This window comes from Leptodactylus fuscus, chromosome 5, assembly GCF_031893055.1.
Source record: "Leptodactylus fuscus isolate aLepFus1 chromosome 5, aLepFus1.hap2, whole genome shotgun sequence".
In the NCBI taxonomy this organism is placed as follows: Eukaryota; Metazoa; Chordata; class Amphibia; order Anura; family Leptodactylidae; genus Leptodactylus; species Leptodactylus fuscus.
This window is the reverse complement of record NC_134269.1, coordinates 115023268-116158739: the sequence shown is the minus strand read 5'-3', so window position 1 is coordinate 116158739 and position 1135472 is coordinate 115023268. Positions and strand designations below refer to the sequence as shown.

Genomic DNA, 1135472 nt, shown 5'->3' with positions numbered 1-1135472 from the left:
CAATCCTTTTCTCTGTTTCTCTAAATGGATTGTCACTACTACTACACCCCTCCCCCCACAACCACCCCATTATACTTACCATCCAGGCTTCTTCTAGAGGGGTATTCTTATGTAATACCCTCTGAACATAACCAGGAAGTCTATTGGCGCTGTGTCCCAGACGTTTACCATTGTCCAGGTCGCAGCGCCAAAAGAGTCGCACTAAACACTTACACAACACATGCACAAAGTCATGAATAAAGTTTACATTTCACCCAATCCCTGTCCTGTCCTTACCTGAGCTTTCTAGAGTAAAATACGCCTCTAGCAATATTTCTTGAAACACCATGCAGGGCTGCCAGAGGGCTTCAAACTTGTAAGAGTCTGCAAAATCCGACACTATTAACACCTCCATACGCTGTATGTGGAGGAACTCCTGGAGCTACTCCTGCAAAGCAGGAGGGCACAACCATTGACTTTAAAGTAGAGGTCGAAGACAAAATTCCTGAATGGTTGGATCCCCACGCACTCCCACCAGATATGAAGAAGGGAGCCCATCTCTGCACCACAGCACCAACACCGATCAAACACACAGGAATAAATCTTAAGTAGGAGATCTGGACAGCGATACCACCGGGTCAGGATTTTAAATTTTTTCTCCTGCGCATTGCACAGAAAAGGCAACTTATGACCAAACAAGAAAATTCTAGACTAGTCTGTGAAGGAGGGTGAAGTCCACAGGTCCCTAACCCAAGTCACAGTATATGGGGGGGCTCCCAACCTAGCATCTCTCAGTGGGACATTGTAAAGAAAGGAAACTTCACGCGTAAGAGAGCCAGACTGAATCTAAGCCTTTTCCAGTGCATTGGGATCAGATGAGGAGACCAGTAACAAAGAGAACTTACGGATGAAAAAAAAAGCTGTTGATGTTCCAATCAGGACATGTTGAAGCCCGGACTGGAGACGTGCAGCTGGTCCAAGGAGGGGAGGGAGCCCGAACCTAAGACACTACACAGTCTTACATCGTCGTGGTCAGACCAACACAGGAAATGCCAAGTAGAGCGACCCGGCAGGAACATGGGGTTGTGAAAAAATGAGCTCAGGGGGCCGTGGACCCTCACTATAACCCGGTCTACAGTACACTGAATCCCAAACACTAAGGAAGAAAGCAGAGAGGAATGTGTGACGGACCTGTCGCAGGCTGGTAGTGAGTGGGAATCCAAGGCAGGGAGGAAAAGGGTGTCGCAAGATGCTCTTTCTCGATAGCCACCCACTGCTTGTCGGAATCCCGGTAGTGCCAAAGAGGAGCAACAGGATCACGGCCTTATAGTACAAGAAAGGATCAGGTAATCCAGCTCCTTTGTCACTTTTACAGCATGCCAATATGAGAAACCACAGACCACTGTGGGCCGACACCCATATAAATCGGCCAAAGATGCACTGGAGTTTAGAGAAAAAGGAGCAGGGTGCCCGATTCAGCAGGGCTTGGAATAGGTACAGAAAGTGGGGAACAATATCCATTTTAGAGTTGAGTATCAGTGTCTTTATTATGTTAAACTGGGAACAGAGGAAGAGGAAAATGGTCCCCATCATCTAAACTGGGGGCACGTTGGAAGAGGACATTAAACCGTGGGTGTAGCTGGAGGAGGACATGCCTGCCTCTAGTGTAATGTCCCTCTCTAGCAGCCCCCAGTTTAAAGAGGACCTCTCATGGTCTGGGGCACAGGCAGTTCTATATACTGCTGGAAAGCTGACAGCGCGCTGAATTCAGTGCACTGTCAGCTATCCCGATCTGTGCCCCAGGTAAAGCGCTATTGGTCCCGGTACCATAGCGCTTTACAGTCAGAAGGGCGTTTCTGACAGTTAGCCAGGGACGCCCTTCTGCCCAGCAGCGCCTATCGCGCTGTACAGTGTGAGCAGGGAGGAACGCCCCCTCCCACTGCTCACAGTGCTCGTCCATAGACAAGTATTATCAGGAGGGGAGGGGGCGTTCCTCCCCGCTCTCACAGTACAGTGCGATAGGCGCTGCTGGGCAGAAGGGCGTCCCTGGCTAAGTGTCAGAAACGCCCTTCTGACTGTAAAGCGCTACGGTACTGGGACCGATAGTGCTTTACCTGGGGCCCAGATCGGGAAAGCTGACAGTGCGCTGAATTCAGCACGCTGTCAGCTTTCCAGCAGTATATAGAACTGCCTGTGCCCGATCTGATGAAATGACCCCATCCAGATTCCCCAGTTTAATGTCCTCTAGTTTCCTCGAATTTAAACTGGGGCACCAGTAGAAGGACTACATACTGTGGGGCGATTGGAGGCTAACATTATAACGTGGGGGGCATATGATGTTCGGATGACTGTAGGAGGATTACACAGTGTGGGGGCACATAGCAAAACTGATGTGAATGGGCAGAGTCAACCTAAGAAGAGGGTGCAGCCAAATGTGCTGCATTGTTCATAGGGCCACACATTCTGTCCTTCCTTCTATCCTTTGGAAGTTGGGAGGTATGTTAATAAAGTGAAAAAAGAATGTACACCACACCACCAGAATGTTCACTAGTGTAATAGACATTTAGCCAAATAATAATGTGATTATTACAGTGTAAGAGAGCGCACCTCACACACCCAGAACGTTCACTAGTGTAATACACACGTAATCCGCAAAGAGCGCTCTCTAGGTCTCAGCACGGTCACGTGCGCAGCTTCCATCTACGAGCACATGACCAGCAGTGTGAGGCCCCGCCCTCCGCACAGATTATTGGTCGGCCCCTGTACTTGGCGCCTGAGGGCGGGGAGGTGGAGATGTCTCCCTGTTACCATGGAGTTAGACGCTCGCTTTTCTGTGCAACATGATAATGTCGCTGCTTCAGCAGCTGTGACCAAAGCTGAGAGGTCTGTGAGGAGAACTGAGCCGCCGGTACTTCACTTTCACACCAGTGCCTGGAACAGGTGAGAGGTAAAGCAAAGCCGCTCACTACAAGAATGAGTAGTCTCTATGTGCTGAGATTTATCATGTTCTTCTGTATAGATACTATGAGCAGCCACTGACATACGTATATGACATATGTATGGCCACATTATAGTCTATCTCTGAACGAGGAAGATAAGCGGCTGCAGAGTACACATGAAGCTGCTTATCTCAGCTATAAGCTGGAGGGCACTGCTGGCCCCTGGGCTGTAGCCATTGGCTGAGGTCCCAGTGCCTGGACTTGGTGCTCTCATCTCATAAATCCTGCTTATGAATACATAGGGAGGGTCTGGCTCAGTCTTCTTGCAGACATAGTAATAATCTCTGCAGTATGTTATATGTTACCACTAGCCACATAAGTTATTGCTCTGATTGTACTATACACCCCGTGTACACATAGTGATCATATTCTTCTAAAGTCAGGTATTGTGGTGTATAAAATAAGGCTGTATTCATTCCATCCATGCAGAGCCTGACAATGAGCCACTTTGGAGAAGAAAGGTCTGAAATCAGCGAGTCTTCATCAGAAGAGGAGGAGGAGGATAATGGTCAGGAGAAGCCATTGAGTGCCTTAGCTCCTTTTAATGCTACAGAGGAAAGCCGTAAGGATGTGAATGCAAGTCCTGCCTATCAGTGTTTGGATGAGGTAAAGAACATACATAACCTACAATGCAGTCAATAACAACAGTCACAGACTGATTGAAGGGATATTCCAGGATAAGAATATTGATGGCCTATTCTTGGGATATGAATGGAGTAGGCAGGTAGGCGGACTGTGGTTGAACATTGTCATGACCACAGAGCTCACATGAGCAGCACTACCCCATCAACCAGCTGACTAACAGATGTGGCTGTCTGACTCCTGCCAGTATTATACTAAGTATCTATAATAAGCATATTCTATTGATTTGAATAATTTGGAAATCTGCTGAAGCCTAAGCCTGACATTGTGAAAACACAGCATTTTTGTTGCAGATTTTGCAGTGTTTGTTTGTTTGTTTTTTGTCAAAATCTGCAACAAAAAACAGTGTTTCCGCAGTTTAGGACCTTAGCGGTTGTTGAGTGTTTTTTTTTTTTTTTTTTTTTTTTTTAATGAGCACCAATCATCAGGATAGGTTATCAATAAATGATCAGTTGTAGGTCCGACACTTGGGACCCCTGCATATCAGCTGTTTGTGCTCCATAATCTCTTCACTGTTTACTTTGCACTCTGTCTATTTCATAGCAGTCGTGCAAAGTAATTACAGACTCGTCCCTTTTATTTCTATGGGATCATCATCACATGGCCACAACAAAACAAATGTCATGCGATGTAAAGATGTGTAGGAGTTGCATATTCATGGCCCTCTAAAGAGTTGATCAGTGGCATGTTTTGGATCTTTAATTGATGACCGTTCCTGAGAATAATTTATTTGCTTTTCTGGGTCATGACTGCAGAAATTTTCCATTGCATGACCTGTCATTGTTGTTGCTGAGGTGTACATTAATATATAGGTAAACATTTTGCATGCAGACTGCTAGACCATACGAACTGTTATTCATGCAATGTAATCATTTTTTTTTTCTTTTTGTAATATTCCAGGAAACATTGTAGTAATTTAGTCACTTTCAAGCGTGCAAATAAAACATTATAGTGTCATTATATTGTTCCCAAATTATATTTTTTAGATTTCCTACACTATAGACATTATGAAGCACATTCATTTTAAAGGGAATCTGTCAGCACTAAATTAAGATATAAACAAGTCATAGTTCCTTGTAGGGCTGTCAGCACAGTGCACAATGATGAATTTCTCATTAGGGACCGCTGCTCCATTTTTGTAAAAGTTGTCTTTATCCCTATGCTAATAAGCAGAAAGGAGCTTTAAGGGCGTTGCTTTCCATCAATGGGCTTTACTATCTGCTGCTGCTAACTGCCGTTCCGCTTCACCCTGTGCACATCTGAGGATTACACTACCTCCAACTGAAGCCAGCTTTCTTCACTTCCTGCTCCAGTATGCCATCAACAGACATACACTGTGCAGTTAGTGGGTGAAGCTGAGCAGCAGTTGGTAGTGAAGCCCATTAATGGAAAGCATCGACCCTAAAGCCCATTTCTGAGAGAGGGGAGAAAGCTGCCAGAACAAAAGTATTAACTTGACAATCCTAAACATCCATAACATCTGCTGTTGAGACCCCTATACACATTATGGGGGTCTCAACAGACAATATTGGGCATTCAATTAAGGCATCCTTTTTATATTTCTCAATAACTACCGTATATTCAACTGTGTGAAAAAACAAATTTGAAGTTGATTTGCAAAAAATACAACAGGTATAGTATGAGTGTTGGGTGTATCAAGAACATTGCAATGCTGTATCTTCTCTGAATTTTAGGCATTTTTTGTTCATTCAAAACTCTATTCAAGATCTATAAAAGCTATTACAATACAAAAGTATCTGCTGAATTTTCTGGAAACTCACTATACCATGTTATTGACACTGGAACACAATATAATCTCAGTATAGTGTACTATTACAGTTTACGACAGAAAAGTAGTTATCAGGATGAAACAGGTTCTTTTGTGTTGTTTATTTTTATATCCACTCGATGGCAGTATCAAGTCAAGTTATTATAATATGGCATTGGCATATCCTTACCAAATTTACGTTTTTTTAAAAAATATGTCCATAACTTTACCTCACTAGACCATGCGTCGCATATGGGAAATAACTTCAAGGATGTAATTTAAAGCCATGAATCCGAAACCTCCACAAAACAGAGTTCTTATATTATAAAATATTCTTTTCCTATCGTCTAGCTCTGTTCACACAGCTTTTATTTTCAAAGGTACCTAGTGGATCATATTGACGTATAATGGGTCAGTTTTCTTTTTATTGGGAAGTATCGCACAAATTATAATAATAAAGCCTAACTAAATCTGACTATTTAAAATTCAGATTTGACTGCAAAGAACCTCAGTTTTGCAATTTTCCCATCAAGTCTACATTGAGATGACTGAGGTGCAAAATGGACGTGAAAAACGTCCATTTTTCATGCCCGTTTTCACTGGTACTCTTCATTTGAGTGTATGGAGGGATCTGTGACCTATATTTTGACAGGCTGTCACAACGGATAGTCAAAATGATGGTGATATGAATAGCTCCCATTCACTAATATCGAATTTAACCCCTTCCTTCTAGAGACTTTTTTCAATTTTCGCTTTTGACTCCCCTTCTTCCAAACCCTATAACACAGAGCCATATTAGGGCTTTATGTTTGTGTGACAAATTGTTTTTCACAATGGTACAATTTATTATTATGTGAAATGTACTAGGAAGCTGGAAAAAAAATACAGAATGGGGTGGAATTAGAGAAAAACTGCTTTTGTGTGACTTTCCTATGGGCTTCGTTTTTATGGTGTTCATGGTGCAGCCAAAATAACATCACCTGTATTCTATGTTTCAATTTTCAAAATGTGAAATGATCTGCTTTTTATAGAAACAGTCATACAACCCAAATACTTTAATAAATATTATCTACCATATCTCTATTTTACATTGACATCATCTTCTATTAGTCCTTTAATTTATTTTGGATGTTAGAAGGCTTACAAGTGTAACAGCGATTTTCCAGATTTACAAGAAAATACACCCCTCACAGAATAACCTACGGCTGTTTCACAGATTTTATTAAAATTGGGATAAAAATTTACTAAAATGTCAATTTATCCCCAAAGTTTTTATTTTAACAAGTGGTTAAGGGTGAAAAATCATCCCTCAGTTTGTTAAACAATTGCTCCTGAACACGGCAATACCCCGTATGTGGCCATAATCTGCTGTATTGGTATCTGGTGGGGCACGGAATGGAAAGAGTGCTGTTTGGCATTTGGAGGGCAAATATTCTTGGAATAGTTTTCTGGTATTATGTCGCATTTGCAGATCTCCTAGTTTACCAATACAATGGGACTCGTCCAAGTGACCCCATTTTGGAAACTACACCCTTCACAGAACTTGGGGTATGGTGAGCATTTTAACCTCACAGCTGTTTCACAGTCACCCACAAGTGGCAGCATTTCTGCCCAATCTGCATCTGCCTCTAACTGCATGTTATAACAGAGATCTTAAATCATGTTGTGGATCCCTAAATCAGGGTCCAATTCATTTTGACTTACATGCATCTCAGTTTACCTGTGATCAAGCCAAAGTGACATTCACTGTCTCCCTGTTATCTGCTCAGGTGCTTTCATGGGCTAATCTGCTATAAAAATGTGGAGGAATAGATATGTCAGACTTGCAGCTATTCCTCTCGACCTTTCACACTGTTTTTGAAGAACTTTCCTCTGATTCCTCGTGTTTCCTCTGCAGCTTCAGCTCTTCTTCATCTGTGTCAAGATACCTTGATTGTGGGACAATATGTGCTGTATGCTAGTGGCAGAGTTTGCTTTGATCAATGAAGCACTGCACTGGTGGCAACTATTTGGGAAAGTCTTTCCAGTCGTTTTAAAAAATTAATTGACTACCACACCCATGGGGGTGGATACACTGTACAATGTTTTCTGGTAGTGCCCACAGATTGGTCCCTTCTGGATGGAGGTCAAACACCTCACTGATGCCCTCTTTGTACAAGGTGTGCCCTTAGATCCCCTCATTTATTTGCTTAATCTCCCTCCTAGAAACTTTGGTAAAATGACCCCCAAACTATTCTTTTTCCTCTGTACTGCCACCAAAACGTTAATTGCTTAATTATTTCCATTGGAGGAAGTCTTCTCCCCCATCTGGTCCAGAGCTTGTTGGTCATATGAAGGATGTTTGTACTATGGAATTTCTGATTGCCTCCCTTAATCATAAAGTAGAGGCCTTCATGGGACGCATACTGTACAGTACTCTACAAGGTCTTTGACTCTCTCCCCTTCCTCTCTACTCCCCCTCTCCTTTGTCATCTCTTTCCCTCTCACTCTTTTTAGTTTAGTTGATTGAAATTCTTCTTTATGTGTTTTCCTTTGACTTTATGTATACCGTTTGCTGAGTCAGCCACATGTTGTGGTGGACACCCTTGTCCATTCGTTTTACTTTTGCCTTAACGTTTTATCATCAATGATTGTTTATTTTGTTTAAAAAAAAATAAAATAATAATAATAATAATAATAATAATAATAATTAATAATAAAAGCTACAATTTTTTTTTTAAAAAGTCGGTTGGTAAAGACCTACCATTGTCCCTGGATGCCATAATTACCTTGGCTACTCACATAGACCTACATTTCAGAGAGCGTTCTAAAGAAGTTGCACAGGAAAGGAGGGTTCCAAGATCTGCTCTTTCCTTCCAGAGGCCTCTTCAGACCCTCACTGCGCCTTCAGCAGACTGACCAATGCAGTTGGAGTTAGTCAAACTCTCTGATTAGGAGCATCATCGCAGACCTACAAACAGTTTGTTCCTCTATTGTGACAGCGACACTAACTTTCTTTGAAAGTTCCATCTGAACCTGGAAAACTCCAGTACCTGTGGATGGTTGAAGAGACCAGTAACCCTCATTTCCAGTAACCCTAGTTGCCTGTTTCTGCCTAAGTGGATTCTGTTTCTGCGGCCAAATTTATTCATCAGAATTTTATTTCACAATTACAGCTACAGTACCCACCATCAGCCTGGAAAAATCTTTGCATGGTAACATCAGTTAATGGACAACCTGGGCCAGTTCAGTTCATCACAGAACCTTTCATCTTGTGAGTGGGGTACTACACTCAGAATGAAATTCCTTTTACATCTTTCCTGCCTCAGTCGATCGCTCATTCTGAGCTTTCCTTGGTTATGTCTACATGCTCCAGTGATTGATTGGAATAAAGGATAAATTCTCTGCTAGGGTCTTCATTGCAGTACCAGTTTATTGACAGAAGTTTGCCCATTTTCTCTGCCGATGCCTTTTGATCTGCCTTGTCTTCTACCACAGTACAAATCTTATGTAGTCATATTCAGTATAAAGAAGGCCAAGACCTTACCACCCCCTTTACGAGTGTCAAATCTATTTGATTTCTGGAACTTCTCCTCCTTGTTGGCAGAAGTATCTGCTTATCTTGCCTCAAAGTGAAGCTATGTCTCAATCTATAAAGGAGAAACTGAAGAGGTAGCTTATCTGGAGGTCTGCTTTCCTGGCTGCTGCTGTATTCTTCTTCTTTTCAGAAACAAGACAGTACCCATGTCTCAACTGTCATGGACAATAAAATCACAGTCAAACCCAAATATCCATTTCCTCTGAACTCTGTGAAGACCCTAGCTCCACAGATCCAGTCAAAAAGTTTGGCCTGCAAGCAGTGGTGGATCCAGGCTTTGCGGGGCCCTGGGCAATTGAGTTTGGTGGGGCCTTACTTACTGGGGGGTATGGAATACTCCCCAATGGAACAGGGGGTGTGGGGATTCTACCCCAGGATTTTTTGAAAAAATTAGCCCTAAAAATGCATTTTTGAGGCATTTTTTTTAACTACTTAGCTGTGTTTGACCAACTTATAAAACTGACCTTATTTGTGTACTATTAGCTGCATTGGGAGCGCGCACACAAGGCCAGCGGCATAGAAGCGACGTCATCTCGCTGCTGGCTTTGCATATGAAACTCCGCCCACCAATTGACGCAAGCAAACCAGGAAGAAAGAAGAGTTTGCAGCAGTGAAGACTGGTGAGTAAGGGACATGATTTGGGGTATAACAGTCCGTGGCGTCTCATCTTCCTCTTAGTTGGTGGCCGCTATATGGGGAGGTGGGGTGGGTGGTTTGAAGTATAACAGTCCATGGGGTCTCATCTTCCTCTTGTTTGGTGACAGCTGGACATATATTGGGCAGCGATCTCCACAGTGGCCACAGGTTAAGTGGAGATAATTCCACTCAGAGAACTAAATGATCCTGAGTCTTTTTCTTTTAGTTGCTATGACTCCTACTATCTTTTTCCATCTTCTGTTCTAAACTTGTATGTGTTCTTTTCTTGTAATATATTACTGTATTATTCATGCTGCTGTAACACACTGAATTTCCCCATGGTGGGACTATTAAAGGATTATTTTATCTTATAAAGGCTTTCCCAATCTTCTTTGATCATAGTCTAAACACGATTGAAAAAGGATCAAGAATCCCCCCGCCCACATATGTTTATTATCTGGCAGCAAAGGTGTACCTAACCAGGGTAAGGACGTTCTTCAGCATTAGGTCCCTGACTCTGGGGGGGCCATCTCAGGCTGCACACAAGTGTCTGCATGACATCAATGCAGTTGAAATGCGTAGTAGAGGAGGAAGCCTTTGGCCACTGGATTAAATTGTAACTAAACTTTTAAACAACTTTTGATTTTCTGACAGTATTTGTGTCATTAATACACTAATATACTTTATTAACCAATTTTTGGATTCTTTCTGTTAAATATAGCATTTCTTTATTCTTTCCCTTGCTTCTATATTGAGATCTGTACTTTGCTTCTCATCGTGAACAGTGTTAGGGTTCATATGTAATGCATGGAAAATAAGGGCAGGGGGTCACTTCAAATGGTTATATCTAGGACACTATAAAATGTATAACTTGCTGGTTCCATATGAAAGAGAAGATTCTTTTCTTTCACATGGCACTAACTCTAACACTAAACACAATCAGAATTGGAATATTTATATGCAGCTGCAGCCACTCCCAATCCTGACCGTAGTTTTTGTTGCACTGTTTTCACCACAGTTCGAGCTCCTGCTGGCTGGTTGATGTCTGATATGATACTTATGCTCTCTACGGTCAAATAGTACTGTCCAATCAGAGGAAAACTGTGTCACAGGTCAGAATCATGCCTCCATTTCTTCTCTGGTTCATCACTGCCCAGTTATCAGATTAGAGTCTAATTAGCATATTAGACACTTAAATTAAGAGCACTGATTGCTTGGGAGTAGTGGTGGGGCTAGAGCAACAAATTGAACTGTGAAACTCCTGAACCAGTGGAGCAGCACCTATTAATTGGATGCAAAGAGCTGGAGCTGCTGAAGGAGGTGAATGGTCCTCTAACAGATTTCTTTGAGGAGCAGAATGTGACTGCTATGCAAACTGTGTAAGTTTAACTATTTATAGTTGTATTTTATGAGGATTACATATTTTATCAAAAAACAATGCTTACATTTCATATGGTTATTTTGATATTTTACTAGTTTATCTTTTAGTCCGAAAATGGTAAAGTACCAAGTGAAGTGCATAGCAGGCATTCCAGCATGGGAAGTGAAAACCTCTGACTGCTTCATAACCTCTAATTGTAGGAAGGAAAACTAGAACATGTGCAGTTTCACTATTAATTTCTAAAGAAAGACATAGTAGGGTTTGTTTCACATTTATTGTGTGCTGATAGAACAATCTTTTGCATTATTTACAATACACATACAGTGTAATAAAATATATTACCTTTATAAACATCTAAAAACAAGCAATACATACATAAAGAATATAGGCACCTATAGCTAATAAATGTATCTCTCATCCTGTATTACAGACTCAGTCTCTCCACTCCTACATTGCAAACTCAGTTATAAAAGTATTGGTTGACACGTTAGATTTATATCAGTAACTAATAGATGTTAACTGAATTATTAATAGGAGAGCCACAGCAAGGTTTACATCAAGTTTTCTTTTTATCATGGCTGTTACATCTGGCACATGCCTTGTGATGGTGTGGACACATGAGGCTAGGTTCTCTCTTGCGCTAGGCTCTCCGTCGTTCAGGTCTGTTGGGAGACTCAAACGACATAGAGCCCTTCCGCTAAAACAGTGGTTACCTGTGGACACCCACAGACCCCATAGACTATAATATGTGTGTCGGATTTACGCTGTTTTTATACTGAGATTTGCAGAGAGAAAAGTCCTCCATATAGGTCTTTTCTCTTTGCTGATTTTCGGTGGATTCTGCAGTGGAGTCTCCTATGGAGACTGACACAGATGTGAACCTAGCCTTATTTGACCAACTAACATCAGGAAGCTATGCATTATATTAAGCTTACTTACATTTGGAGATGTAATAAATAGCACAGCATACTGTACGTGTACTAAAACAACTGTGTTACTTGGTTTATTTCATAGTACGTTCTTCCTTTTGATAAATAACCTCTTTATTTTTCTGGGTATTTCAAAATAATTCATAGAAACACAATCACATTTATTACATATTGTTCAGTGTATTTATGATGAAAAATCTTTTGGTCTGATCATCATCCTAACAGCCTTAAAGGTTTGTCTGAAACTGTTTAAGTGCTGTTCATTAACACCTTCCCACGTGCCCCAAAAAATGCCATTACGGACACCCTTGTATTCTTTCTCATAGTATTTCCCATTAAGGTTTGCAGACATACATGCATCAAACCACCACCCAGAGCTATAGTATGCTCCACAGTTTCCAGATGGATATCTGTCATTGTCTTTGTCCGGCGTAGTAAAAAATTTTTGGTCATGGTTGTACTGTTTGCTGAAATGGAGTGCATCGCCAGCTGTTCCACTATAGCCAGTGACAGTCAGCTTGTACTTCAGATATTCATTGGCCACATAGAACTGGTCATAGTTGGCATATGCCTTGACACCCTTAAAATCCTCAAGTTCAATTCTAAGTATCATGCTACTGCTTTTGGACAAAAGATGGATCCTATCATTTCCTAACCAAAACTCTCCACTAAGGTTTCCAAAACCATTCTTGTATTCAATCCACGTTCTGTTAAAATTTATGCTGCCATCTGTACGCCTCTGCACCACTGTCCAGCCTCCACCCATAGATTCCATATCGCAGAAGACTTCAAATGTCTTGTTCTTTGGATCTGGCATAACTTGGTATATGCCATTTAGTCTTTTGCCAAACTTGTAGTATTCTGAGCAGTCTTTGAAAAGAAGTTGTATGCCTAGAAATGATAAAGGTAAAAAAAAACAAGTGAAACAGACATGTCAGTAAAAATAAGAGGAGCTAATGCCCACGGTCAGAGTCCACTCTGATCACGGGCATTACTACCTGTAAACCCCCTAAACTGCCCCAGGGCTGGTGGATAGCTTGATTGTTGCAGGCCAGCTCCTGCATGTCGAGATCGCAGGAGTCAACCTGTTTTTTTTGACAGCTGGGAGCCTACAGAAGGCTCCCAGGCCTGTCATATTAATATTACTATTGCTGCTGGTCTATGACCAGCCTCAATAGTAATGTATAGAATCTCCCATAGACTGCAATGCAGGTTCAAGTTTTAAATTTTAAATAGTTAAAAAAAAGGTTTTAAAAAAATCTAAAAAAAAAAAAAAAAGTTTTAAATCACTCCTTTTCCCTAGAATACATAAAAAGTAGAAAACTACTGTGAAACATATACATACACATTAGATATCCCTGTGTCCGAAAATGCTCGGTCTGCCAACTTTTAAAATATTTTACCCTTAGGTTGAAAGTCATAGAGGGAAAAAGAATCAAAAGTGTTGAAATGCCGTGTTTTTCACCCTTACACCTCTGATTTTAATAAAAAGTGATCAAAGCAATAGACATTCACCAAAATGTATAGCTAAAAAGTACATCTGGGCTCGCAAAAAAAGATGCCCTATGCATCACCGTACCTGTAAATGTGGCCCTGCAGCTGTTGCAAAACTACAACTCCCGCATATTAAATATTTTACCATATTTTTCCCTATTTTCCTTCTCTAAAACCTAGATGCATCTTATGTTCTCGTGTGTCTTATAGTTCAAAAGATACAGGTATATGCCAAAATACACTAATGTTTGCATTTGTTTATATTGGGAAGCTTATGGCTCTTCTTTTAGTTGTTTTCTCATGTTTAATATTTTCATTGTTTTCTAGACAAAACAGAGAAAGCTAGGAGAGAAGATCTCTTAGCATAAGAATTGGCTTACTACAAAGGAAGGGTGGACAATGTAACAGCACATTGGTTTCCTCTTTTATTTATTAATTCACCGGACATGTAACGTGCCAGATGTTCTGGGAGATAAAGTGTTATAGACGTAGCACTGTCCTCAACCCTCGCTGATTAAATGGCTTAAGGAAGTGACAAAGCTGAACTGAACTGAACCTTATGTCCCATACACATCATAAACAGCAATATTTCATCCTGATCTCATTTAGGAAACACTCCAATAACATGGGAAGTGTGGAGTCCATTTACTGTGTGGAAATATGCACTAGTGAGATGACCTTGCCAACCTAGTCTTTACTAGGAATATTTGGGAAGGAGTATGTTTCAAATGCTATAAATGTTCCTGTGTTACCGAAGCTATATTACACAAATGTTTCACAAATATCACTTCCTCTGCATGTAAAAGTTGACCTAGCAGTTACACTCTAAAGACAAAGCCAATAAAAAAAGGATATAGCTCAACTGGTACCGTGTTTCCCCCGAAAATAAGACAGTGTCTTATATTAAATTCTGGTCCTAAAGATATGGCATGTCTTATTTTCAGGGGATGTCTTATGTGCTTGTTGTATGTTTCTTTTGTATGAAGAAAAAGGAGCGGCTGGAGCAGGGGACAACGTCCCCTTAGTGGAGTGCCGGCATGACTGCATGTTGTAGGTAGTGCAGGAGGTTAGGGGAGGGGGAAGGTATGCTACTTGCCTTCCCCATCTTCGTAGCAGTCCTGGTGCTGCTGTTGGTCGCGGTGGTGGGCGGGGCTTAGCTAGGCTTCCAACGGTTGCGCCGGAAAGCATCACTTCGCAGGCATTGCAGCCAGCTGAACGCTGTGTGCGGTGCTCCGTTTGCACAGTAAATCCAGCTACTACCTTTGTTCTGATACCGTACGTTGTATCCACTGTTCCTGCTGCTGTGGGATGATCTGGGAGAGTGGACTTGGTTTCGTGTGCCAAAAAAAAAAAAACGGTGCGGAAAAGACCATGGCAGAAACACATTCGTTTTTTTTTTCCTCAGCTCTTTTCACAGAAAGTCCACAGAGTTTTCCTTTGCAGACTTTCTGACCCTATTATACCTATACAGAAAACACCAGCATTTCCATAGGTATAATTGACATGTACTATTTTGGAATTTGCAGTATTTCTACTGTAGATTTTGTTCTGCAATGTGTGGTTGGAATTAGCTAGAATCCCATCCACTTTGAAGGTACTGTAAAAAGCTGTGTATTTTTGCTGCGGCGTTTCTACTGCAGCCAACGTGCAATGTGTTTTCACAACGTGGGGCCCCAGCCTTAAAGGGGTTACTTGGTCACAAATGGTCATTGCTTGTCCCCAGTAAAGGCCATCAATGTTTGACTGGTTGGGGTCTGATCTCTATTACACCCGCTGATCAGCAGAGTGATGGATCTACAGTCTTGTGGCTGGTAGTGCAGCTCATCCCTTTCATTTTTCGGACCGTCAGGATTCCGAGATCCAACTACTCTTATAGTAATGGCCAAAGAACTCCAGAAAGGAAACCATTTAGATCCATTAAAATAAAAGAAGTAATTTTACTCTAAACTGTTTAGTTTTGTAGCTACTTATCAGTATTGGACATATCAAAAGTATGTCCGATATTAATACGTTCCTTAGAGACACTTGTTTTAGCAACCACAACTGGTTTCTTGCAGTTCTCCATTGTATTCTAGTAATCATTCTTTTCTAATACTAGAATTGTGGTTCAGAGGTACCTGCAGGTTTTCTTACCCAGGTTATGTAACGTTCGCTTTAACAAGCCCCTGGGAAGTAGTTTTGAACTCAGCCAGATGTTCTCACTTACTTATATCGGATGCCAAATCTTTCTTGTACAAAACATTATGTGAAACAAGCAGTAGTGGATGCCAACTCAGACATGCACCTGTTTCTGTGTTCTTTCACCTCTGTTGTTTCAACATTCACTTTTATTACATCATTAAAGTCACCTCTTATTTCCTATTATTTTTCAAGTAAAAGCTTTTTTTTTTTTTAGGAAATCATGTTACAGACTTCTCAGAAGCGACTTCTGTGAACTCTTGTGAAGGCAGAACCCAGCAGAGCCCTTGGAACAGAACCTGTTTTCTTAAACTAAAATAGTCCTTATTATTGGCCTTCGTAAATCTGCAGTTTCCCACAGTTTTTCGACCAGTGGCAAGAGTAAATGTTCATCAAAAACAACATTACAACATCATGTATCTGACATGTGCTTATACTTTATGGGTTGTGGTCTCTTTTTAATATATTAGTATTTATTACAGTTTTTTTTATTTAAACAACTATAGTATCTCAGTGTGTATAAAGATAAAGAATGTATGAATACTTTTGATATTACTTTATGTGGAAACTATGTGGATTTCAGTTCAGCATATTTGCTTACATTTAGTATTTGCCAAGAACATCTGAGTTTGCTAATACAGTCTTCCTCCATTATTTTTATAATTTTTTGTGATGTAACCTTCAGAAAGAGAGTGTATGTTAAGGTATATCACTTTCATCCTATCGTATGGTTAACTCTTTGTATCTGTAATAATGATATATTTCTGTATTGCCCACCTATGGTGTAGGATCTTGTGGAAACCATAGAAACCTAACATAAGGATTCTTCATACTTTGTATGCCAACTCATTTTGTTTAAGGCTCGGTTCACAACTGTACTTCAGATTCCATTAAAATAATGGAAAAATAAACTGAGGCACTATGACAAAAACTTGACAAACCCCATTGTTATCAGTGGAGGGCTGTTACATGCTACTGGTATCAGTCTTGTGATCTGGAACAGTTTTTTTTTATTTTTTTTTTATTTTTTCAGTTCCTATAACAAAACCTAAATAGCGGCGTAGATGTGACATGACCTAAGACATAAGAAAGAAAAATAGCTCAGATATAGTGGGGCATCAAACAAAAAAAAGCTGACACTTAAAGGAAATATTAGCAGTAATATATTAAGCGTCTAGCTCTGAATTGTAAGGAGATGAAGACTTACTTGGTAAAGAGTCCTTCACTTGACAGTTGTTTGAACAGGAGTCCCCATTGCTGAGTGTGAATGACAGATTTGCTATCTTCTTGTCAATGTAATCATTCACATTGTTGTCATTCATCTTCTCTATCTGATCCTGTAGGTTGTTAATCTGAATCCGTGCATTCTTTAGACTTATGGACATTTTCTTCATCTTAGACTGCATATCTTGTATTTGATTCACCTGCTCTCCTCCTTCAGGGAGCTCAGGGCTTTCCTTCTCTGGGTTCTCATCTGCCTGTAGTTTGCAGTCCTGACATGATTTCTTAAGATTGTTTACAGTTTCTTTAAGGCTCTGTACTTCCTTCAGTGTTTTTTCAAGAAGTTGTAACTGCTTAGGTAGTTGAAGTGTCATTGGAGGTAAAGTTATCTGGTAGGGACAGTTCCCATCTTCATCACATTTACCCCCATTCTTCATTTTTATGGGACAGGCATTAATAGGTTTCCCTGTTGCAACATTTTCTTCTTCTTCTTCTGCGCCAGCTAGCCCTGCTGACAATACAGCAAAGGTTATCAGACACAAGAGAGACCTCATAGTTGTGAAGGATGGTGTGAGAGGCTCAGCACAGTGTTTATGTAGAAGCAGCAGGCTGTGCTGCAACAAGGAACATTCTCTCTTCTCAAAAATGGGTGGAACCCTTGCAAAATATTGTCAAATAGATGTGAAGGAGAATTTCCTGACAAACTGATAGAGAAGGACAGCTGAAAATAGATTTCCTTAGAAACTGTTAGCATAAAAGTGAAATGATAAGTAGAAGTAAAGATTTTTACATTTTTTTATTTTATAATAGATAAAGTTGCCTATATACACGAATGATCATACACACCAAAAAAGTTTAGACAAAAGCTGGCAATGTCGTACATAGCAACCGATGTCATTTCAGACTTTATTTTCATCTATTCTCTCTAAAAAAATCTGATTCTTCATAAGTTGCAGTGGACAATAATGCTAATTCATTTCTGGACTTTATTTCGTACGTAAGGTCAATATGTTCAATGTAAACAAAGGGTCAGAGAGTTCTCTTCTATGATCAGTGATATACTGTATAATGTAATGGTCTTATAACTATACATCACTGTAAAATGAAAACATTAATTTACTTTGTGAACTATAAGTTCTCATGTACAAAGCAGAACTGTGTGCAGAGCCAGCACTGAGGAACACAAAGGCTTGCATCTCCAAAAGCTGTAGGCACTCTCTCAGCCTCAGGGGTCTATGAGTTATCGTATCTGACCGCCATTCCATTCACTACTGGGACTGATAGATAGCAGAGTCCAGCTTTACGTAAATCCTATAGAAGTCAATGGACAGTGGTCACCAGTGCATACTACTGCTCAATTCTGAAAGGAATGTCTTTAAAGTATTTCTCAAGATCACTTCAATGGGTGCTGAGCTGCAGTAGCTTAGCGTAAAATGTACAACACGTACAGTGCTGCCAGCTTTTGGCTCAGCATACTATGCAGCGATACTAGCTTACCATGGGGGTGCCAAGTGTCGGACTCTCACCAAACTCCAGCACATAATGGGCCCTATTTACTGCAGTGTCGGGGGCTGCCTGAAGATGGAGAGGAGCTGCCTCCTCCACAGTCCATCTTTTAACAGTAGTAAAGTCAGCAATTGCTGCCTTTACTACTGCACCCAAGCAGGGGCCACCTACTGTCCGGGCCCCTGCTGCCTCCCGACACTTGCATAGTGACAGCGGGCAGCATAAACTACTATCTCCTGCCCGCTGTCCCCAGGCCCTGTGCTGGCATCTATACTAGCAGATTGAAGGACCTGAGACATGATGTCATCATCAAAGGTCTTTTGTGGGCGGAGCTACCTGGATTGTACAGGTCATTGTACAATGGGGGGAATGGGTTATAGGCTGTGAGGAAGAGGAGTACATGGGTGTGTAGGCTGTGTGTGAGAAAGTCTGCATCCCCATTCCTTCCTTTCTCACATACAGCCTGCACACCTGTGTACCCCTCCTACTCACATTCTGCACCCTCCATTCTGCCCTATGTGAGCGTTGGTGTAGGCTGTGTGTGATCAAGAGGGGTACATGGGAATGCAGGCTGTGTGTGAGCAAAAAGGGTGACCTGGGAGCGCAGGCTGTGTGTGAGAAAGAAGGGGGAATGGGGGTGCAGGCTGTGGGTGAACAAGAGTGTGGTGGAATGGGGGGTTCCCCCCTCCAGATCACCCTCTTGCTTGCACACAGCTTGCACCCCCATTTCCCCTCTTGCTTATACATACCCTGCATCTCATGTCACCCTCTTATTCACAAATAGCCTGCACGCCCATGTACCCCTCTTGGAGGGGGCCCCATGTCAAAAATTTGCCACGGGGCCCCGCTATTCCTAGTTATGCCACTGAATATTGGAATACAATTGGAATAAGCCATGGTTATTTGTGGATATTGAGACTTGAAAGAGATTGACACTGTATATATAAGGGGTTTCCGTCCCATAACCCATTTAAAAAATCTGGAAGAGAAAAGTGCTGCATGCAGCTAAATTTACAAGAGTATTTACAAATGTATATTCCCGCTATAAATTAAAAAAAAACTGAGATAAAATCGCATCAAAAGTGATGTTTTTAGTTTTTTGATAAAAATTTTGTTAGGGTGCCCAATTAAAAAAAATGCAGTGGATAAAAATCAGCCCATGGTCATCTCCCTTATTCTCTGTTGAACTGTTATGTCAAGCAGGAGCCTATGGCCCACAGTTTCTGTGCACCTTCAATTCACATCCTATACTTAGTGCCATAGAGTAGGAGATGGGAGAGCCAGGAGAAGAATAGACGGTGCACACAGGCTCACACGTGTCACATCAGTATTCTGTAGGTAGGAGATTATTATGCTGTTCAACAGGGCAGACTGCATTGAACTAAACAGTATTTGGGAAATGGGAAACTGTTAGAGCAGTCACTCTTAATATTATTACTTATTGGAGGGGACTATTAAGTGTGGGGGCACTATTATCTATTGAGGGAGTATTACCTGTTGGAAGAAACATTTTCCAATAACTGCGGAACTGTTACCTGTGTGTGTGTGTGTGGGGGGGGGGGGGTATTTACTTTGCTGTGGGCCCTGTTGTAGGAGCCACAGACTTTGGACTTTAGGTGGTTGAATGGGACAATAATGGTCAAAGAAATCAATAAATAGCAACTGTTCAGTGCCACCCTGGTGCCCTTTTGTCACTTACTGCCCCTTTAGTATTCTTCTGTTCAGTATCTCTTCAATGCCCATTTACCATTTTAGTAATCTGTGACAAAAGGGTGCTAAAGGGCAGAAATAGTGTAGGAGGCATTGAACAAATGGACACTTTAAGTTTACAATCCACTTTTTCAGACCCATGGCATATACACAGTGGAAGGGTCACAGCACTCGTACAAGTACTGCTGCCCCTTCTAACAGCTGATCTTTTACATATGACCTATCCTGAGAGTAGGTCATCAATGAAATGTAACTGGAATAATCCTTTAAAACATCAGAGGGATCTATCATTCCATAAGTTGTGGTCATTAGATCCAAGGTCTGAATAGGATTTGCGGCAAATGTAGACGCATTGGGGTGGCCTAAAGAAGCAATAAGCAGCAAAAGCAGTCCTTTTCTCTACAAGAGTTTTTCTTATGATGGGTGAGCAGCTTCAGTAGTGGATTCCACACAGACCTAAAGCTAACCATATGACCATGGACTGATTTTTAACTACTATAAGTTATCAAAGAATGAGAGCAGGCGGAGCTATAGAAAACCATGATATAATCTGAACTATGATATATTTAGGATCACTTCCAGCAGTGTTCATCCAACAGAAGTTCATTTAAAAGGGTAAAGGGGTTGTCGAGATGATATTTTATTAAAAGCTTTGAGTAGTATAACAAAATCAAAGAAGCAATACAGCCCTCACTGATACCTCACTGATCCCATACTAATGCTTCTTATGTCCCCATGCTGGTCTCTTCTTCTTAGTACCTCTCAACACAAGAAATGGCACTCAGCCAACACTTACTTATGCGAGTCACCCCTGTGGTGAGGAATTGGTTAGCATTTATTATAGCAATTAGTGGGGGTCTCAATGTGCAGACCCCCAAAGTACCATCTTCTGCTATTTTAAGGAAACAAATACAAGGAAACAGTTCTGACCTTTTTATGTCCTTTCATGTGACTGTTTAATATAGTAATTTGTATTAAGTAATTTGTACAAAATCCAGATCTGACATTACTTTCCTAATATAGCTGTAGAGTTAGCTATCTTAGTACATGTAATAAATGTAATTAAAGTACAAGTAATTAGTATAGATCATTTCTGTGAACAGCTGGACATGCATCATAAGCTTCAAAAATACTTGGCTGTCTTCTTGTTTTGGAGACTTTGTTGTGACAAATTGTATTCATAAGATACACATGCAGGGGTACTTTATGTATTAAAACTTACTCTCCAATGTTAACAAACGTCCCCAGTGACATTGTTCCTGTGCCATCCCGGGGTTTGTTACTGGTTTGACCATGGACATGTCAGTGCCATGGTTCCAGATGGGTCTTTTCACTATAGTTGAACTTATAGACATCTTAGTCCTCCTGTTATTGAAGAATTGCAATCCTGTTTTGGCCTCCCCTACTGAAGATATCACTAGATCACAAATCATGCACTATATCCATAACTTATATCGAAGTTTATAGATTACCACCCACCCCTCATTCAAATTCTGTGCAAACTTACTGCTTGTATTACAGGCCTTGTTACTGCAATCTACTGGATCCTCCTTGACTTTAACCTGAATAGTCACCCCAGACACTCATATATGGCTATAAGGGAGGGGTACTTGGGGGATACTATCATGGTGAAACTGATCTGGGAAATAGTGACGAAAAAATATCTATGCATCACCAACAAGGAAAATGTATTGGTGCTGCATTTCCTCTGGAGCAACCCTTTTTCACTTATTTTGGGAACTTATGAGAACCCTGATTTGTCAGATCCAGGACCTTGACCTCTCCCTGTCCCCCAAAACATACCTGCTCAACATCCCTGCTCTGAAGATAGGGAAGAACTCACTAAGACTTCTTATCCAGGTTTCCCTGCAGCCAAAATTGTTAAACATTGGTTCCAGACTCCCTCAATCCCCCCCCCCCCCCCAGCTTGAACCATTTGCTCGCCTAAACTTACTTGGAACATAAGTTGGAGGATACATTTCGGATAGTTTGGGACTTGTGCGACATGTTTTAGATCAGACATGATCTATGAAAGCGTTCCCTAGATTGCCCTCATGGTTCCTATAGCACTCACCATTCCTTTCCCTATCTGTGTTCTGTCTCTTAGTACTATATTGCCCCACCACCACCACCGTATTTCCGTGACACCAGATTTTCCATGATTGTTTGATGCCTTGCTTGTAAGTGCGTCTAAACAGGGACGGCATCTGTCCGCCCGTCCAACCCAGGACATCTGATGGCCAGGTGTTTTGAGTTAACAAATATTACTTACTTACATGGTGAGGTGTTCCTTTGCTTACTGACTTTGTTTTGTGTATGACTTACCGTATGTATCCCTGTTTCCCTTTTCTTTATTTTAGTATACCCCTTATTTTGATAAACTTTAATAAAAAATACAATTGAAAAAAATTAAATAATAATATGATGGAAACCAGATGGGTATGTTTTGAGTCTCTGGTGTAGATAATCATTTGTGCACTTCAAATTGTCATACTGTCTACGTTCTTGCATTTATAAGAGTAGGTGTTTAAGCACCGTATAAAGCATAAGACATGCAGCCATTTCCCATATAGCCAGAAAAGCATATGTAGACTTGAATGGGTTTAATATAATAAAGCATAAATGATCTGCCAGCAAAATAATCCTATTAAATCCATGTAGCTAGGTGTGCAAGACTTTATTATGACAGGGGGCTAACCAGTGTGGTGTAATGGATGGCATTTCTCTTTTTCATCCTTCTATGGGCACAAACATTTCTCAGTAAAGTCAGTAAACTTTACAACTTTTGTGCTTTTCAATTCCAATAAACTGTTACATTTCAGGCACTAGAGAACATTAAAATTAGATAAGTGCAGACTATATTTTATTCACATTTTAAAGACTGAAAAATATATTTTCTTGTTCTTGTAGCTGTTTGCCAATGGTAAAATCCCTGGAACCAGAGTAGCTGAGCTCAAGGCTAAGTACACTTTCCTGAATGAGACCCTGAAAAGGTACTGTATCCATAAGTCATAATAATTAACTAATGTAGCCTAAATACTGTACTAGATCATTATGTATATATGGACTGCCATAAGCTTCAAAGGGTGCCCTGGTAAAGTCTGCTTAGTGAGACGATATTCACATCAGCTTAAGTCTGAAAAACTAATGTAATGACAGGTGCAGATGGAGCACATCTGTCTGCATCCGTCATCATTCATTGTCACATTAAAAATGCAACTGCGCTTTCAATGGTCTTGTTTACTTTTCAAACAGAAGATATGGTCCTGAACACACACTTTCCGTCTGAGAGAATAAGATGCAATAGGGAAGAAATCTTCTGTCTGGTTTTTACATTACAGTGAATGATTGCAAATGCCTCCGTCATCAGAATAGTTTTTCAGTCCATTGTTCTAATCCTACGAAGGATCAGAACAATGGACTTATGCTAGGTTCACAGTAGTTCACCTAGCTCACCTATCTGCTTAAAAAGTGGTTACCAATGGACCCCATAGACAATACTGGGGTCCACCCCTTTTTCCATCTGTAATCAGGAGAGAGGGAAATTCCTGCTTCCAGGACTTTTTTCTCCGCATATTTTAAGCGGAATGGGGGAGGGAGTCCCTGGTCACCCAACGCTAGTGTGACTGCAACCTTAAAATGTGAATTTGGTCTATGCAGTGTCTAAATTACAATAAATTGTCTACCACAGGGAAATAAAAAATTATAAGGATTGTTGTCCATTTAGAGATGAGCGAGTACAATTTGAAACGGACGTTTCAAATAGCACGCACCCATAGGAATGAATGGAAGCGGCCAGCACGCAGACTTTGCCGGCTGCTTAACGCCTTGCGTGACGGCTACATCCATTCATTCCTATGGGTGCGTGCTATTTCAAACTGGAGTTTCGAATAGTACTCGCTCATCTCTATTGTCCATCAATGGGCGATGCTATATATATCTTATTGGGCACAAGTCCCAACAAATACTTTGATCCGGTACCAAGAAAATAAAGAATAAAATAGAATTAAAAAATAAGAAAAAAAATAACAAACAATAATATTAATCCTTCTACCTGCTTCATAATCCTGCCTGCAAAAGTTATTTCCTAGTTAAGGGCAATGTATTTCTTTCTTTCTAAACTGTACCAAAGCTAGTTCCATGTAGGGAATTTAATACCAGAACAACTTTCCCAGTATAAACATACATGGAAGAACCTGTGAAATAGACTTTGCAACAACTTGAGCTAAACGTATTGCTTATAGAATAGTAAATATTAGGTATTCAATGCTAGTAAATAGATTTGTGTAAAGAAAAGGTTGCACTCTTGTACCTGCATAGTATGTTTTTTTTCTAAAAAGGATGTGGTTTTCTGGTATTCTTGTGGTGTGAGGTGTTTCTTCCTTTTCTGAAATAAAACATGTTTGTAATCTTCTTATCTACCCCGTCTTGCTCCCCCACCCAGAAAACCAATTGTTTTCATCCAGACATCACCATGAAAAGTGTTATGATTACAAAAACACATTTAGGAATAAATGTTATATAGTCACTTTCTCCTTGCAAAAATAGTGGGAATATCAAATATAATATGCAATTCGTCCTAGATATTAGTATTCAGTATAGAATACTAGGTCTTGTTTCCCATATTATACTGACATATGTTATTTTTGTTTTAATATCCCCTATTACATTTCCAAACATGGCAAGGTATTGGCAGCAAGATGCAAACATTGATGCACTCAATGCAACTCAATTGCCAACTAAATCTGACATCCCAGACCTGATATCCTACATAGTCTCTAGCTCTACTGTACCCAACATTCTCATTCCATAAGCACCTCTCAATATCCACTAATATTTGGGGTCTTTACATCCCAAATCTCTAGGGAAGTAGTCGCTGCTATGTACAATTATTTAATCCAGAAAACAATAGTTAATGACCTTTTAGGAAGTGTGTATATTTAGATATCACAGGTTTCACCATTTACTGATGAGTTCTTTTATGTTTTAATAGATTCACACCTGAGACTGAAAACCTACATTGCACAATCGCTGCATCTTACAGTACCTGCAAAGTGGATGAATTATGGATAATCCCATCCACACATTGCAGAAAAAAATCTGCAGCTGAAAAGCTGCATTTTCAAATACACCCACATATTTGAAAATTGCAACATGTCAATTATATCTGCGGAAATGCTGGCATTTTCCATATGTATATAATTGGGGCAGAAAGTCTAGATAGTAAAGCTCTGTGGACATTCTGTGTAGAGCAGTGGTTCTTATCCGGGGTTCGCTCGAACCCAAGGCCATATGCACGGTTCATTTTGTGTACCACTGAAAAAACATATACCTATGTCTTGAATTTGGAAAAAAATCATATTTGGTTTATCACTAAAGAAGGGTTCGGTGAATGTGCATATGAAACTGGTGGGTTCGGTACCTCAAACAAGGTTAAGAACCACTGGTGTAGATGTTTCAGAAAAAAACACTGCAGTTTATTCCACAGCATTTTTTTTTTGCCACAACTCACCTTAGCGTTAGGGCCCCTTCACACAGAGTTTACGCTCCGCTCATTCAGACACGTATACACGAGCACTTCAAAACACATCCCATTCACTTCAATTGGAGCGCGTGTAAAGCCGGCTTTACGCGCGCTCCCATTGAAGTGAATAGGATGTGTTTTGAAGCGCTCGTGTATACGTGTCTGAATGAGCGGAGCGTAAACTCCGTGTAAAGAGGCCCTTAAAGGGATTTTCCAGATAGGTCATTACTATCAAATTGGTGAGATTCTGACATATGAGACACCTATTGATCAGCTGTTCTTTACAGCTGATACCTAGAGAATGGAGCAGGGAGCAGATAGCTCTGCTCTCTGTGTAGTGGCTGAAAGCAGCTTAGCTCTTATTCATGCATGAGATGATGGTACACGTGACTCCATTGTAGACATAATTGGCATTAATAATTATTGTGTGATAAGTCATGGAGGTTGACCTCTCTAAAACTTATATCCAGCATACAGGAATCTGAGATACAGCTCTTGCAAGATGCTAAACGCTTTACATATCTGCTTGAGCAACAACAACATGAACTAGAGAAAGCGGACCAGTTTCCCGAGGGATCAAACACTGAAGTTTCCAGAATGAGGCAGCAATTGCTTAAGTATAACAATGACTTGAATGGAGCTGAAGAAAGAGAATACAGTCTTCAGTACAAGCTAGAGTGGTAAGTGGCAGTGGAAACAATATTCATATGTTCATTTTACGTGATGCCACGTGCTATATTGATATCTTTTATGCAATTTGCTCCTTTTACGCAGTTTTGAAAAGTGATGCATTCAGTTATAATATTATCTTGCCTTACGACACAGAGACACTTTAGAACATAACAAATGAAAATTGACAATGGCCATTTGCTGGACAGCGCTCCAAGGGTCATAATATGTGTTGTTGTCAGTGGCCTCTTCTTCTCCCAGTAGGATGTAGAGTTTCCTCTTCTCGTCTGCTGATATGAAGTCTGGGATGTGGGCAGAGAGTCTTTGGTAGTAGACGGCCCTCACAGCTAAGTATTTGGTGCAGTGTATTCCTATGTCTGGCCTGTGTCTGGCTCTAGTCAGTTCTGGCCATGCTTTCCAGATAAATTCTGGGATTGCCTTTGCTGGTTATTCCTATATGTCACCTGCTGATGTGATAACATCTACTTGTCACCTATCCTTTTTACCACCTATCCTACACACCTCTTTGCTGAGTTTCGCAGCCAATTCAGCACCCGTGTGGCATCCTGTTTTAACACAGACCTGTTGACTTTGAATGGGTGATTCGGGTCCATGGAAATGGAGCCATGCTTCTTATCCATCAAAAAGCATGCAGCACTTGCCCATGAATCTAGTTAGTGTGAACAGACCCTTAGGAGAAAGCAAAAACTGAAAAATGATAAAATACAGAGCTCTTAGATACATGCTTCAAAATTATTTTATGGAGAATTAATTGTTTTCATTTTTTTTGCTTACAGGTAAAAGGCTTTAGATTTAGCTCTTGAATTCTTTTTTAGACATTAATAATACAATAAAACCTGTGACTTTTGAGCTTGACCTTTAGAGAAATTCCAAATACAGGATTGTAGTCTCCTAAACTAAGAGGCCTTATGCTAAATAAATTAGAGTTGCATAAAAAGTTCATGAGACGTGGAGCACCACATGAATTTAATAGTCTGTACAACTGTGTGCCAATAAGTTAGCTTGCATAAACCATGGCAAAGTATCAGATCCTTAGTCAGTTTTGATTTTTATTGAGTTTATTGGAAGTTATTTGTTTTCAGATGTAAAATTCTGAGGGTGGAATTGATCAATTTATTATGTTTGAAACATTAATCATTTTGCAATGGTAGAAATAGAAAATGTATTCATTAATGCCTTAACCATACAGTATTATACTGAATCCGATATCCTCCTGTACTATAAAGGATTTATATTTATGTTCTGTAATTATGGATGGGACACTTAAAGGGGTATTCCCACGTCGCATACTCACCAGTCTTCGCTGCTGTAAAATCTTCTTTCTTCCTGCTTTGTTGCGTCATTGGTGGGCGGGGTTACATATGCAAAGCCAGCGGCGAGATGACGTCGCTTCTATGCCGCTGGCCCTACGTGCGCGCTCATAGATGGTGAGACCAGTCAGTTCTCCAGCCTTCACAATGCCAATACAGACCCGGCATCCACTGTAATAGAGAGGCGGATGCTGGGGAGGGTTAGATGCCAGCACAGGTGCCGGGGCCTGCGACATCGCTACGCTCCTGCCCTGCATGAAGCCAGCAGCGGCAGGAGCGATGCTGCTATTCCGCTCTTCCGCCCCCCCTCCAGAATAGCAGCATCGCTCCTGCCGCTGCTGGCTTCATGCAGGGCAGGAGCGTAGCGATGTCGCAGGCCCCGGCACCTGTGCTGGCGTCTAACCCTCCCCGGCATCTGCCTCTCTATTACAGCGGATGCCGGGTCTGTATTGGCGGCCCCTTCCCCCAAAGTGTAAACTACCCCCCCCCCCCCCCCCAGGCTCGCTCCCGTGCACTTAGCCCCTCCTCCCTCCCCCCTGAGAGCAGCAGATACATCACTTGACTTATGACCAGATAAGTCAAGGGATGTATCAACAGAGAAATGAATAAAGTAATATAGTGGACAAACAAAGCAGTTTTGCTGAAGCAATGTATTTAGGAAAAGTCTTACATTCACATTAACAAGCAGTATAGATAGGATCCTTGTGATGGGACAGCCCCTTTAAATGTTGTGCCTCAATTTCTATGTGACCTATTTGGATAGCTACGCCATTCCATTTACACTATGTTGTTGTAATGTTTGGGATTTAAATAGAATATAATAGTAAGTTCTTACTAATATATCACTGTTTCATACAGAGTCAATAACTTATGGAAGAAAATGTTGTCACTGTTTATTCTAGTCCTGATAACGCAACGTGAATTAGAAACAATAGTCTGAGTCATATTCCAGTGTACCTACAGGACAATCCAGCATTATCAAACAAGCTGTGACTTAATTGGCGCTTGATCTATGGAGGGAAATGTCAGGCATTCTTTATCATACATGTAATGGACAAGCACCAATTGTGCTTTTCTAACTTTCCACACTTATGGAAAAACTGAGAATTTGTACAGCATTCCATATAGTAACCAGTGTTCTGGAGAATGAAGCGGTGACCTTTTCAGGGACCCTGCCAGCAAAGCTGAACAAATTTTAGCTGTACGTTGCTTAATCTCTTTTATGTTAGCGTTCCAGGAGCAAATATTATAAAGTAGCAGGATCTGTCTGATAACAGAGAGCAGTAGAGCAGCTGCTTAACTCTTATCCAGTACTGAGAGATTGGCCAGTACACCTGAACTCCTTCACCACCAGAAACCGTATTAGAAATAAATGCTCCACCAACTGTAACCGAAACCAGAACTCACAACTAACTTACAGGGAAAATCTAAAAGCAGGAGAAATAATGTACAGGCAAATGATCAGTACCAAGAGATCAGGTCAGAAGCAGAATCGGGAGGCAAAACGGATATCCAATACAAAACCAGGGTTTAATTCTGAGCATTCACTTCAGAGGCAGAATCAGGAGACAAACAAATAACCAGAAATAAGCGAGAGTCAGAATTAAGAAATTTAGTACACACAATAAAGCTGAGTTCACTCAGGGTATTTTGGTCAGGATTTTGAGGCCGAATATGCTTCAAAATCATGACCAAAAAAAGGCTCACATTGAAATCGATAGGAGCCAGTCAGTTCTTTTTTTCCTGGAGCCATTGGTTCCAGAAAAAAGAAGCAGCATGCTAATTCTTCAGGTGGATTCGCCTTGCAAATCTGCCTGAAGACAATCCCGACTAGGCCCTTTCATTTGGGCCTAATCCGGATCAGAGTGCCCAATGCACTGCATCGGCATCCAGTGGCGACTACCCCTATTTTGGACCAGAACCTGAGGCGGCCTCCACGTCAAATTCCAGTCCAAAATACCCCGTGTGAACCCGGCCTAGGGGGTTCAGAGCCAAATTAGAATATTATATTAGCAGGCACCTGACTCAGGAGGAAAGGGTATTTTATATGTCTACTAAGCAGCTAATTGGACAAGCCCAGGGAACGTCTGATACTGTAAAAGCTTCTCAGGTTGGCTTGGTAACCTTAAAGGAATAGCAGCTTAATTGAGATTTCTGACAATTTCTTTGCTGCTCTCATCATTTCTTCAGAAAAATGTACCTTGTGGCGCTGTGCCATGCAGATCAGCAGCAGTCACACGAGTTAAGATGTAAATAAGTAGGGAGCACCACTATGGTTAGGACTACAGGAATAAGTATGATTTTGAAAATGAAAGACATGCTTAATGGCAGTTCAACACCTCCACAGACATATTCAGCTGTCACCACCATGTTACAGAGCACATTAATGATAAACAATGCTTTGTTATGTATGTTACTTTTGGAGATTTGGAGAAAACTACTTTTGAAGGCTTATGCAAATTAGGCAGTTGGTGTACGTGAGGTAGGCCTTTAGCCCTGGGAGCACTGCTATTGTTGCTAACATAGAATGAGTGATGTCATGGCTATGTGAGGATCAACTCTCACTGCATGTGGTGGTGTAGGCCGGAGGTGGTAGGGGGCTGAGTGGCAAGAACAGCGCTCTAGGGAGCTGAAGACCTGCTCCCAGTGTACCAACTGCCTTATTTGCATAAGGACTTCAAAGTTGTTTTTTGCCTTGTCAATGTCATCACCCTTTGAGAGACCACTTCAATCTCCTTTGTACAGGAAACAGGAACTGGGAATTTGGTCCAGAATTAAATAACACTAGAAAATAGGCAAATAAATTGAAATATCATAAAACACAGGTGAGCAGCTCTGCACAAATCACAATATGAAGCTCATTGAATAAAAATTAATCATACAATTCATATTTATTAAGTAAAACATGAAGAAAAAAAAACATATACAGAGTAGGAAAAAACATAGAACACAATAACAAAAACATCTTCAGAGGTCAGAAGCAGCAATAGTGATAATGCTTACAAAGAGTTACAACTAGAGTATATACAGAGAGACAAATTATAGAATGCTATACATGCTGAGCACATATACACACCAGTAGTACAAACAGTAAGCAATGTAATGCTAGATATGTATTGCAAATTTAATTCTCAGCAAGAATAGTAGAATACAATATGTCAATGTGCATTATTAATAAAGTGTTAAACGAAAGACATTATCAAGCAAGTAATATATCACAATATCAAAATAAAGAGTATACTACCGACCAGTAAGATGAACGCGTCCAAACACGGGTTTCACTATGCAGGCTTTGCCAGAGGGCACTGAAACAGGAGGTAAAATCTCTGCTTCTCATAAGAGTGTTGATACCCGTACCCAGTGCTTAAACTGGGTATGAGGAACCCCACAAACACTGCTATAATTATACCCGGGGGTCTTTTCAGACCCCAAAGTATAATGATTGGAGGGCTAGGATAGGTGAGGGAACATAAAAAACACTGTTATTTACCTCTCCTTGCTTCAGAAGGCTTTGGGGCTACTTGGTGACGTCACGTGGGCCGGGCTTGTGTCCTTATGTGTTGCAACGCAAGCCCGGCTCAAGTGACGTCTCTTCCATCATTGAAGATGGCCGACATCAGCCTGGGTCTCCGATTATTATATTCTGGGGTCTGAAAAGAACCCAGAGTATAATAATTGTACATGGGTGGTCCACAATAGGTCATAATACTGTGTGCAAGGGCCACTATCAGGAATAATACTGTGTGTAGGGGCCACTATACAGCATAGTACTATGTGCAGGGGCCACTATGGGGGATAATACTGGGGCTAGGGTCACTATCGGGCATAATACTTTGTGCAGGGGCCACTATGGGGCATAATACTGTGTGCAGGGGCCACTATGGGGCATAATACTGTGTGCAGGGACCACTATGGGGCATAATAATATGTGCAGGGGCCACTATGGGGCATAATACTGACTTGATATTTTCTGATAATCAAGTTATCCCTTTTTTTTTTTTTTTTTTTCAAATGAATGACTGAGAATTAACATAGAGTTCATATCAGATTGACCTTAAAGGGGTATTCCCATCACGATTGCTCACCAACCTGCAGGCTGTGCGCTCTCTTCACTTCCTGGATTTCTCGGAACATTGGTTGGCAGGGTTTCACTTGCTCTGCTATCTGCTATGTTTGCAGTCAGTAATGAGGGATTGGTTGCAAATGAATTACCACAGTATGAAGCTGATGTAGAAGCTGATGTAGCAGAGCTGGATTTGAGTCAGTTTGCATTACATACAGAGGTAACAGACTCCCTATCTCAGCCCTTATCAGCCAAATTCAATTAAACTGACTGATAAGTGGAAGAGCAGGAGATAAGAGCTCAGAAATCCCGGAGCTCTCACCTCCCCCCTCCCCCATCTGAGGAGCTCTGTTGCTTGTCTGTGACAGAGACATAAACAGCTCAGAGCTGCTGCCGAGCACTCAGCTCCTTCCTCCCCCCCTGAGAGCAGGCAGCTACGTCACTTGGGGACTGAGCAGATAAGCCCATGGTCTGGGGCCCGTGGTCATAGAAACACATGTAAACAATGAAGTGAATAAATTAAGATAGCAGCCAAACAAAGCAGTTTTGATAAAGCAATGTATTTAGAAAAAGTCTTATATCCACATAAACTAGCAGTTTAGATAGGATCCTTGTTATGGGACAACCCCTTTAACAAAGATAACACCTAGAAAGTCCATTGCAGACTAGTGTGTATAGCTTTAGAATGATTGTAAGACAAAGACCTTAAAAGAACCTGTTAAAGAGAAATATAATATGACATATTGGAAGAATAAGACAATACTCAGGATTGCCAAACTGTAATAAAAAAAAAAGTCAATGGAACATGCCCGTATAGATTTCTCCTCATGTTGTACTTCTGGTACCAACAGTTCTCAGTAAATCATTTAGAAGAAAGTATGAAAACAACTACATATACAACCCACTAACTTGGCATGTGCTAAAGGAAATCTGGGTTTGGAGTGACCTTAGAGAAATCCACATGATGAGTAGTATGGGTGTGTCAGTGGCAGCACGGAATGAAGATAATTACTATATGGGTAAACATTGTGGTTATTTGCATATTTTATCTAATATACTGATGTAATAGTTTGGTAAAGAAACAGTGTAAAGCCCATAAGAGTATACACAGAACATATTCAGTAACATCTCTTCCTTCTAACAGACAAAAAGTCCTGGATACCTTTTAACGTTCAACCATTAACGCACTAACATCTGAGATTTGAGATAAATTCTGAAGGAAAATCTTCAAATTTTTAGAACGTACACAAAATTACAATAAATAAATAGGAAAATCTTCAATTTCTCAAACTGGGAATTTGTGGGTTAACCCTAGAGACAACAAGAACATTTCACATTAGAATTTCATCCATGGATACAATGATATTAGAAACTTAGAAGAGTGACGCTAGAAAAACACCATCTAATCCATCTAGTTTGCCCTAATATTATTATGAAGACCATTTAATCTTAGGATAGATATTTGCTTATCCCAGGTTTTGCTTCTAAGGCTATTGCTGGACACCTACTGCTTGCCCTGAAGAAGACACCCGCCCGGTTGTCAAAACGCGTAGCCATTTTAAGCTGTTGTTTATGTCCTTGAAGCAATAAACAGAACCAATTCATCTTAACCATCCACATCGTTATTTTTATTTTCAAGTTCATTTCGCATTATGTTGCCATTAGCGCTCTATCATTTCCCAGTTTTTCTATATTTCCTTTCCTTATCTGAGGCATGCATATTATATTCACTCACTCTAAATTTCAAAACCATATCTGCTGGAAGTTTGTTCCAAGGATCAACTACTCTTTCAGTGAAATAATATTTTCTGACATTCAGATTGTGCCCCTTTGTGCTTAGTCTTTATTGAGACCACTCCTCTTCTCAACCTTATTCATAGCTTTATGGCCGGGTTCAGGCGGGGTATTTTGGACAGGAATTTGACGCGGAGGCCGCCTCAGGTTCTGGTCCAAAATACATCCATTCACGGCACTCCGATCTGGATTAGGCCCAAATGAATGGGCCTAGTCAGGAGGAGGTAGTGTCGCGAGGCGAATCCGCCTGAAGAATGAGCATGTCGCTTCTTCTTTTCGGGAGTCGGAACAAACGGCTCCTGGAAAAAAAAAACTGACCGGCTCCCTTTGATTTCTATGAGAGCCTTTTTTTTGGTCGGGATTTTGAGGCGAATTCGGCCTCAAAATCCTGACCAAAATACCCCGTGTGAACTCAGCCTGACATATTCAAAGGTTTCAATCATGCCTGCCCTTTCTTTTCTTTACTCTTTCTTTTGTGACTCCACTATTCTGTAACCAAGCTGAGTTGATTTATTTTACGTAGCACTATATTTTGTAATGAAAATTGGAGACAAAAATTAGAAAGTGGAAGCACGTGAAAAATAGCACAACAGTGAATAAACTCTATTTTCTATGGACAGATTTAGTAGACTTTCCAATTTTATGTATAAGACCATTTGACCAAATTTTGTCTGGTCATGACACAAAGGATACAGCTCTGATAGTTGTACTGTATTGAAAGTTTACATGTATCTCTATTGTATAGCCAAGACTGATATCTGTCCACTGGATGTAAATAGTGAAGGTGCCTACTGTATAAATACATACAGAAATCTTAAAACTGTGAGGAACTGATACACAAAGCTTTTTAGAAAATTGTATGACTTTTCACAGAAAAAATAACTTTTATTTGTTGTAACTGTAAAATCCCTTTAAACAGAATATCACTATAAATTCCATCACAGCTCGAGTAGGGTATCAAGGTATGGCTCTCATTTTTTACTATGTTTTAACTGCTGATATCTCTGGTTCTGTAGCTTCTAGAACCATATGATTTAACCCCTTCCCGACATGCGCCGTAATAGTACGGCACGTGTCGGGTCTGTAACTATGGCGACCGCCCGGGAGCCGGGCGGCCGTCATAGCCGCCGGGTGTCTACTGCTTTAAGCAGTAGACAACCGGCTCTAATGCCTCCGATCGGTCCCCGGACCGATCGGAGGCATTAACCCCTCCGGCGCTGCTGTCAAAGGCGCCGGAGGCGCCATTTTCCCGGCGGCGCATGGGCGCCGCCATTTTGGCAAGGATCGCCGGCTCCTGGAGCATGCTCCAGGGCCGACGTCATGTTGCAGTGACAGCCGGGAGCCTTGTTAAAGGCTCCCAGCCGGTCTGCAAATTCTCTCTTTTGCAGGCTGGTGTATACAGCCTGCAAAAGAGACGATGCTTTTTTGCAATGCATTGCAATGCATTAGCATTGTAATGCTTTGCATTAGTGATCAGACCCCCTGGGGTTCAACACCCCCAGGGGGTCTAATAAATGCAAAAAAAAAAAAAAAAAATATAAAAAGTATTAAAAGTTCAAATCACCCCCCTTTCCCTAGAACAAATATAAAAGTAGTTAAAAACTGTGAAACATATACATGTTAGGTATCCCCGCGTCCGAAATCGCCCGCTCTACAAATCTATAAAAATATTTTTCCTGTTCGGTAAACGCCGTAGCAGGAAAAATAGTAAAAAGTGCCAAACTGCCGTTTTTTCACTGTTTTAATTCTGATAAAAATTTGAATAAAAAGTGATCAAAGCAATAACATTTCCCGAAAATGGTAGAACTAAAAAGTACACCCGGCCCCGCAAAAAAAGACGCCCTATGCATCCCCGTACACCTATGTATAAAAAAGTTACGGCCGTCGGAATATGGCGACTTTTAGAAAAAAAAATTTTTAACACCGTTTTGGAATTTTTTTTAGGGGTCAAAATGTAAATAAAACCATATAAATTTGGTATCCCTGGAACCGTACCGAAACACAGAATATAGGGGACAGGTCATTTTGGCTGCACAGTGAACGCCGTAAAACCAAAGCCCGTAAGAAAGTCGCAGAAATGCATTTTTTCTTCAAATCCGCCCCATTCTGAATTTTTTTCCTGCTTCCCAGTACATTATATAGAATAATTAATGGTGGCATCATGAAGAAAAAATTGTCCCGCAAAAATTAAGACCTCATATGACTCTGGGAGCGGAGAAATAAAAAAGTTATGGGGTTTAGAAGGAGGGGAGTCAAAAACGAAAAATGAAAATCAAAAAATGCCATCGGCGGGAAGGGGTTAAAGATAAACATTTCAGCTTGTAAACTGTATGGTTTTTGGTATTAGACATTTATTAGCTAATTTGTATACAATGTGTGCAGATGTCAGAGGTAAATGGACAATTTTTAACATGCTGAAAACATATCACATTAATTTAGGAGATACTTTGATACATACTGTATACTATATCTATGCCAATAGGTTATATATACATATTTCAACAGCTTAAAGGAAGAAAAAAGGCTTCTGGAGCGGGAGTATGAGAGAATCCCCAAATCTGGGGTAAGTAACACATCTTTTATCATGTCTTTGCACACCAGTTCATCATGCACACCATATGGAAAAGGTCCTAAATCTGCCGCTTATGTATGTCTATGGGACAGGTGTTTTAATAAATATGTGCCAAAAGCCTTCCATAATTTGTGTGGAAATCTACCAAATGCGCCTTGTACCACATTCACCATGTGCTTTAGACACTTTTTATGAATTATCCAACAAGGATAAGTTTCAATATTCACCAGATTTTCACAAAAGGAAAATGTTTGTTTTGGTACCGTGTTAGCCAGTGGTTATAAAATATAAAAAACAAAAAAAACTTTGCAAGTCTTCAGTAGGTGATACCTTTTTTAATGGCTAACTCATAATGATGACAGAATATGACGTTTCGAAGCTTCCTCTGAGCTTTTTCTTCAGATATAACTAAAAACACCTTCTAGAGGCTGCATATTTATGTACAACTGGACACAGGGCTAGAATTACAGGAGGGAGGGGGGAAGAGGCTTATTACTATATACTTATAACAACAAACAATCAATTGCCAGATCCCTGGTTCTTATCTTAATGGCTGTCTTAATGATTTGTATAAAAAGACATAAACCCAAGTGAGATGTTCATCCCATTGTCCAATGTCTGGAATAGGGTCATGGCCTTGTACTCATAAATCAGTCGCTGTTTCCTTGATTTAAAGTTCCCTTTTAAGATCAAGATTTTCATGTCATTGATGATGTTGTGATCTTCCTAGCAGAAGTGTTTTGGCACGGGAAGATCAGTTCTCTGTTGTTTGATTGTATGGCAATGTATTGTATGAGTTTCTGACCGGTCTCTCCAACATACAGATTTTCAGTGGAACATTTGGTGCAAATGATCAAATACACTACATTAGGTGTGTTACAGGTGAACGTACCTGGGATTTTATATTCCCTGTTAGAGTTTGGTATCTCTATCCTGTCAGTGGTCAGTATGTGCGGGCAGGTCTTGCACCTCTTCTGTCCACATGGAAAAGTTCCTGTGTTAGTTGGAGGTGACAGTGAGCTGCTGACAACCATATTCCTGAGGTTTGGTGGCTGTCTGTAGCACAGGAGAGGGGGGTCAGAAAATATGGATTTTAGACGGTTGTCTTTTTGCAGTAGTGGATGTAATTTGCGTGTGATTCCTCTCAGCGTCTCCAGGTGGGGGTTATATGTGACGACCAGGGGCACCCGAGTGTTTTCCTGTTTGATATTGTATTTTAATAACTCCGATCTTGGTATCCTGGTGGCTCTGGTGATTTGGTTATCAACTGTTCTTGGATGGTAACCCTGCCTCAAGAATGTGTTTTTGAGGCCCCCAAGGTGTTCGTCCCTATCTGCAGGGTTTGAACATATGCGATGGTATCTGATGGCCTGGCTGTATACAATGGAGTTCTTTATGTGTTTAGGATGAAAGCTATCCCATCTTAGGTACGTAGGGCGGTCAATTGGTTTCCGATACAGTGATGTCTCAATTTTGTTGTCCTGTATCTTGATAACTGCATCCAGGAAGTTTATTTCGGAGAAGGAGTGATTGAGCGTCAGGTTGATGGTGGGATGGAACTGGTTGAACTGTTCATGGAAGGTTTTCAGCTGTTCCTCAGACCCGGTCCAAATGATTAGGATATCATCAATGAAGCGGTAGTAGGGATGTTGGAGTACAGGGATTCTACATCCATGGTGGCCAGGATGGTTCCATCTGGAAGGGGACCTATAGTGGATAGTTTGTTTAATAGGTCTGTAGTATCCTGTAGGTGGCTGGCTGTATCCTTCACTAAAGGTTTGAGGATACCCTCCACCCATCCAGAGATTTGTTCAGTGAGAGTCCCAACACATGAGATGATCGGTCTCCCTGGGTTCCCAGGTTTGTGCAGTTTTGGAAGCATATAAAAAGTCCCTGTCCTTGGACTTGCTGGTATGAGGCTGCTTAGGCCTTTGGCTCCATCAGATAGACCGGAGATCATCTTTTTTAGTTTTTTAGAGTATTCCACTGTGGGGTCTGAATCCAACTTGGAGTAGTAGTGTGTGTCAGTCAGTTGTCTGTGTGCCTCCTGTATGTAGTCTGATGTGTTCATCAGGACTATAGCGCCACCCTTGTCTGCTGGTTTAATGATGAGGTCTTTGTTATTTCTCAGGGATTGTATGGCCCTTCTTTCCTGGGCAGTGATGTTAGATGGCAGTGCTTTATTTGTATCCAGTATAGTTGATTTGACCATGTGTCTGAAACAGTCTATGTAATTATCCAAATCAAAATTTCGTCCAGTTGGAGGTGTCCAATCAGATGTCTCCTTTTTTGCTAAGATTGGAACCTCTGAAGGGGTAGGTTGGGTCTCCTCTGTGTCATCTGTGTCATGAAAATATTCTCTCAGGCGCAGTCTCCTGAAAAAATCCTCCATGTCGCTGCACAGTTCAATTTTATCCATGGTTTTAGAAGGACAAAATGAGAGTCCCCTGGAGAGTACCCCAAATTCTGCTTTGGTGGGTTCATAGGTGGAGAGATTGATAACACAGTTCTGTGTTTCCAAATCCACGACAGAGAACTGATCTTCCCGTGCCAAAACACTTCTGCCAGGAAGATCACAACATCATCAATGACATGAAAATCTTGATCTTAAAAGGGAACTTTAAATCAAGGAAACAGCGACTGATTTATGAGTACAAGGCCATGACCCTATTCCAGACATTGGACAATGGGATGAACATCTCACTTGGGTTTATGTCTTTTTATACAAATCATTAAGACAGCCATTAAGATAAGAACCAGGGATCTGGCAATTGATTGTTTGTTGTTATAAGTATATAGTAATAAGCCTCTTCCCCCCTCCCTCCTGTAATTCTAGCCCTGTGTCCAGTTGTACATAAATATGCAGCTTCTAGAAGGTGTTTTTAGTTATATCTGAAGAAGAAGCTCAGAGGAAGCTTCGAAACGTCATATTCTGTCATCATTATGAGTTAGCCATTAAAAAAGGTATCACCTACTGAAGACTTGCAAAGTTTTTTTTGTTTTTCAGATTTTCACAGTGATTTATGCTGGTTGATAACTTGTACCCATTTTTAGACTGTGTAGTCTAAGTTTATACCATCTGGCTTGCTTTGAGCCACAATTTTACAGTCCTGGCAAAATTTTGGCTCATCACAGTGCATTTAACCCACTCCCATTTTTCTGAGAATCCACACCCACATGTCTAGCAAGTTGAAAAATTTTAGCCCAAACTAGATGCAGCAAGATGTGCCAAAGATGCACTATGTTTACATCAATGTCTAGTCAAAACCACAATAGTAAATTTGGTCCTATATTTTAACATACATACACAGTCCAGTCATATTAATGTGACCACCGCCTACTTTTGACGTCAACGTTAAATAACCAATCGCAGAAGACACATGTTATCAGCCATCTGGGTGCACTCATCATTGTGGAAGGCATGATGGATCAACACATGTATGCATTTATCCTTGCGGACTATATCCATGTTGGCATGGCTCAACATCCCAGTGAACATCATCACAACATCCCCTCTCTTCCTGCACTTCTCGCAGCAGTTCGCTCTGTGAAAGGTGGTTATTCTGTATTTTAACATGAGGTCAAATTAATGTGAATGGGCTGTGTATGTGGCCATTAAGCTGCAAGCTACAAATTTTTTTGTACAGACTATAATTCTCTATATAGATGCAAGGTTTGTTGGTAGAATATTATAATCTATTGCATGTGCAGCTCATAGCAATTCATGTTACAGTCTCTTATGAAGGTCACTGGGGCAATTATGTGCATAAGTACTGGTTTTATTAGGTTTTCTGAAATCTCACCCAATTTCTTCCTATCTATTCTCACACATAGGGTTCAGCAATGGTGGGATGAAGACTGTTCTCCCTAATTTTGCCAATCTGGTTGTTAAAAATACAACTCGATTACAAAAGGGAAGGAGTAGTGGAGCACTGATCTGGTTCTGCTACTGTGCCTTCCTGCTCTACCACACTTTGACTTGTAGGCCACAGGCCACATTAGACCTGTGGCCTACAAACGGCATGGACAAGTAGTAAGTGTCGGTATATACCTGACTGCTCCCTGACACTCCTGCTCCTTCCAGCAGTGGGCCCAGAGCAGAGTGACAGAGCAGGATTAGGGATTAGATAGGTAAGTAACGAGATAATACTTCTGCATAGGGAACTAGTAAAGGTTCCCCCATGCAGTGGCTCCTTCATTGGTCCCCCATACTGTATGGAGACTAGTGGTTGAGTCATTATATTGTTAGGGGGCAGTAATGAAAGACAATATCCTGTGGAGAAGGGGGGACATTAAAGTTTATGGGACATTTGGAGGTATATTAAAGGGGTCCTGTGGCAGCTGGGGTAGGTGTAAAATAAAAAAAAAACACTCTTGTCCCCAGCGCTCCGTCACCTGTGCCAGTGTCCGTTCTGTGCCTCACCTGACCGCAAAGATCAATCAGTAGCCTCACGGGTTCCTGGAGACAGACTGGTGACATCATTCGCATACATAACTGGTTTCTTACCAGCGGCTGCCGAGTCCGCATGCAGGACTTCCACTTTTCTAATATTGATGGCCTATTGATGGTGTTTGACATTGGCTTTTCTGCGACAGAGCAGCTACTGGTAATGTTAACAATTCTGGGAGCCATGCAGCTACCACACCATACAATGTGTAGCGGTGGATTTAGGTGCTGCAATAGTGCTCATCATACATCTGATTTGAAGGGGTCCTAGCTGTCTGACTCCTACAGATGTTATATTGATGGCCTATTCTAAGGATAGTATTAGAAAAGTGGATAATCCTTTTAATATGTGAGCTCATAATATACATTAGGGGGACAGAGAACACTGTGGGTGATAGGAGGCACTGTGGGGGGAGGCTACAAAAATGGGGCATGATTTAATGTTAAACAGGCATGGCTTGAAAGTTTTCAAGGTGTGCTTTGCCATCCTTCCTGCTCCAAAAATTTGCATTTCATGTGCCAGCCAACCCACCACAGCTTCCAACACACCCCTGAGGTATGGTATACAATATAAAATGTAATTTACATTGTAGGAGCTAGAAAAGAGAGCTAAACTGCTAAAAGAATCCAGCGACGAGCTACAAAAGGAGAACACCCAGAGAATATTGGAGATTAAAGCTCTGAAGGAAGACTTGGCATTAAAGGAAAGAGAAATTCAAAGAGAGAAAATAGAACTTGAGAAAATCTGGGAGAAACAGGAAATCATAAAGGTACCAGGAATAGAAGCCGACGCATGTTGTGCCATGCGTACTTATTGGAATGTTTATACCCATATATTTGGTATACTTCATCTCATTATTTAGTGTGAAATTAATTCAGTAGATTGAAGCATTTTATAATGTTGTCCAACAATGCTGTATATGCACATACATATGTATTATGAATTTGGCCTGTCAGATTAATTTGTAATCTTTGTACATTTATTTTAATTGACTCATTTGCGTGGCCAGACATAGAAGCCCTGAGGTATGTACAACGTGACATCCACATTAACAATATTACAGACATATCCAATCCCCAGTGTCAGTTTGGGTGGTGTAATATCAGTGTAATATCAACTTCCTACTAAAAACAATGGTTCGGTGTTTCTCTGTATTTAATATGTTAACACTTTTATTGTAATGTGCCTCCTGACTATCCTTTGAAGTCGAATATGGCTTACAAGTTATAAACGGCTGGGACCTTCTTCCCTAGATAAATGTGGGATAAAGGTGAAAAAAAAACCTGAAAATAATTAACATTTCCCTTTATCTCTTCAAAGCAGGAAGGCTAAGAGGAGCTAGGAAAATATGTGTGTAACGCTTCACCATATTGTTTCGTACCGACCTCTTCCATTACAACTCTTGACTATTCAACCATAGCCCTACCATATATTTTTTTCCCATTGTTATTTTGTGATTCCACTTTACCTTCCTTTAAAAGTCATATGAATTTCACAGCTTTGTAGAAAATGGCATATTAAAGTGTTTGTGTGATTGGAAACAATTATTTTACAATGCCTAGGACTCTGCTTGCACCTTCATTTTGGCATTTATTTATATTATGCCCCAGGTACCTGATAAACTCTCATGACTTCACAATAAAACCCTTATTGTCCCCTATGTCATTTTTCAGAAGGAATAATACACCAAATATTAGAGTATGCAACTGAGACTCTGAAGAGAGTCTAACAGAAAATAAAAATATTAATAAGTAAAAAATTTGCAAAGTGCCTTTTTTTAGTCTGTGTATGTGTTTCCTGTTCTAGGATGAACTTGTTCAAGTCCAGAATATTCCAGAGCAGATTGGCAAAGACATAGAGAAGATTAACCGCAAAACAATGTATGCCGTTTACGTGTCTCCATTTCCTAAACGTGTGTATGTAGCATGTAAGGAGTTAAAATAAAGAAAAGCTATGACCAGCCAAGATGTATAGGCAAGCACTTCTAACATGGAATGTTTTACAGATGGCTTCTCCAACCGTTCCAAGACTTGGATGTAGAAAACGTTTTCTAGATGTGAACACACTTGCCTGACCTGCCAGGAAAATTGCAGCATTGTTTTAGCTTCAGATAGTAGATTCCTTAGTCCATGTAATATACTATACATTTTACAGTGAAGGGTATAGGTTTTTTTTATTTTATTAAGGACGAAACATGCATACTTTGTATGAAAGTGTATTATACAAAAATTAAATGTTCTTCTTATTATAAGGCATTATGTATGAAGTCTACTACAAATTTAACATATTACTATTATAGTTCAAAAATGAAATGTACACAGCTGCATCTACTGAAACTGTATGCGTATGTTGACATAGAGTTTTTTTGCAGCTTTTGTTGTGGTTTTTGCTGTGGTACTCGCCGCAGTTTTTTGCTCCATCAAACTGTAGGGACCTGGAAACTACCTTTTAAAGAAAAAAAAAAAAGGTTGCGTCTTTTGCAAATAAAAAAAAAAACATCAAAAACCACATGTTAAAAGGCATCCCATTTTTTTTTCAACTCCCATTGATTTTAATGGGTTTTTAAAGGCGGAATCCACCTGAAGATATGTCTTGTCACGTTATTTTTTTTTCAACTAGCTGGAAAAATCAGTTATTGGAAAAAAAACTGTTAGGGCTCACTCATACGGAGGAAAATGGTGAGGAATTTGGTGTGGAATCCGCGTCAGATTCAATGCTGAAAAAGAAAAAAGCCTCCCATTGACTAAATTCCACCCCAAATTCCTCACCATTTCCCTCCATGTGAATGGACCCTTACAGACTCCCATTGAATTGAGTGGAAGGTGTTTTTTGCAGGCGGACTTTACCTTAAAATCATCCTAGAAAAAACTTTGAGTGAACATACTGTATATTGTCTGTGAAACCACTTTTTTTTTTTTTACACATTTGACTTATATGCAGGAATGTGTCTCAGTAATTTGATCTGTATAATTTGTATAAACCATTATGTTGTATATTAAACCCATGGGCCATATCTATCTATATCTAAATACATTTTCTTCCTGAACTGAACATGAATTTCAATAACATACATCATCTGAGAGAGGATATCTGAGGTCAGGAAATGCTGATGTGTAGAGAACTGTATAGTGAAATAATTGTAGCTTTCTTACCACGTATCATATTCTGACTATATTCCAGAGAAACAGAAAAGAAAAAGTTAAAGCTGGAAGAACAGTGCCAAGAGTTAAATCACAGCATCAAACAGATCGAGAATAAAACCAAACAAATGATGGAGGAGGAAGATGATGTTATGAAAGAACTGGAGGGGAAAAAGATTTTACTGGAAAATAAAGAGCAAGAAAGTAACAATCTGATCAAGTTATTGGAGTTTTCCAAGGAAAATGAAGCGGTTGCTCTGGGAGACAGGTTATTCCATACCTGTTGTTTTTGGTCTTGGATTATTTTTGTATATTTTTATTCCTAAAATGATCATACCACTAAGGGCTCGTTCACATCTGCGCCCGGTCTCCGTTCTGCAGGTTTCCGTTTCCGGCACAAAACAGAGGCAGGAGACGGAAACCTGCAGGACTCTTTCATACCCATTCATTTGAATGGGTTTGAAAGATATGTGGCCGTGAGCGGCGGTGAGCGTTTTATACTCTCTGCCGCGAAACCGTTTTTTAAAAATCGGACACAGAGTTGGACATGCAGTACTCTGTGTCTGGTTTTAAAAAAACTGGTTTTGCGGCGGAGAGCATAAAACGCTCACCGCCACTCACGGCCGGACCCGCTCTGACAGCTTTCCGTCTTCTGCCGGCAGAAGACCGAAAGCTCAGAACGGAGACCCGAACGCTAGTGTGAACCTAGTGTAAGCAAAGTTATTATACCTGCAAAGAGTGTTATGTATGATTATATGAGAAAAGGCTATAAACTGGGAAATAAACCATTGTGCAGTCTAGCACCCTGTTAAACTGTTCACATTCAGAGGACTGTTATATCATACACTACCCTATACAAGTGGGGCCAATATATTATGCCTTGAACATGTGTTTGTACAAGGCATGACAAAAAACACAATTTTGACACCCTCCATTTTTTAACAAAAAATTTAAACTTTTTGGCATTTTCTGCCATCATTTAGAACAAAATGGTCAGAGCAGGGCTGGGATCAAGACATACTAGGGACAACTTGGCCCAAAAGATTTACCATAACTTGTGTAAAAAACAAAACAAGAAACTGCTGCAAGTTATAGCTGAAATCTGGTGCATCTCATGCTGGAGGAAAATGGATTAAGACTGGGGCACAAAGTAGTGGTCTTAATAATTGGCCCCAGTGTACTTTTCCATCAGAAGCACATATATATACCTTTGCTTGCACTTGCACGAGAAGTATTATCACCTGCATGACTTTGATTGGTCTCATGGATAAACATGTGCACTTTACTTTCTATTATGCCTTTGAATTTTTAGGGCAGCCTTAGATCTTAACCTACGGCATGCCATGTTAGAGAAGCAGACACAACATGATGCCCTTACACGTAAACAAAAAGAGAAAGACCGGGAAATGCGAAACATCAAGAAACTGGAGCTACAGTTGAAGTCAGCAAATGATGCCCTGATACACACACAGTCTTTATATGAAAAGATTAAAGCAGAGGTAGACTTTTTTTTGTATACTCTATTATTGGTCCAGATGTCTTGGGATTAAAAATTATGCTTGGCTGGTTCATATCTACTGCTAAAGGATTTTGGGTTTTATCAAATTATCAGCAAGTGTCTGACATCAGGTAACCCCATAGATCAGCTGTTTAAAGCAGTAACCGTGCAGCTTGAGTGCTTCTTCTAAGTCACAGGGCATTTGACAGTCATTGGTCACATGGTTTGTTTGCAGCTCAGTACCAAGCTGTATATGGCGCTGTGCTTGGTTTTCTGTGAAGCAGCTGCAGTGCTTGCCTGACTACTGTGGTCTCTTCAGACAGTTGATCATAAAGGATCCTGAGTGTCGAACCCCTTTCAATTTTTAATTCATGGCTTATCCTAAGAAATAGATTTTTTCTTATCCAAACCTGTGGATTGAGCTATTCCCGTTTTTACGACGAATGTAGTGACTGTGGGTATATTTATAAAGGACATCTATCATTCCTGACGTGTATGTTTCAGAAACATTATTTCTAACAGTTAAATGGCAGGCACAATACAGGGTTTCTAATAAAGTTTCTCCACTACTGTCATTTATGTAGTATACAAGAACTATATTTAGTAAAACAAACCCCTTCAGGGTGGTGATGATCCGCCTTAAATCCCCTAGTAAATAGCCTTGTATTACGCTATTAAACAGAACATATTTGCTGACGCATTTATGTTAGGGAGTTGCTAATAAAGCAATTTTGGAGCTACACTTCAAAGGGGTCAACTGAACTTTAAAAAGAAAATTGTGTTTTTCTAAGGAAACAGATAAAATGTACGATGAAGAACTACCGGTAATAAATCTAAATTTATCTTTGCATTTATTTCTTGTAGATAGACATTTTCCCAAAAGATGATGGCTCACTTATAGAAAAGAGGAAGGAACTACGCAAGGAAGTTGAAACACTTAAGAGGCAGTTTACACAACAGGTTGGCACCCAACACATTGTATATTTTACTATTGCATATAACTGGAATTGCATCTCATGTAATATTTAAATTTTTTATGTTGAAACTTCTAAAGCCACATGTTGTAATCCAAAATTTTGTGGAATTGAATTTGGAATTAAGAAATAAGTCACTTGCCAATTGGTTGCTATTAGAGATGAGCGAGTACTGTTCGGATCAGCCGATCTGAACAGCACGCTCGGATAGAAATGAATGGACGTAGCTGGCACACGGGGGGTTAAGCAGCCGGCCGGCGTCAAAGCGGAAGTACCAGGTGCATCCATTCATTTCTATGGAGCGTGCTGTTCGGATCGGCTGATCCGAACAGTACTCGCTCATCTCTAGTTGCTATTATTAATGTTCACCAGTGCTGAAAAGCCATGGCCAAGAATTATCTTCCACTGATACATTGTATTCCCTGGGCAAAATTAATAAGGAAAACCAATGGTTAAATCCGTATTGGAAAATCCCTTGCAGTCAAGCCCTTCAAAAAGTGTCCCCTTCCAGGTCCCCCAGCAGTAAGCTGTAAGTGTTCAGTTTACTTTTAGTATACCTCCAAACTTTCATAAGACCAAAAGAGGTATAAAACTTGCCTCACACAGCATACAGCAAAAAAGTTATGTATCATAAGCTGCACCTCTAGCCCCACCCCTACGATCTCACACGCTATAATGCCTCACTTGTGGCCATCATTTTATAAATAATGCCCCTTCATTGTGGCTCCCATAATGTAATGTACCTTTCATGTGAGAAAAAAAAAGAATACTTACTTTTCCTCATCCACCAAAATCCACTGCAGTCCCCAACGCACTACACCGCACTTACCTGATTCCAGGTTGTCAACATGAGAGACAGATGCTGAATTGTGAAGCAGGGAACAGAATTGAGTACAATGTGAAGCAGGGAGCCATCTGTATGCAACCACTGGACATAGAATTGAAACCAGTACATGCCACCCTCCACTTGGGATGGTTGGGAGGTATGCCTTTAGCGCCCCCAAAGAGGAAATTAAGCATGACATTGTTACATTCCAGTCAAAGGGATGTCTGTATAATGAAGGATAAATGCTGTTTTATAACCATTCTGTACTCAGAACAGAATATGAGAATCATGACCAAAACACACTATTAACACACTATGAAAATGGATTTTCTAACCTGGACAACCCTTTGGTGGTTCGCTCAAGAATTCTTAGCAGACCTAAATTTTTGAAGCTCACTTTGGGAAACTGTTTGAGAAGGTATCTTTGTAAAATCTTTCTATTATCCAAAAATTTGAGATTGTAACCATGCGACAACCTGTATAATAATGGTCTTTATAGCTACAAACTGGGTTTCATAACAGATTCCAGTGTAAGGCTAAAGCCCCACGTTGCAGAAATGCATCTTTTTTTGTTGCAGATTTTGCTGTGGTTTTTTAAGCCACAGCAAATATAATGTATAATATAAAATCTCCCATTCCTCTTATAGCCATGGCTCAAAAAACGCAACAAAATCTGAAACAAAAAAAGCTGCATTTCCACAACGTGGGGCCTTAGCCTTAAAGTCCTCTCTGTATTAAATGGGTAATCTCAGTTGATACTGTTCATACTAGTCACCTTCTGCTTTCTTCCATTGTAGCAAAAACTAACAGAGGTAGAGGCGCACGTATTGGCACAGTGTATAGCTGAAGAAGAACAATTTGTAAAAGAGCAGGGAGAATGTCGGGAAGAGCTTGTCAACCTAACTCGTCTGGTGCAAATCAAAGCTGATGAGAGAGAACAAAAGTCAAGGGATTTTGTAAAAGCTCAAGTAAGTTATGTTAATACAACTAATACAATATAATTCTATCAACACGAAATAGGTTTCATAACTATTAGAGATGAGTGAGTACTGTTCGGATCAGCCGATCCGAACAGCACGCACGCATTGAAATGAATAGATGTAGCTGGCACGCGGGGGGTTAAGCGGCCGGCCGGCGACAAAGCGGAAGTATCTGGTGCTTCCATTCATTTCAATGCGTGCGTGCTGTTTGGATCGGCTGATCCGAACAGTACTCGCTCATCTCTATTCATAACTATAATACATTACCATTGTGGTCCACATGATAGAAGTTACGTTAAAGGCTAAAGTCTCACATTACAAAAACACTGTGTTTTACGTTATCTGCAAAGTAGATTGCATTTTTGGCCAATTCATTCACACATTGCAGAAAAAAATCTACAGCGGAAAAGCTGCATTTTGAAAAACTGTTGTTTATCAAAATTACAACATGCCAGTTATACCTGTGGAAATGTTAGCGTTTTCCTTATAGGTATAATAGGAGCAAAAGATCCAAAGAGGAAAACTCAGCGAAATGGCAATGAAAAACACTGCAATGCATTTGCACCATGTTTTTTCTGGAGCCTTTTTTTATTGCACCTTGCTACATGGGGCCTTAGTCTAAAGGGGTTATCCACTTTCTAATACTTATGACCTATCTGGGACCTCCATAGATACGCTACAGGACAGCATAACTTCTGATAATATTTACATCTCAGGATCACACTGCTCACTTACCGTATAAACTGTAGCCACAGATACTGTAGCGCTGCCCCCTTCAAGTGTAACCCTGCGTGAACGCAATGCGGTTCTTTCCGCAGCGCTTTCAACAGAAAGTTCGCAGAGTTTTCCTCTGCAGACTTTCTGTTACAATTATATCTATGGGAAAGCCGCCGGCGTTTCCGTAGATATAATTGACATGCTGCCATTTGCAAAACCGCAACGGCTTTGCAAATCGCAGGGTGTTCGCACTGCGATTTCTTCCGCAAAGTGGGCATGGGATTCGCATGAATCCCATCCCCTTTGCTTGCACTGTAAAACACCGTGATTTTTCCCGCAGCGTCTCCGTTGTGGCCAAATCGCGGCGTTTAAGTCCTGTGGGGCCCCGGCCTTAGGCAGTTCTCATGCTACCTAATAGTTCACATCTGAATGTTAACAGCTTTCTGTAAACAGATGAGAAATTTTATTAAACTCATTGAAATCAGTAGCATATGTATGGATCAGGTTAGATGTTTATTAAACACATGCTGTAAAACATTTCTGTATTGTACATGTGTTATTAGCCATGCTACAGTCAAGTACCAGTCCGCAAATATTCTTTTGTTCCCACAACGGGCATTTATAACATATCCGCAGGGTATAATAACCCCAATTTTGAAAAAGTTGGGACGCTGTATAAAATATAAAGAAAACAAGAATGTAATGATTTGGAAGTCTCATATAATTATATTTTATTCACAATAGAACACATATTAAAAAACATATTCATTTACAAATTGATGGCAATAATGCATCTCAAAACCGTTTGGACAGGGCCATGTCTAGCATTGTGCAGCTTCCCCTCTTCATTTTCCAAAAGTCTTTAAACGCCTGGCAAGTGAGGAGACCAATTGCTAGAGTTTTATGAGAGCAGTGTTGTCCCATTCTTGTCTGGCTCCTTAACAGTCCTAGGTCTCCTTTGCCAGATTATTTCATTTCCCATTGCACAAAATCTTTTTCTGTTGGATATTTCTTTTGCCAAGCCATGCTGTTGTGACGGATGCAGTGTGTGGTTCAACATTGTCTTGCTGAAATATGGAAGGCATTCCCTGAGAGAGACATTGGATGAGAGCATATGTTGTTCTAAAACTATACTATAGCGCTGATAGTGTCTTTGAAGGTGTATCAGCTGCCATTGCTCAAGGCACTAATGCACCCCCATATCATCAGAGATGCAGGGAACTGGGCACTGATAACAAGCTAGATGGTCCCTCTCCTCTTGTGTCTATAGGGCATGGCATATCTGATTTCCATAAAGCATTTCACCTTTTCATTTATCTGACCACAGAACAGTTCTTACATTTTGCTTCAATCCATTTTAAATGAGTTGTGACCCAGAGAGAAAAATGGTATTTCTAGATTGTGTTGCTATATGGTGTCTCGTTTGCATGACACAACTCTAAACTTGCATTTGTGGATTCCATTGCAAATTGTGCTTACACACAATGATTCAGGGAAGTGTTCGTGAGCCCATACAGTGATTTTCATAACCAATTCACGCCTGCAGTGCCATCTTGAACATCCAGTTTTGGTCCTGGGCACATGGATTTCTCCAGATTTTCTGAATCTTTCATATTAAGAACTGTAGATGGTAGGATATTCCAGGTCTTTGCAATTTTACTTTGAGGAACAGTTTTCTGAAATTTTTCCACAATTTTTAGATGCAGTTTTTCACAGATTGGTAAACCTATGACTGTGCTTCTGAGAGATTCTGCCTCTCTAACATATTCTTTTTATACACAGTCATGTGACTACAATGAAAATGGACCCTCCAGCTATATTTCATTAATACCACTATCTTTTCCAGCCATTTTTTAAAATTCCTGTCCCAATTTTTTTTTTTTTTTTTAGATGTGTTTACTGCCATCAATTTCTAAATTGGTTATTTTTTTCAAATAAAATTGAAAAATAACTCCTTCACCTTCTGATATGTGTTCTATTGCGAATACATTTTCTTTACATTTTACACAGTGTCACAACTTTTTTTTTTTTCAATTGAGGTTGTAGATGCTGGTCCCACTGCTTGGTCCCGCTCCTATAGAAAATATATAGGACCTTTAACTTCAACACGCTTGGTGAGCTGTCGGCTACTAAATCCCAGTACAGAATCAGAGAAGGAATGGACAGGTGGGCTTGTATGTGTGTAACTCTCTACACACTTCTTTGGGAATAATGGAAAGAACTGAGCAGATATTCAGCTTTGGTATTTTGCTAACCAATACCAGGGACCGAGAGCATCCCTTGAATTTGCCAGTTCTCCTGTCACATCCGTTTTAGTAAATACTCATTTTCTTATAGAAATCGCTAGTCTCTGGGACAACTTTTGTTAGGGTGCATTCACACGGAGGAGAATGGTGAGGAATTTGGTGTGGAATTTCAGCGCTGACAAAAAGCCTCCCATTGACTTCAGTGGGTTCCTTTTTCTGCTATATGCCGTGCCATTTCTCTGTGGAAAAGTATGAAAGAAACGGACAACTAGGTTTTGCCATTCCTTTTGTCAGTGGGGCATATTCCTACTCATTTGATAACATCTGTTCAATAATGATACCATTAAACTACGTATAGAAACATCGGTACTATTCCGTTATCGGGCCAGCAGAGCTTACCAGCACCAGCATTGGGACAGCAGCAGTCAGCATTTCAGCATCGGGAATGACATCTGAGGACTGACTGCTGGACCGATGCTTGTGCCCAGCTCTCCTTCCATCTGCCCTGTACCCCTCTCTGGCCCGCCCCAAGGACTGACTGCTGGCCCGATGCTGGCGCCCTGTCTCTAGTAACCAGTACATCAATGCCCCCATCCATCCTCCCAGTGCTGCCCCCCAGCTCTTCTTACATCTGCCCCGTACCCCCTCTCCCTGCCACTCGACTAGGCCTCACCTCGGCGCTCTCATTCTGGCCATTAGCGTTCAGGAGGAAAGAAAGACGCTCGCACTGGAAGCCATGGCCGGCACAGAGAACGGAGACCGGAAGGAAAAAAATAGCACACACCGGGGCTCAATAAAGGGTCCTGAAAGTGGCGGCGGAGATTCAGGGATGCGCTGACCATAGTAACGGCGGGGAGCTATGGTGACCCAGAGGGACAAACTTCCTGCAGCGTCCCGGCGACTAGTAATGTCGGTCAAGCCTAGTCACGTGGCGGGGAGAGGGGCAGATGGAAGGAGAGCTGGGCCAGAGAGGGGTACGGGCAGATGGAAGGAGAGCTGGGCACAAGCATCGGGCCAGCAGTCAGTCCTCAGATGTCATTCCCAATGCTGAAATGCTGACTGCTGCTGTCCCGATGCTGGTGCTGATAAGCTCTGCTGGCCCGATAACGGAATAGTACCGAAACATCCTATTAAGGAAAGGAATGGTCATCAATGCATGTATATATTTGTAGGTGAAAGAACAGAGGAATGGTACAAGGAAATAAGGAAGTCCAGGATTTGCTAAAACAGACCTGTTAAGGAAAGTTATTTAGGGTAATGGAGCAAAAGAAAAAAATTCTTGAAAAAATTCATTTTCCTTTTTGGGGTCTTTGGGATCTTGTGGTTTAACTTGACAGAATACTGTTATTTTTGTGACAAAAGCAGTAAACTGTAATATAACTGTATGGAGTCACCAGTACTCATCAGTGTACATTATTACAGCAACGATACCAACAAGTTCTGCAGGAAATTAAAGGACGGGATCTTATCATTGGAGAGCATAAGAAAAAAAATCAAGAAGTTCAGAAAAGGTAAAATATACTATATGTTGTAATAGTAAGAGAAGATAATTTGTTGTAGAACAGAGTAGGGGACTGAAAGCTATTAGCATACAGCCCATGTTCTGCAGGTTCAGATCCACAAGCTTTCTGGTTAGTTCAGACTGAGTAGGGGGCTGAGTCCGCTAGTCCCATGGTACACCTCATACCAATGTCCAGGGGTTGGAGAAGCTGGGTGATGGAGATGTGTCCTGGTGCAAACCAGCCTGGAAACCCATGATTTGGAACCTGCAGAACCCAGGCTGGACGCTTGTTACTTTTAGTCCCTAGATAACTCTTTTAATCGATTGCATTGTCCTAGGTACTAATTCAAGGATTATGTCTCAGAGTTAGCAACATTTAGTTAATCATATAAGCAAGGATATTTGGGATAATTTTAGATTATAATTTATAGAACAGTTTTAATTGGTTACTATAGTAAATCAGCCCCCACAGTACAGGCAAGTGAATGGCCACAGTGGTCATTTATCATTAGTCATCATTTATGATTTGGAATACAGCCCATAATAGTTTTAACAAAATAATATTTAGTGTATGTGATGAACTGTATGGAGGGCTCCATCTTATTGATCAGGGTATACTGGGGTGAGATAAACAACATACCCTAGCTTATGTATTGTATTATCATATGTTCTTACTGTATGACAATGGAAAATCAATAAAGAGTTGGGTGAAAATCAATAAGAGTTGGGTGAATGTTGTAAGGTGTGGTAGACTTGATTTTTCTCTTATGTTATAGACTGATAAAAATAAATCAAGTTTCTATATTATAGACTAAAAGAATTTGCCAAGATGTATGACATAATCCGCAATGAAAGAAACAAGTGTGTCAGCCTCATTCAGATGGCTACACAGAGAGCAGCAGAACTACGCGAAAAACTCAAGATCTATGGAAATGAGATGGAAATACTGAGAACCAATGTTTCAACCAAAGAAAGGTCTGTAGAGCATAATAGGATGTACAGAAAAGATGAACTGTGGCCTGAAAGCACATCTTGGCTTCCTGATCTGTCTATTTATGAGCATTCGGAAAGTGAATATTAAATAGACTTTCTGCAATCTTTCCCTGAAAACAAAGCTCACTGTGGGATACAGAAACCGTTTCATGTATTTTTTTTACTTGATGTTGTAGTTTCTGTTGATTTATTATAAGACACTTACTGTGCATGGAATCTTACAGTGTTTCCATCTTTAAGGGAGAACATACACTCTTTATAAAACAGCATTTTACAAAATATGGTGTAACCTTACTTCTACCTTTTCCCAATGAACACTATAAACTAAAGGGTAGCAGAGTGTTTGGTGATAATACATTGTTGGGCAAGGTTCACACCTGCGCTTCATCTACATTCGGGATTTCCATCCCCAAATCAGTTTAAAAAATGCGGAGAGAAAATTCCTGCAAGCAGGACTTTTATCTACGCATTTTTCCATTCTTTTCATTCCGAAACCTGGCGGACCTTATTATGGTGTACGGGGTCAGCGGGTAACCACTTTTTTTTTAAGTGAACTTCTCCCCCAAACGGACACCCAAATGCAGGTGTTAACATAGCGTCAGTGTGTACTATTTTAATACTATCCATCTACTTTGACTTTAACCCCTTCCCGACATGCGCCGTAATAGTACGGCGCGTGTCGGGTCTGTAACTATGGCGACCGCCCGGGAGCCGGGCGGCTGCCATAGCCGCCGGGTGTCTACTGCTTTAAGCAGTAGACAACCGGCTCTAATGCCTCCGATCGGTCCGGGGACCGATCAGAGGCATTAACCCCTCCGGCGCTGCTGTCAAAGGCGCCGGAGGCACCATTTTCCCGGCGGCGCATGGGCGCCGCCATTTTGACAGGGATCGCCGGCTCCTGGAGCATGCTCCAGGGCCGACGTCATGTTGCGATGACAGCCGGGAGCCTTGTTAAAGGCTCCCAGCCGGTCTGCAAATTCTCTCTTTTGCAGGCTGGTGTATACAGCCTGCAAAAGAGATGATGATTTTTTGCAATGCATTGCAATGCATTAGCATTGTAATGCATTGCATTAGTGATCAGACCCCCTGGGGTTCAACACCCCTAGGGGGTCTAATAAATGCAAAAAAAAAATAAAAAAAAAGTAAAAAAAAATATAAAAAAATATAAAAAGTATTAAAAGTTCAAATCACCCCCCCTTTCCCTAGAACACATATAAAAGTAGTTAAAAAACTGTGAAACATATACATGTTAGGTATCCCCGCGTCCGAAATCGCCTGCTCTACAAATCTATAAAAATATTTTTCCTGTTCGGTAAACGCTGTAGCAGGAAAAATAGTCAAAAGTGCCAAACCGCCGTTTTTTCACTGTTTTGATTCTGATAAAAATTTGAATAAAAAGTGATCAAAGCAATAACATTTCCCGAAAATGGTAGAACTAAAAAGTACACCCGGCCCCGCAAAAAAAGACGCCCTATGCATCCCCATACACTTACGTATAAAAAAGTTACGGCCGTCGGAATATGGCGACTTTTAGAAAAAAAAAATTTTAACACCGTTTTGGAATTTTTTTTAGGGGTCAAAATGTAAATAAAACCATATAAATTTGGTATCCCTGGAACCGTACCGAAACACAGAATATAGGGGACATGTCATTTTGGCTGCACAGTGAACGCTGTAAAACCAAAGCCCGTAAGAAAGTCGCAGAAATGCATTTTTTCTTCAAATCCACCCCATTCTGAATTTTTTTCCTGCTTCCCAGTACATTATATAGAATAATTAATGGTAGCATCATCAAGAAAAATTTGTCCCGCAAAAATTAAGACCTCATATGGCTCTGGGAGCGGAGAAATAAAAAAGTTATGGGGTTTAGAAGGAGGGGAGTCAAAAACGAAAAACAAAAATCAAAAAATGCCATCGGCGGGAAGGGGTTAATGTGATTCATTTATTAATTTCATTTTTATAATGATTGATAATTTATTTATTTATTATGCTTACTTATATAGCACCATTATATTCTGCAGCGCTTTACAGATATTGTCAGTCACTGTCCCACATAGGGCTTACAATCTACATTCCCTATCAGTATGTCTTTGGTGTGTGGGAGGAAACCGGATTACCCGGAGGAAACCCACGCAAACTCAGGGAGAACATACAAACTCCTTGCAGATGTTGCCCTTGGTAGGATTTGAACCTAGGACTCAGCGCTGCAAGGCTGCAGTGCTAACCACTGAGCCACCGTGCTGCCCTACATTTACAACGTAGATGATTTTTTGTGAATATTTACTAATCCTAACCAGTAGCAAAGATTTGGACAAGACAGTCTGAAATTATGCCACATTTATCAGTGTCTCAAGCTGTATAATAAAGGTAGTGCATCTGTAGGCACTGGCAATGCAACTTTCCAAAGGCAAGTTTTTAGCAAGAAATATGAAAATAAGAATTTATTTTAGTAGAGAAGGTGACTCTTTTCTCCTTTCACACTAGTCAAAAAATCTGGTAGGTGGATGGCTTGCTGGAGTGGGATGAGAAGAGAGGATTCTTCTTCATCTAGCAGGGTTGTCCAAGGTTTGGGCTGTTTAAAGGGAGTTTGTCAGCACAAAATTGGGATATACACTAATCACAGTACCTGTCAGCATAGTTTATAATGATGTATTTCTTATCCAGGACTGCTGCTCCATTCTTGTAAAAATCATCCTCTGATTGCGGGCATTAGTGCCATGTCTCCACAGCAGAGTAGCTGCCATCTTTAGGTGTAATCAGATTTTATTGAAAATTTTTGCAATAAGGGGTGGAACAAATACACAGAAAAATGGGGCCTAAGGGAAGGAGGGGACAAGACTTATAAGCAAATAATACGACCACGCAGGGCCGAAAAAGAAAACAGGTAATGAAAAACATGTGGCTGCCATCTTTAAAGACCCGACAGCTGCTGTAATAGTACACCGGATGTTGGGAAGGGGTTAAAGAGCAGCAGCGTAGTGCTTTTTTGCCCTCTTGAGGCAAGATTCAGTGTCCAATTTGAGACATAACTAAATGGTGAATTTTGGAGCAATCTTAAAATTGTTTGGGTTTTTTTTGTCAATGAGTGGTATGAAATTTTATACACACTGTATGCTGTCCTCACAACCCTGCTTTTTTTTAAGCAATTATTTTGTTAATGCTTCTCTAACAGGCAGCTCCAAAAGGCCATCTTAAAGGAATCCAACAACCATATGATACGAGATAGTCTGCAGAAGGATGTCAGTAGACTTAATCTTCATCTTCAAGAGATTAAAGAAAAGAGGGAACAGCAGAAAATGCAGATTGGGAGACTCACCAATATGATTAATCAGGCAGAGGAAGAAATGGTGGGACTTCGCAAGAAGTATGAATCAGCTGTCAAGAACAGAAATGAAAGGTCAGGATGTTATCACCCACTTGGCTAGTATACCCTATTGGCTAATACCAAACACTAAAAGGGCTTATATCTTTGGAATGGCTGAATGGATTTGGATAAACAAAACACCCAATTTCTTATATAGGCAGTGACCATCAGATTGTGTTTGTAATTGGACTCTTAAAGATAATCTGTCTCCAGGTCTTAATCATTGGTATAATCTATCACCTTTCCATAACCCAGTCATTGTATTACCCACATGACCTATTGAGATCAAGAACAGACTATCTTGAAGTCCAGTCTGCTGCACTCCCATTCATAAATGTATATTGCAGGGCCCTTCAATGCTTAAAATGAACTGAAGGTTTTGTGCCTTTGATTTGTCGGTAGTTCAAGAAATTTTATTTTCTACCGGTATCAACAGGGGAGTCCAGTTAATAGAGCGGGAAGAAGAAGTTTGTATTTTTTATGAGAAGATTAATACTCAGGAAATGCTGCTGAGAAATGGTGATGTGGAGATGATGGCACTTGATGAGAAGATTCGCTTCCTGAAGATGAAGGCCACAGAAGAGAAAAGACAGATTGAACAAATCAAGAGAGAGTTGCCAAACAAGAAGGCCTTGGAGTCAGATTTTGTAATTCTTCAAATCCAGGTCAGACCCATTAGACGTCAACTAGTCATCACTCTTTTATAATCTTCAAGTTGATATGGAGTAGAAACTGAATTTGTAAATCATTTAAGTTATTGACATGTAAATTAACATTTATGGGGAGACAAGGGGGTTTAAAGAGGACCTTTCACCTCCTGGCACATGTGGTGTTATACACTGCTACAAAGCAGACAGTTTTCGGCTTTCCCATTCTGTACCCCTGGTGAAGAGCTATCAGTGCCGGTACTTAGCTCTTCACTTTCAGAAGGGCGTTTCTGACAGTCAGTCAGGGACGCCCTTCCTCACAGTAGCGTCTGTAGCGCTGTACTGTGAGAACAGTCGTTGCTTACTGCCCAGCGCTGACACTGAGCAGTGAGGAACGTACGTTCCTCTCCCCCCCCCCCCCCCAGTCCTCATCTATGGACGAGTACTGTGAGGAGAGGGAGGTGTTCCTTACCACTCTCACAGTACAGCGCTATAGACGCTGCTGTGAGGAAGGGCATTCCTAACTTAGTCAGAAACGCCCTTCTGACAGTGAAGAACTACGGTACCGGCACTGATAGATCTTCGCCGGGGGCATAGAACGGGAAAGCTGATAGTGCGCTGAATTCAGTGCACAGTCGGCTTTCTAGCGGTGTATTAAAACGCATGTTCCACAGATGGTGAAAGGTCTTCTTTAAGGGTACATGGACTCAGTCCCAATTATGTATAGATTTCATCTTGCTTTGATAGCCAGATTTTGCTGAATGTGTCCTCAGTGTTTACAGCTCATTGCCTAAGTTTTAGATAACCTCTACAGCACTGGCAGGGCTCTCTGTTCCTGGCCAGCTCTATTCGGTTCATTTGTAATTTTTAGCTAATGGAATCAGCCCTTTAAAAAGGAATAAGGGCTAAAGCAATTCTTATGTTATCTCTATGTAAATCTAGAGACACACTGTGGATCTTGGGAGTATACTGCTGGCCTAATAACCAGGAAGCATAGGGGAGAGGACTTGACTTTCTCATGGACTACAGAGCAGATTTCCTATCTTGAAATCCACACATAGGTTTAGGGTACATTGTACACAGACAGGACTAAGTTTTAACTGGAAAGTTACAATCCCCTGCTTGTTTAACAAGATTTTCCAGAGCTATGATATTGATGGGGTACCCTTAGGATATGCCATCAAAATTGGTCTTCGTTCACATCTGCGTTGGTATTCCGTCCGGGGAAATCCGCATGGGGACCCCCTGAACAGAATACCAAACGCAATTGCAAGTGCTGTGAAGTATGAGCACACAGATTCTCATAGATTATAATGGGGTCCGTGTGCTTGCAGCCAGATCTCCGCACAAAACATACGGACAGGAAAGTGGTTTACAATCGCGCGGCAATCACCAATTCAGTTCGGGGGGAGGGAGGAGGCTGTGTGGCTACACAAATGCACTTTTTCTCCAGTTCCACCTGATTCAGATTTTTTTTTTTCCAGCTTCCCAGTACGTTACAGAATAATAAATGGTACCAATATGAAGAACAATTTGTCTCACAAACACCAAGCCGTAATATAACTCTGTGAACAGAAAAATAAAAATATGTTATGGGGTTTGGAAGGTGGGGAGTCAAAACCAAAAATAAAGTAAAAATATCACCGGTGGGAAGGGGTTAATATCGCATTAGTGAGAATCCAACATCGAAGGATAAATCAATCCCCAAAACTGTATTTAAATTTTTGCCAAAATCAAGATCCAAGTTTTTTTTCTTATATACTAATGTATGATCCAGTACAAATATGCCTTTAGAAACTGTAAGATAGCACATTCCATAAGAAATCCTTTTCTTCAGACTTCTCTTATCATTAAACATTCATAGACTTATTTTCTATACTGGATGTTCAACTAATTGGATAACTCCACATTAATTTAGGTGAATCCCATGTTGCGTCCAGCTGCAAGTTACCCATTACTTTTATAGCCTAAAGCAAAATGTTAGTGACCGACACACAGTCCATTAGAAGGCAACATACTTAGATTAATGTCTTATACATTTAGGTATCTGTATTACTGTATTTCTTGAAGGTAGCTATTGTTTAATAACAATGTACAGTATTTGAGTGCTTGGTTATAATTTTTGTCAAACAGCTTTCCCAGTGTAATGACAGAATCACTGAATTTGAGCAATTGGTACAAAGTCCCGATAAAGAAGGCCGACTAAGAATATTAGATGGAAAAGATCCAACCCTACAAGATCTTATGAAGAAAATGGAGGAGGTGAGGTGGAGACTATTGTAATTAGAAAGCCAAGATCTCATGTGTAAAGGCCAAGCTACTGCCAAACAGTCAAATAACATTTACAACCTTATTTATGATAAATCATTATATATTCATATATGGATAAAAGTATACTTCCAGATATTACTAACCTGGCAGAATGTGTGCTGTGAGAAGCTCCTAATGCTTATACTGCATTATAGGTAGTGTTACCTGTAGACTAAAAGGCCCATCAAAAGTAAATCTTCAATTGCAATAAGAATACTAGTCCCCACCATGTGCTATTTAACTAAATAGGACCTTTCACCCCTTCCAACAAGTCCTTGTCTGTACACCATTTAATAGCTGCTGCTCCACTAACTCTGACAGTTAGAACTCTCTCTCTAACCCCCACCATTCCTGAGCAATCAATGCTGTTAATTTTGGTGCCTGATATATGTAGGTTCTGTACTGTCAGGAGGTGGTGTCAGGCAGGAGAAGACAAAGGATGTGATTCTGAGCTCTGACACTGGCTGCCTCTGATTGGAGTTCTGAATCACATCTCACTGTCCAACACTGCCCTTCTGACATTACAGTGCTTAAATAGCACATCAGCATCAAAACTAACTGCTTCTTTCTCAGGAACAGTGAGGACTAGAGAAAAAAATTCCCACTGTTCTGAAGAGAGTAAAAAATGTGCCCATTAACAGATGTGAAGCACTTGAATTGGGGAAAGTGGCAAAAGGTCCTCTTTAAACTCTAAAGTCAGAAAGTTGGTGTCAGGCATTGGGTGTGATTCAGAGCTGTAAATCACAGGCAGCCAGTGTCCGAGCTCAGAATAACACCCCTTGGTTGCTCCTGTCAGACACTGCCCTCCTGACAGTCTTGGTGCCTGACATGCTATTTAGGCTCTACTAACAGCATTAATTGCTCAGGAATGGTGGGGACTAGAGAAAAAAAAATCCAACCATGCCAGAATCAGTGGAGCAGCACCTATTAAATGATGTAAAGATCTGTACTTGTTGGAGGTGGTGAAAAGGCCACCACTAATGTAGTTTTAGTAGTTGTGTATATGAGTGGTTGTAAATGAGGACGTCCACTGTAGAAGGTATTTGATGGTGTCTGTTAATCCAAATGTCTTTAATTCAGTTGGAGTTGCGCCTGGCTGAGAAAGAGGAGCACTTGCTGGAGAAGGACTTTCTCTATGAACAGGTCTCCAGACTTTCAGAGAGAATACGTATTAAAGCAGACAATGGCAAGGAGGACACCCTAGTTCTTGCCAAAAAGGTTTGTATGAAAATGTGACAAAATACATAGATGTGCACTACCTAAATATATAAATTGAAGTTTGCAGCCAAACAACCAAATATACCAATACTAGCCAAACATTAAAAAGGAGGAGACAGAGACAAAATTAGAAATAATGTTTATTTTATTGTAAAATAAAAAGACACAAAAATGACAAGACACAATGTTACACATTATCTTTTACAAACTAGACAGTTAAGGTGTGTGAGGCTATTAGTGAATTTTTACTTGGAGGTGAAGTAAAGTTGTTTGGTGAATTATTATTTTAAGACATAAGTGTTGAAGCTGAAGGTAGATACTCATGGGAATATCATGTTGTTAAAGTCTGATCTGACTACCAGAATTAGATGGTTCTATTATACTGCACTCCAACCTCTTTGGCATTCTACAGAGATTGCTGTAACTGGAAATCTAAAAACAAACACACAACCATTTATGTAACGTAAACCATATGCTTATAGTAGTGGTCAAATACCTAATGATGTGTTTTCCTTGTATGACATCTGAAGGTGCTCCCTGTAAGCTGTAGGAAGAATACATTGTCACCTACCCAACTTCAGCCTTCACTAAAATGAGCACCACTGGCATGCGCAAGTCCATATTTGCACTCACTTTCTCATAGACCCTGTGCATACAACCGTAGATTTTAATCATCTGCAGTTGCAGATAAAAATAAGACATGTGCAGTACATGGGACTTGAACCAGGCAAGCAGCACAATAGTACTGTACATGCACAGAGAATATGAGTAGTGGCGATTCCAGAACTTCAGGTCAGAAAAGATTAGATATTCAATGCCAAGCCCTGACAATCAGAGGAATATGAAAGCGCAGAGGGCAGCAGTGGGAAGCAGCAGTAATACCCTTGTGACATCAAAGAGTTAATTTGTGTATTCACAAACACTTCAATATCTTGGCAACGCAGGCACTATTTATTTTTTTTGTTAAAGGGGAACAACAGTTTGATTTGGGTGACCCAAATCTATCTGTGGTGCTGAGATGATATGTTAGGTTCTGGTGCCTTCCTTTACAGATGCCACATTGGTTATTCACCATTCCATTCAGGAATGGTCCTGCAGGTAAGGGGGAGATTACAGTAGGAACAGTTTTATGGTTTTTTTATTTCTGTAAAAAGAAAAAAAATATTTGGGAGAAGCCCAATCAGAACCCCTTCTAATTCAACATCTATTTTTGGACCATTTCAGTAAAACTTTTTATTGTGTATGTTTGAAACCTGTAGAAATAAAAGCCTAACATTATAGGCCTTATTTAGTATAAATGCAACACCAACAATCAAATTAATATGAAAATTAGAAATCAAACAAAACAATATAAAGCAGCATGTTGGAAAAGAAAATGCCCAAACCAGCAGACTTATTTAGAAGTACTGCCATTCCTCTAATGTTCTGCACTCTTAATATTTTGGTAGATGAATGAAATTCAAAAGAAAATGAAAGATACCACTCGTAAAATGATGTCCTGCATTGCGGAGCTGTCAATGCAACAAGCCAATTGCATAAAGCTGCAGCATGAAATGAGAGCTAAGGAGAAGTTTATGCAGAGATGCCATACCAGAATGGAGCAAGGGCTGCCACCTAGTGAAGAAATGGAACAAGAGTGGAAACGTCTACTGCGCGAGGAGCGTAGGCGCCGACATGAGAAAGAAGAGAAAGCTAGGGTAAGACACAAATATCTTAAAAAGTTTCCCAATGACTAATATGCCATATTCACTGGTACCAAAGATTGGGGGGAGAAAAAAAAACACCCTTGAAAAACCAAAGTATGATGAAAAATTATTAAATAGAGTGTTGTGGGATATACAGACCATGAATATTATAGGTCATGTAGTAAAAGTGTGACTACTAAATTCCCATGTTGCCCCTTTCTGGAGCATACAGTCGAAGCAGCTGCTATGTATTCTATATCTATATCAATGAATAATACCAGGCCAGTGACAGAAAAATTACTTCTAAATGCAATGTCTAAAGATAGAAAACGCTGCACTTTAGGGTAATTTTTATTAATCTCTTACTTTGAAAATCATATTTGACAAACTCTAATAAGTTACAAAATTTCATAGTTTACATTTTGATCATTACATCATATTTAGTCATTTAACCATTTTGTATGATCCAAGTACTTTACGATATGCTACTACTGCCAATTTTATCAGAATAAAACCATAGCATATTGTTCTTTATCTCCACTGCAGGCGGAAGAAGAAGAGGAGCAACACATATTGCCAAATGGCTTTTATACAACGGCTGAGCAACGGCCCAATGCTTACATACCAGAAGATGAGAGCGTCCTTCCTCTGCCCCGGCCTTATGGGGCTCTAGCACCATTCAAGCCCAGTGAGCCTTGTTCAAACATGAGACATATTAGAAAGCCACTCATAAGGCCAATTGAAATCTAACTATGACCATCACAAGACGGCCATCATATACTAGCACAAGAATATGGAAAGTCACCTGAGATTATATACACTGTACCTTGTAGTGGTTAATACGGTGACACTTTCTGGTGTCTATTTCAAACTTTCTAAAATTACCAATTTACAATAAATCATTCCATGTCTAACCCATTTTCTGAATGCTTTAGGAGCCAATCCAAGCTGCATACTTATGGTCTCCATGTATACTGTGCAACACAAGGTTTCATTTAATAAATACTTGTATTGATGGCCTTCAACTGGGATCAGGATGTAATTCCAGAAAACATTACAATATCTTTACTCTAGGCCAAGGAATATGGCAAATATCAAGCCAAGAATAGCTGTAATTTTATTTTACTTTTATGTATCATTGTAGAAGGGAAAGTGAGGGGTGGGTGGGTGGGGTCTAACCTGCATTAAGGCCGTATTACAATGGCCAATACAAATCGTTGCATTATATCTTATCTGTGTGGTCTCTACTAACGCTTTTGGATCAGTGATTGTGAGAAAATCAGATCAGTGTGTGATTAAGGCCCAGTTGCCCTGCAAATGCTGTATTGTCAAGTTAAAAATAAATAAATAAAAGTTTTATATAAGAACAAAAAAAAACAAAAAAACAAAACTTGGCCAAAAACAGTGAAACTGTATAGAGGTTGGAACATCCATCAATAGTTCCTTCACTATGTACTTTAGATTGGTCTGTGTAAAAAGGCTGATGCAAGCAAGTGCCAAGCAACAGGTTATACTGTCAATTTGTGCAAAGTCACAGATATTCTTCATCTATGAGCAGAATATTGGTTGTAAATACACCACATAAAGTGCCTATATAACCACAGTATATATTACAATACAGTCCTCGTTTTATCATGCACAGTTTGTGCTGAGGTTCAAGTGCGCTTTCCCACATCTATGCTCACCACTAGATCAGAGCCATAGAGATGTATATAGCTTCTGTAAACCTTACAAAAATGAGCTCAGATCTGCCCCCTAGTGGCAGCAAGAGGCAGCTGAGATTTTTACTAGTATGTAGAACAGAAGAATATAGCTTTTTGCAGCTGCTTTCTAATAACTGCGAGTACACTTTATACAGATGTGCAGCTCATGCTTGTTTGTTAGAAATGATCAGACTATTCCTAACAGACAACTTATTTAAATGGTAAAAATGGTGTCTAGTATTTTAAAAACAAAATTTGGCCATTAGTATTCCAATCTACAATTTCTATGAAGAGAGAAAAAAAAATATACATATAACATTTTTATAGGCTACTCATGTAGTAACTAAAATCAACCTTGCTAGTATATTATAGATCACCTTGAGAACAAGATATATGTTTGACGCAAACAGAGGCCTGACCACATCAAGAAACAAAAGTACCTACATTACATGAACTGTAACTTTCATTATTGCAAAACCCCATTGCAACAGAATTGTGACAGGACGTGCGGTTCCCTTTATTTACTCCACAGAACTGTGACAGTCCTTTTTAGTCCTTCCATAGAAACATACAAACGTCATTGGCTTATAGAGGGCAACGTGGCTGAAGATTTATCAGTTCTGCAGTTTGTTTTAAGGCAATCTCTTCCAGAAATGCAGCATCTATGTTATCTTCTTCAAAAGGATTTAATGCTAAAAAAAATAAAAAAAAATAATGTATTTTATACTCATAGGACATTGAAGTCAACCACTGTTACAATCCAAAGTGATAACAGGCTTAGAATTTACCATGCAGGGGGTGGACAGTACTTTGTCTCAAAATGCACTGTTCCCTCAGTGTGAAGAGGTGGAGGACTACAATATAATCTGATACAGAAAATATATTGTATAAAAATTTCTGTTTTCTAGACCTCTGCTTGCTGTCATTCATTCTGCATACTTACAGTGGAAGCCGTCCCCATTGAGAATATTTCCCCCCACACAATGGTCCCCATACAAGACTATGTCCCCCATAGTGTTTAAATATAGTACGTTTACCTCTGTGTTAACTGACCATGCTCACTACTGTAACATTATGTGAGTCGGGCAAGGTGGAGCGGAAGGATCCGGGGAGCAGAGAGTCAAGTACTGTACATGCCTCTCAATCCCTTCAAGTACTGTGGCCTACAAATCAGTGCATATTAGAGCAGAAAACCTGTGGATTACTGATCTAACAGCAACAGAACCTCTTCTTCCTGGTTTTTCAATGTGGTTGTAATGTTAACAACTAGATCAGCAGCATTGGGAAGAAACTATCTGAATCCGGGCAATAAAGGTTCTAGATGCTGACAAATTGGTAGAGTCCAATTCAGCTGCTACTACTTGGGAAGTTGGCTCTAGACATAGGCTTCCCCAGCAGTGGAGAGGTTAACCATTATATGGTAGCCATTCAAATTAATTAATGGCCATCCATGTAATGCATGAACTCACTAGATGCACCAAAGTTTGGCTCTCCATTCAGGTAAATAGTGAATAGGATGAGTTCAAAGCAGGCAAAGACCATGTCACCAAATCCCCTAACAGACCATATGAACAGCAACCCATTTAAAGGGATCCTATTATAAAACGCAATTTTTTGTGACTAACACGTAGGAATAACCTTAAGAAAGGCTATTCTTCTACCTTTAGATGTCTTCTCCGCGCCGCCGTTCAGTAGAAATCCCTGGTTTCTTTGGTATGCAAATGAGTTCTCTCGCAGCACTGGGGGCATCCCCAATGCTGCGAGAGAACTCTCCAGTGCCGCCTCCATCTTCTTCAGGAACGGCCTCTTCACGTGTCTTCTTCTGGCGCTGGGAGTCAAACTTCTAGTCTTCGGGCAGAGCAGACTGTGCATGCCCAGAAGCCACAAGAAAATGGCCGCCTACTACCTAGCCTAGAAGTTTGAAGCCAACCCCCAGAAGAAGACCCATTCCTGAAGAAGATGGAGGTGGCACTGGAGAGTTCTCTCACAGAATTGGAGATGCCCTCAGTGCTGTTTGAGCATTGGGGACCGCCCCCCTTGCTGCAAGAGAACTCATTTGCATACCGAAGAAAACTGGGATTTCTCCCGAACAGTGTTGTGTGGAGTGGAGAAGACATCTAAAGGTAGGAGAATAATAGCCTTTCTTAAGGCTATGCCTACGTTAGTAACAAAAATTGTGTTTTAATGATAGGATCCCTTTATATATGTTAATTGATACACATGATACGCTTTCAGCAAATATCAACGATACCTCGATCTTCCACTTTTGATAGCATCATTATTAAATAATTGAGTGGTAGAAAGTTAATGTATAGTGGCGCCCGATCACTTGGTGACTGTTGTGAAGCCTGTAAGGGAAAATAATATATATATTAGCCTTGAAACTTAGCAGCTGGAGCAGTTGACGGTTGACTGAGCCTGTTGGGCTGTGCATTAAAAAAAAAAAAAAAAAAAAAAAAAAGATGCAAACGAGGCTCAGGTGCAGAGGGGCATGTCAGAATCTCAGATTATCAAACCTAAACACAGAGCACTTGGAGACTGTTCTGACCCATTTCAGCCTCATTTGCAGATTTATAAAACCAGCTGTTTAAAGGAAATGCTTCATCTACTGGGCTGTCTAAATCTGAGGCCCCATGTTACGAAAACAGATTCTTTTTGTTGTAGCTTTTGCTGCTTCTTTGAGCCAAAGCCAGGAATGGATTGATCAGAAAGGAGAAGTATAAATTCTTTCTATATAGTTCCCATTCCATTTGTAGCTATTTTTAGCTTAACAGTTTTTGAGATACTGAAGACCATTTAGCATTTTTTATTGACCATTTTACATGTCCATAAAGCGTACAGCCAGGTCAGTGTAGTTCTATGACATTCATACAGCCAGGTCAGTGTAGTTATATTACATTCCTTGCTACCGGATAATCCAGACAGTCTAGTAAAGGAAACGGTCATACTCACCTCCCTTTGGGTAAGCCTGAAAAGCAGTTTTTTCACATACTTCATAGCAATAACATTATTGCTGATGTGATGATCCCACAAGTTGTGAACCTTTTCACAAATGTGCTGAATGGAAAGAAAAAAAATGAATGAAAATGTGGAATGTTCTCATGTCCTGTATACAGGAGGGTCAGCTCTACTTATGTAGGATTTCCCGATACCAAGTGGGTTTATATGTTAACACAGGAAATCCTGGAGACGCATGTCCCAGACTATCATATCATGGAAAACTAGATACTTAAAAATGTCCAGTACCCTCTATAATGAAAAACGACAATATAAAATTAGCAAAACACTTTATACAACAAATGACGAGTATACGTCTGTTTTTCAAAGCTAATTTTGTAGAATAATATTAGAAAACTGGAAATGTACTTAAAGCAAAGTGCCTGTAAATTCAACTCTCAAAAATCGAGTAAGTCTACCTTTGGAAGTCGCAAAATTATGCTATATTTCAGTTTTTCATTTGTTTCATTATCAGCCAGTTCTGTAAAGCAACAAACACGCAAATTTCAGAGAGACAGGTAAGTTTGAGAAGTTGACATTGATTTTTTTTTTTCCCCCATCATCCTACATATGCATTCCTTGCATTGGTGTACTAAGGATTTTGTGAAATGGAAACTAAATTATCAGATGATATTATGATTTACCTTTCAGTAGCTTAACAACAAAGGTTTCTGATAAAGCCAATACTCCAGCATCTATGTAATGTAGTAAGTTTCCTATAGGGAGGCAGCGCACAGCTAGAACCAGGTGCAGTGTCTGGAAACCTAGGAGACAAAATAAAGATGACTATTTTACAACACTCAGGTGGAACATAGGCACATATGCATTAAAAGGGTTTTCAGTAAATAAAGGGATCCCAATAGATAAAATTTGTTGTTTTTATTGAATTGCAAAGGGCATTGTGCTACACGTGGGTATACAGAGTGTCGAGCAACGTTTTGGCCTAGTCAGCCTTTATCAAGCTCAGTAAGTTGCGGTAAGGTAGACGTGGTCAAGGGTACAGAGAAAGGTGGGTTATGGGAGAAGACCTTAGCTGGTATGTTTCCAGTTGGAAGGTGTTAGTCTTCCCGAGGGTTGTGTGTGGCCTGTGGGGCTTATGTGGAGTCCCCAGTTGAGGTATGCAGTATGCCCCTGGAGTCCAAGGGGTCGCGTGGTCCGTTGGTGGCGGTAGTGTGTAGAAGGGGGTTTCAGGGCAATATAAGGTATTTTTAAAGAAGGTCTGTTATTAACCCATTGATAGCACTAAGTGCACTCAAATCCCTTTCACAGTGTTTTGAGTGATTTCTGGCTTTCTCTGGTGTCCTCTGCATTTGTTTACACAGGTAGCTTCCTGCTGTCTTCACCTACAACTAGGTGAAGACAACTAGTGGACTACTAACTAACTTAGTTCCCCAACCCCCTCCCCACACCATCATACTTGCCTGTCTTGTGGTCCTGGAGATATGACTCTCAGGTGCCGCTGTCCCTTCTTCAGCCTCTTCACCTGGGATCCGGAAATGGCACCTGCGCAATACAACTCCGGCAGAAGCCACACATGCGCAATAGAACGCTGCTTCTCTCTGCTTCTGTAGGCATTCTATTTCACAGGCGCCAGCTCACTTGTGAAGGAGGCAACAGTCAGTGAGGAAATGAGTGTTGGCGAGTATGAGGGGGATGGGGTATTGGGGGGGTAGAGAGAAGTACTGGTGCCCTCCCCAACCCTGGAAACAGCAAAATGGGATGTCACCAGGAAATCAGAATATGTGCCTGGGTAAATATACTTTTTTTTTTTTTTTTAAAGGGTGTAAGCTAGAAGTTAGGCAGGGGGAGGGGGTTTAGCTTAGGGGTAAAGTTTTAATTTATCCCGGACAACCCCTTTAAGGATTCAGGACAAGCAAAGAATAACCCTCAGGGCATATGGTCTGGCCCAGTGAAAGATGTAAAAAGAATGTGTGCGTTGACGAGCCATATTAACAGAAAGGTGGATCTGTAGAAGCACAACTTACCTGGAGGTAAAGGCATACACATTCGGCTAGCGGCATCTGTTATTCGGCACATGACATGGAAGGCAATATACTCGGAAGAACTTCCACGCCCATCCCTAAAAGAAAATGTCAACAGAAAAAAACAAAGCCTTAAAACTTTGCTACTTACATTTATATGAAATATTATCACACAACATACATACAGGTCTTCAACTCACAAAGATAAGACACTATGATCAAGAGCCAGCTTTTTCCAAACAACGTCCAAGATCTGACACACCAGGTCCAGCTGTAGACATCAAGCAGAAAATAAGTTATGTGCTGCCATACTGCATTATGATCAATGACCTATAGAATTCATTTATTTTATTTAAGAACTACATACACTCACCGGCCACTTTATTAGGTACACCTGTCCAACTGCTCGTTAACACTTAATTTCTAATCAGCCAATCACATGGCGGCAACTCAGTGCATTTAGGCATGTAGACATGGTCAAGACAATCTCCTGCAGTTCAAACCGAGCATCAGTATGGGGAAGAAAGGTGATTTGAGTGCCTTTGAACGTGGCATGGTTGTTGGTGCCAGAAGGGCTGGTCTGAGTATTTCAGAAACTGCTGATCTACTGGGATTTTCACGCACAACCATCTCTAGGGTTTACAGAGAATGGTCCGAAAAAGAAAAAACATCCAGTGAGCGGCAGTTCTGTGGGCGGAAATGCGTTGTTGATGCCAGAGGTCAGAGGAGAATGGCCAGACTGGTTTGAGCTGATAGAAAGGCAACAGTGACTCAAATAGCCACTCGTTACAACCAAGGTAGCCAGAAGAGCATCTCTGAACGCACAGTACGTCGAACTTTGAGGCAGATGGGCTACAGCAGCAGAAGACCACACCGGGTGCCACTCCTTTCAGCTAAGAACAGGAAACTGAGGCTACAATTTGCACAAGCTCATCGAAATTGGACAATTGAAGATTGGAAAAACGTTGCCTGGTCTGATGAGTCTCGATTTCTGCTGCGACATTCGGATAGTAGGGTCAGAATTTGGCGTCAACAACATGAAAGCATGGATCCATCCTGCCTTGTATCAACGGTTCAGGCTGGTGGTGGTGGTGTCATGGTGTGGGAATATTTTCTTGGCACTCTTTCGTTGCAACGCCAAAGCCTACCTGAGTATTGTTGCTGACCATGTCCATCCCTTTATGACCACAATGTACCCAACATCTGATGGCTACTTTCAGCAGGATAATGCGCCATGTCATAAAGCTGGAATCATCTCAGACTGGTTTCTTGAACATGACAATGAGTTCACTGTACTCCAATGGCCTCCACAGTCACCAGATCTCAATCCAATAGAGCATCTTTGGGATGTGGTGGAACGGGAGATTCGCATCATGGATGTGCAGCCGACAAATCTGCGGCAACTGTGTGATGCCATCATGTCAATATGGACCAAAATCTCTGAGGAATGCTTCAAGCACCTTGTTGAATCTATGCCACGAAGAATTGAGGCAGTTTTGAAGGCAAAAGGGGGTCCAACCCGTTACTAGCATGGTGTACCTAATAAAGTGTCCGGTGAGTGTATACATGCATTATGTTGTACACATTGTGAAGAGAAATACTAAAGATCAGCTCTTATTTCTAACACTGACTAATGATTAGATATAAATAAACTGAAATTTGTTTTCATAGGTAAAATATGCCAGGTCAGTAGAAAACGGACCATATGCAGCTACAACATGTAATGAGCCTGTGTGCAACAGGTAGGAACTGCTGTCCAAGGGGGCATTCACACAGAGTAAAGTGCCACGGATTCTGCCACGATAGGACATTAAAGAAACTGATTGACCAGGACTGATGTGAATAAAGCACTTGAGGTGACATAGAAGCTTCTTATTCATATCCAAAAGGTTCTCTCTGTCCCATTATGTCTCTTCTCCCTCAGCTACTGCTCACTCCCCTCTCCATAGGCTTCTATTGGGAGTTGTAATAGGATTCTGTTCGCTTAAGTTTGTCTTATTATAGTAATATAAATTCAGCATGAATGTCATTTTAGGAGAAAGAGGGAGAACAGGAAGAGAGTGAAGTGGAAAGGATGAAATGTATTGCAAATTTTCATATATTTGCTTGCACTGTTGGGTTATACAGCATTTGTTAAAAGGTTAGTGACCATTGATGCTCGGTTCACTCCCCCTATAGGGAGAGCACAATTTAACACAACTTCATTTTTTCTGCTGATTTGTAATGCAGGTTTTGACTTGGCCATATAACTATTTGTGTTGGATATACCTACTTTCTGGTTAGTTCCTTAACAATTACCTGCTTGCAGACAAAGTCCAAAACTATTTTGTCAACCTTGTTTTTTGCAATATGATGAAGATGTTGTAACAAATGATCCTTTAATTTCACCATCATCTACAATAGAAACAGGATATGTCAACTCCTATAGGATTCATTACAACTTTGTGCAGAAACTGCATGCAGCAGTATACAGATCCCACACACACACACACCACACAAACCACACACAGAGCCGAAATCTTCTATCGTTGGTTAGTTTCTAAATAAATCTCAGCCAAAAGCTCCTTTTTTGTTATATTTGTCTGTAGACACCACTAGGGGGACCTTGCAAACATACAGTCTACTATTTTTTACAGTTAATGCCATAAAAAAAAAAAAAATGTAAACACATATGTATAAAAAAAAATAAATTACTACATCTTTCTACATATACACACACGTTGTAGCTAAAGAACCACACATAAACAAGGTTTCGAAAGAAATGCAAGTCTGTACATGATGCAGCCACAAAGGGGCAGTAGGAGTGCATTGCCAAACCACATGCAGTATCACTGTGCTGTTGCAAACGACAGCAATTTGCAGTTTGCACTGCTAAAGCACATACAGTAGTTTCATATCAGCATTATATGTACAAGCTGTACAGCTGAAAACCACACCAAAATGTCATCTCAATTTGCAGTAAAAGACTGCAGTTTGGCCACAAGGTTGAGGATCACACAGCCGTATCATGTAAGGAAACAGAAAAATTACTTTTGGTGTTTTTGGTAGACAATGCAAAGTGTCTCAGGAAGCCAATAAAGTAGTCATGAAAGCTTGTATTACTCTGATCATGCATGATGTTAAGGGTGCTGCCCCTAGAGGGCAGCAAACAGAGGCACTGTTCTTCTAATTACATCCTGGAGAATAGATTTGCATATTTTACCCATAATCCCCAGCGGAGCAGAAATAGCTTGTAAGTTTCCGGACGCCTGTGTAGGTTCACGCTCTCCTTAATGTGTATGATTATCCCCTGATTCTGATAAGTGATGCCCCTCTCCTGCTTTATTCTTCATCTGAGAATGAGACTACTCTGGTTTAGCTCTGCAGTAATACAATGGGAGACCAGTGACATCTAGTGTGCTTTTTACCACAGTACAGCTCTACTCTTGGGTGCTTTTGAACTAGGTATCACATGACCATTAAATAAACATAGATATTCAGTTTATATACAGTATATTATGAACGTATACATTGGAATACATATTGATTGATAAGTTATGTGTTAAAAACATACCAGCCCCATTAAATCCTTCTGCAAGTATTCCTCTTCATAGTTTAATGGCACAGTTCTTCCATCTATGGAAAAGAGCCAATCATAATTATAGATGTTTTCTAACTACTGCCGGTTATTAAACAGTGCCACTATAGTGCATTACATAGAAAAAAAAAACAGCCAAATGGGTGGGTGACTGCTATACGCCTCCCAATAAATCTATCTTATTGTATATCGTGCTTACAGTATATACCATACAAGTCAGGAAAGCAGTGTACATGCCTCCCAACTTTCAAAAGACAAAAAGAGGGACAAAATATGTGGCACGAATGTGGCACAAATTTAGCTCCACCCACTTCAAAATAGAGCCACCCATTACGATCCATTTCCCTTTGTGCTCCCCCACACAATCACCCTAATATTATATATCCACCCCATTATAATGTTCTCAGATTGTCCCCACAGTATTAAGACTCTCTACTGGTGCACCCACAATTTAATGCCCCCTCCAGCTGTCCTAGTTTAATATCGTTCTTCATCTGCCCCCACAGTTTAATGCCCACTGTATCTGTCCCCAAAGTTTAATATCCTCCTCTATCTGCCCTCACAGTTTAATGTTCCTCTTTATATGCCCCCACAGTTTATGGTCACCCTCATATGCTTCCCCAGTATAATTGTCCCTCCTCCATCTGCCCCCACAGTTTAATGTTCCTCTTCATCTGCCAACGTTTCACATAAAATACACTCACTCACCTCTCCTCGCTCCCCTACTGCTCTATCTCAGGTCTCTTGTCCCACAGCAAGGGAGCTGCAGGCGCGATGTGATGTGAGGTAATCACATTGCACATACAGCTCCTAAAGCCGGAGCACGCAGGGTGCACAGTGATGAGGCAGGGGCTGTCGGCTCCTGCTTCACCAATGTAAACTACTCATCTGTGTTTTCTCCTGCCGACTGGAACAGCGGGACACAACCTGGAATCTGACACTGTCCTGCAGAATCCAGGACGGGTGGGAAGTAGGAGTGTATGTCAAAATTAGTGCAAAGTAACAAATTGTATTATATAGTATATGTTGCACTATGCCCATTTATATACTATGACACCATGAGACTGCTACATGCATCTTACAATGGACACACAAGTGCAGTGTAAGTTATAATGAAAGCCATGATGTTAAATGTGAAAAGAACATTAGTTTTTAGCCTTCAAACATTCTAGAAATTTATCTACCAAGGGCATTCCATTACTCACCATATTTCCTTGTGGTCAAGTTTCGAAGAACCCTGAAAGAATGGAGCCATTAGCCATCTGCATTAGGATGTTATAACCAATATATAAACATTTATTGTATACTAGCAGGAGGACCCAGATTCGCACGGGTATATTTCATTTTTTGTTTGTTTAGTGGTCTTATAAGAATTGCCCAGTTTTGCACTTGTGTATTTGGTATGTTGTTTGTGTGTGTCTCTGCCCTCGACTTCATCTGCGTGTTGTTGGCTGTTCAGCACATTGCTGCAGTTGATGGTTTGCCTGCTTCGGCGTTTCGGGAGCGCTTAAGCTGTCCTGCTGCTGAACTTGTTCCTCACGCCGTGCCTGTGATTGTTCTGGCATCTCAGCAGCTCGCTGGGAGGCCATATAATGAGTGTGTTGTTGGCGTCAAGGATATCGGGAAGAAACATCAGGAGTATTTTACTATTGTTCATTGCTCCCCTCCCTCCACTCCAGATAGAACCAAAAAGTGAAGTTTTCATGCTGTACCCAGAGTTATGCACCTAGAACATAGAACATGGAGCAGTCTGTCATTTGAAAGTCACAAAAGGACTTTGGAATATCCGGAGCTTTAGATATATATTAGACAGTACATGCTTTTGAATTCAGGCTGTACGGTATATGTTCCTGGCAGTGTAAGTGTTAAAAGGATATTCCAGTTACAGCAATTCAGATTAGGTAAGGAGTAACTTGCGGATTGGCAGGAGTCTGCCTGCTGGGACCCCCACAGATCACAAGTGAAACAACATGACGGACAGTGCACTCTGCCCAAAATGTTCTTATAGGACTGCCAGAAATACCCGAATCCCAGCACTGCCTGCAGCGGCCTCATGACTACTTTTGCCATCTGTCCTCTCAATCTTATACAACTATTAAAAATGCTCAACTGTTCAATACAAAGTTACATTTTTATTTTTCTTTGTTCTCCCTATACCTTCCTCAGTTCCTTCTTTTCCCTTCCTTGTTGATCTTTAATCTAGCAATGGGTAGTTTCCAGTTTGGGTGTGCCTACACAATCTGCCTGCCACAGGTGACTGAAACAGTGTCTTACTGCAACAGGCAACCGTGATGTAATGAACACGCCCGTACCATATTCTTAACTCATACTGTATGTATAGGACTTCAACTTTTACAACTTTTTCTAATTTTTCCTATTACTTAAACAGCACTAAATCCATAGCATTGTATAAAAATCAATTACATTGGTTTCTGTACTTTACTGGCTTTATAGTGCGATTTTCTACTCTGTACATGTTTGGAAAGTGGGAGGCAACAGGAATACCCATAGGAAACCCAAAAAAAACACGAAGAACAATCAATGGAACCAAGTTAAAATATTTCATTGACACTTATAGTTTAGGTAAACAACATTATGCTTTACACTTGTACTTACTTTTTTGCATTCTCAAGTATATTCCTTTGATAGACATCATTTCGCTTCTCTAGTGTATCCTGGTAATAAAACATTTACAAAAAGTTATAAAAGCAATAACCACATTTTTTGTAAATTAAAGAGAACCTGTTAAGTTGATTTGAGACAGTAAACCACCCACAGGTCCTAATACACCTGGAATTTAGTGTCCCAATTTGCCCTGTTTTAAAGCCGTCAGTGCCCACAAAAATAAAGCCTTTAGAGAACTGTCCCGACGCCTGCCAACTCTTCACTGAATTTGAGGGCATACACCTTGGCTACACTGTGTAAGTGCCGGAAGTATGGTGCATGTACACTGAAGTTGAGGTGTACTCCTCTAGCTTCAGTGAATAATTACGCCAGTGTGGGGAGTATAAAGGTTTTTTTTTTTTTTCTTTATTGCAGCACGGGTGGGTTTATTACAAGGCGATTTGGTACAATAAACCCCCTGGTCCATTAACTGCAATGAAAGGTTATGGTGAATAAAATAGTTCTAATAATAGGTTCCTGGACATTCCCTTTAAGGGCTCTTCTTTATTCATTCCCAGTTTTTCATCAGCCACAATTCACTTCTATTCTTCTATCAATGTATCTGGGACCAGAGCATATTTTTGCAGAACAAGATGCTTTATCACTTTTATTGGTTAAAAGGTGAAATGAACAAAGTTCAGGTGGCTAAAGACCTGGTGACATGTATCAGGGTTTTGGTTTTTTTTACATTATAAAACTACCTGAGGATAAAAAAGGAGATTTGGGGATTTTTATTTTTTTTTTTGCCAGACTTTGGGAGGCAGAGTGGGCTGGCAAACCCTTCCCTTTGGCTAATTGCTTGGATGTTGCTATTGCCATTGACCGCAGAATCTATGGGTTGGAATTGCCGTGGACTGAAGCCATTCATCAATGGCAGCAGTAGCCACATAGATCCATCACACAGTACTAACTCATAACAGATGTATGCCCTATAGCATTAAGGCGTTAAAGAGGATTTGACAGAATTCAAAACATGTCTGTTTTACCAAAGAATTGTATTTTTCATGAAATAACCATTTTGGATCATCATATCTTAGGACTTTGTTGTGCTGTTCCTTTGTCACTGCGGATTTATAAATAAATTGACAAGTGGGTGTTACGAGTTGGGATGTCTTATGTTACCTTGTCTTATCACCCATTTGTCAACGTACGTATAAATATTCATGAACAATAAAAGAAACAGCAGAACAAACAGCTATAAGAAAAGATGTTCCAGAATGTTACCTTATGGGAAATGCAGAAGTTTCTACTATAACAGACATTTCAGGACAGGCGACAAGTCATTATCATATTAAGATTGTGTGTATCATAATGTAATGCTCTTATAGGCAAGGTGTTTAATGGACTTATTTGCTTTAGCCAAATACACCATCTAAAATGCATGAGTATTCACACAAAGTTGGACTTTTTGGATTGGAGTAATACCATAATACTTACAGGAGCATTAGGGAAACCAAAAATTGTGTGAATGTACTTTAAAAAAAAAAAAAAAAAAAATCTAAGACTATTATCTACTGATAATTTACAGAGATTTTCTAGTAAATTGAGCCTTTATCCAACTGCCCCTTAGAAATATAAGGTATAACTTACCACTTCAGAAATCAGTCTGCACCAATCCCTTCTCTGTATGTGGTTATTGTACAGGAATCGTTGCTGGGTATGCTTCATGTATTCAAGTTCTGCATGAAATTTTTCCCAAAAGCCTTTAAACATTCCAGTCTGTTCAGAAAATGGAGATGCTTAATAAAAAGTCTGCAGTGCAAACTATAAGTAAAACATAAAAGTCTAATATTCACTTAATACAGAAGCTGCTTTGTCCCAAGTATACCCAAATAAAGCTCCTCTTACAGAATGCTATTAACCGTTCATATATACTGCAGTACAAATATATTGTGGTCAGCATGAAGTTTTGAGGAAAATCTAAAATATCTCTTTTGCCATTTGCCCAGGATTACGGCCATTATCCATATCCACTGATTCAGTATATCCCTCATCTTAGAACAATTTTAATGTACCAGTGTTTTGTATGAGCTGCACATGATCTCTACTTGTCTTACTGTAGTTTCCTACACATGGGTATAAAGTACCTTACAATATAAACCCTGATCACTTTGGGATTTAAAAAAATAAATAAATAAATAAATAAATATCTCCAAATAAAATAAAACTTGCCTTGAAAATTGGCATATCACTTATGTCAGTTGTACAAGAGACACCATCTATATCCTTAAAATGAAGAAACAAAATGTATATTAGTGTTGCATACACAAATATATATATATATATATATATATATATATATATATATATATATATATATATATATATATATATATATTATCAGGTGAATAAATAACAATTTCAAGTTAGACAATCACACACCACATTAGGTTTTGTTTACAATAATACATTTTCAATTTTATTCAAGCTTTTTTTTTTTTAGCAGAATTAAAAAAAAAAAAAAAAAAAAAAAAAAAAAAAATCATTTTGCCAATGCATTGGGGTTCACATCACCCACACAAGCTAAGGCAAGTTTTTATAGCTAGGCTTTCACTTTGTAATACTGTAATACAGGGCAATACAGATACATTGCCATGTAGAAAATAATAGCACGCCACCTAGTGTTCAATTCTCAGTATGGAAAGTAAATTAAGTTGGAAATGACAAAATAAACTTTAAAATTTCGTTGTTTTTTTTTTTTTTTTAATACAAAAATATCCATCTGTGGCATTGATGCATCCATAAGAACCAACAGTGCAAAAATAGAATGTGTATATATATATATATGTGTCACATACAACTGAAAATGATGCCAATGTAAGCGAGGATAGACCCCCACAAAACAAGCCATCACCTGGCTCCATTGACAGAAAAAATAAGTTATGGCTCTGGCCTTTTACCATCCCTATAAGAGAGGTAGACCTTGAACACATCTGTATCAAGGATGGGCTGATACACTGGATTCTGGTGAGAGACATTCTTTTTAAAGGGCAACAAAAGGAAAGTAGATTTTACTGTTTGCTAGCCCAACAACAGCAGTAGGTGACATATATATTATCCAAAGTGAAAGGTTTATGTGTGATTAATCAGTTTTAATCTATCATCTTACCCGACTCCAAAAAGGCACTGAAGTGTAAGGCAACAGTTTATCCAGATACGCCGTTTCCAAGCTAAGTTGCCTATGCAAGGAAGCTAAAGTACACAAAGAAATAAAAGTTTACCTTTTAACAGTACACACATCAGTCCCATATATACATTTATTTTTTTTAAATAAAAGTCAATATTCAATTCTGCTGAGCAGAAAACAATAGTTAGGTTTATTTCTGCGTCGGAGACTCTGTTAGAAGGCACAGAAAAAAAAATGGCAGGACAAAAAGTAGTACAGCATGCTGGGCTATTCTTCTGTTAAAAGTCCAGCTTAGGCTTCACTGGCGTGTATAAAAGGTCTCAATTAAAATGTAACTTCTTAATAAATAAACCTATACAATAAACAAAACAAAAATGGAAATTGTGCTCAAAGTGTAATCTAAAAATGAATAAGCCTAGGTTCACACCTGCGTCTGATTGCCGTTCGGGGATTCTGTTCCCTTTTCTGCTTTAAAAATAAGAGCAAAACTTTGCTCTCCACATTTTTCGGGTGGAAACCCAACAGACCCCATTATAGTCAGAAACCTGAAAGCAGGTGTTAACCTATTGTAACACAAAAGGTTTGGTTCATGATATTATAAAGAACCAAGTCTAGATGTGGTAAACCAGGCCAAAATATACAATCATAGTGTTCTGTCCAGGGCAACTCCCCAGGCTTTACACAATTAGCCCAGATGGGAGATGCCTAGTGGACTACTAACAGAGCAAAAGACTGTCTACAGCCATAAACAAAGATCCTATGCTTTTCCCTTAATATAGTATAATCATGGGTCTGATGGAAAGTGTAAGCTAAATAAATGGTTTTAGACACTCAAAACTTGGTCTAGTTATCTACATTCAGTGAATTAAAATTCCAGGTTCCCAGACTGACACAAGCAATATCCATTGAACACAGTCATGTTCCAGTCATATGAAGGATCTGGCACTATTTTTTCTGGTTTTATAAAGGGAAATAATGTGGACAATGTGGACAGTGCTATACTAATAAATGAAATAAGGTTGTAATGTTTTAGGAACTGTTAAGCTGCTACAAAGCTTTTTGTCAGTCCCAGTAAGAGGACCCGTCCGTATATGAGAACCCATCCATTATCAGTACCCATTTATTTTTTTGTTTAACTGTATTTTTATTGAACATTTTTAACGTAACAAGTAAGAAAACAATTGCAAAGAAGAAAACGGAAATAAGGGAGAAGCCACATCGCCAATCCTGCAACAGGTAACAACATAAAAAAAAACAAAAAAAAAAAAAAAAAAACTGTATTAAGAGGGTAGAATGAAAAACAAGAATGCGGCGGGAGACAAATACACAAGGACAGAGGGGGAGGGATGAGGGGGAATACTTGGTCACAGGCCTCGCAGGACGCAATAGGCATCCCAAGGAGACCAAATTGAGTCAAAGTCCTCCAATGTATTATAAAGGCTGGCCGTCAAAAATTCAAGGCTTCGTAAGTCCTTTATGAGGGCCAAAAGTTCAGTACCAGTGGGGGGGAATAGGACTCTTCCAATGCTTAGCAATAAGGGTCTTAGTGGTGGTGCAGAGGTAAAGAAACAATCTGGAGGTCTTACGGCCAAGGTGTCTGGGTGGGAGGTTCAAAATATAAGTGAGGGGATCTAAGGGGACTCCTTGAAGAAGAAGGGAGTCCGTCAATGCTCTGACTTCTTGCCAAAAGCCCAGGATAAGGGGGCAGGTCCAAAAAATTTTTTATACAGGGTACCATCAGTACCCATTTAAACACCATTAGAGATTATATGAACATCAACATATTTACAAGAATGGTGAAAAAAAACTTTTTTTTTTGTAGAACCCAGCTATCTATTTCTCTCCCAACATCATGTGCACACAAAATAAAGACAAGGGAAAAAGACAAAGGCAACAAAAAGTCCATTAAATAGCCTACAGTACCAATGATGAACTCTTGTATGGGGTCAAAGGCAACACAAGTTGACAGGTTGTCACAGATCCATTCAATAATCTAGAAAACAGAAAGTGGAACAATATAAAGAGCTGCAGAATACTAAAGAGGAGACAAAATTAAAGGGGCTCTATCAGCAAAATCATGCTGATAGAGCCCCACATATGCGTGCATAGCCTTTAAAAAGGCTATTCAGGCATTGTAAAAGTTAAATTAAACTACCCTCCCGTTTTAAAATAATAACTTAAAAAAGAATGTTCTCTACTTACAGAACGTGCACCCTGGGCGGGCATTCAGGGTGCTCCGTCTTCTTCTTCCCCGCCTCTTCTTCCTCTGACGTCTTCGGGTCCCGTCCTCCTCCGGCGCTTGCTCGCGGACACTGATAAAAAAAAATAGCCCGGGCGCATGCGCAGTAGCACGCGGCTTCTACTACGGCTACTGCGCATGCGCCCGGGCTATTTTTTTTTTATCAGTGTCCGCGAGCAAGCGCCAGAGGAGGATGGGACCCGAAGACGTCAGAGGAAGAAGAGGCGGGGAAGAAGATGAAGACACACCCAGAATGCCCGCCCAGCGTGCACGTTCCGTAAGTAGAGAACATTCTTTTTTAAGTTATTATTTTAAAACGGGGGGATAGTTTAATTTAACTTTTACAGTGCCTGAATAGCCTTTTTAAAGGCTATGCACGCATATGTGGGGCTCGATCAGCATGATTTTGCTGATAGAGCCCCTTTAAGTTAGAAGTTCAAAAAAAAAGAAGCTTTATATGGCAAATCCTAATTTTAGTTTTGGTTTACAGTTAATGATAGAAAATATTGTTAAAACACTGCAGTGTGAACAGAACCCTATATAGAATTTGATGGGAAAAAAAAAATAAAAATAAAAAAATTAAGAGCTTTCTTGAAGTATTACCTGGGTCTCCATTTGTGACTGAAGATCTAGATGTAACAAAAAGCAATGTAGTGCTGCCAAGCGATCACAATCTTGTCTACTTTCTGTCAGGAATTTGAGAAGTCGTGCTTGGTTTATAGAAACTGAGAACAGATTTCCTGTACAACATTCTATTACATGATTCTTGAAGACAGTCTCTAAGGGACCTTGGCTGCACATGCCACTCATCTTGGAATCCTCAGCTGAAGAAAAGAAATTTCATTTCACTAATTTTATCAAAATACTGAACATACAGTACATAATTTATGAGCATTTTGTATGGAAATATTAGGGGAATAGCACAGCAAACATTATAACATTAACTCAATGGACGTCACTGAAGCTCGAAGGTTCCTTTCAAGCCATGAGATACATACTGTATATTCAGGGAGAATAACCTTCTGTATAGCTTTTGCTTCCACGTTTATCCTTCATGGTTTACTTGGAGAGGACAAAGACTTTAATGCAAACTAAAGGCGCACAGATATATTCACACTCTGACTTTACGTGAAATTGTCCTTTGTACCTATGAAATGTATGCTTAGTTTTGGAAAGTCTTTAAAGGGGCTCTATCACTAGGAAAAGTCATTTTTAACTAATCACATCCATGCATAGCCCTTAGAAAGTCTATTCTTACCTATAGTATGTAGATTGCCTCAGTGGTTTCTGAATAAGTCCGTTTATATTCATATGCTAATTAGACTAGTGCACACCTCTCTCTGCTGTTTTCTATGAGAGGCTGCTGCTGATGATGATGATGACGACTCAGCTTCCTGTTTGCTTCACACACATAGAAGATAATGGGAGAGAGGAGGCTGCTGGGAACTTCCTGTACTGGCTGGAGGCTCATTAGCATATGAATAAAAACGGACTTATTCAGACACCACTGAGGCAATCTACATACAAAAGGTAAGTGTGGAATAGCCTTTCTAAATCCTATGCAAGCATGTGATTAGAAAAAAATGACTTTTCTCAGTGATAGAGCCCCTTTAAAGGCAAGTATAAAATGATCAAGTAAAGTGCCCCCTACTGGCTAACAAATAAAGCTATATGAAGTACTGGTGCAATGTGCCATTTACACAGTGTGAGGGTTGTGGTGCAAAGTATATAAGATACGCTTACTAAATAGTAAAGACACACTAGATTAGGGCTCGTTCACATCTGCGCCCGGCACGCAGTTATGCAGGTTTCCGTTTCCTGCATAAAACAGAGCAGGATACGGAAACCTGCAGGAGTCTCTCACCCATTCATTTAAATGGGTGAGAAAGCTGTCCGGCCGTGAGCGTTTTACGCTCTCCGCCACGAAACCGGGTTTTTTAATCCGGACACAGAGTCGGACATGCAGTACTCTGTGTCCGGATTAAAAAAAAGCGGCGGAGAGCATAAAACGCTCACCGCCGCTCATGGCCGAAACCCGGTCTGTGCTTTCAGTCTTCTTGCAAGTAGAAGACGGAAAGCACAGAACGGAGTGCTGAACGCAGGTGTGAACCTAGCATTAGTGGTATAGCATAGATGTTCATTTAATGGAAACGTCTCATCCCCACCCCCTCACAGTGGCAGTAATAATATAATACACACAAAATATAGCAACACAGTATTCAACAGAGCGTTAAGAAGACATTGTTACATATTGCACAATAACCTACCGATCTAATTCTTAAAGAGGACCTTTCACCACTCCAAGCCTGTGCAGCTTTCTGCCCCATGTTATAGATGCAGCTGCACAGACTCTGGTACACTTTGAATTATGTATGTAACCCCCCTAGTTTTGGAGCTCTGAGCCCCATTAATTCTGGCGCCCTGTATGTTAATTAAGGGCTTTACTGTCAGAAGGGTGTTTTTGACAATGAAGAAAGCAGCTACGTCAGTCTAACACTGTCCAATTAGCAGTGGACAGTGCCGGAGCTGCTTCTGCTGCATGATCTCGGGAGTTCTCGTGAGATCACGCAGCCTTCTCTTCATAGGACTGCACAGGAGAACTTCACTGACATTGCTACAGGGGAGTAAAGAAACCCCTAAGCAATGAGCATAAGTGCCCAGTACACCCTGTGGACCTAGGTCTGGCCCCTATACAATGAGCATTAACCCCTATAGCCCCTAGGCAACGAGAAGTCCCCTAGCAACAAGCAGTATAGAGGGGTTAATGCTCGTTGCCTAGGGGCTATAGGGGTTAATGCTCGTTGTATAGGGGCCAGACCTAGGTCCACAGGATGTACAGGGCACTTATGCTCATTGCTTAGGGGTTTCTTTACTCCCCTGTAGCAATGTCAGTGAAGTTCTCCTTCATCCATTTCAATACACGGCCTGGATCGCTTCTCCGGGTCTTCTGTGCAGTCCTGTGAAGAGAAGGCTGCGTGATCTCACGAGAACTCCCGAGATCATGCAGCAGAAGCAGCTCGGACACGGTCCACTGCTTATTGGACAGTGTCAGACTGATGTAGCTGCTTTCTTCATTGTCAGAAACGCCCTTCTGACAGTAAAGCCCTTAATTAACATAACGGGGCGCCAGAATTAACGGGGCTCAGAGCTCCAAAACGAAGGGGGTTACATACATAATTCAAAGTGCACCAGAGTCTGTGCAGCAGCGCCTATAACATGGGGCAGAAAGCTGCACAGGCTTGGAGTGGTGAAAGGTCCTCTTTAAATATACTGATACTTCCCATGCACTCAGTGAGGTGTCCATTCAGGATCCATAATAAGCGTCTCAGGGAAAAGAATAGGCATTGGCTTTCCAACCAGGACAATTTCAGATGTATGAATGTGTTATCCTATATGTGTGAATGACTTGTTAAGATATCACACTACTGAAAGTTAGCCATCACCCTACGGAAAGTCCAAGTTAACTTTGCTACATCTGTATTATGGATCCTGTATCGACAGTGCATGGAAGGGTTGGTTATTAACCCTATATTTATCTGCTGGTAGGTTTTATTAACAAGGTTCATATTGCATTATAACTGTTCCAGTTTTATCATAATGTCTGATGCTAGATGTTAAATCTGTTGCAATACTGGGTTAATCTAACTTTTCAGCTCCTGCTAATTGGATGGGTTTATTCCAAATAAATGAGCCAATACTTTGGCAACATAGGCCAATGTTTTGGGGGGTTTGCTACAAGTTAGACCAGAATTTGTATTTTGCAAATCTCCCCCTTTATATTACTAAAACAGTCTTTTTTCCAAGTCATGGATTCCAGATTAGGAAAATGCTAATGCTGGAGGGATGCAGGATTGCTGTTTTGCATATAGACCGTTCAGACGCAATTAACTGTACCCAGTATTGTAAACTTAATGGTTATTAGTTAATTCTTTGTCCAACAAGATCTTTTTTTTTTTTTCTGAAGTCAGGTGCAGCTCCCCCCCCCCATCACACCCTTGTAGACATGAACCAGGAAGTAACACCACTTCCCTACTACTAGATGCTGCACCTACAATGCCTTAAAGAAAAGATTCTCCGTCATGATATAATACTAATGTATTATATCTATGTATCTATCTGTGCTGTAGCGCTTACATACAGATATGCAAGTAAAACTACTTATAACTATGGTTAATAGCTATTAGGAATGCGTGCCAACAGCAGATAAAGCTGCATTGTGCGTTTCTCACGATGCTTCCACTTTGTTCTCGTGATCAGGGAGACCCACAGCAGTCTTACTACTGCCAATAAGACTTTAATGGCATATCCTATTCCATCAGTTTCTAACCCTCTCCTGAGACATCAATCAATTCAACATTATATTGGAAGTTGTGTAAGGAATAAGGCACTTACCTGCTAAAAATAAATGATAACACATCAAGTCTGGATGTCTTGTATTTATCAAGTGTAAAAACTGGTCAGGAAAGTATACAGCAACATAATAGTCTGAAAATAAGAGATGATGTTTTAATAACCTTGTATTCACATTTACTGAGACTTGAAACTGAAAAAAAAAAAACCTGCATAGATCCCTCCTCCCCTTCAGTACTGACAAAGATAACTTTAAACAACAACATTTATTACTGTAGTTTTATTCTGTTTTCTTTATAGCCCTGGCATTTAGTGATACAATCATGCCTAATATGTTTAGGATTATTTTTGTATATTTACATTTATAGGTATAAATAATAGTAATATCTTAGTAATTCGCTTTTTTTTTTTTCTTTAGCCACCTTAGGGGGCTTGAACCTACAGAGACTCCACAGCTGTAGCACCTCTCAGTACTATAAACAGCAGATTTCAGGAAGGCCTTAAATTTGTAAACAAACTGATGAAAACACTTTTACAAATATAAAGAAATGCAGATTTAGCACAGTATTAAACATTTTCTCTGACCCAGATGTTGGGCCCTTGGCAATCCTTTAACAGATGACATCACCTAAGGAAATATCATGAATCATTACGGTAAGTCCCAGAAACCCCCTTTAAGTAAATGCCATTTTAATACATCTTACCAATATTAATTAAAGATACTTTCTTTAGTTGTTTAGGATCTGTCATTGTAGTGCTGACTTTAAATGTCTTACTGCAACCTAAAAGTAAAAAGAAAAAAAAAAAAAAAAAAAAAAAAAAGTTAAGCAAAATAAATTCTGAAATGAGTGAAATTCTTTGAATGAAGTCTTTGTAATTAGAAGTAAATCAATGTATAATATCTAAAAGATCTATTTAACCACTGCTTGCCTGAAGCAAAACTACTGCCCAAAGGATTGTAGTCCAAAAGATTAAAAGGTCTATGCAAAAAGCACAACATATTCTATCAGCTGGACATAGCCCATCTATGTAATACATGGAAAGTCATTTATTTATCTGGCAGTATTAAGGTTTTAGTGGGAAAATAGCAAACAGGCATTTGCAACACTTGGGTCTTAGCAATATATTCATACTGCTTTTCACATTCTGGTCCTGGACCAGGGAAATTAATCCGGTAGTGAAGCTGTTAAAGAGAAAACATACCAGGAGGTGACTTATTCTTTAGATCACATTTTTAAATAGTGTTTGGTGAGGTTTTAAAATTTTCAATATTACTAGCTATTATGCCTAAAATAATGTGATGGACCATGGGCTATAGACAATTGTGTGGAGCAGGCCCTACTGACTTCTACAGGAAAGCGATCTAAGCATGCCCTGTGGCGAGACAGGAGTCACCTATGAATACACACACACACACACACACACACACACACACACACACACACACACACACACACACACACACACACACACACACACACACACACACACACACACACACACACACACACACACCTCAAAATAGGTAATTTTCTCTAAACACATTTCCTTTAATTACACTTCAGCCATAATGGAAGTACACATTAAAATTTTACTGTTTGTAAATTATATCCTGACCCATTGACAGTACTAAGTTTTTATGTATTTATTTTAAAAAAAATTAAAACAAAAAACAGTAAAGTATAAAGTTTTACATGAATAGCTAGAAATATGAATACCTTTATGTAAAAAGGCTACCATGTAAGCAAATTCTTGCAAAACATTTGAAGCTTGATAGTAAAAAAGACACAAACCACCTAAAAGAGAAATTTTAATACTTCAGGTACTTCTGAAACTGTACAATAAAACAGGTGAAAAAAAATACATTACATCCAATAAAAAAAAACAAACAAAAAAAAAAACACAACTATAATATATATATATATATATATATATATATATATATATACACACATACTATATATATATATATATATATATATATATATATATATATATATACACACACACATACACAATAAATATATATATATATATATATATATATATATATATATATATATTATTTATAATGGCTAAATAGGCTACGAAGACGTATAATAAAACATAATACAGTGCTCACCAAAATTAGCAAATCCGTTTGTTCTGAGCTGACCAATAAAGCTTGAAAGTATTGCACAATAAGATGGATCCCCAACTACAAAAAGAGCATTCCATCCTGCCACAGGTAGATAGCGTCTAGTGCAGACCTGGGCAAAGTCCGGCCCGCGGGCCATATCCGGCCCTCTGACTTATTCAGTCCGGCCCGCACAGCTTTGACTAGGGAGGCGTGTCTAGGGGGCGTGTCTTAGTGCCGGCCGAAGATGGAGATGTGGAGCGTGTCATAAAGTACTGAAAGATGTAAGGTGAGATGCAGGGGGGAGAGAGAGAGGGTGTGTGCCTGTCTATATGTGTGCCTGTCTATATGTGTGCCTGTCTATATGTGTGTGAGTGTGTCTATCTATCTGTGTGTGTGTCTTAGCAACCTAGGGGCAGAGATGGAAGGGGAATGTTATACTAGGGCAGAGATGGCAGATGGAGGGGGGGGGGGGGGGACATGAAATGGGGAAAATAAAGGGGGATATGAAACAGAGAGAAATGGAGGGGGGGACATGAAACTGGGGGTAGATGAAGAGGGCACTTAGACTGGGGGGACATTAAACCGTGGAGGAAGCTGTAGGGGGACCTGTCTGCCTCTAGTTGCCCCCAGTTTGTCACCCTCCAGCTACCCCTACGGTTTATTGTCTGCTTCCCGATTTTAATGTCCCCCTCTAGTTGCCCCCAGTTTCATGTCCCGCTCCAGCTGTCAATTTATTGCCCCCCTCCAACTACCCCACTGTTTAATGTCCCCCTCCAGCTGCTCCAGTTTCATGTCCCCTCTAGTTTCCCCCAGTTTATACTGAGGCACCAGGTGAGGGACTTAATACTGTGGGGCAGTTGGAGGGGAACATTATAATGTGGGGACATATAATGTACAGGTGACTGTAGGAGGATTATACTGTGTGGGGGGGCATGGAAAGATGATTGGGAATGGGCGGAGTCAACATAGAAGTGGGTGGAGCTAAATTTGCCGTGGCGCGGCCCTCTAGCATAGTTTCAATTTCTTATACGGCCCCATGGGAAAATTAATTGCCCACCACTGGTCTAGTGCATGTATTAAATATTAATTGAGGGTAAAAAAAAAATAGGCCAACCTGTTGGTTTTAACTGACCCTGATGTGATTAATTTGTTCAAACCCCAATACAGATTGGCTTGATGTTCTTTACAATTCTATGCTTGGTAGATTGGCATTATAATGACATATGATGTAACTTGTGGGGCCACAATACTGCTAAGGCATCCATCAAGGTAGCTTCAACATGCCATTGCACCATAATGAGGGTTGAGTAGACAACACAACCATGAGTAGGTTGGCTTCTTAACGCAAACTTCTCAAACTTTTACCGTACCTGCTTTATTTCTAAACACCTGTAGATTTTGAGACACACTTTTTCTCCTTCCCCTTTCTTCTGGAGAATCAAATCCCAAATTGACCAAGCTAGAGCAGAACATAAATAATAGGAGTCACAATTTTAACACTAAAGTGATTAAAAAAATAAAATAAAATTTAGAAAGGTGCTGGAAGAGACATATTCAATACTTGCCTCACACCTTGGTCAACTAAGGAGATTTCAAGTGGAATTTCAAGCTTCAATAAAAACAAATAAAAGGAATGTAGTAAGTACATTACATTATGTAACAAACTGTAAAAACCTCTATTTACTATGGTTTTAGTTTTCTGTGAACTGAGAAGTGTTACTTCTATCTATAAAAAAAAAAAAAAAAAAAAAAAAAATGGATGAAAATAGATTAAAATTTTTTTTAATTGATGATTATCAAAATGTGAAATAAACAGCCCTGTGTACATTTATAGCATATCCATAAATGTATGAATGATGCAAGTCCCAGCTCCCCCTTGCTGCCTGTTGAGGACAGAGAAGTAGCTACATATGGACATGACTCGCTCTATCCACGTCTATGGCAAGAATATGAAAGTAGCTGAGCATGCAAGACAGGTTTTGGAGGACCCCTTTCTGGATGTAGGTGGGGATCTAAGAGATATGATCCACATTTCTTAGCACGTGCGCAGGCACACACACAAAAAAAAAAAGAAAGAAAAAACATATGCCATAAACGCATGTTCTATCAAGCCACATTCTTGTTCAGGTTATGACAGGAGGACTGAATTAAAAATTATGAATTATTGAAGTCTTAATGAAGGTTGTTGCAGTTACATATGGCAGCAGTCAGAATCCATCTTGGTCTGTCCTAGAGGTTTCATGTTGTTAGGGTAAGTTCATGCGGGAGTTTTTTGGGCCGGACTTTGATGCAGATTCTGTGTCAAAATCCACCTGAAAAAAATCACCTCCCATTGAAATCAATGGGAGCCAGTCATTTCCTTTTTCCCGCGAGCATTTTTTCCTGCTTGAGAAAAAAAAATAAAAATAAGACAACATGCCCCTTCTTCAGGAAGATTCCACGGCTGACTCAACTGAGGACGTCTGCCTTGTGACACTCCCTCCCGACTAGGCCCTTTCACTTGGGACTAATACGGAGCGGAATGCCACGACTGGATGCCGGTGCAATCTATGCACTGCACCACATTCCAGTCGTGACTAGCCTTTTTCTGGACCAGATTCTGAGGCGGTCTCCGCATCAAAATCCAGTCCAAAAAACTCCTGTGTGAACTTACCCTTACAGTAACCTCGGCCATCACTCCCTTCAATCTGCTTTCTCACATCGGTCTTAAATATTTAGGTGCCTTTGTCTCAATTAATATGGAATATTTCTAAAAAATAAATAAGTAAAATAAAACCACACACACTACTTACTACAAATTTAAAGTTTCCATCTGGAAAAAACTGGATACAATGTAAAACACAACCTGCACGCTGGGGAGATTAAAAGAAAATATTAATTAGTAAGACTATAAGTTATACCTTATTCATACAAAATCATACTAGTACGCAGTCACAAAAAATATAGTAGTTCTTATTGATTAAACTGAGGTTTATGTAGAACACTAAAATCTAAACAAACACAAATTGATTTTTATACCATTTACTGAAGTTGTAAAATTTGAGTGTAAAATAGCCTTGTATGAAGTTGTCGTGGTTCTCTATTGTACTATAAAATACAGTTACGCACTCTCTAAAAGGAAGTGTTTTGCAATACAAATGGTTGAAGTTTCTCACCGACTGTCAATAACTGGAAATATTCCCCTTTACATTTGAGAGTTTGCTACAATGTCTCAGTGCAGCCAGTTCTATGTAAGCACAAGAAAGTAAACTCACTCCTGTTCTGGCCTTCAAACTGAAAGTGTATGTATTTCATATTAGAGGGAGCAGTACTATTTTTTTTCTAACTATGTCCATCACTTTTTTCTTACCCTATAGATATATTAGCCATTGCCAGTGGAAAGGCAGGCAGCATAAACATTTTCACTGTCCCTTATAGGGATGGGCGGTTATGAGCCAAATCACAATTAATTAAACGTTTTACCTTGATTATGATTAATTAATGATTATTTTTACTTCCTCTTTATGCGCCATACCATGAATTTTGGATTCAGTTATTCACTTAGCAGTTCTGACTGGATAGTTTCCAGTGAGTGACATATCCTTTAGCCAATGGCAGTGAGACTGGATGGTATGGATGCAAAATCATTTACATTTTTCAATTAATTTCCCAGCCCAAGTTACCAACAAGGTTTAGATCAAATTGACAGGCTAAAGGTAGTGCCATACAGTGTGCTGGGTATGGTTATAGCAGCATCCAGTCCACAGGTACATTCACTTTTCAACAAGTGAATCGCCCATCTCATTTTTGGATATAATAACTGGCCGCACAGTAACCGCTAATCTGCAATTCTATTCAGTTTAATTGTTGTTACACTAAGGGTGGTGATACATGGAGTACTGAACATAGATGTTGTAGTCTCATTTTTTAACATCATCTAGCAAAGAATCGGAAAAACAGATGAAACATGGACAACACTTTTTTTTTTTAAATGTAGAGTGTGAGCCCCATATAGGGATCACAATGTACATTTTTTTTCTCATATCAGTATGTCTTTTTGTAGAATGGGAGGAAATCCACGCAAACACGGAGAGAACATACAAACTCCTTGCAGATGTTTTTCCTGGCGGGATTCAAACCCATCAATATGGTTTTTTTTTTTGCCATGCACCAACTTGCATGGCCAAGAAGAATAGAGAAAAGAGAAGAAATGGAGCATGCCACAATCTTATTTCTGTGTATTGGTCCATGAGAGTACCACTTGGATAAATTGTGTGGTAGCGCCCTAAAGCAGAAACTGCCATGATATTGCCAGATTTACATCACCAAGAATCCACAGGTCCTTCACCCAAGATGGGAGAATCTTACATGGAGCTTGAGGAATAAATGATGTAATCTGGAGGCATTATAGACTGGTACTCTGGGAGGGGCGGAAATAGGGAATGATTTGCTGCAGATTGGAAAGTTTGATATGGGGAGAATAAGGTTACAAATAGACTACAGGTGGAAAGGGGGAGACTACCTACCAATAGAAGAGGGAAAGGTTAGGGAGAAACGCTGCTACCAGTGATGGGGTCATGTAGTCGTTGGCACTACTGCATAGGATTGTTTATTGCACAGTGGAGATTGTTTGGCACATGTGGGGAGGCACTTTCTGCTGGACACTGGCACTTAGTGCTCCATGGGAGGTATTGTGTGCTGCAATGTGGCATTTAGTATTGCTATGGATATTTTAGGTGCTGCATGGTAGCATTTGCTTATTGCTCCATGGGAGCAGTTCTTTACTGATTGACCGACCGGGCCAGAGTCAAAAGTTTGAGAAGCCCTAATCTAGGGGAATTGCTTTGTTTAAAAAAATAAATAAACTTTTTTTATACTGTGTCAATGAAACCTAAAAATAAATAGGTCCTGGAATTTTAAGAATTGCCAAGTGGATGTTACAATCATATTAGTCAGAGCAGTCTGGAGCAACAGTCTGACATTATCTGCTCGCAGTGGACAGATTTAGACTGAGTAGCAACACCCCCCCCCCCTCAAGTGGTAACATTATCAACGTTGGCTAGGTATTCCTAACTGTTCAGAAGGGATAACGGGGGGGGGGACAAACAAAAAAAAACAAAACACACAAGCAAACATTCTTAGGGCATTCCCAGGTGGGCTTTACCATTTTGTTTTAGGCCTGTGCAATGTCGGTATGTGTTGTCAAGATTAGCAGTGAAGGGTGGAAATAGAAAAAGAGCCATGTTGGATATGGTTCCATGCCTAGACTTCATGATAGGAACCAGGAATGAGTGGAGTAGCCATGCTAAGGTCAAGGAGGCGGGTTATACCAAGGAACAAGATTTAACCCTATAGAGACACAGCTCAAAAGTGACTTGAGGACCAGGCCTCTTTTTTCAAAACTGACATGTGTCACTTTAAATGGCAATAACTTTGAGACGCTTTAACTTACACAAGTGATTCTGAGATTGTTTTTTCGTAACACATTGTACTTCATGTCAGTAGTAAATTTTAGTCGATATGTTTTGTCTTTAATTATGAAAAAATAGGAAATTTGGTGAAATTTTTTTAAAAAATGCAGTTTTCAAACTTTGAAATTGCAAGCCTTTCAAATAGAAATCCATACTACCCAAATTTTTTCATAAATATAATTAACCATGTCTCTGATTTATGTAGCAGTCAAATTTTAATTACCCTTTCATTTTTTTCAGATATTATAAGGCTTACAAGTCAAGCAGTAATTTTCCAAATATTCAAGAAAATTTCCAAAACACATTTTTCAAGGGACCAGTTCAGTTCTGAAGGGTACTTGAAAGGCCTCTCTAATAAAACCCCCCCGAAAGTCACCCCATTCTAAAAACTGCACTCTTGAAAGAATCCAAAACAGCAGCTAGAAAGTTTCTTAACCCTTTCAGCATTTCACAACAATTACAACAAAATGGAGGTCAAATTTACATTTTTCAATTTCTGTCGCTAATATATTCATTTAGCCCTAGAATTTACACATTTACTAAGGGTTAAAGGAGAAACTGCATCCCACATTTTGTTACACAATTTCTCCCGAACACGATAATATCCCATATGTGCTGGTACCCTAATGTACGGGCACACGGTCGCTCTCAGAGCGGATGGAGCGCTAATTGGATTTTGTAGGCCAGATTTTGCTAGAATACTTTTCAGGCGCCATGTCCCGTTTGCAGAGCCCCCAAGGTGCCAAAACAGTGGAAACCCCCAAAATGTCACCCCATTTTGGAAACTAGACCCCTCAAGGAATTTATCAAGGGGTATAGTGAGCCCTTTGACCCTACAGGTGTTTCACAGATTTTTTTTTACCATTGATATGTGAAAATGAAAAATTACTTTTTTTTATAATAAAATGTCACTGTAGCCCCAAATTTTTCATCTTCACAAGGGGTTAAAGGAAAAATTGCACCCCAAATTTTGTTACACAATTTCTCCCGAACACGACAGTACCCCATATGTGCTGGTACCCTAATGTACAGGCACACGGTCGCTCTCAGAGCAGATGGAGCGCTAATTGGATTTTGTAGGCCAGATTTTGGTACAATACTTTTCAGGCACCATGTTCCGTTTGCAGAGCCCCCAAGGTGCCAAAACAGTGGAAACCCCCAAAATGTGACCCCATTTTGGAAACTACACCCCTCAAGGAATTTACCAAGGGGTATAGTGAGCCCTTTGACCCTACAGGAGTGTAACAGAATTGGCCCAACAAAAGGAAAAGTGACATTTTTTGCTATAAAATGTTGCATTTCCACAAGGGGATAAAAGAGAAAATGCACCCCAAAAATTGTCAAGCATTTTGTCCCAACTACAGAAATGTCCCATATGTGGATGTAAAGTGATGTATGGGCACGCTGTGAGGTCCAGAGCTGAAGGATCGCTATTGGGATTTTGGAGGGCAAATTTAGCTGAAATCTATTTCAGGCACCATGTTGCATTTGCAAAGCCCCTGAAGTGCTAGAACAGTGGACCCCCCCCAAATGACCCCATTTTGAAAACTAGACCCCTCAAGGAATTTATCAAGGGGTTTAGTGAGCACTTGGACCCTACAGGTGTTTCACAGATTTTTTTACCATTGAGATGTGAAAATGAAAAATTACTTTTTTCCAATAAATTGTCCATATTTTTAATTTTTACAAGTAGTTAGAGAATTAAAAGCCCCCCAGTTTGTTACACAACTTCTCCTGAACATGGCAATACCCCATATGTGGTCATAATCTGCTGTATGGGAACATGGCGGGGCTCAGAATGGAAAGAGGGCTATTTGGCTTTTGAGGGCAGTTTTCTGGTGCCATGTTGCATTTGCAGAGCCCCTAAAGTACCAATACAATGGAAACCCCTCAAAAGCGACCCCATTTTAGAAACTACACCTGTCAAGGAATGTATCAAGGGGTATTATCATTTTGAGCCTAAAAATGCTTCCCAAAAATTAATGTACAAAATGAAAATTTTAATTTTTAAAGAAATATGTCATTTCGGTGCCCAATACGTTGCACCCACTTTGTGTTGTCAGAGACCTGCACTCCTAAAACTATTAAGTGGGCCATCCCGAGGGGCAAAAAATTATATATGTGGGTGTAAACTGCTGCTTGGGCACACAGCAGGGCTCAGAAGGGAAGGAGCACTGCGCTTTTTAGCTTTTGGGGTACAGATTTAGAGGGACTTTCTGGGTGCCATGATGTTTTTGTAGAGCCCTGGAGGTGACAGTGAACTGGAATTCCCCAAGAAGTGACCCCATTTTGTAAGCGCAATTTTAGGGTCTCTGTAAAAGTGTCATGGCATCCAAAAAAAACCCCCCAAACCATCTAAGTCTGTGCTACAAAAACCAAATAACCTTCTTCCCTTCTGTGTCTGGCTGTGCCCTAATATCAATTTATACCCACATATGACATTACGTACATTATCCTGGTTACACCAGTATCATACATGTGTCATACATGTGACATAAAATGCAGTTTGGGCGCACAGCAGGGCACAGAAGGGAAGGAGCGCGATGCGGCTTTTGGAGCACAGATTCTGATGTTTGGTATCTAGACGCCATGTCATGTTTGTAGAGCCTGTAAGGTACCAGAAAAGGGGATTCCCCAAAGGAGTGACCGCAGTTTGAAAACTGCACACCTCAAAGAATTTATCAGGGGGTGTAGTGAGTATTAGTATCCCAGACGGGACTGCACAGCGGAGAGGGAATATGTAAGCTGTGCGGAGGACATTGCAAACACCAAATTCCCTACTATGTCCCAGTAGCTCCTATAATTGGGGGAGTCACTCTGGGGGTCACTTTGGGGTCACTTCTGGTATATTTTCCCTCGTAAGCTCTAAATCTGGGGTGTCCCCTGATATTCGCTCGCACAGCTTATATATTCCCTACATGACGCAGCCAGTTGAGTTCTAATAATTTGGCGATTTTTGCGGGTTTTTGTTCTTGCATTACTAGATGCTATATTTTCTTTATTTTTCTGGTGACGCGGCCATATAAGGGCTTGTTGTTTGCGGGATGAGATGTATTTTGTAATGACACCATTTTGGGGTGCCTACAACTTACTGAATACATTTTATTAACTCTTTTTTTGCTGGATTTAAATAAAAAAAAAATCAATTCCGGCATTGCGTTTTACCTTTTAAATTTTTCACCATGCAGCGTACAGTATAAGTAACATATTATCTTTATTCTGCGGGTCGGTACGGTTATGGCGATACCTCATTTATATTATTTTTTTTATGCGTAACTAATTCTGCAGAACAAAAACACATTTGGAGACATAAATCAATGTTTTTTGCATCGCCATCTTCTGAGAGGCGTAACATTTTTATTTTTTGGTTGACAGTGTTGGTTGGGGGCTTATTTTTTGCGGGACAATGTGTGCTTTTTATTGGTACTGTTGTGAGGTGCATTTGACTTTTTGATCACTTTTTATAGCACATTCTGTAAGCTGAGATGGCGAAAAATCACTACTTCCGGCGGGTTTTTTCCGTTTTTTTTCTCCGTCATTCACCGTGTACATTAAATATTGTTTCAGTTTTATTGTACAGATTGTTACGGACGCGGCAATACCAAATATGTATTGTTTTGATTAATTTTTAGGTTTTTTTTTTTATAATTCATTTTCTATAGAAAAAAAGGGTTTTGGGGGCTTGATAACTTTATTAATTGTTTCAAAACTCTATTTTTTTTTCCACTTTTTTTTTTTCCACTTTTTTTTTTTTTAACTTTTTCATGTGTCCCCTATGGGACACTTGCATGAGTGAAGATTGCATCACTGATCCTGTTACAGAGTGAGTCACAGGCTGCAGTAAGAGCCTGCACGTTATCACTCTGTAAACAGGAAGTGAGGCTCGGCTCGTGCAGACGGACGGGACAGCACAGCTCCAGAAGACGCCGGCCAGGATACAAAGGTAAGTGGGACTCAGAGCTGGCTGGGGTGACTAATTAGACCCCTGGCTACATAGTAGGGATACCAGCACCCCCCGATCTCGCAGCGGAGGGTGCCGGGGATCCCTACAAGATCGGGCAACCCGTTGTTTGCCGTGATCATGTTTGATCACGGCAATCAACGGGTTAAAACCCAAAATCAGCACTCATGTCTGATGGAGAGGGATGGAGCAGGATGTTAGGTGTCAGATACAACTAACATCCGCTCCAAGAACGCCCGCACTGCGCTGCGGGGATTGTTTACATCCATGACGTACTATTACTTCATGGGTCGTTAAGTAGCAGACATCCATGAAGTAATAGTACGTCATGGGTCGCTAAGGGGTTAAAGGGGTATTGTTTTGTTTTGAAGAGTAAAAATAAGTCAGGGAACCATGCTAAGAACCATGATTTAAAAGGGATACTATACCAGGGACCAGGAATGAGAGGAAAGTCATAATTGAGGCCAAGAAAGACAGGGACATCTTGAACTAGGTAATGTGCAGGTTGTCAGAGGACAAAGAAAAAGTTGAGACACCCTATGTAGGGCTGGACAATGATGAACCAAAGCAAAGTTATCCATAATTCAAATAATCAATGTGAACTAATTCACAAACTGTTAATTGAGCAGACTGTCAATTTTGGTTATTTTCTGATTAATTGCTCAGACCTACCCCTATAGTTAGGTGTGTGGGTCGGAGTGTCTTGTGTGCAGTACTTGCAGTAGGGTCATGCTTGCTTGCTAGATACTTTATCCTGTATTCTGTATACATTTTTCTTTGGAGAGGACCACCCTCAAGACAATTTTACTGTGCAAATTTGGGTGGGTTCACATGTCAGGAGTAGTGTCAGGTCTGAGGGGTTTTTTTTGTTGTTTTTTTTAAATTATTAAATCTGCTGGATTTCAGCGTCAAGAACTGCATAGAAAAAGTGCAAGAAGGAAACATACTCCTACTAAAAATCCTTTGAAACAGGAAGAGACCATTTATGCATAGCCTGCTCTTTCCCAGAGAACAAAACAGCAAATTCGGAAATTTCTAAATATCATGCAGCAAAGTATTTACACAAGCAACAATAGGTCACACGTTTTTCTGCTTTAGTTAAAGTTATTTTAGCAGCAGTTCTACAAAACTTTAGATGAGAGTATAAAAAGCATGCAGGGGAAACTGGAAACCTATCTATAGACTAATCATACAGCTATTTATTTTTTATAAAGTTTCTTTTCAAACATTTATCATGCCAGTTTATTAAGAAACGGTCATTATCTATAAAGATAGAATTATGTTATAAAATGCTGAACAAGTTAAATATAAGCATAGAATTTACCTTAGGAACAACATAAAATAGCATCTGATCAAGCATATCCCACTGCACCCACACAAAGTCTTCAGCGATTCTCTCCTTGGGAATTGGACCAATATTTTTAATAACCTGAAGCACAATAGATAAAATAAAATGCAACAACACACTTGGCAGTATGTAAGGTTTTAGTAGCTTTTTTTTTTTTTTTTTTTTTTAAGAAAAACCCCAAAAACAAAGAATGAATGAATGAATGAATGAATATGTCAAAAATAAATAAATAATAATAATAATAATAATAATGTACAAATATGTGCTATAAGGATAGATTATAAAACCTTACCACTCCCATTCCATCTTCCTCACGAGTGATCATATGATATTTATCAATATCTGTAAAGAGAATAAATTATTTGGCGGGAGAATTCTTTTAAAAAAAAAGTTAAAAGCCAAAACACACCGAAACAAAGTTTTACCTTAGTGTCACCTGTCTGTTGTTCTGGTCTTCTGATAGATCAGAAAAACAGAAAGGCGGACCGCTAAAATAGTGGCAATTCTAAAACCGAAAGAGGTGGAGTAAAAGCTCGTCTGTGCTGGATTTTCCTCTGCCAATTTTCATACGGACACTGTGACAGAGTCTCTGCTACAGATGTGAACATAGCCTTAAGCTGCAACCTTGAAGTTCAACTTCTCTCTCTGCCTTCCATTTGTAAATCTCATGTGATCCTGCAATAGTGCATGTTATATAATGAGATTGTATAGCCACTGGAGCACTATATTGTTCGGTGTTGTGAAATGTGAAAATGTATTTTATAAAACTTACTTTAGCATGTTGTACAATTCTCTTAAACAGTCCCTAACTTTTCACACAACTTAGTCTCATTTCATAGAGTATGTGATTCTGGACCAAAATGTAATGTACTAAAATAAAAATGTTGCTGATTTCTGCCTGAAAAACCTCCCTAAAGTCTCTGCTAGTTGGCGCCTACCCTCTAGCTAATTTGCTATTGGCTTCTTTGTAATCAGGGAAGTACGTTACTAGATGCGAAGATAAAAGCAAGACTGATCGCAGTGAGTGGGGAGAGAGGATCTGTGTGAAGACACAGTGAATGCAAATGGGAGGGACTGCTTCTCCTCACAGCATGTTTGCAAACAACTTAAGATTCTGCAAACCTCCCAGCTTAAAATGTAAGAAAAGTATTCTATGTACTTGTTTCTTCTGGCTGCTTGGGCGATTACAAATGAAAAATGGATTGTTTTCTTGTGTTTAACAACTTGGATTTGTGTATTTGTCCTGTATGTACAAATCCAGTCACTTGGGCTTTTTCCCAGCTCTTTGTTTGCTATTGTACAATTACTCCTGGCAGAATGACATAACATTAGCATTGGGAATGGGAGGGCAGACTGCTTCTTATGGTACATCCCCACAGCCTTAAAGACAAGTGTAAAGCTAGGTGAAGAGAGAGATCCTGCAAGGAAGAATTTTTTCTCCACTGATTTCAATCTAAAATGAAAATAAGTAGATTGGGTTTCCGTTCTTTGGATCCACTTGGGGACCCGAAAAATGAAAACCCTAACACTAGTATGAACCTAGCCTGAAATGTGTTTCAGCAATAATGTGATTACTAGCAGCAGAAAAAAGAAACTGATAGGACATCATGTATGAAAGACTACAGTCAAAGAACAGACTGACCAGAAAGATCTTGCATATTTCAACTTTTCATGACAGGCAAACGTTACATTTTAGAGATTAGAAAATACTCACATTTTTCTTCTGAAACTACTAGCAGGTGACTTTCATTAGAAGGGTACATATTTTCAGCAGGACATAAAAACTAGAGACAAAATTAAGAGAAAATTCACAGTGCACATATAAACAGACGTTCAATTCCTGACACAGGCATTTTTTTCCGATTTTTGACCCCCCTGCCTTCCACAAGCCACAACTTTACTTTTCTACTCAGAGCTGTATGAGGGCTTAATTTTTTGCAATATAAATTGTTCTTTGCAGTAGTAACAATTAATATTTACATATGATGTACAGAAAAACTAACAATTCACAATGGTGTAGAACTGGAAAAATTGGAATTTGTGCAACTTTATGGGCTTTATTTTTACAGCATTCACTGTGCAGTGAAAATGACATGATTATGGCAATAATAAATTTATATAGTTGCTTTTGTTTGCTTTTTAAGTTTTAACCTCTTAAAAAAATAAAAAGTCTTGAAGTCACCATATTCTTACATCCTTGACTTTTTTAAAAAAAATATTTCCGTGCTTGGGGACGCATAAGGCATCTTTCTTTGCGGGCCAGATGTACTATTTATTTATACAAATTTGGGGACTGCCTACTCATTTTTTTTTTTCTTGCCATGTATGGCAGTGGGAGAAAAAAAGAAAAACAAAAACACACAAAAAACCCCCCAAAACACACACACACACACCAGTTTGGCTCTTTGGATTTGAGCTGCCTATTGAGAGGTAGAATATACACTATATCAGTAGATCTACCACCCCAAACGGGTAAATGAGAGATCAGCTAATACGTATGGCCAGAGAGTGACGTAAAATATTGTTTTTATAGTGCACCTGGCTTTTGGGCATTTATATTTAGTTGTGTGCTTATAATGCACCCACCTGCTCCGTTAATGTAAAAGCTAGTTATAAGCTTATATTGCATTTTCCAGGCAGGCGGATACAATAGCAGATTGTGTGCTTAGATTGCACTAGCCAGTTGTGCAATTATAATGACTAGTTATGAGTTCTACATTGCACCTGCTTGCTGATCCATTGTAATGGTATTCCAAATTATATTAAGAACTCTCTGTTCTCTGAACATAAGCAGCATGTGTGAAGACCTCACTCAACTCCCTATGTATGAAAGGAAGAAAGAAAAGTCTCCCTTAGCATCTCTACCTAGTGTGATAAAGTGACTGCAGATTCTTGAAGTCAATATTGGTATATTATTACTGGGGCTGGAGGGTTGTAAAGTAGGCATTTAGGCAAACTCTACTGTCAGATGAACGCAGCAGAGTGGTGCACAACACACACAAAAAAAAAAAAAAAAAAAAAAAAAAAAAAAAAAGCTCAAACACACGCTAATTCGATTATATATATTTTCTATTTGTGTTTTATTTATTACACGCACACATATACAGACACGCACATATATAAACACTAACAGAAGCACGGGTATATGTAATTTTTTTTGTGTGTGTGTGGTGGCCCTTTAAGAATAGGTTGGTTTCTATGGAAACCTGGTGTAAAGCTGTGTGTATGTCAATTTCCCATTGTAGTGTACTCAGGCTTTAAATAGAGTAAACGGATGGAAATATTTTAAAAGAAGTTTGTATGTCACAATGTCAGCACTTATTGGGTTTCCACTTTTAAAAACAGTTAGATTAGTGGATAGCTCCTTTAACTTTATAGTCCAAAAAGCAAGACAAAACATGTTTGTACACACCTTTCTGAATTTCTTAACATTGGAAATTAATTTAAAAAAGGCAACATCTTACCTGAACTCGAATACAGCCATCAACAGCTTTGAGAACTTTCACATTGTTGATGGGTTTTATTTCAATAAGTAGAGCCAAATATCTGGAAACTAAATAAAACAGCAACTTTAATGTTATATTGAAAATATCAATATCACAGCCTTTTCAAGCATCTGATCAACTGGGGTGTTGAGAGAGACCCCTGTGATTTAATATCGATGTCCTATACCATTAAAATCCACACAAAAAAACAAAAAAAAAAAAAAAAACCCTTCTAAAAGCTAAAAACATACAGGACAGGTCTGGTGTGGAATGTCCATAGGATTGCTGGGTTCAAAGGTTGAACAGTGCAGCTAAAGCTGCAGCAATATTATTTGTGTTTAACATGCTGTAAGTTTTTTATTATTATTTTATTTCATGCAGTGTATGGAAGGGATTTTAATAAATACCATCTACTACATCAATACTATACTGTATACTGCAATGGGTTGGCTGCCAGCAATTCCACAACACCTAACACACTGCAAACTCTAGTGTGTCTCTGAATTCAGAATGGCTGCAACTTTTTGTTTCCTGATGACAAGAGAAACAGTTCAGAATTTAGATTATTGCTCCAACAAAAGTCTTTTGAGAGAGTGCAAAAAGCATAACTGCTACACATACAAAATATAACAGAATATGTAACATGTATGCATGACCGACACTAGAAATCATTTCATTAACAAGTCAGAACTCCATGAACAGTGTGTACTTTATCAATATAATTACTGCGTAACTGTCAACATTTCCATGCATGGTGGATTATACTAGAAATGTACACTTCCAGCCTTTGGTTTTGGTAAACAAGTGCTTCTTATACAGTCGTCATGCACCATCATTAAAGTGACAAAAGAGATATTTAGGGGAAAAAAAATAAAAAAAATCTCCATTGCAAGGTCATAAGATGCATGCTCAATAGACCTATTTGTGTTCATAAACAAGACTAATTTAAAACCTGCATATTTTGTATTATTGTATGCATATATTGTATGCATCTTTTCAAACATGGAGGGAAACACTGATCACCAACAACTTTCTGACCCTGCAGTCCACGTTCAATGTGGTCAAAAGTGACTTTGCAAACAAACTGTTTGGTTAGGTTTCTGCACTTGTGGAAGCCACAATCTGCCATAAGTTAAAAGGTTGAATGGTCCCCTACTTTTAGGCTAAGGCCCCAAGTTACGGAAACACAGCTTTTTTTGTTGCAGATTGTGTTGCGTTTTTTTGAGCCAAAGCCAGAACTAGATTGAGCAGAAGTTAGAAGTATAAGAGCTTTCTATATACACTCACCGGCCACTTTATTAGGTACACCTGTCCAACTGCTCGTTAACACTTAATTTCTAATCAGCCAATCACATGGCAGCAACTCAGTGCATTTAGGCATGTAGACATGGTCAAGACAATCTCCTGCAGTTCAAACCGAGCATCAGTATGGGGAAGAAAGGTGATTTGAGTGCCTTTGAACGTGGCATGGTTGTTGGTGCCAGAAGGGCTGGTCTGAGTATTTCAGAAACTGCTGATCTACTGGGATTTTCACGCACAACCATCTCTAGGGTTTACAGAGAATGGTCCGAAAAAGAAAAAACATCCAGTGAGCGGCAGTTCTGTGGGTGGAAATGCGTTGTTGATGCCAGAGGTCAGAGGAGAATGGCCAGACTGGTTCGAGCTGATAGAAAGGCAACAGTGACTCAAATAGCCACCCGTTACAACCAAGGTAGCCAGAAGAGCATCTCTGAACGCCGCACAGTACGTCGAACTTTGAGGCAGATGGGCTACAGCAGCAGAAGACCACACCGGGTGCCACTCCTTTCAGCTAAGAACAGGAAACTGAGGCTACAATTTGCACAAGCTCATCGAAATTGGACAATTGAAGATTGGAAAAACGTTGCCTGGTCTGATGAGTCTCGATTTCTGCTGCGACATTCGGATGGTAGGGTCAGAATTTGGCGTCAACAACATGAAAGCATGGATCCATCCTGCCTTGTATCAACGGTTCAGGCTGGTGGTGTCATGGTGTGGGGAATATTTTCTTGGCACTCTTTGGGCCCCTTGGTACCAATTGAGCATCGTTGCAACGCCAAAGCCTACCTGAGTATTGTTGCTGACCATGTCCATCCCTTTATGACCACAATGTACCCAACATCTGATGGCTACTTTCAGCAGGATAATGCACCATGTCATAAAGCTGGAATCATCTCAGACTGGTTTCTTGAACATGACAATGAGTTCACTGTACTCCAATGGCCTCCACAGTCACCAGATCTCAATCCAATAGAGCATCTTTGGGATGTGGTGGAACGGGAGATTCGCATCATGGATGTGCAGCCGACAAATCGGCGGCAACTGTGTGATGCCATCATGTCAATATGGACCAAAATCTCTGAGGAATGCTTCCAGCACCTTGTTGAATCTATGCCACGAAGAATTGAGGCAGTTCTGAAGGCAAAAGGGGGTCCAACCCGTTACTAGCATGGTGTACCTAATAAAGTGGCCGGTGAGTATTTCCGATTCCATTTGTAGCCACTCTTTGCTTTGGCTCAAAAAAACACAACAATATCTGCAACTAAAAAAGCTCCGTTTCCGCAACGTGGGGCCTTAGCCTTAAACATACTTAACAAATGAATAGTACAAACAAATAAAACTCTGTAGTATACCTTATCAAAGAAAAATGCTTTTCTGTACTTAGCCAGTCCATTCTTGCTTTCCCCTCTGTCAACTAAAAAGCACTCTGAATTCTGGAGCATGAACACATCTTACAGATTTTAGGGTTTTTTCAGTTACTTTTTACAGCTTACCTGGTGACAGAAGTTGACTTTGGGATTCATGTATCGGATGGCAGTAACTTAAGGCTAAAAACAAACATGAAAATTCAGATAAACGCGTTAAAAGTAATCCACATACAAGGGAAAATAGGTCAGCTACAAGGTTTAAGATCCACTTTTATTTGGACATAGTAAGAAGAAATACCCTGAATAATAACACCCACACACACACACACAAAAAAAAAAAATCTCAGTTGTATCAATGAAGCCACAGGTGTGCATGGGTCATGGTGATACAATGGCCCACATTTACTAACAAACAGTATAAACTTAGACAGGCAGTCTGAAAATCCACACGGTGTTCTCACATTGCTTTATGCATCTATAGACTGTATAGTTTAAGCTTATACCACTTGTCACAATGCACTAATCTATGCCAAATTTAGGCACATTTGTACTTCGAAGCGGAGTTGCAACTACAATACTAAGTCTTTCCATTGCTTTTTGTACTTTTTTTCCTCTTTATTGTAAACTAAACTGCATAGAAAAAAAAAGCAAAAAAACACCCCACACATATAAACACACACACCTTACCAAGTAATGTTTTCTCATTGTTCACTGAAGCGCTTACAATATTAACTTCATGATCAAAGGAATACAGCAGCTGTAAAGAAAAACAAAATACTTCTATGAAATCCCAAAAACCATACTTGCAAGTCTTTTATCCATGCTCTGGCTTGACCTGACCCCTGCCCCTCCACCCACTTTTTTGAAAAGCGGAGAGAACAGTGGAAAAAAAGCTGTGGCCCATTTGGTGCAAAGTGTGTGCTAGAAAACTGGCACTCACTTAATTGAATTCCCCTTTGTGTTTTATGCCTAATGTAAAAACAGAAAAACAGTCAAGTGTTTCATGTGCTTTTTAAATTGTTTTTGAAAATAAAAAAAATTTAGAGGTTTTTTTTGTACTGTCATTTACACAATTTTCCGGGCAATTCTGAGAGTAAGCATTCCATATTCCATACTATACAGTGGCTTGCAAAAGTATTCATTACCCATGAAAAATTTCAAATTTTGTCATCTTACAACAACAAACTTAAATGTATTTTATTGAGATTTAGGTAGTATACCAACACAGTAGTAGATAATTGTGAAGTGGAAGGAAAATGATTCAAGGTTTTAAAAAAAAAAAAAATTTCAAAAATTTGAAAGGTGCGACGTGCAAAAGTATTCAGTGTCCTGTACTCCAATACCACTAAATAAAATCCAGCGCAAGCAATTGCCTTCAGAATTCACTTAACTAGTCCAGCTGTGTGTAATTTAGTCTCAGTACAAATAAACCTGTTCTTTGAAGGCTTCAGTGGTTTCTTAGAGAACACTAGTGAACAAACAGCATCATGAAGATAAAGGAACTCACCAGACAGGTCAGACAAAGTTGTGGAGAAGTTTAAAGCAGTGTTAGGTTATAAAAACGTCTCTCAAGCTTTGAGGATACCAAGGAGCACTGTTCAATCCATATATGTCGTGCACTCGACAAATCTGGCCTTTATGGAAGAGCGGCAAGAAGAAAACCATTGTTGAAAGAAAGACCTAATAAGTGCCATTTGCAGTTTGCCACAAGCCATATAGGGGTCATAGCATATATGTGGAAGAAGGTGATCTGGTCAGATGAGACCAAAGTTGAACTTTTTGGCCTAAATGCAAAGTGCTACGTGCGGCGGAAAAGTAACACTACTCATCACTTTGAACACACCATCCCCACTGTGAAACATGGTGGTGGCAGCATCATGCTCTGGGGAGGCTTTTCTTCAGCAGGGACAGGGAAGTTGGTCAGAGCTGATGGGAAGATGGATGGAACTAAATACAGGGTAATCTTGGAAGTAAACATGTTGGAAGCTGCAAAATACTTGAAACAAGGAAGGAGATTCACCTTCCAGCAAGAAAAGGACCCTAAACATACAAAATCTGTGGCAAGACATGACAATTGCTGCTCAAAGACCATCTTCATTCAATCTGGCCAAGTGTGAGCTAATTTGCAAAGAAGAGTAGGCAAAAATCTAGATGCAAAGCTGGTGTAGACATACTCCAAAAGACTTGCAACTGTAATTGCAGCGAAAGGTGGCTCTACAACGTATTGATATAGGGAGGCTGAATACTTTTGTTTGTCACACTTTTCAGATTTTTATTTGATTAAAGTTTTGAAAACCTTGTATAGTTTTCCTTCCACTTCACAATTATCTGCTACTTTGTGTTGGTCTAGGAGATAAAATCTTTATATAAAACTCAATTTCCTTTCACCACACACAGGAGCAGAATACTGCGCACGTTACATCTTCTAGCGTCCCCCTGTCATGAGATTGTGGCCCCTAAATTTAGGCCCTATACATATAATGGGGAAATGTGAAAGTGCTGAGTTGTGACTGACAGGGACGGATTATAGCGACGGCGCCAAAGAGTCACTGCCAAAGGGGATGCACCACCACACACAAACACCATATAAACATCAGACAGCACACATACACCAACACACAAGCACAACACCTCATAAATGTCACAACACACCACACAAACACCAGACCACTCTAAACACACACACACACACACACACACACACACACACACACACACACACACACACACACATACCACAACACCACCCTATAAATGCCACACACGCACGCAAACACACTCAGCTTGATGCACACTACTCACTCTGACAAACAGAGCACATGCGTACTCACACACAACTAACACACGCATGGGCACATGCTCTGTACACACAGAAACACATGGATCACTTGTGCACATACACTCATACATATACACGGACCACACACACACATACATGTGCATGCACACACACATACACATGGATCACATGTGTGCAAACACACAAATGCACGTACACACACACACACATACATATACACGGACCACACACGTGCATGCACACATACATATGGATCACATGCATACATATACACGGTCCATACATGTGCATGCAAACACGCATACATACACATGGATCACACTATATACACACACACACACACACGGACCACACACACTTGCATGCACACACGCATACATACACATGGATCACACACACATGTACACGCACGCATGCACTAACAAAACATGTTTGGTATCCTTAGTGGCTGCTTGCCCACTGCAGTATTTTTCATGGGCCTCCAGGACATGATTTTGGCGGTTCCATAGCCGCCTTTGTGTACAAAGCTGTGAATTTTGCACGTTCCATAGAAGTCTATGGAGATGTAGAATCCACAGCCGGTAGACTGTAGTGTTACTGTAGTGTGCAAGCAGCTTTACTGAGCAACAATATTGGTCAGGCGAAAACTACCTCATAGTAAGATTGTCATTATTTCTGACTATACAGGGAGCTTTCATTACTGATGCACTACAATAGATAGTGGAAACCAATTCTACTCTTTTGCCCATGAACTACTTATAAATTACACTGGAGGGAGGGTTGCACTATGTTGTTAATTGGGTGTATAGCTAGGAACGGCGGGGCCCTGTGGCGAACTTTTGACATGGTCCCCCTTCCCCCGACACTGAAGACCCTGACCGACCCACCCGCATTCCTGTGCGCAGTATTATACCCTCATAGTGGCCCCCGAACACAGTATTGTACCCAATAGTGGCCCCTGCACACAGTATTATACCCCATTGTGGCCCCTTCACCCAGCATTATGCCCCATTGTGGACACCCATGAACAATTATTATACTCTTAGGGCTTTTCAGACCCCAGAGTATTATAATCGGAGACCCAGGAGGAATACAAACGTAAAAACACTGTTACTTACCTCTCCCTGTCTTTACTGTACTTCCCACTGATGGCGGCCATATTCAAGATGTCAGGTGACCCGGGGGAAGGGGGGGGGGCACCTGGGTCGCAACGCAAAGGACGCAGGCCCCGGTCATGTGAAGTCAGGGACATCACACAAGTAGGCCTGAAGCCTGCCCAGAGAGGTAAGTAACACAGTCTTTTCAGACCCTCGAGTATAATAATGTTTGTGGGGCCGCTGCCAGGATCTGTAAGTAAGTAGGGCCTGTTACCACCTGGAGTAACTACAGTCAGTAACGGCCTATTAAAACAAGAACACAGCGGTAGCGGCTGTCACTAAGCAGCCTAATGTCCCAGGCCCTGTGGCAGCCGCTGCTACTACCCTGCTACCCCTGGTGTAAATGTTTTATATCTTTGTGTAAGGTGCATAAAGTTTAATTTTTGATAAAAATAGTTAAAAAAGTAGTTGTAAGTTTATATACTACATAATAATATGTATCGAATATGTAAAATCAATAAAAATGTTGAAATTTAAAAAAAAAAAAAAAAAAAAAAAAAAAAGTTGTTCACATCAATGTTACGAGAAATTCGTAAAATGCCAAAATAAAACTTTAAAGTGGAAAAAAAGATTTACTGTAGCGCTCTGAAAATGTCAATTTCAGTGTGACACTGAGAATTTTACTTTATCATAACCAAAAAATAAACATGTTTTCCGCGAACGAAGCCGCGGGTAGTCTACTAGTATCAAATAAAATACATTTAAACTTTGTGGTTGTAAGGTGACAAAATGTGAAAAAGATTTAATCGATTCCTGGATGCCTTGGATTTTCTTTCAAGATACCAAGGATTATAGGGATATGGTGAGTTGAATCCTATTTGACAGGTCCCATTTCACTGGAATGGTTGCTGGGGCTCCTGGTTTCTGGTCTACCCTAACCCCTCTCCCCCCCCCCCCACCTCCCTCTCTTCTCCCCTTATCAAGTTATGATCATTGGGCCTTAGCTTTACTGAGTCGCTTTGTAAATCTCATTTGTTTCGATGATGTTCGTTTTTGGCAGTTTTTGTTTGGGACTTGCTTTCATGTTTTTGTATTGTGTGCTTATTTGTTTTGTTTTAAATGTAAAAAAAGTGAAAGAGTTCAAGGGGTATGAATACTTTTGCAAGCCACTGTTGAATTTAGCATCTGGACGAATAAAAAACAAATTGCCGTATATACTTGAGTATAAGCCGATTTTTTTTGTGCTGAATAAGCTCCCCTCAGCTTATACTCGAGTCAAGCAACAAAAAAAAATAAAAAAAATATTTTTTTTTTTTTTTTTTTTTGGGGGGGGGGGTTGTCTATGACCAGCCGCAATAGTTTTGTATAGAATCTCCCATAAAATAGTGGGGGGAGAGAAACAAAAAACTTTAATAAAAAAATTAAGTAAATAAGTTCTAAATCACTCCTTTCCCTACAATACATAGAAAAGTAGGTAATTACTGTGAAACACATACACATTAGGTATCCCTGTGTCTGAAAGTGCCCAGTCTGTTGAATATAGGGTATCTGCAGTGCTCCTGTTCTGTCGGGAAGGGGTTAATAGGAGCACTGCAGATACCCTATATTCAGCCAGGCTGAATTCCAAGTGGAGGGAAAAAAACCTCAGTCCTCAAGCTCAGGGAAGGGGCAGACAGACAACCAAAACACCCCCTTCCCTTCCCCAGCACCCAGCAACTACTGCACCCAAAAACTCCATTTTAATTTTGGAAATTTTCCAGTAGCTGCTGCATTTCCCCCACTCGGCTTATACTCAAGTCAATAAGTTTTCCCAGTTTTTTTGTGGTAAAATTAGGGGTCTCTGCTTATATTCGGGTCGGCTTATACTCGAGTATATACGGTAGTACATTAAATAATGCTAAAGTGGCAATTCCAATTTCAAAAATGGGGGTCCCCACACTGACACTGAGAGGGGAAGTGGCCACAAATATGAAGCACTTCACTGGTTTTCAAAGGACAGCCAAATAGGTCTGCTCAGATATTCACAGAATTCCCACAAAAGTGAATAAGGAGGGAGGTGCATACACGGTCCCCAATCCACAAGGGTAGATTCAAGGGACCTACATTTGAGCCACAGATCTCAGAGGTGAGGCCTGCTGTGTGGCTTACTTACACCTAGGCTGAGGCCTACTCCAGATCCACCCTGGACCATACATACATCAGAAACTTGGGGGTAATATACCTGAACTCCAGCACTTAGCCTGTTACCTTCTCAATACAAAAAGGTTATAGTTGTAATGGCTATGAATTCCCAAAGTAGCTTTGGTGTCCTAACCAACTTAGGGTGTCATGGTGGACGTACTGTAGTCAATATTGCATGCCTAATCCTTGAGTCGAATTCAACCGCTGGCTGAACTATTCCCAAACTCTCTAGGGCTAGTTCACACGGGCACAGAGGGGGCGGATTATGGTGCAGAATCCACGTCATAATGCACCCCCTCACAATGGTGGTCTATGGTTGTCTTTTTTCCGCTAGCGGCAACATGCAAAACAACCTGCCCTTTCTTCAGGCGGAATCCGTGGCCGATTCAGCCGCGGCGTCCGCCTCGCGGCAGCATGCTCCAAACTAGGCCCATTCATTCATTTGGGCCTAATCCAGACCGGAAAGCTGCGACAGGATGCCGTGCACTGCACAGGCATCCCGTCGCGGCAGCCACGATGGAATATGCACACGCGGAATTGCGTGTAAACTAACCCTAATACAGAGCTTGATGTTACATCAACAAAACAAAAACATATAAACAAACAGATAAGCAACTTTTAAAAGAATGTGCAGCCTTATGCAATGAAACCTTACCTTATTTTGTTTGGAACCAGGATCATATATGCCAACACTTGTGAGCCCCTCTACTCCCTGCAAAACATAAAAATGTCACTTCCCTTTATATGCAGAACATTTAAAGACTATTAACCTAGAACAGGCATGCACAACATTGCTTTTGGTGTGTGGGTCACATTTCTGCTTGTACTGCTGTCAAGGGCTACAATGAGAATATTCCAACGGTAAAACAGAAAAACTACAGTATATGTTATGCTTAGTCCATCATTGGGACTGGTTCAACGATGTCTAGGTTTCAGAAGAACGGACAGAAGAAACATGAATTTCTGATATCCTTCTGCCAACAGTGATATTTAGAGATGGAACTTATTCTTTCCATCTCTAGCACACTAACTAAACAAACCCCCACACCCCTGGCCAGGAAGGGAAGCAGGGGACAACAGGTAAACATACTGCAACAGAGATGGTTTTTCACCAGGTACAATTTACTCTACATACGCCCACTTGATGACTTAAAGAAAACACAAAGCAATCAAATATGCATAAAAAAAATATATATATAAAATGTAGAAAGTTACTGAAAGATACCTTCCAAGTATACAAGACATTTCCATCTCTCTCTACATTAATTATTCGGAGCGTTCTTGAGCTTCGATCTAGGGTTTCAGAAACTAAAAAGAAAAGAAGGTGTGCGGTTTCATATCAGTTACACTTTTTTTTCCCCCTTAAAGTCATAGAAAACATAACACTTTCTAACAGTACAGTATGGGAACAGACATTTACAGTATTCTATATAATCGGTGATGGTAAGCATTTTACCTTACCAGCAGGAATTGTGATGGCAGGACCTTACCACCCATGGAAGAAGTCAATTCCACGTGTAATGTACATCCCAAGAATACAGAGAATCAATTATCATGCAAGGGTGTGTACAATGACTTTCTATAGAACTACAAACAAATTTTGCATCAAAATAGCACAGAATGACCACAGTTCATGCAGTGGGCTGCTCATATCTATATGCTGTAAGAGATGTAACTTAAAGGGGTTGTCCCATCACAAGGATCCAATCTATACTGCTTGTTAATGTGGATGTAAGACTTTTCCTAAATACACTGCTTCAGCAAAACTGCTTGGTTTGTCCACTATCTTACTTTATTCATTTCTCTGTTGACACAGCCCTGACTTATCTGGTCATGAGTCAAGTGATGTATCTGCTGCTCTCAGGGGGAGGGAGGAGGGGCTAAGTGCAGGGAGCGAGCCTGTGTATCTAGCTATTCCTGTGTCTGCACCACGTGACCTAGCTTCCTGCTATCAGATAGGGGAGAGGAGCTGTTTCATTTCTTCTGTTCTCCCAGTTATCAGGCTAACTAATTCAATTGTGTTCATTATGGCAGAGACAGGCAGTCTCTGTATGTAACACAGAATGGAGTTGCTTCTGCCTGTACTTCATAGTCCAATATGGGTGGGCGGAGCTACACACTAATTTGGTGGCAGAGCTAATTGACAGGTTGCCTGTGAAACCCCGCCCACCAAATGATGCAAGAAACCAGGAAGAAAGAAGATTTTACAGGTGTGAAGACTGGTGAGTATGCAATGTGGGAATACCCCTTTAAAGCTCTTACAAAAATCTCCAACAGGATCCCCACTTACCATGTGCTATATATAATTCATGTGCCTCTATACTGTAGAGAGGCCTATAAGCCCCCCAGGCTGTAAGGGCTACATCACTACGTATTGAGAGAAAGACTCTTCTAGGCTGGCCATTACTACATGATGTATTGATAAATAATTCAAGTTTTTCTTTTTCTACTCAGTGGTATACTGAGAGCCATCTATCAAAAAAAATAAATAAAATTCCACCCAATATAAACCTCCAATGGAATGTAAACAGCACCTAAGGTTGTTTTCCTACTGCTGTCAGAATTGAAGGGAAGAATAATACTACATTACAAGTCGATGGGTTGCTGTGCTGGATCCACTATTAACAGACACAACGCTATTGTGCATTCAGCATAAACACCACCAAGAAAATGCAGAAGGTGTGTCAAGGACGTTACAAAACACTATGAATCATTCAGGACTGTAAATAGAGAAACAGAAAGTAATTTCACACCACAGAGTGGAATTTCCCATCTCAGAAGTAATTTCCTTATTTATCGTCTATGTTTGCAGGACTATGACCAAAATAAATGTAGAGCAAACAGGATTAATTTTTTGGACTAAGATTAAAATAATGTAATCTATTACTTAAGACGTCAGACAGTATTTCTAAATGCATGAGTGTTCTTCAGAAATAGTGAATTTTATGAAGAGAAAACATCTAATAGGCGCTGCGGCACCGATTCCAGCACAATTGGAATTCTTTTTCTCATAGATAATAGAAATAATTTTAATAGAAACATAATATTTTTGGACATTGCCTACCAACCAGAGATGGGGTTTAATTTGTAGCCACCACCAGGAAATTTCATTAACAATATGGTATTTCTATATACAGTACACCACCATGGGTCTAACGATAGCCATATGCTTTAGAAATATCTTAGACAGCATACATTTTTTCGGGGGTCTACCAATAGAAACTTATCTATGCAAGAAAGGGTTACATGGCATTTTTAGTGTGCTTGATCCTATGTTCCCACTGGAGACAAATGAAGTGTTTGTCAGCACTTATTTCTCGCTCACTGTTCACATTTTTTGGACACTCTGATCATGTAAGGGTAGCTACACACGACCGATATTCACCCGTGAAACTCAGTCCAGGTGTTAGCCAGATTTACCAGCTTGAACTTCATGCTGTGAGCAAGACTCTTAGCAGTATAATTATCCATGATACTAGGAGTCCCTGCCTCCCAGCGACATACTGTAAATGGTACATGAAGTTCAAGCCGGTAGATCTGGCTAGCACATGGACCAAGTTTCACAGCTAGCTCCCTTCATGTTTGTTAACTTTTGTAACAGAAAACATAAGTCCTGTATTCACGACTATCTTCTGTTACAAAAGCATACAAGCATGACAGAAGCTAGAGTCTGTCATGTTGTTTACATTAGTGTCAATGGGAACGGACGGAGACGGATTTTAGTAATGGTAGTGTGAACTCCCCCTTGCAGTGGTCCCTCAAGTTACAGAGGCCTCAGGATACAGTATTTTGAACATACATAGTCGTTTCTGGACGACTGTGATGTGAAGCCAGACAACCTACAATACTTGGATGGAGAATCCAACAAATAAGCATGGTGATTTCACTGGTAAACCACGGAATAGCTGACCAGTAATGCCTCTTTACAATATACTAAAGTATCACATGGTCTGTACTTCTCTTTACCAGGATGAACTGCTTCTTTGCACACCAACTGAGAACAACTCTGTTATTATTTTTGGTTTCACTGTACAAACTAAGACCCTCAAAAGGTTTTGTCACAACCCAAGAATATGACTTTGTTGCAGAGCAAGCAAGTATTGATGGGTTGCCATGAAGCTTCTCCACTAATGATAGCAAATGGAGATACATTGTGCTCCCAATGATACTGCAATTGCAAGTTACAAATACATTTGAGCAATTTAAGTCTCTAGAAGTCACGGTCACTGTCCCCTGAGAGGGTCATAATGTACCTCAGTTAACTAGCATTAGCCAATCTGGTGATGTTTGAACATGAAGCAGGACTAACAGTTAAAATAAGCCTTACCTCTTCCAACAGCTATATGCAAATCGTAAAAACAAAACAAGAAAGTGGCAGAGTGCAAAAAAAAAAAAAAAAAAAAAAAAAGCAGTTACATAGTATGACAGACCGTTTGACTATAATGTGATTGGTTGTGTCATTTTAAAACTGAATCCAGTGGTCCACTGTGCAGGACTGATCTGTCTGCCGATTTTCAGGCAAAGACGCTGATGTAGTCTACAACAGAGACTTCAGAGCAAATGTGAATATAGCTTTACAATGGTTGTCCTGAGACCAATTAATAAATAGCCAGTACAGTGTTAAACAATGTATAGGTTTTTTAGGCTTTTCAGGGATTTTATCTTGATAATGTTCATACGCAGTGCTAGGTTCACACTAGCATCGCCTCTCTGTTGTTGTGGTCCTGAACAATAGAGAAGCAGACCACTAAAATAGCAGTCACACATATCACCTATTGACTATAATGAGGACTGTCGGGTGTCCGTTTTTTTTTTTTTTTTTTTTTAAACTGAATCCAGCAGAGGGAAAAAAAAAAATAAATAAAAAAATGCAGGACTGTCCTTGGTCACGGGAGCAGAGCAGCCATATACCAGACTTGGATAGATCCCATGTCATAGGTCCTGGCATTTTACTTGGAAGAAAAAAAAACAGCAGAGCTGCATAACGATAACCCCAATGCCATTCACTGGGGCCCATCCTCAGCATTTACACCTAAAATAAGAAGTGTGTCTTACTTCCACAGCAGCTTTTTTCAGCTATGACGTGAAAACTTGCACAGAGAATTTCAACTTCACATGAAAGGGCTGCTGAAACTCCACTGACATACATGGGAGTTGCATGCTCATCAGTACCGACACAGATTTCAGCATGAAAGCCTCTTTACGTCCAACTGTTTACCTTAAATTTATAGCTCTGCTCCATCTGTAAAGGTGTGAATAGTACAGACACATAAGAAGGAATATTAGAAGACAAAAATAAAAACAGGATTACCTGGACTTTCTTGAGTGGAAACCCAAGGCAGAACATCTCTATGGAGGTTAAAAGTGACCTGAAATTCAAGCAGCATCTCTGCACCATGTGTGTCGCTCCCAACGTCTGCTGTACTACTATGTCCACCACTGACACAGCTGGTTCAGGTCTTCATCTGACCATTATAGTAGGATTTGTATGTAGCACTCTAGTTTTCAAGTTCTCAGTGGGTGCTTCAATTGGGTCCCAAATCCAATATGTAGAGAGTATAAAGAACACAAGCACTCCTTAGGTTGACTTGAAAAGGTGATTTAATCAAAAGAAGATTCTTAGAGAGCAGTAAACACTTTCAATAATGCGGTCTTCATCCGACTCTGTAGGTTGTGATAAAGAACATCATATTAACAAACAGATGAAAAAGTGGACAAACAATAGCACTCTATCTATTCTGGTATACTCATATGGATGAAGGTACAAAGTAGCAAAAATAGCTAGCAAAGAATAAATCATTGAATATAAATCTATATACAAATATATAAATTGGTATATAAAATATATTGTTATATTCTGTTATATACTCTTATATTGTTGTAAAGTAACACAGATTAATTGGAGTTGTGTAGCTTACATGTTATTAGGGATCGCAGGTCCAGAGATAGCAGTCAGTAATTACTATCCAGGTCCAAGTGTCATTCCTGGTGGTCAGAAAGTTCTTACCTCTGGCAGTAGTCAGGGCTCAGTGGTATCTGCTGCTCTCAGTATATCCGATGCCCACGAGCAGTTCAGGCGGCTTCTCACTTACAGCGCTCAGCCTGGCTTGAACTAGCATGCTGGGAGGGCGTGGCTGATGTTGTATCTTTCACCACTCCCACCCACTCTGGGATAGGAAGTAGCCGAGTGTGGGCGGATGTGCATCACTGTGCAGAGCAATCTGCCAGTACTTGATATGGAAACAGTTTTTAAAGAATAGCAATGCAGAAACATAGGAAATAGGAGCGTGAGTAATAGATGTTAGATGTAGCAATTGAAAGTAATGAGTGAAAGTATTACTTGAGAGATTAAAGGGTTTCTATCATTAAATTGCTCTTTTTCTCACTAACACGTAGGAATAGCCTTAAGAAAGCCTATTCTTCTCTTACCTTTAGATGTCTTCTCCGTGCCGCCATTCGGTAGAAATCCCATTTTTCTTCGGTATGCAAATGAGTTCTCTTGCAGCAATGGCGTCCCCAATGCTACGAGAGAAATCTCTAGTGCGCTTCCATCTTCGTCTGGAACGGCCTCTCTCTGCGTCTTTCTGGCGCTGGCTTCAAACTTCTACGCATGCGCAGTCAGCTCTGCCATCAGTCTTCGAGCGTAAGTGGCCTCAATAAAATGGCCGCGGGTATGTGCTAGGCCCGATGGAAGAGCCGACTGCGCACGTGTAGAAGTTTGAAGCCAGCGCCGGAAGAAGACGCATAGAGAGGCAGTTCCAGACAAAGATGGAGATTGCGCACTGGAGATTTCTCTCACAGCATTGGGGACGCCCCCAGTGCTGTTTTAGCGCTGGGGACCACCCCCAGTGCTGCGAGAGAACTCATTTGCATACCGAAGAAAAACTGGATTTCTACCGAATGGCAGCTCGGAGAAGACATCTAAAGGTAGGAGAAGATTAGCTTTCCTTAAGGCTATTCCTACGTGTTAGTGAGCCAAATCCAATATTGATTTCGTTTTTGGATATGAGATTATTCACCAGTAATATAAATTCCAAAAAAGAATAATCATAAAACATAACTTTTAATGCATGCTAATAAAACCACATGAACCAAATAATTAAAACCACTGAAAAAATGGCTTCATTAGGAAACACCAATACAATGATCCGAACCATTTGAGACATGGCGGTCTCCAAAAAATTAAACCGTGTAACTCACCGATTGCAGATGTAGAATATGTAGTTCCGTTGTCAGGTTCAAGGATCAGGAAGGGATAAAGTGGTATGATGTGTAGAGGGTATACACTACAGCACTTAGATCAGTATATATATCCACTATACATATATATCCACTATCCTATTAAAGAGGACCTTTCACCACTTTTGGGCACATGCAGTGTTATATACTGCTGGAAAGCTGACAGTGCGCTGAATTCAGCGCACTGTCGGCTTTCCTGATCTGTGCCCGGTGTAAAGAGCTTACGGTGCCGGTACCGTAGTGCTCTATGGTCAGAAGGGCGTTTCTGACAGTTAGCCAGGAACGTCCTTCTGCCTCGCGGCGCCAATCGCGCTGTGCTGTGGAGCGGGGAGGAACTCCCCCCTCCCGCTCCTGATAATACTCGTCTATGGACGAGCTGTGTGAGCAGAGGGAGGGGGCGTTCCTCCCGGCTCTCACAGCACAGCGCGATTGGCACCGCGAGGCAGAAGGACGTCTCTGGCTAATGGTCAGAAACGCCCTTCTGACCATAGAGCACTACGGTACCGGCACCGTAAGCTCTTTACACCGGGCACAGATCGGGAAAGCCGACAGTGCGCTGAATTCAGCGCACTGTCAGCTTTCCAGCAGTATATAACACTGCATGTGCCCAAAAGTGGTGAAAGGTCCTCTTTAAGAGTTTGGATGTTTGTTCCTCAATCACGCAAAACCTGCTGCACCGATTTGGCTGAAATTTTCCACAAACATAGTTACTTCACAGGATTGCGCAATAGGCTACTTTTCATCACAATAGCGCACATACGTTTTTCCCAGGACCCCCACAAAACCCAAACTCACATCACCATCTCTGCAATTTCACACACTTTGGACCATAGCAAGCCACAAAATTCATATTACCCTCTACAGTCTAGCCCCTAACCCCACACAATCACATTTATATATACTTTACCATTTTCACCCTCACTTTAACGCTACTCCAGGAGGCTACCTCTTCACCCCTCTGGAGCAGCCATGTTTGCCGACCCCCATCGCTCTGACGATCCGCGACACCGCCCACCCAGCCACTCCACTGTGTTGCCAGGAGCCTGCGCATCTTAGCCACCTACAGAACGTGTTTCCAGCACGCTACCATTTTGCGCCTCCACCGTAGGCCGCTGCACCCGAACTACTCTCTCCAGCCTGCCACACTCCCCGAAGGCACTCTCACCTCACTGCTGTTTCCTCTTCACGATCCATCCACCTTCCCTAGGTCTCCGCGCCAACGACACTGGTAAGTTCCGATAGCCTGTTTGCATTGGGACTACTTCTGGCCTGTATACTCCGATGTACCCTTTCAACACACCACGGACATGTAACGGTCGATAATAATGTCACCGATCTGCCTTACTGCCCACCTTAGAATTACCCGGTGTCTCTTCACATAAACTAGAACTCACGAATGGCGTCCCTGTTCTACTCATGCGTAATCGCTATGCACCCTGATTGTGTAATGGCACGAGGCTACGTGTCACACAACTAGGAACAAATATCATTGAAACCACTATTCTTACAGGAGCAGCGAAAGCTGATAGTGTGTTAATCACGCATTCCAAATATACCAAATAATTTCTCATTACAATTCAAACAACTACCGTATTTTACGGACTATAAGGCGCACTGGACTATAAGCCGCATTGCCCATGAGCGCCTTATAGTCCGTCTCGGTTCATATATAAGGCGCACCGGACTATAAGTCGCAGTCCGGTGCGCATTATATCTTATTGAAAGCGGCGGCAGGCAGACTTTGCCAGCGGCCGCTTAACCCCCCGCGTGCCAGCCGCTTCTATTGGAAGCGCTCGGCAGGCGAGGAGGGGCTCTATCAGCAAAATCATGCTGATAGAGCCCAACCGTAAACGTTAGGTTAAACTACCCCCCCCCCCCCCCCCCCCCCCGTTTTAAAATAAAAGCCTGAAACAGAATGTCAAACTTACCGAGCGGTGTAGGGTGGGCGGGCATTCAGGCCTCCTCTTCCTCCGATGTTCCGTCCTCCTCCGGCGCTCGCAAGCTGATAATGGCCAGGGCACATGCGCAGTAGACGCATTATGATATTGCGCATGCGCCCCGGCCATTATCAGCGAGCGCCGGAGGAGAAGGACGGAACATCGGAGGCAGAGGAGGCCTGAATGCCCGCCCTGCACCGCTGGGTAAGTTTCACGTTCTGTTTCAGGCCGGCGTGACAGCAGGGCTGCCGGACACTTCCTATTCATTTCTATGGGAGCCGACATGCGAGCGCTCCCCATAGAAATGAATGGACTGCTTTTTTCCATTCATTTCTATAGGGAGCGCTCGAATGCCGGCTCCCATAGAAATGAATAGGAAGTGTCCGGCAGCCCTGCTGTAACGCCGGCGTGTACGGCTGTGATACACGCCGGCGTTCGGTAGTGTGAATGCACCCTTACGGTGCCTTTTATGTATGTATGGAAGCGGCACGCAGTCTTTGCCGCCGCTTCCATCCATATATAAGCCGCACCGGACTATAAGCCGCACTTACGATTTCTGAGGAAATCGTAGGTTTTTATGTGCGGCTTATAGTCCGGAAAATACGGTACAATTTCTCCTTAAGTTGGCTTTTACAATGACCATTAATAAATCCCAAGGACAAACCCTGAAAGTAGCAGGAATACATTTGGCCACACCAGGCTTCTCACATGGACAACTTTATAGTGCTTGCTCAAGAGTATCCTGTGCCCAAAACGTACATGTACTGGCGGAAAATAACAAATCATACAGTGTCGTATATCGAAGTATATTAACTTGAAATACTTCTGTCCCAAAGACACTATGTACAGTTTCTCAGCTGAAATAAAAATTACGTTCAACACAACAGTCTCATGTGTTCTCTGGATTACAGCAAAAACAAGATACAAACTTACATTTCATATCCCATACCTTTTACACACTACTAAAACCTTACCCGCACCTGTATTTACCCACTTCTACAATCACCGCAGACGAAGTCGCGGGTACCAGCTAGTATCTCTATAAAAACAAGCTGCCTTAATAATATAAACCATCAAAGCAGCAATTGAACTTATATCCACCCATAGATGTACAAAAACATAGTACCTGAAAGGATTACCATGTAAGCCAACCCTACGTGTTAGTGAGAAAAAAGAGCAATTTAATGATAGAATCCCTTTAATGTAATGGTCAATGAGAGCAATTATAGGTAATTATAAAGAAAATCAACAGGATTATACGTAGGAGAAAAACATATGTAGGAAAAAGGGGAGAGATTAGAATTAAATAGAGAAAGGTGAGCGGAATATAAAGAGAATAATGGGATGGACTAAGGGATAAGTATGATAAGGGAACTAGCTAATATTGTTATATTATTATTATTACTATTAGCTAGTTCCCTTATCATTCTTATCCCTTAGAGCTTGAATGCTTTATACTCTCTACATCTGACCACTATGTGATGGGTATTTACCCGCATAGATGTGTGTGCCTAGATCAGTGATTTTCAACCATTTTTGAGCCGCGGCACACTTTTTACACTTAAAAAATCCCGGGGCACACCACCAACCAAAATGGCACAAAATGACACTAAAACAGTACATATTATACATATAGTTAATAATATAGATTCTAAATGGTTGATTCTTTGGTTGAAATAAACTGCCGCAAAATCTGCAACAAAAACGCTGCGTTTATGCAACGTGGGGCCTCAGCCTTACGCCTTCTGCATACAAGTGGCACGCATGTGGTTTTCACTGATATAAACATTAAAAATTAATTGACAGGGCCACAAATGCAGACAGATATAGGGTATGTATAGGACAGATATAGGGTAGGTATAGGACAGATATAGGGTATATATAGGACAGATATAGGGTAGGTATAGGACAGATATAGGACCTGCTCTATAATTTTCAGCTCTTCAATTTGGCCCAGATACACAGCCACAAAAAGAATGGCTGTATATATGGGTCCTTAGAAATGTATACATGAGTCCCCTTTTGACAACAATAATAAAGCATTATGTCCCGCCCTTCCTACTTCCGGGCGCACAGCGCTTTCCGGTTTAGACAGTGTTAGTGATGAAGTGATGATTTCTCGTAATGACAAGTGCTTATTTTAAAAGTTTGGATATCGGTGATCAAGCCCGATACAAGGAAAAATTGACAATAGAAGGAAAAGAAGGTCCGGATCCTTACGATAATCGAAACAAGGACAAGTTTGTCAATGATTGTACATTATGGCCGACTGTGCAATGGCCCCATCTATATGATTATTTGGTGAAGTCTCCAGGACCTTATACCGGAGAGAGTTTGAAGGCTTTCAAGTCTTTGGAAGCTTTTAATTATTTCCAAAGTGGCAAAATATATAAGGTTCTAATACATAAACCTGAAAGCTCTATACTATATCGTATTGTTTTAGCTACAGTAGCACCAGGACAACGAAATGGAAACCCATACGAATGTTGGATTGTTTGCCACGAAAATGGTGAAGTTTTTTCAGCCCACTGCCAATGTATAGCTGGGTAAGTAATGGTCCATTTAATAAAATGTTTTATGATAGATAACTGTAGAATGTGCACTCAACAATTATATTTTCTTATTTTACTAACAGAATTGGAGAAGTTTATAGCCATATAGCTGCAGTTCTCTTCGCTATAGAAGCAGCTGTGACTGATGGAGCCACAAGTACATCTGTGACTTGTAACCCTTGTACGTGGAAGACTACAGGCAAGAAAGTGGTGCAAAGTATGAGAGTAATTGACATTAATTTCTGCAAGCCAACTAGAGGACGTACATATAAAAAGTTCTCTCCTTTACCTGTTCCTGTGGCTCGTGGTTCTCCTAAAAAACTTCTGAGCATGCTAATGGAGGCTAATCCAAATGCTAAAATTCTAAGGCATTTTCCCACCAAGACTTTCGACCCACAAGAAACTGACTCTGCATCTGAAGACGAAATAGATGAAAGCGTACTCCCCATGTCACTGATTAATCTTTATAACCTACAGTTTAAAGATCTTGATGATGAAGGCTTAGAAAATGTGTTAATATCCGTATTTGACAGTTTATGTATTTCACAAAAAGAGGCTGATTACCTAGAGCTTGCATCCCGAAAACAGAATATGAGTGAAGTATGGAGACTAAACAGAAAAGGACGAATATGTGCATCACAATTTCACAGGGCGATGACATTTAAAGAAAGTACAAGTTCCACTAATTTAGTAAGAGATATCATGGGCTATACAGGTGGTTTTCAGAAATCTGATGCAATGGTATGGGGAATTGAAAATGAGGGAAAAGCCAGAGAAAAATTTATTCAGGAAGAACAAGGGAAACACCAAGAGTTTTCATGCCGCAAAGCAGGATTGGTAGTTAACACAAAATGGCCACATCTGGGAGCCAGTCCTGATGGGTTCACAGAATGTATTTGCTGTGGGAAAGGAATTGTTGAGATTAAATGTCCCTTCACTTATAAGATGTCCACAATTGAAGAGGCATTAGAAGATCCAAAATTCTATCTAGAAAAAAATAAAAAGCTAAAACCTAATCACCAGTATTACACTCAAGTACAGGGTCAGCTGTTTTTAACAAGAGCAAAATTTTGTTTTTTTGTAGTGTTCATACATGATGAAGTGACATACAGTAAGATTTACCCAGACACAAAATTTTGGGAAGAGGCATTAAAACCGAAATTGGATAGTTTTTATATAAAATATGTACTCCCAGAAATCCTAACGCGAAGGCTAGACACAGATTACATTCCAGATGGAGGAGAACGGTTGTACTGTTTGTGCAAATCACCTGCAGCAGGAAAGATGATTGCATGTGATGGCGATAGGTGTGATGTCATTTGGTTCCATTTCAAATGTATGAATTTAAATCGAAAACCTAAAGGAAAGTGGTATTGTCAAAAGTGTAAAACCTCTTCATAGTGATTTCAGGTGTATTCATCATTGCATAGAGCACACAAAAATGACTTGTCACGTGACCAGTTGTCTGCTGAATAGAGGTTGAGAGGTTAGACCACAATGGATGCCAAACAAAAAAACAATACTCGTGTCTGTTTTGTCAACTAAGGTAATTCTTTACCTCTTTATATTTATTAATGTTTAACAGTTTTCATGTTCAACAAGTTTTCATGTTCAAATAAAGGTAACAAAAACAGTAAGGGTATGTTCACACATCAGTATGCCATCCGTCTGTTTGAATTCAGTTTGACACTTCAAAACGGACTGATACACATGCTGATTGTATACTGACACCTTTTTCTGCTGATAGCAAACGTTCTCTGTTCCCTAGAGGACAGATAAGGGGATTAAAAGTAGCAATTGGAAACAGAGTAGAGATAAGGAGATATAATAAATGTCCTTATCTCTACTCTGTTTCCAATTGCTACTTTTAATCCCCTTATCTGTCCTCTAGGGAACAGAGAACGTTTGCTATCAGCAGAAAAAGGTGTCAGTATACAATCAGCATGTGTATCAGTCCGTTTTGAAGTGTCAAACTGAATTCAAACAGACGGATGGCATACTGATGTGTGAACACAACAGAATCATACAACAAACTTGGGTGTATATCCAACAGCAGAAGATTTAACGTAAGAGAAACTGTAGATAAAGTTACTGAAGTTGAAATGTCTATTGTATTTTGAATAAATTGTGAAATCAAAACATTTATAACAATAAACAATGATATTTCTGAGTAAACATTTGTTTTTTATTGCTTTCTTTTACATTGACTAACCCTTATGTGATTTTGCAACACCATGTATACTTATTTAAAAAATCTGTCCTTGCATGTTTACTAGAGCTGAACATACGATTATCATTTTATCAATAGTAGACAGCTCTGTGTCAGAAGGGCGTTTTAACAGAGTAATAGGTATGATTCCCTGTAGTATGCTATACTTCTTCAGTTGACCGATTATTCGTTCCACATGTATTCGTACACGAGAAATCTGCCTTGACAGTTCTACATCCTTTCTTGATAGTTGAAATTTACCTCTTGTGAAGGAGGGAATAGCAAGAGAAACACCTCTTGCAGACAGTATGTTCTGAATTTCAAAACCTCTGTCTGCCATGACTAAGTCCCCAAATTCTAGGAGACTCAATATTCCAGATCTTTTGGTGAGCTCCAAATCGCTAACCCTACCACCCCAACAAGATGACACAAACGAAATTCCACCTGTAGGACTAATGGCAATTAGAAATTTAATAGTGTTGTGATTCTTGTAATTTGAGAATGTTTGTGATCTGGCCTTAAAATTAACAGGTCGTTCAATGAAAATTTCAGAACAATCAATTATGCAGCGAAGGTTTTGAAACCTACCCTTTACTAATTGTTTCGACGTCCGCTTCTGAATTACATCACGGGCTGGCCAGACAATTAGACTTTTAAGTTCTACAGCCAAAATATTTAGCCAGCAATGAAAAATAGTGGAAACTTTTTTACATCTAATTCTAAATCTGAAACCTAAATCTTTGTTGGTCAGATTCAGGCGCATTTTCATCAACACTAATAACAGTTGATCAGCATAGCTAAGGGTGGTTGTAATATCTGGTCTCCAATAGAGTAATACATACTGAAGGAGCATGTGAAAAACTTTACAGTTTGGCAATCCTGTGTACAATTTTATTTTTTCATCATCTTTCTCATAGTCAACTATCTGCTCCAAACTTGCAATCTGTTTGCGCATGGCTTCATTCTCAGCTACCAATTTATTAATATCATGTAATGTTAGTTCAGTCTGTGTTCCTACTGTACAATGTACAAGTTTCTCTGTTTGTGTAGAAATGTCTGCACAACTTTCTTCACCTGCCACTTCATTTTCCATTTCATTTGCCATTGTGCTCATATCTGTAGAAGCTGTCGTAGCTTGCAGCGAAGTTGCACGTTGATTGCTCCTGTTGTATCGTCTCAATGCATTTTTGCCTTTGTCTCCACTTGCTTCACAATGAGGAAACACACTGGGTATCCAGTCAGGATGCAGAGGATCTTTGGAAGGGCCCCCTGAAACCAGGAAATAACATTTCTATTCTTAGTTTGCAAATTGTCGATTTGTTTGTTTATAGTTATGCTTACAGTGACCAAAACAGAACACCATATGTGAAAACTTAAACTTACCTGATATGAAATGAAGACTGCATAGTCGAGAGCTGTTGTTAGGTGTCCAACCTTCTCTTTTTACAGCGATTTCCCAGGCTTTTCGTCGATCTGGATTCCATGGAAACTTGTAAAATTTGATGGAGGACATTAAATTCGTTCCACTTCTCATGGAACAACCAAAAGCACAACAAGCAGACGGCATAATGCTTGCAAGTCAAGCTTACACGTCCGTCTAACATCAGGACCGGAAGTTCTCTTGCCGCCCTTCCATTGCGCATGCGTCAACCGGAAGTTCGCGGGGGGACTCATGTATAGGTCTGTACTCTTATCCACAGTTGTGTATAAAAAGTCTGGTCATGTATATTACAGGTTACAACTCAATGTGCCTCATATTAATAGCAGTGAACCCCATCCTGTCCCTCACATTAACCCCCTGTGTGCTTTACATAAGGGATACTGATATGTGAGACATATGGAGGTGATAATTAAGTAAATATCTTCATTATATAGTACCCCCATACGTCACACATGTTATTAACTCTTATGTGAGCCACACAGGAGTTAATATGAGGGACATGATGGGGTTAATTGCTATTAATGTGAGGCACATGGAGTTACTAAAACTAAAGTAATAACCCCAAATGCCTGACATTAATGAGAATAGTTACTAACCTGGTGTTTTCTTTTACTTTCACTTTGTTCAGCTTCCTCTCCTCCTCTCCTATTCAGGGCTGCAGATGGCAGGAGCTCCTCACGTGTAGCAGCAGGTCCAAGGAGCCCTTATCCTGTGCAGTGAGAGGCTCACCTCTGATTGGTGGGCAGGGAGAGAAGGGGGCGTGTCCTACACCTCAGCTCTAGCTGGCAGAGCAGTGAAGGGACGCTCCGTCTACATTTACACGGGGACTGGCTGCTGTGCCAGCAAAATAGGTCTCCCGTGCCAATCTTGGCATGCGTCTGGGGAACTTTCCCCGCGGCACACCCGACCATGTGTCACGGCACACTAGTGTGCCGCGGCACACTGGTTGAAAATCACTGGCCTAGATGACGGCGTATATGCACTTTATGTGCCCCCCAACAAACACAATTTGCAATGAATAACTTTCGGCTGAAGACGAGGCCGATGATGTGGCGAAATGGTGGCTGGGAGAAGAAGATGCAGGCGAGAGAACTCATTTACATACTGAGAAAAATCGGGATTGCAGGCGAACGGCGGTGCGGAGAAGACAAGGAAAGGTAGGAGACGAATAGCCTTTCTTAAGGCTATTCCGACATGTTAGGGAGAAAAAAAATGTGTTTAAAAGATAGGATCCCTTTAAACTGTGGGGAAGGTGAGTGGACTGCACAATATCTGTTATTTTGGTTTAACCCCTTAAGGACCAGGCCATTTTTTGGTTTCGCATTTTCGTTTTTCCCTCCTCACATTTCAAGAGCCATAACTTTTTCATTTTTCAGTTCACAGAGTCACATGATGGCTTATTGTTTGCGGGACAAATTGTACTTTGTAATGGCACCATTCAATATGCTGTGCAATGTACTGGGAAGCTGGAAAAAAATTCAGAATGAGGTGCAATTGGAGAAAAAATGCATTTGCGCCATTTTCTTATGGGTTTAATTTTTACAGCGTTCACTGTGTGGTACAAATGACATGTTACCTGTGTTCTACGTGTCAGTACAAACGCGGTGATACCAAATTTATATAGTATTTGAAATGTTTTGATACTTTTAAAAAAAATGATAAACTTTGCAAAATAGAAAAAAAATTTGTGTCATCATGTTCTAACACCTGTAACTTTTTCATATTTCCATGTATGGAGCTGGTTGTGGTGTCTTTTTATGCGGGACAAGATGATGTTTCTATTGATACCATTTGGGGAAAGATCTGATGGTTTGATCACTTTTTATTCAATTTTTTATAAGAGGCAAAGTGTTGAAAAAAACGCTTTTTGGCTGTTTTTATTTTTTTTGCCGCTACGTTGTTCGCAGTACGGGATAAATGTTTTAATATTCTAATAGTTCGGGCATTTTGGAGCGCGGGGATACCTAATATGTTTATGTTTAATGTTCTTTAATTACTTTTATAGCTAATCTAGGGAAAGGGGGGTGATTTGAACTTTTATATTTTTTTTATTTTTTTAATACTTTTAAAAACTTTTTTTTTTTCTTCTGTTACATTTATGATCAGACCCCTTAGGTACCTTAAAACCTAGGGGGTCTGATCGCCCATACTATTCACTGCAATACTACAGTATTGCAGTGAATAGCAAAATCGCAGCACTTCTATTAGACGATGCCTCTGGCATCCTGTAATAGATCTCATGCAGAGACAAGCCTGGAAGCCTTCAATAGGCTTCCGGCTGTCATAGCAACCGATCACCGCCCTCATGTGACGTTCAGGAGGGCGGCGATCGGGGAAACATGGCGGCGCCCATGCCGCCTGCGCTGTTTACACGCTGCGGTCGCGTTTGACCGCAGTGTGTAAAGGGTTAACAGCAGCGATCGGCTCGGGCACCGACCGCTGCTGTTATTGGCAGGTCCTGGCTGTATGATACAGCCGGCATCTGCCGTGTATGGAGCGAGCTCAGCGTGTGAGCTCGCTCCATACATCCCCATGCGACCCATGACGTACAGTTACGTCAAGGGTCGCTAAGGGGTTAAACAATTGGAGTCAATGAGTGATGTACGCAAAACCTAAAAATGTTACACTAGACAGCATTGCATGAGAGAAACAGATAAATAAACAGAATATAGAATTTGGCTCTTCTTTGATCTTTGTTCAGAAAATGAAAATATCTGTATAGCATTGTATTGCTCCCATTGATGACATCTTTAACTGTAAACTAATCCTATTAATATTATAAATGTGAAAGTTTGTGGGTTTGTGTGTTTGGATGTTTGCATGTTCGGATGTTTGTTCCTCAATCACGGAAAAACCGCTCCACCGATTTGGCTGAAATTTTCCACAAACATAGTTAATACACCCGATTAAATAATAGGCTACTTTTTGTCACAATAGCGCACATACGTTTTTCCCAGGACCCCCACAAAACCCAAACTCACACCACTATCTCTGCAATCTCACACACTTTGGACCCCGATTTGGCTGAAATTTTCCACAAACATAGTCCCTACACTCAATTGCGCAATAGGCTACTTTTCGTCACAATAGCTCACATACGTTTTTCCCAGGACCCTTTGGATGTTCGGATGTTTGGCGGTCAATCACGCAAAAACCGCTCCACCGATTTGGCTGAAATTTTCCACAAACATAGTTATTACACTCGATTAAACAATAGGCTACTTTTCGTCACAATAACGCACATACGTTTGTGCCAGGACCCCCACAAAACCCAAACTCACACCACCATCTCTGCAATCTCACACACTTTGGACCATAGCAAGCCACAAAATTCATATTGCCCTCTGGAGCCTCGCCCCTAACCCCACACAATCACATATACATATAGTTTACCACTTTGCCCCTCACCTTAACGACTCTCTAGGAGGCGCTCTTTAACGCTCCGGAGCAGCCATGTTTGCCCCCACCACTCTGACAATCCGCGACACCACCCACCCATGTCAATACCCCTAGGCGGTCTAATAAATGCAAAAAAAAAGTTAAAAAAAGTAAAAAAAAAATATAAAAAAATAAATAAAAAGGATTAAAAATTCAAATCACCCCCCTTTCCCTAGAACACATATAAAAGTAGTTAAAAACTGTGAAATACATACATGTTAGGTATCAGCGCGTCCTAAATCGCCCGCTCTACAAACTTATACAAATATTTTTCCTGTTCGGTAAACGCCGTAGCGGGAAAAATGCTCAAAAGTGCCAAACTGCCATTTTTTCACTGTTTTGATTCTGCTAAAAATTTGAATAAAAAGTGATCAAAGCAATAACATTTCCCAAAAATGGTAGAACTACAAAGTACACCCGTTCCCGCAAAAAAAGACGCCCTATACATCCCCGTACACGCACGTATAAAAAAGTTACGGCTGTCAGAATATGACGACTTTTCAAAAAAAAAATGTTTTAACACAGTTTTGGATTTTTTTAAGGGGTCAAAATGTAAATAAAACCATATAAATTTGGTATGCCCGGAATCGTAATGAAACACAGAATACAGGGGACATGTCATTTTGGTTGCACAGTGAACGCCGTAAAACCAAAGCCCGTAAGAAAGTCGCAGAAATGTATTTTTTCTTCAAATCCACCCCATTTTGAATTTTTTCCCTGTTTCCCAGTACATTATATAGAATAAATAATGGTGGCATCATGAAGAAAAATTTGTCCCAGGAAAAATTAAGATCTCATATGGCTCTGGGAGCGGAGAAATAAAAAAGTTATGGGGTTTAGAAGGAGGGGAGTCAAAAACGAAAATCAAAAAATGCCATCGGCGGGAAAGGGATAACTTCAAATACTTCTGTCCCAAAGTCACTATGTAAAGTTTCTCACAACACCGTATATATAGCAGCTCAAATACAAATTAGCTTCAACACAAAAGTCTCACGTATTCTCAGAATTATAGCAAAAACAAGATACAAACTTACATTTCATATCCCATACCATATACACACTACGAAAACCTTACCCCCGCCTGTATATACCCACTTCTACAATCACCGCAGACGAAGTCGCGGGTACCAGCTAGTATTATCTAATTTGTAGTTGTTAAGATTTGCTAAATAGTCTATCACTAGAGAGCGCTGGAGAGCTACAAACCAATTTCAAGGAAAAACAGATAGTAAAACTCACAGGTTTGCGGTAGTCATTTAATTTGAAAGCTTTGATGTTTTAGAAACAAATAAAATGTAGTCAATCGGAGGCTGCATCTATTAGTCAATCCAAACGTAAGATCTGTTATGGAATTGCCATAACAATTTCCAAAAAAATGGAGAAACTGACACCAGAGAACAGTAGAACAAGCTACTTAAATCCTACACAGTACTGGGAGGTAGGGTCTAATATTTCTACCAAACACCATAGGGGACATTATACTGTGTGAAGGGGCCACTATGGGACATTATACTGTGTGAAGAAGCCACTATGGACCAATATATTTATTTTCAGTGGGTATATAGATGAGACATTTGAAGAAAGGATAGAAGATGGCTAGTCTGCCCAACAAGAGCAGAATCAGGTCATGTAGTCCCCCATATTTTGCAGCCATGTATAACTAAGGCTATGTTCCCATTTGCAGATCTCCAGAAACTGCTGAAAATTCTCAGAGACAAAAGTCCTGCATGGAGAAATTTTCTCTCTGCCAATTTCAAGAGGACCACTCACGTTCTCTGGCACCTGTGGTTCTATATACCACTGGAAAGCTGACTGTACAATGTCTTCAGTACATAAACAAGGAACAAGGTAAGTATGACACCAAGTGTATCAAATAACTGGAAATGTAGGACTGAATTAGAAAATTGCAAAAAAATGCTTTATTAATAAATATCACAATTAACATCAGAATAAAAGGACAAACAAGGTGAAAAGACCTGTACAACAAACCATAGGTCAGTAAGATGCCAAGATGGAATATGCCAACTGTTGGCACTCATGCACACCATGAAAAGGACATGTAAAATATTTAATATATGGGAGTTGTAGTTTTGCAACAGCTGCAAGGCCACATTGACAGGCGACCCTGCAGCTGTACGGGGACGCATAGAGTGTTTTTTTTTTGCGGGGCCAGAAGTACTTTTTAGTTATACCATTTTGGGGAATATCTATTGCTTAGATCACCTTGTATTTAAAAAAAAACCCAGTGGTTTATGATATATGATTTTCTACTTTTATATATATATTCTAGGGACAGGAGGTGATTTAGAACTTTTATTTATTTTATATTTTTATTATATATTTTTAAAGCTTTTTTTTTTTTTTTTTTTACTATTTTATTCCCCCCCGGGGGCTTGAGCCTACGGTCACTTGATTGCAAGTCCCATAGACGGCAATACAACTGTATTGCCGTCTATGGAACATTCTGTCTATTAGTATTACGGCTGGTCATAGAGACCAGCCGCAATACTAATATAGCAGTGACAGGCCTGGGAGCCTCATTAGGCTCCCGGCTGTCACCCGAACAGGTCGGCTCCTGCGATATCGCCGCGCAGGAGCCGGCCTGCAACTTTACAGGTACGGGGCCGGTGGGGACCGGCCCCGGGGGAGAAGGGGCCACCGATACTGACCCGGCATCCGCTGTACTAGAGAGGCGGATGCTGGCACGGGATAGACGCCGGGGCCTGAGACATCGCTGCGCTCCTCTGCCCTGCATGAAGCCAGCGGCGGGGGGACGGAGGAGCGGAATAGCATCGCCCCTGCCGCTGCTGGCTTCATGCAGGGCAGAGGAACGCAGCGATGTCTCAGGCCCCAGCACCTGTGCCGGCGTCTATCCCTTGCCGGCATTCGCCTCTCTATTACGGCGGGTGCCAGGCGCTACATTCGGACTATAAGACGCACCCTTCTTTTCCCCCAAATTGCGTCTTATAGTCCGAAAAATACGGTAATAGTGATGCAAATGGCAAAAAAAGACAGTACCAAGGAAGCATTCCTCCAAAGTGTTATCTAACAGTTTTCCAAAGTGAATGAAGTCAATTATGGCAGAAAGTCATTCAAATATAAAACATGGATAGCTATTGTATAAGACCTGTTTAGAGTGTAGCAGGTGCAGCCAAATGTAACAAGTAAAGCGAAGTTTGTCAAAGCTTACCCATGTTAGCGGTGTGAAACAGGCCAAACAGGGACAGGCACCTTGAGTATTCAAGGTTACCAATCTACTGAGATCTGGACGTACTGCACAGCTCCCTAAACACAAAACAGAGCAATGTACTCACAGGTGGATTCCCAAGAACAGAGAGAGCCATATACCTGTGTACTGTCTGCCCTTATATACACGAACAGTTCAGGAAAGGAATTAAGGAATTAACTGCATTCATCGCAAAACCTGGAGTGGCTGAATGGAGTAGAGACACACCCAATTCCCCTTACTCCAGCAGCCAGGCCTTTTTACCACGGTTTTGGTAGATCCCAAAGCAAAGAACACAGCTTTTCTCAGCTGCATCTAGATTGTATGTGACAGGAACCTGGGAGAAATGTATACTCCTTCTACCACTTTGCCCCTGATCCTGTCACAGTATATCATGTTGTCCTCAACTCCCCCACAGTGGTCCCACATGGTATATAATGCTCCACAGTGACCCAACACAGTATAGTATGCTCCCCAGAGCCCCACCACAGTATAATGCTTCACAGTGGTCCCACACAATATAATAGGCTCCCCTTAGCTCAAAATAAAAAAAATCTCATAGTATAATAGGCTCTCCACACTGCCCCCCAGTATAAACCTCCATACTGGCCCCACACAATACAATATGCTCCACAGAGGCCCCCCCAGTATGATGCTCCACAATGGCCCCACCAGTATAGTATGCTCCCAATAAGCCGCACACAATATAATATGCTCTACAGCATCCACGCACAGTATAAAAGGCTCCCCACAGCGCAAAAGAATAATTCTCACAGCATCAGCTACAGGTCAGAAATGTCCAGCTGACACTGGATCACTGGACACCCAGGAGAGGTGAGTAAAAATGTTTGCTGTTTTTAAAAACCTCTACTGGGCAAGCTTCTACTGGTTAGGGGCCCTGCAGCACATGATACCGGAGCCCTTTTTGCTATCGACGTAGCAGCGCCTGGCCCAGGATAAGATCGCAGAGTAATTGTGATTTGGATTGTGAATTGAATTGTAAATGTAAATGGGATTGTGAATTAGATTGTGTTTGTGAATTTAATTGTGAATAGAAAATTGTGAATTGGATTATGGATTGGCATTGTGAATTGGATTGTCATTTGGATTATGAATGTAATTGGGATTGTAAATTTAATTTTGATTTGGATTGTGAATTGAATTGGGAATGTAATTCGGATTGTGAATTGGATTGTGGATTGGGATGGTGAATTAAATTGTGATTTGGATTATGATTGTCAATTGTGGTTGTGAATTGGATTGTGATTGTGTATTGGTATGTGAATTGGATCGTGAATTGATTGTGAATTGGATTGTGAATTTAAATTGGATTGTGAATGTGAGTTTGATTGTGAATGTCAATTGGATTGTCATTTTGATTGGGAATGTAATTGGGATTCTGAACTATATTGTGATTTGGATTGTGAATTGAATTGTGAATGTAATTGTGAATTGGATTGTGAATTGAAATGTGCTTGCAAATTGCATTGTTAATGTGAATTTGATTGGGATTGTGAATTTATTTGTGACTTGAATTGTGATCGTGAATTGGACTGTGATTGTGAATTGGATTGTGAATTGGATTGTGAATTGTGATTGTGAATTGGATTGTGAATTGGGGTTGTGAATTGGATTGTGAATTGGGTATTGAATTGGATTGTGAATTGAATTGTGAATTATATTGTGAATTGTGATTGTGAATTGAATTGTGATGGTGAATTGTATTGTGAATTGTATTGTGAATGTGAATTTTATTGTGAATGTGAATTGGATTGTGAATTGCATTGTGAATGTGAATTGGATTGTAAAAGTTAATTGGATTGTGAATTGAATTGTGAATGTGAATTGTATTGTCAATTGGCTTGTGAATGTAATTGGGATTGTGAATTAGATAGTGATTCACAATTTACACTCACAATCTAATTCACAATACCAATTACATTTATAATCCAATTCACAATTTACAATCATAAGTCAATTCACAATCCAATTCACAATAAAAATTCAATTCACAATCACAATTAAAAGCACGATCCAATTCACAATTAAATTAACATTAACAATGCAATTTGCAATCATATTTCAATTCACAATACAATTCACAGTCACAATCTAATTCACAATTCCAATTACATTCGTAGTCCAATTGACAAAACAATTCACATTGTAAATTGGATTGTGAATGTAATTGGGATTGTGAATTAAATTGTGAATTGGATTGTGAATTGGATTGTGAATTGAAATGTGATTGCGAATTGCATTGTGAATGTGAATTTGAATGTGATTGTGAATGGGATTGTGATTGTAAATTAAATTATGAATTGAATTGTGAATTAGATTGTGAATTGAATTGTGATTGTAAATTTTGATTGTGAATTGGATTTTGAATTGGATTGTGAATTGAATTGTGATTTGGATTGTTAATTGGATTGTGAATTGTGATTGTGAATTGGATAGTGAATTGGATAGTGATTGAGAATGTGAGTTGGATTGTGAATCTGAATTGGATGTGACTGTGAATTGGATTGTGATTGTGAATTTTATTGTGATATTGAATTGGATTATGAATTGGATTGTGATTGTGGATTTTATTGTGATTGTGATTTGGATTTTGAATTGGATTGTAAATTGAATTGTGATTGTGAATTAGATTGCTAATTGGATTGTGTTTGTGAATTGTGATTGTGAATTGGATAGTGAATTGCATTGTGAATGTGAATTGGATTGTGAATTGGTTTGTGAATCAAAATGTGATTGCGAATTACATTGTGAATGCCACAATGCCATAACAGTACATTGCATCGGGGATTACAGTGCCTTAAAGACCATGCCTCATTTTTCAAAACTGACATGTGTCACTTTATATGGCAATAACTTTGAGATGCTTTAACTTACACAAGTGTCCCCACACAGTATAACTACCAATATGCCACTACAAAAACCCCCCACCTAAAATGGTGAATTGCTTGATTTCTTATTTTTTTTGTGACACATGGTATTTCATTTTAGTGATAAACATTGATCAATATTTTGTATTTATTTACAATGGGAAAAATGGCAATTTTCAAAATATGAAACGCTCCGCTTTTCAGACATATAGCCAGATTATCCAAATACATTAATAAATATTATCTACCTTATCTCTACTTTATATTGGCATCATCAATTAATGATCCTTTAATTTATTTTGGACATTAGAAGATGTGCAAGTGTAACAGAAAATTTTACAAGAAAATTTTACAAGTGGTCCCTAATTTTTTAGGGACCACTTCATAACTGAAAGGGATTATAAAGGCCTATATATTAGAAATCCCCCATAAATCACCCCATTTTCAAAACTGCACCCCTCAAATAATTCAAAACAGCATTTGGGGAATTTGTTAAGCCTTTAATCATTTAATGGAAATTAAAACAATATGGAGGTAAAATTTAGACATTTCATTTATTTTCAATACTACATTCATTTATCCCCGAATTACAAGGGGTTAAAGCAGAAAATGCAACTCACAGTTTGTTATGCAATTTCTCCCGAGTACAGAAATACCCCACATGTGGGTGTAAGCTGATGCTTGGGCACAGTGGCGTAACTAGGACTGGTGGGGCCCTAAGGCGAAAATTTAACATGGCACCCCCTCCTAACCCCTGACTCCCCGCCATGTGCACACAAACCGCATTCCTGCACACACTATTATGCCCCATAGTGGCCCCTGCACACAGTATTATGCCCCATAGAGGCCTCTGCACACAGTATTTTGCCCCATAGTGGCCCTCCATACAGTATTATGTCCTATAGTGGCCCCTGCACAAAGAATTATGTCCCATAGTGGCCCCTGTGCACAGTATAATGCTCCATTGTGCACACCCATGAACAATTATTATACTTTAGGGACTTTTCAGACCCCAGAGTATAATGATCAGAGACCTCGGGGAGAATCAAAACATAAAAAACACTGTTACTTACCTCTCCTGGGCTCTAGCACACTCCCCAATGATGTTGGCCATCTTCAATGATGAAAGAGACGTCACTTGAACTGAGCCTGCTTTGCGATGCAGTATGACGCAGGTCCGGCCCATATTATGTCTGGGACGTCACCAAATAGGTCTGACGCCTTCCGGAGCCAAGGAAAGGTAAATAATACTGTTTTTTATGTTCCCTCACCTCTCCTAGCCCTCCGATCATTATACTCAGGGGTCTGAAAAGACCCCCCGAGTATAATGATAGCGGTGCTTGTGGGGTTCGCAAGCCCGCGGCCTTGCTTATCAATCCCTTGATCACAACCTCCGCAGAAGGAGAAGTGCAAGCAGCCATGAGCAGGAGCAAGGATCGATAAGTAAATTGGGCCCATTACCTGCTGGAGTTACTCCAGCAGGTAACGGCCTATTAAAAAAAAAAACGTCCTGGGCCCTGTGGCAGCCGCTACTGCTACTACCCCGGTAGTTACGCCCCTGTTTGGGTACATGGCAACACACGGAAGGGAAGGAGCGACACTAGGTGTTTGAAAAGCAGATTTTGCTTGAATAATTTTCATGTGCCATGTCTCATTTGCAGAGCCTCTAGAGTACCAATACAATGGAAACCCCCCAAAGTTACCCCATTTAGGAAACGATATTACTCACATAATCAAGGTGTGTAGTGAGCATTTTGACTCCTCAAATTTTATTAACATTGGGATATGTAAATGTAAAATTATTAAAACGTCACTTTATCCCCAAAGGTTTCACTTTTACTATTGGTGAAAAAAAGCACCCCACAGTTTGCAAAACAATTTCTCCTGAACACAGGAATACCCTATATGTGGACATAATCTGCTGTATGGATACCCTCAAGAAATTTATCAAGGGCTATGGTGAGCATTTTGACCCCACAGCTATTTCCCAGATGTGAATGTACAATGGATGGTAAAAAGTGAATATGTAAGCTGCGTGGAGTGCATTGGAAACACCAAATTCCCTATTACTTTCCAAGCAACTCCAATGATTGTGAAGGTCACTCTGGTGGTCACTTCTGGTGTCTTTTCCCTCATAATCTTTAAATTTGGGGTGTACTAAATGCCTTTATGCCCTGAGCCATTCAGTGGTGTCCATATCTCTTAGATTTTTTTAAGCAGATGGATGCTTACATTATTTCTTTTGTGTTGGGTAGCTCTCGGTCTAAGCTTAAAGGGGTAGTTCCATCACAAGGATCCTATCTATACTGCTTGTTAATGTGGATGTAAGACTTTTCCTAAATACATTGCTTCAGCAAAACTGCTTTGTTTGTCCACTATATTACTTTATTAAATTCTTTGTGGCCACAGCCCTGACTTAGCTGCTCATGAGTCAAGTGATGTATCTTCTGCTCTCAGGGGGGATGGAGGAGGGGCTAAGTGCACGGGAGCGAGCCTGTGTTTCTAGCTATTCCTGTGTCTACACCACGTGACCTCGCTTCCTGCTTTCAGATAGAGGAGAGGAGCTGCTTTCATTTCTTCTGTTCTCCCAGTTATCAGGCTAGCTAATTCAGCTGTGTTCATTATGGCAGAGACAGGCAGTCTCTGTATGTAACACAGAATAGAGTTCCTGCTGCCTCTACTTCATAGTCCAATATGGGTGGGCGGAGCTACATGTGAATTTGGGAGCGGAGCTAAACGGCAGGTTACATTTGAAACCCCGCCCACCAAATGATGCAAGAAACCAGGAAGAAAGAAGATTTTACAGCAGTAAAGACTGATGAGTATGTGAGGTGGGAATACCCCTTTAAAGAGGACCTTTCACCTCCTGGGGCACATGCAGTGCAATACGCCGCTAGAAAGCTGACAGTGCACTGAATTCTGCGCACTATCGGCTTTCCCGTTCTGTGCCCCCAATGAAGATCTATCGGTACTGGTACCATAGCTCTTCACTGTCAGAAGGGTGTTTCTGTCAGTCAGTCAGGAACGCCCTTCCTCACAGCAGCGTCTATTGTGCTTTACTGTGAGAGGGAGAAATCCTTACCGCCCAGCCATTTTGTCTACGTGTGTATATATTTTTAATTTTCGTGTGATGTCGTCATATGAGGGCTTCTTTTATTCCGATATGAGATGCATTTTGTAATGACACCATTTTTGTGTGCCTATAACTTATTGACTACATTTTATTATGCCTGCGTTACTGGAGTAAAAACCCTTTGCTTTTTATCTTTTAAATTATTTTCTGTGCTGCATAGAACATAAATAGCACGTTACTTCTTTTCTGTAGGTCAGTACAATTACAGCGATACTTATTTTCTATTGCTTTTTGAGTGTTACTTTCTTTTGCAGAACAAAAACCCATTTGGGAATATAAATCAATTATTTTTGTATCACCATATTGTGATGTGCATAACATTCTTATTTTTCGGTTGACAGAGTTGGTTGATGGGATGATCTGTGCTTTTTATTGGTGCTGTTTTGCCTACATATGACTTTTTGATCACTTTTTATAGCAATTTTTGTAAGGTGAGAAGAAACATTATTTCCAGCCATTTGTTTTAGTTTCTTTTAGTTTTACCGTGCAGGTTAAATAGTGTTTCAGTTTTATTGTACAGGTGCTATATATATATATATATATATATATATATATATATATATATATATATATAATTAATTTTATATAGGAAAGGAGCATTAAAGCACACATCGCTTTTTTTTCAAACTGTCTTTTGTTTTACTGTTATGTGATTTCCCACTAGGGGACTTGAGCCAGTGATGCTCTAATCGCTGTTTTAGTTCTATACACTGCAATACAAGACACCTATATTACAGTGTATAGAGAAAGTCCTCCCATTGGTACCATTGGTACCACAATCAACTAGGTATGGGTGCTCCTGTAGACCTGGGGTCACTGGCCAGACCCCGTACATATTGGCAACCCCTGATCACGCCATGGGGTGGCTGATGGAGGGATTACAGTGGTTATACTGTGGCATCTAAGGGCTTAAAACCCCTGAAACCCCAGGATAATCAAACATTATATGCACCCCAAAATGGTGCAAAATTTAAGTGCAACTTGTCACACAGAGAATAAATCTTCACATTATGTACTGCCATTGTGTAAATTGTATTCTACCAAAAAATATACCGTAATTTTTTAAGTTTACTTTATTATATTTCAATTAAAATTACATATTGTTATACACCATTGGAACTCACAAATAAATTAATGAGTCAACATACAACATTGTACTCAGCATCACTGTTTCTCTCCTAAGACCAATATTTTTAGCATTAAGTATTGAACAATTTGGTGTAAACTAAGCAAGGAAATGGCTGGTGTACAATTAGTGTAAAATACTAACTCCACTAATAGTTAGGTTAAACAATACAAATGTTTTAATTTTTTTATCTTTAACCTCCTCCTTCCATCCTGTTACTATTTGTGTCACAGTCTTACGAATACATTAAGTTGGCTGGGCCCATGGATTGATGACTCACTACTGCCCCCTGGGGATAGAGGGCAGAGGTCCACCCAAGATTCGTTTAGCACTTGGCTTGAGACTTTATGTTACCCACGTAAGGCAGGCCACGACCTAATTTGTTAATTCTGTGACTTTCCTATACAGGGTGTCTGGAAAGTAAGTACACAAAATGAAAGGGTGGACTTTAGCCGGTATATGAAACATGTGACTATAAATGCACCGTGGCGGCGCTGCAGATAGACCGACACAGTGAATGTAAGCTTGTAATTGTGAATGTAAATGTAATTGTGAATGTAACAGTAATTCTTGTGGGGACATGTCAATTCCATTGTGTATGCAACGCCAACCCGCAAAGAGCTCGTGAACCACATCCAGGCTGCATTCGTTGCAGTGAGGGTCATGCTAGGAGTCTGTGAAAGGGTGCGTCAATCAATCTCCTGGCGTTGCGCTGCTTGCATCAAGGCAGGCAGCCAGCACTTTGAGCAATTCTTGTAAGTAAGTAACAGTGATTAAACTGATTTCTCATTAAAGCGCTTTCTCTTCTTCGTTTCTCCTTTCACATGGCCCAGCGAGGGATAGGAAACTGACATCTCAGTCTACCTGCAGCGCCACAACAGTGCATTTCTGGTCACATGTTCATTAATAAAAAAATCGCTTCATATACCGGCTAAAGTCCACCCTTTCATTTTGTGTACTTACTTTCCGGACACTCTGTATACAAGCCTACTGCTGTTTTGTTATTCTACTACAATTGTCTATACACTATTCATCTGTTTCTGGTCCTGTATGACTGGACTGCACAACTATACTTTCATTGTTATCGTTCTTAGATTTTTGAAATCCCCCAAAAATTGAATAAACATAATCAATATGAATGGAAAAGATCAGTAGGGCCTTAATTGTAATATCACATTGTTAACAATATGAATACATGGCGTATCGATAAACTAGAGGCATACAAAAATACTACAAAAGAACAGTCGCTAAACCACGTTACTGTCTGGGAGTGAAAATTTCTTGACAGAAACGCGTTAGCCACATTAAAAGTAAGAAAAAAGAAATGAGAAACTTGTATTCTTGAAAATAATTACAGTATAGCTGAAGTCTCCTTGACCTCATTTTAGAAGCTCTTCAGACTTAAAACATAAGGTGTATGAAGGGAAGGAAGCGTGGGTGGTTGGAGGTGTTAAAAGTGTCAGTGCTGATATCACCCCCTTATCCCCCTTTTTTTAAATTATATTGAACATACGTTTTAGAAAAATATACTTTTTGCCACTGTATGCATTTACTTACATGTCTTACATAGCTCTATGATTCCCAGATACTGACTTATGTATGTTGATATTGTTGATTATGTTGATTTTGTTATTATAAAATAAGAACACAACGCATGATAATTTTTTTGCCTGCTTTGGATTTCTTGTGGTGTTTATAATGTAATTTGAATTCATTTTAGTGAAAAAAAAGAAATATTAATATATATTTGTACACATAGGTTGCAAAGAGAATTGGATTAAACCATTCATGCCACGAAAATAGAAGATAAACTGCTTATCAATGGGGTCCAACCGCTGACATGTTTTATTCCCATTGAGAATGCAGTGGTGGATGCATACAGTATGTGTCCCGACTCCATTCATTTCAATAGGAGTTCCTGAAACAGCCAAAGTACAGCACTCATCTCTGGTGCTCCTATTGAAATTAATGGAGTGGGGGCACATCTGCATCCACAGCCATTCTCAGGATTGGTGGGGGTCTCAGAAGTCAGACCCCACTGATCTGCAATTAATCCTCTATTCTATGGACAGAGAAGAAATTATTTTCGTGGCATAACCACTTTAAGGAAATTGAAAGAGAAAAGAAAAATTGAAGGAACTTATAAGGTTAGCATGTAAATGTGAATAAACTTTATAAGACCAGTGCTACACTGCAACTTTTTGTAGCACTTCTGTATTTTTTTTAACCATTCATTGTTGAAGCAGCTGAAATCTAATAGTTAATATCAGTAGGTCGCAAAACAAAAAAAAATGTTGCCTAGACTTTATATAGAGAGATCATAGACCCATAAAGGATAACCCATAAAGTCCTGCACTGTCCGAAGTCATCTTCTGTCAAGCCTTCCTCTTCTTTTTACTTCCAGCAACGTCCTCCTGTCCTGGCTCTTCCCCTCCTTGATCTTCTGTTCTTCCGGCGGGTTGTGTTCAAATCCCACGCATGCGCAGTATCGCTCCCTCCGGAGCGCTACTGCACCCGCGCCGGCGCCATTTTTGTTGTAGTTCTAAGTAACCCTTAGAAATACGCGCAGTATGCTCGCGAACGTCTTCATTCTGGAAGAAAAGAAGATGAAGGCGTGGAATAGCCAGGACAGGAGGACGTCGTCGAAAGAAGAAGAAAGAAGAGGAAAGCATGCCAGAAGATGACGTTGGACCGTGCATCACCACCCAGCATGCACGATAAGTATAATTTACATATATGTTTTTATGGTTTTATTTTAAAACGGGGGGGAGGTTTAAAATAACATTAACGGTGCCTGAATAGCCTTTTTAAAGGCTATTCACGCATATGTGGGGCTCATACAGCATAATTTTGCTGATAGAGCCCCTTTAAGTGTCCGTTTACAACCGTGTCCGATTTTTCAAGTGGACAGCGAAATTTATATAGGATATTTCTATATCCTAGAAATAGGATTTTGCTGTCCGCTTGAAAAATCGCACATGGTTGTAAACGGACACTTAAGGACACACATAGACACTAAAGGACACAACATAATATCCCATTTAAAATAATGGAAATTGTAAACGGACACAGCTAGTGTCCGATGCTAAAATCTTGCGCGGAAATTAGCTACGGACACTAGCTTTCGGACACCTACGCTAGTGTGAACCCAGCCTTATTAAGTGAGGATAACAATTGTGTTTTTTTTTCCATTAACAAGGGAAAATAAATATTTTTACTTTTTATCTGTAAAACAACTCAGCCTTAACTACAGTATATAAGGGGTGAAATGGCAAGTATGCTTTGTGATTGATAATGAGGAGTGATACCTTGAACAAAGGTCAGAGTAAGGCTAAGGCCCCATGAGCGGAAAAGCGGCGCTAAAGTGCTGCGGGAACAACGGCGGCGAGAATGCACTGTGGTTCTTCCCACAGCGCTTTGAACAAAAAGTTCACTGAGTTTTCCTCCGCCAACTTTCTGTTACCATTATGTCTACGGTAGAGCTGGTGGCGTTTCCGTATATATAATTAACATGCTGTGATTTACCAAACCGCTACAGAGCGGACGTGCTGCGATTTTTTTCTGCAAAGTGGGCATGGGATTTGCATGAATCCCATCCACTTTGCAAATACTGTAAAACTCCGCAATTTTTACCGTAGAGTTTCCAGAAAAATCGGGGACTGGACGGGAACTGTCAGACTGTCAATGGACAGCCATTTACAGGTCTCTCCAGCAATGTTTGTGCTCAAGTTAAAGATCCAGCTGGGCCACTCAAAGAAATTCACAGAATTGTCTCTAACGCTGGGTTCACACCAGTGTTCGGGTCTCCGTTATGAGGTTTCCATCTTCTGCATGCAGAAGACTGAAACCTGTCAGACCGAGTCTGGCCGTGAACGCCGGTAAGCGTTTTGTGCTCTCCACGGCGAAACCGTTTTTTTAAAAACTGGACACAAAGTCCTGCATGTCCGACTCTGTGTCCAGTTAAAAAAAAAAAAAAACGGTTTCACCACAGAGCACGCAAAATGCTCACCAGTGCTCACAGCCGCACACTTTTCAAACCCATTCAAATGAATGGGTTTGAAAAATTCCTGCAGGTTTCAGTCTCCTGTCCAGTTTCAGCCAGGAAATGGAAACCTGCAGAACAGAGGCCAGGACGCAGATGTGAACGAGCCCTAAGCCAGAATTGTGTTGTCTTGACTGTATATTTAGGGTAATTGTCTTTTTGGAAGATGAAACTTCAGCCCAGTCTAAGGTCTGGGACACTCTGGATCAGATTTTCATTAAGAATATTTATGTACTTTGCTCACTTCAGCTTTTCCTCTAACCTTCACCATTCTCCTTATCGCAGGTGCTGAAAACAACCCCCACAGCACAATGCTACCAGTGAAAAGCAGTGCAATCATGCAAATAAAAACCGCTGCATCTAGCTCCAATGTGGATTTGTATGGTTTGCACAGGACAAGCCCGAGAGCCAATAATATCCAAATTCACAAAAAGTGTGTCCAACAAACCAATGTATATAAAATATAACTTTTACTTCATATTTAGAGATGAGCGAACAGTGTTCTATCGAACACATGTTCGATCGGATATCAGGGTGTTCGCCATGTTCGAATCGAATCGAACACCACGTGGTAAAGTGCGCCAAAATTCGATTCCCCTCCCACCTTCCCTGGCGCCTTTTTTGCACCAATAACAGCGCAGGGGAGGTGGGACAGGAACTACGACACCGGGGGCATTGAAAAAAATTGGAAAAAGTCATTGGCTGCCGAAAACAGGTGACCCATTTTAGACGAATAGTGGATTTCAAATCCGGGTCATATGAGAATGTGAACTTTGTGACTATGAGACAGGGATAGCTGTACAGGCAGGGATAGCTAGGGATAACCTTTATTTAGGGGGGAATGTTATTAAAAATAACTTTTTGGGGCTCTATCGGGTGTGTAATTGTGATTTTTGTGAGATAAACTTTTTCCCATAGGGATGCATTGGCCAGCGCTGATTGGCCGAATTCCGTACTCTGGCCAATCAGTGCTGGCCAATGCATTCTATTAGCTTGATGAAGCAGAGTGTGCACAAGGGTTCAAGCGCACCCTCGGCTCTGATGTAGCAGAGCCGAGGCTGCACAAGGGTTCAAGCGCACCCTCGGCTCTGATGTAGGAGAGCCGAGGGTGCACTTGAACCCTTGTGCACCCTCAGCTCTGCTACATCAGAGCCGAGGGTGCGCTTGAACCCTTGTGCACACTCTGCTTCATCAAGCTAATAGAATGCATTGGCCAGCGCTGATTGGCCAATGTATTCTATTAGCCTGATGAAGTAGAGCTGAATGTGTGTGCTAAGCACACACATTCAGCTCTACTTCATCGGGCTAATAGAATGCATTGGCCAGCGCTGATTGGCCAGAGTACGGAACTCGACCAATCAGCGCTGGCTCTGCTGGAGGAGGCGGAGTCTAAGATCGCTCCACACCAGTCTCCATTCAGGTCCGACCTTAGACTCCGCCTCCTCCGGCAGAGCCAGCGCTGATTGGCCGAAGGCTGGCCAATGCATTCCTATGCGAATGCAGACTTAGCAGTGCTGAGTCAGTTTTGCTCAACTACACATCTGATGCACACTCGGCACTGCTACATCAGATGTAGCAATCTGATGTAGCAGAGCCGAGGGTGCACTAGAACCCCTGTGCAAACTCAGTTCACGCTAATAGAATGCATTGGCCAGCGCTGATTGGCCAATGCATTCTATTAGCCCGATGAAGTAGAGCTGAATGTGTGTGCTAAGCACACACATTCAGCACTGCTTCATCACGCCAATACAATGCATTAGCCAGTGCTGATTGGCCAGAGTACGGAATTCGGCCAATCAGCGCTGGCTCTGCTGGAGGAGGCGGAGTCTAAGGTCGGACCTGAATGGAGACTGGTGTGGAGCGATCTTAGACTCCGCCTCCTCCAGCAGAGCCAGCGCTGATTGGTCGAGTTCCGTACTCTGGCCAATCAGCGCTGGCCAATGCATTCTATTAGCCCGATGAAGTAGAGCTGAATGTGTGTGCTTAGCACACACATTCAGCTCTACTTCATCAGGCTAATAGAATACATTGGCCAATCAGCGCTGGCCAATGCATTCTATTAGCTTGATGAAGCAGAGTGTGCACAAGGGTTCAAGCGCACCCTCGGCTCTGATGTAGCAGAGCTGAGGGTGCACAAGGGTTCAAGTGCACCCTCGGCTCTCCTACATCAGAGCCGAGGGTGCGCTTGAACCCTTGTGCAGCCTCAGCTCTGCTACATCAGAGCCGAGGGTGCGCTTGAACCCTTGTGCACACTCTGCTTCATCAAGCTAATAGAATGCATTGGCCAGCGCTGATTGGCCAGAGTACGGAATTCGGCCAATCAGCGCTGGCTCTGCTGGAGGAGGCGGAGTCTAAGATCGCTCCACACCAGTCTCCATTCAGGTCCGACCTTAGACTCCGCCTCCTCCAGCAGAGCCAGCGCTGATTGGCCGAATTCCGTACTCTGGCCAATCAGCACTGGCTAATGCATTGTATTGGCGTGATGAAGCAGTGCTGAATGTGTGTGCTTAGCACACACATTCAGCTCTACTTCATCGGGCTAATAGAATGCATTGGCCAATCAGCGCTGGCCAATGCATTCTATTAGCGTGAACTGAGTTTGCACAGGGGTTCTAGTGCACCCTCGGCTCTGCTACATCAGATTGCTACATCTGATGTAGCAGTGCCGAGTGTGCATCAGATGTGTAGTTGAGCAAAACTGACTCAGCACTGCTAAGTCTGCATTCGCATAGGAAGTCATTGGCCAGCCTTCGGCCAATCAGCGCTGGCTCTGCCGGAGGAGGCGGAGTCTAAGGTCGGACCTGAATGGAGACTGGTGTGGAGCTATCTTAGACTCCGCCTCCTCCAGCAGAGCCAGCGCTGATTGGTCGAGTTCCGTACTCTGGCCAATCAGCACTGGCCAATGCATTTCTATGGGGAAAAGTTAGCTTGCGAAAATCGCAAACTGACAGGGATTTCCATGAAATAAAGTGACTTTTATGCCCCCAGACATGCTTCCCCTGCTGTCCCAGTGTCATTCCAGGGTGTTGGTATCATTTCCTGGGGTGTCATAGTGGACTTGGTGACCCTCCAGACACGAATTTGGGTTTCCCCCTTAACGAGTTTATGTTCCCCATAGACTATAATGGGGTTCGAAACCCATTCGAACACTCGAACAGTGAGCGGCTGTTCGAATCGAATTTCGAACCTCGAACATTTTAGTGTTCGCTCATCTCTATTCATATTCCAATAAAACAGAAACATCTTACATGTTCCAGGAGCAAGACAAAAAGAAGATGCCACAGCATACGTATTTCGGGACATGTTGTTGCGTCCCTTACTCATAGCGAGTAAGGGACACAACAACAAGTCCCGAAACACGTAAGGTGTGGTGTCTTCTTTTTGTCTTGCTCCTGGAACATGTAAGATGTTTCTGTTTTATTGGAATATGAAGTAAAAGTTATATTTTATATACATTGGTTTGCTGGACACACTTTTTGTGAATAGTGATAAGCAGTGTCTAGTTTCTTCAAGAACTGAGGCCAAAAATTAAAATCTTGGTTTCATCAGACCAGCAAATCTTGTTTCGCACAGTCTAAGCGTCCTTTAGGTACTTTTTTGCTCCAGATGGCTTGTCATTTATTGAGGAAAGGTTTCTGTCTGGGCCATTCTGCCATAAAACCCAGATTGGTGAAGTGTCAATTGGTTGTGATGTTTGACTTTCAGGAAGTTTTTACCATCTACATACAGGATCTATGGAGCTCAGCCCAAGTAACCTGAGCTCTTGTTTCCCTCTTATCAAGGCCCTTCTCCCCAATTAATTAGTTTGGTAGCACAGTCAGCTTTAGTAAGAGCCCTGGTTCTTCTAAACTTCTTCCATGTAAGAATCATAGAGGCCACTGTTCTCTTGGTAACTTTCAGTGCAGCATAACTTTTCCAGATCTGTGTTCTATAGGTTTTTTTTACATTATCTTTAAGTATTATGCAATTATTAATATTGTTTAATTAATTAGATGCATAGCTTATTGAAAATGTACTTTAAGGCTCAGGCACCACGTGGCATCCTGCAGCAAAAAACTGCTGCAGGAAAAAATGTGGCGGCAACGCTTCACAGTTCTTCTTGTAGCATTTCAGACAGAAAGTTTGCAGACGTTTCCTCTGCGGACTTTCTGTTACAATTATACCAATGGGGAAATGACCAACGTTTCCGTAGGTATAATTGACATGCTGCGATTTCCAAAACTGTGGTGGTTTTGGAAATTGCATATCCACAGTGTGGTTTTTACCACAAAGTAGACATGGGATTCGCTAGAATCCCAACCATTTTGTTCTGACTTTAAAATATCAAAATCAAAAAGGTCAGTTAGTGCTATTAATAAGTTAATAAGTTCAACCAAATACCCTTAGCAGTGTTTTGAGTGATTTCTGGGTTTCTCTGGGAGCTCCTGGCGTCTTCCGTATTTGTTTACATGGGTGGCTTCCTGTTCTGTTTTCCTATAACTACCATGATGCCTTGTCCTTTACTCAGAATTGACTCTATCCCCTCCCTTCCCCCTTTCTCACTCAAACCCTCTCCATTTTCCTAGCTAGCCCACCCACTAATAGCCCTTCCTAACTATGATAACTCCCCCCACCCATCATACTTACCTGTTTTCGGGCAGTACCTTCTGAGTAGAGATGAGCAAGTACTGTTCGGATCAGCCGATCCGAACAGCACGCTCGCATAGAAATGAATGGACGTAGCCGGCACGCGGGGGGTTAAGCGGCCGGCCGCCGTCAAAGCGGAAGTACCAGGTGCATCCATTCATTTCTATGGAGCGTGCTGTTCAGATCGGCTGATCCGAAGAGTACTCGCTCATCTCTGCTTCTGAGCACGGGACTTCACTTATTCTGGGAGGCCGGCACTTCTTTCACTTCTGCCGGCCACCCATGCAATAATGCCAGCAAGTGCAGTAATGATGTCCCGTTCTCACAAAATTCGCACAGGAAGACAGGTAAGTATGATAAGGTGGGGATGGTGGGAGGTTAGTATTGGTGACGTTCCGTTTTTGGAAAGGGAGAAACAGAATATTACTGCAAAATCTAAAAATGTGCCTGAGGCTGTCACATGACTCTTCCGGCGATCTAGGAAAATATAGCTTTTTGGTACAATAAGTAATTTAGAAGATAGGTGGGGGAAGCTTAGATTAGAAAGATCAATTTATCCTAGATAACCGCTTTAATATTAATTCAGTCACTAGCTTGTTTATAAATTAGTAAATATTTACTGGTTGTGACTAACCGTGGCTGTCAGCCTTTTGTGAAAAAGTCGGAGTTGGTTAAGGAGTGGGTCTGTGGAAAGATGAGCCGGAGTTGGTGGTGTGGCATACTTACTCTACAGCCCTTCTTATTTTATTTTAAATATGATTTTTATTGAAAAGAAGAAAGCTTTTACAATATAATTCTACAGCCCTTCTTAACGGGTACCCAAATTTTCCTAAAGAGTTGAAATATTTGTAGGATCTTGCTCGTTATATATCTGTTCTCTAGTTGTGTAAACCTTCATACACAGTTTCTTATCAGTTTTTCTGCTGCTGATAACTCCACTGGCATAATTTATAGTAAGGCTGGATTCACACCTGAGTTGGAGTTTCCTTAGGAGAATCCACTGCAGAATCGTCTTAAAACCAATGGACTGAAAAGTCCTGCAAGGAGGACTTTTCTCTCTGATGGTTTCAGTATAAAATGGGGTGTGCAGGTGACTGCTACTAATGACGGAGATGTGAACACTGGTGTGAACCTAGGCTAAGTGTGACTTACTGAGGCCTCCCTGCCTAGATTTCTGTCCTGGTCTGCAGACTGTATTCGAAAGTAATGAGGATGGAGCAGGAGATAAGATGCTCCAAATTAAGGAGCAATTTTAGTCTAAGGCCCCATGTTATCGGGCGGCAGCAATAAAGCACTGTGGCAAGAACCACGGCGGAAATGAATTGCGTTTTTTCCAGCAGTGCTAGAATCCCATCCACTTTGCAGTTTGTTTGTTTTTTGCGATTCCACCACATGGAGCCCATGACCTTAGACTCTTCTTATTTTTGAAAGAAGTTTTTTTCTTTTTTTACTGGAGTACTTTTTTAAATGTTGAACACATGGACAAACTTCTCTATAGAACATGAAAGTATTACCACATAACATGGTGCTTAGACGAAAATAAAGAGTTAATGTTCAGAGGTAACGTGATGACGATGCGTTCCACACCTCCTTCTCATCATATTGTTCGCAAACGCCCATTGGCTGCAGAACTCTGCGACCACACCCCATTTTCTCCACCTCTCCCCCGCCTTTAAAATGGCCGATGGCTTAACCGCCCATTGAGATTATGATGGGCAAAAGGGTTGGGTTTCCACGCCCATTTTACTGTATGTTAGCACAGCCAATCGGATTTCAGCAGGAGAGGCTGGCCGGCCAATAGGCTGCGCCCTGGGGCAGGGTCCCGGTGTTGCGTGTTCCGGTGCATCCTCAGAGTGTGTGTCGGTGCGGGGCTGGGAGGTTCGCGTACATCTAGGAAGGGACGGCGGCATATTGCATCCCCTCCTCGAACTGAGGCAAATGAGAAGGAAGGGGCAGTTCCGCATGGCGAGGGGCTAGGTGGAGAGCGGCTGTTCCCCACCCTGAGAGAGACCCAGGTGGCAGAAGCTGGCTCTTTCTTTTGCACTGGAGCAGTTGAGTGTCAGCGGGGAGGCTTGTGACTGGCGGAGTGGAGTGACGAGCCAGCATGGACCAAGTGGAAATCTTACGGACTTTCATTCAGAAAGTGCAGGCCATGAACAACAGGGACCAAAACGGGGAGGACAATTTCGCCTGTGACTTCATGGTAAGAGCGGCGGGCGGGTGTGTGACGGGTGTATGGCGGCGTGTCCTGGAGGGTGACATCGTGTACATACATGTATACCGGGGCTATCCAGAGGCGGACCACTCCTCTCCTTCCTCTGCCTCCCTCCTCTCCCCCTCCTTCCTTCCTGATCACTTCATGGATTACTGCCTGCAGCTTTATGGGGAGGGTGGATTTCATCAGAGCTTCCTGCCCTCTGCTTTCCGCTGCGTCTTATTACCAAACCATCATTGCGTCTATCTCTGGAATGACAGGAAGTGCGGTATCGATTAACCCATTAGTGGAGCAGATGTGATCGCAGGCCTTTTCAGTGGACTCATTGTAAGGAGATGTGGCAGGGCAGAGTGATCCACCCTAAGCCCTTCTACTGTTATGCTAATGGTTGCCAGCCTATTCATCGCTCTCTCCATTGACATCCTAGTTGTCAGTGATATGTGAGGTGCACATGGTTCTCCATCAGCGTGCTTATTCCTAAATGCTGTCCCAGCCTTGTGTCAAACAGCCGGCTCCACCCCCTGTGCTCGGCAGCCTGCATTGTGTCAGATGCTCCGTGAGGATGGGCATATGGGCTTCCTCATTCCTCGGGAGTCCCTCCCAGATAGCCCGGATGCCAGTCTATTAGTGTGTATGGATCGGTCTGCAGCGCTGCTGATATCTGTGTACTATTATATGGACCAGACTGCTTCATTAGTAATAAGATATTAGTGTACTAGTGTATGGACCAGGCTGCTTCATTAGTAATAACATGCCAGTGTACTAGTGTATGGATCAGACTGCTTCATTAGTAATGAGATATTAGTGTACTAGTGTATGGACCAGACTACTTCATTAGTAATAAGATATTAGTGTACTAGTGTTTGGACCAGGCTGCTTCATTAGTAATAAGATATTAGTGTACTAGTGTATGGACCAGACTGCTTCATTAGTAATAACATGCCAGTGTACTATTATATGGACCAGACTACTTCATTAGTAATAAGATATTAGTGTACTATTATATAGACCAGACTGCTTCATTAGTAATAAGGTATTAGTGTACTAGTATATGGACCAGACTGCTTCATTAGTAATAACATGCCAGTGTACTATTATATGGACCAGGCTGCTTCAGTAGTAATAAGATACTGTATTAGTGTACTATTATATGGACCAGACTGTTTCATTAGTAATAACATGCCAGTGTACTAGTGTATGGATCAGACTGCTTCATTAGTAATGAGATATTAGTGTACTAGTGTATGGACCAGACTACTTCATTAGTAATAAGATATTAGTGTACTATTATATGGACCAGGCTGCTTCATTAGTAATAAGATATTAGTGTACTAGTATTTGGACCAGACTGCTTCATTAGTATTAACATGCCAGTGTACTATTATATGGACCAGGCTGCTTCATTAGTAATAACATTCCAGTGTACTAGTATATGGACCAGACTGCTTCATTAGTAATAAGATATTAGTGTACTATTATATGGACCAGGCTGCTTCATTAGTAATAAGATATTAGTGTACTATTATATGGACCAGGCTGCTTCATTAGTAATAACATGCCAGTGTACTATTATATGGACCAGGCTGCTTCATTAGTAATAAGATATTAGTGTACTATTATATGGACCAGGCTGCTTCATTAGTAATAAGATATTAGTGTACTATTATATGGACCAGGCTGCTTCATTAGTAATAAGATATTAGTGTACTATTATATGGACCAGGCTGCTTCATTAGTAATAACATGCCAGTGTACTAGTATATGGACCAGACTGCTTCATTAGTATTAACATGCCAGTGTACTATTATATGGACCAGGCTGCTTCATTAGTAATAACATTCCAGTGTACTAGTATATGGACCAGACTGCTTCATTAGTAATAAGATATTAGTGTACTATTATATGGACCAGGCTGCTTCATTAGTAATAAGATATTAGTGTACTATTATATGGACCAGGCTGCTTCATTAGTAATAACATGCCAGTGTACTATTATATGGACCAGGCTGCTTCATTAGTAATAAGATATTAGTGTACTATTATATGGACCAGGCTGCTTCATTAGTAATAAGATATTAGTGTACTATTATATGGACCAGGCTGCTTCATTAGTAATAAGATATTAGTGTACTAGTATTTGGACCAGACTGCTTCATTAGTATTAACATGCCAGTGTACTATTATATGGACCAGGCTGCTTCATTAGTAATAACATTCCAGTGTACTAGTATATGGACCAGACTGCTTCATTAGTAATAAGATATTAGTGTACTATTATATGGACCAGGCTGCTTCATTAGTAATAAGATATTAGTGTACTATTATATGGACCAGGCTGCTTCATTAGTAATAACATGCCAGTGTACTATTATATGGACCAGGCTGCTTCATTAGTAATAAGATATTAGTGTACTATTATATGGACCAGGCTGCTTCATTAGTAATAAGATATTAGTGTACTATTATATGGACCAGGCTGCTTCATTAGTAATAAGATATTAGTGTACTATTATATGGACCAGGCTGCTTCATTAGTAATAACATGCCAGTGTACTAGTATATGGACCAGACTGCTTCATTAGTATTAACATGCCAGTGTACTATTATATGGACCAGGCTGCTTCATTAGTAATAACATTCCAGTGTACTAGTATATGGACCAGACTGCTTCATTAGTAATAAGATATTAGTGTACTATTATATGGACCAGGCTGCTTCATTAGTAATAAGATATTAGTGTACTATTATATGGACCAGGCTGCTTCATTAGTAATAACATGCCAGTGTACTATTATATGGACCAGGCTGCTTCATTAGTAATAAGATATTAGTGTACTATTATATGGACCAGGCTGCTTCATTAGTAATAAGATATTAGTGTACTATTATATGGACCAGGCTGCTTCATTAGTAATAAGATATTAGTGTACTATTATATGGACCAGGCTGCTTCATTAGTAATAACATGCCAGTGTACTATTATATGGACCAGGCTGCTTCATTAGTAATAAGATATTAGTGTACTATTATATGGACCAGGCTGCTTCATTAGTAATAAGATATTAGTGTACTATTATATGGACCAGGCTGCTTCATTAGTAATAAGATATTAGTGTACTATTATATGGACCAGGCTGCTTCATTAGTAATAAGATATTAGTGTACTATTATATGGACCAGGCTGCTTCATTAGTAATAACATGCCAGTGTACTATTATATGGACCAGGCTGCTTCACTAGTAATAAGATATTAGTGTACTATTATATGGACCAGGCTGCTTCATTAGTAATAAGATATTAGTGTACTATTATATGGACCAGGCTGCTTCATTAGTAATAAGATATTAGTGTACTATTATATGGACCAGGCTGCTTCATTAGTAATAAGATATTAGTGTACTAGTATTTGGACCAGGCTGCTTCATTAGTAATAAGATATTAGTGTACTATTATATGGACCAGGCTGCTTCATTAGTAATAAGATATTAGTGTACTATTATATGGACCAGGCTGCTTCATTAGTAATAAGATATTAGTGTACTAGTATTTGGACCAGGCTGCTTCATTAGTAATAAGATATTAGTGTACTATTATATGGACCAGGCTGCTTCATTAGTAATAAGATATTAGTGTACTATTATATGGACCAGGCTGCTTCATTAGTAATAAGATATTAGTGTACTATTATATGGACCAGGCTGCTTCATTAGTAATAAGATATTAGTGTACTATTATATGGACCAGGCTGCTTCATTAGTAATAAGATATTAGTGTACTAGTATTTGGACCAGGCTGCTTCATTAGTAATAAGATATTAGTGTACTATTATATGGACCAGGCTGCTTCATTAGTAATAACATTCCAGTGTACTAGTATATGGACCAGACTGCTTCATTAGTAATAAGATATTAGTGTACTATTATATGGACCAGGCTGCTTCATTAGTAATAAGATATTAGTGTACTATTATATGGACCAGGCTGCTTCATTAGTAATAACATGCCAGTGTACTATTATATGGACCAGGCTGCTTCATTAGTAATAAGATATTAGTGTACTATTATATGGACCAGGCTGCTTCATTAGTAATAAGATATTAGTGTACTATTATATGGACCAGGCTGCTTCATTAGTAATAAGATATTAGTGTACTAGTATTTGGACCAGACTGCTTCATTAGTAATAAGATATTAGTGTACTATTATATGGACCAGGCTGCTTCATTAGTAATAACATGCCAGTGTACTAGTATATGGACCAGACTGCTTCATTAGTAATAAGATATTAGTGTACTATTATATGGACCAGACTGCTTCATTAATAAGGTATTAGTGTACTATTATATGGACCAGACTGCTTAATTAGTAATAAGATTTTAGTGTACTATTATATGCATCAGACTGCTTCAATTATAAGATATTAGTGTACTATTATATAGACTAGACTGCTTCATTAATAAGATGTTAGTGTGCTATTATATAGACCAGACTGCTTCATTAATAATAAGACACCAGTGTACTATTATATGGACCAGGCCTCATCACTATTCATTTCAGTTTAGTTGTATGAACCAGTCTTCTACCATATGGGCCAAGCTACTTTGCTACTGTCATAGCGTCATATTGCCAGTGTGCAGATATTAACTAGACTACCTTACTATTATTGGGATGGCAATCTTCTACTATATTGATGTCAGTATACTGCTAATACACAAGGCTATTATTTTGGATTCCAGTGTATTGATGGGTAGACCAGTCTGCTAATACACTGATGTATAAAAAAGGCCACTTTGGCTCACCACTTCATTGCCACTAGTTCTTACATCTTGTACTGTATGTGATCTACTCTGGACCAATCCTCTCATCAATGATGGTTGTATTTTTGTGTGATATATAATTTCTATCTCTCATAGTTTTGTAAAATACATAATTGCCGCCAGTCATAGTGTCTACATGCCTTATGGTGTACAGCTCTTTTATTAGCTGGTTTCTGATCTCCAGTGTGTCCCTGGCCTGTCTCATATGTGCTCATCTCTTATAAATGGAGGGATTTATTCTGCATCTGAATAAAGAATGTCTTGGTCCTGGGAATATTCTGTGAGTCATGGCCTTTAGCCACTCTTTGTATACTCCAGCTTCAATACTAGGACGTTATTTGGGATGGTTTAAGGAAGACACAATCTAAGGGCCCCTTCACACGGAGTTTATGCCCGTGTATTCTGTATGTACTCTGTGTATTCTGTACATTTTACACGTGTAAAATGTAGTTAGCCATTGAGTTCAACGGCATGTTCGTATAACGCGCGTCTTTTTGCAGACGTGCGCAAAAAGACGCACGTTACACAAACATGCCATTGAACTCAATGGCTAACTACATTTTACACATGTATTTTTACATGTGTAAAATGTACAGAATACACGGGCGTAAACTCCGTGTGAAGGGGCCCTAATAGTCTAATACACTTTACCAATGGTTCTTTGGCTTCCATGTTATTAAAATGGCAGACAAAAATTTATGCACGTATGTGTCTTTCAATAATCTGTGCAGTCCAGATTTGTTTATTCACAGATGTAAAATACAGTCTGAAACGCATATGAATCTGGTGGATTTCAGCCTATTGCCCTTTGTTAGCCCGTCTGATTCTTCTTGCAGCATACCATATCATTGTCACTTCTCTAGTGCTTAGCGGGCCAGTGTATTGGTATAGCTGCACAATTGGACAAGTGTGCATGTGCTCTCAATGATGAGGAATAGAACCTATCATCTAACTCCTTTTGGTGGGGCCTTCTCTCTTGAGAAGAGAACGGTTAGCCATGACCAAACCTTTCTCAACATCTGCTATCAAGGGAGAGTTGGCACATCCCTGCATAGTCATGCTAGCAAATGTCTCAAGTGTATCTACTTAATAGATTGTGATTTCTTGACAGTTAATTATACAATGTAGGTAAAACCTTTGTAACTGATAACTGGTCTTTACTTTACTGGAATATAATCACAGCCCCGCTATGAACTATGACGTTAAAGGGGTTGGCCACTTTCAGACCAATATTGACAAACGAATGTACAATAAAAAGATATATAATTTTCCAATATAATTTCTGTATCAATTCCTCACAGTTTTCTAGATTTTGGCTTGCTGTTATTCATTCTGTTACTTCTGGTGGGTGAAACTCTGACAATGGTCATGAGCTTTATCCTCTAGAAGTAACAGAATGAATGACAACAAGCCAAAATCTATAAAACCATGAGGAATTGATACAGAAAGTATATTGGAAAATTGTATATCTTTTTATTGTACATTTTTGTCAATATTGGTCTGAAAGTGGCCAACCCCTTTAAGTCTTGAAGCTTATTCACACATCATTGAGTGAATCAGTCTATTTGCATGTTCATGTTTTGACTTTTATAGGTCCCTGGAAAAGAACCCTGACGTGTTTTGGTGACTAAATAGCTTCACTTGAAATCATCGGGCATATTTATAAAAGCTGTCTGAAAGAAGAATATAGCAACAGATCACAACACAGCTCTCATTTCTTGTAGTGTTGCTTGCAGAGGAAACCTACATTGAGTTTTTTGACCCATAGTTTGAAGTGGTTCTAGTAGGAAGGAAAAGTTAAAGGTGCTTTCCAGCTTCCAAAAATTATCTGCAAATGCATCCACAGCAGTGCTTAATACTTCACCTTTATTTACATGCAGTGAGGGCCCCCATGCACATGACCAGAATTTTCCCGAATAGGACACTGACCGGGTCGCAAAACTCAGGACAGGTCCTATTCCTGTCTGGTTTTGCAATCGTGCCTTTGGAGCCCCAGTTCATTGAATGAATGGGGTGGCCGTGCCATTCCATCATGGCCAGCCGCTCTCACATGGTGGTTTTCAAGGGGCCTTAATCTGTGAACAAACTACATTTCTGCTGTACTGTTAAGTCGTGCTGTTAGTGTAGTTAATGCTCAACGGCGCAACAGTGCGGCACTATAATGCTGCGGGCATAAGTACTGTTCCTGCAACATTACCTTCGGCACTCTGCTGTGTTACGCAGCTGAGGCCCGAGACTACCCGCTGGAGTCGGAAGTAGGGTGATTGCTAGAAAGAATATAATAGTAAACCTGCGCACAGGGTCAGTAAAGTAATAAACATCCAGTGCAAACAAAGTGTACAAGAACTCCATGGATATTTCTTACTTTGGCATCCGGGGCAGGGTTGAAACTGTGCACTAGGATCCCCCTCCAAGTTTTCACTGCAATCCACTAGTTAATGCACCCACATGTATTCCACATGACTCCCATGAGTTGATGTTTGGTATGCTGCACTAGGTGAGAAGGTAATCGAGAGAGAAGTCCATTGGCCTAGTAATGTGACACACAATATATATTTATTGGGGCATTTGTAATATTAAGACTTGATTAAAAGGGTGCCGTAACACTCTGAAATGTGTTGATCAATTTTCTATGGTACTTGTATTTGTCCCAATGAATTTATATTTAAATAGCTTTTTATTCATATGCGAATAATGGGTAAAGCATTCTGTTTTTTTTTTTTTTTTTGCTTTTTTTTTTTTTTTTTTTTTTTAGCTTGCCCTGGCTTCAGTCTCTGTTGTAAATTCCCGGGCAAATCACTTTTTGCAAATGAATGGAATGGCGAGTTACATGAAAACGGTTCTCCACTGCTGAATAACAGACCTATTTGGAAACTGTAGAATCTCCTCTAGAAGGTGCTTTGGGTGCAGCCATTTCCCCGGCGTTCTCCAGCAATTGGAGCACTCTCTGATGGCTGGGATCCCATTGTCTTGACAGCCAGGAGCCTTGTGAAGGCTCCCAGGCCTGTCATTCAATGGATTCTATTGCAGGTTACTCTGTGTAGCCTGCAATTAAACTGCGTTTTTTTTTTGCAATGCATTGCATTAGTGATCAGACCCCTAGAGCTTCTAATAAATGCATAAATTAAAAAAAAAATAATTCAGATCACCCCTCTTTCCCTAGAACACATATAAAAGTACTTAAATGCTGTGAAACACATAAACATCAGTTACCCCTGTGTCTGAAAACACCCTATCTACAAATCTATGTAAATATTTTTTCCGTACAGTAAACGCCGTAGCCGGAAAAAAAATCAAAAGTGCCAAACTGCTGGTTTTCACTGTTTTGCCTCTTATAAAATTTGAACAAAAAGTGATCAAAGTAATAGCAATTCCCCAAAATGGTATAAACTAAAAAGTACACCTGGTCCCACAAAAAAAAAAAAACGCCCTATGCATCCCTGTACACGGAAGTATAAAAAATTTACGGGTGTCAGAATATGGCTACTTTTAGAAAAAAAATTTTTGGCACAGTTTTTGGATTTTTAAGGGGTTAAAAAGTAAATAAAATAATAGAAATTTGGTATCCCCGGACCTGTACCGAAACATAGAATACAGGTGACACATCGTTTTGGCTGTACAGTGAACACCGTAAAAACAAAACCTGTAAGAAACCACTGTCATCCTGACCACAGTGAGGCTGAACGTGGGTGGGTCTGGTGACTCAGTCACTAGTCCTGCCCACATTTAGCCTGACTGTGATCCGGACAACCCCTTTAAGCCTTCATTGTCTTCATTAAAATTGGAAGTGTTCTGTTTCCAAAATGGACATTTTTTTTCTCCCCCCCCCCCCCCCCCTCCCTCCTGTAAGAGCCTAACAAGGAATGGAAATGCATATGGAAATCTGAATGCTACATAATAGTCACAATGTACTATATTACTGAAGTTGTAATCTTTATAAAAACAGCAGCCAAAGCAGAACTTTCTGGCTTCTGTGCCATAGAAAGTTTAGAAGTTGAAGCTTTGTGAACTGTGCTCTTGTTCAGTTCTATTCATCAGATAGGTCACATGCAATGGAAAATGCCTCGAAAAAGGGAACAATTTGTTTCAGCAAAAATAAGAGAATAACAAAAGTGTTTGTAGTTTAGTTCTGCAGAAAATCTGCATCTAGTGATGCACCCTGGCATGCCTACATAAAGGATTGGCTCCATGCAGGGACGCCTCCAATTTTTTTTTTTTTGTGTAATTATCATAAGGTCTGAGAAGCCCAATGTTGTATATATTACTTGATAGGCTCTGTCACCCTGAGTAGGTTTTTTTTTTTTTAATCCAAATCTGTTTAGCCATTCCAAATCTATAACCGTACAGTGGTGTAGCCATATGTTTTGACTGGACCCCTATACCACGGGGGCCTTATGCCCATTTTACAGTGTTACAACTGCCTGCAGTATTGCATTGTATACGGTAATTTCCTTTTCTCTCACCAATCCTGACACCGTGCGCAGTAGCCATTTCTTCTATTATGTTCCTGTCTCTTCTGTCTTCTCCTCTCAGAAACAGTGGCGGTGAGTACAAGACAGACGATCTGGTGGAGCATAGTAGACTCCTACTGCTGTGTGCTGTGTCATTCCTAGGTAGGGAGAAGGCAATTATGCAAATCAATAAAGTAGACAAGCGGTATTGTGCCCTGGATGGTGGGAGGGGGGAAGGGGGGACTGTTGTCAGTGGAGGGCACAGTGGGGTCACTGTTACTTTGTGGCGGTAGCATGATTAACTTTCAGGGAGCCCCAAGCTACTTGTGTTAAGAGACCCAGTGGTTTACGTAAAGCTTAGGGTATGGTACATGGTGACATTGGCAATGACTCATTGGGACTTTTGAGTCGTAGTCTGAACTATTTTTTTCTTGGAGTCCAGTTCTAGTGTTAAAATTTTGTATATTGTATAATTTGTTCCATGAATTATTGCTTCTGACGGACTATGGGCTTCAGTCATTTGTGAGTTAGTCTGTCTGTGTAAAAGATTCAGAGGTTTGGCCTCCCACCTTCACAGCTCTGACTCTCATCACAGGACCAAAGTCACTCTGTGACTCCTGCAGTTAACTTAATGGAGTCGCATTGTGACTCCCAAGTGTACTGTGACTTATAGCCACAAAGAGATTGAGCATTAGTGATGAAGTTGCAGTCTGTCAACTCTGCAAAGTGCATTTAACTGCTGAACCCAGTTAAGGGCTAGAACAATGTGCTGGGTCAGTGCCTGTTTAACTCCAGAGATGATGATGATAATGTACAGTTTAGTCTGTGGATGCTGATGGCCTGAACTGTTCATCACACTGAATAAGCCTGCCAGAAAGTTGGGGGTGGGGGGAGGCTGATTTTTTGAGGCAGATTCTGTTTCAAATTATAATGCAAATTCTACCTGAGAGCTACCTCCCATTCATTTCAATAGGAGGCAGACACTGATTTGTTGGTGCTAGCATCTTACTTGTCCCGAAAGCAGATTGTACCTGAAACTCCAATTGGAAAGAATGCGAGGCAGAGTTTAAGAATCTGCGTTGAAATAGTCTTCCAAAATCTGCTTTAAATTCCTGAAACAGAAATTTAGCATTAAATTCATGTGAAACTGCACCAAGGCTTGTCTGAGAGGGTGTTGGTCTTTCTGTTGTTCAAACCACTAGAACAGCTGTCATATAAGGAGTGCAACAGACCCCATTGACTTTCGTCTGGTAACTTTGGAAACGCACTGCAACAAAGTCTCCACATAGAGACTCCAAAGCAGATGTGAACATAGCCTGGCATAGTGACCTGCAGACATTGTAGTAATGCATCTTGGCAAAGTATAAACGTTATACATGTCTTTTACTCTGCATTACTGCAGATTTTATATTCATTGTTGGCTGCAAATGCTCCTCAAAGTACTAAGGGTTTTTACATTGCAGGAGAACAATGTAGTGCGACCTGTGGCCATACAACCTACTTTGTCCAATGTTCTAGTGATCTTTTCTAGTATAATACACTTATCTTATGCTTATCCTGCTACTAGTCTTAGATTTTATAGCTTTTACTTTCACTTGTTGTGTGCATTCACTGTGTCCACAAAACTACAGTACAGTCCTCGTGAAAATCTATTTTCCAGATGGAGCCTCATCACCCCAAGCGATGTCATCTTCTGACTGAAGAAGTGCTATAGAAAAGCCTGTTATCTCTGGGAGGATCTAAAGTGTTCAGGCATATCCCTGAAGTACAGGAAAGATGTATTTGTGCAATGTGGCATTTCAGTCTGTTCTAAAGACTGCTTAAATATCCAGGTAGTAAGTGCCTCAGGGAGGCCGCATCTTGTATTGGCATGTTTAAAAATGTTGCTCAGCTATGCACTTTCTCTGTCTCGGGATTTTCTAATCCCAAATTTTATTTTGCAAGTGAGAGTGCTGTCATTCAGCAATCCTTCAGAATTGGAAGTTTATCGAGCACTATAACCTTTTTTTATTTTTATGTACTAGAGCTGTCTTTCTGCCCCCTTTAAGTTGATTGTGCATAAGTATTAGAGTTTTTTTTAATATTTAAAAAAACAAAAACAATCAGTTGGTGAGCAATGAATAGTAATGCCAAACAAATCGTGAACCTTTCACTTTTTCAGGCCCATTCGTATGACCATATTTTGCAGGTCTGTAATTGTGCGCAATTGTGGATCTGTACATTATTAACGTTAAATTGCTGTGTTGACATCTTGTGATAAATTAGTGGATTTTGGGTTGCAGTTTGGGCACTCGGTCTCTAAAAGGTTCACCATCACTGCCATAGACTATAATGGGGGTCACCAGGATTCTGCCAATTTTATTCCAAAATCTTATGATTTTAAGCGGGATCTGGAACTTAGCCCCCAAATGCTAGTGTGAACCTATTGTCAGTGGGCCTAAGCAATATGCCAACCTGTGGCAGAAACCTCTGGCTCAACTTTGGATTTTTCTCTGCAGGCACCATTGCAAAAATATAGTTCTGATATTTCTAACATATGTAGTACTTTTGCCAGGTAAATTTTTCCTGGCAGTGTTGTCGGGCTGTGGTGCAGTTTTTCCTACTACCAACCACAGGCTCTGTGTCGCGCTGGTCTAAGGGTAAGGCCCCACTGTGAAGGATACCGCCCCGCCAAAGCCACTCTGGTACACCTGGCACGAGTGTCTGAGTCTTATAGGATAATACAAAACAAGCTTTCTAAATTTTATATATAATATAAGGGCAGACAGCACACAGGTATATGACTCTTGCTGCTCCTGGAAAACCATTTGTGAGTAATTCTGCTGTTTTGTGTTTAGGGAGCTACATTTGTTTATGCGTTTCTGCTTCATGCTATGTAACTTCCACAGTAGCACCTGCTTACCTCACTCCCCCTCCCCCCTCCCACTACTAGCCCACCTCTACCTACTCAGCCCAACCTGCAACCCCATTATATACTTACCTCTCTTCCTTCCAGTCTTCCTACTGCAGAACAGCCCATACTTCTTTTCGGATTCTGCTGGTGTGTGCTATTGTCCCAGCGCTGCTCTATCCTCTATCCACCGTGGGAGCTGCGCAGTAGAGGTGGATTACTGGCTGCAGACAACAGAGCAGCGCTGGGACTACAGTGGCAGTCAGGAAACATGGAGGAGCTGTCCTACAGGAAGAAGCCCGGAAGGAAGATAGGTAAGTATGATGAACTGAGTGGGGGGATGGGAATAGTAGTAGTAATGGTTCTTTTCTTTGTAGACCTCTTTCTGTTTTCAGTAAACCATAGAATGTGTTTTATCAAAAAGTCTCATCTGTCCAAAAGATGCTTTCCCGGAAGGACCTTGGCTTACTCATGAATATTTTGACAAAATTCAGTCTAGCTCTTTTATGTCTCTGTGTTAGGAATGGGGACCTCCTGGTTCTCCTGCCATAGCGTTTCATTTCCTTGAAATGTTGATGAATAGTTTGTGCTGACACTGATTTCTCTGGAACGTTATTGGGACTGCTTATCCACTATCCCATGTTGCAATATTTCATCACTTTTTCTCTTCTGTCCAGGTAGATTAGCAACAGTGCCATAGGTTGTAAACTTCATGATTATGTTGCGCAAAGTGGACAAAGGATCATCAAAATCTCTGGAGAAGGACTTGTAACCTTGAGATTGTTGATATTTTTCCACAATTTTGGTTCTGAAGTCCTCACAGTTCTCTTCTCCTTTCTGTTCTCCATGCTTAGCATGGTACACACAGACAGAAAATAAATGCAGAGATTGAGTCAACTTCTTTCCTTTTTATTTGGTTTTAGGTGTGTGTTTTTATTTATTTATTTTTTTATATATTGCCCACACCTGTTACTTGACACGGGTGATTTTAGACAAGCATCACCTGCTTGAAAAGGTGCCAACAATTTTATCCGGACCATTATTGGAGTTTCGTGTGAAATTATGTCCAATGTGGTGTTTTTTTTTTTGTTTTTTTTTCCCCCAATACACACAAACGAAATAAACCTGTATAATGTGCAATGACTCTTCCCTGCTGCATTGTCCATAGCATAGTTCTGGGGTGACGTGAAAACAAGCAGATGTTGCTGTATTCCTGGATAAAGTCCATTTTTAGTATTAACTTCTTAAATAAGTATAACATTTGTCAAATTTGTGTTCATATCTTGTGTATAAAGGTTGCACACAGGTATAAAAGAGATGCTTGTCTCTGCAATTTTGCAGGTCATACCATTGGCCTCTTGCTTGTACTGTATGAGCAGGCTTGTCAGTCTCAATGCACATGTATTGTCTGAATGCTTAGGCTGCGTTCACACAGTGTTTTGGTCAGGAATCTGCCTCAAAATCCTGTCCAAAAAAACACCTCACCATACAGTCCTATGTAATCTTTTTTTTTTTTTTTTTTTTTTTTTTTCTGCTAGTGGATTCCACCTCAGGAAATTAATACAAGTCAATGGGAGGTGCTAGTGTTTTTTTTTTTTTTTAAACAAAAAAACACCAGGCAGATTTTCCACCTCCCATTGACTTGTGGAAACGCCTGAAAAACGCTTAAAAAAAAAAAAAAAAAAAAAACTTCAAAAACTCTGCCTCATTAATTTTCCTGAAGCGGATTTTTCCTGACCAAAAAACCCAGTGTGAACGCAGCCTTACTGTGCATTTAGGACTGCTTGTTATTTTATGGAGAGACCAAAGAGTATTGCTGAGATTGAGGTTAATTTAGTACCTAGTGACCCAGTAATTTTATTCTGAATTGTTTAATCTTGTTATATGAATTGCTATCTTTCCATCTTGTATGGAAGTCTTCTTTTTAAGCATAGGGCTATTTTTGTTGGTTTTCTTTGCCATGTTACTTGTTTCCCAGCAGCAGTCTATTTCAGTCTTTCTATTTTTATTGAAGGGGGAACAATCCTCCTCAAACTTTTAGAATATTCAGGTCTTTACGTGTGTGTATTCCTAATCTACTATTTTTACTGTTAGGTTTACAATTTGTTGCTATTTCTAGGACTGTCCCTCATCTGGATGATGCTTTCAGAAATCTATACACCTTCTGCAGAAAGATAGCAAATGAATAGAAGTCTCACTCACAGAAACTTCTTTCACAAATATGCCCCTGTGAATACACCTTTCAGAGGTATAATCTGTATGTAATTTTCCAAAAGTTCTACCCCCGAAATCTAAGGGTGAGCTCACATGGGGTTTTTTGGACCAGATTTTGATGCAGGACTCTGCCTCAGAATCCGGTCCAAAAAATGCCTCCCGTGCCGTGGCTAGCCCGCGGCATTTTGCTCCGGATTATCTAGCTATCTATAATTTTGTTTTAAAATGATAATTAACCCCATGGAGCACCCTGGGCGTTCCAAGGTCTCTGAGCACCCCTCACGTCATAGCTTTAATACCGCCCCTCCACTGCTTGTGCTTAGTCTGCCCTCCTCCAATCTCAGTTCAATGCTCAATTCTCCAGAGAACTACACCAAAATGGCTGCTCGGACAGTACTGAGCATGTCTGAGTGGCCATTTTGGCGTAGTTCTCTTCAGAATGGAGCTTCGAACTGAGATCTGAGGAGGAGTATCCGGGAAGGAGGAGGGCAGACGGAGCACAAGCAGTGGAGGGGTGGTATTAAAGGTATGATGTGGGGGGGTGCTCGGAGGCCTTGGGGAATGCCCAGGGTTATTTAAATTAAATAAATCGGTTTAAAAAGAAATGGCAGGGACAACAGAAAAAGTAAAGGCAGTAAAATAGCCTTTTTAAAGGCTATTTAGACATGTTTACCTCAAAAGCACTTTCCAATGATGGACTCCCTTTAACTAGTAGCCGTTTGGGTCTGATATTACATTGGGCCTTGTTCCATGAAAAAATCCACGCCTACTTTGTTGGTTTGTCATTTGTGATTCATCCTGTGAATGGCTTTCCAGGTTGATGCCTCTGTGCAAGCAATTGCCACCTCTTGGACCTGAAATTATCTAGAGAATAGTGCCCTGTCTGTTTCCCAAGAAGGGCTCCGTAACTGCACATCTCTCCACTCATTTGTATGAGAGTGTGATGTCTATCCCTTCACTCATAGACTTAAATACAGAGCCAAGAATACCTATACTACCATTTTAATGTGCATTGTGTTCATCTGTTGGGAGATCAGAAAAGCTAAATTAAAGCGGCTAGAAAGATGGAAACCAGGTTGTCACTGACTTTGGGGAGACAAAAAAAAAAAAATCATGGCCAGAGCCAGCACTACATCCAATGGTTAGAATTATAAGCCCATCTTTCTATATTTCCTACTCTTTGTGAATCCACTTTGTCTTCCCCCTCCAAAAAAAAAAAGCACAGTAGTCGAGGTTTTCCACTTGTAAACCTGTATGTTCTGTACAGTATGTGTGTGATACTCATTTTATTCTGTGTGTGATATACATATGTGTGAATTGTAAGATGGGCCCAGAATGTCCATATGTAAATCCCAGCCTGAAGTTCTTTGGTCACTCTATTAGCCTGGCGTTACACATAGATTAATTTGTGTTATTACAGAGGTTTATTTTTCCGTACTAGGAAATCTTAACTTCCTGTCGAAAATCTCATCTGCTTCTGGTTGAAATTTGTTGCTATTTTGCGCCAAGAGACCTCAATAAGTCAGTTATTTTCCCACACTGTGCTGAGACAGTAGTAATATTTTCTCAGTCGTGTATTGCTCATGTTTGTTCACTTTCCGGATACAGTTTACTTAGAGGCTGTCATATATAGTTTACGCTAGGTTCACACTAGCGTTCGGCAGTCCGTTCTCAGGTTTCCGTCCAAGGGATGTGAAGACTTGTGTTGAAAATGCTAGTCTTCATAAATCTTCCTGTTTGAATTTTTTTTATTTTTTATTTTTACAGAATTCTTCAGGCGTGTTTTTAAAGATGGACATCAGTCGCCATATTTATCACTTGTTGAAATAACCATAAAAATCCCCCTTTACAGTATAGGTGTCTTGTTACAGATCCGTCTGACTTGATTAATCTGGGAATGAGGTGTAATGAATAGAATCTGTAACGGAGTACAGGAAGACTAATCTGCTTAGTCCTTTTACAGGAGAGTAATGAGTGTAAATGTGAGGAAGCAGTGACTTGCTGAAAGCAAAGGCCTTTAAAAATGGATGCAGCTCTGTCCAAACATGGTTATATGCATTTTCCAGTTTGACCAAGGCTGACTGGCCATACACTGAAATGTGCGTAATTGTGTCTTCAAGACTAAGGCTATAGTCACATGACAGTCAATACTGGCCATGTGCTGTAGTTTTTAATGAACGTCATACAGTGTCGTTGATTTTACGATCAAAGAATAGGGTTTATTCACATGACTCTTGTTTGGCAGTCTGTTATCACAGACTGCCCATTCCTGTTTTTGGCTATTTTCACAGATATCCCTTCATACACTAAAATGTATGGGGTTGCATGAAAATGGGTGCCCCTGGGATGAAAATAGGCTACGTTGACACGAAAGAGGTGAAAAACGGCCAAAGTCCATATGTTTACTGGTCCATACTAGGTATCCTCCTGCAGGGATCCTTCCCACAGCAGCTATTTCATTATCATTGATGACTTTTCGTCATGTTGAAAGCCGCACTGAACCCAAAATCTGCAGTGTATACCCCTACACTGGTACTAATATATCACAGTGGGTGGCCTTGCAGTTGTTTGCTGACTTAGAGTGGAAGCTGTTTATAGAATTTGTATTGATGTAATAAAATTGTACTATGTACTGAATGTTGGTGCATTCTACTTTAAAAAAACAAACCAAAAAAACTGTTAATCTTTTAACCAAATGTTACCTCTTGAACGGTTTACATTAAAAAAAAAATTCTCCTTTTAAGCACAGCAAGTGTATTGTTAGTGTTATTGTTTGGCTTGAGGTTTTCCTATGGGTATTGCGTGGGCTGAAATTGTAGGATGACATTACAATAGCTGTGGAGATGCTGAGAGTTCTGCTAATTTCTTGACTCATTACTTCTTTATTAGCGAAAATGCTGATTAGGAGGAGATTGTGTGAAATGATATAGCTAGCCTGTGTGTGGCTCTGCATGGAGTCTGGGTACAGTTAGCTTTTTATATTGGCAGAATGTGGCGGTCAAGGGCTTCTCTATTTCACGATATTTACCTTATGAACCATCTTAATAAAATTAAAAAATATAACAATAGATATACAGGTAAGTCCTTTGTAATGTAACAGTCATCGGTTTAGTTTTTTTGTTGGCACTCAGCTTTCTTACACTACAGAATGGTACATCTACCTGTTCTTATAGTGATACATTCTATTCCATGTATTACTGCATCAGGTGCCCATGGAGGATGAGTACATCTTTCCTAGAAAATCTAATCCTTAATATGCTTGCTGCCTGCATTGTGCTGGTTTACTGAGGATTGTGACCACTGTGAAAGCAGGAAGTATATTTTTGCCGTTCTCAATTGTTCCACTGGCAGTAACATCCTTCATGCCATATGTGGTAAAAGCTTGTCACCCGTCTCATGTGTAAGTGAGTAAGCAGGACTGGCTATTGCCTTGTTTTCCAGAAGCGCCGCACTGGATGTTTTCAGCTGACGCCCTTCGCTGCTGCTGCAATAATAATGTGACCTCAGTGTTGCTCAGTAGCCCCTTAATAGGATGGCTCTCAAAATGATCCTCTCAGCAATTTAAACCCTTCAACCATTAACTCTTTGATGTCTTAGTTTTCACATTTTATTTTATTGTATATTTTATTTTTAGAACCTGTATATATAATAATTTTGTGCCTAAGTTCTTGTTTCCACAGTCTTTTTCCACTTGGTACATTTTTCCTTGAATTTGTTTTTCTTTTTAAAAAACAGAAGTGTGCTAAAGGAAAGCGATATGTAAAATCAAAGAACCCAAGCAGGGCTTGAACATTTTGATGAGAAATTGTGAAATAATAAAAAAATGTTAATGGGATTATACAGATTGTGTGGAGTCCCCACTTCTGACATGTCTGTTTTTAGTAAATACTTGCATAAATAATTCATAGGACCATGAATACAAGAAAGGTATGGTCTGGTACCTAAAAAACCAAACTAACAAAAAAAACAAAAAAAAACAAAACAGCCATATTTCTTTTATTGTGGACAGGTTATTAGGCAGGGCATGCATGAAAAGATAACCTTTCCACAATAAAGAATTATGGCTATTTTTTTTTTTTTTTTTTTACGGTACCAGACTATACCTTTCCTGTATTCATGGTCCTATTCATTGGCAACCTATAAAGACACTAAGATGGATAGAGAAAATCTTTAAAACAGCAAAGTTACTACTTAGGTTTACAAAAGGTGTTTTTTAACTTTTGTCTACACTTCGAAATATGGTTATGTTTATGGGAAATCCCTTTAAGATATCTTAAGCACAGAAGTGGTGGCTACTGAATATTAAAACTAATTGATAACATAAAAGCGATCTTACAATACAGTGAGCAGTCCTAGTGTCCAGGTTTCTTGGATAGTTCCTCTAGGACTTTACACCTGCCACAATATCCAGAGTACTACCTGTCAACAATTACTAACCATCTCCATAAATATATTTCTGCTAATATATGCTACTTTATTAAATTCCAGACTAGTCATGGTCACAAATTAACACCAATGCACAAATGCAAAATGTTGACCTTCCCACGTTTTCTGAAAACAAATACAATTCTCTTAAAGAGGACCTTTCATCAGATTGGGCACAGGCAGTTTTATATACTGCTGGAAAGCTGACAGTGTGCTGAATTCAGCGCAATATCGGCTTTCCCGATCTGTGCCCCGGGTAAAGCGCTATCAGTCCCAGTACCGTAGCGCTTTACAGTCAGAAGGGTGTTTCTGACAGCCAGGGACGCCCTTCTGCCCAGCAGCGCCTCTCCTGATAATACTCGTCTATGGATGAGCTGTGTGAGCAGAGGGAGGGGGCGTTCCTCCCCGCTCACACTGTACAGCGCGATAGGCGCTGCTGGGCAGAAGGGCGTCCCTGGCTAAATGTCAAACGCCCTTCTGACTGTAAAGCGCTACGGTACCGGGACCGATAGCGCTTTACCTGGGGCACAGATCGGGAAAGCCGATAGTGCGTTGAATTCAGCGCACTGTCAGCTTTCCAGCAGTATATAGAACTGCCTGTGCCCAATCTGATGAAAGGTCCTCTTTAACAGTACAGAGTTAGTGTGTTTGCATCATCCTGAATAATAAACCACCTACCATGATTTAATAGATGCTTCTAAATTTTACAATAATACATATGCACGCCCTCCTTTTTACAGAGATTAAGACGACTGTCCACAAAATACAGAACAGAGAAGATTTACCCGACAATCACTGGAGAAAAAGAAGAAAATGTCAAAAAGAACAGATATAAAGACATTTTGCCGTGTAAGTTGAGCACTGTGCTTCTTTTTAGCATGTCACCTGAACCTCCATGCTCATGACTCATATACAGTAACTGTGCAGACAACTCTTCCCTTTTGCTCTTCCCCTCCATTCATTGTTTGGGATGGGAAGTAACTGTCTTAAGCCATGCCATTGTCAGCCATATTAATTGTTCTTCATTCTTGTTAGTCTTCTCCCTCCTAACCTCTCACTTATCAGTCGTAGAGAAAGGTATCTATTCCATCCCTCTTGCTGTGCAGAAATAACTTGTAGCTAATGAGGGTAAAACATGTCCTGGTATTAGTGACTAAATGTTCGGCTTAATGCTAGGATATGTCGAACTTTGATATGTTAGTAGAGTATAAGGGGAAAAAAACCCCAAAAAACATTCCTTAGTAAATTTCAGTGTATTGTAAGAAAGGCATGGAATAGTGCAGTGGACGAAAGGGTATATAGTGCAATAAGTGCGCAGTGTGATATGTCATCTTTTTACAACTGACACTTGTGTTTTAAGATTGTGAAAATGCATTTATTTCTGTGCATTAACATTGCCTTTGTGAAACTCAGTCCATGCCAGATTTGTAGTCGCACAGATAAGTGATTAGATTTAGCGTTTAATTGCTCTCCTTAGTCAGGTTTCTGATTCTCTTTGGGCAGATTGGTGTAGCATGCTTCACTATTAAACCAGTGCTGCTTAACCGAACAGATTTTAAAACAGCAGTAGCGCCAGCCTAATATAATCTACAGAAATTATGGTAGCCTAGGATCTTAATTTTTGTTATACTAGGATGAATATTTTCAGTACAATATTCAGAGCTCATGTGAAGTTAAGGATCAGCATGAAAAGTTTTTACTTCCTGGTTTTGTGTGTCTGAAAAGGAGGGGTGGAAGGGATTACGTTGCAAGTGACACCAGGAAGACTGTTAACAACGAGTTACCGTGTTGTCTTGTCAGTGGGGTGAGAGTATGAGCTGTGTACATCTATTGCACACACTTGTTGACTGCAAATGTTGCCATTAATGGCACAGAACTCTTTGCTGTCTTTTGAGTTGTGGTGAATGTGTGAAGATAGTTGCATGTGGAAGAATAGAGAATTAAGGTGGTATTAGGGTAGATTTGATTGTTTAATGGGCGATTGTTGACACTTACCTTTTTGATGCATGAAAAGGTCAGCAAACATAAAAATGCTGTTTGGTAAAATGTTGATTACCTATCAATATCCAATTGGTGGTGATGTGGTTCCTGCATTTGCTATCATTAGTTTTTAGAAGCTGCAATAGCACTTCACATGCTAGAGATGTTATTCATCAGTCACGTGGCCTGTTTGCATCTCAGTCCCATTTTAATTGAATTGGTTTGAGAAGCCGTATCATGCACAGCTGCTATACAACGTAAAGCACTGCACTTGGTAAGCAGTGAAGAGGCCTTCGTACTCATCTGAGCATTGCACTCTCTTCAGAAGCTGGTCATGGAGCTGTCAGACCCCTACCAGTCTGGTATTGATGTCCTACACTCTGAATAGCCAATTAGTATCTTAATCCCAGAAAACGCCTTTAAGGTCCGGTTCACATCTGCGCATGGGTTTCCATTAGTGGCGTCCACTTGGGGACCCCCTGAAAGGAAACCTAATCCACCTGGGAAAAAAAAAAGCGGTTACCTTAGGAAACCCGCAGACTCCATAGATCATATTGGCATCCGTGTGGTTTCCACACCAAAAATGCGGAGAGAAAAGTGCTGCTCGCAGGACTTTTCTGTTCATGTTTTTCATGTGGAAAGGGGAACGGAATGGCCCGAACACAGATCTAAACTGGGCCTAAATAATTTTACTGGTCAGTTGATTGATTGCAGAGACAATGAGCAATAAGTAGGCAATGTTTTACTGATATAATAATTTATTACTCTTCCAGTCGACCACAGTAGAGTTAAACTTGCACTGAAAATTCCACCTCATGAATCTGACTACATCAATGCAAATTTTATCAAGGTAAGCTTTGTCATTTTAGTTTTATTTCACACATTGTTATGGTACATAGCCATTCTCATCTTGACAGTCTCAGCATGATCCACTAGGGGAGAGTATGATATAAATGGTGGTAGAGTCCTACTGGTGGGGGGAAGCAGTGAGGAATTAATATTCTTTATGGCTGTCCATCCAGATAGCCTGGATAACTTCTGCTTTTTACCTACTTGCAGTATAATCTAGTTTAAACTTCTGTTTGCATGATGAATGGTGGAATGTAGCACATAGGAGTTGTCATGGGGAAATTGGTCACCGGAACCGTACAAGAAATTAAGATCTTGGAATATTAGGTAAATGTAGGGTATATTGTACAGCTTTAAGTTGTTGATTATTCTTTGTTCAGACCTCCTTCTAGAATGTTTTAGGCGAATTGTCACACTATCTTAGTCCCTACTAAACTTGATAGTGAAATTTATTTGGACAAAAATCGAGTGCTACATGAAACTATCCGGCCTTGATAGTGATATGCCGATCTTTCCCTCTTTCAGTGTGTACCAACTATAACCTGGTGGTGGACTATAGTTCCAAAGCCTTGCTACTCTAAAATACTAGTTTAATTCTACACACTTTGGAGCTACTAAATTTGTAAAATTTAAAGTATATGAAAATATTATATTGAAATAGTTTTATGGTTACGTCTTCCCTGGGCAGTGGAGACTGGAATGGACAAATTGCATTTATTGAGTTCTGCCATTGCTCTGTTGATGGTGGTATGCTGTGGTTTTTAGAAATGAAATTTTTTTTAATAATGGCCACAAATGTTTTTTGTTATGATAGCCTGAAAACCACAAACTAATAGTTCCTTTATGTGCACTTTTTTTTTAATGGCAAAAATACACAATTTCTTAATGTATACTTTGGTACATGCTCATGCATGTAGATCATCATTTTTGTTTCAAATGTGTCTGCATTGACTACTTAATCATAATCTGAATATTTTTCAGGGAGTACATGGCCCTAAAGCATACATAGCAACCCAAGGGCCTTTAGCTAACACAGTAATAGATTTCTGGAGAATGATTTGGGAATACAAAGTCAAGGTGAGTCTTTCTGTTCTTACAATTCATTGGATTTCATTAACCACTTCCTGTGCAGGTGTTTTCTCATTTTTGAATTTATGGGTTTTACTATCCACTTTCCAAAATCCATACACTTTTTATTCTTCTGTTCACAAAGCCGTATTAAGGCTTTATTTTTTTGCTTGGCTAAATGAACTTTATAATGGCACCATTGAGCTCAATGTACTAGGGAGCTGGGAAAATTCAGAATTGACTAAGAAGATGGGAACCCCCCTCCCATCCCCAGCTGCTTATATTATGTGAACAGCTTTTGGCACTGCAGGCCCCGAAAGATCACATACTGATCAGCTGTGGATAGGTAACAGTATTAAAAAAAACAAAAAAAAAATCTGTTTGGGGCCAGAAAATCCCTTTTAAGTCTCTCGCTGTCTGAAATGCTGTAGATTTTTAATGATGCTGTGCTTCCACGGTGGGGCAAGAAGCCCCAAATATAGTATATCCTTTATCATTTAGTTACATTTTAATGATTTGGATTTTTTCGTCAGTTAAGTAAATTAAGTAATTCAATGTACTGTACACTAACAATTTGGTTCCTCTAATTTCCGAGGAAAATATTTAACTGGTGCAACATGTGGAAAGATTTTTTTGTTTTTTTACATGACTAATAGGATTTTTTTATTTCCATCTCCAGATAATTGTAATGGCTTGTCGTGAGTTTGAAATGGGAAGGGTATGTATTGTGGAGAAAGAATGAGCTTGCATGTATTTGCACTTCCTCTGAGGTTTCAGTAATGCAGGATTTCCTTTAACTGCTTCTGACCATCTAGGATGTGGGAGCTGCCAGAGGCTGATGACTGCACAGGATACGGTCCATTTATGATAAATATTCAATGACCTGTATAAAAAAGCCTTTAATCGGACTGGGAGATCTTCAGCTTCTGTTCATTATAGAAAATTATATTTTGCGCAAGGGAAAGAAATGTGAAAGAGTCTCTTTCTACATCTTCCTGTTGTATACATGTGAAGGCTGTTAAAAGGGTTGACCAGGCTTATATTTTTTTTTTTAGCTGCAGTGAAGCTGTGTGGCCGCTAGATAACAGGCAGGAACTTTGTGCTTCCAGCCCCATATTGTTTGCAGAACCAGACAACCTCTTTAAACTGTGTGCAGTACTGGCCCAAAGGTGAACAGGCCCCCCTGCTTTCTCTGGCTGTGTAAAGTACACAGTAACATAGACTTGTACTGTCAGAAGGGGCATGTCTCACAGCCCAGCGATGACATTGGTTGAGCTATGAGGGTCACTTCTGACAGTGGGGAGAAATCGGTGCCAAAACCAATGGCGGCAATATCCCCACTCACAGGGCACATAACTGCACACTGTTGGCTCTCTAGCTTTATATAAAACAGTTTCAGAAGGACATAAAATGTCATCTTTAACAAATTGCCTAGTTTATTTTTCTATACGCACTAGTCAGACGAACCAGTTACATTCCTCCCTGGGGACCAGTAGCCTTACTGCTGCTTAAGATCTGCTGCTTTGATCTTTATGTGCCCACCTAAGAGCTTAAAAGGGCCCTAGTTCAAGGCAAGAGCCAGGCAACAGGTTGCTGACAGGACCCAAGAGCAAAAGCAATCTGATGCAAGGGCTAAAGAGCGAGCTACTGCTGGAAAAAAAAAAAAATTGTGACTGTTTAGGAATTTGTACACAAGCATCAGTGAATATTTTCACATGCAGTAAAGTGGGTCCCCCAACATGAATTTTACAGGTGGTCCCTAAGAACATGAAGTTAGAGGCTCTAGTTCATGAGGTATCAGAACTTCTTGAATATGGGTTATACAAGTATCCTATTTTTGCAATACTTGAGTAGTTACTTGCAGAGAAAAAAAAATTAATCCTAGGAATATACTCAACGTTTTGTAGTAAGATGTGTTCTATATACTGTAGCCATAAAACGCTTAATGTACACTAGTGATATTTTTTTTTTATCTAATGTCATAAGTTTTGCTTGGTGGGGGGGGGGGGGGTCTGGAATCCAAGATCCCTACTGGGGAAGAATCGTCTGATGGGCTGTGCTCGGTTGTCCTCAAAGAGCTAAGCAATTGGTCTATGGACTTGTAAACTATTTATGGGTCTGTTCTCCTGGGAATCTTGAGCGCGTGCTGTAACATGCATCATAGTTGAAAGGACACAGCACTCCGTTCAGAGGTCTTCTGCTTCTTTCTCTGTGAGGGTCTTGGCACCTGGGTCTCCCACCCATTTAACCTTGTGTTGTGTTGTCATGATGTTGAAATCTTTATAAAATGACTTTAGTGATACTCATGAAATTCCCAAGTGACTGTTATATGCAGCTTCTTTAAATGGATCATAAATGCTAATATGTAACAAGAAAATAGAAATTGTTAGCGACTCTGTCATAATAGCAATTGAATGAAGTCTAGGTGCTGCCCTAGTCTTACAAACAGAGTGAGGAGTCTATTTCCAAAAATTGTGCACTGCTCCTTGTTCTATCGACCCACATAACAGGGCAGTGTGATAATATACATGTGTAGAATCTGTAGCAGTGTGAACTTGCAGGGAATGGTTAGGAAAATGTGATTCCCTGCATCTCCATAGGCATATACTGGAAGGCTTCTGCTAGTGAGTGGATTGATTGCAATATGGGACTAAGCAATTGGTATTCATAGGACTCTTACATAATCTCGGGTGACACGATACCTCTGTGACACTGGCTTTATACCGTGTGATATGGAAACCGCTACTTGCTAATCAGTTGCTTGCTATTGAGTAAATACTATATGCATACATTCTTTATTATTAACCGGTATATTTTGTAACTTTTTTTTTTTTTTTTTTTTAATACAGAAAAAATGTGAGCGGTATTATCCAAACTTTGGAGAACAAGCTTTAACGTTTGGACCATTTCACATATTTTGTGTAAGTATGCCTTCATAAGGAAGTTGTATACCGTCATATGGCTCAGTGGTGATGAAAAATGCATGTGAAGAAATGGTCTGCAACACTTCAGGGTCTTTAAAACTTCAAACTTTTTATTCCATCGTAGTTAAAAAGATAGCGACAATACAAAAAACAACAGTGTGGCTCAGTGGTGAGTACTGTTGCCTTGCTGCGCTAGGGTCCTGTGTTTGAATCCAACCAAGGATAACATCTAAATGGAACTTGTATGTTGTTTCCTCCCACATGCCAAATATATACTGATAGGTAAATTGGCTTCTTGTTATGGGGACAAGTACCTCTATGGCAGCCACTAAATCCCCTACTCCACAATACTCCCTATGTTTTGAGTCTCCATGAGAAAAGTGCATTACAAATGTGTAGCATGCAGACCCCCCCCCCCCTTTCACCCATTGATTAGAGACGTATCTTCTATATATTCTATTCTGTGGATTGGGTAAAAGTATATATCATAGAAAATCCTTTTTAACTTTTGGTGTAATTTTTAATTCTCTCTATGCAGGAAGAAGAGCAGTCCAGGAAAGATTTCTTTGTTAGAACACTTACAGTGGAGTTCCAGAATGTAAGTGCTTTCAACTGCAATGGATTTGGTAGTCATGACTTTTGTTATAGAAGAGTGCAGCAATTGGTCGATCATTACCACCTCCACCATAAAATAAAGAAATTGGTTTTGTATCACTGTAGCCTGAGACTTAATGAAACTGACTTTTTTTTTGTTTGTATAATACTTGTCAATACTCTAATTCTTATTTCTATATTCCTTTGCCAGTTTTACCTTGATATCCAGTCTATTAGAACATCTACCATTCCCAAGCAACAAGCACAGTTAGTTTTGGTGTCTGTGCTATTTAAGCAAGGGATGGATTCAGAGGTGGACAGGGTCAGAGCTCCAAATATCACCCCTTTCCTGTTCCTGCCTAATGCATTTACACACAGGGCCCATTGGACTCCATTTACTATGTAGCACTTTTATATTCATTGCTTTACACAGCAATGTTGATAATGGCTTTGCATAGCTCAACTATTTTTCCCCATGACTGATACGGCTTGAAATAAGTAGCCTTAGTTATAAAATAAGTAGAATATTTTTTTCGCAAGAGGTAGAATGGCATAAAATGTGTACTTTTTTTTTTTTACTTTTTACCAAAAACAATATTGTATTTTATATATACAACTTCTGATCACAGGATCTACAAACCTATTTAATTTTTCAATTAAAAATTTGGTTTATGGTCTTAAATTCTGTATGGTTTATGGAACACCTAATCCATGTGTAAATTGACCAGAAGTTTAGAAAACTAGAGAGCTGTAAACTGCTTTTGTTTTCTCTTGCTAGGCTCCCTGCTAACAGAGCAGACCTAGGCAAAGAAGGTGAAGGAAGGGGCTGGCAGGGGAGCAAGGTCCCTTAGCACAGAAGGCTGTTTCACTTTTACTGTGGTTACCATAGAGAGTTACATTTTGTTGACAAAGGTCCTAAAAGCTTCCCTTATCAAAGTGTAACTCCAGGACAATACACTGAGCATGGAGGAACCTTATTACTCCTATACTACCATGGGAAGAATATGCAAATCTGTCTTCCATGATGTAATTAGGAAGTTAGTTGCTGCCTCAGTATTGCATACCAATAGAGGGCGCTCACTGGAATGTGCAAGTGTCTTCCTTGATGTAGTTAGGAAGACAGAACTCCAGTGAAATAACCCAATAAAGGCTGCTCCCTTTTGCATCATGCTTGACCTTCTAAGAGGCCTTTGTTTTGCAATGACGCTGGGATTATTACCAGGTATAGTCTCTCACTCCCTAAGGAGTGACAATATCCCCTGAACTACTCCTATAGTAGCAGTTGTAAATCACAGCTGTTTTACTTTAATTGCCCTGACTACAGCTTAGGGTATCAGATAGGGGTTATGCTAGGTTCACAGCTGCGTTTGGGTTTCCGTTTGGGGGGGGGGGGGTCCGCTGGTGGACCCCCCCTTCCCCCTTAACGGAAACTGAATTCGCTTAAAAGAACAAAACCAACCCCCCCGCCCAAAAAAACCAAAACAAAACAAAAAACAGTTACCCGCAGACAACATAGACTATAATGGGGTCAGTAGGGTTTCCACCCGAAAAGGGTGAAAAATATGTACAGCGCGTTATAAACTGGTTCGGGGATGGAAACCTGGAACTGAGATTAAGCGCTGGTGTGAACCCAGCCTTAGAATACTTTCATATAATAATCTTAGTCATACATACATTCCCAATCTCCTGCTGTTCCCATTCTGACTCTTCCTAGCCCCAGCCAGTTCCTGATGTCCTCACTTGCTGCAGCAGTGATGTCACTGGTGGGTCACTACTACGTACAGTGATTAGCTGCAGCAAGTACTTACAAAAAGCAGCATGGAGGGGTAACATTGGTAATGTTGAGTGACTATTTTTATAATTTAAGACTACATTCACCTCTGCTGTGGAGTCTCCATTGGAAACTCGGTCACAGAGTGTTCTGGCAGATTCTATTTTAATGCTCCACCTCTGTTGTTCTGGTTTCACCTCTAGACTAGAACGGAGTGACAATGCTATTGTGAACCTAGCATAAGTGGTTTTGAAAAATGGTAGATTACCACTGCATCTCTACATAAATTTATGTACTTTTTATATGTAGACCATTTTTAATTTTTGGGGCTAAAAGACATCTTGGTACTCCAGGAAGATTCTAATTGCTTTCTGTGTAAGGGTTGTCATGTTTCAGATCACTATGTTGAGTTTAATTTAACATGTTATATAATAATTATGGCTTATATATTTTGCCTTGCATAGCAGTTTTTGTGTAGTAGTATTTTTTTTAGTGGATTTTGCTTTACCACAAACAGTTTTTGCATGGGCCTTAGAAAACCTTATCCGTAAGAGGCACAAAAAAACCTCCCCAAACTATAATGATTTGAAAATGCAGATTACGCTGGGTTCACACCAGCGTTCGGCACTCCGTATTAGGTTTCCGCCTTCTGCTGGCAGAAGACGAAAACCTGTCATGCCAAGTCCAGCCGTGAACGCCGATGAGCGTTTTATGGTCTCCGCGGCAAAACAGTTTTTTTTTTTTTTTAAACCAGACACAGAGTACTGCATGTCCGACTCTGTGTGCAGTTTAAAAAAAAAAACTGTTTTGCTCACGGCTGGACACTTTTCAAACCCATTCAAATGAATGGGTTTGAAAGATGCCGGCAGGTTTCAGTCTCCTGCCCAGTTTTGTGCAGGAAACGGAAACCTGCAGAACGGAGTCCCGGACGCAGATGTGAACGAGCCCTGAGTTACTGTTTGTGTCACTGCAGTTACAGTAATTTTTTTTTTTTTTTTTTCCAATCTATTTTGCAGGAGACTCGTCGCATCCTTCAGTTTCACTATGTAAATTGGCCGGATCATGATGTCCCATCATCATTTGATTCTATTCTTGATATGATTAGTTTAATGCGGGATTGTCAGGCTCGTGAGGATGTTCCTATATGTATACATTGCAGGTATGCAATCCTTGCAAAACTGTATGACATTAACACTGACTGCTTCAACAGACTATAAGTAGAACATTGTGATCCTTTTTTTTTTTTTCAGTGCAGGATGTGGAAGGACAGGAGCCATTTGTGCAATAGATTATACATGGAATCTGCTGAAAGCTCGAGTAAGTGGCAAGTATAAATACGCCATTAAGATCATTTCAGAAGTTACGAGAGATTAACCAATTATTGTCTTGCTCTTTAGAGGATACCAGAAGAGTTTAATGTTTTCAGCTTAATTCAAGACATGAGAACACAGCGGCATTCAGCAGTCCAAACCAAGGTACGCAATTGGTTATTTGCAATAGGAACGCCTTGTAGTTGATAAATGCACATATACTGTGTTTCCTAATACTTACTATTATGCTCTTTAACGTTAAGTCACGGACATAAAAAGCTAATGACTTGTTAAAGGGTTTATCAAATTTTATAAAGTGGTGGCACTCTGCTGTTATATGACATCACTCTGTGATCGGTGAGGAACCGACCTCTGGGATCCCATTAGTTTTGTCTGCTACTAATTCGGCCTCAGTGTCCAAGAAGCAGTTTGTCCACTTTGTCGGGCTCCCCTCCCTGGCTCAGTGGTGGTACTGCCCATACGACTGAGCGAGAATTCACAGCTATCCTACAATCAAAATCTAAAGGATTACAAATTCTAATTACCCCACTTTCACAGTAGTTTGTGGTGTTTTTTTAATATATATATATGAGCTTTTTGGTTTCTGAATAAGTCTGTTTTTATTCATATGCTAATTAGACTGGTGAACGATACATCGTGCACACCTCTCCTATTGTTTCCTATGGGAGGCTGCTGCTGATGACTCAGCTTCCTGTTTGCACACACATAGGAGATGATAGGAGAGACAAGTGCTGCTGGGAACTTCCTGTGCTTGCTGGAAGCTCATTAGCATATGAATAAAAACAGACTTATTCAGAACCCACTGAGGCAATCTACATACTAAAGGTAGGTGTGGAATAGACTTTCTAAAGCCTATGCAAGGATGTGATTATTTAAAAATGACTTTTCCTAGCGATGAGCCCCTTTAAAGCCAGGAGTCATATTGAAAAATGCCTGCGGTGGGAAGGGGTTAAAGACCAACATCAGTATTCATTCTTTGTAAGCAAATTCTCTGCCAATTATTGATTAAACATGTAGGTTTTTTTTGTATTTAGGAACAGTATGAGCTTGTACATCGAGCTATAGCTCAGTTATTTGAAAAGCAGCTGGAAGTATATGAGAACGAGTCTACAAAGATTGTGGATGATTTGGTATGTAATGGAGATTTATAAAACTGTCTAAAATAAAAAACTTTTTTGCCCATGCACTCAATCACAGTGCAGCTCTCCCAACTGGTTGCTGATCATTTAGACAATATTCATAAAATTGCCCTGTTGTCTAGAAAAAAAATTATTAATTTAAACAATATGTACCAAGCACCCTAGCATTAACTCCTGTAATAAGTGTAAAAAATTGTAGAAATTTGTTGTAGTTTTGGATAATGGTAGTGGAATCAAAGGTTTCTTTTGATATGATGAAAAATGGTACAGAACCTGCCAACCACTATATTAGGTTGAATTCTGGTTTTCTCTCTTATTTCATTGGGGATCACAGCACCATGGAGTGTCTGATTCTGCTGGGGATGCTTCTGGCTTAGACTGTTAGCATCAGTTAGGCACATCCATATCTGATGCTATGCAGGAGCTCATCCATGCGGTCAGAGATAATCTACCTACATATTTAATATCCTACTTCTCAAGAGGACATCTCCTACTGCCGCAGTTACCGTCCACCTATGGTCTTCCCCACCCATGGGGCATTTGACCATATCTTGAAGGAAAAATTGCTTCAGATGGACCGGCCCTTTCCTTCCACTAGGAAGTTGGAGGTCCTCTTTCCTTTTCCAGACCAGTGTGTCTCCACATTTTCAGAGCATCCTGCGGCTGACCCCTCGAAAGCTAAGCTATCCCAGGCTACTAGTCTGCCTTTAGCGAATTCCGCCTCCCTCAGTCACCCCCTCAGACAAGAGGGTGGATTCTCTCACCAATGCAGCCTTTGTCGTGCAGTAAGGCCTTTATTTCTTGGGCCAAACATCTCCAGAGGGCCTACCATCCAGGACAACCAGCTGCTTGTCTCTCAAATCCTGAATGCTTCCAAGTACCTGTGCAATGTGCCTCTAAGAAAACGGTTGTGGCTCTTCTCTTGTCTCAGGATGAACAGGGCTGGGTTTTTGGCGAAGGCCTAGAAAAGATCATCTCTGAAGCTAAATAAAGCTTTCTCCTCCCCCAGAGGCGCCCTAAGCACCAGCATCCCTCATCCAGCTGTTCTCAGCGTTTTCTCTCCTTTCATGGCTCCAACTCTTGCTCTGGAGGACTGTCTTCCCAGGACTCTCACTTCAAGAAGCCCTCCTTCAAGCCCAGACCTGCCTGGCAGTCCTGTCCCAAGTCCTCTGGGCCTTAGACTGGGTTCACATGGGGTTTTTTTGGTCCAGAAACTGAGGCAGAGGCCGCCTCAGTTTCTGTACCAAAAAATGGGTAGCTGCGACTTGATGCCAGTGCAGTGCACTGGCATTCAGTCGTGCACTCCACTCCACTCCTAGTCGGGAGTGTCTTCAGGCGAAGAGGTGAATCTGCCTGAAGAATGAGCATGTTGCTTCTTTTTTCCGGGAGCCGTCTTTTTGGTCAGGATTTTTAGGCAAATTCGGCCTAACTCTTCCAAGCCCTCCTCTGCATTAAGATCTTTTCCCCACTCAAGGCTCCTCAGATGGGGAGGATAGCTGCTCTCTTACTGGAAGATCTGGCTTGCTAGCATTGACGACGCCTGGGTTTGAGGTGGTGTCAACTACTTCATGGAGTTCTACTTTTCAAACAATTTTATTTATTTATTTATTTTTTTTTGTCCACTTTGTCTTCTTCCTGCTCGAGCGGCTGCCTTCCTTCAGGCCATCTCCATGTTTCAGTGTCAGGACATCATTATCCCAGTCCCCGCTTCAGAGCATTTCTGGGGTTTGTATTCCAACCTGTTCACCATTTCCAAGAAGGATTGCTCTAGTCCTATCATGGACCTGAAGGGGCTCAAAAGGTTTGTCTGCGTCTGCAGATTCCGCACGGACTCCCATCTGTCAGTGGTGGCATCGCTGGAGACTGGCAAATGCCTGTCTTCTATGGGCGATGCATACCTTCACATTCTCATTGCGCTGTGCCATTGTCGGTTTATCCGTTTGGCGGTATTGTTCGCAACGTTTTCAATTTGTTTTTCTCCCCTTTGGGCTTGCCCCATGTATTTACCGAGGTGATGGCATCCATCAGTGCCATCCTCTGTTACAGAGGAGTTGCCATGACTCCATACTTGAACAACCTCCTGGCAAAAGTCCCTCCCAAGATGTACAATCTGATCAGCCAGTGGATCACTTTGGACCTCCTACACTTTTTGGCTCGTAAATGATGAAAAGTCCTGCTAGTGCATTCTCAGCAAATGGAATTCCTGGGTATAATCCTCGAGGTGCACCAGGGTAAGATTTTCCTCCTGGAGTCCAAGATCTTGGTTCTCTTATTGGTGTATCCCACCTTTGGAGGAACTCTTTGCTTTCTTCGGTTATGCATGCAGGTCCTGGGCACGATGGTCTTGACCTTCAAGGCCGTCTTTTTCGTTCACTTACACTCGCATTCTCTGTAATTGCAGTTGGAACAAGTCTCCATCCAGCCTCAACTGTCTGATTCTCGTGCCCACTGAGAGCTTCTTTGTGTGCTCTCCTCCACAGGAATCTCACAGGGAAGTTCTCCCCCCCCCACCCCCCACCCCTCCGTTGACAGGTGATCTCCTTAGATGCCTGTGTTTCTGGCTGGACAGTGGTTTTCGGTGCCTTGTCCATTCAGGGCCTGTGGTTCAATTCCGAGATCTCCCTTCAGATCAACCTACTGAAATGGAGGGCCATCTCCTTAGTCATGTTTCATTGGACCTCTCAGCTTCCCAAGGGTGTCCGGGCAGAGACAAGGCAACTGACAACTCCACTGCGGTTGCCTACTTGAACCATCAGGTGGGAAACAGGAGCTGTGTGACCTTCCAAGAAACCTCCCTTTCTCTTCTTTGGGTGGAGCGGTCGCTTCAGCTGAAGATCTTTTTCCAGATGTGCTCCCAGTGGGGCCTCCTGTGTACACCACACGCTCCCGGGTTACATGGATAGGTCCCAGGACACCCGAGCCATTGCTGCTGACGCTTTTGATATTCCCCTGGTCAGACTTCTGCCTTCTGTACTTGTTCCTTACTCACTCCTCCTTTTCTCCCTCTGGTTCTGAAGAAACTCAAGTGTGAGGGAATTACAGCCATCTAAGGGGGCGTTCACACTACCGTTGGTGTCCGTTATGAAGGTGTCCGTTTAAAAGAAAAAAAACGGACACCTATCATAACGGACATTAACGGACACTAACTGATGCTAACTGATGTTAATGTGTCCGTTTTTTTAACTGATCCATTTAATGGATCAGTTAAAAAAAACGGACACATTAGTATCAGTTAGCATCAGTTAGTGTCCGTTTTTTATACTGTCCGTTTTTTTCTTCTTGCTGTTTATGCTTTCTGAGCATGTGCAGAAAATAAACGGACAGAAAATAACGGACTGTAACGGATGGCCATCAGTTACTGTCCGTTATATGTCCGTTGCCCATAGACCTCAATGTTAAATAAAAAACGGACACTTTCTGTCCGTTTTTTCAAACGGACAAAAAAATCCTGCATGTGTGATTTCTCTGTCCGCTTGAAAAAACGGACATGGTTGTTAACGGACCCTTAAGGACACAAACGGACACAAACTGACAACAGATGAAATCCCATTGAAATGAATGGAAATTATAACGGACACAGCTAGTGTCCATTGCTAAAATCTTGAACGGACAGTAGCAACGGACACTGCAATCGGACACCAACAGTAGTGTGAACGCCCCCTTAGTGGCTCTGGATTGGGTCCCGCCAGGCCTGCTACACGTATCTCATGTTCCTGCTGGAGGACGCTCCTTGACCTCTTCCTCTGCAAGTCAACTTTGTCACAAGGTCTGCTGTCCCACCCCACCTTACCTCAGTTGTGTTGAATGGCCTTTCTTCTTTTAAGGGGCAGATTTCTGCCCTTTCCAGAAAACCCTGGCCTGTGCTTCTCCTTACGGTCCTCCCACAGAACTTTGGGATCTTAAACTCGTCCTTGAGGTGCTTCAGGCTCCCCCTATCGAGCCTTTGCATACACTCACTTTTCTTCTGTCTAGGAAGGTTGCCATCCTGGTGGCCATTACTTTCATCTGCAGGAACTCTGGACTGGCTGCTGTCTTTTTCGTGTTTTTTTTTTTTTTTTTTTTTTTTCCCCCCCATCTTCTTCCTAAGGTGTCTTCTGTCCACATCAACCTGGACAAGCACCCAGAGGTCCAGGTGATCAGAGCCAATTTATCTCACTGACTCCTTATTTGTTTGTTCGTTCTCCCTGAGGACCTTTGTAAGGGCTAGGCTGCTGCAAAGGCGTTCATCTCCAAATGGAGTCAGTCTGTCAGGGAGGCCTATTGGCTCAAGGACTGGCCACCGCCTCTGTGTGACTATGCATTCCACCAGAGCTGTCAGAGCTTCCTGGGCTGTTCAGCATCAGGCTTCTCCTATCTAGGTCTGCAAAGCTTGCCACCTGGGCCTCTGTCCATACCTTCACCAGATTCTATCTAATCCATTCTCTGGCCTCCTCCAAAGCCAGCTTGGGTCATAAGGTTCTGCAAGTGGTTGTATGCTAGGTTGTTCACATGGCTGTGTAATGCCCACCTACTGGGGATAGTACTGTGTTCCCCCAATGAAATAAGTGAGAGAACAGGATTTTTGTACTCTCCGTATAAATCTTCTTTGTTGTATTCATTGGGGAACATAGATCCCACCATTGTTTTCTTGTTGTTGCTGTCCGTCTGTTTTGGTTAGTTTCCGGTTCAGGACATGATGATGGTGGTGGTTTTATGTGTTCAATTTTGCTTGTTTATCTCTCTCCTACTGCTATGGTACAAACTGGTTAGCATAGTGTCTGTGGAGCGAGGAAAGCCCATAGGTGGAGCAGACCTTTTTTTCTATTCCTAGTGTCTGCTTCCTTGTGGTCTGGTCTATACCTATGGTGCTGTGTCCCCTCAATAAATTCAACAAGATAAGATTTTACGATGCGTACAAACATCCCGTTATATTAAGATCTCCTTATTCCAGTGAACTCAATAAGTGCCAAGAAATCCTCCAAAGATGCAACTACCTGTAATAGTGCAGCCTACTGTGATATTTCATGCCGAGAATGAAAGCAAGAGTGTCTGAATATTACCTGAAATTAAAGGAAAAAAATAAATAAATTATATATATATATATATATATATATATATATATATATATATATATAATTTATTTATCTAATCTAGCTATCTAATCTATATCTCTTTAATAAAAAAAAACCCTGAAATGGGTGAGTATTTATATGATTATTTAAGTTATAACTTTTCATTGCCAGGTTGAAAATTCTGGAAACACAATGAATTCCTCAGAGAATGATAAAATGGATTCTCCACCACCAAAGCCTCCAAGAATCCGTAGGTAAGCAAATGAGTCAGATAAGCCCCTTATCGTTTGTCCTTAAAGAAATCTGGAAGAGTATATTTTTATTTCTGTAATTATATTACAAATTTTTTTTATTTTTTTTTTTGAGTATTCATCAGGTATTTTGAGGCTTTCACCTGGTTTTCAATCTTTCAATCCTACAGTCTCAAAGTAGTTGTCCCGTTATGGACACAGATCAGCTGTCAGATCGCTGGGTCCCTCAGTAATCTGGAGGATGGGTGACCAAAGGTCCTCCTAAAAAAAAAAAAAAAAAAAAACCTTGTGAATACAGCGCCAGTAGACTTGTGACTAGCACTCCATTCGTAAGGTGGTTTTAGGGGTACCCAGCGATTGGACTCTTACCGCCTATACACAGGACCGTGGATAAGTGTCCATAATGGGATAACCCCTTTGACTATTTTTAGGTTTGATCTGAGTTACAGATAAGTATTTGTGACTTTCATACAAAGTGATGTCTCTTTTTTCCTATAACCTTGGGCTTCAGTTTTATTTACCGTAGTTATAGTGGAAGTCAAATTTTTGTAATATAAAATAAACATTGAGGAATTCAGATTTTTCTCATGACTTGTGCTTCAAAAAGTTAGTGTAAGTACTTTTTTTTTTTTTTTTTTTTTTTTTTCCCCTAAATCCAATAGTGTAGGTCAAGGGAACAAGTTTGGCAATATACTTCACTAAAGAAAATTGTCTTTGCCTCTCTTTAAAGGGTCACTGTTTGGAAATTAAATCACGTTTTTTGGTGCTGATATTTAATTCTGTTTATCTAGATTTAAAAAAAATAAATAAATAAATCTAAAAATCTTATTATTGTAGTGTAGACTGACCATGGGCCTTCGACTCAATGTTCTAAAGCAGACCCTTTTGACTTTCTTGGGAGAATTTTCTAGGCATGCTTTGAGAAAAGCAAATCTGTGCACGTGCCTATTGTGACTGGTGGATCCTAGACAACATAGAAAACCTAAAATCTTTCAAAATATGTTAACTCTAAAACTAGGCCACTTTCTGGCAAAAATTCCACTTAATTACTCCTGTCTTAACTTATTCGAGTTATGTCCACCCTCCATACACAACACAATATCTGTTTTCAATGGGCCCTATGGGAGAAGGATATGACACAGTCTACAACATTAAATGAGATATTCCTATCAGGAAAAGGCTGATAACCCAGCTGTGTTGTGAAAGAGAACGCTCTCTATATTGTGAATGTCTCTCTATTTAAGGAGATCTCCTTTTTTCCTCTCTTCTCTGTATAATTCTATTGTGCAGATATCAGTGACAGAGGCATTTAAATGATGAAACAGGAGTAATTCTTATATGCAGTATATTACAAAGTTTATCTTCACCCCAACTATGGATTTATGGGAAAAAATTTTAGTTGTGCTTTTACACAGTTTCCTGCCTAGAAAAACATCACCTTTTGAAAAAGAGACTGTTAAAACGTAGAGATGAGCGAACAGTGTTCTATCGAACACATGTTCGATCGGATATCAGGGTGTTCGCCATGTTCGAATCGAACACCGCGTGGTAAAGTGCGCAAAAATTCGATTCCCCTCCCACCTTCCCTGGCGCCTTTTTTGCACCAATAACAGCGCAGGGGAGGTGGGACAGGAACTACGACACTGGGGGCATTGAAAAAAATTGGAAAAAGTCATTGGCTGCCGAAATCAGGTGACCTCCATTTTAGACGAATAGTGGATTTCAAATCCGGGTCATATGAGAATGTGAACTTTGTGACTATGAGACAGGGATAGCTGTACAGGCAGGGATAGCTAGGGATAACCTTTATTTAGGGGGGAATGTTATTAAAAATAACTTTTTGGGGCTCTATCGGGTGTGTAATTGTGATTTTTGTGAGATAAACTTTTTCCCATAGGGATGCATTGGCCAGCGCTGATTGGCCGAATTCCGTACTCTGGCCAATCAGTGCTGGCCAATGCATTCTATTAGCTTGATGAAGCAGAGTGTGCACAAGGGTTCAAGGGCAGCCTCGGCTCTGATGTAGCAGAGCTGAGGCTGCACAAGGGTTCAAGCGCACCCTCGGCTCTGATGTAGGAGAGCCGAGGGTGCACTTGAACCCTTGTGCACCCTCGGCTCTGCTACATCAGAGCCGAGGGTGCGCTTGAACCCTTGTGCACACTCTGCTTCATCAAGCTAATAGAATGCATTGGCCAGCGCTGATTGGCCAATGCATTCTATTAGCCCGATGAAGTAGAGCTGAATGTGTGTGCTAAGCACACACATTCAGCTCTACTTCATCGGGCTAATAGAATGCATTGGCCAGCGCTGATTGGCCAGAGTACGGAATTCGGCCAATCAGCGCTGGCTCTGCTGGAGGAGGCGGAGTCTAAGATCGCTCCACACCAGTCTCCATTCAGGTCCGACCTTAGACTCCGCCTCCTCCAGCAGAGCCAGCGCTGATTGGCCGAATTCCGTACTCTGGCCAATCAGCACTGGCTAATGCATTGTATTGGCGTGATGAAGCAGTGCTGAATGTGTGTGCTTAACACACACATTCAGCTCTACTTCATCGGGCTAATAGAATGCATTGGCCAATCAGCGCTGGCCAATGCATTCTATTAGCGTGAACTGAGTTTGCACAGGGGTTCTAGTGCACCCTCGGCTCTGCTACATCAGATTGCTACATCTGATGTAGCAGTGCCGAGTGTGCATCAGATGTGTAGTTGAGCAAAACTGACTCAGCACTGCTAAGTCTCTGCATTCGCATAGGAATGCATTGGCCAGCCTTCGGCCAATCAGCGCTGGCTCTGCCGGAGGAGGCGGAGTCTAAGGTCGGACCTGAATGGAGACTGGTGTGGAGCGATCTTAGACTCCGCCTCCTCCAGCAGAGCCAGCGCTGATTGGTCGAGTTCCGTACTCTGGCCAATCAGCACTGGCCAATGCATTTCTATGGGGAAAAGTTAGCTTGCGAAAATCGCAAACTGACAGGGATTTCCATGAAATAAAGTGACTTTTATGCCCCCAGACATGCTTCCCCTGCTGTCCCAGTGTCATTCCAGGGTGTTGGTATCATTTCCTGGGGTGTCATAGTGGACTTGGTGACCCTCCAGACACGAATTTGGGTTTCCCCCTTAACGAGTTTATGTTCCCCATAGACTATAATGGGGTTCGAAACCCATTCGAACACTCGAACAGTGAGCGGCTGTTCGAATCGAATTTCGAACCTCGAACATTTTAGTGTTCGCTCATCTCTATTAAAAAGTAATTTAATATAAAAACTATTTCATTGAACAAAACTTACCTGTTGAGGTTTTGAAATCGGGGTATTTATATTGGGATTCTCTTCAGGAGAAAACGCCATTTTTAAAGATGGCAATGCTAGTTTATATGGATGTACTAAACTTCATTTTAACAAGCTTCTATTGGACAACAAATGCCGTGTGCCTCAAAGCCTAACAGAACTAAGACCTTATAGAAGTGGGCTTAGAACCCTCCTGCTATCCCAAAAATATTTTTAAGCTCCTTATTATATCTGAACTCTACAAATTGTCAGATTAGTTGACAAATGTATGATTTCTGGGGGTCTGATAATTGGAACTGCCACTGATCAAGGAAACAGGGTTCCCAAGTCCTCTCTGGGTGGATCTAGTGGACATGTATGATCACCACACAATTCACTTCTTTGGGGCTGCCTGAGAGGTCCAAGTACGGTGCTCAGTCACCACTCTAGAAATAAAAAGTAATCCCTGAGACTGCTAATCAATTCACAAAGTGGACCCCCACACTCATGATTTTATGGGGGTCCCAGCAGTTGCATCCCACAACATGCAAACAATTATGAAGAAATATTAAGGAGCTATTGCTACTTTTCACGCTACATACCGTTATTAATTCGTGAAGCTAAACAGTCAGGGAAAACTTTGAATTATACATTGAAATAAGATGTGACATGAAAGAGCTGCATGTCTTTCATCATGAGGCATAATACAGATCTGTGGAGCTCTTTTTACTGTGTTGTAAATCAGTTGATGTAGAATAGGCCATGTCTTCCATGAGTGTGCCAGTATATTGTCACAAAGTACTGTTATGAATGCCACAATGTTTCTATTTTGGCTCCCTGGAAGAAAGTTAAGTGTTGTCTATTTTTGGCACAAGTGCTGCATTCCACAAGCTTGGCACCAGGGCTGTTTGATGTTTAAGCCCCACGCTCTTCAGTCTTGAGGGTTTTTCTTTGGACTTTTGCCAGGAACCTTGTTGAATTCAGATCTTTGTATCAAGCTACATTTGTACTTGCAGAGCTGCTGTCATTGTTGCAAAAATTCTTTGAATATCATGTACTATTTTGGCATATTTGAAGCATAGCTTTAGTTCTGCAGAGATTTCCACGCATATACATCCTTACAATAGTACCAGATGACAAACTACCACTTTAACACATTTACCGTCAAAACTGAAATATGGGGATGCTTGAAATATGGGAATGAGAGATTAGAAATGGAAACACAATTTTAATATATAGAAATATTCTACCTAATATATAGGTGGAATTATATATTCATTATGCACTGTTATAGAACAGGGCTTCTTAATACGATCTATTTTCTACTTGGGCCTCATCAGTCAATTTCTTGTGATGTCAATGCATTACTAGCAAAGAATACAACAGTGCCAATCAAATACAGCAGAAAATACCTCCCCAAACAAGTACCATTGTGCAGCACAAAATACCTAAACAAATGTACCACGCACTACATTACAGCATCATTGGTGGTAGCACTGCCCCATGTCCTTCCTTTTTCCTTATGACCAGTACAGTCTCTTCCTTTACACCTGTAGCTCATTGGCAGTAGCATTCTCCCCAAATGAATCCATCCAAATTTACCATTTTCCCAATAACATCCCTCCCACACTATCAGGGGCATCCCTACAACAGAGAAAGGTGATGAGAGAAGAAGTCTCCTACCTCCAGTACCAAGGGCGAAGGGCCTGTGAACTCTTGGTGAAGATGCAAGCCTGACATTATTGGTTCAGATTCTGCTTTAAAGCCCCTGCTTTGAGCCAGAGGTGACACTGGCAGAGACCCATACCAGTTAGTAAGCCACCTCACAATTTGAGTTTGAGATGTATAAGGGAGTTACAGACTCCTCTCTACACAAAAGATTAGGTAGTTGATCATGTAATACTTGTGTGAGTCAACTTAAGCATACGTTTTTTGTTGTTTTTTTTTGCTTTATCTGAACAGTACATTATAATGTTTAGTTTAATAGTAAATGATATCACTCAGAGAAAGACTACACCAGACTAACTTTAACAAGCTGGAATCTCACTGTATACCATAGAAGTAATAACTGAATCTAAGTCATAATGGTTTATAAGAGAATCTGGGATTTTCTTGTTTGTATAACAACCCCTTTTTAAAACTTTGGATTGGTTTTCTCTGGTTTTACAAATAAGACTTATGTTAGCATATTTGCCAACGTATTAAGCTCAAACATATTGTTGAAACTAGTATCAAACGTGTTTCATTTTGCAGTTGCCTTGTAGAAGGAGACGTTAAAGAAGAAATCTTGCAACCACCAGAGCCTCGTCCGGTGCCACCGATTCTGACCCCATCTCCTCCTTCGGCTTACCCAACTGTGACTACAGTCTGGCAAGACAGTGATCGCTATCACCCAAAGCCAGTCTTGCATGTTGTATCCTCAGAAAATACAACAGACATGAATGAGAACTATAACAAAGCAGGTGATGTAGTGGAAAAAGAGTCTACTATCGAGAAGAAACTTGAACGGAAACTAAGCATAGAAATAAAGAAAGTACCTCTTCAAGAAAGCCCAAAAAGTTTTGAGACCACTACAGGTCTCCAGCGGGGACTCGGTTTTAAAATCAAATCCGCTTCAGCATATGCAATTGACCAATTGCCTAAATCTCAAGTGTCTAGTTCTTTGGAGTCTTTGTCATTAATATCATCTATTCCTTGTGTTGACTGTAGAAGTTCGAGATCTACTAAATCTTTAGAAGAGGTGCCGCTAGAGAAAAACTCTGATCCCCCAACAAGACCAGATCATCTTCCGCTAGATAAAGGACTTTCAGTTTCTGCTACTTTGGGAAATGAGCATAAGGCGTGTAAAACTCAGTCTTCCTCTGCTGATAAACTTTTAGATGTGTGTCATTCTGACAGCAAGACTTTACTAAATAGCAATGTTCAGGCTTCCCAAACAGGGAGTCATGGTGACCTCAACAACACTCCTGCACTTCAGGCTCCTTTATCTTTTACCAATCCTCTTCACTCGGATGATTCTGACATGGAGGAGGGCTATTCATATGGGTCCATGGAAAAAAACTTGTCTACTATATCAACCGCAAGTGCCACTGTTTCTGCAGCATCTGACAACCCATCTACTAGAAAAGTATTGCCTATGTCCATTGCCAGGCATGATTCTTCTATGAAGCGCCCATGTTCTGAAAAAGGTAAAATGGCCTGCTAGTTAATAAAACCTATATATATATTTAATTTGTGTGTTAGCTGGAAGAAATATACACACCATTCATGTTGTCAATGTATACATTACAAGCATGCTATACACTGGTCATCTTGTAAACTGCTCATGTTATAAAATGGTTGAAAAATAAAAATCCTTTTCTTTGATGAGAATGCATATTCTCATCAATTTGGAGTGATTTCCAGGGCTGTGGAGTGAATAGACCGAACCACAGACTCTGACTCCTTTGTAAGTGGTTGACAGCCATGGTCACACAGACACAATAAAACTCTTCTAATTTGAATCCCACCAGGAACAACATCTGCAAGGAGTTGGTGTGTTCTCCCCGTGTTTGTGTGGATTTCATCCCATTCTACAAAGACATACTGATAGGAGAAAAAAAAAATGTATATTGTGATCCCTATATACTTTTAAGAAAAAAAACCCCTCTTCATTATGCCACAAAAAGCATCTTAGTTACTATACAATATTGTATAATATCACTTAAAATATTCATTTTATTTTGAAGTCTGAGTCTGTATGGCTTTTCCAACTTCACCTAAAACTGGTCACGACTCTGAGTTCATAGCTTTGCTTATCAATTTGTATTGCATAAGAACCTAGATATATAGGGAATACAATGGAAAAATCTTATTTCGGTTAGAAATTACCTACTAAATCTTTGGTGTATGAACGATGTCTTGCATGCCCCAATACTTACCAGGCCGCCTTGTGTAAGGGTTGGCACAAGATGCAGTCAAGGCATAGCGGTATTACGGTTCCCAATTTATAATGTTTCAAGATTTTATTCTTGACATCCTTAGACGTGTTCCAACAATTTTTAAATGGTTCAGATGAAACTAAACGTGTATTTATATATTTTAAAAAAAACCCTACAGAAACCTTACCAAGGCCTTTCATCTCTATTGCTGAAGAGTCTATCTTCAGGGCTTCCAGTCCCAGTGGGTCTGGTAGTGGTAACGTGCATCATTACTGGCCTTAATGGTCATGTGTCTTTCATGTCCCAGTCACTGCTGAGGACAATGATTGAGCGTTCATGTGAACTATGATTGTTATGTCATCACTGAAGACCAAGGGATTAGAAAAAGCAGCACTGGAGAGGAGGGGGTCTTTAGAAGGTCACGTAAGATAAGCTCATAAACGGGAAGGGGGGGGGGATCATAACGATTTTCTTTAATAAAGATTGATTACCTTTATCTATTAAAAATGCATTTCATCTGATGTCTTAAATTGTATTGAACAGGTCTTTAAAATGTATGACAAAATAAATATTTAAACATAAAGTACAAAAGCATTCACAGTAGTCTACCACCTCCCCTAACGTAACCTGCCTGCACAGCATTACAGGGTCTGGCACGGTCTGCAGCTGAAAGAGGAGAGTGAGGTGCTCCAGAAGCTGCGCAGACTTCTCTTCTGTGTACAGATAGTGCTAGTATGAGGAGGAGGGAGAGACTATCACTGAAGGAAGATCCATAGTTAAGCATGGTTTAGCACAGACCGCACAGGTGAGTGGTTAGAGGTGGCAATAGCAGTGGCATGTGAACCTAACAAAGGTATGTGATCTAAAAGGATAATAGGATCTGTAATGCTGTGTAGGCAGTTTTCTATATTGTTGGAGAGGTGGTAGAATTGGATTTTGATACAGCTTTATGTATAATTCTTCACAATTATGCAAATGGGAGCTTTTCTGTCCATAAAAGAATAATAAAATAAAAACCTCATAGATATCACCACATTGATATTTTTGCATTGCAGGTCATCTGTCTGATACGACTGCAGAGGATGCGCAGGGAAGGAGCATGGATTTAAAAGAACTGATGGCTCCACAGAACAGTGCGGCTGATGGTAGGTTGTCCTTTTTCCATGTAACATCACTGTAATATATAGTGCTACACTGTCATCTTCCCTAACGCTTGGGTAAAGACAAGATTGTTGTGTGACAGTTTCTAGCAAACTTGTAAAAAAAAAAAAAAAAAAAAAAAAGATGAATAACTGTGTCCTAATATGCATGGAGAATTTTTTTCACACACCTTAACAAACTTGTAGGCAAAATTTAATTTCTTATCTAGCAGTTTGCTTATTGTTCTTAAGATGTAGCACAGAGAGTTCTAGGTTCATGAAGTCTCAAGCAATATATTTGCCCAAACCCAAACAAGGCGGTGTATCATTTTCAGGTGTTCATTTTAAGATCACTTGACCCGTGTGAAGAGAGGGATGCCATGAATTTTCAGACAGATTGGAGGCTTTGGATAAGCAGTGGGTCGCCATAGAGGCAGACCTCCTCTCTGTCCGCCTCCCATTATCACCCGACTTCGGCGTGACTCTCTCTTTTCGCCTCGTATTTCCTGTCTGTCTGGGACTGCGTGTGCAGGACCTCTTCGCTGGCTAGGGTACCTGGTCCCCTAAGCCCTCTTTTTCGGAACTCTATGTTCCCACCGGGCCTCTCTGCCTGTCGATTCCTTTGCTGGTCTGCTAGTGATGACGTTAGGCTACGTACAATTGCTGGGTCGCTGCCATTTCCCTCCCTCACTCAGTTACATGCATCCACTCCTGACATCCCTCTTTCCTGGTTGGTGTACAATCAATTAACTGCCTTTCTCCGCAAGTTCTCCATGCTGCCCCTGCTCTCCTATTTCACCGCCTTGGAGAGTATCTTCCTCCAGATTGGGCCCAGACACATACCCTCTCGCTTTTCTACAACATCCTTCTGATGACTGCTACCCCTCCCCCTATACCAGCCTTTAGGACAAGGACCTCAGCTTGCATCTCTCTCCTGCTGACTGGACTCGTTCCTTCCTGTTTGCTTATAAATTACTGCTGCCCTGTAGTGCCCAGGAAAAAAAATTTAAAATCCTGACCCGCTGGTACTGCTGCCCTGTCCTTCTTCACATGTTTTATCCTACTGTCTATAATGCTTGTTTGTGCTGTGGTTCTGCTGTGGGCTCGCTCTTCCACATTTGGTGGGCGTGCAGGGAGAGCCAGACCTTTTGGTCTTCTGTGTTCTCTCTATATGCAACAGTTAGTGCTTGTTCCCTGGCTCTCCTCTCCCTTATCCTGGGTAAGATATCCAACATTAAGGGACATTTGACTTATGCTTTTTTTCCTCTTCATTGTTTTTCTACTGAATACAAATGTAATAAATCTAATTTTTTTTTCTAAAGAATTTTCTTTTAAATAAGATTTCCATTAAAATAGTTTTAATTGGGCCCATAATGATGGATCTGAGGTAACAAAATGTATTTACTTTGTTGCTCAGGTTCCTGCTGGTCTCTACTTCCTGTGTAGGTCAACACAATGAAATGCAAAAAGGTAGGTATATCCAGCAACCAAGGAAAGTCCAGTAGTAAAATAAAACTTAACTTTTATTAATGCATAGTACAGTCCATAAAAAACATTGAGATACTGTGTGTGGATAAAAAAAAAAGTGTATTGCCTACAAAAACATACCCAGATGGAAAAACGAATTCACATACGCATGGCTAACCGCTGACTCGTTTCGAGTACTTCAACGCTTAGTCGTTTTTCCATCTGGGTATGTTTTTGTAGGCAATACCTTTTTTTTTTTTTTTTTTTTTTTTCATCCACACACAGTATCTCATAATGTTTTTTATGGACTGTACTATGCATTAATAAAAGTTAAGTTTTATTTTACTACTGGACTTTCCTTGGTTGCTGGATATACCTACATTTTTGCATTGTGTCTTTGTCCTCGTCCGGGAGGCTCTATCCGCGCATCAGGAAATCCTACAATATACTATCAATTTGCTGTTGGCTGTGGACTTCCCCCTTCTTTTTTGCAACACAATGAAATGCCTGCTTAGCTGTGATTGGCTAGTCTTGCATCTCTAGGGATTTCCTGTTTCGAGACACCAGGAAGTAAAGACTAACTTGGAACTGTATGAGTGGGAATCAGTGTGTGGGGAGTGACCATTTATTCTTAGGACCACAGTTTTGAACCTTGTTAAGGCTAAGGCCCACGGGCGTGAACGCATTGCGGTTCTTTCCGCAGCGCTTTTAAGAGAAAGTTAACAGAGTTTTCCTCTGCGGACTGCGGATCTGTAAAGGGCTGCAGAGTATGATGGCCTTACACAAGGAAGCTAAATAAATAATACATGGTTAGGACGATAGTCCTTTAAGAACTTGCTCTTGTTTTCCATCTATGAAAATAACTTTCTCTCTTCACAGGTTTCAGTGAAAGTGAAAAATCTGAATCAGGGAACTCTCCATCACAGTGCACATGATGGCCACCAAACTTGAGGACGAATGAGAAACTTTGCCTTTTCAATGGACAGTAATTGAGCCTGAGCCTGTAGATGGAGGAGCATGAAATGCTACTTAAAAGTTCCAAGACTGTACCTTGAAAAGTGCCACTACTGGGACAGTATTCCATGACATCACATTTCCTCTATGTAGGTTTGCCTGAACAATGGTACATTCTACTGTACAATTCCATATCTATATAATATCTTACATATTTAAGATGGTTGATTCCAGTGTCAGTGCTACATGTTTCTTTGCTGGGACCATATACCTGCCTTATCTAACACTTTGGTTTAAAAACAAAAAAGTATTACGTATGATTTGGTAACTTAATGTATTACAGTACTGCCTTAATGTCTTTTAACCCTGTTACACGCTGCTTGTAGATCTGTTAATATAGTAAGACTTTTATGATAGTTTACAGACTACTTTTTTGCTAACTTTTGATTAAATTGTATGCATTTTCTATTTGTACAGGGCAAGCAGGTATATATTTGACAAAATTGCAGTCATAAAATATTAACAGAAGATGTAAGAAATCTCAGCATGGTATTATTAACCTGTTCTTTATACAGAATGTAAATTATTGGCCCTGATGTTTTAGGTTTTTTTTTTTTCCTTTTTGTTTTTTTTTTAAATCAGTCTAGCTGGATAAAAAGACCAGCATTGCAGGTTAACCAATAAGATTGTAATACAGTTTGTAAATTGTAAGCTAAAGGTTATTTTTATAATATACATGGTTTCATTGTCAAGTCAGTTTGTCTTATTCTTTATTTGGTAGTGGGAAAGTATGAATGGCGATTATAAATAATTATACCATTCCGTATATCTGACATGGCATACAGATCTACCTCTGTGGACGATTTATTGTCTGGCTTCAAAAAATATAATTACTATCGTGCATATGTAATATAATAATAATAATAATAAATTTATATAGCGCCAACATATTCCGCAGCGCTGTACAATTTGTAGGGTTCAGATACAGACAGATACAAAACAAAGAACGTCATTTCACACAATGGGACTGAGGGCCCTGCTCACAACAGCTTACAATCTATATGTCTTCACAGCCCATGATTTGTATATAAAGGGTTAGAGTTCCACTCGTCCAACCTGCCTCAGAGATTGTAAATGCAGCATAAATCCGCATCATCCATACAACTTGTTGCTACCATTTGCTAAGTTCTGGCCAATAAATACCCAACATTTATACAAGTATATGAAGAAAATGCACGACCATCTTGAGAGGTAGTCTGCATTTACACCAATGTTCTCTGCTGCTGGTGTGTGTGTGTGTGTGTGTGTGTTGGATACCTGATGTAAATCGAGTGTGCAAGGCATAAATAAATCTGCCCCATGGTGCTTACCAAAAAAATCTGCCAACCAAATGTGTTTTGTTGCCACAAGATTACGATCGTCATTACATCATCCAGAGTTCATGTTCCTAAAATGATCAGTTAGCCACAACAGTGCCTAACAATGAGGAAAGAAAGTAATCCATACAAGGCATTGCAAATTACAGCTCTTACATAGTCCACTTGTTCAAAGGAGATTGTAGAGTCCATGACTGTCTGGTTCCATCGTCTACACTGCAAATAATTTTAAGACTAAGACATGTATTAAGGGAATACTTATTCAGCTATATCTGGCAAATGGATATGTTAGGAACTGGCATAGATTTTCAGTTTAACTTATGCCAGAAAAAGACTGAGATGCTTACACGTTGTCCTTTCCCAAAGGTTTTCTGTGGACTGTGGGTACTTATAGGGGTTGTATGGGACCCCAGAACATGGCTTTTATTATTCTCAGGAAGTGACATGTCCATTGCTCACGTGGCAATGCCATATTTCCATTGAATTTAAATAAATGAGACTGATCTGCAGCAAGACCATGTGACCAACGGACATTGTCACTTCCTCAGAAATAGAAAGCAGCCATGTTAGAGGTCCTGCACAACCCCTTTAACCTTGGAGTAGAGATTCAGCCAGGAAGATGTGACTGGTCTTTTCCAATACAAAGGGTCCATTCACATGAAGGAATTTGGTGTGGAATTTTCCACATGGAAAAAAAGAAGCCTCCCATTGATTTCAATGGGTTCTGCTAACTTTATTTTTCCACTAGCGGAACTCATTGAAATCAATGGGAGGCTTTTTTTTTTTCCATGTGGAAAATTCCACACCAAATTTCTCACTATTTTCCTCCGTGTGAATGGACCCTTACAGTCAGGACCAAAAGTTTAGAGACTGACAATTTTGTTAGATATTTTCATGATGTAACAAAGTAGAATTTAAATTTTAACTGTCACATACATCAGGTTTATGCAACTTGCCCTGGCATGCTGAATAGGCTTCTGGGTCGGGCCAAATCGTGATTGAAAGCAACCCATTCTTGGCTCACAGTGCTTGGAGCTTATGACAATTCATGGTAGAACTCACTTTTATCCAGCATGCCAGTGCATATTGCAGAGTGTTTGTAAAAGAAGGGTCAACACAGGTGTGAACCTAGCATATAAGATGACAAACTAGCATCCAGTGTTACATTTCCTTGCACATCCCTGCAGGAGAAATAAAGGATCAGGTTGTCTTGATTTTCAGTGATGTTTCTTGTATAGACTTGAGTCCACCAAGGATACAGAATCTTTCTAGACACACACCACCCTGATTAATGGATGAGGGCCCTGACTGAGAGAACTCAACCCCCCCCCCCCCACTCCTTCCTAATAGAGTATCCAAAAATGAGGATAAAAGAATGCCATCAATTGCTTTCTGACATTTAATGGCTTCCTATTGCAGCAATTTGTTTGTTTACACTCCTCCTTCAAAAAAAGGGCCATAACGTTAACATTTTTTGCTTACATAACTGTATGAGGGCTTTATGATGGTATAATTTAATATATACAGTGTACTTTTGTATTGCAGGTTTTGTTTTTACAGTGTTCATTGTGGTACAATTGATATAACTATATCCTGTGGGTCAGTACAATCATGACACTACCAAATTTCTATAGTTTGGTTATGCTTAACCCCTTAAGGACACAGCATCCATTATTTAAGCAATTTCTTCTGACTAAAGAAATGCTCTAAATGTGGGTGTATACTGCTGTAAGGTCATATAGTGGCACTGAGAATGGATCAAACAATAGGAGGGTAGATTTTTGCTGTAATAGTTTTCAGGTACCATGTCGCACGTGCTGAGCCCCTGAAGTGCCAGAACAGTGGAAACCCCCAACAAAAAAATCTGTTTTAAATTTATACCCTTTAAAAATAAAATTTCATTCACATACAGTGAAGTTAATTCTGATAGGTGTAAAAAAAAAAACCCCACACACCCAATTTTCATATCATGTGACTGTATCCCAAGGCTACTATTACATGTGTTTTAATCAACACAAGCCCTCCGTAAAACCACATACAAATTTTAGATTTTTGATCAGTATTTTATAATGTGTATAGAGAACAAATGCCCAGCTCTATGTGGATATTTCTTGGATGATGACTGCATTGCTGCAATTGACCCTATGTTCCCCAGATCCGAATCCAAGTGAAAACCTGTTGGACCTCATGAATCAGTGCATTTGACACTGCCGAGCAGGATCCCATTGCAAGCCGTCCCTAGTCTCATCAGGTGCTTAGTCAGACGGTCAGGGGTGCACACAGCATAGTGTATAGTCCCCACGTGGCTTGAGTCACATTATGAGCTACTGTGATGAAATTCAACCACACTGGATTTATCTGTGATTAAAACCATTATGCACACAAAAGTTTCAGTGAAACTCAGACTATTTGTCAGCCTGAAGATTCCTAGCAGTATAGTTATCCATGATACTAGTGTCTACTTCACTAACACTCTGTACCTTACCATAATATGTACATGACAATGTCACTTGGAGATGACTATAATGCTACGCGTCCCTCTCCCTGCACACTGTTCAGGCAAGGAGATCTGGTCTATATACAAAACGAGTTTCACAGTGAAACTTGGTTATGTGAATATGGTCTTATTTGAAGTGATTTGGAATTCAGGCCTATATTTTTGTCTTTCGCTGACCTTTAATATGTCAAAAAATTTTCAACTTGAATCTTTCATTCATTAAGATCCAATGTGTTAGGTAAAGTATACCTCTAAGGCTAAGGCCCCACGGGCTGTAATTGCAGCGCTAAAGCGCTGCGGAAAGAACCGCGGCGTAAATGCATTGCGGTTCTTTCCGCAGCGCTTTGAAGAGAAAGTTCAGAGTTTTTCCTCTGCGGACTTTCTCTTAACATTATATCTACGGGAAAGCCGCCAGCGTTTCTGTAGATATAATTGACATGCTGCGATTTGTAAAGCCGCAACGGCTTTGCAAATCACAGCGTGTCCACACTGCGTTTTTTTTTCTGCAAAGTGGGCATGGGATTCGCATGAATCCCATCCCCTATACTTGCACTGTAAAACACCGCGATTTTTCCCGCAGCGGAGAGCAAATCGTGGCGTTTATGTCCTGTGGGGCCCCGACCTAACTCTTCGCTGAAAAAGGACATCATACAAAACATGTCACCAAAAAAAAGGCACCTTTACCTGATGGTAGATGAAATCATGCAGCCCAGTGTAATATGGTGAAAATGGCACAGTTGCAGAATGCCAAGATAGTACCCATTCACACACCTGCAATCCATGAGGGGAGAGGGAGGATGGATGCTAGCATTTCCAATGCACATATAACTTATAACATCAAGTGCACCAAACCACTGTTTTGTCTCTGATAAAATTTTTAATAAGTGATCAAAGCAATAGACATTGTTTGAAATGGTATAACTAAAAAGTAGATCTGGTCCTGCAAAACAAAACAACCCACACCCTGTACACGGAAATATACTGTATATTTTATGGATGCCAGAATATAGCAACTATGTGACATTTTATTTTAGCTGTACAGTGAAGGCTATAAAACAAACCCTGTAAAAATGTTGCACAAATGCACCTTTTCTCCAATTCTTACACCCCTTTCTGGATCCCCCCCCCCTTCCAGTACCTTTTACTAAATATTAAATGGTACTATTCTGAAACAACTTACAGTCCTATGAAAAAGTTTGGGCACCCCTATTAATCTTAATCATTTTTAGTTCTAAATATTTTGGTGTTTGCAACAGCCATTTCAGTTTGATATATCTAATAACTGATGGACACAGTAATATTTCAGGATTGAAATGAGGTTTATTGTACTAACAGAAAATGCGCAATATGCATTAAACCAAAATTTGACCGGTGCAAAAATATGGGCACCTCACCAGAAAAGTGACATTAATATTTAGTACATCCTCCTTTTGCAAAGATAACAGCCTCTAGTCGCTTCCTGTAGCTTTTAATCAGTTTCTGGATCCTGGATGAAGGTATTTTGGACCATTTCTTTCTACAAAACAATTCAAGTTCAGTTAAGTTTGATGGTCGCCGAACATAGACAGCCCGCTCTCAAATGATCTGAAAACAAAGATTGTTCAACATAGTTGTTCAGGGGAAGGATACAAAACGTTGTCTCAGAGATTTAACCTGTCAGTTTCCACTGTGAGGAACATAGTAAGGAAATGGAAGCCCACAGGGACAGTTCTTGTTAAGCCCAGAAGTGGCAGGCCAAGAAAAATATCAGAAAGGCAGAGAAGAAGAATGGTGAGAACAGTCAAGGACAATCCACAGACCGCCTCCAAAGAGCTGCAGCATCATCTTGCTGCAGATGGTGTCACTGTGCATCGGTAACAATACAGCGCACTTTGCACAAGGAGAAGCTGTATGGGAGAGTGATGAGAAAGAAGCCGTTTCTGCACGTACGCCACAAATAGAGTTGCCTGAGGTATGAAAAAGCACATTTGGACAAGGCAGCTTCATTTTGGAAACAAAAATTGAGTTGCTTGGTTATAAAAAAAGGCGTTATGCATGGCGTCCAAAAAGAAACAGCATTCCAAGAAAAACACATGCTACCCACTGTAAAATTTGGTGGAGGTTCCATCATACTTTGGGGCTGTGTGGCCAATGCCGGCATCGGGAATCTTGTTAAAGTTGAGAGTCGCATGGATTCCACTCAGTATCAGCAGATTCTTGAGAATAATGTTCAAGAATCAGTGACGAAGTTGAAGTTACGCCGGGGATGGATATTTCAGCAAGACAATGATCCAAAACACCGCTCCAAATCCTCAGGCATTCATGCAAAGGAACAATTACAATGTTCTGGAATGGCCATCCCAGTCCCCAGACCTGAATATCATTGAACATCTGTGGGATGATTTGAAGCGGGCTGTCCATGCTCGGCGACCATCTAACTTAACTGAACTTGAATTGTTTGTCCAAAATACCTTTATCCAGGATCCAGGAAGCGACTAGAGGCTGTTATCTTTGCAAAAGGAGGATCTACTAAATATTAATGTCACTTTTCTGTTGAGGTGCCCATACTTTTGCACCGTTCAAATTTTGGTTTAATGCATATTGCACATTTTCTGTTAGTACAATAAACCTCATTTCAATCCTGAAATATTACTGTGTCCATCAGTTATTAGATATATCAAACTGAAATGGCTGTTGCAAATACCAAAATATTTAGAACTAAAAATGATTAAGATTAATAGGGGTGCCCAAACTTTTTCATAGGACTGTATTCTGCAGACATTAATCCCTCATATGGCTCTGTGAATGGAAAAAGGAGAGTAAAAAAAAAAAAAAAAAAAGTGTGTGTGTGTGTGTGGGGGGGGGAGATGGGGGAGAGAGGAAAAAAAAAAATGGGTAAGAAAGTAAGATGGGGCTAGGAGGTCCAGCAACCCCACCACAGGAAGTACTGCTCACAGATTCTAGTTCAATGCACCAGGTCCTTGTAATCCTGCGAACCTGGAAGAGGATCCATGGCATCCAGGCCTCAATGAAGGACTCAAACCCTTGTATTATTGTGATTAAGAACAAAAATGTTTAGTAGCTCCTTTGGAAATTGAAGTGTGTTCCATATTATGCTTATAGACAATACCGGTATCATCCTGTGGCGGCAACAAATTCACTTAAAGAAACACTGTTTGCTTCTGGAAGTGACCAGCACAAAAACCAGCCGCAATAGTAATGTATAGAATCTCCCATAAAATAATGAAAAAAAAATAAAAAAAATAAAATATTAATAAAACTTCTAAATCACTCCTTTCCCTAGAATACATATAAAAGTAGAAAATGACTGTGAAACACAAACACATTAGGTATCCCTGTGTCTGAAAGTGCGTGGTCTACTGAATATAGGGTCATTCCATGTCAAGTGAACCAATGATTTTTACCTCTATATTTTTAATTCTTTTGAGATTTTATTTGGTAATAGTGTGTCAGAGAATGCAAAATGTGAGGAAAAAAATTCTAGAATTTTTTTTTTTTTAATTGATTTTCAGAGTTCAGAAAGTGTGACTTTCTGTGTTGCCTGCCTTTACATTTCTCCTCATAACTCAGGCTAGAAAAGAAAAGATAGAGAAACAAAATAAATCCCATTCTACTCGGAACTGTCCAGGCTTTCACCAAATATGTCACAAGAGTATCTTTGTTAATATATTACCCATGCGAACACAAACGCTAAATTTTAAAATGCATTGCAGAAAAAAACCTTCAATTTAAAGATTTCCGAAAATGCACATGTGCCTGCTATGCTCCGAGCCACATCTGTACCAAAATTCAAGATGGGATTATATTAAGTATAACTATTACAGTGTTGATTCAAAAATCTTGAATTTAGATCTGTTCAGCCTGTGGTCTAAAAGTGTGGGATCTAGATCTACCAAATAATCCATGATTTTTAGATATTACTGTATTTTTTTTTTTATATTACAGCTTAGGGGGCATTCACACTACCGTTGCTGTCCGCTCAGCAGTGTCCGTGGTGATTGTCCATACAAGATTTTAGCAACAGACACTAGCTGGTCGTTTTGTAATTTGGGATTTTATCTAGTGTCCTTTAGTGTCCGTTTACAACCATGTCTGTTTTTTCAAGCGGACAAAAAAAATCGTACATGCAGGACTTTTCTGTCCGTTTGAAAAAAACATGCACTAAGTGTCCGTTTTTTTGTTTTTTTTTAACCATTGAGGTCTATGGGCAACGGACACTAACTGATAGCAATCAGTTACTGTCAGTTTGTGTCCGTTATGATAGGTGTCCATTTTTGGGGAGATTTTTAACAGACACCAACGGTAATGTGAACCCTACCTTAGAAGCAGGAGAGGACAGAGGAGAAAGATTTGTCAGGGCTCAACCTGAGAACGAACAGGGATAGACAGTGAATGCAGAGCAGATGACAGGCCAGCAACTCTGTCAGTAAGGAATCTGTCACATCTGCTCCCCGGTCTCTGTTATGCAGGCATTTTTCAAAGCCATTCAAATGGCTCTCCGCGGCAAAACTTTTTTTTTTTTTTAACCAGACATGCAGGACTTTGTGCCCGGCTAAAAAAACAAAACAAAACTGTTTCGCCACAGAGAGCACAAAACGCTCACCGGCGCTCACAACCAGACACGGTCTGTCAAGTTTCTGTCTTGAGAAGACTGAAACCTGAAAACGCAAATCAGGCACTGGTGTGAACCCAGCGTCATGTGAAGTATCTGTCCACCACAGAGTCAGGAAGTAAGACAGAGCTTCAGAACTTTCCTGACTACGAAGAGGAGGAGGAGAGTTTGTTAAAATATCGGATACGGGAAGCAGAACCCATCAAAGGGACTCAGCAACACCACGCTTTCATTCCATGTAGTGAAACAAATAAAAACAAGGATTTTTTTTCATTCAGCAATGACAGTGAAGTCCATGAAGTCGTAGAAGGCGGCACAAGATTAGCAATGGATGACATAACTAGTTCTGTGACCTGTGAATATGATCGGCACTGATGACTGCTACTGTACTCTCCAAAGATTGTGAAAATGAAGACGTAGGATTGACTTTTTTTGCATTCTTCTTTGTGTATCCAAGAAAACCAAAAATCAAATATTAAAGGGATTCAATCATTAAAATGACATTTTTTTCTCATTTCACTCACTAGATGGGACAAATTGATGATAAAAGGCCAGTAGTTTAAAAACGTCCTTTTAATTGTTTGATTCATATTTTATAGAATGAGGATGTAACTACTGGACTATTCTTCTTAGTAAATTACATGTTTAGTGATATAATAAAAAACAATTGTTACATGTAGAAAAAATGTGTTAAATATTGGTTCTTTTTTTTGTTAACATATAATTAGGATGAAACTATTTAGAAAATCCCACTTGAGGATATAATAACCTTTTTTCTTTCGGTTTGTTCAATGCATTCAGGTTGAAAATGCTGAACAAGTTGTGTTACAATCATAAGTTGTATTTATTCTGGCACGGTATTTGTTTTTTTATGTTTCTTTACTGTTACATATAAATGTTGAATTCAGCAAGTTGTAATTTGGAAAAAAAAAAAGAAAAAGGAAGAAGCCACACCAACATAAAATCAGATGATTCAAGGCTTAAAAAAAAAAAAAAAAAAAAAAATCGATCCCAATTCGGTCCCAAGTTGAAACCCTGTACAAGTATAACCAAGAATACAAGTAACACAAATGAATTTTTTCACAATTTTAAAACGTTATTTTCACAATTGCGCAATTTTTTATTTGGTTTCTCCAAAACAAAATATAAAGAAAAATTGTCTTGTGACATATCAAATGAAAGCCGATACTGTTCTAAGAAAAATGATGCCTCTCCCACCTCTTTATCTTAATGCTAGCCCGAGATATGATAATAAATAGAGATGAGCGAACACTAAAATGTTCGAGGTTCGAAATTCGATTCGAACAGCCGCTCAATGTTCGTGTGTTCAAACGGGTTTCGAACCCCATTATAGTCTATGGGGAACAGATACTCGTTAAGGGGGAAACCCAAATCCGTGTCTGGAGGGTCACCAAGTCCACTATGACACCCCAGGAAATGATGCCAACACCTCTAGAATGACACTGGGACAGCAGGGGAAGCATGTCTGGGGGCATCTAACACACCAAAGACCCTCTATTACCCCAACATCACAGCCTAACAACTACACACTTTACACACTCAATACCACCTCTCTGACAGTAGGAAAACACCTTGAAACATGTGTATTTGGCACTTGCAGTGAGGAGAGCTTGTCACCAGCAGTGAATTTGGCCCTTGTAGTAAGTTGAGGTTGGCACCAACATTTGTTTTGAAAATCAGGGTGGATTGAGCCTCTAACCAGCAGAGTTTGGACCAATTCATGGTGGAGGGAGCCTCTAAAAACCCCAGTTTGGGCAAATTCATGGTGGAGGGAGCCTCTAAACAGCCCAGTTTGGGCAAATTCATGGTGGAGGGAGCCTCTAAAAACCCCAGTTTGGACCAATTCATGGTGGAGGGAGCCTCTAAAAACCCCAGTTTGGACCAATTCATGGTGGAGGGAGCCTCTAAAACCCCCCAGTTTGGACCAATTCATGGTGGAGGGAGCCTCTAAACAGCCCAGTTTGGACCAATTCATGGTGGAGGGAGCCTCTAAACAGCCCAGTTTGGGCAAATTCATGGTGGAGGGAGCCTCTAAAAACCCCAGTTTGGACCAATTCATGGTGGAGGGAGCCTCTAAAACCCCCCAGTTTGGACCAATTCATGGTGGAGGGAGCCTCTAAACAGCCCAGTTTGGACCAATTCATGGTGGAGGGAGCCTCTAAACAGCCCAGTTTGGACCAATTCATGGTGGAGGGAGCCTCTAAAAACCCCAGTTTGGACCAATTCATGGTGGAGGGAGCCTCTAAACAGCCCAGTTTGGACCAATTCATGGTGGAGGGAGCCTCTAAAAACCCCAGTTTGGACCAATTCATGGTGGAGGGAGCCTCTAAAAACCCCAGTTTGGACCAATTCATGGTGGAGGGAGCCTCTAAAAACCCCAGTTTGGACCAATTCATGGTGGAGGGAGCCTCTAAACAGCCCAGTTTGGACCAATTCATGGTGGAGGGAGCCTCTAAAAACCCCAGTTTGGACCAATTCATGGTGGAGGGAGCCTCTAAACAGCCCAGTTTGGACCAATTCATGGTGGAGGGAGCCTCTAAAAACCCCAGTTTGGACCAATTCATGGTGGAGGGAGCCTCTAAAAACCCCAGTTTGGACCAATTCATGGTGGAGGGAGCCTCTAAACAGCCCAGTTTGGACCAATTCATGGTGGAGGGAGCCTCTAAAAACCCCAGTTTGGACCAATTCATGGTGGAGGGAGCCTCTAACCAGCCTAGTTTGGGCAAATTCATGGTGGAGGGAGCCTCTAAAAACCCCAGTTTGGACCAATTCATGGTGGAGGGAGCCTCTAAAAACCCCAGTTTGGACCAATTCATGGTGGAGGGAGCCTCTAAACAGCCCAGTTTGGACCAATTCATGGTGGAGGGAGCCTCTAAAAACCCCAGTTTGGACCAATTCATGGTGGAGGGAGCCTCTAAACAGCCCAGTTTGGACCAATTCATGGTGGAGGGAGCCTCTAAAAACCCCAGTTTGGACCAATTCATGGTGGAGGGAGCCTCTAAAAACCCCAGTTTGGACCAATTCATGGTGGAGGGAACCTCTAAAAACCCCAGTTTGGACCAATTCATGGTGGAGGGAGCCTCTAAACAGCCCAGTTTGGGCAAATTCATGGTGGAGGGAGCCTCTAACCAGCCTAGTTTGGGCAAATTCATGGTGGAGGGAGCCTCTAAAAACCCCAGTTTGGGCAAATTCATGGTGGAGGGAGCCTCTAAACAGCCCAGTTTGGGCAAATTCATGGTGGAGGGAGCCTCTAAAAACCCCAGTTTGGACCAATTCATGGTGGAGGGAGCCTCTAAAAACCCCAGTTTGGACCAATTCATGGTGGAGGGAGCCTCTAAAACCCCCCAGTTTGGACCAATTCATGGTGGAGGGAGCCTCTAAACAGCCCAGTTTGGACCAATTCATGGTGGAGGGAGCCTCTAAACAGCCCAGTTTGGACCAATTCATGGTGGAGGGAGCCTCTAAAAACCCCAGTTTGGGCCAATTCATGGTGGAGGGAGCCTCTAAAACCCCCCAGTTTGGACCAATTCATGGTGGAGGGAGCCTCTAAACAGCCCAGTTTGGACCAATTCATGATGGAGGGAGCCTCTAAAAACCCCAGTTTGGACCAATTCATGGTGGAGGGAGCCTCTAAACAGCCCAGTTTGGGCAAATTCATGGTGGAGGGAGCCTCTAACCAGCCCAGTTTGGACCAATTCATGGTGGAGGGAGCCTCTAAAAACCCCAGTTTGGGCAAATTCATGGTGGAGGGAGCCGCTAAACAGCCCAGTTTGGGCAAATTCATGGTGGAGGGAGCCTCTAAAAACCCCAGTTTGGACCAATTCATGGTGGAGGGAGCCTCTAAAAACCCCAGTTTGGACCAATTCATGGTGGAGGGAGCCTCTAAAACCCCCCAGTTTGGACCAATTCATGGTGGAGGGAGCCTCTAAACAGCCCAGTTTGGACCAATTCATGGTGGAGGGAGCCTCTAAACAGCCCAGTTTGGACCAATTCATGGTGGAGGGAGCCTCTAAAAACCCCAGTTTGGGCCAATTCATGGTGGAGGGAGCCTCTAAAACCCCCCAGTTTGGACCAATTCATGGTGGAGGGAGCCTCTAAACAGCCCAGTTTGGACCAATTCATGATGGAGGGAGCCTCTAAAAACCCCAGTTTGGACCAATTCATGGTGGAGGGAGCCTCTAAACAGGCCAGTTTGGGCAAATTCATGGTGGAGGGAGCCTCTAACCAGCCCAGTTTGGACCAATTCATGGTGGAGGGAGCCTCTAAAAACCCCAGTTTGGACCAATTCATGGTGGAGGGAGCCGCTAAACAGCCCAGTTTGGACCAATTTATGGTGGAGGGAGCCTCTAACCAGCAGAGTTGGTGGAAATCAGGGTGGAGGGAGCCTCTAACGAGCAGAGTTGTGGGAAAGCAGGGTGGAGGGAGCTTCTAACCAGCAGAGTTGGTGGAAATCAGGGTGGAGGGAGCCTCTAACCAGCAGAGTTGTGGGAAAGCAGGGTGGAGGGAGCCTCTAACCAGCAGAGTTGTGGGAAAGCAGGGTGGAGGGAGCCTCTAACCAGCAGAGTTGTGGGAAAGCAGGGTGGAGGGAGCCTCTAACCAGCAGAGTTGTGGGAAAGCAGGGTGGAGGGAGCCTCTAACCAGCAGAGTTGGTGGAAATCAGGGTGGAGGGAGCCTAGTATTAGCAGAATTGTGCAACGCTTATGGTGGATGAGTATGAGGATGCGGAGGAATTGGAGAGGTTGAGTACAGACATGGAGTTTCATGTTGGGGTGCTTTACACAGGTGGGCACAAAAATGAAGGCTCTATCCAGTGGTGGTTCATTTTTATCAAAGTGAGCCGGTCGGCACTCTCAGCTGACAGACGGGTGCGCTTGTCAGTGATGATGCCACCGGCTGCACTGAACACCCTCTCAGATAGGACGCTGGCGGCAGGACAGGACAGCACCTCCAAGGCATATAGGGCAAGTTCAAGCCACAGGTCCAACTTCGACACCCAATACGTGTAGGGCGCAGAGGGGTCGGAGAGGACAGGGCTGTGGTCGGAAAGGTATTCCCGCAACATGCGCCTATACTTCTCACACCTGGTGACACTAGGACCCTCCGTGGCGGCACTTTGGCGAGGGGGTGCCATCAAGGTGTCCCAGACCTTAGACAGTGTGCCCCTTGTTTGTGTGGACCGGTGAGAACGTGGTTGCCTACTGGAGGAACTGCCCTCCCTGCCGCCAACGTCACATGCTGGAAATATCTCCATCATATTCTGCACCAATTGCCTGTGGCAAGCATTGATGCGATTGGCCCTCCCCTCTACCGGAATAAAAGACGAGATGTTGTTTTTATACCGGGGGTCAAGGATAGCAAAGATCCAGTACTGGTTGTCCTCCATGATTTTGACAATACGCTTGTCGGTTGTAAAGCACCCCAACATGAACTCAGCCATGTCTGCCACAGTGTTAGTTGGCATGACTCCTCTGGCCCCACCGGAAAGTTCAATCTCCATTTCCTCCTCATCCTCCATGTCTACCCATCCGCGCTGCAACAATGGGACGATTCGAAGTTGCCCGGAAGCCTCCTGTATCACCATCACATCATCGGACAACTCTTCTTCTTCCTCCTCCTCCATTAAACGCAGTGAAGCGGACAGATGTGTGGACCTACTCTCCAGCTGTGACGGATCAGATGCTATCCCTAACTCCTCTGTGTGATCTGAGTTATCCCTGATGTCAATCAGGGATTCTCTCAGAACACACAAGAGCGGGATTGTAAGGCTCACCATCGCATCCTCAGAGCTCACCCTCCTTGTGGACTCCTCAAAGACCCGTAGGATGTCACAAAGGTCTCTCATCCATGGCCACTCATGGATGTGAAACTGAGGCAGCTGACTTTGTGGCACCCTAGGGTTTTGTAGCTGGTATTCCATCAAAGGTCTCTGCTGCTCAACCACTCTATTCAACATCTGAAACGTTGAGTTCCAGCGTGTGGGGACGTCGCACAAAAGCCGGTGTTGTGGCACATGCAGGCGTTGCTGGAGAGATTTTAAGCTAGCAGCAGCTACTGTCGACTTGCGAAAGTGGGCGCACATGCGCCGCACTTTCACCAGTAGTTCTGGAACATTGGGGTAGCTCTTTAGGAAACGTTGCACCACTAGGTTGAAGACGTGGGCCAGGCATGGAACATGTTGGAGTCCGGCAAGCTCCAGAGCTGCTACCAGGTTCCGGCCGTTATCACAAACGACCATGCCTGGGCCCAGGTGCAGCGGCTCAAACCATATTGCCGTCTCATCGAGGAGGGCATCCCTCACCTCGGAGGCAGTGTGCTGTCTGTCCCCCAAGCTGATCAGCTTCAGCACAGCCTGCTGACGTCTACCAACGCCAGTGCTGCAACGTTTCCAACTCGTAGCTGGGGTCAATCTAACAGCGGAGGAGGAGGCGGTGGCGGAGGAGGGGGGTGTTCTTCTCGTGTCCCTGCCAGGAATGTTAGGCGGGGAGACGAGGTACACCGGGCCAGTTTGGGAAGCAGTCCCAGCCTCAACTACATTCACCCAGTGTGCCGTCAGTGAAATGTAGCGTCCCTGTCCGCATGCACTTGTCCACGCGTCGGTGGTCAAGTGGACCTTTGTGCAAAGCGCGGAACTAAGGGCCCGCCTGATGTTGAGTGACACGTGCTGGTGCAAGGCGGGGACGGCACACCGGGAGAAGTAGTGACGGCTAGGGACGGCATAGCGAGGTGCCGCAGTTGCCATCAGGTCCAGGAAGGCGGGAGTTTCAACAAGCCGGAACGCCAACATCTCCTGGGCCAGCAGTTTAGCGATGTTGGCGTTCAAGGCTTGCGCATGTGGGTGGTTAGCAGTGTATTTCTGCCGCCGCTCCAATGTCTGAGAGATGGTGGGTTGTTGTAAAGAAGCGCCTGATGGTGCCTTTGATGGTGCAGGAGAAGGAGATAAGACAGGAACAGGGGAGGATGAGGGAGAAGTCAACAAAGTGGCGGAGGCAGATGAAGTGGTGTCCTGGCTCGTCCTCTGGAGTGCATCGCCAGCACAGTCAGCAGTGGCAGTGGCGTGAACGGCAGGCGGCCTTTGTCCTGCCGTTGCTGCCTGCCACTGATTCCAGTGCTTGGATTCCAAATGACGGCGCATTGAAGTGGTGGACAGGTTGCTCTTCTCAGAGCCCCTAATCAATTTCGAGAGGCAAATTGTGCAGACAACACTATATCTGTCCTTGGCGCATTCCTTGAAAAAACTCCACACCTTCGAGAAACGTGCCCTCGAGGTGGGAGTTTTTCGGGGCTGGGTACGAACTGGAACATCTTGGGAGATTCCGGGTGTGGCCTGGCTTCGCCTAAGCTGCTGACCTCTGCCTCTAGCTACCCTTTTTGGTGCTGCACCTGCCTCAACATCCACACTACTTTCCCCGCTTGACATCCCCCCTGTCCAGGTCGGGTCAGTGTCCTCATCATCCACCACTTCCTCTTCCAACTCCTGTCTCATCTCCTCCTCCCGCACAATGCGCCGGTCAACTGGATGCCCTGACGGCAACTGCGTCACATCATCGTCGATGAGGGTGGGTTGCTGGTCATCCACCACCAAATCGAACGGAGATGGAGGAGACTCTAGTGTTTGAGCATCTGGACACAGATGCTCCTCTGTTAGGTTCGTGGAATCGTGACGTGGAGAGGCAGGTTGAGGGACAATGAAAGGAGCGGAGAACAGCTCTGGGGAGCAGGGACAGTTGGGGTTATTGTTCTGTGAAGCTTGGGAATTTTGGGAGGAAGGAGGACAAGACTGTTGGGTAATAGGAGGAGAGGAGGCAGAGTCTGACTGGCTGCTGGACAATGTGCTGTAAGCGTTCTCTGACAGCCATTGCAAGACCTGTTCCTGGTTCTCGGGCCTACTAAGGTTTGTACCCTGCAGTTTAGTTAATGTGGCAAGCAACCCTGGCACTGTGGAGTGGCGCAATGCTTGCTGCCCCACAGGAGTAGGCACGGGACGCCCTGTGGCTTCACTGCTACCTTGCTCCCCAGAACCATTCCCCCGACCTCGCCCACGGCCTCGTCCACGTCCCTTTCCGGGAGCCTTGCGCATTTTGAATTCCCAGTTAGAAATTGGCACTATAAACCAGTAGCAAAAATTGTGGGTGCACGTAACCCCAATATATTCTTTGAATTCCCAGTCAGACAATGGCACTATATACCAGTAGCAAGAAATGAGGGTATTTATAACCCCAATATATTCTTTGAATTACCAGTCAGAAACTGGCACTATATGGCAGTAGCAAGAAATGAGGGTATTTATAACCCCAATATATTCTTTGAATTCCCAGTCAGACAATGGCACTATATACCAGTAGCAAGAAATGAGGGTATTTGTAACCCCAATATATTCTTTGAATTCCCAGTCAGACAATGGCACTATATACCAGTAGCAAGAAATGAGGGTATTTATAACCCCAATATATTCTTTGAATTCCCAGTCAGACAATGGCACTGTATAGCAGTAGCAAAAATTGTGGGTGCACATAACCCCAATATATTCTTTGAATTCCCAGTGAGACAATGGCACTGTATAGCAGTAGCAAAAATTGTGGGTGCACGTAACCCCCATATATTCTTTGAATTCCCAGTCAGACAATGGCACTGTATACCAATAGTAAAAATTGTGGGTGCACATAACCCCAATATATTCTTTGAATTCCCAGTGAGACAATGGCACTGTATAGCAGTAGCAAAAATTGTGGGTGCACGTAACCCCCATATATTCTTTGAATTCCCAGTCAGACAATGGCACTATATACCAGTAGCAAAAATTGTGGGTGCACGTAACCCCAATATATTCTTTGAATTACCAGTCATAAACTGGCACTATATAGCAGTAGCAAAAATTGTGGGTGCACATAACCCCAATATAATCTTTGAATTCCCAGTGAGACAATGGCACTGTATAGCAGTAGCAAAAATTGTGGGTGCACGTAACCCCCATATATTCTTTGAATTCCCAGTCAGACAATGGCACTGTATACCAGTAGTAAAAATTGTGGGTGCACATAACCCCAATATATTCTTTGAATTCCCAGTGAGACAATGGCACTGTATAGCATTAGCAAAAATTGTGGGTGCACGTAACCCCAATATATTCTTTGAATTCCCAGTGAGACAATGGCACTATATACCAGTAGCAAAAATTGTGGGTGTATATAGCCCCAATTCTATTGCTAGGGGACTTGCAGGGTATTTCTGAGGTGAAGGTGGGGGGGCACACCGTTGGAACGGTGATTTGGGGTGTATATATGGGGTATACGGGAATACACTGTCAGTGTGTTCCATTCAGGATCCTGGGAAAGCTGGGTTGCGGCGATTGAGCCCGTCAGTGCCACGTTACACTGACAAGCTTCTCCCTGGAATTGAAGTTATATGTAAGCCCAATATATTCTTTGAATTCCCAGTCAGACAATGGCACTATATACCAGTAGCAAAAATAGTGGGTGTATATAGCCCCAATTCTATTGCTAGGGGGCTTGCAGGGTATTTCTGGGGTGAAGGTGGGGGGGCACACCGTTGGAACGGGTATCGGGGGTATATATCGGGTATACACTGTCAGTGTATTCCATTCAGGATCCTGGGAAAGCTGGGTTGCGGCGATTGAGCCCGTCAGTGCCACGTTACACTGACAAGCTTCTCCCTGGAATTTAGCTCTTACAAGAGCTGTTGTGGTTGTCTTCTCCTTCCTATCCTAGCCTGTCCCTGCCTACCCAGAATCTAAGCCCTAGCTAACTGGACGGAAACCTCCGTCCCCGGTGAATTGCAAGCTCAGAATGACGCGAAGCTGGGCGTCGCTGTTCTTTTAAATTAGAGGTCACATGTTTTCGGCAGCCAATGGGTTTTGCCTGCTTTTCTCAACGTCACCGGTGTCGTAGTTCCTGTCCCACCTACCCTGCGCTGTTATTGGAGCAAAAAAGGCGCCAGGGAAGGTGGGAGGGGAATCGAGTAATGGCGCACTTTACCACGCGGTGTTCGATTCGATTTGAACATGCCGAACAGCCTAAAATCCGATCGAACATGAGTTCGATAGAACACTGTTCGCTCATCTCTAATAATAAATGTAAAGCCATACCAGGCCAAAATCTGCGCTTTCAAAACTTTAGAAGTCTGTAAAAAAATTTTAACGGATGAAGAAAAAAAATTCTAAACTTTTAATGTGTAATTAGCTTAAGTTGTACTTCATAAAAATAAACTAAAGAACTCAGGTAAAAAAAAATATTCATATTTGGATCACTTGATATGGAATGACCCTATACAGTATCTGCAGTACTCCTGTTCTGTTGGGAAGGGGTTAATAGGAGCACTGCAGATACCCTATATTCAGCCAGGCTGAGTTCCAAGTGGGGGGGAAAAACCCCAGTCCTCAAGCTCAGGGAAGGGGCAGACAGACAACCAAACCACTTCCTCCCCTTTCCGATCACCCAGCTACTACTGCACCCAAAAATTCCGACCATTTTCATTTTTGAAATTTTCCAGCAACTGCTGCATTTCCCCCTTTCGGCTTAAACTCAAGTCAATAAGTTTTCCCATTTTTTTCTGGTAAAATTAGGGGCCTCGGATTATACTTGAGTATATACGGTACTTTAGTTCTCATCAAAAAACAAACTGGTGGTTTTTTTGTTTTAATTTTTAAAACATTGATGCTGTGTCGGACTGGGATGCCTAAGGCCCACCAGTAGAACAGTTTCTAGTGGTCCACCACCAGGCCCCCTGCAGATCAGCTGTACTGAGAGGAAGCCAAGCTGCTCATCTGCCATACGATGTGCACGACTACTACACTCATTTTCAGTGCTTTCTGTTGGAGACTACGGTGCACATGTGACCCTAGCATTAACAAATGGCCATCACTTTGCACCCGTTTTTTTTTTCATCTGTGACGCTAGGTTCATACTGGTGTCTGTTATCCATCCGCTGCCAATCCCCCCCAAAAAAAGAAATGATTGGTCCAAAAACTGATTTCACCACAATGGATACTCAAATCTCTTTCATCAGACAGATTATGCTGGGTTCACACCAGCGTCCGGTCTCCATCTTCTGGAGGCAGAATACGAAATCCTGTCAGACCGTGAGCGTTTTGGACTCTCCGCAGCGAAACCGTTTTTTTTCAAACCGGACCCAAAGTCCTGCATGTCCGACTTTGTGTTTGGTTAAAAAAACAAAAAACAAACTGCTTCGCCTCGGAGAGCTCAAAAAGCTCACAGGCAGGGGCAACATGGTGTCTCAGTGGTTAGTACTGCAGCCTTGCAGCGCTGGAGTCCTGGGTTCGAATCCTGCCAGGAACAACATCTGCAAGGAGTTTGTATGTTCTCCCCAGTTTCGGGCAGGAAACCTGCAAAACGGAAATCGGGGCGCAGATGTTATTGTTCGTCACAGTTTCCATTTTTTTTTTTTTTTTTAAATACGAATACTTTTTGACGCAAACCGTTTAGTCAATCTTTGGGGATTTTGAGAGGCTTTCAAAAACTGATTTTGCGTGGAGAACCAAACGCACATGTGAACCCAGCCTGAAACGGATGTAGAAAACGTGATGTGAATAGAGCCGATTACCCTGAGAAGCAGATCCATCAGTATGGGCTCACTACAGGGCTAAAGTCAAGAAATAAAGGCTGCAAATCACAGCTCAGAACCGTGCGGATCACTACAGGCCGCGCCACTGCCACGACCCCTACTCCGGGTCTCTTCTTCCTCAGTCAATAGCACGAGCTGAATGACACAGAGACAATGATCCAGAGCTCACAGCCGCCCCGGAAACTGTGACGAACAATAACATCCGTTCAGTGCCAGGCAGCCAATGCTGGGCGTCTTACGTAAGAGCCGTGCAGCTGGCCTGGAGAGTTCTCCACACAGCGCTGTCAGTACACACAGAGCACACCGCATGTAGCACTAGCAGCACAACCTCACTCCCCCCCCCCAGTCCATGCACTGAGCTCGGGAGCGTAGCAGACACGCCTCCCCTCACACCCTCCGGCAGGCCAGCTCGCTCCGGCAGGAACCACCTCCCTCACAATCCACCGCTCCTCCTTCCCTCCGCGGCGATACTAACAAAATGGCCCCGACTCCCATATGCTTCTCCGACTTCTACATTGCCGTCATACGCTTAGGCACGCCCCTTCTTAGTCACGCGATTGGTAGTTATTGTCCAAATCCCGCCCCACCCTCGAGGTGCGATTGGTTAGCCTCCTATGCCCCGCCCACTACTCCCTGGCAGCTCGGCGGCGGAGTCTAGGCATCGCAGGAGCCCAAAATGGCGGAGCTGTGGAATAGTGTTCGTGCTGCGCCAGCTGAGAAACATGAACCGCTGCCCAAACCGAGAGATGTAATTGTGGTGAAATCCAGCGCAGAGGGAAAGCCTCGCCCGCCGACCTCTTCCTCCTCGTCCTCTTCCTCCAGCACGAGCAGCCGTGACCTGCATCCCGCCAAGAAAATTCGGACAGATGAAAAGGTTTCCAAGCCGAAGCGTGTGAATGGCGAGGGTGGAGGGGGCGGGAGTCATCGACCTGGATCGGGCTATGCTACTTCAGCGACATGGAGTGCCCCGCTAGCGGCCGGCGGCAGCCTGTGCCTCGCCCCGCCCGGCTCGACCCGCTCCCTGCAGTCAGCGCCTCCGCCCGCTCGTCTCTTACCGAGCGAGAAGCCCCGGAAACCGAGTGAGAAGCGGGAGAAGGAGAAGAAGAAGCCGCGGCGCGAAGATGGCGCGGAGGAGAACGGGGATGTGAAAGCTGCTGTCCCCAGCCTGCCCGCTGCGCCTGTCACAGGTGAGTGTCATGCCCGCTGCCTCTCCCGGGGATGTGCCTGGCATTCCTGGCAGTGACATACATGGCGGCGGGGGATTCCTGTGCATGCTGCAGCTGACATGTAAACACTGCTGCCTGTGCTTACTCTCTAGTAGATGTGTCACGTCAGTCACTGGGCCATTCATTCTAGCTCTGTCCATATGTGACGTGCTGGGACCAGGGCCTGCTCTCCTGCACTGCACATGTCTTGTGGTATCTCACCTCTGTATACATGCCTCATGCTCCAGACACTGTTAGTAAACATCTAGCCTTGTCCCTGTCCCAGTGGCTCTGGTTTGGGGCATGAAAGTGCCCTATATCAGTGAGTGTCTATACAGAGCAATGGTTTCATCTGTAGGATGATCACTATCCTTTATGACTTAGTTTGTTTTGCTATACTCGTTCTGGTATATGTATTTTGTTGTTGCACCTTTTCAGGCAGGGGCTTAGTTTTTTGTTTTTTTTTCCTGCGTGGCCAGATACGACCCCCATCACTCTGAGGTAAATGACCACAGACCCCATAGAACAGAGACTTATGTAATTCCACTGTTACTCTAAGCTTTTCATCTATGATGGACATAAAACATACCTTTTGTTCAGAATGGATCCTATAGAATTTGTAGGAGGTATTGATACCTTAGTTTATTAAGATTTTTTTTGAGGAATCTGACAAGATGAGGAGAGGGTAATCTCATCCTAACCGGTAGTATATTTGTGATTGTCATCTTTCTTTATTTGGGTGTTTGCTTGAAGTTGAACACTCAGGATCTCTCAACCTTATGGCAAAATCTTAGTGACAGTCATGTGACAATTAGGATTCAAGGAGTTGAGCAGGATTGAAAAACATTGCTGCTTTCTTCTTCTTAAATTAGTCACATGGCCATGCCGTAGCTCATTCCCTTTAATATTAATGGAATGGAGCTATGGCTTTACCATGTGACCAACGGATGCCACGTTTACTGGATGCTAGACTGCAACTTAAAAGGATTTTCAAAAATAATTAAGAAACGGGTAACAAAATAAACCCCCCCAAAAATACTCTCCTGGTTCTGGACCAGAAGTGCCGTGAATACTGGTGGTGGATCTGCAGAGGTGGGCTTTAAGGATTAAGTGTGAGGCATTTTTTATAGAAGAACAGGGGCATGCGTTTGAATCATAGGTCACGTAGTAGTTGTCAGTTGTATCTGCAGACAGCAGAGAAACACCTGTTTGCATAGCAATCCATGATAGAAAAAAGAAGTCCCATTGTAATCATGGGACTTACTGAAGATGGTGAGAAGGAAGATGATAACGACACTAGGAGAGATTTATCAATCCCTTTACGTCAGTTTTCTGGTGTGGGTTATAATAGAAATCTCTAGATTAACATTCTGATGTTGGCATGTGCAAGTGTCTTGAGCTTTTAAAAGGCTACAATAAAACGACCAAGGGTAAAAATGGCCATGACAAGCATCAGTTTTTCACGGGTGTCTTGCACCTAAGGGGCACCTTTTTTCTCGGACTTCCCGTACATTTGAGTATATCAGGGATCCGTAAAAGTGGACAAGAATAGGACAAGACCTATATTTTAATGGTCCATTACAATGGACCGTCAAAATAACGGTTATGTGAATGCCTCCCAATTATAGACATTGAATTCAATGAAACGTCTGTTAACATCTTAATGGAAGATGACATGATAGTACGTCATTTTAATGTCACCCGCTCAGAAGCTGAGCGGGTGTCAACTGTAAGCAACAGCTGAGACACACATGTAACACTCGCGACCGGAGTTGAGCTCCAATTGCGGGTATTAACACCTTAGATGTCGCGGTCAATCATGACCACAGCAACCAAGGGGTTGCCCTAGCGATCCAATACCTTTACGATCTCCGATCACTGGTTCATATTTAATATTGGAAGAAATTAAATATGTGGAAAAACCATATATTTACAAGTATAAAAAAAATAAATGAAAACCCCCAATAAAGTGCCCCTTTTCCCCTTCTACAGTATAAAAACACATAATACAGTATAAAACACTACATATTTGGTATCGCTGCATCCGTAACAAACTACAATAAAAGATAAACAATTAGTTAACCTGCACAGTAAACGTCAGAGGAAAAAAAAGGTAATAAAAACACTAAAAGAAATAATTTTTGCCATCCTGCATCAGATAATATGGATTTAAAAGTGATTAAAAAGTCATATATGGCCCAGAATGGTACCAATAAAAAGTAGAGCTTTTCATGTAAAAAGTACATGGTTAAACAGCTCTGTCAATATAAGGCTGCTTTCACATGGAGTAACACTCCGCTCATTCCGACACGTAAACACTTGTCAGAGTGTGCAATGTAAAACAGAATCCCATTGACTTCAATGGGTTTGGTCTTACGTGCGCTACACATTGAAAGCAATAATTAAAAAAAAAGCCTCCCAGTTCAATGGGTAGCGTGCGTAAGACCGAACCCATTGAAGTCAATGGGATTCTGTTTTACATCGCGCACTCTGACAAGTGTTTACGTGTCAGAATGAGCGGAGTGTTACTCCGTGTGAAAGCAGCCTAAAAATAAAAATTGTTTGCCTCTCAGGAGATGGCAGTGGAAAAATAGATTTCCCCCCCCAAAATTGATCTTTATACTACAAAATTATAAACGCTTAAAGAAACTACCATATATAAACTTGGCATCTCCATGATCGTACCGACCCATAGAATAAAGGTAAATTATTTATGTTGTATGGCAAAGGGCAAAAATTTTTAAATGTTAGAAAGCAATGCCCAATTTTTATTTTATTTTTTTATAAATCCACACAGTTAAAGAGGACCTTTCACCATTTTTCCCACAGGCAGTTCTATATACTGCTGGAAAGCTGACAGTGCGCTGAGTTCAGCGCACTGTCGGCTTTCCCGATCTGTGCCCGGTGTGAAGAGCTTACGGTCCCGGTACCGTAGCTCTTCTATGGTCAGAAGGGCGTTTCTGACAGTTAGTCAGAGACGTCCTTCTTCACAGCACAGCCAATCGCGCTGTGCTGTGAGAGCCGGGAGGAACGCCCCCTCCATCTGCTTGCAGTACTCGTCCATAGGCTGTATTCACACTGAGTAACGCTGGCGTTTTTTGTGCTTATTTTTGCACATAGCGCCGCGTTAACGCCGGGCAACGCCACCGCAAAATAGCGCCGCGTTAATGCGGCGTTAACACGGCGCTATGTGCAAAAATAAGCACAAAAAACGCCAGCGTTACTCAGTGTGAATACAGCCATAGATGAGCATTATCAGGGAGGGAGGGGGGAGTTCCTCCCCACTCCACAGTACAGCGCGAGTGCAGTTTTCAAAACAGGGTCACTTACACTTTACTGGTACTCTAGAGGCTCTGCAAACATCACATGGCATGCAGATACCAAACATCTAAACTTGTACTCCAAAAGTCATACAGCGCTCCTTCCCTTCTGTGTCCTGCTGTGTGCCAAAACAGCAGTTTATGCCCACATGCCAATGTACTTAATGTCATATGTGGGTATAAACTGCTGTCTGTGCACAGCCGGGCAAAGAAGGGAGGGAGCACTTATCTTGGGTTTTGGAGCACAGATTTAGACAGTTTCTTTTTGGCCATCACAACACTTTTGCAGAGCCCCTGAAATGCCAGTAAAATGGAATTCCCTGACTTTTTACCCCATTTTGGAAACTTTTCCTCTGGAATTTATCCAAAGTCACAGTGAGCATTGTTAACCCCTATTTATTATGCTTACTTATATAGTGCCATCATATTCCGCAGCACTTTACAGATATTGTCAGTCACTGTCCCACATAGGGCTCACAATCTACATTCCCTATCAGTATGTCTTTGGTATGTGGGAGGAAACTGGAGTACCCGGAGGAAACCCAAGCAAACACGGGGAGAACATCCTTGCAGATGTTGCCCTTGGCAGGATTTGAACCTAGGACTCAAGTGCTGCAGTGATGACCACTGAGCTACCGTGCTGCCCATACCCTAAACATTGCATTCATTTATCTTCCAAACAACTGATGGTGAAAGGAAAAAATTGCAATTATACCAGGAATACGGAATTTCAGTGTGCAGTATGTTGTACCGAGCTTGTATCGTCCACAAATGCTGTTGTGTCCAGGGTACCTGTTTACCAGTTTTTGGACTGTGTCTCTGTGCTGACTCAAGCTGGGCACCAAAATGGCGGATCTCTGGAAAAATAACAATTTTCACTTTTCATTATCAGCTGTGTATTCATTTCTGGTAATTAAATGGATGCAACACTCAAGTGTTAAAATTGCTTGCTATGACATTTAAAGGGTGTCTGTTCCAAAATGGGGTCACATGTCTGTAGATTCCACTTTACTGGCAATTCAGGAGCTCTGCAAAAGTGGCACGACGTCCAAAAACCAATATACTACAATCGCTGTTTGTCTGCACTGCAGTTTTTACCGCATATCCACTTTGCTCTGACCGTAAAATGCCACTGCCTTTCTGCTGCAGGCAAATTGCGGTGTTTATGCCATGTGGGCCCTTGCTTTAAAAAGTTTTTTTAGTAGCACTTTGTGCTATTAAATAAAATTTTAAAAGTGAAAAACAGACAGGTTTTCTACTGTTAGTTTATATTTTAAGGGATATAAAGAAAAAATAAAAAACATGCAGAAATAAAAGCTTAAGGGTCAGTTCACACGTGAACTGCCCGCGCGTGTTTTGACACAGAGAGAGACGCAGTGAGCCGCGTCTCTCTCTTGTCAAAACCCGCCTGCCGTGACCATCGCGGTCGTGGCTTTCCCCTCCACTGTCGGCTCAAATGAATGAGCCGACATAGGAGGGAGCTGCCGGGGGCGGAAGCCGCGCGGCTTCCGCCTGAAGAAAGGGCATGTCCTTTCTTTTCTCCGCTACCGGCAGCCCGCCGCTAGCGGGAAAAAAAAGCCCGGTGGTCTACATAGACCACCATTGTAAAGGGGCAGATTTTGAAGCGAAATCCGCTGTCAAAATCCGCCCCTTTGCCTACGTGTGAACTAGCCCTAAAAATAAAGCCCTGTGTGTCACAGAGAAAAGCTGCAGAAATGAACACAACGCAATAAAATAACGCAAATGATAAAAACGTTAGAGTCCTTAAAACTACAAAAGGGCTTGGTGTATTCTGTACATTTTACATGTGTAAAATGTAGTTAGCCATTGAGTTCAATGGCATGTTCATATAACGCATGTCATCTTGCGCGTTCTACGAAAATGTGTCTGGTCCTGAAACAGAAATTGGTCTAGTACTCTAGTGGTTAAGCTCTATTCACACAAATGATGTTGATGGATGTGTGACAGTAGTTTTATTTAATGGCCTTCACATGTCTTCATTAAAACAATTAATTGAAATGGGGTTATTCACATGAACGTTTTCACGCCCAAATGTTTTATTGCCTATGAATAGTGTAAAGCATTAACTAGTGATGGATTGACAGAATAATCAACAGTACCAAGAATGGACGAGTTTAAAGAGGACCTTTCTCCACCTCCAATAAGTCCAGCTCTTTGCGTAATCTGATTGGTTCCATTTAATTCTGGCAACAGTTGGAATTTTTTCTCTAGCCTCTACTGTTCCTGTGCAATCAACGCTGGTAGAAGGGCACTGTGAGGCAGGATCCGACAAAGGGTGTGATTCTGAGCTCTGACACTGGCTGCTTCTGATTGGAGCTCTGAGTCACACCTCCTGCCTGACACGCCCTGCTTTACAGTACAGAGCTTAAATAGCACATCAGACATCAAAAAGAACAGCACTGATTGCTCAGGAATAATGGGGGCTTGAGAAAAAATTCCTGCTTTGCCAGAATCAGTGGAGTAGTGTCTATTAATAAATGCTTTGAACTTGAATCCGTGGACATGGTGAAAGGCCCCCTTCTAAATTTCTAGATTGTCTATAGAGTATATACGTCCAGAAGGTGGTTATCTAGTTCTGCAAGGATGTACAGGTACGTCCTTACAGTTTTCAGCAGCTGCACAAAATCATGCAGCTGCTGAAACAGGGAGCTGGCTGTAACATCAGCCGGAGCTCCCAGAGAGGAGGCGGGGAAGGTTTATTACCTTCCCAATCGGTGTGTATAGAGCGCTCTATACACAGTTATGGGTGGCTGCCCTCTGACCTGGCGGTCACTTAACCAGAGTCTTAGAGCTGGTACCTGCACTTGTTGCTTAGGAACAGTTGAGGCTAGAGATAAAATTCCCACTGTACTGGAATCTAAGGAGCAGCACCTATTAACAGATGCAAAGATCTTGAACCTGTAAGAGGTGATGAAAGGTGCTCTTTGAGGGTAAGTTCACAAGGCGGATTTTGCTGCAAAATCCACTGTGGAAGTCTTACTGCTGATGGCAGAAAGATTTCCTACTCCCATTTGCTTCAATGAGTGATTTGGGTAGATTCTACCTGAAGATTTGGGAAGGATGCCCCCCAGTAGTGCCGGGCTACCTGTAAAAGCCAAGGGTCACCATTAGTCAGTAGGGTCTGTTGCACTTCTTTGCTGTCTGTCTTGTGATGGAGCCATCACTGCAGAATGTTCTTATTTCTCTGGTCCTATGACTGAGCAGAGTAACAGAAATGATGTGCAGATATGAACAGAGGTAAAGTCAGGTCACTATGATCTGTATGTGTTCCATTCACTGCATTAGGTAGACAATATATAAATGGTTTGTGATCCTCCAAGTGTCCTCTTCCCCAGTGTACGTTCCTGAGTATATGTGTAGCAGTTCCCTGGTAAACCCCCTTTTCCACGGATGGAGACCAATGATGAAGCTTAGGGGATGTGTCTGACAACCTCAGACTCCCTTTAGACACTGTAAGTAAACTATAGTTGCAGATTTTAAGTGCTGTAAAATGAAGCTGAGCTACTAAAACGGAGTGAAATCAGAGAAAAATAATCATCCCCTGTAGCTACTGACGTGTATACCAGTCTTCAGCTCCCTTCTGGACAGTAACTTTAACATTATGCAGTTTTGCCTTGTGTTGAGAAAATCCTTTTGATACGTTTGTCACTTTTAGTGTCATTCTAGGTAACTGGTGTGGGGAAGTTAGCTCGGTAGAAGCAGTGGTGCAGACCCAAACAGTCAAGACAAGGATACAAAATATGCAGCTAAAACTGGTTTATTTGAAAAAAAAAAAAAAAAAAATCCCAGCAAAATAAATAAACCTTTAAATCGGGTACCGGATAAGCCAAATAAAATACAGCCTTAACTTCAGGAAAAAAGACAAAACCTGCTTGGCTAAGCGCTAACTAAACAGAAATTACTATCTGTACGTGTGGCTTACTATCAACCACATGACCAAAACAAAATAGCACAGGGTCTCTCACCAAGCTCTCAGTGTATCAGGACAGACCCTGCCTCTTCCTCTCCTCCCAGGTTCTGCCATGAACTGCAGGTGCTGCAGCCTTTTATGGGTTAGTAATGAGCGTAGGATTTACACCTGTGCTGGGGCCCACTCTAGATCCGCCCTGGACCACACATATGTCAGGAATGTGAAGGAGATATACCGTGACAGCACTTTACCTGTCACCTTCTCACACTGGTTACTTGTAATTAGAGATGAGCGAGTACTGTTTGGATCAGCCGATCCAAACAGCACGCTCGCATAGAAATGAATGGACGTAGCCGGCACGCGGGGTGTTAAGCGGCCGGCCGCCGTCAAAGCGGAAATACCAAGTGCATCCATTCATTTCTATTGAGCGTGCTGTTCAGATCGGCTGATCCGAACAGTACTCGCTCATCTCTACTTGTAATGTGTTACTGAGCCTGGTATAGTATTTAGTAAATCCACTAAATGAATCAGTTTTACATGTTATGTTAAAGTACCCACCACCAGCTAACTTATCTATTGTAAGAATATGCCATGGTTGTCTGCTTTTTTTTTTTTTTTTTTTTTTTTTTTTATGTGATCCGTGATCTTAAAGGGGATGTCCAAAGAATATTTCAGAAACAGTCCCCCTCAGCAATCCTCTGCTGCCTCCACACTCTGCCTGGTTTCCTGCTCACCTCTGCCTCTGGACTTGACTGCTGTAGGAGGGCACCACTGCTGCTCAGTTATCTGCTGCAGCATGGGAGTGGTGGGGGAACGTTAAAGGGGTTGTCCGGGATAAATGGAACTTCCTACACTAATCTAAACATCCTCCTCCTACTTGTAAATAACATAATTTATCAAAATTGTACATTTTATGATTATCCAGTGATGATATGGATCGTCACTACTACTTCCCCCCACACCGCCTTTCCATCCACTCTATTATACTTACCTTCCAGGCTTCTACCTGCAGGATGGTTCCTCCTTTTCGGACTGCTGACGCTTCTCCTAGCGTTACTCTGTGCACTGCTGCTGATAATCCACCTCTGCTGCGCAGCTCCCACACCTGCACAGTATAGGTGGATCCTTCGCTACAGAGCAGCGCAGGAAGAGGAGCGTGCACCTTCAGAATCAGTAAAGGATGGCCGTCCCACAGGAAGAAGTCTGGAAGTACGTAAGCACAGGAAGTAAGTATGTAATGAGTATGGGGTTTGGGCTGAATAGGTAGGGAAGGGCTAGTAGTAAATGGGATAGCTAGAGAGACAGGGAGGGGGGTGTATGGGAGAGAGGAAGGGGAGGGAGAGTAAGGTGAGAGGGGTTAGTGTGGAAGTTACCAGGAGCTCCCAGAGGCACCCAGAAATAATTGAAAACACGGACCTGGGTATATGGGTGCATTTATTAACCCATTAATAGTACTAACAGAAATTTTTTTAAAAAAGTTTCAAATGGCACGCTCCCATAGGAATGCATGGGTGCAGCAGGCATGCAGCCACGAGCGGCGTCCTGCCGCTTAACCCCTATGGGAGCGTACTATTCGAAACTACCGTTTATAATTGTGTCTCCGTTGCTAAGACTTTCACTATAAGCAAATGAGCAATCTGGAGCCCCAATGGCACCTCTGTTGCACCACACTGCTATGCCCCATACTACTCTAATACACCAGTGTAGGAAAACATGAGGGCAGGCAAGATTTCAGCATAGCTCCCTGGCCCTGTCACTCAAAGAAGGGAGAAGGAAAAGATGCACATTAGACCAGTTTAGGGCATGGAAGTTTGTAGTAATGGAGATGTCCTTAGTGCTCCAGTCTGCTCACTTGCATATTGTGAAATAAATTAATATTTCAGCAATGGAGGAAAAGGGTGTCCCATTCATATAAGCCTGCTCTATGTGTGTTGCTGGTTTAATATGCTTTATCCTGATGGCAGACTCCACTATTTCCAGCCAGTAGGCAGGTTTGACAACCACTTACAGAGGTGAGGTGATAGGAGAGACACTTGATGGACTATAAGTCCTTCCTGGATTGGAGGGCATGTAAAATTATTCATTGGAATGCACTGTAACCTGCATAATTTAGCGTTTACTGTAGACTTTGTATGGACTTTGGCAGAAAACAGCCATAATTTATGATAAAGGAATGGTACCTGCTTACTTTTCCAGAGGTGTGTGTATATACATTGACTTGTCACTAACCATTGGGGGGAATGCAGCAGCTACTTGAAAATTTAAAAAATCAAAATGGCTGGAGTTTTGGGTGCAGTAGATGCTGGGGAAGGGGGTGTTTTGGTTGTCTGTCTGCCCCTTCCCTGAGCTTGAGGACTGGGGTTTCTCCCCCCCCTCCCACTTGGAATTCAGCCTGGCTGAATATAGGGTATCTGCAGTGCTCCTATTAACCCTTTCCTGACGGAATAGAGGCAGTGCAGATACCCTATATTCGGCCTTGCTGTAGTCAGACTGAATTTCAATTGGGGGGGTCTGCCCCTTTAAGCTCAGGAAAGGGGTAGACAGACAACCAAAACATCCCCTTCCCAGCACCTACTGCCCCCCAACCCCTGACCCTCCATCAACATCAATCTAGTATTTATCCCCTATCCTATGGATAAGGGATAAATCGTTGAAAGATCATTCTTACTATTCATTTCAAGTGGGGGTGGAAGGGGATATTGTTATATACACTCCAGACTCTGTATTGTTTGCACGATGTAGGTTGTACTCACATTCTGCTGCAGTTGTTCCAGGGAGAGAAGGTTGTCCAGCCAGAAGGTGCAGCGGGTTGCCCTCACTGTCCGGCTCCTGCGGCAACTCCAGGTCGGTGATGGTTCAAGTGCTGCTGCTCGTTGCTCTCTGCCTTTAGCTCCTGCCGGCCCGGACCTGCGGGGAGCGCCATATTTCTGTGGACTCCGCCAGCATTGTAACTTAAATGCGCAGAGAGTCAGCAGGTTTGGCGGCAAGGTCCGGACCCGCGCGGAGCGCCATCTTCCTGTGGACCCCACCAGCATCGTCTCTTAAATGCGCAGAGAGTCAGCAGTTTTGGCGACAAGGTCCCGGACCCTTGGGGAGCGCCATTTTCCTGTGGACCCCACCAGCATCGTCACTTAAATGCACAGAGAGTCAGCAGTTTTGGCGGCAAGGTCCGGACTCTTGGGGAGCGCCATCTTCCTGTGGACTCGACGCTGATACTGCTGACTCTCTGTGCAGTTAGTGACGATGCTGGCGGGGTCCACAGGAAGATGGGGCTCCCCACGGTCCGGACCGGCAGCAGCTGAAGGCGGAGAGCGAGGAGCAGCTGCACCTGAACCATCACCAGCCTGGAGCTGCCGCAGGAGCCGGACAGTGAGGGCATCCTGCTGCACTCTCCGTGGACATTCTGGCTGGACAACCTTCTTTCCCTGGAACAACCGCAGTAAAATGTGAGTGCAACCTACACCGTGCAAACAATACAGTGTCTGGAGTGTATATAACAATATCCCCCCTGCGCTTAACTCGAGTATAAGCCGAGGGGGACTTTTTCAGCACAAAAAGTGTGCTAAAAAACTCGGCTTATACTGGAGTATATACAGTCCTTTTTTTTTTTTTTCTGGTGTCATTAACGCCTTCCCACTGCAACCACTTCTTTTTTTTTTTTTTTTTTTTTTTTTTTTTTTTTTTACTCCTCACCTTCCAAAGCCATAACCGTTTATTTTCTGTTCAGAGAGGGCTTAATTTTTGTAATGGTACCATTTTATATGCCATGTCCTGGGAAACTGCGAAAAATTGGAATAAGGTGGAGTTGAAGAAAAACTGCATTTGTGCCACTAATGGTTTTCTTTTCATGGCGTCCACTGTGCAACCAAAATAACGTGCTACTAGGGCTGGCCGATCATGACCTAAATAAAAGTTGCGAGTTAATCCGGCATTTATCACTATTACAATGAATGGCGATTATTTAGGTCACAACCCTGTTAAACTATGCTCCCTGTATAGCAAATTTTTATATCTTAAATAGGCTGGGGAGAGTGGAATTTTTTTATCGTATAATATAAATATATATAGGTATAATAAATATATATATATATATATATATATATATATATATATATATATATATATATATATAATCTATCTCTCGGTAACCTCCTATCTGGGCCCATCTGATTACAACATGCACCAAGTCAGTAGTGATATGACTTATTTTTGGGACATGCTCGTATCAGCTCGTATCAGAATGGTATGCTTGGCAAATGATGCAAAATCTTTTTACCAGTCCAGTCATGCCAAACATAAAGATGAAGTCCTAATCCTTTCTGCAGATGTATAATTTGGGATGGTTCTTAATGTTAACAGTCCAGGTGGTTGTGCGTGAGAAATATCTGTGGTCACCGATCACATTTCTGTACACTGGCTATGAAGTTATACATTTCCTTTGTTCGATATAAAGGCATTTGGGTTCTTGATATTCACCTGTAAACGAGTTTACCCCTCTCCAATTGGGTTGACATCCTGCACCTAAGTAATCGCTTGCGTCCTGGGATGTGACCTGGGACGTAACACAGACACACTCATACTTAATACCAGACATGACTATAGCAGTGAGCAGAATCCAGAACTAGGCACAACTAGATATGAACAGAACTCCTAACCGTTCTATAATGAAGCTAGAAAACGTCCAATGTACTTTCTGTATCAATTCCTCCAGCTTTTGAGTACTGTGCACTTGTGTGTACATCACATGACCATGGACTGGTTTTTATTCACTGGAAGTAAACAAAGAATGACAGCAGCAGAAAACCATAAGGAATTGGAAAATTGTAGTACTTTTCTTTATACAAACAATCACATTTACTTGCTGACACTGGACTTTTAAGAAACAGGATGAGTTGCTTGAAAATCAGAATAAAATATAGTGTCCAATCTGTAAATGGCATTTTTCAGAATATTCTAGAAAGTATTGCTGTCTTTTTTTTTTAAGAGGCAACACGCCCTAGTTTGAGTCCCATGTACTAATATTGGCTAAGTTACAGACAGTGCAGATTAGAGATTTGTGTCTCATGCAGTTTGATAAATCCGGCGTAATGGTAGAGCGGCTATTCTTACATTACACGTTTCACTTATTAGTTGGCTTAACAATATTTTAAGCATTTTTAGGGTCATTTTACAATTTAAACACTGCATAAATGTGATTCACAGCATGTTAGACAGTGTATAACGGCAAATTATGCCAGAATTGTCATATGTTTTGTTTGATAAATCTCCCCACTGTCGGGGATAGTGCTGTGAGTGGTATGTATGTATTTTTTTTAATTTTAAGGTATGTACATATTTATTTATGTTTTAATCAATTGTAATGAATCCAGGTGACCTTTTTATGTCTTCATGAAAAATAATGCATTGTTGTGCATGTCTGCAGTCCTATGTCTCTATGGCTACGTATTTCAAGCAAACCATGTTTGTAGCCTGATACTTGAAGTTGTGAATGCCATGAGTCTGTAGTGCTGATAATACATATCATATGAATGCAGATTTGTTCTTTACATCTGTATACATATAGCATTTGATTTCTTTAGGAGACACATTGCTCATGCTTGTATAGATGCAGATCTGTCAGTAGCTTCATATAATTAGATCGATGCCATATTTAGGATCTGTTTTGTACACTATGGTGGTAGACTGGTAGGAATGAGGCTTTGTCTACAAAACCTCTTGAATGCTGTAGAGTAGCAATAAAAAGATGGTGGGATAAATTGGATGAGGCCTTTATCATATTAGACAAATAATAAGAAATGGTTGGAAGGGGATTTATGTGCTTTGCGCAGGGTTTTGCTACAGATAGGTAGAATACATTTCTAATTGATTTTATTATTCCTAAATTGGGCTATCCCAGTTTCTAATATTGGCGGCTTATCCTTGGGATAGGTCATCTATATTATATCTGCGAGGGTCTGACAGCCGAGACCTCAGCAGAATTGCTGTAAACATTTAGCATTACCAGGAATCCAATTGTCCCAAGCATACTGGGTCGTTGATTTGCACACTAATGTCTTGAGGAAGTGCTAGTCTAGGCGCAAAACGGCTGTTGCCTTGTTTGCCGTGGTACGATCGCTCCCTCCTATGTTTTTTTTTCATTTTCTGTCTTCAATAAAGGACTGTTTTTAGTACGGTAATTCTTCGCAATGGTGAGTGACCCTTTTTTTTTTTCTTTTTTTTTTTTCCTCTTCCTCCATGTGCTATTTTTCGTTGTTGGGTTGTTGAGCACCACCATGATATAGGTGTAGCCTAGATAGGCTTAGTCCTTTTTCTTTGCTGCCTTATGTCTGTGTTATTTGGACATTTATAAGTGACAGTAGTGCCACTGCTCTGCTCGTGTTTGTATATTTGAAAAAAGTTATAGCCCTGAAAACTGCATATACAAAAAAACAAAAACATGTTTGGTCCTGAACCAAGGTAATTGGCTCGGTACTGAAGTGGTTAAAGGCTCAAACCATTTCTTTTATACTAACAATACTGTGTGAATGCTTGCCTTTTGCTGAACATCGTCTTACTACATTATTTGGGGAGTCATAGTGGAAAGAAAAACCCACAATTATGGTGGGGCTCTGGTGATTATGACCTAAATCACGAATAATCAGGCATTTTACTTTGGTTACAATTAATGGAGATTTGGGCAATGCCTCTCTTCAGGTATGAGTGTGTGTTGGGTGAAGCTCACATTTAAAAAGGGAGGGTTGCCTCCTCTGGTCTCCAGCACTGCTCCTGGTCTTCTGGCCTGTTCAGTGTCAGACCATTGAGGCCATTGATTTGGTCTCATCAGTACGTGGTGCTGTGACTCAAGACTGTCAGTTTCGGGTTATTTTTCGATTAGGCCTAGGCCTTAATTTTGGCATTTATTTACATTTGTTTACATTGTTCATCAAACATACTTATATAGTGGTGGCTAGCCATTAAGACTATTTTAGTTCTTACTATCTGGTAAGAGGTGCTGCTTCAATTTGCACACTTAGAATTTTTTCTCTAGTCTCCACTATTTCTGTGTAACATGCACCCTTATTTTTGTGTGGAATAGCCCTTCTAAAGGCTATGCAAGGATGTACTTATCTAAAAATGACGTTTCCCAATGATAGAGCCCCTTTAAATGATGTAAAACGCTGGACTTGTGAGAGATGGTGAAAGGTTCTCTCTAACAATTCTTATGCACTTTCTAGCTTCTACTACTTGCTGAAGACCTCATCAAAGCCTCAATTAGAAATGTGGATGTTCAAAGCTGTGGAATAAAAAATCACACATACTGTATTACTGTAACACATTCAGAGCTCAAGCCAGGGACACGGTGAATATGTCATCATTGTATTTGTTGTTATGGTAACAGAGCAGAATAGTCTTGCAGTTTCTGTAAGTATGTGGAATAAAGAGGTTTCTCGCGCACAGAGATGAGTAACCTTCTGAATGTATGTGCCCTGCCAGCTTAATGGTGAAGGTGGTTGATCGCTACATACACCAAGATTACCCTTGTGTGTGTACGATTTGATCCAGGTATCCTTAGCAATGGTTAGCTGTACTGAGGATACTTGGGGAGTACAGTTTCCTAGTATGAATTTCAGGGGAATAATAGATTGGTACGGGGTCTCCAGTACCAACCTGGGCAGAGAGAGTTGATTCTCCCACTGCTCAGGGGAGGAGCTGAATACCGGATGGACGTGTTCAGTGATGAGGCAGCAGTGCTCAAGTAATAGAAGAAAACTCCCCCTGTGCTCCAAGATCCTCCGCACCCCTAGGCCTCTGAAACATAAGAAAGGTATTGTTTTTATTCTGCTAGCAGCATCTACAGCAATAATGAGACTAAAGGAAAAAAATTTCTTAGGCCAAATCCCCAAATTACAGAAAAATATGCAGTTTTTTTTTTTTTTTTGCAAAATGGAGATGTATAAATGCTCCCTATACTGTATAGCACCTGTTCTTGTTGAAACCACTCTTTAGTTGAAGGAAACGCAGCAAAATCTGCAACAAAAAAACCTGCTTTTCTACAACATGTGGCATCAGCCTTATGGCTTATTTTTCTTGGAACTTTCTTGAAACCCAACTTATTTTAAGTTGTCCTTATGTTTGAAAGAAAAGTCAGCTGGTTTCCATGATTTTGACTTGTTCTTTTATGATGACTGGTGATGGCTTTCTGCCTGCTGAAAATGACTTCCAAGTTAGGGGGCGTTCACACTACCGTCGGTTTCCAACATGTAGTGTCCGCTCCAAATCTGTCACGGACACTAGGAGCGGACACTAGATGTGTCCGTGACACCTGTCATTCACTTGAATGGGCATCGGGTGCGTTCTTTTGCACTCCGTACCCGTCCTTCCCTGTCCGCAAGAGAAGATGTCCGACTTCTCAAGCAGACAGAAAAACCCTGCATGCAGGGTTCCTCTGTCCGCTTGAGAAGTCGGACATCTTCTCTTGCGGACAGGGAAGGACGGGCACGGAGTGCAAAAGAACGCACCCGATGCCCATTCAAGTGAATGACAGGTGTCACGGACACATCTAGTGTCCGTGACAGATTTGGAGCGGACACTACATGTCGGACACCGACGGTAGTGTGAACGCTCCTTTAGAAATTTTTGACTGACGTTGGTCTAAGCTACATGTATATAACATTTGCTTATTTTATTTATTTTTACATGTCTCCAAAAGATCTTGGAAATCTCCCATTCTGACTTGCTTCTAGTATATAAATGATCACTAGCATAATACATAATTCTGGTTTATAACCTTTTTTTGGGTTGGGGGGGGGGTTGTTCTGGCGCTATATAGCTCTTTATAGATCCTATACCCTTTCACTTGCCAGCTATTTTGAGGCTCAGGTCTGGTTTAAAAGCTCCTTATGAGAAGTGTTTGAGTGATGGGCCGTTGCTGGACTAGACCTCCACAGCGTAAGGCTCTTTAACAAAGAAGTCCTGTTTCTTGCAGTGTGAATGTATGAAGCAATTTAGTTCTTTCTGCATGAAGTTGTTGCTGTTTTTGATCTTGAGAGGTAAAGAACCAGCTATATTTCTATGGGAACATGACTGTTCCAATATTTACTTAGTTTCTTGCTCTTTTACTTCTCTCGGGTAGTAAGCGTAAAGTGTGTGCATTCACATATTGTGGATTTTGGCGATAAGCATACTGGTGGCCTTTTGAGTTCTTTGTGTACATTGTTAAAAGCTTTGGTTGATGTTCATCTACAATCCTAACTAATATAAACTGGTCTTTAGTTCCCTTAAGTGTTATGGTTTTTTTTTCCCCCCATTAGCAAAATTTACACTAGGGTTGTTACCTAGGCCCACATACAGAAAGGGAGAAGTTTCCCATTTGTTGCATGGATTATACTGATGAAATGTCCTTGAGACTAGTGTTTTCCAAACTTTTCAAGAAAAGCGAGGAAATGTCCCAACAGAGCACACCCGAAGCAGCGGTATCAATGTTTTGTTTGGAGCCTCATGAACAGTTCTGTAATGGCCTCTTCAGTGCGCCACGTGTAATATAATGGCGCCCTTATGTTGTTGTAATGGCACCCCATTGGTCTACCATGCTTCCATCAGTAGTGATGGAGGTACTCATTCCAGTTACAGGCATCTTGAGGAGTGAGTGGAAAGCTATGTTTAGCATTCGCCTTTCTGCTTTCCACTTCTTTTCTGTTTCGAGGAGGATGATGATGATGATGATGATGACTTATTATTATTATCAATAATTAAAACTGATGGAAGCGCTCATTTTGCTTGTAAAGGGTAGACTTGAGTTTGTTTTTCCTTGGCTTTGGAGGGGTGAGGGGGTTGATGGTAGTGGTTTTCAGCGTTAGTCATACTCCCTGGGTTACATGTACCAAAGGTTGACAATCCTTGCTTTAAATCCCAAACCAATGACAGAGTGTGCTTCTAGTAGGGGACCGAGTTTGCAGCGGGATGCATTCACATCTTTGAGAACTTCGGATTCATTCTGTTCTGATGAGACAAATGATTATAGAGATGAATTCTATCCTGCTCTATGCCACCAGAATGGAATGGATGTCACTCCTAGTGCCATCTGGGGGCATGCTGCTGCAAACTCAGCACCACATTGGAAGCATGCTTGGCCTTGTGAATGGGGTCTTAGAGACTCAGCCACGGTTTCTCCAGTCTGCTTCTGTAGTGTGTATATGCCATAAATCTGTTTTGATACTAATGACCTTTACTTTAGGATAGGTCATCAATATCAGATAGCAGAGGTGCTTAGTTGCAGCTATTGGGCACAGCCACTCCAAAGGATAAGTCGTCATTAGGAAAGTGCTGCAAATCTGTAACTGCTTCCTCCCCCTCCCGGATATACAATAGGTTAAAGGTACATTTATTATGTTGACCTGATAGCACACTGCTGTCCTACCATAGTGTTGGGCCAGCAGTGTGCTGGCCAGAACCCACGATAGAATCTGCTGAGGAAGATCCTTACAGGCAACATTAATATGTGCCATTATGGAAAAGGAGAAGTACATAAATGAATCAGTGTAATTGCTTGCGAGCTAGTAGTGAAGGCAGCAGCAGCCTGGGTAAACAAACATATACAGTGGGAAGGATATTCCCACATAACAAAAATCTGAAACTAGAAGAAGCTTTCAAAGAGGGCAGAAAATAAGGAATGGCGATTGTAGTTTGCAATATAATGTACTTTTTTTAATGGCTAACAAAAATGATAACAAATTGCAAGCTTTCGGGACTACTTGGGCTCTTCATCAGGCATGGCATGACACAATTTCTAAAGGCAAGCATACTTATACACAACAAGGGAAAAGGAATCAAGTGACAAGTGATGGAAAGCAGCACACACACAAATAGATAAGTTAAAAAAACAAATGATCAGTTCAAAGGATGGCTCTCTGAGTTTTATGGTTTCTCTGATTAGTGATGTGATGCCAAGTTGTTGTAAAATGACATAAAACCATGGGACAGATTCAACCCCCTCTGGAATGTGTAAAAGGTGGTCATGGGTTTATACTCCCATATTCTCCCATATTTATATTCCCATATATCATATTGATGACATTATGATTTTGATTGCAGAAGTGTTTTGGCACTGGGAGGTCCATTCTCTGCTCTGTAATCGTGTGACAGTGTGAGTTCATCTGCATTCTGAGTGTCTGTCCTGTCCTACATAAAGACAGGACAGACACTCAGCATGTGGATGAGCTTACACTGTCAAACGAACACATGGCTTTATTTCTTCAAAAGTTGTCAAAGAAATGGATTCACTCGGAGCATTTTATCTGATATTTTTCTAGCTTTTTCTTCATAAAACAGCAGTCTATTTTATTTTCTCCAAATAGGTGAGATGAAAGAAAAAATCAAGATAAAGGATAAGGAGAAACAGAAGGAAAAAAAGAAACACAAACTTATGAATGAGTCCAAGAAGGAGAATGGAGAAGTAAAGTTACTGCAGAAAGGTATGGCAATTTCTCTGTTACACAATTGTTAGCTTTTCCTTTGTATCCTGTGTATTTGTTTTTCTTTTTTTTTTTTTTTTTTGTTTTGTTTTTTTTAAGTACAGAAGAAGAGGCAAAGAAAAATGCCTGTTTCTCCAGTTATTAGACCCACCTCCTCTTGTACTGATCATCTACCCTAAGTGCACTGGTAAAAACCATGTGCAGGAGAAGCCTTCAAGTTTCTCTGAGGGATTAGGTTGCTGCGCATAGAAGTCTGTGGAAAGGGGTGGTAGGTGAAGGAAGCGAGAGACTAACTGCAGTAATGTTCTTCTTACATTGCACACAGACTAGATCCTGAATCCCATCTCCATCTTTTTCATATACACACAGAAGCAGAGCTCACTCAACATCCCCCCCCCCCTTTTTTTTTTATTTAAACATATATTTATTTTAAGGATATCAGTAGTAACCTCATCTCTCAGCCTACATGCACTGTGTGCAGTGTACAGGTCAGTAAAAACGGCAAAGATGACTCATGTATTGTTTGTCTGTTTGTCATTAACTGACATCAGCAAATGAGGACAGGTATAGGACCTGCTTCATATTTTGCAGCTGTTTTCTATGGCCCAGGTACACATCGATAAAAACTACAGATGTGTGTGTATGGGGCCATAGATATGTATAAGTCCATACTTTGTTCCCCAATCCTCCTATCCTACTAATATTAATGTGAAAGTGTGGATGTTTGTTCCGTGATCACACAAAAATGGCTAAACAGATGTGGATGAAATTTGGCACATAGATAGTTTGTAACCTTGATTATCACATAGGCTACTTTTTATCCTGGTAAATGACATGGCTTCACGACTGTTACAAATTTATGTTCACATACTATATTAAACTGCTCTTGGCAACAGGCTGATAAAGCCAGGTCTGTTATCTCTCTTTGTAAACACACAGATAATGGACACTGAGTCCATTGTGTTCAAGCATTTGCATATTATCTGATTTGCTCCAGGCAACATGCTGACACAGTAAATGGGAAAACCCCTTTAATCCAAATTGGCAGTTTGCCAATTTTTAACATGTCGGGAAAAAGAAAATCTAATTTGTTGCAAAATTCTAAAGCAACGAGAGCTATGAAGGTAGCCAGAAGTCAGAGTTCTCCTGAAGTAGAGCTCAGGGGGATCATCGACGTCAACAACACACTCATTATATGGCGTCCCAGCGAGCTGCTGAGATGCCGGAACAATCACGGGCACAGAGCGAGGAACGAGTTCAGTGGCAGCCCAGCTTGACAGCTGCCAAAACGTTGGAGTAGGCAAACCATCGACGGCAGCAATTCTCTGAATATAGGCCGTAGCATCGGCGCCAACAACATGCAGACAAAGTCGCTGGCAGAGGCTAGCTTTATATAAAATCACTACAGTACATGGGTACGTGTGCATGAGGCCTCAGTGAAAATGAACATCCATCTCCTCTCTACTTGGATTTTATTTGTGAAATCAGAGTGAATGAACAGTGCAGAAACAATTAGTTTCTTGCCTTCATTTTCAATAATGATTTTATGGAAAGTTGATTATATTTGAATATTTGTATTTCTTGTTAGACTGGTTTTTCCATACATCATATGCTTTTCTTAAAACATGTTTGTTCACATTGATCACCACTATGACTACCATATATAGGGTCCCGGAAGCAGTCAGTCAGATTTAATTTAGCTTGAATTGTGTTGTGTTATGCAAGTTACTGCTCAACGTGGCAGGTGCATTGAATTTCTCAATGGTTTATGCTATGGTATTTGAGTATCAGTCAACTCTATTTCCTATAGCCGCCCAGGGGCAGAAATTCCTGAACCTCAGTCATAAATTAATTGTCAGGCAAATTAATTCTGTTATTCAAGCTGACAGGTGGGCGTAAATCCTTCCAAAATGAACTATACAGATTGTCCAGACACATCAATCTATTCTCAATGCTGCACATCCAGTACTGTTTACTAGGTTCAATTCAATAATAGCCACCATCAGAAATGCACAATAAAACATTAAAGTATGTACCTGCATACTATAAACTAGGGCTGCGCAATTAGTTGGTGTTGCCTAAACATTCACCATTAAAGTATGAGTATGGGTTGGGAGACCCTCATGAGATTTGTCAGGTTTTGTTTGAACCAAACACATCCAAACCGGAACTGCTATTATACTCTGGAGACTCTGACCTAAGGGAGGTGATCAAACATAGAATTAAAAAACTTAAAGGGGTATTCCCATGACGCTTGTTCACTAACCTGCAGGCTGTTGTGCTCTCTTCACTTCCTGCTTTTCTCGGCACATTGGTGGGCGGGGTTTCACTTGCACGGGATTGGTTGTAAATGAATTACCACAGTGTGAAGCTGATGTAGCAGAGCTGGATTTGAGTCAGTTTGCCTTACATACAGAGGTAACAGACTCCCTATTTCAGCTCTTATCAGCCAAATTCATTTAAACCGACTAATAAGAGCTCAGAAATCCCGGAGCTCTCATCTCCCTTATCTGAGAATCTCCGCTACTTAAAGAGGACCTTTCATCTGATTGGCTTTTCATTGCTTTATCAAAACTGCTTTGTTTGGCTGCTATCTTAATTTATTAACTTCATTGTTTACACTCCGTTTCTATGGCCCTTGGGATAATCTGCTCATTTGTCAAGTGATGTAGCTGCCATCTCTCGAGGGGGAGGGAGGGGCTGGGAGCAGCTCTGAGCTGTTTGTGTTTGTGGTAAAGCACTATCGGTCCCGGTACCGTAGCGCTTTACAGTCAGAAGGGCGTTTCTGACAGTCAGTCAGGAACGTCCTTCTCCACAGAAGCGCCTATGGTGCTGTACAGTGTGAGCGGGCGTTCCTCCCCGCTCACACTGTACAGCGCGATAGGTGCTGCTGTAGAGAAGGACGTTCCTGACTGACTGTCAGAAATGCCCTTCTGACTGTAAAGAGCTACGGTACCGGGACCGATAGCGCTTTACCCGGGCCCATAAAATAGTGGGGGAAAAAAAACTTTAAAAAAATAAAAGTTCTAAATCCCTCCTTTCCCTAGAATTCATATAAGAGTAGAAAATTACTGAGAGACACATACACATTAGGTATCCCTGTGTCTGAAAGTGCCGGTCTACTGAATATAGGGGATCTGCAGTACTCCTGTTCTGATGGGAAGGGGTTAATAGGAGCATCGCAGATGCCCTATATTCAGCCAGGCTGAATTCCATGTGGGGGAAAAGAAAAAAACAGTCCTCAAGCTCAGGGAAGGGGCAGACAGACAACCAAAACACCCCCCTCCCCTTTCCCAGCACCCAGCAACTACTGCACCCAAAAAACAAAAAAAAAATAATTTCTGAAATTTTCCAGTAGCTTCTACATTTCCTCCCTAGGCTTATACTCAAGTCAATAAGTTTTCCCAGTTTTTTGTGGTAAAATTGGGGGCCTCAGCTTATACTTGAGTATATACGGTATATTGAAAAAAAAAAAAAAAAAAAAAAACCATGGCTGCTTTCTTTTAGATACTTCTCCATGTCTGTCCATAGGTTGGCTGTATACTTTCAGTGCATGTTCTTGAGCTGCACTACCATTCACATCCTGTGAACACATGTGGAGCTCTACACATTATGTTGACAGTCTGAATGCTCCTATCTTGTGTCCAGGATAAACATGCATGCTGGGCATGGTGCACATCTATATTTTAACAGGGTGATGTGAATCTGTCACTGCTATCATTTTCTGGCAGAGGCTGATCTCTTGTGGAAAAAAAAAAGATGGGGAATGTTGAAATACGATATGTCAGATCCTCTTTTCTCCTATATCCACCATTGTCTACAGACTCCCATAAAGGTTAGATTGTCAGCTGATGTGGCCAGCTTTTAGTTAATATGTACAGCCAGCTTTACAGGGAAGTCATGCATGAGTGTCCTTGAAATCTTGTCTTCTTCTATCCTGCCATCATTTGTTTCCACAGCCTGTGAATTGGTTCAGTGCATGCATTTATCAAAATCTTGTCCTTGAAAACGTAGTGTGAACTGCGCTATGGTTGTTATGGGCAACTAGGATGCCTTTTGTCTGATACTGTTGTACGGAAGGCCCATTGAGGTGATTTCATGCATGTTTGACATACAGTCCTCTATCAACACTTTAATACACCAGTTTTTAATACACCAGTTTTCCTGCACTATGAGGTGTCAAAATGTGATGATGGCTTTCACAAATGTCATCCCAGATTTTTGTAATAACTGGATGGTGTGTGAGCGTGGCCTTTAACATTCCAGGTTGTGGTTACATCAAGCAAGTACCACTTCTGTTAGTGATGGAGAATTTTTGTAGAAATGTGATTTTTATCCAGAGGCTTTTTCATCATACCAAGACCCAGGCAGTTCATCAACGGAGAACTAGTGTATGTGAATGGATAAGGATTTTACCAGGGCTGTGGCGTCAGAGTGAGGGACAGTGTGATGATTGTTATAATTTTACTGATATTGTATAGTTAGATACGTTGTTGCATATTTACATTGTGACTTGGGCTAGGTTTGCATCCGCGATGGGCTCTCCATCCTTCAGGTTGGCAGAGGGGACACGAATGATGGAACGCCGGACTGCCAAAACAGAGGTTACACGCGACAGCAGCGGATCCCATTGACTATAATGGTGTTTGCTGTTTTTTCCTACTGAAGCAAGACTTTCCTTTCTGCACAGAAGTGAACTTGGCCTAAGAGGAGTTTCTTGCAGCTTCTTTCTGAGCATAACTGTCAGCCATTTATGATGGAGTTAGGCTAGGTTCACATCTGCGTTCAAGTTTCCATAATGGGGGTCCGCTGATCGGAAACCTAATCAGCTTTCTAAAAGCAGTTACCCATGGACCCCATAGACTATAATGGGGCCTGCATGATCTCTGCTAGGTTTGTGCCCAAAATGGGCAGCGCTTTTCTTTCCGCTTTTTTCATGCGGAAAGGAGAACGGAATCCCCCTACATAGAGCCAGCGATGGTGTGAACCCAGCCGAAGACTGTGGAAAAATAGGAGCATGCAATGACATAACTGACATTTTTGTCCTTCAGTTTTTTGTGAGTTCTGTCTTGAGCAGAGTCTTATGTAGAGCTGTCTCTGTGCAGAGTTTTTGAATAAACTGTTATTAAAATAATCATAGGTTTTGCTGCAGTTTGAGCAGGCCGAACCGAGTAATTCAATCCTGCAGTAATACTTTGATACAAAAGGCCTGGAAATAAATCTGCCAACATCTATGCCTGCCAGCGCCATGTCTATGCTATTCAGGTTACTAACATATTGTCACTCTGACTCTATACACTCACCGGCCACTTTATTAGGTACACCATGCTAGTAACGGGTTGGACCCCCTTTTGCCTTCAGAACTGCCTCAATTCTTCGTGGCATAGATTCAACAAGGTGCTGGAAGCATTCCTCAGAGATTTTGGTCCATATTGACATGATGGCATCACACAGTTGCCGCAGATTTGTCGGCTGCACATCCATGATGTGAATCTCCCGTTCCTCCACATCCCAAAGATGCTCTATTGGATTGAGATCTGGTGACTGTGGAGGCCATTGGAGTACAGTGAACTCATTGTCATGTTCAAGAAACCAGTCTGAGATGATTCCAGCTTTATGACATGGCGCATTATCCTGCTGAAAGTAGCCATCAGATGTTGGGTACATTGTGGTCATAAAGGGATGGACATGGTCAGCAACAATACTCAGGTAGGCTTTGGCGTTGCAACGATGCTCAATTGGTACCAAGGGGCCCAAAGAGTGCCAAGAAAATATTCCCCACACCATGACACCACCACCACCAGTCTGAACCGTTGATACAAGGCAGGATGGATCCATGCTTTCATGTTGTTGACGCCAAATTCTGACCCTACCATCCGAATGTCGCAGCAGAAATCGAGACTCATCAGACCAGGCAACGTTTTTCCAATCTTCAATTGTCCAATTTCGATGAGCTTGTGCAAATTGTAGCCTCAGTTTCCTGTTCTTAGCTGAAAGGAGTGGCACCCGGTGTGGTCTTCTGCTGCTGTAGCCCATCTGCCTCAAAGTTCGACGTACTGTGCGTTCAGAGATGCTCTTCTGGCTACCTTGGCTGTAACGGATGGCTATTTGAGTCACTGTTGCCTTTCTATCAGCTCGAACCAGTCTGGCCATTCTCCTCTGACCTCTGGCATCAACAACGCATTTCCGCCCACAGAACTGCCGCTCACTGGATGTTTTTTCTTTTTCGGACCATTCTCTGTAAACCCTAGAGATGGTTGTGCGTGAAAATCCCAGTAGATCAGCAGTTTCTGAAATACTCAGACCAGCCCTTCTGGCACCAACAACCATGCCACGTTCAAAGGCACTCAAATCACCTTTCTTCCCCATACTGATGCTCGGTTTGAACTGCAGGAGATTGTCTTGACCATGTCTACATGCCTAAATGCACTGAGTTGCTGCCATGTGATTGGCTGATTAGAAATTAAGTGTTAACGAGCAGTTGGACAGGTGTACCTAATAAAGTGGCCGGTGAGTGTATATGAGGTTTTCCTATACAAAATGCCAAATTGCACTTGATGAAAGATCACTTTTTATCAAGCAGCTTTTACTGTATTTCACAAAATACAGGTATTTATCTATTATAATTCGTTTATAACAGATGGTTGCACTTCATTAAATTCTGATAAGTAATAGCTCCAATAATAAAACTTCATAACTAACTGCCAGCCTGAGTGGACACACTTTGTAGAGTTGCTGCAGTTTCCCCCAATATCATGCTACATCCCGTGTTAATTTGTACATTTCAAGACCTGGCCTACTCCCTATGGCTAAGTGATGCCCACCTTCATTAGTTGGGAAAATATTACCTGATTCACATGCAGCTTGCAATTCGGTTTTGGTGCACCTGTCCATACTCCATTGGCCCTGCATCATTGTCTGGTTTACCAGTGATGTTCCGCAGATGTGAAGAGAAGGAGCCGGCCTCCCACGCCTGTGCAATAGAGCCAGAGTGCCAGCTCTATTGCATAGATTCCAGCAGACGTCAACAGGAGAAGGAGCTGGCTGCACAGAAGAAAGTGATCTCCTGTGCCCAGAAATCCAAACAATAAGACAGGTAAGTATAATGGGGTGGGTCGGTGTGGGTAGCTGAGTGAGTTAGGGCTAGTAGTGGGCAGGCTAGCTTGGGAAACAGGGAGAGAATGTGAGAGAGAGGGGGAGGAGAAGGGAGTAAGGAGGATCTGAGTGTTAGTTGTAGGACAAAAGGGTAGGAGTCTGCCCATGTAAAAAAAAAAGTGTGGAGGATGCCAGGAGCTGCCAGAAATCACTCAAAACGCTACTAAAGATATTTGGGTGTACTTGTTAACCCATTAATGGCACTAATTGTCTGTTTTTTGCATTTTTTTAAAAACATTTTTGCTCAGAAAACCCCTTTAAGGGTGCATTCACACTGAGTATGCGCTAAGCTCTTTCTCAACGTAAAACACATTCAGAATGAGCGCGTACAAAGCAGATCCCATTCATTTCTATGGGAGCCGGCATACGTGCGCTCCCCATTGAAATGAATGGGCTGCGTTTTTCCCCCCTATTCCTTTCAATGTGATACGCGCGTGAGGGCTCTGTTAGCAAGAGCATACAATCTGTTATGCGCACAGTACATGGATTTTTAGATATTTAAGTAATTTATGAATTGTTGGCTGAATAAACTTTTTTTGGAGTGCTTTCTTTACTTTTTGCTATGGATGTAGAGTTGATAGGCTAAAGTTCTGATTCATCCATTTTTCTCCAGGTTGACTGACTCCTTCACAAAAGGCTGAGGTCATTCAAAAGCAGTAAAGATGTCTTATTTTAAAATTGATTGAATTCCTATAAAAGTAAATAAGGAGCACTCTATGCATCTCAGTATAAAATGTTAAAAATGTTATATTATATTATATATTATAAGAATAATCCTTTTATTTTGAAGCCGGAGTCTCACTTTTATCTCCAGCCAAAATTGATCCAGACTCCATGGACCATAGTTTTCACTCTGGGCTCAAATCCTAATATTTTGACGCTTTCTGTTTTGTAGTAAGTTTCATTGCTCATATATGTAAGCAAGTGGAAGAGCAGCTGAAAATAAATGGCATCAGATTATCTTCCGAAAACTCTAGGGGGCATCATGCCAATACCCTCCTGGGAGTTTTGCTGCCTCCTCTGCTGTACTGACGCAGCTTTACTGTAAGCTGATGCCCTCCAGCTTCAGGACATGGTGTATAAGAGTGTGAACAACATTCTGAAGCTGTATGATGTCAGCACACAACTGTTGGTGCGCTCTAGAATACACCTCAAGGCATAACAATACGCTATGGAATTGCTGTTTATGCAATTTAATACCATAATTGTATAACAGTAGAATGACTATAAATAAGTATAGCACCACAACCTTGTATTTCTTTGATCCTGCACGTATTCATTGAAAATGTGTATGATGCATTAAGTTACATCCAGAGAAGGTCATGTGTCTATATTAACTGGAAATTCAAGTATACATTCAAAAGTTGTTAGTAGCCTGCTAGAAGTATATGGAGGGAAGTCTCTGCCAACTAAGACAATTTTTGTTGACCTCAAAGAGCGTCCTGTCAAGCCTTCCCCTGCTCTGCAGTAGTTTGGAGATCTCAGTCCCAGTGTCCAGATTCTGTCCTCCCCTTGCACTTTTGTAGCACTACAAGCACAAATCTGTTTTCAGATTGAACGTTTCCCTGTACAACAGTACTAGCAATGGTGAGTGCAGCTGTTTGCCATTCTGCAGAGTACAACCCCACTTTCCTCCTTTTCACATTGTAGAATTGTTCCTCCCACTCAAGTCTGACACATGGGCATGACTTCACTGAAGGTCTCTTATCTCTCTAGCAAATAACATCTACCATATTTTTTTTCTCTGGGTGGGCAGCTTGTGCTTCATAGGAATATAGCAGACATGTCTAGTATGGAGTATCTGCTAAATACAGAGCAAAAACTGATTTGATTTCTTAAAGCTACAGCACAAATGGTTACAATAGTGTAAATTCTTATCACTATCTGAAGCCCTGCTGTACATACAATCCTTTGCAGCACAGAGGCCCCCCTACAATACACTTCTGTCTGGTGAAGGGGCTACTGTGCAGTGACAGCTTGCAGATAACAGCATGCTGCTAGGCCGCTAAAGGATTACTGCTTTTTTACACAAAGCATTTACAATGTTATGTTTGGTACTGAATGAGTATTTAAAAAAATATGTCTAAAATGTTTTTGCTTTTATTGATGGCAGGATCGAATGAAAAGGTAAAACCAAGCACAGAAGAACTGCAGATTAAGAAAGTGAAGAAGAAAAAGAAAAAGAAACACAAAGAGGGTGAGAAACGAAAGCAGCCGAAAATGTATAGTAAATCAATTCAGACCATCTGCTCAGGACTGGTATCTGAAATGCGGAAATATGAAATCCAGGAAGCCAAAGTAGGAATTCGGGAGGCTTTTAAAGACTTTGTGGTGAAGGTGGAGGAAAAGAAATTGGTGACAGAGAATGAGTCTCCATTTGTGTCTCTGAAGGAGCCTCGTGTTCAGCACAAGCTTAAGCGATTGGACTCTCTGGAATTCAAGCACCTCATCCACATAGAACACCAGCCCAATGGCGGAGCATCCTTAATACACGCCTACAGCAGTGAACTCTCTCACCTGTCTCCTGTGGAGATGGAAAGGTTTGCTGAGGAATTTGTTAGCTTGGCATTTAGTGAAAATGAAAACTGTGCAGCTTATTACGTCATGGGGATTATACATGGGGCAGCTACCTATTTACCTGACCTATTGGATTACTTTTCCTATAACTTTCCCAACTCTCCAGTCAAAATGGAGATCTTGGGGAAGAAAGACATTGAGACAACAACCATTTCCAACTTCCATGCTCAGGTAAGGAGGTGGTTCGTTCACTATACTATGAAAGTAGAGCTGCTTGTAGTAGTGTTTCTAACACGAGAATATTAGTTTTATTAAAGCCACTGCACCAACTCACGCTTGGTTACATAACAACACTTTTACCATATGTACCTCAGCGCTACACCATTACCACCTTACTTATACACGTCTATCAGCTTTTGTAAACCCAGGGGAATTCTTTACAAATCTGTAAGAGTACTTCCTAATATAATAATGCTTGTGTTTTTTTTTTTTTTTTTAACTTTACACCATAAAGTGCCAATTTTTTAATTGTTTATTTTTTTAAAAAAGTTGTATAGTACAAAAAAACATAAAACACGGCTCTATTGCCCCAATGTCACATACACCACAGTGTCAATAGTAACGAAACCGTATCAGAATTAGTAGTTTGTACAGGGTTTGCTTTCAAGATTAAAGAAGTTTTCCAGAGCTTAGGATAGGTCATGAATTAAAGATTTGTGGAGGTTTGACACAGGGACCTCTTATGATCACCATTCAGTCCCTTTCAAGTGAGTTGCGATAAAAAAAAACACAAAAAACCCCCCACAACTACTGCGCAAATCTACAGTGCTGTGCTAGGTCAATACTGAAGAGGCTTCAGTTCACACCCAACTCTGCAGCTTTTTCAAATATGGACTCCATGCTTTATTGAAATTCTGTGGCGATAGTCTATTCTTACACTTCACTTTCGCATAAGGTATTTTTTTTTTTTTTTTTTTTTTTTTTTAAACTCAAAATCTCCATTTTGATAATGATGAACGATTGGCCATCCAGTATAGCATGATAGCCTTCTAGGCCAGAAACAATGGTTTTTGAAGGAAAAAAAAAAAAAAAAAATCCAATACATCTGTGGGAGCTGTTGCCTGAACAATATTATTCTCAATTGGACTATAAACACCCACAGAATCCTATCCTATAGCCTACTAATATTATAAATGTGAAAGTTTGTGTGATTGGATGTTTGTGGGTTTGGATGTTTGTTCCGCAATCACGGCTGAACGGATTGGCCTGAGATTTGACACATACCTAGATGGTCACCGGGAAGGAAACATAGGCTGCTTCATGTACCGCCCCATCCTCCGAAATCCTAATAGCTACTGGCAAAATTCTGCTCCGGCTTTGCTGCAGGACCTGAGATGACGTCATCCCAGCTCTTTCGGCCGGGCTCCGATAGCTTCGCGGCACAGGCGGGGTGATGGACAATGTGCGCTCCCCGATACGTCCGCTGCATTCTGTGGGCGTGTCCGACAGAGAATGTGTGGCCCCGAGACAATGGCGGCGGCTCCGGCGCGACGCTGCCATGCTGAATCAACTATGCAGCACTCTGCAAGTCCAGCAGCTAGGGACAGTCTGCGCCCCTGACAAGACGCCTGACACTCCCAGGTCAGGTCCAAGGCAGACGCGCGGCCTGGATCTGCGTGACGCCACACGGTGAGCGGATGTGCTGGCTGTCTGAGAATATCGGTGATGTGCAGGGTATGGTGTCAGGCACCCCACTGCGGGGCACGGGAGTGGTGTTTCGGTGGCCAGGCGGCCGCGCGCGAGAGAGGGGTTTGGGGAGGGGAGGGGCACGCGCGGCGGCTTTGGGGAGAAGGATTTGGGTGGCCAGGGAGGACGCTGAGGAGGGATTTGGGGGCCCACCCAGGAGGGGAGGGGCACGCAAGACGGCTTACGGTGGCCTGTGGGTACTACAGTGCTGCATGGGATGTGTCCCACAGGGAAGGAGTTGACGGTGTGTCGCGCAGGAGAGGTTGACGCAAAAGAGGGGTTTGGGGGTCCGCGAGCACAGCCGCATCAACCCCAAAAACAACCCGTAGGCAAATGCTAGTAGGTTATAAGTGTCTGGGTCTTGGGACCAGCCATTGATCATGAGAATATGTCAAATAAGCTTCTGCTTCGTTCAGAATGTTTGGGAATGCCAGAAAGAGCAGACTGCAGCACTAGGCTTTTTATGGCAGTCTAATAGAGGTTTTTTTTTTTTTTTTTTAATTTAGATTGTGGGCCCTATATAGGGATAACAATGTACTTTTTTTTTTTTCATTCATTTAAGTATGTCTTTGTAGAAAGGGAGGAAATCCACGCAAACACGGGGAGAACATACAAACTCTTTGCACATGTTGCTCCTGGTGGGATTTAAACCCAGGACTCCTGTGCTGCAAGGCTGCAGTACTAACCACTGAGCCACCATGTTGTCCCCGATAGAGTTTGAATGGAGCAACACTGTATGCTCGACTGCTGCTCCATTCAGTCAGGAAGACTTTATTTTTCGTGATTGGTGTTGGTCATAGTGATTGGCATCCCACTGATTACACAATTTATCCTGTAGAGAAGTGTGTGTTTTAAGGTAAAATCCCTTAAAGCAGACCTTTCACTTCCTCAGGCACATGTAATTTTATATACCACTAGAAAGCCGTCAGTGCGCTGAATTCAGGATGGGGGAGGCGTGTTCCTCACAGTTTAGCGTCATCGCTGGGTGGTAATGCTTCCTTTGACAGTACAAGGCTGTGAATGAGTGCAGTCGGGGTGGTTGGGGACATTCCTCACAGTCCAGCTAGACTGTCAGGAAAGCCCTTCTGACAGTGGGCAGAGATCGGTAATGGTACCTTCAGCCCCGGGGCACATAATGGGAATTCAGCGCACTGTCGGCTTTCTAGCGGTATATAAAACCGCATGTGTCTGAGGACGTGAATAGTCCTCTTTGAATTATTTGTAGTCAACTCCTAGTTATAGTGGAAGGTACTAAATCTAGTATAGTAGCCTGGTTTGTTTACACCAGAACATTTTCATTTGCTATTAACGCTTTTGCAGGCAGCTAGGTTTTCCAATGCATTTCTATATATAGGTTTCTGATTCACCGGTCTGGATAACTTTCAAAAATTCTGAATGTAAACCTTGACCCAAGCATTAACAGAATCTGTGTCATGTCAAGGCTTTTCAGAAAAGTATTTAGAAGATGAAGCCCTGAAATGTTTTGCTATTAAGGGATTAATAGCAACATGGTCGTTTTGTTTGCGCCCTGCACCATACACATTAGACAATAGCACGGGCACAGGTGTGAACCCGCCCTAAGCATAAAAAAAAAACAAAAAAACTATTTCCCACCTTCCCTCGGCTTCGGCACTGATCTTCGTACTCTTCAGCCCTCATTCAGCTTCCTGAATGACATCAAGGACTGCTGCAGTAGTGGTGTCTAGACTCAGACTCAAGCATCCTGCCATCCCTGACACCATTCCAGAGGCACATTGAAGGTAACAATGTTTGCTTCCTCTGATGGGCCTTTATTATACTCTGGGGTTTGAAGAGACCCTATAGTATAATAGTGGTTTGAGTTCAGACATGCTTTGTTCGCCCATAACACGTACTCTCCTCCTGTAAGATAAGATAATCCTTTAATTGTCCCACATTGGGGAAATTTCAGTATGTTACAGCAGCATAGTAATACAGATACAGGATAATAACAATAATATATTACGGAAGTAGACACACATATGCTGAGAAGAGAAGATATACTAGGAGTCCATAGCAGCTAAGGAACAGAAGAAGAAAGAAGGAAGACTTCATGATCATTAGTTTTCTGTACGGAGTGATCGTCGCTTGGTTTGATGTAGATTATACAGCCTGGTCGTGGTTGGAAGGAAGGACCTGCGATAGCGCTCCTTCTCACACTTGGGGTGAAGCAGACGGTCACTTACAGTGCTGCCAAGTGCCATCAAGGTCTCATACATGGGGTGGGATTTGTTCTACCGCATGGAGCTCACCACGGACAGTATCCTTCTGTCACCCACCACCTGTACTGGGTCCAAGGGGCTCCCCAGGACAGAGCTAGCCCTTCTGATCAGCCTGTCAAGTCTATTTCTGTCCCTGGTTGATATACTGCTCCTCCAGCAGGCCACACCGAAAAAGATGGCAGAAGCAACCACAGAGTTGAAAAAGGCCCTAAGAAGTGGCCCCTGGAGTCCGAAGGCCCTCAGCTTCCTGAGCAGGTAGAGTCTGCTGTGGCCCTTTCTGTGCAGCGCCTCCAGGTGATCAGCCCAGTCTAGTTTATTATTGAGGAGAACTCCCAGATACTTATAGGTCCTGACTATCTCAATACATGTCCCTTGGATCTCCACTGGGGTCGGAGCACTTCTCCATTTACTAAAGTCCACCGCCATCTCCCTGGTCTTCCCAGCGTTAATCCTGAGGTAGTTCAGCCACACCATTCAACAAAATCCAGGTTTAAGTCTCTATTCCCTATCGTCACTATCAGTGATAAGGCCTACTATAGCAGAGTCATCGGAGTACTTCTGTAAGTAACAGCTGGATGAGTTGTGCCTAAAGTCAGCAGTGTACAGTCTGAAGAGAAATGGGGCAAGAACTGTAACGTGTGGGGAGGGTGGTGGGGTAAGCAGGAAATGCAGGAGATTACAGGGCTGGTCAGGATATATATATTTATAATATATATTTATATATTATGTTCTATGCTTAGGATGAGCTGGAAAAAAAAGAAACTGTCAGTGGCGAACTAACAGGTAGCCACTTCCGTCATTTGTACTATACACTGCACGGAAATCAAACTGCAGCTCACTCCATTAAAGCGGTATTCCCACAAACATGAGTATTTAATATTTAAATTTGTAAACCATTCATAGTTTTACATTTTTAATAATATATTTGCAAAAATTGCGTTAGAGATTTTCTTTAACCATCTTCGTAGTTAGACTGTTTTCCTGATCGGTTGCCAGTGGACATGATCGTGGATGTAGAAACTTTCTGGGACTATCACAAATGCTGCCAAGGTTTTCTCATTACGGACAGGCTATCAGACATGGACAGTACATGCAAGAGAAGATAACCCAGCAGAAAACACATTTAACTTTAAAGCCGTCTGCTTTCAGTGCCATGCAGTGTATAGTGTGGGCATTGGAAGTTCCCCCCATATAGCTCCTGGCCATCTCTCTCTTTTTTTTTTTTTTTTAAATATTAAGATCCAGAACCTCTTAATACTGTACTTTAGGCTCATGAGATAAATACACTTGTGGAAATGCCAGTGTGTGGCAGCTAATCTCCATCCACCAGTTAGGAGGGAACTACGTATTCAAAGTACAGCATTCAGAGGTAAAAATAGTCCTATGGTGACCAGAAATGGTGCTACTCACACACACATACATGAAAGGGGGTACACTTTAAATAAACCATGTAAAGTTAGAAAATAAGGGAGCACTCGCAAGGCAGAATTTTCATAAAAGCTTCATTTTATTCAATCTAAGGTTAAAAATATATCCATAGGAAGCATAGGAGAGAAAGACTGCATATAGAATGGCTAGGCAAAGTCTGTTTAATGCTGGGCGTGCTTTTTCAAGCCTCACAGATGCTATCTAATCAGATGACAAAAAAGTTAAATTTTATACATAAAAATGAGTCTGTTCTTTATGCGCAACCAAACTCCTGGACCGATCGTCACCAAATTTGGCACACAGATACATCAGGCGTCCAGGAAGGTTTTAGACCAGGTCTCAACTCTCGAGGACCCACCGTTCCGGAGATATAGTATTCCCAAAGCAATGACTAGCATTAGACAATTCAAACCTGCAAGTCTTTCACTCCTATTCCAACTGCGATACACTTGGTCACTCCATATACACACAGCATAACTCCAGGTTTCCATAACTCATATCCAACACTGATGTCCACACACACATATCAGAGGGTTAGATACACAGCTCAGCAAATATTGTTACACGTCAGAGGATTAGATACACAGCTCGGCACACACCCTCACACGTCATAGGATTGGATACATAGCTCAGCACATAGTATCACGCATCAGGGAATTAGATACACAGCTCAGCACCAGAGCTTTACTCCAGGTTTCCATAACAACCCAGCCATTTTTCTTCACTGCTATACGTCAGCTTTAAAGGGGCAGGGTGTTGTTGATGACTCTGTTACACAAGGTCACATACAGCTTTACTCCAGGTATCCATAACAACCAATCTCAGGTTTTTCACTGATGTCCAAACTGAAATACACACGATCACATCACGCTTATGGACACACACACACACACGACATACAAAATAGACCATTGCAAAACTGGGCAATTCTTATGGGGCCACTACACAAACAAAAAAAATTAAATATACCCGTGCAAAGCTGGTCTATCTACTAGTTATATAGAAAAGTCCTTTGAGGCATTAACCAATCTCCTGCCACCCCCTGGAGGCGTGGAGGGGGCATCCAATCAAAATGGGAGTCTCCTCCATGCCTCCAGGGGGAAAACCCTTCCCCAAAAGAAGCGGATCTGAAGGAGAACATCTGCATTCTCAATGCAAGGAGAGGAAGAGGACTTGAAAGAAGACTTCAAGTCTTCCACAAAAACATACCATCAGTGGACCAGATGGGACACTGTATGTAATTTTGCAATATCTGAATATATTTTAAGTGGACCAGAAAGAAAACCATCTTTCAAATTCATTTATGCCACTTACTTGTAAAAATCAGACCAGAAGGAAAAACTTCTGGTTTTGTATTTTGAACTCTTCATACATTGATACATACATAGCAATTGCATTGTGAATGTGAATGCCAGATGTTATCCTTCAGGCCTGCTTCTTTTAGGGGTGGGCTTTCCCCCTAGAGGCATAGGGGAGACTCTTGTTTTGATTGGATGTCCCCCCTTCACGCCTCCAGGGGGTGGCAGGAGATTGGTTAATGCACCAAAGGACTTTTATATATAATAACGTTTTCGCCCTCTGATTGGATAGCTTATGTGGGCTTGAAAAAGCGTGCCCAGCGCGAAACGGACATTGCCTATCCATTCTATGTGCAGTCTCTCTCTCCCATGCTTCCTATGGACATGGTTTTTTTAAAATCTAATATTGAACAAAAGGATGCCTTTATGTAAATTACGCCTTAATGAGTGCCCCCTTATTTTCCATTTTTCAATGTGCTGTCTTTCATGGGGTGTGATCACCACCATATTGAGCGTTTACATTGTCTGCTGCAACTCCTGGTAGTCATAATGCATTTAAATACATTGATATATACATGCAAAGGTAATAGCAGTGCCACCTTGTTTTTTCTTTTCTATTTAACCCTTTAATTAAATTGTTATACCACATCTGTTCCAATAAAGCCATATATCAGTATGATCAGCTTTTCCTGATCAGTAACATGCTTGCAGATTAGACATATTGTATTGTCCATGTGACTAGTTCCCTTGTGAAAGGCCAGACTAGTGTAAGCTGTTGGGAGAGAATGGCTTTCTCACTTTGAGGACTGAGTATATGTTGTGTTTATGTAATATTTCCATGGCGCGTACATGCTTTAGCTACAGTGGTTTAGTCGCTTGGTTTAAAATGTTTACCCAGAGTTCTGCACAAATACAATGTTTGACTTCTGTGGCAAGGAAGATGGTAATGTTACTAAAAATAGAAAGGGGGTGGTGGGGATCCTAGAATCAAACTCCTATGTATGTTGGCTAACTCCTGGGATATGTCTAGACTTCTCTTGGTACATATGTTGGTTTTTTTTCTTTAGGTAAAGAGGACGTACTCTCATGGTACTTACAGAGCAGGTGCAATGAGACAGATCAGCCTGGTGGGAGCAGTGGATGAGGAAGTAGGGGATTACTTCCCAGAGTTTTTGGACATGTTAGAAGAGTCTCCTTTCCTAAAGGTAAGAGAACTGCATTATATCAGAGAGGACATGTCACTTCTCCTCGAATGTCTGTAAAAGTTATGCACAGTAGTCCTTGAAGTAGACTCAAAATCTGGTATTTCTGTCACTAATGTCTAGGATTTTTACCCATGTCTGTCTATTTCCAGTTTCTACAAAATACTGCAGAGCTAGTACTATAACCTCACCATTCAGGATCTTAGACTGTGGGGATGATGTCACCTCAGGTCCTTGTAAAACTGCTCTTAATAATACTGGGGATAGTAGTGGGGGCATGGTAACCTGATTAAAGAGAGTGGGGAGTTTTATTTTTTTTATTTTTTTTATTTTTTTTTTTTGCCTGCGCCTGCCTAGTGTGTGGCTGCATGTGTTTACAGCTGCTGAAACTAAACTGATCTTTCTCTATCCCGTCCTTTTTTCTTCACTTTTTTCTATTACTATAAGGAGTATTAGTATAAGAACTTACCATGGGCTGGAATTTGATGCAGAAACTCTTATAAAGAAATCCTTTTTGAGCCTTTTTGTCTGAAGCATGCCTCCACACAGACAAGGAAGACTGGTTTACACTAAGGAGACACTATTACACCTTAGAAGCATGCTGCAGGACAAGCTGGACAAGCTACAGGACAAGCATGCTCTTACCATCCCCCACGAACTAATAAGGAGACTTAGAAAACGCGGAAAACGAGCCGGCATACTGAGACGCGAAGGAAGAAAACGCAAAAAGCATGTGATCCCGTCCATCATTATGGGGAATGTGAGATCAATTGTGAATAAGATGGATGAACTGACAGCACTGACCAGACATCAACAGGAGTTTCGTGAGTGCAGTATGATGCTGTTTACAGAGACTTGGCTTACTGAAATCACTCCGGACATACTTGCCTCCGTGGAGGGCTTCAAACTTCTTCGGGCGGACAGAACACTGGAGAGCGGTAAGCGAATAGGCGGAGGAATTGCAATATTTGTCAATGAGAGATGGTGTAATCCAGGACATATTGTGGTTAAGAAACAATTGTGTGGAAAGGATATTGAACTGCTAGCCGTGGGCATGAGACCTTTTTACCTGCCAAGGGAACTATCACATGTTATCGTACTAGCTGCATATGTCCCCCCCTCTGCTAAAGCTGACGCTGCCTGTGAAGTCCTCCATGCTGTTGTGAGTGAGCTGCAATCATCTCACCCCCATGCCCTGCTCCTAGTGTCTGGAGACTTCAACCATGTCTCAGCATCCACTCTACCAGGCTTCACACAGTATGTAACCTGCCATACAAGAGACAACAAGACGCTGGACTTGCTCTTTGCCAATGTAAGGGATGCATATAACTCATCTGCCCTACCACCCCTAGGCAGATCAGATCACAACCTGGTACATCTGCGACCCACATACATTCCACTGGTGCGCAGAGAACCGGCGGTTACCCGTACCGTGAAGATTTGGTCAGAGGGAAGTGTCGAGTCTCTAAGGGACTGCTTTGATATAACTTTATGGGAAGTGTTTCAAGACTCATTTCCAGAGGACATTGAGGGACTCACACATTGCATAACGGACTACATTAATTTCTGTGTGAACAGCACGGTACCAACTAGGAAGGTGAGGTGTTTCTCCAATAACAAACCATGGATTAACTCTGAGATTAAAACTCTCCTCAAGCAAAAAAAGAGAATTTTTAGGTCTGGGGACAAAGATGGCCTGGGGGCGGTTCAGAAACAGCTGAGACAATTGATCAGGGAAGGGAAAGCCAACTACAGACGGAAGATGGAGCTACAGATGGGGGAGGGTAGAATCTCTGAGGTGTGGGACAGCCTTAAGGCAATTTCAGGACACAAGGAAAAGACAGGGCGCCGAACAGTAGGGGACAGGAAGTGGCTTAACGAGCTTAATCTATTCTTCAATAGATTCGACTCCAAGCAAATGCTCCCTCCACCAGCATGTCAGCCAACCGCCCTCCCCTCACACACCAAGACCCAACCCCCACCGACCTGCGGTCAACTGCAATCTGACTATCTGATCCTGCAGAAGTCTCAGGTGTGTAAGGAAATGAAGAACATTAGAGCGAACAAAGCGGGGGGACCAGATGGTATAAGCGCAAGAGTTCTTAAAATGTGCAGTGACCAGCTGTGTGGTATTATAACGCACATGTACAATATGAGCCTGAAGCTGGGGGTGGTACCTCAACTGTGGAAAACATCTTGCGTGGTACCAGTCCCAAAGAAACCCAACCCGATGGGCTACAATGACTACCGACCTGTAGCACTGACATCCCACCTGATGAAGGTCCTAGAGAGACTGGTCCTGACACACCTACGCCCCCTAGTGAGCTTCGCTCTGGACCCCCTCCAGTTTGCCTACCGGCCAGGCATTGGGGTAGATGATGCCATCATCCACCTTCTTCATAGAGCTCTCTCTCACCTGGAGAAACCCGGGAACACTGTGAGAATAATGTTCTTTGATTTCTCCAGTGCGTTCAACACCATTCAGCCAGGGCTACTGAGGGAGAAGCTGAACCTTGGTGGTGTGGACCATCACCTGTCCAACTGGATCCTAGACTACCTGACAAACCGCCCTCAGTATGTGAGAGCCCAGGACTGTGTGTCTGACACTGTGATCTGTAGTACGGGGGCACCTCAAGGTACAGTTCTTGCCCCATTCCTCTTCACACTGTACACTGCTGACTTCAGGCACAACTCATCCAGCTGTTACTTACAGAAGTACTCCGATGACTCTGCTATAGTCGGTCTTATCACTGATGGCGATGATAGGGAATACAGAGACTTAAACCGGGATTTTGTTGAATGGTGCCAGCAGAACCAGCTCAGGATTAATGCTGGGAAGACCAAGGAGATGGTGGTGGACTTTAGTAAACGGAGAGGTGCTCCGACCCCGGTGGAGATCCAAGGAACATGTATTGAGATAGTCAGGACCTATAAGTACCTGGGCGTGCTCCTCAATAATAAACTAGACTGGGCTGATCACCTGGAGACGCTGCACAGAAAGGGCCACAGCAGACTCTACCTGCTCAGGAGGCTGAGGGCCTTCGGAGTCCGGGGGACACTTCTTAGGGCCTTCTTCAACTCTGTGGTTGCCTCAGCCATCTTTTTCGGTGTGGCCTGCTGGGGAAGCAGTATATCAACCAGGGACAGAAATAGACTTGACAGGCTGATCAGGAGGGCCAGCTCTGTCCTGGGGAGCCCCTTGGACCCAGTACAGGTGGTGGGTGACAGAAGGATACTGTCTGTGGTGACCTCCATGCGGGAGAACAAATCCCACCCCATGTATGGGACCCTGATGGGACTTGGCAGCACTGTAAGCGACCGTCTGCTTCACCCCAAGTGTGAGAAGGAGCGCTATCGCAGGTCCTTCCTTCCAACTGCGACCAGGCTGTATAATCTACATCAGACCAAACGAAGAGCACTCCGCACAGAGAACTAATGATTATGAGGATGACCATGAGGTCTTCCTCTTTCTCTTCTGTTTTTCCTTAGCTGCCATGGACTCCTAGTATATCTTCTCTTCTCAGCTTATCTGTGTCTACGTCTGTAACATATTACTCTGTATTATCCTGTATCTGTATTACTATGCTGCTGTAACACGCTGAAATTTCCCCAAGGTGGGACTATTAAAGGATTATCTTATCTTATCTTATCTTATCTTATGGACAGTATGGGGGAAGGGGTGAGAGACAGAGGAAGTGCAGAGGCATTTTAGCAGAAATGTGATTTCAATTAATCTGAGGTTACACGGTAGCCCTCAATAGTATCTGCAGTCTGCAGAGAGTCCTCCTTCTTGCACAGCAACCCATGGTAGAAAAACCTTTCTAGAAGATTTTTTTTTTTTTTTAATTCCTCCTGGAATTTCATGAATAAAGGCTGGCAACTGGGTGTTAAAGGGGTGTGTCCCTACAGATGGTTCTGATTGGACAATGTTACACTGTGGGACACAGCCATACCCGGTTAATGCATTTTTGTCATTTTATTCATAAATTTCTCGAATAACAAACAGGATAAAGTCACATTGATTCAAGAGGACTTGTCACCTTTAACTCTGCATTTTCTTATATTAGCCATTTTTGCTAACATTTATTTGCAAATGTATACAAACTGACGGTGTCAAACTTTCACTTGAATGACAGAGAACCTTGCCTTGGGGGACTCACTCAAGCCTCGAGCTAAAGAGCCGCAAAGAGAGTGATGATGGTCCTATAATGTGGGTGCGCCCAGGGGAACAGATGATTCCTGTGACTGATATGCCAAAGTCTCCTTTTAAAAGAAAAAGGTACATATAGCAGTGAACTTGTGTGACAACTGTGTATGATGGAAAATGTGACAGAAATCATCTCCTAGTATCCTTTAGGTATAAAGCATAATAATGATCACCACAGTTAGCTATTCTCTATATTTTTATTTATTTTTTATGATAAAAGCATAAATATACTTGGGAATATTATAAAATGTTGTTTTAAACATTATTCCCTTTAGGTTCAGCAGCATCTTGCAAGGTGACAGGGAAAGTGTTTTTCCCCTAGCTACTCAGAGGCTATAATCTCTGAATGAGACTAGATAACATGCCATCATAGAGCAGATCGCAGAGTAACTACTGGGAATTTATATTGCCCTATTGCTTGCTAATGAAATAATTGTAATGAGTCTATTGTAGGATTTGTAACCTCAGTTTTTAAAAGGAGCCTGTGAGAGCTGTTGCCCCCTTTACAGCAACAGGTAGGGTTGAGAAACACATAAGCAAACATACCTTTACTGATGTGACAGGGGTGTAAGTAGAGAAAGAACAGAGTTTTATCCTGGATGCAAATGACATGTCACTTAAGACAAAACAACAAACGGCTAAATAATTGCTGCTACCATTATCACCTTTGGGAGTCTTTTTTAGATAGCCCTTTTACTGTGAGGGCTCTGTCTGTCTTGCCCTACCACTGTAGGCAGAAATGATTTAGCTGTTTGTTGTTTTGTCTTAGTGACATGACAGTATAGTAAAGTCCCCTGATGAGTGGTACGTAACTGCACCAGGAAACGTGTAGGGACTAGGGACGTCCAGGGTCTTTTTCAGGGACAGCTTGGTACTGTCCTTGTCAGGGCGGGAGTCACTTAGGGGTCAGGGTAAACCTTGAGGGTTGATATTAGGGATTGTCCTTTGTCTTCCTGTGGAGCCCCCCTTTACCATGATTTCTCCCGCCTTCAGATTTTGGTAAGACTGTTTCAAATTACTACTTGTTTATATTGTATGACAGACTGGAAGTATATACCTTATGGTATCCTCATATTGGTGAGGACATTCCTAATAAATTATCATATTGTGTATTACTTTCCAAGTGTTATCTTTTTGACTACCATTGTAGGACACTTGCATCAGTAGTGTATGGTAATATTTTGATTGTCTGTTGCACATGGTGTACTGTATATCTCTTTAACATGGATTATACACTGCTGCTCATTCTTTTGCTGAAACCAGGCCTGTGTAAGCCAGACCACAAAGTCCTCTATGTTTCCACAGCCTGACTTTGGCCATGCACTCAGCAGTGTTCTGTCCGGGAAAAACTCTTCGTGTGTGGGTCATAATTACCCGGACTCCCCACCACTGTGTTCATTGAAGTAGTGATCGGGCCTGTTCAGGATCCTATTGCATCATAACTGACTATGGCGTGTGCATAGATCTCCCTGCATCAGAGATCAGTCCATGAAATACAGCTCACACCTGGGCCTTGTTTCCCATATGGAACACATGTACATTGTCACTAACACCTGCTCCAAATCCTTCATGAGAGCCATGGTCAGGCAAATGCAGTAATGTTCCTCTAATTCTAATAAAACCAAAACAGTAAGTATTCACAAACAAATGCATCTCATTAATTAAACAATATCAATAATTGTATAATACAACTCAACATAATTTTATTTAGAATCCAAAGTTGGTAACTTTATTAATTTTTTTTAGGACACTGACTCCACCCAAAACTTTTCAGCGATTACCTCCCCTGTATACACTTGGTTAGTAGTGGGTGGCCGAGGCATGGTTTCAGCCACACACACAATAGGAATATGTAGTGAGCCATGTTCTTGCACAGAAGTGGACAAGACTGATTTGTGTACTTAAAAAAAATAAATCTTTCTATTTTATTCTCAGAACTACCAATGAAATAAAAAACCTGCAGTACCTACCTCGAGCTAGTGAGCCTCGGGAAATGTTATTTGAAGATAGGACAAGAGCACATGCTGATCACATAGGGCAAGGATTTGAGCGTCAGACCACCGCAGCTGTAGGCGTGCTAAAGGCTGTGCATTGTGGAGAATGGTAAGTGGTACTAGTTATGAATTCCTTACATACTGTGAACACCATTATAGAGCAAGTGATTGCCGTTGTCATTTACACAACTATAATCTAGAATGAATGCTCCTTCACAGCTATATCCTATATAAACCTAACAGACCTTTCAAATGGGACACAGATGAAATATCTGAGCAGTGCCAGTATCGCCCCTTTGGGGTACTTGGTGCACCATTTCTGGTTTATTTAGAGGTATCCTGTTGCCACATCCAGCTTCTACACAGAAGTGTTATAGAAGTGTTACCATCAATATAATTTCCCCTCTTTCCATCACCTATGAGCCTGTAGCTTCTAGCACTCTGCCACTTGTCACAGTCTGCCCAATCTTACAGTAGAGACCTAGTTAATAGGATCAGTGAGCTCTATGTTCAGTATTAGGACCTGAATGCAGGATGGAAATGGTGACTCACATTTGGGCTGTTGCCATGGAAATGCCATGATGTCACAGGCTTTCTTTCATGTGTCACTCTGAGGAGGAAGCATTGCTGTGAGGATGTGTATGCAGATCAGTGCCAGTAGTGAACTGCATCATGTATGTCTCATGTACAATATCAGGACAACATAGGTCATCTTCTAACAGGGTTCTTGGCTTCTGCCATTACCATCATCCAAATGTGTTCATGAGTTTTCTATGCACGTTAATTCATAATTTGGAGATTGCTTACAGAGTCCTTGTCCTTGCAATGCAATTTTTGTACATGCCAGCAAAGGAGATGTTAAAAGGATACCTTTGGTGAGGTGTCAATGATGTATATTATGCTCTTATTAAAATTACCCTTGGGCAGATAGGTGGCATACATGAACTAACCTGGATTTGGCCCCACCGTTGTACAATGCAACAAACAAACAAACAAATGGTCAATACTGCTAAACAATGTGAACAAGAAATACATGTGCAAGTTGCTCTGCACAATTTTTTTGTTAAACACGTTTGAAACAATTATTGGTTTTTATTATTTTAATTCCATGTTTTGACATTGACCACTAAGCCAAATAATATGCTGACACCTGTAGGAGAATGCTTTGTAGCAGCCACCTCACTTATCAGCACAGCTGTCATGTATGTATGTATATAACTACCCCAGGTCAGGGTGCCTAGGGTTGCACTTAAAGAGGATGGCCACCATTAAACTGAAAAAAGTCAAAGTTCCCCAGACAACTCAGCAGGGTGGTTATAGGACAAATGTGCTGTGAAAATGAAATTTATCTTACCTGTTCCCCATTAAAATGAGATTTTGCAGTGTAAACTCAGCCATCTTGTGTGGGCAGTACTTCAACAAACTGAAAGTGAAACCCCTTTGAGTGGCACATACCGCTACAAATCAGCCCCTTGACTCTAATGCCAAAGCTCCTACTTTGATGTAATATTCAAATGGACCAATCAATGAAACGTGACAGTTGCTAGTGAAATCATTGGTGCCTGTCGGAATTTCAATGATTGACCCACTTGAATTTAGCGCCAAAGTAGGTATTTTGGTGCTCAGTTCATATTGGCTGAATCATAGCTGGCCCGTCACGGCTATTAGCAGTGCTGGACACCGTAGGATTCAGCCCTGTGCAGATGTTACAGTAATTCATGGTTAATCAATGGTGTTTTTTTTTCTTTTTCTTTTTAATAAAAAGCATAGTAGAGCTGCTCACCCCCCTATAAATTGGCATTTATGGCCAGTTGAATTTAGCGCCAGAGTACTTCCTATGGTACTAAATTCAAGTGGGCCAATTAATTAGAAGCCGATGGTCTCTAGTAAAATCAGTAGTGGCCGTATTTTTATTTTTTTTTATAATTGGCTCTTCAGAATTTAGCACCATAGCAGGACCTGTAAGTGCCATGTTGAAATTCCCAAAGGGTTGATTCATACATGCTGCTCCACTCATAGTTTATTTTAAAACCACTGACCAGTAATGTATTTACTGTCTTATCCCTGTACTGTCACATCCCTGTCACTGCACAGGGCTGAATCCTAGGGGGTCCAACACCGTTAATAGCTATGACGGGCCCGCTATGATAAGGCCAGTTTAAATCGAGCGCTAAAACATGTACTTTGGCACTAAATTGAAATGGGTCAATCAATAAAATGCAGACGATCTCAATCGATTACAGTAACGAACGTCTGCTTTTCATTGAATGGTCCATTTGAATATAATGTCAAAGCAAGAGCTTTGGTGCTCTCTTCAGAGGACCGATTCATAGCGAAATGCACCACTCGTGGCGGCACAGCTATCACCAATGATTTACTGTAAGGGAGCGTTCATACTACCGTCAGTGTCCGACAGGTAGTGTCTGCTCCTAGTGTCTGTTCAAAATCTTGCACGGACATTAGGAGCGAACACTAGCTGTGTCCATGACACTTGTCATTCATTTAAATGGCGATCAGGTGCGTTGTTTTACACTCCGTGCCTGTCCTTCACTGTCCGTTTGTAAAGATGTTTGACTTTTCAAGCGGACAGAAAAAACCTACATGTCGGGTTTTGCTGTCCGCTTGAAAAGTCGGACACCCTTTCGTTATGCTTAATTTGCCGCGAGGAAATTTGAGGTAATGTCTGTGAGGTTATCTGGCACCAGCAGGATCTGCATTAGTAATAGACAAATCAGGAGAGCAGCGCGGGCACATGACACGGTTGATACTGTCACATGCCTCTTCATGCCACGTGCCAACTTAGTGAGGGGTATGGCTTCAAAGATGACAATACAGGTGTAGAAATTAAAATGAATGTCTAAGTTTATTATCTTTGTGCTACGCATTATAAACTGTTAGAACGTTGGCCAACCCCTTTAAGAATTTTGCTCAGTGCAGTTTGTATAGCTTCTATTCTCCTTGGAGTTACCAGAAGAGTGTTGAGCAGTGCTACTGACATGTTTACAATGTGCTGAGAAGGGAAGAGTGAGAATGATCTATTGGTTAAACATATTTTTAAAGATATATATATATATATATAGATATATATATATATATATATATATATATATATATATATATATATATATACACACACACACACACACACACACACACACACACACACACACACACACATATATATTTGTTAATGTTCTATGTTACTACATATATTTTTTTTTTTTTACAAATTTTCAGTTCCAAGTGAGGCCAGTAAGTATAAAATAGTCTGCCATTTCCTGTTTCCAGGAGATGAGCAATAGATTAAATGGCCTGGAGCAGACCCTAATGAATTCTCTTGGAAGGTTTTCTAGGTATGCTCTGTGACTTGTGTAGAGAGAGAAGTTGTGAAGATGCCTATTGTAATTGGTGGGTTGTGTGCCTTTATATACATATGCATATATGTACACACACTAGCTGTGGCGTGAAGTGACTGCTGCAAACCACTTGCAGAATATGAAGTATCGGCACATAATCTGATGCAATGTGAAATATAGATCATTTAATTCGGTCACTAAGCAAAGGGATCGCTCGACCTATTACAGTTGCTTTTTAAGAGTCAAGTCTAAATGGGATCTAATCCGTCTTAACTGTTCAGTATGACCTGCTTCAGTGTATTGTGACTGATATCACTTAGTAGGATTAACTGGCTCTTCATAGCTTGGCAAAGGTCCTAATAGTACATATTAGCAGTTCTAACCTCTAAAAATTATATATATATATATATATATATATATAATTTTTATTTTATTATTGTGATGGTATTTTTCCTGTAGTGTTTGTAATTTTGACTACATGTGGCCTTTCCATTAGCCACACTTGTCCCCTGTACTCAGGATAGTAGATAGGTCTCTGATAGCTGAAACCCCCATGAATCAGGAAAGCTGGTCTCCTGTTTGAAGGGAGAGGAAGATGCATCTGTCTGCTTGCCACTCTATTCAACTAGTATGGTATTAGTGAAGAGAGCCAAGTACAGTCTTTGGTTATCTCTCACAATTCGGTATTTATCTTGGAATACAGTGGGTATGGAAAGTATTCAGACCCCTTTAAAGGGATTCTATTATTAAAACTCAATTTTTCTGCCTACCACATAGGAATAGCCTTAAGAAAGGCTATTCTTCTCCTACCTTTAGATGTCTTTTCCGCACCGCCGCTCAGTATAAACCCCAGTTTTCGTCGGTATGCAAATGAGTTCACTCGCAGCACTGGGGCGGGCCCTAGTGCTCTAACAGCACTGGGGGCGTCCTCAATGCTGCGAGAGGACTGTCTAGCACTGCCTCCATCTTCTTCAGGAACGAGTCTTCTTCCGGCGGTGGCTTCAAACTTCTAGGCCTCAGGCAGCCAACTGCACATGCCTGCTGGCCACAAGAAAATGGCCGCTTACAACACTGTGTAAGCGGCCATTTTCTTGTGGCCGGCGGGCATGCGCAGTCGGCTTTACCCGAGGCGTAGAAGTTTGAAGCCAATCCCCGGAAGAAGACGCGTTCCTGAAGAAGATGGAGGTGGCGCTGGAGAGTTCTCTCACAGCATTGGGGACGCCACCAGTGCTGTTTGAGCACTGGGACCCGCCCCCAGTGCTGCGTGATAACTAATTTGCATACTGATGAAAACCGGATTATATACCGAATGGCAGCGCGGAGAAGACATCTAAAGGTAGGAGAAGAATAGCCTTTCTTAAGGCTATTCCTACGTGGTAGGCAGAAAAAAAATTAGTTTTAATGATAGGATCCCTTTAAATTTTTCATTCTTTGTTTCATTGCAGCCATTTGCTAAAAGCAAAAAAAAAAAAAAAAAGTTCATTTTATATCTCATTAATGTACACTTAGCACCCCATCTTGACAGAAAAAAACAGAAATATATATGTAGCCCGGAGTCATACAGTGCTCCCAGATTATTGGCTGTTTGGGAACATTTTCTGCTGGCACAGATACGACGTAATGTTATGTGTAGAGAATGTGCTGCTGTTGTAATGTATTTTCTTCATCCACAAAATAGGAATGAACAGCCTCGGATAACCAAAGATGTAATATGTTTCCACGCTGAAGACTTCTTAGAGGTGGTACAAAGATTACAACTAGACTTGCATGAACCCCCACTGTCCCAGGTAGGCTATTCCCTTGGTGCTGTTTTTTTTTTTTTTTCTTTCCTGAATGTTATTGTTTGTTGTTAATGTGTTTTTGGTGTTTTGTATTGAAAAGTTCCTTTTTGTAACCTGAATTGCACTCCCATGAAGCCCCTTGATTGTTCTTTTATCATTTACAACTCAGAAGGTGATTTATTAAGAATATATGATCTTCCTGGAGGTGCAGAGTGCCATCCAATAGAAAAGTTGAAGATCCTAACATTAAGGCAACCTTCTAATTCTTTATAAAATGTAATGCAACACAGGGAATGTATAGTTACTTTTTAGTCCGTCTACCACTGATCCACTGCTTCTCAGACTACCCTAGCTCTTGGTCACCACGACTGATGAAAGAGAAGATCTATCTCACAAGTGGTGGTCAGATTCCACCTAAAGATTTTTTTATTGGTGTTAACATGACTGTTTAAACTACATGACCACACCAGACTTTTCAAACTCATGCATGGCCATTCACTAAACACAGTTATACTGGGCTGCCAATGCAGTGAACTAAGGATTATTATGCCATTGTGTTAAGGTTGGTTGTATAAATTTAATTGAAAGTGTTGAATAAATAGGACATGTTAGAGTAAGATAGGTCATACATTTATTAAGTCTAGAAAACCCCTCCATCATGTAGAAAGCATGGCCAGAACAAGTACATGCTGTTTTATCTACAAAGGTGACATCAACTCCATGGATTTAGAACAGGCTATCATAAATGCTCTTGTACTGTAGGTCTATTCCATATAGTGTGTCTGTATGATTCAGATTTATCATTGTCTCATGAATTTTCTCACTATATCAATGTATTCACAAACTATTTGCAATGTCTTGATTTCAGTGTGTCCAATGGGTGGATGATGCCAAGCTAAATCAGCTGCGCAGAGAAGGCATACGCTACGCTAGGATTCAGTTATACGATGATGACATCTACTTTATCCCAAGAAATGTTGTGCACCAATTCAAGACGGTGTCAGCTGTGTGCAGCCTTGCTTGGCATATCCGACTCAAGATGTATCATCCAGAAGTGGCTCAAAACAACAGTAATTTAGAAGAAAAGCCTGAAGAAAGTGAGATCAAACCAGATGTTGGGAGAGAAGACAATACATTCTGTGCAGCAAGCACATTTACCTCTCATGTACAGTGTTCTGACATTTGGCAGCTGAAGGACCTAGAGCAAAAAACCCAGCAAGTACAACGGGAGCCGGTGTCACCCCACCAAATTAATGATGCTTTTGGCAATATTACACTTCCACCTGTTTCCACCGCAGCCACAGAATGTGTGACCTATACAGTGAAGACTGATCATGTAAAGGACATCCAAGGCAAGAACGGGAGGGAGTCCATCTTGGGACTGATAAATACGGACTCTCTAGAAACTAAAGATGACACGCGGCAACCTATATCTACAAACCCAATTGTGCGGACAGAAGAGGAACCTCTGTGCTAAAATCTGTATATAGAGTTTATTTTCCTTTCTATTCTACATGACGTAATAATATTAATAATAATAATGTAAAGATTGGTAAATCATGGGACAAGCTGCGGCTTGCTCTGTAGTCTGTTACTGAATATAGTTATGTAGCGATGTAACATTCCTCAGTGCCTGTCCATAACTGTGAACTATCAAAGCACTTCGGGCCAGATGCACTGTAAACACTGCAGGTTTAACATAAAGTCTCTCTAAGGTTTTGAGTTTTAGGTTCTAGGATAGAGCTGACATTAACATATATATTTTTTGTAAGATGAGCCAGAATTCTTTTTGACAATTCCCGGCTTTTCCATAGAGCTTATTTATATCAATTTTTCATTTTAAAGGTGTCAGCACTGTAGTGTAAATAGCTTTTTTAAATCTTTTTAGTGTGATTTATACTGAAATGTGAACCACCTAATAAAGGTTCATTACAATGCATTTGGTTTTATTTGCCGACATGGTCTGGGATGGCTCCGCTTGTGGGATTAATGTCATCATTTCCAGTTCTTCCTTCACAATGGTAGGATAATCCTTGTACAGAATACACAAACTATATCTGCACCTTTTACTATTATGCAAGTTCATTTCTTGATAATACAACAGCAGCTGGATTGCTTAAAATCTTTATTTCTATTATGATGATGGATGTAGTTCTTGATCACCCACCACTTTTTATATCTTGCAAATTTCTCAAATCCCTGCATTCTAATCTAGACTTAAAGGAGTCTCCCTTTATGGGTATTCAGCATAATGTAAAGGGGAGTCTTCTGACATTGATGGAGTCTGCGCATGCTATAGAATACCTGTGCTCTTCACTGCAGCAAACTGTTATTTATTACTGGGAATCTGTAATATTCTGCTAGAATAAGGACTGAACACACTCTTAACATACACAGAGAGTTGTAGAGATAGTGGTTGCTGTACAGACTCTCATCCTCAACACTCACAAGGGTCAACTTGACTCAGTGGTTAGTACTGTTGCCTTGCAGCACTAGGGTGCTAGATACAAATGCAACCAAGGACAACATTTACATGGAGTTTGTATGTTCTTCTCCCCATGTTTCTGTAGGTTTCCTCCCACACAACCTAAAATATACAGGTAGGTAAATTGCCTTTCCACAGACTCCAACATGTATCTATGAGGGGGCATTAACACTTGCGCCTGCTGTCTGCCCCCGTGATTCTGCTGAAATTGCACAAAAACAGCTTGGGGATAGCTTGTATATGGTCAGCTTAAAAAAAACATTCATTTCAATGGGTTTTTAAAGTAAACTACAGGTGTACGTATGGAGCCTCTCCGCTGTCCGACTTTGTGTCCGTACAAAAAAAAAACCTGTTTCACGGCAGAGAGGCTGCATATAAGATGCCTGTGGTTTACTTTGAAAACCCATTGAAAAGAATGGGTTTTTAAACTGACTGTAGGAAAGCTGTCCCCAAGCTGTTTTAGTGCAACTTTGGCAGAATCACAGCAGGCGTACAGCAGGCACATGTGTGAATGCCCCCTCCCCTGTCAGAAGATCAGGTTAGCTAATATTTGTAAAGACAACAGATCCTTTATGTCATGACTGCATTGCTATTTATTATTCTGCCAGACTGATTTCTCAAGAAGATGGCCATATGGTAGAGAAGAAGCAGCAGGCCAGATTGTAGAACTGCATGGTAGCCCCGTGAGAACACTCATATTGTCCTAAGGATAGGCTATATCAGTATTGTATTTTCGGAAAACCCTTTTAAGGCCGGGGCTCCAAGGGCCGGAAAAGCCGAGGGAAAAATCGCAGCATTTTACAGTAATTGCAAAGTGGATGGGATTCATGCTAATCCCATGCCCACTTTGCGATTAAAACTGCAGAGCGAATACGCTGCGATTTCTAAAACTGGCACGATTTTGGAAATTGCAGCATGTCAATTATATCTACAGAAACGCCGGTGGCTTTCCTGTAGATATAATGGCGACAGAAAGTCCGTGGAGGAAAACTCTGTGACCTTTCTGTTCAAAGCTCTGCGGAAGAATCACGATGCACTCCCGACGCGGTTTTTTCCTGCAGCGCTTTAGCACTGCGTATCGTCTCGTGGGGCCTTAGCCTAAAAGATGAATATTGATGCCTCCACACTTTTGAAAGCGTGACTGTTTTGATACAGACATCTGTAAATGCCTAAAGACTGTTAGTATAATAGGCACAAAGGACCATCTAACATGAGATCTGCGGGGATGTAAAGCAATCACTTGTTACGACATGCAAGGACCTCTTTGAGAGGAGACACTGTTTACTGGGCATTTCTTGACTCCTTAGTGATGCCAATCTTGTGGCTCCTTCGATGGACATGGGCACTGATCTCCAGTCCGGTGGCTGAACCAAATAGTCTTACTCCTCTTTGGCATTTCATCGATGTCTATCTAAGATGCCATTCTTTTGACAGCACACTTTTTATCATAACTAGAGAAAAAAACCCGGTCCAATTTAGTATAATAAGATCATGTTAGTCATATGTATAACTCCTTTAAGATACTTGCTTACAGTTTTTACTCTTGCATATTGAACTAGAATGTGATTTGTTACTGTGGCCAACTCAAATGCTATGGGGTGCCTCCGATATTTTTGTATTACAATATGAAATCCATGACTCATCTGTATTACGCAGACGTGCGGGATCATTGTCTGGTTAATAAAGGGGGGCACAAGAATGGGAACCACTCTACTTATAGGGGTTTAAGGCAGAACACTCATTTTATGTGGAGGGGGGATTACTGTTGTATTCTTGTATTACTCCACAAAAATTATTTGTCATTATAATCTCCGACCTGAAGAGAATCAGATGTATTTACAAGGTCTCAAAGTAGAAACATTTGTGTCCTTTATCGTCTTTGCACATACTGCCTAGAATAGTGAGACCGAAATGCTTGTCTGACTCTTAAATAATAGGTTTATGTAGTGATGGATTTGATAACCTTGGATCTGATTGATCTTCCTGTTTACTTTGCTGACAAATAAAATACTATATTGAAGGCAAAAATCAATGGTGAGCTCTTTTGACATGACTTATACTTGCCAAAAGATCACATTGGTGAAGGGCCGAGTGCTTGGACTCTTTTTCAGTAGAGATGGGTATGCACGTGTTAAACTCAATGGGAAGTATTAAACCATCTCACTTGTTCCTTTACTGTACTATAAGTCACAGGCATAGTTTAACCTTTTCGCTGCCAGGGGTCTTCGGATATTTTGAACCTCTTGTAGGCCGGGCAGTTTTCACAGTTTTGAAATTAAGAAATAAAACAGAAATTGCAACATTAAAAGATTATACTCCCCCCCCCCCCCCCCCCCCAGCTTATATATTTTCTGACAGACCTTCGACATTGTCAAAATGCCACTTGGTACTGTATACAGGCATCTTCAGGCAATGTAAAGAATTCACACATGCCACACATTTATATTTACAGATGCAAACAACCAATGTTATGCATACAAATTAAATAGGGGGTTACATAAGAATATAATTTTCCATCCCCCTATAAAAACTGTAAAGAATAATTATAATCGCTATACCTAATTAACGTGATAACTAGGGCCGGTTTCAGATCGGCGTAACGTGACTGCTTTAATGCTCACATATTATGGACACAATCTCTGAAGTTCCTGGGATTCATCATTACTGGTGTTAGTCATAATTCTGGATTTGTTGACCTACTGGAAGTCCAGGTGTTTCGTTTATGCTGTGGGTGCACAAAAAAACCCCAAAAAAACACACCCACTATTATATCCATCTGAAAGTTGCAAAAGCCTGGGATTATTTATGGTGACGTTCAATGGGTGAAAATGTGTTTTCTGACTGATGGAGCTTTTCCGCCTGTCAAAAGTGTGTTTATACATTAATGTTTAGTGATAGTTACTGCTATTATTTTACCGTGTAACACATCGTCAGACAGGTGGTTGGCGTATTGGTATACTCTATAAATATCAGGTGTGGGGAGGAACAAATGTAAACTTTAGTGATGACTTTGTCTAAGTATTTGATGCAACTCTTTTGGTGCTGCAGTCTGGACAATGGTAACAGTCTGGGTCACAGTACCAATAAACTTCCTGGTTCTGTTCAGAGGGGTATTACATAAGAATACCCCCCTGAACCTAATCAGAGGGATATTACTCCTCTGCCCCTCCTCCTCCATGCTGCCTAAGTGAGGCTTGAGGGGAGGACACTTTAGAGCCTGATATCTCAGGATCTTTTAGGGCTATGAAGATGATCTTTGAATTCATTGAAATGAGTACAAAAATGATAAAATTCTCAGTTTCTTTAATTGATAGAGAAGGTCCCCTATCTTGCTCCGCATTATCAGGACAGAAGGCACCTAGATAAAACTCTGATATCATCTGACTGCATTCCTCATATCCCCCTCCAGGCATGAGGCCTAAGGCTAACTTCATATTTGTTTGATTTCTAATTTTGTTAATTATAGAACAAAATAAGTGGAATCCTCACCGGGATTGATGGTTGTATAACAGACAGAAACCAATCCTGATGGAACTCGTGTACTATGATGGGGTCAGTTGAATTTCCATTATGGTGTCTGTCATTCTGCTGGATGAAATTGTAGAGTATCTGGTGCTACTTTGTCCATGAACCTAACCTTTAGCAATCAATACTCTTCCTGACTCCTTGATACTTATCACACTTGGCTGACCAGTGCATGTGTACCAAATGGGAGAGGGGAGGAAACTGGCAGTGGCTTATTCTCCAGAGAGGAGGAAAAAAAAAAAAAAAGATTGGGCATTAAAAACCTGATGGCCGAGTCCTTCTCTATCTCCACATCTGTCATCAGCAAAGAGTGGTGAGGCCCCCAGACACTTAATGGAAGGTCACCTCCTAAATCCTCTAGTCAAGCACCATTGTTACAAAGCATTGGGAATACTTATATTCTATTTTGTGCTTATACTTAGCTTGGTTATAACAGTTTGTGATAAAAACCATAAGCAACTACCACTTCAACTGAATCAAACCTGTCGTAACCAGGATAACTATAGCTATGATTTGAGCTAAAACTAGAATTACTTCAAGGCTTAGACACCTTACAATGAATTATGCCTGTTACTTTTCAAATCCCCCTGCACTGACCCCATGATCTCCTGCCAGTCTCTGCTTACAATGCTTCAGCCATAATGTATTGTCTCCACATGGTGACTGCACCAACCAATCACTGACTTTAGTTGTGCCATTTTACCTGAATAACCTCTTCAACCTCAGATCAATGTTGTCAGATTTCTTAGACCTATAAAGAACGAAGGTCATTTCACAGGATTCCCTGCCATCTGAGCTTTAGTAGAGCTCAAATTGAAATATGCAGTGTTTAGTTATTTTAATTGCTTCCAATTAAAAATTGTCATTGTAAACTATCACCAGAACACAGGATCTGTATATTGGATCTCTACCATAATGACCATCACTGCTGCCAAACAGATCCCACAATTTAAAGAAAAACTTTCATCATCTCCACCAATTCAACTACTTCGTAGCAGTGACTAGGTGTTGCTTCACTGATTCCAGCACAGTTGGAATTTTCTCTAGCTCCTACCATTCCCATGTAACTAGTACAGTTAGTTTTGGTACCTGATGTGTTATTTAAGCTCTGTAATGTCCGAAGGGATATTCAGATCTCCAATCAGTGGCAGCCAGTGCCAGAGCAAAAATTATACCCCTTGTCTGCTCTTGCCTGACACCGCCCTCCTGACAGTACAGAGTCTAAATAGCATCTCAGGGCATAAAACATACAACCTTAATTGCTCAGGAAGGGTGGTGGCTAGAGAAAAAATTCAGTGCTGGAATCTGTGAAGCAGCACCTATTAAATGATGTAAAGAACTGCACTTGTTGGAAGTGATAAAAAGGTCCTCTTTAAAGGGGTTTCCGCCCCCCCCCCCCCCAATTTTTTTTTGCAAAAAAAAGGTCTGCTAGTGCTATTAATAGGTTTATAAGTGCAACCAAATACCTATAGCAATGTTTTGAACGATTTATGGGGTTCTCTGTGAGCTCCTAGCATCCTCTGCATTTGTTTACGTCCCTATCTTCCTATGGTTTGTTTCCTACAAGTTCCATGATGCCTCACTTCTCCTCACCTCCTCTCTCTTCCTCACTGACCCCCTCCCTTTCTCACACTCCCCATCCCTGTTTCCCTAGCTAGCCCACCCACTATATCATCAACAACTTTCTTTAGACTCCTATTTCTCTCTCAATACACCTCCCTCTCTCATTCACTCACTGACCCCTCTCTTTTTCACACACTTTCCCTCCCTGTTTCCTGGAGGAGACTGCTGGCTATTGCTCATGTACATAATGATTGCGCAAGCCAGCAGATCCCCCAGCCTTCCCTCTCATGCCGGCGTTCGAAGAGGTGGTTCTTCATAGAGCCAGGCGGTATGTCACAGCTCCACTCCGGTCTGGAAATGAAGAGAAGACAGGTAAGTATAGTGTGTGGCTTCCCAGCACTAATGCGCATGTGTGTGGGGTTCGCACACGGAAGAGGAAAGATGAGGATGATACGACAACCCTGGTCTACAGGAACAGATAAGTACAAAGGGACTAGAAGGGGGCGAGGCCTTTTTCCTGATGTAACGGGTCAGGATATGGATTATACTGATGACCCATTACATCAGCGGAAAGGTTAAAAATGTAATGTATGTAGAGCACATGACCTACATATATTACTGTCTAAATATACTATACAAACATATATTAGAAAGTTGGGAGGGCTTAGTATAAAAATATTGATTTATACTGGACAACCCCTTTAAGATGTCCACAGAAATGGCCAAAAGTTTGCCTTTTCATTGTGGGGAAAAAAATCTTTCAGGTTCACTTGACAAATCTAACCGTGTTGCTGGTTTAATATGCATAACCTGAGTGACAAATTCCCTTTAAATGTTCATCATACACTGTTTATCCTATATGTATGGCTAGCTTAAAGTCAGGTTCTGCTGAGATGCATCTGGTTTATGTCCATTGCAGTTGTGCCAGCAGCAGCCTATATCTGATAGTAAAACAATAGATTTGGCTATGTTATAGCACATCCATGGACTCAAATAGGACAGATACTGTACATGTATATTAGAAAAATGTTGTTTCCTATTCTACAAATTAAAAAAAAAACAACTACTAAATAAACCTTTAAATCAGATCTGTAGTTGTAGGTATAAAGCATTACAAGGAGATTAATATAACAACGTTTCATTGATAGTGGATTTTTACTTTCTACTTCTAGGCATAAATCTCAGTCATAGATCAATGAATCCAGTGTAGAACCTAATAGAGGGGAGGAGATAGTAGAAATATACATTATAGTGGTGTATGGGTGCTGCTAGAAACAACATGCAGCTTACTTCCAGATGCAGTCATTTAAGGGTCCATTCACACGGAGGAAAATGGGGAGGAATTTGGTGTGGAATTTCAGCGCTGAAAAAAAAAAAAAAAGCCTCCCATTGACTTCAATGGGTTCCTTTTTCTGCTAGGGAGCCAGTCAGTTCTTCTTTCCGGGAGCCGTTTGTTCCGACTCCCGGAAAAAAGAAGCAACATGCTCATTCTTCCCACCTGAAGACACTCCCTCCTCCTGACTAGGCCCATTCATTTGGGCGGGAGTGCTGCGACTGGATGCACTGCACCTGCTTCCGGCTACCCGTATTTCGGACTGGAACCTGAGGCGGCCTCCGCGTCAAATTCCAAAACACCCAATCTGAACCCTACCTAATTCTAGCGATCAGAGGTTTTAGGCTGAGGCTCCATGTTGTGAAAAAGCAGCTTCTTTTGTTGTAGATTTTCCTGAGCAGAAGGAAGAAGTATAGGAGCTTCCTAGATAGTTCCCATTCCTGTTGTCACCACCATAGCAAAATCTGCAAAAAAAAACAACAACCTGCTTTTCCACAACATGGGGCATTAGCCTTAAAGGGACTTTCCATACTAAATAGTTAATGACCTACAGCCACTTTTGTCAATATGCAAATGATTTTACAAGGTTGTTGCCTTCTCTCCAAAGTAAGTGGCAATTGCCTTGTTGCTCCAAAAAGCTCCTTTGCATAGACAAAACAAGAATCTTATTAACTGAGGCAGCAATTCACAAGAAGACAGTTTCGATTGGGTGACCCTAACTTATGTGATATGCTGGAAACTGGAGACAGACTCCCTCTTTAATTTAGCAAGCACTACACCCCTTTAACTCTTAGGTTTATTCAAAGTCCTATAGGTCAGCTTCTACCAGTCATGAAGTGATACCTTATCCTAGAAAGAGGTCATCTCTTTATAAGATGGGAAATACATTTGTAAAGTGAAGACAAACTGATTTGACCACTCACACTTTAGACCGAAAAACGTCTTTGTACTGTGGTAGCCAGTGGATAAAAAATTGAGAGTCTTCAGTAGTTGATACCTTTTTTTATGGCTAACTAAAATGAGGCTTCTAGGCCTCTGCCTAATGTAGGTTATCAAAAACTATTCTGACCCCATTGAGAAACAATGTGCATAGGAGTCGTAGACCATGTGCAAAACTACTTTATTAACGTGTGTGTGTGTGTGGGGGGGTATATACATTAGAACAGTAAAGAAAAATGAGTCAATTGTTATTGTTTGCCCACCAAACCTTGAAGGAACTGTTCCCACAATTCTTAGTGACCGAGCATTACACGAGTTGGAGCATGTTACATTGCGGTTCAATTTGTTTTTCCAGTGGCGATAAGGTATACATACATTCACACAATTGTAACTAGAAGTGTCAGGCCATTACTTTCACCATTTTCAATGGAACAGCGTTCTATACTTCTCGTTTGCATACAGGATGCTTTTACTTTATGTATAAATCAAAAGGAAGCTTTAGCAGAGTATAGATATTGTTTATTTAGCAATATTAATATAAAGCAGAGGTTTTGTATTAAAAAAAAAAAAAAAACTGCATAAAGTTTCAAGAAATAAATGTGGTAGAGTAGGAATGTTGCCCTGTACATCTCATGGAATGAATGGTCAATCTTCCAGAGTACAGAACATCACACTAGAATCACTTCCACAGAATACGGGTCTTGTGACTAAAGCAGTGGTTCCATGTATGGCCAACAATCCTTTCACGTCTATGGGTTTGTTCGATAGCTTTATTTACAGGACAAATTGTACTTTTTCGATAGTGGGGATTTAAAAGCACATGAGGAAATCATACATGCATTACCTGTTTTTTTTTTGTTTTTTTTAATGTAAAGTTGAGTTTTGAACTTTTTATTTTTTAAACGTTTTAGTTTCCCGCATGGGGACTTGAACCTATGATCTCTGATAGTACTGCAGCAAATTGCACATAGGGTACCTATGAAGAATGTGCATAACATTGCTCGGTCTCCTGGCTGCCATGGTAACCCCTTGGAACCCACATCTTATTGTGGGGAATCTGAGTGGTGGCAGAGGAAGGGGGCAGGGCTGATCTTGCCAGCCGAGTGCCAAAGGTTATACCGCAAGCTCCACTGAGTCTGGCACAGTTGAGAATTTTTTCCTTAGCCTCCAAGCAATGATTGTAGTTACTTTTGGTTCCTGATATGCCATTTAGACTCTGTACTGTCAGGTGGGCGGTGTCAGACAGGTGGTGTGATTATGTGCCCCAATCTGAGGTGAACAGTGTCGGAGCGCAGATCCACACCGACAGGGGTAGGCAACCTTCGGATTTCCAGCTGCTGTAAAACTACAACTCCCAGCATGCATACTTGCTCTGCTGTTCTTGGAATTGCCATGGAAGTGAATAGAGCATGTTGGAAGTTGTAGTTTCACAGCAGTGGAGTGCCGAAGGTTACTAACCCCTGTTATAGGAGATCCAGGAACTCTAAACTGCAAGGAAAATACATATAGGCATGATGCAGACAAAAAATATCCATGACATCTAAAAAGAGCAAAAATAAGCAAAGTCAGGAAAGCTGCTTGCTGTCTATGAATAATATCCTATCTGAAATCGCATAGGCAGCCAGTAGCAGATACAAACTTTCCTTACATTACTTACATTTAAAGCTGTGTCATTTGCAGAACCTTCAGTCCGTTGCACAGAGAAAGCAGTTTGCAGAGGTGTGGAGGCTATGAGGGGAATCAGCCCCCTCCCCTCTCTGCATTCACAGACAGAACAGACCTTCCTCACTGTGAAGCTGCCTTGCAGTTACAGATGGGATTTTCCTAGCAACAGGGAGTGAACTGCAAATTATCTAAAAGTGAGGAGGATTTTTCAGACAGAAAGCAACAACATTTTTAATTAAAGTGCATTACATTTTGGTCCAAAATCAAATGCTCTATAAATTGAGACATGATGCGAAGACCCAAATGATTAACATAAAATAAAGATATGTTAATTGTAAAAATAAAAAAGGTTTGGAGTTATACGATTAATATATACTTTATTTACATACTGTACAGATCAGGAGACAAGTTATAAAGTGCTGCTCCACAGCAGATTCTGACCCAGAGGAGTTAAACCGTCAGATCATTTTAGCAGTTAGTCACGTCTCACATAGAACACGTTGTACCCAAGTTCAATCAGTCCTCCAATGAGCAAGATCCACAATGGAATAAATACAAGACATAGCCACGGAGTGATGAACTGTTCCAGCAGGGCACACAGGGCAAGACAAAATGCCAATTTCAGAAGCATGGCCGTAAGATACCAAGACTTTTTCTTCATATTTTGAGCTCCATTCCTGGGGTCATAGCCAGATTTACACCGTCCTGCCATTTTTACAATTAACATAACAATTAAAATAGTGTCAAATATCCAGATGGGTATGAAGATGATGAACCAGCTCCATGGGGCCTTCTCATCCAGCTTCAGCACCAGCATGATCAAGAACAGTAAACTGAAGAGCCATGTCAGCAGCACCCTCTGCGCCAGGGACATTCTCATTTAAACTGATTTAAGGGGGTTTCAGAGCCCAGATGAAGAGTTGTATTCCTACACAATGAAGACATACAAATAGAATGTACTTGTTAAGCAGCACATCGAAAGCACCGTTCACATCCATTATACACCTTATAACGTTCTGCCATAACTGTGAAAACTTGAGTCTAAAAGATGTCCAACAGACCCTAACTTGTTATGTGATGCATCAGCGCTATTAATGCCATAAAATTGTTGACAGGGGCTCTGAACAGCAATGGAAACATAGCCTAAATTTCAGGAGCAACTGATGTAGGACTACAGATTTGGGGCTATTCAGATGAGAAATACCGTACATTCCATGTGAAGGCTGCATTTCCCAGACTGGCTGTGGCTCATCTGAGCTGATCTAACAAAATCACTATATGACTAGGGCTACACACCGATTATGGCCACTAGACCCAGCACAAGATCATAGGGTCGCCCCGCGACTGCTTCACTCGTGCTGCAACCACAACTTCATGTCAAACACTGCTTGATTTTTTTGTGACTTGAAGTTGTGGTACCCTAGGGGTTTGCAATGGCATTTCATTCACTAACGAGAGGAAAGGAGTCACAGGACAACCTGGCGATCTTTTGTCACACAAATGAGAATCGCAGCCAAAATCGCCATGCCACGCTTGCCTAAACGTACTTAGTTCAATTCAGGTAAGTCATGTTTGTTCTGGAAAATATGTCATAATCACTGGATTTCTTGGACAAAACATGGATGTTAGCTATGGGCCCAGGTCAGTCTGACGTCTGACTGCTGTGCACGCCAATTGTGTACTTCCTATCATCTAAACACTGTTGTTGTATTTGATTATGTATATATGTGTGTGATTACTATATATTGTGCAGCAGTGCGACCTTCACTCATATCGATGCGATTTTAATTGTTTTTATTGTGTCTCACTTTTTCTTTCTTTTGATAATTATAATAAAATTTATCTATTTATCGGAAACGCTGATTTTTGTGGATATATTCATTATTTGATACAGATACCAAATAGGTCCAATAAAACGTAGGTGGCCAGGTGCCTGCATATACTTTCCAAATACCATGTCTGTAATACTTTTAGATTTATGGCAGACCTGGGGGTTATTTCAACATAACAGCGTGGCCCCTGGTAGTACAGCCCTGCTCTACAAGCTACTGCCTCGTCCAAGCGCCATGCTTTACACTGCGTCTCTGCCTGTTCAGATTTCTGCCATGGGCAAGACAGATGAAAAATACAGCAGCATACTAGTCCACAAGAATAACCCCTTGGAGAATCTTGACTGACAATAAGGACCTCAGCCCCTCCTGAGTGACAATATACTAGAGGACATCAGCCCCTCCTGACTGACAATATACCAGAGGACATCAGCCCCTCCTGACTGACAATATACTAGAGGACATCAGCTCCTCCTGACTGACAATATACTAGAGGACATCAGCCCCTCCTGACAATATACTAGAGGACATCAGCCCCTCCTGACTGACAATATACTAGAGGACATCAGCCCCTCCTGACTGACAATATACTAGAGGACATCAGCCCCTCCTGACTGACAATATACTAGAGGACATCAGCTCCTCCTGACTGACAATATACTAGAGGACATCAGCCCCTCCTGACTGACAATATACTAGAGGACATCAGCCCCTCCTGACTGACAATATACTAGAGGACATCAGCCCCTCCTGACTGACAATATACTAGAGGACCTCAGCCCCTCCTAACTGACAATATACTAGAGGACATCAGCCCCTCCTGACTGACAATATACTAGAGGACATCAGCCCCTCCTGACTGACAATATACTAGAGGACATCAGCCCCTCCTGACTGACAATATACCAGAGGACATCAGCCCCTCCTGACTGACAATATACCAGAGGACATCAGCCTCTCCTGACTGACAATATACTAGAGGACATCAGCCTCTCCTGACTGACAATATACTAGAGGACATCAGCCCCTCCTGACTGACAATATACTAGAGGACATCAGCCCCTCCTGACTGACAATATACTAGAGGACATCAGCCTCTCCTGACTGACAATATACTAGAGGACATCAGCCCCTCCTGACTGACAATATACCAGAGGACATCAGCCTCTCCTGACTGACAATATACTAGAGGACATCAGCCCCTCCTGACTGACAATATACTAGAGGACATCAGCCCCTCCTGACTGACAATATACTAGAGGACATCAGCCCCTCCTGACTGACAGTATACTAGAGGACCTCAGCCCCTCCTGACTGACAATATACCAGAGGACATCAGCCCCTCCTGACTGAGAATATACCAGAGGACATCAGCCCCTCCTGACAATATACTAGAGGACATCAGCCCCTCCTGACTGAGAATATACTAGAGGACATCAGCCCCTCCTGACTGACAATATACTAGAGGACATCAGCCCCTCCTGACTGACAATATACTAGAGGACATCAGCCCCTCCTGACTGACAATATACTAGAGGACATCAGCCCCTCCTGACTGACAATATACTAGAGGACCTCAGCCCCTCCTGACTGACAATATACTAGAGGACCTCAGCCCCTCCTGACTGACAATATACTAGAGGACCTCAGCCCCTCCTGACTGACAATATACTAGAGGACATCAGCCCCTCCTGACTGACAATATACCAGAGGACATCAGCCCCTCCTGACTGACAATATACCAGAGGACATCAGCCCCTCCTGACTGACAATATACTAGAGGACATCAGCCCCTCCTAACTGACAATATACCAGAGGACATCAGCCCCTCCTGACTGACAATATACTAGAGGACATCAGCTCCTCCTGACTGACAGTATACTAGAGGACATCAGCCCCTCCTAACTGACAATATACTAGAGGACATCAGCCCCTCCTGACTGACAATATACTAGAGGACATCAGCCCCTCCTGACTGACAATATACCAGAGGACATCAGCCCCTCCTGACTGACAATATACTAGAGGACATCAGCCCCTCCTGACTGACAATATACTAGAGGACATCAGCCCCTCCTGACTGACAATATACTAGAGGACATCAGCCCCTCCTGACTGACAATATACCAGAGGACATCAGCCCCTCCTGACTGACAATATACTAGAGGACATCAGCCTCTCCTAACTGACAATATACCAGAGGACATCGGCTCCTCCTGACTGACAATATACCGGAGGACATCGGCCTCTCCTCACCAGGGAGCAGCAGCGCAGTGTGGCGGTCATTATGACACCCAGAGACGTAGCATCATGTCCAGCCTGCCATCCAGCAGATACACGGCACTGGTCACCTCCGTTAGCAGCGGCCCAGCAGCAGGCTCGCTTCCTGTTCTCACCTCGTTCACTCATTGGCCCTTCTCAAACAACCCCCGTCCAATGAGCACGCTTTCTGCAGTTGTCTGGGTACGTCAGCTAGCTTGCGGCCATGTTTAGTGATGGAATCATTATTTAACAATAGACGTTACCGAATGACGACGGGTGACACCTTCAGTAGAATAAGGTGGTATACAGTATACATCACATCCTGCTGCCTTCACAAGCTTCAGCTGTTCCCTAATCAAACATGAATGAACGGCAACCTTTTAAAGTAGCTTCTTTGCGCCGTCGCCATATTTGTTTAGGGACCAGCCTTGTCTAGCCATGGCACCAATTGTATGACTGCAGACTATTGCGACCGCCCCGGTGACAGCACGTGACCTACCGGCAGTCTGATAGGGCAATGTGCTGTGACGCTGTAGTCGTTGCCAGGGGCGGCCCGGATAGTGCCTGTAGCCCTGGTGGACTGGCTCGTGCCCAGGGTACCAGGGAGCGCGCCGACCCAGAGCTCATGTTCCGGTAAAATTCAAAGATCTCCGTCCGGTGTCCGCGGCGGGAGGAGGAGGCGGCTCCGGGGCAGCAGGTAATAAGGCAGACTGTAGTGAGGTGGTGCGGGTAAGGGGATACTGGTTTAGGGATGACTGGATGTGTGGTCCTAGTGTGACAGATAACAGCTCCCTGCTCCTGTGCATCGCGGAGTGTCGCGTCTGTCACTGGGACATCTGTCACTATGCTGACAATGTCCGCTCAGAGGTGGAGGTGACACTGTGGTGGCTGCTGCCGCCTCCCGCTGGTGTGAGGGTGACTGCCAGCTGTGTACACAAGGTATGTCCTAGGGAAGAGCTGCACATTGCTGAATGCTACACTGCTATCTATCAGGTATCTAGTAATGTAGCATCTCTGGTCAGTGTATCATGTCCATGACCATCCACTATACACCATATAGGACATAGTGTGCCATTAGTCACATCTGTTCACTTGTAAATTGCAGGGTGAATTTATTATTTCACATTAGACAACTGGTACACATGCCATTCCCTAGCTTTTGTTTTCTCTTACTTTTGCACCTTGATAGACTCTTTCCAGATATGTCTAGAAAAGAGGGTTTGGCAAGTCAAAAAATTCTCCTATATTTTTAAATGGCCTGTCTGCATCAGTTTCTCCCTTCTGTATGATAATGTAATGTAAGCCAGGCTTAGCTGGTGAAAGAAAGTCCCGGTTCTAGCAAGATGTAGCAGATCTATTATACACAGTGGGCTACATTGATAAATTTGGCGCATCGTCTGAAGTGTCTTATGTTCACTCTCTAAATATTAGCATTAGTAATTGTGGGCCAACATGAATAACAAAATTCCATCTTCAGCTCCAGATTATTGTATTCCACCTGTTATATAGGCCCATTACTATGAATTGTCTGAGCAACGTACAGGAACGCGCTCAATAGATACTCCTGATAACTAGAACATGGTCTATTAGTACCTATATATAGTTATCTTGTAATACAGGTGCTATGGCTAACACATATACATGCACATTGTAGGGGTGCATAGCACACTTGCTGTATGACTAATGCATATATCCTTACTCACTGATGTACTGTACTTGCACATGGACACTTGGTGGGACATGATAATTACTTACACCTAGAATTATGAAGCCAGGCAGCCATTCCTTTTGGCATAACACACTTTCCAAGCAGACACCTGTGTTCTGATATACAGTGGAGCAGCAATTTCTGGATAAAGTACTGTATTTAGCTGCCAACAAGTAATTTGGCTGTGAAACATGTGCCAGACTGCCAAAACTGAGCATCAGGTTACTGCCATGGCTCTGCACATGGAGTAATCCTGTTCTACAGGGTTAATCATGGTTTCAACGCCGTTTCTGCTGCTGAAAACACAGCAAGTTAGAGCAAAACACTTCTTTTTCAGTGCACTGAAGAAGTGTTCATTGCTGTCAGTCAATGAAAACAATGGAAGACAGATTCAGGCAACATGTGCACGACCGTGTCTTCTGTGTGCTGCTTGTGCTTCCGTGCCCCAGTGAGCATGGTCTGTAAAAGATTTTTGCTCACAGCGCCATACTATGTATGGACCAGTAAAATACACGGTCGTGTGTATGGGGCCATAGAAATGAATGGGTTAGTGTGCTAACTGTGAAAAACACAAACTAATAAACTGAGTTTTTGCTGCCCCCCCCCCCCCGATACACACACACACACACACACACACACACACACACACACACACACACACACACACACACACACACACACACACACACACACACACACACACACACACACACACACACACACCCACCACCACCACCACCACCACCTAATAAGTCTGTAGGAAAATGCTCATAGTTATGCAGCTAAAATTAGCATGCATGATTTTTTTTTTTCCTATAATGTGTAATGGAGATGAAATTAAAGGGATTCTATCATTAGAATTCCTTTTTGAGGAAATACCACGTCAGAATAGCCTTAAGAAAAGCTTTTCGTCCCCTACCGTTATACTTCTGCTCCACACCGTTCCATTGATATTCCAGTTTTTCTGGAAACAGTATACTCGTGTAATGTAAGTGGCCACAGTAAAATGGCCGAACAGACACGCGCAGTCGGCTCTGCCCAAAGCCCGATGACAGAGCCAGGTGAGCATGTGCAGGATTTCCATCCCGAACGCAGGCTCGGCCCGGTGATGGCGACATGGCGGATTGGTGCGGCTGAAGAAGATTGAGGCATCGCTGGAGAGTCTTCCAGCAGCACAGGGGATACCCCGAATGCTGTCTGGAGACTCATTTGTATACTGGAAAAAATACGGAATATCAACGGAACAATGGCGCAGAGAAGAATTATAACTGTAGGGTTGGACGAATAGCCTTTCTTAAGGCTATTTCGACGTGCTATTCCTTCGAAAAGGGATTCTAATGATAGAAACTCCCTTTTAAATCTCATTCAATTTGCTGGTACTGTAAAATGCGGTGTTCTTCCCACTACATTTCTGCAGCAGCCAAAAATCCTGTATTTTCACAAGGTGGGACACCTTCAAAAGTCTTCCTTTTTGGTCCTGACACTTTCTACGCTTCAGAATCAATGTAAAAAAATCCTGCATGGACATACCCATACTAATTGATTCCTGGAACGTTTTGCATATTCTTGATACATACAATGTTACACATCTTATGTTCTTAGACATATTGAGATACTCAGTAGGTACCTCGAACCCCAAAATACTGCACAGACTGAACGCACATTATACAGATATATAGTACTATGATCTTTGGAACTCGCTCAATGCCAGGAGCTTAGTTTAGACCGGCCACGATCGGGCCAATACACATGCTGAATTTCTCAGTCCAAATACAGTTTTGTGAAAGGAATCTTTAGATCCCATTCTATTAGTAAAACCAAGAGTTGTAGCAGCGAACAGTTCTTGCTCTGGAGCATGCGGTATGGCTCATATTTCTGCATAGTACTATGGAATATGATAGGTAAAGTAATATATTTACGTAAGCTATGCAAAGGTAGTACTAAAATATATAGGTGCCTGCGGCACTACATTTAATTTATATCTACAGCTACTTATGGAGTGAGGAGAGTGCACTTTGAATCTGCCAGCAGCAATTGTTGCAATGCGTGGGTTGTCTAAATCTTGGCATCTGTCTGATAATGGTACAAGTAAAACTCATAAACTCAGAGAGGATACAGCTACAACATCCAATAAAAAGCTTTGACTGATCAGGTACGATATACGTGGCAAACTTTCTGCAAAGATCCGTCCCCAGTGGCTCTGGTAAAAATCACTCCAATTCTTCCTAAACAACCATGATTGTATAGATTTGTAGACCGCAGACATTTCTGATATCACTATGCTGTGTGATGTGTTATCTTTGGCAATGACAAATCTTTTTCAGTGGTCTAAAAAACATGCTGTTTATAGCAGTATGTGTCATGTGATTTTTATTAAAGAAGCAGATCAAAGCTGTTCCTAGGGAGCACATAATGCATTACAGGAATAAAAACGCAAGTAGACTTGGAATTATTGGGAAAGGAAGATTGTACAAGTATGTTTTGTTCCTAAAGTCTTGCAGCTGTCAGTTTGCATTGTGTGAACAGGTTTTCATAGCACCCTATTCAGTACAGTCTACATGATCTATAGAGACCTTTATAATTTTGTTAATTCTCTGTTTCTCAGTAGCTTTTTGGAGGTGTATTACCATGTTTGCAGTATTTACTAGACAAACAGTATGTACTGTTTTTTTTTTTTTGTTTTTTTCCTGTTTGTAATGTCTGACACATTTTCAGGCAGAAATATCATCATGGCCACTATCTCATGCTATTATTAACCATTGCTAAACACAAAGGTCAGATATACAAGGCAGTCACCTCTTTGGTTTATGTGAACCTGACAGCCGTTTTCAGGATGTCTTGGGGCTTTCTTTGTGTTTTAATGTTGTTGCTTCTTATAAAAGGGATTTCCAGGGTTGATACTCTGTTCCTAGAGGAGACCATCCATGTTTGGTCGGGTTCTGACTCCCAGTATTGTGGTTGTTTTGTTGACTATTGCACAGCCCAATACAGAATGTGGCTGCCTTGTGCGATAACTCAGTCTCTGCTGTGATCTGTTCTCCACCATATTCAAGATTGACCTATGAATGGGGAGGATCAGGTTGATGACATTAGAAAGTGAGAAAACAATTCAAGCCTTCACACTATTTGTGTTTTTACTGTATACATCAGGGTTTTGGTTTATAACTATACAGATGGCACCCAGCTCGTGCATGTGTAAATTATCTGGTGGCATATCATTCTATATAATCCTTCATCCAACATCTGTTCCCTGTTACTCATTCCCCTGGTAAAGAACAGACCCAACACAGGATGGGCTGATAGATTAGGAAAGCAAATGACTTTCTTATTGGGAAAAGAACATAACAGTTAGTTAAAGATGACCTTTCACCACCTTCACTAAGTCCAGCTTTTATCAGACTCAAGTAATCATTGCTGTTAGCTTTGGTGCCTCATATGCTATTTAGGCTTTGTACTGTCAGGAGGGCAGTGTCAGACAGGAGCAGTCAAGGGATGCGATTCTGAGCTTTGACATTGGCTGCCTCTGATTGGAGTTCTGAATCACATCCCCCTGTCTGTCACTGCCCTTTAAACATGTCGGAGCTTAAAAAGGACCTTTCATGTCCTCAGGCACATGAGGTTTTATATACTGCTAGAAAGCCAACAGTGCGCTGAGTGCGCTCATTATATGGCGTCCCAGCAAGCTGTTGAGATGCTGGAACAATCACGAGCACGGCATGAGGAACAAGTTCTGCAGCAGGACAGCTTGACAGCTGCTGAAATGCCGGAACAGGCAAACCATCCACGGCAGCAATTTGCTGAATATAGGCGGATCATCCACTCCAACAACCTGCAGACAAAGTCGCGGGCAGAGGCTAGATGTAAAATAATTTTGAGACTGAGGATATTGGAAGTTTAGAGAAAAAGTGGGCATCATGTATTATAGGTGTAATCAAATTTTATTAGGAATTTTGAAAACAAGAAATAACAATAATAAAGAAAAGGAAAATAAGAGGAAAAGGGATAACGTATCCCAAGGACAATTGAGGTGGCCACAATAAGAGGCAAATGTTAGGGGTAAAACCCCGTCAGGTAGAGCATAGTTTCAAAAACAGAAACAAAAAAACTCAAAAAGAAGGACAAAGGGGCAGGGGGATGGACAATACTGGGCTCACACAATAGGAACAAAAGGAAGGAGGGGTGGACAAGGCATACATCAAACGCAGGAAAAGGGGAACAAGATCTTGTGCAAGGCAAAGCTGGAGGAGGACAGACTCTGAAGGACTAGAAGCAGTCATACAGAGGGGATCAGGCGAACAGGGAGGAAAACTCCAACGACTCCTGGAACACCACCCACGGCCGCTAGAGGGTTTAGAACTTGGATGGATCTCGCGAGTCCATCTCTACTAGGTACTCCATTCTACAGATAAGGAGAAACTCCTGCAACCACTCCAAAAGGGAGGGAGGGACGGAGATACGCCAGTGGCGAAGTATAACAGTTTTGGCATCCATGAGGGAGTGGCGCAAAAGATCGCCCGTAACCTCCGAAAGTTTGCCAGGAATGAGGGAGAGGAGAGCCATTTGCGGGGATGGGGTCAGAGAGCGGCCAGTAACCTTTTCATACAGCGAGAACACAGCCAGCCAGAAGGGCTTAATCTCCTCGCATTCCCACAAAATGTGCAGGAGGGAACCCTCCGCGGAACTACAGCGTCGACACTGGTCAGAGACCGTAGGGTAAAATTTATGAAGGAGGGTAGGGCAGCGATACCATCGGGTCAGCAGTTTCAAATTTTTCTCCTTAGCACTACAGGGTAAGGGCAGCTTGTGCAAGAGGAGAAAACAGCGGTCCCAATCAGCAGCAGATAGGCTTGTCCCCAAATCGGACTCCCAAGATCTAATGTAGGGGGGTGGATCCTGAAATGTGGACACACTATGTATGTATGAATGCAGATATTACTGCATTTCCTGGTATCACAATGATATTTAATTGTACATGTTAGATTTCTCTAATATACTTTCTGCTCATTGTAAATGCATGACACTACACAAGCATATTTATAACCATCTGCTCCCTATGGACAGCTGTATACTAGTTCCACATCATCTTGTCGTGATGGATATTGGTCTGCTTATTGTACAGTACACTATAATTACTGATGTTGCATAAATCTTTGCTCTGAAGATCTTATTGGCATTTTCCCCTTACTTACCTTTAACCCATGGTATATCACTGATCTTTGCTTTGTCATGTTGACTGAGCGTCACATTTGGCCTCCAGCATTTTGTGTCCTGCTGTGATGGAAATGTTACATAAGGTGATTCCAAAAGTAGATCCTTCATTTCATTGAAAATCACTTGAATTTAGGTCAAGTCAGACTACTCTCAGCAACCTTACTTTATTATTGAAAGTAATTACCGTATATACTCGAATATAAGCCAAATTTTTCAGCCCAGTTTTTGTGCTGAAAAAGCTCCCCTCGGCTTATACTCGAGTCAGCAAAAAAAAAAAAAAAATTATTTTTTTTTTTTTTTTTTTAGGAGGGGGGGGTCTATGACCAGCCACATTAGTAATGTATAGAATCTCCCATAAAGTACAGCAAAAAAAAAAAAAAAAAAGATTTCAAAAAAAATAAAAGTTCTAAATCCCTCCTTTCCCTAGAATACATACAAAAATAGAAAATGACTGTGACACACATTATACACATTAGGTATCCCTGTGTCTGAAAGTGCCCGGTCTGAATATAGGGTATCTGCAGTGCTCCTGTTCCGTCGGGAAGGGGTTAATAGAAGCACTGCAGATACCCTATGTTCAGCCAGACTGAATTCCAAGTGGGGGAAGAAAAAACAGTCCTCAAGCTCAGTGAAGGGGCAGACATACAACCAAAACACCCCCTCCCCTTCCCCAGCATCTACTGCACCCAAAAACTCCGACCATTTAAATTTTTGAAATTTTCCAGTAGCTGCTGCATTTCCCCCCTAGGCTTATACTCGAGTCAATAAGTTTTCCCAGTTTTTTGTGTTAAAATTAGGGGGGTCGGCTTATATTCGGGTCGGCTTATACTCGATTATATACGGTATATGGAAACAACTATATACTGGCTGGATATATACAGTCCTATGAAAAAGTTTGGGCACCCCTATTAATCTTAATCATTTTTAGTTCTAAATATTTTGGTGTTTGCAACAGCCATTTCAGTTTGATATATCTAATAACTGATGGACACAGTAATATTTCAGGATTGAAATGAGGTTTATTGTACTAACAGAAAATGCGCAATATGCATTAAACCAAAATTTGACCGGTGCAAAAGTATGGGCACCCTTATCATTTTATTGATTTGAATACTCCTAACTACTTTTTACTGACTTACTGAAGCACAAAATTGGTTTTGTAACCTCAGTGAGCTTTGAACTTCATAGCCAGATCTATCCAATCCTGAGAAAAGGTATTTAAGGTGGCCAATTGCAAGTTGTTCTCCTATTTGAATCTCCTCTGAAGAGTGGCATCGTGGGCTACTCAAAACAACTCTCAAATGATCTGAAAACAAAGATTGTTCAACATAGTTGTTCAGGGGAAGGATACAAAATGTTGTCTCAGAGATTTAACCTGTCAGTTTCCACTGTGAGGAACATAGTAAGGAAATGGAAGACCACAGGGACAGTTCTTGTTAAGCCCAGAAGTGGCAGGCCAAGAAAAATATCAGAAAGGCAGAGAAGAAGAATGGTGAGAACAGTCAAGGACAATCCACAGACCACCTCCAAAGAGCTGCAGCATCATCTTGCTGCAGATGGTGTCACTGTGCATCGGTCAACTATACAGCGCACTTTGCACAAATAGAAGCTGTATGGGAGAGTGATGAGAAAGAAGCCGTTTCTGCACGTACGCCACAAATAGAGTTGCCTGAGGTATGAAAAAGCACATTTGGACAAGGCAGCTTCATTTTGGAAACAAAAATTGAGTTGTTTGGTTATAAAAAAAGGCGTTATGCATGGCGTCCAAAAAGAAACAGCATTCCAAGAAAAACACATGCTACCCACTGTAAAATTTGGTGGAGGTTCCATCATGCTTTGGGGCTGTGTGGCCAATGCCGGCATCGGGAATCTTGTTAAAGTTGAGGGTCGCATGGATTCCACTCAGTATCAGCAGATTCTTGAGAATAATGTTCAAGAATCAGTGACGAAGTTGAAGTTACGCCGGGGATGGATATTTCAGCAAGACAATGATCCAAAACACCGCTCCAAATCCTCAGGCATTCATGCAGAGGAACAATTACAATGTTCTGGAATGGCCATCCCAGTCCCCAGACCTGAATATCATTGAACATCTGTGGGATGATTTGAAGCGGGCTGTCCATGCTCGGCGACCATCTAACTTAACTGAACTTGAATTGTTTGTCCAAAATACCTTCATCCAGGATCCAGGAACTGATTAAAAGCTACAGGAAGCGACTAGAGGCTGTTATCTTTGCAAAAGGAGGATGTACTAAATATTAATGTCACTTTTCTGTTGAGGTGCCCATACTTTTGCACCGGTCAAATTTTGGTTTAATGCATATTGCACATTTTCTGTTAGTACAATAAACCTCATTTCAATCCTGAAATATTACTGTGTCCATCAGTTATTAGATATATCAAACTGAAATGGCTGTTGCAAATACCAAAATATTTAGAACTAAAAATGATTAAGATTAATAGGGGTGCCCAAACTTTTTCATAGGACTGTATTAAAGGGGTTTCCTGGCATCAGGATATTGATTTTCTGTCATTGACTATCAAATTTGAGGGGGTCCACTTCTTTGTAACCTATGGGTACGTTCACATAGAGGAATTTTTCTGATGGAGATTCTGCCCAGAATCTGCCTCCCATTGTTTTCAATGGGAGGTAGAGATCACAACAGGATGCTGAAAAAAATAAGTGTCCTGCTCCATCCTGCCACGGATTCTGAGATTTCCTGCTGGTTATGGCCATCCATCTGCATCCGCATCCTGTCGCAGCTAAACTGCAGCCGAATATGGCGACGGAAAATTAAAAGGAGTTCCTCTTCATTTTCCACCATGTAAGCATACCCTTTACTGATCAGCTACTGAAGTCAACATGGCTGCTATGTAAACGCTACAGCCTCTACAATGTTTACTATTGAATAAACCACACGCATATACAGTACATGGACAGGCAATGAATATGCCACAGCACTGACATAAGTATGTTCTAAATAGCTGATCTTTCTATCTGATATTGATATATCCTAGGGATCCCAAAAATCCACTTTTAATGATGGGTTTTCCAAGAATCAAAACTTCTTATCTATCTGCAGGTGACTGCTATTCAAATAGTGTAGGTAGGATCCCTGTTCTTGTGATCAGGTCTCGGCAGTTACGGTAAATCCCCAGAAATAAGACCATAATCACTTCTCCGGTGAATACGTTATATGTTGTTGTTGTCTGAAAACGCTTTGTCTGCTGCTCTCTGTCTACTAAATGAATAGGTCGGTGTTCTCCCTTACACATCTAGTTGTCTTCTGCAGTGTTGTCTCCCCCTCCGTTATGTTAGAATACCTATTCATTATTTGTCTATACAGGAGAAGCTCACGTGTTTACTGCCTCAGTTATCACAGAAATGGAGATTGACACACTTTTGTGTGTCATAGTTTGAGAAGGCTGAAGGCAGTGATGTTGTCTACTTTGTGGACACAGAGGAGAGGAACTCTTGATCAGAATCCAAAACGTCACTGCTCCTGATCCTGCATTTAGTTTCAAGGGTATTTATTGAATTATAGCAACAAGAGGGAACAAAACAAATGAAGCATAATAAGCAATGGAACAAACAAAATGCAGGTACAATGCAACGTGATAACAATATGAAATAACCAATCCAGCATCACATAGATTAAGGTAGATATATAAATTACCAGGGAGAAACGGGGAAAAAAGAAATAAAAACATATAAATCAACCTGGGGTCGGGGGAATAAAAGAAAGGAGAGGGAGGAATGAGTAGTGCCGCAACACAGAAGCATAGCAGAAAATAAGAGCCAAGGGCCTGCCTAAGTAGAGACCCGGCACTAATGCCCACACTCATCACGGAAATTAAGGCTGTTATATGCTGTTGGAATTGCATCTCCTCAAGCACCCCAGATATACATATAAAGAGTGCCTAGCATACTACAATTTTGGTTTCCACTGTTTATACTCTGCAGGAGAATTCTTTTAGTAAACTCTGTGCATGCAAATACGAAGTAACAGAGAATTGAGTTCAGGTTACTAACACTAACATACAAAGCCGTCCACAACCTGTCCCCTCCATATATCTCTGACCTAATCTCCCGCTACCTGCTCACACGTAACCTCAGATCCTCCAAAGACCTCCTACTCCGCTCTGCTCTCATCTGCTCCTCACACAACCGTCTCCAAGACTTCTCTTGTGCTTCCCCCATACTCTGGAACTCCTTACCAAGACACATAAGACTGACCCCCACAATCACAGGCTTCAAGAAGGCCCTGAAGACTCACCTATTCAGGAAGGCCTACAACCTCCAATTACACTATCACCGCACCACCATCTGTACAGTCTCTCCCCTCACCTTCTGTCTCTACCCCCCTTCCCTCCTATACTGTAAGCACTTGCGGGCAGTGCCCTCTACCCCACTGTGCCAGTCGGTCATTGTTAGTATTATATTTGTTTGTGTACTTTGTTTACAGTATGTAAAGCACCATGGAATTAATGGTGCTATATAAACAACCAATAATAATAAGTAACAGCAGAGATGCTACGTGTGTCTCTCAGGTACTGTGCGTGTGCAGTGGTGGCATCGGGAAAGGCATTTGGCACAAAAATATAGAGTACATATCTCTGATAGCAGTCATTGCAATACCACACTATACTTGGTATTCATTCACCCAGGAATGTTCTTCTTTACTTCTCTCATCTTCACAATATTTTTTGTAAAGAGGCTCAAGCTAAAAATATAATTTTAAAGCGTTTAGTCTATAAAAAGCCCCCCCTGAGCATTATGGGCCTAAACCAATGGCTTCCTGCCAGCTACATAAAACTATATAAGCTTTTCTATTAATGTGTATAAAGGTTTTGTTAATGCCTGTGTGGGACTTGGCATTACTTGAAAGGATTTTTGAATTCTAGTAAAGCTTGGTACAAAGTAAACACAAAGATTATATAGCCAGGTGTATAATCTCAAATACAGATGTATATCTCAAGATAATTTTTTTTGGTGGGGAGTTTGAATGGGCCCATGTTGTTGTTTTTTGTTTTTTTTTTTTTGTTTTTTTTTTGCTTATACCTCTTCTTCTGTATTTGTTGTCTACTTACAAGACCAAATGTTTCCTTTAATAAAAAAAAAAGTAAAACTTTATTAAATAGACAAATTACTAATATTAAAGGGGCTCTATCAGCAAAATTTTGCTGTATGAGCCCCACATATGCGTGAATTAACTTTAAAATGGCTATTCAGGCACTGCTAATCTTATTTTAAACCCCCGTCCCGTTTTAAAATAAAACTATAAAAACATATAGTTAAATCATACCTGAACATGCACTCTGGGCGGTGATGCATGATCCGACATCATCTTCTGGCACACCTGCCTCTTCTTTCTTCTTCTTTCGGCGATGCCCTCCAGTCCTGGCTCTTCCCCGGATTCATCTTCATCCTCTTCCAGCAGTTCAAATCCGATTGGTTGAAATCCGGCACGTGCGCAGTAGCGCTCCATCTGGAGCTACTGCGCACACTCTGATGGCACTGTCATTGTGAAAAATGGCGCCGGAGTGTGCGCAGTAGCTCCAGAGGGAGCGCTACTGCGCACACGCCGACTTTCAAGCAATCAGAATTGAACCACCGGCAGAGGATGAAGATGAAGCCGGGGAAGAGCCAGGACTGGAGGGCGTCGCCGAAAGAAGAGGAAGGCGTGCCAGAAGATGACGACGGATCGTGCATCACCGCCCAGGGTGCACGTTCAGTTATCATTTACCTATATGTTTTTATAGTTTTATTTTAAAACAGGACGGGGGTTTAAAAGAAGATTAGCGGTGCCTGAATAGCCTTTTTAAAGTTTATTCACGCATATGTGGGGCTCATACAGCAAAATATTGCTGATAGAGCCCCTTTAATGTACTGCAAAGCTGTACCACAGCATGTAATTGTAGCATAGCATACATTGCAGTTCCCATGACAGCAACACCATGGGGGAGGTGGTGGGGGCTTCTTGTACCACAAATACAGCACACAAGATAAGGTAGAAGTTAGCCTGCTCACAATGGAGCTAAATAGTCCTCACTAGGATTGTCTACGACTGTCTACGATTGTCTGTACTACGTTTGTCTGACTACGACTAAGAGGACCACATGTCCTCGAAACGCGTCAGTCAATAACTCCTGAAATGATATGATACATGTTAATGGAAGGTCATATGATGTATGGTTTTAACCATCGAAAATAAAAGCTAAGTTTTAGAAAAACGTCATGTTGGTGCCGGATACCGTTTGTATATATGTCTACGATTGTTCAATTCACTGCAAAGGTAGAAATCCATGAGTTTGCTGCTGAACCCCCCCCCCCCCCCTTCAAATAACTGGAACTGATTTTTAATCTGGAACTCCTCTATTTTTCCAGCAGCAACCACATAGATTTCTGCATTTTCATTTAGTTGAATGGGACAATTGCAGAAATTTCAAACTGCCATGTGTGAATATACCTTAACACTTTTGGTTTAACAATTGCAGCTTTAACCATGCTGTTGACTTTGTGATGTCTCTACACTATGGCAACTCATGTTTAGGTGTAGTAGGATACAGTCCTTGCCATTTGTATGGGACTTCAGTGGACTGTCAGAATTAATAATGAAAATAGAGCATCGGAATGACTGTATAGTGTATTTGTATGGCATCACATGGTTCTGGTTTAAGGTCTACAGTTACTTGGCATTGAAATGACTCTTCTTCTATAGGCTGTGGTATGCATAGAGTGTGACTGGGATAAGCAGGATGATAGTGATCTGTGTCTGACAGAAAGCTGCCAAGTGCTTGTGACCTTACAGTTGATGTGACTCTAATGTTATCTGACTCCTGGTAAAGAAACTGCACTGCACTGTGTTTTTAGAACCACCTAAAAGTCACTGCTCAAGACATCGCTTTCTGGTAAGTGCTTGAGTTTTGCTGTAATTCCAAGCAGTTTTGGAAGCTTAGCCAGATATGACTCCCAACCAGCCTCAAAGGACTTGTTTTAAGAGTGAGGGCACACTGAATAGCCTCCATACGCAGTATAATGTCTATCAGGAGAATACAGACGTGAAAGTAAAGGCAGTCTGTAGATGTGTGCAGGGTTTATGTATGTTTTGTAAATTCAGTAGAAGGAAATCTCAGTTGTGTTGAATGTAATGGTTCAAAGGATGGGCCTTAGCGAATATTTTGGATCTGCCCTCCAATGGTCATGTACAGGTTATTTACTACAATTTTACTAGTAATTACAAATCCCTATAAGGTATTTGTAAATTATGTGGCTATACATAACAGTTTGCCATCACCCACCCTCCAGTTTTTAACCGTGTGATAATCCTCGCTTGCGCTGTATATGGCATAGGATGACTTTTTGCACCCTTTTTTTTTATTTTATTTTGCCTCTTTCTCTGTGTGGCCTCACTGGATGACAATAAATACACATAAAATAGCAACCCTGTCCTGCTTCGAGCTAAGAATTTAGGACTACTAGTTAACCTAAGCCTCCAAAATGTCTGTATTCATCAGTACAATTTGACGGGGTGCAGCGACTCTGTTTGACTGTCTTTGCTACTAAAGGAAAGACAAAGAAAATTTTCTGTTTCTGGTATGAAAAGCTGAGCTGTTTTGATGAGTGCTGTAACTTCGCATCTTCTCACACCTTAATCTGAAAAAGAGACATTAAGAGGAAAAACAGCCACCTAAAAAGTGTGTTAACATGAAGAAAAGTTCAGGTTTTTTTTCATGGTACCAGAAGCCAAAATTGGGGGAACATAACTACAAATATTCCTTTGCTTATACAGATGGACCATGTCCAGGGATAAAGACTGCATACACAAGGTTGGTCCCCAACCTTTGTACCGAGGACCACTTGTATGCAGGAGAATTTTCCCGTGGGGGGTGGAGTTAACGGTGGCAGGAAGTTTTGGGCCATTGGGCAGCTCATAAGAAAACGCAATAAAGTGTATATTTCATTACTCCATTTATATATTTTATTATTATGCATAGCGTATTGGTGGTATGGACAGCTCCCTTAATAAAGTATAGGTAGAGCAGGGTGGAGAACTATCACCCAGGGGGCACTATTACAGTGTTATCTGTGAGTGGGAGGACTATTACCTGTGGAGAGCACTACTAGGGCACTATTACCTGTGTTTCGGGGACAGTTTGGGACACTATAACTGTAATAGTGCCCCCCCCCACCGGTAATACTGTGTGTATGGGGGGGGCTATTACCAAGAGGATCACTCTGAAAAACAGGTGCTGTGGATACTTACTAGGTGTCTGCTGGTGTAATACGCAGCCTAGGAGCATTAGCCAACACCTAGTGGCTCACACAGGTCTCCAGTGATTATACCAGCTCCAGTACTAAGAGATCTGGCCTAGTCATTGGGGACCTCTGATCTACAGTATACAACATGCTATCATGGGCATGCAGGACTGAAAAAACTACATGCCTCAGGTAGGTAAATGAACTGTATATTTGCATATATAATGAAGACCTTTTTCTGTAAGTCCTGTGTTGTTTTGTGGCCAGTTGGAATCTGTACAGGCCCTGTTTTTATGTCTCTCATAGACTTCAGTAAATTAACAAAGAGATATTAATAAAAAATACCAGACACATTTTTTTTTTTTTTGTATGTGCGTTTTTGAGGGCTGTAACATTTTTCTCGTATGTCTCATTCAACTAATTTTTGCGTCTTTTTTCGGGGACACATAGGGCTTTATTTTTTTTTATTTAATAACACAAAGTGCTACTGAAAAACTTTATAAAAGAGTTTTTCTTCTCCGTTATGGTAATTTTTTATTTTGTATGGGGTTGTCGGGGGTGGGGCTATAACCTTTTAATAATGGTGTTTTATTAGCATATTATTTTTATTTATTTATTTTTAGATTGTGTCCCCATAAGGTCATAAGAGACCTTTGGGGACATCTGATCACTTTTTTTTTTTTTTTTGTTAGGGAGGCTAATTTCCCCTATAACTAAGACTGCTACATTAGCCTCAGTTGCAGGAGGAATCCAGCCTCCTGCACACTGTTCATTACAGTTACTGAGCTGATCTGGGGTCCTGTAGGACCCAGCAGCTCTGGTAAGACACTGACATCGGTGGATCACGTGACCGCCGGGTCAGAGGGCGGCCCCAACATGGCAGCGCGCATAGCTGTGTAAACAGTGCTCATTGAGCGTTGTATACACAGTGATCGAGAAGGTAGGGACGGAAATAAACCTTCCCTGCCTTATCTCTGGGAGCTCCGGCTGAAGTTACAGCCGTCTCCCAGTGTCAGCAACTGTACGATCTCCGTGCAGCTACTGTGTTCTGACTGGATGTACCTGCACGTCCTCTCAAAACAAGGCAACCACTTCCCGGACATATATAGTCTATGGGTGGTCCGGAAGTGGTTAATGGCTAACTAATAATGATGACAGATTACAAGCTTTCGGGATATCTCAGATCCCTTCCTCAGGTACAGGGATCTGAGATATCCCGAAAGTATTTTTGGTTTTGTTTTTTTCTGCTTTCTGAGCATATGTGGATAAAAATGGAAACTAAATAATAGACAGTAAGGGTGCCTTCACACGGAGTTACGCTCAGGGCCTCAGGGAGGGCGGCATTTTTGCTAAAGTAAGCAAAAACCACGGAGCGGTGGTATGGGGAGGCCACTGGAGCAGCGCTGCTCCAGCAGCCTCCCCGCACGCTCAGGCAGAGCGCAGGCAGTCTCCGGGCCTGCTCTCTGCCGGCGAACGGAGCTAAGCCCCCGCCCCATCCGATAAGCCACGCCCATGAGAAAATAACGGACGCTTGCCATCTGTCAAGAATCAGTTTTTTCAAACGGACACAAAAGTCCTGCATGTAGAATTTTTTTGGTCTGCTGGTAAAAAAATCAGACTTCTGACAGACTGGGTGTAAACTGACACAAGAGAAAAGCCCATTGAAATTAATGGAAATTTTAGCGGATTACTGATGGTTCTGATAGTGTCCGTTGCTAAAATCTTGTAACGGACAATAGCTGCGGACACTGCTGACAGTCACTAACAGTAGTGTGAACACCCCCTAAAAAAAAAAAATGTAGCTGCACGTCATTTGAACATTTCTGAATCTTTGACTTGCTTTCAGTATTCATAACTTGTTTTCTCACTGAACGTATCTGTTTATATGTTTGCAGTGTCACCAGTAAATTAACTGAATATGTATTTACTGTGGTTTTTATATCGTATGTGTAGTGTTGTTAAATACCATTGTATTTGCGCAAACTATTGGCTGTTGCTGACAACAGAACTTTCCTGCATTAAATACTTGGTATAAGCAGTCATTGTTGATAGGTGGAACAAAGATAGAACTGGTATTTGTCATGTTCTAGACATGAGACAAGTGACTCAGGATGTTCCTGTGCAAGAAGCTTTTAGTATTTTGTCTTAGTCATTTTGTTTGTGTTGATATAAAATCCTATCTATATAATTATGTGGTGTAATTATATAATTAGGTTGTAAGCTGTATTTTTTTTTTTTCTTTTACAGTGTGTCCTGCTCGCTCCCCTGCAACAAATAGATGTTTTTAATTAATATTTTACTAGAGATGAGCGAACAGTGAAATATTCGATATTCGTTTCGAATAGCCCCTCAATATTCCACTATTCGAATGAATATCGAATCCCATTATAGTCTATGGGGAAAAAAGCTTCGTTTCAGGGGAAACCACTTTTCGACTCAGGAGGGTTACTATGTCCACTATGACACCTCAGCAAATGATGACAACACCTCTGAAATGCAACTGGGACGGCAGGGGAAGCATGCCTGGGGGCATCTAACACGCCCAAGTCACTGTATTACACCACTAATAATGCGAAAGCTGACTTTTTCTCATAGGCATGTATTGACCAGCGTTGATTGGACGAATGCCATATAGTGTACAGCATTCGGCCAATCAACGCTGGTTCTGCCAGAGGAGGCAGAATCTAAAATCGGTCCACAGCAGTCTCCATTGTAGTCCGATCTCAGATGTAGCAGAGTTCAGCGCACAGCTCTGTTACATCTCAGGTATAGCAGAGTTCAGCGCACAGCCGAGCTGTGTGCTGAACTCTGCTACATCTGAGAACGGACCACAGTGGAGACTGCTGTGGACCAATCTTAGACTCCGCCTCCTCACAGACGAGCCCCCGGCAGAACCAGTGTTGATTGGCCAATGCTGTACACTGTATGGCATTCGGCCAATCAATGCTGGTCAATGCATTCCTATGAGAAAAAGGCAGCTCCCGCATAACGCAAGCTGCCAGGGATCCTGACTAGCATATAATGGGCTGCCATGAGATGTGCTTGCAGGTGAAGTTTGAAAGTGCTGAGACCGTGCCAGCCAGAGCTAAATGCGAGAGTAAGTTCAATGCAAACACATTGTGGCAGCGCACAATATGCTAGTCGGGATCGCTGGCAGCTTGCGGTATGTGGGAGCTGACTTTTTCCCATAGGAATGTATTGACCGTACTCTTGCATGTATCTCGGGCTGGCAAGGAAGGTGTTCAGAGCCTGAAAGAGCTGTTTTAGTAAGATTCCTACCTAAATAAAGCTAATTCCTAGCTAACCCTGCCAGTAAATCTATCCATCTCACAGTCACATAGTTCTCAGTCTCATATGAAACTAATCTGAAAAACACTATTTGTATAAAGTGGAGGTCACCTGATTTAGCCAGCCAATTACTTTTTCAGATTTTTTTTTTCCGATGCCTATGTTTTCCTACTTCCTATCCCACCTCCCCTCCACAGTTATTGGTGCAAAAAAAGCGCCAGGGAAGGTGGGAGAGAATACAAATTTTTAGTGCGTTTGCCGCGTGGTATTCGATTGGAATCGAATACCTCGAACAGCCTGATATTCTGTCAAACGCCGTTCGCTTATCTCTATATTTTGCTCCTCTATACTAGTGCTTTAATATATTGGACCAGGGTATTGTATATTGTATCCTGGGACCTCTTCAGTACATGTCGCTAGATGTACTTGAATAGTAGTCGCCCAGATAATAGACAAGCAGCTCTTCAAAAATGGGTAAATGTGAACAAAAAAGCTAACATCACATCATATGTAAATATATACAGTGCCTACAAGTAGTATTCAACCCCCTGCAGATTTAGCAGGTTTACACATTCGGAATTACCTTGGCATTGTGACATTTGGACTGTAGATCAGCCTGGAAGTGTGAAATGCTCTGCAGCAAAAAAGAATGTTATTTCTTTGTTTAATTTTTTTTTTAAATTGTGAAAAGTTTATTCAGAGGGTCATTTATTATTCAACCCCTCAAACCACCAGAATTCTGTTTGGTTCCCCTAAAGTATTAAGAAGTAGTTCAGGCACAAAGAACAATGAGCTTCACATGTTTGGATTCATTCTCTCTTTTTCCAGCCTTTTCTGACTATTTAAGACCCTCCCCAAACTTGTGAACAGCACTCATACATGGTCAACATGGGAAAGACAAAGGAGCATTCCAAGGCCATCAGAGACAAGATGGTGGAGGGTCACAAGGCTGGCAAGGGGTACAAAACCCTTTCCAAGGAGTTGGGCCTACGTGTCTCCACTGTTGGGAGCATCATCCGGAAGTGGAAGGCTTATGGAACTACTGTTAGCCTTCCACGGCCTGGACAGCCTTTGAAAGTTTCCTCCCGTGCCGAGGCCAGGCTTGTCCGAAGAGTCAAGGCTAACCCAAGGACAACAAGGAAGGAGCTCCGGGAAGATCTCATGGCAGTGGGGACATTGGTTTCAGTCAATACCATAAGTAACGTACTCCACCGCAATGGTCTCCGTTCCAGACGAGCCCGTAAGGTACCTTTACTTTCAAAGCGTCATGTCAAGGCTCGTCTACAGTTTGCTCATGATCACTTGGAGGACTCTGAGACAGACTGGTTCAAGGTTCTCTGGTCTGATGAGACCAAGATTGAGATCTTTGGTGCCAACCACACGTGACGTTTGGAGACTGGATGGCACTGCATACGACCCCAAGAATACCATCCCTACAGTCAAGCATGGTGGTGGCAGCATCATGCTGTGGGGCTGCTTCTCAGCCAAGGGGCCAGGCCATCTGGTCCGCATTCATGGGAAGATGGATAGCACAGCCTACCTGGAGATTTTGGCCAAGAACCTCCACTCCTCCATCAAGGATCTTAAGATGGGTCGTCATTTCATCTTCCAACAAGACAACGACCCAAAGCACACAGCCAAGAAAACCAAGGCCTGGTTCAAGAGGGAAAAAATCAAGGTGTTGCAGTGGCCTAGTCAGTCTCCTGACCTTAACCCAATTGAAAACTTGTGGAAGGAGCTCAAGATTAAAGTCCACATGAGACACCCAAAGAACCTAGATAACTTGGAGAAGATCTGCATGGAGGAGTGGGCCAAGATAACTCCAGAGACCTGTGCCGGCCTGATCAGGTCTTATAAAAGACGATTATTAGCTGTAATTGCAAACACGGGTTATTCCACAAAATATTACACCTAGGGGTTGAATAATAATTGACCCACACTTTTATGTTTAAAATTTATTAAAATTTAACTGAGCAACATAACTTTTTGGTTTGTAAGATTTATGCATCTGTTAATAAATCCTGCTCTTGTTAGAAGTTTGAAGGCTCTAACTTATTTGCATCTTATCAAACCTGCTAAATCTGCAGGGGGTTGAATACTACTTGTAGCCACTGTATGTATATATATATATATATATATATATATATATATATATATATATATATATATCTCTTATTTGTAGAAAAGATAAATTCTAAAGTATAATAATTACACATACATAGTCTAAAATGATACAGCAGGGCAGATAAATTGTAAGGACAATAAACCGAAACCTTCAAGAAATAAGTGTATGGGGCTACAAATAGCAATATTGTCCAGTAAATAAATATTTCAATAATGCAAGGCTAAAAATTATATATCTGGCAGCCAAAAAATTTTTTAGAAACCTATACGATGCATGTCGGATCACCAAATATTACACTATATGTTCAGCACAATCTAGTAACACATTGGAATTTGTACAGACCACTGTATATTGAAGCTGCAGACCTAAATCATTTCTACACATATGAACTTGTTTACAAAAGTAAAACCAAGTGAGGCATAAATCAAAGCTAAGGGGCGTTCACACTACCGTTGGTGTCCGCTCAGCAGTGTCCGTGGTTATTGTCTGTACAGGATTTTAGCAACAGACACTAGCTGGTCTGTTTGCAATTTACCTGTAGCCGTGGTAGTCAGATGCTGGAACCCCCATGTACACCAAGTGTGTGTTAGAGAAATGCACCCCATAGACAAACAGCTGCCAAGTTTGTTGTGAGGAAAGCAAGAGAGAACTTGTATGTGATAAGGAATAAACCTAAAAGAATGTAATACTTCTTACATTTCATCACATCCTAAACCCACTACACAAAGTCTAGCAGAGCGCCAACAAATAAAACTTGTTTTATCCAATATAGTCTTTCCTCCATATGTGATCTAATAGTTGATACTTATTGAGTCTCTGGAATGGAGCTGAAGAAAGCCGATTTAGAAAAATGACCTGTGTTTATAAATTTCTTTTCTCTGTGTTTTAGTAGGTTTTGGGCGCTATCCTTTTAATAATCTAGTCTTCCATTACCCACAGTAGCTAAGCTGCAGGAGACTTGCCGAATGTGCCAGACAATTTTCCTTAATAAGTATGTCTTATAGGAAGTTACAAAATGCTTACACTCCAGAATTTTCTCTATTCACTGCTGTTTACATGCAGCCTGATATATGCAATTTCTGGTAAATTAAAGTTTATGTACCTATAATTCTTATTTTATATGCACTTGCTTGCCTTTACAGATTTTACTGTTGATCTCATGGAAAATGAACTTACTGCTAGTGAATTTATGATGCTTGTTATGCTTTTATTACAGCAAATAATAGCTTTTTGGCAAGGCAATGAGTGACCCTCTCTTGAAGTAAGGGCCTTTAATTTAAGATTATGTAGAAAGTTCTGGATAGTGGAGGATGCAAAAACTGATGATGATGTGTTTTATCATTGCACAATGGCTACTGCTCTCGTTTCGTCTAAAAGTACTCATATACCTTCAATAACTGTCAGTAAGGCTATACATAGGACAGTGGTAGCAGTCACCAGGGCCGGCATCAGCACACAGTGTATGTGCAGTATTCACCAATACAGATTCCCTATGATATCCAAAATTTGAACCAGTTTCATATAATTTTGCTTTGCCATGCTGTCAGTGTTTACTTCAGTTATGCATTATATTTATCAGGATGATCAGCACTAGATTTCCTAATATTCTTGATGTAAATGATTAAAGGGGTATTCCCATGACGCTTGTTCACTAACCTGCAGGCTGTTGTGCTCTCTTCACTTCCTGCTTTTCTCGGCACATAGGTGGGCGGGGTTTCACTTGCACGGGATTGGTTGTAAATGAATTACCACAGTGTGAAGCTGATGTAGCAGAGCTGGATTTGAGTCAGTTTGCATTACATACAGAGGTAACTAACTCCCTATCTCAGCTCTTATCAGCCAAATTCAATTAAACCGACTGATTAGAGCTCAGACATCCCGGAGCTCTCTGAGAAGCTCTGCTACTTAAAAGACACAAAAAGCTCAGAGCTGCTCCCAGCCCCTCCCTCTCCCCCTGAGAGCAGGCAGCTACATCACTTGACAAATGAGCAGATAATCCCAAGGGCCATAGAAACTAGTGTAAACAATGAAGTGAATAAATTAAGATAGCGGCTAAACAAAGCAGTTTTGATAAAGCAATGCATTTAGGAAAAGTCTTAAATCCACATAAACTAGCAGTATAGATAGGATCCTTGTGATGGATCCCCTTTAAGGCCAGATAAAAACTGTAAGTGTAAAATGAATTGAAAATTCTTAGGCAAAGGTTCACTTCTGCGCCGGACTGTCCAACGTTGGGCCGAGAACCTGAACAACAGAGAGCCAGATCAATGTTTTGACGATTACACATGGACACCAGTGGAACCCACTGACTTTAATGGTGTCCACTGGGTATCCGCCATTTCAAAACTGAAATCAGCAGAGAGAAAAATCCAACATGCAGGATGTTTGCCTCTGCCACAAATTGGCAGTTTCTGGAGACTCCGGCCCAGATGTAAACTTAGTTTTAGTTCTATGTACATGGCTGCAATGTATAGAGGACTACCTGACCTCATTCTGCTTGGATTGGATTCTGCAGCTGATTCGGCCACAGAGGCCGTGGTTTGAGACTCCCTGGCGGAAAGGCGAAAAAGAATGCTAATGTTCTGCATCCACCACCCTGAGCCAGCGGGCAGAAAATAAAGAGGAATCGGAGGCAGATGTCTGCATCAAATTCCTCTGTCCTTTCCAACGTCTGAACAGGTTCAATCTATTTGTATGGAATGGACTGTCTTACTGTCTACTTCAGTGGGTCTGCCTTTGCAAAAACCCCTAATTTTGAGGTTTTTTTTTTTTTTTTTTTTTGCTGCGGTGCACATGAGTTGCTCCAAAAGGGGCCTACTGAGGCTCTATCACCCAAGAGCCCACAAAAACATTAAGCCAGCTCTGGCAGTTGCTACTAGACCCTGAACCCTGAGGGTGCCCCAGATGCCACTATTCTAAATTCAAAAGATGGGTACAGGCTCAGTTACAGAGTTTGCATTGGGGACCATAAGCTTCAAGTTAGGACTCTGATTGTCAGCCACACTCCTGTTCATTCCATTCACATACACACTTGGCTTGAACAAGCATGCATGTTTTTTTCCTACAGTGAAGTCAGCCACTACTAGACACCTCTTGTGGAAGCTTGTTTCCAGGAAGAGTAAGGTTGTATTTCAACATGCCCAATTCTTCTTTCCTCCATCCTCATGTCTTAAGGTAGAGTCGGGAGGCCCCCATACACTAAATATCAATAGACATCAGATCATTGCTCCACCCCACCAAAGTCTGTGTGTCTTAAAGCAAAGCTACTTTTCCGAAATCCAATGACAACTAAACATTGTACCTTCTAGTACTATGCATTTACCCGTCATCTCCCTCTTCTACATGCTGTTACTTTCACCAGAGTAACGTCCTGTATTGTTGACCAAGTCACAGATCTATGGTCAACAGTTACAAAATCTTTCCTATCAACACTTGGGTGCCTAAAAACAGTCCTGCTTCATTTTGGTTTTCTATATATTGCAGAGGGCCCACAGTGATTCCTACTGTATAGAAACTAGTTCCCATATGGATCAGCAACATTAAATTGTGGCAATAATTTTGACAGGTGTTTAGTACAGATAATGGTTGCATTACCATTGGCACATTCCTACAATAGATTGCCCCTGGTTATTAAGCAATTCCCTATAACTTTAATAGGTATTTTCTTTTTATAATATTTTAGAGCCCTTTTAAATGAATCCATTCGGCTTATACATTGAGGCATATCTATTATACAGTGTACTCCAGATTTCTGACATAGGAAAGTCATAAGCCTTATGTTTGTGAACTATTACATACCAGTTGTCATAATTATTGGAGTGGGAGTTTAATAATATTTATACCAGTTCACTAGTGGAAATGATCACTAAAATCTACATAGACTATGAGCCAGTGTAGATTTTAGCAAGGGCACACAGCCCGGTGGAGGAGCTACCACTTTTATGAAGAGATGCGCGTCTGTGAAGGTTATGAAGACCGGTGTTCAAAATGCCAGTCTTTGGGAGAATTGAACTTCCAGTATCATACTGACTTATGTTGCTGTAGGCTTCAGAACTACCACAGCCCTTCTGTCCTACGCTCATATAATGTTAGTGCTGGATAGTAAATCCACAGTATACTCCAATCGTGCCTTCCCCTTTCAGCTTCTTTGAGCACTGGCAATACACCCCTGTTTTACCCTTTTATGCTAAGGCCCCACATAGCGGGCCATAGCCAAAAAGCACTACAGAATTTCCTATAAGCAACAGGTTTTTACACAACTTACTCTATGCTCTCTTCTCCTACCCTATAAACGGATGAATATATTTGTTTCAGCATTCCTAAGAAAAATTAGAAACAAGCCAAAAATTATATATTGCCTTATTAATAATAAGGAACAAGATCCGCTTTATTCCTGGCAGGATACAAGTGAGGTTGTGTAGATTTATTTCATTTTCCAGTTGTGTTTTATTTCCTGAGCATTAGCTTGGCACTGATTTAGTGTAATGCAGTGTTTGGCTACGCAGTAAAGCCATGGTCAAGGTAATGATAACGCAGCACTGTACTATGGCATAGAGGTCATGGTTACAGTCTAGTGTTACCTCACTTCTCTTTTTGCCTCAATTAAATCTCTACAGCCATTTCTCAAACTATTAAATGTGGGTATCTATTCTGCTTAATGATATCGTCATTCCTTTCTTTGTCGCCCCCCCCCCCCCCCCCCCGCTTGCCTTCTTATGCTCGCATCTGAAGTTTTTCAGGTAGTTACTTAATACTTATACAGACTGACCTACACAACTGTATGTTCTTTTGACATAATGTGTTTTATTATACTCAACTTATTTGTTGGATTTCGTTTACTTGTTTTATTTGAATTTTCAAAGAATCATTGGTGTTTGTATCTTTGACTGATTACACCTAATGTCACTGTACTTTCTTGTGTATAAATAAAGAATAAATAAATGATATCGTCATTCTGATCACCATACAGTTATAATGTCAAAGTAGGAAGAAGGGCTTTTGTTATCTTTGACTAGATATGTTAAGAGCTTTGAGAGTAAAAGTAAGTGAACCCTTTGTAGGGCTGAGAGATTATTGCCTAAATCAAAATCACAATTCATAATTTTTTTTTCGAGAAGCTCCTCATGATTTGAATGGACTTGCTAGGTCTTCCAATAGGCACCCTTTTGGATCTACTCTTCAGTTATTCGCCAACATATCAGCACTGTATCATTTGTACATTGTCTAAACAAATATGGGATCCGTTTGCCGCCTTCTGTCTTAAAGGGGTTGGCCATTTTCAGACCAATATTGACAAACAAATGTACAATAAAGATATACAATTTTCCAATATACTTTCTGTATTAATTCCTCACGGTTTTATAGATTTCATCTTGTTGTCATTCATTCTGGTACTTCTAGTGGATAAAACTCTGACCATGGTCATGTGATGAGGACACAGGTGCTCAGCTGATTACCAGGCAGATGTCTGATTGGCACCTGTGTGTCATCACATGACCATGGACCGTACATCACATGACCATGGTCAGAGTTTTATCTTCTAGAAGTAACAGAATGAATGACAGCAAGCCGAAATCTAGAAAACTGAGGAATTGATACAGAAAGTATATTGGAAAATTGTATATCTTTTTATTGTACATTTGTTAGTCAATATTGGTCTGAAAGTGGCCAATCCCTTTAAATCAAAAAATGCTGTTTGATCGTTTTTACTGTTATGCACTTTGATTTTTTTTTTCCTTTATTAATAGAATTAAAATTTCAGTAAAACAATGTTCTAGTACATTGTCAAGCTTTTTTCCATTTGTTTTTGGGAATACTAACACAAACTATTTTTTCAAGGAACATTTCAACATAAAACAGAAAAATGTTTTTTTGTAATGGCATTTAAAGTGGATGTCCAGTTTAAGGTTAGGTTCACATCTGCGTACAGGCTTCTGTTCGGGGTCCGCTTGAAAAGAGGAATGGAATCCCTGAACGCAGATCTGAACCGAGCTCAAGACATAATCTGAGAGATCACTCTTATTGCTTGTATAATGAAAAATTCTACAATCTTTCCAATATACCTTCTGTTCCAGGCAGATATCTGATTATTGTGCTGTGACTGTAACAAGTATACTGGAAATTTTATATGTGTAGGTTAACACTACTGTTATTTAATGTCTGCTCTCATCCATCACAGACGCAGATGGAATGCCTTCCATCAAGTGTCCTTCTGCATTCGCCCCAATGTAAAAAGCTTTCTTCCATCATAATTTTTTAACTGTGAGGTACATATTTCAGTCTGGGAGAAAAAAAAGTCATGTAGGTTTTTTCATGTGTTTGTTGCAGAGTTGGTAATAGGTTCACATCAGAATACGCTGCTGAAAATTACATCCAGAGTGGATGTATCCTTATAGGTAATATCCAAAACCCACCGCTGCACTACACGTATAACAAATGTTTTTTGAGAGCCGCCTGACTGTGTAGGGGTAATAGCCACAATGATAAAGAATTTTTTCTCCAGCAACCAATTTCATAAAACTTAACTTTTACTGTACAATTATAAAAAAAAAAAAAAAAATGGGAGTTACATTACCATATGATAAACAACAAAGAATAATACCGAGCAATCACAAAGACAGATTGTATATACAATACACGGAAAATTGGTAGCAGCAGTAGTTCTATCCGGAGACCCCTTAGGGGACAGCAGATGCAGGAGAATGACCGGCGGATATGAAGAAAACCGCGCTACTCTCACACTCCACGCTGGGCATCACATTCTACCTGTGCAGGGAAGTTCCTGCCTCTGATCCATGCTTCTGACTCCTTGTCTGGGTATATTGTGTGTTTTTTGTGACACTTGAAAAAGGGAAATCCCCGAAACGCTGTGTTGTAGCGTCGTGTTTTTAGAAAGTGGAATAAAGTGCGTTTATTGGTATCCCAAGAGAGTAGCGCGGTTTTCTTCATATCCGCCGGTCATTCTCCTACATTACCATATGAGGAACACAAACATTGATAAACAGCTGACGCGTTTCAGGACATGTGTATCATCGTCCCTTACTCAAAGCTATGAGTAAGGGACGATGATACACATGTCCTGAAACGCGTCAGCTGTTTTTCAATGTTCGTGTTCCTCATATGGTGCTGTAACTCCCATTTTTTTATGATTGTACAGTAAAAGTTAAGTTTTATGAAATTGGTTGCTGGAGAAAAAATTCTTTATCATTATCCTTATAGGGGACCACCACCAATGTTTGTACTGTAGGGGAATAGGTTTATAAACTCCCCCTCCCTTAACTTCATACCCAACAGCATGATAAACGGAGGCCCATGGGAAGTGAGCAAACTTAAAGAGGACCTTTCATGATTTGGAGCACAGGCAGTTCTATATACTGCTGGAAAGCCGAAAGTGCGCTGAAACCCTTCTGACTATAAAGAGCTACGGTACCGGTACCGAAAGCTCTTTACCCGGGGCACATCGGGAAAGCCGACAGTGCGCTGAATTCAGCACACTGTCGGCTTTCCAGCAATATATAGAACTGCCTGTGCCCCAAACCATGAAAGGTCCTCTTTAAAGAACAGTGTTTCACCCCTACCCTGGGCTCTGGCACAACTCCCTGTCCTCTGAGTGACGTCCAGGACTGCTGAGATCTGTGATTGTCACTGGGTCGCTACTTCTAGGAGTGGTGTAGATGGCAGCCGACCCAAAGTCATGGCAGGCAGTAGAGATGCAGGGTTGTTGGAAGCCATAAGGTCATAAGCAGAGAAACGGTAGATGAGGAGCAGTATCAGAAGCAGAGCCACATGGATAGATAGACAGACAGACAGACAGACATCCACATATATAAAATTAGCCATGTGTTTTGTTTCAAAAAAATAATTTCCTTAGTGTTTCAGCAAACATGGCGATGATGATGATGGTCTTTTTAGGACTATATAATTTACATGTTCCAACAAGCTGAGAGACACATTTGTAAAATAGTAATGAGGGAGGGTGTAATATAAGTCCTGACTCACGCCTATTGGTATGCAGGTAACTGAGCTATTTATACATACATCATCAGAGCACTTGATGATCAGACGAGAGTGGAAGTAAATGTCTCTCTTTCTTATTTCAGCCTAAGATGTCAAATGTCTAGAATAAATGGCGTCCAAAGTGACAGATGCAATAGTTTGGTACCAGAAAAAGGTAAGAATAATTACTTCTCTGTGTAGTGTTGTGTGTATTAGTATATTTGTATGTGTTCTTTAGTGAAGATTATCACTTTTATACATTTACTACTGTTTTCTTCTCTCTTAGTTTGAGAATACCTGTACAGATACAGGTTATACACATTGTTGAATCTTATTGACTAGAGCAGTTTTGTAGCATTTATTAAAGTATTGTATTAATATGTGAATTTTACAGTATTTTTATGGTGAAATCAAGGTTTACCAAGACTGATGTCATACCTGAGAGGTCTATTGGACTGTAGCTGTCCTCGTAGTAGGAGGATTGTATGCAACCCTCATGACATGTTTGTGTATAAAGATCATTGTACTTCACGCATGCTGAGCTCTACATACCTGAATTTACACATCTAGAAGAGCACTTTAGGCACGTGGTTAATGGATGTTGTAAAAGTAGGTTTTTCCAATAAATAAGTACATTTTATTTGCCGAGTTCATATTGTTTAGCAAGATGCCCATCTTTTCAAAGCCATTATGCGTGTTTGTGCAGAATAACATGTATAACTAATAGTGTAAAATAGGAAGTTTTCTTTTTGGGTATTCCTTTCTTTGCTGTGTGCTGTTATTATACATTGGAGCAGGCATACAGTACTGATGTCTATGTAGCACTGACTAGCAATTGTTCTCAGTGGAGTTTCGCTGTAGCGCCTGTTGTGTTTCGGATGCCTGTAGGTATTCAATTAGTGAAAGTTCATTCCACATTAGATTAGCGTATGAATGGGCATGGCGTGCTCTCCCAGTGGCAGAGGTGCTGAAAAGGAATTGGGCTTTAGGTAATGAGTGTAATTTCTGCTCCGATTACATTACACATTAAGAGGGCTCAGACAAGTGACTTCAGCAGAACGGCAGCTTTCATCAGACAAGGTCAATTAACTAGATATGTTCTGTAGAAAAAAATCTCCAGATAGTTATTGTCCGTTCCTTCTCGCTTTCTTTTTACAATTTTAGTACTGCCTATTCTTCAGAGATGGATAAAACATTGTAGGCGTTCTGGTCATGGTTAAGCTCATGTGGTCTTGGCTTTTGTCATCTTGCATATAGTTGATACTTTGGTTGCGATTATCCAGTTTCAAAGTGTAAAGGAGTGTAGACAAAGGTAAAATGTACTTCTAATATAACTAAATATTGCTCTCATCCATGTAGATACTGTTAGCTGCTTGCTAAACAGTTTTATATAGAATTGCAGCTCAGAATAGCGCAGCAATCTTCTGCCGTTCACTCCCTACTGCCTGGCCAGTGCATACGTTTTCCTGAGATCTGTAGGTTTACATTACAAGCTCTGTATCATCATCATGTTTTCAGTTCTGTCTTCCTTCTGTGTCAAGTTACCCTGATTCATTTGTTATATGTAAGTGACCAGAAGCATTTTTGGGAAAATTTCTGTACTGGTATTGTCGTATCTGGTATCTGTACAGTCCTGACCACGTGACTTGCTAATCTTCCCAGTAGTAACACCATGCGGCTAATCATGGTACAACTTCATTGCCATACCGTAATTGGCTTCCATCATCATGTAGTGACTTTTTTTTTTTTTTTCTTTAAATTAATCTTGTATTAGGACTCCAAACAGAAGACTACTACTTGTGAACACTTTAATTTGTTGTCTCCACAGTCAAGGTCACACGTGAGATACAAAGTCGAAACCTATGAACCCAGCTTTTAGGTCATGTTGGGATTCTAGAAGTGTTAATAATGTTATTGGTCTGTGTTATGTATTATGATACAACATAAAAACAATCAGTGTGGTTTTCCTTTTTTTAATGAAGTCTAAAAAATGAGAGCTGAAATTGCTATAGGCAACCACTACTTTCTCTCCTTTGTACTAGTTATGACAGGTCTCCCCCAATGTGTTTGGTTGTCTGCTGGACAGTGATGGCGGGCATTATACAAGTTAGTACTGTGGCTGTTTTAACAACTGTAGGCAATATAATAAAATCACTAAAGCTATCTTTATGCCTCTAAAAGAGAAAGGACAAGTGGTCTGTTCACCAACCTCCTGTCTCAGGCCTTGAAAGTCTTATTAGTCCTGATTACTTGATATCCATGTGTCTACCAACTTACTGGAGGTGACTTTAGTCTATTAACTCTCTAATTGAATTCTTAATTTTGTGGTTGATAATGCCTTTTTATTAGGTTTATCCTATGGTGAACTGTATAACTTCCATAGCTGGAAGACAACCACTTTGTAGTGTACTATGCTTTGGTAGTGCCAAGGAGGGGAGGATGATAACAGATTCTCATGTTTTATTATTCCCAACATCATCTTATGCACCTCCCAACTTAACAATAGAGTGAATGGGTATATGGCATCATTGGCTGTGCTGCTTGTTCCATTCACATGCAGATGTCATCCCCAATATTCAAGAGAGATGGTGGTCTGAAGGTCACCACTGCTAATAACCTTTCTATTTCAGTTGACCAGGCTTACTGATCAGTTGCTTTATTCCTGTGCTAGCCGTTTTATTAACATCCAGCACAAAGCCCCATACAAAATAATAGGTCTGTTGACATGACAATTTTGTTAAATAATAGAACAGATTATTTTACAGACCATTTTTACTGATCCCTCATTAGATAAGACTAATGAAGGATCTGTGAAAATTGGTTACCTTCAGTTGTACACTCACATGTTCTTGTGAATTTGCACTAATGGCTTGAAAATAGTTTAGGGGTAGGTAGAAAAGATAGTAGACTTCGTATGTACTGATATATATGCTATAATAGGTTGTTGTTTATTGTGCTATAGCAGAAGAACTTGCCATAGTTGACATACATAGGAGATAACGTTTGTAGATAAAATTGTTGTATATGGAGAAGCTCAATGTAAATCCACGGGATTCTGCCCTCCTTATCTGTGTGAAGAGGACATGAGATGAAAAGTAGGTTTAAACTGTGTTTTCATAGTATATTTCATTTGCGCTCAATGTGTGTACACAAACAGTACATTTAATGTATCCTTCAGCGTCCGTTCACCTGATGGAGGCAAAAAGAGTGTGCTTTTGGCCTTTGTCAGTTAATATCAGAAAGCGTAAAAATCTGTAACCAAAAAAATTTACTATATCTATATACTGAGCCATCCACTAAAGGGAAACATTGGTGAATACTCCTGAATATCAGACGAAAGGTTCAGACATGAGGTGAAGAGAGCCCGCATTGTTCATATGGACTATGCTACGATATTGTCTTATACATAAGATAGGGTGTCCAGGAAAGCCCATGTACTTTTCTGAAGGATAGTAGTGCTTTTAGTCTGGAACATCAGTTTATTTTTAATGTTATAAAAGATGAAATTGGACAAAAGTTTAGGGAGATATCCCAGCCAAATTTTAGAATCCTACACACATAACTCCTACGTAACATTTGCTTTAGCTTAGGTTTACTTGTATGCTGTATTTTGAAGTGTTTCTTCTACTTTTAGCTGTGGTTTCCATCACTCATGCAGTTTGTGTTTGTCTGTTTTCCATATACCAAGTACAGTGATTCAGTTTCCATGTAATTTAGAATAATGAACGGCTTATGTCAAGGCTGTAGTTGCTCACATGGAATTTGTTGTAATCCACAGCCAGTGACGTTCAATAGCAATGTGCATCTCTAATCTGGCCACAAGCCTAATACTAAAATAGTTCAAGAGTTGTGCGGCTTGTAAATGTGCAATTATGTAAGTGGTTTGTACAGTCATTACATCCTTACGTGCACTTTCAACTGCGCTGTCCGTGAGACAAAATGTACTGTGTGCCGGTGACACTTGGGTGTATGCGACAGCTACATATTTACCATACATTCTCTGAACATTCATTACTGCTTGCTAGCAGGATATGACTTACTTTAAAGGTACATACAGTACTATACACATTGTGTTCCTGTATGCAGCCTGATCTTCAGGCCATATCATTCGCCAGCTTTAGTTTTTATTCTTTAGTATGGAGTTGGAGTCCTGGAGTCTGAGTTGGGTTCAATTGTGGAATTTAAAAAAAAAAACAACTCTTCAATATTAAATAATATAGAAATGCACCTATTGTCTAATTAATTAGATGTATAGTTTGTCGCATATTTACTTTCATAGGAAGTCAGACTCTAGATTTTTAATGCATTGGAGGATCTTTGCTACTTCTGCTTGACCATGCCTATCAGCCATTTTTAAGGAGTCAGAGTAGGAGTGGGTGTTGAGGCTTTGGAAAAACCCTGAAAGTGTAGCTGCTGCAGGCCCTATGTAAGTGGTGCATGACACATGTAACCAGGGCTGTGGAGTGGATACGCCAAACTACTGACTCCAAATCTCCACAGTCTGACTCTGACTCCTAGTTAGCTGACCGCAATAAGAAAGTATTAAAGAAATTATGCTAATTTTACAGACAGTATTAAAAGGTGTATAATATAATTAAAAAAATAATTTATCATTTTATTTTGTAGTCAGAGTTGGCAACACTCCACAGCCCTGCAAATAACATCAAGCCAACGTCATTACTATTGTTATGCACTTACTCCTTAGGCCCTGCACTAGGCATAACACAATTCTTCACAATGTGTTCTTTTAATTAAAAGGCCAGTCCTGTTTTCATCTACAAATTCTATCTTTGAGTATGTGGCCAATGTAGTGGTTTTAATTTTGAAGTGAGTTTTTTTTTTTAAAAAAAAATTTCTGTGCCGCACAGGAGGCCACTTCAGAATCCAGTCCAAAAAAACGGCTAAACGCGACTGGATGATGGTGCAGTGCATACAGTGCATCGGCATCCAGTCATGGCATTCCCCCCAGATTAGGCCTAAATGAATGGGTCTAGTCGGGAGGGAGTGTCTCACCGCGGACGTCCGGGGCTGATTCCACCTGGAAAAAGGGCACTTTGTTTCTTTTTCTTTATCCGCAAGCGGCAACAAAAGGGAACCCATTGAATTCAACGGGAGGCGGTTTTTTGAGCCAGATTCTGATGCGGATTCTGCATCAAAATCCGGCCCAAAAATACCCTGTCTGAACCTGGCCTTAATGGATTTCATTTACAACAGGAAGGGTTTGTAAAGGATGCCTATCCATCAGCCTCTGTGCTGCCTGTTATTCTATCTGAACAGACCTTTATGTATATCCCATTTTCTATAAATTAGTCCTGAAGTGCAGGGGTGAACCTGCCCTTTTCGCCGCCCCCCCTCCCCGGGAGAAGGGGCAGGGCTTAGCGGTGTTCGCAGGCAGGGAGAGGACCTGCTCTCTGCCTGAGCGTGAGGGGAGGCCGCTGGAGCAGCGCTGCTCCAGCGGCCTCCCCAATCCACCGCTCGGTGCTAAGCCAGTCCAGGACAGCTTGTCCTGGACTGGCTTAAGTAAGCAAAAATGCCACCCTCTCTGGGGCCCTGACATAACGCCGCCTGAAGCGGTCGCTTCAGGTCACCTCATGGGAGGTGCGGTGCTGCTGAAGTGTTGTTGTAAAGATGGTTTTTACATCTCTGAAAACCATGCATGCTTAACCTGAATCCTTAGACCATAAACCTACAGAAAATAGTATGTTCATTTTATAATGTGTAAACTACAATTCTAGCTTTTTCTTGCATGTGTTATTCCTGGTTGTATTGTAGATTTTCATTAATGTACAACCATAACACCCATTGTACTGAAATGTTTTGAGTAGAAAGAACAGCAAGTCCTTCCTTGTCGCTTGTTTTTGTAGGTTCTGTTGAGTTGAGCTTCTAACTTGTGTAAAATATGTAACTCCCCCAACTACTGTAAGTTGTTGCTTTGCTTACTAGTCATACTGAGTTTTAGGAATCCATGATCCATCCTTGTACTCCTGCTATTTAAGAAACCTTTTCTTATTCTTACTTTTGGCTGAAGATTTTATTGAGTCACTAAATATGGAAAATGCAAAACAATATCCCTGCAGTTCCACTCTTAATGTTTTCTTTTCCTTTAATCCTATTTTTTTTTCACATATTACAATAAAAAATGAGACATTTGTATGTTCCAACAAATCGACATGTCACTGTGTCCTCTTCTCCATCCTGTGTCTGACGACTGACTGCAGCATCAGCCGCTTTCTACTGCCCTGTTAGCAGTCTTACAGAATTTCACCTCCCCCCGCCTTATTGGCTAATACCTGCCCCTCATCCCCTCTGCCAAAAATTAGACTTAGAATATTAACTGTGTTCTCTGTAGGATTTTTACAAGACTGTTTCAGAAACCTACAGTTAATCCTGATGATATTTTATGGTGGTAAATTATCTATGTTTGCCAGCTGTATCATACTGGTCCCTTATCTTTAAGGCTAAATAGAGAGCCATAATGAAATGAAATAACACATAGTGGATAAGACACGACCAATATCTGGTCTTTTCAGTCCGAGAAATCAATCAATAGAATATATATGCCTGCCCACTACAACTGTAACGGCTTTGGATTGCAAAACTGACTAGGAAGAGAGACGAATTCCTCATAACATATTGATTGCTTCCACTGGGGTTGTCAAGCTTTTGGGCTATCTAACATCATTGACCTCTGACCTTCAGCTTCATGTTCATGTTTGCTTTTAGATAGTATTGTTTTTCATTGTGACCTTAAGCCTATTAACTGGTAATAGAAAGTCTTCAATATCGACTTTTTCTGTGTATAGATCCAAATAAGGCTAAGTTCACATCTGTATTCAGGGAGGGGGAGAAGGGTCCGCTTGGGGACCCCTGTACAGAAATCTAATCTGTTTAAAACAGCGGTTACCCACGGATCCCATAGATTGTAATGGGTTCTGTGTGATTTCCGCCTGAAAGGGCGAAAAATGCGGAGACAAAAGCGCTGGTGTGAACCCAGCGTAAGGGTTTTATATTTGTCATGTTGTATTTCAATCTCCATTTGGAATTTGACGTTATTTCTATGTGGGATCTTGTTTCAAAAGCAGTATCATTTATTCTTCTATTCATAGAAAAGTATATTATGTTCTAGTTTACTCTTTATTTACAGAATAATGTCTAAAGTTCTATTATTAGAATCTATTCAGTCAGGTCTCCAAGACTTTTTGATGGCTGGAATAGTGAGAAATAATCTTTTATAAGTTAGTAGGACTGTTATTGTTACACAACAGATCAATACTAGCAACCATGACTACTGTAATGATGGCAGCTATGACACAAGAGTTTCTTTTTCATTAGATTTCTATTGTTTTTTCGGGATCAGAATAGAGTAGAATTCTACAGTGTTCAACATAATGATAATCTTTTGTGAAGCCTGCAGAAACAAAAGTCATGAAGTCCGTGTAATAGAGGCTAAATCTGTATATAAATATAATCTACTTGTAGGCCAAAAATATTATGTCCTGATATTACCTTCTCTATAATAACATGACATAAGGCCTTTTGTATACAAAATATACTCACATTGTTGAGTGCCATTACATGTGTTCCATCACGTACTATAGCTTTGGAAGTTAATACACATTATTTTCAGAAATTGCATTTTATAGTGAAATATGAGCATGAGAATAGTCTACAGCAGAAAAGATATCAGAAGAAGTGAAACTTGTATACAGGTTGGAGGTTTTCCTGTTATGCTTGTAAATGTCCTCAGACTTTGCTCTGTTTTATGATCATGTACTTCCACTATGTGTGTGTGTTTTTTTAATTTACATACTTTTAGTACAGTGGATATTATGGATATAGTGCAGCGATTCTTGACAGAGGTATATTGGACACTGCTGACTGCATGCCTTCACGTGACATTATCTGTGTCCTGGTATGGCGGCTTTCTTATTTGTAATAGCCATATCCGTAGATGTTGGCATATGCTATATACATATATATGTGTTCAGTGTGATAAATGTGATCCTTACGAGCAACAGCCTTCCTGCTTATGTGTGCAAGATTTTTGACGAGTAAATGAACTTGAATGCACAGTAGTATTATTATACTTCCCCTTTTACCTTTCTGCAATGCAAATGGTAAAAGCTAAAACAATCTAGTAGTAGTCGTAGTTGTAGTAGTAGTCGTCTACACCTACATTTGTGATCTATTCAAGTTATTGAAGCTTTAAAAAAATAAAATAAATAAAAATAAATAAAAGTTCTAAATCACTCCTTTCCCTAGAATACATATAAAAGTAGAAAATTAGGGAGCATTCATACTCCCGTCATTGTCCGACAGGTAGTGTCCGCTGCTAGTGTCCGTTCAAAATCTTGCACGGACATTAGCAGCGGACACTAGCTGTGTCTGTGACACTTGTCATTTATTTAAATGGCGATCGGGTGCGTTCTTTTGCACTCCGTGCCTGTCCTTAACTGTCCGTTCGTAAAGATGTCCGACTTTGTCGGGTTTTGCTGTCCGCTTGAAAAGTCGGACATCTTTAGGAACGGACAGATAAGGACAGGCACGGAGTGCAAAAGAACGCACCCGATCGCCATTTAAATGAATGAAAAGTGTCACGGACACAGCTAGTGTCCGCTGCTAATGTCCGTGCGAGATTTTGAACGGACATTAGAAGCGGACACTACCTGTCGGACAATGACGGTAGTGTGAACGCCCCCTTACTGTGAAACACATACACATTAGGTATCCCTGTGTCTGAAAGTGCCCAGTCTACTGAATACGGGGGGAATCTGCAGTGCTCCTGTTCCGTCGGGAAGGGGTTAATAGGAGCACTGCAGATACCCTATATTCAGCCAGGCTGAGTTCCAAGTGGGGGGAAAAAAAAACAGTCCTCAAGCTCAGGGAAGGGGCAGACAGACAACCAAAACACCCCCTCCCCTTCCCCAGCACACAGCAACTACTGCACCCAAACACTCTGAGCATTTTCATTTTTTTAAATTTTCCAGTAGCTGCTGCATTTTCCTCCTCGGCTTATACTCGAGTCAATAAGTTTTCCCAGTTTTTTTGTGGTAAAATTAGGGGCCTCGGCTTATATTCGGGTCGGCTTATACTCGAGTATATACAGTAACTTTTTAAAGGTTTCTCATTATTTTGTTAGTAGTTTGTAGATATGGGCTAATCTCCCAAGATTTTTTTTCATATTGGTTCAGGTCCCTGATTCATTTAGGGTCAAACAAGTTCAGATAGTACTGGACGTGAAATTATTCTCTTCACTCACCAGAGTATAATAGGTGAAACCTTAGGGAAGGGGTTAAAAAAAAAAAATTGCACAAGTCCTAACACTCTACATGCCCATGTGATCGCTGTGGCCCAATCTTGGGCGTATGATGTAACCAGAAAAGCGCCGAATGCTGCGAGGAGGGTTAAAAGAGGTGATGGAAGGCGAGTTGTATTTTTTTTTTTCATCTCCCCCTCCACCTTTTAATAATGTACCGCAAAGCATTTCTTGGTAGCCATTTTAGTTTGTATGAGACAAATCCCCAATTGTATGGCTTTGTTAAAAACCTGAACTATTTGGTTCAAACCCATCTCCTGACAAAATGGTTTGCCCATCTCTAACACTTGAATGTCATGTCATTGTCATTCATTAATTTCTGATAAAAATGAAAACTTGCTAAAACTGACATTTGTTTATTCTGTGCTCTTGGAGTTAGGCCTGGTTCACATCTTTGTTTGGGTTTCCATTTGAGAAATCTGCTTGGGGACACCCAAATGTAAACCTATCCACATAAAAAAGTGGTTACCTAAGGAAACCTGTGGACCCCATAGACTATAAAGAGGTTCGTGTGGTTTCCGCTCAAAAAATGAGGAGGGAAAAGTGCTGCTTGTAGGACTATTCTCTCCACATGTTTCATGTGGATAGGGGAACGGAATGGCCCCAATGCAGATTTGAACCAGGCGTTTGTATGGAACCAGATTTGTGGTAAGACTACACTTTAATGTTAGGTCTGTGCCTCAGGCTCGATGAACTTTATTGCCATTTTTTTGGATTGTGCAATGTTCCATTTCCTCATAACGTGATATCTGCAGCTGTCTAGAACAATAGTACGTTCTGTAATGGTACAATTCCTCCTGTGAAAATGTGAGGCATCCTGAGTAAAGGTTTTATTTTAGACAACATGCCTGTTGGCGTTCAATCTCTACTTTTGTTGTTAATAGAGCTTGTAGTTTTCTGTAGGTAATGATATTCTCTAATGGCATCTCTCCTCTGTAGATGTTCTGTTAAATAAACCATTATGATGAGAGAGTTAATCTGGCTTCTATTATGCAAAATTAACTTTTATCACATTGGTTGAGTACTTTTTGTTGATGTGCCTATATTTTAATAATAAACCCATTATGACAGGGGTCAACAAGCTGTGCCAACTGTTGTGAAACTACAACTCTCAACATGCTATGACAGATACATCCTGTCAGGGCATTTAGGAAGTTTCAGTATCACAATGGCTAGAGGGCCACGGCTTGCTAACTGCTGCATTATACAGGATGCAGTAAGGCTATATTCACATGACTCTGTTTGTAAGTTTCTTGCCCATGAACAGTGAACAAATTGCCATTGTCCATTCATTTTACATCCATTTTTAATGGACCGTTAAAAAAACAAACAACAAAAAAAAATGGAATTTTATTGGTCTTTTTTGATTTGTTTTGTTATTGATCCAGCCCACTTATCAATTTTCGATGGCTATAACTCGGATGTAAAACCATTTGTCTGTTAAAATCTAACCCAATGATTAAAATACCGATCCACACATGACCATTTTTTTTTACTGTTGTGTGAATAAGGCCTTAAACTGTACATTGCCCACCTTATAAGGTGAAAATTTAATCTCACATGTATTTTTTTTTTCTTTAGATTGGAGCTTATGACCAGCAAATATGGGAAAAATCTGTGGAACAAAGGGAAATCAAGGTAAATACTATGGCTTCTTTTAGTATTGGCTTTTATGTATAGAACAATGCCACATATTACACCGATAATGTATAATTAAATGGTATTGTTTAATTTAGTAAATTAAAAATATAACTACATTTCTTTATCTTTAGATCATGTGTTTGAGTGTGTGTTTTTTGCATAAATATTTATTTATTTGATTGAAGATGAATAGCACACCGAAAAACACAAATCCCCATAAAAGTATGATTTTATTATTCCTCATTAAAATTAATAATAAAGTCCAATAGTCTGATCACCTATAGAAGCTAGCCCAAGTGTAGCAGTATATTTTGTTTTATAAAGTAATTTATTGTTGCTCACTTTTATCAGGTTTTAGGACATGTGTAACCTTTTATAATGGTCACAGCATTTATAATGAACTCTTTAACCCCAAATACTTCCTCCTTTGATGGTGTTTTTTATGATTGTATGCAGTTCATTAGATTGGTAAGTAGAGCAGATCTGCATAGTGTGAACTTTGTGGTGTCTAACTGGAGATGATTTGATACCTCATATCACTATTGCAGTACTACTCAGATGAAATGATAATTGTAAACCTGTAATTGTATTAATCTGCGTCTAACACTATCTGCAGTTTGTACTCCGATAATATGTGTGACTACTTCTGGGAATGACTTGAGTTTGGATAATTGCATGTTAGACTACAGTAACATTTGTTCAGCTAGCAGAGTTTCACCACGTTTCTTCTTTAAAACAGGCAAATGTCCAGGTTAGATGTGCCCAATTCTTGTTTCAGCCTGGACTCCAGATGTTGAGGACAACATTGTTCTGATTTTTTTTTTATCCTGCAAACCCCATTTGCCTCCAAAGCAGCACAGCTTTGTATAATTGATCACATTTATAACAGATCTACCACTGACCTCCCATTTGGGCTCCTGGTTTACACATTGGGTACATCTGATCTAGGTGATCCTCCTTGGTGACAGATCTACATTGCTCTAGATCTACTAACTGTAGTTATCATGCACATTACAATGGAATGGCCACAGCATCAGTCTCTTTTGAAGGCTAGTAGACTTGTTCTACGCAGCATGTGTTTTCCTCCACAATGCATGATGTTTATGAAGGATTTGACAATTTATGACAACTTGTATATGTACTTCTATTCTCACATATATAAATGTGTGAAGTTTAGTTTGTGTACCCTGTTCTTTTAATGTTTTTTAGCTTTAGGGTAGTATATATCTTCAATAGATATCCCAGGATGAAATTTAAACATGTTGTATGAAGAGCAGGATTCTTCTTATTCTGAACTAGCTGTGCCAAAAAGCTGTAGGAACAGTTTTCATACATTGTAGTTATTACTTTAAGTAAAATACATAACATCCTTGTGGTAGTACAAGAAGTCTAAGGGGAAGGATAAAATGTTGAAATCATTGCACACTGACTTGGCAGATATATATTATCACTTTAGTACAGTTTGGGATTTAAAGAAGATATTTCAACACCTCTACCTCTAAGTCCAGCTCTTTTCCTCATTTTAAGAGGACCTTTCACCACCTCCACCAATTCATGTTTTTAGCACCGCTCCACTGATTCCAGTGTAGTTGGAATTTTATCTCTAGGCCCCACTATTCATGAGCAACAAGTGCAGGTCATTTTGATGCTGATGTGCTATTTAAGCTCTGTAATATCAGAAGTCAGTGTCAGACATGGGGTGTGATTCAGCTCTCCAGTCAGAGGCAGCCAGTATCAGAGCTCAGAATCACCCTCCTATCTGCTAATGCTTGACACCGCTCTCCTGACAGTAGAGAGACTAAAACGCATATTAGGCTGTTATCATCAGCACATCATAGGTAAAGAGTTGAACTTATTGAAGTGGTGAAAGATACTCTTTAATAGTTGCTGTTCCATAGTCCCCACCATTGCCAAGTTAGTTTTGGTGCCTGATATGCTATTTAGGTTCTGTACTGTCAGGAGGGCGGTGGTAGGAAGAAGCAGGAAGAGGGGGAGATTTTGTGCTCTGACACTAGCCACCTCTGAATCTCGCCCTCTTTCCTACACCTGTCGGACACTTCCCATCTAACCGTGCATGTGAGCAGCATATCGGCTTCACTGATTTCTCAGTTACAGTTGGAGCTAATGATAAAATTCCAGCTACAACAGGATCATTGGAGCAGTGCCTATTAACAGATATTAACCCCTTCCCAACTTCCACCATACTGTTATGGTGGCTGTTGGCCTCTCACCCCAATTAAAAAGAACGCCCCTAATCAGCCCCATGACTTTCTCGTTACAGAGCGGCTCCCCAGATCTCAGGTGCTGACCTGTTCCCATGGCAGTCTGGAGCCTTCTGAAGGCTACCAGCCCTGCAATAAGGATATTACTATAGTAGACATTCCGCAATAACATTGTGAAAGTTGTATTGTAGTCTGTGAGACTTGTGATCAAACAATTGCAGGTTCAAGACCCTAGAAAGCTAATAAAATAATAAATATATATATATATATATATATATATATATATATATATACAGTCCTATGAAAAAGTTTGGGCACCCCTATTAATCTTAATCATTTTTAGTTCTAAATATTTTGGTGTTTATAACAGCCATTTCAGTTTGATATATCTAATAACTGATGGACACAGTAATATTTCAGGATTGAAATGAGGTTTATTGTACTAACAGAAAATGTACAATATGCATTAAACCAAAATTTGACCGGTGCAAAAGTATAAGCACCTCAACAGAAAAGTGACATTAATATTTAGTAGATCCTCCTTTTGCAAAGATAACAGCCTCTAGTCGCTTCCTGTAGCTTTTAATCAGTTCCTGGATACTGGATAAAGGTATTTTGGACAAACAATTCAAGTTCAGTTAAGTTAGATGGTCGCCGAGCATGGACAGCCCGCTTCAAACCATCCCACAGATGTTCAATGATATTCAGGTCTGGGGACTGGGATGGCCATTCCAGAACATTGTAATTGTTCCTCTGCATGAATGCCTGAGGATTTGGAGCGGTGTTTTGGATCATTGTCTTGCTGAAATATCCATCCCCGGCGTAACTTCAACTTCGTCACTGATTCTTGAACATTATTCTCAAGAATCTGCTGATACTGAGTGGAATCCATGCGACTCTCAACTTTAACAAGATTCCCGATGCCGGCATTGGCCACACAGCCCCAAAGCATGATGGAACCTACACCAAATTTTACAGTGGGTAGCATGTGTTTTTCTTGGAATGCTGTTTCTTTTTGGACGCCATGCATAACGCCTTTTTTTTATAACCAAACAACTCAATTTTTGTTTCCAAAATGAAGCTGCCTTGTCCAAATGTGCTTTTTCATACCTCAGGCAACTCTATTTGTGGCGTACGTGCAGAAACGGCTTCTTTCTCATCACTCTCCCATACAGCTTCTATTTGTGCAAAGTGCGCTGTATAGTTGACCGATGCACAGTGACACCATCTGCAGCAAGATGATGCTGCAGCTCCTTGGAGGTGGTCTGTGGATTGTCCTTGACTGTTCTCACCATTCTTCTTCTCTGCCTTTCTGATATTTTTCTTGGCCTGCCACTTCTGGGCTTAACAAGAACTGTCCCTGTGGTCTTCCATTTCCTTACTATGTTCCTCACAGTGGAAACTGACAGGTTAAATCTCTGAGACAACATTTTGTATCCTTCCCCTGAACAACTATGTTGAACAATCTTTGTTTTCAGATCATTTGAGAGTTGTTTTGAGTAGCCCATGATGCCACTCTTCAGAGGAGATTCAAATAGGAGATCAACTTGCAATTGGCCACCTTAAATACCTTTTCTTATGATTGGATACATCTGGCTATGAAGTTCAAAGCTCACTGAGGTTACAAAACCAATTTTGTGCTTCAGTAAGTCAGTAAAAAGTAGTTAGGGGAATTCAAATCAATAAAATGATAAGGGTGCCCATACTTTTGCACCGGTCAAATTTTGGTTTAATGCATATTGCACATTTTCTGTTAGTACAATAAACCTCATTTCAATCCTGAAATATTACTGTGTCCATCAGTTATTAGATATATCAAACTGAAATGTCTGTTGCAAATACCAAAATATTTAGAACTAAAAATGATTAAGATTAATAGGGGTGCCCAAACTTTTTCATAGGACTGTATATGGTACGGGTGTCAGAATGCGGCAACTTTAAGAAAAACATTTTTTTGCCGTTTTAGATCTTTGTTAAGGGGCTAAAATGCAAATAAAACTACATAAATTTGGTTTTACAAGAATTGCACCAAAACATAGACATGTAATTTTGACTCCACAGTGAATGGCAAAAAAAATGAAGCTCTTAAGAAAACCGTACAAAATCACTTTTTCTCCAATTCTACCCTGAATTTTTCTTTAACTTCCCAGTACATTTTAGAGAACAATAAATGGTACCATTAAGAACAACAGTTTGTCCTGTAAACATTAGGCCCTCATATGGCTCTATGAATGGAAAAATAAAAAGTTTATGGAGTTTGGAAGGCGAGGAGTCAAAAATGATGATCGGAAAATATCACCGATGGGAAGGGGTTAAGAACTAGAAGGTGGTGAAAGGTCCTATTTAAATCCTAAAAGTCTTGGAAATCCAACTCTTGCCTCTAAGAGTAAAATAGTTTGTGACTTCTTGTGTTCCGGAAGTGGACAATGTGCCATATACACAATGGTCTGGAGCATGGTTTGGCAGAGTTTTGTAGTCATGCTCTGTGACATGGCAGAGGTCATTGTGTAGAGAGGAAAGTAGATACGTTGTGACTGGTGGATTCTGTGTCTTATTTGTATGTACATGATAACTGTGATCATCAGTGTTGCTGGTAAGTTAGATTGCTGCTTCAAAGATTTCTCCTACAGAAAACTGGAAATCTCTGCATATTTTTGGGTCAGTGGTCAGAGTCAGAACTGTAGGAGTTTTAGGAATTTTTTTAATATATAGAGAATAACAGAAAAACCTCATTAAATTTTTTTTAAATATGTTGAACATAAAACTTAGCTGCTCCTTCCATTCCATACGATGTCTTTTCTTTCTAGTGGTTTTTAAAGGGGTTGTCCAAGATAACTGTTCTTTTTGCAAGGAGGCCAGGGAAGATAAAGGAAAAAAAAAACCTTACTCCTGTCCCCAGGGCTTCCAGTGTCTCCCAACATAGACCAGTCCTGTCTCACGGGTCTTGTTATGACAGAAGTCCCCGCCGCATGTGACCATCGAGGCTTCAGTGGCCTAAGTAAAGGAAACGGAACGTCATTCGTATACATCGCCTATGACATCCCCTTTCCTTTCCTTAGGACACCAATTTGGCCTCAGCAGGAACTTCCAACAAAACAAGAACCCAGAGTGACTGGACTGGACTTCGGTGGGAGACACCGGAGCACCAGGGATGGCGAGTATGGGTTGTGTGGGGGGGGGGTTTTTTCCTCCCCTTTCCTGACCTTGCAACCCTCCCCCTTTCTGGACAATTCCTTGTAATGGTTGTTCAGTTTCTTACCAAAACTAATACATGCAAAAAAAAAAAAAAAAAAAAAAATTAAAGTTGCGTTTATCCAAAGTAAACTTAATGCAGAACCTTTCTTTATTTCTTTGCAGTGCAGTACTCCCCTACTTTAAAGTAGTTGTCTGGTTTCGTGAAAGAAATGATCACAAAAATGCTTGTTGTCTGCTGCTCTGCAGTGGTGACCACATTGTCAGAATGTGACTATTATATAGTCCTTTACGTTATAACAGCAGAGCAGTAGGAGAAGGGAATGGGGTGGGGGATGTTCTAAGTCCCTGTGATAATTTGCCATTGATAGTCATTGGAAAGCTGCTAACAACCCCTGTAGATTCTGTAAGGGCTACAAAATCTACATCCAACATATCTTAATACAATGTTCCTTAGCTGATGCCTCTTTGTCCCTTGCGTGTGGTTCCCTAACTGTTGGCAGTAGGGATGCCATAGCATTGCCAGAACTTTGTACCCTGTTAATAAACAAAGAGCCATATTACCGTATTTGATGTAATAGACTTTTTGATTTTTGGTGCTTCCCCACTAGTTGTATAGGCAAGTTGCTGTCAACCTATGAAAAGGTAGGGACCCATGTGTCCCCAGCAAGATAACTTCTAGTCTCACACATTTGTGTTCATAGTAACAAATTTGTTTTATGTAACTGTCAGCATTTTGAAGGAAACTCTGGTTGGTGATATTTGTCTTTTACCTGTTTGCATAGGGTTTAAGAAACAAGCCAAAGAAAACTGGTCATGTAAAACCAGACCTCATTGACGTGGATCTTGTGAGAGGTATAGTATTTTAACAGAGATTTTAATTCTCTTTCTTCCATGTGATTGTGTTACTATTAGCAGCTTAAGTTACTCTCTCATCACAATGAAAAGAGAGATGTCAAACAAGTTCAAGCTTACAGAAGGTTTTCACATACTGTCAGGTGACCTGATGCACAGCCGCTGCTGGATTAATCCTATTGTTTAGAGGTGGGGGCATTGCTAATGTACTTTCTGTCATCATTTGTCATCAACCAGAATATCCAGAATAATTCTACAGTCTTGAGCAACATTTCTTAAGAAAGTCAGAAGGTGTGTCATGTCACTCACTTTGAGCACGCATTACCTACAGAGATTGCAAAGAAAGAGAAAGTCATTTTGTTTTGTGCGTGAACTTTTCTGCCAACTTAATAAGTAGTTTTCTAAACAGCACGCACATGACCTGCAAGTTGTTATCCAGGATGAGAAAAACATTGCTGCTTTCTTTGAGAAACAGCGCCATATTTATCTAAAGGCTGTGGATGGTATTGCAGCTAGACTCCATTAAACATTAAATTGTTTCTGTCTGAGCTGTACTGCCAAACATAACCTGTGGGTAGGTATAGTACTGTTTTTATTTAAAAAAAAAAAAAAAAAAATTTTTTTTTTTTCTAAAACTAACGCCTTTTAAATATTGTTCATTTAGAATTGTTATTCTTAACTTGCATAAATTAAAATTATTCTCTTTCCCTCAAGGGTCTGCTTTTGCAAAAGCAAAACCAGAAAGTCCATGGACATCTCTCACAAGGAAAGGAATAGTTCGAGTTGTATTTTTTCCATTTTTCTTTAGATGGTGGCTTCAAGTAACCTCAAAGGTCATTTTCTCTTGGTTGCTTCTATTATATCTCCTTCAAGGTAAGGTGTAGGCACATGAAGTGTTGCTATATTAGTTTTTTTATTTACTGTACATTTCTGTTCCCTGGACTTTCACATTTGGTCTAGTTTACTAGAAGTGTTTGTGCTTTAGGCACTCTATTCATTGTGGTCAAGCAGTGACTATGTAGTCTGTGACAGACACCTTTCATTCCACTGCTTACCTTTGTGATTGCTAGTTAAGCTTTTTCTTCCTGCTTCCTATATAGTGTGTATGGAACCCAATGCTGTTGTGCAAACATTCATAATGGTTCACAACATACTTTGCTTTGGCATCTGCATGTCAGGGAGTAATTGTATAATACTATGTTATGTATGTAGCTATACTTTGAGTTCTATTTTAGTAGCATTATAAATACACTAGTACTCTAGGTATACATTACTGAGCCACTATTTTCTGCTAAGTCATAATGTAAAATCAAAGGTGTATGCTTAAATCGACCATTCAGCTTTTTTTTTTTTTTTTAAAGCTAAGCAAGGTAGTCATCAAAGTACATAAAAATATGCTATTGCTGATTCCTTCACCCATGCCTAGCACCTGGATCCATGTCTGTCTCCTGCTTCTGCAAAACACTGCAGAACTACTACTTGTCATTTGTTATTATGTTATTCATAACATATAATTGTATATATAATAATATAGTAACCTATATTTAATTTATAGCAAGAATTATGTCACATTGACAGACTTCAGAAATGCCCAGTTTTGCTCATTGACTTAGAAGTCCATCAAGTTCCGCTAAGTTCTACTCAGTTTGCAGGAAAAAAATAGTGCTGCATGCTATATTCTGTCAATTGTGACAGGGTCTATAACGGGGGCTTGTGACGCAGATGTGAACAGAATCTAATACAATTATTTTAATTGGCTTTTTGTCTTTGTTGTATCGAGTAATAGATGTTTATAATGTTGGCTTCAGTGCTCAGTTTGTATATAGAAAACAAGCGGCGCGCCAGAGAGTGACTCATAGCCAAGATTGCTAACAGTCTTCTGAACAAGCCACAGATAAACAATTTTATTGCCAGCCGTTACTGAAAATTCAGGTGCCTTTTCACATCTGAAATCTCATACATATGATGCAAATGAATATTACTCATTGAAATGCCGAGAAATTTCTCTGCGCAGTTTGTCGCTGTACCATGCAGCAAGCAATTTCCGGAGCTCTCCCTCGTGGTGATCAGTAAACATATGTCTTTGCCTTTACAACTGCTTCCCTTTTCATGTTATGAACAGCTTTTGTATAGACAGTGGAGGCTTTATTGTTTGGTGAGGAAAGAACTGTAACAAGATAGAAATCTGCAACTCCCAATGGAGAAGTCTTTGTATACAAGAATAACCAAACCGTCCTAAATGAGAGCTAAAATAATATGGGAGCTGCACAGTGAAAAAACTGGCTTTATGACTATATGTAAGCTGGATAAGTAGACTACAATCACCAGATACTTCTGTCACAAGACATTAAAAATAAACTTGGTACTATAGAAAAAAATTTAGGGACCGTAATCCTTGTTCATCCTTAAATTTCAGCACATAAATATTTTCATTGTATGAGCAAATCAAACTGAAATGCCACATTGTTGAAAAGCTGTTTCGGGTTTTTTGTCAAGAGTGGCTTGAAAAGTAATGGGAAGTATAAAGGAATCACTTCTAAATCCACTCGAGGCTTTGGCTAAATAAATTTAAAAAAAATAAAAAATAAAAAAATAAATCTGCTTTAGGACAGGTTCACACCTGCGCCCCGGTCTCCACTTTTAGGTTTCCATCTCCTGCCCAAGAAACTGGACAGGAGACTGAAACCTGAAGTCACTTTTCAAACCCATTCATTTGAATGGGTTTGCAAAATGTCCGCACGTGAGTGTTTTGTGCTCTCCGTGGTGAAACAGTTTTGTTTTTTTTTTTTTAACTGGACACTAAGTCGGACATGCAAGACTTTGTGTCCGGTTAAAAAAAAAACAAAAAACTGTTTCATCGCTGTTGTCTGCCGGGTTTCCGTCTACTGTCAGCAGAAAACAGTAACCTAAAAGTGGAGACTGGGGCACAGATGTGAACCCGCCCTTATACTATATTTTGGATATGAAAATCTCTGCTATACTATATTTTTGTATATTGATTCTTCATTATTTAAAAAATCTCTGTCCTTGTATGGAATCTTCTGTTTCTGACTACAACACTGAAATCTGTCCTGGTCGTGTGATGGACACACTGGTGCGCTACTTGTTCCATTAGAGAGTAGGGGTTCCGGCATCCATATGCTCTGTTAGGGCATATGGACAAACCTCTCCTTTGTGAGACAGCTACTTTAAGCTGAGATCTTGAAAACTGTAAGGACCGTTCCTGGTTTTACGACAATTTGTGGCAGTTTCTGAATAGATGACAGCCACACACCAGCTTGGTTTTTGGTCCTATTTCAGCTGCTATGTATGGCCTTGTCTTTAGAACTTGATAAATAATACCGCTACTTTGTATTGCTGGTTCCGGATATCTTTTTATTTTGCTTGGTGGCTTTATGACAATATATCCAGTCTATGGAATTACCTCAGGGCTACCATTTTCATGGGTTCTCTGGTATTTTATTTACATGTTTCTATGTGTATAATGTAAGCCATTCTTTTTCATATCGCACATCTTGCTCTAAATTCAACTGCAAAGGCTTTTCAATTAGAATCCAGTCCTGCATGGTCTCTGCAGACTATTGATTTGGCGGCCTATGGTGACCTGTGCTACATTAAATGAAAGCACGTGAAATAATTTATGGTGCAATGAAGTGACTAGTATGTGTGACCTTTTTGGAAGCGGCTGGGTAGCTTTTATTTGCATTCCCTTACTGGTATCTGTTTCCATGGTAACTTATTTTTAGCCTGCACATATGCTTTATATTTATTGAGGTTACAATTAAAACAGCTGCCTTGATGAAATCGCCCCCTGTGTCTGGATTAAAATATTAAGACGGGGGGTGGTTTTTGCATACAGAATAGCGCACAATCTCTGTGGGGACTCATTGCTTCTGGGAAATCTGTATCTATCCATCTACAGGCATGAAATCTGAAAATGCTTCAATTTATCTCATATGTATATTTTATGGGAAGGAGAAATGTTGGTAGATTTCTGAAATGATCTCTTTATTAATACCGGGCTGATGAAAGTTCTCTGTGTATGCATGTTAGAAGGGTTGCTACCTTGAAAGCGTTCTTTACTTACCTAAGGCTTTGTTCACATATGCAGTGAAGATTTTGTCATATCAGGTGTTTAGAAAAATGTAGAGTGCATTCAGCTTTTTTTTTTTTATTTTTTTTTTTTATTTTATTTGGGGGAGGGTTGTAGGAATCCAATGGATTCACTTAGTATGTGATTAGAGTCTGTAACAACCATTGGTCTCTCGTGTGACTACTCCAGCACTGTGTTGTATATACCAAATTTTCTGCTTTATTACTATGTTAAAGGGGTTCTGCAGGAAATACAGTTTTCTGCAAGGGGTCAGGACAAGCTGAAAAAAGAAAACAACGAAAACCATACACTCCTGCCCTCATGATCTTGTGTCTCTTTCCAAGTCCTCAGGGTCTTGTTCCAGTGGAAGTCCTGAACAATCAGCGGCCTAAAGAAAGGACACAGAACATCACAATGGTTATATATGAATGAGGATCCAGTTGTATTTCCTGGATAACCCCTTTACATCCATGTGTATACAGTACTTAAGGGGTATTCTCCTCATTTATGGCATTATGACTTGTCTCCAGAATGAGGATCCCTACACCATATAGGTATAAGGTATATCCTGCTGATATGCCATAAATTAATCCTGAAAATTCCCTTTTAATGCTTAGACCCCACATTGCGGAAACACAGATTTTTTTGTTGCGGTTCTTTGAGAACCAGCCATATTTGGCTTCAAAAGGTACGGGAAATATATAGGAAGCTCTTATACTTCTATCTTCTGCTCAATCCACTCCTGGCTTTGTCTAAAAGAAAAAAAAAAAAAAAACACAATAAAATCTGCAACAAAGAAGTTGTGTTTTTGCAACATGGGTCCTTGACCTAATGGTGTAGTCCAGTTAGAGGTTGAAGACCCACGTTGCGGTAACGCAGCTTTTTTTGTTGCAGATTTTGCTGTGGGTTTTTGAATGGGATGGGTTGAACAGTAGAGAGAAGTATAAGAGTTTCCTATATATTTCCCTTTCCTTTTGTATCCATTCTTGGGTTAGGCTCAAAAAACTGCAGCAAAATCTGCAACAAAAAAGGTGTGTTTCCACAATATGGGGCCTTTAGACAGAGGAGGTGCTCCTTCATTTTATGGAGACTTGATCATTTAGGTGAAGGCAGCAGTTAAAGTTCCTATCATATATTGTACATACATTGATCAATAGAAAACACTGTATTACCTGTAATTATAACTGTTAGCCTGTCACAGTAGTCTGATTCTGTGAGAAGCCACAACTGTCTAACATGCGGTCTGGTAGTACATGTGCCAGTAGATTGCACATTGGCAATACAATTAACCCTGTCTATAGCATCTTGTGTATGTGAACCAGCGCAGAAAAGCTCTGCACACAACCTTAGGCTCCATTCACACAGAGTGACGTTGGCGTTTTTTGTGCTTATTTTGTACTTATTTTGGCATATAGCGCCGCGTTTGCGCTGCACTATTTTGCGGTCGCGTTGAACGGTGCAAACGCGGCGTATACGCGGCGTTATGCACAAAATAAGCACAAAAACCGCCAACGTTACTCTGTGTGAATGGAGCCTGATTGTGTTGTTTCACAGTCCACACACAAGATGCTATAGACAGTGGCTAAGAGTGGTATGCTTCATGCACAGTGTAATGCAAAGTTACTCCGCCTTTTATTTTTATTTTTTGCAATGGTAACCTATGGACAACAGATTTATCTCTGAAGTGCCCTGCATCTTGAACAATGCTTGGTGCCCACCATCTACCATTCTCCTCTGCGAACCATGTATAACTATGAGATTCGAACGTATACTAACATTTTATGTTGTCCCCATCATGTATGTTTGGAGGAATAGGGCAGGACGGCGCTTACAGGTCCAATAGATTTTATTAATAAGAAGAATTGCACTAGTGCAATTCTTCTTATTAATAAAATCTATTGGACCTGTGAGCGCCGTGCTGCCCTATTCCTCTGCTGTTTCCCCGGTTGACACAACTGGTGCCTTTGAGACGTGCTGCTCCCCATACCTGGTATCATATACACCTTAGTACGGAGTTGTGAACGCTGTCACAACCAAACCAGGTGAGAGGCCACCAGGTCTGATACATTCATTACAATTATCTAAAAAGGTGAATAGACTATCTACACTATAAAGTGTGCTCGGTGTTTTTCTATCTTTTACATCATGTATGTTTGGCATGTATTTAGATACAGTTGGAGTGCATGAGTTTTTACAAATGTCTCTGCTTCTGTTTTGCAGTTGCCTCAGTAGTATTATTCATCATATCACCTGGACCTCACTGTGTACCACTTACCGAAGTTGTTGGACCAATATGGTTAATGTTACTCCTTGGAACAGTTCATTGTCAGATCGTATCTACACGTACAGTAAAATCACCTCCAGTCATAGGTGGAAAAAGAAGGAGGTAAAAGGGTGGGGGACCCCAGTTTGTTTTTAATGTGTGTTTTCTTCATGCATGAACGTTTTTCATTACTAATGACCTTTAGTGTGGCAGCTGTCCTTTTAACCCTTTGGATGCTATATGGATGGAAGCTTCAATGTGTATATATAGGTGTGTTCATAATTCATAGCATCATAGGACATTCAAAGGGTTAAATAAGGGTTGTAAATTGCTTTTCCCAGATAGAAATGTGTTTAATGCCTTACCCCCATGGACTAGAAATTTACAATACATTTTGTTTAGAAATACAGGTAGTGACACATTATATAGACTTTATTAGATGTCATTCATTTATTTTTACTTTGCAGAACATAGCAGGATAGGGCTAGGTACAGAACACTAGAACACTATGTTAAACTTACCGCTATGCGGCTGCCCACTGACCTATCCATCTATCTATCTTAAATTAAACTATAGAAATATATATATGAAGCTATAGATCTTGTATCTTACTATAGAGTACAAGACAAGATGCTTATACCTAGACTATTGTCTTTGACAGTACTGAGCCAAAAGTATACCAGATGACCATCCATTTTGCTGGTATGCTTTAAGCATACAAAAACTTAATCATCTGCACTTCAATACTACTACTACTACTACTACTACTACTATATAATGTATACTGTTTGGTGTATTTTTACTAGATGTCAATGGCAGACATATGTAAATACATAGGCGTATAGTTAATTTATGACATATGTTTGGTGTATATATGCAAAGCGATCTTACGGAAAGTAATGTCTGAATGTACAGCCTTATATAGCTGTATCAAATATTGTTTTTTAATTCGGGCAGATTGAGAGAAAAGATGCAAGGTTTAATATTTATGAGGAATGACACAAGAGCAGTCCACTGTCCATAAAAGTGTCTTGGAAATGGGTGACATGATGGATAGAAGTCAATTTAAACTACTCCATATAAAGTGCTTGCACTAAAAGTAATTCTTAAAACCCCAAATAGGCGATTTCCCTCCCCACACACCTTCCTCCAACCACTCAGCATTGATTGCAGCAACTGAGGAGTTAATTTTCCAGAATCAGAGCAATCTGACTCTGTAAGTGAAAGCCAAGAACGAGAAGGTCCTATGCTGTACAGTAATAGTACGGTGGCCAGGCAGATAAGGTAGCATAGTAACCCTATGCACACAAAAAAAGGCTCTGTAAGCTTATTCCCTATACTCCGGATGAGGGATGGTACTACATCATTCATTATAACCATCATAAGGTGCACACACCATAATGTACTGACCATGCAGGGAATACAGAAAAGAAGTATGCCCTCAATATGCCCGCTTCCCCCCAGAAAGATTTTTTGAAAAAAAAAATAAAAAATTCCATAGTTTAAAAAAGTTAGTGAAAAAAAAGAGTAACAAAAGGGAGGTGACTAGACGGACCTTTAGATTGCTGGTAAGGAGTGTAAAACCAAATAGTTCAGTTGTATAATAGTGATGTAGGAACAAGAGCAGTTTATAGAAATATACAATATATACAAAAGAATAATTTAGATTATTTACCTTCTTTTCCAAAATAAAATTGGCCATTTTCTAAGCTGACATTCGTTCATATAAAACAATAATATTTCTGGCATGTATCACATCCTAAATATTAAGTGCCTGTAAGTAGATGTACTTTTTTGGTACACAGGCATTTAAAGAGGACCTTTCACCGATTTGGGCACAGGCAGTTCTATATATTGCTGGAAAGCCAACAGTGCGCTGAATTCAACGCACTGTCAGCTTTCCTGATCTGTGCCCTGAGTAAAGAGCTATCGGTGCCGGTACCGTAGCTCTTTACAGTCAGAAGTGCATTTCTGACAGTCTTTCAGGTACGTCCTTCTCCACAGCAGCGCCTATCGCGCTGTACAGTGTGAGCAGGGAGGAACGCCCCCTCCCTCTGCTCACAGTGCTTGTCCATAGACGAGTATTATCAGGAGGGGAGGGGGCGTTCCTCCCCGCTCACACTGTACAGCGCGATAGGCGCTACTTTGAAGAAGGACGTATCTGACCGACTGTCAGAAACGCCCTTCTGACTGTAAAGCCCTACGGTACCGGGACCGATGGCGCTTTACCCGGGGCACAGATCAGGAAAGCCGACAGTTCGCTGAATTCAGCGCACTGTCAGCTTTCCAGCAGTATATAGAACTGCCTGTGCCCAATCTGATGAAAGGTCCTCTTTAAGCTGGTGTTGACCTCAGAATGGATTGTCTCAGCAATGTACTATGTGGTGTACAGGTCCCTGTGACATGCCAGTATTTTCAGGTGGATAAGATTTTGACATCTGAGGCTTAACACAGCGGTTAACAAAATGGATAGTTCTAATCTGGTTATATCCTTGTCCCACATTTTCGGTTTAGTGAATGCTGCATTAGGGTGCATTCACACTGAGTAAACGCTAGCTTATTTTGTAAAGTAAAATTACACTTGTAAATTTTGCTATCCCATTGACTTCAATGACATTTTACAGGCGTATTTTTACAGGCGTATTTTTTACAGGCGTATTTTTACACTTGTAAAAAAATATCATTGAAGTCAATGGGATAGCAAAATTTACAAGTGTAATTTTACTCTACAAAATAAGCTAGCGTTTACTCAGTGTGAATGCACCCTTACACAGGTAAGGATCAGCATTCATTGCACATCTCTGTCCGTACATTCCTGTAAAGGGTTTATGGTCAGAGCCATGTTAGGGTCTGAACTAGATTCAACATACAACGGAATTGTTCAAAATCCAATCTCATGGCAAGAAATGAGCCATTGTCCCTTTTTATCTACACTACGTTTGTAAAAGTATCCTAGCTACAACCATTGTTTCATTGCCCCATTGCAAGTCAATGATGAAGGCCCTCCCACTTTTTCATCTCTTCTGCTGAAGGAAATTGAGAAAAGCAGCACACTTGGAAGTACATAGGGAAGGCGACGGCTCTAGTACCACAGATAATACACAGGAGGGGACTTTGCAGAACTACGGTACAAGCACCTCTCACAGTATTGGCGCAGTCTTCAGAGATATCTGGCATGCTGCTTTCTTTTTATCAGGGTTTGTATTTATTCCAAGCTTTGTTTTCTTGGAGAGATGCAGTATCCCTTCTCTGGAAATCATTGGCATCATAGTTTACATGCAAAATATATTATATGAGCTATGTACTTGCCTGCCATAAACCTAGAAATAACAATTTTCCTTAAGAAAAAAATTACATTAGAAGAACAACTGTCATACTCATTCGTGGCACATGTTTAGTGGTATCCTTTTTGGATTTGAAGGTTATTTTGCGGGCGTTTCCAGCCAATAATTTAGAAAAATGTCAAAATGGTGGTTAATTAAAAAATAAATAAATAAATCGTGCATCATTCTAAGAATTTTTAAAATAATTTTTATCGACAGTGTAACCACTTTAAATCATATAATGAAAAATCACTAAATTAACTGAAGTCGGCTGTGAAACTGAATGGATTGAACAGCATGTGTTTTGGTTTTTAAATGACTTGTAAAAACATATTTATGCTGTAATAAAATTGTAAAAATAAGTTTTTGGTGAAGGAGCTACTGAAGTCTGAGGACGAGACATTAGCTGGATTGTTTATTCATTTGAACTTGAAATTGTACCTGTTTAAAAATTAAAGGGGCTGTGAAACAGAAATGCGTTTGGCACAGCACCTCATACATAGTTTATGGTTGGCAGGCTTAGATCTAATTTCCTTCTGTTTGGAAATGCACAAAAAGTCAACTTGTCAGTAGAAGGAATATTGTCTATCTCTTACATGTTATGTTTCTGTCAGTCTTCGTGCTGCTTATTTGTGTTTGTTGTCGTGAGTGCTCTACTAATTCTGATCAAGTTTAGTATAATACATATAAAAGATTCCAAATTGAGAACTGCATTGCATGGGCTACAGATTGGTTAATTACCACTAAGGGGTCCTTGGGAAGAATATGCAAATCTGTCTCCCAAGATGTAAACAGGGGTCCGTCGTAGGATTAAACCGTAATATAGATCTGTCAAATGATGGACTGCAATGGATCCCGAAGGACTCTATTTTTTCGTCCATTATTTTAGACGCACTCTGTGGTGGACATTGCCTAACATGTTGTCACTTTTTAATGAGTGCCAATATTGATTTTTAATAATAAACTAGGTCTGTTAATATTACTAATGTTAGAAAATTTATCAAATTTACTTGTAGACTAAAAATTAAAATCCTATCGTATTGGTCTGTAGCTGCTGTGCAGACTTAGATGTCCCTATGGTTACAGACTGCGACCAAACACGGAGTAGTCTGATCTTGCAGCTTTTTTTTTTTTTTTACTTTCTTATATTCGATCCTTAGTTTTTGCTAAGTTTTGACTTTGAGTCCACATTGAAAGAATTATAGCTTCAGAATAAAACTAAGTAGACAAATTCTTTATGTAAATTTTTGTACTGTATTAATATATATATATATATATATATATATATATATATATATATATATATATATATATATATTGCAAATTTCATAGCATATGAACTTTATCAGAGTTTTTGTGAGCAGGATATTGTCTGACATTTTCTGTTGTTGGTATTTGTGAGTCATTCATCTGTAATAAAAGACTTGTATGCTCCATATCATAACATGTTGTAGAGAACCTACTGAAGACACTCAACTGGGTCACTTAAAGGGGTTATGCAGGATAAGCGGGGGGTTTTTTTGTTTTGTTTTTTTATGCAAGGGGGCGAGGAAAGTGGTGGTGGTGGGGGAATCATACTCTTCTGTCCCTAGTGCTTCCACCCATTGTCTTCCACCATGGTCCGATCCTGCTGTTACAGGTCTTGTTTTGGTGGAAGACCCCAGGAGCAGCAGCAACAGACCTTGGTGGGAGTCACCAGAGCACTGGGGACAGGTGAGAATGGGTTTCTGTGGCTATATTTATATATGTAATTCTCACTTTCCCCAGCCATCTTGCAGAATACTGCTTATCCTAGGACAACCCCTTTAAAGAAGACCTGTCACCACAATCAATACTAAATTACATAGATCATGTGATTTCTGTTGTGACCCTATAAACAAATTAGTTAATATAAATTATATATCTATAATATTTATTATCTTTCTCTCTCCAAAAGGTATTGTCCCTGGAATCTTATTAATGTCTTATTCACTGAGTGGGCATTATCCTTTTATTTTCTCTGAGAAACACTAAAGGCTGCTCTACTGCCCACTTAATGAATAAGGTTACATTTACCTTTAAGCTATCAGGGCCATATCTTTTGAATTGGTGGATTTAAAAAAAAAAAAAAAATTCAGGGGAACAGTGGCAGTCAAATGAAGTGTGTCATTTAGCATTTTGTACTTGTGGACAAGATATTAAATCTTGTACAGTGTTCACACAACGCTTTTTAAAGAAACTTTAGCGTTTTGCCTTTTTAGTCAATGATAACTGAATTAAAAGGTAAAACACACAAGTTTAACACTGTACAAGATTTAATAGCACGTGGCCTTTAAAAAAAAAAAAAAAAATAAAATTTAAAAAAAATGCTTTTTCTGACGCACTTTTCAACTTTGTGCAACACAGCCTAACAAGCTTCTTTATTGAAATAACCACATGTTATTTACCATGTACATCATTGTAATATGGAATAAATTATCGCAGTTACGCACTATAGTCCCACTAAAAGTTGATGCAAATCACCAGGCTCCTCGGTTTTGATATGTTTTCTTTTATTTATTTGCTTGAAACCACTTTTTCTATTTTAGTCTGATTTAAAATATTTTATCCTTTTATTCAATTATGGTGTTGGGATGGTCATATACTAGTTTAATAAATGATTTTATTTAGATTATTTTAATAAGTAATATACTGTCGGTCATCTAGTGTCCGGACTTAATTTGATGCTCTAGCTGTGTTTTCTTTATCAATGTGATAACTTTATCTTTTACCTTTTATGACCCTTTTCACTTCAGTTCAAAGAAAGCCAAAAATTCCATCGACAAATCTACAGAAACTGACAACGGTTATGTGTCATTAGAAGGGAGATTAACAGGTAAAAGCAGCGAGGATGGGGTTCAAGTACATGAACCTCAAAGTGAACCAATCCACTCTGAGGAAACTACATGGGCAGCAGCTACAAACCGGATACATCAGGCGCAAACCAAGACAATGTACAATAAAACCAAAATGGTAATTTCTAAAACATAATTTATTTTTTTAATTTGTATCTGAATTTTGATTGAGGTAATACCACTGTCGTATGGTTGGTTGGTATGTATAAATGAGTAACTAATCCTTTCCAGGTGGTGCAGAAATACATGTCTCTTCAGAATAAAGGCACCCTGACTTCCAGTATTTCCTTGGAATGTGTTGGTTGTTCAGACAGATTAACCAGACACTTCAAATGTATGTGAACTGTTGAAAAACTTGTGTTATGTAATGATTTTCATGTACTCACACACAATTATTGCTATCCAGGATGTTCCGAGGTCTCCTGCAAACATCTCAGATGAGGTCTCCAGTGAAGATGACCCAAGCACAGGATACACGGCACGGCGTAGTATGGACCGCTCTCATGGTGACAGCATGCTTAGGAACCGAAAACCTCATCATTACAAAAAGCATTATACAACTGAGGTAGAAAATCAGTCCTCCTCCTTTAAGCTTTGTAGACAAAATAGAATTCTAGCAGAGGTTATCTCACCTTTACCAAAGTGCATGATTTGTTGTGGTTTATGGAGGGTTCACATTGACTTTTAAGGCTAGTTCACATGGAATCCGCGTCAGAATCCGGCTAAAAAACGCCTCCCATTGAAATCAACAGGAGCCGGTCATTTCCTTTTTCCACAAGCAGTTTGTTCCCGCTCTTGGAATAAAGAAGCGACATGCCCTTTCTTCAGGTGGATTCAGCCGCGGACATTCGCCTCGCAACACCTCCCTACCGACTAGGCCCATTCATTTAGGCCTAATCCGGTCACGGCTAGCGGTTTTTTGGAGCGGAATCTGAGGCAGCCACCGTGTCAAATTCCACTCACATGTGAACTAACCCTTATATATATATTATTTTTTGTTTTGTTTTTTATTGTTATTTTTTCTCTCTATAGCCGATATCTTGTGCAGCCTGCACTACAGGTTGCACTGTATACTGCCAGGTTGCGTAGAATGTTGCTGCTTTGCATGTGGTGGTGTTTTGTAGGTGGTTTTGATAGACAAGTATCCATACCTAGTTAGATATCACTAAAAAAAAAAAAAAAGCCATTGAGAACTTTGTATAATTGTTCTCAAATTAAAACTCAATGATTTTATGGTATGCATTAAAAACTTGGCAATGTAGTGTATACTAAAATTTGTAGTTCTAGTGGTATCTACTAGAGGTAAGTCGGTTGGAAAAAAAAAAATTGGGTTTTCTCTCTTTAATATGAGCTATCTCAGACCAGCCCAACCAGAGACAAAGAGCAGAGAGCCATCTAAATGCAGCTTTTTGCTGCACTCAATGGGTGAATCAGGTCCTTGAAAATGGTGTTGATAGTCCTTGCTGTGAAAAAAATACTGTGTGTCCATGACCAATGTACTCAGTCGTCTGCATAAGGCGTTCATAGTCATATTAAGTTCTCTGTTCCTTTTCCAGTGAATTTTCATATGTAATTGCGGGGGCTTAGCTTCTTTTAATATCAGAGAATCAGGTTAGATGTCTCCTTTGTTTCATTTACTTAGGTCAATAACTTTCAGTCCCCGGAGAGGTATGGCATGATGTTTGCGTCTTTTGGCTTTAATTGCTGAAGTAGAATAATTAAATGTTCAATTCAAGATGTAATTCGCTCTAAATATATCTGTGTTCTGTATCTTTAATTCCTAATGTCACTGGAGCAATATGTGGTGGCACAATCGACTTGCTAAATAAGAGAAAATCATTGATGCTGTTGGCGGGGTTTATTTACATATAGGATGTATTGTTTCCATTGTCTTGCCCATATTCGATGATGTGAAATGCTATGGTGTCCTTTGTTTGTGCTATTTTTTGTACGACTGAGGTATAATACTACAGTGTATAATGGAGGAAGGTCATCTGTGAGGGTATGTAACTGGGATGGTTGTGGGTACTAAGAAAACAAGGCCAGCAAATAAAATCTGTTTTGATACAATTTTCACAATAAGCACCAAATATGTACTAGTGTTGCTTGAAGTCGCTGAGCTGTTCTAAAGTCATGGAGAGCTCTTGAATATCTAATAGGTGGGGTCTGCCACACAGCCCAGTACTAATCAGTGGGCAGGCTTGGTAAGCTTTGCTGGAAGCAAAGGGTTGTGAACATTGTATAGTGAAATTTTGACAATACTGCAGCTCTGCTTCCATCACATAGCCAGCGGTCCCAAACTGCTGATCGGTGTGGGCGCGGTGTATAAAACCCCTACCTATTTTGAATACAGGCCAACAAAAAAGATATCTCAGAAAATCCCTTTTAAGGCATACCTTTCACCTATTTGTGGCATTAAGATATAAGATTTATTTTTATTATTTATTTTTTTTTACACAATATGACACAAATGTTGGATAACGGAAATATTTTTTTTAGGACATTCAAAAATCAGGAACCAGTTGTAGTTCTCGCTGCTCAAGTTCTCGACAGGATTCTGAAAGTACTCGACCAGAATCTGAAACTGAGGATGTTCTCTGGGAAGACCTACTGCACTGTGCCGAATGTCGCTCATCCTGCAGCAGTGAGACCGATGCGGACACGAATCATGGAAACTTGTGCATGAAGAGGGAATTCAGAGATGATCCATTTCATCAGGTACACATTTCTTTCACTCTTTGAGTGTTTTTTTGTTTTTTTTTTGCCATTGTGTTCAGCGTTGTTTGGTAAACATTTTTGTAATATGCTTAACTAATCCTACTTCCTTTTAATAGAAAACCGCTACAAAGTTCCCATTAACAATGCATTAACTAAGCATTGCCTGGGAGAGTTTGTCCTGTACACCTGAGATCACTGATCTATCTCTAGACAAATGTAGAGAACATTAGTTAAAACACAGGCGGGAAAGCTCAATTTCTTTACCCTGTGTGTTTTTTAACTAGTGATATCTTTCTGTTTTTTGGTCAGCCTTTACATGAAACCAGAGCCATCTCCAAATGTGGATGGTTTTCCCTAGAAACAGCTCAGTTAGGCTAAGGCCCCATGGGCCGTAAACGCAGTGATAAAGCGCTGCTGGAAGAACCACTGCGTGATCGCATTGCGGTTCTTTCCGCAGAGCTTTGAAGAGAAAGTTCACAGAATTTAGTCTGGCTAGTGGTGGACATTTTTTTTTTTATTAAAGTTAGCAGACAATAGTCAACTAAGAGTGAACTGCTACTTCTAATCAGTGTTTGGATTGCTGCCTCGCCTCTCCTGGCATATCTTTTGCTGTAAATTCTTACATTCTTTAAGAGTTAAGAATATTGGAGTGTCCAAAAATGTGTCCCTACACAGTCTGATGAAACTACCATGTTTCATTCAGGAAAAACACTGTCCTTGTGCTAACCTTTATTTCCTAGACTAGCCACAGCTGAATGAATGGAACATTAGGTTCTGGTGTAGTGAGCTCCCAAAAAGGGGGATTGATACTTTACTGAACAAATATAAAGTTATAATAATGTATTATGTGAATTTACTATTCTGCAAGATAATTAAAGTACAACTTTCTATATGGTCCTTCCTGCTTCCCTGCTCTTTCATAATCTAAACTGATTGAAAACAAGCTGATTTTAACCTTCTCGAAATGTTCTACATATAGTGTCTAGACTTATTTTTGCATGTTGTGTTTAACAGCTGGTTTTATCCTTGACTTATATTGATCAGATGAACTTTAATTCCCAAAGGATATTCCTTTGTAGGAATCCATTGGTCTCCAAAAACATAATGGTAACCTTTGCACTGTATTTCAAGCAGATAATGATACATTTTAATGTTTTCTTCTTCATAGAGTCATTTACCTTGGCTGCATAGCAGTAATCCAGGTCTTGAGAAAGTCAGTGCTATAGTGTGGGAGGGCAATGACTGTAAGAAAGCCGATATGTCTGTTTTGGAGATCAGTGGTATGATCATGAATCGGGTAAGTAATGAGTACCTTGTGTACTGTACTTTGGTTCAGATTTACTACAATTGTGAATGCTTTTAGTAAAAAATTATAATAAAAATAATAAGGTAAAGCCTTAATTTCTGGAAATAGGACTCCACAAGAAAATGTTAAAGTATAGTGAAAGTTCAGAATACAGTTACGGTCCATTCACACAGAGTAACGCGAGGCGTTTTTTGTGCTTATTTTTACGGCCGTAAAAAGACGTTTCCATTGAGTTCTATAGTAAAATACGTCCGTAATTTTACGTCCGTAAAATAACGGACGTAAAATTTCAGGCGTACTTTACTATAGAACTCAATGGAAACGTCTTTTTGCAGCTGTAAAAATAAGCACAAAATAAACACAAAAAACGCCTCGCGTTACTCCGTGTGAATGGACCCTTAAATTGCTGGATCTATAGCTGGCCACTAATGACAGCCAAACCTGGCAACTTCAGCAGGACTGACTGACCATCTTATGTGTCCCAACTGTGCTCCAGTGGCAAACGTTGTCTTCAGAGGGGTCAGGTATGTTGAATTCGATGATGAAATCATGTTGCATTCCTTTTGTTCTCATGGGCCATAAGCCACTGCCAGTCTCCATATAAATGCAAGATCTGCTAAACCAAGGAGTTATATGTATGGGGGCCAGGGACAAGAGATCAGAATGGATATTGTTCAGCTGACATCTAAAGTGCATTGACAGCTTTAGTTGTCAGACTGCATAACAGACTGAGGAGTGGAGCTAAAGTGTGTGTGTTCAGAGCGAGACATTGCTTTGACCACGATAATTCGATACAGATCAGAGTGGCTTGGTAACCCCTGGACTACATGGCTCATCCACCTCCCAATTAATTTTGTTTAATCATTTAATGTGGTTATGCCACAAAAAATATTTATTCTGTATACATAGGATAGAGGATATATTTCTGATTTATGAGGGCTCAACCATGGAGACCCCCACTAATTCTGAGAACTGGGTGTTTTCTACTGTTGTGAATGTAGCGGTGGTGAAGTAAAGTGCTGAACTATTTCTTTTCCTCCCATTGAAATGAATAGAGTTGGGTTTTGTCTGCATGCACTGCTACTACTCACAAACTGGGCAAAACACATCCATTCTCAGGATCACTGGGGGTCTTGGTGGCTGGGCCCCCAACAAACAGCAATTTATCCTCTGTCCTAGAGGAGAGGTTTGTGGCATAACCACATAAATTATCATCACTTGCATATGACTGACAAGGTCTGTGCATCATGTATGTATATTGATCCACCTTCTCTTATGTCTTAGAGCAGTATAGACACACTGACCTGATTTCCCTAAAAACGAACCTTGCCTTTAAGAGGTTAAACAGTATTTTTACACATGGCAGTACTGAAAGGTGAAATGACTTTCCATGGAACTGGTTTAATGTCAAAACTTAGAAAAGGCAAAAAAGAAATCCTCTCCAAATAGCACAGACTTTGGACAACCAAAGCTGCTTATACTTATACTGACATTGCTCATAGAAATAGATGACTTACAGGCTCCTAAGTGTAGAAAGCTTAGTGAATATATTAGTTAATGAGGTTGCCATATCACTAGTTCCTGGGAACCTTCATACGTCCTTGGTATGCGAATCTGGACCTTTTTATTTTATCAATGTATTTTGGTCATAAGAGATATCATATGCTGTATCTAACTGGTTTAATGTGTTTATGCAGGTTCATATAACTCTGTACAGTAAAATAAATCTTCTGCACTTGTTTCAGGTGAACAGCTACACACCAGGAATTGGATATCAGATGTTCGGAAACTTTATCTCCCTTATTCTCGGATTGACTCCCTTTGCCTTTAGACTGTCTGAATCCAGAGACTTGGAGCAGCTAGCAACACTTACTGCCTCTGAAATGTACACCATTGCTTTCGGGTCCAGCACAGACATCATGGTCATTTCTATGGTGGTGATTAGTTTTGTGGTCCGTGTTTCCCTGGTCTGGATTTTCTTTTTCTTGTTATGTGTAGCAGAGAGAACATACAAACAGGTATGTTTAGCATGACCTTATCATGGCTGGTAAAGGAAAAGTTCATTGTCATATTAAAAGCCTGTGCTTATAATATATATAATACACATCTGTAGACTTCCATTGCCCCCATCATTTTTCTAAGTATTTCTGATTTTCTTGGTAGGCACGCACTGGATCACTGAGGCCTAAACACAAAATCCATTTACTAACATAATTAAAAGGTTACAGTTCCTAGTTTTAACCCCTGCAGAGGCTTTTAAATAAACACTGTATACTCTCATCTGTGAGCCAGGAATCCAGTGGAGATTCTGTTCAGATCATCACTGCTCTGCCACCGATTTGCTATAGCACTTGTGTGTGTGGGTTGATTGTCAACTAAGGCCCCGTTTCCACGGAGTAACGCGCCACTCATTTAGACACGTAAACAAGTGTCAGAGCGAGGCGCTTCAAAACAGATCCCATTGACTTCAATGGATGCCGGCTTACGCACGCTACACATTGAAATCAATGGGAGGCTTTATAACCCACTGATTTCAATGTGTAGCGTGCGTAACCCAGCACCCATTGAAATCAATGGGATCTGTTTTGAAGCGCCTCGCTCTGACACATGTTTACATGTCTAAATGAGCAGCGCGTTACTCCGTGGGAACGGAGCCTAAGATCGAGGGGCGCTGAACCTAGTCTCTCCTCTTTATCCCTAGCCAAATGGATAGGTGAGCATTCAGCCTTTGCGCAGGTAAAAAATAAGAACTGGGACACTCCTTTAATAGGAGTTTGAAAATTTAGGCCTCACTGACCATTGCTTATTTTTGGGAACAAAATTTAAGTTGGTGAAATCAGTGTCTACAAGTACAAGACTTTGTGCAGAATTCTAGGGTTTTAACTAACTGGTTCCACGCAATATAATCGAATATAAGTATTTCTATGTAATGACTATGACAGTACTACACATTTAATAAGATGATTAATATGTTCCTCCTTGATTTCACTGACATAAGTGATGTTAGGTCAAGTTACATTTTCACATGACCCTTCTTCATGGAAAAAATAAATAAATAAAAAAAAAATAAATAAATAAAAAAAAAATATATATATATATATATATATATATATATATATATATATATATATATATACATACACACAGCATATATAATTATTTGTGTTAATTAATAAAGTAACATTGAATATGCCAATTTATATATCTTTCCAATATTAAATATCACATTACACCACTAAAGGCACAAACATTTCTTTGTAGAATGCTGATGACTTGTTTGCTATAGCGATGCCATTGTCTCTGCCATGTATGACAAATGATTTTAATTGTTTCATTACAGAGATTACTGTTTGCAAAGTTATTTGGTCACTTGACTAGTGCCAGAAGAGCTAGAAAATCAGAAGTTCCACATTTTCGTCTGAAGAAGGTTCAGAATATAAAAATGTGGCTATCTCTTCGTTCTTACCTAAAGGTAGATAAGAATGCACTGGGTACAGTTTATAGTACTTTTGTCAAAAGTCCATTTATGTAAATCAGTCTAGCGGAGATAAAAATTGAGTAGGCGTAGAGGAAGAAGAACAGCATGCCAAGAAATGCGCTATTGACATGATGATTATGTAGAGTTTCTTTGCTGCACCAAGATGACCAGTGATGTAATAGCAGTCTGTACTGTGGAATGGAGATGACCAGTTTCCTATTCTTTCCTATTCTATCCTTTATATTTAAGCAGTATATGCTGGCTAGATTGTGTGGCTATATCTGAGTGAAAAGGACAATCCAAAACCATACTCTCCTCAGCCAGTGGAGATGTTATGATAGTGTGTTGCAGGACCTAAAATAAACAGCTTATTCACAAATACTATACTTAACACTGAGTGCTGTAATAGTACTGCGTTCCAATGTCTTAGGCACAGGTGCTGTAGCATTACTTTTGGGGCACTGACTCGATTACACAACTGAGAAGCGGGACTGTCCGTCAGAGTAGTAGAAAATACTCAGAGTCCAGTAACTTAACCCCTCATGTGCCTTGATATATAGCATTTGGGGGCTAAATCGCCACTCCTCCTGGCTAGACCTAGAAGATGGTAATGCTGTGATAATGTTTAGAGCTTTCCTACTTTAATTCTAGGGGTTGTATTAAATATCTCAAATTGACATGCTTACATAGAGAACATTCTTGTACTTTACCTTACAGCGAAGAGGCCCCCAACGTTCAGTTGATGTAATAGTTTCCTCAGCGTTCTTGCTGACCATATCAGTGGTGTTCATTTGCTGTGCACAGGTGAGATTTTTCTTCGCTTAGCAGTCTTTTAAGTGGAGCAGCATGTATCTGACCACTGCCTCATCCAAATTCCTCCTTACTGTAGTCAGGCAGGACCGTCAATCCCTGATCTGGGGTCTCTGCAGTGGGGCTATCAGACATTTATCCTGTGCCTATTATTCATGATTCTCATCAACATCTAATGTATTGCAATGGCAGCTCTGATCATAGGATTGGAACAATTGTCTGAAAGGCTGATACAATGAAGGATGCAGACAGCACATTCCCTTTGCATCAAATAAACAAGAGAAGAAAACTTCTATCTTTTTCTACAGTCAGTGATGGAAGCTGCAGAGGGAATGTTCTATCTACATCCTTCATTCTCCTGCAAGGAGGACTTTTCTCTACGCCAGTTTCAGTGTAAAAATTGGACCCAGTTATAGCCAATGGGGTGCGCCGGTGTCTGCAGGTAACCACTGTTTTAGTAGCCCGGTCCCGTGCGCAGATGTGAACTTTGCCTAACTTTCTAATTTACGTCTAACCCTAATGAATAGTATGTTACCTTATAGTGCATACTGTACAAATATGCTGCATTAATATTAAATCATAATATATATATATATATATTAATATCTCAATGTATGAGTATAAAATAGGCTGCCTTTATTCATGTGAAGCATTGGTCTGCCATCTAGTGAGGAAAAACGGTATTTTAGAACATTACACTAAGGATACAGTCACATCCCTGCTGCTGGACTAATAGACAGCCACATGCTAAATCTTTATGGATCGTTTACAACCCTGAATCAATGCCAACTAGTGTTAGCCATTGCCTTAGTATGTGTTTGCAGAGTTTTTTAAAGACATTGCTCATCTATCATTATTAAATACAGGTTTGATTTTTTTAGTCAAAATAAAAACTAAGTAATTTTTATTATGTTTTCTTTTTGTCTCTTCCATTTTTTTATTCTAGCTTCTTCATATTCATGAAACCTTTCTGGAGTGTCACTACAACTGGGAACTAGTGATTTGGTGCATTTCATTAACTCTCTTTTTATTGAGATTTGTTACACTTGGATCAGAAACCAGCAAAAAATATAGCAATACCTCAATATTATTGACAGAGCAGGTAAGAAAAGCATTTTCTTTTATATGTAGCCTAGTTGTGTGATATTTGTAAATCTAAACCCTAGATCATCTGAACATCTCTTCCTGCTCTTTCTATTATCTTTCTCATGACGGGCTATACTAGTTTGGATATACCAAGAGTGAACACAATTCTATGGTAAAAGTTGTTTATTTGGCCCTAAGGGGCATTGAGTGCTACTTTCTAAAAGTGAACACCATATACCTGCATGTTACCACCTAGATTTCCTGTTCTCTATAATTTGACTGTTTTATTATATGTTTAAATGAAATCAGATTGTACAAAAAAAGTCTGTTGGACATTACAGTAGCATTTTACATAAGCAGATTTTTAGGAAGGATTCACTTTATGAAAAATGACAAGTTAGCTATGGTTCAAAATGGCCATAGATGTAATGATTTTCATGAAAGGTAAAAAATATTTGATCCATGAGCATTCATTGTGAACTAGCAAAATCCCTCATATATGACAAGTACAAACTGTTTCAGGCACCTCATGGATGTAAGTAGTTCATGCATTGCACCGTGAATTATCACTTGTGAGCGGTTATGTCGCCAAGTACATCTCACAATTCTGTTACTAAAAATAAAGCCTGTTGGATAATTTTTTCCCTAATGATTCAAAGAATGCAATTATCTGTGATTATTATTATGTGTATGGATATCATTGCTTTTATGGCCAATTTCAGGATCGGCTTTTCTATGGCCACTAAAACTAATGAATGGAGCTGCAGTACAGCAATAGAGGATAGTGTAGGAGGCTGAGGGAATTCCTGCTTAATGATTTCATTAGTATGCTACAGTGTGCCTGTCTGCTGAATGGTTGTGGAAAGTAATCATTGATAACAAAGGCACATTATAACCAGCCACCATGCAACAATCTGCTTTATTCATCAGATTAACTTGTACTTGAAAATGGAGAAGAAACCGAACAAGAAGGAGGAGCTGACACTTGTCAACAATGTGTTAAAATTAGCTACTAAGTTGTTAAAAGTAAGTTGTCTATTAAAGCTTCTGTGTCCATGGCATACAAGATGGCAGCAGTGATGTGATTCACCCATGTGACTGAATTTATAATATGAGAGTGCTGAAAGCGTCAGAGTGTGCACAGATGCAGAAGACTCTGCTTCCAGCTCTAAGACAGTGGAGGTTTCTGCCAAGGAAAAGGTCATGTTGGTAAAGGACCTTTCACAGCAAGTTTAGATCATCCCTTTAAAAGTTAAGTTTAACAGATTCAAAAAAGTGATTCTGAAATAGAATTGATGGCCATACGTTCACATGGAGTCATTGTGGGGGGGTTTTGGTGGGACAGACAAGTGATATATACTACACTTTTGTGCTCTGCAAAGAAACAGCCTTAAACTGATCTATTTTTTTTAACATATGTAAATAAAAAAACTAAAAAAAAAAACACCAAATCAGTATATGGAAACATATGGCCAATAGTTTCTTTCAGTGTTTAACATCCATAAAACAGATGATCAAAACTTGAAGTGAACGACCCTTTAACCACGTGACTGCGGTCTGTCCTATAAATGTAGCTGCTGCATCCGTGTAGTGCTTACACATTGTTTTCCTGGCTATGGCTTTTAGTTTGGCATTTTTAAAATTTCCCCAGAAAATGTCTTTTTTGTTGTTTTGTTTTGTTTTTTTCGCCATAAATTCAGAGGTGTTTTTTTTGTTTTTGTTTTTTTTAAGCAGTAATCTGCCAATACAAAGAGCAGGTTAGGAATAAATGTACATGTCTTTATGCTTTACTTGTTGGTTTCTGTTCTTCCCATGGTGATCCCAAGTTTCTATATAAACAATGTTGCATATGTTCGCTTTATTAATACCAGTAACAGCTGTAATGGGACTTATCTGTTGCATAATATTTGAGCAGCGGCTTGCTGAAGTCTTGACAGCAAGAAACAACCATAAGCTTGCTAGGCAGCTCTCCCCAAAGGGCTACACTCTGGTTCCTGGATAAATATGTGAACAAATAGAAGTGAAATTACACAATTGTTTCAGCTCCAGACAGCTTTAGGGCTTGTAACAATATCCACACTGCTTTCCCTTGTGGGGTCTCTTTGTTTTAAAGAGAAAGCAGGGTAAAGCTTTTAGTTGGCATGCTGGTATATTTCTACCGTATCTAGGAGGTGTTTAACCCCTTAAGGACCAGGCCATTTTTTGGTTTCGCATTTTCGTTTTTCCCTCCTCACATTTCAAGAGCCATAACTTTTTCATTTTTCAGTTCACAGAGTCACATGATAGCTTATTGTTTGCGGGACAAATTGTACTTTGTAATGGCACCATTCAATATGCTGTGCAATGTACTGGGAAGCTGGAAAAAAATTCAGAATGAGGCGCAATTGGAGAAAAAATGCATTTGCGCCATTTTCTTATGGGTTTAATTTTTACAGCATTCACTGTTTGGTACAAATGACATGTTACCTGTGTTCTACGTGTCAGTACAAACGCGGTGATACCAAATTTATATAGTATTTGAAATTTTTTGATACTTTTAAAAAAATGATAAACTTTGCAAAATAGAAAAAAAAATTTGTGTCATCATGTTCTAACACCTATAACTTTTTATGCGGGACAAGATGACGTTTCTATTGATACCATTTGGGGAAAGATCCGATGGTTTGATCACTTTTTATTCAATTTTTTTATAGGAGGCAAAGTGTTGAAAAAAACGCTTTTTGGCTGTTTTTATTTTTTTTGCCGCTACGCCGTTCGCAGTACGGGATAAATGTTTTAATATTCTAATAGTTCAGGCATTTTGGAGCGCAGGGATACCTAATATGTTTATGTTTAATGTTCTTTAATTACTTTTATAGCTGATCTAGGGAAAGGGGGGTGATTTGAACTTTTATATTTTTTTTAATACTTTTAAAAACTTTTTTTTTTCTTCTGTTACATTTATGATCAGACCCCTTAGGTACCTTGAAACCTAGGGAGTCTGATCGCTCATACTATTCACTGCAATACTACAGTATTGCAGTGAATAGGAAAATCGCAGTACTTCTATTAGACGATGCCTCTGGCATCGTCTAATAGATCTCGGGCAGAGACAAGCCTGGAAGCCTTCAATAGGCTTCCGGCTGTCATAGCAACCGATCACCGCCCTCTTGTGACGTTCAGGAGGGCGGCGATCGGCAAAACATGGCGGCGCCCATGCCGCCGGCGCCGTTTACACACTGCGGTCACGTTTGACCGCAGTGTGTAAAGGGTTAACAGCAGCGATCGGCTCGGGCACCGACCGCTGCTGTTAGTGGCAGGTCCTGGCTGTATTATACAGCCGGCATCTGCCGTGTATGGAGCGAGCTCAGCGTGTGAGCTCGCTCCATACATCCCCATGCGACCCATGACGTACAGTTACGTCAAGGGTCGCTAAGGGGTTAAATGCTGTTTGTATGAATCCCAAACAAATCTGAAAGCGTAATGTAGAAACGGATGGCAACATCTAGTAAGGTATTTTAATTCTATTCAGAGAGCTTCCTTAGAATTGTGTTTTAGCTTTAATTCGGATGCTACGTTTTTACGCTTCTTTTCTAGCAAACTTATTTCTGTTTGTTTTCTTTGTAAGGAATTGGACAGTCCCTTTAGGTTATATGGTCTGACAATGAATCCCCTGCTGTATAATATCACCCAGGTGGTTATTCTATCCGCTGTTTCTGGTGTTATTAGTGATCTGTTGGGATTTAATCTCAAGGTAAGATTTTTACTTTAATGTTGTTTTCCATAAGTATACAATGAAAGCTTAAACCCTGTCTATGGTTTTTATTTTAAGTAATGCAAATTAATTTACAAAACTTTCTAATATAACAAATTGACATCCTCGAACTCCAAAACATCTATGCAGTTTTATAATGAAAATAGGAGCTTTGGAGGAGGGGGATGCAGCTTCAGTTTCTTCCTCTTCCCGTCCTTGCTTTGCGAAGGGAGAGGGAGGAGAAGTCGACAGAAATCTTATTCACTTAGGCTAGGTTCACACCAATAACTGCTGAAAATCAACGGAGAGAAAAATCCTGAACAGACTGCCGGTTTCAGTATAAAACCGGAAGACCACCAGCAGAGGTGTGAACGTAGTTTAAGAGTGCGCGGGACTAGTATCTTACTATTAAAAGCCTACACAACAGACATGTAGACAAGCAAGACAATTTTTGGGGGATATGGTTAAGCTTGAAAGAATATTCTAACCAAAATGTGATTTTAGCATTAATTTTTTTATTTGTGTTTCCTTCCTTTCTGCTCCAGTTATGGAAGATTAAATCCTGATGCTGAACAGAGGGATTTTACCACCAGTTCTCTGGAGCACCATTACTGACTATGGAATAAAATAAGCTGCCTCACTTTGGTTACTGTGCTTACGTTCAGAAACCCGAGGCCTGTGGCAAGACATCCTTTCAAAACTGAAGTGTTTACGTCTGACTGACTTGTGCAATTCCTTTATTTATTTTACCTTGTCAGTGTTTTGATGTTTATATTTTTTTTTCCTTTGTTTTTAGCCTTTGCCAGCCTATGATATTAGACAGTGATTCTATACGTCAAGGCAAGGCAACCAGCACCTCTCTGGATAAGGTCCTCTAGCCTTTGGAGAGTCTAAGTTTGATGCATGCGTTATTTTTGTGAGGGTTTTGCTCTCATGGTGTATGAAAATTCAGTGACCGGAATATAAAAGGGCAAAATATGACAGAACTGGACTTTCAAAAGTTGTCATCTATTGAGGAAAAAAGCCTCCAAATTTCCTTGTTCCTTCTTTTTATCAGCCAGTAGGAATCATCTTGAGCAGTTTTCCCAGGATCTGATGAGCAGGGGATATATATAATAAGAACTGCCATGTTGGAATCTGAAGTTTCTCTGGAAAGTGGATTGGATCAGCTATTACATTTTCTATGAGATTACTATGGATCAAGATTATTCATCCATGATTAATATTTGGTTGTCATTTATTTTTTCTACCAAAACCTGATGAAGGGGTTTCAGGGGAGCTATCAATATTTTTTATCTTCACACATATCGAATGATATAGACCCATTATAAAACATCAGTATCTTTTTAGTTGGGTGTCCCTTTTATGGTTTCAAAACATGAGACATATTATGTTAATTTCTGTACCTACATAGTTATTGCCACACTAGTGATATTTTTTACTGTTATATTATGGTTTTATATTAGAGAAAAATGTAATAATATTAAGGGCAACAAATGCATATTTACAGTGTGAGACAGACTCACTTATATGAACGTTATGAATTAGAATTCCCTAAGTTCATCTGATATCGGGGTGACTTGCTTTAAATGGTAGTTTGTGTGACAGGTTTTCACTCTGTTTTTGAGCCAAAGCGAGAAGAGAATTCAAAAGGGATGAGAAATATGGAGGAAGAACTTCATGTTTCTTCTTCTTGCTGTGCGGACGTGCACGTGTGTGTGTGTGTGCGTGCGTGCGTGCGTGCGTGCGTGCGTGCGTGCGTGCGCGCGCACGCACGTGTGTGTGAGAAACTACCCTTACAGTAAGGCCACCTCTTTGTAGAAAAGCTGTTTTTTGTTGCAGATTCTGCTGCTCTTTCTGAGCAATTGATATAACATAATGGACAAGTATACATGATTCCTATATATTTCCCATCCCTTTTCAAGCAGCTTTTGACTCAGAAAAAAAATTGCAGCAAAATCTGCAAAATCCGCTTTTCCATAACATGAGCCTCAGCCTTAAACAGTTTTGGTATGGTGCAGTGTGATGCTATATAAACATTATATGAAAGGTTGAGTGAAGTTATCAGAAAGAACAGTGTTTTTCTGTTGAAAGAGGATGATGAACAAAAACTGTGGTCACACTTGCTGATGCTGCTTACTTTAGGAGCTCCAGTATTTTTGATGCAAGTCTAGTATACATTCTTGTCTAATACTAGGACCTTGTTGAATTGGATTATAAGTTGGTGAGACACATCCTTATTTGTTGTGAGTCAATGATAGTGGGGGGGGGGGGGGGGTTATGAGTAAAGCCTGTTACATATCACATTGGATCAGTAAATATTAAATATAAGCAATGTTAAAGTGTAAATGGGTCAGAAAGCACTAAATAGAGACAGTATTTAAGTGTAAACTGGTCTTTAACATCCAAAAAATTCACACAATATAAAACAAGAACTGAATTGTTTTCCTACCATTTTTCTAAAATTATTGCCTTTTTTATAGTTAATAACACAATAACTTTTATAAGTTTGTCGTTTACTTTTCCAGACATTTGGAGTGATATATTTTCTGATGTTTTACTTGGTGCTAGATCACTTACTTATTGGGCCAAGCCTAGAGAAAATCCCTGTAGAATTTGTAATGCCTGACATTTTCCTTTGTTAATTTTGCAAGACAGTTTTAAAATCTTGAGAAAGAGAACTAATCTAGGTTTTGCATTCGGATTGTTGTGGTATTTTACAAAAAATATCACCCAGTACAGCTGAGGCTTTTTATGTAACATATTTCTTGGTTCCCACACAGAGCTTCTGCTCTTTATTTTCTATATTTATTTATTTTTATTTATTTAGTTTTTATTACAACGACACCGTTCACTGTCCCAAGTGGTTTTTGGTAGATTTTTGATACCGCTTGCATTATTAGAATTTAAAACAAACCTCTTAGAAGATTGACAGAAAACAGTAATTTTTCAGTATAGTTTTTTGTGGGCACTGCCTGTGTGAACCCTCCTTATGCATTTAAATGAACGTTATACCATTATATTTATTTTTTGCCAAAAACAGTTATGAAAATGAGGGAGGCGGAAAGCATACTAACCCTTCCCAAAAGGATTTAAATTATATATATATATATATATATATATATATATATATATATATATATATATATATATATATTATAATTTTTTGCTTTCATTCATTTTATTTCAATAAAGGTATGCTTTTTTGTATGGGGATTATTATTTTTTTTTTCTAACAAAAACTAAATAAACAAATGTTTGATAGCCCTCTTTAAACCACCTTCTGCCGATGGTTTTGTTAAGGTTGGGATCACCCATGCAGTTTTTGATGCTGTTTCTGTCAACCAAAACCAAGAATGGATCCAAAAGCAATGGGAAATATTAGAGAGATGCTTTAAGCTTCTCCTTCTTGCTGGCTTCTATTTGGATTTGGCTCAGAATAAACTGCATCCAAAACCACATGTGTGATTCCAGCCTAAAACTGCTTATTGTTAAGCTGTTAGAGCAATAACTGTACTTGGTTACTATTGTGTAGGTTTTGTATTCTATGAGATGTACTTGTGACAAGTGTATTTGCCTATTTACAGTAATATTGATTTAACGCCCTGCACCTTTTACTGTTACATTATTTGTAGTTGTTTAGTTGAGTTTCATTATGTTTTAAGAGCTTTGATTTTTTTGCTAAGTCCTGGACTGTGTCATTTCACAAATATTGTTTTATTAGCACTAGCGCAAAATGTCTATACCAGGAAAAGTCCACAGAAATGCAGGGGAGCATTTTAACTGTATTTCTGTATTTAACATTATTTTCTTTTAAAGTATTAACATTTATCTGGGGGGATGCAAGCTATTTTACTTTCATTTGCACCATAGGTAGGTTCAGGATATTGTGAGTGCCAAAAAATGTCAAAATGTACAGTGTTTCATCTAAATGTCACTATTTGTAAGGGTAAATTTAAGTTCCAGTAAAGCTATTGCATTTTCTGTTCTGCAGTATTGTCTTTGAAGTTATATAAAATATCAATTTGGGATAAGTTATTTCCATACTGTAGGAATTTCTACCAGCATCTAAGCAATACCAAGTGAAACCTAAAAATAATTAGGCAGCTACTGTGTGTTAGATAGAGGTTTATTAATATAAAAATTAGCATTTTTAAAAAATCTTTCTGGAACAGGGTGAATGTTAGGTCTTCAACAGTCAAATAGCAAGGCACATTGGTTCTATCATTTATGATATTAGACCAACTGATGGTTTAGCTAGATATTGACTGTTAAAATAAATTGGAACTATACCAATCGATAAATTGGCATTTTTTTATTTGACTATGGGCACTGTCTCCATTCTGTATTGGTCATGATGCTGCCGATAAATCAGTGATGGGGTCGATCATATGAACTATGACCAACTAATCTGCCTGATCAGGGGGTAGCTTAGAAAATGCCCTGTGTGTGTAAAACTGCAAATGATCACCAAATTAGATATCTGGTTATTGTAATAATTCTCTAAACAATGGTCAGCGGAAATTTTCCATTTCAGCTGACTTTTATCTGATGTTTATGGCCACATTTCTTCAATCAGGACCAGAACAATGTGATTTGTGATTTTCTATGCTTTACATGTGCAACCTTTCAGCATTTCACTTGACTACAGACAGAGCAACTTATCGGCTCTTGACTTGCTGACCAACCATAAAGATAGCGTAATACAAATCATTGGATTCATTACTGTATTTCCTATTCATGCTGGTCCTTTGGGTTAAAATGAACCATGTGGTTTTCACATGAAGTAATCCTGAACAGTAGTTTTTCTTCATTACAGTCCATAGGGAAAAGAGCCACCAGAGCACTAGAGAGAGAGGGCATATTGTGGGTTTGTAATCTATTTAACATACAGTTACCACTAAAATCTACATTTAGAGAGTAGTTAATTCCGTTTGTAAATGTTTGTCGCGCTGAATATCATTTATTGGCAATCAAATGATATAAATCAGTTCATGTGACAATGAAATATGGTCTGTGCCCATCAATTATGTTACCAAAATTTAATAACCCCATTCCCCAAACAATATGAGCTGCAATATGTTACAGATTTTTACCTGGATAAGTCTTGAATTTCACTCATTGCAATGCGAAGAATAGAATTTATGACTAAGAATGTGGCAAAATGTTCCTCTTTAGGTTGTTCAGCAGAGGGCCTTCCTTCACTTTACTATATAGGAAGGAAGCCATGCACATATATTTTCCAACATGATGGAAAATCTTTGTGTGCAGGATCCAGCGCTACTGATATGGTCCAGAGAAGATTTCAGTAGTAGGTATTGGTAGATAGATTTCAACTAAAAAAAAATAAATTTTGAGCTACATTGAAATGAATGTATAGAAATAGATTTTTTTAAAGGGATACTGTCCTCATCCTGCTGTAGAGGAGACCCACTCACTTAACCCCAACTTAATGTTTGCATCTCCACTTTATTTCAGTATTTGAAGATGGCAGGTGGTTTGGGTGGCACTAGTCTCACTCTCACCCTTCCTGAGCCTACAACCTGAGCACTTACTAAATCTGACACTTCCAGATCATTGGTTCTCAGCAAAATTGGTTGATATTTTGAAGCTAAAATCAGAAGTGGATGCAAGAAGCTAAAACATATAGGAACCTGTTCAGGTGGCTTGTTTGGCCTGAGAAGCATTTTATGTGTGGCAACCACATTTCCTAGACTGACCATGGCACTCCTGAGCTCACAGTATGATAGTGATTTATGATGCTGATTTAGCTCATTGATTCATAGCATTATAAATCGCTAGAACACCTTGCATTCGGTTCAGAGTAACCACGATGAGTCAAGGAAATGCAGCCATAATACAGACTGTGTTTCTCAGACTGAACAAAGCCATCCGGATGGGCTGTAAATTATAATTTGTATGTTTCTGATCTTATTATATTTTTGGTTGCTAGTGGGGTGCAAAATAATGACCCAGTAATGACCCGATCTGCAGCATCTGAATAAGGTCTTATTCTGCTCTTTAGTGTTACAAAATATCATTGTCATACCTTACTCTTTTATTTACAGATCAAGCAGTGCAGTCGGCTTGTATCCGATTGTGGTGATCAAGTCAATATTATAAAAACACTGGTGGTTCTGGGGTAACCAAAACCAATTTGTAATATTCCTATCTAGCCCCGGCAATGGAAAAAGCCTGTTTTTATATTGTGCTCTTAGTTGTTAATACTTCACTTAACGCCACGCAGGATAAATATGCATTAACTCCTAAACCACCAGGGATTAAATGTATTACCCAATAAGATACTCTTGCTCACCAGAATATTAGATGTTAACCCCTAGTTACATTTCCTGATTCGTATCAGACTGTAGAAAGAGGAAGCAACACTTATTTGGGCAGTCCATCATATGACCCATTTTTTATACATCATGCAACATTTCTTAGAAAAAAAAAAGTTGGGCAACACAGTTAATATTCAATTAAATATTTAATTGTGATGCTGATAGTAAAATAAAAAAACATTAATCCCTAGTCCTTGGTTTCCAGTAGCAGCGCATTCACTGCCAGGTACCCCCACAGTCTACAGCTTTGGGTTTGGTTTGGTTTTGGTTTACATTGGTGGTCCCGATATTCAGACACTGTCTAATCAGTTTGTCATTAGAGTTCCTTTCTAACAAGTAGGGATGGCCAAAGCAGAGAATCCCTTTAAGAATGAAAAGTGATAGTGTCCTTTTTAGATTAATCTGTTTGCCACAGAGAGATGATCTTGGGAAAGAAATCCTGATAAGCAGATAGGAATAATGGTTGCACTATAAATGTCCCATAAACATTTGATCCCTTTAAGCATTTTTCATATCCAATGGTTTAGCAATAAGTCTAAGAAGTTCTCTGACATCTGTTTTAAGTCTGCTTCTAGAAATGTGAGACACTGGAAGCAAATGTTATATCTTCATTTTGCCTTTGTATATAAGGTCTGCACTGTTACAAACCAGCATTAATGAAATCTCACATGAGGGATCAGAGAATCCCGTGCTTGAATAGCAGAGGTGAATGCAGATGGACATCATCCGTATGTAATGCTCTGTCTTTACATGTGCATTCACCATTGAAATACTGCATTATACAATTCTCTTTTTTTTAACTTGTAAATGACCAAAGTGCATTGAGACAAGTGTAGAGATGGTGGATTACATGCTGATTTGTTGATGTGCTGCAATTCTTTTATGTGTCTGTAGTGTTCTAGTTCTTAATAGAAACCATTTTATAAAGGCGTTTTTCAAATTAAGGTACAAACATTCACTGAAGTACATTTTGCACAAAGTATATATTTTAAAAAGAAATGTGTGAATAAACCACCAGTTAAGGAAAATGTTGTCAAGCCTTAACGCTAAATAAACCATAAAAAACTAAGATGTTGTCCTGTTTATTTTACAGAGATATTGGGATTTAAGTGATTGTTTAAAAGTAAAAATCAGCTGCAGGGTCTTCTCAAACTTTTTATAGGGATTTCTTGCATATTTAGATTATATAATGTTTGTCATATAGTTTCTATATTAACACCATTTATGGACAGATTAAAGGGTTTGCCTGGGATACAGTAAGTATGGTGAGGGGAGGGCTTGGTGAGTTAGGAAGGGCTAGCAGTGGTTGGGCTAGCTAAGGAAACAGGGAAGGGGAAGGAGTCAGGTCTGAGTGAAGCGTAAGGCATCATGGTAGTTGTAGAAAAACAGAACAGAAAGTTACCCACGTAAACAAATGCAGAAGATGCCAGGAGCTACAAGAGAAACCCAGAAATCACTCAAAACACTGCTAAAGGTATTTGGTTGAACTTATTAACCTATTATTAGCACTAACAGACCTTTTTTCTAATTTTTTTTTTCCCGGAAAACCTTTTCAAGGTACATGATATGGCCACAGTTTGATTACACCTAAGTGAGCTTGAAAAGGTCATTGCACCACAAAAATATCAAATGAAATTGAAGCAGCACTCCAATATCCAGAGAATAGAAATGGATTCTTTATTCACCCATGGTATGAGTCCTGAAGAAAAGTCCCATTTAGCTGAACTGAAACGTTGCAGATCATCAAGGAGTAAAGGATTAATTTCTCTTCATTGGATATTGGAGTGCTGGCTTAATCCATAAATGAATTGATGTGAGTTTGCCTTTCCATTCTAAAACCATGGACATAAATCTAGGGAAGGGCCCCCTTTCTGGCTACTACAGGCTCTACTCTGTTGAGAAAAATTAAGTGTTTCTGTGGGAATTTGTGCCCCATTGTCAAGATGAGCATTTGTAAGGCCATGCACTGAAATTGGAGCATCGGTTACGAGACCTTTTTGTCCAGTTCATCCCAAAGGTGTTTCCATGGGTATGTCGTTGGGGTTGTACAACCACACTTGAGATCCTGCACACTGAATCCCCAAACCATGACTTTAGGAACAAGGCCTTTCCCCAAACTGTTGCCACAAACGAAGTATTGGAACGATACAATGTGTGTTGTAGAATTTACGTTCTTTTTAACTGCAAAAACAGGCCTTATACAAACCCTGAAAAACAGACCAATACTATAATCCCTCCTTCAATAAATTTTAGTTGCAGCCCAGTGCATACTGCTAGGGTGAATTCTCCAGCCAACCGCCAAACCCAGATTCATCCATCAGACAATTTATTACTCCAGAATATGGGTTTCCATTTTTCCAGAATCCAGTGGTAGAGTGTTTTATACCACTCCAGCCAATTCTTGGTATTATACATGGGTGCAACAGCTCAACTATATAAAGGCTCATGAGGAAACTCTTTGTGCTGATGTCACTTCCAGAGTCCCTTTGGAATTCTGTAGTGACTGAAGAAACAGTATAAGAAAAGTCTGCCTGTCACACAAAATCTTACTCTGTGAACTTGGGTGGTCTGCTGCTTGTTGGCTTAGCTGTTTCCAGTTCACAATAGCAGACCTTACAATTGACAGAGAGATCTTGCAAATGAGAAATTTTTAGATTGAGCTATATACATGATGTACCACAAATGTGTGGAGTCATAGATTGTACAAAAATGAAAAATAAACCGGATTCACCATTTTAAAAGCGGAACCAACCAAACCAATATTTGTGTCATGGACCAAAACACATATATACTGTATCAAATTGTACATTAATTTCATTGTTTTCTTAAAACTTTAACCTATGAAATATGATAAAACTATATAAAATGATACAACCCCATCTTGTAAGAAGAGACAACAATCTGTTATAATGTAGTAATTTATATACTTCATCCCCAACCAGTTTTTTGTTTAATAACAGTCGTTATAATAATTTTACTTAATATTCATATATTTATACAACACTATAGTGAATATTTAGCAGGTCTACATTTATGGAGCACTGTTACCATGTTTTCAGTAGATGTCAGGACAACACAAGGAAAAATTGGACACTTATTAAAAAAACCAAACTTGTCCATGCTCTGCTTAGTATACGATCTAGTTACTTGTACAGTACCTGCAGCACTGGGAGGTAATACTATGTTTCTCAGTTCATGCTGAGTGTGCACCAGTCAGGACTTCAGGCTGTTGATGTCCTGGAGTTTGTTCGGTGTAAACAGAGTACTACACAGTAGGCTACATCAGGTCATAGGCACTTTTATGATCCTCTTAATAGACTCCTTTAATTAAAAAGTTCCATAGGAAGGTAACTGTTTGCAAAGACTGAGAATCTCCTTCATATCGGTGATAGATAGAAGCTTCTCTATCACTGCCAGTATGCCGTGTGCATTGCGCTAATGTAATAGTTCTACTGATGAACTCATTAATCCCAATGAATGCTTAAGGCTTCCGGATGCAATACAATCTAATCTTCATGTAGTACATTCACTGAAAGCCTCTGCTAAAGAACAAGAACCAAAGTCTTTAATTAGTATTGATGTGTCCCATAGCAACCTGATAACAAGCTACCCTTTCTGACAGGGTCAGCCACAAGTTCTCCAGAAGCAATTCATTTGCTTGAAATGCTACATAGACAACAAGTATAAAACATTAGATTATTGCTTTATCCATAGACATCAACATCTGCAATTATGTTACAGAAAAAAAATGTTCTTGCAAGTTATGGATGTTTGTGTTTAAACCAGTTATAACACGACCTTATAAATAGAACTGTATGACAAGGTATTTAGAAACCTATAGGCAGTCCTACCGTGTGTGAGACTAGAAGCTATTGCCAAATTTGGCTAACAGGGTAGTGCCCATGAATGGAAGAAATGTCACAGAACTCCTATATGTAGTTATATAAATAACTGTAAGCTACAGGTACTATTACAGGGCATGGCCAAAGCTAAAAAATAAATAAATAAATAAATAAATAGCCTCTTTACCCCTTAAGGATTGGGCCATTTCTTGTTTTTGCATTTTCGTTTGTCCCTCCCCATATTCCAAGAGCCATAACTTTTTCATTTTTCAGTTCACCGAGTCACACAATGTTTTATTGTTTGTTACAAATTGTACTTTGTAATGGAACCATTCAATATTCTGTGCAATGTACTGGGAAGCTGGAATAAAACTCAGAATGAAGTGCAACTGGAGAGAAAATGCATTTGCACCAATTTCATATGGTTTTAATTTTTACTGTGTCCACTGTGAAGAAAGAATGACATGTTAACTGTATTCTGAGGGTTAGTACGAACATGGCGATACCAAAGTTATATAGTATTTGTAATGTTATGTTACCGTTTAAAAAATGAAAAACTTTATACTTAAATGTAATTGTCACATTTCTCTATCTCAGATTGCGCTGCCTTTGCCTAACGCCTACTTTGAACCCTCTGACCTTTATTTGGTAACACTTCTCCTTGCAGCAGTGACGTTTCTAATTTCCCAAAAATGGTTACAAACCACTGCGCCCACTCATTCAGAATGGGTTTCCAGAGTCAATCAGATCTGTATGTTTGAATAGCTTTCGGGCTGGGCCTCAAGCAAGTGCAGTAGCTTCCTTAGAAAACTGCAACCATGGGGTACAGATCCTAACTGTAAATAACTTTTCCACTGCTACTTCACGAATGGTCCTCCAGTGAGCTCCCGAACTCCCAGGTATTTGTCATCCTTATTGTATGGTGTATTTCTCATTAATGCTTGTATATGTGCAACGGTAGTTTGGGGTCTTCAACTGATGTTTTGAAGAACTGACCCACAACTCTTTATAGGACTAGCTAACGCTACAGCTTCATACTCACGTTTTGTAGTGGATATTGACTGATGTCTTTTTACTCCCCCACTTCCCCTCCTTTCCTTCCCCAATCCTCCTCCACCCCACCACCCTCACCCCAGATTAATGTTTAAAAAATTAAGCAAATGTTAACATGCGTCATCAAGACATGGCAGCGACTGTATTTTTTTCTTTTTTGTATTTCTGTTGTTGTTTTATTATGTTGTCAACTATTTATCCTACAATTAAAGAATTGAAAAAAAAATAAAAAATTTGGCAATAGAAAAAAACATTTGTGTCACCATATTGTGACACCTGTGACTTTTTCATATTTACAGTTATGGAGCTGGGTAATTCGTCTTTTTATGCATGACAAGATGACATTTTTACTGATACCATTTGGAGAAAGATCTGATGGTTTGATCACTTTTTGTTCAATTTTTTTTATAGGAGGCAAAGTGTTTAAAAAAATTCTATTTAGCTATTTCGATTTTTTTTCACCGCTACATTGTTCACCGTATTGGATAGATATTTTAATAGTTCGGGTATTGGCATTTTGGAGCGCGGGGATACCTAATGTGTTTACGTTTACTTTTGTTTATTTACTTTTATATCTGATCTAGGGAAAGGGGGGTGATTTGAACTATATATATATATATATATATATATATATATATATATATATATATACTTTTAAAAACTTTTTTTTTCCTTCTTTCACTTACCTACCCCTCTATTACATGCTGCCTATAGCAGAATGCAATAGAGCAAATGCAATGACAAGCTTAGGAGCCTTCAATAGGCTTCTGGCTGTCATGGTAACCAATCGCCACCCTCTAATGACATTCAGCAGGGCAGCAATTGGTGAAAAATGGTGGCACAGGTGGTACTTGCGCAGTTTAGACGAGGCGGTCCTGTTTGACCGCAGTGTCTAAAGGGTTAACAGCTGCGATCAGTGCAGGCACCGATCACTGCTGTTAGCGGTGGGTCCTACCCAGGGGTGAACCTGCCCTTTTCGCCGCCCGAGGCGGACGACTGAAAGCCGCCGAAGTAAAGGGGGCGGGGCTTAGCGGCGTTCGCAGGCAGGGAGAGGACCTGCTCTCTGCCTGAGCGTGAGGGGAGGCCGCTGGAGCAGCGCTGTTCCAGCAGCCTCCCCATTCCACCGCTCGGTGCTAAGCCAGTCCAGGACAGCTTAGGAGGAAAAATGCCGCCCTCCCTGGGGCCCTGGCATAGCGCCGCCTGAAGCGGTCGCTTCAGGTCGCCTCATGGGAGGTGCGGCGCTGGTCCTACCTGTATTACACAGCCGGCATCCATGCTGTATGGAGAGAGCTCAGGAAGCATACCTTTTTGTCTTATCTTGTCCAACCTTTTTTTAAGACTCTGTTTATATAATTGGAATTTGGATATAAACAGAGGGAGTAGCTACAGCGCTATGCAGCTATGAGGTCCAGAAGCCCTCCCCTCACTACTCCAGAAGGTATTGCATCACAATAATTGATTCGAATGGCAGTCAAAATTACACCACACAGATTATGGAAAAGTATAAATATATATATATATATATATATATATATATATATATATATTTTTTTTACGAACTTCAATAATAAGAATAACATGAGACAAAAATAGTACAAACAAAAGTGTCAGACAGGTGCTATAGAACAGAGGCATAAACACCCATAAGTAATATTACAAGGATAAAACCCATATAGGTGATATGGGATAAGCAAAAAAATCAATGTATATTATATTCCTCCCACATGTACATAAATCTCTATATTTACTGTGATGCTCCCACCTAAAATTGAAGCCCTAGTGGAGTGGGGCATGGAACAACGTATATTTCTAAATGAGGTATACTGGAACATGCAACAATGGAAAGCATAAACACATACCTATGTATGAAGCTCAATAAAGAGTCTGGTGAAAAGCCAAGGTCCTCCACCTGCTGACACTGCCCCAAAGCACGTTTCAATAGAAACACCTTCTGGGAGCTCAGCAGGTAATGGCCTATTTCCATGTACCTATCCCTGCTCTTGTCTGCAATAACCTCCCCTTAGGTTTCCAGGGGACGCCACATTTTAAGACCTGGACGTCATGTCCTGGCGTTTATGGCATATTCTGTAGAAAATCCCTTCAGCTATGCCCAGTAGTTAGCCTACAGTGAATGATTCTTCACTGGAAGTACCCAATTATTAGTAAAAATTTTAGTAAAGGTTTGCTGAATTGGGTCTACTGTGAGGTCTGAGTTGATCACCACCAAGAAAAAAAAAATATATCTTGTTTTGCATAAGTGATTTTTCACCCAGCTGTAATAATTATAATTTTTTATTGAAAAATTTAGACAAAGACAGCAGGTTTGTGCCTCTTTGGACAGCAGCTGTCCTTGGGATGGATTCAGATTGCTGTTCTATACTGAAACTATGAAAATTTTGGCACTAGAATCCACATGGACAACATTTGTTGTAATGACAGTCCTACATAGCATACAGTGTCTGGTGAAATTTATGAAAATACATATCACTTACAGGCCATCCTAGCACAGGTGCGACTGTCAGGGATCAACTCAATCCACTCATTCAATCTTGCACTCACCTTAATCCAGGCTGCAAATTAAGAAAGGCTATTCTTCTCCTACCTTTTGTTGTCTTCTCCGCGCCGCCATTCGCTTGAAATCCCATTTTTTGTCGGTATGCAAATGAGTTCTCTCACAGCACTAGGGGCGGGCCCCAGCGCTCAAACAGCACTAGGGGTATCCTCAATGCTGCAAGAGAACTCTCTCCTGCGCCGCCTCTATCTTCTTCAGAAATGTCCTCTTCACGCTTCTTCTTCCAGTATTGTAAGCGGGCATTTTCTTGTGGCCAGTGGGCATGCACAGTTGGATTTGCCCTAGAAGTCTGAAGCCTGCGCTGGAAAAAGACGCGTGAAGAGGACGTTCCTGAAGAAGATGGAGGCGGCGCTGGAGAGTTCTCTTGCAGCATTAGGGACGCCCCCAGTGCTGTTTGAGTGCTGGAGCCCACCCCCAGTGCTGAAAGAGAACTTATTTGCATACCGACAAAAAAACGGGATTTCAAGCGAATGGCGGCGTGGAGAAGACAATGAAAAGTAGGAGAAGAATGACCTTTCACCACTCCCTTTTATATTTACATACCTTAAGGCACCGTTTATCAACCTTTTTAAGCAAAGTACCCCTCTGGTGAGAAATAAGTCCTAATGTCCCAACAGAATGCCTCTAAAGTAATGATCACTTATAAATGTTAACAAAATAAGGGTTCATTTGGAGCCTCTGTCAGCAGTTACTGTATGTCATGGCCCAGTCAGTGCCCCACATGTAATATAATGATTCACCACTGGATCCACAGTGCACCTGTAACTACAATAAGGACTTCCATCAGCACTCCGGGGTTATTGTGGGATTTCCTTGTATTTTAGTTAAGCACAATGTGTGCCCAGGATATATCTTTGGATGTTTTAGACCAAGAAGTTGTATTTAGTTAAGCGCTGTGTGTGCCCGAGCAAGCTATGTGCTCTTTTGGAGGATCCAAAACAGAGGCATTAGACAAATCATGGGGAATTTGCCTGGGTGGTGTGGAGCTGATCCCAAAAATAGAGGAATTAAAACTATATAGATTGTAAGCACTAAAGAGGGTGCTGTTGCAGTGAAGGGGAACCAGAAAATGTTCTGAAAGGCTGGTATGCCTAAGACAGGATGTTGCCTAAGTTTAGGATGCCAAAAAATGTGGAGAAATGTGTTAATATAAATATAAAGGATAGTTATCAAAGCTTTGACAGACAAACAAACAATGTGTTGGTTCAAAGTGCCCACACTAAATACCCACACTATATGGGTGACCATCAGGCTGGACCTGCCTATTGTGTTGCTTTGTCAAGAACCATGCCACCGTAAAGCAGGGCTGTTCCCTATTGCAGAAAGATTTAGAGGAAGACTTAGAGAAATGACCAAGGTACCTCTGTCATAAATTTATGTATGTGTATGTCGTAGTAATTCAAATGAGACGTATTCTAGACTGTCATTGAATAATGTTTGTAGAAGATGAAAAAAAGAGAAAAAAGGTCCCTTCCTGGGGTAACCAGGAATGATTGTATTGAAGTATGACAGAGGCTGCAGGCACACAACAGTGAAAACCCCTGTGTGACAACCGAAATTTAACAATCGTTTTTAAGAACGATGAGAGAATATAGATGCATTCACACATCCACTATGTCACTCTTAGGTTAGCGTCTGGGTTCCTCTGGGTCTTCTTACTTGGGGTTCACTGGGTGTGCGTCACTCTCTGGGCAGTTGTGCATCTGGGCCTTGGACTTTTACTAAGTCCAACTCCACCATCAGGAGCTCTGGTGAAGAACTCCGGGGCCTGGTTCCGCTCCGGTTAGGAGAGTGTAGCACACCCAGGACTCTTTTTGTCTCAACACCTGGGGATCCTGGTTGCCTGGAACTTACAGAGCTATTTTGTGCATCAGGCTCCTAAGGGCTAGTTCACACGAGGTTGCACGTGAACACATTCTGTTGTGGCTTTCCGCTCCGGATTAGGCCCAAATGAATGGTCCCAGTCTGGAGGGTTCTGTTGCAAGGTTGATGCCGTGGCTGAATCAGCCGTGGAATCCGCCTGAAGAAAGGGCAGCTCGCTTCTTTTTTCCGCTAGCGGGAACAAACTGCTAGCGGAAAAAAGAAAGCTAGGGGTCTACATAGACCTCTATTGTGAGGGGGCAGATTTTGATTCCGCGTCAAAATCCGCCCCCTCTTGCCCCGTTTGAACTAGCCCTAACAGTTGATGTCTCCCTGTTTGAGAGGCCCCTCAAAACAAAAAAAATTTAGTTATGCTTTAAATCATGATAATTCCTTTGTCCAGTAAAGAATCCTAAACCAGAAAGATTTTCCCAGGATTAAACAGCAGACCTCAATACAAAAATATATCCCAGTGTGGATATTATTTCATAATATAAGTAGTCTTTATGATGGAGATTCATTGTAATGCGCTCATCTGTAAATTAGAATGCTAAGGTACACATAGGGTTAAAAACCAGCTTTCCATTAGGAACTCTCTCAGCTATGTTTTTGTTTCATAAATTATAATTAAGAGTGAAAATGGCTGCCTCTACCACACACTCATATCTCTGTCTATGGCCAGACCTAATCTAAGCATTCTAGGCCTCCTGCCAATACATCCTGCTGTCAACATAAAAAATATATTCCTTTTCTCAGCGATGCAAGAGGACAGGGTGACCTGCGGCTCTAGCTTACACTTTCTCTGGAGTACTTTATTATTCACAACATGTTACATCAACTTCTTTCCAACGTTCATCCAACTTCACTCCAATAACATTTTTGATTTTAGTGCCTGTTCAATCTATTTCCTTGCTACTGTTTGCATCTAGAAAATACTAGAAATCATATTTAATATTTTATTAGGTAACTGCATGAATCGTGATTGTATAACGTGGTTATTAGATTACTACCTTCACAGTCATTTATGAAAACCAGTGCACCATAGTCAGTTCATCATTCTCGCCCCCACTGCCAGACAAGACACATTCATCTACAGGGCATGTGCCCGAGGAAGAGTGGCAGATAAAGTGGTAAAAATATTTATACATATAAAAAATTGGATAGACTTATCAGTTTAACCCCTTCCTGACATCACCGTACTATGACTGCAGATGTTAGGTATTTAAATATGGTGTCTGCTGTAGTATGCAGAAATGACTCAATGTTAATGCCTATGATCAGTGCCTGCACTTATTGCAGACATTAAGGCCCCCAGTGCCTTGGTCAAAGCTAGCTGAGGTGCCTTTTTCCTGGCAGCGCAAGGGTGCCTCCATTTTGTAGAGATAACCGATCCCTGGGATTAAAAACTGGGGCCAGCAATCTGTAGCCATGACAGCTGGGAGCCTATTGTCTGGCCAGTAATTTGTAATACATTGCAATGCATTAACGTTGTTATGCATTGCCTTAGGGATGAAACCTCTGGGTTTAAGACCAGTTAAATGAAAAAAATATATATATATAAACAAGAATCAACAATTCAAATCACCCCCCCACCACCACCTTTCTCCAGAATACATATAAGGAAAAAAAAATACTGTGAAACACATACACATTAGGTATTCTGGTGTCCAAAAATGTATAAAAATATTTTTCCTGTATGGTGAATGCTGTAGAGGAATAAAAATATCAAAAGAGCGAACCGCATTTTAATTCAAATTTTTTTTTTTTTCAGAAGTGAAGCTATAACAAAAAAATTGATCAAAGCAATAGGTATAAATAAAAAGTATATCTGGCCCTGCAAAAAAGGACGCCCTAAGCACCCCTGGACACAGAAATATAAAAAAAATGGTTATGGGTGTCAAATTTTGGTGACTCTAAAAAAAAAAAAAATTCTTTCCAAAATTTTGGATTTTTTAAAAAGGGGTTAAAATGTATGTTAAAAAAAAATATATAAATGTATACGTTACTGTTACTTTGATAAATGTGTTAGTATGCATTATAACCGAGTATTATACATAATAACCAATAAAGGTGGTTAATGTGATAATATGTAGTCAATTATTTTAACCAATTATTTTACATACAACCCAAACCCCTTGACTGAAGTGATAAATGACAATATTTTGGAAGTATTGTAAGAGGCAAATTCAAAGTAACCACAGGGATATCACTGTCCAAAACAGCACAGAAGGCACACCACGCCCCAATTGTAGCCTGTACAGCCTGTGGAGCAGAGAGGGGTAAACATGTGGCAGGTACTGACACTAAGGGTCAGTTCACACGTGAACTGCCCGCGCGGGTTTTGACACGGAGAGAGACGCGGTGAGCCGCGTCTCTCTCTTGTCAAAACCCGCCTGCCGCGACCATCGCTGTCGCGGCTTAACCTTCTGCTGTCTGCTCAAATGAATGAGCCGACATAGGAGGGAGCTGCCGGGGGCGGAAGCCGCGCGGCTGAGCCCGCGCGGCTTCCGCCTGAAGAAAGGACATGTCCTCTCTTTTCTACATAGACCACCATTGTAAAGGGGCGGATTTTGAAGCGAAATCTGCTGTCAAAATCCGCCCCTTTGTTCACGTGTGAACTAGCCCTAAGGCTGAGGCTGTTTTTGGTCAGGATTTTGAGGCCGAAATCAATGGGAGCCGGTCAGTTCTTTTTTCCGGGAGCCATTTGTTCCAGCTCCCGGAAAAAAGAAGCGACATGCTCATTCTTCAGGTGGATTTGCCTTGCGACATCCACCTGAAGACACTCCCTCCTCCTGACTAGGCCCATTTATTGGGCCTAATCCGGAGCGGAGTGCGTGACCCAAAGTTGTGGCTAAGTGGTAATTGTACAGATTTGGTATTCCCATACCTCAGTTGTCTTTTTTTAAATAGTGTATGCAAAGAATCTGCGAATCTTCAGTGAAAGTGTATAAGCGCACTCTGCTTCGACTCTTGGTCCTTGCTGCCCGTACATGCATCTCGCTTTACTGGAAGCGAGTCGAACCTCTTCCTCTCTCCCTCTGGATTTTGAAGGTCAATGAGATCATGTGTATGGAGAACCTTGCCTCTTTCCTGCAAGGTACGACTGAGGCCTAAACTAGAACCTGTACGAGGGGGTGTGATGGATTTTGGTGGATGAATGGTGGGATAGGGTCCCAACCCGTGTTCAATATCATAAATGATCCCACCAAGAAGCAGTAAATCTTTTTGTATTATTGCGTTTTTATTCACAAGGGTTCTACAATGCTGGGTGAGAATGAAAATAAACGTTTTCGGCCTGACCAGCCTTCTTCAGACTCTACAAAACAAGTATAATACATAAAGCAAAAAAATAAAAAGTGAGTATCACACCATAGCATGTGTTTTGTACATTAAAAGTGGGTGAATAACAATACTATACCAGATATACAATGTCATCACTGTTACGTTATGTTGGAAAACAAGATAAGATTATCAATACGATATCAACAGGAACAATCCTGGAGAGTACAAGCTGGTCATCATGAAATTACATAAGAAATATATCGCCGTCTCATCGTGTAGGTCCTTGGTCACTTGTGAGCGAGTGTGAGACATAGAATTGTATTGAAAGATAATATCACCGTCACACTGATAGTTTATGTAGTGATCTCTCGATCCTCTATGCACCCCTCTAAGATGTAAGTGGAGGTGAGAAAGTGATTAGAGATAAATGTATAATAGAACATACCGTGGCAAGTTTTAACAAGGTTGAAGAAAAGGAGACTCCCACAGACGGGTATGCGATCCTGTGGGTGAACGCATAATGTTGTAAAATGTAGGGTAGTTAAAGGGCTTTTAGTGCAGAGTTAGAAGGTAGCTTACCCCTTGTGGTTGTCTGGAGTGTTAACTAGTTGTAGTTAACAGGATCGGATGTTGGTATCCTCACAGTTATAGTATAAGAATGCTGTGGGTGAAACCACAAGGTTATACTAGGAACCATGACTAGACTGTGTATGGTTACATAGTATACATGAGGGACTTACAGTGTAAAAAGAAATATGGCTTACCCCCTGCAATTATATAAGGCAGTTAGTGGCTGTAATGCATGGACCAGGATGCTGGTGTCATCATAAATATAGGAAATGGTGGCTGCAGGTAAAAGTCAGGTGGTAATTAGAGCCAGAGCAAGGTCATGTGTGCAGATGGTGAAACAACAAGAGAGGTTTACCTGAGTGGCTTGTCCTCACAGTAACTGGCTAAAGCATTGGTGGTGCAGTGCGCCCTATGGGAGAAAGATGTCACTACAAGACTGCTGTGGTAATTACCTGAAGGACTATAATGGCATTTACATGGTACTGGGATAGTAGGAGTCCCCCTGAGTGCCCCTTTACCTGTGGAGGCAGCGTAGAGTGTGTCCTCTTTCATTGGTGGTGTGGTAGGGACTGGGAGTGGCTCGCGCTTTATCGCACGCTGAGCCGATCTCGCTGTGACGTCACGACGCATGGCTCTAATTACCACCTGACTTTTACCTGCAGCCATCATTTCCTATATTTATGATGACACCAGCATCCTGGTCCATGCATTACAGCCACTAACTGCCTTATATAATTGCAGGGGGTAAGCCATATTTCTTTTTTACACTGTAAGTCCCTCATGTATACTTTGTAACCATACACAGTCTAGTCATGGTTCCTAGTATAACCTTGTGGTTTCACCCACAGCATTCTTATACTATAACTGTGAGGATACCAACATCCGATCCTGTTAACTACAACTAGTTAACACTCCAGACAACCACAAGGGGTAAGCTACCTTCTAACTCTGCACTAAAAACTCTGCACCTTTAACTACCCTACATTTTACAACATTATGCGTTCACCCACAGGATCGCATACCCGTCTTTGGGAGTCTCCTTTTCTTCAACCTTGTTAAAACTTGCGACGGTATGTTCTATTATACATTTATCTCTAATCACTTTCTCACCTCCACTTACATCTTAGAGGGGTGCGTAGAGGATCGAGAGATCACTACATAAACTATCAGTGTGACGGTGATATTATCTTTCAATACAATTCTATGTCTCACACTCGCTCACAAGTGACCAAGGACCTACACGATGAGACGGCGATATATTTCTTATGTAATTTCATGATGACCAGCTTGTACTCTCCAGGATTGTTCCTGTTGATATCGTATTGATAATCTTATCTTGTTTTCCAACATAACGTAACAGTGATGACATTGTATATCTTGTATAGTATTGTTATTCACCCACTTTTAATGTACAAAACACATGCTATGGTGTGATACTCACTTTTTATTTTTTTGCTTTATGTATTATACTTGTTTTGTAGAGTCTGAAGAAGGCCGGTCAGGCCGAAAACGTTTATTTTCATTCTCACCCAGCATTGTAGAACCCTTGTGAATAAAAACGCAATAATACAAAAAGATTTACTGCTTCTTGGTGGCATCATTTAAACTAGAACCTGGTTCTACTGGTCCGAGTTTCAACGCTCTGGGGAATATCGGACGCTCCTGGACTCTGGACTTCCCTCCAAAATTTGTTTGGTGCACTTTGTTCGTGGTTACTGCAGGCATTATTCATTGGCTCTGCTGATTTCCCTTTCTGGTGGGGTCCATTGGTCCACCGGACGTGGACTATTCAGTTGGTCTGCCTTTCACTCACCCCCTTACCCCCCCCCTTTTTTTTTTTCTTTCTCCTTTCTCTTTTTCTCTCTCTCCCTTTCCTTCTCCTTTCCTCTATTCTCATGTTTTAAGCTCCGCTGGCCCACTTTGGGGCTCCTCTAATGGTCCGGTGTTGGACCTTGCATATTGTTTATTGTGCTGTTCGATTTTTTTGTGTCCTTTCTATGTCCTTTTGTGTCATTTACAGGCTCTGCTGTGTGTTAAAGTTTGTTCTGAAAATCTACAATAAAAAACTTTGAATTCAGTAATTTACTATTCAGTACATAATCATGCAATTTTTTCTTGTTGACCAAAATGCGTAACCTTACATTGGTCAACATTAAACTTCGTTTGCCAAGTCTCCGCTCATGCTTCCAGTTTCCTTAGATCCCCCTGTAATATTCTACTATCCTCCTCATTATTGATTACCTTACAAAGTTTAGTGTCATCTGCAAATATGGACACCCTGCTTTGTAAACCATCTACCAGGTCATTAATAAAGATATTAAACAGGAGAGGACCCAATACTGATCCCTGCGGCACCCCACTGGTGACTGTGGCCCAGTCTGAATATTTACCATTAACAAATACCCTCTGTTTCCTATCAGTGAGCCAGTTGCTAACCCAAATGCATATGTTCTCCGCCAGCCCCAACATTCTCATTTTGCATTCCAACCTTTAATGTGGTACAGTATAAAAGCCTTTGAAAAGTCCAGGTACACCACGTCTACCTCATTACCCATGTCCAGTCCTGAACTGACCTCTTCATAGAAGCTGATCAGATTAGTCTGACAGGACCGATTCCTCATAATCCCATGCTGATTGGGTGTTATAAGATTAATTACATTGAGATACTTCAGCATAGCATCTCTTAAGAAAGCCCTCAAATATCTTACCCTGGCCTATAGTTTCCTCCACACTGAACTATTATCCCTCAATGGTATCTGTATGGGACAGTAGTCTCACAGGAAGTAAGGTAGTCGGAGACGTAACATAAAGTGCCTGGGCCCTATACAAAATATACAATGGGGCCCCCACTTACCATGTATTAGCTATTAAAATTGTATATTTTGTTGTAAGGAAGCCTTTGGGCCCTCTAACACTCATGGACTTTTAACAAATTGCTATCACTGCATCCCGTATAGCAACACCCCCTGAAGCTACTCCTAGCATCATAGATGACTATAATCAGGGTTGTAGCTAGGCTTTACTTCACCTAGGGAAAATGGCCAGTTTAACACCTTCATTCTATATCTATACACGTAAAAGTGTCTTGTTGGCACTCCCCTACAACCAGCACCCAGGACACATGGCCCTGTAGACTCCATGCTGTGTAGTGAATAGGATAGTTTTTAAAATCCGATCTTCGATTATTAAAAAAAATCCCATCGATTTGCATTGGGATTGTATGGAAAATGATCGAAAATCGAGTTTTAAAAACGATCCTGAAATCTCAAGATCAGCTCAACCCTAGTAATGACAGTAACCTCTATTACAAAATTATCTGACCACTGTATAAGCAATGCTACCTCCGATGCCACCCCTGCTACCTCTTGTGTCATCCCCTCTACCTCAGATTGTAAGCTGTTGCGAGTACAGCCCTCAGTCCCATTGTGTGAAGTGACTATTTCTTTGTAATGTATCTTTTTGGATGTACTTGAATTCTCCAAATTGTACAGTGCTGCAGAATAGGTTGGGGCTATATAAATAAAATGTATTATTATTTTCCCCCTACGCCAAACAGCGGCACAACATGGGGTTTTCCTGCCCCTGTGTACTGTTTAGGACAGGTGGAATAAGTTTACTTAACTAACAAACAACCTCCCCCTCCCCTATATTAGGTCAGAGAGACCTCTCCCCCCCCCCCCCCCGTGTTTTTTTCTGTCCTGTGGACAGAGACAGGTGGACGGGGGGGGGGGGGGGGGGAGAGAGCTCTCTCCCTCCCCTGTGTAAATACCTTTTCTTCTGGTGCTTTTTCTTGCAGGTGGGGACCTCGGTTCCCATCCTCTGTCTAGCCGCGGGTGTCCGTCGGGTGCCGGCTGCGGCAGCGCTGCAGCATCGGCGCCTAGGGCCTTCCGGCCGGCGGAACTTCCTGAAGCCGGGGAGTTCCCGGCGGTCGGATTAAGCGGCGCACTCGGCCGGGCCGCCGCGCATGCGCAGAGGTTCCTCGCGCCGCGGCCTGGCCTTTGGTTAGGGGGAGTTGGCATTTGCGGCTCTATTATGTTTAAAGGAGAGGGAGTCTTCCCCCTCCTGCTAGAGAAGCCCCTATCTCCCCCCTTTTTTTAGGGGTTTTGGGGCAGTTTCGGCATTCTTTGAGGGGGGGGTGGGACCTGTAGTTGTGTCCGCCCCTTCCCCCTCCTGTCTCTCCTCCTTCCCGCCCTCCTGCCTTTAAAAGCCCCTTTGTCCTGCTGCTGAGTGCTTGACTGCTCGCACTCAAGCTGGAACACGCTGTATCTTTGTGTAGGATACTAGGAGTCAGTTCCCTACTACTTGAAGGTCTGGGGCAGGCGGGCAGGCAGGCAGGCAGGCAGGCAGGGGGGGGGGAGGGAGGGTGAGTTTCCAGCACGTTTTAACCCTTTGTCTCTTGCCTTGCTAGATGTCTTCTTCCTCCTCAACCCGGGATATCCCGCCGAGAAAGTCCACGTCGAAGCGCCGGCACCTGGCATGCTTAAAATGCAGCATTCCGCTGCCCGATGGGTATGCCTATCAGTGCTGCCGTGGGTGCAGAGGCTCCCCTTCGGAGGAGACCTCACTGCGTGATGTCGTAGGATGGGTGAAGGAGTTTGTCGGAGAGTCTATGAAGAAACTGGAAACCTCCATTTCCCAGTTAGGCAAGAGACCACGACTGGAATCTCCGCAGTTGTCCCTTCCGTCCCTGGAGGGCTTGCAGATAGTGGATCAGGTGTCCTCTGGGGAGGATCCTGAAGAACCGATAAAGGCTTCTTTCCCACTGGAGAAGATTCCCAAGCTCCTGAAAGTGGTCAGGGCCAAGGACCCAGATGCTGAATCGGGCGAGGGCCCTTCCGGATCTCTTAGATCCTTCAAGGCGTCCCCGGAGGTGATAAAAAGGATGGAGGCTGAATGGAAGAAGCCTGAGAGGGCATTCAATGCCTCCAGGAGATTTAGAGGCCTATTTCCTATTGCTGAAGTCCAGCTGAGCTCTTGGGGACCTCCACCTAAGGTAGACATGGCGGTCGCCAAACTGTCTAAGCGTACGGTTCTCCCTGAGGAGGACGGGTCTAATCTCCAGGACCCCATGGACCAGAGGACGGAGGGATCCCTGAGGAGAATCTATGCCGCCTCTTCGGCTCAGGCCTCCGTGAGCATCGCGGCGGGAGAAGTGGTGACCAAGCTCCAGTCCGATTTGGCTAACCTGCAAAGGGAGACAGATGCAGGAACCCACAGGGACGAGCTGCTGGAGTCCATAGCGGACATCAATCTTATGGTGGATTATCTTGCCGAGGCTGTCTTCTATCAGTCTAAATTGGCCTCTAGAGCTATGGCATTATCTACGGCCGCGAGACGGCCTTTATGGCTTAAACCATGGCGGGCGGACAACGCCTCTAAGTTTACCCTCTGCAGTCTCCCCTTTGAGGCCGGAAGATTGTTTGGAAGAGAGCTGGACAGAATAATGGAGGGGTTGGCGGACTCCAAGGGCAAGTGCCTCCCCCAGTCTGGCGGAAGGGGCCAGCGCTCCTTTCGGACCTACCGCCCTTCAAGGGGAACATTGAGAGGTCGCTTTCAAAGGCGCTCAGGAGGTCAACCCAGAGGAGGAGGTCGGGGCGCCTCCCAGGAGGCAAAGAGAGGCATATGACTATCTCGGCCCTCCCCACCGCGCTCCCGCGACAGTAGGGGGTCGCCTTTCCGCTTTCGCCTCAGAGTGGTCCCGACATATCAGGGACCCATGGGTCCTTGACATTATACACAGCGGCTACAAGATCAGCTTCGCTTCTCCACCTCCAGACAAGTACGTCAGGACCCGCCCTCTTCAGGGCACCAAACAACTTCATCTGGAGGAGCCCATACAAGAGTATGTGGACAAGGCTGCATTGGAACCGGTACATATGGAAGAACGGGGGCTGGGAGTCTACTCCCCAGTGTTTCTAGTCCCAAAAGCATCCGGAGGTTGGCGCATGATCATAGATCTCAGATACCTAAATCGGTATATCTGCAAAGTCCGGTTCCGTATGGAGACCATCAAGTCGGTCCTTCCCTTTCTGCAGCCAGGAGATTTTTTCATCACCCTAGATCTAAGGGACGCTTATCTCCATGTACCTATATTTGCCCCACACAGAAGGTACCTAAGGATTGCCGTCCGCCTAGGCGGGAAACTTTGTCATTTCCAGTTCAAAGCTCTCCCATTCGGTATATCATCGGCCCCCCACACCTTCTCCAAGGTGGTGGCCCCGGTCGTAGCCGCCCTGCGTCTCCAAGGGATATTCATTGTCCCTTATCTGGATGACTGGCTCCTGAAAGCCCAGTCAAAGGAGACTCTCGCCACACAGTTGAGTATCACCGTGGCTTTCCTAACCGAGCTGGGCTGGCTGGTGAACTGGCAGAAGTCAGTACTGGTTCCTTCCACCCGGGTGCAATTCCTGGGTTTCAATCTGGATTCTCTCAGTATGATGATCTCCCTGCCCTCTCCGCGCAAGGAGAAGATTGGTCTGGCGGTACTACACCTTTCCCGCACCCGGAAGGTTACGATAAGGACAGCAATGAAGGTCCTGGGGCTAATGTCCGCAACCATCGAGGCAGTTCCCTGGGCGTTATGGCATATGCGCCCTCTTCAAGCCGAGATCCTGAGAGAATGGAACTACAGTCCCAGAGGACTGCAGAAGCCTATCCAGTTAACCATCAGGGCCCGTCGATCACTAAAATGGTGGTCCCAGCTCAAAGACGGGAGGTCCACGGCCCAGACTTCCTGGACCCTGTTGACCACAGATGCCTCCCTTTCGGGCTGGGGAGCGCATCTGGGGGAGACCCTAACCCAAGGTACCTGGAGCCAACTGGAGAAGACCCGCTCCTCCAACTAGCGCGAGCTGATGGCAATATACCGCGCCCTCCTGGCCTTTTCCCCTTATCTAAAGGGAGCAGCGGTGAGAGTAAGATCAGACAACCTGACAGCGGTTCATTATGTCAACAAACAAGGGGGAACCAGATCCCCCTCACTCATGGAGGTGACAGACCGCATTTTCACCTGGGCAGAGGACAACATATCCCAATTGTCGGCGGTACACATCAGAGGACAACTCAACGTCCTAGCGGATCAGCTGAGCAGAGGCATAGCGACGAGAGGCGAATGGTCGCTGGATCCAGGCATATTTCAGCATCTTACACGGAAATGGGGTCTCCCCGAGGTGGACCTGATGGCCACCCAATACAATGCCAAAGTAGAGGTATTTTGTTCCCTCTACCGGGAGGACAATCCCTTGGCAATAGATGCCCTGTCAATACCATGGAGGTTCAAACTAGTTTACGTTTTTCCTCCAATTCCAATGATTCCGAGGGTATTGGCGAAGCTCAGGCAGGACCAGACATCGGCAATAGTGATCATGCCATTCTGTCCAAAAAGGGCATGGTTTACCCACTTCATGTCAATGAGTCAAGGGACCTACTGGAGGCTTCCACGAGTCCACAACCTGGTAACTCTAAATGGTCAGCTCTGCCAGGACCTGGACAGGTTCAACCTCACTGCCTGGAGGTTAACCGCACCGTTTGTGGAGACAGAGGATTATCCCAGGCCGTCCTGAGGACACTGGCCAGTTCAAGAGCAGACTCTACTAACCGCAGCTACCAGAGAATTGCACGGATTTATCAGGAATGGTGCACAGAGAGTCAAGCCGACAGTTCGGCTGTTGAAACAATCCTGGAATTTCTGCAGGGTGGCCTGGACAAAGGGTTAACTCCGGCCACCCTAAAGGTGCATGTCTCGGCACTGTCTGCTCACTTAGGGGCTCGGTTGTCTCAAAATCCTCTGGTCAAACAGTTTCTGAAAGGGGCCTCTAGGCTCCGCCCTCCAGTGCAACCGCCAGTCCCGCAGTGGGACTTAGCTTCGGTGCTTCAAGGACTGTGTGAACCACCCTTCGAACCCTTGTCTGAGGTAGACTTAAGATACCTCACACTTAAGGTAACATTTTTATTGGCTATAACATCCGCCAAAAGGGTTGGAGAATTACAGGCTCTATCAGCTTCTGAGCCTTATATTCAATTTTTTCCTGACAGGGTGCAACTGCGGTTTGTCCGTGGGTTCCTACCCAAGGTTCCCACCCCTAAGAACATCAACCAGGTGATATCCCTACCCTCCTTCTTTCCTTCCCCTACTTCAGAACAGGAGGAGAAGTTGCATAGCTTGGACCTGGTGAGGGCCTTGCGTATATACTTGGAGCGGACAAACCCCTTTCGTAAGTCAGAGAATTTACTCATAAACGTATTTGGTCACAATAAGGGTAACAAGGCCTCCAAAGTCACCCTGTCAAAGTGGATAAAGGAAGCCATCATTGGGTCCTTACAAACCCAAGACCTGCCTGTTCCAGAGTGTCTGCGGGCCCACACTACCAGGGCCATATCTGCCTCCTGCGCAGAAAGGCAGTCCCTCTCGGTGGACCAAATATGTAGTGCAGCTTCCTGGAGCTCGCACCTGACGTTTGCTAAGCATTATAGGCTTGACTGGCGCACCTCCAATGCAGTGGCCTTTGGGCGTACCATTTTGGCTTCAGCCTCTCAGAGTTTCCCTCCCTAATGGGATATTTTCTTGCTAGATCCCCATGTTGTGCCGCTGTTTGGCGTAGGGGGAACGAAAGATTATGAAGATAATCTGTTTTCCCTTAGCCCAAACAGCGGCACAAGTCTCCCTCCCTTTATGCAGATTTACTGTCTGTAAGGAAGATGAATTATTCTTTTGACTAACACAGGGGGGGAGAGGTCTCTCTGACCTAATATAGGGGAGGGGGAGGTTGTTTGTTAGTTAAGTAAACTTATTCCACCTGTCCTAAACAGTACACAGGGGAAGGAAAACCCCATGTTGTGCCGCTGTTTGGGCTAAGGGAAAACAGATTATCTTCATAATCTTTCGATTCTCCTCTGCCAACTATGTAGCCATCTCCTATATATGATTCAAAATGGTATTGATAATAGTATCTGATAGGTTTATGTAAGACAGGAGGCATTTTGCATGAAGCAGATATGAATAGAGCCTGAAGTCAGTGTTATCAAAAATGCATATTGCGATGTTCTGCAGCAGCTGAGGTTCTGCAGGGAATCTTAGGAACCCCCATTTACATGACATTTAGGCCCTCGGTAATAATAGTATTAATATATTTATTATCTATGCAGTGAAAACGTGATGTTTGTCGTGGAAACACAGTTTAAAAAATAAGAGACCCCCTCCCACATTCTCAATTGCAATAATAACAATGCATATAAATTATATATAATGCCATCATCTCTGTAGTTCTATTATAAGTAGAAATCTGAGAAAGACCAAAGTCAATTTTTTTTATTATTATTATTATAGGATTTTTCATTTTTTGTGACAGTTGGCTTCTACATTCTGCCTTTACACTAGTGGCTGTTTTTCCACAGGTTTCTTCTTTTTCCTGCAGAATATGTAGATGCTGAAAGAAAGAAAAATGAATATTAGTTATTTGATATCTGCTATGTACAAGTGAATTCTTCTATACTGTACATGGGTGTAATGTGTGTAGATGTCGCTCACTTAGGACTTCTGATCCCTATGGCAGCCTTAGCACTGCATTGACTTCATTGGGATCTGTCAGGTTTATGTATTTTGTATGGTTGTAACATTTTACTGGGATAGAGAGAGCAGCAGACTGCGCTATTCTGCCTGGCGGCGCAGAGGATAACCGAAGCAAATTGCTGGCTCCAGTATCCCACTGAACATAAGGGGTTCTGAATATGATGAACCAAAACAACATAAACAGAAAGTGACAGAACCAAAATGTCCAATACTGAAGTATCAGAACCGAGTCTTCTGACCAAACATTTATATCAAATAGAAAGCTGACAAAGATTTGTTGGGCTTGACTACACTTATATGATTCTTGCTTGTGTGCTGCTAATCCTACAAGTATCATATAACTATTACCTACCATATGCCAGCAAATAACAAGATGGTGACGGTGAGGGCTCCGGCCACAGGTATTATTATGTGGAGGACCTTCTGTCTTTTTCCTAGGACAACAAGCGTCTTTGCAGGCTCGGTGATGTCAAGCACGGCAGGGAGTGTAGGGCGAGTCTGATATTTTTTTGTCATCCTTACTGATCTGCTGAGAACTAAATGAAAAAGAAATGTATTTTATAGCACAAATAAAGGCATCTTAGGAGGCATAACAATAATAATAATCATCATCATCATCAGCATTATACAGATATAATATATTGGAATATCAGACTCATATCTTCTTGTCATAGATTAGAATTACATATAACTATATTTTTTAAATCAAATTTGATAGAATCTGGGCTGGAGCTTCCGATGCTGATGCTAAACTCACCCTAAAAACTGAACATTTATTGGGGGTGATAGTGTGCACTTACTTGTCACATGGTATACAAGGCTGCTGACTGGCACCCCGGAGTACAGGCTGGTTGTACAAGAGTAGCGGCCGGAGTCCTGCATCTGTATCCCTTTGATTTCTAGATAGGGATCCTCGGTGACTCTTTAATCAATATGGCCGTGCTGAAAAGAAAATATGAACAATTGTTAGATCCTCAAATGTCTCATTTCTTTATAATCAGGTTATTTCTATTACTGATACTATATTGTATCATTATTCTCTTTACATTGTATTTACCTTCCAGAATGTATTCTTATAAGATAAGACTATATAATAATATATAAAAATATCTAATGTAAGCTGAGACTATATAAGAATATACAAAAATATCTCATGTAAGCGGAGACTATATAAGAATCTATCGCATATTGTGATCTGTATCACCTCCGGTTATATGACAGAACACAAGCTGCCACATACATTGCTTTTTCTGCTTGTGGCACATGTAGGATTCTTTTTGGACAGTCATATTAATCTCACTGTCCTCCAGGATCAGTAAATCAGATTTTCTAGAATTATCTGTGGACTGTTAGAAGTGTTCTGGATATATATAAAGCATATATAGGAAATTTAGTGTCCTGAGCTTTTACCAAATAAATATAGGAATTTATAGATAGGAATATAAAGGGTTACTTTACCAGAGCATCTATTCCCGGGGCACATACAGCTACACCTATCAAAGTATTCTGTCAAAAAAAGAAAAAGCATGTTATTGCAAATAACTTCATCCATATAAGAGAATATTGTCACTAGTCATGTAAAGAGAACACACATCTTTATAATATCATGCACAAGTGTCTCCATAGGATTCTGGACACATAGAACCTCACATGTCAGTGAGTGCACCAAGGTAATGGCAACCACAATAGCCACAGTTCTAAACATGTAATAAGCCCCCCAAGTACAGCGGCCACTGTGTATTTGCTTCCTCCCCATCCCTACTGCGCTGTCATCTCTCATAGTTACATGGAGGTATCCAGTCAGTGGCCGCTCACATGGAACTTTCTTATCCTGATCCAAAGATCAGCAGATCACTGACAACTATCTGACAACACAGTGAACATAAAACTCCCATATAATGTACAAAATCCAATAAAACATGTATTATAATAATAAAAGACTGTCATCCTAGTTCCTCTGGATTATTACGTATATGTTATACTATACCTTGATTTCTTGGAGGGCTTCCGGCACAGACAATCTTTTCTTGCACACAGGTCTTACAGTTGGTATAGAATTGTGTCATTAATCCTAGGAAAAGCACTTGTGTTAGAGAATTATAATGTTATAGAGAATATAATATATATATATAAGATAGAGTCATATAAAATGTACCTACCACAGCTGTCTGCACCTTAAGGGTAAGTTCACACTGAGTAAACGCTAGCTTATTTTGTAGAGTAAAATTACACTTGTAAATTTTGCTATCACTTTGACTTCAATGATATTTTTTACACATGTAAAAATATGCCTGTAAAATGACATTGAAGTCAATGGGAGCCTTATTTTTACATGTGTATACATACGCGTTTACTCAGTGTGAATGCACCCTAAAAAAATAACAGATTACTGAAAGGTTTTATTCTTAGACTCAACAGTAAACTTTATATAGAATTATATTCTTTGCATCTGTATATTATTATATTACGGCAGCGACGCCCTGTCTTGTATTATGGGAGATTTCCAATAACAGAAATCTTGGAGCTGTCCCAGGAGGTTCCAGACCCGCTCTAGAGGACAGCAGGGACTACTACAAACATCCCTGGCAGCCAATCAGATAGTTCATGTCCCTATGAGGATATCTCCATAAGGCCCTGGGTGTTTATTACATGTATGTAGAATATTATATAAAAAATAAAGCAAAGTGACATTAGAAATGAATAAAAAAAGGAAAGCTTAACTCTTGTTCCTGCCCTATACCAACGAATGGGGGTGAAACAGGGTGAATTTTAGCTGTCAATCTGGGGTTTTTTTTGCCTTTTAATTGGACCTTTGCAGATGACCCATATACCTAATTTATATAGGGTATTATTCATCTTTCAGCATCGCCCCTCAGTTTATTTAGAAGGGCCCTTTACATTTATATTGATGATTTTGATCCTAATCCCAACAAGAGAAGTTACTATTATCTGGCAACAATATTTTCTGCTCTATGTCTAATATTGATGTACATGTGGATCTGTACATCTGATCTGACACAGATGTGTGAACTGATTCGATTATCCCCTACATTATTTGTTTTTGAGTGTATATATGTCTCATCTCCTCCATATTACTATTTTTTACTTTAACTAATAAAAGTTTTATACATTCTTTTTTGTTTTGACACATTTATGATACCCTATCCCTGGACCAGATTCTAAATAAACTTGATAGTGGTAATAATATAGGATTGACCTCCCTGTTGCACGAGTTGACTTAATACCAAAGAGCTCAAATTTTGTCTCATCTGACCAATGTGGATGATTCTGAGAGTGATTGGGAGAAGGTGCTGTAATCAGGTAAAACAAAAACTCCGTTCTTTGGCATTAACTCAACTCACTGTGTTTGGTGAAAGAGAAATGCTGCCTATCAGCCAAAGAACACTGTCACCACTGTCAAGCATGGAGGTGGAAACAGTATGTTTTGGGAGTATTTGTATGCTAAGGGCCCAAGACTACTTCACCGCATCAATGGGAGACTGGATGGAGCAATGTACCATAAAATCCTAAGTGACAACCTCCTTCTCTCTCCGCCAGGACACTAAAAATGGCTCGTAGCTGGGTCCTCCAGCAGAACAATGACCCAAAACATACAGCCAGGGCAACAAAGGAGTGGCTCAAAAAGAAGCGCATTAAGGTCATGGAGTGGCCAAGCCAGTCTCCAGACCTTAATCCTATGGAAAACTTATGGAGGGAGTTGAACCTCCAAGTTAAAGCGACAGCCTCAAAATCTTAATGATTTAGAGATGATATACAAAGAGGAGTAGACCAAAATTCCTCCTGACGTGTGCAAACCTCATCATCAACTACAAGAAACGTGTAACTGCTTTTTTAAAAATTATGACTGCTTGTGTTAAAATAATGAGTAAGGTTTACTTAAAATATCATGATCTTATGGAAGAAATAGATGATAAAACTATGTGATGCTAAATAAAGAAAGCAATTCTACTCCAATATTATTCAGATAACTGTTGTAGGTTCTTTCCAGGTGACAATTGTAGTCTGCCTCTGTGCAGTGTTCGGAATCATGTCACGTAGATCTTACTCTCACATCTTCACTGCCTGCCTTACCCTGGTAATTGAAGAATGGCTCAAGTTACCAGCTGTTCTTATGAAACGTTGGCTTTTGGATAGAGGCACCACTGGGAGAAATCACACAGAACAAACAAGACAAAACTGGAAAGACAATTGTTAGTGAAGCACATAATGTCATTTATCTAAGCAGCAACATCAGCCATCTGTAGAGAAGACAATCCGATGCATTTCTGGTCACCCGGCTTTTATGATCACTACTATCTGAATGAAATAGTATGCAACACAGTCTGAAGGTAACCCCGGCTTTTAGAAGCCCATTCCTAATTATGAAAATGTGCATTAGACATAAGGCGTAGCATCAAGATAATTCAGGGGTAAGTAACTGCTAATGGAATATTACTGTCAGCAAATACTGGGAGTGAGAGGATCTCTTGTATTAAGGCTCAGCTCAATAGACAAACGTACTGAGCAGAATAATTCCCCTGCAGTAATTTCATGTCATGGATCATTTTGTTTTCCACTAGATTAGCAATAGATGCAGAAACCAATTTTATTTTCTTTTACATTTTTCTGTCTAGGCATTGTCTTTCTGAAAGGCTGCAATCTCATTTATTCTGGCTTCTAAGGTTTACTGCAGCGCAAGCACGATGCATGAAGGTCACAGTGTTAGGCCGAATTACTTACATGCAGGTCTGTGCATCTCCTGACATGGGGAGAATGATGACACATGCAGAAAGGGAGCTAATGACCTTAAAATGAAGGAGTAGTTATCTTGGAACTGAGTTATTGAAATAAGGTTACACATAAGGACGTTAGTGTGATGCCATATGACTTCCGCTATTTTAAGAATTGTTCTCGAGATCACGTACAAGACATGATGACATTTTGCCAGACGCTACCCCGAAGGTGCCCACTACAAAGCCTATCAGTATTGCAGATGGGGTTTCTGAACTGTCATCCAAACATGTATTTATAGATGGAGAGATCCTACAGTACTGCAATTCTCAGAATAACCTCTATTATTAGGGTTTTAAAAAGAAAAAAAAAAAATATGTCTTGATTTTTATTACTATAATGTAATACAAACACAAAACTGGAACAGGCCAGATGGTTATCGACACTCAACATATCCAACTACAGGTTCAAATATAAAAAATATATACCTTTATTAACACAATGTTAAAATTATATACATCAATATAGAGAAATACACATATACTGGACAGATGCAAAACACCGTATAAAACAGTACACATAGATGAATCTTAGTGAAATAGTATTGCACATATATATATAGTAAGATGAACTACACCTGATGCAACCTCCACAAACAATTTATTAAATAATCACACTACCCGAATGCAGCTAAACTACTTTCCTAGTATTGACTAAGCATGTATATAGTCATAATATCCTGATTACAGAAAGAACACTCTCCTTAATTCCACATAAAGTCAGAAAATGACCAATAATATGTATTTCCGAAGCAGGAACAGGGATAAACCCATATGGGTAAGATGGCATATTTCCTCTTGATGTAGACCTATCCTTATTGTATTTTACATTATGTGTGCATTATACCTGCGGCTCTGCCTCCCTGATGACAATATGTTGTATACATGGGTTTATCCCTGTTCCTGCTTCGGAAATACATATTATTGGTCATTTTCTGACTTTATGTGGAATTTAAGAGAGTGTTCTTTCTGCAATCAGGATATTATGACTATATACATGCTTAGTCAATACTAGGAGAGTAGTTTAGCTGCATTCGGGTAGTGTGATTATTTAATAAATTGTTTGTGGAGGTTGCATCAGGTGTAGTTCATCTTACTATATATATATGTGCAATACTATTTCACTAAGATTCATCTATGTGTACTGTTTTATACGGTGTTTTGCATCTGTCCAGTATATGTGTATTTCTCTATATTGATGTATATAATTTTAACATTGTGTTAATAAAGGTATATATTTTTTATATTTGAACCTGTAGTTGGATATGTTGAGTGTCGATAACCATCTGGCCTGTTCCAGTTTTGTGTTTGTATATCTATGTTTGTGGTTTAAGACATGCTAGGTTTGAAGGGCTTAATGAGGGAGGGAGGTAGGATTGAATTATGATGGGTTATACCTATTCCTCCAATAGACGTGCTATACTTTTGGTATATTTACTATAATGTAAGCTGTCCCAAATTATTTCATGAGGACTTGAGGATGGTAAGGTTCAGTTTCTGATTAAAGGTAGACTACCACCTCCCCCAAGCATATTCAACTGATAGCCCTACATTGCAGAGCACATTGCGAGCAACCCATATACCTTTCTTAGGGGGCATTCACACGATGTAACGCGGTGTTGATTCTGACACGTAAACTTGTGTCAGAATCAGTGCTACAAAACAGAATCCCATTGATTTCCCTGTGTTACGCTCACTAAACGGAACCCATTGAAGTCAATGGGATTCTGTTTTGCAGCACTGATTCTGACACGAGTTTACATGTCAGAATCAATGCCACATTACAATGTGTGAATGCACCCTTACAAGTGTCTCTTTTACAGATTTAGAAAAAAAACTAAGTTGTCTTATGCAAATTAGTCATTGCACTGGAGGCACAGCTCTTGCAACTGAAGTAGGATGGATGATGTCATAGCAGTGGCAGGATCAATGATTGGTGCACAGGGTGGCAAAGGCAGGGAATGGTAGGAGTCTCAGTGCCAATAACAGTATTCCAGTGAGCTGAAAGCCTGCCCGCCCAGTGCACCAACTGCTTCATTTGCATAAGACCTCAAAGTTGTTGTGACATACATTACAAAGGTATATTGTTTATGCTTGTGCATATGTAGTGTGCTCTGTAATGAGCTGGTAGCAGTTGAATGTGCTTGGAGAGGTGGTAGACTCCATTTAACAATGGCACCCCCTTGTCTGTAAGTCATTTCTTGTATAAAGTGAAGTGACTGTATGGTCTAGCTTGAAATCCACTTGTAGAAGTTGGTTTTGAATCTTCCCAATTTCAGAGGTGATGCACCTCTGACCTCCAGGACCAGATGTTGGGTATTCGTGGGTACACCACCCACAAACTATTATTATTATCTGGGATCTTTTGAGACCGCACAGCATAATAATAGTTCGTGGGTCACTGTTCGGCCTGTTATACTTTCTGGAGGCCACTTTGGGACATTATAGTGTGTGTGTGTGTGTGTGTGTGTGTGTGTGCGCGCGTGTGTGTGTAAATGGGGTGTTATACTGTGTTCAGGTAATAAAAAAGAGGCACTATGCCGTGGGGAGGGCCAAAGTCAAAGATTTGCTATGGGGCCAAGGCTTTACCCCTGTAGCCTTATAATATTTAGGAAAAATTGAGCATTTGCCCATAAAAATACAAACTAGTTTTAAACATTTTCACCAATGCTGTCAATGTCAGAGAATGAGTGTGGTTTTATGGTATACTCAGTGCTGTTCGAAATTAAACATTGAATAAGTATTTCAGAAAAAGCCTTATGTTTAGTAGCTTCTTACCCAAATCTCATGATCCAGCATCGTACATGAGCAGCCTTAAGGTCCATTCCCTTTTTGACATAATTAATGGATTATACTTGGGGCATATGTTGAAGACCTTGGCTGAATTTCATATTATTTCCAGAAAAAAAATTCAACTTGCTAATTAACTGCATCGTAAAAAAAAAAATTAATATCCACCCTAATTAGATCCTGAGGCAGTTACCTACTTGGAGGAAAAGTAACAATAAGCAAAGATCTCATCTAATGTTTGCAGCCATTGAACACAGTGTATACAATGTTAATCAATTACTAAGTGATTTGATGATACGGTGTGATTAAATCTCTGAAGCAAACTGTTCACCTTCCTTTCCAGAAGTGCCACATTAAAATCCTCTGAAACAAAAGACTGTATTCATACACTTCAGTATTTTTGGAGTCTGTGCAACCTTGTCTACCCTCCAAAAAGGAGGAATGAATTCTAAATGAATTCTGAAGAGAGAAATTGATTGAAGCCTAGTTATCTCTATAAAATGTATGTGGAAGTGTTGCAGAAAAGCAGTATGCACACAACCTAACCCCTCTATTGTCTTAGCTGTGGTAATCTGGTTAAACAGAATATGTACTAGTAGTGGTACATTAGGCAAAATTTGAACAAAAATATTTTGATAGTGATATATAGTATCTTACAAATGAATACTGACATACAATGGCATGCAAAAATTTGGACACCCCTGATCAAAATGACTGTTATTGTGAATAGTTAAGCAAGTTGAAGCTGAATGATCTTTAAAAGGCATAAAGTTAAAGACTAAACACACTTGTCTATAATTTTAACCAATATCAGTGTATTACTATGTTTGAGTACAATTTTAGGGTAAAAAAGGGAAAGGAGTACCTTGCAAACGTTTAGGAACCCTTTAACTTTAAACAAGGTCTCAGACCCTAATTAGCCAGTTAGGGTTATGGTTTGTTCACTATCATTGTTAGGAAAAGTCAAGTGATGCAAATGTTACAGCTTTATAAGGGTATGTACACACAGAATATTTAGAGAGCGGATGTTGACATGGGATCCGCCTCAAAATCCGCCAGAAAAAATGGCTCCCATTGACTTCAATGGGAGCAGCTCGCTTTTTTCCCCGCTAATTAGTAGCGGAAAAAAGAAGCAAGATGCCCTATCTTGCTGTGGCTTTTGCGACTCGAGACACACCCCTGTTTAGGCCCATTCATTTGGGCCTAATCAGGAGCAGGATACCACAATGGAATGCCAATGCTGCATCGGCATCCCGTCGCTGCTAGCCGTGCGGAAAGTTCAGACGGCGGAAAAGGTTCCTGCTACCTGTTCCTCTGTGTGAACATACTTTAAATACTCAGCTTCCTCTGACCTTGTGCCAAAAAAACCCTGCAGTCATGAGTTCTACTAAACAGCTGCCTAGCACTCTGAAAATGAAAATGGTGGAGGCCCACAAACCAGGAGAAGGCTATAAGAAAATAGCAAAGTGTTTTCAAGTTGCCCTTTCCTCAGTTTGAAATGTAATTAAAAAATGGCAGTTATTAGGAATACTGTAGGTCAAGATAAGATCTGGAAGACCAAGAAAAATTTCAGAGACAACTACTCAAAAGATTGCCAGGGTGGCAAATCAGAATCCCACCCCCGCCCCGCTTGACTGCAAAAGACCTTCACGAAGATTTAGCAGACTATCGAGTTGTAGTACATTGTTCTACTGTTCAACGATACCTGCACAAATATGACCTTCATGGAAGAGACATCAGAAGAAAACTTCTCCTGCATCCTTAACATAAAATTCAGCCTCAGAAGTTTGCAAAAGGTCATCTAAACAAGCCTGAAGCATTTTGGAAATGATTGATGAGGTTAAAATAGATCTTTTTGGCCACAATGATCAACGGTATGTTTGGAGAGAAAAGGGCACAGAATTTCAGGAAAAGAACATCTCTCCGTTAAGCAAACATGCTTTGGGTTTTTGTTGTTGCCAATGGCACAGGGAACATTTCACGGGTAGAGTGAAGAATGGATGAAATGAAATCCTAAACACACATCAAAATCCACCATAGACTACCTAAAAAGACACAGAATAAAGGTTTTGCCATCAGTCTCACAGTACCCTGATATGAACATCATTGAAAATCTTTGGCTAGACCTCAGAAAAGCAGTGCATGCAAGAAGAGCCAGGAATCTCACAGAACTGGAAGACTTTGCCAAGGAAGAATGGATGAAAATCCCTCAAACAAGAATTGAAAGACTCCTTCCTGCTATAAAAAGCGTCTACAATCTGTGATACTTGCTAATGAGGTGCTACTAGGTACTAACCATGCAGAGAGTCCAAACTGTTGCTTCAGGCCATTTAAATTTTTTGTTATTTTGAAAATGTAAAATATGAAAATATACATTTTTTTTTCTTCCAAAAAACTATATTGGGAATCTATCATCCTTAATGTTATGCCTTTTAAATATCATATCTTCAACTTGCTTAACTGATCATAAAACCAGTCATTTGGTATCTAGATGCATACAGTAGTTTCATACAGTACAAAGATTGATCGTATTATACAGAGTTACTTCCCTGTCCAGATAAATATTGTCTTAAATCTTCCATATAAATAGCTGTATACATGAAATATTCTGCTTATCATCCTTTGGTGTTCCAGTTAATAGTGTTTCACAGTCAATCTTACCATGATGTGTCCTAAACCTTCGGATAACTATTGATCAGTATCAGTATACTGATAGTATCAGGCAGCTTCCACATAGTGTGTCACACATTATATATGGATATTATCACACAACACTGAATTTGAATCCTGCTGCTTCTAGTTAAACAATCTATATGTTATCCAGATAAATACCATAATACATTTTTTAGACAAATAGTGTCTATTACTATGTCCATCTAAATGGTGAATACACTGCTGACATAAATGCTGTCATACAGTCTGCAGAGAATTAGTACATACACTACTCAGATAAATGATACCATAAGCTTTCAGATCAATAGTGTTATACAGTATTCTAAGAAATGTTCATGCTGAGCTATAATGTCATACATCATGCAGATAAATGCAGTCACACTGCTGTGACATTAAAAATGCATTATCTCACCTTGTTTTTTCCCTGTGACATCTCTTATAACATTCTTCCAATCTACCCTCAATTCTGCTTCCACGTTAATCCACTTCTTCATCATTCCACATCTGTCGTCTCCCTCCGCCAATACCTTTACTTCATCTTCACCACTCAGGCAAATACTGACCACCATGGTGGCTAGCTAAAGACATTGAATGTGTTTCACGAGGAACCAGGAAGCATTGGAATGGGACCAGTGGGATATTTGTGAGGTATCCCCTTTGTAGACTTTATGCCATTCTGAGCCTTTTTGTAAATTAGCAATGACATACAAGGCTGAGCATAACCTGTTCCATTCACATATCTTTGATGTTCTCTCTCAATGATACAAGTAATCTTTGATCCTCACAAACTTTTCTACTTGCTCCCCTCTTGGCCCTCTCACTATTTCTCCCATGCATCTATCATACTTTAGATCTCACTACACAAGTTCTTCAGACTCTTAAGCAACTTTGCAAAACCCACCTTTTCCCAAAAGCTTATAACCTACATTAAATCGGTTGCCACTGGACTACTATATGGGCAGCTTCTACCCTCACATTTATTGTATTTGAATGTTGTGCCATTAGATACAACGGGAAACACTGCGGTGGAAGCTCATCACGTTCTTTCCTGCAGCACTAGAACCCTTATGCACACTCGGCTCTGCTACATCTGATGGGCTGACTGGCACACGGTGTAGTTGAGCAGAACTGGCTCAACACTGCTAAGTCTCTGCATTCCCATAGGAATGCATTGGCCAGCCTTCGGCCAATCAGCGCTGGCTCTGCTGGAGGAGGCAGAGTCTAAGATTGCTCCACACCAGTCTCCATTCAGGTCCGACCTTAGACTCCGCCTCCTCCGGCAGAGCCAGCGCTGATTGGCCGAAGGCTGGCCAATGCATTCCTATGGGAATGCAGAGACTTAGCAGTGTTGAGCCAGTTCTGCTCAACTACACCGTGTGCCGGTCAGCCCATCAGATGTAGCAGAGCCGAGGGTGCACTAGAACCCTTATGCACCCTCGGCTCTGCTACATCTGATGTAGCAGAGCCGAGTGTGCACACTCGGCTCTGCTATATCAGATGGGCTGACCGGCACACGGTGTAGTTGAGCAGAACTGGCTCAACACTGCTAAGTCTCTGCATACCCATAAGAATGCATTGGCCAGCCTTCGGCCAATCAGCGCTGGCTCTGCCGGAGGAGGCGGAGTCTAAGGTCGGACCTGAATGGAGACTGGTGTGGAGCGATCTTAGACTCCGCCTCCTCCAGCAGAGCCAGCGCTGATTGGTCGAATTCCGTACTCTGGCCAATCAGCGCTGTCCAATGCATTCCTATGGGGAAAAGTTAGCTTGCGAAAATCGCAAGCTGACAGGGATTTCCATGAAATAAAGTGACTTTTATGCCCCCAGATATGCTTCCCCTGCTGTCCCAGTGTCATTCCAGGGTGTTGGCATCATTTCCTGGGGTGTCATAGTGGACTTGGTGACCCTCCAGACACGGATTTGGGTTTCCCCCTTAACGAGTATATGTTCCCCATAGACTATAATGGGGTTCGAAACCCGTTCGAACACTCGAACAGTGAGCGGCTGTTCGAATCGAATTTCGAACCTTGAACATTTTAGTGTTCGCTCATCTCTAGTAACTAATTGTCTTCTATGCAAATGAGATTAGCTAATCTTCATGAACGGAAAATTAATATTAAAATAAAAAAAATAAGGAATATCAAGAGAAATATTCTTTGTTTATTCTTCAAACTTCTGATTATAGAATGTGGCAAATTTTGGAATATTTATGTTTTATAATACTTATTTCATATATTGTTTTAATGTGTTTACCTGCAACCATTACACAAGAATATATACATTTAATTTGGAAAAAGGATGTATTTTTAAATTTGATTCTAAGCATAGTCAATTGTGTGGTGACATTTGACAAGTGTCTCAGTTTACACTATTCTTGGAGTATTGGTGGTATCTAAAATGTTAAAAGGTCACAGAAGAGCCAGTTGTTAAAAAAAAAATGCAAGTTAACAAGTTTAAGATGTGGTATTATTTATATATTTTTTGAATAAATGAATAAAGTTGAATATTGTGTCTTAAAGAACACAATAATATTTAATAATCTAATGTTTAATATAAAATTATTTCTTTATTAAAAAGGATAGTAAATAGAGATGAGCGAACACTAAAATGTTCGAGGTTCGAAATTCGATTCGAACAGCCGCTCACTGTTCGAGTGTTCGAATGGGTTTCGAACCCCATTATAGTCTATGGGGAACATAAACTCGTTAAGGGGGAAACCCAAATTCGTGTCTGGAGGGTCACCAAGTCCACTATGACACCCCAGGAAATGATACCAACACCCTGGAATGACACTGGGACAGCAGGGGAAGCATGTCTGGGGGCATAAAAGTCACTTTATTTCATGGAAATCCCTGTCAGTTTGCGATTTTCGCAAGCTAACTTTTCCCCATAGAAATGCATTGGCCAGTGCTGATTGGCCAGAGTACGGAACTCGACCAATCAGCGCTGGCTCTGCTGGAGGAGGCGGAGTCTAAGATCGCTCCACACCAGTCTCCATTCAGGTCCGACCTTAGACTCCGCCTCCTCCGGCAGAGCCAGCGCTGATTGGCCGAAGGCTGGCCAATGCATTCCTATGCGAATGCAGAGACTTAGCAGTGCTGAGTCAGTTTTGCTCAACTACACATCTGATGCACACTCGGCACTGCTACATCAGATGTAGCAATCTGATGTAGCAGAGCCGAGGGTGCACTAGAACCCCTGTGCAAACTCAGTTCACGCTAATAGAATGCATTGGCCAGCGCTGATTGGCCAATGCATTCTATTAGCCCGATGAAGTAGAGCTGAATGTGTGTGCTAAGCACACTCATTCAGCACTGCTTCATCACGCCAATACAATGCATTAGCCAGTGCTGATTGGCCAGAGTACGGAATTCGGCCAATCAGCGCTGGCCAATGCATTCTATTAGCCCGATGAAGTAGAGCTGAATGTGTGTGCTAAGCACACACATTCAGCACTGCTTCATCACGCCAATACAATGCATTAGCCAGTGCTGATTGGCCAGAGTACGGAATTCGGCCAATCAGCGCTGGCCAATGCATTCTATTAGCCCGATGAAGTAGAGCTGAATGTGTGTGCTAAGCACACACATTCAGCACTGCTTCATCACGCCAATACAATGCATTAGCCAGTGCTGATTGGCCAGAGTACGGAATTCGGCCAATCAGCGCTGGCCAATGCATTCTATTAGCCCGATGAAGTAGAGCTGAATGTGTGTGCTAAGCATACACATTCAGCACTGCTTCATCACGCCAATACAATGCATTAGCCAGTGCTGATTGGCCAGAGTACGGAATTCGGCCAATCAGCGCTGGCTCTGCTGGAGGAGGCGGAGTCTAAGGTCGGACCTGAATGGAGACTGGTGTGGAGCGATCTTAGACTCCGCCTCCTCCAGCAGAGCCAGCGCTGATTGGCCGAATTCCGTACTCTGGCCAATCAGCGCTGGCCAATGCATTCTATTAGCCCGATGAAGTAGAGCTGAATGTGTGTGCTAAGCACACACATTCAGCACTGCTTCATCACGCCAATACAATGCATTAGCCAGTGCTGATTGGCCAGAGTACGGAATTCGGCCAATCAGCGCTGGCCAATGCATTCTATTAGCCCGATGAAGCAGAGCTGAATGTGTGTGCTAAGCACACACATTCAGCACTGCTTCATCACGCCAATACAATGCATTAGCCAGTGCTGATTGGCCAGAGTACGGAATTCGGCCAATCAGCGCTGGCCAATGCATTCTATTAGCCCGATGAAGTAGAGCTGAATGTGTGTGCTAAGCACACACATTCAGCACTGCTTCATCACGCCAATACAATGCATTAGCCAGTGCTGATTGGCCAGAGTATGGAATTCGGCCAATCAGCGCTGGCCAATGCATTCTATTAGCCCGATGAAGTAGAGCTGAATGTGTGTGCTAAGCACACACATTCAGCACTGCTTCATCACGCCAATACAATGCATTAGCCAGTGCTGATTGGCCAGAGTACGGAATTCGGCCAATCAGCGCTGGCTCTGCTGGAGGAGGCGGAGTCTAAGATCGCTCCACACCAGTCTCCATTCAGGTCCGACCTTAGACTCCGCCTCCTCCAGCAGAGCCAGCGCTGATTGGCCGAATTCCGTACTCTGGCCAATCAGCACTGGCTAATGCATTGTATTGGCGTGATGAAGCAGTGCTGAATGTGTGTGCTTAGCACACACATTCAGCTCTACTTCATCGGGCTAATAGAATGCATTGGCCAGCGCTGATTGGCCAGAGTACGGAATTCGGCCAATCAGCGCTGGCTCTGCTGGAGGAGGCGGAGTCTAAGATCGCTCCACACCAGTCTCCATTCAGGTCCGACCTTAGACTCCGCCTCCTCCAGCAGAGCCAGCGCTGATTGGCCAGAGTATGGAATTCGGCCAATCAGCACTGGCTAATGCATTGTATTGGCGTGATGAAGCAGTGCTGAATGTGTGTGCTTAGCACACACATTCAGCTCTACTTCATCGGGCTAATAGAATGCATTGGCCAGCGCTGATTGGCCGAATTCCGTACTCTGGCCAATCAGCACTGGCTAATGCATTGTATTGGCGTGATGAAGCAGTGCTGAATGTGTGTGCTTAGCACACACATTCAGCTCTACTTCATCGGGCTAATAGAATGCATTGGCCAGCGCTGATTGGCCGAATTCTGTACTCTGGCCAATCAGCACTGGCTAATGCATTGTATTGGCGTGATGAAGCAGTGCTGAATGAGTGTGCTTAGCACACACATTCAGCTCTACTTCATCGGGCTAATAGAATGCATTGGCCAATCAGCGCTGGCCAATGCATTCTATTAGCGTGAACTGAGTTTGCACAGGGGTTCTAGTGCACCCTCGGCTCTGCTACATCAGATTGCTACATCTGATGTAGCAGTGCCGAGTGTGCATCAGATGTGTAGTTGAGCAAAACTGACTCAGCACTGCTAAGTCTCTGCATTCGCATAGGAATGCATTGGCCAGCCTTCGGCCAATCAGCGCTGGCTCTGCCGGAGGAGGCGGAGTCTAAGGTCGGACCTGAATGGAGACTGGTGTGGAGCGATCTTAGACTCCGCCTCCTCCAGCAGAGCCAGCGCTGATTGGTCGAGTTCCGTACTCTGGCCAATCAGCGCTGGCCAATGCTTTCTATTAGCCCGATGAAGTAGAGCTGAATGTGTGTGCTTAGCACACACATTCAGCTCTACTTCATCAGGCTAATAGAATACATTGGCCAATCAGCGCTGGCCAATGCATTCTATTAGCTTGATGAAGCAGAGTGTGCACAAGGGTTCAAGCGCACCCTCGGCTCTGATGTAGCAGAGCTGAGGGTGCACAAGGGTTCAAGTGCACCCTCGGCTCTCCTACATCAGAGCCGAGGGTGCGCTTGAACCCTTGTGCAGCCTCGGCTCTGCTACATCAGAGCCGAGGGTGCGCTTGAACCCTTGTGCACACTCTGCTTCATCAAGCTAATAGAATGCATTGGCCAGCGCTGATTGGCCAGAGTACGGAATTCGGCCAATCAGCGCTGGCCAATGCATCCCTATGGGAAAAAGTTTATCTCACAAAAATCACAATTACACACCCGATAGAGCCCCAAAAAGTTATTTTTAATAACATTCCCCCCTAAATAAAGGTTATCCCTAGCTATCCCTGCCTGTACAGCTATCCCTGTCTCATAGTCACAAAGTTCACATTCTCATATGACCCGGATTTGAAATCCACTATTCGTCTAAAATGGAGGTCACCTGATTTCGGCAGCCAATGACTTTTTCCAATTTTTTTCAATGCCCCCGGTGTCGTAGTTCCTGTCCCACCTCCCCTGCGCTGTTATTGGTGCAAAAAAGGCGCCAGGGAAGGTGGGAGGGGAATCGAATTTTGGCGCACTTTACCACGCGGTGTTCGATTCGATTCGAACATAGCGAACACCCTGATATCCGATCGAACATGTGTTCGATAGAACACTGTTCGCTCATCTCTAATAGTAAAGTGATTTACTTTACAATGTATGATTAAGTATAAGAACACATTCATATTAGAACATATCGAGGTTTACTATATTTGTGCCAAATTCTAACCAAAGAATAAATGTTGTGATTCTCTAAAAAATGGTAATTAATAATGAAATCACACTATGATTCAAGATTATGTTGCATGTTCTCATCACAAATATAAATATATATATATATATATATATATATATATATATATATATACTAGAGGGAGGACCCGGCTTCGCACGGGTATATTACATTATATGTTTGTGTAGTGGCCCCATAAGAATTGTCCAGTTTTGCACTGATGTATTTTGTATGTTGTTTGTGTGTATGTCCATAAGCGTCATGTGATTATGTGTATCTCATTTTGAATGTCAGTGAAAAACCTGTGATCAGTTGTTATGGATACCTGGAGTAAAGCTGTATCTATTCCTTCCCCGTGTAGTACTGTGTTTAGATGCAAGTATCCAATCCTTGTTGGTGTGGTACTGTGTGCAATAACGCGCGTATCTAATCCTACGGAATTTGGTAATGTGTGCAGATGCGCTTATCTAATCCTCCCCTGTGTGGTATTATGTGAAGAGGCGCGTATCTAATCCTATGGCGTGTGGAACTGTGTGTAGAAGCAAGTATATAATCCTACGGCATGTGGTACTGTGTGCAGACAAGCGTATCCAATCCCCCGGCATGTGGTACTGTGTGCAGACGCACGTATCTAATCCTACGGCATGTGGTACTGTGTGTAGATGCGCGTATCTAATCCTCCCCCGTGTGGTACTGTGTGCAGACATGCGTATCTAATCCTCCCCCGTGTGATACTGTGTGCTGAGATGCGTATCTAATTCTCTGGCTTGTGGTACTGTGTGCAGACGTGCGTATTTAATCCTCCCCTGTGTGGTATTATGTGAAGAGGCGCGTATCTAATCCTATGGCGTGTGGAACTGTGTGTAGAAGCAAGTATATAATCCTACGGCATGTGGTACTGTGTGCAGACAAGCGTATCCAATCCCCCGGCATGTGGTACTGTGTGCAGACGCACGTATCTAATCCTACGGCATGTGGTACTGTGTGTAGATGCGCGTATCTAATCCTCCCCCGTGTGGTACTGTGTGCAGACATGCGTATCTAATCCTCCCCCCGTGTGATACTGTGTGCTGAGATGCGTATCTAATTCTCTGGCTTGTGGTACTGTGTGCAGAGGCATGTATCTAATCCTCCAAAGTGTGATACTGTATGCACACACACGTATCTAATCCTCCCCTGTGTGGTATTGTGTGAAGAGGCGTGTATCTAATCCTTCAGTGTGTGGAACTATGTGTAGACGCGCGTATCTAATCCTACTGCATGTGGTACTGTATGCAGACACGTGTATCTAATCCTATGGCATGTACAACTGTGTGTAGACGCGTGTCTATCTAATCCTCTGGAGTGTGGAACTGTGTGTAGACGCGCGTATATAATCCTCTGGAGTGTGAAACCTGGTGTAGACGCGTGTATCTAATCCTATGGCATGTACAACTGTGTGCAGACGTGCATATCTAATCCTCTGGAGTGTGGAACTGTGTGTAGACGCGTGTATCTAATCCTACGGCATGTGGTACTGTGTGCAGACACGCATATCTAATCCTACGGCATGTGGTACTGTGTGTATACGCACGTATCTAATCCTACGGCATGTGGTACTGTGTGCAGACGCGTGTATCTAATCCTATGGCATGTACAACTGTGTGAAGACACGTGTATCTAATCCTATGGCATGTACAAATGTGTGCAGACGTGCATATCTAATCCTCTGGAGTGTGGTACTGTGTGTAGACACGCGTATCTAATCCTACGGCATGTGGTACTGTGTGCAGATGCGTGTATCTAATCCTATGGCATGTACAACTGTGTGAAGACACGTGTATCTAATCCTCCCCTGTGTGGTATTGTGTGAAGAGGCGCGTATCTAATCCTACGGCGTGTGGAACTGTGTGTAGACACGCGTATCCAATCCCCCAGCATGCGGTACTGTGTGCAGATGCGCGTATCTAATCCTATGGCATCTGGTACTGTGTGCAGACGCGCGTATCTAATCCTACTGCATGTGGTACTGTGTGCAGACACGTGTATCTAATCCTATGGCGTGTACAACTGTGTGCAGATGCGTGTATCTAATCCTCTGGAGTGTGGAACAGTGTGTAGACGCGTGTATCTAATCCTACGGCATGTGGTACTCTGTGCAGACTTGTGTATCTAATCCTATGGTGTGTACAAATGTGTGCAGACGCGTGTATCTAATCCTCTGGAGTGTGGAACTGTGTGTAGACGTGTGTATCCAATCCCCCAGCATGTGGTACTGTGTGCAGACGCGCGTATCTAATCCTATGGCATGTGGTACTGTGTGCAGACGCGCGTATCTAATCCTACTGCATGTGGTACTGTGTGCAGACACGTGTATCTAATCCTACTGCATGTGGTACTGTGTGCAGACACGTGTATCTAATCCTATGGCGTGTACAACTGTGTGCAGACGCGCGTATCTAATCCTCTGGAGTGTGGAACTGTGTGTAGACGCCTGTATCTAATCCTTCGGCAAGTGGAACCGTGTGCAGACGCACGTATCAAATCCTTCAGTGTGTGGAACTGTGTGCAGAAGTGCGTATTTAATCCTCTGGTGTGTGGGACTGTGTGCAGACCCGTGTATCTAATCCTCTGGCGTGTGATACTGTGTGCTGATCTGTGTATCTAATCCTCTGATGCGTGTATCTCAGTTTGGATATCAGTCTTGTATTGTGCATGTGGAGTGACTGTGTGTACTGCAGTTGGAATATGAGTGAAAGTCTTGCAGGTTTGTATTGGCTAAGGGGGGGCACTGTGTTTGGAATGCTGTATCTCAGCAACGGTACGTCCGAGCGAGTTGGAGTGTCGTCTTAAACTTTCCCGGATACCTAAAGTATCTCTGTGCCAAATTTGGTGAAGATCGGTCCAGTCGTTTGGTTCGCATTAGAGCACAGACAGACAGACAGACAGACAGACAGACAGAAATTCATTTTTATAATATAGGGAGATATTATATACTAGAGGGAGGACCCGGCTTCGCACGGGTATATTACATTTTATGTTTGTGTAGTGGCCCCATAAGAATTGTCCAATTTTGCACTTGTGTATTTTGTATGTGGTTTGTGTGTATGTCCATAAGCGTCATGTGAATATGTGTATCTCATTTTGGATATCAGTGAAAAACCTGTGATCAGTTGTTATGGATACCTTGAGTAAAGCTGTATCTAATCCTTCCCCGTGTAGTACTGTGTTTAGACGCAAGTATCTAATCCTTGTTGGTGTGGTACTGTGTGCAGATGCACATATCTAATCCTCCGGCGTGTGGTACTGTGTGCAGATGTGTGTATCTAATCCTCCCCCATGTGGCATTGTGTGAAGAGGCACGTATCTAATCCTCCGGTAAGTGAAACTGTGTGCAGACGTGCATATCTAATCTTACGGCATGTGGTACTATGTGCAGACACGCGTATCTAATCCTCTGGCGTGTGGTACTGTATGCAGACAGGTGTATCTAATCCTCTGGCGTGACGTACTGTGTGCAGATGCACGTATCTAATCCTCTCCCGTGTGGTACTGTGTGCTGAGACGCATATCTAATTATCTGGCATGTGGTACTGTGTGCAGAGGCATGTATCTAATCCTCCAAAGTGTGGTACTGTGTTCAGACGCACGTATCTAATCCTCCCCTGTGTGGTATTGTGTGAAGAGGCGCGTATCTAATCCTACAGCATGTGGAACTGTGTGTAGACGCATGTATCTAATCCTACAGCATGTGGTACTGTATGCAGACGCGTGTATCTAATCCTATGGCGTGTACAACTGTGTGAAGATGTGCGTATCTAATCGTCTAACATGTGGAACTGTAAGCAGATGCGTGTATCTAATCCTACGGCATGTGGTACTGTGTGCAGATGTGCTTATCTATTCCTATGGTGTGTGGAACTGTGTGCAGATGCACGTATCTAATCCTCCCCTGTGTGGTATTGTGCGATGAGGCGTGTATCTAATCCTACGGCGAGTGGAACTGTGTGTAGACGCTTGTATCTAATCCTACGGCATGTGGTAGTGTGTGCAGATGCGCATATCTAATCCTCTTGCGTGTGGTACTGTGTATTGAGACGCGTATCTAATTCTCTGGCTTGTGGTACTGTGTGCAGAGGCTTGTATCTAATCCTCCAAAGTGTGGTACTGTATGCAGACACACGTATCTAATCCTTCCTTGTGTGGTATTGTGTGAAGAGTCGCATAACTAATCCTACGGCATGTGGAACTGTGTGTAGACGCGCGTATCTAATCCTTTGGCGTGTGGTACTGTGTGCAGATGCGCGTATCTAATTCTTCCCTGTGTGGTACTGTGTGCTGATGCGCGTATCTAATTCTCTGGCTTGTGGTACTGTGTGCAGAGGCATGTATCTAATCCTCCAAAGTGTGGTACTGTATGCAGACACACGTATCTAATCCTCCCCTGTGTGGTACTGTGTGAAGAGGTGCGTATCTAATCCTACGGCATGTGGAACTGTGTGTAGATGAGCATATCTAATCCTACAGCATGTGGTACTGTGTGCAGACGCGTGTATCTAATCCTCTCTGTGTGGTGCTGAGACGCGTATATAATTCTCTGGCTTGTGGTACTGTGTGCAGAGGCATGTATCTAATCCTCCAAAGTGTGTTACTGTATGCAAACACATGTATCTAATCCTCCCCTGTGTGGTATTGTGTGAAGAGGCATATATCTAATCCTACGGCATGTGGTACTGTGTGCAGACGCGCGTATCTAATCCTTTGGCATGTGGTACTGTGTGCAGATGCGCGTATCTAATCCTCCCCTGTGTGGTACTGTGTGCAGATGTACATATCTAATCCTCTGGCATGTGGTACTGTGTGCAGATGTGCGTATCTAATCCTCCAAAGTGTGGTACTGTGTGCTGAGACATGTATGTAATTCTCTGGATTGTGGTACTGTGTGCAGAGGCATGTATCTAATCCTCCAAAGTGTGGTACTGTGTGCAGACACACGTATCTAATCCTCCCCTGTGTGGTACTGTGTGAAGAGGTGCGTATCTAATCCTACGGCATGTGGTACTGTGTGCAGACACGTGTATCTAAACCTCCCTGTGTGGTACTGTGTGCTGAGACGTGTATGTAATTCTCTGGCTTGTGGTATTGTGTGAAGAGGCGCATATCTAATCCTACAGCATGTGGTACTGTGTGCAGATGTGCATATCTTATGCTCTGGTGTGTGGAACTATGTGCAGATGTGTGTATCCAATCTTTTGGCATGTGGTACTGTGTGCAGACGCATGTATCTAATCCCCCGTCGTGTGGTACTTTGTGTAGACGCGTGTATCTAATCCTTCGGCATGTGGAACTGTGTGCAGAAGCGCGTATTTAATCCTCTGGTGTGTGGGACTGTGTGCAGACGCGTGTATCTAATCCTCTGGCGTGTGATACTGTGTGCTGATCTGTGTATCTAATCCTCTGATGCGTGTATCTCAGTTTGGATATCAGTGTTGGGTTGTGTATGTGGAGTGACCGTGTGTATTGCAGTTGGAATATGAGTGAAAGACTTGCAGGTTTGTATTGGCTAAGGGGGGGGGCATTGTGTTTGGAATGCTGTATCTCAGCAACGGTACGTCCGAGCGAGTTGGAGTCTCGTCTTAAACCTTCCCGGATACCTGAAGTATCTCTGTGCCAAATTTGGTGAAGATCGGTCCAGTCGTTTGGTTCGCATTAGAGCACAGACAGACAGACAGAAATTCATTTTTATAATATAGGGAGATATATATATACTAGAGGGAGGACCCGGCTTCGCACGGGTATATTACATTTTATGTTTGTGTAGTGGCCCCATAAGAATTGTCCAATTTTGCACTGGTGTATTTTGTATGCTGTTTGTGTGTATGTCCATAAGCGTCATGTGATTATGTGTATCTCATTTTGGATGTCAGTGAAAAACCTGTGATCAGTTGTTATGGATACCTGGAGTAAAGCTGTATCTAATCCTTCCCCGTGTAGTACTGTGTTTAGATGCAAGTATCCAATCCTTGTTGGTGTGGTACTGTGTGCAGATGCACATATCTAATCCTCCCCGTGTGGTATTGTGTGAAGAGGCGCGTATCTAATCCTCCAGTAAGTGAAACTGGGTGCAGACGCGCATATCTAATGACTCTGGCGTGCGGTACCGTGTGCAGATGCGCGTATCTAATACTCTGGCATGTGGTACTGTGTGCAGATGCACGTATCTAATCCTCCCCTGTGTGGTATTGTGTGAAAAGGCGCGTATCTAATCCTACGGCATGTGGAACTGTGTGTAGATGTGGGTATCTAATCCTACGGCATGTGGTACTGTGTGCAGATGTGCGTATCTAATCCTACGGAATTTGGTACTGTGTGCAGATGCGCTTATCCTCTGGCGTGTGGTACTGTGTGCAGACGCACGTATTTAATCCTCCCCCGTGTGGTACTGTGTGAAGAGACGCGTATCTAATCCTACGGCGTGTGGAATTGTGTGAAGAGGCGCGTATCTAATCCTACGGCGTGTGGAACTGTGTGTAGACACGTGTATCTAATCCTACGGCATGTGGTACTGTGTGTAGACGCGCGTATCTAATCCTACGGCATGTGGTACTGTGTGTAGACGCGTGTATCTAATCCTAAGGCGTGTGGTACTGTGTGTAGACGCACGTATCTAATCCTACGGCATGTGGTACTGTCTGCAGTCTTGTATCTAATCCTATGGCGTGTACAACTGTGTGAAGACACGTGTATCTAATCCTCCCCTGTGTGGTATTGTGTGAAGAGGCGCGTATCTAATCCTACGGCGTGTGGAACTGTGTGTAGAGGCGTGTATCCAATCCCCTGGCATGTGGTACTGTGTACAGATGCGCATATCTAATCCTATGGCATGTGAACTGTGTGTAGACGCGCGTATCTAATCCTCCCCTGTGTGGTACTGTGTGTAAACACGCGTATCTTATCCTCCCCTGTGTGATACTGTGTGCTGAGACGTGTATCTAATTCTCTGGCTTGTGGTACTGTGTGCAGAGACACGTATCTAATCCTCCAAAGTGTGGTACTGTGTGAAGAGGCGTGTATCTAATCCTTTGGCGTGTGGAACTATGTGTAGACGCGCGTATCTAATCCTACTGCATATGGTACTGTCTGCAGACGCGTGAATCTAATCCTATGGCGTGTACAACTGTGTGCAGACACGCGTATCTAATCCTCTGGAATGCGGAACTGTGTGTAGACGTGTGTATCTAATCCTACGGCATGTGGTACTGTGTGTAGACGCGCGTATCTAATCCTACGGCATGTGGTACTCTGTGCAGACGCATGTATCTAATCCTATGGCGTGTACAAATGTGTGCAGACGCACGTATCTAATGCTCTGGAGTGTGGAACTGTGTGTAGACGCCTGTATCTAATCCTTCGGCATGTGGAACCGTGTGCAGACGCGTGTATCAAATCCTTCAGTGTGTGGAACTGTGTGCAGAAATGCGATTTTAAACCTCTGGTGTGTGGGACTGTGTGGAGACCCGTGTATCTAATCCTCTGGCGTGTGATACTGTGTGCTGATCTGTGTATCTAATCCTCTGGAGTGTGGAACTGTGTGTAGATGCCTGTATCTAATGCTTCGGCATGTGGAACCGTGTGCAGGCGCACGTATCTAATCCTATGGCATGTGGTACTGTGTGCAGAAGTGCGTATTTAATCCTCTGGTGTGTGGGACTGTGTGCAGACCCGTGTATCTAATCCTATGGCGTGTACAACTATGTGAAGACACGTGTATCTAATCCTCCCCTGTATGGTATTGTGTGAAGAGGCGCGTATCTAATCCTACGGCGTGTGGAACTGTGTGTAGACGCGCGTATCCAATCCCCTGGCATGTGGTACTGTGTGCAGATGCGCGTATCTAATCCTATGGCATGTGGTACTGTGTGTAGACGCGCGTATCTAATCCTCCCCCGTGTGGTACTGTGTTCAGACGTGCATATCTAATCCTTTGGCGTGTGGAGCTATGTGTAGACGCGCGTATCTAATCCTACTGCATGTGGTACTGTGTGCAGACGCGTGTATCTAATCCTGTGGCATGTACAACTGTGTGCAGATGTGTGTATCTAATCCTCTGGAATGTGGAACTGTGTACAGACGCGCATATCTAATCCTCTGGAATGTGGAACTGTGTGCAGACGCGTGTATCTAATCCTATGGCGTGTACAAATGTGTGCAGACGCACGTATCTAATCCTCTGGAGTGTGGAACTGTGTGTAGACGCCTGTATCTAATCCTTTGGCATGTGAAACCGTGTGCAAATGCACGTATCAAATTCTTCAGTGTGTGGAACTGTGTGCAGAAATGCGTATTTAATCCTCTGGTGTGTGGGACTGTGTGCAGACCCGTGTATCTAATCCTCTGGCATGTGATACTGTGTGCTGATCTGTGTATCTAATCCTCTGATGCGTGTATCTCAGTTTGGATATCAGTGTTGTATTGTGCATGTGGAGTGACCGTGTGTATTGCAGTTGGAATATGAGTGAAAGACTTGCAGGTTTGTATTGGCTAAGGGGGGGGGGCACTGTATTTGGAATGCTGTATCTCAGCAACGGTACGTCCGAGCGAGTTGGAGTCTCGTCTTAAACCTTCCCGGATACCTGAAGTATCCCTGTACCAAATTTGGTGAAGATCGCTCCAGTCGTTTGGTTCGCATTAGAGTACAGACAGACGGACGGACGGACGGACGGACGGACGGACGGACAGACAGACAGACAAGAATTCATTTTTATAAGATAGGGATATATATATATATATATATATATATATATATATACATACTAGAGGGAGGACCCGGCTTCGCATGGGTATATTACATTTTATGTTTGTGTAGTGGCCCCATAAGAATTGTCCAATTTTGCACTGGTGTATTTTGTATGTGGTTTGTGTGTATGTCCATAAGCGTCATGTGATTATGTGTATCTCATTTTGGATGTCAGTGAAAAACCTGTGATCAGTTGTTATGGATACCTGGAGTAAAGCTGTATCTAATCCTTCCTCATGTAGTACTGTGTTTAGATGCAAGTATCCAATCCTTGTTGGTGTGGTACTGTGTGAAGATGCACATATCTAATCCTCCCCATGCGGTATTGTGTGAAGAGGCGCGTATCTAATCCTCCAGTAAGTGAAACTGTGTACAGACGCGCATATCTAATGACTCTGGCGTGCGGTACTGTGTGCAGATGCGCGTATCTAATACTCTGGCATGTGGTACTGTGTGCAGATGCACGTATCTAATCCTCCTCTGTGTGGTATTGTGTGAAGAGGCGCGTATCTAATTCTACGGCATGTGGAACTGTGTGTAGATGTGGGTATCTAATCCTACGGCATGTGGTACTGTGTGCAGACGTGCGTATCTAATCCTACGGAATTTGGTACTGTGTGCAGACGTGCTTATCTTGTCCTCTGGCGTGTGGTACTGTGTGCAGACGCACGTATTTAATCCTCCCCTGTGTGGTATTGTGTGAAGAGGCGCGTATCTAATCCTACGGCATCTGGAACTGTGTGTAGACACGTGTATCTAATCCTACGGCATGTGGTATTGTGTGTAGACGCACGTATCTAATCCTACGGCATGTGGTACTGTGTGCAGACGCATGTATCTAATCCTATGGCGTGTACAACTGTGTGAAGACACGTGTATCTAATCCTCCCGTGTGGTATTGTGTGAAGAGGCACGTATGTAATCCTACGGCGTGTGGAACTGTGTGTAGAGGCGTGTATCCAATCCCCTGGCATGTGGTACTGTGTGCAGATGCGCATATCTAATCCTATGACATGTGGTACTGTGTGTAGACGCGCATATCTAATCCTCCCCCGTGTGGTACTGTGTGTAAACACGCGTATCTAATCCTCCCCTGTGTGATACTGTGTGCTGAGACGCGTATCTAATTCTCTGGCTTGTGGTATTGTGTGAAGAGGCGCGTATCTAATCCTTTGGCATGTGGAACTATGTGTAGACGCGCGTATCTAATCCTACTGCATGTGGTACTGTCTGCAGACACGTGTATCTAATCCTATGGCGTGTACAACTGTGTGCAGACGCACGTATCTAATGCTCTGGAGTGTGGAACCGTGTGCAGACGCGTGTATCAAATCCTTCAGTCTGTGGAACTGTGTGCAAAAATGCGTATTTAATCCTCTGGTGTGTGGGACTGTGTGGAGACCCGAGTATCTAATCCTCTGGCGTGTGATACTGTGTGCTGATCTGTGTATCTAATCCTCTGGAGTGTGGAACTGTGTGTAGACGCCTGTATCTAATGCTTCGGCATGTGGAACCGTGTGCAGGCGCATGTATCTAATCCTATGGCATGTGGTACTGTGTGCAGAAGTGCGTATTTAATCCTCTGGTGTGTGGGACTGTGTGCAGACCCGTGTATCTAATCCTATGGCGTGTACAACTGTGTGAAGACACGTGTATCTAATCCTCCCCTGTATGGTATTGTGTGAAGAGGCGCATATCTAATCCTACGGCGTGTGGAACTGTGTGTAGACGCGTGTATCCAATCCCCCGGCATGTGGTACTGTGTGCAGATGCGTGTATCTAATCCTATGGCATGTGGTACTGTGTGTAGATGCGTGTATCTAATCCTCCCCCATGTGGTACTGTGTGCAGACGTGCATATCTAATCCTTTGGCGTGTGGAACTATGTGTAGACGTGCGTATCTAATCCTACTGCATATGGTACTGTGTGCAGACGCGTGTATCTAATCCTATGGCATGTACAACTGTGTGCAGATGCGCGTATCTAATCCTCTGGAATGTGGAACTGTGTGCAGACGCGCATATCTAATCCTCTGGAATGTGGAACTGTGTGCAGACGCGTGTATCTAATCCTATGGCGTGTACAAATGTGTGCAGATGCACGTATCTAATCCTCTGGAGTGTGGAACTGTGTGTAGACGCCTGTATCTAATCCTTCGGCATGTGAAACCGTGTGCAAATGCACGTATCAAATCCTTCAGTGTGTGGAACTGTGTGCAGAAATGTGTATTTAATCCTCTGGTGTGTGGGACTGTGTGCAGACCCGTGTATCTAATCCTCTGGCATGTGATACTGTGTGCTGATCTGTGTATCTAATCCTCTGATGTGTGTATCTCAGTTTGGATATCAGTGTTGTATTGTGCATGTGGAGTGACCGTGTGTATTGCAGTTGGAATATGAGTGAAAGACTTGCAGGTTTGTATTGGCTAAGGGGGGGGGCACTGTATTTGGAATGCTATATCTCAGCAACGGTACGTCCGAGCGAGTTGGAGTCTCGTCTTAAACCTTCCCGGATACCTGAAGTATCTCTGTACCAAATTTGGTGAAGATCGGTCCAGTCGTTTGGTTCGCATTAGAGTACAGACAGACAGACGGACGGACGGACGGACGGAAGGACGGAAGGACGGACGGACAGACAGACAGACAGACAGACAGACAAGAATTCATTTTTATAAGATATATATATATATATATATATATATATATATAGTGTAAGCCGATGGCTGGTCAGGTAATGGAGGGGTTGTAGATCTCACCCAGACTACTAAAGGTGGGTAGGATGAGAAAACTCCAGAAAGAATGTTTCTCAGCAGATAATTATGTCTGCTGACTGTTACAGTGGGGCAAAAAAGTATTTAGTTAGTCACCAATAGTGCAAGTTCCACCACTTAAAAAGATGAGAGGCATCTGTAATTTACATCATAGGTAGACCTCAACTATGAGAGACAAAATGAAAAAACAAATCCAGAAAATCACATTGTCTCATTTTGTAAGAATTTATTTGCAAATTATGGTGGAAAATAAGTATTTGGTCACCTACAAACAATCAAGATTTCTGGCTCTCACAGACCTGTAACTTCTTCTTTAAGAGTCTCCTCTTTCCTCCACTCATTACCTGTAGTAATGGCACCTGTTTAAACTTATCAGTATAAAAAGACACCTGTTCACACCCTCAAACAGTCAGACTCCAAACTCCACTATGGTGAAGACCAAAGAGCTGTCAAAGGACACCAGAAACAAAATTGTAGCCCTGCACCAGGCTGGGAAGACTGAATCTGCAATAGGCAACCAGCTTGGATTGAAGAAATCAACTGTGGGAGCAATAATTAGAAAATGGAAGACATACAAGACCACTGATAATCTCCTTCGATCTGGGGCTCCACGTAAAATCTCACCCCGTGGGGTCAAAATGATCACAAGAACGGTGAGCAAAAATCCCAGAACCACGCGGGGGGACCTAGTGAATGAACTGCAGAGAGCTGGGACCAATGTAACAAAGCCTACCATCAGTAACACACTACGCCGCCAGGGACTCAGATCCTGTAGTGCCAGACGTGTCCCACTGCTTAAGCCAGTACATGTCCGCGCCCGTCTGAAGTTTGCTAGAGAGCATTTGGTTGATCCAGAAGAGTATTGGGAGAATGTCCTATGGTCTGATGAAACCAAACTGGAACTGTTTGGTAGAAACACAACTTTTCGTGTTTGGAGGAAAAAGAATACTGACTTGCATCCATCAAACACCATACCTACTGTAAAGCATGGGGGTGGAAACATCATGCTTTGGGGCTGTTTCTCTGCAAAGGGGCCAGGACGACTGATCCGGGTACATGAAAGAATGAATGGGGCCATGTATCGTGAGATTTTGAGTGCAAACCTCCTTCCATCAGCAAGGGCATTGAAGATGAAACGTGGCTGGGTCTTTCAACATGACAATGATCCAAAGCGCACCGCCAGGGCAACGAAGGAGTGGCTTTGTAAGAAGCATTTCAAGGTCCTGGAGTGGCCTAGCCAGTCTCCAGATCTCAACCCTATAGAAAACCTTTGGAGGGAGTTGAAAGTCCGTGTTGCCAAGCGACAGCCCCAAATCATCACTGCTCTAGAGGAGGTCTGCATGGAGGAATGGGCCAACCTTGTGAAGACTTACAGAAAACGTTTGACCTCTGTCACAGCCAACAAAGGATATATAACAAAGTATTGAGATGAAATTTTGTTACTGACCAAATACTTATTTTCCACCATAATTTGCAAATAAATTCTTACAAAATCAGACAATGTGATTTTCTGGATTTGTTTTCTCATTTTGTCTCTCATAGTTGAGGTCTACTATGATGTAAATTACATACGCCTCATCTTTTTAAGTGGTGGAACTTGCACTATTGGTGACTGACTAAATACTTTTTTGCCCCACTGTATTTCAAAGTTCCGGTTACTGGGCTGGATTTTTAGGAATGGCAGGTAGGTTGGAAGTGGCACCTGTCATTCCACCCCCCTCCAGTCCACACTTTGGGGATCTTCCAACAGCGACTCAGCTGTTGAGGGTCTCCTCGTCAGGGAGACTTAAAGGGGTATTCCCATATCCCTTGCTCACCAGTCTTCGCTGCTGCAAAGACTTCTTTCTTCCTGGTTTTGGTGGGCGAGGTTTCATATGCAAAGCCATACTGTCTGACTACCTCCAGTTTAGCTCCGCCCCAAATTAACATGTAGCTCCGCCCACCACATTGCGTGATCCTATGGGACGACTGAAGGGCCTGTGAGGTCATCAAAGGTCCTATAACACTTGGATTTAGCTTGTTCTATATAGAGTCGGCTAAATCCTAGGGGGCTAAGGGACCAGGTCCTTCTATCCACAAGCTTTTAGCCTGCTCTATATAAGAAAGCTAAATCCTAGTGAGCAGAGGGACCAGGTCCTTTAGCCCACTAGGATTTAGACTTTTATATAAGAAAGCAACACTCATTTCCCCCTCCTTTATCTGAGAGCAGGAAGCTAGGTCACATGTGTGGTGTAGACACAGGAACAGCTACAGACACAGGTTTGCTCCCGTGCACTTAGTTCCCCCCTACCTCCCCCCTGAGAGCAGGCAGCTACGTCACTTGACATTTGAGCAGATAATCCCAAGGGCCATAGCAACGCAATGTCAACAATTAAGTGAATAAATTAAGATAGTGGACAAACAAAGAAGTTTTGCTGAAGCAATGTATTTAGGAAAAGTCTTAAATCCACATTAACAAGCAGTATAGATAGGATCCTTGTGATGGGACAACCCCTTTTAGAAGTCAGCTCCAGCAGCAGACCTTTGACAGAACTTGGCTGGAAAGCCAAACAGAGAGGACATATTTTTGGAGCTGTGTCCTGAGTGATTCTACTGGCTTTTGGATTTCTGTTATTCTAGGTGAGGTAACCTAGTCTATGTTTTGTTAGAGCCTAGCCGGGCAGGTATTTATTTTTGTATTGTTTTCTTTTGTTGCTGCACTACCTTTTTGAGTGAAAATAAACTCTTCCTTTGTTTGGACTAAAGAAACTGGACTCTTGCGTCTATGCCACCCCACCTAGCAACCCCAGACCCTGACAATAATAATAATAATAATAATAATAATAATGATATATATATATATATATATATATATATATATATATATATATATACACATTGTTTACATATAATATAGTATCCAAAGTATTATTTTGTAGTTCTTTTTAATAAAATATGAATATTGATAATGTTATATTATATTAATATGTCATATAAAACATAGTATATGATATGGTACGCTGTGATATTATAAGTTTAGTAAATCGCCTAGTTTGAATGAAGTATTTATCTTCAATCAAGATTACTATATAGTTTGCTATCAAATATTAATGAGAGACTTTGACAGTTACAAGTGGATTGTTTGTTTAAAAAATAACCTTTAAGATAACTCAGAATACACGTAACCCTTTCTAACAATGCCAAATATGATTCACATATGTAACTGTCTGGAGGTTTTGTACATGTAGGACTATGACATAAGATGATAAACTTCCACTCTACACAATAGGCTAATACCACTGTGCACACCTGCTGTTTGAACAGTGCCATTGCAGGTAATTTCAGCTAACTTCGCATCCTTACAAAAGAAGTAGTCACTGATCATCCCACACAATGGGGCTCTTTTATTACTCTGGAAATCAGAAGAATGCAGTAGAGACAACCAGGGTCTGCTGATGGTCACTGGGATGCTGATGCAATATTGTTGCATTGCTCATATTCCTAAAGAAACATAATCTTTTATATTACCTATTGATAGTTACCTATTTACCTTGCAGTGGTTCTAGAAGCTGTGATGGAACTTACATTTGTACCTCACATGGAAACCATACAAATTTTACCCAGAAAATTAACAAAGAAGAGATGCAGGCCACCAAAAACAAACTTGGCTTTCAATGAATTTGTAAAGAAGAACAATAGGAATATAACATAATTTAGTCCCTGTCTACAGTGATAGTTATTATACCACCTGGATGCAACTTCCTTGTGTTAGGTCCAATGATTAGTTTCATTTAATTGTATATTTTTACTGGTTTCAGAAACTCTTATCTGACAGAATTTCAGTTTTCTCCATAGCGACAGATTTAAAGGGGTTGTCCAGGTTTTTAAAACTAATGGCCTATTCTTAAGATAGGTAATTGATTATAGATTGGTGGAGGTCTAACTGTCAGGACCCTTACTGCTTAGCTGTTTTCAAAAGGTTGTGGTCCTCGTATGAGAGCCACAGCCTCTTCATTGTTTACATGTCATTGCCCCTTCAAAACATATCTTTGACAGGGGGTCCTAGCAGTTGGACCTCCAATCTAAAATTAGTGGTCTGTCTTATAAATAAGCCATCAAATCTAAAATCCTGGATAACCCCTTTAATATAAAATTCCATCTGTCTACAGCTGTTATTAGCTGGCGAGCTAAGGATCTTACTAAATGCTCTATTATTGAGTTCAAACTTCAATGTGCGCAGTAAGCTTCCACTACTGGTGGGGTCGAGGAGCCAAGATATTAACTGAACCTATTCATAAGTTACAAAATGGTACTTACGAATGGACCTTCACTTTCGTGGGATATAAACTTCTGTGCTGGGTTAGGTTATAGTCAAAAGTTTTCAAATTAACAATTCTCTTACCATATTTCGGTATTGTATATTAAAAAGGACACGTTAATTCAGAAAAGACATGAATCTTTTTTTTAAGATTTTTGGATATATATTTTATTTGACAGTGTTTTAGAATATCATACAGTAAACAAGATTTATGTAAAAGTTAATTTAACCGTAGTGGTGCATTTCATAAAAATAGTTGCTCACTTACAGCCTTTCTGTGACTATTAATACATGGAATTATATTTATAGAGTTACAGCTGTACAAGGTAAATTCACAGCTAACACTACACAGAATTATCATCTGGAATGGGGTTTAGATGATGTGTTGTTCTCAGACATTATCTGTTATAGCTGTATACTACAATTACTTCAGCGGTAATTGCAATATACTCTGCAACATAGACTTTAGAATGCTTTTTATGTAGTGTTTCCTTTTGTCACCAGCTTGGTCACATATGGAAAATGAGAAATATTGGGACGTGCACTTACACTACAGAAGCATTTTACGAAACTGGATTAGGCAAGCTAATGGTGATTGCCTAACATGAGAGCACAAGCAAGAGGTGGGCATGAACATCAGTAAAATGCTCTGTATTTGTGCTTTATTTTTATGGATGGTGATTTATTTATCTTTAAAGCTGCAAATTCAATTAGCATCCAAATGCTCCTTTTTTTCATTGACTTACACAGATGGAACATTAAACATTTGATGCACCGCTTATTAAACCAGGACTAACTAGGAGATGTCCAAGAACAGGGACAGACTGGAAAGTCATAGAAAAATTGCACATCTGATGTAAAGCATAGTTAGAAGTGAAATGAAATGCACCCTCCACTCTACTCAAACATCCCTCTAATATATATATTTTTTTACATTTCTTAGATATTTATGTATAATACTTTCATGAAAATAGGCTTCTCAATAAACTGCTCTTGGTTGCAATATAAATATAGCAAACCCTTTGAAAGTGCAGATGCGAATTTATATTTCTCCTCCAAAAGTAGATAATGGAATCCAGATATGTCGTATGGTGGAGTGTAAGGCAATAGGGGAAACCTCTTTTTATCCTTTTAACCTTTAATAGCTGTAATTGGCAACCTGAATTTATGACTTTATATTTCGTTAAATTCATTGTGCGTTGGGAATATGCGATTTATAGACGGCATACTGTTAAATTATACCCAAGGATCCCCTATGTTGATATTTAAAAGTGACTTTGTGTAAATGGTATGGACTATACAAGGTGCTAGTATTGCTTACAATGCTGGGTCAGAAAATAAGTTAAGCTGCAGATTAGCATGCTAAATAGCCTAAATTCCATTCTATCATTCATACACATGAAACTAGACCAGACTGAATGATATACACTGGGAAATTTTGTGGTTTTCTCAAACTTTTCAATTAGTTTTGTTCGAATGAAGTCTAGTCCAACAGTGCAGATAAATTTTCTTTCTTACTGGATTTTTTTTTTCTGGGATGACTAGTACTGCTTCTTACAGACTTATGAGAACTACCATGTACTGTTAGTACAATACATGTACATTTAAACATGTACACATGTACACATTGAACTCCAGTTTAACTTCCTTTGAAATGTACAGAAATGTGAGTTATTCACAGAAAAATGGCATTTAAATGGAGCCACATCAGTCAGTACACTAAGTGTCCAAGTTAACAGGCAGCACACACACCTACCTACATATGCTGCATGAATCAGGCGGGTTAATGAAGATACGTTCCTACTGAACACATTATGGTCTGCAGATTCAAAGCTTCAGAGAAATATCTTAACCCCTGTCTAGATATGTTGATAGCAATATATTTACAATACCATTGTCGAATTACAAGGCATAATTCGTTTTCTCCTTCATCTTACTCAGTGCAGTTTGATTTAAGGCGATGTTCCAGTTTGTGATTGCTCTATGTTTGTCCTTTTATTTTGCTACAGACAACACTGGAGTGGATCCCATATCCTTCATACAGTGAAAAAATATACTAAAGCTAAACTGCACTGTCTGCCTCTGGTGTACTCCTTGCTGTTTTGGTTCTTCCTTAGCTGGTAGGCCCAGAGATACTGTATAAGACCTGCGAGCTCCAGGTACTGATGTACAGTTGCTTCTTTATACTGGTTAGACATTGTGCACAACCTTAAAAGAAATACAAAATATATGCTCCTGGTCCCAGATGCACTTGTGTAGGTAAATACATGTGAAAATTAAAAATAAATAAAAAGAAAATCAAAATTAAATTATTTGAGAAAGAAGCTAAGAAAAAATGTTCCAAGTCTACGTGAAACAAGTAAAGGGAACAGTCACATTTTCAGTTATCTGCTCATAGCTGAAGTGCCAGATTTCAGGGTGCTAGGTAGCTTATCAGAGCCAGGAATTTTCCATGGTCCTGGTGAGACAGTTGCTTTCCGAGGTGCAGTATTAGCGGTACGGGTGCTGCTGGGATGTAGATGACTTTCCTTTTGGAATTCACTGCATTTAGCTTCAGCATCTCTCTCATCTTGGTCCATGGTGCCTGCTCGAGAGGTGGACATATTGCTACTGTACACCTTTGATACCCCACCTGAATCTGACCTGCTCTGCTCAAGAGCGGTCACTGATTTTTTATCACTGGTTGCATCCTTATATATGTCTTTTGTACAGAAGTTTCCTTCTCTGCTTGCTTCAGTGGACCTGGAGATCCGACCTCCACTATCACTGACTGCAGAGTACTCACACTCTCCCATTTCACCAACATTTTTTACTGTCATTTTTCCTGCAGAAATGGCCTTTCCACAATCAGATTTTTTCGGCTTGCTGTCTTGAAACTCTTTTTTGAAACTCTCTTCCCTCCTTGACCTATCTACTTTCTTTGGGCTTGCTGATCTCTCCCTTGACTCTCCCAGCCTTTTCTTTTTATGACCATTTGCAGTATGCTCCTTTGGTTTTCCCATATCTTGTTCCCTGTAGATATCCCATGCTGGCTCTGGGTGTATCTGGTGAGTAGGATCAGAGGGCAAGACTGAATGTGATGAAGATAATGGTGCAATCATGTCTTCAAGAGAAACGGCTACTTCCGGCCCTGGGGAGGTGGTAGAGGGTGCACTCCAGGAGTTTGGTTCGTCTGTGATAAAATAAAAAATATTATAAGCAGGCATAAAAATAAAATTTTCCCCCCTTTCCTGTTCAAATATACACAAACATATTAACATACACCACACTAAGCAACCACAACAAAACTTCAAAACAAAGAGCACAAAGTCTGAAAACGACCCTAGTCACATTTGTAAAGTTATTCTATATTGTATACACAAAAATCTACAGAAAAAAATGTTATGTATTGATTAAAATTTATAAGAAACTGTATTTTAGATTTTTAACTAGATGATATTTAGTGCAGATGAACTGGGTGTTGAAAAGTAAAATATTGCAAGCATCATATAGAATCTTGAAATATTTATTAAAAGTGAATTAAGAAACACAAGACTGAAAATCCTTAGTATTGGTAGCAGAATTACAAAGTAATCATTAAATCTGTTGGACAGCATTATATTATACCAATAGTGCTATATATCACTTCCTGAAAACCACATCATAAAAGAAATACACTATCTTAAAGAAAAGGTACACCTTCAGGATTCAGGATTCTTTTTTACCCTCTGATCCACATGTTATGTCTACCTTCTCAACCATTTGTTATATATTTCAAAATATCTAAAATGAAAAATAAAACATTTCCGCTCGTCCCGATAAAAAATGTCATATCTTTTTATAGACCACAAACTGCAGTCTGATCCTTACACCATCTCTACTTCCATCTGTTCCCAACATACATTTGCCAAGTTAGCGAAATGTGAAGGACAGATAAAATGAAGTATGGTGTACCAGGTTTGTTGTAGTCTGTTACCTACACATGGGGAGCTGTAGAAAACAAAATCTTAGGATTTTATTTTCTATCAAATCCTTTTGTATAACAGCATAATTTTTATATTTTGGATACATTGGAAAAGTAAAAGTATGATTTCTTTATAGAAAACTATTTTGACAGTCTGACATCAGAAAAAAAATGTTTTCACCAGGTAGATTTATTCATAGAGTTAAAGCACATTGGGAAATTGTTCAAATATACCATAAAAGTCAATATTGTCCAGGTATCGCCAATTTAGTGAATCTGGAAATAAGTCTTGAATAGTTTGCGATTTCCTATCTCCTGGAGGTGAACCATGAACCACAGACACTACCTGACTAAAAAACTGAGACCTGCCTTGCGGGTTGCAGAACGCCTCTGGAAGAAAAGCCACTCCCAGGAAGACTTCTTCAGTTACAAATGTGTATGATTATCCCCTGACCCTGGTCTATAGTCTCTCACTCTGCCAAATTAGTATCCCTGCGCTATGCTGAGGAGGTCCAAAAGACCGAATTAACACTGTCCATAGCTGGGAATCTGTTCCTTTTGGAATAGAAATACCAATTTGGCAATAAACCCTGCATCATGTCAGTAGGCTTATTAACTGAGTCATGCATGATGTTAAGGGGGCTGTCCCTAGAGGGCAGCATACAGAGGCACTGTTCTCCTAATTACATCCTGGAGAATAGATTTGCATATTTTTTACTCAGTTACAAAGAGGCAGTTCTCACATTTAAGAATGCACTCACCTCCGCAAAGCAGGTCTACTTCACCACACTCATATCTGCACTCTCTCGCAATCCCAAACAGTTATTCACCACCTTCAACTCCCTCCTCCTTCCTCCTGCGCCCCCTCCGACGTCACTTATCTCAGCTGACGACTTTGCCTCCTACTTCAAAACTAAAATTGACACCATCAGAGACCGTCTCAACCTACTCCCCCAACAACCCATCCACCCAACTGCTCACTGCTCATCATCCTTGACCTGTTTCCCCACCATCACTGATGAAAAACTCTCCTCCCTAATCTCCAAATCCCAACTCACCTGCTGCGCGCTTGACCCGATCCAGTCACATCTCATCCCCAAATTCACTGAAGTCATTACTCCGGCCCTAACCCACCTCTTCAACCTATCTCTAGCCAATGGATCCTTCCCCTCTGCCTTCAAACACACCACAGTCACACCTATACTTAAGAAGCCATCCCTCGACCCGTCCTCTCCAGCCATCTATTGCCCCATCTCACTGCTCCCGTACGCCTCAAATCTGCTTGAGCAACACGTCTACTCCGAATTCTCCTCCTATCTCTTGTCCAACCTGCTCTTTGATAGACTACAGTCAGGCTTCAGACCCCGTCACTCCACTGAAACTGCTCTAACAAAAGTCACTAATGACCTAACTGCCAAAGCCAAGCACCATTACTCTGTCCTCCTCCTCCTTGACCTCTCCTCTGCCTTTGACACAGTTGACCACTCCCTCCTGTTAGAAATTCTGTCATCCCTTGGTATCTCAGACCTGGCCCTCTCCTGGATCTCCTCATACCTCACCGACCAGACATTCAGTGTCTCCCACTTGCACACCACCTCCTCACTACGCCCTCTCTCTGTAGTTGTCCCCCAAGGATCCATCCTAGGACCCCTACTGTTCTCCATCTACACCCTTGGCCTGGGCCAACTCATAGAATCTCATGGTTTTCAATACCATTGCTATGCCGATGACACCCAAATATAAATCTCTGGACCAGGCATTACCTCCCTGCTGGCCAGAGTTCCAGATTGTATAGCAGCTGTAGCCTCCTTCCTCTCCTCCCGCTTTCTCAAACTCAACATGGAGAAAACAGAGTTCATCATCTTCATCCCACCCCATCCTGTATGGCCCCCCCACCTGACCAATCTATCAAAGTTAACGGAACCACAATTACCCCTGTCCCACAGGCCCGATGCCTTGGGGTAACCCTGGACTCCGACCTATCCTTCAAGTCACACAATGAAACCCTCAACACTTCCTGCCGCCTCCAACTCAAGAACATCCATCGAATCCGCTCCTTCCTCACCCTTGAAACCACTAAGATGCTCGTCCAGGCCTCATAATCTCCCACTGAGACTACTGCAACACCCTTCTCCATGGACTCCCAGCAAACACCCTCGCCCCCCTCCAGTCCACCATAAACTGTGTTGCTCGTTTAATTCACCTCTCCCCCCGATCTTCATCGGCTGATCCCCTCTGCCAGTCACTCCACTGGCTACCCATAGCCCAGCGAATTGAATTCAAGCTACTAATGCTAACATACAAAGCCATCCATAACCTGTCCCCTCCATATATCTCTGAACTAATCTCCCGCTACCTGCCCACACGTAACCTCAGATCCTCCAATGACCTCCTACTCTGCTCTGCTCTCATCCGCTCCTCACACAACAGTCTCCAAGATTTCTCACGCGCATCCCTCATACTCTGGAATGCCTTACCAAGGCACATATGACTGACCCCCACAATCACAGGCTTCAAGAAGGCCCTGAAGACTCACCTATTCAGGAAGGCCTACAACCTCCAATAACACCATCACCGCACTGCCATCTGAACAGTCTCCTCCCTCTCCTTCTGTCTCTATCCCCTTCCCTCATAGATTGTAAGCCCTTACGGGCAGGGCCCTCTACCCCACTGTGCCAGTTAGTCATTGGTAGTATTATATCTACCTGTATATTTTGTGTATTGTATGTAAGCCCCAAATGTGAAGCACCATGGAATTAATGGTGCTATCTAAATAAACAATAATAATAATAATCTTCTTTTTGAGTTCTATGGGAAAGTTTTCAAGTCATACTCTGTGACCTCTGCAGAGGTCATTGTAGAGGGGTTTCTTTGTAGCACCTACCTCAGTTATCAGAACACTGATGCTCACAGCTATAATGTATGTGGATAAGACACAGTATCCACCAGTCACAATTCATAATTTCACAGCTTATCTAATTTCCTCTCCGTACAATGACCTCTATTCAAATCACAGAGCATGTGTAGAAAGCTCTCCATTAGAAGTCAATAAGGTCAGCGCTAGATCATTGCGTTTACGGCCCACGGTTCATCTCCAGGAAGCAGGAAATCATAGTCTATCTTGAAGTTTAGTGGTATTAGTTGGTATCAATTCATAGATTTTTAGGATTTTTTTTAAATAAAATATATATAACATGGAAAATCAAAAACATGACCAGAAATTCTTACAAACATGCTGAACATAGAAACATGATTTAACCCCTTCCTACCTCATGATGTAATAGTACATCATGGAACAAGTGTCAGCTGTATGAAACAGCTGACAATTGCCTGTAACACCCATGAATGGAACCGACTGTGGCATCTAAAATGTATTCAGTCGTTGCCAAGGCATATTAATGTACCAACAATCATAATATCACTGGTTTGGCCCTTAGGAGGTCAAAGACAAATGTAAAGAGAAAAACCCCCCCACTAAAGTATTTAAAAATAACCTCCCCCAAAAGTCAGTTTATGATATATTATTCATGATTTGTAAAGATGAAGTAAACTGTGCTGAAAGTAATGATTTTTCACCATAATGTCTCACAAAATACGGAATGTGATCAAAAGTTACAATAAAGTCATATGTATCCAAAAACAGAACTGCAAAAGCAATAATGCTCACAATGCCCTATGATAAATTCTTTGAGGGGTGCAGTTTTCAAAATGGGGTCACTTTATGTGGGAAAACACCTCGCCTTCTGTGGTCTGCTGTGCGCCCAGACAGCAGTTTTCATCCACATATGGGGTATTTCGGCATTTGGGAGAAATTGCTCATCAAATTGTGGGGTGCATGTTCTCCTTTAACTCCTTGTGAAATTAAAAATCACTTTTTTCCCATTGAAGTATTATTTTAGCCCAAACATAAAGCAAACATTTGATAGGTGTGAAAAGCAGTGCATTTCACATTTTGAAAACTGAGAAATTATCAAATTTTGTATCAAATTTCCTATTTTTTTTTGTAAATGAATGCAAGAAATATTGATCAAAGTTTACCACTAACATGAAGTACAATGTGTCACAAAAGAGCACAAAATCATTTGGGTAAGTTATAGCATCTAAAGTTAATGCCACAAAGTGACACATCAGTTTTGAAAAAATGCTGTTTCCTCCTTAAACCTTGGCCCCATGGAAACATGGCAAATCCCATGGCTGTGTCCTTAAAGGGTTAAACAATAGGTCACCTTCTAGTTCTATACAACCTTTTCTGCAGATGAGAGGCTTTTTTATTAACTGACTCTTGCCATGAACTTAGCCTAACATTAATAACATCTTGAAAGAATTGTGCCAATCTTAGAAAGTATTCATATTGGTTTTAACTAGAGATGAGCGAACACTAAAATGTTCGAGGTTCGAAATTCGATTCGAACAGCCGCTCAATGTTCGTGTGTTCGAACGGGTTTCGAACCCCATTATAGTCTATGGGGAACAGATACTCGTTAAGGGGGAAACCCAAATCCGTGTCTGGAGGGTCACCAAGTCCACTATGACACCCCAGGAAATGATGCCAACACCTCTGGAATGACACTGGGACAGCAGGGGAAGCATGTCTGGGGGCATCTAACACACCAAAGACCCTCTATTACCCCAACATCACAGCCTAACAACTACACACTTTACACACTCAATACCACCTCTCTGACAGTAGGAAAACACCTTGAAACATGTGTATTTGGCACTTGCAGTGAGGAGAGCTTGTCACCAGCAGTGAATTTGGCCCTTGTAGTAAGTTGAGGTTGGCACCAACATTTGTTTTGAAAATCAGGGTGGATTGAGCCTCTAACCAGCAGAGTTTGGGCAAATTCATGGTGGAGGGAGCCTCTAAAAACCCCAGTTTGGACCAATTCATGGTGGAGGGAGCCTCTAACCAGCCCAGTTTGGGCAAATTCATGGTGGAGGGAGCCTCTAAAAAACCCAGTTTGGACCAATTCATGGTGGAGGGAGCCTCTAACCAGCCCAGTTTGGGCAAATTCATGGTGGAGGGAGCCTCTAACCAGCCCAGTTTGGACCAATTAATGGTGGAGGGAGCCTCTAAACAGCCAAGTTTTGGGAAATTCATGGTGGAGGGAGCCTCTAACCAGCCCAGTTTGGACCAATTCATGGTGGAGGGAGCCTCTAAACAGCCCAGTTTGGGCAAATTCATGGTGGAGGGAGCCTCTAACCAGCCCAGTTTGGACCAATTAATGGTGGAGGGAGCCTCTAAACAGCCCAGTTTGGACCAATTAATGGTGGAGGGAGCCTCTAACCAGCCCAGTTTGGACCAATTAATGGTGGAGGGAGCCTCTAACCAGCCCAGTTTGGACCAATTAATGGTGGAGGGAGCCTCTAACCAGCCCAGTTTGGACCAATTAATGGTGGAGGGAGCCTCTAAACAGCCAAGTTTTGGGAAATTCATGGTGGAGGGAGCCTCTAACCAGCCCAGTTTGGACCAATTCATGGTGGAGGGAGCCTCTAAACAGCCCAGTTTGGGCAAATTCATGGTGGAGGGAGCCTCTAAAAAACCCAGTTTGGACCAATTCATGGTGGAGGGAGCCTCTAATTAGCCCAGTTTGGACCAATTAATTGTGGAGGGAGCCTCTAACCAGCCCAGTTTGGACCAATTAATGGTGGAGGGAGCCTCTAACCACCCCAGTTTGGGCAAATTCATGGTGGAGGGAGCCTCTAACCAGCCCAGTTTGGACCAATTAATGGTGGAGGGAGCCTCTAAACAGCCAAGTTTTGGGAAATTCATGGTGGAGGGAGCCTCTAACCAGCCCAGTTTGGACCAATTCATGGTGGAGGGAGCCTCTAAACAGCCCAGTTTGGGCAAATTCATGGTGGAGGGAGCCTCTAAAAAACCCAGTTTGGACCAATTCATGGTGGAGGGAGCCTCTAATTAGCCCAGTTTGGACCAATTAATTGTGGAGGGAGCCTCTAACCAGCCCAGTTTGGACCAATTAATGGTGGAGGGAGCCTCTAACCACCCCAGTTTGGGCAAATTCATGGTGGAGGGAGCCTCTAACCAGCCCAGTTTGGACCAATTAATGGTGGAGGGAGCCTCTAAACAGCCAAGTTTTGGGAAATTCATGGTGGAGGGAGCCTCTAACCAGCCCAGTTTGGACCAATTCATGGTGGAGGGAGCCTCTAAACAGCCCAGTTTGGGCAAATTCATGGTGGAGGGAGCCTCTAACCAGCCCAGTTTGGACCAATTAATGGTGGAGGGAGCCTCTAACCAGCCCAGTTTGGACCAATTAATGGTGGAGGGAGCCTCTAAACAGCCAAGTTTTGGGAAATTCATGGTGGAGGGAGCCTCTAACCAGCCCAGTTTGGACCAATTCATGGTGGAGGGAGCCTCTAAACAGCCCAGTTTGGGCAAATTCATGGTGGAGGGAGCCTCTAACCAGCCCAGTTTGGACCAATTAATGGTGGAGGGAGCCTCTAAACAGCCAAGTTTTGGGAAATTCATGGTGGAGGGAGCCTCTAACCAGCCCAGTTTGGACCAATTCATGGTGGAGGGAGCCTCTAAACAGCCAAGTTTTGGGAAATTCATGGTGGAGGGAGCCTCTAAAAAACCCAGTTTGGACCAATTCATGGTGGAGGGAGCCTCTAATTAGCCCAGTTTGGACCAATTAATTGTGGAGGGAGCCTCTAACCAGCCCAGTTTGGACCAATTAATGGTGGAGGGAGCCTCTAACCACCCCAGTTTGGACCAATTAATGGTGGAGGGAGCCTCTAAACAGCCAAGTTTTGGGAAATTCATGGTGGAGGGAGCCTCTAACCAGCCCAGTTTGGACCAATTCATGGTGGAGGGAGCCTCTAAACAGCCCAGTTTGGGCAAATTCATGGTGGAGGGAGCCTCTAAACAGCCCAGTTTGGGCAAATTCATGGTGGAGGGAGCCTCTAACCAGCCCAGTTTGGACCAATTAATGGTGGAGGGAGCCTCTAAACAGCCAAGTTTTGGGAAATTCATGGTGGAGGGAGCCTCTAACCAGCCCAGTTTGGACCAATTCATGGTGGAGGGAGCCTCTAAACAGCCAAGTTTTGGGAAATTCATGGTGGAGGGAGCCTCTAAAAAACCCAGTTTGGACCAATTCATGGTGGAGGGAGCCTCTAATTAGCCCAGTTTGGACCAATTAATTGTGGAGGGAGCCTCTAACCAGCCCAGTTTGGACCAATTAATGGTGGAGGGAGCCTCTAACCACCCCAGTTTGGGCAAATTCATGGTGGAGGGAGCCTCTAACCAGCCCAGTTTGGACCAATTAATGGTGGAGGGAGCCTCTAAACAGCCAAGTTTTGGGAAATTCATGGTGGAGGGAGCCTCTAACCAGCCCAGTTTGGACCAATTCATGGTGGAGGGAGCCTCTAAACAGCCCAGTTTGGGCAAATTCATGGTGGAGGGAGCCTCTAACCAGCCCAGTTTGGACCAATTAATGGTGGAGGGAGCCTCTAACCAGCCCAGTTTGGACCAATTAATGGTGGAGGGAGCCTCTAAACAGCCAAGTTTTGGGAAATTCATGGTGGAGGGAGCCTCTAACCAGCCCAGTTTGGACCAATTCATGGTGGAGGGAGCCTCTAAACAGCCCAGTTTGGGCAAATTCATGGTGGAGGGAGCCTCTAACCAGCCCAGTTTGGACCAATTAATGGTGGAGGGAGCCTCTAAACAGCCAAGTTTTGGGAAATTCATGGTGGAGGGAGCCTCTAACCAGCCCAGTTTGGACCAATTCATGGTGGAGGGAGCCTCTAAACAGCCAAGTTTTGGGAAATTCATGGTGGAGGGAGCCTCTAAAAAACCCAGTTTGGACCAATTCATGGTGGAGGGAGCCTCTAATTAGCCCAGTTTGGACCAATTAATTGTGGAGGGAGCCTCTAACCAGCCCAGTTTGGACCAATTAATGGTGGAGGGAGCCTCTAACCACCCCAGTTTGGGCAAATTCATGGTGGAGGGAGCCTCTAACCAGCCCAGTTTGGACCAATTAATGGTGGAGGGAGCCTCTAACCACCCCAGTTTGGGCAAATTCATGGTGGAGGGAGCCTCTAAACAGCCCAGTTTGGGCAAATTCATGGTGGAGGGAGCCTCTAACCAGCCCAGTTTGGACCAATTAATGGTGGAGGGAGCCTCTAAACAGCCAAGTTTTGGGAAATTCATGGTGGAGGGAGCCTCTAACCAGCCCAGTTTGGACCAATTCATGGTGGAGGGAGCCTCTAAACAGCCAAGTTTTGGGAAATTCATGGTGGAGGGAGCCTCTAAAAAACCCAGTTTGGACCAATTCATGGTGGAGGGAGCCTCTAATTAGCCCAGTTTGGACCAATTAATTGTGGAGGGAGCCTCTAACCAGCCCAGTTTGGACCAATTAATGGTGGAGGGAGCCTCTAACCACCCCAGTTTGGGCAAATTCATGGTGGAGGGAGCCTCTAACCAGCCCAGTTTGGACCAATTAATGGTGGAGGGAGCCTCTAAACAGCCAAGTTTTGGGAAATTCATGGTGGAGGGAGCCTCTAACCAGCCCAGTTTGGACCAATTCATGGTGGAGGGAGCCTCTAAACAGCCCAGTTTGGGCAAATTCATGGTGGAGGGAGCCTCTAACCAGCCCAGTTTGGACCAATTAATGGTGGAGGGAGCCTCTAACCAGCCCAGTTTGGACCAATTAATGGTGGAGGGAGCCTCTAAACAGCCAAGTTTTGGGAAATTCATGGTGGAGGGAGCCTCTAACCAGCCCAGTTTGGACCAATTCATGGTGGAGGGAGCCTCTAAACAGCCCAGTTTGGGCAAATTCATGGTGGAGGGAGCCTCTAAAAAACCCAGTTTGGACCAATTCATGGTGGAGGGAGCCTCTAATTAGCCCAGTTTGGACCAATTAATTGTGGAGGGAGCCTCTAACCAGCCCAGTTTGGACCAATTAATGGTGGAGGGAGCCTCTAAAAAACCCAGTTTGGACCAATTCATGGTGGAGGGAGCCTCTAATTAGCCCAGTTTGGACCAATTAATTGTGGAGGGAGCCTCTAACCAGCCCAGTTTGGACCAATTAATGGTGGAGGGAGCCTCTAACCACCCCAGTTTGGACCAATTCATGGTGGAGGGAGCCTCTAACCACCCCAGTTTGGATCAATTCATGGTGGAGGGAGCCTCTAAACAGCCCAGTTTGGGCAAATTCATGGTGGAGGGAGCCTCTAACCAGCAGAGTTGGGGGAAATCAGGGTGGAGGGAGCCTAGTATTAGCAGAATTGTGCAACGCTTATGGTGGATGAGTATGAGGATGCGGAGGAATTGGAGAGGTTGAGTACAGACATGGAGTTTCATGTTGGGGTGCTTTACACAGGTGGGCACAAAAATGACGGCTCTACCCAGTGGTGGTTCATTTTTATCAAAGTGAGCCGGTCGGCACTCTCAGCTGACAGACGGGTGCGCTTGTCAGTGATGATGCCACCGGCTGCACTGAACACCCTCTCAGATAGGACGCTGGCGGCAGGACAGGACAGCACCTCCAAGGCATATAGGGCAAGTTCAAGCCACAGGTCCAACTTCGACACCCAATACGTGTAGGGCGCAGAGGGGTCGGAGAGGACAGGGCTGTGGTCGGAAAGGTATTCCCGCAACATGCGCCTATACTTCTCACGCCTGGTGACACTAGGACCCTCCGTGGCGGCACTTTGGCGAGGGGGTGCCATCAAGGTGTCCCAGACCTTAGACAGTGTGCCCCTCGTTTGTGTGGACCGGTGAGAACTTGGTTGCCTACTGGAGGAACTGCCCTCCCTGCCGCCAACGTCACATGCTGGAAACATCTCCATCATATTCTGCACCAATTGCCTGTGGCAAGCATTGATGCGATTGGCCCTCCCCTCTACCGGAATAAAAGACGAGATGTTGTTTTTATACCGGGGGTCAAGGATAGCAAAGATCCAGTACTGGTTGTCCTCCATGATTTTGACAATACGCTTGTCGGTTGTAAAGCACCCCAACATGAACTCAGCCATGTCTGCCACAGTGTTAGTTGGCATGACTCCTCTGGCCCCACCGGAAAGTTCAATCTCCATTTCCTCCTCATCCTCCATGTCTACCCATCCGCGCTGCAACAATGGGACGATTCGAAGTTGCCCGGAAGCCTCCTGTATCACCATCACATCATCGGACAACTCTTCTTCCTCCTCCTCCTCCTCCTCCTCCTCCTCCATTAAACGCAGTGAAGCGGACAGATGTGTGGACCTACTCTCCAGCTGTGACGGATCGGATGCTATCCCTAACTCCTCTGTGTGATCTGAGTTATCCCTGATGTCAATCAGGGATTCTCTCAGAACACACAAGAGCGGGATTGTAAGGCTCACCATCGCATCCTCAGAGCTCACCCTCCTTGTGGACTCCTCAAAGACCCGTAGGATGTCACAAAGGTCTCTCATCCATGGCCACTCATGGATGTGAAACTGAGGCAGCTGACTTTGTGGCACCCTAGGGTTTTGTAGCTGGTATTCCATCAAAGGTCTCTGCTGCTCAACCACTCTATTCAACATCTGAAACGTTGAGTTCCAGCGTGTGGGGACGTCGCACAAAAGCCGGTGTTGTGGCACATGCAGGCGTTGCTGGAGAGATTTTAAGCTAGCAGCGGCTACTGTCGACTTGCGAAAGTGGGCGCACATGCGCCGCACTTTCACCAGTAGCTCTGGAACATTGGGGTAGCTCTTTAGGAAACGTTGCACCACTAGGTTGAAGACGTGGGCCAGGCATGGAACATGTTGGAGTCCGGCAAGCTCCAGAGCTGCTACCAGGTTCCGGCCGTTATCACAAACGACCATGCCTGGGCCCAGGTGCAGCGGCTCAAACCATATTGCCGTCTCATCGAGGAGGGCATCCCTCACCTCGGAGGCAGTGTGCTGTCTGTCCCCCAAGCTGATCAGCTTCAGCACAGCCTGCTGACGTCTACCAACGCCAGTGCTGCAACGTTTCCAACTCGTAGCTGGGGTCAATCTAACAGCGGAGGAGGAGGCGGTGGCGGAGGAGGAGGCGGTGGCGGAGGAGGAGGCGGTAGAGGAGGAGGAGGAGGGGGGTGTTCTTCTCGTGTCCCTGCCAGGAATGTTAGGCGGGGAGACGAGGTACACCGGGCCAGTTTGGGAAGCAGTCCCAGCCTCAACTACATTCACCCAGTGTGCCGTCAGTGAAATGTAGCGTCCCTGTCCGCATGCACTTGTCCACGCGTCGGTGGTCAAGTGGACCTTTGTGCAAAGCGCGGAACTAAGGGCCCGCCTGATGTTGAGTGACACGTGCTGGTGCAAGGCGGGGACGGCACACCGGGAGAAGTAGTGACGGCTAGGGACGGCATAGCGAGGTGCCGCAGTTGCCATCAGGTCCAGGAAGGCGGGAGTTTCAACAAGCCGGAACGCCAACATCTCCTGGGCCAGCAGTTTAGCGATGTTGGCGTTCAAGGCTTGCGCGTGTGGGTGGTTAGCAGTGTATTTCTGCCGCCGCTCCAATGTCTGAGAGATGGTGGGTTGCTGTAAAGAAACGCCTGATGGTGCCTTTGATGGTGCAGGAGAAGGAGATAAGACAGGACCAGGGGAGGATGAGGTAGAAGTCAACAAAGTGGCGGAGGCAGATGAAGTGGTGTCCTGGCTCGTCCTCTGGAGTGCATCGCCAGCACAGTCAGCAGTGGCAGTGGCAGAGGCAGAGGCAGAGGCAGTGGCAGTGGCGTGAACGGCAGTCGGCCTTTGTCCTGCCGTTGCTGCCTGCCACTGATTCCAGTGCTTGGATTCCAAATGACGGCGCATTGAAGTGGTGGACAGGTTGCTCTTCTCAGAGCCCCTAATCAATTTCGAGAGGCAAATTGTGCAGACAACACTATATCTGTCCTCGGCGCATTCCTTGAAAAAACTCCACACCTTCGAGAAACGTGCCCTCGAGGTGGGAGTTTTTCGGGGCTGGGTACGAACTGGAACATCTTGGGAGATTCCGGGTGTGGCCTGGCTTCGCCTAAGCTGCTGACCTCTGCCTCTGCCTCTAGCTACCCTTTTTGGTGCTGCACCTGCCTCAACATCCACACTACTTTCCCCGCTTGACATCCCCCCTGTCCAGGTCGGGTCAGTGTCCTCATCATCCACCACTTCCTCTTCCAACTCCTGTCTCATCTCCTCCTCCCGCACAATGCGCCGGTCAACTGGATGCCCTGACGGCAACTGCGTCACATCATCGTCGATGAGGGTGGGTTGCTGGTCATCCACCACCAAATCGAACGGAGATGGAGGAGACTCTAGTGTTTGAGCATCTGGATACAGATGCTCCTCTGTTAGGTTCGTGGAATCGTGACGTGGAGAGGCAGGTTGAGGGACAATGAAAGGAGCGGAGAACAGCTCTGGGGAGCAGGGACAGTTTGGGTTATTGTTCTGTAAAGCTTCGGAATTTTGGGAGGAAGGAAGACAAGACTGTTGGGTAATAGGAGGAGAGGAGGCAGAGTCTGACTGGCTGCTGGACAATGTGCTGTAAGCGTTCTCTGACAGCCATTGCAAGACCTGTTCCTGGTTCTCGGGCCTACTAAGGTTTGTACCCTGCAGTTTAGTTAATGTGGCAAGCAACCCTGGCACTGTGGAGTGGCGCAATGCTTGCTGCCCCACAGGAGTAGGCACGGGACGCCCTGTGGCTTCACTGCTACCTTGCTCCCCAGAACCATTCCCCCGACCTCGCCCACGGCCTCGTCCACGTCCCTTTCCGGGAGCCTTGCGCATTTTGAATTCCTAGTTAGAAATTGGCACTGTATACCAGTAGTAAAAATTGTGGGTGCACGTAACCCCAATATATTCTTTGAATTCCCAGTCAGAAACTGGCACTATATGGCAGTAGCAAGAAATGAGGGTATTTGTATTCCCAATATACTCTTTGAATTCCCAGTCAGACAATGGCACTGTATACCAGTAGTAAAAATTGTGGGTGCACGTAACCCCAATATATTCTTTGAATTCCCAGTCAGACACTGGCACTATATGGCAGTAGCAAGAAATGAGGGTATTTGTATTCCCAATATACTCTTTGAATTCCCAGTCAGACAATGGCACTGTATACCAGTAGTAAAAATTGTGGGTGCACGTAACCCCAATATATTCTTTGAATTACCAGTCAGAAACTGGCACTATATGGCAGTAGCAAGAAATGAGGGTATTTATAACCCCAATATATTCTTTGAATTCCCAGTCAGACAATGGCACTGTATACCAGTAGTAAAAATTGTGGGTGCACGTAACCCCAATATATTCTTTGAATTACCAGTCAGAAACTGGCACTATATGGCAGTAGCAAGAAATGAGGGTATTTATAACCCCAATATATTCTTTGAATTCCCAGTCAGACAATGGCACTGTATACCAGTAGTAAAAATTGTGGGTGCACGTAACCCCAATATATTCTTTGAATTCCCAGTCAGAAACTGGCACTATATGGCAGTAGCAAGAAATGAGGGTATTTGTATTCCCAATATACTCTTTGAATTCCCAGTCAGACAATGGCACTGTATACCAGTAGTAAAAATTGTGGGTGCACGTAACCCCAATATATTCTTTGAATTCCCAGTCAGAAACTGGCACTATATGGCAGTAGCAAGAAATGAGGGTATTTGTATTCCCAATATACTCTTTGAATTCCCAGTCAGACAATGGCACTGTATACCAGTAGTAAAAATTGTGGGTGCACGTAACCCCAATATATTCTTTGAATTCCCAGTCAGAAACTGGCACTATATGGCAGTAGCAAGAAATGAGGGTATTTGTATTCCCAATATACTCTTTGAATTCCCAGTCAGACAATGGCACTGTATACCAGTAGTAAAAATTGTGGGTGCACGTAACCCCAATATATTCTTTGAATTCCCAGTCAGACACTGGCACTATATGGCAGTAGCAAGAAATGAGGGTATTTGTATTCCCAATATACTCTTTGAATTCCCAGTCAGACAATGGCACTGTATACCAGTAGTAAAAATTGTGGGTGCACGTAACCCCAATATATTCTTTGAATTACCAGTCAGAAACTGGCACTATATGGCAGTAGCAAGAAATGAGGGTATTTATAACCCCAATATATTCTTTGAATTCCCAGTCAGACAATGGCACTGTATACCAGTAGTAAAAATTGTGGGTGCACGTAACCCCAATATATTCTTTGAATTCCCAGTCAGAAACTGGCACTATATGGCAGTAGCAAGAAATGAGGGTATTTGTATTCCCAATATACTCTTTGAATTCCCAGTCAGACAATGGCACTGTATACCAGTAGTAAAAATTGTGGGTGCACGTAACCCCAATATATTCTTTGAATTCCCAGTCAGACACTGGCACTATATGGCAGTAGCAAGAAATGAGGGTATTTGTATTCCCAATATATTCTTTGAATTCCCAGTCAGACAATGGCACTGTATACCAGTAGTAAAAATTGTGGGTGCACGTAACCCCAATATATTCTTTGAATTACCAGTCAGAAACTGGCACTATATGGCAGTAGCAAGAAATGAGGGTATTTATAACCCCAATATATTCTTTGAATTCCCAGTCAGACAATGGCACTGTATACCAGTAGTAAAAATTGTGGGTGCACGTAACCCCAATATATTCTTTGAATTCCCAGTCAGAAACTGGCACTATATGGCAGTAGCAAGAAATGAGGGTATTTATAACCCCAATATATTCTTTGAATTCCCAGTCAGACAATGGCACTGTATACCAGTAGTAAAAATTGTGGGTGCACGTAACCCCAATATATTCTTTGAATTCCCAGTCAGAAACTGGCACTATATGGCAGTAGCAAGAAATGAGGGTATTTGTATTCCCAATATACTCTTTGAATTCCCAGTCAGACAATGGCACTGTATACCAGTAGTAAAAATTGTGGGTGCACGTAACCCCAATATATTCTTTGAATTACCAGTCAGAAACTGGCACTATATGGCAGTAGCAAGAAATGAGGGTATTTATAACCCCAATATATTCTTTGAATTCCCAGTCAGACAATGGCACTGTATACCAGTAGTAAAAATTGTGGGTGCACGTAACCCCAATATATTCTTTGAATTCCCAGTCAGAAACTGGCACTATATGGCAGTAGCAAGAAATGAGGGTATTTGTATTCCCAATATACTCTTTGAATTCCCAGTCAGACAATGGCACTGTATACCAGTAGTAAAAATTGTGGGTGCACGTAACCCCAATATATTCTTTGAATTCCCAGTCAGACACTGGCACTATATGGCAGTAGCAAGAAATGAGGGTATTTGTATTCCCAATATACTCTTTGAATTCCCAGTCAGACAATGGCACTGTATACCAGTAGTAAAAATTGTGGGTGCACGTAACCCCAATATATTCTTTGAATTACCAGTCAGAAACTGGCACTATATGGCAGTAGCAAGAAATGAGGGTATTTGTATTCCCAATATATTCTTTGAATTCCCAGTCAGACAATGGCACTGTATACCAGTAGTAAAAATTGTGGGTGCACGTAACCCCAATATATTCTTTGAATTCCCAGTCAGAAACTGGCACTATATGGCAGTAGCAAGAAATGAGGGTATTTGTATTCCCAATATACTCTTTGAATTCCCAGTCAGACAATGGCACTGTATACCAGTAGTAAAAATTGTGGGTGCACGTAACCCCAATATATTCTTTGAATTACCAGTCAGAAACTGGCACTATATGGCAGTAGCAAGAAATGAGGGTATTTATAACCCCAATATATTCTTTGAATTCCCAGTCAGACAATGGCACTGTATACCAGTAGTAAAAATTGTGGGTGCACGTAACCCCAATATATTCTTTGAATTCCCAGTCAGAAACTGGCACTATATGGCAGTAGCAAGAAATGAGGGTATTTGTATTCCCAATATACTCTTTGAATTCCCAGTCAGACAATGGCACTGTATACCAGTAGTAAAAATTGTGGGTGCACGTAACCCCAATATATTCTTTGAATTCCCAGTCAGACACTGGCACTATATGGCAGTAGCAAGAAATGAGGGTATTTGTATTCCCAATATACTCTTTGAATTCCCAGTCAGACAATGGCACTGTATACCAGTAGTAAAAATTGTGGGTGCACGTAACCCCAATATATTCTTTGAATTACCAGTCAGAAACTGGCACTATATGGCAGTAGCAAGAAATGAGGGTATTTGTATTCCCAATATATTCTTTGAATTCCCAGTCAGACAATGGCACTGTATACCAGTAGTAAAAATTGTGGGTGCACGTAACCCCAATATATTCTTTGAATTCCCAGTCAGAAACTGGCACTATATGGCAGTAGCAAGAAATGAGGGTATTTGTATTCCCAATATACTCTTTGAATTCCCAGTCAGACAATGGCACTGTATACCAGTAGTAAAAATTGTGGGTGCACGTAACCCCAATATATTCTTTGAATTCCCAGTCAGACACTGGCACTATATGGCAGTAGCAAGAAATGAGGGTATTTGTATTCCCAATATATTCTTTGAATTCCCAGTCAGACAATGGCACTGTATACCAGTAGTAAAAATTGTGGGTGTATATAGCCCCAATTCTATTGCTAGGGGACTTGCAGGGTATTTCTGGGGTGAAGGTGGGGGGGCACACCGTTGGAACGGGTATCGGGGTATATATCGGGTATATGGGAATACACTGACAGTGTATTCCATTCAGGATCCTGGGAAAGCTGGGTTGCGGCGATTGAGCCCGTCAGTGCCACGTTACACTGACAAGCTTCTCCCTGCAATTTAGCTCTTACAAGAGCTGTTGGTTGTCTTCTCCTTCCTATCCTAGCCTGTCCCTGCCTACCCAGAATCTAAGCCCTAGCTAGCTGGACGGAAACCTCCGTCCTCGGTGAATTGCAAGCTCAGAATGACGCGAAGCTGGGCGTCGCTGTTCTTTTAAATTAGAGGTCACATGTTTTCGGCAGCCAATGGGTTTTGCCTACTTTTTTCAACGTCACCGGTGTCGTAGTTCCTGTCCCACCTACCCAGCGCTGTTATTGGAGCAAAAAAGGCGCCAGGGAAGGTGGGAGGGGAATCGAGTAATGGCGCACTTTACCACGCGGTGTTCGATTCGATTCGAACATGCCGAACAGCCTAATATCCGATCGAACATGAGTTCGATAGAACACTGTTCGCTCATCTCTAGTTTTAACTACAAATGCACATAAAACTTTAGCTTATAATCTGCAAGAATGTTGAGACTACGATCCTAAGTATGTATTTGACAAATAAGTCTGTATTTCATTAATAAAGTCCAGTATGTGTCTGACACACTGACTAACGCATATGGGGATCTCATACTGACTTTGAAATTGTTAAAGTATTCCGATTGGGCATATCAATAAACTAAAACACATGGATGACATTTATGAGAAGATAGAAATGCAAAGGCCAAATGCCTCAGATGCATGTATGAACTCCATGTGAAAATGGTAGGTACATTACAAAAAATTGTACAAGTAAGAGTACATTTATAGACACAAGTTTTACAAAAACGCATGTACAGTAATAGAATCCCAATTTACTCCACATTTTTTACAAATAGTAAAAATGTGAGTTCAAAGCAGTTAGTGTTAGAGTCTTGTCTTTCTCTGTTTTGATGATTGCCATCAGAATGTTTTTCTGTATCAAGTCAATACTAATCACAATCTAGACACGGTATGGTATATGTACAAGCCATGGTCACATATAATGCTGTCTGTAATGATTACTAGCTCAAGGCTATAAAAGCAGAATTTTTCAAGAACATGATTGATGTGCTACTTGGAAATAAGTAACAGAATGCTCAAGAAAAGAACCTTATTCTGAAGTGACAAATACATGTCTGATATAGCAAGAGATCTAACCCAAGGAAGTGTTACAGATGTTAAGCAAAAACACTTGTACCTGTATAAAGAAAATATGGGGCAGTAACATTCCCAAGTTCTAGAATATAGAAGCGCATTAAACCTTGTACATATATAACAATTATTATTAAAAAAAAACAATACAAGAAAGTTTCATGTGGTAAATTCCACATGCTATAAAATGTCTCAATGGGCGCATCATTGTATACAATTACTAGTGCTTAAAGGGAATGTATCATTGATATCTAAACCAGATTATCTATCTATCACTTTTTTCTCATGTGTTTTTATTTTCTGATTTTAGATTTAAGTTAGTGATAGGCTTTCCAGCAGGTTCCCGACTATGGGCAGCAATAGACTACAGCTGAATCATTTAGATCTATGGGAGAGTTTTCTAGATATTCTCTGGGGATACATAAGCTGTGACTTCATGTACTGTCAGTAGTAGATGCAATGATGGCTGGCTGGTGTTATCTATAGAGGTGTTATCTTCTACTATAATGTGATTTGTGATGTAAATGAGGTGACGGTTACAAATAAATCCCAATAGAATTGGCAAGTGTCAGTCTTTTATTAAGTTTAGTGTGAGTGATAATTGCTGGATTTAGTATTTTAACCCCTAGGTGATGAGCACCGTACTATTAAGGCACCTGCTCACTATCTGAGCAAACACCCTGACAGCCAACACAACATTTAGAGCTTACATGGGAAAAGAATCCAGAAGTGACCCCCAGTATGACCCCTAATCATAGGAGGTACTGGGGAAATAGTAGTGAATTTGGTGTATACAATGTACTCTGCACAGCTTACATATTCACTTTTCACCATCTGCTGTACATTCACGTCTGGTATACTATTGCTCATTGCATCCCTTGATAAATTCTTTGAAAATGAATTGTGTAAAACTGGGGTGTGTTTTTCTTCTTTAACTCCTTGTAAAAATGAAAAATTTGTTGCTAATGGAAAAATAAAAGGAATTTTTAATTTTTACGTCCCAGTGACCAGTACTACAAATGACAGATAGTAATTTGGGGGCCCTGTTACAGATTTTATATTGAGGCCTGGCAATATCAAGTTAGACCTTGGACTATACAGATCAATACCCTGAATTATCCTCTTCTCTGACAGAAATGCAGGATTTGGGGGAAGTTTCCACCGAGCTTTCTGGTAGCCTTAATACATAACTAGGCAGAGTTGCTCCTCAAGGCTACAGCAGGTGAACAAAATATGAAAACTTGGCTTAACACGAGAAAAGCTCAAGGTCATGTATTTATAAATGACTGTTTCTATTTTTGGAGAAATGCTCCTTAGCCTTGTGTATTGAAATCAGTAATATGCTCTGTAACTAGCGGCTCTGCATTAAAGCTGTTTATTCTGTTTGGCACATAATGTTCTGATTTTGTAGGTCTCCGATGCTTTCTATTTGTGAATATTTGGAAAGGTCACCCTGTCATACCACAGAAACACTTGTGCCTTAGTGACAATGCTAACGTAGTCAAAGCAGCCTTGCTCCAGCTCTGGCATATTTATTATGCACTACAGATGTGTATGTAAAACACATTTTAATACTCAATTTTGTCCTTGAATAATTTTTACCCATAGCAATGAAACAGCCGACACATTTGGGATCTCAGATTCAACCTATCCAATTTTATGCAGCAATATAATTTTCATTCATTACATTAGACTGTTTTCCATGCCAGAAGTTTCAGATATAAAGTTGGCATTAGTTAGAATTATAGTCTGCTTGGCAGAGTGTGTGACATCGTGATTGCTGACACTATTCTACTAAATAAAGATTTTTAAATACAACAAGTTTACTTGATGATTTTGCTTGGATAAGTGGGAAAATAATTACTTTTATGCCCCTATCAGGATTTACCATGTTATCTACAGGCAGCAGAGGCTCAAAGCCAACTCTTCCACGTACATCATCATTGGCAATGGAAAAAGCAGCACAAAAAGGTAACAAATTGTTTGGCTTTTCCAATTTTCTGAATGCTTAATCACTGTAAAAGGTTTTGCACGTCTCGTCTGCGAGCAGGGGAAGGAACGTACAAGTGTTCAGGCTCTGGATAGAGGCAAGTGTGTTCACTGACAGCAAACAGAGGTCTTAATAGTAAAGAATTGAGACACTATTTATAAAACATTTCAGAACTTTTCATTGGGCGACAGTTTACATAAAGTTTGGTAACCTCTAAACACCTCTTTTTTTTTTTAATCTTTGCACGCCACTTTTCAGGCTGAAAAAACATTTTTCTAATATGTTTTTCAAAATTTTGCTCCTTTTACAACATGTACTTTTCCTCATACAGTGCACATTACTCTTTCAGATTGTTCTCTTAACTGTTCATTATCAGACTGATTAGAATTAGGCTTAAAGGGGTTGAGGATTATTGGGGTTATGTGCCAGACCATGGGACCCCGAGAAATCAGGAGAAGGGGGGATTAAAAGTCCCCCTGCATCCTCCTTGTGAATGAATTGCCAATGTGCTTGCATTCACTTCACTTCTAAGGGGCTGCAGTAATGGCAATTTGTCCAGATGTGAACCTAGTCTATTGGTTTTCTATATTTATTAAGTTGGTTAATTATATTTAGTCTGAACTGTGAATGTAGATTGGTAGCCATATAAATGCCCACTATGGTCCTTTGCCCTTTGTATATTTCATACATCCCTTGTATTTGGGAGGCAGTGTAATATAACATTTACCTTTGTTATAATATTAGCTTTTGACAATTTAGTATTTACTATCCTGTAAATACCAATATTTTTTTATATAAAATTTAAATGAAGGCATAACATTTAGTATCATGGTTACAAAATCCATACAATATTATAAATAAATAATTTTTTTTTTAATATAGAACAGATAGAATGCTAAACATCTGCCAGAGACAACATCTGCAAGGAGTTTGTATGTTCTCCCTGTGTTTGCGTGGATTTCCTCCCACACTCCAAAGACATACTGATAGGGAAAAATGTACATTGTGATCCCTATATGGGGCTTACAATCTACTTTAAAAAAAAAAAAAAAAAAAAAAATAAATTCTGCACATCTAGAATTATACAAATGTTGGTGTAAATGGAACTGCCAGGGCTCAACACCAGATTCCAGTCAGCAGTACCATAGGAAGGGTGGCTGGATGTAATGCAGTATATCCAGATTAGGGGCATTGCTAGCACATACATTATGCCCCAGAATTTTGGACTGTGCCCCAGTTTTTGTAACGATCACCTCTGTTGACTATAAGGATCTCCAAGATGCAGATTCAGTTGAATATTATCATGAAGCAGGGAGTCATCAGCTCTCTGCACCATCATTCACTGTGCCCTCCATAACAGGCAGCCATGATTATGTCACTATCATACTGGCCTGTGCATGGAGTCCAAATCCAATGGGGCCTGTAGAAGGCTGTCCTCCATTTGTTATGGGAACAATGGTAGGTGAGTATACATTTGATTATTTTAAGATTTTACAGGAGCACCAATATGGTGTGTGTAGGTTTAAAATGAAACCTATACTGTGCAGGGCTTAATAAAGAGATATCATAACTGTGTGGGGGCACAATAGGATACAAATTCAGTGGGGGAGGTAATTAGGGGACATCATTAGAGTATAGGGAGTAAAGGGGGCAATATTAGAGTTCGGGGAGCACTGTTACAGTGCAGAGGCATAAAGAGAGGAACTATTGCTGTGCAGCACTAATACTGTGTAGGGCTAGAAGGGACATTATTAAAAAGTGGGGACACTTAGAGCACATTATTATATTGTGAATATAAGTATTACCGCATAAGAGCACTATTACTAAAATGTACACAGAAGAGGGCACTATTCCTTTTTATGGTGACTTTTACTGGGTAGAGCACTAAGTGGGGCACTATATATTTTCCAGTAATATTTTGGAGGTGTATTTTGCTTTTATTTTTGGTGACACTATTTGTGTAGCAGGAAGACTGTGTATTGCTGAGAAGAGGTGAATCTAAGCCTGACATGCTGTCAAAAGGTTGCCCTTGTTTGTTTGTTTTTTTGCTATGCTCCTCACCTTTTAGAACCCCTTTTCCAGACCTTCAGGGTATGAGAATAGAGAGTAACAATTGTGTTTTTTACCATAAACTATTAAAATAGTCTCTACCCCTATTCAGAAATCCAGATGCAATATTTACCACTGTTCTATTTCACTGCTATATAGTAGTTTAATCGTTGTAGTCACTAAGACGCGCTGTTGTATTACAGTAGATGTGGAATTAACAATAACTACAGAACTGTAAAATTCATGTTACACAGTATGTGTTTTATTGACTGTTACTTTCATTTAACACAGAATCCTGTAATGCCATTAAAAGATGTGAAACACTGGAAAGCTTACACAATACACCATGATACCACTTCTAAAACCAAATAATACGCAGCATATAATGAAATATGAGACAAAAAGCTAAAAGTTTCCATGGAGAGAATGCGAAAACTTAACACAGGCCTACAGTTCATCTGGCACAGAATCATTGTGTGGTCCTTGTTATGGACATACAGTACATGGTATGGTACGTTGTTCTAACACTGTGGCTTATTTCCTAATACACAAGATCAATTGCATATTCATTGTCGCCATTAAGGGACTTCCAGATGTAGCAGAAAAATACATATTAAACTTACCAATTGAACAAATCTTCTGAAAGCTGAGACCAATATAAAAAGCTTGGATGCCTGCATGTGGCAAAGAGGACAATCAATAGTAGAAGCCATTGAGAGAGCGCTGGGTGATATGATGGAGACAGACTTAATAGGCTGATGATTTTGTTTGGTCTGAATTACCTCTGAGTCATCAAAAGTTAATAGCACTAACTGATGGGAAAAGTCCCCAGAGGTAGCAGTAGCTCCAATGCCAAAAGGAGGAGAAGAGTTTAGTGGACGATGCAAAGAATTGCTATGCACAAATGCCCATAATCAGATGCTGGAGGTCCTTTCTATAAGGTACACAGTCCTATTTAGTGATGTTAAGTAGGGAAATGGACAATAAACCAGCCCAAGTCCTGCACAGTGGACACTATCGTAAGCTCCATCATACCTGTACAATCGACAATCGCTGCTCCAACTCTCTGAAAGTTGCATTTTTATCAATCTGCAAATAAGCATGTAGATCAAGTACCTGAAGGGTCTTCTGCATTTCAGCAGGGTTTGTACTGCGCATGCGCTGACCAGAGAATGCTAGTGATGAGCCTCAGATCAGGGAACTTATAAGAGACTGTCAATAAAGTGGGTGGGGCAGCACTGGGCTGAGTTTTTGGCGGAGATCTGGAAACTGATTCATTCATGCTCTCATATGCCCCTTTGCACTTTATGCTCATTTGAATATTGTTGAAAATGTTATTTTCACAGAGATGGAGCCGAAGCTGGCAATTATAAAAGGTATGACTGCGCTTACATGAGAGTGCACTGCAAAGGACTGGGACTGGTTCTTTAGCAATTCCCTTGCTGACAGACTCACTATAAATAGTCGTTTATTATAAACAGTAGTATTTGCATAGAACGCGTATATTGAATAATTTAGACTTCATTTACAAATTTCTCTTTTGGTTTTAACATTTTACTATTGCATTATAGATATTATATAAGGATTAAAAATATGAGATGTATGCATAGATTGCATACCATAAAAAACAAAACACTTGGAATACACTGCATGCAAATGAACATAAAGTTCACTTATGCAAGAATCTATTCCAACAAACTAATACTGATTCTAAGCGAGAACACTTTGTTTCAGGATGAGCCATATAACAGAACATGGATTTTTAGAAGGTCCATAATATAGCATTGCTGTTTTACATGAACTCTTAAGGCCCCATGTTGCTGAAATACAGCGTTTTTAAGCAGTCTGTGGAAAGGACTAGAACAGCAAAGCTGAAGCAGCAGGCGATTAAACAGGGCAAATCGCGGTGTTTCCTTCCTGTGGGACCCTGGCCTTAAGCTCATTGAAGTAGTAAGGTTTTGCTTTGCATTTTTTTCATAGTAACAGAAACAAAAGGGAATGTACAACTTTCCTTGGTGCTTATTATAACACGAGCTCTCCTATAGATTCTCCACAGGAATCATGTACAGTATCATATAGCTTTAAAGAGGTAGTGTTACTGTAAAGGTTCTGTACTTCACCAGGCATTTTACATATATATATATATTTTTTTTAGTAAGGCAATAGCTTATAAAAGCATAAAAGGGCGTAAATGTTGCCACTTTAGGTAGACAGACACTCTCCCTATATTGTCTTTTTTTTTTTTTTGCACCATTTGAAAACACTCCAAAATATATTGGGCTACCATCTGATAATAAAATCTTTTCTGTTTGATATATTTCATTTAGTAGAGGACTATATCATAAAGATAATGTTACATATAAGTCATTACCACTGCATCATGGATTCTGTTCTTACAATATTATCATCTATTTTTTTTCATCTGTTTTAATAGAGTCCATTAGATCATTCTGAATAAAGGGTCTTTCACGCTTGAGGTTTTTGTCTAGTGCAGAATAGATATTTTGGATTTGTGAAATTATTGTTACATAGTAGAGGAGGTTGGATGAAAATATCAGTCCATCAAGTCCAACCTATAACTCTACACTTCCCCCCTACAGTGTTGATTCAGAGGAAAGCAAAAAAACAAAAAACAAAAAAAACATGAGGCTCATGCCAATTTCCCCATTTCAGGGGAAAAAAATCCTTCCCGACTCCAAATCTGGCAGTCAGTATAAAAATCCTGGATCAATGTGTCCTTATTGTGAGCCAAGGCTAGCGATTTTTTGATCCTATGCAATTATTAACCAGTGCCAAACTCTCTCAGTTTAGATAAGTCCTTATAAAATTGTTTAAAAGGCGAGGCTCTACTCACACTGACCTCCTGGTTTCTACTTTATCATGACAAATGGCAGATCTGTATGATGGCAGACAAATCTGTGTTATGGTTTGTTCGTGACTCTACTCTGATTTTAATGCAGAGAATAGCCCACCTTGCTATGCTATTCTAACCACCAAAAAGTAGTGGAAAATGAGAGAAAAGGACAGAAATGTGAGTCCATTGCTTTGCTCATACATGGGTCATGGCTTTTGTTTAGAACATTATCTACAATGCTGTTCCTCATCCCAACATTACCTAACAGACCCCATGGTTCCAGCAGTTTTATTAACTTTTTAGATCAGTGGCACAAAACCCCCCCAAAACATTATCTAATCTTGTGCCAGTGTGCATGGTAACATATTAATGTGGGATCAGACTGATATTGGACAACCAACTGATCTGCATCTGTTGGGTGCTTTAAATGTGATGTCTATGACTAGCTACAGACTGTCATTGGAGATGAGCAGAGGTTCTCTGTAAAAATACTTCATCTAGAAACTATGCCAATAAATTCACAAATAAAGCTTGTTCCCATCACATTTTTCAGTCAGAGTGTACTCCAGAAAAACTACTGGCACATATGGTAGCCAGATTCATAGAATCCAATTCACCTGATGGTGGCCAAAGGAGCCTCCATTTGAATAGTATCTTTTTTGCATTTTTTATTTGCATGGAATATCATAGTACATTGTGCTATTCCATGCACTAGCATCTAGTTAAAAACATCTTCTGAACAGCATGTGTTTTTAAATTGGGTGCCAATGTTGGGATGGATGTCACCTCTTTGCTTCAATCAGTTTAACTCATTTACTGGACGCTTTCCTGGTGCAAAAGTTGAACTTATTGGAAAGACATCTTGTGAAAGAAGCCTAAATGATGAGTTTGGGTACTGCTTAGAACGTACTAAAATAATACTTGGAATTATGTGTGATGCACTCTCCTTTACATTCATAGCATCTGAGTATGGGCATCCATAAAATTTGGTTTCTTTTTTTGCATTTCCTACTCCAGTTTGGAGATGGAAAATCCTAACTAAAGTTGATAGTCAAAAAATCGTGTCCTCCAGAATGCAGTTATTGGCTTCCTAAGGAACAGAATGGTGCCATTACAAACCTGAAGAAAATAGCTTAACGCTTTAACACGAAATGTCTTTTCCAAGAATATGTGGAAAAGTTAATGCCATAAATAACACAAAGAGGGAATTCAAACTGCCAACAGCATGGTTGTTTGCTGCCCCAAAGCAATATGGCATGGACAGGGTGCTAGAGTGCATGTGAAGCTACATTGCTGTGCTATGTCATCATGCAAAGTGCAGTGTGCTTCATACTCAACATGCCAGGAGATTGTGACTCTGTGAAAACAGTGCCACTTCCACTGTTTTTCTTAACAAGTTGTGTACATACATAGCGCTCTGTCATTTTATTAACTGAGTCGATATTATCAGCATGCAGCTCTTCCTTGATGCAAAATATGGATCATCAAATACAGCTTTGGGTTGCTACTGCCTATTTTGGATGCAAAGACGGATAAAAATACCAAGGTTTTTTTATGCTATAGTACTTATATAACAACTTTCATCGATGGTCAAGTAAAATTTTACACTCAGTTATTATAATAGATCAACTGTATACATACATTTAGCTATACAGCACAAGTATTGGACTTTCTTACATACGGTAAGCACCAACATTTACTACATATTGGTATTTCCATATATAAGAAAAGGAATAGGATTCCGTAAACCATACAGTCCAATGAACTGTCCAATTTTAGAGAACATTCACTAAAAAATAGGAGCGCTTAAGGTGATCTGAACAGTTGGGGCACGCCTGGATACATTCACTGATATCATTAGTGACTGGTACATAACTGGGCACAAAGTCAAACATTTTATAGTACAAATAGAGCAGGCTAAAGCTAATGAATAAACCATTTAACTACATAAACCATCCATGATCTATAGATTTTGTAATTTGTGAATTTGTAGGTACAGATCACCTGCACTCCTAACATTTTCATTTATGTGCAGTAGAATGATAGTAGAAAGTGGTTCTCCAAGAGAAAGTATTTTTTGGCATATATATATATATTTATATCTTAATAAAAGAATAAATCCCCCAATATACTCACCTTACCGTGTTTGCATAATACCTGCAGAAAACCCATTCAAGTGTAACAACCTAATATTACATTAATGCAATAATAAGAGCCATTCGCAATGTAAGATATGGCCATTAATAACGGTAAGACAACTACATTCTTAAGAGTTGGAAAAGAATTTGAGTAAGTCATCTACTTCAGAAATTGTAACTGAACCCCGAGAGGTCTGTTCAAGTGTTACCTAAACTTTGGAACCCATGGACATTTTTTGTTTTGCAGTGAATTCTATGTAATGTACGGCTGTATCTGCTTATGATCACCGTGACACAGTTGTTGTAGCTCATTCCTATTACCATAGTTACACCATCCATTCAAAGGTCCTCAGACATATTTTTGGTACTTTGTGTCTCATCAAAATTAATACCATGAAAACACAAATGCTTTAACTGTTTGTTCAGTTATAAAATCCTATCAAAGTCTGTGCAATGAGTTTGAATGGCCTCAAAATATCCCACATTTCCTATAGATCAATAGAAGAAATTTCATTACCATCATCCATGGAGGCCTACCTCACAACATTCAGGACTTATTGACTTGCTAGGTATCATAATACACCTTCAGAGGTCTTGTGGTGTCTGGCCTTGACATGTTAGATATGCTTTTACAGCATGAGGGAAACCTATACAGTATTAGGCAGATGGTTTTAGTGTTATGGCTGATTTGTATATAGTGCCATTCATTATATTTTCTGATTTTACCCAAGAAACTCACAGTTTATTCAATCACCAATACCTATGGAAATCACCAACTAAATTGCTTTCAATTGATAACTGGCAAGATATGTTCTTTTATTACATACATCCTATTTTCAATTCATATTCATTCTTCCAGGGGATGGAAACTGCAAGCCAATTTGAGGTGTCATGCAGCGTCATTTTAACATGGGTCAACCACAATTAAAAAAAAAAAAAAAAAAAAAAAAAAAAGGTACTTTGGATTGCCTCAATCTTCAGCAAATTTTTGCCGAACAACCTAAAGGAGTTGTCCCGATAAGGTCACTTATCCCGTATACACCATTCACTGGCAAAATGCTGCTGGACATTGCAGTCCCGGCAGCCCTATAGCAGTAAAAGATGCCAGTCATGCAAGCACAGTGGTTCTTCATTCCAGGCTTGGGGACATTCGGTCTCCCCTTCTAATAGGTGAAGGCCATAGCAGTTGGAACTCCAGTGATCTGATGCTTAGGGGAGAAGTGTCCTTAATGGGACAACACTTTTAAGTGAATAACTGGTAAACTGTTTGATGTTGCGGATGATAGCAACATATTCAGGTATAAGGATAACAATGCTAAGGCTTCATTTACATGACCTATTAAAGCTGGGGAAGCAGGGAAACCCTCTCTCAAACCTTTCCAGAAAATTCTGAGACTCAGTATGTGTTCAAAATATGTAGAACTATAAACAATGCATGTCCTCAACAATGCCTTTAAAAAACTCATTCGAAGGGGTATTATATCTCCTTGTCAAGATAATCTTTGCAGATCACCTTCACTAGTATACACAGTCTTAAAGATCATGAAATTCTGAAGAGGACATGCAAATACAGTTAAAGAAATATTTGGATAATGAAACAATCTTCATGATGGGCTCTACATACCACCACACTGGATTTAGAATTAAACAACTGAAATGCAATTGAAGTGTATATCTTCAGGCTTAATGCAAGGGGTTAAATAAAAATATCCTCTGAAATGTTCAGGAATTGCAGCCAGTTTTCTACAAAGCTTCCTCATTTCAGGGGCTCAAAAGTAATTGGAAAAATGAACATTACCGTAAATAAAATGTAAATTTTTAATACTTTGCAGAAAATCTTTTGCAGTGGTGATGTCCATGGGATCCAGACTTCAGGCAAATGCTTGGTTTCCTCCTTTGGAATACTTTGCCAGGCCTCTCCTGCAGCTGTCCTCAGTTGTTGCTTGTTTGTGTTCTTTCTGCCTTTAATTTTTGTCTTAAGCAAGTGAAGTTACATGTTAGTTAAGGTTGAGATCTGGTGATTGACTTGGCCATTGCAGAATATTCCTGAGTTGCTTTTGCAGTATGTTTTGAGTCATTGTCCATCTGCACTGTGAAGCCCCGTCCAATCAACCTTGCTGCATTTGGTTGAATCTGAGCAGAAAATATATCCCTGTACACTCCAGAATTCATCCAGTTGCTTCAATCTTCTATCAAATGAATAATAAACAGTAGTGACCCAGCGCCACTGGAAACCATGCATGCTCATGTCATCACACTGTCTCTACCATGTTTTACAGAGATTGTGGTGTGCTTTGGATCATGAGCTGTTCCAAAGCCCACTCCATACTTCTTCCCATCATTATGGTACAGATTGATCTTAGTTTCATCCAAAGAACACTGTTCCACAACTTTAGATGTCTTTTTGGCTAAGTGTAATTTGGCCTCTCTATTTTTGAGCATGATAGTTTGAACTTCAGTATTTGTTCTCATGAAGTCTTCACTTTATTTACAGATACACCTTAGATACAGATACACCTACATACTGCTCTTCACTTGGGTGGAAAGGATTCTGCGATCATCCACCACTGTTGTCTTCTGTAGATGTCCAGGACTTTTAGAATTTTCAAACTTACCAGTGCACTTTTTTTTTTTTTTTTTTTTTTAACCAGAATGTACCAAACTGTTGATTTAGCCATGCCTAATATTTCAGGTCTCTTTCTTATGGATTTCTTCTTTTTTTCAGCCTAATGATGGTCTGTTTCACATCCATTAAGAGCTCCTCAGACCGCATGTTGTGGGTTCACAGCAACAGCTTCCAAATGTAAATGCCACACCAGGATCGACTCCAGACCTTTTACCTGCTTAATTGATGATGGCTTAATAAGAATAGCTTTTGAGATAATTGTCCAATTACCTTTGGTCCTTTGAAGAAGCAGCTCTATAGTACAGAGCGGTATATCTTGAACAGTTAAAATGCCAAAACTTGTGCCAGAACCGAACTGCATGTTTTTCTAGATGGAAAAAAGAAAACTGTGCTTCTAGCACCGCCTATTGGAAGATAACTCTCTAATAGTCAGTGCCTAACTTTCAAGAAGCCTTGTGACATGACATGGGGTTCAAGCCATACCAGAAAATTTACTCCAGGAGAATACACCCAGCCGCAGAGAATGTTTTGGGGTTCTTGGTTGCACCAGTGCCGAGCAGGATTCTGATTAGCTAGGTGACAAGCCTATGTGGGGCAGAAGGGGTACTATGTCACCTTTACTGGCCACCTTGACACATACAATGCAAAAGTGTTTGGCAGTCTGTTACACATAAAACTAGACCAAATAATGAACTCCATCACTACAATGTATTGACTACCACCCTATTCACCTACCCATGGATAAGGACTCTAAGGCTGGAGAGAGACACAGTGAACGTGCTGCTGAATTTCTGTCAGGGAGAATCATAAGCATGTTTCCTTGAAAGCTGTCACAGCAAGAAACATCTAAAATTGGGAGTTATTTTTCATTAGCCCCACATTCAGGAATTGCTGCAGATTTCCTGCAGTTTTCAACCATTGCACAGTTTTGAATATCAAAAAATGGATGTAAAAACAGTAGGAGAGAAACACTTTGAGTGAAATCTTCTTTATTCCTGAGATGACATGAAGTAGTGGGGAATCCTCTCCTACTCTTCCATAATCAGATCCCCATTTTACCAGGTTATTCATGAGCTTGTTTTAGAAAGGCAACATTTTTAGGAAATACTGACAAACATATACTGTTTCCAGGGAGAAATATTCTTCCCGCCAAATCACGAAGTCTCAAAATCAGCATGCAATAATACAAAGACATTTGCACTCTGTCTGTTTTTAATATCAAGTCTATAAATGAAAAATACCTACCAAAAAAAAAAGTGAATGATAAGTATTTCTAAAGAGTCATTATAAAAGGGACTACGCAAACCAACTATGCATGTCAATGGTGGACATACAGAACGTCTTTACACACTACTATTCTAATTTGTACAAAGCACGGCCAAACTCACAGACTGCAACCTGGCATTACATGTCTTCTACAAACCCCCTCTCCCCCAATCAAGCCTCTAAAGGAACAGGATGTATTTTCTAGACCAATTTCAGAACAAGAGGCTGTCCATGGTAATAAATATACAATGCCCAGTACTATACATTCATCCATACTCAGATTATCTCCCTGCTCACTTCCCGAGTGAACTGAGTCTATTAACAGGGATACTATATTAAACAAATTGGTTTTGAGTCACACAATTAAACACTGGAGTGGTGAACTTCTCACAGTGCAGAACTCACACCTTATTTAATCCTACAAATAATTGCCAGGCCCTTGATCTCAGAAATCAAAAATCTCATACTGGGAAATGGTTTTGAAACTTGTACATAGAACCTACATCTTCACCCTGTGAAATTTCCACATGGGAAACACACCAAGCCCAGCTTGCTCCAGGTGCAAGGCAGAGGTAGTGGCTATGGACCACTGCCTTTAGCTATACCCAGTGTTAATGTCATTTTGGAATATGATCCTAGTATTCACTCAAATACACTCTAAACAGCAGATTCTTGATAGGTTGCAAATATTAATACAACTACTGGGATGGACACACATAAGATAGACATCACATGGCAGCATATGACAAAGTTTTTCTGAAAAGCTGTTTAATTAATGTTCCACATTGAAGGAAGTCTTTAGGTATAAAAATAAGATACCTCTGTATATAACAGAATAGACAGTATAAAAATAGACAGGCAGTATAATAGACAGACAGCTTAAAAATATAGACAGGTTGTCATTAGCAATAAAATGTATATAGTGTATGGAATTCTCCTCTACAAGTGATCAACTATTAGTAAACGAGGATGAGCAGAATTAAGCTTTAGCAAGGAAGCACAAAGTCCTTTTGCCAAGACAGTGATCAATGTAGCCATGTTTACCAGCTCTAAAAGGGGCCACTTCAAGCTATATTATGTGACCAGCTCACCTCAAGACAACATTAAAAAGCTACAAATATATGAGTAAGAAGTCTCCATATGTATTCCGTTAGATATTGATCCAAATTCGTTGGAATAACTTAAATCACAAGCATAACTCATTTACACAAGTAAATGCACAACTTCTAAGAACAATGACATTCAGTTATAACACAGGAACAATTTAAAAAGCACATTTATCTTGCACAGCCAACCAGCATTAACATATTAACAATACTGAGTCTTGCTGTAGATTTAAAAACTTAATTCTGGATAGACCTAATTCTGTCACTTAACTTCCTGTTCCTATAAAACACAATTTTGCCTATGCCAACTCTGCGACAGAAAGTGCTTGAAGACAGCACTATCATCTTGGCAGTCATAACGCACCCAAGGATACAATTTATCTACTTTGTAATGTTATCCTTCTCTCAAGCGTTTGTATTACTTAAAGTACAATAAAAAGTGCATAATGAAATGGATACAAAACATTTACGTTGACAACATAAATGTTGCATTAACTTTCATCAAAGTTCGTCTCTTGTTTACAAGGCTACCTTGTCTAGTAAGTACACCCTTGATCTAAAGTTTTAGAAACACATTTCTTAGAAAAGTGCCCTTGTGTGGTCACTATTGTTATACAAATCTAGTATATAAACCATAAGTTATAAGTAGCGATACCATCCATTAAAAGTTGTTTTACTACAGTTTTTTTTTTAGTTTTTAGTTCTGTTCATTATTGTAGTCTTCATATTTTGAGGTAGGTGTTAAACACAGAACTAAAAAGAAAATTTCCTTTACTTTCCTTAATCCACAAGTACTACAGCACTTGGGGGAAGGAAATTGTAATATAATGAAGAACATGTAAGTAATAAAGCTTTGAGAGTTGAATAACTGGATATTCGTTACGTAAAAAAAACTAATTGTCTAAATGACTGTTTCATTAGCGCCTTAAACATCCTATATTTATAGTGCTTTATTTCTATTATACAGCATACTTAGGGGAAAAAACAGCAAAATCAACAAAAGATGACCATATCCAGCTCTACAATTTGTACTGTATATTCATTGTACAAGTGTATATCAAAGGGAGAAAATGAATATAATAACTGAATGCTTTAGGTCATTGAAACATATTTAAATCAATCCCCTATAAATTCTAGTTTTGTGCCAGAAGTGACTTTAAAAAAAATTAATATTACTTCATTAAATTTAGTAGTTTCGGCATTCAGTATTGGGATAGAAATCCAATTATAGGACATATCTTAGGCTACTCTTTGCACCATAGATACAGTCAGTTATTCAGTTCTTGGAAATCAATGATAGCTATTGTGTAGTAACAATAATACTGCTGTGGTAAAAAAAAAAAAAAAAAAAAAAGAAAAAGCCTAAAGCATACAATTTAAAAACAATATAGTAAAGTAGTAAACGCCTGTAAAACATAAATTGTAACAAAACTGTACCAGAAAAGATAACCAAAAGTAGATGTAAGGAAGAGAAAAAATGTCTTTCATGCCTCGGACGATGCACATGCCCAATTAATCTTATGAAGAAACACATCATTTCTTAATTTCTCTATTATATCCCAGTGGATGATTCTACAATAATGTAACATGGAACAGTCAAAAAAACAAATAGATGTTAACAGCTGTATACGTGGATCATTTCCAAGGCTCTACCTATGAGCAGACTTCCTTTCCCATACAGGTATATAATAAATACATTGAGAAGGCAGTAGACCTTCATCTGTGTACAATATATATATATATAATTTACACGTAGCTGTTGACATAGCCTTGATTTTCCCGTAAAAAAAAAAAAAGAGTACGAAATTTACAATCCGCAGTTACATAGACTGTACAGTATAGTTATACAATGTCTAATATTAAAACAAAATGCATCACCCATTTTATTTTGGGGTTCTGGGGGCAAATAATATTAAATAGTGCATTTTCCTAGAAAATGCCTTTTAACATGAACACTTATAAGCATCAAAATTTACATGAAATTTTAAATGCAACTCCCCTTAGAACCATCATCCAAATATTAATTTTAGAACATGCAAGATTACCATTGTAATTGTATGTAGAGGGTAATTTTAATAAATGCAGTGCATCTGTTATTCCATTGTAACATAACATTGACATATGAATCACTACACAACCAGTACAGTTATATTACTTTCCAGTATAGTTACTGCATCTAACCTAAACATGTTTATAAGGCATACAGATAATCCCAACCAGCATTACTTAGTCCCAATTTACATAATTACATAATCCCAACTTACATTACATACCATAACGTAACCAGGTCTGTCCAACCCAATTAGATACTACAATATAGGTGTGTAAGAGCAAAATTACTCAACGTTTTCTACAATGGATGGGCTGTGGAAAACCTGTTGACTGAATACACAATTTAGACACTACTTGACTACTTCTATATTTTTTCTTTGTATTTTTACATATAGAACATTTACCAGTTTGTGTTTTATTTATTTTTACAAAATTATAATTATCAGCAATAATTAAACAACTAAAATCAGAAAAAATGTGAAAAGCCTTGAAAAAGGATGAATCCCTGGGTTATTTACTGGAGACTGATTCATTCACCTGTATGACGTTCAAAAACCCATACGCTTTCTACAGAAACATCCCCATTCAGATGTACAGAACAGTTGTAGAACGTTCTTTAAAAAAAAATAAAAAAAAAATCTGTCATGTGTGAATCTGTATTTATGATCTCTATATATTGGCAGCTCCAGCTAAAAATCCACAATTTGTCAGTTAACACTTTTACGCTAGGTTCACACTAGCGTTCAGGTTTCCATTCTTCGGGTGCACTTAGAGACCTGAAAAACGCAAATCCTATCCGCCTAAAAAAGTGCTTGCCTGGAAAATACACTATAATGGGGCTCCGCCTTGTTTCCACTGATTTTATACTTAAAGAAAAGTTCTGTTTGCAGGCCTTTTCTCTCTGCCTATTTTAAGCAGAATGGGGTCAGAGGAACATATCAGATTTGCTCTGAAAAACTAATGCCCAGCTTGGTGCCCAACATTGGGCAGAAAACCTCATTTTCAAACCATACAACAATAAAACACTTTACTGCCGTTTCCCCTCAAATCCCCCTTCTGTGTGCTCTGATGCCTCCTCTTCCACAACAGGTGAATGAGCACACTGTCCACACAGGTCAATGCAGGTTTATGGAATTGGTTAGAGACTTTAAAAGTAGTCATTATGCTAAAGACATTCATAGAATATTGCAAAGATATCAACTACAGAAACTCTTAAAAATATGTCATTCCAGAGAATGTATAAAATAATTTGGAAAAACCTCCATATTATTAGTGATAATAAAACGCCAGCTGTAAATTACTGTTGATACTAAAAGTCACTATCTACCTTATTACTTCTGATACTATGTTTATGTAGTAGTGTAATAGTTTTATGCTTACATTATGCCATATGTAAATTACCTGAACTAGAAATGTTGTTGAGTCTGGTACTTTGTCTTATGCCAGTTGACTATTGCACAGAGTGGTAAGTTGTGATATTGTAGTGTTATATATTCTTCTTGTTTAGCTACAATATTACATGTTGGTGTATGCTGGCCTAATATCAAAAACTAAAACTGAGGAAAGACAGAATCACAGAGCAGAAAAGACAAATCGCAAGTAAAATAGTCACGTGAAATCAGAACGGATTAGAAAATGATAATATGCATGCAGAGTTTACAAACCGTGTCTTTAGGGTGGCCCAATAAGTAGAAATATGGGGACCCATGCTTGTCACTTTTCATGCACATGGAGAGACTGGAAGAAGGTACCATTCCTAAAGGAAGGGGAGGAACAGCCTAGGACCAATCATTAGAATTAACAGAACAGTGACAAAGATATAGAACTGCTGTTAGCAAAGAATTCTTAGTATAATTAGCAAAGTTAAGGAAAATTTCTAAGAGAATTTAGAATTGGTATTTATAAAGCAACAAAGCATGCAAATACTAAGATTAGTGATAGACAAGATTTTATTTCGTTATATTGATAGATAGCACATTAATGTTAAACGGCATCTCTAAGTGTTATGGAGAAACATAGAAGATTTCTGTTAGATGTTATGTATTTGTACCACGAACCCAGAGGGTATCCAGTATATATTGGCACTCTAGACATTTCTATTGTGTTCTAGTAAAGTTACATTACCACTGGATTGTAATGATAACAAAATGTTTCTTTTATAATGACAAAAAAAAAAAAAATTTATTTATTTCAATTAAAAAATACTGTGAAAATTCCAAGTACTGTGGGAACACAGACTTATCTGAAAGTTAACCATTTATTCTAGCCAATTACGGCATAGTCTATAAGTGCCTAAACTCCTATACGCAGCCTAGTACTGACTGTAAACAACTACAGCTTTCACATTTAACTACTGTATGTCTATGCAATAGATTTAGAGCTCAGTATGACAAAATGGCGTGCTGATCACTATGAAAATACATTGAATTAATCCACATAGAGTCAGACCTAATAGGCGTGAGTTATAATGAATCTATCAGGCTGAGGCGTTCCTGTGCAGATCAGCGCATGAGGCATACAGTTATTGCAAGATGTGATATTGTGGCACTATATGTACACCACAATATCATCAATCAGGCAGCATGGTGGCTCAGGGGTTAGTACTGTAGCCTTGCAGCACTGCAATCCTGGGTTCGAATCCTACCAAGGAAAATATGTGCAACTAGTTTGTATGTTCTCTTCAGATCTAAATTCAGTCACAAATAACAAAAGCGTATCCATCCTCTTAATCTTTCCTTCAATGAATATTAATAGAAGTTCAGATTTTATTTAACCTTCAAAGTGACCTTTTAACATTTGCCATTACTAAGAATCTTGTAGTATGAAACGTAAACGTTAATTAAATATCTCATTAAATTAAATTTGACGGCTACAAATCGGAAAAGTGATTAATGAGGAGCAGCAGAAGTTGTGCACACGGAAACCAAGCCCTTCAAATGTTTGAAGTACTTGGCACATGAAGAATTACGATGGCCTTGTTAGAAGTAGATGTTGTCATGGTAACCAGCACTTCTCTAACTCTTTATAATGTAACAGTAAAAAGGCTCAGGATGAAAGTAATGGAGTAATCGCAGCACAGCCACCAGTGGCATTTAGGATGTACTGTAGGAGAAGAATGTGGAAAGTAGATTACAAAGAAAATGTATTCCCTGAAAATCAATGGCCACCTTTACCCGTGTCATTTTTGGTTTAAAACTCCCAATACATATTTAAAGAGAGCCACGAGATCAATCCCTATTGATATATGAACACAGTCAGATAGCCAGGATTCATGTGAATACATAGAATTTTTCTGCTTCACGATTGGTGCCTTTGTTATTGAGATGTTAATTTTTTCCCTTAAATGCTAATGAATTGTTTGGTGCAACAAGTACATTACGTTGCTCTCACCGTAACAAAGAGCTATAGGTTTTCCATACGTCACTGCTGAAATTAACATGTATGCTGCCTGGTGCTGTGAAGAGCAAGTGTGCCAACGTCATTGCACCAAACAGCTTATAAGCAGAGATAGATATATATATATAGATATATATATATATATATATATATATATATACAGTCCTATGAAAAAGTTTGGGCACCCCTATTAATCTTAATCATTTTTAGTTCTAAATATTTTGGTGTTTGCAGCAGCCATTTCAGTTTGATATACCTAATAACTGATGGACACAGTAATATTTCAGGATTGAAATGAGGTTTATTGTACTAACAGAAAATGTGTAATATGCAATAAACCAAAATTTGACCAGTGCAAAAGTATGGGCACCTCAACAGAAAAGTGACATTAATATTTAGTAGATCCTCCTTTTGCAAAGATAACAGCCTCTAGTCGCTTCCTGTAGCTTTTAATCAGTTCCTGGATCCTGGATAAAGGTATTTTGGACCAACAATTCAAGTTCAGTTAAGTTAGATGGTCGCCGAGCATGGACAGCCCACTTCAAATCATCCCATAGATGTTCAATGATATTCAGGTCTGGGGACTGGGATGGCCATTCCAGAACATTGTAATTGTTCCTCTGCATGAATGCCTGAGGATTTGGAGCGGTGTTTTGGATCATTGTCTTGCTGAAATATCCATCCCCGGCGTAACTTCAACTTCGTCACTGATTCTTGAACATTATTCTCAAGAATCTGCTGATACTGAGTGGAATCCATGTGACCCTCAACTTTAACAAGATTCCCGGTGCCGGCATTGGCCACACAGCCCCAAAGCATGATGGAACCTCCACCAAATTTTACAGTGGGTAGCATGTGTTTTTCTTGGAATGCTGTTTCTTTTTGGACGCCATGCATAACGCCTTTTTTTATAACCAAACAACTCAATTTTTGTTTCCAAAATGAAGCTGCCTTGTCCAAATGTGCTTTTTCATACCTCAGGCAACTCTATTTGTGGCGTACGTGCAGAAACGGCTTCTTTCTCATCACTCTCCCATACAGCTTCTATTTGTGCAAAGTGTGCTGTATAGTTGACCGATGCACAGTGACACCATCTGCAGCAAGATGATGCTGCAGCTCTTTGGAGGTGGTCTGTGGATTGTCCTTGACTGTTCTCACCATTCTTCTTCTCTGCCTTTCTGATATTTTTCTTGGCCTGCCACTTCTGGGCTTAACAAGAACTGTCCCTGTGGTCTTCCATTTCCTTACTATGTTCCTCACAGTGGAAACTGACAGGTTCAATCTCTGAGACAACTTTTTGTATCCTTCCCCTGAACAACTATGTTGAACAATCTTTGTTTTCAGATCATTTGAGAGTTGTTTTAAGTAGCCCATGATGCCACTCTTCAGAGGAGATTCAAATAGGAGAACAACTTGCAATTGGCCACCTTAAATACCTTTTCTCATGATTGGATACATCTGGCTATGAAGTTCAAAGCTCAGTGAGGTTACAAAAACAATTTTGTGCTTCAGTAAGTCAGTAAAAAGTAGTTAGGAGTATTCAAATCAATAAAATGATAAGGGTGCCCATACTTTTGCACCGGTCAAATTTTGGTTTAATGCATATTGCACATTTTCTGTTACTACAATAAACCTCATTTCAATCCTGAAATATTACTGTGTCCATCAGTTATTAGATATATCAAACTGAAATGGCTGCTGCAAACACCAAAATATTTAGAACTAAAAATGATTAAGATTAATAGGGGTGCCCAAACTTTTTCATAGGACTGTATATATATATATATATATATATATATATATATGTGTGTATGTATGTATATATCAGCAAGTGAAGTTCAGGAAGCGGAAGAAAGATTTTTATTCACATGAACCCTAGCTGACTGTGCTTATAGTTCAGCAGGAACTATTCTAGTGACAGACTCCCTTTAAAGAAACTGAAGTTCAGTTTTTCTGACACAGAGCTCCAAATCCTCTACATAGCATTCTTTTTTATTTTTTATTTTTTAGAAAATGTTTGTCGGCAGTTGCATCTAAAGCTGTGTATAAGTGTCTGCATACTTCTAACATATTGGCCCAAATTTACTAACTAGGCTAAGCCAAGAAAGTATCTAAAATTGTACTTTTAGGTGCACAATGCTATATATCATTTCCCAAAGCCCTAATTCGCCAATCGGGAGGAGTGGGTAAGGAAGACCATGATTAATACCAGAAATCAACCCCGGTCCCTTACTGGCATAGATTTTAGCCCGAAGCCTCTTGATAATTGTGGCACGTCTTGTCCCTGGTGGAATGGATTAAGACTGGTTTGAAAATGCTACTGGTTATAAATTACCCACAGAAAATGCTAAATACTACCATATGCTTAATACAGAATGTTTGTGCACAGAATTTGGATTGTAGTTTCAGGAAAATGTCAAAAACTAAGATCTGTACTAAGTAGTATTAAGAAATGAATTGGCATATGATTTTAAACCTATTCAGATATCAACTATAGTCATCCAGCACAGCCATCATTACTACAAAGAACTTTACATCCAAAGTTTAGAAGCGCATGCATGAAAAAGGGGATGTTCTCTGAGCTACACTAGCCCTCAGATATGCCATGATTAAGGGCTAGTATAGCTTCAAATGCATCATCCTATTTCATACATGTGCTTTCAGGTTCAAGGATCAATGCAGTGCTGGATGAATTCAGTGATTTCTGGAAACTATGCCCAACAGTTCTGGTTGTTGCATTTTACATACACCCGTGAGGTGCGAGGAACCCTGCAGCTGTATCCATTCCAGAGAGGGATCCTCTGTAAAGTGTTCCCACTGCTGCTACAGAGTTGTGTATTCACAACCCCCAAAGGTGAGCCTTATTTTTGCCATACTTACCTGTTATACAACAGATCTACACTACGGGCCGCTCGGTATCTTCTTTGTTGTACAGAATCTCAAAAACAGTTCTGGGTCACACGCGTTGTCTAATCAGATTTCCTCTTTTCAGTGATGGACATTCACATTAAAAGGGAGTCTGTCAGTAGGAAAACGGTTATCAAAGTGATACTTTGTAGTGCTCCTTACACACTTTCCAAATATGCCCTTGTTATTCAGCATTGCAGCTCCATAATTGAGAAGTACTGTAGATATCTCACCTAACTGCTGTCCAGCTCAACCCACCATCCTTTACTTGACAGCACTCAAAGCTGGGCATCAGTTAGAGGAGATAATTTAATCTAGATGATAGAGCAAAGGGAAGTTAAGAAATGCCCCAAAAGCCTGTTTTGCCTAATTTGTATAGAAAGACGACTTTTCCTTGATAATGGAGCTGTAATGCTGAACAACAAAGACATATTTGGAAATTGTGTAAGGAATACTCCAAGGTACTACTTGACTATGATTTTCCTACTGACTATTAGGGCAGTAATTTTACATTACAGGAGTCAATTTCCTCCACATTTCAGTGCACTGCCCAGGAAATATAACTTACTCAAGATCAGATAAACACAAAGTTGTATTTTTTTAAACTTGGTAAAGTCAGAGCTTCTACACCACAGGCATCAAACAAGCTAGGGACAATGATATTCATAGTTCCAGCATGAGACACTCTCTTCATATATCACCAATCCAGGTGGAAGTAAATAGTCTATGAATATTAACATGAGCAGAAGAGAACAGTGCACATGTTTGCAGATTGAAGTACTTTACCATTATTTTCAATATTAAAAGAAATGAATATTGACTTGTTTCTATCAGACATAAGCAGAAAAAGCAAATACATTTTGTGCTCTGAAGCTTACTTACAGTGTACATAGCTGCAGAATGTAAATGTTTTAGTACAGTATTACAGTAATGCGCTGTGCCTCCTGTGCTGAGATGTAGACATGGGGAGGCAGCAGCAGCAAGGACATTACAACTATAGGGCATTTATAATCATTTATAGGGGGCATCAAATATATAAATGGTCATTGAGGCATTATGACTATAGGGTGAGATAATTTATGTAAAGGGGAATAAGGAATATAAGGGGCATTATTTCTATAAGAGGTCATTGGGTGCATTATGACTAGGGGGGGGGACATTTATATAAGAACACAAAGAATATAAGGTTATGGGGCGTTATAACTATAAAGAGGGAGATCATTTATAAAAAGTGGTTGTTGGGGGCATTATAGATATAAGAGGTCATTAGAAGGTTTTATGAATATAACTGGGGTCATTAACATAAGGGGACATTGGGGGGCAGTATATCTTAGGAGCACTTGGCCTTTAATACAGGGGTTTTCCAACTCAATTTTATTAATGAGCATCCCTAAGGATAGATCTTCAATATGAGATATAAGAATTCCACTGTTGAGAAACATATTTCTAAAAAAATCATGTGTTCATAAATTGGTCTCTCAGTTTGATCTCGTGTGTGTATGTGTGTGTGTGTGTGTGTGTGTGTGTGTGTGTGTGTGTGTGTGTGTGTGTGTGTGTGTGTGTGTGTGTGTGTGTATATATATATATATATATATATATATATATATATATATATATACACATATATATATAATTTATACCTATACCTATACACAGACTGGCTTTGTATCCTTGGATCTGTGTATTTATACTTTTATTTAAGTAAAAGCAAGCTCAAGCTACTGCAGTGTTGGCCCAATTCTTCTTTTGACTAACATGGTATTTTCTAGCCTACTACAATTGGACTATATTGCCTCAGCCTCGTCTCTAATGACTTAATGGTATGGTAATTGAATAGTTAGATTATAATCATCCAGGCTGTGCCCATTTCTTAGTAACCTAGTGGTACTCACTATACCCACTTAGTAGGACCCAGAAGCATTTTAAGTGTCTAGTCATCTATAAAGTGTCTAGTCATCTATAAAGAGTGGATAAGTTGTAGCTCTTCATTGTTGAAACCTTGAGAGTGTAGTGCCCAGTTCCTGAAGGCCTAGCAGAGATGTGCCTGATTTATATGTTTGGTCTTGACTTATCAGTTTGTATTGTGGCATTGTGTAAAGTCTTGGGAGGCCATGATATGAAGTGTCTAACGCCTAGTTTTTGAATCATTACTTACCAGCTTGCAGACCCCCAGGAAAAGCCATCCGTATGTGATCTGTCAGGGTCCACCACCCGGAACCCATACAAATCAGCTGCAGCAGCCTCTGGGTGCAGGAAACTAATCTTGCAAGTAATAGAAGTAGTGCTGCAGTTCCAAAGAACCACCGCTGTGCAACGGATGATGCTGCAACACCACTTCTATTACTTGAATAGGAGTCCATTAGCAGCTTTTGGAACCTGGATGACGCCGCAACAGCTAATCCTGTGGATAGGTCATCAGTATAAAAACTTGATTTGGAACCAGAAAACCCCTTTAATATAGAGAGTCACATTTGTTTTTATTATTAGCTATGTTTTTCAGATTCCCATATTTTGTCATTAATATAACTTAGTAGATGCCCATTACAAATTCTAAAATATCATACATGGAAAGTTAGCATTCCTCTAGGCACAAACCTTAATATATAAAGAAAGCATAACACGTGCTTTAGTAGCTAAAACTTTCTTTGCATGTGTAATTGGTGTCTTTGCCTCTAGCTATATGATGTTGGATTAAATGCTTAATGAATTTTCCAATATGCCCAACTCCAATACTGAAACTAATCCATCTCAAACATTATCTGATATTTGGTAATACAAGTACATATAAAATGTTAAACTCACCATAAACACAAACTGTAAAATACATTTTCATATTATGGCTGGATTCACACCTGTGTTATTTCAGTTGTTACATCCACTAAAGGTGTCTAAGGCTGGGTTCACATGGAGTATTTTCGTCAGGATTTTGAGGCCGAATATGCCTTAAAATCCTGACCAAAAAAATGGCTCCCATTTATCCCAATGGGAGCCGGTCAGTTCTTTTTTCCAGGAGCCGGAACTAACAACATGAAGAGAAAAGAAGCGAGCTACTCATTCCGCCTGAAGACACCTCCCTCCCGACTAGGCCCATTCATTTGGGCCTAATCTGGATCGGGGTGCCGTGACTGGATGCCGGTGCACTGCATCGGCATCCAGTTGCGGCTACCCGTATTTTGGATCGGAACCTGAGGCAGCCTCCGCGTCAAATTCTGGTCCGAAATACCCTGTCTGAACCCGGCCTAATAAACCCAATGGACTATTTTGGGCACAACTGTGCTCCTATCTTGAGTTCTGTCACTTTATCAGACCAAATGATCACAATGCTTTGCTATCTTGTCTGACATGTTTGATACTAGTGTGGTAAAGCCTCCAAAGCCTAGTCACTGTATTAACTTCCCGTTTCTTCAGTTTCTGCTATTCCTATAAGTACTTATATGACTTCATGCTTCTTACCACTTTTAAAAACTTTGCAAAAAGTGTTCTTGTGATATCCTCTGGACCGTGGCACAAATGACAGAGCACTCTAACTCCCATCTCACTCCGATGCCAATATTCAATGAAGGGTGTTTATACTACATGAACACTGTGCACTTGAGAGGCTTTCATCTGCTACGCTAATAAATTATGTAAAATCTATGCAGAAAATGAATTTCCAGAAAAAGTAAAAAATCATGTTTCTTTCCCTGAACAGTTTAACTGCAAATAGTATATTAAGAAAGTGAAAACCCACCATACTCCGGGACCTGCCCTGTTCCACGCTTTAGTAATAGCTTTACTCTCCTTCCTCCTGATTTGATGAGTTCTATTGCTCTTGCGTGTGTCATGTCTCTTGTGCTTTCCCCATTGATTTCAATAATTTGATCACCGACCTGTCAGGTAAAAAAGATGAAATGAAGTAGGAAGTTTAATAAAATGTGCATTTTCAAAGAATAACATTTTGCTTAACATGTTCGAGAAATGTCAAAGAAACATCAAGGCAAATGTGTTGTGATGCTTCACCAGGAGATCTCTGGCAAACTGTGTAATTCCACATAATTAACTGCAGCCTTAAAAAGTTCAGTTCCAACCATCAATTGTCAGAATCAATGTGAGACAACAGGTACTTGCAATGCTTTTCATCTCGTGTATAAGATACAGAGCAGGAGATTGATCTTCCTTCTAAGACAACTAGGAAGCTTTACTAAATTGACTCAACTGCTATGACTAATCTATAATCTCTTTTGTGGTGGATAATTCTCTGTACACTAGACCTAACGAAAATCTACTGAACATTATAGCAGTGCCTATAGTAATCTCTATACATACAGTGACAAGTATTGAGCCCAAAGCCACACTAATACAAGACTTACGTATGCCTTGGATTGCTCTAGAAAACATATACTGGCATTTGCTTTCTTCCTGAAGTGCATTACAATTACTATGATTTTCAGACATCAGCCATTTCTAATTTAACAGTTTCCTTTCAATGCCTGGAATTATTGTTGAAATGTTAACATTTTTATTTAGTTTTTTTTTTTTTTTATTTATTTTTTTAGTGTTTACTGTTTTTATAGGGAAGATAGGAATATTTGTGGTACACTTAGAAAGAGCCTTTTACCTTTTTTTTTCACCAACCCTGAAACAGTGAGGGTCATATTGGGTTATATTGGGTGAGGAACTAACTGGAATGGCAGCGGTTAGAAAAACTCTTTCAACTGTGCCAGAATCAGCACCTATTGATGGAGCTGGAGTTGGTGGAGGTGGTAAAGGGTCCTCTTTAAGCCCCACGGTGTGGAAACGCAGCTTTTTTTTGTTGCAGATTTTGTTGCGTTCTTTGAGCCAAAGCCAGGAGGGGAATGAGCAGAAGACAGAAGTATAAGAATTCCTTATATATTTTCCATTCCTTTTGTAGCCATTCTTGGCTTTGGCCCAAAAAAACTGCAGCAAAACCTGCAACAGACAAAGCTGACAGTATTGCTTAAAAAATGGCTGTTTTCATAGGTGAGCCTTCTAATAATGTCAGCTTTAAATACTCCTGATGAACCCCTGTGACACTGAAACACACGCTGAGATTCTGGTGGGGGTGACTGTTCTTCCCATCGGTACCATGACCCTAGGTATAACTGATGTATTCCATTTGATGTATCCTGTATTTGGCTGATCTTATAAATCTATGTATTTGAGCTTGATACATTTGCATTGGTGGCTTCTATAATAGTATTGGTTGGTATTTTTTATGTCATTTTATCCATTATGTATTGATATATATAGTTATTTACTTCTAGTGTACTATCATAGTGTGTATCTATATTATTTATAATCTTTATTTATTACCATTAATTATTTGAATTTAGGTAGTTTATATTTATATAAAATATATTTTTTGTCACCAATACTTACATTTATGTATATGAACTACAATATATGATTTGCTATAGATCATCTATATATGTATGTATTGATTATTGGTGTATGTTATAAATGGTATTACTTTACATCATTAGCTTTATCTTTATGTACCAGTGGTATTGTGGTTCCCCCCACCCTCCTGTTATTTTATTTTCCCTCATCTGTTAGTGTGTTCTCTTTATTGGTACATGATTTTGTCTGTTTTTATTATACTTTGGATGGTAGTTCTTTTTTGCTTGAGACTTTTTTATGAAAAGGTACAATTTTTAGTGGTTTGTACATATTATTTCATTAGATGAATACTGCTAGCACTAGACCACTGTTATAACTACCTCTGTCTTATAAGCACATTTTCCTTCCATTGTGCAGGCTTTAGACATACAGTGAAATAAGAAGAACTGACAATTTGATGTAAGTGTATTGAAACAGTATAATACGATTATTTCTCATTTCTCTCTTGCAACTGAACTATGACAGATATTCAAATCTTATTTGGTTTATGTTGTATTTTCCAACAAGAGTATTGATGCCATTATACACAAATGTGGCACAGATGCAATTTCTAATATGATGGGAAGTTAATAATGTGACATGTAAGCCTCCAGATGTATTATTCCTTTTTCATCCTCCTTTCTTCAATAAATTCCCTTGCAACAGTTTATTAAACCATAAATTCACCCACTTTGACCAATTTATAGCTAGACATTTTTGTACTTTAACTACAAAAAAGAAAAAAAATAAACCTGCTCTTTTTCTGTTGGCAAAATAACTAGGCAAACAAAACTACATGATATTAAAGTTAAAGCCTGATTCTCTGTAATAGTAGTAAATTTAAAAAATGATCAACTTTCAGACAACTTTATGTATCTTTTCGTAGCTTTAATCACACACAATAACACATACTAGTACTACAATGGATCTTAGGGTCCATTCAAACAGAGTTTTTTGGCGCTCATTTTGATGTTGAATCCACCTCAAAATCAGCCTCCAAAAAAAGCCTCCCAATAGAGTTCTATTGGGAGGCTTTTTTTGGAGGCTGATCTTGAGGCAGATTCCTGACCAAAAAACTCAGTGTGAACTCAGCCTAAGGGGCCATTCACATGGAGGAAAATGGTGAGGAATTTTGTGGTTTCTGCTAGCAGGTTTCTGCTAGCAGAAAAAGGAACCCATTGAAGTCAATGGGAGGCTTCTTTTTCAGCGCTGAAATTCCACACCAAATTCCTCACCATTTTCCTCCGTGTGAATGCACCCTGAGAAATTTGGCCAGATAGAGTGAATTGCACAAAATAACTTAAAAAAACAAACAAACAAAAAAAAAAACCCACACTATATTCGCCTGTGAAGTCCCCAGGTGCTCCAGAACCATCCCTACTGTTGTCCCTTCCTGTCTTGCTACAAAAACAGACGCGGACCACTGATGTGTTAGTGTGGCTAGTATGGAATTTAACAGTTGAGTATAGTTTTTTTTTGTTATTTTACACCATTCTTGTCTTATTTTAGGGCTTTGGAAAATCCCTTTTAATTTTTTGTGTTTTATAGAGAAACACAAGTCTTATTTTATTTGTATTGATTTGATTTGTCTTATTTTATTTGTAGACCCTACATATACAGATGCTATATAGGACTTAAGGAAAACCTTTTACCACCTCACTTTCACTGCCTCCTTCAGTAGGTGCAGCTCCATTGATTCTGGTGCAGGTGGAATTCTCTCTAGCCCCAACCATTCCAAAGCAATAATTTCTGTTACTATTCGCAGAATCATGCTATATAGTGCATGTCCTTCACTGGGGCAGACAGATAGGGACTGTGCACCTGACAGAATAATTGTGCTAAAACAAGATTATTACTCAGGAGTGGCAGGGCCTAGAGAAAAGAGTGGAAAGATGGAAAGAGTTGGAGTTGGTGAAAGAACCTGTTTAAACATTCATGAAGAATAGGTTCTTGGATTAGTATGTACATTCCAAAGATTTTGGATCTTGAGAAGAAAATGATCTTGTTACACTAGCCCAAGACCAGGAATTCCTCTTTTCCTTAAGGGTGCATGGACACGATGTGATGCGGCACTGATTCTTGCACAATAACTCGTGTAAGGATCAGCGCTGCAAAACAGGATCCCATTGATTTCAGTGGGTTCCGTTTAGCGCACATAACACATTGAAATCAATGGGAGGCTTTTTAACCCATTTTTTCAATGTGTTACGCACGCTAAACGGAACCCATTGAAGTCAATGGGTTTCTGTTTTGCAGCGCTGATTCTAACACGAGTTATGTGTCAGAATCAACATCGCGTTACATCGTGTGAATGAACCCTTAAGTGGGGTTTTTCTTGTTTTTTTTCAGCCTATATCTTAAAGAAACCATTAAAAAAGAATCCCTTTTCTCATTTGATATATTATGCTTATATTTATTGAATAATGATATAGCAAAAAGACACTAATACTAGATGACAATAAACGCATGAAATTGTTAGGATAGGATAGTGGGAAACTGCCTGCAACTAATTTCTGCTACATATGCTGCAGACAGAACTGCTAGATTTATGCTTTTGGGGGAAGTGTGAGAAGGATAAAATGTGACTAACGGATTCGATGGCTGTGAAATCTACTGGAAAGTGGTAAGCATCGGCTCATTGTGAGATGGTGGGATTATGCCATGTATTTTAGATGGAAGCTTCCTTATCTAAATGAAGCATTTTTGAGCATTTTGAGAAAGGCACACTTACCACTCTCACAAATATATACAGAATCAATTGTACAAATATTCCAGGTACAGGAGCCATCCTAGACTACACAGGCTTTTTAAGTGAATGCCATCACTCGCCTACATCTCCTTCAACCCATTACAGTGTCCTCCTTTACGTCACTTATTAATTGGCTTAGCTTAGTAATATCCATCAATTGTGACATACACTACATTGTTGGATATTAATTCCTGCGTGTTTGCAGGATAAGGTGAAGAAACTGTTACTAAGTGGTTTACACACTTTCTAAGGCTATATTCATATAACATTTTTTACATATGTTTTTCTGATCTGTTTAAACCCTTCCCGCTGGGGCATTTTTCAATATTCGTTTTTTTTAATTTTTCCATTCACAGACCCATATGAAGGCTTATTGTTTGTGGGGCAAATTGTTCTTCATAATGATACCATTTATTATTCTGTACAGTATACTGGGGAAAGTGCATGTGCGACATGTTTATGGCATTGACTCTGAGGCCAAAATGACATGTTATTCTATTTTTTGGTATGATTGTGAGGATATCAAATTTATATAGTTTTATTTACATTTTAACCTTTACAAAAATCTAAAGCTTTCTTAAAAAAAAAAAAAAAAAAGTTTTGTTTCTTGGATGGACATAAAAACGGATGGACATAAAAACGTGGTATCCTGTGTCGATCTTAAAGAAACATTATTTAACCCCTTCCCGACATGCGCTGTAATAGTACGCCGCATGTCGGGTCTGTAACTATGGCGACCGCCCGGGAGACGGGCGGCCGCCATAGCCGCCGGATGTCTACTGCTTTAAGCAGTAGACAACTGGCTCTAATGCCTCCGATCGGTCCCCGGACCAATCGGAGGCATTAACCCCTCCGGCGCCGCGGTCAAAGGCGCCGGAGGCGCCATTTTCCCGGCAGCGCATGGGCGCCGCCATTTTGGCCGGGATCGCCGGCTCCTGGAGCATGCTCCAGGGCTGACGTCCCATTGCCATGACAGCCGGGAGCCTGTAAAAGGCTCCCAGGCTTGTCTGCAAATCCTTTCTTTTGCAGGCTGGTCTATGCAGCCTGCAAAAGAAAGGATGCTTTTTTGCAATGCATTAGCATTGTAATGCATTGCATTAGTGATCAGACCCCCTGGGGTTCAACACCCCTAGGGGGTCTAATAAATGCAAAAAAAAAAAAGTTAAAAAAATATAAAAAAATATAAAAAGAATTAAAAGTTCAAATCACCCCCCTTTCCCTAGAACACATATAAAAGTAGTTAAAAACTGTGAAACATATACATGTTAGGTATCCCCGCGTCCAAAATCGCCCGCTCTACAAATCTATAAAAATATTTTTCCTGTTCGGTAAATGCCGTAGCGGGAAAAATAGTCGAAAGTGCCAAACCGCCGTTTTTTCACTGTTTTGATTCTGATAAAAATTTGAATAAAAAGTGATCAAAGCAATAACATTTCCCGAAAATGGTAGAAATAAAAAGTACACCCGGCCCCACAAAAAAAGACGCCCTATGCATCCCCGTACACTTACGTATAAAAAAGTTACGGCCGTCGGAATATGGCGACTTTTAGAAAAAAAATTTTTTAACACAGTTTTGGAATTTTTTTTAGGGGTCAAAATGTAAATAAAACCATATAAATTTGGTATCCCTGGAACCGTACCGAAACACAGAATATAGGGGACATGTCATTTTGGCTGCACAGTGAACGCCGTAAAACCAAAGCCCGTAAGAAAGTCGCAGAAATGCATTTTTTCTTCAAATCCACCCCATTCTGAATTTTTTTCTGCTTCCCAGTACATTATATAGAATAATTAATGGTGGCATCATGAAGAAAAATTTGTCCCGCAAAAATTAAGACCTCATATGGCTCTGGGAGCGGAGAAATAAAAAAGTTATGGGGTTTAGAAGGAGGGGAGTCAAAAACGAAAAACGAAAATCAAAAAATGCCATCGGCGGGAAGGGGTTAAAAGTGATGTCTTTGTAACAGCTGGCCATCCATTTGCACCCATTTAAACAGATCTGCTAAATAGATGTAAAAACAAAAAACAAAACATGATCTGAACGGAGCCTAAATGGAGTATAAAGCACATGTGTCTGATTTTTAGCACAAATTATTCCAGAACTCTAGCACAAATTCATTGGTTTATGTACCCCATTGTGCTTTGTTAGCATCAGACATTCCCTGCTCTCAGGTAGTCCATTCAAGTGGGGAAGGGGGGGGAGGGATAATATTATACAAGACAAAAGGGATTTCTTAGTTAAAAATATTGATGACTAGAGATGAGCGAACAGCGTTCGATCGAGTACATGTTCGATCAGACATCACGCTGTTCGCAATGTTCGATTCCATACGAACACTGCATTGAAAATGCACTTACAGTTCAATTCCCCTCCCACCTTCCCTGGCACTTTTTCTGCACCAATAACTGTGCAGGGGAAGTGGGACAAGGAACTATGACAACGGAGGCATTGAAAAAACTAGGAAAAAGCCAATGGCTGCTAAGGACGTGACCTCAGATTCAAACGAACAGGTGGCATCAGCTCCGATTCATTCTGTGCTTGCACTTAGTTAGAGACAGACATCTGCTGAGGGCTAGATAGGTTTTAGATTCTGCTAGGCAGGAATAGCAAAGAAGAACAACCACAACAGCTCTTTTAAGAGCTACACTAAAGGGAGAAGCTCAAACAAGCTTGACACAGTGTCTATCCACAACAGTAAAGTGGGATTCACAGCAATTAAGTCAGGCTGTATCTGCGCAACCCAGCTTTCCGCGGTGGGGATTACGCTAAGTGGGATACACTGAAATTGTATGCCCATATACCCTATATACGCTTAATCCAGGGTTCAACAGTGTGTCCCCCCCCCCCCTCCTGAAACTAAGGGGTATACACTGAAATTCTCAGCCCATATACACTATATATGCTTCATTCAGGTTGTCACGGTGTGCACCCCCCAAAAAGCAGTGGGATATTCATTCTAATTCTCAGGCTATATATGCTTCATATCCAGGTTGTCACGGTGTGTACCCCCCAAAAAGCAGTGGGATATGCATTCTAATTCTCAGGCTATATATGCTTCATCCGGGTTGTCACAGTGTGTACCCACAAAAAAAAATCGGTGGGATATACATTCTAATTCAGGCTATAGTGGACCTGTGGCTTGAACTTGCCCTATACGCCTTGGAGGTGCTGTCCTGTCCTGCCGCCAGCGTGCTATCTGAAAGGGTTTTCAGTGCAGCCGGTGGGATCATCATGGATAAGCGCAGCCGGCTGTCAGCTAACAGTGCTGACCGGCTGACTTTCATCAAAATGAACAGCCACTGGATAGACCCATCATTTTTGTGCCCACCAGCATCAAGCACCCCAACATGAATTGTCATTTCTGCACTCAACTACTACAATTCCTCCTTATATTCCTCCATCTGCGTTGCACAATTCTTCTAGGCTCAAACCACCCCGATTTCCCCAAACTCAGCTGATTAGAGGCTGAATCCACCCTGATTTCCCCAAACTCAGCTGATTAGAGGCTGAATCCACCCTGATTTCCCCAAACTCAGCTGATTAGAGGCTGAATCCACCCTGATTTCACCAAACTCAGCTGGTTAGAGTCTGAACTTTGAACATTTCACTGTTCGCTCATCTCTAGTGATGACCTATCTGTTCTGAATAGCTAATACATAGAAAAGAGAGCAGGGAGCAGCAGTTCTCTGTTCACTGGATGAGTTACTGCAGCTTAGCTCCTGTTCAAATAAATGGGAGATAATCTGCAATACCTGATCTGGCCACTACACGGAGAACAGAGGTGTCTTCTTCCTTTTTGACCACTTCATGTTTTCTATAGCGTTATACTTTGAAAGTCGTGTTATTGAAATCACAGGTGACATTTTTAATCTACAGTATTTAACAGAATAGGTTTGTTTCCAAAGAGAATCACATTTTTTTACTGACTGTGTCTACATCTGACATGAAATATATTGTATGTGAGGAGAACATCGTTGCTGAAATAAGAGTACTCCTTTTAAAAGTTATCCATTTTATAACATTACTGCAACTCTGCATCCTTCATTGCTTCCAGGAAATTAAACTCTGTCCTCCTTAGAGTCAATTCACATGGAGGAAAATGGTGAGGAATTTGGTGTGGAACTTTCCACGTTGAAAAAAAAGCCTCCCATTGACTTCAATGAGTGCTGCTAGCTTTTTTTCCACTAGCGGAAAAGTCTCCCATTGATTTCAATGAGTTCCACTAGCTTTTTTTCCCACTGGGAGGCTTTTTTTTCAACGTGGAAAATCCCACACCAAATTCCTCACCATTTTCCTCCGTGTGAATGGACCCTTATGTTGTGATGAGGTGCACTGCTCACTACAAGACACAGCTCTAATAACTCTACTGTAAAAGGCCTTATACCCATCTGTTTGTCACATGATCAGGACAGATTAGGACTCACCATTAGGACTCCTTGAACACGACTATATGAATGGTCAGTCTGCTATCCGGGTTTTCCCCCATTCATTTCTATTGGCCTATATACATGACCTAGAATTACATGGTAATGAGTACAGGCTGCAAAATATGGAACAGGTCCTATTACTGTTATTACCATTTTGCAGCCCTACTTCTGTGGCTCCTATACATTGAATGAAAGGGGCCACAGAAGCATGGGTGGCACAAAGGTGACAACCGTGTGTCGCCCACGCACCGTCTCTGCCCTTCATTAACAGCATCCAGTTAGCCCACGGTCGTGTGCAACTGGATTATGAGAAAAATTAAATGTCGTCTTAAATAATTGCCAGGAGAGATCTATGAAAGCACAAGGATTTATACATACAGTATATTGACAAACTGAGTAACCTTTATAATATGACTAATCTGTGCTAAGCAGTAAAAAACATAGAAACAACACCTCTATATGCTCTGAATTCTTTAGAGAAAAAAATAATGAATGGTTCCACTAGTATCATTATAAACATTTTGCTAATACAGTACAAAAATAATCCTGTGCAGCTAATAACGGGCATTGAATTTTTACTTTTCTATTGATTTTTTTTTTCATCCTAACAAAATGTAGGGTGGGAGAAGCCAGAGGTATCCATGTATTATTTAAACCAAGAAAACTATAAAAGGCCAATACATAATCCAATGTCTGGGGGACCAGTTGGTTTAATCTCTTCTACTGACAAGTCACATTGATGTATTGTAGAATTTTCAACCAGCCTTGGTAGCAAGTGATAGCTCAATAGTTACATGGCAGTTCTGCAATGTTCACTTCGTCTCCCTGAAGCAGTTAATGAACAACATGTCAGCCGTAGTGCAGATTTCAGCTGAAATAGTAGGTGAATACAGTTCAAGCATTAAGTGAAAGAAAGCCTACAGTTTATTTTTCACAGTTCCGTTCCCTTGGAAGGGCAACTTGTACCAAGTGGAAATTGGAATCAACACAGCATTGCTCTGAGCGAAAGCATTAAAGTTTAGGGAGAAGAGAGATTTGGATACAGAAGGAACACAATTCCCTTATGGAAACAGAGCACATAAATAGTACATTACGGGTAATTTTATTATTTACACTTAGACACAGTGTAACTGAACAAGGAATCTATAAACAACTGTCTGAAACTAATCTATAAACTGCTACAGTCAACAATAGATATAACTTTATTCCAGCAGATACATTTTGCCCCAAGCACAAGGCTGTATTATTGCAGATTCATAGCGAATCCAACAGAGAAAAGAGGTATATACCATCAATATGCATGTTATATTGCCTCTCCTAGGGAAGCTTATGTTTGAAATCTGGTCCCATAAGAGGCATGAAAAAGTGAGGAAAGGGGATGTTGACATCACCCTGTCATTAATCGAGCAAATAATGCTATATTCCATAGTTACCAACCAGTTAAAAAGGATCATCTCTATGGATGAACCATTTCCAGTTGTCAGGTTTCATCATAGTTGTATTGTGGTTAGTTATGCTCCAAAGTTTCCTTACATTGCTTATTATTCAATTTACAAAAACAGAAGTGTCGAATAGTGAATACACCTTCTTAACTTGCAGCTTGCATCAAGCAACATCAATGAAGCAAAAAGTATAAGGAATAGGGACTGTCTGAAGACATCCTCATTGTCGCATTTGTTATGGTGGTTTCTTTAAACAATTTAACTATGTAATGAACTTCAATAAGTGCATATCATGCAAGGTTTCAGATTTACAACCATAGTCTCATATGAAATTTACTAAAGCCCAGAAACATGGCTGTGTTTAATGTAATCACCTCTAGTGAATGACTGCCCTCCTTAGTAGTCAGGAAAAAACTGCTCTAAGGGTGCATTCACACTAAGTATACGCTGAGCTGTTTCTGAATGTAAAACACATTCAGAATGAGCGCGTACAAAGCTGATCCCATTCATTTCAATGGGAGCCGGCATAGGAGCACTCCCATGAATCGGCTGCTTTTTTCCCGATAGGTTTCAATGTGATACGTGCGTATAAAACTCCCTTTATAGCTCCCACACGGTATGAAAACCCCTTTCTTGGCCTCCACACAGTATAAAGCCATCTTTGCTGGTGTAGACATTGTGTAATACCCCCTTTACTGACCACCACATGGTGAACCCCCACACAGTGCTTTGTATCTCTATATAAATTATGACCCCATATATTAAATGAGATATCTACCTTTCTAATATTGATGGCCTTTCCTTAGGATAGGCCATCAATATTTCTCTGTAAAGGTCTGACAGCCAGGAATCTTGCAGATAAGCTGTACCGTGCTGCTCACCTACCACATGATGTGCCATCATTGCATGACTTAGGGAATTGTTAACATTACGGTTAGCTACGTTGTCCCAGAAAAGCAGATCTGCAGGTATCCTGGCTGTTGGAGCAGAGGTGGAGCCAGAAACAGAATGGTGAATAATGAATCCTTGATTAACACGTTCCAGTGTTCTTTAGAGCAGTGTTCTTCTCACCTCCTCATTACTGAAGGGGATGACATGCTATGTACATGGATGTAGTTATAACTTCACTCAGTTCTGGGGTCACAGGATACGTCACCAATAAGTATGTGACAAACCGATTAATTCCAGGCTATTTCTCATTACTGAAGAGGTGACACACTAAGTACCTGGATATAGTTATAATTGCACTCAATTCTGGGGTCACAGGATACGTCACTAATAAGTAAGTGACACACTGATTAATTCCAGGCTATTTCTTAATACTGAGGGAGTGACACACTATATACCTGGATGTAGTTATAACTGCACTCAGTTCTGGGGTAACAGGGCTATCACTAATAAGTAAGTGACACACTGATTAATTCCAGGATATTTCTCATTACTGAGGGGGTGACAGACTATATACCCGGATGTAGCTATAACTACACTCAGTTCTGGGGTCACAGGTGCAATTAATAATAAGTAAGTGATACAGTGATTAATTCCAGGCTATTTCTCATTACTGAGGTGGTGACAGACTATATACCCGGATGTAGCTATAACTACACTCAGTTCTGGGGTCACAGGTGCAATTAATAATAAGTAAGTGATACAGTGATTAATTCCAGGCTATTTCTCATTACTGAGGTGGTGACAGACTATATACCCGGATGTAGCTATAACTACACTCAGTTCTGGGGTCACAGGTGCAATTAATAATAAGTAAGTGATACAGTGATTAATTCCAGGCTATTTCTCATTACTGAGGTGGTGACAGACTATATACCCGGATGTAGCTATAACTACACTCAGTTCTGGGGTCACAGGTGCAATTAATAATAAGTAAGTGATACAGTGATTAATTCCAGGATATTTCTCATTACTGAGGGGGTGACAGACTATATACCCGGATGTAGCTATAACTACACTCAGTTCTGGGGTCACAGGTGCAATTAATAATAAGTAAGTGATACAGTGATTAATTCCAGGCTATTTCTCATTACTGAGGTGGTGACACACTATATAACTGGATGTAGTTATAACTGCACTCAGTTCTGGGATGATCGGGGCCATCACTAATAAGTAAGTGACACACTGATTAATTCCAGGCTATTTCTCATTATGGATGGGGTGACATTATATACCTGGATGTAGTTATAACTTGCCTTAGTTCTGGGGTGATCGGGGCCATCACTAATAAGTAAGTGACCCACTGATTAATTCCAGGATATTTCTCATTAATGGCTGAAGTTTTGCCAACAAGGTCAGTAATAAGAAATTGGTTGGAATTAATCAGTGTGTCCCTTACTTGTACGAAAAAGTACAGATTTACTCTAGTACATCTGTATAGTAAATAGTCTCCAGTAATACAGAAAGTTATTGTCTACCAAGGTGATAGATGCTCAACATACAAAATGGAACCTGAGGGGTAAATGCAAAGCAGTGAAACAAAATGTGATTGTTGCAGCATGCAGAAAAATATATCTGTAAATTAAGTTAGTCCTTAATCAGGAAAACAGGAATTGGTGTTCTCAACCCTGTAGGTAATATTCAGTGGGAACCTTAGTCACGCTGAAAGTGAGACAGTTTTTGTAAAGGAGAAAACATTCTGAAATTGAAATGATTTTTTCATTAATATCAAAAGAATTTAAAATGACAATGATATTTCCTTTTGCAGACACTCCATTTTCTAGCAATGCGCCTACATTTTGTATGGAAATAAAATCATAAAATAATTTAGAAGTGAGCCTAGCAATTAGGCTTGAATATGGAAATAAAGGCAATTCAGACAAAATTACTTTTTTCCCCATGACCTGATGGAGCAGGAAATTATGCCACAAAGCACTGCTGTGTTAATCGGCAATGCTTAACCTATTTATTCTTCCTGCTTGATTACTACAGCTTTATACTCTACAGTCTTCTCATTTATAATGTATTCCCCATGCACATATATATGTAACATATAAGCACCCAAACCTACATTAAAAAGAATACAAATCACACAAAATAGTAAAACCATGGCTCGGGCTTGTGGATCCTATATACATGCATAAAATAAATAAAAGAGCTGATTCTTTCTATAAAAGAGCTTAATTTATTTACCACACTAAGTTCTTAGATAGATAAGGGAATGGTGCGTGACACAGAGGAGAGTTGTGAGTGATGATATAGGACGCTGACCGATCCACCCTGCTACACCCTTGGCTGTGATTTTTCCTGCGGTGAGCTGAGCTATGCTTGGCATTTTATGGGTGGCTGAAGGATTTTAATGGGCAAGACCTGCCGTAGTGAAAGGTGGAGTCGACACTTTATCTATGTATGTGCTCGGGGACCTGTGGGCTTGATTTGTAAGAAGGCTCTGGACACGATATTGGCCCTAATCTGATATAACTGCTCTCCTCTACCCCTTCATTTCTACCCACACTCCTTTTGTACTTGTATTAACAGCCTTAAAACCAAGTCAGATAGTTGGTGAACATAGTTTCAGACATTGCTGAATATTTGTAATTTTTACAACAATGCCACCTAAAAAGAACTCTAATAGAGAGGTGTATGAGGGAAGAAAAACTAGGGAAATGTATTATCCTGGTACTAGTACTTATCCCCTATATAATAAAACTTGACATGTCTTTTGATTCTGCTTCTAAATCTAAGATACCATTTGAAAAGCCATTAACTAGATATAAAACCACTGTGAGTATTAAAATGAATGAAACGCTTAACACAAGTGATGAAAGCAAAGATTCTAATATATCAAAAACCAGGAAAATAACACTTCTCAACTGTAATCAAAATGGAGAAAATAAGAAACTGGAAGAAAGTCTTGATTCCTTTGCACTGATAAGAAAAGAACAATATGGGAAATTCAAACCCAATTTTACAGTAAATACTTAAATTGGTAAATATTATATAAGGTAGTATTGCTAGACACAAAGATTGGCAGATTAAAAATGGATATTTCTTTCTTAGGAGATGACGTTAATAAAATCAGGGTAAGGGTGGGTGAGGTGCAGAGTCAAGGTACTGGAAGATAAGTATAATAAAGTGGAAGAAAACATCTCAAAACTTCTAGAGCTTAACAGCAAATTAACTGAAATAAAAGATAGAGCCAGACAATGTCATTTAAAAGTTCTCTGGTTTCTATGAAAAGGCAGAAATGGCTAATTGTTCAGAATATATGAAGATCTGATTTTTGCTGTTTTTTTTTTTTTTTTTTTAAAGTGTTTTTTTAAAGTGAACTTTTTTTTTCTTTTTTACATTTTGTGCATTGAGTTCCAACAACACCAAAGCCATTAGGTAACCTACCAAGGCCATACACCAGTGCCAACAGGGCGGAAACTGACTACCTCAAAACAAGAAATATCTAGGTGGTTAGCTCAATCTCCACGATATGCCTCTGATGAATCTGTTGCACCTTGCGGTGTGAGCAGAAGAAACGCGTCAGAATATTCAATAGGTTACTCAATGTAGGCAGTTGTTACATATCTTGTTAACCAGTGCTTTAGGGCAGACGTTTTGACAGAGTTGGGGAGCTTGAAATAGGGGAGCTGCAACAATGGAAAGGTAGCATCCGCCCCATGTACAGCAGTCTAGCCTAAAAATAGTGTGCACTCTGGACATACACAAACAAGATGCCAGAGCACCAATCTATATGCATTGGTTAAATAGCTGAACCACATTAATGGCTTGTAAGGTCTAGCTGTATATTAGTCACAATACATTAAGTGACTCTCACGTTGAGAGCAAATTGTATTTTTTACATGGTCTCCTTTTTTAATTGAATGATATATCAATATATGTGGTGTAGCAAATCATCCACAGAATCAATAGTAAGATCTAGATATTCAGTCTTTTTTTGTTTTGTTTTTGGTAATTGATTAACAGTTGGGTGTTTTTGGTTGGTTTAAAATTGTTTATACAATACTATTTTAAACAGTATTAATAAAGATTATTGGTTTTAATACATCCACATAATAGACTACTCATCTATTCAGACCTTTCACACCAAGGCCAGTTATAGGTAATTTTATTTTTTTTAATCATAAATAGAGATGAGCAAGTACTATTCGAAACTCCCGTTTCGAATAGCACGCACCCATAGGAATGAATGGACGCAGTCAGCCGCTTCCATTCATTCCTATGGGTGCGTGCTATTCGAAACGGCCGTTTCGAATAGTACTTGCTCATCTCTAATCATAAACCTTGTGAAGCAATCTTAAGGAAGCTAAAGGATCTTAATCCTATTGTGTTGGATGGAAATACTATATAAATCTTTACAGATTTTTCAAGGCAGGTGTATCAGGCGTGGCAAATGTATGGAAATGTTAAAGGATGGCTTTGGGAAAAGAATATAAAGTATGCCTTGATTTATCCAGCAAAATTAAGTTAAAAGTCTTTCTTCAAGACACTGTCTTTATTTTTTCATCTTCAAAAGAAAGTGGAAGTTTGGATGGAGAGTAAAGGCCTTAATATATAGTATAAAAAAAATGGAAATGAGGGGAAATCCTAAGAAGGAATGGCTTTAAAACTGGTTATTCCCTTGTCTTTTATCGTGGAGGACTTCTATAGTACACTCGTGTAAGAGGCCACATGAAAATGGCAAACTGGACATGCGCAGTCAGCTCTGTCCAACACGATGTGGATTGATTGAGCATTGTGTGGGATTTGGATCCCGAAGACATGATCGGCAGGTGCTGATGCTGTGGACACGTCAGCACAAGAAGAGAGAAGCGGCACTAGATCCTCTGATGAGCCTGTGCTTTGAGCACAGTGGACGCCCCTGTGCTTTCTGAAGACTAATTTGAATAAAGAAGAAAGATGATAAAACTCCAAAACGACATTGTGGACCAAGGCTATTCCAACATGCTGTTAGTGAAAAATCATTTCTCTAATGATAGAATCAATTTATGGTTTTTCAAGAAGGAAGGTTTAGAATTGTCTGGGGTAAATTTAAGGGATGTAAGATGACGTCGGGTGCAATAAATTGTACCAGATTTGTTGTCAGCATACTCCAGCTTTTCTAGAAATCTCATGGTTAGCCCTTTATAGTTAAAGGCTGACAATACATCTTCTGAAGTAAGAAAAGCAGACGAGCGGAGATTAAAGGAGATCAAGGTCATCATATCTTGGCAATTTGACACTTGGTGCCCCCTTCAATCAGCTTTTAGAAGAGGCTGTGGTGCTTAGATGAGCACAGCACTGTACATTGTATATTGGTTGTGCTTGGTATTGCTGCTCAGCTCTACTCACTTGAATGGGACTGAGCTACCAACTGGCCTTGTGACTGACAAACATGCTGATACATTGTCTCTGAAGTGGAAGTGATGCTCACCTAAGCACCTCTGCTGCTTCAAACAGCTGATTGGTGGGTGTTTTGTGTTGGACCCCAAGCTCAGTGAGCTATCCTGAAGCTATGTGACTATTTAAATAACTGAAAACCCATCTATGCCGGGGCCCCACATGGTGTAAATCTTGCGCAGAAAAAAAAAAAGCAGCGGCATTTTACAGTCCCTTCAAAGTGGGTGCGATCCTAGTGAATCCCATCCACATGTTGCAGAACAATACGTGCAGCAGACATGCTGTGATTTCCAAAACCGTTTTTGGAAATTGCAACCTGTCAATTCTACCTACAGAAATGTCGTCGGTATCCTTATAGGTATAATTGAAGTAGAAAATCCTCAGAGGAAAACACTGTGGATTTTCTATGAAAAGTACTGCAAGAAAAACCAAGATGCCTTGCTGTCACAATTTTTCCTACAGCACTTTTTTGCTGCGGCCCACTATGTGGGGCTTTAGCCTTAAGTGGCAATGTGTTTTCCTAAATTCACGATTAATCAATGATCAATTGATCAATATCTATACTAAGTCAATCCTTTTTAATATTATAGCATTTGGGAAGACGCACACAAATATTTTCACATCATTTATATGACATTAATATTAGAGTGTATTAGAGTTTTAATACCCATCTACAAATATTTTTGGGCTAGGACACTTAAGTCCCACATTTATGTCAAATTACTGGCTATTAAAATGCTTTGCTTTAATGCTAGGAGCTGTATGACTTTATAGACAGAGGAATAGAATCAGTAGATAGAATTAACTTACCCTCATCCTCCCATTTCGTATTGCCGGACCATCCTCTGCAAGCCTTAACACATACAAATCCATCTTGTACTCTCTCCCACCACGTATACTGAATCCAAATCCTTTAGCTCCCTTTTCCATTTCTACCGTGAAATAGTCATAATCCTGAAAAGAAATGGGAGAATTTTTACAGGATAAATTCTACAGAGACTTCTCAGCATGCAATAACTCCCCTATGGTCGACTATGTGCTATATTTAGCAAAAGAAAAAAAAAAAAGAAAACTTTTATACTTTGACTTTGAAATTTCCTTTGAAATTTAAGTTTAAAAATAAAAAGGTGATGCCCTATACTTCCACGTGGGAGAAAGAAAAAAACTCTCTAGCTCTTAGAGTAGGCCAAATTCACCAATAAATTGATATATGCATTGTATTGTACATCATATCTGACAAAGGTGGCTCAAAAAATGCAGTGCCTAAGGGAAAAGAAACATAGGCAATATGGTATAAGTGAAGACTAAAATGTATATCAGTGACAACTATAATGTATTGCAGTCCCCTAAGGCTCGTTTCACATCAGTATTAGACAATCTGATTTTCTGTTAAGTCACTGCCAAAGAAAAATGAATAGTAAGGCGGGGACATATCAGTTACATGTCAGACGTCTACGGCATCCAACAGGTTTCATTAATTCTAACAGAGACTGATGGCTTTTCCTTCATGGTGATTAAAATAACCCTGGACTCTGACCTATCCTTCAAGTTGCATGTTCAAACCCTCAACATTTCCTGCCGCCTCCAGCTCAAGAACATCCATTGAATCCTCTTCTCTCCTTCCTCACCCCAGAAACCACTACCAAGATGCTAGTCCATGCCCTCGTAATCTCCCGCTTAGATTACTGTAACACCCTTCTCCATGGAATCCCAGCGAACATTCTCACCCCCCTCCAGTCCACCTTAAACTGTGCCGCTCGCTTAATTCACCTCATCTCTCGTTCTTCATCGGCTGCTCCCCTCTGCCAATCCCTTCACTGGCTACCCATTGCCCAGTGAATTAAGTTCAAGCTACTAACATTAACATACAAAGCCATCCACAACCTGTCTACCTCTCACTACCTGCCCACACGCAACCTCAGTTCTTCCAAAGACATCCTACTCTGCCTTCATCCGCTCCTCACACAACAGTCTCCAAGATTTCTCCTGTGCATCCCCCATACTCTGGAATGCCTTACCAAGACACATAAGACTGACTCCCTCTCTCTCAGATTGTAAGCCCTCGTGGGCAGGGCCCTCTGTCCCACTGTGCCAGTCAGTCATTGTTAGTATCATATCTGTTTGTATATTTTGTGTATTGTATGTAAACCCACAAATGTAAAGCACCATGGAATTAATGGTGCTATATAAACAATAATAATAACAATAATTTTTATAATCATTTTTAAAAGCTTTTATAACATTCTCATAATTACAAAATGCATTTTCCCAAGAGTCCAATGTTGACCTAAATGTTAAAATACTGCAGTAAAGGAAATAAGTATTTGAGCCCTTGCTGATTTTGTTAGTTTGCCCGCTGACAAAGACATGAAGAGTCTACAATTTTAAGGGTAGGTTAATTTTAACAGTGAGAGATAGAGTATCAAAAATAAAATCCAGAAAATCACATTGTATAAATTTATTTGCATTGAGAAATAAGTATTTGATCCCTTTGGCAAACAAGACTTAATACTTGGGGGCAAAACCCTTGTTGGCGCACAACAGTCAGATGTTTTTTGTAGTTGATTATGAGGTTTGCGCACATGTTAGGAGGAATTTTGACATACTCGCACACAAGACAAAACTCACACCACTTCCAAATCAGTTCCCGAGACCGTGTAACTTCCACAAAACACTCCTCCTAAACTAGGCCAAGAATCCTGGTTGGTAACAATGAAAACTGGCGAGGACTGAAGCCAGCAGTGAGCCTTAAACTGACTCCGGAACTACTTGATTGGTTGATGACAATGACAAACACCTGGAGCTCGCATCTACTGTCAAACCGCCAATTTGGGTTAAAGGTGTTTGCTCATGTCAGTTTGACAGCAGTGCCTGGACCAGATCAGATAATATGCAAGCCCTGGCTTTCTCAGAAGCTGAGATAAGAGCAGTGTAATACAGTATGTGAACATAAATTCATAACAGTCGTGAAGCCATGTCATTTACTGGGATAAAAAGAAGCTTATGTTTTAATTGAGGCTACAATCTATGAGCCAAATTTCATTCAAATCCGTCAAGCCGTTTTTACGTGATTGAGGAACAAACACAAACTTTCACATTTATAATATTAGTAGGCTAGGATAGGAGATATATATCAAAGAAAATGCCTATACATCTAGCGAATTAGAATATTTGCTGTTAACATGCTAGGACTAGACCTTGTTTCTAATGTTGGCCTTTAGACTGTGGCTTTCAATTGCAGCCTGTGACTATTTGGTGACCTCAGAAAGAAATGTTACATAAAACATAGTGCAGAAATTCTCACGATTCCAGGAAAAATTAGAAATGTTTTTCAATTTTCTCTGAATATTTTCTAAACTGTAATATGCTATTTTAAAAAAAGATAAAAGCTAGCTATTTACAAGTTCTTTTTAAACTAAGTGCCAAGGTTTGAGCTTGTTTCTAATCTTGGCCTTAGTGTGGGACTTTGGCTTTCAATCACAGCCACAGTCTACAGTACAGTATATTAAGTGACCTTTCAGGAACAACTGTGATGTACAGTATTGTGCAGCAATTGATTGACAATTATGACATATAAGTCATGCCATGGGAAGAGAGTGAAAGGAAAATAGACATTTTGACTTCAAGAAAAACTAAAAAACAATGTTTTTAAAATTTTCTTTAATTTTCTAATCTGTTAAGATAAAACTGAGTCCATCATAGAGGCTTTTAAATAGAATTCTATTCATATCTCACACAAAATACTGGCAAGTATTGAGGACTAAGTTTCATGTAATTTGTATAAGCTTTGAAAAGCTAAAACATTTTAAAATAAATGATGTAATTTAAAAGGGAAACGGTCAGGTCCAAAATGCACCCAAAACCATTCATTGTGACATTTAGGGCACTTTAATGAGAACAGAAAGCAACACAAAGTATCTTCTTTTAATGATTATGCAAATATCCTGCTAATTTGGGGGAAGAACTGATTTGCCAGATTTTCCTACAGGCAATCATGACACAGGCAGAGGCTAAAAATGTCAATGGTGGCAGTGGCTGAGATTTAAGCGGAGAGCTTGAGAACTTGTAATTGACTGTAGGCAAATCTGGCGATTCACTTGCAGGCTGATCTGTATATTCATAAAAAGAAGACTCCCTCTACATTTCGTTCTATCTTATTCTGGCTACTCCTAGCAAAGCTCCCTACATGGCACTTATTAGTTTGGGAGATATCCTAGACCTGACAGGCTCCTTTTATGATACCAAAGATAAATGTCTTTATATACAATGGTAACATTTATCAATGAATTGCAGTAAACAATAGAAATTCCCACCTGGAATTGCCGATAGTCAGGAAGTGGATATTGCCTAGTGTCAGGAGAATGTTGCCTGTACTCTATTAGAGGAGGTTGCCTGTAGTCCATAGGGGGAGGTTGCTGGTAATCAACTACTGGTGGATGCCGGTAATCTACTGGAGGTTGTCTGTAGTCTGCTGATGGCTGACGGTAGTCCGTATAGGGCGGTTGCCTGATGTCTGGTTTTACATCCTGTCTGGCTTTCACTTCTGACCTGTAGCTACAGAGGCAAAATATTAATAATTAGTCATGCTCTCCATTGTGACTGTACAATGAAGCTTTATATGTCTGTTGCAATGTAATCAAAAATTAAATAAACTTTTTCAGTAGTATTGTTAAAGGAGTTTTATACAACTAGCATAATGATCATCTGTCCATCAGTATCAGATTGGTGGTAGGGGTCCAAGACCTGTTACCCTGCTGATCAACTGACTGAATGAGTTGCAGTGAAGTGCCGTGGCCACTTCACTGCTTACCAACCTTAGTACCCTACTTTGTATAGTAGCTCTGCTTGGTATGGAAGCTCAGCCCAACTCATTTGAATGTGTGACCAATGGATCTGATGTCAATGGCTTGAGAAGAAGTGGAGCTTACCAAAGCACTGCAAGATCTTAAATAGCTGATCGGCAGATGTCCTTGACTTTGCAAATCTAATATTGAGGGATTATTCTAAGATTGGGTTATTAGTTTCATTGTCACAGAAAACCATTTTAAGGAAAACAGGATTATAAGAAACAATAAGTCCATAAATAAAATGAATCCATCCAGGTCGTGGTGGAAAAATATACATGCACTTCTTTATTGTTTAAAAGTCTCCAAATAATAATAGCATACATGTACAACAGGCATGTGGCGTCAGACTAGTACATGTATGCTATTATTTGGAGACTTTTAAACAATAAAGAAGAAGTGCATGTATATTTTTCCACCACGACCTGGCTGGATTCATTTTATTTACGGATTTATTGCTTATCGCTTCGGACCGGGGAGCAGTTATCCGAGCCTGGTCATACTAACAAGAGTGGAATCAATATATGGGGAACGCTATCAGGACTACAAGCAGCTGAGTATATTCTTTTTTTCCCTTTCCTCTGCATATATTTATAAGAAACAAGGTTGCTGAATGGTCTCAATACATCTCATTTTTTATCAATCCACTCTTTTAGACATTTTTTCTACTCTCAAGTTGCATATTAGTTATCTTTGTTTTAGTTTCAAGCAGCTTTTGCTCTGTATCTTTATATCCACCTACTAAAGTATTTTATATCACCTTATAACAGGCTGTCTTGATATAGTGATAATTGTTCACATTCAATAAACAGTGAAGAAGACCAAATGAAATATAAAGTATTTAGACTGGATTCAAAAGCAAAAAATTTAAATTGTACATTTTTACATTGGCTAATGTTAGCAAAAAAGCATACAGTATTACATTAAACAACTTCATTACCTGCTTTCATGGCCTTGTAACTGTAGCGGTTGTGGAGGAAGAGGCTGCGCTACTGGACTGTGTTGAGCTACTGGACTCTGTTGCGCCATTGGGCTGTGCTGCTGAGCCATCGGACTCTGCTTTTCTGAACTTGGAGCAGACGTTGGACTGTTCATTTCTATGATGGCAAGAATATCATTCAGTAAAATGAGAAAACATATCCTTATTTCTACTAACAGTTAATATGCCATTATTTTTTTCATTCAATTTTTGGGATATTACAATACATTAAGTTCTCAAATGTATACGCACAATAGTTACAATTACTCTGATGTCTTATATGTATTTACAAAGTCCAAATTACTATCTTACTTTACCAGCAAACAGCTTTCCAATCTGTTCAATTATAATTATTGTTTATTATTACCAAATATATTCCATACGCAAGTCACATTAGAATTGTTTTTTAAAGTATGGAGGGGGGAAACCTTGAAATTCAAAGCTTCATAGTATTCCTTTTTCCTATTATACATATCACATGAATGAAGGATATTAGACTATATTTTCCTCACTCTCTACAAAATAAAATAAAGACTTGGATCAAAAAATTGGCCATTCCACTCCTTCACGCTATACATATCAGAGACTCAGCCCCAAAAAACATCTGTTTCAGCTTCTTCAGTAGAAATCAGGATACTGGTTGACTGTAAATGCTGCCTCGCATCACATGAATTGGGGGTTGTGATGTTACCAGAAACCCCAGGTCCATCAATGGCATCCTTGGCACCAGGTAAGTACATTAATACTCCCTGGACAACTCATTTAGAAGGGACTGAGGGGTATTCACAGAATAGGTCATCAATATCTGATGGATGGGAATCCGACACCTGAACCTTGCACCAATCAGCTGAATCGGCTTCTGGAAGCTGTATACATGGTAAATAGCAGGAAGCAGCTCTGAAATCCCATACCCTTCGGACTTGGGCAACCCCCTTGTATTTGTGTTGTCATTGGCACCTTCCACCAATGCATTGTATTGGCTTCCTGGAAGATATGAAACTTGATAATATGTGTTTATTTCACTGCTATATGCACTGTTTGTATGCTGTCAGCAGTGTTGTGAGCTTCTATGGAACGTTTTCCTGGCTTTCCATAGCCATTTTTGTTTCAGGCTACTCAAAAGGGTGAAGTATGTAGTATGCTATAGAGACCATCAACATACCTGAAGGTAGGAATTATCCAGTTTCACAATATTAGCTGCATAAGAACTAAAAATTATAATTAAAAATAACATAACCAAACACCTCATTTTTAAAGTGTCTGTATTCGTACTAAAGAAAAAAAAATCAAAATCCCTATCAAACTAAAGTTTGCACTCATTGAGATCTTGATTTTGTTAAATGGCGATATGACACTTACCCTCCTGAGGAATGATGCATAGCGTCACACTTAATCCTGCGTCTTTAATCAGTTTAACAATATCTGCATGAGGCATGTTGATGATAGATTGGCTATTCACAGCTAAGATCCGGTCTCCAACTTTTAACTTTCCACAACGATCTGCAGGACTCCCCTCAATTATTCGACCGATTTTATGTGGTACAGCTGTAAAACACACATACCATAGGGGAGTTTATAGTGGATTAATGTAATATGCTTCACCAAATAAAGAAGCAGCAGAGTTTAACTTGAGACCCTAATGTGTTATCCTATTCAGTGGATTTTGTTGTGATAACTGTCAATTTAAGGTTTGTTTCAATACCATATTTAACATGCTGACAAGTTAAACTAGTTACACCCTATTTTGTTTAAAAAATATATATATATTTTTTTAAACATTTGCAACTTTTTCAGTGATGCTCGATCTTCCTTGATCTACATTCCATATAATTATTGTACAAAAATAAATACTGAAATATAACAATTTCAAAATCAGAAACTAGACCATGCATCAAGAAAAAAATCTGACATTTTCAGACTATACAATAAATTACAACAGTCTGCAACAAAGTCCTAAGAAAAAATCACTCAATAGCAATGTATCTATCGGGAACTATGTGAAAATAAATATACAAATATGAAAATAGAGCCCCATTAGCCACATTAGCTCTTTCAATAGTCAATGAGTCAAGAACATGGGGAACTATGGTTTCTTAGGACTTTACCAGTTCTATTATATACTGTACTATCCACAGTCTCTTTTCTAAACTCATTCCTTCCTTCCCACTGCTTTAGTCACATTTGTCTGTATTTTTGCAGTAGATATAGGTCCCATGTGTTGCATGGCCTCATAGTGGTGGCCATACCTGTTACCTTGGTTGCTAAACTTCTAACTCTAGATAATGTTAAATGATCTTCAGCATAATTTTATTTGTAGGTGATACAAAGGACACATTTTTGCCCACTAAACAGATTACATCTGACTTACATAATCATATTTTTCCAGCTAAATTCCTCTGCTTATTATAGCATGTTTTCCCCATTTTCTAAAGAAATGGACATTGTAAGTCAACATAAAGCATTTAATGTAGGAGTTATTCAAAAGAACTGTTGCATTTACATGCTAGACCTGAACATCAATTGCTTTAGAAAAAACTCATTTATCAATGCTTTCCTTTGTAAGGCACAGAATTATTATTTTTGACAGTTGACTTAACAGATAAGCACTCTCAAGCTGACATTGCACTCGGCATGCTTATTTAAGGATAAATCAAGCAGGAAGCAAACTCCTTTGTAATCCTGATATATTTGTTGTAGGCCTAAAGGATTAGCTTATGACAAAGTGATTGATTTAAATTTAAGGATAGTTCTATAGACAGGACATTTACTGATGAAATGAACTCACAGACGTATTGGATTTCTCCAAAACATATCTTGTGCCTTCACAAATTGAATGAAACCGTGAGAAGCAAGAAGTCTCAGTATTGATGACATAAAATAGAACGCCAAATGACAGTGCAAAATCCATTTTATGTGAGACACAGAATGGAGAGACTGATTTAGATACATCAGCTCATGAGAATGTTCAATCCAGAGAAATACATATCTAACTACGCACCTATTAATAAAGGATCCCTAGTGATGAACCATTGGATATTGTATATCAGAGAGGAAAGTCATGTCAGACATACATTTTTTTAGAGAATATCCACAATATTTTAAGCAAAAGGAATGAAGGAAGATGAAATACAGATGATTGAAAACATTTTGCCACATTTCGGTACTCATGCACTGTGAAAACCATTGAACTAAAGCTCAGGAAATCGTCACAATCTCTGACATTTTCTTCAACAATTAAATGTTACAAGCCTTAAAATGACTATTAAAAAAATGTTTTCTTTTGCAAGTGATCTGCATATTACACAGCTACAATGTAAGATGAAAAGAAAGAACTGTAATCCATAATATAGTACTTTGTTACTTACTGACAGCTACATCAGGCTAAGGGCACACTTTGTAGAATGTCAATCTTAACTACATGCACTTTTACTATAAACTGGAACAGTTTTACCAAAGGTTAAACATACAAAATTCCTGAAAAAAAACTAAGCATACAAGAAGGGAACCTCAACTGCCGAGTGACTGCGACATCACTAGAAAACCCAGCACCAGCATAAATCCTCAGAAATAAAAGAAAATGATGGGACAACTGAAAATACAATGTGACTAAAACTGGGGCGACTGGTATACATTAAGCCAAAAGTGATTTTCAAAGTGTAATTCTCAGTGGAATGGCATGAAAATAAAAATATAAGGCACGTGTAACTTGTGTAACACATACTAGAAATTTTTCCAATTTAACTGTTATTATGCTTGTGGTTTTAAAAAATTCCTTCTGTCAAAGTTAAGAAATTAAAACCCAAAAATTTTGCCCACAAAAACTGCTGGACGCTCTCATCTGGTGTCAAAGGAGCAGCTTAGGGAGCGTTCACACTTGCGCCTCTGTCCACCCGCCATGTTTCTGTCCAAATCCCTGGAGAAACTGCATAGGGGACGGCTTGCCGGCGGTCAGTTTAAAAACCCAAACATTTGCATATCAGACTGTGCCCGTGAAAAAAAAATGGTTTCACCGTGGACTGGCTGCATACGGACATTAATAGGTTTTTAAATTGACTTCCGGCAAGCCGTCCCCTATGTAGTTTCTCCAGGAATTAGGATGGAAACATGTGAACACCCCCTTACTTGGCACAGGTATGGAGCCATACAGGACATGAAATATCTACTATATTTTACTTTAGGGAGTTTACTTTACTGGGCAGCCAATTCGGCCATGTACTTCACCAATTCATGTGTTTTACCAGTGACCATACTTATTGGCTGGATCTTTTAGCCAATTCATGTGTCACAGATTATCAGCTTATGTGGCAAGAATTTGGCTTCAAATGGCCCAAAAATGACCACTGAGTGTTAAGAACATTGCAACCTGAGGGACCACCATATTGTTAAGACCGTTTTTGTATGGTTATAATACTGCTAGGTTACTGAATTAAGCACATAAAACAGTAACATGAGGAAATCCTAAAGGAGTGTGACAAAGCACGTAATAACCTGAACATTCACAGACTGTCTTATCTTTACAGCTTATATTGCAGCTGTGAAATAAATGATGTGACAGTTTTTATAACATAAGTTTGCAAAATGAAAGATATAAGTAAATATAATAGTTTGCATGGCGCAAATACTAAAAGTCTACAAGAATATATTTCTATTTTATCTTGTGTTAATGAATGTATTGTCTTTTTCGCTACCCAATATATTGCACAATATATAATATTTCAGTCTTTCGGACCATGTTGCCTGAAAGTAATAGACTCTTAAAAACTCCCATTGGTCTTATTCTCAGCTTTTTTATTATACAGTATATTAATCCACTTCACTGTTTTTCTAGGCTGATTCTTTAATCTCATCTGCTCTATTTATTGAGTACCTGTGCCTTGGACCTCAGGGATTTACATTTTTAGTAGAAACAAAATTAGTTTATGGAGAAGCTGAAAAACAGAAATACTGTGCAACATAAAGCTCTAAATCAATATATACAGAAAGTTGAAAAGGGAAATAAAACCCACACATAATTCATTGGTCTCGAAATATAGCAATTAAATGCAGACTGCAATAAGACTGTAGAGCCCCTCTCTTGCACTGATAAATCATCATGGTCTGAACTGATTCTAAATTCCAGCTATTCAATTGTATGTCTAGATCCTCTGCAATGTTTTAGAGTTTCTGCTATGTAATTTAATAAATTGAGGGTATGTGGCTGTGTAATAGAAATGCTGACATCTACCACTTCTCCGCTTAACACATTTACAAGATGTCTGGCAGCGGATTGTTATGGAAAATCGCAAACAAAATATTATAATATGTATTGTCTATTGAAAATAAATGTGACTGTCAGACCTTGTAAAATGTGCACATTTAATGAAAAAGTTAAAAACAAGGTCCTATTATATTTGTTAAGATTACGAGAAAATTATTTTGCTAGGTTTGATTGAAGTCTACACCATCCCACCCCTTGGCATCTGGCACAGTTAAGGCCCCATGTTACAGAAACACACACTGCATTTTACAGTACCAGCAAAGTGAATGACATTTTGGTTAACCTCATCCACACATTGGAGGAAAAAAAGAGCAGTTAAGGGGCTGGAAGCAAGGAAGCAACAACTGGGAAGAAAAAGGTTTAAAGCAGTTCATTTAACAATTAACTGATGTAAGAAATTACAGGAGCTCTGGGCATAGAAATGCATGGTAAATGTCTGCAATACATAAACTGGTCCACACTTGTCAGTTAGGAAATCATTTCCATTTGTTACTCTTTGCTTAGTCAATGACTGAGATGATGAATTGAGCAAGGATGTGCGTCTTAGGCCAAGTCCCCACATAGCGGGCCGCATTGAAAAGCTCTGTGGGAAAAAACGCAGAAGAAACTCATTGCATTTTTTCTTGTATTGCTTATCACATCTTCAATTATACCTATGGAAAACCATTGGCATTTCTGTAGGTATATCTGACATGCTGTGATTTACAAAAACGCAATGGTTTTGGTAATTGCAGCATTTCTGCTAGATTCCCATCCACTTTGCAGGGACTGAAAAAGCCACCTTTTTTGCTGTGGCATTTTTGGTTTCACCGCAGTGTTTACAACATAGGGTCCCACCCTTAAATTGGCTTCACATAGATGTTTACATACTGCAGTACCTGCAAAGTCAATGAGATCCTATCCACACACTGCAAAAAAATATCCGTAGTGGAAATTATGCGATTTCAAAAACCTTTGGTTTTTTACTACAGCGTTTTTCAGCTTTGGCTCACTACGTGGAGGCTTAGCCTTAAAGGGGTTGGCCACTTTCAGAGCAATATTGAGAGACACATGTTATGGTTTGTATAATAAAAAGTTGTACAATTTTCCAATATACTTTCTGCATCAATTCCTCACAGTTTTCTAGATCTCTGCTTGCTGTCATACATTCTGTTACGATTAGTGCATAAAAGTCTGACCATGGTCATGTGATTTACGGTCCATGGTCATGTGATGAGTACACAGGTGCCGCTCATTATAGTCACAGCACAATAATCAGACATCTACCTGGTAATCAGCTGTGCACCTGTGTGCTCATCACATGACCATGGACCGTAAATCACATGACTATGGTCAGACTTTTACCCACTAGAAGTAACAGAATGAATGACAGCAGGCAGAGATCTAGAAAACCGTGAGGAATAGATACAGAAATTATATTGGAATATTGTATATCTTTTTATTGTACAAACAATAACATTTGTCTCTTAACATTGCTCTGAAAGTGGCCAACCCCTTTAATGATCTATGTTACACACTGCAGACAGAGCTGCTGTAGGGCCCCTGCTGCAGCTAGTTATTGTATAACCAGACACATGATTGTGAAGAGCAGGAGAGTGGGAAATGGCTAAGTTACTAGGACAAAGACATTTTTGTACATTTTCCAGTTTTAACTGCAATAAAGACTAATTAGAATCCATGTAGAGATGACAAAGGGAGACATTTCTGGCACATTTGTGAATCTTAAGAGCTGTTGCAGGCTCCATGCTGCAGCCAGTTGTTTTACAGTCAGACTTGATTATGAAGAGCAGGAGAGGATAAAATGACTGGTTACTGGGACACACAGACATGTTTGCAACTTTTCCAGTATTAATTGCAATAAGAGACAAGGTAGAATCAATGTAAATAAGATTTCTTGGATACTGGATCTGTAAATTGTCTGTTTAGTATTCCTTTAGAATGGTAATTTGTTCCTCTGGCTTTGTTAATTAATAACTCATCCTTAATTGGCCAGAGAACTGCATTAACTGCAGAGTGTAATCATTCTGACTGATCAGCTATGGTTTATAGTGTAACAGATGTTATCTGATAATTCTAATAACTGTCGAGACCAAAAAGAAGACTACCAGGTCACACATTATCCCGTCTAGAGAGCATACCTATTGTGGCTCCAGACTCCGGCCTGTTCAAAGAGCTAATAATTACAAAGCCAAATCCCTCATTTTCTTTACGGTGGATGACCACATCACTGGATTGAGAGTTTTGAGAAAAGCCCTCGGGAGGGGAGGTGTTGCTCTGTGCAGTATGGTTGCTGTTTGGATAGGCAGAGTCACTTCTTGGGGAACTGTGGTGCGTTGATACTGAGCCAGGACTCCTGCCATTCTCCGGACACGTATCACCTTTAATAAAACACAAGGCACTTTTATTTCAAGACAATGACAAATGCAACTTAACTGCATATATCAGTAGTATGTCACAGGATAGCCTTTGCTAAGGGGATAGCCACATATGTGTATTCTGTGATAAGATTTCATGCTGCATCAGTTTATTCAATTGCATGCATTTGGGTTAACTTTGCTATATCTGTATAACAGGTAAATTACAATATGAAACATACAGGATGGAACTTGTGCACTTGCTTAGACTTCATTTCACTCAGAACTTTACGGTCACACTTTAAATCTTACTGACGTCAAGTCCTAAAATTCATTACCAGGAAATTATGCTTCGTGGATCTAGTAAATGGAATTGACATTAGGGACACCTTTCACATTACCTAAATTCTAGATCTTCCTCAGACTAATATTTGCAATGTTGGAAAGCTGTCAAGCAACAAAAAATAAATAAAAGCAGATATTTCTCTTATATGGTTTTAGAAAAAAAAAAAAAGTCCAATGGTTATGTTCAGAATCGAAGTCCAGCCTAATGTATTTGAATGTGATGCTAGTACTCCACATTACACTACCACATTAGCAGGTACATACCTATGGATAGCACCTTTCGTCTCACAGTAAGATTAACTTGTCCATTACGAGCAGCATTATGCATGAGATCAATCACATATCGGTGGGTTTTGCCAGCAACTGGAATTCCATCTACGTATAGCAATTCATCACCAGGACGGAGACGGCCATCTCTATCTGCTGAACCCATGGCTATTACTGCACCAATTAAGATCTAGACAAAAAGAAATGTTTGAGTCAGTAGAAGCAATACATTATGAGAAGCATAGAGCAATCAAAGTAGAATTTCCTATTACTGTAAATACCTAAATTTGTGTTTGAAGCTCACAAATGTAAAATCAAAGTACAGTACATGCATTCACACTACCATCGGTATCTGACAGGTAGTGTCCGCTGCTAATGTCCATTCAGAATCTTGCACGGACATTAGCAGCGAACACTAGCTGTGTCCGTGATATTTTGCATTAATTTAAATGGACATTGGGTGCGTTGTTTTACACTCCGTGCCTGTCCTTAACTGTCCGTTCCCAAAGATGTCCGACTTTTCAAGCGGACAGCAAAACCCGACACGTAGATTTTTTCTGTTCACTTGAAAAGTCGGACATCTTTAAGATCACCCCTATAATCTATGCCAGAGTTGTTAAAAAGGCAACTTACTTTTTCTCACACATTAAGATCCTATATAATTAGAAATAGACTTAAAATGTCTTTTTATTTCATAAATCAATAGTGCAGATGAAAGTAAACTTAAAACAAAATCTAAAAGAAAGCACTGGTTTATTTCTATATTTTCTTATGTTCTCATTACTCTTTGCAGTACACAGACAGATCAGTTTACAATGGAGGGGATAGAGGGGAAGAGAGGAGGAGCAAAAGAGTAACATAGGACAGAGAGAGAGCATCTAATGAGTCATTTACCTCACAGCAGAGCTGGACGATAGCATACCTGATAATCCAGCTCTGATTTTTTTTAAAAAAAGCAAAATAAACACACAAAAAAAACCCAGTTACTGTATAGTGCAGAGGAGACTCTTATGTACCAGCAGCTCTGCTACTCCTCCTCTCTCCCCTTACTATTTCTACTGTCTGCTGTTAAAAGCTAAGCAGCTATGTCAAGTCCATACACAGGAGGGTAATAGGCAAAGAGGCATCATATACGTTATCGTCTGCACTACTGATTTCTAACAAAAGAAAGCTTTAATAGTTTAAGTACGCTTTCGGGGGGTTAACCTGGTGTTAAATAAAGTTTAAAAAAAAGCCAAAAAACATGTTCAATAGAGATGAGCAAACAGTGAAATGTTCGAAGTTTGATTCAAGTAGCCGCTCAATACTCGACTGTTCGATCGAACATCGAACTCCATTATAGTCTATGGGGAATAAATACTCATTTAGGGGGAAACCAATATTCGACTCAGGAGGGTCACCAAGTCCAGTATGACACCCCAGGAAATGATGCCAACACCCTGGAATGCAACTGCGACAGCAGGGGAAGCATGCCTGGGGGCATCTAACATGCCCAAGTCACTGTATTATGTCGGGATCCCTGTCAGCTTGCGATATACAGAAGCTGAATTTTTCCCATAGGAGTGCATTGACCAGTGTTGATTGGCCAAATGCTATACAGAGTACAGCATTCGGCCAATCAACACTGGTTCTGCCGGAGACTCGTCTGTGAGGAGGCGGAGTCTAAGATCAGACCAGAATGGAGACTGCTGTGGACCGATCTTAGACTCCGCCTCCTCCGGCAGAACCAGCGTTGATTGGCCGAATGCTGTACTCTGTATGGCATTCGGCCCATCAACGCTGGTCAATGCATTCCTATGCCGAGACGTAGCAATGCTGGCCATGCGCTCAGCTCGGCTACACCAGAGATGCAGCCGAGCTGAGCGCACGGCCAGCACTGCTGCACCGGAGATGTGAACCCTGCTGCACACTCAGCTCTGCTGCATCAGCACATCTTGAACAGCCTGATATCCGATCGAACATGTACTCGATCGAACGCTGTTCGCTCATCTCTAATGTTCAAATATCCTATATGGTTATTTCTAGTTAAAGGCTTTATCCAAGGTTATGAATTGTAGGTCTATGAATTGTGCCTAGCACTGCAGATTATTCTGATTACCATAAAGGGGGTTGAATGGCAGTACCATATACAGCTTATGAACAAAACAAACATTGTTTCTGGGCAAATCTCCACAGTTTTTCCAAATCCTGTACAATCCCTTTAGTGAAGGGAGGTCCCCTATTACAAGAAAAAAACGTACTGGAAAATACCCTAAGGGTCCATTCACACGGAGTAAACACGCTCTCATTTTGGCAAAATACATGTGTAAAGAATACACGTATAAAAATAAGACTCCCATTGACTTCAATGACATTTTACACATGTATTTTGACGTGTTTTTTTTTTTTTTTTTTTTTTTTACACGTGTAAAAAAAAATGTCATTGAAGTCAATGGGAGTCTTATTTTTACACGTGTATTTTGCCAAAATGAGCACGCGTTTAATCCGTGTGAATGGACCCTAATAAAGGACTGCCCAAATTGAGTATCTCTTTACACTTCTTTTAGTAATGGTTAGCAGATCTACAAGATATATACCTGTTTGAAAGGGATTGATTTTGGCTGTTCATGTAAAAGATCAATTACATATTTTTATCAGAAATGGTAGAGGCTTTGCTAAATAATAAAATATCTTTATTTCAAAGTACAATGTGTGAATACTGTTCCTTGTTAGCAGGACATTTGTGTAAGATGAACACTGTGTTCACTCAGAGCCATGCTGCCATTTAAATCACCAAGGGAAGGCAACAAATGTGCGGTAGTTACCATGTTCGGAGTGGAGGTGACAACATAGAAACAGCATGTATAACATTTCAGGATTTAGGCAATGGTGTTCTCACACTGGGGATTCCAGCGCCAAGCTTGTACAAGAATCATACATCAAATATGCAGTAAAAATATTACAGGCGTTCTCATATTCTCATAGTTCTGAAGCCAGTGTGGGATAAAACATTCTCTTACGTATGTTCCAAGCTGAGATCTTTTTAAAATGTTTCTGCCTCAAAATCTTCAACAATGGAACTTCAAACATTACAAACCCAGCAAAGCATTAGTGTTATACTTTTAGAACTTCTTTTGCTCTAAAGATAAATTTAAACATTTTACATGCTGGGAAACATTTGCAGAATAAGGAAAATGGTCCTTGAGTAACATTCTTTGCCGCAAATGTTTATGTTTAAATTTATAGGTATACTGGAATGAACTACACATTTATGAATAATAAATCTTTATTATCAACATCATGCTTATGAAAGAAATGGAAATAGACAGCTATACTACTCAAGGTTAAGCCATATGTCTTGGCTCATTGTATACAGATAATATATATTTATCTATGGCGTGCATCCCTACATTGTGAAAATGTAGCAATTTGGCAAAAAAACAACACTGCTATTCATATTACCGGCAAAGTGGATGGGATTCTGGATAATCCCTTCCACACATTGCAGAAAAAAATCCACAGCATACAAAGTTGTGGTTTCAAAAACACTTGCATTTTTGAAAATCGCAGCATGTCAATTATACCTATGGAAACACTGGCATTTTCTGTATAGTGTGAGAAGGCGACAGGCAGAGTTCTGGGGTCACGGAATACCTTCCCCAAATTCCTGACTTATGTGTGGTCCAGGGTAGGTCTGGAGTAGGGTTTAGCCCCAGGTGAGGGTTATAGGCTCGTTACTGGGCCATAAAAGCCTGCACTTCACAGCAGATCCTGGGAGCGAGAGGAAGTGCCTGGGTCTGTCCTGACACTGAGAGCCTGCTTATGGTACAATGTTTTGGTTGATTCATGTGGCTGGTAGTAAGCCACACATACCATTAGTATTTTCTGTTTAATTAGTGTTCAGAACAGCAGGTTTTCTTTTGCCTTTTCGCCTGAAGTTAAGGCTGTGTTTTATTTTGCTTATCCTGTGCCTGACGTAAAGTTTTAATTATTTTATAAGTTTTGCTGCAAGATTTGTGTCGCTGTCTCTGACTGGTTGGGTCTGCATCACTGCTTCTATTGAGCTACCTTCCCAATAGGTATATTAGGGGCAGAAAGTCAGCAGAGGAAAACTCTTTGGACTTGCTGTGAAAAATGCTGTGGAAAAACCACTATGAATTTTAGCAGCGGTCTTTCCTACAGTGTTTTGGTTTTTCTGCAGCCTGCTACGTGGGGTCTTAGTATGTTCCCTTTATAGGGATCCTATCTTTGAATACCTTTTTTTCCTCCTAACACGTAGGAATAGCCTTAAGGCTACCGCAGCGCTTTTAAGAGAAAGTTCACAGAGTTTTCCTCTGCAGACTTTCTCTTAACATTAAATCTACAGGAAAGCCGCCCGTGGTACTGTAGATATAATTGATATGCTGCAATTTGAAAAGCTGCAACGGCTTTGCAAATTGCAGCGTGTCCGCACTGCGTTTTTTTCCGCAAAGTGGGCATGGGATTCGCATGAATCCCATCCACTTTGCCTGCACTGTACGTCTCCGCTGCGGGCAAATCGCTGCGTTTACGTGGGGCCCCGGCCTAAGACTATTATTCTTCTACCTTTTGATGTCTTCTCTGCACCACCGTTTGGTAGAAATCCGGGTTTTCTTCAGTTTGCAAATGAGTTCTCAAACAGCACAGGGGGTGTACCCAATAGTGCGAGAGAAATCTCCAGTGACGCTTCTATCTTCTTCTGGAAAGGCCTCTTCCTGTGTCTTCTTCCGTCCTGGGTTTCAATCTTCTAGAGGTTGTCATTAGGGGCACTGGATCACTGTCATTTTTCTGAAAAGCCTAGTAGCAGCCCCTTAGCCTCAAATAGGAAACATCATTTGGATTATGAAAATGCTAACCAAACAATCACCTAAATGAAATATAACTGTGTATATTGTGTAGCCACATCAGTCATTCACCAAGTGTTAGACATTAAACTTTTTTTTAATTTTTTTATATCACATAGCATTCTGTTATATGCCCAGTAACATTGGAGGTCTTGTACCATACAATTGTCTACTGAGTTTTGCTGATCCTGGGAGGGGAAACTTGACGTAAAGATAATAACTTTATTTGGTATCTTTGCCCTGATGGAGGGAATACACCATAACAATTTGTCCGTACATTTAAAATAGTGTGAAATACAACATTCACTTCATTGCTATAAGCACAGTCACAAAGATTACAACCTACCCGCCTTTTTAGTATAAAGCATTTGGATCTAATAAATGGAAATCTGTAGAACCAAAATACATTCAACAGTAAGAGTGGTGTGTAGATCACATATCCAGTGGACTTTCATTTCACAGATAAAACTCCAGAATAGGTCTTTTAATCCACACTCCTCAAATTCATACTCTTTAAGCTGATCCCTTCAAAGGAAATGCTGCCAAGCTGAATGTATCATTGCATATATTAGAGGAATAATGATGCCTCAAATTGTATTGAGTCTTTAAGGTAATTCTGAAAACATTCATGCCCACTGCACTGCACACATTTACACCCTCCTGACTGTCACGGCGATGAACCTGCAGGGCTGTCGGGGTGCAGTAAAATGCTAAATGGATGTAGTCTCACTAGATTTTACTGCACTGCTGATTGTTTAACATTTTAGATTGTATTTAGAATCATAATGCTACAGTTTTCCACAACATTTCACCATGTCTGTACCGTCCATTTGTAAAGCCCGCAGTAAAGATTAAAGTCTGTCTCCATTTGCTATACAATGTCTCTCCACCATTACCCTGCAGTGCACAGATGGTACATAACTCAGTTTTTCGTATTCATACAATTTTCCTTCTTGTGATTACTGTTTTATGTCCTGAAGCTCCGTGATCTGTATACTCTTTATCTGCTTCCTGTTGACTGAGTAGGACGCACTGAAATAAGTGCGTCTAAGATGGGGCGGTATTTTAGCCCTATAACAGATAGCATTACCGCTTCAGTGCTCAAATAGTACTGTAGGCAACCTGAGCAGAACTGCCTGAAAAATAAATTATGGCAGGGGGCTACAGAAAGGCGAATATACAATTTCGGAAGAAGGCGCGGTGAAGATCTTATTCCAGAAGATGATGGAGGCGGCACTGGAGAGTTCTCTCGCATCATTGGGGACGCCCCCAGTGTAGTTTGAGCGCTGAGGCCCGCCCCCAGTGCTGGGAAAGAACTCATTTACATACTGAGGAAAAAACGGGATTTTAGGCGAACGGTGGAGCGGAGAAGACAACGAAAGGTAGGAGAAGAATAGCCTTTCTTAAGGCTATTCCGATGTGTTAGGGAGAAAAAAAAAAAAGTGATTGAATAATAGGATCCCTTTAATGGTGCTCCAAGTTGTGAGATGAAAATCTTATAATAACATCATCATCATCATCATATATAACATCATCAAGCTTAACATCTGGAAGGATCAAAATGTTGCCCATAATGGTTTTGAGGATGGAATAAGCAATGATATAATTTGAATTATGAATTTTGGTCTTTTTCTTTCAATGCTATTGGAGAGTCCAAGTTAGGAATCTGAGATCCTTGCTCCCTCCACCACTGAAACACTAGCCCTGATTTATTAGTTTCTTTGTGTACATGGCATGAAAAGGATCAACATATTTGCTGCCAGCTGGCACACATTTTCCCTCAAGGAGCACCTGCAGAAGAATGGTGCACCTCATTTATAAGAAGATGCGCCCTTCATCATATATAAGGTGCACCTTCCACAAGCCCTGGAGCTAAGACGACTGGCGTGAGTAATGCCAGTCTTCATAAAGCTGCCCTACTGTGCTGCTATATGGAATAGTGGAACAACAAGTCACATCCATTTCATCTTATCAATATCTGTTCTGTTACAGTAGTAAGCAAAAGTATTTAATGGGAAGTTGTGGAGTGGCACATTTTCTTCTTTACCACTGAAAACATATGTTATATAGTATATAATAATGAGGTTGTTTATGTAACATGTCTAACATTATCTCTCTCTATTCCACACTACTCTTTTAAGCTGTAGGCTGCGCTGTTCCTTTAAGAAGCTCTAATCCTTGCAGTATGTTCCTAGTGAATCTTCAGCATCTTTGGGCTATTCCAGGCATCTTCCTCCCCAGGGAGGTGCCTGATGAAAAAGGACTCATCTTCATAGATCTTAAGAAGGTGCTTTGATGTGCTTCTGCATATCTGATACACTTGTGCCTCATGGCCAGTTTTCTGACTAAGTCCCTGCCTGCTAGTCTCTGCTCTGCCTGATAACTGTCTCTGACCTTGGCTTGTCTATGACTACTGCACCCGAGTTGCCTGCTCTGACTATCTGCTTTTCTGACAATGCACAAATTCTGCATGCCACTGACCTCTTGCTTGTTTCTGAACTACTTTTTCAGCCGAACCCTGGTGCCATGCAGTGCTGTCTCTTGGCCCTAGGCCGGCTGTCACCAATGTCACAGTCCATGGGTGACATAGCGAGTCCCCGTCCAGCTGACTGCTACACACACGCACATATATTTTGGTGACAAGCAGTTACTATACCAACTATGCATATCAGTCTGAGTCCAAAGAAATAGGCAAGCAATATTGACTTCTATGTGGCTATACAGTAACTTGGGTTATAGATGCAGCTTTGAACAAGGTATCTTTCTGTGATATGAAAAAAAAGTCAGGACTTTTGTTCACTAGAGATTAACTTGAAGAACCTTTTGACAAAATATATCTATGACAAAATAATAGATACATATTACATTATTAAAAAAAAAATAATTGCACAATATAACTATTAAAATAGTTGTAAAAAGCTCATACAGTAAGTTTTCATGCAGTCCCAGCATTTGCAACAGACAAGTACAAATATAACTAGAGAATTTTGTAAACAACATTTCAGCAACCATTGGAGCATCCATGGTGTACAGTCAAGTGCAAAGAACTTACAGGCTGGCCAGGTTCATCTCCTCCAAGTATTCTAAAACCAAATCCTGACTCTTGCCGTCGAAGGTGAACATCCAATTCCTTATAATCCGGTCCTGTTGGGACATGAATAAGATAGGCTTTAATAAAAATAGAAATAATATTAGTAATGACGATAACATGAGTGCAGATGGAACCAGCACTGAATACACAATATTCAGAAATTAGCCTTATTGTGTAGTAATGATGAATGGCTCATGGCTATTATTAATTTCGACATGGATCACAACATAACAAATGAAAGGCAAACACTAAAGGACCATGCTAAAGTAACAGAGATAATGTTATTTACCACATTAATCATATTACATGCTACGAAGGGAAGGTTAGTCTCATGATAACTGAAATGTTCACTGTCAGACATACTTAAAACAGAAGCGGCATAATAAAGATCATGTTTTATTCTCACTGGTATTGTCAGAGTGGGAAGTTCAATGCTAATGTCAAGTAGAAAATATGACGCAACACTATAAATAACCTCTGGTGTGAAGTTTTGCCGGCTGACTGTGAAATAAGCTGCACTATGTACTCAGTGATTTACTACAAGATAGACGTTTCCATCTGTAGCATTGAAAGCATCTCAAAATCAATTGCTTATGGCGGAAACATACTTCTATGAAATCAATCATATGGTTCCAGTACCTGTACGATAGTACGCTATGCTATAAATGATCGCTTTATGTATCTGACAAAGTGTATGCACTTATTTAACTAATGTAATTATACATTTGGCATTGTTGAGTGATGACATGCTTGATGCTCTGTCACACTATCTCAAGCATGTATTCACTGGCACAGACATGTCTACATTAAGTTTTTAGGTTTTTTTTTTTTTGTTTTTTTTTACAGCATAGCATGCCTTTTTATCCTCATTTAATGACTGTCTAACAGAGATACCATGTTGCTGTGCTGTTTCTAATGTATTAATGTGAGAATAGCTTAGCTCTTAACCAGTTCTTAAAGGTAACCACCAAAAATTAAACCACAGGAGAACAAAGTAATCTCATATTCATATTTGGAACTGCAGAACCTGTCCTGAGTTTTGCCCTGGGCTCAAGTTCTCATTACACAGATGTGTGGTAATTTATGGCAGTGTGTATGGGGCCATAGAAAATAATGGGACAGTGAGCTAACCATTAAAATCACAGTAAGCAGATGGACAAAGCACAAGGTTGGGTGCATGGAGCCTTAAATGGCTCTGGAATGACTGGTACAGATGTAGCCCCTTCTGTCTGCTTTCACATAATCCATGTATCTGTTATTTTCGGACCCTCCTTAACTTTTCAGTTCTTCAGAAGAGGTTTGGCTTCTTTGTGAATATTTAGGTGATACAGATGTTAGTGTAACTTAAAAAATAAGGGGGGTGGGGGAAGTCTAAATTCACAAAATGAGCTGGTATTTAGTGACATGTTATTAACCAAGACAAGATGAGACATTGACAGACGCTTTATTTGTTCCAGAGAAGTGGTTACAGTATGTATTTCCACAAGGACACAAAACAATGGACACATTACACAGGACAATGAGGACTATGAATACTTGCCAGCAGGATCCGATCTGAAACCAGGTCTGGGTGGCACTTGCTCTGAATAGGAAGATGAGGAATTTTCATAAGAAAAGATGAAAGACTTGTGTATCAGTTGTGCATCATTCGTACATGTAAATTGTGTGTAACGAAGGCATAAATAAAAACAATATATCTTTGTACGTATGGATGTATTATCACATATTAAGATGTATCCATTAGAAGAAATGATTATTCATGTCTAAAATACACATTGTCTACTTACACTTCATTAGTTGATAACCTGTCATCTTAGAAATACACTAAAGAAAAAGTGCAAATCCCATATCAAATTCTGTGCCAGCCAAGTGCTATTTTTCTGTCTCCCATTCATTTCAATGGGAGTTGTTAGGTTGAATCCACCCGAAGCTTCAGCATGACACTTATTTTTTTCCGCTATTTGAGCATCTGCATCACATTGAAATGAATGGAGGATTCCAGGTGAAATTTGGAGCCAATTTTGAGGTCACATCAAAATTAGTTCCAAACTCCTCAAACAGTGACTTTTTTTTAAATTTTTTTTTTTATGTAGATTGTGAGCCCCACATAGAGCTCACAATGTACATTTTTCCCTATCAGTATGTCTTTTTTTGGAATATGGGATGGAAATCCATGCAAACACGGGGAGAACATACAAACTCCTTGCAGATGATTTTTTGCCCATGGCGGGATTTGAACACCAGGACTCCAGCGCTGCAAGGCTGCAGTGCTAACCACTGAGCCACCGTGTGGCCCCCAAACAGTGACTTTGAGTATCTCATACTGGAATATTTGTGTTACTGAACTTGAAATAAATCAGGTTTGGCTTACATAAAGGGATTTATGCCCCGCTTACAAAGCAACAAAAAGGAGTTCCAACAGTCTGGCGGCTTGGCTCTTTCATTCCTCTCCCTAAGAGAGAACCTCTGTTTTGGTGGGGCAACATATTACGGTTTTACTCAGTACAATGCAGTCATCTGATTCAGAAGATGGCACTAGCATCAATATATATTTAAAAAAACTGACCTCCAAAAGTAACTTCATTTGACTTTACACAAAATGCATAATAACAAGTTTCCCCACGCTAAATAAATATATATCTAAGAGCAAATTAAATCTAAAAAGGTTCCAGAGATCCAGATACAAGTCAGCCAATAAGGAGCTCTGTTTTCTGATCCGTAAGCAAAGAGAAATTAAAGATAATTCTAATTCAAGTATAAAATTATTTATAATGTGACGGAGACACTTGTCAAAAGTCGTGGCTGCTATATTGGTAATACTTGTATTTTTTTACATATTGTGATGCTATTTATTTTCATCTGGGGAATATACCCCTTACATAGTGTGGGCCAGATAAAAGCATTTTATTTTGCTGGTATATCTATCTTTAACTGAAGCTGAACAGGGTATTGTTACTTTATATTGCTGCTACATTTGACTTGTCAGCTGGCACAGTCCACTTTGGATTTTTTTTGCATATTTGCACTATATAAATATGAAATTCATGTCATTTCATTTGATCGTGCACCTTTACATGTTTAGTTGTTATCAACTCTCTTTTTTTTTTTTTTTTTTTTTTTTTTTAGTCTAGTAGTGGCTACTGAAGGAACAGGAAATATCTAGGAAGCTCTTAGATTTTTCCCTCCTGCTCAATCTATTCCTGGCTGGCTCAAAATCTGCAACAACAACAACAAAAAACAAAACAAAACAGATTTTCCGTAACTTTGGGCCTTAGGCCTAGTTCATATCTTTGTTCGGTATTCCATTCAGGGAGTCCGTGTGGTGTCCACATGAATCATGTGGAGAGAAAATTACTGCAAGCACCATTTTTCTCTCTGCACGATTCGTGCGGACACTGCAAGGAAAACACACAACCCCATTATAGTCTATGGAGTCCGGGTGGTTTCTCTGCTCACCACTTTTTAATGCATTCAGTATTCCATTTGGGGGGGTCCCTAAGTGAACTCCCTGAACAGAATACTGAACGCAGATGTGAACAAGGCCTTAGCCTTAAGTTGGCTAACAAGTATTTTATTTTGGAAGGTTCCACAGAAAACCGTTATTCAAGAATTGCAATGTAAGGCATTAATTCATTTCACTATATTTTGAAGTGAATGTAAACTTAGAAAAAGCTAATTATATATATATATATATATATATATATATATATATATATATATATATATATATTGTGATCCGATGGCTGGTCAGGTAATGTAGGGCATGTACGTCTCACCCAGACTACTCAGGTGGGTGAGATGAGAAAACTCCAGAAAGAACATTTCTCAGCAGATAACTATTGTCTGCAGAGGATTATTTCAGAGTTCCAGTTACTGGGCTGGATTTTTAGGAATGGCAGGTAGCTTGGTAGTGGGACCTGTCATTCCACCCCCCTCCAGTTCACACTTTGGGGATTTTCCAGCAGCGACGCAGCTGCAGAGAGTCTCCTCGTCATGGAGGATTAAGAAGTCAGCTCCAGCAGCAGACTTTGGCAGAGCTTAGCTGGAGTGCCAAACAGAGAGGTTGTTTTTTTGGAGCTGTGTCCTGAATTATTCAACTGGCTTTTCATTTCTGCTATTATAGGTGAGGTAACCTATTTTATGTTTAGTTAGAGCCTAGCCGGGCAGACCCCAGATCCTGACATATTATTTATATTCATATATATATATATATATATATATATATATATATATATATATATATATATATATATATACACACACCTGCTTAAAGTGTAACTAAACTTTAAGACAGCCTTTAATTTCTGGCAGTATTTGTGTCATTATGTCATTAATACATTTTATAATATACTTTATTACTATGTTTTGGATCCTTTCTGTGAAATCCTTCATTTCTTTGCTCTTTCCCCTTGTATTGAGAGCTGTTTCTGCCTCTCACTGAATGTTACTGTGTATGGTGTAGGGTCTTGGTAATATGTTGAGAAAATGGGGGAGGGGAAATCACTTCAAACAGTTATATCTCTGACAACATCAATGTAAAAACTTGCTTTTGATGTCATATGAAAGAGGAGGTTCTCTTCTTTCATATGACACTTAGTTTGCAGTGTTATCTGAATCATTACCAGAGATTCAGGATTAGGCTACTTCTATACAGCTATATAACATTTATGATCTAAAAATCACAATCCCGACTGTGTTTTCAAACAGTGAAACCTCTGGAAATAATTTAGAGAACATTACAGCTCTAGGTGGAAACAAGTTCTCAATACAGAAACAAGGGAAAGAGTGAAAAAATGCAGAGAGGATTCAAAATTTATGGCACAATTATGACCCCCCCCCCAAAAAAAAAAAAAAATTCTCCAAAAGTTTAGTTACGCTTTAAATTAAATAAAACCTAACTTTTTTTTAAGCTATGATTTTTGGAAATTTACTTTTTCAGATTCTATCTCCTGGAGGGATGTTTTAAAACTATTAGACAAAGCTATCATGTGTAGAAATATTTAATTAGATTGGGGACCCCAAATCCATTGTGACCGAAAATATGGAACATGCACTCTAATTGGACAAACTAAATTTCTTTCCCTTCTTATAATTCTTACTTATAGATACTTAGTGAGTAAATTAACACTTTGGTGCAGGTAGTGGTTTGGGATGAATAGATCGATAGACAGTCTAATATACTAAACGTTTCAATTTCTGACTATTTTCTAGATCTGTACACAGGTCAGCAGAAAGAAAAATTAACCCTGACAATAGAATTGAAATGCAAAGATTTACTGGAAAAATCTTCCACGGATACAATAAAAGTTTTCTAAATAATCCAGGGAAGCATGCTAAAGCAATTCCAGTGACAATGAGAGCACAGGAACTGAGACAGGTTATTTTTTGTTGTTGTTTTTAGTCAAATTAGTGAAGAATTATTACACTATATTTAACCTTGAATTAAATGTTAGGAAAATATATATGTTCTTAAATAGCAGATATCATTAATTATTCATAGACATTTTCCTACACAAACAATACTGAGATCCAATGATTATATTTGCTAGCACTTAATACAAGTAACCCTAGAAAGTCTGCATTTTTCTTCCAGGAGAATCACATCACCATCATTCTAGGACAAGCTGCACAAGTTTCTTTCCAAAATGCCTTGGAGCATTACATTACAAAGGCTGTTACTGAACTGTCAGCCTAACTTAAGAATGTACCGTATGGGTCAAGGAAACAGGCCAACAGCTCTGATTTATAGGTTTGTACTACATTTCAAGGAAATACTACTGATAGGAATTTATTATACTAATACCTTAGGTTTTAATATAAAATGACTGGAAAGGTTTGAACCTTTGTGACCAAAATATTACTTCTGGAAGACTATGATCGCATGTGTCAGATTTATTACAAGAAATTGAACTGACAAAAACCATCACATATCACTGAATGGAGGTATTTTTGTGATGTGTGCACGGATTTCTTTAAAGGGGCTCTATCAGCAAAATTATGCCGTATGAGCCTCACATTAGCCCCCCACTAATCTTATTTTAAAAGCTCCCCCTGTTTTTAAATAATACCCTAAAACAGATTATAAAATCACACTTACTCGTGCACAGTGGGTGGTTTGTGCACTGGTGGACATCATCTTGCTGTCACGCCTTCCTCTTCTTTCTTCTTCCAGAGACGTCCTCCTTTCCTCGCTCTTCCACGCCTTGATCTGCTTTTCTTCCGGAATGAAGAAGTTCGCAAGCGTAGAACAGAACAAGAATGGTGCTGGAGCTTGCACAGTAGCGCTCCAGAGGGATTGATACTGCGCACACGCGGGATTTGCACACAACCCACCAGAAGAAAAGAAGATCAAGGCGTGGAAGAGCGAAGACAGGAGGACATGGCTGGAAGAAGAAAGAAGAGGAAGGCGTGACAGCAAATTTCTATTGCTGAAATCAGTTACTTTGCAGCATTTCTTCCACAACTGCCTCAAACTTTTGTTTTCATATTCTAATAAATGATGAAAAAATCTGCTCCACACAAAATAACTCAGGTAAATCAGCACATTGCTGTCAAATTAATTGAAGAGGACATCCTAAGCACCTCATTAAAACATAGGAAAATTGTAATTAAAGGAGTTGGCCACTTTTAGACCAATATTGAGAGACAAATGTTTTCATATAATGTTTTTCAAATATACTTTCTGCCCATGGTCATGTGATATACAGTCCATAGTCATGTGATAAACACACAGGTGCACAGTTCATTATACAGCACTGTAATCAGACATCTGCCTGGTAAGGAGCTGTGCACTTGTGTGCACATCACATGACCATGAACCGTAAATCACATGACCATGATCAGAATTGTATCCACTACAAGTAGCAGAATGAATGACAGCAACTGGAGATCTAGAAAATCATGAGGAATTTATACAGAAAATATATTGGACTCTCAATAATGGTCTGAAAGTGGCCAACCCCTTTAAGATCACATTATAGACTGATTATTTTATACAGATAAGTAATGTTAGATGCTATATCACAAATATTACTTTGCTTTACAACTATTTTATTTGCAATGCAAATTCATCTATTAAAAAGCCCAACTGCCTACACAACATCACTATGGTGTCCATTGGAGGCCAGGTTTGATAGACTTTTCTCTAATGCTCTTTAGCAGCAGACATTAGATGCCAACTGTGAGCTTTTCCTATCTGTAGTTTAGCTTAATAACAAAAGCAACAACAACAAAAAAAAATCATACATCGTAGGGAAAGGAAAATCAATGTTGTTTTCTCCATAGAAATTAGTTTAGTAGTGCGGCTCGGCTGCAGTTTCTAACACCTCATCTGAGAGTGTATGATTGATGTCTCACTTAGAAAGATTCTGGCAGTAGTGCATTCACCTAAACTAATGCCAGCGACCGCAGCACTTAATGACATGCCAGCACGCTTTCATTCAATAATGATTAATAGTCCCGGACTTCAAACGTTACAAAAAACTCTGATTATAAAAGTAATCAGATACATGCGGAATAAGTAGATTGATTTCATTTCAACTGACTACTCAAAGTAGAATCTTGTCAAACAGCCAGGGCTAGCTTATTTCTTCTGGGAAGAAGCTCGCTGTTCAACCATACTGTATATGTACATATGCAGCAAAGAGTGGAATATGTTGCATACCCTATGTTCGAAAAAACATTTGGACACACATTTACTTATAGCTCTTTTTACTTTGCAGACAAAACAAATTAACCACTTCAGTACTGGGCCAATTTGTGGCTCCGGACCAGACAGTTTTTTTTTTTTTTTATTTGCGGTTTTGAGGGCTGTAACATTTTTATCATTTCTGTTATTCAACTAATTTCTGTGTCTTTTCTCTGTGACACACAGGACTTTATTTTTATGTTATTTTTACATGCTGTAATTTTTTTTTTTTTTTTTTATGTCCGGGAAAATATAAACATAAGAGGAGGGAAAAAGTGTGTTTTTCACATTTAATTTTTTTTAAATTTAATAACACAGCATGCTAATAAAAAACTTTTTACAATAGTTTACTTTCAGTTACGGTAATTTTTATTTTGTATGGTGTTTTGGGGGATGGGTTAGAACCTTTAATTTTATTTATGGTTTGAATTATTTAATTTTATTTTTTTTTCTATTTTTTTTTTTTAATTTTTTTCAGATTGGGTCTCCATAAGGTCATAAATAGAGCTTTGGGGGCCTCTAGTTACAGGTTTTTTTTTTTTTGTGGCGCAGGTTGATTACATTTAGCCCTAGTTGCAGGAGGAATACAGCCTGCTACCCATTCTATAGAGCTGATTTGGGTCCTGTAGGGGCCAGCAGATCACCGGGTCAGAGGGCAGCCGCTTCATGATAGCGCCCATAGTAGTATATACAGTGCTCACTGAGCGCTGTATACACAGCAATCGGGAAGGCAGGGAAGGTAATAATCCTTCCCTTACTTCTCTCTGGGAGTTCCAGCTGAAGTTATAGCTGGCTCCCCATTTCAGCAGCTGCACAATTTTGTGCAGCTGCTGAAATCTGCTTGGATGTACTGGTATGTCCTTGCAAAGCAATTGATGGTCAGGAACTGGTTAAGGAAAAAGTATAGCAAAAAATCCAGATAAAAGTAAAAAAAAATCCCACTAAAAAATAAAAATATAATAAAACCAATGAGGATCTCTGCAAGTGTTACTGTTTTTAGTGTTATGCTCTGTGTTCCTTTACTTAAAGGGGTAATCCTATCTCAAGGATTCTATCTATATTGGTAGCTTATGTAAACCGAAGACTTTTCCTATATATATTGCTTTAGAAACGTTGCTTTGTTTGCCTGCTATGTGAACTTATTTCTCCCATTGTTTACACAGCATTTCCATAATGCTGAACTTGTGTGACAGGACAAGTGATGTCACTCACTGCTCTCATTGGTATCTACAGCTCTGCAGGACAATCAGTTCAGCTAATTGCAGTTTGCTGATAAAGCCCTCTCTGTTATCTCTCTATGTAAACACATATAACACTGAGTCCTTCTTTAGTAGCATATTATCTGATCTGCATTTATATTAGATTTCTAGTAATCATAAGTATTGTGATACTTCATAGTGTCCTGTTCAGCAAGTTGGGAGGAGAGAGGGGGTACAGGAAGTGAGAAGAAGTGAGAAGAGACAGCAGGCAAAGCTGCTGAAACAGGGGAATGGGAAAACCCCTTCAACAGTAGTTTCTATATATCTGCCCTAATATGCACCTCATTTGTGTCATGAAGAGTAGTCATATATTTTATGTAGTAGAGAGTCATATGAGGACCTTACAATTTTAAAGACCTATAAGTTACTGCTGCACCCCCTTAGGTATCCTTGTAATTTGCATATTGAACATATTCAGAAATCTGAAATTATTTCACACTTCTTCTTAATGAAACCCACTGACTTGCGAGTATTCCAGTTTTTTCTCGTAAGACAAGTAGTTTGTTTTAAATGACAAATCTAAAATTTCAACTGGTAGCAGATAAGGACGAGTTCACACCAGCACACGGTCTCTGCTTTGCAGGTTTCCGTCTTCTGCCCGAGAAACTGGACAGGAGACGTTAACCCAGCTGTCCATTTTTAAACCCATTCACTTGAATGGGTTTGCAAAGTGACCACCCGTGAATTACTTGTGCCTCTTCGCGGCAAAACCTTTTTTTTTTTTTTCAACCGGATGCAAACTGTCCGACTGTGTGTCCGGTTAAACAAAATGGTTTTGCCATGGATATGCACAAGACACTCACGGGCGATCACTTAGAAACCCATTCAAGTGAATAGTTTTGAAAACTGACCGCTGGGTTTACATCTCCTGTCCAGTTTCTTGGGCAGAAGATGGAAATCTGCAAAGCGGAGACTGGACACAGGTGTGAACCAGCCCAAAGGGAAAATTCAATGTCAGTTGCACCATCTTTCAGTACCAACTTTATAAAATATAAAGACTGAGAGTTCTCAGTAGCTGATACCTTTTAATGCCTAACAAAAAATGATGACATATTGCAACCTTTCAGAATGACTTGATTCCTTCATCAGGCTGGTATAACACAATATCCTCTGGTTAATACGGTACAAAGATACATTTTTCTTACCAACTTTATGATAATGGCAACCAATTATATACCTGGTTCTATGACATCACACTTGCACTACTACAGGACACCAGTGACTGTCTCTACTGTCACTAAAATCATATGTTCTGTCTCTTTGAAACTCAATGAGGGGAATTTATCATTGCATCTATGCTAGTTTTATGGTGTAGATGGATGCAACACATCTCCTGTTCTGAGTCTTGCTTGCCACTTTCTGTGATGGTGGGCAAGGAGGGCCATGGTTGGGATGCCTTAGCCATTCATATTTATTTTAATGCACGCCTATTATACAGGGACTCTATGCCAGTTCCTAACTGGTGTTGACCTTCATTCTGGCATACGGCATACGTCTGCTTTATTGAGGCTGAAGCCTCTTGATGATTCAAATGTGCCTTGTGCCGTATAAAATGCCAGTCTTGATAATTCTGTCCGATTCTTTCAAAAACTGGACAGTTTGTGTTTCTGCCATCTACTAACCTATCTAAACCAGATATTTCTATCTCTTTCTGTAATCTTACCATAACTCCTGGGACGCATGCCTGCTGTGTCAATATGTGGTGTGCAAGAAAGGTCAGAGTCAAATATAACTCTCACTTGCATATTTCTATTACTTGCATCCCAAAAACATTCACAGAATCTGTCCTTTCTTTCATTATGGAAACCTAAAAAGCCCTTATTGTTGCTCTTATCTTGACTACTGACTCACCCACAAATCCCCTCACAGTGCTACACCTCCCTACATCTCCTTCCTTGTCTCTGTCACCTTAGTCACCCCCTATGTTCTGTCAATGACCTTAGACCTGCATTTTCTGTTATCCAAACAGCCGAATCTGGTCTCTAAGACTTTACTTGAGCTGCAGTGTTTCTCTGGAATGATCTGCCGTGAACAATCAATATATTCAGTTTCAAATAAGTCCTAAAACATATTTTTAGGGAGGCTTATCAGGCTACCTTATTATATTTTACTACATGTATTCACACAAAGCTATTCTTTAAAATTGTTCATTAGAATCTTGTCCTCCAAGCAATTGGTACCTATACATTCACAGAAGCTGCCCAGTAACTGGCTTATACTATCATTTGCATGACTTGACCATTGTACCAAACAGGTATTTTTACCCTTTATATCATCATATTTTCTCATAGATTGTAAGATCTTATGAGCAGGGCTCTTATCCCTATTGTTTGATATACTAGTTATTATGTCACATTGTAATGACTAATATTGTTTTAGGGAGGACAAAGTACATTTATATTTTTCCATAAAAATCAAATCTAATACAAAAAAAAAATAAAATATGTTACTCAAGAACAAAATTATAGTTCATATAAGAAATGGTATACTGTGCATTTTAAACATATTTCAAATCAGATTTAAGCATTGTATAGAACTAGTGAGTATTCTTTGCGGTCTGCTAATGGTACATTCTTCAGTCTGGAGAAACTTATAAAGTATAGGTATAATCTAAATTTTTATAGACTTTACCATAGTCTCCCCAGTGAATACCATCCATCTATTCAGCCACAGTTGCTGGAAATTTTTTTGACAGATGCCAATTTCCTCTAGAAAAATCAGCTAGTATTAGGTGGGTTGTCTGTATGAGATAAACCCTTTATGTGAATAAGAAAGATTTTTCATAGGTCTTTCTGATGTTCTCATCAGTTCACCATACTAATAACAATGAAATAAACGTTGACATTAAAGATGGTAGCACATCATATGTCTATCAAATTTCACTAGTTCCTGATGATCTTGGGATGGGGATTTGAAACTCTCGCTGTACTAGTAGCATTACATATCCGCCACTGAATACTCTGTAGCTCCTTGCCTCAACATTTCTTGGCGTTCCAGTAAAGTAAATCAAATCTTTGTTGAGGAAAGCAACCAGTAAAAGGGATTGCTGTAACATGACGCCATTTCCTTAGTTATTAGCAACTCAAACTAAAGCAATAATACGTCTGCATTTACTACTAGCAATCGGCAGTAAAAAAAATAGCCTCCATTGCACATGCAAATACATGCTGGCAAAGACCAAATTGCAAAAAGTTTGAATTTTTTTTTTTAATCAGAATATATTTAATTTTTTTAAATTAATATTTAAATAAAAATATATATAAATTTTCACAGACATATTTCTGTGCAGCTGTAGGCTATTTTTAATACAGAAATAATTGTACTTACGCCTACTTTCATAGATTGCTCTTGATTTCTCATAGAGTTCGTAAGGGTCAGGTTTTCTTGGATCAAAGGCATCTGTAGAATCAGGAAATGAACTTCTATGTAGCGTAGGTGGATAGGGAAGATTTGGTGGTAGCGATGGCGCTGATAAACTAGTCTGGGGACTTCCTTGATTTTCCCACCGTTCTACCATCTGCAAAATAAGAATTTCTTATTCGTTTAAATTCTTAATGATTTAGTAAAATGCATTTATTAATTAAAACCATCAAACATTAGCACCTTCTCATGGGCTGCCAAAATCCCTAAGAGACCAAGTAAATAATTCAAATAAATAAAAAATTACTCACAGGCTTGGAACTTTTCCATGGAGAGAAGAAACCTGAAAACAATACGAGAGTAACACTATTAGTTCTAATAATTATTGGTAGGATCACTATTACTTACAAATAATGTGTATATAATCATTTTAACTGAAAAAATACAGGGGCACAATACAAAAGAAGAATGATAGCAGTATGACAGTGACATTTACAGATGATTATTTAAAGAACGTAAATAATATCATTTGTTCAATAACAAAACTATGGTCAAATAACCCAAAGCAAAGAGAACCAAAAAGAAACACTATGTCTATAGAAATGCTGCTCTTCCAGTGTCTTCTCGTACTCAAACTCACCAGCTGTGACGTCCCGAATTTAATGCACCCATTGTCCTCAGCGGCATCAGGAAGGGATCCTGGGACGTCACAGGTAGTGATGTCACATGCCCTTCGCTGAGGCCACTAATTGGCCTCAGCAGTCACATGCAGAGGAGACTTCTGCTAGAAGACAACAATTGACTGTCAGGGCCCGACTGCGCTGGGAGGCACCAAAGCTCCAGGAAAAGGGGAGTATGATTTATTTATTTATTTTTTTAATTTCACCTCCTCCGGCCTATTTAAATGTAAAATTTCTATCTGGACAACCTCTTTAAGGTCTTAGACTCCCTATTAAACATTCACCACAGTGAAGCATATTAAACCAGTAACACAGATTGATAATGGAACGTCTTTTTCCCCATGAAAATATATGCTTGCATTGCTGAGATCATCATTTTCACAATATTCAAATGAGCAATCTTTAGCACTGAGAATAGCTATGTTGCTTCAAAATGCTACGCCCTACAATGCTGTAATACCCCAAAATGAACACAAGAACACAGGGCCAGGAGAAATGTAATTTCTTTATTCTTTTACTTGTTACCCTATTGAAAGTTTTACCCTATTTCTCAATGTGTACTTGAGTGTTATGTACTTGTGAGAACGATGAGGGAGGGTCACTTAAGATAGTTATATCTCAGGCATTATAAAACATAGAAACTTGTTTCTTGTGTCATATGAAAGAAGAGATTTCATATTGTCTAGGGTGAAAATATCCCCACTGCATATAAATATCCCAATGCTCACAATATTTTCACCCAGTGATAGCTCTAGAAAAAGTATAAAAGCAACTTAGTGTCACATTAAAGATGAGACTCTCTTCTTGCATACAACACCAGAAACAAGTTTCTACATTTTAAAATGCATGAGACATAACAGTTTGATGTGACCTCCACTCTTATTTTCTCATCATTATATAAACAGGCCCGTACTCTGTATACAACAAGATGTAGGGTACAGGTCTCAATATGGAACCAATGAAAATAAAGAAATGCAGGATTTCACAGAAAGGAACCAACGTTTACTAAAGTACATTACAAAATGTTATTAATGGCACATGTTGCCAGAAAACCAAAAGTTGGTTCAAACTTTATTTATAATTTAATTTAAGGCCAAATATTAATTAAAAAAAATGAAAACTGCTTCCTGCTCCATAATTTAACTTGCAGCTTGTGCTGTCTGGAACTTGTGACAGGCAGGCACTAAGCCATGACATAATTAGGTCTGCCGCACCAAGCCTGAGATACCACAGACCAGATGGACCTGCCCTGAGTAAATCAGGCTAGGTACTTTTTAAGTCAACATTTATATGTGGGACAATTAAGGGGCATTGTTCTATGGGAATATGGGAATATTATACAATCTGGGGGTCACTACAGGAGCCTCAAACTGTGTGGTGTCCAGTAAGGGGGACAACAGATTACAAGGGGAGGCATTATACGATGCAGTACACAAACAAGGGTACGAGTACCATGTGGGGACACAAAGGGACTGGATGGAAACAGAGTTATATGGCGGAATTAGGTGCATGGTTGTACACAAACATTTGCTGCAGACTGAGCCATGCTCTTTACAAATTCTACATAAGTCTAAAGACAAATGTGTAAGATGCAGATTTTATTGCAGATTTCATTCCTCAAATTAAAAAGAGTAAAAAAATTTGAGAAAATTGACATACTGCAGACATTAAAAAGTAAGCACAGTAGATCTATTTACTTGCAGAAAACATCTGTATTGTGCACCTTTGTAGTGTAGTACACAACTGATTTTGCACTAGTAAATCCATGCATAAAATCTGCTGCCGATATTGTTGCATTGCTAATGCTATAATCACTCATTATTATTTGTGGTAATCAAAAAATAGAAAGTATTGCATTGTGGTGAAAAAACATAAAAACTAACATTTACCAGTTCAGGCATACATTTTCAATTAGTACTCCACCAAGATATATGAAACATTGTACTGTATACATTAGTGCAATATTTGGAAAAGAAGCCTGCTTTATGCTTGTTTTCATTAATAGCATCTAGCTGATATAGTTAAAAGACTCGTTTCTTTCAAAGACCTTAGCCTCACTACAGCTCTTTCCCAACCTTTCATACAACTTCTACTGACTGAATGACTGAGGATGGAGGTCAGCAACAAGGTTCAGAATAACCAAATAGCCTGTTATTATACTGTAAAGTCTTTATATAAACTGGTGCTTTTTGAAGAGATGATGATTCAGAAGTACCAGGTGCCATGTTCACCTATTGTTGGTAATGTCTGTTGTCATCTATCACAGGATGGCAGCGACGAACATTAACAGTAGCAGAGTAATGGATACAGACTGAGCCACCTCCATCTGTGTCCATTTACATTGACTCTAATGTAAACATCATCAGCATGATGGACACTGTCTTTCCTCATGTTTGTTTACTTTCGTAACAGAAGACACTTGCATGCATGACCTTTCCTTCCATCAGAAAAGTAAAAAACATTAGGGTGAATCCAGACATTCCCCCTGACAGAAGATGAAAGCTACTGACATTAAATATCGGTAGTGTGAACCTACCTACAAGGATGCACTGGTAAAATCATGGTATAATATGATGTTCTATGAATTATACTAAAACCCTCTGTTGCAGTGGTGCAAGATAACCAACTTTGAATAAACTCCAGCAGTACTGACAACACTCAACAAAGTTAATGCCAATTTTTCTTTAAAAGTTGGTCATCTTGAGCCACTTACCTTGAAATATCTGGAAACAGAGGAAAGGGCCAACATGGACACATCTTCATGTAATTTTTCAATAGCTGATGACTATTATCACAACAATTGTAGCAAATACTTTAGAGAAGAAAGAAGTAGAACTGTATTTTGCCATCATCAAAACAATTATTCCTTCGCAAATATCCCTATAAACTCAGACCAAAAAATGGAATACTTATTTCTAAATATCCAAAATTATTGGTGTCAAAGTTTTCATATACACAGTAAATCTAGTTTAAGAACTATAGCACATTAATACACCACTTAGAGAATGGGCTATACTGGTCTGTTCATCTTCTGACCTATAGTAGCTTCTTCACAGTTGTGTAAACCACATACATATTGAATGACTGCAACTTTTAAAGACTATTTATACGGATTTTTTTTTTTTTTTTTTCAGTTACATGCAATAATAATGTGAGACTTCGCAAGACGCTAGGCCTATATTAAGAATTTTCTACCATTTTGTATTTACAGCTCAAATTCAAAGATATGTATCTATACAGTGAAAAAAAAACAAAACTGAAAAAACCTGCAAACTTAATTCTGCACTCATACCCCTTCCATGTTTTTCCTCTGTTTTGGTAGCATAGATTTGGACACTTAGCATGAAGTGACAAATAGGTGGAAGTGTGACTGCATGATCAAGCTATGCAGGGTTTGCATTTTCTAAATATGGCAACAATTAGGTATATGTTTGTAGACAAAAAAGCAATAGGATATTTGTAATCAAGTCTATTTGCAAACTTGCTTAAATTTTTTACTTTAGATGCATTATGCTATGTTCACATCTGTGCCGGTGTGTCCATTGTTCTGGTTCGTTGGAGGACCAGAGCAATGGACCCCTAAAATAGCAGACACTAATGGGATCTGACTGGTGTCCGTTCTTTTAAAACTGAAACCACTGGACTTGCAGGGACAGGAACATAGCTTTACGTTCAGGAACTTCCTTTAAAGCAAATCTCTACAGCTGTAGCAATGTCGCTGTAACCACACAGAGAACAAAAGTATACAATCAGAAAATAAACACGGTATAGAACAAAAACAGTAGGTTTCATAGTAGGTTTCATAATTTCATAGGTTTCACTGGTAGAAAGTAGGTAAAAAAAAACTCCACAAAAAAACTGTTATATAACAGCCAGTGCTTTCTGCTGACTGGGTTTACACGGTTTCTCAGTTTTTCTTTAGTCCAGTGACTTCAAGGATTAAATAAATAAATAAATAAAATAATGATGTCAGGACTGCACTGATCAAGACCAAATCTAAACCTCCACGTTAAAATTTCTATAGCGCCATTTAATGTATTTTATCATGGCTGGTAACAAGGTCCAGTTGGCAATGCTATGATCGGTTTCCTACAGTTTTCAGTATAAAACGAACCATTGAGACACAGAAATTGAGTTCTGCTACTTGAGATGTCTGGGTCAGAGTAACACTCAACCTTTATGCCTCTGCTACTGAACTAATGACATGAATGAAAGCAATAAATATTGTGTAACCGTAAAAGTGCTTAGATTGGCTGTTTTTGTCTCTTGCTAAGGTCATAGGCAGTTTTAGAGTGACCCACAGCATCTATCTCTGCTATTAGTTGACTTTAGCCTTATTTGGACTTACACCTTTAAGATACTGCCTTTATTCTGAAATTGCTGCTTATTACATGTCCCTGACTTTTCCTCTCATTTACAAAGTCAGGGTTGGTGGGGAAGAACTAATAAAAAGACGCAGTGAGTGTGACATTTGGATGTACAGTAGTTTTCTCAAAAGTATAATAATTCTGCCAGATTTGATAAATAGCAGGGGGCGGTAAAACATTTTCTCATTTTATGTGCTTCTGGAAAGCAAAGATAACCCAATATAACAATGAAAATAAATAAAATATGACATTGTAGAAACAAAGTAAAGAAATGCCAAATGCAGAAACAGTTAACATCAACGCAGATCATCAGAAAGTTTAGATCATTAAAAATGTACACCCACAAAAACTGTACCCCCAAATAATGTAACACCTGGCTGTCACCGATCACCCATGAGTAATTTTTGTGCAATAACTAACATAGGTCCAAAAAGAGATCCAACGTAGGTGCGTAAATGCCCAGTATAATATAGGAGTCTGACAAGTGTTAAATAGTAACAAAGCCAAGGAACTGAGACTGGAGATGTATTAGGAAAACAGAAAAGACATGAAACAGCTGAAAGTTTCATAGAAACAGATGACCTCTGAAAATTACTATAAAAGGATCCATGGGAAAAATATGCAAATCTGTTTCCCAAGATGTAAATAGGGAAACAGTGCCTCTGTTTGCTAGGGAGTGATATTATCCCCATAACCTATATATGAGGATCCAGTGACAACTAATCCCTAATAAAAACAAAAGATTCATGAATTTAAGATCTCACTAACCTTACACACATATATAAAAAAGGTCAGATTATGAGATATACATTTTGTGTCAGAAGCAAAATGACAACCCATCAGAAGGCGGCAAAAAACCCTTTCCAAAAGATTTACTGCTTTTCTCTAATGGTATCTGACCTACTTTTAGAAAATAAGACTCTTACAGTTTTAATATGGTCACATGAAAGATGTTAGCCAAGGCTATGAGACATTGATACATAAACTATACTAAAATATCAAAACTATTTTATATTCCACAATTTCCCAAACTTTTCAGACACGGGGCATCCCTGGAAAAAAAAAAAAAAAATCCTCAGGCCACTGTACTGAATAATTTGCAGCTGCACACAAACATAGAAGGTAATAAGACACTCAAAGTACCTGTCATGAATAACATGACCCAAAAATAATCAAAAAAGTCAATTTTATTGAAACCACAGTTTAAAACTAGAGATGAGTGAACATTGAAATATTCGAGACTCAATATTCGTTTCGAGTAGAGCCTCAATATTCAACTACTTGATCGAATATCGAATCCCATTATAGTCTATGGGAAAAAATGCTCGTTTCAGGGGAAACCACTATTCGACTAAAAGAGAGTCACCAAGTCCACGAGTAGCAGGAGGAGAGTGTTTAGGAGGAGCGCTGTGCAGTTAAAGCACACGGACCCCATTATAGTCTATGGGGTCTGTGCGTTTCAACTGCCCAGCGCTTGCAGTTGCGCTGATAAAAAGTAAGCTGCCAGTTCTCCTGATTAGCAAAGACAAGCCTGTGGCAAATCAACGCTGGTTCTGCAGCAGGCTCATCCTTGCTAGTCGGGAGAGCTGGCAGCTTGCTGTTACGAGGGAGCTGACTTTTTTCTGTCATATGAATACACTGACCAGCGTTGATTGGCCAGTGTACAGCATTCGGCCAATCAACGCTGGATCTGCCGGAGGCTCGTCTGTGAGGAGGCAGAGTCTAAGATCAGAACACAATGGAGACTGCTGTGGTCTGATCTTAGACTCCGCCTCCTCACAGTTGATTGGCCAAATGCTGTACACTGGCCAATCCACGCTGGTCAATGCACTCCTATGAGAAAAAGTCCGCTCCCTTGTAACAGCAAGCTGCCATCTCTTCCGAGTAGCAAAGACGAGCCTGCTGCAGAACCACCATTGATTTGCCGAATGCTATACACTGTATAGCATTCGGCCAATCAACACTGGTTCTGAATCGAATATTTACTGCGAATAGCTAGTAGTATTTGATCGGGTATGAATATTTTGAATACCGTAGTATTCAATTGAGTAGGTATTCGATACTACTCGCTCATCTCTATTTAAAACCATATACGAAAAAGATGGATGTAAAGGATGCAGAAAACATACATACATAGAGGTCAGCAGGACAACACACTGCAACCCATTGGATGAAAACCTCCATAAACCAAATATGTAAATACATGTAATATAGTGTGTTTAGCCAAATATAATGGTAAGGCACAAACACTGTAAACAATAACAAAAGTACCACATGTATTAACTCCATAAGGCAAGTGTTCCCATAGAATGTCAATATGTAAACATAGGCCTATAATTACATGGAACAACCCACCAAAATATAAAGTCAGGGAAAAGTGGATAGCTTACCCATCGCGGAGTCAGTATAGATGGAGGGACATAGGGTGCAGAGGTGACGGACGGCTCTTGCCCAACGCACGTTTCAGTACGCATTTCAGCACGTTTGCCTTTGTCTGGGCAGGCATGCAAGCATGTATGTTTTCTATTACCTTTTTTTGTTTGTGTGCAGCTGTAGTAATTTGGTATAGACACGCTCTGAAAGAGGGCCAATTATTTATTGGGGTAGTTATTTAGGCGTTTCTGTTTCTTTCCCTACTTTTGTGCTATGTTTTTTGTATTGTTGAATAATTTTTACTAAAAGACAAAAAACTACAGTTTTGATGTGTTTTTAGCACAGTTTTTGAAATTACAGCTGGAACCTAAGTTAGTTTCACTTGTAAATTTAGAAAAACCACCAAAAACCACATTAAAACTGCATGCACTTTACCACTGGTTTTGAGGCAATTGTAACTGAATCACAACTGCACCATGTGAATGCACTGTCAAAGCTACACTATCCTATACTTTCCACCTAGCACATACAAAAATTTACCTTTTACCATCACCAAACTTTTTTAGTGGCTGATATGGTATCATGCTCCCCAATGGCCCAACACGCAGTACCTAGTGGTCCTCAGACATATAATAATGCTTCACAGCTGCCCCTAGACACCAAATAATGCTCCCAACTGGACCCCAGACTCCTAGTAATCCTCTCCATTGACTTCCAGAAACCTAATAATGCACCTCAGTGGCACCCAGACACCTAATAATACTTTCCAGTGCCCCACCAAACACCAAATGCTTCCCAGTGTTCCCTGGGCAAGTAATAATGTCCTCTGTGACCCTCAGATAAGTAATATTGGTTCCAGTGGCTTCCATGCAAGTGATAATGTCCTCCAGTGACCCCCAGACAAGCAATGTCCACCAGTGGCCCCAGGGAAGCAATCATTCCCTCCAGTACCCGCAGGCAAGCAATATTGTCCTCCAGTGGCTCCAAGGCAATTTATAATATCATCCAGAGGACTCCAGGCAAGTAATAATGTCCCCCAGCAGCCCCCAGGCAAGTAATAATTTCTCCCAGTTGCCCCCCCCCCCCGTAGACTCCAGGAAACTAATACCGTTCCCCAGCAGCCCCAGACAACTAATACTGTTCTCCCCTCCAGACAGGCACACCCAGTGCCCCAAGACAAGTAAAACTTTTCCACCCACTAACCACTGGACAAGTAATAATAGCATACATGCAAGTAATAATGTCCACAGTGACCCTCAAGAAAATAATGCCCCCCCCCCCCAGTGGCTCCACACTGTAGTTGTGCTATACGAATAAAAAATTTTTTTTTTGTTATCTGGAGCTCTGAGGGCCTCATAATTCTTATTTGCAGATTGACGTATCAGGTCTTAAAATGGTATCACTAATGCATGAGTGCTAAAGCAGTAAGTGAAAATCTTCCTGCTGCACCATTCTATTCAACTACATCAGCAAGCCAAAGATACCAATGTACTTAAAAGTGGACATGTGGCCATTTCCCCAGTGGATTGTCACAGCACACCTGGGAAGAGGGAAGGGTCTTCATGGCACACTGGTTGCGAATCGCTGCTATATGGAATGAGTAAGATAAATGGCACAAAAAAAGAAACCCAATTAGGCCAAGGCCCCATGTTGTGGAAACACAGCTTTTTCTGTTCCAGATTTTGTTGTGGTTTTTTGAGCCAAAGTCAAAAACGGCTACTAACGGATATGAAATATGTAGGAAGTTCTTATACTTCTCCTTTCTGCTCAATCCACGTCTGGCTTTAGCTCAAAAAAACGCAACAAGCCTCAAGGCCCCAAGTTGGGGAAACGCAGCACTTTTGGCTGCTTTGAAAAAAATGCTGCAGCAATAGGCAGGAGTAATGGCAGTGTGTGGCCTCTAAGACATTGGTGACTACAGCCACAGCCATAGGTGTGGGGTCAGAGCTAGAGCTAGGAAGCGTGCAAGGGGGAAGAGAGTAGATACAGAGGGTGGCTGACTTCCATCAGGTCACATGGTGCTGTGACATTTGGTTTGCAGACCTCAGTGCTTGTCATGTGACCAGAATGTATATCAGGTAAACACCGCTAAATTTTAACACAATGTATATAAGTTTTTTATATTGAGGAATCCTGTTATATGAACAATATTTTAATAAAACAGATAACCCCTTTAAAGTCAAGGAAAGCCCCTTTTAATATAATCCTTTCCTTCTTCTTTGTACGCTCTCACAACAGGCGTCTCACATAGACATAAAGGGTGAAGTAGGGTAGCGGCTTCCCTGTGTTTCCAGTCTAGTATTTATTAAGATAAGAAAAAAAAGGTTTTTGAGAGCTCACCCAATTGTATCAAATTGTTGCAGTGGAACTTTTCTTCAGGGTGCACGGCACATCCAGAACTGGTGGACGTCTTCAATATAGTGGCAAAAACAGCAGACAAAAGCCGGCAACTGCTCCGAAGGTGTACGATAAAATTAAACTTTTATTTCAAGAGTACATACAAAAATAAACAAAAACAAAAAACCCTATAAAAAAAACGCTAACGTGTTTCGGAACAGGTCGTTCCTTTTTCAAGGCCTTGAAAAAGGAACGACCTGTTCCGAAACGCGTTGGTGTTTTTTTATGGGGTTTTTTGTTTTTGTTTATTTTTGTATGTACTCTTGAAATAAAAGTTAAATTTTATCGTACACCTTCGGAGCAGTTGCCGGCTTTTGTCTGCTGTTTTTGCCACTCTAGTATTTATTGTTTTACTTGATGAATATACTGTATTACGTAGCTTCATATAGTGACTGATGGAAAGCCTGATAAAGATAGATATGTTTTAAAGATCAGAATTACAGAAACCATTCTGTATGACAAATGTGCAATTATAGTGGACATCTGGAAAGGGGCAAATACTTTTTCTCTGAACTATATGCAGTCTGCAAAAGGATAAAACAAAAACGGTCCCAATAGATAAGTATTCTAGCAAGACCTAATTAGAAGGGATTGGATAGGAGTTACTGAATCATCATTCTGAATCATCAAATCTCATTAAACATACCCTGAAGAACTATATGCATTTTAATAGAAATTCATCACCACTAGTTTCTGGGCTCAGGATTTCTCAGGAACCATATTCAATTCTCCAGAGGGCAATATGATAAGAGACCTAATATGCACATTTCAATAGAAAATCCTGACACTTGATGTGAGCAGAGATCTTATAATACCATATGCCAAATATACCCATCCTGAATCTAAGGAAAGTTCACTGTGCAAAATAAAACACTAGAGAACAGCATGACTGGGTATATTGTCCTACAGTGGCAAATCTAAATGAGACCTCAGAATTTGACTGACATTCAACCCTTGTCTTAGCCTAACCAATAAGGATAGTCTTAACTTGAAATGAGGTCTTAAAAACAGCTATACTACATTCTACACTTCCATCCAGAACTATTAAGATTTTCTCATCACTCTGAAGCATACACACTTATGTTCTGTACCACATACCTCATAGGCACCTAATGGTTAAAGTATTGGTAAAATAAGGTCTATTGATATAAAATGTATGGCTTTCAGCTGTATTGAAAACTGGCTGAAGGACTGTATCCAGAAAGTAGTGGTTAATGATTCCTACTTGGACTGGTCCCCAGTTCCTGATATACTTAAAGTCTCAGTGCTAGATCTGCCATTATTTAACTTATTAATAAAATTATTCAGATCGTCATATGGTTAAGATATGGACTTTCGGAAAAGGGATGTAATATTAATACTTTACAAAGCATTGGGGCAGCCTCAACTCAAATATCTGGCTTAGACCCCTTGCACATGACCGTGTACTAGTTCAGTGTGCTATCTGGGTTTTCCTGGACTGACCCATTAATTTCTGTTGTTCCACATACATGACTGTGTATTGGGCTGTGTATTTCAGTGTAGGGGCTGAAAGTCTGGGCTGCAAAACTCAGGACAAATCCTAATTCTGTGTAGTTTTGCAGCCGTGCTTCCATGGCTCCTATTCACTGAATGAATGGGGTTGCAGAAGCACAGCTGATACATGGGCTGCACACAGATGACAGTAGTGTGCAAGAGACCTTAGTTTTGGGTACCAATCACAATAGAGAGCTGCTAAATTCCACTAAATGGAGTACCTCAATTATGAGAAAAGATTAAAAGAATTACATTTTTGTCTAGACGAGAGGCATCTAATTATGGCGAACCTAATTTATTGATATAGCTATATTCTGTATGTGTTCCTGTGAACAGCGAGTCAAGTTAAATATGAAACTAATCTCTAAATGGCATAAAGTTAAAGATGGCACATCTTGAAGCTAAACTTTTGGCATTCAGTTTGGTTTGTTCCTAGTAGTACCCCCTTTGGCAAGTATCACAGCTTTTTAACACTTTTTATAGCCAACCAAGAATCTCAATTGTAATTTGAGGGATTTCGATCCATTCTACCTTTCTTCTAAATCTCTATACTCCTCTAACCTTGCTCTATAAAACACCAGCCATGGGTTCTTCTAAGCAGCTGCCTAGCACTCTGAAAATGAAAAGGGGGAGGCCCACAAAGCAGGTGAAGGCTATAAGACGATAGCAAAGCAATTCCAAGTCGCCCCTTCACCAGCTCAAAATGTAATTAAGAAATGGCAGTTACCAGTGGAGATCAAGATAAGGTCTGGAAAACCAAGAGAAATTTCAGAGGAGACTGGTTGTGGGAGTGCTACCATTCAGAACCCCCTTTTGACCAGCCAAAGAGTTTCAGAAAGATGTAACAGACCCTGGAGCTACATTGTTCTACTGTTCAGTGACACCTTCATGGAAGGTATCAGAAGAAATCCTCTCCTGCATCCTCACTACAAAATTCAGCATCAGAAGTTTGCAAAAGAACATCTAAACAAACCTGATGCATTTCAGAAACAAGTCCTGTGGACCGATGAGGTTAAAATAGAACTCTCTAGTTGCAATGATCAAATATATGTAGAGGAACACCTCTTCAACCACTACATCACTGTAGGAGTAAATAAAATATAACTTTTAATAATCTTTCTTAAAAATGCTCAATGCTCAATTATAGCAAACATAACACTAGCTGTAAAAAAGAAAGCTAAAGTTGAAAAGAGGATGGCTTCTACAAGTGGATCCTAAACACACAACAGATTACCTCAAAAGGCACAAGCTGAAAGTATTATTGTGGTTCTAGACATCATTGAAACTTTGTAGATCTTAAAAGATCAGTGCTCAGGAATCTACGGAACTGGAAGACTTTTGCAAGGAAGAGTGGATGTGAGTGGATGAAAATCTCTCAAACTAGAATTTAAAGACTGACTTTAAAAATCCTAAGGATAGAACATCGCTATAAAAGTCCCAAAATACCCCTTTAAGACTTTCAAATTAGTAAAATGTAGAGTAAAATTATGTAAAATGTATCATGGTTGCTGTAATAGTGCAATGATATATTGATTATAGAGACACTTTAATGTAACATCTCTCAAACTCATTAATGTAGCACTGGAATTATCTTTTATAATTCTGACCCATTTTCAGAGAAACAAGCATGCCTAAGAATTAATTATTCTGCTAAAAGTTATTCTAACAGCTGGGAACTAAAGCAAATTACTTAATTTTTGCTTCATTTCCATGTGTTTACGTTTTTTATTTGATGCCATCTGTATAAGTCAATAAGTTTCTTTTTCTACAGGACAATTCTAATTGAAAGGGCAAAATTTTAATTTCATATGGCTTTGTGGTTTTCAAGAATTTGCATGCAACATATTTTATTTTTGTATAAGATTATACTAGCAATTGTAGAAACCTTCACCAAGTGCCCCAGTTTAGAAGCTGTGGATGTCGTGGGAGACAGTCCATGGATTCAACTTAAAATTGGGGGAGTGGAGCTTTCTTATTTGATAGATACCAAGTCAAAAGTCCCTCCCTGTCGTGCCTGGTTAGAGCAGCACTTCTGATCTGTAACATGACTGCAAGCTGCTGAAAGTGAAGGAGGCCAATAATCTGTCAATCTGAAAAGTGAGAGTTATATGTGCAGACATGAATCTATGGGGGAAATAGAAGTAGAGGAGTTCATGGAACCTGATCATTCTAGGGATAAATATCTTGAAGGAGCTAGGTGGGGAAATGCTATGAGAGTTACTGGACGATGCTACTGAATCAAACACTGCAAACGGCACTGCAATGAGCATTGAGGGCATACTTACAAAGTTGCCCACTAATATACCTGTAATGCTGGATCTTGGTGGAAACCACCCAGAATCTGCAAGTTCAATGTTACATGGAGTTGATAGACCTGGTTATTGCTACTCTCAAAGTGTGTCCACTGCGAGTGGTGGCATTTCTAGCTACAGGAAAAGGATGCTGGGGGAGGTCTCCCTCAATCAGGTCCACCTTCACCCATGTGAGCATGAGTGGTTGGTGCAGGTCGTGGGAGCCAATACTGTGGCTTTCTCCCATCACTGAGCAGATTTCAGAGAGGTGTAGGAGATGCCAAGCCTGTCTGCCAATGCTACTAGTCCATCCCCCTGGCCTTGTACCAAGAGGTCAAGACTTCGCTGAAACAGAAGATGATAGCTGGGTGATCCAGCCTAGAAAGAGACCCTGGACCTCTCCAATAGTGTTGGTATATAAGAAGGATGGTTTGTTGTGGATCTGTGTGGATTGCCAGTGATTGAACACCTGGTATTTCACTACGTTGCACTTGGCCAACAACTATTGACAAGTGCCAGTCGACGAATGTTACCAGGTGACGACGACTTTCATCAAGTCGCTGGGAATTCTTACAGACACCATTTGGCCTAAACATACCTAGCATGTTCTAGAGACTGATGGAATTGTGATTGTAAGAACTAAATCAAGAATGCCTGTTGATATACTTGCATAATATCATCATCATCATCATCATCATCTTCTGTGGAACATGTGAAAGACGCACAGAGAAATTGGAGAGGGTCCTGTGCCCACTGGAACAGCAGACACTCAATATGTGCTACATCCTTTGTGAAAGCATTGAATATCTATGTTATGTAATATTCAAGGAAAGATTGTGATCTGTGGATATTATGTACTCAGATATTCAGTATTGGCCTGTGCCCAGTAATACCAGTTAACTATACACTTTGGTGGGAATAGTGGAAAAACTACCAAGATGTAATTAAGGATTTTGCCATGATCCTGATTGAGACAGTCTCTGGGGAAGCTACTGGTATGGATGGTAGAGGCGGACCAGGTTTTTGAGGAGCACCAGTGCACAAATATTGGCATACAGGGATTTCACCAAACCATTTGTGTTACTGAGAGATAGGAGGATGCAGGAATTAGGAATGGCACTGACTTAGGAACAGGATGGCTAAGAAAGGGTTGTCTCATATGCCTGTCGAGGCCATTTTGAGAGTGAAAATTAACTCTTGTAGCGACAGTTCATTCAAGCTAAAATGGTTAGAAACAGTGTGGGTGGTGAAAGAAGTTTGTTGTTAAAACGGGGGGCACCAAATTCATGCTAGTGATGGATAACAACCTGATACTGCACCACACAGAAGCTGCCAAAATGGGGAATTTGAAGTAACCGTGGATGGTGTGCCTTAGCAAGAAATTGTTTTATAATGCAGTAATGAGCTTGTCAAGACATGGCAAATGCACTGTCTAACAACCCCATTGACATACCCATCCGAATCAGATGAGCACTGTGAGGAGGAAGAGCTCAATGCAAGGTCCCAGTGGAGAGGTGAGACTTGGAGGGAAAAGATTCCTATAATATTGTGTAGATTGGCAGATACAACAGGCACAGGACCCCATCTGCCAAGATGTCATAAAGAATACTGTATCAGAAGATGCCACAATGTAGAAGAGAGAAGTGCTATCCTGTATAGGTAAGAACCTGTGGAAGCAACAATTCCAGCTGGTGGCACAGATTCAGGTTCTTCATTGCCACATGCAATTAGCGATGGCGTAGGTGTCTACATGGCACACATTGCTGTCATCCTACCTACACTTGGGGCAGAGAAGATTCACTTGGCTGAAAAAGTACTACAGAAGTTGCAGGAATTGTAGCCTGGCCAGGGGGCTGATCAAGAGGAGATAAGTGATACCCATCCACATGAAGAGACCACTCCAACTGGTTTCCATAGACAGTTTGTAAAGAAATTGAAGCAATACCACAAATATGTACTGACAATTATTGACCACTTCATCAAATTTGAAGCGTCCATTACCCCAAGGACCAGACATTTGCAGCCCAAGCCTTATGAAAGAGCTTAGTATTTCCCAATGGCTGTCCTGCACAGGTCCATTTAGACCCAGCTACTGAATACACTGGAAGAGCAGAAGGAGGAAGGATGGCCTAATTTCATCTGAGCTAGTATGTAATTTTATTTTGCCCAAACATTAACTTAAACTGGTAATATCCAGTAGTTACATGCACCGTGACAGTGTGGTGTACACTACCACTGTGCATTTGACTACTGGATATTACTAGTTTAAGTTAATGTTTGAGTGAAAGGGAAATAGGAAAGTGCTAATGGAGATTTACGATCTTGTGGCTCAGTCACTACCAGTTAAATGGAAATTGAGGGAAATGCTCAAGTAAAGCTAGGGGCCTGTCCCCTACATGGTGGTCTGACAGATCAAATCTTGTGTGCCAATGTACAAGGCGTAGCCCAAAGAAGGACTGAAAGACATCTGAGTGGTACACCACAACTTGCTGTGCACCTTTTTGTGTTTCTAGTATGTCCATAGGACAGTCCCTAGGTGCTGTTGCCTTTATAAGTCCATATCTATGAAAATGAAGAGGTTATGCTTCCCATGCTAATACTACTAGAGGTGACCAGTGCCCCTGGGATCCTGGAGTAAGTATCTTTGGGAGAATGAGAGATGATCGGATCGGAGACTCAGCCACCATTCCTGATGCATTCACAGCATGCCAATTTCAGGAGGAGGCCACAAAGAATGGAGTCTTCATCCATGGGATGGAGATCACCAGGATAGCAACCTATAACCAAAGGAGAAAGATGTAGCAGACAGTCATCTTGCTACATAGTTGTCAAATCACTGCTGGTGGAGGAGAATCCTTGTGAAGTCATTGTAGGCAGAGCCAGATGAGCGTCCTTTAGGTCCAGCAGTTTGTGCTCACAGGAGTTGGCAAGCAGTGAGAGATGAAGCTATATGAGAAGCTTCTGAAGAGTCGAGCTGATGTATGCCATCATGGCCATCCCTACAAGAGTTCAAGAATAGGAGCATGCTCACCTGTACACATTGGACTACTATGTTCTGCATAGTTGTGTTACATTATTGGCTTTTTCTCACCTGTTTCTGTACTTTAACTGTTGATAGTAAAAGCCCCTGTTAAGCACAGCTGGCTGTCAGATTCTGTGGCCATAGGTTCCTGTGTGTTACAGCTGCCTACACAGAATTGTTCACAGATCATAATATAAGATTTGGCTTTGCTAGGCTGCATGTAGGGAGCTGAAGACAACAGACAACATCAATTCCTCACGGTTTTCTAGTTCTCTACTTGCTGTCATTCTTTGTTTATTTCCATGGTCATGTGATGGACACACAGGTGCACAGATTGTTACGAGATTGAGATTCTGACTACTGTGATGTGACTGTAATGAGCCGTGCACCTGTGTGTCTATCACATGACCATGGACTGTCCATCACATGACCATATACTGATTTCTATCTACTGAAAGAAAACAACTCACAGTAAGAAGAGATCTAGAAAATCACGAGGAATTGACAGAGTGTATTGGAAAATTGTATAGACTTTAAATTCTAAAAAACAATTTTTGTTGAAACTGGACAACCCATTAAAGATATTTAGAATACTAACAGCTTTTTAGAAAGAAGGTAGCAATGACAGACTTTGCCTAATTATGTAATTTATGGTCATCCATTAATTTAAAGCGATAACTTTTGATTTTTGGCAGCATGTGTCATTAACAAATTTTGGATCATTTCTGTGGAATCCTGCATTTCTTCACCATTTCCTCTTGTATTGAGAGCTGTTCCTTCCTCGCACGGAATGTTACTGAGTAGGGGCGTACGGGGCTGTTTAACATGTAGAGAAAGTGAGGGGAGGGTCACTTCAAACTGTTATAACTTGGATATTATAAAATGGACAAACTTGCTCGTGGTGTTATATAAAAGAGGAGATTCTCCTCCAGAGATAACACTGCTTGAAAACACAGTCGGGATTAGGATATTTATATGCAGCTGTATAATATATATGATCTAAAAATCTCAATACTGACACTTCTTGTCATATGAATGAAGAGAATTTCATCTTTGTACATAATGTCCAATTTATAACTATTTGAAGTGACCCTCCCCATTTTCTTCTCTAAATGCCCTGTATTCCTGTACACAGTAACAGTCAGTGAAAGGCAGAAACAGTTTTCAATACAAAGAGAAGGGAAAGAGTGAAACAATGCAGGATTTCACAGAAATAAAATATATTACAAAATGTATTAATGGCACAAATACTGCCAGAAAATAAAGTTGTCGAAAGTTTAGTTACACTTTAAGGGTGCATTCATACTAAGTATACACTGAGCTGATTCTGAACGTAAAGCACGTTCAGAATCAGCGCCTACAAAGCAGATCCCATTCATTTCAATGGGAGCCGACATTGAAATGAATGGGCTGCTTTTTTTCCTATTGAGATACGCACGTATCACATTGAAACCAATAGGGGAAAAAAGAAGCCCATTCATTTCAATGGGGAGCGCTCGTATGTCGGCTCCCATTGAAATGAATGGGATCTGCTTTGTACGTGCTGATTCTGAACGTGTTTTACGTTCAGAATCAGCTCAGCATATACTTAGTGTGAATGCACCCTAAATCAGCCTGTATAATAGTACCCACTGCATGTTTGTGTAGTGTCATAGGTACCACACATGGTTTATCATTAACTGCAGGCCTCCAGTTACCATTGATGCTTGTACAGATCATTGGTGGAGGGTTAAAAAAGTAGAAACTATAGACTACTTTTATTCTAATAAAGGGTTGTCAAATTGGGTCTCCCCCTTTAAATAGATTGCTGAAAGAACTGTTACTAGAAAGGAGCATGAACATATTCTGGAGCCGACTTGTAACCTCAGCACATAATAAATAATAAGGAGGTTTGAAGGACTCGCTAATGAATGATGGGAAACTCAACAGTTGCCACATTATAAGACAGTACATCTATTTTTCACAGCACTATGTATTTTAGGACATATTTCAACCACTGCTGACAAGGCCCATGCTTTTCATGTTTATTTTCTCCTTAAATTTACTTAAAAGCTATGTAAACCTTTACAATCATTTTAGTGGATGGAGAAAGTGCAGACTCTGAAGTCTTCATCAGAGTCTCCTATCTCAACATCATCGAGCTACTTTGGAGAAAATTCTAACATGCAGTTCATTCTAGAAAACCAAAAAAAGTACAGGAGCAAGAGGCTTTATGCCAAGAAAACTTGGCATATTTACCAAAAAGGAACTAAAAAGGCCTCAATCAAAACTGTGACTGCTGCAAAAGAAGGCTCTACACAATATTAGGAACTAATGCTATGCACTCTTTTAAGCAGGACAAGAGATAAGTACAGTATTATTTCCCTTATTGCCAGGTTGTTTAAGGGTTGTGTAACGCAATATTTTAATTAAAGGAGTATTTCAGGATTTTTACACTGATGAACTTGCTTGACAACATCAGATTGGAAGCGACCCAACTGCTGACAGCTATTTGAGAAGTCTACAGCACTCAATAGAGCACTGCAACCTCTACTTAGTGACCGACATCATGTCCGTCAGTCATGTAGAAAATAAGACTATGGGTGGTACAATACCATGCCTGTGCTGGGCATAGAAAGCGCAATGCTCACGCAGTCACCACAGCCTGTTCAGTCAGCTGATAGGTCATTCTCAATATAAAAGTCCTGGAATAGCCTTTTCGTGTGAAATATTAAAAATAACAAACGTGTGTTCAGTTTTCTTACATCTTACAAATTCTGCCAAGAGTATATAAAAAAAAAAGCAAAAAAAAAGTAAAGATGACATGTACTAAGACTGCAAAATTAAAACGGCTCCAGCTTTGTTGGGAATATATCACAAATGAGATTAATATTGTCATTGGGATTATAAATCTCTATTTGTTGTTTTATTTTCAATCTATATCTAGCACATAAAAAAAAAGTAGGTATACGCTTTAAGCCAACAATTTAATGCTCACAAATGATGTCAGTACCAACCCTGTACCTCTTCAACTTCATGAAATGAACTGTCACATAGTCATCTATGAATTCTTTTACATCAGACTCGAGAAAGCTACACATTATCCTTTAAGTTCATATATCAAGAAGGCTGTGGGTGTGACATGACCTATCAAAACATGACTACAGTGAAGACTATGAAGATTTTCCATAGTAGATGGATATACAGTATTTGCTGAAACACAAATTTTCAATGTAGCAAATATAAAACCTCTAGATTCAGAATCTACAACCAAAATATATATATATATATATATATATATATATATATATATATATGTATATATATATATATATATTTATATATATATATATATACAGTCCTATGAAAAAGTTTGGGCACCCCTATTAATCTTAATCATTTTTTGTTCTAAATATTTTGGTGTTTGCAACAGCCATTTCAGTTTGATATATCTAATAACTGATGGACACAGTAATATTTCAGGATTGAAATGAGGTTTATTGTACTAACAGAAAATGTGCAATATGCATTAAACCAAAATTTGACCGGTGCAAAAGTATGGGCACCCTTATCATTTTATTGATTTGAATTCCCCTAACTACTTTTTACTGACTTACTGAAGCACAAAATTGGTTTTGTAACCTCAGTGAGCTTTGAACTTCATAGCATGATGTATCCAATCATAAGAAAAGGTATTTAAGGTGGCCAATTGCAAGTTGATCTCCTATTTGAATCTCCTCTGAAGAGTGGCATCATGGGCTACTCAAAACAACTCTCAAATGATCTGAAAACAAAGATTGTTCAACATAGTTGTTCAGGGGAAGGATACAAAACGTTGTCTCAGAGATTTAACCTGTCAGTTTCCACTGTGAGGAACATAGTAAGGAAATGGAAGACCACAGGGACAGTTCTTGTTAAGCCCAGAAGTGGCAGGCCAAGAAAAATATCAGAAAGGCAGAGAAGAAGAATGGTGAGAACAGTCAAGGACAATCCACAGACCACCTCCAAAGAGCTGCAGCATCATCTTGCTGCAGATGGTGTCACTGTGCATCGGTCAACTATACAGCGCACTTTGCACAAATAGAAGCTGTATGGGAGAGTGATGAGAAAGAAGCCGTTTCTGCACGTATGCCACAAATAGAGTTGCCTGAGGTATGAAAAAGCACATTTGGACAAGGCAGCTTCATTTTGGAAACAAAAATTGAGTTGTTTGGTTATACAAAAAGGCGTTATGCATGGCGTCCAAAAAGAAACAGCATTCCAAGAAAAACACATGCTACCCACTGTAAAATTTGGTGGAGGTTCCATCATGCTTTGGGGCTGTGTGGCCAATGCCGGCATCGGGAATCTTGTTAAAGTTGAGAGTCGCATGGATTCCACTCAGTATCAGCAGATTCTTGAGAATAATGTTCAAGAATCAGTGACGAAGTTGAAGTTACGCCGGGGATGGATATTTCAGCTAGACAATGATCCAAAACACCGCTCCAAATCCTCAGGCATTCATGCAGAGGAACAATTACAATGTTCTGGAATGGCCATCCCAGTCCCCAGACCTGAATATCATTGAACATCTGTGGGATGATTTGAAGCGGGCTGTCCATGCTCGGCGACCATCTAACTTAACTGAACTTGAATTGTTTGTCCAAAATACCTTTATCCAGGATCCAGGAACTGATTAAAAGCTACAGGAAGCGACTAGAGGCTGTTATCTTTGCAAAAGGAGGATCTACTAAATATTAATGTCACTTTTCTGTTGAGGTGCCCATACTTTTGCACCGGTCAAATTTTGGTTTAATGCATATTGCACATTTTCTGTTAGTACAATAAACCTCATTTCAATCCTGAAATATTACTGTGTCCATCAGTTATTAGATATATCAAACTGAAATGGCTGTTATAAACACCAAAATATTTAGAACTAAAAATGATTAAGATTAATAGGGGTGCCCAAACTTTTTCATAGGACTGTATATTCTATTATAAATGTATATTAAATAAATATATACTATTTCATTAATTCTCTGAGTTTGCAATGTTTACCTGTAATTAGTAATACCATAATAAACTAAGGCATTCTGTGCTCTCGCCTTACACATATAAAAACTACACATCCATTGACCTTATTCATAAAATAATCTTTCATGGATGCTTAGACATGCCGTATCTTTTACAAGATAAAGCAGTCAGATCAGGTTTCCTTGAGAGACTACATTTTCATAATTGCTCTGATTATCAGATTAGTCAGAAATACAATGTTACAAATTAGTGGGAAATTACATTTTAATAGGTTCAACATTACTTTGATCTTTTAATTTTCCATGAAAATCTTCCCACATGAAAAACGATAACAGAAGGGAATATTTGTAATTTACCAAAATAGAAAAGTAATTTTCCTTAATGTAACTTTGTTTATAATGATAAGCATAATTAGAGTGGAAAGGACCTTTCTGCGTATACAAATAATTATACACACATCAACCAGAGGTCATTTCTTAACACAATGGCCATTCCACATAGAAAATGGCGTAAATAAAAAACAGAGCCGTTACGGAAGGCATTGAATACATTGAATAGCCAAACAAAACATATCAAAGCTAAATCTGAAAGTGGAAACCAGTTGTAAAATATTCACTAATGACAACTGAAACTGAAAGACTTCCTATTGAGTAAGCTGGCAGCGATGGTTGAAAGACCACTGTTACAAAGCATAAGCATCTTATCTCCCAAGTATCTTGACAGGACTTCACCACTAGCAGTAATGGCCCTGTCATACAGTTAGAAGTGTATTTGTCTGGTGCAAGTGTTTTTTTTTTTTTTTTGAAATGCTTTTAAAAATAAACATAGCATTAAGAGACAAATACAATTTTACATGCAAATCAAACCATATAGCAAATCACTTAACTTACCTCCTCTGTGAATTACCAATGAGGTCTCATTTCCCACAGGACATTCTTTGAGTAACTCTACTACTTCTAAATGGTTCAAATTCTGTACATTCTGCTGGTTGATCTCCACTATAAGGTCCCCTTCGAATAAACCAGGGCATCCCTGAACGTCTAGTATTTGCTTCACTCTTTGCCCAGTTGGACTGTCTGCTATTGTGAAGCCAAAGCCCTGTGCCCCTTTCACAATGGTTAAGGTCATGAGTTCTGCTTGAGTGGCCCCAGAAGAAGCCATTGATACATTATCATCATGTGCAGGTGGAGGTGGTGGAAATGTATTTTCAAGCTGACTATCTGCTGGGATGGAGTGCAAAGAAGGCATTGGTCGTTCTGCTACATCTGGTACAGATTGAGACGTCCTAGAAATGTATTCCAAATAGGTCTCATAGTTATTTCTTCCATTTACCACTACTGGAGGCCTTTCTATTACTGCCAGAGGTGGAACCAAGCTGCTTGCAGGATCTTCAGGATCATAGGGTAAGGGATATCCTCGACATAGCACCAAGTTTACACTTTGACCAATTGGGACAGACTGGAAGAGTTTGACCACATCTGCATGTGTGTGGCCAAGGACACACACTTCATTAATATACACAATGACATCACCTACAACGAGAAGACAAATGAATAATAAAATTATATTACAATTACCACTTAAACAGAGAAAAATGAATTATATACTTGATAAGATGAGTTGTCTATCCACTCTGTAAACAAAAGAGAATACCCATTACTGAAAATCTAGAACTGGTTCAAATGATCTTATAATTACAAAGGAAAGCAAATATGGCAAATATTTGTATATAGCTAACAGAAATTTGGAGATTACTTTGAACTGAAGAAATTCAACCATGGCCAATACAAAACACAGAAAGAATTCATTTTAATTTTTAACATTTACTCAACCTTGCATTTACTGATAATGTGTAAAGTCGAAGATCACCTTAGCTCTGAAATATCACAACTCCTAAAACAATCAAAGTCATTTTTCATATAATGGTATAAGAAATTAACTTAAAGTATAAGCTTAACTTCCAGCCTGACCACTCAAGTGTTACACTAAAAAAAAAAAAAAATAATTACCACATACGAAAGCCTACATAATGACTAATATAGTTGGTGATGAGAGAGATATGAGGGACCAAAATGTGAATAAAAACTAGACAATGCCAACAGTGAAAGAGAGTCTGTCTATAGTCAATCTAGTAATTCGTAATCTATCATACTTTTCTTCTGTTCGCTAAGGCAAGGTATTTTAATTTGAATTGGCCTTCAGACATCTAGCGTGGCACAACATTTATAGTTTTATTTACCAGTACTCTTTACACATCTAAAAAAAAATTGTTTGATATTGTGTAGAAGGGATGCACTATGTTAATAAAGTTTATGTCTATATTGTCCAGGGGGGTAGAAAAGAGATATAGTAATAACACTAACAATAATACAGGGAGTATACAAGTTAGAATTATCTCAGTTAAAACTGTCCACTTCCTGAACAATGATTCACGAAAGTGGCAGCCTGGTAGCCAATGAGCACTACCATCAGTAGTAAAAGAAGTTTGCCAACAGGGCATGGGAATGATCGGAGAGTATGATTCTCAGTACTCACTGCCCCTAAAACTCGCAGCTTGTTCTCTGCACTTTGGTAACTGTGACATAAGCGCCAGGGCCACAGAAGTCCTCGGAGTCCAATTAGCAGCGAAAATCATGTGGGCTTGAATAATTATACTGTGTGGGATCTGGTGGGGGAGGGGGGTCACTATACTGTGTGGGACCTGCTGATATGCTGTATGGGATGGCGCCTCATGAGAGCCCCCCATTCCTACAAGAGAACACCACCCAGAACACTCCCCCAAGAACCATCATATCTTGATGAAAATTGTAGAATCATATAAAACATACAGAAAAAGTAGGGTTCTGGTATGAAATACTTCATCACTCAGAAAAAGCTTTGGAAAGCCCCTCACCACTCCCTGTTGCAATCATGTTTATCAGGGGAACTGATAGGAATGTCTATTGAGGACAGATGAGCACAGAGTTGCAAGGAGCTCATATGGCCTTTTACCTTTTTGCTTGGGGTGAAGATCAGGATATGGTTATGACTAGAGATGAGCGAACAGTGTTCTATCGAACACATGTTCGATCGGATATCAGGGTGTTCGCCATGTTCGAATCGAATCGAACACCACGTGGTAAAGTGCGCCAAAATTCGATTCCCCTCCCACCTTCCCTGGCGCCTTTTTTGCACCAATAACAGCGCAGGGGAGGTGGGACAGGAACTACGACACTGGGGGCATTGAAAAAAATTGGAAAAAGTCATTGGCTGCCGAAATCAGGTGACCTCCATTTTAGACGAATAGTGGATTTCAAATCCGGGTCATATGAGAATGTGAACTTTGTGACTATGAGACAGGGATAGCTGTACAGGCAGGGATAGCTAGGGATAACCTTTATTTAGGGGGGAATGTTATTAAAAATAACTTTTTGGGGCTCTATCGGGTGTGTAATTGTGATTTTTGTGAGATAAACTTTTTCCCATAGGGATGCATTGGCCAGCGCTGATTGGCCGAATTCCGTACTCTGGCCAATCAGTGCTGGCCAATGCATTCTATTAGCTTGATGAAGCAGAGTGTGCACAAGGGTTCAAGCGCACCCTCGGCTCTGATGTAGCAGAGCCGAGGCTGCACAAGGGTTCAAGCGCACCCTCGGCTCTGATGTAGGAGAGCCGAGGGTGCACTTGAACCCTTGTGCACCCTCAGCTCTGCTACATCAGAGCCGAGGGTGCGCTTGAACCCTTGTGCACACTCTGCTTCATCAAGCTAATAGAATGCATTGGCCAGCGCTGATTGGCCAATGTATTCTATTAGCCTGATGAAGTAGAGCTGAATGTGTGTGCTAAGCACACACATTCAGCTCTACTTCATCGGGCTAATAGAATGCATTGGCCAGCGCTGATTGGCCAGAGTACGGAACTCGACCAATCAGCGCTGGCTCTGCTGGAGGAGGCGGAGTCTAAGATCGCTCCACACCAGTCTCCATTCAGGTCCGACCTTAGACTCCGCCTCCTCCGGCAGAGCCAGCGCTGATTGGCCGAAGGCTGGCCAATGCATTCCTATGCGAATGCAGAGACTTAGCAGTGCTGAGTCAGTTTTGCTCAACTACACATCTGATGCACACTCGGCACTGCTACATCAGATGTAGCAATCTGATGTAGCAGAGCCGAGGGTGCACTAGAACCCCTGTGCAAACTCAGTTCACGCTAATAGAATGCATTGGCCAGCGCTGATTGGCCAATGCATTCTATTAGCCCGATGAAGTAGAGCTGAATGTGTGTGCTAAGCACACACATTCAGCACTGCTTCATCACGCCAATACAATGCATTAGCCAGTGCTGATTGGCCAGAGTACGGAATTCGGCCAATCAGCGCTGGCTCTGCTGGAGGAGGCGGAGTCTAAGGTCGGACCTGAATGGAGACTGGTGTGGAGCGATCTTAGACTCCGCCTCCTCCAGCAGAGCCAGCGCTGATTGGCCGAATTCCGTACTCTGGCCAATCAGCACTGGCTAATGCATTGTATTGGCGTGATGAAGCAGTGCTGAATGTGTGTGCTTAGCACACACATTCAGCTCTACTTCATCGGGCTAATAGAATGCATTGGCCAGCGCTGATTGGCCAGAGTACGGAATTCGGCCAATCAGCGCTGGCTCTGCTGGAGGAGGCGGAGTCTAAGATCGCTCCACACCAGTCTCCATTCAGGTCCGACCTTAGACTCCGCCTCCTCCAGCAGAGCCAGCGCTGATTGGCCGAATTCCGTACTCTGGCCAATCAGCACTGGCTAATGCATTGTATTGGCTTGATGAAGCAGTGCTGAATGTGTGTGCTTAGCACACACATTCAGCTCTACTTCATCGGGCTAATAGAATGCATTGGCCAATCAGCGCTGGCCAATGCATTCTATTAGCGTGAACTGAGTTTGCACAGGGGTTCTAGTGCACCCTCGGCTCTGCTACATCAGATTGCTACATCTGATGTAGCAGTGCCGAGTGTGCATCAGATGTGTAGTTGAGCAAAACTGACTCAGCACTGCTAAGTCTGCATTCGCATAGGAATGCATTGGCCAGCCTTCGGCCAATCAGCGCTGGCTCTGCCGGAGGAGGCGGAGTCTAAGGTCGGACCTGAATGGAGACTGGTGTGGAGCGATCGTAGACTCCGCCTCCTCCAGCAGAGCCAGCGCTGATTGGTCGAGTTCCGTACTCTGGCCAATCAGCACTGGCCAATGCATTTCTATGGGGAAAAGTTAGCTTGCGAAAATCGCAAACTGACAGGGATTTCCATGAAATAAAGTGACTTTTATGCCCCCAGACATGCTTCCCCTGCTGTCCCAGTGTCATTCCAGGGTGTTGGTATCATTTCCTGGGGTGTCATAGTGGACTTGGTGACCCTCCAGACACGAATTTGGGTTTCCCCCTTAACGAGTTTATGTTCCCCATAGACTATAATGGGGTTCGAAACCCATTCGAACACTCGAACAGTGAGCGGCTGTTCGAATCGAATTTCGAACCTCGAACATTTTAGTGTTCGCTCATCTCTAGTTATGACTACTGCTGCCTATGCTAGGCTCTCTCACAGAGAATCATAAAGAAAGCTTATGTCTAGCATAAATGATATCCCTTCTTTTTTAGAATGACATGTACACATGTATATTTTGAACACCAGAGAGTGCTATAACAATCAGAAAATTGTAATATTTTTGCACAGGAAATTTTTTTCTAAATACTTCTACAAAGTTACTCTAAAACACATTAATTTTACTTATTGCATTTGTTTTGCTGGATTAACCCCTTTTACTACAACCTAAATTTTATTAAGAATTTCCAATTTATTAAATAAGTGGTTATCATCCTTTTATCCACTCTTACAACAAAGAAAAACCAAATTCTTCACACCTGTACTGGACATATTATATGTATTCAACAGTAATATCTGCTTACAGATGAATAGTTCAAATTACCCGATTTAGGCTCTGTTCATATCTCAATTAGGAGCCCTGTTTCAGATATTTCCATTAATGCCAAAAAGTAGGACATTATGCAAAAATCCAAACAAACCCCATAAGCTAGTGGGGGTCAGTCGGTCATCTTTGGTTTCTGTCATTACCAAAGCAGCACCACCTCCATCTGCCATCAATTTCTTGTTCTGCCCCGAGGCAACAGAACAATGGACTTAACCAATGCAGATGTTAAAATCAGAATTTGTTGGACAACCCCTTTAACCCCTTCTAACTTTGTGCCATACATTGCACTAAGCAGGTAGTTAACGTTCAGTGCTGTAATGTTACAGCACTGTAATGCCATGGGAACAGGAGCTGTGCCTGTGGCACATGGCTGTATTGCACAGTTGAGGCCCAGAACTAGCTGCCAAAGTCAGGGGGCAAGAACGTACTCCACAGCACACGTTAGATCACCCACGATAAAGTTGTAGGGTTTCAGTGGTTGCCATGGCAGCCTGGAGACTGTGGTCTCCTTACTGCCTATCCCCATTACAAACAGTGAGCCAATGTGAGATCTCAGGTTCAAGTTTCCATGTGGGACAGGAAAAAATTTAAAACATTAAAGTGCATCTCAGTTCACTCTATTCAATAATAGCGTTATTTAATCTGTAGGATGAATGCTGTGAAGATTAAATATACCACAATGTGCTTATTACACTGGGGAACAGCAATTTCATTGTCTTAAATCTGTGACTTGTTTTCAACTAACTTTTGGCCTCTGGATCCAAAAATAACCGCAGTTTTTGTCTATCAAGTCAACTTCTTAAGGATACCCTCAAACGTCATTCATATAAAGGAAAATAAAGTAAAAACTTACCAAATATACAGTTTACAAAGAATAATTTTATTCCTACAAAGGCTATAATAGTTACTGCAAGTTAAATTGTGTTCATATAAATAGTTGTTTTTTTTTATCGAGCAGTAATTACATATTAACCCCTTCAAGTACTCTCTCGTACATGTACTTGGAAGAATGTGGTTACTTACCGCATCCCCACGCGCATGTACGTGATGGTTATCACAGGGTCTCAGAAGAAGAGCCCATGTGATCACCGCAGGAGCAACGGCTGTATCTGACAGCCAGGCTCCCGCTGCAAAAGCGGGGACAGTGATTACACCGATCCCTGCTGTTTAACCCTTAAAATGCTGCAATCAATAGAGACCACGGCATCTTAAGGGTTTGTCAGTGTAACTGAATGCCGCAGGCAGCATCAGGAATGGGTGTAAGCTGTAACTGATAGCTAACACCCTGCTCCTTAACCCCCCATTGGAGCTGAGATACACATTGATTTGGTACTCTAGGAGCTCTGCTTTTCAAATGTCAAGTGTCGCTCATTCTCTTCCCTTCACTGCCGTGTGCCCAAACTTCAATTTACACCCACATGTGGGGTATTTCTACGCTTGGGAGAAATTGTATAAAACTGTGGGATGCATTTCCTCCTTCAGCCCTTTGTGAATGTGTTAATTTTAGGGTTAAATGAATGTATTAGTGAAAAAAAATTAAATGTCTAAATTTCACCTCCATTTTTTTAAATTCCTGTCAAATGCTTAAAAGGTTAATAAATATCTGAAATGCGGTTTTGAATTATGTGACGGGTTTAGTTTTGAAAATGGGGTGATTTATGGGGGTTTCTAATATATAGGCCTTTATAATCTCCGTCAGAACTGAAGTGGTCCTTCAAAAATTAGTTTGGGGAATTTTCTTGTAAATTTGGAAAAATCGCTGTTACACTTGTAAGCCTTGTAACGTCCAAAATAAATTAAATTAAAGAATGATTAAAAGATTATGCCAATATAAAGCAGAGATATGGTAGATAATAAATATCAATGTATTTGGTTAATATGACTGTTTGAAAGCCAGAGCATTTCACATTTTGAAAATTGCGATTTTTTTTCCCAAATTTCCATCAAATTTCCTATGTTTTTTTTTATAAATAAACACAAAAATATTGTTTAGTGTTTACCACTAACATGAAGTATAATGTGTTATGAAAAAAAACACTCAAAATCACTTGTGTAAGTTAAAGAGTCTCAAAGTTATTGCCATATAAAGTGACACGTCAGTTTTGAAAAATTAGGTTTGGTCCTTAAGGCACTTTTGGGTCTGGTTCTGAAGGAGTTAAGGTACAAATTTTCGCTTATAGCTTTTTCTGGAGTATTTAATCTGTGTTTAATCTCCAACAATTGTCAACCATCATATGTACATCCCATCTACCTTGACACTGTGCCTTCATGACCTTCAAATCTTGGTGGAATCGCTCACCCTGCTCATCACTAACTGCACTAAGATTTTCCAGGAAGTTAGCAAAATGGCTATGTAAAAAATAAAATTTGATGCTCATGTTGCAACCTAGCAGTTTGAAGCTCTCCAAGAGTTGCTGGACAATTTTGGCATAATACTGTGCTCGGGTATTTCCAAGAAAGTCTTTAACAATATTTTTGAATGCCAACCTAGCATTCTTTTGAACTTCTGACATTGTTCTGATGAAATGTTCATCTTTAACAAGCTGCCGAATCTGCGGACCATCAAAAATGTCTCACTACAGTATCTCAGGTGTAACTGAACAAGTCCAGACAAGTATAAGCATGTCACTGTTCTCCTATGCGTCATTCACCTGGCGCCCATCGGAGGTTTGTGTAAGCCAATACGAGAGCAATATTGCTTCCTATGATCCATGCTCAATTCCGTGTAGAGTGCTCACATTCCCATAAGGTGTAGAGAAAAAATTTGACATGGTAGAAGAAAATTAACTACAGTTTTGAAACCAGCATACCTAATTAATAGAGATGAGCGAACAGTAAAATGTTCGATATTCGATATTCGTTTCGAGTAGCCCCTCAATATTAGACTACTCGAATCGAATATCGAATCCTATTATAGTCTATGGGGGGAAAATGCTCGTTTCAGGGGTAGGCAACGGTCAATCAAATTACACTTACCAAGTCCACAAGTGAGGGTCGGGCTGGATGCTCTGAGAAGTCTTCTCCGTGCAGCGGCCCCGCGGTGTCTTCCGGCTCTGAATTCACTCTGCCAGGCATCGGGCCTGGGCAGAGCCGACTGCGCATGCCCGCACTACAAGCGGGCATGCGCAGTCGGCTCTTCCCAGGCCTGATGCCTGGCAGAGTGAATTCAGAGCCGGAAGACGCCGCTGGGACGCTGCATGGAGAAGACTTCTAAAGGTAGGAGAAGAACCAGCGTTGATTGGCCGACTGTATAGCATTCGGCCAATCAATGCTGGTTCTGCATCAAACTTTTCCATTCGAATAGCAAGTGGTACTCGATCGAGTACGAGTATTTCGAATACCGTAGTATTCGATCGAATACCTACTCACTTATCTCTACTAATTAACTATAAAACAGCTCAAAAATCATACTCAACAGAAATTGTGTTACAAATTGTTCCCCAGTGTTATTTTAGTCACCTCACTTTCCCCATAAAATAGCAATAAAAAGTGATCAAAAAATCATATGTACCAAATATTGGTGCCAATAAAAAGTACAACTTTCCCCACAAATAAAGAGCCCTGACCTATCTTGATCAACAAAACAGTAAAAAGTTATAGTCGTCATAATACAGTGACCCAAGGCAAATCCTTAATTTTCAAAAAGTGAAGATTTATTTGTTCAAGTAGTAAAACATTATAAAACCAATATAAATATGGCCAATATTGCAATAATCATAATGACCCACTGGACAAAGCTGCCATGTCATTTTTAATAAGAAAACAAGCATAGCATGATATGTACACAATAGGGGGTGGGTGGGTGGAGACAAAAAGTAACCACCCCAAACATATTAACTATTGGTACAAAATACTAATTAATGCATAATAAATATGCCAATACACCAAAAACTATATCAACAGAAACAAAAAAAAATGCATAGTGGGGATGGCACTAGAATAAATAAATAATAACTACTATATTAAAAATTCATATATTACCAAAAGTTAAAAAAGACATAATAAATAAAATGCACAAACAATGTCAATCAGAAAATTAAGGTCTGTTAAATAAATAAGCAAATCGGAGACTGCCCAAGCCTTTATCAGCAAACTGCAATTTGCTGACCTGATTGCCCAGACTCAGAGCAGGAGGAAAACTCTCTGAAACTATTACAGAGAACTCAGCCCCCTCCCCAGAGAGCAGTGAGTCATGTCATCGGACTTGATATCAGATTACAGGCTGGGTGTTTTGACAGTGATATGTAAACAATGGTAGGAATAATTTCAAAAGCAGGCAAACAAAACAGCATTGCTAAAGCAAGGAAATCATGAATATGCCATGTATTACATTAACGTTAGTTTAATCATCTCATGCAAAATTCTGATTAAAGTTAGTATATATCAGGAAAATGTTTGATCACTTATGAGTTAATTCTCAAATAGCTACCAAACAAACAAATTGTAGTCATTCACCTTCACTCAGTAATCTGACTGTGGAGTATAAAGATCGACATACGAGTATTCCATATCGGTAAAGAGCTGCTAATTGAGCACAATACAGTGCACACATTTCCACATCAATGGGTATGCTAGTTATCTCAATATGTTCTCACATTGTGAATGTCAAATAAAACCAAGAGAAGAATCTGCCATTAATAGGCTCATTCATGCTCTTAATCAACCCAAATTATTTCCTTCATCAAACTATTACACACCTCTGTACAATTCATATCGCTGCACACATACCCTACTCTCACAGCATAACAGTACGAATAGCTTATTTTAAAATTCTTCGGCACAAATCTACAGCAATGACAAAGTGACACATGTAATCGGTACACAGTGAATAATGCAAAGATATAAATGTCCTACAGCATATCTTACAATTTAGGGTCCACAGCAGGAGTTCAGTTGTCAAGGCCCCATCTCCAAATGACACCAGACAACATTTTATATGCAGAGCATCTCCAGCCCGATGAGGTAATGCAGCTAACTGTGATTAGTGGATGCGTACAGTTAGGCGGTTAACGCTTCCACACATTTCAAAGCTCTGAATACTGATGGAGACGATTAAGGGTTTTTTTTTTCTGTAGCAACAAAGTAACTGCAGTGCATCAAGCAGAACAGAAGTGACATGCTTCACATTCATCATCTCGAAAAACGTACACTCATGAAAATGCTTTTGCATATGGTTAAAATGCTGCCAGTAGCTGTTACTAGGAAATTGTTTACTTTGCTTCCCTGTAACACATCGATGGCTAAAAAAAAGAAGCCATTTTTAGTAGGATTTTATTATACAACCTAGTAAAATATGGTGGCGCTGGTCAGTCATGCTGGTCCATCCCATAACATGCCCTCTCTTTCTGTGCTTACGATTAGGTTATCTTGAATGAATATTCTGAACGCAGACATTTACAGGATATGTCAAAAGTCTGATAGATGAGGATTCAGTCTGTAGGACATTTAATGGTTACCAAGGTGTCGGTTTTAATGTGACATTGTTAAGATACCCTATTGTAATAAAATCTAATCTACGTATCTGAATGGCAGCTGCCCTCATCTTTTTATGTCACTCATTATATAGACACTTATTTCTATGTCTTCAGCAACACAGTGCTTATGTTTAGCACGCTACATACAAACTAAATGTCTAACAAGCACAGAAACAGAACACATTGCATTTCCCTAATGTTGTTTTCATTCCCACATAAACAAAAAATGGAAAGAAAAGCTTTTCCAGACAAAATCTGTATTGTATATGTATATTCAACAACCGTCTTTCCACATTTGTATAAGACCGTATAGAAAACAAAACTATAAAAGTTGTTAAATCTAACATGATGGCTGGAAAAGACAGAGTATCTGAATTATAAAGATATATTAGTATACAAAACATCTTAATACCCTTTATCATGGCTTTCACGGGTTTTTGTCCACATTGTGGAAATGAAGCCAAAATAACAAAGACATAATGTCTACTTCTTTTCCCTTCTCTAATGAAATATTATCATGCTTGGCAGTAATCCAGCTGAAAACTTCCCAAGTGTAAATGAAGACAGAATTGGAACAATTGCTATTTCTCCCCACGGCTCCTACTTTTCAATGTGCCAGTACTTGGTTTAACAGCATGTGTCATTGGAAGGCAGAGCAAGATAACTTGCATTCCCTTATGCACTTGTGACAGATTTTCTTTAGACACGCAAAACAAAAGAAATTGGCATGTGTCAATATCTCAGAAAATGTTGACAGTGAAATACACCTTACATGTGAGAAGTAAATATATGGCACACATCGGGAATAGCATTCACTGTGAGTTTTATTAAAAATGCCAAATTGTATCATCTATAAGAATAAAAATGTAAATTTCTAGGGAGAAATAAGACAACTTGATGTGTTTGTACCACATTGTTTTTACATAATTATATATAAATATAATGCACCTTTTTATTGTTGACTACAATATAAAGAGTGTGAATCATACACATACAAACTAAAGGCTTGGGGTCCAACGTGGCATAAAAACATTGCGGCAAACACTGCAGTGTTAGTCCCTGCAAAGTAGATGGGATTTGAGGTAATCCCATCCACACATTACCGACTAATAGCAGCAGACACATTGTAATTTCAAAAACCGTTGTGGTTTTGGAAATTGCAGCATCTCAATTGTTATAGGTATAATGGAAGCAGAAAGTCCGCAACCTCTGCGTATTTTCTATGAAGAGCGCTGAGGGAGAAAAAACAGTGAGGCGCTGCTACTGCGATTTTTTTCCTGCAACCCGCTATGTGGGGCCTTAGCCTATAAGAGATTTTTTAAAAAAATATAGAGTATAGCTATACTACACTGGGGCCAAGAAACTGTGCCATACAATGCAAACACTACTATACAGTTCTCCATAATACAAACATACAGTAACCACATACAGTAACAGCCTAAATAAGGCTTCTTAAAGTTATTTACAAGCATGTATACTGTAAGGCAATTCCTACGTACATGCATATGATGTTGGCTTTTACATGAAAAGATGAGTACCATGAAAGACTCTTCTTACTAAACCTCATTTGTTAATGAAAAATATGTAAAAAACCATTCCATTTGTTTGATAATAACTTCAGTAGTGTCAGAACAGTAAGATTGGAGGAGAAACTAGAGCCCATAAAATGTCATTACACAATTGGTCTCCAAACAGTTTGTAATGAAGAGATGATAACGCATGCATGGCCACAGAGTGGTGAAAGTCTAAAGCCTAGGAGAAATCTTATTAGTGTGATCCAGCCTCCAGATCAGCTAAATATGTAAAATCTTATTAAAACCAAAAATACTCTACTAAATTCAGTGTCTGACTGGCCCTACCAGAGGATCCACCAGTGGGCCCAGGGTCTAACAATGTTACAGCAAAATACATGAAACTTTGAATGATACTATGGGTTTTTTTTTCTAGGGGTTGCTGGAGTGTATGTCCCCAGAATCATTTTTTCTGGTGGACCCAAGGAGCTTTACCATGACACCAAGTCAATTAGATACAGGAAATGTAAGGAATGTTAGTTTTCCTTGTTTTACATATTATAGAGGTGACCAATATTGCACGTGCAATCATTTTATGTTTGTAACTAGAACCCTAAAAAACAAACAAACCGCGTTTTAGTAGTTCAGTGACTATATATTCTGCACAGGCGCAGCATACCTCCAGGGATCCATCTAAATAACCAAGAATGTAGAGGTGTAATACAAGTTGTATAAACAGTCAGCATGTTTGGACTAGAGCTCCAATATATTTGGAAAATGACAATGAAAACACCTACTTGTTTGCCTCCCACATGGCTCTTTCTATTTCAACAGCTGTAAAATTAAAGGTTTCACGAAAGGTCTTGCACATAAGTACTGACATTCTTTACTCAAAGTATTTTTTATGTTTATAGTAGATATATGTATTTACGGCGATGGCAACAGTTACTGTTATTTTAGTATCGTTACTTTTCACAAACCCTAAAACAATAGCACCAAAACCTGTATAAAACGTAAACTTGATTGTTTGGGATATTTTAAAAAGAGTGGACAAACACATGCATGAAATAATCAAAACTATTACTTGACCTTCAAATGACATTATGCTCAAGACTATGCCCCTGGCTCCAGCCAATCTTGCACGGATGACATCACCCAATGTACATGTACAGTACATGAATGATCAGAACCTCTACAGTATATTATAGATATTATAGGGTCATTGGTTAAGTAATTTAGGGGTAATTAAGGGAGATGCCAGTCACAACCAGGAGCAGTGATGAGCAAGCAGACAGTGTGACTAGACTGAAGGTGCTCGCCATACCTTGTGACTACGGAAGTTCATTTGCATATGCTTTTTTATACTTTCTAATATTTCTGTTGCAGCAAAGTGAAGTTATGAATGTTCCAGAGGGGCATCAATGTAAAAGGTCATTGCTTGATCCTGCACATGATAGAGCCAGTTTATGATGGCAAAAAACAGATTCCCTTTAAGAGGTATCTTTAAAATGGAGGAAGGGGGGGGGCACAAACATTAAAGCGAGCCTGTCAGGCCCAAAATGCCCCCCAAACCAATAATAGTGCCATGTAGGTGCCTTTAACAGGAACAAAGCAATTCAGAGATAATATATTTATGAGTAAGCATATCAGCCTGTAAGTGCATTGGGGGTAGGCATACATATGTCAGGTTTGCCTAAAGGCAGTTTCAAATACTCCATTTCTTCTGTGAAATTGGTACCCAAAGTCTCCCCTTTCACCATGTAGTCAAATGTGGCACTTGCAGGCTTATTAGTATATCCATAAAAATGATAATTCTCTCTTCATTGCTTGATTGATGTGTGGCCATTAAGCTAGGTTTCTGATCCTATTATAGGCCTATCCTGGCACTGTTATTAATCAGACAGGTATTTTGGACCTGTCCAACTCCCTTTAAAAAGTGTAAAAAAAAAATCATAAAAAACTACACATACTACACATATGGAATTGCTGCATTCGTAACAACCTGAACTATAAAATCATCACATTATTTTATCCATACAGTGAGCTCCAGAAAAAATAAAAGTAAAAATCTCTGCAAACTTTGCTGTTTTAGTTATTCTGCCTCCCAAATAATAGGATATAAAATAAATCAAAAAGTCAAACCCCTCAAAAAAGACATCAATAAAAAAACATATTCCTCACACAGCTCAGCTAATAGATCAATAATGTTATGACTCTCAGAGTAAAGTAGCACAAAAAGTGGGGGTTTTTGTGACAAAGTAGTTTAACATAAAAAAATCTAAATAAAATTAAAGTCATCATAGAAATCTATACATATTAGGTATTATTGTAATTGCATTGACTTTCAAACTTTAGTAACTGGTTTGTTATGTCACATGCTGAAAGAAATGCATTATAATGCAAAAATTATTGGCTAATTGCAGTTTTTTTTTCCCAAGCCCCCCCCCCAGAAAGAGTTAATATGAGTAAAAGGGGTATTCCCATTTCAAGGATCCTATCCAAACTGCTAGCTTAGGCTAGGTTCACATCTGCGTCAGAGACTTCACCACAGATTCTGCCAAAAATCAGTGGAGGAAAAAGTCAAGAATTTAGTTTCAGTATAAAATTAGCAGAAATCCTGACAGACCCCATTATAGTCTATGGGGTCTGTGGGTAACCGCTGTTTTAGTGGACGGACTCTTTAAACTAATATGATCCTAGCCTTATGTAAATTCAAGAGTTTTGTGAAACACATTGCTTTATCAATGCTGCCCTGTATGCCTGTTATGCGAGATTATTCCTTCAATTATTTATGCTACGTTTCCTGTCATCTTATCCAGGATGGATGACATGACTCACTACTCTCTGGAAGGAGGCTGGATTCTCAGAATCATGCTTCCTTTCACAGCTGCTTGCTATTAGCTGACCTGTAAGAGCAGGAGCTTTTTGCTGATAAGGGCTTGAACAGGGTTGTCAAGCAGTGCCTGTTATTTCACACAGAAAAGTGTAGAGATTAACGCAATCCTACTCTCCATCCTGGCAGCATGGAAGTTTTTTTTCTCTAAACCTGTGTAATGTAATATACACTTACCAAGCATATTATGTGATCTGCATGTATTCTAAATTTCTAGCAATATTAATAAATAATTTTTCATGGTAAATGCTATATCTATATTTACTGAGGTATTTCACAGTGTCCTGTCTATCAAACAGTCAAAGCCCACCCACAAACTTGCTGAAGAATACAGTAAGAAGTTAGAGAAGGCAAAGCTGGTGAGAGAAGGAGATGGGAAAGCCGCTATAATCAGTATATTATATACAGTCCTATGAAAAAGTTTGGGCACCCCTATTAATCTTAATCATTTTTAGTTCTAAATATTTTGGTGTTTGCAACAGCCATTTCAGTTTGATATATCTAATAACTGATGGACACAGTAATATTTCAGGATTGAAATGAGGTTTATTGTACTAACAGAAAATGTGCAATATGCATTAAACCAAAATTTGACCAGTGCAAAAGTATGGGCACCTCAACAGAAAAGTGACATTAATATTTAGTAGATCCCCCTTTTGCAAAGATAACAGCCTCTAGTCACTTCCTGTAGCTTTAAATCAGTTCCTGGATCCTGGATGAAGGTATTATGGATCATTCCTCTTTACAAAACAATTCAAGTTCAGTTAAGTTTGATGGTCGCCGAGCATGGACAGCCCGCTTCAAATCATCCCACAGATGTTCAATGATATTCAGGTCTGGGGACTGAGATGGCCATTCCAGAACATTGTAATTGTTCCTCTGCATGAATGCCTGAGTCGATTTGGAGCGGTGTTTTGGATCATTGCCTTGCTGAAATATCCATCCCCGGCGTAACTTCAACTTCGTCACTGATTCTTGAACATTATTCTCAAGAATCTGCTGATACTGAGTGGAATCCATGCGACCCTCAACTTTAACAAGATTCCCGGTGCCAGCATTGGCCACACAGCCCCAAAGCATGATGGAACCTCCACCAAATTTTACAGTGGGTAGCAAGTGTTTTTCTTGGAATGCTGTTTTTTTTGGACGCCATACATAACGCCTTTTTGTATGACCAAACAACTCAATCTTTGTTTCATCAGTCCACAGGACCTTCTTCCAAAATGAAGCTGGCTTATCCAAATGTGCTTTTGCATACCTCAGGCGACTCTGTTTGTGGCGTGCTTGCAGAAACGGCTTCTTTCTCATCACTCTCACATACAGCTTCTCCTTGTGCAAAGTGCGCTGTATTGTTGACCGATGCACAGTGACACCATCTGCAGCAAGATGATGCTGCAGCTCTTTGGAGGTGGTCTGTGGATTGTCCTTGACTTTTCTCACCATTCTTCTTCTCTGCCTTTCTGATATTTTTCTTGGCCTGCCACTTCTGGGCTTAACAAGAACTGTCCCTGTGGTCTTCCATTTCCTTACTATGTTCCTCACAGTGGAAACTGACAGGTTAAATCTCTGAGACTTTTTTTTATCCTTCCCCTGAACAACTATGTTGAACAATCTTTGTTTTCAGATCATTTGAGAGCGGGTTGTCCATGCTCGGTGACCATCAAACTTAACTGAACTTGAATTGTTTTGTAAAGAGGAATGGTCCAAAATACCTTCATCCAGGATCCAGGAACTGATTAAAAGCTACAGGAAGCGACTAGAGGCTGTTATCTTTGCAAAAGGAGGATCTACTAAATATTAATGTCACTTTTCTGTTGAGGTGCCCATACTTTTGCACTGGTCAAATTTTGGTTTAATGCATATTGCACATTTTCTGTTAGTACAATAAACCTCATTTCAATCCTGAAATATTACTGTGTCCATCAGTTATTAGATATATCAAACTGAAATGGCTGCTGCAAACACCAAAATATTTAGAACTAAAAATTATTACAATTAATAGGGGTGCCCAAACTTTTTCATAGGACTGTACCTATTAAATGGTGCCATTGAAAAATATAATATAGCTAATCAAAAACAAAGTACTTGAATGGATTTATTGGTGAAAAATTTAAAAAAAGCTCTTAAAAGATAATATAAAAAAAACCTAGTCCTTAATGTCCTAAAAAAATGTTGTTAAGCAGCTAAAAGGTGAGTAATTGGTGAATGGGACAATGCTGCAATACTGAGAACAGCCTCCAAAACAGTAAAGCATTAGGAGTATCAACCGGCCTGTAACTACTGTATATATAAACATTTAGGAGGTTGCTGCTCAAGTGCCACAGTTCCTTTAAGTGAATGTATTGTTTATGCATGTGTCATCAGTATAGTACATTTGGCATTTGTATATACAAATAATCAAGCGTGAAAATGATCCTTCCTGTGAGCATAAGACCATACTCCTTGCCATTTATGACCCAAGTCCGGCAGCAAGCTCTTTGAAGCAATAAGACCAGGCCAGATATTTGTATTAACAGCTTTCTGCCTGGTTAACACAGACTCTAAGACAGGGGGGGTCAGTCCCAAACTTAACCTTAGAGTGATCCAACTTTTCCAAATGAAGATGAATTAGCTCATCCCTCAGCTCATAGAGTAGGAGAAAATGGAGCACCTTAGCAGGAGGCAAAAACTTCACCTTACAAGAGGCTGTGAAGATTGTGCCTGTGAAAAATCTGTGAGTTTTTGTCACATCTGGAAGTCAGCAAACAAGCTGGGTGTTGGTCATATTTTTCAAGCTTACTGGAAATAAAGGATTTTTAAGTATGAGGTTTTTCTGTCTTTTCTCCTTTTGTTTTTTTTTGTTTGTTTTTTTTAGAACTGTTTGCTTGTTTTGCCATTTTGTTTCCCTTGTCTTTTTCATATAGGCACTGAACCCCTGGAGTATTAAAACATTAAATGAATGCTATTTTGCATTTTCTCTATGAACACGTTACCTATTTTGAAGTAGAATTTATGTATTTGGGGTGCGTGGACTGTGTTGGGGAGTGATTTATGCTCAATTTGCCACCTTAGTGAACGGTGAGTGGCAAGATTAAGTGAGTGGAGTGAATTGACTCCTGAGAGCTGCACCCACACCACATGCTAGAATGGTTCATATGTGAATTGGTGGGTTCCAGTAGTGAGACCCTCATTAATCCTATCCCAGTTATAGGTGATAAATGTTAATTGTGGGACAACTCTTTTAAAGAGTTGTATACAATAGAATGTGGGATGTTACTATTCTAATTTATATTGAATTATGATTATATCTCATAGAATATAATCAAATATTAATGTAAAAGAGGCACCATTTATAAAAAGAAAATATCCATAGGTATATAATAAATAAGAAAGTCATCTTACAAGATATCTATTTCTTAATGTAACTTTACTGCAATAGGGTAATACTGAATGACCTTATTTGACATTGATGAAGCCTTGGACAGTTTTATGACACTAAAAAGGTAAGACTACAAATGATTTGTGAGACCATTGTGCCTTGCACCAGACCAGTGATTCACTCATTCTGTACACTCATAATTGGACAGAAACTGTTGGCTGCTAAAGTGTCCAGGATATTCTAGATTTAATACCTTTTGTTAAATCCCATCATTCAGAACCAGAAACCTCTGAAAAGCTGGATGCACTTACATAAATTACACTTATTGAAAATGCTAGTCTTCTTATGTCACAAATCAGCTCATCCTGAAATCAGTCATGGGACTAGGGATTCTGCTGATGAGCGGTAACATTTTAGCTTTGGTCTTCACATCCAGACACATCGAAATTTAGAACACATGAAGATAAATGTACTTACTATTCATTGGTTTAACCAAAGATATTAAATTTAGGTTCTCAAGTACAAAAAGAAAAATGATTACTTTGAACAGAGCATTTGCACACATTATTAATTTCCATCAACAAAACCGTTGAGCATAATGAAAATAAGTAGGTAAACTGCTCATAGAATGATATACCCCACTATGTACAAATTTAGGTTAGCAATGCTGTGTTTACCAGCTTAACAATATTTTTCTTTATTTTTCCAATCCATTTAACTCCCTTCCTGCCACAGCCATTTTTCAGTTTTGTTTTTTTCTCTCCTCCTTCCATAATGTTCTATGTTAGCGCTGAAATATTTTATTTATTTTATTTATTTATTTAAAGGTTTCATAATTACGTAGTGGAAAGGTTGGGGAAAAATCAGAATGAGGTGGAATTAGAATTTTCACCATTTTGTTATGAATTTTTAAAGCTTTCACTGCACAGCCAAAATTACATGTTACCTATACTGTGGGTACCTATATACTGAGGGTTGGTACAGTTACAGCTAAACCAAATTTATATAGTTTTGGTTAGGTTTGAACACCTTATCAAAAGTCAAAAACACTGAAAAATAAAAGAAAAAGTTGCTGTATTGTAAAGGGTTAATGTTGCTTCTTATGTCAATTTCAGTTTTCTTAGCTTTGTAGAAGGCCCTAGTACTGCCAGAGACAAAAGAGGGGTAAAAGACTAATACAATTTTAATATGTAATGGCAATTGATTTTTAACCTGGTCAAGTAATGTAGACGTTAGTATGCTGTAAGTTTTTTAATGTTTGAGAACAGTGATCTATGTCAGCAACCACTTTGACTTTTGGCTAGTCCTTTATGTACGTAGGGACATTTAGGAACATTGTTTTTTCAGGGATAGTTTATTCTGGTACTGCCCTTGTAAGGACAGGAGTCAATTTCATGAGGGTCAGAGTACAGAACTCAGGGTGAGGTAGGGTGTGTACTGAACCCACCGCCTTGCATCATATGCACCGTGCATCATATGAAATCAGCAGAGTGGTGAGATCGAACTGGTTTTATTCCTTCTGCTAGAGTTGTTTATTGATATTGTATATGAACCTTATTGTGCATTGTTGAATTGGTTCATGAATATAATTTCACTTTTTGTGATTTCTTTTGATTGTGTATGCTGGTGGTTATTCCTTTATAGGAATTGTAATTTACATGGTAACAAGTTGTTAATATATTTATTAAAGGTTGTTTCATTAGTTGACTACATGCCTTTTGGCGGGTTCACATCTGCACCCGTGTGCGCTTTAGGCAATCCAGCTGGGTTTCAGTCTTCTGCCCTGAGAAACTGGACAGGGCACGGAAACCCGGCAGTCAAAATTAAAAAGTGTGCGCCTGTGAGCATTTTGCACCTGTCCGCGGCGAAACATTTTTTTTTTTTTAACCGGACACAGACAGGTACAAAACGCTCACGGGTGCTCACCTTTCAAACCCATTCACTTGAATGGGTTTGAAAACTGACTTGCGGGTTTCTGTCCCCTGTCCGGTTTCTCGGAGCATAAGACGGAAACCCAGCTGCATTGCCTAAAGCGCGCACGGGCGTAGGTGTGAAACAACCCTTTGCTGGTTGTGTAGTTTTTTTGTTGGATGTTTATGTTGGTGCAATACTTGCATTAGTTTCTTTGTCTGTTTGAGAGATGAAAAGAAATCATACCGTTTCCTGCACCAGGGACTTTGTAGTTTTCAGTGGAAAAAATGAAAAGAAAGAAGATTTTTACAGAAAGAAACTAAGTGTTTTATGTCTCTGCTTGTTAGTCAATCATTGTTTTTAACTTTTTTTTATACATTTTTTGTATAAAATTGTATTGGTTTTCTGCTAATACTAAGAGGTAGATTAAGGCAATGGTTCCAATTACCATAAATTGGAAGGGGGACATTACTTTGTGTGGGAAGGAAAGTTAAACAACTTGCAAATACATATAATTGCTTTTATATACTGCATGGCTTTGTCTTCTAATCCATACCATGGTATATAACTGTTGTAAACAAATGTATACTCATATTTAAATTAGTTATTGGTTATTTCGAATTGAAAAGGTAGAACCAGGGGTGGAATGTATTGTAAGAGGTTAAAAGGCTTGTCCCATCTCAAGGAACCTAGCTATACTGGTAGCTTATGTAAATTGAAGCCTTTTTCTAAATATATTGCTTTAGAAATTCTGCTTTATTTATTTGCCTGTCTCCCATTGTTTACACTGTGTTGCTATAACCACAGACCTATAGGACAAATGATTTCACTTACTCACTGCTCTTGCCGGCTTCAGCTAATTGCACTTTGCTGATAAAGCCAAGTCTTATCTCTCTATGTTAACACACACATAACACAGAGTCAGTTCTCTACAAGAATCTGCATATTAACGGATTTGTATGTTTGTCCCGTTCGGCAGGAGGGAGGGACAGAAATACAGGAAGTGAGAAGCAGGCACTGCATGAAACCTGGCTGAAAGGATGAGATAGAAGAACCCCTTTAATATCAATTACAGATCAATTTCAGCTTAGTTAGCTTTGCAGAAGGTCTTGGTACTGTCTGATATAAAAGATGTAAGATCAAACTGGAGACAACAGAGCTTCTATACATTGAAGAGGAATCTAGAAAAGTTATAAGTGTGCAGCACATACTATGCCAACCAATCCATTCGATTCCAATCTTGCTTGGTTTACGATCATCTTTAGTTTGCCTGTGTAGCTTGGGGTGTCAGCTAGTATGACACATGGGTTCCCCTAAACTATAAGTGATTGATTCTTGTTTATTATCCTTTATATTTTCCTGACTTGTTGGCTTTGCTTATTGTCTATTCTTTTATTAAATTACTTAAATCAGTGGTGTGTGGCATTCTTAGTTCTCACTACCTTTAGAACCCACAGTAAAACCGTTATATTCTGACATCCATAACTTTTTAGATTTTCATGTACAGCGTGTTTATTTGTGGTGAAAATGGTACTTTTTATTTATGTCATTTTGGGATTGTCTGATGTTCTAATTGCTTTTTATTACATTTTTGAGGGAGTAAAGAAAAAAAACCTTAAAAGGGACTCTACCATTAAAATTCTTTTTTCATGTTCACACGTCAGAATAGACTTAAGAAAGACAATTTGTCTCCTACCTCCAGTTTGGTTAAAAACTCGTTTTTTGTCGGAATGCAAATAAGTTCTCTCGCAGCACTGAGGGCAGGCCTCAGTGCTTAAACAGCACTGGGGGTGTCCCCAATGCTACGAGAGAACTCTCTCCAGCGACGCCTCCATCTTCTTCAGCAACCGCCTCTTTACTCATCTTCTTCTAGCTGGGGGTCACACTTCGACGCCTGCGCAGTCGGCTCTGCCATCAGGCCACAGGCAGAGCCGAGTGCACAGGCCGGCATCTATTTTTTGGAGGCAGCTTACGCGCATGCACAGTACGCTCCTGTAGTTCCATGGAGTCAAAGAAGTATACAGTAGTAATGACAGGCCTTGAAGCATTTAGTAGGCTCCCGTCTGTCATGGAAATGGATTGCCAACCTTGGATTTTGCTCAGAGATGGCGATCAGAAACCATATTTGATCAATGCATTTGGAGGGTTCATGCTTGAGATCAGAGAGTATGCTGTTCATGGGTATTGCCACCATGTCTCCACTGTATACTATTGCAGTAGATGTTAGGAAGGGTTAAAGTGACAAATTGGGTAAGGTAATTAGGTAATTTGCAAGTAGTCCTCATTAATAATATTCTACTACTGTGTGCCTAAAATTCATGTGCAAATCAGAGGGTATGTGTAAATGACAAATGAAAATAAGGAATTTTGCAATTCGATAGCATGATTGTCAGTATTCAATGGAATTTGAAATTCCTAAAAAAATTTCTAAACAGATTAACATCTACTGACATTTAGAGTTATTATGCAAAAACCAGATGACAAACGAAAAAGTGATATCAATTAATTATTTTTGGATTTACATTGTCCTTCCAGCAATATTACACAAGAACTACATACAAGTGATAATGTGAATACTTAAAGTGTATCTGTTGCTTTAGGTAACTTTTTAGGATAAGCTACTATGTTTGAACATGAGGATTAACACCCTATATAGCCATTATATGACAAACCCTGTAGAGGGGAACACTATGATAAATTGCAAATTTTATCTGTAGTTTGCAGTTCTCCCTGAGCTGGTTAGTGGTGAATACCGGCCATACAATGCACACATTAAGCACAAGAGAATCTGCTGCATAATCATCTCTCTCACACAATAAGAGAATCAGGATCCTCCTCACTTCTACCCCCTCCCCTCTTCATAGGCTTCTACACACAAGAGTAATCTAATATGTGATCTGAATTTCATCCCAAGACCTACAGAGTAGAGAATTCAGAGTAAAGGTCAGTTTAGCAGAGGGATATGGAACAGAAAAACAGCCTGATAAAGAGCAGAAAAGAAACCCTTTTCTTTTTGCTTCTTATTCCAACCTGTGGAATTGATTTACAGTACTCAAAGTTTATTGAAATGACAGTCACCATATAAGAGCATAAAGAGGTATTTATATCCACTGATTTCTCTAGATGTTATTAAAGATCAGGACCCTAGAAAGATTTGTACTAATATACACGCATCTAATCCTCCCCCGTGTGGTACTGTGTGCTGAGACGCGTATCTAATTATCTGGCATGTGGTACTGTGTGCAGAGGCATGTATCTAATCCTCCAAAGTGTGGTACTGTGTTCAGACGCACGTATCTAATCCTCCCCTGTGTGGTATTGTGTGAAGAGGCGCGTATCTAATCCTACAGCATGTGGAACTGTGTGTAGACGCACGTATCTAATCCTACAGCATGTGGTACTGTGTGCAGATGCACGTATCTAATCCTCCCCTGTGTGGTATTGTGTGATGAGGCGTGTATCTAATCCTACGGCGAGTGGAAATGTGTGTAGACGTGCGTATCTAATCCTACGGCATGTGGTACTGTGTGCAGATGCGAGTATCTAATCCTCTTGCGTGTGGTACTGTGTATTGAGACGCGTATCTAATTCTCTGGCTTGTGGTACTGTGTGCAGAGGCTTGTATCTAATCCTCCAAAGTGTGGTACTGTATGCAGACACACGTATCTAATCCTTCCCTGTGTGGTATTGTGTGAAGAGTCGCATATCTAATCCTACGGCGTGTGGAACGGTGTGTAGACGCGCGTATCTAATCCTTTGGCGTGTGGTACTGTGTGCAGATGCGTGTATCTAATTCTTCCCTGTGTGGTACTGTGTGCTGATGCGCTTATCTAATTCTCTGGCTTGTGGTACTGTGTGCAGAGGCATGTATCTAATCCTCCCCTGTGTGGTACTGTGTGAAGAGGTGCATATCTAATCCTACGGCATGTGGTACTGTGTGCAGATGCGTGTATCTAATCCTCCCCCGTGTGGTACTGTGTGCTGAGACGCATATATAATTCTCTGGCTTGTGGTACTGTGTGCAGAGGCATGTATCTAATCCTCCAAAGTGTGGTACTGTATGCAAACACATGTATCTAATCCTCCCCTGTGTGGTATTGTGTGAAGAGGCATATATCTAATCCTACGGCATGTGGTACTGTGTGCAGACGCGCGTATCTAATCCTCCCCCGTGTGGTACTGTGTGCAGATGCGCGTATCTAATCCTCTGGCATGTGGTACTGTGTGCAGATGCGCGTATCTAATCCTCCCCTGTGTGGTACTGTTTGCAGATGCACATATCTAATCCTCTGGCATGTGGTACTGTGTGCAGATGTACGTATCTAATCCTCCCCCGTGTGGTACTGTGTGCTGAGACGTGTATGTAATTCTCTGGCTTGTGGTACTGTGTGCAGAGGCATGTATCTATTCCCCCAAAGTGTGGTACTGTGTGCAGACACACGTATCTAATCCTCCCCTGTGTGGTATTGTGTGAAGAGGTGCGTATCTAATCCTACGGCATGTGGAACTGTGTGTAGATACACGTATCTAATTCTACGGAATGTGGAACTGTGTGTAGATGCACGTATCTAATCCTACGGCATGTGGTACTGTGTGTAGATGTGCATATCTTATGCTCTGGTGTGTGGTACTGTGTGCAGACGCATGTATCCAATCCCCCGGCGTGTGGTACTTTGTGCAGACGCGTGTATCTAATCCTTCGGCATGTGGAACTGTGTGCAGAAGCACGTATTTAATCCTCTGGTTTGTGGGACTGTGTGCAGACGCGTGTATCTAATCCTCTGGCGTGTGATACTGTGTGCTGATCTGTGTATCTAATCCTCTGATGCATGTATCTCAGTTTGGATATCAGTGTTGGGATGTGTATGTGGAGTGACCATGTGTATTGCAGTTGGAATATGAGTGAAAGCCTTGCAGGTTTGTATTGGCTAAGGGGGGGGCATTGTGTTTGGAATGCTGTATCTCAGCAACAGTACGTCCGAGTGAGTTGGAGTCTCGTCTTAAACCTTCCCGGATACCTGAAGTATCTCTGTGCCAAATTTGGTGAAGATCGGTCCAATCATTTGGTTCGCATTAGAGAACAGACGGACGGACGGACGGACGGACGGACGGACAGACAGACAGACAGACAAGAATTCATTTTTATAATATAGGGAGATAACATATATATATATATATATATATATATATATATATATATATATATATGTTATGTCAGTCCAGGTAGCTGCAACGGGGCTAAGGGATAGCAGTAGGGAATCTCGCCCTGCACTACTCCCACTAGCTATCCCGGTCCCTGCCTCACGGGTGTGGGTCGGCTGTACTCAGGCTAAGCCTGACCCCGACAGCTCCTCTCTCACTGATTCCGTAGGCCTAGAGGGAAGTGGGAGAAGGAATGCCCTATAAGACCTCTAGGGACTGGAGACTAAAGGGGGTCACCCCTAACGAACAAGTGAAGCTGCTACTGACAGGGACTGACAAGGGTGTGCGCTGACTAACAACACTAGCAGCACACAGGAAAAATGTGGGAAAGGATTCCCCCAAACCAATATGGGAAGGAACCTTACACTAGGAAACAAACACAGGGAAACTGAGTAGAAATCAAAGGATAAGGCAATTCACTCACACAGTCAATTATACACAGAGGGAGGATTGGTGAACACAGAAGGGAAAACACACAAACCAACTTGTTCACCCAAACCTCCCAAAAATCAACCACGGAACTTCCTCTATCCCAGAACACCACCTACTCCTCCTGCTAAGGCCTAGCTCTGTAAAAGCGACACTCAGCACAGAACCATGGGAGGCATGGGTTTAAATACAGAGTAGAGACCACTCCTCCCAGGTGCAAATGGGAGGACAGACTAATCAACCAGGAGATAAAGCTGCCTACCAACAGTGCGCGCGTGCAAGTCAGAAGGTGTGCACCAATACTCACGACAGGACAACCCCGCAGCGCCAGGATGCCACCCCAGACACTGCACAGCCAAAAACTCCCCAGGTAAGAAAAATAGAAAGTAAAGAACCTAAATACTCCTAACAATATATATATATATATATATATATATATATATATATATATATATATTTATATATCAGGGTCAATGAGATTAGAAAATCACATTCTATTTAAAACCTGCTTTTAATTGGGTCAGACCCAAAAGCTTCAAAATTTCCAATGGGAAAGAAATTAGTGGAAGTGAGATAAACTAAAGCAAAAATGTGAGCGATCTGGAGTCTGTGCAGAATATCAGCCACTGTATTCATACAAAATTGTTTCATTTACAGACATCAAGTATGTCACCAGTATAGTCAAAAAGTATTACAAATTTATGGAACACATGATAATATTGGATGACACTACTGTATAACCATGGAGGTATCCGCTCATAGTTGAAACCATAAATGTTTGGACAGCATGCTCTCCTTGTGTACACTGCTTGATCTGTGTTTAACACCATGGTTTTAACTACTGAAAAATCTACAGTTTAGGATGATCTAGACTAACTGCTCAGCAAGGAGCAAATAAGAAATATATACTGTAAGCCATTATTTATACGAGTGGACCACAGAGAATGGTTAATAAGTGCTCAGCAGGGTCACACTGTGGTGAGTGGAAGTTTTTACAAATCTCTAAAGATTTAGGACTGTCACAGTACAGAGCTTTAAAACACCTAAGTCTTTCAGTTTAATAGAAGATCATTAGTAAATCTGACCCTCAGAAGCAATTTAATGTTTCAACCAGACGTATCCACAAGGCTGTTAGTGTTTTGCTTCGTTGGGATTGTACTGTGCTACTCTCGGTAGACAAATACAGTATGCCAGCTTCATTTCACTAGCTCACAGCTAAAAACTACAGTCACTCGTCACATTGGTTTCATGAGATACTGTAAATCTTCTCTATTGCCTCATATTTAAAGTCACCATAGAAGCATTATTTTTCAGTGTGTCCAGATTTCTTTAAATTAATCACACAGATTAGGGAACATTGTAAAATGGTATAATTTATCACTAAATAATTACATTTTAATTTTCTAGCGCCAACATATTCCACAGAACTTTACAAATTGTAGGGCTCAAGTACAGACAAAGAGACATTACAGAGTAATAGTCAATTCACACAATGGGACTGAATGCCCAGCTCACAAGATCTTACAATCTATGAGGTAGAGAGGGTGACACAAGAGGTAGAAGGAGCTGCATCTGACGTTTACATTTATTTGGTGAAACTAGAACACCCCTTTAGGCCAGGGCCCCATGTAGCCAATGGATGGATGGCTATGGAAAAAAAAAAAATCCGCATTTTACAGTCGTTTTTTCCAGCAGCACTTTTTTTGCTGTGGCCCACGACATGGGGCCTTAGCTTTCCTAATCTAACTTAGTTTACTGACTAAACATGTGTTAGACTTTATTTCTGTCTTATTCTACCACCTTTTCCAAAAGCCTTGTCAAACGGAGTAAAAATGGTTTAAAACAATTAAGAAATGTGCTGTAGATCATGTGTATAAGATTTTGTGCATTTTTATTAGTAAATGTGCGCCAATGTTTTTGCTTTATCCCGCCTCCTTGGCATTGCTCCCTCTTGTGTTTAATATTCTCATTTATTGATCCAACGATCTCATATAATGGCATTGATCCCAGAAAATTTTTGGTTTTTTAGGCTTTTTTTAAACATCCATGAAAAGCTTGGAAGAAGTGAAGATAATTCTGCAATTTTCATAAAGTTACATTTCACAATGTCAGATGAAGGTGAAACATATTTTAATTACTGCAAATAATGCAGCTTAGAAAAAGAAAAGCACAAAAATAAAGAATGTTAATATGTTTTGCCGATTTGAGAAACCTATTATGCACTGTATAATGCTCCATTTGTCTGACTTTTTACTATGTTATCTGCAATTCTGCAATTGGTGGGGACAAAGCAAATGCTAATATTCCGTTGTGTGAATTATTCAGATTTGGTAAGCATGCTTTAAATAAATAGCAACCTCTCATACTGATGCACAAAAGTACTATTCTCATTTTTGCCAAATATGGAACATATGTTTAAAACAAACTGTGCTAGTAAGTGGAAAGCTACGAAGCCATTATAGGTGCGGCAAAAGCTTTAAGCATCTGGAAAACATGATTTCAATTAACCATGGATGTGTATATGCGAGCGCACACTTGGAGGTTTCATTTTTGTGCTGCTAATTGAACTGGTGAATCACATCGAACTAGGTGATTTATGACAGAATTATCAGCGTAAATATCTATATTATTCTCTCCTCTGGAATACAAGAGAACGCTCATAAACAAACATGGCATTATTAACTTCTGTCACAGTGGGACACCATTCCTAAAACTAATTAAAATTTGTCCAAGAACTTGAATAGTACATTCGCCAGAAGATGGCTAGAAGACTCCTGTTATCTACTGGTTGTCTCCCATTCATGTGTTTTAGCAAGAAGTAGTAGTGAGTCCATTTCCTACTGCTGACATCCTGCATGTATGTAATGCTTTATTGCATAAAATAAACTCATCTATCAATAATGATCCAGCATTGGTCTGAGAAAAAAAAAAAAATCTACACAATTTTCTTTAGTTTCCATTAAAGACAACTTCTTCACACATGCAGTTTTATTGTCTGTTACCCAAAAGAGAAGATGGAACACTGGATTAAGGCTGGGGCCCCAAGGGACATAAATGTCGTGATTTGCCACAGCGGAGATGCTGCGGGAAAAATCACGGCGTTTTACAGTGCAAGCAAATGGGATGAGATTCATGTGAATCCCATGCCCACTTTGCAGAAAGAAAAAAACAAAACGCAGTGCGGACACGCTGTGATTTGAAAAGCCGTTGCGGCTTTGCAAATCGCAGCATGTCAATTATATCTACGGAAACACCGCCGGCTTTCCCATAGATATAATTGTAACAGAAAATCCGTGGAGGAAGACTGCGAACTTTCTGTTGAAAGCGCTGTAGAAACAACCGCAGTGCGTTCATGCGATGGTTTCTTCTGCAGCGCTTTAATGCTGCGATTACAGCCCATGGGGCCTTAGCCTAAAAAAATAATATATTTTTAAAGGTCTGCTAGTGTTATTAATGGGTTAAAAGTGCACCCATATACTTTCAGCAGTGTTTTGAGTGATTTATAGGTGTCTGTGGTAGGTTCTGCATGTGTTTACAAGTGTAGCTTCCTACTATGTAAGTTTTTTGTGCATCTGTCACTGCTCCCCCCTTGTCTCCCTAGCTAAACTACACTAAGCTACCCTGACCACTACTAGCCCCCCCTCCCTCCCTAGCTATTCTGCTCCCATCGCATAATACTTACCTAGCTCCCAATGTCCATGGCATGACCGCTCAAGGGATATAGGTAATTATACATTTTCTTTAACTGGATGTACAGGGAAGAAGTTTTAACGAAATGGAGAAATATATACGTGAAAGAAGTGAGAGAGAAGAGGGAAGGATGGAAACATTAATTCCCCTCACCCCAGCATCTCAGTCAAAACTGACTGAGGTGTCATTTTCTCGAAGGCGCCTAGGAGAGTTCTGGGAGCTGGTGTCCAGTTGGCCTTTTGAAGGTTCCCAGGCTTGTCTGCCATTAACTTCTATTGCAGGCTGCTCTATGCAGCCTGCAATAGAAGTGCTGATATTTTGCAATGCACTAGCATTGTAATGCATTGCATTAGTGATCAGACCGCCCTGGGGTTCAAGACACTTAGGAGATTTAATAAATGCAAATAAAAAGTGAAAAAATACATATAAAAAATAAATATTAAAAATTCAAGTCACCCACCTTTACCTAGAACAGATAGAAAAGTACTTTAAAACTGTGAAAAACAGATTAGATATCCCTGTAGCTGAAAAACAGCCGCCCTACAAACCTCTGCAAATATTTTTCCCAAATGGTGAATGCTGTAGTGGGAAAAAATATCAAGTGAGCCAAACTGCCATTTTTCACTGTTTTGCCTCTGATAAAAATGTTCATAAAAACTGATCAAAGAAATAGACATTCTCCAAAATGGTATAACTACAAAGTACACCTAAACCCACAAAAAAAGTCGCCCTGTGCATCCCTGCACACAGAAATATAAAAAAAAGTTATGGGAGTCAGAATATGGGGACTTTAAGAAAAAAACATTTTTTTTTTTGCAAAGTTTGAAATTTTTGTAAATAAAACAAAAATAAAATAAAATAAAATTTGGTATCCTCGGAATCGTATCGAAATAGAGAATATGGGTGCCAGGTCATTTTGGCTGCAGAGTGAACACCGTAAAAATAAAGCCCGTAAGAAAGTCGCACATATGCACTATTTCTTCAAATCCACCACATTCTGATTTTTTTTTTTTACAGCTTCCCAGTACATTGTACAGAATAATAAACCATTATTGAGAACAATTTGTCCCGCAAACTATAAGCTCTCATATGGCTCTGTGAATGGAATCATAAAAAAGTTATGGAGTTTGGGAGGCAGAGAGTTAAAAACAAAAATTTAAAGAAGTCACCTGTGGGAAGGGGTTTTGCACAAAACTAACCATATTTTGATTTGTAGACAATTTGAAGTAAAAAATTTTTTGCAAATATAAATCATTAAAAAATTGTGCAGAATTTGAGATTTTCCATAACTATCTTACTAGTGCCAGTCTGTTGTCTTGATCAGTTGCCAACAGATATGACAATGAACTATGGTCTGGAAATTGTCAGAAACTAAGCCATTATTTTCTTACTATACACAGCTTATCAGGTAGAGGCCCTGCATACGCTAGAAGACTGCCTAGCCACATTAATGAAAATCAGTACAGAAAGTTCCTCCATTCACGGTCATATCCATTGCCAAGTGATCATGACAAGAAATTGTCACCAGTGTGTTCAAATCCCACCAAGGGCAAAAAACCATCTGCAAGGAGTTTGTATGTTCTCCCCGTGTTTACATGGATTTCCATCCCATATTTAAAAAAAAAAAAAAAAAAAAAAAAAAAAAAGACATACTGATAGGGAAAAATGTACATTGTGAGCTCTACATGGGGCTCACAATCTACATTTAAAAAAAAAAAAAAAAAGAAAAAGAAATTGTCACCAGTGAGATGATAAAGGACAATCTTTCAAATATTGCACAATCCTTATTTATAATTGCAAAAATGTTTAACTTAATTGTCTGTAAATTTAAATATAGTTACGTTCATGAGAAAACTTCTTCAGTACCATTATTGACACCTACAAAGCTAAAATGTCCCAAAGAAATGAAAATCATTAATTTTTTTAAAGGGAGTCTGTCAGCAGGAAAATTTTTATCAAACTTATAAATAGCATCTTGAACTAGAGCTATTGTATTATTACTGGCCACAAGGAGGAAGATTTCTGGCTATCCCATCTATGCACCTAGATGTCATCTCAGCCGAGCAGTTGTCTACAGCATTTAAAAATAAGCTGGTGAGTTTCTTAAGTAATCCACACAGTATATTATTATGACACATAGCACAGTTGAGCTGATGTATTAGGAGTATCTATATATAGTACAATGAGTGTACTGTGCCATGAAATAGTGAGCCAAGAGCCCACCTGGCTTAGTGGCCCATCATGGGGTTCACTATGGGCCAGTCCAAGTCTGGTTCCTACCTACTGCATTTTAATTATCTTGCCACCCATTAAACTCTGCTTAGCTAGGCCCTTCATCCTGTACCAGTTGTCATCTTGTTCAGTCATCGTCCTCAAGTATCGTTTTCAAGCAAAACTAAGGTATGGTACCATTTCAACACAGCTAGTAGTATAGTCTACTAAATGTAACATTTTGGATTTGAGTTGATCCAGTGGATTGAAACATCACTTAGTAAGTAACAACTAAAAACACTACTAAAGTAAAGACAAAAAAAAAAAAAAAGAGTAACGCTATTTGTGCAGGTAGATGTTAATAGCAGAATATAGGGCATATATAAACAGAACATATTCCAATAGACAGTTGATCAGATTTTATTAGGATAAGGCTTCTGATTATGCTGGAGGAACATTCATAAAACAATGTTCAGCAGATGTAGAATCCCAAAAACTGGAGTATTCAGCACATTGTCGTATAAATGAGTAATTGCTGCAGGCAACTTGCTGAATTTACAAAGCTTTACTGATAAATGAGAGCCTTCAAGGCATTTTCATTATTCAGTTAATGATGGAAATATTTTATAATTTTGGATAGTATAGCCATATACGTTTCAGTACCAAAAATTCACAACTAAGCATACAAAAAAATAGCTTATATTATACTTATAAAATAACAATGTCTTGACACCTGCAGCGCCTTCTTCTGGTCAGAGTTGATTAGAAAAAATAGTCTCAATACAATTCAGCCTAACTACATAGCCAGTCTGTACATAACTGCTTGCTGAAGAATCAATCATTATTTTTAGAAGCACAAGGTAGTGATTATATACTATGGGCCTGTAAAGTACTTTTTGTTAAATTTACGCTGTATTGGTTGCAGCACTCACATTGTGCTGTGTGAAGGAGTCCTGAATATTCATGAGCTAAGGTCTAACCTTCCATTCAATCCTGGCCTGACTGACCGCTTTCTTCCTATTTGCAAAGGGAGAAATCTGTGTAAATGGTTTCAACCAACCACTAACCATGAGTGGAGAAAAAGAATTTGTGTTACCATTCATATTCTCTGAAAAAAGGCCAAAAAAATCTGCTGGGGTATGTAAACTTTTTAGCACAACTGTATGTGCATGCAGGTGTAGATCTTGGTGATATGAATGAACTTTGCACACGTTGAACTCTTATGTTTTAGGAGTTTTGGTGCATATAACTTTGTTTGGTTTCCATTTTTTAATAATTAATATACATATGTTTGCACTATAAATCAAAATTCCATGACGGTGCCTGTTTGTATACAGTACCAAGTTGCATTTTGACAATGCTGAAGGTGTCTACTTCCAAAAAATAGATACTTTAGGTATGGGGGATTAGTATACAGGTAGTCCTCAGGTTACGACTAGAGATGAGAGCTCCCTTGTAACAGAAAACTGCCAGCACTCCTGACTAGCAAGGACTAGCCTGCGGCAAATCAATACTGGTTCTGCAGCAGGCTCGTCCTTGCTCATCGGAAGAGAGCTGGCAGCTTGCTGTTACAAGTGAGCTTACTTTTTCTCATAGGTCTTCCGAGCCGCTGCACACTAAATCACGTTGATCCGTTCTTACGCGGCGTCGGTATGGTAGGTTTCCGACTTACGTCGAAATTCAGTTTACGACGCCGCGCAAGAACAGATCAACGTCGTAAGTCGAGGACTACCTGTACATATAAACATTTATTTATTTATTTTAAACGTTGCAATTTAGTTTTGTCCATCTCAAAACTGAAAATTGCCCTGCTAGCCAGAGGTGCAAAATATCCAGAAACCTCTGGCAGTGAAAGGGAACTACCATTGTTTTTGGCCACTAGTTACATTCATGTTGGGCACAGATCATTGATACAATACACAAATACTACTAATATAAACTGTACTTTGAAATGATAGAATAGTTTTAGTACTGTTGGGAAAAAAAGATCATCCCTCAGGACCGGCTGGAAAAATTTTGAGCAGAGATAACTTAATCGGACATGCTGTGCTTATACACTTTCCTGCTATCCTTTTCACCTGACAGATCATTCCATATTTGTAGTTGCTGTGGAAACTATTTTATATGGGGAAAAAGCATCTCAGGTATACTATTGCCATAATGTGTACTTACAGGAAACAATATAGATTATCTAACCATTTAGAGATAAAGAAATATTTAGCGATTTTTGAGCACCTAGCTTTACCTCCACCACACTATGTCCTTGGTGTCACATTCTAATATTTCTAACTGTATAGAATAGTCTAAATAACAAGTACCTAATTTATCTAAATTTGGATTAATGCCTTCTCTGGCACAAGTAAAGTCAGCAATCAGATCTCCATGCGGTATAAACTATCTAATAAAACAATGTACTGAGTAATTTAATAATCTGCTGTACCTGTCTCCATTTTGCCATCCTGCGCAGCAGGTCCATCTGGAATGACACTCTTCACTTGTAGAAATTCATCTGGTTCATCACCCCCAATAATGGTAAATCCAAAACCCATGTTACTTTTCTTAAGAGTGGTACTCAGAAATGTTCCTTTAAGCTGCGATGCATCCCGTGTAAAAAGTGGCTTTTCTATACAAGATAAAAATATGCATTACAAGTCTAAACATTCTAAAAATGCATACATGCAGTCAATGTGGATTATAGGGGTTGTTGACACTGCAGAACCTTTTTCTATATACTTTAGTACAGTATATGAAGTTATAAGATGATCCATTGTTTGGGACCAGTGCCATAATGATTACAGTCATAAGGGATGTGACTGCGACTGGACAGGCCCAGGATAGACATAATAGTAGCTAAGTAGCAGCTTGCACAGAGTGTCGCATGTTGTCATAATGTGCTTGGGCCAGCAGATCCAGGCAGAGGGTGTATATAATGTATGTATGTACCCAGGGACAATCACTACTAGGTAGGGATTTTTGGCATACACCCACTTGACTTAAGCAGCCAATGTCTGCTACAAATCCGATGCAGGTGGGTGGAGTAGCTAAGAACAGAGTAGACACCTCGGGCAGCACATATAGAAATTACTTTCACAAGCATTTGATTGGGGGAGATAAATTTCAGCAACTTATATTCAACCCCCAAGTGTTCTGCTGCAATTTTCAGTGTCTGTGCATAGCGCACTGTGCATCCCACTGTCCTTGGACAGCTAGTGGGTCTCAAAGGCGTTGTCTGAGACCTAGCCCATAAAGGATTCTGATGACCTGTCCACAGGATAGTTCATCAGTGTTTGGTGGGGATCCAACACCCATATCCTTGAACTGATCAGCTAGAAGCAGATCTTCTCCTGTTCATGTGAAGGGGAGCAGAGCTGCTGTTCCCCAGAGCCATACACTGTATTATAGTTTCGATCTCCATACTTTGCAGTGACGGCGCTAAGGGACTACATCTTCGCTACCATTCATGTGTATAGGAGTACAGCTGTCTTGGCCGTATACCTTGTAAGTGGCTTCCGGCAGTCAAGTCAGCTAATCAGTGCAGGTTTTGGGTGCCACTTGTGTATCCTATGTATAGGTCATCAGTATCCATAATGCCTAGGTCTCAGACAGTGCCTTGTATGTATGGTGTGGTAGGGGGACCAAGGCAGGGTCTTCTGAGCTAGCACCATCAACAGTAGGTGACAGCTGTTTTAGAGTACTTTGAAACATATTACTAAATATACATTTAATCTATTATTAAATATTCAACTGAAACATATTATAAGTGTGTGTGTGTGTGTCAATGTAAATCAGGTGTAAAGTTAGACCACTGTTTGGGACTCCCCTTTGTTAGAGCAGAGAGCTGCTTCAAAGATTGTATTTGCTATGGCAGACTTGGCGTGTTTATACAGTACATGAATACCCATATATTACAATACTGCATTTCCTCTGAATGGTAGTAATACGTTAATTCTTGGCCCTCTACAATTAGCTCATTGAGCTGCTGCTGGTCCATTGTTAAGGAAAATGCCTACCTTATGATCATCATTATTGTAAAGTGCCACTCACCTGCAGAATACCATACATATGAAATACAGTAGGGTTCAAATACATTAAACTATTAGGTAAAAGAAGCCATAATGACATAAAAGTGTAATATTTATTAATTAATAGAATACCCTGCATTATAGCCCAAACAGTATTACATTATTTATATGCAATGTACCTCTAAAAACTGGAGCCTGCATTGGCTGAGATCCCAATTCCGTTGTGGGCATGTTGTGCTGTTGAAGCTTCCTTTTTGCTTCCAACACTGGGTTCTCAAATTGGGTTCTTCTATTTATGTGACTGATTAACAAAATAGATAATGTTATAAATCACATAACCGCAGCTTTGTCATATATCTATTAACACTGTATATCAATCTGCTCTGTCACATTTGGTATGCACATAAAATAAAGAGTCATTTCACATATGATATGATATATGCTAAAAATAAATGCTTAGAATAAAGATACAGAATTGGTTTACAAATGCAATAAAACACGCACACGAGTAAATTGATACATATAAAATTTGCAGACAGTCAATGGAAAAACTAGGTGTTTTCTAAGGTATACAAGCAGATTTACGGTAACTAGATGTTTTAGCACATAATACAAAACAAGGGTTATGAAAGGCAATTAAAATAAATGTTTTCACATTTTCTCACATTCTTGTCAGGAGTTACTTTATTATAAGTAATTGAACCCGACTTAGCTTCTCATGAATAGATTATTGCCTTACTTTTCTAACAGGTTTGTGATTTACAATTAACATATTAAATGTTTTCTAATTAATATTCTGGTGAGTTCTGTCCCATATCCACTGACAGAGATCATAGGTGCCTCGACGTTTAAAGCACACAGATTCAGAAGTTATTCTGACAACTCTGAGATTAATATTTCTTATCAATTATAATAAGATATTTTAGCAGTACATGGCAAAAATCTGAACATTAAACTTCTGTAATAAAGCTGAGATTGGCATAACAGAGCCGAGACTGGCGTTATGATCTCGCAAAGTCTCATGAGTGGTTCTCCATAGGACTATAGGTAAACATACTGGGTTATCCTAGTTCAATTTATCAATTAAAATTGTACCGCAGATAAAGGGATTGTTCAATTCACCACAGTGGGTCTGGCAGCAGGAAAATGCAGGCATATGCTTATTTCCACTACGGGATCAAGGCACCCATACATAATAACTGTATATATAAAGTAAATAAATCAAACCTACGTGGCATAGCAGGGATACAGGAGACCGATTTAATAGTGATTGTTTTAGCCATTTTAATAGTGTTCTTACCAGGCAACCTCTGAAACCATTTCAATACTTTATAACTCAAATTATGCCTTTATTCTTTAGCCTCAACTGCATTCAAAGTTTTGCAGAGGAACAACCACTCTCAGGGCCAGGTAGTTAGGCAGGAAAATGTCAAGAGTCAGATTGTTCATAGAAAAGGGAGACATCTTAGATCATGTAGCCATAAATATTGATTTAGTGGTAATATAGGTGGTGGCATCGAAGATTATGAAATGCTGAACATGTCCTAGCCGGGAACTTGATGCTCCAGCAACTATGGTAGTGCAATGCATTACAAAAGCAATCAGAGAATTGTAAGTTTAAGGCTGGGTTCACACTTGCGCTCTGTGACCGTTCAGGGATTCCATTGCCTATTCTGCATAAAAATGCGGAGAGAAAAGTCCTGGGACAGAATATGGGTGGAAACCTGGCAGACTCCATTATAGTTTATGGGGTTAGCGGGTATACGCTTTTTGAGTGGATTAGGTTTCCTTTTTTTGGGTCCCCAAGAGGACCCAAAGAACAGAAACCTGAGAGCAGGTGTGAACTTAGCTTAGGTCCCCAAAAAGTACAAAAAAAAAATTGTATTAAAAACACAAGTGAAATAAAGTTTAGAAACAAAGAAAAACAATAACACAGTGAAATCATGCTAACATATCCTAAAATATTTAACACATAACAAAAAGTAAAAATATAAAACATACGTATTGAATGTTGTTGCATATGTAAGGACCCAAGCAATACAACTATATTTTCCATACACATTAAATGACTTAAATTGTAAAAAGATGCCAGAATTTCCAATTTTTTTTATGTTGACCACTGAACATTTGTTAAAAAAAATGCATTCAAAAAGCATTATGTTTTCCAAAATGGCATCGATAAAAGTCAGGTCATACAGTTACACTGATGGAAAAATAAAAAAAACTATAGGACTTTGTGTATGTGATATCAGAAAAGAACAGAAAATGGCTTGGTCATGAAAGCCTTAAAAAGGCTGGTCACTAAAGGGTTAAGAAAAGATACCCCAGAATGTTATTTCAAGGGGAATGCAAATGACTATAACAGACAAGTCAGGATACCTGGCTGGTCCTCATTCACCATTTATACATTTCTAAGAAAATTAACAGCACAAGATACATTGTTACTCACTCAACATAATATGTGCCGTAGATAGGATCATCGATTTTCTCCCAGCCATAGGGAAGCTCTGAAAAAAATGTAGAAATATCACCATGTTAAGGCATTGGGAAGACATTCAGAAAAAAAAAAAAAAAATCATCATGTTGCTGAAAAACAATTTTGTTATGGGATATCACAAAAGCATATAGAAAACTAAAACAACGCTTCTGTTACTTATTAATTATTATGGCACACTTTGATCTGGAACACAAGTGAAGATTACTAATGAACCTCTGTGCGGGCTCTTATTAGAGACGTCGTCTATACTGCATGATGGAAATACAGAACTTAGATGCTGCCTGTAGTCACTACATGCTGTGCAAAAATATAACTGCTAAAGACATTTTCTAGATGTTACACTTTACTTGTAATGGGCAGCTGCCATATTTTAATAATGAAATTGTAGAGCACACACGCACAGAAAATAAAAAATCCTACCATGCTGTACCAGGTCAATGCTTGGAGAATATATAAATTACCCATTTACAATAGCCAGAAAAATTATAGATTTAGAAAACTTGTTGCACTACTATAAAGTCTATAAGATGGAAAGAGGACCCTTTAAGAATATGGCCTAATAACTCTTTAAAGACAAGGTCTCATTTTCGAAAACTGAAGTGTCAGTTTATATAGTAATAACTCTGGAATGTTATAAATTGCCCAAGTGATTAATTTTTTTTTTTCATGACACATTGTACTTCATGTTGGTGGTAAACTTTGGTTGATATTTTTTGCATTCACTTATGAAATAAGAGTAAATTTGGTGAAAGTTTGGAAAAATTAGCAATTTTCAAAATGTGAACTGCTCTGCTTTTCAGACAGATAGTCATGCCACCCAATTCAGTTAATATATATTATCTACCATATCTCTGCTTTATGTTGCTATAATTTTTTATTCAAGCTTGAATTTTTTATTTGGACGTTAGGCCCGATTCACATCTGCGTTCGTGCCAGTCAGTTCCCCTCTCCTCATGAAAATGTGATGTGAACCGGGGCTAAGAAGTTTAACAGCAATTAAACAAATTTTCGAGAAAATATCCCACACCTAATTTATTGGGATCATTTCAGTTCTGACGCAGATTTTGAAGGCCTATATATTAGAAACCCCAATAAATCACCCCATTTTCAACCTGAACCCCTCAAGTAATTAAACTGCATTTATGAAACACGTTATCCCTTTAACTGTTTAACAGGAATTAAAACATTATGGAGGTGAAATTTCGACACTTCATTTTTATTTATTTATTTTTTTAAATAATCCGTTCATTTAGCCCTAAATGCGTCAATTTCTCTCGAGCACGGAAATACCCCACATGTGGATGTAAATATATGGCAGCACACCAAAGGGACAAGCTCCACTGGGCTTTTAAAGAGCAGATCTTGCTGGATTCATTTTCAGGTCTTATTTACAGATCCCTTCAAGTTTCAGCGCAATGGAAACCCACCAGAAATGAAATACACCACTCAAGTAATTTATCAAGAGGTATACAGAGTATTTTGACTCCACAGCTATTTCACAGATTAATTTTTTTCATTTTTATGTCCCAATGTTAACTTTTTTCCCCAATAAAGTGTTGCTTTAGCCCCAATTTGGACGGAAGATGATGTGGAGAGAGACGTTCCAGACAAAGACAGCGGCAAGAGATTTCTCTTGCAACATTGGGGACGCCCCCAGTGCTGTTTTAGTGCTGGGGACCGCATCCAGTGCGGTGAGAGAACTCATTTGCATACAGAAGCAAACTGGGATTACTACCGAACGGCGGCACAGAGAAGACATCTAAAGGTTGGAGAAGAATAGCCTTTCTTAAGGTTATTCCTACGTGTTCAGAAGAAAAAAAAAAAAAAAAAAAAAAAAAAAAGGATTTCAGTGATTCAGTGACTCCCTTTAAGTAGTCACTTTCACTTCAACTAACTTGAGCTCATTTAACAGCCAAATAAACTACAAGGAAACAACTGTACTGCAGAACCTTGGGGATAGATGCTTACACTGTAAATGAAACTAACTGGCAGGTTCCAGAAATATAAAATAAAGTTACATCAAATGTTCAAGCAAAATGTCTAAATGCCAGTGTATGCTAACACTATACTTACTTTAGAATATATGCAAACACTAGTTAGCAGAGGTATAAAATATAAAGGTATAGGCAGTAGAGATGAGCGAACACTAAAATGTTCGAGGTTCGAAATTCGATATTCGATTCGAACAGCCGCTCACTGTTCGAGTGTTCGAACGGGTTTCGAACCCCATTATAGTCTATGGGGAACATATACTCGTTAAGGGGAAACCCAAATCCGTGTCTGGAGGGTCACCAAGTCCACTATGACATCCCAGGAAATGATACCAACACCCTGGAATGACACTGGGACAGCAGGGGAAGCATGTCTGGGGGCATAAAAGCCACTTTATTTCATGGAAATCCCTGTCAGCTTGCGATTTTCGCAAGCTAACTTTTCCCCATAGGAATGCATTGGCCAGAGTACGGAATTCGACCAATCAGCGCTAGCTCTGCTGGAGGAGGCGGAGTCTAAGATCGCTCCACACCAGTCTCCATTCAGGTCCGACCTTAGACTCCGCCTCCTCCGGAAGAGCCAGCGCTGATTGGCCGAAGGCTGGCCAATGCATTCCTATGGGAATGCAGAGACTTAGCAGTGCTGAGCCAGTTCTGCTCAACTACACCGTGTGCCAGTCAGCCCATCTGATATAGCAGAGCCGAGTGTGCACATCTGATGTAGCCCATCTGATATAGCAGAGCCGAGTGTGGATATAGGAATCCATAGGAATGCATTGGCCAGCGCTGATTGGCCAGAGTACGGAATTCGACCAATCAGCGCTGGCTCTGCTGGAGGAGGCGGAGTCTAAGATCGCTCCACACCAGTTTCCATTCAGGTCCGACCTTAGACTCCGCCTCCTCTGGCAGAGCCAGTGCTGATTGGCCGAAGGCTGGCCAATGCATTCCTATGGGAATGCAGAGACTTACTTAGCAGTGCTGAGCCAGTTCTGCTCAACTACACCGTGTTCCGGTCAGCCCATCTGATATAGCAGAGCCGAGTGTGCACACTCGGCTCTGTTACATCTGATGTAGCAGAGCAGAGTGTGCATAAGGGTTCTAGTGCACCCTCGGCTCTGCTACATCTGATGTAGCAGAGCTGAGTGTGCACACTCGGCTCTGCTATATCAGATGGGCTGACTGGCACACGGTGTAGTTGAGCAGAACTGGCTCAGCACTGCTAAGTAAGTCTCTGCATTCCCATAGGAATGCATTGGCCAGCCTTCGGCCAATCAGCGCTGGCTCTGCCAGAGGAGGCGGAGTCTAAGGTCGGACCTGAATGGAGACTGGTGTGGAGCGATCTTAGACTCCGCCTCCTCCAGCAGAGCCAGCGCTGATTGGTCAAATTCTGTACTCTGGCCAATCAGCGCTGTCCAATGCATTCCTATGGGAAAAAGTTTATGTCACAAAAATCACAATTACACACCCGATAAAGTGTTATTTTTAATAACATTCCTACCTAAATAAAGGCTATCCCTAGCTATCCCTGCCTGTACAGCTATCCCTGTCTCTTAGTCACAAAGTTCACATTCTCATATGACCCGGATTTGAAATCCACTATTTGTCTAAAATGGAGGTCACCTGATTTCGGCAGCCAATGACTTTTTCCGATTTTTTTCGATACCTCCGGTGTCGTAGTTCCTGACCCACCTCCCCTGCGCTGTTATTGGTGCAAAAAAAGCGCCAGGGAAGGTGGGAGGGGAATCAAATTTTTTTGGAGTTTGCCACGTGATGTTCGATTCGAATCGAACACATCGAACAGCCTGATATCCGATCGAACATGTGTTCGATAGAACACTGTTCGCTCATCTCTAATAGGCAGATTTTTGCACATACATTTAAAAGCCGACTCTATACAAAATGTTATCATGCCTGTAAGCTGTGGGAGTAATAATAAGCTGATAATAAATGTCATACAAGGTTGCCCAAGAGATTTCAAATATCCAATCATTGTCTGCAACCTTGTCTAAAGGCTGCTGTTGAAACAATGTCTGCTGACCGGCAGATGTCCTTAGTGATATAGTCTACTCCGCAGCAAGAAATTTTGGCAGTCATATTAGCACTTAAAGCAAATACAGCAAAATCATTCTTATACAGCCGCAGCTAAAGTATGACAATACCGCAACAGAGTAGAGAATACAACCCAATGATTATGGATTTCCTATTATTCATGGTATAACCAAGTTATGAAACCGCTTTAATACTTTGTAGTTTAATTTCTCAATGTTTCAGGATCTCTACATGAGGTAACTGAATGGAAAGTCTTGTTTAGACTGCGTTCTTATTCATACTGAGCATTGCTTTTTACTTGTGTCATAGGAACAGAGAAACAGATGTCAAGCCGTGCTCTGAGCCATAACATGATGGACCTTACTAACTTATATCACTGACAGCAAGCCAACAGATATTTACATGCTATGTACTAGAGTACTATGTGACTCCACTCTGTGAATGTGTGTGGTCAAACACTTTCTGCTGGGCTATCAATCCTACTAGATTCTTTATCTTCACAATAGTAGGACTTGCAGTTAGCTATATAAGGTGCCAAGACAGGAGGCTTCTACTGTGTATGACAGTGCCTCAGTTAAAGTCAGAGAAATAGGAGTCTATAAACATTACATGTCTGCGTGTCTTGGCAGAAGTGTTGACATATGTTTGGCCAAACAGTATATGTGTGAACTTATCTTGGGATAACCACAATGAAGTGGCACTGCTGTGTTTGCAGTCTACTACTATAAAGAATAATCTATAATCTAGGTCTACTTCTTATACTCCATTTATGCACTTGTCTTGTCCAATGGAGGCCCCTGGTCCATCAAAAGCATTCCACTGGACTAGGTGAATCCTCCCCCCCAGGCAACCCCTTTATGAAAGAATGGCTACACAAAATGCTTACAGTTATGTTCACTACATAGTTAATAGAATATGTTAAACCTGTGGGGTTTAATTAATTGAAGCGTATTAATTACTTAATTGAACGAATGGTAATAGCTGTGAAATTTATTACCTAATTTATCATTAATAACTCAATAAATAAGAGTTTATGAACTTAACACTCTACAGCTATTCTAGTGTGTGTATGTGTGTGTGTGTACATGTATGTGTTTAAGTGTATGTGTGTGTATGTATGTATGTATGTATGTGTGTGTGTATGTATGTGTGTATGTATGTGTGTTTTCTCAAAGAAGATGGTTAATGTGGAAAACGAAATCTGACAGAGATAGGGTGCATTCACACTACACATACGGTGACTGATTCTGAACGCTAACACACGTTCAGAATCAGTGCATATAAAGCACATCCCATTCATTTCAATGGGAGCCGGCATATGAGCGCTCCCCATTGAAATGAATGGGCTGCTTTTTACTCTACGAGCGCTCCCATTGAAGTGAATGGGAAGTGCTCGCGAGTACGGCTCGGACTGAGCTGAGCGCTGGGCCCCTTCACACAGCAAGCTGTACACGCGAGCGCTTCCCATTAACTTCAATGGGAGCACTCGTAGAGTAAAAAGCAGCCCATTCATTTCAATGGGGAGCGCTCGTATGCCAGCTCCCATTGAAATCAATGGGATGTGCTTTATACGCGCCGATTCTGAACGTGTTTTAACGTTCAGAATCGGTCACCATATCCATAGTGTGAATGCACCCTAAGTGTGGTCTGGGTGGTCTTCTCATAGACGTGGTCTTTCAGAGAGATTTTACTTTATATAGTACTGTGCAAAGGTTTTGGGCAGGTGTGGGGAAAATGCTGTAAAGCAAGAATGCTTTAAAAAAAAATAATAGAAGATTAAATAGTTTATTTGTGTGAAATGAGCAAATTTAATTGAATGAACAAGAGAGAAATCCAAATCCCATCATATTTTGTGTGACTACCCTTTACCTTCAAAGCAGCCTCAATTCCTCTATTTATGTCAATTAACAAATGCAGAATTTTTCACACACCTGCCTAAAACTTTGGTACAGTACTACATATACTATACACAAATATACACGGTGCATGTGTTGTATGTCTTTCTAGCTTATCTATACAATTTATTTTCCTTGTATAATTTTGCTACTGAACTGCACTTTAAACTTGGAGGAAGGCAACATTTCCCAATTCTCCGTCTTGCTTGCATTATTGATGGCACCTTGAAGGATCAAAATCACTTGTAATGGATCAGTCAAGTTTTCATTGGGTGGCTAGTTTTTGACAGGAAAGAATAGTAGAACACTATGCCAAAGAGCAATGGAAACCTAAAATGGGTATTAATCATAATGTGAACAAAGCCTAATACTTGTATACTTTTTGAGGATAACCATTAAAAAACTACTGTATAAAAGAAGTTAATGAACAAAAAAAAACCAAGAAAAGGACTGAAAAAGTATTCTGAATGTTTTTCCTACTACAGACATGGGCTGCAAATAAGTTTTTAATTAGTGGCCATGAAAAGGTTAGTATATCACTAAGATAAGTCGAAGGTTGTTAATATAGTTGGCACTTTTGCAGATACATCCCCTGTAAATTTGTGAAATTCTAGCGTCTAGATATGAAGCATAAAGACATGTGGAAAGTTGGATAATGAAGCTCCGGTAACAATCATTTTACTGGATTAAACTCATTAACTACGGCGAGAATTGTACCTCATCCAAATAACACATGCTTTATGTGAATCCAATAGAAAAAGGCAAACCCAGATATTCACTCTCAGATCCTTTGTGAAATTGCTTAATAATTTCAAATTATTTCTTATCAAACTATTCAGTCAGGTGTAACAGCAAGCAAGTGAACTATACTTTAAAGGACAGGAGAAGTCATTTCAATGGTCTCTAGGCTGTATAATAAAAGCAGAGAAATATATTAGCAGTGCCTGGCTTACAATGAATACCAAGAAAGGCACATGGTTAGGCCATGTAATATGAAGCAGGATTTCATCTTCTGTATAGACTAGCTGAGCCCATACTCAATTTGCAACATATCCTTAAAATATTTGCTCCAGTCTTTACGTACAAATGAATTTTATTTATTAATTATTATTGTCTTATAAATACATTAATGGAACTACAACGTTCCATCCAGGTTTGATCACAGCCCAAATGTTGTAAAGCTTAGAAATTGTTGGAATAAAGTGGTAAAGATGTAAGGAAAGTCTCTCTACTTTGTGTTACATCACATTACCATGATATGCTACTGACAACATATGACTATCATTGATCAGATTGTAATAATACATCAATGTTTTTAATGAGACAAACAATTCAAGTATCATAGGCCTCAAGCTTGGACTTGTCAAAGGGGAGCAAGTGAATAACTCGGCAGGGTCAAAAATAGAGGTAATGTATATAGATGGAGTGGCCACAGTTATACACTGTATACTAGATACAGAGGTAAGTGGACCAGTATCCCAGGCTCACAGATCTATCAGTGCCCTAGTTTAGGGGCAGGCTACTGAATTTCAAATTGAGATCAGGTAATAGTTCAATGTAATTAATCCTACAAATTCCCAAAGTTAACCTTCTTTAAATCACGGATTAGATAAACAATACATAGAAACCTTACAATATTCCCCCAAATTCTTAAAACAAAAAACATCCAAATACAAAATATAACTAGAACATACATTTATTGTAACAAGTAAGATAAGCCTCTCTCAAATTGATCAATATAATACCATTTCATGAAGGTAAATAATTTGTATTATACCACAAAATTCACATAGTACAAGAATAGCCAAGATTGAATAACCACAGAAAAATTCATAATTCTATGTATATATAAATATATCAATACAGCCAAGTTACACCACTAAAGTATCTATTTTATTCAACAGTGGTCTGTATCTGATTATTTGTTAGAATATTCCAATGTAGTTGTACTGTGGGCCCCAGAATGAATTTTACTAGTGGACCCTGTGCACCCCAATCAAACACAGATAGACCTATGATCTGATAAGATTCTGTGAATCTATATGATTATGGTCACAGTGTAGGTTTCATAGAAGACAATTAACTGATCAGCATTTTAAGGGCTTGGGAAAAAACAATGTACCTGAAGGAAACCTACACAAAAATATGGAGAATACAAACTCACAGCAGATTCAGCTCTTCGTTGGATTGGCATCTATGACTTTGGTGCAGGCAACAACAATAACTACTGACTAAGCAACGTATAGCACCAAAAAGAAAACTCATTCCTTTTACAGCACTATACTTTAAAAATGTGTGGAAAAGTTAATGTAATAGAACTAATGGAAAACCTGCCATCATAATCACCTTCCTTAGTGCTTTGATATCCAAGTAGGAACTACTTTTCTAAACTAGCACTTTTTTGGACACTTTGAAGGCAGTTTGAACTGGTTGTGTATCAGTAGGATACATTAATATAGATCTAGTGAAACCTCTGTCAACCACTTTCCCCAAGCATATATTGACACCACTGTGATACAAGGCTCCCATGATCGTTCCTGGCAATGGCTTACACCCCCTACTCATATTGGAAACATAAGCACGCTGGCTGAACTGAACATGAATGCCTATGGGGAAGTTTGGGAGAAAGTTGTTTGACAAACAGCTATTGAACCTATTGGTTTCTTTCCCACTCGACAATAAATAAAAAAAAATAAAAAAAAAAGTTAGTCCTACTAAAAAGACTTTGTAAGTAAACTATGGCTTTGATATCATTGTATGGTAACTTGTGTTTTGTATTTCAATTATTTAGTTTCAGAAAAGTAAACCTAACTTAGAACTGACAAAGCTAAGAACTGATATTGTGGTTGTTATAGCTAATGACATTGTCGATCATGTCAGTAGTTGCCTTTGCCATGTAATATATGCGTGGGTAGAGACAAATGATAATCATGCACAATAAACCAAATATATAGTTCTCCAGTTATGTTTATTCAAGTCCCTGGAAGTGGAGAAGACGTCTCATTTGTATTAGGAAACAGCACTGTTTTTTAGTGAGTGCTCTCCAGTTAAGTCATAACAACATGAAATGAGTATGTAAAATAGCACTTTTCTCCGTTTGATCACAGGAAATATGTATATGTGCAGGAGGTAATTTTTGCTCTATTTGATTTGTTATACCATCTGCCAAAATTCTTTATTCTAATACAAGTCTGGAGTGACAGCACCAGGAAGAAAATGTGCTGAAAAACTGGCATCTGTTCACTGCTCAATATACAAATGACATATTTTGTTGTTTGCATTCATGTGGGGATTTTGAAAATTTACTGCCCAATTTACATGCCAATTTACCAGTGATAAAAGAGGGATTTGGGTTGTTAGAAGCCTCATATTTAAGTTTTCTTCTAGATAAGTGTCAGTTTCTTCCTGCTTGTTGTCATAAGTTCTGGTCTAACAACTCATTTGAGAATAGCCATATGCATTTTCTTTCACGGACACCAATGAAGTCTTTTGCTTATTAGTGTCTCAATATTTATACATCAGTAAGCACACAACATCTGTGTCACTTGTGTCACTAGTTAAACATGTGTCCGTCTACAATGTTCATCTGATTTACTCATGAAGCAATAGAAGTAAAATGGAGAATAATTATAAGTAAAAAAAAAAAATGGAGATTACTTTTGTAGAGATTTGGGGAGTATCCTAAAAAGGAATAAATGTGTTCTACTGTATTGCACAATTTCTAGACATGTATGCACTATAACAAATAAGTGTTTCAATCTGACTATTCTTTAAACAAAAATATTAAATGTTTGTTACAGGCAGAAGCTACTTCCAGGGCACAGTGAGGAAAATAGCTGCCACCTAACATAAGGGATCACCGCCTTATCAGGTAAGACCTGTTACTTCTTCTTTAAGAGGCTCCTCTGTCCTCTACTCATTACCTGTAGTAATGACTCCTGTTTGAACTTAGAAGACACCTGTCCACAACCTCCAACAGTCACACTCCATACTCCACTATGGTGTTTGGAGTGTGATCTCAAACAGTCACACTCCAAAGAACTGTCAAAGGACACCAGAAACAAAATTATAGCCTTGCACCAGGGAAGACTGAACATGCAATAGGCAAGCAGCTTGGTATGAAGAAATCAACTGTGGGAGCAATAACTAAGAAATGGAAGACATACAAGACCACTAATAATCTCCCTCGATCTGGGGCTCCACACAAGATCTCACCTCGTGGAGTCAAAATGATCACAAGAACGGTGTGCAAAAATTCCAGAACCACACGGGGGGACCTAGTTAATGACCTGCAGAGAGCTGGGGCCAATGTAACAAAGCCTACCATCAGTAACACACTACGCCACCAGGGACTCAGATCCTGCAGTGCCAGACGTGTCCCACTGCTTAAGCCAGTACATGTCCGCGCCTGTCTGAAGTTTTCTAGAGAGCATTTGGCTGATCCAGAAGAGTAATGGGAGATTGTTATATGGACAGATGAAACCAAAGTAGAACAGTTTGGTAGAAACACAACCTTGTTGTGTTTGGAGGAGAAAGAAGGCTGAGTTGAATCCAAAGAACACCATACCTACTGTGAATAATGGGGGTGGAAACATCATGCTTTGGGGCTGTTTCTCTGCAAAGGGGCCAGGACGACTGATCTGTGTATATGAAAGAATGAATGGGGCCATGTATCGTGAGATTTCGAATGCAAACCTTCTTCCATCAGCAAGGGCATTGAAGATGAAAACCTTTGGAGGGAGTTGAAAGTCTGTGTTGCCAAGCAACAGCCCCAAAACATCACTGCTCTAGAGTAGATCTGCATGGAGGAATGGGCCAACATACCAGCAACAGTGTGTGCCAACCTTGTGAAGACTTACAGAAAAAGTTTGTCATTGCCAACAAAGGATATATAACAAAGTATTGAGATGAATTTTTGTTATTGACCAAATACTTATTTATGTTCCACCATAATTTTCATTTAAATTCTTTCCAAATCAGACAAATGTGATTTTCTGGATTTGTTTTCTCATTTTGTCTCTCATAGTTGAGGTCTATCTATGATGTCAATTACAGGCAGACTTCATCTTTTTAAGTGGGAGAACTTACCCAATTGGTGGCTGACTGAATACTTTTCCCCCCCACTGTATATTGAACTGTTTGTTCCCCTACCTATGGTTTGACCGTGTATAATCAGGATTGTTATTCTGGTATTCGTTTTATTGACACCTAGCTATTTTATAGGGGTTCTTTTGAATTCTTGCTTGTAATTTCCTACACTTTGACAATTGTGTAATATGTCCTCTATTACTACCATATGCCACACTGTTATTTAGGAAGTACAGCTATTTATGGCCCTCCAGGTCTCACCCCATAATCATTTTTATGTAATCTGTAATTATGTTTATGTGATTTTATAAGACATTTATCTATCTACCGATCTATCTTGTGGGGAACCGCTCGGGTAGATGCTTGTAGCAGTGCAGGAAACAGGGACACAGACACTGGATTGTACACAAGTTCAGGCTTTATTCACATGTAGTGCATACACTGCTTTTGCAAAGCTACAGGTTAAAACAAAACCTCTCTCGGCTGAGAAAACTAACTTAAACGTAAGGAAACTTTTCCCTGACCATACAGGAGACTGGCTACCAGTCTCCCACCTTGGCAACAACAACGGGTGGCACAGTACCTGCTTCGGAGGTCCGGTCTGGACAGTTCAACTCTGTCAGTGTGGTGCCACCCTGCTAGTCTTCACACACAGACTGTTATTAGGGCCTGATTAGTCATCTGACCTCCCTGGTGTGAATCTTTACCATACACCCTTTAGGTGCCTGGCTGGAATGTACCTGCCTTCCCAGTGTGTGTCTCTCTCATTATATATATATATATATACACTCATCGGCCACTTTATTAGGTACATCTGTCCAACTGCTCGTTAACACTTAATTTCTAATCAGCCAATCACATGGCGGCAACTCAGTGCATTTAGGCATGTAGACATGGTCAAGACAATCTCCTGCAGTTCAAACCGAGCATCAGTATGGGGAAGAAAGGTGATTTGAGTGCCTTTGAACGTGGCATGGTTGTTGGTGCCAGAAGGGCTGGTCTGAGTATTTCAGAAACTGCTGATCTACTGGGATTTTCACGCACAACCGTCTCTAGGGTTTACAGAGAATGGTCCGAAAAAGAAAAAACATCCAGTGAGCGGCAGTTCTGTGGGCGGAAATGCGTTGTTGATGCCAGAGGTCAGAGGAGAATGGCCAGACTGGTTCAAGCTGATAGAAAGGCAACAGTGACTCAAATAGCCACCCGTTACAACCAAGGTAGCCAGAAGAGCATCTCTGAACGCACAGTACGTCGAACTTTGAGGCAGATGGGCTACAGCAGCAGAAGACCACACCGGGTGCCACTCCTTTCAGCTAAGAACAGGAAACTGAGGCTACAATTTGCACAAGCTCATCGAAATTGGACAATTGAAGATTGGAAAAACGTTGCCTGGTCTGATGAGTCTTGATTTCTGCTGCGACATTCGGATGGTAGGGTCAGAATTTGGCGTCTCTGAGGAATGCTTCCAGCACCTTGTTGAATCTATGCCACGAAGAATTGAGGCAGTTCTGAAGGCAAAAGGGGGTCCAACCCGTTACTAGCATGGTGTACCTAATAAAGTGGCCGGTGAGTGTATGTATGTATGTATGTATGTATGTATGTATGTATGTATGTATGTGTATATATATATATATATATATATATATATATATATATATATATATATATATTTATTCTCTATAATTACACATTGTCTATTCATCTCATATATAGTTTATTTCCCTCTTTGTTTTTCTTCATTAATAAGCATAGTCCACACAGCAAGAGAAAAACAAATTTCCACAATCCTTAACATATCTACACTTTCCCATTGGACACAATATTTCTACACAGGTTTTGCTGGCTGAGAGAAAAATATTAAAAGATAAAATGGTATCTTAGGGGTAAACTCAGGATAAAAGGAACCATTAAGATGTTTCTACTTGATCACAGGCAGTACATGCTAGGCAGGGGGTATTGATGGAGATTTGTAAACCCCCCAAATTCACAATATGCATTGAGGATGTGAGTACTGAGCGATTTCATGTCGATAACCCATCATCAAAGTCGATAAAGTTTAAACTTGTCTTAAAATCATAGTCATCGTCTGATACTTTAAAAATATATTCCAGACTCTGTGGCCATTACTTGGAATCAGGGCTTTCCCAGGCTAGCATCAAAAATAACATTACTCTAGTACTTAATGTACGCTTAGATTTAAGACTGTATGGGAAGATGCCTCAACAAAAGTAGGGATCAAGGAAAATTCCATTCCAATAAGCTTATGATCTCCATCAATATGAATAGTACTTGAAACACAAAAATAAAATAAAAACCCAATAAAATGGATCAACGCTAAAGCCATACTCAGAGGCCTGACAGCAATAGCCATAAAGGATTAACTAGCATATGCTGATGGCTTAATTGGTAATTATAATACTACTGAAAACAGCTATAGAAATAAGAGATACTGCATGTCGTAGATGTGTGTGAATGATACTGACCATATCTTTATGATAGACGTAAATCAGGACTCCAATCAAACTCATGCTCCTGTAAATCCCCCTACTCCAGCCATATGGTCCTTTTCAGCGTATTAAATGTTGTGTTACTCTGTCTACCATAGCAAAGTAATTAAATCCTATTAGTTACCAATTAATGGAAACAATGTGCATTAACAGATGGAGCTGCATATCATTACAAGTGTGCAGGAAACAGTATTCTTGTATCCCCTTTCCTAGAACCTGATTATTCCCTCATTGAATATTGCTGCCTCCATGTTCTAGAATGAAGGCTTCCTTTTCCTTTACAATGGATGAGGAGGAACATACTGTATAATTTACATAGAAGAAAAATGTATGTATGTATGCATGCATGCATGCATGTCAAAAGCCGCTGGTTTTTGACTGTACAAGAGTACAAGTTCACGATTGAGCACAGAGACGACGGACTTCAGCGAAATGCAGACGCATTATCCCGAACATACTGCGGCAGTGCAGAGGTACCCATTGTTGTCCGACCCCACAGGCTCGAACAAAGGGGGGGGGGTGTATGTGATGTGGAGAAAGGTATGGTCTGGGAGAACAGATCTATTTCCCCCAGATTGTTGCAGTATGCTCAGGCATTCAGCTTTTAGGTCCTGGACTGGAGAAAAGTTCGGGCCAGTCCTGCAGGGCAATCCACTCCAGACTTGTAAACAGACCAGCAGGGCTTTGTAAGTAGCAGAGTCAGTCTGTGAGAAAGCTCTGCCAAAGAGGACCCTGTTTATTAGGAGGCCAGAAGTAGGCTGACCCCCTGGTTAGTAAGGGGATATCTTGTTTAGTCAGCCGCCGGAGAGGCATAGGGTTTTATTTTTCCTTGTTTGTTTGGATATGCTGAACAGCACAAAACTGTATACCAAACCTGTGTGCTACAATAAAGACTACTTTTGAAAATAAACCAGAGCTTCTGAATCCCCTGTACATCACATATGGTGCTTTGGTTGCGGGCACTACAGATCCCAGCAGGCCTTGACCAGCTGTAATTATACAGACCAGTAACCAGTTAATGTCCTGGGTTAAAGCAGCTGCAAAGTTGTCCAGTAAAGACCCCACAGGTGCCGAGATGGAGGAAATACTGAAAGCGCTGCTCCAGGCTAATGCCATGCAACAGCATACACGCACACTGTACTGCTGGAAAGCGCATGTGAGTAGAGATGAGCGAGTACTGTTTGGATCAGCCGATCCGAATAGCACGCTCCATAGAAATGAATGGATGCACCTGGTACTTCCGCTTTGGCGGCGGCCGGCCGCTTAACCCCCCGCGTGCCGGCTACGTCCATTCATTTCTATGCGTGCGTGCTGTTCGGATCGGCTAATCCGAACAGTACTCGCTCATCTCTACACGTGAGGATCGTTGGCTACATTGTCAGTGGGAACCGCTAGTTTGTCACGGGAGCCGGCAGCAGTTGCGGAGAGAGCGCCAAACGGGTTACCCAATTTCTCCAAAAGATGACAGCTGACAATGAAGTGGAGACGTTTTTAATGGTATTTGAGCGTACTGCTGAGACAGAGGGTTTACCAGAGGATCAATGGGCCGGAGTAGTGGCACCGGAGAGGCGTAGGATTTTATTTTCCCTTGTTTGTTTGGATATGCTGAGCAGCTGAGCATCACAAAACTGTATGCTACAATAAAGACTACTTTTGGAAAGAAACCAGAGCTTTTGAATCCCGTACATCACAACAAATATATATAATTTCATTAATCATGAAAAAATGTTCCAACATGCATCTCAATATTAGTACTAGGTACTAGAATTACTTTCTACACTGGTTAATTTAAAGGGGTATTGCCACTGTACCACTGGATATGCCACATGGGAGACTCCTAACCCCCACATCCTAGGACCTAGTGCCACGATCACTGATAATAGAGAGGTTATCACGCCTTTGCCGCACTCTCCATTCACTTTTATAGGTATTCTGAATACGCCAGACACATATGAAACAGCATTGTCAGAAACAGGGGCCTTTGTGGTCACCTGTTGAACAGCTAACTGTGAGTGACTATGGTTGGCCAAATTCAAAGACAAAGTTGCTAGCAATGAAATTCCACACTACACAAGAAGAGTTTGGTATAAGAACGTTTTTCTTAGTCTCAGCAGTGAACACAAAAAGAGAGCTTTATTAGGCATTCAGGTTTTTATATCCACATACAGGAAGTAAACAGCAAGCTCTGATTGGTTGGTCGAGGTATCCGCCTCCTGTGACATCAGCTCCAGGACACTACCTCCAGGAAGTGATGTAGCGTCTTGCCATGTGGTTTCTGTGATGTTGTTTCCTGTGGGAGTGGCTTCTTGCCATGCAGCTTCCACATGGTCGGGGCCTACACCTGAGGACACCATAGAGGCCATCTTGTCATGATGTCTGGTACATTGTCAAAAGCCCATAACGCACAGGAATGTCTTTGCAGCCTCAATCTTCACAATTCCATGCGTGCATTACAGTATATACATATAGCCTAGTATACAGCATTGGCTTAGCTCTGAACTCCATCCACTAGATGTGTGAGGGCTGAGGGTTAGTCGAATTTTATCTGTTCATGCTTTGACAGCCTAACTGGGTTTTTTTCATTTAGAGATGTCCTTGGTCTCCAACCAAATAGAGACAGCTCAAGTCATCTGGGGGAGGACTACCGTCTCCACATACAATAGATTACAAGATGCCAGCAGGGACATATGATTTTAGTTTTAACCTGGGACAAAAAGGCATATTATAGCTATATCCAGGTATTGCTGGCATCATCTTGTCACATAATATCATTCAGTTTGAAACATAAATGGTTAGTTATTCTGCATTTAGTTTTAAGGATAACAATGTTTTTGTGATCATATATTTACAACCTTCACAGCAGTATATTGTAACGTAAGAGTGAGTATTAGATCAATGATACAAAGAACATAGGGTCACTGCTTATGATTAAAAGGAAATGTAATTTCATTGTATAATTCAATAGTATTACTTTAGCACCCAAAATATAAAAATAATACAACTTGCCTCTGAAATGTTTAATAATGGTGACATAGGTGATGAGATTTCTTCCTCTTAAAGCATAATATATAGGAATACTGGCATTAATGTACAACATTGATCCAGGGATCAATCCAATTGTCAGCATTTGCTGTTAAAAAGCGGATGTTTTGTGCTCTTCTCTGGATCAACTTTGATTTATAGGTATAAAACAATTGGACTTTATGGATATAGATCTTTTTTCAACCCATTAACTAAGAACGAGCTCGTTCACATCTGCGCCCGGGACTCAGTTATGCAGTTTTCCGTTTCCTGCACAAAACAGGGCAGGAGACGGAAACCTGCAGGATTCTTATATACCCATTCATTTGAATGAAGTGTCCGGCCGCGAGCGCCAGTGAGCGTTTTATGCTCTCCGCGGCAAAACAGTTTTTTTTAAACTGGACACAGAGTCAGACATGCAGTACTCTGTGTCCGGTTTAAAAAAAAAAAAAAGGTTTTGCCGCGCAGAGCATAAAACGTTCACTGGTGCTCACGGCCGGACTCAGCATGACAGGTTTCCGTCTTCTGCATGCAGAGCCGAACACTGGTGTGAACCCAGCATAACAGTCCAAGAAAAGACATGCTTTTTTTTCTCGTGTAAACTGCTACAAGAAAAGTCAGTCAATGTACCAAACAATAGGAGAGATTTCTCTTCACAAGAGCTTAAAATCAATGACCCATTTTTAAATCATTTTTATTTTAGATATTTAAGTTATGATAGCAGTAAGACTTTGTTTCACCTAAGTATTCCTATGAAAAGCCTTCTTTCCTTTGGGAGTAAACTTAATTTACAAAACCTGGAACAAAATTGAATATACAGTATTCCATATTTTGGATGCAATGTATGTGCAGATCACTCAAGGTCACTTTTATAAGTCATAGTGTAGCGTTGCTCCAGTGTCGCTCCCTGCATTGAAGGCGCGCTGGTATATTTTACAATGCCAGCCATTGATTTCACTCATCAGCATTTAAGGCAGTTTTCTGGCCCAAATGATTTTTTCATACCGATGACTTATCTGGAGTTTCGGACCCCCACAGGTCACATATTAATGACCTATTCTGTGGAAAGAACATCAGTATGAAAAATTGATGTGGGGTGAGAAAACTCCTTTAATGCTTAATTTCTCTGCATGTAAAATAGACATTTAAATTGCAGTCCAGTTATTGCAAAGGCAACACTTGTAAATACACAAAACCATTGCGCGGTACTAATATAGCAAAAGACAAATTTACAATACATTGGTGACTTTACTTGTTAAATGTTCTTGACTATGTGCTACCACTTTGTAAAATACCGTAACCTTGATTTTCTTTGTACAAGATACCGGTTTTCTTCAGGAAAGCTCTATATAAATATTACGGTGCTAATGAACTTTAACTGAACTGTATATAAATATTAAATCAGAGAAATATTGAGCAGTGAAAAGAGGCTGCCAATTAAAATATCCTCACCGGCATCACATCTGTAATTTAAAGAGTCCATGTAGCTGGGAAATGTGAGAAGTAACTCATAGCTTTGACCAGGGCCGGCGTCAGCGCACGGCATAGTCGGGCAAGTGCCGGGGCCCACAGAGCCTCTGGGGGCCCTCCGGCACTTGCCTGTCACAATTTCAGCTCATCGGCGTCCGTCCGCCGATGAACTGGAATACATACGCGATGCAGGAGCTGCGAGATCAGCTCCTGCTTTAAAGCTCCGGCCCGGCTTGCGTGTGTAGGCGCGATGACGTCATCGCATCACGCCTACACACGCAAGCCGGACCGGAGCTAAGTAGGAGCTGATCTCACAGCTCCTGCATCGCGTATGTGATTGGAGGGAGAGAGAGAGGAGCGTCGGGGGAACGAGGGAAGGTGAGTGATAGAAGGTGAGTGTAAGTGTTTGTTTTGTATTACATATTAAGGTGAAACATAATGAAGGGGGCCCATGAAACTGGGGGGCAAATGAAGGGGAGGGGGGGGGAACGGCATGACACTGGAGAACATGAAGGGGGTGGGGAGAGAACGGCATGAAACTGGGGACAAAGATGGAGGGGGCCCAAAGAAACTGGGGGGCAAATGAAGGGGAGGGGGGAACAGCATGACACTGGGGCAGATGGAGGGGGGGGAGAACAGCATGACACTGGGGCAGATGGAGGGGGTGGGGAGAGAACGGCATGGAACTGGGGACAGAGATGGAGGGGGCCCAATGAAACTGAAGGGGCAAATGAAGGGGAGGGGGGGGAACGGCATGACACTGGGGCAGAGACGGGGGACATGAAACTGTGGGCAGATGAAGGGGGAGAACGTGATGAAACTGGGGACAGAGATGGAGGGGGGACATGAAACTGGGGGCAGAGGAAGGGTGTATATGAAACTGGGGGAGAGATGGAGGGGGGGCATATAATTTACAGGTGACTGTAGGAGGATTATACTGTGTGGGAGCACATAATGAATGAGAATGGGTGGAATCAACATAAAAGTGGGTGGAGCTAAATTTGCAGCGGCGCGCAGAGCGCGCCGCACATTTTGCCCCTCTTTCTACTCTTTAAAAGATTGGGAGGTATGGCGTTGGTGACGCCACACTCCTGCATGACGTCACTCGCTTCATCTGCAACGCAGTGTCTCGACTCCCCCACCTCCTTTACAAGGGGGCCCACTGAGGCTCTGTCGCCCAAGGGCCCATAAAAACCTGGAGCCGGCCCTGGCTTTGACCCTGTATCTACCAATCCCAAGCGGAAACTAACTTACATACAGTCTGTTCCTAACTAGGAATGTCCCCAGCGTTGTAACTTGCAGCTCCTGGGCACCATTACAAAATCTGTAACAGCTTATTATACACTGTATGTCTTTTATAACATTGGTCTCCTCTTATGGGGTAGAGATGTATATATACACATTTATGGGATTTTTTAAATTAATCTAATAGGTTATTAAAAAAGGTCTCAACTCCAGTCCACACTTTATCTGATACAGTGCAGGCTGCAGTGTCCTGTTCAGAGACCAAGTTGACAGAGAAGCCGTCTGTTAGTGCATTCTCAAACCTTTATCCATGTTCTCCTCAGTGCTCATATACATTCATTTAAAGAGGACCTTTCATGGATTTGGGCACAGGCAGTTCTATATACTGCTGGAAAGCCAACAGTGCACTGAATTCAGCGCATTGTTGGCTTTCCCGATCTGTGCCCCGGGTGAAGAGCTAGCAGTCTCGATACCGTAGCTCTTCACAGTCAGAAGGGAGTTTCTGACACTCTGTCAGGACTGTCCTTCTGTACAAGCAGCGCCAATAGCACTGTGCTCTGAGACCAGGGAGGAACGCCCCCTCCCCTCCTGATACTACTCGATTATAGACAAGTACTGTGAGCAGAGGGAGGGGACGTTCCTCCCCGCTCACACACTACAGTGCCATTTGCGCTGCTTGTACAGGAAGGACGGTCCTGACAGTGTAAGAAAAGCCCTTCTGACTATGAAGAGCTATGGTACCGGGACTGCTAGCTCTTCACCCGGGACAGATCGTGAAAGCCGACACTGCGCTGAATTCAGCACACTGTTGGCTTTCCAGCAGTATATAGAACTGCCTGTGCTCCAAACCATGAAAGGTCCTCTTTAAACTGAATTCTTATCAAGACACAATGCACTATATGAGAAAACATGGAGGCGAAAGAAAAAAAAAAAAAAACTCAGAAATTTCAAAAAGTAATAAGTGACACACCACAGATCAATTGCTTTGGCGGCTTCCGGGCACTAGAAGCTACTGCAGTGGACAGAGAGCATGTGCAGTTTCAATTAATAGAAGTGTCGCAGCAGCCTTGTCCAGTATATAGCAATGGTTCTTGGGAAGAACTAATCCTTGAACAAGAAAGCCAGCCACGTCCTCTACTATAGCTTGGAACTGTGGATAGGTTATCAGTATAAAAATCCAATTTGGGACCAAAACCATGTGAGACTGGTGTCTCATGCAGAGTAAACATTGCAATTTTACTACTGAGTTTTACAGTACCTGCAAAGTGGATGGGATTCCGGCTAATCCCATCCACACGTTGCAGAAAAAATATCCGCAGCAGACATGCTACAATTTCAAAAAAATGTTGCGTTTTTGTAAATCACAGCCTGTTAATTATGCCTATAGAAACACTGATACTTTCAGTATATGTATAATTGAAGCAGAAAGACCGCAGTGAAAAACGCGATGCATTTCCATGGCAGTTTTACCCACAACACTTTTTGGCTTTGTCCTTAAGATTGGGCTTTTGCCTTAAGATTGTTTCAGGAGCCAGTGCCCAGGAGCAGGACCAATTTCTCTATCCACTATGATTATATCCTAGAACACTTCTAGATTTGTCTGCTAAATAAATGGAAAACTATACATTGGGATATAGAATAAAAAGTTAGCAGTGTTTTATTCAAAAATAATGGCCCTTTAAAGTCAGTATGTATCTGCTCTCTGCTTTACTACAGATAGTCAATAGTTTTATGATAAGTGATTTATCTTAGCTTCTGCAATGCATTCTCCATGCTGATCAAACATCTATGGATTGTTCAACTTCACATTGATATATTTCTCAATATTGGACTTTAATATGTTGTAGTTTGCGGTGTATGGCATTTCAGAAATCGCTATTCAATCAAGACAAATAAGTGTTGAAGACTCATGCTGTCTTGGCATATTTTTAAGGCAAGCATGCTGTAAATTTGCAGATTATTCTTGTAGCTAAAGAACAAACAAAAATGCAAAAACAAGTACAAGGAGGGTTGAAATTACAGGGATGCTACCCGTAGAGTAGGTGACCTTAAAAAAAAGGGTTTGTTTTTTTTTTTTTTTTGTACTAATTTGCTGACTTTTTTTCCATGGCCTGTAAGACTCAACAGGCCCATAGGATGTTCTTAATGATAACCAGTACACCCTGTAATACTGTACATAGAATACATTGAACTATAAAAAAAAAAGTTTTACATTTAATTAGAAATATGATATTCTGAAATTGTTGCACCTAAATACTTTTCAGTGTCATTGAAACAGTATTCATCACGTACTGTTTAGTTAAATTCTCTATATAAATATATCACATTTGTAATTTGGCGGGATTATATCCCCAATTTAGCAAACATGCATATAGGCTCATATAACAAGAGGGGTTCCACTGGACCAAATTTTGTCTCTCATATAATTGATTTAACATGGTAGTTACCTCAAAACTGTGAATAAATACTAAGGGACATGGGCAGACTCCTTAGGAGGTTGTTGTATATTTTATATTTTTTTTTACTAGTAAGCTTTTTAATGTTAATATTGCTTACTACATAGTATATTATTAGACTCTTCTAGACCAGACCATGGACAAATAACATCTTCTCAAACAAAATACATGGGTTTTATTTTGTTTTACACTGTGGTTTGGTTTTTGGATCACCCTAAAATAAAGGGTGAGTAGAAAGTGGGAAGGAAAACAAATGACTGAATGGCTAAACCTAGTGAAGGCTGCCATATTGTGCACATGCTGTACATATGAACAATCTAAAACACACACTTAAAAGGGAACCTGTGAAGTGCTTTTTCCCCTCGCTATATACTGGCCCCATCATGCACAGGATGAAGTACTTCCCTTTCCTTTGGTATTCCTCTGCAATATTTCTGTTGCAGCAAAGTTATGAATGTTCAAATGCCATATGTAAATTAAGTAGTCACAGTGGGTGGGGAGTGCCTTCAGCCTAGTCACACCCTCTTCTTGCTAGTCACACCTTCTAGGCATGATTGACATCTCATTTGTGATATCAGTGAGGGGACTGTGGGAGTTGTCAATCATGCCTAGGAGGAGAGAGGCAAGCAGATCGCGCACTTGGAGGCCAGTTTAAGGTGCAAAATCCACCACACAGGTTCTCTACAAACAAAAAACGTAAAATACAATAAACAAAGTATACATGTTCAGACAAATACACCATGAAATGTCTGTGGACTATGGCTAATGGTTTCCTTAAACCGTTTGTGTGTCCTGGTTAAAGAGGACACCTATAACAAGTCCAGTTCTGTATATCATTTAATAGCTGTTGCTGCACTAATTCTGGCACAGTTGGAATTTTTTTCTGTAGCCTCCACCAGCCTCAAGCAATCAGTGGTGTTTGTTTTAGCACTCAATATGCTGTTTAGGCTCTGTACTGCCATAAGGGAGGTGTCAGGCATGAACAGACAAGGGTTGTGAGATCTGACACTGGCTGCCTGTGATTGCAGATCTGAATCACATCTAATATCTAACACCACCCTCCTGACATTAGGAAACTTTAATACCACATCAGGAGTCAAAACTAACTGAACTTGTTGGGGGATGAAAGGGGGCACGTTATATTCTGCAAAACTCCTGCTTTAACAAGGGCAGTCCCAAATTTCTTTCTGTATAAAAGAACTTAATTTTCCCTGGTTACCGGGTATCATCAGGGTAGTTTTATGGCGAAAGACATAGTGCAATAGTCTAATAGAACCATCCACAACAGCCTGCCAAGCATCCAGCTCATAGAAATCAATGTGGCTAAGGCTGTGGTGAAGCGCTCTCGTGGTGGTGAGTAGTGAGCTTTTTTGGCACTGCTCACCACAGGTAGAATACTCCTCCATAGCCTTAGCCATGTCGCTATTACATTTGCAAAATGTTTCTAAGCATACTTCCCTGGCAGAATATGGCCTTTGGGGAATGTGGAAAAATACCTATTGAGAAATGCAACAGAAGAAGTAGATTTCATAAGCATTTCACTTTGATCTCTGGGCAAAAGTGTGATTATCAGATGAGAATTTACTTTTGTCAGAAACTCAGAATCAATTAAGTATGCAATACCTACAGTACAAGTTCCATTGACTTTTTTAGCATGACCTTTCCTGTCACACTCAAGTCACAGAACAGAAAACCCCTCTGTGGCTCCTTTATCTAGACTGGGAACATGCAGATCACAAAGACGCTCTGTATCTCTATCTAGCTGTAATGTCATTGTAACTCAGGCACCTGCAGATATTCTCAATGCTCTCCGCTGACACAAGAGAATACATTAATGCAAAGGCCATGAAAATGAACCAGCATCTAACCACTTTCATGTTTTCAGTTTTGTAAATTATGTCAAGAATGCTAAATTATTTCAATATCTGTAGACATACCGAAAATGGAGACAACACCTAAATAAAATGAAGGACCGTATTTGAGGCTGCCATTATTTATGAAAATTAAAGTGGTTTTACTATTTCTACTGGCTAATACTCTATATTCAGGAGCGTTGTTAATGTTCTTACTGGTGGAACTGGTGATGTCAAACTCATATCTCCAAGTCAGATGATGATAAATATCACGATAGATTGATATATTCAATTTTTGCACAATTTTCCTTGCAGATTTGATGCTTTACACTAGTATTTTAATGTGCCGTCATGCTGATAAATACACATAATGTCACTGCCTATTATAACGAGTGTATGAATATGCAAAGCAATCAATTATTCCTTCTTGGAATCTATCAGAGATAATTTGCTAATTAGAATGTATTTCTGATTGAATAATTATGATAGAGGATAATAAGAGATTAAATTGCATATTGCAAATAGCAACAAAACTATTCATGAAAGATTGATTAGTTTACATATTAACACAAATTAATCTTTACTTTTTATTCACTAAGAATGTGAGTTACACTATTTCTAGAATAGAGAAAAACACATGTCTTCTAATCAATAGCATCCCTGCCAAGTCTAAAAGGTACTGCCTTTATCCCTCTGACTGTCAGCATAATTTCCTGCTCTTCTCTGAAAAGATGACATCTTCCTTGCAGGTCTCGGGAAGATCTGTTGCTAGACAGTTACAGTAAGGAACCCTGGAGAATTTCTCTGGCTATAAAGCATGACAAGTCACAACCTACTATTTAAGGGAGCATGGCTGTAGTAACATTCATGCTCACTATGCAGTGTTGGAGCCATGTTGTTCTGATACCTATTTCAGAGCTAAACAGTCAGTGAACTTGCTGATCAGTCAAGAGTTAACCCCCGCCGGTCTAATATGGATAACATAAGGTGGTCACAATATTAATGTCCCAGAAAATTCAACGATCAGATCATTCTCTGTCATGCACTGCTAAAGTCTAGTGTACATGGTAAGCATGGAGCTTTGGGTGGATGCATCTACCAAAAACAAATTCCTAGAAAGCATGCCATGCAAAAATCAATAAACCTTGCCCCAATCCAGTATAGGGAGGTAAATATAAATCAATCTGAGAGAAGTCTTAGTTATTCCATAAAATAAGGGACAGAAATGGGATTCCTTCCACCCTTTCCTATGGATGAAAGGAGTCCAAGTTAAAAAAAAAACAAAAAACAAAACCTGACTTCGATAGGGGTTTTCAATTGTAAAGCAACAATAAGTTATTATTTAATTAAAGAACTTTATGTTCTAAAGATCACAAGTAACATCTTTTATAAAACACTTGAAAAGTCCTCTAGAGGAAAGATGTATCCATACACCAAAGAATCTATTCTTTCAAGGCATAAAGGAACTTATAATATTCCTTCTAAAGATGACAGCTGTATAAAGTATTCTAAGTGTTCATGGGGACCAAAAAAGGCAAATACAAAGAGAATACAATCTGTTGTACAGCTTCAAGTAACTTTCTCATGTTGTAGTAATGTGAATGATTCCATAATTTCTTCTCTGGATAACTGTTTGGTATAGATTGTAAGGATTCCAAATGTATTGTGATGCAATGGTAACAGTAGTTACATGGCACAGAGGAGTCTGTGACATCCAAGTATTTGTCAGAACATTTACACAGCAAATACCATTGACCTCCTCAGATAGCCATTAAAAACTGGAGTTGTCCAAATAATCAGACATTTGGGGATATAAACTACATGTATTTACTACATTTATTTAATTCATATCGGATTTATACTTGTATTCCTGTTTTCAACATAATTGTTGGGTTAGTAATGTTAAAATTTGTATGTATGACCATGTACAAGTGTTTTATATGCTTCATTAACACTCCTAATAGGCTGCCAGGTGGCAAAATGGCAGCAATATAAATGACTATGGTAACTATATTAAGTATCACACAGAGAATTTACACAGGCATCTGTTAAAATCCAATAAAGTTATATGGGAAGACAGAAGCGTCATCAGTTTTACAAAGATAAACTGATATTAAAAGTGCAGATACAGGGGGCCACACGGTATCCTTGCAGCCTTGCAGTGCTGGAGTCCTGGTGTTCAAATCCCGCCAAGGGCAAAAAAACCCATCTGCAAGGAGTTTGTATGTTCTCCCCGTGTTTGCATGGATTTCCATCCCATATTCCAAAGACATACCGATAGGGAAAAAAATGTACATTGTGAGCTCTATATGGGGCTCACAATCTACATAAAAAAATAAAAAAAAAGTGCAGATACAGGTGTAAGTATGGGAAACCTTGGAAGGGCGAGTTTTGGTTAGTTTCTGATATAAATATATACCAAAATAATTTAGGCAGCACATTGTACAAACATACAATTTTTATATTTGTACTTACATGCTCGTCACCAATATTTTTGGAATATATATATATATATATATATATATATATATATATATATATATATATAACATGACATAGAAATCCCATTAAAGTCCTAAAAAAATAAGTCTAGCCACCTTCAATTTTTTTTAAGTATATTAAAAGTAGTGAAACCCTTCTTAAGCATCTCCTTCCACTCCTGTTCCAAAATTTCTCAGGTCCCTTGTCAGAAACTGTTCTTTCATGTTTCTGTTGAAACCAAATTCTGCTCAACCGATCACTCGCTCCAATGGTGACTGGCTAAAACTAATGTATGGCCCGGTAGTCACATATCAATAGGGACCAGCACGTACAGACAAGCAGGGAACCCAGGAAACATCACAACAGGAGTAGTAGTTTAGTAATTGTACATTGTATGGGGCAGACTGCTGTCTGAAGAAGGGAATCTTCAACAGACCAGAGAGGCTTGCTATATATACTAAGAATGCGGCGGCACTGGAGCTCAAGTGAGTTATAGGATCCAGTCTCCCCGCCATAGCACAAGATAGCAATATCTGTTCCTGGCCACCAGGCCAATTTGTGTCAGAGCTATGTCTGGGCCCTTGACAGCAGTACTGTCCTGATGGCTGCTCTGGGTGGAGGATAGATAATATTATTACTTCTATGTGTGGATATTTAGGAAAAATATTTCCACACATAATATATATACAATTTTCTTAAACATTTTTTTTTAAAAAAAAGCCCAAACTGAATTATTTGGCAACTCAGGATCCAATGGAAGATTGGCTAGCAGGCATGTCACCACCATTAACTAGACTTCTGAGCCACCTCAAACACATTTTTGCCCTATTTAGCTATATACAATAATACGCCTCTTCAATACTCAAAAGCAGATTCAGACAAAAAGTTTCAGTTGTCCCGACAATGAATTTGTGCTCCATTTAGCCTTTATTGATATGCTAGTACTCACTAGCTGTATCAGAGAATTGTGTTTGTTTAGGATTATGGCTGTCTCTGTTAAGATGGTGTAGATAGATCTAAAATAATTTGCATGAGAACGGTGTCTAGCAGAGATTTAATTAAATGGCACCCAACAAACATAGTTAATGACCTGTCATTAAAAGCTGAAAACAAATTTTCCAGTGCAAGGTTTTCACAAACAAAGCTAGCATTTCCCACTAATGCACATATGTCCAAATCATCACAGACACTTCATGATCAGTCTTTAAAACACATCTAACAAATGTTTAGTGAGTTTTCTGCATAAATGATGAAAAACCATGATGGAGAGAGAGCAAATGATGTCTATTAAAAAAAAAATAAAAAAAAAATATATCAAAATTTATGGCTTATATAAGCTACCCCTTAAAGAGATTCCACTGATTCCAGCAAGTCCAGCTCTTCACATAATTTCATGCTGCTGCACAACCGATTCTGGCACAGTTGCAATTTTCTCTGTAGCCCCCACAGTTCCCTAGCAATCAATGCTGTTAGTTTTGGTGTCTGACTTGCTATTTTGGCTCTGTACTATTAGTAGGGCAGAGCCAGGCAGATACGGGTAAGGGGTGCGATTTTGAGCTCTGACACTGACTGCTTTTGAATGGAGCTCTGAATCACACCCTCCTGCCTGCCACTGCCCTTCTGACAGTACAGAACTTAGATAGAACATCAGACACCAAAACTATCTTTGCATGTTTGGGAACAGTGGAGACTAAAGAAGAAATTCCAACTGTACTGGAATCAGGGGAGCAGTGTTGGTTAACAGATACTAAGAGCTTGAATTGGTGGAGATGGTGAAAGGTCCTCTTAGAGTACTATAGATTCTATTCACATTCAGTTTTCCTCTGCAGACTTTGTCACAGTTATATCTATGGGGAAACCGGCAGTGTTTCTGTAGATACAATTGACATACTGTGATTTCCAAAACCGTACTGGTGAATCCCATCCACTTTGCACTTACTGTGAAACACTGCAAAACAGGTGAATTGCGGCGTTTCCGTCCCGTGGCACCCCGGCCTAAAAACTTTAGGCGTGGGTCTCTGTTGACACAAAGTGAACAAAACATACTGGGCATCGAAATTGCATATTTGTTTAAAAATTTCAATTTTCACTTCGCACATTAATTTTTGGGAGTCACTCTTGAGCTCAAAATGATAATACCCCTTAAGAAATTCCTTGAGAAATGTAGTTTCTTAACCCCTTAAGGACACAGCCCAAAAGTATGTTAAGGACCAGGCCTATTTTTTCAAAATTGACATGTGTCACTTTAAATGGCAATAACTTTGAGACGCTTTAACTTACACAAGTGATTTTGAGATTCTTTTCTCGTAACACATTATACTTCATGTTAGTGGTAAACACTAATCAATATTTTTGTATTTACTTATTAAAAAAATAGGAAATTTGAAAAAAATTGCAATTTTCAAAATGTGAAATTCTCTGCTTTTCAGGCAGATAACCATATCACCCAAATACATGAATAAATATTATCTACCATATCTCTGCTTTATATCGGCATCATCTTTTGATTGTATTTTAATTTATTTTGGATGTTACAAGGCTTACAAGTGTAACAGCGATTTTCCAGATTTACAAGAAATGTAACTATGTTTGTTTTGTTTGTTTGTTTTACACACTTTATTATTATTTTTTTTAAACTTTTTTACATTTGTGCTGTAAGCACACTAGAACCAGCGATCAGAGAGGATCGCTGGTTCTATACTAACCATAGACTTGCAATACACGTGTATTGCAGTCTATAGAGGAAGCTAGCTATGCAGATGCATAGACTAGCTTCCTCTCGTCCCAGCATCCAAGGGGTTAACCCTCCCCCCATCGGAGCTCGCTCTGATGGGGGGAGGGATTAAGGAGCAGCGTGTAGCTGTAAATTATACCTAACACAGACTCCTTATGCAGCCGGCAGCATGCTTTATAGCCGGCCAAACCCCTAGGGTGCCATGATCACTATGGATCATGGCACCTTAAGGGTTAAACAGGGGGGGGTCGGTGCAATCACCGTCCCTGCTGTTACAGGGGAAGCCTGGCTGTCAGATACAGCCGGCCTCCCGTGGAGATCGCACGGTCTCTGCTTCTGAGCCCGTGCGATCTCCATCACGTACAGGTATGTGGGAATGCGGGAACTAACCACATTCCCTGACGTACAGGTACATGATTTAGCGTTAAGGGGTTAAACAAGGTCATATGACAAGGTGAGTGACTCCCCACCAATGCAGTGTAAATCTCCAAATTCGGCATCAAATGCACATGGTGATTTTTTTTGTTACTTCTGAGCACCATGCATCGTATTTTCAGGAAAAGATTAGGGCTTCATGGAGGGAGTTTCCAAAATCAGGAAACAGAGCATAACAATTGGAGAGCTGACTTTTGATAGTGCCTTGAGCTGGGAATAATATATCGAGAAATGATATAGAATATATCTGGGAACATTTCAATTTTCATTTTGCATTATATACTGCATATTTGTTTTTGGAAACCATCTCTTGGGTCAACATGCTTACCCAGATGCAGAAGAGTTGAGTGTGCATTGAACCATGCTGCACACTCAGCTCAGCGCATATTGCAAGCTGACAGGGATCCTGACATAATACAGTGACTTGGGCATGTTAGATGCCCCCAGGCATGCTTTCCCTGCTGTCCCAGTGTCATTCCAGGGTGTTGGCATCATTTCCTGGGGTGTCATAGTGGACTTGGTGACTCTGCTGAGTCGAATGGTGGGATCCCCTGAAACGAAGCATTTTTCCCCACAGACTATAATGGGGTTCGATATTCGTTTGAATAGTCGAATATTGAGCGTCTATTCGAAACAAATATCGAATATTTTACTGTTCGCTCATCTCTAATAACAACAGCAACATTTTTGGTAGTGGTAGCTCCCTTTAAAGTAGATTTTAAACAAAAAGATTGCCGATTTTGTCTAATAAAGCAATTTCTCTTGTTATCTTTTCCCTTCTTATTTCTGAATCAATCTGCTTTGTTTGAGGAGAACAGCTTGTCTGTTGTAAGTTAAAAAGAAATTGTCATTCATTTCTACAAGAACAAAACACATTGTATGTGAATTTTATTCTAACCAACTTTTAAAAGTTCTACTTAAAGTACAAACTCAATTAAAGACTTACGCAACACATTATTCATTTCACAAACTATACAAGACCCTGGGGGCATCATTTGTATGTAAAGAAGCTATATCAATACTCGGGACTGTGATCAGGCAATGTGACCGGTAAGGGCTTGTTCACATCTGCGTTCATCGGTCCTTATTGCAGGTTTCCGTTTCCTGCATAAAACAGATGCAGGAGACGGAAGCCTGCAGGAGACTTTCTCACCCATTCATTTGAATGGGTGAGAAAGCTGTCCGGCCGTGCGCGGCAGTGAGCGTTTTGCGCTCTCCGCCACGAAACCGGGTTTTATAATCCGGACACAGAGTCGGACATGCACTACTCTGTGTCCGGATAAAAAAATCCGGTTTCGCGGCGGAGAGCCTAAAACGCTCACCGCCGCGCATGGCCGGACCCGGTCTGTGGTTTCCGTCTTCTGCCATGCAGAAGACGGAAACCATAGTACGGAGACATGAACGCAGGTGTGAACCCAGCGTCAACATGAAGTCACCCGTCCTATAGTGTTGCATTAATGAGACAATAGATTCTTTGCAAATTAGTAAATGGAAAACACATTGATATTCAAAAAACTATAGTCCAGCTGACATCTTAAATTGCCGGAGTATGGAAGTAGTAGCCAGTATCCCATAACTGTCACGTCTGTATAACTGCTAAAATAATTTGCAGATTTTCTCTAACTATCTTAGTGATGATAGTTTGTTGTCTTGATCAGTTGCCAATGGATACAACCATAAATACAGAAACGTTCTGTTGTCTGAGACTTGCCAGGAACCCAGCCATGATTTTCTTATTGTAGCTGGGTTATCAGGCAGGGACACTACATATAAGAGAAGATATCCTGGCCACAATAAGGAAATCTTAGCCGATCTTCTGATCTTAGAAAGGTCCTGCATTCATGGTTGTATCCACTGGCAACCGATCAAGACAACAGCTTGTGACCACAAGATAATTTGAGAAAATCTTTAAAATTCTGCCAAAATATTTAATTTCTTATATTTGCGAAAATGCTTAACTTCTAATTATCTACAAATTTAAAAATGATCATGTTCGTGGGAAAACCCTTTAACTGATCATGAATTACAAGCTGAATTATAATTCACAGCTCCATTCACAATATGTATTGGAATGTAAACCTCTCATATTATAGTAGCTCAAGTAGTAGCTGTAAGTTGTTACAGGTATGCCTATCACATGTAGGCAAGTTTTTCCAAGACCCTAGGACGACCTGTGGAGAGCTACAAAAAGACCTGGAATAAACAGGTACAATTGTTTCAAAGAAAATAATAAGAAATGCCCTCAACCCCCATAGACTGTATGCACGGTCACAATACAACACTCCATTACTGAACAAAAAGCATGTTTAAGAGTGTTTAAAGTTTGCTCAACAAAATTTAGACAAACCTGTGAAATACTGACTATAGACTGGTCAGATGAGACCAAAATTGAACTCTTTGGTTGCCACGATACATCATAAAGACACTGCTTATCACCCCCAGAACACCATACCAACAGTGAAATTTGGATGTGGGAACATTATGGTGTGGGGCTGTTTTTTCAGCATACGGCACGTCATATAATTGAAAAAAAAAATAAATTATGAATGGACAAAAGTACCGAGACATTCTTGATAAAAATCTGCTGACAATTACTAGGATGATGAATGATGAAACAAGGGTGGACATTTCCGCAAGACAATGACCCCAAAAACACAGCTAAGGAAGCTCTCAACTGGTTTCAGAGAAAGAACATGAAGCTGCTAGAATGGCGCAGCCAATACCTTTCTTCCTGTATCATTTCTCATTATTACACATAATATAATTTATGGACATCTATTTTTTGATTTATTTAGCTATATGGATTGGACGGGTTGTTACAGACATCTGGTGTGAATTTCATGTCAATAGCACCTTTAGAAATATATTTACTTAAATTTTTTTTGAGGTGTTCAATACTTATTTTACCGGCTGTACTTCACAATTGTCCCAGATTCAGTGGGACAGTCCTGGATTCTGGGAATGGAGAATAGTGAACAGTATAAATGAACAACTGAATATAACAATAGTGAATTAGGGAGGCATTATACTGTGTGGAAGCACAAAGAGAAATGGAAGGGAATGGGCAGAATGAAAGTGAAAGTGGGTGGGACGAAATTCACCATGGCGCACAGTGCGCTGCATATTTCTGTCCCTCTTTCTTTGGAGGTTGGGAGGTATGAGTAATATAGTTATACAGGTACTCATAGGACTAATGAATCAGCCATACTTCAAAACTGTGTTTATAGTGTTTTGTAAGTACCCATTCTTAGATTTCCTTTTCATTAAAATAAAGTGTATATATATATATATATATATATATATATATATATATATATATATATATATATTCCTTTTAGCAAAGACACATTGAGAAATAATAATTGTAAACAAATCTATGTGCAGGTTTTTACACGGGGCTGCTATCTAAAATGAAAACTATTACATTGTCCTTACAGGTCCTTGAGTGCCCTTGCAGCATCTGGTTATATACGTCTTTGACTGCCAAAAGCAACTAGCTGTCACTACCAGCTGGAAAATAAAGAAATAGAAACAAAAACTAGAGGAGGTCAGAGATTTTCATTTAAAAAGTATTTTTTTTATAATAGAAATAACTATCCTTCTACTGAGAATAGGGATCCTTTCCCCACTTGGGGTCTAACTGCTGGGACCCCAAAAATGTGGGCCCAAAAGTACCCCCTGAAGCCTCTTCATGTACAAAGTGCCATTTCACTTGTGCAGCTGTCACTTAAGTCATTTCAATGGAGTGCTTGGCACTGCAGCTTCATTTACAAAGAATCTTCAGGGGGACTTCTGGCCCCCATTCTCCTAATTGCTGAGCCAGTCAAATGTTTGCTATGGGGGGGGGGGGGGCAACATGGCTCAAAGGTTAGCACTGCAGCATCGGAGTCCTGGGCTCAAAACCCACCAGGAACAACATCTGCAAGGAGTTTGTATGTTCTCCCCGTGTTTGCTTGGATTTCCTCCCATTCTACAAAGACATGCTAATAGGAAAAAATATATGTACATTGTGATCCCTATATGGGGCTCACAATCTACATTAAAAAAAATAAAAATAAAAATTTGCTATGGGGACCAGGCCTTTCTGGTCACATCCCTGCGGCACAGCATGCGGCACCATTCTTGACAGAAGCTGCATCAGATTCTTAACAGAGCCTCCAATGTAAATGTAAACAGAGCCTGAGGCTGAGTTAACATGGAGTTTTTTGGTCAGGAATTTAGTCAGGAAACTGACTCAAATTCCGCCTCCAAAAAATGCCCCACCATACAGTCCTATGGGGAGGAGTAATTTGAGTCAGTTTCCTGACCAAAAAATGCTGAGTGAACTCAGCGTTAACGTGTAAATGTAAATTTTGACGTATACTAGTGCATCTCAATAAATTAGAATATCATAAAAAAGTTATGGACTGTTGCTCAGTGGTCAAAGGGGTTTTCAGATGAAAGTATGCCACCTCCATAGTTTGCCAGGAGGCAGTGACTGAGTCCATTGCCTCACAGCAGATGTGTCTCTGACCCATGCACAGTGTAATATGGCTGAGTGAATGAGGCCTTACAATGTAGTAACGTGGTAATAGCAGCGTTTTTTTGTCTCTTCGGGTAGATTCTGTTTTCCAAGAAGAACATTTGTGTAAATAACACTGGTCTACAAGGAAAATCAGTCGCTTCAAAAAGATGGCAACTAAAAACAAATAAGCACCCATCTTGTGTACCAAGGAGGTTCAGTAGTGAAACACTGAGGTACATGCCATACTGTTCTGCTAGCAGAAAAAGGAACCCATTGAAGTCAATGGGAGGCTTTTTTTTCAGCGCTGAAATTCAGCACCATTTTCCTCTGTGTGAATGAACCCTAAGCAGTTTAGCCTAGTTTGCATTGATTTTTAGGGAAACTGACAGTAGATGGCATTAGCATATAATGTAATGTGATATAATGTGTCATGTTCTCTTTAAAGCATGACACACAACAAAATTTGCCCCATAAGATACCTATAAAGAACAAGTCTCCACATAAAGAAAATTGAGTCACTCAGAAAAGAAAAAGTTGCGGAGAACAAAATGTAAAGCATATATCAAATGAATAGTATCAAAAAGGATAAACAATCCATAATATATATAAAAATAAATCAAGTTTATTTAATAAATATAACAAAGCATAAAATAAAGCAAAGCAGCAGGGCAAGATGTTACAAGGACAAAAGAATGATATAGGATATATTCACACAAGCATATACTGTATCCAGAACACCACACACCAATGTAATCTTAGAGGTACAACAATCCTAATAAGCAAGAGATGAACACCTAAATATGGTGCCCACCACTATATATAATAAACCCCCAATGTCAAACTAAGGCAGCAGATACTAAGTATATATGAAATGAGCCATATGTAGATCACAAAATGGTAATCCACAATTCCTGAGGGAAACAAGATATATAACCCTACACATATATGCTTATTCCTGACAAAAAGTCAATCTAGACTGAAAAAGTTGAGATGGTGTACACATAATAGTCTAGCACTATAACCCATACATATAATATATAAATAATGCAACAATAGTTTAATAGTGGAAATATAGGGCAAGGCAGTGAACAGTCTAGAAAAGGATATAGCAGGAAATAAAGACGCTACCTGTAGTCATGGTGATAATAGTGACTGGTACAGTGCTCGTGGTTGAAATGGAGTACTGGAACACCCTCGACGCGTTTCACCAAGAAGGCTTCATCGGGAGGATAGTAGCCATAACAGAAAGACGCAGCCTATTTATACTGTGGACTCATGTGGGATCTAATTGGAGCGCGTAGAAGTGGCGATGCCGTCCAGCGAGACGCCCCGAGCCCGCACCGGCATCACCGTAGTGTGCCGGTCACATGATCACAAGGTCTCGCGCGAGGGCAGTGCACCGCCCCTACGCGCATCCTCCACAGAGATCGCTGGATGGATAGGTATAAGAATGACATACGTGTGCCGGTGGAAAAATGACAGCAGCGCCAACAAGGGCTATATCGACAAGGGAATGATTGCTACATAAAAAGAGAAGGTAATCTATAAGAACTTATTATGTCTCAACACATCAAAATGATGATAAGTGAAGTGCTACAATTAAATAAAGAAATTTCAAAACAATAAACCAATAAAACCCAAAAGTGAAAAATATATATGAGTGAAAGTGCAAGTGAATGGTGTGAATAGATGACAGCAATAAATGCTGAAAAAAGGAGAAATTCCACACAATAAGAAAAATTGACAATGACAAAAAAATTGCAATACAGTGACTAAGAGGACGTACAAATTTATTTACGACCAAATATGTGAAACACAATAATAAAAAACCCCAAAAATAAATTGATTTTAATGAGATAAGACAAATACCACTAACATGTATAATTGATAAAAAATTGATAAAAATTACAAAAACCAATTATACAAGAAATTGCTATAGATCTTTTGTAGCAAAAGAATTCTTGTCGCCCTGTATTCTTAATCCCAGGTATCATAATGACGTAACGGCGATGCATCCATCAAGTACACCAAGGCACATCACAGGAAATGAACCACAGAGAATAGATAAACTGTATAACAACAGAAAGTAAAAGATTAATACACAAAAAACAAAAACACTATACAAGACTACGCCACTGCTGAATAGAAAAACAGTACACCATTATAGGAATGCACCAAAAGTAACCGCTTCATTAAGGCCCCTTGGAGACGCAGTGTTCAAGGTAACAATCCATCTGGTTTCTTTACGAAGAAGCGCCTTTTTGAGGTCACCTCCACGTGAACCCAGATGGACACAATCAATTCCACGGACACGAAGTCCGCTTGGATTGCAGTTGTGATGGTCTCTGAAATGACGAGGGATAGGTTGCAAACGTTCATAATCAATTATCGTGCTCGCTGATCTGATCTTGCTGACATGTTCAGATACTCTGGTCTTTAACGCCCTGGTAGTCATAGCTACATATATCAGATTGCATGGGCACGTTGCATAGTAAATAACCGCACTCGAATTACAGGTAATGTTGTGACGTATTTCATAATTTGTTACCCCCGAAGAATCTACAAAATTAGTAGATCTAGTCATAAATGGACACATAGAACAGTTTCCACATGGGTAAAACCCATTTCTTGGGCCTTTTGAGCCAAAAGGGCAACTATTAGGGGTCACATAGTGACTACTAACCAAGATATCACGCAGGTTTCGCGAACGTCTCCACGTGACCCTTGGTGTAGGAGGTAAGAGTTTAACCAAATCAGGATCTGTAAGCAGAACAGACCAACAAGAACGAAGAATCCGATTAACATCATGCCACCAAGCATTATATGTTGTGATAAAACGCAAAGGTTGGTCTGAGGTACTACTCTGTACCTCCCCTGTTCTATCCCTTTTACTTACCAGCAGGGAGTCACGTGATGAATTCTTTGCTCGAAAGTAACCCCTTGTAATATCTTGATTCTTATACCCTCTATCCTGAAATCTTTTGGATAGATCCACTGCTTGGCCCTCGAAATCCGAATCCTTCGAACAAATACGTCTTGCTCTTAAAAATTGGCCTGTTGGAATGGCTTCAACAATTTTGTGATAGTGAGATGATGTGGCGTGGAGGAAAGCATTGACTGCCGTCTGTTTCCTAAACACATTAGTCAAAACATCACCATTAGGATCACGGGAAATCAGTAGATCAAGGAATTCCACTTGGACAGCGCTGTACCTCCAGGTAAGATGGATGTTCATATCGTTAACATTTAGATTGCCAAGAAAACATTCCAACTGCGACGCCGAGCCCTGCCAGATGAAAAAAATATCATCAATGTACCTTGACCACTGGAGTACGGCGTCGAAACCCTGGACATGAACTACCTCCCTCTCCCACAGCCCCAGGAACAAATTGGCATACGAGGGTGCACAAGACGCCCCCATAGCCGTACCCTGGAGCTGTAGGAAAGGGCGGTCCTTAAATAAAAAATAATTATGTGATAAAATAAAGGACAGTAGTTCCAAAATAAATTCAATTAACCTAGGATCAAGGTTAGACATGTCAAGAAAAAATTTCGACGCACGCACGTGGCCATGGCAGATGGATCTGTACAAGGACTCGACGTCGCAGGTGACCATAAGCATATGCATATCAGCGGGGGGGGGGGGGGGGGGTGACCATAGGCGAGCGGGGGGGGGTCAGGGAACATCATCAAAAGTGTGGGAAACACTTACGACCTCAGAACCCCGTCCGCCAAGAGAAAAGGGATATCCAACAGTGTGAGAGACAAGAGACAGAAATATTGAAGGTAATTAATTTATCACATCATATTTTATCTAAAGCTCAGACTGAGGTCCTTCAAAAAGGTCTTAATTTTGCTCCTACTGGTCGCTTTGATCGTTTTACAGCGATCAAGGATACTGAACTCTTTGCCAGAAAGATACTCTGGAAAAAAAATTTTCATCAGAGTAATTCTGAGTCATCGACCCCTACATTTGTTGGAGATAATGGTCCTGCCAGTTCTTTCTCCAATAGGGAATTGACCGCTATTGCGGACCTTGAACAGCTATTGAGTGAACAGAATGATATTTCAAATGACATCCCCTCACATGTTTTAAGGGATGTGTCTGGCCTGACATCTGATTCATCCATACAGCGCTGTCCAAGTGGAATTCCTTGATCTACTGATTTCCCGTGATCCTAATGGTGATGTTTTGACTAATGTGTTTAGGAAACAGACGGCAGTCAATGCTTTCCTCCACGCCACATCATCTCACTATCACAAAATTGTTGAAGCCATTCCAACAGGCCAATTTTTAAGAGCAAGACGTATTTGTTCGAAGGATTCGGATTTCGAGGGCCAAGCAGTGGATCTATCCAAAAGATTTCAGGATAGAGGGTATAAGAATCAAGATATTACAAGGGGTTACTTTCGAGCAAAGAATTCATCACGTGACTCCCTGCTGGTAAGTAAAAGAGATAGAACAGGGGAGGTACAGAGTAGTACCTCAGACCAACCTTTGCGTTTTATCACAACATATAATGCTTGGTGGCATGATGTTAATCGGATTCTTCGTTCTCGTTGGTCTGTTCTGCTTACAGATCCTGATTTGGTTAAACTCTTACCTCCTACACCAAGGGTCACGTGGAGACGTTCGCGAAACCTGCGTGATATCTTGGTTAGTAGTCACTATGTGACCCCTAATAGTTGCCCTTTTGGCTCAAAAGGCCCAAGAAATGGGTTTTACCCATGTGGAAACTGTTCTATGTGTCCATTTATGACTAGATCTACTAATTTTGTAGATTCTTCGGGGGTAACAAATTATGAAATACGTCACAACATTACCTGTAATTCGAGTGCGGTTATTTACTATGCAACGTGCCCATGCAATCTGATATATGTAGGTATGACTACCAGGGCGTTAAAGACCAGAGTATCTGAACATGTCAGCAAGATCAGATCAGCGAGCACGATAATTGATTATGAACGTTTGCAACCTATCCCTCGTCATTTCAGAGACCATCACAACTGCAATCCAAGCGGACTTCGTGTCCGTGGAATTGATTGTGTCCATCTGGGTTCACGTGGAGGTGACCTCAAAAAGGCGCTTCTTCGTAAAGAAACCAGATGGATTGTTACCTTGAACACTGCGTCTCCAAGAGGCCTTAATGAAGCGGTTACTTTTGGTGCATTCCTATAATGGTGTACTGTTTTTCTATTCAGCAGTGGCGTAGTCTTGTATAGTGTTTTTGTTTTTTGTGTATTAATCTTTTACTTTCTGTTGTTATACAGTTTATCTATTCTCTGTGGTTCATTTCCTGTGATGTGCCTTGGTGTACTTGATGGATGCATCGCCGTTACGTCATTATGATACCTGGGATTAAGAATACAGGGCGACAAGAATTCTTTTGCTACAAAAGATCTATAGCAATTTCTTGTATAATTGATTTTTGTAATTTTTATCAATTTTTTTATCAATTATACATGTTAGTGGTATTTGTCTTATCTCATTAAAATCAATTTATTTTTGGGGTTTTTTATTATTGTGTTTCACATATTTGGTCGTAAATAAATTTGTACGTCCTCTTAGTCACTGTATTGCAATTTTTTTGTCATTGTCAATTTTTCTTATTGTGTGGAATTTCTCCTTTTTTCAGCATTTATTGCTGTCATCTATTCACACCATTCACTTGCACTTTCACTCATATATATTTTTCACTTTTGGGTTTTATTGGTTTATTGTTTTGAAATTTCTTTATTTAATTGTAGCACTTCACTTATCATCATTTTGATGTGTTGAGACATAATAAGTTCTTATAGATTACCTTCTCTTTTTATGTAGCAATCATTCCCTTGTCGATATAGCCCTTGTTGGCGCTGCTGTCATTTTTCCACTGGCACACGTATGTCATTCTTATACCTATCCATCCAGCGATCTCTGTGGAGGATGCGCGTAGGGGCGGTGCACTGCCCTCGCGCGAGACCTTGTGATCATGTGACCGGCACACTACGGTGATGCCGGTGCGGGCTCGGGGCGTCTCACTGGACGGCATCGCCGCTTGTACGCGCTCCAATTAGATCCCACATGAGTCCACAGTATAAATAGGCTGCGTCTTTCTGTTATGGCTACTATCCTCCCGATGAAGCCTTCTTGGTGAAACGCGTCGAGGGTGTTCCAGTACTCCATTTCAACCACGAGCACTGTACCAGTCACTATTATCACCATGACTACAGGTAGCGTCTTTATTTCCTGCTATATCCTTTTCTAGACTGTTCACTGCCTTGCCCTATATTTCCACTATTAAACTATTGTTGCATTATTTATATATTATATGTATGGGTTATAGTGCTAGACTATTATGTGTACACCATCTCAACTTTTTCAGTCTAGATTGACTTTTTGTCAGGAATAAGCATATATGTGTAGGGTTATATATCTTGTTTCCCTCAGGAATTGAGGATTACCATTTTGTGATCTACATATGGCTCATTTCATATATACTTAGTATCTGCTGCCTTAGTTTGACATTGGGGGTTTATTATATATAGTGGTGGGCACCATATTTAGGTGTTCATCTCTTGCTTATTAGGATTGTTGTACCTCTAAGATTACATTGGTGTGTGGTGTTCTGGATACAGTATATGCTTGTGTGAATATATCCTATATCATTCTTTTGTCCTTGTAACATCTTGCCCTGCTGCTTTGCTTTATTTTATGCTTTGTTATATTTATTAAATAAACTTGATTTATTTTTATATATATTATGGATTGTTTATCCTTTTTGATACTATTCATTTGATATATGCTTTACATTTTGTTCTCCGCAACTTTTTCTTTTCTGAGTGACTCTTTAAAGCATGAAGCATATGAACTTGTAATGTAATATAACGGGATGGGAAACCATTAACTACGATAATGTTATAACTCCCATTGGGCCTTATCAGATCATCTTTAAAAGGGAGCTTCTGTATATGCAATTGGTGCGACCATACAACACTACAGTGGCTAAACGAGGCCTACACACAAAAACAGGTAAATACAGACCAAAATGTTGCCCTGCTGCCACAAATGTTAAAATATTATTTCTTCACATATTTCAGGACATAGGTTCAGTTTTCTGGATAAATTGCACAGGATCTTGAGTCTGTTGTGACTTGTGGCTACTAACTACTGCTTACTTCAAAAGATAAACTTCATAAGAACCTGAATATCCTGGGGAGGAGATCTATACTGTACATTTTAGCCCGAGGAATTCTACTTGTTCAAGTCCCAGTTGACATAAACTACTCATAGTCAAACAGAAACAAAGTTAGACTTAGCAGTGCTCACCACTTGAAAGAGCCATTGTGAAAAGAATAGCTCTCAGCTTGGCCAAAGGTACCCTATACTTTATACGCAAGAAAACACACATTTAAGAAAATCATTTGACCATTGTTTAGTCAGAAAACTAATAGACCTACCACAACTCTTAAATCTGCATCTAATAACCTAAGATACACAAAATTCACAATACTACGAAATCCGTAAACATCAGAAACATCAGTAGAACAATAATGGGAAAAAAAAAAAAAGAAGGTTTCTCAAGTCAAAAGCAGCATTGGGTATGAGGATTTTGGTATTGAAACGCAATTTTAAATTTTAAAACAGTATTGTCATTGTACAGTGTTATGACATACCCTTAGGTTATGCCATAGCATTATAAACATTGGTATCCAATCTCTGGGACATCCATCAACTACAAGAATTAAAGTGGTTGTCCAGTCCTTGTAGAGAAAGGGAGAGGTGTAAAATAGAGTAAAAACAAGGCTTATTAGCCGCACAGTAGTGTACCATCCACCTGACATGCAAGTAACTGCAATGCCTAGACAAGAAAGGAGGGCATTTCTATTTGTTTCATTTATACATTTTTTACTAAATATTTAATAGTTATGTAAAATCGTTTAGTAACCCATAAAATGAAATATTAATAAAGTAAAAGGTGTTCATAAATGTGAATAAGGTTTTAAGTTTTGTGATTTCTTCCTGCAACACTGAAATTCTAAAAGCTAACATTCTGCATTTGTATTAATGGTCTTTATTTTGGAGGCTGATAGTTGGCTCTGCCTAGCAATTTATTCTTCAAATGAAGAATGACAGTGATCTTCTTCAAGGACGGTAGAAGAATGCAGTGTGAAGCCTCAATTATTGCTGCTTTCGCTAGTTCATATACATTGACTGGAAAATCCACAGTTTTATACTGGGTGATATTGTTAAAACAAGCCTCTTATCCAGGTTGAGATATAACAGTAGCGTAAAATAGGATCAAGAGTTTTATTCCCAGATATTGAGCAACTGATGTTGAACAAAAGATTGCAGATTCTTATGGTTTATGTAGTATATATAGACCTGCTTTATTGCAGAGGCATAACTTGAAGCTCCTCAACGCCAATGCAGAATTTGTAATAAGGCCCCTACCTATCATGTAGATGTATTGTAAAAGGGTAAACCTACTTCAATCTAGCCCTCATCTTAGTTATCTCAGCTTTGCATTAAGATTTCTAGAGTGTGTTCGGTACTGTCTGTTACAAAATTTTGACTTTACTAATCTGTATAGTCAAATTCCAAACCAGTGACCGGCAGACGTGTATATATAGAAGGGGAGCTGGATTTTGAACACTATAACTGGTGAGATATGCTATGCCAGTCAACCCATTGCCTAGATGCCTGCTTGGAGTCCCATCATCTGTGATTTATCTACATACCTTGGGATGTCCGCTAGCGGACATTGGTATTCTTGTTTACTGTATGGTCTATCCTTTTAAATCACTTACATCAGCGATGGGTGGCATACTTGATTCCCACTATCTTTAATACCCATGTTAATGCATAGAATAGTGGAAAATTTGATGTGGCAGAGGGACATTTGGGGACCCTATCAAGGTCCAGGACCTAGTAGCCACTGCTACAGGACTTGTCACACAGAACAGCAATTCAAGAATGCCGCTTAGACATGCACAACCAGATGCCTTTATGGCTGCATACATCTGCAACAAATTTCGATTTCTGTGGTTTGCAGTTGCATTGCAAAATACAGTTGACTATATTTCTCAATGCACACAAGACAAATACACTCACCGGCCACTTTATTAGGTACACCTGTCCAACTGCTCGTTAACACTTAATTTCTAATCAGCCAATCACATGGCGGCAACTCAGTGCATTTAGGCATGTAGACATGGTCAAGACAATCTCCTGCAGTTCAAACCGAGCATCAGTATGGGGAAGAAAGGTGATTTGAGTGCCTTTGAACGTGGCATGGTTGTTGGTGCCAGAAGGGCTGGTCTGAGTATTTCAGAAACTGCTGATCTACTGGGATTTTCACTCACAACCATCTCTAGGGTTTACAGAGAATGGTCCGAAAAAGAAAAAACATCCAGTGAGCGGCAGTTCTGTGGGCGGAAATGCGTTGTTGATGCCAGAGGAGAATGGCCAGACTGGTTCGAGCTGATAGAAAGGCAACAGTGACTCAAATAGCCACCCGTTACAACCAAGGTAGCCAAAAGAGCATCTCTGAATGCACAGTACGTCGAACTTTGAGGCAGATGGGCTACAGCAGCAGAAGACCACACCGGGTGCCACTCCTTTCAGCTAAGAACAGGAAACTGAGGCTACAATTTGCACAAGCTCATCGAAATTGGACAATTGAAGATTGGAAAAACGTTGCCTGGTCTGATGAGTCTCGATTTCTGCTGCGACATTCGGATGGTAGGGTCAGAATTTGGCGTCAACAACATGAAAGCATGGATCCATCCTGCCTTGTATCAACGGTTCAGGCTGGTGGTGGTGGTGTCATGGTGTGGGGAATATTTTCTTGGCACTCTTTGGGCCCCTTGGTACCAATTGAGTATTGTTGCAACGCCAAAGCCTACCTGAGTATTGTTGCTGACCATGTCCATCCCTTTATGACCACAATGTACCCAACATCTGATGGCTACTTTCAGCAGGATAATGCGCCATGTCATAAAGCTGGAATCATCTCAGACTGGTTTCTTGAACATGACAATGAGTTCACTGTACTCCAATGGCCTCCACAGTCACCAGATCTCAATCCAATAGAGCATCTTTGGGATGTGGTGGAACGGGAGATTCGCATCATGGATGTGCAGCCGACAAATCTGCGGCAACTGTGTGATGCCATCATGTCAATATGGACCAAAATCTCTGAGGAATGCTTCCAGCACCTTGTTGAATCTATGCCACGAAGAATTGAGGCAGTTCTGAAGGCAAAAGGGGGTCCAACCCGTTACTAGCATGGTGTACCTAATAAAGTGGCCGGTGAGTGTATATAGGGATGCATACTCTTACCATGCATACATTTTACTAACAGTGTTCCTTCAGCACTTCTGACATGCATTTTGGGAGAATTTATCAATGTAAATGCTTGTAGCTCACAAACAATGTGAATAAACCTTACAATTGAATATACATGGTGAAGTCTGTGATCTATCATTTCCAGAATTAAAGGTCGACAACAAGGAGCGACAACGATCCTTTAGCAGTGCTTGCTATAAACCCATAAAGAAACTGGAAGTAGAAAAACTATGAGCAGTGTCAAAGTGGTTCTAACTGTCTATAAGGCCCTTTCACACTAAAAATTCCAGACGTCAGCAAGGAGATCGAAACATCATATTGCCTGGAGAAACCTTTTGAATAACTCTTTACTTTTAACTCCAAATAAAAGTCACAGTTTCAATGCAGTATGGCTTTCATTGCACTTTTACTACTGACAGAAAGAAGTAAAATATATTGATTTAATGTATTGTCCTTTAAAACTAACTAATCCATTCCTTTTTAACAATAAAATCAAATTGATGCCGAGTGTAAAAGGTAAAATTTACTCACAAATCAGTAAACCTTTTAAATGGTTCATATCACCATAGTCAAGCTTGAATATATTTCCTTACATTTATTCCAAAGTTAAAACCTGATATACAGCAGACCAAGACTAGCCGCTAGATTTCTATTCAACAAACAAATATTGTATGCTTTTTGTTAGCTGCATATACAGTAGATAGAAGCTAAGTCATTGACATTACAGGATGTTCCACTAAGAAGATTGAAGTCTTACTAGACTAAAATTCATTTAGCATACGCAATTGCTTAGCAGCAACATAGGACAAAAGACATTTCAAAATATATATATATATAGTCCTTTAGTCTATACCACACAATGAAGACTATTGTGAATGAAAATGCCATGCAAAGATTTGACAAGTGAAGGACCAATTTTAGAGTATCCATAGCAACAATAAAGATCTCAGTCTGAGATTTTGTGTCTGACATCTGAGACAATATTGAATGAATTATATTGAAAAAAAGCAAAAACAAAACATTCACACTAAATCCACGTATGGTTGAAATTTCTCATTCTTAATCTTCACACACAAAAAGTGTATAACATCACATCACGGAAAAACAGTTATAAACTTTGCCGTCATATGTTAGTGCCTATTCAAGAAAGAAGAAATTATGAATAGCCTGACATACATAGGGGGAATGTAATAAAAGGATTATCCAGGGAGGGTCACAATACTTACTTTCCCCAGCTTGTACTGCAGACAATCCACAGATTTTTGGGCTGGTTCCAACCCTGGGTTGTATGACCAGAAGCACCACCTGGCCTCAAGGTGCTCTATGTCCTCCTTCCTCTCCCCTGCTCACTGCTAATTACCCGTACTATGAGGGTTCGCTGAATACATCATTATAATAGTAAAACACCCCCATAATACAGGTGACCTGTGAGCACAGGAGAGAAGGGTCGATGCAGAGCAGTTCAGGGCTGGTTGCTCATTACAATCCAGTGACCCAGTGGTCAGAACCAAATGAGAATCCTTTAGTTTGTCCACAAGAAATCCCAAAGGAAGAAATTATTGAAAGCCCCCCCTGGAGAACCCTTTTAAGACTTGTGTTCACAATGCCAGTCTTAATCAAGTTCCTGGTTGGTACAAGATGTGCCTTAATTATGAAGAAACTCTTCCCTCTTAATAATTTAGGTGCTCTCCCTTGCACCTGAATTGAAATCTATTGTAGTAAGGAACTGGTGTAGATCCCAGGTATAACTCATACTAGATTTATAGATGAACTATAATAAATTTGTTAGACTAAGTCATCCCCGTCCCAGCCGGACTTGGTCTCTGGTCTCGTGGGGTACATGCTGTGTAGTGAATAGGATAGTCGTTACAATCCCAGCTCTGCTTAATCAACAAACAGTAGTGTCCGATACTACAAACTCAGCTCAGCTATACTGATAAACTGAGCATGTAGTGTCCGATGTAGATGAGCTGAGTGTATAGGAGATGTAGATGAAGGAGAGCTGGCAGATATGCAGCAGACTAACACACTCATCTCTGCTAACATCGGCCAGCTCTGCTACATCTCTGGTGTAGCAGCTCTGCACTACACCCAACCAACCCTCCATCTACTCCTCCTGTCACACACACACACACACACACACATCTCGTGTGTAGCAGAGCTCAGTGCACACTCAGCTCTACTACATCTCTACAACAGAGTGTAGAGATGTAGCAGAGGTGAGTGTGTGCTGAGCTATGTTACACCAGAGATGTGTGTGACAGGAGGAATAGCCAAGCTGAGCATACAGCTGGCTCTGCTTCATTTAGTCATAGGTATGTATTGACCAGCGTTGATTGGCCAGTCTTACAGCATTCGGCCAATCAACGCTGGTTCTGCCGGAGGAGGCGGAGTCTAAAATCGGACCAGAATGGAAACTGCTGTGGACGGCTCTTAGACTCCACCTCCTCAGTAAGAACCAGCGTTGATTGGCCAAATGTCGTAGACTGGCCAATCAACGCTGGTCAATGCATTTCTATGGGAAAAAGTCCGCTCCGGCATATCGCAAGCTGACAAGGGATCCCGACATAATAAAGGTATTTGATGCCCCAGACATGCTTCTCCTGCTGTCCCAGTTGCTTTCCAGGGTGTTGGCATCATTTCCTGGGGTGTCTTAGTGGACTTGGTGACTCTACTGAGTCGAATGGTAGGATCCCCTGCAGCGAAGCATTTTCTCCCATAGACTATAATGGGGTTCGATATTCGTTCGAATAGTCGAATATTGAGATGCTATTCGTAATGAATATCAAATCTCTGACATGTTACTGTTCGCTCATCTCTAATGCCAAACATAAGGCTGGGAGAGCTTTTATTGGATACCTACAGTAGGAGAAACACTATTGTGAATGAGATAAGAACTTTCCATGATTTTTTTTTTTCACACTAATCCAAAGGTAACAATTTTGTTAGTGGAAAAACAAACGTATGTTGTCAGTACATCAAGATCAATAAACTGATGTTTCATGTAAGAGGAATCAACAACAGATTACAGTATAAACAACTTTCCAGTATAAGTTGGCATATGTTGTACATGACGACTAAATTGCTTCCCATTATATGACTTGTATTTTACTTTTTCTTTTTTTTTCACAATTTTCCTGTCTGCAAGCCCCATCTCTTGGCGATCCCTGAGTTAGTGAGTATATACTAACTGCTATGATGGTTTTCATAGCACATGGAGAGACCCTCAGAAGCAACAGCAGCACTGTATGGGACATCCCAGAGAAGTACTGACCAGTACTGAAGTTAATCCCAGTAGCTCTCCAACAGTAAAACACTTACTCCTTAGCTGTTATTATAAGACATCTTTTACCTTGTGTCTGTTTCTCTCTTACTTGCCCCTGCAATGGCCCAATTCAAAGATTTCAATAGAGAGCTGTAGTTTAATGTTTCAGGGCTCGTTCACATCTGCGCCCGCTCTCCGTTCTGCAGGTTTCCGTTTCCTGCACAAAACAGGGCAGGAGACGGAAGCCTGCAGGCATCTTTCAAACCCATTCATTTGAATGGATTTGAAAATTGTCCGGCCGTGAGCGCCAGTGAGCATTTTATGCTCTCCGTGGTGAAACTGTTTTTTTTTTTTTAACCAGAGTCGGACATGCAGTACACTGTGTCCGGTTTAAAAAAAACGGTTTCGCCGCAGAGAGCTCAAAATGCTCACAGCCGGACTCGGCATGACAGGTTTCCGTCTTCTGCTGGCAGAAGATGGAAACCTAACACAGAGTGCCGAACGCTGGTGTGAACCCAGCGTCAGTGAGACTTTAGAGTGAATGTTATTTTACCGAGGGTGGAGAGCAGAAAAAGCATGTGATACATGTAGAAAGAGGCCCTTCTCTGGGATAAAATACATCACAACTAGAGATGAGCGAGTACTATTTGAAATTCCCGTTTCGAATAGCACGCACCCATAAGAATGAATGGACGCAGCCGGCACTCAGGGGCTTTAGCGGCCGGCAAAGTCTGCGTGCCGGCCGCTTCCATTCATTCCTATACATGCGTGCTATTCGAAACGGGAGTTTCGAATAGTACTCACTCATTTCTAATCACAAACGTTTCTTATATTAACAGTTACTATTGATTAATGCAAAGTTTGTTGAAGAGTTAAATAATCATTTGATCAATTTACATGGTCAACAAATTGGACACACAACACATCTAGTATACAAACTGGAAAAAAAAACTGCATTATTTCACCTTCCAGAAATAGACCTACTACTGTTGGCTGCAGTGATTTCGGATGGTTTGTTCATCTTAAGAAAATGAAAATCTTGTATACAAGAGGGGCCTGAAAGCCATACAGATGTGAATAAAAGTCAGAACAAAAAACAAAAAACATACAGATCGGTCCTACTATGATAATCCAGTAGAGATGAGCGAACAGTGTTCTATCGAACTCATGTTCGATCGGATATTAGGCTGTTCGGCATGTTCGAATCGAACACCGCGTGGTAAAGTGCGCCATTACTCGATTCCCCTCCCACCTTCCCTGGCGCCTTTTTTGCTCCAATAACAGCGCAGGGTAGGTGGGACAGGAACTACGACACCGGTGACGTTGAAAAAAGTAGGCAAAACCCATTGGCTGCCGAAAACATGTGACCTCTAATTTAAAAGAACAGCGCCGCCCAGGTTCGCGTCATTCTGAGCTTGCAATTCACCGAGGACGGAGGTTTCCGTCCAGCTAGCTAGGGCTTAGATTCTGGGTAGGCAGGGACAGGCTAGGATAGGAAGGAGAAGACAACCAACAGCTCTTATAAGAGCTAAATTCCAGGGAGAAGCTTGTCAGTGTAACGTGGCACTGACGGGCTCAATCGCCGCAACCCAGCTTTCCCAGGATCCTGAATGGAATATACTGTCAGTGTATTCCCGTATACCCGATATATACCCCCGATACCCGTTCCAACGGTGTGCCCCCCCACCTTCACCCCAGAAATACCCTGCAAGTCCCCTAGCAATAGAATTGGGGCTATATACACCCACAATTTTTACTACTGGTATACAGTGCCATTGTCTGACTGGGAATTCAAAGAATATATTGGGAATACAAATACCCTCATTTCTTGCTACTGCCATATAGTGCCAGTGTCTGACTGGGAATTCAAAGAATATATTGGGGTTACGTGCACCCACAATTTTTACTACTGGTATACAGTGCCATTGTCTGACTGGGAATTCAAAGAATATATTGGGAATACAAATACCCTCATTTCTTGCTACTGCCATATAGTGCCAGTGTCTGACTGGGAATTCAAAGAATATATTGGGGTTACGTGCACCCACAATTTTTACTACTGGTATACAGTGCCATTGTCTGACTGGGAATTCAAAGAATATATTGGGGTTATAAATACCCTCATTTCTTGCTACTGCCATATAGTGCCAGTTTCTGACTGGTAATTCAAAGAATATATTGGGGTTACGTGCACCCACAATTTTTACTACTGGTATACAGTGCCATTGTCTGACTGGGAATTCAAAGAATATATTGGGGTTATAAATACCCTCATTTCTTGCTACTGCCATATAGTGCCAGTTTCTGACTGGTAATTCAAAGAATATATTGGGGTTACGTGCACCCACAATTTTTACTACTGGTATACAGTGCCATTGTCTGACTGGGAATTCAAAGAATATATTGGGGTTACGTGCACCCACAATTTTTACTACTGGTATACAGTGCCATTGTCTGACTGGGAATTCAAAGAATATATTGGGGTTATAAATACCCTCATTTCTTGCTACTGCCATATAGTGCCATTGTCTGACTGGGAATTCAAAGAATATATTGGGGTTACGTGCACCCACAATTTTTACTACTGGTATACAGTGCCATTGTCTGACTGGGAATTCAAAGAGTATATTGGGAATACAAATACCCTCATTTCTTGCTACTGCCATATAGTGCCAGTTTCTGACTGGTAATTCAAAGAATATATTGGGGTTACGTGCACCCACAATTTTTACTACTGGTATACAGTGCCATTGTCTGACTGGGAATTCAAAGAATATATTGGGGTTACGTGCACCCACAATTTTTACTACTGGTATACAGTGCCATTGTCTGACTGGGAATTCAAAGAATATATTGGGGTTATAAATACCCTCATTTCTTGCTACTGCCATATAGTGCCATTGTCTGACTGGTAATTCAAAGAATATATTGGGGTTACGTGCACCCACAATTTTTACTACTGGTATACAGTGCCATTGTCTGACTGGGAATTCAAAGAATATATTGGGGTTATAAATACCCTCATTTCTTGCTACTGCCATATAGTGCCATTGTCTGACTGGGAATTCAAAGAATATATTGGGGTTACGTGCACCCACAATTTTTACTACTGGTATACAGTGCCATTGTCTGACTGGGAATTCAAAGAGTATATTGGGAATACAAATACCCTCATTTCTTGCTACTGCCATATAGTGCCAGTGTCTGACTGGTAATTCAAAGAATATATTGGGGATACGTGCACCCACAATTTTTACTACTGGTATACAGTGCCATTGTCTGACTGGGAATTCAAAGAATATATTGGGGTTACGTGCACCCACAATTTTTACTACTGGTATACAGTGCCACTGTCTGACTGGGAATTCAAAGAATATATTGGGGTTATAAATACCCTCATTTCTTGCTACTGCCATATAGTGCCAGTTTCTGACTGGTAATTCAAAGAATATATTGTGGTTACGTGCACCCACAATTTTTACTACTGGTATACAGTGCCATTGTCTGACTGGGAATTCAAAGAATATATTGGGAATACAAATACCCTCATTTCTTGCTACTGCCATATAGTGCCAGTTTCTGACTGGTAATTCAAAGAATATATTGGGGTTACGTGCACCCACAATTTTTACTACTGGTATACAGTGCCATTGTCTGACTGGGAATTCAATGAATATATTGGGAATACAAATACCCTCATTTCTTGCTACTGCCATATAGTGCCAGTGTCTGACTGGGAATTCAAAGAATATATTGGGGTTACGTGCACCCACAATTTTTACTACTGGTATACAGTGCCATTGTCTGACTGGGAATTCAAAGAATATATTGGGGTTATAAATACCCTCATTTCTTGCTACTGCCATATAGTGCCAGTTTCTGACTGGTAATTCAAAGAATATATTGGGGTTACGTGCACCCACAATTTTTACTACTGGTATACAGTGCCATTGTCTGACTGGGAATTCAAAGAGTATATTGGGAATACAAATACCCTCATTTCTTGCTACTGCCATATAGTGCCAGTTTCTGACTGGTAATTCAAAGAATATATTGGGGTTACGTGCACCCACAATTTTTACTACTGGTATACAGTGCCATTGTCTGACTGGGAATTCAAAGAATATATTGGGGTTACGTGCACCCACAATTTTTACTACTGGTATACAGTGCCATTGTCTGACTGGGAATTCAAAGAATATATTGGGGTTATAAATACCCTCATTTCTTGCTACTGCCATATAGTGCCATTGTCTGACTGGGAATTCAAAGAATATATTGGGGTTACGTGCACCCACAATTTTTACTACTGGTATACAGTGCCATTGTCTGACTGGGAATTCAAAGAGTATATTGGGAATACAAATACCCTCATTTCTTGCTACTGCCATATAGTGCCAGTGTCTGACTGGTAATTCAAAGAATATATTGGGGTTACGTGCACCCACAATTTTTACTACTGGTATACAGTGCCATTGTCTGACTGGGAATTCAAAGAGTATATTGGGAATACAAATACCCTCATTTCTTGCTACTGCCATATAGTGCCAGTTTCTGACTGGGAATTCAAAGAATATATTGGGGTTACGTGCACCCACAATTTTTACTACTGGTATACAGTGCCATTGTCTGACTGGGAATTCAAAGAGTATATTGGGAATACAAATACCCTCATTTCTTGCTACTGCCATATAGTGCCAGTGTCTGACTGGTAATTCAAAGAATATATTGGGGTTACGTGCACCCACAATTTTTACTACTGGTATACAGTGCCATTGTCTGACTGGGAATTCAAAGAGTATATTGGGAATACAAATACCCTCATTTCTTGCTACTGCCATATAGTGCCAGTGTCTGACTGGTAATTCAAAGAATATATTGGGGTTACGTGCACCCACAATTTTTACTACTGGTATACAGTGCCATTGTCTGACTGGGAATTCAAAGAGTATATTGGGAATACAAATACCCTCATTTCTTGCTACTGCCATATAGTGCCAGTTTCTGACTGGGAATTCAAAGAATATATTGGGGTTACGTGCACCCACAATTTTTACTACTGGTATACAGTGCCATTGTCTGACTGGGAATTCAAAGAGTATATTGGGAATACAAATACCCTCATTTCTTGCTACTGCCATATAGTGCCAGTGTCTGACTGGTAATTCAAAGAATATATTGGGGTTACGTGCACCCACAATTTTTACTACTGGTATACAGTGCCATTGTCTGACTGGGAATTCAAAGAGTATATTGGGAATACAAATACCCTCATTTCTTGCTACTGCCATATAGTGCCAGTGTCTGACTGGTAATTCAAAGAATATATTGTGGTTACGTGCACCCACAATTTTTACTACTGGTATACAGTGCCATTGTCTGACTGGAATTCAAAGAATACATTGGGAATACAAATACCCTCATTTCTTGCTACTGCCATATAGTGCCAGTGTCTGACTGGGAATTCAAAGAATATATTGGGGTTACGTGCACCCACAATTTTTACTACTGGTATACAGTGCCATTGTCTGACTGGGAATTCAAAGAATATATTGGGGTTATAAATACCCTCATTTCTTGCTACTGCCATATAGTGCCAGTTTCTGACTGGTAATTCAAAGAATATATTGGGGTTACGTGCACCCACAATTTTTACTACTGGTATACAGTGCCATTGTCTGACTGGGAATTCAAAGAGTATATTGGGAATACAAATACCCTCATTTCTTGCTACTGCCATATAGTGCCAGTTTCTGACTGGTAATTCAAAGAATATATTGGGGTTACGTGCACCCACAATTTTTACTACTGGTATACAGTGCCATTGTCTGACTGGGAATTCAAAGAATATATTGGGGTTACGTGCACCCACAATTTTTACTACTGGTATACAGTGCCATTGTCTGACTGGGAATTCAAAGAATATATTGGGGTTATAAATACCCTCATTTCTTGCTACTGCCATATAGTGCCATTGTCTGACTGGGAATTCAAAGAATATATTGGGGTTACGTGCACCCACAATTTTTACTACTGGTATACAGTGCCATTGTCTGACTGGGAATTCAAAGAGTATATTGGGAATACAAATACCCTCATTTCTTGCTACTGCCATATAGTGCCAGTGTCTGACTGGTAATTCAAAGAATATATTGGGGTTACGTGCACCCACAATTTTTACTACTGGTATACAGTGCCATTGTCTGACTGGGAATTCAAAGAGTATATTGGGAATACAAATACCCTCATTTCTTGCTACTGCCATATAGTGCCAGTTTCTGACTGGGAATTCAAAGAATATATTGGGGTTACGTGCACCCACAATTTTTACTACTGGTATACAGTGCCATTGTCTGACTGGGAATTCAAAGAGTATATTGGGAATACAAATACCCTCATTTCTTGCTACTGCCATATAGTGCCAGTGTCTGACTGGTAATTCAAAGAATATATTGGGGTTACGTGCACCCACAATTTTTACTACTGGTATACAGTGCCATTGTCTGACTGGGAATTCAAAGAATATATTGGGGTTATAAATACCCTCATTTCTTGCTACTGCCATATAGTGCCAGTTTCTGACTGGTAATTCAAAGAATATATTGGGGTTACGTGCACCCACAATTTTTACTACTGGTATACAGTGCCATTGTCTGACTGGGAATTCAAAGAGTATATTGGGAATACAAATACCCTCATTTCTTGCTACTGCCATATAGTGCCAGTTTCTGACTGGTAATTCAAAGAATATATTGGGGTTACGTGCACCCACAATTTTTACTACTGGTATACAGTGCCATTGTCTGACTGGGAATTCAAAGAATATATTGGGGTTACGTGCACCCACAATTTTTACTACTGGTATACAGTGCCATTGTCTGACTGGGAATTCAAAGAATATATTGGGGTTATAAATAACCTCATTTCTTGCTACTGCCATATAGTGCCATTGTCTGACTGGGAATTCAAAGAATATATTGGGGTTACGTGCACCCACAATTTTTACTACTGGTATACAGTGCCATTGTCTGACTGGGAATTCAAAGAGTATATTGGGAATACAAATACCCTCATTTCTTGCTACTGCCATATAGTGCCAGTGTCTGACTGGTAATTCAAAGAATATATTGGGGTTACGTGCACCCACAATTTTTACTACTGGTATACAGTGCCATTGTCTGACTGGGAATTCAAAGAGTATATTGGGAATACAAATACCCTCATTTCTTGCTACTGCCATATAGTGCCAGTTTCTGACTGGGAATTCAAAGAATATATTGGGGTTACGTGCACCCACAATTTTTACTACTGGTATACAGTGCCATTGTCTGACTGGGAATTCAAAGAGTATATTGGGAATACAAATACCCTCATTTCTTGCTACTGCCATATAGTGCCAGTGTCTGACTGGTAATTCAAAGAATATATTGGGGTTACGTGCACCCACAATTTTTACTACTGGTATACAGTGCCATTGTCTGACTGGGAATTCAAAGAGTATATTGGGAATACAAATACCCTCATTTCTTGCTACTGCCATATAGTGCCAGTGTCTGACTGGTAATTCAAAGAATATATTGGGGTTACGTGCACCCACAATTTTTACTACTGGTATACAGTGCCATTGTCTGACTGGGAATTCAAAGAATATATTGGGGTTATAAATACCCTCATTTCTTGCTACTGCCATATAGTGCCAGTTTCTGACTGGTAATTCAAAGAATATATTGGGGTTACGTGCACCCACAATTTTTACTACTGGTATACAGTGCCATTGTCTGACTGGGAATTCAAAGAGTATATTGGGAATACAAATACCCTCATTTCTTGCTACTGCCATATAGTGCCAGTTTCTGACTGGTAATTCAAAGAATATATTGGGGTTACGTGCACCCACAATTTTTACTACTGGTATACAGTGCCATTGTCTGACTGGGAATTCAAAGAATATATTGGGGTTACGTGCACCCACAATTTTTACTACTGGTATACAGTGCCATTGTCTGACTGGGAATTCAAAGAATATATTGGGGTTATAAATACCCTCATTTCTTGCTACTGCCATATAGTGCCATTGTCTGACTGGGAATTCAAAGAATATATTGGGGTTACGTGCACCCACAATTTTTACTACTGGTATACAGTGCCATTGTCTGACTGGGAATTCAAAGAGTATATTGGGAATACAAATACCCTCATTTCTTGCTACTGCCATATAGTGCCAGTGTCTGACTGGTAATTCAAAGAATATATTGGGGTTACGTGCACCCACAATTTTTACTACTGGTATACAGTGCCATTGTCTGACTGGGAATTCAAAGAGTATATTGGGAATACAAATACCCTCATTTCTTGCTACTGCCATATAGTGCCAGTTTCTGACTGGGAATTCAAAGAATATATTGGGGTTACGTGCACCCACAATTTTTACTACTGGTATACAGTGCCATTGTCTGACTGGGAATTCAAAGAGTATATTGGGAATACAAATACCCTCATTTCTTGCTACTGCCATATAGTGCCAGTGTCTGACTGGTAATTCAAAGAATATATTGGGGTTACGTGCACCCACAATTTTTACTACTGGTATACAGTGCCATTGTCTGACTGGGAATTCAAAGAGTATATTGGGAATACAAATACCCTCATTTCTTGCTACTGCCATATAGTGCCAGTGTCTGACTGGTAATTCAAAGAATATATTGGGGTTACGTGCACCCACAATTTTTACTACTGGTATACAGTGCCATTGTCTGACTGGGAATTCAAAGAGTATATTGGGAATACAAATACCCTCATTTCTTGCTACTGCCATATAGTGCCAGTTTCTGACTGGGAATTCAAAGAATATATTGGGGTTACGTGCACCCACAATTTTTACTACTGGTATACAGTGCCATTGTCTGACTGGGAATTCAAAGAGTATATTGGGAATACAAATACCCTCATTTCTTGCTACTGCCATATAGTGCCAGTGTCTGACTGGTAATTCAAAGAATATATTGGGGTTACGTGCACCCACAATTTTTACTACTGGTATACAGTGCCATTGTCTGACTGGGAATTCAAAGAGTATATTGGGAATACAAATACCCTCATTTCTTGCTACTGCCATATAGTGCCAGTGTCTGACTGGTAATTCAAAGAATATATTGTGGTTACATGCACCCACAATTTTTACTACTGGTATACAGTGCCATTGTCTGACTGGAATTCAAAGAATATATTGGGAATACAAATACCCTCATTTCTTGCTACTGCCATATAGTGCCAGTGTCTGACTGGGAATTCAAAGAATATATTGGGGTTACGTGCACCCACAATTTTTACTACTGGTATACAGTGCCATTGTCTGACTGGGAATTCAAAGAATATATTGGGGTTATAAATACCCTCATTTCTTGCTACTGCCATATAGTGCCAGTTTCTGACTGGTAATTCAAAGAATATATTGTGGTTACGTGCACCCACAATTTTTACTACTGGTATACAGTGCCATTGTCTGACTGGAATTCAAAGAATATATTGGGAATACAAATACCCTCATTTCTTGCTACTGCCATATAGTGCCAGTGTCTGACTGGGAATTCAAAGAATATATTGGGGTTACGTGCACCCACAATTTTTACTACTGGTATACAGTGCCATTGTCTGACTGGGAATTCAAAGAATATATTGGGAATACAAATACCCTCATTTCTTGCTACTGCCATATAGTGCCAGTTTCTGACTGGTAATTCAAAGAATATATTGGGGTTACGTGCACCCACAATTTTTACTACTGGTATACAGTGCCAATTTCTAACTAGGAATTCAAAATGCGCAAGGCTCCCGGAAAGGGACGTGGACGAGGCCGTGGGCGAGGTCGGGGGAATGGTTCTGGGGAGCAAGGTAGCAGTGAAGCCACAGGGCGTCCCGTGCCTACTCCTGTGGGGCAGCAAGCATTGCGCCACTCCACAGTGCCAGGGTTGCTTGCCACATTAACTAAACTGCAGGGTACAAACCTTAGTAGGCCCGAGAACCAGGAACAGGTCTTGCAATGGCTGTCAGAGAACGCTTACAGCACATTGTCCAGCAGCCAGTCAGACTCTGCCTCCTCTCCTCCTATTACCCAACAGTCTTGTCTTCCTTCCTCCCAAAATTCCGAAGCTTTACAGAACAATAACCCAAACTGTCCCTGCTCCCCAGAGCTGTTCTCCGCTCCTTTCATTGTCCCTCAACCTGCCTCTCCACGTCACGATTCCACGAACCTAACAGAGGAGCATCTGTGTCCAGATGCTCAAACACTAGAGTCTCCTCCATCTCCGTTCGATTTGGTGGTGGATGACCAGCAACCCACCCTCATCGACGATGATGTGACGCAGTTGCCGTCAGGGCATCCAGTTGACCGGCGCATTGTGCGGGAGGAGGAGATGAGACAGGAGTTGGAAGAGGAAGTGGTGGATGATGAGGACACTGACCCGACCTGGACAGGGGGGATGTCAAGCGGGGAAAGTAGTGTGGATGTTGAGGCAGGTGCAGCACCAAAAAGGGTAGCTAGAGGCAGAGGCAGAGGTCAGCAGCTTAGGCGAAGCCAGGCCACACCCGGAATCTCCCAAGATGTTCCAGTTCGTACCCAGCCCCGAAAAACTCCCACCTCGAGGGCACGTTTCTCGAAGGTGTGGAGTTTTTTCAAGGAATGCGCCGAGGACAGATATAGTGTTGTCTGCACAATTTGCCTCTCGAAATTGATTAGGGGCTCTGAGAAGAGCAACCTGTCCACCACTTCAATGCGCCGTCATTTGGAATCCAAGCACTGGAATCAGTGGCAGGCAGCAACGGCAGGACAAAGGCCGCCTGCCGTTCACGCCACTGCCACTGCCTCTGCCACTGCCACTGCTGACTGTGCTGGCGATGCACTCCAGAGGACGAGCCAGGACACCACTTCATCTGCCTCCGCCACTTTGTTGACTTCTACCTCATCCTCCCCTGGTCCTGTCTTATCTCCTTCTCCTGCACCATCAAAGGCACCATCAGGCGTTTCTTTACAACAACCCACCATCTCTCAGACATTGGAGCGGCGGCAGAAATACACTGCTAACCACCCACACGCGCAAGCCTTGAACGCCAACATCGCTAAACTGCTGGCCCAGGAGATGTTGGCGTTCCGGCTTGTTGAAACTCCCGCCTTCCTGGACCTGATGGCAACTGCGGCACCTCGCTATGCCGTCCCTAGCCGTCACTACTTCTCCCGGTGTGCCGTCCCCGCCTTGCACCAGCACGTGTCACTCAACATCAGGCGGGCCCTTAGTTCCGCGCTTTGCACAAAGGTCCACTTGACCACCGACGCGTGGACAAGTGCATGCGGACAGGGACGCTACATTTCACTGACAGCACACTGGGTGAATGTAGTTGAGGCTGGGACTGCTTCCCAAACTGGCCCGGTGTACCTCGTCTCCCCGCCTAACATTCCTGGCAGGGACACGAGAAGAACACACCCCCTCCTCCTCCTCCTCTACCGCCTCCTCCTCCGCCACCGCCTCCTCCTCCGCCACCGCCTCCTCCTCCTCCGCTGTTAGATTGACCCCAGCTACGAGTTGGAAACGTTGCAGCACTGGCGTTGGTAGACGTCAGCAGGCTGTGCTGAAGCTGATCAGCTTGGGGGACAGACAGCACACTGCCTCCGAGGTGAGGGATGCCCTCCTCGATGAGACGGCAATATGGTTTGAGCCGCTGCACCTGGGCCCAGGCATGGTCGTTTGTGATAACGGCCGGAACCTGGTAGCAGCTCTGGAGCTTGCCGGACTCCAACATGTTCCATGCCTGGCCCACGTCTTCAACCTAGTGGTGCAACGTTTCCTAAAGAGCTACCCCAATGTTCCAGAGCTACTGGTGAAAGTGCGGCGCATGTGCGCCCACTTTCGCAAGTCGACAGTAGCCGCTGCTAGCTTAAAATCTCTCCAGCAACGCCTGCATGTGCCACAACACCGGCTTTTGTGCGACGTCCCCACATGCTGGAACTCAACGTTTCAGATGTTGAATAGAGTGGTTGAGCAGCAGAGACCTTTGATGGAATACCAGCTACAAAACCCTAGGGTGCCACAAAGTCAGCTGCCTCAGTTTCACATCCATGAGTGGCCATGGATGAGAGACCTTTGTGACATCCTACGGGTCTTTGAGGAGTCCACAAGGAGGGTGAGCTCTGAGGATGCGATGGTGAGCCTTACAATCCCGCTCTTGTGTGTTCTGAGAGAATCCCTGATTGACATCAGGGATAACTCAGATCACACAGAGGAGTTAGGGATAGCATCCGATCCGTCACAGCTGGAGAGTAGGTCCACACATCTGTCCGCTTCACTGCGTTTAATGGAGGAGGAGGAGGAGGAGGAGGAAGAAGAAGAGTTGTCCGATGATGTGATGGTGATACAGGAGGCTTCCGGGCAACTTCGAATCGTCCCATTGTTGCAGCGCGGATGGGTAGACATGGAGGATGAGGAGGAAATGGAGATTGAACTTTCCGGTGGGGCCAGAGGAGTCATGCCAACTAACACTGTGGCAGACATGGCTGAGTTCATGTTGGGGTGCTTTACAACCGACAAGCGTATTGTCAAAATCATGGAGGACAACCAGTACTGGATCTTTGCTATCCTTGACCCCCGGTATAAAAACAACATCTCGTCTTTTATTCCGGTAGAGGGGAGGGCCAATCGCATCAATGCTTGCCACAGGCAATTGGTGCAGAATATGATGGAGATGTTTCCAGCATGTGACGTTGGCGGCAGGGAGGGCAGTTCCTCCAGTAGGCAACCAAGTTCTCACCGGTCCACACAAACGAGGGGCACACTGTCTAAGGTCTGGGACACCTTGATGGCACCCCCTCGCCAAAGTGCCGCCACGGAGGGTCCTAGTGTCACCAGGCGTGAGAAGTATAGGCGCATGTTGCGGGAATACCTTTCCGACCACAGCCCTGTCCTCTCCGACCCCTCTGCGCCCTACACGTATTGGGTGTCGAAGTTGGACCTGTGGCTTGAACTTGCCCTATATGCCTTGGAGGTGCTGTCCTGTCCTGCCGCCAGCGTCCTATCTGAGAGGGTGTTCAGTGCAGCCGGTGGCATCATCACTGACAAGCGCACCCGTCTGTCAGCTGAGAGTGCCGACCGGCTCACTTTGATAAAAATGAACCACCACTGGGTAGAGCCGTCATTTTTGTGCCCACCTGTGTAAAGCACCCCAACATGAAACTCCATGTCTGTACTCAACCTCTCCAATTCCTCCGCATCCTCATACTCATCCACCATAAGCGTTGCACAATTCTGCTAATACTAGGCTCTCTCCACCCTGATTTCCCCCAACTCTGCTGGTTAGAGGCTCCCTCCACCCTGATTTCCACCAACTCTGCTGGTTAGAGGCTCCCTCCACCATGAATTTGCCCAAACTGGGCTGTTTAGAGGCTCCCTCCACCATTAATTGGTCCAAACTGGGCTGGTTAGAGGCTCCCTCCACCATGAATTGGTCCAAACTGGGCTGGTTAGAGGCTCCCTCCACCATGAATTGGTCCAAACTGGGCTGGTTAGAGGCTCCCTCCACCATGAATTTGCCCAAACTGGGCTGTTTAGAGGCTCCCTCCACCATGAATTTGCCCAAACTGGGCTGTTTAGAGGCTCCCTCCACCATGAATTGGTCCAAACTGGGCTGGTTAGAGGCTCCCTCCACCATTAATTGGTCCAAACTGGGCTGGTTAGAGGCTCCCTCCACCATTAATTGGTCCAAACTGGGCTGGTTAGAGGCTCCCTCCACCATGAATTGGTCCAAACTGGGTTTTTTAGAGGCTCCCTCCACCATGAATTGGTCCAAACTTGGCTGTTTAGAGGCTCCCTCCACCATGAATTGGTCCAAACTGGGCTGGTTAGAGGCTCCCTCCACCATTAATTGGTCCAAACTGGGCTGGTTAGAGGCTCCCTCCACCATGAATTTGCCCAAACTGGGCTGTTTAGAGGCTCCCTCCACCATGAATTTGCCCAAACTGGGCTGTTTAGAGGCTCCCTCCACCATGAATTGGTCCAAACTGGGTTTTTTAGAGGCTCCCTCCACCATGAATTGGTCCAAACTGGGCTGGTTAGAGGCTCCCTCCACCATTAATTGGTCCAAACTGGGGTGGTTAGAGGCTCCCTCCACCATGAATTGGTCCAAACTGGGCTGGTTAGAGGCTCCCTCCACCATTAATTGGTCCAAACTGGGCTGTTTAGAGGCTCCCTCCACCATTAATTGGTCCAAACTGGGCTGTTTAGAGGCTCCCTCCACCATGAATTGGTCCAAACTGGGTTTTTTAGAGGCTCCCTCCACCATGAATTTGCCCAAACTGGGCTGTTTAGAGGCTCCCTCCACCATTAATTGGTCCAAACTGGGCTGGTTAGAGGCTTCCTCCACCATGAATTAGCCCAAACTGGGCTGTTTAGAGGCTCCCTCCACCATGAATTGGTCCAAACTGGGTTTTTTAGAGGCTCCCTCCACCATGAATTTGCCCAAACTGGGCTGTTTAGAGGCTCCCTCCACCATTAATTGGTCCAAACTGGGCTGGTTAGAGGCTCCCTCCACCATGAATTGGTCCAAACTGGGTTTTTTAGAGGCTCCCTCCACCATGAATTTGCCCAAACTGGGCTGTTTAGAGGCTCCCTCCACCATGAATTGGTCCAAACTGGGCTGGTTAGAGGCTCCCTCCACCATTAATTGGTCCAAACTGGGCTGGTTAGAGGCTCCCTCCACCATTAATTGGTCCAAACTGGGCTGGTTAGAGGCTCCCTCCACCATGAATTTGCCCAAACTGGGCTGTTTAGAGGCTCCCTCCACCATGAATTGGTCCAAACTGGGTTTTTTAGAGGCTCCCTCCACCATTAATTGGTCCAAACTGGGCTGGTTAGAGGCTCCCTCCACCATGAATTGGTCCAAACTGGGCTGGTTAGAGGCTCCCTCCACCATGAATTTGCCCAAACTGGGCTGTTTAGAGGCTCCCTCCACCATTAATTGGTCCAAACTGGGCTGGTTAGAGGCTCCCTCCACCATGAATTTGCCCAAACTGGGCTGTTTAGAGGCTCCCTCCACCATGAATTGGTCCAAACTGGGCTGGTTAGAGGCTCCCTCCACCATTAATTGGTCCAAACTGGGCTGGTTAGAGGCTCCCTCCACCATGAATTTGCCCAAACTGGGCTGTTTAGAGGCTCCCTCCACCATTAATTGGTCCAAACTGGGCTGGTTAGAGGCTCCCTCCACCATGAATTTGCCCAAACTGGGCTGTTTAGAGGCTCCCTCCACCATGAATTGGTCCAAACTGGGCTGGTTAGAGGCTCCCTCCACCATTAATTGGTCCAAACTGGGCTGGTTAGAGGCTCCCTCCACCATGAATTGGTCCAAACTGGGCTGGTTAGAGGCTCCCTCCACCATGAATTTGCCCAAACTGGGCTGTTTAGAGGCTCCCTCCACCATTAATTGGTCCAAACTGGGCTGGTTAGAGGCTCCCTCCACCATGAATTTGCCCAAACTGGGCTGTTTAGAGGCTCCCTCCACCATGAATTGGTCCAAACTGGGTTTTTTAGAGGCTCCCTCCACCATTAATTGGTCCAAACTGGGCTGGTTAGAGGCTCCCTCCACCATGAATTGGTCCAAACTGGGCTGGTTAGAGGCTCCCTCCACCATGAATTTGCCCAAACTGGGCTGTTTAGAGGCTCCCTCCACCATTAATTGGTCCAAACTGGGCTGGTTAGAGGCTCCCTCCACCATGAATTTGCCCAAACTGGGCTGTTTAGAGGCTCCCTCCACCATGAATTGGTCCAAACTGGGTTTTTTAGAGGCTCCCTCCACCATGAATTGGTCCAAACTGGGCTGGTAAGAGGCTCCCTCCACCATGAATTTCCCAAAACTTGGCTGTTTAGAGGCTCCCTCCACCATGAATTGGTCCAAACTGGGCTGGTTAGAGGCTCCCTCCACCATGAATTTCCCAAAACTTGGCTGTTTAGAGGCTCCCTCCACCATGAATTGGTCCAAACTGGGCTGGTTAGAGGCTCCCTCCACCATTAATTGGTCCAAACTGGGCTGGTTAGAGGCTCCCTCCACCATGAATTGGTCCAAACTGGGGTTTTTAGAGGCTCCCTCCACCATGAATTTGCCCAAACTGGGGTGTTTAGAGGCTCCCTCCACCATGAATTTGCCCAAACTCTGCTGGTTAGAGGCTCAATCCACCCTGATTTTCAAAACAAATGTTGGTGCCAACCTCAACTTACTACAAGGGCCAAATTCACTGCTGGTGACAAGCTCTCCTCACTGCAAGTGCCAAATACATATGTTTCAAGGTGTTTTCCTACTGTCAGAGAGGTGGTATTGAGTGTGTAAAGTGTGTAGTTGTTAGGCTGTGATGTTGGGGTAATAGAGGGTCTTTGGTGTGTTAGATGCCCCCAGACATGCTTCCCCTGCTGTCCCAGTGTCATTCCAGAGGTGTTGGCATCATTTCCTGGGGTGTCATAGTGGACTTGGTGACCCTCCAGACACGGATTTGGGTTTCCCCCTTAACGAGTATCTGTTCCCCATAGACTATAATGGGGTTCGAAACCCGTTCGAACACACGAACATTGAGCGGCTGTTCGAATCGAATTTCGAACCTCGAACATTTTAGTGTTCGCTCATCTCTACAATCCAGCTTTCTTAGGCACATCCTAAATTGAAAAATACTATTTGGTGAAATGTATTCATCGAATTACACCTAGTTGAAATGCATTACGATTCAACAACACATTTAAAAAGCATGTAACCCTAAATGACAGGAACATTATTTAGCATATTATTGACCTACACATGCTGTTGATACGGAGTACATATGTTTCCTTATAAACTACACTGAAAAAAGTTCTAATGGATCACTATATCGGAGAAACATCCTGCTCTGAATTCAGAATAAATTGGCCGTGTCAAAATAAAGAGGAAAATATTTTGATGAAGACAGCTGAGAAGGCGCTCAGACAGCATGATAATAAACACATTTGCCACATTTGGGATTACAAATATAACCTTCTGTTCTTGTAACGCATCACTCCAGCCACATACCTTGTATAATAAGCAATATATCAAAAACATGTACACATCAATTGCTGTTATGGATGTGAAGGACTGTCAATGCAGTACGTTGCTTTTAGGTTGTAATAAATAAAAAGCATAAAAAACATAAAAAACATAAATAGAGATTGGAGAAGCAAAAAACACTGGGAAGCATACAAATGGGTCCCAAATAGAGGAGATCAGGGCCCAAATAGTGGGTCAGGTTCTCTACAGTAGCGGTTTGGCTTGTAATAGGTGAATTCTATTAATGGCTAAGAGTGTGGACATGCTAAAGCCCCATCCAGACCCTGGCCGCCAGAGGTTACACTTTAAGACCATAAGTATGAATTTCAGATGGATATCATTACAGGCTGTGCAATTTTGCTTTTACCCCTCAGCCTGCAATGACATCAAGCTGAAATTGAGCAGTATTTCACTTAGTAGTAAACAACACTGGCAGCCAGTGACTGGAAGAGGCTATAGCTGCATCCAGGTACACAGGGTCTCACTACTCCGTTAGAAAGATAGTAGGGGATAATGTTGCTTTACTCAACAGTGAAACACCTGTTTTGATGAGTGAGGGGCAACTTAAAAATGGTACCATATGTAACTTAAGTCAACATATGTACCCTCCCCTGTATTGTTACTCAAATCATGCCTGAGAAGATGGCAATCATATCAGGTAAAGAACTAGGATTATTATTATTGGTCTAGTGGTGGAGCTTCACCAGTTTGCTTATATGATTATTATTATGGCAATACTTACGACTGTATCCTTTGACTATGGTCTACACATGCAACAATGTAATTGGCCAATTGCCATGCCATGCCATCTGGCTCCAGTGAACTTCTGTTGATAAGTTTGGAAAGCATGGGAATAAATGGAGGTCGCCAGTAGTAGCTGACCAACAGGTAAACAAAAAAGCCTAAAATTCAGCATTGTTTGACAAATAGCATATAGGAGACAAAAACAAACTGTGCACTTAAAGAGGATATAAGGTTGATGACCTATCCTTAGAGCACATAACTATATATATATATATATATATATATATATATATATATATATATCACATTCAAGTTCATGAAAGACACTCCATTTATTAATAACTGGTATAATGCTAAAGTGGAAGCCACATGTATTCAGAAGAGGCTTAAAATCAACCATGTTAGCATTTCACAGTGGTTATAGGGACACTTCCAACACTTATTCCCTACTTACTATTAAGAGGGAGTAAATTATCGCTGTGCAAATGGAGCAGTACTGTTGATGTGTCACTATCACTCCTTTAATTCCATGGGCCTGAGGGAGCACTGCACTCACTTTGTCCCATAAAAATTAATAGAGCAGTGGTCACACATACACTCAACAATAACACCACATTCACACACGGCACGTGGGGACCTCCAATATCTTTATTGCAGCAGGTCCCGTCAGTATGGCTTTTGATGTTAAGATGTCAGTTTCAATGTTTGTTGCTTCTCATTTACAGTGGCACTAGTACAAGAGTATTTTGCATCTGACTTCCTATGGATCTGAAGCCAGCCATACATGTGAAGTTAGTTAAAGGAAGTTATTCATCAGCTACAAAAGAAGAAGACAGGACTAAAGAACAGGTTTTTAAATTTTTTGTCTTCCCTTCTAATAGTGAAATGGGGAAAGGGGGTGGTGGTCAAGAGGACTGAGAAATGTTATTAGTTGCAGAAGGTACATTACTGTAACTTGTAAAGATTAAGGGTGCCTTCACACGGAGTTACGCTCCATGCTTTTTGTCCATTTTACATGTGTAAAAATACACGTATAAAATGTAGTTAGCCATTGAGTTCAATGGCTTTTTTTTTTTAATGCCCGTCTTTTTGCGCCCGACAAAAAAAAGACGCGCGCAAAAAGACGCACTTTATACAAAAAAACCCCATTGAACTCAATTAGAGATGAGCGAACACTAAAATGTTCGAGGTTCGAAATTCGATTCGAACAGCCGCTCAATGTTCGTGTGTTCGAACGGGTTTCGAACCCCATTATAGTCTATGGGGAACAGATACTCGTTAAGGGGGAAACCCAAATCCGTGTCTGGAGGGTCACCAAGTCCACTATGACACCCCAGGAAATGATGCCAACACCTCTGGAATGACACTGGGACAGCAGGGGAAGCATGTCTGGGGGCATCTAACACACCAAAGACCCTCTATTACCCCAACATCACAGCCTAACAACTACACACTTTACACACTCAATACCACCTCTCTGACAGTAGGAAAACACCTTGAAACATGTGTATTTGGCACTTGCAGTGAGGAGAGCTTGTCACCAGCAGTGAATTTGGCCCTTGTAGTAAGTTGAGGTTGGCACCAACATTTGTTTTGAAAATCAGGGTGGATTGAGCCTCTAACCAGCAGAGTTTGGGCAAATTCATGGTGGAGGGAGCCTCTAAAAACCCCAGTTTGGACCAATTCATGGTGGAGGGAGACTCTAAAAACCCCAGTTTGGACCAATTCATGGTGGAGGGAGACTCTAAAAACCCCAGTTTGGACCAATTCATGGTGGAGGGAGCCTCTAAAAACCCCAGTTTGGACCAATTCATGGTGGAGGGAGCCTCTAACCAGCCCAGTTTGGACCAATTAATGGTGGAGGGAGCCTCTAAACAGCCAAGTTTTGGGAAATTCATGGTGGAGGGAGCCTCTAACCAGCCCAGTTTGGACCAATTCATGGTGGAGGGAGCCTCTAAACAGCCCAGTTTGGGCAAATTCATGGTGGAAGGAGCCTCTAACCAGCCCAGTTTGGACCAATTAATGGTGGAGGGAGCCTCTAACCAGCCCAGTTTGGACCAATTAATGGTGGAGGGAGCCTCTAACCACCCCAGTTTGGGCAAATTCATGGTGGAGGGAGCCTCTAACCAGCCCAGTTTGGACCAATTAATGGTGGAGGGAGCCTCTAAACAGCCCAGTTTGGGCAAATTCATGGTGGAGGGAGCCTCTAAACAGCCAAGTTTGGACCAATTAATGGTGGAGGGAGCCTCTAAACAGCCCAGTTTGGGCAAATTCATGGTGGAGGGAGCCTCTAAAAAACCCAGTTTGGACCAATTCATGGTGGAGGGAGCCTCTAATTAGCCCAGTTTGGACCAATTAATTGTGGAGGGAGCCTCTAACCAGCCCAGTTTGGACCAATTAATGGTGGAGGGAGCCTCTAAAAAACCCAGTTTGGACCAATTCATGGTGGAGGGAGCCTCTAATTAGCCCAGTTTGGACCAATTAATTGTGGAGGGAGCCTCTAACCAGCCCAGTTTGGACCAATTAATGGTGGAGGGAGCCTCTAACCACCCCAGTTTGGACCAATTCATGGTGGAGGGAGCCTCTAACCACCCCAGTTTGGACCAATTCATGGTAGAGGGAGCCTCTAAACAGCCCAGTTTGGGCAAATTCATGGTGGAGGGAGCCTCTAACCAGCCCAGTTTGGACCAATTAATGGTGGAGGGAGCCTCTAAACAGCCCAGTTTGGGCAAATTCATGGTGGAGGGAGCCTCTAACCAGCCCAGTTTGGACCAATTAATGGTGGAGGGAGCCTCTAAACAGCCAAGTTTTGGGAAATTCATGGTGGAGGGAGCCTCTAACCAGCCCAGTTTGGACCAATTAATGGTGGAGGGAGCCTCTAACCACCCCAGTTTGGGCAAATTCATGGTGGAGGGAGCCTCTAACCAGCCCAGTTTGGACCAATTAATGGTGGAGGGAGCCTCTAAACAGCCCAGTTTGGGCAAATTCATGGTGGAGGGAGCCTCTAAACAGCCAAGTTTTGGGAAATTCATGGTGGAGGGAGCCTCTAACCAGCCCAGTTTGGACCAATTCATGGTGGAGGGAGCCTCTAAACAGCCCAGTTTGGGCAAATTCATGGTGGAGGGAGCCTCTAAAAAACCCAGTTTGGACCAATTCATGGTGGAGGGAGCCTCTAATTAGCCCAGTTTGGACCAATTAATTGTGGAGGGAGCCTCTAACCAGCCCAGTTTGGACCAATTAATGGTGGAGGGAGCCTCTAACCACCCCAGTTTGGGCAAATTCATGGTGGAGGGAGCCTCTAACCAGCCCAGTTTGGACCAATTAATGGTGGAGGGAGCCTCTAACCAGCCCAGTTTGGACCAATTAATGGTGGAGGGAGCCTCTAACCACCCCAGTTTGGACCAATTCATGGTGGAGGGAGCCTCTAACCAGCCCAGTTTGGACCAATTCATGGTGGAGGGAGCCTCTAAACAGCCCAGTTTGGGCAAATTCATGGTGGAGGGAGCCTCTAAAAAACCCAGTTTGGACCAATTCATGGTGGAGGGAGCCTCTAATTAGCCCAGTTTGGACCAATTAATTGTGGAGGGAGCCTCTAACCAGCCCAGTTTGGACCAATTAATGGTGGAGGGAGCCTCTAAAAAACCCAGTTTGGACCAATTCATGGTGGAGGGAGCCTCTAAACAGCCCAGTTTGGGCAAATTCATGGTGGAGGGAGCCTCTAACCAGCCCAGTTTGGACCAATTAATGGTGGAGGGAGCCTCTAAACAGCCAAGTTTTGGGAAATTCATGGTGGAGGGAGCCTCTAACCAGCCCAGTTTGGACCAATTAATGGTGGAGGGAGCCTCTAACCAGCCCAGTTTGGACCAATTAATGGTGGAGGGAGCCTCTAACCAGCCCAGTTTGGACCAATTAATGGTGGAGGGAGCCTCTAAACAGCCAAGTTTTGGGAAATTCATGGTGGAGGGAGCCTCTAACCAGCCCAGTTTGGACCAATTCATGGTGGAGGGAGCCTCTAAACAGCCCAGTTTGGGCAAATTCATGGTGGAGGGAGCCTCTAAAAAACCCAGTTTGGACCAATTCATGGTGGAGGGAGCCTCTAATTAGCCCAGTTTGGACCAATTAATTGTGGAGGGAGCCTCTAACCAGCCCAGTTTGGACCAATTAATGGTGGAGGGAGCCTCTAACCACCCCAGTTTGGGCAAATTCATGGTGGAGGGAGCCTCTAACCAGCCCAGTTTGGACCAATTAATGGTGGAGGGAGCCTCTAACCAGCCCAGTTTGGACCAATTAATGGTGGAGGGAGCCTCTAACCACCCCAGTTTGGACCAATTCATGGTGGAGGGAGCCTCTAACCAGCCCAGTTTGGACCAATTCATGGTGGAGGGAGCCTCTAAACAGCCCAGTTTGGGCAAATTCATGGTGGAGGGAGCCTCTAAAAAACCCAGTTTGGACCAATTCATGGTGGAGGGAGCCTCTAATTAGCCCAGTTTGGACCAATTAATTGTGGAGGGAGCCTCTAACCAGCCCAGTTTGGACCAATTAATGGTGGAGGGAGCCTCTAACCACCCCAGTTTGGACCAATTCATGGTGGAGGGAGCCTCTAACCACCCCAGTTTGGACCAATTCATGGTGGAGGGAGCCTCTAAACAGCCCAGTTTGGGCAAATTCATGGTGGAGGGAGCCTCTAACCAGCCCAGTTTGGACCAATTAATGGTGGAGGGAGCCTCTAAACAGCCCAGTTTGGGCAAATTCATGGTGGAGGGAGCCTCTAACCAGCCCAGTTTGGACCAATTAATGGTGGAGGGAGCCTCTAAACAGCCAAGTTTTGGGAAATTCATGGTGGAGGGAGCCTCTAACCAGCCCAGTTTGGACCAATTAATGGTGGAGGGAGCCTCTAACCACCCCAGTTTGGGCAAATTCATGGTGGAGGGAGCCTCTAACCAGCCCAGTTTGGACCAATTAATGGTGGAGGGAGCCTCTAAACAGCCCAGTTTGGGCAAATTCATGGTGGAGGGAGCCTCTAAACAGCCAAGTTTTGGGAAATTCATGGTGGAGGGAGCCTCTAACCAGCCCAGTTTGGACCAATTCATGGTGGAGGGAGCCTCTAAACAGCCCAGTTTGGGCAAATTCATGGTGGAGGGAGCCTCTAAAAAACCCAGTTTGGACCAATTCATGGTGGAGGGAGCCTCTAAACAGCCCAGTTTGGGCAAATTCATGGTGGAGGGAGCCTCTAACCAGCAGAGTTGGGGGAAATCAGGGTGGAGGGAGCCTAGTATTAGCAGAATTGTGCAACGCTTATGGTGGATGAGTATGAGGATGCGGAGGAATTGGAGAGGTTGAGTACAGACATGGAGTTTCATGTTGGGGTGCTTTACACAGGTGGGCACAAAAATGACGGCTCTACCCAGTGGTGGTTCATTTTTATCAAAGTGAGCCGGTCGGCACTCTCAGCTGACAGACGGGTGCGCTTGTCAGTGATGATGCCACCGGCTGCACTGAACACCCTCTCAGATAGGACGCTGGCGGCAGGACAGGACAGCACCTCCAAGGCATATAGGGCAAGTTCAAGCCACAGGTCCAACTTCGACACCCAATACGTGTAGGGCGCAGAGGGGTCGGAGAGGACAGGGCTGTGGTCGGAAAGGTATTCCCGCAACATGCGCCTATACTTCTCACGCCTGGTGACACTAGGACCCTCCGTGGCGGCACTTTGGCGAGGGGGTGCCATCAAGGTGTCCCAGACCTTAGACAGTGTGCCCCTCGTTTGTGTGGACCGGTGAGAACTTGGTTGCCTACTGGAGGAACTGCCCTCCCTGCCGCCAACGTCACATGCTGGAAACATCTCCATCATATTCTGCACCAATTGCCTGTGGCAAGCATTGATGCGATTGGCCCTCCCCTCTACCGGAATAAAAGACGAGATGTTGTTTTTATACCGGGGGTCAAGGATAGCAAAGATCCAGTACTGGTTGTCCTCCATGATTTTGACAATACGCTTGTCGGTTGTAAAGCACCCCAACATGAACTCAGCCATGTCTGCCACAGTGTTAGTTGGCATGACTCCTCTGGCCCCACCGGAAAGTTCAATCTCCATTTCCTCCTCATCCTCCATGTCTACCCATCCGCGCTGCAACAATGGGACGATTCGAAGTTGCCCGGAAGCCTCCTGTATCACCATCACATCATCGGACAACTCTTCTTCCTCCTCCTCCTCCTCCTCCTCCTCCATTAAACGCAGTGAAGCGGACAGATGTGTGGACCTACTCTCCAGCTGTGACGGATCGGATGCTATCCCTAACTCCTCTGTGTGATCTGAGTTATCCCTGATGTCAATCAGGGATTCTCTCAGAACACACAAGAGCGGGATTGTAAGGCTCACCATCGCATCCTCAGAGCTCACCCTCCTTGTGGACTCCTCAAAGACCCGTAGGATGTCACAAAGGTCTCTCATCCATGGCCACTCATGGATGTGAAACTGAGGCAGCTGACTTTGTGGCACCCTAGGGTTTTGTAGCTGGTATTCCATCAAAGGTCTCTGCTGCTCAACCACTCTATTCAACATCTGAAACGTTGAGTTCCAGCGTGTGGGGACGTCGCACAAAAGCCGGTGTTGTGGCACATGCAGGCGTTGCTGGAGAGATTTTAAGCTAGCAGCGGCTACTGTCGACTTGCGAAAGTGGGCGCACATGCGCCGCACTTTCACCAGTAGCTCTGGAACATTGGGGTAGCTCTTTAGGAAACGTTGCACCACTAGGTTGAAGACGTGGGCCAGGCATGGAACATGTTGGAGTCCGGCAAGCTCCAGAGCTGCTACCAGGTTCCGGCCGTTATCACAAACGACCATGCCTGGGCCCAGGTGCAGCGGCTCAAACCATATTGCCGTCTCATCGAGGAGGGCATCCCTCACCTCGGAGGCAGTGTGCTGTCTGTTCCCCAAGCTGATCAGCTTCAGCACAGCCTGCTGACGTCTACCAACGCCAGTGCTGCAACGTTTCCAACTCGTAGCTGGGGTCAATCTAACAGCGGAGGAGGAGGCGGTGGCGGAGGAGGAGGCGGTGGCGGAGGAGGAGGCGGTAGAGGAGGAGGAGGAGGAGGGGGGTGTTCTTCTCGTGTCCCTGCCAGGAATGTTAGGCGGGGAGACGAGGTACACCGGGCCAGTTTGGGAAGCAGTCCCAGCCTCAACTACATTCACCCAGTGTGCCGTCAGTGAAATGTAGCGTCCCTGTCCGCATGCACTTGTCCACGCGTCGGTGGTCAAGTGGACCTTTGTGCAAAGCGCGGAACTAAGGGCCCGCCTGATGTTGAGTGACACGTGCTGGTGCAAGGCGGGGACGGCACACCGGGAGAAGTAGTGACGGCTAGGGACGGCATAGCGAGGTGCCGCAGTTGCCATCAGGTCCAGGAAGGCGGGAGTTTCAACAAGCCGGAACGCCAACATCTCCTGGGCCAGCAGTTTAGCGATGTTGGCGTTCAAGGCTTGCGCGTGTGGGTGGTTAGCAGTGTATTTCTGCCGCCGCTCCAATGTCTGAGAGATGGTGGGTTGTTGTAAAGAAACGCCTGATGGTGCCTTTGATGGTGCAGGAGAAGGAGATAAGACAGGACCAGGGGAGGATGAGGTAGAAGTCAACAAAGTGGCGGAGGCAGATGAAGTGGTGTCCTGGCTCGTCCTCTGGAGTGCATCGCCAGCACAGTCAGCAGTGGCAGTGGCAGAGGCAGTGGCAGTGGCGTGAACGGCAGGCGGCCTTTGTCCTGCCGTTGCTGCCTGCCACTGATTCCAGTGCTTGGATTCCAAATGACGGCGCATTGAAGTGGTGGACAGGTTGCTCTTCTCAGAGCCCCTAATCAATTTCGAGAGGCAAATTGTGCAGACAACACTATATCTGTCCTCGGCGCATTCCTTGAAAAAACTCCACACCTTCGAGAAACGTGCCCTCGAGGTGGGAGTTTTTCGGGGCTGGGTACGAACTGGAACATCTTGGGAGATTCCGGGTGTGGCCTGGCTTCGCCTAAGCTGCTGACCTCTGCCTCTGCCTCTAGCTACCCTTTTTGGTGCTGCACCTGCCTCAACATCCACACTACTTTCCCCGCTTGACATCCCCCCTGTCCAGGTCGGGTCAGTGTCCTCATCATCCACCACTTCCTCTTCCAACTCCTGTCTCATCTCCTCCTCCCGCACAATGCGCCGGTCAACTGGATGCCCTGACGGCAACTGCGTCACATCATCGTCGATGAGGGTGGGTTGCTGGTCATCCACCACCAAATCGAACGGAGATGGAGGAGACTCTAGTGTTTGAGCATCTGGATACAGATGCTCCTCTGTTAGGTTCGTGGAATCGTGACGTGGAGAGGCAGGTTGAGGGACAATGAAAGGAGCGGAGAACAGCTCTGGGGAGCAGGGACAGTTTGGGTTATTGTTCTGTAAAGCTTCGGAATTTTGGGAGGAAGGAAGACAAGACTGTTGGGTAATAGGAGGAGAGGAGGCAGAGTCTGACTGGCTGCTGGACAATGTGCTGTAAGCGTTCTCTGACAGCCATTGCAAGACCTGTTCCTGGTTCTCGGGCCTACTAAGGTTTGTACCCTGCAGTTTAGTTAATGTGGCAAGCAACCCTGGCACTGTGGAGTGGCGCAATGCTTGCTGCCCCACAGGAGTAGGCACGGGACGCCCTGTGGCTTCACTGCTACCTTGCTCCCCAGAACCATTCCCCCGACCTCGCCCACGGCCTCGTCCACGTCCCTTTCCGGGAGCCTTGCGCATTTTGAATTCCTAGTTAGAAATTGGCACTGTATACCAGTAGTAAAAATTGTGGGTGCACGTAACCCCAATATATTCTTTGAATTCCCAGTCAGACACTGGCACTATATGGCAGTAGCAAGAAATGAGGGTATTTGTATTCCCAATATACTCTTTGAATTCCCAGTCAGACAATGGCACTGTATACCAGTAGTAAAAATTGTGGGTGCACGTAACCCCAATATATTCTTTGAATTCCCAGTCAGAAACTGGCACTATATGGCAGTAGCAAGAAATGAGGGTATTTGTATTCCCAATATACTCTTTGAATTCCCAGTCAGACAATGGCACTGTATACCAGTAGTAAAAATTGTGGGTGCACGTAACCCCAATATATTCTTTGAATTCCCAGTCAGACACTGGCACTATATGGCAGTAGCAAGAAATGAGGGTATTTGTATTCCCAATATACTCTTTGAATTCCCAGTCAGACAATGGCACTGTATACCAGTAGTAAAAATTGTGGGTGCACGTAACCCCAATATATTCTTTGAATTACCAGTCAGAAACTGGCACTATATGGCAGTAGCAAGAAATGAGGGTATTTATAACCCCAATATATTCTTTGAATTCCCAGTCAGACAATGGCACTGTATACCAGTAGTAAAAATTGTGGGTGCACGTAACCCCAATATATTCTTTGAATTCCCAGTCAGAAACTGGCACTATATGGCAGTAGCAAGAAATGAGGGTATTTATAACCCCAATATATTCTTTGAATTCCCAGTCAGACAATGGCACTGTATACCAGTAGTAAAAATTGTGGGTGCACGTAACCCCAATATATTCTTTGAATTCCCAGTCAGAAACTGGCACTATATGGCAGTAGCAAGAAATGAGGGTATTTGTATTCCCAATATACTCTTTGAATTCCCAGTCAGACAATGGCACTGTATACCAGTAGTAAAAATTGTGGGTGCACGTAACCCCAATATATTCTTTGAATTCCCAGTCAGAAACTGGCACTATATGGCAGTAGCAAGAAATGAGGGTATTTGTATTCCCAATATACTCTTTGAATTCCCAGTCAGACAATGGCACTGTATACCAGTAGTAAAAATTGTGGGTGCACGTAACCCCAATATATTCTTTGAATTCCCAGTCAGACACTGGCACTATATGGCAGTAGCAAGAAATGAGGGTATTTGTATTCCCAATATACTCTTTGAATTCCCAGTCAGACAATGGCACTGTATACCAGTAGTAAAAATTGTGGGTGCACGTAACCCCAATATATTCTTTGAATTACCAGTCAGAAACTGGCACTATATGGCAGTAGCAAGAAATGAGGGTATTTATAACCCCAATATATTCTTTGAATTCCCAGTCAGACAATGGCACTGTATACCAGTAGTAAAAATTGTGGGTGCACGTAACCCCAATATATTCTTTGAATTCCCAGTCAGAAACTGGCACTATATGGCAGTAGCAAGAAATGAGGGTATTTATAACCCCAATATATTCTTTGAATTCCCAGTCAGACAATGGCACTGTATACCAGTAGTAAAAATTGTGGGTGCACGTAACCCCAATATATTCTTTGAATTCCCAGTCAGAAACTGGCACTATATGGCAGTAGCAAGAAATGAGGGTATTTGTATTCCCAATATACTCTTTGAATTCCCAGTCAGACAATGGCACTGTATACCAGTAGTAAAAATTGTGGGTGCACGTAACCCCAATATATTCTTTGAATTCCCAGTCAGAAACTGGCACTATATGGCAGTAGCAAGAAATGAGGGTATTTGTATTCCCAATATACTCTTTGAATTCCCAGTCAGACAATGGCACTGTATACCAGTAGTAAAAATTGTGGGTGCACGTAACCCCAATATATTCTTTGAATTCCCAGTCAGAAACTGGCACTATATGGCAGTAGCAAGAAATGAGGGTATTTATAACCCCAATATATTCTTTGAATTCCCAGTCAGACAATGGCACTGTATACCAGTAGTAAAAATTGTGGGTGCACGTAACCCCAATATATTCTTTGAATTCCCAGTCAGAAACTGGCACTATATGGCAGTAGCAAGAAATGAGGGTATTTGTATTCCCAATATACTCTTTGAATTCCCAGTCAGACAATGGCACTGTATACCAGTAGTAAAAATTGTGGGTGCACGTAACCCCAATATATTCTTTGAATTCCCAGTCAGACACTGGCACTATATGGCAGTAGCAAGAAATGAGGGTATTTGTATTCCCAATATATTCTTTGAATTCCCAGTCAGACAATGGCACTGTATACCAGTAGTAAAAATTGTGGGTGCACGTAACCCCAATATATTCTTTGAATTACCAGTCAGAAACTGGCACTATATGGCAGTAGCAAGAAATGAGGGTATTTGTATTCCCAATATATTCTTTGAATTCCCAGTCAGACAATGGCACTGTATACCAGTAGTAAAAATTGTGGGTGTATATAGCCCCAATTCTATTGCTAGGGGACTTGCAGGGTATTTCTGGGGTGAAGGTGGGGGGGCACACCGTTGGAACGGGTATCGGGGTATATATCGGGTATACGGGAATACACTGACAGTGTATTCCATTCAGGATCCTGGGAAAGCTGGGTTGCGGCGATTGAGCCCGTCAGTGCCACGTTACACTGACAAGCTTCTCCCTGGAATTTAGCTCTTACAAGAGCTGTTGGTTGTCTTCTCCTTCCTATCCTAGCCTGTCCCTGCCTACCCAGAATCTAAGCCCTAGCTAGCTGGACGGAAACCTCCGTCCTCGGTGAATTGCAAGCTCAGAATGACGCGAAGCTGGGCGTCGCTGTTCTTTTAAATTAGAGGTCACATGTTTTCGGCAGCCAATGGGTTTTGCCTACTTTTTTCAACGTCACCGGTGTCGTAGTTCCTGTCCCACCTACCCAGCGCTGTTATTGGAGCAAAAAAGGCGCCAGGGAAGGTGGGAGGGGAATCGAGTAATGGCGCACTTTACCACGCGGTGTTCGATTCGATTCGAACATGCCGAACAGCCTAATATCCGATCGAACATGAGTTCGATAGAACACTGTTCGCTCATCTCTAAACTCAATGGCTTACTACATTTTACACATGTATTTTTACATGTGTAAAATGTAGCAAAAAGCACGGAGCGTAACTTCATGTGAAGGCACCCTCACACCATACTACTAGAAGGTGACACTAGGATTAGCACATTACAGTTATTACCAGGCATGGCCTAATATTATAGAATTATTGACATGACACTACCAACTAAATCCAGAGGCATAACGTGCAGCTTCTGAGTCCACTGCATAATCTATATATTCCCCACTATGACAGGTCAATGTCTCATCTATTGTTATTTTATTTATCTATTTAGCTTACTTGTATAGCGCCACCATATTTCACAGCGCTTTACAGACATTGTCAGTCACTGTCCCATATAGGGATCACAATCTACAGTCCCCATCAGTAGGTTTTAGGAGTGTGGGAGGAAACCAGAGTACCTGCTTCCACACAAACACAGGGAGAACATATAAACTCCTTGCAGATGTCCTTGGTAGGATTTGAACCCAGGACTCTAGCACTGCAAGGCAACAGTACTAACCACTGAGCCACCATGCTGTCATTGTTATTTGACAAAGTGGATTCTGGACTCACACAGGCACTGGGATCTTGCTGGGATGTGCCCTGCTGCATATTTATTTTCAGTGTGTGACTTGCTCCAATGGATGTCATGTATATAAATGTTATTTTTCCCTAGAAGAAATACCTCTGTAATGGTTTTGTGCCTATGACTCTATATTGTGGACCATATGACCCTATACAGGGTAAATGCAGGACCTTCAGAGTAGCCTGGTTGCTAGGTCAATCAGACAGAGGCAAGGATATCAGCTCACAGTTGTAGCTTTATTGGTAGCAGTTCACACAGTCCAGCAGTATATAAATCAAAATAGCTTGCCTCAGCATAAAGATAAATCAAAGTATCTTTCTTCAGCAAGAAGGAACAAAATCAAGTAATATAAACAGTCCTTACTTCAGGATACAAAGAAGGTAAGTCTCCAAAGTTTTCTCACCAATACACAAAATGATTTTTTATTTTTGCCTTTCTCCTCCAGACACACAGGGCAGTGTGTACACCAGCTTCCTCATGCAAGAGACAACCACACCCAGTTCCCTTGGGCAGCCTCAGCTCTTTATTAGCTGACCACTTGGGTCAGCCAGCAAAACCAGGACTGGAGTATAGGCTTGTGTTTACAATTCCTAAATCCCGATCCCCTACTCCAGTCAGTCACCTTGTAGACACCAGCCACCTCAGTGGAAAGTACTTGCCATCTATCATTTTTCCTTTTTACTAAAGGACCTATATATGCCACAAAATTGGCACATCTTTGGTCTGCTCCAGTTCCCACCACAGACACACCAGTTTGTCCCTTTTCAACTCTGATTGTCACTTTTTAAAGACATAGGGCAGAATGGTAAATGGATCAGCGTGGGGAGGGCTAAGCCCCTTGTACTTACTACTAGTTATTCCGGATAAATGGCTTCAGTTACAGCTGCAATGAGGGGCTGTGTATTGGATTGTTTTAGTGTATGACTGATACAACCTTATTACTCATTGTAATCTAATATCTACAAGGATATGGACTTGCTCTGTAGTATTGCTTATGTTTTAAAATTCTGTTGTTTTTTTTAAAAAGCGAGAGCCTATTAATAATTCTGAACTAGTGGGCATAAAAAAAGGCTAGTCTTAAGAAATTCCCAAGATTGTACCTATAATGCAGACCTAACAGGCTACTGAAGATTATTGCAGATTGCATAGAGACAGTTGTGAGTTCTCCAGAAACCTATAGACTATAATGAGGTTTGCTGTATTTCCATCCAGCTTCCACCGAGACCTTTTCTCTCCACATTTTTCAAACAGAATGGGGACCACAATCCCCAGGCAGAGCCCAGGCGCATATGTGAATCTAGTCTTAGGCTGCTTTCACACGGAGAAATGCTCCGCTCATTCTGACATGTAAACACGTAATAGTGAGGTGCTTCAAAACAGATCCCATTGACTTCAATGGGTGCCGTCTTACGCGCGCTACACATTGAAATCAATGGGTTTCATTTCATTGTGTAGCACGCGTAAGCCGGTACCCATTGAAGTTAATGGGATCTTCTTTGAAGCGCCTCACTGTGACACGTTTTTATGTGTCAGAATGAGCGGAGCATTATTGCGTGTGAAAGCAGCCTTAGACGACAAGCTCTGGAATACAACACAAGCTTTCCTCTATTCCTTTAAGATTTCTAAGATGATAAAAGTCAATTATAATTCAATTTATAAAATGTACTTAAAACAAAAAAAAAAACAAGATAAAGCTGCCTTGAGGTAAACTATTAAGCAAGCTCAATACTAAAAGTAGGTGTACAGGTTGCTAATGTTTTAGAATCCATCGTGAAACCAGTAAATTAAGAAAGTCATTTTTGTGAAGCTGCTGAAAGTGGTTACAGGTATAAATCAATCCAGCTAGCAATTAAATGCAATTATTGCTCCAGCAGATGCGGTGTAGTGCAAATGGAATATCAATGCAAATGCCTAAGAACAGGCACCATCATTATTCCTGAATAAATACCTGCATTAAAGTTATGAATGGATCCATTTCTTCTTCAATTAATGACTAGGCACAGCTTTATTTGTATGCGTCTTCCTGTCACACCTCATTTATAAATGGACCGCATTAAGATGTGCTGTGTATGGCACTGGCACAAGAGTCTGCCTGTCTGTTAAGGTTTTTTTTTTTACTCAATGTGAAGTCATAGCCACAAATAACTGCAGACATATTTCACAGAATATCACTGATTTTTTTTGTCTGAATCCTGTTCAGCTAATCACAGATGTGAAACAGCAACCTGTAATCATATTGTAGCCCTTGTATCATTGATATATTGCACTATACTTAGTAAATACAGTAAATGACGCCTATGAATAAAACGCATTTCCGTATTCTGCAATGTTCTATGCAGTATTATCATGAGCTACATATTGTGTAAAGTATGCCAAACAATAATCATCTAAAAACAATAGCTAAATATTCTACAAATAACAACAACAAACGATAAATGAGAACAGTCGTGTGTATGACAAGAACATCGGAAAGTCATTCTTAGCACTGACTATTGAAGGTTAATTGATAAATGGGCATGTCAGACGTTCTCCTCTGCATACAAGAAGAGCCATAGCTTCCCCTAATGAGCACAGCGATTCTCAAACAAAATGTGTGAGCTGTAGCCAACTGTGAAAATAGCTCCTAGGGTAACATTTTTAACTTAAGATACAAGTAATTTGTGTTAATACTACAGTCGCAGCCCTGTGATTATAGCACACAGGTGTACAGCTTACAGGTGCTATATGGCGGCTGCTATTCCTTTAGAAGATGCGTGCAGGCATTCCTCTGTATAGTATCTGCATTAAAGGCTACTAAAAGATAAAGCAATCGAGCTTCTATTCATTGCACAACTACAGTCCCACATGACACATCTTTTCTTTAACCACCAATAATAAATATATATTACTGTAGTTAGTAGTTCCATCAAATGCAAAGTGTAGCAATTTCCTCCTCTGTCCAACACTTTCCACCATAACCGTATTTTATAAGCTTGCAAGCAATTATCAAACAAAGTAATACAATGGAGAACAAGCAGTACTCACGATCATAAAACTTAATTAGCAGCAAGGATTTAAGAATACAGAGCCTTTACCTTTAAGGGTACATGAGATTATAATCATAATCCTTTGAAGTGGCCCTGTTGGTTCTCCTTGCATTGCATCTTCTTTGAGAGAACTGAGCCCCAGTGTTACCACACAAAGTCCCTGGCAGAGGCGGGTATGGGAGGGCTGACAGATCAGAGCCCCAGACAAAATAAAACTATGTTTGTTGTAAACCTTGAGTGTGAATACAAGGAAAGGGAGGTCCTTTGAGAAAAGCACAAATGAGGATATGACTACTTCCTGTGTGGTGGTTCTCATCCAAAATGCTGTCTTTTTGCTGCAGCTAATTAACACGTTTCTGCCAATCTGGCACCCAAGTGGTTAATGGGACCCTTTCCAGAAGAACAGCGAAAACTTACCATTCTCCTTGCACTCTTCTGGGGGTTTAGCTTTCTTTGCTAGCCGTGGATCCAGCCATGACGTGGTCTTTGTGTTGTGGCTGAAAAGAAAAGACACTACTTTGAGAAGAGGAGGTTGAAAAGAATTACATTAATTTCTCCAAGAATCAAATAAAACAAAGGGACAAGAAGGGGGTTATTTCAAGGGAATTGCAATCGATGCGCTGAACTTGCCCACTGGTTCTAATTAGCCCTAAAGGAGTTTTAAGAGTAACTGTGCAAGGCAGCTGTAAATTTGGCATCCTGAACTCACACTGCTGAAAGCAGCTATTTTTATTATAATCAACTAGCACGTCTGCCAAGACAGCCTCATTGAAGATTCAGAGCTCATCTCAAGCTAAAGGAATTTATTAGCTACACACAGTTCTCCGTTCAGACTAGTGTTCTCAATGAGCATCTCTAACCATACTCACTGGCCAGGGAGGAACGAGGTGGAGATTCAGCTCCATGTTACATGCACCTTTACTCATTAATAACAACTGGCATTGTTGTCAGCAAATTACCAAGCTAGCCCTAGGAAATCAAGCATTTCCTCCAGTATGACAGCTAATAAGCAAGTGATAGCAGCTCAGTGGCAAGAATATCACATTATTAGTATGCTCGCTGGCTTGTTACAAATCACACACAAAACACCGTGCAGGGAATACAGCTGCTCTACCCATGACAGGGAATATGCTTGAAACCCCACTGCCCTGAAATAAACCCTTTCCTACCCAACAGTCAGTGATCTCAGAATAGGGGAGGGTAAGATTCACAGATTCTAGAAAAGTCATTTATGTTCTACATTTTTATCATTAACATATTTAATATTCGCTTTACTTTTATCTTTAATTATTTTTCTTCTCTATTTGAATGACAGTTTCACAGCTACAATGGAGACAGTAGTGCCAATGTGTCCTCTACAGCATACACAGTGCTCCTATATAATGATTGAAAACGCAGTAAAGATATACCTTCTCTCCTAGACACAGGAAATCTAATGCATGACTATCTATGATGCCATTATTATGTGTGTTATATACACACACGCACACGGTTCTCCAGAATAATCACTGTATAGAAGCATTTCAGCAGTCATTGACGAAGTATTACACAATCCACTGATATTACTGAACAGCCACACCATCCATCTCCTGTCATACCTTCTTTGGCATATTTTCAATCAAGAGATCCAATGATACAAAACCACTTTACATCAATTTACAGACACATAATAAAGCATATTAGACAGATATGTATACATATATAGTATGTTTTAAAAACCGCATATGGGACCCAGAGCCAGCATTAATAGTATGGAACCTGTGTAATAGCACAGATGCATTACTTGTCACCACTGGATAAGGCCTTGGGGTCAGGGACTTTTGGAAAGACAGTTGCACTGCATCAATCTACAGCACCACTGGACAGAGTTATATACTAGAGATGAGCAAACACTATTCGAAACAGCCGTTCCAAATAGAACACTCCCATAGAAATGAATACCCAAATGGTACCTCACAACATTGTTATTTGGGCAATGTATGATACAGTGTCATTGTTTTATTTGAAAGTTATATGGCAGCCCACAGGAAAGCTCCGTTCCCACGGAGTAACGTGCCGCGCATTCAGACACGTATACACGTGTCAGAGTGTGAGCGCTCAAAACAGATCCCATTCACTTCAATGTGTGCTGGCTTACGGGCGCTACACATTGAAATCAATGGGAGGCTTTTTAACCCATTGATTTCAATGTGTAGCGCGCAGAGTGGAAAACTATTCATGATATGATATTGTTATTAAATTACAGTAATGTGTAAGTGAAGTTGAGATTGAAGCTTGGGATGAAGTGCTGGTGCTATTCCTGATATGGAAGACCTGGATTTTATACTAATTTCTATAGTCTTGCCATATAAAAAGATGAAAAAAATTGTACAACATACTTTAATGCAAACCAGTATAACTAATTTGACAAGTAAGCAAGTTTTTTCCCCAGTTTGAGCAACACTTCATATATTAACATTTTCAATATTATTTCTTAATGGAAACATGTTTTAAGTATGGTAACAATGGAAATTTGAATTAGGTTGGAACCTGTTTGGAAGTTTTACACAGGTATTCAGAGGATAAGTTAGCATTTGAGGTGTATAAAATATGGTCCACGTATAGTGACCGCAGAGTCAAGTAATGCAGTAAGAACAGAAGCATCTACTGGCAAAGACAAGCTAGGTCTTAAGAGAAGGATTTGCCAACCTGAGCCAGTGAGGCAATACAATTTTCTGTAATAAATTCTATATAAAAATTAGCAGACTATCAGAGTACATTTGCCCCTTCATGAGACAATTACACTGGAGGATGTACATAAGAGTGTCAGCAATGTTAGGGTCCATTCACATTTAGGAAAATGGCGCTTTATTTGGCGCTGAATTTTCAGCGCTGACAAAAAAAGCCTCCCATTGATTTCAATGGGTCCTGCTAGTTTTTTTTCCACTACCGGAATTTTCCGCTAGCGGAAAAAAAAGCTACCGGCACGGATTGAAGTCAATGGGAGGCTTTTTTTTACCAGTGCTGAAAATTCAGCACCAAATAAAGTGCCATTTTCCTCCGTGTGAATGGATCCTTATAGTCTTCAGTGTTAGGTGTGTGTATTGAGTTTGATATTAGAGATGAGCGAACAGTGAAATGTTCGAAGTTCGATTCAAGTAGTCACTCAATACTCGACTGTTCGATCGAACATCGAACCCCATTATAGTCTATGGAGAATAAATAATCATTTAGGGGGAAACCAATATTCGACTCAGGAGGGTCACCAAGTCCACTATGACACCCCAGGAAATGATGCCAACACCCTGGAATGCAACTGGGACAGCAGGGGAAGCATGTCTGGGGGCATCTAACATGCCCAAGTCACTGTATTACGTTGGGATGCCTATCAGCTTGCGATATGTGGGAGCTGACTTTTTCCCATAGGAATGCATTGACCAGCGTTGATTGGCTGAATGATATACAGAGTACAGCATTCGGCCAATCAACGCTGGTTCTGCTGGAGGCTTGTCTGTGAGGAGGCGGAGTCTAAGATCGGACCAAAATGGAGACTGCTGTGGACCGATCTTAGACTCCGCCTCCTCTGTCAGAACCAGCGTTGATTGGCCGAATGCTGTACTATGTATGGCATTCGGCCAATCAACGCTGGTCAATGCATTCCTATGCCGAGATGTAGCAGTGCTGATTACCTAAATAAAGGTAATCCCTAGCTAACCCTGCCTGTACATCTATCCCTGTCTCACAATCACATAGTTCACAGTCTCATATGAACCGGATATTAAATCCACTATTTGTATAAATTGGAGGTCACCTGATTTAGCCAGCCAATTACTTTTTCTGATTTTTTTTCAATCCCTCCGTTGTCGTAGTTCCTGTTCCACCTCTCCTGCACAGTTATTGGTGCAAAAAAAGCGCCAGGGAAGGTGGGAGGGGAATCAAATTTTTAGTGAGTTTGCCACCTGGTGTTCGACTCGAATCGAACGTCTCGAACAGCCTGATATCCAATCGAACATGTACTTGATCAAACGCTGTTCTCTCATCTCTATTTCATATGCATTTCTTGGTCGGTCAGTTGTAAACTTGCCTTATGAAAGGACAGCTGTGCTCCAAAAGCTTGGAAATATATTTCTTTCTGGTTAGTCAATAAAGGAATCATTACTATAATACGTTTGTCTTTTTGATATAAATAAATATATGATATAAATAAATTTAATCATCACACTTTTTTTTTCCTAACCTAGTACCATACTTTTTCTGCTGTACAGTACATCCTATCCTGAATAACAAATGCCAATGTGCGCACATCAGAATGCAATATGACATTTATCGTATTTCTGTGTCTTGCATACTAAGCTTCATGGGATGTTGCTGGAGCTTGAAGTTCTTGACAAAAAAGTAAGCAAATGTTATTGTTGACTCAGTCATGTTAATCATCCATTTTACTAAAACTTACCATTCTGAATGAAATAAAACATAAAATGCTAAATACAGCAATAATATCCACTACCCAAGATGTGAGTCACTGTTAAAGCATATCGGCGGCAGAGTCACAAATTCATTTCATGGTTCTGAATAATCTATTCAAGGAGCTATGCCCCGGGAATAATACAATGACGTGCACAGTGATGGCGACCCTCTCATGCAGTCAGTACCAAAAGCCCAGACTATATTTAGCCATTTGTTCTTATTGTGATACTAATTTTAAAAATGTATCTTTTTTATGCCCTTGTTGTAAACAGGAACATAAGGCTATGCTCTGAATCGGGAATCTGTTTAACCCATAAGCTAAAAATGTAAGAGAATTAATACCAATAGAAGAGCAATCATTTTACATAGATTATAATGTAAAAAAAATAAAATCTGTCTGTATGTTGCTATCCATTATTTTGCTGGGCAGAAAATGAAGTAGAGTAGACTGCAAAAAATACACATTAATACATATTGTTAAAAAAAAATTTTAACAGTGAAGTCTAAGTAAAATGGATGTAAATGAATGTCCTTTGTTTATATTTGTTTGCATGTGAACATACCCTCAAATGTAATAATCTGGAATAATTTTGAACCCTATAATACCTTTCCTAGATTACAGACAGCACTCATACAGATTATACTTCTTCTACAGTACCATTTTCCATCATTTCTTGTTTTGTTTTGTTTCCTTTAAATAGTGTTTTGTCTAATAAAGTACAAAATATCAAACTACTCCAGGTACTGTATACATGTGCTATAACTGTTTGTAACACAGGTAGAGCATTCCCATCATACTCTCTTATGACAGATCAGTAGGATATGCCATAATGTGTGACTGGAGAGACCTGCATCTGTCGGAAGCACAGGGGTCCCATAACCCCTACTCCTGAATTCACAGATGTAATGGAGAAGTAACGGAGAGGAAATTTTCCGCAACAGGCAGCTAGGGTATATTGATCGGAACATTCTAGTCAATCTTGATATAAAGTCTTAAGATTAGAAAGCTTTCTAAATTGGGAAAAATCCTTTTGATGTACAGATGATCATTAGAGATGAGCGAGTAGTATTCTATCGAGTAGGTATTCGATCGAATACTACAGCATTCGAAATATTCGTCCTTGATCGAAAACTACTAGCTATTCGCAGTAAATATTCGATTTAGCGCCAACGTTGATTGGCCGAATGCTATACAGTGTATACAGTGGCGTAACTAGTAATGGCGGGGCCCCGTGGCGAACTTTTGACATGGGGCCCCCCCAACCGACACCAATGCCAAAGACCTCAACCGACCCCCTCCTCCGCACTCTATTATGTCCCTTAGTAAGCCCTGCACACAGTATTATGTCCATTAGTGGCCCCTGCACACAGTATTATGTCCCTTAGTGGCCCCTGCACACAGTATTATGTCCCATAGTGTCCCCTGCACATAGTATTATAGCCCATAGTGGCCCCTGCACACAGTATTATAGCCCATAGTGTCCCCTGCACACAGTATTATAGCCCATAGTGGACACCCATAAATAATTATTATACTCTGGGATCTTTTCAGACCCCAGAGTATAATAATCGGAGACCCGGGGGAATAAAAACATAAAAAATTACTGTTTCTTACCTGTCCCCGGCTCCTATGCTGTCTTCTCTGCTTCCGTCCTTCTTCTATGACGTCGGCGTCACATGACCCGGGAAGCAGGCCGGGTTCATGTGACGTCAGAGACGTCAGACAAGTGGGAAGGAGGCCTGGCCAGCATCATGGAGAGGTAAGTAACAGTGTTTGTTACGTTCCCTTACCTCTCCCAGTCCGCCGATCATTATACTCGGGGGTCTGCAAAGACCCCCGAGTATAATGATAGTATTTGTGGGGCCCGCGGTGTCACTTACCGATCCTGGCACAGCCAGGATCGGCAAGTTAATAGGGCCCATAACGGCCTATTAAAAAAACAAACAAACAAAAAAACGCAGCGGTAGCGGCTGTCACCCGGCCCCCTAATGGCCCGGGCCCTGTGGCAGCTGCCTCCACTGCCTCTGCAGTAGTTACGCCCCTGAGTGTATAGCATTTGGCAAATCAACACTGGTTCTGCAGCAGGCTCGTCCTTGCTTGGAGTAGGCAGCTTGCTGTTATGAGGGAGATGACTTTTTCTCATAGGAATGAATGGACCAGCGTTGATTGGCCAGTGTACAGCATTCGGCCATGCAACACTGGTTCTGCCGGAGGCTCGTCTGTGAGGAGGCGGAGTCTAAGATCGGACCACAGCAGTCTCCATTGGGGTCCGATTTTAGACTCTGTCTCCTCACTGACGAGCCTCCGGCAGAACCAGCATTGATTGGCCGACTGCTGTACACTGACCAATCAACGCTGGTCAATTAATTCCTATGAGAAAAAGTAAGCTCCCTTGAAACAGCAAGCTGCCAGCTCTCCTAGCTAGCAAGGACGAGCCTGCGACAAATCAACACTGGTTCTGTAGCAGGCTTGTCCTTGCTAGTCAGGGAAGCTGGCAGCTTGCTGTTACGAGGGAGCTGACTTTTTATCAGCGCAACTGCAAGTGCTGTGCAGACTATAATGGGGTCCGTGCGCCTTAACTGCACAGTGCTCCTCCTAAACACTCTCCTCCTGCTACTCGTGGACTTGGTGACTCTCCTTTAGTCGAATAGCGGTCTCCCCTGAAACGAGCATTTTTTCCCATAGACTATAATGGGATTTGATCGAGTAGTCGAATATTGAGGCTCTACTCGAAACGAATATCGAATCTTGAATATTTCACTGTTCGCTCATCTCGAATGACCATCTTTAAATGGTCACTACCTTATCAACAAATGTTGCATAATTAATAGTATAGGGAATTATAAGAAGCTTTGTAATATACGTTATTGGAGGAAAATGCTTTTCACTGTTCACTGCACTGCTACTCTCTGCTAATATAACCTTCACTCTGAAAATTCCTGTTATATCCATCTCAATACCGACTGCTGGTCACATGACTCAGATTAATCAAGTCTATAATTAGTCTATGGAATACCACACAACTGTCAAAGATTCAGCGAGACAGTCCTGGATTCTGGGTGCTGTCCCTATCAGTGGGAAGTATGTCCAGCTCGAGGAGGATATTATACTGTGGGGTTAGCTGGAAGGGGACATTATACTGTGAGGGCAGTTGGAGGGGGACATTATACTGTATGCGCAACAAGAGATGTACTTTATACCGTGGTGACATATTATGTTAGGGTGACTGTAGGGGCATTATACTGTATTGGGACACAAAGATGGATGGGGACACAAAGATGGGACACAAAAATGGATGGGATGGGCATAGTCAGTTGGAATGGGTGGCTCTAAATTAATCACGGCCCATTATATCCTTCTTTCTGTCCTTTCAAAGCCAGAAGGTAAGGTCTATAGAGATGAGAAGGGGAGGAGTGGGCATGTGATAAGTGAATTGAGGTAAACTTAGGGCTAGTTCGCGCGGGGCTAAAGGGGCGGATTTTGACAGCGGAATCCATGTCATAATCCGCCCCTTTCAATGGTGGTCTATGGAGACCACTAGCTTTCTTTTTTCCGCTATCGGCAGATGCCGATAGCGGAAAAAAATAAGCAAGCTGCCCTTTCTTCAGGCTGAAGCCGCGGCGCGCTGAGCCGCGGCTTCCGCCTAGCGGCAGCACCCTCCGTTGTCGTCTCATTCATTTGAGCCGGCTGTGGAGGGGAAAGCCGTGACCGCGATGGTCATGGCAGGCGGGTTTTGACCCGAGAGTAACGCGGCTCACCGCGTCTCTCTCGGTGTCAAAACCCGCCCCACGTGTGAACGATCCCTTAGGTTATTTTCACATGGCTGTGTTTGATCAGTGATTTTGATCAGTGATTGTCAGCCAAAACTAGGAATGAAGTGTACACAGAGATCAGGTAGAATAGAAATATTTGTACATGTTCTATGCTTTTAACGCACTTCTAGTTTTGGATCACAATCACTGATGAAAATCACTGACCAAACACTGCTTGCTGAAACCAGCCTTTGTCAGATGATATAGCTAAATAAGAGCTCTCCAAGACAACCAATGCACTCTACTCACATCAGTATAGGTTAGTCCTTTTCTTTATGGTCAGTCTTTCTCATATGTCCTACATGTTCCTGGGGCTGTTTTCTAAGTGAGAAAGACAATTCTAGAGCCAATTCACCTATTGTTAGTGTGGGCAGTGTATGGTAGCTAGTCTCTACCCACCAGATCAGAGAAGAATGCAAACCAAAAATGGAGACTGGAGAGTGGAAAATTGCTAAACATTATGAAATATAACATGCAATAAGGGTCACATACAGTACTATTGATTTATGCAAAGTTTGTTAAAAGGTTATGTATACCTTAAATTGAGTTACTGTGCAAGAACATATTTATTGCAAGACAATCTATTAGAATTTAGTAATAGACTAGCCTCTGCCCGTGACTTTGTCTGCCTGTTGTTGGCGTCGATGATCCACCTATATTCAGCAAATTCATGCCATCAATGCTTTGCCTAATCTGCATTTCAGCAGCTCTCAAGCCGTCCTGCTGCTGAACTTGTTCCTCACGCTGTGCCTGTTATTGTTCCGTCAGCTCAGTAGCTCTCTGGGATGCCATATAGAGAGCGTGTTGTTGGCGTTGATGATCCGTCTGCTCCGGCGTTTCGACAGCTGTCAAGCTGACCTGCCGCTGAACTCGTTCCTTGCATTGTGCTTGTGATTGTTCCGGCATCTCAGCAGCTTGCTGGGAAGCCATATAATGAGCATGGTGTTGACGTCAATGATCCCCCTCAGCTGCGCTTGAGAATTCTGTTGACTTCTCGCTACCATCATAGCTCTTGTTGTTTACGACAAATTAGATTTTCTTTTTCCCGACATGTTTAAAATTGGCAAACTGCCAATTTGGTTTAAAGGTGTTTTCCCATGTCAGCGTGTCAGCACTGCCTGGAGCAGATCAGATAATATGAAAATGCATATACATAATGGACTAAGGGTTAGCTGAGTGTTTACATAGAGAGATAACAGACCTGGCTTTATCAGCCTGCTGCTAGGAGCAGTTTAATATAGTATGTGAACATAAATTCATAACAGTCGTGAAGCCATGTCATTTACCGGGATAAAAAGTGGCCTATGTATTAATCGAGGTTACAAACTATGTGCCAAATTTCATCCAAATCCGTTCAGCCGTCTTTGTGTGATTGAGGAACAAACATACAAACATACAAAACTTTCACATTTATAATATTAGTAGGACTAACACTCAATACCTGATCTCCAAGAAAACACATCTCATACTAAATATACTCTCAAACCATAATTATAATTTTACAATAGATTGTATGAGTCTGAATGAAGATTATAAAGAACACCAGAACAACTATTTACTGGAGATTGCAGCACTGCAGTGCTTCACACAGTTGTCTACCGAACCTTTATACATAAAGTGTATTTAGAAAACCAGGTGGGCATTATTTTTTGGATAAACTGATTTAGTACCTAATGGCCAAAACCAAATCAGAGCCATAGTAGATCATTTATTTTCACAACATGTGCCCACACAGATTGCTAATAAAAATGAAATGACAAGTTATATCTTTACATTTATTAAAGTGCCAAACAGTTTGAAATGAGAATGGCTATTGTGCAGTTATACAAAGTGAGGTCTCCAGGAGGTAGTGCAATAGAAAATAACCAAACCCTAAAATATAAGTTATACATTCTACAAATTTCTAAATACTTGTTTATTTAATTAAAAACACCACAACTTTTTAACCCCTTCCCAACATCCGCTGTACTAGTACTAGGCAGGGGTGAACCTTCCCCTTTCGCCGCCCGAGGCGAACGACAGAAAGCCGCCCCCCCCCCCGGGAGGAGGGGGTGTGACAGAGCGGAGGGGCCGGGCTAAGCGAAGGGGGCGTGGCTTAGCGGTCTTCGCAGGCAGAGAGCAGGCACGGAGATGACCTGCTCTCTGCCTGAGCATGAGGGGAGGCTGCTGGAGCAGCGCTGCTCCAGTGGCCTCCCCAATCCACCGCTCGGTGCTAAGCCAGTCCAGGACAGCTTGTCCTGCACTGGCTTAGGTAAGTAAAAATGCCGCCCTCCCTGGGGCCCTGGCATAGCGCCGCCTGAAGCAGTCGCTTCAGGTCGCCTCATGGGAGGTGTGGCGCTGGTACTAGGTGTTTTACGCAGTAGACACCCAGTGCTAACCCCTTCGGCGCCTCAAAGCTGACTGAGGCGCCATTTTCTAGGTGGCACATGGGCGCCGCTATTTTCCCGGGTCCGGGATCACATTGCCATGACAGCGGGGAACCTCCCCGGCCTGTCATTCACTGGCTTCTATTGCAGGCTACTCTATGTAGTCTGCAATAGAAACCCCGGTATTTTGCAATGCATTGCAATCCATTAGCATTGTAATGCATTGCATTAGTGATCAGATCCTATGGGTTTCAAGACCCCTAGGGGGTCTAATACATGCACAAAGAAAAAAAATGTAAAAAAAAAATATAGAAAAAAAAATAAAAATTAAAAATCACCCCCCTTTCCCTAGAACATATATAAAGTATGTAAATACTGTGAAATATATACATTTTAGGTATCCCTGTGTCCAAAAAATGCCACTCTACAAATCTATAAAAATATTTTTCCCATGCGGTAAACGCCGTAGTGGTAAAAAAAAAGTCAAAAGTGCCAAACTGCCGTTTTTTCATTGTTTTGCCTATGATAAAAATTTGAATTAAAAGTGATCAAAGCAATACCAGTTCCCCAAAATGGTATAACTAGAAAGTACACCCGGTCCTGCAAAAAAGACGCCCTATGCATCCTCATGCACGGAAGTATAAAAAAGTTACGGGTGTCAGAAAATGGTGACTTTTCGAAAAAAAAATTTTTGTTACAGTTGTGGGGTTTTATTAAAATGTTAATAAAATCATATAAACTAGCTATCCCCAGAATCGTACCGAAACACAGAATACAGGTGACATATCATTTTGGCTGCACAGTGAATGCCGTAAAAACGAAGCCCATAAGAAAATCACACAAATGCACTTTTTCTTCAAATCCACCCCATTCTGAATTTTTTCCAGCTTCCCAGTACATTGTACAGAATAATTAATGGCGGCATCATGAAGAACAATTTGTCCCACAAACATTAAGACCTCATATGGCTCTGAGAGCGGAGAAATAAAAAGGTTATGGGGTTCGGAAACAAAAAACGAAAATCAAAAAATGCCGTTGGCGGGAAGGGGTTAAAAGCAAAACCAGTCTAAGGCCTGGTTCACATCTACATTTGGTATTTTGTTCAGGGAGTCCGCTTGAGGGAGAGCAGACGAACTGGGAGTATCAGGACAACCTGTACACAATACGGGGCCAGAAGCAGAAAGCTCTGTTCACTGTATATTAGCTGGGCACCTTACTGAAGTCAGTGAGAGCTGAACTGCAGTGAAGGGATTGGGCTACTATACAGTGGATTTAGATTTCGGCTTCTGGCCCTCTGTTCTGTACAGAACAGACACAGTAAGTGGCTCCATACAGCTGATGGGGCTGTTTGTCAGCTCCCTACCAATCAGGTATTTATAGCCTATCCTGAGCATAGTTGATAAAAATAATTAACCCTGGACAACCTCTTTAATATGCCCAACAAAGTTTAATGTCCCCCCACAATATAGATGCCACTATATGGGGGGACCAGTGAAGTAACCAGAAACAAATTTGGCCCAGACAACTCCTTTAACCCCTTCCCGCCGATGGCACTTTTTGACTTCCTGACCAAGCTCGATTTTTCAAAACTGACATGTGTCACTTTATGTGGCAATAACTTTGGAATGCTTTAACTTACCAAAGTGATTTTGAGATTGTTTTTCGAAACACATTATAATTCATGTTAGTAGTAAATTTTGGTTGATATGTTTTGTGTTTAATTATGAAAATAGGAAATTTGGTGGAAATTTTGAAAAATATGCATTTTATGAAGTTTGAAATGATGTGCGTTGCCTACAGATAGTCAGACCGCCAAAATTATATCATAAATCTCATGTCCCAGATCTCTGCTTTATGTCAAACTTTAGTCACTCTTTTATTTTTTTACGGACATTATAAGGTTTACAAGTGAAACAACAATATTCAAAATTTTCAAGAAATTTCCAAAACTCATTTTTTAAGGGACTAATACAGTTATGAAGGGGTTTTGAAAGACCCTTGTATTAAAACCCCCCATAAATCACCCCATTTTCAAAACTGCACACCTTAAATAAGCCAAAACAACATATACCTAGTATTTTAACCCTATAAGTGTTTAACAGGAATTAATACAAAATGGAGGTGAAATTTTCAAATTAGATTTTATTTTACTAATATTTTCGTTTAGCCCTAGAATTTGCACATTCACAAGGGGTTAAAGGAGAAAACGCATCCCACAATTTGTTATGCAAGTTCTCCCAACTACCATAGTACACAACTTGTGGGTGTAAACTAATATATGGACGCACAGCGAGACGCAGAAGGGAAGGCGCGCCAAGGAGCTTTTAGAGGGCAGATCTGGCTGTGATCAGTTTCAGGCACCATGTCACATTTACAAAGCCCTTGAGGTGTCAAAACAGTGGAAACCTCTAGAAAGTGACCCCATTTTGAAAACCGCACCCCTCAAAGAATTTATCAAGTGATGTAGTGAGCATTAGTAACCCCAAAGTGAATATGTAAGCTGTGCGGAGTAAATTGGGTACACCAAATCCCATTCTATTTTCCCACTAGCTCCTATGACACGGATGGGGAAGAGGGGCATTCTGTGGGATCAGCGCTGGTGTCTTCTCTCTCATAAGCTCTAAATATGGGGTGTCCCCTGAAAACGCTCGCACAGCTTATACATTTCCTTTTAGTCACAGCCACTTATGTCCTAATGATTTGGCAACTTTTGGGGTTTTTGTCTTCACATTGTACAAGCTAGATTTTTATTTTTATTTTCTGGCAATGTGGCCATATGATGACTTGGTGTTTGCGGTATTAGATGTACTTTTCAATGCCACCATTTTGGGGTGCCTGTAACTTATTGACTACATTTTATTAACTCTTTCTGGGTGGGATGTAAAAGGAAACATCAATTCTGGCATTGCTTTTTAGCATTTATTTTTTTTCCCATGCACAGTACAGCATAAGTAACATGTTAACTTTATTCTGCGGGTTGGTACGGTTACGGCAATACCTCATTTATATTATTTTTTAATGCGTTGCTATTTGTGCAGAATAAAATTCAATATAGGGAAAAAAAATCAATTATTTTTGCATCGCCATCTTCTGAAAGGCATAACATTTTTATTTTTCGGTAGACAGAGCTGGTTGAGAGCTTATTTTTTGCAGGATGACCTCTGCTTTTTATTGGTACCATTTTGTTTTTCATCTGACCATTTGATTACTTTTTATTGAACATTTTGTAAGGGAAAGGTAGTGAATAATCATTATTTTGTGCGATTTTCTACTTTTTTTTTTTATGATGTTCGCCGTTCGGGTTAAATTATGCTTTAATTTTATTGTCCAGGTTATTACGGACGCGGTGATACCAAATATGTAATGTTTTTTCTATTTTTCTTTATTTTACATAATAAAACTTTTTATATGGGGAAAAGGGATTTTTGGGGCTTTATTTATTTCTAATTTATTTTAAATTTATTTAAACTTTTTTATAACTTTTTTTTTTCCTGTCCCCATGGGGGATTGAAGCAGTGATCTGCTGATCTCTGCTTCACTAGATGTACGCTGCAATACACGTGTTACACGTGTATTGCAGTGTAGAGGAAGCTGTCAGCCTGTGTAGACGCACGGGGCTGACAGCTTCTTTTTTGGCAGGATCAACAAGGTACGTGGAGGGGACGACATGGGGCAGACCCAGGGTCACTGATCAGACCCCGGGCTGCCCATTACCAACACCGGCACCCCCTGAAACTGTCGTGGGGGGTGCCGATCGGCACCATAATATACTGAAACCCCTGAGTTTGACCGCCGGCATCTCAGGGGTTAACACCCTCGATAGGACCCGGTTCCGACCGCGGGTGTTACAGGGCATTGTCAGTCGTATGTTACGGCTGACACTCGCAGGGCATGGTGCGCACACAGGTTCTGTGTGCGCACCATGCAGGAAGTCCTTCCTGGTAGCGCCGTACTGTTACGGCAGATGTTGGGAAGGGGTTAAAGAAGTTGCCCATAAACTGGAGCCACCACTGGCCGCCAGGCAAATGTAAAAAAAAAAAAGCCTACTCATTTGTCCCCAGCACCCTGTTGTCCCCCACCTGTGTCTGTTCGGTCTCATGGCAGTGCCTCACTTTTGGAAATGGTCACATGAGGTGCAGGACTGCCAGCAAGAAGGTGCCAGCTTGAGACTGAATGGACCACTGGAGGCATACAATATAGTGCTGGGGAGAGGTGATTATGCTTTTTATTTTTTTATTTTACATCTCCTGCTTACCACATGGGTTGCTCCAATTCTTGGGCAACAGCTTTAAAGGATTTATCCATCTTTTTAATATTGATGGACTGTTCTTAGTATAGACCATCAATATTACATCTGTGGGAGTCTGTATATCAGCTTTTCCAGGACAGCGTGGCTAAAGGTAATGATAACAATTCTAGGAGCCATGCTTTTCACTTGTCATACAGGATGCAGCAGTGGGTTTAGGTAGTCTAAACTGTCTATCGGGTGAGCTGCTTGGCTCCTGATAAGTTATTACCTTTAGCCGCTCTGTCTCGGTACAGCTACATCTGCAGGGGTGATATTGGTGGGCCCTAGACACCCCAGTCCAACCTTGGCTACGTCTACCACTGTGTAGCATCGCTTCTTTTCACAACCGTCTGTAAACATCTGGAAGGTGAGGAGACCAATTGCTAGAGTTTTGGGAGAGGAATGTTGTCCTATTCTTGTCTGATGTAGGATTCTAGCTACTCAACAGTTTTGGGTTTCATAATGAGCCAAATGTTTTAGATTTAGGTTTAACTTGCATTTGTAGTTTACACGATGAACTGTGTTCACAGGCAATGATTTCTAGAAGTATTACTGAGCCCAAGCTATGATTTGCATTACCAATTCATATCTGGTTTTATTGCCGTGCCAACTTAGGGCTCATAGATCACACGCATCCAATAATAACAGTTGGCCTTGTTTCTTGTGCATGTAGATTCTCTCTCCAGATTCTCTGAATCTTTTGATAATATTACAGTATGTACTGTAGATGATAGGATAATAAAGCTCTTTGCAATTTTACATTGAGGAACATTCAAATTGTACAAAATTGTTTTAGAGATTCTGCTTCTCTAACATACTCTTTTGATCTTGACAAGTTTTTCATACCTTTTCCAGCCCTTTCTTAGCTCTCCCCAACTTTTTTGAGGAGTGTTCCTACCATCAATTTCTAAAGAGTTATTTATTAATTTATTTTTTAAGGAGGACCTTTCATGTCCACTAACACATGAGGTTTTATTTACTGCTAGAAAGCCCAGGGAATATACTCTGTTAGGTGCCCTGGGATGGCGATATCGGTGCCGCCACCAATCTCTGCCCACTGTCAGAAGGGCATTCCTGACAGTCTAGCTGGGCTGTGAGGAGCACCCACCCCCTGATAGTACTCATCTATAGCCCTGTACTGTCAGAGGGGGCATTCCTTGCCGCCAAGTAATGACAAGCCTGGGAGCCTTCAATAGGCTTCCAGCTGTCATGGCAACTGATCACCATTCTCTGATAAGCTCTGAGCAATGCCCCCTGACTGTATTCGTCCATAGACTAGTACTAGTTCCTCACAGATGGAATAGACAAACACTGATGTACCAAGGCTAAATATATCAGCTTTGATACACAGTGGCTTAACTAAAGTCTCGTGGGCCCTGGTGCAAACTTTTGTCTGGGATGCCCTACCCCCTTCTTAGAGCGAATTCTTGATAGTGACGGTTACAGGTGTTGCAGTGAAATCTCAGATACTCGAAAGGGATACAGCTTAAGTACCCACAACTGCAGTTATCAAGAATATGGTGAGTAGCAGCGCAGCACCCAGTATGTAAACAATACTGGGACAATATAATATGCTCCACAGTGGCCCCCACACAGTATTATATGCTCCATAGTGACCCCCTCACAGTATTACTTATTATTATTATTTTTACGCTGAATTGAATTCAGCGTGAAGTTCATCTATTCTATTTACAATATGGTTTGGGACCCTAACTTCACATTCCTGGGACCCCGACTGTATCCCTAGACACATTATTATTATTTTTAGTCACCTCCCTGGGGCTGGTATCTATTGGAAAGGGGCTCAGCGACATCCCCGGCCCTTTTCCATTAACAATATGTGTAGTGTCATCGGGAAACCAGACTGTTGCAGCTAGCCATGGACCCTGTACCCAGTCTAACTCCCTGCAACCACCATCGTTATGCCACTTCATTCACATGTGGTAAAAATGACATGTCACCTGTATTTTGTGAGTCAGTGCGATCATGGCAAGCTCTGCCACAGTCTGCTGCTGGAGCTGACTTCTTAAGCCTCCTTGACGGAGACTCTCAACAGCTGAGTCGCTGCCGGAACATCCCCAAAGTGTGGACTGGAGGAGGGTGAAATAACAGGTCCCACTACCAACCTACCTGCCATTCCTAAAAATCCAGCCCAGTAACCGGAACTCTGAAATAACCCTCAGCAGACAATAGTTATCTGCTGAGAGATGTTCTATCTGGAGTATTCTCATCTCACTCCCCTTAGTAGTCTGGATGAGATGTACACCCCCTCCATTACCTGACCAGCCATCGGTTTACTATATATATATATTATATATATATATATATATATATATATATATATATATATGTATATATATATATATTATTTTCAGTCCCTATAGGAACCTTGAACCCTAAGGGTCTGATCACTAATAATATACACTGTAATAGAAATGTACTGCAGTGTATAGTAAAATTCATTGACTTCTATTAAACACTACCTATAGTAGCATGTAAAAGAACTATACTAATGACAAGCTTGGGAACCTTCAATAGGCTTCCAGCTGTCATAGCAACTGATCACCGTTCTCTGATAATGTTCCAGAGGGCAGTGATTGGTTAAAGATGATGGCGTCCATGGCGCCTGCACACTTAGATGCCACGACGGCATTTAACCATGGCATCTAGAGTATTAAAAGCTGTATTTTACAGCCGGCATCCACTGTGTTTGGACTGGGCTCAGCTCACATACATGTACGTGATTTAGCTTCAAGGGGTTGTCTGCTTCTGTATATTCATATCCTAACTACTGTCCATTCAACCAACTCTGTATATGTGCTACCTGCCTTGACCTTTGCGTGCCTCTATACAGGTACACACAAACTATGCCTGCCTTGACTTGTACTTGCTTTTATCTTTAGTGCTATGTATCTTGACCCACTTGAATCAGCTACCACTAGAGGTAGCAACCTAGAGTTTCCCTGCAGTGAACCCCATCTCTCTTCTGCAGATGTATCTAGCACAGAAAAGATAAGAGGAAGAACTGTACGTTGTACCAAATTCATCATCATAATTTACATTACTCTTGTGGCAGAAATCTATGCCAACAACAAGCTGGAGTAGATTTTTTTTTTTTTTTAGCTGAGGCACACAGGCAATCAGAGAATTCAACTAATTAATTATGAGACATAGGCCTAGTCATGAATTAAATACATCCTCCACCAGTGTGGATTTTGATTAATCCACCCACACACTATTCCAGTGCAATAACTGAATACCTATAAAGTCCTTCATTACTCATCAGGGCTCAAAAATAGAAAGTAATTGAACAAGGTCTACCTAGAGGGACTAAGGTTTGGATTCCACTACATTCAGGCTGTCATCTGGACAACCCCATCTCTAAAAGAGGATCTGTTGGTGTCCATGCAAATGCTTAACTAATAGAACAGGGTACTAAGCAAGGAGACCTTACTCTCTTCCATCAACATTTGCTAATAGGTCATATGTACATAGGACTGACGTAATGGGACAATCTTTCGAACTTGCCTAAATGTGGAATATAGACTATTTACACCTTACCTACCTTTCAGGAATAAAGTTTTTCTTTTAATTTTTCATGTGATGAATAGCATATTGTAGCATTCATGAGAATCCACTTCTTAAAGCAGTTTAGGTAAAGTGTTGTATAATTATTGAATAACACAAATTTGGCTCAGTAAGCAGCCATAGCAAAGATAAGATAATCTTTTAATAGTCCCACAATGGGGAAATTTCAGTGATACAGTATCATGGATAGTACAGTAGTATATAACAAGAGAGAAACACATACAAGCTCATGGCAGATGGAGAAATCCTAGGAATCATAGCAACTAAAAAGAAAGAAACAAAGACACCTTACAGGATCATTTAGTTCTCTGTGTGATGTGATGTTGATAATACAGCCTGACTGTGGTTGGAGGACACAAGGAGGGGTCACAGCATGTAGATATAACAGGCAGAAACGTTTTTTTTGCAGAGGTGGGGGACATATGCACTATTACGATAACGTGGTAGTTCCTTTGGTAGGTAGTGAGATCTCATGCTCACAGCTGATAGTTCGGTATTTTGCATCAGCAGTGCCCTCTGATCTTATTATATAATGGCACAACAGGGAGCAATGTCAGGTTAAATGTAAAACTTACTACCTAGCTCAGCCATACATAACACAGCATTATTACTACATTAGGGCAACACGGATGAAAATCTAGCCCTCATTGAGAGTAATCATTACTGTACAATTCTTTACGTTACATGGTTTCACAATCTGCAGTTTAAAATTAGACATATGTTTGATGTGAGCCCCACATAGAATTATCTTCTTTTGCACATAATGTAGTGTGATGAATACACTTTTGTCTAGTCAGCACTGAGCCCAAAGTCTCTTAATGCATTTCCCTTATAATGAACTAGTATATGAAAAGTGATTAAACCACATCATTGTAAATCTACACATCATGAATGTAGCTCACATCCATCTTCCTAGCTTATATGTATCCATACTATACTGTATATCAGTGATGGCGAACCTTTTTGAGACCGAGTGCCTAAACTGCAACCCAAAACCAAATAAATTATCACGGAGTGCCAACACGGCAATTTAACCTTAAAACTCTGTGGGTCCACAATTGCGGACCCACAAATTACAGTCATGTGACTGGGGCTTTACAGATATTGTACTGAAAGGTAAAGGTCTCTGCATTCTGTACTTTTAAACAATTAATTTTCACTATTTACATCGCACAGGATCTGTTTTATAGTTTACCGTGCAATGTTATTACATCCTGTACTAATTTCACGTCTGCTATAAAACAAATACTGTGTGATAAACATAGTGAGGGGACCCCACACAGTACAATCTGCCCCTCAGTGGCCCCCCACACAGTACAATCTGGCCCACAGTGGCCCCCACACAGGATTATACCTGTATACTCCACAGTAGCCCCCTCCCACACAGCATGAACTGGTCCACAGTAGCCCCCTCCCACACAGCATGAACTGGTCCACAGTAGCCCCCTCCCACACAGCATGAACTGGTCCACAGTAGCCCCCTCCCACACAACATGAACTGGTCCACAGTAGCCCCCTCCCACACAACATGAACTGGTCCACAGTAGCCCCCTCCCACAGAGCATGAAAGATCCACAGTAGCTCCCTCCCACACAGCATAAAATGGTCCACAGTAGCCCCCTCCCACACAACATGAAAGGTCCACAGTAGCCCCCTCCCATACAGCATAAAATGGTCCACAGTAGCCCCCTACCCGCACAGCATGAAAGTCTACAGTAGCCCCCTCCCACACAACATGAAAGGTCCACAGTAGCCCCCTCCCATACAGCATAAAATGGTCCACAGTAGCCCCCTACCCACACAGCATGAAAGTCTACAGTAGCCCCCTCCTACACAACATGAAATGTCCACCGTTGCCCCCCTCCCCTGACAGTGCAAACAAACACAATATAGTTACCTGAAGAGCTGCCGGGTGTTCTCTCTTCTGTTCACTGCGCGCGCTGATGACTTACGTCATCACGCCCGCGCTTGTTCAGAGGTCACACTCTGTAGTCAGTGTAGGCCGCGTAGTACGCGTGGCCTACACTGAGCTACACTGACAGCTTTCAGTTGGATGCGCATTTGCACAACCAGCTGAAGGCAGCGATCGCTCACTAACAGGGAATCCTGCATCGGATTCGCTGTTAGTGAGCGATCAGGGCGACAGCACGCGTGCCAGCAGAGGGGGCTCTGCGTGCCCTCTCTGGCACGCGTGCCATAGGTTCGCCATCACTGCTGTATATCTAGCTCATATCAGTCAATTTCATATTTGTCTTCTCTCTAATACATACTTAGATAACTGAGAGCACACTGTGCTCTCAGTATCTATGCAATACTGTCCTTTGTACACCTAAAGAAGAAACCAGCTTCCGGTCTCGAAACGCGTTGTGTGTGAGGCTTTAATAAACGAATGAAACAAGAACTATGGTTGGTAAACGCGGATCCTTTTATCCATTTGATACTTCTGTAGAAGTTGGTTGGATAGGTCCTTTTCTGTATAGTACCATGTATATGTGCTTTCACAGTTAAGATCTGCCAGCTACTAGCCATTTTGTCTATGAAGTGATATTTGAGTGCTGTGATCATTTCACAGCGCTTAAAGGTGATTATATGTTGAATAATACTTTGTGGAATCACTTTAAAAGGGTAATGTAAAAGGTGCCGCGCGGTGCTCTCTCTTGTGTTTTTTTGTAAAATCACTTGGTAACTTTTTGATATTTAAGTGCAGGTGAGTTATAGGTGAGCAAGCCCTAAGCCATTCATAGCTGGACTACCTAGAATCAAATTTAACCCTGTGCCATCACTCAGCAAGTGGTCTTGCTTTATTCAGAAGATATACAGTACAGTTAGGTCATTGGACAGTGACAAGTTTTGGCATTTTGGCTGTTTACCAAAAAATTCAAGTTACAATTATATAATCAATGTAGACTTAATGTACAGACTGAGGGTGTCCGCATCTTTATTGGAGGAAGGGTTTAGAAATTTAAGCTCTGTAATATGTTGCTGCCGCTTTTTCAAGGGACTAAAGGTAATTGGCCAATTATCTCAAAAGCCATTTAATGGGCTACAGGGGCTATTTCTTTATTAATTCATAATCAATTAAAGTCTGAAGTTGATTCCAGGTCTGGCATTTGCATTTGGAAGCTGTTGCTGTGAACCAACAACATGCGGTCAAAGGAGTTTTTAGTGGAAGTGAAACTGATCAACATAAGGCTGAAAAAATAAGAAATGTTATAATGTGCCATATTGTTATTTTGGCCACTCGTGGTAAAAAATGAGCACGCTGGTGAGCTTGGAAAAGACCTGATATCCATGGAAGACAACAGTAGCGGATAATCGCAGAACCCTTTCCGTGGTAAAGAATAAACCCTTTACATTTTAAGAGGCCATTTACTGCTATCTATTATAAGTATGGCACTATAGTAATTATTTGAATATCATTAAATTCTGTGAGTAATTATATACATTATATGATATTCTGTTATGCTGTGATCATGATATTTATGTATTGTTTCTAATTTTGTGCCAGGTTTTGGATGGGACCTCTATCATGAATTGTGATTTTATCATTAGTTTTTAGTGCTTAAAGTTTGTTAATAAAATATTAATATTTTTCAATTATGTTTTGTTTATGATTTCTTCGGTATATTCATATAGATTGACCTTTACAACATCTGCCCAAGTGAAGAATACCCTCCAGAAAGTAGGTGTGTCAGTAGTCAAGTCTACCATAAAGCAAAGACTTCATGAAAGCAAATATAGAGGGTTCAACACAAGATGCAAACTATTAACCAGCCTCAAAAATAGAAAGGCCATATTAGACTTCATCAAAAAACATCTACGGAAGCCAGCCTAGTTCTGGAACATCATTCTTTGGACAGATGAAACTAAGATCAATCTGTCCCAGAATGATGGATAGAAGAAAGTATGGAGAAGGCGCGGAACAGCTCATGATCCAATGCACACTTCATACTCTGAAAAATATGGTGGAGACTGTGTGGTGGCATTGTCATGCATGGCTACTAATAGCACTGGGTCACTGGTGTTCATTGATGATGTAACAGAAGGCATAAGCAGCTGGTTGAATTCTGAAGTGTACAGGGATATACTTTCTGCCTAAATGTTTCATAGGATATTTTTTTGTTCGACTCCTTGCATTAATCCTGAAAGTATAGACTTCTATTGCATCTCAGTTGTTTTATTTCAAATCCAATATGATGGCATGTAGAGCCCAGATCATGAATATTATGTAACTGTCCAAATATTAATGGACCTAACTGTATGGGCTCAACTAGCCAGATAGAAACTATAATACACTATGCCACTAAGCCCCTCCACTGAAAATATCCTACATGTTTCTGTCATTGTTACTTAGTATTTCTTCAACAGTATTTGTTAGGCATTGGACAGAGTCTTAAAGAAAGTGTGGGATGCCAGGTGTTTATACATATATTATACATGATTAACAACACCCTTACAGTCTATCTTTAAATCTTACAGGAAGACGGTTCTTTGTTCAAAGACTTAACAAGGAACACACAATTTTCACGCTGAAAGCATTATATCTAAAGTGACCTAATAATGTACTTGAACAATTTTTATTGGCTATTATTAGTGATTTTCATAATCTAATGAAATTCGCATTCACAGCTGGACCGCCGACTTCAAAATTAAAAGTAAGCACTATAGGTTACTATATTATTTAGCATCACAATGCGGGAGGCTAAACATATTATTGCGCATCAGTCTCTCTATCACACACAAGAAACAGCAAACATCCAGGTTTCTTTTCTCAGTAAAACAAAATCCAAAAAATGAGGACGAAGTAGACAAACTCAAAATCAATATCAGGAGGAAATGTGAATGACAGATGTAACATGGCAGATGTATTGTCACTTTTAGGCTCCATACGCGTTACAAAATGGTTCACTGGATGTTAGACTTAAGAGGTAAGCAAATTTTAAATATTCTGGTTTGATTCTCCTTAATGAAGAAACATTATTTTATTCACTGAGCTTCTTAAAATAGGTTGTCCAGGCATTTTATTTTTTTAAATGACTGGACAACCTGGGAAAGTGAATAGAATTAAAAAAAAAATAAAATAAAAATCATGTCCCCTGCGCTTTCCGGTTCTTCTGCTCCAGTGTCTTCTCAAAATGAAGCTGTTCACTGGCTGTGACGTCACGGATTCCTTCCAGTGATGCTGCTGATTGGTATTAGTGGTCAAGTAACTACTGAGGCCAATCAGCGGCCTCAGCAAAAGACCCATGATGTCACATGTAGTAACATCACATGTCCTTCACTTAGGCTGCTGTTTGGCTTCAGTGGTGACATGTGGCTGTAAAAACTTCTGCCACACATCAGCACGGGCCCAAGAAGACTGGACCTGTGCAGGGAGAGACCATAGCACCGTGGTAAGGCGAGTATGACATTTTTTCACTGCCCCCAGCCTATGTAAAACTTAAATGGGTTGTCCATTTTTGCCTGGACAACCCCTTTAATCGCAGAAGTTGATTTTTACTATTGTTACTCTTGATCACTTATCAAGAATATCAGTCATACACATTTAAGAGGAGTCATCTGCATTTATGGTAATAGCCACACATGTAAGGCTCCATTCAGAAGACATTTTTACATCTGTTTAAGAAATCCATTTAACAGATGCAAAAAATTAGCAAAAAGATTAATGTTAAAAACAAACAAAAAAAATGGTTTCAGGACATTCTTTTTGGATAGACACAAAAACGTTGTTTACCAAACTTTTCAGCCTGTCCAAAAAAAAAAAAAAAATCAAAACAAATCAGTTTTTTGTAAAAAAAAAAAAAACCCAACTAAACACACACTTTATATCAAAAGGATTTGCTAAACAGATGTTTAAAAAGAGAAAGTAAAAGTGAATGAAGCCTAAGGCTAAGGTCCGATGTTGCGGAAATGCAGCTTTTTTGTTGCAGATTTTGTTGTGTTTTTTTCAAGCCAAAACCAGGAATGGCAACAAATGAAATGGAAAATATAAAAGGAAGCTCTTATACATCTCTCTTCTGATCGATCCACTCCTGGCTTTGGCTCAAAAAGCACAACAAAAAAAAAAAAAGCTGCTTTTTCCGCAACACGGGGCTTCAGCCTAAGACTGATAAATGAGTTTGTCCATCTTAAAGGGGTTGGGCACTTTCAGACCAATATTGACAAACAAATGTACAATAAAAAGATATACAATTTTCCAATATACTTTCTGTATCAATTCCTCACGGTTTTCTAGATTTTGGCTTGCTGTCATTCATTCTGTTACTTCTAGTGGATGAAACTCCGACCATGGTCATGTGACTTACAGTCCATGGTCATGTGATCACACACAGGTCTACTAATAATGTACTAATAATGTATCATACAATTAAATATAACTTTTCCATAATATGTCAAAATCATGAGGCCTTATAAATGCCTAAATAACAATACCCAATTAACAAAAAGTGGAATGTAGTTGGATCCAAGACAGCTGTGTCTTCATAGATAAGATAAGATAAGATAAGAACTTAAGGATCTTTCAGTTCTCTGTATGGAGACAGCTCATTCTGGGAGACCTGGCACCATATGGACACAAAGCCCAAGAAAAACTCCCTCCACATGCAAAATGGCAACATCTGGCTCAACTACTTCAGAGATCTCTACAAAAACATCCCAGAAGAAGACCTAACCCCAGAACAGCAACAGATAATCACCAAATACCAACAACTACAGAGGGATCTGCGTCAGCAGTACGCTGGGGAAACTGTTCAACAGCATCATCAATAACAGAATCCTCACACAACACGTGGTCCTCAGCAAGAGCCAAGCAGGGTTCATGCCAAAGCACCGCACCACCGGCCATATCTACACCCTGCACAACCTCATCAAGACCCACGTCCACAACTCCAGAAGAGGCAAGATATTCGCCTGCTTTATAGACTTTAAGAAGTCGTCTGATTCAGTATGGCACCAGGTCTGTTCCTGAAACTCCTAGAGAGTGGAATAGGAGGAAGAACGTATGACGTCATCAAGAGCTCCTACACCGGAAACCAGTGCAGTGTGAAAGTGAATGGGAAAAGGACAGCATACTTCCAACAGGCCCGAGGGGTCAGACAAATCTGTAGCCTGAGCCCAACGTTCTTCAACATGTACATCAATGAACTGGCTACAGCCCTGGAGGCCTCACCAACCTCAAGCCTAACCCTGAACGACCGTAAGGTGAAGTTCCTGCTATACGCCGAAGACCTCCTACTCCTGTCTCCCACCGAGAAAGACCTCCAAGAAAGCATGTCAGTGCTGGAAAAATTCAGCACCACATGGGGTCTACCCATTAACCAGAAGAAGACCAAAATCATGTTATTTCAGAAGAAGGGCCACAACAAAGCCCCCACCCCACAATTCACACTGAACGGCTCCACACCAGAGAAAACCAACAGCTACACCTACCTTGGGCAAGAGCTCAGCCAATAAGGAAGCTTCAAATCAGCAATAGATGCCCTGAAAGGAAAAGCCTGCAGAACCTTCTACGCCATCAGAAGACGGCTGTACCACCTCAAACCACCGGTGAGGGTCTGGCTGAAGATATTTGACACAGTCATCACTCCGATACTTCTCTATGGCAGTGAGGTTTGGGGCCCAGCCACCTACCCAGACCAGTCAAAGTGGGATTCCAGCCCAACAGAGACCTTCCACCTGGAGTTCTGCAAGTACCTCCTCCATGTCCACCGCAGCACCTCCAACATGGGATGCCGGGCAGAGCTAGGCAGACTCCTCCTATGGCTCACCATGCAGAAGAGGGCACTATCGTTCTGGACACACATACAGGGCAGCAGCCCTAGCTCTTACCACCACCAAGCCTGGATGAGCCACAGAGCCCTGAGCAAACCCGATACCCCCCAACTAAGCATCAGCCATTTGCCAAGCCAAAACCCTCAACATGCCCTGAACAAGGCTCAAATAAAAGGAGTCATTGAGAGAGACAAAGAGCGGTACATCGAGGAATGGAGAAGCGCAATAAATAACTCCACGAAACTCACCGTGTACCAGTCATTGCAAAGGGACTACACCATGGCCACCTACCTGGAGAGAATACGTTACCCCAAACACAGACAGACCCTGAGCCGGTACAGACTGAGTGCCCACAACCTGGAGATGGAGACGGGGCGACACAGGCAGACGTACAAGCCACGGGAGAACAGACTGTGCCAGCAGTGTGACCAGGGGGCCCTAGAAGACGAGACACACTTCCTGCTACACTGCACCAAATACTCAGCTGTGAGAGCCGTCTACTTACAAAGACTCTCTGCCCACATCCCAGCCTTCACATCTGCAGACGAGAAGAGGAAACTCTACATCCTACTGGAAGAAGGAGTCCACTGTGGAAATCGCTGCCCAATATGTGTCCAGCTGTCACCAAACAAGAGGAAGATGAGACCCCACGGACTGTTATACCCCAAATCACCCACCCCACCCATACAGCTGTCACCAACTAAGAGGAAGATGAGACCCCCCACGGACTGTTATACCCCAAATCACCCACCCCACCCCACCCATACAGCTGTCACCAACTAAGAGGAAGATGAGACCCCCCACGGACTGTTATACCCCAAATCACCCATCCCACCCCACCCCACCCATACAGCTGTCACCAACTAAGAGGAAGATGAGGCAGGAGACAGCTCTCCGGAGTCTGCTTTCTGACAGCGCAGGCTGAGAATCATCTCAGGACACTGGCAGGAGGGGCCGCCGCAGCCCTGACTGCGATCGAGTGCAAGGCCCCGACCTGCCAGTGTCCGGAGATGATTCTCAGCCTACGCTGTCAGAAAGCAGATACCGATCTCACGATCGATCCACACGTCCTTCGCGATCGACTGGTAGATCGTGATCGACGTATTGGGCACCCCTGGTCTATAGCATCTCCTCCTAGTCCTAGTGCTGCAACCTTTTCTCGGTTTCTTCCAAATTTCCTGAGGGATGTCTAGTCTAATAGCATGCAGCCCTGCGGTGTTCCAAATCCTCCCTGGAGTAGACAGAAGAATCCTGGTCGCATGCAGGAACTCTAAACATAATATATACAGTATATATATATATATATATATATATATATATATATATATATACATACACTCACCGGCCACTTTATTAGGTACACCATGCTAGTAACGGGTTGGACCCCCTTTTGCCTTCAGAACTGCCTCAATTCTTCGTGGCATAGATTCAACAAGGTGCTGGAAGCATTCCTCAGAGATTTTGGTCCATATTGACATGATGGCATCACACAGTTGCCGCAGATTTGTCGGCTGCACATCCATGATGCGAATCTCCCGTTCCACCACATCCGAAAGATGCTCTATTGGATTGAGATCTGGTGACTGTGGAGGCCATTCGAGTACAGTGAACTCATTGTCATGTTCAAGAAACCAGTCTGAGATGATTCCAGCTTTATGACATGGCGCATTATCCTGCTGAAAGTAGCCATCAGATGTTGGGTACATTGTGGTCATAAAGGGATGAACATGGTCAGCAGCAATACTCAGGTAGGCTTTGGCGTTGCAACGATGCTCAATTGGTACCAAGGGGCCCAAAGAGTGCCAAGAAAATATTCCCCACACCATGACACCACCACCACCAGCCTGAACCGTTGATACAAGGCAGGATGGATCCATGCTTTCATGTTGTTGACGCCAAATTCTGACCCTACCATCCAAATGTCGCAGCAGAAATCGAGACTCATCAGACCAGGCAACGTTTTTCCAATCTTCAATTGTCCAATTTCGATGAGCTTGTGCAATTTGTAGCCTCAGTTTCCTGTTCTTAGCTGAAAGGAGTGGCACCCGGTGTGGTCTTCTGCTGCTGTAGCCCATCTGCCTCAAAGTTCGACGTACTGTGCGTTCAGAGATGCTCTTCTGGCTACCTTGGTTGTAACGGGTGGCTATTTGAGTCACTGTTGCCTTTCTATCAGCTCGAACCAGTCTGGCCATTCTCCTCTGACCTCTGGCATCAACAACGCATTTCCGCCCACAGAACTGCCGCTCACTGGATGTTTTTTCTTTTTCGGACCATTCTCTGTAAACCCTAGAGATGGTTGTGCATGAAAATCCCAGTAGATCAGCAGTTTCTGAAATACTCAGACCAGCCCTTCTGGCACCAACAACCATGCCACGTTCAAAGGCACTCAAATCACCTTTCTTCCCCATACTGATGCTCGGTTTGAACTGCAGGAGATTGTCTTGACCATGTCTACATGCCTAAATGCACTGAGTTGCCGCCATGTGATTGGCTGATTAGAAATTAAGTGTTAACGAGCAGTTGGACAGGTGTACCTAATAAAGTGGCCGGTGAGTGTATATGTGTGTATATAGAGCAATACACAGCATATTACAGTGATAAACAACATACCTGCATCATGTAGGTGGCTGTCACTTTTGTAGAGTTGGAGAAAAACAACTTTGAAGTCTCTTGTAAATGGACCAGTGGGGGCACTGGAAGCAGGTTTTCAGTCTGGGTGCACTGCTTTTGCTGGACAAAGGCTGGACGCAGCTGGACAAAGGCAGCCCCACCCTCTGAAACCATTTAAAAGCTGGGGTTGCTATTGATCGTGGCATCTAAACAGTTAATGCCCAGGAACAGAAAATCGCTGATCCTGTGCATTTAAAGAAGATGGTTTATGACCTCGGGCATATGCAGTTTTATATACCGCTAGAAAGCCAATAGTGCACTGTATTCAGCACTCTGTCGACTTTCCCTTTATATGCACCAGGGGAAGAGATATTGGTGCAAATACCGATAGCTCTTCACTGTCAGAAGGGCATTCCTGACAGTCTAGCTGGGAATGCCCCTCATGACAGTACTGTCTGTAGCACTATACTGCAAGGGGGCCATGATGCTGAGTGGTGAAGAATGCCCCCCCAGTGCTAGTCTATGGACGAGTACTGTCAGGAGGAGGAGGGACGTTCCTCACCACTCAGCATCATGGCTGGGCGTTAAGGAACGCCCCTCATAGTATAGCGCTACGGACAGTACTGTCAGGAGGGGCGTTCTTAGCTAGACTGTCAGGAACACCCTTCTGGCAGTGAAGAGCTTTCGGTAATTGCACTGATATTTCTTCTCCTGGGGCACATAATGGGAAAGCAGACAGTGCGCTGAATTCAGCGCACTGTTGGCTTTCTAGCGTTATATAAAACCGCATGTGTCCGAGAACATGAAAGGTCCTCTTTGAGAGCTTCAAATTCAGAATGAAACACTTGTGTCGGACTCCAGAACATTTGCTTTTAAAAAAGGTGTATGCATTGGAATTAGACCCTTTAGTGACGGTATATAAAGGCGTGCAGTCAGTAACTAGAAGGTTAACCAGTTACACCAGAACACAAGTGTACAAGTGTTGCTTAAATAAATAAATATTTTATTTAGTTTCCATTGCACAGCTCCTTTTGAGGTCAGGATCAGAGGTGAAACAAAGGTCTTGGACACCAGTACTACTGGTGTCATATTTATTTCAGTTACCTTCAGGCCCTCTTAGGCACAGTGTTTGGTGTGAATGAGACGCCTCCTCTGTACCATTTTTAGCGGTGGTTCTAGTCACAATGTGTTATCTGTAATTTTCAATAGGGCTTCAACATGGTATTATACCATGTCACACATAAGTAACACAGACGACAGATTCAGCTTTGCTATCTTCGTGCATGGTCATAAAAAACCTCAGTACGGCATTGACGATATTGCTTCCTTGCTCTTACACAGTAAAGGTGGGTCAGTGTCACAGAATGCCTGCGGCACAGTACAAGGAATGAAGGCAAGCCCATAATGAGACGGCATTAAGTACTGCTATGGAAATGCGTACTTTAGAAACAGCAAGCCTGCTAGGAATACCAGATGTGCAGGAATCTGTCATTTACTGCATCACAAACAACATACTTAACAAGCTCACTCAGATCCTCATGTTGCTGGATTATTATTTCTCTACTTTGCAATTGCGATGTGTGAAGGGTAGGATCAGCATGATCCGTATGGCGCTACAAAACTAGGAATCTTTACATAAAGCTGAATGTTCTTATTGAGTTATATAAGCAACACTTCTTTACAGTGTAACCAGAGAAGTGCAGAATTCTACATTATGCCAAATTGTGACAATAATCTAGAAATAAAACCCAGGAAATTTAGAACTATATAAATGTACCTAGCTTTCTACTGCTCTAAACCAACCAAGTTTTATTTATTTATTTATTTTTTTAATATGCTACATCCAAGAGGAAAGTGTATGGCTACAGCAATGGCATAAGCATTTACTAAATACCTATTCTAATGAATAATAGGCTCCCTTTGAAGCCTTGTTGCGAAACGGTAGTCTTCTATTGGAGTGAAGAATAAGTTTGTTCTGCTAAAACCATAGGAGAACTTTTCTGACAAGTTAAAGTTTCTAAATGCTTTGATAAAAATGAAAATAAATAAATAAATATCACATACACAGTCTACTGCCCCCAAGTGCTGAAGTGATGTATTGCATACATATAAATCGGTTACAGGCAATGTTCTTGAGACAACACAAAGACTTCTTATGTACTGTTATTTTTATTCCCAGTAGAAGACTACAAATCCATTCACAATAAGCTTCTCCCAGCTTGACTAGTTGATTTTATCCTTTTATCTCCATCTGCACTTTCTCCAGAAGAACCAACTATGATTTATTTAGTGAGCAAACATTTGTCCTTTCTGAATTCAATGCATAAAATTTCCTAGCCACTTTGTAAGTCTAATGGGAAATCAACAGAGAAAATTATCTATTATCTACTATCTATAATTCTACCATGAAAAGAAAATGCTATTGATGTTTACATGAATTATGGATTACAGCGCATGCTGTGTCAAAATTCTGCTAAGTGTAAAACACCATGACATATTAACTATCGTATATACCTTAGAAAGATTTACAAATTATTTGATTGCGGTGGATGTTGGATTTTTGAACATGACAGCCATTAGTAGCTGAGAGGTCACCATAGCCGCTGGTTCTCTGCTGTATTATCCAGCAGAGATCCAGTAGCAATGATCGTGATCAGAGTTGTGACTTTTGGAAGGTACAGAACGAAAATCAGGAAAAAAAAAAATGCCCTAGTGGGAAGGTTTAATATTTTTTTTTGTACATAGATTGTTAAAAGGAACATGGCATGTACAGTCCCAGTCTGCAGGCAGCATGTTATAGAATTTCAGACATAGGAGTTGAATGCGTTGTCTCGTTCAACTGTCATGTCAAAATTCTCTGTATTGACAAGAAAATCTTCCATTGGAATGTTCTGGAGATTGAGAATACCCAGAAGAAGCCTTACTAACACCATATTAATTTGTCTCTTCAATTCAAATACATCTGAGCTGCTCGTTCCCTATAAATTACAATGGTCAAAATAATGGAAACTGCAGTTCAATGTTTCCAACTATGAAATAACACACTTGGGGAGAGTTGTGTTAGCCAGGACTTCAGAAGAGAACGATCTAGGCATCATGATATCAGACAGCTTCAAAAAGAGTCAACCGTATGGGCAGGTGGAAAAGAAAGTAGAATGTTTGGCTGTATCGCTAGAAGCAGGAAGGTACTAGGAGAGAGATCGCAGTGCAGTATACAGTCTTATCTAGATCATATGTTGAATATGCTGCATAGATCTGGAGAACCAAGCCATAAAGAGAATGAAGAAAGGTCAAAGGCATGAAACTCAACATCACCTTGTTTAAGTTCAGCAGGGATAAGAATTAGGGAAGTTTATTGTTTTTTTTGTTTTGTTTTTTTAAATAAGAAGCCAAACACAAGAACAATGGGCAATGAAAGCCATGTCAGCTCAAGAGAAGAATATTAATATTAGTTGGAGCCTAACTCCTCCAATGTTATATAACTGTAAGCACTCAGTTAACATACATGGTTATATGCTATAGCACTAACATTTCTGCCAGACTATTGCAAAGTCCCAAACTCTCTGTTACAGTTGTAAAAAGTAGATACAAAAAAGTAATTTTTGTTTCCATAGTTTGATACATTTAAATGATGTATTTGCATATATTAAAATAATCTTTTACATTGCAGAATCCCCTATAACATATTTTCAGCCGTGATGACAGCTAGAATGAGTAACTAATACTGGTTATTTGTCACACGTCAAAGACAAGGTTCAACACTGCAATGAATCAACTAAAGCTGGCCAAAGAAAAGTCTTTTTTAAAGCCACATAGAATTATATTATTTCATACAAAGGCCAGCAGTATTACAAGATTAGCAATGTGAAAATTACTAGAGAAACAAGTCCTTCGGCTACATAAGGCCTTCATACAAGGTTTCTGCAAAGAATTCATCGACTAGGAAAACTGAGGGTGACATGAAATAGTGGCGGAAGGTCAAAGTAGAAAGTACTGGTAGATGATCAGAGCAATAGGGGTAGGTTGAAATGAGTTTTACTGGGTAACTGCACAGACTCTGGTAGCCTCCAAGCTGCAATATGAATCCATTCATTAAAATAATTATCAGAGAATGTATGGCACCATATGTGTATGTCTCTCCAGTTTATCTTTTTGTAGCCCCAAAGTTGCTAAATACCTTTTGAAGCTCATGAGCTTCTCTAAATATTCTTTTAGTTTTGCTGCATCAATTTGGAATGGGTGATTGTGCAGGTAACATCACACATCCCTGTTGGTGATCCATATCCACCTATTCAACCAAACCTTGTGTGCAGTGTGATCTTGTAAATATGTGGTAGCATACATTCTTTGTCTCTTTTTGTTAACTTACAGACTGTAGTAGAATGAAAATGACAAGTTCACCTTTGCTACTATTGAACACCCCTAGATTTTAATTCTGATTTCAGCTAATCGTTGATACAAGCCCGGACCACATACGCAGTAATGGCAGCCGGTTAGAAGCTGGATAGATGCCGGTGGCCAACGTGTTGTAAACTATAATAGCAGCATAAGGGTTAAATAAATCGCATCCAGTAGCTGCGACTAAAACCTGCAGCAGAGTGACCTGCAGAGTGGATTTTAGACCCACAGCATGGTATTTATTGCTGCAGTTTTCAGTTTTTATGACGCAAATGTGGACCAACAGTTTGCAAACAGAAACATACTACAGAATTTCCCTGACAGAAATTATGTAGCATGTGCGGCTCATGTGGCTCCAGCAATAGAGGTCTGAGGGTGAAAAATATGAATCAGCGGCAAATACTTATAGCCTTGGAACAAAAGAAAAACATTATAAACTTACTCAATAAAATAGACTTCCCCCTTTTCTGTGTATGCCATCTCCCAGTTATCAGGCAAGGACCCCAGTTCATCATTGTCTTCAGGCTTCAGCTGTTTCTTCAGATCCATGCTCTCCTTTGACTCATCTGGCTGGCAGTACAATGGAGCAGAATAAGGCTGGGATGAAATCTCACCTGAGGCATCTGTACTCTTGTCTTCATGTTCACTTGACTCTACATAAGATATGAAAATACATATTTATCACCTTGGAACTCCAGGTCTTTTCTAGGCATTTCAACGTGCAAATGTCCTGCTTCAGTCAAACTATTTCACCAATGTTAAAAAGATAAACAGGAAAGATTCACTATGACAAAATATTTGAGAGCCGTCTACATATCTGCAAATAGTTATAGATATTTTATTTTATGCAAATGCAGTGAAATCTATTTCACAGTGAATGTACAACATTCATATAAATTAAAAGACTATTATAAAAGATATTGGTTATTTTAGGTTGATTTAACTTTGCACACTGTCTGACAGTGTTATACTTCCTACAGCAAGGGTCTTATGTGCTTTCATGTAACATAAAGGTTGTACAGAGCTGAACTACAAAAGTTATACAGTTTCAGCAAACTGGATTCCTCACGTTTTTCTAGATATGGTTTCCATCATTCATTCTGCTTACTTTCAGTGGATAGAAATCAGTCCGTGGCCATGTAATACACAGTCCATGGTCATGTGCTTAGTAATTAGACACCTGTCTTAACGAGCTTTGTCCATCACATGACTATGGGCAGATTTATTTTCACTACAGGAAGTAAGCAGAATGAATGTGAGCAAACAGAAATCTAGAAAACCATGAGGAATTGATATGGAAAATAATGGAAAATTGTACAACTTTTCATTAAAGCATTAAAAACTCCATCGAAAATGTATTACATTTTTTTAGGACAACAATAAAATAGATGCAACCCAATGTAGATTGATTGAATTTGCTGCAAATTTTACTGTGTGCAATTATGCCTTTGTACTAGTAATGTCCTGTCCACACAGAACATATACACTGCTTAGTTTATGTCGTTCAATTGCGGACAAAAAAAACCCAGCAACAAATACACTAGCAGTGTATCATATCATATCATATCAGTGGATCATATGAAAAAAAAATCTATGCATAATTTATATGGAAATTGATCTGTGGTGCAAATTTTAAATTAATATAAATTTCTGTTGCAGACTATCACTGCGGATTGTACCCTTTGTATTGCATATAATAAAATTCCAAGTATGTCAGCAACAAAATCCATAACAAATCTACATGTAAACACATGCAGATTTTGCCAATCATTCATTACAGACTTTTCTATGGACTGTACTCCAATTTTCTGCTTGTAACTTGTAAATGTAAGTTCACATGGAGGAATTTACTGCAGATCTGGGGACAGATTCCGCCCAAATTCTGTCTCCCATTGTTTTCAATGGGAGGCAGAGATTGCAGCAGGACACACACAAAAAAAATTAGTATCCTGCTAGATCTTGCCAAAGATGCCTCGGCAAATTCAGCCACTGATTCCGCAGCTTGAGACTTCCTGCAGAATAGGCTCATTCATCTGCCCTGCAATGGCATCCCCTCTCAGCTAGAGCGTGTCCAGGAAAACAGCAGCGGAAGATGAAGAGGAATTCCTCCTTATTTTCTGCTGTGTGGACTTACTCTAAAGGGAATAGTATATTCATTTAGTCAAAATACAACAAATTTACCTCTATCTTTCCCTCCTACCACAATGTCATAGATATTCGGATTGGCTTTAAAAAACTGTCCAGGGAAAGTCTAAAACATATATAGTAATTGTACTGACCTGGTGTTACTGCTACTCCGTTTCCATTGATGACAGGTCTCTCCTCTTCCTCTTCTTCTGGAGGTTCAATCCCAGTTTTTTCCATGTTGCTTACAGATTTATTGCGCTTTCGTTTCCCCTCAACTCTTGGAATGCCACCAGGAAAAATATGGTCTGTTGCATTTAATAAGAGTGGAGCAGGTTCAGCTGGAGGCTTTGGAGTGCCGTAGTAATTTTCTGTGAATAAGTAACATTTTTAGTTTATTATAGTTTATTTTTAAATAAGCCAACTGTAAAATAACTTTTTTCTGTCCATGTTGGAAAGCAGCTATGTAACAACTTGTAAACAAGAGATCGAAAGAGAAAAAAATACAGATTATATGGCAAGCTCCAGCCTGAAAGTAGCAATCCAGCATCTGGTCATGTTACTGTTCAGTGATTAACCATTGAAATAAAAAAAAGAATCAGCTGCTTCAGATTGTGCATTGTTCACCCCGCGCAATTCCTGTGGTTATTTATGCCCTGCTTGCAACTTTCAGTGATGTCCAATGAACAATTGTTGAGAAAAATATTTGTGATAAAATGTTTGCCTCTATTTATTTACTACTGTAACAGGGCTGGATTAAAGAATCATTTAAACAACAGCATGCTTAAAATCTTCGGCAAGAACTTTATGGGTGAAATATGATTAGAGTTATTCCATTTATAAAGCCACTTGTCATAAGTGAATAGTACAGTTGAATATAAGAAATTTTGCCATATATCTGTGATATTGCGATATAATTAGAGATGAGCGAGTAGTTAAATACTCGATATTCGATATTTGTTTAGAGTAGCCCCTTAATATTCGACTACTCGAATTGAATATCGAATCTTATTATACTCTATGGGGGAAAAATGCTCGTTTCAGGGGTAGGTAACATTCGATCAAACTGAACTTACCAAGTCGGGCTGGATTCTCCGAGAAGTCTTCTCTGCACAGCGTCCCGCGGCGTCATCCGGCAATTAATTCACTATGCTAGGCATCGGGCCTGGGCAGAGACGACTGCGCATGCCCGCACTACAAGAAAATGGCAGTCAAAGCGGCCATTTTCTTGTAGCGCGGGCATGCGCAGTTGGCTCTGCCCATACCCGATGCCTAGCAGAGTGAATTCAGAGCCGGAAGACGCCGCGGGGACGCAGCAAGGAGAAGACTTCTAAAGGTAGGAGAAGAACCAGCATTGATTGGCCGACTGTATAGCATTCGGCCAATCAATGCTGGTTCTGCATCAAATTTTTCCATTCGAATAGCGAGTGGTACTCGATCGAGTACAAGTATTTTCGAATACCGTAGTATTTGATTGAATACCTACTCGCTCATCTCTAAATATAATAAAACCCTCAGACTCTTATCTTAGAAGTCATGCAGATAGGAGGGGGGGGGGGAGTTGTTAACAGAATTATTAACTCATTCTTTGCAGGGGTAAAGTAATAGGCTCCGTTCCCACAGAGTAACGCGCCGTGTCAGAGCGAGGCGCTTCAAAACAGATCCCATTGACTTCAATGGGTGCCAGCTTACACGCGCTACCCATTGAAATCAATGGGTTATAAAGCCTCCCATTGATTTCAATGTGTAGCGCGCGTAAGCTGGCACTCATTGAAATCAATGGGATCTGTTTGGAAGCACCGTGCTCTGACACGTGTTTACGCGTCTAAATGAGCGGCGCTTTACTCCGTGGGAACGTAGCCTTATTGTTAAATATATAGCAGGGTAGTAGAACTTAGCAGTTGCCGTATCTGTGCGTCTTTTTCAGCAGCTTCCCCACTGAGCCTCCCTTTTCCATAGGCTTCTATCTAAAAGGTTATTCAGCTTGATAAGTGGAGAAGGAAACATTTATTTAATAAAGTATGTTACAAAGATTCTTACATGCACTAAAACAAATTGTTTTATAAATGGAGGTACAGTTTAAGAAAATTTTTACTTTAACGTTCAAACCATGCAAATCCGAAGGGTGAAACAAAAACATTTGGAAAACTGATGTTTAAATTAAATTGCCAATGCTATTTATACCATAAGGTTGGATTCACAAATGCAGTTATGTTCCAGCAAAGCTATATAAATAAGATAAAGATGAAAAAAAGAGAAAAATAAAACATTAAAAAAGTAAATATTGAGAATTCTCCTCTATTTTGTATCCCCTACTGTGTTTAGTTAAAAAAAAAAAAAAAAAACAGAGTAAAGCCGCGGCGTTTTACAGTGCAAGCAAAGGTCGCTTCCACTTTGTGGAAAAAAACGCAGTGCGGACACGCTGCGTTCTGCAAAGCTGTTGCGGCTTTGCAAATCGCAGCATGTCAACTATATCTATGGAAACGCCGGCGGCTTTCCCATAGATATAATTGTAACAGAAAGTCCACAGAGGAAAACTCCGCGAACTTTCTGTTGAAAGCGCTGCATAAAGAACCGCAGTGCGTTCACGCTACGGTTCTTTCCACAGCGCTTTAGCAAGTGTGATTCCAGCCAATTGGATATACAAGTAACCTATGTATCCAAACACACCATTTATATGATAAAATGGTCTTTCAAATCATATGCCGCCATTGGTGGTTTCGGTGGTTGACACTGACCAAAAATTAATATGAGACTGCATCTGTGTTTTTACTCTTTTCGAAATTTTGAAAACCGGTAGAAATTTTGTTTTAAAAATAATTTATAAAAGTGTAGTCATAAGTATTTCTTCTAATTTTAGATGTGTCAGTTATTCTATATAATCCAGACGTTTACAATCAGACAAAATTTTAAAAATTAATTTTTCTATATAGGACATCTTTGGTCTGCTGCCTAGGTCAGATGATATCTGGATAATGTATGGAGATGGTAGCAGACGTCTATATACATTATAGTGGCCATGTTGTGGTACTGACACTCAGTTCCCACTTATTTGAATGGGTGCTGAGCTGCAATAGCACGACACAGCCACTACAAAGTGTACACTATCTGCTTTCGACTTCATACACTCCGCTGACAAGTATGATACCCTTGATCTTTTAGTTTATTTTAATATTCTGCTTTCAATGACAATATACAGTTGGCTTTGTTATTAAGGCACCAACATGCTCTAAAACTTTAGTAGAGTTAAGAACAATGCATAGATGACAATGATAAAGAAGGGATGAAAATAAAGATATTTACTTTAAGTATCATGTTTTCACAGTATCATGGGAAATACCTGTACAAACCTGTTATGTTAATTATATTTATATAAAATATGAGACACTGGTGTTATCTTGCAGTTGAGGGTTTTTTTGTCAGCCAGTGATAGCTGGTATCTTGGGAAATTTGCTGTGGAAAATTAGCTCTGAGCCATTTTGTGTTTTTTTTCTGCAAGAAGCTCGTGAAACTACATTTGTAGCTGGAGTGCTTTGAAATCTATCCACAGCTCAGACAGATGGCACGTCTTGAGCAATTATACTTCACTCATGCTTTGCTAGCTGATCAATGTCTTTCAAGCAAAGCTCTGGGAATCAGATTGGTAAGGTCAGAAACTGAGGGATAGCTTTTTACGCTCTCTATCAGTAAGTCTTACTAGTAAACTCTCCAACCAATGCTAAATTGTTTGAAATCGGGTGCCATTGATACAGCTCACATGTGTAATAGGTACAGTACGCACTGTGTAGACTGATGCCATCACCGTCCCAGCTGCCTATTTGATGAGATAAGATAATCCTTCAATAGTCCCACCATGGGGAAATTCAGTGTGTTACAGCAGCATGAATAATACGGAAATATAATTCAAGAAAGACGACATACAAGCTCATAGCAGATAGAAAATATACTAGGAGTAATAGCAACTATGAAGAAAAAAGAAAGACTCAGGATCATTAAGTTCTCTGTGCGGAAAGATCAACGCTTAACCTGATGTTGATTATACAGCCTGACCGTGGTTGGGAGGAAGGACCTTCGATAACACTCCTTCTCACACTTGGGGTGAAGCAGTCAGTCACTGACAGTACTGCCCACTGCTATCACGGTCTCATACATGGGATGGGAGTTGTTCACCAGCATGGAGCTCACCACAGACATCCTTATGTCACCCACCACCTGTACTGGGTCTAGGGGACTCCCCAGGACAGAGCTGGCCCTTCTAATCAGCCTGTCAAGTCTATTTCTATCCTTGGCTGGTATGCTACTCCCCAGCAGGTTGAAAAAGGCCCTAAGAAGTGCCCCCTGGACTCCAAGGGCCAGTAGCCTCCTGAGCAGGTAGAGATTGCTGTGACCCTTTCTGTGCAGTCCATCAGGTGATCAGCCCAGTCCAGCTTAATGTGTTAAACACTAAAATATATTGTATAAAGCCTAGGCAAAGGTCCCACATAGCAGACGCCGCAAAAAATTGCTGCGTGAAAAGCCACAGCAGTAATACATTGCGTTTTTTCCCGCAGCTCCACAGAAATTCCTGGACTTTCTGCTTTCATTATACCTATAGGGAAACCGCTGCTGCTTCAACAGGTGTAATTGACATGCTACGTGTCCACTGTGCCTTGAAACCCATCCACTTTGCACAGACTGTTTACGCCATGTGGGGCCCCGGCCTAAGATGGGGTTTTTTGTTGTCATATTTTTACATTCCAGGCTATAACAATATGGAAAAAGTCTTAGGGAGCCTTCACACGGAGTTACGCTGCGCTCATTCTAAACATAAAAACATGCTCAGAATGAGCGCGTAAAAAGCAGCTACCATTGACTTGAATGGGAGCCGGCATACATGCACTCCCCATTGAAATCAATAGGAGGCTTTTTTCCCTATTGCTTTCAATGTATTACGTGTGCAGCTATAAAACACATTTACACTAGGTTCACATCTGCGTTTGAGTCTCCATTGGGAACCCCCCGAAAGGAAACCTAATCTGCTTAAAAAACTGATTACCTTCGAATTAGATTATAATGGGGTTCGCCGGGTTCCTGGTTGGTTTCCGTCTGTATAGGGCAGAAAATGTGGAGAGAAAAGCATTTCTTGCAGGACTTTTCACTCTACATTTTTAGAGTGGAATGGGGAATAGAATCCCCAGGCAGAGACCGGGTGCATGTTTGAGCCTAGCCTGAGTTGTTGCTGCATTTTTATCTGTATTTTTTTTCCTTCACCTGTTAAACCAATAGGAAAAACACTTGCAATTCTGCAGCTAAAATGAACAGCATTTTCCACAGCATTTCTGCTGCATTTTGCGTTTTTGTCTTTTCACATATAAACAGTTTTTAGATGTAAAACTAACATGCTGTGTTTTTCAAAAAACTGTAATATCCAGCATTTAGCTCTGCTGCTTCCCTGCAATGGCCAAAACCTCTGTGTTTCTGCAACGTGTAGCCTTAGCCTACAACGGACTCCTCTCCTCCCAAAGATTCCGAATAGAAAAATAAAAACAAAAAAAAAGTAACCATAACTCTACAGAAGATTAGTAATTGGTTCCCCCAAAGACCCCCAAAAAGGTAAACCATCCCACCCCCCCCACCCCCATCAAAAAAAACAAAAAAACAATATATCAGAAGTACATGTAGCAGTATTTTACATAGTAGACAGTCGATTCAGTAACATATGGCTTCACTGCATGTGTATTATTCAGATATTCTCTTAGGGGAAAATGTGGCAGCTTGCAGCGGTACCATACTCTGAGACATGGCGTGCCTACAGATTCATCACAGGGATGACTGCTAAACAGAGTCTGTAGGGCAGATTTACTAATAATGTCCATGTTTTAGACTGTGCAACTTTAGACTCGATAGTCTTCAACTACGCCAGATCTATCAAAGTGTCTATTGCTGTATGATCAATCTGGCATATAGTCAGATTGTCTATTCTAACATTACACCACTTATTGGTGGACTTAAAAGATCTTGGTGCATGGAGTTGTCAATCAGGCCATTCCCCTTTCCAATGAGACCACACCCCTTTTTGCACAAGTCGAAAATATCTAAAGTACTTGATAAATGTGGCTTACAGCATGTTAGACAGTTTTTTGGCACTACTTACGCCAGAAGTCTGGTGCATTTGTCTTAATAATTCTACCCAAGTGTCCTCAGCAATGTGGTACTCATGGACTTTAAGGCTCAAGTTCACACAGAGTTCTTTGGTCAGGAATTTGGTCAGGAATCCGCCTCAAAATCAGCCTCCAAAAAAAGCCTCCCAATAGAACTAGAGGAAGGGGGGTAGTGACCCTGGGCTAACCTCCAGAGCCCAGTAGGGACACTATTATACAAGTGTTAGGATTGGGTCCCGCAGGGTTCTCTCTCAGCGCACAGCGCCACCTGCGGGTCAATCTAACTCTTGCCCTCGGCCTCGGGTAGTGAGGTGTCTGGAGTGTAAGTCCAGCCTTCGGCCTACTGAGCATGCTCAAACATTTTGGAGCCGCTCAGAGGCTAAGTCCCATTTTGCCCATACTGAGCATGATCGGTGACATCATGGCCACCGCCCTGTTGGACGGGGACTAGCCTTTATATGGTGTGAGCCAACACCCGCCCGGTGCTCACACTTTGACTAAGTACCTTGAGACAAGAGGTTAGGGCCAGGTTCCAGTTAATGGTAGGAGCAGTCTCTAGGGATCTAGGTAGGATTCCTTGGCCCTGCCAGTGGGAATCAGTAGCCATTTAACTGTCTCCTCACTTTGTAGCTCCTAGCATGAGGAGCATGTTTTGTTGCTAACCTGGGGTGAAGGTTAACCCTGGGCAGCCTTGCTGTTTCAGCTGTACTGTGTACCTGTCCAGTGAGGTTAACTGGCAGGGTGTTGGTGCAGCTTGACTCATTGTGTACCGCACCACATGACTGCCAGTGCAGTTTAACTGGTAGCACACTGTTCAGACCTTACAGCTGCCCATCTGGGCCTGTGGACCTCACAGCATCTATCACGATGGCACACTGCTCACACCAGGCCGGCCTCCACCATCCTCTCCACACCGCGAGTGAGGGCAGGGTCTGGTTGCCCCTCTCTGGCATCCTGTGATCCGCTGCTCCTTTATAGACAGCTCTAGTGCCAGCCAGCATCAGGCCAGTAGTCAGCAGTTCAGCATGTTCCGATGCTGATGCTGAACTGCGATGCTGGCCCGATAAGGGAAAAGTACCAAAAAGGCCTCCCATTGTTGATTTCAATGGGTAGCGCACGTATGTTGGCTCTCATTCAAGTCAATGGGAGCTGCTTTTTACGCGCTCATTCTGAACGTGTTTCTATGTTCAGAATGAGCACAGCGTAACTCCGTGTGAAGGCTCCCTTATTCTGTTTTTTTCAAAGGCGGTTTGCTTTTTGTGTAATTTGTTACCTTAGCTCTGCAGAAACAAAAATGACACTTTATCTTTATTATACAGGTCAGTATCATTACAATGATATGAAATTAATCTAGGTTTTTGTTTTACAATCTTTAACTTTTTTTTTTTTTTTAATTCTTTTAATTTTTTTAATTGGATAGCCGTACTCTGACACCTGTAACCTTTTTAAGTTTCTGCCTACAGAGCTCTGCAAGGTGCTTTTTTTGGGACAAGTTTAGTTTTTATTTATAGCATTTGGAGGAATGTATGTACATTTCAATTGCTTGCTTCACCTCTACCAAATTGGTAAAAAACAGAAAAAAATGCAACATATCTCAAGTCCTAATATATTTAGTTCTTTTTTAATTTTTAATTATAAAAATGGGGTCTATTTTTAAAGAAATAGAAAAATGCCATTAATTTCGACATCGACATCTCCCCACTGTCAGATGATTGTTAACCTGGCATTTTGTTAACCTGGCATTCCATTCTGTTATGAAAGTTTGCATGATGTTTGGTAAAAAAAAATGACTCAATGACATGAGAAAGCAATATCATGTATTTGGTTTGGTTTAAACTGTAGGTATTGATGTACATTTGAATTACGTACATATATGGCAAAAGTTTTATTGTTTTCAGTAAAGTAATGTTAACATTACTCTATGCTTAACATTACTCTATGCTTAAAACACAATCTTATCCCTTTCTCTCACATTGGCTTTTGTGTATAACCTTTCTAACTGCTTCTTGTTGCATAGTTGCAGAGATCTCAAGACTCTTTACTTTAGACAGTCATGATTCAGAGAAAGTGAAAATTTGCAGTGTGATTCACACAGACATAACAATCAGTAACTATTTAACCACTTCAGTACCGGGCCAATTTGTGGTCCAGGACCAGACACATTTTAGGTTTTTTTGTATGTGCGGTTTTGAGGGCTGTAACATTTTTCCCGTATGTCTCAGTCAACTAATTTTTGCGTCTTTTTTCGGGGACACATAGGGCTTTATTTTTATGTTGTTTTTATTTTCGAATGTGTTTTATTTTTTTTTTATATCCGGGAAAATATAAACATAATAGGAGGGAAATTGTGTCTGGTTTTCAATTTTTTTTTTTTTTAATTTAATAACACAAAGTGTCACTGAAAAACTTTATAAAATAGTTTTTCCTCTCCATTATGTTAATTTTTATTTTGTATGGTGTCGTCAGGGGTGGGGCTATAACCTTTAATAACGGTGTTTTATTAGCGTATTATTTATTTTTTTATTATTATTACGGTATTTTTTTTACATTTTTTTTTTAAACTATTTTTTTTTTTTTTTTCAGATGGTGTCCCCATAAGGTGATAAGAGACCTTTGGGGACATCTGATCACTTTTTTTTGTATTGGAGGCTGGTACATTTAGCCTCAGTTACAGGAGGAATACAGCCTTCTGCACACTGTATACACAGTATACAGAGCTGATCTGGGTCCTGTAGGATCCAGCAACTCTTGCAATGCGCTGCTCCTGGCGGATCACGTGACTGCCAGGTCAGAGGGCGAACGCATCATGGCGGCACCCATAGCCGTGTATACAGCGCTCATTGAGAGCTGTATACACAGTGATCGAGAAGGCAGGGAAGGGGATAAACCTTCCCTGTCTTCTCTCTGGGAGCTCTGGCTGAAGTTATAGCCATCTCCCAGCTTCAGTAGCTGCACAATCTCCGTGCAGCTGTGTACGTCCTGTCAGAACTAGGCAACCATTTCCCGGACGTATATAGTCTATGGGCGGTCCAGAAGTGGTTAAAGGGGTAGTTCCATCACAAGGATCCTATCTATACTGCTTGTTAATGTGGATTTAAGACTTTTCCTAAATACACTGCTTCAGCAAAACTGCTTTGTTTGTCCACTATCTTACTTTATTCAATTCATTGTTGACACAGCCCTTGACTTATCTGCTCATGAGTCAAGTGATGTATCTGCTGCTCTCAGGGGGGAGGGAGGAGGGGCTAAGTGCACGGGAGCCAGCCTGTGTTTCTAGCTATTCCTGTGTCTACACCATGTGACCTAGCTTCCTGCTCTCAGATTGGGGAGAGGAGCTGCTTTCATTTCTTCTGTTCTCCCAGTTATCAGGCTAGCTACTTCAATTGTGTTCATTATGGCAGAGACAGGCAGTCTCTGTATGTAACACAGAATGGAGTTGCTGCTGCCTGTGCTTCATAGTCCAATATGGGTAGGCAGAGCTACATGCTAATTTGGGGGCGGAGCTAAACAGGTCGCATGTGAAACCCCGCCCACAAATGAAGCAAGAAACCAGGAAGAGAGAAGATTTTACAGCAGTGAAGACTGGTGAGTATGCGACGTGGGAATACCCCTTTAAGGGGTCTGCTTCATAGAGAACTGTTAACCTGCTTCATTAGGTTAGTATGACATCACAAGGGTCAGTGACATTGCTGCGATTACTTGTGAGATACAACTCTGTGACTACTTCTGAACTGTGCAATTTCTAATCTATTGTAATTACAAAGCAAATCAGCTGGTTGCTAGGTAACTAGAAGTATCACAACATGCAAAATACACTAAGGTGGCTACAGAAGGAAAAAAAAATCCAATTTTGGAATGTTATCCGCTATTTTGCCTAGGTTGAACTATGCTGTCATTTATTTTCTTGCCTTCCAAGTCTTCACAAGCATTAATAGATCAGTTTCCCATTGAAAATGATCACATAGAATGAGTAATGTCTTATTCACAGACTGCTGACTCTATTTCACGCTGTGCATTTTTTCATTAAAAACAATCTGACATGTACTTGATAATACTATACCGATACTGACTGTACAGCATAAGAGGACAACATATTGTACTTTATACAAGTTACCAGCATTTCTAGCCTCACACTAGAGAAGTTGCCCAATGAGCCCCTGACACAAAGTATCCCCACCGCTCAGCTGATATCTGCACAGTATCTGATCTCCGGCCTCCAGTCCAGGCTGCTCCTCTCTCACCACAGGGTCTCCATTACATGTGACCTCCCAGCTCCACCATAGAGAGCCCCTCAGTCCCCAGGACTCATGAACTACCTGCATTACACAGCAGTAACCTATGATACATCAGCCATGTCTGCGGTGTGTGAGGTAAAATTCATGATGGGAACTTGTGACTATATAAATCCTGAGGTAATACTGCAGTATATATGATATATCAGCCATGTCTATGGTGTGTGAGGTAAAATTTCATGAGGGAACTAAATTAGTAGTGATGTCTACTGCTAATGTGGTCACAGCAGTGTTGTGTGAGGTGATGAACCCCAGTATTATATGCCCTGAATGAAGAGAAGATGGATAAGACAGGAATTTACATCTATTGATAAACTCCTCCCCCTACACACTAAGCACTATATACTCCTAAAACTGAACCCGCCTATATAACTCTGCACAACGAATGCACAAAGATGAAACTGCGGGAGTGATTGGTTCCCCCATCCCAAAGTCATGTCCTCTTTTGGTAATGACTTTTGGGGATGTTTTTTTCTAAAATATAAATGGTCACCCCTCTGCAACAAGAGGCCATACCTCTGATGGTCACCCCTCCACACCAGTGGGCCAAAAATAAATATTGTTAAAGGGGTTTCTGGGCAAAAAATGTTTGTTTTTTAAAATACAAGGACTGTTCGTGCTATTAATGGGTTAATAAATGCACCCACATACCTTTAACAGTGTTTTGAGAGATTTCTAGGAGCTCCTGATATCGTCTGTATTTGTTTACATGGTACAACGTCCTGCTATGTAACTTCCAAGCTAGCTATCTCTCACCTCACTCCCCCTCCTTCCTCTCTCCCTCCCATAACCCCCTCCCTGTCTCTCTAGCTATCCTACTACTTGCCCTTCCCTACCTACTCAGCCCAACCTCAACCCTATTATATACTTACCTCTCTTCTTTTCAGTCTTCCTCCTACAGGTTGGCCCATATTTCTTTTCTGATTCCGCCGGTGCATGCTATTGTCCCAGCTGCTCTGTAGCCGATAATCCACTTCTACTGCGCAGTTCCCACGCCTGTGCAGTAGAGGTTGAATGTTGACTGCAGAGCACAGAGCAGCACTGGGACAAGCACCTTTAGTCAGAAAAGAGGGAGGAGCTGTCCCGCAGGAAGGATTGGAGTGGATGGTGGTGGGTAACAGTGACATTCCAATTTACGGAAATAGGGAAATGGATCATCATTACATAACCAAAAAGGATTCCAAATGGTCACACAGCGGACACCCACCCGAATCAGTTTTTTTTTGATGGATTACGCTAGGTTCACACCTGCGTTCATGTCTCCGTTCTATGGTTTCCGTCTTCTGCATGGCAGAAGACGGAAACCATAGACCGGGTCCGGCTGTGAGCGGCGGTGAGCGTTTTAGGCTCTCCGCCGCGAAACCGGATTTTTTAATCCGGACACAGAGTAGTGCATGTCCGACTCTGTGTCCGGATTATAAAACCCGGTTTCGCGGCGGAGAGCGCAAAACGCTCACCGCCGCTCACGGCCGGACAGCTTTCTCACCCATTCAAATGAATGGGTGAGAAAGTCTCCTGACAGGCTTCAGTCTCCTGACAGGCTTCCGTCTCCTGCATCTGTTTTATGCAGGAAATGGAAACCTGCAATAAGGACAGATGAACGCAGATGTGAACGAGCCCTGAGTCAATGGGTGTCCGTTTGAAAACACTGACAGTCTGTGTTTGAAATCCATTTGTGTCTGTTTTTGACCAATCTGGCTTTTTTCTTGCAAAACGGACACAAACTGATCGCTGTCCGTTTGTAATCTGTTTTCCATAGACCTCAATGTTAAAAAACAAACAAACAAACAAAATTAACATATTGCTTGCTGTCCATCTGGAACCCTTATTTTTTGTACAGAGGCAAAGTCCTGCAAGTTCTACTTTTCTTTCCGCACAAAAATGCGGAAACCAGATGGAAATGGCACAAACTGACACATGCAGATTACTTTTAAAACCCATTGAAATCAATGGGTTTTAATCCAGACCATTTGAAATCGTTTTTTGAAGATTTCAGATACTGATTTCGAATGGATTTGCCGAACACAGATGTGAACCAGGCCTAAGTATATGAGAGGTAACATATTATTAAATGTTACTATGACATCTTATAATGCAGCAGCTCCCATCCCTGACTATGACATATACTATGTGATGGATTATTTCTCAGTGGTGTCCTAGAATAATATAATTTTGTACCAATAGACAGCTGATGGATTCTTCTAGAGCCATTAACTTAATATTATTGCTTATACAGTATTTTTGGTGAACCATCTAAGTTATTATTATTTCTTTGAGTACCTTTAATTCTATGGTGATCTATATATATATATATATATATATATATATATATATATATATATATATATATATATGGATTTACATACATAGTGCCAATATAAACACAATATATACATAACTAACTAGCTGAGTGATCTAGTACTAGTGGAGATGTGGACCCTGCCCGTCTGAGCCTTCAATCTTTAAGCCAATGTTTTACTCTCTCCCCCACAATACTTACATGCATAAATGGTTGGTAATTACGTGTTTGTGGTATGGCAGTATCCCCCATGTATACTGGTTTATGGTAATTTCAGTATTGTAGTCTATTTCTAACTACAGCCATATCCCTTTGGTAGCATTTACAGCAACATTCATATACTTGCCTTACATACTGAGAGTTGCTGTATGTATGAACATGTAAAGCAGCTTTTACTAACAAAATGTGAACAGCAGCCTCATGTCATAATATAGACTTTCAACAATGCAGGCTCCAGTAAATGTAGGAAGTGTCTAAAGGCACATTGAGAAGTATATTGTAGATTTGGAGGCCCTGGCTTTTAAGCAAGAGTTTGTAGACACAACACAACTGAAAGATGAACCATAAATTGGAAATTGTTCATTTGTTATTTTAGCTGGTACTTTTTCTTGTATGCAGATGCTACTCTACCACAATATAATTCACAAAGCTCAGCTGATAGTGGCACAGATGTCCCATACATCTCTCCATAATGAAAGCTGTTTCCTTGGCAACTGTGACCACACTACAGTACGCAGCTCTTCCTGTCATACGCATACACCACTGCAGAGAGGTAGAAAGGAGAATAGTGTTTATCACATCTACATCCACTCTTAGTGTGAAATCCTCTCTTCACGGCATTTGGCTTATGGCTGAAAAATGCATTGCTTTTCAAATGACTTCACGTTTTGCAATTGCGAAATGTTTTGGCAGCACTCATGTTTTTTTTGCTCCTTTATCTGTATTTGTTTCCATACACAATTATAATTGAATTTTATGGAGATTTTGGGAAAAAAACAAACAAACTGATTTTCTTTTTCATATCATCAGGGGACAGTGGTAATGCTTGCAGGAAAAGGAAAGTGATTGATTCATTTAATAACCAAGTTATTGATAAAATGGTGCAGAACAATAGAAGCCAATAGACTTAAACTACTGTTTCAGAATCAAAGGGTGTTGTCACCTTATACTAGCAATTTGTTTCCACACTGTACACCAAATGTTGCAGATCTGTGCATTATACAGGACATGCAATTTTTCAAAACGGTTGTTCCATTTCACTTCTTTTGCATGGCAGTCATAGAGGAGGGTATACAATTTGGGAACCTTAGCCCTCTTTCACACATATCGTACAACACACGTTAGAAAACTGGTGTTTGTTATTTTCCTTCAAATTACGTAGTGGTTGGTAGTAGACCAATCAACTATGACAAAAGTATAAAAACTAAAACCTGCAGTGGTCTGGGGGCAGCACGGTGGCTCAGTGGTTAGCACTGCAGCCTTGCAGCGCTGGAGTCCTGGGTTCAAATCCTGTACAGGACAACATCTCTATGGAGTTTGTATGTTGTACCCGTGTTTGCGTGGGTTTCCTCGGGTACTCCGGTTTCCTCCCACACATCAAAGACATATTGATAGGGAATTTAGATTGTGAGCCGTATATGAGACAGTGACTGACTACTGTATATCTGTAAAGCGCTGCGGAATATGATGGCGCTATATAAGTAAGCATTATAAATAATATGGTAAAATGGAAAAGTGGGACAGTTGTTGTTGAATATATTCAAAACAAACTTTTCTTTGGTTGAATGTTAACTGAAAGAAAAAGGGCACACAGCCTTGTACACCTACAATATAATACATATTCTACACCAATGAGAGAATTATGTCTATTAAGTCCTATTGGCTAAACCTGCATTTCTTAAATTAGACAGCATCAACAGCAGGTGTCTTTTTTTGTCTATTTTGCATCTAAAAAGAAAAACAATCAATAACTAGAAGAAAATTACAAGTGTTATACACAAGGATCTCATGCACGAGACTGGTAATAAGATTTTGCATAGTTCTCGCTCATAATCACACTCTCTATTTACTTGCATCTAATTTGGATAAGAAAAATAAGTTTTATATAAATACCCCATTTCTTAGCCCATCCATATGACGGCTGGGGTGCATTTGGTCAGTCAAGGGTAGACACTTACTTTGTTCCCGGCAGCTGTTCAGACTTTTTTTTCCCAAAACTATACAAAGAAAATTCTCATGAGGAATGTTATTGACTGATCCTAGGTACTATTTTCGACTTTGAATAAAACCCCTTCTGCACTCTGGACAGTCTCCTTACAAGCTGCTGTACATAGGGGAACTTTTGTTTGGGGTGGGGTAGCGTCATGATCTTCGACAACACTGGATTTTACCTATAAACTAGTTTGCAAATGGCAGCCTCCCTTCCATACGACTAGTTGTGACATTGTGGTTATGTGATTTGCATCTGACCACATTTTTATGCAGTTAAACTGGGATTCACCTTACTTGAGACAAATTGGACCATTTGGACCTATCCAAGGACTTTGTAACTGTAGGGTCAGGTTCCAGTCGGGATTTGGCTGTTTAGGACTTGGCTCTGAGTTTAGACCAATATGGTGGATAAGGTTTGTTGCTAAGGACAGTTATGGTTCCTCAACATTCACAGATTGTAGAGCCTAGATTCCCAGTGGAGTTTCTCATCCACTCTACTGGCATGTCAGTATCGGCTGTCTTATTGCAGATACCTTTACGTAAGACTCAAAGCAAGTGGAGACATTGACCTAGATCATTGAAATAGTAAGACATTGGTTTGTTTTTTTCTCATAAAGTTGCACTTGGTATATAGTAGGAGACCTGGTGGCCATGCCCGCAATCAGAGACTGACTGTAAAAATTGTCACATCCCTTGGTCAGATGTGACCATGAATCTGAGGGTTGCCACCATGATATCTCAGATAATGTCCCTCCAAGCAAGATCTGATGACACCATTACCATGACATCAGTCAGCCTGTAATAGACTTCAGTGGAGTTTACAACATACGGCCACACATTAGTTGCTATGTTAGCAATGAATTGAATCTATGTGCATTACAGTAGCATTGCAATGACTGAGAAATTCCAACATCCGACTGTGCAATCTACAGATCTGAAAACTAACGCTGGGTTCACACCAGCGTCTGGGCTCCGTTATCATGTTTCTGTCTTCTGCATCCAGAAGATGGAAACCTGTCATGCTGAGTCCGGCCGTAAGGGCCGGTGAGCGTTTTATGCTCTCCTCGGCGAAACCGTTTTTTTTAAAGCCGGACACAGAGTGCTGCATGTCTGACTCTGTGTCCGGTTTAAAAAAAAAACGTTTTGCCGCGGAGAACATAAAACGCTCAACGGCGCTCATGGCCGGACAATTTTCAATCCCATTCAAATGAATGCGTTTGAAAAGATGCCGGCAGGTTTCCGTCTCCTGCCCAGTTTTGTGCAGGAAATGGAAACCTGCAAAACGGACTCCTGGTCGCAGATGTGAACGAGCCCTGATAGAAATCATGTGTAGCCTGATCCACCATTTGTCCCCTATTCTTGATAACCTACCTCATGCATTGGATATGCTCATTTTAGATACTGTTTTCTAAAAATAAATAAGGTAGAGCTAACCTAAAATATTTTTTATAGCAAGGCCTTGAAAATGAAGTAGTTATTAAAGAACTCAGTTTCTGTGTTGGATATTCATGGCTGCCATATTTTGATTAACCTTTCCAAGGAGGGCATACTGTAAAGTCTTTTGTATTACATTGTCTTAGGTTGGGTTTACATCTGAGTCAGATTCTTTGTTGGAAACTATCGCAGAGATTGCTGAAAATCAATGGAGAAAAAAGTCTTGTATGGAGTACTTTTTTCTCCACCGCTTTCAGTTTCAGGGCGTCCACCGGGCTCCTTGTGTAACCGATGTTTTATTAGTCTGGCTCTCTGTTGTTCAGATCCCCCAGCAGACCCAAATAACAGAGAGCCAGTGCTAATGTGACCCTAGCGTTACAAGAATCCAAAACACAATAACAGCAGCTATAACAGATGTGACTCTTATTACAAGCAAATTACAGTAGGTGAAAAGGTGAATACTCTAAAATGTTTATTCTCTGGTCAGCAGACAAAATAGTAACACAAAAAGGTAAAAATAAATTTAATGTAGGTGCAAAGAAATGCACAAGCCACAATTCTAAAGACTCGGTTTTACAACAATGTTAACGACTGATGAAGTATATATAAGTCCCTGGTTGCAAGGGACTGTATGGAGAGGGCTCAGGAGCTGTGCACTTTCCATACACAACGGGTGCCAGCATCTGCCGTTAACAGTTGGAAATGGGGCCCACACCAATCACGGGTGTTAATCTTCTAGATGTCAGATGGGAAGTTGCCATGACAGCTGGGAGTTTATTGAAGGCTTCTAGGCCTGTCTTACTATGCTTCTATTACAATAGGCAGCGTGCAATAGAAGCCAATGGATCTTACAATATACTGCAGTATGATGTATGAATAAGCAAACCACCTAGAAAAAATAAGTATTTCAAAAGTATAAAAAGTGGTTAAAAACATCATACACTCTCTAAAATAATTTTTCTGCAGCGTTTCCCCCCCCCCCCAAAAAAAACCCTGCAGACTTTCTGCCTCTATTATACCTATTCAAAAAACTCCAGCATTTCCGTGGGTATAAATGACATGTTGCGATTTACAAAAACAAAAGCGTTTTTGAAATGGCAGACTTTCCATTGGAGATTTTTTTTTTTTATTACAATGTGTAGATGGGATAAGCTAGAATCCCATCCACTTTGCAGGTAATGCAAAACTCTGTGTTTTCACAACATGGTGCCCCAGCCTTAAAAGGTATTAAAACAAGAAATTTGATATTGCCATGATCGTACTGACCTGCAGAACATAGATAACATGCCATTTTTTTTTTATCACACAGCAAATGCTGTATATACTAAACCCATAACATATTGTCTCCATTGTGAATGATTTTCCAACTTTCCCGTACATTGTACAGAACATTAAAGGGGCTCTGTCAGCAAAATTATGCTGTATGAGCCCCACATATGCGTGAATAGCCTTTAAAAAGTCTATTCAGGCACCGCTAATCTTATTTTAAACCCCCCGCCCATTTTAAAATAAAACTATAAAGACATATGTAAATCAAACCTGAACGTGCACGGTGGGTGGTCGTGCACAATCCGATGTCATATTTCGGCACGCCTTCCTCTTCTTTCTTCTTCCAGCGACGTCCTCCTGTCCTGGCTCTTCTCTGCCTTCATCTTCTGTTCTTCTGGCCGGTTGTGTTCAAATCCTGCGCGTGAGCAGTATGGCTCCGTCTGGAGCGCTACTGTGCACGCGCCGATGCCATTTTTTTGTAGTTCTAAGTATCCCTTAGAACTATGCGAGCATGCGCAGTATGCTCGCGAACTTCTTCACTCCAGAAGAAAAGAAGATGAAGGCGGAGAAGAGCCAGAACAGGGGGACGTCGCTGGAAGAAGAAAGAAGAGGAAGGTGGGACCGTAGATGACGTTGGATCGTGCACAACCTCCCAGCGTGCATGCAAAGGTATGATTTACATATATGTTTTTATAGTTTTATTTTAACCCCTTAAGGACCAGGCCATTTTTTGGTTTCGCATTTTCGTTTTTCCCTCCTCACATTTCAAGAGCCATAACTTTTTCATTTTTCAGTTCACAGAGTCACATGATAGCTTATTGTTTGCGGGACAAATTGTACTTTGTAATGGCACCATTCAATATGCTGTGCAATGTACTGTGAAGCTGGAAAAAAATTCAGAATGAGGCGCAATTGGAGAAAAAATGCATTTGCGCCATTTTCTTATGGGTTTAATTTTTACAGCATTCACTGATTGGTACAAATGACATGTTACCTGTGTTCTACGTGTCAGTACAAACGCGGTGATACCAAATTTATATAGTATTTGAAATTTTTTGATACTTTTAAAAAAAATGATAAACTTTGCAAAATAGAAAAAAAAATTTGTGTCATCATGTTCTAACACCTGTAACTTTTTCATATTTCCATGTATGGAGCTGGTTGTGGTGTCTTTTTATGCGGGACAAGATGATGTTTCTATTGATACCATTTGGGGAAAGATCCGATGGTTTGATCACTTTTTATTCAATTTTTTATAGGAGGCAAAGTGTTGAAAAAAACGCTTTTTGGCTGTTTTTATTTTTTTTGCCGCTACGCCGTTCGCAGTACGGGATAAATGTTTTAATATTCTAATAGTTCAGGCATTTTGGAGCGCAGGGATACCTAATATGTTTATGTTTAATGTTCTTTAATTACTTTTATAGCTGATCTAGGGAAAGGGGGGTGATTTGAACTTTTATATTTTTTTTATTTTTTTAATACTTTTAAAAACTTTTTTTTTTTCTTCTGTTACATTTATGATCAGACCCCTTAGGTACCTTGAAACCTAGGGAGTCTGATCGCTCATACTATTCACTGCAATACTACAGTATTGCAGTGAATAGGAAAATCGCAGTACTTCTATTAGACGATGCCTCTGGCATCGTCTAATAGATCTAGTGCAGAGACAAGCCTGGAAGCCTTCAATAGGCTTCCGGCTGTCATAGCAACCGATCACCGCCCTCTTGTGACGTTCAGGAGGGCGGCGATCGGCAAAACATGGCGGCGCCCATGCCGCCGGCGCCGTTTACACACTGCGGTCACGTTTGACCGCAGTGTGTAAAGGGTTAACAGCAGCGATCGGCTCGGGCACCGACCGCTGCTGTTAGTGGCAGGTCCTGGCTGTATTATACAGCCGGCATCTGCCGTGTATGGAGCGAGCTCAGCGTGTGAGCTCGCTCCATACATCCCCATGCGACCCATGACGTACAGTTACGTCAAGGGTCGCTAAGGGGTTAAAACGGGCGAGGGGTTTAAAATAAGATTAGTGGTGCCTGAATAGCCTTTTTAAAGGCTATTCACGCATATCTGGGGCTCATACAGCAACAATTTGCTGATAGAGCCCCTTTAAATGGTGCTATAACAAAGTACAATTTGTCGCAATAATTGATGCCCCAATAAATAAGGCATAAGGTAACTCTGAGACTGAGTCCTTAAGGGATTGGAGTACCAACATTCTAAGTACATATATGCGGTTGATGTCATGGGGGGGTTCAATCCCACTTACTAAGCTGCAACTGTAAATTGCTATGGAATTTTTGGTCTGTGTGTCTCTGGTCTTAAGAAGATTTTTTTATTCACTTAAGCTATATAAAAATAAACCCAAAACACTATATTACTGGTCTGTTTCCTTCTTTAACAAAAACATATTTCATTTTCATCTCTCTGTCTCTGAGTTTAACTCCTCATTAGAAAAGTATGTTGTTTATGACTGCAATTTGCTCTGTATACGGTGGTAGTAGTTGAATATATTTGGGGGAGGTGACAGACTCTTTAAAAAGCTATGAAACCTTCTGAGCAATTTTTATAATTATTGTATGTCACTGGAGGTTACTTTTGAGGAAGACTTGGAAATGTGTGCGGTTTATCATACCATAAAATCCATTTTCCGTTTTGTATTTATGAATGTGGCGAATGTCTACTGGGAATTAAAATTGTGCTAAAAACTGCCTTACATTAAGGAATCTGGACCTTTTTCTTCTGCGTAGCTTCACTAATGTCAGGAGTGCCTTGTTACATTTTCCTATACTTTGTAGTAAAGAACGTATAGTGTAGGGGATTCAGCGTTTCACACTGTGCAATATGGCATTCTCTCAGTCTACGCCACATTAATCAAGATGGTATGTAGAAGAACGTGACACTTTCTGCACAGGGAGAAGGGTTACTGGCACATTGCTCACTTGGTTTGCCAGTATGAATAATTCTCTCACATTATTTGTAAAAAGATGAGAAATTCACATTAATCTGCTCATTTGTTACCTTCTCCTTAATTCTAATCTGTCCCATTACTTATGACTGACTCATAATTGAAGATAACTCCTTTGTGGTTATACAGAAGTCTTTTAATTTATGAAAGTTCTCTATTCCCATTGTCTCTACTGATCTGCTACAGAATGTTGCAAGTCCTCAGGGTGTACCTGAATAGCAAGAGCAGATAAATATGAATCACTGTGAGATATTATTGATTTAACTGGTTGTCAGAAGTAATGTAAAGTTATCCCTATCCACTAGATGGATAGCTGCCTGATCAGTGGGGGTTTGACAGTTGGGACCCCAACCAATCACAAGAACAAGGGTCCGGCGTTAAACATTCCATCAATGTCCGTCTAATCACCAGGACCCCCACTGATCAGAAGAACGAGGATCCTCCTGTCTTGTCGGAATGCAGTCACTGGTCTAATGAGTCCTAGTAGTCTGGCCCCCAACAGATCGCCCGTTATCCATTCAATCACCAGGAGGCCACTTTACTTTCTTTATAAATAGTTCCGGAATGATATTTGTATGAATGTCTCCATGTAAACCTGTTCGGTGATCCCATGACAAGTGATAATTTGCTTGTCTGTCATTAAACACATCTTTTATGATAACATAATCACAGTTTGTCAGCTGCACATTCCCTTGTGTAAACAGGAGATCTTTCTGCTCACTGCAAAGGAGATGGTATGTAAGTTGAAACTATTTTAGAAATAATCATTTGTCCAAAAAAAAAAACAAAAAAAAAAACCACACTTATTTGCAACATGTAAATGTGTGCAAATTAATGCCAATCGAGTTGGTATAACAACTGGTGTTTGTTGTGGGCAATTTATCTTGGTTAAGGCTTTAGAAGTGTATTAGTGGGGTACCATGCAAAGTAAGTGAACCAGGTTTCTTAGAATATCACCTCCAGGTGTTCTAGAACATGCTTCTCTGTATTAGTTAGAAGATTCTCAGACTTCTACCATCATATTATTATTCTACACATAGGTTGTATTTAGAAGTGATCCTTAAATATTGAGCAACAAATGTTATTGTTTGTATAATAAAAAGTTATACAGATGTCTGAGTGACGTGCTGTGTCTGTACTGAGCTGTGTACGTGTATGTCCATCACATGACCGGAAATGGTGTATCACATGGCCATGGACTGACTTACCTACTGGAAGAAAGCAGAATAAATGACAGCAAGCAGAGGTTACATTGTAACTAGAAATTGTACAAACAAAAACATTTGTCTGAAACTGGACAACCCTTGTAACTTGTGATACACATATCTGGACATGTCTAGCCAAGGGGCAGGTAAGAGAGGAGACATTTGTACTTTTATAGAAAACATATACCATTACAGATATCATTTTTCAGATTTCTTAGGATACTTTCTATAGTGCCAGCCATAAAGAGGCAGCAGCTTATGTAAAAAAAGCCAGTCTGAATATATTTTCTGGTTGCTATGCAATATGTCATCTCACATGTCCATCACATACAGCTGTAATCCTTAGCGATAAAGATTTTTTTTTTTATCATATCATTTCAGTTAGAGTAAGTCTACTGTCTTTCTGTATCTTATACTAACTTCCCTACAATCCTGCTTCATAACTGACACCCTCTTAAATTTTAGTTTTTAACCTGTCCTTTCCTCTGTGATATGTGATCATTGTGCTTCAACACAGCAGAGAGCCAGATATTAAGGAACATCGAAAACTAAAAATACAATGAACAACATTTGACAGTTGCTGCTGAGATTGCCATGAAGTCCTGTGCTTGACTCCTCATATCTGCTGTCTAAAGTACCAGGCAAAATATGCAGTGACCAGTATCTCCAAGGTCTTCTGCACAAGACAAATGTAGCAGCAAATTGGCTCTGTACAGTTCTGCACTATACAGAGTCACAGGTATTCATGGTATGCACTTTTTATGCTGGCGGGTTATGCACTTTTTCTACTCTATAGTAGCTCCATGACGCTTTATTGGAAATCTCTAGCAATAAACTTATAGATGAAGCCTTACATTGGTGTATCCTAATTTAACAGATTATATTCAAACCAAAAATTTAATATAACATGGCATGTAATGGTCATGTATTATTAAACATTCCATCAATGTCCTTTGTATTCTACAGTAGATTTTACCAAACTGCTTTGCCCACAACGGCTTCGGATGTTGTCTTCTTCTAACATTTGTTGTGTCATATACAACATATGGATAGAGTCATTTTCTACTCTATGAAAAAATCCTTCAAAATAGGACTATTTAAAAAAAAAAAAAAAAAGTATTCTGCTTCAACAAATTCAATTTAATATAGATTTTTGAGCTGTCTCACATAAACCTTAAGCTTAAAATAACAAGGCTTAAAGCTTTCAAGTATGACTTATTTCCATTCATTCAAATAATAAGGCATTCAAGTGGCAACAGATAATATAAAATGGATTATGCTTTTGTTTATAAAGGTAATAGAGAAAATACAACACTGATGTCATGGATAGAAGAAAAGCACCACAGGACACTTCAGTAGAACATTACAGTATAGACAATAAGAAACACTGTAATTTTCAGAATATATTATAATTCCTTTTTCTGTTCATCCAGTGCATACTAAATGCTTCAAAGAGGAAAAAAAAACAAAAACACACTTCCATACAATTACAGTATATATTTTTACACATATGCACACAATGAATTTCTGAATTGCATATATATATATATATATATATATATATATATATATATATATATATATATATATATTATATACCCAACCCCAAAAACGGTCAGAGTGATAAATCCATCTGTAATGCCTGTTTCGAGTGGTCTGAAATCCACAACAGAAATCAAGATATAAACGCTGAGACCCCACTAAAAGTAAATAAGGTCATTGGCCCCTGTCCTATTGCAGGTCAGTCACAGTGTCATGGCTTCTATTCTGAACAAGCGCTATGGCGCAGTGAAATTGCATTTTGTTTTTGCAGTGTACCCCTATAGATTTAATAAGGGAAGAGAAACACCTGCTTTTCCACAGGTAAAATTAACGCATGAGTTTTTGAAGAGATAGCTCTTTTTTTTTTTCTACTGCATTTTCGTAGCGGGCAAAAACGCTGAGTTCCTCAACATGGGGCCTTAGCCTAAAAAATGATGGTGGCTGGGATTACAGAAACAGCAGAGCCAGCTTTGTTATGCCATTTCTGCAACTCCCATTAACTTCTATAGGAATTACAGAACCAGTGTAGCACAGTCACATTGAATGTTGTTCCAAACTGACATTGTTTTATCACTGTTCAGTGTTACAACAGACTAAAATGTTGACAGAATAAAGGATGTAGACTTAGCACCTTCCATTTGCATCCATAATCATTGACTGAGGGAAAGATTACTAAAGTTGTATTAAAGGAACTTTCTCTACAAACATATTTAAATGTATAGACAATAAAAAGTAAAACTTTTTTTCAAATATAAGTCTTGATCAATTGCCAATGGATTCAACCATGAGTGCAGTAACTATCTATTGTCTGGTACTTGTCAGAAATCCAGCCAAGATTTCTTGATTGTGGCTAGATCATCAGGCAGGCTCAAGGTCTTGTACAGATTAGCCTAGCACATGACATTGGTGTATAAAACTCTCCACTCATTCAATCTTACACTAACTCTTCACTTAGGTTGCAAATTGAGCGGAGATCACACCCCAACACAGTCCACGCACGCCAGATACACACTGCCACAATCGATTGCATTCAGAATTGATAGGAATCCAGGACACATGTTCACTACCCCCAGCAGTCAGATGGCAAATGCACCTTAAAAAGGCAATGGATTCTGTAGGGCATACCTGCACCACCAGTAAAGTGAATGCTTTATTATCAAAATGTTCACTGCTCATATAAAAAAGGCAAACGGTCACATAGACAAGCAAAATAGTTTATAACATAAAAAGTAGAAACAATTTATAAGTTACAGTCCTTCTGATTCCATGGAGCTTGAAAGGATCTCAGATGGCGATCACCCAACTTGGCTTGCTTCAGTGATGTGACAGAGTTTCTTATAGTATCAACAGCTTTTGTAATGGTAAGCCCTGGCTCATGTTTCTGAAGTTTTTCAAGGCACCCCTTTTATGAGGTAGAGTTTGAAATGTTTCTTCTTTACCAGGGAAAGCTGGGTTCCCCCAAAATTCCCCCCTCCCTTCTCAGATGTTCAGGTAGAAGTTTGTGTGTCTGGTAGTTTATAACTCGCAGAACATGGGTTAGGGGACGTTCACACTACCGTCTGTGTCTGACAGGTAGTGTCCGCTCCTAGTGTCCGTTCAAAATCTGGCACGGACATTAGGAGCGGACACTAGCTGCATCCGTGACACCTGTCATTTATTTAAATGGCGATCGGGTGCGTTCTTTTGCACTCCGTGCCTGTCCTTCACTGTCTGCTTGTAAAGATGTCCGACTTTTCAAGTGGACAGAAAAACCTGACATGTAGGACACAGACGGTAGTGTGAACGCCCCCTAACAAGACAAAGAAGGTTCTCCTGTGATCATGGAAATCTAATATCTTAATCTTATTTGTACATCTTACATACCACATACACACACTTAACCAAAACAATTCTCTGAGCGTATATACAAGTAAGGGCTTTCATTACAATAACTACAAGCATGATAAGACAATAACACTATGCAATTGTTCTTTGTTTAGATTTCCAAACATGTTTATGGCTACAAATTTAATTATGTTACCTAAATAAATTACACTTCCATTTTTCCTCTATTCACATTGAAATCTCTTCAAAAGACCCTGCTTTGTTTGAAAGAAAACATTACAATTTTAAACTAAAAGGAATTATTTACTCTATTAGCTGTGAAACTTTCAGGGAACCTGTGACAGAAACACCAAATATCATCAACCGTAAAACACCAAAAAACACACTTCAAACAAGGTGTGCCCTAAATGTATGATGCTTGTATGTCCCACATCTATTTCCAGAACCGGGGTCCATCGAACCTTGCCCCCTTGGCGAATTGGACACTGGGCATCACATCCAGGTAAAAGAGAAAGAGATCTGACCATAGAAACAGCTGAGCACAATAGTATGCCTAACATCTGTAGTAGTGAATGGAGAGAAACTCAGACTTGTATAGTAAATTCTCCATTCATCTTCTACTTGTATGCAGCAGCCGCCTTACCAGGTTTGATGAGATTAGAGGACATACATTCTGCAGATATGTAAGGGGACTAAAATATCAGACTTTTTTTCTTACTAGGTCACTGAACATCAACAAAAAGCATATAAGTACACTATGTCTCAAATGGTCTCAAACATTAGATATTTTAATTTTCTATATTGTGTCATAATAAAAGTAGTATTAATGCAATAGAGGATAGGGGATAACTGTCCAATCACAAGACGTTTGTTCAATGTTATATTGTGCGTTTGCGCAGTGACTATCCACTGCATTGACCTGTGCGTTACATTGTATTTGATATGCACAACCAGCCTCTACATGTGTGATATCAATATAAAAGGTATGGCTCATCATGTCAATTGTGGATTCCCGAGAAAAGGTCTATGTAGATAACTTAGCAGCAGAACAAAGTTGCACCAGGGGAGAAGTTGCTTGGTAATTTCCAGTGGTTACTGACATCAGATGTTATCTAGGCTTCCAAGAGAGGGAAATGGCTTGGTATTTAACAGCCGATTCCCACACTTTAGGAGAGGAAGCTTGCATGAGAATAGGTCGGTGCTGGAGGACAGTTTGTAAGGGACACGCATTAAGAGATTAAAAGAGCTACAGGAGCTGAGCGGGTAGTTGCAGGTGAATAGAGAGACACAGCTATAACACATCCGCTGGTTAACTTAACCAAAGGACCTCCAACAAACAAACTGGGTGGTCGCATATAATAGACATTGTGTCACATTGGCCACAGGAAAAAGAAGTGTCAGCCATGTTGAGTGACCATGTTCGGAGCCATCCTGGTGTCGGCTACTGCCTGTCGGCATTTGTTGCGTGCTCATGGACATATTTACATGATGAGGGTAATAAGAATATTGAAAGTCAAACATACAGTAAGCAAGATCCTGTATAAAGTACACACTAATAATGCCGTCATCCTAATAATTATTATAAAACTACTAAAAATTTTGTCAGCTTTTGGTGTCCAGGACTTGGCATCTAATGTACACTGTATAAGAACAGAAAAAATTCATATCTCGATATCAGAACTAAGATGTGCTTTATTTTCTTTACGGTACATTGTAATCTAAAAGGGAAATCTGAAATACTTTGACAAATATAAAGACAGCAATCTTTAGGCATAGCTATGTATTCTCTGCGATACAGTATGTCTCAATGTGTAATATGGATTTAGTGTTGAGAAATAGCACATAGTGCCTGCAATGACTGAAAGCAAACTTTGTGGACAACAGAATTACAGAAAACACAAGTTGTTTGTAGAACTTTCACATATTCTATATTGTTATGTATATTGTGGTTTTATCCCTTCTATGTGCTTTTATTTATACTTCCTATACTGTATATAGTTATTAACACGTCTTTACAATGAATAAAACACCATAAACGGAACCACAATGAAACAATTTTTTTTTTCAAATAAATCTGAATTTTGTACCCCCCCCCACATACACACACATGAATTCTCTCCGTATTCTATTAGATAATGTTTTAAGCTAACTAAGCACTTGACGCCTAATGTTGACTACACGTAGCAAAGACAATAAATCTTGTACACAAATGATTTATATGGATGATGTACTCTAGAAACATAAATAATATCTTTCAAATGAAGCTTCAAGGCTTTTAAAATAACTTGCTGAGAACAGCAGAGCAGATCCATACATAATGATGGATTTATGAGAATCTGTTCTACTCTTGTTTCTTGTTCTGAAGCAAAATCCAGGTTTCATGACATATCTCACACTTATTAGGCTAAGCTCACAATGCTGTCAAAAGCCATCAAAAATGCAGAAAAAGTAGCGTAGCATCGAATTACAGTCAATGGGAAACATTGGGCACAGTTAGTGTTCATCATCATGTGACATATCTAGCACAGCCAATATTTTGTATGATAGTCCAATAGCAATGTGAACCTAGCCTTAGTAAATCATTTGGCCTCTCAAATAACTTTACGTACAGCTTTATCGAATGTAGCACAAAGATGGAGCTAGCCTTTTAAGTCTCTGAAATAATATTATTTGTCTATGTTCACAAGTTCTCTATTGCATAATTGGCCATTATATAAGCCAGCTACAATTATGTAGGAACTACACAAGGATCAACTGTATGAGGACAGAATGGCACCACATTACAGCAAATATGAAATTATTACATAAGTATCCACACAGCTAGTATAATGTGTGGGAGGTCTGGAATACCAGCTATTAATCTATGGGATTCTTGTAAACAAATATAAGAAACTTCCACCTACAAAACATATTACATTTGTACAGATATCAATGTGTACTCATAGCTCAGCGAACATAATTCCATCAGTCACATTGAATGCAGACCGATTCTAGTGTTTGGCTCTTCTCCAGTTTTAATATTTGATCTTGGATAACATGTCTCTTTAAAAAGGACCTGTCTCTAAGCGCAAAACACTAACAGACATATATCAATTGATTATCATATTTTTTTTCAATTGTGTCCACACACTCAAAAAATATGGCTCCTAGAAGGTTATATGTAAGTTATCGCTAATTCTCTCTGTTGTGAAAATCAAAATGTTAACAACAATTTGGAGAATAAGAGCTAAGTAATAGAGAGGAGCGAATACTGTTCGGATCAGCCGTTCCGAACAACACGCTCCCATAGAAATGAATGGAAGCACCTGGCACGGCGACCGGCAGCCGGCAAAGTGTACGTACCAGGTGCTTCCATTCATTTCTATGGGAGCATGCTGTTCAGAACGGCTGATCCGAATAGTGTTCGCTCATCTCTACTAAGTAACATATATCCTTACAGGGCTATATCAATTCAAAGGGAGGACCAATTTTTAAAAAAGCCAAATTTTCAGAGGCACAGCAGTTTCCCTCCACAGTCAGTATTAGACAGTCTGTATAATATGAAATAAATGCTCCCCGCCATCTGCTGGTAAGAGTAGCACTGCAACATTGCATAGAAGGGATTCATCTTCTTTCAGCAAATGGCAGTCAGCTTTACAAATGACAGAACAGTCAGAGATAATATGAAGGGTGTAGGAAATAACATTATTCCACCATCTCTAAATCACCTATTCTTGCTGTGTCCAGTCCAGAACTAATATACATGAAAGTCATCAATGAAGGAAGTTGTGCATGAATAGAACAGTATTTAGGTTTCTATTCCATTACAAGTATATTATTACGTTGTATCTTGAACCACTGTTAGAACAGTAAAAAAAACACTTAAATAATATATTTTTAAAAAAACTTTCTGTGTTAAGATGCATCATTGCTTGAACTGAAGCCCTGTTGTGTGGACTTTGTCCCCCGCCTTCAGGGGTCAGAGTCCCTTTCTCCCCCAACCCCCCCTTTTTTTTCTCCCTCTTTCTCTCTCCTTCTCTTTTCTTTTTCCCTCTTCTCCTCCCCCCCCCCGGTGTTGTTTGTCCTGGGTTTCCCTGGGCTTACCTTCACCTGAATGTTTTTGTCTTGACCTGTTTTGTTTTTACTTGTTGTGCCCTGTTTTGCTTCCAGTACCCGGATTTTTTCTCGGGCCCTGTACCTCAATGTTTTGTGATGTTGATTCTGTTTATTTTCTTATAAATAAAGAATTTATTAAAAAAAAGATCAAGCATTGCTTTTTGATACTTTAATGGTAGTCCCTTAATTCCTACTTAGAATGTCCCGTGCCAGTGGTCACACATGCTCAGTAGTTCAATCTTTCCACCCAGACACTCTTGTACATGGACACCTTACGTATTTTTGCCATTATACATTTCATCTACAAAAGAATCAGAACACTAGCAGTGGTTCATTCTCAATGGCACTGACCACATTAGGGGAACCATGAAGAGTCATCAAAAAACACCAGGGGGCAGCATAACACAAATGTAACAACTCTATCTAGACAAAGCAGAGTTTTTCATGATTCCAATAGAATAATTGTACTGTTTTACAAGATCATTAACAATTTCACTTTTTGATGTCGGAGTGATTTAGTAAATAACAAGTCTATATATTCTATATATAATAGAAACAAGTATAATTATCCGTTGTAACCTTTCACAAATGAGCCAGAACATAATAACCAATTTGTTAAAAACATTTAAATGAAGGTATATTTGTATATCTACCAACATATAAAATGGTAATCTCTTTGGTAACTCCTTTTCTTTGAAAAGTAGTGACTTGCAAAGCATTGCAAGGAACATGATGCATCACATGGAGCGTATGAAATGTAATACACATCAGGGAAACTTTTTGATTTTTGGAATGGCTTTTTCCTTGCAATGGTAAAAGACAGGTTTGTAAACTCACCCTCATAAGTACCGCTCTCCAATAAGGCTCCACTTCTCTCTAATTCCATAAAAGCTTCCACAGAAATAAAGTTGTAATCCACACCAGGCACCTCCCCTTCTTTAGGTTGCCTTGTGGTACCTGGAAGAATGAAAAACAAGCAGTTAGAGATTGCTGGTGAAGACATCAAATAAATAACACAATATTACAGGCTTTTCTAACATGTAAGACTCCTAGAGACTCACAGTATTAAGGGGGGAAAATAGCAACCATTCAGTAAATGGGAACTACTGTTGCTTCTTACTATCCTCACTGCATCATTGCGTTTTTCTCCGCCAAGTTATCAAGGCTGGATTCACACATTATGTATTTGTTGTGGAATTTTAATAGTGCAATATGCAATAGCATTTTACTGAATGGGATGTTAACAAACACCATTTATTCACAACAGAAAAAAAATCTGTTACAGATTTTAAGGTATGCTAAGGATGTCTAAATCCTCAGTATGTCCTATCTGTTGTCGAAATGTGGCAGATTTTCCCCACTGTTTTCGTTCATTGCAAAGCCGTAAGCGAAACTCCTTTCTGAATTCAGCACCAACACCAGAAACAAAATTTGTTTATAACATACGCTAATTTTGTTAACTTTGTTGTGGATTTTACTATGTACAAGACAGTGACCTTGACTGATCTAGCCAAAATTTCTGGTTTTATCAGGAACCCAGCCATGATTTCCATGAAGGAACCCAGCCATGAAGTTCCTGTTTTCCTGTTTGTATCCAGACAACAGACTGTCACTGCTAAGATTTATTATGGCTAGTTCACACGGGGATTCCAGGGTGCATATTCTGTCGCGGCTGCTGCGACGGGATGCCGGTGAAGTGCACGGCATCTCTTTGCGGCTTTCCGCTCCAGATTAGGCCAAATGAATGGGCCTAGCACGGAGCGTGCTGCCGCGAGGCGGATGTCACGGCTGAATCGGCCTGAAGAAAGAGCAGTTCGCTTCTTTTTTATGTGAGTGGCAACATGCTGTTCATGAAAAAAAAAGCGCTTGCGGTCTACATAGACCGCTATTGTGAGGGGGCGGATTATGACGTGGATTCAGCGCCAAAATCCGCCTCCTCTTGCCCCGTGTGAATGGGGCCTTAAAATGCTTACAAATCTAAATATAGTTATGTTCATGAGAAAATCCCTTTAAGGGCTATAAAGCAATTGATTCTCCTCTGTTTCCATTTATAAATCTATGCTATACTCTGCAGCTTGTGTTTGTGTAGGAGTAGCTTTAAAGCCCCTATCCACATCCTAGTTCTAAAAAGCCATCTTAAAACAACAACAAAAAATCATTCCTAAATGATTTTAAAAAAATGTATTATAAAAGATGTAAAAACATCTATCTTTGCTTCACAAATAACCAGGCTTTCTATGATGAACAAATATACAAAAGGATTAAACAAACCAAGTCCCTGAAAGAAGAAGGGACACTTGCATTCTTTGAAGACAATTCTGTCAGCTTGGTGTAGCATGATAAAAATAGACTAAATTAAACTAGATGATAGAAATAGTCACATGACTTCAATATATAGCATGTGAAAATCAAATCACAAATAATAGGAGAAATATACAAAATGGTTTGCTATTCTGTCTTCCTGAGGTTCTAAGACCTTGCTACTAGCATACACTACTGCAGCTCATTCCTGTCCTCCATTAGGCAGGCCTGTCATATCCTGGAAATATACGAATACATTTCAATAGCATATAACAGCGTTGACTGGCAGTATCACACAGTGTAGAGATTGAGCCTCATAAATAAGATGAATGGAAACACCCAATTGTAAGTTTCGGGTCAGTTTCAACCTGCGTTTTGGTCTGTTCTGCACATGGTGTTCTCATCTACCATAGTACTAAAAGTCGAAAGTTAGAAAAGCTTTATTCTGCAATTGTTAAAATCTGCTCTCTTTAAATGTATGGCTAGTAGATGATGCATATTTTGCAGTAACTGTATTCCATGCAAAATATGGCCAAGTAGCTGGAGATATTAATAAAACATACCCATACCTGAATGAATGTAGAAGCATGTGTGAAGCCCTAGTATTATAAGTAAAAGCTATATTGCAGCCATCAATATGAAATGCAAGAGAAAATCTAACAAAAATGTTACTGAATAAAACATCCTCTGGCAACCTACATGCTCTTTGAAAGGGTAGTGGATTAAAATATGTCTCAGCTTATTATTCATACAAATAAGCCTGCTTTTTCGTAGCTCTCTCAGTGTGTAATAGATGTTCCCGCTACAGCTCCATTTGCTGTTGTTGATTATCATCCTACACTGGTTTTGCTTCCAGTAGTTATTCCTAAATCTCGCCTACAGACATTAGATGCATATTGCGTACACTATTATAAAAGGAAAAAATATGGCAATATTGGAATATATAAGAATAACATATCCACCATTTCTTAAATGTATATGTTCTGTAGCCATGTGCCAAGTCCAATAATATTTTATAAAATCTGAAACACAAACAAGGACAAACATTTTCTGTAACCCACTTATAACCATAGATGAGCCATGATTGATCTGGTACATGTATGGTCAGCAGAAGGTTATACTGCACAATGTATATACTAAACTCACTACTGGCCTTAGTTGTGGTCGACCTGTGCACTTCCTTCACTTGTCGCTATCAAAGGGGCACTCAGACCTTGCACTTCAATTTCCACACAATGGGTCAGATTTATTAATATTGTCTAAGGCTGAGGCCACATGTTGCGAAACACAGCTTTTTTTTCTTGCAGATTTTGCTGTGTTTTTTTGAGCCAAAGCCAGGAGTGGATTGAGCAGAAGGTAAAAAGTATAAGAGATTACTATATATTTTTCATTTCTCTTGTAGACATTATTGACTTTGGCTCTACATACCTCAGCAAAATCTGCAACAGAAAAGCTGCGTTTCCGCAAAGTGGGGCCTCATCCTAAGAGATAACTAAGACTATAAATGATGTACACCAGCAAGAAAAATTAAGAAAAAATATTTCATATTAATTTAAACTTCTCAGGTGGTAAAATTAAGTAGAGTGGCCAATGTCACAAACTGATATGCTAAGGGATGATAAAGGGGATGTTAGCGTACAGTTAAGTTGAACATCCACAAAATACCCATTAGTGAGCTCCCCATGATATAATGTCCTATTGATAGATAGGCAAACCGCTTCATCATGTGCTGGGTTCATCCTGAATACTCCAAATTGTTTAGTTTTAAATAAAACCGAACAAATGGTGATTCAGGGTTCAGCCTGAAACAAATCTTGGTCCCGTGTCACCTGAAACTAAATGAACCTTGAGAGGTTCACCCATCTCTAGTCCTATTGGGGCCTCCAAAAATATAATGGAGAATTATACTGTGTTCGGAGGGGCACTAGTTGAGCTAATGTAATGTATTAGGGCTAAACGGACAGTGGTAAAGCTATAAATGTTTCTCCAGACCTCTGAGAGAAACTAAGTCAGAGTCACTATGAGGCTCCAACCTATTAATGACTCAGGTACATGCCAGTTTTCTAGCATGAGTTATAATAAATTTGTCTGACCAAGACGTTGACACCCTACTACATCTTGCTCCACAACCTGCTCTATTCCCATCTGCAAAAATGCAAGCGCAATAGGAAAGATGTGGCACATCTTTGGCACAAGAAATGGCTGTGCGCCAAAGATGCACTACATTCACTCATCTAGGTTAGAAAGCTGGCATAGATGGGTTAATACATTCAACCCACTTTATAAATCTTTATTTCTGGAAAACTTACCATTTTATAACTTATGTTTTGAACACCAAATGTGTCCTTTTTTTCACTACTACCATTAAATTATGATGTTGTAATTTGAGTAACACTGGCTGGTGACATGTAGATCCTTTTTACTGCTGCCTGATCTCTTGGGAAATGTGCATGATTAAAATGACATGTCATGTGCCCGGAGCAAATCAGGCCAGTTGTGAAAGAAATATGAGGCAGAGACAACAGTGTCGAATAAGGACTGGAGCGTGTTTTTGTTTCTTCTTTACACATAGGACATCAGCACAAAACTCAAACAATAAGGTGTTAGAGGATTATTTTTTCTTTAATGCTGAAGAATATGCTTCAGCTAAATTAAAGAAACCTGTCACCAGGAAATGCAGCATGTTATAGAGCAGGAGAGCAGATTTATATATAGTTTCATGAGAAAAGATTCAGTATACCGTAAGTGATCATTGATTCATTACAATCTCTGTTTTTTCTTTGCTATGAAGTCAAGTTGGCGGTATTATCAGTGACTGACATCCTCCTGTCTATGACTGTGCCTACAGAGACAGCTGTCAACCACCATAGGACCGCTTCCTTTATTTCATAGTAAAGAGCAAGCAGATATGTCACTGGATAAATGATAAGTTATACTAAATCATTTCCTGCAAACCTATATATCAATCTGCTCAGTTCCTCCTGTTCATTGCACTGATGTCAGGTTCCCTTTAAGTAGAACTAGTTGTCTAGAATACTATGTCTGACCAGCTTCCCCTGCTCTATAACATGCTGCCTGCAAATCAGACATAGTTTTTTTGGGAAAAAATATAAACAAGCATTTTAATCTTTAAAATCACTGCTTATTCTAAGCTTAGGGGTCCAGTGGGCGATCTAATTCAGTAACTGATAGCCATCTTAGCAGGCACAGTCATACTGGAAAGGCGGTCACTCACTAAATACAATTGTCTACTAGATTCCTATACACAATAGTAAATAGGAAGTAAATTACATGTTATACTGAAATTTTTTCCAGAAATTTATAGTAAATTACAATTTTTTTCAGCTTTTTCTATACTATAATGTTGGTAGATTAAATTCAGGGACGTAATGATGGCGGTCACAGGGGGTGTGAACGTGACTGGGCCCAGACGGGTACAGGGCTCGTGGCCAGCTGGTAATGGCCGGGGCCCCCTACTATCATAATAGCCATACACTTTCTTAATGGAAAGAAGCCCAGCATTGTGTGATGTCTGTACATGCCGCCAGGCCCTTTTCCAATAGTAGCCTGCTGAGAGAAGGTAATTAAAAATAACAAATACTAATACTCCCCACTCCTGGGCTTCTGACAGTGCACATCATATTATTCTGGGTTGTTCCAGCCTGTGATTGAGGTCACATGCCCCAATCAACTCTGCGGGGGCCCCTGATTGAGCCTCAGCAGTCACATGAGGCATGCCGGCTTAATGACATCAGCGTGCGCCACAGAACTGCTGAGTCCCAATCAGAGGCCCCAGCAGAGTCAGCTGGGTCATGTGACTGCAGTCGCAGGCAGAGGAGAACTGAATATGATGCTGAAGAGAGCCCGACGGGCAGGGGTGAACCTACCTTTTTCGCCGACCGAGGCGGACGACAGAAAGCCGCCCCCCCCCCCCCCCGGGAGGAGGGGGCAGAGCGAAGGGGGCATGGCAGAGCGGCGTTAGCAGGCAGGGAGAGGACCTGCTCTCTGCCTGAGCGTGAGGGGAGGCCACTGGAGCAGCGCTGCATCCACAGGGCCTCCCCAATCCACCGCTCGGTGACGCTAAGCCAGTCCAGTTTCTCTGGGCCTCTACTTATTATACTATGGGGTATGAGGAGACCCCAGAGTATAATAATAGAACCGTTATGAACCAGAGGGCAGAAGCTCACGAGTATTCAAATTTTGTAGGGTTTACCTGAAGCAGTTTAAGGGGGGGATCTTGGGAGAATTTTATACTGATTGGGGAGAATATTATACTGTTTGGAGCCACCATGGAGCATATTATACTATGTGGGGCCACCTCGCATCACATTATACTGTGTGGGGCCACTGTAGGGAGCATATTATATTGTGTGGGGGCAACTGTGGAGTATATCATACAGTCTGGGTCCCTTCACTATATCACACTTTGTTTTGTAGCAGTTGCGCACTGTTATTACAAGCTGTAATTACATTGCACAGTCACTATAAAATAGATACTGTGCAGTGTAAATAGTAAAAGTGTCATGGTGCTTGCAAAACCTTCAAACAGTTGATCAACAGGAGCTCTTAGACTGTTAGGTTTCTGCAGATCAACCATTTCCTACAATACATAGCTCCCAGTATTGTTTACATGCCAGGCACTGTGCCGCTCACTCACCATATTCTAGATAACCGCAGTTGCAAGTATTGTAGTTGTATCCCTTTCAAGTATCTGAGATACGGCTACAGCAGCTATAACAATCACTATCAAAAATACACAATTGAGAGGAGATAGGGGGCTCAGACAAAGTTTGTACCGGGGTCCACAAGACTTTAATCATGCCACTGATCAAACTCCATGTTCAATGTTCAAGGTGCCCTTGAAAAATTGTATAAAAGTAATTACAAAAATTTTTACTAACCAAAGTGAAGATGCCAATGCATACTGTACAGTCATTTTAAACATAGGTTGAAAAGGAAGGAGTTTTTCAATGTGCCAAAATCTCTGATGGATTGTCATACACCATTAAAAATAATCATGCAGAGACCTAACTGTAATGTGTACAGATGTGTACAGATGTGTACCCTATGTCACATAAAAATACACAGATATAATAAATCATACATACTGCAGTAGCAGTAGAGTCTGTATAGGCATCAATGAGCTTTAAGTGGTCACTGCAGTTCAACTAACTTGTGCTAATGTGACAACCATCACAAGCAGAAATCACTTTAGCTAACATGAAAACGTTTGTGCTTCACAGTGCCAACCGCTAGGCGTCTTCCTTTTCTCTATATTGATGTTCAGTACCAATGATCATGTGAAGTCGATCTCTAATAGCAATGACAAATGACAACTATTTCAAAGGAGCAGGGATCATTGTGGAGTAGGGGAGTTAGTGGCTGTCATGAAGGCGTTCATTCCCAACACCCATGCAAACACAGGGAGAACATACAAACTCCATGCAGATGTTGCCCTTAGTCGGATTCGAACTCCAGTGCTCACTACTGAGCCACCACCGAAGATGATGATGATAGAAGATGAGATTGGACGAAGACATAGGTCTAACAGATCCAACATATAGGGGTAGAGTTTTGTTGTCATAGGGCAACCACTGCCCCACATTTGATGCATAGGAATTAATAATTGTATATCCTATGTAGTTTTATATCTCTAAATTGAGTCAAAAAAGATTCAGTTAAGATTTATTTTATATACTAACCAACAGACTTATTACATTTTAGTGGAAAATAAAAACTGTGAGCTACATCGATTCATTACATAACTCTTTTTATAACTAATCACACCCCTTACAATTATTATATAGTATGGGATACTATACAGTAGCAGCAATATCAGATTAGAAGTCACATTTGACAATATGTGCAGGAACCACACTGGAATCACTGGGTCTAGTCTCTGCCCTACTCTACAATTTGGATGCCCTATGCAAAGAGATGTTCTGATCACAAGACTCTACATTCTCTTAACATTTCCACTTTACAGTCACCATGATAAATAAAAAAAAAACTTTTTAATGCACGACTTGTAAGGTTGTGATATGGCAAACTCTGAGGGCTTTTAAGCATATTGTTTCCCAAATTGTTGTGCTGGAAGTGTTGGCGAGGATAGTTCTTATTGCTTATTTAACATGAATGTATTTTTCATCTTCCAGCAGCACAAAACAAATGGATTTTTGTGCTGCAGGCAGCTGTTATCTGACAAAGTAGAATAAATGTTTAAATAGCATCACATAACTATTCATCTTCCCACTTGATTCCTCCAAGCTGAACAGTGTGGCAGAAAGCTCCAAAGAATAACCTTAAATTACTATAAACTTTACAGTGCTGCTTCTTCTATACTGAAGAATACAAAATTTAATCTGTCAGATTATGGTCATAGACAAAGCATACAGGAAATTTATAAAACAGGAGTAAGGCATCTATTACATACTTGTTAATTCTTTGCTTTTATAGCATTCCATTGAATTGCTAGAGGAGCAATATCTGATCGCTGTAGGTCCGACCACTGTGCCCCCACCGATGGTGAGAACAGAGGCCCGCAAGTGCTAGTCTCAGATGGATGCCACTGCTGTAGCTCACCATTGTGAAAGCCATACAGTAGTGAAAGGTACAATGACCACATGAGGCATTCTGACACTTGCAGGCTTCCAATTCTTGTGATTAATAGGAGTCTCAGCAGCTGGCTCCACTAACACCAGACACTACTTCCTTATCTTCTTGGGAAACGTGGATAGGTGATAAGTGTCTACAGTAGCAAAACCTCTCTAACAAAACAATGGCTGCCCTATAACATTGCTTTTCTTGTAATCATCCCCATACTAGAGCCCAAAGCAGAAATCACAACCATTCAATAATGAAAAAAAAAAAGCTCAGGTTATATAATATATGATATATTGATTATATCTGATATAAGATTATATTACACACTAAATCACCAAAGCAAGATCTGTGCAAGCATAGAATGTGATAACTAAGGAAATTGAGCACCTTATCAGTTAAAGGTGTCAAACCAAGTTTTGGAGTACTACCCTATCGATAGGCAGTGCCAGAGAAAAAAAAAATAAAATCAATACCTGGTGCAACCCCTTTAGGTAGCACAATGTACTTGCAAAGGAATTCTTTACATAGAATGCATTTTAACTACAGGTTTTTTAAGCTTAGGGTTATTGACTAAACAGTTAAAACTATGTAGCAGAAATAACATAAATAATACAGTATAATAAATACAGATTGAATACACTGAATGCTTTTGCCCCAGCATATTAAAACATGTTGCCATATTGTATTTTTTTTAAGAAAGTGAATGTTCATCATATACAGAGCAATTGCTCACATTTAACAGATCAAGTTCTCTGCAGCTTTGCAAACAATATAATTAATTCAATGCTGTTCGAACAATGCAAGTCAAGTGGTACATAGTTTTCACAGACGGGAGCCATTGTGCCATAGCAAAGTGGCTTACAATGTGCTACAAATGCGGCAAACCTTAAATAAAGAGTTTGGCAAAAAGGATAGTGCACCAGGAATCTCATTTTTATACAAAGTGAATGCACAGCTACACTGCACAAAATACTAGAGCTACTATGTGAAGGATATCGCTTTGCTTTGGAGTGCAGTAGTAATAACTGATGTCTATAATGTTGTCCACATCTATTCACACAAATCTGAATAACAGCAGTTATGTACATTTGTACATGTATATGCCGGTACATTAAAAGGGCCTTTCACCACCTCCACCAAGATCAGCTCTTTACATGATTTAATAGGCAAAGTTTCAATGATATAGACATAGTTACAAGTTTTCTTCTAACCCCCTTGTGTGCATATATTTTGCCCTTTATATCAGCATGGTGCCATAAAATCTGGAAGCTGTAAGACACACTATGCATTATGTGCAATATGCTGGAGAAGGTTCTGCTATTATATGCCTACCTTGGCAATAATGCTACCCAAACTATATTTCCTACTGAATCTTTCGGCAAGAGGTAAGAATGGAACCAACACTGAAAGTACCCTGCCATTTTTTCTGCCTCCCATTAAAAGTTGGACAAAAGCACATCTGGCTCACAACAAAGACAAAACAAAAAATGCATTATGCAGCCCTTAGGCTAAGGCCCCATGTTTTGGAAATGCAGCTTTTTTCCAGCATACAACATCATACAGAATGCTAAATGTTACCATTACAAATGGCAATTTGCCCTGCAAAAATTAAGCCCTCATTTGGGACTGTGAAACGAAAAATTTAAAAAACAAAAACAAAAAGCTTTTGGAAGTCTGGGAGTAAAAACAATATTGACCAATCGCTGGAGTAGGAAGGGGTTAACTCACAGCTTTCAAATGTCACCAGAAGCTCTTTTCTTGAACCGGAGATACAGCTATTTGGCATTTACAGTATCTATATATAATGGCAATAGAGGGTGAATAGGGGATGGATTTCCCAAGCAAGACTTAAAATATGTTTTCGACTAAAAGAAAAGTACATAAGGTTAATAAAGTATATTATAAAAATGTTCGCTAAATACGGGCAATTACACAGTTACACGTTAAAATCTGTCCTATTGCATATGAGGCAGGTTCATCGCTGCGACATTGGGCCTAGTACTGACCAGTACACTACATATACATGTAGTAGCACTAGCTGCTCATCTCCTTTTGTTTCTTTAGAAGACCATGTACCCTTAAAATGTTCATACTCAACTTTCCTAGACATACATAGTCTACGAGTTGTGATAGATGGACAGAGGAACAAGTAAATTCCCCTGTGGATCTGAGTAGGCGTAGGTCTCCAGACCCATTATTCCCTGCATGAGCTGTGCATGACTCACTGTACACCCACTATCCAACATACAGATATGCAGCATACCATATGTTAGCCAGCCTATGGATCCATAAAATTAAAAGGGTAGCTTATAGAATAATAAACTGGCTAGTTTGTTAAATAGACACCAAAATGACTTCTAGGCACAGAGGCAGGCAGGCAGATCGACATCTTCCTACCCCAGTGCCTCACTGGCAACCAAAGACAACTTGAAGCTCCTGTGTTTCAATGAAATCTGTAATTTGGTCCCTACCTTTGATCTTTGGGGCTCCCTCCTGGTTCAGGGCCTGGTATCAACTGCTACCTCTGTACCCCTATAGCTACACCCTTGGTAGTCGTGTGGGATTATGGAAAAAACATGTTTTTTCAATCATTCCTGGCAATATTTTTATTTTGTCTGTTATGTCTTTCATGTAAATATTATCTGAGCTTGCCCACCCCTGCATTAGTAGGAAATACAGATTTGTTCACTGATCATTTTAACCACTCAAATTTACTTTTACACTTAATGTAAGGTCACTTGATATATTATCAACTGTCAGCATGTACAAAAAGCAGTAAAAGTGTTTTCTAAAAGGGCTGAGTAGTGAAGTGGCTGCTTTCTTCTTCTCTGTAAATGACATCATGTCCTTTGGTCACGTGGTCATGCTGCAGCTCAGTCCAACTCATTTCAATAGGATGAAGCTGTGGCGTTGCCATGTGACCAATGGACATGAGGTCACTTACTGAAAAGAAGAAAACAGTCAAGTTTTCAAAGTCCTGCACAACCCCTTTAACAAAACAGTCTATATTTTTCCAGATTACACCAAGTCATGTGTACAGTGCAAGAGGATGTATGTAGGTTGCAAGCAGACTTTGACAGACTCAGTATTTGGACATCCACATCTCAAATGAGGTTCCGTTTTTCATTGCATTCTGTTATTTAACCAAGCGTAGATCACTCCGCACAGAGAACTAATGATTATGATGATGACTATGAAGTCTTCCTCTTTCTCTTCCGTTTTTCCTTAGCTGCTATGGACTCCTAGTATATCTTCTCCTCTCAGCATATGTGTGTCTACGTCTGTATTATATTACTGTGTATTATCCTGTACCTGTATTACTATGCTGCTGTAACATGCGGAAATTTCCCCAATGTGGGACTATTAAAGGATTATCTTATCTTATCTTAAGCTAAGAACTACAATAATCTACTTCTAATGCCAGTAGGATATTGTCCGCGTTAAAAGCATTGGTATGACTTCATTTGGAATATGCAGTTCAGTTCTGGGCAACAGTTCATTAAAAAAAAAAAAAAAAAAGGTCAGATAAGGTGAAAAAAGTACAAAAGGAGATTCACAAAACTGATAAGAGGCACAAAGAGCCTCCATGTAAATTCAACTCAAGAAACAAGGAGGCATTACCTCTGCTAGGAAAATATGTCAACGTACGAGCTGTAACCTGTGGAATGGTTTACCCCATGATCTGGTCACAGCAGCAACAACTTATGGCTTCAATCAAAAATAAATAAATAAATAATCGATCCAGCTGTTAAACCAGATTGCAGAACTGAGGAAAAGAGGAGCCCTGACTGGTTCTGTTGCTAGTAGAGACCATAGGCCAGTGCTCAAACTGCAACCCAAAACTCATTAATTTAACGCAAAGTTCCAACACGGCAATTTAACCTTAATAGGATAACAGCCTGTACTAATATCATGTCTGCTATAAAACAGATACTGTGTGATATAAATAGTGAATGGCCCCCATACAGTATCATATGCTCCACAGTAGCCCACAGACAGTATTATATGCTCCACAGTAGCCCCCAGACAGTATTATATGCTCCACAGTAGCCCCCAGACAGTATTATATGCTCCACAGTGGCCCCCCAGACAGTATTATATGCTCCACAGCGGCCGCAAAATTACAGCGTAAAATAACGTGTGTTATATGATCGTAATCCCCATTGAAATCAATGGGATCTTTTTTGAGCGCGCAAACTCTGACACGCGTATATGTGCGCCAGTTTACTCCGTGTGAACTGCCCCTTACTGGTAGAGGCAGTGAAAAGTCCTCTTTAAATGTGCTACATTTCTTGCAAAAATTATGGCAATAGAGAAATCCATTCTATACCTGTTCTTATAGCTTGTCAATTTTACAAGCTTCTTTTAGATGAATGATAGCGCATACACAAATTAGATTATATACACATTACCAAAATGAACAGGCTGACCAATTAAGGTTTATAAGCTTCTTGACCTTTATCCCCCCATCCTTATCTCCCACTTTTTGCCCCGGAAATAAATAATTGAGACAGGTGTATGACAGAGGCTTCCTTACTGTTCCTTATTTAGAACACAAAGAATAGAGCAGAAAGCAGACAACTTAGGTCTCTGTTTAGTGGGCAGACTAGCTCTCATTCACTTGAATGGAACTCTTTTTACCCACTACACAGAGAAGAGTGCAGTTTGCTTCCTGCTCCATTCTTTGTACATCAGATGCCACTAACAACTCGATGATGGAAGTGACAGGTGTCAGACCTTCACTGATCTGATAATGATTATCAATCCTTAGACAGATCATCAATACTTCTAAGTATAATATATAATTATTATATAAGTGGAATGCACAGTAGGCTAGAAGAAACTCAGGGGCTAAAATGACTCCATCCTTGATCATCAACCAGTCATACAAATGGTCCTCAAGTAGGAAAACACGGTGACATACTCTTTCTATATTGGCCAAGACAAATGTGTATGGAGTCCTTTTTACGAACCACTGGCTCTTTAAAACACACTGTCCATTTTTAGTCATTTTCATTACACAGGAACAAGGTGTTGAATTTAAAATTAAGAAGCATATAATAACACTCAAGGATGATAAATCTTCCACCCCTAGAAATATTATGTCAAAATGTTATTACAACAAATGAAATGATTTCAGCTCAAATGGATTTTATGTTCCCTACAGATGGAATTCTATTATAAAAGCACATCTAAGCAAACATAAAGTAAAATTAACTTACACTGTTTGGTTTCTGCTTAGATGAGCAGAAAAATAAAAAGATACCCATGATGTGTACTACATATAGGTAATAGCTGAAAACAAATCTAGCCATTGCATTTATGTTTATCTATTTATGCTTAAAAAATCAGAAACATTTTACGATTTCTGATGGTTTCACGCTACAATTCTTCCTCCTATTTCATCCCATCTTTTCATTTTGTCAGTTTGTTTAATTGCAATAAAAGGCAGTGATGTGAAACCCTAAATATCCCCCTATAGACTAGAAGTACCAGTAAATACAAGGCTGAGTTATCATCCCTGTCTAGTGGTTAGACTTCTATTCAACAGGTCAGATCCCTGCCCAAATTAAAGGGAATCTATTAAATGAAGATGCAGTGCAGTCTGCAGCCACCATATTGTAGAGCAGTAGAGCAGTGGAGCATATGGATGTATCATTTTGTGCAAAAAAAATTACATATAACCTTTACATTATTCATTAAAGTCTCTGCTATTTCACACACTAGTTGTCATTTGGGTGGTACTGACTGACAGTCATCTCTATGTACATCTTATATGGGAACCTGTTGGTCACTGTGTAGGACTACCTACTTGATTCCTATGCTCAGAATGAATCAAATACAACTTATACAGAATCCAACGAATCTATGGATTGATCTACTCAGCTCCACTTGCTCTGTAACGCAAGTTGCCTCAGGTTCCGGACCAAAAACTGGGTAGCCGCGACTGAAAGCCGATGCACTGCATCGGCATCCAGTCGCGTACTCTGATCCAGATTAGGCCTAATGAATGGGCCTAGTCCAGAGGAGGGAGTATCTTTAGGCCGAATTGCGAGACGAAACGGCCTGAAGAATGAGCATCTCACTTCTTTTTCCAGGAACCGAAAAAAAATCCCTGAGCGGCTCCCATTGATTTCAATGGGAGCTGTCTTTTTGGTCAGGATTTTGAGGCTGATACGACCTCAAAATCCTGACCAAAATACTCCTTCTGAACTTACCCTAACATATGTGACACTACTTCAGAATGTCTCTAAATTCCCAATTTTACAGACTGGATTGAACAAATCTTTATTTGGCTTTCCTCTCCCCTCAATCTACAATCCCCAGTTACCTTAGGCATGACCACTGCACACTTCCATATTATCAATTCTATAGTTTTACTTTTTCCCAATATCATCTTTAACATACTAACTTGAACAACTTTAATATAGCTGCCCCTCGTCACCTTATCGCTCTGATTTATAGGTCATTAGGTGATAGAATGTAATATGATGTGGTCCCATATTGTACTTTGTGGAAAAGGGAAACAGGATAAAACACTCAAGAGTAGGATAAGACCACACTGCTTGCTTGTAAATTCACTATACCCTGGCAGCATTTGGAAACTAGCTACAAATTATAATCTAGATGGTACAGGACCCTATGACATCTGTACCACATCTTTCCTTTGGTGACCTATGCTGGTAAGGATCTACCTTGCAAGGTTCTATGCTTCACATATAGTAGCCATGTCCGCCTCTTAAGGGTGTGTAGTAGGGTTGAGCAATCGGGATTGGGGAAGATCGGATCTCAATCGAGCAAATTTCATGATCGTGATCAGGATTGTCTGGAAAATGATCGAACATTGGATTTTAAAAACGATCCTGAAATCTTAAGATCGACTCAACCCTAGTGTAGGATTCGGTCATTAATCTTTATTTTTCTCTTTTCATTGATATAGTGGGTTACAATCTTGAGATTGCTTTCTGTTTCTAGAGTCGATCACAACCATAAAAGGAACCCTATTAGAAAACTTTTGGTGGCCATGCAAAGAAATGGTCTTTGTTTCTCATACAAACCTGAACTGAGATTGGTTACTGTTGGCAACTAAGACAATGGTGATGGATAATTTTGCCAACACAAGCAATTATTACATCCCCTTACTACGGTTACCTTGGTTATCTTTCTGTAGTGCTGCACAATATGGTAGTGGATACATAATTGGGTTTTTCCGTTGACATCTATGTTTTGCCATCTTCCATGTCACCTATAATTGCCATCTTTTATGTTCTCCACCCCCATGCCCCCTTTCCTCCTGGTGTGTATGCCATCTTTTATGCGTTTTCCACAAAAACTGCTAATTTGTCCGAAAGTCCTAGCCTTTATTCTCTAGATACTGCAGTTGGGGAAGATAGTATTAGGGGAATGGGTGGGGAACAGTAATATCTCATTGCGGTTTTACAATACTGTAAATATGGAATGCTAGTTTGCATTTGTAGCATTATTTATTTATGAAATAAAATAATTTTTTGGGGTGGACCAAAGAAACATCACAGCTTGATTTTCATTTTACAACAGCAGTATATGAAAAAAAAAGCTGTGCTGGTGTTGTTGCTATGGGCAGCAGACAATATATATTTTCTAGATAGTTTCATAAATGATAGAATTTCTGTTTTAAATTTCCCCACACAAGGAATTTAGAATGAGAGCTCTACTGGACATACTGAGCGGTGACAATATCTGTAGAGTGATATGGAATGTATTGGTGCTATATAAGCAACAATAAAGACAACTGCACTCTTAAGTGGAAAAAAAAAAGCTAAATGATAATTTCATAAAAAACTAGCAACATTTTTCTTTTAAATATAGCAATATATAAAACATGCATATAAAGTATCCATATGCAAAGTATATGTGCAGCTCATTATGTTACACACAATGTGACTACATGTAGATATAATATTAATTAAAAGTATTTGTATGAATTTCCCATAGCAGCCCCAAAGTACTGTTGTAATATAATGTGCATTTGCCTCCAGGGAACCAACATCTCATTTTCACCTTCTTATGATGAAGGGTACTTCTCAATTATTGCATACTGTGGCACAATAACCAAACAGCTATTGGAGTGAAGCTGAAATAAAAATGATTACATGCAATCTCTCAACAACGATTACAGTAAAGGGACAAAAATTATATATATATATATATATATATATATATATATATAGTGAGAGAGTGAAGGGTGTGGTCTAGGTATGTCCCAGCCAGGCAGCTAAAGGGTGTTTGGTAAAAGCCCACACCAGTGAGGTCAGCTGACTAATCAGGCCCTAATAACAGTCTGTGTGTGAAGACTAGCGGTGTGGCACCATACTGACAGAGCTGACCTGTCCAGACCGGACCTCCAAAGCAAGTACTGTGCCACCTGTTGTTGTTGCCAAGGTGGGAGACTGGTAGCCAGTCTCCTGTATAGTCAGGGAAAAGTTTCCTTACGTTTAAGTTAGTTTCTCAGCCGAGAAGGGTTTTGTTTTGTTTATTCTGTGGCTTTGCAAAAGCAGTGTATGTGCTACATGTGAATAAAGCCTGAACCTGTGTGCAATCCAGTGTCTGTGTCCCTGTTTCCTGCACTGCTACAAGCATCTACCTGAGAGTTTCCCCACAATATAGATATAGATAGATAGACAGATATAAAACACACATATACATACACACAGTATATATATTATAATATAATGCAAAAATATTATATATCACATATAAATATACATATGTAGTCAAGCCAAGCTAAGCTCTTTCTGGCCCGCCTACCTTCAACGGTAATGCCCCCCCCCCCCTTTATTTTTTCTTATTCACATAGCTTACATCGTGGTTGATACATTTTATTACTTGTGCAGTTCTAAAAATCTGTGTTAGGCCAGGGCCCCACTTAACGTAAAAGCTGTGATTTTTCCATGGTGCTTTACAGTAACTGTAAAGAGGATGGGAATTTGACTAACCCCATCTACACATTGCAGAAAATCATCTGCAGTGGAAATGCTGCAATATGAAGAAACACTCTAGCTTTTGCAAATCGCAGTGTGTCAATTACTCCTATGGAAGTATAAGTATAATGGAAGCAGAAAGTCTGCAGAGGAAAACTTTCTGTGAAAAGCGCTGTGGGAAAAACAGTGATAGGTTTCCTCTGCAGCTTCTCCTGCAGCGGTTTTTGGCTGCAGCCCGCTACCTAGGGCCTTAGCTGTAGGGGCATGATATGCCAGACCTGACAGACTGATTGTTGGCGCAAACTTAATAAGGGCAGAAGCAACTATAATCCAAAAAGGACAGAAAAGCACTTGTGGATAGCAGTCAAAAACGACATATCAACAGCTCCTCAGACTACTGCAGAGATAAGGCAAGTTTAAGGGCTACAGTATCAGTTACAACTGTCAGGCATGCACTGCACATAAATGATATCCATGACACTACTGCAATAGCACTTTTGTCTGGAGATATCCTGCCAGTTTTGGCATACCAGATTGTCACCGTAGAACTAAAAAGATTTTGACACAGCAATCATCTCATCAGCTCGGGTCAGAGACACCCCCTAGGAGGTGCACACTAACAGTCCCTTTGGATACATTGAGAGTCAAGATAAAGTTTGCTTCATCATTAAAGAGGACCTTTCATCAGATCGGGCACATGCAGTTTTATATACTGCTGGAAAGCTGACAGTGCGCTGAATTCAGCGCACTGTCGGCTTTCCCGATCTGTGCCCGGTGTAAAGTGCTATCGGTCCCGGTACTGTAGCTCTTTAGTGTCAGAAGGGCATTAGCCAGGGACGCCCTTCTGCCCAGCAGCGCCTATCGCGCTGTACAGTGGAGCGGGGAGGAACGCCCCCTCCCTCTGCTCACACAGCTCGTCCATAGACGAGTATTATCAGGAGAGGAGGGGGCGTTCCTCCCCAGTCTTAGAGCACAGCGCGATAGGCGCTGCTGGGCAGAAGGACGTTCCTGGCTAAGTGTCAGAAACGCCCTTCTGACTGTAAAGCGCTACTTTACCGGGACCGATAGCGCTTTACACCGGGCACAGATCGGGAAAGCCAATAGTGCGCTGAATTCAGCGCACTGTCAGCTTTCCAGCAGTATATAAAACTGCATGTGCCCGATCTGATGAAAGGTCCTCTTTAAGATCAATAAACTCAAAAGATGATGACTATTAAACATCCACTTATAAAAATACATTGTAGAAAGAGAGAAGAACTTAAACATATAGAGCTAAAAATCTAAAAGCCATAAAGTTGAATGTCATTTTTTTTTTTTGCACAATTTATACACAGTAAGGATATAGTCCATTTGTACTGTATAATTCATCAGAATTGAGTGTTCAAAAGAATGAAAATTGTCAGTTGCAGAAACTCCTGTAACTATACCTTAGGTTATGTCCACATGGGATGTAGATGCAGCGCATTAGCCACTGGTGAACTTGCTAATGGTTATCCTGTTGCTTTGTAAAGTAACAGCTATGTGGATAAAATTTTACCAACATATTGCAACTAAAATCTGTAGCATAAAATGGCTTGTACCCTGAATATAGATTGATCACTTTTTTTGGAATTGCGCTCAGTGATTTGCACCCAGTTTTGGCAAACTACACTGTCTTGTTGGGTAAGCAGATGCAATATACATCATATTTGACTATTGTCTAGACATGGAACAGTGGTAGCTAAGGATTGTATATAGATCATATTTCAAAAGGCGCTATTGTTTAGTTCCTGCACAATGAGCTTATTCTATCTGCATGTGTATTTGTATGTACTGGTGATGGGTACTGCTCTGTGGTCTGGTTATATACTTTCTATCAATAAGTGCTATATATAGTAGATATGTAGATAACCGCTGTATAAAGTTCTGCTTTCAATCAGAGATTGTATTGGAATACAGTATAGCTCCGTGTTTAAGGGTTGAAGTATTGGACATGATGGGCGTTCTCCTTTGGCAAGTTGGTTTATTTAAATAATGTGCATGAACTAAGGGGGTCTCAATCTATCATCCCATCAGCTATCCATAATGCATTTATGGAGTACCATAGCAACTAAGGGAGCCTCATCTTCAAAAATTTGCTTTGGGGCCCAGCCATTTCTTGTTACGTCCCTGCATGAAACAGTTACAAACAGCCTAGCAGAAGCAATTACACCACTCTAAATATAGTACAAGCAATCACAGCAAACGAAAAGAAACAGTGACCAAGACAAGGTCAAAGATAGCATGGCTTCAGCATGGAATGAGCAAACTTCAGTCAGATTTACTGCTCCTTGGAGTCTTGGAATATGATTTTAAAATGATAAAACATGCCAGTCTAGCTACAATTTCAGAAGACAAACTTTAAAGTAAAACTGGTTTGTTTGGAATAGTAGTAGTACATTTTACTTATTGGAACAATAAATATGTGGTGGATCTTAAAGGAAAAGCAACTCTCTTTACTGCACTGAAGGCCCATTTCTCGGCATTGAATTTCCAGTTGGCAGGGTTTCAAGCATGGCTTAATTTCTATTACAAGTTACAATTAAAGCATTATGCAAATAGCATACTGTAACAGTGCAAGACTTTATAAATTAGTACAAATGGCAGTTAAACAATATAATAATCCAAATCATTTCAAGCCTCAACAAAAGTGAATCCACTAGTTTCTTTTAATAGTATGTCACATTTCTCAAGACTACTGGAAGCGAATATGATGAATTGTACCAAACTAGAGAACTGTATTCTGTACGGTCTGAAAGAGAATGCAGCATCATTGTCAATGTGATGCTTGACTCATTCACTTCCTGTTACAAAGAAAGAAAATATCTTAGAATATGCATGTGGTGTTGCCAGGTAGAGGCTAAATTTAACAATGAATCAGCATCTGATTTTGCTGTAACGTCACCATTGTGTGAAATTGCCAAAAGCAAAATTACACATTTTCACAACAGCTGCACAAAGCAATTGTAATCATTAAGTGACTGTTCGATCAAAAATCTAATTGAACAGAAATGTTTGTTCACATATTAGTTTCTGGAAATATGGATCATAGTATAGCAATGTTTACGAGTTGTATGAAGGTGTAGCATGGTACCCATAGATGTTTATGAAGCTATACTATACATCTGTATACATCCAATTTCATATCAGGACATTGTAGCTTGATTAGCCATAATTATATTTTAGAATCTACAATGTACGCGGTTTCACATCATGGCACAATAGTTTTACCCTTAATATTCCCAAACTCAAGATTGGGATAAGTAGAGCTGTAGCTGCATATAAATATCCCAATCCCAATTGTGTAATTTGTTAATAAACTAGATTACAAAATGTATTAAATGTCACAAATGCTACCAGAAAATCTAAAGTTATCCAAAAATGGTGTTATGCTCGAAGAATAAGAAATCCAGCCACTAATGTAGCCATGAATTACATTGTTCTTCTACTGTAGCTCAGCAAAAACTAGATACTGTGGCTGATTTTTGCTAGTCCTTTGTTTAAACTATGGCTGTCCCCTTAAGGTTATCTAGTTATAAGTGTATTATACTAGATTTCACTACTAGCTGACTTTACATTCTAGCAGCCAGTTTCCTTTTTCATGCATCATTAAGAAATTGTGCCAATCAATAACTGCGGAACATACTTTGCATGAGTAAAGCAATAATATAATACTCCCTTGTAGCAATACTCTTTGGAATTAAGACTGCTTATTTAGCTAGACTTGCGGGTAAATGGATAAAAATAGTAATTTGATTTCATTGTATCAGATAATCCTACACATGAAAAAACTAATCCTTATGTGAAATTCTGTTATCTCCTTATACATTTATCTACAAGCACAGGCCTACTTATAGATACACACATTTCTAAAATAAAAGAATCTGTAGCCATTACTGTGCTGTATGGTGGGTTTTATTGTAATTCTAAATTATTATATGGTAGCAACACAAATGTTCTGGACTAAAAGTGGATACAATTTAAGAAGTGAACTGAAAGGCAATGAACATCGTAATGTTATCAGCTCACATGTAGTACCAAAATTCAGGCATGAGCAGGAAAGTGTATAGGCCTTTTCATTTTTTTGTTGCGGTTTAGGGTTTGTTTGGTGAACATATTTGCAATATATTTTATAGACCTTCCTTTTAATAGAAAACAGAACTGGTAATTTGGCGAGGATTAATGGTGACCTTAATCCTGAGAAATATAGGAAGATACACAGGAATATAGCATCTGATTGGCTCCAAAATTATTCTGCAGCATGGCAAGAACCCCAAACATATAGCAAGAATTACCTTCAACTTTATGTTTATGAACAAGGAGTCCTGGAAGTGATGATATGGCTCCCATAGAGCCCTGATCTCAACATCATTCACAAAGAGCAAGTCTATATCCACAGAAGTTATGTGGTTAGTTCTCCAAGATGTTGGGAACAACCCCTCAAAACCCGTGTGTGCAAGTGTACTTAGAAGAATTGATGCTGCTTTGAAAGTAAAGGGGTGGGGTGGGGGGGCAATCTAAGTATCGACTGGATTTAGATTTCTTTTTTGTTCAAAAGAACACAAAAAGAAAATCCCCTATTAGGCTGCATTCACACGGAGTAAACGCTGGCGTTTTTTGTGTGTTTTTTGCACATAGCGCCGCGTTTACGCCGCGTAGCGTCGCGTTAACGCCGCGTATACGCCGCGTTAACGCCGGGCAACGCCACCGCTAAATAGCGCGGCGTTAACGCGGCGTATACACGGCGTTAACGCGACGCTACGCGGCGTAAACGCGGCGCTATGTGCAAAAAACGCCAGCGTTTACTCCGTGTGAATGCAGCCTTAAAATGTAACTTTTAATAATATCCATTAAAACGTAAATCCCCTTGGTAAAAAGATGTAGTGCTGTAAGGTAACTAGGGAATTTTGAATATCAGTGGGAGCTAACTAAGGGGTACAGGATAAGTGGGACTGATCCCTCCAAACAATCCTATGATCACCACTATTCCTACACCAATTTTAGTGCCCCTCTATGATAATAAGTTTGCTCCTATGAAATTCCTGCCCTTACAGACACTAAATTTAGATACAAGCCATATAGCTGCATAGATAGACCGCCAGTGAGTTAGGTCCTAAAGCCTCAGCTGATAAAGCCCTGTTCAGTCAATCCATAGGAACAGGGCTGCTAGACATATACACCCTCACTGAGTAAACCCTATAAACTCAACATTTAACCTCAACGCATTTCATTGCACCATTCATCAGGAGGTAGGTATGCGATTCGATAGATGTGCGGTAAAAACCGCAGTTCACGGGACCATGAGGGTTGGCCCCGTTACTTAAAGGATTGACGCTGTCCTCTGCTACACCTTCGCTCTATATAGACCGAGCCTGGAGGTCCCGCCTCTCCTGGCTCCGCCCCCCCCCCCTCCCCGCAATCCAATCCCTGAGTGTGAGGAGACCAGCCTACAAGGGGGGCGTGCCCAAGGTCCGGAGTTGGCAGAGATACAGATCTCGCGCATGCGCGAGTTCTTAATAAAACACTGTTTCTTCAACCCGTACCAAGGTAAGTATAGTGCGGGCGATGCGTGCGCTATCAGAATATAGACACAATCCTACCGGAATGCGATGCTCAACCCTACAGCCAGTGGGCTCATTAATCGCACTATCCAGCTAAAAGGGACGGAATCTGCCACCTTTTAACGGATACACTCGCCGACTACAGTGTAAATAAATAGTCAATCGGAGAGGGGGCTAATCCAAGTATGGGTCACAGGACAGTGATCCCAGTCCAGAATTTCTGACCTATATATGGTCTTGTGCCCATGTAACAGCATCAAGTCAATTAGATTGCTGGACCTGATATTCTCAACACTCATTTACTCGAGATTAACCTCTTCATTCCCCTATGTAAGTGATTCAACTGTTAACCATGGCAAGTATCCACTCTAGGGATCTGATACCCTTTTACAAGAATTAAAGATCAGCTGCATAATGTGATACACACATATGTAGATTACACATCCTAAATAGGACCATGAATGATTTATGTTGGAAAAAAAAAAAAAGGAATATGTTCATATCTACAAACATTCACATATCAAATTACCACGTCTACCCTACCACATGGTGACCAAATGGCTTCCACAACTCCGGTATCGCAAGACACCGTGGAAAAATGATGACTACACACGCGTGCACTGAGACACCGAAAAGTGGTTCACAAAAAGGGCAAAAAAGAAATGAATTCATTAAGGCCATTGGGTCTAACAGATTTGAAACGGAAAATCCATTGTGTCTCTTTTCGCAAAATTAGACCCTCCCAATCACCGCGTCTATTAGATCTGGGGACCCTTTCTATCCCCTGAAACTTAATGGCGAAAGGATCTCCTGTGTGATGTGCCCAGATATGGTTCGCCACAGGAGTATCACGCCGATGTACAATATCTCCTACATGATCTAATATACGTCGGCGGAACTCCCGCTTCGTCTTACCGACGTAGTTGATATAGCATGAACATGTGGTTGCGTAAATAATACCTTCGCTACGACAATTGATGAATTGGCGGGTCTTGTATGTTTTTCCTGTAGTGTGCGCTAACACCTCCGTGCCCTTCTTGACATAAGCGCAAGCCCTGCAAGATCCACACTTATAGGTCCCTACTGTGCGGATTCTTGTCATCCATGTTTCTTCCACTGGATTCGGGGGAAGATGGCTATTAGTGACCAGATCCCCTACATTACGGCCTCTCCGGAATGTAATGGACGGATAAGATGTAATAATTCTCCTAGTATCTTCATCTTGTAGGAGAATTCCCCAGTAAGTGTTGAAAATATGATTTATTTCCTGGGTATATTTATTATACGTTCCTATCAGGCGTGTGACCTGTCTGTCCTCCCCCCTCGCTCTTGGAGACAATAAAGTTTCCCTAGGAGTGCATCTCGCCGCTTCCCTAGACTGTTGTAATATATTCTTTGGGTAGCCCCTGGCTGTAAATCTCTGCATTAGGGATTCACTGTGTCTCTCAAATTCTTCCATAGACGAGCAATTCCTTCGCACCCTTAGGAATTGCCCCTTCGGAATGCCTCTCTTTAGAGCTAAGGGATGATGACTGTTCCAGGCTAGTAGAGAGTTGGTAGCGGTGTCTTTTCTGAACAAACTGGTCTCTAGTGTCCCCTGATCTGTGATAGTGATAGTGACTAGAGATGAGCGAACAGTGTTCTATCGAACACATGTTCGATCGGATATCAGGGTGTTCGCCATGTTCGAATCGAACACCGCGTGGTAAAGTGCGCCAAAATTCGATTCCCCTCCCACCTTCCCTGGCGCCTTTTTTGCACCAATAACAGCGCAGGGGAGGTGGGACAGGAACTACGACACCGGGGGCATTGAAAAAAATTGGAAAAAGTCATTGGCTGCCGAAATCAGGTGACCTCCATTTTAGACGAATAGTGGATTTCAAATCCGGGTCATATGAGAATGTGAACTTTGTGACTATGAGACAGGGATAGCTGTACAGGCAGGGATAGCTAGGGATAACCTTTATTTAGGGGGGAATGTTATTAAAAATAACTTTTTGGGGCTCTATCGGGTGTGTAATTGTGATTTTTGTGAGATAAACTTTTTCCCATAGGGATGCATTGGCCAGCGCTGATTGGCCGAATTCCGTACTCTGGCCAATCAGTGCTGGCCAATGCATTCTATTAGCTTGATGAAGCAGAGTGTGCACAAGGGTTCAAGCGCACCCTCGGCTCTGATGTAGCAGAGCCGAGGGTGCACAAGGGTTCAAGCGCACCCTCGGCTCTGATGTAGCAGAGCCGAGGCTGCACAAGGGTTCAAGCGCACCCTCGGCTCTGATGTAGGAGAGCCGAGGGTGCACTTGAACCCTTGTGCACCCTCGGCTCTGCTACATCAGAGCCGAGGGTGCGCTTGAACCCTTGTGCACACTCTGCTTCATCAAGCTAATAGAATGCATTGGCCAGCACTGATTGGCCAGAGTACGGAATTCGGCCAATCAGCGCTGGCCAATGCATCCCTATGGGAAAAAGTTTATCTCACAAAAATCACAATTACACACCCGATAGAGCCCCAAAAAGTTATTTTTAATAACATTCCCCCCTAAATAAAGGTTATCCCTAGCTATCCCTGCCTGTACAGCTATCCCTGTCTCATAGTCACAAAGTTCACATTCTCATATGACCCGGATTTGAAATCCACTATTCGTCTAAAATGGAGGTCACCTGATTTCGGCAGCCAATGACTTTTTCCAATTTTTTTCAATGCCCCCGGTGTCGTAGTTCCTGTCCCACCTCCCCTGCGCTGTTATTGGTGCAAAAAAGGCGCCAGGGAAGGTGGGAGGGGAATCGAATTTTGGCGCACTTTACCACGCGGTGTTCGATTCGATTCGAACATGGCGAACACCCTGATATCCGATCGAACATGTGTTCGATAGAACACTGTTCGCTCATCTCTAGTCACTATCACTATCACAGATCAGGGGACACTAGAGACCAGTTTGTTCAGAAAAGACACCGCTACCAACTCTCTACTAGCCTGGAACAGTCATCATCCCTTAGCTCTAAAGAGAGGCATTCCGAAGGGGCAATTCCTAAGGGTGCGGAGGAATTGCTCGTCTATGGAAGAATTTGAGAGACACAGTGAATCCCTAATGCAGAGATTTACAGCCAGGGGCTACCCAAAGAATATATTACAACAGTCTAGGGAAGCAGCGAGATGCACTCCTAGGGAAACTTTATTGTCTCCAAGAGCGAGGGGGGAGGACAGACAGGTCACACGCCTGATAGGAACGTATAATAAATATACCCAGGAAATAAATCATATTTTCAACACTTACTGGGGAATTCTCCTACAAGATGAAGATACTAGGAGAATTATTACATCTTATCCGTCCATTACATTCAGGAGAGGCCGTAATGTAGGGGATCTGGTCACTAATAGCCATCTTCCCCCGAATCCAGTGGAAGAAACATGGATGACAAGAATCCGCACAGTAGGGACCTATAAGTGTGGATCTTGCAGGGCTTGCGCTTATGTCAAGAAGGGCACGGAGGTGTTAGCGCACACTACAGGAAAAACATACAAGACCCGCCAATTCATCAATTGTCGTAGCGAAGGTATTATTTACGCAACCACATGTTCATGCTATATCAACTACGTCGGTAAGACGAAGCGGAAGTTCCGCCGACGTATATTAGATCATGTAGGAGATATTGTACATCGGCGTGATACTCCTGTGGCGAACCATATCTGGGCACATCACACAGGAGATCCTTTCGCCATTAAGTTTCAGGGGATAGAAAGGGTCCCCAGATCTAATAGACGCGGTGATTGGGAGGGTCTAATTTTGCGAAAAGAGACACAATGGATTTTCCGTTTCAAATCCGTTAGACCCAATGGCCTTAATGAATTCATTTCTTTTTTTGCCCTTTTTGTGAACCACTTTTCGGTGTCTCAGTGCACGCGTGTGTAGTCATCATTTTTCCACGGTGTCTTGCGATACCGGAGTTGTGGAAGCCATTTGGTCACCATGTGGTAGGGTAGACGTGGTAATTTGATATGTGAATGTTTGTAGATATGAACATATTCCTTTTTTTTTTTTTCCAATATAAATCATTCATGGTCCTATTTAGGATGTGTAATCTACATATGTGTGTATCACATTATGCAGCTGATCTTTAATTCTTGTAAAAGGGTATCAGATCCCTAGAGTGGATACTTGCAATGGTTAACAGTTGAATCACTTACATAGGGGAATGAAGAGGTTAATCTCGAGTAAATGAGTGTTGAGAATATCAGGTCCAGCAATCTAATTGACTTGATGCTGTTACATGGGCACAAGACCATATATAGGTCAGAAATTCTGGACTGGGATCACTGTCCTGTGACCCATACTTGGATTAGCCCCCTCTCCGATTGACTATTTATTTACACTGTAGTCGGCGAATGTATCCGTTAAAAGGTGGCAGATTCCGTCCCTTTTAGCTGGATAGTGCGATTAATGAGCCCACTGGCTGTAGGGTTGAGCATCGCATTCCGGTAGGATTGTGTCTATATTCTGATAGCGCACGCATCGCCCGCACTATACTCACCTTGGTACGGGTTGAAGAAACAGTTAGTGTTTTATTAAGAACTCGCGCATGCGCGAGATCTGTATCTCTGCCAACTCCGGACCTTGGGCACGCCCCCCTTGTAGGCTGGTCTCCTCACACTCAGGGATTGGATTGCGGGGAGGGGGGGGGGGCGGAGCCAGGAGAGGCGGGACCTCCAGGCTCGGTCTATATAGAGCGGAGGTGTAGCAGAGGACAGCGTCAATCCTTTAAGTAACGGGGCCAACCCTCATGGTCCCGTGAACTGCGGTTTTTACCGCACATCTATCGAATCGCATACCTACCTCCTGATGAATGGTGCAATGAAACGCGTTGAGGTTAAATGTTGAGTTTATAGGGTGTTACTCAGTGAGGGTGTATATGTCTAGCAGCCCTGTTCCTATGGATTGACTGAACAGGGCTTTATCAGCTGAGGCTTTAGGACCTAACTCACTGGCGGTCTATCTATGCAGCTATATGGCTTGTATCTAAATTTAGTGTCTGTAAGGGCAGGAATTTCATAGGAGCAAACTTATTATCATAGAGGGGCACTAAAATTGGTGTAGGAATAGTGGTGATCATAGGATTGTTTGGAGGGATCAGTCCCACTTATCCTGTACCCCTTAGTTAGCTCCCACTGATATTCAAAATTCCCTAGTTACCTTACAGCACTACATCTTTTTACCAAGGGGATTTACGTTTTAATGGATATTATTAAAAGTTACATTTTAATAGGGGATTTTCTTTTTGTGTTCTTTTGAATAATCAGTATCTCCCTAGACCCTGTGTATTATATTCTTTTTTGTTCAGTGACAAAAAAAAAATATTAAAACATGTCTTGAAGGCATTCTTTCTTTGCATTATTTTTCTAGATCTTACCATCTAGAAATGGTTCTGGTAACCTATGAAAGCTGAGATTCTCAGTTAAAAAAAAAAAAAAGAAGTTGTTTTTAAACTTTACAATCTTAGCTTTCATATGACACCAGAAGCATTTTTCTCGGTGGTATAAAACTGGAGATACAGCAGTTTGAAGAGCCCACCTCCCTTTAGCAACTGCTTTATCTGTACATACACAGTAGGTTTAGTTACAGCATTGCTAGGAAGAACTTTAGAGCCTCTTTCAACTAAAATAGTAAGGGACTAAAATAGGTTAATGAAGTATATTCCCCCCAAAACAATTTCACCAAACTCTGGGAGACCACCTCTTTTAAAGAACAATTTTTTTTCTAGGGACCTACTTTTCTCCTATTATACTCTAATGAAGCTACCACTCTATAAGCTAACTACCCCCTTACCCAAATCCCACTTTATTTTAGCAATTTATCAGTACAGTGGAAATTCCTTTGAAAGGGCCACACATTGGGCATACATTGTGAGACCAATATGAACAGAGCTTTTTGCTGACTGTATCAGGAAACAAAAGAATTGGACACAGTGGAGAAAAGTCTATCATCATTATATGGGGAGCTTGGAGAGCTTGGGGAGCTGTACACGATATCTGACTCCATTAGACAGTTTAACCTGTGTTCTGTATTTTTTTTTTCCCCAAGGATCACCCATTTAATAGACCATTTTTCTATGCAGAATCAGGAGGTCGGCTCAAAAAACATTAAAATCCCCATCCTTTATTATGGTGCCCAACAAACTACGGTAAGCACTGAGCTGGGGAAGAGGGAGGGAGCCATCTACAGACCAGAGTGCCTCCATAGAGAAGCTTTTTACTGCAGACAATTTCCTGCTTAAGCCTGGAAAATCCCTCTTATTTTAAGAACAATAGGACTTTAAAAATGCTACCCGAACAAATCCCAGGAGCTAGGTAGCAAATGGGTGTAGAAATGTGGACACTTTTTTCCTAGAGTAGCTAACAAAAATTAAAATCACAAGTCACAAAGGATCACTTACAGATCAGTAGTTGTTCATATGAATTACATACCATTTTGGGTCACAGTAAAGTAGAAAATTCCTGGACTATTAAAAATGACTATGTACGACTAATATTGCTCTCTGGCTAGAAAAAGAAAAAAAACTGGTATAGTATAAGAAGGGTGCAGCAGTTCATAAATATTGCAGGAACACAGATGACACATTGCTTATCTTTGGAGCAGTCATACATTATCAGACAAGCAAGTTGTCTTGCTTAAACACAAAGGCTTACATATATATAGCTTTTATTGTCAAGGAAAAAGTCACATGGGAGCATCACAGCATCCAGTTTATACACAGGCACATCTCATCCACAAGGAGCCATCAATCTTATTACCAAGTAGTATCAGTTTTAGCCAAGTAAGGTCTTTTACGCAGGGTGACATCTATGCAGTGATCATTTATTCTGACACCACCATATTTGCCAGTTCATGAACAATGTCTGGAAAGTTCATTAAAATAACCTTCCTGTGTAACCTTTTTAACCCACATTTCCGCTGTCTAAGGCAGGTTTCAGAAAGAACGGCTGCAGAACACGGATCCTCAAAAAATTACTGAATGTAACTTAACAGTTAGTATTTTGGTCTTTGGTTTTTCTAGGTTTCTAAAATTACCAAGTTGGGTAACAATCAAAATGTGTAGAGGACGAAAAATCAAAACTAGTGCAAGGAGAAAATGAAGGAGTTGCCCACAAGATTCCTTATTTCTTGGCCGGGGCGCCATGTGGCATAATCCCATCCACAGATTGCAGAACAATACAAGCAATAGGGCCGCTGTGATTTCTAATACGGTTATGGTTTTGGAAATTGCAGAATATTATTTATACCTATGGAAACGCTGGTGGTTTCCCCACAGGTATAATGGAAGCACTGCAGGAAAAACTGTGAAGAGTTGCTACCACGGTTTTTCCAGCAGTGCTTTTTTGCTTCAATCTGCCATGTGGGGCCTTAACCTTCAGAAGGTTTTTGGCTGTTATGCATATATACTCCATTTTTTCCCTTATATTAGATTTGATAAATCTCCTTCATTGTACTGATTCTGATTTACAACATGTATTATATTATATTCACATATACACAGATACACACACACACACAGGCTAAAAACCCAACCTAACCTAACCCAGTACTACAGTTGAAGAGTTTTTATGAATCACCTGTGAACCAGACAAATCAACAAAGTAGCTTCACTGGTACACTGAAACAAACTGAAGCTGTGAGAAATTAGGACTAGATCAGGATGAAATATTCATATTTGCTGGCAGAAACTGGAATTAATGGAATTTATATAGCAAAATCTAATGGACTTGCTTTACATTATTAACTTTTAGTACTGCAGAATAAGTTTGCATTTAAAAAACTTAGCAAAACGCTTCTATAAAACAAATGAGCAATAGAAAAATGCTAATTTTTTTCTGACAAACCTGCAGGTAAATGTGCAAATGAAACTAATTTAATCTGAAAGTACTGTATTGGCAACGACACCCTTAAACTTATGACAATACATGAAATTTACACTACATAAATTAGCATTTTCTAACAAAAAATAGCTGGAATTATAGCATTACATCACCGATTCTAAATTGCAGTACTATACAGCACAATGTGGCAGTAAGGAGATGAAATATTTTAGGAATGAATAGGTTCGATCAAGTTTGATGCTGTAAGCTCTTCACTTTGCTTGATTTTTAATAGTATTTACAATATACTCTACACAGGGGTGTAACTAGGAAAGACAGGGCCCCATAGCAAGCTTTTGACTGGCACGCCCTGTACCCCAGACGGTATAATATTCCTTTACTGATCTTTTCACACAGTATAAATGTATGTATGGCCCCTATACAATTGTATTGTCTTTTTCATTAGACACATATTGTACCTATTACAGTCCCCACATAAAGCAAGGGCCCTTAGTACAGGCCTTAAGTAAGGACCTCATAGCACGAGGGGCCTGAAATTGGACCCTTACCGTATAGAGACCTGAAACATGGGCCCTTACTGTATGTCGGCCTGGACTGACCACAATTATGTGAATGGAACTCACTGCATTTTAGAGAGTTATTATCATGAGTTCCTGACCGGTCATGGTCAGTTTGAACTGAGATAAAGCTTTGTGTTTTCACTTGGATCCTCTCCCTGTTACATGACCTTCAAGTCGAGAAGGAATCGGATAGAAAGGCGTAACAAAATAAGATAATACTGAATGAATTACATACACTGGGGAAAAGATACATAATGATTGCAGGAAAAAAAAAAAAGACTCAAGTGCTTCTTTAAAGACACCAATTTCCCCATGAAAGCAATTCAATAAAATATTGTGACATACCAGTAAAACCCATGAAAGGCTGGGATCATAACACAAAAACTGGGCAGTCATACAAAAAGATACATATAGGATAGGCATCTTGTGATAAAATATTGCAAAAATCATGTTTTGGAAAGCACTTAAAATCTAGATGTCAGGATTTGTCCAGCCAAGAGAAAATAATGTAATTTTATTAAAAATAGGACCCCTCTTCTGATTTCAGCACATTTAGAACATTTTCTGTAGTGATATACAGATAATAGCAGCATTTATCTTGACACTGACACTGAAGTGTTATCATAGAAGACAGCAACATGTTAAGTGTGTAACAGAACTTTAAGTGTCAAGTTAAACTTTGCTGAATTGATACTAAAGATTTTTCTTTTTGCAGTCTTGTGCTTTAATTTTTGGTAGGTTGTCAAAGTTATTTTTAACCCCTTCCCGACATGCGCCGTAATAGTACGGCGCATGTCGGGTCTGTAACTATGGCGACCGCCCGGGAGCCGGGCGGCCGCCATAGCCGCCGGGTGTCTACTGCTTTAAGCAGTAGACAACCGGCTTTAATGCCTCCGATCGGTCATTAACCCCTCCGGCGCCGCGATCAAAGGCGCCGGAGGCGCCATTTTCCCGGCGGCGCATGGGCGCCGCCATTTTGGCCAGGATCGCCGGCTCCTGGAGCATGCTCCAGGGCTGACGTCCCGTTGCCATGACAGCCGGGAGCCTTGTACAGGCTCCCGGGCTTGTCTGCAAATCCTCTCTTTTGCAGGCTGGTCTATGCAGCCTGCAAAAGAAAGGATGCTTTTTTGCAATGCATTGCAATGCATTAGCATTGTAATGCATTGCATTAGTGATTAGACCCCCTGGGGTTCAACACCCCTAGGGGGTCTAATAAATGCAAAAAAAAAATTAAAAAAAAAGTTAACAAAAAAAAATATATAAAAAGAATTAAAAGTTCAAATCACCCCCCTTTCCCTAGAACACATATAAAAGTAGTTAAAAACTGTGAAACACATACATGTTAGGTATCCCCGCGTCCGAAATCGCCCGCTCTACAAATCTATAAAAATATTTTTCCTGTTCGGTAAACACCGTAGCGGGAAAAATAGTCGAAAGTGCCAAACCGCCGTTTTTTCACTGTTTTGATTCTGATAAAAATTTGAATAAAAAGTGATCAAAGCAATAACATTTCCCGAAAATGGTAGAACTAAAAAGTACACCCGGCCCCGCAAAAAAAGACGCCCCATGCATCCCGTACACGCACGTATAAAAAAGTTACGGCCGTCGGAATATGGCGACTTTTAGAAAAAAAAAATTTTAACACAGTTTTGGAATTTTTTTTAGGGGTCAAAATGTAAATAAAACCATATAAATTTGGTATCCCTGGAACCATACCGAAACACAGAATATAGGGGAGAGGTCATTTTGGCTGCACAGTGAACGCCGTAAAACCAAAGCCCGTAAGAAAGTCGCAGAAATGCATTTTTTCTTCAAATCCACCCCATTCTGAATTTTTTTCCTGCTTCCCAGTACATTATATAGAATAATTAATGGTAGCATCATGAAGAAAAATTTGTCCCGCAAAAATTAAGACCTCATATGACTCTGGGAGCGGAGAAATAAAAAAGTTATGGGGTTTTGAAGGAGGGGAGGCAAAAACAAAAAACGAAAATCAAAAAATGCCATCGGCGGGAAGGGGTTAAAAAAGGACATCATTGCAGAGTATCAAGTTATTTTACCTGCACTCACAACCATTACTGTCCATAGAGAAATGTCATTTCTAAATTGTGCCGGTCAGTGAATATAATCTGGAAAGAAATGTAGTTATCCAAGCCCAAGCAGTGAAATACCATTTATAAAGCCATTCTAATTATCACTTGAGAAGCTAAGCAATATTTACATTAATCAGCAGTAAAATGAGCAGGTAGCTAACCTTTCAATGCACAATTACCTAATAATTTAGTATGTCTTAATCTCCAGTCACACCTGATTGCAGATTTGCATAAAACAATTAAGTGAGTGTGCAACAAACTCATATGGAAATCATTAGACGGAAAGCAGAAGGCAGCAAATCATTTCTTGAAATATCACTAGTCTTTAGTCACTGTGATTGAAGCTAACAAGGCCACTTCCACGGCAGCACATCTGTCCTTCAAGGCTTACTTTTCAGTTTCTAACATGATATTTGCAAAGCATAGATTAGGTAGGTAATGTAGCTGTATAACACCTACCATGTGCACCTACACCATCCAGAATGCTCCACGTACCATCTGGTGCAGCTGCTAACGGTCTAGATTATGCTTGCATTTCTGCCATACAGGGATGTAGCGATAGGGGGTGCACCAATAGCACTTGTTACCAATCCTTGGATCCTGAAGGGGCCAAAGGTCCATCTACCTCATAAAATCTACTGTTCTAAATGCATAAAGGTAGGTGGGATCACCATGACAGATTCTGCACCAGAGTCCAGCAGTACCAATTTACGCTTTTGCTTCCACAAAATTCTATGCAAGCTATACCTTGAAAATTGCATATGATTTGGAATCTAAGGGTCCATTCACATGGAGTAACGTGCCGCGTGATCTGGCACGTATACGGCATGTGAGATTTTGAGCGCCGTAAAAGGTCCCATTGATTTTAATGGGAGCCTGGATCGTATACGCCGCAAAATCACGCCCGCAAAATAACCCGGCGTATACGATCCAGGCTCCCATTAAAATCAATGGGAGCTTTTACTGCGCTCAAAGTCTCACACGCCGTATACGTGTGTTAGGATTGTGCAGTAACTGCGGCCATGATATGGGCGTCGCTGTCTGTTCCTCTGCACAATCCAGCGTTGCAGGGGTTAACCTGCCTTGCAACAGCCGGGCATGGTCGACTCATTAATGGACTGGTATGTCGACCAATGGATGCTAGGATTGGGCAGCTGGGCTGTTTGTGACCGCCCCTTGGCTATATAAGGGGGCTGCTCTGGATGCACGGCGCTCTAAGATTGAATCCAAATCCTAACCTGAATTGGTGTGTGTGTGGTGCTTGGGTTCCAGCCTGTCAACACTTAGTGGCCCTAGCTAGAAATATCCCCTAAGTCAGCAATACCATTTGTACTTGGGCAGCATGCTGCCTTGTGTGTGTGAGTGTGTCAGTCAGTATTCACACTGACCAGTTAGGTTGTAACTGCATTGGGGGTTGGGTGGCTGGAAGCACACAGGGTTTGTTGGTCTCTGGCTAGTCCAGGAGTGCTGGCTAGCCAGTTAGTTTACTTGTGCGGCTGCTCTGACTGCACAGGGCTCTGTGAACGGTAACAGAGCACACCTGGTCCTTTTATTTAGCTGGCAGTGACAGTAACTGTTAGACAGTGTTCACACCAGGTTCTTTAGCAGTCAGTAGCCCAGAGGGCTCCGTAGGGTTTAGTTTTTTTTTTTTGTTTTTTTTTTTATAAACCTTGCTGACCATAACAACGTGCCAGATCACGCGGCACATTACTCCGTGTGAACGAACCCTAAGATCTGATAATCTTTATGTTGATTTGTGACAAAATGTGTATAACACCTCTAAGGGTGGGTTCACACCAATATTAATGCTTGTTGCTCTCTTCAGTCATACAATGACAGCAAGGGACATTAACGGTTGTAGAACAACTGATACAGATGGAGCCCCCTCCCTCTGGTCTGTCTGTATTAGCTCATGTGAAACAAAAAACTGGACAGATGCTTCTTAATGTATTTTACTTGTATAACAGAAGAGAAAGTTGCACATGTAGGACTTTGTCACCGGTTACAAAAGTAAACAAATAAGACAGAAGAAAGCTTCAGTTTTTTTTTTTTTTTTTTTTTTTTACATTAAAGTGAATGGGAACATTTTTATCATAATCGTAAAATCAAGAGCCCGTTGCATGACATGTGACATTATTGTTCCAAATGTCATAACAAACATTGAACTGCATGTTATCTATCCACCAGCCGATTTTCCGGAGACTCAGGGACACATCAGTGTTTATACACTGTGTTTCAATGTGCAATGGACTCTACATAATTGTGGGCTATATTAAGAATAGCAATGGAATTCCCATAGTAGCTGCACCTGCTCAATAGTCTCATTGCTCTGATAAAACAGACTGCATGTACTGAGTCTAATGCTATACCATATACTAACCATCACATCTACCAATGCCTATTGTTATTCATGAAAATTGTAGTAACATGTATATTACCTTATTACAGGATACACATCATTTATAGTATAAGTAAAATGTAAAAAAGTATACTGTATTTACCCTGGACTGTGCTGTATAATGCAAATAACTACAACTTAGCCATGTTCCCTGCTAAGGAATACGGCCATTTAAACCAGATCAACATTATTTTGACTCTTAAAAACTTAAGACAAGGATATTTTAGTCCTATAGACAATAACACGTCATGGTCTTGTACTGTCATAATGTGTCATGTTAAGTAGCTAGCCAAAAGGCAGATATGTAGATAACATGCATTGGCTGACCTTGATCTCCCATCAAAAGCTGTCAAGCTTCTTGAGATGCTCTTGTGGAACACTCTTTGGATCAAGCTTAAAGGATGGCAGGGCACTCTGGGATTATGGTGACTTTCTTAGCAGCTTATTAAATACTTGTCAAATCATCTATACATTCTACAGTACAGCCTGAAAAGTGTCATGCTATTTAGAGCCTACAGTGTAAAGTTGATATATACTGGGCCAAAATGCTTTACTGCTCTGCAGATCTTAAGCTATGAAACGTAGCACTTTTTGAAGTTATGCAACCAACAATTCCACTCTGCTCTTAAATATATACGTCTCTTAGTCAATGGCTACTCTACTTTTAAAGATGCCCAACTTTATCAAATCATGTGAACACAAAATATATAAAAAATAAAAGCAGATTAACATGTATGGGCGAGTTAATATAACAAACAAGTTCACTTGCTATTCTATTGAAAACCACAGATAATTCATTATCACACTTTGTTGCATGGAGACATTTTGCTCTGCCATATACGTATATATGGCCAAGTTCCTTTACACATGCCAAAAGACTAATCAGAGCAACCAATGGTCCTTGAACAATGACTGCAAGTTCCAACTTGTTTCACCATTTTCGATAGGTTTATGATGATTGTGGCCATTAACTAGTCACACTATAAAGGGAATCATGTGCTAAGTTATGTGAATATCTTGTTTTCCACTCTTCCTGTTAATCATCTCCATTGTGATTAAATGTCTTGCAAATATCAGCGTTGCTAGGGAACAAGTAACAATTGTAACGTCTTTCATTCTAAAAGGTTTCCAGTGGATAGGAAGAATGTATTCATTCCACAATCAGTTTCAGACATTATGTCTTACTTAAAACTACTGTAAAAAATAAAGATAATTAAAATCTGTACAATGAGCCATTAAACTGAGAAGTATACACAAATCATTTCAGAATAGTCACAAGAACAATCCCCCCACCCCTTAAATTACAATATATTTCAAACAATGAGATCTAGTGGGGTTTTTTGTATTATCAAACTCAAAAGTTGTTAAGGAAAACCATATCATGTATAATAAAATTCAATAATATTTGCATACTGCTCAGTGTGCATATTTTGTGCAAATATATGGGATATTCTTACTTTTGAATCAACGTTACATTTTTAAAGCTGACCTATGTAAGAATTCAGATTCAACAGAGAGAGAGAGAGAAATAAATTATATATATATATATATATATATATATATACACACACACACACACACACATACATATATTGTAAGCCGACGGCCGGCAAAATAATGGAGGGGGTGTACATCTCGCCCAGACTACTCAGGTGGGCAGCTTTTGTCTGCTGAGCATTTTTGTTACATGCTCAGTATTGGGCTGGATTTTTTAGGAATGGCAGGTAGAATTGGCAGTGGGACCTGTCATTCCACACCCCCTCCAGTCCAAACATTGTGGATGTTTCTGCAGCATGTCAGCTGCTGTGGATTGTCCTCATCAGTGAGGTTTAAAAGGTCAGTTCCAGCAGCAACACTTTGGACAGAGCTGGGCTGCAGGGCCAGCTGGAAGGTCACACTGTGGGAGCTGTGTCTTGTACAATTCAATTTTGCAATTGAATCTGCTATCATAGGTGAGGTAGGCTATTGATGTGTGTAGTTAGAGCCTAGCTGGGCAGGTATTTTTTTTTTATCTTTTTTTTTCTCCCCTTTTTGTGTTGCTGCACTGTTTCTTGCGGAGTAAAAATAAAATTCAACCTGTTTGGACTAAAAATCTGGACTTGTGTGTCTATGCCAACCCACCTAGCAACATATACACACACATCATATGTCATCATATGATTTATTAACAATTTGAGCATGTTTGTCACCTAGTCAGCAACCAGTGTGCCCAAGGTTTATTAGAAACCCTCAAATACACAAACTTATTGCTAAGAAACAATCAAAAGCTGAAAATAAGTACAATAAAAGTGTAAAACATTCATTTAATGGCTTTCATCTCCCTCAGATCATATAACATTTATTGTATACAACATTATCGTAAAGAATATCATTATGTTTATGCATAGCTTTAGGGTTTCAGTTGGTGACTCACACAATTTTGCTCTCAGAAATTGATAAAAGAAACCGGTTTCACCATAGGTTGCTCTTAAAGAGATGCAGGTTCCAGGGCGTCTTTTTGTTTAGTACATTACAGGGTAGCCGGTTACCTTATACATTTATTCTAGTATGATTGTTGCAGGTGGAAAACATTGTAACTGTGGAGCCACTACTACTTCCATAGAGTTATAGTCTCAAAGAAAATTAAGATGATAGAAAACTTCAGTATATAGACTTTCTATATAGAAGACAGGAGCTTCTTCATAGTCCTGTACAGAAAACACAGGGCACAGACAGATAGAAGCACAGAACTGTACCATAAAGGGTTGTCACTAGAGAGCTTTAGTAATACAAAGGTTTTACAAGTGACACTCCATGCCATTTGGCTGGATATGCCAGTCAATATTACAACACTAATCTTTAATGTCTGTAGCATTGTATATTGATGCTATAACGGCCCACGAAGACCATAGTACAGTATGTTAAAATATAGGCCATTGTAACTATAATCACTGTACAAGCTTATCAATTACATGATAGTGTTCATCATCTCTGGTAGTTTATTTCCTTGTTGGCTAAAACCATTTTCAATGTAGTGGAAACTTTCAATTTCCTTCCTGCTGAGCTGTACTAGTATAAAGAAGCCAAATGCAATACACCAAGCAGCAGTGGAAATGCATGAGGGAAGGTTAAAGCATCAGTTAATAGTAAGAAAGTTGAAATTGCATTTCTGAATGGAAGCCCAGGAATTCCTTATTCATCAAGCAAAATGTATTTGCATAACTCTAAATACTTCAGAACTACATTACAGCTTGGAGTACCTACCATGGAGTCAATGATCACAGGTCTTCCCCAAATGGCATGAAATGTAATATAAACATTACGTGGGCAATGCATTTGAGCAGTGAATATACACAACTGTTATGAAGTCAACTAAAGCTTTACAACAGCTTTTATGGAGACTAGATACAGTATACAATGGAGGTCCAGTGCATGCAGTCAATTTCAACTATAGACAACTATAAAATGGAAAAAAAATATTAAATGGAACACTTTTTATAATCTGATGTCTAGAAAATGAACATTGTATTGTCTTAATAATAAGTAGCTGTAGTATAGACAAAGCAATGATGGCAATTTTAGGCTCTGTTCAAAGCATTAATTTAGAGGTCAACAATTGAATCATCTGCAGCCTAGATGGAACCAATGTCATGTCAAAGACAGTCTATCAAGAGACAGCATTATCTGGATCTAGCATAGCTGTCATGGTGCTGGTGTGACGCCTTTATAACAAACATATACAGTATGTACATACATTAGCAAGCTTACTGCAATTTCCACCTCTGTAAATTCTGTTCTCCCTCTACTGCCTTTTCTATTGCACGTCTTGTGTTTCGCCTGTCTCCTTTGTTCTTTTTCTGTTTTCAGTGTGCTTGTTCTGCATTAGTGTCTGACTTTGGAGGTATATATTTATCTTTGGCATACTGCGCTCCTGTGTGCTTGTTTGCATGGCTGTCACACTGTATCAGTTTGAAAGAAATGTCACGGTTTCCTTCTATATAGAACAATGCTTAAAATATCCCTGAAATTCAGAATGCCATACTTATAATGAAAAGGTTTAGTATAGAAGAATACAGATTCTATATACATATAATCACTGACAAAATAGAAAATACAGGTAGCTTAATATGGTATCTGCAGACACATAAAGTCACACTCTGTTACGGTACTTTTCCCAAAAAGCAATCTGTCTATCCATTCTACGTCAGTGTGTGCACTGGGCAGCATCGGGTGCGCTCCTGGATGAGCACACACTAGTACTAAAGCATTTTTGTATTTTAATACATAATGTCTCAACCATATTCAAAGTTAAACCTTGGGGCAAAATTTAAACTGTTTCCATGACAACTGAAATTTTGCTCTCTGGTAAAACTGTGGTCTGTGAATTATTCCGCATATGAAGGGCCTGCCAATATGTAAAAATCTCACAAAGAATGTATCTGATTTTTAATCATGAAGGAAAGGCATTCTAGTGTTCTTATTTTGGGAAAATATGCAGCCTTTTAATACAGAAAGTAAAAGGAAAGGGTTTGATAAATGAAAATGTTATTCTTCCTTCAAACAGATTATATCATATGTATATATATATATATATATATATATCTTCAACTTATCCATAGCATCACCAACCTCATTTCAATCCTGAAATATTACCGTGTCCATCAGTTATTAGATATATCAAACTGAAATGGCTGCTGCAAACACCAAAATATTTAGAACTAAAAATGATTAAGATTAATAGGGGTGCCCAAACTTTTTCATAGGACTGTATATATATTGTGGGGGAGGTAGGCTCAGCGGTAGCAGCAGCGGACCCAGACAGTCAGAGACAGACACCAAAATCAGTTTAAACAGGGTTTTAGCCCTGTGTGTTTATTTTGCAAAAAGGTGTTGGCAAACAAAAACAGGCCTTTACTTCAGGCAAAAACAGAAACACAAATACCTGCCCGGCTAGGCGACTAACTACACAGAAGCAATCTGTCTATACGTGTGGCTTGCTTCAACCACACAGACAAAACAAAGCAACAAAAGTACAAGCTGTGGAGCACCCACTGGTCTCACCAGTTTTCAGTTAGGATAGACAGGACCTGGCTCCACCACCCTCCCCCAGGAACTGCCCAGGACAGAAGTCTGGAGAGGCTTTATAGGCCTGTGATTAGGCCTAACTGTTCCCACCTGTGCACACAAGCTCCTTCCTGCAGTAGGATGAGAAGAGGTTAATACTGACAGATGCCTTGCTACAGCTATTGAAGCCCTCACTCACCACACATATGAGAGGACTCTGGGGGAGATATAGCGTCCTTCCAGGACTTTTCCTGTCACTTTCTTACAATATATATATATATATGTATAGGACTTTGCGGAAACATCTACTCACATTTACAAAATAGTAAGACTAAGAAACTGTCTTGCTTGGAGCAAAAAGGTTAAGCGTGACAAGTCTTAGAGAAACAGATCACATCTCCTCAGTTACTATACCAAGTAAACACTCAATATCCATAGCATCACCAACTGCTGGTTCTACGCACCACCATTTTTATATAGGCAATACAGTTAATTCCAAATCTAAACACTCCACCAATGTCCCGATTAGTCCAGATCTCAAATCAGTGGCGTAACTAGGAATGGCGGGGCCCCGTGGCAAACTTTTGACATGTTTCCCCCCCCCCCCCCGACCGACACCGAAGACCTCGACCGACCCCCTCCTACGCATTTCTGCGGGTTCTATTATGCCTCATAGTGGCCCCTCCACACAGTATTATGCCCCATAGTTGCCCCTGCACACAGTATTATGCCCCATAGTGGCCCCTGCACACAGTATTATCCCCCATAGTGGCCCCTGCACGCAGTATTATCCCCCATAGGGGCCCCTGCACACAGTATTATCCCCCATAGTGGCCCCTGCACGCAGTATTATCCCCCATAGGGGCCCCTGCACACAGTATTATGCCCCATAGTGGCCCCTGCACACAGTATTATCCCCCATAGTGGCCCCTGCACACAGTAATATCCCCCATAGGGGCCCCTGCACACAGTATTATCCCCCATAGTGGCCCCTGCACACAGTATTATCCCCCATAGTGGCCCCTGCACACATTATTATCCCCCATAGGGGCCCCTGCACACAGTATTATCCCCCATAGGGGCCCCTGCACACAGTATTATGTCCCATAGTTGCCCCTGCACACAGTATTATGCCCCACTGTGGACACCCATAAACAATTATTATACTCTGGTGTTTTTTCAGACCCCAGAGTATAATAATCGGAGACCCAGGGGGGAGAAAAACATAAAAAACTACTGTTACTTACCTGTCTCTGGCTCCTACGCGGTCTTCTCCACTGCCTTTCCTCTGCCGTCCTTGTTTAATGACGTCTGACGTCAGAGACGTCAGAAAGGACGCCAGGCAGGATCGTGGAGAGGTAAGTAACGTGTTTTTTATGTTCCCTTACCTCTCCCGGTCCGCTGATCATTATAATCGGGGGTCTGCAAAGATAGCAGCGGTAGCGGCTGTCACCGGGCGGTAGCGGCTGTCACCGGGCTGTAACCGGGCCCGTGGCAGCTGCCTCCGCTGCTATGGCGGTAGTTACGCCACTGTCTCAAATGATCTGATCCAAACACAGCAATTTACAGCCAAGAGGCCACACGTTCATTTTTGATCCAAAGTCAAGACTAGCTTGAAAAGGAACGGGAAACAAAGGAATCACTTATAGTTCTCCCTTTTTTTCTAATTTCACAAATCTTCAAAGAAAAAAGAAACTTTTCTGCAATAGATAAGTCTCAATAAGAAGACATGGCACACCACAATGCCTTCTTTCCAACTCAGGGTTATGCCTCCATGTGCTCCAGAAGATGATTTATGGAGGTGAAATACTGAGTCACTTTAAAGGAGTTGGCATGCCACTTGTTTTTATTGATCACTAGAGGGAGGACCCGGCTTCGCACGGGTATATTACATCTTATGTTTGTGTAGTGGCCCCATAAGAATTGTCCAGTTTTGCACTGATGTATTGTGTATGTGGTTTGTGTGTATGTCCATAAGCATCATGTGATTATGTGTATCTCATTTTGGATATCAGTGAAAACCCTGTGATCAGTTGTTATGGATACCTGGAGTAAAGCTGTATCTAATCCTTCCCCGTGTAGTACTGTGTTTAGACTCAAGTATCTAATCCTTGTTGGTGTGGTACTGTGTGCAGATGTGCGTATCTAATCCTCCGGCGTGTGGTACTGTGTGCAGATGTGTGTATCTAATCCTCCCCTGTGTGGCATTGTGTGAAGAGGTGCGTATCTAATCCTCCGGTAAGTGAAACTGTGTGCAGACGTGCGTATCTAATCTTACGGCATGTGGTACTATGTACAGATGCGCGTATCTAATCTTATGGCGTTGTGGTACCGTGTGCAGACAGGTGTATCTAATCCTCTGGCGTGAGGTACTGTGTGCAGATGCGTGTATCTAATCCTCCCCCGTGTGGTACTGTGTGCTGAGATGCGTATCTAATTATCTGGCATGTGGTACTGTGTTCAGATGCACGTATCTAATCCTCCAAAGTGTGGTACTGTGTGAAGAGGCGCGTATCTAATCCTACGGCGTGTGGAACTGTGTGTAGACACACGTATCTAATCCTACAGCATGTGGTACTGTATGCAGACGCATGTATCTAATCCTATAGCGTGTACAACTGTGTGAAGACGTGCGTATCTCATCGTCTGGCATGTGGAACTGTAAGCAGACGCGTGTATCTAATCCTACGGCATGTGGTACTGTGTGCAGACGTGCTTATCTAATCCTATGGGTTGTGGAACTGTGTGCAGATGTGCGTATCTAATCCTCCCTTGTGTGGTATTGTGTGAAAAGGTGCGTATCTAATCCTATGGCATGTGTAACTGTGTGCAGATGCGCGTATCTAATCCTCTGGCGTGTGGTACTGAGTGCTGAGACGCGTATCTAATTCTCTGGCTTGTGGTACTGTGTGCAGAGGCATATATCTAATCCTCCAAAGTGTGGTACTGTGTGCAGACACATGTATCTAATCCTGCCCTGTGTGGTATTGTGTGAAGAGGCACATATCTAATCCTGAGGCATGTGGTACTTTGTGCAGACGCGCGTATCTAATCCTCCCCATGTTGTACTGTGTGCTTAGACACATATCTAATTCTCTGGCTTGTGGTACTGTGTGCAGACACACGTATCTAATCCTCACCTGTGTGGTATTGTGTTAAGAGGCACGTATCTAATCCTGTGGTGTGTGGAACTGTGTGTAGACGCGTGTATCTAATCCTACGGCATGTGTTACTGTGTGCAGACGCGTATATCTAATCCTCTGGCGCGGGGTACTGTGTGCAGACACACGTATCTAATCCTCCCTGTGTGGTACTGTGTGCTGAGACGCGTATCTAATTCTCTGGCTTGTGGTACTGTGTGCAGAGGCATGTATCTAATCCTCCAAAGTGTGGTACTGTATTCAGGCACACGTATCTAATCCTCCCCTGTGTGGTATTGTGTGAAGAGGCGTGTATCTAATCCTATTGCGTGTGGAACTGTGTGTAGACGTGCATATCTAATCCTACGGCATGTGGTACTGTGTGCAGATGCGTGTATCTAATCCTCTGGCGTGTGGTACTGTGTGCAGATGTGTGTATCTAATCCTCTGGCATGTGGTACTGTGTGCAGATGTGCGTATCTAATCCTCTCCTGTGTGGTACTGTGTGCAGATGCGCGTATCTAATCCTCTGACATGTGGTACTATGTGCAGATGAGCGTATCTAATCCTCCCCCGTGAGGTACTGTGTGCTGAGACGCACATCTAATTCTCTGACTTGTGGTACTGTGTGCAGAGGCATGTATCTAATCCTCCAAAGTGTGGTACTGTGTGCAGACACACGTATCTAATCCTCCTCTGTGTGGTATTGTGTGAAGAGGCGCGTATCTAATCCTACGGCGTGGGGAACTGTGTGTAGACACACATATCTAATCCTGCGTCATGTGGTACTGTGTGCAGATGTGCATATCTTATGCTCTGGTGTGTGGAACTGTGTGTAGACACGTGTATCTAATCCTATGGCGTGTACAACTGTCTGCAGACGCGCGTATCTAATCCGACGACATGTGATACTGTGTGCAGGCGTGCATATCTTATGCTCTGGTGTGTGGAACTGTGTGCAGATGCGTGTATCCAATCCTTTGGCATGTGGTACTGTGTGCAGACGCATGTATCCAATCCCCCGGGGTGTGGTACTTTGTGCAGACGCGTGTATCTAATCCTTCGGCATGTGGAACTGTGTGCAGACGCACGTATCAAATCCTTCAGTGTGTGGAACTGTGTGCAGAAGCGTGTATGTAATCCTCTGGTGTGTGGGACTGTGTGCAGACGCGTGTATCTAATCTTCTGGAGTGTGACACTGTGTGCTGATCTGTGTATCTAATCCTCTGATGCGTGTATCTCAGTTTGGATATCAGTGTTGTATTGTGCATGTGGAGTGACCATGTGTATTGCAGTTGGAATATGAGTGAAAGACTTGCAGGTTTGTATTGGCTAAGGGGGGGGGGGGGGGGGCGGGCGGGCATTGTGTTTGAAATGCTGTATCTCAGCAACGGTACGTCCGAGCGAGTTGGAGTCTCGTCTTAAACCTTCCCGGATACCTGAAGTATCTCTGTACCAAATTTGGTGAAGATCGGTCCAGTCGTTTGGTTCGCATTAGAGCACAGACAGACAGACAGACAGACAGACAGACAGACAGACAGACAGACAGACAGACAGACAGACAGAAATTCATTTTTATAATATAGGGAGATAGTTTATTTTCCAGTCTTAAGTTTTGCGAGTATACAATTATATATTCCTTATTTTAGAGGCCAAGTTAGATAGTCTGCACAGCATCCTCTCTTCTTGATACAGATCAGGTAGCAATCCATTAACCGGTTAAGGCCCAGGCCCAGAAGTACATTAAGGACCGGGCCTCTTTTTTCAAAACTGACATGTGTCACTTTAAATGGCAATAACTTTGAGACGCTTTAACTTACACAAGTGATTTTGAAATTGTTTTTTCGTAACACATTATACTTCATGTTAGTGGTAAACACTAATCAATATTTTTGTATTTATTTATAAAAAAACTAGCAAATTTGATGGAAATTTGGAAAAAATTGCAATTTTCAAAATGTGAAATTCTCTGCTTTTCAGGCAGATAGTCATACCATCCAAATACATGAATAAATATTATCTACCATATCTCTGCTTTATATCGGCATCATCTTTTGATCGTCTTTTAATTCATTTTGGATGTTACAAGGCTTACAAGTGTAAAAGCGATTTTCCAGATTTACAAGAAAATTCCTCAAACTAATTTTTTAGGGAACACTTCAGTTCTGAAAGGAATTATAAAGGCCTATATAATAGAAACCCCCATAAATCACCCCATTTTCAAAACTACACCCCTCAAATTATTCAAAACAGCATTTGGGATGTTTTTTTAACCCTTTAAGCATTTCATAAGAATAAAAATAATATGGAGGTCAAATTTAGACATTTCATTTTTTTTCACTAATACATTCATTTAGACCTAAAATTAACACATTCAAAAAGGGTTAAAGGAGAAAATGCATCTCACATTTTGTTATGCAATTTCTCCCGTGCACAGAAATACCCCACATATGGGTGTAAACTGATTTTTGGGCACACGGCAGTGCACGAAAGGGAAGGAGTGACACTGGGTGTTTGAACAGCATATTTTGCTGGAATAATTTTCAGGCACCATGTCACATTTGCAGAGCCCTTAGCGTACCAAAACAATGGAAACCCCCCAAATGTGACCCCATTTTAGAATCTACACCCCTCATCAAGGGGTATAGTCAGCATTTAGACCGTACAGTTGTTTCACAGATTTTACTAACATTGGAATGTGTAAAAGAAAAATTACTAAAATGTCACTTTATCCCCAAAGTTTTCATTTTCACAAGGGGTTAAAGGAGTAAAAGCCCCCCAAAGTTTGTTAAACAATTTATCCTGAACAAGGCAATACCTCATATGTGGCCATAGTATGCTGTATGGGAACATGGCGGGGCTCAGAATGGAAGGAGCGCTATTTGGCTTTTGGATGGCAGATTTTGCTGGAATAATTTTTAGGTGCCATGTCGCATTTGCAGAGCCCCTAGAGAACCAATACAGTGGAAACCCCCTAAAAGTGACCCCATTTTGGAAACTACACCCCCCACAGAACATATCAAAGGGTAGAGTGAGCATTTTGACCCTACAGCTGTTTCACAGATTTTATTAACATTGGGACATGAAAATGAAAATTTACTTTTTTTCCAACAAACTGTCAATTTAGCCCCAAATTTTTCATTTTCACAAGAGGATAAAGGAAAAAAAGCTCCCTAAAGTTCGTTACACAATTTCTCCTGAACACAGAAATGCCCCATATGTGGCCATAATCTACTGTATGGGAACATGGCGGGGCTCAGAATGGAAAGAGCGCTATTTGGCTTTTGAAGGGCAGATTTTGCTGGAATATTTTTCAGGTGCCATGTCGCATTTGCAGAGCCCCTAGTGTACCAATAAAGTGGAAACCCCCTAAAAGTGACCCCATTTTGGAAACTACACCCCTCATAGAATTTATCTAGGGGTTTGGTGAGCATTTTGGCCTCACAGCTGATTCACAGATTTTATTAACAATGGGACGTAAAAATGAAAAATTACTTTTTTTTTCCAATTAATCGTCCATTTAGCGCCATATTTTTAATTTTGCAAGTAGCTGAAGAATTAAAAGCCCCCCAGAGTTTGTTACACAATTTCTTCTTAACACGGCAATACCCCATATGTGGCCATAATCTGCTGTATGGGTATACGGTGGGGCTCAGAATGGAAAGAGCGCTATTTGGCTTTTAGAAAGCAGATGTGGCTGGAATAGTTCTCAGGTGCCATGTCGCATTAGCTGAGCCCCTAAAGTATCAATACAATGGAAACCCCCCATTGTGACCCCATTTTAGAAACTACACAGGTGACAGTAAACTGGAATTCACCAAGAAGTGACCCCATTTTGTAGGGACAATTTTAGGGCCTCTGCAAATGTGACGTGGTGTCCAAAAACAAAGAATATAAATCTGCACTCCAAAAGCACATATCGCTCCTTCACATCTGCGCCCTGCTGGGTACCCAAATAGCGGTGTATGCCCACATGTATGACACTGGTGTACCCCGGATAACGGACTTAATGCCATATGTGGGTATAAATGGCTGTTTGGGCACAGCCGGGCACAGAAGGGAAGGAGCGCTATTTTGGTTTTTGGAGCACAGTTTGGTTTTAGGACACCATGCCACTTTTGCAAAGCCCCTGAATTGCCAATAAAGTGGAATCTGCAGACATGTCACCCTATTTTGGACACTAGCCCACTCATGGGATTTATCAAGTGGTGTAGCGAGCATTTTTAACCCCTGAGTGTTGCATTTATTTAGTTTCCAGAAATGAAATCACAGCTGATAATGAGAAGTTAAAAATGAAAAATTTCCAGAGATTCGCCATTTTAGTGCCCGATATGTTGTGCCCAACTTATATCAGCAGAGACACTCCAAAAACTGGTAAGCGGGTATCCCGGGCACAACAGCTTTTAGAGCGTTCATCTCTGATACAAGGCGGGCACAACATATTACGCACTGAAATGACGTATTCCTGGAAAAATTGTCATTTTCACCTCTCACAATCAGCTTCGTATTCATTTATGGATAATAAGTTATAGCAACACTTGGGGGTTAGAAATGCTCTCTGTACCCCTGGAGAAATCTTTCAGGGGTGTAGTTTCCAAAATAAGGTCACATAACAGGGGATTCCACTTTACTGGCGTTTCAGATCTACAAAAGTGTCATGGCATCCAAAAACCAAACCGTCTGTGCTCCAAAAACCCTTCTTCCCTTTTGCGTCCAGCTGTGCCCTAATATCAGTTTATACCCACATATGACATTACGTCCGATATAACGGGTACACCAGTGTCATACATGTGTCATAAACTGCAGTTTGGGCGCACAGCAGGGCGCAGAAGCGAAGGAGCGCGATGCGGCTTTTGGAATACAGATTCAGATGTTTGGTATCTGGACGCCATGTCATGTTTGTAGAGCCTGTAAGGTAAAAGAAAAGTGGATTCCCCAAAGGAGTGACCCCATTTTGAAAACTGCACCCCTCAAAGAATTTATCAGGGGGTGTAGTGAGGATTAGTATCCCAGACGTGACTGCACAGCGGATGGCGAAGAGGGAATATGTAAGCAGTGCGGAGAACATTGCAGACACCAAATTCCCTACTATGTCCCAGTAGCTCCTATGATTGGGGGAGTCACTCTGGGGGTCACTTTGGGGGTCACTTCTGGTGTTTTTTCGCTCATAAGCTGTAAATTTGGGGTGTCCCCTGATATTCGCTCGCACAGCTTATATATTCCCTTCCTGACGCCGCCAGTTGTGTTCTAATAATTTGGCGATTTTTGGGGTTTTTTGCCTTGACATTGCTAGATGCTATTTTCTTTATTTTTCTGGTGACGTTGCCATATAAGGGCTTGTTGTTTGCAGGATGAGATGCATTTTGTAATGACACCATCTTTGGGTGCCTACAACTTACTGATTACATTTTATTAACTCTTTCTTGCTGGATTAAAAAAAAAAAAAATCAATCCTGCATTGAGTTTTACATTTTAAATTTTTCGCCATGCAGCGTACAGCATAAGTAACATATTATCTTTATTCTGCGGGTCGGTACAGTTACGGCGATACCTCATTTATATTATTTTTTTATGCGATACTAAGTCTGCAGAACAAAAACACATATGGGGACATAAATCAATGTTTTTTGCATCGCCATCTTCTGAGAGACGTAACATTTTTATTTTTCGGTTGACAGTGTTGGTTGAGGGCTTATTTTTTGCGGGAAAATGTGCGCTTTTTATTGGCACTGTTGTGGGGTGAATATGACTTTTTGATCACTTTTTATAGCATATTTTGTAGGACGAGATGGCAAAAAATCATTATTTCCGGCGAGTTTTTTCCGTTTTTTTTTTCCGACGTTCACCGTGTACATTAAATATTATTTCAGTTTTATTGTACAGGTTGTTACGGACGCGGCGATACCAAATATGCATTGCTTTTTTTAATTTTTAGTGCTTTTTTTTATATAATTCATTTTGTATAGAAAAAAGGGATTTTTGGACTTTAGAACTTTATTACTTTTTTCATACACTTTTTTTTTTTTTTAACTTTTTTTTTACTTTTTCATGTGTCCCTTTAGGACACTTGAATCAGTTGATGCTTTGATGAAAGCACCAACTGATTCAGCACAGTAGCAGACAGGACACGAGCAGGACATGAGCCTGCTCGTGTCCTGTAAGCTGCAGAGGAAGTGAGACACATCGCTCACTTCCTCCACCGCCTGGCAGGATCACCAGGTATGTGGGGGCTCCGGTAGTCTGGGGTCACTGGCCAGACCCCAGACTACCTTGTACTGACATCGGCACCCCCCAATCTCGCCGCGGGGGGTGCCGATCGGGTTAACCTGTCGGCGGATCCCTTTCGATCGCGCCGTGATGTTTGACGGCGCGATCGAAAGGGTTAACACGTCCAGTCGGACTCAGTTCCGACTGGACGTTATGGAGGAAGGGGTTAGGTGTTAGTAACACCTAACCCCTGTCCCCCCTGCACCCCTCCCCCCGCCAGAAAGGTACCTAAAGGCCGGACGTATTTCGGCAATAGTCCGGTCTTTAGGTACCAGCACATGAGGCCGTAAATTTACGTACGGCGGTCCTCATGTGGTTAAAATGGGGTTGTCCAGGAGTGTACTTATGTACACTTATGTAGTACACTCCTGGAGTGTATTTATGGCTTATCCTTAGTATAGGTTCTGTGCATGAGCTGTGCTAGGTCCATTACACTGTGGCCACTACAGACAACTGGTTTGGGAAGAGGGGTACCTCTAGATGCTGCTTATGTATGTCTTTAAGGTATTGATAACTAATCCTAAGGACAGGTCATCAATAGTATACTTCTGGACAATCCCTTTAAAAACAGCTTTGGACATAAAATGCAGGGATTGAGTCAGACTGTATGAGGGCAGGACTGAAGTCAGGACACTAACAAAGTATTTTAGAACTAAATTCATCCCCTTATGAAAAGGGTTATGAGTGACCCTCAAATAAATCATTTGGAGACTATGAATTGTGAAACTTTACAAGGTGTAGTCGCTGAGGAGTCTTGATCTGTATTTACTAATCTATCAATCTACCGCAGGGCTCTTACAGTACGAAGGCCTCATATACATCAGCATATTATTCAAGTGCAGCCCATTTGTTTTACCTCCTGACATGTTCGTCAATAAGGCCATGTACATGTTCATGTATTTCAAGCTTTATACTCTCATGTGGATGAGTATACAGTATACACCATTGAATGCAGTATATGGGGTTGTGGTGGACTTGGCATAACCATGCATTACAGCATGAAATGCTCTTTGTAGCTGCTTTTGTGTCGAGATAATATATGAGGATCCAGAATAGGGAACTTCTTGAATTTAATAATTCTCCAATATGGTGTCTGAATTTTTATTTTTTTTTATTTATTTTTGGTTTTATATGGTAGAGCCCTTTAGGTGTCGCTGAGGTTTGCTGCATATTGATTATAAAAGTGCTTCCTACTTTCTCCTTGGCAACAGACTACAACCTGTCAGGTAATTGAAAGAAAATGGCAGTTTGCAGTCTGTTGCCAAGGAGGCAGTGAGAAGCAATTGACACGGTATTCAATGACAGGTTGTTAATGTCAGCCAGACTGAATCTCCACTAAATGCTGGTGGCAGAGAAGATTGTGTTGTATGCCTGTAACCAGTGTATACTAGCAGCCACATGGATGCCAAGCCGTTTATGAGATTAAAGGGAATGTGTCAGCACTGCAGTATAACAAAGAATAAGAAAGAAATGGCTTCACACTGCTGCCCACATATACCAGGGTGGTAAATCAGAAAGAAAACGCAATTTGCAAAATAAAAAATGCTAATGTGTTCTTTATATCTTAAATGGGTTGTCAAAATGCAGAAAAAAAATGTATAATTAAAAATTATGCAACATCTTTATATTTCGTATTTTCTAATTGTGTCAAGATCTCTACTTAATGTCAGTAAATGGGAACAATAAAGAGTTTTTTATCCTAATAAGTTTCCCATCTCCAGGGGCAGATTAGCCATATATACTTTGCCACAAAGACTCCTGGTGGGCTGCTCCTTTTGATCATACATTGCTTAGAAGGCAGGCCCGACAGCCCAATAAATAAATCATGCTTACCATTTATGCTTTATCCAGAGCATCTTCTATGAAGAGTTCAGCTGGGATTTCAGGATCTTAGCGGCCTGTACGCTGAACTAGTAGTGAGACAGCTCACTGACATGTTAGTGTCCTATAATTGTGACCCCTCACCATATACCAGACATGTCACGATAAGTACTTTGCTCTCTATTCCCAATGAACATCACTGGCCTCCTGTAGAGATAGTAGCCATCCCTGACCTGCGTATGGGACACTGCACCTCCATCCCTAATGCAGCTGCTTTTCGACAGTTCCACGTCACAATGTTTTAAACTTCTTAGTTTTAAAATACTGAAAGAAAGAAGGACCAGACCAACCTGGACAAAGATAGGAAAATAAGAATCACGCTTCTGAGTGAGTCCAAAGGCCTCTCCATAATATGAGACAAGAGTATGATAGATAGCACATGGTAAGTGGGGGTCTCATTACAGATTTTACACTGGGGCCCAGGAATTTCAAGGTGTGCCTCTGCATCCATACATATAGAGCACCTATGTATGTTGACACCTATAGCTTTACTGGTATGTGGTATGTTTGGCCAAACTAAAGCTGTCCATACACATATTTGTTGGCCGAGGACAACCAGCTATCAGAAATGTAGATGCTGCGTCTGCCAAAAACAGATCCACTGGCAGCCAAATATACAAGTATTTAGCATGATAGCTAAATGATGATCTAATCATTAGACAGAGACATGGTGGCCATCCAAAATCTAAAGTGTATGGCCAGCCAAAGACTGAGATGGGACACATAGGGATTTGAGGACGGCGAGATAGTTATAATTCCTACAATATAACTGTGTAGTATGGAAAATTTTATCCACTGTTTTTTTTTGTTTTTAGTTTTGTTTAATTGTTACTTCATCAGCAAATATTTTTAATTGAATATAAATAAAATAGTAATAATGCTCTGTATATGCATCTACATTCTGGTCACCACACTGAGGATTTACTGACCTGGGCTCACATCCCCATAGACAACTATCATAATGCTAATTCTGACACCTACATGCCAAACCACATGCAGTGGAGTCACACTCACAAGGCCATATCCTATTTTCTGCTCTTGCAGACCAGGCCAGTACACAGACATGCAGCGGTAAGTTTCAATTTAAACTTTATTCCAACAGGGGGTGCAAAGTTTAAGGGTTACAGTACAATGTTTCAGTCTCCTTGTAGCATCCAAAGGCTCACACATAATTCCAGAAACAGGACATGTACTATTTTTTTATTTTTTTTTTTACTGAATTTTTTTGATAAGATTTGTGTGACAGCTATTCAGAAAAAAAATATCCAGTTATGTGACAAAGGCTATAGTCTTACAAAGCTAGCTCATGCGTTGAAGGCATTTCATCTAAGCTACCCCTACAGTACGTAGGTTGGCCCCATGTTCTCCTAATTTGGCACACCTACAACATTGGGCTCTTTAAGGGTTTTTTTTGCAGGGCCACTTTAAAGGCAATCTACCATTTCCCCTAAGCATATGAAGCTGCTATTACCACATTACAGAGCACAGTGTAGTGATACATATACATCTGTCATGCATGCTAATTCTGTAGATTTTGAAAAAAAAACTATTTTGAAATCTTCTATAGGACTGACAGAAATAGACAAGTGCACATTATTAAAGTCCAATAGAAGTAAATGGACCACTGGCTACACATGTGCAATACTGTTCCATTCACATGCGACACTTGGGACTCCCCTTCCTAGCAGTCAGACTCCTACTGATCATATACTTTTATCTACCCTGTGGATATGAAATAAGTACTATTAGTGGGAAGACCCCTTTATTTAGTTGTGTGGCAGTACAGTTCATAGTATGGGTCACAATTTATCCTTTCAGATCTAAGTCTAATGCTGTACTATAAAAGTATCACTAGGTCTTCAAAGTCTTATTGTAAATCCAGAATGTTTCCAGACAGACACTTGGAAAAAATGAAGAAGAATTGAAACCGAAGAAAATCTTCATCAAAAGTGGTGAAAGGGAATTGTGGAGGTGGTTTTTACACCAATGTATTAAGTCTCAGCATTCTTTTCCCAAAAGGGCTTGGAAAATAAATTATTTAATAGATTAACATAGGGAACTGCTCCATTGTTACCCATATAACATTTTATAAATCTCCACAAATTATATTGGGAGTCTTACATTTCAAAATAATTTGACTATATAAAAGATGGACAATCCCTTTAAAATTTTCCATTGACAATACTGGCAACAATCCAAAAGTATACAATGCTCCTCTAAGCCTTGTGTGCACAATAGAACAGAGTCTTGCACAAATTCTTTATAAGGCAGCACATTCAGTCATCTGTCCATATAGTGCTACATAGAGTCTTCTGCAATTCCTGAAGACCACCACTACAGCACTTACCTGATCACAAGAGATCAGACCCCTGACTCCAGACACATCAAGAACACTTTCGTCTGAGGTACAGGGGAAATTTAGTATTACATGGATCCCATTCTAATGAGAGGCCAACAATGTAGTACATACACTGACAGCATCCACTCAGAGAAGGGCCCTTTCTAACCCTTGTAAGTGTTGCATATGGTCAGGGCTTAATAGATGAGACATCTACTTTATACGGCTCAGAAAACCATATACCTGCCTTCACTTCACAGAAAGAAATCTAGTGATATACACTCATCGGCCACTTTATTAGGTACACCTGTCCAACTGCTCGTTAACACTTAATTTCTAATCAGCCAATCACATGGCGGCAACTCAGTGCATTTAGGCATGTAGACATGGTCAAGACAATCTCCTGCAGTTCAAACCGAGCATCAGTATGGGGAAGAAAGGTGATTTGAGTGCCTTTGAACGTGGCATGGTTGTTGGTGCCAGAAGGGCTGGTCTGAGTATTTCAGAAACTGCTGATCTACTGGGATTTTCACGCACAACCATCTCTAGGGTTTACAGAGAATGGTCCGAAAAAGAAAAAACATCCAGTGAGCGGCAGTTCTGTGGGCGGAAATGCGTTGTTGATGCCAGAGGTCAGAGGAGAATGGCCAGACTGGTTCGAGCTGATAGAAAGGCAACAGTGACTCAAATAGCCACCCGTTACAACCAAGGTAGCCAGAAGAGCATCTCTGAATGCACAGTACGTCGAACTTTGAGGCAGATGGGCTACAGCAGCAGAAGACCACACCGGGTGCCACTCCTTTCAGCTAAGAACAGGAAACTGAGGCTACAATTTGCACAAGCTCATCGAAATTGGACAATTGAAGATTGGAAAAACGTTGCCTGGTCTGATGAGTCTTGATTTCTGCTGCGACATTCGGATGGTAGGGTCAGAATTTGGCGTCAACAACATGAAAGCATGGATCCATCCTGCCTTGTATCAACGGTTCAGGCTGGTGGTGGTGGTGTCATGGTGTGGGGAATATTTTCTTGGCACTCTTTGGGCCCCTTGGTACCAATTGAGCATCATTGCAACGCCAAAGCCTACCTGAGTATTGTTGCTGACCATGTCCATCCCTTTATGACCACAATGTACCCAACATCTGATGGCTACTTTCAGCAGGATAATGCGCCATGTCATAAAGCTGGAATCATCTCAGACTGGTTTCTTGAACATGACAATGAGTTCACTGTACTCCAATGGCCTCCACAGTCACCAGATCTCAATCCAGTAGAGCATCTTTGGGATGTGGTGGAACGGGAGATTCGCATCATGGATGTGCAGCCGACAAATCTGCGGCAACTGTGTGATGCCATCATGTCAATATGGACCAAAATCTCTGAGGAATGCTTCCAGTACCTTGTTGAATCTATGCCACGAAGAATTGAGGCAGTTCTGAAGGCAAAAGGGGGTCCAACCCGTTACTAGCATGGTGTACCTAATAAAGTGGCCGGTGAGTGTACATGCATGGAATTTGTTTATCAAGTCAGGCAACAAGCGACAAATTCACAAGATATACCACCATACAAGTATTGTTTTCCCTGCCATATGTATGTTATCCATCTAAAATGTAGACAGTTACTTTATTCACTTAAGATTTAGCAGTAGTTATATAGACATACATAATAAAAACACTGAACTGAAAAGTATGACATGCTGGTATGACGGGTGTGTGAGATTTATGGGGCCTGAAGCCGCATCGGGTTTCACTTAACACTGAACAGCTCAAGAAACTAAATTAATTGGCAGTGGAGTAGATTATCATCTTTTCCTGAAACGGCCATGTATTCTAGTCATTTGTCCTATATGTCCTCCAATTATGCAAATGCTTGCATACCAAACGTGCATGTTAATCAACAGGGGGCTGTAAACTGTTTGTCAATGAAGACCTTTCCACATATATGTAGGCGTTCTTGTAAATACATTTGCATCTTATCAGTTGTGCAAGGTTTTTATGTGTGCCACTTGAAATTTAGATTTACATAATTTATGACACCTTGAGCATACAAAAGTAACAACTAAAATAATGGTGCAGTCATTTATATTAACTGTGAGGCTTTAATGTTCGGCTCTAATCACAGTGATGTCATGGTTTCCATTTTTATAGGCTCTATAAAAAGTTTCTATTTTTTAATCAGAGAGTGCTGTATTACTACACAATTCTGAGTGCCAAAAGTCAATTGGAGCTGGGTGGAAAAGAATTGTATATACAGTGTGTATATAAAAGACTGGAATCATTTGGATTTGTGAATTCAAAACGTGACATTACACATTTACATTGAAGGGGTCATCCAGGACTATGATACTGAGCTCTATTACCTCTTCTCATACACACATAACATCCATTGGTCATACAGACTGACACACCTGTGCTCAGGTTTCCATTCTTCAGGTCTGCTTGTGGACCCAAAAAGTGGAAACCCAATCCGCTTAAAAAGTGGTTACCAGCAGACGCCATAGACTAAAATGACTGCAGTACTTTTCTCTCTGCATGTTTCAAGCAGAATGGGGCACAGAATCCCAGAATGGAAAATGAGCACTGGTAGTAATCCATGAGCTGCAGCATGGCCATGTGACCATCAGACGTGATACCCCTTTCCGAGAAGAGAAAGTGCATTCCAGTATCATAGTACTGCATAACCTCTTATAATAGATACCATACATATCTATACCATAAGGAGGTGTGATTTATGCAAATATTCCATATCTTCAGCATGGGAGTTACAGGGATATATATACAGTCCTATGAAAAAGTTTGGGCACCCCTATTAATCTTAATCATTTTTAGTTCTAAATATTTTGGTGTTTGCAGCAGCTATTTCAGTTTGATATATCTAATAACTGATGGACACAGTAATATTTCAGGATTGAAATGAGGTTTATTGTACTAACAGAAAATGTGCAATATGCATTAAACCAAAATTTGACCGGTGCAAAAGTATGGGCACCTCAACAGAAAAGTGACATTAATATTTAGTGTATTACAGGATGACAAACTTTTGTCCTCAAATTTCTTAGGTGTCATTCACATTGTATTATTACTCTGCAGAATGTTTACTATGCTCCAAATTTATCACCAACATCATTTTATAAAGGTGATGCATTTTTAGACTGCCTGGTCCAAGTTTACACTGTCAAACTGTACTGATTTTGTCTATTAAAGTCTCTCCCACTGGGAACATAGCCTTATTGTCCAAAAAATCTCCCTTTGCTTTTTTTTTATACTCTATCCCCTACTACTAATATTGTACCTTAAAGGGATTCTACCATTAAAACCTTTTTTTTTGTGGATAGCCTTTAGGGTGCATTCACACGGAGTAACGTGCCGCGTGATGTGGCACGTATACGGCGTGGGAGACTGGATGGTATACACCGCGTTATTTTGCGGCCGTAATTTTGCGGCCGCAAAATAACGTGGAATGTATGATCCAGGCTCCCATTGAAATCAATGGGAGCTTTTACGGCGTGCAAAGTCTCACATGCCATATATGTGCCACGTCACGCGGCACGTTACTCCGTGTGAATGCACCCTTAGAAAGGCTATTCGCCTCTTACCTTTACATGTGATCTCCGCTGCGCTGTTCCTTAGAAATACCGGTTTTCACCAGTATGCAAATTAGTTCACAACGATGGGGGCGGGCCCCAGTGCTGAAAATGCGATGGGGACGTCCCCACTGCAGCTCAAGAACACGATCCTTCAACGCCTCCATCTTCGGCTGGACCCTCCCCTTCTCAGTCGTCTTCCTCCTGCGTCACCTCCGACGCCTGTGCAGTTGGCTCTGCCAGTGAGACAACAGCAGAGCCGAATGCGAATGCCGGCTGGCGGCCATTTTTGGGAGGCCGCTCCTGCATTGAACTACAAGAGCAAGAGCGGCCTCCCAAAAATAGCCGCTGGCCGGCATTCGCAGTCGGCTCTACTAGAGTCTCACTGGCAGAGCCAACTGCGCAGGCGTCGGAGGTGAGGCAGGAGGAAGACGACAGAGAAGGGGAGGATCCAGCCGAAGATAGAGGCGTTGCAGGATCGTGTTCTCGAGTAGCAGTGGGGACGCCCCATCGCATTTTTCAGCGCTGGGGCCCACCCCCATCGCTGCCAGAGAACTAATTTACATACCAGTAAAAACCGGTATTTCTAAGGAACGGCGCAGCGGATATCACATCTAAAGGTAAGAGACGAATAGCCTTTCTAAAGGCTATTCCGACATCTTATCCACAAAAAAAGAGGTTTTAATGGTAGAATCCCTTTAATGATCACATCTAAAGGTAATAAGTAGAGATGAGCGAACACTGTTCGGATCAGCCGATCCGAACAGCACGCACCCATAGAAATGAATGGAAGCACCTGTGACGCCGGCCGCCGGCAAAGTCAGCGTCACAGGTGCTTCCATTCATTTCTATGGGTGTGTGCTGTTCGGATCGGCTGATCCGAACAGTGTTCTCTCATCTCTAGTAATAAGACCTTAATAAGAATACGTATGCAGAGTGGTGAAGATGTAGTAGACTTTACATTGTAGTAATAGGGGTCAATGGCACCCCATAGTAACACATACTATTAAACAGTACATATAGATTTTTGTTTTTCCTTATAGACATATGCGGTTGTAGAAGAGTACATATATTTATACTCATAAACCGGGCAATTCTTTAGTTTTTCCACTTTAAATTCAGATCAGGTTGTTAAAGTGTGATTATTAAAACACAATTCATTTGTGGCAATGGAGGTGCCCCTCTGTGCACAGCAGAAACAAGAAAATAAATGATAAAATAATGCACATAAATTCCAGTTTCTGTCATTCATCGTGGATCAGCCAGATCTATATTTACCACCGCAGAAATTGTATTACACATATTGCTTTGTATGAATCGCTCTGCACATATCGCCTGGATGAATCATCTGAGACAATATTCACAAAACATAGCCAACTAAAGTATCGGCAAATTATGAAGTCCAGACTGAAAGACTGTTCAGCTCTGTGTCATAAAAGTTCAACTACTATATAAAAGAGAATAAAAGCATCATTTACTATTAAATAAAGCAAGCTAACAATTGACAGGATATTTAACAAGCAAAATCTACAAATGGTAGACAATTCAGAAACAAGTTAGAGAAATGTAAAAGCAAAGAGGTCACACATTTTACTGCACAGGTTTTCCAGAGGTGTATATGTAAATAAATTGCATAATGAAAAGCTAGGCAATTTGTTTCCTTTATCCATTTATTGTCTAGATCAACCTTTCTTCTCTTAGGAGTGCTTTTTAATAGATTGTAAGTAGAGATGAGCGAACACTAAAATGTTCGAGGTTCGAAATTCGATTCGAACAGCCGCTCACTGTTCGAGTGTTCGAATGGGTTTCGAACCCCATTATAGTCTATGGGGAACATAAACTCGTTAAGGGGGAAACCCAAATTCGTGTCTGGAGGGTCACCAAGTCCACTATGACACCCCAGGAAATGATACCAACACCCTGGAATGACACTGGGACAGCAGGGGAAGCATGTCTGGGGGCATAAAAGTCACTTTATTTCATGGAAATCCCTGTCAGTTTGCGATTTTCGCAAGCTAACTTTTCCCCATAGAAATGCATTGGCCAGTGCTGATTGGCCAGAGTACGGAACTCGACCAATCAGCGCTGGCTCTGCTGGAGGAGGCGGAGTCTAAGATCGCTCCACACCAGTCTCCATTCAGGTCCGACCTTAGACTCCGCCTCCTCCGGCAGAGCCAGCGCTGATTGGCCGAAGGCTGGCCAATGCATTCCTATGCGAATGCAGAGACTTAGCAGTGCTGAGTCAGTTTTGCTCAACTACACATCTGATGCACACTCGGCACTGCTACATCAGATGTAGGAATCTGATGTAGCAGAGCCAAGGGTGCACTAGAACCCCTGTGCAAACTCAGTTCACGCTAATAGAATGCATTGGCCAGCGCTGATTGGCCAATGCATTCTATTAGCCCGATGAAGTAGAGCTGAATGTGTGTGTTAAGCACACACATTCAGCACTGCTTCATCACGCCAATACAATGCATTAGCCAGTGCTGATTGGCCAGAGTACGGAATTCGGCCAATCAGCGCTGGCTCTGCTGGAGGAGGCGGAGTCTAAGGTCGGACCTGAATGGAGACTGGTGTGGAGCGATCTTAGACTCCGCCTCCTCCAGCAGAGCCAGCGCTGATTGGCCGAATTCCGTACTCTGGCCAATCAGCGCTGGCCAATGCATTCTATTAGCCCGATGAAGTAGAGCTGAATGTGTGTGCTAAGCACACACATTCAGCACTGCTTCATCACGCCAATACAATGCATTAGCCAGTGCTGATTGGCCAGAGTACGGAATTCGGCCAATCAGCGCTGGCTCTGCTGGAGGAGGCGGAGTCTAAGGTCGGACCTGAATGGAGACTGGTGTGGAGCGATCTTAGACTCCGCCTCCTCCAGCAGAGCCAGCGCTGATTGGCCGAATTCCGTACTCTGGCCAATCAGCACTGGCTAATGCATTGTATTGGCGTGATGAAGCAGTGCTGAATGTGTGTGCTTAGCACACACATTCAGCTCTACTTCATCGGGCTAATAGAATGCATTGGCCAATCAGCGCTGGCCAATGCATTCTATTAGCTTGATGAAGCAGAGTGTGCACAAGGGTTCAAGCGCACCCTCGGCTCTGATGTAGCAGAGCCGAGGGTGCACAAGGGTTCAAGTGCACCCTCGGCTCTCCTACATCAGAGCCGAGGGTGCGCTTGAACCCTTGTGCAGCCTCAGCTCTGCTACATCAGAGCCGAGGGTGCGCTTGAACCCTTGTGCACACTCTGCTTCATCAAGCTAATAGAATGCATTGGCCAGCACTGATTGGCCAGAGTACGGAATTCGGCCAATCAGCGCTGGCCAATGCATCCCTATGGGAAAAAGTTTATCTCACAAAAATCACAATTACACACCCGATAGAGCCCCAAAAAGTTATTTTTAATAACATTCCCCCCTAAATAAAGGTTATCCCTAGCTATCCCTGCCTGTACAGCTATCCCTGTCTCATAGTCACAAAGTTCACATTCTCATATGACCCGGATTTGAAATCCACTATTCGTCTAAAATGGAGGTCACCTGATTTCGGCAGCCAATGACTTTTTCCAATTTTTTTCAATGCCCCCAGTGTCGTAGTTCCTGTCCCACCTCCCCTGCGCTGTTATTGGTGCAAAAAAGGCACCAGGGAAGGTGGGAGGGGAATCGAATTTTGGCGCACTTTACCACGCGGTGTTCGATTCGATTCGAACATGGCGAACACCCTGATATCCGATCGAACATGTGTTCGATAGAACACTGTTCGCTCATCTCTAATTGTAAGCTCTCACTCCTATTGTAAGGTCCTCACTCCTATTATTTGATATGTTTATTTCTTTGTCACACTGTAATGCCTACAAATCAGAGGGTACATGAACAGACAGTACTAAAGTGCTGAGGAATATGTTAGCGCTATATAAAGTTATTATTATTATTATTATTATTATTATTATTATTATTTGCAATATTTTACTTTCCCTCATGTTCACATAAGGTCCATGCTTTTACTATTCTCAGCATTTGTAGTGGTGTACAAAACAAAAAAAATAAAAACCATTATCCTATCCCACTAAAATTATAAATGTGAAAGTTTGGACATTTGTTACTCTTTCACGCAAAAACGGCTAAACGGATTTGGATGAACTTTGGCACATAGATAGTTTGTAACCTCGATTAACACATAAGCTACTTTTTATCCCGGTAAATGACATGGCTTTACGACTGTTATGAATTTATGTTCATATACTATATTAAAATGCTCTTGCTGCCAGGACTATCAATTAATTGCACTTTGCTGATAAAGCCAGGTTTGTTAGCTCTATATGTAAACACACAGCCAACCCTGAGTCCATTGTGTACACACATTTGCATATTATCTGATCTGCTCCAGACAGTGCTGACACACTAGATGGAAAAACACCTTTAATCCAAATTAACAGTTTGCCAATTTTAAACAAGCCCGGGGAAAAAAAAAAACAACTAATTTGTAGCAAAATTCTAAAACAACGAGAGCTATGAAGATAGCCAGAAGTCACAGACTTTTCCTCAAGCAGAGCTGAGGGTGGTCACCTTGCCAGCTGTTGAAATGGTACGGTGCAATGAACAAGTTCACCAGCAGGACAGCTTTGGAGTTGTGGAAACTTTTTAGCAGGCGAACTATCGACAGCAGCAATTTGCACAATATAGGTGGATCATTGACGCCAACAACACCGAGATGAAGTCGCGGGCAGAGGTTAGTGTGTGTATAATATATATATATATATATATATATATATATATATATATATATATATATATATATATATGCAAATAAAAGCACAAAATCATTAAAATAAGAAATGCAAATCTACTTCCTACATGATGTTAAGGATGCTGCCCTCTATAGGGTGGTGTACAAAGTGCACTCTGTTCTCCTAATTCCATCCAGGAGAATAGATTTGCATATTTTTTACCCATAATCCCTAGCGGAGCAGGAATGACTTGTAAGTCTCCGTACTGCCTATATAGGCACACACTCTCCCTGATGTGGACGAGTGTCCCCTGATCCTAGTAAAAGGACAAATAATTTACCAACAGCCCATCTAAGATTAAAATATGCTGAAATGCTTTGTGCAGTTATGCCAAACATCATACTGGGCTTTGATGTACAATAACTGACAAACTAATGTAAATTTGCTTGAAAAGATGCAGCGGTACTGAATACACAATTCTGTTCTTTACCTTAACAAGTGCTGATCTCGCCTTTCAGGATGAACAGATGTATTGCTACCCACTTTCACTACTTCCCTGTAGAAGTCAATGGAGAGGTGGCCAGACTTTTGATATATATCTGAAATCTGTTACATTTTCACTTACAATTTTGTCATTCTTTTCAAATAATATACATACATTTTTGCCATCATTGCAATAGGTTTTATTTGAATACATTTTAATGACAGCTGCACATCCAATCCTTTTACCAAGGATAGAGTCACTCAGACATAGTCTTTACTTATGGTTCTTTACAAGGTTAATGACATTCCTTTTCCTTCAGTCACTGAATAGAATTGTGTAAACTGATGTCATCATTATATTTATTGTCTTATTTTGACTGCGGACACATTAACATTGTGTGACTGTTCGGGAACTCATCCCCCATTCTGGTTTCAGGTGCAAAGCTGGCGGTCTCCATTGCAGTCATGCAAAATCATGGGCATATATGTGATTGGGGTATATAGAGAGAGCTCAGGAGCCACAACCAGCACCCGCTGCTTACAGCTGTGAACACTTAAGATGCGGCGACCGTGTTTAACCATGGTATCTAAAGTGTGCAGGCGCCATCTATAACCGATCACTGCCCTCTGGAACATTATCTGAGAATGGATCACCTACCATGACAGCCAGAACTGTTAACACTTTAGATTCTGTGGTCAAACGTGACAGCGGCAATTAAAATGTACAGGCACCATGGGCACCGCCATCTTTTGTCATTTGTCATTACATCAGCGAACGGATTACATCAAGTACATCAAGCGAATTGATTTCTCTGCAGAAGAATGGAAACCTGAACGCTAGTGTGATTCTAGTGTTACCTAGATTAAAGTTCTTAACCCCTTCACTAGTATTGCAGTTTATAGTGTGAGCGATCAGAACCCCTGGAGCTCAAGGTCCCTAGGGGGTCTGAAAATAAATAAGAGAAAAAAATAAAAAAAAAGTATTCCCTAAATCACATATAAAAATAAACAAAAGTAAACAAACACTTTATGGATGCCCGAACTAATAAAATATTTATCCCATACAATGAACGGCTTAGCGAAAGGAAAAAAAATTCAAATCGCCAAATGGCTGTTTTTTTTTAATGTAGATTGTGAGCCCCATATAGGAATCACAATGTACATTTTTTTCCCTATCAGTATGTCTTTGTAGAATGGGAGGAATTCAAACCCAGGAATCCAGTGCTGCAAGGCTGCAGTGCTAGCCACCGTGTTGCCCCAAATGGCTGTTTTTTTCAACTTTTTTCCTCCAATAAAAAATTGTATAAAAAGTGATCAAATCTTCCTTAAAATGGTATCAATAAAAACAGTATGTTGTCCAAAATGGTATCAATAAAAAGACACCATACCCAGCTCAATACACATAAATATTAAAAAATTACAGGTTTCACAATATGGCGACAATATGTCTTCTAACTTCTAGGCCACAGGCCTAGGGCAATGCCGACTGCACGTGCTCGTGGCGCAGTCGCTTGCCCTAGGCCCGAGGCCTAGAAGTTAGAAGACACCGCCAGAAGAAGATGCGGTTAAGACCTTGTTCCAGAAGAAGATGGAGGCAGCGCTGGAGATTTCTCTCACAGCATTGGGGACGCCCCCAGTGCTGTTGGAGTGCTGAGGCCCGCCCCCAGTGCTGCAAAAGAACTCATTTACATATCGAGAAAAAAATGGAATTTCAAGCGAACGGCGGCACAGAGAAGACTTCTAAAGGTAGGAGAAGAATAGCCTTTCTTAAGGCTATTTCGACGTGTTAGAAAACAAAAGGGTTTGAAAGATAGGATCCCTTTAAACCATTATGAGACTCTGAACTAAAAATTGAAAAAAAAAAAAATATGGCTCTTTGAATGGGAGGGGGTGGGGGCAAGTAAAAATGGAAATGCAAAAATGAAAATTGACTGTGGTATGAAGGGGTAAAGGCTGGGGCCCCACGTAGCATAACTGTCGCAGTCACTGCAAAGTGTTTCTTGCGAATCCCATCCACACGTTTTAGAAAAATACTTATCGCCGCCATGTTTTTTCCCACATCGCTTTTTTGTTGCTGCCCAATATGTGGGCCTTTAAAGAGGGTGTCTATGAGAGTTTTATTTAACAATATATTCCATGTGAACGGAGACACAAACTGAGATGAATACTATGAGTACAAATGAAGTGCTTGATCACTTAAAGTGCATCTGGTTCTCTTTAACATAACATTGTCAGAAAATGTATCAGTCATTAGAAATGCTCATGAGAAATGTTCAGTTTTTCGTAGAAAGGACCTGCACATCAGGCAGGAGAAATCTAAAGCTAGAGTATAGCACTAATATGGCAGACTAAGTCAATGTGTTTGTTTGAACACCAAAAAGTACCACTGTATTGGAGGCACAAAATGTAATCCTGCAAACACTCTGTACACTGCTACATAATATGTTGGCGCCATATGAAATAATAAAATGACTGTAATTTTAGAACAATTAAAACATAAAAGTAAACCAGGACTTTTTTTTTAGACTAATCATGACTGAGAAGATCATCGCATATTTCACATATCATATAAAAGGAAGCCATATAAAAGGAATCTCATAAAAGGAAAATATTTCCCTTAGGAAACGACTCCTTCCACAAAACCATCTTACAATTGATGAAGCGTAATTTGCAGGAACAGTTCCACCATGCATTTAAATAGGCCTAAAATACATAGAACTCAGTTGCAGTTTTATGTGTCTGGAAAATGAACAGTTAGCAGTATTAAAGAAAAGCCAATGAATTCATGATTTAGTGTTATACAGAATATAATATGCTCCATGATAAACGTAGCCATTCACATACACTTAAAGAAATGCAATGAAATGGTATCTTGAATTCATTATACTAGACACATTGATACAAATGCTATTGTAGAATAGGAACACATTTCCTTCAGTGCTCTTAAATAACAGAAAACGAATCTGGAATATATTGCAGAGCAGCAGCATAGATCAACACACTCCAAAAACTTCTGCTTGCAACGTTGGATTGTACGAAAATAACTTGAGATTAGTGGCAATTTTTTTTTCCCTAGTAGAAAAATTACGCGTTTTATTTCTATACTCAAGGTATACTTACATCACTCAGGCTTGGTTCACACTTGCGCATAACTGATCAGGGATTCGCCGCCCCTCCACAATCAGCTTGAAAAATTCAAGTTCTGTAAGTATTATACACAAATGTCTGTAAACTGATGTTTATATATTGTCAGGGTCTGGGGTTGCTAGGTGGGGTGGCATAGACACAAAAGTCCTGTTTCTTTTAGTCCAAAACAAAGGTAGAATTTATTTTCACTCAAAAAGCTAGTTCAGCAACAAAATACAAAAATAAATACCTGCCCGGCTAGGCTCTGACTAAACATAGAATAGATTACCTCACCTAGAATAACAGCAATCCAAAAGCCAGTAGAATCATTCAGGACACAGCTCCAAAAGTATGACCTCTCTGTCAGCTCTCCACCCAAACTCTGCCAAAGGTCTGCTGCTGGAGCTGGCTTCTTAAGCCTCCTTGACGAGGAGACTCTCTGCAGCTGAGTCACTGCAGGAACATCCCCAAAGTGTGAACTGGAGGGGGGTGAAATGACAGCTCCCACTACCAACCTACTTGCCATTCCTAAAAATCCAGCCCAGTAACTGGAACTCTGAAATAACACTCAGCAGACAATAGTTATCTGCTGAGAAATGTTCTTTCTGGAGTTTTCTCATCTCACCCACCTTAGTAGTCTGGGTGAGATGTACACCCCCTCCATTACCTGACCGGCCATCGGCTTACAATATATATATATATATATATATATATATATATATATATATATATATATATATACATACACACACACACTTTTTATTTAAACGTCAGCCCCACATTGCAGAAACACTGTGTTTTTGGCTGCTGTGGAAGGTTAAACGAAAATAAAATAAAATAAAATAAAATGCTGAATTTTACAGTACTAGCAAAGTGAATGAAATTGGGTTAATCTCATCCACGCATTTAATTATTTTTTTTTAAAAAAAAGCAGCGTGTTAGTTTTAGCTGTGGACTCGCAAGCTGTATCCCTATAGATTTAATAGTGGAAGTAAAAAAAAAAAAAAAAAAAAAAGAAACCCCCCAAAAACAGAGAACGCAGCAACAGCAAAATGCAATACTTTCCTGCTGCGTTTTTTCCCATTGCATTTTTTAGCTGTCTTGCGCTGCTTGGGGCTTTAGCTTTAGAGGAACATTTTATTTATTTCAGTCCCAATTGATTTTGCTCCTTGCTAGAGACATGTTGACCACACCAATAGCTACTTTCATATACTGCTAGGTTGATGTTAGATGTCCTATGTTATAGGTATTCAGCTAGGTCATCAACACCCTGACTTTTTAACTTCCAACCTTGTACACAACTGCTATAATATTCTGGATATGAAATACTCTGTCAGATCTTTATACTTATTTTAATTAATGTATATGAATTATGCATGTGCATTTTATATCTCTACAGAGACCATAAACTCAAGATAACCCCGTACTTCTCTAATGATATTGAATCAATACAAAGAAGGAACATATGGATTACTTATTTATGCAGGAGAATTTATAATCAAAACCATGGCTATTTTTAGTGAAATTCATTTGAAAGAGTGAAGACATTTGGCTACAGACGGACGTTGAAAGTTGAACGATGCATACAATAAAGCCCCATGCTTAATTTAATCATAGTGATCATACAATAGTATTCCATATACAGTATTTTCCGGACTATAAGCCGCACATAAAAACCTACGATTTCCTCAGAAATCGTAAGTGCGGCTTATAGTCCGGTGCGGCTTATAGTCCGGTGCGGCTTATATATGGATGGAAGCGGCGGCAAAGACTGCGTGCCGCTTCCATACATACATAAAAGGCACCGTAAGGGTGCATTCACACTACCGAACGCCGGCGTGTATCACAGCCGTACACGCCGGCGTTACAGCAGGGCTGCCGGACACTTCCTATTCATTTCTATGGGAGCAGGCATGCGAGCGCTCCCCATAGAAATGAATGGACAGACACTTCCCATTCATTTCTATGGGAGCCGGCATGCGAGCGCTCCCTATAGAAATGAATGGAAAAAAGCAGTCCATTCATTTCTATGGGGAGCGCTCGCATGCCTGCTCCCATAGAAATGAATAGGAAGTGTCCGGCAGCCCTGCTGTCACGCTGAAACAGAACGTGAAACTTACCCAGCGGTGCAGGGCGGGCGGGCGGGCATTCAGGCCTCCTCTGCCTCCGATGTTCCGTCCTTCTCCTCCGGCGCTCGCTGATAATGGCCTGGGCGCATGCGCAATATCATAATGCTTCTACTGCGCATGTGCCCTGGCCATTATCAGCTTGCGAGCGCCGGAGGAGGACGGAACATCGGAGGAAGAGGAGGCCTGAATGCCCGCCCACCCTGCACCGCTCGGTAAGTTTCACATTCTGTTTCAGGCTTTTATTTTAAAACGGGGGGGGGTAGTTTAATCTAACGTTTACGGTTGGGCTCTATCAGCATGATTTTGCTGATAGAGCCCCTCCTCGCCTGCCGAGCGCTTCCAATAGAAGCGGCTGGCACGCGGGGGGTTAAGCGGCCGCTGGCAAAGTCTGCCTGCCGCCGCTTTCAATAAGATATAATGCGCACCGGACTGCGGCTTATAGTCCGGTGCGCCTTATATATGAACCGAGACGGACTATAAGGCGCTCATGGGCAATGCGGCTTATAGTCCAGTGCGCCTTATAGTCCGTAAAATACGGTAATACTGAAACGCTATGGCATACTGTTAACTATATGAACAAAGTCTGACACCAAGCACAAAATTCTACAAAACTCGCTACAGCCAATAAAGTACCGTATATACTTGAGCATAAGCTGATCCGAATATAAGCCGAGGCCCCTAATTTTACCGCAAAATACTGGGAAAACTTATTGACTCGAGTATAAGCCCGGGGGGTCTGAGTTTTTTGGGTGCAGTAGTTGCTGGGAAAGGGGAGGGGGTGTTTTGGTTGTCTGTCTGACCCTTCCCTGAGCGTGTTTTTTTTCCCCCACTTGGAATTCAGCCTGGCTGAATATAGGGTATCTGCTGTGCTCCTATTAATCCCTTCCCGACGGAACAGGAGCTCTGCAGATACCCTATATTCAGTAAACCGGGCACATTCAGACACAGGGATACCTAATGTGTATGTGTTTCACAGTAATTTTCTACTTTTATATGTATTCTAGGAAATGGAGGGATTTAGAACTTTTATTTACTTTATTTTATTTTTTCAAGCTTTTTTTTTACCCACTATTTTATAGGAGATTCTATACATTACTATTACGGCTGGTCATAGACCGCCCCCCCCCCCCCCCCACACCAAAAAAAATAATAATTTTTTTTCTTTTTTGCTTGACTCAAGTGTAAGCTGAGGGGGGCTTTTTCAGCACAAAAACTGAGCTGAAAATTCGGCTTATACTCGAGTATATACGGTACTAACATTTATGAATCTGTCAAAGACATCTGTTGTCAGAACTTACTAGGTTAGAGGGATGGGTGTGAAGTAGGGTTGAACGATTGGGATCGGAAAAGATCAGATTCCAATTGGATATTGAGCAAATTTCACGATTGCGATCGGAATTCCGATCCCGATCTTTTTAGGCGGGATTGAGGTTTCACGTTAGTTCCCACAATACTTGGCTACTGGCTAATCATTGTCGGAAAAGCTAACATGATGCCAAAAACTCAGGCACCATGTTAGCTATGGGAAACTCAGGAACAAGCCGCGTTTTATTAACAGGATTATTGCAGCGTATGATTTATTCCAGGGCTGGTGTGTAATTGCTCCGGAGAGGAGGGTGCGCTGCTAAATTCCGGGTTAATAAGTAAGAGGATGGGGCGGAGGTGCGCACCAATACCACTGATGGCTTATAGCAGCTACTCCCCAGAGACATCATCGGGCACGATCAATAATGCAGCATTCAGCACTTTTCCTAGAGGTCCCGAAGCAGGACGTACTGCTGCAGCCGGCACAGGGGCAGGGGATCAGTATTCAGCCTGGGGGCGATCACAAAGGACAGGGAGCAGTAACATTCCAGGTAGGGTTGAGGGATTGGGAAAGATTGGATGCCGATCAGCAATCGAGAAAGTTTCATGATCGAGATCGGCTGGAAAATTATCGAAAATCGGATTTTAAAAACAATCCTGAAATCTCAAGATCAGCTCAACCCTAGTGTGAAGTCAATATGGCTGTTTTTTGCCCTAAAAAACAGTGGCAATTTTTACTTACAGCATAGCTATCACATGAAAAATGCAGTCCCATCGGCAGGCATCCTGTTATACAGCAGATGATGCAGAGTAGATTGATATATAGTATTATGGGAATAGATTAAAGATGAACGAGTAGTATTCAATCGAGTAGGTATTTGATCGAATATGCGGTAAACGTAAAAGGCATTTACCACGTGGTATTCGACTGAGTATGAGTTTTTCGAATACCGTAGTATTGGATTGTAGTATTCGATCAAATACCTACTCGATCGAATACTACTCGCTCATCTCTAGAATAGAGAAAATATGAATTCTCATTTATATACCTGCTCTTTCTATGCTGAGAAGTCAAGTGATGGTAACTACTAGCAGCCTTTCCTATATGACTCTGCATACGAAGATACAAAGTCGATCACTGAGAATGACCGCCTCATTGACTTTTCAGTGTAGACAAAGCAGGGAAATATAATATGTAAAAATTACAAGCCATCCTGGATCTTTCCCCACAAACCTATATATCAATCTACTCAGATCCTTGTGCTCTTCTTAATAAAAAGTAGACTATTTTAGCTTCATAAGTCATAACACATACACTTACTGTTTGTGGCCGAGGTCCCATTTGGCTGAAAAGGAACGGCAAAAACCGCAGCATTTTACAATCCCTACAAAGTGAATGGAATTCTAGAGCAGTGATTTTCAACTTTTTTTGAGCCGCGGCACACTTTTTACACTTAAAAAATCCCGGGGCACACCACCAACCAAAATGGCACAAAATGACACTAAAACAGTACATATTATACATATAGTTAATAATATAGATTCTAAATGGTTGATTCTTTGGTTGAAATAAACTGCCGCAAAATCTGCAACAAAAACGCTGCGTTTATGCAACGTGGGGCCTCAGCCTTACGCCTTCTGCATACAAGTGGCACGCATGTGGTTTTCACTGATATAAACATTAAAAATTAATTGACAGGGCCACAAATGCAGACAGATATAGGGTATGTATAGGACAGATATAGGGTAGGTATAGGACAGATATAGGGTATATATAGGACAGATATAGGGTAGGTATAGGACAGATATAGGACCTGCTCTATAATTTTCAGCTCTTCAATTTGGCCCAGATACACAGCCACAAAAAGAATGGCTGTATATATGGGTCCTTAGAAATGTATAGGTCTGTACTCTTATCCACAGTTGTGTATAAAAAGTCTGGTCATGTATATTACAGGTTACAACTCAATGTGCCTCATATTAATAGCAGTGAACCCCATCCTGTCCCTCACATTAACCCCCTGTGTGCTTTACATAAGGGATACTGATATGTGAGACATATGGAGGTGATAATTAAGTAAATATCTTCATTATATAGTACCCACATATGTCACACATGTTATTAACTCTTATGTGAGCCACACAGGAGTTAATATGAGGGACATGATGGGGTTAATTGCTATTAATGTGAGGCACATGGAGTTACTAAAACTAAAGTAATAACCCCAAATGCCTGACATTAATGAGAATAGTTACTAACCTGGTGTTTTCTTTTACTTTCACTTTGTTCAGCTTCCTCTCCTCCTCTCCTATTCAGGGCTGCAGACGGCAGGAGCTCCTCCTCACATGTAGCAGCAGGTCCAAGGAGCCCTTATCCTGTGCAGTGAGAGGCTCACCTCTGATTGGTGGGCAGGGAGAGAAGGGGGCGTGTCCTACACCTCAGCTCTAGCTAGCAGAGCAGTGAAGGGACGCTCCGTCTACATTTACACGGGGACTGGCTGCTGTGCCAGCAAAATAGGTCTCCCGTGCCAATCTTGGCATGCGTCTGGGGAACTTTCCCCGCGGCACACCCGACCATGTTGGTTTCAACCACTGGTTGAAAATCACTGTTCTAGAGAATCCCATCCACACATTGCAGAAAGATACCCCCAGGAAATGCTGCGATCTCTAAAACAGTCATGTTTTTGGAAATCAAAATATGAGAAAATATACCTACGGAAAAACTGTTGGTATAATTACAGCAGAAAGTCCACAGAGGAAAGTTCTGCGGACTTTCTGTGGTAAGCGATGTGGGAAAAACCAAAATACGTTTACACCTTGGTTTTTCCCACAACATTTTTTTAGCTACATGGGGCTTTAGCCTTAAACAGTCTTCATTGAAGGAAAATCATAGCAAACTTATCTTACAGTCTTTTAATTGGTTTCAAAATTAATTTTTTCCTACACTAGCATTAATTCCAGTTCATCTTCCTCCAAGGGGGAAATTAAGGGTCAGTGCACACAGTTTTTTGGAGCTGATTTTGGAGAGTTCTATTAGGAGGCTTTTTTGGAGGCTGATTTTTAGGCGGATTCAGCATCAAAATCAGCACCAATAAACTCTGTGTGCACTGACCCTAAACGCTCAGGCATCTATTTCAGAAAAAATGGCTCAGGAGGGTTAGAATGCTAACTTTAAGGGTGCATTCACACGGAGTTTTGTGGCGCTGATTTTGTCACAATAACTTGAGTAAAGAATCAGCGCTGAAAAAAAGACTCCCATTGACTTCAATGGGTTAAATTTTACATGTGGAAAATGACCAGAATATAACATGTCAACCCAACTGCACAAATAGAAAACATTGTTTGATTCAGGTGACCCTAACCCAAAGAAGGGTTAATATGTTGGGTCTGATGATAGATTTTCTTTAAGTTCTTCTTCTTATTCCAAATCAGTTTAGAGGAATTTATCATTAATTTGTTCTAAAACAAAACAAGCAAAATGGCGCAAACAAATCAGAAAGGATATGCTGAGTCTTAAAAAGCAGCAGATTTATCACTGGTATGTACCAACTTCTTAAAAAGAATAAAGTGTCTAACATCTAATAAATTTGCAACCAATCACAGCATGCACCGTAGTGATCAATTGGGCAATTTTTTCATTTTTTTTTTCTTTTATAAAGAAAAAATTACGTTAACAAATAAACTTCTGCCAGTCAATAGTGGAATACTGTAAAAAGTGTCTAATGCGGTTTGAAAATCTAGAGTCTCTAGATTGTCTAGTCTAACTTTACACCAAAATTGTCCAGAATTGGTGTATTTTTAGCACACAATTTTGCATATTTGTTGCCCGCCCCTTTTAGACAAGTTTGATAGACTAATCTAGCACAAAAATGCCCCCCCCCCCAACACAATAGGGGGGGGGGGGGTAGTGTGGTTTATCATCATGAAGTTACATTATAAGTCAGTCAAATAAATCAAATATTTCTATATGTACTGGGTAAGAAATATGCAAATAATATATCTAATACAGTATATCATTATTGAAAAACAGAGATGTTTGCTCTTACTAACACCTTTTAGTAGATAGCTCCTTTAAGATTAATATTTCTAGATTACTTTTATAGATAATACTTTTATAGATTAATGGTTTTAAGGAAATCTAAAGGGTATTATACATTGAAAGATATCAGACATTGCAAAGTTATTTATATACGCGTGCACAAAACACACACACACAAATCTATCAAGTGCATTAAAATATATTCTGTCATTTAGAGTGATGATATAAATGTTTATTGGACTTGGACCGAAAAAGTTTTTATATGTTGCATTTTAGAAGAATACGTTTATTGCCTCCAAGGAATCTTACTTTCTGCAGCATATGTTTAGAATTAGATTTTATGAGCAAGTCTTGATTGTAGGGACACAATAGTAACATAGAATTTTGTGTATAACAGAAATTATCGTGTTATATGCGGTTGACGTATTCGGCATGGAGTTGCAAATAGTAAAGATTCAATGAGATAAACTGAAGCCATGTGAGTGCAAATACTGTATAATAGATAGATACTGGATTGATAGAACTGGACTCTCGGCACCCGAGCCAATGAGCTCTTTCAGCCCATCTTCCAGTAGTTACAGCAGTGACCTCATTCAATGAGCAGTTTCAACAGTAACTTTGTATTTCCTTTAGTGACCACAGCACCCCCTTTTCCTTGGTGGTCATCGTCTAAACTTCACTTTCTCTCACTGTCACAAGGTATTCTCACTTTTTCTACAGTAATGGCAGGAGCATCTTCACTGTCATTCATTGGTTACAGAAGTGCCCCATCTTCTCCACCAGCCAATGCAGAGCTCTGCCAACTGGAAGCTTCACTTGAGCAGGCCTACTGTATTTCTCAGTCTATATATCTCAGTCTTCCTCTAGTAGTGGTTTACTGGTTGTAACTGGAAATTTCAATTTGAACAGAACTTAAAATCTATATTTTAGGATCAGGTCTATGTTTTTTTGTAATTTTAGCAAAGTGGCATAAAAAGATATTTGGAGTTGCTGAAATTTACACCGCCCTGTGTTATTTGTAAAACGAATGTGATTTTCTATACAACAGATGTGTAGCTTTCTGAAGTACATCTCCAATAGATTCCAGCTGGAACTCTGCAAACCAAAGTACATATTAAGTGCTCCTTGTAGCATGCACTACACAACCTCACAATAAATTGGTTATAGAAAAATAAGGCAAGGGCTCTTCATGTCTGAGCCACGTGGTCCCATGGAGACAGCAATAAACAAAAAAAGTAGTATGTCTTAATTCCTGAAATATATAATACGGTATATGGTGTATGGTCAAGTACTGAGGCAGCTTCATCTCTCACACAGAATGCTCAGCTTGGTGAGATTGAAAAAAAAAATTAAAATCCATGACTCCGTGTTGTTCAGTAAAGCATAGTTACTGAAACACTTTTTCTTTAAAGGTCCACGGGCTGGAAACACTGCGATTTGCCCGTGGAAATTGCAGCGCTTTACGGTATCTGCAAAGTGGATGGGATTCATGTGAATTCTATGCCCCCTTTGCATTTAAAATTGCAGTGCGGACACACTGCGATTTCTAAAACCCACGCGGCTTTGGAAATTGCAGCATGTCCATTACATCTACAGAAATGCTGGCGGCTTTCCTGTAGATATAATGGTAAGAGAAAGTCTGTGGAGGAAAACTCTGTGAACTTTCTGTTCAAAGCGCTGTGGGAAGAACCGCCATGTGTATTATCCCGTGGGGCCTTAGTCTAAGGAAGCCTTCACACGGAGTTTACGCTCCACTCTTTCTGAACGTAAACTCGTTCAGAGTGAGCGGCGTAAAACAGATCCCATTGACTTCTATGGGTGCCGGCATATGCGCGCTACCCATTGAAATCAATGGGAGGCTTTTTTACCTATTGCTTTCATTGTGATACGCGCCTTCTAGATATAGAACATAGTTCATACCAGATATACCTCATTAACAGCCTGTCTGGGAGCCGAGCTTTCCCTGGGTTAGACATTCCACTTAAGGTTAAGGCCCCACGTAGCAGACAGCAGCACTCTTTATAGAAAATCCACAGGTTTCCTATGTGCACTTTCTGCTTTAATTATACCTATGGGAAAATCGCAGCATGTACGCTGCGCATATTTCTCTGCAGTGCGTGGATGGGATTGACTACAATCCGATCCACTTTGCAGGGACTGTTAAATGCTGCGTTTTTTCCGTGGGGTTTCTGCCACAGCCAAGCCATGGTGTTTATGCTTTATCCATTTGCTGCCAGATATATGCTTCAGGTTCCAATCCAAAAATCGGGTAGACGCGACTGAAAGCCGGTGCACTGCACTGGCATTCAGCCATGCACTCCACTCCAGATTATGCCCAATGAATGGGCCTAGTCTGGAGGAGGGAGTGTCTTCAGGCCGAATTGTGAGGCGACTCGGCCTGAAGAATGAGCACCTCGCTTCTTTTTTTCCAGGAGCCGGAAAAAACTGCTCCCAGAAAAAGCTCCTGAGCGGCTCCCACTGATTTCAATGGGAGCCATCTTTTTGGTCAGGATTTTGAGGCGGATATGAAATCCTAACCAAAAAACCCTGTGTGAACTTACCCTTAGTGTATGGAGCCAAAGCTTTTTGCTTCCAGCAAAAAAAAAAAAAAAAAAAGGGGGGGGGGGGGGGTCGGTCTATGACCAGCCGCAATAGTAATGTATAGAATCTCCCATAAAACAGTGGGGAAAAAAAGAAGCTTTAAAAAAATATCATAAGAAAATTAAATAAATAAAAGTTCTAAATCACTCATTTCTCTAGAATACATATAAAAGTAGAAATTTACTGTGAAACACAAACACATTAGGAATCCCTGTGTCTGAAAGTGCGTGGTCTACTGAATATAGAGTATCTGCAGTGCTCCTATTCCGTCGTGAAGGGGTTAATCGGAGCATTGCAGATACCCTATATTCAGCCAGGCTGATTTACAAGTGGGGGAAAAGAACCCAGTCCTCAAGCTCAGGGAAGGGGCAGACAGACAACCAAAACATCCCCTCCCCTTCCCCATCACCCAGCAACTACTGCACCCAAAAACTCAGACCATTTTAATTTTTGAAATTTTCCACTAGCTGCTGCATTCCCCCCCCCCCCCCCCTCGGGTTATACTCGAGTCAATAAGTTTTCACAGTTTTTTGTGGTAAAATTAGGGGTCTCGGATTATATTCAGGTCGGCTTATACTCGAGTATATACGGCATTTAAAAAAACAAAAAAAAAAAAAAAACGCACGCACACAAGCACCCCTTAAAAGTCCCTTTAAGGCCTACATCATACATGTCAAAAATGAATATACCTCATTCCCTCAGAGGTGCCAAGCTATACCTAACTGACTACATTTGTTTTTCAGGCTCCACAATATGACACTGCTAGATTTAGAAAAAAAAAAAAGCGACATTGAAATGTAATAGATAATGTCTGTCAACAGGAATCACCATTTTTCACTATATCTTTCTGGAAGGGGCACTCCAGACATGATATGCATGTCAGCACCAACAGGGGATGATCACCCGCTATTTATAGTCCTTTGATCCCGCTCTATTGCTGCTACTACTGCCTGGACGGATAGTGAAATCAGAGGTGTTTTTCAGACTACCTTAGACTCCCGGAAGGCATTATAACTAAACCATAGCTACAGATCACAGATCTCAGCTAATAGAGTTGAGCTAAAAAGCAGCCAAGAAGCCAGATCTGAGGAAAATAAATAGCAGGTATTAATCCTATGTAGTGTGGACCTAAATACAAATAGAAATTAAAAACAGAGTGAATATTCAAAAACCATACAGTATGCATTTTTTTGTGACACCTGTTATTTCGCATTCCATTATAGGTAACTCGGTACTTATACTCAAAATTAAAAAAACAAATACATGTAGGCCAGGGCTACACCGACTTTTTGTGGCACTAATAATTTATTTTAGCTATTGGGCCTCAGCAGACGTCCAAATGAATGCACAGTGTTGTATACAATCTAGTGCGCTACAGAGGTCTTTAATAGCTATAATCAATTAGGCTCTGTTCCCACGGAGTAATGCGCCGCTCATTTAGACACGTAAACGTGTCAGAGTGAGGCGTTTCAAAACATATCCCATTAACTTCAAAGGGTGCCGGCTTACGCGCGCTACCCATTGAAATCAATGGGTTATAAAGCCTCCCATTGATTTCAATGCGTAGCGCGCATAAGCCCGCACCCATTGAAATCAATGGGATCTGTTATGAAGCGCCTCGCTTTGACACGTGTTTACGTGTCTAGATAAAGCGTCGCGTTACTCCATGGGAACAGAGCCTTAGTTGCAAAAAGTCACAGTGTAACCCAGGCCTTAAAGACTATTATGTATTTTCCTTAATTCATATCAATTTAGTGGGGTCCAACACTTAGTACCACCACCAATGCACAAAGCTAAGCAAATAATCCTAACTCCTGCATTGAAAATAAAAAATGAAGACTGGAAAACTTTCTATCTACGTACTTGTGGACTTTTTCACAGCACATGTACTGACGTGCCTTTGATTTTACATTTACATAACTGGCCAAGAATATGGTAGGCATATATTGCATTAGAAGTGACAGGTTGTCAGTGTATTTTTTCTTTGTTCTTTGTGCAGACAGATGTTTTGTTAAAGTTTAAAGTACAATATGAGGAACAGTACAATGCTACAATAATGTAAACTGGGCACTTACTGATGCTGGATGAAGAATCTGGAACATCTGTAGACCATCTAGACTCAGTTTATACTATCTATGGGCCAGAATTTCACACCAAAATTTTGTGCATTTTGTCATATTTAAGCCATGCCTCTTCATCGCAGGGCTATGCCCACATATCTGGAAAGTTGGAAATACTTTGTTCAAACTAGTTGTGGCAGTTTTAAGGCAGTATCTAGTCCCAGCCAACATAGTAAATGTGTCCCAGTGCTTTTATTTTAGAATTTTGGTGGCATTTTTTCAAAATTCAGCATGCTCTAGGTATGGTGTTCACATTAGTTTGTTTTTTTGTTTTTTTTTTAATTGAACACCCAAAAAGGCTTTATTCCCATAAGAGAATAGTGTAAGGAAACCTAAAAAATATGAAAATTCTAAGCAGGATGCAGTTTGCAATTAAATAAGGGCTATGGGTCAAGAAGAAAAACAAAAAAAACTCTCCAGGCGGCCATCAACCTCTTTTTAGTGGTATATTATTATGAGCACTGGAAGTCACTTAACTAAGCAGAACATCATTGTAGATGATCATGTTCACAGACAAACATCCTCCTTATATATAATGGAGTTTTATCCACTAGGATTAACTGCTTATGGTGCATGGCCACAATGAACTGTGAGAACGAGCTTTCCCTTCTGCTCTGAGTGATCTCTACATACAATATGCCTATTGACTGTGACAAGAATTTGAACTGTAGTATCAATTATACTCCCAAACAAGATATTATTATAATCTGATTCATTCATCTGGAGAAGAGCTAAAGATTATTCAAAATGTTCATGATCTAATGTTGTAAAGATCTCAAAGCTATAAATGGATACTCCTGGGTATCTGCAAACATAGGGAAAAACAGCTTCAGCTACAGAATATAATGGTGAAAATTGGAATCCTAATGACTTACAAATGCCTAACCAAGTCGATTAAGTTCTTAGCGAATGTTGAAAAGGTTATGTGGTGTGTTAGTGCGGAAATTTTAAGAATGAGGTTGTCATTGCTTGTACTGTTCCATATTATAAGGTAAAACACAATGCTACAAACACAACAGTACTAATTGATACTAATCCAATCTGAGGGAACATAGCAAAATAGGAGCAAAGAACAGCAGTGAAGATTCAACTTCCATGTAACCTCCAAAAATGAGAAACCGTCAAGACCCTACAACGAAAATTAATCCAATTGAAAGCCACCATCCATGAAGATCATTTTAGCAATTGAAAGCCACCATCTCAGACTACATGAACACCACCATATTTTGCTTCAGTGCGCTATCCATTTTTTTCGGATAACATACTGACCCATTCAGTTTTATGGCCAGTACACATGACCGTGAATTTAAAGTTTTCATGTAGGGGCTCTAAGACTCAGTGCAGGCCCTATTCCTGTTTGTTTTGTGGTCTAGGCTTATTTATTCATATATTATATTCATTCAGCATGGGCAGCAAGCGGGTGCCGTCTGTGAGACATCAACTTCATTTTTCACAGTTTAAGCCAAAAACAGGAGAGGATTTAAAAAAGGACAAGCAATACACAACCTAGGATCATAACACTCAGGGTACCGCAATTTGTAGCATATACGACTCTGCTGACTCCTATCCAACTGTGAAAGCCCCTACAATGGGCATGCAAGCATCAAAACCGGACCATAGAGAAAGGTAAGTAGGTGTCCTCCTATTCCTAAAAAATACAGTTTCTTTTACATCATGTGAACAGTCAAGTGCATGTGCAGCACTCACATAGGAAAGCGACAGCACCAGAGGAATAATGAAGAAAGATGCTTTCGGCAAAGTTCTTTTGAGAAATGTTGGGCCTGGTACTCCAGCGAATACGACTTTGACACTTACCACCTACTGTCACATTTCTGCAGACCAAAAACACCTATTGTGGCAATGAAATTTGCTAAGAACTGTGACCTCCTTCAGAACACAAATATTAGAAATGGTTCAAGGTATTTTCCACAATCTTCAGGATGTCCTCGTAAAAAGAAGTTTGATACATGGAGGCCGCACCTCACAACCTGAAGGATTTGCTGCCAGTGTATCAGTCCCTGATGCCATCGGAGGCCTCCAGAGGCCATAGCGCAATGGGTTGGCACAGTTTTGGCGGCTACACAATGTTAGGCAGGTGGTTTTTTGGTTATAGTAGGTGGATGTATATTATCTGTGAGAGTCTTATTTCCTAGGCTGGCTACGTAACTTTCTCAGTCCTCAGCTATGCAAGGCTTGCTAAACTTGTTGCTATGGAAATGTGTTAGTCTATGTTTTATAACTTTGACTTTTCTTGCTATTACATGTGTCATTTGTCGTACAAAGTTCTCTCAGATATAGTTTCTTTAAGTGTAATAACCTAGTATGACTTCACACCATACTCTTATCACTAAGAGTGAAAATGTGTGCCTGCTGTTGATCTCAGTTCTAAGCGAAGCGTATAATAAATATAATACTTAAAGAACAAGAAGTAGCAGAGAGATTGATAAATGCTCCTAGAACATTTTTATCATATTATATAGCGGGTGCACTGGAAAGTAAAATATTAATTTGTCCATACCATGCTGCTTCCAACACATCTGACATTAGCCGCAACAGCAGTCAGACTACTGACGTACCGATTTCTTATGGTTTCCATGTCATTTTACCACCAGAACAATCGATTGATGTACAGTAGGGTCCCAAAGAAATCTATATTTACGATATACAGTAATATCTATGTGCAACTCAAAACCTGTACAAATCAAAAGCACTCCGTATACACTGTATCACTTGCCCCAGATTCATGCTGACCACAGCAGACTAAAAAATAATATTATATATTTAGAACTTTTGGAACAAACTGAACTCCTAAAGGAAGCTTTTCAAGTAAGAACTTTAGAGTTTATAACTGGATTTCTATTTTATAATTGCCCAAACAAAGACAACATGCAAAATACAGTATATTTTGTGATATGTACATGTAGTTTTATTGCAAAATCCAGATTGAGCTTTAACCCAGAAAAAAATATATAGAATTTACATGTAGAATTTTTCATAATATCCATTTGGGGTGGAGTTCTGCATCAGCTTCACAAAGGTACAAACACAAAATGATAAAGTTTGTATCATTGCTAAGACTGGTGATTGGGTCTCTGATCACATGGGGCACTCTGACATCATAAAACTGGGTCAATGTGTCATAGTGTCAATGCACCGCACGTGATCGATGAAATTCAACCACAGGCCTCAGTGGTGACCTCCCGGGCACATGACACCACAAGAGGCCGGAAGAAATGGTAAATGCTACAATGAATGGGATAAAATCAGCTGCTGATAGTAAGTTTCTACTTCAACAATGCAATGGTGTGGGGCTACAGTGGAGCATTATATACTGTGTGGGGTCACTGTGGAGTATTACATACTGTTTGGAGACACTAGATTGCATTATACTGTGGAGCATTTTATACCATGTGGTACAATATATACCTTCTGGGGCAACTGGGAGAATTATATTGTGTGTGGAAAGTTGCGGGAACACTATATATACTGTGTGAGGGCCACATGACATGAAACTTTCTATTATGGGGCCCCAAAACTCTTGACAGCAGAAATAAAGTTCTAATAGGCAGAATAGGAGGAAGATTACAGCAGAATTAGAGACAATCCTGGTAAGGACATTTTTTGTGTGCAGAGGAATATGCTTGAGATGGTCCATGGCAAAATTCTCGTCCAAAAGAGTATCATGCCTTCTGGAAGTTTTGGCTTCACTGCTCTAAATCAGGGGTAGGTTATCACTTCTATCCATCTACTACTGGTTGGCGCACCAAGGCACTTGCATTTATAATTATGTAGGCCTATTTCAGAACATTTCTTGGGGCTGCAGAAGTGTGGGTCTCATGTGACTCAGTCCAGTCCCGCGGTCAGTGTATTGGAGGTACAGTGTGCAAAGTATACATGGTATTACATGTGCCTTTTACACAATACATATAAATTGTCTATCCCACAAGCTACCTGGACATAGATTATCGTGCTTATTACCATACCATCTGGTGCAACATGGAATCAGCTATAATTGCACAAATAACAAAGGCATAACACTACTTATTAGTACCAAGATAAAAATTATGAATCAACATCTTTTCACCTACCCTGTCATTACAATGTATCCTTTAAGTGGAACTCTATGTGCAATCAAATAGTAGAATCTTTATCTATAATGGTGGACTCTCTTAGGGCAGTATCGTTCAACAGTATTTTCTAAAAGATAACATATTGGTAAGTTTTTCTTATATTAAAACTAGGGAACAAAAAGCACTATTATGAACAGGGAGAGGGCAGAAGTTTCTGCCAGACACACTGGCTGCAACTTATTTACTCAGAGACCCAAAGGACAAGCCGTGTTGAAACTCATCATGTCCAACCCTTCTCCTCACCCTCCCTTGACATCTGCCATCAGGGTTGAATCTGAACACCATTATCAACATTATGAACAGAGGTTTTGGTCAACAGTTATCTGAGGGCTTTGCATATATTGCCTAACACTTTGTTACTGCCATGAGATGGAGTAAATAGTACCATACTATGATGATATCACATACCGTAGGTCTTGTTGATTTATCCAACAGTATTTTATTCAAGAATCGACAGGAACAGAAATTTGAAAGTGACACATTTTCTGCTGCAAAAGGCACCACAGATATGCTCGAGGATTAGTCCATTGGTTCTTTTTTTCCTTCTAGTGTGAATAAAATCCACATACTTTTTTTTTTCTCTGGAAGGGTGACTGGTTCATAGACTAAAGTATTGGATGCAGAATATCAGCAAATTTGTTGGGTCTCTAGGTGCAGTACCTGTGCCTATACCCTCTTGTCAGTCATGATCCCATATAGGGCTCACAAGCTACATTCCCTATGAGTAGGTCTTTGAAGTGTTGGAGGAAACGGAAGTACATGGAGGAAACCCACACAAATACACAGGGAGAACATACAAACGCCTTGCAGATGTTGTCCTTGGCAGCATTTGAACCCAGGACTCCAGCGCTGCAAGGCAACAGTGCTAACCACTGAGCCACCGTGTTGCACATGAGATTATATCATCAATGTTGAATTCAAAATGTTATCATTAACTTATTTACTCAGAGACCCAAAGGATGAGCTAATGTTATCATTCTGATTTTTGGCTGTAAAATCCTAATGAGTAAACTTCAATGAATAACGGAGCAAATAACAGCATCAATATGTTATGGTATTATTAAAAAAAATGCTCAGAATTATGAATCATGAGCTTAGTAATACAATAAATGGTCCTTCCCAATGTAGAGATGTCTTAGCAACCAGGCATCAATAAGCTTTGATCAATGCAAGGTAGTTGGGGAACAGACTACCTTCAAAAGGTCACACACATCTTTCCCAAATAAGAGTAATTTGTAGCAGCGTGTCCAATGTCACGTAGTAAGTAAAGTGAAGTTGAGTCATAAATTCTAAAAGGTAGATTAGTAATTGGAAAGTTAACTCATCTATTCAACCTAACTAGTGACCTGCGTTTTCAATAAGGACATAACCTGTACATTATGATCTTATAAGTGATCAGTCCGAGTCTCTTACAGGATAAGTTTACATCACTGATCCAGTCTGTGTCGGCAAAGCTCTATCTGGTTGTCGGATATGTGGACAATTGACTAGTAGACAGTCACATCTCTACCCACATAAAAAATAAAAAAAATATTGAACTTCTTTAACTATTCCATCACATTGCAAACACCATGGTGCAGCCTTCTATGCTGCCATCTTAACATCTGTTAGCATTGTAAGGTCACATTTACCAGTATCATCTTAAGTAGCTGCTGTTATATTGTATGTTAGAAAAGTAGTCTATTATTTTAGAAATTCTTTGTCATTTGTTACAACTTGACACAACACCGTGCAATCATTACAGAAAAGAAACCTTAAAAGGCATTGTAATTCCTCTGATGTATGTGAGCTGCATTGTCTGTTTGCTTTCCACCTTTAATGATACAATGGCATCGATTGCCACAAATAAAGCATTTAGCACAGTCAAATGCTCTGCACCCAGCACACGGAATATCTATGGAAATGATCCTTTTTTTTTGTCTTTGTGTAGAATTATGATTGTACCCATCACAATAGCAGCACCAGCTGCCTGGACGATATCATCTTTTCAAAGAAAACCAGTCAAAAGCCTCATAGGCTCAAACACGGACAACAATCACAGGTATTTAACTTCTTGGAATAAACGCTCGGTTTTTGTTTTTTTTATGGTGGGGGGTGTAAATTGACATTTTTCTAAAGACATTGAAAGACCTAAAAATCTATATTTTCAGAAAGTAATGATGGCCTTGAGGTATTTCATACTGGCAGATGCTGCCTGGAATATAGATGCTAGAAAAAGCCGCCTGTTTATTAGAGAAATGTGCATAATATGCATCAGCCGGGTTTATCACAGCTCTTTGCCAGCATTAATCCCTTATCACACTCTAGCAAGTAGCTTTTAAGGCGTCTTACCTTTTGCTGAATATTTAAGCCAGCTGCTGCTTCTGAACCAAGTCCAGTGTCACTTCAGCGGCTGCAAAGCAAGAATGCAGACAGACAGCCAGCCAGCCAGCCTTCCCCATGCTATCACTGGCTCCTCTTTACTCTAGCACAATGCACCCAACCTCCAACGGTCATGGCTTTGATAAACTTACATACATTGAAGTAACATACTGGAGGGGATTTGGCGTGCTGCTGAGTGGATGTTTTATGTTGTCAGATTGTCCTTCAAGTAGTGTATCCAGAATGAGCAAAAATACCAGATAAACTGTCCAATTGTAATATACTAGGATGAATAATAATATTGCAGACTGAGTTGTCACCCTGTGTTTTTGACACTGTATAGAGCAATAAAACTCTTGGATCCATGTGGATGGATATGAAACAGGATATGGATGAACAGTATAGATGAAGCCATATACTTCACATATGTCATGTTATCAATAAAATACACTAATGCCATGTTCCTCATTGACTTGACTGCACTCTAGTTCAAGTTGCAGCCACCCATTTCGAGTATAGCTTAAAACATTAATACAGCGATTAGACACGAGTCACACGTCCCCCCCATTACAAAGCGCAAAGTTGTATAAAAGGCAAAAATAATGTAACCGATATTATGAGAATAAACGGAATTAAACTGCAAGATATGGCAGCAAGCTAGGATATATGAAGATTTTGATATTTATGCCCTACACCATAAAAAAATTCTATAATTTTTATACAAGCATAAGAATTTTCATAGCCCACTATCACCATTACATTGCTTTTTAACCTAATAACTGTCAATGCAAACAACATAGACTGAATGAATTGGTAGTGAATCCACCGTGAGCCCCTTATGTATCACTGAAGACTGCAGAGTTGAAAGCAGCAGCCCAAATTGGCTTAAATGTTTTGTGATCCCCTCTGCCATTCCTGAATGTCAATGTGCAGCATGCTTGTCATGCCATTTAAATACCCAGCTCTTAAGAGAACCGCTAGAAATGCATTCATTGCTCAGTCACAACTCGCAGCCCCTGCTCTCTACAGGCAAGGGCAGCATTTCTTTGTTATTTGCAGCTAATAAGCCCTCCTATTTACTAGAAGAATCACCTATAGCACCGGTTGTAGAAATATAGGTGGTTTCAAAGAAAAGAATTGAGAAATCCTAGGCACTGCATATTTCTGAATAGAAAGGCATACAATAATGACATGCTATGCAGCAGCTTACAATCGGTAAAGACAACATATATACAATACAAGCCAACCTTCTTCTGTACAGCATCCTTCACAATAACCTGATAGGCATCCAGTCTTCCAAAGACAACAGGAACCCACAGGGTCATAGCACAATGGTTCTGCCATTCTTTAATGCCATCTGCCTAGTCTGATGTGTAGATATGCTAGACAAGCCTTTAACAATGAATATAGACATTGCAAGGCACAGACACATAGTCAGTCATTTCCTACCTTATTGTCATCCTCAGCCTCTCCATCATCCGGAATTGTTTAAGTCACCTGTACTGATCCATTCCATTTTCAATTGGAGACAGACAAGATTCTCCCTGATAGAATAAGCCTCAGCTGTGCTGAGCTATATATTTTTCCAGCGCGGATGCCTAGAATTTTCTGCACAAACCAGACACAGCCACAAACTGCAGCTGAGCTCCTTTTCTCCCCTCCCTTTAAGAGAAGAAGCTAGTGCTCCCCTTAGTCTCTCCCAGCCTGTTCTTGCTGCTTTTCCTCTCTCTTCCCCTCCCCCTCCAATCCAAACTCAGTGCAGCCCAGTCAGGGTCATTTACATTTCTCAGCATGATGACCCCTCTGCATCCTTTCCCCTGCACTGTTTGTAGGGTCTGGAAGACTAGAAGGTGCTGTTAAATAAAATGGAAAGAGCAAATAAAGACGCCTTACATGAATATTTGTAGTATTTGCTAGTAAAAAAAAAAAAAAAAAAAAGAATCATGATCGGCATAATACAGATGATATATCCAGGTGTATTATTTCCATGTATCATCTCCGAAGGAAATCCATCTTTTATAATTTATGCTTCTTCCTCTGTGGCAGACGAATGTGATAGATTTTAATTCTTTCACCTTCATAAACTACATTATTATTCCAGGTTTAGTCAGGAGGGGGTTGGTAGAATGTTCTTCAGCTAAGGCTGTGGAAAAGCAAATTTACTTCTCCTCCCCCAGGTATCAGCTGAAGTAATAAGGATGATTTGAAAGCGGATGACCTCTCTGACATTACCAGTGTTTCTCTGCATCAGCCAACCCCAGTGTAGAGACTAATGGCAAGTGGAGAGAATTTATCTTTGCTTATTGGGGATATGATTAGCAGCCAGATACGATATATACAGAGATTGTATCCGATTTATCTATATCTATGTATTCCAAAAGACAATATTAGTAAAATGTATATAATAATACATATTAGTTGCATTGGGCGGCTCAGTAAAGCTTTCATTTACCTGGACCCAATATTGGTCTCTTCATTAATGGCCACACCATTTCACAAGCAAACAGCAGTTTTACTTCCTAAACCGTCTTACCTTTAGGCAAGAGCTCATTTTCTCGAAAAAACGTAGAATTTAGGCTGCCAGCGGAAACACTGCGGAAAAAATGCTGCGTTTTATATTATCTGCAAAGTGGATGGGATTCTTGTTAATCCAATCCACACTGCAGAAAAAAATGTGCAACGGAAAAGCTGTGTTTTAAAAGAAAATGCAGTATGTCAATTACACCTACAGAAATGCTCCTTATCAGGAGGATGGAGGTCTTGGTAGCGGAACACTCTGCAGATCTGTCTAAGCGGCCATGGGTCGTGTTCCAGGAATCTGCGGAATTCTCCTCCCTCTTTGTATAATTCCCTCTATCCATGGTTCTCCCTCTTTGGCCCCCTAGGGCGCCTGGTCCCCTTCCTACCCTAGAGCCTGCCTATGCCCTCCGTGCCCTCCTGTGTCTTGGCCTTGTCATGCCCCTATCCCTTATGTGTTTTCTGGCTTTTCGTTTGGTTCCCATTGGTCATTCTGGCCTCGAGGTCCTTCCTCCCCTGTTGTTATATTTTGCTTGTTCTTACTGCGATTTACGTACAAGCCGATGTACTGGACCCTTTTGGGCCTTATCTCTCTTTCTCATATGCCATGGCTTGCCATTGTTTTGTTGTGTTTTGAATTTTGGAAAAATGTAATAAAGATTGATTACACCTAATTGAGTTTCCATTGGCAACCAATCAAAAGTGGAGTGCAGACTGTAGTGAAATTGGTTGGATTTTTCTGTAATTTTCAATCATCATTCCCAGATAGTTGGCCTAGCATTCAAGATTTGCAAAGACTGAGAGCTTCATTAGAACCTGCATAAATAATTGACATGCTGCAGGTTCAAAACACACAGCGCAAAACAGTTTTTGCTGTGGTTTTAGACACACTGTCCTCATTTTCTATTGTGTTTCCAACAAAATTCTAACATGTCATGTCATGTGTTGGTGCATCTCTGGTACACTGTATTGCATCCTTTCTCTGTGCCTATTCACCACTCTTTTAGACAATGGTTTGGTGTCCTGGTCCACCAGATTTACTATAACTGCCACTAGAAAACTGACATGAGTTATACCACAAATCTATACCAGCCCCTGGCTGGTGCAGATCTGTGACCAGGGGCATCTACATGCATTAGAATTACTAAGAGGTCAGAGTCTTAGTAACTCTAGCAAGTAGTGCACTTGGTAGGGAATCAATTAAGATTGGCGGGAAGGATCACCAGTCTTACTAAATTCCCCCCACTATGTGGTTGAGATTTGTTTAGATTTGATCCACTATAATGGTAATATACATAGTAGAGACTTCACAGCAGCTAACCCACTGTGTGTCCCCAGCCTAAGATATATATTATATTATTCATGAATTTAATTTGCCCTTACTATTCATTGTATTTAAGGTTTCTTCGAACTGAGCAAAATTTTGAACAGAAAATAGTAATGAATGGTAAGAATGATTGCAGAACACCCACGTTACTCTGGACAGTACAGAATACCACTAGTCCTCCAGAGATTCAGGGTCAGTATACAACATGTTTACCAGCTATTGGCCACACTTACTATGCCACTGTGGGTCTCTGGGAAATCAGCAAAATTATGCTGTATGAGCCCCACATATGCGTGAATAGCCTTTAAGAAGGCTATTCAGGCACCACTAATCTTATTTTAAACCCCCCCTCCCGTTTTAAAATAAAACTATAAAAACATATATGTAAATCATACCTTTGCATGCATGGGGGGCGATTGTGCACGATCCGACGTCATCTTCTGGCATGCCTACCTCTTCTTTCTTCTTGCAGCAATGCCTTCTGGTCTCGGCTCTTCCACAGCTTCATTCTCATCTTCTTCCGGCTGAATTGCTTGAAATCCCGCGCCTGCGTAGTAGCGCTTCCCTCGCTACTGCGCAGGCTTCTAGGGGAACTGAGCATACTGAGCATGCTCGCGAACTGCCATTGAAAAAAATGGCGCCGAAGCCTGTGCAGTAGTGCTCCGGAGTGAAACGCTACTACGCAGGCGCAGGATTTCAAGCAATCCAGCCAGAAAAAGACGAGAATGAAGCCGCGGAAGAGCCGGGACCAGAGGGCATTGCTGCAAAAAGAAAGAAGAGGAAGGCGTGCCAGAAGATGGCACATGATGCATGATCGTGCACGACCGCCCCCTGTGCATGCAAAGGTATGATTTACGGATATGTTTTTATAGTTTTATTTTAAAACGGGAGCGGGATTTAAAATAAGATTACCGATGCCTGAACAGCCTTTTTAAAGGCTGTTCACGCATATGTGGGGCTAAGGGCTCGTTCACATCTGCGTCGCCCTCTCCGTACTGCAGGTTTCCGTTTCCTGCCTAAAACAGAGGCAGGAGATGGAAACCTGCAGGAGTCTCTCTCACCCATTCATCTGAATGGGTGAGAGAGATGTCCGGCCGTGAGCGGTGGTGAGCGTTTTGCGCTCTCCGCCGCGAAACCGGGTTTTATAATCCGGACACAGAGTCGGACATGCAGTACTCTGTGTCTGGATAAAAAAATTCGCGGCGGAGAGCATAAAACGCTCACCGCCGCTAACGGCCGGACCCGGTCTGTGCTTTCCGTCTTCTGGCATGCAGAAGACGGAAAGCACAGAACGGAAAGAACGCAGGTGTGAACCTAGCGTCAATCAGCATGATTTTGCTAATATAGCCCCTTTAAAAAAAAAAATGGATTGGTTGCTGTCTATCTGGAATCCTTATTTTTAGTACAGAGACAAAGTCCTGCAAGTTCTACTTTTTTCTCCGCACAAAAAAGTGGAAACAAGATGGAATGGCACAAAGTGATACATGCAAAATATTTTTAAAATCCATTGAAATCAATGGTTTTAATCTGGACCGATCAAAATCAGTTTTTGAAGATTTCAAATACTGATTTTGAACGTATTTGCCGAACGCAGATGTGAACCAGGCCTAATAATGTTCACGTTTTTTTTTCCTTTTTGCTGTTTATCTACAGAGGCCTGTCAATTAGTCCCTTTATCCTGTACTATTTAGATGCATAAGAATAGATTATTTCTACTCAGATGCATAACTTTACATTTATCCACATTGAACCTTATTAGCCAAGTGTATGATCAAACACTCCGAGAGTCTGAGAATTTCCTGAAAACTTGTTGCAAAATAAATAATAAATTCTTGCCTTCTATTTCTAATTCCAACATGTATAAATGTTGCAATTTTTGACATGTCTTTTATCATTTCAGTCAAACACTCAACAATATAACAATAAAATGCTGACATGTAACACAGTTCTGTTTATGGGTGACTGACAGCTTCTGAATAAAGCGGCAAAGACATAATTGATTCTTAAAGTATTACCCAAATCAGGTAAAACAAAGCCATTGGAGTTCAACCTTGCAAAAGCAAGGTCTGTCAAATAGGTCTAAGGTGGTAAAACCCTGCCTTAGAGTTCCCCTTTAAGCGGTAGCCTAATACTGACCTTGGTAGCTTGGACAGGAGGGTTCCTAGTTTTTATGAGACTTTATTACAATGGTAAAAATGATGTTTTGACATATTTGCAAAGCATGGACTTCTATTTAACCACCTGTAGGTTTCAAGGGATTTTCCTGGAATTTTAAGAAAAGTACATCATGTACATCACTGTAGCCACCCACTGGCCGTAGCAGTCATATCCTCAAGATGTACGCATAGCCATTACTGACAGTCATTGACTGCATGCTTGCAGTTCAGGTAATTGGACAAGTGGCAGAATACTTCTGCATATGAGATGACGTTTAGGAAAGTCCTGGCATGGCAGTACTTAAATATTTATCAGTGCTTACATGCTGAAACAAAAGCATTTTTTTTTCCTCCTCATAAGCATAAATATTTATCCACATAAACATACAATTTTGTAATACACAAGTAAATGATCTTTTTTTAAAATTATACTCTGTGGTGTATCTTCAAGTGGTGCAGAGAAAGTAGTTACTACCGAGTCCTTCACCCTTCTCCCTGAGGGGACCCTTATAATTCCCACTGCCAAGCATGGAGGTGGAAACATTACGTTTTGGGGGTGTTTGGCTGCTAAGGGCACAGGACTACTTCACCGCATCAATGGGACAATGGATGGAGCTATGTACCATAAAATTCTGAAAGGACAACCTCCTTCCCTCCGTCAAGACATTAAAAATGGCTCGTGGCTGGGTCTTCCAGCAGGACAATGACCCAAAACATAGAGCCAAGGCAACAAAGGAGTGGGTCAAAAAGAAGCACATTAAGGTCGTGGAGTGGCCATAGAAAACCAATGGAGGGAGCTGAAGCTCTGAGTTTCCAAGTGACAGCCTCAAAATCTTAATGACTTAGATGATCTGCAAAGATTTTATCAAAATTCCTCCTGACATGTGCGCAAACCTCATCATCAACTACATAAATGTCTGACTGCTGTGCGCGCCAACAAAGGTTTTACCACCAAGTATTAAGTCTTGTTTGCCAAAGGGATCAAATACTTATTGCTCTATGCAAAATGCAAAAAAAAATATATATATATATAAAATTTATACAATATGATTTTTTTTTTATATTCTATCTCTCACTGTTAAAATTAACCTACCCTTAAAATTATAGACTGTTCATGTCTTTGTCAGTGGGCAAACTAACAAAATCAGCAAAGGATCAAATACTTATTTCCTTCACTGTACATATATTAAGGGTATAGATATAGACCAAATTACACATAAAAACAAAGATATTCCCTAAACTTGTCACATCCACGCATTATATTTTTCACAGAGGAAAAGACAATGACATATTATCTATAATTAAAATAATACAAGTGAAACATTAATCATAATTTCCGTTTACATAGAATTTCACTGCAATATTTTCTCCATAACTTAGATATGCCAGAGAATCTGCTCTTGTGAAGTCAGAAATATGTCAGAATTGCTAATTATTTATTACTGTCACTTTTATATATACATCAATATTTCCTGAATGAAATATGCTTTGTTGCAGAAGAAAAGATAACAGCCATAGTCAAGTTGACTGTTTAGCAAGAAAAACTACTAACTCAATAATTCTCTGTGTTGTCATGTCAAAAAACGATGTCCTATTAAATGAGTTATATAGGACTAGAAATCATGGCTGATTTCTTCTTCTCAGGAAGTGACCTTAAGTCCATTGGTCATATGGCAATGCTACAGCTCAAGGAAGAAATCAGTCATGAATCATGTTTTCTAATCTGCACAACCCCTTGAAACACTCACTAGGAAGTTACTACATTCATGTTTAACTCAGAAAATCTTTGGCCACTAACAATGAGGAGTAACATTTTCCTTAGTGGTTAATGTATTATAATAAAGATAGAATGGCCCTAGTGATGCTTTTTTACATGAGATATCTGATCTGTTTCCTATTGACTTAATATTAAGATTTTTTAGAGAGACAAATGCTTTTCCCTGTGCTTATCTCACCTTGAAATCACATGAAGCTAGATCTGACAATTGAAATATACTATACATAACAATTTAATAGAAAAATAATAACAAGCTTACATTTATCAATTTATTTGTGCACCGGATTGTACTCCAAAATATAAAGTATTATAGGGGTATTTCCATCTCCAGTATCATATTTAATCTTGTATCTTAAACAAACTGAAGCATTTTACCCAATACACAGCTTTAACTATCATGTTCTATTTGCCAGATACTACTGAATATACCTCCCCAGTTTTTACAGCTCACTGTGTTGTCTAGGTTTCAGACCAGCTCTGTTATCTAGCTCTAGTGGTTGAGCTGCTGGCTGAGTCTCTGTTCCCGGCCACCTATGTTCTCTTCACTTTTTCTGTCTGCAAAAGTGCTCTGTGCTGCTGAACCCTGATAAGTGTTAGAATAGTTCCTTGATCCGTGCCTCTGTTATCTCTGGTTGTAAAGTCAGAGATATTGGTGCAAATAATAAAGCACACTGTTCATGTTGGAGAATGTCTTTCCAGCTGCTGGCCTGAGCTGGAAACTTGAAAGTGGGGGAGAGAGGATACAGGATGACAGGTGAAACCCTGAAATGGGAAATTTTTTTACTGAGTACTGTATGTTGATACAAATTTATCAGTGAAGGGTACATGCAATCATAAATATTCACAACATTAGCATTTACCTTTGGAAATCGTTTTACTTTTTCACTGCAAATTTATTATTATTATTATTATTATTATTATTATTATTATTTGTGTGGGCCAGTCTGAAAAAAACGCTAGTCTGATTCTACCCTACCCTAAAATAAATCCTACTAACAGCCAAGATAACAAATAGGTTTGCTCTCTATGTCATTCTGCAGTTTACACATATTGACATAAAAACTTATACATTAGAGGGGAATTATTAAAATCCTCTTTTAGGAACCTTTTATTTATATAAATGAGTTAATGATCACATGATTGTCATATGCAATACAGTGTATGTATATTAAAGGAATTGTGCTGTTAATGACACTTATGTGTTATCGGGTGGGTCTGACCTCAAGATCCTCTAGGGAACAGGTGAATGGGGACCAAAAGTCCTCCTAAAGTCTCCTAGTAAATGGAACACCAGCACTCTTGTGTCACTGGAGCTCCATTCACATTTTCACATGTTGACCCTTACCAACAAAATGGAAGAAATCAGTTACTGATGGGGTATGTTACATATTTCAAAATTTGCAGCATGGGTTTCTAATAGGTTTATTTTTTATTGTGTAAGGCCTGTCCATCTATGCCTGACATGCACTTTAATGCTTGGGTTTCAATAGTTTACTGTACTGTCTTTCAGCAAAACATTCGCTAGCAGGGAGATCCAGCATATATGGTCAAGTGTGAAATGAGTGCGACACATTTTGGTCTTCTTTTAGCCAACCCCATTTTGTAAACACTTTTTAAGCTAGGCATAAAAAAGCATTTAAAAGGTTGAGGTTACATGTTGTAGAAAAGTTTCAAGTTTTTTTGCAAGTTTTGCTGTGATTTTGAGACAAAGTCAGTAATAGATTTAGCAGAAGGGAGCAGTATAAAAGCTTCCTTCATATTTCCTTTTCCTTCTTTAGCCACCCTTGGCTTTCCTGAAAAAAAAAATGCCACAAAATCTGCAACAAAAACAGTTTTTCTGCAATATGTGGTTTCAGCCTAAAACGTAATTAATGTGGTGCATGGAATTACCCTTTTAGACAAATTTCAGGAAATGTTGCTTGATAAATTTCTACTTTCTGTCTGAAAGAAAATTTAGTACTATACTATACAAGAGTATGAATTGCTGTAGATTCTAGAAATGAATAACCAACACTGAAAGCTTTAGGGACCATGTACTCTTCCAGAAGTGAGCAATGATGGCTGCACTCACCAATTCAAGAAGCTTTATTAACTACACAGCAGGATACGTAGGTAAGCCAGTAGACTGGGTGGGACGTTTAGTGAAGACATCTTCAAGTCAGTACTTGAGGAACCTCAAGTCAGCTTCTTGGACTAGTGAGTGCTGCTATAACTACTGTTGAAGCCTGTGGAACTCCTGCTCCTCTCCAACTCCAACTCCTGTGTACAGGTTTGTCGACAAGGATGCTGCATGTAAGTAAGCAGTGATGACACTTCTTTTGTTCTTTTTTTCCCTTTAGGTTTGAAATAGAATTCTTGCTTGGTCCTATAAAATTCTGCTGGTGGGGGATTATACCGAGATGTGAAGGACAGTGAGATGAGTTGTTTGTTGACAAGAAAGTTGTGAAGTTTACATGGAAACAGCTTATCATCATGACACCATGAAGTCAGCTACCTTGGGCCCTGGGGGGGATATACGAATTGCTAAAAGTGAGGCAACAGGGGAGGCGCGTGACTGCAAATTATAATGACATCTCACAGCTCTCCAGAGAGGTAATGAGCACAAGCTCAGAGGTGCTGAAGGAGTTATTAGGTTAGTGATGGGATCTGTCATTCACATCACAGAGGTGAGAGAATACATGGACAATAGGTCTGATTCTAAAAAAGCCTAAAGTAGAAAGTGATCTGTATCATTGGCAGGTCAACTATGCAAGTCTGGTGGCCCTATAGTGCTTTAGGAAACTGCGGACCGATAAGCCCCAAGCTTTTTGTGAACACACATAACTTTACTGCAAACTCCTATTAAACCCCCCATATAGAGCTAAATATGTCTGAAGCATTAGAGATTGTATTTTCAAATAAGACAAACATGTGAAAGGCTGGTGTAAGCAGCTAAGTTCATCCAGGTTTGGGGTAGAGTTTTACAAGAACATACCTATGACTTTGTTCTGTCAAAAGTATGAAATAAATTTTGTAATGAAGTGAGAGGGCATGAGAAGGTAACCAGCAGGTCATCAGTAAAAATAGTTTTACCTTGTAAGTCTTAGAGCCTATTAGGCCCCTGCAATGCTGCAATGTCAGTACTGTTCCTTAACAGAGCTGCTAAAGGTTCCCTGGCCAGAACAAATAATACTGAGGACACGGGGCACTGCTGCATAGTATCCTGGGGAAAATAAATGGGACAGAGGAGTCAGACAAGAGTTTTAGATAAAATAAAGCAGTGGTTCTCAACCTTTGGCACGTGTATCCCATGGGGTGCCCCCAGCAGTCCCCGAGTTCCCATTATGGCTAAGAACCACTCGCCTATACTACATGCTGCACTGCATACAGGTTCCCCCTGCCAAAGAAGGACGTCTACTTATGGGAGTCATGTTTACTTTAGAAGTATAATGAACTCTTCCATCAATACTGATGGAGACTTTTATTACACATACTGGCACCCCGGGAACAAGTGGTGAGCTGCATTCATCGCTCACCACTTTGCTTCCTATTTTTTGTCCGGGCCGTGTAGCAGCAGGACTTGAAACAAGGAGCAGAGTGGTGAGTATTGAATGCAGCTTATCACTCGGTCCTGGGGCCCCAGTAACTTCTATAAGTGTCTTCATTGGTACTGATGGAAATGCTCATTGTGCTTTGAAATTAAAGAGGACCGTTCACCACTTTTGGGCACATGCAGTGTTATATACTGCTGGAAAGCTGACAGTGCGCTGAATTCAGCGCGCTGTCGGCTTTCCCGATCTGTGCCCGGTGTGAAGAGCTTACGGTCCGGTACCGTAGCTCTTCTATGGTCAGAAGGGCGTTTCTGACCATTAGCCAGAGACGTCCTTCTGCCTCGCGGCGCCTATCGCGCTGTACTGTGGAGCCGGGAGGAACTCCCCCCTCCCTCCCTGATAATGCTCGTCTATGGACGAGCTGTGTGAGCAGAGGGAGGGGGCGTTCCTCCCCGCTCCACAGCACAGCGCGATAGGCGCCACGAGGCAGAAGGACGTCTCTGGCTAATGGTCAGAAACGCCCTTCTGACCATAGAGCACTACGGTACCGGCACCGTAAGCTCTTTACACCGGGCACGGATCGGGAAAGCCGACAGTGCACTGAATTCAGCGCACTGTCAGCTTTCCAGCAGTATATAACACTGCATGTGCCCAAAAGTGGTGAAAGGTCCTCTTTAAGTATTGTGCCCGTGGTCATGGTCTGTCCTGTGCAGGAGGATCCTGAATGCAGCACCTGCTGGTACATTATGTTACACATGGGTTTATAATGGAGACCATTATTTTACACATGGGTGTCATTATGTTTTCTATTGAGGTACTGTTTATGTAACTATTTATTTTTTGAAAATTCCATAGAACGTGATTTTGCAAATAGAAAGCAAAGACTCCGCTAAATGTATTACATGCCAAAGGACAACATGCCTGAGCAATTACTGCTTTTGCAATACATCAGGTTTCTTAACCACAAACCAGAACATTCAAGCACTTCAGGACATTAATAATACAATATATTCTATGATTTGGCCTTAGGGAAATTCATATATGTGAAACCATGGGTAGCTTTTACAATTTCTTTCACTTAGCATGAAACATTACTATAGCCACATTGCTCTATTGTACATAATAATTTAACATGCCCTGTACTACCTTTGGTTTAATGTTGACAACTGGATATTGCACGAAGAAAATATTTCTTAAATATCTAATATAAATGGGTGTTCTGGAGTCATAAATTAATAGCTAATGGTGTGGACAGGTTATTTGTGTACTGATAAGCACAATACAAGGTTGCAGAAAATGTCCTGGTCCTTCATTCTTTACCCATAAATAGTGGTTTACCCATTTGTTCTGCTGTCTGGTACCATAGCATGTCTCTTTACTTAGGGTCTCCCTAAGTGTTGGAACATCACAAATCACACTCTAATGGCCTGTCTGAAGGGTAACCCATTAATATCTGTCTCCATTAAAAAATAGCCTCTTTAATCTATGTATGTATCCAAGTACACCTATCAAAGTAAAGCACTGGTAAGCAAAAGGGTAACAATGTTTTGAACTTTTGACTTTCATTCTCCATATCTCACCATCCACTACAGCTTTGAAAGTGAGACTTCCATCATTTTATAGACAATCATCTTGGCTATCTCATACATACATTTGACTTGTAACTATTTAGCATATAATTAGTTATGCAGATTCTTGTCATGTCACCAGCCATCCACAATTTTACCATTTGCCTGCTCACAAGGGTTAAAATGCACATCAGTCACCAGAGTTATATGTCAGTAATATTTATTTAGACCTAAATTCAAAATCTACAATAAGAAAAAGTGACAATTTCTGGAGGGTTTTTGCAATTTTAATGTGACTGTTAGGGACTTTATTAATGTTACTCATAGTAGGCTGGAAACAAGACTTCCACGCTCAGGAATTGTGTATTAGTGATTATTACAACAGTTATCCAACATAACAGGTAATAAAAACTGGGGGTAGCTGCAGAAAATGTATGTGGGGTCAGCCATTATATCACAGGGGTTACACAGTGTCATCCTAGTGCATTTGTGATGCACTCACCTCTATAGGGGCTTCTGATTCATTGTGTTCGGATAACATGGAGCAGGATAGGAATAGAATATCAGAAAATCATAACAGAAGTCACCGGAAGCCGTCATAGAGGCGAGAGCATCATGGAATACACTCAGAGGACACTTGGATGTCACTCCAAGTATCATTCAATTGTATTCTGCTTCAAACTTGGCTCCATATCAGATACACACCTGCTCATGTGCATGGGGTCTTATTCCCTAGTTAGTTGTTCTGCTGATTGCACCATAGCCTACTAACTCACTCTTCGTATTAAAGCTGCTTCTTCTGAAAAAACACGTGTATTGACTCCCTTTCATAGTGTGAAAATTCTCTTTATAGTCCCGTGTCCCCCAATGTGGACAACGTAACAAAAACATCATTTTGTCCCCACAATGGTCTCACGTTAGCAATAGCACCAATGTCATCTCTTATTGGCCGAAATTAACTCTAACTTCTTAAAAGCTATTGCTGCCCTCATTACTTAAAGGGGTTGTATAAAGTTTTTAAGTAATTCCCTTTTGATAGGATATGGGATAACTCCAAGGTTGTAGGAGTTGAATAGCTGGGACCCTTACCAATCCCAAGACCAAGGGTTCTTCTGTCCTGATGGAACAGCATGTCAATCAGGCACCTTGTCATTTTATTCATTCTATATGGGAGCGCCAAAGGTATCTAAATACAATTGCTTGGCTATGTCCATTTTTCCCATATAGAATCAATGGAGAGGCAGGGTGCGGTAAGAAGTCCTTTTTATTGACACCATTTTGGGAATAATTTTTTTTTTTTAATTATTAATATTTTTTAACCTCTCCCCCCCTTTTTCAGCCAGGAGGCTTTAACCTGTGAACATTACATTACTTTGTACCATAGAATGCACTACTACTGTATTGCAGCCTATCTTACTACTGGGACATGCCACAGATCTGAACAATTATACTGCTATGGCAGGCAAGGGAGCCTTCAGTAGGGTCCCATCTGTCTTAGCATCCAAACAACTCCCGCAATCATTGTTGCCTCCAACCTTGTTAACTGAGGGACTAAATACCTCCAAACAGAGACTTCTTTGATTCCAGGCATTTCAGTCCCTGAATGGGAACTCAGTGGGAGTTACTGTTTAGATTCAGTACTGTGGGTCTAGGTTTATATTGAGATTTCAGAGCATTCATTTCTTGCATTTAGCTACTGGGACAATATCCAGGATCCAAATTCAGCATCAGTCCAGCAGGCTTCATAGCAGGCTCTGGTGAAGAATGTTTGGAGTGCCTTAGATGCATCTTCCAGTGGAATGGTTGCTCTATCTACCATTCTTTGGTATCTGCCATTTCCTGAATTTCTTGGGAATTGAACTAGTGGCAATTCCATAACAGCTATCCCTCTACAGTAGTGCTGTTTGTGATTTGCGATTAGGTTAGCACTATCCCAACAATGAGAGAGAGTCTGCTTGTTGCTTTTGCTTGTCCTGGCTCTTTAACACTATGGTAGCAATTCTCTGGCTACAATACAGTAGGATCTCATGTTGTCAGATGGCAGTACTGTAATTCATGCTGTTATCAACTTTATCTTTTTCAGCACTATGGAAATGTCTTACAAGAGTCCAGAGTTGTCTACCCTGTGGAGCCCTTTATGACATAATTTGTGAATGAAAGATTGTCTAAAAAATTTGAGTGGCCTTTGCAAAGGGCATGGCCTGTATAAAAGGCAAAGCTAAATATATTCAAACTTCATGTAATAATATTAGACTCTAGATTTTTACTTGTTAAAATAAACAATTGTGCCATATTTATTTAGTGATCACTATAAATATTGTGTTAATTTTATTCTGTGGTTTGTAATCATCACGTCGATACCAAATGTGCTGCTTATTATGTTTTGTGACAACTATAAAGTGTATTACTAAAATGGGTTTATTGTAACTTAATTTACTACATTAATTGGGAAAAAGTAATTTTTAAAGAAGACCTTTCATCAGTTTGGGCACAGGCAGTTTGAATTCAGCGCACTGTCGACTTTCACGATCTGTGCCTCAGATGAAGAGCTATCGGTACCGGTACCGTAGCTCTTCACCGTCAGAAGGGCGTTCCTGACAGTCCGTCAAGAACGCTCTTCCTCACAGAAGCGCCTATAGTGCTGTACTGTGAGAGGGGGAGGAACGCCTCCCTCCCCTCTTGATAGTGCTCGTCTAAGAACAAGTACTGAGTGGGGGTTCCTACCTGCTGCCACAGTATAGCGCTGTAGGCGCTACTGTGAAGAAGGGCGTTCTTGACTGAATGTCAGGAATATCCTTCTGACAGTGAAGAGCTACGGTACTGGCACCAATAGCTCTTCACCTGGGGCACAGATCATAAAAGCCTACAGTGCGCTGAATTCAGCGCACTGTTGGCTTTCTCGGGGTATATAAAACCGCATGTGCCCCAACTGATGAAAGGTCCTCTTTAACTAAGCATATACTTGCATAGCCTTTAGAAAGGCTATTCCACACCTACATTTTGTATGTAAATCGCCTCAGTAGTTTTTGAATGAGCCCGTTTTTATTCATATGCTAATTAGTCTCCAGTGAGCACAGTAAGTCTTATCAAGCACCCTCTCTGCTGTGTGTGAGAGCAGGGAGATGAGTCATCAGCAGCAGTATCCTGCGCTGTACACATAACAGAGAGTGTACTTGCTGAGAACTTCCTGTGCTCGCTGGAGGGTAATTAGCATGTGAAAAAAAGCAGGCTCATTCAAAAACTACTGAGGTGATTTACATACAAAACTATGTGTGGAATAGCCTTTCTAAAGGTTATGCAAGTATATGTTTAGATAAAAATGACTTTTCCCAATGATAGAGCCCCTTTAAAGTTTTATGTTATTTGCAATATATCCTGTATATATACAGTACAGACCAAAAGTTTGGACACACCTTCTCATTCAAAGAGTTTTCTGTATTTTCATTACTATGAAAATTGTAGATTCACACTTAAGGCATCAAAACTATAAATTAACACATTTGGAATTATATACTTAACAAAAAAAAGTGTGAAACAACTGAAAATATGTCTTATATTCTAGGTTCTTCAAAGTAGCCACCTTTTGCTTTGGTTACTGCTTTGCACACTCTTGGCATTCTCTTGATGAGCTTCAAGAGGTAGTCACCGGAAATGGTTTTCACTTCACAGGTGTGCCCTGTCAGGTTTAATAAGTGGGATTTCTTGCCTTATAAATGGGGTTGGGACCATCAGTTGTATTGTGCAGAAGTCAGGTGGATACACAGCTGATAGTCCTACTGAATAGACTGTTAGAATTTGTATTATGGCAAGAAAAAAGCAGCTAAGTAAAGAAAAATGAGTGGCCATCATTACTTTAATACATGAAGGTCAGTCAGTCTGAAAAATTGGGAAAACTTTGAAAGTGTCCCCAAGTGCAGTTTCAAAAACCATCAAGCGCTACAAAGAAACTGGCTCACATGAGGACTGCCCTAGGAAAGAAAGACCCAGAGTCACCTCTGCTGCGGAGGATAAGTTCATCCGAGTCACCAGCCTCAGAAATCGCAGGTTAACAGCAGCTCAGATTAGAGACCAGGTCAATGCCATACAGAGTTCTAGCAGCAGACACATCTCTACAATAACTGTTAAGAGGAGACTTTGTGCAGCAGACCTTCATGGTAAAATAGCTGCTAGAAAACCACTGCTAAGGACAGGCAACAAGCAGAAGAGATTTGTTTGGGCTAAAGAACACAAGGAATGGACATTAGACTAATGGAAATCTGTGTTTTGGTCTGATGACCCCAAATTTAATATCTTTGGTTCCAACCACCGTGTCTTTGTGCAATGCAGAAAAGGTGAACGAATGAACTCTACAAGCCTGGTTCCCACTGTGAAGCATGGAGGAGGAGGTGTGATGGTGTGGGAGTGCTTTCCTGGTGACACTGTTGGGAATTTACTGAAAATTGAAGGCATACTTAACCAGCATGGCTACTACAGCATCTTGCAGCGGTATGCTATTCCATCCGGTTTGTGTTTAGTTGGACCATCACTTATTTTTCAACAGGACAATGACCCCAAACACACCTTCAGGCTGTGTAAGGGCTATCTGACCAAGAAGGAGAGTGATGGGGTGCTATGCCAGATGACCTGGACTGCACAGTCACCAGACCTGAACCAATCGAGATGGTTTGGGGTGAGCTGGACCGCAGTGTGAAGGCAAAAGGGCCAACAAGTGCTAAGCATCTCTGGGAACTCCTTCAAGACTGTTGGAAGACCATTTCCGGTGACTACCTCTTGAAGCTCATCAAGAGAATGCCAAGAGTGAGCAAACCAGTAATCAAAGCAAAAGGTGGCTACTTTGAAGAACCTAGAATATAAGACATATTTTCAGTTGCTTCACACTTTTGTGTTAAGTATATAATTCCACATGTGTTAGTTCATAGTTTTGATGCCTTCAGTGTGAATCTACAACTTTCATAGTCATGAAAATACATACAGAAAATTATTTGAATGAGAAGGTGTGTCCAAACTTTTGGTCTGTACTGTATATATATATATATATATATATATATATATATATTTCTATTGTTTTATATTTTTAGATAATTTTTTTTAGATACTTTACAAAACAAAATGAGATTTGACACTGAAAAGGTGAGCTAGTCTGTGCATGTGTAACACGGGGAACAATACAGTCACAGTACAGTGCAGAACTTTCAATAGCAGAAAGTGTGGAGGCAGCACACAGGTGATGGAAGGATAGTCAGGTGCTGGTTCTGTGTAGGATTGACCGCCTCCCTACCCAACGGTCGTAGATGCACAAAGACAGGTACAACCACACTCCGGTAGAGGTTATGCTTCCAATCCTTCAGATTCTGAATATATTCATTCACATGGACAATGAGTTTGTGGAAAGAAAACTATTTTGGCCCATTTTCTGGACCTCCATGGTAGCTTACAGGTCCTTCATTCATGTGCTTTTTTTTTTTTTTTTATATCCAAAAAAACCTGAAAAAATATTTAAAAAGAAAAAAAAGTTGGCATAAAAAGAAGCTAATGCCTGGGCAAAATACATCCATCCCATTAGTAGGATAGTGCACATCTTTTAAATTATTAAGGTCTAAATTTGCTTCTTTGTGTTGTACAGTGTGAGGGAAAGACTCATGAGTGAAAAATGGCTTATCCCCCTTGTCCTAGATTGTGCTAATTTTACCCTATCCTATTTAGTAAATGTGAAGCTGGGGACCCATGTGGCGTAAGCACCATGGCAAAAACTGCAGTTTTTTACACTCCCCGCATTGTGGGAAAATATGCGCAGTGGGAACACAGTTTTAGACTATGGCCCCACAGAACCATATGCAGCGCTAAAGCCGCCAGTGTTTTCCTAGATATAATTGACATGCTGCAATTTCCAAAACCGCACTGCGGTTTTAAACGCAAAGTGGGCATGGGATTTGCATGAATCCCAACCACTTTGCAGATACTGTAAATCTACACAATATTTCAGGCGACTTTTCCGCTTTGGGCAAATCGTGTTGCCCGTGGGACCCCAGCCCTAAAAATCACAGCATATCAATTATACCTTCGTAAATTCCAGCAGTTTCCCTATATGGATATTAAAAGCAGAAATTCTGCGGACCTAAGGCTAGGGCCCCACATAGCAAGGTTCAGCAAAAAAACAACGCATCACAGTTTTTCCTGCAGCGCTTTTCACAGAAAGTGAAAAGCGCTGCAGGAAAAAAACATGATGTGTTGCTTTTTTGCTGCAACTTGCTATGTGGGGTGCTAGCCTTAGGCTGGAATCACACAAGAACAGTAGCTTTTGTGGTAGTGTTTTAACCAAGACCAGACAAGTAAGCAAAAGTATAAAATAAAAACTGACATTTTTTTTTTCTGCAGTCAGTCATATGGACAGCTCAAAAACCTGCATCATAAACTGCAAAGGAAACTGCATGAAAAATTCCAGTCTTATGCTAGTATTGACTGAGAGTATGAATTCTCACTTCTATCAATATTGCTTCTGTTAGTCAGTAGTAGTTAATAGTGATTTACTCTGAGGTGTGATATGGCTGGTTCCTGCATACTGACAGTGACAGAGTTTCGCTAGAGCACAACGCATTTCTCTCAGCAGGTGACAAGACACAAGTGCTGTCCTGCAGAGCAAGCTCCACTGCCTCCATGCTTTGCTATGCTTGATTTGACAGGGCCTGACAGACAAGACTTGTAAACTACCACAAAGGGAAAGTTTGACAGCAAAGAGGGAAACATCCATTGTCTCTCGACCTGAACAAACTGTAAACATTTTAACATTCTGGTGTCAGCTTAGGCTTCCCAAGCCATCTATAAGTCTGTGTACAGATTTAGTACAATTATGTTGCATTAGCCTTTCACACTAAATGCAGCTCACAGGACCTCACCTTAGGATATGTGGTTCTAAAAATCTAAAATAAAACAAAATACCTTATTTCTACATGAAAATTTCTAAAGAACACTCTAACAAAACCCATGCACGACCGTCTCTCCTCTGAATTTGGTGTTAGCTGTTAGGGAAGTGCTAGGACAGCAGTTCCCCAGTAGATGCTGGAGAACCGGAGGGGAAGGGGCACAAAAGACAGTGAGCCCTGAGCTGAAACCCCTGCTGTCCCTTCCTGCTTGCTGGTCCTATCCTACATAATGGGTGGCAACTGGGCACCAGGCCTTTCCTATATACGTGAAAACACAAAATGCAGACAAGACAAACAACAACAAAGGAGCTCAGCTTTTGGCGCTGAATCCATGTCAGAATCCACGTGGAAAATAATGCCTCGCCATAGAGTTCTGTGGTTTCTGCTAGCTTCCTTCAGATGGATTCCGCCTGCAAAAACCAACACAGTCAATGGGAGCCGGAAAATCCAAGTGAATTGGCAAAAATCCACATGGAATTGGCAAATTTCCTAATTCCTGAAGCGGATTTTTTCCTCACCAAAAACTCTGTGTGAATGGACCCTTAGGGTGCATTCACACAGAGGAAAATGGCGCTGAATTTGGTGTGGAATCCACGTCAGATTCAGCGCTGAAAAAAGCCTCCCATTGACTTCAATAGGTTTCTTTTTTGCTATTTGGATTCTGACATGGATTCAGTGCCAAAATCTTTGCGGTTCATTTCATTGATAGAATTGGCTTCTTCGGGGACTGTTGGACAATTTCTCTTGCTACACCACTGTATCTATCCACATAGGGGTAAGACAACTATTAGAAGCCAGGAACAAAGTTTCCAAAATGTGACTCCCTAAGTTGTTTTCACCAGAATTGCATTACAATAACACAGAAAAGTTAAAATATTAATCATTTTTGCATGTTCAGAAACAATGTCTGTTTTTCTGTTAGTTCCTTACTCCATGCTTAGAGGATGATACGTAATGCAGCACAAAGAAATTACGTAATTGTGGATTTTTTCCATCTTCTCTGGGGTATCTAATACTAAAGTAAACATCTGCTGAGGGTCAGGAGCTGCTGCTTTAATTATTATTTGCTCTGGTTAATGAGCTATGTCTGTATTTGCAGCTAAATAAACAGAAGTGGTTATTGGCAGTGCTGGAAGTCATTCTATTTCCAAATAAATACATAGTAATACTTTATCAGAACAAATGTCATTGAAGGTCTTCAAGGTATTATCCAGTGAATGCAGTATTCATATGTATAGGGACACTCTCTGAATAGAAAATCTAGATCATTATAACTTGAAAACTATATTGTGCCTCTAGAACCTTTCACGCTTTGCGTTCGCAGAAGCGGGCATTCAGCTAAGACTGCTACCTTAGCACCCCTACAACTACTCCACTGTTATTGATGGAGTTTTAGGAATATTCATGTAGAAACCAGTCATCTGCATGAAGAAATGACTATGAATGATAAGCTGCTTTTAGGCTTCCTTCACTCGTAGTCCTAGGTCTACTAATGGTTAGACGGTGTAAAATTAGACAGGCAGTCTTAAAATACTTCAGATTTATCACAGTGATTTATACTGGATGATAACTCTGGCTCATCTAGTCTAAATTTATACCCCATTTTAGTTGAATAACTTTGACTCGGAAGTTTACGATACAATTTTGGAATTTTCAAGCCATGCCACTTTTTCTAGAGACTCCACATTCTCATATCTAGACAGTTGAAACATTTTAGGACCATAGTGTTTTGCATGGCAGATTATTTAGGCTTGTAAAAAAATGCAATGGAATATATGCATCATAATTATATAACTCCTTATGTACTAACAAGCAACAAAAAAAAGACTGTGAAGGAGTTGTTGGAATGGAATGGATTAAAACTTTATATGTGTGAATGTAATGATGATATATGTAAGGCTGGGTTCACACAGGGTTTTTTGGACTGGAATTTGACGCATAGGCCGCCAAAAAACGGCTAGCTGCGCCTGGATGCCGATACAGTCCACCGGCATCCAGTTGCGGCATTCCGCTCCAGATTAGGCCATAATGAATGGGGCTAGTCAGAAGGAAGGTGTCGCGAGCTGGATGTCCGTGGCTGAATCAGCCGCGGAATCTGCCAGAAGAAAGGACATGTCGCTTCTTTTTTCCGCGAGTGGGAACAAACTGCTCGCAGAAAAAATAAATGACCGGCTCCCATTAATTTCAATGGGAGGTGGGGTTTTTTTTAGCTGGATTCTGATGCGTATTCCACGTCAAAATCCGGCCCATAAAACCCAGTGTGAACCTGGCCTAAAAAAAAAAAAGGATTTTGAGGCAGAATCCAAAAAACACCTCCCGGTTCTCCTATTCATTTCAATGGGTGCTAGTAGCTGATTTTTTTTTTTCTCTATCTTGTTTCTGAATTGTCGGCAGAAAAAATGCTACTGTTTTTTTCCAGCGTTTTTTTCTTTATGAGTGTATTTATGCAAAAACCGTTGCAAAAATACTAGTGTTTTATATTTCAATAAATGTCTGTCAATGACATGTAGTGGATGCCATTATACCAAATATCCTTTTGCTAATTGCCTGGACATGGTCCAGAAAGAGAAAAGGTGTGTAATGAAGGTGTGTTTGGACCACACAGACTGTGTTCAGCGTGTGTGTACCTTTACGTAACCACTGCTCCCAACACCTCCTATCAACTGGGTCAGAGGGCCTTGATAGAAGGCAATTCATTGAAACTGCCATTCTGCTTCTTTCATTCCAATGATCTTCTCTCTCTCAAAGTCTGTACAGTATGAACATGAATGCATTGTATAGGCATGACTAGCAGTCAACAATCTCTTGTCAAGTAGTACACTGCGCAAAAGTAGCCTCTGAGAGCCTTTTTAAAAGCAGTAGATGATAAAAACTTTAACGCCCTCTTGTGGCAAGACCCATTGTCTAATCAGACTACACCATTTCTATCAGGCGCATTATAGCGTATAATAAAAGTTCTTCTACTCCTTTATGCTTAATCCACTCCTGATTCTGGCTTTAAAAACCTCAGTAAAATCTGAAACAAAAATGGAGCTTTTAACAAACATATGGCCTCAGTCTAATTGTGTATTTTCAATTTATTATAATTCTCTTAACATCCAAGCACCTTTAAGGTAATCTTTATTCTACAGTTAGAATTATGCTATAACAAAGGTATAATATTGAAGGGGACCCAGACCAAGAACATCAGAAAGAAGTTTAATTTACTTACTATTATTATTTCAATTACAACATAATATTTGAATAATCTCTGTCTAATTGATGTAAAGACAATCCATCATACAGTAGTTGAAAATGATGACTATAGAGGTATATACATATTCAAACATGTCAGATTTGTAGCACATTTTCCAAAAATCCACATCAAAGTACAGTACAAAGAGAATGAGGTTTTTTTTATACTATAAAAATCTGTTTAATTTTTCATTTTTGATATGCAAAATTGAATTACAGATTCACTGCATATCTACAGTATCTGCTACAACACCTGCACGGATCACATGTGAATTTTGCTGTGATTCTCCCAATGATTTTGAATTCGATCCTTTCACCATCTCCAACAACTCAACATTGTCACATCCGTCAACAGTTGGCACTTAATGATTCGGGCGCAGTTGGATTTTTTTCTCTAGCTCCTACCTTCCCTGAGCAATTGATACGGTTAGTTTGAGTACCCAATATGATAGTTAGGTTCTCTAATATCAGGTGGGTGATCCTAGGCAAGAGCAGATAGTCTGGGACCACCCACCTGACAGTAACAACTACAGTAACTAACTGCACTGATTGCTCAGTAATGCTGGGGGATAGAGAAAAAAATGTGCTGAAATAAGTTTGTGTGGAGCATATTAAAGAATGCAAAAGTTAGAATTGATAGAGGTAGTGAAAAATCTGCATATCCAAAATAGAAAATTTAAGCTGTGTCTGAATACAGTCTAATGCTGTATTCACACAGAGTAATGCCAGGCGTTTTTTGTGTGCTTTTTGCACATAGCGCTGCGTTAACGCCGCGTGTACGCCGCGTTAACGCCGTGCTATTTTGTGGTGGCGTTGCCCGGCGTTAACGCGGCGTATACGCATGAGAGCAGCTTAACCTAGGTCATGTTAGTATAACAGTATACTTTACTTACCTTTGAAGTATCAGAATTGGATGAAATATCTGATGCTGAATAAATAAATAATTGCAAGGAATAACATGTATTAGGTGACAGGAAATCTACATTTAATATGCACCTACAGAAAGGTGACACATCTGAAAAATACAGCGATTTCCTGAAAACATAACATCTTTCATTTAGCTTCCTCAGTGTGGGTTTATGTGAAAGAATGGAGATCATTTACTGAGTGTATTGCTGTGAGCGTTTTCATTTCAGTCACGCATTATGCATATTTCATATATGCCCAGTCTAAATGGTGGATCTGGCAACATGTTTGATTATACAGAGAAACACAAATCTCACTTACTGCCACTAGATAATGGAAAATTTCAAGCACATCTATAAGTTGTAATTATGCAGATAGCAATAAAATGCCACTACCACGACGGTCACTTCTAAAGAGCCAACCAGCCAAATGGTTCCTTGCAGATTTGTGGGGTTTCTGTTTGTGTAATATTTTATATAAGAATCTTTAGTATTGAAATCAAAGTTTCTTATAGAACTGCAATAGTTTAATGAGAATTCCAAGACTATCTCAGCGTTCTATATTTTATATTTTCAGTAATCTTTAGGAAAACATTCCACTTAGACCCAGTTACACAAGCTGGTATAAGGCCCGGTTCACATCAGTGTTCAGGTTTCCGTTTGGGAAGTCTGATCGAGAACCTCCTGAACGGAAACCTATATGCATTAAAAATCAGTTACCCAAAGGAAACCAGCGGACCCCATAGACTATAATGGGGTCTGTGTGGTTTCCACTTGGTTTTCACACATAACATGTGGAGAGAAAAGTGCTGCTTGCCACGTGCCTAATATAGAAAAAGCTAAATAAATCTTTATTACCAGATTATTAATATTATTAACTCTTGACGAAGCCTCTGTGAGAGATGATACATATGGAGCTTTCCCTATTCCATCCCGTTGGCCACATCTGTGAATCTTTACTAGTCCAACTCATTATGGTAATGCATGTTCTTTTATATTTTCAGTATTCATGCTTTGTTATTACCCCTGTTCTGAATAATATACAGTAGTTACAGCTCTCATATATTTCTGTATCTTTTGTTTGAGGATGCCATATGTGGGGGTTTTAAATGATTTATTTTATTTTTTATACCTAAGGGTTAAGAGTCTTCAAGTTAATTGTACATTCTTTTCTTTCTGGTTTTTCGGCACTACATGTTTTGTGCATAAAGTGAGATGATCCCCACCACACAATTCCCTATTCATATAATAATGGCAAATCAATGGCTGCAAAGCCCGCCTGCTAAAATGTCCATAAATGATTAATCTAGTGGACAACACAAGATTTCAAGTCTGTCACATCATGCTGAAGGAATATTTTGGAAGAAGACTAACCCTGTTCTTGAAATATCTGCCTCACCACATGGGGACCCCTCAAATGGAATACAGAATGCATTGACAAGCGGTGAGCTTATGAAACCACACAGACCCCATAGACTATAATGGGGTCCATGTCTTTTCTATGCACTGTCCACACAAGTCATGCGGAGAGGAAAGTAGTTCATGAAGTACTTTTCTCTCCACATGTTATGTGCGGAAAACACACGGACCCCATTATAGTCTATGGTGTCTGTGTGCTTTCATAAGCTCACCACTCCTCAATGCGTTCGGTATCCCGTTCAGGGTGTCCCCATACAGACTCCCCGAACTCCCCAAACGCAGATGTGAACCGGATTTTCTACTGAATCTTTTTCCACAATCCTATACATCAATCTAATCTGGACCTACTGCAATATAACATACTGCCTAAAAACTGGACAGCAAGTTTCACGTGACAGGTTCCCTTTAACCCTTTATGGGTTATTGAAAATCTGTTAATGTCTCTGGTGAAAACGTTACTTTACATAAAGTAGCCAATATTAAAGCAGTAAACATCAGGCTACCTAGATAAGATGCAGCAAACATCAGGTAGTGCTGTTTGTTCTTTTCTTTGATGCATTTGTTTTCTACAAACGTGTAGAACAGAAAGCAGTGTTTCAGCAGATATAGAGATTGACAGATTATATGGATTTTCAAACTCTTTCATTTGCCCTTAAATCCAAACAGAAACACTGGAACATTAAATCCAGAGGAAACCAGAGGCTTGCATTTTTTCAATGAGGAGAGTATTAGAAATCCTCTCCAGCTGAGCAGTCCCATTGTTATATAAGTCTGCGCTCACTGGAGCGTACCCTTGTTAGTATACTGAAACTGTGGATTAGGTAAATGTGATTTGAAGAATGCCGCTAATGAAGCAAATCATCAGGAAAGGAAAAAAATAGAGAAATATTTAAGTGCTTACAATGCCGACTGATAAACAATCTATAAGTAGAAACCAATTTCATGTCTGCTAATTCCAATGAGGTTTTAATGATTAAGACGGAAGAAGATTGTTAATGTAGAAGTCATACTGCTTGTCTAAAAGAGGTATTACACCCCAAGTAACACTTAGAATATTAACATAATAATGATAATAACTAAACTTCTTTCACTAAAGTTAAACAATGACCTTATGAAATAGACAAACAGCTCATGTATACGATGTGACATATATAGGACAGGCAGCCAAAGCATACATCTCGTTTCAGGTATTCAGGCATTCCTCTGCTGAATCCTATCTGTGTGATGCAAATTTATCACCTTACTTAAATGTATTCAAAATAATCAGATGATAACTAAAAAGATGATGAGTCATAATCACAATACCATGTATTTGTAGAATGCAGGAATTATGGCCTCGTGCTTAGAACCTCAGGTTTACAGCTTTACTATACTGAAAGCATAGCATTCTCATAAAATATTAAATATAATCTACATGCTTTATATGGTACAAAAGAAGCAACTCTTAGGCCTGTTGACAAATCTCATTTGGCAGGTGGTCCATTTCCAAGCAGGCAAATGGAATCAATACAGTGGATTTGATTCTGTAGTCCAATGAAATGCATTCACTTGGAACTATAGTCAATCCAGAATACAGTGAAAGCTGAGAGAAGCGGGCCCTTACAGGATTAACATAAATCCCGCTCCTATGCAGATACTTCTGAAAAGCTTTCCAAAGGCAAACCTTGCCACATGGAGATAAAGTAATCCATCATCTTTGAAACTCTGAGATCAGTGTGTTATATTGTTCTGGGACTGTTTTATCACATTGTATGAATATTAACATATATGGAAGAAAAACGTAGCAAGGCACGCTATGGCAGAACCATAGTTACTTAGCTCAGTCTTTGTGAAAAAGCAAAATAAATGGTTACAGCTAGGACCACTCTCTGGAGCGCTACACGTATGACACATATTAATTGTATATCAGGCATATATATGTATATCAGTATTGGCCTTTTTCACAGGTTTGTGTGGTAGGGATCTGTCCTGCCAAACCATATTGTAAATGTACTGAATAGGCGTTGTGGTGTGTTCCATTGTGTATTACAGCACTTAGGTATTGTCCCCAAGAAAAATACAGAGAATAAAGTGCCTTACTAAGAAGCCTATGGATCAATAATATGGATTCACTGGGACTTTGTATGATGCCCTACAGAGTAAATCAATATAGCTTTGCCCTGTAGTATTACCAGACGTAAGAATATTAGAGGTTGTCTCATGTAGACAATCCCTATTGATATGCACTATTACAGCAAATGACACCAAACGGACCCCACTGCTCTATACTGAGTGCATTATATTCTGACACCAACCTGAGCCATCTTGTATTACATGTTATCTAGGGCAGCTGTATTCTGGTGAGAGCACCTCACAAAACATGCTTTATATTATGTAACATGATGATCTCTGGTCTGATGACCAATGCTTACAGTGGATTTGTGCATTATGTTTTATCAACCAGGCCTGCACAACCAGAGAGAACTAGTGGCAACCCATCCTAGTTCTATTGGATTCCTTCATGAAGTTAGTTTTTCAATGAATTGTGACAGGTTTACAGTTCCTGCAAGATAGATGGGGTTTTGGCTAATCTCATCCACACATTGCAGAAAAATATCCGCAGTGAACATGCTGGGATTTCAAAAACCATTGTATTTTTGTAAATTGCAGCATATCAATTATACCTACAGAAACGCTAGCATTTCTTGTATAAGAATTAACAAGGAGTCTCTTCAACAGTATAATATAGCTTGCAGTAATACATTGCTCTGAAAGTAGGGTCTGGTGTAAGAGTGACAACCATGAATGCAGTGAGGATATACAAGATGAACCCTATACTCTGCATTCACCGAACATGTCCAAGCTGACTATAATTCTCATTGTGACGCTGAGAAATACTTCTGGGCATCACATCAGCTTTAGTCAGGGAGATCAATTAACAATAGACTTAGAAACAAGCCTACACTTATAATACATGCAATGTTACTCACACCAAGGGCTGATAAATCAATACTTAATCTATCTCAGAACAGGATTTTATTAAATAGTTGGGGTTTTTTTAGTTTTTTTTAGAAGGCAATAAATGAAATGGCTTCTGAGAATAAAGCTTAAGAATTTAGATGTCGATTTTGGCCAATAGCAAAAACACAAGCAGTGTTATTAAGAATGGAAATCTGAACAGAAAATCTTCTGGATTCTCAAAGCAGCAAAAGGTAATTTCCCATGATCATGGGCAAACGTCAGAAAGAAAAAGGAATAATTTGCAGATACTTTTACTTCCAATTATTGCAAGATTTGACAGGGTATCGCAGCTAAGCACTTGGTGAAGGAGTTGTAACCTATGTGATATGCTACACCATTAAGTGACTACTCATCAGGAAAGAACCTGACCATAGGAGTTACCCCGTTACTCTGAATACATAGAAGGAACGCATACATTAGCACCCGCATGTCACAGTCTTGCATATATCATTTCAATGTCAAACTGTACTACAGTTCTGTACTATAGTAGAGAAGATTTCTTCAGAAAGACAGATGTATAATATACACTCACCGGCCACTTTATTAGGTACACCATGCTAGTAACGGGTTGGACCCCCTTTTGCCTTCAGAACTGCCTCAATTCTTCGTGGCATAGATTCAACAAGGTGCTGGAAGCATTCCTCAGAGATTTTGGTCCATATTGACATGATGGCATCACACAGTTGCCGCAGATTTGTCGGCTGCAATTCCATGATGCGAATCTCCCGTTCCACCACATCCCAAAGATGCTCTATTGGATTGAGATCTGGTGACTGTGGAGGCCATTGGAGTACAGTGAACTCATTGTCATGTTCAAGAAACCAGTCTGAGATGATTCCAGCTTTATGACATGGCGCATTATCCTGCTGAAAGTAGCCATCAGATGTTGGGTACATTGTGGTCATAAAGGGATGGACATGGCCAGCAACAATACTCAGGTAGGCTTTGGCGTTGCAACGATGCTCAATTGGTACCAAGGGGCCCAAAGAGTGCCAAGAAAATATTCCCCACACCATGACACCACCACCACCAGCCTGAACCGTTGATACAAGGCAGGATGGATCCATGCTTTCATGTTGTTGACGCCAAATTCTGACCCTACCATCCGAATGTCGCAGCAGAAATCGAGACTCATCAGACCAGGCAACGTTTTCCAATCTTCAATTGTCCAATTTCGATGAGCTTGTGCAAATTGTAGCCTCAGTTTCCTGTTCTTAGCTGAAAGGAGTGGCACCCGGTGTGGTCTTTTGCTGCTGTAGCCCATCTGCCTCAAAGTTCGACGTACTGTGCGTTCAGAGATGCTCTTCTGGCTACCTTGGTTGTAACGGGTGGCTATTTGAGTCACTGTTGCCTTTCTATCAGCTCGAACCAGTCTGGCCATTCTCCTCTGACCTCTGGCATCAACAACGCATTTCCGCCCACAGAACTGCCGCTCACTGGATGTTTTTTCTTTTTCGGACCATTCTCTGTAAACCCTAGAGATGGTTGTGCGTGAAAATCCCAGTAGATCAGCAGTTTCTGAAATACTCAGACCAGCCCTTCTTGCACCAACAACCATGCCACGTTCAAAGGCACTCAAATCACCTTTCTTCCCCATACTGATGCTCGGTTTGAACTGCAGGAGATTGTCTTGACCATGTCTACATGCCTAAATGCACTGAGTTGCCGCCATGTGATTGGCTGATTAGAAATTAAGTGTTAACGAGCAGTTGGACAGGTGTACCTAATAAAGTGGCCGGTGAGTGTATGTGCTTATGACTTTGTATATAGATACGTAAGTTCCCTAGTCAACTCACTTCTACAGGCTGTTAAATGGGCATATTATGGTTCCTTACCAGCTCTAAAGTCTACATTCATATAAAACGGGACAGAAAAAGCTCTTGGTGTCTCTACTTAAAATCAGAGGCATACTGAAGTAAAGTGCAACCCTCCAGATTTTGGCCCACCGCTGCATAACTGTCAACTATCCTTGAATTTCCAATCAGTACAATATCCCTGCACATATTTTGACAGGCCATGTGCATCTAGAATTAAAATAATGTGTTTCAATTAAAGGGGTTGCCCACTTTCAGACCAATATTAAAAGACAAATGTTATTGTTTGTATAATAAAAAGTTGTGCAACTTTCCAATATACTTTCTGTATCAATTCCTCGAAATTTCTAGATCTCTGCTTGCTTTTATTCACTCTGCTTACTCCCATAAAAATCAGTCCATGGTCATGTGATGGACATACAGGTGCACAGCTCGTTACCAGGCAGATATCTAATTATTGTGGTAGGATTAACAAGTTGTGCGCCTGTGTGTAAATCACATGACCATGGACTGATTTCTATTCACTGTGAGTAAGCAAAATGAATGAAAGCGAGAAAGCAGAGATCTAGAAAACAGTTAGTTAGTTATGCAAACAATAGCATTGTTCTCTCAATATTGGTCTGAAAGTGATCAACACCTTTAAATGCGGAATTCACATCTGCGTTAGAATCTCCATAGGAGACTCCAATGCTGATTTTACCTAAAGTCAGTATAAAACTGGCAGAAACCATTATGGAGTCCACGTATTTCCGCTTCTTAAGCGGACAGGTTCTCTGTGTTTCAGGTCCGCATATGGACCCAAACGATGGAGACCTGAAGGCTAGTGTTAACCTAGTGTAAGGCTTGTCTGTATTATACTATAGTTTTGAATTGCATCTCTATGAGCAGAGTAAAGTGGTAAAGAACTTGAAAAAGATAGTATTTCCATTAAGTAGCAAGAGCAACATGGGACTGAGGTGGGACTCTGACAACCTCTAATTCATTTTTGTGAAAGGTATTTGCAAATAGATAAAACTTCATTGTGTGCAGAAGGATCTTGTGAACAATGGTTGCAAAAATATTTGCAAAGCTAAACTAAGCAAAGAATGTCTCGCCATAGCACCAATTACTTCTACCAAAAATACTACCGTACTATTGAGAACTATTGTAAATGATTTACAAATGAAACGGTAGAATTCATTAGAACAGTATAAACTCCATGTATTGTATGTATGTATTATATGTATTTCAATAAAATCCACATGACGTTAGAGGACGTTAATTCTAAACTTTCTAAAGCTTTCCTAAAGTAATGAACCTGGCTAGTATACTACAGTCCAATGTGTTGTATCTTCTCAATGTAAAGGTAAGATGAAACAATAATGGAGAGATGGTTTACTTAGTTTTTTACTTAATCTAAAAAATTCATTAGGGTTGCACATGTTGTAATAACATTGAACCCAATGGTTAATCTGTTTAAAAATTGTGGCTACTGCTTCACCAGGCCAGGCTTGTAGCTGGTGTAGAGGTCAGCAGCCATTTGCGACAGTAAACGGGCATGAATGATATTAAATGAAGCAGAACTTTCAGGAAAGTAGCACAGGAGACACAAAAACTCCAGTTGCGACAAGTTGAAGTTTGCAACTTTTTTTTTCTGCCAGATAACTGGCGTAATTAACCCCTTCATGCCACAGCCTGTGCACTGTACTGGGAAGTTGGAAAAAAATTGAATGATGTGGATGTGTTTTAATTTTTACGCCATTTGCTATACAGTAAAACTCGCACGTTACCTGTATTCTGTGAGTTAGTATGAGCCCAGAAATACCACATTTATATAGTATTTGTTATGTTTTACCTTTTAAAAAAATAAAAACTTTGCAAAATTGAAAAAACAAATTATGTCACTATATCGTGAAGTAACTTTTTTTTAAGATTTATACGTATGGAGCTGGATAAGGCTTCTATTTATGTGGGACAAAATTGCGTTTTTATTGATACCATTTTGGGAAAGTCTGATGGTTCAATCACTTTTTGTTCTATTTTTTTTATAGGAGCTAATGTGTTGAAAAAACAGCAATTCAGCCATTTAGATTTTTTTCTCCTTGAGCCCTCTCCATACATCACTTCACGCCTAATCATGTATATGTACGTGGTTTTGCAAAGGAGTTAATAGTAAATCTACCCCAGTGCGTATGAGCTCCCCTTACCAACACACAGTTAGTGCATTGCTAAGTAAACAATTTATAGCCATTTTTTAAAGGGGTTGTCACATCTCAAGGATCCTATCTATACTGGTAGCTTATGTAAATTAAAGAGTTTTCCTAAATATATTGCTTTAGAAATTCTGCTTTCTTTGCCTGCAATGTGACCATGATCCTCCCATTGTTTACACTGTTGTTATAACCACAGACCTATAGGACAAGTGACGTCATTCACTCACTACTCTTGTTGGCTTCAGCTAATTGCAGTTTGCTGATAAAGCCAAATCTGTTATCTCTCTAAGTAAACACATAGATAACACTGAGTCCATTCTGTACAAGAATCTTCATATTATCTGAACTGCATAAGTATTGTGTTTCCCGGTCAGCGAGGGGGAGGGGAGGGAGGAGAAATACAAGAAGTGAGAAGCATACACTGCAGGCAAAGCTGAAAAAAGGAGATGGGAAAACACCTTTAAGAACACAACTACTTAATAACATACTTCATTACAAAATTGTCTCAAAACTCCTCCAACACACTATTAAAAAATGACTGAAATGACAGTTACTTTTTATCTACCAATATTACCCGTTTGCAATGCAAAGGAGGAGTTCAGAAGTCTACAGCAAACCTTTACATAAAATAAATGTTGCAGGTTTTTGCAACCAAATATGCAGCATCAGACCTCTGCCATGTCTGAACGCACACTTAAGAACCTATTAGACCCAACAATTTTTCAGCTGATTATTTAGAATGATGAAGAGGTTTCTTACTCATCAGGTGATCGCTTTCTTTTAGAGAGACTGAAAATCATTGCTTGTTACCAGCACATTAGGTTCAATATATTACCATAACAGAACTGCGGATTGCCCATAGGCCTCAACACTCCCATAGCTAAAGAAATAATTCTAAGTATAACATTATATTAGATAATATTTACCAATTTATGTTATAAATCAGAGCTTCGCTTGTAGGTGAATATAATGAAAAAAAACAAAGCAGAGAAAATGTTTTCTATAAACTTTTCCATCAGCAATAGAATTATGATGAACTATTATGAATATTGATTCTTTTATGAATACTAAAGGATTCACATTCTAAAACATTATGCATTTAAAATACACAACATTTGTTAAATTGTAAAGGGAAGCAGTAAAATTAGATATAAGAAACCTGAATGGAGATGAGTGCTGTATGAAGCAGATTGTGGTGCCTAGTCATTCATCTGCTCCAGGCATGTATCATATATATTATCTTTATACCAATCCCTACATGTTAAGGTTAAATCAGTATAACAATGGCATGTCGCCCCCGTAACCCATTTTCTTTCTCTTTTTTTGTTAGACATAGAAACTCTGTTCATACACAATTTTTACATGGCATAAACTTATATGATCCATTTAGACAGAATGGCTGGCAGATATCCACAGGGACTTGTTTGGTAACAGAGCAGAGATGCATATTATACAGCATATACAAAAGATATAAACTAAACTCTTTACAGTCACTTAATCTTTTTTGGTTTCATTAAAGCTGCCATGACATTATCAGTAAAAAAGACAATTACATCCAATAACAGAAAAGGTCTCATTTACGTTAGAGGAATAGGGCAGGACGGCGCTCACAGGTCCAATAGATTTTATTAATAAGAAGAATTGCACCTCTCGGTGTTTCTCTGTCTTTTACTCATTTACGTTAGGCAAACACAGAGGAAATGACTTGTGATATCTTTACTTAGATGAGTTCCCAAAGTGATGGATAATAGTAGTTGTGATGATGCAGGGACTTAAGTCAAACAATAAAAAGTCCACAGTCTTGGGGCTTTGTTGGATTGTTTTTGCTCATATGATCATTTACATTGCAATGTAGATTTTTTTTTTGTTTTAACTCTGTGTTGTGTTCTTTCTCTATCATTACTATTAGAAATGTATTAATACATTGACAACTAGTGCTACTATCCCTTGACATCCTATATTTATCCATTTTGACAACCAAACAGCCTCAATAGAAGTCAATGGGTCTGCTTTTAATTGACATAAAAGTGGATTGTCAACCCTAAGACCTTATTCACATGACTGTTCCATTTTTTATGTGCCAAACATCTCTGAAAAACAATCCTATGTAATCTCTTTTAACGACTGTCGCTCAAAAGGTAATCTATTCTGATAGCCTTTAACAACAGAGTGATTGACTTCTATTGGGTCCATGTGGCTGTCAAACTGGACAACTACAAGAAATGTCATTCTCTTTGACAGATCATTTATACAGTTGCTTAAAAACAGACATGTGAATGAATAAATAAATAAATAGACTTTCATGATTTTTAAAATGGCTGTTTTGGATGTATGTCCTGTTATGAGAATAATGCCTATCCCCAACTGGTAACACCCAACCGTCAACTTATTTCTACATTTCTAGTAGAAATAACAGACAAACAATGCAGAGATGTAAAGAATTGTTCTATAATGCAGAATGCGAGTATGCTAAATGTTAAAACAAACAAAAAATACATAGTTTCACTAGAACTGACAAGTCTTTAAGTATTTGGGGGGGGTCGTGTAGAAGTTGCACAAATGCATGACTTTAAGGATCCATATGTTGTGATAGATAGTTATTAAAGATCCGTCCCTGGTGAAGAGCTGTGTACTTTGGAGTTATTGAGGGAAGATTATTTTAGTCGTGTGACCTATCCTTCTGCTCACAACCGTCAGGGACAGTTACAGGGATCTCTACGATAGAAGCGCGGTGCTGCCAGCAGAAGGCACAGAGCTGCTTACAGAGTCGATAAAACAGCTCCCTGCTGTGCTCATCAGACAGGGCAGAGGACGGAACCATTTGTTCCTTCTCTACTTCCAATGTTTACAGCAGATCAGAGGCATCTTTTTAATAAACATATGCTCTAAAGTAACAGCAAACATTTCATGTATTCTTTATTCTTATGGTAGAGTTGGAAGGGACCTCAAGGGCCATCGGGTCCAACCCCCTGCGAGTGCAGGTTTTCCTAAATCATCCCAGCTATATGTTTATCCAGATTCCGCTTGAAGATTTCCATTGATGGAGCGCCCACCACCTCCCATGGCAGCCTATTCCACTCTCTCACTACCCTCACTGTCAGAAAGTTTTTCCTAATGTCTAATCTGTATCTCTTTCCCTTTAGTTTCATCCCATTGCTTCTTGTACTTCCTTGTGCTAATGAGAATAGGGTAGATCCCTCTGCACTGTGACTACCTTTCAGATATTTGTAGACTGCTATTAAATCTCCCCTCAGCCTTCTCTTCTGCAAACTAAACAATCCCAGTTCTTTTAGCCGCTCCTCATAGGACATGGTTTGCAGACCTTCCACCATTTTGGTTGCTCTTCTCTGGACTTGCTCCAATATATCGATGTCTTTCTTGAATTGAGGCGCCCAGAACTGTACACAGTATTCCAGGTGTGGTCTGACCAGGGAAGAGTACAGCGGAATAATGACCTCTCTTGATCTAGATTCAATGCTTGTCTTAATACATCCCAGAATTTTATTAGCCTTTTTTGCAGCAGCACCGCACTGTTGGCTCATGTTGAATTTGTGATCTACTATTACGCCCAAGTCCTTTTCCCCTATGCTATCACTTAGTTCTATTCCTCCCATACTATATATGTTTTTTACATTTCTGTTACCCAGATGTAGAACTTTGCATTTGTCCCTGTTAAATACCATTTTGTTCGCCTCAGCCCATTGTTCCAGTGTGTCTAAGTCCTTTTGAATACACTCTCTCTCCTCTCTAGTGTTGGCTATTCCTCCTATCTTCGTATCATCTGCAAATTTTATGAGTTCCCCAATAATTCCATCGTCCAGATCATTTATAAAGATATTAAAAAGTACTGGGCCCAGAACAGAGCCCTGCGGCACCCCGCTTTTGACTTTCTTCCAGTTGGATGTGTAGCCATTTAGTATTACTCGTTGTGCCCGATCATTAAGCCAGTTGTGAATCCACCTAACTGATTTTTTGTCAAAGCCATACTTAATCATTTTTTCAATAAGAAGGTTATGTGATACTTTATCAAATGCCTTACTGAAGTCAAGATATACTATGTCCACGGCATTCCCTTGGTCCAACCATTCAGTGATTTTGTTGTAGAAGGAAATCAGGTTAGTCTGACAAGATTTATTGGTCATAAAGCCGTGCTGGCTCTGGTTAATTAATGCCTTCCCTTCCAGGTACCGAAGTAAATGTTCCTTGACAATTTGCTCAAAGATTTTTCCTGCTATCGAGGTCAGACTTACCGGCCTGTAATTTCCTGGATCGTCCCTTTTCCCCTTTTTGTAGATTATGGTCAATATAGACACATACGTATACAGCAGAAATCAGATGTCATCAAGACATATTATATTGACTCAGCAGCAAATGGCCTGGATATGATTCCTAACTTACCTTGCAATATAGTTCTAACCCTGTCATGAATTGTTAAAGGTAATCCAGGGTAGGCAATGCGAGTAGACTACAGTAGCCTAATCTGTCTGTACATCCTCTTATGTATACAGTACACTAGTTCTGAATATTTAGCAATGAACTATTCACATTTAGTGTGTTCAACCTTGCAGAGGTTATGTGAATCCTATTAATATTATAAATGTGAAAGTTTGTGAGTTTGGATGTTTGTGGGTTTGTGTGTTTGGATGTTTGTTAGTCAATCACGCAAAACCCGCTCGACCGATTTGGCTGAAAGTTTCCACAAACATAGTTAATACACCCGATTGCACAATAGGCTACTTTTCGTCACAATAGCACACATACGTTTGTGCCAGGACCCCCACAAAACCCAAACTCACACCACCATCTCTGCAATCTCACACACTTTGGACCATAGCAAGCCACAAAATTCATATTGCCCTCTGCAGCCCAGCCCCTAACCCCACACAATCTCATATACATATACTTTACCACTTTGCCCCTCACCTTAACGATACTCCAGGAGGTTCTCTTTAACGCTCCGGAGCAGCCATGTTTGCCGACTCCCACCGCTCTGACAATCCGCGACACCGCCCACCCATGTCAATACCCCTAGGAGGTCTAATAAATGCAAAAAAAAGTTAAAAAAAATAAAAAAAAATATAAAAACAAATAAAAAGGATTAAAAATTCAAATCACTCCCCTTTCCCTAGAACACATATAAAAGTAGTTAAAAACTGTGAAACACATACATGTTAGGTATCCCCGCATCCGAAATCGCCCGCTCTACAAAGCTATACAAATATTTTACCTGTTCGGTAAACGCTGTAGCGGGAAAAATGGTCAAAAGTGCCAAACCGCCGTTTTTTCACTGTTTTGATTCTGATAAAAATTTGAATAAAAAGTGATCAAAGCAATAAAATTTCCCGAAAATGGTAGAACTAAAAAGTACACCCGACCCCGCAAAAAAAGACGCCCTATACATCCCCGTACACGGACGTATAAAAAAGTTACGGCTGTCGGAATATGACGACTTTAAAAAAAAAAAAATTTTAACACAGTTTTGGATTTTTTTAAGGGGTCAAAATGTAAATAAAACCATATAAATTTGGTATCCCCGGAATCATAACGAAACACAGAATACAGGGGACATGTCATTTTGGTTGCATAGTGAATGCTGTAAAACCAAAGCCCGTAAGAATGTCACAGAAATGCATTTTTTCGTCAAATCCACCCCAGTCAGAATTTTTTCCCTGCTTCCCAGTACATTATATAGAATAAATAATGGTGGCATCATGAAGAAAAATTTGTCCCAGGAAAAATTAAGACCTCATATGACTCTGGGAGCTGAGAAATAAAAAAGTTATGGGGTTTAGAAGGAGGGGAGTCAAAAACGAAAAACGAAAATCAAAAAATGCCATCGACGGGAAAGGGTTAACTTCAAATACTTCTGTCCCAAAGTCACTATGTAAAGTTTCTCACAACACCGTATAGCAGCTCAAATACAAATTAACTTCAACACAAAAGTCTCACGTATTCTCTGAATTACAGAAAAAACAAGATACAAACTTACATTTCATATCCCATACCTTATACACAGTACGAAAACCTTACCCACGCCTGTATATACCCACTTCTACAATCACCGCAGACGAAGTCGCGGGTATCAGCTAGTACTACAATATATTCCACATTCTTTCCAACTGTTCACATGGGTCCTATGGCAATGACATCGTCTGCGGTTACCTTATACAAGTTACTAGTTTTTGGAAGCTTATCTAAACAAACCAAGACTCCTAATGTTGTCAAAGGCAAGCTATACCATTAGATTTGCTTTATAAAGATGTTGGCTTGCATCCAGGTTAAGTACTAGTAATACTGCACAATATAGCAGGAGCCAAGGTCACTGTTTTATTTTTATACAATGACAACTCATGCCCTGAATGGAGTTTCTCTTTCATAAATGGCGACTCTTGAAGCTGAGAGTTCCGGTTCACAAACAATGTCTACATTTAACCACCTAGTAGACGAACCCATTGTAATCGTACTGGGACTGAATGACAGTAACAAATTAATTCAGCATTCTGTGTGATAATACTTGACATAGCACCAGGCAATGGATGGGAAACGAAACGTTTCTAAAAGGCGGCCACATTTCTGACCTCTCAGACAGAATACATTCCAGCTTCCCTTCAATGTTTTAGTATGTACTGTAGAGTGTGGTAATCCATGAAGTGGCTTATAATATGGATAATATAATATGCCATAAGTACTTCATAGTGGAGTAGGGATATAACTATATTATCTCACTGACCAGTAATCTAAGAGTCTCTCCAACAGTATCCCATTACTTTATTTAAAGGCGTATATACTTTAATACTGAACCAATCCACATCCTTACAAATTTCATTCATAACTTTATCAATTTTCTCATATCACAATTATTATAGATGCTGGACACAAGAACAGCACACAATTAAAGTTATTTCTGTGACTTAACCCTCTGTTCTCCTTGTCACATACTTATTGCAAACTATAATATATTTTAAGTCCAGGATTCTAAATAAGAATATATTCATGTAATAACATAAATTAGATACAGAATGAATACACCCAAACTGTATTTTCACTACAAATAAGAGCAAAACAAAGTAATATATATACTAGAGAGATACACATCCAGTTATTATAATAATATATAGGTTACTATATCTCCAAATGTATAGGTACTGGAGGATGAAAATAAATGATGATTAGCGGCTTCCCTTTTGTCCAGACTGTAGTTTTCAGGAAAGGAACTTCAATGCCTCTCAGATATTTCAGCAATTTATACAACTACAGTATATACTTTTCAGAGAGGAACACAAATTAGAAAGGTAAAACTATGTAATATGGCTGTTAACTATTGGTGATTTGGTTTTGATCTTGGTACCGAGTTCTAATAATATTATCATATCAATGCACAATAGTATCTTCAACTGCAGTGCCACATGAAATGGACCCCAGGACCATCTTTGCTACTGATGGGGGTTCCCTGGACTACGAAATGTCATTAGTAAATTAAAGGGATTTTCCAGCAAACAACACTTGTAACCTATCCGCAGTCACCAGGAGCCTGACCACTATAAATCCAACCATTCACAAGAATGAGATTTGCCTGCTTCCTCTGTTTTGCTACCAAGCATTTGCACTGCTGCTGTATTCAGCTTTATGGGACTGATGGAGATACTTTAGCAATGCACTCAACTATCTCTATCTCTTTAGAGAGCAGCAGGGCATAAGCCTGACTATTACTGTATGAAATTGTGGGGGAAGACCCTCATTGCCATGATCAGTGGGTATCCTGTGGATAGGCGATACGTATTGTTTGATAGAGAACCTGATTGATGTGTAATGCTGCTACATCCCTGCAGTCTTCGGAAAGGAATCCCTCAACTCAGCAGTCTGCATTTATTTTACTAGAAACTGGAGAACATCTTTAATAAAAATATAAAAGAAAATGGCTGTAACCAGATTTTATCAAAATTCCTAATGTGCTATCCACAATATAGGAATTTATTTTACATGAGTGTCAGTAAGCTTCGGCAAACCTTCAGTCACAACAAGCTTGGCTTTACTAATCTATATTCACTGCTTCTCTCTGACAATTCATCCATCATCATGGTGTATGCTCAAGAGAGAAAAAATGTCTACTGTTATGAAACCAGGGCTCAGTATTTTTATTAAATTGATGGTGCTTATCTTTTCCATCTCAGCTAAAACTTCTTGTTACACGGCTGATTTCTCAACAATACAAAACAGCATTCATCAGAAAAAAGGATGGTGCCTGCAGGTTTAAGCATTGTGCTGAATCCTACAAATGGCCTATTTCACTAGCACTGAGAAAAACGTATGATGTTACTGGCTGAGAGGGAAGATTTGCTCATATAAAACAATGACAACTATTGGTTTTAGCGCAGTATAACTATACTACGACACAATCCTCTAAATCATGTGCGGTAAGAATGATATAGAGAAAAGGAAACATATTGTAAGCTTTTCAAATTTTATATTTGACTTTATGTTTTTACAAAACTTCATCAGTTGTCAGTAATAGCGTATAGACATAATATTTCTATATACCGCTATCAGCAACCATGTAAACTTTAGGTAGTCTCCTTTAAATAAGTAGTCCGGTGATTCTCCCCCCCCACCCCATGATTGTGTACCTATTCCCCAATATATACAATTCAGCCAATGTTACCTTATTTACAGTCCTATGAAAAAGTTTGGGCACCCCTATTAATCTTAATCATTTTTAGTTCTAAATATTTTGGTGTTTGCAACAGCCATTTCAGTTTGATATATCTGATAACTGATGGACACAGTAATATTTCAGGATTGAAATGAGGTTTATTGTACTAACAGAAAACGTGCAATATACATTAAACCAAAATTTGAGCGGTGCAAAAGTATGGGCACCTCAACAGAAAAGTGACATTAATATTTAGTAGATCCTCCTTTTGCAAAGATAACAGCCTCTAGTCGCTTCCTGTAGCTTGTAATCAGTTCCTGGATCCTGGATGAAGGGATTTTGGACCATTACTCTTTACAAAACAATTCAAGTTCAGTTAAGTTAGATGGTCGCCGAGCATGTACAGCCCGCTTCCAATCATCCCACAGATGTTCAATGATATTCAGGTCTGGGGACTGGGATGGCCATTCCAGAACATTGTAATTGTTCCTCTGCATGAATGCCTGAGTTGATTTGGAGCGGTGTTTTGGATCATTGTCTTGCTGAAATCTCCATCCCCGGCGTAACTTCAACTTCATCACTGATTCTTGAACATTATTCTCAAGAATCTGCTGATACTGAGTGGAATCCATGCGACTCTCAACTTTAACAAGATTCCCGGTGCCGGCATTGGTCACACAGCCCCAAAGCATGATGGAACCTACACCAAATTTTACAATGGGTAGCAAGTGTTTTTCTTGGAATGCTGTTTTTTTTGGACGCCATGCATAACGCCTTTTTATATGACCAAACAAATCAATCTTTGTTTCATCAGTCCACAGGACCTTCTTCCAAAATGAAGCTGGCTTGTCCAAATGTGCTTTTGCATACCTCAGGTGACTCTGTTTGTGGTGTGCTTGCAGAAACGGCTTATTTCTCATCACTCTCCCATACAGCTTCTCCTTGTGCAAAGTGTGCTGTATTGTTACCGATGCACAGTGACACCATCTGCAGCAAGATGATGCTGCAGCTCTTTGGAGGTGTCTGTGGATTGTCCTTGACTCTTCTCACCATTCTTCTTCTCTGCCTTTCTGATATTTTTCTTGGCCTGCCACTTCTGGGCTTAACAAGTACTGTCCCTGTGGTCTTCCATTTCCTTACTATGTTCCTCACAGTGGAAACTGACAGGTTAAATCTCTGAGACAACTTTTTGTCTCCTTCCCCTGAACAACTATGTGGAACAATCTTTGTTTTCAGATCATTTGAGAGCGGGCTGTCCATGCTCGGCGACCATCAAGCTTAACTGAACTTGAATTGTTTTGTAAAGAGGAATGGCCCAAAATACCTTTATCCAGGATCCAGGAACTGATTAAAAGCTACAGGAAGCGACTAGAGGCTGTTATCTGTGCAAAAGGAGGATCTACTAAATATTTATGTCACTTTTCTGTTGGGGTGCCTATACTTTTGCACCGGTCAAATTTTTGTTTAATGCATATTGCACATTTTCTGTTAGTACAATAAACCTCATTTCAATCCTGAAATATTACTGTGTCCATCAGTTATTAGATATATCAAACTGAAATGGCTGTTGCAAACACCAAAATATTTAGAACTAAAAATGATTAAGATTAATAGGGGTGCCTAAACTTTTTCATAGGACTGTAGTTATTCCTTTGTATGTGGATCCTTCTCCTCCGTTAGGACATGTGACTATCATTCTCGCATGTACAGAAACTTCTGCAACTAACTACTATCATCTCTAAGGTTATTTAGAAGTATATATAGAGAAAGAAAACTGCACTGCCCCTCAGCAGTTACATATAGTACAGTCTCTAGCTGTCCATATGATGCTGGGCTGATGCATTATGGGACTGATATCAGAGCAGAGAGAAATATACAGTAAAATCCAAGATGGAGCTTGTACATAAGCCAAGGAATAGCTGGGCTGAACAGATATTACTGAAATATATGCAAAAAACACTCACTGTGTTGCTCTACCCAAAGGAACGACTCCAATTAAAGTATAAAGAGCATGAAGCTGTGGGTTGCTCGGACGATCTCCAAACTACTACTCGGAGTAATAATAGCATATAAAAAAGTACCTTTTCCAGTATGCCTTGTAAAAATGAACCTTTACTGTAACATTGTCAGGATACGGAGTCGCCGTGGTCTCCTTGCTGCGCGACGTCTCCCTGGGAGACGTGTTAGGAGTTCTATTGGGTGTGCTTAGGTCATTAAGGGTTAATCTTTTCCTTACCTTCAGTCTCCATGTCATTAGCCATCAGGTGTGTTTTTCTGCTGCTATTTAATCCCCACCCAGGCATGGATCCTTGCCAGCCATTCACTTTGTGTTTCCTGGTCCCCCTGCTCAGTCTGATTCCCTGTCTGTTTGTATTCCATATGTTTCTTGGTTTTTAGACCCGGCTTGTATTTTTGACTATCCCTTGTCTTCTGATTCGGTACTTTTATTATATCTTCTGGCTTGACCTCTTGCTCGTCTGACCTCGCCTTCTCTTCTGTGTCTTGCTGGGACTTGTGGTCCTCCCTGGTTCCATGCTGTTTAGTCTTTTGTTTTGCATTGCATTGACACTGTGCTTTCTGTTTAGGTGTGACCCCGTGACTCCAGTCCCTAGGACTTTCAGGGCCTCCTCTCCCCTTATCCTAGCCGCCGGATAGAAGGTTAGGAGCCGTGGTAGGCGCACTTCAATTAGGAAGTGCATTGGTCTGCCTCATCTCAGATATTACAGCATAGTTATAGCTGCAGGGCCTGCGACCCCTTTTGTCATTAGTTGCACAGTGTTGCTTTCCCAGCTGTGTCACTTTGCACTGCCTGACCCTGACTCCAATCCTTACAAACATATTTAAAACCATACAAACATGGATCCCGTTTGAGATAAAAACAAACAAATTGGCTTACGCGTTTTGGGACGTGGCGAGTGGTCCCTTAGTCATAGCTCAAAACAGCTTTGAACTATGACTAAGGGACCACTCACCACATCCCGAAATGTGTAAACCAATTTGTGTTTACAGTGAAATGCTTCTTTACCCCCTACCTGACATTCGCCATAATAGCAGAACAGCTTCTAAAGAATTGGGTCTCCTTAGTATTGCGCATTCCCCATGTCTGAAAACACCCAGTCTACAAACATGTAAAAATATTTTTCCCATACAGCAAATTCTGTAGGGTCAAGAAGATCAAAAGACCTCAACCCCATTTAGTTAGTACAAAAAGTGAGCAAAACATCAGACGTTCCTCAAAATGATATGACTAAAAAGTACTTCTGACTCTGCAACAAAAGACATCTTATGCATCCTTGTACACGGAAATATAAAAAATATACAGTTACAAGTTACAGAATATGGCCATTCCAAGGATTTTTTCTTTTTGCAAAGTTTTGAATTTTCTTTTCAGGATTAAAACATAAAAATAACTATTTAAATTTTGTATCGGTGGAATCATAGTAACCCATAAAATAAAGATGACAAGTTATTTTGGCTGCACATTGAACACTATAAGAACAAAGCCTGTAAGCCTGCACCATGTCATTTTTACCACACAGTGAATGCCGTAAAAATTAAACCCATAAGAAATTGGCACAACTGCAGTTTTCTCCAATTCCACCCCATTCTGTATTTTTTTTCCAGTTTCCTAGTACATCGTACAGAATATTAAATTCTACTACTACAAAGTACAATTGTCCTTGCAAACATTAAGCCCTCATATGACTCTTTGAATGGAAAAATAAAAAAGATATGGAATTTGGAAGGCGGAAAGTCAAAAATGAAATTTAAAAAATGTCTGTGGTGGGAAGGGGTTACATTTCAGTGCTATGAAGCCTATCCTCAAGATGCCACCTCAAACTTTCATGAACAGCTAATGTCACTTGTGTGTGAGGTGAGTATGGAAACAGATGGGTTCTATAGTGATTATTGTGAGTGAAGTTGTGAGGAGCGCAGCCTTATAAGTGGTTAAGAAAACATTTCTTTAATAACATATATTATCAGCTTTCTTATATTCACATAACCTATTCAATTCTAGAAAGTGCTTACCGTATATACTCGAGTATAATCCGAGCCGAATATAAGCCCCTAATTTCCCCCCTAATTTTACTACAAAAAACTGGAAAATCTTATTGACTCGAGTATAAGCCTAGGGGGGAAATGTGGCAGCTACTGGAAAATCTCAAAAATTAAAATGGTCGAAGTTTTTGGGTGCAGTAGGTGCTGGGGAAGGGGAGGGGGTGTTTTGGTTATCTGTCTGCCCCTTCCCTGAGCTTGAGGACTGGTTTTTTTTTCCCCCCACTTAAAATTCAGCCTGGCTGAATGTAGGGTATCTGCAGTGCTCCTATTAACCCATTCCCGACGGAATAAGAGCACTGCAGATACCCTATATTCAGCCTGGCTGTAGTCAGACGGAATTCCAAATGGTGGTGGTGGTGGTGGGGGTCTGCCCCTTTAAGCTCAGGGAAGGGGCAGACAGACAACCAAACCCCCCCCCCCTTCCCCAGCACCTACTGCACCCCAAACCCTGACCCTCCATCAACATCAATCTAGTATTTATCTCCTATCCTATGGATAGGGGATAAATAGTTGAAAGATCACTCTTATTCATTTCAAGGGGGGTGGGGGTGAAAGGGGATATTGTTATATACACTCCAGACACTGTATTGTTTGCACGGTGTACTTACATTCTGCTGCAGTTGTTCCAGGGAGAGAAGGTTGTCCAGCCAGAAGGTCCAGGGGGAGTGCAGCAGGATGCCCTCACTGTCTGGCTTCTGCGACAGCTCCAGGTGATGGTTCAAGTGCAGCTGCTCGTCGCTCTCTGCCTTCAACTCCCGCCGGCCCAGACCCGCGGGGAGCGCCATCTTCCTGTGGACCCCGTCAATCTTCGTCCCTTAACTGCGCAGAGCATCAGCAGTTTTGGCCGCATGATACGGACCCGCGCGAAGCGCCATCTTCCTGTGGACCCCGCACTGCGCAGAATCAGGATCCCCTCACTGTCCGGCTCCTGCGGCAGCTACAGGCTGGTGATTGTTCAGGTGCAGCTGCTCCTCACTCTCTGCCTTCAGCTGCCGCCGCTACGGACCCGCGGGGAGCGCCATCTTCCTGTGGACTCGACGCTGAAACTGATGACTCTCTGCACAGCTAGTGACAATGCTGGCGCTCCCCATGGGTCCGGACCGGCGGCAGCTGAAGGCGGAGAGCGAGTAGCTGCTGCAGGAGCCGGATAGTGAGGGAATCCCGCTGCACTCCGCGTGGACCTTCTGGCTGGAGTGCAACCTACACCGTGCAAACAATACAGTGTCTGGAGTGTATATAACAATATCCCCCCCTGCGCTTGTCTCGAGTATAAGCCGAGGGGGACTTTTTCAGCACAAAAATTGTGCTGAAAAACTCGGCTTATACTCGAGTATATACAGTATATAATGGGAATATAATTTAACTTTCTTGGAATTGTGTTAAGGACTCTATTCATTATCTTAAATTGATAGCAAAATGCTTGAGAGGCTTCAGTTCACATTGCAACCACAAAGTGGCCACAAATAGGCTTAGTATTGCCGCAGTATCATAAAATAACATTTTTTTTTCAATGTTGCTCAACTTGCACCACACATGTTGGTTACCCTTTGAAGCAGCCATGTAAGTGAGACACGTGTTGGAGTTTGGTTCCAGTTACTTTTGTCTGGATTTTATATATCCTCTATATTTATATATGTATATTTACTTTCTCTGCATATTTTTTAGCATGTAGTACACTTTGATATTACTATTTATGAGTATAAGTCTTCCTTCTGATTGGTTTATACTATAATTGGGAATTCTTTGCATAATAGTACTTACTCATGCATTCAGATTATAAATTGATAGGGGACCTTATGTCTTCTGTGGGTAATATGGATTTATATTGCAAATTGTATGTTTTTATAGCATTTTTGGATTTAATAAAGACTAGAGATGAGCGAACAGTGAAATATTCGAGATTCAATATTCGTTTTGAGTAGAGCCTCAATATTCAACTACTCGATCGAATATCAAATCTCATTATAGTCTATGGGAAAAAATGCTCGTTTCAGGGGAAACCACTATTCGACTAAAGGAGAGTCACCAAGTCCACAAGTAGCAGGAAGAGAGTTTTTAGGAGGAGCGCTGTGCAGTGCAGTCTTTGGGGTCCGTGCGCTTTAACTGCACAGCGCTTGCAGTTGCGCTGATAAAAAGTAACCTCCCTCGTAACGGCAAGCTGCCAGCTCTCCCGACTAGCAAAGACGAGCTTCCGGCAAATCAATGCTGGTTCTGCAGCAGGCTCGGCCTTGTTAGTCAGGAGAACTGGCAGCTTGCAGTTACGAGGAAGCTGACTTTTTTGTCATAGGAATGCATTGACCAGCGTTGATTGGCCAGTCTACAGCATTCGGCCAATCAAAACTGGTTCTGCCAGAGGCTCGTCTGTGAGGAGGCAGAGTCTAAGATCGGACCACAATGGAGACTGCTGTGGTCCGATCTTAGACTCCGCCTTCTCACAGATGAGCTCCAGCAGAACCAGCATTGATTGGCTGAATGCTGTACACTGGCCAATCAACACTGGTCAATGCATTTCTATGCAAAAAAGTCAGCTCCCTTGTAACAGCAAGCTGCCTGCTCTCCCGACTAGTAAGGACGAGCCTGCTGCAGAACCACCACTGATTTGCCGAATGCTATACACTGTATAGCATTCAACCAATCAACGCTGGTTCTGAATCGAATATTTACCGCAAATAGCTAGTAGTATTCGATCGAGTATGAATATTTCAAATACCATAGTATTCGATCGACTACCTACTCGATCGAATACGACTCGCTCATCTCTAATAAAGATGATTGAATTTTTATATTTTTTTCTCCTGAGTACTCTTTGTTTTAGTGCACATTTTGGAATATGTAGAGCCAAGCTATGGCAGGACACATTTGCATAGCAACCACAATGGAGTTCTTTTACAGTATTGGGTAGGTGTGAAATTGCTGCAAAGTAAGAATGCTTTCAAAAATAGAAGTGTTAATAGATTATTGGTTTAATTTACTAAAACTATGTGAATGAACAAAGAAGAAAGCTAAATGAAATTACTACTTAGTTTGACTGCCCTTGAGAGGAAGAGCACCAAATGCAAATGGAGAAAGGGCACAGCATGTATATACAGACAGTGCAATGTGAAGTTCCTTCAGGTGTAATCTTCAACTCTAGTTTGATCACAACTTCTAAACCACATTGGCATAGAAACCACTGCTAAATTCTAAGAAATGTTGCTACAGTGGCTAAAACCTCCAAAAATGAGTTGCAAGGATTGAAAGCTGTTGGGTAAAATTGGCATACTGCTGATGTAAGGCTACTTATATACTTACATTTAACCCTAGGGTGATTATTTGCAATGAAAGCCTTAAAAATGGCCATATTGCTTGATTATTTTTTTTAAAATGTAGATTGTGAGCCCCACATAGAGCTCACAATGTACATTTTTTCCTCATCAGTATGTCTTTGGGATATGGGATGGAAATACATACAAACACGGGGAGAACATACAAACTCCTTGCAGATGGATTTCTGCCCTTGAGGGGATTTGAACACCAGGACCCAGTGCTGCAAGCCTGCAGTGCTAACCACTGAGCCACCATGTGGCCCCCTATATTGCTTGTAATTTTTGGGCACTTTTTGTCTTTGTAAAAATATAAACTATGTTGCAAGCAGCCAATTCACAGTGACTAACCCACTGCTAGTACTGTTCATGTGTCCTCAGCCTAAGGTAGCTTCCCACAGGATAGGAGATAAGCGACTGATGTTCCATTGCTGGGAACCCAATCGATCATGAGTACAGTGGTCCCTAAGTACCCAATGTAAATAAAGCTGTGCAATGCATAGTCAACCACCACTGCATTTAATCCTATGAAATTGACAGAGATTGCTGTCCTGGAAGTCCCATAGAAGTGAACAGGATAGTGACTGAGTGCGCACAATATTGCTCCATTCACATGGTGCACTTGTACCTATAATGGATAGGGAACCTGCACCTATGATTTCTGGGGGTCTCAGTGCTCAGATCTCCAGAGATCACACAACTAACTCCTGGGAAGAGTGGATATCTGTCATTTGTGAGAAAGCATTTTCAAAGACAAAACTCACAGTGGAATTCTAGTACTGATACCAAATTTACGATACTCCCTACAGTGCCAGACTTATAGAGAAAAACTTTAAACCTAAGTAGTGACAGTAAAGAGTAAATAAAGAGGATCATTATTTGGCACTCTCATTTGTTGTATATAGTTGGCCACACTGTCCAGATAACTGTATCACAAGTTAAGCAGTTTTTCTAAAAACATAATAATTTTGGAATATGTTATAACAAAGGATTATAATAACTATAGTATTTGTGTATCTGGCGCTACTCTGTGTGGTGAAGGATGGTGTGAATTGCATTATTTAACCAAATTGGAGATCGGTTATGTGTGGTTCCATACGTAGTTGTAGATAGATATAGATACCGGTATATATTGCAGTCATAGACATTGTAAAGACCCACATCATTTAAAGTAGGGTATGTAGAGAACATGCTACACCAGCGTCTTCAACTACCTTGGCATCTTGAGAGAACAAGAATGCAAGCACAAGCAGTTAAATAAGTATCCTGAGGCTACAGAGAAACAGATACAAAAGTTTAAGAGGTATGCGCACTTATAAATATAGAAATATTGGAAAAAGATCATTATAATTGTCTATTCCACTGTAAACACTAAACATTATTAAGAGCTGAATGGCTGTAAAAAAATGTTAAATAAATTCTTAGTATATAATACATTCTCTGAATTGGGAAACAATTTTAAATTAACCCCTTCCCGCCGATGGCATTTTTTGATTTTCGTTTTTCGTTTTTGACTCCCCTCCTTCTAAACCCCATAACTTTTTTATTTCTCCGCTCCCAGAGTCATATGAGGTCTTAATTTTTGCGGGACAATTTTTTCTTCATGATGCCACCATTAATTATTCTATATAATGTACTGGGAAGCAGGAAAAAAATTCAGAATGGGGTGGATTTGAAGAAAAAATGCATTTCTGCGACTTTCTTACGGGCTTTGGTTTTACGGCGTTCACTGTGCAGCCAAAATGACATGTCCCCTGTATTCTGTGTTTCGGTACGGTTCCAGGGATACCAAATTTATATGGTTTTATTTACATTTTGACCCCTAAAAAAAATTCCAAAACGGTGTTAAAAAATTTTTTTTCTAAAAGTCGCCATATTCCGACGGCCGTAACTTTTTTATACATAGGTGTACGGGGATGCATAGGGTGTCTTTTTTTGCGGGGCCGGGTGTACTTTTTAGTTCTACCATTTTCGGGAAATGTTATTGCTTTGATCACTTTTTATTCAAATTTTTATCAGAATTAAAACAGTGAAAAAACGGCGGTTTGGCACTTTTGACTATTTTTCCTGCTACAGCGTTTACCGAACAGGAAAAATATTTTTATAGATTTGTAGAGCGGGCGATTTCGGACGCGGGGATACCTAACATGTATATGTTTCACAGTTTTTAACTACTTTTATATGTGTTCTAGGGAAAGGGGGGTGATTTGAACTTTTAATACTTTTTATATTTTTTATATTTTTTTTTACTTTTTTATTTTTTTTTTGCATTTATTAGACCCCCTAGGGGTGTTGAACCCCAGGGGGTCTGATCACTAATGCAATGCACTACAATGCTAATGCATTGCAATGCATTGCAAAAAATCATCATCTCTTTTGCAGGCTGTATACACCAGCCTGCAAAAGAGAGAATTTGCAGACTGGCTGGGAGCCCTTAACAAGGCTCCCGGCTGTCATGGCAACGGGGGTCGGCCCTGGAGCATGCTCCAGGAGCCGGCGATCCCTGCCAAAATGGCGGCGCCCATGCGCCGCCGGGAAGATGGCGCCTCCGGCGCCTTTGACAGCAGCGCCGGAGGGGTTAATGCCTCCGATCGGTCCGGGGACCGATCGGAGGCATTAGAGCCGGTTGTCTACTGCTTAAAGCAGTAGACACCCGGCGGCTATGACGGCCGCCCGGCTCCCGGCTCCCGGACCCGACACGTACTATTACGGCGCATGTTGGGAAGGGGTTAAAGCCAGAGTTTACAAATGTTAGTCATCACTAAAGGGGTGATAATCCAGAGGAGAGGGGCAACACGGTGGCTCAGTGGTTAGCACTGCATCCTTGCAGCGCTGGAGTCATGAGTTCAAATCCTGGCAAGGACAATGTCCGTAAGGAGTTTTATGTTCTACCTGTGTTTGCATGGATTTCCTCCCATACTCCAAAGACATACTGATAGGGAGAAACATGTACATTGTGATCCCTATATGGGGCTCACAATCTACACAAAATAATAATCCAGAGGAGAGATGAAGCACTTGCAACTGTCTATAGACAAGTCTAGAATTTAGTCCCTGCCCCAAGTGCACTTGTAAACTGATTTGCATATCTATTAGGATGCAGCTGAAGAAGAAGGCGTCGCTCGGGTAGCAGTGGGGTGCCCCCATCGCCGTTGGCATGCTGGGGCCCACCCTCATTGCTGCGGAGAACTCATTAGCATACCGGTAAAAAACAGTATTTCTAAGGAACGGCGCGGCGGAGACCACGTCTAAAGGTAAGAGACAAATATTCTTTCTAAAGGCTATTCCAACGTCTAAAGCACACAAAACAGCTTTTTAGTGGTAGAATCCCTTTAAATAGTCTGGTCACATATAAAATGTAATAATCAGTAATGACAGGGTGAACAAAAAGACCATTGTCTAGTCACAAGGGATATATCTATAATATTTTACTGCAATTTTACATTTCTCTATTGTCCCCCTACTTATCATATAAAACTTCAGCAGTTTAAGAAATCTAAAATTGTATCAACATGAAAAAAAATCGTACAAAATTTACATTTTCGAATCAAAGTCACCTCAATAATGCCAAGTGTGAATCCAAATAGTTTCCTGGCTTTACACGAGAGGTCTTACTAGACAATGCTTTACAATAACACTTGCATTCTTCCTAGCAGTGTTTAAATATTTATAATCACATAATGAGAGTCAGAAGGGTGAATAGACAGTGTGATACGCTATGTTAGGGAAATGGAATTTGCTTCTATCTTACATATGCTACAATGACAGTTTTTAATTATAGCATTACATTTGGCACTTACAATTAATTATATGTTCTTAAAATACAGTGTGTGGTATCCAGGAATTACAGTTCCAGGATCAAGCCATATAATCTGGAATTATGATCCTTAATCATATAAAAATCACTAATTTACAGTATTCTGCATATTGGAGGAATGTGAGTGCATAGAGGAGGTCACAAGATATGCCAGAAATGTTTGACCAGTAGTAGCCCACCGCTGGTGACCCAGTGGTCAAGAGAATGTGTGTTCCTAACTTGGCTTGATTGAGGAAGAGACATATCTGGACATAAATCGTACAGTAAATTACAGTAGTTAGTGTAACCCATTTAAGGATCATGAATGTAGTCTATTAATCTTAGGTTATAAAATAAATATGAGGAACTAGAATTAGAGAGAACATTTTCTCAGAGGTACTGGGATATATATATAGCAAAGATTATCATTCAATATTAGTACATGCTAAATTATCTAGTTTATTTGAATTATACACCTTTTTTTTATCCCTCCCTAATCTTAAACTTTATTTCTTGGCAACACAGTTGCAATATTTTTTTTTTTTTTTTTAATTGGCTATATTTAACCATTACAGATTTTACAATCTGCATGAATTGCTTGAATCAAGACAGTTGGAGAACTTGGATCTAGACACAATGGTTTTAATGCACTGGGTCTGTAAAGGAATTAGGAAAGATTTTTATTAAGGGCCACTTTGTAGGATCTGGTGCCTTACAGTTTTTGTTTGGTTTGAAATTGAAAATTTTATATTATTACTACTGTTAATTTAAAATGGGATCCGGAAAGGAACAATCCTTCTTATTTTGTCCTTCTTATTAAGTCTTTATGAGTACCGGGGCCCACCATCAGGATCCAGAGAACTGCGGTTTTAACTGCAATTAGGATAAAATACATCGGTCTCCTGATTAACTTAATCTAACAGGGAAACACGTTGAGACTATTACCTTGATGGTGCGGGTAGTTAGACTGTATTACTAACATGCTCTCCATCACACTATTGTTTTGTCTATAAGTGGCAGCCAGTCCCAATGGAGCTTGCTATAGTAATTCAAGCATAGAATTGCAGGGAGGAGAGACTATAGTGACGCTCTCCCTCTGCGAGCTACTAAGCAGTTTATAGCCTTTAGTCAATGGTTATTTGGGTTATACATGGCTGGTTTATCAGTACTGCTGATAACCCTTCTCTGTGGTCATTTGGTGTTTGATACTCATTACAACATCATATTTGGGGCTTGGCTTGTTTGTGAGACCCTATCTTACTTAAATATCTATGGGGAATAGATACAATAACCCCACTCTAATGCAGATTGGAGGACTATGAGCCTGTTTTTGAAAAACGGAAACAGTATTGAGGCTCGCCTTCTGAAATCCATAGATCCCAGGTACTTTCACTTCAGGGTGCACGGTTACTCCGGACTAGGAGAGTAAAATAGTCAAGTAGAAAAACTGGAAAAATACCAGCAACTCTCCGAAAGTGAATAAAATATAACTTTTACTTAAACTAATAAAAGTATATCATAATACAAAAATGACAAGAACAAATAATAAGGAAAAAAAAAACATAAAAAACACTACTGACGCGTTTCGAGATAAAAAAAATCTCTTTGTCAAAGAGATGTTTTATCTCGAAATGCGTCAGAAGTGATTTTAGGTTTTTTTTTTCCCTTATTTTTTGTAATTTTTGTATTATGATATACTTTTATTAGTTGAATAAGGAATAAGTGAAAGGTACAACTCATCAATTTTTTAAAAATCCATTTACATCTCCTTGCAGAAAGTATATGGCCAAGAATGAAAAACCAATGGAGATAATAACCTAAGCTAGGTAAGCACAAAAACACTTCCGAAAAATTACCAAATGGACCTTATTCTACTCCATGAAATGTGTATAACATTAGTAAGTTATGAAAGGGCATCATTCAATCTTTTAGAGTTATGAAAGTTAAAAAAAAATGAAAAAAGTTTCCATAAATATATACAGGTTAAAGTCTTCACAAATGAGGCATGAACTACGGCATGTCTGTTGTGAGACATTTCAGTAAAGCTTTATAAAGCAGAAAATAGGCAATGATTTACCAGCAGAGTTTCAATTGTGGAAAAAATCGATCCAAAATCTAAAAAATAAAAGACAACAAGTCCCTATCAGACCAAGTGATGAGCAGAATCTGCAGTAATACACGTTTCACCTTTGTACTCATTGGGGGGGAACTTAATATGGTGGCTGAACCTGAATTCTGGCCAAAAATTGATGAATTTTAGGTGTACTGTAAATAACAATGTGTTAATTTAAGGCCAATTTTCTGACGAGCTAATCTGACAATTGTGCCACAATTTTGGCATAAAACTCTGACAGAAAATAATCCAATAGGTGGCTTTTACATAAACTAAATCTAAAGATGTATCATACTCATCATCTTGCATTGACCACTGACAGCTAACCATTGACAGCTAATATCTGTATGTATGCTCATATATGGATGGTTTCACTCGCAGGAGTTGTCACTCACTGGACTTCGACAGTTAGTTCAGATAGTCCTTCTTTTCTTCTAGCAGAGCTCTGCAACCCTTGAAACTGAGGTTTTTTTTACGGTCTATCCCTAGGATAGGTCATAAATATCTGATTGTTGAGTGGGCAAACAACAGGCACCCACATGGATTTTTAGCTTTGTTTGGGGCTGCATCCAATTCCTGTACTATACAGTGTATTGAGCAGGGAGTAGATGCCTCAGTAAAATGCATAGTGGCCGGTTAGTGTCTCTGCAGTTCAGATCCTATTGATGTTAATAGGAGCAAACCTTTAGAAACACCACATGGCCACTAAACAGTGTACAAAGCCATCTGTTTCGAGCTCCACACACTATAATACAGGAATTGTTTGTACTCCTGAAGGGCTGATCTGTGGGGGTGTCTACTGTTGGCCTTGTATATGTCATGAAGTTAAGATATTCCAGGGAGTGGTAGAAGAGAATCTCACGTTTAAGGTTCCTGAGATGATCTTTTAGTTTCAAGATGAAGGAGGAGTTAGTTATGGAATCATGATTGGGATATTGAAGCCATTCATGATGATAGCGGGGATATCAACTGAATGGGAATGCATGAGCCAGGTTATGAAGTTGTTGATGAAGGTAGTGGTAAATCCTGCTAGTTAATTGGTCTTGACCACTTAGAGGTTGGAAGGAGATTAGATACGGATGATGTTAAAAGAAGGCGGGATAAGGGTGTTTAAGGGTGGGGCTGCTCTGGGGTATTATGGATGAGTTTCCCGACCTAGCCACAGGTCTACTGACTTAAATTCACTGCATCATAGGGATCCATTATGCTGTGGGTTTATATCATTAAACATATGCTTGGGTCAGGGTAATTTTTTGTAATGTGGGTGCAAAAATGTGCCCATACCATGGCTTTATTAAACTGGCCTAAATATGTATTTTAGATTTTTTTTTTGAGAGACCATAATTTAATAGCATGTATTCCAATTATAAAATCACTTTTCATAAAAAATAGCATATGTGAATATAAGAACCTTTGTAATATATCTTATTAAAAAAGTTTCCTTCTCTGCTTATTAGATTGCTCTTCTCCTCCTTAGCTTCATACAGACTGTTTACATAAAATGTCTTTTGTTAATTCATTTATTCTGTTCAGTGGTAGACTCTTATCTTACAGGAATATCCAAAGAGCTCTCACATAGAGTAAAAGAGTGTAGAAGTTGCAGTGATTTGTGTGTCTTTTCCGGTGGTCTCCTCCTCCCCATTCCCTCTTCATAGACTTCTATATGAAATGTAACTTAGCCTGATAAATGAACAAGGAAACATATTTCTATAATAAGATATATTACAGGGTTTGATGAAAGAAGAAAAAGAAAAGGGGGCACTCACCCGGGCACTTTTTTTTTTCATAAAAGATTTCCTTTATTCATCATCTTTAAAAACACTGGGAGAGAACGACAATTGCATCAGGGCAAAAAGAAAAAGGCGACAGCCGTTTCGCACAGACAGCGCTTTTTCAAGCCATATGAGCAACATCATATGGCTTGAAAAAGCGCTGTCTGCACGAAACGGCTGTTGCCTTTTTCTTTTTGCCCTGATGCAATTGTAGTTCTCTCCCAGTGTTTTTAAAGATGATGAATAAAGGAAATCTTTTATGAAAAAAAAAAAAAGTGCCCGGGTGAGTGCCCCCTTTTCTTTTTCTTCTTTCATCAAATACTGCTTTACATATACTTTTTGGGTGTGAGCACCTCCCTGAAAGGCACGCTTTGATAATATACTTCCATAAATAAGATCCACCTAATATGAAACAGGAGTTATTTATAGGTTTTTAATGCAGTGCCATCGCTTTTCTCTTTTTTCATTATATTACAGGGTTTCTTACATGCACCTGTACTATTCATTTCTGAAAAGTGGTTTTGTAATTGGAAGTACACTTTAAGGGATAACACAATGGTGGGTATAGTTAATTGATTTTTGCAGAAGAAAAGCAGGGTAACAAAGTAAATAATATTAGAATAAATTAGATTTGCTGACCAGACATGCTATCTGTTCTTAGTGAGGCGTGCAGTTAAAATTGGGCATTTCTTTGCTATGCTGCTGACCAATCTTATAGTTGTGCGAGAAGTCGTTTAAAGACTACAACAAAGTAATTTCATAAGTGTGATTAAAATAAAGAAAGCAGAATGAGGTTATGTAAATGAGCCAATCACTTCTACATGTGCTCATTAGCAACAGATTAAGCATTTAGGAAGCCTCACAAATCTGAGACCCAAGTGATAAAAGATTTCTCTACAGTGTAACCTACTTCTACAATACCCCCAAAGCAACGAGACCGCCATACACAGGACCACAGACCAGTAGCCAAAGTATACTAGAGATTAGGGTTGAGCCGATCCTGACTTTTCAGGATCGATTTTAAAATCCGATTTCCGATCATTTTTCATTCGAACCCGATTTCGATCCCAATTCCGATCACAATGCAAGTCAATGGGATTTCTTTTTATTAATCGGAGATCGGATTTTAAAAGCAATCCTATTCACTATACAGCATGGAATCTAACAATTGCTAGAATCCACGCTGTGTAGTGAATCACTAAGTAGCCAGAGGATTTTTCTTTAATCCTCTGGCTACTTAGTCCCCCCTGGTGTCCACTTAAAAGACGTAATGTCTCCCCACCCTGTACCCGCCCACACTCTCCTAACCCGCCCACACTCTCCTAACCCGCCCACACTCTCCTAACCTGGCAGGGAGGGGGCAGCGAAGGGAGAAGAAGACTGCAGCTGGAGCAGCACCGAGGCGAACAGCAGCGGAGCAGCCATCTCTGGAGGTAAGTAGCTACTAGAGATGCTTCTTTCGTCTCCCATTAGAATGAATGGAGGCAGCAGGTGCGCAGAGGGTTAAGGCTGTGTGCCGGCTGCTTCCATTCATTCCTATGGAACTGCAGCGGAGCCTTCACACTGAGTATACGCTATATACTCAGTGTGAAGGCATTGTGGGAAATATTACAGATCTTGATCCCTCCTAAAAAGATCATGTTCAGAATTCCGATCGCGATCGTGAAATTTTCTCGATCGCCGATCGGAATCCGATTTTTTCCGATCACGATCGCTCAACCCTACTAGAGATATGTAACATTTTATTTCATTTCTACAGAGTATTAGGCTTGTGTGAAATTTCATCTTCAAGGACACCCATTTTCCACAATATTTGAGATCCTGAATGTCCTCCTCTTCAAAATCCAAGCCAAGTTCCACCCTGATTCTTCCTCTTATTATATTCATTGGGAGTCTTGGTTGATAATGCCTCAGGTTCTGTGGCTGAATCAGCTGTGGAATATATCTGCACAAGCCACCCTGTTTAGCCCTTTTCCTTTGAGCCTAATGGGGGGATTGACAACTGCAGCAGAAAGCTAAAGCTCTGCTTCAGTTTATCGCCACGGGATGCCAGAATGGCGGAAATGAACGACGTCCACCTCAAATTCCTTGTGTGAAATTATAATATATATCATACTGTCCAGTATTGCTTATAAAAAGTACATTGTGATATATTTCTATTTTTAAGTAGAGACGGGGGAACCTTTACACATACACCGCTGTGTTTACATGGTTTGCTTGTACAATTGTTCACTAGTGTAGCAGTAATTTTTTATGAAGCTGTCTTTGCTTTATTTATAGCACATTTACAGGAACCGCATATTACCTGCCTGCAACATCTCATTTATGCTTGCTGTTGTTAAGTAGTCTGCTCCTATGATTTGCTGTTAAGTTCTCATTTGGATTTGTGCCATTTCAAGTATTCTAAAAAGCCTTCCCAGTGATTAAATAAGTGGAGCTATAAAAAGTGTGCAGCTGACGTTTCATGACCCCCCAATCTCTGCAAATATGTATATTACTGGTACAGATCGTACCGCGGAATTAATCTTGACCTTGCACTACAGAAAGCGTGCATTGTTATTATCACACATAAGGAGAGAGCATTACTTCTTGTTCAGTGGATTGAGCAGGGAACCACAGCCAGAATGCGTTTAATAGTAAAATGTACACACTACTATAGACATTATTTCTATTCTATGAAGATTTTGTTAGCTATAGGTTACTGTAGCTTTTCACTCAGTAGTCACAAAACTTAAGGCTTCAATAAAATGTTTCACAAGGATCTTCTAAATTAAAACTCTATTAATTTACATTATAACAAATGTTCACTGTAGGAAAGCAACTACAACACTAGCAATACTACTCATTTTCAGTGTATTCCTATCACAAGGTGAACTGTATCTTAGGCCCAATTCACATCTGCGTTCAAGTCATTTTATTTCCCTCTCTGCATGAAAAATGTGGAGAGAAAAGCGCTGCAAGCAGCACTTTTCTTCCGCATTTTTCTTGCAGAAACCACATAAATCCCATTATAGTCTATGGGGTCTGCAGGTTTCCTAACATAACCACTTTTTATGTGAATTAGCTTTCCGTTCAGGGGGGCCGCTTGGGGAAACCTATGTGCAGATGTGAACCAGGCCTTAGCTGAAGATCATTTGTTCATGTTCCTATTACAGGAGAGCAGATGATCGGAAGCACAATGATGTGATGGACAAATGCAGAGAGGTTGATAGAAAAGGTGATTTCTAAGGCAACTTGATTTTGATAAGAATAACGGAGACCGCCAGTATGAAAGGTTTACTAGTCTAGAAGACACCAACTGAGACAAGCAGCACCATGACTACATTGATCATGTTTACTTGGCATCCTAGCATCTACATCTAGCTACAACAACGGGGTCTACATTACACAAATCACTTTTTTTTTGTGAAGTATGTGCCACTAACAAGTTGGATAAAGAATAGTGTTAGGCCAAGATCTGGAGAGAAATGGCCAAACAGACAAAACATTCCATTTTTTCATTTCCGTTTTGCATCGATTTTGGGCCTGATTTCATGGATAACTCATACACTAGAGCCTGTTGAAGGATCTCACAAAAGATGGACATGTTCTATGTTTTGACAACCCATCAAAAAGCACTGTAAAAAATGAACATGAGACTGTCCACACCAAAATCTATACGATCAAAAAACACTTATGTGGCGACCGGTTTTAGATGTTTGTGTGAATAAGGCCCTAAAGTAAACCTGTTAGGCTGAAATCCAGTTCATTCTACAACATGCATGGTACAGAGCAAGCAAAATTGAGCAGATTGGTATAGTGCTTTGTCAGCCACAGTCCAGTAGAGTCCAGTGGGCGGTCCTAGTTAGTTTCTGACGGCCTTCCTTGCATAAGTGTGCATATATAGACAGCTGTCAATCACCAAGTAAAACCAGACACAATATATCACTCTGCTCAGCTCATTCTCCTTAAAACCATACCATTAACTAAATAGATTGCAAGATTACAAGACTCATCATAACTTAGGACGAGGACATTTTTTAAAACAATCTTCCTTATTGATTCTCAAAATTGCACATCATTCTTATTTGCTGGGAATGTCAAATCTGATGAATAGAAAATTGGTCTAAATACATTTCTCTATTTATATATCAAAGAACAATGCAATATTGGCATTTTGTCTTATGCGGAGTCATCATTATTACAAGCTAGTTTCATATGGTGGTTGTGGTAAACCAATGACATACTGTGATGAAGTTGTATTGACTGTGGAAATTAAGAGGTTAAACAGTAGAAAATATTAGCCTTGCAATGCATTTTAAATGTTCTTTGGTGCCCTTCTTTTGAAGTTTTGTGCCGTCTTTTTTCCCCTTCTATAACAGTAATGTCTCAGATTACCACAGTATGTATATTATGCTTTGGACCATCTCAGAAGTTGGTGGTGGTCCTCTTTGGTTAAAGGAGAGGGAGTGAAGGATTATTGGAGGAACACTTACTAATGATTCCACAGTTACCTTCACATTTTTATGTAAAACCAGATGGTTGCTTTAAGGAGAATGCCACATCACTAGTGTAGTACAATCCTGATATGTCAAAAATTTTGTTGCCAGGACTGAAATACAACAGCATAAAGGATGAGCCATATGCTTATCCAAATCTAAGAAGTAGCAGCTGTCGCTCAGATGTGGAAATAACCAAATTTTCCAAGCACCTTGCATCAATTTGTGACTCTTGGATGGGTCATAAAAGCTATATTAAAAGCAATGTTTTTTTAGCTACATGAAACCTCCAAAATCAGATCAAATGGTGTGGGATGATTGTGCAATGACTCGTGTTTGTCGAAATACCAGTTAACACCACTTATTATAAACTGCAATGGACAGAATCTAACAGGTTATGGACTCTAGATTTTAAGGACATGTTGATCCAGGGTTTTTATACTGACTGCCAGATTGGAGTCGGGAAGGATTTTTTTCCCCCTGAAATAGGGCAGTTGGCATGGGCCTTATGGGGTTTTTTTTGCCTTCCCCTGGATCAACACTGTAGGGGAGTGTAGGGTTATAGGTTGGACTTGATAGACTCATGTCTTCATCCAACCTTATCTACTATACAGTCCTATGAAAAAGTTTGGGCACCCCTATTAATCTTAATCATTTTTAGTTCTAAATATTTTGGTGTTTGCAACAGCCATTTCAGTTTGATATATCTAATAACTGATGGACAAAGTAATATTTCAGGATTGAAATGAGGTTTATTGTACTAACAGAAAATGTGCAATATGCATTAAACCTTGCAAAAGTATGTGCACCTCAACAGAAAAGTGACATTGATATTTAGTAGATCCTCCTTTTGCAAAGATAACAGCCTCTAGTCGCTTCCTGTAGCTTTTAATCAGTTCCTGGATCCTGGATGAAGGTATTTTGGACCATTCCTCTTTACAAAACAATTCAAGTTCAGTTAAGTTTGATGGTCGCCGAGCATGTACAGCCCACTTCAAATCATCCCACAGATGTTCAATGATATTCAGGTCTGGGGACTGGGATGGCCATTCCAGAACATTGTTCCTCTGCATGAATGCCTGAGTCAATTTGGAGCGGTGTTTTGGATCATTGTCTTGCTGAAATATCCATCCCCGGTGTAACTTCAATTTCGTCACTGATTCTTGAACATTATTCTCAAGAATCTGCTGATACTGAGTGGAATCCATGCGAGCCTCAACTTTAACAAGATTCCCGGTGCCGGCATTGGCCACACAGCCCCAAAGCATAATGGAACCCCCACCAAATTTTACAGTGGGTAGCATGTGTTTTTCTTGGAATGTTGTTTTTTTTGGACGCCATGCATAACGCCTTTTTGTATGACCAAACAACTCAAACTTTGTTTCATCAGTCCCCATGACCTTCTTCCAAAATTAAGCTGGCTTGTCCAAATGTGCTTTTGCATACCTCAGGTGACTTTGTTTGTGGCATGCTTGCAGAAACGGCTTCTTTCTCATCACTCTTCCATACAGCTTCTATTTGTGCAAAGTGCGCTGTATTGTTGACCGATGCACAGTGACACCATCTGCAGCAAGATGATGCTGCAGCTCTTTGGAGGTGGTCTGTGGATTGTCCTTGACTGTTCTCACCATTCTTCTTCTCTGCCTTTCTGATATTTTTCTTGGCCTGCCACTTCTGGGCTTAACAAGAACTGTCCCTGTGGTCTTCCATTTCCTTCCTATGTTCCTCACAGTGGAAACTGGCAGGTTAAATCTCTGAGACAACTTTTTGTATCCTTCCCCTGAACAACTATATTGAACAATCTTTGTTTTCAGATCATTTGAGAGCCGGCTGTCCATGCTCGGCGACCATCAAACTTAACTGAACTTGAATTGTTTTGTAAAGAGGAATGGTCCAAAATACCTTCATCCAGGATCCAGGAACTGATTAAAAGCTACAGGAAGCGATTAGAGGCTGTTATCTTTGTAAAAGGAGGATCTACTAAATATTAATGTCACTTTTCTGTTGAGGTGCCCATACTTTTGCACCGGTCAAATTTTGGTTTAATGCATATTGTACATTTTCTGTTAGTACAATAAACCTCATTTCAATCCTGAAATATTACTGCGTCCATCAGTTATTAGATATATCAATCTGAAATGGCTGTTGTAAACATCGAAATATTTAGAACTAAAAATGATTAAGACTAATAGGGGTGCCCAAACTTTTTCATAGGACTGTATCACTATGTAACTATTAGAGATGAGCGAGTACTGTTCAGATCAGCCGATCCGAACAGCAAGCTCGCATAGAAATGAATGGATGTAGCCGGCACGCGGGGGGTTAAGCGGCCGGCCACCGTCAAAGCGGAAGTACCAGGTGCATCCATTCATTTCTATGGAGCGTGCTGTTCGGATCAGCTGATCCGAACAGTACTCGCTCATCTCTAGTAACTATGAATCGTCAAACTGAGAGACCTTGGTGTATCACTCCAGCAGATAGCTACACACCTATGCACGTGTTACACGCAATGTTACATGTCCCTGTGGTTGTCAGAGCAATGACGAAATGGAATGACAGCAAGAAGTGTACAGAGGCGAATCTCTGTACAGGAACATTGTCTTATTGGAAGAGTGATGGCGCATAATGATCCATTCTGCACTGCAAGTGGGACTGGAAGTCACATCCTAAGCCTAGGGCAGGAAACTGTGTCAACCCAAATCACTGGAAGGTGTTTGCATGATATTGGGCTACAAGTCAGACTTCTGGATACAGGGGTTCCTTTGACCTTGCGCCACCACACAAAGGCTATCATGATGCACAGTAAGATAGCAATGCAGGCTGGAATAGGGGTCTATTTTCTTTGGCAATGAGTCCTGCTTTGTCTGAGGTGCAATGATAACCAGAACTTGGTCTGGAGACTGAGTAGGCAGCACCATAAATAGGCCTTCACATGGTAAGGTGACACAGGTTCTACTGCCGGGATTATGTGTATAGTTTAATTTATGTTAGCCAGACTTCTCTAGTTTTCATTTCTTGTACTCTAACAGCTCAACATTACATTAACTTGGACGCGGAACCAGTGGTATAGCCATTTTTCTAACGTGTCCCAAAAGTTGTTTTTGAACAGGACAATGCCATGTTTTATCGAGCAGACTGTGTGGCCTTAATGTGCAACAATAGCTGGCCGTGTATCTGGACTAGTTTCTCATTGGGAACATCAGGGATGTCATTGGTTGGCAATTGCAAAGGAAGCTGCCAGCATGCAATCTTGATGATTTGGGTGGCCAAGTGCACTAAACATGGCATAACATTCCTCAGATGACCATTAATAAACTCATTGATAACATGCCAAGGTGTGTAAGTGTGTGTGTTTCTGCACGTGGTGCCCATACTCAATACTGAATCAATTGAAACGTTTACAATATTTTGTTTCCATTTTTATCATTTTCATATCATGATCTAATGATTTCCATAATTCCAAAATATTTCATTCTTGTGTTGAAATTTCAATGTAGAGGAGCATAGAAAAGGTGCCCGAGTGACCAATTTTAAACACCAAGAAGGAATAGTTGTTTCATAAATCAAGTCCTCATACCATTAGCCACTGTACGGTTCTGTTCACACTAATGTTCAAAGTCTAAACCCCAACCTCTTTTTATGGGACACTGCCTCTACATAGTAAATCCCAAACAGAATATGTAATATGCTGGGTGATATTTACTTCATTTAGCACATTACATAAAGCAGATATATGTGAAGCATGTCATAATCCTGCATCTGCCAACAGCAACAAGAAGAATAGATTTTACAATGAAGCCTTCATTTCAATTTCATTAAACCAAACCTCTCAAGAAATGCATTTCCTTCTTTATGATCATTAAAACAAAGTAACTGCAATTTATATAAAATATTTATGGAATTTCATCTTGCTGCTTATATTTTTGGCTTTTCACTCAGATTGTTTTTGTCATTTATTTGATGGATAATAAAGAGAAAATATAAGAGGCAACAAAAAACATATTGATGGATTTTCATCTATCAAATAACATCCGAGGTTGTAAAAAGTCTAGTGTAGATTTGTGCGATCGGTTCTCTTCGCTCTTTAAGACACCTGTATTTCTATTTATAACCTGCAGTGTCATATTTTTCAGCACAAATACCCGTTTCTTCATAGGAGATTATGAGTTATTTATGTAGCAATGATCCAAACTCTCGAGCACAGAGCAACATTAAAATGGCTGACAGAACCGACGGCACGGCGCTTGCCAGTAATGCTTCCCATTATTGGTAATTACTGCAGTGGCACAAAGACACAGCAGACTGCAATGATGAATTACACAATGTCATGTTCATCGTCTGCATTTACTGATGAAAGCGGCTAAATGTTCATACTGAAAAAGACATATGATGGTACAAGAATAAAGATCCAATAAGCAGACGATGCAAGCTAATCCCTGGGTTGTCCAGGATTTAGAGGTTCCATGTTGTGCTAAAACATTACACTACTTTGTATAAAGAGTTTTCTAAGGACACAACAGACCAGATTTCCTGTGCAGTTATTGTTTAGACAATTTGTGAAGGTGGGCGCAGCTGCCATATACACTTGTCATCACTGCAGAAAAGTTAGTTCGAGAATGAATGGGAATAATCTGAGTATTTACCAGGTGACCATAGGATCATATGATAGTTTTTGTAGTTTCCACATTCCCTGTGCGTTTTTTTTTTTTATACTGAGGCCAAAGACAGTAACTTACATGCGCTTTAAAATAGTTGCTGCTTATGCGTGGTTCACCCCTGTGTTCTGGTTTGGATTCCACAAACGGAAACCTAATTCGCTTAAAAAAGTATAATGGGGTCTGCTGTGTTTCTCCCTGAAAAATGCAGAGAAAAATCCTACTTGCAGAACTTTTCTCTCTGCACGATGGACGGAATACCCAAATGGGCAATGATCTCAGGTGTGAACCTAGCCTTATTGTACTTTCTGTGGGAATAGTAACTTTCAATAACCAACTACTGGAATGCTAAATGGAATCAAAATATTGTGTTTTGCATGTAAAATAATATAATAAACCCTGAAAATACATATTTCCATGATTTCCTCTCTAGACTGTAGCAGACCGCATGCACGTATATTCTTATTTGGTATTGTGCTCCATAGTGGTGTTCAGTTATTTGTTATACATTATTTATATACAGCACTGCCAGTATATTCCTTAGCACTGTCCAAATCCTTCCTGTATTCACAATGCTCTCTGATTCATGTCAGGCAATGACAATAAATGACTTTGCCACAATCTGTAGATAAACAGCTGGAAGTATATATCAAAGCCAGAATATAATTGTGTGTTTTTGACAAGTTCAGGACAACAGGATCTTACGAGACCATAAGACACCTGATGAAACCCCATTCACTGCCACAGTCAGTGTCTCTTCATATAACAAAGCCAATACACACTGTTACCAAATGCGATGCTGAAGGTTATATATGACTTATAATAAGTCACCTTCTTCATAAGCTTGGATTTATATACTATGCTATGAACTATGTCTTCTCAGCTATTATATAATCTAGACATAGGTTAATTTTAAATAGATTAACTGTAAATGGTCACGCTGTTAGATGTTAGAATTGAAGCATATGTTCTTTTTTATGACCCCTTATGTCACGTCTACCTGTATTCTATGTGTTTTTTAATCAAGTTTTTAATTGACAACATTGTTTGCTGTAAGAGAAATGCTAGTTGAGCAATTCCCCAGTAATGCTGCTGAAACCTGGTAGATAGGAAAGACAGAGACAGCGAGACCTTAACTTGACCCAAACCCTGTACCTCCCTACTTGCCTCAACGGTCCTAATGACAGGGACAACTGGGTGACAATCTCTTCTCTAAATAAGTGTAAATACAGAATGCGGACAAGACAACGCAACACAGAAGAGGAGTTAGCCAACCAAGGGTCAAAGGCAGAGAGACAAAGCAGTACCAAATTGTAGTCCAAAAGAGTGGTGACAAGAAAAGACAAAGAGGGGCAACATGGTGGCTCAGTGGTTTGCACTGCAGCCTTGCAGCGCAGGAGTTCTGGGTTCGAATCCCCCGCCAGGAACAACATCTGTAAGGAATTTGTATGTTCTCATGCTGTCATTGGCCATTGTAGGTAGGTGGAGCACCAGCCAAAAGTGACTGGCATAGCATGAGTCTCCAGTCTAAGCCACCTACTACATCTGCTAGGATTTATATGGCTACTAGCTACTTTATGGGACTGTTTAGCAGATCTGATAAAATGATGCGAGTAACTACATTATTCCAAAAGGAACACCTGTCATTGTATTAACTGCTGGCAAAGGATGAAGCAAATGGCACAAAGATATTATTGCATCATGTCACAAAATTGTATTTTTCATTATGTGAAAGTCCCCAGTAATATCCCTCCTCATAACTAATACAGTCACCCAGGTTCATATGCGTTCTAGCCTCCCTGCATAACTGAACTTACAAGGCTTGTTTGTTTCTTTATGAATGCAGTCACATTTGTTCACAAGTATTATGCGCTGGAGCACTGCTATATTTAGCTGTATTGATCTGCATGAATGGTTTGTTCTTTTACCTTGTATATCACTCCTTAAAACACTCCCTAGGGGCAACGTCCTGCTCTCACCTCTTCATTTTCTCATGTAAAATATGCTCTCAACAAAAAGCAGCAGACACATGAAATGGTTTCAATCATCTCTGCACCACTTACTCTACTAGCGCATTTCTATCAGGTTTTTACATTTATTTATCGGAAACAAAGGCAAATATGTAGAGCAGAAATTAATGTTATTTGTCTTACCAAACCCACATTCATCTCTAATGATAGGCTGTACATTGTTACCAGTAGTGAGCTGTCATTATAGAGATACACAGGATATGAAGAATGTAGAAAGTTTTGGGTCTTCTCACGGAATACTAAACAGCACCCGATTCTGTTGTCAGTATAGAGAAAAGTCTTACTTTTGTTTGAAAAAAAAAAAAAATTCCTAAGAGCCAATTAAAGATTGTTCATTTTGAAAATTCTTTTATTTAATTTATAGGGGGTTTTACATTTTGGGATACACATATCTAATAGGTTAATCTATATCAAGTCTTTCAGGAAGGAAACAGAAACATATACTAATTATTCTTATCTTTTTCATCTAAAAAAATGTATGAAAAAAATTATAAATGGCACGTGGTAGGTGGGGGCTTTGTTTCTGATTTTTCACTGAGGCCAATAATCTTCAAGTTATGCATCCAGCTATGCCTTAGCCCATTAACTGCCATGATCCCTAATTGGGGATCGGGTACTTTAACCCGCTTACGATTGCCATCTGTCATTAAGGAATAGAAACAGGACATTCATGGGCTCCAGCATGATGTCGTCCATGATAGGAAACCTAAACTGATCACATGCATGCATTGCCTTGTGCACACAAGGTCATTTTCATGGTGCAGTTCCCATTTATTAAAAAAAAATTGGGGGCAGTTAATGGGTTAACCCTTTCACAACATCTACCGTAATAGTACGATGGCTGTCAGGTATTTAAATATGGTGACCACTCAGGATTATCCCCCTTGGAACCTCAACCGTGATCATATCTATTGGTAACTGATCAAAACAACAGTAATATGATTAGAGAAACTCTACAAAAATTTTCAATTATTTCTATTTGCAAAAATGTTTAAAATTCAATTTTCTACATATTGAATATTGCTATGTTTGTGGGAATAACCCTTTAAGACACTCTCAACTTTCTCCCACAACATTAAAGACTGTTTTTCTTCATTAGGATCTGTTAGAATAATTATTACATATTTCAATTACTTTTATACTTGTGCAGGTGCAGTACCAGGAGGCACCATTGGAATAAAAGCTTTTCCAAAGATTATTCCTGTTAGAAATTGAATTAATCTCTACATCTTATTGGTATAATGCAACAGTATATAAACAATCAATCTATTTTATTAGCTTCATAAAAACATAGTGAAGAGAAAAGCAAACAGATATCCCATGAGGGTGAAGTGCAACGCTATGAAATGACTAACAAATATTATCTTCTTTCAGAAAATGACCTGACATCTTTACATTGCCACCTCACATATTAGGCTTAATGTCTAGTGAGTTTTAATCTGCTAGTCATGCGTTCTAATCGAGTCAGCTGTGTGGGAGTGTAGCAGCTCTAAATAATATACAATGCAAATAGTCCTATATTCCCGCTTACACATGACTGCACTGCAATTTATCAGAAAGTCATTTGTAGCGATGTATAACACTGGGGGAAATGGTTTATTGCAGTTATTATATTGCGTTGCCAAAGGCTACAATGGCCTTTCTTGATCAGATTTTTCTAGATTATAAGATCTTTGTACGTTGGTGTTACATTTCTTAATTTAGCTTTCAAAGTTTAGTCAACTGCTATATTGTGCACGTCAAATTCAATTATAAAATGATGAGGCTTTATTACTTGTGCCATAAAGGTTATGATGTGTGATATTTTACCCAAGGCTATTCATTTGTGGCATTATTGATGCCAACTTAAATATAGTGCCAGTAAGTTTATTCTCAAAGCCCAAACTAAGGCAAGAAGAGTCCTATGTCGGGAGCTACTGCTCTTACCCTCTTTGCTCTTGTCCTTTTAACCAATGTCAGATCCTATAATTATTAAATTTACAAATATGTTTTGCATTCATGCACTAGCCAGTATTTAACTCCTTAACTCCTTACCGCTAGAGGCATTTTTTCCATTTTTTGTTTTTGACTCCCCATTTTCCAAAGCCCATAATTTTTTACATTTTTTTTCCCTTCACAGACCCATATGGCTTATTGTTTGTGGGACAAATTGTTCTTCATTATGGTACCATTTAATATTCTGTATAATGTACTGGGAAGCTGGAAAAAATATTCAGAATTGGATGGAATTGGAGAAGAAGTGCATTTGTGTGACTTTCTTACAGGCTTCATTTTTACGGGGTTCACTGTGCAGGCAAAATGACATGTCACCTGTATTTTTTGTTTACATACGATTCCGGGGATACCACATTTATATAATGTTATTTACATTTTAACCCCTTAACAAAAATCAAAAACTTTGCAAAAAAAAAAAAAAAATTGTTGTTTTTACTTAGATACCATAAGTTACCATATTCTGACACCTGGAACTGTTTTATATTTCAGTGTACAGGGATGCAAAGGGTATCTTTTTTTTTTTGCAGGGTCAGGTTTTGTTTAAGGTTTATGAATGCTTTTTTGGACAGGTTATAGGTTTTATTGATACCATTTTCTTGGATGTATAGTTTTTTGATAATTGTTATTGTTTTTTTGGGGGGTGAGGAAAGGTAACCAGAACACATTAACAGTACATTGTGGTATTTTATTTTAACAGTATGGAATACATGACATTATTTTTGTATACTGTGATCTTATATGCACATGGCCATACCTAATATGTTTGTCAGGTCTACAATCTCATTGCGGGGGACTCAAAGGAGTAAAAGGTGAGGATATACCAGTATGGCACTGAGCATCAGCTATATGCTCAGCATGGCGTAATAGAACAGTGATGAGAGAGAAGAGGTTTAAGATAATGCAGATATAATTATCTTTTTATGGTTATGCCAATCCATAAATTCTATCTGACTTGCCAGATTTACCTTCAAACATCTGCAAGTGCTTCAATTCATCTCTGAAATGGTAGCCCAAAAATCCAGTAACTGTGACAGACCTTTTGAGCCTCTGTCTGCTTCACAGGCGTCCAAAGACAAATCTCCAAAATCAGACCCCGCCCCTAATGCACTTGCAGGCTGATTTACATATCTGTAAAAAGATCATTATCTTTACATTGCTCCAGCAGTTTGAGACCACAAAAGCGTGTTTCTTGTCCTACTAAAGGTCGCTATACGGCAATATTATTAATTCAGGAGGTATTTTGGACCTGACAGACTCCCTTTATACTGTATACAGAATCCATAGAGATGTTTTCATTAATAGAGTACAGTCAACTTTTTAAAGGGTTTATTCAAGACTCCAAATTAATAACCTATTTTTAGGTTAGAACATTAAGGTTTAAAAACCAACCATGACCTATCCCATTTTACCTTTTTGGTGAACGTGTGTACTATTACATCACAGAACATATAGTGTATGTCAGGTATTACACATGTAAGACATGTACAGTGGATATTCAGGTTGATGTTCAGGTATGCTGTCTTTACTTTTTAAAATACGAATCTGCTATAATTTTTCCAATAATGTGTTTCATACTGGTTACTATGGTGAGAACTCCCTATAGCTCCCTATATGTATAAGCATATCATCACTAGATAAAAAGGAGAATTTGAAAGTGGTCTTCTGCTGCTGCCTATTTTCTACAATACATTTCAATACATTTTCTATAATACATGATATAGGTTTCTGGTATATATTTATTGCATTGTACTGTAACTTTACTATTGGTCTTTGCTATGTAATGAATGATGTTATTATTTATTGCATTCACTATGTGTTTGCTATCCTTCTCATTTAGCTTTTTCAGTGTATTTAATAAACTACATGTGTTTTACATGAACATATATAGTAACAAAGAATCAGATTATGCAGTTATTTAATGGCGCAGCAGTAATATATAACATAATATTCTAAATCAATATAAAAATGTATAAAATAATGATAATCACATCACAGAGCTATGGGACATCTACTTGGTACCATGGGAATGATTAGAGGTCCTAAACACGTAATGGAGAATGCAAGAGAAACCTGTCATGTGCTACCAAGCTGAAAAAATGGAAATAATAATCTCCTTCAGAGAGCAGAGCAATATGTAATGTATTTTGGGGAATGCACCATCAAACAAATGAAACCATATTCAACATATAATGCCATTGCCAATGTCTATCTGCAGCATGTACAATTGGTAGGAAGAGCCAGCCTATCATCATGAGCATTTCATGTATAAGACACCAGCGTTACTGAAGTTCATGCACTGGTTGTCTATCTAGAAGGGCCTCTCTACAGTATAGTGTGATACTACATGTAAGGTACCTACCCTTTTTCCCCCAAAATAAGTAATCCCCCGAAAGTAAGACATAGCAGAGGTTTTGTTTAATTGCCTAATATAAGGCACCCCCCGAAAGTAAGACATCCCACAATAACAATCTTTCTGTGTATTGATTGTATGAAGAAAAACATTGCTGATGCCATTGCGATACTTTGTATCCACTGTTCCTGCTGTTGTAGGATGAGCTGGGAGATGCCCGCTGTGCATAAACTACGGTAAGCATAATATGCTGTGGGGGGTCCACTCTCCCAGCTCATCCCACAATAGCAGGAACAGTGGATACAACGTACGGCATCACAGCAGTGGCAGCAGCCGGCTTTCCTGTGCACACGGAGCACCGCACACAGCGTTCAGCCAGCTGCAATGTCTTTCTTCATACAGTCTTTGCGCAGCAAGCACATCTCAGTGTAGCACATCTCAGCGTAGCACAGTGGTGGCAGCAGCACACAAAAATAAAATAAGACCTCCCCTGAACATAAGACATAGCATACAGTCCTATGAAAAAGTTTGGGCACCCCTATTAATCTTAATCATTTTTAGTTCTAAATATTTTGGTGTTTATAACAGCCATTTCAGTTTGATATATCTAATAACTGATGGACACAGTAATATTTCAGGATTGAAATGAGGTTTATTGTACTAACAGAAAATGTGCAATATGCATTAAACCAAAATTTGATCGGTGCAAAAATATGGGCACCTCAACAGAAAAGTGACATTAATATTTAGTACATCCTCCTTTTGCAAAGATAACAGCCTCTAGTCGCTTCCTGTAGCTTTTAATCAGTTCCTGGATCCTGGATAAAGGTATTTTGGACAAACAATTCAGTTAAGTTAGATGGTTGCCGAGCATGGACAGCCCGCTTCAAATCATCCCACAGATGTTCAATGATATTCAGGTCTGGGGACTGGGATGGCCATTCCAGAACATTGTAATTGTTCCTCTGCATGAATGCCTGAGTTGATTTGGAGCAGTGTTTTGGATCATTGTCTTGCTGAAATATCCATCCCCAGCGTAACTTCAACTTCGTCACTGATTCTTGAACATTATTCTCAAGAATAATATTACTGTGTCCATCAGTTATTAGATATATCAAACTGAAATGGCTGTTGCAAATACCAAAATATTTAGAACTAAAAATGATTAAGATTAATAGGGGTGCCCAAACTTTTTCATAGGACTGTATTTTTAGGACCAAAACTTAATATAAGACACTGTCTTATTTTTGGAGAAACATGGTATCTGTGCCAAGAAAAGTTGTGAGCATTTCATTGATAAGACACCTACATTACTGAATTCATGCACTGGTTGTCTGTCTACAATGGCCTCTCCACAATGCAGTGTGGTATTACATGTAAGGTGCCTATCTGTGCCAAGACAAGCTGTTCCTATCATATACAGATATATCCTTACACTGATTTTTTTATACTGCTACAGAATGCAATAGAAATGACATATTTCATCCCTTCATTTATAGACCTGTTCCTTGAGCAGAAACCTTTTCTACTATGTAAACGTGGAAACCATTCCATACAGTATTCTCCATTAATGATGTCGCCACTTATTGTAGTGCGAGGTGTGTGACGGCTAATTCCTGCACTTTGCACTTCTTGACTGTAAAATGATAGCTCCCTGCTGCTGCAAAAATCCTTGAGTTTTAAATGGTTGTAACCTGGGCACCTGCGCCAGACACAAGCTGCTTTGATGCTTTCCCGGAGGATTTCTTTCTGCTGCTTTAGCAATTCTTCTCACCTCTTCTTGAGGAGTCATAATCAGACCTTAGAAGTGATTAGTTAGTCGGTCATGAAAACAGCTTTCCTATTTGAGATGTATGGTTAGTGAAATCAATGTAGAAACCTTCCAGACTTGAGGCATACTGGTAACAGTACGCCAACTCACTACTTCAATCATGGTGTGAACTGAGACAAGTTCATCAGTAAAATTGCAAACATGAAGCCTTCACCGTCCTCTCTTTACCCTTCATCCTCCCCAGTGATATTTCCAGATTTTTTCTAATGCCTAGAGGAGCTCCTCATGTTTTTCTCTTTGCATACAGTTCATGGGTTTCCTAATTAGACATTTCTGTCAAGAACCAGAGACTTTATTGTATTTCCTATGATTTAATGACAGGCTTGTGGAGGATTCTGCTTATTCTTATTTGGCTTCTAGTTTGCTATGTCTTTCTTTGTACAGGAGAGAGTCTAATGAAGTGATGTAAATCATAGGGCAGGTTAATTATGCCAGTTTTGGGGATGGTAAAGAATATCTATTTTGGTAAAGAATATCTATTTTTTGTATCTTCCAAAGTATATTTTGGTATGGAAGCTGTAATTTCGCAATATAATCTTACCACCAAATTTGTCCCTGTTATCAGTCTGAGCGATTGGGTATTCCCAAGAGCTGCCAAGGAAAATCCAAATTCAGGCTGAAGCCACACATTGTGGTATCGCCAGGGGCGTAACTTGAGGGGGTGCAGAGGGTAAATTCACACCAGGCACAGAAGCCTTAGGGGGCCTATCACCACTTGCTTCAGTATTGAGATTGCAGATCCCATCTGGCCCATAAGCCAAGAAGACCCACAGATTATCCCTAACCACACTAAGGATGATTAAACTGCTTATCACCCATATCCATCACTATCAAGAATTCACTGTAGGGATGAGGTAGGGAGCCCTTGACAAGAGATTGCACCGGGGCCCGCAAGACTTTAGTTACACCACTGGGTATTGCATCATTTTTGTTGCAGATTGTGGTTTTTTGAGCCAAAGCCAGGAGTGGATTGAGCAGAAGGTAGAAATATGGGAGCTCCTTATACATTTCCCTATATATATATTACAATTCATATAAAGCAGGTGGTGCTTAAAATGATCACAGTCAATAAGAAACCTTATAGAACAAGAACATAGAGGTGAAGTGACTCTTGACCTGCAAAATGGCCTCATTTTCTAGCAGTGATAAAGAGAAAACCTTGGGATCACAGGAACCACAGCACACAGTGATGTCACAGTACAAAGGGAATGTCACAGTGATGTCACAGTAATGCAGCTGTGATATGGATGAATTTATGTGTGGCAGATTTGCTGCAGAAATGTGTCATTGTTCTATTATTCTGTATGGATTATGCATAAAACTATACGCTTTTTGCCAAACAAAACAAAACAAACTCATTTGGATGAATGGAAATGATTTTCAGTCACAAAGTGTGAATTAACTCTAAGCAACAATAAAATGTGACGGTGGTTCGGACATCTGAAATCTGATTTCTAAACAACCATATGTCAGTCATGTAATTCTACTGGAAGTGAAGTGCTACAGAGTCCAGACAGTGACTAATTCTCAAGGACAAAACTGCGTTTTTCCACTTTGTACATTATAACTTGATCCCCATTATATTATGCAGTCATAGAAAAAAACAACATTGAACCTTACAGAGGGCACATGAAAACTTTTTTTTATTGTATTGTAGCTTCCATTGGGTTGACTTTTTAATATAGAGGTAATAAATCTAGTAAACTCATTTGACTTGGGTAATTTTCTCTTTCTACTACAACAGGCCTCCTTTTATAGCTGCTGCCATGTAAACAGTGCAAGAAAGATGTCTTGATTAGGACAGAATTCTTAGATGCATTTTCAATTACACCCTATAATGAAACACCAGATGTTTTATCACATGCTACAGAGTTTCAAGTAAATTCACAAAGACACAAGATCTGAAAGCTTGCTTGGGTTTTTGATGTCATCCCCCACTGGGGACTTTTTCCTGAATTTGCTGATTCTAGATGCAAATGTCATTGCATTAGAAAAAGTTAAGATAAAAATAGTATAAAAGTTGTAGTAAGCACAAAGTGTCAATAAGCCATATTCAGGTAATATGGTCTCAAATGCAAAATGAACTAGACTGTACTATGAATAGGTATTCCTGCATGTACGACTTTGTGTCCGTGCCAAAAATAAAAACGGTTTATAGGGGGAGAGGCCACATATGGACTCCGGCGGTTACCTTTAAAAGCCCTTTCAAATGAATTTTGATGATTGTTAAAGCTGACCGCTGGCAAGCTCTCCCCTGTCCAGTTTCCCTGGGGTTCAGGACGAAAACCCCTGGGCGGACATCAGCGGTAGTGTGAATACCCCCTTAGCAAGAAGTTGGGCAGACTGCAAGATTGGCTGTAGCTCTAGGTATCTTACAAAGGGGTTTCTGTCCATGACCCATTTTGTGAAGGAACCCTAATCCAGCCCCTTTTTAAGAATTTCCCACCTGTGATTGGGGCTGAATAATTACGTGCACTCAATTAACAGGGGTTCACAACTACTGAATTAACATCCTGGTATATGCATAGTGACTCTAACACTAACATACAGTAGACATACTCATACTTAAAACTACTACAAAAAGTCAGCAAAACTAGACACAATACGCTCTATACATAACTCACAACAGCAGAGAAGAGTACCTCTATAAAAACATTGTTCAAAATCATAACTAAACTTATAACAATAACTTCAGCCAAATTGTACAAAAAAAAAAGCTGTGGAAAAGCTATATTTTCAAAAATTCCTGCATTTTTAAAAATCGCAACATGTTCATCTAAGGTGCGGAATTGTGAGCATTTTTCGTATAGGTTTAATAGGGGAAGAAAGAGCGCACTGGAAAATGCAGCAAAAACTCGTTTTCTGGAGTTATAACTGGCATAGATTCTGGCACAGGAACGTGCAAATGATTTATGAAGATTTATCTTTTACCTTTAATAAATTTGCCCCAGTGTTTCTTGGAAAAAAGTCCCAGTTTTTCATGCATCTTTTTGAGCCAAAGCCAGAAATGGGTAATACCAAGTAATGACGTTCCTGCTGGATCCCCTTCTTGTGTTGAGCGCATCAGCAACTACTGTACAGTGGTGTTTTTTTTTTAAAAAAAAAAAAAAAGTAAAATGTGACTGAATCCAGTGTAATTCAGAGGAAAGGTCCTCTCAACACAGACGTAAGGAACAGCTAGTTAGATAATAGATGACAAGGCATGGAATATTGGATGGCATACCATTTCCAAGTTTTGTTGTCAAACCGCATTGTGTTTGTACATTATTCCTCTTCAGAGAAAGAGGCCTTATGCCTGTCATATGATATCAATATTTGCATTGTCCATATAATCCTAGCCATACTCATGAAATAAAAACTGTCCATGACCGCCAATTGTTTGATGGCGAGATCACAACATAAACAAGTAAACAGTCTGATCAGAAGGGGCAGTTTCTAAAAACGACGCCTGGATAAACTAGCTAATGATCAGCTAAACACTTATTTTCAGCCAACTAACAACCAAAAACGTTTGCTGCTGCGAACATTTGCAATACTTTAAGGCTAAAGCTCCACGTGGTGGGCCGCAGCTAAAAAGCAATGCAGAAAAAATGCGGGGGCAATATATCAAAGTTTTTCTCGCAGCGCGCTTTTCACAAAAAGTCTGCAGACGAAACCTTTCTGCTTCCATTATACCTATAGGGAAACCGACAGCATTTCTGTGGTGTAATTGACATGCCGCGATTCAGTAAAATGCTGCGGTTTTTCCTGCAACGTTTCTCCCATGTGAGTTTCTCCCAATGTGCAACGTTTCTCCCAATGTGCAACCGGCCCTTCAGGAAGTAATTGCAAACAATTCCTACAATATGATCTCAATCCTTTCCACATACGTTTGTGGAAATTTACTGTAGCTTATTCTTTATGAAGAGCTGCTGTAACTCAGGCACATTCATAGGCTGTTATGCATGAATTGCTAGCTTTTGACTTAAAAGAGGTACAGTATTAAATCTATTGGAAGATTTAATGCTAAAAATGGCACAAAACTGTTTCTACATCTTCGCTGTTCCAGTGATAAGAACCACTATAAAAATGGAAAAGACCTAGTAAAGTGGTGAATGTTTCCAGGAGTGGCTAGTCTCCCAAATTACTCCAGGGGAATAATGATAACGATCTTAGGAACATTAAACACTCAGCCCAAAGAATTGTACTGCATAACATAAACATGGTGCATATATAAGAAAGAGGATGTATAACATTTCTGAAAATAAGGGGATATTCTAGCCTAATGTATTTATCACCTATCCACTGGGGTCTGGCCACCAACAATTATTAGTCTTCTCTTTCCCCTAACCGCAAAACTACAGCTAAGAAGCATGTCCCCTGTCACTCCATTTAAGATCTGTAGCACTGATGGAAAGAGCTGAGCAAATAATATGTCCATGAGCCAAAGCACGTCTGCCTTGGTGAGAGACAAAACGGAAGAATTGTATCGTCCTGAATTGACTACAACAGCAGTTCTGAAATGGGCATTTCATTGATAATCTACTTCTGAATTAAAGCAGCTTTATAAAGAGAAGTGTACTGCAATTCCTCATCAATGACAAATATATGCACATATGTCCTCCTTGGTAGAAAAGGAGAACTTGCTCTAGTGCAATCTTTTGGAAGGTAGTTCTCTACAGATCAATGCCTGTGTTTACTAAAACCTAGCAACGTAAACTGGGAACATAGCCATGCCAGAATGCCTCCTCCAAAAGGAACAAGGGTGTCCTGGGAGTCATATGGGGTGTTTTTGATGTCATAACACTGGGTAAGTGCCACATGGTGTAAACGCATCCATGTGACTGCTGAGGCCCAATCACTGGTGATGTCACATGAAGCCACAAGAGGGCTTGGGGTTGCCGCAGGACGCCACAAGGATGCCTAGTAAAGGTGAGGCAAGGTGGTTATAAATATTTGTTATTTTTTTCCCTTGTGCTTCCACTCATTATACTCTGGTGTGTGAAAAGACCCCAGAATACAATAATTCAACAAAGCAAACCCAGAAGGGACCAACCTATCTTTGGTGTAATATTCTAACAATTACATATATCATCATTACATTCACAGTTTTAATTTCAAGAACTACCCTTTGGCTAGGTCAGAATGACAAGTGATTCATCAAAATGATCATCCTGCTACTCTTAGTCCACTGAGCTCCCTCATTCCAAGTCTGTCAACTGGACAAAATGTCATTGGGTATGTCATAGAGCAGTGATGGTGAATCTATGACAAAGGTGTCAAAGGTGACACGCCAAGACACACATTGTTTGAACCAAGTGGCAACCGCAAGGACTCACTTTCCATGAGGCAACCTGAAGAGATGGCCTTAGGCGGCGACTCAAGGAATAAACTGGGAAGGGGGGGGGGCTTTTTTTTTAATCAGCAGCTACTTATTGTGTTATTGCAATTGGCAGCTGCTGATAATTTTTACTCACCTGTCCACGCTCTTGTCCTGGCTGCCTTCCACTGGTGTCTCTAGGTGACACTACACTTATGTCATGACACTGATGAATGTCGTGACGCTATGTACAGCATCCTGGATTTCTTCAGCATTGGCTACAGAGTACCCTGGAGGCAGCAGAGTAGGGCAGCCAGGACTGGAGTGTGGACAGGTGAGTAAAAATTAGTGGACACTTTTCTGTGTGGGGGTGGGGAAGGGGTCATATATTGTTTGTGTAATTTAAAAAGGAGGTCATATACTGTGTTGGAAGGTACAACAAGGGGTTGTAAACTGTGTGGGGGCTATAAATAAGAGGATGATATGCTGTGTGTGGGGAGGGTAAAAAAAGAGATCATATACTGTGTGGGGGCCATAAAAAAGGAGTCAGACACTGTGTGGAGACTATAAAAAGGTCATATACTGTGTGAGGGCCATAAAAAGATGTGACATGACACCCGAATTAAGCTAGGTTTGTTTTTTGACACACCCAACTCAAAAGGTTAGCCATCACTGTCATAGAGACATGTCTAACAGTCAACGATCTCTCATCATGAGGTACACTAATCAAAAGTAACTTCTGAAAACCTTGTTATAGGGCAGTAGGGGAAGCACTTTTGGCAAAACCAGACTACAGACTACACATGCACACATGCAAACATTATTTGCCTGATATAACCACATGCTAAGTTTTATAGCAATCTGACATTTCTATCTGGGTGTGTTATTTTTTTTTTGTCAATGAGTGTACATATTGACATATACATTAATGAGTGTGTCTATGTATATATCCATATATACTTTTTCACGTAGTTCAGTTGGAAACAGTTTAGTCGGTAACAGATGCCACAGATTTCATTGCTGGGAGCTCCCCTGGTGAGGGAGATTCTGTAACAATTTACAATTGTAGCTTGTTAGAAAAAGATGTCCATAAAAACACCCACAAACTGAAATTTGTAAGCTTACACCTATAAAATATCACTGAAAGTGAAATTACTGCACTTACAAAAGCAGCAAAAGTAAACGTGAAGTGACAGCATTTGATTAAAACATATCCCTGCACCTGTTTCTCAGTCACATAAATATAGAAAGTATAAGACAACTGCAGTCTCCAAGACAGTTTAAGGATGTAAAATGACACAGTTATTAAAGTGTCACTTAGTGGTAAAAATGTATAAGAAGAATGTTGTCAAAGGGAATTAGGAAGAAAATTAATAAACCACATTTTCTTTTAATGTGAACTTTCCAAAATAACACATTATTATCCCAGGAAGTGGAAAGATCTTGTTTTCAACAGACATCCTGACAACTACTCTCAGAAATACATTGTCGGGGTTCTCTCTGCTGGTAGCATCCTCAATGAACTAGGAGGGTCTGGTAAACTGAAATTTACATACATATTTTTTTTACAGTAGCACAGAGTTTTTCATTGTCCCCCATCACCATAAAGGGTACTTGACAAGGTGTGGTCTACAGTGAACAACTGATTTAAGATTATTCCAGGATTGTCAAGCTGGCAATTATGTTAGGATTCGGGGGCAGGTGTTGTATATATTCGAGTTGTGAATAGGTAGATGGTCCATCAGAGGAACCATAAGTTCATGAGCCTAGTTCAGCTTGGCCCCCCCAAACTCACACATCAAAGGTGACCCCCTCAAAGGTGGGCTGAAGCCCATGAAGCCATGAAGAAAAGCTTTATGGCTGCAGCCCACCTTTGAGGTTTGATCTAGGAACAATGTAAATATTTCTGGAGGTCAAAGAAATAGAAGAGATTTATGTCAGTATGCCTGATAGTTCAGGGCAGTAAGGGTTTGACTCCAGTATCCCTGGTAGTCTAGGACAGTGAGGGGGCTAATGATAGGATTGTTGGTGACCTAGAGTAGTGAAAGGATTAATATTAATATCCCAAATGGAAAAGAGTAGAAGTAGTAATGGTTTTTAGTGGTTATTTACATCCCTAGGCTCATTCCCTGAAGGGGTTAAAGTACTGTGTAGCTCTAACAGTATGACTGCATAGTTCCCATTATGATGAAGTAGCGGAAAACAGTAAAGTACTGATGGGAGTCAATATGTGGTTAGGGGACCTGTGTTCTCAACTATGGCTACTATGATCCACCTAGTATTATATACTGTATTTAATAGTTACATCCTTGCTGCTCTCCCTGGTCCTGATGAAGGTTTACTTGTCACTCCTATGGTGCATATTGGCCCTTGAAGATTTTAGTAGATGTACACTAGAGAAGTAACAACAGAGGTCTTAGGAAATAGACACAAGCAGTGATTGAGAAACCGGGCAAGAGGGCCAGAACAAAACCATAGGGAATGAAAGAAGACTGACATCCTCTGCAATGGTGGTTGCAATGGTCAGAAGGCAGCATGAAAACTGTGTGATATTCAATTTCACATGACAATCCAGAAATTACAATACTTCTGATAAAAATGTCTCAACGCATCTAAATCCTAAACCCACAATGTACTAGTAGTACATATATATTTTACTTTTTTCAAAAACGGAGCAGATAACTATAAGAATGATGATCGGTTTCCTGGCATAGAAGAGGCACAAGAACCGTCACCTGTCATTAGGTAAAGCAGTCCATAACATCAGGTTTAAAACAGAAATAATAAAAAAAGAAAGAGTTCAGCTATGGTTATGCTTATTTTCTTTCATTACATATACAGTTTCTTCTGTTTAAAATCTTTTCTTTTCCTTTGCTTTTGATGTACAGCAGAATAAGACGGTTATATATACACTCACATGGCTCTGATTTGTTCTGAAAAAAAAATCACTTAATTGAAACATTTCCCCTTCTCAGCACAGGATATTTACTTTACATGAAGACTTATTTTAAGTATATTCATAGAATGTTGATTCAACACACTGTATCACGCTGAAACAATGTCTACAATTAACTTGTCACTCAAACAGATGCCGGCAGCTATTACAGACCTGAAGAACTTGGAGTTGGGATTAACTATTTTATACTCTGCATAAATATATTTTATATGCAGAAAAGCAAAATAATTACAATAGCAAAGTGCAGAGAGAATAAAGAATGTTCTCTTTTTATCTCTGAGACATACTGAGAGAGTAAAATATACTGTATGTTCAACTAATAATACGTATTACACATACCAGGCCCAATCTCATAAAATGTGTAGTTACAGATGTCTTGAGCTAGAGCTGTCCGAGGGTCCTATGTTAGTAAATCATGTGTGATAATGGGATTATTTGTATGTAGAGATAGTGTTCATTTTGTATTCAGCTGCAGAAACTGATATTAAAAGGTTACTTTGTTCTAACTGAACATGATGACAAATAAGACTGGGTCAACAGTTCAAACCAATATGGCTACAAAACAGAATCATTCCAATATTTCAGTAGGTAAGAAAAGTCATATCATTGCTTTTTCACAAAATTATTATTGTTTATGATATGTGTCATATCATATGTGATATTGTATATGATATGATAAAATATATGGGCATTTTTATATATGCATGAAAATTAATTGGTCCCTAACTTTTCAAAATCATTGCATAAATGAATAATACAAATGCTTATAAGAAACTGTAATATACAATATCTTATTAGAGGAGAATGCCTCCTATTCTTATCAGGGCTTTTCCCCTCTGTTAAAATAAAATGAGTTTCAATCTGAAGATCCCTGCTTTATCTATCACCGGAGAGACTGTGGAGGAATAAGCAGGAGGTAAGAGATGAAACATAGAATTAGTCTGATGCTGGTGCTAAAAAGGAACTTTTTATCACAATCATAGCTCTTTACTAACATGAGTACAGGTTAGTCTTTTACTACATTCATGGCCATAGGGCTGTTTCTGAGTGAGAGAGTACATAATATTATATATATATATATATATATATATATATATATATATATATATATATATATATATATAATCAGTATATATATCAATTCCTTTTGTAGCCATTCTTGGCTTTGGCTCAAAACCCCCCAGCAAAATATGCAAATAAATAAATAATCACCATTAATCGTAATCAAGGTAAAATGCCAGATTAATCACGATTTTGACTTATGTCATGATCGTCCAGCCGGATTGTAAAGTGTGTATATCAGTGTAAGTTGCATGTGTGTTATGTGTGCAAGCAATGCTTGTATATATAAGTATACATGTATAATGACTATATGTGTAGTTTATCTATGTTAGCTATGATATATCTATATATGTAGTGTGGTTATTTATTCATTTTCAGGACATGAAAATGAAATGTGCCGGCCACACTCCCTATTCAGACGTGACAAGCAAATTATGTGCCCAAGTATTGTATACAGAGTCAGACGAGGGAGTATTAGACTAGGCCTGGGAATTTTGCCAATCTTCTGGGAGTCTGGGAGATCACCTATTCTTTTCAAGAACCTCCCAAGAGATTCTGGGAGACTTGGCAAGTATATAGCAAATACAGTCCAAGTATTATCAATCTATATAACGGTTGTGCGACCTTGGGTAAAAATTATCCCGGCCCACATGATGCTTGCATTCGACCATATTTGACCACATTCAGTAAGGCTGCTTTCACATGGCTGTGTTCACTTTATGCATCAGATGCATTTACTTGGCTGAATGCAGCTCTGCTGATCAGAACTGATATTTATTATCACATCTAAATGCAAACCTGTCTGTTTTTCCTATAACAAGCAATGGCAGCATATCTTTCATTTTGTATTGTGTCTATGCTGTGAATGGTTGCTATAGGTAATCTTTTAGACCTGATGATAAATCTGCCCACTGAGTTCAGTTCAGACAAGCTGCAATACTTGGACTGTTTTTCCTGGGTTACACATTGCTACCTGTGACATCACTAGTGGATTGTTAAACAGCAGAGGAGAGATTGTATGCTGCTTCATAATGACCTGTTGATACCATAGCCTCTTTTCACAGACACTCTTTTTGGGTAGTGGTCGCTAAGTCATATTTGCACCTTAGGGTGCATTCACACGGAGTAACGTGCCACGTGACCTGGCACGTATATGCCGTGTGAGATTTTGAGCGCCGTATACGCTCCCATTGATTTCAGTGGGAGTTAGTCTCGTATACGACGCGTTATTTTGCGGCCGCAAAATCACGGCCGCAAAATAACGCGGCGTATACGATCCAGGTTCTCATTGAAATCAATGGGAGCGTATACGGCGCTCAAAATCTCACACGGCGTATACGTGCCAAGTCATGCGGCACGTTACTCCGTCTGAATTCACCCAAAGACAGCAGAAAGTCTTGGAGCACCCTTGCCTATATGAGAACATGTTCAAGAAAATGAACTTCTTTTTCAACTAATAGAGTTCTCAAACAGCATTGCTACATATTACTTACTTTTATAATACAACATATCATTCATTTTCCTAATTCTTTTCTGCATTATAAGGAGTGTATACTCAGAAAAGATGATCCCTATTGTCATGCTTCTTTTTAGAAACTTTTCCTACAGCTATCCTTTAGTTTGGATTTGCATTAAAAAGTGAACATCAAGGTTCTCAGTTTCGGTGCTAGAATATCTGCTTACAAAATGCATTAATTTTAATCCATGAAGTTACTCAGGGTAATTTATGCACAGACTTAATTTACTTTTCATATTATAATTATCACACAACAGGTTTTTCTGCAGATGTTGTTTTAATATGTCATTCACAAAGGAAGTATTGGCGAGTCTGCAGAACACTGAGTAAACTGGTTAACACTGTAATATATGTATATATGATCATAATAATATATGGCTATAACAAAGTGCTTAACCTGACGCTTGTACATATTAAATGTGTCTAGGAGAGCAGTAATAAATTCAACTTCTAGAAACAGGCAGAAGCATATGTATAGTATATAGCAAGGCAAACACTAAAGTACCGCTATTAGCTGATTGGCTGTGGTTCACTTGGAGTTTAACATGGCCGTAAATGTAAATCTTGACCAGTTGGATGTATCCATCACTGATCACTTACAGGTTATATCCCACCAAGGAATTAACTGGGCAGAAAATCCTCCAATAACAACCTCCTGTTTTAATCACTGGTATCAGGAGAAGCATACTTTAAAGTCAATGTAATAGCTATATGAGCACTTACACACTCATTTGTACCACCATATTAATGCAATAAACATAGACATTTCAGTGCTATACACTGCACTAAAGATTGTTCAGCCCAAGAGCTATAATTGGATTAAAATCATTATGTTTAATTAATAATATGGTCTTGCGATGAACAGTAGGCAGCAAGCCTAAGACATGAAGGATGTATTGGGCAGACATTTCTAAATTCTGTTTCCCAATGAGTAGACTGTTACATAACTATGGTAGGATGTACCTTCTATTGTTTTGTCTTCAAAGCCCTAGGGTGTAAAGGAAAGTATTAATATAACATTACATTTATAGACCATGTCAATATTAGGCTTACAATTTAATGCAGGTTCATTTGCTCGTATAACTATACAGCAGTTGGAGCTTCATTTCTTTCAGACAGAACTACACATTTACATACAGTATATTTAATTATCATGGCCACATTGGTCAAGTAGAACTACCACAAAGAGGTGCAATGAAGCTTATGTGCTATTAAAGAAGCACACAAGGGAAATTATGTGCACTCCTTAAGGGAACTAAGCTTCTTACTGTTCCTCTAATGTACCCAATGTTTCCTTTATGAACAGTAAATATATTAGAGCCTCAATAAGGCTCCCATAGACCTGCATTGTAAGTTTGATTTCCTGTCCATACAGGATATACTGTGTTTATCAGCGGGGCACAGAGGAGGTCATCCCTAGCATAGTCTGTACTATGTGCTAGCTTTCTTATTTGCACTATGATACAGTACAAGCTGAGTTATATCCCCCATAGTGTCCTGCCCTGTGTACTGCACTTTGATGCACAGCTTTGTGATCTCCGCCTTCTTGAAGGTTCTCCCCTTCTCTGCTCTATACAACCTAGTGTACAGGCTGAGGGGGGTTCCAATTTTTTAACAGAATTTACTAGGATGACAGTTGGATGATATTCGAGTGTTATCCGCGCGCCACCCATTCTCCATATATATTAATGGGGGGGGGGGGGTCCTTTCCATTACAATCCTATTTCATGGAACAGGACAGGATCCACTCTATAAATATCAGGATGAAATCGAATTTCATAACTCCCCTTGAAAGAATTTCAGGCTGCATACTTGGTCACGTGAATGAGGCCTAATACTGTGCAACCATTAGACAAGGGAGGAGTACAAAAGTTAGCCATATTAAATCAGCCCCCTAAATCAGCAAAACAAGCCTCAGTTGTTCTACTGCCTAGGTCTGCTTTTTCACAGAAAATGAACAATTACAATAAAATTATGTGCAGAACTTTAGGGAAATTAGGTATCTCCTAAGTTCACCTTGTGATGGTGGTGTTCCACCTTAAATTTGTTATGAAATGCCATAAAATATTTAATTTATTTGAATTAAAACCACAAAATGCAAATATGGACATTCATTATAAGTACACTGAGATCATTATTTATCATGAGATCATGTATTAACTGCAGCTTGCAAATATTTTGTAAAATTAATTAATTAATGTTTTCATATTTCTAATTTACTGACTTTGAATGATCATGGCTACTGAAAGATATGTAAAGACACACAAATGTAAATTCAACTGAGATTTTGCAGGTTTGCACCCCTCCCCCCTTCATAGTCAAAAGGTTAAAATTAATTGTGCACTTAAAAAGTACAGTACACCAGCCTGACATGAAAATGTAAATGTGGATCAGTGGTCGGATAAAAGCAAGCTTCTTCTGGTGCAGGGGTTAAACTGTCGCTGTCAGTTTGCATATAATTAGCCCGGTTGATATGCAAAGAATTGCTTTGTCAGGAGATGTCACTGTCATTGAGAACTGTTCTCAGTCTGCATTGAATTTGGTGTCTGAGAGACTGAAAATTTTAATAGTAGGCCAACTTGCACGTGTGAAATTAAATCCATTAGACAAAACCATTCTAACATTGATTTTGACCAGTTGTCAGCCAGAAGATCACGTCCACATTTCTCAGGTTAGAAATCACTGCAACAAACATAAAGTAAAGAGTTTTTCAAATATATATATATATATATATATATATATATATATATATATATATATATTACAGCACTATGACATCCAATGAAAAATATAAAGTGCTTTCAGCTCAATTTTTAACTTACAGAACATTTACTATTAATAGTTACCGTGGCAAAACAGCAAGGACAAGTCACGGTCATACTGGAGACTTCTTAGGGTCAGACAATTGAAAAAGAGACTTGAAAGGTTAGAAAGTCTAAATGAAACTATTGTAGGAAAGTACATGCTGCAAAACAGAGTGCATTGTAAACTGTATGAGAAAGAGGGCTGGTAAAAATGCTTAGAACTACATGTACAAGTATCTGAAGTCCTATATTTTAAGTAAGCCAGTGTTGCTTTATGTTGCTTTTCAAAACTGCATTTTCCCTATAAAAGTTAAAGGGGTATGAACTCATGGGACAGAGATTATTACCACTTTATAAACCCATTGGTGTGGTCACATCTGGAATATACAGTTATGTTCAATGAACCAGTTATTTAGAAAGGACATCCTAGGTTGAAGGAGGGTCACACAACTGATAAGAGGCATGGTAGACCTCAGTTATGAGGAGAGATTAAGGAATTAAATCAGTTTAGTCTGAAGAAGAGACGTTCAAGAAGAGATACGATAATCCTGAATAAATATATCAATGGCTCTTACAAGAAAAATGAAGAAAAGCTGTTCTGTGTAAAATCTCCTCTAAAGACAAGGGGTACTACCTCTGTCTGGAGAAAAAAGGTTTAATCTTAAGAGTCGACAAGGCTTCTTCACTGTAAGGACTCTGAGTCCATGGAATAGCCTACCCTAGTAGCTGGTCACAGAAGTCACAGCTGATGGCTACAACAAAAGAATAAGATTCCTCTTTAGAGAAAAATAGCATTGATAGTTATGGAAATGCATAGAATATCATGCCCTTTCCCATCTCCTGGTTGAACTTGATGGAAATATGTAATTTTTAACTGTAGTAACTATGTAACTGAAGCTTTCCATATTGTCTCTTGCACACACTAGTGAAAAACAGACATGTGATGGTCATTTTTAAATGCCAGTAATATGACCATTTTTAGAACTATGAAAGCCTAGGGGTATATTCACACATCCGTTTTCTTAATGGATAGTGAATAACATCCGTCAAAAACTATGATGTGTTCCATTTTTGGTCATTTTCACTGCTTGATGATCCTGATATAAACCAACGGATACATTTTCAATTTCCGTTAAAATAGAATTGCATCTGAGTGAAAAATGCCCATAAAAAATAGATAAATTCTAATACCAATGAAATTCATCCATTTTTAACAGAAAAATTATAACAAACATATGATAAATGGACATCAATAACACACAGATGAAAAAGGGATGAAAAATATGTTACACACGGATGGAAAATGGATGTTAAAAACAGACCATTTCATCCATTTTTAATGCCCATTTTTTCAATGTTCATATGCATGACAAATCGTAAAAGCATGAATGGGTTTACCATCTGATATCTGCCCTAGACTCACCACCTGTATTTATGAGAAAAAAGAATCAATGGCATTTTAATAAATCTTAAAATAGATTAACAACTTCAGTTGCACATCTGAACCCAACCAAATTTTTGTTATAATGGGCTTTTTAAAGATACGTAACACATAAACTGGTACTCCTGGAACAAAAATGTACTAAAACATAACTTTTAATAGTCTGACTAAAAATAGAAACTCGTTCCCTTTAGACATACAATAAAAACCAAACAAAGGGTGGGGGTAGGGATAAACTTTATGACGGTGGCTGCACTTAACCTTATGAAAGGTGGATACAATCTCGCCACTTCTTCTATATAAGTCATCTTCTCATATATGCCTCAAGATCTACTGGTCCGAAACGAAACCTGTGGAGATACTTACCATAGATCATACTTACGTGTTCGGAGATTCACTATGTGGGTCGCTTGGAGAGAGTGAACAGCGATCGTGCTAGAAACTGTACTCCTCCCCCGTCACGCCCACCATGGCATCATCCGGCCAGAATCATTGTGTTTGGTCGGGCTGCAATGGGCGGGCTTGAGGGAGGAGGAGCTGAGACCAGATCTTGGTCTATTTAAACATGGCTAGAACAGCTACCAGCGTCGGACTCGCTTCTATACTGCAGCCCACCATCAGGGCTGCAGGAAATGTGGTTTTAACCGCAATTCATTATTTTTCTTTGACGCTCTATTTACTATCTTGATATTACTCTCCTGAGGAGTACATAACGAAACGCGTAGAGAGGGATACATTGTTATATATTGTTATATTTAGTTAACCCCTAGTGGTGTGTAGTGCCAGGGGGCTTCCCTACCCATGAAATCTACTAGCAATTTTCCCCAAAAGAGAGAGCACCTACTAATGTAGGGGTTTATCAGAGAGCTCTCAGGGGCTTAGTATATGAGGTGTGATGGGATACATTGTTACAGCCCAAGAAACAATACCAGGGTTAAAAACTATCCATGTTAGTATCACCTCATACTGACCGACCAAATCAATACAAGCTAGGAGTGTAGTTTCGGGTGGGGCAGAACCGAGTGTCAGTGGGGTAATGGAGTGAGGGCTTTCTATGAGTTCTAATGTTTAGAGATCGCTAGTGTGGCAATAACATAGGACCAATTAAATAAACCCGTACCATCCCCTCCTATTTAATAACCTATGTGTGATTTAGGGTGGGAGCATGGGTGAGTGTTTATCCCTACCCCCACCCTTTGTTTGGTTTTTATTGTATGTCTAAAGGGAACGAGTTCCTATTTTTAGTCAGACTATTAAAAATTATGTTTTAGTACATTTTTGTTCCAGGAGTACCAGTTTATGTGTTACGAATCAATTTAGTTTGGTGCTACCAACCCAGTGTGTACAGCTTTTTAAAGATAAACAAAAATTTGGTATCAACTTCGGGATCAGCATGACATAACTCCATTTAAAACAGGTATCTTGGGAGCTTCAGAAATTTATGCCTAGATATTGGATATAGTTATCTCGTTTGGTGACAGTGAATAATATGTCATCCGCAAAGAAGTTTACTTTGTACTCATGTCTTCTGATTCGTACCCCGGCAATATCGAGTTGGAGCATATGGCTAGGGGCTTGATGGCAAGGGCGAAAAGTGAAGGAGATAGGGGACAACCCTGTCGGGTCCTGCACTGGATACTAATAGGTGTCGGGGAGTCTGTTGGCAGTTTCAAATATGTAATAGAGTCATAATAAAGAGCCTAAAGCGCTTTAGTTAAAATTTACCAGTTATTCCCATGAATTGGAATAAAGTTTCTGGTAAAACTTATGGAATTGTATATACATAGAGTTGGGGTTAGATGTAATCCTACCACACAACTCCTTTATTTGATATACCAGGTTCAACCTCTGACAGGTTCTTAGTTTGGAAGCTAATAGTTTATCAGGATTGTTTGCATATTTGCAGAAGAGATCAAGATTAGATTATCGAGATTAGCACTCTGTTGTGGTCTGACCAAGTACATGGTATGTGGCAGGCATATGAAAGGCTAGGAAGCATAAAAGTGGACATGAATATCCAGCCAAGCCAAGTGCAATGGTAGTGAGCTAGAGAAAAATGTGTAGCCTCTCTTGGTTCAGTTAAGTTCAAACCAACAGTCTGTGACATTAAAAGACTGAAGGGCCTTACGAACCACAGCCTCGGCTTTAGAGAAAAGTTTGTCTGCAGTGGGAGAGGATCTATCCAATACTGCATTAAAAGTAAAGTTAAAGTCCCCATACCAACTTATTTCAGAGTATTCTAACTTCTCCAGCAAAAAACATAGCATATGGAAAAGGGCAACCATGGAGTCATTAGGTGCATATGAGTTGACTAGGCATAATCGTTGGTCATAGAGACGACACATTATAATAATATGCTTCTACTGGGGATACATTGTCATAGTACTAACCTGCAAGGGAACCCAACCTGACCATTCACCTCCTTGGGCACATACGTTGTAATACACCACTAGAACGCTAACAGTGTGCTGAATTCAGCGCACTATTGGCTTTCGCGTTATGTGCCACCAGTGAAGAGCTATCGGTGCCGGTACCGTAGCTCTTCACTGTCAGAAGGGCATTTCTTACAGTCAATCAGGAACATCCTTCCTCAGAGTAGAATCTATTGAGCTGTACTGTGAGAGGGGGTGTTCCTCACAGCCCAATGATGAGGCTGAGCAGTGAGGTACGCCTCCCCTGCCTCCTGACTGTACTCAAGTACTGGGGGGGCATTCCTCACTGCTCAGTGTCATCGCTGGGTGGTAAGGAACGATCCCTCGCACAGTACAGCGCAATAGACACTACTGTGAGGAAGGGTGTTCCTGACTGACTGTCAGAAACGCCCTTCTGACAGTGAAGAGCTATGGTACTGGCACTGATAGCTCTTCATAGGGCTCACAGAACGGGAAAGCCGTTAGTGCGCTGAATTCAGCGCACTTTTGGCTTTCTAGCGATGTATTACACCGCATGTGCCCCAGATGAAAGGTCCTCTTTAAGGGAATTAAAACATTTAGGGAATGAGGTGGAAGTTAAATGGGATTCTTGAAAACATAAGATATCGTGTTGCAGTATATCATATTGTAAAAATGCCTTACATGGTTTTTGCAGGAATTAAATTTCAAAAGACTGTGGAAGTCAGATATACACAGGCAGTGTTGGATAGGGCTTCTGGGAGGCCATGAATGCAGAGGAGGCGGTGATAGCAATTAACCATAATAGCAAAGTCAATGCTTGGAGAACATGCTGGGGAGAAAAGTGGCATGTAGTGGACCCCAAAATTTACATTGCACGGGGGGGGGGGGCATAGAACCCATTAGCTGTAGCTAGGTGGCTATCCTATTCCCCTAGAATAGAGTCCTGCAAATTGTGCTATCTCCAAGGCCAGAGGTCAGGTATCAACTGTAAGGACTATATATATATACATATATATATATATATATATATATACTAGAGGGAGGACCCGGCTTCGCACGGGTATATTACATGTTATGTTTGTGTAGTGGCCCCATAAGAATTGTCCAGTTTTGCACTGGTGTATTTTGTATGTTGTTTCTGTGTATGTCCATAAGCGTCATGTGATTATGTGTATCTCATTTTGGATATCAGTGAAAAACCTGTGATCAGTTGTTATGGATACCTGGAGTAAAGCTGTATCTGTCAGGATACAGAGTCGCCGTGGTCTCCTTGCTGCGCGGCATCTCCCTGGGAGACGTGTTAGGAATTCTATTGGGTGTGCTTAGGTCATTAAGGGTTAATCTGTTCCTTGCTTTCAGTCTCCATGCCGTTAGCCATCAGGTGTGTTCTCTGCTGCTATTTAAACCCCACCCAGGCATGGATCCTTGCCAGCCATTCACTTTGTGTTTCCTGGTCCCCATGCTCAGTCTGATTCCCTGTCTGTTTATATTCGGTCTGTTCCTTGGTTTATTTACCCGGCTTGTATTTTTGACTATCCCTTGTCTTTTGATTTGGTACCTTTATTATATTTCCTGGCTTGACCTCTTGCTCGTCTGACCTCGCCTTCTCTTCTGTGTCTTGCTGGGACTTGTGGTCCTCCCTGGTTCCATGCTGTTTAGTCTTTTGTTTTGCATTGCAGTTACACTGTGCTTTCTGTTTAGGTGTGACCCCCGTGACTCCAGTCCCTAGCACTTTCAGGGCCTCCTCTCCCCTTATCCTAGCCACCGGATAGAAGCGTAAGGAGTCGTGGTAGGCACACTTCAATTAGGAAGTGCATTGGTCTGCCTCATCTCAGATACTACAGCATAGTTATAGCTGCAGGGCCTGCGACCCCTTTTGTCATTAGTTGCACAGTGTTGCTTTCCAGCGGTGTCACTTTGCACTGCCTGACCCTGACTCCAATCCTTACAGTATCTAATCCTTCCCCATGCAGTACTGTGTTTAGACGCAAGTATCTAATCCTTGTTGGTGTGGTACTGTGTGCAGATGTGTGTATCTAATCCTCCCCCGTGTGGCATTGTGTGAAGAGGCATGTATCTAATCCTTCGGTAAATGAAACTGTGTGCAGACGTGCATATATAATCTTACGGCATGTGGTACTATGTGCAGACGCGTGTATCTAATCCTCTGGCGTGTGGTACTGTGTGCAGACAGGTGTATCTAATCCCTGGCATGAGGTACTGTGTGCAGATGCGCGTATCTAATCCTCCCCCGTGTGGTACTGTGTGCTGAGACGCGTATCTAATTATCTGGCATGTGGTACTGTGTGCAGATGCATGTATCTAATCCTCCAAAGTGTGGTACTGTGTTCAGACGCAGGTATCTAATCCTCCCCTGTGTGGTATTGTGTGAAGAGGCACGTATCTAATCCTTCAGCGTGTGGAACTGTGTGTAGACGAGCGTATCTAATCCCCCGGCATATGGTACTGTGTGCAGACGCGCGTATCTAATCCTATGGCATATGGTACTGTGTGTAGACGTGCGTATCTAATCCTCCCCATGTGGTACTGTGTGTAGACGCGTGTATCTAATCCTCCCCGTGTGATACTGTGTGCTGAGACGCGTATCTAATTCTCTGGCTTGTGGTACTGTGTGCAGAGGCGTGCATCTAATCCTCCAAAGTGTGGTACTGTGTTCACACACACGTATCTAATCCTCCCCTGTGTGGTATTGTGTGAAGAGGCGCGTATCTAATCCTTCGGCGTGTGGAACTATGTGTAGACGCGCATCTCCAATACCCCGGCATATGGTACTGTGTGCAGACGCGCGTATCTAATCCTATGGCATGTGGTACTGTGTGTAGACACGTGTATCTAATCCTCCCACGTGTGATACTGTGTGCTGAGATGCGTATCTAGTTCTCTGGCTTGTGGTACTGTGTGCAGAGGCATGCATCTAATCCTCCAAAGTGTGGTACTGTGTTCACACACACACGTATCTAATCCTCCCCTGTGTGGTATTGTGTGAAGAGGCGCGTATCTAATCCTTCGGCGTGTGGAACTATGTGTAGACGCGCATATCTAATCCTACTGCATGTGGTACTGTGTGCAGACGCGTGTATCTAATCCTATGGCGTGTACAACTGTGTGCAGACGCGCGGTATCTAATCCTCTGGAGTGTGGAACTGTATGTAGACGCATGTATCTAATCCTACGGCATGTGGTACTCTGTGCAGACGTGTGTATCTAATCCTAAGGCGTGTACAAATGTGTGCAGATGCGCGTATCTAATCCTCTGGAGTGTGGAACTGTGTGTAGATGCACGTATCTAATCCTACGGCGTGTGGTACTGTGTGCAGACATGCGTATCTAATCCTACGGCATGTGGTACTGTGTGTAGACGCACATATCTAATCCTACGGCATGTGGTACTGTGTGCAGAAGCGTGTATCTAATCCTATGGCGTGTACAACTGTGTGAAGACACGTGTATCTAATCCTCCCCTGTGTGGTATTGTTTGAAGAGGCACGTATCTAATCCTATGGCGTGTGGAACTGTGTGTAGACACGCGTATCCAATCCCCTGGCATGTGGTACTGTGTGCGGACGCGCGTATCTAATCCTATGGCATGTGGTACTGTGTGTAGACGCACGTATCTAATCCTCCCCCGTGTGGTACTGTGTGCAGACGCGCGTATCTAATCCTCCCCGTGTGATACTGTGTGCAGAAACGCGTATCTAATTCTCTGACTTGTGGTACAGTGTGCAGAGGCATGTATCTAATCCTCCAAAGTGTGGTACTGTGTGCACATACACGTATCTAATCCTCCCTTGTGTGGTATTGTGTGAAGAGGCGCGTATCTAATCCTTCGGCGTGTGGAACTATGTGTAGACGTGCATATCTAATCCTACAGCATGTGGTACTGTGTGCAGACGCATGTATCTAATCCTCCCCTGTGTGGTATTGTGTGAAGAGGCGCATATCTAATCCTAAGGCGTGTGGAACTGTGTGTAGACGCGCGTATCTAATCCTACAGCATGTGGTACTGTGTGCAGATGCGTGTATCTAATCCTCCCCTGTGTGGTATCGTGTGAAGAGGCACGTATCTAATCCTAAGGCATGTGGAACTGTGTGTAGATGCGCGTATCTAATCCTACAGCATGTGGTACTGTGTGCAGTCGCGTGTATCTAATCCTATGGCTTGTACAACTGTGTGCAGACGCGCGTATCTAATCCTCTGGAGTGTGGAACTGTATGTAGACGCGTGTATCTAATCCTACGGCATGTGGTACTCTGTGCAGACGTGTGTATCTAATCCTCTGGAGTGTGAAACTGTGTGTAGATGCGCGTATCTAATCCTACGGCAAGTGGTACTGTGTGCAGACACGCGTATCTAATCCTACGGCATGTGGTACTGTGTGTAGACGCACGTATCTAATCCTACGGCATGTGGTACTGTGTGCAGACGCGTGTATCTAATCCTATGGCGTGTACAACTGTGTGAAGACATGTGTATCTAATCCTCCCCTGTGTTGTATTTTGTGAAGAGGCGCATATCTAATCCTTCAGCGTGTGGAACTGTGTGTAGACGCGCGTATCTAATCCTACAGCATGTGGTACTCTGTGCATACGTGTGTATCTAATCCTATGGCATGTACAACTGTGTGAAGACACGTGTATCTAATCCTCCCCTGTGTGGTATTGTGTGAAGAGGCGCGTATCTAATCCTATGGCGTGTGGAACTGTGTGCAGACGCGCGTATCCAATCCCCCGGCATATGGTACTGTGCAGACGCGCGTATCTAATCCTATGGCATATGGTACTGTGTGTAGACGTGCGTATCTAATCCTCCCCGTGTGGTACTGTGTGTAGACGCGTGTATCTAATCCTCTCCCGTGTGATACTGTGTGCTGAGACGCGTATCTAATTCTCTGGCTTGTGGTACTGTGTGCAGAGGCGTGCATCTAATCCTCCAAAGTGTGGTACTGTGTTCACACACACGTATCTAATCCTCCCCTGTGTGGTATTGTGTGAAGAGGCGCGTATCTAATCCTTCGGCGTGTGGAACTATGTGTAGACGCGCGTATCTAATCCTACTGCATGTGGTACTGTGTGCAGACACGTGTATCTAATCCTATGGCATGTACAACTGTGTGCAGACACGCGTATCTAATCCTCTGGAGTGTGGAACTTTGTGTAGACGCGTGTATCTAATCCTAAGGCATGTGGAACCGTGTGCAGAAGTGCATATTTAATCCTCTGGTGTGTGGGACTGTGTGCAGACCCGTGTATCTAATTCTACGGCATGTGGTACTGTGTGCAGACGCGTGTATCTAATGCTATGGCGTGTACAACTACGTGAAGATGCGTGTATCTAATCCTCCCCTGTGTGGTATTGTGTGAAGAGGTGCGTATCTAATCCTACGGCGTGTGGAACTGTGTGTAGACCCGCGTATCCAATCCCCTGGCATGTGTTACTGTGTGCAGAGGCGCGCATCTAATCCTATGGCATGTGGTACTGTGTGTAGACGCGCGTATCTAATCCTCCCCCGTGTGGTACTGTGTGCAGACGTGCGTATCTAATCCTCTGGAGTGTGGAACTGTGTGTAGACGCGTGTATCTAATCCTACGGCATGTGGTACTCTGTGCAGACGCGTGTATCTAATCCTATGGCGTGTACAAATGTGTGCAGACGCGCGTATCTAATCCTCTAGAGTGTGGGCCTGTGTGTAGACGCCTGTATCTAATCCTTCGGCATGTGGAACCGTGTGCAGATGTACGTATCAAATCCTTCAGTGTGTGTAACTGTGTGCAGAAGTGCGTATTTAATCCTCTGGTGTGTGGGACTGTGTGCAGACTCGTGTATCTAATCCTGTGGCGTGTGATACTGTGTGCTGATCTGTGTATCTAATCCTCTGATGCGTGTATCTCAGTTTGGATATCAGTGTTGTATTGTGCATGTGGAGTGACCGTGTGTATTGCAGTTGGAATATGAGTGAAAGTCTTGCAGGTTTGTATTGGCTAAGGGGGGGGGGGGGGCACTGTGTTTGGAATGCTGTATCTCAGCAACGCTACGTCCGAGTGAGTTGGAGTCTCGTCTTAAACCTTCCCGGATACCTGAAGTATCTCTGTGCCAAATTTGGTGAAGATCGGTCCAGTCGTTTGGTTCGCATTAGAGCACAGACAGACAGACAGACAGACAGACAGACAGAAATTCATTTTTATAATATAGGGAGATATATATATATATGTATATATATATATATATATATATATATATATATATATATTTTTTTTTTTTTTTTTTTTTTATTTATTTATTTTTATAACAATGCTTACATATTGATACTGTATGGAACATGAGAAATAAATATGCTTTCATGTGAGATATAGAGCAAATTCTTAAAGAGAATTTCGAGTGGATGTTCTGCAATCATCAATATAATCACTTCGGCTTGAAGTATGAATGATTCCAGTTATTGCTGCAATACTACAGAGCAAAACAGATGTATTCCTATGACTCACCCTCTTAAAGGTAATATCCAGAACATAATTTTTGTACAAGCAGAATGCAATTTTTGGTAAGATGTTTTCCAGTATATATTATTCTATCCTTTATCCATGGTTTGCATTCCTCAGAAAAAGGATTTTTTTCTTTGTGCACATAACTTGCCGAGCTGCAGGATTTACTGTTTGTCATTAAACAAGTATCTGTACTTTATTTCAACACATGAAACATTTCTACAAAGTGCCTTAAACAATTAGACATCGGTAAATCTCGAATAAAACCACAGGGTGTATTCACCAGGCCATGTAGCTGTGACAAGTGATAAGCTGACTAAAGGAAATAATCTTATCACAACAGATACAGGCAGCATAATTGTAGGAATATGCCCTTGTGAATAAATATTTCCCATAGAAAATACTGGCGATAAAATCAGAAAAATAATAACCTGGCATGTACCACATTCCTAGTTTTATCATTCTGTAATTAACAAATTCCCATCAATATTATAATTAGTAACCTGTCTGATCTATGTTCTGCAAGGAATAAGGGTACCATACTACATTACACTATAGAAGCATAGCATTACACTAAATCATACTATAGCGACTACATTGTAACTATATTACACTATAGAGACAGACATATGGCCCCCTAAGGTCACGACTCGAGCCATCAATATCTGCCTATAAGAACATGGAACTATGGGAAGAATATGCAAATCTGCCTTCCATGATGTAATTAGGAAGACAGTTGCTGCCTCAGTGTTGCAAACCAATAGAGGGCGCTCACTGGAATGTGCAAGCCTGTCTTAAGACAGGATTCCAGTGAAATAACCCAATAATGGCTGCTCCCTTTATCCTCATGCCCGACCTTCCAAGAGGCCTTTGTTTAGCAATGACGCTGGGAATATTACCAGGTATAGTCTCTCAATCGAGGACAGCTGTTTCGATCTGGTTGGATCTCTTCAGCCCGATGTAGAGAGAACTATAACCTGGTAGAGGTGACAGGCTTAGACAGGGTTCGGGGAATATTGTCACTCCTTAGGGAGAGACCACCATATAGGTGTGTGGAGACTTGTTAAGCCTTTAGCACTCCACTTTGCAAGGAACTATGGGAAGAATATGCAAATCTGCCTTCCATGATGTAATTAGGAAGACAGTTGCTGCCTTGGAAGGCAGATTTGCATATTCTTCCCATAGTTCCTTGCAAAGTGGAGTGCTAAAGGCTTAACAAGTCTCCACACACCTATATGGTGGTCTCTCCCTAAGGAGTGACAATATTCCCCAAACCCTGTATAAGAACATGGGAGAGATATGGAAAAGTAGACTGCCTTTCAATATAGTTGATGGACAATGTTAAAACGCAAATAAAAATGCAAATAACAATGGCGGAATTGTTGGGTTTTACTCTACCAAAATTGTGTCATTGAAAATGTACAGTTGGGCACAAAGGAAACTCAAACAGTTGAAGATAAAAAATAAAAAAGTGAAGATTCTTGATCGCTTTATATTTACTTCCACAGATGTGTTAAAAACCATGTAATATGCTGTGAGAAAAACTACCCCATAGTCTTGTATGGCCCATCAGCCTCCTTGCACTGAGCATACACTCGATTCTTGTATGCAATATATTTCAGCAGAAGCTTTCCGGATTACATGACCCTCCTTCAGCGACCATGTTTAGGGTCAGAGCTTTGTTCAGCCATTGCAGAAGACTATACTGACCTAGTGTCAGTGCTTCTCAGGGTCAGACATTGAGTTGAACTACAAAGCAAACACATTACACTGTTTGTAGCATAGCTTTTAAAAATAAACTTAAAGATAAACTCCTTGCGCCTGCGTCTTCTCTGGGATCTTGGAAGCTGGGAGGAGACATCACTACATTGCACCCGCTGCTCCATGAAGCTGCCAGCAGCATGGACTGGAGTGAATGGGGAGAGGTGAGAATTAGTTTTATCTTATTGATTTTTTTTGTTGTGTATTTCTGGAGTGAGGGTATCAGAAAATGACATTATTTTGATTCAGGCAATATTAGGAGGGGGGCGATATATGTGAGGGGTCAATATTAAGGGGTAAATTATACTACAGGGGCCACACTGAGGGTCTCATTACACTGTAGAAGCCATATTAAGTGACACATTATACCTGATAACTACAATTCTGTATAATGTTACACAGTCCCATATGTTATGGCAGTTTCAAATTACACTTTGATCTCCAACTCAGACCCCAACACAGAATCTGTCCATTGCTTGTTCTGGGGATATATTCACAGTTACAGTACATATACTGAATGTTTCATATGTGGAGACAGGGCCACTGCTGCCATGAGACAGCCTGAAGTGACAGCCTCAGCCAGCCTAACAGGTAGTCTTCTTCAGACACTTTCCAACCTGCATCTGTTGTCATGTGCCCCGGGGTTACTGCTGAGATTGGACCTCAGCAGTCACTTCAGGCACACCAAATGTCATGATGTCACGGTGCTCAGCATGTCTCACAGAGGGAGACATTCGACGCCCAATCACAGGCCTCAGTGGTGACCCCCACAGCACATGACATCACAAGGCAGTCTGAGGAGTAGACCGGATGCTGCAGGACACCTAAGAGAAGTAACGCAAAGTGAATATAAATGTTTGTTATTATTCCTCACCACCCTGGGATACCCCAGGAATAATAGTTCTTTGTGGGTGACAAACCCAAAAGATTTTGGATTTGGGTTCAGCCCAAAAGTTTGGGAACATTTGGGTCAAATCAAAGGCTGACATATCACTGTGCGAGGGCAAAAAATGGGACAGTATACTGAGGGGGGGGGGGGGGGGCAAAATGAAGAGGGAAATATACTGTGTGTGGGGGCCTAATAAGGAACAATATACTATGTGGGAGTTGGTAAAGGAGCCAAAATACTCTGTGGGGACCAGTAAAAGGAACAATATACTGTGGGGACCAGTAAATATATACTGTATGGGGGTCAGTAAAGGGGGAAATATACGGTTTGGGTGAGTAAAGGGTGCAATATACTGTGAGGGGGACCAGTGTAGGGGGCAATATACTGTGTGAGGACTGGTAAATGGGACAATTTAAGGTGTGAGAGTCATTAAATGGGGATATTTCCTTTGTGGGGCCAGTAAACGGGGTCGTACACTGTGGGGGCCAGTTAAGGGGGTGTTATACTGTGGACTAAATAAGGTAAATTTTTGATCTGCAAATGGAGGGATGTGGCCTATAATTTTAATTAGGGAGGCACATCATGGAACCAAAGATTGCAGAATGGGGTATTCTTTTTGGGGGGTGTCTTTCTATAGGCCGCCTCAGGCAGTAGAGAGGCTAGATACATCTCTGTGTGCAGAACACTGAAAGCATGTGAACCCTAGCGACTGTACGCTATGAACAGACAGGACTTTAATTAGCTATTGATTATTTAATTAGTTTTTTTTAATATGTATATGCAATAAATAACTACCATTCAATCCTCAGAAAACAGGCGTATTAGCTTTCTGCCAGTAGATGCCAGGCATTATTATTCATCACAACATTAGCTTCGACTTCTTTTGCACACTGAGTCTAATCATTTAATAAAACTTATTACTTCCTGAGAAAGCTATTGTTTTTGTAATGATCCCACATCAAGTTATCTGATTTTAAAAGCCAATTTCAGCAATACACTGCCCAGACAGGCTCAGATTCTGCTTGTTTAGAATGACATGCTGCCGTAATGTGAACATTTGTAAGAAAAAGGGAGGTTATTTTACCAATAAATTTCCTTTAAAGGGGCTCTATCATTGGGAAAAGTCATTTTTAACTAAGCACATACTTGCATAGCCTTTGGAAAGTCCATTCCACACATACCTTTTGTATGCTAATCCCTTCAGTACTTTTTAAATGAGCCCATTTTTATTCATATGCTAATAAATTAGCCTCCATTGAGCACACGGAAGTCTCAGTGAGCACTGTCTGCTATGTGTGTGAGAGCAGGGACATGAGTCATCAGCAGCAGCACCCTGTGCAGTACAAATAGCACACAGTGTGTATACTTAGTTAAGCAGCACAAATATGCCTTACTCTAGATACAAACTTGCGCCTGGGTTTGCATTCATTGGGTTTGCATGGAAGACCTGAAAAATGGAAACCCAATCTGCTAATAAAGTGGTTACTCACAGAAAACCGCAAACCCCATAGACTGTAATGGGGTGTGCCTGGTTTCCACCTGAAAAATGCAGAGAAAAGTTCTGCTTGCAGGCCTCTTCTCGCCATATTTTTCAAGTGGATTCAGGGACAGAAACCCTGAATGTAGAATCAAGCCTTACTGCTGCACACTAAGAAACTGTACTGCCCCTGAATACTGTTGTATAGGATTCATCGATATGGCTCTTCTGGGTATACAAGACCCCATACCTCATTTCAAGACCAATATCCATAGCTATGTGATGCAATCATTTTGTTTATGAGAGGCCTCAAGTAAATGCTTCATTTCTGATCCAGCTTTTAGTCCATTACCAGTTCAGTGGATTGTTCTACAGTACAGTGGCAGTAAACTTGATTTCATTTAGCAGTTCTTTCCACTAGAAACAAGACAAACAAACTCCCAGAATCAAAAAATGTAATACATTTAAGGGGAACCTGTCGCATTTTTTTTCCATCCTAACCTGCATGTGCAGCATGAAGTAATGACTTTTCCTGTAGTGCCCATTACTAAGCTTAAAGTCAATTTACAACCTTTTACTTTTTTTTTTATTTTTTTAATGTAGATTGTGAGCCCCATATAGGGATCACAATGTACATTTTTTCCCCCTATCAGTATGTCTTTGTAGAATGGGAGGAAATCCACACAAACACAGGGGGAGCATACAAACTCCTTGCAAATGCTGTTCCTGGTGGGATTCGAACCCAGGACTCCAGCGCTGCAAGGCTGAGCATGGAGCCATCGTGTTGCCCCATCCTTTTACAATTTTATATTGGCATATGCAAATGTAACTTAACTAGTCAAGGGGGAGGGGAGCAGCTTCGTCTAGCCATGCAGTCTTCACAAAAAAATCCCACCCTGATAATTCCCTCACTGTCTAACTTCAGTCCGATATCCTACCTACCAGTTGGCCTCATGGCATGTGATTTAGCTCGATGACTGAACGAATAGATGAAGCTGCTTCCTGTTTCCTGTAACTAGTAAAGATACATTTGCATATGCCAATCTGTGTTTCTAAAATCTTATAACTTGACTTTTCAGCAGCAAAAACCTTAGTAAGGGGCACCATAGGAAATCGTATTACTTGATGCAACACATGCTAGGGTCAGTTTAGGTTGGAAAAAACACTTACAGGCTTCCTTTAAGGAAAGTAAGATTAACACACCTGCATTTCATAAATGAGCATGCCATTCATTCTGCATTATATCTTCATGTTATTTATCCCACTTAGTTTCATCAGTTGTATTTTTTACATTTGCAGTTCTTTATGAAAATAAGAATAGAATACGAATGTAACACACATGCTTTTGCATTCTGTAGTTCTTACACATCTTATTTATCAGCTCCATAGTTCTTCATAGCATATAAAAGCTTTCGTTTGGAGAGCTATTTCCTCCACTTCAGTTGACACTGTAATTTTAGTGGTGTATTTTTGTACAACCAGGACTTTTAATACATAGAGTTTGTACTATACAAAATAGTTTACTTCTATTTGTGTACTTGTGGTAATAGCCTATATAATAGCATTGCAAATTAGCTACGTGATATGGTCCACCTAGTAAGCTCACATTTACATGATTGATGGGGAAAACAGCTGTCAAAAACGTCCATTTTTCTCAGCATGCACCGAAGGGGTGTCCATTTTCACCTACAATATCTGTAGATGAGGTCTTGTAGCAATGAGGCTCAGGTTAGTAGTTGAACCTGGACTAAGGTGGGCCCTCTGTGTCATAATAAAATACTAGCATTATAAATGACATATGCCAAGTTAGGAGCTATGTTATAAATCTGCATTAGAAACTAGAAACAGCATATTACTCATCTATTGTTTGTAAAGAGGTTTTCTAAGTTCATTCATTTAGAAGCCCACTGCTCCCTTCTCTTCTAACTTCTTTTATATGGCAAGCAGGCTTAGAACTATTAATGAGTAGACAAGGAAAGACAAAACTTACAAACAGTGGCTTTCAATTAAATAACAGAGGCACTGACCAACCCGAGCCCATATCAGGTTATTACCAAACTGCAATTAGCTGACTTGATAGCTAATATAGTTCCCGACTGTACAAGTAGTGCAAAGATATAACTGGCTGTGAGAGAAAGCATGCTTTAGAGAACTTTGCCCCCCTCTCCTCCTGAGAGCAGAGAGTAATACTTCCTGAGAGCAGGGAGTGAATCAGCCCCAGCTAGGTATCAGGCCAGGTACCAAGGTAATAATTTGAAACAGTGGAGGTGAATGAACTGATATAGCAGGTAAACAAAGCAGCATTTGTAAAGCAATGTAATTAGGAAAACTCTGGTTTTGACATAAGCTAACCATTTAGATAGGATCTTTGCGATGGGAATACAAACCAGCAGGTACAAAAACAAATCATAGCTCAGAAACCAAAGCGTAACTGTGATGAGAACATTACTGTCACCATTTTCCTTGTTATACACTTATGTCTTGACCTCTTCTTCCTCTTGTAACTGGGTCCAAGAAATAGCTAAGGCTAAGCCATTTTTAGAAACTATACAGCTATAATTCTGTCACACATTCTTTATAGAAATCAATGCCTACTCTGACCCTATTATCTGCATGGAGCTGCAAAAATCAAGATTTATCAGAAAAGACATTTTTCCAATCTTGCTTTCCAACATGTAGGGCACAAAAGGAAATGCCAGATCTCAAGAATAATCCAAAAAAGTCATGCAGTGAGTAAAGCTATCTATTCACATTTGCCCAAATTTGGCCAAGCTACTGATTATGACAGAATCTAGAAATATACTAATGTGTATGGACTGTGCATAGCCAGGGAATGCAATGTAGCAGTTTCACATAGTCACCATGTCTTAAGATACTCAAAGTCCCCTCGATCACTAAAGAGAACACCAGTAGTATAAAAGCACATAATAGGTGGTGATCTGTATCACAGATTTTACAGTGAGCTTTAAATTACGTATCCCAACGTGAACACAAAACTCTAATCTAGACCATTACTTTTTAATTAAAATGTGCATTAACGGTATATAAAATTAATACTCATTTGTATTGTAAGATGGCTGTGTCTTGAGCTGTTGTACAACTGTTATGATATTTCAGCATAGTGGGACATAGGTAGGGAAAAAGGAAAATGATTTAAACATACTCTGGAATGTAAAAAAGTTGCTAGTGTATAAGAATGGAGCATTAAAACTGAAGTTTAGTCCTGGGCAAACCTATAAAATACAGTAAGACTGTCCTAGGCAAAGGCCCTACATAGTGAAACGTTTTTTTTTTTTGCATAATTTTTCATTGAGTTTTTGATGCGATTGTCTCCATATTTTTTTCCCCCTATTAATTTTAAAGTAAGGCCCCATGTTGCAGGGTGTCTGAGAGCCACTCCTGACTTTAGATACAAAAAAGCCAACAAAATCTGCAACAAAAAACAGTGTGTATCTGCAATGTGGGGCTTTAGCTTAAGAGAAAACATTTGCAATTTTGCAGCTAAAATGAAAAGGCTGCAGTTTTCGAAAATTCAGTTTTTCCGCTGCTCTTTTGCAAGTGGTGTATATGCAAGACAAACACCTTTTTTCGTTCAAATGGAATTCTGGACTGGCAGTCCCACAGGCATTAATGATAACAAATGGGCATTTATATAAGGCGATTGGGAGCGTTTGCAGGCCATTGCTCTCATAATTGTTAAATGTCTCAATGGTCAGAAAACATTTTATTTGTGCACTGATAACATGCATGGTAACATGGTTCCTGTCCTCACGTTCACAAGACACGGTATCTGTGATTTCCATAAAGAATGTCAAATTGTCATTCATTTGGCCACAGAACAATTTTCCATTTTGCCTCAGTCCATTTTATATGAGCATTGGCCTGGAGAAAACTGCATCTAAAAATTTTCCGCCATTTTTAGATGCAGTTTTTCACATATTGGTGAACTCTGACCATCTTTGCTTTTATGCCAAGATAGGTAGAAAAAATTAGATTGATGTTGATGCTGTAAAAATGGTAAGTAGTCCACAAAATGAAAAGTAAGTTTATTGCACAGGACAATGCCTTATGAAAAGTGTTGTCCTATGGATGCTATGCAATAAAACAAATTACCTTTCATTCCATGGAACACTTTTTCACAGCACTGACATGAGTCTAATTTTTCTAGCTACCTTGGCATTCTTACACCCGGACACTACATGAAACAGTGTTGGGCGAGATCAAAGCTGCAGTGAAATTGACAGCTAATATTTCTAACAATCTAGAGGGGTTATCCAATTTTTTAAAAAACATATAGGCCGAACAACAGATATCGTCAATACAAGACATTTCCTAATATTTATCTTTTTTAAATTTGAAACAGTTATCTGATTTATTTCGTGGTCATTGGTCACAGCTGTGATGTTTCATTTGCAAACTGTCTATTTCCTCCCCCCTGCGATATGTTCAGCAACATCACAGCAGCACATGACCTCCTCGCTCCTACATGTCACTCATGGGAGTGGTCAGGTATACGGAGGAGAACCACGCTACCCGGAGTTAAGAGATAAGACACTAACACAAAACAGAACCTGTAACAGGAAGAGAATTTTCACACAGGGAAAAGTGTTTTGAAAGGAGGGATACACAGAGTGAGAGCAGGCAGATGAATTATGGGAATTGTGGTTTATCTACAGATTAACTTCATGTAAATAACAGTGATACAAGGAGCAGCAAGTAAAATAAAGCCAAGCAAAGGCTGCACAAGGGAGCAGTGAATATTTAGTATTGCTGTAGATGTGTCTGCAGTTAATTTTTTAAATCTGGATAACCCCTTGAGGACATGGCCACATGTGCCATAAACACCACAGTTTGGCCTGTAGTGAAATCGAATGAATCCCATCTACACATTGCAGAAAAATACACGCAACAAAAATGCTGCAATTTTCAAAACTGTTGTGGTTTTGGAAATCACAGCATGTCAAATATACCTACGGATATGCCAGCGGTTTCCCTATAAGTATAATTGAAGCAGAAAGTCTGTGAAAAACGTTGCAGTAAAAACCATGATGCATTTCTGCCGTATTTTTTCCCACAATGCTTTTTCGCTGCAGCCTGCTAAGTGGGGCCTTAGCCTTCAAAATGTCAGCAAATTTAACCTTACACCCTAATAGATTTAGGATTATAATAGTTTATTGGGATCCTGCACATGAATGTTTTTCTCTCTTTTTTGTATATGTGAGTGTGCGTTACCATATTTGCTTTTAAGAGACTCTTCCTCTTTAACATGCTCTTTTATACACAGTCATGTGATTTGAAAATTGACTCATTGCATTCTTTTTTTGTATACATTTTACAGTGTCTCAACTTTTTTGTAAGTGGGGCAGTAATAATATTACTACTGTATATTCAGGATTGTATTTCATTATACAGTATTGAATTATTAAATCAGGGTGAAACCGCACTTAAACAAGGCAAATAATGATACAGTATAGTATCTATGAAGCTACATATTTAAATCAGTTTATATTATATTTGTCTTGAGCACCGGTTCTTCTTAACTGGCACAAACTGTACATATCCAAGCAATATCCTCAAAGTAACATGAAACTGAACCTTAAACCAGAGCCGGCCCTGGACATTTATTACTTATGTCACTCAGTAACAGCCAAGGTGTTATGGCTCGGAAGAATTATGATTGTGACTGTTGCTCTGGTTTCTGCTCCTCCAGTAATTGCTAGCCATCAGTTCAATAAAGACATTAGTGAGATGATGATGGACACACATAAAGGCGCCATGATATACTTATCTTTTATCCTTTCAAGGCAAGTCTCCTCTGCTTTTACAGAACCTATTATGTACTATTAAATAAACTGCTTGCCCTACTAAAATAAACTATTTTTTAAACTGTCTGACAGCCACAATGCAGGCCTTAGCACAGGCACTTAGTATCAAAATGCTGCATTTAAAAGGTCACATAATATACAGGAAGATTAACTCGGACACCTTACATTTTTCAGTACAAGAACATTTTACCAAGCTTGTGGACTATTTTCTTGGAAGCTGACATATGCAGTATAGAAATAACATCAAGCACTAGAGGGAAGGAAGAAAAGACTTTAATACATACAGTATAAGATGGTTTGGCTTAGCTTGTAAAGATGTTTGACTAAGAAAAGCACGTAGCAATAATTAGCATATACCAAGATGCCCTGTGGACTTTTTTCCTAGAAAATGCAAGATCAAATGTTTGGTTGCCATGAGCAATATCTTTTTTTCTTTTGCGTGAACTTATAAGTCTCTACTATTATCTTTCCTGCCCTATCTCCCCAAATAGCTCTGCACACATTATTAGAATAAAATTGAGGATTGGCAACCATATTCACATGCCAGTCCTGCTGCAAAGTAGACACTGACCACCCAGAGCATGTAGGGTAGTCACCTTTGCTGTTTTTTAATAGGGATTGCAAAACCGATTTGGATCGAACCTTATTGACACAAATTTACCAAATGTTTTGGGTTAGGCCCAAACCCTAATCTTTGGGGTTCATAACCTTTGCAGACCCCAGAATAAAAGTAAAAAATTAACAGTCGTAAGTTATATTCACTATGCCTCACTTTTCCTGGGCATCCTCACAGCATCCAATGTAGAAAGGCACTCCCTGTTCTAAAAAAACCTCCGCTTGCTGAAGAATACCAAGGTAGTGTACTAAGCATCCCAGAAATTTTCAGCCTTGTGACATAAATGTAGCGCCACCTACAGCCAGCAGTGGAGGGTTGCCTGGACAGAAAAGTGGACAGGTAAGTTAAAATTTGGCAGCTGCTTATTACAATAACACAATAAGTAGCTCCTGATTTTTTTAAAAAATGGCACCATCCAGTTTATTCTGTGAGGTGTCACCTGAGTCGTGAGAACCCAAAAGATGTAGACCTAACCTCAGAAAGCATAGAATATAATGGGGTCTATCAGATTTCTACCTGGTTTCTGCCAATTTTATACTTGCAGAACTTTTCTCTCTGCCGATTTTAAGTGGAATCTGCGGAGACTCCAACACAGATGTGAATCGAGCCGTAGAGGTATATTGGTATCTGTACACATTTGGTAACATACCTTTTGTTTTCCCACCATTTTTGTTTTTTTCCCCTCTTTTTTTAACATGCGTAGCATGTTGTACATTTATTCTAAGCTTTTTAGAGGTATTTTACCATATAGTGTTAAGGCTGGGACCCCACATTGCGAAAATGGCTGGTCAAAAAAAGTTGGAACATGTAGCAAATTTTAGACGACATACCTCCTCCACTTACCGATCTTTCTCCTTAACTGCAGGTATTAAATTGTCAGTAAAATAAATTCAAAGTACCAAAGTAGTAATGTATGGTAAATACAAGCTTTTATTCAGCAAATAATCACTACAATTACCAAGATGATCTTCTGGCGATGTTATATAATATCTGGTGGCCAAATACTTATTTGATCAGTAACTATTCTTCCTGGTCCCACCATACAGATGAATGTGTGGCATGTGTTTATAAAGTGGAGAGGAGATATAGATGTTGCCAAACACCTCTCACAGTGAATTATCTCCCATAAGCATGATAAAAATCAACAGATGATGTTGAGGGAGATTCAGAAGACTGACTATTCTCTTGCGAATGTACGGGAACCTCAAAGGAGATCTGTAACCAGGAAACATGATAGAAAGCCAACCACAGTGCACTGAAGGGGACATTATGCTGAGCATTGCAAAAGAAAAAATAGACAGCACCGTGCTGTATAGTGTAGTAGGTAAGTACAGTGAGGGCAATCCTATTATGTTGGTTGCTCTCACCTGATCGGGTTGTGAAGGATCACAACCACCGTATGAGTTTTGGAACCGTTTGCTGGGGGTTCCTCCCTGAGGGTAGTGTAAGCTGCAACCAAAGACCATCACAAAGGACTGCGATTTACCCATAGAGATTTTGAATAACTGCATAAAAATTTATTGAAGTTCATACACAACGCGTTTCGGGTCGTGACCCTTTATCAAGTGTATAAGAACTGTTAAGACATAAAAATAGAGTACACCAAAACACATCTCAGCATTGCTGTATAAAAATCATGAGTCTAAATACAGGGGTTTCTTCCAATTATCACTTAAAATATCCATTGTTTGTATAACAATTATCCAGGTTTTCACTCTTCAGCTAGTGCTCAGATAGTATATGGATTGTGAAAAGGGCCCTTAGCGGTCAAAATACTGTATTATTGACATCAAGTATATATTTCTAAGAGAAGTACAGAGGGGGTCTATGGATATAGTAACTCCGGTATTTTGCTGTCTGCACTCTTTTCACTGACTATACAAGTGCCTCAGCTTCTCAAAGGTAGGTATATAAAAACGTGATAAACATTCAATCATATATATTCACATATCTATAAAGAAGATTGCATGAATTGAGTGACTTTAGGTATAATAAATAATGAGTCTGGAGTTTCGGTAGCTTACTTCCTTCTGCCGGCTGGATGCATGCCGGCTGTCCGGAGGCAAGCATATTTAAGTCATTGATGGCAGTGGTAACAGTGCTTCCCACATTGTTGGAGCGGCACACGCGCATTGCAATGCACGTGCGGCCGCTCCCGGGCTATCCATCGGCGTCTGTAGAGTTGGAGTACGCATGCGCGGGAGAGCCAGCACGCGCACTCCGTCGCCACATCGGGCTCGGCTTCAGAGTGAATGAGCTGGGCATGCATGCGCATTAAGCTTGTGGCTCGTCTCTAGGAGCTTTGAATTAACTACTACTGAAATGCCTCAATATTAATAAGAAAAAGTATAGAAAAAAGATGGGCTGTAGCTTACCGCTTGAATGAAGATATTTCAGAGGTGCCAAACCAGACCTCCGAACCCAGGAGGCAGATCGTCCAGATGCAGTGAGAAGAGATGACGGCTTGCAACACTCTTGGATAAAATTCAATCTTTTAATTCAATCCATTAAAAATATGAAGTACACATACAGTATAGAAAAAAGTGCAATGAAAAAAATTAAAAGGTGCAGAGATAAAACAAAACGCAAACGCGTTTCGGGGTAGACTGACCCCTTAATCATAGCGTTTTGTTTTATCTGTGCACCTTTTCATTTTTTTCATTGCACTTTTTTCTATATGTGTACTTCATATTTTTAATGGATTGAATTAAAAGATTGAATTTTATCCAAGAGTGTTACAAGCCGTCATCTCTTCTCACTGCTTCAATATTAAGGCTATAGGATTCCTTTCTGTAAAGATGTTCTTAAGGGGAATCAAGGATTCCAAATTACTGGAGCATGCGTTGTAAAGAAGTTAATTGCATTAGGTGTCAGCTCATTTTAATGAGTGACAACCATTGTTTACAGGGGGATTGTGTAAGATGTTGGATGATAGTGTCTATAAACATATCAATAGATAGACTGGAAACGGAGAGTAAACAGGATGGCACTGCTAAATATACGGATGTGAGTCCTGGTAAACTGGAGGTATATATGAGGAATAAAACCTTTTGTATTGAGAGCCGTGGGGGTGCTCAACAACCAGAAATAGAGCACTGTGGCAATAACAAAATAGTAGAAAAATTGGAAGGGCACTCACCCACATCGAGGCTCGTCTTTGTAAAAAACTTCTTTATTTGATGCGATACATATCTAAAAGCAATAAGTGCAGGGAGGGAAGAACAGCATGCAAAGGCAAAAGGCAACAGCCGTTTCGCGCAGCTATGTGCGCTTTCTCAAGCCATAGAATGCAATCACAAGTGGACAAGAAAGCAGGTTTAAGTACTATGGGAACAATCAAGCATAGAGGAGAAACTCCTGAAATGGCTTCAAATTCTAACCAATAGGAATGCCAGTATTCTCATTGAGAGAGAGGACCAGAATGAAAGCTGTCAGAAGCCCATATAAACCAATTGGTAAAGGGCCGACGCTCATGCGTCAATGCAACTTTGCACTATGAGAAAGTGCTTCTATGTTTCTACGCTGCTCTTCGCTCATAGGAGCAAACCTAGGCAGCTAACCAATGAGGGAGAGGCCTACGCGCAAGCGTGCTACTGCCTCTACTATCTATCCTTCTCCATAGTAGCCAAAGGGCCGTGGCCAATAGGCGAAGTGCCGATGCGCATGCGCATTTAAGCGCAATCACGCCGGCAAAATGTACGGACACTTCATTGGCAGCCATGGAGAGGCATTAGCCAATGTAAAAAGTGCCGACGCGCATGCGTACCAAAGCGCATCGGCATCCACTTACCACTGGTCATAAGAGGACACTGGCCAATCCAAAAGATGCCGATGCGCATGCGCACTGAAGCGCATCGGCATCCACACCTAACTGAACTTACGAGAGTGCGGCATATAGCGGCATATATGTTATACAAAAAACAAAACTAGATGATAAATGATATCAAATTAATTGAGTGAGATTACTCAATGTTGTTAATCCTTTATGCTTAGATGTTATTAAGAGGAGCAGTTTTCACATGAAAGAACAGCAGATTGAAAAAAGAAAAAAGAACAATATTGTAATGACACTGAACAGGGAATTTTTAGAAGAATTATATATATATCAAATAGAAGAACAACAACCAAATGTTGAAACGATATCTTATAACTACAAAAATACTCATAAGAAGATTCCCATGTCCAACCTATCGTTTAACCCTAGAGGACCTGTTGCATCGGTCCGTAAGATCCATTTCGCTTCACATTGAAGCAATAATTTGTTATGGTCTCCTCCTTGAGGGGGTAAATTTACTTTCTCGATTCCTGCAAATCTCATACAACTTGCATCACCATTGTGTATATCATGAATATGTTGTATTAAACGTGGAGAACCTTTTTTGGTGTGAATAGATTTAAAATGTTCCCGAAATCTAACATAAAGTGGTCTAATGGTTTTGCCAATGTAAAAATATCCACATGGACAATAAATTACATAAACTACAAATTTTGTTTTGCAATTCAGAAATTGGTTTACCGTATGTTGGATTTTTCCTAATGGTAATAAAGTTCTTTTTGAGTTATAACGACAATATTTACAATGTCCGCATGAAAAATTTCCTTTAGGACAAAATTTATCCAGCCAACTGGGATCTTTTTGGGGCGTCAAACGGCTGGACACTAACGTATCTTTTATGGTTCTGCAACGCCTAAAACTAATCAGGGGTTTTATTTCCGCCCTGGATGCAAGAGTAGTATCAGTTTGAATTATGCTCCAATTACGATAAATGGCTGATCTAATGTGTTTTTCCATAGGGCTATATTTAAAGGTAAATGTGAATCTGTTCTGAATTCTATCATGTTTATTTGGACCTTTTAGAAGTTTTTTTCTATCCAAACTCTTTGATTTAATATATGCTTTTTCAATAGCATGTTCAGGATAACCCCTCGATTTAAGGCGCTTTTTTAATAATTCAGCTTGTTTTTCAAAAACCTGAGCCTCACTATTGATCCTTTTCAGGCGGATAAATTGGCCATAAGGAATGGAATTTTTTACAGATTGTGCATGAAAGCTTTTATAGTGCAATAATGCATTGGTTGCTGTTGGTTTTCTATAAACTTCCGTGAAGATATTATTACCTGTTTTTTTGACTAACACATCCAAGAATTCAAGAGTGTCATTATTAATTTTAGCCGTAAATCTCATATTCATATGGTTAGTATTGAGATAATTCACGAATTCAAAAAAAGCCTCATTTGAACCGGACCACAATAAGAAAACGTCATCCACATACCGTAGATAGAGGTGAATAAACTTTGAGAACCTGTTTTTTGTTGAATACACATATTCATCTTCAAAGTCGGCTAAGTAAATATTGGCAAAGGTGCATGCCAATGGCGTGCCCATTGCCGTGCCATTAATTTGGGCGTACCAATGCTCGTTAAACGTAAACGCGTTGTTGCCTAATACAATTTCAATACCTCGTTTAATAAATTCAATCAATTCACCGTCTTTGTTTGCATGTTTCAAAATCTTAATAACAGAATCTACTCCCTGTTTTTGTGGAATACGGGTATATAGACTCTCTACATCTATAGATGCTAGTTTTATGTCTCCTTCAAAAGTAATTTCGTTTATTCGATTAAGGAAATCGTTGGTATCCTTTAAATAAGAAGGTATCATGGGAAGAAGTGGCTGAAGCAGCCAATCCAAAAATTGTGAAACCGGTTCGGTAGCTGAGCCGATACCGGCCACAATAGGTCTACCGGGTGGATTTTTTAAATTTTTATGTATTTTAGGCAAAAAATACCATGATGGTTTTTTAGGAAAAGCAACAAATAATTTTTCAGCTGTCTTTTTAGATATAACTTTATTATCTATCCCGTATCTTAAAAGATTTTGTATTTTTTTATTTATAGCAGGAATAGGGTTTTTCTCTAATGGCTTGTATGTATCTTGATCAGTAAGTTGCCTTTCAGCTTCTTTTAAATAGTAATCACGACTCATCACTACGGCATTACCGCCTTTGTCGGCCTTCTTTATCACCAAGTCAGGCTGTTTTTTTAACCATTTTAAAGCTATTTTTTCTTTTTGTGTAAGATTAGATTCCTCTTGTTTGTAAATGAGGGCTTTTACATCTTTTAACACTTGGTGATAAAAAAGGTCTATAACACCACCGGGTTGAATAGGCGGATTAAAAGTAGACTTTACACCTTTGTCAAAAGGTTTGAAAATGTCAGAGACAGAATGATCGTTATGTGGCCAGTCAACCAAATTCAAAAGTGTGTTTTCCTCTTCCTCTTCTAAGGGGCTATTAACAAAGAAACCTAAAGGACCAATTTGACAGGGTACACTACCACTATATTCATCTAAATTTGTATTCTCATTAGATTTTTCTGAAAAATGTTTAAATAGACAGAGTTTTCTGACTCCCTTGAATAGGTCGACCTCAAAGTCGACCTCGTCAAAGGGGTCAACAAGACCAAAATTCAAACCCTTTGCCAAAAGGGACAGACAAGCATTACTCAATGGGATGTCCGTTAAATTAACCACATCGTTATTTTCTGCTTTTAAGTCTTCCATGATACATGTTTCCTTTTCGTCCCGATGCGCAATTCTTCCATGGCGTCCTCTTCGGATTGTTCTTTTTCTAAAGGGATGACTTGATTGGACTTTTTTTGTTCTTGCGTAGGAATCTTTTTACCATTATCACTGGATGAATTAATTTGATCATCAGAAGTATTTGATTCCGTATCGGAAGTCCAGTACTCTTTCACTTTTGATTTTTTAGCAGAGGTAGCAGTCCTGGATTTCTCATTAATGGATTGGCCAGAAAATCTTTTTCTTCTTCTAAAATGTTGTTGCTGTTGTTGTTTTTTCTTCTCATTCCAATTAAATATCTTTCCTTGCTCGAAATCATGTTTGTCACGTATATATTTATCTCGTTTTCTTTCTTTTACCTCAGCTTGAACTGTTGAAATTTTTTTGTCGAATTTTTTTGAGGTTATTGTGTATTGTTGTTCTGTCAAACGGGTTCTCAATTCTGTCTTTGCTTTACACAATTCCGAGGTGACTGTTTCGTATTCTACTTCATTTCTCTTTAGGACAAGCCTAAGAATATTTTGTGAGTGTTCCAAATGTAGACGTTTCCACTCATTCATAAATTTATCATCGTTTTGGAAAATGGAGGGTTCTCTGTATATACGTAAACCTCTCGGGACACGACCACAGGCATTGTAAGAGTGTAATGAATTTATTGTCCAGAATAATCTAGTTTCACGTTCAGCAAGTGTTAAGATTTTTTGTTCCAATGTTTTTACACTTAAAACCTGCAACTCGTCCTTTTGGTTGCATAAATTGAAAAATGTCAAAGCATCCTCCCTCCCATTGCACAAGGTTTCTTCCTCTGAGACTTCCATATTTATTCAATACCAAAAATATCCACAGATCATATGGGGAAAGTATAAATAATGTCCTTTTTAGGAAGTATAAAAAATTCTTTTTGGACAAAAAATTCCTTATAGCGTGCTCTATCCTTTGAAGAGAGACTTATGTAGTAAACTGGAAACGGAGAGTAAACAGGATGGCACTGCTAAATATACGGATGTGAGTCCTGGTAAACTGGAGGTATATATGAGGAATAAAACCTTTTGTATTGAGAGCCGTGGGGGTGCTCAACAACCAGAAATAGAGCACTGTGGCAATAACAAAATAGTAGAAAAATTGGAAGGGCACTCACCCACATCGAGGCTCGTCTTTGTAAAAAACTTCTTTATTTGATGCGATACATATCTAAAAGCAATAAGTGCAGGGAGGGAAGAACAGCATGCAAAGGCAAAAGGCAACAGCCGTTTCGCGCAGCTATGTGCGCTTTCTCAAGCCATAGAATGCAATCACAAGTGGACAAGAAAGCAGGTTTAAGTACTATGGGAACAATCAAGCATAGAGGAGAAACTCCTGAAATGGCTTCAAATTCTAACCAATAGGAATGCCAGTATTCTCATTGAGAGAGAGGACCAGAATGAAAGCTGTCAGAAGCCCATATAAACCAATTGGTAAAGGGCCGACGCTCATGCGTCAATGCAACTTTGCACTATGAGAAAGTGCTTCTATGTTTCTACGCTGCTCTTCGCTCATAGGAGCAAACCTAGGCAGCTAACCAATGAGGGAGAGGCCTACGCGCAAGCGTGCTACTGCCTCTACTATCTATCCTTCTCCATAGTAGCCAAAGGGCCGTGGCCAATAGGCGAAGCGCCGATGCGCATGCGCATTTAAGCGCAATCACGCCGGCAAAATGTACGGACACTTCATTGGCAGCCATGGAGAGGCATTAGCCAATGTAAAAAGTGCCGACGCGCATGCGTGCCAAAGCGCATCGGCATCCACTTACCACTGGTCATAAGAGGACACTGGCCAATCCAAAAGATGCCGATGCGCATGCGCACTGAAGCGCATCGGCATCCACACCTAACTGAACTTACGAGAGTGCGGCATATAGCGGCATATATGTTATACAAAAAACAAAACTAGATGATAAATGATATCAAATTAATTGAGTGAGATTACTCAATGTTGTTAATCCTTTATGCTTAGATGTTATTAAGAGGAGCAGTTTTACCATGCCTTTTGCCTTTGCATGCTGTTCTTCCCTCCCTGCACTTATTGCTTTTAGATATGTATCGCATCAAATAAAGAAGTTTTTTACAAAGACGAGCCTCGATGTGGGTGAGTGCCCTTCCAATTTTTCTACTATTTTGTTATATCAATAGATAGACATATAACATATACAAAATAAATAAATAAATATCAATCTATACACAATACACATCAAATTGTATATAAATACATAAAAATATATATTGACATTATTATTATTGAATATATACTACAAACATTAATATTAATATACTACAAATATTAAAAGGCAAAAAATAAGAAAATAACAAGCAACTTAATAGTCATCATGGCTACGATTTTTATACAGCAATGCTGAGATGTGTTTTGGTGTACTCTATTTTATGTTTTAGCAGTTCTTATACACTTGATAAAGGGTCACGTGACCTGAAACGCCCTGAATGTGAACCTCAATAAATTTGTATACAGCTATTCAAAATCTCTACGGGTAAAGCGCAGTCCTTTGGAATGGTCCCTGTTATTATGCTGAGATTTGTCATACCATTATATATATACAGTATATATATATATATATATATATATATATATATATATATATATATACAGTCCTATGAAAAAGTTTGGGCACCCCTATTAATCTTAATCATTTTTAGTTCTAAATATTTTGGTGTTTGCAACAGCCATTTCAGTTTGATATATCTAATAACTGATGGACACAGTAATATTTCAGGATTGAAATGAGGTTTATTGTACTAACAGAAAATGTGCAATATGCATTAAGCCAAAATTTGACCGGTGCAAAAGTATGGGCACCTCAACAGAAAAGTGACATTAATATTTAGTAGATCCTCCTTTTGCAAAGATAACAGCCTCTAGTCGCTTCCTGTAGCTTTTAATCAGTTCCTGGATCCTGGATGAAGGTATTTTGGACAAACAATTCAAGTTCAGTTAAGTTAGATGGTTGCCGAGCATGGACAGCCCGCTTCAAATCATCCCACAGATGTTCAATGATATTCAGGTCTGGGGACTGGGATGGCCATTCCAGAACATTGTAATTGTTCCTCTGCATGAATGCCTGAGGATTTGGAGCGGTGTTTTGGATCATTGTCTTGCCGAAATATCCATCCCCGGCGTAACTTCAACTTCGTCACTGATTTTTGAACATTATTCTCAAGAATCTGCTGATACTGAGTGGAATCCATGCGACTCTCGACTTTAACAAGATTCCCGATGCCGGCATTGGCCACACAGCCCCAAAGCATGATGGAACCTCCACCAAATTTTACAGTGGGTAGCATGTGTTTTTCTTGGAATGCTGTTTCTTTTTGGACGCCATGCATAACGCCTTTTTTTATAACCAAACAACTCAATTTTTGTTTCCAAAATGAAGCTGCCTTGTCCAAATGTGCTTTTTCATACCTCAGGCAACTCTATTTGTGGCGTACGTGCAGAAACGGCTTCTTTCTCATCACTCTCCCATACAGCTTCTATTTGTGCAAAGTGCGCTGTATAGTTGACCGATGCACAGTGACACCATCTGCAGCAAGATGATGCTGCAGCTCTTTGGAGGTGGTCTGTGGATTGTCCTTGACTGTTCTCACCATTCTTCTTCTCTGTCTTTCTGATATTTTTCTTGGCCTGCCACTTCTGGGCTTAACAAGAACTGTCCCTGTGGTCTTCCATTTCCTTACTATGTTCCTCACAGTGGAAACTGACAGGTTAAATCTCTGAGACAATGTTTTGTATCCTTCCCCTGAACAACTATGTTGAACAATCTTTGTTTTCAGATCATTTGAGAGTTGAGTAGCCCATGATGCCACTCTTCAGAGGAGATTCAAATAGGAGATCAACTTGCAATTGGCCACCTTAAATACCTTTTCTTATGATTGGATACACCTGGCTATGAAGTTCAAAGCTCACTGAGGTTACAAAACCAATTTTGTGCTTCAGTAAGTCAGTAAAAAGTAGTTAGGGGAATTCAAATCAATAAAATGATAAGGGTGCCCATACTTTTGCACCGGTCAAATTTTGGTTTAATGCATATTGCACATTTTCTGTTAGTACAATAAACCTCATTTCAATCCTGAAATATTACTGTGTCCATCAGTTATTAGATATATCAAACTGAAATGGCTGTTGCAAACACCAAAATATTTAGAACAAAAAATGATTAAGATTAATAGGGGTGCCCAAACTTTTTCATAGGACTGTATATATATATATATATATATATATATATATATATATATATATATATATATATATATATATATAGTCCATTAGAGGAACCATTTCCCTGAAAAAACAGTTTTAAAAAATGTGGAAATAAGGCCAAGTACAATATATGTGCAAGATCTTTAAAGGACTCTGTATTGGTGTTAGAGAGTCTGATGCTTAGCATACCCCACTGTACTTGAGCCTCATTTACATTTTTATAAAAATGGCTTTTTCAAGGAACTGGTGCATTTATTGGAATATCCAAAGGTATGATGGTGTTCAGCATAATGTCCCCCACAAGAGGTTGGTTTAATATTGAGTTTCCTGGAGAGAGACTCCCTAACAAATATTGGACAATAATGCTGACTATATTCATTTTCAAACAACTGCTTAGGACAATTTCAAGGAAATCAGGAAATACCAGAATGCAGAGATCGAAACGCTGAATCCAATTGTTTACTTTCTGACACAGTATATACACAGCTACATATATTACAGCTTACAGGACTTACAGTGACACAAAATTATATTACAGGTGCAAACAGCAGAACAAGTAGAAAGAAAATAATTTCTGAAAATCTCACATATAATGTCATGTCACAATTCCAACATTTGTATGCGCCAAATATAAATGTCACCTTTTACAATAACCCTTCTATTTCTTTGTTTCACTCTTCATCAAGTCCTGTCTCTTCCAATCATGCAGAATCAAGAGAAAATAAAATATATGCATGTCAGTTGCCTAGAAGACACATAAAGGTCTGCAGGTCAAGGTACAACTCTGTACAATGGGAAAGTGAAGTGGAGAGAAACATATTTGACAGTGTCTGAGGATATTTCACCATTTATAGTGCTCTTTGTGCATAATCTTTCAACTCACAAAGCGTTTAAGGCTGCATTTACAGGGGACAAGTCGGTTAAAAGCTGAATTCCATTAAGAGCGGAGTAAAGAAGGTAACCTGAGGTGGTAAAGACTCCAACTTTTCAGTGAAGCATCGCTGTAATGAAAATAATAAGAAGCAAAATCATTTTCTAGCATACTGCAACTCAAAAATGGTCTGAATAGTTACCAGGTAAGTGGTTATATATGAGAAACCTGGAATTGCATTTGTAACATTATGCAACCACATGCGCCAGCCAATGACACTGACTGCTACCCTGGCCATTGGCGATCAGATGATGCCACCTCTGCTGACCACCAACCAATGGACCCTGATCATAAGATTCCAGACACTTATAAGAAATGTTATCAAAAAACAACATTTTTTATACCAGGTTTATCATCAAGTTTCTGAGTAAATTTATTTACGTTATGTTCAGATCTACGCTGTCCTAGCTATTCCTCTGGGTCTGTTGCAGAACAAGAAGAATGCAAAAACGGACAGCAATGGATCCCAGAACGGACGTACAAAAAAAAAAGCTCTTTCTTTTCAGCAATTTCTGACGTACACTGTGATGGAGAATCCATGCATTTGTGAACACAGACTTAGTGTACTGTCACATAAAAAAAAAATCTTGAAATATTAGTTTTCAAACTGGCTACTAGAGAAGTCATGATAACCTGATATTCATTTTCTGTTGTCAGATTTGCTGAATATCCAAGCAAAATATAAGGCAAATGATGCCACTATATTAGAAGATGAGAATGTTGGACTACGAGGCGGCTCGGCCTGAAGAATGAGCATCTTGCTTTTTTTTTCTGGGAGCCGGAAGAAACGGCTCCTGGAAAAAAGACCTGAGCGGCTCCTATTGATTTCAATGGGAGCCGTCTTTTTGGTCAGGGTTTTGAGGCGAATACGGCCTCAAAATCCTGACCAAAAAACTTTGTGTGAACTTACCCTAACAACCCACAACGCTCCTCTGTCAACTGACTACTATACATTTAGCTGCCACGAAGTGCCGACTCCCAGTATACAAAGTCTAAACAAAATTTTTTTTATCATCTTTTGGATGATAAAAGAAAGAAATTGTAGCACTCAGTACCTGATACATCTTTTGGATAGTGCCACACTGTGTCCCCACCCATAACTTACAACATATAACTAACAACTTACCATACATAGTAAAGGCTGCATATGACACATTCTCTTTAGTGAGCTTACATTCTTGGGCTAAGGCCCCACACAGACCGGTGGAAACACATTGTGGGTTTTTTTCTGCAGAACTTTTCATACAAAGTCCACAAGTTTTCTTCTGAAGACTTTTTATTCCTATTGTTTTTATACAGAAACCACCAGTGTTTCCGTAGGTATAATTGACATGCTGCAATTTACAAAAATGCAATAGTTTTTGAAATTGCAGCATTTCCGCTGTAGATTTTTTTCTGTAAATTTGCAACGTGGGGCCCCGGCTGAGAGCAATATTTTGTGTTTTTTTTTAAAATTTCTAAATACATTTAATATTTTGATTTAGGACGTTCCACCTTTTATCCCGTCAAGTGTACATAAAAAACAATAAAAAATATGTATCAATAAGGTGGTGTACTCAAATGGTTCTTGAAACGTCATCTTGTTCCTTAAAAAGCAAGTCCACATATGTTTACAAAAAAATCAAAAGGTTATTGCTTTCAGAGTGCAGGAAAAAGATATATTTTTAAAGCATTTATATTGTAAAATCATAAAGGAAAAAAACAAACTTGGTATTACCAAAAATTTGTCACAGGAGATCTAGTCAAAATAACAAGAATGTGATCTTTTGGAGAGGTTTTCTGTAGTAAAATAGGTAGACATGATGTTAAAAGGTTATTTGCTTTAAATTACAAACAGAAGGGAAAAAATGTGTCCCCTACTTCTAATTTTTGTCAATAGTGAAGATTTTGTGTAGTCAGTTTTTGTCTAAGGTCATAAAGGTCTAAAACAAGTTAGATATAAAGGTCTAAAAAAGGTCAAAAACAAAAGTTATAGGCCTCAGTTCTCCAGCTGACATACTATGGTAATCGACAGAGTTAATAAGTTCATGTATTAAAAGTCTGTCTTGCAAGACACAGAATAGATCACTAAAGATATAAAGCTGAGACTAAGTTCAAACTGCCTTTGATCTGTATGTTGTTCTGATCCACCATTGGCTAGATACAACAAGCTGAGAGAATGAAGGGTGCGGAAAGAGCACTCTCACTTTGCATCATCATCATTCACTCTAATGTTAAAACATTTGTTTACATCTATAACAAACAAGATTGAAGAAAGTGTCCTACTTTTTTTTAACAGTAGAATGAATGACAAATTCTGCATACATAAGGGGTTTTGTTCATTCTGTCAATGTTTTAGTCTGCTGTTCTTATCCTAAAACTCATCAGAACAATGGAGAGAATGACAGAAGTGTGAACAGTGTCTAACAGTTTTGAACTTGATCTACTTTATGCTGACAGGCCTTACTCCACATTCCCATAACTTTAGCCGTGAATCTGTCCATGTGTTGACTGGATTTACTGGCCTGCACCTTATGCTGGGAGGGGAACTCCTAGCACAGGGGTGGGCAACTTTTTTTTTGTACTGAAATTAATAGGAATAGGAACCCCAGAATGTACCTGTTCACACTTTTTTTCACTTTAAACCCGGGAGCTCTCCTCCTCCTCCTCTTTGCAGGGATGTACAACACCAGGAATATATCACTGTAGCAGGCAGGGCTCTTGTGCTGTACAGTGATGAGCTCCGCTTCCTGGTCTTTCTTCACCCCTCTCATTGGTGGGCAGAGAGGGTAGCAAGAGAAGGAGGAGCGTTCTATACTACTGCTGTAACGGAGCACTTTTCATACATGCAGGTTCTGGGCTGGACGTGTACTAGCTGCCATGCCAGCAAAATATGACACGCATGCCAAGAACTGTATGCTTGCCAGGATTTGGCAACCCCTGTCCTAGCATTATAGTTATCTATACTGCTAGGAGTCCCTTCCTTCCAGCGACATACTTCCCTGTACTTTAATCACTATGAGACAGTATGTCGCTGGAAGGACAGGACTCCTAGCAGTATAAATAACTATAATTCTAAGTCCTGGCATAAGGTGCAGGTCGGTTAATCCGGCCAACACATGGACCGAGTTTCAAGGCTTAAACTCGATCATATGAAGGCGGCCTTATGCATTGTATAAGCAGTGTATGAGCTATATGGGATGGGATCTGTGCTATAAGATCAGGAAACCTTTCCCCAAGCAAGCAGCTACATGCAAGAAGCCTTTGGGTAATTTGCAAATCATTATGTAAATATCTTATACAACAAAGTATCATTTTGAAAGAATCTCAGTTTGCATAATCCAAATATATGTTTAAACAGAGCACAAATAAAATGAAGAGCTTCTCAAAATGTATTCTTCTCTAAAGCTTTTAGAGAATTTGCTGACACCCAGTTTAATTAAATTGAGGTCACTTGATTCCGTGTTACAAAATACAATTTATAGCTTGAATTTAAGGCTTGTGTTTTTGGCTTGCAAAGGACACTGATGCTGACACAAGCAATTTTGTAGGCAAATAAATAAAACAAGAGGAAGCAACAACAATTTTAGCCACCTTTGATAAGTTAAGGTGATAAGGTGATACAGCACAGAGGACAAGGGCAGAAGACGCCAGCCAAGACATAGCTGACTGAATAAAATGTTAACCACTCACAACTATGTTAGAATACATAGTGTAGAGACTGACAACAGCCAAGGCAATGTGCACAGTAATGACACAAGACACTGCAGAACAGACAGAAAATACGCAAATCAATTAGCTTTTCACTGATGTCATCCATTTATGTTATTATCTATGTGCATGGGAGTCACAGACTGTCCACCCACACATGATGGTGGAAGGAAGGATCTGACATGCTGAATTTCAATGCATGGTCCTTTTGTTCTCAGGGAAGAGGTGTCTGGCAGCAGTCTACTCCCTCTATACCCATCACATACCGAGCCTATGCCAAATGTGCATGTATTTGGAGTAGTTGGGAGGAATAGCTGTTGGCCACACACGTATTCAGAAGGAGGATTTTAATCACCTTGTAAGGAATAGCTGTTACATTAGCTCTTCCTTGGCATTCTTTAAAAAACCTTTGACTCCAGAGACTAGACTACTATTTCTCTCTAAAGAGTAACATTGGCTCTATTGTAACAAGTACAGTAAGTCAATTGCCAGACACTGAATGGCAGGGAGATCCCCATATCTGTCCCATTGGAATGCTCTGGTCAATGATATTCTTCTACTCAAATATAAAAGCAATGAGACTGATTCCATATTTTTCTGGCACAAATTATAATACAGTAATTAGGCTATGGTGACTGTGCATCCTACCACCCAGACAGAGAATGCCCACTTTTTACATAAGGGTTATGAGTTTGGACAAAAGGTAAGAGGTGCAATTATTTTTGTGTAAAGGAGCCCAAAAAGTATATTTGTGTTTGACACTTGATAAGTTTTCCACCCTGAAAAAAATGTGGCTAGAAATAAGAGGTTAGAACTGTGAAATCTACTCAATGTATTCTGTATGGCCGGTATTGTCAGCAATGAGATTAGATATTGTTGCTGTCATGTGACAAACATTCCATAGTGATCCTTATAAAACCTCAGCCAATGACACTCAGATTGGCAACATATACTATATTGCATGTATATATGTATATATACATGCAATATATAGATGTATATCTGTATTCAGACTCATTCATCTTTTCTTATGATGGCCAACTTATCCTTTTGACATACAGTGCACCAACCTTATTAAACAGATGAGTGTAGGACATCCATGCAGGATATGTGCAGACATAAGTAGCTGCAATACTGCTGATTTTACAGCATGTAGTTATTACACGTACATTGTCAAGATTGTTACTAGATATATTCAACAACCATTGATGACACACTTTCTTTTGTGGATCCTAATTTGCATGCCCTGGCTCTTAATCTTTTTTGTTGCCTTGGAAACAAAGTATACCAATAGCATTTCTACCTATTTCAGAAAAAAGATCTGAACCAAAGTGTTTCAGATATTTGATATATTAGATATTATTCTAATTTCCATGTGTGCTGCGAATTTCCTTTAACATTACATAATCTCAATATGCCAACAGCAAAATTCTGCTGCACAATGCATTACAGTGCGGAATTATCCACAAATACATTGGAGGAGGATTCACCAAGACTGGCATTTTCTTTGTAGGATTTGATATCACCTGCACCAGCAAAAGAGGTTTAATTTCACGATGATAAATTCACATTAGAATCATAAAAGCTCTCAAGTTTATTAATAATCTAATTCAAATAAAACAGTTTGCAATAAAACAAGAGACCAGTTTAACATACAACCATAGATATAAGAACGCCAGGGCTCCCCTTTTTGCTTAATCCACTCCTGGCTTTGGCTTAAAAAACTGTAACAAAATCTGGTACAAAAAAAGCTGCGTTTCCGCAACGTGGGGGTCCAGCCTTAGATTGCTATGGTCACAGCTGACCACAACTTCAAGGGGATAAATGCCCTCATCCACCATACATGTACGGCAAACATATAACACAATACATAGAATTGTAATAACTCCGTAATATAAACTTAGTGCTATAGAAATTTTAATACTCAAAAGTAAAAACTGGTCTCAAACAGAAGTAAACTTTATCATTCAATAACTGCCATATAGTAGTAGGAACTGACACGCCCGACCATTAATCACCACGAGGAAAGTCATTAAGAACACTTCTTATTTAATTGCCTTTTTGAAAGCACTTTTACTTATCCTTCAATAAGCCTGGAATTGTATAGCCGTTTACCAGTGAATGTGAAATCTGTGGCAGCATTTATGCATTAGATTTAATTAATGTAAGAGGTTTGTCTGTGACTTTTGCCACAGCACAGCCCCCCTGGGTTATCACTCAATATTTAGTAATTGTTTTCCCATCAGCGGAGAGATATTGATTGGTAACTGACTACCACACTGCTTTATTGGCAAAGACTTTGTAGTTAAATACTTAGGATAAAAAAATGTGCAAACAAAAGGAATAGAAAATTCTGCTTTGTGATTTATGAGCTTGTACTCCAGCATATAGGTGCGCATGTGAGAGTGGTTCAGCCCACTATTGTAATACAAATGCCACAAAAAAAAAAGTTTAGGCCGAGGCCTCATGTTTTAAAGTCCCTGCAAAGTTGTGCAAATCCTGATGTAAACAATGAAGGGGTTGCAGTTCTTGTCCAATCTTCATGGATCCATTAAATAGCTGATTGGAAGGGATGCAGTAAGACAGATCCCCAGAATTCAATATTTGCAGCCTATCTTAAAGAGGACCTTTCACCATTTTGCCCACAGGTAGTTCTATATACTGCCAGAAAGCTGACAGTGCTTTTGGCTGTGCTGTGAAGAAGGACGTCTCTGACTAATTGTCAGAAACGCCCTTCTAACCATAGAAGAGCTACAGTACCGGACCGTAAGCTCTTCACATCGGGCACAGATCGGGAAAGCCGACAGTGCACTGAATTCAGCGCACTGTCAGCTTTCCGGCAGTATATAGAACTGCCTGTGGACAAAATGGTGAAAGGTCCTCTTTAAAGGGATTCTACCATTAAAACCTTTTTTTTGTGGATAAGACGTTGGAATAGCCTTTAGGTTATTTGTCACTTACCTTTAGACGTGGTCTCCACTGCGCCGTTCCTTAGAAATACTGGTTTTTAATGGTATGCAAATGAGTTCTCTTGCAGCGATGGGGGCAGGCCCCAGCGCTCAAACAGAGATAGGGACGTCCCCACTGCAGCCAGAGAATTGTCTCCAGTGCCACCTCCTTCTTCGTCCGCAGCGTCATCTTCAATGTCTTCTACCCAGCGCAGGCTTGTAACTTCTAGGCGTCAGGCCTTGAGCAGAGCAGACTGCGCAGGCCACGGGAAAATGGCTGCTTGCACAGTATTGTTAGCGGCCATTTTCCCGTGGCCTGTTCGCCTGCGCAGTCTGCTCTGCTCAAGGCCCAAAACCTAGAAGTTACGAGCCTGCGCCGGAAGAAGACATTGAAGATGACGCTGCGGACGAAGAAGGAGGCAGCGCTGGAGATAATTCTCTGGCAGCGGTGGGGACATTCCCATCGCTGTTTGAGTGTTGGACCTGCCCCATCTCTGCGAGATAACTCATTTGCATACCGGTAAAAACCGTTTTTTTCTAAGGAACGGCACAGCGGAGACCACGTCTACAGGTAAGAGACGAATAGCCTTTCTAAAAGCTATTCCGACGTCTTATCCACACAAAAAAAAAAGGTTTAAATGGTAGAATCCCTTTAAAGGGGTTTGCCAATCAATAAAACTTATAGCTTGGTGGGGACTGATTGCTGGGACCCACGTCTCACTGGCCCACCGGATAAGATCATGTAAGATAAGATAAGATAATGTATTTTTCAATTTTGGGATACAAACTTTTAAAAAGACAAAGTTTTTGTCTTTTCAGACTTATTATGTTATATACACACCAGAGAACTGACATACATGGCATGCATGTTATTTTGCAAATTGTTTTTTTTTTTTGTGCCACCGTAACCATTTTCCCAAAAAGGAGAAGTGGCAAGGACGTGCAGTGGGCATGGTAAACTATCAAATTTATTATCATTAAATAATGTTAGTTTTCATAAATCTGCCCCATACTGTTTATTACAAAGTATCTGCAGCAATATATTTCTGTGTTGAAAGTTATTGCCACTATGACAAATCTTGTTTGTCTGCACATATAATTGCAGATGCTTTTCGGTGGGAGATACTATAAGTAATCAAATGATTAATAAATCAAAACAGAAAATCCACAATTCACAACACAGAGAAATTTCCTTCATTTTAAATTTCAACTAAATATCTGTTAATTCACTTTTTAATATTGATATCAGGAAATATAAACATAATGTTCAGGTATTTGTTGGTCGGCTCGTGTACTCTTGTGGCATGCAAATAACTTAAAAACATGAAATAAAACATACTTAATGTCCTGTCTTCCCAGAAAAAGGACTCTATCTAATTGAAATGTTATATGAGATGAAATATACCCCGACACACCATTTGTTATCTAGTTGCAGTCTCTGGAGCAGACTGTGGGAGGGCTTGACGATCAGCAGTTGTTTTGACTGGAGAAACCGCACCATATTAATCAGAAGAGGAAAATCATATCTGCAAGTAATATTTTATCTGTAGTCTGTAAACTTCTAGCTGCCATATATATATATATAATTACATTATATCCAAAGTAAATGTTTACAGAGAAACTGTGGTGTACAAACATTGTCAACTAGTTTTTATATTTTTGCTGTGTGGCTATATTAAAGGGATTACTACATTGGGATTATGTTTTTTTTAGATGTTGGAGTTCCTTTAAACCACCTTCACCACTTCAAGTTCTTAGCATCTGTGAAGAGGCATTGCTCTACTGATTCCAGCACAGTTGGAAATTTTTTTCTAGCTCTTACCATTCCTAAGTTTCTTTTTAAAACCCAGATGAGTTATTTATGTTCTTTGCTGTCAGAAGGGCAGGGTCATGGTGAGGGGGTGTGACTCAGAACACTCCAATCAGAAGCAGCCAGGGTCAGTAATTAGAATCACACCCTCATCTGATTTTGCCTGACACCGCAGAGTCTAAATAACATGTTGGGCACCAAAACTAACAGCACTGATTGCTCACGAATAATTGGTGCAGTGGAAAAATTACAACGGTGCCAGAATCAGTCGAGCTGTGCCTATTGATTGATATATAGACATGGACTTGTTGGAGGTGGTGAAAGGTCCTCTTTAAGACCAAGGGATTGCGGGTGTCTTCTTTGAGAAGTTACTTATGCCATTGCTCATATTCCCAAAAGCCAGTGAACTCTATGGATACCCACTGTCATAAGGAGAAAGCTGCCTTTAAGAATAATGTGTCTCTTGTGCAAACAGCCCTTTGCTTTGCTTTTCTATAATGCAACTTTTTTATATACTTGGGCAACCATGCTGATAAACCACCTCTACAGTACTGAGGGGAGAAGCCTCAAAGGTGCGTATTCCCATATCATAACCTGTTTCCATAATTGGAACCCCTTCAAGTGGCCGGAGCCATGGGTGTTTTCATTGAGGTTGAAATGACAATACCTTATAATAATCTAATAATTTACAAAGAGAAAACACGTTTTGAGTCAGTGACCTTAATCTATCTATCTGTAGGGCTGGCTTTACATGTTGAGTTCTGGTGACAGACTCCCTTTATGGATTCACATACAGGGTATACTATGAGCACTGAACCTGTACGGAACAATACATTTGTTCTGATCTTTCAGAGGACATTAATGTGTTCAGCAAGAGGTGAACTTGCTGACAGAGTTGTAACTAGGAGCTCCTGTAATATGGCCCCCATTTACCATGTGTTATGCATATTACTGCTGTATAAATATGCTGTAATGAGACCTTTGGGGCCCCTTAGTCTTCTCCTGTGGCCGTAAAGGCTGCAAAAGTACTTGACTCCAATCTCCTCACTATTCAGGAGAATCTCATTAGACCTGCAGGACATGTAATAGGTTAAAGACATCTCTCCATTCTGCGTATCCTCTAATCGTGACCAAGGTATTGGATTACTGGTGAATGCATATTGCCATGTTTACTATAATTGCTCATCCCCAGAACAAGATCTGGGAGCGATGTCCTATACTCATGACAGCAAGGAGCCTATTGAAGGCTAACCAGCGCATCCTCCATATATCACCAGATAGATTTAAATTCTGGTACATGGGTGTTTGCCTGATTTATTACAAGGCAAGAGTCTCGTGCCAGCCGGGTCCTTTATTAATACTGAAAAAGAGATTACCAATTACAAATAAATGTCTCCTGACGTAAAACATAACTTTATTTTTATGCAATAAAAAAATATACATAGTGAGATAGGTCCCACCATGTCAATGCAGTGTCCAAAAAACAAAGTAATGTGTTATACACTAAAGGGTATTGGGTACACTAAGGATACTACTGGTCACAGCCCCATGTGCTATGATGACCCTGAACACTGACCTCCTTACTTAGTGACACAATATGGAGCAGGAATGTTCTATTAATGCTTAATATACCAAGCAGATAGTATGCAACAACAATGGGACAGGAGTCTTCTTTACTCTGTCCCCTGCACTGCCTATCTTTCTTTAGTGAAACAAATAGAGGAACGGCTCATATGGGAGTTCTCTGTGCCAAATCAAAGTGCCTAGAAGCCAGAAACCATCCAAGAAAATCTGTACCTTCTCGCACTTTCATAGCCCATGATACAGGTTAGTGACTGGCTTACAGCATTTAGGAGAAGATAACCTGTCAGGGTTCAAGGTTAAAGGTGAGCCTAAAATGGATTTCCCTTCAGATGTAATTTATCACTACTTTCTGTATCTTATTTCAGCCCAACCAAATCTTCCCACCTTTTGCCTGATCTACCAGTGTCTGGCCAAATTGGAGAGTATGGGAGGGTTTTAGCCAATACATTGCAGCAAAATTGTCCCTGCTTAGCCATCTATGTTCCATAGGGTGCAGGATAACTGTCAAGATTCCCTTGACCCTCTATTCCCGAAAGAATTTGTTCTTCCTCCCCTTTAAGAGTTCAGTTTGATTCCACAAATATTTAGGTATCCTGAAAAACAACCGGAATGTCTTCTTGACAGCCTTCCATCATCAGATGTCTCTCATCAGAAGCCACTATTTGGTGTAAAGTCTCTGCCTGTTTAGGCCTATGCACACCCCCTCCCCTGCTCACGTGCTACGGTGCAGAAGACATGTTCAGTTATTAATCCCCAAGGTGGGACTATTAAAGGATTATCTTATCTTATCTTAATCCTTGCTTTAGATTCTTCTTGTATTGTCTGAACACTGTCCTGTTCACTCACATCTGTAATTGATTTTTCACCACACCCATCTCCTCATCTTGGTTTCCCTCTCTTCCTCTTATAGTTAATCTTAGCTTTACCTGTGTGATTGACGCCTATGTTCCTATCAAGTCTGGGATGGTTTCTTCCTTCCTATTTATTATTTGCTCACATTCACCTTGATGCTTGCTATTGCCTTTTGTGTGTTCTGGCTTTCTCTGTTGTTATCTCTATACATATTTCTGACCTCTGGCTTTTCTTGTGTCCAATCTCTCAGTTTTCGATTCTGTACTGGGCTGCTTGACTGGTATCAACCCCTTGGCTAGCTGACTTCCCCTTTTTTTTGTCTTGTTTTTGTTCTGTTATCACTTATATCTAAGTAGGGACTGTCGTCCAGTTGTCACCTAGGGCAGTGAAGAAAGTAGGCAGGGGCAGGGTAGGCTGCAGCTTAGGACTATCTTAGGTTTTAGGGTTCAGCTTAGGTCTTGTCGTGCCCCTCCTCCCAGGTTTCTTTAGCAGCTACTGCGGAATTGCTCTTCTAGTAATTCGCTTACAATTGATCTTTTGAGGGAGTTTTCCTAAGCTTTTATGTAGCAAGGTGCATAGATCCCAAAGGGTTTCTAGCTTACGTACTGAGTATAGACTAGTTCTCTGGACTCAGTCTATAATATGATGCAAGAGAGAAGCCAAACTATAGCTTCGGACATCAGGAAGTTTCATCCCACCTCTCACCTTTGAAATCATTAATTTATGATAATGGATACGCGGTCTTTTGCTGTGCCACAGAAAATTTTCCTATTAAAGTGCTATATATCTGAATGTTTGAGTAACAATGGTATGGTTTGAATGGAGTATACAAGCCTCAAAATAGACATAATTTTCATCAGATAGTTTCTCCTCAGTAACTTGAAGGGAATACTATACCAGTGTTCTAGGTCATGACAGATTTTCAAACGCAGTGGAGGGTAGTCTTTTCTATAGAGAGATTCTCGAGGATGGTCAGTAATAATACCCAGATAGAGTATCTATGGATTAGAGCCACTGACATTTACACATGTAACAGAAATACTGTTGACTCTTGGATATATCTTTCACATATAAAGTAAAATTTGTGTTTAACCAAATGTATGGTAAGCAATATAGATAAAATGTCTGATAAAGCAGTCTGGTAGACAAGGAACAATTAATCATAAGCAGGTTCGCAACTGAAACTGAAGTGAAATAATTAACATATGTTCTAATTCCCTTTTGATACATTTTATGTTTTGTTTTCCTGCTTTAATTGAAATTCTTTTTAGCCACCAATTGTCTGCATTGTAAAAAAAAAACATACACGTATTTCAGAAATGTAGGAAACCATTTTACATAATCATTTCAATTAAAATGTCTTCTTAACAGTTCAATCTATTTGTCATTTCTTGTAAGTTACTAACAAAAACAAAGAAGTAGATATATCTTAATACGGATAGTTATAAAGAAACACATTTATTCTTCCCAAGAAACCAAAAACACTTAGGGGCGATTTAACAACTTTAAGGCAATTTTTTTTGTATTGAAGAGATGCACAATTTGGAGCACAGGATATCTGGGCTAAAATATATATTTCTAAAGCTTTCAAAAGTGTCATCAAAATGGTCTAGGTTAAACAGAAGGGGTCATCACTAGAGATGAGCGAGTACTGTTCGGATCAGCCTATCCGAACAGTACGCACGCATTGAAATGAATGGAAGAACCTGGTGCTTTGACGCCAGCCGGCCGCTTAACCCCCCGCGTGCCGGCTGATCCGAACAGTACTCGCTCATCTCTAGTCATCACCAGACACAACACAACTCACCAAAAGAACCAACATGAATCTAGATCAACAACAGGCACACCAGGCTTAGATTTGATTTGTTTGTATCAGATTGTGCCAAATTTCCTAAACATGTGCTTACGTCTTAATGGCCTTTACCAGGTTAAGCAGTTTATTCCCTATCCATAGTTATTCCCTATTATATCCATGTCCAATTCCTTTTAAGAGATTTTGCACAATTTCATCCAGAGTACTTTTGTTTAAAGGGGTGTTTCAGTTCATATTTTTAGTACAGTCCAACACTTAATATACCAAATACTATACACCTACCTCTTCTTCTGGCTAGGGATCCAGCCTCTGTTGGGCTTCCCGGTCTTCCTGATCTATGGCCTGCATAGAAGTGTGTCAGTCTATCAGTGGCTAAGAGCTGATGTTCTGATCAAACAGATCAGTGGTGCTAAGCTACTGGTTTGCTGACATGCTCCTGTGCAGTACAAAGTAAACAACTGGGGACCCAAATAGAGACTTTTCTCTCCTGGCAGAAGCCAGGCAGACACCAGGCGGACCCCATTATAGTGTATGGGGTTCACGGGTTTCTGTAGGTAACCACTTTTTAGTGGATTGAGTTACAGTTTTTCAGGTCCCCAAGCAGTGTGAACCTAGCATGAGTGATGTGATTTATGTCTTTCTGAAGTCTGAGAAAACTACCTAGTAGCCTCTGTAAAAGTAGTGACTGAACAAACTATTAAAAGTATTTTAGTACATTTAGAGCACTTATATTTACTGAGAGGGAAATATTTTTAGGGTATTTTTAGTTAAGATTCCTTCTATGACATTACAATATTATGACATTATACAGTCTACGATTCACAATCTGATTCAGAAAGGCATTTTTTCACGTTCTCATTGACGCAAGTAAAAAATGTTATTGGATGCAACTGAATGGTTTCCTTGCAGCGACTGATTCTTTTGCACAACAGTATAATACAAGCTCTTTAGCTGTGGAGTCAGGAAGAGATTGTGAAAATGTCTGGAACACACTGTGGTGTATAATGGCATGAAATGTATTTATTATGGCAGCAGCTTTAAGTCTGCTGCTTCTTTATATGTTTGTTCAGATCGTGCAGGTAATATACTTCTGCCTATTTTATTTTTACAAATTCTTAAAATTAACATTATGGAATAAAGAAAAATAATAAATAACTGATGTAAAATACATTGTATTTGTAGGGTGAATGATATGCATAGATTACTGTGCTTCAGAAATGACTTCCTATACGGCTTGTGTAGAAGATGGATAACAAAGAAAAATCATGGATAATTCGAGAAGCAGACTACAGACAGTTTCTTAGATGGCCATTGCTGGCCAGGCTGCTCTGCCTTATTCTTAAACATACTTATTTTACAAACGTCTGCTATGCAAGAGTAAAATTTACTTTAATATTACATGTGCGGGGTATGCTGACTCTCCCCTCACATATGAATCTGGAGGTAAAAAGATTGGACTTTTAAATAGACAGCCAATGCTTCTCACAGGAGATAATACACCACGAGAAAGTACCAATTTACTCCCATATACCCACTAAGATACTGTACCTATGCATGCTCAGCCGAAAATGGGTTGCAGTTTTGTGGTCACTTTTTATGGTCACTTTTTGATGATGCACCAGATTGACTGAAGTATGTTGGGATGACTCAGAGTGATTTATAGAATTAGGACTGAGCCCTTAATGGTGCCATCCTTTACAGGGAAATGACAAGGCATCATCTAGAGGGTCAGTTCATCAGAAATACAAGTAGGAACTATGAAAAGGCAACAATCCTACACTGGAAAGGTACAATATCCTCAGCTTTTTGTTATTACAGTTCACTTAACATATATTTGTTACCTGATTGAAAGGGTTAAATATAGAGCTATATGCTACAATATTTTTAGGTGACTGGCTGAGTATGGCATCAGTACTGCATGATCCCTATGAGCAAACAGAACGATCCTTCCTCGATATCTGCCGTGAGTGTTGGAAGGAACTCTCTGAACTTGGTGGCTTTGCCTACATACATCTAAAGTATATGGGCTGCTACTGTCTGAAATTTAGGCAGGATCAGACAATCTGCCCCACTATCTAGAATCTGATTGGATTTTCATTACATATTACAAGAGGTAAACAAAACTGCATTAATATTTCAAAGTTACTATATGGGTATACTGTATCTATTTGCTATAAATATTCAATAGAAATATCACTCAGTAATCCTTCCCATACATCACTAAACTGAGAGAAAACTCAGGGCAAAGGGATTAATATTAAGGACACCAACAACACACTCAGAAAAGTTTAATAGCAGATGAAACTTTATAGAACTATAATTTGCTTACAGAATATATGCCGCTTTATTTTTCATTAACAACATCTCCTATTATTTAGAATATGTCTGATAGAGTTGCATGGATTTTTAGGATTATTTTGAAGTATAGATATTACAGAAAATGATAATACAGATAAAACAAATAAAATGATATTTTTGGAGACATTCCCTTTATGTAACGTTAGGTTCACACTAGGGTTTGGGCACTCTGTCCCAGATTCTGTTTAAAAATGGCAGAGAGAAAAGTCCTGCAAGAACTATAGTCCTTATAGTTTATGGGGTCCACAGGTCTATAGTCCTTATAGTCTATGGGGTCTGTGGGTTTCCACGTGTATCCACTTATTAAGCGGATAAGGTTTCTGTCTTTTGGACCCAAAAAATGGAAACCCAAACTCTAGTGTGAAGCTAGCATAGGAAGTGGATTACAGCCCATTTTATTGTGACTTATTATTTATTCATTTATTTTGCATGTTTATATAGAGACTTACATATTTCTGCAGCACGTGACAGATATATAGTGATCACTCACTGTCCCATATAGGGCTCACAATCTAAATTCAGTATGTCTTTGGAGTGTGGGAGTGAGACCCTAGTGAACATGTGGAGAACATACAAACCCCATGAAGATGTTGTCCTTGACAGAATTACCCAGAACTCCAGCACTGCAAGGCAACTGTGCTAAACATAAAATAAAAACAGTCTTTATCTTCTTTCATTGAGTTCAATAATTTGTTGGCGCATTTGCTTTCATTGCCACACAATTTTGGGCAGCCAAAGTTGTTTTATCGAATGTTTACTGACTTCTTTTCAGTCTTATCCGATGAGTTGTATTATTTCTTCTTGATTTTCATTTCCTTGAAGCGCCATTTAAGAAAATGATGTTTGATGTCTATTGTGCCACACAAATAGCCTTCATTGTAATAACTGTTTATGCCTCTTTTATAACAGCCCTGAAAATCCCATTTGTAATTATTATTGCTGAGATTCTAATGGGATTTCCATTGCTACATGGTCTACACCAAAAGCGAGTCATTGGGGACTAGCCTGCCAGTAACGGGGGAACATGAAAGGGAAAAGCAAGAACTGGCCTTCACAATTTTAATCAGCATAAAGCGATAAAATGTATTATGATGCAATATAAAGACATAATGAAGACTGTACTAAACAAGACACTTTCATGTCATCTCTGTGAAATAATGCAATTTAAGCTGAGTTATCATTTTATTACAAATATTAATCTCATTTTAATAAGAAATTCAAGCACGCTTAAACTCTGAAAGTATTAGGACTGACCTTTCCACACTAATGTTTATGAAGCAGAACGCAATGTTTACTGCATATGAATGTAGATTGATCCATTTTTAATGTAAGTACTGCCATTTATTGCTCAGATCATATTAAACACGAATGATAAATTGTTACCGTAATATTTTCTGATAATATTCCATATGATTTATTATTTACAACCTGATTAAGATAGACCCATCTAGCTTTATTGCCACTGCTAACCATTTTAGTTATACAAAAGACCTATAAGATAAAATATAACAAACATGAAGAAAAAGATGTCCGGCAGCTCTCCGATAAAATATAACTTTTAATGAAAAAATGTCATAAAATAACAAAAAATTGACATAGCACAGAAAAAAAGAATGAAAACCCCCTAAAAACGCAGACGCGTTTCGGAACGAGATGTTCCTTCCTCAGAGCGATAAAGATAAAATATACTTTATAGGAGTTCATCAAATGCAAGTGTTTTTTTCATTTGTATTACTTGTCATGTCCTTGCAGTTCCACCCAGGGCCAGAACAGTACAAATTTTAATACATTAAAGCTTTGCCCAATTGGTTTATTTAACAGTAGCCACGCCATTATGGCACATGTGCAATAAAAATATATTATACAAAAAAACATCCAAATGTACTAAAAACAGGTCTGTACCTCTCATTACTTTTAAAGGGCTTGTCTATTTCTTATTATTTGTCACAGTAGTCCCTTGCTATCTGTGAAGAGGTCACCACTGAGGCCTCTGAATAACTGCAGTAGTCCTCTCATGCAAATGACACTACTAGTGGTACCAGCCAAGAAAACGGTATACAGACAACAACACTGCTGATGCAGGTAATGGAGGACCAAATAGAGGTGAGTAATGGTTTATGTTTATGACCCCACTAACAACAGTACTAAATAATAAAAAAAAAATGAAAAAGACAATCCCTTTTATATAAATGAAATACAGTGTTAAACCATGAATCTGCTGGGTCCCCTAGACCCTTGATGACCGTGCAAGGTCTTGTAAGCAAGGAGCTCATACAAATGGACACTGATGGACTTGGTCTCTACAAAAAAATATTTATTGCAGAGAAAAGATGTAGTTAATAGCTTATATTGTTTTCTATATTGTACTACTAAGTGTGAAAAACCTGGCAGTGCTTCCATAGCTACACACTATTGCGTTGAAGGCAGGCAGTGATCTAGGGTATTTAGAATATTACAGTAAATGTCATGGGGAAACTAATACAAACGTTCTAAATCAATGTCTACATGTTTAATAAGATGTGTGCATCATGGCATCTTCAATGCACTGAACTAATTTCACAAATTCTCCCATTAGCATCATTCTGAGATTAAGAGAGATGACTGGGATATGCATACAGCACCACAACACCTAGCATACCTCCTATAACAGCATCTTTACTAAATTCATGTACTACCCTGTTTCCCCGAAAATAAGACATGTTCTTATAATTAATTAGCTAACGAAATATATGACCTTTCTTATTTTCGGGGGATGTTTTATGCAGCGGCTGGAGCGGGGAACAATTGGCAAACAAAGCGGGGAACAATTAGCGGAGTGCCAGCATGACTGCCGGTTGCATGTGATCCAGAAGGTGAAGGGAAGGGGGTCTTATTTTCGGGGAAACAGGGTATGTGTGTCTATTAGATAAATGAATGCAGAGGCAATATGGTGTAGTGCCACCCAAATTCTTCTTTTATTTTTTGTGCAGAGTGCAAAATGTGTCAGCAATAATTAAAGGGGTTGTCCAGGAAATACAGATTTCTGCCAAGTGGACGAAACGGAAGGTGAAAAAAACCCCTAAAAAACAAACTCACCTGTCCCCGGCATTCTAGTGTCCCTCAACACTGTCTGGTCCTACAGATCATGTGAAAGGACTTTCTGGCACTCACAGGGAATCATGAAGAATTTTTGCTTTTATTTGCATCCAAGATTATTAAATGTTTGGGTCAACATGACCTTCATCAGTATAACGGATGCATGGTGGGAAAGGTGAAGTTCAGCGAAAATTGGAAGCAGGGTCTTTTTTTCGCTGAACTTCACCTTTCCCACCATGCATCCGTCATACTGATGAAGGTCATGTTGACCAAAATGTTTAATAATTTTGGATGCAAATAAATGCAAAAATTCTTCATGATTCCCTGTGAGTGCCAGAAATTCCTTTCATATGTTGTTATGGTGGTGAGATGCCTTCTCTGAGCACCCAAACAAACAAAACCGAGTGACAGTGCACTACAATCAAGCTTTGGTCCTACAGTGCTCCAGGAAGTCAGTGGAAGTCCACAATGCACATTATCACCTCAGCAAAGGACTCGGGACGTCACAAGTGACGCATGTGAGTGACTGAACAGCAGCCTGGGACAATGGAGTGCTGGGGACAGGAGAGTATGGTTTTTTTTTTACCTTTCCAGGACTCCAGGGAAAAAAAATCTGTATGTCCTAGACAACCCCTTTCAGGGCAAAGATCCACTAAATAGAATGATCGACAATAATTTAATAATACAATTTCAAGTACAACATCAAGAATATATAAACCAAGGTGCTAGCTCAAGCAGTCAAACCAAACCTAAGGTACACCCCAGGATTAAACAAATCTGACGTTCGACTAAATGGACATAGATATAATTTCAACAATAATATCATGAAACACGTTCTATCTCGACAGATTAATTTAATATATACAAATTCTAAAATTAAGCTTAAATTGGGATCAAATCAATGACCATTCAAAATTTTTGGTATATTGTGAGACATTTGTTATTTATTTGTTCAATAATTGGTTCAGCCTCCTACCTTTGGTTTGGTTTGTCTGTTATCCTGAATATTCATCAGGAGTATCCTGTTCCTCCTTGGAGGTGGTTGCAGCACTTGGTAGCCTTCTGGAGTGTCCTGGAGTGTTATCATGAGCTTGATTTATACGCTATCATATAAGTTCATCCAGATGAGAGTCTCTACTATGTGTGTTTGACTCCATTGTACTAGTGGTACCATGTTTAGAAGGGCCTTCTCTGTTTCTTCTTTATAAATATAGATAGTTTCACCACTATGAGGTTGCTGCCCATGTATGACACAACTAGTTACAATGGTTCTAAATGCTACCCATATCATAATAGATACACTTATTATGCATTTTGTTATAAAAAGAAACATGATAATGAAGGTTTGCTAAGGAAGCCCACATCTGTATACAGTGCATATTCACTAATATCATTTGCTTTATATTACTGCATACAGTATACAGATGTGTCCCCCTTTACTTTTTCTCCTGGCTGGACATATCCATGTGTTACAAGATAGTTAATATATCAAGACTGTACTGTTTTATGATGTTGTAAAAAAGCGATATGCTATTGTAACGTCTCTGCCTGTTTGGGTCTCTGCGCCACCCTCTGCTCGCATGCTGCGGTGCAGGAGGGGTGTCCAGTTTGATTCATTGCTTAGTGTTTTTGATTGCACTATGTGAACGCTGCTTTATCTCAGTAATTGAATTTTCAACACACCCGTCTCCTGCTTCTCTCTGTTCTCTCCTGCTTCTCTCTGTTCATCAAATGTTTAATTACAGCCTTGCCTTTCTGATTTTCAGCCTGTTTTCCAATCAAGTCTAGGGCTGGTCCTGGGCTTTCTATATACATATAATCCAACCACACAGACTCGCTGGCTATTGAGACTCTGTCCTTGTCCCTGCTAGCTCCTCTGCTGCTATTATATTACTATATCTGACCTCTGGCTTTCCTTTTTTACTATTCTCTTGGATTTGATTCTGTACTGCGTTGCTCAAGTGTTACTGGACCCTTGGCTAGCTGACCTCCCTTTGGTGTTGTTTGTTTTCTCTGCGTTCTGTGTTGTCACCTATACAGGAAGGGCTTTGTCGACCAGTTGTTCTCTGCTGCTTAGGGCAGTGAGGCAAGCAGGGAGAGGCAGTGGTGGGTTCAGCTTAGGGGTCACTGTCTTGTTGTGCCCCTCCCTCTAGGGTTTTCCAGCAACTACTGGGGAATTGCTCCTCTAGCAATTCCCTTACAGCTATGTATGTCTATATGTGGCTTTACACTTTTTGTTTGTAAATTGCAGTTAATATTTTATTGAATTTATTTAATGAGAAATTAGATGCAGAACTTCCAGCAATGAGCCTGAACTGTCAGTGGACAAAGGAGTGAATATGCTTTTTAAAGTTATTTTACACCTTCTTCGGCCGCCCCATGGGTTGCTACAATTCCAATACCCTTTAATTTATGTCCTTCAAAAAGGGGCAAGACCAATGCAAAAACACAACTTGCCAGTATTTTATTTGCAAGGGGCATTAAGTAGTTGCAAATAAACTATTTTATGTCACAAAAGCAGTGTAACACGCACAAATTTTCCCCAATGTATCATATTCTAAAGAATGAGATCTGCATAAAGTTGTAGGCAACAGTTTTATGGAAAATAAATCCTGAGTTACAGTAAAGAAAAATTTCTTTGTCACAAAAAGAGTTTCCTTGGCGGCAAAACAGAGAGATATGTTTGTACCATGTAGCTCATTATTTTTAATAAACCACTCAGACGAGATGTTCTCCACATACAGTATTACAAGAAACAATTTACTATCAAAACTATGTGCTTTAATGGCCATTTTAGATTTCACATTCCCATAAACCTTAACGCTTCAGAATTTCTTGAGATCAAATAGATGTGTACTGAATGCAATATTCACACCTAGAGAATTGAAAAATCATACATAAAATTACATTTAGGCACGTAAGACAATTACAAGGAGGAAACTTTTACAAGTCATTGTACCACTATGAGAACTGTAATAAGGTTTCTATGACCTACCCAGAAATGTTTCCAGCAATAGACAGAAAGTATCAATATCACAAATTGGAGTTACAGTCTCTGCATACAATTCTTACTGAACTCAAGAAATGTTAATGAACCAAGAACAATCCAGACTTGAAGAAAATGGAATCTAACAGGTACTGTATATACAGTATGTTACCATCTAGCTCTCTGGTACATTCTGCTAAAAATGGATTATATAATCTCTACTAGTCTCTGCCTATGACTTCATCTGCATGTTGTTGGCATCGATGATCTGCCTATATTCAGCAAATTGCTGCCATCATTTTTTTAGCATTTCAGCAGCTCTCAAGCTTTCCTGCCGCTGAACTTGTTCCTCACACTGTGCCCGTGATTGTTCCAGCATCTCAGTAGCTCGCTGGGATGCCACATCGGCGTGGCTTTATCGTGTACACCGATGTATCATACTTTAACATTACGATTAACTTTAATGAAACACAACTTTCTCGATTAGATTTCAATGGCTTTTGTTGTGTTCTGTAACAAGACATCACATTGCACCATATTATCAGTGTAATGTTAAAATTTGCTATTTTACATCTGTACAACAAATCACCAATAATACCGGTATCTAAGAAATAAAATATAACCATAATTACACTATTTTATGATGTGGCAAAATTATAGGAAGCTTAATGTAGTCAATCTAAAACTGACCATACCTATAAGATAGCCCTTGGCTTTACACTAATTTTGCTGAATACTATACAGTATGTTCTGCATGGGGAGAGAGGAATAAGTGGATGCTATGTACCTGTGAGAGCAAAATTTGGCCCCTGTGAACAAAAGAAAGGGCATGTTGAAATCCACCAGCTGAAATTTCTTTATCCCAACATATTTCAAATGGGAAAAGTCCAGAAATCCCAAAACACCATTAAAAAGAATGTATCACCAATGAATTTATTTATTATAGCGAATAATTAAATATATCACTGTTTTCTGAGTTTAATTTATGATTGCAGATTTTTTAAATTCTGTTTTCTGAACTTGATTATGAGAGTTCCCTTCCTGCCTGAGCTGTCCCTCTACTCTGTTAACAACATTTAATAAAATGCCTTAAATTATACTGTAGTTAAAGCCATAAGAAGGACTGAGATCTATGGGAGAATTTTCAAGACATACTCAGTGTAGGTTGGGGGAGAAGATAAGCTGTGACATCATCTGTTGTCAGTAGTGGATGCAATGATGGGTCACTGGTGTTATCTTCTATTGTAATTATAAAGTTGTTACATTTCATTCTTATGTTATCTGTATTGTATTTGATGCAAATGAGGTGATGCTGCAAAGAAAACCTCTGCAGAACTGTAGGGTGTCAGCCTATTATTAGGCTAATGACCAGAGTGAAAATTGAAGGCTGTTCTAAATACATATAGCAACATGGAAAAGCAAAACAAAATATAAAAAAATATATTAACTTTATATTTTAATATCATGGGTGGACTGTGAATGATCTGGGCTCCTGCCATACAAGGTCATTGACCCCTTATCAACCAAATATTCATATCAAATTTGATTTAAATTTATAAAATACATACACAGAACTGATGAAAATTGGATAGGTATAGACCCTGTCCTGAGTTTTGCCCCAGGCTCATGGAAACAGTGGGTCAGTGAACCAGCTGTGAAAAATACGGGCGAACGCAATGGCAAAGCACACGGTTTTGTTCATGCAGCTTAAGAAAGGAAAGTATATACAATTTCTCTCCCTCGGAGAATACATGAGAAGAGAGTAGTAAGGGACAGGGGCAGATGTTAGATAACCTTAGACTGGAGCAACTTGTATTAGAGAAATGTGCCAGCTCAGCCGGTATGGAATGTCAAAATATATATTTGTTTTAATGATGTGCAATTTTATAATGACAGTTAAACATCGAATTTTCGACAAAAATCTAGGTTTTGGGTGAATTAAATGGTATAAGCATGAATAAATGTCCCGGTTAAAAAAAAAGTCTCTAAAAGTATACTTTCTGATTAAAACTGGCAATCTGTGCCGCTTAAGTGACTCAATTACAAGTATGTTCCACTCATTTATATCTCACTGTGTGCTGATTTGTCACCAGATGACATTAAGTCTGATGGCGGTTGTAAGAACAAGGACAATCCAGTTCTGTTGATTGATTTTATGGCTTTGGCTTAAAAAAAGCACTATTCTTCTTCTGAAAAGAAGCTGGTATTTCTGAAGAAACCTTAACTATGACCAGTGTTCATAAGATGGTGTATGTAGGACTCACAACATGCTTATCTAAAAAAGAAAAAAAAATTCTGATATGCAATAAACTCACAGAAATGTACATGTAATACACAAACAGGGTACAGCAAGAACCCAAGAAAATGTATCCTTTGAATTTGCAAACAAGCCGGAAATATAAATGGTTTGTGATATTTGACTACTGGCAGGAAAAAAATAACTAACTAACTTTTTCATATTTAAAACAATTCCACTCCTGAAAGTTTTGGCCCTCCTGTCACCATCAGTGACTGGTCTTGCAAATACTCTTTTGGGTAAATAATTAAAAATTCCCACAATTCCCATGTATTTAGAATGATATGCCATAAAAGGTCCTGTAGCTGTAATATGTAGTTGCTCAAATAGGTTTGCCCATATATTAAACTAGCAAAAAAATAAATAAAACTTTTAAAAAATATTAAAAAAAAAATAAAAAATTAAAACGTCAAATCCCTCCCCATTAGGTATCCCTGTGTCCAAAAATGCCTGATCAACAAACTTATAAAAATATTCCCGTAGAGGGATCATCGTAGCAGGTCAAAAAATCAAACGTTTTGAACCGGTTTTTTTTTGCTGGTTAGCTGTTGATAAATATTTCAATAGAAAAGCAATACACATTCCCCAATGGTATAACTAAAAAGTACACCTGGGCCCGTAAAAAAAAGATGCTGTAACATCTTTGCCTGTTCGGGTCTCTGCACCACCCTCTGCTTGCACGTTGCAGAGCAGGTGCCATGTTCTGTTACGATTCCTTACATTCTGATCTTGTTGCTCTGTCTGAACACTGCTCTATTCCCACATCTCTGTATTGATTTTCTATGACACCCATCTCTTACACCTTTGTTTCAATCTTGTCCGCAAATAGTTAATCTTGGCCTTAACTTTGTGATTGACAACCTATCTGCCAATAAAGCCTGTGGCAGGTTCTGGACTTCCTTAAACAGGTCATCTGTCCACACATGCTTGCTGGCTATTGTGACTCTGTCCTTGCTAAGCGTTTCTACTTGCTCTTTATTGTATTGTATCTACTGATCTCTGACTGTTGACTTTTCTTGCGACCCCTCTTTTGAATTGCAACTTGGTACTGCTTTGTCACTTTGGCTTTGACCCTTAGCTTGCTGACTCCTCTTCTGTGGTGTCGTCTTGTCCACATTTTGTGTTTACACTTATCTAGACAAGGAACTGCCACCCAGTTGTCCCTGTCATTAGGACAGTGAGGCAAGTAGCTAGGGACAGGGGCTTGGTCGAGTTTAGGACTCACTGTCTCTGTCATTCACTTCCTCTCAGGTTTCAGCATCAGCCACTGGGGAATTGCAACAGGCAATTCCCTTACAGATGCCTTATGCATCCCCATAAACAGAAATATAAAATGTTATGGGTGTGGAAATGTGGCAACTTTGGATTTTTGTTAAGGGGTTAAAAGTAAACTGTATAATATTTGGTATCACCAGAATTGTACCAAAACATACTATACAAGTGCACAGTGACCACTAAAAACAAAGCATAAGAAAGTCGCACAAATGCACTTTTTCTCCAATTCCACGCCATTCTGATTTTTTTCCAGCTTCCCAGTACATTGTGCAGAATATTAAATTGTACCATTAAAATTTGTCCCGCAAACATTAAGCCCTCATATAGCTCTGTAAACAGAGAAATGAAAAAGTTATGGGGTTTGGAAGGCAGGGAGTCAAAAACACATATGGAAAAAATGCCTGTGGTGGGAAGGGGTTAAATGATACTATATCACATTTATCATTTGTATCGTTTTCCATAGACAGTCATCAATATCTGTTGGTTAAATTAGAGACAGAATGATTCATGGTTCTAGTCTTCATGCACCTGACATTGCCAGGCTGTCATTTCTATCAATGTCCAATTATGTTATAGAATTTAGTAACAATTATTACAATTAATAACCACACAGAGTTATAAAACTTCCAAATTATACCATCAAGGATAATATATATTCCTATAAATGATATGATAGTATATTATTTAATTTAAATTCTTTACAGTAAGTAGTAAAACTACTGTGCTGCATTCCTTGGCTTACTAAATGAAAAACGGTATGGTAATACCATAATATAACTTAATAGGATCACTCATTAAACAAAATGAGTCAAATTTAAAACATGAAATCTAATGGAATAAATTCCCAAACCGTCAACTGATTTCAAATTCTAAGTTCAATACTAATAATATAGTTAAATGAATAATTTGACTTTAGGGAACTTTAGTCTTAAAACGCAAATCTGAAAATCTGTCTTAGATCTGGAATGATAATTCTTTTCTGAACAAAGGAAAATGTGACTTTTATGAATCTTAGTGTGTGTTCTCCTCACTACAGCACTGCTCACTGCTGTTGCCTTAAATATGAAACTTTCTGTAGCTTTCAGAGCTCTCAGATGCTGAGCTAAACAGCAGCTGAAGAGGGATATCTAAAATCTGTTCTGAACGCTCCATGTGCCTGCTATTACTTGTTACTTAGTGAGATTTCTGTGCTGATTGCTTCTTTTGGTTTTCTGTATTTCTGACTTTGGCTTGCGTATTTGCTTGATTACTAATTTTGGTTTTGACTGTTTGCGCTCATATTTGACATTAGGTTTGACACGTATATCACTTTCATTCTGCTCTCCTGGTTTGACCTGCCTTGTGAGTATTGATCTGTTCAGTAATGTCAGTTTTGTAGTGTATTTATATCTTAACCCCTTCCTGACAAATGCCATAATAGTAAAGTGGATGTCAAGTATTTAAATATGGCAGCCGCATATTTAAATAAGCTTTGCATTAGTGATCAGGCCTCCTGGGGTCTAATAAATGCAATAAAACTTAAAAAAAAAAAAAAAAAAAAAAAAAAAAAGCTGTTAAAAAAAAAAAAATTCAAATCACCCTCCTTTCCGTAGAACTCGTTCAAACTCCCCTGTTGCAAATAACATGTATAAACAATATAAAAATCACAACTAAGAGTAGATAAAAAGGAGACAAATTGACACAATCTTTGCATTAGTGTGTGCCACACTAAGAATGGAGAACACAAAGAGGAGAAGAGAACTATCTGAGAACTTGAGAACCAAAATTGTTAAAAAAATGTCAATAATCTAAAGGTTACAAGTCCATCTCAAAAGATTTTGAATACAGGTGACGTGTCATTTTGGCTGCAGAGTGAACACAATACACTTTTTTCTCCAATTCCATCCAATTCTTAATTTTTTTCCAGCTTTCTAGAACATTGTACAGAATAATAAGTTATACCATTATGGTGAACAATTTGTCCCGCAAACATTAAAGGGGCTCTATCAGCAAAATCATGCTGATAGAGCCCCACATATGCATAAATGTTATATTAACCCCCCCCCCCCCCCCGTTTTAAAATAAAACCCTAAAAAAGAATGTGCTCTACTTACGGATCGTGCACTGTGGGCGGACATTCAGGGTGTGTCTTCTTCTTCATCCCCGCCTCTTCTTCCTCCGACGTCCTCCGGTCCCGTCCTCCCCCGGCGCTCGCGAGCGGACACTGATATAAAAAAAAATGGCCTGGGTGCATGCGCAGTAGCATGCGGCTTCTACTATGGCTACTGCGCAGGCGCCCAGGCCATTTTTTATATCAGTGTCCGCTCGCAAGCGCCGGAGGAGGATGGGATCGGAGGACGTCGAAGGAAGAAGAGGCGGGGATGAAGAAGAAGACACACCCTGAATGCCCGCCCAGCGTGCACGATCCGTAAGCAGATAACATTCTTTTTTAGGGTTTTATTTTAAAACGGGGGGGGGGGGGGGGGTAGTTTAATATAACGTTTACGGTGCCTGAATAGCCTTTTTAAAGGCTATTCACGCATATGTGGGGCTCTATCAGCATGATTTTGCTGATAGAGCCCCTTTAAGCCCTTATATTGTCTGTGAGCTGAAAAATAAAAAGAGTTATGGGGTTTGGAAGGCAGGGAGTCAAAAACGAAAATTGAAAAGGGGTTTCCGTGGTCCGAATTCAGCTCAAGTCCAAACAGCTTTGCGGTTGACTGGGGAAGACGTTTAGGTAGCTTTAGCCCTATCTCCAAGCACTGTGTGAGATTTAGGTAGTTTTTTCCACTGCTCTCTGGTATCAGCCTATTCATACAGATTTACAGTAAGCTCCTAACACTAAGATTCCTAACTAATAAACTTGATTCATATACTGTAACTGTGAACAGAAGAATTCAATCCACAAATATATTTTTTTTTCACTTATTCCCTGTTTACTATAATAGAAAGAATCTAGCATACCAAATAAAATAACATAGTATTCTGTGACCTTTGCAAGAGTTTTATAAAAATAGTGCATGCAATAGAGGAGGCCAAACATCAGATCAAGTTTATCCAATTTTTAGCTTATAACATCATCAGACAAAAGATGTTCATGTAATACATTTATCTGAATGGCTGCCACTTAATACTACATGTCCGCCATTCACAGTAGTACCACAGTGGCTACTGCTGCGAAAATGTGTAGCCAAACAAATATTCCCTTTAAAATTAAATAAGTGAATTGTGAAGACTGGGAAAATTGTACAAATCAGGTGTAGCCTCTTTCACTGCGGTTTTCTGGGGGTGCAGGGAGACAGACCCACAATCCATTAAACACTGCTGCAAATGAATTCTGACAAGGGATGTTTCTAGTGAGACAATTTTAATAATTTTACAAGGTTATGTAAGTTACCAATATACTTTATCTTAACATTTTTCACCGTTTTCTACATTCTGGTCTACCTAAGGAGGTGGTCTTCTCAAACAGGTGGTACAGGTTTTCATTACAAAATTAATAAGCTTTTTCTGTACAAATCCTCGATATTTCCTAATTTCAGTGCTCTCACTGCGTAGCGTCTTTTTTGAGCTTATGAGGTTGGATGCTATTGTAGAATGAATGTGCAAAAGTGTTTTGGTCTCACGTCATGTAGAGACAAACCTACAAAACAGAAATCTTAAGGAAACTTTATAACGTGGGAAGTTCTGTTTCACTTAACAAAAAGAAGCCACAAAAATGCAGACAGCAAAACAACATAAATTAGCTGCTGTGCATTGATGCGCTCTTCTCTGTGTGTGTAGACATATATAATGTATAAAGTCAGCAGCATCCTCCACTATTGTTATATGCAACTTTCATCTTGGAGTAAGGCAATGGCATTTAAGTAAAGTATCTTGCAGTCACAGATAAACACAGAATTTAAAGCAGGGACATAAATCAATACAGATGTACAAAAACATGAAGGCGGTTGTAGCCGTCTGCCAAATTAAAAATGGCCATCTTTCACTTTGAATTCATCGGTGAAGCCTTAAATGTGCAAATAATTCCCAAACATAAGCAAATCCCTACTTTGTGTTGCCAGTATTCTGGAGCGCATGGCTTGATTATTGTCCCCCAATACTAAGTCTGTGTTTGTTATGGTGCTTTAAGGGGTGCTATGTGGGAGATCTATTAAATTAAACTAGTTTTTAGTAAAAGAGAATTGGTGTAGGAGACGCCCCAAACAACAATGATCATGTTAGGGGGTAACTTGCTGAACAGTAAGGGGCACAACCACTAATCACAATAACTCAAGTGTTTTGCATCCCAGTTTCAAAGTAGCGGCCCATCGGATAGATGCACTGCCATTCTATTCATTTCAATGGGAATGAAGCCTTGCACTTAGCCATCTCCAGCGATTCCCACTCAAATAAATGGCGCTACCACTCCATTAAAATTGGGGTGTAAAACATTTCCGTTCTCATAATCAGAATGGATAGGGAGTAACTTGCAGTGACCAGAATGCCATCTGAAATATAAATATATAAATGATTCTTCAGTTTTTTAGTAATTTCCAGGTACATTAAAAACTGAATAAAGAGAACACACTTCAGCAGATTGAATAATATAGAAGACGTGCAGTACTCACATGGCACTGTTCGGAGGTAGAGGTTGTCTCGTATGATTTGCTGTAGTTCATGATCTACTGAACCTTTCTGAAACCGTAAATTGAGGTAGCGGCGAAGGTCTTTGTCAACAATGCCTCCTGTAAATTGAGTACATACAGTCATCAAAACCTGGATATCAAACGAAACATTTGAGCTACAGCTACGAGCAGCTCCGACTAAGAACTTTCCGAAAATTGCCATTTTGACTTGAGATGGAAATTAAGTCTACACATATAGGTTTTTTATATTTGGCGTATGACAGACAGCACACACAAACATATACATACACACAATGTGGCTTTTATCTATCCAGGTATGTTGCATGGTATAATTAATACAGCAAAAAGGAAGCATTTGTAATGTTATATTGCAGGTACAGCAATAACCAAACTGCTGGCCAAAAACATCTCTTCAATGTAGGCTCTATTAGGAAGAAAAGAAGGGATACTAGGGGGACCGCAGAACAATTTCTATATTTTGGAATCATCAGTATTGTTCAGTAAAGATCAAATATCAGGAGAGTTAGAGAACAAGGTGTATAATGACTACACAATGTAAATGCTACATATAGGAAGTTAATCTAAAATTGGTAAATCCTTTTTACTTTACATTGAAATCACATATATACAGATGCATACATATATACATATTTGTTGTTACTTTTTGTTCATTAAAAATACAAAATTCACAGAAAATTTTTCAAAATTGATATAACTTCTATTATTCTGGACTTCATAAACAAATTCTGCAATTTTTGACAGATTTTACTGCATAGTACTCTTAAATTGCAGACTATTATGCAGTGTAATCTGCCAAAGAGAGTCACAAATATTTGATATTACATTTGATACCCTCTAGCTGCATGGGAAATGCTAGAAAGTTAACACACAGTTACATATTTTGGCCATCGCGGGGTTAACTGAAGAGGGATACAGCTTCAAAGCACATCTCTCACTCTGGTTGTTTATTGATTGATGATCCATTGATTTTATTGGGAACTGTATAATGCTTCATATCCCTTGCTGTGTTGCTGCTTAAGAATTGAAAACTCTCTGCGTGGTTCTCAGAATGATTTTTGTTGGTTACTGGGGGGGTCCAAAGTAACACTACACTATTCTGTTATAGCACAATCACCACATTTGTGTTTTTGTTTCCACAACACACATAAAAAAAATAATTTGCCGTAAATAAAATTTCACGACTACTGTAAGATTGTAAAGGTAAGGCCTGGTTCACATCTGCATTCCGGCCATTCCCTTCCCCTATTCACATGAAATACACAGAGAAAATTCTTGCAAGCAGCACTTTGCTCTCCGCATTTTTTGTGCAGAAACCACACAATCTGCTGGTTTCCTAAGGTAACTGCTTTTTATGCAGATTAGGTTTCCGTTCAGGGGGTCCCCAGGTGGACTCCCTGGACGGAAACCCGAACGCAGTGCTGTTAACAAGGCAATCAGGACAATCGTAATCAATATTTTTTTTTTTACAAGTGTTCCACATACAGTAGCGGCAAGTACCTGTTTTCACTGTTGGATGTCAAGATATTTGAACGTAGGCAAGTTCCTCAATAAAAAGCCCTTTTCCTACAACACTTAGACACAGTGAGTGCAGGTGGGTGGCTGTACACTAGAGCTGATAAACATTGGACAAATGTGCTTCAGAAAGCTCTAATGGATGCACATGACTTATAACATGGTGACAACATGTTTCTATTTTCTACATGCTGAAAATCCTTTTTCTTAAAAGCTCCTATGTGCAATAACAGATTACCTATATTGTGTCCAGAACAGTTTGATCCTATTGACTTCAGTCTTTGGCCCTGTTTATATCTTGCAATATGTGAACCCAACCTAATTCTATTCAGTTTTGTTATATGGTTTTAAATTAGTTTGACAGTTCACTAAGACAACAGATAACATAGTTAACATTCAGAAATGTTCCTCCGTAATGTAAATGTTCAGTAATGGTGGTTCTTCTCCTGTCAGGGATACATTGTGGGGTGTTTTCATACCTCCTCCACAATTTTGGATCCCATTAGATTTGCCAGGTATTTTCTTACCTGTATATTATACAAGTATATATTTTTACATGTTAGATATTTATTATTAGGGATCTTTATACAGATTGTAGTGTTTGCATTGAGGATATATGCTCCTATAGCTTCGCTTTATTGTGTTGTGTTTGTACATTTTAAATCATTTTCATTGGTCTGGTTTGATACATGTCTTGTGTATTAATTAATATAATTGGCAGATATATTTTGCATGTGCATCTTCCTTTATTTACATTATATTAAAAAATCTGTCTATTTGAGGGTAAGATACTCTTTATCTGGAAACTTTAATTAAAAATATTGGTAGCAAAAATAGCTCATGTATGTACGACACATATGCTTGGCAGAATGAGACAATCCTCTAATTAACCTTTGTTACAATCGGGAAACTGCTAAAGAATAACTAAAGACCGCTGTAAGGAAATGATATATACATCCTATAGGCACTGAGTAATTGAACAAACATTCATTTTGTGAAGTAGCTATAGTACAACGTTCTTCTAGACATTTAACCAATATTCCAAGCATTTAGCTCTGGTCTCACACTTGAAAAATCTATTTGGTCTCATTTATTGCTGTGTTCTTATTAATGGAGGCTTCTAATTATTCACTAGCCCTATATAATAAAAACTAAAAGCAACAAAGACACCTACTTTTAATAACAGGTACTGTATGTCAGAGACTCGCAAGATGCTTTAAAGAAGAGTTATCAAAAGGTTAATTAAAAAGTGACATGCCTGTTATTCTGGAACATTCATCAAGAAGAAGGTAAAATAAATCCCCATGAAAAGGTAAAAGCCAGCTTTCTTCCTATCTTTATATATGGCAATCATTAGAAATCTCAGGAGTAACCCTTGGTTCACATCTGCATTTGGTAATCTGTTTGGGGAGTCTGCATGGGGACCTACCGAATACATTTGCAAGTGGTGTGCAGTGAAAGCACACGGACACCATAGACTATAATGGGTCCATGTGCTTGCCGCAAGATCTTCGCACGAGTCGTGTGGATAGAATAGTAGATTGTGAAGTACTTTCCTGTCCTCATGTTCCCTGTAGAGATCTTGTGGCAAGCACATGGACCCCACTGCACACCGCTTTCAAATGAGTTTGGCAGTCCGTTCAGGGGATCCCCATGCGTATTCCCCCAAACGGATTACCAATGCAGATGTGAACGAGGCCTAACACACTGTAATACTACTCTCAACAATGGCATTCAGGTCCCCTTTGAATCATTTTAGGGAATTCAACATGACATGTTAGATAGGTATAAGAAAACAATAATGCTTATACAGAGTCATTGACTATTGGTATGTACAACTATATACTGTATGGTATATCAATAAAGTCGTTTATAGTGTCCATTAAAGTAACAGTTACTTAGTGTAGCTTAGCTACAACATCTGGAAAACCACTGCTATTTTGTTATATAATATACAGCCATTATTTTTGTTGACTATTTTACTTTTATATTATAAATTAAGACACAATGTAACATTAACTAATTTATGTTGAGTATAACAAAATATTGGCTGCTGTTACAATGCACTGAGATTTGAGCTTGTCTCGATGCACTTACGAGCATTAACCATAATGAATATTTATCCACAAGTGGATGAAGTACATATTTATCACCAGTAATGAATCCCTATCATTACACTTAGCATTTAACAGAATCGATTACAGTTTTGCAAACAAAATTAATGGCATGTTTTTTGGGCACTGAACCTTTACTATTCTCTATTTACTAATATCAATTGGTATTATTCTAATTTATTGCTATGAAAAATTGGTCACTCATTGACCAATCGTGGCCACATTCATGAAGATTTTATAGTGCAGTAGCAGACAGGTGTCTTTGAGAGTCACTGTATAGGTTGGCTGCCATATTCAATGGCCATTTGAAGCAAAATGAGTGATATTTAGTTAAAATGTTACAAATCTAGTTCCTGGCTCTCCAATTAATGTGACCTACAAAAAGCAAAACAATAATCATCATAAACCCATAGGCAACTCAAGTTAAACATGTGGGTGCATAGCTATATGCCACGTTTGTTGTGCATGAAGTTTGACAATGATCTGCCATTTTACAGTATTTCAATATGTTATACTTAGTTACTCAGTTTAGCTGATGCAAAGAATACAGATGCATGACTGGGGCTTGCACATATGTAATTCAGAATATGGCACCAGTACCGAAGTCATGGAACTGGATAATAAGATATTGAATTTTAAGTGGAATGTTTGTTCATTGGAGATTCCACTGTAAATTCTACTAAAAATCAGAGTAAAAAATATTCTGTAGGCAAGATTTTTCTAACAAAATTAAGGACACTGTAAAGCAGGCATGTCAAACATGCGGCCCGCGGGCCGCATGCGGCCCTTTACAAGCATATCTGCGGCCTGCACAAAAGTCTCAAACTTTGTCTCTAAACTTTAGAGACAAAGTTTGAGACTTTTGTGAGGGCCGCAGATGTACAAGGAAAGTGAGCAGTGGATTGGGGCGGCCCTGCAAGATGCAGCGCTGCTCCAGCGGCCGCCCCTCACCCTTCGCAGAGAGCAGGTCTCCCTGCCTGCTCTCTGCCTGCTCCGCCCCCTCCTCCCTCCACTCCACCCCCTCCTCCCCACACGCCGGGTGACGTGGCCACATAATCAGGCCCGCACCCGACGTGTGTCTATGTCCTACGCGGTCTCACAAGACAGCTGCGCAGGCTGAAGAGCAGAAGCAGGTAAGCTTCTGCAGAAGAAATTGTGATTTTTCAAGTATTTAACCCCTATCCTACGGAAAAAACTGGGAAAAAACAGTCCTCAGGCCCAAGGAAGGGCCAGACATCCAGAAACCCCCCTCCCCCAGCCCCCCCTTCCCCAGCAAAAGCACTCCAACCCTTCCCCAGCACTCCAACAAAATAATGGTGTCTGCCAGCTTTAACTGAGGTGCCATTTTACCGGCAATCGCAGGCACCCGGAGCAAGATTCGGGGCCTGCGTGCATTTTTATGGCAAGCCTATCATTCTATACTTTCTATTGCAGGCTACTCTATGTAGCCTGCAATAGAAATGCCGGATTTTTGCGATGCATGGTATTAGTGATCAGTCCCCTAGGCCCTAGCCATTAGCTGCTGTGTGCGGCCCTCGCAACAACCTCTTGTTACTCATGTGGCCCTCGGGGTACCCTGAGTTTGACATGCCTGCTGTAAAGGATACCAGGAGAACCCCATGATAATCAATGAGGGCCATCAAGATTTGGAATGGGTCTCCGTGAGGAGTTCGGGTTTTCTGCTCATATAACAAAACAGAGGAACATTAAGAAGTGAGCACAATCATACGTAATAGATATCCAATAACATCCCCAATATTTGTTAAGTACAGGAGTAACAATTAGACAGAATGGCTCATTAGGGCAGATTTTGTTCTGAAATGTAATAGGCCTTGTCAGGGCTACATTGTCCTGAATCTGTCCCCTGGTAAATACAGAACTTTATAAATTACAAGAGCTTTGAATCTGGAATTTTGCCAGAAAACATCATGTCACCTAATATGGTATTTATATGATATCGTGTACATATGTTTAATATTTTTTTCTGTATACATATGTTAGGGTGGAACTGTTATTTGCTCTTTCATTGTCATTTAGATTGAATGAGCGATGTCTCTGTATTCTAAGCTTTTCCAGTGGTTACTGTTTTCATGTTCCATTTCTACAATTGCTGTACAGTACAAAGCATGCACAGTGATGCAGATTCATAGTGTCAGCCCAGGAAAATGCCAGCAACTGAACAGCAGATGTGGTCTGCCTACAAGCATAAGCCAGAATTATTGCCATACGCAAACGGCATGTGACCTGTACAATTTTAGTAGCATTTACAAATCCACAAGTAAGAAATACCTCTTTTCCTTCGGTTTAAGTAACTTCCTGGACTCTGTTTTGATCTCTGAATTAAACATTTGTGCCTTTTTTCTGTTGTTGATGTTCTTATCTACTTCTAATTTTATTACTTTAATGTTAATTAAGAGTAATTGATCCAAATTTAAAGTAATCCATATTATTTTATAGTCTTCATTTACTGATAAACATAATGAACTCATAGACAAGGCAATGCATTTTCACAATTCTGCTGTCACTAAAGAGCTGGGTGGCGTTTCGCAAATGAGTAAAAAATATCGCCATTCAGATATATTATTTATAAATTTTGGAAATGAATTCTTATTTGTGGGGAAAACGTATAAGGTTAAAGAAATGTATAGACTGTCATGTCGTTTCCCATCCCCTGGCTGAACATGATAGACATATGTCTTTTCTCAACCATACTAAGTATGTAACTATCTGTAACCACATAAGTGACAGCCAACTTGGTTGGGCAGAATTTGTCAGACTTTCTCTCTATTCGCACATCTGCATTTCATTTATGTATGCTGTATTTTGCTTTATATTTTTGTATCTATTCATTTCACTGTCTGTAACCAGATGTCCATATTTTTCATAGACCGTGGGCCTGCAAAAATTGTGGCTGTTGAGGTATCATTTCAATGCAAGTCTATGTGTCTGTGAAAAAATGGCATTCGTGTGTCATCTGTTTTTCACGAACGCAAAAACAAAGAACGTATAGGAAATCAAAAATAAAATACCTGTAAATTAGCAGAATGGGGTGCTGACCATGAATAGCTCAGACATGACACATCCATAGAATGCAGACATGTCAGTTTAGTGTTACTATATATAGTCTTTTTGGAATGAAATGCAAAGACACTGTCCCTCATAGATGCTTAAAAAGTAATACAAGGTCCCCTGGTTTAAAAAAAAAAAATAAAAAATAAAAAATATTTTAATTGAAAAGATATTGAGGGATTGTATCCAGAGAGTTGTGGTCAATGATTCCTACTCGAACCCCAATTTTTAGTGCTACGTCCATTAGTATTCAACTTACTTATTCATGATTTAATTGTGGGGATGAAAAGACCTGTACAATATATAATATATATAATATATATAATATGGAAGATGTTCACAAATTACAAGCCAACTTGGAGAGATTGTTTGGGCATCCAATTGATTAATGAGATTACTGTATTTTCGGACTATAAGACGCACTGGACTATAAGACGCACCTAGGTTTTAGAGGAGGAAAATAGGGGAAAAAAATTTGGAAGCAAAAAATGGTAAAATATTTAATATATGGGAGTTGTAGTTTTGCAACAGCTGCAAGGCCACATTGACAGGTGACCCTGCAGCTGTATGGGGACGCATAGAGTGGTTTTTTTTGCAGGGCCAGAAGCACTTTTTAGTTATACCATTTTGGGGACTATCTATTGCTTAGATCACCTTGTATTGGAAAAAAAACCCGGTGGTTTATGATATATGATTTTCTACTTTTATATATATATATATTCTAGGGACAGGAGGTGATTTAGAACTTTTATTTAGTTCATATTTTTATTATATATTTTTAAAGCTTTTTTTTTTTTTTCTTACTATTTTATTCCCCCCCCCCCCCGGGGGCTTGAACCTGCGGTCACTTGATTGCAAGTCCCATAGACGGCAATACAACTGTATTGCCGTCTATGGGACATTCTGTCTATTAGTATTACGGCTGGTCATAGACCCATCCGCAATACTAATATAGCCGTGACAGGCCTGGGAGCCTCATTAGGCTCCCGGCTGTCACCCGAACAGGTCGGCTCTTGCGATATCGCCGCACAGGAGCCGGCCTGCAACTTCACAGGTAAGGGGACGGTGGGGACCGGCCCCGGGGGAGAAGGGGCCGCTGATACAGACTACAGACCCGGCATCCGCTGTACTAGAGAGGCGGATGCCGGCGAGGGATAGACGCCATCACAGGTGCCGGGGCCTGAGACATCGCTGCGCTCCTCTGCCCTGCATGAAGCCAGCGGCGGGGGGACGGAGGAGCGGAATAGCATCGCCGCTGCCGCTACTGGCTTCATGCAGGGCAGAGGAGCACAGCGATGTCTCAGGCCCCGGCGTCTATCCCTTGCCGGCATCCGCCTCTCTATTACGGCGGGTGCCAGGCGCCACATTCGGACTATAAGACGCACCCTTCTTTTCCCCCCAAATTTTGGGGAAAAAAAGTGCGTCTTATAGTCCGAAAAATACGGTAAATACATAAATGTAAAGTTATGCTGCAGAGTACTAATAATATTCATGTAGTATTTATTCTAGGGGGTCATAAGACTGAGGGAATCATGTATTGCGAAGGAATTGGGTTTACTTATAGATCATAGACTAAATAACAGCATGTAATGTCAGCATTCTAAGGCCAGTAATATATTGCCATGTTCTAATAGAGGTACGACTTGCAGAATTTAATATTACAATTTTTCAAAGCATTGATGAAATCCCGTAGAAATCCCACAACCTCATAGATTGTAAGCTCTTGCGTCATAGATTGTAAGCTCTTGCGAGGAGGGCCCTCAGTCCCATTGTGTGAAGTGACTTTCTTTGTAATGTATAGAGATGAGCGAGTAGTATTCGCTCGAGTAGGTATTCGATCGAATACTACGGTATTCGAAATACTCGTACTCGATCGAGTACCACTCGCTATTCAAATGTAAAAGTTCGATGCAGAACCAGCATTGATTGGCCTAATGCTATACAGTCGGCCAATCAACGCTGGTTCTTCTCCTACCTTCAGAAATCTTCTCCATGCAGCTTTCCCGCGGCGTCTTCCGGCTCTTCATTCACTCTGCCAGGCATCGGGCCTGGGCAGAGCCGACTGCGCATGTCCGCTTGTAGTGCGGGCATGCTCAGTCGGCTCTGCCCAGGCCCGATGCCTGGCAGAGTGAATTCAGAGCCAGAAGACGCCGCGGGGACGCTGCAAGGAGAAGACTGCTCAGAGGATCCAGCCCGACCCTCACTCGTGGACTTGCTAAGTATAATTTGATCGAACGTTGCCTACCCCTGAAACAAGCATTTTCCCCCCATAGACTATAATAGGGTTCGATATATTCGATTTGAGTAGTCGAATATTGAGGGGCTACTCGAAACGAATATCGAACCTCGAACATTTTACTGTTTGCTCATCTCTAGTAATGTATCTTTCTGTCTGTATTTGAACCCTACAAATTGTACAGTGCTGCCGAATATGTTGGCGCAATATAAATAAAATGTATTATTATTATTATTATTATTATAATATAAATCCCATGTAGAAAATGTGGTTTAATGTTGGGCATCAATGGTTGCCCTTGAGTTAAAAAATGTAGAAAGCAAAACCACAAATATGATAAGTGACATAGAGGATCTCAGTGATGAAAGATTAAAGGAATCTGTCATTAGAACCCAATATACCAACCTAACTCCACAGATACATAAGTTAGGTCATCTGAATCAAACAAGTTTTCCCTTTGTGAATTGATGCCTCCATTGCGGAGATATCACTGTTTATGTCAATATACAACTGAGCTCTCTGGTGCAGTAAGGGCACTGTCATTGCTCCAAAGAGCTCATTTCATATTTCTAAAATCAGTGTTATCTCAGCACTGGAAGCACTTCGCAATTCACAATTGGAAAACATGGTTTCATTCAGATGACCCTAACCTGTCTGTGGATTTGGGTTGACATGCTGGGTTCTGGTGACATTCATGTAGTGCTGAGAAGAGAATAAGAAAAGAGTAAGAAAAAAAGGAGACAAAAGAAGGGGAGAGGAGGAGGACAACCAATTAATTTGAATAAATTCTGTATGTATATATGGCCCGTATAATATGTATTATGTAAAGCTATTCAATGTAAAATCCCCTCAAAAGACAAAGGTACACCTCCAGTTTACAGGGAGAAGGGTTAATCACCAGAGGTCACAAGGTTTCTTCACTAATATAACTGGCAGTCTGTGATATAGTTTAACCCAGAAGTTGGTGAATGTAATAATAACAGACAGCTTCAAAACAAAAGTAAAATTGATGTCCAGGCTTTTTTGCAAGGAGGCCAGGGAAAACCCCTTCAAATATCTTCTTACAGATGGATTCTTAAGTTCTATGTAAATGTATAAAATTATTGGTATGAAAACTGATCCTGTCTGATTGAAATTTGGGTTAAGAAGCCATACTGTATTTCCTTTATGGGTTCCTACTTTCTTCGGTTGGTCGTATACTTCTCTTTATCAACATCCTTGTCCATCCTTAGTTGTTTTTTTTAACTTTTGGGGGCGTTCACACTACTGTTGGTGTCCGCTCAGCAGTGTCCATGGTTATTGTCCGTACAACATTTTAGCAACGGACACTAGCTGGTCCGTTTGTAATCTCCATTAATTTCAATAGGATTTTATCTTGTGTCCTTTAGTGTCCGTTTGTGTCCTTTAGTGTCTGTTTACAACCACGGCCATTTTTTCAAGCAGACAAAAAAATCCTACATGCAGTAAGTGGCCGGTTTTTTTTTTTGTTTTTTTTTAACATTGAGGTCTATGGGCAATGGACATATAACGAATAGTAACTGACAGTCATCACTTACTATCCGTTTGTGTCTGTTATGATAGGTGTCCATTTTTTGTTTTCTTTTAAATGGACAAATTTTGAGCAGACACAACGGACAACAACGGTAGTGTGAACCCTATCTTAGAAGTGTGAAATCTTTTGGAAACCCCTGGCAGTTGGTTGGAAGTTTTCTTGAAGCTTCCATGTCTTCCTACAGAGGTTGTATGGCTATGTAAACAACCAGGAGAAAAAGCAGAGAACATTACTAATTGTTCCAATGGCCTTTCCAATATTTTCATTTAATTTCAGCATTTGTAATTAGCTCGCTGAATCTAAAGAATGCGTATTTCTGCAGTCGCTTTATTTCCTAAATTGTTATGTAAAGGGTCATGCTAGCAAAACAAAGGATGCAAACTAATTTATCTGATTACTCTCTTCTAAATGATTAATTCTGATGTTAATTACGGATAGAAGACAGATCTGAAAATATTTCCATTTATCCCTTAAAATGCAATAAATCCAAATTGTAGGTAACACCAACTTTAAAGTGATTTTCCAGTCAAATTGCTTCTAATCTCATGAAAACTACAAACTTTACGACACAGGACACACTATCTATAATGGTGTTTAGAAACTATGGTGACATTTGTCAGCTCATTCTCCTCTAGATGGCAAAGATTTGACTGTGGACCCTAAACTACAGCACGGTAGAGAAGGGGCCCATTGGTTCCTCTAAGCTGAGACAGTCACCCAATTGGGCCCCTCCAGAGCTTGGGGCCCCAATATTTACCTGGGCTTTCCAGGTGCTGACTCCGACCCTGCTCATATCCAAGTGCAGTATTTATGTTAGTTTTACATTCTTACATACGGTAGTTATGTAAAAAGTGTAAGATTGCTAGCTGTCCATTACAGGAAGACCAGAAGTGTGACCAAGGAGACAAATAAATTTGTCAAGTTCCAAAGTGCACCTATAGATTGAACCTATTAAACTACTAAACTTAATCTAGGATAGCGCCATATAACATGTGCTTTTAACAGCATCCAAAGCATCTTATTAAGTGATGTTTCAGACGCCTGCTATGAAACATCAATCCATTTATCCTCATTCCCTGCCCCCATGTCCTGCAAATGTATGGTATTTCAGTACTGTTTCAGGAATCTATATTGCAGAGAGATCACCCCCGGATACATAAATAATCAATACATACAATACATTTCTATTCTGTCCCACTTGCAGCTACTAAAAACCATTATTGCGAGGAATGTCAACTTCCTTCTGAATTTTTTTTTCAAGTTTTAAACTGATCATGCTGAAACGGTTACAGTATTGTTGGAACACCTTTGTTCAATCACAATTCAAAAGCTATACATTCTGCAGAATTAATAGTCAAAATCTCAATTGAAAACACAGACCTAGGGAGGATTGGGGCCTATTGTACTATGGGGTATAATTGATTAGTTAGGCCTGACAGCCTATGCACATATATAGGCTGGTGACCATTATACACTCCAATACCTACTGGTTCAAGGCCCCTATTGTAATTTAAAATTATGTGCCACGCCAACAGGGTCAGGGACTGAACTGGCTGCTGCTGGTAACAAGCCTCCTGCTATTCCATACTGACTAGACTCAAACATACAATATATGATCAACCCTACAGCTTACTCTACTATTCTCCAACAAGATACATTTGCCTGATACCGAGATGTGAATTTTTTCATTGTTTGCCCTTGAATTCATTTTTTTTTTAGCTTTTATTTTCTGTATAGGTATAATAGAAACAGAAAGTGTGCAGAGGAAAACTCGGTGAAAAGGCAACAAAAAAACTTTATGAAAAAAAAGCAGGATACATTTCTGCAAGGTTTTTTTTTTTTTTTTTTTTTTTTTGCTGCATTTCGCTTCGTAAGGCCTAACACAGGAATTTATTTATCTAACCAGCATATAGAAATCAAGGACTATTAAGAATCACTTTTGTGTTTATACCTGTACAATGAATAAAAATCAAGGCCGGAAATGAATGTTTTTAGGGATTTACACAATGTTCCTGTTCCTTTAATAAATGTAGTTAGGAAAGAGCCCAGTGTTGAATTTAAAAGCATTAATACCTAAATGAGAAGGTGCTGCGTAGTCTTTCAAATGGTACTAAAAAGATTTATTATCAAAAGGCATTTGGCAAAGAAAATTATTCACAGTAAAAGTTGTTTTATTGCAAACAAATTCATTCAGCCAATGTCCATGAAACCTGAAATGGTATTTGGTAGATGGTAATTATATTTATTAAGTTGTACTGTAAGGAATAAAGCATTCGACAATTCATTCTGTAAAAATTTTTCCTAGGAAATTCAAAAATGTAAACAATTTAAAACAAAAGTGTGAACAAAATGATTAGGATGTTCGAAAAGGGGAAAAAAAACACCCCAAAACATCCAGGCTTGATCTAAACAAGGTGATATCCATTGTCAACAAACATAGGATATCAAGTGAAGCCATAAAAAAACTTAAAAGTACATTTACTGAATCCTTAGTTCTGTATTGTTTAATCCCCTGGAGCTCCTGCCTTGCTTATTAATAAAAAGTCCCTCGTCCAACTCATTAACCCACATCTTGATTGATGACCAAAACCAGTCAGGGTCTAATAATATGCTGATGGTCAGTTTTAGGCTAAGGCCCCACGGGCAGGAAATGCTGTGATTTGGCTGTGGTGGAAACGTTGCAGGAAAAATCGCGGCATTTTACAGTATGTGCAAAGTGGATGGGATTCATGTGAATCCCATGCCCACTTTGCGTTTCAAACTGCAGCGCGGACACGCTGCGATTTCCAAAACCGCTGCGGTTTTGGAAATTGCAGCATGTCAATTATATCTACGGAAACACCGGTGGCTTTCCTGTAGATATAATAGTAACAGAAAGTCCGCAGAGGACAACTCCATGAACTTTCTGTTCAAAGCGCTGTGAGAAGAACCACGATGCGATCCCACATCGTTTTAGCACTGTGTATTGTCCTGTGGGGCCTTAGCCTTAGGCTGAGGTCCCACATTGCGTAAATGCAACTTATTTTGTTGCGCGGCCACAAGAAAAATGACCGCTTACACATTAAGTAAGCGTCCATTTTCTTGTGGCCTGTGGGCATGTGCAGTCGGCTCTGCCTGAGAACTACAAGTTTCACCACCTGCGCCGGAAGATGATGCATGAAGAGGATGTTCCAGAAGAAGACGGAGGTGGCGCTGGAGAGTTCTCTCGCAGCATTGGGGATGCCCCCAGTGCTGTTTCAGCGCTGGGGCCCTCATTTGCATACCGACGGAAAACGGAATTTTAACCGAACGGCGGCACGGAGAAGGCATCTAAAGGAAGGAAACGAATAGCCTTTCTTAAGGCTATTCTGACGTGTCAACAACAAAAAAAAGTTTTTAATGGTAGAATCCCTTTAAAGATTTTGAATTTATGGGTGACACTGGGTTCACACCAGCGTTCGGGTCTCCATATCAGGTTTCCGTCTTCTGCCAGCAGCAGACGAAAATCTGTCAAATGAAATGGGTGAGAATGAATGGGTGAGAAAGACTCCTGCAGGTTTCCGTATCCTGCCCCTGTTTTATGCAGGAAACGGAAACCTGCAGTACGGAGAGCAGAACGCAGATGTGAACAAGCCCTGAGTATTTTGTCAGTACATATGAATTTTTGATCAGTTTTTATTACTTTTTGTGTTTCAGAGGTGAGGTGAACAGAAAACATGAATTCAGTTTTTTTTTTTGTTAATATGGGGAGAACAGTCTATTTTTACTTTTTATCTGTAAAACCACTTGCTTGCTGCAATCAGCATTGTCTACTGAAAATAAGGGGTTTATGGCAAGAACGCTTTGTGATTGATAATGGGGGGAGGGATGATATCATGAACAAAAGATGGGCCATCTGACGTGACGGGGACAGAATAATAAAATCCTTTTCCTCTCTTTGCATACTGTCAGCTGCACATGTTCTTCTGTACACTGGTTAAACTAAAAGCTGCAAGTATATAAAGCTCCACTACAGACATGATCTTTTTTTTTTGTTTAGGCAGGGGCCTCACAGGCAAGAAATGCCGCTATTTTGCCTGCGGCGTTTTACAGTAAAGGCAAAGTGGATAGGATTCATGCGAATCCCATGCCCACTTTTGCGGAAAAGACACGCTGCAATTTCCAAAACCATCATGGTTTTGGAAATCTCAGCAAGTCAATTATATCTACGGAAACGCTGGTGGCTTCCCCATAGAAATATAATGGTAACAGAAAGTCTGTAGAGGAAAACTCCGCAAACTTTCTGTTTAAGGTACTGCGGGAAGAACCGTGATGTGATATCTCAGGTTCTATTACAGCTAGTACATAAATTTGGGCATCATAGGAAAGCTGATACCAAAACCATTTAGTGATATAAAACCAAAGATGCAGCCATTCAAAGTGACAATCCCTCTTTGATAGATGTTTCTGCGTATTCCCAATACAACTGCGTACAGGCTTTCCTTAGCAACATTTTAGTTACAGAGTTGCCTGTCTTATAATAAAAGGAAGTTAGATAGGTTAATGAAGTATATTACAAAAATGGTCTGCGAACAAACCCAGACACAACAGCAGAAAAAAAAGGTAGTTAGAGCTGTTTAAAGTGACTGTTCCCTCTGAAGTCTCCTGCTTGGGGAAAACTTCAATGTACTTTGCTCAAACCCTGACCAGAGTACATTCAATGTTGTTGGGGGCTAAAAAACTTGTATCAATGGGAAACTAAAAAAGCTGTTACTGCATAGAACGAAAGATTATGAAGATAATCTGTTTTCCCTTAGCCCAAACAGCGGCACAACATGGGGTATTCCTGCCCCTGTGTACTGTTTAGGACAGGTGGAATAAGTTTAATTAACTAACAAACATGACCTCCCCCTCCCCTATATTAGGTCAGAGAGACCTCTCCCCCCCCCCTGTGTTAGTCACAAGAATAATCCATCTCTCCTACAGACAGTAAATCTGAAAAAGGGAGGGAGCCTTGTGCCGCTGTTTGGGCTAAGGGAAAACAGATTATCTTCATAATCTTTCGTTCCCCCTACGCCAAACAGCGGCACAACATGGGGATCTAGCAAGAAAGTACCCCACTAGGGAGGGTGACCCTGGCAGGCCGCAGCTAAGACGGTCTGACCAAAGGCTACTGCATCGGAGGTGCGCCAGCCAAGCCTATAATGCTTAGCGAACGTGAGGTGAGAGCTCCAGGAAGCTGCACTACATATTTGGTCCACCGAGAGGGAATGCCTTTCTGTGCAGGAGGCAGATACGGCCCTGGTAGTGTGGGCCCGCAGACACTCTGGAACGGGTAAGTCTTGAGCTTGTAAGGAGCCAATGATGGCCTCCTTTATCCACTTGGACAGGGTAACTTTGGATGCCTTGTTACCTTTGTTGTGACCAAATATGTTTATGAGTAAGTTTTTCGACTTCCGAAAGGGGTTTGTCCGCTCCAAATATTTCCGCAAGGCCCTCACCAGGTTCAAGCTATGCAACTTCTCCTCCTGTACTGAGGTAGGGGAAGGAAAAAAGGAGGGTAGGGATATCACCTAGTTAATGTTACCAGGGGTGGGAACCTTGGGTAGGAACCCACGGACAAACCGCAGTTGAACCCTGTCAGGAAAAAATTGAATATAAGGCTCTGAAGCTGATAGAGCCTGTAGCTCTCCAACCCTTTTGGCGGATGTTATAGCCAATAAAAATGTTACCTTAAGTGTGAGGTACCTTAGGTCTACCCCAGACAAGGGTTCAAAGGGTGGTTCACAGAGACCCTGAAGTACCGAAGCTAAGTCCCACTGCGGGACCGGCGGTTGCACCTGAGGGCGGAGCCTAGAGGCCCCCTTCAAAAATTGTTTAACCAGAGGATTCTGAGACAACCGAGTCCCTAAATGAGCAGACAGTGCCGAGACATGTACCTTTAAGGTGGCCGGCGTTAATCCCTTGTCCAGGCCACCCTTCAGAAATTCCAAAACTGTTTCAATAGCCGAATTGTTGGCCTGACTATTTATGCACCACTCCTGATAAATCCGGGCAATCCTTTGGTAACTGCGATTGGTAGAGTCTGCTCTTGAACTGGCCAATGTCCTCAGGACGGCCTGGGATAATCCTCTGTCTCCACATACGGTGCGGTTAACCTTCAGGCAGTGAGGTTGAACCTGTCCAGGTCCTGGCAGAGCTGACCGTTTAGAGTTACCAGGTTGTGGACTCGTGGAAGCCTCCAGTAGGTCCCTTGACTCATTGACATGAGGTGGGTAAACCATGCCCTTTTTGGCCAGAATGGCATCATCACAATTGCCGATGTCTGGTCCTGCCTGAGCTTCGCCAATACCTTCGGAATCATTGGAATTGGAGGAAAAACGTAAACTAGTTTGAACATCCACGGTATTGACAGGGCATCTATTGCCAAGGGATTGTTCTCCCGGTAAAGGGAGCAAAATACCTCTACCTTGGCATTGTATTGGGTGGCCATCAGGTCCACCTCGGGGAGACCTCATCTCTCTGTAAGATGATGAAATATGCCTGGATCCAGCGACCATTCGCCTCTCGTCGCTAGGCCTCTGCTCAGTTGATCCGCTAGGATGTTGAGCTGCCCTCTGATGTGCACCACTGACAATTGGGATATGTTGTCTTCTGCCCAGGTGAAAATGTGGTCTGTCACCTCCATGAGTGAGGGGGATCTGGTTCCCCCCTGTTTGTTGACATAGTGAACTGCCGTCAGGTTGTTCTTACTCTCACCGTCTTTCCCTCTAGGTAAGGGGCAAGGGCTAGGAGGGCGCAGTATATCGCCATCAGCTCGCGCCAGTTGGAGGAACGGGTCTTCTCCAGTTGACTCCAGGTACCTTGGACTAGGGTCTCCCCCAGATGCGCTCCCCAGCCCGAGAGGGAGGCATCCGTGGTCAACAGGGTCCAGAAAGTCTGGGCCGTGGACCTCCCGTCCTTGAGATGGGACCACCAATTCAGTGATCGACGGGCCCTGATGGTTAACTGGATTGGCTTCTGCAGTCCTCTGGGACTGTGGTTCCATTCTCTCAGGATCTCGGCTTGAAGAGGGCGCATATGCCATAACGCCCAGGGAACTGCCTCGATGGTTGCGGACATTAGCCCTAGGACCTTCATCGCCGTCCTTATCGTAACCTTCCGGGTTCGGGAAAGGTGTCATACCGCTTGACCAATCTTCTCCTTGCGCGGATAGGGCAGGGAGATCATCATACTAAGAGAATCTAGATTGAATCCCAGGAATTGTATCCGGGTGGAAGGAACCAATACTGACTTCTGTCAGTTCACTAGCCAGCCCAGCTCGGTTAAGAAAGCCACGGTGATACTTAACTGTGTGGCGAGGGTCTCTTTTGACTGGGCCTTTAGGAGCCAGTCGTCTAGATAAGGGACAATAAATATCCCTTGGAGACGCAGGGCGGCTACGACCGGGGCCACCACCTTGGTGAAGGTGTGGGGGGCCAATGATATACCGAATGGGAGAGCTCTGAACTGAAAGTGGCAAAGTTTCCCGCCTAGGCGGACAGCAATTCTTAGGTACCTCCTGTGAAGGGCAAATATAGGTACATGGAGATAAGTGTCCCTTAGATCTAGGGTGACGAAAAAATCTCCTGGCTGCAGAAAGGGGAGGACCGACTTGATGGTCTCCATACGGAACCGTACTCTGCAAATATACTGATTGAGGTACCTGAGATCTATGATCATGCGCCAACCTCCGGACGCTTTTGGGACCAGGAACACGGGGGAGTAGACTCCTAGACCCTGTTCCTCTATAGGTACCGGTTCCAATGCAGCCTTGTCCACATACTCCTGTATGGACTCCTCCAGATGAAGTTGTTTGGTGCCCTGAAGAGGGTGGGTCCTGACGTATTTGTCTGGAGGTGGTGTAGCGAAGCTGATCTTGTAGCCGCTGTGTATGATGTCGAGGACCCATGGGTCTTTGATATGTCGGGACCACTCTGAGGCGAAAGTGGAAAGGCGACCCCCTACAGCCGCGGGAGCGCTGTGCGTAGAGATGTGACAGTCATATGCCTCTCTTTGCCTCCTGGGAGGAGCCACGACTGCCGCCTCTGGATTGACCTCCCGAGTGCCTCTGGAAGCGACCTCTTGCTGTTTCTCTTGAAGGGCGGTAGGTCCGAAAGGAGCGCTGGCCTCTTCCGAATGGCTGTGGAAGGCACTTGCCTTTGGAATCTGCTAACCCTTCCATTATTTTATGCAACTGCCTTCCAAACAATTTCCCGGCCTCAAAGAGGAGACTGCAAAAGGTAAATTTAGAGGCGTTGTCCGCCCGCCATGGTTTAAGCCATAGAGGCCGTCTCGCGGCCGTAGATAACGCCATGGCTCTAGAGGCCAGTTTAGACTGGTAGAAAATGGCCTTGGCAAGGTAATCCACCATGAGACTAATGTCCGATATGGACTCCAGTAGCTCGTCCCTGTGGATTCCTGCATCTGTGTCTTTGTGCAGGGTAACCAAGTCAGACCGAAGCTTGGTCACCACCTCCCCTGCAGCGATGCTTACGGAGGCCTGAGCTGAAGAGGCGGCGTATATTCTCCTTAGGGATCCCTCCGACCTCCGGTCCATGGGGTCCTGGAGATTGGAACCATCCTCTGCTGGAAGAACTGTGCGTTTAGACAGTTTAGCGACCGCCATGTCTACTTTCGGTGGTGGTCCCCAGGAGCTCAGCTGGTTTTCGGTAATGGGAAACAGGGTCTTGAATCTCCTGGACGCATTAAACGCTCTCTCAGGCTTCTTCCACTCGGCCTCCATCCTCTTTATTACCTAAGGGCTTGCTCTGAAGGACCTGAGAGATCCGGAAGGGCCCTCACTGGACTCAGCTTCTGGGTCCCTGGCCCTGACAATCTTCAGCAGCCTAGGGATCTTCTCAAGTGGAAAAGAAGCCTTTACAGGTTCCTCAGGTTCCTCTTCAGAGGAGACCTGATCAACTATTTGTAAGCCCTTCAAAGACGGGAGGGACAGCTGTGGAGATTCCAGCTGAGGTCTCTTGCCTAGCTGGGCAATGGAGGTCTCCAGCTTCCACTAGATTCTCCTACAAACTCCTTCACCCATCCCACGACATCTCGCAGAGAGGTCTCTTCTGAAGGAGAACCTCTGCACCCACGGCAGCACTGATAGGCATACCCATCAGGTAGCGGGATATTGCATTTTATGAATGCCAGGTGCCGGCGCTTCGCAGCGGACTTTCTTGGTGGGATCTCACGGGTAGAGGAAGAAGAAGACATCTGGAAGGCAAGAGACAAGGGTTAAACCTACATTGGAATCTCACTCCCCCTCCGCCAAAAGAACTCCTTAACTTTTAAGCAAATAGGGAACTGAATCCTAATATCACAGGGATACCAGCGTTCCAGCTTGAGTGCATGCAGTCAAGCACTCAGTAGCAGGAGCAAGGGGCTTATGAAGGCAGGAGGAGGAGAGGAAGAGGGGAGGGAGGAGCCAGGGCGGGGATACTACAAGTCCCACCCTTCACAAAGAAGAACTCCCCAAACCCCCCCCCCCAAAAGGGGAGGCAGGGGATAGCATCAAGCGGGAGAGGGGACCCCCGATAGCCACCGCGAAATAGAGCCACAACCAGCGGCTCTATCGGCTCCGATAGGCCGGGCCGCGGCGCCAGGAACCTCTGCGCATGCGCGGTGGCCCGGCCGAGTGCCGGGAACCGTCCACAGGAAGGAGGGTTCCCCCAGACGCAAAGGTCCTAGGCGTCTGAAAGGCTGCAGCGCCGCTGCAGCCGAACACAGAAAGACCCGCAGCCACCAGAGCAAGGACCGGAGGCTCCTAGGACCCCCCGAGAACCAAGGTAACTCTAAGGGGGAGGAGAGAGATCTCTCCCCCCCCCCCCCCCGTCCACCTGTCTCTGTCCACAGGACAGAAAAAAAACACAGGTGGGGAGAGGTCTCTCTGACCTAATATAGGGGAGGGGAAGGTCATGTTTGTTAGTTAATTAAACTTATTCCACCTGTCCTAAACAGTACACAGGGGCAGGAATACCCTATGTTGTGCCGCTGTTTGGCGTGGGGGAAACTTTTATTTGCATAGAAAAGGCAATATATCCCTACATACATAGATTTATACAGAGGGCATGGATTGAAATGTGGTGTTTAATCTATCATTATTATTTTAATGTTTTTAATCCACCATATGCTCAAAAGGCTTTACAAAATATAAGATATGGGATTGTCTGGTTTAGTTAGTGAAGGGATATAGCTCATATATATTCAAGGGAACATCAATAAATCTGAATCAACAAGGATTCCAGAAATACGTTACAAACAAATTATGGGAGTCACATCTAATATGGCTTTCCTTTGGAGTGCTATACACATTAACAGGTGATTACTGGTTTCACTACTGAATTCCCATACAAATTGCACAAAACAATGTAAGCAGGCAGATAATAAAATTGTGGATGGCATGTATCTACCACTGAGGTTGCTAGTGTCAGTGAGGTAAGTGACTGGAGTATGGGTCTGGGATTTGGGAGTTACTGGAGGTCTGCCCCTATATTCCAGTCCTGCTTTCCTTATACCCCAGGTGTGTGCGGCCTTTATAAAAGTGGAAGCTGCCATAGAGGAATGGAGTGTGTCTGGGAATAAGAGGAGAACCTTGCTGTGGATGGTCCCAAGTTGAACAAAGTGCCTGGCAGATTCTGTTACTGTGTCCCAAACAAGCTGGTGAGCCCAAGTGTTTTATTTTGGACATTTATTTTGCCTGAAGTAAGGACTTTGTGTTTTCCACAAGATTGTTTTTTGCCCTCCTGCTGAAAGAAGCTGCTTAGACTGTCCACTGTTTGCCTTGCCTGAAATAAATAGAAGCTTTTTTTTGTTTGTTTGTTTGTTAAGAAGCCTGGGCCTGTGTTTTGTCTACCTAACACCCACTCTATTATTGAACTATACCCCCACAGCAAGCATCCGACTTCTGAAGAATCCTAGCTTTATTTAGAAAGTTGTATTCAATTCTCTATTGACTAGGCTGATGGTGTCATTTACTTTAGTATTTGTTGAAAACCTGAATAATTTAAGGTTTTGTATCGAATTATTTTCTGCTCTTATATTTATGCAGACTGTAACCCAGAAAAGTTAACAATGACAGCACAGGTCTGTAAGGCGCCATGCACAAGAATATGTGCATGTGCCACATTCAAGGTAAAATGGTCCAAGGTAAAATGATGACATCCTTGTGCCACTGATGCCTCCACAGACATTATTATTATTATTATTATTATTATTATTATTATTTATTTTTATTTATTTTTTTTCCCTTTTAGTGATCTGCATTCTTTTGACCCAAGCTCATGGTCTCCTACACAGATCCCTAAAAATACATTGACATGTGTATAGGGCAATAAGAAAACAATGGGTAAGTATGCTAAACATGGCAAGCACTCTGACAAATCATGCATTTGTGTGAATTATGGCTCCGCTGTTAGGGTCCATTCACACGGAGTAAACGGGTGCTGATTTTTGCATAACATACGTCTAAAAATAAGACTCCTATTGACTTCAATGACATTCTTTACACGTGTATTATGCAAAAATTAGCGTGCGTTTACTCCGTGTGAATGGACCCTTACTACTTGCATAGCTGATGCTCTTAGTCATGTTCTAATTATATTCCGATAATTGACACTATCCCACATGCCATTGATTATCCGTGTATAAGACCATAGAGCAGTGGTTCTCAACCTTTCTAATGCCATGACCCCGCAATACAGTTCCTCATGTTGCGGTGACCCCAAACCAAAAAATAATTTTTGGTCGCCATCATTAATATACCCCGCGTAAACCAATAACTGTGCACAGTTTGCCAAGTCTGTAGATTCAGTATTATATGCTACTCAGTACGCCCGCCCCCCCCCCCCAACAGTATTATCTGCTCCTCAGTATGCCCCCCCGACACACACACTATTATATGCTCCTCAGTACACCCCCACCCCACTGTATTATATGCTCCACAGTACGCCCTCACTTTATGGTATGCGCCTGCGTCAGGGCAGATGTCACTCTCTGCCATCAGTGTAGGCCGTGGTCATGTGGCCTACACTGACAGCTTTCAGTTGCACATACAACTGAAAGCAGCAATCCTCTCACTAATGGGGAATCCTGGATTCCCTGTTAGTGAGCGATCCAGGCGACGGCGTGCCAGCCACATGCGACGGGCCGCACAAATGTCCTCGGCGGGCCGCATGTGCCCCACGGGCCGTAGTTTGAGGACCCCTGGCTTTAGGCGACCCGTGTTTTGGTCGTTCGACCAGGTTGAGACCCGCTGCCATAGACTGTCCATGCATCATTCTGTCTACCACAGCCACAAAATACACAATTTATGTCCATGCTATGTTTGATATGGGTTACTAAGATTTAACATGGGCCTCTTCCTATAGTGTATTCTTGACAACGACGGTTATGGGTAATGTAGCAGTTGATAACAGGTGATCTGTAAGGGTCTTAACAGTCTAAGAGATCAGTGTGGCTGCAACAACCAGGACACCTGCTGATCAGTTGTTTGAAGAGACCATGGAGCTCTTTTAAGTGTCTTGAACCCTTCACTATTTACGTCGCACACTATTTCTTTTATAGTGACAATGTAATATATAAAGGTAACATAAAGGAACTGAACTAGAAGTAAACACCAGAAAGCTTCTGTTCTCTCATGACAGGAAACGTTATGCATTCCAGAAATATTAAAATGCAAGCAGCTTTAACAACACTAAAGGTATAAACACATTTGCTTTCAGATGCATGTTCTTCTGTTCCGGAAAAATGTCTAGCCTTCCTTATAAAACCAATGGAACAGATGCTTCAGCAGAAAAAAACACATTTACCCAGCAGCAATTTAACAGAACATTTTGCATAGTTTGTGCAGGAAAATAAAATCTGTGAGATATTTATAATAACTGTAAGCCCATTCACATGCGTGTGCTGAATTGGTACCATTAAATTGAATGATAGGTTGATTTGCATAAATGTTTAATCATGTCACGAATTAATGAACAGTACTTGGAGGGCAAACACTGTACATAGTTGTAAGATACTGTGAGAGCAGATGTATTTCCTTCTCCATAATTACAGCATGGAAAACAATCACATCCTAAGAAACCGCACGTCAGTACAAGTTCTCTGTTCAGATTGTACAAGAAGCAATGACCTGCCCATTCATATAGCTATAGACTGGTCAAGGACGGGACTGCTGTAGTGTAACTATGTTAGGGGCTTTGCCCAAGCATATCTAAAATTATTATGCTCCTCCAATAAGGATTCCTCTTATGTTTGTTCTAGATGTTCAGAAGACTTTTATTTAACTTTCTGATATTGTTGCCTTTGCTTATTCACTGTGTCTCTGCGGATCTTTTATCACAGAATTTGGGCTTTTCAGTATGAACCACAAGTTTCTGTACCGACTGTGTATGTAAGGATGTTAGAACACAGGCACATATTTTCTCAGAAATTATTTTTCAGCTGTATTTATAGTTCTCAAAACTACTACATTTAAAAAAAAAAAAAAAAAATGTTTTATGATCCTTCTACTTGTTCCTACTACTATTTTGCAGTCTATCCAAAAATCAATTATTAATTATTAAACAGGACGACTCGGTAGGAATGGCACAGGGGAAGAATCAGAGGAAGGATTGGCGGCTAAATTATGAACTAATGCCCACCATCCGAGAAGACTCTGATTGTGGCATTACTGCCAGTTTTCCACTATATAAAACTGCGGTTATGATGCCTGCTCTGCTCTTGAGTAGGCACCCATATTTAAAGGTGTTAAATGAGATGAATGGGATAAAGCTATAATTTATGAGGATAATTTCTGGTTTTGGCCACTTAGCATGAAGTAGTATATTGGTATTTCTACCCATGTAGTTCTTAGTTTAGTAGATGCAGGTGATATAATTAAGAAACAAAGAATAGTAGTAATGTTTTTCAAATAATGTATACTAATGCTCATAGATTAGGCAACAAGCTCTACCGGCTAATAACTATCGTATACCATATACAGATACGTACATTTGGATCTGATTGTGATGATAATAGGAACATAGTTTAAGAATTGTAATTTCTAGGAAACGGGCATACCTGGATATATTTAGCAGTAGAGCAGCCATCTATGTTAAATATAAAACTAGAGGGAACATAAAATGTATGTATTATACAGACCTTAAAAGAAAAAGGAGAATTATGATAACCTGTTTGTTGATGACATGTCAATAAAGGCAGATATTATAAATATGGCTTCAATATGCCTGATGTTGACTGGATTATTTCTAGTACTTTTACATGAAAGAGAAATTTATAACGGCAGTTAAAAAAAAAATAAAAAAAATTGGGGAGCACTAATGGGTGACAAAAAGCAAGAAAATTTTCTGATAAGAAAAGGATTCTATGATTAACAACAAAAAATTGCTTAAAGGGGTTGTCCCATAACAAGGATCCTATCTATACTGCTAGTTTATGTGGATTTACGACTTTTTCTAAATACATTGCTTTATCAAAACTGCTTTGTTTGGCCGCTATCTAAATTTATTCACTTCATTGTTTACATGCGTTTCTATGACCATGACCATGGGCTTATCTGCTCAGTCCCTCAGTGATGTAGCTGCTTGCTCTCAGGGAGGGAGGGAGGAGCTGTGTGCTGGGAGCAGCTCTGTGCTTTGTATGTCTGACAAGTAACTGAGCTCCTCAGATAGGGGAGGGGGGGAGGTGAGAGCTCGGATTTCTAAACTCTTTATCTTCAGCTCTTCCACTTATCAGATGGTTTAATCGAATTTGGCTGATAAGGGCTGAGACAGGGAGGGCAGGGCCTCTGTATGTAATGCAAACTGACTCAAATCCAGCTCTGCTACATCAGTCTCTACATCAGCTTCATACTGTGGTAATGCATTTACAACCAATCCCTCATTATTGACTGCAAACATAGCAGATAGCAGAGCAAGTGAAAACACGCCCACCAATGTGACGACAAAACCAAGAAGTGAAGAGAGCGCACAGCCTGCAGTTTGGTGAACAAAAGTTATGGGAATACCCCTTTAAATAATGCACATATTTGTAACGCTTGTCATTTTAGTTTTTTTTCAAGACTTATCGGTATTTGTTTGGAATATTTGAGTTGAACCCAGTTCATGACGAATTGCTTCGTTCAACATAATTTATCTTGTGAAGACTCAATAAAATTCCACTCCGACCAGGAAAGGATCTAGATTAACTTCAAAATCTATGAATAAAATATAACTTTGATTGTTGTCCAAACGAATAAAAAGCTTCATCGTAACTATGAAGAGAGGTTGTATCATGATTTGGTTTGAGTCCACACAGTTTTTCCATGTCTCCCAGGATTGAAGACTTCATTGGATACATATTTATAATTGATCTTGTCTTCCTCCGACTTCTTGCAGTTTCTAAACTTTCTGATCATACCCTTCTGTCTCTCACAATCAGTACTTTCTCTTTGCGAGAACATACTGACCCATCACACATGTGAGAATCCACATGCTATTAATACTTCGTACCTCTCAGGCAATCTACAGTTCTTGCTGTCCCCTAACTCTTCACTTTCCTGTACCAATCTGGCCACCAGTCAATATGAAACCCTTAAAAGTGCACTGGATGAGATAGTGTCCCCCTCTACTCGAAATTTCGACCCAGATGGCAGCATTCACAGACCTCAGTTCAGAGGACCTGGCTACATATTTCCATGACAAAGTTGATAAAAAATTTTTTTTTTTTTTAATTTAAGTATGTTTTTGTAGAATGGGAGGAAATCCACACAAGCACAGGGAGAACATACAAACTCCTTGCAGATGTTGTTCCTGGTGGGTTTACGAACCCAGGACTCCAGCACTGCAAGGCTGCAGTGCTAACCACTGAGCCACCGTGTTGCCCGGAAAATTGATCAAATCTGTCAGGAAATGGTTGCCCAATCCCCAAGTGGCATTTATCTCCTCACCTAACACACTTCATCCTGTTCAGTCTCCTTTTTTGAACCAGTTGCAGAAAAAGTCTCTTGACTCCTCTGTTTTCACCCCACTACCTGCAGTCATTTCCTTCACACCTTCTCCAGTCTCTGTTGCCTGCTGTCACTACTTACCTTACTAAAATATTTAATCTCTGTTCTGGAATATTTCCTTCCTCTTCAAACATGCTGTCATAAGCCTACTACTAAAGAAATTATCCCTCGACCTGTCATGTGCTGCTAACTATTGACCCCTCTCTACCCTCTCCTAAATGGATTTTATCATTGGCTCTAGTAATTTTTTACTAAGCATATATTTTCATAGCATTTAGAAATGCTATTCCAGACATACCTTTTGTTTATTAATCATATCAGCTGTTTTTGAATTAGCCCGCTTTTATTGATATGCTAATTAACCAGCACTGAGCACCGGAAGTTCAGTGAGCACTGTCTGCTGTGTGTAAACAGGGGGAAGGGGTGAGAGCGGGAAGGCTGCTGCTGCTGTTGACTCATCAGCCTTCCCTGGCTCTCATCTCCCCGTTTACACACAGCAAACAGTTCTCAGTGAACTTCCTGTGCTCCGTGCTGGTTAATTAGCATATCAAATCTTGAAATGCTTAGTCTATTCTTGTTTGATCTGCCATGTTTTTTGCTAACTCACTTCTTGATCACTTACAATCTGGCTTCCACACTTTGCATTCTTCTGAAATGGGCCTCACAAAAATCTCCAATGATCTCCTGATGGCTAAATCTAATGGTGACTATTCTATTCTCCTCTTATTGTTCTGGATCTCTCAGTAGCACTTGACACTGTAGACCACTAACTCCTTACTATGCTCTGCTCTGTCAGCCTTGCAGACACCACACTCTCTCTTGTTTATACTATCTCTCAGACTGCACTTTCAGTTTATCATTTGCGGGCTCTATCTCTTCCCCTCTTCTCTTTGCTGTTGGGATTTCTCAGGGCTTGGTTCTAAGTGTCTCTCTCTCTCTCTCTCTCTCTCTCTCTCTCTCTCTCTCTCTCTCTCTCTCTCCAGCTCCTATTGGACAAACCATCAGCAGATTTGGCTTCTGGTACCATCTCTATGCTGATGACACCCAACTCTATAACTCATCCCATGAAATCATCCCTGCAGTAATAAAGAACACCAGTGACTGTCTCTCTGATGTCTCAATATCATGTCTTCACTTTATCTGAAACCGAATCTCTCGAAGACTGAACTACTACTGTTTCCACTGTTTAATAGATCTGTTCCTGACATATCCATTGCAGACCCCGACTTTACTATAATTCCAAGGCAATATGCCCATTGCCTCGGGGTTAGTTTGATTCACAACTTTCCTTCACCCAAAATATATAATCACTGATATGATCATGTCATCTCCACCTCAAAAACCTCTCCAGACTCAACCTTTATCACCCTCAACCACAAGGCTCTCCATAATGCAGCATATCCCTACATTTCCTCCCTCATCTCTGTCACCCAACCCCTGATCTCCAATGAGTCAATGACCTAAAACTAACATCCTTTATTATCAAAACCTCCCACTCCCATCTCCAAGACGTGTCACAAGTTGCACCAGTTCTCTGGAATGCTCTACCTTGGACAATCAGGTTAACTCTTAATTTCTACAGCTTCGAGCGGATCCTTAAGACACATCTCTTTACTTCAGGCATGCCTATCACAATTCATAATGTAAACCCTTCCACAGTTAGAATCTTCTGAAACAATACTCCTCTATCCATGCTCGCGCATTACCCCACATGATATGATACCGTATCAGACTGGAATCTCATATGTTCCAGTACCATTCACACATTAAAGGACCTTGACTGAGGATGGCAAATAAAGCTTTATTTATGTGTAATGGACTACTGGACTACTATATAAACAATGCTTGTGAATACAGATGATCGATGGGGTTGACACGTACCAGATCCCTACCAATATGATACTGATGACCTATCTCTTTAATATCTGTTCATTTGGAAACTTGCTTTAAGATAAAAATGTGGTCTCTTTCTGCTGTCAGTTTTTGATGTTTCTATTTTTCCTCAAGTTCTTTCTTGACTGTTCCACCATTGTGTGAAGAAAAAAAAAAAGTGAGAAATTATTGGTTTATACTTTTCAACAATAGGAAATATAAATACATTAAGGCCACTTGACTGGTCATAATCCATTGTATTATACTTTGATAGCTATACACATGGTATGACAAATATCAAAGTTCTAGATACAGCGTATGCAGGGTGCAATTGAGCTTCCATTGTAGCCTGCTAACCACACACTCAACCCTTAGGCAATGCTTTTACATTTTAATGTGGAGTAAAGGTACATAGTAGATCAAAGCATAAATGTTTGAGATTATAATAATAGTTATAAAATATGTTTTTTTTTATTCTCCAAGGAAATAAAATGGAGTTAGGAGCTTTCATCAACAATATAGCTTTCTCAGTGTAAGAAATAAATTAGAAGTCATTCCTATCTCTGAAGTTTGGACAGCTATTGAATTTCCCTTTTTTCCTCTTGTAAATCAAAGAAATAAATGATTTCCAGAAAGGATATTCGTCAAACTTAAGAAAACTGTCATTCTAATTGGCACAGTAAAAAGCTTAAGCCATCGTCCTTTAAAGGAAGTTTTTCTTTTAACCATGATTCTTCTTAGTCTTTAATACAAGTGAGATACTCCCATTAAAAGTTATGATTGAGTAAAGTGAAAACTGCTGAAAAGTAATTTACCAAGAAAAAGGTAATGTTTGTTAAATTGTCTTCTTAGATGTTATAAACATGGAAAAAGAATTTAGGATCACTTAATGTAAATCATTTACCAAGTAAACCTTAATCCCAGCGATAAATTCTATTTCCCCCTACGCCCAACAGCAGCACAACTGGGGTATTCCTGCCCCTATGAGCTGTTAGGACAGGTGGAATTTTTAATTACCTAACAGCTTTTGACCTCTATAAGAGGCCGGAAGACCTGCTCCTCCCTTGTGTTTTTTTCTGTCCTGTGGGACAGGACAGGTGGTCAGGGGGGGAGCAGATGTTCTGACCTCCTATAGGGGTCCACTACTCTCCCCCACCGGTACCTGACAGCAGAAGATCTTTTTCTGGACATCCTCTTTTTTCAGCAGAGGTCCCCTTCTCCCGGCGGGGACCCTGCCGGCTCGTGCACGCTCCTGTCCGACTGGGGCGCCGGGTCGGGGCTTTCCCCTAGGAACGCTAGACCTAGGAACCTTTCTCAGGTTCCTCCGGTCCGCCGTCTAACAGGGTCCGCCGCACATACGCAGTGCGCGGGTCTCGCGGCGGACGGGAAGAGAACAACACCTAGACACGAGCATTGCACGGTAGTTCGGGAGGGGGGTCCCCCGGTCCTGGGGACCATACCTGGGTCAGATCCCCCTCCCCCTGTTTTCTCCCCTCCCCTTTTTTTCATGAGATTCTGGCTCCGTTGTAGCCCCTACCCCTTGGGCGGGGCTCCGGGCAAAACCCCACCCCCTGGCCTATTTAAGTCCCCTTAGAGCTTCAGTTAGTGCTTGTCGCTCCGGTTGCAAGCACATCAGTTGGTGAAGCTCCCTGGTCAATTTCTGTGCTGGAGAACTGTCTTCATTGACTAAGGTTTGGTGGACATGGCCGGGGGGGGGGGGAGGGAGGTTGGAGAGTTGCATCTCTGAGTGCAGTAAGTAGTTAGTGTATCCTTTTTCTTCCTCCTCAGAATGTCTTCTTCTTCCTCCACTGTTCCGCCTAGAAGGAAGGCTACTTCCAAAAGGAAGCATCTGGCGTGCGCTTCTTGTAGAGTGCCGCTGCCTGATGACTCCCAATATCGCTTCTGTCAGGGGTGCAGGGCCCCCTCTGTTGAAACAACTCCCATGCGAGAGATGGTGTCCTGGGTGAAGGGGTACGTCCATGAAAAGAATGGAAGCCGTCTCCCTGGCCAAGAGGCCACGGCTGGATTGCGAATTGTCCCTGCCGCCTCTGGAAAAGCTGCGCCTCAGGGATGTGGAGTCGTCTTCTAGTACGGAGGAGGAGAAGGAGATTTTTCCCCTGGACAAAATGTCCAGAGTATTCAAGACCCTAAGAATCAGAGACCGGGAAGGCGGGGAAGGCTCTAGCCGTAAGTCTCATACCTTCAGGCCCTCTTCGGAGATGCTCCGCCTGATGGAGGGCGAATGGAGGCACCCGGAGAGATCCTTTGCGCCATCCACACGCTTTAAGGCACTTTTTCCCGTCTCTGAGAGTCAACTAAAGGCGTGGGGTCCCCCGCCAAAGGTGGACGTCGCCGTGGCCAAGTTATCAAGGCGCTCCATCCTTCCATCAGAGGACGGCTCGGGCCTCAGGGACCCCATGGATCGCCGAGTCGAAGGATCTTTGAGGCGTGTATATTCGTCCGCCTCTGCCCAGGCCTCTTTGGGCATGGTCGCGAATGAGGTAGCAACTGGCTTACGCGCAGAACTGTCATCCCTGGCCAAGGACATCGATTCCGGCGTGGATCGTGATGATCTCCTCGCGGCAGTGTCCGACATCACGCTGTTGGTGGATCACCTGACAGAAGCTACCCATTTTCAGACCCATCTGGCGGCTAGATCCATGGCACTGGCTACTGTGGCTCGCCGACCCCTATGGCTGAAGCCCTGGAAGGCTGACCTTACTTCCAAAAATAGCCTCTGTGGTCTCCCCTTTGAGCCCGGACGGCTGTTCGGAAGGGAGCTCGACCACATCATGGAAGGCTGGGCCGACTCTAAGAGCAAGAACCTGCCACAGCCCCTTGAAGGTCGGAGTACCTCCTTTCGAGGAAGAGGCACTCGAAGAGGCACCAGAGGCCAGCGGCGATCCGGGAAAGGAAGAGGTCGGGGCTCATCTCGTGGCCGTAAGAATGCCCCCTTCTAATTCCCTCTCAGTACACACCCCCCTTCCTACTCCCCCCCCCTCCCCTGGGGTGGGCGGTCGTCTTTCCCAATATGTGGAGGCCTGGCGGCAGAATATTCGGGACCCCTGGGTCATCCAGATGATCCAGGAAGGTTATAAAATTAATTTTGTTTCCCAGCCGCCAGAGAAGATGGTAAGAACCCGCCCTCTTCAGGGCCCCAAACAACTTCATCTGGAGAGATTGATTCAGGAGTACGTGGACAAGGCCGCGCTAGAGATGGTTCCTCGCGCAGAACAAGGCACAGGCGTCTACTCTCCAGTCTTCTTGGTCCCCAAGCCATCAGGCGAGTGGCGTATGATCATCGATCTCAGGTATCTGAATCACTTCATCCGCAGGCTGCGGTTTTGCATGGAAACCATAAGGTCAGTACTACCTTTCATGCACCCTGGAGATCACTTCGTCACTCTGGACCTGAAGGACGCCTACCTCCACGTACCCATCTTTCTGGCACACCGAAAGTTCCTAAGGATTGCCGTAGACATACAGGGGAAAGAGGCGCACTTCCAGTTCGCAGCCCTCCCGTTCAGCATATCCTCCGCCCCCCACACCTTCACAAAGGTCATCGCTGCCGCCCTGCGCCTTCAAGGCATATTCATAGTCCCGTACCTGGACGACTGGCTTCTGAAGGCTCATTCAAAGGAGGTTCTTACCACGCAGGTGCAGACCGTCGTAGCTCTACTAGACAAGCTGGGGTGGCTGGTAAACTGGCAGAAGTCAGTGATGGTGCCATCAACACGAGTTCAGTTCCTGGGACTTATTCTAGACTCTCTCAACATGACGGTCTCTCTACCCTCTCCTCGCAAAAGGAAAATTGCTCGGGCGGCACATCATTTGTCTTCCACACGGAAGGTCACCATCAGGATGGCGATGAAGGTCCTCGGATTGATGTCCGCTGCCCTAGATGCAGTTCCTTGGGCCCTATGGCATATGCGCCCTCTACAGAACGAGATCTTGAGAGTCTGGAATCACAGTCCTTCAGGTTTACAGAAGCCAATCCAGTTAACCATCAGCACCCGGCAAACCTTGCCCTGGTGGACCCATCTGCGAGATGGGAAGTCCTCGGTCCAGCCCGCCTGGACCCTGTTGACTACAGATGCCTCCCTCAAAGGCTGGGGAGCTCATCTGGGGGAGACCCCGGTTCAAGGTACATGGAATCAGCGGGAGAGGACGCACTCATCCAACTGGCGCGAGCTTACCGCAGTTCATCGAGCCCTTCTGTCATTTGCACCACTTCTACGAGGGAAAGCGGTCAAAGTAAGATCAGACAATCTGACGACAGTCCACTATATCAACAAGCAGGGAGGAACCAGGTCCCCCTCGCTCATGCAAGTCACCAACCTGATCTTCTCCTGGGCAGAACGAAACCTCTCCCAGCTGGCCGCGGTACATATCCAGGGCCGCCTGAACATCCTAGCGGATCAACTCAGCAGAGGCCGGCCGACCGCAGGCGAATGGTCCCTGAACCAGGACATCTTCCACTACCTGACCAGGAGGTGGGGTCTCCCCGAGGCGGATCTGATGGCCACCCAACACAATGCCAAAGTAGAAAGGTTTTGCTCCCTGTACCGGGAAGACAACCCTTTGGCTGTGGATGCCCTGTCAATACCATGGAGGTTCGAACTGGCATACGTGTTCCCTCCCATCCCGATGATACCGAAGGTATTGGCGAAACTAAGGCAGGACCAGACTTCGGCAATAGTGATCATGCCGTTCTGGCCAAAAAGGGCATGGTTCACCGACCTTATCCTTATGAGTCGGGGGAAGTACTGGAGGCTTCCACCAGTCAGGAACCTGGTGTCACTGAACAGTCGGCCGTTCCTGGGCCTAGACAAATTCAACCTCACTGCCTGGAGGCTAACCGCGCCATACGCGCAGACAGAGGATTGTCCCAGGGAGTGCTAAGTACCTTAGCCCATTCAAGAGCAGAGGCAACCAATCAGAGCTACCAAAGGATCGCCCGGATATTCCGAGATTGGTGTACAGGCAGCCACCGCGATCCAGACAGAGATGCAGTCCTAGAGTTCTTACAGAACGGCTTGGAGAGAGGACTAGCACCTGCCACCCTCAAGGTTCAAGTGTCAGCTCTATCTGCTCTCCTGGAGACACGGTTATCACAAGATCCTCTTGTCAAACAGTTCCTTAGGGGGGCTGCCAGGCTCCGCCCCCAGGTACGGCCCCCTGTCCCCAGGTGGGACCTGGCCGCGGTTCTACAAGGGCTATGTGCGCCCCCCTTCGAACCATTATCTGAAGTGGACTTGAAGTACCTGTCATTTAAAGTGACCTTTCTGTTGGCAATAACCTCCGCCAAGAGGGTTGGCGAATTGCAGGCTCTAGCAGCCTCCGAACCTTTCATAACTTTCTTTCCTGACAGAGTACAGCTAAGGTTCGTCCCAGGATTTTTGCCGAAGGTACCCACACTTCAGAACACCAATCAAGTGATCACCCTACCGGGCTTCTTTCCCTCCCCTGCCACTGAGCAGGAGGAGAAGCTACACACACTGGATCTGGTAAGAGCACTACGTATCTACCTGGATCGTACAGCACTGTTCCGAAGATCAGAGAATCTTCTGGTTAATGTGTTTGGCCACAATAGAGGCGCTAAAGCATCAAAGGTAACCCTGTCTAGATGGATCAGAGAAGCTATCAGCTGTTCCCTACGGGCTCAGAATCTTCCTGTTCCAGATTTCCTACGAGCCCATGCCACCCGATCAGTGGCGACATCATGGGCAGAGACATGGTTCCTCTCTCTAGAGCAGATATGTGTTGCAGCCTCTTGGAGCTCACAGCTGACTTTTGCCAAACACTACAGATTGGACTGGCGTACGGCCGATGCTACAGCATTTGGGCACTCCATCTTGGCATCAGCCTGCCAGGAGGTCCCGCCCTAGGGGAGCTAATACTTGCTAAATCCCCAGTTGTGCTGCTGTTGGGCGTAGGGGGAAAGAAAGATTATGAATGATAATCTGTTTTCCCTTAGCCCAAACAGCAGCACAAGGCTCCCTCCCTAAGAGGTGCTATTGTACAGATTTTGTGTATGTGTGTGTAGCTCTTGGCATAGATTGCTCTGTATATCATACTTGTTACTAACACAAGGGAGGAGCAGGTCTTCCGGCCTCTTATAGAGGTCAAAAGCTGTTAGGTAATTAAAAATTCCACCTGTCCTAACAGCTCATAGGGGCAGAAATACCCCAGTTGTGCTGCTGTTTGGGCTAAGGGAAAACAGATTATCATTCATAATCTTTCTTTTTGTTACCTTTTTATCCATTTCTATTCACAATGTAATTCTATATATAGGTGTCTAATATATTATGGTCTTTCATTATGTATAATGGCTCCAAACAATCTCTAATCCCAAACATTTGAGGTCTATATTTTGTTTCTATTTTTTTTGGAAACGACCAGTTCATCTGACATGCTAAGTTTAGTAAATACTTGTACTCAGTATTCTAAAGCATCTTTCCTTTGGAAGTCTGTCTTGTGCAATTTCCCAATACTTTTGGAAATGTACCTCTACGCAGTGTGACAGTTTCTAATAAGTACAACAGTATGAATGGTAACATTTAGTTATCAATTTATGTATACATCTCATGGAGGAATAACAAAAGAATGGCAGGTGTAGAAGAAATGATACTCCAGAATCATTACATTTATGAAGAATGTATAGAAAGTATTCATTGTTCTAAAACAGAACTGTCAAGAAAGCTGCCAGTATTCTCCATTCAAATAACTTTACAGACAGCAAGTCCTCAGCCAAGTGTATGGTAAATGTCTTATGGTAAGTTCACACAGGGTATTTTGGTCAGGATTTTGAGGCTGTATCCTTCTCAAAATCCTGACCAAAAAGTAAGTTCTTTTTTCCGGGAGCCGTTTGTTCTGGCTCCCGGAAAAAAAAAAGTGACATGCTCATTCTTCAGGCAGATTCGCCTCGCAACATCTGCCTGAAGACACTCCCTCCTCTGGACTAGGCCCATTCATTTGGGCCTAATCCAGAGCGGAGTGTGTGACCGGTGCACTGGCATCCAGTCGCAGCTACCCATATTTTGATCCGGAACCTGAGGCAGCCTCCAACTCAGGTTCTGTACCAAAAAACCCTGTGTGAACTTACCCTTAGACTTATCACACACATCACCAATACTACTTCTGTAGTTGCAAGTAAGCTCAAATTACTGGCTGTCAAACACTGGTAAGATTATGGAGAAAAATGTATGTCATTTTCATAAAATGTGATCCCACTATTGGACAGTTACCTTGAGGTCTTGGGCTCCATGTGGTGTAAATGTTTTTCTCACTGTGGGTTTTGTTTTTTGTTTTCTGCAGGACATTATGTGGGGCCTTAGCCTAAAAGGTTATTCTCTCGACAGTAACTGCATACATGTAATATAGTAGAAACTCCTACGCAGATTCTGCTTTATTGTCATTGTTGCAGTTTGCCCCACTTCCAATGTATTCTGGAGAGCTTAATAAAAGAGATCCGGTCATATAGCAACCACATGACTTCTCAGCCAGGTGACTTACAAGAGATCACTGGAAGTCCTACAATAAATGCTGTAAAGATGTAGTAAGGTACTAAAACCCAAAAGCTAGTATTGTGCTTGTCTCATGTAGGGAACAAGAGTATAGGAGACTATAAACCCTGAAACCTAGCCACTCCAGGATGAAAACATATAAGATCTAGAAGACTTTTCAGTGCATTGATAAGGAATCTAACAAGGGGAATGTTTAGCAAACAGAGATTTAATCTCACTTGAAATAAATAATTTAATTTTGCTATAGCTTGATGTGAAAATATGCCGAAAACAATCGGTGCCAGTAATAGCGAAGTTTGCTAGACTTCTGTAAATCAGATAAAAAAAATCACTTTGTGAACTAAACTTTTATTTCTTTGTCTATATCTGAACTTAGGTTTTTGAACATAAAGGGAGAGGTTGAAACCCTTCTTAATATTGTATGATAGACTGACTTCTTATGCTCATCCTTGTTAAATAATTTATACGGCAAGGTACAGGTGGAGTAAAGATCACTTGGCAGGTTGCAGTAACATCATGGAAACAAGTAATTTCTTTTTATAAAAACTATAATTACAATGAGTAAAACAAATTCTGAGTATGTTAAAACCAATAGCAATGGCTGAATGCAGTAAGTCACTGCTAGAGTTCAACATTAGGAGCATGTAAAATACGGCTTACATGTATTATATGCTGAATGAGAACCTTTAACCAGGAAAGATCTGTATAGCCTAGGGCTACATGAAAGGTTAAAAGCACCGTCTCACATCAGACCTTATATCAGTGGTGTCACGTCAAAGCAGTTCCTACTATAGCAGACACAATACTGTATGTTTTGGGAATTGCATAGGCAGACGCGCTAGCTGAGAACTACATTAGTATAGTAGAACTTTGCAAGTGGGGCATTCCTATGGGACAAAAACTGCATTTCCATCTTTTTCCCAAATGGTCACTTTGATCCGGCAACCAATAGTCCTGAAGAATCTAACATAACTGTATTTGTCTTTAGGCAACAACTGCAAAACAATATAACATTTCTAAAGGCTGGAAGAGAGAACCACCTAGGAGACTGCTTAAATAAAACCAAAATAAATTCAACCCTTATTTTTTTTTTCTCATGCCTTTCTTATTGAGTCCAAGAGACAAAAGCAAAATATACAAACAAAAATGTCCTTTTCAATATACTACAGTTGACAGAAAACAAGATATATGTCCAGCTATACAGATCAGATAGAATACTGCTCATGAAACATGAATTTTTGTTTAACTCCTTGTTGCACTGCCAATAAACCAGTGGTTCTTAACCTTGTTTGAGGTACTGAACCCACCAGTTTCATAGGCACATTCACCGAACACTTCTTTAGTGATAAATCAAATATGATTTTTTTTTTTTTTCCAATTTCAAGACATAGGTGTATGTTTTTGTTTTTTTACTGGTACACAAAATGTACCGTGCATATGGCCTAGGGTTCGATCGAACCCCGGTTAAGAACCACTGCAATAAACCTTTTCCATGAGCAAACTTTTTTTAATTAAACATGAACACAATTCAGTTCATTGAGAAAACAACGTGTGCCCAGTGTTATAATATACCTTTTCAGGTGGCTACTGCCCAAAAAAATATACAGTAAATTTTTATACTGCTTTCTGGTATCTGCCAATTTTTGCATTTTTGGAAAATTGCTCCCATACCAATTGCATAACAGATAACCTGGCCAAAATAAGGAAATCATGAATGAATTTCTAATAAGTGCCAGAACAAAGTTCCTGCAATCAAGGTCATTGGCAACCGGTCAAGACAAAATACCACTAAGGGTCCATTCACACGGAGTAAATGCACGCTCATTTTGGCAAAATACATGTGTAAAAAAATACACGTGTAAAAAAAAAAAAAAAAAAACGTCAAAATACACGTGTAAAATGTCATTGAAGTCAATGGGATTCTTATTTTTACATGTGTATTCTTTACACATGTATTTTGCCAAAATGAGTGAGCGTTTACTCCGTGTGAATGGACCCTAAGGGCTAGAGAAAATCTTAAACTCTGCTAAATTTTTGGTTACTTATAGTTAGAGATGAGCGAACACTGTTCGGATCAGCCGATCCGAACAGCACGCTCCCATAGAAATGAATGGAAGCACCTGGCACACAGACTTTGCCGGCGGCCGGCCGCTTAACCTCCCGCGTGCCGGCCGCTTCCATTCATTTCTATGGGAGCGTGCTGTTCGGAACGGCTGTTCCGAACAGTGTTCGCTCATCTCTACTTATAGTTACAAAACTATTTAACTTCTGATGGTCTACAAATTTAAATATGGTTGTGTTCAGCAGAAAACCCATTCATCTTTCCTGACATCTGTTGTAATAACATGACATGGTATTTAAATACGGCGAGTTTCTACCTCGTATTTACTGCCTTTTTTAAACTATATTCAAGTAACACAACATTTGAAAGTTGGAAAGCCCTATGGTTGTACTTTAGCATAAACTAGTCCACATTGCCAAGCACTATTCGCCAAAAGTAGCAGTTTGTCTTATTGTAAAATCCCAGTCACATCATTTACTTTGCCATCTAAATAGATTGTGATGTTCTATCACATTCAAACCCAAAGTTTAGAAATGAGTACAACAGAAAAGTGTTGCTTTCTACATCCTAATTCAGACATTAGTCTAATAAAACCACAGGAGAAGCGTGCTTGTTGGGCTCGCATTTGAGTCAAATTCTTTGAAAACAAAACAACTACAAGCACAACATGGATACGAATAATTAAGCTGCCTGTTCAGTCGATAATATTGTATCTCTTTGCCTTTGTAAAGACTTTTGCAAATCACGACTATTTATTAATATACATCTTTTGTCAATATAGTCAATTAGCTCTAAGTGCTTGAAAAACAAGTAAATGAGTGTTACATTAGTGGAGACAACAGTCATTTCCAAGCCCCTGCAAAATGTAAAGACATTAGGCATTATAGCCTGCTTGGAATTTTGTCAGTACAACAGTCTTCCTCTGCTTTCGCTTCATCCAACTCCTCCTCAAAAACACACTTAAAAACCTCATCATAAATATAGTAATTTATTTGCATTACACAAGAAAACTAACAGGTAGGCCGGGGCCCCACACGGGGTCTTAGCTGTAAACGGTTTTAGAAGTAGCCCCACATTTGGAGTAAAAAAAAATTCAGGAAATTGCTTTGTTACAAAATATGGTTACATTTATCACAATTGATTTTTTTTTTTTAAATATATTTATCATCACCTGTACAGCTGCATTTGGTATTCCATTTGGGGAGTCTGCTTGGGTACCCCCAAACGATCTGTGCCCCGGGTAAAGCGCTATCGGTCCTGGTACCATAGCGCTTTACAGTCAGAAGGGCGTTTCTGACAGTCAGTCAGGTATGTCCTTCTTCACAGCAGCACCTATCGCGCTGTACAGTGTGAGCGGGGAGGAACGCCCCCTCCCCTCCTGATAATGCTCGTCTATGGACGAGCACTGTGAGCAGAGGGAGAGGCGTTCCTCCCCACTCACACTGTACAGCGCGATACGCGCTGCTGTGGAGAAGGACGTTCCTGACTGACTGTCAGAAACGCCCTTCTGACTGTAAAGCGCTACGGTACCGGCACCAATAGCGCTTTACCCAGGGCACAGATCGGGAAAGCCAATAGTGCGTTGAATTCAGCGCACTGTCGTCTTTCCAGCAGTATATAGAACTGCCTGTGCCCGATCTGATGAAAGGTCCTCTTTAAGAAAGAAAACAGAAAAGGGCTAGATTTGATCATGAATGTCATTGTGCAGATTGCTGTGTAGCATGGAGCATAAAAGCTGCAGATGCCACATTGGCACATTTTTAGTAAGAAAACCCCATTGTAAATATATATATATATATATATATATATATATATATATATATATATATATAATCAAATCAAATGAAATCAAAAGATGCTTTATTGGCACGTCCGAATAGGTATTTGGCATTGCCAAAGCTAGTAAAGTGTGTGTGGGGAGGGGGGAGTTGGGTTGGGTGGGTGGTGGGTATGGGGGGGGGGGTTTGGGTTATAACAGTCCATGGAGTCTCATCTCCATATATATATATACAGTCCTATGAAAAAGTTTGGGCACCCTTATTAATCTTAATCATTTTTAGTTCTAAAAATTTTGGTGTTTGCAACAGCCATTTCAGTTTGATATATCTAATAACTGATGGACACAGTAATATTTCAGGATTGAAATGAGGTTTATTGTACTAACAGAAAATGTGCAATATGCATTAAACCAAAATTTGACCAGTGCAAAAGTATGGGCACCCTTATCATTTTATTGATTTGAATACTCCTAACTACTTTTTACTGACTTACTGAAGCACAAAATTGGTTTTGTAAGCTCACTGAGCTTTGAACTTCATAACCAGGTGTATCCAATCATGAGAAAAGATATTTAAGGTGGCCAATTGAAAGTTGTTCTCCTATTTGAATCTCCTCTGAAGAGTGGCATCATGGGCTACTCAAAACAACTCTCAAATGATCTGAAAACAAAGATTGTTCAACATAGTTGTTCAGGGGAAGGATACAAAAAGTTGTCTCAGAGATTTAATCTGTCAGTTTCCACTGTGAGGAACATAGTAAGGAAATGGAAGACCACAGGGACAGTTCTTGTTAAGCCCAGAAGTGGCAGGCCAAGAAAATATCAGAAAGGCAGAGAAGAAGAATGGTGAGAAGAGTCAAGGACAATCCACAGACCACCTCCAAAGAGCTGCAGCATCATCTTGCTGCAGATGGTGTCACTGTGCATCAGTCAACAATAGAGCGCACTTTGCACAATCAGAAGCTGTATGGGAGAGTGATGAGAAAGAAGCCGTTTCTGCAAGCACGCCACAAATAGAGTCACCTGAGGTATGCAAATGCACATTTTGACAAGCCAGCTTCATTTTGGAAGAAGGTCCTGTGGACTGATGAAACAAGGATTGAGTTTTTTGGTCATACAAAAAGGCGTTATGCATGGCATCCAAAAAAAACAGCATTACACGAAAAACACTTGCTACCCACTGTAAAATTTGGTGGGGGTTCCATCATGCTTTGGGGCTGTGTGGCCAATGCCGGCACCAGGAATCTTGTTAAAGTTGAGGGTTGCATGGATTCCACTCAGTATCAGCAGATTCTTGAGAATAATGTTCAAGAATCAGTGACGAAGTTGAAGTTACGCCGGGGATGGATACTTCAGCAAGACAATGGTCCAAAACACCGCTCCAAATCGACTCAGGCATTCATGCAGAGGAACAATTACAATGTTCTGGAATGGCCACCCCAGTCCCCAGACCTGAATATCATTGAACATCTGTGGGATGATTTGAAGCGGGCTGTCCATGCTCGGCGAACATCGAACTTAACTGAACTTGAATTGTTTTGTAAAGAGGAATGGTCCAAAATCCCTTCATCCAGGATCCAGGAACTGATTAAGAGCTACAGGAAGCGACTAGAGGCTGTTATCTTTGCAAAAGGAGGATCTACTAAATATTAATGTCACTTTTCTGTTGAGGTGCCCATACTTTTGCACCAGTCAAATTTTGGTTTGATGCATATTGCACATTTTCTGTTAGTACAATAAACCTCATTTCAATCCTGAAATATTACTGTGTCCATCAGTTATTAGATATATCAAACTGAAATGGCTGTTGCAAACACCAAAATTTTTAGAACTAAAAATGATTAAGATTAATAGGGGTGCCCAAACTTTTTCATAGGACTGTATATATATATATATTTATATTTAATTTTAAAGGAAAAACTATTGTATTTCAGTAAAGAGAAGTCCATAGTTTTTAACCAAGAACCAATACTAACTGTAACTACAGTAGAATTCAGCAAATAAACAGTAGGCAAGACAAGAAGATACACAGGAGAGAGGGCAAGAGAGATGCAATAATGTGTTAAAGGCCACAGTGCTGCAATATTCAAAGCTGCCATTGAAAGCAGTTGTCATGGTAAAGCGATAAGCCTTTCGGAGGACAAAGCAATACTAAAGTGAGGTCCAGTGAATAACAGTCTAATGTCATAGCCAAGCCCCACTGATAGTTAGAGATCAAAATGCCCATGCCATGTTTGGATGTCGCTAGCTGTTACTATTGTAGAGTCTCATCCAGGCCGTTTGTACTGTGGAGTTTCCTTCAGCTTGTTTCTATCTGATACATGTCAATGCCAAGAGAATGAACCCATTTGAATTCTAACCTCTTAGTAAGAGATATAATTATGACCATTCTTCACTTTTCTAAGTGGCACAATCCTATTTTACTGATTAACTTTTCTGTTGTGGATTACTAACTGTGAAGTGGTGTCCTCTAGTGCATGCTATATCCACCAATATCTTGGCTTTACTAGGTCTATTTATTGTGAGCATAAAGGATAGACACTGTAGAATATTATTATAAAATATGCATGCAAATGAAATAAATTGAGTACCAGATTAAAATACTATTTCTGTGGTTGTTCATTTTAAATGATGAATACTTTAATATTTACAGCCAGGCAAATGTGTGCCACTAGATTGTATAATCAAGTTTTATGGAGGAAATCTTCAGCTACCCTACAATTTTTCACTCACAGAAATAAATAGTGGTCAGATGACTGTATAAGACTTGATTTGTGATTATTGTATTGTATTTTTTCCAGAGTGTTATATGGCAAGTAGAAAAGGGAAAAAGTCTGAAGGCATAAACATTACTGCACAGCTATACAAATAACAACATTTTATAGAAAACATGTTTTCTGTCAATGCCAGATCTTTTAGCACATGTATTTAGATTTCCATCTATTTGGTTTACTTATATTAGAACATGCTTGATATTATTGTAGTAAAGGTGTTTGGATATCTATCACACATGTATATGTATACAGGGCCAGAACATTACTCTAGGAATTATTCTTGTATTACCGCATAGTGGCTGGAAAAACATATGGCGCAATACATTGTCTCTAAAAATCAATTCATTCCACGAAACGCCCATTTAAACAATTCATGCTTTAGGTGAAAACAAACACCAGGATTATTTATTTATTGCATTAATACTTCATGAGATTTTCTTGAGAAAATACAGGGTGTAAAAAGGGGTCAATCACGCTGCACAACAAGTGCGCATTCACACCCATGTTGTCTTTTTATTGCACTATTTATTAATTGCAATATTTTGTGCAAATTTGAAATATTCCTAAACAGCTTAATGTGATCTTATAGGGATGATTAAAATGTGCCGAAAATAATAAACTTCTTATATGTCTTACCTTCAGAATTATTCATAGTCTCCTTATTTTTAGAGTATGTCCCCTTACTGCATTTCTATGTTAGTGTTAGTGATATTGTGTTATCTATGTGAATACGACAAAACACGCGAGAGGACTAGTTCGTGACTATGGCTGATTCATGAAAGCAGCAGATTTTGATTGGCCAGCCTAGGGCTATGGCAAAAGACTATAAACGTATGTGGTAGGTGACCCAAACAATGAACAAGGGAACAAATTCCAAAGGGTGAGTGTGTGTGTATATGTATATATATATATATATATATATATATATATATATATATATATATATATATATTATACAGTCCTATGAAAAAGTTTGGGCACCTCTATTAATCTTAATCATTTTTAGTTCTAAATATTTTGGTATTTGCAGCAGCCATTTCAGTTTGTTATATCTAATAACTGATGGACACAGTAATATTTCAGGATTGACCGCTGCAAAAGTATGGGCACCTCAACAGAAAAGTGACATTAATATTTAGTAGATCCTCCTTTTGCAAAGATAACAGCCTCTAGTCGCTTCCTGTAGCTTTTAATCAGTTCCTGGATCCTGGATGAAGGGATTTTGGACCATTTCTCTTTACAAAACAATTCAAGTTCAGTTAAGTTAAAATACCTTCATCCAGGATCCAGGAACTGATTAAAAGCTACAGGAAGCGACTAGAGGCTGTTATCTTTGCGAAAGGAGGATCTACTAAATATTAATGTCACTTTTCTGTTGAGGTGCCCATACTTTTGCACCGGTCAAATTTTGGTTTAATGCATATTGCACATTTTCTGTTAGTACAATAAACCTCATTTCAATCCTGAAATATTACTGTGTCCATCAGTTATTAGATATATCAAACTGAAATGGCTGTTGCAAACACCAAAATATTTAGAACTAAATAGGATTAAGATTAATAGGGGTGCCCAAACTTTTTCATAGGATTGTATGTATATATATATATATATATATATATATATATATATATATACCACTGCAGCAAATCCCAGACTTCAATGGTCACCTCTTCAGAAACGGAATTTCACAGCAGTCTCATACAATTAGTGAAGGCCTGTGATTGGCTGCAGTGGACAAATGGGAAGTCTCTAGTTACATCAGATGAGGACCTGTAAACTGATGAATGGAGTGGCTGCTGGTTTATGTTTTTGGGACAATCAGCAAAAGCACCAAGTAATAAAATGAAGATGAACACTGCTCATTTGGTTGAAAAACTTCACAAACCAATGTGGAAAATCAGTTTGAATGATAAGAAATATCAGGATTTAAAGTGAACTGTAAAATATTGAGCCTTACAATGGCAGGAACCTATTATTATAATTATTATTTATATAGCACCATGGTGCTTTACATTTGGGGGTTTACATACAGTACACAGTATACAAGCAAATATAATATAATAATAATAATAATAATAATAATATAAGAATGACTGACTGGGATAGAGAACTCTGCCTACAAGGGCTTACAATCTATGAGAGAAGAGGGATAGAGACAGAAGGTGAGGGTAGAGACTGTTCAGATGGTGGTGTGGTAACAGTAGTGTTACTGGAGGTTGTAGGCCTTCCTGAATAGGTAAGTCTTCAGGGCCTTCTTGAAGTCTGTGATTGTGGGGGTCAGTCTTATGTGTCTTGGTAAGGAGTTCCCGAGTATGGGGGATGCACGGGAGAAATCTTGGAGATGGTTGTGTGAGGAGCAGATGAGAGTAAAGCGGAGTAGGAGGTCTTTGGAGAATTTGAGGTTACGTGTGGGCAGGTAGCAGGAGAGGTATATGCAGGGGATAGGTTGTGGATGTCATTGTATGTCGGAAATAGTATTTTGAACGCTATTCACTGGGCAGTGGGTAACCAGTGAAGGGATTGGCAGAGGGGAATGCCTGATGAAGAACAGGTGGAGAGATGTATTAAGCGAGCAGCACAGTTTAAGGTGGACTGGAGGGGTGTAAGAGTATTTGCATAGAGGCCATGGAGAAGGGTGTTACAGTAATCTAAGCGGGAGATTATGAGGGCATAGACTACACTGGTTCCTTCAGTTTCTAGAAAAATCACAACTGCATCTATATTTTTTTCTTACAAACATGGGCCACAATTCCATAATTAAACTGTGTATGAATTTATGGATGACTGATAATCCATATATAATAGGTGGTAAACCCAATTGCAGATTTTCAGGCACTATAAATACAACATCAAACAGTATATGGATCTATATAAGAAATGAGAGGCGGAGTGGCTTCATGTTAGGTGACCTCTTTCGGCTATGAAAAAGACCAGGTTCTTTGGATTGTTCCAAGCCTGAAAGTTCTCCCTAGAGTAATTAATACAGTATAGATGGCGATGGCCTAGTTGTAGAACTCTTTAAAGTACTTTAGCCTAATGGAATACCTTTCTTAGAACTTAACATGTAGAAGTAATGATTGCAAGGCTCAGTGTGCACTGTTTTTATGTAAAGTATATTTAACACCGTCCATAACATTAACTTCTAATCAAGGAATTGCTGCTGGGAACCGACAGTGACAACAGCACATTAATCAATACGTCAAAACTTCTTCAAGTGTTGTCAGGTTTCTACTTCATCAGTCTACACTGGCTACTGCTCAATGGACAAAATATTCAACTCCAGCAGAATAAAGGTGACAGACAGGAGATGGGAATTTCAAACGCGGAGATATAAGTTCTTCAAATTTTCATACCAGAGATGAATGACTACAAGGATGGAATTATAATGAACAAAAACATCTGTGATCAGCACCAAATTGTCGTACACAATACAATAAGACAGTACATCCATGCAATAAGGAAACTCGGACATGGACTTTGAATTTGTTTTTAAAGTGTTCTTAGAGACAATGAATTAAAATGATCAGATGAAGACTAAACAGAGAAATTGCCACACAGTAACAATCCTGGCATAGAATTAAGGTACTAGACACGGTGCACCATCTATGTGTCTACACAGTGATTATGTTGTATATAGACGTACAATATGTTGAGTAGCTATGGAAGGATAAAACTAGTGTACTGTGTATAAATGGATGAATGACCAAAAAGGATAATATATGTCCTGCACACGTAACTTAATAGACAATACCATAAAAAAGATCTACACATTTTTATCTCTGTGGATTACAAAAATTATACTTTCATATAAAATAACTAGATTGTGGTTTTTGTAGATCATGTGTACTAAAGAGCAAGAATACAATTACTTCCAAATTTACAAAAAAAGGTCATACCCTCCATCAAATATATATTGTGTACCCTTGGCTCAGACATCTGCTACTGTGTATATGCCATTGTGTATTGAGTTCCAGAGCTGAACAGTTCTCATTAAAAGGCTCCTCTTCACAATATTTCCTTGTGACTATTGTCTCTGACTAGGAAATAAGACAGAATTTCCATGTCATTTGCTTTAAACTTTACTGACAATGGGAAAGTTCACATAGCTGATAGCAATACAAGAAGTGGATTATTCCAGACAGTCTTAAATGTTATTCGTGTAAAATAAATAGTTTATTTACTTTGAAACCATTTACACTACTTATCACTAAGGCGGAAAAAACACATTTTGCCGAGTGTTGACAGGAGAACATGGTCTACATGCGAGAGCAGCCACAGTGATTTGGTGCAATCTGAACACATCAAATGCAATCACTCTGTCAAAGGTTAATCCTTTCATTCTAGAGGCCGTCCTGCATTTGTTTGACATTAGTATTATTGCTTTTTAATTAGACAAAAATCTACTTTAGCTGATGGTTGTGGCTGCTCATGCCTCAAGCCAGCAATAGTATCACGACGCAAAGGTACTGTGAAAAGTCCAAGTTTGGCAGCCTGTTGACTTAGCGACCATTAGATGTCAGTCACCGGGGACATATTGGCAGCTTGGATTTTGCTAGTTTTTCTGTCAAGTGAAAGAAAAGACAATTGCAATTTCTATGAGCACTCCACTTCGTGACATTGCAAAAATCAGCTAAGATAAATGAAAAAGCTTCATTGTAGAAAGCGTGAATAGGCAAAAATATCAAAAAGTTAACCAATAAGCTGATTCCTGATTCATCCTCACTAGAGATGAGCGAGTAGTACTCGATCGAGTAGGTATTCGATCGAATACTACGGTATTCGAAATACTTGTACTCGATCGAGTACCACTCGCTATTCGAATGGAAAATTTCGATGCAGAACCAGCATTGATTGGCCGAATGCTATACAGTCGGCCAATCAACGCTGGTTCTTCTCCTACCTTTAGAAGTCTGCTCCGTGCAGCTTCCCCGCTGCGTCTTCCGGCTCTGAATTCACTCTGCCAGGCATCGGGTCTGGGCAGAGCCGACTGCGCATGTCCGCTTGTAGTGCGGGGATGCGCAGTCGGCTCTGCCCAGGCCCGATGCTTGGCAGAGAAGAATGAAGAGCCGGAAGACACCGCGGGGACGCTGCAAGGAGAAGACTGCTCGGAGGATCCAGCCCGACCCTCACTCGTGGACTTGGTAAGTATAATTTGATCGAACGTTGCCTACCCCTGAAACGAGCATTTTCCCCCCATAGACTATAATAGGGTTCGATATTCGATTCGAGTAGTTGAATATTGAGGGACTACTCGAAATGAATATCGAACCTTGAACATTTTACTGTTCGCTCATCTCTAATCCTCACTAAAGTTTGAAGGAAACAAATTTGACTTGTCTGTATACATCTTCCCATTACTCACTTAAGTATGTTGAGTAAAGCCATGAGATTGCAGCTTCCTCTACTAAGACTCTACTGCCATTTGGCCCAAACAGCACAACTCTATAAGACTGGATTCACATCTCTGGTATTCATTCCGGTGTTTCTATTCCATCAGATAACTGAATGAATGCTAAAAGTGGAGCCATCTAATGACACACTCCAACGAAGAATGCCTGAAATCGATTGAATATATTGGGGTCAGTGAGGTATCAGTGATGGTGCTTGTTACTTTGTCAGATAATAAAGTCATTCATGCAGGACTTCTTAGCTTCTTATATTTGATGAAATCTAATAAATATACAAAACTATACCACCTATGGGTATAATCTCTGGTGTAATTGAACAGAAAACCATAAAAAACCACCAGATACTAAAGTTTTAGACAAAAATACAAAAAGTCTTTTATTATATAAAAAAATACATATAACAATGCAACATAAAGAAAAATAAATAAAGGGGAAACTGAAATACCCAATAAACGGAGTGGAGATGGAAATACAGATAAGTATGCACAGTACAGAATAAATTAGTATAACAAATGTAGTGATGGGCCAATACATATAAATACATGTACAAACGGATGTACCACAACCGTAACAAGGGAAAGGCAGAATATAGTGCTAGGATTGCAGCAAACACATATCACGGTTGCATATCACAGTTGCAAGTCACCCGTCAAGATATAATGAACATAAAGACCCATATATGATATAGAGATGAAGAGTTATGAAAACAAATGCATACAGACCGTATAGGCCCTAGGGCCAAATGTTCGCCTAACGGGCGAAACGCGCGTCGGGTGTGGTGTGGAGTTGGACATTTGGCCCTAGGGCCTATACGGTCTGTATGCATTTGTTTTCATAACTCTTCATCTCTATATCATATATGGGTCTTTATGTTCATTATATCTTGACGGGTGACTTGCAACTGTGATATGCAACCGTGATATGTGTTTGCTGCAATCCTAGCACTATATTCTGTCTTTCCCTTGTTACGGTTGTGGTACATCCGTTTGTACATTTATTTATATGTATTGGCCCATCACTACATTTGTTATACTAATTTATTCTGTACTGTGCATACTTATCTGTATTTCCATCTCCACTCCGTTTATTGGGTATTTCAGTTTCCCCTTTATTTATTTTTCTTTATGTTGCATTGTTATATGTATTTTTTTATATAATAAAAGACTTTTTGTATTTTTGTCTAAAACTTTAGTATCTGGTGGTTTTTTATGATTTGATGAAATCTGCAAAGGAGGCTTCTGATGGACTCTAACATCAGTATGTCTATGAGATATGAACCTAGTATTCTCTGTATTATAGATGGGTTAAAAGAGACGTGCTTATTATCCTTATTTTTCTAGTATTAGTGATGGATTCTGTCTTTATCGGATTCATTGTCAGACCTAGAATACCATTATCGGCTATCAATTCTTGTTATATATATATATATATATATATATATATATATATATATATTTTCATAATTCAGTGCAAACGCTCAAGGTGACAAAGATGCTGTTCATTATTTTTATTTATTTATTTTTTTGTCAGTCAGTGAAATCTTTAAAGTAGTATAAACTATGTAACTGAAGGAGGTGAAATAAGCCATATATAGTAGGGGATAATGCTCAAACATAGAGTTGTAATAAGGTGATTTAGTAAGTTTGTTAAATACTTCTTGCAGAAGGTTATCCAAGGGCTCCAGACTTTAGTAAGTAAGTGATAAACCACTTGACTCCCAACAGTTTCTCCATATAGTAGAAGTGTTATGAACTTTTTGAAGCCACTTTTCCAACTCAGGAATGGCATGGTTTCAGAACATACCTGGCCAATGTTATAGTATTTTTTTTTACGAGCGAAAGCATAGCGGGTTACTCTCAAAAGAGGTTAATGGTGCCCTATATTTTCATTTTAATTAAATAGTTCATTAAACTGCCCATAGGCCTCCACTAAAGCCTCCAGAGGGACACAGATGTTCACAGCTCAGTTGCTCTGGTGTCGGCATTGAAGTCATTCTATGACTGTCCATGCATCATGTCCATTGCTGGATAATGAGCTAGCTATCATTGAGAGCCACTGGAAATACCATAGATGCTATCTTTACAGTTATGGTATTATGGTCACTTGACTCATCTTGCAGGATTCTACCACAATCCAGGGAAAGGTATAAGGACTCAGGAGACTTTATAATACTAAGTGAAGCTGCTGCATGTCCTACACCCAGTCCCACGTTTCAAGAAGGCCCCCAGTATCCTATGATCCCAGTGACTATTGCTCCTTCCCAATACTTCTGAGGTTCCCTCCAAATACTCCTTCAATGAAAACATAGCCCATCCTGCATTAACTATAGTGTCCTGCCTGCATGGCTATGCTATGGAAAGAGGAGAAGGGACTGCAAAAATAGGAAGGCTGAGGCTTTGGGCAACCATTTTCCAGTTAGATTTGGAAGTAAACAATTGCTGTTCTTTTAAATGGCTAAAGTTCTTATGGCCTATCAAAGAAATATTTGAAAATGAAACCCTTTAGAATTTGGATCATATGAAGCCAGTGTCATGGCTGTAAAAAAGTCTGGAGTTTTGGAATTACTGAAGAAAAAGCGAATTTAGAATTTTTTCGTAGTTAGCCATTGTTTCATTCACATATTTGAACTGGCAATTCATGATACTATTGTGGAAATTAATTCAATAAACATTTTAATGCTCTTAGGCTAGGTTCACACTAGTGCTGGGCTCTGTCATTTGGGTCCACTGGGGGAACTGAACAACGAAGAGCCCATCCGCTAAAATTCAGACACTTGCGGACCCCATAGACTATAATGGGGATTGCCAGTTTTATACTGAAGCTGTCAGACAGAAAAGTTTCCTGTGTAGGACTTTTCTCTCTGCCGATTTTTGGCTGTCTCCCACTCCAATGCGCATGTGAACCTAGCCTTATAGAAGCCTATACTGTACACTGCTTACAGCAATCTCCCAAGAAAATAAATGAGTAAGGCTGCATTCACACGATCACTTAAAAAAAAAAAGGAAAATCCACATCTCATTTGTCCCACTATACCTGTGGTCCGCTACAGGTCTATCGTAGCAGCTATGACATGACTGCAGTCATGAGAGTCAGAGGTGAGTATCACTTATTCTTAAACCCCTTCCTTGAATCCAAAAAAACCTTGCAGCAAAATCTGCACCAAAAAGCTACAAAGATGCAAGGTGTGTCTTCAGGCTTAGCAGTGTTATTCAGATTTTTAAAACCGGTGTCCTATCTATAGGATAGGGAATCAATTACAGATAAGTGGGGGTCTAACTCCCCCACAAATCAGCTGTTTTCCTGTGCTGATCAAGCTGCAGTGCTCATTTAGGGAGCGTTCACACTACCATCGGTGTCTGACAGGTAGTGTCCGCTGCTAATGTCCGTTCAAAATCTTTTGCGCACATTAGCATTGAACCCGACATGTAGGTTTTTGCTGTCCGCTTGAAAAGTCGGACAACTTTGGGAACGGACAGTTAAGGACACCCAAGGACAGTAAAATAACGCACCCGATGTCCATTTAAATCAATGCAAAATGTCACGGACACAGCTAGTGTCCGATGCTAATGTCCGCACAAGATTTTGAACGGACATTAGCAGCGGACAATAGCTGTTGGAAACCGACGGTAGTGTGAACGCTCCCTTACAGTACTTTTCATAGTGTCCCATACATTCCAGTATATGGGACAACCGCTGCAAGGGTCTTAGTAGTCAGACTCTGCCAATTTAAAATGGATGTCTTTACTATGGATAGGACATCAGTTTTAAAAAGCTGGGCAACTACTGCTACGACTACACATTTTGCTCTTGTAGAAAAGCAGTGGGAAAAAAAAATCTGCGTATTAGAGTCTAAGTAAAGTCAATCTCTTCCTCACAATTTTGCTTAACTTTATCGCATTGCATTCTGCTGCAATTTTAGCTATGTTTTGCTGCATGTGGCTTAGGCTTAAGGAATTTTCTGGTCAAAAAAAAAAAAATATATATATATATATATATATATATATATATATATATATATATATATATATATACACTCACCGGCCACTTTATTAGGTACACCTGTCCAACTGCTCGTTAACACTTAGTTTCTAATCAGCCAATCACATGGCGGCAACTCAGTGCATTTAGGCATGTAGACATGGTCAAGACAATCTCCTGCAGTTCAAACCGAGCATCAGTATGGGGAAGAAAGGTGATTTGAGTGCCTTTGAACGTGGCATGGTTGTTGGTGCCAGAAGGGCTGGTCTGAGTATTTCAGAAACTGCTGATCTACTGGGATTTTCACGCACAACCATCTCTAGGGTTTACAGAGAATGGTCCGAAAAAGAAAAAACATCCAGTGAGCGGCAGTTCTGTGGGCGGAAATGCGTTGTTGATGCCAGAGGTCAGAGGAGAATGGCCAGACTGGTTCGAGCTGATAGAAAGGCAACAGTGACTCAAATAGCCACCCGTTACAACCAAGGTAGCCAGAAGAGCATCTCTGAACGCACAGTACGTCGAACTTTGAGGCAGATGGGCTACAGCAGCAGAAGACCACACCGGGTGCCACTCCTTTCAGCTAAGAACAGGAAACTGAGGCTACAATTTGCACAAGCTCATCAAAATTGGACAATTGAAGATTGGAAAAACGTTGCCTGGTCTGATGAGTCTCGATTTCTGCTGCGACATTCGGATGGTAGGGTCAGAATTTGGCGTCAACAACATGAAAGCATGGATCCATCCTGCCTTGTATCAACGGTTCAGGCTGGTGGTGGTGGTGTCATGGTGTGGGGAATATTTTCTTGGCACTCTTTGGGCCCCTTGGTACCAATTGAGCATCGTTGCAACGCCAAAGCCTACCTGAGTATTGTTGCTGACCATGTCCATCCCTTTATGACCACAATGTACCCAACATCTGATGGCTACTTTCAGCAGGATAATGCGCCATGTCATAAAGCTGGAATCATCTCAGACTGGTTTCTTGAACATGACAATGAGTTCACTGTACTCCAATGGCCTCCACAGTCACCAGATCTCAATCCAATAGAGCATCTTTGGGATGTGGTGAAACGGGAGATTCGCATCATGGATGTGCAGCCGACAAATCTGCGGCAACTGTGTGATGCCATCATGTCAATATGGACCAAAATCTCTGAGGAATGCTTCCAGCACCATGTTGAATCTATGCCACGAAGAATTGAGGCAGTTCTGAAGGCAAAAGGGGGTCCAACCCGTTACTAGCATGGTATACCTAATAAAGTGGCCGGTGAGTGTATATATGCTGTTCTTTTTGGATAATCTTGCCCTTTATGTCTATGACAATAACTGGATACCTGTGCAAACTCTAAGCTGACTCAGATTGGGCACTGTTTTAGGGTGAATGCTACATATCTAGTGTATGGTAACAATCTTTGAGAGGTTATTGAATACTATTGACGATATGCATCAAAAACAGCTGGCCCTACACATACAGTAAAATGTATGTAAATGGCAGTAACCTGCCAAGAGAACTGAACCATCAGTGCAGAGAGCCTGGAGCAGCTGAGAAGTCATGTACACTACTTATAGTGCAGAACTACAGATCTTCCAGCCACTGGTGACTGCTACAATTATTAAATATGGATCTATTCATTTACTTTTCTGTTCCCATTAAATTATAATGTTGTTCCACTTGGTTCTTTACTTATATCGGACTAGTGTATGTACATTACTAATTCTAGCTGAAATAAGACAGTATTAAAACCATTTTTAAAAATGAAAACCCATATATCGCAGAAATAAAAGCAATAAGACAAAAAATCATGTTTGTAGAGATAGACAAACATTCCTATACACTAAAGGCAGAGGTGATGCCCTCATGCAAGAGCTTCTGCTGGGGAGACCAGATAATCTAACCAGTTTTGGTGGAATGTGCTACTAGTGGTTGAGGGAAAAAAAGTACATAACATTTCAATCGATCAAAGCTGTATCAAACCACAATCTATACTGCTCCTTCAATGGAACTACTAGTGAATTGTAATTACTCCAATAGCCAACCCCTGCAAATAGTCTAAACAGCTATGAAGTCCTTCAAGCAATGTATACTGTGCCACAATGATCTTCAAAGCTAGATCGCTGCTGCCATCTATGGGTAGCCTGTGTGAATTCAAAGCTTCAGTAGTTATCGATACAGTGCAATATGTATCTATAGTACGTTTTCATGGTTTGAATAGCCACATTCAGGACAACAGGAAGATATTTCTGCATACTTATATAAAAGGGATGTATGAGGAATTGTTTCCAATATAGCCCTTCATTTCATATTATGTATTAGTAGTAAAGCTGCTGCACTTTTTCTCTTAGAGATGAGAGGTTTTGTTGCACATATATGTATATTGATTACTGTTTGATATCCCCTTCTTATTTAAAGGGCTATTCTGTTTTCAGAACTACTAGTGTTTCTTACAATAGTGTTAATAAAAGCCCCCACTCAGATGAGGCATGCCTGAATGCCCAATTTTATCTGGAGTTGAAATGTTTAAATAATTATTTATAATTATTATATTATACAATGTATTAGTATTGTATAATTCGTTGCATAGTTTGCTGCCTATTTTTTTTCCATACGAATAGCTTAGAGAAGCTTCACTGGTCCTGACTGATCATTTGACCTAAAGACCCCACAACCCTGGCATCAAAGATGCACAACGTTCACACCCATCTATGCCACAAAACTATAGCTCTATCATACCACTTCTAGTTGGGCAGTATTTGGTCTGTCAAAACCAAGAACGCAACATACAAATTTCTCTATTTATCCTCTTTCATTACATCTTTCCATGTTTTGCACCCAGTACAGTGGCCTTGTAGCAAAGATTGGTAATGAGACCCCCCTTTTCTTCTTCTTTTTTTTTTTTTTTTTAATAACGTGTAGATGGTATAGAGAGTGTGAAAATGTTTTATGGGTATAACTAAGGTTAAAAAAAAAAAAGTGCACGCAGCGATAATCATCTGAATAGCTGAAGCAACACCTGCCATATTTATTAAAACCTGTGTAAGCTAGGAGCTGGTATAGCTTTTAGCTATAATTGACTCTGGTGTAAATTATACAAAAAATTGTTAGGCCACCGCATTGTCAGCCCTGCCCTGCCACTGTTTAGATGCTGAAAATAAGAAACCAACACAATTTTTGGTGCAAAAACATTGTACACTAAACAGATCAATAAATCAAGAAAGGATTAACAATTCTGCTAATATTACTGATAATGAAAATAATGTTGATGGTGACACTGGTATCAAGATTAACAAAAGTAGCAAAACTGATAAGTCTAGTACAACAATGAACTCGTTTCCACACTGCTCCAATTTCAACACTTTTTGGGCTCCTTTTTTTTTTTGCTCTTTCTGGTCCCATTTTTAACACCAAACAAAAGACAGAAAATTTCTGCTTAGTGGAAATTTCCATTATTGAAACAGGACCGTGATGTAAACACCAATGGGTACCGATAAGCATTGCAATGGGAGAGATGGGCATCAGAGAGGTGAGTACTGCTTAATTGATGCTTCTATCCCATTCTGAGCTGGTTTAAACTTTAGCTTGTGTGGCTCAAAATAAGATCTATATTTCCAACTATTCCACATTTAGTGCTCTGTAAATGCCATAAACGTGTAGTACAGAAAACATAATGGGAGGATTTATTAATACTGCCACTTCCTACACCAGTTTTAATTCATTCTCCTGTTGTAGTAAGATGTGACTGAATTATTAAGAGACTCTGACCTATTTCTAGTTCGGGTACCTCTTGTTGAATATACCTCTGGTTAAATGTACCAAAACTGAGCCAGGGTGAGTCATATTAAATCTATCAGACTAAGGCATCCTCACCAAATAGAGAAAGTGTCACATTTTGGCACAACCACTTTTTCAACAGAAAACCATTGTACTTATTGTAGTAATTTCCTCCCCTATATAATGTGCTTTCACAAGCCTAAAACCCTGTCTACATTGCTGTTGCTCTTATAATAGTTGTACCATACTCTCCTTGATAAAAATGACAGAATCATGTTATTAATTTAACGGCAACGGAAAAGGTAAAATGTGACACCGTACCAATTAACTTTTCAATTGGCAACACTGTTAAAATCTCATTTGTCTTCCTTTGATAGCTGGATAGTCTATGTACAGCTAACGAACTGTTAGATGAGAAGGTAAATTTTCATTTATTTAGCCTGAAATAATTGTTGTCTAAACAGAAATAGACCACAATAGGAACCAATAACCACAATTTCTTGTGCTAAGTATTCAGAGAAAAACCTTAAGCGATTTTCTCAGGCATGAAATAATCATTACATCCTTTCTGCTGGGAAGTGGAAGATCTTGCAGTATATTGAGACACGGTGAAGTGTGAAAATAACTGCAGATATGATAGCTGCCAAATGATGACTTTGGTCTGCTAAACTAACTCTGCACTAGAAACGAGCTTCACTCGTTTTCCCGAAAATAAGACAGTGTCTTATATTAAATGATGGTCCTAAAATTAGGACGTCTTATTTTCCGGGGATGTCTTATGGAGTGGGGGACAACCGGCAGTCGTGCTGACCGCTAACAATACTGTGCAAGCGGCCATTTTCCCATGACCTGTGCGCCTGCGCAGTCTGCTCTGCCTAGAAGTTACGAGCCTGCGCCGGAAGAAGACATTGAAGCTGACGCTGTGGACAAAGAAGGAGGCGGTGCTTGGAGACACTTCTTTGGCAGCGGTGGGGACGCCCCCATCGCTGTTTGAGCGCTGGGGCCCGCCCCCATCGCTGCGAAAGAACTCTTTTGCAAACTGGTATTTTTAAGGAACGGTGCAACGGAGACCACGTCTATAGATAAGAGACGAATAGCCTTTCTAAAGGCTATTCCGACGTCTTTTCCACACAAAAAAAGGTTTTAATGTTAGAATCCCTTTAAAGGGGCTCTATCACTGGGAAAAGTCATTTTTATCTAAACAAATGCTTGCATAGGCTTTAGAAATGCTATTCCACACCTACCTTTAGTATATAGATTGCCTCAGTGGCCCCTTTAAAGATTGTGGGTCCAAAATGTAAGTGGCAATAATGCAAGTGCAATAAAATATAAATACATAGGTCAAAATACATTATCCACAAAGTCGAGCGTTTTACTTAAGATGTATCTAGCTTCATGAATGAATCAATATAGTGCAAGATTAGCATCCGCAAATAACAGAAGCACTAGCCACAACTAAATATGCCTGCATACATAAAGCTATACTCAAACTCCGCAGATACAAGTATATAGAGTATTGTGCTCACCACTGTGACTCCCACTCAGAGACCCTCCTTATTCAGACATCCTTAGGTGGATGAACATAGATGGCAACATACAATGTTCCTTCCCAAGAAAGATGAGTGTCCCCTGAGTAATAGTGTTTATTTCAGTTTCTGTTCAATCTGACCAGATATACTGTATAGTGTAACTGTTGGTGATCCAAAGTGTATAATGCGGTGGTGCTTGACAGGAGATACGTATAGAGTGGGAATGTTGGTTGCACCTAGGTGGCATATCCTGTAGTTGGACACTGTGCTATCTACAGAAGGGCAATTGGGTTATGCCATGGCAAATGCACACTTTGAGCTCAAACTGAACTCCCAGAAAAGCACAGAGTCCATGCGATTAGTTGGTTTGCCTCATCACAAGAAGCGGCTACTGCCTCATGAAGAACCCGAGGCCTGGCTTGAAATGTAGTAGGGAGTGTTGCCTGTTCGAATAGGAGTGATACCTGCCGGCTTGTGTATGTAAGATTTGAGGTACTGAAGTTGTGTGTCAAAGTGTGCCTTATCTTTATTTGTAGGTAACAAAACAAGTGATCCTCATAGATTGTAAGCCCTCGCAGGCAGGGGCCTCTACCCCACTGTGCCAATCGGTCATTGTTAGTATTATATCTACCTGTATGTTCTGTGTATTGTATGTAACCCCCAAATTTGAAACACCATGGAATTAATGGTGCTATATAAATAAACAATAATAATAATAATAATAATAATCAACCAATCAAGATTAATAATATTTCTTTTCTGCTATAAAAGTGTTTGGTGCTTTTTCTTTCTGACTCAACTATATGAAGTCTGTGCAGGGGGTTTGCTTAGTGTAGTAGTATGTGGCTGGGATATTACTTTACATTCACTAAAAAAAAATAAATTGTTCTTCACCTAGATTAGAGTCCTGGACTAAATTAGAATTAGATCATCTGACTAAATTTAATATCTTAACATCAGTACTGGCATTATCTATTCTTTTTACCATAGACGGCTGCACAGAGAAGACATGAATAATAATTCACAGACAACTGAACTTTATAAGAGATGGCGATATAATTAACTCTCCTGACTTTACTATAGCTGCTTTGTCTCCAGAGAAATCTCTGTGTTGGATTCTGCTGCTGTACCAGAACACAGATGTAAACATCAGGAACGTTGTAAGGGTCAATAAGAGTTACAGGCACCTACGAATGATAATATGTATCGGGTTCAACAAATACTGATAGACCCAGAGAGAGACATTATTGCCGATCCGTCCCTAAATTTAGTTCAGAGCTGCAAGAACAGTCAATGCGTTATTTTATTTGATATCATTATTTCCTAGTAGAGCTGAGCAAGTAGTATTTGATCGAATACCTCGCCGCCATAAGAATGCGTGTAAGCGTCCAAACACCAAGTGGTTAAGCGCATCGAATATTCGATTCGTTTAACCCCTCAGTGTTCGGCCGCTTAAACGCATTCCTATGGCGGCGAGGTATTCGATCGAATACTACTCGCTCATCTCTAGTTCCTAGCAATAATTTTAAGGTTTTACTGCCTGTCATATATTACATATACATAGTGGATGAGGTTGGGTGATGACATCAGTCCATCAAGTCCAACCTATAACCCTACAAACCCCTACATTGTCGATCCAGAGGCAAAAACCCCAAGAGGCTTATGTTGTATTTGTCATTTTCAGAATTAAAGATGTGTAACAGATTATAATTAAAAAACAGTTTTTAAACTAAAACCATGTAGGAATAGCCTTTATGAAGATTATTCATCTCTTAGGGTTGGTTCACAGTAGTGCTTGTATTCCATCCGCAAGGTGTCCGCATGGAGACTCCCCCTGAACGGAATACCAACGCTAATGCAAGCGCTGTGCACAATTCATTCGTGCGGGCAGTGCGTGGCAAGCACACGGAGCCCATTATAGTCTATGGGCACCGTGTGCTTAACTGCACAGCGCATTGCATTAGCGTTGTTATTCCGTTCGGGGGGGTCTTCATGCGGACTCCTTGCGGACGGAATACAAGCACTAGTGTGAACCAACCCTTACCTTTATTTTTTAGGTCCGTGCCAGTGTTTGAATTTTTCTTCTTTTCTTCATTATGGTAATTGTGCTCAGAAAGTTATCCATTCCAGAGCCGCCTCAGTCTTCTGCGTCTCCTCCTCGTCACTAATCTTCTTACATGAGACCACCACAAAATGGCCGTCGGACATGGGCAGTCGGCTGTTCCATCGCCCATTTTGCCCTCTGTGTTTTCTCAGCACAATTACCATAATGAACAAAAGAAGAAAAATTCTAAAACTGGCACGGACTTTCAAAATAAAGGTAAGAGACCCTATGTAGTTTTAGTTTAAAAACGGATTCTTAATGATAGAATCTCTTTAAAAGCAAAAGAAGCTTGAACATTTCATGAATGAAATATTGTACAAGTATCCACTATTTCTAAATACATGTATACCCTTACTGCAGGAAATATCAGCACAATAAAACACAATTCCATATATTACATTGTTGCAGGAGACAAAACTGGACATCAAATCCTTAGTCATTAGTTCAGAAAGAAAAGCAAGACATGATTCAAAGTTGTAAGACTCTGTGCTGTAATGCAGCAGGCACAGGAGCTGTCTAACACAGCCGAGTGCCAGGACCAGGCGCCAGAGTCGGACTGTAGTCCACAAACTACCCTGCATCGTTAAAGGGTTAAATAATGGTAGAATGAAGCTACCTTAAAGAGGACCTTTCACCACTTTTGGGCACATGCAGTGTTATATACTGCTGGAAAGCTGACAGTGCGCTGAATTCAGCGCACTGTCGGCTTTCCCGATCTGTGCCCACTGTAAAGAGCTTACGGTGCCGGTACCGTAGTGCTCTATGGTCAGAAGGGCGTTTCTGACCATTAGCCAGAGACGTCCTTCTGCCTCGCGGCGCCTATCGCGCTGTGCTGTGGAGCGGGGAGGAATGCCCCCTCCCTCTCCTGATAATACTCGTCTATGGACGAGCGCTGTGAGCAGAGGGAGGGGGCGTTCCTCCCCGCTCCACAGTACAGCGTGATAGGCGCCGCGAGGCAGAAGGACGTCTCTGGCTAATGGTCAGAAACGCCCTTCTGACCATAGAGCACTACGGTACCGGCACCGTAAGCTCTTTACAGCGGGCACAGATCGGGAAAGCCGACAGTGCGCTGAATTCAGCGCACTGTCAGCTTTCCAGCAATATATAATACTGCATGTGCCCAAAAGTGGTGAAAGGTCCTCTTTAAGATTGCTTGCAATTCATTCCCCTTTCTGATAACTAGAATGAAAACTCTGCAAATAAGTCTAATATCAAAATTTGTATTGCAAGCTCTGGGGATGGGTGTACAAAAACAAGCGGAATATCGGAACCGCAAAAACTGCATTCGTAAGATGGCAAGCTTAGTCTTTGCCAGTCATAAAGTATAATGTATAGCTTCAAAACAACCTATAATTGAATGGTCAAATACAGTCCAGACCTAAATCACACTCCTAAATAAAAATACCTATTCAAGTTGGGCCAAGGTCCACATGTACAAAAAGTTTTGCATGGAAAATAAGGAACAATTCAGTGCCGCACCTCCCATGAGGCGACCTGAAGCGAGCGCTTCGGGCGGCACTATGCCAGGGCCTCAGGGAGGGCGGCATTTTTACTTCCCTAAGCCAGTCCAGGACAAGCTGTCCTGGATTGGCTTATCACCAAGCGGTGGTTTGGGGAGGCCACTGGAGCAGCGCTGCTCCAGCAGCCTCCCCTCACGCTCAGGCAGAGAGCAGGCAGTCTCCGGGCCTACTCTCTGCTGGCGAACGGCGCTAAGCCCCGCCCCTTCACTCGGCCACGCCCCTGACCTGCCCAGTCACGCCCCCGCTCCGACCCCTCCTCCCGGCGGGGGGGGGGGGGGCGGCTTTCTGCAGTTAGCCTCGTGCGGCGAAAGGAGCAGGCTCACCCCTGGAACAATTCTACTGCCAATAAGGGTACATTTGATATCCCATAGTTTAGGTCCGAGTTGGAGAACCTATGGCACGCGTGACAAACGGGGCACTCAGAGCCGGTACATGATTCCCCGTTAGTGAGCAATCACTTCATCGCACATATGCCTGAAAACTGTATGTAACCTCTGCCCCACTGAACGCGCGATGATGTAAGTTATCAGCGCCTGCAGTCAGAAGAAGGAGGACGCTCAGCTGCTCTTCGTGGGACTTCAGGTAAGTATAATACGTGTGTTTGTGTGTGTGTGTGTGGGCGTGGGCCTACTATGGAGAATATGTGGGAGGGGACCTTTATAGCAGACGTTATATTAGTAGAGGCTGTAATAACATTGCACTGTCACTATAAAACAGATCTGTGCAATGTAAATAATTTAACATTAATTGTTCAAAAGTACCAAATGCAAAGTCTTAACTTTCAGTACAAAGTTGTTTGTATTACAGAAAGCTCTGTAAAGCTCCATTCACATAACTATATTTTCTGGGTCCATAACTGTCCACAATTGTGGATCTGCAAAATAGTAAGGTTAAATTGCAGTGTTGGAACTTTGCGATAATTTAATGGGTTTTGGGTTGCAGTTTGGACCTCGGTCTCAAAAAGGTTCGCCATCACTGACTTAGGTTATATGTGCTTTTAGTAAAGCGTTAATATAATGTATCGCCTGGGAAATCAGATATACTGTTCTACTTTATATTTTATTTTGGGATGAGATTTAAAAAAAAAAACTATTTTCATCCAGCAATTACTGCCAACAAACCATTTAACAAAAGGATTCAAAAAGGTTATTTCAACTTTGTCTTTGTTTTATCATAGTCTGTCTGGCGAGGGACTCACACAATAAATACTGTTCTGCAATTTGTGGCATTGGGTCATATGTATAATGACTATACACAACATTATATTTTGTCTTTTATTTTGTAAGTAGGTAAATGCTGTGTGGATATAAGTCGAGAGCAAAATCCTTTATCTGGTTACTGAAATCTGGGTCCACCAAAATTATCCTATTCTTTGTATGCATATGTATTAAGAGTCTGCATATTTATGTCATCCATTTCACTTCAATAGATTATAAACATGAGATCTTGGCAGCTGCATTTAAAGCTTGGGGAAATTAATTCCTATTGGACCAAAAACACTGCTGTGTGAGGTTTGGTAGCTATAGAAACATGTGATGTCATAGCATTACACTGGGTCATAAGTAATGCCAGTGGGAAATAACTTCTCTGTATTCAAATATAGGACATCTAGGAGATCTTGGTATCTCCTATGTCTTGATTCCCACACAGGAAGAAAAGTATACACAAAAAGATAACAGAAAGGAGCTATAAGTATAGAAATAGCCAAATTAATAATAAAAGTAAAAAAAGAGAAAATCCCTTCCATACTGCAGAAAGTCAAGTTAAAGAAACACTCCAGGCAAATGAATTCAGATTACCCTGGAGCTTCCCTTTAAAAACCTCTACATCTGTTCCTGGACATGTACTGCCAAGAGGAAAGTTAATGTTAGGAATCACCGTTTAGCTGCTTTTGTTTTAAGGTTACCGTGCTAACTTGTTAAACTTCTGCAGTTTTCAGGGTTCACCTACACTGATAGAATTAGCAGCTGAGGAGGGATATTTAAACCCTCTTCCTCCTCATCCAGGTTGTGCTTTAGTGAAGCTTCCATAACCTGACCGTTTGTGCTGGATTGCTCTATTAAAGGGGTATTCCCACGTCGCATACTCACCAGTCTTCACTGCTGTAAAATCTTCTTTCTTCCTGGTTTGTTGCGTCATTTGGTGGGCGGGATCTCATATGCAACCTGTCATTTAACCCGCCCCCAAATTAGCATGTAGCTCCACCCACCACATATCCTATGGGGTGGCTGAAGGGCCTGTGATGTCATTCAGGTCCTCAAACAACACTATATGCACACTATTGGACTATGAAGTACAGGCAGGAGCAACTCCATTCTGTGTTACATACAGAGACTGCCGGTCTCTGCCATAATGAACACAATTGAATTAGCTAGCTTGATAACTGGGAGAACAGAAGACGAGTTCAGAAATGAAAGCAGCTCCTCTCCCCTATCTGATAGCAGGAAGCTAGGTCACGTGGTGCAGACACAGGAATAGCTAGAAACACAGGCTCACTCCCATGCACTTAGCCCCTCCTCCCTCCCCCCTGAGAGCAGGCAGCTACATCACTTGACTTTTGAGCAGATAAGTCAAGGACTGTGTCAACAATGAATTGAATAAAGTAAGATAGTGGACAAACCAGTTGTACTGAAGCAGTGTATTTAGGAAAAGTCTTACATCCACATTAACAAGCAGTATAGATAGAATCCTTGTGATGGGACAACCCCTTTAATGACCTTTGGCTTGTTACTGGAAATCTGCTTGTTTTCTGATTTTGGCTTTAACATTACTCTGACTTTTGGCTCGGACATGATCATTCTTCTGATTCATCCCCCTGGTTTGGAACTGCCTTGTGAGTCAACATGTGAAGCTTCTGCAATTTCCAGGGCTCTGCTATGCAGATCAAATTAGCAGCTGAGGAGGGATAATTAAACCTACTTCCTTCTCATCCAAGTGCCTGGTATTTGGTTGTTCTTTAGTGAGGCTCTCATACTCTGATCGCTTGTGCAGGACTGCTCTAGAATTGACCTATGGCTTGTTAATGGAAATCTGATGGTGGATATAATTCAAGGCATGGAACTAGCATGTAATCTAAACAAGTGGACATGCCGTGGAATCTACCTGTAAGTACAATTATGTGGATAGGCTGAAAAATAAGAATTAAAATGTCATTCAAAATGGTTAAATTGTACCTTGGACATTACTGACCTTTATAGTCATGATTTTAGGTTTATTTTAAAGACCTTTGATCCTCAATGATCCTCGCTACAAATATACAGACTGCAAGTATCTAGTAATGCTAGGTTGTTTACACCAGCATCGGCTTATCAGCTGTTCTGGACCCCTTTAACTATAATGGGATCCATCAAGTGTCTGTTCTTTTAAGTTGAAACCGTTGGATGAAAATGATGGACTTGCAGGACTTTTTTTATTCCATTTTTTCAATGCACACAGATATCACTCCACCCTGCTCATTTCTGGATGGTGCAATGTCCAGGGTAGATCTGTTTTTCACACCTCTGTGATATGCAAGTAATCTCTTATAATCTCATAAAGCCTAATATAACATGCTGCAACAAATTATCACACTGCAGAAGATCAAGATTCGTAGGTATTGTACCTAAGTCATATACATACTAGCATACAGTACAATATACGTTTTGGAATCCCATTGGCCTGTAAATTGCTGGTTATATTGTTGCATACAATATTAATGGAGGAAAAGTACTTACACTTCAATACAATTCAAGGAAGAAATGCCCCAGCAATCAAATACTCCATGCCTATTATCCAGAAAAATGGACCCTGCAGTGAGGCATAGCTTTTACTAGATGCTCTTATACTATGAATGGGCTGAGTCACGCGCAGTGCCAACTGTTTTATTGAGATTAAACTAGCACAGATTTATATTATCTTCCAGAAAGGAATAATTAAAAGTCAGGGCTGTGGTGTATACTCATTACATGGTCAGATCTTACAAATGTTACTTGCTATTCTTAGAATGGATTGCTATGCAGACCTTTATTTAGAACAAGGGTAGGACACGGGTGATACGTGACTATTGCTACCCCTTTATAGTGTTTGTCTGCGTTTAACTGTCAAATGTGTGTACAAATGGTGTACGCCTTAATATTTGTGCAGATGGATACAGGTCGAGAATGTCACCTTTGAGTAGATACTGACTATATGTTCATAGTTAACCACTACTATCAACTACTGAATGCCAGGGTTTTGTGGCACAAGATGACAAATCATCAGTATGTGAGTTTTCATTAATAGGGCTGAATTTAAAAGGCAGAAATATGAGACTTTGATCATCTTAACATCCGTAGATCAGATCTTTTTCAGGGTGCATGCACACGATGTAACGCGGCACTGATTCTTGCCTGATAACTCGTATAAGGATCAGTGCTGCAAAACAGAATCCCATTGACTTCAATGGATTCCGTTTAGCGCGTGTAACACATTGAAATCAATGGGAGGCTTTTTAACCCATTGATTTCAATGTGTTACGTGCGCTAAACGGAACCCACTGAAGTCAATGGGATTCTGTTTTGCAGCGCTGATCCTTACACGAGTAATCCAATGAGAAGAGATCCCACTAGAATTCAATTAGTTGATTGCAGGTGTGTTTATTCACAAGAAGGGTACATACTGCTTGGTGCAGTATGTACCATTTAATAGGTGCTGCTCCACTAATTCTGACACAGGTGGAATTTTTTCTCTAGTCCCCGCCGTTCCTGATGAATCAGTGCTGTTCGTTTTGATGCTTCATATGCTGTTTAGACTCTGTATCTTCAGACAGGAGCAGACAAGGGGTGTGATTCTGAGATCTGACACTGGCTGCATCTGATTGGAGTTCTGAATCAAACCCCCTGTCTGACACTGCCCTCCTGACATTACAGAACTTAAACAGCACATCAGCCACCAAACCTAACTCTGCTTGTTGCTCAGGAATGATGGGGAAAGGGAGGCTAGAGAAAAAAAAAAATCAACTGTGCTGGAATCGATGAGGTGGCAGTCACTAACAGATGCTAAGTACTAGAATTTGTGGAAGTTCTGAAAGGTCCTGTTTAACTTAACTACACTATAGAATTATGAAAAAGAAAATGATGAAGTTAAAGGGGTTGTCCAGGAAAATGTTTTTTTCTCTGGAAACCCGGGGAAGGTGAGAAATAAAAATAAAAAACATATTCACCTGTTGTCAATGCTCCAGTGTCCCAGGTCACTGTCCAGTCCTGCATTGCCTTGTGCCTTGTTCTAGTGGTATAAAGCATCTTCAACTAAAATACCATCCTGTTCTGGATACAGACTATGAATAAACCCTATATATAGTAGTTTCAAACTGTCGACTTTAAACTCCCCAGACAACCCCTTTAAGAACTGCTCCATGAACTGCAAGGAGCACGTCATTCTTTTACCTAGCTTGGTAGTTAATGCCACTATTAATCTCTGCCAGTAAACTACCGAAATAACCCTCCTTGTATTTAGAGACTGATAGTTAACTGGTACATGTAAAGTGCATGCATATAAAATTATAATAAATCGTGACATACTTCTTCATTTTAGAAAGACGACAACCATTTTGATCACCAAGGGCATAAACACTGTATGAATTGAAACATGAGCAGGAAAGCAAAAAAAGCTGTTGCGTTTTTACAGTGTGTGAAATAAATACTAGAAAGATTTATAGTTAATATTGCTATAAGATCCAGATCAAGGGGTCAACAGGAAAAGTAAATGCTTAGAGTAAAGCCTAAGAAAACCTGAGCTTATAACTACTTTGTATTCTTACCGCCTCATAGTAACAGCAGGTACACTGTGCCATCATTATGACACCACCTTGTAAGATCATTATTCTGGAGAATCTGTTCTGTGCAGTTGCACGTTTTTCCATGAAGCCTAGAGGAATAGAAGTGATTTGGCATTTTTGCCGTAGGTGCTAAAAATCTGTTTTGCTAACAGAGCAAAATTTACATTGTAGAGCTTTAAAAAAAAAATTGGCAATGACTGTGCAACATAAAATCTCATGTTCGGTAGCTGTAACGTGCTGAAATATCTGCAAAAAAAAAAAAGTAATAAAAGATATTTAAAGTTTATTCTAATGGGGTCCTTGAAAATGAAGATAATCTTGATCAAACTATTTCTCTCAAGAAGCAGATGATAGAGCACCCCACTGTGAAGAAACATATGTATTTATTGCAGGGTGGATTTGTTCAAATGGCTGCCAGCATGAGTGCCCTCTCCCATAATTCCTACACAACACTCAATGATTCAATTACACCTTGAATCCACTGTGGTCGGCTAGACCACAATTATACTGTCACTACAGCCTGAATGTCAAGTATCATCACCCACTGTGTTATTATCCTGAAGAGCTTTCTAACGTATGGCACCCAAAAAATATACATAATATTGCTATATGAAAGAAAGTTAACGGGCTTGGCCACTTTCAGACCAATACTGAGACAAATGTTATGGTTTGTATAATAAAATTGTACAATTTTCCAATATACTTCCTGTATCCTCACAGTTTTCTAGATCTCTGCTTACTGTCATTCACTCAGTTACTTCTAGTGGCTAAAAGTCTGACCATGGTCATGTGATTTACGGTCCATTGTCTTGTGATGAGCATCAGCTTTCCCGTTTCTGACACTCTGTGAGGAACGTCCCTCCTCACAGTACTGTCTGTAGCTCTCTACTGTGAGGTGGCGTTCCTTACCACCCAGCCATGACGCCCCCCTCACAGTACAGTGCTATAGGCGCTACTGTGAGTAGGGGCATTCCTTATAGACTGTCAGGAACACCCTTCTGACACTGAAGAGCCACAGTAACAGCATCAATAGCTCTTCAGCGAGGGCACAGAACAGCAAAGCCGATAGTGCGCTGAATTCAGCGCACTGTCAGGTTTCTAGCGGTGTATATACCCAAGGATGTGAAAGGTTCTCTCTAATGGCTTTTATTGTGAGTTGTGCCTACCAATTGACTACAAGCCCCTCACTAAGTACCACATGTTCCTCAACTCCAGAAATCTAAAGTGGTGAGATTCTTATTTTACATAGTTAAAAGAATAGTAGCATTACAGCAAAAACTATAATGTCTCTCTACCTAAATCCAAATTGCTGCTAAGACCAACCCAATTTGCATTTTCAAGGCTTTGAGTCCATCTTGACAAAAGTACATTACAATTTTTTGCTTTTGTTGTGAATTATCACAGGGCATCGAGTTATCACATTCAAGTAGTCAAAGATGGTTCCATCTGTATGGAGCAATTAATCATCCCATGAAGCTAAATCTGATTTTGACAATTCTAGAACTATAGGTGCACTAAAATATCAAAACGACTCTACATATAAATGCCACATCCATGTATCATAATTAAGTTTAGAAGTGTGAAGTCCATTACACATCAATCCCCACTAGAGGGACTGGTATAAATGCTATGAATTATACATGCAAACAGGTCAGCCTTATTTCCGCTGTGAAGTTGTAATGGGAGATTACCTATTTACCTGGTAACACTATAATGGGAGTCTACAGGCTTAGAAATAGACATCTAATAACACTGAGTAACACTGGTGTTATGGACTTACAGGGTGCACTTGAGGGCCAAAGGGAAAGCAGAGACGGCCATGTGTAGGAATGGGGATTGGTAAGTAAATAGGCCCTGTTACCTGCTGGAATTACTCCAGCAGGTAACTGGCCTATTAGAAAAAAAAAACAAAAACAAAACAGCACTGGGTCACCTAAGGTCACGGGGCCCGTGGCAGATGGTATGGCGGTACTTACGCCACTGACAGTTTCTCACAATATTTTCTCTCTTTGCTCATTGGAGTTTGATAGGTTGACTTTTAACTTTTAAACAATGACAGTTCCAGACAAACACTAAATTTGTCTATAGAGTTACATTAGCTATGCAGAAGCTAAAGAGTGTACTTTGGATATTGTTGTGGAGATAAGCACAAATCGTGAACTGTAATGCTTTACACCCCATTTTTTTAATGAAGCAGCGGGATGGCCAGTGTGTGCTGCTCTATGCATTTCAATGGGACTTCTAGAGTTCTGTGTTTTGGCTATAGCCAGCAGTCCCACTGAAATAAATGGAGTGGCACATTCTGTTTGTCTTGCCAATTCATTTAATATGGGGTGTATACCACCCAGTCCTCGTGATCGGTGTGGGTAAGGATGGATAAGAGGTAACCTGCTCTGACTGGACGTTCTGTTTCACCAGCTAACCTTTGAATGATTATACAGCATAGGACCTTCCAGAGGTTAGTGAGAGTTGACTACATCTTGCCATAGTGAAGAACCTCAATTAGTCAAAAGCAGAGGAAATCCTGTAAGCATATGGGAAGAAAAAAAAATTTCTCCAGGTCCAGGAAGGAATATCCTCATCCATCCAGGATGTTTCTTCTTGTAGTAATGCAAAGAAATACCTTTTCTATATTTTGCTGATACCTTTATGATCATAACATGTTCTTCAAGCTCTTCTACCCACCAAAATAAAGATTCCCGGAGAATGACAGAACAACTATCAAGGAAGCTTGATGAAGACTTGTCAAAAATTACTCTGGTTAGGTCAGGTACAATAACTTGTAATCTGGGGCCATTACACCAGTTAGATGGGTATTTTCTGCTGGATGCTGGTATATTGCTCTGCTGGGAGATGTTGTGTGTTATATTTGGTGTTGCTATGACTATTTGCTATACTGTGGGGATAACGTCGTTGAGTAATAAAACCGTATTATCCAATCATTGAGAAGAGCGCAGTTCCTCATTACCGGATTTACGATCGAATCCGGTTTGTTTGGTCCTTTCAATTGCATAATTTGACGCCCGTGTTGGTGTTGGGAACGATGCTGCTCCAGTCGAAGAGAAACCTTGTAGGTGTCTCATACTGTTACTTCGGAGTTGTAACTTGGGCTCACAACCTGTTAAAGAAAGAGTAAATTTAAAACATAACTTTTAATTTTAATGATGGTGTCCGTGTGCATTAATAAATTCCTCAATATATAACTGTAGTCACTGTATAGAAGGATAGTGACCCAATTAGGAGAATGTAGATAGGAGAGCCATGAGCAACTGCCCCTCAGTCATCCATATATACAGTCCTATGAAAAAGTTTGGGCACCCCTATTAATCTTAATCATTTTTAGTTCTAAATATTTTGGTGTTTGCAACAGCCATTTCAGTTTGATATATCTAATAGCTGCTGGACACAGTAATATTTCAGGATTGAAATGAGGTTTATTGTACTAACAGAAAATGTGTAATATGCATTAATCCAAAATTTGACCGGTGCAAAAGTATGGGCACCTCAACAGAAAAGTGACATTAATATTTCGTAGATCCTCCTTTTGCAAAGATAACAGCCTCTAGTCGCTTCCTGTAGCTTTTAATCAGTTCCTGGATCCTGGATGAAGGGATTTTGAACCATTCCTCTTTACAAAACAATTCAAGTTCAGTTAAGTTTGATGGTGGCCGACCATGGACAGCCCAAATCATCCCACAGATGTTCAATGATATTCAGGTCTGGGGACTGGGATGGCCATTCCAGAACATTGTAATTGTTCCTCTGCATGAATGCCTGAGGATTTGGAGCGGTGTTTTGGATCATTGTCTTGCTGAAATATCCATCCCCGGCGTAACTTCAACTTCCTCACTGATTCTTGAACATTATTCTCAAGAATCTGCTGATACTGAGTGGAATCCATGCGACCCTCAACTTTAACAAGATTCCCGGTGCCAGCATTGGCCACACAGCCCCAAAGCATGATGGAAACTCCACCAAATTTTACAGTGGGTAGCAAGTGTTCTTTTTGGAATGCTGTTTTTTTTTGGATGCCATGCATAACACCTTTTTGTATGACCAAACAACTCAATCTTTGTTTCATCAGTCCACAGGATCTGCTTCCAAAATGAAGGCATAGCACATTACTGCTTCCTACCATCAAGGATGCAGGAACTGCAGTTTTAACTGCAAACAATAGCGGCTGTATATATTTAATATCGTCCTCCTGAGGAGCCATGCAATATACATTGGCGAAACGCGTAGAGGAGCTATGAGGAGTACATAGCCCACATTAGGTCAGAATAGGAGAGCAGTAATATCTACTTTATGCCAAATCCATATACCCTTTCCTTCCCCAGGTGTGTAATTAATCACAGGGGTTTAGAGTGACTGTTATAACCAGTACAGGTTAGGGTGCTATATACAGTCCTATGAAAAAGTTTGGGCACCCCTATTAATCTTAATCATTTTTAGTTCTAAATATTTTGGTATTTGCAACAGCCATTTCAGTTTGATATATCTAATAACTGATGGACACAGTAATATTTCAGGATTGAAATGAGGTTTATTGTACTAACAGAAAATGCGCAATATGCATTAAACCAAAATTTGACCGGTGCAAAAGTATGGGCACCTCAACAGAAAAGTGACATTAATATTTAGTAGATCCTCCTTTTGCAAAGATAACAGCCTCTAGTCGCTTCCTGTAGCTTTTAATCAGTTCCTGGATCCTGGATAAAGGTATTTTGGACAAACAATTCAAGTTCAGTTAAGTTAGATGGTCGCCGAGCATGGACAGCCCGCTTCAAATCATCCCACAGATGTTCAATGATATTCAGGTCTGGGGACTGGGATGGCCATTCCAGAACATTGTAATTGTTCCTCTGCATGAATGCCTGAGGATTTGGAGCGGTGTTTTGGATCATTGTCTTGCTGAAATATCCATCCCCGGCGTAACTTCAACTTCGTCACTGATTCTTGAACATTATTCTCAAGAATCTGCTGATACTGAGTGGAATCCATGCGACCCTCAACTTTAACAAGATTCCCGATGCCGGCATTGGCCACACAGCCCCAAAGCATGATGGAACCTCCACCAAATTTTACAGTGGGTAGCATGTGTTTTTCTTGGAATGCTGTTTCTTTTTGGACGCCATGCATAACGCCTTTTTTTATAACCAAACAACTCAATTTTTGTTTCCAAAATGAAGCTGCCTTGTCCAAATGTGCTTTTTCATACCTCAGGCAACTCTATTTGTGGCGTACGTGCAGAAACGGCTTCTTTCTCATCACTCTCCCATACAGCTTCTATTTGTGCAAAGTGCGCTGTATAGTTGATCGATGCACAGTGACACCATCTGCAGCAAGATGATGCTGCAGCTCTTTGGAGGTGGTCTGTGGATTGTCCTTGACTGTTCTCACCATTCTTCTTCTCTGCCTTTCTGATATTTTTCTTGGCCTGCCACTTCTGGGCTTAACAAGAACTGTCCCTGTGGTCTTCCATTTCCTTACTATGTTCCTCACAGTGGAAACTGACAGGTTAAATCTCTGAGACAGCTTTTTGTATCCTTCCGCTGAACAACTATGTTGAACAATCTTTGTTTTCAGATCATTTGAGAGTTGTTTTGAGTAGCCCATGATGCCACTCTTCAGAGGAGATTCAAATAGTAGAACAACTTGCAATTGGCCACCTTAAATACCTTTTCTCATGATTGGATACACCTGGCTATGAAGTTCAAAGCTCACTGAGGTTACAAAACCAATTTTGTGCTTCAGTAAGTCAGTAAAAAGTAGTTAGGAGTATTCAAATCAATAAAATGATAAGGGTGCCCATACTTTTGCACCGGTCAAATTTTGGTTTAATGCATATTGCGTATTTTCTGTTAGTACAATAAACCTCATTTCAATCCTGAAATATTACTGTGTCCATCAGTTATTAGATATATCAAACTGAAATGGCTGTTGCAAACACCAAAATATTTAGAACTAAAAATGATTAAGATTAATAGGGGTGCCCAAACTTTTTCATAGGACTGTATATATGGATGACTGAGGGGCAGTTGCTCATGGCTCTCCTATCTACATTCTCCTAATTGGGTCACTATCCTTCTATACAGTGACTACAGTTATATATTGAGGAATTTATTAACGCACACGGACACCATCATTCCGTATAGTGTGTGTCATTTCTCAATTTTTAGCGCACATTGGGGCTTTTTTTGTTTGTTTGTTTTTTATCTTAAAAATTAAAAGTTATGTTTTAAATTTACTCTTTCTGTGACAAAGTTAATAATTGAGTAAATTACCCGTCAGTGAATTTTCACAACCTGTTAAGGTGAGCGCCCTTCCCCTGTCACTTAAACTAATCTCTGAGAGAATTACTAAACTACGGTTTGCTCGGTGTCTTTATTCCCTTTTGTCTTCGAGATCTCCCTAAGGAGGGACGTTATCCCCACAATCTGGTCTCACAGCCTCTCACTTAAACCAAATCAGTTCTCTCTATGCTGCGCTGATGACGTCCAAAGAGACAGAAACGGTGCCGTCCGTAGCTGAGAAACTGATTTGGTTATAACCTCGCATCATGCAGCAAAGGCTTCTGGGAAGTCGGGCATGTTGTTCAGGGTTGCTTGCTATAGAGGGCAGCAAACAGAGGCACTGTCTCCCTGTTTACATCTTGGGAGACAGATTTGCATATTCTTCCCATATTTGCTATACTGTGATATTAGGTTGCCACTATTGAGGGTATTGTGTACAGCACTGTGGCATTTGTTTCCTACACCATGGTGGTATTTCTTTGTTTCTGAAACTCTGGTATCACAAAAGATTTACTGGTGAGTCTTGAGTCAAAGAAGTTTGAGAAGCCCTCATTTAGTGGATAGAACACTTGGGCTACATTCACCAGAGTGACACATGATAAAGAAAACTGGCCATGTAACATCCGCTTTTTTTTTTAACAGACATGACGTAGAAACATTAATTTTTACTGTCAGTAAGTCAGGGCTCTTCTCATGACCGTTATTTTGATGGCACCTGGTGAAAAATGGATGTTTTTCATGTCTGTTTTGCACCTGAGTCAAGTGCATCTAGCCTAAGGGTCCATTCAAACTGAGTTTTTTGGTGAGGATTTTGGCGCTGAATCCGTGTCAGAATCCACGTGGAAAAAAAGCCTCCCCATAGTGTTCTATGGGTTCTGCTAGCATTTTTTTGCCGCTAGCGGAAAATAAATCTTCCTTCAGGCGGATTCTGCCTACAAAAACCAACTCGGTGAATGGAAGGTGGAAAATCCACGTGGAATTGGCAAATTTCCTAATTCCTGAAGCGGATTTTTTCCTCGCCAAAAAACTCTGTGTGAGTGAACTCTATTGAGAGGCTTTTTTAGAGGCTGATTTTGAGGCGGATTCAGCCTCAAAATCAGCGCCAAAGAACTCTGTGTGCACTTACCCTAAAGCATGTCACACAACAGCATGAAATTCAATGTCAGTGAATGGAGGCTATTCACATGATAGTCAATATATAGGTCATGTCCTATTTTTGGCCGTTTTCACGGATCCCTCCATACCTCAAATGTATGTGGGGTCGGTGAAAATTAGTACATTATGGTGCAAGGTGGCTATGAATCGTGGATGGTCTGAATGTAGCCTTACAATTATGTTCAATAAAAAAATTAAAGTAGCTCTTCCAGATTTAATAAACTGTAATATTCTCAACGTGAGCTGAAAATGACACAGAATTCCATCTTTATTACTCACATTAATTACATTCCAAGATCTAACATGCTTTGCAAAAGATCAACATGAAATTTACGCTTATGGTTGAACTATGGATCTGAGTTTCCAGCAGCGTTTATTGGATGCCAATACACAAGAAAACAATACATGAATAATGCAAATGCAAAGAAATAACATGATCACATAGATACAAAATCTATCACACTGATCACTGTGCTCTTTGAGAAGAGCACATTATTGTCTATGGCTTTGTTCTCTAGAGGGTGAAATTGCCACAATACCTTATGTATGGCTTCAATTAAGTCTTTACAAACAAATTGCACAGGTCATTATCTTGCAAACAGAATCCAACTAAATGAGTGTAAAAGCCGTACTGACCATCCTGCAGTCTAAAGGATGCTACATAATACAACTGCTTCAAGAAGCTTCAAAATCATTGCAAAAATATCTCATATAGCACTTATATCATCAGGTTGTGGGAAAACTGAAGTATTTTTAAGCAATCTTTTCCTGTTCGCTGGAAATCCATCTGCTTTAGGACTCGGGAAAAAATATAAGCCACTATACAATACAGTATGGGTCCCTATCTGTTCTGTATTAAAAAAAAAAAAAAAAAAACCCCTCAAGTTTGTGGACAAGCTGCAGTACCCACAACCACCACTATCAATGCTATGGCGAGTGACAAGTGCATGTAAACCTGAACCACAAGCCATCACTAGAACTGGAGATGCTGCAATAAACTTCAATATTGTTATAAGGTTATATAGGGCTCCTTCTGAGTCTGGTAACTTTTATTTTTATGCCTTCTGCAAATGTAAATGTCGTGGCATTTCCAGATCTTACATCAGGCAACATTTTTACAGCAATCAATAAAGAAGTACAATAAACAATCATCTTCTCCCTCATGTCCAATTATTATTATCAATTGAGAACTATTATCAATGGCCATTATAGATGGATTCTTAAAGACATATTGGCATATTTAATCTTTTGTTATTGTATAAGTTATACTAGGTTCACACTAACATTAAATTTCAGTTGTTCGGGGGACTGTTAGTAACCCCGCCCCCGAAGCCCCATGTAAGTGGTCCTTCGTAGAACAAATGTTGGAGACTCTGTGCTATTGTACTAGCCCCTGAGGAATCTTACTGCGGAAATACGTTGGGCAGTTTATTATGACAGTTTAGTAAGTTTATTGCAATATGAAGCACTGAATGGTATTGCTTTGGTCAGGAATCCTGATTTCTGTTTGTCCTGTTGCTGTAGAATTAGGCCAGTAACCTCAAGACATAGAGGTTTTAATCATTGGGATTCTTGACATCTAGCTATCGCTAACGCTACTCTTTTGCAATATGAAATGTCAGGGTAGGTGGAAGTGAACTCCTGACATCCACCACCATTTTATCTTAAAGGGTTTTTCTCAGGACAAATGTTTTCAAGCGTCAATGCTATTGGCAAAGGTCATAGTGGACTGACCACAATCCGATAGCAGCCACCAATGTGTGGGACAACCCCTTTAACCAAACAGCTTAGACAAAGCCCCTTTAGAGATCATTTAATTGTTGCCAGTCCAGTCTTTGTAACCTTCAGTAATTAGCTGTTATTGACAAAGCTGCTTGTAGTCGCTCATTTTCACAGCAATGACTATCCTCATTCTCTATGGGCCTTATGGAAATAGCTGAGCTTTGTACTTGGCAATCTCTGACAGTCTCATAATGAAGGAATGGAGTAGCAAAGCACATGTGCCAACTTGTCCCTCCAATCACAGGAGAGAATCTTTAGAATAGGTGGGGGTCCCAGTGGTCAGTCCCCACAGATACTGTGGATAGGGTAAAAGTGTTAGCAGACGAAAAACTTGAGTGTAAGGACATACATTCTATTTTTTTTTTAATGTACTTTTTGAAGCCAATACTAAATATGGATCTTAATGGGTCAGAAACTATAAGGATAAGGCCACATGGCAGCATTCACCACACAACTAGATATCAGCGTGTCACTCTGCAACATCTTCACTCATGTTAGTGAATGGAGCTGCATTGAGACCCAGAGGGTTTCATGACTGAAACAAAAAAATTCAAACAATTTTCCTCTTTTTTTTTTGCGACTAGAAGTCATGGTCGTGGCACCTTCTGAATCAGTCACAATACAACTCCATTCACTAACATTGAGTGAAGGAGTTGTAGAGAGAGAGACAAAGCGATGTTTTGTTATACAACGGGAGTCGCAGCCAAAGTTACCATGTGGCTCTAGCCTAAAGTGCAGATGCTTCTTGTTTGGAAATCCACTCCTGGTTTTCCCTTCAAAAAGTGCATTACAGACAGGGCTATGGAGTGGTAAGGCAACCCACTGACTACTCTCTTTTCTATGGCCAGACTCCAATTCCTTCATCACAGGCATGGTCAGTCAGAAGCAACAAAGATACTCTAACTCATTAAAAGGCCAGTGATTGAATTTCTATTAATGGAAATGTGTAACAAATTAAACGTCTAATTAATTCTACAATATTAAATAGTTTTCCCATCTCAGTGCTTCAGCAGCTTTGCCTGCAGTCTGTTCTTCTCACTTCCTGTATTTCTCTCCTTCCTCCTCCTTTGGGCTGAAGGATCACAATACTTATGCAGATCAGATAATATGCAGATGCTTGTACAGAATGGACTCAGTGTTATTTGTGTGTTTACATAGAGAGATAACAGACTCAGTATTATCAGTAAACTGCAATTAGCTGAATGATTGTCCTGCCGGCAAGAGCAGTGAGTAAGTGGCGTCACTTGTCCTATAGGTCCTTGGTTATAGCAACGCTTTGTAAACAATGGGAGGAATAAGGTCACATAGCAGGCAAACAAAGCAGAACCTCTAAAGCAATATATTAGGAAAAGTCTTCAATTTACATAAGCTACCAGTACACATAGGATCCTTGAGATGGGACAACCCCTTTAATAACTGCATAATATCACTAAAAATAGTTAATCATTTTCTTTTGAATGCAGATTTGGAATTGGTAAGTAAGTTCAGATAGAGTTTTTTGGTCCGGAGGCCTCCTCAGGTCCGGACCAGAAACCGGATAGCCGTGTATGAAAGCCGGTGCACTGCACCTGCACCGGCATCTAGCCACGCACTCCACTCCGGATTAGGCCCAATGAATGGGCCTAGTCCGGAGGAGGGTGTGCATTCAGGCCGAATCACGAGGCAAAACGGCCTGAAGAATGAGCATCTTGCTTCTTTTTTCCGGGAGCTGGAAGAAACAGCTTCTGTAAAAAAAAAAAAAAAAGTCCTGCGCAGCTCCCATTGATTTCAATGGGAGCCGTCATTTTGGTCAGGATTTTGAGGCAGATACGGCCTCAAAACTTCAAACTAATTGGTCACAACTCCACAGCCCTGCTTACAAAAACCTGTATGTGTGCCCCTACCCTAAAAGTGCTAAACGAACCATCTAAACTAGTAAAACCAGTGGTGCATGATGAAGATATTAGTAAATTGTTAATTTTTCACATATCTTATTTTTGTTTTCTTAGAATCAAATTTGCAGACTAATGAATTTAGCCAGGTAAGATATTTAAGTTCATCTATAAGAGAATTTGTTCTAATGTGTGTTGGGGGAAGGAAAATATTTTAGTTCTTGAACACCAGCCAAACTAATTCACTGGATTCATAAAATCATAAAAGAAGTGTTGCAGGAAGCCATTTAGCATTTTTGATCTTAAAGAAAATTTAAAATGTCTGTGTTGGCCAGATTAAATAATTAATTCTGGTTTTAATATATGTTGAAACCATTGCTGCCAAGATGCCTATTCATTCTCAGAGTAAAAGTATAATGGTAGTTATCTCAAAAGCCTGATTTCATTAAATCATGTACTCCTAAATCTGTTGTCCTAGGCAATTTAGTGACGGATGTGTGCCTATATTTTAGCAAAAGATTAAAACTTAGAAACTGAGTTTGAAAATTTATTACAACTGCATTTTAGTAGTTGTGCGAAGGTGAAAGACAAAGTGCTGGAATCATGCTATATCAGCCTCAGATTCCTGACTTATGTGTGGTCCAGGGCAGGACTGGATTCGGTTTCAGCCCCAGGTGTGGGTCATACGCTCATTACTGGGCGATAAAAGGCTGCAGAGCCTGCACTTCAGGGCAGATCCTGGGAGGAGAGGAAGTGCCTGGGTCTGTCCTGACGCTGAGAACCTTGTGATATGGTACAGTGTTTTTTTGGTTGATTCATGTGGTTGGTAGTAAGTCAGGCATACAGTTAGTATTTTTTGTTTAGTTAGCGCTCAGACGAGCAGGATTTTGGTTTGATGTTATTTTGCCTGAAGTTAAAGCTGTATTTTATTGCGCTTGTTTTTTTGTGCCTGACATAAAGGTTTATTTTGCTGTATTTCTTAAATAAACCAGTTTGCTTCCAGATTTGTGCCCCTGACTCTGACTGGTTGGGTCCACACCACTGCTTCTATTGAGCTACCTTCCCCACATAGTCTATAAGAGATCCTTTCAAACTAAATAACTGTGTAAATGTGCTGTTGCACTTGGGCCCTGGTGCTTGAGGGACATGAAAGATTTGTCCAAAAAAGAAGACATTATAAGAAAAAAGTATGATTGTGTCTTATAATAACTTTAGATAAATGCAGTGCTGTATCTTTAGACACAATTGTATAGGTATAAAAAGTGGATATGGGTAGAGGGTACACTAAGTCCTAGTACATAATCTACACAAAAACCCAGGAGTTTCAGTCTAAACTTATACCACTATTGTTCGTGTAGAAATGAAGAACAAAAGCAAGAGTTGTTGCCATTTTTGGGGTTGCTTAAAGAAAATGGATGTAGCCATGCATAATTGAGACAAAACTATAACATTAGTACATTTTATCTAAAAGTTTAAGATTTACATACAAAAGTGATAAACATAACTGTCCCCTTCCTGATCACACTGCTTAAATATATGGTAGCTGCTAGCAATGTGTTAAACTGCAGAAGCAACCAGCTTTTCAAAACTACATAATTTTGCGATGTTCTATCACAAAGCATCAATCCTATATGTGTGGCCATCTAGAGGTTTGCAGTCGGTCAATGATTTTGCTAGCATTATTGCATTGAATTGGCTTACTGAGAAACTGGAGTCCTTAGCCAAATTTGCGTTAAGATGAGTGTAGGTACATCTATTAAAGCGATTCCCTCGACCCCAATCAAAAACAACAGTGGCAGACTTGTATCTCTGAAGATCTTAGAAAATAAGCAGTGTAACCTAGAGATAGTATTAGTTAATGTCAAGTTGCCTGATAGCTCCTTCTACTGTCGGAAGAACAAAGAACAATAACTTCCCGCAGTGCTTCAAGCTTTTGATCAAAATGCCACTGTTAGTTAAGGAAACTATAAAGACTGTATATTGGGGAATGACTAAGAAAGCATCTCCCTAATATATTAGGATAGCTTTTTGACACGTCATCTTCACTTGATCTTTCAGTCAATTGAATAGCAAACTATGCCACAAAATATATTTGTGCATGAAGTCATGTCCATGCATTATCAAAGCTTTAGGAATTCTCCATTCCATATTTTGCAACTTTATACTGTATTCATCCAGTCAAATATTGTCAGTAATAATTGAACTACTTTAAAAGCCGAGCACAAACTAAAGAGAGATTCCACTTCTTTTCTTCTGTGTATGAGTAAATCAAAGAACGTCACCACATTGGCTAGATAAAAGTCCAGCTCTCATTTAAAGAGGAGTCATAGAGAATGTTAAAACTAAAAAGTCTGCCAAATGAATACATGATGAGGATGTAAACGTTCATTTGAAGGGGAAATAGGGACAAATATGATTTAGACTTAATTACCTTTCACTAATGGGCAGCCGCTCCTGCCACCATTCTATTTGATGTGATCTGTTGTAATCTTCAAACATTTCCCACCATCGTCATTGAAATTGCCGCAGTGGACAAACTTAGTGCTTACTTAGGTCAGCTTACTTCAATTTATTTTTTTTTAAAGAAAAAATATATTTATGGAACATGTTCCCCCTCAAAATACATATAATAATGATTTTATCAAAGGGATGCCAATAACATTAAATGCTACAAAGTAACTGCCACTTACCCTATTTCCGTTTTGTTAGCTTGTAAAATTGCAGTAATTTGTACAGGATCCACAATGCTTACATTCCCATAGTACTGCAGTAATAGGGTTGACTTATGTTGTCCTGCATGGTCAAGATTGGGTGATAAGAAAAATGTTTTATTTGGGCCACTTAACCTTCAAAGGTTTGTTTCATGTAGGAAAACTCATTGAAACCAGTTAGTATGCGTCCTACTTCCCTAAGGCTGGTCTTACACGAACGTAGTGGTTTTTACGGTCCGCAATTTGCAGATCCGCAGCACAAAATTCACTTAAAAAACACCAAAAAAACTCATTCTGCAGACGACCGTGCTCAACCGGCAATAGTCATTCCCCCCTTGTAACTTACCTGTACCATGATCAGGAGCTGTTCCATGAACTGGCATGTCATCTTCTCCTCTTCATGTGTTGAAGCTAATGGCTCCTCGGCTGTCGTCTTCTTCTTTTCACTCTCCTGCGCGCTGACGTAGTTCTGGCAGCGTCCAGTCTTGACATCCGCAATTACGCATACACACTGAACATTTGTTGTGTGTATCCGCAAAAATGCACGCGCCCATAGACTTCTATTGGCCCTTCTGTGCTGTGCCATGTCGTAAAAGCACGGCCATTACAGACATGCGCTATACTGTCCGGAGCACGGTTGCGGCACGCCACCCCACTGACAAAATCTACGGTGGTGTAAGAGGCCTCATAGAAAACTATGGGACTGTAAATGGTCAGCAATTTTAAACCCGCAATTGCGGACCATTTGCGGTGTAAAACTACGGTCGTGTAAGACCAGCCTAACACTAGGTGTCCGTGCCAATCACTTGTTATCTTTGGGAGAAGTCACATTTGCTCATTCACTGCAGCTGCACTGGGGGCAATAGGCTTGTAAGCCGACTAATCGAATGCTTGGATAGGTTGCATCTATGAGATAAGCTATACGTTCAAGCTTATAGTGGATATGCCAAGCCAGGGACTCCATGACCTTTATATGCCCTAGTGTATAGGAATTGCTATATAAATAGAGCTTGGTCATTTCAATCCAGTAGTTACTGTATGTACTTTGAATAACTGCCTTGCACTCGTACTTAAACATTTTTGGACCCAGAAGCTCTTGAGTCTGCGATTTGTATCATTTGCTTTCTTCTTACAGATTCACTTTGTAGAAAGACCAAAGTTACACCTTACAGCAAAAAAGTATCATAGTAGAGTTCATTGAAATGTTTCAAAGCCATCCATGTATTTCTATTTCATTCTCAGTGAAAAGGAACTTCTTATTTTTAGATGTTTTAGCTTGTAGCTTATTTATCTGTACGTTTTAAAGATAGGATTAAAGGCTTTTATATTGCTTTGTTACTGAATGTCTGTTAATTGGAACTAATAGGGCAAATTCTCCTTTATTCAATTTACATGGATCTTTCATTAAACTGAGACTCTAGGCTACTTAAGTACCATTGCAGGTTTTCCATTATTGGTAAAAAACAAAAAAAACTAACAAAAAAAAATAGCACTATTGCCCCAATGGGAACAATGTCCTGTCAATGGTAATTATGCACAATTTTTAATTGTTAACAGTTCAATTAATTGTTTACAACAGAAGGCATCTCTTATTTTTATCATACTAAGAGATTAAGACTGTATGCAAACAACCGAGTCTGCAGGCGGAGGGGAGGCAATTTCATAGCGGAATGAACTCAGATGACTTCTGTACTCAGACTGACTTCAACTGGGTGTTCTGCTCAAACTGTCATGGCGCAGGATAAGATCTGCTCTATCTACATCTGAATGGAGCATAGGACCCCATTGAAAGAGTCTGAGTGCACAGTCGGTTGTGCGCATGAGGCCTTAGTTCTTTCAAGAAATAATACTTAAATACTATACATTTGTTTCTAAACTATCTACAACTTAATTCTCCAGTCATGTAGTCTTCTCACTTGGTTTCCCATCTGACTGAGAACATACTATTTATACTGAAGTTATTTTGAGAGCTAAGCTGATGAAAGATTTAGGTACCAACCAGAAAAGATATGGTGGTGAAAACTACATTTAATTTGTTAGTACCATACTTTAGTGATAAGTATGTTATGACAATAATATAAAACATCTAAGAGATACAAGCTACAGTATTTAAACCCTTGCCGACATCCGCCATACTATTACCGTGGATGATGAGTGTTTAACTATGGCAACCACTCAGGAGACGGTTGGCTGCCATAGCTGCTGTGTGTCTGCTGTTTTATACAGCAGACACCCAGCGCTAATGTCCACGATCAGTGCCCGCACCAATCGTGGGTATTAACCCTTCTGGCGCCTCAGTCAAAGCTGACCAAGGCACCATTTTGCCGGTGATCGCGGCACCCGGAGTCCAACTGCTATGACAGCCTTGTAAAGGTTCCCAGGCCTGTCTGCTATGACTTTATTTTGCAGGCTACTCTATTTAGCCTACAAAAGAAATGGGGATTTTTTTTATTTTTATTTTTTGCAATACATTAGCATTGTAATGCATTGCATTAGTAATTGGATCCCCTGGTTTCAAGACCCCTAGGGGGTCTAATGCAAAAAAAAAAAAGTAAAAAAAATTATTAAAAATTCAACCCCCCCCCCCTTTCAATAGAACACATATAAAAGTACTTAAATACTGTGAAACACCTACACATTAGGTATTCCTGTGTCCAAAAACGCCCAGTCTAAAAATCTATAAAAATATTTTCCCCATACAGTAAATGTCGTAGCGGGAAAAAAAAGTCAAAAATGCCAAACTGCCATTTTTTCACTTTTTGCGCAGTTTTGGATTTTTGTTACGGGGTTAAAATGAAAATAAAACCATAGAAATTTGGTATCGTCAGAATCATACTGAAATATAGAATACAGGTGACATGCCATTTTGGCTATACAGTGAATGCCATAAAAACGAATGCCGTAAGAAAGTTGCACAAATGCACTTTTTCTTCAAATCCACCAAATCTGAATTTTTTTTTCCAGCTTCACAGTACATTGTACAGAATAATAAATGATCCCTCAAACATTAAGACCTCATATGGCTCTGAGAGCAGAAAAATAAAAAAAGTTATGGGGTTTGAAAGGCGGGGAGTCAAAAAAATGAAAATCGAAAAATGCCCACAGTGGGAATGAGTTAAGAGAGTTCCAACAAAAAGCTAAATTCACACTTGACCTCTTAATTTTACAAAGGAAACACTGTAGTGTTTACAAGTGAAATGGTCCTCTTAGTGCTCCCACAAACATTATGTCTTCCTCAATACCCTCCCACACAGTATAATGATCCCCTCAGCGCCCCCTCACACTATATAATGAGCCCTCTTTGTCCCCACAAACAGCATAATCGCCCCCCTCAGGACCCCTGCATCTGCAGATTTGGCCCTGTTAGTACCTCACACCCAGTAGAATTGTCCCCTCAGTGCCCTCACACCCAGATAAATGGCATCCTCAGTGTCCCAACACCCAATAGAATGGCACCCTCAGTGCCCACACAACCAGTAGAATGACCCCCTACAGTGCCCTCACACAGTGATGTCCAAGGAGTGAGTGCAAGCTGCATTCACTACTCACTGCTCTGTTCCACTTCTAAAGAAAGGATATAGCCTGCTGCTTAGCACGGGTATTCATCTTTATAGGGAAAGGAGCATTGTTCTCATCTGTGGCACAAAATCCCAGAGACTATAGAGACTTCCAGAGTCTGCAGTATATGTATCCTGGGGTACTGTACTGCACGTAGAGAACCATTGATCTAATACACTAAAAAGTTTCTAGCAATAACCTGACTACCTATAGTATGCCGCCCTTCATCAATTTGGTATGTGCAAATCATATAGGAGGGGATACCTTGTGATTTTTATGGGAAAGCTTCTTTAAACTATCTAACTTCTAAAAGATCTCATATTCCAGTATGTGTCACATTATGGTTATGTAATCTGTTTTTTTAATTCCAAAACTCAAAAATGTAAATTAAGGCCATGAATGCAGAGAAAAATGTGCTCATGAAGGAGCTATGCTGCAGCTTCTGCCTATTTAACATATTTTAGACATAACTTAAAATCCATCAAACGTCATGTCACTGGCATTGGGGTCACTGAGTGATTTGATTATCGGTAGGTAGCTTTACCTTCCACATCAAGATGGTAAAAGCATTTTTTGTGATGTTAAGAACAGAAATTTGCATAATTAGATTGACCTGTAGGTTAATATGCTCTGAAAAGTGAAAATAAATTAGGAGACATTAATGATGTATGGGTCAGTTCAATAGAAAACACGTAGGGCTTGAGTAATGCTTGTCTGACTGTTCAGCTCCTCCTGTAAGACATGCTTAAAAAGCAGCAACTCCCAAGCTTTCATAAGCAGCAGTCATTCAGAATGTGCTCTTTAGTCTTCAAGACGTAGCTCATTAACTTTGTCTGCAGGAGCGATACTGCACTTCTGATCTGCAAAGCAGAAATCTTTCTCATTGTATTCTGCGTGATCGTATTCTACAAGGTCCTTACATATATTCACTGGGTTAAAAAAGAACGTCTAATTGGAACAAGCAATAGCTTTGTGTCCTGGTCGCAGCGATAACAAATTAGGTACCCATAGTTGTCTGGGAATGACAGCATAGCAGGACTGTGTCCTTATAATACACTTCAATAAATCAAGACTATTGTGATCTCTAAATCAAGCAGGAAGGACAGTCTACTCAACTACTGTGTTCACAAGAGCCTTGTAGTCCCAGTTTAAGATACAATGAATCAACAGGCCAAAGACCGCCATCTTTGTCCAATGAAATGGATATTGATTAGCATGGTAACTCATCAGATTGCCTGTGGGAGTGATCATATTTAGTAGTACTATACATTAGTAAATTTACGCCATTACTTCTTTGAGTGGGCATGAACTTTGCGACAATTCTTGCATTATTCATCTTACCTCTCCAGGTGCCAAGAGTTCTACTTGTGTCTGCTAGGTCACTGGGTCATGTGCGAGTTATGATGTCTGGTGAGCAGTAGTTATATGGTAAAGATACTGTTTGTGTGGCCAACAGGAGGCTGAAGGTTTATTTCGTTTAACATGTTGCTTATGCAGTGCTATTTGCAGAATGTATTCATTTACCTCATTGCCTGTCCCTGACCTAAACTAATTTCCTGCTCTTCAGTGCTCACATAAGCACGGGTAAATTTCATTATTATTTAGACAGGGCCACCAGGGACTCAGTCCTCAGAGAGAGGTTTCTGGGTTTTACACTGAGTTTAACCATACAGCATAAGCACCTTGCTGCAGCCTTCTATTACAGTATAGCTTATATACATACACACATGCATACAGTTATGTTGACTCACTAACCCTTTAAAGACGCAATTATGTATATATATTTTTTTCTCAGTCTTCCAAAATTTCTAACTTTCATATTTTTCTGTTGACAACTCATATGGGGGCTTATCTTTACATGACGAGTTGTATTCTGGAGCAAGAATTCAAGAAACAACAATACAAAAACCGATTATCCAATAATATCACATATCCAATATGATGATCATATAATCTACATTAATACTTAACCATATATATCCTACTAATATTATAAGTGTGAAAGTTTGTGTGTTTGGATGTTTGGATGTTTGTGAGTTTGGATGTTTGTTCCTCAATCACGCTAAAACGCCTGGACGGATTTGCGTGCAATTTTCCACAAACATAGTTTTCCCTTAGGATTGAGTCACAGGCTACTTTTGGTGCCACTAAACAACATGGCTTCCTAGCAGGAGACTCACAAAAGCAGGACTCCTAGCCCCAGCTATAGACTCACACACACTACCTGGCATTTCCTGCCTCAACCTGCCTGCACACTCCTTACTGTCACCTCAGGAGTAGCCCTCACTCTACTCACTCACATAACACATCACATTGTCTGTATCACTACATACACAACACATCACATTGTCTGTATCACTACCTACACACTCACACACACTACCTGGCATTTCCTGCCTCAACCTGCCTGCACACTCCTTACTGTCACCTCAGGAGTAGCCCTCACTCTACTCACTCACATTTACATATAGCTTTCCACTATATAACACATCACATTGTCTGTATCACGACATACACAATACAACACATCACATTGTCTGACACAATACAACACATCACATTGTCTGACACAATACAACACATCACATTGTCTGTATCACGACATACACAATACAACACATCACATTGTCTGACACAATACAACACATCACATTGTCTGACACAATACAACACATCACATTGTCTGTATCATGAGATACACAATACAACACATCACATTGTCTGACACAATACAACACATCACATTGTCTGTATCATGACATACACAATACAACACATCACATTGTCTGTATCACGACATACACAATACAACACATCACATTGTCTGTATCACGACATACACAATACAACACATCACATTGTCTGTATCACGACATACACAATACAACACATCACATTGTCTGTATCACGACATACACAATACAACACATCACATTGTCTGTATCACGACATACACAATACAACACATCACATTGTCTGTATCACGACATACACAATACAACACATCACATTGTCTGTATCACTACATACACAATACAACACATCACATTTGCTATCCCACCAAACTTTTTAAAGCACTTTTACAGTTTCACACGTCTGTGTCCGCCCAATTCTCAAATCACCGCAGACGAAGTCGCGGGTAAAAGCTAGTATATATATATATATATATATATATATATATATATATATATATATATTGTAAGCTGATGGCTGGTCAGGTAATGGTACATCTCACCCACACTACTCAGGTGGGTGAGATGAGAAAACTCCAGAAGGAATGTTTGTTCTCAGCAGACAACTTTCATCTCCTGAGCATTTTGGTAAATGCTCAGTACTGGGCTGGATTTTTAGGAATGACAGGTAGGTTGGTAGTGGGACCTGTCATTCTACCCCCCTCCAGTCCACACTTTGGGTATGTCCCGGCAGTGACTCTGCTGCAGAGAGTCTCCTCGTCAAGGAGGCTTACGAAGTCGGCTCCAGCAGTAGCACTTTGGCAGAGTTTGGCTGGAGAGCCAAACAGAGAGGTCATATTTTTGGATCTGTGTCCTGAATGATTCTACTGGCTTTTGGATTTCTGTTATTCTAGGTGAGGTAACCTATTCTATGTTTAGTTAGAGCCTAGCCGGGCAGGTATTTATTTTTGTATTGACTCCTTTTGTTGCTGCACTATATTTTTGAGTGAAAATAAACTCTACCTTTGTTTTGGACTAAAGAAACTGGACTTGTGTGTCTATGCCACCCCACCTAGCAACCCCAGATCCTGACAATATATAATTATCCCAAGGGAAAAAAAAAATACACCATTGCATTGCACCATTAGTATAAATGCATGAAAAATGGTGATAAGTCACAGGCCACAATCCAAGCCCGATGGCCTGGCAATAAAGTAACAACAAAAAACAGGACTTACCGTGATTCAGGTGACAAGGACATATCATTGGATAAGCAATGCAGGCAATTGAAAATCCGGACCGTTCACAATAGGGTAAGGTTCTGGTCGGGGCACACGTCATTTAGGGCGGTGGTCCCAAGATAGGTCTATATGGTATGTTAGGTTGTCACACTTAACAGGGTCATATTTGGAGACATATTTCAAACTTTACGTCTTTGATACCATTTGGGTCCGGATTTTCAATTACTTGTATTGTGGCTTGTGACATCACCACCATGTTTTTATGCATTTATACTAATGGTGCAATGCAGGTTAAATTTGTATGTTGTGTGTGTGTTTTTTTTTTTTTTTATTTGGGACATTTTATATATATATATATATATATATATATATATATATATATATATGTGTGTGTGTATATGTGTGTGTATATATATATATATATATATATATATATATATGTATGCACAACACAAATCCAATATGATAATCATATAACCCGCATTATATATATGTGTGTGTGTGTATATATATATATATATATATATATATACAGTCCTATGAAAAAGTTTGGGCACCCCTATTAATCTTAATCATTTTTTGTTCTAAATATTTTGGTGTTTGCAACAGCCATTTCAGTTTGATATATCTAATAACTGATGGACACAGTAATATTTCAGGATTGAAATGAGGTTTATTGTACTAACAGAAAATGTGCAATATGCATTAAACCAAAATTTGACCAGTGCAAAAGTATGGGCACCCTTATCATTTTATTGATTTGAATTCCCCTAACTACTTTTTACTGACTTACTGAAGCACAAAATTGGTTTTGTAACCTCAGTGAGCTTTGAATTTCATAGCCAGATGTATCCAATCATAAGAAAAGGTATTTAAGGTGGCCAATTGCAAGTTGATCTCCTATTTGAATCTCCTCTGAAGAGTGGCATCATGGGCTACTCAAAACAACTCTCAAATGATCTGAAAACAAAGATTGTTCAACATAGTTGTTCAGGGGAAGGATACAAAAAGTTGTCTCAGAGATTTAACCTGTCAGTTTCCACTGTGAGGAACATAGTAAGGAAATGGAAGACCACAGGGACAGTTCTTGTTAAGCCCAGAAGTGGCAGGCCAAGAAAAATATCAGAAAGGCAGAGAAGAAGAATGGTGAGAACAGTCAAGGACAATCCACAGACCACCTCCAAAGAGCTGCAGCATCATCTTGCTGCAGATGGTGTCACTGTGCATCGGTCAACTATACAGCGCACTTTGCACAAATAGAAGCTGTATGGGAGAGTGATGAGAAAGAAGCCGTTTCTGCACGTACGCCACAAATAGAGTTGCCTGAGGTATGAAAAAGCACATTTGGACAAGGCAGCTTCATTTTGGAAACAAAAATTGAGTTGTTTGGTTATAAAAAAAGGCGTTATGCATGGCGTCCAAAAAGAAACAGCATTCCAAGAAAAACACATGCTACCTACTGTAAAATTTGGTGGAGGTTCCATCATGCTTTGGGGCTGTGTGGCCAATGCCGGCATCGGGAATCTTGTTAAAGTTGAGAGTCGCATGGATTCCACTCAGTATCAGCAGATTCTTGAGAATAATGTTCAAGAATCAGTGACGAAGTTGAAGTTACGCCGGGGATGGATATTTCAGCAAGACAATGATCCAAAACACCGCTCCAAATCCTCAAGCATTCATGCAGAGGAACAATTACAATGTTCTGGAATGGCCATCCCAGTCCCCAGACCTGAATATCATTGAACATCTGTGGGATGATTTGAAGCGGGCTGTCCATGCTCGGCGACCATCTAACTTAACTGAACTTGAATTGTTTGTCCAAAATACCTTTATCCAGGAACTGATTAAAAGCTACAGGAAGCGACTAGAGGCTGTTATCTTTGCAAAAGGAGGATCTACTAAATATTAATGTCACTTTTCTGTTGAGGTGCCCATACTTTTGCACCAGTCTAATTTTGGTTTAATGCATATTGCACATTTTCTGTTAGTACAATAAACCTCATTTCAATCCTGAAATATTACTGTGTCCATCAGTTATTAGATATATCAAACTGAAATGGCTGTTATAAACACCAAAATATTTAGAACTAAAAATGATTAAGATTAATAGGGGTGCCCAAACTTTTTCATAGGACTGTATATATATATATATATATATATATATATATATATATATATATATATATACACATTTAATTTAATGCGGGTTATATGATTATCATATTGGATTTGTGTTGTATTCCAGAGTACATAAGGTGTCTTGATATTAATGCTTTTGCAGGAAGAGGTTCCATGTGAAAAAAAACCCTTAAAATTCTGTTATTACTTGTTTTGTTTTTATTGTGTTCACTCTGCAATAAAAATGACATGGCAGTGGTTCTCACAATTATGGTGATACAATATTTCTATTAGTCTTTTTACCACTTATCTAAATAAAAACGCCATTTTGCAAAAAAAAATAAAAAAAAAAATTAACGATTTGCCAGTGGCTCTGTATTCTGGCATTCATAACTTTTTTTTTTTTTTTTTTACTTTTTTGCTAATGGTTCTATGCTGTGTCTATAACAAAGTGAATGTTTGCCCATATTAGACTTCTTTCATGTCCCCATGTGTTGTGCGCACCACCTTGCTGATGGTGCGGAATGGTTTCATGACAGGTGCAGCTGATCACAGGGCTGCAAAGGACAACTGTGCAGAGGTGAAGCTGAAATACAGCTAAATACAGTGCAGGGAAAGGTACAGATGGCTACAGCTTTGTGCATTTTACCCTCAACATCGCATTCCTATTCTTGTTGTGTCGTTTATCTATGGTGTATCACCCCATACCCCTTGTCTTTTTCCTATACAACCTGTTTGGATTACGTTACATGTCTAATACTGTCAAATACTTGTCCAATTGCTCCCTAGCGCACATAACTTTTCCCCCACGATCTACCGTATATCCTCTTCTACATGGCTGGTAAAATGATTCCTGCTATTGTGCAAGTCTGTCAGTAAGAACAAGTTTACCCAAAGCAGCTTTTTCACACACAAATATAATAAATGCAACCAGGTTTCAAACACACATCCGTTGTATGCAATTGTATTCATTTTAGAATAATACTGTAATATAAAAGACAAACCATTCAACATATCTAGCTTGCCTATGGCTTAGTTCTCGGAGAAGTCTGTGGCTATGATTGCTTTATCGTATTACAGTACATTCAGATTTATGCCTCTAGCATCAGTGTGATGAACTGGATGAACATCAGCATTTGTTTTTCAACATATCTACCCTATTGGGCCTGGAACATGTCCAACTATATGCTAGTAAATACTGGTCTTTATTTTATGTTTCATAGAATTTATTACATTAGAAACAACGAACACTTAGGAGATTAAGGACACAACCTCATATCTTTTGAGGGTATATAGATGGCACAACAAGGTCAGAGTTTTAAAGGCAAACTGTATATAAAGCTATGCAGTTGTACAGTGTATAGTAAGTGAAGTCGGGTGCCGGGTTCCTTAATAATCTTGGTGAAGAGGAAGGAACCAAGTGGAACTGAGGTAATAAAGTACATTTCATAGTGGGGACTATAGGTGGCAGGTTCTACTTTCATTTCGTGAAAAATCAGCTTAGAAGAGAAAAGAGAGCTGCAGAAAATGGCATCAGACGGCCAATCTGCTGGATTTGGTAGTTAACTATTTATTGTAATAAATTAATATTACAGTAACAGTCCAAAATTTTTAAGAAAACTTATTTAAAAATATTTTCTCCAAAAATTTTCTACACTACATCTGTTGTCTTTAACATTATGGTTTTGTTAAATGTGACTAGTCAACCTGAATTAGATTTAAGATCTGAATAAAGTCAAATTTACCCCTTTTCGGGAACTGACACAATATGCAAGCCATGGAAAGAGATGCAATATGCCAACAAGGATGGGTTAAACACACTGTACATTTTATAATAAAACCCGTTTAACTATTATGCCAAAGGGAATTGGAAATGTTCAAATTCAGGTGAGATGTATCAAAATCTGATAAGACTGGAAGATCTCATCGTTGTGTCAGTTGTCAGTGTCCTAGGAAGTGTATTGGGAAAAAGTACCTCTTACAATAATATTGGCAATAAAACAATGGAATAAATTAAAGATTGAGGATGAAAAGTTTATTTTCCAGTTTACAAAGATCTGTGAGACAGAGGCACACACCAAGGGACTGTTCGTGAGCAACAAACTTACTGGTGTGTCGGGTGACTTTCTGTTTTAGATACACATTACTACTATAGTGGCAGAGAATACAGATGTGATATACTTGTATCTCTATAATGTCACTTTATCAAGCTTAGTCAGCAGACGGAAATTGAATAATCTGCGGAAACCCTTGTGGCATCAAATCTGTGTGTACTATCACAAATGATCAACCAATTTCCACTGCAGCAGAAAACAGATGTCTGGCAAAAGTATAAAACAACATAATCTTGTTATGTGGTAGAACAGCATACATGCATGTTCACTGGCAGGGTGGGGGGCATTTATTATGCTATGGCTTATGACAAATCTCAGGAAGCATGCATAGTGTCTAACACATTTATGGCAGAGAACTTTAAAGTATTCTCCAGTTTCAATAAAAACATGTTATTGTATGTATACTGATGTTACACAATTTTCTAATACATTATAATTGAATCGCCTCTAAAAGCAACTACCAAAACTGCAGAAGCTGTAAGGGCTCGTTCACACCTGCGCCAGGTCTCCGTTCTGCAGGATTCTGTTTCCTGCACAAAACAGAGGCAGGATATGAAAACCTGCAGGACATTTTCATACCCATTCATTTGAATGGGTTTGAAAGATGTCCGGCCGTGAGCGGCAGTGAGCGTTTTATGCTCTCTGCCACGAAACCATTTTTTTAAAATCGGACACAGTCGGACATGCAGTACTCTGTGTCCGGTTTTAAAAAACCGGTTTCGCGGCGGAGAGCATAAAATGCTCATGGCCGGACCCGCTCTGACAGCTTTCTGTCTTCTGCCGGCAGAAGACGGAAAGCTGAGAACGGAGACCCGAATGCTAGTGTGAACCTAGCGTAAGATAACAGAGTGCAGGAGAACAAGCTACCTAAATCTCACACTGTCCTGGTTGGTAATCTAAGGTTACCATGAAGTGTTCACCAGAATCACCGCAAGGCTGCATAGGCTTGGCAGGATCAAGATCCAGGTTATCGCACCAGGCCCTAGTGTAAAAATAGGTGCAGCTGCAAACTAAAATTAGACCAGGACACTACAGCATAAAAAAAAGGGTCAAACCAAGAGAGCACAGAATATCCAAATCAGAAGAATACATTTCCCAAGCCAAGGTAGAGTCTGAGAATTCATACTCAAAGCCAAAACCGTAAGAACGAGTATATCAAGTAAAACAAGCCAAAGTCAATAACCAGAATTCATCATATAAACAGATAACCTACTTTACAATCAATAGAAGGCACATAGCAAGTTCTACACACCTTAAATATCCCTCCTCAGCTGCAAGTGAAAAAACACATATTGAAAATCCTAACATATAGTTTCTGTACTAATTTCTCATGGTTATCTTGATACCTGCTTGCTGTATATCATCGTTTACTTCGAGTTTGTTATAGTCACAGCACAGTAATTAGACATCTGCCTGGTAACGAGCTCTGCACCAGTGTATCCATCACATGACCATGGACTGATTTTATCCACTAGAGGTAAGCAGAATGAATGAGCAAGCAGAGATCTAGAAAACTGCAAGGAATTGATACAGAAAGTATATTGGAAAATTGTACAAGTTATTGTACAAACAATAACATTAGTCTCTCAATATTGGTCTGTAAGTGGCCAAACCCTTTAGGATGAATGAACAAGTATTTTACATGTCACTCCCCTTATCTATATGCCACAGGATTTTGGTTTTGGTTATTCACATACCAGCCATCCATTGGATAGTGTACACCTAGTGACATACCCTTTAGCCAATGGCAGTGTGAGACAGGATGACTTGGATACAAAATAACTGAAATAATCGAAGTGGGCAAGTTCATTACGCTCAACAGTAATATTTCAATTTATTCCCCAGCCCTAATTTTTGGTAGGTTTGTTTGTTAAAAGATAAAATCCTTCTATAGATAACTACTATGTCTATAGCTCACTGTTAATTTCCCTGCATCCTATGCTGTACGTTGTGCGTTTGAGTCCTGGCAGAGACGAAATACAGGAACAGTTATTTTTATATATGAAGTTGTCTCCTAAACATGTTCAGAGTGTCCAATGTGGAAGGAGAATCTATAGAGAAGTTATTCTCCGACTTGATATCTAGAGCAGAAAGCAGTAGTTTGTCCCTCTACCTTGGTGGAACTGATTCTCCTTTTGTTGTTGTTTTTGTTTTTTTGTTTATCCAAATAAGTGGTATACAAAATTAAGAAAAAGGAGCCATAAATAATGCAAATTATAGTGTCAAACCTAAAATATACCCTCTTGCTAAATAAATTATATATAGAATAAAATGAAAAACTACTAATGCATAAGTCTTCTGCAAATGAATGCTGTGTGAACTTGATGGCAAGCAAAGAACATTGAAAAATGTCACAACTAATTAGTATTTCTGCCAATTAAATCTGACATAAGAAATCTGATAAGCATTCATATTCTCTCCAAGATTACAGTAATAATTTCTCCTTTGATAAACAGCAGCTCCAGCCATTTCTACACTCCTCACTAGGATTCCTGTATTCACAGATCATTCCACTATACAGTCTACAATGTTACAAACACAAATCAAACACAAATATGTCGATTCGGTACTTAACCCTTCTAAAATGTCATGGCATGCTTTTCATAAATTGTCACAATGGGATATTATAGAAGTACCGGTAAATGTTCTTCACATTATGGGTTTTTTTTGTTTTGTTTTTTAAGAGGACCTGTCACCATGTACAAAATGTTAAATGCTATAATTCATTTCATTGCCGCTGTACCCCTGAACAAATTTTTTTTCTCTGACAAAATAAAACGTTACCATCCATAATTAGAATTAATAAGCATCATTGTACATATAGCCTACCAATGACTACATCCATGAATGCAGAAACTTTCTGTAGTCTGGCACTTCTCAGAAAACTAGCCATAATTTCCTTATTCATATTTCCTTTTCTTTGCTTTTTTTTTTCTTCTCATGGATGTAATGTCCTGTCTGCTATACTAAGGAAATTATTATGGGTTTCTGACACATGCCTGATGATGAAGGAAAGTTCCTTCCTGATCGTATTCAATGGCAATCGCAGGATGTTTGAGAGGGGGCAAGGCTTATCAGGGAGGGAGCAAGGCTTATCAGGAAGGGGTATATCTTTGCTCCCATTCAGTTTAATGCAGTAATGGAGTGCCATTGAATGGGTGAAGCTCCAGAGCATGACTTACGCCAGGGAGAGAGGAGGATTACAAATGTGTGATTTGTCATCTAGTTTGTGCAAATCATCCAGATTTTTCCCAGATTCCTAAAAGACAAAACTAGCTAGCTGTGTCATAACTTAGAAACCGGTTTATATAGGTAGATTTTGCTTCAGCAGTAGACTTTTGAAATCCTCAAAGGCAAATCTGACAACCTCTGGCATGATTTTGTATATTTCTATTATATTACTATACTCAGTATTCAGCAGTTCCTAATACAGAATTACCTTGTATGCTACCCAGCTATCCCAGGAACCTGAAAAGTATAACTGGCATGATAGAGTACAATTATGTGGCAACATTATATATAGTATTCCCTATCACAGCTTCACGTAGCATGCTAACCAGCTATCTCAGAACCATGAAAGTAAAATCTAGCAGGCTCTGGTATGATTTGGGATCCAAAAGTAACATTTATTTTGTATATTTAGTATTCAGCAGTCCCAATAACTGAATTACCTGGTATGTTACCCAGCTTATTCAGAGCCCTGAAAGGGAAATCTTGACAAGCTATGATATGATTATAGCACAAACAACTAAGTAAATATAGTATTCCTCATTAAAGCTCCACATGCTATGTTATCCAGCTTTCCCAGAAGTCTGAAAGGTAAATCTGACAATCTCTGGACCAAGGAAATGTAATTATTGATGATATTATTATTTATTATTAGTATTATTATATGATTATCCAGCTATCCCTATTACAGCATTGGTATGCTACCCAGCTCTTACTCGCCCTGCCCCTTCACATCTCCATAGACGTTTATGCCAAACTGTAATATGACAGATCTATAACACTATAAACTGCAGTTCTTTCTTGGTCTAGCGGCTAAAGAAGAAATTTCTGGATGAATAATTGGTTTAGGAGCGGAGAGTAGGAAAAGTACCAGATAAGTGATGAAATAACCATTTCTTCTGATAAGATATCTATTATATATTATATCTCCCTATCTTATAAAAATGAATTCTTGTCTGTCTGTCTGTGTGTCTGTCTGTCCGTCTGTCCGTCTGTCTGTCTGTACTCTAATGCGAACCAAACGACTGGACCGATCTTCACCAAATTTGGTACAGAGATACTTCAGGTATCCGGGAAGGTTTAAGACAAGACTCCAACTCGCTCGGACGTACCGTTGCTGAGATACAGCATTCCAAACACAGTGCCCCCCCCCTTAGCCAATACAAACCTGCAAGACTTTCACTCATATTCCAACTGCAATACACACGGTCACTCCACATGCACAATACAACACTGATATCCAAACTGACATACACGCATCAGAGGATTAGATACACAGATCAGCACACAGTATCACATGCCAGAGGATTAGATACACGGGTCTGCACACAGTCCCACACACCAGAGGATTAAATACGCATTTCTGCACACAGTTCCACACACTGAAGGATTTGATACGTGCATTTGCACACAGTTTCACATGCCGAAGGATTAGATACAGGCGTCTACACACAGTTCCACACTCCAGAGGATTAGATACGTGCGTCTGCACACATTTGTACACGCCATAGGATTAGATACACGCGTCTGCACACAGTTCCACATTCCAGAGGATTAGATACGCGCATCTGCACACAGTTGTACATGCCATAGGATTAGATACACGCGTCTGCACACAGTACCACATGCAGTAAGATTAGATACGCACGTCTACACATAGTTCCACACGCCAAAGGATTAGATATGCACGTCTGCACACAGTACCACACGGGGGATGATTAGATACGCGCATCTACACACAGTACCACATGCCATAGTATTAGATACGCGCATCTGCACACAGTACCACATGCCAGGGGATTGGATACACGCCTCTACACACAGTTCCACACGCCGTAGGATTAGATACGCGCCTCTTCACACAATACCATACAGGGGAGGATTAGATACACGTGTCTTCACACAGTTGTACACGCCATAGGATTAGATACAGGGGTCTGCACACAGTCCCACACACCAGAGGATTAAATACGCACTTCTGCACACAGTACCACATGCCATAGGATTAGATACGTGCGCCTGCACACGGTTCCACATGCCAAAGCATTAGATACAAGCGTCTACACACAGTTCCACACTCCAGAGGATTAGATACACAGATCAGCACACAGTATCACACGCCAGAGGATTAGATACTCGGGTCTCCACACAGTCCCACACACCAGAGGATTAAATACGCATTTTTGCACACAGTTCCACACACTGAAGGATTTGATACACGCGTCTGCACACGGTTCCACATGCCGAAGGATTAGATACAGGCGTCTACACACAGTTCCACACTCCAGAGCATTAGATACGTGCGTCTGCACACATTTGTACACGCCATAGGATTAGATACACGCGTCTGCACAGAGTACCACATGCCGTAGGATTAGATACACGCGTCTACACACAGTTCCACATTCCAGAGGATTAGATACGCGCGTCTGCACACAGTTGTACACGCCATAGGATTAGATACACGTGTCTGCAGACAGTACCACATGCAGTGGGATTAGATACGCGCGTCTACACATAGTTCCACACGCCAAAGGATTAGATACGCGCCTCTTCACACAATACCACACTTTGGAGGATTAGATACGTGTCTCTGCACACAGTACCACAAGCCAGAGAATTAGATACGCGTCTCAGCACACAGTATCACACAGGGGAGGATTAGATACGCGTGTTTACACACAGTACCACACGGGGGAGGATTAGATTCGTGCGTCTACACACAGTACCACATGCCATAGGATTAGATATGCACATCTGCACACAGTACCACATGCCAGGGGATTGGATACACACCTCTACACACAGTTCCACACGCCGTAGGATTAGATACGCGCCTCTTCACACAATACCACACGGGAGGATTAGATACACGTGTCTTCACACAGTTGTACACGCCATAGGATTAGATACACGCGTCTGCACACAGTACCACATGCCGTAGGATTAGATACGTGCGTCTACACACAGTACCACATGCCTTAGGATTAGATACACGCGTCTGCATGCAGTACCACATGCCGTAGGATTAGATACACGTGTCTACACACAGTTCCAGACGCCGTAGGATTAGATACGCGCCTCTTCACACAATACCACACAGGGGAGGATTAAATACGTGCATCTGCACACAGTACCACACGCCAGAGGATAAGATAAGCACGTCTGCACACAGTACCAAATTCCGTAGGATTAGATACGCACGTCTGCACACAGTACCACATGCCATAGGATTAGATACCCACATCTACACACAGTTCCACATGCCGTAGGATTAGATACGCGCCTCTTCACACAATACCACACAGAGGAGGATTAGATACGTGCATCTGCACACAGTACCACATGCCAGAGTATTAGATACGCGCATCTGCACACAGTACCGCACGCCAGAGTCATTAGATATGCGCGTCTGCACACAGTTTCACTTACTGGAGGATTAGATACGCGCCTCTTCACACAATACCACACGGGGAGGATTAGATATGTGCATCTGCACACAGTACCACACCAACAAGGATTGGATACTTGCATCTAAACACAGTACTACACGGGGAAGGATTAGATACAGCTTTACTCCAGGTATCCATAACAACTGATCACAGGTTTTTCACTGACATCCAAAATGAGATACACATAATCACATGACGCTTATGGACATACACACAAACAACATACAAAATACACCAGTGCAAAATTGGACAATTCTTATGGGGCCACTACACAAACATAAAATGTAATATACCCGTGCGAAGCCGGGTCCTCCCTCTAGTATAAGATATATATTGATGTGTATTATTGATTTACTTAAAGTTTGTTAAAAAGTTAGTGATAGAGTTAAAATCCAAAATTTAATCAGGTTAAATATGCAAAAAGACTGCAGACAATCCTTGTTCTTCGACGTTGATCATGTGACTACTGCCTAATATAACTATTCACCAAAATGGTCTTGATTCATAACTTTTACCACGGAAAGAGGTGCAGAATGTAAAGATGTGTCAGATGATCAAAGGATAGAATTGATAAATTTTGGTTGAAAAAAATAAAATGTTTCTAAGGCTCACTATAAACCGTGTTACAGAATCCATACAAGAGTGGCCCTTTATATTTAGATCTAATAACTCATCAGATTGTGTCCTACGAGATCAGGGAAGGATTTAGCAAAGCTTTCTCTCACATAGTCCTTGGTTCTAAATATATGACTCCCGCGCAGAGCCTCAGTCACTTTTTATAATCCCAATCCTACTAATGTGAAACTACTATTGTAATGTCCTTTAAAGGTGTTGTCTCATCAGTCCATGTCATGTCTGTCATAGCAAGAGACACTCTATTCAGGATCATTCCACTCTGTCTAATTGATATCCATATGTCTTAAGGGGTGTTCACACTTGCGCCCATGTTCGCCCGCCGGATCTCTGTCCTATTACACAGAGAAATAGGGGACGGCTTCCCAGCGATCAGTTTTAAAACCCATTCAGGGCTCGTTCACATCTGCGTTCATCGGTCCTTATTGCAGGTTTCCGTTTCCTGCATAAAACAGATGCAGGAGACGGAAGCCTGCAGGAGACTTTCTCACCCATTCATTTGAATGGGTGAGAAAGCTGTCCGGCCGTGCGCGGCAGTGAGCGTTTTGCGCTCTCCGCCGCGAAACCGGGTTTTATAATCCGGACACAGAGTCGGACATGCAGTACTCTGTGTCCGGATAAAAAAATCCGGTTTTGCGGCGGAGAGCCTAAAACGCTCACCGCCGCGCACGGCCGGACCCGGTCTATGGTTTCCGTCTTCTGCCATGCAGAAGACGGAAACCATAGTACAGAGACATGAACGCAGGTGTGAACCCAGCGTCATTTGAATGGGTTTTAAAAGCAAACCGCTGGGGCCCGTATGCAGCCTGTCCACAGGGAAACCATTTTTTTGGTCCACACACAAAGCCGGACATGCAGGACTTTGTGTTCAACCAAAAAAAAAAAAAGTTTTCCCACGGAGAGGCTGCATACAAACACCAATGGTTTGCTTTTAAAACCCACTTAAATGAAAGAGTTTTAAAACTGACTCCCGGGAAGCCGTTCCCTATGCAATTTCTCTGGGGAATAGGACGGAGACCCGGCGGGTGGTCACGGGCACAAGTGTGAACGCCCCCTCAAGTCTAACTACAGCATGCAGTGTCAACAGAAATAATTTCCTTGCCTTGTATAAACCTTGTGATACCATTATAATTGCTAACTATATATCAAATTTCGAAACTTCTGTATGTACAGACTTTAAAAGTACATTATGCTTTAATGTTCTCAGCAACTTGATCTCGATTTAATGATCCTTTTAACCTTATTAGAGGTAAGTGAACTTCACAGATTTTGTTCCAAAAAAATAATTAAAGGCTTTGGCTCAATAACTTTATTTTCATCAGATCAGCTGCTTGTACCCTCATTTTCTAGTACAGATATTACAATACATCAGTGTTATTCAGACACAGACTGTATAAAGCTGTGATTCCAAATGTTATGTTTGTAAATAAAAAAAAATATTAAGTGCTTTCTAGGAGTTACATTTACTTTAATTGTTTTGTATATAATAGTAATAATTCTTAAAGTGTACCATTATAAAGTATATTTATATTGTTAATTAATTTTATTGCCTCATTCTGTGCAGTGACATACTCTAATCTAAAAAAATTGCAGTGTTGGTTTCCTGGGTAGCCTCACTCTTGGGGCGCCTTCACACGATGTAACGCTCCGCTCATTTTGTCCATTTTACACGTGTAAAAATACATTAGTAAAATGTAGTAAGCCATTGAGTTCAATGGCTTACGCGCGGATTTTTGTGCGCGTAATTTTGCAAGGGCAAAATTATGCACGCAAAAACACGCGCATAGCTTACTACATTTTACACGTGTATTTTTACACGTGTAAAATGGACAAAATGAGCAGAGCCTTACATCGTGTGAATTCTTAAGGTACACTTTAAGAATTATTACTATTATATACAAAACAATTAAAGTAAATGTAACTCCTAGATAGCACTTAATATTTTTTTATGTACAAACATAACATTTGGAATCACAGCTTTATACAGTCTGTGTCTGAATAACACTGATATATTCTAATATCTGTACTAGAAAATGAGGGTACAAGCATCATTTCCTCTTCACCTCCTCCATGTCGGCAAAATGCTTCCCCTTGAGGTTCCTCTTTATTCGTGGGAATAAAAAAAAGTCACCGGGAGCCATATCGGGTGAATAGGGTGGGTGGGGCAAGACAGCCATGCCATTTCTTGCCATGAGAGTGGTCACCGAGATGGCGGTGTGGGCTGGGGCATTGTCGTGGTGGAAAAACCAATCACCACATTTCGGGCCTTTTTCGCCACACACTGTTGCGCAACCTCTTGAGAACCCCCAAATAGAAAACCTGGTTGACAGTCTGACCTATTGGGATGAATTCCGATTTCACAATCCCTTTTGCATCGAAAAAACAAATGCACTTCACTTGACAAACCTTTTTGGTGAGGGGCGAGGATGGCGTATTCCAGTGGCTTGATTTTTGTTTGGTTTCCGGGTCATAAGCATAGCACCAAGACTCCTCTCCCGTAATAATTTTAGAAAAAAATTCTGGGTCGGTTTCAGCATGTTCTTTCATGGCACGGCATGTTTCGATGCAACGCTGTTTCTGTAGATCAGTCAAGAGCCGCGGCACAAACTTTGCAGCGACCCGTGATATGCCCAAATCCTCCGATAAAATGCGCTGAATCGAGCTCCAACTCACTCCAGACAACTCTTCAAGTTCCTCAATGGTTCGTCGTCGATCTTCACGCACGAGCTCGTTGATTTTTTTGGACACTTTCGTCCGTTTGGGAAGTTGACAGACGTCCAGAACGCGGTTGATCATCAATTGACATTTCACCATTTTTAAAGTGGGTGAAACACGAGTAAACTTGAGCTTCACACATCGCGTCATCCTTGTAAGCGGTCTTCAACATTTGAATGGTTTCCGATGCTTTTTTCCCGAGCAGAAAGCAAAACTTCACAGCCGTGCGCTGCTCATAAAACTTTCCATGAAGAAAAACAACGGCTGGACAAAACAGCTCTTGCAAGAAAATTCACTGCGGGTAGACGAAACCTTTTGCATCAACGCCGCTTGGCACACTGACAGAAGGCGAGGTTGAACAAATAACTAGCTGAAAAATCACGTACTACGAAAACTGCGCGCAGCAGCCTCTTTCTGGAAACTTATGGGTCCCCCCTTGTAAACAAATTAAACATCCCTGCAACTGAACATGTCTGAACTATAAAAATATGTATCTCATATGGTGAGCAGTGTAGCAGGAAGAACAAAACAACAACATGTATATTACCATTTGTATATTCTCTGTCCCCCCCCCCAAAAAAAAAAAAAAGACAAATTGAATAAATAATCAAAATGTCATACAACCCCTAAAATGTTATTAATAATTTTGCCTAACTCACTCAAAAAGCACCCTTACAAAACATCATACATGGAAATATAACAAGTGATGGCGACATGGCGACACAAATAAATTTAATATTTCAAAGTTTCAAATTTTTGCAAGGCAAAGGCCTCACATATTGATTCTCAGCTAGAATGTATTGTGTGTTTTTTTTTGTTGTTGTTCATTTTTTCCCATTGAGTTTTTGCTGTCTTTTTCTCTCTGATAGGGCAATCACCTGTGATTCACATTTTTGAAAAAGCAGCTTTTCAGCAGCTTTTTTTTTTTTTTTTTATTTCTGCAATATGTAGATGAGATTAAAATCTCATTCACTTTGCTGTAGAATGTAGAAGCAGCAAAATGTGCTGCATTTCCACAATGTGGGGCTTTAGCCTAATTGAGCAGTTGCATATTTTTTTTTACACTCCATGGTAAGAAGAAGTCAAGATGGTAGACTATGTATCAATACATTGCTAATTGAATACAAGAGAAATACACAAAACATATAGGAAGGGACAAAATGGTAGCTCAGTGGCTAGCACTGCAGCCTTTCAGCGCTGGAGTCCTGGGTTCAAATCCTGCCATGGACAACATCTGCAAGGAGTTTGTATGTTCTAATGTTTGCATGGATTTCCTCCCATACTCCAAAGACATACTTATAGGGAAAATGTACAATATGAGCCCTATATGGGGTTCACAATCTACATTAAAAAAACCAACAAGACATACAGGAAAGCCTCTATATTATTCTTTACAAGCCACCTATATTGGACTGCGTATTCTGGAGTTGTTCGTTCACAGGAGCAATATGGCTAATAGTCTGTAAGTCATCAGCCTTATTTATGTATGGAAAGCAATTCACGCTGCATTTAACAATTCAAACAGTCTGAGATTACCACGAGCTGTGATTTCTTTAGATTAATAAAGTATAACCCAAAGGAGTTTAAAGTCAAGGCACATAGAAAGAAACTGTGAAAACTTCAATAGTATATCTCATCAAATTCCTGACAGAGTATCCAGAGAGAGGCTATTTTATCTTCAAAGTGACACTTTCTGAATGTTGTGCACTCAAGCAAACAGCACTATGGGGCATGTACTTACATATCACTCACCATTATATACTTGGTATTGACCTTTATAATATCATTCTTTAAAGTTAATTTATCTTTTAGCTGAGAGACAGATATGGATTTCCCAGATAATAATTTAGCTTATGCATTAAATAAACACATCGTGGTAAAAACCCTGCCTATTAATACACAGCCAAGAACATTTTTCTATACGATGGACAGTCTCTGCAACATAATTAATACCATTATCCTGATATAGCGCATGTTATATTTCCTCAAGTGCACCGTCCTCTCTTCAGTCTTTACCTGTTTGCTTTATGCTACAGATAAAAAAGGAGAGGACATTTATGAGGATGAAAGAAAGTTTCCAAGCAACAATTCACACAGCCAAGGTCAGGTCAAGGATCCGTGACAGCATTTATAAATTCTGGCAATTATTCTATCATAGAAACGCTAAGCATACCATCACTTTCCTCCATGGTTACATCAGCGGGATCATGCAACAGCCATGAGACATTCATCCCTGCACTGTCTACAAAGAGCCTCATCTGCTGCAATAGTGATTATTTTATGCACAGGAATTATCTCCCAATAAAAAAAATAAATATGTGGGTGTGGCCTGACTCTGAAGCCGACCAGATGCTTTTCTCCTGAGCTCCAGCATCCACCCTGAGCATTTGAGATTTGTACACTACTACTTGTTTCCAGACCCCCTCATGCAACTCCTTCTTATCAGTTACTAGAAGCTCCTGTCTGTTGCGACTTCTATTCATGCCGTGCTACAATCTTCCTGCTCCTGTAACATCCCAGAGCACTGTCTTTGCAGTCTCTCCCTCGGTGGTGTCCAAAAAGTGCCACAGTCGAGGATCCTGCACTTCCCCTGCTGGCCCTCACTGCCAGCTACTGCCACTTGAGTCTCTGCTTGCTTTTGCATTGAGGACCCCAAAGGCCGCTCCCACCAGGGTCTGAAAACTTGCTAGCAGCTGCATTCCAGCTCACCATCTCTGGGTGACCGCCATCTTGCCTGACCTACAGCAACCCATGCCTCCTCTTCTGGATTCCTCCGGCAACCTCTACTGACACCTGGAACACTGGGCGAGTACACCAACGAAACTCATCCCCACTGTACTCAGGAACCGGATACCCTAGGGCACCCCTAAGCTTCTGGACCTCCTTGCCTTCTACTGCAGAATATCCTTCTGCCTTGGCTGTGAGTGGAGCCCTGCTGATTTGGGATAACTCTTTTAGCAGACTACCTGACTACCCTAGCAGGCTGCTCACTGCAGTGGCCTGTGGTATTTCATTTTCTTCTGGTGGACATTATGTATTTGCACTCTGATACTGATGGCCATCTTGGATTTTTCACTTTTATACTCTGGACTGCATCTCCCCTACCCTGGGACCTACGAGACTGAACACTGTATACCTCACTGTGACCATGACACCTTGCTGTCCTCTATGATGCTCACCCCTACTCCCTGATGTGAGTCCTTTGCACTCCTGTTCCCTGGTTAACAATTCATCTTTCTGTCATGGCTTCCCGCCAACATCAACAACTTGAGTATATCTGCTAGGCCACACCACCTTGCTAACGCGTCCACCAAGTCTTAAAAGCTGAAAACTCATAAATTTAGGGAAAACTCAGCAGCATGGCATACCCTACTCGATCTTATCAGGTGTCCCTGTCCATCTGGTTCAGCCAGTGGAGGTCCACCACATGGTAGTATTACTTTGCTTGCAGACTCTGAGCATGAACCTATGGCAGGCAATAGGGCCAATTACTTGCACACTTCATCCCTCTTCACTAAAATTGTTCAATTATTATCCACTGAACTCTTTAAAACAGAGACTGACGTTATTAAACAAATTCAACATGTTGGCTCAAGGGTCGCTAGACTGGAAGACCGAATGGAGGAACGCAGTGTCGAACGCACAGTAATAAGCTTCAAGAAGCCCTTGAAGCCCTTGATCTCTTCAGAAAGGTTTACAACCTTCAATAACATTATTGCCACAACACCACCATCTGAACAGCTTCTGCACTCACCTATTGTCTCTATCCCCTTTACCTCATAGATTGTAAGCCTTCTGTCCCACTTGGTTGCTGTTTAGTACTATACTAGTTTTGTGTATTGTATGCAAACCCTCAAATGTAATGCACCATGGAATTAATGGTACTCTAAAAATAAATAATAATAAAAATAATCCCTTAAAGCGCTGTGGAGCAGACGGGCATTAGTGGCCTCCCTCTATTGGACACAAAATATGTGATACAAAATGGTTATCACGTTGAATCAATGGAGGGAGTCAAATAATGCTGGCCTGCTCCTGTATGCTTTTTTTTTTTTTTTTTTTTAAGTACTGAAGATAACGAACAGTCATATAAAGAATATGTGAGTGCATAGAGGGAGGATATTGTGGTGCACATTTCTTGCAAAGTCACTTCTTGTACCAAACTTGCCCACAACACTTATTGTGCACCTCACTTGCCAGGTTGTGTGAATGTGGGTAGAGCGGGGTGAAGAACATGGTGGTGTCAACAGTTTTCTGGTGTGAGTTGTAACGGAAATTTATGCCACTTCCAAACTGGTACAGATCCCCGTTTTGGTACACGGGAGTGCGCCTGATTTATGAATAGACTGGAGCCTCTTCATAGATCATAGCCTTTATTAAGACTAGTGTACAAAACACCAATCTTAATAAATCTGCCCCAAAGTCTTTTTATAACATAAACTCTTAGGGCTAGTTCACACGTGAGTATAAGGGGAGGTTTTTGACAGCGGATTTCGCGTCCAAAACCTCCCTTTATAATGGTGGTCTATGGAGACCGCCGGGCTTCTTTTCTCCGCTAGCGGCGGGCTGCTGCTAGCGGAGAAAAGAAGCGACATGCTCTTTCTTCAGGCGGAAGCCGCGTGGGCTGCGCCGCACGGCTTCCGCCCAGCTGCAGCACCCTCCATGTTGGCTCATTAATTTGAGCCGACAGCGGAGGTGAAAGCCGCGACCGCGATGGTCGCGGCGGGCGGGTTTTGACAAGAGAGAGACGCGGCTCGCCGCGTCTCTCTCTGTGTCAAAACCCGCACGGGCAGTTCACGTGTGAACTAGCCCTTAGCTGCATACAAATAAATAAAAAATATCCTAAGGTTAAGTGTCAGCAGACACCACCGCATATAGAAGAAAGATAGGAATGGGTGGATTGACTTACTTCATATAAATTGATGGATCCAATGAAATTGTATAAAGCCATATGAAGCTCCCACAAGTGGTACCTACAAGCAGTATAAAGTTTATTCTATAGTTCCATAGCAGAAAGAGACCATTGAGCCCAAAATGTTATGAAAATACTCCGAACAACAATTTTTTGGATCAATTTGTTTAAATAAAATAAGAAGTAAATGTCATGGGTGCACACGGTACACCCCACAAATAACATTTCTCTCTTTGCTGCGTTATTTACTACTCTATAAAATGCAGAGTGTTAACATTACTTTGTCAAACAAAAGCCACTTAAATCCTCTAAACTTTGCAATTTACTAAATCAGTCAAGTGAAAAAATTGCCTGACAACATACGACTTAAACCGTGGAGGATTACAATAAAAGAATAATTTCACTTTCAAGCACTTCCAGGCAAGTGCCTTTAGATATATCATTTTAAGACAAAAATATTTTCTAGAACAAATACCTGTTCGCTATAGTTTACAAACTCCAGTGGTGAGGAACAGTGAACATTGTTTGGTTTCACTGTGAAAAAACTTTATATAGCCAAAAGTATGTGGGTTCTTGACCGTCCTCATAAGCTTCTTCGACATCCCATTCCAAAACTACGTTGTTAATTTGGTTTTGAGCCCCCTTTTGCAACTATAACAACCGTCACTAATTGCCCTTTCCATAAGTTGTTGGGTTGTGTCTAAAAAACAATGGTAAGCTCAGGCACGAAATTTGGTCAAGACAATGTGGCTTGCAATTCATTGTAAAGGGGCTGTGGCTAGGAGTATGCGCACGGGACACAGTCATACTGGAACATGAAGGAACCTTCCCCAAACTTTTGCTGTTGGTCCAAAATGTTAGTACATACTGTAACACTAACTGGAATTGATTTTTCCATCATGTGACTAGCAAAAACTCTGCAAAATACCCCCATACCATTATCTCCCATTATCCGTAGTCAGCATGCATTCCACTACGTAGTATTCCCTGGGCATCTGACAATCTTAGATTCATTCATTAATTTACTATATACAAAGTGAAATGTGATTCCTCATTCCATAGAACATTTCTCCACAATTTAGTGATAGAATACTTTACACCAGTATTTCTCAACCTTTTCAAGCAAAGTACCCCCTAGTGAGAAAAAATCCCAACCTAGTACCCCAGAGTAGCGATCATTTATAAATGACTTAGAACAGTTATATTATGGCCCCTTCAGTGCTCCACAAGTGAACAGTGCCCTCATGGGTAGTAGAACTGCCTCCTCAGCATTCACATGTGTAGTATAATGGCCCCCCTAGTGACTCCATGAGTAACATAATGGCCTCAACAGCCCTCACATATAAAATAATGGCCCCCACATTTGCCCCCAATATGTACCTTAATGACATCCACAGTGCACCCCATCTGCAATGTTGTTCCCTCTGCTCAGAACAAACACCCGCACATGGTCATGAGTGCTACCCTTACTTTAGAAACACAATGACTCTTCCATCATTACTGAAGGACTGATGGTAGTGCTTATTGTAGTTATTGGTGGTCAAGGAGTAAGAGGTGAACTATATTCATTACTCATCACGTTGTTCTATGATTCCTTTCTCTGCTTCGGGGCCTGCTCTAACGTCAGAACAAGGTGCCTGAGTGAAGAGGAAAATGGTGGTCAGTAATGAATGCAGCTCACCCATCGCACTTTGGCTGCAAGTAACTGCAATGAATACCACCATCAATACTAAGACAAATGCTCATTGTGCTTTTAAAGGAAGGTTGGAATTTGCGGCCAAATGCAGGTGTCTGTTTTGGGCACAAACACTACACGCAGTGCAGCATGTAGCATAGACCAATGGTTCTTGGCGTTTTCCGTGTATCACCAGGTAATGCGAAGAGTTCACCTTGGGGTACATGTACCACAGTTTGAGAACCACTGCTTTACACCACTGCAGTTGATGCTTGGCATTGCCCATAGATGTTTGATTGTGTGCTGGATGTAAACCTACTTTATTAAGTTCCTGATACACAGGTCTTGCAGTCTGAAATGCCAAGTTGAGTGATGTAATGTGTGTAGGGATTTATTATATGCCTTACTCAGAAAAATATGTACTAAAATACACAACTTTTGTTGGTTGTAATTATAGATTTTTTTCAAGCAAAGTACCCCCTGGTGAGAAAAAATCCCAACCTAGTACCCCAGAGTAGCGATCATTTATAAATGACTTAGAACAGTTATATTATGGCCCCTTCAGTGCTCCACAAGTGAACAATGCCCTCATGGGTAGTAGAACTGTCTCCTCAGCACTCACATGTATAATGGCCCCCCTAGTGACTCCATATGTAACATAATGGCCTCAACAGCCCTCACATATAAAATAATGGCCCCCACATTTGCCCCCAATATGTACCTTAATGGCATCCACAGTGCACCCCATCTGATACACAGGTCTTGCAGTCTGAAATGCCAAGTTGAGTGATGTAATGTGTGTAAGTATTTATTATATGCCTTACTCAGAAAAATATGTACTAAAATACACAACTTTTGTTGGTTGTAATTATAGATTTTTTGCAGTGGTTCCAACTTCAACAATTACTGTATTTTGTGAATAAGATGTGCAGTTGTACGCTGACAGATAAAGAGAGCTGAAATATTAGCAATGCTAAACTATGCTCTGGGAAATATTATAAAGGATTACTAGGATTATCTTATTACAGTTAGCCTCTGAAACATGCAGGACTAGAACACCTTAAAAAAATAAATATATCAACTTTTGGTGTTTCAACCCATTTTTAAGATCTACAGTATAACATATATTAACCACAATGCAGGCTTTGCATAGGTAACTCCAAAAGAAATTTAAAGATTACCATATGTTAATTGTATGGTCTAGTTACTAAATTCTTTTATCAGTCCAACAGTCCATTGCCCAGGGGTACAAGCTGATGCAGAATGGGTGTGTTTTAGTTTATCCCAGGCAGTGAAAAGGTTAAATGTAATCAATTTAATTTTTAATTACATGACACCAGGGTGCCATTTTGCAGAGATGTTAGCTTTGTGGTCCATGCAGTTTTATCTGTAAAGAAGTATGAGGTATATCAGTGTCTATACCATAATGCCAGCCACGGCCGTCCCTATGCAAGATATCGTACCAGGAAGTGTAATGTAGGCCATATACTGAATGCAATATATACAGTCATCTTCAGTACTAGGAAACCTCACGTGTAGCTTTGAAGTGCCAGGAAAGAATAAAGATATGCTTTTATAGCTCCCAGTACATGTAATCATATGCTCTACCGTATGTAGTTAAAGGAGTCATCCCATAATCACAATGCAGGATGAAGAGGGAGATCAGCTCACTATTCAGATATCTGACAACAAGACGAGTATATAGTGAGTACCCGTATGGTTTGAGAATACTGAACAATTGAGAAGAAGTATGTCAGCACCTGAATCTGGTAAATTCTCTATAGCTATACTGATGTCAGTTCATAAAAGCACACAAAAACTCTGATGTTTCAGACTAAAAACTCCTTAGCGACAGAATCTACACTATGCTTTTTAGACCAAGACATGTCGGTGTTATGGCCTGCTTTTATCAATTGACATCAATAAAGTTATGAAGATTTTACAAGATTAAAGTGCTGGCACCTTTCAACTGAATTCTGCTATATTGATCTCCTTAAACTCAGTTGTGGACTTGGAGGATGGAAGCTTAAGGTAGAGATTTTTACAGTCTTGTCTCTAATATGCCTTGTATAGTACTGAGTCAAACAGGAAGCAATTGGAGTAATAACTCAAGGCAAACTTGGAGGAATCAAATTTTTTTTTTTGTACCCATTTTCCACAGTTGTGGACCTTACATTGTCCAAATTTCCAGGTCTGAATGTATCATAGTAATCATGCTAGAAGTTTCTGCCTCCTTACGGTTCTACTGTCCCACACTATATATAGTACGGAACAATGCAGACTAAAGGAGGTTGGGACTCAGCCTAGATCACTATGATTAAGGGGGATCCTGGTCTCCAGAACACATTCAGTCAGAAAAATGTGGGTAATACTTTGTTCAGATTTCTCAACCATATTCGCCGATGTGCATAGGCCTGAAGAAGGATAAAGGCAATGAATGTATAGTTGCCTATTCTCCTGAATTTTCTAGGACTGTCTTGAACTTTTATAAACAATTGGAAATATGTCCCTGCATGTGGGTGTGATCTACAAAATAATCTTCCACCCATAAGTAGTTGGCCTTGCCTGGTTTGACTATAATGGCGTCCACTGGGTTTCTGCCTGAGACTTCTCTCTCCGCATAATTTAAGCGGAATGGGGGACTGAGTCCCGGAACGCTAGTGTGACTGCAGCCTTACCAGTTATAAAACTTAAATTTGTTTTGTGTACTTTTCATATTGGCCTATACAAATACCTAATCCTGCTACATTGCAGCAAAATATAACATACTGCAGCTAAATACTGTACTATGATGAAAATATTTTGACTTGTTTTTGCTATGAAATCAAATTAGCTTCACATTTCTAAAATATGGTTGCTGAGAACAGATCTGTCAAAGCACCTAAAGGCATCTGAATGTGAGAACTGCAGATATATATATCATAATATAAATAATTGCAATATGACTATACAACAGCACTCACAATACAAATAGAGAAGTCAAAGCAAAAAGTAAATACATTAAGATTTTAGTTACTAAAACCTATAAAGAAATTAATTATTTAGTGTACTGTACAGTATATAATGGAGGTCACCTACCAAAAGTGTCATGGAATAGAAGAATCAAGAAAATTCATCAGAAAAAATATGGCAGTCAGTTCCTTCACCATACTTATCTACATAGCATTCAATTTTTCACATTCGATACAAATGGGATCTACGTATGCTGAAAAGATAACAAACCATAAACCATTTTCCACTCATCATGCACCATAAATACAGCTATTCCCCATCTGTGACTGTGGCTAGGCTGAAGTCCACATCAGGATGGATATATCTATCTATCTATCTATCTATCTATCTATCTATCTATCTATAAATCCAGATCATTGAGAAAGTCCATCCATTACTCACCAAGGTAATTTACTAACCGTCCATATGTATTTATTATCCAATAAAAGCCATACAGACCGGAGCGTTAGTCCTAGGAAAACATGTTCAAAAAGGTTTTATTTGTTTAGCGAATTCGATCCACACATTGCACAAAAATATGCGCAGTGGAAATACTGTGATTTACAAAACCATTGCAGTTTTAGAAATCGCAGTATGTCAATCTCACCTACAGTAGGCTAAGGCCGAAGTGTAAAAGCACTGTGGGAAAAACCGCGGTGGAAATGCATTGTGGTTTTTTCCCACAGCTCTTTTCATAGGAAGTGCTTCAATTATACCCATAGGGAAATGAATGGCATTTCTGTAGTTATAATTGACATGCTGCAGTTTAGAAAACTACATTGATTTTGGAAATTGCTGCATTTCTGCCACACAGATTTTTCTGCAATGCGTGGATGGGATTCTCTAGAGTCTGATCCACCTTGCAGGGACTGTAAAATGCCACGGCAAGAACCGTGATGTGAGACTCTGGCCTAAACAGAATCTTTCACCACTTCCAGTAAGTCCAGTTCTTTGTGTCATTTAATAGATGCTTCTCCACTCCACTGATTCTGGCACAGTTGGAATTTTCTCTCTAGCCCCCACCATTCTCGAGGAATGAATGCTTTGGTTTTTAGTTTTGGTGCATGACTTGCTATTTTGGGCTCTGTACTGTGAGAAAACTCATAAGTATTAGCTTGCTGTTTGCAGAAGCTTTAGGGACCACAGGCAAATACATGTTTGACCCCACTCCAAGTGTACTAAACAGCCCATTTTCATATGCTGCCTCGTGTCACCCCCTCTACAATCTATGGATTGTAAGCTCTTGCGAGCAGGGCTCTCAGAACCATTGTGTGCAGTGACTATTTCTTCGTAATGTATTTTTTTTGTCTGTACTTGAACCCTACAAAATTGTACATTGCTGTGGAATATATTGGCACTATATAATTTTTATTATTATTATTATTATTATTATTATTAAGTTAATTTTCTCAGAAACAAGATTACACTTAGACACAAGAAAGGTACATTCTCTATACCAGCCCTACAGACCTTACAATAGTAAGTAAGTTGTATAGATGTGATTTGGTTAATGGTAAACTCCCTTTAAGACATGACAAAAATTAGAGAAAGAAATGTAGCTGAATTATTCAGTATTAAAATTATTTAGATTGTTAAACATTCACTCATCTTTCTAGTCAATGGTTTTCTAGGAAAACTGCTGATTTTGAGAACATACATCTTGTGCTGGAGGGCATCTGCTTATTTATTGCATGCAATGTTTTATTACAAAGGCTTTCCCTGCAATGATCTCATGTGTCATGAAGACATGGCCACTGAATGAACTGTCACCACACCGGGTTTAAATACGGCCTTCATCATAGCGGAAAATAAATGACATTCACGCTCAAGTTCATGCTTCATTGTGATATAATTATTTACAGGCAGATGATACGTCTGATGCTGTGGCATGTAAGCAAGAATATTAATACTTTATTTTATTCAATACTCCCTACAGGCTGGGTATATGGTATAACTGGCTGCTAAATATTACATTACATAACTGTGTACAACTTCAGAATGACTTCATGTATATTGTAGAATCTTGTAGATCTGGGCTTCTCAAACTTTTTTGACTCCTACCTCGCCAGTCACTCTTTCAAGATGCTGGGTCTTTATCAGTAAAGAAATACTGCCATGGAGCACCAGGAGCACCAGACAAATGCCACCCCCACCACATAATATCCTTGCCATTGGTAGCCAAATACCACAGTACCACATACATACAACACCAAAATAACACATTGCAGCACAATATACCAAAGTCCAGAAGAAATTACCTCCCAGAAGAGCCAAACATCACAGTGCAGTATAACATCTAACCCAAGCAGTGTCATACACCGCAGTGCAGCAAAAATACTTCTCCAACTGTGCCAAACACTATAGAGCAGCACAAGAGAAAATGCCACCATGCAGGGCCAGAATAAAGTACCTATCAGAAGAGCCAAACACCATAGTGCAGTACAAAATACTTCTATAAATATGCCAAATACCACAGTACAGCACAATATCTCACCCTAAAGGGGCGTTCACACTACCACCGCTGTCCGCCCTTAGGTTTCCATCCTAAACCCCAGGGAAACTGGACAAGGGACGGCTTGCCGGTGGTCAGCTTTAAAATCCATTCATTTGAATGTGTTTTTAAAGGTAACTACCGGGGTCCGTATACGGCCTCTCCACCTGGAAACCGTTTAGTTTTTTTGCATGGACACAAAGCCCTGCATGTACGACTTTGTATCAGTGCAAAAAATCCCCCCAAAAAAAACGCTTTCCAGACGGAGAAGTTGCATATGGACATAGGTGGTTACCTTTAAACACTGATTGAAATGAATGGGTTTTAAAGCTGACCGCCGGCACCATCCCCTTTCCAGTTTCCTGGGGTTTAGGAAACCCTGAAGTGGACAGTGGCAGCAGTGTGAACACCCCCTTACAGAACAAATACCTCAGTGCAATGCAATATACCTTCACAGAACAGCCAAAGACCAAAGTGAAGTGTCACTGACAGTTGCAACGACCGCAGCCTTCCTCTCCTTATGACGGGTACAGTCTTTCAAACTTCTAGCCCACTGTCAGCAGCATCCTCCCAAAATAAAACCTTCCAAACTTGCAGCAAATCATTACCCGATCCCACATCTCCTACATGTTCAGGAGACACATCTATACAGCAGTGAGAGGAGATATGAGAATAGCCTCCTACCACCAGTAGCAATATGTAACATGGCTGCCTTCAGAGTAGAACATTTAGCCTACAGACTTCACATGAACTGATCATATGAACCTGAGGCGGAGGCCGCCTCAGGTTCTGGACCAAAATATGGGAAGCTGCGATTGGATGCCGGTGCAGTGCACTGGTATCCAGTTGTGCACACTGCTCTGGACAGTGGCGTAACTAGGAATGGCGGGGCCCCGTGGCGAACTTTTGACATGGGGCCACCCCGACACTGAAGATCTCGACCGAGTCCCTCCTACGCATTCCTGCGCGCTCTATTATGTTCCATAGTGGCCCCTGCACACAGTATTATGTCCCTTAGTGGCCCCTGCACACAGTATTATACCCAATAGTGGCCCCTGCACACAGTATTATGTCCCTTAGTGGCCCCTGCACACAGTATTATACCCAATAATGGCCCCTGCACACAGTATTATGCCCCATAGTGGCCCCTGCACACAGTATTATACCCAATAGTGGCCCCTGCACACAGTATTATGTCCCTTAGTGGCCCCTACAGGACTAAATACCGTCACGTTACCCGCTGACCGCTATACCAGGACAAATTGTGGATAAAAAATCTGGCCCTGTGCATTACAATTTAGTAACTCCATGTGCCTCATATTAATAGCAGTTAACCCCATCATCTCCCTCACATTAACCCCTGTAAGCCTCACCATAAGAGTTACTGATATGTGAGAGACATGGAGGTAATAATAAAGTATCTTCATTATTATTACCCCCATATGTCTCACATATCAGTAACTCTTATGGTGAGGCAAACAGGGGTTAATGTGAGGGAGATGATGGGGTTAACTGCTATTACTATGAGGCACATGGAGTTACTAAAACACAAGTAATCCCCCCAAATGCCTGATAGTAATAAGTATAGTAACCCCAGTACGTACCTGTGTAGCTTCAGTTTCATTTTCCTTCTTCCTCCAGTGCAGGACGGCAGGAGCTCGGCAGGGATAAGCCCCGCCTCCTCCTCTCATTGGTGGGCAGAGGACAGCAGAGAAAGGAGGGGGGAGAGAGGGGGAGCATCCTGAAGCGCTGACAGGAGCCAGACCTGCAGCTCCTATGTCTCAGCCGTTGCTGCAGCTTCGGGGCCCCCTGTTGGTGGAAAGTATTCCACCAACAGGGGGCCCCGATCATTATACTCGGGGGTCCGAAAAGACCTCCGAGCATAATGATAGCAGCGGTAGCAGCTGTCACCGGGCCCCTAATGTCCCGGGCCCTGTGGCAGCTGCTACCGCTGCTATGGTGGTAGTTACGCCACTGGCTCTGGATTAGGTCCAAATGAATGGGCCTAGTCAGGAAGGAGTGTCTTCAGGCGGATGTCGCGAGGCGAATCCGCCTAAAAGAATGAGCATCTCGCTTCTTTTTCCGGGAACTGGAACAAACGGCTCCCAGCAAAAAGAACTGACTGGCTCCCATTGATTTCATTAGCTGTTAGGTTAAGTTCACACTGGGTTTTTTGGTCAGGATTTTGAGGCTGTATCTGTCTCAAAATCCTGACCAAAAAACCCGTGTGAACTTACCCTAACAGCTAGTGAACTGCACCTCACAAAGGTCACCTGCCTCACAGCATCACTGCAGCAAAACACTGGGGGAGCCACAGATCCTATAAATGCATGGAATACAATAAGGCAATTCATGTTTTATGGGTTTTCTCCTCTAATGATCTTGAAAATGATAGGACTTTTGCCCCATTACCAGCACAGAGGCAACCACACTTTCTATCCATTGAAGCAACTGAAACGGCAGATTATAGTAACATTACTGCACATGCTAACAGGGGGAAATAAATATACAGCTGCAAATCTGCTATAACTGCAGTATGTAACAAGCAGCTAGTCCCTGCAGGTGCTAAGACTAATGCAAACATTAGATACATATTTCATTTTAATGTGCACTTTTACCATATTTGCTATACATCATCATTCTTACACTTAGAACTGTATATTTATCCTAAAAGGGTTTATTTTATTGTAGAGCGACTAAGGATTTGACATGTGGTTACATAACTAGATTAGGAAGATTACATACTATGATACTTTTCCTGCAGATACTTTTGTTGGGTATTTGTTGGGTACGTCACGAAGCAGCCAGTCTCTGGTGTGCTTGCCCACAGACGCCCTGCTTTATTAAGATACTGTACTGCTCCTGGTCACGCAAACTGCAATTCCAGTAACAGAAAAAATCAAGCATTTTTCTACGGTTTGAAGGTGAATGGGCACTTTGCAAAATCATGCAATGTTTCCAATGCATATTAGTTGACTACGCGTTTCAATATTGGGGAAAAAAGTTTGTTTCACATTTTATGCTCATTTTAAGCTACTCCTAGCATATACTGCAAACAGGTGATGGGTTCACTTTAAGAAGAAAGTAAAGTAGTGCCACCTATTTCTGAGCATTTAAGAGATCGAGTCCTCTTCACACGTTATTAAAGTGTTTTTTCGGCATTGTAACAGAACTTGGTAAACAAATGAATCATTATCAGAATGTAATATCTGAGGCTTGCCACTGCAGCATAACATATCCCTATGGGCACTGTTGTATAATCATTCTTTCCCTAGGCATGTCAGTTTTCCACAACAAAAGATTCAGAAATGCAACTCATTCTCGACTTCTAGAACATGAATTCTCTTTTGCAGATAATGTAATTTATTTCTAATAGAAAGCAGAAGACTCATTTTTATGTTCCAACCTCTGAAACGGAGCAAATGTTGTCAAACGTAATGTGTGCTGAGGGATCCAGAAACTTGAGTAAAATCTCTTAGCACATTAAAAAAAAAATGTAATCTTGCACTGCAATATCAGAGGAAATCAGCATTCCAGAGGCATGACTCCATGTACGCTCAGTAAGCCTGCAGAGGGAGTGTCACTATTCTGCCAATGGGATCTCTGCCGTAAAACCAAATCATAACATGTAGAGCAACTGAACTGTGCCACCTTTCTTACTTGACATGATATAGTAGGAATCAGATTTCACATTTTATCAAAAACTGAGATGCATTTCATTTCCTATAACTTCCTATAAAGTTCAACACAAGTAAAGAAAGGGACGTGTGAAATATAAAGAACAATAGAGCATGCATACACAAAATGCATTCTTATATGGTCATAATGGATTCCTGCAGATCATACAGGCAAATACATAAAAAAGTGGAACAATTCACCTACGATGGATATCTTTCTCCCATGAGGAATTGATACATAGATTGTAAGCCCTCGCGGGCAGGGCCCTCTACCCCACTGTGACAGTCGATCATTGTTAGTATCATATCTACCTGTATATTCTGTGTATTGTATGTAACCCCCAAATGTAAAGCACCATGGAATTAATGGTGCTATATAAATAAATAATAATAATAATTGATACAATTTTCCAGTATACCTTCAGTATAACTTTTTATTATACAAACAATAACATGTGTCTTTTAATATTGGTCTAAACCTGGGCAACTCCTTTAACATATTTAAAAACTGGTTGGTACATGAAAGCCAATGTTTCTATCTATGTGAAATACAGATACTGGATGTTAACCCTAATGGTGACAGATGAATAACATGTTTTACTTTACATCACTGCCTATTGTGTGTCCATATCTTGATCTAGGAGACTACAGACAAGATGTGAGCCATAATGAAAATAAAAGGAGACGGCTTTTCTTCTTAAGCAGATTCAACTCCAAACCCCAATTCCAAAAAAGTAGGGCCTGAAACTTGTTTAGAAACCTCATCCTCTCACCTCATAGTAAAAAGTAAGTTGATCCTCAAAACAGTACGTGCTCCCTTGTTTCATAGCTTACAATTTAGTCCATTTGATTGTGATTGATTGGTGAAGTCTTCATAAGATGAGAATGTAAACTATCAGCCTGCTCAAATAACCAAAATTATTCATTAAATCCCTCAGACACTGATATCTGCTCTCCAGTCTCGTGGTGATGACGTTTCATACATTATTGAACAGTGATACCTACATGTACAGTATATGACCACTGAGAACTGGCGGCAGCAGACATGTGAATGATGTATATGAACTTAATAGGCATTTATAAGCTATTTCTTTGTTTTATGCAATGTCTTACTTGTTTCCAAATTTCTAAAAGAAGCACTCTAGGAAAACTCTTTGTTCTATCTTTGCACCCATTACCTATAGTCTATTACACTCCAGGCTTCTTCCATGTACACTGCACTCACATAGCCACCTAGCCATTAGGGGAAATCTAGCAACACTGCTGTTTAGATGCCGATCATAATTCCCTGTGTGCTGGAGTATATATATATATATATATATATATATATATATATATATATATATACCTAATATGTTAAGAGATATGCCTTTTTAAAAAAAATCAGCCGTATTGCTGTCTGTATACCAGAAATTCAGGAAGGAGGGGGGGGGGGGGCTAGCTGCGTGAAAAAGCCACATGAGGGAAAAGGTTTCCGCTGTGTGAACTTACCCCTACTCTTCTTGCCACAGCTTGAATTGATATGCCATCCTGGATGAGCTACACACCTCAGCGACTAATGGGGGTTGTAGACACCGCCCCATGCTACCTTGACAATGCAAAAGTGACCAAAACAACAGCCAAAAAGGATGAACACCATAAAATAGTCTGAGGTCACCACCTGCAGAACCCTCCTTTAGGTGTTCTTGCTTATTGCCTATCATTCCTACCTGTTGTCTGTTCCATGTGCACAACAGCAGGAGAACTTGATTCTCATTCAGTGTTGCTTCATAACTGGACAGGAGGATTTTACAGGAGTGTCATTGGCTTGGGCTTACACTGTGCTGTTTAAGTGTTCCTTTTATTTCAGCAGTGTATATGTACTTTATGCAGAATGTTGTCATGTTTGTTTTACAAATCCTTGATCTGTATACACAGTGGGGTTGAATGCTGTAGTAAATAGTAAATTCCTACCAGGTACAAATATTGATATACATGCAAAAATAAAGTCATAAAACAAATAGTTTACTGCAGTTTGTATGTGCAATGAAAAGCATCCTGGGGATACAAATGTTGTTTTTCTTGACAAAAGCAATTGCAGAGGCGTGTATCAAGTCTATAAAAGCGATAAACTTCAGATGTGTTCACCAGTCTTCACATCATTTATGATTGTTGGTAATCCCAGTATGCCAGCTCACCCACTCCACAGGCATGGGGACAAGGATGAGATATAGAGTTGTACTGCATACTGCAGAGCTGTGTAAGTCGTACGGTCAAAGGTGATAATCTTTCTCTGAATTTGTTGGTTACAAGGGTAGTTCAGCTTTATACCTTTACTTTCCTATTGAGTCCTAGTCCTAACAAGTAGTGAATTTCTGGAAGCTTACTTTACTAGAATTTAAGAAATGCCTGTTCATATTAGATGTGTACCAGGTCAGCTGTAAAATGTGCTAATTACTAGAGATGAGCGAGTACTGTTCGGATCAGCCGATCCGAACACCACACTCACATAGAAATGAATGGACGTAGCTGGCACGCGGGGGGTTAAGCGGCCGGCCGCCGTCAAAGCGGAAGTACCAGGTGCATCCATTCATTTCTATGTAGTGTGCTGTTCGGATCGGCTGATCCAAACAGTACTCGCTCATCTCTACTAATTACACATATTTTGTCGTAAACTGATGGACATGGTGCTGGGGAGGGTACAAGCCGGCGAGTTTGACTCATCTTGGAAAGTATGAACATGCTTATAAAATCTGTGTTGGAACACATTTATCCCTAAAAGTTGGGCCTTTAAGTCTGAACTTTGTTAATGTAGTATTAGCATTCATGTAAATGTACTTAAATGAAATTTAAAGTAAATATTAATACAAATCCATTTTGTTTCTTTACAAACAGACATTGCTATTAACTTCAGTTTCTGAGATTTGGGTATGTTTAGCATTACACTCATACATAGTTATGTATGGTATATTATCAGTCAAGATCTAAAATCATAATACAAACATAGAGGGCATGGAGATGAAATATTAAATGTCCAGTTTTACTATGGATCCCCTGAGTTCCTACGAATTTGCCATCAAAGTTTGAGCCTCAGCAAACCCCTTTAATAAAAAGTTGAAGCACCCAAGTAAGGGTGTCTTAAGTATTATAGTTTTGTTATAGTATCTGTATTACAGATGCAAAACTAAAGATGTCCCGCAGTTACTGAACTGAACTTGACACATGATTAAGTTTGGTTCAGGACAAAGTGCTACATCTCCTTCATTATTTACAAAAGCATATCTGTATGTGCAACTAAGCTTGGTCTGCACACTCCAATATGGACAGGTTTCAGTAATGAGTACAGCCACCCATAAGGACAAAACCCCATTCCTGAGTAACAATGACTGGTACATGGCATTTGTAGGAGGTTGACCCTCAGAATGAAACATTGACGCCTATCCTACAGATAAACTATCAATGTGTACATGCATTTAATTCTTTTAGGCTTGGGCCTCACACTGCAGAAATGCAGCTTTTTGTTGCAATTTTTTGAGCCAAAGCCAAAAATGGCTTCAAAAGCAATGGAAAATATATAGGAAATACTTATACTGCTTCTCCCAACCGCTCAATCCAGTCGTGCCTTTGGCTCAAAAAACTGTAAAAGCTGTAATAAAAAAAAGCAATGTGGGGACTTAGCCACAAACTGTATAAAACTGGTGAATCAGTGAAAACAGAAAAGCCTCCAAATACATGTAGTATGTTAATGGGCCTTAATAATTTTATTACTGTAACATCTGAACACTGTGAATCTTTTTACAGCTGCTATTATTATTACATTTTATATACATTTTACATTTCTCCAAGCATCTCAATTGCTCATTCTTGAAATCCTGATTAAATTGATCCTTAAACTTTGTATATTAAAACCTTCACTGTTATCAAACTGGATTTAGGCATCACCATCTAATGTGAATTTGAGTGGTTCCTCTATACACTGCTCCTGTTCCTATATTAACTGTTGTTGGCAGGCACTGTTTGCTGGAGGTTAATTCGACAAAAAATATGACTGTGCAGTAAAACATTTTGATAACTAGTATGAAAAATAGCAGATGTTATTTTTATATCGTGTTGCCTTAATGAGTTTTAGGAACTCTTCCGGCTCATCTCTTGTTTGTGACAGTAATTATCAGTATATAAATTTCAGTTACAAAATTACCTAAAAGTGATCATTTTAAAGGCAATTTCTTCTCAGTAACAATGGTTAATGTGTAGATATTTCCATAATCCATACTGCTCATCTTGTTGGCCTAATACAAAATGAAATATTTGCACAGTAGCTCTGCCTGACAGGGACTCTGAAATGCAGTATTTATTTATTGTATGAAATGATGCAGAACATCAGAGGAATGATCTCATTGTCAGTGATCACAATCTCCAGAGGGCACTGCCTAGCAAGCCCATAGCTATAAAGCACAACAAACAATCCACTATACACATTTTACAAAGCTATCTTTTCTTACAGAATGTTAGATTATTTCACTTTACAGTGGTTAGAGCATGCAAAATCTGTATGAAACATGAAGACAGCAGGTCCCTGCAACTACACCAGAATGCACGTCTGCCATGTTTTGGTGGCATGACAATACAGATACACTAAAGAATGGTCTATAAGCAAAGTACAGCTGACGCTTTGTTCACAACTATGTTAGGATACTTTTCTGGAGTGTTTTATTTGATGGGAACCGTTTTTATATTGGTAGACTGGCACCATTGTGCCAAATCCACTACTCTTCTTGTTTTTTTATTTAGTTTGCCCAGTTCCAAGACCTCAGTGCTGTTTTTACTTTTAGCTATCAATAGAAAAGTACTGCCAAGTGGGCGGTCCTCCACTGCTCTGTGAGCATGCTGAGCAAGAAAGACTGCCCACTTGACAATACAACAGGGTACATTGTGTGGTGAAGGACAACTCATCGCATGAATATCTTTGGAACCAGACAAGCTACATACAGAAGCAGATTCAGCACAGTGATGACAATCTCCTGGTAATACTCAAAAAGTAAGGACTAGATAAGTCTTGTTTAAGCTTTATGGCATTTTCAATGGTCTGCGGCTTTACACCATTTATTCAGTATAACTTGTCATTTATCCATTTATTTCTCTGTTCTTTCTATGTATAGAAAGCGTAACTGAGTCCAGTGGTCGGTCCTACCAGTAAGTGACAGCTATCTCTGTATACACCATCACTGATAGGAGTAATTGAGTCCAGTGGTCGGTCCTAACAGTAAATGACAGCTATCTCTGTATACACCATCACTGATAGGAGTAACAGAGTCCAGTAGTCGGTCCGGACAGTAAGTGACAGCTATCTCTGAATACACCAACACTGATAGGAGTAATAGAGTCCAGTGGTCGGTCCTAACAGTAAATGACAGCTATCTCTGTATACACCATCACTGATAGGAGTAATAGAGTCCAGTAGTCGGTCCTACCAGTAAGTGACAGCTATCTCTGTATACACCATCACTGATAGGAGTAATTGAGTAGTCCAGTGGTCGGTCCTAACAGTAAATGACAGCTATCTCTGTATACACCATCACTGATAGGAGTAACAGAGTCCAGTAGTCGGTCCGGACAGTAAGTGACAGCTATCTCTGAATACACCAACACTGATAGGAGTAATAGAGTCCAGTAGTCGGTCCTAACAGTAAGTGACAGCTATCTCTGTATGCACCATCACTGATAGGAGTAATAGAGTCCAGTAGTCGGTCCTAACAGTAAGTGACAGCTATCTCTGTATACACCACTGATAGGAGTAATTGAGTCCAGTAGTCTGTCCTAATAGTAAGTGACCGCTATCTCTGTATACACCATCACTGATAGGAGTAATAGAGTCCAGTAGTTGGTCCTACCAGTAAGTGACAGCTATCTCTGTATACACCATCACTGATAGGAGTAATGGAGTCCAGTGGTCGGTCCTACCAGTAAGTGACAGCTATCTCTGTATACACCAACACTGATAGGAGTAATGGAGTCCAGTAGTCGGTCCTAACAGTAAGTGTCAGCTATCTCTGTATACACCATCACTGATAGGAGTAATTGAGTCCAGTGGTCAGTCCTAACAGTAAGTGACAGCTATCTCTGTATACACCAACACTGATAGGAGTAATTGAGTCCAGTGGTCAGTCCTACCAGTAAGTGTCAGCTATCTCTGTATACACCACTGATAGGAGTAATAGAGTCCAGTGGTCGGTCCTACCAGTAAGTGACAGTTATCTCTGTATACACCATCACTGATAGGAGTAATGGAGTCCAGTGGTCGGTCCTACCAGTAAGTGACAGCTATCTCTGTATACACCATCACTGATAGGAGTAATAGAGTCCTGTAGTCAGTCCTAATAGTAAGTGACAGCTATCTCTGTATACACCATCACTGATAGGAGTAATAGAGTCCAGTGGTCGGTTCTACCAGTAAGTGACAGTTATCTCTGTATACACCATCACTGATAGGAGTAATTAAGTCCAGTGGTCAGTCCTACCAGTAAGTGCCAGTGATCTCTGTATACACTGATAGGTCCACCCACTGGACTATACTTCTACCAAGCATAGAAAGAATAGAAATGAATTATAAGAGTAAATGCAAGAAAACTACACATCAATCTGCTCAGCTCCTCCTGCTCTATAACATCATATCTGCTGATTAGATTCTATTTTCATTGTGACAGGTTCACTTTATGTCCACGGTGTACATCTGTGTCTACTCGGAAAGCAGAAGCGGTCATAATGTGGAGCAGTCACAATTATGTGATTAGATAGTGAGATGGACAGATAGATGTATACTGTAGACACGTACTTTAGTACATATTTTTTGGTTCATCTTATTCTTTTTGGCAGATCTTCTTTTGATTATTTCCTTTACCGAAGCAACATAGTTACAGATTCTCCTTTACCAGGAATACCAGTAAAATGAAATATACAATTCAAAGCAACTGCATTATACGACTCTGGGGAATTCATTTTGGGACTATGAAGACACAGAATAACTTTTACTGCAGCTTTCAATTATGCTACAAACAAACTTACTTCTAGCAGTGTCTTCCTATATGAAAAACAACTCTGCACTTGAAGACTTGTATGAAATACTTGGGGTCACTCTCTTTCCAATAACATATAAATATATTACTTAGTAACATTGTTTGTTTGTAAAGCTGAAAACAGACGCAAGTCCATCTTGTGTTATTCCAGGAAGTGAAAAAGGATGGTCTGGGGGTGTTTATAGCCTACTCCAGATCCATAAATGGGGAGTGTGCAGTGGGTGGATAATGGTGCTCTTCCAGTACACCAGAATTAATAAATCTTCCCAGTTATCTAACAATTCCATCTCCAGGCACTGGCCTGTTTTTTGGAAGCCACATAGCATTTGGGAACCACATTTTGACATACAGTGGTCTTTTATTAAGCTCAATGTTTGCAAGCAGAGCTGTCAATTAACCGCTATGTACACTATGAAGTACATACTAGTGCATGTGACTAAAAATGGCGTCCACTCTGAAGCAGAGTAGACACACTAGCCGCTGGGTCCGTGCTGTTTCAAACAGCAGGGACCAGGAAGCATTGCCCATGATCATAGATGACTCTAATCACAGACATTTAACCTTCAGATGGCATGGTCAAATGCAACCACAGCATCTGAGTAGTTACTTTACATTTCCATATGACATTCGGAAATGGCTCTACACTCCCCCATACAGTGCCATCATGGATGCTGTCCAGATACCATGGCAGCCAGTTACATAGGGAATCTGCTATAGACTGCAATACAGTAAGAGCGCAGCGATGTCTCAGGCCCGGCACCTGTGCCAGCGTGTATCCCTCCCCGGCATCCGCCTCTCTAGTACAGCGGATGCCGGGTCAGTATCGGTGGCCCCTTCTCCCCCGGGGCCGGTCCCTACCAGCCCCCGTACCTGTGAAGTTGCAGGCCGGCTCCTGCGCGGCGATATCGCAGGAGCCGACCTGTTCGGGTGAGAGCCAGGAGCCTAATGAGGCTCCCAGGCCTGTCACTGCTATATTAGTATTGCGGCTGGTCTCTATGACCAGCCGTAATACTAATAGACAGAATGTCCCATAGACGGCAATACAGTTGCCGTCTATGGGACTTGCAATCAAGCGACCGCAGGTTCAAGCCCCCGGGGGGGAATAAAATAGTAAAAAAAAAAAAGCTTTAAAAATATAAATAAAAGTTCTAAATCACCTCCTGTCCCTAGAAAAAAAAAAAAAAATATATATATATATATATATATATATATATATATATATATATCATATATCATAAACCACCGGGTTTTTTTTCAATACAAGGTGATCTAAGCAATAGATATTCCCCAAAATGGTATAACTAAAAAGTACATCTGGCCCCGCAAAAAAAACACTCTATGCATCCCCGTACAGCTGCAGGGTCACCTGTCAATGTGGCCTTGCAGCTGTTGCAAAACTACAACTCCCATATATTAAATATTTTACCATTTTTTGCTTCAAAATTTTTTTTTCCCTATTTTCCTCCTCTAAAACCTCTTATGCGTCTTATAGTCCGAAAAATACGGTACCTAAGGAAACCATATGGAACTGCTTTATAATACATATAGGTTTCCGTTCGGGGGTTCCCCAAGTGGACTTCCCAAACGGAAACCTGAATGGGGCCTAAATACCGTAGCAGGGAAAAAAAATCAAAATGACTGAACTGGCTTTTTTTGACGCTTTTCCTGCTAAGACAAATGGAAAAAAATTGATAAAACATTATACGTTCCCCAACATAGTATCAATAAAAACTATATATTGTCCAGCAAAAACATATACCTTACCCAGCTCTGTACACTGATATATAAAAAGTTACACGTGTGAATATGGTGATTCAAACAATTCATAGTTCACCTTTCATTTCTCCTGAGTTCAGAAAATGAAAGCTGAGTTCTGATAGGTTGCTATGGACAAGGACGCTGAAAAAATAAGTGTTGATTTTGCATGTAAAAACATCCAGGAGCCACGCTGCTTCAGAGGAGCTGATCCATGGAGGTCCTAAGGTTAGGACATAAATATTAGAAAGAGGATAACCCCTTTAAGTGATATTTTATCAAAGTTCGTATGTTATAGCAACCAGATTCACAATAACAATCTGAGCCAAATACATTTCGGTTTAGTCACGTCATAAGATGGCCAGTTGATACCTTCTGCATTGGTTTCTTCAGGCTCTTAGCTGTGGCTGAACAATAGCCTCTTAATGCATGAGCCAGAAGCAGCAGGTTTCTACTGTATCGTGTTCTTAGTATCATATTCCTGATAAAGGCCAGAACTATTTTAGGAAAGCTATTTGTATTTCTTTCTAAATAAATTAGTAGTTTATTGTTCTAAACTTTCTAAGGCTGGGGCGTAAACCCTGCGATTTGGCTGCAATGGAAACAACGCGTCAAAAACCGCACTGTTTTACATTACCTGCAAAGTTAATGGGATTCTGGCTATTCCCATCCAAACAAAGAAAATAGTGGCTGTCTGTCAATGGCAGGACATGTAATGGGTGCTGTGACATCAAATGTTCATCTGCTAGGCACCTGTAGATGGTCTGGACAGGTGTGTACTGAAGGTGCTACCTGTGTTTGGATGGACACAGAAACTGTGGAAGCTACTCATACGTGCCCCCCCCCCCCCCATCAGTGTATGTCAACTCGGAAAAATGTGCATGAGTTCGTCTTAGAGTCATGTCTAGCAGTCAGAAATCTCTTCCCAAGCCGTACAGTAGCTTTCATGTCCCCTTGTGGAAAGACCCATTGTCTAATAAGACCACAGCTATAATCATTTATATATCTACCTAAGACATAGCTATAGTTATTTTTTTTGTTAATAAGTGTAGCTCAAGGCTACCTCATGAAGACCCGGTGGTCAGTGTTTTATTGCTAAAGGGAAAATATGTCTGGATATAAATTTCTCCTAGAGCAATAGAGCCACGTCTGCCTCGTGTACACCCATACTCTGTCCGGGGCACCAAGTAGAGAACCCACACCCACATTCATATGCCCCATTACGTCAAGTAAGTAATATATATTAGGAAATGTCTATAATGCAGTTCCCTGATATTTAAGTTATAAGGATTTGCCATAAATGCAACTTTAGCTGAGTTACAGTGGTCAGCTATCTCCAACAGTTTCAGTTCCTGTGTGACTGACTGCTTTATTAAAAAGGGTATGCAAGGCAACCCATTCTCATGATACGTGAGGGTCCCAGCAGTCAAACTTCTACAAGTTTGGACCTTAGCAAACGGTGTTAAAAGAAAACGGTTTTGCCGCGGAAAGCATAAAACAATCATTGGTGTTCACGGCCGGACACTTTTCAAACCCATTCACATGAATGGGTTTTAAAGATGCCGGCAGGTTTCCGTCTCCTGCCCTGTTTTGTGCAGGAAACGGAAATCTGCAGAATGGAGTCCCAGGCGCAGATGTGAACGAGCCCTAAGCCAGAACACATGTATAGCAAGTCAAAAAAGCTAGATATTCCAAGATGTGACAAAGATGTGCCACGTTTATGCCAGCGTCTTGTTATAACAACAGTAACACAATCGTGTAAATTAAAACTACAACTGTAAAAGAGAACATACTCTGCTACATGGACATATGAATATATTTAACTCAACGCAATTTTTTTTTTTTTTTTCCGACCTGCAGAATCCAGGTAATGTGTCATTTTTATCACACCATGAACTCTGTAAAAATAAAACCCATAAGACAAATGCAAACTGTCGTCTTTTTTCTAATTCCATAGTACCATTTATAAAGTACAATTTGTCACACAAAAAACAAGTCCTTAAATGGCTCTGTGAACAGATAAATAAAAAAAAATTATGGCTTTGGAAATTGGATCTAAAAAATTAAAATGAGAAATTGCTGAAGCAGGAAAGAATTAAATAAATAATATATATATATATATATATATATATATATATATATATATATATGGTATATTTATATTGGCTATAGCAAAAAGTAAAGTAAAAAAAATTTAAAAAATATTTTCTAGAGTAAATGTACAACCTTTAATTCGTCTTTGTCATCTATTTATCCTTCTAAATATTTCTTCTACCACATTTTTTATTTAAAACAGGGTTCCTGGCTGGATAAGTTGTCAGCTGTGGTGGCATTCCAGCCTTCCCTGTCACAAATATCACCAAAACAAGGGGAGCTGGAATTGAGTTAATTACATGTGCCAAAGCAAATATTTTCTACTGACAAAATAAATAACAGGGTCGCTTGGTAAACAAAGAATACTGCAAGCAAAATGGAAGAATTCTGCTGAGATCACCAATTTTCTTCTCTGTGGAATTTCATTTACTGATGAGACCTTATCACTTTTGCACGGGATTATGAGCACTTTGTTACAACATATAGAAGTAATTTCCCCTGCACACAGCTACTAATGAATTCCTCTATTGCCAGCAATGTGCATGATCTGCAAGCCTGGCAATAACAACTATGTTAATAATAGCAATAAACTAGATGTCACAATGTATTGCATATTAGAGCTCTGCAGTCAATAGTGGTAAAGGTAGGGAAGTCACACACTGAACACAAATACAATGGTGAACAAGTGATTTTGTTAATACCATTTTTTACTATCTGATATTGTCTTCCACTAACATATCAAGCCTCTTTGGCTCACACATCCAATGTTGTGTTTGTATATTAAGTTTTCATTAACCACATTTAACCAAATGTTGTAAATTCTGTAATCTTTCTACCATAAATAACCGACACTTCCTTTATCTTTTCTTGAAGTCTTGTATGCCTATGTGAGAGGTAAACTTGGTCTGTTTAAAATGTACATCTGTAAGGGCTCATTCATATCTGCGCCGGTCTCCTCGTTCTGCAGGTTTCCGTTTCCTGCCCAAAACTAGGCAGGAGACGGAAACCGCCAGTCATTTTTCAAACCCATTCATTTGAATGGGTTTGAAAAGTGTCCGGCCATGAGCGCCCGTGAGAGTTTTATGCTCTCCACGGCAAAACGTTTTTTTTTTTAACCGGACACAGAGTCGGACATGCAGGACTTTGTGTCCGGTTAAAAAAAAAACAAAAAAAAAAACCTTTTCGCTGCGGAGACACACTGGCGCTCATGGCCGGACCCGGTCTGACAGGAAACCTCAGAACGGAGATCAAACGCTGGTATGAACCCAGCGTATCTAGGCCTATCATATATATAATATTAGTACTGGCAAGCATGGCTGCAGGTTTATACTAGCATTGCCTCTATGTTCTTCTGGCCAGTCAAAGGATCAGAACAACGGAGAGGCAGACCACTAAAATGGCGGTTACACACAGAGTCTGACGGACCACACTGACTCGAACAACAGACATTCGTTCTAAAACTGAAACCAGCAGAGGAAAAATTTGTCTATGCAGCACTTTTTCCTCTTTCAATTTTCAGGTAGAACCTGCAATGTAAGCTTCAATGGTTATTCTAATCACACAAAGGGTTGGCATGTTAAGGGTGTTCCACCAATATGCAATTTGTGGGACTCCCACTGTTCCTGAGTATGATTGGGACACAGCAATGGTTCAGTCCTGCATCTCCTGCTCTATGGTGATCCTGGCACAGAACAGTAACATAGCTCTATCCATGTGTGGATGGGAGAAATTTGGTGCAGGTATATTGCTTTTTTGCTCTCAGGTTCAATAGATGCTCAACTGAAGCTCACCTGAAATCACAGCTTTAGGCTGAGGCCCCACATTGTGAAAATACAGTTTTTATCGTTGCAGATTTTTCCATCATTTTTGGAGCCAAGGCCAGGAGCGGATTGAGCAGAAGGTAAAAGAATATGAGCTTCCTATACCTGTATATTTCCCATTCCTTTTGTAGTCATTCTTGACTGTGACTCAAGAAACCATGGCAAAGTCTGCAAAAAAATAAAGTTGCGTTTGTCTGTATAAGAGCAAGTAACCTGCGGAAATATAATTATATGTGGCATTGAGGACCATGCACTTATAGGAAACTACAGTACTGCTTACTAAAAATAATAATAATAATAAATAATATATCCCTTATCTTTTCTCTTTCAAGAGGGGGATACACTTTCTTCTCGCCTTGGAATGTTGTGCTCCCATTGTTTTATCAGGCTTTTATTAAGTTCATCCCCTTTCTATTTGCTCTAGGACTAGACAATGTTTAGACCAGCAGTTATTAGCTACACATTAACTATTACACAGTATTAAACTGTATTTTATAAATAGTATTATTCATAAAGATCATCTAAAATTAGAAAGAGATGTTCCTAGCTCTCCATATTGAGTATAACATAAACTACAATGCTCAATCATTTACTGACCCCGTTAATGGACTTAAATACCCACAGGGAGCGTGAAATGAGGGCAAAGGAGTCTTAGAGACATTATGTTGGACAAGAAAGTGAAAGTTGTGAAGAAGGCCTTAAAAAGTATGTTTTCTCCTCTTATTAAATAGGTTATCCAACTTTTTAAATTTAATAGCCTATCCTCGAGACAGGACATTTATTTTAGATAGTCGGGGGGTTGACTCTCAGCATTTGAAGGAGACAACGCTGAGGGTAATGCTGCAACACTTTCACTTGAAAGTAACAATGCAATAATACCCAAAATAGCGACTACTAAAAGTATGGAAATATGAGCAGGGTCAGCAGTGGCACCCAATGTTAGCAATGATAAGGTCACATGGGCACTGAGGCCCAGTGAAGCAGCAAGTGAGTCAGCATCTCACTACTCTGTTTTAAAGGAACCTGTCCCTGGCCCCATCATGTTCAGGGTGAAGTAATGACCATTCCATCGATATCTCTCTGTAAGCTTTTGGTTGCAGCAAAGTGAAGTTTTACTTGTTGTTAGTTTCCTGGTCTTATATATTAAAGGGGTATTCTCATTACTGATAGGATATGTCATACATGTCTGATAGATACAGGTTCCTCCCCTGGGACCTGCATCATTCTCTAGAACTGTGCTCCCTTGACTCTAGTCCAGCCTGGTGAAAATTAATGGAGTTCGGGCCACACGGTGACTCAGTGGTTAGCACTGCAGCCTTGCAGCACTGGACTCCTGGTGTTCAAATCCCACCAAGGGCAAAAAACCATCTGCAAGGAGTTTGTATGTTCTCTCCGTGTTTGCATGGATTTCCATCCCATATTCCAAAGACATACTGATAGGGAAAAATGTACATTGTGAGCTCTATGTGGGGCTCACAATCTACATTTTAAAAAAAAAAAAGAAAATTAATGGAGTTGTTGTTTCTTTAACTTTCTTAGAAATGAATGGAGAGACCTGAAGATGCACAATCACCTATTCATTCACCGTACTCTTGGCACCAGTTGGAATGAGGGTTTGGGAAGAACTATATCAGCTATTACAGACTAAGTCACTGGTAGAGAAGAGCTAACAGCTGTACAACTGGATATTTGTTTGCAGAATTTTATATTACTTAAGTTCCTAACAAAACCAGGATGGTTATCTGTGAGACAGAGCGTAGGTCACTTGTGGGTCACAGCTTTCACTGGATAGGCAAAATGTAGTGTCACATGAAGTCCCAACTTCTGCTATGCCTTTCAGACACAATGAATATACTTGCCTTTTATTTGCAGCTCCAACATGATCACATCCAATGGCCTCAAACACACTGTACGGCAAATGCCTATAACTTGGTTACCAGCTTCACTGAAGTACATTATTAATGAAAAGAGGATGCAAAACACAAAGAGAAAATCTAAACCACCAAATTTATTAATATCACAGAGGTCCACTACCGTTACTTATACACACACCAGAAAACGGTGAACTAACTGGATCCAGTTAGTTTACCGTTTTCTGGTGTGTGCACCAAATTTATTAGATTAAAAAATAAAGGTATTGATGTAAAGCTAAGCTTGTGAAAAACAACGTGATGAACACAAAATAGTCAATATGTGTTCTAGCTTCTGAACTTTCAACCAACATCTAAGGAATTTATAGACTGAAGCTTTGTAATACTCATAGGTATGTTCTGAGTATAAGCACTGCTTCATTTCACACCCGCACAAGAAATGTATTCAGTGTTACATCCAAAGATGACTTCATGTCAATGGAGGGGCCTGGTAGAGATGTGCAAAGTGTCATGAGATCACTTCATTGTTACCAAGCTCTTGTAAATAACCTGACTGTTCTCATCCCTTCAGAGCTGTCATTAATCTGACACTCAGTAACCCTGATTAAATGTAAAGTACTCGGTCTTATGTAAGGCATAGGATGCAATACACATCACCAGATCTTACCCACAATGCCTCTTACTGCATGGATGTATTAATAACTATGTAGCCAATAAAATCAACAGTAACAGAATAGATTATAATAATACAGGTACTCATTGTGTGCCACCTGTGTCACTATAGTTATATATACCATAACTGTACAGTAGGTTATACAGTGAGGTCTGACTAACCCAAGATATAGCATATACCTAGAAATGAATGGAGAGACCTGCAGATATATATACCATAACTATATATACCATAACTGTACAGTAGTTTATACAGTGAGGTCTGAGTAACCCAAGATATAGCATATACCTAGAAATGAATGGAGAGACCTGCAGATATATCTACCATAACTATATATACCATATACCATAACTGTACAGTAGGTTATACAGTGAGGTCTAAGTAACCCAATATATAGCATATGCCTAGAAATGAATGGAGAGATCTGCAGATATATATATATACCATAACTATATATACCATATACAATAACTGTCCAGTAGGTCATACAGTGAGGTCTGAGTAACCCAATATATAACATATACCAGTATGATGATTAACTTTTTTCTTTTATAAGACTATAGGAATCACAATGCTCATTCTTGTCTTAAGAGTCCAAGTCAAAAATGCCTTGCTGACAGAATCCAAGTATTAAGCATGATCAGTATTATAATGCCATAAATGCTTGAACCTTGATGTATTTGTTGTAAGGACATCATACACATGTAAAGAGCTGGTCCGCAGTCAGTTACATGTGCCCACTGTAGTCCTGTTTCAGATACTTCTATGTATGACACTTCTTCATGTTTAATCTATTACCATGACAAATATTTTCTATTTCTACAATAACATCTCCCACTGATTCCGTCCCTATACACATAACAGGACAAGTATAGTACCAGTATCAGGTGGAGTCTAATTTGGTGTCTAATGCCTGGCCTGTAGTCACTGTTCACACCTATGCCATTAGAAGTTATTTAAAGCTTGTTAGTGGCGCTGTGACACAGGTGCTATCTGCCCCCACTCCCATTGATGCTGCTGCTACTGTAGTAGCTTTACCTTTCTCAATGTATTCTAGCTGTTACCTAGTTACAAAGCTTTCATTTACAGACACGTCTCTGGTTAGCTCTTGTACTCTGCCCAAGGTCTTTTTGTCAGTTTAATGTCTCTCTCATTTACACAATCCACAAAAAGATATAGTGAAGACGAGCTCTAGAAGGCACAGCACAACGCCAAATAGCATGCAAAGATAATAAGAGATATGCATAAATCCACATCATTCTGATATAATATGCCAGGGTCATAAGTGCCCATAAATAATACATGCTAAGCCAGCAATAAGCAAAGGCTTCTGATCACAGAGTCCATGTAACCATGTAGCCATGATGATAAACAGTATGCATTCCCTAGTATAGTAGTTCCATTTTAACCTGCGACACCATTGTTCATACCCTCAGCTTACAGCACACTGCTCACTCTGGCACACACACACCCTGTGCCAGCCCCAAGAAATCCCCAAACTCCAACAAGTCATTAATACAGCTGCAAAAACAAAGTTACTTAGGCAACTCCTGAATGTGAATGTGCTTCCTCTTCCATATAACGCTGCATTGCAGGGCTGGGTTTATTCCTTGAGATCATTCCCATGTGAGATGCTTAAAAGAATGCCAGTCTGCAGGTACCCAACTCATGCCATGTTCTTAATGTTTACATGCTGCAAACTCATGTCACCTTGTGTCACCAGGGAAGGTAATGCCAGGAGCACCAAGCTACAAATCAGTGAGCTGCACAATAGCCTAGACATGGGTTCTAGCATGCCTGTTACACTGGCACAGCAGCATGTGTACACAGAAAAAACACTCCTACCTTGTTTTACACACTTGATTCTGATGGGGTCCTTGCAATGTTTGATGACAGCCAGTACATCCCTGATAGTGAGTCCAGCCACTGGAGTATCATTCACCTCCAACAATAGTTCCTCAGGTACCAGTTTGCCACTCTGATAAGACACCTTTCCAGGCTTTATCTCCCCAAGGTAAGGAAATTGGCCATTCTCTGCACCCCCTCTGATGTCAAAGCCAAGCTCCCCTTCCAGGCTCCTGTCAATCACACACTCATGGACTTTGTTGGTCCAGTGGTTTTTCTTCTTCAGATTCTTGGACATGGCCCCTGGTTCTGTGGCTGAGATGAAGAGGGGGTTCCTTGGTGGTTCCTGATGAATGGCCAGGCTTTGGGGATGGGGAGGTAGCAGCAGCAGCAGGAATAGGAAGGAGGAGGAGAAGTACTGTAGTCTCTTGCTCCAGCTGGATGTGGGGACAGACTATATGTGTACATGCATGTGTGAGTGTCACTAGCTGATCTCCATGCTGGCAGCTGGCACAGTGAGTGAGTGTGTGTGTGTAAGCGTGTGTGTGTGTGTGTACTAGTTGTACAGTAATAACTGGCAGAGGGGCAGAGGGAGGGGAAGGATGGAGAGCAGCAGGGGGAGGAGGAGGAGGAGGGTTGGGAGCTGTCTGCTCTCTCCTCTCTTTATAACCCGGTAGTGAAGTGTGAGAGAGAGGCTGTGTGTGTTTGCCAGGCAACCAGAGAGGAGGAGGCCAGTACCAGAACAGCAGCAGCAGCAGCAGCAGCTCAGGAACACAAGCTCTGCAGCCCCATTTCTAGCAATTCCCTCTACTGTACTTATAGGACTGCCTGCCCCATAATGGACTGCATACTAGCATGTAGCTTACTATAAGAGAGCTGGAGCTTAGTGTACTGAAGAGAAGGATTCCTCTGCATACTAGCATGTAGCCTGATGTATATATGTATACTAGAACAGATCCCAGTGCACTAAAGTGCATGATACCTCTGCATACTAGGATGTAGCCTGATGGATATATGTATATTAGAACAGTATCAGATCCTAGTGCACTAAAGTGCATGATACCTCTGCATACTAGCATGTAGCCTGATGTATATATGTATACTAGAATAGATCCCAGTGCACTAAAGTGCATGATACCTCTGCATACTAGGATGTAGCCTAATGTATATATGTATATTAGAACAGTATCAGATCCTAGTGCACTAAAGTACATGATACCTCTGCATACTAGGATGTAGCCTAATGTATATATGTATACTAGAACAGGATCAGATCCTAGTGCACTAAAGTACATGATACCTCTGCATACTAGGATGTCACCTGATGTATATATGTATACTAGAACACAGCCCAGTGCACTAAAGTGCATGATACCTCTGCATACTAGGATGTAGCCTGATGTATATATGTATACTAGAACACAGCCCAGTGCACTAAAGTGCATGATACCTCTGCATACTAGGATGTAGCCTTATGTATATATGTATACTAGAACCGTATCAGATCCATAGTGCACTAAAGTGCATGATACCTCTGCATACTAGGATGTAGCCTAATGTATATATGTATACTAGAACAGTATCAGATCCTAGTGCACTAAAGCGCATGATACCTCTGCATACTAGGATGTAGACTGATATATATATGTATATTAGAACACAGCCCAGTGCACTAAAGTGCATGATACCTTTGCATACTAGGATGTAGACTGATATATATATATATATGTATATTAGAACAGAGCCCAGTGCACTAAAGTACATGATACCTCTGCATACTAGGATGTAGCCTGATGTATATATGTATACTAGAACACAGCCCAGTGCACTAAAGTGCATGATACCTCTGCATACTAGGATGTAGCCTGATGTATATATGTATACTAGAACACAGCCCAGTGCACTAAAGTGCATGATACCTCTGCATACTAGGATGTAGCCTAATGTATATATGTATATTAGAACAGTATCAGATCCTAGTGCACTAAAGTACATGATACCTCTGCATACTAGGATGTAGCCTAATGTATATATGTATACTAGAACAGGATCAGATCCTAGTGCACTAAAGTACATGATACCTCTGCATACTAGGATGTCACCTGATGTATATATGTATACTAGAACACAGCCCAGTGCACTAAAGTGCATGATACCTCTGCATACTAGGATGTAGCCTGATGTATATATGTATACTAGAACACAGCCCAGTGCACTAAAGTGCATGATACCTCTGCATACTAGGATGTAGCCTTATGTATATATGTATACTAGAACCGTATCAGATCCATAGTGCACTAAAGTGCATGATACCTCTGCATACTAGGATGTAGCCTAATGTATATATGTATACTAGAACAGTATCAGATCCTAGTGCACTAAAGCGCATGATACCTCTGCATACTAGGATGTAGACTGATATATATATGTATATTAGAACACAGCCCAGTGCACTAAAGTGCATGATACCTTTGCATACTAGGATGTAGACTGATATATATATATATATATGTATATTAGAACAGAGCCCAGTGCACTAAAGTACATGATACCTCTGCATACTAGGATGTAGCCTGATGTATATATGTATACTAGAACACAGCCCAGTGCACTAAAGTGCATGATACCTCTGCATACTAGGATGTAGCCTAATGTATATATGTATATTAGAACAGTATCAGATCCTAGTGCACTAAAGTGCATGATACCTCTGCATACTAGCATGTAGCCTGATGTATATATGTATACTAGAATAGATCCCAGTGCACTAAAGTGCATGATACCTCTGCATACTAGGATGTAGCCTAATGTATATATGTATATTAGAACAGTATCAGATCCTAGTGCACTAAAGTACATGATACCTCTGCATACTAGGATGTAGCCTAATGTATATATGTATACTAGAACAGGATCAGATCCTAGTGCACTAAAGTACATGATACCTCTGCATACTAGGATGTCACCTGATGTATATATGTATACTAGAACACAGCCCAGTGCACTAAAGTGCATGATACCTCTGCATACTAGGATGTAGCCTGATGTATATATGTATACTAGAACACAGCCCAGTGCACTAAAGTGCATGATACCTCTGCATACTAGGATGTAGCCTGATGTATATATGTATACTAGAACACAGCCCAGTGCACTAAAGTGCATGATACCTCTGCATACTAGGATGTAGCCTTATGTATATATGTATACTAGAACCGTATCAGATCCATAGTGCACTAAAGTGCATGATACCTCTGCATACTAGGATGTAGCCTAATGTATATATGTATACTAGAACAGTATCAGATCCTAGTGCACTAAAGCGCATGATACCTCTGCATACTACGATGTAGACTGATATATATATGTATATTAGAACACAGCCCAGTGCACTAAAGTGCATGATACCTCTGCATACTAGGATGTAGACTGATATATATATATATATGTATATTAGAACAGAGCCCAGTGCACTAAAGTACATGATACCTCTGCATACTAGGATGTAGCCTGATGTATATATGTATACTAGAACACAGCCCAGTGCACTAAAGTGCATGATACCTCTGCATACTAGGATGTAGACTGATATATATATATATGTATATTAGAACACAGCCCAGTGCACTAAAGTGCATGATACCTCTGCATACTAGGATGTAGCCTGATGTATATATGTATACTAGAACAGATCCCAGTGCACTAAAGTGCATGATACCTCTGCATACTAGGATGTAGCCTAATTTATATATGTATACTAGAACCGTATCAGATCCTAGTGCACTAAAGTGCATGATACCTCTGCATACTAGGATGTAGCCTAATGTATATACTGTATGTATACTAGAACAGTATCAGATCCTAGTGCACTAAAGCGCATGATACCTCTGCATACTAGGATGTAGACTGATATATATTAGAACACAGCCCAGTGCACTAAAGTGCATGATACCTCTGCATACTAGGATGTAGCCTAATGTATATATGTATACTAGAACAGTATCAGATCCTAGTGCACTAAAGTACATGATACCTCTGCATACTAGGATGTAGCCTAATGTATATATGTATACTAGAACAGTATCAGATCCTAGTGCACTAAAGTACATGATACCTCTGCATACTAGGATGTAGCCTAATGTATATATGTATACTAGAACAGTATCAGATCCTAGTGCACTAAAGTGCATGATACCTCTGCATACTAGGATGTAGCCTAATGTATATATGTATATTAGAACAGTATAAGATCCTAGTGCACTAAAGTACATGATACCTTTGCATACTAGAATGTAGCCTGATGGATATATGTATACTAGAACAGTATCAGATCCTAGTGCACTAAAGTGCATGATACCTCTGCATACTAGGTTGTAGACTGATGTATATATGTATATTAGAACAGAGCCCAGTGCACTAAAGTACATGATACCTCTGCATACTAGGATGTAGCCTGATGTATATATATATATACATACCTCCCAACTTTTGAAGACTCAAAAGAGGGACAAAATGTGCGGTGCGCGTAGCGTGCCGCGGCAAATTTAGCCCCGCCCACTTTTGTGTTGACTCCGCCCATTCTCATTAATTTTTCATGTGCCCGCTCACAGTATAATCCTCCTACAGTCACCCGTACATTATATGTCCCCCCTCCATCTCTGCCCCCAGTTTCATATACACCCTTCATCTGCCCCCAGTTTCATGTCCCCCCTCCATCTCTGCCCCCAGTTTCATGTCCCCTCCATCTCTGCCCCCAGATTCATGTCCCCCCATCTCTGCCCCCAGATTCATGTCCCCCCTCCATCTCTGCCCCCAGATTCATGTCCCCTCCATCTCTGCCCCCAGATTCATGTCCTCTCCATCTCTGCCCCCAGATTCATGTCCCCTCCAGCTCTGCCCCCAGATTCATGTCCGCCCAATCTCTGCCCCCAGATTCAGGTCCTCCCATCTGTGCCCCCAGATTCATGTCCCCTCCATCTCTGTCCCCAGATTCATGTCCCCCCCATCTCTGCCCCCAGATTCATGTCCCCACATTTCTGTCCCCAGATTCATGTCCCCTCCATCTCTGCCCCCAGATTCATGTCCCTCCATCTCTGCCCCCAGATTCATGTCCCTCCATCTCTGCCCCCAGATTCATGTCCCTCCATCTCTGCCCCCAGATTCATGTCTCCACATCTCTGCCCCCAGATTCATATCCCTCCATCTCTGCCCCCAGATTCATGTCTCCACATCTCTGCCCCAGATTCATGTCCCCCCATCTCTGCCCCCAGATTCATGTCCCTCCATCTCTGCCCCCAGATTCATGTCTCCACATCTCTGCCCGCAGTGTCATGCCGTCCTCTCCTTCATCTGCCCCCAGTTTCACGTTCCACCTTAGTGTACACATTACACTTACCTTCTCCTCGTTCCCTCGCCGCTCTCTCTCGCGCGCGCACAGTTGTAGACGCGATGTGACGTCATCACATCGCGTCTACACAGCCAGTAGGCGGTGTGCAGCGGCGAAGCAAGGAGCTGAACTGTGACAGCTCCTTGTTTCAGCTACGTATGTGTTCAACTCAGATCTGCGTCCTCTGGACGCAGATCTGAGTTGAAATCGGGACATACCTCCCTCCAACCGGGACCACGGGACATGTCACCGGAATCATTAATGTCCCGCGGAAATCGGGACGATTGGGAGGTATGTGTATATTAGAACACAGCCCAGTGCACTAAAGTACATGATACCTCTGCATACTAGGATGTAACCTGATGTATATATGTATACTAGACCAGTATCAGATCCTAGGGCATTAAAGTCTGATGTATATATGTATATTAGAACAGAGCCTAGTGCACTAAAGTGCATGATTCCTCTGCATAATAGCATGTACCCTGATCTATATATGTATACTAGAACTGAGCCTAGTGCACTAAAGTGCATGATACCTCTGCATACTAGGATGTAGCCTGATTTATATAGATATACTAGATCCTAGTGCACTAAAGTATATGATACCTCTGCATACTAGTACTGTATATAGCCTGATATATATATGTATACTAGAACAGTATCAGATCCTAGTGTATTAAAGTACATGATACCTCTACGTACTAGATCAGACTACATCCTAATATATATATATATATATATATATATATATATATATATATATATATGATATATTTGCCCAGCCTATCCATGTGGTACACGGTGCTATAACTGATAGCCCGGGAGTATTCTATCCCTGATTAGGGGCTTGAAATGTGTTCTTACTCATATCAAGCATCTATTTATGCGGATACTCGCTTATTGTACCTACATGATAGGCCTGATTCTTGATTTTAGTCATATCATTTATTAAGAGTTAAATTTTATCTTGATTCTTTTTGGACCACTCACCCTTTGTGAATTAGTATCAAATCCTGGTGTACTGAAGAACATGATGCTTCTGCATATTAGGATGTAGTCTGTTATATACAGTACGTGAAGACTATAAGGGTATGATCACATGTAGGAATCTGTGGTGGATTCTGCCCCCGAATCCATGGCCCAATCCTTCCAGAATCTGCCTCCCATTGTTTTCAGTAGGAAAAATCAGCACCCTGCACGATCTTCCTGCGATCCCGTGGCTGATTTAGCCGTGGATTCTATGGCTTGGGAGTCCCTGCTGATTCGGCCCTTTCATCTGGGCCTAACAAGCAGAGGAAAGTTTCTCTTTATTGGCATTCCATTGCGGCAATCCCATGGCTGAGTACGGCAGCAGAAAATAGAGGGGTTTCTTTTCATTTTCCACCGTGTGAACATACCCTGAATGAGCTGGATATTAGTGTACTAAACAGTGGTGTAAGTATCAGATCAGCAGCAACTGCCACAGGGCCCAGGACCTTAGGATCACTCATGCTTTTTTTTTTTCTTTAACAGGCAATTTACTTACCCTGCTGCATTCTATATCATGTCAATGGGTCCCTTGGTGGGCAGAAAGAGAAGCGGCTGTGAGCAGAAGCTGGGATAGGTAAGAAAGGTCAAGGACCCAAAAACCACAACAAATACATCCATCTCTCATGGGATCCGGCGTTACTCCCAGCAATCTTCGGGCCTCTTTGGCGATGCCAGCTTGGCCCAAGTAATATCTGTACTGACAGTGAAGAGTGCTGAAAGCAACAGGGAGTGCCAGTGGCGTAACTAGGAATGGCGGGGCCCCGTGGCGAACCTTTGACATGGGGCCCCCCTCCGGCTGACATCGAAAACCCCGACCAACGCCGAAAACCCCACACGACCCCACCCCCCGCATTCCTATGCACACTATTACACTCCATAGTGGCCCCTGCACACATTATTATACCCCATAGTGGCCCCTGCACACAGTATTATACCCCATAGTGGCCCCTGCACACAGTATTATACCCCATAGTGGCCCCTGCACACATTATTATACCCCATAGTGGCCCCTGCACACATTATTATACCCCATAGTGGCCCCTGCACACAGTATTATACCCCATAGTGGCCCCTGCACACAGTATTATACCCCATAGTGGCCCCTGCACACATTATTATACCCCATAGTGGCCCCTGCACACAGTATTATACCCCATAGTGGCCCCTGCACACAGTATTATACCCCATAGTGGCCCCTGCACACAGTATTATACCCCATAGTGGCCCCTGCACACAGTATTATACCCCATAGTGGCCCCTGCACACAGTATTATCCCCCATAGTGGCCCCTGCACACAGTATTATACCCCATAGTGGCCCCTGCACACAGTATTATACCCCATAGTGGCCCCTGCACACAGTATTATCCCCCATAGTGGCCCCTGCACACATTATTATACCCCATAGTGGCCCCTGCACACATTATTATACCCCATAGTGGCCCCTGCACACAGTATTATACCCCATAGTGGCCCCTGCACACAGTATTATACCCCATAGTGGCCCCTGCACACATTATTATACCCCATAGTGGCCCCTGCACACATTATTATACCCCATAGTGGCCCCTGCACACATTATTATACCCCATAGTGGCCCCTGCACACATTATTATACCCCATAGTGGCCCCTGCACACAGTATTATACCCCATAGTGGCCCCTGCACACATTATTATACCCCATAGTGGCCCCTGCACACATTATTATACCCCATAGTGGCCCCTGCACACAGTATTATACCCCATAGTGGCCCCTGCACACAGTATTATACCCCATAGTCGCCCCTGCACACAGTATTATACCCCATAGTGGCCCCTGCACACAGTATTATACCCCATAGTGGCCCCTGCACACAGTATTATACCCCATAGTGGCCCCTGCACACAGTATTATACCCCATAGTGGCCCCTGCACACAGTATTATCCCCCATAGTGGCCCCTGCACACATTATTATACCTCATAGTGGCCCCTGCACACAGTATTATACCCCATAGTGGTCCCTGCACACAGTATTATACCCCATAGTGGCCCCTGCACACAGTATTATACCCCATAGTGGCCCCTGCACACAGTATTATCCCCCATAGTGGCCCCTGCACACATTATTATACCCCATAGTGGCCCCTGCACACATTGTTATACCCCATAGTGGCCCCTGCACACAGTATTATACCCCATAGAGGCCCCTGCACACAGTATTATACCCCATAGTGGCCCCTGCACACAGTATTATACCCCATAGTGGCCCCTGCACACAGTATTATCCCCCATAGTGGCCCCTGCACACATTATTATACCCCATAGTGGCCCCTGCACACATTATTATACCCCATAGTGGCCCCTGCACACATTATTATACCCCATAGTGGCCCCTGCACATATTATTATACCCCATAGTGGCCCCTGCACACATTATTATACCCCATAGTGGCCCCTGCACACATTATTATACCCCATAGTGGCCCCTGCACACAGTATTATCCCCCATAGTGGCCCCTGCACACATTATTATACCCCATAGTGGCCCCTGCACACATTATTATACCCCATAGTGACCCCTGCACACATTATTATACCCCATAGTGGCCCCTGCACACATTATTATATCCCATAGTGGCCCCTGCACACATTATTATACCCCATAGTGGCCCCTGCACACATTATTATACCCCATAGTGGCCCTGCACACAGTATTATGCCCCATTGTGGCCCCTACACACAGTATTATCCCCCATTGTGGACACCCATTAACAATTATTATACTCTGGGGTCTTTTCAGACCCCAGAGTATAATAATCGGAGACCCAGGGGAAGAACAACATTAAAAAAAACAAAAAACACTGTAACTTACCTGTCTCCCGACTCCCCGCTGGCGGCCATCTTCATTGACGTCACGGACGTCATGTGACCGGGAGCCTGCGTCGCGACGCATAAGGACGCAGGCCCCGATCATGTGACGTCTGAGACGTCACACAAGTAGGCCGAAGCCTGCGCAGAGCCTGGAGAGGTAAGTAACACAGTTTTTTTTATGTTCAGTTACCTCTCCTGCACTTCCGATCATTATACTCGGGGGTCCGAAAAGACCCCCGAGTATAATAGTGCTTGTGAGGCCCGCAGTGTCACTTACCGATCCCGGCCCCTGCCAGGATCGGTAAGTATATAGGGCCCGTTAGCGGCTGGAGTTACTCCAGCCGGTAACGGCCTATTAAAAAAAAAAAAAAAAACACAGCGGTAGCGGCTGCCACCGGGCCCCTAATGTCCCGGGCCCTGTGGCAGCTGCTACTGCTGCTACCACGGTAGTTACGCCACTGGGGAGTGCGCTGGAGCCTGGGAGAAGTAAGTAACATTGGTTTTATGTGTGTCACCTCCTCTGGGCCACCGATAATTATACTCTGGGGTCTGAAAAGATTCCAGAGAATAATAGTTCTTAGGGGCAAAATACTGTGTGCAGGGGCCACTGCGCAATATAATACCGAGCGCAAGGGCCACTGTGGGCCATAATACTGTGTGGAGGGGCCACTTTGGGACATTATAGTGTGTTTAAATGGGGTGTTATACTGAGTGGGGGCCATAGAAGGGGGTGCTGTGCTGTGGGGGAGCCCAAGTCAAACCTTTGTTAGGGGTCTAGTCTTTGCTAGTTATGCCCCTGGTGCCGAATTACATGATACCTCTGCACACTTGGATGTAGTCTTTTATATGCAATACATGTATACTATAAGGGAGCATTCACACGGTGTAACGTCCCGCGAGATTTGGCACGTGTACGCCGCGTGACCCTTTGCGTGCCGTACACACTCCCATTGAGTTCAATGGGAGCGGGGAGCGTATGCGCCGCGCTAGTTTGCGGCTAGTTTGAACTCAATGGGAGTGTGTACGGCACGCAAAGGGTCACGCGGCGTACACGTGCCAAATCTCGCGGGACGTTACACCGTGTGAATGCTCCCTAACAGAACTGTTATATGTTTGTGCCACTGGAGGAACAAAAAAAGTGTGTATTTCACCCTAGGAAAGCTGGGTGGAAGAGAAAAAAATTCTCTGGAAAGTTGGGTGTTCATGAGGTTAATTAACAGCCAGATGAAAGGGCGTTACAAGTAATGTGTGAACCGTTCCCATAATGCTCTATACCTGGGTCAGACAAGCTGTGCCAGGACCATGTGAGTTGGTGAGAACCGCTGTGTTTGTGGAGATAATGGGTAGTAGATCCAGAGTCTCTTACTGAGGGACACTGAATCCTCAGGGTCTCTTAGTGGGGACACTAAATCCTCAGGGTCTCTTAGTGGGGACACTAAATCCTCAGGGTCTCTTAGTGGGGACACTAAATCCTCAGCCATCAGTAGCCATACACCCGAAGATTTATTTTGAAGAATAAAGCTGGCTGAGGTCAGTTTTGAACCAAATTCTCTGTGTTTAGAGTGAGAATTTATTGGACATTTCTGATGTGCCAACCATCTTAATGAGAACATGACGATCCCTTGAGCTAAAATAACCCCCGAGGTGTCACAATATGTATACTGTAACAGTATTAAATCCTAGAGCACTGAAGAACAGAATATTTCTGCATACTACGATGTAGTCTGATGTGTTTGTGTATGTGTATATATACTCTGGTCAAAAAAATAAAGGAAACACTCAAATAACACATCCTAGATCCGAATGAATGAAATATTCTCATTGAATACTTTGTTCTGTACAAAGTTGAATGTGATGACAACAAAATCACACAAAAATCATCAATGGAAATTAAATTTATTAACCAATGGAGGCCTGGATTTGGAGTCACCCCCAAAATTAAAGTGGAAAAACACATTCAGCTCATTCAGACACGTAAACACTGTCAAAGTGCCCGCTGTAAATTACAATCCCATAGACTTCAATGTGTGCTGGTCTTACGCACGCTACACATTGAAATTAATAGGTTTAAAAGACTCCCATTGATTTCAATGTGTAGTGCGCGTAAGAGCGGCACACATTGAAGTCTAAGGGATTCTATTTTACAGTGGTCACTTTGACACGTGTTTACGTGTCTGAATGAGCGGAGCGTAAACTCTGTGTGAAGGCTCCTTTAGTGTTGGAAGGGATTTTAATAGGACTAGAAGCATACCTTTGTGACTACAAACTGATGAAGCAATACAGAGATAATCATAATTTTATGGATATGAAACTCAGCCCATAAATGTACCATGGATGGGGCCTGGTAGATTTGCCTGCAGACAGCTGCGATACAGACAAAAGCTGAAAATGTCATTCACAGTTATAATTTGGTATTATTTTCATTACGATTGTGGCCTTTATTGTTTATCTCTGATCTTGCTGTTATATTCCCTGGGTATGTTGACAGCATCATTATCATCGTTACTGTATTTCTGATATGTTAGAATACCCCTATTTACTTTGTCAGTATTTATTGGTATTTTGAAAAAAATCTTATTCTATTTATGTATGTTGTAGTCATTCTTCCCTTCTTTTTTATGGGTTCAAACCTGGCAAGTCAAGTCTGCCCAGTGCACTCGCAGGGAGCTTTGCAGATCCATAAAATTATGTTATTCTATGTTAGAAGACATTTTAGATTTTTAATTAAGAATTCTGCATAAGATATGGTGTGAAAACGTTGCCTAATGCCAGTTCATTGGTCAGTAGTATGTATCAGCACGTGTAATCAAAAAACAGGAAAGCAACAGAGGGAAAGCAAATATCTCCATTTTTTTCTCTATATAGGTTCCACTCCAAGTTATATTTTACAGTTAAAGATGAGTGTTTCACTTCGAATTGAACAGCAATCAACCTGAATTTTCTGAAAGTTTCAAACTTGAACCGAGCCTAATAAAAAGTCATGACATCTGTGTTACCACTTAGATCGAATCATAGGCCTCCTGTGGTGTGTGATATCCCCAGAAGGCTGGAAGAAGACCCCGGGGGAGAGCCAGACACCGTGAGGTTGTGCAGGAGAGGTGAGTATAACCGGTTTTTGGGTTTTTTTTTAATGTAGATTGTGAGCCCCACATAGAGCTCACAATGTACATTTTTTCCCTATCAGTATGTCTTTGGAACATGGGATGGAAATCCATGCAAACACGGGGAGAACATACAAACTCCTTGCAGATGTTTTTTTTTTGCTCTTGGCAGGATTTGAACACCAGGACTCCAGCGCTGCAAGGCTGCAGTGTTAACCACTGAGCCACCGTATAAACATTTGTGATGTTTTTGCACCTCCACTGACGCTAGGTTCACACTAGCGTCCGGAGTCCGTTCTCAGCTTTTCGTCTTCTGCATGCAGAAGACGGAAAGCTGTCAGACCGGGTCCGGCCGTGAGCGCCGGTGAGCGTTTTATGCTCTCCGCCACGAAACCGTTTTTTTTTTAAATCGGACACAGAGTACTGCATGTCTGACTCTGTGTCCGATTAAAAAAAAAAACAGTTTTGCGGTGGAGAACATAAAACGCTCACTGCCGCTCACAGCCGGACATCTTTCAAACCCATTCAAATGAATGGGTAAGAAAGAGTCCTGCAGGTTTCCGTCTCCTGCCTCTGTTTTGTGCAGGAAACAGAAACCTGCATAACGGAGAACGGGCGCAGATGTGAACAAACCCTAAGTGTAATCTGGGCTTTAAAAAGACTCCATCGTATAATAAAAGCAGTTCCAGTTAGTGACAAACAAGTTTGACCAGATTGTGAAATGAAACACATCTTTAGAGATTTTCCCATCTCTACTTAAAAACAATGATGCAAAATACTGACCAAATACTGTGCGTTAAAGTGGTCTTATAGTGCGCCATTGTGATTTAACCAGTTTGGATGAATAGTTTATGATACTTTCAGTACTAGATATTATCCAGTTTAGGTGTACTGTATACCTAAAGCTGAACTATTGTGAATTTGACAGTATAGTAAAAGTATATACACTCAGCGGCCACTTTATTAGGTACACCATGCTAGTAACGGGTTGGACCCCCTTTTGCCTTCAGAACTGCCTCAATTCTTCGTGGCATAGATTCAACAAGGTGCTGGAAGCATTCCTCAGAGATTTTGGTCCATATTGACATGATGGCATCACACAGTTGCCGCAGATTTGTCGGCTGCACATCCATGATGCAAATCTCCCGTTCCACCACATCCCAAAGATGCTCTATTGGATTCAGATCTGGTGACTGTGGAGGCCATTGGAGTACAGTGAACTCATTGTCATGTTCAAGAAACCAGTCTGAGATGATTCCAGCTTTATGACATGGCGCATTATCCTGCTGAAAGTAGCCATCAGATGTTGGGTACATTGTGGTCATAAAGGGATGGACATGGTCAGCAACAATACTCAGGTAGGCTTTGGCGTTGCAACGATGCTCAATTGGTACCAAGGGGCCCAAAGAGTGCCAAGAAAATATTCCCCACACCATGACACCACCACCACCAGCCTGAACCGTTGATACAAGGCAGGATGGATCCATGCTTTCATGTTGTTGAGGCCAAATTCTGACCCTACTATCCGAATGTCGCAGCAGAAATCGAGACTCATCAGACCAGGCAACGTTTTTCCAATCTTCAATTGTCCAATTTCGATGAGCTTGTGCAAATTGTAGCCTCAGTTTCCTGTTCTTAGCTGAAAGGAGTGGCACCCGGTGTGGTCTTCTGCTGCTGTAGCCCATCTGCCTCAAAGTTGGACGTACTGTGCGTTCAGAGATGCTCTTCTGGCTACCTTGGTTGTAACGGGTGGCTATTTGAGTCACTGTTGCCTTTCTATCAGCTCGAACCAGTCTGGCCATTCTCCTCTGACCTCTGGCATCAACAACGCATTTCCGCCCACAGAACTGCCGCTCACTGGATGTTTTTTCTTTTTCGGACCATTCTCTGTAAACCCTAGAGATGGTTGTGCGTGAAAATCCCAGTAGATCAGCAGTTTCTGAAATACTCAGACCAGCCCTTCTGGCACCAACAACCATGCCACGTTCAAAGGCACTCAAATCACCTTTCTTCCCCATACTGATGCTCGGTTTGAACTGCAGGAGATTGTCTTGACCATGTCTACATGCCTAAATGCACTGAGTTGCCGCCATGTGATTGGCTGATTAGAAATTAAGTGTTAACGAGCAGTTGGACAGGTGTACCTAATAAAGTGGCCGGTGAGTGTATTTTAGTCAATTGTATTCATTTAGGTCCTAATAGCAAAGTAAATACAAAAAAATTATAAAACAAAAAAACAGATTATGATTTCCAGATTGAATTGCTCGACATGATCAGTAGGGATTATCCATATTACAAAATTCATTATATTTTCAGATGCCTGAACCTATCACAAAGCAGTTTCATAATAGTGAAATACACAACAATGAATAAATAGGAATTTCTTTAATATTAGGCTAAATATGCATATAACTCTTTGCCATTCTTTAATTTCCACGGACAAGACTCGGTCATGTCCAAGGACCTTACTCTTTAAATATATTCTTTTTACCAACTTCTGGACTAGGCCATTTTCCCTAGTTCAGGACTGGACACATTTTTTTTTGCAATTTTTTGGTTTTAATAGCTATAACATTTGTTTTGTTTAGATTATTCAAATAGGTTTTGCTGGGTTTTTTTGTGATAAATAGGGCTTTATTTTCTGTATGTTTTTTATTTTTTTTATTTTAATATCTAAAAAGACAAACAAAAAAGGAGGAGGAATTTGTAGATTGTTCATGTTTTTTTTTTTTTTTTTTTTTGGGGGGGGGGGGTATAACAGAAAATACTACTACAAATTTTTTTAAATAGTTTTCCCTCTCCCTTATGGTTATTACCTAGTTGCCACATATTGCTGTAGCAATATTTTTTGCTTTAATTTCTATACGTGTATAAATATATATATATATATATATATATATATATATATATATATATATATACATTGTGCTTCCCATAAGGTCATAATAGACCTTTTGGGGGAAGGGGCACTTTAACATATTTTTTTGTTTTTTTATTTTCTGATTTCTCCTATAACTAGGGCTGATGCATTAACCCATTTACAGGAGGAATGCAGCCTCCTGGGTTACACTAGAGAGCGCATTAGTGTCCTTTGGGACCCAGCAACTCATACAGTTCCCATGGAGGCTCCTATAGCTGAGTACACAAGCAGTTTACTTTACTGCATGTAGTTGTATGAAATCAAATAATGGCCACCTGAACAGAAAGAAGAGTGGTTGCGAAGCAATTTAAATTACGATTTCCTAAGTATTACACTCAGTGTTCATATCTACACTACGCTTTCCATTATTCATTTCATTCCAATTTTGCTTTTTCCATCAAAAATGTGGAGATCTGTTTGAATGGATGCAAACTAAGGCACAATAATATAAAGCCAAGCTCTTTCAAATCAAAGTACTTTGTTACTGACACTTTATAGGTTTTTTATGATCTTCTGGCACATCAAAATAACAAAACATAGCACAGATGTGTACTCAGCCTAAAACTGACAAAGTACATCTGATCATAAGTGGTGCAGAGATAAACACAGTGGGAGTGATTTATTAAGAATTAGTGAATATCTGTGCCTCATATTAGGTGTAAATTTTATATGATAAAATTCAGATTACAGTAATAGTCTAACCGTAAGAAAGCCTAAACATAGAGGGACAGATTTACCAATGTATTTGAGTCCAGAGTTTGCTGTAAAATATGCCACATTTCTTAGGTACAATGTCAGTTAAATTCAGGCCACTCTTTGCTACTTGATTGATAAGGGGTATGGCTTTGACGTAAGGAGACTTGATGGTAGAATAAAATATAAAGTTATCACCCAAATCCACAAGGCTCTCCATAATGCTGCACCTCCCTATATTTCCTCCCTCATCTCTGTCTACCGCCCAACCTGTGTTCTCTGTTCACTCAATGACCTAAGACTTACATCCTCTATTATCAGAACCTCCCATGCTCGTATACAAGACTTCTCCCAAGTTGCACCACTTCTCTGGAATACTCTATCCGAGACAATCAGATTAACTCCCAATTTCTACAGCTTCAAATGCAAACTAAAGACACATCTTTTCAGACAGGCCTATCACAATTCCTAATGTCAACCCTTCCCTACCGTAATTAGAATCCCCAAAATTTAACCCTCCTCTGTCCCCGTTCCCACATGATATGATGCCATTTCAGGCTAACATTTCAGGCCACATGTTAAAGGACACGACTGGTGACGGCTCATACAGTTTTCTGTTTGCGTTTTCTGTTTGTGTAATGACAGTAACCTCTATTACAATTGTCTGACCACTGCAAAAGCAATGCTACCCTCTACCTCATAGATTGTAAGCTCTTGTGAGCAGAGCCCTCAGTCCCACTGTGTGAAATGACTTTCTTTGTAATGTATCTTTCTGTCTGTATTTGAATCCTACAAATTGTACAGTGCTGCCGAATATGTTGACGCTATATAAATAAAATGTATTACTATGTATTATTATTTATGGTTATTATTATTAGGGGACTGATTTTAAATACTGTAAGAATTTGTCTGTAAAATTGACACAATCTAGGCCAACCAATAGGTGCAAACAGGCATTTTATGCACCAGATTTATCATACAGCCTGAGCCAGTGTTATAAATCTCCGATTGCCTGTTTTCTACTGTCTAAAGGTAAGTATAACACTTTTACACTGCCCAATAATTGGGCAATAGAGCAATCATAAGAAGACTTGTTCTTGATGTAACCTGTGTAAAGATACCAGTGATCATGTGATTGCATTTTTGATATGGCACCATTGTTTGTCAACAGCTCATTTCATTATACAGTATACTGCATAGGAGTTGAGAAATCACACTAATGGTCGGTCGTTCACAATGCAGTTTGGTCTGTGCAAGGGCTGATGGGAATGACTACAGATTGATGAGTAAGATCAGCGATCAGTGCTTGTCTTGTGTACCGTATTTTACGTACTATAAGGCGCACTGGACTATAAGGCGCATTGCCCATGAGCGCCTTATAGTCCGTCTCGGTTCATATATAAGGCGCACCGGACTATAAGCCGCAGTCTGGTGCGCATTATATCTTATTGAAAGCGGCGGCAGGCAGACTTTGCCAGCGGCCGCTTAACCCCCCGCGTGCCAGCCGCTTCTATTGGAAGCGCTCGGCAGGCGAGGAGGGGCTCTATCAGCAAAATCATGCTGATAGAGCCCAGCCGTAAAAGTTAGATTAAACTACCCCCCCTCCCGTTTTAAAATAAAAGCCTGAAACAGAATGTGAAACTTACCGAGCGGTGCAGGGCGGGTGGGCATTCAGGCCTCCTCTTCCTCCGATGTTCCGTCCTCCTCCTCCGGCGCTCGCTAACTGATAATGGCCTGGGCGCATGCGCAGTAGCCGTAGTAGAAGCATTATGATATTGCGCATGCGCCCAGGCCATTATCAGCGAGCGCCGGAGGAGAAGGACGGAACATCGGAAGAAGAGGAGGCCTGAATGCCCGCCCTGCACCGCTCGGTAAGTTTCACGTTCTGTTTCAGGCCGGTGTGACAGCAGGGCTGCCGGACACTTCCCATTCATTTCTATGGGAGCCGGCATGCGAGCGCTCCCCATAGAAATGAATGGACTGCTTTTTTCCATTCATTTCTATAGGGAGCGCTCGCATGCCGGCTCCCATAGAAATGAATGGGAAGTGTCTGTCCATTCATTTCTATGCGGAGCGCTCGCATGCCGGCTCCCATAGAAAGGAATAGAAAGTGTCCGGCAGCCCTGCTGTAACGCCGGCATGTACGGCTGTGATACACGCCGGCGTTCCGTAGTGTGAATGCACCCTTACGGTGCTTTTTATGTATGTATGGAAGCGGCACGCAGACTTTGCCGCCGCTTCCATCCATATATAAGCCGCACCGGACTATAAGCCGCACTTACGATTTCTGAGGAAATCGTAGGTTTTTATGTGCGCCTTATAGTCCGGAAAATACGGTAAGTAGAAAAATCAACAAATATTCTTCAGAGGTACTGTAAGTGAAACTATCTGTACACAGACATATTTTTAGACTTGCTCTTAAAGAGGACTTTTCACATTCTCATAGATGTGCAGTATTATATACCACTAGAAGCCTGACAGTGCTGAATTTAGGGAACTGTTGGCTTTTCCAGTATTCACCACAATGCTGAAGATATCAGTGCTGTTAATTTTGGCACTGATAACTCCCATCTGTCAGAAGGGCGGGCCTTTCAGACTAGCACCACCCTTCCATAGACTTGTACTGTCAGGGTGTGGACGTTCTTCACAGTCCAGTGTTGACCAAAGGCTGTAAGGCCTGCCTTCCTGACAGCAGCAAGATATCGGTGCTGATATCTCCAGCACTAGGACATATAGCAGAAAAACCGACTTTCAGCGGTATATAATGTTGCACATCCATGAGGACTTGAAAGAAAACTGGTTTTCTAGCAATATATAATGCTGCACATCTATGAGGATGTGAAAGATTCTCTATAAGAAAACTTTACTTGCAATGGTTTTTAACATCAGAATTGAATTACTGTCACAAATATATGTAATTTGCAAATTAATAGTAAGTTTTATCTCACACAGACTAGGCAAAGGTATTGACCTTTCCTATATATATTGAAAAGTTCTTTTCACTGACATGTTTATAATTTTCCACTGAAACGCTACTTTCAAAAGGCAATGTCATACGATGAAAGGTTTCTGAGGCAATATGTTAAAAAACAAAAGCAGCGAATGAAGGTCACAGAACAATGGCACAGAATGTATAATGGGAAGAACTGTCCTCGTACATACAAAAGCAATTTAACAAGGTTTCTATGCATATGCTCTTACAATCCCATGATGCAATATATGTGCACATTCTGGGCACCTGTTAGTTTTCACACCATGACGTACTGTATTTTTTCATCATGATGGCCTTGCAGGTGATGTTGATAGAAGGACCAGGGCTGTAGTACATTGCTTTGCTCCTGCCACAACTGCCAGAATCAAAGAAGGCTCCAATGCTGGCATTTAAAGGGAATTCAAATATCAATAAAAGTATCCTTTTACTTATATTTTTTAAGGCTACAACTTTGCAGATGGGGTTACTCAGTGCACTGCTATGTCATATCAGATCAACTCTTCTCATTTCAGTGATTTTCGTCTCATGATCCTGTATCAGTGGACTACCTTGAATATATGACAATGCTCTAAACACCATCATGCAGGAGACCCACAGCAGTTAGTGCCCATGGGGAACCCTCTAACATCACTCAAGCACATCTACTTCATCACTGTGACCCCCCATGGCTATGCCATTGCAGTTACATCCCCCGCAATTACATGGTCATGTGATGAATGTTCTTTATTGGGAATGGATTCATAAACAGTACACAAACATACTGAAAAGCAAAGCTCAAATCCTGATTGGGTTTTTATCCTATGATAGCTGTATGTTAACATAGGAAATACCGTATTTTTCTTTTTTTTTTTTTTTTTTTGTAGATTGTGAGCACCACATAGAGCTCACAATGTACATTTTTTTTCCCTATCAGTATGTCTTTGGAATATGGGATGGAAATCCATGCAAACACGGGGAGATCATACAAACTCCTTGCAGACGGTTTTTGCCCTTGGCGGGATTTGAACACCAGGACTCCAGCGCTGCAAGGCTGCAGTGCTAACCACTGAGCCACCGTGTGGCCCCCGTAAATACCGTATTTTTCGGACTATAAGACGCACTTTTTTTCCCCAAAATTTTTGGGGAAAATAAGGGTGCGTCTTATAGTCTGAAGGTGGCGCCTGGCACCCGCTGTAATAGAGAGGCGGAAGCCGGCAAGTGATAGACGCCATTACAGGTGCCAGGGCCTGAGACATCGCTGCCCTGCCCTGCATGAAGCCAGCAGCAGGAGGAGTGATGCTGCTATTCCGCTCCTCCGTCCCCCCGCCGCTGGCTTCATGCTGGGCAGGGCAGCGATGTCTCAGGCCCCGGCGTCTATCCCTCCCCGGCATCCGCCTCTCTAGTACAGCGGATGCTGGGTCAGTATCCGTGGCCCCTTCTCCCCCGGGGCTGGTCCCCACCGGCCCCGTACCTGTGAGGTTGCAGGCCGGCTCCTGCGCGGCGATATCGCAGGAGCCGACCTGTTCGGGTGACAGCCGGGAGCCTAATGAGGGTCCCCGGCCTGTCACGGCTATATTAGTATTGCGGCTGGTCTCTATGACCAGCCGTAATACTAATACACAGAATGTCCCATAGACGGCAATACAGTTGTATTGCGATCAAGTGACCGCAGGCTCAAGCCCCCGGGGGGGAATAAAATAGTAAAAAAAAAAAAAAGCTTTAAAAATATGAAATAAATAAAAGTTCTAAATCACCTCCTGTTTTTTTTCAATACAAGGTGATCTAAGCAATAGATATCCCCCAAAATGGTATAACTAAAAAGTACAGCTGGCCCCGCAAAAAAAATGCCCTATACATCCGCGTACAGCTGCAGGGTCACCTGTCAATGTGGCCTTGCAGCTGTTGCAAAACTACAACTCCCATATATTAAATATTTTACCAGTTTTTGCTTCAAAATTTTTTTTCCCTATTTTCCTCCTCTAAAACCTAGGTGCTTATAGTCCAGTGCGTCTTATAGTCCGAAAAATACTGTAACAGTTATGTTTTAGAAGTTTGTCTTCCTTATCACTGTCAATGTTAGCACTTTACTATATTCTACATACATGAATAGTAGAGGTGAATATAAGCAACTTGGTTTCTCTATTTATCAGATTCAAGTCAGCTTTTACATAAAAGTCTATGGAGAATAGAGGAGAGAGGCAGGAGGAAGCTGGTGGAAAATACATTATTTTTACTTCACACCACTTAACCCCTTAGAGATACAGCCCAAAAGTGTGTTAAGGACCAGGCCTCTTTTTTCAAATCTGACATGTGTCACTTTAAATGGCAGTAACTTTGAGATGCTTTAACTTACACAAGTGATTTTGAGATTGTTTTCTCGTAACACATTATACTTCATGTTAATGGTAAACAATAATCAATATTTTTGTATTTATTTAAAAAAAAAAGGAAATTTGATGGAAATTTGGAAAAAAATGCTGTTTTCAAAATGTGAAATTCTCTGCTTTTCAGGAACATAGTCATACCACCCAAATACATGAATAAATATTATCTCCCATATCTCTGCTTTATATTGGCATCATCTTTTGATTGTCTTTTAATTTATTTTGGACATCACAAGGCTTACAAGTGGAACAGCGATTTTCCAGATTTACAAGAAAATTCCCCAAACTAATTTTTTAGGGAACACTTCAGTTCTGAAAGGAATTATAAAGGCTTATATAACAGAACCCCCCCAAATCACCACATTTTCAAAACTGCACCCCTCAAATTATTCAAAACAGTATTTGGGATGTTTGTTAACCCTTTAAGCATTTCATAAGAATAAATATAATATGGAGGTGAAATTTAGACATTTAACTTTTTTTCACTAATACATTCAATTAGACCTAAAATTAACACATTCACAAAGGGTTAAAGTAGAAAATGCATCTGACAGTTTATCACGCAATTTGTCCCGTGCGCAGAAATACCCCACATGTGGGTGTAAACTAAGTTTTGTGCACATGGCAGTGCACAAAAGGGAAGGAGCGACACTGGGCTTTTGAACAGCGGATTTTGCTGGATTAGCTTTAATGCGCCTTGCCTCATTTGCAGAGCCCTTAGCTTACCAAAACAATGGAAACCCCCCAAAAGTGACCCCATTTTATAAACTACACCCCTCACAGAATTCATCAAGGGGTATAGTGAGCATTTTAACCCTACGGCTGATTCACAGATTTTACGAACATTGGAATGTATAAATGAAAAATTGCTAAAATGTCACTTTATCCTCAAAGTTTTCATTTTCACAAGGGGTTAAAGTAGAAAAAGCCCCCCACAGTTTGTTAAACAATTTCTCCTGAACACGGCAATACCCCATGTGTGGCCATATTCTGCTGTATGGGTACATGGTGGGGCTCAGAATGGAAGGAGCGCTATTTGGCTTTTGGTGGGCAGATGTTGCTGGAATAGTTTTGAGGTTCCATGTTGCATTTGCTGACCCCCTAAAGTATCAATACAATGGAAACCCCTCAAAGGTGACCCCATTTTAGAAACTACACCCATAAATGAATGTATCAAGGGGTATTATAATTTTGAGACTAAAAATGCTTCCCAAAAATAGAAAATTAAAATTTTTAAAGAAATATGACATTTTGATGCACAATACGTTGCACCCACTTTGTGTTGTCAGAGACCAGCACTCCTAAAACTATTAGGTGGGCCATCCTGAGAGTCAAAAAAATTATATATGTGGGTGTAAACTGCTGCTTGGGCACACAGCAGCTTTTTAGCTATTGGGGTACAGATTTAGAGGTACTTTCCGGGCGCCATGTTGTTTTGCAGAGCCCTGGAGGTGCCAGTAAACTGGAATTCCCCAAGAAGTGACCCCATTTTGTAGGGGCAATTTTAGGGTCTCTGCAAAAGTGTCATGGCATCCAAAAACCAAACCATCTAAGTCTGTGCTCCAAAAAACAAATAACCCTTCTTCCCTTCTGTGTCCGGCTGTGCCCTAATATCAGTTTATACCCACATATGACATTACGTCCATTATCCTGGGTACACCAGTGTCATACATGTGGCATAAACTGCAGTTTGGGTGCACAGCAGGGCACAGATGGGAAGGAGCGCTATGCGTCTTTTGGAGTACAGTGTCAGATGTTTGGTATCTGGATGCCATGTCATGTTTGTAGAGCCTGTAAGGTACCAGAAAAGTGCAAAACTGCACCCCTCAAAGAATTTATCAGGGGATGTACTGAGTATTAGTATCCCAGATGTGACTGCACAGCGGATGGCAAAGAGGGAATATGTAACCAAATTCCCTACTATGTCCCAGTAGCTCCTATGATTGGGGGAGTCACTCTGGGGGTCACTTTGGAGTCACTGCAGGTATATTTTGCCTCATAAGCTCTAAATATGGGGTGTCTGCTGATATTCGCTCACACAGTTTATATATTCCCTTCCTGCCGCAGCCAGTTGTGTTCTAATAATTTGGCAATTTTGTCTTCACATTGATAGATGCTATATTTTCTTTATTTTTCTGGTGACGTGGCCATATAAGGGCTTGTTGTTTGCGGGATGAGATGTATTTTGTAATGACACCATCTTGGGGTGCCTACAACTTACTGAATACATTTTATTAACTCTTTTTTGCTGGATTAAAAAAAAAATCAATTCTGGTATTGTGTTTTACCTTTTACATTTTTCGCCATGCAGCGTACAGTATAAGTAACATGTGTCCTTTATTCTGCGGGTTGGTACGATTACGACGATACCTCATTTATATTATTTTTTTATGTGATACAAATTCTGCAGAATAAAAACACACACTTGGGGACATAAATCAGTGATTTTTGCATCGCCATCTTCTGAGAGGCGTAACATTTTTATTTTTCAGTTGACAGTATTGGTTGAGGGCTTATTTTTTGCAGGACAACCTGCAATTTTTATTGGTACTATTTTGGGGTACGTATGACTTTTTATAGCACATTTTATAAGGTGAGATGGCAAAATATCACTACTTCTGGTGGGTTTTTTCCGTTTTTTTTTTTCCGTTGTTCCCCGTATACATTAAATATTGTTTCAGTTTTGTTGTACAGGTTGTTATGGACGTGACAATAACAAATATGTATTGTTTGTATTAATTATTAGTTTTTTTTTAATATAATTCATTTTCTATAGAAAAAAAGGGAATTCTTGGGGCTTTATAACTTTATTAATTGTTTTCAAACACTATTTTTTCTTTACTAATCCTGTATTATGCTCTGTGAGACACAGGCTGCACATGTCTCACTCTGCATAACAGGAAGTGAGCTACATAGTAGACATACTGGCACCCCCCGAGATCTCACCGCGGGGGGGTGCCGGGGGGGGGGGGTTAGAAGATCACAGAACCCTTTGTTTTGCGGTGGTCATGTTTGAACATTGGAAACAAAGGGTTAAAACCTCTGATCGGTAAAAGCACCGACCAAAGGTTATGGAAAAGGGTAATAGCTGTCGATAACAGCTATCACCCAGTTCTGATTCCGCCCGCTCAGCTAGTGAGCGGGCGGAATTGCCTTGATGTAGTATTACCTCATGGTGCGCCAAGTACCTAGTGCCCATGAGGTAATAGTACGTCAAAGGTCGCTAAGGGGTTAATTATAATAGTGATTGACTACAATTCTGACACTGTGTATTTTTTTTGTTTTTTTTTTGCAAACAAGTACTTCAAGAAAAGTCAGATTTATATAACTTTTTTAGATTAGCACTAGAGATGAGCGAACAGTGTTCTATCGAACACATGTTCGATCGGATATCAGGGTGTTCGCCATGTTCGAATCGAATCGAACACCACGTGGTAAAGTGCGCCAAAATTCGATTCCCCTCCCACCTTCCCTGGCGCCTTTTTTGCACCAATAACAGCGCAGGGGAGGTGGGACAGGAACTACGACACTGGGGGCATTGAAAAAAATTGGAAAAAGTCATTGGCTGCCGAAATCAGGTGACCTCCATTTTAGACGAATAGTGGATTTCAAATCCGGGTCATATGAGAATGTGAACTTTGTGACTATGAGACAGGGATAGCTGTACAGGCAGGGATAGCTAGGGATAACCTTTATTTAGGGGGGAATGTTATTAAAAATAACTTTTTGGGGCTCTATCGGGTGTGTAATTGTGATTTTTGTGAGATAAACTTTTTCCCATAGGGATGCATTGGCCAGCGCTGATTGGCCGAATTCCGTACTCTGGCCAATCAGTGCTGGCCAATGCATTCTATTAGCTTGATGAAGCAGAGTGTGCACAAGGGTTCAAGCGCACCCTCGGCTCTGATGTAGCAGAGCCGAGGCTGCACAAGGGTTCAAGCGCACCCTCGGCTCTGATGTAGGAGAGCCGAGGGTGCACTTGAACCCTTGTGCACCCTCAGCTCTGCTACATCAGAGCCGAGGGTGCGCTTGAACCCTTGTGCACACTCTGCTTCATCAAGCTAATAGAATGCATTGGCCAGCGCTGATTGGCCAATGTATTCTATTAGCCTGATGAAGTAGAGCTGAATGTGTGTGCTAAGCACACACATTCAGCTCTACTTCATCGGGCTAATAGAATGCATTGGCCAGCGCTGATTGGCCAGAGTACGGAACTCGACCAATCAGCGCTGGCTCTGCTGGAGGAGGCGGAGTCTAAGATCGCTCCACACCAGTCTCCATTCAGGTCCGACCTTAGACTCCGCCTCCTCCGGCAGAGCCAGCGCTGATTGGCCGAAGGCTGGCCAATGCATTCCTATGCGAATGCAGAGACTTAGCAGTGCTGAGTCAGTTTTGCTCAACTACACATCTGATGCACACTCGGCACTGCTACATCAGATGTAGCAATCTGATGTAGCAGAGCCGAGGGTGCACTAGAACCCCTGTGCAAACTCAGTTCACGCTAATAGAATGCATTGGCCAGCGCTGATTGGCCAATGCATTCTATTAGCCCGATGAAGTAGAGCTGAATGTGTGTGCTAAGCACACACATTCAGCACTGCTTCATCAAGCCAATACAATGCATTAGCCAGTGCTGATTGGCCAGAGTATGGAATTCGGCCAATCAGCGCTGGCTCTGCTGGAGTCTAAGGTCGGACCTGAATGGAGACTGGTGTGGAGCGATCTTAGACTCCGCCTCCTCCAGCAGAGCCAGCGCTGATTGGTCGAGTTCCGTACTCTGGCCAATCAGCGCTGGCCAATGCATTCTATTAGCCCGATGAAGTAGAGCTGAATGTGTGTGCTTAGCACACACATTCAGCTCTACTTCATCAGGCTAATAGAATACATTGGCCAATCAGCGCTGGCCAATGCATTCTATTAGCTTGATGAAGCAGAGTGTGCACAAGGGTTCAAGCGCACCCTCGGCTCTGATGTAGCAGAGCTGAGGGTGCACAAGGGTTCAAGTGCACCCTCGGCTCTCCTACATCAGAGCCGAGGGTGCGCTTGAACCCTTGTGCACACTCTGCTTCATCAAGCTAATAGAATGCATTGGCCAGCACTGATTGGCCAGAGTACGGAATTCGGCCAATCAGCGCTGGCCAATGCATTCTATTAGCCCGATGAAGTAGAGCTGAATGTGTGTGCTAAGCACACACATTCAGCACTGCTTCATCACGCCAATACAATGCATTAGCCAGTGCTGATTGGCCAGAGTACGGAATTCGGCCAATCAGCGCTGGCTCTGCTGGAGGAGGCGGAGTCTAAGATCGCTCCACACCAGTCTCCATTCAGGTCCGACCTTAGACTCCGCCTCCTCCAGCAGAGCCAGCGCTGATTGGTCGAGTTCCGTACTCTGGCCAATCAGCGCTGGCCAATGCATTCTATTAGCCCGATGAAGTAGAGCTGAATGTGTGTGCTTAGCACACACATTCAGCTCTACTTCATCGGGCTAATAGAATGCATTGGCCAGCGCTGATTGGCCGAATTCCGTACTCTGGCCAATCAGCACTGGCTAATGCATTGTATTGGCTTGATGAAGCAGTGCTGAATGTGTGTGCTTAGCACACACATTCAGCTCTACTTCATCGGGCTAATAGAATGCATTGGCCAATCAGCGCTGGCCAATGCATTCTATTAGCGTGAACTGAGTTTGCACAGGGGTTCTAGTGCACCCTCGGCTCTGCTACATCAGATTGCTACATCTGATGTAGCAGTGCCGAGTGTGCATCAGATGTGTAGTTGAGCAAAACTGACTCAGCACTGCTAAGTCTGCATTCGCATAGGAATGCATTGGCCAGCCTTCGGCCAATCAGCGCTGGCTCTGCCGGAGGAGGCGGAGTCTAAGGTCGGACCTGAATGGAGACTGGTGTGGAGCGACCTTAGACTCCGCCTCCTCCAGCAGAGCCAGCGCTGATTGGCCGAATTCCGTACTCTGGCCAATCAGCACTGGCTAATGCATTGTATTGGCTTGATGAAGCAGTGCTGAATGTGTGTGCTTAGCACACACATTCAGCTCTACTTCATCGGGCTAATAGAATGCATTGGCCAATCAGCGCTGGCCAATGCATTCTATTAGCGTGAACTGAGTTTGCACAGGGGTTCTAGTGCACCCTCGGCTCTGCTACATCAGATTGCTACATCTGATGTAGCAGTGCCGAGTGTGCATCAGATGTGTAGTTGAGCAAAACTGACTCAGCACTGCTAAGTCTGCATTCGCATAGGAATGCATTGGCCAGCCTTCGGCCAATCAGCGCTGGCTCTGCCGGAGGAGGCGGAGTCTAAGGTCGGACCTGAATGGAGACTGGTGTGGAGCGACCTTAGACTCCGCCTCCTCCAGCAGAGCCAGCGCTGATTGGCCGAATTCCGTACTCTGGCCAATCAGCACTGGCTAATGCATTGTATTGGCTTGATGAAGCAGTGCTGAATGTGTGTGCTTAGCACACACATTCAGCTCTACTTCATCGGGCTAATAGAATGCATTGGCCAGCGCTGATTGGCCGAATTCCGTACTCTGGCCAATCAGCACTGGCTAATGCATTGTATTGGCTTGATGAAGCAGTGCTGAATGTGTGTGCTTAGCACACACATTCAGCTCTACTTCATCGGGCTAATAGAATGCATTGGCCAATCAGCGCTGGCCAATGCATTCTATTAGCGTGAACTGAGTTTGCACAGGGGTTCTAGTGCACCCTCGGCTCTGCTACATCAGATTGCTACATCTGATGTAGCAGTGCCGAGTGTGCATCAGATGTGTAGTTGAGCAAAACTGACTCAGCACTGCTAAGTCTGCATTCGCATAGGAATGCATTGGCCAGCCTTCGGCCAATCAGCGCTGGCTCTGCCGGAGGAGGCGGAGTCTAAGGTCGGACCTGAATGGAGACTGGTGTGGAGCGACCTTAGACTCCGCCTCCTCCAGCAGAGCCAGCGCTGATTGGCCGAATTCCGTACTCTGGCCAATCAGCACTGGCTAATGCATTGTATTGGCTTGATGAAGCAGTGCTGAATGTGTGTGCTTAGCACACACATTCAGCTCTACTTCATCGGGCTAATAGAATGCATTGGCCAGCGCTGATTGGCCGAATTCCGTACTCTGGCCAATCAGCACTGGCTAATGCATTGTATTGGCTTGATGAAGCAGTGCTGAATGTGTGTGCTTAGCACACACATTCAGCTCTACTTCATCGGGCTAATAGAATGCATTGGCCAATCAGCGCTGGCCAATGCATTCTATTAGCGTGAACTGAGTTTGCACAGGGGTTCTAGTGCACCCTCGGCTCTGCTACATCAGATTGCTACATCTGATGTAGCAGTGCCGAGTGTGCATCAGATGTGTAGTTGAGCAAAACTGACTCAGCACTGCTAAGTCTGCATTCGCATAGGAATGCATTGGCCAGCCTTCGGCCAATCAGCGCTGGCTCTGCCGGAGGAGGCGGAGTCTAAGGTCGGACCTGAATGGAGACTGGTGTGGAGCTATCTTAGACTCCGCCTCCTCCAGCAGAGCCAGCGCTGATTGGTCGAGTTCCGTACTCTGGCCAATCAGCACTGGCCAATGCATTTCTATGGGGAAAAGTTAGCTTGCGAAAATCGCAAACTGACAGGGATTTCCATGAAATAAAGTGACTTTTATGCCCCCAGACATGCTTCCCCTGCTGTCCCAGTGTCATTCCAGGGTGTTGGTATCATTTCCTGGGGTGTCATAGTGGACTTGGTGACCCTCCAGACACGAATTTGGGTTTCCCCCTTAACGAGTTTATGTTCCCCATAGACTATAATGGGGTTCGAAACCCATTCGAACACTCGAACAGTGAGCGGCTGTTCGAATCGAATTTCGAACCTCGAACATTTTAGTGTTCGCTCATCTCTAATTAGCACAGGTTTCGAGAATGTATATATGAGAAGCAAAAAAAAAAGTCTTTTTTAAGATTTTTTTTCAGATTAATGTCGGTTGTTATTGTATATTGGGTGAACAAAAAAAAAAACTTACAAAAGTAAATAGTTTTTCAAATTAACACTCTGGCACTGTGTATTGGGTAAGCAGAAACAACACATGTTAAGTTAAAGGTTTTTTTTTCAGATTAGCATAGGCTAACTATGTTGAACTGTATATTAGGCAAACAACAAAAATGTGTGATGCAGTGAGAAGAACCACAGACCCTTCCTTATATCCACCATTACCATAATGCCTCATGTCCAAGCTTACAGTACCTTATATAGTGAATATGACATCAGCACTGTACGATGTCCACCTACCACTGACTATTGGCCTAGAGGCTGTCAGCTGACTTCAGGTGGTGTTAGAACATTACACAATGCCTTACAGACAGATGTCTCTTCTGTATTTTCTGCTCAATACATGTGTCAGTGGCTATTTTTGTTCATCCAAGACTAATCTGGATTTATTCGATTTTGTTAAAAACTGAACAATTTGGAATATTTGGGTCAAACCCAGTTTTTAAAGGGATTCTACCATTAAACTACCTTCTTTTCTAATGAACACGTCGGAATAGCCTTAAGAAAGGCTATTCGTCTCCTACCTTTAGACGTGGTCTCCGCCGCGCTGTTCCGTAGAAATACCGATTTTAACCGGTATGCAAATGAGCTCTCCACAGCAATGAGGGCAGGCCCCAGCGCTGAAAGGCCGATGAGCGCATCCCCATTGCTGCCCAAGAGCTCTTTCCTGCGCCTCCTCCTTGTTCTGCAGCAACTCCGCCTCTTCTGGCTTCTCTTGCTCTTGTAGTTCTATAGAGGAGCATAGAGAGGCCACCCCAAAATCTTGTTAAAGTTGAGGGTCACATGGATTCCACTCAGTATCAGCTAATTCTTGAGAATAATGTTCAAGAATCCGTGACGAAGTTGAAGTTACGCCGGGGATGGATATTTCAGCAAGACAATGATCCAAAACACCGCTCCAAATCGACTCATGCATTCATGCAGAGGAACAATTACAATGTTCTGGAATGGCCATCCCAGTCCCCAGACCTGAATATCATTGAACATCTGTGGGATGATTTGAAGCGGGCTGTCCATGCTCGGCGACCATCAAACTTAACTGAACTTGAATTGTTTTGTAAAGAGGAATGGTCCAAAATCCCTTCATCCAGGATCCAGGAACTGATTAAAAGCTACAGGAAGCGACTAGAGGCTGTTATCTTTGCAAAAGGAGGATCTACTAAATATTAATGTCACTTTTCTGTTAAGGTGCCCATACTTTTGCACCGGTCAAATTTTGGTTTAATGCATATTGCACATTTTCTGTACAATAAACCTCATTTCAACCCTGAAATATTACTGTGTCCATCAGTTATTAGATATATCAAACTGACATGGCTGCTGCAAACACCAAAATATTTAGAACTAAAAATGATTAAGATTAATAGGGGTGCCCAAACTTTTTCATAGGACTGTATACTGTAGCATAAGAACTCTAAGGGCTAGTTCACACGTGGGCAAAGGAGAAGTTTTTTAACAGCGGAATTCGCTTCAAAAACCGCCCCTTTAACATGGTGGTCTATGTAGACCGCTAGCTTTTTTTTCCCTCCTAGCGTTTTCCGCCTGAAGAAGCGACATGACCTTTCTTCAGGCGGAAAACGCCTGAAGTATTGCATAGAAGTGAATGGGAGGCGAAAACCGCGTGTTAAAAAACCGTGCGGTTTTTTGCACACAAAACCGCGTGTTTTTTTGAAAAAAAACGCGCGGTTTTCGCCTGCAGTTTCTATAGCACATATAGAAAAAAAAAAACCCTAGCGAAAACCGCTAGCGAAAACTGCGTCAAAAACCGCGCGGAATGCAAAAAACCGTGTCGAAAAAACTCCCCGCGGTTTTTTACCTCTCACAAATAAGCTAGGCGGTTTTCACGTGTGAACTGACCCTAAAGGAACTCATTGAATTCAATGGGAGGCTTTTTTTTCAGCACTGAAATTCCACACTAAATTCCTCACCATTTTCCTCCGTGTGAATGGACCCAAAGGCAAGCAGCATTTGCAATTACAATAAATACAATGCAGTAATACTCACAGGAGACGTCTCCCCACATTTCCCATCTCTTCCCTTTGGACCGCCATGACCACTTCTTTCAGCTGTGACTTGACTCTGTAAAGTTTGAAACACAGACATCTTTGACTCCTCACTTCTCCACGCACCCAACCCCCATATATATACCACAGCAGCCCCTGCAGCCTATATTATGCCACACAGTGGCACAATACACTGTGTGGCGTAATAGAGGTTGCAGGGGGGCCGCTGTGGGGCATAATAGAGGTTACAGGGGCCTATAGTACAAGGGGAAGCGGGGGCAGCAGTGATCAGGTCCGGGGAGGTTGGTAAATAAAACAAAAAAAATGTTATTATACTTACCGATCGTGCTGCTGCTGCTCCCGCTGCCTCCGCGAGTCTCTTCTCTCGGCAGACATCAGACGTATCAGCGTAGGCGGCAGCTCTCTTCCGCTGGTTCAAAGAAAAAAGAAGTAAAAAGGTATGGCGCTGGGTCCGGGCCAGGCTTTCTGTCATGCTCCAGACCATTATTATATGCCGCCACTCCTGATAGAAATGCTCCAGGCTGCGCTGCTAAATAGATCAGCATCTGCAAGACACCGATCTATTTAAAACTAATTGTGTGGCTGTTAGACACGGAGAAGGCAGACAGACAACACGTCTACTTCTATGTGTGGGAGGCGCGATGCGATGATGTCACGCGCCTCCTACACTGAAACGCAGACGTCCTGCGCTCTGTGATCCCAGCTAATGAAGAGGAGACGCTGGCTGCATCAAGCACTCCTAGGTAGGTGAGTATAACTTCTTTTTTTTTAAAGCGAGTTTTGGGTATTTAAGGGGTTGTTAGGAGGGACACTATATTTATTAACAGGAGGTATTTATATAACGGCTATTAGGGGCATTATTAATACAAGGGGGGATATTTTAAATACCAACATTGTATTAATATATGCCCCTAATAGCTCTTATATAAATACCCCCCACCCCTTGTATTAATAATGCCCCTAAAAGCCCTTATATAAATACTGCATAACATTAATACAAGGGGGGTATTTATATAAGGGCTATTAGGGGCATTATTAATATAAGGGGTACTATTTAAAGTGGACCTTTCATGAGTTGGGGCACATACGGTTTTATATACCGTTGGCAAGCTGACAGTGCATTGAATTCAGCGCACTGTCGGCTTTCAAGATCTGTGGCAAAGGTGAAGAGCTATCGATGCCGTTACCGTAGCTCTTCACTGTCAGAAGGGCGTTCCTGATAGGAACTATGAGACCAGGGAGGAACCCCCTCCTGATAGTACTTGTCCATATACGAGTACTGGGGGAGGCGTTCCTCACCCCTCTCACAGTACAGCACTATAGGCGCTGCTGTGAAGAAGGACGTTCCTGACTGACTGTCAGGAACCCCCTTCTGACGGTGAAGAGCTACGGTACTGGCACCAATAGCTCTTTACCTGGGGCACAGATCATGAAAGCTGACAGTGTGTTGAATTCAATGCACTGTCAGCTTTAAATCCGCATGTGCCACTCATGAAAGGTCCTCTTTAAAGGTCTTTGTGTAGGTGAGGACAATATGGGTCAGGTGCCTGGACAAGTGAGGAGTCAAAGATGTCTGTGTTGCAAACTTTACAGAGACAAATCACATGGTGGAAGAAGTGGTCATGGCGGTCCAGAGGAAAGAAATGGGAAATGTGAGCAATTAGTCAGGGACGTCTCCGGTAAGTCACCACAAAATGTCACTGTAATGTTACCACTAGCAAGACTCCCCCCCCCCCCAGGTATTCAGTCCGGCGGGGGAGGGGGGCGCCTTTCTGTCATTCGCCTCAGGTAGCAGAAAGGCTAGGTTCACCACTGGTCCGTGGTTAGGAGGAGGTATATCCCAGTCACTCTTTTACCGTACTAAGACTTATTGGATAGCAGTAGCGTTTTATATAGCACCTTATACTATGTCTCACAGATAATGACTACTAAGCTAAGAGTTTATTAGTCTTGGTAGTTTAATTTATAGTTGGTTAGAAAATGATACAGGATTATATTCAAAGAGTAGTAATGAATATTCATACTCAAGATTGACTCATGGTATATTAGGAGTACTTAGGGATAAATGATAGAAATAAATAATAAATATGCGATACGAAAGTAATGGATACAGTGATGTGTTAGATCGGTTGTCATCCAGCTTGAGTAATTGGAAACAAGGATCATGTTAGATGCCACATTCTTAAGTCAGATAAAGGACTACTTTAAAACTGTTATATTTTCAAAGCACTTTCTACTATTTACATCTTATATAAACTTAAATTTGATACCAGTTTCCAGAATGATTTGTCTATGAATTATTGCAGTGATCCTGGTTGGCTGGTTACTTTGTGAAAGACATCTCTTTGAAAGTTTCTAATTTAGAGATATTGGCAATTTCAATTCAGGCTCAAAATTATGAGAAACAAACTATAATATACAGATTCTCTGGTCTCTGCACATCTGATTCTCTGCCATGACTATTGATACTCTAAATATTCTGACATGATTTTTATGCTGTCTGACAAATAATCTGAGACCATTGGACTTTACCACAGTACATCATTTTACAAAAATAAAAATAAAAAATACCTTTTTTGCTTTTGAAAACGTATGAGGGCAGAAAGAAAGGTGCAGTTAATGGCTGATCAGAGGTCCCCTTCATGCTATGAGCAAGCTTGATACATAGAGGTTAAAGGGGTATTCCCACGTACGTAACCATTTTTACATTTGTAGATAATTAAAAGTTAAACATTTTTGTAAATAAAAGTAATTTAAAAGCTTGCAGAGTTTTAAAGATTTTCTCTAAATATGACTGTTGTCTTGACCGACTGCCAGTGTCATGAATGCAGGACCTTTATAAGGTCAGAAAATCAGCCATGATTTCCTTATTGTGGCCGGGATATCTTCTGATACCTGTAGTGTCCCTGTCTGATAACCCAGGTACAATAAGAAAATCATAGCTGGGTTCCTGACTAGTCCCGGGCCATAGAAAGTTTCTGTATTAATGGTCATATCCATTGGCAACCGATGAAGACAACAGACTGTCACCACTAAGATGGTTAGAGAAAATCTTTAAAATTCTGCAAAATTTTTAACTATTTATATGTGCAAAAATGTTTTAACTTTTAATTATTTACAAATATAAATCTGTTTATGTTTATAGGACTACCCCTTTAAGGCCCCATGTTGCAGAAAAGATTTTTTTTTTCTCGCAGATTTTGCTGTGTTTTCTTGAGCTAAGCCAGGAGTAAATTGAGCAGAAGGTAAACATATAAATGTTTCCTTTATATTCTTTAGGCCTGGTTCACATCTGCATTCAGTATTCCATTCAGGCAGTCCGCTTGGGGACCCCCCTAATGGATATATCAAACACATTAAAAAGCAGTTAACAAAGAAGCAACATGGACCCCATAGACTATAATGGGGTCTGTGTGTTTTCTGCACAGTGTCCACGCGAATCATGCGGAGAGAAAAGTGCTGCTTGCATGCAGAAGAAGAGGCAGTTGTGAGTAGTAGCGGGGATCGGCAAGTAAGGCCGCAGGCCCATGAACCCCACAAACACTCCTTTCATTATACTCAAGGTCTTTTCAGGCCCCCAATTATAATGATTGGAGGGCCAGGGAAGGTGAGGGAACATAAAAAACCAGTTTTACTTACTCTCCTTCACTCCAGCAGTTTGCGGGCCTGTTTGGTGACAACCCAGACATCACTTGGGCCAGGCCGATGTCATTAGGAGTCACTACTGCAGCCTGGCACATGTGACGTCTGGTCCATCATTGAAGATGGCCTTAAGTAGGGGTGAGGGCGTCGGAGCCAGGGAGAGGTAAGTAACATTGTTTTTTTATGTTTGTAACTTCCCCTGGATCATTATACTCTAGGGGCTGAAAAGACCCCAGAATATAATTATTGTTCATGGGTGGTCCACAATGAGGCATAATACTGTGTGAAGGGGTCACTATGGGGCATAATACTGTGTGCAGGGGCCACTATAGGGCATAATACTGTGTGCAGTGGCCACTATGGAGCATAGTACTGTGTATAGGGGCTACTATGGGGCATAGTACTGTGTGCAGGGCCACTATGGGGCATATTACTGTGTGGAGGAGCCACTATGGGGAATAATAGTGTGTGCAGGGGCCACTATGTGGCATAATAGTTTGCGCAGGAATATGGTTTGTGTGGGGGAAGGTGGAGAGGGCCATGTCAAATGTTTGCCTTGGGCCCTAGCCATTCCTAGTTACGCTACTGCCTAGAATATGCATGTACAACTATAGTCAAAACAATCATTTTTGCCCAACAAAAGTGAAGCTGCACAGTAAAGAATATGAAAACACTTAACAAATGCAAAGACTGACTTACAACAAAAGACATTTTTATAATCAAATACAAAATACATATTAGACATATTCATACTTTATATAGAAGGAAATGTCTGAAATGCAACCTTCAAGAAGATAATGAAAAAAATTACAATAATTGAAAGAAATCCAAGTGAAGATATAGTAGTTGCAGTATTTAACCCCTTAAGGTCTAGAAGATTTTGGCAATCAAAATATAGCTTTTTTTTTAAATTACTGATGCATTTTAGGAGGTATTATTTTAAATTTTTCTATCAACAAAGCTGTATGTTTTGTTTATTTTTTTTTTGGCTAATTTAGTTCCCAGAGAACCTGTCACCTGGAAATCTTGTGTGTCTTACAATACTGTGCAAGCAGCCATTTTCTTGTAGCCTGTGGGCATGCGCAATCTGCTCGGCCCAAGGAGAGGAAGCTGCTGACGAAGATGGAGGTGGCGCTGGAGAGAGTTCTCTCACAGCATTGGGGACGCCCCCAGTGCTGTTTGAGTGCTGGGGCCCGCCCGCAGTGCTTCGCGAGAGCTAATTTGCGTACTGAGAAAAACTGGGATTGTAGGTGAACGGCGGCGCAGAGAAGACGACAAAAGGTAGGAAACGAATAGCCTTTCTTAAGGCTATTCCAACGTGGTACCTAGAAAAAATTGTGTCTGAGTGAGAGGATCCCTTTAAAAGAAATCTAGCTGGTACTTACTAACACATCCAAACAACATGTACCTGGGGCCATATATTATGGACAGTACACAGTGTAAGATAAATGCTGTACTCTGTATGGCATTCGGCCAATCAACGCTGGTCAATGCATTCCTAAGGGAAAAAGTCAGCTCCCGCATATTGCAAGCTGACAGGAATCTGGACGATATAGAGCCCCAAAGAGCTGGGTGAGTGACATTCCCTCCTAAATAAAGGTTATCCCTAGCTATCCCTGCCTGTACAGCTATCCCTGTCTCACAGTCACATAGTTCACAGTCTCATATTACCCGAATCGGAAATCGACCATTCGTATAAAGTGGAGGTCACCTGATTTCGGCAGCCAATTACTTTTTCCGATTTTTTTTTGATGCCTCCGTTGTCGTACTTCCTGTCCCACCTCCCCTGCACAGTTATTGGTGCAAAAAAAAAGCGCCAGGGAAGGTGGGAGGGGATACGAGTTTTTAGTGTGTTTGCCTCGTGGTATTCGATTGGAATCGAATACCTCGAACGGCCTGATATTCGATCGAATATCAATTCGATCGAACGCCGTTCGCTCATCTCTATCAGGGACGTCGCTGGTAAGTGTTGCTGGTAACAAAATGTTACGCACTGTATCACTGTAATATTACCACTAGCCCACCCCCCCTCCCGGTACTCAGTCCGGCGCGGGTAGGGGTGCCTTTCTGTTGTCCACCTCAGGCAGCAGAAAAGCTAGGTTCACCACTGGCTGTAGGATATGTATGAACACATATACAACCAGATGTTTCCCGTGTTCCCATTCCTATGCAGATGACACTGTAAGCACTGATTGTTCAATCAAGGGTGTGAATTTTTAGATTGTCAGAATGTGAACTCATACGTATCTAGCAGGATGATACGTATTAAAAAAAAGTTGCAATGGAATTTATTTCGTGGGACATAATTTTTTTTTCCAGAACAGACATGTTTTAGTAAAGGAGTGCGAAAGGTCCTGTAAGTTCTTCTCCATCTTAAGTTGCTTTAGATGTTTCCCATGTGATAAAGTGATAATATAGTTGCTGCCCTTTGACTGACTTTTTAAATAGAGTTCCAATTAAATGTTGTACAGTGTCAGTGTAAGTAATGTCAATGTTGTTATACCGAGAAAGTTTTGCCACTTACGTAGTGTTCTCTCATGCAAAGAGAATACATTATTCATAGACATAAAAATGAGAAAAAATTGTGACATAATTATCATTTTGAAAAGTCCACTGCTTTTAGATCAGCATAAAAAGACACGTATGCCATAATACATAATTTATCATCTTTAATGTTTTATGAATGTGCCATAAGATAATTTTATCACTAGTGGCCACATTTATATACACACTGCAAACTGCAAAACACATATGATAACAAATATGAGTAATGATAGCTGATTTAGTATTAAGGAGAGAACTTTACCTTCATACATACCATATACATCCATACATACCAACGTACACTTCTCCATCCAATATTGTATGTGATGTAAGCCGATGGCCGGCTAGGTAATGGAGGGGGTGTACGTCTCACCCAGACTACTAAGGTGGTTGAGATGAGAAAACTGCAGAAAGACTGGTTCTCTGCAGATAATTCTGTCTGCTGAGTGTTATTTCAAAGTTTCGGTTACTGGGCTGGAATTTTAGGAATGGCAGGTAGGTTGGCAGTGGGACCTGTCATTCCACCCCCCTCCAGTCCACACTTTGGGGATGTTCCGGCAGCGACTCAGCTGTTGAGAGTCTCCTCGTCAAGGAGGCTTAAGAAGTCAGCTCCAGCAGCAGACTTGGCTGGAGTGCCAAACAGAGAGGTCGTTTTGCTTTGGAGCTGTGTCCTGAATTATTCAACTGGCTTTTGATTTCTGCTATTATAGGTGAGGTAACCTATTCTATGTTCAGTTAGAGCCTAGCCAGGCAGGTATTTATTTTTGTATTGTTTCCTTTGTTGCTGCACTACCTTTTTTGAGTGAAAATAAAAGTCTAAGTTTGTTTTGGACTAAAGAAACTGGACTTGTGTGTCTGTGCCACCTCACCTAGCAACCCCAGAACCTGACAGTTTATTTATTGGAACATGTTCTGCTTCCGTTATACCTGTAGGGAAACCTCCGCCATTTCCTTAGGTATAATTGACATGCTGTGATTTCCAAAACCAAGACGGTTTTGGAAGCCACAGCATGTCCGCTGCTCATATTTTTCCGCAAGGCGAGGATGGGATTTGCTAAAATCCCTTCCTTCTTGCAGTGATTGTAAAATGCCACTTTTTTCCCACTGTGGCTAAATTGCATCATTTATGCCATGGTGGTCCTTGGCCATAGGGAAAGTTGGTGGGCTTTAAAGTTTTCTGACAGTTTTTTGTACAGTGTGTTCTGATGATGAATCTCATGCACAATGTTCTAAAAGGAAATCTGGTGTTCAAGCATTTATACATCTTTCCCATTGTCTCACATCTTCCTTTGTGAAATACAGGGCGCTAAAGTGTTGTGACACGATACATTTACAGCACTAATGTACTTACAGCAAAATCTCTTTGAGCTGACTATCCAAATGTGCACATAAAAATGATATTTTACTCAGAAAGTAGGTTAATGTATCTAATGGACAAGGCAAGTCCATACAGCCCTCAAAATACAAATAACACTGAAAAACCCAGAATCGTGTATTTTATGTTTGGTATTACATAAGAAGCCACACAGAACCAGATCTTGGCTAATAAAGCAGACATGGTATTATGCACGACACCTAATCTATCACCCTGTGATGATAGACCAAATACTGCTCCACCACATACAGTGGAGTATAGGAGGAAGGAAGGCACCGCGCCCTCCCAGAAGTTCAAATTCACAATCCTTTATTTCGAAACTCAATAAAACCATAAAACACTTTCTACCCCTACTTTTTAGCGACCTGTTGGAGGTCTCAGGACCTATTATTCCACCACTCAAACTTCTGACATGTCTCTCTGATACATCAAAAGCGCTCTCATAGTCAAAACTTTATCTAATGATATTTATAACATGAATTAAGATAAATAGCTGCTTGTAATTGAATTTGTTACATATCCCAAGGACAATTTCTTAATATAATAATAATAATAATAATAATACATTTTATTTATTAATTAATTTATTAATTATTTATTTATATTGACAAAAGTAATGTAAAAAAGTTATTGCTCATCTTATAGGAATCTATTTTTGAGCAGATTTGATCACACACCACCCCCACCCACCCCAGCATGTCATTCAACACCAACCCCCATGCCAGGGCTCCACCCCCTCCTGCTTGCTCAAACCAAACCAGTTCCTTTTGCACCAAGCTGCCATCTGGCTGCAATCTGATTCACAGTCTCAAGTGTGTAGGGAAATCGGGAAGATAAAAGCGGATAAGGCTGGAAGACCCAATGGGATAAGTGTGAAAGTCCTTAAAAATGTGCAGAGATCAGCTGTGTGATGTTATTATATACATGTTGTAACATCTCTGCCTGTTCGGGTCTCTGCACCACCCTCTGCTCGTGTTCTGCGGCACAGGAGGCGTGTGCCGTTTGATAATTTGCTTAAAGTTTTTAGTCGCACTGTGTGAACGCAGCTCTAGTTCTGTGATTGTATTTGCACCACACCCGTCTTCTGCCCTTGTTGCCTCTGTCCATTAAGTGGTTAAATTTTGTCTTGCCCTGTGATTGACAGCCTGCCTTCCTGCTAGGTCCAGGGTGGGTTCTTCCTCCCCTATTTAGTCTTTGCTCGCATTCACACTAGTGCCTGTTATTGCCTCGTGCTTGGTGGCTTCCCTTGCTGTTTATTTACTTGTATTCTAATCCTTGACCTCTGACTTTCCCTACTGACTATTCTTTTGGACTCCCATTTGGCACTGTATTGCTCTACTGTTACCGAGCCCTTGCTAGCTGACCTCCCTTTGTTGTTGTCCATCTTGTCTGCGTTTTGTGTATCACATATACAGGAAGGGATTGTCTTCGTGGTTGACGTCTATTACGTAGGATAGAGCCTGGCAACAGGAAGGGACAGTTGGGGTCTTCAGCTTAGGGCTCACTGTCCCTTGTTCCCCTTCCTCCAGGGTTCGCCAGCAGCTTCTGGAGAATTATCATCTGGCTATTCCCTAACACATGTACAGTATGAGTCTGAAGCTTGGACTGGTACCATAACTGTGGAAAACATCTTGTTTGGTACCAGTTCCAAAGACACTTCATCCGATGGACCTCAACAGCTACAGACCTGTAGCATTGACATCCCACTAGATGAAGGTCCTAGAGAGACTGGTCCTGACGCATCTGTGACCTCCAGTGAGCTCTGCCATGAACCCTCTCCAGTTTGCCTATCGCCCGGGCATTGGGGTGGAGGATGCCATCATCCACCTTCTTCACAGAATTTTTTCTCACCTGGTGAAACCAGAGAACACTGAAAATATTGTTCTTTGATTCTTCCAGTGCTTTTAAAACCATTCAGTTAGGGCTACTGAGATATAAGAGAGATACTGAGAGATGAGCTGGACCTTGTTGGAGTGGACCATCACCTGTCCAACTGGATCCTAGACTACCTCACAAACCAAACTCAGTATTTGAGAGCCTGGGGCTGTGTGTCAGACACTGTGATCTGTAGTACGGGGGCACCACAAGGTACAGTTCTTGCCTCTTTTCTCTTCACACTGTACACTGCTGACTTTAGGTGCAACTCATCTAGCTGTTACTTGCAAAAGTACTCCAATGACTCTGCGATAGTAGGCCTCATCACAGACAGAGACAACAGGGAATACAGAGACTTAAACCAGGATTTTGTGGAGTGTTGTCAGCACAACCACCTCAGGATTAATGCCGTGGAGACCAAGGAATTGGTGGATATCCAAGCAGAGGAGTACCCTGAATCTGGTGGACATCCAAGGCCAGCACCGCACCTCTAATGATTTTTTTTTTTTTTTTTTTGAACCAGCGCAGGAGAGCTGCTGCTCTCCTTGCACTGGTTCAGATATCTACATATCTGACGTCTGCCAGGAGAAGAGGATCGCAGGGGGCAGCAGGAGCAGCAGCAGCACGATCGGTAAGTATAATAACATTTTTTTTGTTTTATAATAGGCTGTTACCTGCTGGAGTATAACCAACCTCCCCGGACCTTATCACTGCCGCCCCCGCTTCCCCTTGTACTATAGGCCGCGGAGACCGGCAGTGAATAGGCCCAGGCCAGGCCGCGATCCCACTGCCGCTATTATTATACTCGGGGGTCTTAAAAGACCCCTGAGTATAATAATCGGAGCCCCAGGGGAGGTGAGGGAACATAATAAACAATGTTACTTACCTCTCCGGGATCCGATGTTAATCCTATCTGGCTTTGGGCCTATATGGTAATGCCCATATGTCCCGTGGTCTGGTATATTACCATATTGGCCCAAATCCTGTGATAGCAGTACCATATAGGCCCGAAGCCTGCTAGGATTAAAGAGGACCTTTCATGGGTTTGGGCAAAGGCAGTTCTATATACCGCTGGAAAGACGACAGTGCGCTGAATTCAGCGCACTGTCAGCTTTCCTGATCTGTACGCTGTGTTCTGTCAGGAACGTCCTTCTTCCCAGCAGCGCCTATAGCGCTGTACTGTGCGAGCGGGGAGGAACGCCCCCCCCTCTCCTCCTGATAATACTCATCTATGGGCGAGCACTGTGAGCAAAGGGAAGTGACGGGAAATGTGGGGAGACCTCTCCTGTGAGTATTACTGCGTTGTATTTATTGTAATGGCAAAACCTTTGGGTCCATTCACTCAGAGGAAAATGGTGAGGAATTTGGTGTGGAATTTCAGCGCTGAAAAAAAAGCCTCCCATTGACTTCAATGAGTTCATTTAGAGTTCTTATGATACAGTATACATGGGAATGATCATAATGGATGGGATTCATGAAGACCGGTGCCTCCTTCTAGTACCTAGGTGCAAATCTAAGGCAGCTACACCACTTTTTAATGGTAAATATGGCATGGGTGGGGGCAATTGGTAAGGCCAGTGCAGAAATGTCACTTGTGACTGCAACTATTTTATTAACCCGTTAATAGCACTGACCTTTTAAAAAAAAAAAAAAAAAAATTGCCTGGAAAACCTCTTTAAGGATTCTGCCCTTCTCAGTTTGAGACCAATGGTCATAATTGGCACATCAATGAACAATCATCACAGTACAGCATGCCTCTTTGTGATAAAATGCTAAATTTTGTCTTTGAAGGGTGTTTATCACCTCCTGAATCATATATAAACTAAATATATTAGCTTGTCCAGCAGTGTGAAAGCATGGCAAGCATACCTTTTTAATTGCAGACAGATCTTTCCTTCTTCATGAAAAATTGTTAATTAGAAATATGCAAATTGGGTCATTGGTTCATCAAGAGCATCGCATTGGTGTGTGTTTTTTTTTTTCCCCAAGCTACCCGCAGCCTCCTATAACTGGCAAGCACTGCTTCTATAATAATAATAAATTTTATTTATATAGCGCCAACATATTCCGCAGCACTGTACAATTAGTAGGGTTCAAATACAGACAGAAAGATACATTACAAAGAAAGTCATTTCACACAATGGGACTGTGGGCCCTGCTCGCAAGAGCTTACAATCTATGAGGTAGAGGGGGTGACACAAGAGGTAGCAGGGGCGGCATTGCTTATACATTAGTCAGACAATTTTATAGTAGAAGTGACTGTCATTACACAAACAAAGCTTTATGAGTCGTCACCAGTCGTAACATGTGGATGGTGCTTGGACATATAAAGTTGGCCTGAAATGGCATCATATTATGTGGGGTAATGTGGGATCTGTAACAGAGGAGGGTTAGATTTTGGAGACTCTAATTACGGTATGGAAGGGTTTACATTAGGAATTGGGATAGGCTTGTCTGAAAAGATGTGTCTTTAGTTTGTGCTTGAAGCTGTAGAAATTGGGAGCTAATCTGATTGTCCGGGATAGAGCATTCCAGAGAAGTGGTGCAGCTCGGGAGAAGTCTTGTATACGAGCATGGGAAGTTCTGATAGTAGAGGATGTAAGTGTTAGGTCATTGAGTGAATGGAGAACACGGGTTGGGCAGTAGACAGAGATGAGGGAGGAAATGTATGGAGGTGCGGCATTATGGAGAGCCTTGTGGATGAGGGTGATAACTTTATATTTTATCCTATAATGAATAGGCAGCCACTGTAGCGACTGGCACAGACCAGAGGCATCGCTGTAGCGTCTAGACTGATAGATGAGTCTGGCCGCTGCATTCAGAATAGATTGTAGAGGGGAGAGTTTAATAAGGGGAAGACCGATTAGTAAGGAGTTACCGTAGTCAAGGCGAGAATGAATCAATAAGTGTCTTTAATGTATTTCTGGTAAGGAAAGGGTATATTCTGGAGATGTTTTTGAGGTGGAAGTGACATGAGCGTGCAAGTGATTCAGTATGAGGAGTGAAGGAAAGGTCTGCGTCGAACATGACCCCGAGGCAGCGGACATGCTGCCTAGGAGTTATAGTAAGGCCTGAAACTGCAATGGATATATCAGGGACAGATCTATTAGATGGTGGAAACAGTAGTAATTCAGTCTTAGAGAGATTTAGTTTCAGACAGAGTGAAGACATGATATTTGAGACAGCAGAGAGACAGTCGCTGGTGTTCTGTATTAGGGCAGGGGTGACGTGTATAATTGGGTGTCATCAGCATAAAGATGGTACCAGAAGTCAAATCTGGTGATGGTTTGTCCAATAGGGGTTGTGTAGAGAGAAAAGAGCAGGGGGCCTAGGACCAAGCCCTGAGGAACCCCAACAGCAAGGGGAAGAAACAGAGCCTGCAAATGATACACTGAACGTGCAGTCTGAGAGATAAGAGAAGAACAAGGAGAGCGCAGTGTCCTTGAGGCCGACTGAGCGGAGCATAGTGAGGAGGAGTTGATGGTCAACAGTGTCAAAAGCTGCAGAGAGGTCCAGAAGAATAAGAAGAGAGAAGTCACCATTAGATTTAGCCATTAGGAGATCATTGGAGACTTTTGTGAGGGCCGTTTCAGTAGAGTGCAGAGTGCGGAAACCAGATTGTAGGGGGTCAAGCAAAGAATTAGCAGAGAGATAGCAGATTAAACGAGAATAGACCAGGCAATCCAAGATTTTAGAGATGAAGGGGAGGTTAGAGACGGGTCGATAGTTAGTAGCAAAGGACGGGTCCAGGGTGGGATTTTTCAATAGCGGGGTTATAACAGCATGCTTGAAGGAGGATGGGAAGATTCCAGAAGAGAGAGAGAGGTTAAATATTTTAGTAAGGTAAGTCATGACAGCAGGTGACAGAGATTGGAGAAGGAGTGAGGGGAAGGGGTCACTACTGCAGGTCATAGGGCGAGATGAAGAAAGTAGCTGGGAGACTTCCTCTTCTGTAACAGGTTCAAAAGATGAGAATGGACAGTCTGAAGTGTAGTTGGTGAGGGGGTACATACTATGGTAGATGTGGAAATCAATGCCACCGGGGGATTGGGCAGTTATTTCCTGACGGATATTATCAATTTTATCATTGAAATAAGTGGCCAGGTCATCAGCACTAAGGTCTGTGAATGGGGTCTGCACCTTGAGTGTGAGTAAGGAGTGAAAAGTTTCAAAAAGCCTTTTAGGGTTGCTGGAGAGAGAAGAGATGAGGGTGGTGAAATAGTCTTGTTTGGCGAGGTAAAGGGCAGAACTATATGTTTTAAGCATGAATTTGAAGTGGAAGAAATCTGCAGGTGAATGTAATTTTCTCCACAAACGTTCGGCACACCTAGAGCACCACTGAAGAAAATGTGTCTGTGACGTGTGCCAGGGTTGCTGACTCCTATGTGTGACTTTACAAGTGGAGGGGGGAGCCACCTCATCCAATGCATTTTTAAGGGTTTGATTATAGTGACTGGTGGGCAGATTGGGACAGCAGATTGAGGAAATGGGTGACAGAGAGGACTGTAGCATATCTGAGAGGTGTTGGGTATCAATAGCACGCAAATTCCTATATGTGTGATGGGTAGGGGTATCCTGGGAAGGGGGGAGAGCAATGATGGTGAGAGATAGGAGGCTATGATCAGAGAGCAGCAGAGAAGAGTTAGTAAATTTAGAAACTGTGAGGAGATGATGGAAGATAAGATCAAACATGTTGCCATCTACATGTGTGGTGGAAAAAGAACATCGTGAAAGACCAAGAGAAGTGGTTAATGAGATAAATTGGGAGGCAGCTAGGGAAACATGGTTGTCCATAGGGATGTTAAAGTCATCCATGATGAGGGTAGGAATTTCACTGGATAAAAAGTGGGGAAACCAAGAAGCAAAGTGGTCAAAAAATTGGTGAGGTGAGCCAGGTGGACGGTAGATCACGGCTACACATAAGGAGAGTGGGTGGAAAAGTCTGATAGCATGGACTTCAAATGAGGGGAATGTGAGTGAGGGTACCGGTGGAATGGACTGAAAAATGCACTGTGGTGACAGAAGTAAGCCTACCCCACCACCCTGCCTATTATCAGGCCTAGAGGTATGTGAGAATTGTAGGCCACCATGAGACATAGCAGCAGGGGAGGCCGTATCTGCCTGCTGGATCCAAGTTTCAGTAAGGGCAAGCAGGCTGAGGGATTTACTAAGGAATAAGTCATTAATGTATTTTAGTTTGTTACACACTGAGTGGGCGCTCCAGAGAGAGCAGTTAAAAGAGACAGGGGAGAGATGAGGGCAAGGAACATAAATGAATGAATGAAGGAACATAGGAAAGTAAATATTGATGAGGTTTGTAGGCCTTCTATGCGTGCAGGAAGAAGAGTTAGTGAAGGAAGGAGGGCCGGGGTTAGGAGAGACGTCCCCAGCAGCTAGGAGCAGCAAAATGGACAGAAATGGAAAGTGGTTCAGTGATTTTATGTGGGCGCTTATGTTTGGTTTCACTGCTAAAAGAAGTAAAGGGGAGATTAAAGAGTGTGAAAAGTGTGTGAGATCTGTACATGGGAGAGGGAAGAAGAAAGGGACTG

The 1135472-nt window shown here is 40.7% G+C and overlaps 8 protein-coding genes across 18 annotated transcripts; 4 read left to right on the top strand and 4 right to left on the bottom strand.

Moving 5' to 3' along the window:
* Positions 1–2853: 2853 nt before the first annotated feature.
* Positions 2854–63319, top strand: CCDC146 (coiled-coil domain containing 146). Its single transcript, XM_075274056.1, has 19 exons — positions 2854–2919; positions 3408–3584; positions 22931–23013; positions 26015–26224; positions 35907–35964; positions 41014–41190; positions 42228–42301; positions 43602–43829; positions 44874–45060; positions 45924–46019; positions 47657–47827; positions 52225–52313; positions 53114–53278; positions 56469–56693; positions 57097–57325; positions 59441–59569; positions 60698–60835; positions 62284–62532; positions 63067–63319. Exons 2-19 carry the CDS (start codon positions 3417–3419, stop codon positions 63268–63270), a joined length of 2880 nt encoding a protein of 959 aa, XP_075130157.1. The 5' UTR covers positions 2854–2919; positions 3408–3416; the 3' UTR covers positions 63271–63319.
* FGL2 (fibrinogen like 2) lies at positions 11248–17394 on the bottom strand. The gene is made up of 2 exons (XM_075274055.1): positions 16791–17394; positions 11248–12802 (listed from the first exon to the last, which is right to left on the bottom strand). Exons 1-2 carry the CDS (start codon positions 17356–17358, stop codon positions 12096–12098), a joined length of 1275 nt encoding a protein of 424 aa, XP_075130156.1. The 5' UTR covers positions 17359–17394; the 3' UTR covers positions 11248–12095.
* A 1283-nt stretch (positions 63320–64602) lies between the features above and the next one.
* GSAP (gamma-secretase activating protein) lies at positions 64603–115793 on the bottom strand. Its single transcript, XM_075274139.1, has 31 exons — positions 115578–115793; positions 111492–111574; positions 110922–110978; positions 104876–104945; positions 104315–104368; positions 101502–101590; positions 99752–99821; positions 98330–98379; positions 98014–98118; positions 90071–90130; positions 88844–88887; positions 88649–88737; positions 86878–86955; positions 85864–85941; positions 85202–85294; positions 81413–81633; positions 80494–80563; positions 78553–78635; positions 77616–77669; positions 77034–77162; positions 75396–75454; positions 73985–74016; positions 72756–72817; positions 71501–71596; positions 69403–69473; positions 69206–69300; positions 67865–67984; positions 67640–67701; positions 67176–67280; positions 66475–66571; positions 64603–64915 (listed from the first exon to the last, which is right to left on the bottom strand). The coding sequence occupies exons 1-31, from the start codon at positions 115651–115653 to the stop codon at positions 64809–64811; spliced, it is 2559 nt and encodes an 852-aa protein (XP_075130240.1). The 5' UTR covers positions 115654–115793; the 3' UTR covers positions 64603–64808.
* Positions 115794–149945: 34152 nt separating this feature from the next.
* Positions 149946–197568, top strand: PTPN12 (protein tyrosine phosphatase non-receptor type 12). The gene is made up of 15 exons (XM_075274053.1): positions 149946–150326; positions 169875–169983; positions 171888–171964; positions 172945–173040; positions 173711–173749; positions 175881–175952; positions 176494–176553; positions 179337–179479; positions 179571–179637; positions 179718–179795; positions 180686–180781; positions 186013–186095; positions 191608–192542; positions 194330–194419; positions 196760–197568. The coding sequence occupies exons 1-15, from the start codon at positions 150228–150230 to the stop codon at positions 196813–196815; spliced, it is 2100 nt and encodes a 699-aa protein (XP_075130154.1). The 5' UTR covers positions 149946–150227; the 3' UTR covers positions 196816–197568.
* A 19992-nt stretch (positions 197569–217560) lies between these two features.
* RSBN1L (round spermatid basic protein 1 like) lies at positions 217561–268167 on the top strand. The gene is made up of 8 exons (XM_075274098.1): positions 217561–218125; positions 236728–236844; positions 246113–246747; positions 254296–254433; positions 258567–258709; positions 260573–260740; positions 265666–265774; positions 266637–268167. The coding sequence occupies exons 1-8, from the start codon at positions 217615–217617 to the stop codon at positions 267243–267245; spliced, it is 2430 nt and encodes an 809-aa protein (XP_075130199.1). The 5' UTR covers positions 217561–217614; the 3' UTR covers positions 267246–268167.
* Positions 268168–277652: 9485 nt separating this feature from the next.
* Positions 277653–281520, bottom strand: TMEM60 (transmembrane protein 60). Its single transcript, XM_075276281.1, has 2 exons — positions 281364–281520; positions 277653–278206 (listed from the first exon to the last, which is right to left on the bottom strand). Exon 2 carries the CDS (start codon positions 278156–278158, stop codon positions 277754–277756), a length of 405 nt encoding a protein of 134 aa, XP_075132382.1. The 5' UTR covers positions 278159–278206; positions 281364–281520; the 3' UTR covers positions 277653–277753.
* Positions 281521–281910: 390 nt separating this feature from the next.
* PHTF2 (putative homeodomain transcription factor 2) lies at positions 281911–360258 on the top strand. Of its 5 annotated transcripts, none has more exons than XM_075274100.1 (18): positions 281911–282066; positions 310061–310131; positions 320854–320910; positions 327113–327182; positions 327897–328055; positions 333496–333661; positions 336571–336735; positions 339636–339852; positions 340141–340299; positions 342234–342452; positions 343621–343749; positions 345504–345776; positions 347099–347230; positions 347954–348040; positions 348993–349148; positions 350063–350158; positions 352740–352865; positions 353411–360258. In XM_075274100.1, exons 2-18 carry the CDS (start codon positions 310087–310089, stop codon positions 353429–353431), a joined length of 2277 nt encoding a protein of 758 aa, XP_075130201.1. In that variant the 5' UTR covers positions 281911–282066; positions 310061–310086; the 3' UTR covers positions 353432–360258. The 5 variants fall into 5 exon arrangements, with proteins under 5 accessions (XP_075130201.1, XP_075130204.1, XP_075130205.1 ...); XM_075274101.1 differs by lacking the exon at positions 281911–282066 and adding an exon at positions 295018–295200; XM_075274103.1 differs by lacking the exon at positions 336571–336735.
* A 54523-nt stretch (positions 360259–414781) lies between these two features.
* MAGI2 (membrane associated guanylate kinase, WW and PDZ domain containing 2) lies at positions 414782–1089677 on the bottom strand. 7 transcript variants are annotated; one of them, XM_075274088.1, is made up of 23 exons: positions 1089076–1089677; positions 954054–954170; positions 720288–720407; positions 690330–690545; positions 688493–688703; positions 655189–655268; positions 574133–574190; positions 571863–571984; positions 570102–570284; positions 535934–536575; positions 513715–513746; positions 513371–513560; positions 502638–502679; positions 501059–501150; positions 493163–493355; positions 492338–492577; positions 486302–486487; positions 484904–485060; positions 483433–483673; positions 479930–480073; positions 462516–462654; positions 454147–454238; positions 417606–417794 (listed from the first exon to the last, which is right to left on the bottom strand). In XM_075274088.1, the coding sequence occupies exons 1-23, from the start codon at positions 1089371–1089373 to the stop codon at positions 417741–417743; spliced, it is 3849 nt and encodes a 1282-aa protein (XP_075130189.1). In that variant the 5' UTR covers positions 1089374–1089677; the 3' UTR covers positions 417606–417740. The 7 variants fall into 7 exon arrangements, with proteins under 7 accessions (XP_075130184.1, XP_075130185.1, XP_075130186.1 ...); XM_075274083.1 differs by lacking the exon at positions 454147–454238 and having other exon boundaries at positions 414782–417794; XM_075274084.1 differs by lacking the exon at positions 454147–454238 and having other exon boundaries at positions 414782–417794; positions 513377–513560.
* Positions 1089678–1135472: the final 45795 nt, after the last annotated feature.

Excerpts from the sequence above, each read along its gene's own strand:
- CCDC146 (XM_075274056.1), top strand. The coding sequence starts at position 3,417 with ATGAGCCACTTTGGAGAAGAAAGGTCTGAAATCAGCGAGTCTTCATCA. Across the intron at positions 3,585-22,930 it reads CCTATCAGTGTTTGGATGAG|CTGTTTGCCAATGGTAAAAT; the intron begins GTAAAGAACATA and ends TTGTTCTTGTAG. Across the intron at positions 47,828-52,224 it reads GGGATTTTGTAAAAGCTCAA|CAACGATACCAACAAGTTCT; the intron begins GTAAGTTATGTT and ends ACATTATTACAG.
- TMEM60 (XM_075276281.1), bottom strand. The coding sequence starts at position 278,158 with ATGAGAATGTCCCTGGCGCAGAGGGTGCTGCTGACATGGCTCTTCAGT.
- MAGI2 (XM_075274083.1), bottom strand. The coding sequence starts at position 1,089,373 with ATGTCCAAGAATCTGAAGAAGAAAAACCACTGGACCAACAAAGTCCAT. Across the intron at positions 720,408-954,053 it reads CTACCTCCGAACAGTGCCAT|GTACCACAAGGCAACCTAAA; the intron begins GTGAGTACTGCA and ends TCATTCTTCCAG. Across the intron at positions 513,747-535,933 it reads ATTGGTAATTCACAGAGGAG|GTTTCTTCTCTCCATGGAAA; the intron begins GTAAGTTAAGTG and ends TATTGTTTTCAG.
- RSBN1L (XM_075274098.1), top strand. The coding sequence starts at position 217,615 with ATGGCGGAGCTGTGGAATAGTGTTCGTGCTGCGCCAGCTGAGAAACAT. Across the intron at positions 236,845-246,112 it reads AGTAAAGTTACTGCAGAAAG|GATCGAATGAAAAGGTAAAA; the intron begins GTATGGCAATTT and ends TATTGATGGCAG. Across the intron at positions 254,434-258,566 it reads AAGAGTCTCCTTTCCTAAAG|AGAACCTTGCCTTGGGGGAC; the intron begins GTAAGAGAACTG and ends CTTGAATGACAG.
- FGL2 (XM_075274055.1), bottom strand. The coding sequence starts at position 17,358 with ATGAGGTCTCTCTTGTGTCTGATAACCTTTGCTGTATTGTCAGCAGGG. Across the intron at positions 12,803-16,790 it reads AGTGAAGGACTCTTTACCAA|GCATACAACTTCTTTTCAAA; the intron begins GTAAGTCTTCAT and ends TATCATTTCTAG.
- PTPN12 (XM_075274053.1), top strand. The coding sequence starts at position 150,228 with ATGGACCAAGTGGAAATCTTACGGACTTTCATTCAGAAAGTGCAGGCC. Across the intron at positions 173,041-173,710 it reads TTTGGGAATACAAAGTCAAG|ATAATTGTAATGGCTTGTCG; the intron begins GTGAGTCTTTCT and ends TTCCATCTCCAG. Across the intron at positions 179,796-180,685 it reads ATTCAGCAGTCCAAACCAAG|GAACAGTATGAGCTTGTACA; the intron begins GTACGCAATTGG and ends TTTTGTATTTAG.
- GSAP (XM_075274139.1), bottom strand. The coding sequence starts at position 115,653 with ATGCTGCTTGAATTTCAGGTCACTTTTAACCTCCATAGAGATGTTCTG. Across the intron at positions 111,575-115,577 it reads TTCCACTCAAGAAAGTCCAG|TTTCTGAAACCCTAGATCGA; the intron begins GTAATCCTGTTT and ends TTTTCTTTTTAG. Across the intron at positions 71,597-72,755 it reads AGAAGGATTTAATGGGGCTG|ATGATGGTGAAATTAAAGGA; the intron begins GTATGTTTTTAA and ends TTTCTATTGTAG.
- PHTF2 (XM_075274100.1), top strand. The coding sequence starts at position 310,087 with ATGGCGTCCAAAGTGACAGATGCAATAGTTTGGTACCAGAAAAAG. Across the intron at positions 347,231-347,953 it reads CTCTTCGTTCTTACCTAAAG|CGAAGAGGCCCCCAACGTTC; the intron begins GTAGATAAGAAT and ends TTTACCTTACAG. Across the intron at positions 348,041-348,992 it reads TGTTCATTTGCTGTGCACAG|CTTCTTCATATTCATGAAAC; the intron begins GTGAGATTTTTC and ends TTTTTATTCTAG.